We start from the raw sequence: 961076 nt of genomic DNA, 5'->3' as shown, positions 1-961076 counted from the left end.
CATGTATAATTGAAAAATTGTGCTGTACACTGGAATTTGACACAACATTGTAAAATGATTATAAATCAATAAAAACTGTTAAAAAAAAGGAGAGAGACAGGAGAGCAAGAATGGGGGTAGAGAATGAGAGAAGAGGGAAAACGATTTTTAAATTGCAGATAATTTACAAAAGTTATATGGACATTCTCTATTTGAAGGAGATAGTAGTGGTTATAAAAGGCAGAATAACACAGAAGGAAACAAAGATGAAAAAGAAACTGCATTTGTCTTTATAATCATGTGACAATACTGATTTTTTTATTTAAGTATAATTGACTTTTACAGTATTAGTTTCAGGTGTACAATATAGTGATTCAGTATTTTTATAGATTATACTCCATGTAAGTTTTTATAAGATATTGGCTACATTCTCTCTACTGTACATTACAGTAAATGTTGGAAGGGGAGATAGGTGAAGGGGATTAGTGAGTACAAACCATTAGTAACTCTTAATAGGTTCTAGATAGTTTGTTCTTGGGAAATAAGTGGTAAGGATATTCTAAGTGAAAACTATAAAAATTCCTTTTTAATGCTGTTGAATTGTCTTTTACCTAATTTGTATCAAGGTGTTTTTAACATTAATACTTTGCTGTTAATAATGTAATTTTCAACAAAATTATCAGCTTTGGTATTTCTTGTTTAAAGGTTTTGAGAGTCTTTATTAAAAATAATTATTTTCTCATTTGACTAAATCAGTTTAATTTTTTCTAGCTATTGCTTCTGATTGAGGCTACTTATGGAATATCACAGGATCATTTTGGCCTTGATGTTTAAAGAGAATATATTAGATTAGTACTAAATATTAGAATTATGCATTCTTCCAATAAGACAATTCTTTCTGGTTTATATGTATATTTATTAGTATGCATATGTTTGGCATATTTATTTGTATACTCAGGTTTGTATGAGAGTGTGTCTATAGCTTTGATGTAAGGTTTTTTTTTGTGACCTAATTGTCAAATAGGGAAATAGTTACCTAAATTATGATTTTTATACTTAATCATATAATTTTATGTATGATAACCATTAGGATTGTGTTGGAATATGTAGCTGCCTTTTTAAGGCTAAAAAAATCAAATTAGGTAATTGTAATGAAATGTGTATCTTGATTATACTCAGTTATACTCTTATTTGTGTGTATACATCTGCATATATATACACACATGCGCTTTGTGACATGTAAGTCTCATGAGGGCAAGTGACCTTGTCTGTTTAGATTGTTATAGCCATATAGGAGGAACTCCATACGTATTTTTTGAATGTATTTTTACAAAGATTGGATAGAAAAATGAAATAGTTCAGCATGGTAAAAAGGTTACTTTTTTAAGACTGATAAGAATAAGGACTTACTTCCTATTTTATAATTGTATTCATTTTAAAGGGTAGAGAATTGGTTGAAACCCTCTCTAGTGTTAGGCTGATTACTGATATCTTCCTGGTGGAATTCATCAGCCCATGGCAGAGTGCAGGTGGCAGTGTTTTGTAGTGCTCCAGACCACATCTTTGGACAGAAGCAATCAGGCCTTTGACTTTATACTTTCAGAAGGTTCTTACTCATTTTTCCCCAAAATCTTCTTCAAGGGAAGTGGTAAAAGGTTTGAGTTCTGTGACTGACTACTTGTTCTACAACATGCTGTTGTAGAAAACAAGAGAACATCTTTGCTTCTTTTTCTCCCCCTTGAATTTTTACTCGTGTGTGTGAGAAAATAGTATATATGTTTACATGTATACATACTTGTATATCCTTTTTTAATGACACCTAAATCCTCAGTATATTTATAGGTGCTTTCTAATGCAAAATCTTACAGTAATACAATTAAATGAAAGATGGAAAAATCTCATGGGAATAAAATGAAAATGAAAAAATAAAATTGCCGTGTATTCATGAAATTGCTAAGAAATAAGAAACGTTATATTTTAGCCCTAGATACCAACTCAATTTCAGCATAGTTTTATTTTTCCTCCTAGAGGAGGAAGTAAATGATTGACTAGAGATTTTCTACACTTATGCTTTCTTTTTGCTTTTAAAATAAATGAATAATATTGTCACCTAAATGTACATGAAGAATGAATATAATGTTTGTCAGTCTATGTAGTGAAATCTTGAAGTCCACAGTGTGTATTAAATACTCAGTAATGAGTCATGTTTGTTTAAGAAAGAGTTATGGTTATAAATCAGCCCATTTTATGAGCTTTTATGAGGTTTTAATAAATGTAATAGCAGTTTTCTGGTATGCGATATAATTACAGAAAATGTCTCTTTTCCTTTGAAACCCATCGAAAACTTTGTCTAGAACTTGTGACTGTTTACATAATTAACATTAATACTTATTTTTCAGTGTATCTAGCGTGTCTTGTTAAAATAACATAAAAATCATCTTTCTTATTAGACAATATTGTTGGCAAACTTTTGTTACACTTCAAAATGTGTGATAAACAAACTGAGTGGATAGAAAACTGTCGGAGACAATTTTGCAAAATGATGAAGGCCAAACCTGGTATAATCAGTGGAGAAGGTGAGTATGTTTTAATTTTCTGATTTTTTTGGTATGGAAAGTATATTAACAGAAGCTGTGTTTCCTTAAGATTAGTACTGGCACTTCTAGAATACATAATATTAATTCCAGAAGTCCTTTGACTTCTGAGAAATTTGTGATACTGGAGAACAAAAATTAAAATTCGAGAAACTACTAAGCTTTTTTTTTTTTTTTTTGAACTGTTTCAGAGGCCTTGGTAAGCTAAATACCTTTCCCTGGGTAAGAGTTCACTTGGTTTCACCAGCTTTCACCTGGATATACCTCACTGCTGTATTTTTGGAAACTTTATTGAATTTTTTGACATATTTTAAAACTTGCCACATCCAGCCATTTAAATTTAGTGACTCATAAGGGAAATTTGGGGGGGAATAGCTATGTTGTCTAAACCAGCAAACAGTTTGTTTCATACTAAGATATGTGTACTTGTTTTCCAGAATCATGTTTTAATTAACATTATTTTGAATAAAGATGGTCTAAGGAAAAGTTTTAATGTCAATATAAGCTAGATTTCTTGAATGCTACAATTTAAAAAGAATTGTCCACTTCATCAGCCATACTTTATGGTTTTCATGATTGTGTCATTTGCTATAAAATTTAAAATAGAAAATAAAATAAATTCATATTTTGTTGGAGAAATTGTATGTTCAGGGAATATGATATATATCTGTGGGTAAGAAATCAAACATTCTCAAAAATTTTAGTGTAAAATGAGCCGTTCAACTGTTTTACCACCCCCCCAATACTTTAAAAATATCAGAAATGTATATTGATCTCTGGTTGCATAATGGAAAATATTTAAAATAGATTTTGCACATATCAAAAGGTTCAGAACAAATTGAAAAAGCAGCAGCTTAATATATTCAGTTTAAACAGTAGGTAGAGGTGTAGTTTTCTGAGTTTCTCTCTTATGGGGATAGTGATAAGACAGAAGAGAAGTCACCTGATCTCTGCCCAGCAATGTATAGTAGCTTACACAGAACTCACTTACTCTTCACAGAAGTTTTACAAGATACTCTACATTTTATGGATAAGGAAACTAAGGCCTGGAAATTTAGGTAACTAACCTGGTTCACAGTGGCAGAGGCAAAAGTGAACCCAGGCAATCTGACACTAAAACCCATGCTCAGTATTAGTTTGGTCTACTACCTCTTTGCACCTTCTCTTTAGCAATTAATGTTCTGCACACGAGAGGCAAACAACATTTATTAAGTAAACACAGGTAAGCATATGCTGGTGTAGACAAATGGTGATTAATTAATTAATTAATTTTTATTAAAAAAATTTTGTAAATTGAAGTACAGTCAGTATATCTCATAGCATACTTGTTTCCTGTGTATAAGCTAAGATGAACTATTTTAATGGGTAAGCTCAATTCAGAAATACTAAGCAAATACATGCCTTTGTACATACATACTTATTTATGTGTGTGTGTGTGTGTGTGCATGCACATGTACAGTCTGGCTCTATAATGTGATTCAACATGGGTTTTCAATATAAGCAATCTACAGTTAACAAGAACCAGAGATTTTTAAATTATCATTACCTATTCTGCAGTTTCTCCGCAAAATCTCTATATAAGACTCTGCAATGCACAATAAGTACTATGTATATTCATTAGTATTTTTTCCATAATTATAATAATGGTTGAATGAATTAGTCTTAATTTCTCTGTAAATTATGTGATCTGAATCCAAAAGGAGGTAGACAAAGGGAAATTCAGTTAACAAGAACGTACTGAGGACCTACTTGCTGACTCCCTATTGTGTCCCCCACTATGGGAAGCTACTGTCCTTTGTGGGTAATAGTAAGGAGGGGAAGAACAGTCCATCAGTAGTCTTCCTAAATTGGTTCAAACCCAGGCCATCTAAACAGCTATCAGGAGAGAGAATTTCTAACTTTTTCCAGTTTGGCCTCCTGCTATTTCTGGAGTTTCAGCTTATAAGAAGTGAGACAATGTAGATGTATAATTGCACAACATTCCTACACACTTAGTAATGAGTCAGTGGGAGAAGCAATAGGTTATATGATCTAGAGCTCACAAGTTAAAACATGTCAGATTTTTTCTTTTTCATGACCTTATTTTTGGTCTATGTGCATCTCCCTTCCCACCCAACCCCCAACTATATCCCAGACCTTTTTCCTAGCACAGAACCAACTAGGACATGTTTGCTGAGCCTCTGTAACTTTCCTTCATTTTCGTGTGTTGATTTCATTCAGCATCAGGAAAGAACATAGTTAGACAGTCCACTCGATTAGGTTGAATTTCAAATATATTCACGGGCTAGTTCTTTTTATTCGTTGAAGTACAAATCATTCCATAGTTCTCTTTTTCTTCTGTTCAGGAAGCTCACTGTAGACTTCTAGTTTCTCCTGAATTTACTAACTTAGCCTCTTGATGTCTATCCATGTTAAATAGTAGATTCTGTAATCAATTGCACTTTTAATTTTTCTACTCTCATATATCTGTCTTTCTAGAGGCGTCTCCCTATAAAAAGAAGCTCCTATTTTTCACATTATCTTCTAATCATTATTTCCCATTAATATTTTATTTCTGACCTCATAATTAAATCTACAATTTTAAATATATTCTGTAATATATTTAAATAAGTATGTTGTCCCTATTTCTGTTTACTAATATTGATAATATAGGGGACAGAGGAGAGAATAGTGAACTTAAGGATATCAAGAGAACAAAAAGACAACATTTTTTTAAAAAATTAATAGAGTCCCAGAGACCTGTTGAACTGTAACAAATCTGACATTTGTATCGTTGGAGTCATGGAAAGAGGTTGGAACTACAAATGTATTCAAATAAGTGACGGCTGATAACTTTTCCAAATTTGACAAAACACTTAAAGCCTGTGGATTCAGGAGCCCTGTAGAGGGTGAACCTAAAGAAATTCACACCAAGGCACAATACAGTTGACCCTTGAACAACACAGGGCTGAACTATTTACATCTATTTATATAGAATTTTTTTTGAGTAGTAAATACAGTACTATACTATCTGAGGTTGTTTGAATCTGTGAATGTGGAATTGCATATAAAGAGGGCTGATTATAAATTTTGTGTGATTTTTGACTGTGCAAAAGGTTGAATAGAGTTCAGTGAATAAAAAATTTATTTTCATCATTAACCATTAACATATCATGAGATGTAGCTTTTTAGACCTACAATTGTTGGAAAGCATATGTTATTCCTATTTGACTTTACATTTTTCACAGCTTGAACACTAATTTTTCTTCATGAATTATATGTTTAAAATGCACTTGGATGTGGGGGATATAGCTCAGTGGTAGAGCTCATGTTTAGCATGAGGTCCTGGGTTCAATCCCCAGTACCTCTACTAACAACAACAATAACAAATGCACTTGGAAGTGAAAAAGGGTACATTCAGTTAATACAGTTCATAGTCAATATCCTGAATATAACTAGGGCACGATTTTAAAAGATGACTAAACCTTGTGTGTTTAAGCATATCTGTTACTCTATAGATGTATCTCTGTCCAGCAAAATAATTCTGGATTGCATATTAATTATAATCTACCTGGTTCTATTCATTTTGGAGGTAATATATGCAAATTCAGTGGCCTTTTCTATATAACATTGATGGGTAGCTTTTTCAACTTTCTTTAAACTAACAAACTTTTAGAGAAGTTTTAGATTCATAGCAAAATTGAGTGGAGAATACAGAAAGTTCTCCTGTACTTTGTATCCTTACACAGGTACAACCTTCCTCAATATCAAAATCTCACACCAGAGTGGTACACTTGGTGAACTGATGAACCTGCATTGACATATCGTTATCATCAAGAGTCCATAGTTCACATTAGTGTTCACTCTTGATGTTCACATTCTTTTAATTTTGACAGATGCAATGATAATGACATGTTTCCACCATTGTAGTATCTGACAAAAGAGATTCACTGCACTAAAAATTCTGTGCTCTCTCTGTTCATCCCTCATTCTCCCCAGCCCCTGGCAAGCTTGCTTTTGATCTGGTTGCCTTGAACAGATACCATCTGTTGCAAAGTATATAAAACACATAATATGTCCTACTTTTAAAAGTGATGCAAGCTATGCATTGATTCTGGTCTTAGGGTTCACTTTTTTTTTCTGTGTGTGTGAGTAATGATTGTAAGATGTTATAGCCTAATTAGTGATAATTTTTTTCTGTATTGAAATCATTTAGCAAATTCTGAAGTAATCCTTAGAGGATCTAAAGATAACAGATGATTCTTTTCCAGTTTTACATTGAACAGATTCTCAGTGAAGCTATTAAAATTTAAATTACACTGGAAACATTGTTATGAATATTAAAATGATAACGTGTTTTGAATTGGCCCTCCTTAAGAGCATTGCTATGAAGAAGTTATGACTTTTATCTACTAGTCTGTGATTTAGAGATGCAGTATCATGTATTATTCTTGACCTTTAATATCCTAATTATTCTCTTGTTTATTACAGCTTTAGTAGAATTACTTGGAAAATTTGTGCTTCATCTCTCTGAAAGCCCATCTGAATGCTACTTCCCCTCAGTGGAATATACAGGTACATTTTAAACATTTTGAATTTTGTAAAGTGCTCAGTGTGCAGATAGATGTTTCATAGAGGTGTGTAATTAGATTACAAATATGCACAGGGTTTTTCATCCTAAAAATCTCTCGCTTCTTGCCATGTATATTCCAGACATCTTTCAGTCTCTTCTGTGCAAATGTCTTGAGTTTCCTTGTAACTTTCTAAATTTTTTGAGCTCTTTTTTTTCTGTCTACCCATTAAAAATTGGTTTTCCTTAACGCAATGTCTTCCAATGTCTTTGACGCTTCTGTTTTTATCCACTGTGCTCTAGTGATCTCATCTGCTCATACTATTTTACCTGCCTTATATATTGACTTCTAAATTCACCTTTTCTACTCAAAGATCTATAAGCTTCGTTCTCATACTTCCAGATGCTTAACAGGTAAACATCACCTGGATGTGCTTCACAACCTCAGACTTGGAAGGTCCAGTAGGGACCTCACCTTACCATCCCTCACTGAGATACACCGTTCTTATACATTGTCTCTTTTTGTGGGCAGTGCAGTCGTCTGTCCATCTAAACCAAAAACTGAGGAATGATCGACTCTCAGTCCACATTTCCCTCCCAATCACCAAGCCATATCAATTCTGTCTTCTTAATATATCTCAAGTTCATCTATATCGATCTTTACTCTTCTTTATGTTAGTTTAAGCCACTATTACTTTTTGCCTAGGTTATTACAACAGCCTCTTTACCTGATGTCTCTACCTGAAGTCTCATTCTTTTCAGAGGTATTCTTTATGCTGCTCTCAGAGTGACCTATGAAGTGTAAATCTGACTCACTCATTCCTGTACCACTTAGAAGCTTACCATTGACGTGAAGTTTAAGCTTCCTATTGTGATGCCCAAGGCCTTACATTATTCTTCTTTCTTCTCTAGCATCATCCCTTTCTCTCCATGCCTCATATTTGTTTTTCAGGAACACTGAACAATTAGCAGCATTGCCAGCCTCCCCATCTCTTCTCCAAATACACATTCACTTATTCAACTAATGGATATTTTTCCTCTACTGTGTAATAGAACTTTTCTAAGCACTTGGACACAGCTGTGAACAAAAGAGAGAGAGAAATCTTGCCTTTATAGAGTTTACCTTCTGATGGGAAGACAGCCAATAAATAAGTAACAGATTCAGTATGTCAGGTTGGATGATGGTAAATGAGAAATGCACAGCAGGGAAGGGGTCTAGAGAGTGCTGGGTTGGGGTGGGGGTACCAATATTAAATAGTGTTTAGAGCAGCAGAAGTGGGAGCAAGATATATGGATGTTTTCAGAGGGAGAGAATTCCAGCAGGTGACTAGGAGGGAGACTGGTACAGCTGAAATGGAGTAAGGGAGAAGGAAGAATTGTTGGTGTTGAAGTTAGGAGAGGATAATAAAGGGTCTTGAACAAAGACGTGACATGTTTTGGTTTACATTTTTAAAAGATCTCTATGGCCTCAGGAAAAGACTGAAGGAGAACAAAGGACCAAAGCAGGGAGACCAGTTAGGAGGCCATTGAAGAGATCCAGGTGAAAAGTGGCGGTGGCTAGGATGAGGATGTCAGTGGAGTCGGTCAGAAGTACTTGGATTCTAGGTATATTTTGAAAATAGGACCAACAAAATTGGGTAACAGATTGAATATGGAGTGAAAGAGCAAGAGGAGTCAGAGACCCAAGCTATTGATCTGAGCCACTGCCAGGATGGTATTATCAAGCACTGAGATAGAGATGAATGGGGGAAGAATAAATTTCAGAGAGATTAGGAGCTTGCTTTTAGGTTGTTTTGAATACTTGTTACACATTTAAGTAGTCATGCTCTGTACATGTTGGCTGTTTGAATCTGGAATTTAGGGGAAAGGTGTGGGCTGAAAATACAAATTACTGAATCATCAGTTCAGTGTCTGAAGCCAGTACACATCTCTTTGTCATGTTTTTCTCATATTCTGACTTAATGTCTAACTCACCTGGCAGCAAACTCCTATAGGGTAGTTTCCATGTCTTACCTGTTGTATCCTCTGTATCTAGAATAATAATGTCAACATGTTGACAAATAAAGGGAAAAAATGGGTAAAAGAATGAAAAAGAGCTTTATATACTGTGTCAGTCAGTTTGGATTACTCTATTGCCTATTAAAACTAAAACATCTAAGATTTCTTAGCAGAAGCTTTACTTGATTCATCTGTAGATTAGGATGATTATTTTAGTAACTGTGTAAAGGATGACGCATAGTGAAGAACTGCAATTTCCCAAGGGTGAGGGGCTCAGTAAATGAGGACAGTGAGAAAAGCAGAGATATAGTGTAGACTCATGACAATAGATCATCGAAAGACATTACCCCTCTTCCTCATAAGGGTAACATGACTTTTCTGCATGTTGAAGAAATCATCCTTCAGATATGTGTTATTTATTCAAGTTAGACACGATGTGTCATATCTCCATTAAAAAAAAATTAAATATTTGCCTTCAGTGAGGCTCAGCCTGTTTTTCTGTTTTTGTTTTTGTTTTTGTTTCAGTTCTGTTATCCACCACTGCCCAAACACATCCTGTGCATTCATATCACTGAACCTTTGCTCCTACTGTTTCTTCTGGATGAACTTTTTCCTCTCCATGACACCCATATGATAATATTCAACTCCATTGTAAAGTTGCGCCTGGAATGTCACCTTTCTTCTCACTCCCAATCAGAAGTCCCTCCTCTGTGCTCCTATTGCATTCACATTAAACTACCATTTTGATATTTATTGTGTTACATATGGCTAATTTAAATTATTGTTAGTTCCCAAACTTCTCCGTCTTTAATATAGCATTTAATATATTTTATTGAATTACATATACATATTGTTACATAGCATCTATATTCACACAATATATTTGTATAACAATTCTAAAACTATTAGGATTTACAAATATACATATGAATATATACTTAATTAAGTCATAGTGGCATCTAATGCAGATTTAGGAAAGGGATAAAAGTGATCATAAGAAAATGAAAGCAAAGAAATGAAAGGAAAATACAAGGCAGAATTAAACAGAATTAAACAGAAATGAAGGTAGTTGAAGGGAATTGATCCCCTCGGAGCACTGCTTGTGAGTTGAATAGTGTGCTGAGGCGCTGTAGTGTGCATTGTATCATTCAACCCTGTAACTGCAGTTTACCTTTCAGCAAGGTGGATTTGAACTGCACAGGTCCACTTCTAAGCAGATTTTTTTCAGTTACTACATACTGCAGTACTACACAATCCATGATTTGTTGAATCTGTGGATGTGGAATGGAGGATATGGAGGGCCAACTATAAAGTTATCCTTGGATTTCTGACTGCGCGGGGTCGGCTCCCCTAACCCCTGCATTGTTCAAGGGTCTGTTGTACGCACTGAAGTAGGCATAATCATCACATTTGAAATCAGGAAACTAGATTCAGAGGAAAGAAAATAGGAACTGTGAAGAGAAGTTTGAAGAAAAACATTTGTATAGAAAATGATAACTTTATAAACTAACCTGAAAACATATGTGGAAAAAAAACATACAGAGATTAATGATCAAGTCTGTGAGTAAGAGAGGAAATAATTAAGAAGTCATGGAGATTTGCATGGCCAGAGTGGATATCTCGCCATTCCTCAGTATGGCAATCTTCAATTTCTACAGCTTTCTTTGGTACATTGTTTTGGTGGGTCATATTTTGTGTAGATTATCTAAAATTAACATTATGCTGTATGTATTATCTAAATACTCAACAAAGCTGATTGCTCAGGGTGCATGCATTTATTGCCCTCTGTAATATTTCTACATTATGCTGAGGGAGATCTCATATATTGTGTTTGTTGAAAGTATTATCTAGGCAGATAAATCATAAATGTGAATTTAAATTTTGGAAGGCTCCTGCTGAACAACTATCCACTGGTGTTTTAGAGTACAGCTGAAAATAAAGTGACTTCCTGTTGATTGATTGTTTAATATTTATTATTATGATGTGGTAAGTTTGTTGCTAGTATTGTTTGCTGCCCGTGGCTTTAGATATCCTTATCCTTTATCACTTACTTTTTGGCTGGTGGAACAATGGTTTGCTATTACAAAATTTCACTCTATTTACTTTAAATAAACAAAAACCATGTTTGATATAAAAGATGTTTCATAGCAGACGCTGGATAGATATATTTAGTACTTTTTCATGTTTCTTGAAATGAGAAATTGTTTGTCTTTTTAAAAATGACAGCTTGCTAAACCCCAAGGTAGCTGAAATTAGAATAACACAATCATCCATCTGTTGTTAACTCCCTCAGGATTTCAGTCCATTATAAAATTAGCAAATTTGGAAAAATCAAATTAGTTTGGTTGTTTATCCCCTTAAAGAAAGAGGGAAGAACAAACAGATCAGTTCTGCACATTTGCAGTTTGTAAGTCCGTGCAGGTATCCTTCCAAATCTTAACAGACATTAACCATTTGTCAACTCATTTCCCTGGAACGAGTTGGGGATTTTTTCCTTCTGTAATTGCTTCTTTGAAATGATGAATTAAATAGTCCTTTCAGGGTGGTAAATACCGTAATTTTATCTCTTTTCTCTTTATGTTGTTAATCAAAAGGTTAGAAAAAATACCAGAAAATTTTGCATTGTTTCATCTTTTGATTAGTGAAGTATTTTTTAACATTTTTTATTGATTTATAATCATTTTACAATGTTGTGTCAAATTCCAGTGTAGAGCACAATTTTTCGGTTATACATGAACATATATATATTCATTGTCACATTTTTTTCTCTGTGAGCTACCATAAGATCTTGTATATATTTCCCTGTGTGAAGTATTTTTAAACTTAATATATGCAGTTAAATACCTATTATACTTTGGATGTTCAGCAAATATGCTTTTTTTCTGTCTTACATTTATAAAGCATGTTTGTGAGTATGCTTGGTAATTGCAAGAAGGTCTATAATATGAATGACCTTGTCCCAAAAAATGATGAATTAAATAATTTTCAGCATATGGTAAGAAAGAAAATAAAGAAATGGGTTGGCTACTTTGTTTCAGGCAGTGTACGAGAGGTTTGAGTATGCTATTTGAATTGAGTTTTTGTTAAGTGATGGGTTTTGTTGTATGTGCCAGAGGTGTTCAGTGGAAAGAGTAATCAGTGTTGACTAGTGCCGTTAGGAAGATTAGAGGAGGAAGCAACGGTAGAGCAGGAGGCACTGGTGCTGCCTCCTGGGCTATTACAGCTGAAAGAAATAGGAGAGGGTAAGAGTCTTGCAGACAAGGGCAACTGTATAATCAAAGACATGGAATAGTAATGCTTTTTTCCAAATAAAGCTGACTGTACCAATTAGGAGGCTGAGACTCTTTCAGTAGCTTATTAGTCACAAGGAATTAAATTTTATGGCAGTAAGAACTGAATAAAATGGGTGGATAAAAGCCACATGTTAAAAAAAGAAGCAACAGAACCTTCAGGCTTACTTTGGGGAAGGAAGGAGTTATAACTTAACCTTATAAGAAGGGGTTTATAAAAAGGAATAAGTTCATGAGTTAAATAAATATATTATTAATAGTATCAGATGTACCAGTGTGTAATGGGGAAAAAAAACCTGCTGATAGAAGATTCGGAAAACCTAGCTTTTGTTTCTATTGCTAGGTAACTTTATGATTTTGGACAGTTCCCTTATTTGTGTGTGTGCATGTGTGCACACATGCATGCTAGTTTCTTCAGTCATAAATAGAAAGTTCCAACTAGACCCTCATTGCTATCTAGTGATGCTTTTGAGTGATCACTCTTAACTTGATCATCCAATGTTGTCAAAGATTAATCCAAACTTTCAACCTCTTCTGTAGTCCTCTGTACTGTACAACCCCTTATTAACTTTTGGTACATGGTTACAATTTGTACTTCACAAAGAATCTGTCTACAAGAAGAAACTTGCTCCCTCCACTTTCGTACTTGCTGTACATTATACAGAGAATAATACTAATTATTTCTTGTTGACACTCACATTTAAATCTTTAAGAAGCAAACAGCCATACTTACCTATGTTTGTAATTCAAAGTCTTTTGTATGCATTACTTGATGAAAGTACAATATTCTAGACCACTTCCGGGTTAACAGCTTTTGTGTTCTGAGAACCAACTAAAAATAGATCAGTATAAAACTGTGATTATTTGTTTTGTGTTATATATGCTTTTAAATGCTCTTTATAGGAGAAAAGTTATTTTGTAAAAAGTTTCCTGTTAATTCCTTTGAAAAACATAACTGACAGTCCTTAATAGAACAGATTCATCAGCCTGTCTTCAAAATTTACATTAAAATATGTAAAAATATTGCTTTCATCAATTTTCAATTAAAATGTGATTATTATGCAGACTTTTATACATTTTTATAACCCTGTGTTCTATTGTTTTTAGCTATTGATGCAAATGTGAAGAATGAAAGTCTTTCATCTGTGCAGCAGCTTGGCATTAAAATGACCGTCAGGTATATTATAGGAAAATATCTCCCTTGTGCATTTCTAAAATTTGTTTTATCTAGCTGATAATGTACTTAATAATATTTAATTTAACCACCAACTATTTTGTATACTTTAAATGCAGACTTTATCATTCAGAAAATAGTAACTTTGTTTTGAGGATATTGGCACATGATTAAATTACTCCTGCAGGTAAATCAGTTATGGTTCATTATTATTTCAGAGGCTAATTACAGTGATTTAAGGCCTTATGACTCTCAGGTTCTTCCGAAAATAGCATTGTAAAAATCAGCACATTGGTAGCACAATCATGCCATTTTCTATAATATGATTAGTTTTCATTGTCAAGCTGTGGTTATGAGTACAAAAGTACCTTAACAATAGGTGCAGAAGTTAAAATGAATAAATCAATTATAGTAGTTTGAATTTTTAGTAATCACATTGTAATTTTCAAATGAAATGGACAACCTGAACAGACTGGGAGTTAAGGACTGAGTCCTTGAACCCCTCCCCCCCCCCACACACACTTTTCTTGCTGATTAAATGGGGATCTTGACAGTCCCATTCTATATATTTGAGTGGGTCATCTTCAGAATCAAGTATAAAAAAGATGCATATGAAAGCTTTTAAAGGGACAGTTTTTGTGAATTAATAGCATTATAATAAAAACCATGATAGTGATTCTAGCTCACCCACCTGTATCACATAGGACGTGTAACTCATTATGTTTTGTGATCCTGTGCCTGCCTTTTATTTTGTAATGACCTATTTCTATTCTAAGATGGAATCCATAGATAATATGAGCAGGCTAGTCACATATTTTTTTTAATTCAAGATACTGTTTTATTGTTAAGAAATAAATGGAAAGTGATTTATAATGAAATGTTTCTATACAATTACAGTATGAGACATAGCTGTCACCCATAAAGAATTATTGTGGCTGTGGCAGCTGCAAATAGAGACTGATTTTATTTTGGTGCTTTAAATATTGCAAGAGTATTGCTATTGGCAAAGTGACTTTGCAAAATGGTAAACAAGTCTTAGTAAGGCTTCAAGCAAAGCAAAAGTACTATCTTTCGCTAATTTATGCATGGTCTCATTCAGCGTATAATAAAAAAATAAGACAAATGTTTCTTGATTTTATACAAAACAGAATTAATTTCACATAATTATAAATAGCTTTTTCATCTATGCAAGTAATAGGCAGGACATTTGCAAGTTGTTACTGTGTAGAACTGACTGTCCCACGTCTGATCTCCTGGCCCTCACTCACCAAGTATCAGTAGTGCCCCCAGTCACTATGACAGTTAAAAATGCCCCCATCAGTTTCCAGACTGGCCCCTGGGCCACCCTCGTTTAGATCTGTTGGACTAGATGAACTCTAAAATTGCCTCTAGACTTAACATTCTGTCAGTCTAGCTTGTCAGCATTCCATATTTTAGATTAAGTTCAGGAAAAAATGTTTATAATTTACTACTCATCTACAGTATCTTTGTTTTATTCTCTCATTACAATTTCATTTTCCTTTAAAGTTATTGGTATTTATTAGATGAATACTACTAATTCAAATATATCATAATTATCCGGTATATACATTGAGTGTTAATCTTTCTTAAGTGCTCTGTATAGCATAGTTAGGCTAAAAGTAGAAGTTTGAAAACTTAAAATCTTGAGATCTCAAGAGAGCTGCACTTTGATGAATTAAAAAAAAAATGAGTTTGCAATGCAAGGCCAGACATTTTTCATTTGTTTGTTTTCTGGGTTTTTATGATAGGTATGGCAAGTTCCTCAGCCTGTTAAAAGATGGTGCAGAAAATGATCTTACCTTGGTTTTAAAGCATTGTGGGAGATTCCTGAAACAGCAGCAAGCTTCTGTAAAATCTTCTCTTCATATCCTTTTTGAATTATTGACATTACTTGATTTGATCTATCTTCATATATTTTTCAGAATTCTTTGATGGAGTACTTTAACACATTCATAGTAAAATAGTACTTTTATAACCTATATTAGTGATTTATTTGTTATGATATATATGTATAGCATTTTATTCTATATTTCAAATATGTACTTTATTAAACTGAGTAGTAATTACTAAATTCAGTTTTATTAGTTGAATCTTAAACTAAATAATTAAAGTTATTAGAAAATATGTTCAGACATATATAAGGAAGTTTTAAAATAGATTAAATCAGAGTAATATCGAGATTTTGTAAATCTAGAATAAGAATAAAACATCCATTTTTTGTTTTAATTAGTCATCTTTCAGAAATAGGGTTTGACCTGAAGTATGCAAGTCTTTTGCATTACTGAATTCTAAAAAGTATGGATTTTTTAATACTTGATTATGCTAATAATCTGGCAGATAACCTAAACTACAGAAAGGTTGGTATTATTGTGTTAATGACTTGAAAAGGGTGTTTCCATAAAGCAGATAGGTTTGTCCTCCAGTAGCTGGTGCTTTTGGCCTCCACTGTCAGCAAATAGTACATTAAAATAGTTACTATATAAGTAATTTTGTTATTAATAAAATTTAATTTTATATTAACAGCTTATAAATTGGTTGAAGACAAAATGAGAACTAAGTATCATTAATATCTCTTTCCTGATAGAGATCCTGGAAATGTTATTTATGAAGTTCTTATATTTAACCTTGTAAGATACTATACAAAGTTCCTTAACTGTGCCTTTCAGTCTGCCTGCAGGGGAGTTACACTGGCCATGACTGGTTTGTATCTTCTTTGTTCATGATAATGCTGGGGGATAAAGAGAGAACGTTGCGATTTCTTCAGCAGTTCTCCAGGCTTCTGACTTCTGCTTTCCTTTGGTTGCCAAGACTACATATTTCTGTAAGACTTTTTAGTCTGTTTTTAAAGGAGTGTTTTAAATTTTAAGGAAAATTCTATTTAAATTTATTGGGATCTTGTTATTTTATTTGTAAAGCACTCTATAATAATTTATTCTCATTTTCTAACTGAATGCTTTTTTGACTGATTCCTTTTGAAGATACAGATTAAAGATTTTCTCAAATTATTGTTGTTGTACCTAATGGTAACTGAGTGAAAGATTGATGATAATAAATGCATTATTAAATTTTAAACCTGTCATTTAGTAAAGTATAAAATTCCATATTGTAAAAAGAGAACTATTGGATGGATATTTTATTGCTTTGTTAGAAAGAATCTCTGGTTAAATTGCTGTTTAAGGAAATGGTATATTAAGTCAAAATTATATACATATCGTATAGAGGAAAAGCACACTAATTTTATATACATTTTGGAAATCTCTGATGAGTTTTGATTACGACATTATAGTGTATTCTTAAAGGTTTTATTACTAGTCTGTGAGATGTAAATTTAGTTTAGAATTAAGTGCATACCTCAATTTATTAATGTTTCCATATTTTGTTTTACTTATTTACTTACTGCATTTGAGACCTCCAACATGGGGAAACTGTCAATTATAATAAGCTATGCCAATGCTCCCCAAACCTTTACCATGACATGTTGCACTTGGACAACAGAATCACATGGCATCCAAGAAAAATTTGTTAAGGAGGCTGGAGAGTTGTATCTATAAATCTATATTATATACAGATATATCTATATAGTTATATCTATAGCAAGTTAAATGAAAGCATTTATTATCATATGCTTTTACAATATATGATAAGAAGAATAAAAGCATAGCACTAAGGAACACATTAAATATTGAAATTTTATGCTTGGAATAGCTATAAGCAATTCCAGTATAAGACTTTCTATCTTTTGTATTTTACTATAATGAGAAATTTGTTTGTGGGAACAGGAGGAAGCAAAAAGGCAAAAGAATATGTACTAGTTTTTCTCAAATCAGTGGACCTGTTTTCCTCTGTTAACCAAAATTTGAACAGTTCTTTAAAAATTACATGAAGGTTTAAAATATCTTAAAGATTTTTCACTCTTGCATTTATGAATGTAATGTTAAAAATTCTTTTGATAATAAGTATGGATTTTTAAGTCCAATCACACATTTTCATGTCAAGTACTTAAAAATGATACCTACATTCCACTAGTCTTAACTATTCTACTTTACTGTTCAGATTGTGACACTGTCAGACATCATCAGTGAATTGTTTTTAACCATAACTTTATAAAGTTGCATTTCTGCTTTGACTATAATAAACCTTTTCCAACACCTTATTTTTAACACAACAAGAGTGATGTGTTCTAATAGCGTTTCTTCCCATGAAACTGAAATCAGGCAGGACTTTGGCAGCTTTGATGTTATTAGATTTACCATTTTGATACCATCATTTAATATGGAATATAGACCTGTGAATGGAATAGAGTGACATATTACTCAGGGGTTTTAGACCGAAATCTCGATGTAAAGCCTTGACATCTTTCTGTTGGTGCAGTTGTATCGTCAGTGACGACTCACGCAGTGCCTTCTATAGTATCATTTCTTCTTTTCAAGTACAAATATACCAAGTTGAACATTTTATTGCCAGTAGTTTGTTTTACTGCTTCTTTGTAAAGCAAATAACATTCTGCTAAGATTCCTCTTCAGGGATTCTATTTATACTGCATTTATTGAGATTTATTCTCTCCCCAGTGTTTAACATTCTACTTTTTAACTTCCATAAAGTTTGGAGTAACTTGTTCTGCCACTATATTAATTTTGAAGTTGCAATATAAGACAAAATATTTAGATAAGTTTGTTTGATTGTTTTTAAATTAGCTGGATATTCATTAATTCTCAATTTCTCTCTTTCATGCAGAGGTACCTACCTACTGACACTATAGCATCTGGCATTCATCCAGTGTATTTCTGCAGCACTCACTACATTGAAATGCTACTGAAAGCAGAGGTGCCACTTGTGTTTTCAGCTTTTCACATGTCTGGTTTTGCACCATCACAGGTAATCCATAGGAAGTAGCATTTCTTCAACTCTCAGATCTCAGTGTCTTTAAAGAAAATTACATTCTCAGCAAATATAGGAAATACATTTAAATTAATCACATCATTTTTGTAAGCAGTCATACCTCTAAATGTGCTAAATCTTTAAACTGGGGTTTTTCCCCTAGGTCTATTGTAATATATAGATTTACACTATAGTAGATCCCTGGCATTCACAGGTTTTGCGTTCATTTTCAGCAATTCAAGACAGACATTTTGAAAGTTTATGACATGTAGGCTTGTTAATGGAGATAATAATATCTGCTTGATAAGTCTTATATAAGGATTAAGGGAGGTAACTGAGGACAAGAATAATTATCTACACTGAGCATCTGGTATGTGAGATACTGTACCTTATCTAACAAAGCCCAGCTCTCTGCTTCTATTGGGATCTGGAAGGCTTAATGATTTTCTTTTGAGGGCCAGGGGTTGTACATGTGGTCAGATGCAGTAGCTACAGATGTCTCCCTCCTAGTCCTTCATTGGACTGACTTTCTACCCTATGTTATAATGAGGCTAAATTTAATATTTGATCCAGTATGATCAGTGTCCTTATAAGAAGAAGTTTAGACACCAGTCATGAACAGAGGAAAGACCATGTACAAACATAGGGAGAAGATGACCATCTACAAGCCAAGGAGAGAGGCCTCAGAAGAAATCAGCCCTGCCGAAACCTTGATCTTGGACTTCTTCAGAATTATGAGAATATAAATATCTGTTTAAGTCACTCAGTCTTTATGACAACACTAGAAAACTAATACACCATGTTAAAGGCAGTTAAAAGCAGAACCAGCATCCCCCAAATTGAATCGGGGTATAAAAACAAATTTTAGAAACTACTCAAAAATATGTTTTTAAAAGGTCAAAACAATAGAACAAAAAAGGAAAATTTGTGTGTATCTTATATATCATGACAAACTGAGATTAGCCACCATATCTGTTCCCATTCCTTACTTCCCACTCCTCAAAAACTTTATAGGGAAGAGAGGGTCATTAAAGGAAATCTTTCCTCAATAGTAATTTGCAAATCATAATTGAAAATGAAAATATTGGAAAGTAATTAATTGTCTCAGTTTCCCAGGACTGTGGTATCAACGTACTACAAACTGAGTGGCTTCAAACAACAAAAATATATCATCTCACAGTTTTGGAGAATAAAGCATCAGAATAAAAATGTTGGCAAGGCTTTGCTCCCTTGAAGGCTCTAGGGAAAGAACCGTGTGACCCCTCTCTCCTAGCTGGTAGTCTTAGATATTTCTTGGCTTATAGATGCAGCTCTCCAATCATGTCTTCACGTGACATTCTCCATGTGTGTCTTTTCAGTGTCTTCCCTCTGTGTGTGTCTTTGTGTTCAAATTGTTCAGTTTCCATGACACCAGTCATACTGGAATAGGGCTCACCCTAATGACCTCATTTTAACTTAGTTATCTCTGTAAAGATCCAGTTCTCAAATAATGTCACATTCCTGAGGTTGAGACTTTGACATACTTTTGTGGGGAGACACAAAAGTATAACATTAATGAACCAAAATATTAATGATAATGTTAATCATTGTGTCATTCTTACTGTTTTTTTTTTTACCTTTTCTGTTTCTTTTCCTATAATGGGCATGTATTGCTTTTATAATTTGAAAAATATTATTCAAATAGTAAGGTAAATGATTTTTATAAAAGTCCCATTTTTGATTTATTCTCTATATTAGTGCTCAGTTTTTATATTATGTAATTCTAGTTGGTTTAAATTGTTTTCTGATTCAGCAAGAGCCCATTTGCATTAATGTAACATTTAGCAATCTGTCATCTGCATAGTTATACATCTGTGATCATAGGTAGGATAGAAAAAGCTCCCATCTCTGAATTAAAATAGTTTCAGCATTTGTTGTCTGTAGCGATCAGACTGCTATTGAAGGTAAGAGGAGGATAGTAAGAATAAAGGAAGCATTTAGCAATAGGTGTATCAGCAATGTGAACACTGTCAGTTACCCCCAGGTCCTGAGTCCCTAAGGCCATGAAAGTTTTCTTACACATTAGGCAAACAGGTGAAGCATCCTTATTAGGCTTCTTATATGTAGAATGTCTTTCTATTTTGATTAAATTCGAAGCTCTTCACTGGTTTTGTGTGCATTATTGGATGCTGCTTTTTAAAAGTTAAATATAGTTTCATAAGCTTTCTAATGAATTGACTTTTTTTCCCCTAGATTTGCCTGCAATGGATAACTCAGTGTTTCTGGAATTATTTGGATTGGGTAGAAATCTGCCATTATATTGTTACTTGTGTTTTCCTTGGTCCTGATTATCAAGTGTACATCTGTATAGCTATATTCAAACATCTACAGCAAGACATTCTGCAGCACACTCAGACTCAAGATCTGCAGGTGTTCCTAAAAGTAAGTAAGTTTATTTCTAGAGGAAAAATGCTGGCTGAGAGTTAATTGCCAACTCTAATGGGGTACCTAATGCCAGATACTTTTCTAGACACTCATGCGGTCCTAAAAACAACCTAGGTATTATCATTCTCATTTTAGAGATGAGGAAACTGAAGCACTGAGTTAAGTTGCCCAAGATTATACAACTAGAGAGTGGTGCTGAAGAGCAGTGCGGCTGGTATATGAAGTTAAACTGCCTGGATATAAAACTTTGCTTTAACCAGTATGCTGTGCCAAAAGGCCTGTTTTTTTTATTGTTTGGGGGAAATTCCCATGCTTTATTTGGTGGATAAAAATTGAAGTTATTGTGTTAATACATAGCTTTGATACTTTTACAAAACACTTAATATCCTACGCCTTTATATTCTATACTTTTTAAAAACTCACCACCATATATATAAGTTAATATTTTAAAGCAAGATATAATTATATTTGCTTACTTTCTCACAATAATGTGACTTTTGAAGCTCTGGACTTTAGGGAGTACAAGATATATAAATACGTCCTGGTGGGTGATCCTTGACAGAAATCCAACTTTGTTTTAAGTTAAAATATTTCCTTGAATTTCATCCTCCTGCTACCCTCAGACACAGATATGAATGCATATGCACATATACACCAAAACCAGCATTGGTCATGTGCTTGTTTTTTCTAGGTTGACAAATAATTTCTAAGTGAATCAGTTTTATCTTAATTCTTTACCATTAGATACTTATCAGAGTTATTTTTCATTTGATGATTTTTCTGTAAATAAATGTCATTGGTCACTTAAGGTTGCCAAACTATTGAGCATTTTTATTTCCTAAATACTGAATTCCAAAGGTCTCAAACTTCCTACATATATCACTAGACTTATGATCTTAGAAACATTCTTAATGAAAAAAATTTAAGAGGACAGTGGTTGTACATGTAGAAGGAAGACTTAGGTAGGGGAAAAAAAAATAGTGACCTGCAAGAGGAAATTTGGAGAACAGGGATAGCTAAGTAAAATATGTTGAGGACAAAATGTCCATTTCTTTTCAGTAAAGGACATTTCATCAGTTGCAGGGATTTCAGAGTACGCAATTTCCCCCAACTCTTACATTTAAATATCACCTAACCTGTAATTCTCTAATCTCTTATGCACTTTAGTTTCTCTTACAGTGTTTGTCACTGGCTGAAATTATTTTATATATGTTTTTGTCAGTCTCAGTATGCTGTATAAGCTCCACAAGGACTATAATCTTGTCTATCTCAATTACTAATGTATTTTCAGTGCCTCAAATGGTACCTGGCACATAGAAGGTGCTCAGTGAATACTTGTGATAAAGTAAACAAAGAATGTAAATAAATACAAATGGAAAGATGAATGAACTTAGTTTTATTCACATTGAATAACAAACACTACTAACTTCTTCTAATTGTTAACTTATCTTCATTTCCATCAGAAGGATGTCTTTATATTTAATCATCTTTAATCTGATTAATGTTGACTATTGCAGTTTCAGCTCTTTCTTGACCACTACAGGGAAAAATTATAATAGGGTTTACAAATGGTGAACTCTTTAAATATGTCCCAAAGTCTGTTTGCTCTGGACATAAATGCTATCAATTTAAAACTAAAGAATTTTTAAATGAAGGAGAAAAGATTATCTTTACTATCTAAGTCCTATTTAAATTGCTAAAATTTTAATTGAATTAGCAAAAAACATGGGCAAAGAATTAATTTTAGCACTTGTCTTGGAACTACGTTACCACTGATCTCTTTTGATGGACAGTTATTTTTCTTGTGAGATAAATTCCAGTGTATTTTTTTTAAATATGCATTTACGTATCCTTTTAACTACTGCATTAAGCTCTCTGTTATAATGTCTTCTTTGCAAAGTATGTAAATATATGTACACTATTTTTTTACTTATTCACATATTAACCAATGATGAAATTTCAATTAAGGAAGTGGTTTTTATTCTTCCTTCTCTCAGAAGATCCCCCAAGTCAGAAAGATACATGATTTTAAAATTCCTCATTATACTATTGTTATTGGGTTTAAACCTTGGAAATTATCTTTTATACTTTCTGATCCAAAGTCTCAGATCTGTACAAAAGAGAAAAAAGCTCATCAATAATTCTCCACATAACTACATACCACAGCCATAATAATATTCTTAATTGATTATGTGTCATTCCCTGACTCTCCATATTTAATAATGACTCCTCCTGAGAGGAGAGAGGAGGTAGAGTAGAACAGAGGGCTTTTTATTGTATATGTTTATGTGGGCTTTTTTATAATTTTTGAAGAATGAATCCATACTTCTTTTATAATAAAACTACTTCTTAAAAGGAGTGTATTGAATCATTATATAAAAATGGATAGAAGAAGCATCTGACTATGGTAAATAAGTTCAAATAATCAGGCTCAATTAAATTAGTTTCCAAAATATTGAAAAACCACAAACATGTTATGTTTTCAACTATTACCAGTTATCCTGAGAAACTTTCGATAATGAGATGGTTCCAGAAGACTGAAAATATGCAACTCGTTTCCCGGTTTACATTTCATATATTGTCATAAAGGGACATGATGAAAGCATTGCTTTAGGAATAAGAATTTGTCTGAAGCATGTAGTATAGAGACAATATCAACCTGTTTTGTATCTATTTTGGTTTAGGCTCAAGATTTTAAATCAGGTAATTGAGTCTGGATTCTTTGCCTGCATTTCTGATAGCCCACTGAACAATTTTTCATGATCAGTGTATTAAAAAGATGACTTGGAATTTCTTAACCCAGATTTACTAAAAACAAAACAAAACAAGCAAACAAAAAAACTTGGTTTTTTTCCTCATTTGATTAAATCACTAAAATATTAGATGAATGCCATGGGTATAAATTATTCAGCAAAGTGTGTTGTCTGAGTTTTTCACAATATCTTTTTAGACATAACAAAAATAGAGGTTGGATAATAAAGCAGCTAAGTACATTATTCCAACAACCCTGTGGTGATTGATAGATTAGTACTGAGCTAGATGGCAGCTTCTAAAGGTATGCTGAAGAGCTTCGTCCTTGGACCTAATGTTTTTCTGTGACAGACAGTGGTTCAGAAAATCTATAGGCACAAACTTCCAGAAACAGAAGCATCATCCAACAAAATAAATATTCTCAGTATCTCAACAGGCTTGAAAAGTGTAAAGTTGTGTTTTTGTTGTTTGTTTTTAGTGGAGCATTCCCTCCCTCCCTCGGCCTTGCCCTCACCCTTCTCACCTTCTTCTTCATGTACACACACACACACACACACACACACACACACACACACACACACACACAACAGGTATAGGGACGGTCAGTTTAATAGTTCTTCAGAAGACTCACTGTTTTAGCCAACTGGCTTGTATTCCTTTCTGCGTGCTAATAGGCTAGCAGTGATGTTGGTTTTACTTTGTGGACTCAACCTGGGGATAAACTTCACTGAAATGCCAAGCTAAGAAAAGATTACCTTCCAGTGAAAATCAGGCTGTGAAGACTCAAAATACTTAAGTAAAATGCTTCAACTAAATCTTTCATATTATGGCAAAATCAATTTATAATTGTGAAAAAAAAATCAGGTTAATTTCAACCCATCAGTAAACTGTCAAGAGGGATTTTTTTGCTGTTGCTGTTACAGCTCTGGTTGGTTAGCTGACAGGGTAAGAAATGGAGATCAGACTGAGAAAAACCAACTGTGTGCTAAGTTTTTAAAAGACCAAAGTATTTACAGAATTAAAAATAATTCATCATTTGAAGGAATAGATACAACATGCTCAGTAATATGTCAGCTATGATTTTCAGTTACGTTTTCTGCATTGTCTGTATATCATTTGAGTCCATCTGAAGTCAAATTCTGGCTCTGTCCCTCTGACTGTAAGCTTAGGCACCTTGCTTAACCTCTCTATGCCTCAGTTTTCCCATTTGTTTAATTGGGTGTGAAGTAATACCTATCACATGGAGTTGTTGAGGAATTAAATGAGGTGATATTTGTAAAATACTTCTAGAACATTATCTGGCACATAACAAGTGCTCAAGTTAAAAAAAAAAAAGCCATTATTTGGGTTTCTATTTCCCTGTTCCGTTCGTCTTATTTAGGAAAAAATATGCAGACAACACAGCAAAGGAAATAGGATTTTCTCCTGAGTCCATTGCTGGACTATATACTTTTGCTCCTACTTTTTTTCTCCAGCTCTTGTGACATCTTAGTGTTATAAAATATCATAGTAATACCCGGCATATACTTCAGATCTGTGTCAGGAACAGTCTCTTACATTGCATCTGATCAAGACCTACTCCCCCATTTACCCAGCCAAAACTGAATCCTCTCCTTAATTATCATATATGCTTTGTACCCCTGAACTGAGTTAAAACCTATCCTAAATGTTTAAGAACTTCATATTCTATCCAGAACCATACACTCCAGACCCATACACTCTATCTAAACTATCCTGATCTTAAGGATCACTAGAGTCTTTATTAAAATTGATGCACTGAGATTTCTCCCTAGTCCTGCTAAAACAGAATTTTCATGACAGAGTCCTGAGTTGTCAGTTGTTGTAGCTTGCAGCTTTTATAATATGTAAAACTATTACCTTTGGAGCTTGAATCCAGAATGCCCCACCAGTGATTCAGAAGTTTTAGGGGATATTGAGTCCAGGAATTTTTAGTTAGACCAGACACCTCAGGAATAACATACTAGAAGAAACATGACTTGCAGGTTGTTGGTGTTTCTACCACTTTGGTCAGGAAAGAAGGTCCTTTTTCATGTGATAGGTAGGACACAACACACAAAAGGTCATATCTAGCAAGGGTGAAGAGCAGAGCTAAGTGCCCAAAACTCCATCTTCTTTGGGGCCGTCTCCTTTGGGGTGAGGTCATGGGGCCTTGGGTTGCCCCCTAATGCCTGTGTTCAGTCAGAGGGGCTGGTTTAATGGACAGAAATGCTGGCCCATCCTGCAGTGCTCCAAGCCTCCTAGGAAGGGGCAGGACTGGGAAGGGGCAGGGCTGGGAAGGGCACTGCTGGTTAGGGTAGGTGCAGGGGGATGCCGGGCAGCAGCAGGTGAGGAGCCCCATGTGCCTGCCCCCCAGATTTTGAGGGCCTCTCCTTAAGCTGCCTCCAACCCCCTGGGGAAAACCAAGCAAAAGCACTTTCCCAGGCCTGGCCTCTGCTGCTCTGCTGTGTTTTTCCCCTGCTTTCACAACCTAAAGGTCTTATATCCATTAGTTCTCCAGGGAGGCAGGAGGTCTGCGGGCTTTATTCATTGCTGTCCTACAGTGTCCAGGACTTCTCCTGCTGTGTGCTAGGTGCTCAGTAAATGTCTGTGGGCTAGATGAGTGAACTTTCTATGTTTAAAATATGTAAATAGATAGATAGCTTCCTATGTGAGAGTTGACATTAATACAAATTCTTTAAGTGACCTCAGAGCATATTGAGTCCTACACCTTTTGTGGTAAACTTATTTTATATACCTCCTGATGGTTATTAATAAGAATTGACTCTTTGTTCCAGTTTAATCCACTCAAAGTGACATATCTTACTTTTTTCCTCTGTAGTTTGTAAAGAGCTATTATATTTTTATCACCTTTTAAATGCATTAATAATTAAATATTTGGGAAAGAATATATCAGAAAATACCTAAGCTTGGTCCCGAAGTCATAAAACTAAGGCATGTCATAATAGCATACTTCATCTTTTTGTGCTTTGTATCTTTTCACCACCCTGAAAGGCCTTATCTTCAGTTCAAATTCCAAATTTACAGGGCTTGCAGTAGCTGTAAAAACATTCTGCTAGAAATTGTTTTTGAAAGCTTTGTTAAAAATAATGTTTGAAATTATAGGTATAGCTTAATTTCCATAATAGGCATATTCTTGAGAAGTTGCAAGAAAGTACAGTAATAGTTTAATATTTTAAGTGAATTGTTCTCTTATATTTTTGGTAAGGAGTTGAAGAGCAGAGACTGGAGTCAATAATCCTTAATGGGCCTGTCCATGCTTAACATTTAACAAATTTGCAGTGCAATCAAAACAATCTAGCTCAACCATTTCAGAGAACATATGTTAATAAAAATGTTCTTATTGTTATGACCACCATTAACACCTTGAGTGCTTACTGAATGCCAAGCACTGGACAAAGAGATTAACAGGTATTGCCCATTCATTGCTCACCAACTTATTCAACTATTGTGTAACAGCTGTGTGTTCCAGGCATTGTAGTCACAAGACAGGCCGTGGCCCTGCCAGATTGACCTCATATTCTACTGGTAGATAAATAATGTGTGAATAAATATGTAATATTTCAGGTATTGCTAGATCTTTCTATAAAGAAGTTAAGTATGGTAAGGGACTCAGTCAGATTTAGGGGTGCTATTTAGATAAAGAGTCCAGTGAAGGCTACTCTGAGGGGGTAGGCAGAGACTTGAGTGAAGCAAAGGAAAAAAGCAATGCAAAGACTTCTGTGCATAATCTCTCTAAATAAGAAGAAAGACAAACGCAAAGGCTCAGAGGTAGGAATGAGCGTGGACCACTTAGAAAGTACAGGATGACCACTGTGGCCAGAGCAAGGTGAGGGAATAAGAACGGTCAGACGACATAAGGCTTTATAGTTCATGGTAAGGAGTTCAGACAGCACAGTTTATGCTATTATTGTCTACATTTACACATGAAAAATCAAGGCTTAAAGAATCTAAACTTTCCCAGGTTCATACATCTAGTAACTAATACAGGGGGGTTTGAACCCTTTTTTGGTCTGAATCCAAATCCTGTGCTCCTTCTAGAATGTCACTGACTAGTCTGTTTACCTTTTTAAAAAAATATCCTAAGTTCAGTGGATCTTTTAATTAAATACTCTTGATAGTAAAATAAAACCAGTGGATACATACTTGAAACTAAATTCTGTATACAGAGGAGAGAGAGAAGCTGTGTGGATGCCGTATCATGTAATATTGAACACATATGCAGCATTGTGGCTTAGGATGGTAATTTTTAATGCTTTTTGATGATTTATCATTCGAAACCAAACTTTAATGAAGAGAGCAAATCATTGAAGGTACACTGGTTGAAAAGCCATTAGGTACAGAAAAGAAAATACAGTATGCTCAAAATGAACTTCTTAACTAAGACATAAACTACTCCAGTACTGACTTAGTGAAAAAACAAAACTTGAACAAATAGAGCACTGTTTATATAAAATGAGATAGTGTTACCTTATATAATTACATGTCTACCAATTTAAAGAATAAGGGGATTCATATTTTTATAGAGTCCAATATATGCAGGTCTATAAATGAAATGATAATAAAGCAGTATTCTGAGGAAATGGTCCTTTATAACTTGAATGATAAGCTGGCTGTCTAAATGGTCATAGTTACAAGGAAAAGTTACCCAGTAAAAAGGCCATTAGAGAACATTTATGATAAAATGAAAAATATTCCACTTAGAAGGGAAGTGGAATTCAGAGATTCTGAAATTTTATTCAGAGTTCAAATTGCCTGTGAATTTTAAATAATGAACTATAGCATTTAAAAACATCCCATATAAATGACTGTTTAATTTTTCTCTTATAAAATAAGACCTTAATAGCCTTATTTGCCATTTTTATGGGTGTCCCTTCAGTATAGTTATCAGAATATTTTCTCTTTATTTTAAAATTAATGTCTAAGATGGAAGTCATAATTCAAAAAATATGTCCTCAGGAAAAAATATTTAAACCAAGTAATAGCTATGGTTCTCTATAGGTAGTTTTTATTTTTAAATTAAAGTGGAACAATAATTAAAATATATTAAAATATATTTTGCTTATTTTCACCCAGAATTATTAGAGCTATTGTTCAAATACCATCATCTCCTATTGTAATTCACATTTAATGAACAAGCATTCTTCTAAAACTCATGAATATGTACTAAAACATTTTTTTTTGCACAAGGTTTTTTCCCCCTCTGGTTAGTATGACACATTACTATAATTCCTTTCCAACTTAAGTATAGTTTTAGTGAAGAGGTGATTAATGCCAAATCACAAGTAATTTGGATGAAGAGAATGGATAAATTCATAAATAGTTCCATGACTATCACAACAAATGTTTATAGTGAATTCTTGAATAGTAATACTGGTCTTATTTCAATCCTATTTCTTCCCCAAAGAACAAAGTGAAATATGTTTGATACGAGAGAAATTTACAAAAACCTAGTATTCTTGCTATTCATAAGATGAACATCTTCCCTTTGATTCAGTTGCTTTACATAAGACTGGAGATACAGTATATACCTCAGCTGTTAATTTTTAGGACAAGGACTTTCTCATTCATCTTTGTGTCTTCAGTATATAACCAAGAACTTTACATACAATAAGCGGATCAATCAGTGAATGAATGAAGAAATGGATATCACAATTATTTTAAAATGAATGTAATGTTATCCATATAACTTAACATCATTTGGTTTCCTTAGTTATAATATCAGCCTTATAAATCAGTAATAGTTTTTTTTTTAAGTACCAATTAACTTTTCCCCAGAATTACCCAGATTTTAGGTGATATGTGGCAAGTAGGTGTACTCTTCTCCCAAGTTATTTGCAAGCTGTGAACTATTACTAACCTCGTAGAAGTAATTGGGGGGAGGTTGCTCTTTAAAAGATACTTTATTATATCCACAAGAAATAAAATACCAGAGCTACTGTTAGGCACATAAATACAGATCCTGTTAAATATTTAATATCAAGCTTGTGCGACTCAAGCGTGGTTTTGAGGCCAGCAACTTTGGTGTCTACCTTCCTGTCTGTGCCATGGCCAGATCATGCTGGGAGCGCAATGACACTGTTTCTGTTTTATTTCTAGCAGCTTTGTTTCATTTAATGAATACAGTTCTTTTATGCTACACTTTTCTAGATTGAAATCTAATTTCGTATCTGTTCAAACTCTGATCACTTCATCCATTACTTGTTTTAACGATGTAGTTCAAGTGTAGACTAGTGATATCTGAGGCCCTTGAAAACATTCATTCTTCCTGAGAATTTTGTGACATTTTCCTAGCTACCTTACATTGATTTCTCTCATCTACAAACTGATTGTCTCTAACATAATATTTGGTGTATGATAACATATTATCTTCTGTTCTTTTGAACTGCTCTTGTTTATTGTTAGTAGCTTTTGCCTTTAAACTATAATCTCCAGAAAAGCATGAACTGTACAGAATTCCTTATAACCTCTCAAACTTCTAACATAATACATTACAGTGAGTCAAGGATCATGTTTCTTTTGCAGAATTTTGTTGTTGTTACTTTGAAGGGGAAGCATTGCATAGCTAGTATTTGAAAATGCTAAAAGGAATAGTCATAAAATTTCCTAAAAGTCTCTAAGATTCAGAATGGATGCTCCTACTATTCTACATTCTTGAGTGCCTCATTTGGGACACTAACCATTAATTCCAAATTCGTACAGACATGCATAGTACCAACATTATGAATTGCAGACTGTTGGAGAGTTTATGAACAATAGCTGTAGAACAGATATTTCTTGCAGTATTATAGTACCCTTTGAAAAGCTTTAGAGCCATTACTAATTACAAATGTGAACAATCATTCTATAATTGAAACTTTATTACATCTAAAATATTAGGAAGATTTCATTATCTAAGATTATGGGTTTTTTGTTGTTGTTGTTAGCACTAAAGCTTTTTTGGTTTTGAAAACAGACAACCTTGTTTCACAGGGACATGATTTCTTGCTATCATATACATATAGCCTACTAAATAAAAAGCAGTTGCACATTTACTAGCAACATGAAACTGCCATCTAGAGCTGAAAAAAATGATACATCAACTATTTAAAATTCATTAACTTAGTTGCATGTCTTTACCCAAGCAAATGAACTTCTCTTTATATTTTTTTGACAGGAAGAACCACTGCATGGGTTTCGAGTGAGTGATTACTTTGAATACATGGAAATTTTGGAACAAAACTACAGACCAGTGCTGCTGAGAGACATGCGAAACATTAGAGTGCAAAGCACATAGATCATGGAACACACAATTTAATTTATGTTTTATTTATTTTTAAAGAAAACAAATGGACTTGACTGTTTTCTGTGTCCGTAACAACATACGCTTTGTGAATATACAATATTGTAAATTGTGAATCATTCCTGAGAGTTTTGAATATAATAATGTATTCAAGTATGTATCAGCTCAATATGTGATATGAAGTGAATTCATTTTTGTAAGTTTGTTGTTTTATAAGGTTGTTTAGGAATAAGATCTGTCTTATAGTTCTTTGTGTTTAAGAGTTAGTCTTAACATTTCTTCCTTCCCTAGATGAGTAAGACATTTTTTTCAATGAGTTTGGAAAGTAGTAGCAATATTGTAAAAGTAATTGTTTGACCAGCTAGAGGGAGTCCATGTAAACAAGGAAGATAATTGTCTTCCTCATTTTTTATGTCTTCACATATAAAAGAAAATAGACAAAGCCACACTGCTTATTTTACATATGGAGGAACAAATGATATTTATCATAGCAAGTAGTATGAAAATTATTGTCCTCAGACATAATTGTTTTTCTAGGAATTGCTTTTGATACCTATTTCAATTTATAATTTTTCAATGTGAAATGTAGTCTCCACATGGTTCATTTAAAAATAGATTGGTTATTTCATACTGATAAGCATTTGACTCTCATTTGTTACGCATATTCCTTAGTGATAGGTTTAATTTGTCCTGAACTTGAAGACGTTAAGGAGAATAGATTTGCAAATTAGTTAAATGACTAACAGTGTTTTATTCTATTTAAATACAAGGCTCAGCCAAATGATATTAATACAATATGCTAGGGTCTATTTCCTTATAACTGTCACATTTAATATATGAATGATAAGACACAAAATATTAATTTCAATTAATTTAAAAACAAGTTTTAAAAATTATAGGTAGAGATTGTTTTATACTCATTACTTATGTTTAAATATAAGTCAACCACTAAAATCATTCTGAAGCTTTTTTTCTTTTCAACCAAAAATGGCTTATCCACGAATTCATTTCTCCTTTAGTATGATGAAACAACTGATATCATACAGTTTTTAGTTTCGTGATATTTAGGCAACTGCAAAATCAACCTTCCAAAATCAGGTTTTATGCTGTAAATGTCAACAATAGCTTCTCGTAATGGTGTTCCTAAAGGGCATTGAAAAAGTTGAGAAAAGGAAATTGAGCAGGTTAATTTGACATATTGCTCACTTTAGCTCTGGCTGATATGAGTTAGGTAACAGAGCCCTAGGTTACTCAAAACATCAAGTTTTGTCTACTTTCAAACTTAATTTTGAAAAGCTGTTCCACAGAACCTGTAATACATGTTTATGGTTCCATTTCTTCCCATTCTGTTTCTGAGTTATTGTTATTGGTCCTGAGAAAGTTGCAGCTTTATTTCTTTTTAAAAGCTCTTACATGGTAATTGGAAATACAAATAGAGAAGAGCTATAACTTAATTTTATAATATCCATTGGTGATTTTGATTGGAAACTGAAGTAAGACCTAGATATTACATTTTGGAAAAGTGACTTCAGCTGGAACAAGAAAGCTTTCATTTTCTACTTGACAAATCTGAACAATGACCTAGTAATTTGGTGAAATAAAATGTAAAATATGGTAGTTTTTGTAATTGCCATTGTGAATTATTTTTTTCCTATTTTTGATTTAAGAATATTCTTTAGAGTAGAAATAAATACAGCCCTGTCTTGCCTCACTTTTTTTAATTATTTAAAATATAAGTCCTTAGGACTTATTTCTAATTTGTGAAGGAGTACCTTATATATTTTACAGGATTTATTATAATAAACTACATTTTATGATACAGTGTAAACAAATATGTGAAAAATTTAAATGTTCATATGTAAATCTTTGAATATCTACTTTTGAAGTTTCATTTTTGTAGTTATGCCTCCTCTTGATATTTAGGCATCTAAAGAATCTGTGAAGGTAAAGTAAGCCTCAGAAATTCATCTAAACTTTCTACAAGATTCTTCCTCAATTTATGATTATTAAATTATGCTGTGCTTTAGTTTGATTTTCCAATTCCAATGTGTTAAGGACATTGCTTTGGCCATTCATTATACAGACATATTTTGAGAATTACACATATAATGAAATATTTTTAATATTCAAGATAGAATAAAGGAAAGACAGCATCTCCATTCAAAGAGTCCACAGCCCTCGTGGGAGGGTGGATAATTTTAAAACTGAAAATAGAATTATAAAGGTAAGTGAGAGCTGACCTCTGAATTTAGTGACCTTGATAAGAGCCGTTTTGATGGAGTAGTGAGGGCAAAAGTTTGGAGCATGTTTAAATGATGCTGAGAGGGGAGATTTTCGAAACTGCTCTTTCCAGGACTACTGCTGTTACAGGAAAAAGAATGCAGGTGGTAAACTAGAGGAGGCATGGGATCAAAAGACTTTTTTAAGATGAGAAATGGAAACATGTTTATATGTGGGTAGAAATGATGCAGTAAAGAAGGAAAAACTGATGATGCTGAAGAGAAATGCTGGAGTGAATGTCATGAGTAAATTGTAGGGGAATGGGATCTAGTTAATAAGTCTTGGAATTAGCCTTTGCCTGTAATATGGACACTTCATTCAGAGTAACAGAAGAGGAGACAGTGTAAATGGGCACAGACCCAGGTTGGACATTTCTAGAAGTTACTGTTCTGTCAGCGAAATAGGTAACAAGGTCATCAGCTTAGAATTAGGATGGTAAAAACTTTGGTAGGTTTTAGGACATAAGAGTAAGTGAAATAGTTGTTAAGGATAATGGGAAAATGAATAGACTAGGAAAATGTAGTGTAATTGTGACTTAATGGTCTTGAGACAGCAAAGTTACATGTTTTTTTTTTCCAGTCACATTTCACTGTGAAGGGGCAGGCAAGGGAGTAGGTAGTAAATAGGGTTTAGCCGGGGTTTTGGTTTAGCAAGAGAATATGATGAAGTCAGGGAGGACCAAGGGAGTTGATGGTATATGTAGGTGAATTATTATAATATTGTGATAAGCTAGATCAGAAGGAAGTGGGAGACAAGAGAGGGATATGATAGATATCAGTTGATAGGATCAACTGATTCTGTGTTCTGTGTTGAAGGATTTGATTTGGAGTACACAAGAGAGGAAGGTGAGGTTAGAACTAGCAGTTAAGTAAAATGCTTAAAATTGAGAGTTTGGAAGAGGACCATGATAGCTAAGGGAGAGTAGAGGATGAGCTCATTGAAGGAAGGGGAGTCAAAGAGCTGAGATTTCAAAGTATTGGAAGAATCATCTTTTTGGTTATTGAAATTACCAATATTTTCATAAGAAATTATTTTGGATAGCTTGAAAATGACTCAAAAGTTAAAATCTTTAAGGATTTAGTCTAGAAAAAAAGAAATGACAAGAGGAAATCTGGGCTGCAGAATCATACATATCAAAGGCAATGGTACACAGTGATTGTTACTTTAACATAATATTTAATTTGTAAATAAAAGTTAATCTAATTTTTGAAGCCTTTCATTAGACAGACATTTGTTACCACACAAAAACCACAAGCCATAAAAGAAAAAATTGATAATTTTTATAGACTTCTTCAAAATTTAAAAAGGAAAAAACAAAAAACTCTTTAAAAGCACTTCCAAATACATGAAAAGATAAGCCACAAACTAGAAGAATAGATTTACAAAACATGTATCTAGTAAAAGACCTTGTGTTCACATTATAAAAAGATTTTTAACCACTCAATGATAACAGAACAAATAACCTAATAAAATAGGCAAAATATTTTAAACACTTTACCAAAGAAGATACACAGATGACAACTAAGCACAAAAAGATGCTCATCAGTTATTTAGAAAATGCAAATTAAAACCTCAGGAGATACTAAAATGCAAGGGTTGGCTAGGAAGTATAACACCTGGGACTCATACATTTTCTTGTAAGAATGAAAAGTGGAACAGGCATTTTGGAAATCTGACTTTTTAAAAATTCTCTACAGTTCAAAGCTAGACATATTTTTTGTACTTTATCCAATTTCCCCATTTTTCCTTCTTGTATTGAAAGGTAAATTTTTTTATACTCTAGATCTGGTGATGTAGACCAGATCAATGTATAAGGGATTATCGATGTATTTTTGAATTGTTTTATATTCTGTAGTGATAGATAAAACAAATGTTCCCTTCTAAGTGATGTAAATTTAACTAACATGTTCTTTGTAGCAAAATTGAGTGACTTACATTTTTTCAGCAAAATATTAAGAAAGAGTTATTACTTAAGTAGGTGCCAATGTATTTACTTATCTGATAAGTTTAAACAGGGTCAGGGCAGTTAACCTCACATAAACTCTGAGTTTTCAGCATTAGCAATATTTTAGCTTTTAAAATCAGTTAACTTTGGCTCATTTCCCACCCCATACTCTACCCACTGGCAATAGGCCACCATGAAATACTGAGCACCATGGAAATAATTGGACTGTCATGTTTGCTATTAGAGTGCTTTTGAGATACAGAGGGAGAAACAGTTATTAAAATGTTGGCTGTTAAAGTTTGATCATCTAATCCAAGATTTAAGCATTTATCTGCTGTCATCATAATTTGTGCCAGCTGTTCTTTATTGAATAATACATTTATGTTTAGCCTTTTCCTAAAATGCTAAAGTTCATCTTTTTCAGAGCATCTCTAAAATGTAATACTCTTACAACATCAAATATATTAACTACAGTTTTATTGGAAATCATCGGATAATGGAAACCAAAATGATCTCTATAAATGTCTGCATTTTTATAATTTTCCTCAGAGAAAAATTTTCAAATTAATATTTTGCTTACTGTCAGGAAATTATTTTAACTTGAAAGAGCTATTTATTAGAATGAATGATGGGAAAGGTAGAGACAAATTAATGTTCACCAATCAGTTTCCTCTCCCTGGGTTAAATATATTGCAAGTCATTTAATAGGCTTAACCAATGTTAAGTGAGTGGACCAGAGCATAAAGAGCAGGTGTACCTTCTCTATGAGCTTTCTTTTCTCTTCCTGGTGCCCCCGGAGCCTGGCTGCTCAAATTTGTAGAGAGCAAAAACCTCCCTATCAACCCACATTGGACTGTGACCTGAAAGTCAACCTTGCATTAAGTGACTGAAATCGTATGGTTGTTTATTATTGTATCTAGCATTAAATACCCTGTCAGCTTCTTTTGAGTTTCCCCATTTCTGCTCCCCTTTCTGAATAATTTTTAATATGCCTAGACAGGCACATTTGTAATTTCATAGTCTTTTATTAGGTTTCATACTGAGAATCTAAGTGTATTGTCTAGCATAAATGAAATTAAGTTTCATCATGCCCTTCATTGATCATGTGTGTGTACTATCAAGGAAGCCTTGTTTCTATCAATGAAGGTTGGGACATACAAAGATAGCCATTAGGGTATCAATCTCATCAATGAACTCAAATTCGATCAGAGTTACGCATTTTGAAAATTATATATGATAATTTTTAGCATATATAACCTAATTCTACTTTTTTGGCCCCTAAATCAATAACAGGGGGAAGCTTATCTGCCAGCAAATCTGCAAAGTGTGGTCTAAGATTCCAAAAAGCTCAATTTCTTTTGTTACCATTATTTTATTCTTGAAGCTTGTATCATTATTCAGAAAGAGCTTGCTCAAACTATTTATGTTCCTTTGGTTAAAGAAATGTTTACAACCTTTGTTTGGTTCTGTTGGTCCTTGACCCAAACTCAACATCCAGGCTACATCTCCATCCTAGGGAAGAAAGCTGAATCAGGGCTCAGCATGCTTAAGCAGTATCACAGCCTTGGGCTCACCAGGATTTCCGAAAGCCCAATTCTCCCCTAAAGAGCTACGTGTGAAAAACAGGAAACAGAAGTGACAAGTCTAGCTGAGTACACAGAATACATCTAATATCATCACTGAAAAGGGAGAATAACTCCAAAGAAAAGTATCAAATAATATTCTGTAGTTTTTTTATAATGATTTATTGTTTTCAATGTAACTGTATGCATATTTCATCTTTACAGCTCTACCACTCAAATATAATCTCTTTTAACATTATACATATATGTATATATTTCTAATACTTCTCATGAAGTGAATGTCATCTTTATATCTAGACAAAATTGTGATTTTATGTGTAGATCATTTAAAATTCCTATTGTATTTTTATTAATAGAACAGTATAAGCAGTGATCAATATTTAAACTCATTAACATGCTGTACCTGGAGATTACTTTCATTTACCTTCCATATTATAGGATCACTTGATAGTGAAATTTCAAACTGGTAAGTATTTGAGAGTCTACTCTTAATCAAATATAAGACAATCAGTCTCTACCTTGAAAATGCTTGTAATATGACTGAAAGTGATAAAACTCATGTAACAGGAAAGAAAAGAGTACAAGTTCATATTTTATAAATCTTGAGTGGTAAGAGCAATCGGTAATAGGCAGATTCAGAGGGCAGAGGCAATACCTTGAAATGAATAATCATGGGAGGAGCAGGATTTTCATCCAGAATGGATAGGAATAAAGCAAAACAGCAGTGCACGCAGGATCGAGTGGCAGAGGGCATGTTGAGAATAGCCTGAGCAGAATGAGGGAAGGAGCAATGAGTTTGAGTAAAGCCCTCTGGCTAGAGTGTAAGTTTTGCTTAAAGGAACATATTGAAACAAGCTTGCCTGGACAAATCAAACTTTCTCCATAGGTTGTAAGTAATACTGAAGATTTTTCAGCAATAGAGTAACATGATGTAGTATTTAATCTTGAAATTTTTAACACATTTCTTTGACTATTCTAGTTACTAATAGTTACTTATTTTAAGCCTAATTTGTTTTATTTGAAATATCTAGTTACTAATTTTATTCTAGTTACTAATTTTAAGCCTAATTTGTTTTATTTAAAATATCTTTAAAGATTTCTTTTTTAAAGAATTTCTAGCTTAGCAATCATTTTAATTTATTTAACAAATTTTATTAGATATATTAATCATGAAATCAAAATCACTTCTTTAAAGCCAATTTTTTCTTTATTATTTTACCATATACCACATAGTATTTACTAATAATTCACATCTGTTTTTAAGCTGTGATTTATGCTAATAAGGAACATCCTTCAAAATGACTTCATGCAGTTTTTAAAAATTTCTCCTTAAATGGCATTTGAAATAGAATTCTATAAAAGATGTGAAGGTGAAGAGGTTTGCATTCAGAATAAAAGGACAAATAAAATCTTCAGCAACTCTAGAACAAGAATCTATTCAAGAGAGTCAAATGAATACTGCTAAATTTTTCTAATGAAGTAATTATTTCAAGCTGTGTTTCTTAAGGAATATTAAGTAATTAAGTTCATGAGTCCTTAATGAGAGCAAAGCTAAAATAAAGCACTGTACAGAATCCTCCTGACTGCTGTACAACAGTCATAGGGAGTAGATGAAAGGATGTAACCTTGAAAGGCCACCATGCATACTACTTTCACTTTGTGAGAGGGTCTTGACAATATGTTTAATCCTGTTTTAAAATGTTATATGGCAGCAGCATTGGCCCAGGACATAACTGTCACCTAGGTAATCTGTTATCAGTGCCTCTTCTCCATTACTCTCCCACTTCTCTATTTGCCATTAATTTTCCTAAGGCAGCCAAGTGCTTTGATCCTTTCTGTTCTCCTTCTAAGACAAACCTGTTCTATATTCTACAATCGAGAGCTTTATCTAACTTTAATATTTTCATATTTAATCATATTACATAGCGCAGTGAAGAACCCTAGGACAGAATGTCAATAAGCAGGTACTCCAGTCTTGTTGCCATGAATAGCTAAACATGTCATCTCAGTACTTGAATGTTTGTGGGCCTCATTTCTTCTGGTGTAAAACAGGGTACTGTCTGACATGACTTCTTGGGTTCATCTTAGTCTAACTTTTGGTTCTAATACTCTGCCATGTTAGTGAAGCTTAACTCACAGTGAGGCACAGATTGATGATCAAAGTTTCAAGTGATCCCCTTCCCAGTTTCCACTGGCATTTTCAAAATAAACTTAATCAATGAAATTATAAAATAGAAAGGGCTGTGGACATGCTAGGCACTAAAATATGAATTGCCTTCGTGTGTGTGTGTGTGTGTGTGTGTGTGCGTGCGTGCGTGTGTGTGTGTTTAATTTGATGGCAAAATTGCTAGAGCAGATAAGGTTGGAAAATTAAGAGCAACTATAGTGCTTGGATTGATAAAACTTACATTGAACAGTGTTTAATGAAAAACAGTTATCAATTTTAGGTAAAAACTCATCCTTTTAAAATACTGAACATTTGAAGTTTATTAAGATAGAAATTTAAAAATTTGTACTTTAAAAGAACCTCTAGCACAATACTTTTATATATGAGTTGGCAAAGAGGCAGAGTGTTGGAAAGCAATCTGGCATTGTCTATCAAAATTACAAATACATTTACCTTTCGACTCAGCAATTCCTCTCCTAGAAGTTGATTCCCACAGAAACAAAGGCACTCGTATGAAAGACATTGATACAAAGAGGTTTACGGCAGCACTGTTCCTTGTGATGAAAAACTGGAAACAAAGTGGATGCAATCAACAGAACAAAGGCTAATTAAATCATGGAACATCCACACATTGTACCATTAAAACGAATGACTTAGAGCTTTATCAGCTAACCTAAAGAATATTCATGAATTATTCTTGATAGCAAAAAAAAACAAGATACACAGAAAGATGTATAAGCCTTTTTTTGCTAAACAAAACCTGTATGTGTATACGTGTGTGTATGTGTAAACTGTTGTAAGAGCACAGAGAAAAACATGAAAAAATACAAACTAGATTGTTAGCATCAATGTGGTGGAGGGTGCAGGAATTCTGATATGTATGGAACATATAACAAAGAAAAAGTCTCTAGCAGTGGAGTAAAAAGTTGAGAAACAAAACTCACAGCATCAACTCTTACTTTTGGCTCAAATTTCTCTCACATAAATTCTTGCAACTTTTTAAGATATAAAACTTTCTGATTGAATTGACCAGTGTTAATCCACTGAGAATTGTCAGCCACAATCAACTTAGCTTGACAAATCTTAACCTTTGGAACATGGTGAAAAAATTAGATAAGCAAGGCCAACAAAGGCAATGATGGGTTTGAGGTCAAAATAACATCGTATGATTAAAAAGAAAGGTATTCGTATACCTTCACACGAATACGCCAGACTAGTAATAACTTTTTATTCATAATATATGACAGCTTTCCAAGAGTGAAAAAATAGTAATGTGTCAACGAAAATAATCACTAAACAAATCTATAATAGGAACAGAAAAGAGTTTTTCTGAGCTAAATTGAGGACTATAGCCTGGCAGACACAGATTCAAGAAGCATTTGAATTGTGTTCCACCAGACTACAAAATGGGGGAGGCTTTTAAAGGCTATTTAATTTACCTCAGAGAACCAGTCATTTCAGGAAATTTGAGCCATCTTAGCAGGCCACTGGAGTTTTCTGTGCATAACATCCCTAGGCAGTTTGAAGAGACACTGAAGGAAAGACCAAAACTAATGACCACGTGTGCAAATATCAGGACTAAGGGTCTTGGGTAATAAAGTCTGGCCAAGACCAGGGCAGAGTATTCCACACAGCTCAAGTTTCAGTAGGCTCTCAAAGACCTGTGGCCTCTCCAAACACAAGATAACTGTTATTAAGTTTAAACATAGAAGGCAGTGGTGTGCCACACATATACCTCCTCAGCCTGGTCCTTGAGGCATGTGACATAACTTCTTAAAAGCATATAGCTACTTGGGGTAGAACAAAAGAGTTTCATTACTTAGAAAACCAATTGTCTAAGGTGACTGAAGTCAGTGTCACACTGAGAGAAATTTCTCTGTTGGGGTGGAAGGAGCGATGGCTCCCAGGGCATGAGTTGGAGAAGGATGGTAGCACGTACAACACTGAATAATTAGGAGCAACTGGAGAGAAGTCACTGCTATTGCAGGAATGGCTGAGGGTTGACACAGTGTGAACTCTTGGTAATGGTTATTGATGGAGATTTTCTCCTGATTTTTCCAGTCTCATGTGAGGGGCAGGTGAAATTGAAATTTCTCTAATGGGGGGTCAGGAGCAGAGTGCATCCAGGATTGTAGTTCAGGCCAATGACTTTCCTTAAGCTGTTTTATAATAGAAGTAATCTTTCTGCAGTTGTTTATTAATTTGTTCAATAAATATGTATTAAGCTTGTCCACTAGCAGATTTTACTTTGTGCCTTTATGATCCAAGCAGGTAGACTGACTATGCATTAACCTCTGGCCAGTACTCAACTTTGACTTCAACTCCAGTTGCCTAACCTGCCCTCCATACCTGATGACTGTACCAGGAACAGCTCTGCAGTGGACCATCTTTCTCTGTGTCTATTCAAGATTTACCTCCAACCCTGCCTTACTTCTCAATAGTCCTTCTTTCCATCTTGCAGAAATTATCATGACCTTTTTATTTAAATATTGCCAACTCTAATCCATGAAACTGTTATGAACTAAATATTTTTTACCCATGTTCTATTATTTGGATGGGATTTTGGAAGGACATGATAAATGTGACAGGAAGACATCTTATATTGGTTAGCAGAACAGATGGTGGTCAAGTATAGAGTAGGGGCAGGAGTGGAGGTAAGGAGATTAAATGAGGCTACTTCAGTAGTCCAAGTCAAAATATTTTGCTCTTCTGTTTTTTATTTGAAATAAGAAGTTTTCATCTTAATTATCAAAAGAAAATTGGAAATGAAGAAAAGTAAAACAGTAAAAAAAAAAAGTTACAAAAAGTAACTTAATAATTACCAAAACCTTAACAGTGTGTCTTTATTGCAGAATTTTTATCACTGGATATATCATTTTTTATTGGTATCATCTATCCTCAGTTGAAAATGTTATTGCTGATTCTATGCTTTTATTAGCATATAATGTATTTTAAATATATTTTTGATATCTGAGTTTATATAATTATCTCAAACATCTATATTGACAAGATTTTCTTTCGCAGTTATAGAAGTGCCTGCAATCACACCAGATAGACTCATGTTTGTACAATTAACAAAAAGAAATATAAGGATATATCAACCAACAAAATTTAAAAGGAAAGCAAAAAGTAAGCTGACAATTTCAGAAGTTGAGCCCAGCTGGGAACATGGTCAAAGGCTTCATATTCAATCAAAACCTGAACTCTGCCTATAATTGCCACTTATAAAAAGCATGTGCCTATTTCTTTTGGCTATTTAGTCCAATTTCATTATACTCACCATAGGTGTTTGAAGAAAGAATGGAAAAGCCCAAACTAATAAGTATGTGTAGAGTTGTAAATCTGTACAATGGCCAAAAGCTATTGCCATGTTGTTTTCTGTAGTGGCTCAGACCACTTTTCCTCTGGGCAGTCACTGCTTGAAATAATTACTGACATTAATGATGCAAGCTCCTGAATTTAATAGATCTGGGTTTATGTTGTCATCCATCACTGTGCAAACATCTTCTATCTTCTCTACTATCACTAAAAGTTTCTTTAAGTTTTAAGATATTTTACTGACCCAGTGAGGCATTGTAACAAAAAGAAACTACCAAGCAAAAATTCCATCTAAGTTTATGTATATTACAATAGTCATATTAGTATAGCTTTTTTTAACCAAAACTTGAGACCAATGGATGTTAATAAGCTCCACACAAAGCGTCATCTTAGTTTCTCATATGTTGTATAATCTTTTAACACAATAAATTGTTTCCATTTCATAAAGGCCTCGGTTCTGTATTTTTCTAGTCTTAAAAGGGAGACTTTTACATAACTTTGCTACATTATTTTGTTCAGGATTTGACTGTCATCTTTTTCTGTTGCTCAAGTGTAAGTAAGATGGATTTTCCTGAATTCAGTAGGGAAGTGTGGGCAAGGAGACACTCTTAGCTTCCTGGCTCCATGGCTCCCTCTCCTGTCGTTATTCTGAGATGTTCAAAAGGATGTGTCTTCTCTCCTTCCCCATTTGTATCTATAAGAGCCCTTTTCTTAGCCATTTTGTTCCTATCTTGCTCAATTTAGATTCTCTGAATAAATTCTCTTTGTAGGACTTTGTTCTGGAAGACACCTTCGCATGGCTAGTTTCAAAAGTTCCTACAACCCACGTTGTACCCCCCCACCCCACCTAACTTTAATTTTGTCTCCCCCTCGCTCTTACCCGTGAGCTCTGATGTAGATTTGCCTGCTCTTCTCAGATGGTCAGCTGAGTGTTCTGTATGGAGTAGGGATTCTGCTTTGGTAGTGCATGCTTGCTGACAATTCAGTGTCTGGGATTCTTACAGGTCTTTTTGCCTTTGTTTCTCATTGGGCACTTTGCTAACACCACACTTGTCTTCTTGCTGCTGCTGTTCTTCAGCACCTACTTGTGTTCTGAAGTCTGTGGTGATAACAAATCATTTAGTTTGTTGTAGCTTTTGTCTCTGTGTATTTTTCTCTGCTGTCTTATTTACCATGATTTTGTGGGGGCTTGGGAATTTACCCAACTAGGCTGCCCACTACAGCTTGCAGTCTTCCTCCAAATTCCCTTCTTATTTATATTTGACTCTGTTTAGCTAAATTATATTTTTTTAGGAATTTGTCCAATCCACTTTTTGTTTCATTTTGTTGAGAAATATAACACACATACAGAAAAATGCACAAAACAAAATGTACAGCTTATGAGTTTTCATAAAGTGAAACTCCATGTAACCACAACCCAGCTCAAGAAACAGGATTAGCATTTTCTAATTTCCATTTGACTTCCTCTCTGACCCTTGAATTAATTAGAAGTGTGCTGTTTAATATCTGAATATTCGCGGATTTTCCAGATATATGACTATTAGTTTCTAGTTTAATTCCATTAGGATAAGAGATCATGTTTTATATTTTATTAATCATTTAAAATCTGTTAAGTCTCTTTTTAAGGCCCACTATATGGACTATTTGGTTCTTGTTCCATGTATGCTTTAAGATTGTATATTCTGATGTTGCTGGATGGAGTATCCTATAAATATTAATTAGGCCAAATTGGTTCACAGTCTTGTTCAGGTCTTCTATATACTAACTGATTTTCTTTCTACTTGTTCTATGAAATATTGAGATAGAATGATAAAATCTACAATCATACTTGTACATTGCCTATTTCTGCTTTTCATTCTATCAGTTTTTGCTTCATGCATTTTGAAGCTCTGTTGTTACATGTATACATATTGAGGATTTCTTATGTCTTTTTGGTGAACTAGCCCCATTATGTGTACGGGATATCCCACTTTATCCCTGAAAACATTCTTTGTTCTCAAATCTACCTTGTATTTTACTAATACAGATATACCAGCTCCCAGCTGATGAGTTTTGCACGATGTATCCGATTCTATTCTTTTACTTTTAACCTATCTATGTCTTTGCATTTAATGTGAGTTTTCTGTAGACAGCATGTGAGTCTTGCTTTCAATCCAGTCTTTCTTTCAATTGGTGGTTAGATCTTCTATAGTTAATGTAATTATTGATATAATTAGATGAAAACCTACCACCTTGCTAATTCTATTTCTTACTTCTGTTCTTTGTTTTAACTTATCTCTTTTTCTGCCTGCTTTTGGTTAATTGAATATTTTTCATGATTCATTTTATCTCCACTATTGTTACATCATTAATTATATACACAGAGGTATATATATATATATATATATATATATATATATATATATACACACACACACACAGGCAATATATATGTATACATATATGACTAACTTGTCATATTATTAGTTATATATCACAGTATATATATATACACATCTATAACTACAGTTATATATAACTATCTATAATGTGACAGTAGTTATTTTATTATTATATATAATGTAAGTGTATATATATATATATCTTTTATCTTTAATCACAATACCTTCCGATAATATTATAGTGTTTCACATATAACATAAGAATTTTACAACTGTATGTTCCCAATTCCTCTCATCCTTCTTGCAATGCTGTCACACATTTTACTACATTGCTACTACTTTTGCTAGTGTTAGTCAAGTACTATTCCTGGTCTTCTGGCTAGAAGTCTAGGGTTTAACTAACACCCACCTCTGCTGTGAAATTTCACAACTGTGTTCATGTCTAGGGCCAAGCAATAGATGGGAAGACAGAGAAAGAAAAACAAAATGAAACAAAACAATGAGTGTTCTCCCCATCTTTTTGGGTCCCAGATTCACCAAACTTCACCTGGACAGGAAGTTTCCTATTACTAAATTTGGTTCCCTGTGGATTCTCTTTACTAGTCATTGCCACCAACACCAACACACCAACACCATGGATGTGCTTAGGGGCTGAAGTGCCAGACACCAGAGAGAGAAAAGAGGAAAAAAAAAAAAATCAATGCTGTTATCTCTGAATAGTAGAAGTTCCCTTTCCAGCTCCTTGAGTCAGAACCAGAGGGATTCTCTAAAGGTGCCCATTTTGGGTCATCAGTGCTTTGAGTTCAGGCCAGGGAAAACTGGAAGAACAAAATGTCAAACTCACTGACAATTCAGTAGTACTTTTAATTTTGGTCTTCTGTAATCCTCATCTAATATTTAATTTATGTGTCTTCAAACAGCTGTTCCACACAGTCTGTCAATGTTTTACAGCTGTATTCGCTGAAGGAGACAGAGTGGAGTGTGCTTATTTTATTTAACCCCCAAACTGGAACTGTATGTTATGATTTTAATTTGTATTTCTCAGCTTACTGTTGAGGTTGGAAACCTTTTCATATATTTACTGGCTGTTTGTATATTCTTGTTTGTAAGTTGTGTGTCAAAGCTTCTTGCTCTTTTTTTTGTTTGTTTGTTTACATTTGGGTTGCCTATCTTCTTATTACTGATTTATAGAAATTATTTTGCTCTAACGTGACATTTCCATCAATTATCAAGTGCTCTATATGTTTAAGGTCTGTTCCTGGGCTCCTATTTGATTATTCTCGTATATTTGTTCATTTTAGCTCCAATACCACATTGACTTAGTTATTATTAATAAGTTTGATTTGGAGTAGAACGAGGCATTTTATCTCACTTTGTTCTTCAAGAGTTTCTTGACTATCTTTAGTATTTTGTATTTACATACACATTTCAGGATCAGCTTATCAATCCCAGCTCCAAAATGAAAATCTGATAAAGTCGTGTTTGCATTGCATTGAATGGATAGATCAATTTGGGAAGAACTGATATCTAATAACATTGAAGCTTCCAATCCCTTCAATTTTTTAGGGTTTTTTTTTTAATCTCAATAGTTCTTATAAATTTCCACATCAAGTTTTCATACAACTTTTGATCAATTTATTTCTAGGTATTTAATATTTTCATGCTACTCAAAATTTTGTTTAACTTAATTTTCTGTTTGCTGCTGGTAGGTAAACATGCAAATGATTTGTGCAAAGCAATCTTCTATCCATCAACCTAATAATTTATCTGTGTGTTTTTTGGATTTCCTTTATAAACAATCATCTTTGATATGATTAGAACTGAAATTTAATTTGTAAGTTTCCAATCTTCACACTTTTAAATTTATTTTATTCTTACACTCTAGCTAGGACGTCTAGTATAATTTGCTGGAGCATCTAGTATAATGTTGAATAAATTATGCAACAGTGGAGAGCCTTGTCTTGCTTCAAATCATAAAAGTAAATCTTTTAAACTTTCACTATTTAATACTTACAGTAGAATTTTATAGTTTTTATTTTTTCAGTTTAAAAAAGTTTATTTTTCCCCTAGCTGGCAATGTTTAAAAAAAATCAGGAATATATGTTTAATTGTATCCCATTCTTCTCCTTAATCAATTGATATATACTTTTCCCTAATTGTGTAAATCTGGTGAACTACTTTGATTTATTTTTGATATTAAACCATGCCTGAATTCCTGGAATAAATCCTACTAGGCCATATATATTATTATTTCAATAAATATCTGGACTTGGTTTGCCAAAATACTGTTTGTAGTCTTGCATTTATGTTTGTGTGAAATATCAGTCAGAACTTTTTCTTTCTTCTACTGTGTTTTATCAATTTTGTACTACGATTATTCTGGACTAATTAAATAAGTGAAATAGTATTTATTTTCTATCTGTTTTTTGGAAGTGTACAAAATTGAAATGCTCTTTCCCTGAAAATTTGTTAAAATTTACCTCTGAAATTGTTAGGTAGTTTTTTTGTGGGAAAATTTGTAATGACTGCTTTAATTTAAGAAAACATTTATAGGACTACTCAGACTTTCTATTATTTCTTTTGTAAGTTGTAAAGTTATATTTTCAAGAAATACATCCATTTTACTAAGTATTTAACTATATTGGCATAGTTAGTAGTTTTCTCATTTAAAAAAATCTCATTTATATAGTTATCTCCTTTTTCATTTAAATGCCATTTTCTGTGCCTTCTCTCTTGTCTTTTTTTATGACATTTTACCAGATGTTTGTCTAATGTATTATTTTTTTCAAAGAATCGACTTTTGACTTTGTTAATAATCTGTAATGTGTCTTTGTTTTCAATTTTTTAAAAAATTCTGCTCTTAAATATATTTTTCTTTCCTTCTGTTTTATTTAGATTTATTATTTTTATTTTATTAAGATATAAGTTAAACACTTAATTTGTTAATTTTCAGAATTTCTTATTTAAAATGTACATTTAAGGTTAAAAATTTCCCCTGCAGGTCTGCTCTCACTGAACCTTTAAGGATTTGGTATGTTAGTATTTCATTAACATTTACATCTATGGAGTTTTAAATGTAATTATAATAGTTTGATTGCAGAGTTTTTCAGTTTTTATAACCTTATATACACATAGAGATTTTAAAAGCATCTTATTAACTTTCACTTAAATTGTCATTAGAGAATATCCTTACTTGTGTGTGTATGTGTATATAAAATTGGGCTTGTTAGCAGTTTACAAGTGTATTTTTAATTTCCTTATATATTTTCTTATGACACAGCAGTGATTTAAAGCTTTATTGAAATCACTTGCCACGATGGTGGATTTGTTCATTTCTTTCTATAGTTTAATTTTTGCTTTCTGTATTTTGAGGGTATTTTATTTTATGCCTGCATATTTAGAACAGTTTTATATCTTCTCCGTGAAGCAAAAATTTTAGTATTACTTAGAGACTCTAATAAAGTTTTTTGATTTAAAGTTGTTTTCTCTCATGTTAGTAGGACAACATCATTGCTTTATTTGTTCCTGATGTGTATTTTCCATTCTTTAACTTTCAACCTTTGAATAATCTATGTTTTAGATGTATCTTCTGTAAAGAGCATGCAGCCAGATTTTTAAAAATACAATTCGACAGCCTGAGCTTTTTAAGTTAATGTAAATTGACAATGATTATGTATTTGCATATTTGTAGTCTTATATTTTTATTTTAATTTATCCCATTCTTCCTATTTTTCCTACTTTCTTGCCTATTTAAAATTCAACATTAAATTTCTTTTAACAAAACAAAAGCTTTGATGTTTTCTAAATGTGTCTAGTTCTTCCCTATCCTCTCCCAAATGCTCATAAATTTATATTAAGTAGGATTCTCCTTGGGGCTCTATCTTAGCCTTGGTGGTAGTAGCTATTCCTTATTTTTGTCATTCTTATATTATTTAGAATTCTCTTTGCTTCTACAAGCCAACCCTTTGTTATTTATCCCAATCCTTTATTATAATGAATAATTCTTTATCTTGCATTATTCAAATTACTATGTGGTTTTATCCTGAATAATTCAATTCATAACAGGATGAAATAAACTTAACGTGAGATGCAAGAGTATCTGAATGGTACAAGAGGAGGATTTAAGTAGATAATGTTAGTGCTCCACTCAGATCCCCTAGTATTTGGTGAGTTCCCTCTGTAAGAGCCAGAACGTGCAGCTCTTATTCAGAGAATTATTATTAGATTGTGGAGTCCACTGCCTATGGAAAGCTAGAGGAGCTGCAAATTGTCTCTTCCCACCTCTTCCTCATAAACAATATGACTGTAAAAGTTCCTTCTGCCTTGTCTTGAGTCAGGAGGACTCTGAGGTGTAGTAACTTTCAAAGGATCAGTTGAAGCTACAGTCTACAGTACTTTGCCTGATAATACCACACCCTTATTACTTCCCCAACTCTTTTTCTAGTTTTTGTGGTTTTTTTTTCTTTTCTTTTTTTCCTGAAAATCATTTGCACCAAACTCTTTATCTCAGGTTCTGTTTCCGAGGAAACTGATTTAAGACACTCAGTCCATTTGTTCTACTAGTTCTATTTCAGATAGCGTTAAAATTTGCAGATTGTAAAATTTAATATTGTAAAGCTCAGTTTTGGCCTGTGTATGTGAATCCACCTGGTGATACTGGCTTCTGTACGTGGTGAGATGTATTGGGGAAGTGCAAAGGCCAGACTCTAATGTGCTTACCCCCTAGTGAAACTGAGAATAAAGGAGGTGAGAAGGCTTAAGACAGAAGCATTAGGTTTCCCAATAGTGTTTTTGCCATTTATCTTTTTAATAAGACTCTCCTTAGGTGAAGACTTTTCTTTGGAATAAATAACATAGGGAGATGGCTGGCCTTTCAGTTGTAATCTACGATCCTAGGAGTTTACAGATGGAGGGGCAGAAGAGCCAGTATCAGACTGTAAATTCCAGTGGTTGTTTTAATGGACAGCTCACCCAAGTAGAATTTTTGCACAGCCTTACATTATTCTGATGGACAACTTTATCAACATATAATCATTCTCCCTAATTTTTTTAGTGCGAATGTAGGCATGACTCCAAACTAATAGCAGAGAGATTCAAAGTAAAGCCTAAAAGACATTTCTCTATTTTCTCATAGTGCCACAAACCAAACCCAACTTTTGGTTAATTTGACACTTAGTAGTTGAATCTACTTTCTATCTTTCTAAAGGTTTTTCATATATCCCCACCCCGCCCCACCCCGTATTTCTATATACGTTTTTTTTTTTTTTTCCTGCATAGTTTCTCTATGGTTGGTTTTATGGAAAAACCCAGCACCTAGTGTTCTTTCTCTAAATTTCGGCAAGAACTTAGAGCCTTGCTTTTTATATATGTAATGTGTGCTTTTATATCTGGCACACATTCCAAAATTCAAGGGGAACATAAATACTTCATAAGTAAAAGTATTATCACTCTGAAGAAAGGAAAAATTGGTCCTTTATATAAATGGTTTCAACCTCTGGTTCTGCTATTTGTAACCTTTTGGAAGAGTCCGCTTTCTTTTTCTCTCAACAAAACTCACAGTTCTGGTGAACAGGAGCCGGAAGGCAGGAGACGGCAGGTGTGAATCGCAGAGCAGCGGAAGAGGGCGAGGGGATTCCCCAGGGTGTTTGACGAAGGCTTTCTCTGCCTCTTGTTTGAGTAACAGCAGAAACGGAAATGACAGCGACAAGACTCGGTAGGACTCCTGAAAGCCAACCCGTGAGGTTTCCCGTCGGAGCCGGTGCGCAGCCCGCTGAGGGCTGCTGTCTGGACACCGGAAATGCGGGACTACGGTAACGGAAGTGTGGCTCCACCGCTGCTGGGCACCGACCGCGCAGGCGTCCTGGAGCCGCTCGCCTGCGAGGGATGTGGACCCACGGAAAGGCGGTCGGACTGTGTGTCGGAGTGCTGACCCTCGTCACTTGGCACTTTGCGGTTCGTGGAGAGGAGGCATTGGCTGTTATCTGGGCAACAGTTGGTACTGCCGGTTAATTCCAGGCACCGTCAGAACTGGGACGAAATGACAGGTAGAAGACCGTCGAACGACGCCTGGGTGCCTTGTTACCTCGACTGAATATTCTAACAGCGGCCCAGTGCTGATTTCAGTGGACTGAAGTTTTAATTTTTATTCTTTTGACATTCTATTAGAGCAAGTTGAAAGTATGCTTAGCTTTTCAACCAACCGAATTTATGCATTTAAGTCATGTTACTGTGGCTTCAAAAAGCTATTGCTTCTGAAGTGGTGTGTTTTGGTTGAATTGATTTTTCTTAGAAAAAAATATTGTTTGGATTTTTAGTTACCATGCAGAAGTTCTGGTGACAAACATTTGGTTTTGTACAGATTTCATTTCCCCTGAAGTCATAGCCTGACAACCTTCCGGCAAAGATAAACCAACCAACGAGCTTACCAACGGACCCCAGTTCTTATCAACGTGTTGAACACCAGGGGCGAATCAGTGACTCTTATAAGCAAAACAATTGCTTTCTGGACTTGTCTTCAGCTCTTGGGATAATTTCCAGCATGAGTCTGACTGGCATTGCCAGTATTCCTATCAGGTACTGAACCAGCTGTTTGAAAATCAAGGCCCACTCTCCTCCTGACCCTCATTTGGGCACTCAGTTCCTCAGGTTAGCAAGGTGACTTCTGTTCTTCTCCTGGTACAGCCCCTAGAAAAGAGAGGCTGTTGAGGGTACAGAGGCTGGGGATACTTTAAGAGACAGCTGGCAGATGTGTAATCAAGAGAAGGTCGAAAGCGCCATAAAGAAATCCTTCTAAGAAGAAATCATTTTCATCTTTCTCTTCTATTCAGAAGATATCTATCCAGCAGGTAGGAATCCCTGATTTTTTTGTCTTCATTTTAAGGTAGAAGTTGTGCAAACCTATATAATCTGAAAAGTAATTGAGCAGGAATATGTGGTAGTCAATAGTTTCAAGACTAGTAGGGGTGAAAAATGGCAGCAGTATCAAAACAGCTGGTCAGCCATGTGTTATTTTATGAGCATTTGGGCTGTTCTTTCTGGCACACTCAATGGCACAAGATTTTATAGGAAATAGATACCCCAAAATACAGTAAACTTTTATTACACATATTTGCTCTAGATATGCCATGAATATTTAAACAAACCCACATTTTAATTGGAGAAACAAGAAAAATCTAATGCAATTTTGCATTGAGAATAGTTTGTGTTGCTTCATTTGATTTTCTATTCAGAATGAATGCAGAGTCATTTCATCTGGTGTTCTACCCATTAGTAATAATAGTAGCAATAAAAGGTTAATCAATTCCTACTGAGAATGGAAATTATATATGAGAAAAAGACTATATAGTTAATAATAATCCTTTTAAAGGACAAAGACCAAATCAGTTCTTTAATTTACTAATTCTTTTGCTCAATATCACTTGCATTTTTCATATTCTTTTACTTAAGCACCTGTAGAGTATTTTTTTAAGATAAAGTGTTTGGTAGTGTTTGGTATCTTAATGTAATATCCACTGTCTTTCACTGTACCCAGTGTCTAAACACGCTGTAGAGTTTTAATAAATGTTAAATAAATACATAAGAGGATGTTGAGCTATGCCATGTTCTGCATAATACTTAGACTTTAAAAAGGGTTTATGTAGAGAAAAACCTTTATATAGGCTTAATATAATACTTTGTCTGGTAATAATAAAATCATGAAACTGGCATTTGAATTCTTAAAAGTATCACAGAGTCATAGCAGGTGAATGTGTGATCTTGATTGAATTTTATTTTGAACAAAACAACTGTAAAGGGTATTCTATGCAGTTATAATTGGATAAATTTGATTAAGGATTAGGTGTTAGATAGTAACTTATTGTTACTTGTTTTAATTGAGATGAAACATTTTCATTTCATATAAGAAAATATTCTTATATTGTAGAAGTACATAATGAAATATTTAGAGATGAGATCTTATGATGTATATAATTTACCTTTAAGTTTTTAGGGAAAAATATATGAATTAAATATGGCAAAGTGTAAACAGTGTCAAATCTAACAATACTATATGGTATATGGCTATTTCTTACACTCCTCTCTCCTTTTCTGCATGTGTAAAGTTTTCCAAAATGAAAATTACAAAGGCAAGAAAAGGCAGGCAGAAAGGGAGGACACTAGCATTGTGTAACAGAAAAAGCAAAGCAATGATATAGAAATAGGAAACTTGGTTCATAGCTTTTACTATGTATGTGATTATGAATAAGCTACGTAACTGCTCTGAATTTACTTCCTTCATTTTTTAAAGTGGGGATAATCTACAATGAAATACTGCTACATATCCACCTGATAGTTAAAATAAAAAAGACTGGCAGTTGAAGTTTTTGGCAAGCATACGGGGCAAATGGAATGTAGGTTGCTGGTAGGAGTATAAAATTGTATAATCACTTTGGAAAACTTATAGCATCTTCTACACATACATGTAATTTATGGGCAAGCAATTCTACTTCCAATTACATATAAAACTCAAATGAGTGCATATGTCATCAAAAAGACATATATAGAATGTTTACTGTCTTATTAATAATGGCATCAGCAACAAGAGAATAAATAAATATTGATATATTCATACAATGAAATTATATGCAGCAATAAAAAATAACCAACTCTGGTACATGTAACAACATGGAGGAAACTTAGAGATGTTAAATTGAGAGAAAATAGGCACAGAGACATATTTATTCTGTGATTATCTTTATGAAGTGTAAGAACAGGCAAAGGTAATCGATGACAATAGATAAAGAATAGTGGAAAGCTTATGAGATTCTGGAAATATTTTATATATTGATCTTGGTGTAGTTACTCAGGCTCATATATATGTTAAAAAATCATGCTATACACTTAAGAGTTCTTTATACACTTTCCTGTATCTCTGCTATCCTTTAATTGAATAGAATAAGTAAAATAGAGTATTAATATCCAAATCTCAGGAGGGAGGAGCAAATAAAATAATGTGAAATTGTTCACTTAATTATAAAACTCTATACGGATTTCATATAGTATCATTTTCTAAGTTAAACTAAAAGTTTTGCTAAACACAAGAGTATATTTTATTATTATTGTACTAAGTTTGACCCACATATTCTCTAAATCCTGTCCATTTTGTACTAGCCTTGCCACAACCTTATTCTTAAAATATCATTTTCACTGTTCCATTGGTAGTAGAAAAATTGTACATTTTTATTTCTTTGCCATTGTCAAATATTCTTGAAACCAAACACTTTGCTGCACACTAGTGATAGTAAATTTAAGTAAGACGTTATCTCTTCTCTATGTCTTCACACTGTAGTCAGTTGTGATATAGTTGTTTTAAGTGTCGTATTTTTAAATTTTATTTATTTTTTAATCATTTGTTTTTGGTGGGCTAGAGGAGGTAATTGGGGTTTTATTTAATTTATTTATCTTAATAGAGATACTAGGGATTGAACCCAGGACCTCGTGCATGCTAAGCACACAGTCTATCACTGAGCTATACTCTCACTCCAAGTGTACTATTTTTATAAATGAAAGAAGCCAAAATGATTACTATACAACAAAACAAATATTTTTTGTTTATAATTCTCAGTTACATACTAACTAAAGAAATAAATGCATTTACCTTGATTTTGTTCCTACTGAACTTCTAAAAGTTAAGATATTTTAGGTTGAATATTTTTTTAAATAGCAAACTTATGAATTCCCAATTTTTAAAAATGTATTAAACATCGTAATCATTTAAAAGTACTTTTGAAACTGGAAATTACTATGTAGACTTTTTTACAATATTAATACTTCCTTATAAATGTATAAATTGTATCTTATTTTATAATTGTTAAAATTTTCTTGTTCTATACTGTGTAGTCTCCCATTTAATCTTTCATTTCCTCAGTAGTAATCACTCAGCAAATAAAATATTTGTTTATGGCTTTAGTACTCGCAGACACATTAGCTTCTTTCCTAAGCTTTAAGCTAGGCTTTTAAATAGGAAATTTTAGTGCTCAGACCTTCAGGTGTTACTCAGCAAGAAACTTGAGTATTAGTACTCAGCTTCCATGATTCCCATCTTTCAGAGTATTAAGTACAAACTGATCTTTCAAGAAGTGTGCAAATGACACACAATATGCTGAGCAGCATAAATGAAAGATTTGAAAACAGCAAAATCACTTTGAAACCTTCTTATAATTCAGGTACAGAGAACTCCCATTCTGAAAGGTAATATATCTTTTTAAACACCCAGTTTTCCTGTTCTCATCTCCCAAGGTTTCATCTCATAAAAAATGTTAGTTGACATTATAAGCAGATGCCGGAAAGCACTCATCCAGTTCGTGAAAAATTCAGCATAAGTTTTAAGCAAACATAGCAAAATCACTTATTAGGAAAAAATGCATAGTCTGATAGATGACCATGATAAGCAGGTAGATTATTCATTTCTCTTCACAAAGCTATCACCAGTGAAGACTCACTCATTATTCACAGGTTCTCAGGGAACAGGGGTAAGGAGTGAGGATGTGGTATGAGTGAGCAGTGTACCCTAAAAGCTGAGTGCAGTAAGAGGTCCAAGTGGAGTAGAGTGAACATGAAGTCTGAGGCCACCAACTTGCAAAGTATCCACTGTCAAATTAGTATTTCAGTGCAACAGATTAAATCCACAAGGAGTCATCAGAGCCCAGAAACTTTTCTCTCCAGAAGCTAAAACCTAGCTGCATTAGGGAAATAAACAAAAATTCATGAATTTGCAGAATTTTCAAGAACAAAAATAATTATAAACCTGAAGCAGCACTGTAAGTTGCATGTTAAAATATTTCTGTCAGAGACAAATGTTGAAATGATCACAATTCCATCTATGAGATTATACTATGGATTATTTTGTACTCTATAAGCATTAGAAAATCCTAAATGCTAAATATGAATTACATGATGCAACATATCACTTGCTAAGCAACATACTGAAATTTAAAAATTACTTTATAGCTGTATCTACACAATTGTGCAAGAAGAGTTCTTTTCCTTTTGAGCCGATTACACACCTTTTTCATTCAGAACAGTCAATATTTCTGGCCTTTGTTGTTCAGTTGTATTTGAAGTTGTTTTTGAAGATGGGTTGTAGTCAGAATGATCCTGCCCTCCCATGTCTGCAAGTAGTCATGGAGGATATAATAAGGTTGATGTCACCCATCTTAACCAAAACACAGGTGTTCTGCCTTCTAACTAGAAAGTAATGTCTTTACAGGTCATCATCCATGATTCAATTCTACTTTTTCTTAGGGTTTATCTTTACCAGAGAGTTGTTAAGTGTCTTATAGTTTGGGCACAATAATGTGCTAGTTTATGCAGCAATGCAGGGCTCAGCTTTTATCACACATTTACAGTTGGGTCATATTTAGAAATATGTATCCTTCATACATAGTCCACGTTCAGATAGGTTCCACTGCTGCAGAGGCCTAATAAGAGATCCAATAGGAAATATATGTCTATATAAAAAATGAATTTGGATATCTAGTCCTATCTCAATAAAAAGTAACTCACTTTGGGGGAAACTGTGGAATATGACTGCTCAAGTTACACACAGATTGAACAGCAAACCCCTACAAAATAATATTCACTCTAAAGGAAATTGAAGTTCCAGTTCAAAAATTTCCTCCCCAGGAAACGCTATACATTAACAGACTGGCAAGTCCAGATCTGCCCTAGAGTTATGGAATCAAAGGAGCAGAATCCACAGGCATTAAGAGTTGGCCTGATCTATCTTTCTACTTTTGATTACCGTAAAAAGGCCAGGTGACAACTGGTTCTAGAATAAGTTCACTAAAGAATCAATTTATTATAAATGAGTGCTTATAATCACAATGACAAAGAAAAATGTTGTACTAAGAGATCTTGGACTTGAACACGTTTTTCTGTTTATCTTTCACTTCCTGCTTGCACTCTCTTTTGAATTCGTAAGTACACAATTAATGGTCTTTTCCTTCCTAATGATTATTTTGTATGCATTTGGCCTGTAAAAAGTTTTAAATTCTTTTAAAATGACTTGTATGAGGTGAATTTGTTTATACTCCTTGCATTTAAAAGTGTTCAAATCTAGATGTGTATTAACATCTAAGAATTGAACAGTGAGTGCAGGGAGGCCTGTGGAGTAACACTGGAGTCAGCAGAGAAGGAGCTGTTGGAAGGTGGAAAGCAAGGTAGAGACCCTAGATTGGTTACAACAAATTATTCTACTAGCACTGAATAATTATTAGGAAATAATGGGCAGAATGAAAGTTTTGAGACTGAGTGGCCTAAAACACAGGCAAAAAACCAAACCAGCCTTTAGCATACTGCTGATACTGGTTAACCCCACAATTCATAGAAACTTTCTCTATTTTGACAGTTCCCATTCTATTAAGTGTTTTGTTCCACTTTTTTTTATATGCAAGTTTCCTTTCTCTGGGTTATCTTTAAAAATTCTGCTAGACAGTATTAGGTTCCATCTCACTGAAATATTTCAGTTTCCTAGTACCTCCTCCCCTTCCCTTCCTTGAGCAATTACTGTGGCTCAGATACAGGTCATGGTCATGAGCTAGGTGCTGGAGATACTTCAGTGAACATAACTCCTGCCTTGAAGTTGTTCATAAACTAATGTGTGGATCAGACAAATGATACACTTATTTTAATTTTTCTCCACATAAACTAGTGGTTTGATACCCAATCTGATTAAGTCCTAAAAAACATATGGAGTCACCTGTATTAGTAATCTCAGTTGCCGTAACAAAATTCCACAGACTGGGTGGCTTAAACAAATGAAATTTGTTTTCTCACATTTTTGGAAGCTGAAAGTATGAGATTAGGGTGCTAGAATGGTCAGGTTCTAGAAAGGTCCCATTTCCTGGCTTGTAGGCAAGAGAGTTCTGGTGTCTCGTCCTCTTCTTGTAAGAATAGCAGTTTTATTGGATCAGAGCTCCACCCTTATGATCTCATTTAACTTTAATGGCCTCCTTAATGGCCCTATCTCTAAAATAGTCACATGGGGGTTAGGGCTTCAGCATATGAGATTTGGGAGACACAATTCAGTTCATAGAGACTCTCGCTGATATCACCTTCAGTGATACAGCCCATCTGTCAATTTGAACCTGTGTAAGCTTCCATCATACCTTTGGTTAACTATTTAATATTTAAAAACTTCCAGTTCAAAAATACCTCTGCTCTCCCTTTTTCTTACTTCCTAGCTCATAGAATTTGATACATAACTGATACGGTACTTTGATGTATAATTAGTTATGCATTCTATCTCACTGATGAGTGCCTCAAGGACAATTGTCCCAGTTGTCTACTGCTTTGTAACAAATCACACCAAAACTTAGTGACTTAAAATAGGATCATCATTTTATTACCTTGCATAGTTTTTGTGGGTCAGGAATTTGGGGAGAGCTTGACTGTATGCTTCTGGCTCAAAGTTTATGTGTTAGTCTGCTCAGACTGCTATAATAAGACGTCTAAGATCAAGGTGCCAGGCAGAGTTAGTTTCTTGTGAGGCCTCTCTTTCTGGCTTGTAGATGGCTGACTTCTCACTGTGTTCTCACATGGTCTTTCATCTGTGCAAGTATGAAGAGAGAGAGATATCTCTGGTGTCTTTTCCTCTTCTTATAAGGACACTGGCTTTATTGGATTAGGGTCCCACCCTTATGACTTCATTTAATTCTGATTACCTCCTTAAAGGCCCTATCTCCTTAAAAGTTACTTTAAAGGTTAGGGCATCAGCATATGAATGTTGTGGGGGAGGGAGCTACACAATTTTGTCCAGAGCAGTCTCTCATGTAGTTTAGATGGAGCTGTAATGCAGGGGCTGGAGCAGATGGAAACTGGGTTTCTCTCTCATGTGCACATGCTCTCGCTCTCTCTCTCTCCACATTTTCTTAGGATGTTTCTATGTGATCTCTCAATGTGAACTGTTTTGGGCTCAGCATAGAAATCTTAGGGTTATATGGCATCTGGCTTTCCCCAGAGCAAAGGTTTCAAGAGAGCAAGGCAGAACATGGCATTATTATGGGCTTGCCTTTAAAGTTATATCACTTCTGATATAATATATTTGTTGACTCAGGTTCCAGGGGAGGAGTCATAGACTCTGCCTCCTAATGGGAGGGATACCAGAATCACAGTAAGAAGAGCATAAAGTTTAGGAGATATTGTTACAGCTATTTTTGGAAATTATGATTTGCCACAGGTGGGAACTATGTTTCCATGTTTTATATTCCTCATGACTAACACAGTGACCTATGAACAAACATCCAATAAATAATTTTCAAATAGATTTATTCATCTCAAGTTCATGTGTGTGTGTTTTTCCATTTGAACCCTCTAGGAGCAGTCTTTTTAAAATTTTAACTTGTTTATAATTATAATTGAAAGGATGAGATACACTTAGGATACAAAAAGTAGCAGGACTCATGGAGAACATTTAACATATTTCTGTGACAAGTATATTAATTTCAAAATGACTGTAAGATGCCATTTTACTTGACATTGGTTAATTAACACACACACACACACACGCACACACACGTGAGGAGGAGAGAGAGAAATTTTAAGGAGTCGGTTCACGTGATTGTGGAGGCTGGCAAGTCCAAAATTTGTAATGTTGCACAGCAGGCTAGGGACCCAGGGAAGAGTTGATGCTGCAAATTGAGTCCAAAGGCAGTCTGATCATAGAGTTCTCTTCCTCAGAGTAGGCTATTCTTTTTCTTAAGGCCTTCCATTGACTTGATGAGGCCCACCCACATTACTGAGGGTAATTTACTTTACTCATAGTCTACTGATTTAAATATTAATCTCATCTAAAAAAAAATACCTGAAGTCTGGGAGGATTATTCCTACAGCTTCATTCTTTTTCTTCAGTATTTCTTTGACAATTCTGGGTCTGTTGTGATTCCATGTAAATTTTTAAATTATTTGTTTTGGTTCTGTGAAAAATGTCTTGGCTAATTTGATAAGGGTCACATTAAATCTGTAGATTGCTTTGGCTAGTATGGCCATTTTAACAATATTGATTCTTCCAATCCAAGAGCATGGGATATCTTTCCATTTCTGTAAATCATCCTTAATTTCCTTAATCAATGTTGTATACTTCTCTGAATATGTCTTTTACCTCAATGGTTAGGTTTATTCCTAAGTATTTTATTTCTTTGATGCAATTTTAAAAGGATTTTTTTTTTACTTTCTTTTTCTGATATTTTGTTGTTAGTGTAAAGAAAACTGCAATGAGGTATCATACCAGTCAGAACAGCCATCACTAAAAAGTCCACAAACGATAAATGATGGACAGGGTCTGGAGAAAAGGGACTCCTCCTACACTATTGGTGGGAATGTAGCTTGGTACAGCCATTATGGAAAACAGTATGGAGATTCTTTTAAAAATTAAGAATATTCTTACCCTATGATCTAGCAATCCCATTCGTGGTCATATATCTGGAGGAAACTCTAATTTGAAAAGATATATGTACCTCAATATTCATAGCAATTCTATTTATAATAACCAAGATGTGGAAGCAACTTAAGTGTCCATTGACAGATGACTGGATAAAGTTGTGGTGTGTGTGTATATATACACACATATACATACATACACATACATGCAACTCAGCCATAAAAAAAATAATAAAATAATGCCATTTGTAGCAACATGGATGGACCTGGAGATTGTCATACTAAGCCAGAGAGAGAAGAAAAATAGCATATGGTATCACTTACATGTGGAACCTAAAGAAAGGACATAAATGAACTTATTTACAAAACAGAAACAGACTCAGAAACATAGAAAACAAACTTATGGTTACTGGGGGAGAAAGAAAATGGAGAGGGATAAATTGGGAGTTTGAGATTTGCAGATACCAACTACTGTGTATAAAATAGAGAAACAACAAGGTTCTCCTGTATAGCACAGGGAACTATATTCAATACCTTGTAATAGCCTATAATCAAAGAATATGAAAAGGAATACACACCCCCACACACACATATAACTGAATCAATGTGCTGTACACCAGAAATAAACACAGTGTTGTAAATTGACTATACCTCAATTAAAAACAATAGTAATAAAAAAATACTTTGACAGAAACATCCAGGTGTATGTTTGACCAAATATCTGGGCATCCACTTATAGCCAAGTTGACATAAAATTAATCATCACAGTTACTAATGATGGGGTTAGTCATTGTTTTTACTAGGAATGTTAAAAAACCTTTAAACCCACATCGAGCAGATTTTTACTTATAAAATTATCTCAGATAGCTAATGTCTGTATTTCACAATTTCCTCTTCACTGAACTACTCTGTGCAAGATCCTCAAGGAGATATGATGTGAAAAGTTTAGGCTAATTGTAGGAATAAACAAACTCAACATTTTAGGATCTTAGCACAATAAAAACGCATTTATCATTTACACAGAAGTCTGATATCCATGAAACAAATCAGGCACCCAGACTCTTTCTAGCTGTACCTCTGCCCTTTTGTACATTCTCAACATCCTCTCTACTTAGTTGGAGTGTGCGGAAAGGAGAGAGTGAGGAGTAACCCTGCCTTGGCAGAAGGGAGCTAAGAAATGTACTCTAGCATTGTCTCAAGGAATCAAAGGAAATCATAGATCTTGGTGAGCAATCTTAGACTCAGATGCAGGCCATCACCTAGGGGCATGAGAACTGTGGGGACTGCCTTCCATTTAGCAGTGAAAAATGAACCTAGGAGTAACAACAGAATAGAAACTCCAGCTAGAAGTATCCACATTCTCTTTAGAGTATCCTATCTCTTGATTGGGATGTGACACAAGACTTTTTCTACTTTCCATTCTGTAAATATACCTAAAGTATAGTGCCTCCATTTTAACTATGTATTTTAGTGTAAGTCTTTAAGAAGAGTGAAGATTCTGCAAAATTTTTTTCTGTGCTGGGAAACAGGAGATTAAAAGTAAGACTTCAGGCTTTAAGATCAATCACTAGTTCCATCTGGTGAATGTTCTCTTTGATGGCCTCATTTAGAACTTCAAGAGATTTTGCTCAAATTTAAAATTCTCATTAGAGTCTTTGCCAAAACATCTTAAATGTGAAGCAATCTTAACTTTAAAAATTTAGAAATTGCTGAAGGAGACATACCATTTACAGCCAATAAATGAAAACCATGAGATAAAATGGGTCAGAAAAAGAAAATTATAGCACATTCTATAATACTGCTTCTCTCTGAAAATAAAAGTAACAAGACCTGCATTGCATTTGAAGTTTCTTTTCTATACAGAGCTACATTCACTTTTTTTTGTGTGTGTGTAGCTTTGTAGTTCCCATTCCAATTTATAGGGAAATGTGAAATATAGCTGAGGAGTTTTTTTTCTAACGTTTGCCACTTTCTTCACCTTTGGAATGAATCCCAAATGAACTTGGTTTTATAAGTTACATGTTTCTTCTGCTCTTTAAGCAGTATTGATCTCTTTCAAATCCATTTCTTTCTCTTCTGGAAAAATGGACATCTCCATTTGTGCAGTGTATTCTATATAGCCAGTTTTAGTGGACAAGAAAAAAAAAGTACATTCCTTTTTTTCCCCCAAGAAGCAGTATATTTTATTGTTAAATTAACCTTGGTCTACCTTAAAGTCTCAGTGGCTACTAATTTTAAGTCTTCTTCATAATGTCTTATTCTTACTGGGTTTTAGAGATATTTTGGTAACTTTACTTTTTATCTGTGAAGGTCTTTCCATATTTTGTATGGACTCTCACAACACATATTTTTTTTTCAAGTTTTAATGTCCACTCCCATATGCATAATTGTCCTTGCACATTTTCCTATTTGGATTTCTAATTTTTACTACCTTCTCTATAGCAAAAAGAACAATATAATATTTCTTTAAATAGAATAGAAAAGATAGAATAAGCAGCAGGAAAGTGTGCAGAGCCATCATCGTGATAGATTGGCAATATCTTTATAATTATTTCTATCATAACTCTTATAGTGATAGCACACAATGACTTCAACAGAAGATACATGTATTTAAGTTTTCTCACGGATGTCAAACACAGTATGCAAGAGAGAGGTGCAAGGCATATTGCTGCACACTTATAATGTCAGCAAATTGAAAACAATGTGATTTAAAAATTCTTTTTCAGAACTAATGCTTCATTTGCTATATAAATGAGGATAAAATAGGCAAAAAGAAAGTAGTCCTAGTTTGTGATGAAATGGAAGAAAGAGAAGAAGACCAACCTTTAATGAGTAATCTCTTTAGATCAGGCTCTTTCACACAAATTATCTCATTGATTCTTACAACAATATCCTAATTGTTGTATGTGTATATACTTGTGCCAAAAATATGAAAAAATGAAAACTCAATTCAATTGGTAAACAGAAGGTTGCATTGTTAATAGAAGGGCATGTAAGCAATTGAACCAACTCAGTGTGACACCAACTTTGAGTGGTAATGACACTATGGCCGTGCGGCCTGGAGAAGAAAAAAGAAATATGGAATCCATTGGATGGTTTAGAGTGTATTAATAAGCCATTTATAAAAAAAAAAGACTATTCAGCCATCTTCAAATCTATGCAGTACAGTATTTGATAAAAGCAGAGCAAATTTTATTTAATTGGTCATGATGTGGATCATGTACAAAGTGATGGTAAAGACTATGAATTTGAACGTAACCAGACCTTTTTTTCTCATGATTTCATGGATGACTAAACTAAAATAGCTGAAGGATCATTAAGCACACAGGATTGATTACTAAAGCAGCTTGTTGAATTGTTTTCTTTGGCTCTCTTTGAGGATGAGGAAAAATGAACGATTATCTTTTTCAAGTTAAGTAGACGAGAGAGAGAATTCATTTTCCTCAGCTTCTTCAACACATAGCTCCTCTGAGAAATCTACCTTAATGAATTACCTTAACAGTTGAATCTTCTATCCTGTGCTTCCTCAAACACTGAATGTACCGTAATGCTTTGTACAGTAATTTATATGTGGTCACTACAAGTTCTGTAAATGTGATTGGAGTATTATATATAGTATGGCTCAGTGAACTGGTTAATAAGCTTCCTCAGGACAGTGCTCAGCTCTTTAACGTGTTTGTATTGGGGTACATGTAGGGCAGGGATAATGGGAAAGAAGGGCAAAGAAGCCAATATTTTAGCAAAAAAAAAAAAAAAAAAAAAAAAAGAGCAGTAAATAATACTGAGAGTTAGGGGACTTAGGAAGTAAGAGGAAAGCCAAAGAGAATGGTATAATGAGTCAAGAGAACGAGATTCCAGAATGAGAGAAGAACCAAAGACCACAGAGATACTGAGCAGGGTGGAATTGATGGGAGGCTACTGATTTTCAAGGAAGTGATTGCTGGCAATTTTACTAGACTGATAAGAGAATAAGGCAGATTGTAGAGGATATATGAATGAATTGGAGATGAGAAAGTGGAGGCAAAAAGAGTATACTATCTTGTTTTGCTAAGGAGCTTGATCATAAAGGAATGGAAGAAGCTATCGTGGTGGTTTGAAGGGAAATCAAGACTAAAGAAAGGTGTTTCAGGATAAAAATTCTTGAGCCTGTTTAGAGATCAAGAGGATAGGAATAGATTGAGGATAAGCAAGAGAGGAGGCAGTATTGGTCAATGCTAACCTTGTGTGATTTGGTAGTAGACTACCAGGGTTTGAAACTTAGATTTGTGTATTATTAGCTGTGTGAACTTGTGCAAGCCTCAATTTTGTCACTTACTAAATAGAGATAATCTAGTATTATGGTGAAGATTAAATGTTAAAATTAATTTGAAGTGCTTATTCTAATGACTGGAACATGGTTAACGTTCAATAGAGAACAGCTATTATTGTTATTATTAGGAAGCTTCTAAATAAAAATCATAGATGGAGATGTTGGTGTGCAAAAGAACAGAGACATCTTTTCTCACTGTGGGAGATAGGACTGATGATGTTGTTACACATTATACCTAGGAGGTAAGCTGAAGCTGAAGGAGAAAATATCACATAGACTCAGGTTTTATTTTGCTTTTTTTTTTTATGAAGAAGGGAGTTTAATTGTATATTGAGAATGAGGGCTTAATTATGTTAGATTTGGCTTGAAGCAACTTTATTCTATTGACAAAGAGAATTATGAGAAATTGATGAGTACTGTGGTGGATAGAAAACATTGACAACTCTGTTGAAGATGAAAACCACAAATTTTATTGTAACTGATCTTTACTGTTATGTGAATTTTATCCAGCAATGTGCAGTAGTCCAGAGGAAAGAAATAAGGAAAAATGATATTGTGGTTTTCCAGGATTGATTAAAGAAATTCTTATGATGAAAGTTGGGAAGGTCATAGGATCTGTGAATGTTTTAAGAGAAGATATAGAATTTAGACTAGTTAGGGAAGGAAATGAAATCAGGAAGGGATAGCAGTCTTAACATTAAATTATGTTGAGTTTAGAGCAGGATTAGTAGGTCCAGCTGTAGGAGGAAAAAGTTGAATCAGAGAAAAGAATTTCAATATTTCAGAAATTTAGGGATATAGATGTTGAGGATAATAATGATTCCCAGATTTATTGCTCACACTGAGTAAAGATAAATGGTGAATTCTGTAATAGATACATCTTCTGCAGACAGAGCAGAGAATATGATGAGAATCAGACTTAAAACTTAATTACAAGGGAAGTAGAGCTTCAGAGAATGCTTTCTTTTCAACCCTGCAAGCCTGCCATATCAATTTCAAGGCTCTTTTGGGAAAATAAGGAGTTCTGAGATACGGGATGTGGATATCTGGGTCAACACACTTGGAAAATAAGGAATTCTGAGATACGGGATGTGGATATCTGGGTCAACACACTTGGAATCCTTACATTCCCTGAACTCTCTGAACCTATGGAAGTGGCCTGCTTGCAGAAGATCAAGATCCTTGGGAGCACCCATGTATCCAGTAACTAGTCATTGTAGGGTTTCGAGGACTCAGTCTTTTTGCCTCAATTCTGGGCACATATGAAAAATCTTCCCAGCTCTAGAACTTCCTGTGTGACCTCCTGAGTCCCCTGTTGTCTGCAAGACATCTCTGCCTAATTCTTCTTCCAGCACTTCCTTATAAACCTCATTCCTAAGGGCACTCCTCAAGAAAATATGTACATATAAATTCCTGTCTCAGAGTCTGTTCCCTGGGAAACCCAAACTAAAACACTGATTGACTGGAAAAAGTGAGTACACATGTTCTTAAGAGGCTACTCTATGAACCCAGAATGGTCTTGTTTATCTTGCATCTCTCTACTTTCTAACTTCCAAATACGGTTTCAGTCTAACTTTTTTTCCTGAAATATTATATACAATATCAGAATGTAAAGTTAGAATATAGAGAAAATAATATTAAAGTATATTTATTTTATACAGAAATTGAGATTAATCATTTAGAGATTATTTGTGGAGAAAGTTCGGTAGAGATGCTTTAATAAGCGAGACTACCTTTTACCTAGCACAGGGCTAGGTACATAGTGGATGGTCTATAAATGTTTGTTGAGTGAATAGGTAAATGAAAATTTTAGTAGAATATTCTAATTCTCATACTGTTACTAATGTCCAAGTTAGGTGTGGTAATTGGAGCAGCAGTAGCTCATGAGAAAATTCAGTCATCTTTAGTTGTGTGACTAGAGGAAGTTGTTTAATTTCTTTGAAGCTTTGTTTCTTTGTCAGTACAATGCCTGCCTTCATGTAGATTCTGATTTAACTCAGCCTTGAAGGTAAATTATAATTTTTTCCACTTCTATTCCTTATGTGATATGATGACAAATGTAATCAACCAAGAGAATACTGTTACTTGCTTTATGAATACCTTTCTCTTTTAGCATAGTTTTTTTTTCTCTGAAGTTTATTATTTTTGATTTTTATTATTTATTTATTTAGTTCTATTGAAATATGGCTGATATACAATATTATATAAGTTTTAGGTGTACAACATAGTGATTCAATTTTTAAAGTGTTATTGTTTTAATTTTTGCTTTCCTACAGTACAACTTATATTAAGTATATTTCTGTTCAGATTATGAATCTGTGGGTTCTTGCAAAGTTAATTTTTGTACTAAATCATAATTGGAAATAACATTAAGCATATATTCAATTAGAAAATAATTAAATTGTTAACCATTAGTTTTGGCAGGTTTTCAATTTTGCTTTAGCTGTTTTGAGGTCACATTTGTAATTATTAAGCCTTAAATATAGCTACAGTCAGCAAAAGCAACTGATTTAATCAATTGTGATCATAGATCACAATATACATGCCCAAAACCTTTTATATGCGTAACTGAATGGGAGAAAAAGTATATTTTTATTCACTGGAAATAAAATATCTTTTGGGAAAGGAACTATCTTGGCTTAGGAAAATAAAATGATTTTGGTAACTTGAGATTGGAAGGAGAGATATCACAGGGAAATGGGACTGAAGGAGATTTTTTTTCATGTTAGAGCAAAATTACTCTGTGTGCAGATACTAACTAACATATGTAGATAAACAAGTTCATACTGTATAGCACAGGGAACTATATTCAATATCTTGTAGTAACCTATGATGAAAAAATATGAAAACAAATATATGTAAAGAACAATGTAGAGTAAAACCATACATATATATATGTATGTGTGTGTGTGTGTGTGTGTATATATCACATGCCAGCATTTTGGGTCTTAAGAGTAGCAATGAGAGGAGAAGGAGGGAGATGGAATCAAGCAACATGGAAAGAGGCCTGAACTGGCAGAACTGTCCGAAGGACTTTAATAAATGATATAGAATGTGAAGTTGTTCTCTTTGCTGTGTTATTACTTCTTGCTCTCACTTAACTGAACTTTCTGTAAAATATGGCCTTTCAGCACACATGGAATAGAGTTTCTTTATGTGAAAGCTAAAGAGGAAGGGTTGAGTTCTTCATTTTTAGTTAGTACAGAGTACACAGAAAAGGACAACTTCATAACAGAATAAAGACTAAAAATTCAGTAGACATAAAAAATTATAGCCAGAGGTGGCTCTAGGAGAGTCTCTGGGCCTTCAGTACAATCTTAATTAGATTCTGAGATGTAAAAAGATCCAAGCTGACACTGTGTTACACATAGTTTGGTCTCAGGGTATTCAGAGTCGTTTCTGCAATACTAGCTGTATCACTTTCATCAAGTAATTTCACTGCTCAGTTTCAGTTTGTTCATCTACAAAAATGGAAGAAAAAAAGGGCCTACCTAAATGGGTTGCTCCAATGGGAATTAAATGTTAAATAATTTCATTGTAGTTGTTGTTATTGTTACTATTAATGTTGATATTGTTTCTCTCTCTCTCTCTCTTTTTTTTTTTTTTTTTTCATTCCTAGGAGACAGTGTTACTATAATAGTTCAGTTAAAGACAATTAGGATTTATGGGTATGGAGATGAAGAATTGAAGTGGGTATTTCTAGAATTAATCTTTTTCTTCCCGTTCTCAGCTTAACCCCTGCAAAAGGCCTGTATTCACTCTCTCCCATTTTTTTACTCCTCATCAGTTCTCAGCCAACCAGTTTCTTTTTTGCTTGCAAGTACTGTTCCTAAAATGCTGCTTTCATAAAGGATGTAAATGTACCAATTGCAAAAACCCTATTGACACTTTTCCTCCTTATTTTTGTTGGCCTTTTCTAACATTTATACTATTGACCAGACACTCCTTCTTGAAATAAGCTACACTTGTCTTTTCTGTATCCACCTTTTCTAGTTCTCCTCATGCATCTCTGTTTCTTTTTTGTTTCCATCCAGAGCATCTTCTTTTTCATGTACACCCATCACCAACTATACTACCATCTCTGCCAAATATTGCTATCACTGCCATCCAGTGTTCTTCCACCTTACAGTTTCCAAATCTATATCTTCAGTTTCTGAATTTTAAACCCACTTATTCAGCTATCATCTGGAAAGCTCTACCAAGTTGTCCCTCAGATACTTCAAACATACATTCAAAATTAAATCTACTTTCATTCCTTCCTAAAATTGGCTGCTGATCTGTTGTTTTCAGTCACATTTGGTAACAACAGCACACAGGGCATCTTGTCACTCAAGTAGAAACCATTATTTCTGGAAGAAATATTCTTCTGTATTCCTTTTCCCTCCCACTTTCTACCCATATCTAATAAATCAATAATCTCCAAACTCTTTTGATCTTCTTACTTAGTAACATATACTAAGAAAGCACTCCAGAATGAGTTAATTTAGATATTATTTATATGTATTATCAATCCACATATTGAATGTAAGGAAAACATATTTCTTATATTTTAAGATAAAAACTAAATTTCTAATATTTATTGCCCACAATCAGTAATATATTGTCATGCTAAATCCTGATAATTCTACCTCCTCAGTATTTGTTTAATTGGTCTCCTCATATTCCTTACCTCTTTCCACTGCTCTGGTTCGGACTGCTGTTGCCTGGACTGCTGCAAATGCTTCAGATTGTGATTTTTTGATTCTGCATGTGTCTTTCCCAAATCTTCACATATATTCTATTTGATTTTAATATTTTACTTAAGCTATACAACCAAACCTTTTTTATTCTCCTGCTAAAAATCATTCAGTAGCCTTTCATTGCCTGCAGGATAAAACTAAACTCTGTTTAAAAGCTTTCCATGATCCCTTTCTAGCTTGATATGTTACCATTCCATTCTTTACATTTTAATTTACAGCACAAACTGTGTATAATAATAAATATAAATATATATATAAATATAAAATAATAACTGTACATTATTAACTCAACCACTTATTTCTTACCTCTGTTCCTTTCTGTATTTTCAGTGCTTCTTTGTGTATCCACACCCTTCCTTTTACTACATTTTTTTTTTCTGATAATCTCTATTTATTCTTTTAGACTCAGATTGGGTATTGCATCATCCAAAATGCATTTTCTTTGGCTATTGGGATTAGAAATACACATAAATCTATAATATCCTTGGATAGCTCCACCATTTTGGAGGTGAATGTACTGGGAGGAAAATTCCCAATTACATTAATTAGTCTCATCCATATATTTAATATGGTTACACCTTTCAAGTGTACTCTTAAAATCATAATGGTTGCTCCTAATTATTCACTCACTTAATCTCTTGGATATTATTTGACAGTCTTCATTCTGCAAATTCCTAGCACCATCCAGTTCATCCTGCATTTCAGCAAATGGCCTCAAATCTTACTCACTAAAAGTAGAAGCAGATGGAAGAGAAATTTCATGCACTCTCACCACCCAATCTGTCAAGGTACTCAGCATCTGTGACCACAGCAAATACTGTGCCCTCTTACCTGTTAGGACAGATGAACTATCCATGTTCTTAAAGCTAATTCCTCTGCTTGTGCACTAGATCCTATGCCTCTCTTGTTTGCTCAAGGATGTTGCTCCAACAATATAATTTTGTCTGTCTTACATCGTCATTTTTTCCTCTACTGCATTATTCCCATTACCACAGAAACACATTATCATTTCCCCCAAGTGAAAAACAAAACAAAACTTATTAGCTATTGGATGATATTAAGAACTTACCATAAAGTTTGTATGGTGTGACAGTGGTATTGTGGTTATGCTAAAGAGGTGTCATCACTTGAAAATACATACTTAAATATTTTTAGGTGAAATGATATGATGCTTAAAATATGCTTTAAGATTGTGGGAAGAGAGATGAAACAAGATTAGCAAAATATTAATAATTTTCAAACCTGGATGATGGGTACTATACTATTTTCTGTACTTCAGATCTTTATGAATTTTGTGTTAGGTTATTTTACTACTGAGTTATAAGAATTTTTGTTTGTTTTGTTTTTTATATATTTTGGATACAAGCCCTTTATTACATATGAGTTTTGCAAATATTAAGCTTTCCCATCTTTGACTTTCCATAGCCCTGAGTTTAAATTCTGCTCCGTCATCTGTTAGTTCTGCCTAGGACTATAATAATGTGTTGTATACATTTTTGTTTCCCTGTCTTGTTCATCTTTGCATTCCTCATAGCAAATGTTTACACATGGTATGTTCTTGGTAAGTGAATATTGAATTGAATTGGAGTGTTTCAAACACAGTGAATTCATTTTTTTTTTAGCAAGATAAATCTGGTGGTCTTTTATAGAATGCATTGGGGTCTGGCAGATCATGGAGTTAGACAAATATGTTTACAAACACATTATGATATTTAGGCATAAGGCAATAAGGATCTAGAAGGACAGTGACTATGGAAGAGGAAATTGTGATTCATAAGGCAATTCTAAAGAAAAAACAACGGATTGTTAAGATTAATGGTGATGATGGTGATGATGGTGATGATAGCAATGCAGACGTTCACTTATATCTGTATAACAGCTTACGGTTTATGTACATTATTCCAGAGTTATGTATGCAAATCTCACTCCTGAGACTCACATGAAGTGATGTGATAATCATGTGTTAACGTGATAAAATGCATAGCATTCTTGAATTTTTCTGGGAAAAGCTTATTAGATTCAAAATTGGAAAAGGTATATGGCACAGAACACGTTTGCAACTTAGAAATCAGGTTAATCATGGCATTTTAAGAGTTGCTGCATCTCTCCTGCTCATCATGGGGTACTTAGAAGACTGATCCAAGGAACAGACTGAGAAATACATTAGAACAAGTCCCTAATAATGAATTCCAAATACCAGTGCTATTTTTAGCAAACATTATTTAACTCCCATGGATTTTGTGAGAGCTGTATTATTCTTCCCTAAGGGTAGAGACAGAGCAATAGTTTGCTTCACCTGGGGAGACATTGGCTTTCAGCTTGTTATATTTTGGTGCAAGGGCTATAGTGAATGTCTTTGCCCTCTGAAGGCAAAGGTCACAGGAAATTTTTAGCAAGTTGCCACTGGGTCACTTGCATTTACACTGTAGGAATCTAGAGCTGTAAAGGAAGCTGACTGCAGAAACCTCAGGGACCAGAATACTTTTTCATTATTGTAGATGTACTGGGATGTACTGATGAATGTCTTGCTATCCTTTTAAGCAATTTAATTGAAGTACAAAGTACCGTATGTATAACTGGTGTCTACTTTAGTATTTCCCATTGCCAGCTAAAAGATAAAGATTTAATATATGCACACAATGCACTGAATTAGTCTCATTTTTGTTTCCTTTAATTTGCACTTGTAAGAAGGGCTTGAATTTTGTCCTGTTGTAGGACAGGAAAGAAATATTATTTTAAGACATAAATTGGTGCCACCCCTTGGGTTCCTCTTTCCTCTTTATGCCTAACAGAAATAAGGGAGTAAATGAAATTGTGTATCTATCTAAACATATATATACAGTCTCCTTAGTATCCATCAGTGGAGTGGAATTACGGCATTATTCCTAAATATCCATTGATTAGTAAGAAAGAAAATGTGATATGTATATATATATATGCAATTCAGCCATATAAAAAAGGGAAATCCTGCCATTGTTTACAACATGGATGGACATTATGCTAAGTGAAATAAGTCAGACAGAGAAAGACAAATACTGTATGATATTACTTATATGTGGAATCTAAAAGAGCCAAGCTCATAGAACCAGAGTACAGTGGTGGTTACGAAGGGTTGGGCATGGGCAAAAAGGAGAGATGTTGGTAAAAAAGGTGCAAACTTCCAACTATAAGATGAATAAGTTCTGGGAATCTAATATACAGCATGGTAACTATAATTAACAATATTATATATTTTAAAGTTAAGAGAGTAAATCTTAAATATTATCATCATACACAGAAATGGTGGTCATGTAATGAGATGGAGGTGTTAACTTTGTTGTAGTAATCATTTCACAATATACATTTGTGTCAAATCATAACATTGTACAACTTAAACTTACATATGTTTTATGCCAATATCTCAGTAAAGTTGGAAATAAATAAAATTTACTGTGTTAAACATTAAAAAACAGAAGCTGAAATTGCTAAAAATAAAAGAAATATTTTACGCGCTGATGACCATTTCAGCAGGTTCCTTCCTTGATGTCCTATTATAATATAAACATGTAAGAGGGGCTTCTTCCCACACAGACATTCTGAAATGTTACTTCAAAGGACAGCCCCTTTCCAATCAGATTATCAGTTTCCTGTCAATTCCACTATGCAATTTTATTTATGCATTCATCATCAGTTGATGCTTAGGTAGTTTCCATGCCTTGGCTCTCACAAATAATGCTGCAGTGAACTTGAAGGGTGCAGATACCTTTTCAAGATAGTGATTTCATTTTCTTTGGGCATATACCAAAAGTGAGAGCTGGATCATGTGGTGGTTCTATTTTTAATGTTGAGGAACCTTCATACTGTTTTCCATAGTGGCTGAAACAACTTACATTCACACCAGCAGTGCTCAAGAGTTCTTTTTTCCCCCACAGCTTTGTCAACATTTGTTGTTTCTTGTCTACTTGGGAATAGCCATTCTAACAGGTGTGAGGTGATATCTCATTGTGGTTTTGATTTGCATTTCCCTGATGATTAGTGATTGAATATCCTTTCATGTACCTGTTGGCCACTTGTGTTTCTTCTTTGAAAATGTCTATTCTAGTCCTTAACCAATTTTTTTAATTTTTTGCTTTTGAATTTGTTATGTATTTTGGACATTAACCCCTCTCAGATAAATGGTTTGCAGATATTCTCTCCTATTCCATAGGTTGATTTTTTATTTTGCTGATTGTGTCTTTTGCTTTGCTGGAGCTTTTTAGTTTGATGTAGTCCCACTTGTTTATCTTTTGTTGTTGTTGCTGTACTTCAGGTGTCATTTCCAAAAAAATGTTGCCAAGACTTATGTCAAGGAGTTTTTTCCCCTATATTTTCTTCTCATAGTTTCATAATTTTGAGTCTTAAATTTAAGGCTTTAATCCATTTAAGTTGATTTTTGTAAGATAGTGGTCCAGTTTCATTCTTTTACATGTGATTATCCAGTTTTTCCAAAACCATTTATTGAAGAGACTTATCCTTTCCCCTATGAATATTCTTTGCTCCTTTGTCAAATATTAGTTGACTTTATAAGTGAGAATTTATTTCTGGACTCTCATTTCTGTTCCATTGGTCTTTGTATCTGTTTTTCTGCTAGTACCATATTGTTTTGATTACTATAGCTTTATAATAAAGTTTGAAATCAGGAATTGTGATGTCTCCAGCTTTGTTCTTCTTTCTCAGGATTGTTTTGGCTGTTTGGGTCTTTTGTGATTCCATATAAATTTTAGGATCATTCTTCTGTTTCTGTGAAAAATGTCATTGGAAATTTAATAAAGATTGCATTGAATCTGTAGATGGCTTTGGGTGGTATGGACATTTTAACAATATTAATTTTTCTGATCCATGATCACAGGATATCTTACCATTTATCCGTGTCTTCAGTATTTTTTTCAATGTCTTGTAGTGTTCTATGGGCAGATCTTCCACTTGGTTAAATTTATTCCTAAGTATTCTATTGTTTTTGATGCTATTGTCAAGGGGATTATTTTTTTAATTTCTTTTTAAATAGTTCATTATTAGTGTAGAAATGTAGTGTAGACTTCTGTATGTTAATTTTGTATTCTGCAACTTTACAGAGCATTTGAGGAAGTAGACACTTCTTCCAGTCTTTACAGACCAGCTTCAGCAGGCAAAGCCCTTTATCAGTTAGCCAGTCCAGAGATTATGGGTGGACAGTTAATGGTGTTTGAAGGTAGGCTTGCTGCTGGAGTCCTTTGGTGGGCAAGTTTGGTGGGTGGATCAGCAGGTGGGCAGACCTACTGCTTGGGTCTGAGGGGGATGGACCTGGATCTTGGATCCAAAAGGGCCAGCCAACCAAGTACTGGGACCACTGGGGTGGGTTCAGTGTCCGGGTCCAAGGGAGCCTACTTAAGGTCAGAGCAAGCCTGGAGCCACAATGCCTGCCTGCTGGTTGGGTCTCTGGGGGCCAGTTTGCTGCTGGAGCTGGCTAGGAACCTGGGTCTGAGGAAGCTGATCTGCAGTCTACATCCATGTTGACCAATCTCAGGCTCATCTGAGCCAGGGGCCTGGGGCTCTGGAGCCACCCTGGTACTGGGGCAGCTCTGGGTCTGTGGTGAAGTCCAGTGCTCATTTTATTCTCCTTTTTCCAGACAGTGTGTGTCTTTCTTGGCTGCGAGGGCTTGGGGGAGGGGTGATGGGGGTAACATGAATCTATCTTTCCTATCCTCCTCAATGTATCTTTTCATATTTTTCTGCTTTACTGAGGTACTGTAATCCCTCACCTGGAATCCTTGGCTCTTGTGAGAATATTTTCATGTGAAAATAGTTGTTAAAATTTATATTTGGTGGAGGGGCAGGGAATCCAGCACTAGAAATTCCTATGCTGTCATTTTGCTGACATCACTCCCAGAAGTACTTCTTTACTAGAAAGAGAACACACAGCATTTTCTCACTACCCAGCAGTTGTAACTTTTAGGATAAGGGACACATAGATTGGGAAGGAACCTATTTTCCTCAGGCTCATCATGGCTCACATTCACAAAACTAGAGAAGAAGCAAAGGTTCAAAGATACGTGTGGTGTTGACTGTTTTTTGTGGTATGTTATTAGCAGAAGGCCCAAGGCAAACTGAAGGGGAGCTCAGAGATCTTTGGTATCTATGATGGTTCTGGGACCTTTGAAATATGTGTGTCCTTTGTAACTCCTTCTTACCTCATTGTAGTTTGCTCACCAATATGGTATGTGAGACCAACATTTTCCACATATTTGTATTAGTCTTTTTGTTTCTAATAACCAGGATCTGAGGGGTTGCCACAAATGGAGTTTTATCCTTGGAAAAATAAATAATAGAAAATATTGAGTAAGAGAATAGAAATTACACATACAAAGAACAGTATAATTGAGTCTTTCTTTAGAGAGGGGACAGAAATGTAAAAACCATCTAAAATTAAAATATAAAATCTATATCCAAGACTGCAACTTAAATTGTATTGATGTTACTAATAACAACTGTATTATGGAACTGTGGAAACCCCACATCTACTAATCAGGAAAATCCAAAGATTGCTATCAGGCAAAGCTACAGTTATCTCAATAAAATGGTCTTATTAACAATGTGCTTAATTCAAGGGAGATGAAATTGTATGATTTGCAGAATGATTTTTATCTAGAAATAATTTTATTAGAATATTATCACTTATTAGAACACTTCTTATGAATTAAATGTGGCAGGAACTTTGAAAGTAAATAAATTAGACACTATCTGATGGACAGAATAAATCAGAGAGACTAACATTTATTGCATGCTACTTTATACTAGCTATTATGTTAATTTACTTACACACACTATCTTGTTTCAATTTCACAGAAACCATAAGAAATACAATTCTTTACCATTCTGGAGATGAAGAAGCTAAGGTATAGACTGGTTGATCATTTGCTCAAATAAAAGGTCCCACTTTTTTTTTTAAGTCTTAAGAATGTTAGCAGAATGACAACCACTAAATACAGAAGGAATTGTGAAGTTTAAAACGTATCCAATTTAAAACTATAATACAAATTAATACTGGCAAGAATAATTAATAGATTTTGCATGTGGGACATTTTAGTGAGGAACATATGTTTACATAGTCCCAAAGTATCTCCCAACAAATTATTTATTAATAGAAAAGAGAAAAATAGTGACAATGCAATGGAGAAAACAGACAAGAAGTGACCAAAATTAACATACCCAGTGAGAAGCAGTTGATATCATGCCTCTGGATGTGATACTCTGAGAAGGACATGGCATCACTTATGTATTATTCCAGCCAAGTTGCATAATGTAAAGGTGATCATGAAGAAAAGTAAGAAAACATACATTGAGAGGTCTATAAAGTAAATGGCATATTTTTCAAAATTGTCCATGTCATGAAAGACAAAGAATAAAGAAGACAAAAGGGGCATTCTAAGATTAACACCTGATATCATAACAAAAAAGTGATATGAAGATTTGGGGAAGCTGAAGTAATAAGAATGTAGACTAGATGAAAGTATTGTATATGTGTTAAATATTCTGAAGTTGCTAACTCTTTTTGGGTGAAGTACGAGGATATTTTTGTTTTTATAAAATGTACACTGAAGGAGTAAAGGACTTGATGTATGTAACCTACTCTCAAATGGTACAGAAAAAATATGGATATAGCTAGAGAAAGGTAAAGCAGATTCTGTAAAATACTAAAATTTGGTGAATCTTGGTTTTGGTTATTTGGGAGTTCTTGGTACTATTCTTATAAGTTTTTTATGTATAAAAATATTTCAAAACAAAAAGTCAAGGAAAAAAGCCTGAATCATTAAAGAAATATAAAAGGTCATGGAAGCATTATTTGAAGAAAAGCATTGGGTGAAAATAGTTATACAGTCACTTTTTATTCAAAGTCAAGTAACAGAAAGCGCTAATGCTGTATAAGCTGTTTCAGAACATAGACAAAGATCAGGAAGTTGCCAGACTTTTAAGGAAGCTAATGTAATCTTGATGCTGGGGTCACCACATAGTATTCACTGCCCAGGGGTACCTGGCAGAGGATGTGAGTGAGAGTAGGTGTTGAGTGTAGCTTATATCCTACTTGGCCAGCCCTACACAGGACTATGCCAGCCAGCAGGAATTTATATGAACATGCCACAGGGCCTACTTGTTTGAAACTCAAACCTGAGAAAGTGCAAAAAGCAAACCAAAGATTAATTTCTCTCATGACTGTAGTTGTAAGATCTAATAAAATAATGCAGTTGAAAATGTGGCACATATTAAGAGTACAGCATGCCATGACCAAGGATTTTATTTCAGGATTAGGCAGATGGCCAATATTAGAAACTCGTTACTCAGTTCATCAAAAGATCAATGGAAAATTTAGTGTAATTATTTTAATAGTGTGAAGTATATTTGAAAACATTTAACATTAAATTCTGATAGGAACATTTCTGAAAACTAGAAATACAGTTTCATAACATGAAAAAGTCAAATCATCCTCAAAGTTTAAAAAACAAAAGCATTGGCATCAGAATCAGAATTCTTCCATTTGACAGTAGGTGTAATAATGCCACATTTCAGAATTGCTGTGAGAAGAGAAAAAAATGCTGAAAATAGCTAATAAGCATAAATGAAATAAGATGGAAGTAATGAAATCAAGTATATCAGTGATTACACTAAATGTGGTATAAAGAATTCTCCTGTAAAACACATACACACTTAAAATTATTGGTAATTTCTGGGTATGAAAGCCAAGATCTTTAAGTTTGAGTAATCAAACTGTGTATGATTAGAAGATCCTCAGTGCACATCGAAGAGCAAAGACTCAATATTGTTATATCATGTGTGTTCCTTTGGTTAAAAGCATGTAATCATACAAATCTTCCAAATAAATATTAAATTATGGGATACTTTATCATTATTATTCTTGTTACTAAGATATTAAACTAGTAAACAGAAACATAAGCTCAGCATACACCATGGAAATATTAATGCATCTTATAGGTAAGTTATGAATGATATATTATGTAATGACTAGGTAGAGACTAATTTTTACTGAGCCAGAAAATAATTTTTAAACACATGTTTCTGCTGGTATTGGCAGAATTCCTTAGAAAGACATTTACAAAGTGAATAATTTATATCATCTTCTTACCCTATAAAATACTTGGGAAATCTTAAGTCAAATTGTTAGATTTTGAGAAAAAAAAATTTAAAAGATAAACAGCAAGACTCTGGCATGAAGAAAGACCAGTAAGAGATAAAAGGAACTGCTGAAGTGAATGGGTTTTTCCACCAAAATCTCCAAAAAGTGAAACATATGCTTATGAAATATAAAATTCATTCTTTAAAAAATATTCTATCATGTCAAATCACATATATGATTGATTGGTTCATTTCTGACTTGGGCTGTGTCTACTCATAGTCTCCTGACTACTCCTTTTATTAGGCCTTTTCTTTTCCTTTATAGCACTTATCACAATTACAGGTTAAGTTTTTAAGAAGTTGCTTAAACAGTGTCTGCTTCTCCCACTAGACTCTGAACTCCAAAAGAACATGATTCATTTGTGCACAATTGTTATCTAGGTATTAGCAGAGTGCTTGGCACAGAGTAGGACTCCATCCATATTTACTAGTGGATGAACCAATAAATATATGAACTAGTCAAGTCAGTAAATAAAATTAATTGTTAGTACACTCAAACAATTAATTTGATTGTTTCCCAGATAGTCTTCACCTTATCCTTATTCTCCAGTGATTTGACATATTGGAATGAAGAAATTGCTTCTGTAGTTGTCTGTTTGGTAAGACCAAAACCAAACAAAATTACTGGCAGCAAGGTGGAATAATTCTTTATTAAGGCAACATGAATGAAAGTAAGTGCCTACCTGGTGTCTTTAGGCTGGGAATTGGTATGATGACTATAATTGTCAGGTGAATCCACTTGGTTTAGATAGCTATTTTCTAAAAGATCTGAAAAATTCATTACAACTAAAGAATAAAGTGGCTAATCCCATGCTGTGGAAGGAGAACTGTGTAGAATGACTACAATTTATAGTTAATGTGTTTCTGATATTTTCTTCCAAACCCTCATTAGAATTACGGACCCATGGTATAGGGGGAACATTTCTAAATTATTCCCGCTGTCAGAATATAAACAGTCAAAGCCATTTTAGTTCCTCATGATTGTAAGAGCTCTGACCTATGGATCTAAAGAGCAAATCATCCCTCACAGTGCTTTGATGAACTCAAATTAAATGGGATGAATTTGGAACACGTAGCACAGGGCCAGGCTCACACTAGATGCTCAGTAAAGGTTAATTTCTTTACTTTTTTTTAACCTAATTTATCTTTTAAGATCAAAAACCAAACAACATAAATACCTGGCATCCAAAAGACACAGTACCTGTTGATTTCATTCTTTGAAAGATCAGATATCCTGAAAAACAACAAAAGGTATAGTTTTCTTGACTCTTTTATATATTAACTGTTTTAAGCATTTTAAGAGGATAAGGAGTTCTGCTACTCTGAGAAAGAGAGAAATTAAATATTTATGTAGTTCCATTGTTCAGTACTCTTCAATTTAGATTCAGTGTCTATGTGCTTATTTACTTACAGCACAACTCGTAATTTCCTTTCATATTGATGACTGACTTTTAATAGGTTGTCCATCATCTCTCATGAAATAGCCTGAAAATTATTTTTTATAAACTACTGAATATTCTAAAGTTGCATGACTGTTCTCTTTAGTATCTCAATGTATCTGAAAGTCTGAGAGAAAAAGATACTAAACGATGCCCTCCATGTCTTTTAATAGCATGCCCACAAATATTCATTTTGCTGGAGAGTCAAAATGATGACTAACTGCTGTACTAAGTCATATGTTTGCAGTGGCAAATTAGCAGTCTTTGTGTGTGGAAAAAACACATTAAGCTTCCCTCAAACATGCTTCCTTAGTCTTTAATTCTAACTGTAATGGAACAATTAGTGTTAGAAGAAGACACTTTGAAACGATGGTGTAAGAATGCTACTGCTTCCTCAGTTCGTGGACCTAGATTAATGGAGCTCTTTAAGTCCCCAAACCTTCTAACTAAATACTATTCAAAAGTCAGTTCTCTAGTAGGAATACATAATGAGGAACACACTGTACCTAATAAAAGAAGTTATGATTATCTATATTTCAGTTTAATATCTTTAGGAAAATTGAGATAAGAAACTAACATGCACTATATTTGATCCATCATCTGTAATAAACATTCATCGTTAATATATGTATAGTTTATGTGTAATAACTCTTGTCAATTATCTTAAAAATTGTTACCCAATTACAAAAATCCTTTTATATGTTGGTTTTTCTCTTGAACATGCTTACAGACTGGACCTTAAAAATATTTAATTTCTAAAAATTGTGAGGAAAAATATAGAAAATTAATTTTTATGTGCTGCTTCAACTTCCTCTCTCTCTCTGCCTTGATTATACAGTAAGTTAGTAAAATAGAAACTTGTTTCATTTTTTAAATGAAAATTAAGTTTATTTCACTTTTATTTTTATTCCTAAGATTGTCTGGCCAGTAATCTTACAAATGACTTAGATGTATTGAGTAAAAGAGTATGGTTGGGACAAGTCACAAAAATTTGGGCTGCAAGTCTCTATAAATCATTTAGTCCGAGCTTTCACTTAGAACTAAGAGAGGAAATGTGGTTAAGAGACATCGTCATTTATTTAAAAGTGTTCAGCTACTTAATGGTGAAAATGAAGAGCAGTTCTTATGATTCCAAGTCTGGTGCTCTTTCTGCTGAACTCAGTTGTTAATGTAATTATTACTTGAAAACTTACTCCAAGTGCTGAGGGAAGAATGTTGCTCTGTGACAGTGGGTCTAAGTCTTTGAGGCAGGGCTATCTGGGTAGGCAATTGAGCCTTAACATTTCCACATCAGAACTCCTTCCCCAATGGCCTTTGAAAAAAATCTGTAGATGCTTGAGACTCTGTATTGTTCCCTATCTTTAACAAATAAGTTCAGTTATCTGAGTAACATGTCCTGCCAAATCAGTCCATAAACATTCAAGTAGACCACATTTTTAATATGACTTATTTCAAAACTCAAATGCCTTTTACTTAAATTGATAACAAAAATTTGATATAAACTTGGAGACAGTCTGTGGAATCCATAAAATTATTTCTGGAGTTCCCTAATCAAGATTTTTTCCTTTAAATTTCGACATGCAAAATGGACTGTAGAGTGACCAGTTGAAATAACCATATTAATAATCTGACCTTAGAAAATAACATTTTAATTTCTGTTTTGACTCCATGTTTACACAGGGAGGTGGTCTATAGCCTACTTGTAACTAGTAGGAATATACAACTGGCCTATATATGTTTATTGATAAACAAATTAAAAATCATACTTTTCCTGGCAGAAATTAAAATGTTATTTTCTAAGGGAAAAAAAATCATACTTTTCCTGGTTCCAGAATTGTAGTTAGTCCCTAATTTCTTGCTGGCAAGGTTAAATTAAAAGAAAATACTAGAATTCCAGGAAGATAGAAAGTGCTACTCTTTTCTTTAATATTAGAAATACAAATAGAAAAGTTTTGACTATTTAAATAAAGATCAGTTAGCATCAATGAAATCCTGATCTATAATCCAAATTTTCATTTAATTTCTTGATTAGCAGTGCTCTTTAGTTTGTTCACATATGTTACCTTCATACTGTTGATGAATTATAATATCATTTGAACACCTTTAAGGATTAGTTCAGTGTACAGCTTTTCATTTTTAGTACAATTCGTATCGCAATTTTAGTCATCTTGGGCTCAATTCCTGAAGTATCAGTAAAAGGAAAAGTTATTTCCCTCTTTTCAAACCTTATTTAACACATTAAGCACAGTATTTCTCTGAGTAGTTTAGCACTATTGTACTTTTTCCAGTTGCACAATAGAAAAGAGATATTATGATACATGCATTCAAATGACTTCTTCACTGAGTTACTCCTGTCTGCTTACTCTTGCACTTTTTAAGAAGGAATACTTATTCTTTAGAGAATCTTGATTTATTTTCAAAATAAAAAACATTTTAGAAAATAATTGCAATTAATGCTTTTAGTTCAGTTAATACTCTATGTTCAAATGGAAAAACCTCTACTGCTTAAATGAGTTAATAATACCAAAGAGCTTGAGAATATCCACAGAAAAGAATAGCTAAAGACCATTGACATTAGGCAAGTGAAGTGTGGTCAAAGAGAGAAGCCTAAAAAGCAATCAACTTGTATTTACAGTTGATAAGGTAAATTTTGATCCACAATAAAGTATTTTACCCTATAAGCATAAATTAGCAAGGTATATGATCCACCTTCCTAGAAAAGAAAAGTCTGAATATTTATGTATTCCTCCTCTTCCCCTTCTTCCCTTCCTTCCTTCCTTCCTTCCTTATAACAGCTTTTGAAATTTAGTTATTTTTGGGGTATGATCTTTCTTGCACCAAAAGGGAAGAACTCTCTCATTATAAATATTAAATACTAAGATGCCTCGAAGGAATTTTAATCTTCAGGGAATTATTTCTTAAGTGGGCTCTTCCAGAGGTGATAGTGCTAGAAGTAGGGAAACGAGCAGAAAAAAGGAGCAGAAGAGAGATTGGGATCTAGATAATTTTTTATGAACAAAAATCCAAATAATCTCTTTATAGAAGACTTTGTAGCTACTATGCAGTCAGGCAAAGAAATTCAGTATAAAACTTCAGACTCAATAAGCTTCACACAGTTCATACTAAACTCCCCTAATTGCCAATAAATAGTACACTCTCACAAAGAAAACCAGAAAGGTCATGCTAAATTACACAGGCCCATGCTGTTCTGCAAATTCATTGCACCTTGCATCTCTGTCTTGTGTCTGCATGCAATTTCCTGAACTTTACTCAACTTTACCACCTACTAGTTATTCGATTCTAATCAATAGAAACAAATATTCATGTTGCCTGACCTTCAACAAATTGCAAGAAGACAAGAAGAGCAAGAAAATTCAGAGAGGAAATGAAATTGTGATCATGTCTTGTAAAAAACAAGAAAAGATTTAATTTTTAAAATTTTATATTAACTAGGGAAGGGTGGGAATGAGAACTATAAAAAGAAACTGGCTTTTAAGATAAAAAAAATTATAGTTTTGGGAAATGTCCATGAATTCAGCTTTTCATGAGTTAAATACATTAACAGTAGATGTAAACACGTTACCATAGTAGTAAAGCTTCTTTTAAAAAGGGAGGCAGAGAGGAGTCACATTCTATAAATTCCAGGGCTGGGGAGAAACCACAAGGGAAATTACAGTGGTTACTTTTCCTTTCAATCTTTTAAATCCCACCCCTCTACCAACTGTTTTATCTAGGACACCTGAAAAGAATGCATGGAGAAATGTCTAGCTTGGTGCCTCTTGACCTTCATAATCCTGAAAAGATACACAAGGCTGTCAACCTCACAAGGAAAGAAATGTTTGAGATGTAAGATAGAGGGAAAGAAAGAGACTAGAAAATGGGAAAGGCAGAAGAGGAGGCTTGTTGGTAAAAGACAAAGTTTGCCCTTAATTAATTCATTGCCCCTTCAGCTCCTCACCTTCTTTCTGCAAAAAAGGACAGAGGTTACTAACTATACACTTAAAGCAGCGATGGTGGGGCCTAAACACTCCACGTGTGTTATATGGAAGATGTAATGCTAAATACTCTTAGCATCTGGAGAGGAGGATGGAGGATGTCAGGTAGTTGTTATAGCCTTGGGAAAGGGAACTGTTGTGCTTTATAATGGATTGTGAGAAGAATTAGATCTACTGATTTACCAGGATGTTTTGACTCTGTGTTTATATAGGGAGGTGGTCTATAGCCTACTTGTAACTAGCAGGAATATACAACGGGCCTATATATGTTTATTGATAAACAAGCAAAAGTTATATATTCCAAGAGATAGGCACTTCAAGTTCTCATAAGCTTTCACTCTTATTCCATAGAATGAATTTGTTGTATTTATTTTCATTATCTGTGAAATTTACCCTAAATTAATTAATATCCAAACTTTTTCAAAACTTTGGCGAGATGCTCTCTCGAAAATAAACCCTTCATTAACTCTACAGAAATGACAGACTTGTCCATAATTCTTTAAGCAAATCAGAAGTGTTTTTGAAATGCATCAAAATGTCAAAGACAGAAAGCTCATTTTTAACAGACTATTCCTTTAACAATGTTTCTCTCAAAAAGTTTATATTAAAATTCAGTGTACCGATTTCTTCCACTCCAGATATTAATTATTTTGACAAGCAATGGGGAAATGCCAGGAATATGTGAGTTGATAACAACAAAAGCAGTGATCTTTCCAAGGATGCACCTGACAGCTCTTAGGGGATCTGGAGAAATGAGAGCAGAATTACAAAGAGAATTTCAAGTGTTTTAGTAATAAACTCAGGCAATTTAAAGTTACAAAATTCATCAGATTTCTACTGAGCTTAGATCCTTTCTGAATGTATAGTAACTGTCTTATATAATTTTTTAATGCTGTAAATTTATATTAGAATGATTTGATTTTATATTATGATAAAGTATACTTAGTATGGATTTACATAATGAAACTTAGTTTTATATGTTGTCATAACTGTGCCTTGATCTCTAGTCTACAATATACTTGTCTGGAATACTAAATTTTAGATTTGCAGAATTCTGTTAACATCAAGTTTCTTTTGTAACCCAGTTAATTTATATAATAAATATTTATTATTTAATATGTTTTTCTATCTCTTTTAGTTTTTATACTTAAAAAATAATACTAGAACTAATTAAATTTCCCTTACAGAAAGTTAGACATTTAAAGCTAACTTATGTGATTAAACAAAAGAAATAAATAGACAACATTAAGAAACTTGGAAGATACTGAAAATGTCATGGGAATTCCTGGGAATCCTTTCATTTAGGAATTATAGTGGGATCTTTCACTTACTTTTAAAATCATTATCCTGGAATTGAAGCAGTATCCTAGAGTTCACTATCATTTTTATCATCATTATTGCACAGACTTCTGAATTGTATTGAAATATTAAGGACAGCTTATTTTAATGCTTCCTATACCATTTTTATGTTCTAGATAGATAAAGCATACTCTATCCTGTGGCCTTAAAAAATGGAAAAAAAGGCAAATTTGTTAGCATGCTGGACATGGAAGAGTCATAAGCAATCTGCCCATGCTATTTGCCAGGGCAAGATGTTCTCAGGAACTCTTCCCCTAGAGATGGGTTAGACTGGCTATAAAAGAGATTGTCTGCAGAAGAAAAGGTTTGAGCTTGCAGAGGCATCCAGACAAGATAGGTGGTGTTAACATGTAGTAGCAATTCTACTTATTAACAGTCCTCCTATAGTGTTCTTTTATTCCTGTCCAGTTAGGGCAAGATCTACTTCTCACTGGTCCATCTCCCAAGGCTGCAACATTAGAAGCTAAAGTTTACTTCTCATTTTCTCATTTAAAGAAGTGCGGGCCTAATTATTTATGGATTAAATTATTTTCTTACTTAGGGATACAAAGTTTAACTAATATTGAGAACCTTAGCATTTTTGTGTTTCTGTCACATATACCAGAATAAGATTGTCTTTAATGAATTTTCCAAGAAAAGTAAATTCCAATCCAAAATGTAATCAGCATGACTCCCAGTTTTCCTTTTCCCAAAGTGAGGATAAAGTCACTTTTTTGTAGAAAATCATTAAGCACTTGTAGCTTTTTCTCCATACAAATAACATCAGTTGCAAAAGCAAAAATATTCTAGTTATAACTTTTAGACAAGAAAACCAACACACAATTCTTTTATAGATAGGAGGTAAAGATTCTTAAAACCCTGCTATCATCATCTTTATTGAAAAGACTATAATGTGATTAACAATAACAGAAAATGATTCATATCTTCCAGAAAATTGAATCTTGAAAAAAAGATTCAAATAGAAACAATGATCTCACACATAAAAATATTTGTATATATATCTGCGTTAAAAGAAGGAGTAGCAAATCTTTCTGGGTAGCTACTTTACCAGTGAGGAAACTTTTCTATATGCTCCCCTATGTTTGAAAGAAAGAAGAGGGAAGGATGGATTTTGGGTAGCCAAACAATGATATATTTTTCTATAATGAAAATGTCCAATAAAGCAATAGTCAAGAATCAGACTTGCGGGCATGGGAAGGGGGAATTGGATGAATGCAGTCAAAAGGTGCACACTTACAGTTATAAGACAAACAAGTACTAGGGATGTAATGTACAACATGATAAATATAATTACCACTGCTGTATGTTACATATGAAAGTTGTTAAGAGAGTAAATCCTGAGTTCTCATCACAAGGAAAATGTATTTCTTAATTTCTTTAATTTTATATCTATATTAGATGATAGATGTTCACTAAACTTATTGTGATAATCATTTTATGGTGCATGCAAGTCAAATCATTGTGCTGTACACTTTCAACTTATACAGTGCTGTATGTCAATCATACCTCAAGAAAATTGGAAGAAAAAGAATCAGACTCAAATTGGGGCTAAAGAACATATAGACGAGCAATAAGGAAGTGCAGTCAAGAACACAGTAAGTCTTAACAAAATAGCTAACCTAAGGTTTGTCCAAGGGAGATTAGAGGTAATTGTTCAGAGCCTAGGAAGTAGGCGGTACTTCAGAAACAAAACACCGAAGTTTAATATATGATAATACACAAGGATGACCTATTCGCTTTCTGACCAAGAGTGAAAACCTTTTCCTCATCTTCTTCTCTTCTGATTTATAATAGTTAATAAAATATTAGTTTGAGTTACCATATATATTGTTTAATGATACCAATTTTGCTTCCCTACTTGACATTTCATTTGCAGGGACCTTTTGTTAAAGGAGAACTCTATTATTACTTTATTTTTGGTCATTAATTCACTCATTTCATAAACATTTGTTAAGAACTCATGTGCTGTGGTTCATGGTGCTAGGTCCTAAAGTTCTAAATAGGTTTACAGTCAGAGGACCTAAATGTGTAAATTTATAATTGCAGTAGAAAGTACTATGTTCAGTATTTTTAAAAATTTGTGCTGGCAGAGCAGGTTCTGAAGAAGTCAGTGAGGGCTTCATAGAAAAAGTGTCTAATTTGAATTCTAATGATTAAGTTTAACTGATGGACAAGGTATTTCTGGCAAAGAGAAGCCTTATAAAAGTACAGAAATCTAAAATATGTCTCATTGGGAGAACTTTATATGATATGATAGCATCATAGGTGCAAGATAAGAAGTGGGAAGCTGGAAAGACAACTTGTGATTAGATCAGGACACATACCATGCTGCAAAGTTTAGCAAATGAAAAGCCATCATTGGTTTTAAGCATGGGCTGTATTTGAATTGTTATAAATACCATTTTATAACAATTGTGTTATAAAAGGGAGTAGAGATAAAAAGAAATGAAAAAGAGAAGACCATTTATTAAGGTATATGTTGTAATACAGAAGAGAGGTATAATGCAGAAGAGAGAGTTTAAATTAGGGCAGTGATGGGGAGAAGGGATATAAGGAAAGGCTAACCAGATAGGTTGCTTGAAAATAGTAACCTTGGTTGCTTCAAAATAGTATTGATAAAACAGTTTTCAGCAATTTATAATTTTGGAACTTAAAGTGATTTTGTTAAAAAAAAATTCTTCAGTACAAGTGAACATCACGTATTAAAATCCAGGATTTTTCTTTCAGATTGAAAACACACTAAAAAGTGGGTATCATTTAACATACTCAGCAGTAATGGTGCTTAAGAGTGAATGAAAGTCCTAAGACTCCTCATTAGCTTTCAAATGAATGTGGGATCAATGGTACACAGTACCCAGTAGCTTCTATTCTGAAAAATCCTTTAGACAGAATGTCTAAGCACTAAAGAACACCAAACACCAAAAGAAGCTTTTTTAGAAAAATAAAGCAACAAGAAACTGCAGCCTTGAGTATTGATTGTTTCAAAACACAGAAAATCTTTTTTGAGAAAGCAGTAGTGGGAAAATACTCCAGCTTGGTTGGCCATCTCAGTTGGAAATTTCTCAAAACATGGTCATTAGAACTCATATTCCAGTTATAAGCATTTCAAGAAAAGTTCCTCTTTCCATAATCCTCAAGGTTTATGATTCTGTGAGCTGTTGATGATTTTGTTCCACTTATTACTTTTTTCTAACGTGGACATATCATGCAGCCCTTAGAACTCGCCTCAAAATTTGAGTTAATTGGAATTGAACCCAGTGGAAATTGTGAAGTTTTTGTCAAATATGTGGTTTTTGTACTTCACTGGGAAATCTGGATAGTAGTTGAAAGAAACAGAGCCTAGTAAAGAAAAAGATTGTCATGTTCCTAGTGAGATAACTTGGAAGGGTAATCAACTAAAGGGACACTTTTTAGCAAGATAATTAAAATTGTTTAGGTCAAAAATATTTTCAGTTTAGCTCTTAAAACCATAGTGTATTAAAAGGAGAAAGAGAGAGTTTATTTTGTACGTACTACCAGTCAATTGCATTAACACTTGACATTGGTGGAATAATGGTGCACAAAAGCAACCAAGCTAGAAGATAGAAAGTGACAAATTCATTGATTCCTGATTCACTGACTGACCAGAATCATAAAAATTCAGACATCATTTGCCAACAAAAGTAACTATCTTTTCAAATGTTTTGGGTGTTCAGAGAAGCATCAAATGAATAATAACAATAATTATTATTATTATTTATTATAGTTTTTATCCCTAGTCAATGTATATAAGTGTATACTTACTGTATGCTTACATGCATATGCAAGAAAACACATGACAATATTTACAGGCAAATGTGAATAACCATGCATATATCTGATTCATAAGATGCATGCAGATTTTTCTACTTACACAAAACATAATTTGAAGCTAATCAATTTTGGTACTCTTAACAATAATTTAGAAAAGACATAAGAAACACTAAAAACAAAAAATGATGCTCATGTGCTTATTTCGTGATAGGTGCAGAGTTTAAAGGAATGAGTTTGGCTTCTGCCCTGGAATACCTTATAGTTTGAGTCGAGGAAGAAGAAAAGCTAAGAAACGATGATGGCATGTGAGGAAGGTGTATAATAGAAGATATAGAAACAATAAAATGCTTACTTCCCAGTGAAGTATTTGCCAGATAATATTTGGTCTGTGTCTGAAAGCTGCGTGGAAGTTTGTCGAAAGAAAGATAAAATGTGATAGTGCATCCCAGGCAGAGGGACTAGCATGGACAAAAGGACTCAGAGGCACAAACTTTTAGTTTGTTCCAAGAACTAAGAGGAATTCAGTGGGTTGAAATCATGGTCTGTGCCTGCCTCGCAACACACCTGCTTTTTTTCCTATAATCCTCACTGTGAGCTGATCTCATCACCAGAATTGCTAAACCCAGAGGCCTAGAGGCCTGCTGCTCCTACAAATCCTCCTTCTTTGTTCCTTTCTTTTTCACTCATATCATCCTCAGTACACCTACTGAATCTTTCCTGTTTTTCTCCCTCTTTTTAAAAGAAGTTCCCTGCTACTGCCTTAATTGAGCCTGTCAAAATCTCAAGCCAGAGCTACTGCAGTAGCTTCTAAAATGGTATCCTACAAGAGGCTGGTTGTACTCCAGCAAATCCTTTGTCTTCCAGCCACTCCATGCACTCTCTTATCTGTTTCTGAACAATTACCATCTTTCATGCTCTGCTTGCATACCTGCTCTTTTCTCTCAGTAAAATGCCCTTTCCATCCTCCTATACCTGATGATCTGACTTCCTATTCGTTTTTCAAGTCTCAGACCGACAGCCATCCAGTCAGAGGAATCTTATTGACTGTTCCTTCCAGCTCATCAATTCTTTCTTTCCACAGAGCTCAACACTTAATCTAACATTTGTCACATCTTACTTTAATTACCTGGTTACCTGATTTACTCTCTTTACATATTAAACACTCTTCCAGGAAAGATCATGGTAGTATTTTATATTTTCCATAGCTTTTGTTTTATTTATTTATATTTTATTTTATTTAGTTTCATTTTAGTTTTATTTGCCACATAGTAGGAAAGAATAAATGTTTGATTAATAATAGAATATCTAAATTTTTATGTATTAATATGCTATTTACATTCAAAATGACTATCAGTGATTTACTAAGCCCACAATCTGATATAAAATTATCTGTTAGAATGTTAAGTGCATAGAGTCTAATATTAAAATAAAATTAGAAATAGTAGGGGCAGAAAGTTTTGTCTTTCTTTCATTGGAAGAATGCTATCAAAGATAGAAAAATTTTGGATGGCTATTATTTTCTTTGTTCTAATTGAATTAGAATATCTGTACAAAACAAACATAATTTAAGACCTTGATTTAGACAGAATGCTCAACAAATGTAGGCTTGGAGGTAAGATGCAAGGATATCTGTTTTTTAGGCTCTCGTGTATAAAAATCCAGAAATTTTGAATTTTGAGTTTTGAAATAGGGAGCCAAAGTGTCTGCTAAAATCCAGCATTCTGAAGGTTTCTGGATATATGTTGAGGATGATAAAATGTCAAAATTCACATGGACAATATAAGATGAGAGACCTCACAGGACTAAAGCAGGCAGGCATGAGTTATTTCTCCTGATGAGATAACACCACAGATCTGATTTTAAATCAAACTTATGAGAGTGAGAGACTTTATCTATGTCAGATTTATTAATAACTGCAAGGATACAAGTAATCTCAAGGAATAATGAAGCATGAAGAGGCCTAACACAACTAACATCACTCCCTTGCCCCTTTTTGGTTGCATGCTCTGGCTAAGATTTAACATATGACTTCTCAGAGTGATCTGTATGGCTAAATCATATACATAAAGGCGATTGTTTCAGTCATGTATGTCTCTATATACATAATTATAATTATGTACCTTACATGTTATTTCTCTTTTTTAAAATTTTCCTCTTTTCAAGTCTTTTAAAAATATATTTATTATTGTATTACTTATTTTTCATGATTTTTAAATTTTGAGGGGAGAAGGTAATTAGGCTTATTTGTTTTTAGAGAAGGTACTGGGGATTGAACCCAGGACCTTGTGCATGTTGAGCATGTGCTCTACCAGTTGAACTATACCCTCCCCTCCTTTTCAAGTCTTTTTTTCCCATTTTTTTATTTAGTATAGTCAGTTTACAATTTTGTGTCAGTTTCTGGTGTACAGCAAAATGTTTCAGTCATACATATACATCCATATATTCATTTTCGTATTCTTTTTCATTATAAGTTACTACAAGATATTGAATATAGTTCCCTGTGCTATACAGAAGAAACTTGTTATTTATCTGTTTTTATGTAGTAGTTAGTATCTGCAAATCTCAAACTCCCAGTTTATCCCTATCCACCCCTTTTCCCCCATGTTAATCATAAGTTTGTTTTCTGTGTCTGTGAGTCTGTTTCTGTTTTGAAAATAAGTTCATTTCTGTCTTTTTTTTTTTAAAGATTCCATATATAAGTGATATCATACAGTATTTTTCTTTTTCTTTCTGGCTTACTCCTCTTAGAATGACAATCTCCAGGTCCATCCATGTTTCTGCAAATGTCATTATTTTATTCTTTTTCATGGCTGAGTAGTATTCCATTGTTAAAATATACCACAACTTCTTTATCCAATCCTCTGTCAGTAGACATTTAGGTTGCTTCCATGTCTTGGCTATTGTAAATATTGCTGCTATGAACATTGGGGTGCATATATCTTTTTAAATTAGACTTGCCTCCAGATATATGCCCAGGAATAGAATTGTTGAATCATACGGTAAGTCTGTTTTTAGTTTTTTGAGGAATATCCATACTGTTTTCCATAATGACTGCTCGAAACTACATTCCCACCAACAGTATAGGAGGGTTCCCCTTTCTCCATACCCTTGCCAGCATTTATCTTTTGTGGACTTTGAATGATGGCCATTCTGACTGGTGTGAGATGAGACCTCATTATAGTTTTGATTTGCATTTCCCTGATAATTAGCAATATTGAACATTTTTTCATGTGCTTATTGCCCATTTGTATGTCTTCATTGGAGAATTGCTTGTTTAGGTCTTCTACCCATTTTTGGATTGGGTTGTTTCATTTTTTTTTTATTAAGTTGTATGAGCTTTTTATATGTTCTGAAAATTAAGCCTTTATCAGTCTCATTTTTGCAAATATTTTCTTCCATTCCATAGCTTGTCTTTTTGTTTTGCTTATGGTTTCCTTTGCTGTGCAAAAGCTTTTAAGTTTAGTTAGGTCCTATTTGTTTATTTTTGTCTTTATTTCCATTGCCTGGATAGACTGCTCTAGGAGAACATTGCTGAGATTTATGTCAGAGAATGTTTTCCCAATATTTTCTTCAAAGAGGTTTATAGTGTCTTGTCTTATGTTTAAGTCTTTTGGCCATTTTGAGTTTATTTTTTTGTATGGTGTGAGGGAGTGTTCTAATGTCACTGATTTACATATGGCTGTCCAGTTTTCCTAACACCATTTGCTGAAGAGATTGTCTTACACCATTGTATATTCCGGCCTCCTTTGTTGAAGAATAATTGACTGTAAGTCTGTGGGTTTATTTCTGGGTTCTCTATTCTGTTCTATTTATCCATATGTCTGTTTTTGTGCCAATACCATGCTGTTTTGATTACTGTAGTTCTGTAGTACTGTCTGAAGTCTGTGAGGGTTATTCCTTCAGCTTCATTATTTTTCTTCAATATTGCTTTGACAGTTCTGGGTCTTTTGTGATTCTGTATAAATTTTAGGATTATTTATTCTAGTTCTGTGAAAAATACCCTGGTTAATTTGATAGGGATTGCGTTAAATCTGTAGATTGCTTGGGGCAGTATGGCCATTTTAACAATATTAACTCTTCAAATCCAAGAACATGGGAGATATTTCCATTTCTTTAAGTCATCTTTAATTTCCATAGTTAATGTTTTATGGTTCTCCATGTGTAAGTCTTTCACCTCCTTGGTCATATTTATTCTTAAGTGTTTTATTGTTTTGGATGTGATTTTAAAAGGAATTGTTTCTTTACTTTCATTTTCTGATATTTCATTGTTAGTGTAAAGAAATGACATTGATTTCTATATGTTAATTTTGTATCCCGCTACTTTGCTGAAGTATTTTATCAGCTCTAGTAGTTTTTGTGTGGAGCCTTTAGGGTTTTCTATATATAATATCATGTCATCCACATATAATGACAATTTTACCTCTTCTCTCCCACATTTAGATCCCTTTTATTTCATTTTTTTGTCTAATTTCTATGGCTAGGATTTCCAATACTATACTGAATAGAAGTGGTGTGAGTGGGTATCCTTTTCCAGATTTTGGTGGTAAGGCTTTCAACTTTTCACTGTTGAGCATTATGCTGACTGTGGGTTCATCATAAACAGCTTTAATTATGTTGAGATATGTTCCCTCTGTACCCACTTTGATAAGAGTTTTTATCATACATGGGTGTTGAATTTTTTCAAATGCTTTCTTCTGTATCTATTGAGATGATCTTGTGATTTTTGTCCTTTCTTATGCTGATATGGTGTATCACACTGATGGATTTGCATATGTTGAACCATCCTTGTGTCCCTGGGATGAACCCAACCTGATCATGATGTATGATCTTCTTTATGTGTTGTTGGATTCTGCTTGCTAATATTTTGTTGAGGATTTTTGCTTCTGTGTTCATCAATGATATTGACCTCTAATTTTCTTTTTTGGTAGTGTCTTTATCTAGTTTTGGTGTCAGGGTAATGGTGGCTTCATAGAATGAGTCTGGGTGTATTGCCTCCTTTTTAGTCTTTTGGAAGAGTTTGAGAAGGCTTGGTATGAGCTCTTCTTTGTGTGTTTGGTAGAATTCCCCACTGAAACCATATGGTCCTGGACGTTTGTTTGCAGGGAGATTTTTGTATTGCTGATTTTATTTCACTTCTAGTGCTCAGTCAGTTCATATGATCTATTTCTTCTTGATTTTGTATTGGTGGACTGTATGTTTCTAGAAACTTGTCCATTTCTTCTGGATTGTCCAATTTGTTGCCGTATCATTGTTTATAGTATTCTCATGCTTTTTTGTGTTTCTGTGCTGTTGGTTGTAATTTCTCCATTTCCAGTTTCTTATTTTGTTTATTTGTGTGTCTTTTTCTTCTTTGTGAGCCTGGCCAGAGGTTTGTTGATTTTGTTTACTTTTTCAAAAAAAACAGCTCTTGGTTTGATTGATTTTTTCTATTGTTTTTTAAATCTCTATTTTATTTATTTCCCCCCTGATCTTTATTACTTCTTTTCTTCTGCTGACTTTAGATTTTGTTTGTTCCTCTTTTTTCTAATTCTTTTAGGTGGTAGGTTAGGTTGTTTATTTGAGCTTGTTTGTGTTTTTTGAGAAAGGCCTGTATTACTCTGAACTTCCCTTTTAGGGTTGCTTTTGCTGCATCTTTGGGTGGTTGTGGTTTCATTGTTGTTTGTCTTCAGGTATTTTAAAATTTCTTTGGTTTCATCATTGACCTATTGTTTTTTTAGTAGCATTTTGTTTAGTTTCCATGCAGTCATTTTTTTCTCATTTGTATTTCTGTGGTTGATTTCTAGTTTCATGCTATTGTGGTCAGAAAAGATGCTTGAAATAATTTCTATCCTTTTGAATTTATTGAGGCTTCTTTTCTGTCTGAGTATGTAGTCTGTCCTAGAGAATGTTCCATGTGCACTTGAAAAGACTGTGTATTCTGCTTTTTGGGGATGTAATGTCCTAAAAATATCAACCAAGTCCAACTGTTTTATTGTGTTGTTTAGTATCTCCATTGCCTTACTGATTTTCTGTCTGGAAGATCAGTCCATTGATATTATTGGGGTATTAAAGTCTCCTACTATTACTGTGTTCCCATTAGTTTCTCCCTTTATGTCTGTTAGTATTTGTTTTATATATTTAGGTGCTCCTATATTGGGTGCATATATGTTAACGAATGTAATATCCTCTTCTTGTATTCTTCCTTTTTTCATTGTATAGTGTCCTTCTTTATCTTTTTTTATGGCCTTAAAGTCTATTTTGTCTGGTATGAATATTTCTACCCCCAATTCTAATTTCCATTTGCTTAAAATATCTTTTTCCATTCTCTCACTTTCAATCTGTGTATAACTTTCACCCTAAAGTGGGTGTCTGGTAGACAGCATATTGTAGGCTCTTGTTTTATTATCCAGTCTGTCACTCTGTGTCCTTTGATTGGAGCATTAGTCCATTAACATTTACAGTAATTATTGATAAGTGTGTTTTTATTGCCATTTTAAACTTTGTCATCCATTTGATTTATTATTTCTTTTTTATTTGTTTCTTTTTTTGTTTTTGTTTTTCTTATTGTGGTTTGATAATTTTCTTTTATATTATCTTGGTTTCTTTTTGGTTTTTGTGACTCTATTGTATTTTTTAATTTGGGGTTACCCTATTTTTTAAAAATATCTGTTTGCTTTAGAATGATAGTCATATAGGCTCAGACATATCCTAAGAAGAATTAAAAGAAAAATCTACATTTTCTTGCTCCCTTCTCCCACATTTTATGATTTTGATGTCCTCTTTTACATTTTTATGTTTATTCTCTTGCAGCTGATTGTAGTTATTGCATTTCCAATTATGGTTTTCTCTTTTCTATAGATTTCTGCCTCTTTTCTATTTAGAGAAGACCACTCAGTGTTTCTGTTAGGATAGGTTTAGTTTTGCTGAATTCTTTTAGTTTTTGCTTGTCTAAGAAATTCTTTGTCTCTCCTTGTATTCTAAAAGATAGTCTTGCTGGGTAGAGTATTCTGAGATGCAGATTTTTTCCCATTTAGGACTTTGAATTTATCTTGACACTTTCTTCTGGCCAGCAGTAGAAGAATCAGCTGAAATCCTTATGAGGGTCTAACTCTTTGTTTTTCTTTTGCTGTCTTTAGAATCTTTTCTTTATCTTTAACTTTATCCATCTTAATTATGATATGTCTTAGTGTAGGTCTGTTTGGGATCATCTTGTTTGGAACCCTCTGTGCTTCCTGTACTTGGATATCTGTTTCCTTCTATAAATTTGGGAAATTTTCCATCATGATTTTTTCAAAAACCTTTTCAATCCCCCTTTCTCTTTCTTCTCCTTCTGGGACCCCTATTATGTGCAGATTGACATGCTTTATATTATCCCATATGCCCCTTATATTGCTTTCTTTTGCTTTTCTGTCTGCTGTTCTGATTGGGTGATTTCTGTTATTCTATCTTCTAAATCATTTATTTGTTCTTCTGCATTATTTAGTCTGCTTTTGACTGCCTTTAGCACAGCAGTTGAGTTTTCTGACTTTAATTGGCTCCTCTCTATATTTCTGTTTCTTTTTTTTTTTTTTATATAGTATTCTGCATTTCTATTGGTAGTTTCTCTTATTTCCTTCAATGCTTTTATCACCCCCTTTTTGAAGTCATGGTCTAGGAGGCTGTTAAGGTCCATTTCATTGTTAGTTCCTTCAGGGGACTTGTTCTTTTAATTGGGAGTGGTTCCTCTGCTTCTTCACTTTACTTATATTTCTCTGGCTCTCTGAATTTAGGAGTAGCAGTTATCTACTGCAATCTTGAAGGGCTTTTTAAAAATTTTTAACTTAAAATCATGGGAGCATCCCTATGTAGGCTGTGTACATCTAATAATTTTATTGCGAGGGCTGTTTTTAGTATGGATGATTGCCATATCTTTCTTCTATGTGTGCTGGCTATTATCACTTTGTTTGGGGGTGTAGTTGGTGTTGTGGTGACCAGAGCCTGCCCTTGTTGTTGATTGTGGCCTCCTCTTTGCTCTGCGGCTGTCACAGCCCTGACAGGGGCTGAGCCTGCTCCCCTGTTACTGGAATAGTGGCTTCCAGACCTGTTTCTGAGATGCAGTGTTTGAAGAATTGGTGGGATTGTAGTGCTTCCACTGGAAGACGAGCTGCTGAGTATTCCTCTGCAGGAGATGTCCATCATAGAGTGCCCTCTGTGTTGTTGTCTGTCACTTGTTATGCGGGCTTACAAAGTACACTTTGTTGATGCTGCCCTTATACCCACCTCCTCCGTGGGAATGTCAGCAACTTGCTCTTGTGTCCCTGAGGTTCTGAGCCTGCAGAGATACCAATGCAGATCTTCCAACGTCAGGCACTAGGATGTGCTGTGGTGTGCCACAAGGTTAGTCCAGATCCCAGCCTCTTGTCCACATATGGTATGCAGGCCCACTGTTCATGCCAAACCCACCCCTGCCATGCACCAGAACTCTACTTGTTTATCACAGAGACATGGGTCCACAAAGGCACCAGCAGAGCAAATCTTCCACTTCTGTCTGGGGCTGGAATCAAATCTCAGCCCTGCCTGCAAAGTTCAGGCCCCCTGGGTATGAATTCAGGTTTCAGCCCCACCTCTGCATGCAAGTAGTTCACCAGATATTGTGTCCCTCCAGAGCAAGAGAAGAAGTTGTCTGTGTCTGAACCCTGCCTCTCTTCTTGGAAGAATATGAGCCAACAGTGGTTCTGAGCGATGCCCTTTGGGCCAATGGAGATGGCTGCTATGGTCAGGCTGAGTTGTGCCTCTCCCCCCCATACGCAGAAGAAGTGGGGCTTTTTATGGAGGTCCCAAGCTCTTCTGTTCTGCACACTCCCAGCCTCAGTCTGCTTCACACTCCAGCTGCCTAAGACTGTCTGCATGGTCAGCCCCAGTCTTCTCCGTGGGCTCATCCGTGGAGTCCAAGCTCCAGCAGCCCTGCCTGGCCTGACCCCACTGGCTGTTCCCGGGCAACGATCACACAGACCCTCTGTACTTGTTTCTCTCAGTTCTGTCTGCCAAGTGGCTGCTGCTTTCTCCTCCAAGCCTCTGAAGCTCCCTTTTTGTCCCCACTGACCTCCCTGCTGGAGAGGGAGCTTCCCAGGGTGAGGGCACTTTTCCTTCTCTGCAGCTCCTTCCTTGAGAGACAGATTGTACAACAATTTCCTTTTTCTTTCCTTCTTTATTTTTCTCCTGCCTGATTTTGTGAGGATTTTCTTGTATTTCTGAAGTAAGAGATATTCTGCCAAAGTTCAGTAGGTATTCTGTGTGAGTTGTTCCATTTTTAGATATAATTTTTAGTGTATTCATGGGAGAGGGAGAGCTCTGCATCCTTCTACTCTGCCATCTTGGCCCATGGTATTTCTCTTGATTCATAGATTCTAGGGTTTTCTTCACTGTTACTTATTTGTATTTTTCCATAGGTAATCCTAGACAAAGCAGGTACATCCTGCTAGAAGCATTCTATCCATAAAGCCTTTCTAGGAAATACTACTAGTGTATTTGACTGGAGGCCTATTATTAACATGCTTGGAAAGAAATGTGACAAGGTCACCTCCCTTCTTTTCTGAGAGTGTAAGGAAAGAATGGAATGCAAGCCTGATGAATCATTTGTCCCTACCTTCTGTTGCCTCCTTCACTTTTCCCCTACTTGTCTACGGATATGTATGGTGTGATATTGAGGCCAGGAGAAGATGTAGCTTGTAGGAGAAAACTTGATGCCTTATTTTAATTTGGAAGCATATAAAATATTTTGGAAGCTTCTCACTTTTGGGGTCAGTCTTGACCATGAGGACTATGAAATTTCTTAAGTTTCTTCAGGTCAGTGGTCTTGGACTTAATTTATGTTATCCAGGAACACAAGGAAGTGACTTCAGTAAATAGGGGAGGCACACATAGTAGATACTGCCTGCTTTTTACATGAATTTGATTTGGGGGAAAAGGTAGTAAAGGGAGATAGACACCATATAGATGCAGATAGTATTTACATGACTTCTAAACAATCAATCCAGAAGAAAACTGAGGAATTATGAAGAACTCAAAGTAATTGTTAGGTATAACAAAAAAGCAAATGTGTAACTGATCTGCTGTATCTTTCTCTTTTCAGCTAGCTATGCGGAATTGGGTAGTTTAAAGCAGAAAAGTTTTATATAACAAAAGGGAAAGTAAAAACATCTTCCTATATCCCCTTTAAAATGGAAAAGGAAAAATGAATATCACATTTGTTAATTGTTCCTGAGAACAAATACCATCTGTTAGCCTTCATGTATCAAAAAGGAATAATACAGAATCTACATTTAAAACTAGAGTCTCTTTCAAAGTTTAACATCATCATTTTGCTAATTTACATAATTATTTTTCATCTTGTATTAAGTATATTTGCCAATGTTAAAATCATACCATCAAATATTTTTAAACATAAAAATTATTTGTGAAAAGAAACTATATTATAAAATGGAAAGAGAAGTAGTTTTACCTCTGAAAGTCAGCGAGTATTTCCAGCCATCAGTGAAAATAAGTATGATGCTTAATGTTTCCTGAGGTAGGTTAATGGACACAGAAAGACATAAGAATAAATAATAATGAGACATTATTCTGTATCCCCTTAACTTTCCTAAGTCCACTTGCAAATCCATCATTCAGCTTTGAAAGGCAATAATGTGATGTGAAACCAGTGGATCGACTTTGCCCAAAGGACCTGAAGCAGCTCTCGGCTTCACTGGACCAGCCTCCTCAATAAAGCAGAGCAGCTGTGTGACATAGCCCCAGCTAACCTCACAATCTTTCTGCATCTGAGAAGACTAATACAAATCAGATGAGAAATTGAGATGCTGACCCCAAACTACTGATGACAATGCCTGATTTTCAAATTCACAGTCTTTCTTTAATACAATTCACCCTTGCTCCCCTAATTGTAATGAAATCTTGCAAGAAGTAGATATTCTCCCTGAAAATAAGATTTCTGGTTACATTTGGCATTTTATACCCTCAAGGTTTCTGAAAATTGCTAAATATATTACTTATCAGTTGCTTTATGAGCTTTCAGTAGAGACGTGATAAATCTTAAACCATGCCCACTATGATTTCTTTTAAATCACAGCCAATCATAGATTTTTCTTCCTCTTCTTTTAAATCTAACTCAAGGAGTTCCTTGAGTTAAACATTTGATTTATGTGTTTTCACTGGCTAACAATGACTTTTTAATAAGGCGTGTATCCTAAAATTTTACTGACATTCAATTCTCAACAGGCTTCTTTGATTTGTGTATTAAGGCTTTTAGAGAATTTGCCTTACTTTCCTGTCATATGACTTCACCTTTTATTTTTAATTTATTATTATTTTACTTATTTATAGGCAGACAGATGGAACAAAAATAGCTCACTAGTTTGGGAAACAACTGAGCTTATGACAGTGTATTATGTATTATGACACTGCACTTGGCTTACTCTGTGATGCCTCTAATGAGAGACACTCACACTTATTTCTCTTGAAAAAAAATTAAAAAGCTGAAGAAACAAAATGGAAAGACAGGCTGATGCACAATTTCAGTACTTCATAGGACCATGAAAAAGAACAATGCCATAATGTGTTAAGGGACAGTTTCTAGGTGGGGAATACAAAATCCCACAGAAGATGAATCTCACAAGAAGAGTGGATTGATGTTTGTGGATAGATACTCAGATGTCTTTCCTTGGGAAAGGCACTTCTTTGAAAAATGGACAGGATGATACAACAAAATTTGATTCACCCTTACAGAGAAATGTGATAGTGACATGTAGAAACTAAGTACTTACAGGCATGGGGAAAGTTATAGAGAAGTCTTTACACAATATGTAGAGCATAAAAGCTGACCAAGGTCAGGGGAACACACTGCCAACAAAATTGCAATTGAAGTGGAGGACATTCTGGATGCTAACAACTGCCAGAGAACCAGCCAGGCAATTTATAGGAGGAGGAACAACAAGGGTGCATTAAGAGCCAGTTCTTAGTGCCAGTATTTTGCTTTACCTTTTTCAACAACGTGAAGTGCATACTAACTATTTTTTTTATTTTAAAATTTTAGTTAAAAAAAAATATATGTATAGCATTTGGAAAATACAGAACCAGTAAATATAAGATTCCACATTCCTGGTAACAGTGATTGTTAGTATTTTGCTGTATTTCATTCCATTCTTTTTCTATAATTTTTGTCTTAAATAGTTGTGATCATATACACACACATACATATACATATGCATGTAATTTTCTATTTATCTTTTTCACTTAATAGTTATACACAAACTTATTTCCGTATTAGTATTTCAAAAGATTCTTAACTCTGAGTTTCTCCTGTTGGGAGAAAGGCAGTCTGAAAAAAAATCTAATATCACCTTAATATTTTAAACATGTGGTTCACACTGGAAATATAAACACACAAATTAATGACGTTCTAAAGGTGTAGCATCTGGGTGAAAAATTTGTTTTGAGTCATCAGGTTTTCTTGGTATTCCTCCAAACATCCAGTTTAGACAGTTTCTTCATCCACTCTCATTAACAGTCCTGAGAATACACTATATATATTGCAGTTGCATCATAGTAATGACAGAAACAGAATTTTTGTTTGACTAGAAATTGAGGATTGTAAAAGAACAACTGAGTTAACTTTCACCATATAACTCTCTCATCATGGTACCTCTAGGCTCCTTGAATCCAAGGATCTAGTTCTCCTTAAGTGTAAGCTGTGTGTATTTGGGAGGGACTTTACTATACAGTTAAATAGATTAGATAATCTTCTCTTTCTGGTAATGGGTCAGAATTTGGTATTCTGATTTCTATTCCAAAGATTGAAATGGTCTTCTCCCTTTCTCATCTGGTAACCCTCCAATTATAGTTGTGAAGAAATAGAACTCTTAATGACTCCTGATTGCAAGTGTGTTGCAAAGGGGTTTCTAAACCCAGACTACTGCCTACACTTCTGAGTCAAAGATTTATGAGTAAGGTCAGGCATGGCAGTGTGAGTATGCCAGTGCAATTAGAAGGGCATTGGATTTGTCAGCTGAGTGTAAAGCTCCCTTGTGCTGCAGAGTAAAGCTTTCATTTTCTAAGTAAATTAACTGTAATAACTATCAAACTACAGCTGGTAAGCCAGCCAGCCATCTGTGAAAAGGAAATCCATCTATAACAAAAGCCTTGTTAGACATTACTTCAAGATAATGGAAAATTTGAACAAACTGAGCTATTTTTTGAGCACATGAAAGGCAAAAGTCGACATAAAATATCACCTTTCTACTTCATCTTTGCAAAGAAAAATCAAACAGTTGCAAGATGAAAGGACAAGTTGGATGGGTAAGATGTTCATCTTGAAATTGGCACAAATAGATGGAAACAGGCAGAGTGATATCACATTTACAAGCTAGTGATGGTTATGCAGCAGATACCTTATATAGCTCTGCTATCACAGTGTATCTGGATTTTTCAAAGTCTTCTGGGGCCTCTAAATTATTTGTAAACTCTCACTAGTAGGCTATGGAACTGAATTTATGAATTTTGTTCAACTTTACTTTGTTCAAGGAAATACAGTGTAATATTTGATCTGTTTCTTTACCTGGAGACTTCTTAAAACAGGATTCATATTTAAAGCTCTTTAGCCCTATTGGATATGAACACTGGGGTTCTAATGTCTGCAGAATCTGTTTATGCTGGATACCCAGAGGCAGTATGCTGCCACACCCTTTTTGACACTTAAAAGCATTCCTAATTTCTCTACTAAAACTAATGAATTTCACCTAAGCTTGTTCAGAGGAAAGAAAATGAATACAGAACCAGAAAAATCTGTGTCTGAATCTCAGCTGAATCATGTTCTGACATTAGGTCAAGTACTTAACATCTTTGATTCTTAGTTCTGCCCAACCCCCTTTTTTTCATTTATAAAACAAATTAGCAGGTCTCTTTCAGTATCTAAGACTGAAATGAGATCATATGTCTGGAATATCTCAGCCTAGTCCCTGTGCCATAAAGGATGCTCAATAATTGTTTGTTTCCTTTGTCTTCTTTTGAAGCTAAGTCCAAGAAGCCCAATTTTTCCTGTGTCCAACTGGCATTCACTATAACTACCCTAGTTATTTCCACAAAGGAAATCATGACATCATGAGGAGAAATTATGATCCTTCAAATAAGGATACTGACAGAAAGATAGTCATTGATAAGGCGTTTAGAATGAAAAGACAAATATAAGTCATTTGTAAAACTCAGACTGAAGAGCTATCACAAAAGCAAAGTTATCTATGCTTACTATCAAGTGGGGAACTGCTTTTGGTGGAAGAATATTCAAGATTTTATATTAAGGTAAAGCTAATACATTTTCATATGTGGTAAGTCCTATCAAAACAAAAACTTTTCTTGCCTGTGTTATATGGTGTGCTGTAAATTAATGATTGAAAAATGCCTTGAGGAGTAATAACACTAAATAAATACGTAATTATTATTTAGGGCTGTTTATTTCACTTGAGTAAAAAATTGTTGACAGCCTCATTATGTCAAGCCCATAGCAAGCTGATAATTTATTTTGTGGTCTTTGAAATCATTTGTTGGATTGTGTTGTGCATGAGTAAATGAACGATAGCTGTAAACATTGTTAAATGGAAATGCAGTAAGCACACAGTTTCCCGCATTGAATCATATGTACAGAACTCATGCAAATATAATGGTGTAAAGGGAGACCTAATCTGAGAGTAGTGCCTATGAAAAACAGAACTTTGGAAGACCACAGGATCAATATGACATCATATTTGCCAAAAACAAGCTCATTATTTCTTAAGGCTGCATTACTAAAGATGGAACATTCTGATCCTGTGAGATGCTTGTAGCAGTGATATAATGCCTGGAATATTGTTAAATTCAGGTCACCACATTTTAAGAGAGACTTGCAAAAAGGTTTGAGCTTTGTATGAAAAGTAATTAAAGTTTGTTGTGAATGTTAACTAGGAGAAATAATTGTTTTATTTAATATTTTAAAGTTCTAAGAATGAAGGATACGTAAGCTGTTTTGTTGCAGTCAGCAAACTTTGACAAAATAGGAAACATTATAGAAAACACATTGGCTGAAAATAAAGAACTTTCTAATACCTAGAATTTTCCAAGATATAGATGCCATGAATCAGAAATATTCCCACAAAGTTTCTCCTTTGGATAGGAGGATGGAGTAGATAACATTTTAGCCCTAACCCTAGGATGCGTTTTTAAATTTTTAAGTATTCTGATAATAAATTTCTACATATTCTATATCAGGTAGTTGAGTCTGTTGGGTTTACAATTTCAAAATTCTAAATAGTTACTTAGATGAGATCTTAATTTGCATAAATTGCAACCAAATTTAATTTTTTATAAGGTTTTCTCTGGGGGAAGATAAGTACTTTTAAAAAAATTGACCAGCCATTTATAATTAAAAGCACCTAGATACTTAGGCAAATAAAATATAAATTACTGTACACTTTGATTTTGTTCTACCTTGATTACTTAAAAGAGTACACAGATAACAGCCATTTCCACTTTCCACTTTGTCTCTGAGCTTAGAGGTTTAGTTCCATGTCAAAGAAACAGCCTCCCAAAAAAACACAAATAAATAGACAAACACACCCATAACCGCCCAACACGGGAATCTTGTTTTAGAAGAAACAAAGTTTGAAGTTTCCAGAGTCATGTAATTCTTCTATGACAATTCTATTCATATATATTTTTCAAGATTTCCAGTCCCAGGATGTTAATAACAATGGTTTATTTTGTATAGATTATACATAGTGGCAAATTTCCGGGTCTTTTGTTTGTTTGTTGTTTTTATTTACTCTTGCTTCAGAAAAAGTACAAGCAGAAATAGGTTTTCCTCTAGGGACCAGGCTGAGGAGATTTGAAGCAGCAAACTATTGTTTTCCATTATATGCTTTTCTTTTTAAAATTTTTACCATATGCAAATATTGCTTGGATATGAACATTTAAAAGGAATATAAAATAAATCAGGTAATATCAAGTTAGTCAGGGAGAACCACAAGACGTACTAGAATCAAGAGGCTAAGGAAATGCCGTCTGAAGATTTACGTGGGAGGTGGTAATACTAAGTAACACACAAATGTGGACCCTCTCTGTTTCCTGTTAATATGGCAGCCACTCCTGAAGGGTGTGTAGCTAGTGGCAAGGTCAAGGTCAAATTGATTCCATGTAGTTGCCTAGAAAGCATGGAATCATATCTCTTACTGGCTTCTGCTGCTCAGAACTGTTAAATTCTACTATAATCTCTCACTCTTTCGTTCTTACGAATCTGTTACTTATTCTCATCAAGTTTTGAAGTCCCTATAGACCCTTTACTGTTCCAGAAAATTAATCCTTCACTTTTTTGACTTGCTCTCTTATCCTGCCTGTATACCATGGTGAAACTTTTCAAAGATTCTCAAGCCAGAGGCCTAAAATTCCTAGATACCTTCATCTTTTGATCTTTTGTCATTCTCATCAATCAGTATTCTTAGCTGTAGGAAACAGAAATCAATGCTACCTGACTTAACACAGGTAAGTCATATATGTAAAGCATATTGAGTAGCTTTCCAGCCTGTCTGGAAGGCTAGAAAACCTGACTCAAAAATTGGAAAAGAGCGAAGATGGGCAACATAGCCAGGACCACCGTAAAATCATGTTTCAGAAGTGGCCTGAGAAGTGCCATCACCACCAACACTGTACACTAGCTGCTGTTGCGGGCACTTGTTCTGCTGCTCCTAGAAGTAGGATGTTGCTAGCGCTCTTCAAAGAAATTGTCCTTTCTCTCTACTGGTCTGTGCAGCTCACTCCAGAGTCAAAGTTGTGGGCAAAAGTATGTGCAAGGATAAGCCCCAGTCCTGGGTTCTTGCCCTAGCTGCTGGGGGTGGGCTTAACGGAGTGTGCCTGGTCTTTCTAGCTTTTAAAGTCACCCACCGAAATTTATGCAGTGAGACATCCCACAAATATAGGACAGGGTTCACATGCTGGGCTACCAACAGTAGTTAAAATAAGTAACAATATAACAAATGTTTACAACAGTATATTTTATCATTTAATAATTCTCACTAAACTTACTCTTTGCTTTTACTTCTATAAATGTACACCCTGCATTGACATTTCTTTACTGCCTGTTCACTACCTGGCAACATAGCTTTTATCCCTATCACTCTTCTGAAATTTCCCTAAAAAACGTCACCTAGTTATAAAATCAGAGAGCTTCTCATTTCTCATCTTTTCTACCTCATTATTTTATTTTTAATAGTTAATAAGATATCTTTATTGATTTCATTTTAAAAAATCACTAATTATATTGCTAGAATCATGATTTTCACATAGTTTTTGTAATACTGACAGTATAGCATCGTCAAGCTTGTGTCACGGAAACAGAGCCACCATGGGTGTCATGGGAGTTAGGGACCTTGTTACAGAAACTACATATTACAACATCTTTACAAAAATTTATTCTTTGGCTTCTGTGTGATTGTTTTGTGCTAACCTTTTGACATTTCCTTCCTAACTCTTCTTTTATTTCTAAATATATATATTCAAGAATCTCTTCTCAAGTTTCCTTTTCTATGTTATTTTCTCTTTTTCTTTTTTCTCTTCTGTGCCATTTATTGCCATGATTTCAACTATCATCTGTTTCAGACAACTCCCAAATACACATCCATCCCTCAGTCTCTCCCTTGAGTTCCATATTCAATAAATATTTGATAGGTAACTTTCACTAGATTTTATCCTACCACCTCACATTAATCATGTCCACAGTCAACCTTGTCTTAACAATAGACATTTTCTTTTGTGGTTTTGCAGGGTTAATGTCTCCATGTTTTTTGTAATTCACTAGTCATGACATTTTAGAATTAGTGTTTAATTTTCATTTCTCTGTCTCAGAAAGCATATCTACGAAACTACCAAGAAAAGTCAATTTTACTTCTACAGTTTCTCTTGCACCCATCTGCTTTGTGTTAACATTGTCACTGACTTGACCCATGCCGTCATTATCAGTAGTTTATACAGCTGTAATAGCTTCCTAATTGATCTCCCCACCTCTGGCCTTCAGCCTTCCCAAACAGTTTTGCTCACTGCTGTGAAAGATAGTTTCTTAAATCACATGTCTTATTGTATCAGTCCCTGATTCCATAATCTTCTATGATTTCTGCTTGTGTTCTTTTTAAAATTCAAGGATCGCATCATCTGATACTAAGTGGTTATTTCACATCTCCTTCTCCTAACACTGCACACTGAAGCCATGCTCCACAGCTGCCGCTCGAGTCTGCATCTGTCTTCCCTGCCACTTTGTCCTTGCTCTTGATGTTTCTTCCATTAGTGGTGCCCTTCTCCCATTTCTGTCATAAAACTCTGTTTATTTGTCAAGACCCAGTCCTGTATAATGTCTTAACTTCAAAATTTTCTCCTTTGTTTAAATTTTAAATGCTTTATATGGTAACATTAAATTAAATTGCTTAGAAGAAGTATGAGCAGCTGGATATGAGAGAACAAATAATGAAGATTATATAAGGTGTTGCATATGGGACAGGAGTATCAGCCTTTGAACAGTTCCCTCTAAGGAGATGCAGTTTAAATGTTCCAGCATGAACTGGAGCAGACTGCTAGAATTAGAACCACAGCTCCACTCCTCACTAGATGTGTAACTTTGGACAAACTATTTAATCTACCTCTTGTCAATTACCTCATCTGTAAAATGGGGATAATAGCACCTGCCATGTAGAGGTATATAAAGATTACCTGAGTATTAGTAAATGTTATAGAAGTTTGCTATTATTGAATGTATGCTTTCTGCTGCAAGTATCTATTGTTGGCTTAAATATTAGGTGCATTTATTCTTTTTATTAGTTCGGTGACATTTATTTCAGCTTTTGATCTGTTTGTTTTCCTGCTCTCAAACTTTATGAGAAACATAAGAATCAATAGGGATTATTTCAACTGAATTTAGATCTTATCTAAGAGAACTTCATGGATTAGGAGACAAAACAAAACAAGAAAAGAGGATTTAAAAGAAGAAATTAGATTTAAAAGTTTAAGAGATTAAATGGGTGGATAAAGGCACCCAGCATGTACTTTAGATGAAAGCTGGAAAAGCAGCAGTGCTACTCTACTTAGTCAATGGCTCCTGACCCCATTAGCGGAAATGTTTAATCTAACTCCTATTGTTTTTATTAATAATGCAAAATGGACAGTTTTTTTTTTCTTTCCTATGAAAAAATACATTACATATGATTTGTAATTTCTTCTAGGGAGTAATAATAACTTGAAATGTAGATGAATAAATAGTGATGAAGTGAGAAAAATACAGAAAATAATGTATTACAGTCCTACATAGATGTCGAATATATGCAATATTTTGCCATAGAAATCAAGGTTGATTGCAGATAAGAGGAGTTAAATTTCATCTGTGGTCTTTCAGTTACAAAATATAACATTGCAAAACTTTTAGGAGAGGACTGTAGAAAAATCTGAAGAATATCAGAAACAAATGAGAAATTACTATGGTTCAAATACATTACTTTTGATCATTACAGGTTGCACATGATTGATGACTTCAAAAAATGTGATTTTCCTCTGTTAAAAAAATTAAGTATAGAGGCAAATTTGTAACACACCTCTGGTAACTGTAGGAGTTTATGGATTCTATATGATAATCAATATCTATACTTGTATCTATAACTGTATCTCTATATCTGCCATTATCTATATTATGGCCTATATCTATGTATTTACCCTGCTTCCTGTTATCTTCCAAACTTTATTTTTTTCTTGCCCTTATTTCCCCATCCATTTTTTATCTTGTTGTACCATAACTGTGAAAGCAACCTTAATCATTTAAAACATGAAGTAGAATATCAAAAAGACATATAAATACAAAGGGATGAATGAGGCCCCAGTAATTATTTGCCTTACTACTTTCCACTGCTTTGGCCATAAGCAGTCATGCTGGCTCTAACAAGTGACTTTAGAATCCTGGTAGGGATTTTAGTTTCTAGTATTAATGGAAAGTCACTGGAAGGTAAACTTTTCTTTCTTTCCCTGAAAAAGTTTTTTTTTTCTTCTTTCTAGAATTGTATTTCATTTAAGATATAGCGTGATTAAAATCTTAGTCAGCTTTTGTTTATTTTATACCATCTCATATTTTATTATTGGTATTTATCACAAGGTTCATAGATTTATTTTTTACCTGTTCCTGAGGAATGGAGAAGCCCATTAGATAGTGGCTAATGATCAAGGACTTTTTTCATATAAATCAAAGAAAATTTTATTCTCAATTTCAGTTTCTTGATTTCATTAACTTCCACACATTAATATACTCCATTTAGGTCCTTGGATTTTATTTTTAATGTCATGCCATAGAGATTGATAAAGTGTGCCAAACTCATGATTATCTTGGCAGGATTGTTAAATCAATACTTTTAATCTTCTCATGTAGGATACCCTTCCTTTTGTGAGTAAAAGTCATGGTAACTTTTGAGTTTTGTAAATCTGTGATGTTCTTCTGGCATTTCATATGCTCAGTTATCCTGTATGGTCAGAATAACCTGTGGATCACCCTCTGTCCTTTATTTCTATGCAAATTCTGATTTTGAAGGTTTGTTTTTTTTTTCCGGTAATTGTACCTTAGACACTAATTTCTGTAACAAAAATTGACATTAATTTAAAAAATAGATTAAGAATTAAATTTAGAAGTTAAACCATTACAGAAGACTGCATCTGTTAAAATCTTATAAGCCCAGATAAATGTTTTCATCTTCATAACCGTGTGCTACCATATCTCAGTGGACTGTATAGCAGTCACTTTCCTATTCTGTCAACATTTTCAATGAAATAATACTACAGATTTTGAAAATCTTAATATTTAGATGTGTTACTGAATAAAATTTATAGATGAGAGTGATATCAGTATTTTGAATAAAAATACCGTAGATTTTATTACCTTTAAAATTTGAGAGTAGCAGTGAATGGGAACACTGTAAAAGAAGTGGTTTAAACTAGGATTAAGAGCAATAGTGGAAACAAATGTTACCTTTTGAGTAGGCTCAGTCATGATAGCTATCTGTGATGTACTGTACTCATTTTAGGAGTTGTCTTCTCAGTTGCCCGCTTACCAAGACCTGTAAATAAAAGGAAGAGGTAAACTTTGTATGTGCCTGAGTCTCATTTTTCTCAATCAAACTATACTTTACAGTGAATCAAACACAGTAACTACTTTCCAGTCAGCAGTACACACCAGTCTTATTTTTCTATCTCTGTTCATAGCCCCTTTAGTTTTAAAAAGAATATGAAGAGAAAAGTTGGTGGTTGTAAAATGATCTGGATTAAATCAGAAGACATATTTTAATAGCAAACTGTCAACGGAAAATGAAGGCTAGGAGGGAAAAGCTAAGGGCTTTTTTCTTTATGTTGGCAATTGGATTTTAAGAGATTTAGCTGCATATCTAGTTAGTAAATCAAGAATAATACCACAGAAACAGTCTCTGAAGTGCTGTTTCTTTGATTTTAATATAATTCTTCATGGCATTCTAAAGTTTATGTTTATTTTATCGTGGGTTTCCCTTTGCAGAAGTAACACAATAAAGAGTCAGTGTATAAGACTATAAATTATAGCTATATCTGCATTGTCTAGAACATTACAGTGTTATTGGATACATGTCCTTAAGCCACATCGCCCTAAAATTCCTTTGCTTTTTTAATGGTGTCAGTGTGAAGAGTGGTCTGAATCCCATACAAGGTAGAAAGAAATTCTAACACCAACCAGTCAAGAAAAAATGAGTACCATCTCCTTTCACTAAGCATGGGGAAAGTGGGAATGTTTTTTCTGGAAACAGTTTATCTTTCAGTAAATCTGCAAGATGTTTAAACTAGTGGTTTCAAAGTGTGGTTTCTGAGTTAATATCACCTGGAGAATTGATAAAAATGCAAATTATCAGGTCTCACGCCAGATTTACCAAGTCAAAAACTTGGGGATGAGGTTTATAGTTACCTACATTTTAGCCAGCCATTCGCATGATCTAATGAATGATAAAATTTGAGAGCATCATTTTAGACCACTGATGTGGCTAGCAAGTATGGCCATAAAGGCTTCAATCAGGTCATCCCTTGCATTTTTTCCCTTACATTTAATGATTTCATTTGCTTTTATAAATCATCAGTAACATTTTGAAAAGTAGCATTGCAACTACTTAAACTTTTGATTTGGTACAAATTTTATTTAATTTGCTCAAAATAATTTAATACTATAAGAAGTTGTAGAAGAAAATAACATATTGTTTTCTTTTTAAAGCTTGCATCCACTGTAAGAGGAACAATGTGAATTAGACTCTGATTAAAACCTTAAGGAAATTAACAGAATTTAGATGTTATAATTATCTCAGGCCTATTATTTTTTCTAAACCTAATGCAATATATTTATCAATCATATATTAATATATGTATTAATTATGATTTACAAAGTAGAAAATCTTGTCTATGTAGTTAAATTGTCAGGTCAACAACAAAAGTAAAGGATGCCAAAGGATTGTGATTGACCATATTAATGGCTGATGCTTTGAGTAATTAAAATATCCTGCTTTGAAAAACAATGCTTGTCTCTGATGTACCATATAGAATACAGTCATTCATATATCAAATGTATATCATATATACATATTAAATGTCTACTAAAGATATGTAGTGGGATGGATGGGGTGGGATATAATATTCTATAGGGAAGATTTTACCAAGATGGGATATTTGAAGAAATATCTGAAAAAGTATATGGAAATAAAGTATATGGATATCTAGGGAAAAAAACAGTCTAGACAGAGGGAACAGCAAGGGCAAAGGTACTGAGCAGGAGCATACCTGTCCTGTTTTAAAGTCACCAAGGGAGCTAGTGTGGCTGGAACACAGTGAGCAAAGGAGATAGTATCAGACGACAGAGAAACCATAGTGGTGGCTTTTGCACTAGTTTAGGTCAGAGGTGATTATGCTTTGATCATGCAGAAATAGAGGTCATGAGAAATATATAAATTAAGGTGATGTTTAAGGTAGATCTAGTAGGATTAGCTAACTGGTTGATTTGAGCTGTGAAATAAATAAGTCAAACATGATTCTGGGCTTTTGTCCTAATCAATTAGATGATTGGAGTTGCTACTACTGCGAGGTAGAAGAATGTTAGAATCAGGTTTTTGGGAAATTACTGGGAATTTAGTACTGGACAGATAAAACTTGGGATGCCTGTTAGATCTGCAGATGGACACATCAAGTAGATAATTAGATCTACAGGTCTAGGGTTCAAGGTAGAGGTATCTAATGGAGCTGTTAATTTGGAAATGATTTATAGATGACATTTTAAAATACAGTGCTACCTGAGATCATGTAGGGAGTGAGTATAGAGGCTTGAGTTCATATATACTCCAGCACTTAGAATTTAGGGAGATGATGAGGGACTAGCAAAGGAGACTGAAGCATGGCCATTGACATTGGTTGTATCGAATTTTGCTGATATATCAAGTAATAAGAAGACTGAGAATTAATCATTGGATTCAAAACATGGAGTTCTTTGGGGACACTGTCAAGAGTTGTGTTGGCAGAGTGGTAAAGTGACACACTAATTAGGGTGAGTTCAAAAGAGAGTGGGAGGAGGTGATAAATACTGGTAAATACTTAAAGAACTTTTGCTGTAAAAGTGAGGAGAGAAAAAGAATTGTAGCTAGATGTGAATATGGAATCAAGCATTTTGTTTCCTTTTTTCTTCAGATGATGAAAGTAATGTTTGTGAATAAGAAACATAATTGAAAAAATAATTTATTTTGTGGGTAAAATAGGGAATAGTTGCTAGAGTGATGTAATGCCATTCCTTTGGCAAAAGGATTGTCATCTAGTGCACAGTAGAGAGATTGCCTTTAGGAGCAAAAATGGCTCATCAAATAAGGGAGCTGAGTGTAAGCAAAGACAGATGCAGTTCTTGAATTGAAGTGCTTGGATACTGGGACTCTTATTGCTTGTGTGTTTCAGTAAAATTAGAAATAAGTCATGGTCTGAGGTGAGGATGAAAGAAGAGGTGTTAGGAATTTGAGAAGGGAAGATAGAAAATAGATTCATTACTGTACTAGGACCCACCTGAGGTTTATGATCATAGATTTAAGGGTAACCTGACTGCATAGTGCACAAATGCGTGAAGTAGATACTGAACTGGATTTAATCAGAGTTGAGATTTAGCTTGGCACAATAGAAGCCTTTAAAGTACGTGCAAGGGATTTTAATGAAGAAACAGAAAATCTAATCTGGATAATGAGTAAAATGAGGAGAAGAGAGTGATGGAAGTTTGTATAACCAATTTAGTATAGGTCACAGATGAGGTTTTAAAAAGTGATTAGGATTGTAGTACTAAAGGGGCCTAGAAGCAGACAGAAACTGAGGTGCTCGAACCTAAGATTAAGAAAGCGGTACAGATATTGTTATTGGCAGTGTGTAGACTCTAACCTGGGGCAGGACTGACTGTGATTTTGTGGTTGCTTGCTTTCTTAATGTTATTCATTTATATCACAAATCATAACACTGAGCTCCAAACATGTTTAAAGTTTTGTATTTTTTATACTATCTTTTAAAAGGTTAGTATTTTTTATCAAAAAGAAAAATACTAATTTCAAGTAGCACACAACAGACTGAAACATTTGCTTCTGTCCTCAAGCCATTTAGAGAATTAACCCAAGAACTGATTTTCAAATAATCTTGTTCTTCTATTGTTTCGCCAGCTGTTTGTGCCCAGAAAGTAAATGAAATGCCAAAGATGTTTACATAATGAAACCTGAATTACTGGGTTCTACTTTCCAAGAGTTAAGCAATACTAATTCCAAATGATACTATTAAGGTCTTTTCTGGAACCATATCCAAGGCTGGATCCTCTCTTTACTAACATTTATTACTGCTTGAAATCAAAGTGGTTTTTTATTTTTAGAAATTCTGTCTGTGCTTTTGTCTTTTGATGTTTTGCTACTCACCATTCCATCACACCAAAATTAAAGCCAAAATTTTAAAAAATTGTTTTCACAAAAATTTAGCCAAGTATAACTTTTAAAATGTTGTATAATTTCATTTAGTAGATACTCATGTAAGGTTTTATAATCTTCATTTACTATATGGACAAATGAAATTAGTGGGGTTAGGATACTTAAGAGACAGAGTTAGAGAGGACATTAAGTTCTCCTGACCTTTGATTTAATAATAGGATATTCAAACTAGGATCTACCCACTGACTTACTCAAAGAGACGTTTTGAATGGATTCAGGCTATAGAAGCATTTGGACTACCCTGGAAATTAAATTTCATGCCTGTATTTCTTTCAAGCCAGTAAAATACTGAGACGATCTTGGACCTGAATCTCAATAATAATTCACATAAGGCAATTACTCAACTAGGTATGTAGTTAGCACCATGGATACTATAATTTTACTAGGCTGAGGATGTCAAACATGAAAATCAAGAACTACACCCCACTAACTTTTCCTTTGTCCCTAGCAGAGAGAATGTTTCTGTCTCAGTCCCATTTCCTGCTAAACCTAACCTCAGCCTCAGAGTCCATCTCAAGGTTGCATTATAGAAAGCCAATACTAGTAGATAAACATTGACACACAAGAAGAAAACTGTTTTCCATTTGGGCTCTGGGAATTACACATTTGAAATAATACCCTAAAATACCCCCCTTATAATCAAATAATAGCATGAGTACTAGCACTATCTTAGCTAATAAACATAAATCTATGTTTAGATTAGACAGGAAGTATTGCCATTTATTAAGCAGGAAGTATGGGGAAAGCAGAGGACATATAGTGTCACATAAAATAAATATAGCATTTTTCTTCGGGGCAGTCCACAGCTTTTTAGATGTTGGGTGGGTAGGGGTTTGGACAGACATTAAACAATTACATAACAATTACAAATTATGATTATTTCTATGAAGAAGTATAGCATGCTGTGAGAGTAAAACAGGGGAACTTAATTTATATGGTAAAGTCAGAGGAAGTCTCAACATGGAAGTGACATTAAAACTGAGAACTTCAGGGTGAATAGGCATTAACTATGGTAAAACAACTGCCTATGTGCCTATGTGTGTGTAGTTGGGTTTCATGGGGGTAGGTGAAGAGAGTGTTCCTCCTCAGAGTCTCAGAAAGGAGCCTGTTTTAGGAAAAGAAGGAAGACCAGTGTGAGGAGAAACTCTTAAGTAAAATAAAAGCCTGTGTAAGAATATTATGGTCCACTTATGAAACAAACTAAAAGGTAACATCATTTTGAATCATTGATAATAAAAGATGCTCCGTTTGATCTTTATGTTGCTTAAGTAGTGTAGGTGGAAGGTAGACTGCAGTCCTTTGAATGATGTGGGGTGAGCAAGTAGAGATGGCTTATGGAAACAACTCTTCTGAAAATCTTGTCTTTGCAGGACAAGAATAAAATTTAGCTACGCATTTTTAGCAAGAAAATAGACATTTTTAGCAAGAAAAATTTTATTAAGCTTAACCAAAAAGGGAGATTTATAGAAGAACTTTATGGGCTCCAAAGGCTGGGAATTATATCAGGAACAGACTGGAATCAGGCATTGGAACTCCGTATAAATCCTACCAACCACTCTGTGTCTTTCTTGCACCTCTACATTGAATCCTCAGTCTACCTCTACTGTGTTCTGTCTCTCTCTTTTTTTTTTTATGAACACCCTTTGAGTTAGACCACATCTTAATCCAGAAAACATATTCTTGCATTTTGAATACAAAATAACATATTTTAAAATGACCTAATTATACAAAAGTAAAATTTTCATTTAAAATGTTCTTATGGAACTAAAATAGTGAAGGTATATTTATTCAAGTCAGTCATATAAAATTCAGAAATTCAAAAGCTTATCAGTAATAACTATTTGATTGATATTTAAATATGTTCAAGTGTGAAGGCATAAGTTGAAATAGATTTGAGGTACTTATTGAAATCACAAGTTTTAGAGTTAGTTTTCATAGTCAAAATTATAGTTTCATTAAGAGGAATGTTTTCACTTGTCTTATTTATCAAAGATATCTAGTTCTCAACATACATAATTAGAATGAGAAAGCTGATATCAGCTATGGTTACCCTAATACCTCAATAACCTCAATATATTTTGCTAGTAAGCCCATTTTCTTGTCTTCATGGTGCTTCTTCCAAACTTATCAACAATTTTCAAGATTCTGACCATTCTTCCTTGGACTCATGAATAAAACTAGAAGTCTTTAGATGAATATGCTTCCCACTTATTTTCCAAACACCAAACTCAAACTGCCTACAAAAAGAGAATAGTGAGAAAAATCTGTAGCTGAAGGGAGATATGGGCAAACAAAATTAAAAAAAAAAAATGAAGAAACTAAAACGTGTCGAACATTCTAGTTTAAAACCAGTAGAACCAGTGAAAAATAAAAGGATAATGAAGATGAGAAATGAAAATTTGGTAAGAGTATAGTCCTGGAAAAGGTAGGATAGAATGATATCCATTGGCACATATTAAAAAGTTGGTTTTGGCTTGAGGAATGGACATTATCTTCTTTTTTCAGGGGAAGAAGGATAGTAAGTGTCCAGATGTTACAGAACCCTTATTTTGGTTTCTCAGAGGTAGAGAGAGCATTCAATGACTTCTTTTATTTAAAATGATCATTCAGTTTTATCTTGTTCATATTAACAATATAGAACTTTGCTATTTTAACTGACAATATTGATAGATCTAATATAGGTCCCATCTAAAGCAATTCCTGCAGCATACCTCTGTGTAACCATAAAGCTAGACAAGAATTCAAGCGGGCACTTAATTTTACACAAGTAACATTTGTCGCTTAGAATATAACTTTTTAAAAATGCAAACATTACCCAGTGTAATGTTCACAACAGCCTGATCAGGTAGATATTCTTTTCAATCTTGCTCTTAGTAGGTACAGAATAAAGATTTGTTGCATAAATAGAGAAGTTAAGTAATGAGCTCCACATTCACAGGTAGGAGACAAGCATTTAAACTCCAGTGGTGACTTTCAGTATCTATTCTCTTAAATCCCTTATTTATGCTTCTTTCCTGTTTTAGGAGTGATGCTTTAAAGGTCCCAAATTCTAAGAGTCCCCATACAAACCTAACTGTAGCCACAATAGGAATTCCTCTTGGTAAAGGTCTTTAGAAATCCAGGCAATGTGACACCTATAGGCAAGGATAAAATATAACTTTACTGGAGTGTTCAAATGCTTGGTATCTGACACATTCTCTTTCAAGCAGTACACTGAATACTTGCACCTTAGGTAGGTTCCCAGTGAGGATATTTTTGTTATTAATACGCTGTCAAACTTTAGATGAAATTAGGTATCCACTTTTAATTATTCTTGAATTAGGACAGGGTTTGAGATATTTCATACCTAGATCCTTTTTCTCTTCACTTATTTCATTTCAACCCTACCCTGTAGAATTGCCTTTTTTGAAGTACTCTCTAATGTGTTTAGTAGAACTAAAATATATGCAACACTTTTTTTCTTTTTTCTTTCTTTTTTTCTGTAAATTCAGTGAACCTATTTGAATTATTTTCTTAGTTCTATAACAGGAGTTAGGACTCTTCTCCCTCATTTGTTATTGATGAGTAACTCAATGTTTACTCTTTTCACTCTTCCTAATAAGAGTTTCAGAATCTAGTTTTGAATTTCATATAGTTTTCCTACGCCAGTCATCCCTTCAAGTTGTAAGTTTTCGTTTTCTACTGTCTTGTGTTGTTGCTGCTTTTATGGTACATAGGCCATCACAGATGCTTTTAAGAAGGAGATAGGTTATCAGTAAACTAATTAATTTTAAGCAATAGCCAATGACTAACTTATAAATCTATTTTATTGTACTGATGTCTTATTATTACCAGCATAACATAGCAGATTATTATCAATAAATATTGAATAGTAAGACCATATTAGCAAATTCTAATTGGGGGGTTGTTTAAAATACAACTTTAAAGTCTAACGCATGTTTAAAAAAAACTAATGAATTGCTTATAATAGTGCAAAATAATCTGTCGCCATAATGATAAAAAAGATCAAAGAAACTTTTGTACTTGTGCAATAATTAATGTCTCCTTGAGTCATCCAGAGAGAGCCTCCTTTCGATTTGGTACTAAAAGGTATAGATGAATATAGATTAAGATATATAATACACAGTGTTAGCTTATCTCTGGACCTAATTCTTTTAATGGCTCCATACAATTATTGTTGTACTTAGCTAAGTGCCAGTCCCTTACTCCTTCTCTACCACCTCCTATTGATCCCTGTTTGATTCATGTCGATGAATTTATGTCATGGGGAGTTTATGCAAAAATGATCTTTATCTTGTTTTTCTTTCTAGTTTCTTAAAAAGATGGTAACTGTCAATTTCTGAACATGGAATAGAAAGAAAAGGAAGTGATTTACTAACAATTTGGAGAAAAATTGTTTTCATCATCATATTAAACCAGAATGTTCTGTTTAATAGAGATGGTTTAAAAAATTTGAAAAGGTAAATAAAACAAGAAGTAAGATTTGTTATTTATAGTGATTTGTGAGTAAAATCCTAATTCAAAAATATTCCTTACACTTATAAAGTGTACAGTAAAGTAAAAAGAATTACATATTTTATGTAATGATTGAGGGTCAAAAGCTAGCTAATATCAAAAGTGATGGCAGAATAATAAAAAAAAAAGATTGATTAGTTAATTGAATTTTCTCCTAATCTATGTTACTAAGTTCCTAAATTGCAGTTACTAAATAAATAAATGCCATAAGCTGCTTTAAAAATGATGTGACTGACAAAGGCTTAATTTCCAGAATACACCAACTGCTCATACAACTTAATAACAAGGAAACAAACAATCCAATCTGAAAATGGGCAGAAGACCTAACCAAGCATTTCTCCAGTGAAGACATACAAATGGCCAATAGGCACACGAAAAAATACTCAATATTGCCAATTATCAGAGAAATGCAAATCAAAACTACAATGAGGTCTCACCTCACAGCAGTCAGAATGGCCATCATTAAAGAGTCAACTATTGATAAATGCTGGAGAGGAAGTGGAGAAAAGGGAATCCTCCTACACTGTTGGTGGGAATGTAGTTTGGTGCAGCCATTATGGAAAACAGTGTGGAGATTGTTTCAAAAACTAAAAATAGATTCAGCATTTGATTCAGCAATCCCACTCCTGGGCATATATCTGGAGGAAGCTCTAATTTGAAAAAGATACATGCACCCCAATGTTCATAGTAGTGCTATTTACAAAATAGCCAAGACATGGAAACAACCTAAATGTCCATTGACAGATGACTGGATAAAGAAGTTGTATGTGGTCTGACATCATCCTGGATGACCGGTTGGAGACGAACCGAGTCACTGCCCACTTCTAGAGCCCCAGATACTGCCATTCCCCCCACCCCCTTTTTGTACAAAATATGAAGAAAGACATTTGTTTGATTTGGGAAGAAAAAAAGAAAGTTGTATGTGTATATACACACAATGGAATACTACTCAGTCATAAAAAAGAATTAAATAATTCCATTTGCAACAACATGGTTGGACCTGGAAATCGTTACACTAGTGAAGTAATTCAGAAAGAGAAAGAAAAATACATTATGATATCACTTACATGTGGAATCTAGAAAAATGACACAAATAAACTTATTTACAAAACAGAAACAGACTCACAGACATAGAAAACAAACATGGTTACTAGAAGGGAAAAGGGGTGGGAAGGGACAAATTGGGAGTTTGAGATTTGCAGATACTAATTACTGTATATAAAATAGAGAAGTTTCTACTGTATAGCACAGAGAACTATATTCAATATCTTATAGTAACTTATAATGACAAAGAATATGAAAAGGAGTATGTATATATATGACTGGAACATTATGCTATATACCGGAAATTGATGCAACATTGTAAAGTGACTATACTTCAATAAAAAAAAAGAATTATTACAAAAAATTTAAAATGTACTGGAAGATAAAAATAATGGTTTTAATTTTATAAGTGTATTTGAATATTCACAAGACTCCATTTTATATACATGGAAAGCAGACACATAAGTTAATTTTTATGCATCTTTATCAACCTTGTGATTAAGTGGTTTCCTGTATTTTAATAAAGAAATAGACTTTAGAATTTGAACTAAAATATGTGCTTAGTTTATAAATTAATTTACTATTATTATTTTTCAGTCTATGTAAATGTTGACTCATCTGGCCAGTTAGGTTAGTTACTTGAAAGTGTTATCCATGACTAGTTGATGAATCAGGTACTTTGAAGATAAGGCTTTAGTCTATAGACCTGACTTGTGGCCATAAACTGTACTTCCAGTCTTAGATTTTCCACAAATGTCTATAATGCATAATAATATGGAGTCATTATTTCCACTAGAAAAAAATAAATAGCCTAAATCAGATACTTCTTGCTCTTCTTAAAAAAATACAGATGTATTGAATGCTTCCTGTATGCAGACACTTTTTATACACTACCTCATTTAATACTCACACACCAACCTTAAGTCCCATTTGCAGATGCAGGGTTTAAAGAGGTTAAGTTTTCCAAGGTCCTATGACTAATAAATAGTGATACTTGGATTGGGATTTAGGTTTGTTTGATTTTTCAGCATATAGTCTTTTGGAATCACTTTTCCATTAGGAATCATTGGTAATTTTGCACGTCCTTTCACCATAAATTCATCACCTTTTCCATTTTGATTTCAGTTTTCTATGCTAATAGATGGACAGTTGTGCACTAGGTGGAACACTAAACCAATTTTGCATGTCACTTTTTGCTTGCTTTTTACATAGAGTACGTGGTAAAATAATAAACAGTGTCATTCAGATTTCTATTTTTTTCATTTACTTAAACATCTAATTTAAGACTAAAAATTAATTATCCTTCTTTCCCATATCCTTATAGCCCTCACAAGTACCAGCAATTGGTTTCTATTTGTTTAACTATTTGTGTGAGGGTGTAAATTTCTCCATATGAATGTCAAACATAGGAGTTACTCTGAGAGAACATGAAGCCACAGTACCATTTGGCTTAGGTCAGTGGGAGCTAAGACATGACAATTTGTGTCACAGACAAACTGTAAGTTATTATATGTCATGAACTTTGAAATCACTTATTGGTACTCAAAAGAGTAAATTTTAAAGCCCTGATACCCAAGAATCTACCTTAGAATGAAACAAACAGTAAGACAGAAACTGAACTGCTTTGAAATCCAAGAAATTTAATAGGGAAACAATTTTAAGATTTATTCAGTTCTAATTAAGATATTACTAAATGTTCTTTGAGGAAAGTGTTAGTATTCATATCTAATTGATTCGGTGACTAAATGAACTGAAATTTCTGTAATAAATTTATGTTTTTCTTTTTTGAGGATTTAAAAATTAAAATACACACACAGGGCCCACTGGGCATTAATAATTAAAACAGGGCTTTGTCACTTCTTTACTTATTTACAAGTAAACTATAGTTAATTTTTAAAATAAGAATAAACTCCAGTAGTTTATCAAAGAAACAGATACAGTTACATATATATCTCTTGAATATACTCATTTCTGTAATGTTGGAGTGCCTGATAGTGTATCATTTTTGAGAATACTTATTAAATAGGGAATCCCTATATTTGTGTCGTGGCTTTAGTTTCCAACAGAGTGTACTAAAAGGTGTAGCAAAGACTTTATTTAACAAAATAAAACCATATAGCCATACTCGTTGTTTCTGATTTATCACCATTATTTTTGACTTGGAAGATCCCTCCTTCAACATGCTGTTTTATGCCTTGTGATTCAGAGTGCCCTTTTATAGCATGTACTGCAGAAAGGAGGCAGCCCCAACTCCTAACACTGCTGTAAATCAGAGTCTGTAGCTGTGGCAGTACTTGCAAGGATACCCATCCCTAGAGACTCTGATTTTTTTTTTCTTTTTCTTTTATCATTGAAGATGGATGCTATTACAATTGTGTTCTGGAGGGCTTAGGTATAACGGTGGCTTGTAGGTCATTTTCTTAAATGAAAGAGAGAAATTTTACCTGTTTGGACTCTTTGCACTCTAGTCTTAGATACATAATAATTTCCTTCATCTTATCCTTTTATTTCCACTCTCTTTTATATATAAACATAACTTCCCACCCCAGAAATGTTCCTTCTCCTTGGACACCTATCCTGTTTTCCTTGCTGAGAGTACTTTGCTCTCAACTAGCTTTAATCATCTTCTCTTATAAGTAGGCTGATAATGACTCATAATGTGTCCTCTTTCATGTGCATTGCATTTTAATGAAGAACACAAATATAAAAATTCTAATGGTGACATTTCAGGCATCCTGGCAGATAGACAAGGGGATAGTTTTTGCCATGAGCTTCTCATTACTCTCATACCAGACCAGATCAGAAATTGTGTAAATCTTTAAGCCTGTCTTGCTACAGTCTGTCTTGAGAGAAGACTATTCCAGAGTTGCAGGTATTCGTGTTACTTTTTCTCACTCTGCAATATTATATGGATTTCCTCTGGGTCTATATTTTTTCTTTTTGATGTGTGCATTGGACATACTTTGTTGACATTTGTTTCTGCTCATTCTTTTTGTTCAAAGATTAGACTTTGTCACTGCTCTTTGTAACTTCTCCCTTGTTTCTTCTATGAGAGAAGTGTGATTGATGTACCTGTATTGATGCTTGAACCCTGCAGCAGAGTGACCATCACTTTTTTTAGAAAAGTTGATCTGTGTCAGCAAAACACACAGGTAAATAAAAAGGAAGTATCACAAAATTCTGAAGCTAGTAGCATTAATGGAAAGGTAAGCAAGAAATATTCATATTAAATAAAAGACATTTCCAGAATATAAGTAAACAGTAAAATTTTTAAAAAATTAGAGAAACTACTCTGTATGAAACTACAATGGTGGATACACGCAATTGTAAATTTGTCTAAACCATAAAATGAATAATACCAAGAGTACATCCTAATGTAAAGTATGGTCTTTGAGTGATGATTTTGTGTTAATGTCAGTTCATTGTCATTGTGGGACCATTTGTCCAATTATGACAGATGGGTGCATTCAGGTGGAGGGTGTTGATAATGAGGGAGGCTATGCATGTGTAGGTATAGGGAGCATATGGAAATCTGTACCTTCCTCTCAATTTTGCTGTGACCCTGAAACTGCCCTTAAAAAATCATCTATTAAAAATAAAATAAATGAAAAATTTAAATAGCATATATTAATACATTACATTAGTTTATTATAATAAAATATGAAAATTAACAAAAAATGTATGACGAAAATGTAAAGAACAATAATAGCTCAATTTATTACGTGTTCATTTTATGCCAGACATTATGCTAAGGAACTTGAATAATTACCTAATTAAGTTCTGACAGTGACCCTGTAAGAAAGTATCATTATTATCCCCTATCAGAAATGAGGAGATTGAGGTTAGGGATGTTTAGTAATACATACAAAGTCACCTGGCTGGGAGGAAGAGCCAGGATTTAAACCCCAGGCTGCTAATCACTTATGCACTGAGCCATTTTTTCATGGTGTATATATTTTGTATTTGTATTAGAGCATGGGAAAGGACTGTTGACAGTAGAAAAGAATTGGAAGCAGATGGAGGTAGCAGAATAGTTTTATGTTGTGGTACATGTGTGGACATTACTTGAATACTTTATAAATAGAGTGGATCATGTATTACTTGCCTAGTTAAGAAAGAAGGCAACATTGAATTCATAGGAAAAAAACATGTCAAGGATGGGATAAGTCACATTTCATCAACCACTTAATTAAGATCAAAACAAAACCAAAACTAATTCATTAGGGAGAGTTATAGCTTGCTCTTAAATCAGGTTAAACCAAATCTTACAGTTTTTTATTTGTGTCTTCCTTCTCTTCTTTTTCTTTTCCTTTTTTTTCCCTCTCCTTCCCTTTCTTCCCTCCTCTCCCCTCCCTCACCTTCACCCATTTCTTCCTTCCTTCTCTCCTTCCTTCCTTCCTTCCTTTGAATTATTTTGGAAGTCTATCACTCCAGTAAATAATGGTGGGGTAGGAGGAGAACTAAAGAAAGATTATTGTATGGGTGGCAACCTGAAGGTCAGCTTCACCAATACATTTAAGGATTCTGTCAGTCATTCCTGATAGAGATTAGACAAAATACTAGATGCATAACTAAAAGGCCTTTATTATTAGTACATTTGAATAGTTTTGTCGTGCCTCACACCGTGCTTTATTTAACTGGCTTTCATAATATGTGCACTTTGATTGACTAAAGGACAAATGTTTTCTTATGCAGATGTCCATTCATTTAGTTACTACTATATGCAAACTGAATTAGGAATTTATGATACAACATCACTTATCACTTCAACAAACCTGAATGATTGGTATTAAAATCTTATTTTATAGTTAAAGATGAGGCAAATAGTGAGTTATGGTAGCCTAAGGCTACAGTGAAAATATCAGAGTCAGGATTGAAACCCAACTTGGTCTATCTCCACAGCCCGTTTCTTTTCACTATATTATACTGCTTCCTAATGTTCAGAAATATCTAGCTACTTTATCCCTTCTTTGACTACTTGCTAAATATCTTTTAAAATATGAGATTTTCCTTGAAAAAAAGATTATGATTTTGGTGACCATCATGCTATCCCATGTTGCTTACATTGACCTAAAACGCAAATTTATTAAGCTGATGGTGATTAAGTATCACCCAAGAGAACAACAAAAGCAGTCTAGGGCCTGTACTTAGTTTGGCTTCATTCTTCTATAGGGAGAATAACTTAGGTCAAGTGTGATGTAGTTTCTCTTGGAATGAAAATAACCTGAGCATTGTGGAGTGCATGATAATAGAAGGGAATGCTGCGAGAACTGTCAGCTTCTTTTAGAGAAACGGTAACAATAATGAAGCAGTGCAGGAGGCTTTATACCTTTCAGGAAAGATAAACAAAGCCACACACCATTCTTGAAAATGTGAATGGAAACAGAAATACAGTACAAGCTCTACATCTCTTTCCTACTTGAAAACATTCTACTCAGCAAAGCTATTGAAGATTTTGTCACCAACCATTACAGTTATTCAGGTTGATTTGAGGTACAATAGTTATGGCTCTCTGATTGAAACCTGATTGAACATGCTGTTATATTAGGAATGATTTTGGAAAGACTGGCCTGCTTATAAAAAATTAAAGATATTTTAAAATATTAAAATTCTTTTAATGAGGGTCTGTGTTACAAATGAGCCCAAAATAAACACCAAATCATGAACATTGTTTAATTCAGCCACATAAAACTAAAGGCTTTTGCTGTAGATGGAATGGGATAGTGGAAGAGAAAGCTTTGCCAGTTAATTTTATTTTTAATCTAATTCTCTTATTAATACAATAATTTGGAATCTGATATACCTATCACTAACTTTCCAAATTTTATTTCTTCAGATCTACTGAATTAGAATATATATGGATATATTTTGAGAAAGCACCCAGTTGATTCTGATATCCACCTGTGATTTTATCTAAAAAGGAGAACTGTTAAATTTCTTACACACATATTTTATATATATATATGCAAATATAAACATATCAATGGATTCGTATTTATATTATATGCTATATCGTCTATCTATATCCTCTTTAGAATAAAAACACCATAAGGGAGAATAATGTCTAATTCGTTGTTGTATCCCGAGCCTAGAACCCAGTGCCTGGTTCCTAAGGAGCCTTTCAGAACATATTTGTCAAAATAATAATTCTCAAAGGGGAGTTGTGGGGAGGGGCAGCATCATGTCAGTGAACCAATTATCAGATTATCCAGTTAGGGAAACAGGCCCTAAGTACTACCTTAATAGATAGTATTGTGAGACCTCGCGTCCAGGGGATAAAATGAAGGGCACTGAGAAGGCCAAATGATAAAGCTGTGTTAATGATGGGGTGGTAGTGGAAGGGCCTGAGGGATGAGGGGAGTGAGTGAGAGGTTGAGATCAATACTCTGTTAATACTTTCTTCTTTTTCTATAGCTAGTTTTATCTCTGGCATTCTAGCTCCTACTACTTGGTGCTAATCAGTTTTTTCTTTTCTTTTCTTTTTCAATTTCCCCATAATTTTGCAAGGTGGTGAGTCCTTGGACTAGGGATTGAACCCAGGACCTACTCTAACCCTGCTATCTGGATATTTTAAACATTATGTTATAAATTTCTGAATCTTGTTGTAAATCCTGTATGACGTATTGATAATTTTGTTCTAGCAGACAATCAACCTAGCTGGTTCAGAACACAAGTTCCAGCTCACTTTGTCTGTGCTGAGGTTCTTTTGTCAATTCAGATTTCAAAACATGTTCAGTGCTATTCAGATTTAAACCATGTGTGCACCACCCAGTGGTTAGAGACCAGGGTGGCAGTCTGCAAGTTAGTTCACGTCTCAAACTTCTTTGAAAGGGTGATCAGATCTACACTTATGCAGCTTGAGGGTGAGCCTATGGAGTTCATAAACAATTTTAAGCGCTTGTTTTCCTGAGTTGCTCTCTCTCTCTGCAATCTCTCCAGTATTTACTGGTTTTCTGGGTTCCCTTGTTCAGTCTTCTAGTCAGTAAAGTGGTGCTTTCCTGACCATGCTTTGCTGCATGCTTCCAGGACTGCACTCACACCTGGAGAAGAGTCAGGCAAAAGCAATGAGTAGTGTGACCTACCTTCATGGAATTACAGTTCCACCAATCAGAAAGTTAGGTTCCCCTCTTCAGAATTTTTGTTGTTGTAGGATCTAGTCCCACTGCAGCTGCTATCTTACCATAGGCTAAGGTTTGAGAAACTAGAGAAAAAGACAAAAAGTCATTTCCACACTCTGTTTTACGAGTTCCTGTGATCACTTCTTGAGTTAGAACTAGATTACTCCTTCCTGAGCTCTCTCTATCAGCACTGCAATACTCCCTTTTGTTTTGAACAACAGTGAGATGAAATTGAGAGATACTTTTAGGAAAAGAATGGAGAATTTATCACTGATTTGATGATACTTCAAATTCTGGTCTTCTTTCCTTCTCTATATGCTACTATTTACTGTTCAGAGACATCAGACAGCTGCTCCACACATTCTGTCCAGGTTTTATAGCTGCATTCAGTAGAAGAGACAGAGTAGAATGTGCTTACCCTGCATTGGAACTTTGTCTCTCAACTCTTATTTTATTTTAAAATTCTTAGTCAAAAGGAAATAATTATCTTAGTTCTTGCCTTACAATCCTATTGAAATTGATCAACTAAGTCTAGATCTTTTTATATATTCATACACACAAAGTATAAAGAAACTTCATATTTGTTTAAAAAAGGCACTGAGAATAGTTTTGAAATGGTTTAAGGCATCAATATGTAGTTCAGTCACATGCAGTTTAGTCTTCCATTGTCAGTAATCCATGTATTATTATGGAGTGAAGAAAATAGAAATGTCTACAGCCTAATTTCAACAAAATCTTTATAAAATATTTTGTGCTCAGAAAGATGCAATATGATGTCAAAGAAATAAAGGTATATTTATAAATATATTTAATACTCAAGAACTATGCTTTACTGCATTAAGGAAAATGCTAAAAATATGTTGGCAAACGGCACAAATGAATAAAAATTTAATTCTGCAATATTACTCTATATTAAGCTTGGCACCTAGTTTCACATGTGTATGAAATGAGTGGTACAGACAGTACTTTCTATGAATTCTGAGGTAAGAGAGCCTTCTATTCAGTGATAGGAGCTGGAGAGGCTTTCTAGAGAAATGACAGTGTGAGCCTGTGGGATGGGAGAATGTGGATGAGAGAGAAAGAAGGACCCAGACTTTACTCCACAGAGGAATGAAGACCCACAAAAAGTTCCACATGTGCTCCAATTACAAGTCCACACCTTTGCCATGGTCCCCTCTCTCAGTGTGTGTGCCACAACCACTTGGTTACAAACTGAGTGGGACTCTCCATTTCATTACCTAGCATATCCAAAGTATTGAATTCCTAGCACATGATCCATGTTTATTCTAAGATAAGACAAAAATCAATAAAACTGAACATTTGTGCCACAGTAACACTTTTTCATTATGATGCTAGGCTCAATGAATTTTGTTAAAGTACCAATGAGTTTGAAAACCTCTAGTGAAAAGTAGTTTTCACCAGTAATTAGTGACTTTAATACCATCTTTTGTAGTATAGAGCATTATTATGCTAATTATGCAGGAAGAATGTTATTAATAGTCACCAAATTTGGTCATGCTCTACGTAAAGTTTCAACATTCATTAAAAATAGTAACACAATAGCAACAATAACTATTTAGTCTGTCAAAACCCACCGCATGCTTTGTTTATTTAAATGTGTAATACTAAGTGGTTTCATGATTATAAAAGAAACGAAAACAACGTAGGACACAACCAAGTTATACTCTGTCTCTTTCTTACTAGATTTTCTGGGTCCACTGCTGAGGTTAAAGAATAGGTACCATTTCAATGTTATTTAAATACATTTTAATTGCTTATATCATGCTTATATTTTTTGATTTAGCTATGTGTTAGTCCAGATATAGATTTGGCTGCATGTACCAGAGGCCTAATACACAAATGTCTTGGACAAGATGAAACTTTATTTTTTTTTTCTCACAGAATTACCTGGCAAGTGCACTGCTTCATGAAGAGGCCAAGGAAGTAGCTTCTTCTCCCTTGTTGCTCCCCTAAATGTCAACAGAACTTATCTTTCAAATCTTCTTTTGGGTGTTGCCATCATCCTTTCCTGATAGTAGGATGACTATAGTAGAATCTCTAAGCCTCATACTTTGCATCAAAAAGCCAGTCAAAAAAAGAAATATGCTCTCTTACCAGAGCCCCAGAAAAAAATTCATTTACTCTCTTTGTGTCCTTTCCTTACCCATTTTAGCCAGAGGATGAGACCAGTTAGGCCCCCAAGGGTAGAGTCAACTCTAGTTAAACCATAGTGGCTGAGAGCTGTAGAGGAGTAAATTCTTTAATAGAAAAATCACAATATTATTGCTGGAAGGAGAATTTGATACTGGTTAGGTAAACAATATATTTCCACTAAAAATTATAATTATGAGTGATATACATGCCAAAACTCCTATAGATAAAATATTGAATATTTCAACCTCTACTATCAAAGATTAATTGAGTGTTTGCTTAATTTTTAAGTAAAAGAAATGTTAGCTACTGCATCGCAAAGGCCAAAATGGAAAAATCACCTTGAAATCACTGATACAGTCTTTAAAAAAGTAGAGTAAAACTTTGAGTCTAAAAAAGTAGAGACATTGTTAAGAAAATAAAAGACAGGCCATGGACTAGGAGCAAATACTTGCAAAAACACATATCTGATGGAGGATTTAAATCCAAAAATATACAAAGAACTCTTGCAACTAAAAGATAAGGAACAACCCAAATTTAAAAAATGGGCAAAATCTCTGAAAAGACACATAACAAAGAAGGATATACCAGTGGCAAATAGGTATATGAAAATATGCTAAACATCATATGTCACTAGAGAATCGTAAATTAAAACAATAATGTGATGATATGACATCCCTACTAGACTGGCTAAATTTTTTTTTGGGGGGGAGTAGGTAATTAGGTTTACTTATTTATTTATTTTTAGAGGAGGTGATGGGGATTGAACCTAGGACCTTCTGTATGCTAAGCGTGTGCTCTACCACTTGAGCTATATCTTCCCCTCTAGTCTGGTTAAAATTTAAAAAACTGAGCACACCAGATGCTGGTGAGGATGAGAACCAATAGAAACTCTTACTCATTGCTAGTAGGACTGCAAAATAGTACAGCCATTTCGGAAGACAAGTTGGAAATTTCTTTTAAAGTTCAGCCTAGTTTTACTATATGATCCAGCATTCACCTTCTTAGGTATTTACCCAACTAAGTTAAAGACTTGATGTCTTCACAGAACCAAACACATAAATGTTTTTGGCATTTTTATTCATAATCAATAAAGTTTGGAAGTAATATACTTCAGTAGGTGATTGCATAGACATTCTGTGGAATATTAGATAAAAAGAAATGAGCTATCCAACCATGGAATGATATGGAGGTAATTTGAATGCATTTTGCTACAAGGCTAGTGTGAAAAGGCTATACATACTGTATGATTCCAACTATAGTACATTCTTGAAAAGAAAAAACTATAGAAATAGTAAAAAAGATCATTGATTGCCAGGAATTCCAGGGAAGAGGGGAGGGATGTGAAGCACAGAGGGTTTTTGAAATGCTGAAACTATTCTGTGTGATACTGCAATGATGAATTTATTACATTATGTATTTGTTAAAACTCATGGAACTATACAACACAGAATGAATATTAATGTAAATTATGGTCTTTTGTTAGTAACAAAGTTATCAGTTTTGGTTCATTAATTGTAACAAGTGTGCCACTCTAATACAATAATAGGGAGAACTGTGTGTGGATTAGGGGATTATATGAGAACTCTTTGTTGTATCCACTCAAGTTTTCAGAGACTCTAAAACTATACTAAAGATAAAGTCTGTTAATTTAAAAATATACTCATGTACTATACATTGAACAAATCTTAAAATTTTTATATATGTATATACTAATACAACCACAATCAAACTAGATTTTAAATTTTTTCATTATCCTAGTGAATTCCTTTTTGTCTTCTCCCAGTTTAAGTAACCCACTCGTTGACTCAGATTATCATATTAGCTATGCCTATTCTTGAATTTAATCTAATGAATAATATTGCATGTACTCTTAACTGGCTTTGTGTGTGTGTGTATGTGTGTGTGTGAGTGAGCTAGGACTCTCTTGTTTTCAGGGTTATTGTGGCTCTAATTTCTCATGTACTGTTCCATATGAATTTTATAATGTATTTGTATAGCTCAAGGGAAAAACAGACTGATGATAATTTTATTGGAATTACATTAAATTTATAAATAAACTTGGGGAGAATTGACATATTTGTGGTGTGGAATATTCTTTATGCCATGATGAGTGCTTCTACTTGTTAAAGTCTCTGTGTATGTTTTTATTTCAGTACTAATAGTTTCTGTTCCTTTATTGTGATTTGCTATGATACATGGAGTTTCTCCTTCCATTGTGTCTTCTAGTCAGTTATTATTTTACGTGAGAAGGCTATCTATTTATCTATGTTAGGTTTAGATCCTTATATTTAATTCCCTTATTTTTTTAATAAGAATCTTTCTGTTAATATTTTTGGTAGATAACTTCTAGGTATACAATGATTTCCCCATAAACAGAGGTGGGTTTATCTGGTCCATTAAAAATTCTTATTTCCAGTTGCTTTCTCTTGTCAGTTATTCCCATTCAATGCTTAATTAATAGTGGAGATAGTAGAAATCCTTTTTTTGTTGTTGTTGTTGCTTTCTTTATCAGGAATGCCACTGTTGTTTCTTAGAATGTACAATAATGGTTTATGTGTGTGTATGTGATTGTGTATATGTGTATATGTTAAGGAAGTTGTCACTTCCTATTTTATTGAATGCTTTTAACATGAAAGGATTTTAAATGTTGTCAAGTGTCTTATAAGTTCTGAAGAGATATTCATATGCTTTTCATCTTAGGTTTATTTCAATGATGGATTAAATTAATGGCTTTCTTGATGTTGATCCACTCTTGCATTCCTGCAATAAATTTCTTATGATCTTTATATATTAATTTTTAACAGGCTGTTGGACTTACTTTGCTAATACTTTAGATTTCTGCTTTAACATCCACGAGGAAGAGTTATCAGTAAGATCCTCTTTATCTGACCTTGTCATGTTTTTGTGTTAATGTTACATTATATTTGTCTTATAAAAATAATTTTCAAGTTTTTCTTCCTTTTTTATGCTCTGGAACAGCTTAAGTAGCAATGAATGTATTTAGTTCACAATTCTGACATAGCCATTTGTATCTTCTACCTTTCCCACTCTTGTGGAGTGGTGAAGTTCTTTTACAGCTTTTTCAATTCTCTGCTGGAAGTGTGCTGCATCGATTACTAATTTTTTAAAAATTCACTTTTTCCATGCCTATAGTTTCTGCTGTATGAAAATCACTCCTCTTTCATAGGATTCTTAAGTAGTAATAATTGTATTTCCATGGTGAATTATAGTTTTAGCTTTATAAAGTGTCCTTTGCCATTTTTAATGTTTAATTTTTTGGTCTAAATTTTATTTTATTGGATAGCAAGGCTGTGAGTTGTGACCCCTGTTTTCTTTTTATTGGCCTTTACCCTCTCTATCTTCTATCTTAAATGCAGCATAGAATTGAAATTTGTTTTCTTAGCCTACAGGAAAAACTTACTTTTCCTTTTAATAGGTGTTTTCTGACCAGTTACTTATATTTGAATGATCAGTATGTTCACACACACATATGTTTGTGTGTGTGTGTGTATATATATATATATATATATATATATATATATATATATATATATAAATTTATTCAGATCTATTTATAGTTTATTTCCTTTCATTTGCATGTTTTCACTTGCCCCTCCACACTCCTCCTTATTATATCTTTTGGTATTTAGAAAAGCTTATATTTTTACTTTAATGGATTTTTTAAAAATTACACTAAGATTTTAATATAACACCCTTCACTCTTCATCATTTAGACACTCTTTCTTGGTTGTTTACTATGAATAGTATTGAAGCTACTAGCAATCTCTTCTTTCTGTTTCTTAATTTTTCTTTCCACTTCCTTTTCTTTGCTCCAGCATCAATTGAAAGTAATACATATATGTGTTTATGTATATATATGTTTATATTTCTATTTGCTAATAACTGCATCTTAAGTATGCTAATTCATTTTTCTACTATAAAGTTTTTTTCTCAAAATCTGATATTCATCTGATTTTCCCTCTGTTATATGTGAATTGACCTTATTGTCTGAAAGCCTATAATATTTTTTTCTATTTATCATTAAAGCTCAGTAATTTTACTAAAATATATCCTGATATTGACCAGGATCTGTAAGTTCCAGGTATATAGTGTATATTTTTGATGTTTAGTTCCAAGTCTTTATTTCAGAAAGTTTTTTTGAAATATGTTTTTTTCCCTGCTTTCTTGTAGTGTAGTCAATATTTATTATGTGTCTGCTCTATTGACCACTTTCTCATGGAGCCATCAATCTCATTATTTCTGTTTTACACTTCCTTTTTTTTCTTTCCTTCTTCTGTTTTTCTAACCTTGCTTTCTACAGTGTCTGTTCACTTTTGTGACCTATTTTTAAAAGTTAACTCTGACTACCAACTTAAAAACAGATTTATAGGGGGCAAGAATAACAGTAGAGTTATTGGAAGGTGATTATAGTACTTCTGATTAGAGTTGATGAGGAATAATACTAAGGTCAGAGTGAAATAGATATTGACAAGAGTTGGATTTAGGGCTTTTTAAAAAAAATCCAGTGTGTTGTATTTAGACTATGAGCACATAAGATGCCAAAGGATGATTTAAAGGTATTTGTATTGAGAAGCAAGATGAGATTGATGTCACTTCCCAGGAAGTGGAGGACTTGGAATGCAGTAGATTAGAAGTATAATCAAGTGTTCAGTTTTAGATAAGTTAAGTTTTGGACCTCCAATTAGAAATATTGAAGAAGTTGGATATATTTCTCTGAAGTTTAGGGGAGGATCTGTCATAGAAGGTGTTAATTATTATAAACAACTATCACATTTAACAAAAGAGATTCCATAGTATTCAAGAAGAAAACACTATTCCTTCTTTACTGTCTCTTTGTAACTCTGCTTGGTGGCCTAGCTTTTGTTGTTGTTTTTGTTGTTGTTGTTGTTTTAATCACAGGTAGAATCATTAATAGGCTTCTAAAATTTTCAATTTACTCCCCTTTAAAAGTTTTATGATGGCTTTAACTCACAAGAGTGGTCTAATTTTAGTAGTTAACGTGATCTGTTTAATGTAATAACAAAACCTATGAATTTAAAATTTCTTCCCTTCCAACAATTTTGTATAGCTTGAGACTGGAAGGTGATGCTTTGTTTGACATGTAGTCAGTTTCCTAAAACCTCGTCTTGTGGGCCCTCTCTTCCTCCCACCTCCCCTCACTAGCTATGTATCCTGACTTCTTCAGCTGGAAAGGAGTAGTTGAAGGAGAAAAGGAAAGAGATGAAAAGACTTGTTTTCTGTTCTGGTTGTCCAGATGGCTTTTTCTGATGTGTCATCTTGGCTGGCTGTAGTGCTGTGTTATTCAGTCAAACACCGACCAAGGTTTGTTGTGAAGGTATTTTGCAGATATACAGTCTCAAATTAGCTGACTCTAAGTAAGTGGGATTGACTTTAAATGGGGAGATAGATAATACTCTGAGTGAGCCTTGCTTAATCACTTGGAAGGCCTTAAAGCAGAGTTAATGCAGAAGAGACAGAAAGAGGCAGAGAAGGAAGAAAGAAGGAAGAGGCAAGGAGGAGGAAGAAGAACAAGAATTCTGTCTGTGGACTACTGCTTCTTTTTGAGTCTATTTTATGATTTATATCTCTCTTCCCCCAAATTATCAATTTTAGGTTTACTTAGACTTTTAAAATTTTATAATACTTCTAAAACGCATCTATGTTTTTGCTCTATTTGCTCTATTTACAATTTTGCCTGGTACTAAGGGACTTTTCAGAACTTTCTTTAGCTCACAAACTTTCTTCCTCTCACATCTTTCTCATTTCTTAATCTAATCAAACTTTCTAAACACTCTCACCTGTCTAGCTTACTGCATTCTATCCATAAACTTTTTTAAAAGATTCCCATTTCCAATTTACATTAACACTTTGTAGAGTCCATCTTCTGAATTTTAGTTCCCAAGGTGATCTCTTAGTTGTTGACAACTGATATAGATTTGATTCTTTATTGGTACCTGTTCAGTCATCAAAGTCTGATTCTTCCCCTACCTCCTATAACCCCCTTAATATAAGATGCAGATTTCTGTTCTACTGAAATGTTCTTCATGTGAAATGAATCTTAGGATATGCTATGCTTGTATTCTCCACAGCTCTGATTCCTGGTGAAGAAATCTCTCGGGCTGAATGTCCAGACTCATCAGCTTTCAATGATCTGCTTTCTCCTTTTGTGATTTCTATTATAATGAAGTGAATTGGATCTGCTCTTCATTTTTAAAGTTTTTTTCTTTTCTTTTTTTATTTTGAATTTTGAGAATATATTTGTGCTTTACTTTATCAATTTTATTTTCTTCAGTATTCTGCTTATTATCTCTAATGCATTTTTAAAATTAGCTGTCAAATTTTCATCTTCATACTATGTTTACTGATCTCAACTTATTCTCCTGCCATAACTACTGGCCTAATTGCAATGTTGCCTTTAATCTTGGTGAAAACACTAAATACAAATTTTCTAAATATATATCTTCTTTCTCCTCTTTTTTACTATTTATCTATTTCAGAGGGGTAGACTTCTCATAATACGGGCCCTTACTTGGAATCACACTTTTTTTGTGGCTGTTTCCATTTCCACATCCTTAAAGAGAAGAATCTGAAGATTTACTCATTCTCAGATTTGGCTGAAAGTTTGATTTGAAAGCTTTTCCTCAGACTGATGTGTATCTTGGTCTTAATGCAATAGGCATAGAGGCACAAAGGGTGGAAAATTTAGAATTATGATACTTGTATTATAATACTTTAGAAACTTAACTTCTTGGGGAAACACAGAGATTATCTTTTCAAAATTTCCAGGTTGGTGGCAGATGATACAGGGAGCTAAAGTACTTCTTGCTGATGTTTGTCATGTTTGCCAGAGTGTGAAATGGTGATGCCTCTGTTGCTAATGACAAAGGTGTCTTTATGTCATGTATGAGCCAGAAAAAAATGCTGCCACAGTACGTATTTTAAATTTAGTTTTGCAGCCTCTGCTTTATTTTGAATTGATTTGTCTGATAGTCCTCTTAATTGGAAATGGAGAATGCCACAGCAGTGAAATATTACCTATTTAAATTAATAAATTACCTTCTCTTAATCTGCCTCCAGGTCTGGGAGGCAGATTAATAGAAGAATCAGTTTGAATTAATGAAAAGCTGCAGTATAGAAATTTTTTAAAACAAAGAAATACATGTTTTCACATACATCAGCAATTAACTACTAATAGAAAGAATACGTTTCAAATAGGGATTTCAATGTCAATTTTAGTTAAATTTTGCACTTATGTGAGAAAAATTTATTCTAAAAGCTCTTAAAATTTAAGTTTATTCCTAGTCAACTTAAATCCATTTAAAACATTAAATTTTGATATAAATTATTTGTCTTTGATAGTTAAATTTAATATAACTCATGGTAAATTATAGATTCTGAGATTGTAGTTGATTTACTAAAATATATTCTATATTTATGAAGTGTATGCTGTATATTCCATATAAAATGACTTTCATCAATACAGTGAAGTCACATTATTTAATGTAATTAGTTTATATTATGGTTATAGAAGCTTAATCTTAAAACAGAATTTGATAACTCTTATAGTCCACCAGAGAATTGTCCCCATACTCCTTATTCATCCTAGTGATTTTTTTAACCACTTTACTGAAGTATGCTTGATATACAAAGAGCTGTACATTTTTAATATATACAGCTTGATAAGCCTGGGGCTAAGTAACCATCCATGAATCAATCAACACAATCTATGCCTTAAACATATCTATCATCTCTAGAAGTTTCCTCTCACTCCTTTATTTATAATATCTTGATTCAAGAATATTTTGTACAGTAGTGATTGGATTGATAGGCTCCCTCAACAAGCTCATGGCCCACCCTTGCCTCTCGTTATGCCTTCTTAAGTTTCACACGCCAGATTCTGTGGTTGTGTTTTCCACCTAATTTTGAGCAAGATATCCTCCTGTAGGATGAGAATTAAGAGTCAATCCTTCCTTCAGTCTGGTCTCCTGTGTCCTATACGGAAATTCCTTGACATTTTTGCAAGTAGAATACATCCTCTCTAGTTTTCCTTGCTGCTTTAGGTTTCCCCTAATTTCTGGGGAGGGAGAATTAGATTCTGTTTCTCACTTAATGTTCTAACTATGTGTTCAAAAACTTGCATTTGAAGTTAGTGGTGGAAGATATGGGTGTTAAGACATTTCCACATAAAAATATATTCCCTCTTTACTTTTTAAATTTCAAAATTAAGCTAACTCAACCAAAGGCTATCATGTTTGTTGATGATAGTATGTAATTTTCTTTTGTCAATGTATAAGGCTAGGTCAGTATCAGTAGTCAGTGACAGTCAATTCCTTCTAAACATTTGGTCATTTATTGCAAATCAGAGTATCATTTATAAAACTTAATTTTTATTTTCTAAATGCTTAATTTAGTCATATAATTCTACTCAGTCAATTAATTTATTATTTAATATTGTTAAATCACCCCTGGAAAAGGCATAGAAAGTATGCAAAACACAGTTGATGTTATCATATGTAAATGACTCTTATGAGCTAAACTCACTTTTTTCTTTTCCCCAATATTTAAGACTACAAAAAGCTATAAATCCATGTATGTTAACAAGATTCAAATAGAACATGCATTTTCTATTCAAAGTTCCTTACGTTAACAAACTATAGAAAAACAAAAAGCTACATATTCTGTCACTAATTTTCTTTTTGTAATTCTCCAGCACAGTTTTGTTCTTCTTAAAGGGAGTTATTGTTTGCTTAGACCTAGAGAATTTTAGGTCAGAAGGGACCTAGATACTACTACTTTTTTATTTGATAAATGAGGCTAAGGTTAAATGAGGAGTGGAGTTTGGAGAGGACACCATACTTTTTGATTCAAAGCCCTGGGGACTCTCAAAAGCATGAATACTATGTAGCCTCAGGTTGAAACAACCTTTGATCAGGATTTTTCTATTTGTGGTCCTAATTCGAAAGGATGGGTTTCAAGATATGTATGAGCCCCTTGATATTGTAGGAGAATGTGTACGTCTCTGTATGTGTTTGTATTTCAGTGTATGTGTCTTTTCTGGGAATAGTTTTCAGTAGTTTCTGTAAAGTGGTCAGTAATTCTCCCTAAGTTTAATAAATACTGCTGTGTATTAATAAAAGTTTCCACAATAGATATTAAAAGTTATAATAAATGTATCACAATATACAGAGATACTTTAGTAAATAAAAAGTAAATTACAAAAGCTCAGTATTCTGAAGTCTCATATTTTTCTAAGGAAAAATAAATAGAAACAGCATACATACATTATATACTTCACAGGAACCAGTAAGGTCCATTAACAGATATTCCTGGTGATAAGCTTAGTAGTCAATTATATACCTAAAAATCCTCTTAATAAATATGGAGTGAACCAACATATTTATATATCTGTATTAATTTATAAATTCTGTCACCTTGTTTTAAATTTATCTATAGTAGGGGGTGATGCTTCTTTAATCTTACAGGAAGAAAGAGAGAGAGAGAGGGAGAGAGAAGGAAAGAGAGAAATATCCTATTTCTTGATCTAACTTAACTTTTGGTCTCTATGAAAACTTCACGGCTTAGGAGAAAACAGCAAACAAATGATGAAAAAATTTAGTGCATATTAATTCTTCTGGGCCAAAGGGTCATAACATATGTATTATTCACAGTAGAGTTGCACACCAACAAAAACTTAATCCTCAATCCCAAAGAGTAAATAAGAATTTCTTATAGTCTTTTGAGTTATCTTATTTCATAATTTATATAGTGATACTCCATTAACAATAATGCAGGCTAATGCACAGGCATCAATCAGAATACACACTCCACTGAAAATTGTTTCCTATTAATATTCCTGCCAGTTGATAAGTAGAACTCAGTCATCCACCTGTTTGTGTCCTTGTGTGCATTCATGCAAAATCCACTCTTCTGAAATCAAGATCACAATATGTGTATTTATAGTAAAAAATAGTCAGACAAAGATGGCTTGTCAGCCTTCTTTGGGTAAATAGCATATGATAATTATCTTATAAAATATTTCTTAAAATCATTGACCTTAATCTATGTGCTCCAGTTAAAAATCCAACAAAATCTATCTGAGATATAATTCAATTTCATAATGAAAAGAAGCATAAACACAAAAAGTCTTCTGAATGATAGGATTTTGTTCTAGGTGATATAGGAAGTACTCATCCAATTGATGTTTACAATACCTTATTTCCTGTTCTTCCCTTCATAATTTGCATAACTCTAAAATTTCACCCTGATTTTACATCATTGAAAACACTGAATGCAAGCATTTCATAAGTTAAGGGTTTTTATATGTTTAAAAGGGCAATAACAGCTAATACTTTTTAAGGGATTACATTGTGATTAGTGATTTATGAAAATTGTCTCATTTAATTGTTTCCTTTGATGTAGGTACCATTATTTCTATCTTACTTATTATTCCTATTGGATTGGAAAACTGAGACTCATAGGGATGGAAGTTTCCCGGTGTTGCTCACTAGTAATAGGAGAGGCAGGATGCACTCTCACAGTGGAAACAAAGAGGTCACCTAGAGGAGAAATACAAAATTGGTCTTAACCATATTAACATTGCTTATCTGTGATTAATTCATTAAATTGAGCTTGTTGGTGAAATTGGCAGTAGTATGTCAAAAATTCCAGTAATTGGGAATTTATTTTACCTTTCATTTAATTTCTCATTTCTGTTTATCTTCTATTCCAGCAAGATCATTAAGTAGCAAATAGATCAAAGGCATCTTTATTTGCAAAAATCCTGTAAAGCATATTTCTATAAATTTCTTGCTGGTAAAATTAAAAATTGAAATTAAGTCTTTAGTATTGTTCTGATTTATTCTTAATCTTGCTCGATGTTGACCGCCATATTGATGAGTGGTGTCAGAGGCAGACAGAAGTTAGTATTTGGTAACTCTGTTTGTAGAGGTGTGGATATCAAACACTGTAATTTGTGATTCTGTAAAATAGTTTTATTTTTTGATTAGTGAGATTAGCAGAACCAAGTACTATATATGTACAGTAATTCTCCATGGGCAGAGGGTGCATCCATAATCGTTAGATTTTTTTTCATTATCTAGCAAATGCAGCTTACAGGAGTCAGAAGAGTGAATGAAACAACTTGAATTCATTGTTGTTCTTGAGAGAAAAAAAGTGCTGGACCTATTACGGTAATGATGACTGAGAAACACAAAAGATTCATAATTTGAAAGTGTGTGATTTTTATTTTGTTTTTTTAGTAATGTGTGGGAATTCACTATTTTCTATTTATGAGTAAAAAGATGAGAAACCTTTTAAAATTATTGTATATAATGTGTGCTATACCTATGATCTGACCAGTTTGGGACAATGGTTATGGTTATAGTTTCAGATAAAACACAAGCTTGTCCTAAGTGTCTTTAAATGTGTTTCTATGCCGCCTTTTCTATTTGCCTTCTGAACAATGAAGTCAAAATTTAATCGCAGTATTTTTTATATGTGTGGCTAATTAGTATGAGGCTGGAGAACAGCAGTGTGCTGCTTGCAATATATATTAGTGCCTCTGCCACTTTTCCAAACATTAATAAGCATTTTAATATTTCATCAGGCAAGCTCTAAATTATGAAAAATAAATCTGAACACTATTAATACCCAGTGGGACACATTAAAAAAAGGGGACAGCATGAACTACTGTGTAGCTGAGTACTTAACTCAGGAAATTATAATTTCTTACTGATGTTGGAAATCTCAGTGAGGCTTAAGAGAGGGCTTGGGCTTCCTAGAAAAGAGCCGGTAGGTAATGAATGTGTTTGAGTACTGTTGAAAAGGATAAAAATTCATGCTTAATTCAGCTCACTGGTGAATCAAAGAGAAGCAGTTGCAGAAGCTGTCTGAAAATCATAAGGTCTGATTAATTCTGTGCTTTAATCCATCACATGTCAGGATTTTCTCTAGGCCTTAATAGTGTATCACTATTTTCAATCATATCTTGACAAGTGCTGGGAAAGAGGGCAATACATGGACAGGAAAACACTTCAACATCCATTTGTTTGTAAATTGCAGGCAAAGAGCTGAATATAATGATGATGCTTCACTCATCTTCCAGCTCCCCTTTACATCGGAATATTTATGCAGGAATGTGCTTAGATAAGCATGAGTATAATTCATAATCAGTGGGTTGAAACTGAATATTTAAGTGTGTGCATGGGTATTTGAGTGTTGGAACTCAATAGGACTCAACTCAATACAAGTATTTCACAGAAACTGATGAGAAGACTCTATTTTACTTCCTTTTAATCTAAAATAAAAGCAGGAAAAAAAGTTTATTGATCTTATGCACTTTGGCTAGATCTTTAAAAAAGCATCTTTTGTGGTTTAACAAAATAGCATAATATTCTAGTGAATATGATTAGATATGAAAATTGTAAAGTGGATTTAAAAAAAATTCTTTTGAACTATACCATTAGTCACAACATTTCTTTTTTGCCATATACTACTTTTCCCTTAGTACCATTATATGTCCTTTTGATAGTAATGTTTTATACAAAGTATATTTGATTTCCATTGTTTTCTAATTCAAAATATTTGTTAAGTAATACTCATTAGATTTGCACATAATCCAGTCAATTGCCCAGGTAAAATATTGTGATTTGCAGATAAGCCATAACTGTAAGCAACCTTTCTTCCAGAGGCATTTGCACATGCCATAACTCCTGCTCCCTCTTCACAAGTAAATTTTCAGAGAAGCTCTCCCTAACGGCCCCCACCCCCTGCCCCACTGGAAGAAGACGAGACTGTGTGATTTACTTTTTCAGATTGCTCATGCACACGAATGACAGTTTGGGACTGGGTGTTGGCTGCAACTCAGCCAAAACTGTCCTTTGGGCATTGCCTCCTCTCCATATAGATCTCTCCATGCACTGATTGGGCTTCCTTACATCGTGATAGCTAGATTCTAAGAGTGAGAGTCCAATAGACAGGAAGTAGAAGCTGCCACTTTCTTATGGTAGGGCATAATGTTACTCCTCCCATGTTCTCCGATAAGCTATTTCTTAGCACCCTGAATCTTTCCTTCATAGTCCCTTTTATGGCTTGTATTACATAAATATTGCCGCGATTTTTAAAATTGTCTGTCTCCCCATTAGATTGTAAGTGTCGTGTGAGTAAGCATCTTTGATTTTTTCACTAATGTATCTCCCTCATTTAAGTCAAAGACTAGCATATAAAGATGATCAAAAATATTTTTTATTAATGAATGAAATACACTCAATATTTTGCTCATTTATTTGGGCCAGAAGCCATGCCTATGTAGTGGTAAATTAATAGCAGATTCTGACTTTTGATTGAACAAAGTAATTTACTTTCTCGATTAGAAAAACATTCTTAGTGTCTCCAAGTTGAATAGACTATTTATTATAAAATTTTCTATCCATCACTGAACTTCTTTCTAGGAAGATTCATTTTTCTTAGTCTGAGAAAAATGTATTGAAGAGAGTTTAAAGTCAAATTTTATACTAATTTATACTGAACTGATAATGAGATTGCAAACATAATTATTATGTAGAATTTTTTATTTTGAAAAGTTTTTCTCCTATATTATTATGTTATATGCAACCAATCAGATATTTTAGACTAGTGGTTCTCAACTTGGCTGCACATTGGAAAAGTCCAGGAGCTTTAAAAAATACTGATGCATGGATCCCGCCCCCCAGAGAGTCTGATTTAATTAGCTTGCAATACCGCCTGGAACTGCTTTAACCAGTTCTTCTCAACTCTGCCTCCTTGAGTATTATTGGGGTTTGGCTATTTGTGAGTATTTTTTTAAACCTATATGATTCTAATTTGGAGTGATAGCTGAGAATCACAGCTTCATACAATATTTAGTGTATCCTACTGTTCAAGCAGTCACAGAGCCCAAATTTAAGAAGTAGGGATGTAAACTGCACTTCGGTGGGAGAACTGTGAAATAATTCAAGGCTATTTTAAAAACTGCTATGGAAGCTCACTAAAAAAATGTACTCCATTACTTATTTTTCTTGCAATACGCTGAACCAGGTACCAAGATTTAGCCTCTTACTAAAAGCAACTGCAACTTTGGATATCATAAAAAGGACATCTTAAATGCATGCTTGATTGCTGACAAGAATATAAAGGAATAGTCAGACCAAAGGCTAGGTAAAGATACGTACTAAAAGAAATAGGTGAGACACTGACTCTGTTTTTTGTCTTGAAGGCATTTGCAAAACTGGGTAAATTTGGGTTTCACAGGTCTCAGGGGAAAGGACATAAAAACACAATGTAGGAAGTCAAATCAGATACTTCCTATAAAGCTGCAAGTACAAAGACTTCACCTTTGGTATAAAGGCAAACTAAAAATAGTTAACTAATGACCCCAAGAAATGCCAAAGACAATTGTTCTGTTCTGAACATTGGTGCTGATTGGAAGGGTAAAAAACTTATCCTGAGAATTAGCAACAATGAACTGTTTTTTAATCTATAATTGTAGTCTGAATTTTTAGTGTTGTGGTGGTGACCTGCAAATATTCTTAAGACTTGAATGGCTATTTAAATCATAGTTAGTTGTATAACAGAGTAGTACACGGCAATTATGAAAAAAAGAAACTCAACAACACGAAAAGGTGAATTGAGAGAAAGAAGCCAGACACATTATACATCTATAATACAGTTATATGAATTTCAATAGGCAAAACTTAACTGAATTGTTTATGGATGCATAATTAAGTGGGAAAACTAGAAATGAAGCCGTAGGTGAATCTCACAAAAGTGAGAATAGTCTGTATTTTTGTCCAGGTGGGAGATCTATTAAGACATATTAAATAATTACAATATTGGCAGGAAATTTTAACTTACCCATCTCAGAAATTGATAAATCAGAAGATGAGAGGAATACAATTAACTAGTTTAATCAGAGACTTCAGAAAGTTTTTTGGATAAAGAAATCCATTATCTACAAATCCATGACATTTCTCTACATGAGAAAATAAATAATTATAATACAGAATACAAAGACTATATAAAGTATCTGGGAGTAATTTAAGAGAAGTTATGCATGCCTTTTATGGATTAAAAAAAATGAGAATACATTGAAAAAGTACCAAATAATGGAGATATTGATCATGTTCACTGATTAAAAGTCACAGTAGTCTATTAATAGATTCAAGCAATTCTAAAAAAAAAATCTTAGACTTCTCTGTAACTATGACTGTTTGTATGTGCACACATGCACAAACATGCACTAACTGACAGACTTATTTGAACTTGTGCAGATGAGCAAAGGGTAAAGAATAAGCAATTAATTACAAAGTAGAACAAAGTGGGAGGACTTGCCTTTTTGTATATAAATAATTATTTTGTTACTGTAGTAATTAGTACAATGGTTTAATGGCAAAGGAATAGGCAAATTAACTAGTGAAATGAGAACATAAAAACACATCTATAGAAATATTAACCAGATTTATGCAAACTAGTAGAAAAACATTTTTGATTAAATGAACTTAGGACACAATTTATCTAGATGAAGTAAAAATGAAGTTGGAATTCTACTTTTCATGTACAAAAAGCAATTCCAGTTTTCTTAAGAACCTAAATATGAAAGGCAAGCTACAAACTTAGATAAACCATATGAAAGAATATTTTTAAGACATCAAGATAAAGAAAGTTTTCTTACACAAACACACACACACACAATGGTGACCGCATTAGAAGTAGAACTTATGTTAATTAAAAGATGGCTTAAAAAGAGTGGAAAGACAATCCATAAATTAGAAGAAAATGTTGTATCAAATATATCTGACAAAGGAGTGGTATCAAGAACGTATTAAAAAGTCAAAAAATCAAGAAGAAGCAATATAATAAAAAAAAATGGGCAAAAGACTTGTGCCTGCACTTCACAGAATGAGAAACCAAAATTTCCAATATACACAAACTAAGGCCACAATGAAATAGCACTTAACACTCAATAGAGGGGCAAATGTCTAAAGCCCACAGTCTAGCAAGTGATGGTAATTACACTGGAATAACTCAAATCATTGTACCCCAGTACAACGATTTTGGAAAACAAGTTGGAATAACTTAGTAAAATTAGGTATGATCATTTCTCTGAGATTAATTCAAGTCATATATGACATTCAACTCCTACACGTGCACCAGGAGAGATGTGAAAAATATATAAAGCAGTAACATTAAAAATATTTGTGGAATTCAACACATAAATCTTTCAGCAGTCAAATGAATAAAGGGGTTTTGTTGTATTCACAGTAGTGTAATATTATAGAGTTACTGAAAAATGAAAACCTAGAGCTACATCCACCAATAATGCTGAATTTGCAAAAAAAATAGCCTTAAGCAAAAGAAACAAGGAGAATACACACAGCACTATTCAATTGATATAAACTTCAAAAATATGCAAAACTAATCAACATGATGTTATGAAAAACAAACTCAGTATAGTTGTTTCATCTAAGAATATAGGAAAGTGAATGGATTTAGGAGGGGATATGTAAGAGCCTTTAAAGTGATAATTTTTTCTTTCTTAATCTGTTTGGCATATACATGGGTGTGGTATATTTTCTTTATTCCTTATAAGTATCTTATAAGCTTATTTTAGATCTTTTCAACACTTAATAAACATCTTTTTAAAGGGGGTGCTGGGTGAGCCACAAATATACTGTTGAGAGGCTTTGCATATGACAGTGTTCTGCCAATAGGAGAATTGCTCAAGTGTTAGAGGAATCATTATATTTCTAATATTTTGAAGTCTAGCTATTATGGCTGGAATTGTGTCATTCCCCAAACATATTAAAGGTTTAACCCTCAGTACTTCAGAATGTGATTTTATTTGGATATAGGGTCATTGAAGGTGAATTAGCTAAGACAGAGTCATACTTCATTAGGGTGAGCTTCTGCTCCAACTTGACTGGTGTCCTTACAAGAAGATGCCATGTGAAGACAGAGACATACAAGGAGCTCATCATGTGATGATGAAGTTAGAGTTGAAGATGTGTAGCTGCTATTCAAAGAATACCAATGCAAAAGCAGAGCACCAGAAACCAGGAAAAGTCAAGGGGGAATTTCCCCTACAGTTTTCGGAGGGAGTATGATCTGCTAACAGCTTGATTTTGGACTTTGACCCACCAGAACTTTGACACCATAAACTTGTGTTGTTTTAAGCCATCCAGTTTATGGTACTTTTTATGACAGCTCTAGGAAACAAATACATGGGCAAACCAGTCATTGTATGGAAGAAATGTTGTTGGCCTCCCCAGAAAATAGGGATAAGCAGTCACTTATGCTCATTTTGCTTGGACTTGAGGAAGGAGGAGAACTGTAGTTTTGACAGCCTCCAGAATATAATGCAGTGATAATGCATGTTTTCTTAGAAATTAAGTCTTTAAATTTATTTTGAATAAAGTATTCATGTTTAAAAATTTAAAAGATAGAATACAGTAATACAGTATAAAGTCTTCCATCACCATCAATTTCTTATGTATCTTTCCAGAGATACTTAGACATATGTTAGCACATCAGCACGTACACCATTATTATACCACCCTCTTTTCACACAAAGCCTATTGTATATTCTGTTTTGTATTTTTCCTTTTCCACATAACTTTGTGTCCTGGAGATATTTTAATATCAACACATAAGTGCTTCCTTTTACTCATACTTATGGTTATATGGACATTCAACAATTTTTTAACCAGTGATACTAAATTAGATTTTTAAAAATATTTTAATTCTACTTTTAAAAATAGACTAATAGAAACTTTTGGGTAAAGATAATCAAGTGAAGTTTCATCACTGATTTTAGCTCCCCTAATATAAAATAAATTTGAAGTTGTAAAAATCTTACACTATAAACTTTGAAAAATGATGACAAGAGAAAAAGAAGTTTCTACATCAAAATAATTCCTAATTCTCCTGCCATCCCAATCTCCATGCCAGAAGGGAAAATGAGAATAGAAGATAAGCTCACAAAATCTGGGGATTTTCTCACTGACAGCCCGAGTTTGGAGACATGCAGATTGAGAGTGTGACTAGACAGGGTAGAGTAAAGTCAAAATGAAACCCTTGAGAGTAAGATCTCAGCAGAACTCAAAATGGTCTCTAGGAAGTTACCTTTTCCAATAAGCCAAAGTCTTTCATGGCAGGAAATAACCTGGTTGTGTGAATTGTGCTCTTTATAGAACACTTAAAGGAACTCCAAAGATAAAACAGAGAACAGGTTTCTTAGAAGATGTGCATTTATTTTAATGTATTATTTTCCCTTTTTCAACACTACAGACTCTCAGACTGCAGATAAATAGAAAGAAAACAAGATCTTGTCCTCAAACTGTAGTTTGGATAAAATGTGAGAATGTCCAGGAGAATGCACCCTCACTATGTCAGAGAATATTAGTATTCATATTAGAGGTATGCTAATTACTAAGAACAAGGTTTTAAAAAATGGTCAGCAACTAAATAATGGAATACAGCAATGCACAGCAGGTGAAGTACCAGTCAGGAAAACATAGCGTCCAAAGAAGGGAAGAAAACTTTCCAAGTATGTTTTAAGCTATAAAGAACTTAATGAAAATACAAAATCAATAAAATTGTAGGTCAAAGACAAGGCAATAAACAAGAGAATAAAATGAAAAGGAAAATTTTAGAGCTAGTAAAACAAATCAAGTTCAAAACATGAACATTTACAGTCCTAATAAATAAATAAGAAACAAGAGACAGGAGAGAGAGTAAAATATTGAATATTTTTCCCTCGGGGAAATACTTAGAATAATAAAATCAATAGTGACAAATAAAAAAAAGATTTTAAAAATTACAGAAGTTGAAAATTATGGAGGCCAAAGATGATCTAATGATCTAATATAAGGACAATTGCTGTCTTTCAAGGAGAGACTATGGTTAATGGAAGAGGAAAACTATTAAGGGATTTAAAAGGGGAAAATTTCTCCCAGATTAAGACAGATATTAAATATATCCTAGATAATTGTGAAACTTCAGACTTTTTTTGACTTCTAGGAAGAAAAAAAAATTTTTTTTCTGTCTCCTATAATGGGTGGGAAGCAGAAAGACATAAATATCACAGATTTCTCCACAGCAACTTTCAATACCATCTAGAGTCTCTAAAGTTCTGAGGGAAAGCAAAACTGACCTAAAGTGTTTGCCAGCTAGTTATCGTTCATAGTAAAAACAGTATTTGGCAGATATTCTCAGAAAAGAAGGAACTTAGAGACTATAGCTCCTGCAGTCTTTTCTCAAAGTAACTGCTCATTGATGAAGTCCAAGTAATCAAAAGTGAATCAAATAAGAATTCAAGAATAAAAACAGAGTTGCAATGAGTATGGTAGGCAGAATTGTAACATGGCCTCCAAGATTCTTGTGCCCTGGTTTATATGACTTATATAATCCCCTCTTCTTGAGTATGGATGGGTCTAATAAATGTGATCAGGTATCACTTTCCTGAACAGGTTATTAATCAGTTGACCTTGAGTTAGTCAAAAGGGAGCTTATCCTGGACGGGGCCTGATTTTATCGGGGGAAGGTGCTTTAAAGAATCTGAAGTTTCGGAAAGATGTTCTGCTAGCCTGAAAGAAAGCAAACACATGTTATGTTCTGCCTGAGAAGAGAAGTAGCTGGTATCCAGCAGCTAACAAGAAAAGGGGACCTTGGTCCTACAAACATAAGTAACTGAATTCTTCCAGTAATTGTGTGTGCTTGAAAGAAGAAAAGTCCCAGAAGAAGCTCAGCCAGCCAGCACCTGGAATCCAGTTTTGTGACATCTTAAGTTTAGGAGCCAGCTGAACCATGCCTGGACTCCTAACCCAATGGAAAATGTGAAATAATAAATGTGTTTGTTTCTAGCTGCCTAAGTTGTGTTAACTTGTTACATAGGATATTAATTCAGTGAGCTTTTATGTATAGAAGGAAGACAAAATAACTTGGGAAATTTGGATTTAAAAGTATAAAGTCAGTGTTATAAAATTTGAGGAAGAAAAATTATATAACTAATGGGAAGTAGTTGGAGGAAAGGTAGAAGAGTATGAAGAGTAATAATTTTTAAGTCAAGGAGTCAATCAAACTACTAGAAAGTTGTGGCTGTAACATAATGACTCCAAATTCTTAATGTTTACTTGATATTATTCATAATATAAACAAGATTTTGGAGAGCTAGTACTTTTATAGTTCCCAGGAACTAACGGATCCTGTCTATTAATTTTAGACTATACTAATCGTATCTATCTGTCTATCTACATAGATAGACTGAAATGAGATTCACAGGAGCCAATCTCACAGTTACACAGATAATTTGGGGGTTACACAGGTAATTTGAGGGCAATGAGATTTTATGTCATTTTTAGCTTTCCTTATTTTTGTATTGCTTAATATTTTGAATATTGAGCATACACTAGTTTCTATACAATAATTGTTCTAAAATTAAGTGTATTAAATATAAAGAGAATGAAGATATTTGATAGGAAATAATACTGGAATTGTTATCAACCCAATTTTAGAAGTGAGAAAACAGGATCAGTAGGATCAACTAACATGCCTAAAATCATGTGGCTACTGAACGGCCAAAGATCTGACACCATAACTCATGCACTATTACATTACAATGCAGAATATGAAATAAATAAGAGGAATGAACAGATGTTCTTCACACTAAAAGAAGAGTTAGGAAGATGCCCACTGCTAATCTCACTCATAGAGTTCTTTTATGAAGATTAATCATGTTTCACTGTATAAGCTCTCAGGTATAACATAAATATTGCTTTCAAGGACAGTATTAATTTCTGGTTAATATACTGTCCAAATTGAAATATAAGCTCTTTTCCTTCACTTTTGATAATGAGTCCATTGATTTCTTATTCCATGAAAGTGATGTTAAGTATTATACTAAACACATATTTGAAGAATTTAGTAATTTTGAACTGGAGAGATTTTTAATTTTTTTGTTTCTCTTTGGTACTATAGAACAAATTAGGCTGATATATAGTCTCCTAATCACATTCGTTGATTAAATACATACTGAAAATGTCTTGTCATCTACTGTGCTAAAGCCTGGGAACAGTAGTGAGTGAACAAATTCAATACTGTTCTTTCTTTCCTGGAGTTTAAATTCTATTGTAGGAAACAGACAGCGTGAGATAACAAAATAAATGTGGCTTATGATTCATTTCTGTGAGTTCAATAATAAGTTACTGAGAAAAAGAGTTATAGTGAAACAGATCTTTAGAAATGGTGTTGGGGAAAAAAGACCCTTACTGGGAAGATGCATTTAAGGTAAAACTTGAATCATGCAGTTAGTTATATGGAGAAGAGAGTGAATCAAGTTTGAGTTGAATATCCTGGTGCAAGGAAAACAGAATGTGTAGAGCTCTTGGGATGTTCAGGATCTGAGAGAAGACCAATGGAGCTAGAGTCTAGTGAAAAACTAAGTAAGGACAGAGAGAAATAGGTAGGAGCTAAATTATGTGAGACTTTAAAGGTCACAGTAAGATACTTAATTTTGATTTAATTGTAATGAGAAGAATTATTGAATCATTGTAAGTAGAAGAATGACAAGGTCTGATTTATGTTTAGAGAGAAGCCCTCTTATTTCAGTATGGAGAATGTATGTGAAGAACAATGGAGGAAAGAGAGGTACCAGTTGGACACTGAGATGTAAGTCAAGGAGAGTGATGAAGGTAGTAGTCCCAGCTAGACAGAGAGTGATGGAGGGATATATGGATTTAACAAGTATAATGAAGGTAAAATTCACAGGACATATTTTTAGACTTGATTTAAAAAGTATTTACATGAAGGATCAAGTATGATTCCTAGGTTTCTAGAATTGACCCTACAAATTTGGAAAGATCCAGCAGAGGGGAAATAAATGGATTAGAAGGGTGAAATACTTTTAAAAGTTGTGTTTTAGACATTAAATTTGAGATATTTATCATATAAAAGAAGACATGTTAAGTAGGCAGTTTGGTTAGGGGAAATGTGTTGGGTAGATATTTATATTTGAGCTTCACAGTGAAACTGAGGTGTGGCTTTTCCTTGTTTGTTTTTGGAAGAGATTATGGAGTTTAGTACCATTAACTCCTGAAATGTTTGGTAGCATTCACCACTGAAACCGTCTAGATCTGGTGCTTTCTTTGAGAAAGGTTATTAATTACTGATACAGTTTGTCTAATAGGCATCAGCTTATTCAGGTTATCTATTTCTCTTCGTGAATTTTGGTAGATTGTCTTTCAAGAAATAGGTCCATTTCATCTAGATTATCAGATTTGTGGGCAGAGAGTTGTTCATAATACTCCTTTATTATTCTTTTAGTGTTCATAGAGTCAGTAAGTGAACACACATTTCTTTCATTTTTGGTATTAGTAATTTGTGTCTTCTTCCTTTTTTTCAGGGTTAGCCTAACTAGAGGTTTATTGATTTTTGAAAAAATCAGTTCTTGGTTTCATTGATTCTCTCTATGGCTTTTCTATTTTCAATTTTATTAATTTCTGCCCTAATTCTTGTTATTTAATTTCTTATGCTTGCTTTAGGGTTTCTTTTAAAACATTTTTTATTGATTTATAATAATTTTACAATTTTAATTTATACATATATATTCATTGTCACATTTTTTTCTCTGTGAGCTACCATAAGATCTTGTATATATTTCCCTGTGCTATATAGTATAATCTTGTTTATCTATTCTACATTTTGAAATCCCAGTTTATCCCTTCCCACCCCCCGCCCCCTTGGCAACCACAAGTTTGTATTCTATGTCTATGAGTCTGTTTCTGTTTTGTATTTATGCTTTGTTTGTTCATTTGTTTGTTTTAGATTCCACATATGAGTGATCTCATATGGTATTTTTCTTTCTCTTTCTGGCTTACTTCACTTAGAATGACATTCTCCAGGAGCATCCACGTTGCTGCAAATGGCATTATGTTGTCTGTTTTTATGGCTGAATAGTATTCCATTGTATAAATATACCACCTCTTCTTTATCCAGTCATCTATTGATGGACATTTAGGCTGTTTCCATGTCTTGGCTATTGTAAATAGCTGCTGCTATGAACATTGGGGTGCAGGTGTCCTTTTGGAGTAGGGTTCCTTCTAGATATATGCCCAGGAGCGGGATTCCTGGGTCATACAGTAAGTCTATTCCTACTCTTTTGAGGAATCTCCACACTGTTTTCCACAGTGGCTGCACCAAACTGCATCACCACCAGCAGTGTAGGAGGGTTCCCTTTTCTCCACAGCCTCTCCAGCATTTGTCATTTGTGGATTTTTGAATGATGGCCATTCTGACTGGTGTGAAGTGATACCTCATTGTAGTTTTGATTTGCATTTCTCTGATATTAGTGATATTGAGCATTTTTCAATGTTCCTATTGATCATTTGTATGTCTTCCTTGGAGAATTGCTTGTTTAGGTCTTCTTCCCATTTTTGGATTGGGTTGTTTGGTTGTTTCTTATTAAGTCATATGAGCTGCTTATATATTCTGGAGATCAAGCCTTTGTCGATTTCATCTGCAAAAATTTTCTCCCATTCCGTAGGTTGTCATTTTGTTTTACTTCTGGTTTCCTTTGCTGTGCAGAAGCTTGTAAGTTTCATTAGGTCCCATTTGTTTATTCTTGCTTTTATTTCTATTGATTGAGTAGACTGTTCTAGGAGAACATTTTTGAGATGTATATCAGATACTTTTGCCTATATTTTCTTCTAGGAGGTTTATTGTATCTTGTCTTATATTTAAGTCTTTGATCCATTTTGAGTTGATTTTTGTGTATGGTGTAAGGGAGTGTTCTAGCTTCATTGCCTTACATGCTGCTGTCCAGTTTTCCCAACACCATTTGCTGAAGAGATTGTCTTTATTCCATTGTATATTCTTGCCTCCTTTGTCAAAGATTAGTTGACCAAAAGTTTGTGAGTTCATTTCTGGTCTCTCTATTCTGTTCCATTGGTCTGTATGTCTGTTTTTGTACCAATACCATGCTGTCTTGATGACTGTAGCTCTATAGTATTGTCTGAAGTCTGGGAGAGTTATTCCTCCAGCCTCTTTCTTTTTCTTCAGTAATGCTTTGGCAATTCTAGGTCTTGGATGGTTCCATATACTTTTATTATGATTTGTTCTAGTTCTTTGAAATATGTCCTGGGTAATTTGATAGGGATTGCATTAAATCTGTAGATTGCCTTGGGCAGTGTGACCACTTTAACAATATTGATTCTTCCAATCCAAGAGGATGGGATATCTTTCCATTCTTTAAAGTCTTCTTTAATTTCCTTCATCAATGGTTTATAGTTTTCTGTGTATAAGCCTTTCACCTCCTTGGTTAGAGCTTTAGGTTTATATTGCTCTTTTCCCTCCAGTTCCTCAGGTGAAAGTCTAGCTAACTGACATTAGATCTTTCTTATTTTCTAATATATTCATTCAATAGTATATATTTCCCTCTAAGCACTGCTTTTGCTACATATAAGAAGTTTCGATAAGTTGTATTTTCAGTTACCTCCAAATATTTTTTTAAAATATATGTTGAAACTTTTTTGACCCATGTGTTAAGGGGAAGTATATTATTTAATCTCCAAATATTTGAGAATTTTTCCAGTTATCTTTGTTATTGATTTAATTCCATTGTGTTCTAAGAACATACTTTGTTACTTTGTATGTACTTTTTAAATTCATTAGGGTGTGTTTGACCTGGAATGTGACCTGTCTTGGTGAATGTTCCCTGTGAGTTTGGGAAGAATGTGTATTCTTTGGTTGGATAAGAATTCTATAACTGTCAACTGGATCAAGTTAGTTGATAGTGCTGCTCAGGTCATCTATGTTCTTACTGATTTTCTGCCTTCTTGATGTATCAATTACAGATAAAGTGGTGTTGAAGACTTCAACTGTAACAGTGGATTTTTTTATTTTAAATTCCATTTTTAATTTTTTTAATTCAAGTATAGTTGATTTACAGTGTTTCAGATATATAGCAAAGTGATTCAGTTATATATATATACACATATATATATATATATGTATTCTTTTTCAGATTCTTTTCCATTATAGGTTTTTACAATATATTGAATACAGTTCCCCGTGCTATACAGTAGTTCCTTATTGTTTATCTATTTTATATATAGTATTGTATATCTGTTAATCCCAAACTCCTAATTTATCCCTCCCCTCCTTTCCCCTTTGGTAACCATAAATTTGTTTTCTATGTTTGTGAGTCTATTTCTATTTTGTAAATAAGTTCCTTTGTATCATTTTTTTAGATTCCACATGTAAGTGATACTATATGATATTTGTCTTTGTCTGTCTGACTTACTTCACTTAGTATGTTAATCTCTAAGTCCATCCATGTTGCTGGAAATGACATTATTTCATTCTTTTTCAGGGCTGGGTAGTAGTCCATTGTGTATGTATGTATATGTACGTGCATGTGTGTGTGTATGTATATGTGTGTGTGTGTGTGTGTGTGTGTGTGTGTGTGTGTGTGTGTATATATATATATATATATATATATATATATCACATCTTCTTTATCCATTCATCTATCAATGGGCATTTAGGTTGTTTCTATGTCTTGGCTATTGTAAATAGTGCTGTAATAATGCCAGTGCTATTTATGTGGATATATACTCAGGAGTAGGATTGCTGGAACATAAAGTAACTCTATTTTTAGTGGTTTTTTTTTTTTTTCTTTTTTAACCTCCATAATGTTCTCCGTTGTGGCTACACCAAACAACATTCCCACCAGCAGTATAGCTGGGTTACCTTTTCTCCACACCCTCTCCAGCATTTATTATTTGTAGATTTTTTTGATGATGGCCATTTGACCAGTGTGAGGTGATGCCTCATTGTAGTTTTGATTTGCATTTCTCTAATACTTAGCAATGTTGAACATCTTTTCATGTGCCTGTTGGCCTTCTTTATATTGTCTCTTGAGAAATATCTGTTTAGGTCTTCAGCCCATTTTTTGTTTGGGTTGTTTGTTTCTTTGATATTGAACTGTATGAGCTGTTTATATATTTTCAAAATTAATCCATTGTCAGTCACATCATTTGCAAATATCTTCTCCCATTCCATAAGTTATCTTTTCCCTTTGAAATGAATTTGCTAATTTCTCCTTTCAGTTCTGTCAGTTTTGCATCTTGTATTTTGATGCTTTCTCATTAGGTGCATACACATTTATGATTATTATGTCTTCTTAAAGAATTGATCCCTGTATCATTATGTAATGATTTTCTTTGTTCCTGAAAATATTCCTTGTTCTGAATTATGATTTGTCTGAAATTAACATGGCTATACCTGCTTTCTTTTGATGCATGTTAGCATGATATATCTTTCTCTGCCTTTTTACTTTTAACCTATCTGAGTTTTTAAATTTAAAATGGATTTCTTGAAGACAATATATAATTGGGTCTTATTATTATTATTATGTTTTAATGAACTCTGACAGTCTCTGTATTGTGACTTGTGCACTTTAACCATTCACACTTGAGATGATTATTGATATAATTGGATTTATATCTACCATGTTGGTAACCGTTTCTCTATTTGTTGCACCTATTTTTCTGTCTTCTAGTTTCAGTTGTATGATTATATTTACACTCCCCCCTTTACCTAGCAATTATACTTATTTTTATTTATTTTTTTTTTAGTAGTTGCTCTAGAGTTTGCAGTATACATTTTTAATTAATCTAAATCCATTTCCATTTTACCATTCTTCTGGTATAAACGTTATACCATTTTGTTACTGGAATGATTTCTGGAAGTAAGTCTGATGTCATTCTTTTCCATGTTACTCTGTAGGTGAGGTACCCTCCACTCCCATCCCACCCCTGGCATCTTTATAGATATTCTCTTTGCCTTTGGTTTTCTGCAGTCTGGATATCATATGCCTTAATGTAGATGTTTGATATTTATCCTGTTTGATGTTCTCTGATATTTCTAAAACCATGCTTTTATGTCTGTCATTAATTTTGGAAAAATTTTGATTTTTTTCTTCAAATATTTCTTCTACTCCATTCTCTCTTCTTCTAATACTCCAATTACTAAAATGCTATAATTTTTGTAATTGTTTCACAGCTCCTGAGTATTTTATTTTTTCCCCATTCTTTTTTCTCTTTACATTTCATTTCTGAAGTTTCTATTTATGTATCTTCAGGGTTGCTGATTATCTTCTTGGCTGTGTCCAGTCTCTTGACAAGCCCATGAAAGATATTCCTCATTTATGTTACAGTATTTTCAATTTCTAGTTTTTTTAAAAAAATATTTAAGAATTTCCATCTCTGTGCTTACATTATCCATATGCTCTTATATGTTGTTTCCTTTTTCCATTATAACCCCTAACACATTAATCTTAATTATTTTAAATTCCTGTCTGGTAACTTCAGCATTAATGTCATTTCGGAGTCTGCTTCTACTACTTATTTTATCAATTCAGACTGTGTTTTTTCTTGCCTTTTACCATGCCTTATGATTTTTTTTGTTTAGAGATGATGTATCAGGTAATAAGAACTAAGGTAAACAGGTATTTAATGTGAGTTTTTATGTTAATCTGATTAGGAGTTTGGCTCTGTGTTTAATGTTTGTGGTAGCTGCAGGGACTTCAAATTCCTCTAGTATCCTTATTTGTGCTTTTTTTTTTTTTTTTTTTTTTTTTTTTTTAAAGACTGGGTTTCCCTAAATATTCCTCCTCAGAGACTCTATGTTTTGCATTTTTTTGCATCTCTAATCCACTATTATTTTGCTGAAACCCTGTTGATATGGTGGTAAGGTGTCAATGAGGGGAAGTTTTCTGTAATCTCATGAGTAAAGCTCAGTCTTACAGTTGACCTGTGTTCCTAGGTTGTACCCTTCACATGCATTTCTTGCTTCCCATACTCTCCTTTTGGTGAGACATGAAGGCAAGATGGGGCTGGAGATGGAGAATTACTCTTTCTAGGAGTAGCATAAAACTCTAGTAAAGTCCCTTCTCTTTTAGAATAGGCTTCTGTTGTTGAGAATACTTTGTACGTATTTCACAGTGTTCTCCTCCCCATGCCAGTCACAAAGGGATCTTTGTTGTCTCTTCACCGTGAGAACTTTGTGGGATTTCTGCAGGTAAAACTTATTCAAGTGTGGTAGCCCTTTTATGACAGTGGCCCCTTGATTACATGGACCCTAAGAGTTTCTCATTCTCAACCTTGTCCACACTCAACCTCTAGCAATTTGTAAAAATATCCAGTCAGTTATTACTACTGTTTAATGGCTCCAGTGGTTTCTGCTTTATGTAAGCAGATCTTGGCTATCGCTGTCTGGATTCACCTATCTCTCTAGATTTTGAGATGACAGCTTGCCCTGCAACCTCAGTTTTTTAAAGGGTTCAAGAAAAACTGTTGATTTTTAGTTTATTCAGCTTTTTATTGTTGTAAGGAAAGGAGAAATGGCTTCCGAACTCATTTCATGTCATAGTTGAACCTGGAAGATCTCTTGCTTATTTTTAAATTGTGGGAATATGTAAAGTCACCAAAGGACAGACTATAGAGAAATAAGCCATAAAGTTTTAGAAACTTCAATATTTAGACATCAGATACAGTAGAAGAGTCAGTCTTGTAATGGATACTGAGAAGGAGTAGCTTGTGAGAGATAAAATAAATGCCAGGAGACTGTGAGGTCATAAAGAGCAAGAAAAGAAAGAATTTCAAGAGAAGAGAGTGATCGAGTAGTTGAATGTTGCTGAGAGGCCAAGAAAGCCCCAAAGAGAGTAGTGCATATTTGATTTGGCAAAAATCACAATTGATTTAGATAAGAGAAATCTCAGTAGAAAAAGATAAGAAGGGTGTGGTTGTGAGTGTGAGAATGTGTATATTGAGGAGAGCAAAAACTGGACTGGAATGAGTGAAAGTGTTTATCAGAGAAGTTGTGACGACATGATGACTTAATTCTGTTTTCAAAGAGAACTTTTCATCAGAAGAATATTTACCTTTAGACCTGAATTATTTAGGAAAATCCTGGGAAGGTTACTTAAAGTCTATTCCTTGCCTGTAAATCTGACTTGAGAAATCAGGATAGTAGCAAACTAGGCAAACTATACTATTAATTTGGCAATAATGATTTATAAAAATCCCTGAATACTTGAAAAATAGAGCATTACTTCTATAAGAAAAATTCTAGGTTCTAAATTTAGGGAGTTTAGTTAGCTAGGTAAGAATTTTAGAAAGTAAAATTGTCTGTTTGGCAAAGACAAAGAGCTGCAATGTTGGAAGATCATTTTTAAAGATTCCTGTATGTATCCAGGATTCTTAAAGGGAATACTGTGAAGCAACAATACATCCATGGCATTGTTGAGCTTTAGGATCCACCTGAGAGAAAGCACTGCTCCTTTTTCAGAAGTGAATTACTCTTCCCAACCCCCAGGCTTCCTGGAATCAGTCCTTACAACCCTCCCTACTTCAAGGACAAAGAATGAAGTGACTGCCATAGAGCCTGCCTTTGGAATGAGAATTTAGTCAGGAATTCTGGAGGAGGCAGATTCCATCATGGCAAAGGTAGTGGGTCTAATTGCTTTTATTTGTGCTCTGTGTACTCCGTGCGTTTTGACCCGGTGTGAGGCTGTGCTTCAAATGAGATTTCTCAATTAAAGTGAAACAACTTAGTATAGCTAGTTGAGTTTCATAATGATCCTCTGAAGCTTCCCTTCTTAGTGTGAATCTAATGGTATATTATCATAGAACAAATTCATCATTCATTAACTCTAAAGCAAATTCACTTTCTCCACCCAGGAGCATTGCCTTTCCAAAACTAGCTGTGTGAATTCTTCCACTTACAGTACACCACCAACATGTTAGTGAAGGCTGACTCACTCAGATGTGTGTATCTACACAAATCCCTACTGACTTCTAAGATTAACCACTACCACAGGTACCCACTGGGAGATTAGAACACAGAGGGATGTAACAGGGCCTTAGACAATGTAATCAGCCACCCTGTTCTCTGAGGCAAGTTTCCTGACTAGCAGACAGAATGAAAACTCTGACAGGCATATAGCCAAAGAAGTGAGCACGTGTGGCTAAGGTATTCATAATACTCTTTCTTGTACTTTATTCTGGATATTCTGTTCTCATAAATACACTTCCTAAGTGTGCTCATTGTCTACACACAGACTTGGAATTCCTTTCACACAGTTCTTGCTATTTAATATGTGTCAGGACAGTCTCTTCAGATCTTTTATCCCTAATGAATTTTTCAAAAAGAATTTTTCATGAGTAGTTGCTGATACTGCTGTGGCTTTTATTTTTCCTCTTCTTCTATTGTTTTTTTCTTATTCTTTATGAGTGCTTTTACTATAATGATCATGCCATAGCTTTCCTTTCACCACCTAAAAGTGAAAAGGATCAACAAGTCTCTGTTTCTCAAGAAATGTTTCTTGTTTTTTGTGTAAACAATTCCTCAACCTAAAAACGTAACTCTGAAACAGGCTACATTTTATTTTACTATGATGCATAAGAAGTAAAAGCTTCCACACAGTTTTGAAGAGAGGATATTCAAATTTTATCAGCAAAGAGCAGTAGAGGTAGTACCAGAAATCTCTGGAGGAAAGCTTGGCTGCTACAAAGCTGACCCATTGGGATGAAGGAGGACAATTTTGTTTTAAAGTTGACTAGGTAGAACTTTTTTTTTCTTTGCTATGATTTGCTTAGATTCCATGGTGTAAGAGAGAAGTCTCATGGGAAATCTGATTCTTCTCTCTGACCATTCTAATACTTCTTTCTGACCTCTTGTTAATACTGAGACAGAAATCATGCTTTAAACTTTATGCAAACATTTTAGTCATTGAAATTTCAAAAATGAAAAAGTAAAGGACTAAAATTCAAAAACAGGATGCATCTTAAGGGAAAAAAAAACTTAAGGGAATGCAAAGGCATCATGGTTTTAGCTTTTTGTTTGCCTAACATTCATTTCTCATTTATGGAAAGGGGAGAATTAATATTTCATCAATACTTTTTTATAAAGATCATTTGAAAGGAGATTAAGAAACCTAGCTTCTCTGTAAACCTAGATATTTTATAAGTCTATCTGTAAGTATGCTTATCAAAAGATAGGTATTTCATTTAGGAAGCAAATTTGTGGAAGGAAATTATAAATATCAACAATAAATAAAATAGTTGCAGACAAGTAATGTGAAAAACAAAAATAAAATTACTTTCTATTTTTTTAGAGAGACATAGGTAAGCCAATTTCTCTCCAAAATGTCTTTAGCCTGAATGCCCTTTGGTATTTTATAACATGGCCTCAATATTAAAGCTTCTATCAAAGCATTCACGGACTGCATTTGTGAAGCTATCAACCTTTACCTTTACATTTCCAGAATTTTATTGTTGGATCATCCAGGATAACTAAGGGATATGAAAATAATCCATCTGTCCAAACTTACTTTTGATTTATCTATTTTTATAATTTTTTATACTATAAGTGAAGTTGAGAGTTTGAAAAAGCTCTTACCAAGCAAGATTGAGGTCCACAGAAGTTATGCTCCTTCAATTGATGAGTATCAGAGCTAGGATTAGGACCCAGTCAGCATGGCCCCAGGCCAGAGTAATTTTCCATGCATGAAATGTTTTGCCTCCTTGTGAGGCATAATTAGACAGAAGTATTTACTAACTAATAGAATATGATGAGAAAGGAATAAAATTATATGCCCTCTTAATTGATCTCAAATAATAACTTTTCTTTGATGTTTTCTTTGACATTCCTAGGTAAGGTAGAAACTTGAAATTCCCGGAGCTTGTGTTTTATTGTAATGTATTTAGGAAAATATAAAGTCTTATCTTTATCTGTGTCCCACTAGCCTATGAGCTATTTGAAATTAAAAAACCCATAAATCTAACAGGTTTGTAATACCAGAAACCAGCATTGTTGGATGAGTTCACAAAAATGCACAAACATACAAATTAATAAATACTGCAACAGAGGAAAAGAAAAAAGGCAACTGACATCTCTGATTACCCAACATGGACCAGGCTATGTGATTTACATAGTATCTTATTTGTAAATCCTTGCCTCTCACAGCAAATCGATGAAATTTGTATTTATTACACCTTTTAATAGATGAAATTTAGAAGGATTAATAATTAAAGAGATTAAATTACTCTTTGAAGATCATACAAACAGTAAACCAGTATTCATCCCCAGGTCTGCTGATTCAAAGCTCATACATCCATCTCAGACATAATATCTTGGGGTAACAATGATGGCTATTTATTTTCTCCCAACCACTAAATTAAGAGTTGTTTATACAATATATCTTTTCTTCTTTACAACAGTTCTAAAGAAGTAGGTACCATTAGCACCATTTTACAGATTATGAAACAAATTTGGAAAGATTAAGGAACTTGTTCAAAGTCATTTAGGTTTGTAAATGCTAAAGTGGGATTTAAATGCTGATCTGGTGATTTTAAAAATCAACATACTTAGAAACTGAATGAAATATGTAGATGTATGATTGTTGAAAACTAACAAACAAATATGTCAGATGACTGTACTGTATTGCACGTCATCCTCTGTACATGTCAACTCCTGTTAAAAGCATAGACTAATACTCCATTGCATATATATACTACCACATCTTCTTTATCCATTTATCTGTAGATTGCTTCCATATCTTGGCAGTTATAAATAATGCTGCTATGAACACTGGGGTACATTTTTTTTTTGAATTAATGTTTTTGTTTTATTTGGATATATACCCAGGAGTGGAATTGCTGGATCATATGTAGTTCGAGTTTTATTTTTTTTAAGGAAACTCCATACTGTTTTCTACAATAATTGCACCAATTTATAGTCCCACTCACAGTATACAAGTGTTCCATTTTCTCTGCATCCTCACCAGTATTTGTTACTTATGGTCTTTTTGATGATAGCCATTCTGTCAGGTGTGAGGTGATATCTCATTGTAGTTTTGATTGCTAGTCTCTACTTCAGTTAGTTCTTCTTCTGGGATTTTATCTTGTTTCTTTGTTTGGAACATGTTTGTCTGTCACCTTATTTTGCCTAATTTTCTGTCTTTACTTCTATGTATCTGGTAGGTTGGTTACATTTCCCAACCTTAGAGAAGTAGCCTTTTGTAGGAGATGTCCTGTAAATCCCAGCAGTGCACTCGCCTCTAGTTGCCAGAGTTGTATGCTCTAGTGGTGCCCCCTATGTGGGCTGCATGGGTCATTCATTTGTGGCAGACAGAGTGTTGTGGGTGGTCTGGTAGGTATGGCTCGCCCCAAGTCTGCTTGGTCTAGACCCTGCTTTGTGTGGAGGTTGCTAGCCACTGGTTGGCAGGGTCAGGTCATGACATGGCTGGCTGTAGAACACCAGCAGTTCCTGGAACTAGTGCTGGCTCACTGGTGGACAGAGCTGAGTTCTGGGGTGGGTGGTTGTGTGGCTGGGGTTCCTGGATCTCGTGTCAGCCTGCTGGTGGGTTAGCTGGGCTATGGTTGTCCTGGGGCTGGTGCCTACCCACTGGTGAGCAGAGTTGAATCCCGGGGTTTCTGGCTTCAGTACCCTGGGGTTCCCAAATTTAGCATCTGCACCTTGGTGTATAGGGCTATGTCTTGGGCTCTCTGGTAGGCAGGACCATGTCCAAGGGAGGCTGTGGACTCAGGGAGTCTTAAGGCAGCCTGCTTGCTGGTGAGTGGGACTGTGTTCCCACCCAGTTAGTTGCTTGGCCTGAGGCATACCAGTCCTGGTGCCTACAGACTGATGGGCAGGGGCGGGGCTGTGTCCTGAGGCTAAGAAGCTAGAAAAAGGATTGTAAAATGATGCTTACCAGCACCCGTGTCCACATGGTAGATTAAGTTCCCCAAAATGGCTGTTGCCACTGTCTGTATTCCCAGGGTGAGTTCCAATTGCCTCCTTACTCTCTGGGAGACTCTTCAAGGTCAGGAGGCAGGTCTGACCCAGGCTTCTTCCAAATTACTGCTTCTTCCCTGGGTTCCCGAGTTTGTGAGATTTTCTGTGCACTCTTTAAATTTCCCACACTCCTCTGTGTCTCCCAAAATTAAGCCCTGCTGACCTTCAAAGCCAAGTGTCTTTGGGGCTTGTCTTTGGGGCACAGGATCCCTGGGCTGGGGAACACTTTGTGGGGCTCAGATCCCTCACTCCTTGGGGAGAACCTCTGGAATTGTAGTCAATCACCTGTTTGTGGGTTGCCTACCTGGGGATATGGGTCTTGACTATACCTCAACTCCACCCCTGCTGCCCATCTTCTTGTGGTTTCTTTTGTATATCTGTGGTTGTAAAAGGTCTTTTCTGAAAGGTTTCAGTCTTTCTCATCAATAGTTTCTCTAAAAATCGTTGTAATTTTGGTGTTACCATGAGAGGAAGTGAGCTCAGGGTCTTCCTCCTCTGCCATCTTCCAGCCTTCCTCAGTTGATTAGTGATATTGAATATCTTTTCATGTACTTATTGGCCATCTGTATATCTTCTTTGGAAAAATATCTGTTCAGGTCCTCTGCCCATTTTTCAATTGGGTTGTTTTTTGATACTGAGTTGTATGAGTTTTTAATATATTATGGATATTAACCCCCTTATCAGACATACTGTTTGCAAATATCTTCTCCTACTCAATACTCAACCATAAAAAAGAATGAAATTTTGCCATTAGTGACAACATAGATGGACCTAGAGGGTATTATGCTTAGTGAAATAAGTCAGATAAAGGAAGACAAATACTATGTGTTCTCACTTATATGTGGAATCTAAAAAATGAAAAAAATAAACAAATATAACAAAACATAAAAGACTCACAGATAGAGAACAAACTAGTGGTAACCAAAAATGAGAAGGGTAGAAGGGAGAGGGGAGGGGCAAAATAGGTGAAGAGAATTAAGAGGTACCAACAGTGATGTAATATTCAACATGGGAAATATAGTCAATATTTTTAATAACTTTATACAGAGTATAATCTATAAAATATTAAATTACTGTATGGTAAAATTGAAACTAATATAATATTGTAAGTCACTATACTCAATAAAAAAAAAAGAGAATAGACTTTTCTTTGTCAGACACCAGAAAGACCACTCTGCAGGGCATGCGTAATTTATTAAATGAAGGGAATTTAACTCCCTTCGGGACAAACCTTAGGCTATGGGGCTCAGAAGTCAGTGAATAACAACTCCCATTATATAGTGGGTGAATTCTGGGACTTACTCTTTATAGTTTCTCCGAGTTCCTAGTGGGGTTGAACTCAGATTCCCAGAGTGGTAAGTAGCTAATTAAGAACCCTTGATTGATTTTTCTCCCTTTACTTTCTTAATTCCTCTACTCTCTTACTTACACTTCTTTGATAACCTCCCCAAATAAATCACTTGCATTCGAGTCCCCGTCTCAGTGTTTGCTGTAGACGATCACAAAGTAAAGCACCAAATGTAAAGGAAGGAGAGGAAAAATAGTTCTCCATTTAGTGAACTATTTTATGTAGTTTGCTTGAGTGTGGAAACATGGTGGGCACTACAAACTACTAAAAAATGAGCATATGTGTCCATATAGATGTCGGTATAAATAATGTAGATATAGAGTGGTCTTTCTGGTGTCTGACATAGAAAAGTCTATTCTCTTTTTTTTTTTATTGAGTATTCAGTTATTGTTGTTTCGGTTTTGGTTTTTTTTTACACTTCTTATAGTCAATTTCATCTATGTGGTGTTTAGTAAAGAAATATAAAATTCTTTTCTTTCACTACGAATTTCTGTATTATCTGGCTTTTTAAATTTCTTCCTTTTGGTAAGGGTTAAGAATGAGATTAGAATTTTATATTTCTTTACTAAACACCACATAGATGAAATTGACTATAAGAAGTGTAAAAAAACAAAACAAAACCGAAACAACAACAACAAAAAGGCAATCTTTGCTTTCAAGTATAATAAAGACATTGCTCAACTACTGGTCTCAATATCAGTTTTGTAACCAGAATTGCAAAACAAAGCCCAGTAATGGAATAAATAGACTGTCAACTGCCAGTGATCTATTACTCCACTTTCCTATTCACCTATTAAAGCAAAATCCTGTCAACAAAAGTTCTGTCCTCTCTTTAACCACTGCAGTTGTCTTCCTTCTAATTGTTCCCTACCTTGCCTGACTCCAAATAAACAAACATACAGTTTCAAGTTTTTTCAGTTATATTGAATCCATACATATCTCCATTATGGATAGAATCTATGATGTAATTCAAAACTTTTCTAAAAAATATTTGGAATTTTGCAAATTATAAAAACATCAACTTTTTTAGTTTATATAGTCTTCATATTTATAAGGTGTTTAGGCTGCTAAATGAAAAATAGATTCAAAATTTCAGCTTTTCAGGAGAAAAATTCTTATAAGAATGAGAATCTCTTCTGCAGAATTTGTGGGAGCTGGAATTTCTTGAATCATTTTTTTTAAGGCAACTATTTCACAATTCAGGTTTCAGGTTTTGTAATGATACCATTGATCCAGAAGGTTGAGCTTGCTAGACAGTTTAAGTGACTAAACCATGGCATCCTTTGAGTATTCATGACTCCAGTACTGCTTTATACCCATCACCCTCCAAGGCCTTCCCAAAACTCAATTGAGAAAAGGAGTTCTGATTTATCTTTATGAGATTAATAACCATTCAAATCTTATTCTGTTTTGGTATGGTTTTATTCTATTTGATATGTTTTGTTTTGTTTGTTTAACAGAATCCTTAGTGGCCATTCCAGTGCAAAAGGAATTATGTTTAAATTGTTGTCTTAATGCAGTTTTTTCATGATTATTTCTTGGTGATTTCAGAATTCAACATTATGTTAAAACATTCAATTTTATACATGTCAAAAATGATGAAACTCATTAGACAATTGTATCAGATACTTTGAATTTCAAAGTTGTTTCCTAACAATTAGTATAGTTAGATAAGAAATACAGTGATTTTTTTAGGGGAGGATCATGCTATAAATGAAATGCTAAGGAGATGGTGTCTAATATAGAAAGAAGGAAGAAGGGATAGAGGAAGAGTTAGTTTTTATTTCACTTAGTTTTCTTCACTTATACTATAATCACATTTATGTTGTATCTGTGTGGGCCCTCTATATAAAATATTGTAGATTCTATATAGAAACACACTGGAGGCATCATCTAGAGAGCACAAGAGATTTAACTCCACCCTCTCACCATGTTACTCTTTCTCCAAAATAAAGATTCAGTATGTGCTATTAGACTCTCCTTCCTACTCTTGAGTTTTCAGGTTCTTTTTAAACTGACCACTTTAAACACAACCATTTTTCCCTCCACAACTTATCAGCATGTGTCCTCTGCTCCTAAAATTGTCTCTGTCCTAAACATAGGACACTTTTATTTTTTCTTCCTTGCTTTTGGTAATGCTCTTGGCCCTCCCTGGTATGTATTACTTCCCTTATATACCTACTTAGTACTTATAGGCACATTCTTCATAACTTCTTCCATGAAGTCTTCTCTTTCTGTGTTTTAACCCATAGTGATCTTGGCTGCCAATGACAAAAATTTATTTTACAAATGAAAGCATGTAACTTATATAATTTAGTTCTTTCTTAAGAGTGAATAGTAGCATGGTGCTGTGTAAAGAGTACTTGCTATGCAATTCTATTTTCTGTATACCTAATCTCTAATTCTCAATATACACATGAGTAAAAGGAAACTAATATACCTCATATACTCCTCATGTAGTTATAGAACCCCTTAATCTGTAACAAAAAAAGGTGCTTATATCACTGTAATATTTTTTCTAAATACTTTATTTTTCATCCTGAGCTCTAAGAGACCAGATATGTTCCAATATGTATTAATTGAAAAGTTATACAGAATGTTGGGAGAAGCATATGATAAAAACAATAATAATGTAATAATAGCTAACATTAATAAAGTGTTTCTATATGCCAGGAACTAGGTTAAGCATTTGGTGCACATTTAATCTCATTTAATTTTTCAATATTTTTAACTTTATTAGTGAAGAAGCTGAGTTTCAGAGAGTTGTTAAACGGCTTGTCCAAAGTTCACACATGTAGTTAGCAGGAAGGGGGATTCTAACCCAAGAGGTTTTTTTGTTTGTTTGTTTGTTTGTTTTACTCCAGACCTATCCTTATTGCACATCTAAAGATGAGGGGAAAAAGTTCTTAGGAAAAAGTGGTTGCTTTGCAGATGAAACTTTCTAGGTTTATGACTGTAACTCTCTGAGCTCAAGTAAGTTGTCAAAACTGGAGAAACAACTCAGTTATGGTTGTGCACGTATAACAGATGGACATGTAAATTTAGTGCTTAACCCAAACACTGACTCTCCATAAACATCATTTTTTTCTATTTACAGAAAGCTGCCGAGTAGAGCAATTTGCTTTTCATTTGCATGGCCACAACTGTCCAGTTAACACCTGACCAGACAGCAAATTCAGATGATGAGGTGAGTGGGAAGATAGCCATGCTCAAAATGCATAATCAGTTAGTAGAATATTCCAGCTATTGATTAAAAATGAACTAACAAAAGTGAGCACTTTGGAGCTAGATTCAGCCAAGGCTGAAATTGAACATGCTGAATACCAAATAAAATCACTAATTTTAGAGCTAGAATAATTCTAATTGTTTCTATATTTCTCTGTTTAGAGTTAATTTTAAAAGTAAGCATGTAAAGCATGTGAACATTACATTTTAAAAATTTCCAAGTAATTTTATTCTAAAACTGAGTGTTTTTAAAACATTTTTATTAGAATTCATAAGGGGAATTTTATGTATTTGTACATTTTTCTGAAGCATGGGAATGATCAAACTCAGTGATTAATGAGAATGGTCATTTGATGAATGCATACATGAAATGGGAATTTTGAGTTCGTAGAAGGGAGATGAAAAACACTGTCTTGATCAGCCAAGGTAATTATCTTCCTAACTCTATGCTATATGAAGAAATCAGATATTTGAGCAAAAGTTTAGACAAAAAAATCTAGGCAAGCCTTTTTCAGTTTCAATAGAGCAATGAGAGATTAAAAACCATAATGATATATTGCCCATGTTCAAACACTCATATGAAATATGTAGCTTAATATGCATTCATTGGAATGTATATAATAGTAAAGGAAATATCTTTTAATAGGCTGTGATGAATTATTTATTAAATCGGAGGAGGTAAAACTTTGTGTACTAAATATATTTTAAATCATATTTTAAATTCTAGTGATAATTTTGTGCTTGTAGAGTTATTTTCTATAAGAAGTTTAAATTAGTGTTTCTCTTAAACTGATCTCTTGAAAATGTGCATTTTATATGTATATATGTACATGTAAGATTTTATAACATTTTTGTCATGAATTCATGTATTTATAATAAACTGAATATTTATAAGCATGTACATACATTTAAAGATAATAATAAATTTAGTAATTAAAATTAACAAACTTTTTTCCTTTTTATTGAGTTAAAAAAGTAAAGTAATGTGTTTGGTAGAAGCAGAGCATGTATTTTAAAAACTTCAAATGCATGCTTTTTCATAACAGTTTATTACCTTTGAATGTCCCTACATTTGTCTTGTCTTTTACTTTCTTAAAATTACCTTTAAATATTTCTAAACGTAGAGTTGAAAGAGATCATGGAGATCACTAGGGTTCCCCAGTTTTTATTCTATTCTCCATTCTGTGTCATGCCTACACAAAATGCGCATAACCAAGGTTAATATCTTTCCTTCTCAGCTAATTCCCCACTATTAATTTATCACCGTATCCCAGGAGCACTGACCCCCACCAGATACTACATCCTTTCACCAATTGATTGTAGATATGCTTTTTTGGAAGAAGAATCTGCCCCTCTATTTTATATTTAAAGCCAATTATTTTCATTATTTCTTGTATTTTTCTTTACTCCAAGGTAAATATATATGAGTTCATCATTCTTTATAAATAGATTCCAAACTCCTCACCTTCTAGTCTCTCACCTCAGTAGACTCATATTGTCAATATTCCTTTTAAGACTAGGTACTTGGAACAAATGCAGTAGTAGACCTGATGTTTCATCTTTGTCCATCCGTGACAATGATACCATATTTCATATAGTTTAAATTCCTTCTTATTAGTGATACTAAGACTATGTTATGAACCATATCACAAACTCATGTTGAATTTCAGGATAGATAAAATCACTAGAATCTTTTTCACATGAAATACAGATACCCAGTTCTTATCTAATCTGTATTCTAACCTGTATTAATCTGTCAGATATTTTATATTAAAATGGGATTTTATATTACTTCCATTTATTTTTATCTTGTAATTTTTTATCAAGATTTCTATCATAACAGATATGTGATAGCAGCAAAAAAAAAATTCTACTTTGAAAACTATGGTTTAGAATACAAACTTACGATTTTTTTTTTCTTTTTCCCTCCTGGTTTATTGGGGGTATAATTGACAAATAAAAACTGTATATATTTAAACTGTATATATTTTAGGTGTACTGTATGTATTTAAGCATGATGTTTGGTGTGTATATATACTGTGAAAAGATTACCACAATCTAATTAACATATCTATCACTTCACGTTTTTCTTTTGTGGCGAGAACATTTAAGAATTACCCTCTTAGCAAATTTCAAGGATACAACATAGTATTATTAACTGTATTCACCATGTTGTACATTAGTTCTTCAGAATGTATTCCCCACCCCTGCCCCTAGCAACCACCTTAGCAAATGATCTTATTGTCTCACCATGGATTTTACCTTTGGCTTGAGACACTTTTCTCTTTTGAGAATGTTCTAACATCTGAATAGTCTTTGAATAAGAAGAGTTTTGTTTATTTTCTAACCTAAAGAGCTATAATGGACTCAGTGCTTGTGACTCCTTCCATAGGTTGAAATCCTAACTCCCAGTGTTATGGTATTAGGGATAGGACCTTTGGGAGGTAATTTGGTCATAAGGCTGAATTCTGTTGATCAAGTCGTGGCAGAGGGAGGAGCATCAGAGAATTTGGGACCACATTTAAAAATCGCTACACTTATAAAAGAGAAGAAAACTGAAGATAAGCAGGTGAATAGATAGAGTTTTATGAGTACCTTAGATTGCTTGGTTCTAACTACCTGAGTCAGTTTTAGGTAAATGTGAAGGGAAGATGAAAGTTAAAAAAACAAAAGAAACCTTCCACATATATGAAATAAAGGAATAGAAAAGGAACTAAATTTTTAATATTTCTACCAATGTTCCTTATTGTTCATGTTGTTATTCAGAATTCTAGTAATAAAGATCGTAACTTGAAATACAAGTATTAAAACATTAACTCATCAACAGCTACTGGTTGGTTTATAAGTTGAGGTAGTCTAGATAATTCTTATTCTTGAAACAGTACTATGAAGTTCATTTTTAAACATTTATTTATGAAAAGCATTCTAATAGGTTCAGTATTTTGGTTGGTCACAAAAGTATTATTAGCACAAGGGTAGTATCTTAACTATGCACTTTCTTTGGTTTCCTTGAACATTTATTTTTTCATCAGAAGTGCAACTGTATTACTTTCAGGTTTACTTCTTATGGCATTCAGAAATACTTTTTTAACATTGTTAAATGCCAATCAAGATCATATGTATTGATATATCTTTAGCTATAGCCATAGAAGTTTGAGGATTTTCAGTTTCCCAAATCCTTATTGAAATATTGATTCAGTGAAACATCTGTTATGTTATAGAATTGGATATTACTAGTCTTAACCTCATCCAGAACTAAAACACTGCAAATTAAATCAATAACTACTATAATTGCCATTGTGGCTAGATTGCATATTGAGAGATACAAAATGATCTGATGTGCAAGTCATCTTACGTTATGAGCTTCTAAAATTTCAGGTTTTGACAGATACTTCCTGGGATTTTTGGCCTTTGCCTTGATGCTGCACTCAATAAGTTCATTTGTAGAAACTTAGACCACTGCTGATGGATGAAGGTTCCTCCTGCCTTTCCTCTCTCTTCAATCCACTCATTAATAAGAAGGAAGAATGACATATTCTACCAGTAGCTGAATTTTCAGAGAACCAGGATTTAAAGTTTTAAGTTTTAAGTTCTTGTCTGGTAGTTAACAGATGCCAAATGTGTATTTCTGATTGACTGAAAGGATCAGTGATCATTTTCTTCATTTGTGTACCTTTCAACATGCTGTTTGAGTGGAAGTGCTGCTTCCTTGACTTCATTTTCTTAAAAGATTAGTAGTTAGAATTTTGAATCTAACCATACTCCTTTTGGTATTGACCTGAGCTTACACTTCATTCCTTTCTTAATTGCAATTGTTTTGTCTGAAGGGAATCTTCATAACAACTTGTGTCTTCAGTTAGAGTTAAAAAAAAATCTCATGCTCGTTAAAATATGCCAGCACACCTATGTAGAGTTCATAGCAGCCCAGTGCAATGTGACACAACCCCTGAAGAACCACTGCTCTAGAAACTATTTCAATAATGCCAAAATATCAGGGAAAAATTCTTCCATCCCACTAGACCAAATATTTTCCAAGTACAGACAGAGTGAATTATTTTCTCAAATGTTAGAAGCTCCTCTTTCTCCTTTTTAGAGTTCCATTGTCCATCACTTCAGCTACACTAGCCCACATCTTAAATTCCATTGTCATTATAAGTCTATCAAAACATCAGTTGCTGGAGGGTTCCACAGATAGACTCTCCAGGTCTGCAGCCATCCTGGATGAACTAGTCATTTTTAAATAGTCACGTCTGTTGTTTTTTAAAGTTCCAAGTCAAAGACTCCCTCCTAGCATTGTTCTCTAGACATTGCTATTTGGACTGACTTTTTGTAGGCAAAATTCTGCAGCCCACAAATGAAGTAAATGCACCATTTGTAGAGTTACCTTTTAGTGAGGTGTATTTCTTTTTGTATGTGTTATTCATTATATTTCTCGCAGTATGATGTGGTATAATTTAAATATTGATTAGATGGAAAACTCTACTTACCCACTTACCCTCCCCCACCAAACTACACAACCACAGGAATCTCAATAAAGTTTTATAGTAATTCTGGTAACTGGTTAGATTTGTGGTAGGTAACTTCTTTAGATTAATGTGAAATGAAGAAATGTGCAAGCAGTCATTTCAATTTTTCAATTTGGAGTCATCTTCATATATGAGTTCTTATGTGATTAATTAATATTATCATTTACTTTCTTACTTATGCACTTACTTATATTTTGCTCTTTGCAAGTTAGCATTATCTCCTATGCCCAAGTTTTTATCCTACCTTGGACACTTGTGTTGTTTCATGCTTACTCTGCTATTTGTCATGTAAATGTAGTATTCTTACTTTGAACTCAGTTTTCAGCTTAAAGAAGGCTCTGTTATGGGAAATGCAAAAATAGCCTTGTTAAATATATAATATTTCCTTTTTTTTGCTTTCATACTTTTTTAACTCTTTAAATTCATGAGGTCAGCACTTAACTCTCGTGGTTAACATTAAACTTGTTCTTATTGTATGTACTAATTTTCTAATGAATTCATTTATACTTATGAATATCAGTGTTTAATTATTAGAGACATCATTAGAAATAATTTGAAATGAGAATGACCATTTCCCCCAATATACTTGATCCCATTCATTCATTTCATTTAACAAATACATATCTAGCTCTTATTATATGCTATACCTTTTTGCAGCACTTTGTAAATGTTAACTTATTAATCTTCATAGCAATCTTCATTACCCTTCAGGTAAGTACTATTATACCCATTTTACAGATGAAGACACTGACTACAAGGGTTTAAATAACTTCACACAACTAATAAGTGCTGGAACTTAAATTTCCATGCTTTTTCCCTGTGCTAATAATATACTTTTTTCCCTCCTTATAAATAATTTTTGTGACCAGTAATTCTCATTGCTTCTGTCACATACCTATAAAATACAGATTTATGATATGAATTATAAATATGAACTATGAATATGAATTCAGTATTGAGCATACAGTATGCAATTCTTTGAATTTTATCTCATAAAAGGCAGCATGTTTATTAACTTGTTAGGTTTGAAAAAAAGCCCTGAATTTATTAAAACCAAAGTCATTTTCAGTTAAATGGGACCTCATGTCTTATATATTCTTCCAACCAATATGAATAAAGGTAGTGGCTAAAGATTGAGTTTTCCTGATCATTTTTCTCTTTTCAGAAAATTCCTTTGGGAGAAATTACAATTTCATCTAGGTAGATATGGCCATAGTGTCTTGGTTTTCCTGGAAATTTTGTTTGTCACCAAAATTGTTAATAAAAGAAAATACATTATTTTAGCTCGTATCTTACCATAAATTAAAATACTGTAAAATACTTTGATGTAAAATTGTGGGGGGAGGTTTTAAAATGTGGCTTTCTATGATTTTAAACATATTTATGTTGGAAAAGTATTTTTGAAGAGTTTAAAGTACTACACTAAAATCAATTTTGTCTTTGATTAATATGACAGCAAAAACTCAACCCAACCAATAGAAATATATGCTATAAATAAACCATGGCCACATTATCATTTTCATTATAAGTTTGATGAAATATTGTCTTAAGGAGAGATACACTCTGACAGCAATGAAAAACAAGACATCAGAAATTCCATTTAAGTGCAGGTGGCAGTGTTATTTACTGCCATCCACTCATGTTACCGCCAGGCTTCTTAAATTTACACAGAGGGAATATATCTTCTCAGCTTGTGACAGCTGGAAGGGAACTCACACTGGTGGCAATACATTCTCATAAATGGCTGAAGAAGACTTGCTTTTCTGTTTAACTTGAAAGGCAGAACACCAATGATTACTACAGATAAAATTTTTAAAATTCAAAAAAGCTTTATTTTTTTCACTTTTTGCTTTCCAAATCAAATTTTGCCTTTCTTATCATCTTTATTTTTTAAGGTAAAAAATCCACCACCACCACTACTATCACCACCACAGAACTAACCCAAATAAAAATTTCCATGATCACCATTCATCCTTATGTTTTTCTGGTCTTTACCAGTTATCTTTCTTAACTCAAATTTAAATTTAGAGTTCTCTCTTCTTTATAAAATTTGGTCCCCTCATCCTCTTTTCTTCACTAATTTGCCTTTCTCCCCTAATAGTGTATTAATATTAATTTAGGATGCTAGATTATTTCCAGAGCAGTTCAGAAAGATAAGGTGGCCTACATAGAAGAATCCTGGGCCTTTTCAGAACCATTTCTTGGATAAAAGAGAGGAAAAAGACTTCTTGCACATAAGGAAACAGTAGTTTGGTCTGCCATTGTCTTAGAGTAGGGGCAGAGGTGGTGTTACTGATGAACTATGGCCATTCAATCTATAAATATTACTTAGAGATGCAGAATTGAAGCATAAGCATAAGAGAATAAATCCTGTACAGGGAGAGCAACTGCACAGCCTGTTGCTACGAAGCCGATGCTAGAAATGGGGGTCACTGTGGAGCCTTAGCAAGAGTTGATCAAGTGACAGAATAATTCAAAACAGGGTGCCTAAGATTTGACAATGCCCAAGGTAAAGCTCTGACCTGTAGGGGTAGAAGGAGCCTTTAAACTCTCTGGGTCTGCGCATTCTCAGCTGTGCAACCAGATTCGATTAGAGCACTGGTTCTCACTTGTTAGCAAAGCATCAGAATCACCAGGAAAGCTTATTTAAACAGTCTGTAAAGCCCCACCTCCAGAGTTTCTGACCTGAGAATTTGCATTTCTAACAAGTTCTCCTGGTGGTGCTGCTGCTGCTGAGTCAGGAATAGCCTTTGAAAAGCATTGGATTAGAATCATTTTCCCATAGTGTTGTTCAGTGGAGTCACTTCCACAGATCTTCTGGGAAAAGCATAAAACAAAAGGAAAAAATCAATTTTGTGGGGTTATAAAATCTGAAATTCCGAATAAAAAGATTTATTTCTGCATAATTTATCAGGTTAATTAATATTCTAATATAATCATGAAGATTTTCGATCTCAAAATAGGATATGTAGCATACAATGGTTTATAAATATTTTTGATAATGGAATCTCTTTCTGAGAACCCTTTATTTATATCTCCCAGATCTAGCATTTAAAAAACAAATTTGAGGATGTTCTTGAAAAGATGGTTTTAAGGTCACGGTTACTGTTTATATTCTATTGAGATTCAGAATTTCTGCAAAGTTTCGTAAGATATCTGATAAAGGACATTATGAGGTTTAGTAAGGAATTACACGCTTCTCATAGGAGCACCTGATTCTGTTGTATCCATGGCTACTAATTAATTATTGATTGATGGAAATGTACAGTCTGACTGTCTGATGGGGTGATTATAGTGGAACTCAAGACAAAATTAAAATTAATTTTACTTTTGACTGATTTTCAAACCTCATCTCTCACCACTTCTTAACCAGAACCTCTTCCAGTCCAATAGAACTATTTTCCCTGAGTATCTCACACTCTTAAATCTTCCCTGCCTTTGTGTGTGTTCCTGTCTTTCCCTTAGCCTGCAACCTTCTTCCTCCTACATGCTTTGTCTGCTGGAGACTCTACACTCCTTTTAGTCATTCCTCCTTCCAAGAGTCATCTATTCTCTGAAGCTTTCCCTGACCAAATCTATTTAGTTCCCCATCACAGTGTATTGCACTGTAAATATAGTTTGTTTCTTGTCTCCTAGAGTTCCTTAAGGGCAGTGAAAGAAAGTGCTCTGTCACCCTATATCCTTTTCAGCCAGCATCCTGTCTCAGTAGTAACAAGTGAATGATACTACAAGTTTTTGGTCATGTAACCTGTTACAAATTCATTGCTATAGAAATAGAATTTTGAGAATTTACTCAAACTGGTCTGTATTTATTTGCTAGTTTTAGTAGGCTGAATAATGGCCCCACGATGACACCAAAGTCAAATCCTTTGCACCTGTAAATGTGCCTGTACATGGTAAAAAAAAGATTTTGAAGATGTGACTAAGTTACAGATCTTGAGATGGGGAAATTATCTTGAATTATCCAGGAGGGCCCAATGTAATCACAAGTGTCCTTATTAGAGGAAAGTAGAGGGATATTTGACTGTAGAAGTTGCACATCAAAGTGATGTAACTTGAGAAAGATTTGACCAGCCATGTCTGACTTTAAAGATGGAGGAAGAGGCCACAATTAAGAAATGTAGCTGTTCTCTGTAAGCTGGAAAAGGCAAAGAAATGGGTTGTCTCCTAGTGCCTGCAAAAGGAATGCAACCCTGCAGACCGATTTTAGACTTTTGAACTTCAGAACTCTAAGACAATACATTTGTGTTACTGTAAGCCACTAAGTTTATGGTAATTTGTTAAGCAACAATAGGAAACTGGTAAAACTAGTGGAATAATATTGCAAAAAATATGAATAGATCCTCTGTAGAATTTATTTCCCAAAGAAAATCACACATGCTAAATTCCATCATCAAAATTATTACAAATAATTATACCAGAAGATGACATTTATTTGTTACGATCTTTCAAGTTCTATGCTGAGTGCTTTGTGTACATTAATTTATTGAGTAGTTACACAACCATAAGAGGTAACTTATATTTAGTATTTCTAATTACTGATAGAGCAAATGAAGCAATGATTTTAAGAAATCACATTGCTTAGTGGTTGAGAAGGGCTTTGAATCAGGTCTGTTTGTTACAAACTGTTATGCTATTTATCATTGCAGTGCATGACTTTCATCCACAGTTAAGGACCAAGTGATGTCTACAGTTGTGTCCATTTGGAGATACTGTGGTTCCATGTAATGCTCAGCAGAAGAGTGGGATGCTTTTAATGCAGTTAGTTCCTTTGTATTATGGTCTAGCTAGAAAGCCAGCACTTCTTTCAGTAACTCCCATGAAATCTTCACATGCATCCATATGTAAAACTTTTACCTTGCATCTTGATATAGGATTTTGTTTTAGGGTTTTCACATAGTGCAGTCTTGATAAACTTAATGAATTCTGTATGCCTGCAGCAGCAACTTGTTTGAATATTAATCTTGTCATTTTCCTTGAGTGACCTGTATAAACAAATTTCAGCACTCCTAAAGGCATAAGTTCTGTGATAAACCATGATAATATTTATGGTTAGAAAACATGTATTTCAAAAACAAATACTTTCAAATGACTAAAGAAGCACAGTGGTGAGAGCATTAAAATGAAATCATCACACAGCACAATGTCTGGAATTTAACAGACATTCAAATAAGTTATTAATTAAAGTAAGCTATCTGAAATATTAGTCAAAGTAAAAATGACTCTTCTTTCCCTCTCCATTTGATATGCATACCCACAGCTTCCCCAATCCATGTAGTGTGCTTGTGCTACCAGAAAAGACCATTCTATACATTATTCTATACTTTTTGTTTGTTTGTTGCTTGTTTACTTATGGTTTTCGGTTGTCTTTTCCCTAACAGTATAGCATGAACTTTCTTTTTCTTAGTACATCTAAGTCTATTTTTTGAAGCATTGCTTCATAGAGTGTGGTATGAATATACCATTATTTAACCGGTCTCATACGGATGAATGTTCAGATTGACTTCATTTTTATTGCTAAGAAAAGTAATGCTATTACAAAATGCTGTAATATATCTTTATTTGCATGAGTGATAATATTCATAGACTAGATTCCTTGAAGTGGAATTCCTGATTCAAATGTATGCACACTTAAAAATTTTGACAGGTAACGACAAAATGCCTCCATGAAAGGTTGCAACAATTTATAGTCCTACCAAATTTATGAGAGTTTTTTTTCCTCCCATACTCTCACCAATTCTAGGTGTGAAAAAAATCTTTAAAATTTTCCAATGAGACAAATTTCACATATACTAGGGAGTGTTTTCTCCATCTCCAGACTCACGCAAAGTAATATAAAAAATACTGAAGAGGTAAAAGGTGAAGTACTTTATTTCATAGTCCTATTCCTATTAGGAAAAGACTCCCTAGTAAGATTCCCTATTTATTTATATGTAATGCTGTATAATTACAAAATATTGTATGTATAACATACAGAGTGAAGCTATAGGACTCAGGAAATGTTCAGAATCTAGTAGGCAAAGCAATTGATATGGTTGAATTTGTTTGATAAGAGATCCAAGTCACCATTATGAGTAAGAATTATGAGTGTGAAGTAAGCTGGGTCTAGGGTAGGTGGAGAAGACACTAAATAATTTCAGAAGGATATCTGATGGTAGAAATGAATGATCTTATGTGGTTTACATACTGTTTGTACACAGGATTTTATTTCTGTTGCTACAAAAATGCTGTAATTTACCAATGAACTTCTAAAGATGATAAAGTATCAGCCTCTCTGGTAACTTAAATCTGGGTTTCCAAGCTTCAGTATTTACGTTTTGGGGGCTGACATTTCATTAATTCAGATGAATGCAGGAGGGAAGTCAGAGGCATTGGAGGCTGCCACTAGCTATAAATGAGAGCTTAGTTGACAGGCAGCCAAAACACATCTGTCACATTTTAGCCCCAAGCCATGGCCACTGCAGCATCTAAGAAGCAGCTGTAACACTTCTGTTCTTATGAGTGCCTAAAAGCAAACAACAACAAAAAGGTCCAAGAATAACTATCATCATGTGAAAAAACATAACCACAGGCAGCTACTGAATGCAAATAGCATATTTGGAATAAGAATTTGGAAGTTATACCTGGGAGTCACTAGTTCTGAGGGAAGGCTCAAAGCAGAGTGCATCAAAGCTCTGAGGGAAAGTCTGGTAGGAAATGCCAAGAGTGAAAAGCATAAAGACATCCCTCTCTTCAGGCACCAAACAAATCAACACAAGAAGCATCCTGTGTCATAAAGAGGACACATGTCCTGAACTCTAAGAATAAATGTACATGAGTAAGAGTTGTAGCTTCCTTAATCAAATTCTACATCTACTAAATATCTGTTCCACTTGAAAAAAGGGAGACATACAATGTGATGGTTGGATAGAATATATAAAGTTGAATCATCCCTGAGTAGTCCCATGTGTTTGATACAATTTGTCTCCCCACTGCTATTCTTCTTAATGACATATTGTTATATTTGCTGAGGCAATGATTAATCAGCTGCTCAAGGCCAGTGTATCAGTTCTTCATGCTTCCTTTGAGGAATATATAACTACCTCTTATCAAGAGTCCACCAACATTTCCCTATTCTTGTGGCATTTACACTCCAAACATAAGGAATTGTCCTGCAATACTTTATGAACCCCATGGAAATCCCTGGTTGAATGGTGTTTCTTTATCTTTCAGAATTCTACTAACATTGTCAAAGGGTAACACTATTCAGTTATATTTTAACTGAGGATCTACTATGTTGAGGATGTGTCTCACTTCAGAAGACACAAACAAAGACATGTTATCTGCCCTGAAATTAGATAAAAACACATAAAATGAATTAGATGTGATTGTAAAGGAATAAAGAAACTTAACACAGGCTGCAATTCAGTGTCAAAAACATGATGCCCTGGGATTACCTGAGGTATGTCAGAAAGGGGTGGGAAAAACATGAAAGATAAACACACTCAATTTTGAACTCTGAAAATTAAGAGACTAGAAAAGTTTAGCTAGCATATTTCTAAAATCCTAGACCATTAGTGTTATTAAAGTATATTACAACTTTTTTTTTTTTTTAGTACAGGTAAGAAAACTTAAAACAGAAGAGTATGAAGAATATGTCTAAAGAGACTGTGACAAGTTAGTGGCAGAAGTGAGGTCACACAACCAAGTTTCTCAATTCCTAGTTCCACACAAATATACTAGTTACTATACATTAAACACAGTTAGAGCTGTTTTTGGTTATTTTTCTTGAGATATCAAACTGTTTAAAGAAGAAAAAGCACAGAAAGTTTCCACCTGACAGGCAGTCAGAGAGTAGGTTGGGTCTGCCTCCCTGATTCTTGTTCAGTTGTGCCACTTATTATGTGGCCTTAGACCAGAGGTGAACTGCCCAATGCATCCCATCTATAAATTTGAAATAATAATAGTCTTAATTTATAGTCTTATTGGAAGAATAAACTGAAGAAAAAAAGTAAATAATTTAGAATAAAGCCTGGCATAGAGTAATTGCTCAATAAGCTATTATTATTCTTATCAGTATAGTCTTCTAGTCACTAAGCTTTCACCAGCTGTAGGTCTGTGAATATAAATAGGAAACTTTAATCCAAAACAATCATTTTCTTGTAAAATCTATGGCAAAGTTTATTTCTTATTCAGATTAGAAGAAAGAAGTATGCAGTTTTGGACTTCTGTCTTCTAATCTGAATAAGATAAGAATCGCAGATTTAGAATTACAGATAAGCTCTTACTGATTGTAAATCATCTAGAATAGGATGGTTTGGCCAACCCCCAACCTTAACAAGCCTTTTTCAGTAAAAGACTCATTTTTCCATTTGTGATTTTGCTGAATCAGTTGTATCATTTAATTTTTTTTTCATTCTTTATTTCAAAAGATAGAGGTCTATTTAATTTTGTGTCATGTAACCAGAAATGATATTGAAAAAAAATGAAATAAAGTTGCTTTTACTCTCTCCTATTCTTGATCTTTTCCTAAAAAAAAGTCATTTGTTGTAAAGGAGATATTTTTATGTTTTACCCACTAAAACTCATCTGCCCTTAAAATTTTCTGTATTAAACTATGTAAACCAATGACTTTCCACTCATATTCTTCCCTGATTACTTACTAGGAATAGTAACAAATGACTTAGATTGCCTTTGTTCTCCTTTTGTTCCTCTCTGGTGCCTCCATCTTCCTGGACTAAAGGAATTTACTGTACTCTTGCCTTCTACATCAACCCTTTGGATCACCCTCCTTAGCATGGGCCACCCCCTCTGTTCCTTTCCTTCAGGTTCTGAGAGTCTCGGGTTCCTGTTACTCTAATAAAGTCATCATTCTTCATTGATAAGAAGGCTTCACCCTACCAGGGTTTTGTTTTGAAGATGCATCCAGGGGCACTGCAGCAAGTCAGTGAGGTAGACAGTCTTTGACAAGTGAGTCTTAAGTTCCCTTCAGATCACACTGTGTTCAGCTGCACCATTCTTGTCTACTCCCATTATTTTCTAATACCATCTCAAGCCTCACATAGACCTGTGAAACTATCAGTAATGTGTTGTATCTTGTTACCTTTGGTATTCTTTTAGGTTAAATGTGTAAGGTACACCTTTGATCTTAGCTAATTAGTAAGTAATCAGAGGTCTTGTTTCTCTCTCATCTTCTACTTTCCTTCTTAACGCAAATAGAGTTTTATATTTGCGCTAAGCTTCTTGCCTGGTGTGTCTTTCCCAACCCTCTCTTTATCATTCAATCTTAAATGTTATTTCTTGTGGGAAACTTTTCCCAATTTTTATAGTCTAGCATACAGAACTTTATAGCATTTTGCAGTTCTCTCTTTTATAGACCCCAACATAACTGCCATAATTATATATTCATTTACTTGCTTTAACAATCAGACCATGAGGGGTATTATTTCCATTTCTTGAAAAGAACCTGGTTTAGATTAAGTACATAAATAACGTTTAATAATAGAATAATAGTGGTTCTCATCAAAGTTTTAGGGTGGTTCCCAGCAGCTGCCTGGTTATATCTGCTTCCTTATTCACATTTCTTACAGTGATCATCAGCAATTCTTATCCTTCACTCTGATTAGTTCAGTTCGTGTCTTGTGTCTGCTGTCACACCCTGAAACAATCATTGTGGATTGAGATTGAGACAGGTTAATACTTTTTAATATGCATGTAAATATAATATATTTACTATAATTTATTGACTTGTATCATCAGGGTCCTCACTTGGATCTGGGTGTATGGGTCAATTCCACTCCAATTCCATGGTTACTACACAATGGCCAGGGGTTGGAAATAACAGAGACTACAACCATGGTCACAGTATTCTCATACAACTTTAAAATACTATAACCTATAAAATAGAAAGTATTATATATTCTATGATGGGGCATATAGTCTAGAAAATGTCTGTTTTATTTCTTTTATATTAAATACAGAGCAGCCAAAATCATTAAGTATCTGAGAATTATTGCAAGTCTCCAAAATTAGAATACTTGCTATCTCCCAGGATGAAATGCTATTTGTACTTGAAGATAGTTACCTTTTCTCTATTTAGATTTGAGATGATTTAGAAGTATCTAAAACCACAGGACCTAGAGATATTAGGGGTCAAGTTAAAGAAAAATTTAGGAAATTAAAAAGAGATTGATAGGAGGAAAGATGGAAGGTATACTTTAGAATGCTTTCAATTTGGCTGACTTGACCCAGGTCATAGGAGCTTCACAAACACTTGAATTTATCAGTTTATTCCACACAGTTCTAATATATATATATATATATATATATATATATATGCAGTTCTGGGGCTAGCAAATATCTTGACAGAGACTAGAATTATAGTTTACATAATATTGTGCTCAAGGAATCCTAAGGACAGTGACTCTGTTTTATTAGGCTAAGACAAAACTTTCATTCAGTCAATATGTGGATTAAAAGGACATGTTGAAAAGAGTTATTTCCTGCAAAATTATTGCTATATTATTAATAAAAAGAAAAATTTTCTCTAGCCCACATATTAAATATAGATCATTCAGAAAGAACCATACATTTAGAAATAATGTATTTATTTCCTCTGTTCTTCCTCAGTCTCATCTATGATTTGAATTCTGTTCTTTTTGATGCGCCTGGTATTCAGAGATAGTTACAAACCACTGAATTTCAAATCAGAAGACTTGGAATTGATTCTGTTTTGCCTAGTAATAATTTTGTGGTAATTGTGTCAGTGCTGTCAACTGGTGGAAAAGATAAATGTTGAATAAGGGGTTGAAGTACATAGGATTTCTTGAAACTTTGAATCCTACAGTAAGACATATCTCTGTATCAATAATATATTTGGAATAAAACTCAGGTTGGAGTGTACAAGGGGAGACTGAATCCTCTCTGACTGTAGTACAGATTAAAAACCATAGACTTGTACCAGAAGTCTTGCCACTGCTGAGATGTAAAACCTTAAAAGGTAAGTTGGTGAATATTTTTGATGCTTATATTCAAGTCAGATACTAGAGACGCTGAAAGCACCCCTTTGCCTATCTTTGAAAGTGAGGTCTAGGCTAGAGGTAGACATGGTGATGTATCACTCTAATTTACGTTCAGTAACTTGTCTTCAAGGATTTATTTCTCCAGCTTCTGTGAAGCCTATTGATCATTATTTCCCCAGTTTCTGTAAGGCCTGTTGGTCGAGGGCCTTCAACTGCCAGCCCCTTCAATAATTACTTAGCTTCAGAGCATCTCATCACTCAATATCATGCCTTTCCAGGCATGGTCCACATTCAATGACTGAATGAGGTGGTAATATCATGGCTGGATATTTTGATCCATTGCAACTCTAATGGGCCATTTCAGCTCTATAACTCACCTTGGGGTTGACTGAGGCCATAAGGCCTGCATTTCATCTGAGCTTTTCTCTCTGTTTTGTTCTCCTTCCATCCCTCTGCCCTCTTTCACATCTGTTAACTCGCAGTTATTTTCCCTAATAGCATCCTGAACAGTAAGCTGAATGTCTCATTATTCTGCTGGCAATGAGAATCTCATCACTGGTGGTAGGTAAAAAGCAGATATCTCCTAACACGGGTAGCAGCCCAATTATAACACTTTCATTGGTGTAAATTGGAATGATATTCCAATGGAAATGATTGGATTACCTGGTGATATTGTGATCAGGATTTTGAAAAGTATGGGGAAAATAGGAAAATGGGATTGTATAACTATTGCTGAGCTGGATTTTCCATTGAAAAATCTCTAGAAATTGTCGTAAGAGCATTACAGCAAATGAAGAGACATTTATTCAAGAAAATCTACTTCAGCTCACTAAGAAGAGGGAGTCTGTGGCATTTGAGCCACAACTGCTCCCTCTTTCCATTTCTCAGTTCCACATGACATAATTCCCACTCCAGGTAGATGCATCCAAGGACACAGGCCTCCCTCTCCCCTCAGCTCCCAGTTGAAGGATTCAGTGTCTCCCAGAGAAGATTAGGCTGTTAGCAATGTTAGGACCCTACCTCTGTGTTTCAGAACCTCTATTCCATGCAAGAATGGCTGAGGAGTCTAGGCCTCTCTTTCTTTTCCCAGCCCCCATTTGTAGGATACAAGCTCTACTCTAGGCTCAGAAAGACAACAACACTGGAGCCCCGACTGCACTTGCTCAAGCTTAAAGGGTGGAGGTTCTGTGCCAGGAGAGGCAAGCCAAGAAACCCAATGGCTACTGCTCTTGCTGAGTGCAGAGACTGGAGTGAGGTAGCTATAATCCAAAGGATTCTGATAGCTATCATAAGCTGAAAAAAGCAAGAAGTAGATTCTCCCCTATAGCCTCCTGAGCAAGTACGGCCTGATGACACCTTGATTTCAACCCAATAAATCTGATTAGAACTTCTGGTTTCCAGGATGTGAGAGAATTAATTTCTGTAGTTGAGCCACCAAGTTTGTGGTATTTGTTATAGTAGCCACAGGAAATGATACAATCTGTAGTGAGCAAAGAAATTTCATTAGTCATTTAAAAACTTTCCACAAGGGAAGGGCAAGGTCCAGATGACTTCAATGGTAAATTTTACCAAAATATTTTTTTAAGTATTAATAAGATTTCTTCACAAACTTTTCTAAAAAGAGGAGTGAACACTTCTAAACTCATTCTTTGAGGCCAGTACCTCCTAATAACTAAAACCAGACAAAAACATCACAAGAAAACTTAAGGTTAATACATCTTCTGAATATACACAGAAAAAACTTTTAACAAAATATTAGCAAATGGAATCCAACTGCATATAAAAAGAATCTCAGGACATGATCTAGTGAGATTTATCTCATAAATGCAAAGTTGGTTCAACATCTAGAAATCAATTAATTTAATACACTGTATTTATAGAAAATAAAAGACAAAAGCTACATGCTCATCCTAAGAGGTGCAGAAGAGAACACTGGACAAAATCCAACACCCGTTCTGGAAGTAGAAGGGACTTTTCTCAACCTGATAAAGTGCATCTATAAAAAGCCCACAGCTAATATCGTAACATTTACTGGTGAAAGACTGAATGCTCATCCCTTAAGATCAGGGACAAGATGAGGATATCTGCTCTTGCCACGTCTATTTGACATTGTAGTGAATGTTTCAGCCAAGGTAATTTGGCAAGAAAAAGATATAAAAGACACCCAGATTGGAAAAGAAGACACAAAATTATTTCTATTTGCAGATGGCATAATCTTACATACAGAAAATTCTAAGGAATTCAAAAAATAATTAATAGAATTAATAAATAAGTTCAGTTTTGGGGATACAAGATCAATATACAAAAATCAAATGTTTTTGTGTATACTTGGTACAAACACTCTGAAAATGAAATTAAGAAAGTGATTCCATTTATAGTAGCATCAAGTGAATAAAATACATTGGAATACATTTAACAAAAGAGTAAAAAATTTATATTCTGAAAACTACTCACAAAAATACTTGTATAGAAATGTTTAGAGCAGCCTTATTCGTATTAGTTAAAAACTGGAAATAACCTGTATGTCAACAGGAGAATGATTAAACAAATTATAGTAGATTCATAAAATGTAGTAGATGCAAAACAATGAATTCTGATACTCTTAACCACATGGTTGAATCTCACAGACATACTAGGTAAAGGAAGCTGTAAAGAGGAATATATACCATACAATTTGATTTACTTGAATTTCTAGACTAGGTAGAACTAATTTATCATTACAGTTATCAAAATATCTGTTTCTTGTGGCAGTGAAAATAACTGAAAGGGGTCAAATGGAAACTTTTAGGTATGATAAAAACATCCTATATCTTGATTGGGATGGTGGTTACGTGGGTGGTTGCATGTATTACAATACAGCTCATCAAATGGCAGAGTTAGTATATCCATGCACTTTTCTCTTTGTAAAGTTTACCTCAGTAAAATGTTTTTTCAAAAGATTCCTATCCACTAAAGAAACATAATTGATTCTAAATAATACCTGGGAATCCCTTCTTTGATGTTTGAGATTGCCTAACAAGTGAAAATACTGAACAAGACAGTGACTGCACGCTTATCAAACATAAGAAACTGATATTTCTTATACTTAGTTGTCTTACCGTTGCCCGCTAACTCACATCTCTGGATTTGGGTCATGTCATTATCTAATATTTCCATTTACTCAAGGGTGTCTGTAATGTCCACCTAGATGGCTAAACACATTTGAATTTTATATTCTGTTGGCTTTTTCACATATTTACATATCTTTGTACCAAGGCTTAAAACTTTTAATTTGATTGAACACTTAAGTACTTTTTCATGATTTTTCTGTATGATTGATAACATCATTCTTACCAATATTAAAATGAGAGAAATTGAGTTCAGGAATTTCTTGTAGATTTTTTTAGTTACTCCACTGACATACATCAATGAAACTACCAGTGCATTCCACAAAGGAAAAAAACTGAGGCTTTCAGAGAAAAGTTAATTTTTTTCCCAAAATAATACACCTTGTACTCAATGGACAGAGTAGTCACACTAGGTCTTTGACATTTTTACTGCTGTTTCTGACATGGAAATGGAAGATTCAAGAAATTTATGACTTAGTCTATGGTTGGTGTGATGATTAATTTTATGTATTAACTTGACTGGGCTATAGGGTGCCCAAAATTTTGGTAAAAAATTCTGGTATTTCTGTGAGAATGTTTTTGGATGAGATTAACATACTAATTGGTTAAAGCAAGTTGCCCTCCATAATGTGGATGAGCCTCAGCCAATCAGTTGAACACCTGACAAAAAGAAAAGTCTGACCCTCCCTCCAGAATTCCCCTTCCTAATGCCTTTCAAGCTGGGATATTGGTTCTTTCTAGTTCTAGAGCAGCATTCCAGCCTTTGGACTCAAATTGTGACACTGGCTCTGGCTCTGCAGATTTTGGACTTGCCAGACTCCATACTGACATAAGCCAATAATATAAAGAGTAAATAAATCAATTCTACACACTCACAAACACAGACACACATATGCACATGCATATTTTTTCTTCTGTTTGTCTGAGAAACGCTGACTAATACAGTTGGTATGTAGCCTCTGTTTGTTCTGTAGTTGAAACTCAGACCCATTTCATGCAGTGAGAATTGAGATAATGATGTGTGTGTATTGAAGCTGAGACTGTTCTACAAAACTTTATTTAACAAATACTACAATATAAGTAGCATTTAACCATAATTTAGTACAATATTTCTATAAAATATGTTATGAGTTTGGATTCCACAAACATTTTTACCTCTCTTTCAGTGCAGGAATAGGAGTACAACATTTTCCTAATTTTCACTTATTTGTCCCTTTGTCCATTTAGTGAACAGCTACTGAACATGGGTGCTATAAAGAGCTCAGCTATGTGGCAGTCTCACCTCTGCCCAGACCGTCTTTCTATTCTCTTATTGTTCTTTCAGTAAAGCCTCACTCATAGCTAACAGAGATAGTGATGAGGGAAGGATATTTTCATTTCATAGAGTAATGCAGAGTTCTGTTTTTTTTTTTTTTTAATAGTTTAAGTAAAGGCATCTGAAGCTGCAGGGATTTTAAACACTGTCAAGGAGGAGAAAGAGAAGTGTTTACTACTTTGGAGAGTAAAATAATGTATTGTTAAAGCAAAAAGAGAAAAGAAAGCCTCTAAAGCCCAGTTGTCATGTTATTTGGTGTATAAGAGAATTACATAAATGAATGAATAAATTAGGGACTTTCTTCTGGGTAAACTGTTTTATAAGGTATTTATATTAGGACAGACATTTTAGAATAATGTAGGAACTCAATATGAGGTTTGCTATAGTGACAGGTAAGTATGGACCAGACAAAAATGGGACAGCAAAATCCGATTAATGACAAGATACTGAAAAGGTTCATCTTTAAGATATACAAATTACTGAATTATACCAGTTCTAGTAGTTTTAAAAAGCATTTCAAGAAAAAAGCTACACTTTCTTCTAGGTCAAGTATTGTTTCTATGACATTATTTTCTCTCTTGCAAAAGAAAGTAGTCTCAAGTATTAGAAATATTGTGCATAATTCTTAGATTGTTATTGTTTTAAAACTGTTTCTACTTACAAAGGTACTACTTCACTTTAGAAAATCTATTTTAAAATCCTTTCATATTTTAAAATTCCCTTTCTCACTATATATCTTTGTTTTTGTTATGCAGTGAAGAAGAATTATAAGAAGTTAGTGATATAGTTCTCATTCTTATTAATAATAACAGCAATAGAGGTTCCTAATTCATATAAAAGTGCATTCAAAGTAGATAGCAGCAGACCTAATAATTTACTTTTATCGTTCAGTTAAAATCTGGATTTCCAAAGTTTTAGATTAATTCTTTAGCAACAACCCATTACTAATTAATGTGGTTAGAGCAGTATTATCTTTTATAGTAGTCATCATGCATATTCCTTTTGAATGTAAATGATAATTACCAATCAAAGGTAATTTATCATTAATAAAGCTACATTTTTATTATAAGAAGTATTTAGAAAAAAAGATAAAAATCATTTTCATTTCTAACCCCTCAGGGAGAAATGTATCTGACCTTGTAGCTGTCTTTCCAGTGATCTAATATCAGACTTAAGACTGATAACAGACAGACTGAAGACTATCCAGACACTTCCACTTAGGCACATACTGAAGGGCTGGATCATGATATTTTTGTAAATTCTTACATTTCTGTTCATTAAAGAAAAAAAATCTTTTAACCTATGTCCTCAAGTAGCTAATATAGAATACGTAAAACTACAGATGACACTGGCCCATCAATTCAATTGACCTCTTTAAAAATGTCTAACTTATTTATCTCACCAGTTCATGTAAGGGACTTTCAGAAGGTGTTAAATCATATCTGTTCAGTCACAGAGTTAGTCCTGAGTTTGAAACATTTCGGTTCACACCCTTTTTGCTCAAAATAAATATAAAGAACCTTTTCCAAACTATTTCTGGGTCAGTTAATGCATTTTTTTTCAAATCTAGAATTCTGTGAAATAACAGCTGCAATATCTGTGTCTTAGTTTTTCCATAAAAAAATACACACATGTGCATTTTTTTTGCTTTTTTTTAAACTGAAGAATAATCAGTCATAATATGTCAATTTCTGGTGCACAGCACAATGTCCCAGTCTCACACATGCATTTTAAATACATTTTATGTAACTATAAGAAGAGATGAACCAATTCTTCATATGCTTGTTTTAGCATGTACATGGTCAAAATTAGGAGGGCTCTCCAGTGCATTATTACTTAGTTGAAGTCACTTGAAGTTTTATCCATAATTAGTGGAGTCCAAACTATTGAAATCTCTTTGAAGTCCCAGGGTCCTTATGCTCTCTCTGATATGTATGACCTTAACCTAACCATGAAACTTGACTCTTACCTTTACTTCTGCAAAATAATCTACTCACATAAAGCATTTTTATCTCTAACAGACATTATTGAAAATATAGGGGTGTTTGAGAAGGGTCACTTTATGTACTACTCAGCCAATAACTAAAAATTTTGTGAAATGTAATTCTGTTCTTAAAAGTCATTTTGTTGACCTAGCCATCTCCTGGCTGTTGCTGGCTTCTCTCATCATCCCTCTTCTTTACCCTGTGTTCTTACATTTCCTTACCCACTACACAATTTTAGAACCATATGAAAATGGAAGATTCATTTACTAAGACAATTGAGAGGAGGTTCTGAAGAGTCAGGAAGAATTATTTAAAGTTAATGGGAATAAAGATGAGGTAATTGAGTGTAGACACTATCACACTATAAAAGTTAAGCTTTTGTTAGGAAATTAGAGAGATTATTTGCTTGTCTATTAATCTTACAATGGTAGAGTAAATTGTACCTGGAATTAGAAAGTCTTGTTAAAATCTTTTGTTCCATTTAGGGGATGGTTTTGAGTCTGCGCTTCTCTAACATTCTAAACAGATGTATCTTTCCTTTCTAAGTTGTTAATAATAACCCTAAGTTGTTAAAAGTAACCCTTTCTATAAACAGCAACTGAGAAATTAAAATTAGATGAGAAATTTCAATGATAATTATTTTATTGGAGAAGATCTAGATCTTTTCAGTCTCCTGAATGTTCTTGGGCTGTTCATGGTGACTATTATTGGCCAGCAATATCTATTCTTTCAACTGTCTTTGCCAAAAATCATTGTCATAGGACACTCTTTGTAAAGACACTTATAAGGCTTTCAGAGTTCAGAATTAGGACAGGGCCACCTGGCAATATTGCTTATTTCCAGACTTGGTAACAGCACAGTCCTGTGTTCCTCCAACCTGATGGCTGATTCCATCCATTTCTGAGTAAGCCACTGTGGAATTAAAGGCTCAGCTGAACTAGGCATTAGGATCAGATGTTGCCCAGGCTGTGTGTTAGAAGGTCTTTCCCCGATTTTAATCAAGACTTTCAGATAACTGTCTTGGGAAACTAGAGACTACATGAAAAACAAATCTGCTAAACCTTTTTGGCTATATTATTGTGGATAAAATTATCCATTTTGAGAAAAAGAATGTGGAGTCAGTTAATTCAAGAAAGAGAAGATGTATGTCAATTAAGCCTTGAATTTTATATTAGGACACTAACCTCCAAACTTGGTTTTGATAACAATTTCTATTGAATCCACAGGCCAAGTTAGTACAGTAAGGATTGAATCAGTCAAGGATTTATTGAGCTGCTTCTAACTGAAATGAGACTTCAGTGAATATTCATAGAGAACTTTATTTATATTATGAATCTAGAGGTATGGAGTAGCCATCTATGGCTGGCGTAGTGGTTCACCAGTGTCACCCAGAAACCAGGCCCCTTCTCATTTCTAGGGCTACCACTGAAGTAGTGATGGCTGCAACTCCAGTCTCATGTATCTATTCCAGGCAAGAGGGAAAAAGTAGGAGAAGATGTAGATCCCTCACTCTTGTATTTATGTTTCATTGGCAAGAACTGAGTCATGTGACTACTACTAGTAAGGGGCACAACAAAGTTGATTATTTTAATTTTTTAGCCTATGTTATAGAGGACACAGGGAAAAGGAGTTAAGTGGCATAGCTTACAGCATTTGCCACAAATTTGTATGTAATATTTTGATAAGGCAGTTATATTTGTGTATATGTATTCTTTATAAATAACTTTTACGATAACAGACTATAATGGTGCCATTAATTACTACAGTATTTATATTATGTAGTAATTATAACATATCTTGTTTCAATAGATATATCTAAATGTTACATTAAGTAAAATTTAGAAATTAAAAAAAATGGGATAAAGTAGAAGGAGAACACTTTGTAATTCAAATCATGTTCACTCTTGTACTAGCTGTATAATTTGAGCCTTGTTTCTTAACCTCTCTGTGCTTCAGTTTCCTCATATTTGAAATATGGATAATGGCACCAATATTATAATATTGTGGTACAGAGTAAATAATATCATATGTGGAAACTTCCAAAATAAAATCTGGCAAGTAGTTGGAACTCAGTTACCCACTCACCCACTTCCTTTATATGAAGATTTAAATGTCATTATCTAATTTTAAATGTGCTTAATATGTAAATTGGGATGATACCAAAACAAGGTTTACAAAAATGACACTGATGATTTCACAAAACTGCAATCTTCTTTTTAATCTGTAGAAAACAACATGTATATGAGCATGTTTCAATGATGGGTTTCCTTCTCTACCTACTTGAAAATAAATTAAATATTCTTATTGTTTAGCTTTATAGTTCAAAGTATATGGCCATCTAAGTTACAGTACATATTACTTAACTAATCTACTTAAATAAAAGATATCTGAAAAATTTCATATAATCTATAGAGAAGTTTTAGGAGGACATTCACAAAAATCATATATTTTTACAAAATAATGGAATACCTAAAGAAAAACTCAATAGCAAGATGCAGGGTATGAGTTTTTAAACATTTTCCTTTCTCTTAGAAGCTGTGATTCACTGGTTCTGGCCATTTATGGAACACCAAATATGTGTATTTTGACCTCTGTATAATTTATTTAAACTCAAGCTCAATAACTTTAAATGCAGTTATCATCACAATGCTTCAAACAATGGTCAGCACTGTGAAGATACACTGCACTGTCTCATTAAACCAAAAAACCCCAACTGTCTGAAATAAGCACAGTCTAACTGCCTAACAATTAGACATGCTATCTTACAAAAATATGTGCAGCAAAGCCATGACCTTTGTGCTAATTAAACCTCCCTGGCAACCGACTCTTCTTCTATACATACCTTCTTAAATAGTCTTGAATGTCAGATCACTTATTATTTACAAAGGCAGCACTGTCAAATACCCACTAATGTGCTGTTTTCTTCCCAGAAGATCTGGCTGTCTTCCATGGCAGGCTTTGTGTTCTCACAGCTTTTGAATCTTTAAGGAAGACGTCAGAGTCAGGTAGAAGGCAAGAAATGAGGATCCCAAAGGAGCCACTGAATTAGAGAATGAAAAAAAGGAAGCATACCAGGGTGTGGCAGGTGTGGCCACAAAGGCTTGTGAGTCAAATTGCAGATATATGACATGAGGATGTGGCCATGTGGGCTGGGAAAAAGATGGGATTTGAGTGGTTAGCAGTGGTTCATACCAGTTCTAAGATTATTCTTTGATTATATTCTGGGTAGATATTTATTAAACATGCAACCTGTATCAGGCTCTGCTAGCTGCTGAGAACAGTGGGTTAAGCAAAACAGATGTGATCACTCCCCTAACAGAGATTACTGTTGAAGTCATCTAAGGGCGGGAAGGAAGGAGAGTATTGCTTCACGTGCAGCAAGGTAAATGGGGACGTCCAGTAACTGGTAGTGACTTCCTACAGCAGGGATACCAGAGATGGGCACGAATAATGATAAAGAACTCAGTAACAAGACAACTGGTTTATTAGAGGAGTCACTGTATTTGTATCACTCTGTGATGCCTCTGATGTTATACTTCTCAATTTTTTTTTAACTCATTGTGATTCTTTGCCCATCTTCCTATTAGATTGTGCCTAGTGCTTAGACCACAGAAGGTGTTCAATAAATAAAATTTGTTGAATAAGTGAAGGAGATAAGATTCAAGCAGGATCCTAATGAAACAACCTCAGTAATGAGCTGGTGAAAAACTCCTGTAGCCTCCTTGCCTCAGATGGAAAGGTTTTTAGAGTCTAGGGGGACAGTAGACCTGAACTGAGAACTTGTCACCTTGCAGCCGTGTGAGGTAGTAGCTGTGCTGTTAATAAGTAAATGTGATGGCTGTTTTCCAGAGAGAAGCAAATTAAGGACATAATTCTCTTGTGCTCTACAGATTTTTTTCCTGTTCTTTGTAAGCAGTAGGCTCAATAAAAGTTAGGCTCGAGGGGCTGCAAACAGAAAGTCGGATGAAGCTAAAAAGGTGTCAAGGTTATTCAAATGGACCTTGTGCTGTCATATTCTGGATGACTGCTGAAAAGAGTCTATCTAGGAGACTTTGGAATCTTCCAATTACAAATCAGGTCTAATCTAAACATAGAATTTAAAAAAGAAAAGAGCCCTTCTAGTTCCATGGGATCTGGCCTTTGGAGCAGCTTCCTGAGAAGTATCATTTGAGGCTCTGATATCAAACCAGCAGTTTCATAAATGGCTGAGATTGTAGGTTTAAAAAAGGAGTTGAATTTCTGATGAGTTTCACACCAGGGGACTGTCCCTATCACTCTTAGCAGTTTCAAAAATAGCCACACACACATGTTCTTCCTATCTAAGAGGTGCCAAAGTGCAGATAGGCTGACCTGGAGGGTTTACTAGCAACAGCTGGAAATGGAAGAAATCATGTGCACATCTAACCTAGATTACAAACCATTAATTTTTCCTTCAATTTCAAAATTGTTCTGCTTTCATAGTGCACCATTTATCTGGTATAAGAAAGAAAATACCTTCCAATGATTCTCTTTTTTTCTCCATTCATTGTTTAATATATATTAGGACATCGATCACATGCTAATGCCATGTATGATCTGAAGAGGCACTAGAGGTTAATGGAAATAGCAGGGAAATTATATATTAAAATAGCCTTTGGTATAGCACCTGTCTCAACTGGGCACTGAATCAATGTTTGTGATTATTATTAAAAACAATAGAGAATTTTGAATCAGCTGACCTGGTTTTGAGTTTTGTCTCTGTCTCTTTTAGTGTAGTGCCCTTAAATGCATAGGTATTCTTTTTCAGACTTGCTTTGGTTTCCTCATGTAAAATATAAAACAAAATTTTTGAATGTAAAAAGAAATGTAAACTAAGAAAATATAAACTAAGGTAAAACAAGAATCTAGTTATTGTTTTTAGCTAAAATAGCTAATAAAGACAACCAGAAATTGATAAATTGTAGCTAACTATACTTCAATTAGGGAAAAAAAATGAATTAGTAAGAGAAACCAGTCAATCACAGACATGGAGAACAAACCTAGTGGTCACCAGTGGGGAGAGGGCAGGGAGGAGGGGCAATATAGGGATAGGAGGGAAAAAAAGGGTTATTATGGGATTATATGAAATCATCTGTGGGAAACGTTTGAAAATTGTAAAGCACTATAGAACTTGAAGAATCTTTCATTCAATGAAAAACATCAATCAAAAAAAAAAAAACCAGATTCAACCTACTTGGAAGCTATGACAATTGTAAACATCTGTATATCTAATAAAATACTTTTAGCATAAATAAAGCAGAAATGAATAGAACTGCAGAAATAAATTGATAAATGTCCCACCATAGTGGGAGATTTCAATAAACCTCTTTCATTTTTCAGGAGATCAAATGCAAAAAAAAAAAATTAGTTAGGATACCAAAGACTTGAATTTCACAATTGATAAGCTTGAGTTTGTATTTGATTTGATAATAATATAATGCTTACAACTAAAAAAACTATGGCACACTTCTGTGAGTGAGAGGGGTGCTATAAATAATTACATTGGGACAATAAGCATAACTAGGATTCATCTGTTGGTCATAGAGAATTCCAGTGAGTCATATGGAAACCCTACTTATGTAGATCCTGCTAACTAACGATTACAGAGCAAGCATTAACAAAAACAGCCGTTTGCTTGGCTACAAATCAAGTATCAACGTATTTTTAAAAACATTAATATAACACTAAGCCATGTTTTCTGAACATATTGGGATTAGTTTAGAAATTAATGACAAATATAAATTTACTCCTCCCCTCACATTTGGACATTAAAACACACATACATTACTAAACTACTCATAGGTAAAAGGAGAAATCATACTGAAATTTAAAAATAACTATAACTAAATAATGAGGAAGATAGAACATATCAAAATATGTGGACAGAACAATATTACTATGTTAAAGAAAAGTTCTAAATTCAAGTAAAAAATTAGAAAGGAAAGGGCTAAAAATTAATAAGCTAAGAAACTACATTAAGAAATTAAAGATAAAACAGTCAAATAAATCTAGGGAAAGTAGAAGAAAGGAGACAATAAAGGTAAGAATTGAAATTAATAAAATAGTATAAGAAAAGCCAAAAGTTTATTCTTTGAAAATTTTAGAAGTAGACAAATTTTGTGATAAGACAAAAAGTATTAGAAATAAAGAAAAGCACAGAAATAGAGACATAGAAGCGATTAGAACATAATAAGTAAATATGACCAACTTTAAGTCAAAAAGTTTGAAAGTTTAACAAAAATTATGTATTTATACGTATATAAATTTAAATTTATGCATATATATATGAAATACTTTTAAAATAACAAACCACAACAGAAATGTTAACTTAAAGAATTAGCACTAGATGATAATGGAAAAACAAAGGTGGATGACAGAATCTCCTCTTATTCAATACTTGAAACAATGAGCAGAAACAAGTAAAATTAGCATATTATTAAGCGTTAGGTTTAACTCCATATGATAAAAAGCCCCAAACAGTAGTAGATTTAATAATGTAGTATGTATTTCTCCCACATAAGAGAATTCTGGTGGGTTCATGGAACTTCCAGTGACCCAGAATTATTCCAGCTTTGACTCCTTCATCCCTAAAATGTGACTTGTTCTCAGGTTATAACTTGGTGGCTAGAGTTCCATCTGTCACCTCCTTATATTAGGTCAGCAGCAGGATGAAGAGGAGAGAAAATAGCAAAGGGAGCATGCCTGCTACCTTATAAGAAGATTTAGTAGAAAGTTCCAGAAAATAACTCTGCTTACATTTTATTAACCAAAACCGAGTCACGTGCCTACACTTAGCTACAGTAGATGCTGGTATATGTAACTTCTGTTCTAAGAAGACATGTATACAATAATAGACCAAATGTTCTACTACTAGGGAAGAAATGAAGAAGATATAATGAGGATAGACAACCACCATTCTCTGGCTAACTAGCAATAAATTCACCAGCAGCTTCCAAATATGCAAAATGATATCAACCTTATAAATTCTGAAAAACGTAACTGATTCTAGAATGATGCAGTTTAGTCCTCATTCCTGTCTCTATTTCTCAAATTCCATAAAGAGAAAAAAGGATGAATTGAAAACATTCTAAAAATACTTAGAAAAGCAGATTGAGAGGATAATTAGGCAGTTTAGAGAAAATTTGAGAAAAGTTCCTAAGAACAGTATCTTCTCTGTGAAGATGGCAGGCTCTCAGCTCAGGCAGAAAAAACCACCAGGGGTCACTGTGTTCCAGGAGAATGGTCAAAAATCCAAGTGGAACCTTCCACCAGAATAATATACACCTGAACTAAGTGAAATGAAGTTCTGTTAAAGACACAACAAAATCTCAAAGGAGAGATCAGGAATCTGTTCAATAAAGTCTGCACTCAAACAAATACAGCTTTTTGTCTCTAATCTGCCCATACCTTTAAAATACCAAAAGTACTTATAGTAGTAGCAAAACTTATCAAATTATAGCTTAAGAGAGGGTGTCAAACAGCTATGAGGTAAAGTGTGACCAGCATCAAGGAAAATTAACCCTTGTTATGTAGGAGAAAACAGAAATTTTGGACTAAGTTGCCAATATTAAGCATGATAAAGAAGAAAATATATAGTCTAATAATTAAACAAACTTTCCAGAGAAAAATAAAAGACAACACAAATCCCAGAGGGTAAATAAACATTACCCATGGAAAAGAAAAAAATGTGATTTTTTGCTGTAAATGTTTTAAATATATTTTAGTATAATTTATTGATACAATAGTATATCAGAATGACTTAATTATAGAACTAAGATATATGCATATATAAAACATATATATACATATTATATATATATAATACAATAGACTATATAGTGCTCAAAATTGAGTTCCCAATTCAGAGGAAAATTGTGGTATAATGAGAGTAAATGAAGAAAGAGACAAAGAGGTTACAGCAGTTCAAAGGAAGATGGAGGAACCAAATAATTGTTAACAGAGTCCTCGAGAGAGAATCCAAAAAATTAAGAAAAACTATTGACAAAAATATAAATTACTAATTTCTCTGAAATAAAGGGAGAACTGAAATTTTCCTGAAATAAAGGAATTTGTTTTATTCTAGGTATGAAATCTTGGTATCTTGGTATAGAATGAGCAACATTAGACATATCCTTCTTAATTCACTGAGCTGTATTTATAAACAATTCTTCAGGCATCCAGGTCAAACAAAACAAGTCACCTAATGAGCAAATGAATGAGGAGCAATTTAGTCAGTCCCTGAAGACAACTGAGTGATTTTTACATTGAGGGAAGTAAGAGCAATTTCTTGTTCGATTATAGACACCACACCATCCAAAATATGAATGGATGAGAGAATACAGCATCCATGACGTCTTCTTGATAAAATAACTGAAAGTTATCCCAGTAATCCAGGCAAGAGATTATTGTAGATCATATCAACGTGATAACAGTACACAGGATGGAAGAAGTCAAAATCTGGATATATTGTAAATGTAGAGCTAGTGGGACTTTTCTAATGGAATGAATGATGGCTATAAGAGAGAAGGGTTGAAAAGTTTCTAGGTTTGTTCTTTTTTTTGCCTAAGTGATTGAAAGGGTGATGTTACTATCGACTGATGTAAAAGGCAACACACAGAGGATGTACTTTATTTATTTATTTACCTATTTACTATTTGTTTTGTTGTCTATTGAAGTTTAGTTTGAGGCATGTTATATTGGGAGTGTCTACTAGGCATCTACATGATTGTTCAAGTAAAGAATTGAATATATGAATTTGAAGTTCAGGCACAGGGCATGAGTTATTAGATAGTCCAAATATACTTGGTTTTAAAGCTATGTAAGTTGATGTGTCAGTGGAGTAGAGGTCCACAAACTTGAGTCTTAGAACTCTGCAATATTAAAGGTCAAAGTGAAGGTACAAGCACAGAAGACAGAAAAAGACAGTTGTGAAGTCTTGTGTCCTTGAAGCCAAGTGAAGAAAATGTTCCCAGGAGAGAAATACCAGTTGTGTGAAATGCTGCTGTTGGTTCATGTTAAATAAAGGCAACTAATTGAATATGGGATTTGCAATGTGGAGATCATTAACAAAGTGGTTTCAGTGGAGTGGTTGGAGTCAAAGTGCGATTGGAATAGATTTAAAAAAAAATGTGGGAAGACCATTTGGGGACTAAGTACAGTAAAAATAATAATATATACTTGGGTGATTGATGCATTTCTTCATTTTTTTCCGTAAGTAGAGGGTCAGTTATAACTGTCTAAAATTGAGAAATAGTGTTAAAACACAAATATTTCATTTACTAATTTTTTATTAAACTTTTTAGATCTTTAGGCAAAATTTCTTTTGATAAATAATTATTAATTTTATTTAAAATAATATCTGAAGTTCAGCAGTTCCCTTAGCTTCACTCAAGATTTTTTCATCTATGAAACTCAAGTGAAGTTAATGCCTATATAATATAATACCATTTAGCAAATGTTTACATTATTTTCTATGTGTTTTCTGTCTCTATATATGGAAAATACATGTATGGAATGATGTTCCTTTATTTTATTTTTCACTTTTTTTAAAATTGAAGTATAGTCAGTTTATAATGTTGTTTCAATTTCTGGTTCACAGCACAATGCTCAGTCATACATGAATATATATATATATATATTCATTTTCATATTCTTTTTTACCATAAGCTACTACAAGATACTGAATATAGTTCCCTGTGCTATACAGTATAAACTTGTTTATCTATTTTATATATACCAGTCAGTATCTGCAAATCTTGAACTCCTAATTTATCCCTTCCCACCTCCTTCCCCTCTAGTAACCATAGTTTGTTTTCTATGCTGTGAATCTATTTCTGTTTTATAAATAAATTCATTTGTCTTTTTTTTTTTTTAGATTCCACATATGAGTGATAATATCATATGGTATTTTTCTTTCTCTTTCTGGCTTACTTCACTTAGAATGACAAGTCTCCAGGGACGTCCATGTTGCTGCAGATGGCATTATTTTATTGTTTTTTTGGCTGAGTAGTATTCCACTATATAAATATACTGCAACTTCTTTATCCAGTCATCTGTCAATGGACATTTAGGTTGTTTCCATGCCTTGGCTATTGTAAATAGTGCTATGAACATTGGGGTGTCTTTTTGAATTAAAGTTCCCTCTGGATATATTCCCAGAGTGGGATTGCTGGATCATATGGTAAATCTATTTTTAGTCTTTCGAGACATCTCCATACTATTTTCCACAAGGTTGCAGCAAACTGCATTGCCACCAACAATGTAGGAGGGTTCCTTTTTCTCCACACCCTCTCCAGCATTTATCGTTTGTGGACTTTTGTATGATGGCCATTCTGACTGGTGTGAGGTGATAGATACCTCATTGTAGTTGTGATTTGAATTTCTCTGATAATTAGTGATGTTGAGCATTTTTTCACGTGCCTATTGGCCATCTGTATGCCTTCATTGGAGAATTGCTTGTTTAGGTCTTCTGCCCATTTTTGGACTGGGTTGTTTGTCTTTTTCTTATTAGGTTGTATGAGCTGTTTATATATTCTGGAAATCAAGCCCTTGTCAGTCTCATCTTTTGCAAATATTTTCTCCCATTTCGTAGGTTGTTTAGTTTTGCTTATGGTTTCCTTTGCTGTGCAAAAGCTTATAAGTTTAATTAGGTCCCATTTGTTTATTTTTGCTTTTATTTCTATTGCTTGGATAGACTTCCCTAGGAGAACATTTTTGAGATGTATGTCAGATAATGTTTTGTCTATGTTTTCTTAGGAGATTTATTGTGTCTTGTCTTATGTTTAAGTCTTTAAGCCATTTTGAGTTTATTTTTGTGTATGGTATGAGGGAGTATTCTAACTTCATTGGTTTACATGCTGCTGTCCAGTTTTCCCAACATCATTTGCTGAAAAGACTGTCTTTATTCCATTGTATGTTCTTGCCTTCTTTGTCAAAAATTGACCAAAAGTTTGTGGGTTCATTTCTGAGCTCTCTATTCTGTTCCATTGATCCATATGTCTGTTTTTGTACTAATACCGTGCTATTTTGATTACTGTAGCTCTTAAAATTATGTTCCTTTAATGTTTCACTTTTCTTGGTGATTATTTGTGGTGCCCCTAATTTAATAAAGAATGTATATTAATTTTATTAAATGAATTAAAAAATTCTTGAAAAGAAGGCAATGTGGCAAATATTACACCATGAAGGCAAATATATATTATATTTAATTAATTCCTACTGCAAAGATGTTTCGGTGAAGTTCGATTTACTCTCCTCCCAGTTTCTTTTCTGCATCTATGTCTGTTTACCAGTTGTGCACAATTTAAAATGCAGGCAGGGTTGTGCTTCTGGATCAGCACTACTACATTTTAACTTTTTAATGTAATACTTGCTGGCTAGTAGTAGTTGTGACTAGCCTCTGAAATTACCAGAACTCTTTTCTGAAGGGAGAACTGATTTAAATGAATCACATTAAGTTTTGAATCCTTATAGGTGGTACCCAAATTTCCCAGGTATATTTACAGTTAACAGAAGAATTTGTTAATGATAAATATCTGTGAAGGTAAAACTTCAGCAGAGATATTTTGAAACAAGATACCCTGGGTCGGGTGGGGGCTGGAGAATTGTCAGAATTAAATAATTATATAAAATCAGCCCAGCTTGGAGTCTCCGCCAATCTGTTATGTCTGTGAAAGTGCTACTACACCGTTGACGTATTTTCACTTTGAAGATCCTGAATGTCTAGAGTGAATATTAATATCATTGTATTTATAATTTCCTATACTGAATATGAATATAGATTCATATGGTAATTAAGTATTCAGGCAGTTCAATACTATTTTGATATAAGGGAGAACTGCCATCAAGCTGAATACAGTGAGGAAGTATACTCCAACCTTTGAAAATTCAACACCAGTAAATTTTCAAAGAGAAAGAAAAGAAAATTATGTCCAAAATTTATTTTGAAAATTTCTTAGAGAATCACTAATTCAAAATGTACTTTTTATTACTCATAGTTTACACATATGGAGCTAAATGTTTAGTAAAATTTTACTTGAATCTTCTACTGAACATTTTGAAAACAAAAGGACATCTAGTGTGCCATAGTACACTCAGATTTTCCTTGGCTTAAAGAGAACAACTTATATTAAAAAAAAAAAAAAAGAGTTTCTGCAAAGATTCCACTAAGGAAACACCATGTTTTTATTCTGTTCTTTGAATTCACTCATCTTATGTGCCATTAAAATACTTTAGTAATTCAAAAAGTGACACTTCTAGTTGTAAGTCTTTGATAAGTTATTATGAGGACTGAGAGGATCTATGATTTGACAGAAATGAAATATAGATGAGCAACGCTCTAAATGACGGAGAAAATCCTGAAAGGTTTAAAGACACACACATTTTATAACAACTTTGAAATCTCTCATACGTTATTCTAAGCTCCCACAAAATCTGTTTTCTGCATTTCTCACTTTTTTTTCAATTCAGAGTTAAAATGGTAATCTCAAACTTAATATTAAAAATACCATTTTTACTTAAGATATATATCTATTCTTTCTTCTGTTCATATAAGCTGAGAAAATATTATCTAAACTAAAAATAACATCTGATTTTTAAAAATTTCTACAGAACTTTATTAAATGGTCTACATAAATGATCAGAAAAACAGTTGACTGACTTGCCATTTGAAATCAGGATTGAGCACAATAAATGAAGAGATGGGACCACTTGCCAATGGAAACCCTAAAGTTGCCTTTTGAGGAAGCAATATCTGAAGAAAAAAGGTCAAAAAAATACAAATGAACATGTTGGTGGAATTTCACTTTAGAAAGTGATGAAGATAATTTTTTTTCAGTCTACTGTGGAGGATTTTTTTTTTTAGTCTCAATGTCATAAAGACATTATGATGTACTGGAATTGAATTATAACTCTAAGCTCCACTCAGGCTGAACTTTTGTGTATTCTTTATCTGCTCAGGCTGGCCATTAAACCCCTTTCCCAACAGGTTAAGCAGGCTATAAACAAAAGAAGTAGCTACTGACAAGCTTCGATAAATTTTTCAAATGAAAAGCACATTTCCATATGCTATATATCATCAAATATGCTTTCCCTGTTATCCCCAAATCCAGTGTGCCACATATTTCATATACTTTAGATTAAAGACAACCTAAATCCCCCAAAAATAGCAATGAAAGAACTCTCAAAAATTTACTTGTTTCTGCTTATCAGTATTATAGAAACTGGATACATATTACTGAAATAACAAAAATACCAATAATATGTCAGCTATATGTGCAAAATGCTCAAGATACTAGCAGACTATAGTTTGATCACCGTGGATTTTACCTTTAACTCTTTATGTTATTCCTGCATTCTTCCCAGGTTAAAATTCTAAGATTCTTATTACTTGTTAAAATTCCAACTATTTTTTTAACTTAACTTTGGACAGTCACATTCCAAATACATGCATTCTAGTTAGTGATTAAAATCTATTGATTCCAATTTTAAAAATTCAGTGGCTACACTACCAGGCTAGTTAAGAGAAATTCATCACAAGTTTCACAACCATAAGGAAAGAAAATCTTGCTTTAAAAAGGGTGAATTGATTTTTTAATATTTAGAGTATTGAAAAATATAGTTTCTTAATTACATATTTCTTATAGATGGAAGTTTTGTTTTGTTTTGTTTTTGTTTTTGTTTTTGTTTTTAATTAGAAAGCACAAATGCAAATTTATAATGATTTACAAGCAGATTTTCTTTTTGATTGAATTCTCAGATGGACTAGATTTCTAGAGGAGGATTTTTCTAATCTTTTTTAGAGTAGAACCTTTTTGTTTCTCATGATAATGGACCTATTTTTCTTGATTTTGAAATTAAGAAAAACGAAAGGTAGTCTTATCCTCTCATTTGTTATAGTCATTGTGGTTTGACATCACTTGGCTACATAAATTTTGATGGTTTCGATGACATTATTTAATCCATTTAAATCTTGATAAAATTACTTTTCTGTTTCTCAGATAATAGGAATTCCTGAGGTTGATTTAAAAGTCCACTTTTTCCTCCAAAAAGTGACTGAGAAATGGCACATGAAGGCTATTCTTTGTTCACTGAAAATGCAAAGTTTTATATAATGATTCCATGAACATGCTTATTTATGATTGTTCTGACTAACAGCATAGGCCCTAATTGACATCTCAAAAATTGTCTAAATATTGTAGAGAAAAATTAAAGCTCATCAGAAATATCTACGGAATCTCCACAGGGCAAGATAAAAAAAAAAGATAAAAAGAACTTATCTTGTTGACAATGTAGCTCTACTAAACCTTGTTCTTTGTCAAACATCTGTATTTGCTTTTTCTCTCATAAGAGGCTTATGAATTAATTACATCTATTTATCATTTTTTCCTGATGTGCATATTTAAATTACGTCACATTCCCAATGTACACTATGATTATAGGAGAATATAAACTCTGAGCCACCTTCTATATCTGATGTCCTGTCAATATAAACAGATAATATTTACAAGGCATTATGAAAAGTTATATGGATAAAATGATGTTTATACAGGGTACCTGTATTAAGGAGTCTTGGAACTTGAGTTCCAGAAGAAATACATTAAAAAACAAGCAAAATAACACCTAGGGTCATCTTACATGGCAACATGGTGACAAACAATAAATGTTAAAAGAATTTTAATAAGGCATTAATCTTTTGGTTGCAGAAAAATTGAAGAATGTGTTTAAAAAAGAGGAAATTAGAAAATGATTCTTGAAGACACCTGGGTCTGAAATATCCTAAGTCATTAGAGAACATTATAACCCAAAACATGTATGAAAATTATGGCGATCCAGAAGTGTTGACAGGTATAAAAGCTCCTTTGAGTCTGTGCTTCCTTATTATAAAATGGAGTTTAAATATTAAATTAGATAATGTATGTAAAATCCTTCAGAGCACTGAATACAGAGTAAATGCTCAATACATAGATTACTATCTATGTTGTGAAATAAGCTTGTAGAGGTAGTTTGAGATTTCACTACAGAAGGCATATCTTGCCAAGCTCTAGAGTTTCAATTTTCTCTTTAGCAAATAGAAAAACACTGTGACTTTTTGATCAAAGAATAGATAGGTAAGAAACAGGTATCAGCAAATAAACTTATTTACAATACAGAAATAGACTCACAGACATATGGCTACCCAAAGGGAAAGAAGGGTTGGGGATGGGGATAAATTAAGAGTTTGGGATTAAAAGATACACACTACTATATATAAAATAGATAAACAAGGAACTACTACATAGCACAGGGAACTGTATTCAGTATCTTTTAATAAGCTATAAAGGAAAAGAAGCTGAAAGAGAATATGTATAATGTAATATACACACACACACATGCACACAGACACACACACATATATCTGAATCACTTTGCTGTATACCTGAAACTCACACAACATTGTAAATTAACTATATCTACTTCAATTAAAAAAAAAACAGATGTTAGGAAGATTAATTCATCCCACCCTGCTGTTGGCCAATACTCTATTGAAATGAAAACATGAACAAAGGTAGTGTCAAGAACAGTTGGTGGGTTATTGGACAGGGACAAGCAACGATAACCAGTTTAATAAATATATATCAAGTCCCCTCCAGGAAACATGTCTTTTCTATATCCTGGGGATAATGATGAAAGTTACAGCTTTCTTCTTAAAATGCCCATGGAGCTATAATTATACGCTTCCAAGGATAAATAATTTTTCTGTGCCTCAGTTTCTCCATCAGAATGTTGGGAATAATGATAGATTGTTTCTCATAGGGTTACTGTGAGGATTAGAAAATATTATACTGTGAAAGCACTTTGGACATTGCCAAACATATATAAGTGTTTGTAGCTATTGTTATTTTTATACAGAAAGTGAGAGTACAGGCAAGGTACAGGGGGCCCCAGAAGAAGAAATTATAAGTGGTTGGGACTGAAGCATACTGGTTGGGAGGAAAAGGAAAGGTTTCACTGAAGAGGTGATAAACGCTGTGGGGTCAGCACAGCTCAGTATAACTTTGGGATCAAGCCAAAATTAAATTTGAATCTTCACTCTACAAATAATTAGTGAGTTACTTAGTCTCTCTATGTCAAAGTTTCCATATTTATAGAACGGAAACGATGGCAAGGCCTATTTCAGCAGACTGTGGTGAGAATCTAACAGGTTAGTGAATGCACACAGTGCCAAGCTTAAAGTGAGTGCTTCAAAATAAGGGAGTCCTTGTTATTAATAAGATTTTGAAGGATTGCTAGGCTTTTTCTAGGCACACCAATAGGGAAGCATATTTTAAACAAATGAACAGCTTGTGCGAAAGTATAGTTATGGAGGGTGTGTGGCACTGCTCACTGGCTGTAAGGCTGGAGACTAATGGCAGGGGAGTCTGGTTGCATGAAGTTTACTTTGGAGAAAGAACTCTACTCATGAAGGGTGTTCTTGAGCACATGCTCAATGTATTGCTCCATCCATGAGGACAATGAAGCGGTAATACTTGATGGACAGTGATGTGAAATGTGCACAAATCAATTTGCTGGCCCAAAGTGAGTGTATTGGAAATTATGAGGGTGGGTACCAAGTATAAGAAAGGTTTAGGGTTCGGAGAATGAATATCAGATAAGATGATTTTTAGAGAATTTTTGTTTTTGTTTGTTTATTTAGTATTTCAGGTGTGAGATGATGAACACTAGAACTGAGTTTGAGATAGATAAGATTGGAATTAGGGAAGTAACATAGATGAGTCAAGGAGAGGCAGGTATGTAACTATGTGGTTTCTGACTTTCGAAGTCAGGGGGATGGTGGCCTTATAAGTGAACTAGGGAATATGAAAAGATTTGCAACCTTATAGGAGTGTAGGATGATAAATTTATAAATGCTGAGTTTGAAACTCCTCTAGGGCATCAGGCCTAGTAGCAATATAAAAGTAGGCAAATTTTTAAGATGAATCTGGTTAATAGGTAGGTGATAAGTTTGTTTGAGAGATCGAATATATAGCAAAGATTTACAAACAGCAGTTAGTGATATAAAGTTGAAGTTTAGGAGAGAGTACAAAACTATAGTTATAGCTGGACCATGAGAAATTTTATCCCCCACCCCCATAGGAGAGATTGCATGGAAAGTAACAGACATCTGAGGACTGACTCTAAGAGGAATAGACTCATCAAGAAAAGAATAAATGGAATGAAGTGAGCAAAAAGTAAGAGAGAATATGGGCAGTGCAGCATCACAAAAGTGGAGAGGAAAGTGAGGAGCAGTCAGAGTGTGAACTCTTACGAGGTCCATTTCTGCTTATTCTCTAGTTTATCTCTAAGGACTAAGAGACAGTTACTATTTGCCTAAGTTGTTAAGAATGTAGATAATGGTCTGAAGATGGAAATAACCATGTCTACTATGTATCATCTATGACACGTTTAATTAGGGGCTTTACTTATACTGTAACCCCAACCATAATCCTACGATGTGGGCACAGTCATTCCCATTTTACACATAAGGAAACTGTAATGCAGAAAATTTAAGGTAAAATGGGTATTAGAGTGAGAAATTTTCTCTAATTACAGAGCTCAGGTCTTACTCACTGAACCATGCTATCTCCACAGCATGACATAATGACAGTTGCACTGGACCAAGGATCAACAGACACAGACAGTCATTAGTCGTGTGATTTTGCAATCTTTTAAAAGTAGAATGAAATTAGATACTGCAAGTGACAGTACTCAAAGAAGAAAAAAGTCTGTTCTAATAGAAAATATTATAAGGAAGAGGTGACTGATCAGCTATGCCAAATGCTATAGAGAGCTCAGAGAGATAAAGCCTAAGAAAAGGTCATTGCATTTCAAGATCAGAAGTCACTGGTGATCTCTTAAAGGCATTTGGTAGAATAATGGAGATAAACTTACGAAGCAGTGAGTGGATTAAAGAATGTGCAGGGTAGGGATGAGGTGATGGGGCAGTGAGTGTGGTATACATTTTAAGAATTTTAGTTGTAAAAACAAGAAAATAAACAAGATAGCAGTTTGTGGAAAGGTAGCAAGCTTAAGTAAAAATTTTAAAGATAGGGTAATTCTGAGTATAGTTGTAGATGGAAAGGAAGGAGACTGGAGCAAGTGACTAAGGAGTAATATATGAGAGCAAGTGACAGAAAAGATTTTCATATTTGCCTCATATATGTGGAATGAGTCTATAGTCTTTGATACTACATGAAAAAAAATAGAGTGAGAATAGGGAGATTTTTGACAGTGATGAGAAATGAGAATGATGATGCTGTGTGTTTGCCATCTCTGTCACTTAACTAAAAACTATTTCAAGTTGAAGATATGCAGATCTCTTAGTGTTATTCCAATTTTATGAAAAATTCCATGTGCTATCCATGCATTTTGAGGGTCAACTATGATGTCAATGCATTGCTGATTTTTTTTTTCTCAGTTGGCATTAATGCTATCCATTCTATACTGATACTTTAATTTCTGGGACAAATAGACATAGCCATTCAAATATAAGCATAATGTACTTGCCAGGTGTCAGTCCAAATTGCTTTTGATTTTCATTAGCTTATCCTTCTGTTCACCAGCTTTACTTATCCATCAACCCACAAAATCAATTTCTAACTTCATTTTTCTGTAGAGACCATTTGCACTCATTGTAGCCTATGTGTAATGGTCAGTCTTTGCAATCAGTTCATAAAGTCATACAGTTTATTGTAGGAATGGACAAACAGAAGGAACAACGGAATCTTTCTGTAATTAGTTTCATATCATAGATCAAGGGATGCAAATGTAAAAATGCAAATGCCAAAGCTAGAATGGTAGTAAGGGTGAATGGGGGAACAGACTTGCAATAATGGGGAAAGGGAATAGAAAATAAGGCCAAAGGTGAAACTGAAACACACAGTAATGCCACTGGTAACTGATCACTTTTTGAAAAGTATTTTCATGTTGTTGGCCCAACTCAAATTTCAAAACATACTCAGGAGAATCTAAGTACATAATTGCCTACAGTATATCATCATTGCCTTCCAACAGGCTTTAGAATCTATTTTTAGAAAATATTTGGATTTGTTAGTATGTTTCCCTGATCGAAGGCCAACAATTATAACTTATCTTCTAGATCTCTATACTTTATGCTGGAGTTTCTAGATCTAAGACTTGCCAAGACAAGCTGAATGCTTCCCTCAGCCTGACCAAACTTCAGGCAGGCTTCTTCCTAACTCCAGGGCTTCATCTCCCTTTTCATAGAACATTTATTATAGAAAACCTGTAGTTGCAAATTATTTCTCTGGCCCTTTCAGATGTACGTAAGCCTCTTTCCAGTTTTATTTATCTCCCAGTTTCTGTGGGAGGGTAAGAACTTCAGTGGCTGCCTTGCTCCATATTCTAAAACTACCTTCTGTCATAAAGATACAACAAAGCTTATTTTTCCTTTGGGTAAAACAATTAGCAATGTCTACTGAAAAAAAAAAGCACAACATGAGAGTGGTGAGCTAAGTTTTATTTGGGGGCAAAATGAAGACTATAGCCTTGAGGAACTGCTCTGAAGAGGTAGGGGGAAAGGTCAATATTATATATGATTTTGGTGAAGGAGGGTACATGCAATCAAGCACACATTTTGGCAGAAGGTCATTTACTGTTAGTCACAAGAAGGTTGCTGCTAGTCACGGGGGAGCAGATGTCTCCATTAATGATTTTAGTGTTTTTTTAAGAAAGGAGAAGATGCAAGAAATTGGGCTCATAAAATATTCTTCTGAAAACATCTAACTATCTGAAGGCCTTTTCTGCCAGTTTTTCCCAGAGCACAGAGTACCTCATCCCTGATCTCTACCCTGAACTCCTTTCAGGGTGTTTTGAAGGTCAGTAACCGCAGTTGCTAGTGACTTCATTCTTATAGAACCAGATGGCAAGAATCAGTTTTTAGCTGGCAGGAAGCACACATGACCTGTGTTCTCATTGTCACCTCAGTGCTTAAAAACCCTCCCACTGTTTGCTTTAGCAGAGTAGAGTTCAGGTTTTAGTTCTGGTCTCTCTCTCCCCTACTACAACAGCCTTGAGGAAACTCTCCCTTACCAGTTTAACTGTTTGGTGCAATTTTTGCTTTAACAGACCTTAGTGTATCCTCATCTGATGTCTAATGTCCCCTCATATCCTTGTGGTTACCCAAGCGCCTTTGAGGTTGAACACTGTAAACAATTTTTATTCAGGACCATGGGATTAGTTAACTCTTTAGACAGAAAGCAACAAAAATTGATGGAAATAAGCCCTGAGTCCTAGATCACCAAGTCTTTGGGAAAATAACTAAGATTTAGAAAACAAAATCATCCCCTATGGCTCTGTGTCATCAGATTTATTACAATCATACCTTCTTGAAATCTTTTTGTAGTCCAATTCTTTACAGCATGGCTTTATACAGGCACACTCACAGAGAAAACATACTTTCCCCTCTTTTTCTTTTCCTTTTATTCTGTTTTTAGTTTTGTTTAACTGATATATCAGTATATTAAACCTAATATTAGGCATCAGGTAGACTGAAAACATGTGAACTGAATTTTTCACTTTTCCTCTAGACATCTGAAATAACAGCTCTGTTTTCCTGTTAGTCTGTCAGAAAGTTAGTAGTTAACATTGTTAGATTCTTTTAAAAAATTCTTTACTTGCAATTTGCTCATTTCCTTTCATATCACTATGAATTTTAATTCATATGAATTTGATTCCTTTGAATGTAATGGATTTTAAAACACAAGTATGTCACTAGCATACTGGATCTAGTCTGCACACTATAGTTAAATATCCTTGATGCTTATATAGCACTGTTAGCAGATTTTCAGAGGTTGTCCTTTTCTTTTAGTTTTTATAGTTCAATGTTTTCTGTTCTTAACTTTGAGCTATTTGCACATTTATGTTCTTTACTGCAGCATTTCCTATTTTGAAGAGATGCAGCTTAGTCTCTGAATGTATCCACCCTTTGTTTACTGTCATTTTTTGTAGGTAACAAAGATTAGGCTCTTCTAAACTTGCATAAAGAAAAGATTTACAGTAAGCATTTCTAAACAGATTTACTGATACACTTTTCCTCTAAATGTGTGCTTTTCTTTCAGAGTCTTTGCTCTATAAGTGATCATTCATGAAGATTTTTTTCCATGTTATTTAAAGGGAAAAAAGGCAGTATTTGGTGTTAGATAGTCTGGGCATCAAATAGCCCTGGGTTTAATTCCTGGCCTTGAATACCTATTAACTGTATGACTTGTACAACTTTAAACTTCTTAAATATGTTTCTTTATTCATAAAGGAGGGAATTGGAGAGGTCATTATGTTAAGTGCTTAGCCATTGGGGCTAGGCTTTCAACAAACGTTAATTCCTTCTCTTATTGTGATAAAGGTATCTTGTATTTCTGAGACAATTAACTAGTTTGATCTCCAAATTGCCCATCCATCTCTTCCATGGAATTAATTTTACCTGTCTCTTTTGCAGGAATGAAGAGTTGGTCACCCAAATTTAATATTATAGTGAATGACAGAGGTGTGTTTGCTTTACCTCTACCTAACAAGTATATGACTCATAACACGTTTCTGGATCGATGACTATGTTACCATTAAATATTAGTTGTCACAATGAGTTCATTAGGCAATTCCCTGGGGAGTGCCTGAAGCTGCTAAACCTTTGGCAGGTCAGAAGTAGCTCCCTCTTGAGGCTTTTGGCTAGGGGAGAGGGCACACTGTCACTGTTATGAATGAAAATAACAATCAGTGAATTACTTAAACTGAGACTGCCAGGCTAGCATGATATAGTGCAGTGATGTGTCATCATCACTCCTGGAAAACTAACCACAGTTCCACACTTTTGTGACCAAGAGCATACTACTCACTCTCCAGAGAGTATTTTGGAAAACATAATTACCTTTCTAGCTATTGTAACTATTTTTTTTTTCCCAGAAGGAGAAGAAGAATAAAAACTTTGCAAGTTTTTGGGAGAGGGAGAGATAATAAATATTTAAAATAGAATATTATTAATCATTTCCACTTCCTTATATTTTTATTATTTTCTTATGTTTTTTTTTGCCAAAAGAATGTATTTTTTTCTTTTTACATTATTTAATATTGAAGTAAATTCAGAAAATTAGAATTAACACATATAAACCAAATGAAAAGGGACTTTCAATTATGAATTTGTTAAGTTTTTGTAATGTGAAACTTTAAATTTAAGACCAGAGTACTTTCAAAACTGCCTTGTCTGTCAAGGTCAGAGTGGGAAACTCTTGGCCCCCTACAGTGCCTGGTTTTTAATATAAAGATGAGTGTTTATTATTGAATAGAAGTTAAAGTGTGCTAGCCCACCTTATTCATCCAAATAATCAAATCAATGTTAAAACTTGGCATTATTATGATTATAAAAGAGTTCCTATGTAAGTCTTTTTTGTGAACATATGTTTTCATTTGTCTTTGGTAAGTATCTAGGAGTGAAATTGCTAAGTCTTACAATAGATGTATGCTTATTTTTTTTTCGGAAATTGCTAAGCTTTTTCCAAAGTGATCATGCCATTTCACATTCCCACTAGTAACATGAAAATTTCAGCTGCTCCACATTTTTCCAACATTTGGAGTTGTCACTTGTTTTCATTTTAGCAGTTCTACTGTTTGCATAATGGCATTTCACTGTGGTTTTAATATACATTTCTGTAATGATTTGAACATTTTTAATGTGATTATCAATAATTTGTATATCTTCCTTCGAGAAATGTATATTCAAGTCCTTGACCATTTTAAGAAACTATATATTATTATTGACTTCTAAGATTTCTTTGTATGCTCCAGAAACAAATATGTCAAGTGTATCTTTTGTAAATATTTTTCTCCAGTCTTGGTTTGCCTATTCATTTTCTTAATGATGTCTTTTGATGAGGCCAATTTTTTTATTTTGATGGAGATTATCAGATTTCCATTCTTTACTTTTATATTAGTTCCCATTTGTGATGTGACAAAACAACCTGTGGGTATACCTATATCATGAAGATATTATTCTGTGTCTTCTTTAACATTTTATAGTTTCTTTTATATTTTGGTCCTTGATTCATGTCAAGTCAATTTTTGTGTATACTGTAAGGTAAGTGTTGAGTGAAAGCATTTCCTTTCCATATAAATTTTTACTTGTTTCAGCACCATTTAATGAAAAGACTTCCCTCTCTCTAATAAATTTCAATGACACCCTTGTTAAAATTAAGTGAATGTATTTTCTAAAAAGTTTTGTGGATCTATCTTTATGCTTATGAAACAACCCTGTCTTGATTACTGTGGCTTTAAAACAATTCTTGTAATCAAGTAGTTTAAGTCCTAAAATTTTGTTTTGCCTTATCAAGAGTTTTTATTTTTCTACTTTGAAAAAGTCTTTTGCATTATTATATAAATTTTAGAGTCAACTTGTCAATTTCTATAAAATCTTGCAGGGATTATGACTGGAATTTCAATATATCTGTCTGTCAACATAGGAATAGTCTAACAATAATGAGTGTCATTTCATGGACGTGTCCTATCTCTCAATATATTTTGGTCTTTCATTTATCTCAGGACTATATTGAATAGTTTAGTTTAGAAGTCTTATACAGCTTTTACTAAATTTATTTGTAAGTATTTTTGCAGTTGTTGATATTACAAATTGAGTTCTTTGCATTTCATTTTTCATTGGAAATAAAACAAATAATTTTATATATTGACTTTGTATCCTGTTACATTGCAAAATTCACTTACTAATTTTAGTAACTGCTTTATAAATAATTTTGTCATTCTATATAGACATAATTGTGTCTTCTGTGTATGGAGTTTGATTTTTTTCCTTCTCAGTCTTTATATTTTTTTCTTACTTTTCTTGCTTAATTACATTGTCTAGAACCTCCAGTAAAATGTTAAACTTAATTGTTGGGAGTGACATACTTGCTTTGTTTCAGATATTAGGATGAAAATGTTTAATATTTAATATCAGAATCACTGTAGAATAACAGTTACTGAATTTTTAGAACGTTAGCATATTAATTTGCCTTAGAGGAATAACCTTTGAATGTATCATACCATTGGTGAATGGTTAAATCAGATTATACAATACAAAAATATTTTTCTTAGTCATACATTACTTTTACATATTGTTGTGCTGTTATTGTTGCTTGTATTTTCAAGTGATTAATGATCTAACTATTATTTGGTAATTCCTTATGGTAATTCCAATTCAAGCGTAAGGAGTAGTTTAACTCTAGAGCTTGATAATCTAAAATTTTAATTAAGAGATTTCCTTGCAAGGTCTAATAAATTTCTCCTAAGTTTGAATCAATCACATAAGTAGCATTATATTTATATGACAATTTAGGCCCTTTAGTAATTATTCTATCTGCCCCAGTAATTTTTCCCAAAAGTGAAAACAAAAACATCCACAGCCATTATCTAGTGTCAGAGATTTATTACGAAGCATCCATTAAAAGGTACAGATTAAACTTCCAGTGTTTAATTTTTATGTGTCTAAATGTTTAGGTATTGAGGACATGCTTATCCTGTAAGGCATTTTTTATTTTTTTTGCATCTAGTATAAATCACTGTTTATACTATTATAACAGTCAACCAAATCTCCATGAACAATGGGCATATTTCTGTTTATCTATACTGGGCCTGCAGAAAACTTACATCTTAAAGTTCATCAAGTGATAGTAGATCAGTTTTTTTTGTTTTTTTTTTTTTACAGTTTCTCCCTGTAAATGCCAAATTTGTTTGTATGTAAATTAGATTTTTTTTTCCTTTTCTACATTGTCCTTTCAATAAAGCCACTTAACAAAACCAGTTAACATCCTTTCAATAAAACCAGTATCAAATTTAAGGCTTGAATACCTGGATACATATTAGTTATTTTTACTTTGTCATTATTAAAAATTAATGAAGATGGGTTGTTCTATAGTTGTGGAGTTGTGTGGACAGTCAGCTTCCCTTGGCCAACTCTATTCCTTGATGTGGTGATCCGGACTTGGACGTGCTTATTCCATCAAAGGAGCAAAGTCTGCTATTTCCAGAACTCTATACAGGAGCCAGTGTATCTACTGAAAGTATACTTTGGGGTTCTTCTGCAAAGTTCTGGGCACAAAGAAAAGAAGCTTTTAAATGATTAATATCAACTGGCATAGAAAGTGTATGGATGACTAGGAGCCCTGGGTAGCTTTTTCAAAGATGATCCAAATAGGAAGGGCTGGTTTTCCTCACATTGAGATAAGAAAAATGTAAATTATATGATGCTTTGGTTTCTCTTCATTCATCAGCTTAATAGGCTTGTTTATTTGCCTTTCTCCAAGTGATTAATGCAACTACGCTCCATCCTGTTGTCTTCACACAGGAACACAATCTTTTATCTAACTCTCAGTTATTCTCCTATCAGGTCTCTATCATGTCTGCTTTTCTAACTACGTGGAGTGTGGGTGATAAGTGCATTTTGGAGGTAGAATTGGGCAAAGACAAGAAGTAGATTCAGGCTGGGCCACAAGGCTCTTAAACCTGTTACCTCAAACAGAACAAGTGATGAAGTTATGTCCTCATTATTCTTTACAGGGAAACTTACTAATGAAGGGAACTACCTGTTTAAAAACTCATCATGTCATCGTTTGTCAGTCAGTTTGGGTCAAAGAAGGATAAAGAGATACATGAGAAGAGAGGGATCAGGGGCAGCAGAGAAAGGAGGAGGAAGGTTCTGTGAAAGGCAAAGAGCCTTTAATTCTCACATTTTCACTTCTGTTTTTCTCAATCTTTTCTTTTGGCAATCAGAATTATTTTTTGGTCTTTTTTTTTTTTCCCTTAAGAGTTATATTTATTGCATAAATGCCAGTAATTTACTTGCTTAGACAAGGCCTAAGAGCCCAAGCAAATACGTTTATTTATCCAAATCAAAAGAACCATCCTTAGGCCACTGCAAGACTGGATTCTCATATACCCATCTCAAATATGACAGAGAGTTATTACCCCTTTCAGGGAAAAGGATGTGAGAAAATTCCTTTTCCTGCAGGAAAAATCCCTGGCTTGCCATATTTTCCAACGATAAGAAGATCCTGACAGAATTTCAGAGCCCATATTACCCATACCCATACTATTCAAGTAGTAAAATCTTGAATTTGGAGAGCGTGGTTTGTCATACTTGTATCCCAAAGCACTAGAAATCCAGAAAGGATACTTTATATTTCAGGATCTCTTATTTGACTGTTATGTGGCCACAGACCTTCACCAGGTCCACTCAATTTAGAAACTGCCCAGACTTTAAAGATGGCTTGCACTGACATTTCTGTTGCCTCTCTACTGAGGCATTCCATTTTAGATCAAGAGATGGGGTGGGACAGTTCTAATTTTCATTGTAGATACGGTATATTCTTCCTTTAACCCAATTCTGCAGGTTGAATGTTTGTCTATCCTGTGAAGTTCTCAGTTGTTTAAAAATGTAGACTAATCGTGAGTCTTATGTTAATCCAAGTACAACTATTCACCAGAGGCTGGTAAGCTGCTCTTTAATCACTAATTCTAATAACCATCTTAGTAAAGGCTCCCAAGGGAGCTGTTTATATGTATTAACAAACTGGCTCAACTCTTAACTGTGTATTCTTTAGTTTCTGTCTTTTTAATTTAACTAAATGGTTAAATATTGCATTTTGCCCACCCTCAGTTTCAGCTTGGACTTTGCTTTCATTACTAATAGTAAACTATTGCGATCATGCGATTCAACTTGTTATCCTTCTCTCAAGGAATCAGTTCTGTGCTGCCTGAAAACTATTGTTTTACATATATATATGTATGTGTGTGTGTATATATATATTTTTTCATTTTTTGTTTGTTTGTTTTGTTTGTACTTTTTGTTGTTTGGGTTGGAAGGAAAAATCCAATCCCTGTTCCTGCATCTTGGTTGATAACTATATATTTGGTATTGATAGATATTGTAATACTAGTAATGTAGAAAGGACTTCTCTTACAAAATAATAAGAATCATAGTTTCTTAGTGCATAAATTTCCTGAAATTAAGATAAGGAACCTCACAAATTTTTTTCACAAGTTCCAGGATGTAGTGCACAGCTACTATTTGGATTCAAAGTTAATCTTGTATCTTTTTCTCTTTATATATTTATATAATTTAACTTATTAGATTATTTGCATATTATTCTATTTAGATATTTTCAAGAGCTGACTTAAATAAAGTTTTAAATATTCTTTCAACTTTTCTTAGACTAATTCCCAAGAACTATAAATGCATTATTCTGCTATTCTCAGAAAATGTCTAAATGTCTTCTATAATTAATATAAATTATGTTGAAGAGATATTCATTAAATTTTACAAGGGAAAACCCTAATAGAAGAGTGCCTGAAAATGGTTATAAGAAACATCCATGTCTAAAATACCATGAATCCCTGTGAGCACATTCATCTTATACCATCCTTTTGGTTAATAAGAAAATGTCATGGAAAAAGCAACACTGAAGAGTAAACTAAAAGCCTAGTTCAAAAGGAAGACAGATCTCTCCTACGGTTGTAGAAGTACCTGTTAATGTGATTTTTGCTTAATTCTGACTCTTAAGCTTAAGGAGAAACTCTAGTGAAACTAAGTGATTACATTTTAATTATGACCTACTTTCAAACAGAGTCAATTGGCAGAACTCCATGCACTTAATAAGTAGCTGTATCTCCTGAAATACATTAGGCCTAGCCATGGTTATTGCACACATATTCAATGAACATTTCAAATTAAAGCAGCTGGCTCCATGAATAGGTTAAGTGAAGATCAATTTACATTCTTTCACTGCTTTCCTGCTGCAGTTCTCAAATGTAAAAGTAAAATGACATAATTTCTCATTATAAATAGAGCAAATCTAGATATTGAGAACCAAACCATTTTAAAGGTATTGTCCATTCTTTCCTATCCTTGAACAGATTATCAGACATGTAACTTATGAAGGCATCTTACATTATGATTACTTGTTTATATTAAACTAGGGGCCAAGGGGAATAAAATTTATACATGTCTGCTTGTTAGCAGCTCTGTCAAGAAACACTTTATATTAGAGGATATATATACAAGATAATATGATTATGTGTGTTATTTTTGAGTGCCGGTGACCCATGTTATTTCTCTTCTCATGGTGGATAATTAAGGTCTGATTTTCTTACAGTAAAGGAAGCTAACCACTTAGGTGCATGAATAAATCAAGAATATAAAGAGGATGAAGTCTTGAGTAAAATTTATTTTAGGTGAAATCAATATAAACTGTTGACTGAGTTCAATCAAGTGAACTTTTTAACTTGATTATAACTAATCAATAATTACACAAAAGATGTTTTAGTACAATAATAAAGATGAGGAAAATATTTAGAAGGAAAAGATTAAAAGATCTCATCATAATAAAGTTTAACCTGACCTCAGGAAAAGTATGCCTAATAATTTTCTATATATGCAGATTTTTCTGTTCTCAAGAAATTACCAACTAAACAAAAATTGCTCTTCAGTTTTTAATTTGGTTTTCAAACTAGCAATCAACCTTAAAGATAACATAAACTGAGTAACCTCTTCATATTTCACAGGGTAACAATATTTTTTACCTTATCCTAAAACAGCATTTTCCAAAATATTTTCTGTGATACACTGGTTCTAAGAGATACCAGTAGGTGTTTATGACTATAGAAAAAAGGGAGAGAGGGTTTCCCATTTAAAGAGACTTGGAAATTGCTAGATTAAAAGTACTTCTTTACCTTAGAAACTTAAATATGCTTATAATCACAGCAAATACCCAAGTAGGGAAATCTAGTGTGCATCTTCCTCAAACTGATTTTGCCACAGAACCCATTTTTAGGAAGAATACCTTGTAGATTAAGTACTGAAATGTTAGTTTAAAAAACACTTTTCAAAACCTTTTGGGGAAAAAACCTTTTCAGCTTAATATAAAAATACTTATCTGAAATGACAGACTGAAGTGACTTATGCATATTACCTCATAGCCTCTCTTGCTGACTCAAGGATCCCTGGATAAAATTTTTATAAATACCTTAATTTCTTCAGTGTATTTTATTCCTGAGAAAACTGTATGACCCTAAACTAGTTCGTGCCTTATCTCATGAACATTTCTTGTAAACTGTCCTGGCAGAGTATTAAATGATGTATTTAATCAGCAAAGAATATTTAACATTAGTATAGTAGCCGATACAAAGCTGGCAGTCTCCTTTTTCCTTTTTCTGCCAAGTGCCACGGTGGTGTTGGTCCCATGAGAGTGACCTCCTTGCTGAGACTGGCTGAGAAGGGGAGAAGAGGTGAGAACCCTCTGATTCTTGACGCAGCAAGAAATTGCTTTTTCTAATGCTTCTGATGAAATCTGATCTCTTTCCCACTTGACAGAAATCTGAAACTTACTCTGTAATTATCAACAGCCAGAGCTCTGTGGAGTTATTTTTCCTTCTCCTAGAAAACCAGAGATTAAATGCGAAATCCTTTCATGTTTAGCAAAGTAAAATTTGTGTTCTCTCTCTTCATATTGTCAACTTCTAATTTTTCTCCTCTTTGTCAACTTTTAATTTTTCTCCTCTTTGTAGTTTTACCTTTATTGACCCTAAATTACTTCTGACCCTCACACACGTTCTCTCCCAGTCAAGCTTCTAATCCTTAGAGCCTGTGGTTGTTGCCCTTGTTTATTAAAATTCCTCTAGACAAACACAGTATACATACTCATATAAAGGGAGACCTGGGGGAGTGTCAATCTCATGTGCAGACTCACTGCGTGAATCCAGTAGTCAAGTTTCAAAACTGAGACTCAGACAGTGGCCTGGCCAGAACCAGTCGTTGGGATTCAGACATTTCCCTTACAGATACTATAATTTCCACAATCTGTAATTGCTGTATACATTTTATGATTCTTAAGGTGTCATTTACTTTCCTTCTGAATCTTAATATTCGTTTTAACAAGGTGTATCAAAATGTATAACAATACATAGAATATTGGATAGAATATTGGCCAAAATACTTGCTGTATCATTGTATGTCTTTAGAATCTACTGCTTTTAGGAAAAAAAAAAAAAGACCTCTTCAAATCAAAGTTTGTCAGTTTTTAAGTCAGATAATTATGAGAATACCAAACTGTCCTTGTATTTCAATCTGCAGTAAATTGAATTCAGGGCTGATAATAATTTCACACATAGAAGGCTGCCTCTTGGAAATAAACATCTTTTTGAAGCATCTGCAGTCTGTCATTTGAGAAAGATGGCCCTTCCATTTTGCCTCTAGTCCTTGCATATCAATCTAATCTAAAGGTATTCCTACAGTTTTGTACCCTGAGTGGTACTTTAGCCAAAGATCCAGGGAAATAAAAATTATAGTAATAATTAAAAAAAACCACAGTACTCAGGAGCTTATTTAATTCAATTCATTCTACTTAAATCTTTAGAAGATTGAAGGGTAGGGGAGATGAGTAGGAAGAAAAGAGTCTGTAGAGTGAATGATCTTTTATTTCTTGCCTTAGTTTGTAAGGTAATATTTTGACAACCAGCCCTTAATAAATAAAAGGACAGAAGTAAGTTTAGAAGTAATAGACTGTACACCAGAAATTGACACAACATTGTAAACTACCTATACTTCAGGTAAAAAAACACACACATACACACAAAAGCCATTAAAATAAAATAAAATTAAATAAAATTAAGTTAAAATAAAATAAATAAAATATTTTACTGATAGTAGGTGGAAAAAAAGAAGTAAGTTTGGAAAGTGTGAACCAGCACAGAGAGAAGTAAGAAAGCATTGCAACAAGCTGAAGTGTCACTGGCCTGGAACAGAGAGCATAATTTTGAACTTTGATTAAACAAAAATCTTTAACCCTTTATTTTCAGCCCACATGGCTCATAGCTGAAATTATACTTTTTCTCTTTCCTTTGGTAGAAAAAATTATTTTATTTTCATGGGGAGAGCAAAAATTAGCAAAGGAAATAAAAGTCCCTTAGGTTCATAAGGCCCAACCTCTATATGAGGACTATATTTTTCACTCCAGATTTCCAGAATAGTCATAAACAAACAAAGCTTGATACCATCAGTTGACATTTTCTTCAGAAAAACTGAGTCAGTCGTAATAAATAATCCTCATATTTTTTTTGAAGATAATATTTTTATGAGAAACATGCACACTTTAAAACATATTCTCACAAACTGCTACGTAGACTACTAGTTGCCATGTAATAGTAGCAGTGAACTCTGCATGCAGTCTTTGTGGTTTCTCCCCAGTACTGGAGCTCCTTTAATGTAAAAAGCTACATTGTAGGTCAAGATTTTTTGTTATCAGTTACATTTTTTTGTATGTTCAGTTTCTTTCTATAAATGTTATCTAAGCTAGATTTTCACAGTATTGACATGGAAATCTTTTTAGATGGAAACATAGTTATCTCCTTTTGTTTCATCTTGAATGGCAGACAGAAGAAAGTCCTCCTTCCCACCCATTCAGAGATGCTCAGATACCTAAATTTCAAGATGAATTCTCATAACTTTTGGCTTTGCCTCTCATTTATATATTTATTGTTGTTGTTGATAATTATTATATTATTATTGGTATTCATGTTATCAATATACCAATATATGAATTAACTTGTTGATGTTTTATCACTCATAACTATTGATAATTTTGTTATAATTAATAATATTATAAAAATCAAACACAATATTGATGGTAATGAATATCAGTAAGTGAATGCTAACAATATGACAAGCATCGTACTGGTTATATTTGATGTTTAATTTAACCCTCTAAATGACCCTTTTAAAATAAATATTATTTTCCTTTTTTTGATTTGGAAGCTGAGAATTAGAAAGGCTAATTAACTTACCCATAGTCACTTAGCTTGTAAATTGCTATACAGAAATTAAATGCAGTTTTGTTTGATTCTTAGCCACTGTGCAATGTTGTCTTGTTTTCCTCTCCTTTTAAATTTTTAATGTATTTTTATTTTTTTATCCTTTATTGGTCTTTTATAACCTAGGAGGGATGACTGTACTTGACCATTTCCAGTAAATTTTGTTGATAGTAAAAAGAAGTCGAATCTATGTTTAAGTGGTAATTAAAATAGGGAATAGAGATTCTGCCAGAAGTAGAAATCACACAGAAAGATAAAATTTCACAGGAAAAGAAAGCTAGAGACATGTGTCAGAAAGTTTTGGAGTGTTTCTAAAAGCGCAATTTTATACAGTACTATTTAAAACAATTTTTATTCATTCTTTTTATACTAACTGTATTCATTTATTTTGTGCTTGTAATATGCAGACATTCTGATGGACATTTAAAGTGAAACAAAAATGCATAAAATGTGATTTCTGTCCTCAAGTAACACACGTTTCTGTGGGAGGGTTGAAATAAGACAAGACAAAAGTCACAATGCAATCAGTTCTCTTGGACAATTGTAAGTATCTTAGCAGATCAGAAGCAGAAGGGTTGGGTCATCTTAAAAATGACCGTTTACTATATTTTTACTATGAATAAATATATTTATTCATATATTTCTCCCATTTCTTCCACTAAAATAAATATTGTAGAAATAATTTGCAGGAATAAAATATTCCCACTTACCACCTACAGACAGTGTGCAATGGGGATGTTGTGAGTAATATGGTATAAATTAACATAAATATAGAAAATATTAAATGAAATAAACATTTATACAACATATTAAATATAATTAACTTTACTCAATGCCTTATATTTTAGTATGTATCTATAGGAAACAAATTTCCACCAAAAAAGGCAGAATAAACATTTTCCCTCACCCATTAATCTTGTGACTAAATATAGCATTGTGAAGGACAGAAGGGAATAGTAGTAAGATTATCATAAGGAAAGATATTCTCTGTATGAGGCCAAATAAAACTTAAAGGTAAAGTACAGTGAATATAAAGGAAATTACTATTGTTCATTTCCCACACATAGGATGATTGCCCAGCACCATGCCACTCTCCTTACTATAATTTTTTTTGGATACTAAAATGAAGTCTGTTTCCTTGTGGAAACACTTGTTTTTGCTACTTGATTTTCTTATATTCTCTTTAAAAATAACCACCATCATCTGCAAGTCCAAGGCCAGAGATCAAATGAGTTGAAATGGAAAAAAAAAAATTACCACGTTTTAAATATTTATACTCTTCAACTCAGTCTTGCTAAAAGAATTTCTTTTTGAAAGAGAAAAAAATCATGTTGGGAATGCTCAGATATGAGTCATGCTTCACAGCTGATGGTAATTTTCATAATCTCACAAGCAGAAACCAAAGTGTCTTAACTATTCTTAAACTTCCTCTCCACGCATTGCACCTTTCAGGATGTCACCCTCCTTGAATACTAAATTCTCCTTTGGCAATGATCATGTTTATCTAACAGAAGCTCTGGTAAATAAACATAGGGGGTATTTAATAATTGTTAGATTTTTAGAGAAACTATTAGAAAATGGGTGTGTGTATGTAAAGACAATAAAGATAATTGTTAAGTCTGTGTCAATATTGAAGAACAACATCTCTATTTAAAACCACATCTTTTATTTTGATTACTGCAGTGTATAAGCTAAGAGTGCAAATATCCTGAAGTGATAAATGTGGAGCTTTGGAGGAACCAAAAGAAGTTCAATGGAGAAGCAAGTTGATATGAGATATGGTCAAAAGAAGGAGAAAAAGAGACTATGGAAGTCACAGCCATGAGAGTTTTGAATACAGTGTACCCATAGTCTATGTCATGGCTTTTTCTCTTGGCCTAGGGAAAAATCATTTTACTACCACCTTCACCTGCACCTCCAGGATGTACCCTTTTCTTGCTTGCCCTTCCTAGGAATATTCTGGGAGGATCTTTGTGTGTGTGTGTGTGTGTGTGTGTGTGTGTATTTCATTTGTCTGATTTTTAATTCGTTTTTACTATTATAAAATAGTTTATCATGAAATTTTATATGTTCTTTCTCCAGTGTTTTCTGTTGCAAATGTTACTACTATGAACATTTTTGTGAATATCTCTTAGTGAACATTGGCAAGCAGGCATGTCAGGGATTCTACTTAGGAGAAGACTTGCTGGATTGTAGGCAATGCCTTATTAACTCTTCTTGATTGTGCCTAATTGCTTTCAATTGTATGTGAGGATTATAGGAATAGATTATTTCTGAAATCTTTCTGACCACACTGCACAGAAAGCTATCTTCAATAATAAGATTGGGATAACGTGGGGCCACCTCCGCAGCAGTTACCATCTCTGGCTCTGTACCTGTAGAAAGTGCTTTATGCCTGCACAGAGAGTCCTGTCTCCAGTTGCTGGCAAAACTTCTGAAAGTATCTCTCTGACATCTTGCATTCTCTGTGTCCTAGCTCAAGTACTTTTTCCTTATTTTTCTGTTTTTTTCTAGTTTACTCTGCTGGTTAGGTGTAACTTCATGGGGGCTATGACAGAGACTGCTATGATTTGCTCAGAATGACCTTCTCTCACTCACTAGTGTTACTGTCCTTGAACTGAATGTATTTGCCTACACCTGCTTCCCTCATGGTTATTTTTTTTCTTATGAACAATCCTTGTCCTCAAAGAAATAAATCCTTCTCATATCTATTTCTTTAGTCTTTTAGCTGGGTTTCTGTCTCATAGATTAAGCTTAACCTAACTGTCCTGCTACACTATAATGAAGTCTAAAATTTGATTGAAAGGACACTGAGCAATGTTTCATTTCAACGGAAATATTCAATAGACTAACAAGAAGTGACATACATGCATTTGTTTGATGGTTAGTTTATATTTATGAATTTTTTCCTGGCAGCTCCTTCTTTTAAAAGTTACTTTTTGCTGCCCATTAAGGATCAGCTGAGAAGTGAACTATCTGTACAAGAATCAATTTCTTGTTACAAACAAAATAGTAAATCAGCTTCATGATGTTGACTGAAGTTGGAATTTAAGGAGTTCCATCAAAAAATAACTTTGCAATTTCCCTTCCATTCCATTGGATATTTCATATATTGAAGTTTATCTTACACAAACTAGTTTGTCAGGTTAATCACTTAACTGGCTCACAATGAATCAGACTCAGATTTAGGGTAAAAAGCCATTATAATACATGATGGTCAATAATCTAGGTTGCTGTGAATTAGGATAAGAGGAAAACTATGTTTTAGAGAAGTGTTGTGAGATTCTTTGTTCATTGCAAAGCACAGAAAGTAGAAGAAAGGATTGTATAAACAAATACTATGTGTGATCTAAGGCAAGAGTATAATATAAAAATTAAAAATCACTTCCCCCACCTCATCTTGAATCAAAACAAAAATAGTTTCGTACAAAGATGTTATTTTTAAAAAGAGAAAACAAAAACTTCAACATCAATTACACCATCAAAGTCTCAAAGATCAAGTTCTCAAAGATTTAAATACATAGATATAAAAATCTGATATTTTCAGTAATCTTCACAGAATATTTATGAAATAATACGCAAGACACATTTGTACCTTTAGGTAATATGTATGGATGTTACTGGATCCTGGCCACTGGTGGGCATGGCTAGGTCCTGACATAGCTGATTGCCTGCCTGGGGTGTCTGTGGTCTAGTGCTGGCCCACTGGTCTCTGGGGCTGTGTCCTGAGGTGTCAGGCTGTGGGATCAGTGGGGCCCGTAGCTTGTGATGGCCCTCTGGTGGGTGGGCCTGGGTCCTGGCATGGCTCACTGCTTGGTCTGAGAGGCTCTGAGATGGTGCTGACTAGCTGGTGGACGAGTAAGCCCCAGGTGCTAAAAGGCTAGAGGCAGGACTCCAAAAGGCACTTGCTTGGTAGTCCTCAGTGTCCTCATGATAGTACAAGCTCCCCAAAGTGGCTGCTACCAGCATCTGTGCCCCCAGAGTAGGTATTGGTTGCTTCCTGCCTCTCTAGGAGGCTCTCCAAGTTCACGAGTAGGTCTGATTCAGACTCCTTTCATGTGACTGCTTCTGCCTTGGGACTTAGAGTGGCTGAGATTTTGTGTGCACCCTTTAAGAGGTGAGTCTTTATTTCCTACAGCCCTTTGGTTCTCCCAAAAGTAAGCCCTCCTGACCTTCAAAGCCAAATATTCTCAGGGCTCATCTTCCCAATGCAGGATCCCTGAGCTGAGGACCGCAAGATGGGCCTCGGATCCCTTGTTCCCTGGGGAGAACGTCTGCAATTGTAATTATCCTCCCATTTGTGGCTTGCCCTTCCAGGACTATGTGTCTTGACTATACCACAGTTCTGTCCTCTTACTTGTCTCATTGTGGTTCCTTCTTCCTTTTTTTTTAATTAAAGTACAGTAGGTTTACAATGTTGTGTTAGTTTCTGATGTACAACATAGTGATTCGGTCATACATGTATATATGTATACATATATATATTATTTTTCATATTCTTTTCCATTATGGGTTATTACAAGATATTGAATGTCGATCCCTGTGCTATACAGTAGGACATTGTTTATCTATTTTATATATAGTAGTTTGTATATGTTAATCCCAAACTCCTCATTTGTCCCTCCACTTCCTTTCCCCTTTGGTTACCGTAAGTTTGTTTTCTATGCCTGTGAGTCTGTTTCTGTTTTGTAAGTAAGTTTATTTGTATCATTTTTTTTTGATTCCACATATAAGTGATATCATGTATTTGTCTTTTTCTGTCTGACTTACTTCACTTAGTAAGTATTATCATCTCTAGGTCCATTCATGTTGCTGCAAATGGCATTATTTCATTGGCTGAGTAATATTCCTATATATATATACCACAACTTCTTTATCCAGTCATCTGTCAGTGGACATTTAGGTTGCTTCCATGTCTTGGCTATTGTAAATAGTGCTGCTATGAACATTGGGGTGCATGTGTCTTTTTGAATTAGAGTTCCTTCCAGATACATGCCCAGGAGTATGATTGCTGGATCATGTGGTAACTCTTTTTTTTTTTTTTTAAGGAATGTAGTTCCTTCTTTAAATCTTTAGCTGTGGGATATCTTTCCTGCTGGATTTCAGGTCATTTTCATCAATGGTTGTTCTGTAAGTAGTTATAATTTAGTGTGGATGTAGGAGGAGATGAGCCCAGGGTCTTCCTACTCCTCTGTCTTAGCCACTCCCTCAAGATTTTGAATTTGTATATTATTTTGGGGATTTAGATATATAACCAATATAAGGAAGCGATTCCCAGGTATCTCTATCTTGCTACCCTAGCAAGTTCCCCTAGAAGTACATTCTGTAATTTTATTGAGAAAATATTGTATTTCACTGAGTTTCTGCAAATCTTCTCAAGTTTTCTCATGATATAGGACTCACAGACTGAGAAAATTCCCTGCTCCTTTTATTTTGCCCTTTCCTCATTTCCACTGAATTTTCTTATTCAGTTAAAATTAAACTATGCTGATTGTAACAAGTAAAACAATCAAAGATGCACTGAAAAACGGTTAACAATCTTCCTTGCCGCTCTCTTCATGCTCTCTTGGGGTATACCCCTCCATACCATTCTCTAACCTCAAATGTGTAAAGTGCTCTGTGATTTTGACAAGGGAATATTCATTATTTCATTGTGATACTCTTCACTGTAAGTGATTTTTTTGAAAAACTAAAATTGTTTAAAAGTAAAGAGCCTTCTTGACATTTCTTTGGGAAAATGAGCAATTCAGCATTATGAGATGACAAGTCATGCCACTGACCTAGAAGTTTTCAAGTCCTTTGTGGAAAAAGCCATTGAACTGAAAGAAGGGGCTCAGTGTTTCTGGCTGGTAGAGACAGGCCCTGGCATGAGTCAGGAGGCAGAAATGAGCTTAACGGTCTTTACCATTGGCCATAAAAAATCTCCTGAAGCCAGAATCAGCTATTCCGAGTTAATGTTATCCTGGAACAAAAAATAAACTAAGCTACTATTTGTCACTGAAAGATGTACTAAAAATACATTTAACCTGATAACCATTCACTTTTTAATTCTAGTAAGTCAGAATAAAAATGATGCTCTTGGATAAGGTTCTAAAACTTCAATAATGTAACACTGAATTTTCGGAGCCTTTTAAGTATCAATAATAGTTGTTGCAAGTTTACAACATATTGTAAATATGACTGTGTGTATTTATATTCTGCATGCATGTCTCTATATCTGTAATCAAAGATTCTACCCAGCATAACTGTATGGAATGCAGACTTTATTTGGACCACTGATTTTTCCAGAATTCTTGATCTATTTACTAAAAATTTGATACTTGCTTTCTACCCTGTGTGTAATCAGTGACAGGTTTCTAACTGATGTTAAAGGTGTTTACTACCTCAATCTACATATTTACGAACACAATTTGGTTTATACATATTCAGTTGTTCTTATACTTGGATAGCTGTCTCCATAATGTTGATTTACAGGTGCATGGATAAAGAAATATATTCCTGAATGTAAATCAAAGTACCACACAATTTAAGTATTAAATTTCAATTTTGATTGCAAGTCTGTTTCCTGGTAGCTTTACTTACTTAATAGAAATGTAATTTACAAAATGGTAGTGTGCCTATAATTTTATGAAGTTCAGTAAAGATAAGTTAAAAGAGATGAATGCAGCACCAAAAATTTAACTTAGCTAAAAAAAACTTGGGAGAATGTATGTGTGTATAAGACTGCAGAAAAACATAAAACAGAGCTTATAGTGAATCACGAGCTGAGCTTTAGTTATATAAAATTCACAGTTCGAAAAACAAAAAAGAATAAACATGACATTGAGAGACAGTGAAAAACAGAATACTGACAGGACACATCTATCAAAGGTCTATAAAAACCTTTGTTTCCATTGTATCTGTAAGCAGAATGATTTTTTTTTTTTTAGAAAATGTACCACAGTATTGTCTTATTATCCCAGGCCCTCAACAATATTTACTACTACAGTTCTTTATTTTAAAGAAATGGTAAGTTTTAAATAATGCCGCATTTACCTTCAACATCTTTGGAATGTGCTCTCTGCCTTAACCGTTTTTTATGATTTCCCCTCTTTCTATTTTTTTCCCCTTCCTGACCTCTACTCCTTTCCTAAACACTTCATCTAACCCTGACCACTCAAAACCTTTCATAGTGGTGGACCTTCAGGAGTCTGTTCCTTGCCTTTCTCCATTCACTGGAAGAGTCCCTGTTAAGATGGTCAGATAAAAGTACAAGACAGCATTTAAATATGATTTTCAGAGAAATATATATATTTGCTCTGTTTGGGATACACTTATACTGAGAGTAAGTACTTCCCACTTTTCTGTAATTCAGATTTAACCTGGAGTCTTTTATTTTATTTGCTAAATCTGGCAGCTCTACCTGTAGGGCCATTGGCACAATGCAGGAAATGCCACCCACAGATGACCCCAGTCATGACATATATTTATGTCTTTGCCCCAGGAGAGGCTGTTTCAGATGATAATCATCACTGTTCTTTGGAAGAAGTAGGAGCGGTGGCAGTAGTCAGAAGTCAACTTAATTCAGTTTCCTGGGGGTTCAAACCCACTTTGAGGAGTTGCTTAGTTTCTCAGCAATTCAGATGAAACTTAGGATAAGTTTCATGATATTTCTGGTTATTTTTAGGTAATCAAAAAGTTTCTGGTTTTGATCTTTATTCACCAAAAATCAGTTTCAATTCAGTAATTACTATGTCTAATAGAGAATAATGGTCAAATGCTTATATCTTTTACAGAATTTTATGGCTTTTCTCCTTTTCTAGCACAGGACTTCTGAAGGCTACCCTCCTGAAGTGAAAAGTTTGGACAGCTTCTCCTCCATTTGCCCACTTCTCCTTCCCACTCAAAAGGCTGCTTCTGGCTTCTTTGGTTTGAACATGAGCAGAGGGGGAGTAGTGGGAGAAGAAATAGACATAAGGGGTGAAGCATTTATGAATTTTCCAGGACTAAGTGGGCTGGCCTTGATGCCGCTGGGATTGGCACATGTTCTAATTTGGCATTTTAAAGGACATTTCAAGATTCCTCGCTTGATATGAATTTCTAGCTTTAAGCTTTCCTTGTCACGGGGGTCTCCATCTGCCTCGTTGTTTTTTTATATCTGTTACTGAACCAAACTTGGGTGCAGAAAAGCCAATCTACTGGCACCAGATTGTGGTGAAGGAAAGTGCAGTATTTATTGCAGGCACCAAGCAAAGAGTACAAGTGGCTAATGCTCAAAAGATCAGAACTCCTCGATGGCTTTTTAGGGAGGAATTTTTAAAGGCAAAGTGAGGGACGGGTAGTCATGGGATGAATGATTAGCTCATGCTCAATTCTCTGGTTGATGGTGAGGTAACAGGGCATTGTCACAGGGGTTAACATGACAGTTCTCAAGCTCCAGACGGTCTGGGCGCTACCTGCTCATAGTCAGTTAACTTCTTCCATTTGGTGGGGGTTTTAGTATCTTGGAAACAACTCAAGAATGTGCATCTGTTATCTATGTCCTTAAGGGAGGAACTAAAGATTCTGTGACTGCTCTATGGCTGATTTACCATTTAAATTTTTACCGGTTCTCTTGACCCAACTGCTATTTTTTGTTACTACATGTTCACATTCTTTCAATTATTAATTTTTGAACAAGCCTTTTGTGACTGGAGGGAGATCTGGTAGAATAAAGATTTTCTATAAACAAGAGGCAGGAGGAGGACATGGGGGCAGGAGGTTTTTGAACTGGGAAGGCCCCATATGGTCCTGCTTGGTTACATATCTACTGTTTTATCACTAGACAAGCCATGGTCCACTCCCAGCTGCTTTCTGCTGAATTCTTTCTACCACTGTAGGTGGTCCTTTTGGAGAACAATGTATATGAGCGTTATTTTATCATGCAGTGAGCACATTTTGTCCATGAGAAACATTTATATATATTTATCCCTGTCAAAGGCTCGAAGTAAAGCTTAATCCCTTTTTAGTAATCCCTTTGTAGAGTGTTCCTCTCTCAGTAGCTACACTGATTGTCCTTTAGATTCTCATGCATGAGACAGTATCAATCTATTCTGATCCATAGCTTCAGGGAGCACAATACAAGCTTTTCCCAGGGTCCCATTGAGTCCTTTCCCTTGGCATGAAATGCAAAAGAGCCACTCCACCTGCCCTTTCTCTTTGATGGAACTCAAAGTGCGCCTCATTCTCTTACCCCAAATCTTTAGATCTTTGTTGTGGTTGAGGAAAAATAATTTCAAAAATATTTTTTGAAACTGTCCTTTACAAATATGGAATTATGACCTTCTATTGGATATGAGAGAGTTGTCTTCTATTTTCTTGGGGCCTTCAGTGTAACTGAGACTAAAGCCAAAGACTTAAATTGGTTTCATTTAAATAGACTGTTAAGTGTATTTACCTAGATTCTTTGACATCCTTTAGACTAGCAGGTAAATGTTCTGGATTCAGGTTAAAATTATTAACTAAGACAGTGTCCTTGGAAACAAACTATTGGCTGAGACAGTGTTGTTGGATACAAAGCAAATTATCACTGATCCACAATGAGTTGGATGGCCTCAGCTCATTTCTAAATCAGTGGCTTTTGTAAAAGTAGTGAGGACAGAAATATTTTAGAGAGTAGTTCTTACATATACATAAACTATTTTTTTTAAAGAAAGGATGCTTAGATGGGGTAATATGTAGGTCAAGACTTGACCATTTGCCCTTTATTCTAGGAGAGGGAAAAATTCAGAGTGTAGAATATCAAATAGTGCATTGGCATTCATCACAGGATGCTGGCATTAACAAAATTTACAATGTTTTTGAAAAGAAGTAATGAGAACTTCTCTGCAGCTTCAGTAGCAATGTATAATACAGCACAATGAAAAATGGTATTTTAATTTTCATGCATGACCTCCACCAGAGATGTTAATCCGGTGCTAGACCCTATAATTCTCCAACTGTTTGAGGTGAAAGAAAGATGATATTCCTTGTCTTTCATAGATAGAGCATGTATTTTGGAGAATCTAGAGGCTGGAAGAATTCATATGTTAAAGAGCAAGGTCCACCTGGCAAAATCCAGGTATTTTACAACTGAACAGGACGTTAAGCAATGGATTATTCTATCAAGTCCTAAACTTAAGAGCCAGTGCTGCCTTTAAAATAGGTTAAAATATAAAATTATCAAAATTTGATTATATTTACCAAAGACATTATTGCAGTGATTAATTTTTGAAAGTACAGTATTCATAATAGTCAAAGCATTTGGAAGCAGTCAGAAGTTTTTACAAAGGGTGAATTTAAAGGGTAGATAGGAGTTTCTGTGTAGATAGGAAAGTTAGGTTTACAAATTATAAATGTTAGTGCTGAGAGACCTAGAAGACTTAGAAGCTCAGTGTGCCTTGTGTCATTATGATGAGGACGGACAAAACATAACTCAAACTGTTGGCTAACAAGACTCTGAAGTGCCTAAGAAATGTCCTCTTTTCTCAGGATGAGTGCTAATATCAAGTTTATGAAGGAAATGAGTCAGAGAGACACACAAACTCACCTCAAGCTTTTGTTTGAATGTCAAGACATTCATACATGATTGTCAGATGAAGATCAGAAGCTCAACTGCCCACGGGGGCCATTTGGGAAAATTGCTAAAGCAAACAGCCTATGAGTTGGTGGAATGGCAATAGCTCTGAGCCTCAGTGTGAGGGAAGCTCTGGAAAATGGTACATCCTGGAAACCACAGGAGGGAACATCAAGCACCCAGCTCCTGCTGACTGTAGCCATGAAGGCTGACAGCCTAGCATCATTACAACTTCTAGTTTTTTTAAAAAAAAGTCAGAAACTTGGATTTTTATATGAAAAATTTTAGTAGTTGAACATGAGGAAGGAATTCAATACTTTCTGAGCACCAGTGGCCAAACGGAACACATCTGTGGTCTTGGTGTGCCTAAGAGATACTGGTTTGAGACCACTGCTCTACATTTATTTATCTGTGTGTCTTAGAGTGTGGCCCTTGGCTCACATGCCTAACAATCACCCTAGACTCCTGAATGTGCCAAGGTGCTTCCAGTCTGCTCCCATGAGCACCCTTTATTGCTCTTTATAGTCACAACCCTTGGTTCTATGAAACTATTAACAAAACAGAAAGGCTGCCTACTGAATGGAGAAAAAGTGGAAAAACTGATGAAATCTGAATAAAATCTGCAATTTAGTTATTAGTATTAGTATCCTATTAATGTTATTTTCTTGATGTTGACAGATGAACTATGGTTGGTTAGGTAATAGTTTAACATCAAGGAAAGCTGAATGAAGGAGCTAGGGGAACTCTACTATTTTACAGCATTTCTAGTACTCACAAATTATTTCAAAATTAAAAGTTTATTACTAAAAGATAATATTCTCACACTCTCTTTTTAAATATATGAATATGCTTAAGATGATTAAGCTGCAGATACATACTTGAATTTTACACCACCTGTAACTTAACCTTCAGAGCAGTGATGACGTTCACTGAAAAAAGAATGTTTTGAATTGCTAATGCTCAGCACTCTCTAGTTCAGAGTAGTTGCTAAATGAACACTTATTACATAAGTAAATGGATCATTTTTGGTTTTTGCTTAAGTTTCAAATTCAGCACTTAGGATTCTTTACCTATTATTTATCCACATAATCTGAATCACCAGGGTTCATTCAGAAGATGTGGTTAACTACTAGAAACAAATAGCACTCTTTCACATGAATAAACTTTCAAGTACACACATAAGCGTTTATCAAAATAAGCTAAGCAAAATAATATTAAGGAAACATTATGTTTAGAAGTGAACATAAAAATCTCAGAATAAAATTTAGACAAATGAACTAAGTATATGGACCCATTTCTTCTTAATCTATACTAACCACAGATTTATTTTCAGGCATGAAGGAAGTGATTATTTCTATTCTTGACTTGGAGTGAATTCCATAGAAAGATGACTGCCTTAGGCCAGATTGATACTAAAATCTTTCCCTGTGGTTTGGCATTATGTAGCAACAGCTTTCTTTGTTTCAGCTGTCACAGGCTTTTAATAAAAGTAAAACTTTTAGTCCTAATTGACTTCTAGACTTGTTCTCTTTATATGGATGGAAGAAACATGAAATGTAATGCATCAGCAGCTGGACCTCACCCATGAGTGTTTTGTTGTTATTCTTGTTCTTGAAACAAATATGGTCTTAACTTTTGGAGAAGAGAATTAATAGGACCTCTTCCAATTTTCCCTTAATTTTTTTATCTCAGGCTTACTTCTTTGCTTGTTCTTTGTAAAATGAATTAGTGTTGCAATTTTAATTTTCTTTAGTCACTATTTGCAACTTGTTTCTGAAATAATTTGAAGTTATAAAAAAATTTTCCAGAGTGATTTATACACAAGTCATTTTTAAGCAGATATGAAGAAATTACTGCTTTGAATGTTTTTTTTAAGTTTTGCTGTGTTTTATGGTATCCAAGATATGATCTTAAGTCATGAAAAGAAGATGGTTGTTCCCTCTGAAAGCCACTGTGTCAGCAAAAATACTTAAATTGCAAAAAAAACTAAAGTTGTTAGGCTAGCAGCAGAAAGAAACATATCAATACTAAAAACCTGTTACTTAGTAAGAACCTTGATAGTGTGGACAGTCTCAAGGAAGCTATCACGTTACAAACATGCAGCTCCCTTTTAACTGGCAACTGGAACTCACAGGTAACTTGTTCACAGCTGGAAGCTAAGATCATGAGATTGGGATTGAGAAGGCAGATGTTAAGAAGATTTGTAGTGCCAAGAATTATTTCCTTAAGGATGTGTAATTGGTTTAAATCTAAAACAAATATCTTTGTTTTATTGTATTTTTTTAGGTTAAACCTTGAAGCAAATAAACAACAAGAAAAGAAAAAGAATGGCTTGAGTACTGTATGAACATGTGTGAGGATCAGCTTTGAAGATGCTGTAGAAGACAGGACCGAAAATTAAGTCCTGGGAAAAACTTGACCCACTGAGATCTGCAAACTTCCTTTGAGAAAAGCTGGCATCATCCATGCTTTTCCCATGAAGACGCCTTGTCTCTTTGGTTCTCAAAAGGATAAATAGGAGCTGAATGGCTGCATGTCCCCATTGCCCAAATTCTGGGAGTACAAGACAAAGGAACAATGGGACTTGCTGCATTTACCTAAGCAGGGGAACAGCAGTCTGCTGCATCTGTACCAACAATGCCTAGAGGGTAGAGAACACTTTACCTTCCAACACCTGGGAGACAGCACCACTGAAGATGGAGCCTGACAAGATCTGTGAACCTGCAGAGGAAAAAGGCAGCACATTAAGGTTCCATCTGTTAGAGTGAGGAGATTTTAGGTGGAACACACTACATACCTCCAGTGAAATAAGATTGTAGGGGAGATATATGAAAGCCTGAATAAAGAAAAGATATTAGAATGACTTCAGTGATTCAATCCAAGTGCAGAAGTAAAAGGACTTTTAGGAATCTAAACTGTTAATTCCTTACTAAACAATTAAATGAAATAATTCAAGATAAAAACAGTTAATTTTGAGTTCTAACTAATGACCAAAAATATCAAAGACAAAACTATTTTGAAGCACTGAGCAAAAAATACAAGGAGATGACAAATACAGTGCAAAAGATAAGAAATCTGCATAGTGGATCCAGGAGACCAGAGTTATGGAAAGAAGGAAATAAAAACAAAATAAAAAACAAACATATGGAGATGTCAAAATCCAGAAACTTAAAAAGTCAACAAAATTGTATCCAGAAGGGAGCTTTGGCTCTGGAGATCTCATACAATGGGGAGTCTCAGTCCCTGTTCCAAAGGCAGTTCAGGGCTCACAGTACCAGCCCATCCTCAGGGACCATAACTGTCAAGACACAAGTGCAAGTACATGCGGAACATCCCTCGGGCCGTGGGCTCAGAGTGGCGTGGCCTGCCCAACATCGCGGTGCGGCTCTCTGACAGCACCGTGGCCAGGAAGCCACAGTACGCATACCACAATGGGAAGAATGGCTGCAGCAGCACCAGGCACTTGGGGGTCTGCTCCCAAGTGGAAATGGGCAAAGTCTGTTACTCCTCGGCCAGACAGTTCAACACCCTCATCCCCTGGTACCTACCCCACCCCAGGAACAGGCACAACCACTGGGCTGGCCTCTACAGACCACTTAAGTAGGATGGCTTCTTCAGCATGACTGTCACCAAACCAGAGCCCAGAGACCAGCAGGGCTGCCACCGCATGCTTTGCCCAGAGCAGCACCATATGGTGAGCATAAAGGAGTTCTCCTGCTCCCAGGGCTTCCCTGACACCTGCCAACTGTTCAGCAACATCCTGGACAAGCACCAGCAGGTGGCTGACGCTGTGCCACCACTCCGGCCAAAGCCATTGGCTTGGAGATCAAGCGCTCTAACTTGGCCCAAGTTCGAGGGCATCCTGAGTTAAAATCAAGGAGAAGACTACTAAGGACTAGTTTGCCTTCCCATTGCTCTTGTTTCTGGCACCAGGGTAAGAGTTTATTGTGCACAAAACAGTTGACTAACTGGGAGCCTGCAAGCCAACAGTGGAATGAAGCTCTGAGGCATGTTGTTACATGACAGCTCATATAGTGGAAGTACGAAGCTGTTTAATCTTTATAATGGTTGGTGGTAGCACTGGGGTTTTTCCACTGATGGGGTATTGGCTAAAATGTTATGCCATTTTTGGAAAATAATTTAGCTTTTGCTTTTGGTTTTCAGAGGCGTTTACAAAGAAACAACCCAGATTAAGTTTTGCTTCTGTTGCAGGATAAGCTAAATTGGGTTTCGCTTAACTGGTTTTGTGTGTTCAAGGAATTTGCAAATCTGGTCTCCATGTTGTATTTTATTTTAACAGAGATGATGATTAAACACATAATGAAGCTAATTTTCCTGTTGCCAAGTAAAATTCTAAGCCTGTGGTTTGAAAAAACTTGGACATAGATTGTGATATTTCTAAAATAAATCATCATCATCATCTTACAGGCTGTAGAGGATTTAAAACATTTCTCTAAACGATTTGGTGCGCTCCCATTCGAAGGTGGAGTCTAATTTTGTTCCTCATGAGTGTAGGAATGTTGGCTGAATTTAGAAACTTGTTTCTAATTAGTAGAAAAGGTTGAAAGTGGAATGTGTAGCTTTTCATGCTAGATCATAAAAGGCCATATGCCTTCTGCTCGACCTCTCTTTCTTTCTGTCTGTCTGTCTTTCAGAACATGTGTGCCTTTAAAAGTAAGAAGTCCAGCTACCCTGAAGCAGTCATCCTAGAAAGACCATATCAAGATTCTAAATAAGGGTGGAGAAAGATATGTAAAGAGGGTCTCTTCTAGACTCCTGTTGTTTGAACTTTCTAATGATCAATGTAGAAGCATCTACAGGTGGGTGAATAAGCCTTTGGATGACTCCAGCCCCCAACCTTCCACAAACCCCAGGCAACACCAGGGAGAGCAGAGATGGGTTATCCCTATTGAGCCTTGCCCAGAATGCAGATTTGGGAGTAGAATAAATGCCGTTGCTTTAGTTTTGGAGTGTTATGAAGCCAAATGATTAAAACATGACTCTCTAGGCTGATTTATCAATTGGCTATCTAAGAAAATTAATAAATGACACTAGCCAAATGACAGATGCATCAGAATGGAGGGAAAGATGAAAAGAAAGGGAAACAATTGTGAGTAGCAAAATATACATTCTACAAATATGCAATTAAATATACATAAGTAGAGGTACCCTTTCTAAGAATGTGCTAAATAGGACTCTTGAAACAGAAAAATCACACTGTGAGTTACATGTTTGAATAATGAAACATCTTAGGCAAACAAAAGAGTTGGAGGGGAAAGGAAGATTGTACAGTAAGAGAAGCTTTCTAAATGGTTCAGAGGATGAAAAGAAAGGAGAGAGTAAAACAAGGGAAGGATTAGTGAAAATATCCCAGAGACCCAAATTTGGGAGAAATAATAGGTATTTTGTTCTATATTATGGTTGTGAAATATGTGTCTTTTTGAAAGCAGATAAAGGGAAGGTGACCACTAACGAAATAAAGCAGTACAGTGGACCTTTCAAAATAATAATGGAAAAAATATACACGCCAGTGAAAATAAAGGGAAGAAAAATTAAATAATAAAAATAAGGTAAAGCCATTTCTCTAAACTTTACCAGTCTAAATGTTATATAATTATATAGCTACCTAATTAAAATACTCTTATATGCTGCTTACAAAAAATACACTTAACACAAAGTTACAATGAAAGATTTAAAATAAAATGATAGATAAAGAGAGATGGAGAGAGAGAATGAGTGGGCAAGGAATGGTAGTATAAATCTTAGGTTGATTATATTTAAGGTGAAAAATTCTAAATAGGACACAGAGGGACATTTTTAAAAGAAGTATAATTTTAAAGTTCTAACAATCATAATAAACCTATGTGTAAAATTATACAAAGCAAAAACTACTAGAAATTTTTTAAAAACCTGCTTAAAATACAGCTAAAGAATTCATTTCCTTCATTTCTTCCTCATTTTTTTTCAGATGATCTGTTTGTATTAGCTACTATTGAGAATCTACCTTTTCAGGTCTAATGTTACGTGACACACATATTTAAACTTCACAAAACCCAGTGAGTTAGTATTACTATTAGCAATAGGTGAAGTAATAACTGAGGCTGAGTCAGTTACCTGCCCAGGCCGTGAAGCTGATGAGTGGCAGAATTCAACCCTGTCAGTCCAAATCCTGTGTTCACTTGCTTGACACTCATGGCCATAAAATAATGTGAACACGTGAACATAAGGAAGTACTTGAAGATTTGCTAATACAAGAAAAATGTAGTGGCATCTCATTTTACTTACAGTCTTACAGAAAACTTCAGAATTTTGCATGCAATCAGATCTCTCCTCAACTTTTGAAAAAGCTCAAACTTTTTATTGCCCTCAGCTTCATCTTCTCCCACCCAAAGCAGTCAGTTTCCATCCTAAATGCTTCCCAGTCATCCTGGACGCTCTCTGCCTCTGACGATTGTTATCTCTCCTACCATATCTCTAGTCAGTGATAGTATAAGACCAAGTCAGCTCCTTAAGATACACAAAGCTAGTTATTTTCTCAGGTGGAGCTGGAAAAAGGGGTTGCTAACATCAGTTTACTTCTTTTCTAGTACTCTCTTTGGTGGGTGTGAGTAGAATCAATGAATCTAATTTGCTCAGAAAGATGTTCTGGGGATCCTTATGCATTACATTGGGAGTCTGGGCATTTAGAAATGGCGCTGTCTATTGCTTTTTAATTCCCTGCAGAATATAATACAGTGAAGCTTCAATAAATTGTAACATGGTATATGGTAATTAACAAAACATCATTTTGATTTTAACATTTACTAAAAATTTTTCTTGATGTTTTATTATCTTGATCTTAATGATACATTTTAATAAAGATGTATTTAATCTCTCCTTGATGCCCAAGGATGATATATATATATATATATATATCTCCTCAGACTTACTGTTGTCTGTCTTAGAGCTGAATATGTATTGATTGCAAGATAGCCTAAAAAGCTACCTATAATATATTATCATTGGGTTGTGAAATATTTTTCTATTAAAAGAGGATGAGAAACCTGCAGAAATTTCAAAGATATTATGTGGTTGTGAACAAAAATATGGACTTCTCCAGGGAAAATTTCTTGGCAGGCTTTATTCTTGGTTTGTGACTCCTAAGAGAGCCTAGAGCCAGAGAAACCAATTTGATTTGGTGGCCTTCTCTAAAAGCAGGCTTTTGTTTTTGTTTTCATTTTAAGAGCAGTAAGCAGCCCTCCTTTGCTTGTTTTCAGAAGAGACAGCGTATTCTTACAAAATTGAGAATGGTCAGCAATTGTCCCTCCTGTTTTAACTCAAGGACTGGTAGGTGACTGTATCTCATGTGAAAGTCAGTGAGCTGATGTGCTGGACTTTGCCAGGACACAGAGAAAGGGACTGGGAACAGATGACAAAGGTAAGACAAGGAGTATAGAAGCCACATGGCAAAGATACATGAATTTTCTATGCTTCTGGGAAACGATGCAAGAGGTTGACTGGGGTTAAACAATCATGGTAATACTTAGTTTTAAAATGAACAAGACAGTCTTGAGAACTGGAATGACACTTTTAATAACTGAAGGTGACAGAAAAAATGTATAGAATCAGACTAAAGTGTCACTGAAGATGACTGCCATTCAGCAGAAAAGGGGTGAGGGATGGATAACAGATCAGAGTTGGTAGGAGTTATTGAAAGAATATAGTTTGTCCATGTTTATACCCCTGTGAGTCAAGACTGTTTAGTCAAACTGAATATGTACTTCTTTGCACACTGTCTCTTGTGATTGGTCTCTTTGTCCTAAAAATAAGTGTCAAAACAACACTGATTAATTGTGGTCCAGTGAGCAAGTTCTGTTTCCTAGAGGTTTTATTGGTCATTGATGTGTGGAGATGGCATCTTCAATAAATAGATTAATTGTTCCCATCACTCATGAAATAAACTGAGCTGGGGAGGACAGCACATAGCTCTTTGGATTATAGTGACAACAAACATGTAAAAATACTGCAGTGAGGAAGGAGTTAAATTTGTAAATATAAAGAGGTATTAGATAAACTTTATAGGTCGGTATTTGTGTATGTCTGTGTGTGTGAGTGTGTACGTGAGCTATTGATATTTCTAAGCTATCTTCAAGGTAAATGAGCTGAGTAAGAAACTGATTTTTAAGATGTGTTTATCAGCTAATATAGTAACAAATGACTCAATTTAAAATCTAAGGTGAAAGATATATGCATCTAAATTGATAATACAGTACTTCTATATTCTGGACCAGCTTTTTTCAGTATTTCACTACTTTTTATCTGAATTTGATATGTATTTTTGAACCCGATGATATTTTTATTTTATCATACTCCTTGATGGTTCAGGACACCTGATCCTAAGCCTTCTAATATGATGTCCTAATAAATTCACTCATTCCTGGTGTTCCAGGTTTTGTAGTTTCCAGGTAAAACTGCTTTTTAGAAAGGCTTTTTAGCCAGATATTTTAGCAGTTATGTTATTTTAACATAAGATGTTCTCTGCCAAAATCCCAGCTTATGTCTAGATTGACAAATTCTACCCTAGAAATGATTATTCATATAAGATACTAGTCATAAAAAAGAAGTAAGTGAAATTAGTTTCTTTCCATTTCTGAGTTTCATTTGCTTACTGTTGTGCACTAATTTCTAAATTATGAATTTCTTAATGATACTACTTTTATATAAAAGTGGGTTTTTTTAAAATAACATAAGAAAACCTATAAAGATATATTATTATGATTTGGTGAAGGATAGTGGCTTGTACCTTATTCTTGGCAGTAAGAATCTACACCTTAGAAGTTAATTTTTAAGTGTATATTAGTAATATGTATTATTTTTCAAGATGAATTTCTACAGATACAGCACTTTGAAGTATAAAAAAACACTATCCACAGTGTAAAGACATGTTCAAGGCCTCAAAAGAATTCATTGTTGAATTTTCTCTGGTAACTTGATTTAAATTCAGTAGAGCTAATGAGGAAAATGAAATACTTTTCCTAAATAATCCTAATTAATTTCTTAAAGTTCACTGGAATAAAAGTATGTCACTTTGGGAGACCATAAGAAATGAGATATTTTATGAATATTGTTTAGTTAGAAATTTGTAAAGCACAAGGATTTTCTGAAAAATAATTTAAAAATGGAGCAAATGATATATTTTTTTACAAACCATGATTAGAATTGGGGATGAAAATCATCCCAATCAATATAATAATAAACGTGATTGAGCTCTCAATATATGCTAGGCCATACAGCAAGTGCTTTGCATGTATTTGAATGTTCAATCCTAACAATGATTTTATGAGGTAAATATAGCACAGTGCCAGAGCAGGTTTGTACAGGCTTATGAAAGCCAGTAGTTAAATTTTCAGGAACTTTGTTAGTTGGTTAATATCTAGTTGTAGCAGTTTGAAAGTGGCTATAGTGGAATAATTTACAACATTGAAATCAATAAGCACTACAAAGTTATGGCTCTCCCTGCCCCCTTCCCGGAGAGCCAGTAGTTAAACATTTGCTAGCACACCACTGGATAGACACTATTGTTATTCCTATTTTGTAATTGAGAAGATTGAGACATAGAGATGTTAAGTTTCCCAAAGACTCAACACTGAAACAACATGGTTTATGTGAAATTAATCCATGTGGTTGCTCTCCTGCTTCTGTAAGTAGAAGACTTAAGAAATTCTGAAAAAAGATCTGAAGAGAGTCAATTCTGTCAATTTAGGCTGTAGCTGACTCGTTCCACAGAAGATTGTCTTCCCATTCCCTACGGATAGCAGTTGTTTCCAACCCAAGGTGAAAAGCCTGTTTTGCCACTTAGACTAAGATTCCACTGGAAAGGTAGTTGATTCGTTCCATGGCTGAGCTCTTCCACACAGGACTTCATTCTCACTGTCAAGGTTCAGGGCATCATCCCCTCTTTGCTTGATGATGAAAACACCTTCCTCTAGGTTTACTTTCTCAAATCCATTTTTTTCCCTTACAGCCAGAGGACCATTCAAAACAGAAATCTGGTCATGTCATTTGATGTTTAAATACTTTCAAAGATTTTCCATTGTTCTCAGTCCAATTTTTCTGGTCACTGGGGTTCTGGCTCCCTCTTACCATCCCTCTTCCCACTTTATTTCTTGCAGTCCTACATACTGTTCCATACACTCTAATTCTATGCACTTGTATTCTATACACCTGTAATTCTTCTAGTGTCTGCTTCTGCCTCTGTACTTCTTACTATCTGTCATGTTTCAGTGTCTTGGCACCTCGTATTGAGATCTAGCAGTTCTTAAGCATTCCTAGTTTTCCAGGCAGCACAGGAATTCGGATCATGGGAACATTTCTGCATATTAAAAAAATAACTTGACAGGTATTACATATTTTGTATATGTATATATCATTTAAAGTCCTTTTCATCTATTATATAATAATGTGATGATTTGATAAATAGTAGCCAGTACTTTTTCATTCATAAGTATTGATTCCTGTTTAGGTAATTTGCATTTATATATGCTGGGTTTTTTTCTCCCTTTCTTTATCGACCCTTTGCCCCTCAATAAATTGAATTTCAGACAAATGTGAAAACATGCAGTACTAGGGAAAAATTATTTACTCCCTCTATTTCCTGTGACTGCATTTCATTTTTAATATTGCAGCTACAAAAAAATGGACCTTTGAGAATGAGGTCCATTTTAGCACAAAAAAATGGACCTTTGAGAATGAGGTCCATTTTAGTGACTAACACTATTGTTCAGCAAATATCTGTGGAATCAAATAAAAGACTAAAACTCCCATTCAGTCATCTGGGAAATTGTGTTTGCCTCCTTGAAGCTTTCAGTTATTCATACTGTCTAAAATGTTCAGGTATCTTAATACTCATATCTTAATAAATAGATGAAAAGAGATTAAAAGAAGTTAATAAAAAACATTCATGGAAAATACCTAAATGGCTGGGAAAAAATCTAATAAAAGTAAATAGAGTGAGGCCATAGTCACTCCAGTTTGGTCATATTTACCAGTGAGGATCTAATGTGTTAAGAACAGGACCTGAAAGAGTGGACATACAAATGTGAACCCTGATTACACCTGAGTTATGGGAGTATCAGAAACTAGAGTTTGCTTGGTGCTTTTCAAGAGCAGATATATTTACCTGTTGTCATCTATAAACAACTGTAATACAGGACAAATTTTACTTACACATACACAAAAAGCAGTATTTTCAATTAAAAGAAAGGAAGATGAGGGGAAAAAATTGGAAGACTGATGATTCAGATTAGTGTCAATGCAATTTATATTAAAACAGAATTAATAAGTTAAACCTTTAACTCCAATGCAAAGAACTCTCTTAACTTTATAATTGTGGGATATAAGGATGTTAAAGGATCTTTAAAGAATTTACCACTGCTTACTTCATGATGAGAAATATGAGTTTTGAGGACAGGGAAGTGAAATGCTGAGATGATGAGAAAGTAAACAATGAAAGAAAAGAAAAAAAAACTTGCTAGGAATGTTGGCAAGATTTGTCCAGGCAATACTCAGCCTGGAAGATAATGTCTCCCTCTAAATTCAAGAAGGTCTTTAATATTCCTTCCATTTCACCTGCAGAACAAAAGGTATTTGAAAAAGTTATTCAAAGGCTGAAAGGATTTTTCATAGCACATTTGAATCTAAGGTGGATTTTGCATATCTTGAGATTTTAACTTGCCACAGGTGAAATAACAAAATAGGAAAAGAACAGCTAAAGCCATAAAATGCAGTTGATCAAAAACTGTATTCAAAGTATAAAGGCTTTGTATTTTAAGGGATAGATATGAAGCAGTTTCAGAGAGAGTCTACAATTAGCATATCACTTCTGATATTGCAACAGTGCAGTGTGGTACAGCACAGAAAGGACAAATAGGCAAAAAGGATTAGAGGGAATCCAGGACCAGCACAAGTAAATAAGGATTTTGATTATCCCCAAGGCTTCACCACTACTGAAATTAGGAAGCTGGTAAGATCTAGTTAATAAATATTCACATACAAATATATTTGGATTTTTGTACATACATGCATATTCATGTGTGTGCGTGCATGTGCACACGTGTGTATATGGAGAAAGATGATCCTTACGTCTATGTCTGGAGACCTGTTCAGCTATCAATTCCCTTTGTTGCCAGAATAGCATGCAAGTATGCTCGATTTTAGGGCAATCTGTTTATGCCCATAATCTGTGGGAAAAAAGATGATTTAGTTCTGAACCAAGACTGTAATGGGAATATAGTTTCAAAAAGGATAAATTTGAGGTATTTACAATGCAACATCAATAGAACAACTGATTCAGTATGGATGCTGAAGTCCTCCATGACTTACATATTCTGTTTTAGAAGTGAATGGTTCAGTAGATACTTGTCCCACATATTTGTAAATGTGCCATTCTGAAATCGCAGTAGAATAGGTCCCAGTGAATAGGCAATGAGCATATCATTCTGCATTGGATGGATGAATGCCCCTCTTAAATTATAGCTTCAAATTCTAGGATTGCTCTAAAATGACATCTTTATAAAATTATTAGTGAGAAAGAGAATGTATAGCAGAATTGACTCTCTCTACTCAATTTTCTTCTGCTACTTCTGAGTCTTGAATTTACTTCTTAGCATTCTGAGTGCCAGAAATCATAAGATTTACATGAAACACTGGACTGTGGGGGTACTCCATATTTTTCTTTGGTTGTCTAACAATCAGTAACAATATTAATATTGGTAGAACAAAGGAAATATTTTATTTTTTCCAGTATATTTTAAAACAGAATTTTCAGATGAATAAGAGAATTATTATCCTTTTAAAATTAATTCCACCTTTATGTTAAACAAGGTAATGTAAACCTCAATTAAATATGAGCTATTATATACATAAATGGTAAATTATTGGCTGGATGAAGAAATTGCCATAGAACTACCTTACTTAAGTAAATACTTTTGACTGTTTAACCTTTGTTTATTGTACCACTTTTATGAAACAAGAAGGGCAAATTGATTTATATTATAAAAACAGGTTTATATCTTACCTATTTCTTTTCCTTATGGAGAAATACTCAAAGAAATTGGAAATTGTTATTTTGTATTAAAATTATGAACACCTTATGGGCTAAAATTTTATTAACAAGGTGAAAGAGGAAAATTGTGGCCCAGATTTAGTGGCCCAAATAATTTCTTCCTAATTACCTCAAGTAAACCCATTAAAATAAAGTCAGTAAAAAGGTGATGGGACACTTTTATAGCAGTAGTAGATTTCTCAATAGCCCCAACATTGATCTAGGAAACACATGTGTAAAAAAGCATCTGTCACTCTTAAGAAATCAAGTCCTTATTAATCAATGCTGGAAAATCACAAACATTTTAAGTCTACAGTTTAACTAAAATAATTTGATAAAGATTATATTATTAAAAAAAATCAGGAGTAACTTGGGGGTAAGTTGCAATAAAATAATAAAAATAAGTAATATTGCCCCAAGATAACCTAGCTAATATTTCTCTTGGCTATAATAACGTATAATTTAACTTCTATCTTTCCAAAGCCTAGTCTTTTCTCAAGTTACGTCTCCTCTATGAAACCTTTTCTCTTTCCTTCAGCCCTCATTTCTTTCCCTCTGTAAAGCCATAAGATAAAAATTTTAATGATGCACTACCTTGTATTGTTCACTGTGTTTGACTTTTAGTGTTTTGTCCCAACCAGATTGTAAACTCCTTCAGAACAAGAATGAAATTATATATCTTTTTCCTCCTCAGGGCTCATCAGAGTATTGAGCAAAAAATAGGTACTCAATAAATCCTATTGATTGTTATCTTGAATATTAAAGAGTTATCAGAAGTAATTGTTTTCTGATGCTGAACTATCACTGTCCTGTAACTCAGGAGGATAATGTAAAGTTAGAAAGTAAAATACTAGAAACAGATGAACTCTGACTAGGGGATTTCTAAAGTAAACCTTTACCAGATGTTCATGTATTAAAATAAGAAATGCTAAACAGGAAAACAAATTTCAAATAGCCCTGCAGGTGTTGAGATAAACCCCTAAGGGGTGGCAGTAAAAAAAACAAAAGGGAGCACATCTAATAAGAAAAGCAAAAGATACCTCTATAAAATATGCTCATTTTCAGATTAACAGATTAAATTCCTCAAAATAGCTTTCTCAGTAATCACTTTCTTTAGAAAACAAGCAGGTGTGAGATGTCATATTTACATGCCCATATGATTTTATATAATTTACATCTGTCTACATGGACTGGGCAATTTATCTAATTGGTTTAAAAGTTAAGATTTTATTATAGGTACCCTAGAGATTTTTAAAAAGTTATTGTATTTCATTAAATAAGACTGCTTATCATGATTCATACATCTTTCCTGTCAGTCACTAAATATCTTGGTTATTTCCTTTGAATAGTCTTTACTACCATGCATTCTTCTCTCTTCCCACAGCCTTAACCATGACCAAGACTTCTCTCCTATTACATTTCAACTATTTCAGATATTTCAACTATTGTCATTTATTTACCCCCTCTACTACATAATTTTTACTCCTGGCAGTATTGCCCAATTAATCTGCTTACAAAAGCATTTTTATCCTGTTAGCACCACTCCAAATTCCTCTCATACATACACACATAGAACTTATGTTACTTTTTCTCACCTATTGCATTAAATTCCTGTACTTTGGCTTGGCTGCAAAGATCTTGACAGCATGTACCACCTGACTGCTGCAGCTTAAATTTTTGCTATCCTTAGTGCAATTCTCTGTGAACATGTCATGATTCTATTCACCTCTGTGAATTTACTCAAATTCTTTCTTTATATCTAAATTGTTCTTTAGGGTCCATTTCAAATTCATGATGTTGATTATGCCTACGTTAGCTTTCAGTGAGCTTTAACTACTGTGTATAATGACCACAGTTATCTCCAGCAGACCCAATTGTATATTTATTTGTTGACTTGTGGTTTTGTACATTTTTGGCTCTTTAATCATATTATATTATCTATTTATTTTCATCTAGACTGTATATTTTTCAAAGACAGGGATATTTTATTATTCTTGTTAACTCTTAGTATAGTGCTGGGCACATATTATATGTTTAACGTATGTGACCTAAATAATATACATGCTTCATTAAAACATTTGATTGTGACTCTTGTTTATATTACTGAGATAGGCATTACATAATAATTTATCCTTTCAAACTCTCTTCTCCTATAGTTAACAAATATATTACAGTTACTGACAGGTAGGATAACATAAAATTTTCCGCCAATATCACATAATATAAAGAAATATTCTAATAAAATCTCCCACTACAGAAGTCCTAAATATCCACATTTAAAGCCAGTTAAATACATAGTTAGTCATCAAAAGAATAGGATTCGTAAACATATATCTGAGAAAGAGGTGGTGACCATGATGTAAAATGAACTCGTGCAACCCAACTCAGTAAAAGAGGCAAATGATCCAGTTGAAAAAATGAGCAACAGAATTGAGCAGACTTGGCAGACAAATGGCTAATAAGCACATGAAAAATACTGATAAGCATCATTAGTCATCAGAAAAATGAAAATTATAACCACAGTGAGATATCACTATACAATTATAAAAATGAACAAAATTGAAAATACTTTTAACACTAAATGTTGGTGAGGATATGGAGTATCCATTTATGGTGGGAGTGTAATTGGTGAAACCATCTGTAAGGCTCTTGAAGTTTCTTATAAAATTAATTGTGCCCTACTTCAGTACCTACCAATGCCTATCTAGAAGCTTACCTAAGTGAATTGAAGATTGTACCCCCAAAAGATGTATATATTAAAGTTTTAGTAGCTCTAATTGTGAAATCCAAAAACTACATTAAGAAAAGTCCTCATGTATCTCAACATGAGAATAGATAAACAAATAGAAGTAAATTTATGCAATAGAACACTACTCAGCAGTAAAATGAAACAAATTCCCAGTACACGCAACAACATGAATGGGTCTCAATAATAGCACGCTGAATGAAAGAAGCTTTACACAAAAGACCAAATAAATAAAAATCCATTTTTATGTCATTCTGGAGCAGACAAATAGAATCCATTTTGAAAGTAAAAAAGAATAAAAAGCAATTGTCTCTGGAGATGGGCATGGAGGCAAGTTCTGACTGCAAAGAGGAAAGAGGAAATTCTCGGTGCAGATGTTAGTGCTTGATGTCTTGAAAGCAGGATGGATTACATAAACACATGCATTTGTTAAAACCCAGTGAATGTACACTTAAAATTTGTGAAATTTTTTTGCACATAAAGTTTACCATTAAAATAAAACTGTAAACAGATATTGAACTCTAATGGTATGCATGCTGATATATTTAAGGAGAAAATGTACAGATGTCAATTATTCAGTTTTAAATGCATTAAAAATAAGAGGTTTGATGGATGGATAGTGAAGTGTTTAGATGTATGACAAAATAAGCTTAGTAAATTGTTAACAGTAGGATATAGGTGGTAGGTGCATGGATATTAACTAACCTTTTAAATTCGCCTTGTGTTTATATGTTAATATGCCCTAGAGGCCAAAAATGAATATAAGGCAACAATTCAGAGAAGTAAGAGTATTAAATTTGGTGCCTATCCTAAGAGAAACTACTAAACCTGGGATCTTGGGGATTTCATTTTATAAACAAGTAGATGAGACAGAAGAAAAACCCTTAAGCAAACACAAAATGGGGGGAAGATGTGCTATACTGTCAATGAAAATATAAATTAGAATAGAAAGGAAAAAATAAGATTTCATAAAGGGAACTGGTGAGAAAAAATTCCTGTTTTGACCATTAATTTATGTGAAGTAAGAAAATTTCTGAAAATTCAAAATAACAGACTCTCTATAAGACTGAGGCTCAAATTTATACTACCTACATCATCTAAAATTCATGTAGTTATTAATGAAAGACCAACTAAGTTAAACCAAGACTTTGTCTAAGGACAGCCAGGAAAGCTGGAATTTTTTTTTAAAATTAGTTTAAAGCACTAAAAAGCTAACAAGATGCATAAAATGGTGAAAATTATCAAGCCAAGATAGATGGCAGAATTCCGAAATCTAGAAAATGAGCCCAGAATTCATGACTGTTTTACCTTGGGCTAGGAGGACAAAAGGTGAATTTAAGGGTCTGGCAATGGTGATAGCCCTCCAAAATATCTTTTGTCTTAGATTTCCCTGAGGCCTATACAAGTAAATAATCACTTGCATAAAATGCAGCCTTGCTTTATGTCATTTCAATGAGCCAGAAGGTCTTAATTCCAGAAATAGTATTGAAGTGGTATGAAAGGGTAGCATTTCCAGGAACCTGCAAAATCAGATGCAAATGTCTGAATGAAAATAACATCATTTAGGCTCTTTTTTTTTTTAACTTTAAAAAGTATAAAGTTGATAAAAAATAGCCAGATACATGCGGTTAAAACAAATACTGATTTCTGGCTGCCAGCTAAGCTGTATAAAACTAAAAGAGCATCATTCTTATCAAAACTGTAATAAAAGCTTGATAATCTTTTAAGATAATGATTTTTCTTGAACCTGTCAGAGAACAAAGACTGCAGGACAAACAACTGGACTGAAATCTAAGAAGAGATGGAACGTGAGCATTGATTCACCTAGGACAGAATGTGGAAAAAAGAGGCATTAATCACCACACAAGTGGATAACAAGATTCAACTAATTTTTTTAATGAATTACTGAAGGCCAAATGTGGGGTGGCATGAGAGTATAGAATTCCTTTATAGAGTCAAAGAAACAGGGAGTTAGCTATTGGTTTTAGGCCTTTTTCTATGGACCTCCACTAGATGCTCAGAAATAAGGAATGGGAGAAAGCTTGCTTTGGTTGAGCAGGCCTGGAGAGAGGAAGCAGCTCCTGCTGTGGGAAAGGCTTGAAGCAGTGTTGAGACCCTTTGCCTTAAGGAACAGAAGCCTTTAGCCACTAAGAGCAGCAAGCCCTGCTGCCCCAGGGCTCCCATGAAGACTCATTGTGAGTAAAAGAAGGCAAAAGAGAATTGCCTTTACCTCTGTGCAGAGGAGAAACTATCCTGGACCCGATGACTAGAAATCTCCTCATCCTGGAGGCAAAGCAGGTATATAGAAAACCTCACAATCAAAACACAGGGATATAGAGCCTACATAAATCGGAGGCTGTACCAGGAAAACAAAGGAATCCCCCTGCACCTCTCCTCCAAGCACCGAATAACAGGCAATGGCAGTTTATCTCTGGGAGAGGCACAGGAATATGGAGAAAGACCCTCTCCGAGGATCAGGAACCCATGGAGATCCTAGAGTTGAGAGTGGAGCGGGAACAGTATCTCATTGTTTATCTCTAACAAACTGAGAAAAATACATGTAATGTGTATATCCCCGAAAGGACTTGTATCTAGAATATATAAAAATCGGTTTCATTTCTACAAAGAGCTCTCAAAATTCAATAATAAGAAAATAACAAACAATTAAAATGGAAAAAGAATTTGAATAAATATCTTACCAAAGAAGTCATGTGGATTGGAAATAAACATATAGGTAAAAAAAAAAAACCAAAAAAACCCCCAAAAACCAAAAACTCAACAGCACAGTGATTAGGGAAATGTGAATTAAACCACAGTGAAATAATACTACACACATACTAGCATGGCTAAAAAAATGACTATAAACAATGTTGTTGAAGGAGGGGAGGGTTTAGCTCAAAGTGGTAGAGCACATGCTTACTATGCATGAGATCCTGGGTTAAATCCCCAACACTCCTCTAAAAAAGGTAAATAAGTAAATAAACCTCACTACCCCCCCCAACAAAAAAATAATTAAAAAAAAAAAAGGTGTTGTTGAAGATGCAGAAAACTCAAATTCTGAAACATTGCTGGTGGGAATACAAAAAATGGCACAGATTATTTGGGTTATATTTTGGTAATTTCTCTTAAAGTGAAACAGAAATACCATTATGTCCTGCAATCCCACTCCTAGGTATTCACCTAGGAGTAAAATGAAAAGGAAAACATAAATATATGTGAAAATTTCTGCAAATGTTTTTAGAAGTCTTATTTATAATTGTCAAAAATTGGAATAACTGGAGGTACAAAAGATTTAGACCTTTTTTTAAGTACTCATAGAACAATTATAAGATTGACCTTATCACAAAACATTTTTAAGAATGCATATTATACAGATGAAAACTACAAAACTGAAAATAACAATGTTGAAATTACTAACATGATGATGTCAATAGCAACTATATATTTAGATGTTAAAACACCCTTATAAATAATTCATGAAGAATTATTATATTAAGATATTATCATGGAAATTAAGAGTATTGAAAAAAATGGCTATTTTCTTTTTGGTCCAAGAAGCATTCCTGGAATATATGGTGCTGTCTTTTAAATATTCTTCAAGAAATGATTCTCTATTTCCAAAAACCACAGAAAAAAATTTTAATTGACGTAACCAATAACTTGACTGATAACTGTATGAGCTCTCATGTTCATTTAGTATATTCAGTATAGTAGAGAAGTTTGTCTCTTGATAATTAGAATGAAAAGGATTTTGAAAAAATAGAACTGCACATATATATTTAGATACATATTTAGATATGTACACATGCATATGCATCTACATCTATGCATATATATATGTAGGTATTGTTAGTTGGGTATTATTTATATAGCAGAAAGTGAAAACAGTTTTAGTAAATTTACAGAGTTACAAAACCAATATTATGATTCATTTTTAAAAAACATTTTAATTATTCCATATACCTCAGAACACTTTACAGTAAACGTCTATTCCCACTCTCAGGCAATTGCTGATTTACTCTCTGTCTGTATAGATTTGTCTTTTCTGAATATTTCATACATGCTATTTTTGCACCTGATAATTCATACAGAATAATATTTTTGAGATTCATAATAGTTGTAGCATGTAGTAACAAATGGGCAAGTATGCAGAAAAACAGGTATTTCATACATTTCTGTTGGGAATATAAACTGGTGAAGCCACTTTGCAAAAACACATTTTGACAGTTTCTTAAAACCCTGAAAACATGAAATTACCATATGAACCAGTAATTTCACTTCTATGTAGCTACTCTAGAGAAATATAAACACATATCCACACAAAGACTTATACTTGAATATTCCTAGCAGCATTATTCATAGTAACCCAAAATAGAAAACAATCTAAATGCTCATCAATTGGTGAATGGATAAACAAAGTGTGGTATAGTCATCAGATGAAATACTACTTATCAATAAAATGAATATATAGTATCAAAGATGCTGCCACAATCAGATCCTAAAAGTAGCATCCAAAAAATTACCCTAAAATCATACATTATTTTTTATTTTATTGATACTTATTCTGTAATGACATGCTTTTAGCTCTATAAATTACAGTTTTTTATAGCCCCATCAAGATATTTAAAAGGATTTATCAATTAAAAAAATGAGAAACTCTAAGTTTAAATTTATCATTAATTTTGCAGTAAGAAAGAAGGTACTGGAGATTCATTTAGGCTCCTATGTGAAAGTAGAGTCCAGAACTTGAAAATTCTGTTTCAGATCATGATAAGAATGATAGTTAATATAAAAGTTTCCTGCCCTTTATTTTGTATATGGTGAGTCCATTATGCTGCTTTCTAGAGGAAAGCTTCCTATACCTGGCTACACATCAGAATCTCTTGTTGTGTTTGTATAAAGTGTAATTTCCAGGGCCTAACCCCCAGAGAATCTGATGAATGGGTCGGACATGGAGGCCAGCAAGCTGTGACGCTAATAATCACCACAGGTGTTTCTAATTTAGCCCATCTTTGGCATGTGGGAGCCACTGTTCTAAATGAAAAACCATCAGATATGTGCTTTCAGTGAGGAGAATTCCAAATACAAGACTCAGTCAAATGCTGTTTAAAGTATTCTACATAGAGTATGAAGGAAAGCTGATTACTTCTAAAGAGTTTCTAATTATTTTTAAGCATCATAGACAGCATATACTGGCAAAAGAAAAAGAAACACATGGCAATTCAGGTTTATGAATTTTCTGCACAATAAGAGCTAATTACAGTTTTCCTGTTTTTGGAAGTAGTACACTTACAGACAAAGCTTCATTTTGAAAAAGTGTTCTTTAATCAATGCAATCAGTCAAGTCAACAAATATTAATCGAATACCTTTTGTATACAGGAGATTGTGGAACATGATCAGAATAATGTATTTTCATAGATATTTAGGACGTTTATAGCCCCTTTGTAGTTCCAAGGCATATATTCAAATAAATGCAATACTAACTAAATGTAAATTCTATTATGCTTGAAATAATGAACACCTACTGAGTCCTTTCTATATGATAGTAATTTCCATACCTGGGCATTGTAGGTATTATAACTTTAATTTAAAAAGATGAATTTAGACATAATTTTTATTGTAATTTTGTAGATGAGGAATTAAAGATCCCCGGATAGTAAATGGTGGAGTAAGGTAGGGTAACTAGGTTTCTCTAGCTTCAATACTTGAAAGCACTCTTCTAGATAAAGAATATTTCAAAGTCCAAAGGAAATTCAGATTACACTCAATTTTCCTTGAAAGGGGACAGAGAATAATAGGGAAAGAAGATGCCTTTCTAAAGCCAGAGTATATGTAACTGAAATTTGCACAATTTCGAAGAGTAGAAGATATTAAAAAAAAATAATGTGAGTAAAGCTGTCCAGATAGGAACAGATTGGATGGACTTTATGTGCTATTTTGTAGAATGTTTAGAAAAGGTTTAGGACAAAAGATAATCAGCTAAAGGCTTTGTTGAACCTTGAATGCTGGGCTGAGGAATGTGAAATTCAATCTTATCTGAAATTAAAAGCCATTTTCACTTTAACTTGAGGTACAAAATAATATACTTAAACAATTACTGGTCTACTATAGGTTCCAATCTAAATATTAGGGGCACAATGATGAAAAGATGGGCAATCACTATTCTCTTGGCATTGACTTAATAACGAGTTAAAAAAAAGAGTAAACAAGCAAAATGATTATGAATTATAATAATTATCATAAAGGAAATAAATAATTGGTATAGAAAATAACTTAGAGCAGAATGAGAACAGTACATGTACTTTAGATAAGAGGATACTGAGGGGCTATCTGAAGAGGTGCCAAATAAGCTGAAATACAGAGGATAAGAATAAATTAGCCATGGTACCTGAAAAGATACAGCATATAGGGAGATGGAAGGTTCTGTAAAAGCCATGAGGAAGGAAAGTCATTTGAAAGTTGAAGGAAGAGAAAAACAATACCATGTAACTAGAACTTAATGAAGGAGAGGAAGAATGGCTCAAAACGACTGTAAAAGAATCAGGAAGAGCCAGGTTTATGGTCGTGGCAGAATTCCAAGTGTGTCTGGATGCCGCCAGAGAGTTTTAAGTTGGGGAAAGACATGATTACAATTCTCATGTTAATAAGGTCTCTTTTCTTCTCTGTGGAGGATGGCTTGGATGTGGGCAAGAGTGGAAGAAATAAGAAGAGTTAGGTGAGCTCCACGTATGGGATGACAGTGGCCTAGTTTATGTTGGTGGTAGTATAGGTTTTGAAGAACATTTTCCAAAACAAGTGCACCTATCAGAAATAGGAATAATATCCCCTAACAAACAATTGAAGTATCCATTTAAATGTCTGATTTTGTATGTGTAATACCTTATACCAGCCCATTGATTATGTCAGGGGCTTCTGTAGGTTAGACGTTTGGGTATAAGTTCTGCTTCTCCATTTAGCTGTGTGATCTTGGACAAATTACCTGAACTATTTTGTTTTAGTATCCTCTAAACTGAATGATAGTAGAACCTATATACAGATATTTTATGAGGATTAAATAGAATAATATCTATTTTACAAGGTGCCTGTCACCCAGTAAGAGATTGGTAAATGTTAGCTAAGGCTTAATGCTATATATTGATAATAGGAAGATAAATAAAATATGAATAAATTTTATTTTATGGATAAAATAATTACATATGCTTTTCTTCTGATATCATTAGAGTATTTAGTAAACAGTTTTCCTTAACAAAGCATGTGTTATGGTGTATCGCCCTAAAATGGCTCTCTCCTCCCATCCTGGGGAACTCCAGCTGACAGTATCTCATACAAAAAGTGACAACTATTTTCAAATCCAAATCTCAAATTTTTATGAGGTACTATCACCATTGTTGAGATTGAAAGTTCACTTAATCACATTTTTCTTGACCTGCTAAAAATATTAGTTTTATTTCTGGAAAAGCTGGGGAATGAAACATACTCATAAGCAGGACATTGGTATAGACAGGGAGGAGTCGTTGTCCTAGATTTGCAGCTACTGTTTCCTAATCTCATCTTAAATTGGTCTTTCCTTCCTTTCAGAGGACAGAATCTGTCAGAACTGGAGAGAAGACCACAGAATCTTCACCACTAAATAGAAAAGGTAGAATTTTCATTGTATTTGTTGACTTTCTAACTCATGCTCACAACTAGTATAAAATGAATAAGAGTCTTGTGACACAGGACTCCAGGGAGGGACTAGGAACTGAGCTGTATCAGATGTGGTTATCATTAGGATTAGATGGAAGCAACAAGTTCTAGAAGTTGGTATTAGAAGAATAGTAACTAATGTCCATAGCTGATATAATGCAGCAAAAGGCTAGATCTCGAGATATTCCTTAGGGTTAGGAAAAAATACACTGTTTGAGATAAGATCGAGAGCTTAGCCCTCATCATGGAGCAGTAGAAAGGAGAGAGGAAAAACTGAGCTTCCTCTTCTTGGTACTGGTTGAAAGTCTTAGGGGCAAGTTAGCTGGCTGAAAAATATAGGACTCAGTCTAACTTCACTTCCTTCTTTTCCTATTTAATACTGCTGTCTACCTTTTTCTCTTAGTCAGTCTCCCTCCCTCATGTCTAGTTAGGGTTGGCCATATTCTCCCTAACTCTGACTTTCTTTGTTGTCTCTACCCAATAAAGAAAATGAAAAGTGTAATTAAAAATTTCTTTCATTCATTTAATCAAAAGATATTTATTGTATCTGCTATATGACTAGCACTGTTGTAGATTCTAGCATTATAGCAGTGAACAAGAAACAAAAATTCTTACCCTAATCAGAACTACATTTGAGAAAGTAAGGGGCCAGAGAATTAACAAGATAAATATTTAAAATATATGATGTGATTAAAAAACTAAGAGGATGGGATATATGAAATCTGTATGTGGTTAGCAATGGTTTGCAATTTAGATAGGGGGATCTGTAACAAACTCACTGAGAAGTCTTGTGGGTTAAAACTTTGAAAGAGGGGAGATGACAAGGACAATCCAGGTAGAGGAAACAGTGAATGCAAAGATCCTGTAGAGGAAGTTTTCCTGGTGTGGCCAGCCAGTGTGATTAGGGCAGAGTGAGGGGAGACATTTTAGGAGAAAGGTCAGAGTGGTAAGTGACAGGAAGGAATACACAGTTTTGAAAGCTTTGTAGGCTGCTTGTCCACCTGGGCTGCTCTAACAAAAGTATCACAGACAGGGTGGCTTATAAACAACGGAAATTTATTTCTCACAATTCTGGAGGCTGAAAGTCCTCAGCATGCCAGCATGGTGGGATTCTGTTAAAGGCCTCGGTTCAGGTTGCAGACTGCTGACTTCTCACTGTGTCCTTAGTTAGTGGAGGGGCCAAGCTAGCTCTCTGCATTCTCTTTTATAAGATGTTAATCCCATTCTTGGAGGATCCACACTCGACCTAAACACCTCTCAAAGGCCCCACCTCCTAATACCATCATCTTGGGTTAGGATTTAAAAATATGAATTTTGTTGGGGCACAAATATTTGGATCAAAAAAAATCCATAAAATGCTGGCTTTTACTTAGAAGTCTTTTGGAAGTATTATCCCTGATTCCCACAGAGAAACAAATGAAACAATCATAAAAATAACAAATTTTTCAGAATCATGCCCAAATTGTCACTGTTCTTGTCTAACTCCTGATTCTGAGGTCTCCTCTTGTCCCCCTATTTCTTGCTGAAAGTGTATAAAATTGAAACAAATCAATAAATGTGAGTTCCTATTCATTTAGCTTCTCTTGGCTCAAATGTGAAATTTACATTATTAAAGCCCCTTGAATTAAATGATTTTATTGCTGTCAGTGAGTGTCCTGTGACAAGACATTTCTTATATTGTATATTTTATTTTGTGAGATGGAAGCTGAATTTGAATTTCTTCATTGACCCCAACCCAGTTTGTAGCCTCCCTCTACCACCAGACCTTTAGCTGTGCTATTGTAGTAAATAGATACAGCAATAATGTCTTCAAGGTAGTGTATTCTGATTAGTGTAGTTCAAGTGGTTATTACATATTGATTCTTCTGTCTGAAAAATTTTAATAGTCATAAGCTTTTTGCCAAAGCATAATCTTTTTTCAAGACCTTCACACTAATTAAGGACAGTCCAGGTTTAAATACCACTTCTCCATGAACTCTACCTTAGTGTGGGAATCAAATGCAACAAAACAGCTGCTCATAACAACAGCATTTCCAAAGGTTTATGAGAGCCTTAATTTATGAAATTTTATTTTAAAAATAGCATTGTGTGTGGAGACTGTAAAATCTGTTTCCAGTATCCCAGTGGAAGCATATAGTCACTGAGGTTTGAAATATCTTAATCTCAAAGAGTCATAAAATGCCTACAGCACAGGGACTGCATGAAACAACAGAGAAGAGAGAATTTCTGATATAGTGAAAGTCATAATATTGACTTCAATAGAAAGTTTGAAAAAGAACAACAATTTTATGTCCTAGTTCCTAGAACACCAAACTCAATGGGAAATCGAAGGTAATGCAGCCACAATTAAAATACAGATAATACTTTTCAGAAGAAAATATACTTTTGAAAGAGTTTAATTTGGAGATGTGGCTTATGTGGAAAAACTAAGCCATGTTGTATATCGAATTCCCTAAATAGGCATTTTAGATTTATGTAATGCTTTTGGGAGAAAATAGAGTATAGTAAAAGAACTGACATTCTTCCATTCCTTTATTTTTAGTCATTACTGCATTAGGATGATAGTGAACTGAAGACAAGTGAATTTTGTAGCCAAAGGTAAAACCATATAGGGGCTAGCATAATACAGGTACAGAACTCCTCAATTTATGAACTCCCTATAATTATGACCCCATCTTTAAAAACAGGAAAATATGAGTAAATATATCAAAACACAGCTGAGAGGATTAATTAGTATATTCAAGGGATCTAGAAAAATATCTAGTAAATATGTTACAGTACAAATAAATGTGAATAACTATTATAATCATAGTGTTCATTTTATAGTTAACAAATTGATTTTATAATAATCATAGGCCCCAGAGAAAGAGATTATCTGTAATCTTTCATTGGCAAGTAATACTTTATAACATAACCAGATTTGACCTGGGTGAAACAGAAACATTAAGGGAGTTGTTAAAACACACTGATGGCCTGGAATTCACTCCGAGCCATTTGAAATGGAATCTTGGGGCAAAGACTAGTAAATGCATTTTGTAAAGATATACACAGTGGATTGTAAAGCAGTGAGGACTGAGAATCAGTGCCCTAACCTAGATTGGTTTTTATTCTGATTAAGTCCATTTTACCTAGTTTTGTCATCAGTGAATGCAGTAAATAGTTTATCAACTTTTATAGCATACATATTTAAAATCTACTATATGAGTAGTCTCTCAATTGCCCTGATTTCATATCATAGTAAAATCTGAGACCTACATGGGAACTGTGAGATGATTTTATAAATGTTTTCGTTTGACAAGTGAGAACAGCAAGGCTGAGGGACATGGGATGACTTGACTGTGGCCTCTGATGAACTGGTGACCTTGCTGTAACCTCAGGAGCACACCTGCCTTCACTTTCTACTGTTCTTTTCACTGTGCTGTATCACTTGAACTTATCCTTTCCTAAATGTCCTATTTTCCTATTCCTTTTCAAAATTCAGCATCTGTGCTGAGCTTTAGATGAATGGTATAGTTAGAGAATTATCATGTAGTTTCTCTAATCCTTGCAGTGTATTTCCTTTCTTATCAGTCCTGCTGATTCAGACTATAATCTAGAGTGATCGCGACATCTCTTTGCTAGGTTAGCACTTTACCCAGTAGTCCTCATTCTGTGTATAATTTCTACTTCTTTCCACTTTAAATGATGTTGATGATACACATTTTACCTTGCTGTATTTTTTTCTACACATTTGTTTATACTTGTGACCTCAAACTAAATGTTATTTTATGTTATAATCAATGTTTTCTATACTTCCTATGCTAAACAGTAAAAGTCAATAATGTTTTTCTGATATCCAATTTTATGAAGTCAAGTCATCTGAAATAAATGAGGTTTTCACTTCTTATTTAAGTCAATGGTGTTTCTGTAAGTCAAACTTGTTTTTAATTAAAAATCTCTGTTCACCATGGACTTTGACATGCACAAGAGATTTAACTTCTTTTATAATTTAAATTCCCTACATTTCTTTATCTAAAATTCATTTTGCATTGTTTCCTTTGTATTTCTGTAAGTTCAGTAATACTATATAAGCTACTTCTCTGGTGATTAGAATACTACCTTAAAAATCCTACATTTATTAAATCAAATATACCAAAACTGCCCTACCCTGGCAAACCTAGTTCTACATCTATTTCAATGAAATTAAATACTCCTACATCTTTGATTGAAATATGTTCAAAACTTATATTTAAGTCAAAAGAATCTGTCATGTTAATACGATAAAATTGGATTTTATGGCCAAAAATATTTATATTTAAATAAAATTAAAGAAATTAAAATTAATATTGAAGGAAATATAATTACTTTCACTTTACTATTTCTGTAGTTTAGAAGACACTTTTTGGTCCTGTTATTCAGAAAAATTAATGTCAGGCTGAAGAGCAAACCCAACTACAAATATATAGTTTAGGCTTGTATTCAAAAGTTGGGTGTCAAAATCTATTCAGTATACATTTAAAAAAATTATCAATATTGATAGGCCCTGCTAATTAAAGGGGCAGAGAATCCCTACCGCAGGACAGGTTCCTCTGAGAGCCACAAAAGAGGGAGGATGGAGAGAAAAGAACATCTAGGAAAATTAGAGAATGAAAAGGGCCACGAGGAAGTGATGTTTGCCACCAGGATCATAAGACTGTAAAATAAAGAAATGAAATGAAAAGAAATACAGAGACTGTCACAGTAAAGGGAGCAGGGAGAGAAATCAAGAGATGAAGGCAAAAAGAAGTTTGAAGAAATCCTAGACAGTCTAGCTAAATTCATTAAAAAAAAAAAAAACACTTTTTAAACATGTAAACGCTAAATACATTCAAACAAAGCATTTTATAAACATCAGCTTAAGAGGTATTTTGACTCTGAAAGATGAAGTATTGAATGGATTTTACTACTTTAACTTTTTACTAAGTATATTCCATATTCAGAAAAGCACACAAATCATGAATGTAAAGCTTGATGGATTTTCACAAAGTGAGCACATCTGTGTAACAAGGGCTCAGATCAAAACGTAAAACACTATCAGTATTCCAGAAGACTCCTTTTTGCCCCCTTCCAGTCACTCCCCACCCCAAAACTAACCACTCTTTAACTTCTCACATCATGACTTAGTTCTATTTGTATTTGAACTTTGTATAAAAGGAATAATACAATATTCTCTTTTGTGTATTTCTTCTGCTTCTTAATACTGTGTTTATGAGATTTAAGTTTATTATCTGAATTGTCTGTATTATCTGAATAATGCTGCTCTGAACATTCTAGAGGTTTTGGTTTGATGAAAATATATAAATTTATTTATTTATTTATTTTAAGTGTATACTTAGGAGAATATTACAAGGTCATAGTGATGACTATATTCAGATTTCACGGATACTGAGAGTTCTAGTTGCTCCACACCTTCAGCAATAATTGGTACTGTCAGTCAGTATCGATCCATTTATTCCTTATTCATTCATTAATCCTTGAAATTTTAGCCATTCTGTTGGTAGTGGTAATCCATTATGGAGTAAATCTGCATCTTCCTAATGACTAATGTAATTGGTTTTTTGACAATCCGTGAAGTCAAAATTTCTATCATGAGGAGGCTCTCTATTGCTACCTTGATGCCTCATGGAAACAAGCCCCCAAACAATGGGCTCCATGGAGTAAGGAATCTCTCAGGTTAAGGGAGGGTCACACCTGGGTTTAGTGCATTTTTACAATCTTAGATTTGTTAATAGGGATGAAGTGGAAGAAAGACATTAATATTCAGGGGTCTGCCATTTTACTGTATAAAGATTTTTTCTACAACTTAGGTTGACATACTTCTTGCATCTTATTTTTTATTGCATCATCACTTGACCACTCAAGGCTTAATGCCATTAATGTCCTAGAATGTGGTCAACGTGATTAGTATTTCCTTCTATTAGGGACAAAGCAGGTAGTAAAAATAAAAAGTAACTTACGTTCCCTAAATTTGGGCTGGGAACATTATCTGTAATGTAGATAACTTTGTGTTAGCTGTTTCTGTTTTTTCCTTTGCTGTTGTCCCTTGTGTGTGAACCGTTCCTTGAAATTTCATAGGCCATTGAAGGGCCAGGCTGAAGAAGCACTGCAGTTTTGCTTTTTGTTTTATAGTATTCTTCATTTTCTTCTACTGTGAACTTTAAATGATATGGTCATTTTTCTTTCTTTCTTTCTTTTCCTACTTTCATTTCACTAATAGATCCTCTCTTTTTGGTCAGAGTATCTCAAGGTGATGAAATTATAAATAATTTAAGAATGTGATTGTCAGCTGCTAAGTTCCTTTATAGTAATAGTTACAAAGCAAAACCTGCAGATACCAGTGTTAGAAGGTTTAATTTTCTTCTGGAATTTAATTCAATAACTGGAGTCCCAAAATATAATAATTATTAAAATTTTCATTTTCTTTTATATATGAAAAATATATAATAGCTTTATTTTGCAATGATAATGAGAAATTACAGTTCAGAAAAAGAAACTATAAATATTCCCACTGGCAAAATTTCCTTAGAATTTACAACTGTATTCATCTGTATAACTATTATTAAAATAAAGTGAAAGTAGAGGCTTGTGAGTCTTGATGATTTGTGTCAAGGACCTCACACAGCAGGGATTTTCAAGCATTTTTGTTAGTTCTGCAGTTGTATTTTTGGTTGTTTCTCCCAGGTTGTGATTTCCTGAGACCTTCAATTAACATGATAAGTTTTCTGGCCATAAATACATAATGTTCATAAATAAGAAATTTGCCCTTTTATTTTAGGCTATTTCATACCTTTTCTTACCCCTCAACTCATATTATTCCATCTCCCTCACTCCCAGCTGAAGGTTCTTGAGCACCCATATCTTCCAACTACCAAACTAGCCGACACGGAAATATCTGTATTTTTAGCCTTTGCTCTCGCTCCTTTTATGAGTGGATTTTCCTGTCCCTTACAAAGACCAGCATATGTACTTTTGCTCTGAGTCTCATTCTCTTTCACCTTTTGGAAAATTTTGTTTCTGCATAATTCACCTTCTCTCTGTCCTACATAAACATAAAAGCTCTTTATTCTCCCATTTTATTAAAAAAAAAATGTCTATGTGCCTTCTGTCCCACTTTACTCCAATTGTGTGTTCTGCTTCATGGCCGAGCTTACAAATTAGAATATTAACATTACCCTTGTAATTACCAGTGTACTATTATCTTAGCCCATTCCTTGGTCTTCCTACCACCAGGCCAGCAGAAAAGGAAACTGTGAGGAAACCATCTGCTATCTCTTATTTCAGAAATCACTATTTAAATAACAGATGAACATCATGATTACTGGACAGTTATACCACTTCTTTCAAAATTTGTCAGTGAGTGGTTATTGCAGTCTATTATTCAAATTATAAACAGACAGCAGAGCATGTAGTTATATTTTTTTGTCCTTTTTTGCCTCCTTTTTTCTCAGTGAAACCCAGGTGATATTTTTACAGAAGTGGGTGGTTAAGAGAGGAAATTAACCAACCAAGATAGAGGTGCAGCAAGAAAGAAAAGCTGATAGTGCTAGAAGTAAAATTTGAATGGAACATAAATAGAGTTATGGAAGAAATAGCTGACTGTAGGAATATTGGCATTACCTCCACTCTACAGATGAGATATGAAGCCCTATCTTAGTGAGGTGAACTTACTGACCTAAACAAATTATTTTGAAAAGGATGAAGATGTCCTAGAGGAATTGATACTGGCAAAACTTGACATTAGTAAACCTCACAGAGATATTTTATATTAAAAGCACAAGGGATGAAATCTTGGAAGCTGTTTCAAACTTCAGAAGTAGTATAATTCTCACTTAGTAAAAGAGAAGATTCTCACTCTATAAATTATATGGATAGAAGAGGAAGGCAAGTACCATTCAAACTTCAAGCTACTGAATAATTTTTTTTTTACCAAGAAATAAAACTTTTATTATCATTTCCAGTGTTTTAAATTACAGTGTACTAAATAAATACTAGTTGTATTTCCATTTTCCTACACATTTACAGTTAGCAATAAAAGAGTTTCTAATGTTTTGACAAAAAAATTTTAAAGGTCAGAAAACAGTAATACTTTTCCATTGAATATTAAGATTGCTTTGCATGTTTTCAGCTTGAATAGTCTCAAATTACTGTACAAAGTGAGGACTGCCTATACTTACGTCCATTTAACTATCATCCCATTCAAACCTTTCACTCACTCCAGAAAGATTTCTTATGTTCTATCTCATCAAATTTTGCCTATGTATTAAATGCAACCACTGCTCTGAATTCTCTTACTATTCTCATACATCATATAAAGAGAATCATACAACACATACACTTTTCTATCTGTGCTTAACATAATGTTTTCAAGATTCACTCATGTTTTGAAGTATATCAGATGATTGTTCCTTTTCAGTCCCTTTTCTTGTATTCATCTATCACAATTTGTTTATACATTCACTTCATGATGGATATTTTCCTCAGTTTTTGATTAATATAAATAAAGCTGCTGAGAAAATTTTGTACAAGTTTTTTTGGTGCGTATGTTTCATTTATCTTGAGAAAATACATAGGAATGGAATTAGTAGGTTATAGCATGAGTTACATTAGCATTTAAAAAGACTGCTGAAGTGTTCTCAAAGTGGTTGTAAAATTTTAAACACCTCACCATCATTGTTTGAAAATCTGAGTTGTTCCACATCTTCACCAGCATTTGATATTTTTAGCTTTTTTTTAAAATTAGCCATTGAAAAAGATAAGTATTGGTATATATTTGTATTTCCTTTTCTCTGAAGAATAAGGAATTGAGCATATTTTAAGTGCTTATTTGGTATTTGTATATATCTTATTTTGTGAGCAACAAATCCAAAATTTTGTTCTTGAAAAAAGTCAATAAAATAAACTAGTGTTTCCCAAACATTTTTACATCTTGACACATCTAGAAAACTATGTAACAGTACAAAATTCAGGGGTTAACTGAAAGGGCTGCTCAAAACCCAAAGACAAATATGTCATTGCTGCTGGTCCTCCTAGTCTCCAAGGTATGAGGGGTTCCATATCTTATCAGACATATCTCTCTCTCCTTTATTACACTCCATTCTGCTCCAGCATTCCCATGGAATATACTTAGAGCAGAAAATCCTCTGGTGAAATGATGAAGAATAAATAAAAAAAATATAAATAAATAATATTAAGAATTGAATAATAACTACATTAAAGCAGAGATTTAAAAGAATAGCAAAAGTCTATAATAAACTAGAAAAGTTAAAGGAAATTGCCATAATAATATAGAATATAGATGTATAATTAAACACAATTTTGATTGTTAACTCTAATAATTCCAGAAATTGAATCAGAAGAGAGCATCATTCCATGAGTAATCACAAGGCCCAGATGGGATTATGTCAGTTCTATCAAACATTCAAGGTAAGATTTATTCAACTGTTTTATACACGCTTCAGAGAATAGGAGAGGAAATACTCTCTATTTTCTGAGACCAACATAAAATTGATGTGAAATCTGAACTTGAACAGATTAAAAAAGAAAAAGGAAAGGTCAGTCCTAATGAAGCTGGATACCAAGCCTCTAGAAGGTGAAGAAGATCTGTCAATAATGTAACTACCTGCTAAAAATAAACTCAACACTCTCCAAAGGAATATAACAAACTCTGGAGTTTCTAAAACAGTTCATCTATTTTAGAATATATAATTTTAAGATACATCTTGTAAAAAATGTAAGATATAATTCTAATTTTAATTAATCATGGGAGTTCCAATTTAGATTTAATTAGTCATAAGATAGCATGAAAGCGTATAAATCACTTTTTTCCTCCCAAACCACTCAGAAGGAACCAGACATCCAAGAGAAACCCCCAAATAATCTGCACTTCCAAAATTATTCCAGATGTTAGTTAACCTATGAAATTACAATTAATGTGTCATTTCTCTGGCACATTTTATATGCATATTTGAGTAAGTGATTTTGTATTAAATGTAGACTTTGTGGAGTAATAAGAGGCCTCAGCCAAAAATCCATAAGTTTAATCAAGCTAAAATTGATTAAAGAACTAAGATTTAAAAAATGTTTCCTTCATTGCTTTGATCGTTTAAGTTATGGAGAATTAGTGTATAGACTCTAGAATAAAGCAAATGTTTTCCCTGATACTCTAATTTATGCCAAGTGGCATATTACCTTGAACATAAGGTAGTGCTGAAATTAAGTTAAATGTATTACTTTTCAGAACCTGTAATAATGGCATAAATTAATGATAGCTATTATTATCGTTAGTACATTTTACATGCCTTAAAAAGGATTTGAGACCCACTAACAATTATGTTACTTTTAATACTTCTTATTCTTAAGTGTGAGGAAAATATAAAAATTATAAAAATAGAAAATAAAAAGAAAACATATGCACAGGATTTTTAAAAAATATTTTAGCCCTTTCAAAATAAAAGCAATTATTTATATTACTTTTTTTACATAATACACCAAGACAAAAGAAAACCTTTCCAAAAAGAAAAACAAAATTATGATTAATATTTTAGGTATGTGGTGATTATGGGCACATATTGTTACCTGTGCCATTTGTCATAACTGTCAAATACAAATGACCTGTAATAAGTAACAAGTGAAAAGAAAAAGCACATGTTTATAACTCAGTAACGTGAAAAACATAGGTTTAATATAGTGACAAAGGCATTGTCATACAGTGTTAATAATCAATTAGTTAAGACACTTCAATCAAATAAACTTTTAAAATAAACTGAACAGTGTCTTAAATTGACTTCAGCTCTTGGTTTACTAATTTAAGTCACTACTTTCAGCATTATTAAGCCTCCCCTCCCTTCATTAATGGGCAATTGAAGGAGAGTCTATGGTACTTTCAGAAAGCATTATAAATGAGTAAAGTATATGATGACTTGAGTACACTTTATAGACATTTATTTATTTTAGATTCATTTATTCCTGGCAATATAGAAATTCAGAATATAAATTTTCTCTTGAAGATATTTTAGATTAAGTTGGTTGTTCACAATTATCCATAATCTGCTACACAAAGTATTATAATACAAAAATAAGGTTGGCATAAGTACATCTCTCACTTATTAAGGGTAAGGATCATGATACTTCCTAAATATATCTTAGCACCTCATCTCATATAATACCTTCATAAATATTTAATTTCAAATTAAAAACATAACAACCCCGTCCTTTTTAAAATTTTTTTCTAAAGCCATCCAATATAAAACTCACTGCAGTAGCTACCATACCACGTTTCTATGGAGAGAGTGAAATGGCTTAAAAAAATATTTAAAGCACAGCTGTTATTAGTGTCTTTGGAAGGTTTAATTTAGATCTGTTAATTTGACATCTTATAAACAGCCTCTGTTTTTCTGTAAACTAGGTCAACATATTTAGCAACACAACAAATTTGCCCAGAATTATAAATCAACAATGCAAAACATTTATATTTTTATCCCCTTTCATAACACACAGGCATACTAGTTGAAAGAATCATTGAGTAATTCAGCAAAAGATCCTCAAGGATTTTCACTGATCCAGTATAAACACAATACAATATATTCTATTTCATTTTATATTTTTACTCAAACATGGTAAAGATTTTATTTACCTATAAGGGAGGATTTTTTTGTTGTTATAGAGTGATTAAATACTAGTACTATTAATAGTACTACTTATAAGTTGTTTTTTCAGGAATAGGGAAATATAATGAGTCATAATACTAAGCTTGATTCATATGAATTTTTAAAGTTTTATAAAAGATTAATTCAGCCTTTAAGACCATCACTTAAACAATTTTCATTTGAGAATTGTCCTAGGAGTTGTAAACACTGTAAAAATCTTTTTGCTTGAATAATAACTGTACCTCATAAAGAAAAATAAATAATATCTAATGATAATATTTGCATATCTCATATCGTATGCTAGTGTTAATAAGTAGAAATGATTCTTGTCATTAAGGAAGTCTCAGTATAGAAAGGAATAGAAGAGTAAAAAAACAGCTAAAATAAATGTGAAGTCACAATAATTATTAGTATAAACACAGCTGTATAAAATGCTATGTGAGAGAAGCTATGGAGACACTGAAGAACATAGACTAAAAGAACCATGAGCTGGAAATATGTAGAAGTCTGAAATAATGTCCAGTATAGACATATGGTAAAAACTTCTTGTTTGACATGTGTTTGGATATTGGATAGAATTGAAGAGTGATTGGGATTGACACAGTCATATGAGGCAATAGCAAATATAGTGAATGAAACTAGGGAATACCATGGAGCAGTCTGAAGCAATGAAATAGTTGTATACATAGTCATACAGATTGATAGAAGTAAAGTGATGATTAAAAATAAGTGTAAGAAATATAATTATATCCATAGCACAATGTCATTATTTTAAATTATAAAATATGCAGATTAAATGACAATACTTTAAAAAACAAACTAGAATACAATAAAATGTGTGTCTGTTAGTTGCAACTGTAATCGGAACAAGGGCTGGAGATGAATGTAGAATAAACAAATGAATAAAATGAAAAGGGTTTTACATTTGTCAATTGTAAAAATATTTCATGAACTGGCATGTGTAATTAACTCAGCCATCTATTAACTTGAAGTTAATAAAAAGGATGAAATACAAAAGAATTGTTTAAGAGCTTTAAGTCTATACTAAGTGAATCTTGAGTCATAAGAAAATTATATAGTAAAATTATAGAATTTCTAAAATCAATAATACTACATATCTGACACTGTATGATAAAATTAAAGCTGTGATAAAAATCATAATTTTAAATACTCATGAAAAAGGAAATAATTAAAATGTATGAATAAATTCCCAATTTAACAAACTAAAAATGAAAACAGAGTAATCCAGCTGAAACATAAGGAAAAACATATAAAAGCAAAATTAATTAAGTATAAAACACTAAAATTAAAAATTACTAATTTTTAAATCAATCAAATTATTGCACTTAATGACTCCAATGAATAGAAAGAAAGGAAGGAAGGAAGAAAGATTCATTGAATCAGAGTAGTTAAAAGGAAAATAACAACAGACTAATTTATACAAATATAAGAAAATAAATCTGAAAATGTAGATGAAGTGATATATTTACAACAAAAAAAAAATGATTCCAATTGAGCTAGCAGTTTAAAAGATTTATTCCTACAGAAATAACAGAAAGTTCTTAAAGGACCATGACAAAAAGATGCTTTAATAGAATTCTGTTAAACCTTCAAAATGCAGAAAAATCCATGCTACTTTTAAGTGCTCCAGAACATATAACAATAAGGAAAACTTCTGAAGCAGGTATAGCATTGATATATAAAACTGATAGAGACTGCACTGTAACAGAAAACCAGAGTAATCTCTTATAAATTTTGATATAATAATCCCAATATAATATTAGCAAACTGAATCCAACACTCCAAAAGCACCTTAAAAATAATGCAATATGGCCAAATAAAACTTATTTACAGCAATTCAAGAATGGCTTAATGTAGGAACCGTATAACTAGCTCTAAGGAAAAAGTGAGCCATAACAATAATTCTATGAAAACTGAGAAGGTATTTGACAAAATTTAACACTCATTTGTGTTAAAACACTGAATTAAATTAAAAATAAAATGAAATAAGAAATAATTCATGCTTTAAAAATATATTTATGAAATGTATTATTTTAATAATTATGTATTCTATATTTATGTTCTATATTGTATATTATACTTCATGTATTACATATTATATGTTATACATGATATATAACAGTCATCAAAAGCCAGTGCTATAATTAGTAGGTAAATGACATTTAGGCATTTTCTTTCTTAACTAAGGGCAGGAAATTAGATATGCATTGTACTGAAAATAGCAGATAATGTGTAAAAACAAATAGTGGTAAAGAATTGGACATAGAGAGGTAAAACTATTTCCATTTGTATATGCCATGATAATGTAACTTGAAAACCACTAGTATTTTAAAATAAAACAGAAACGTAAAATAAAATAAAACAAAAGCAATAAGATAAAATCAGCAGGAAGAATATTAATATTCAAAAATAATAGTTTTATATTAGGAAACAACTATTTAAATAAATTTTATAATAATAAAAAATACGTATTTGGAAATAGATTAGGAATAAATTTAATAAAATATTCAATACTTGTATATAAAAAATTAAATAATTGTTAAATGATGTAGACAAATGAAAAAGATATTACTGATTCTTAGATAGTATGAATGAACGTCGTAAGTTTGAAAATTATACCAAAGTAAATATATGAACAATGCAATACCAATAAAATACTATATGCATATTTTCTTGAAACAGAAAAGTTGATTCTATAGTGTGTATAGTCAAACATGCAAGGGAGAAGAAAATAAATGGAATCTTTCTCTTGTTATTAAATTATGCTGTAGATTCCATACTACTTAAAACTACCTGGAACGGAATAGAGAGTCCAGAAGTAAACACAAATATGTATGGAGATAAATTGTATGAGAAAAGTTTCAGGCAGCTCAGATCACTTGAGAAATAAATGATGAACTATTTAATAAATGGTGTTTACATAATTGGATAGTGGTTTCGAAAGTAAAAAATAAAATTGGGCCCATGATTCCCATCATACACCAAAACAAATTACAAATGGATTAGAGTTGTGAAAAGTAAACTCACACAAGTATTAAGTAAATGTGAATGAATTTATTTATAACCTACATATGTACAAAACCTTTCTAAGTATAACTCAGCTTCTGAAATCAAGAAAAGATTGACCCAATTATACGTTTGGGTCTCTCTCTCTCTCCTCCTCTTCCTCTCTCTTCCTTACCCTCTCCCTCTCCCCGACCCCTGCTGCTTCTCCCTCTTCCACTCATGTGGATATATATAAAAATCTATCTTAAAGTAATGTATAACACACAGAGAAGTAAAATTAAGAATGATAGTAGATTTCTCATTAGAAATAATGCAAACTAGAAGACAATTCCTTTAAATTATAAGAAAAAAGTCAACTTACGATTCTTTCCATGTGAAAATATTTTTTTTGAAAATGAAGACTAAATAAAACTTTCCAGACATACAAAAGTTGGAAGAATTTATCACCAGCAGACGAGCATTACAATAAATGTTAAAAGAAGTTCAAACAGAGGGAAGATTGGACCTTGAGACACAAAACAAAAGAAAGTAGAAAAAGGTAATTGCAATAGTATATACTATTTGATCCTATTTATATGAAATTCTCCACTTACATAAGATACGTAGAGTAGTCATATTCACAGAGACAGAAAGTGTAATGGTGTCTGCCAGAGGCTGGGAGTAGGAAAGAATGGGGAGTTATTATTTAATGAATGTGGAATTTCGGTTTGGGAAGATGAAGAATGTTCTGTAGATGACTGATGGTGATGGTTGCACAAAAATGTGAATATACTTAATACAATGGACTGTACACTTAAAAATGGTTAAATATCAATATTTTTACACATTGCCCTATCCTATGAAACACAAAAGTATTCTGAAATTCCATCTGTAGTACAAATGAAAACTAACCTACTAAGTTCAGTTATTGAATATACATAACAACTAAATTGAATGAATGAAGTTTCATGGATCCCGGATCTAGGGAAAGATCTTATGAAAGACATTTCTGAGGGGAAAACTGGAGAAATTTAAATATGAGCTATACAGTAGATGATATTATTGAGTGAATGTTAGTTTTCTTAGGAGTGATAATGCAATGTATTAAGTAAGAGAATGTCCTTATTTTTATGTGTTGCTTACTGCAGAGAAGTATCATAATTTGTGCAACTTTTAAATAGCTTACCAAGAAAAAAAAATTGGATATAAAGATAAGGCAAATGTTATGAGTAAAAAAGTATTCATTGCGCTATTCTTACAAGTTTTTTAACATTTTAAAACTGATTCAAAGTTGCAAAAAAAGAAAGAGTACAGACTAATTCCAGCCAGCCAAACCTGTTACTCCCTTGGTGTGAGAACTTGGGAAAGCTACTGAACCTCTTTGTGCCTCTGGGAATCTCTAAAATAGAGACAGTGATAATAAAACTTACCCCAAGGGATGATGGCAGATATAAATGACATAATACATTTAAACACATGGAACACCATCGAGCACACAATGAGTCTGCGAGAAATGTCTGATCTTATTATTAGACTTACGAGTAATATAATTGTCAGATTAGGGTTTTATTGGTTGAGGATTTATGGGTAATAAGGCATGAAAGTTAGTATTCTGAAATCAGCCTTTAATACTATAAATATGGGATGACTATCAGTATCACAGCTACAGAAGAAAATAAAACAATGGAATTGATTTTACATATAAGTCTATAAATAAGTTGCAATGTCTCATATAAGGTTGCCAATGAAAGATTAAATCATTTTCAACTAGCCAGCTAAGTACTCCTCGTAATCTGGAGATGAAATTTAATAATACAAGTGGTGAAATCATTGCCATTGCCTTATCGGAATCTGTCAAGTGTAGAAGGCACTGTCAGCAACCTAAGAAACTACTTGCAGATATGACCCTACTAGAGGCCTTGGAGTAAAAGGGTAATTAAAGTTGGGCTCTGAGCCACGTGTGAAAAGTCTGTTCCATCCTTTTAATTAATGGCTGCATTACTACCTCATCCTGTTGTGGTATGGGACCCCAGCAGAATTAGCACCACTGTAAAACTGCATTAAGACCACTTTCCATCAGCACCACTACTAACACATAGTTTAACTTTACGAGGCGATAGATACACACCATAACATTATTGAGTATCAGCATCGACATTTTCACTGTATAGCAGTGAGGCAGTTCACAAAACAGGTATTTACAACATGCTTGGTGGAGCTTCATTTCCAAAGATGTTGATAACTGAGGGCACTTCATGCTGTACACCACCTATTTTTTTTTCTATTGCATAGATTCTAGGCAATTTAAATTTATGTTGCATAAAATTTGTCTATGCAAAATAAGGTTTTTTATTATTGAAGGGTAAGATAGGTAATCTGGGATTTCTCTGAACATTTCATTTTTAGTGGTTCTATTAGATTCAAAATCATTCACTTTAGTACAGAGAAAGACTTCAGCGTTATCTCTATGTATGTAAATGAGGATTCTATTTGTCAGAAGACATTTTTGTTTGTTGTTCAGTTGGTTGATTTTTGTTCCTTTCAAACATATTGTATCCAACCAGTTCATACAAATCTGGAACACATCGCTCTTTATCAATCTAGTTTGATCAAATTCTTAGTATTATTTTTGAATTTCAAGCTTAACTGACATTTAAAATTTGATGCTTTGTTTGAAACTAAAGCTTAGTATGGTATTCCATAAGGGAAAAATTACAATGTACAGTCAAGTTTGTACAGTCAATTCATGCTTGTCTGGAAAATATGAATTTGTTCCAACTGGGCTGATATATTAGAAAACAAGTTAAACATTACTGAATTTTCACTTATGTGCCATTTCATCCAGAAAAAAATGCTGCGTGAATGCAGAAACCTTAGACTGGATGAGCTGAGCTGCACAGGAGAGTGCAAAATGTACACATACACCTCAAACATCTACCAGATACCTCAGTTCACACGAGGAAGGTATATGTATGTGTGTGTGTGTTTAAAATGGAAGACTAGAGCATGTATAAATGCTTACTGGAAGGCACAGTCAAGATTAAAAAGCAGTTAGAGAAAAAGAAGAAACCTTTCATTGGAGAAGGGCATTCTGTTCATTGTAATAGGAAAGGAGGATGGATAGGATCTAGGATGACTTGTAAACTGATGGGAAATGTGATGGTGTAGCTTGTTTTACATTTTCAACTCTCTCTGTGGAATAGAAGTCAGATTTGTCTGTAGAAAATCAGTGATAAATGGAGGAGTCAGACCTTTGCAGAGAGTGGTACAAGTCTGAAACATTGAAAATAATGATTGGTGGGAATGTTATACATATATGTGTATATATATAATTACATATAATTTTAAATGATGATAATAAATATTCATAATGAATTTTCCATGTCATTAAATATTATCTTCTAACATTATTATTAAGGGCTCCATAAAGTGCATTTAACTGAAACTTAATTAGTGATGTGAGTTGCCCTCCAGATTTTCCTGTTATAGACAGATAAATATCCTTGTATTTCTACCTTTACTCTAATTTGCAATAATCTTTTTAGGATAAATTTCTTGAAGTGGAAATGCTGAATCAAATATAATGTTAAATTCTAAGAAAGTAATATATGTGCATGTTTTTAAAGTATTCTAAAAGCATTTTTAAAATAGCATCTTATGGTTTATAGTGAAAAACAGTAATTCATTGCTCTCCCCCCAGACTATCTGAATTCACATTTCCTAAGCTCTAAAAATAGCTTCCATCATTTAATTTTCTTATTATTTGCTTTTCCATTTCTACATTATGTTATGCATCTCTGTATTGATATGTATTGACATTTCAATTTGGTCATTACTTGTCACTTCTTAAAATAGAAAATAAATATCTGACTCTCTCACATACTACCAGCTCCCACTCACTTGTATACACACAAAAACTATTATATCAATATTTAGTGTTTATACTATTAACATAATAAAATATTGTTTTTAGTAACATATATTGTATACTATGATTGCATTTTAAAATTATTTAACACTTTGTTTTCTTCCTGGAGTAAACTTGATAATTTAAATGCCAATTTTTCTATAGAACCTTAAAATTTCTCAATATGGTCAAATATGTCAGGTCATCTCAGTTTGCTCACCTCCTTTTTCTTCTTTTTCTCTTTCTTTCCTTCTTAGAGATTTTCCTCTCAGCACCTACTGACTCTGCTTTTTTCTTCAGTGGTTGGTCTCTCCATCTGCTTCCCAATTAAAATATGGGACTGCAGCATTCAGTAGATTTCCTTTGTCTTCTTCTCCAATTTGGAAAAAGAGGTCCTCTGGTTGCTTCCTGAGAAATAAACTATTTTGAGTCCTTGCATATCTGAAAATTCTACTCTGAGACTTGATTGACAGTTTATCTGGGTATTCTTCCTTGTAATTGTGAAGATACTGCTTCATCTTAAAAATAGATTTTGGTGTTCTGTGGTGAAATCAGGTGCCATTCTGATTACTAATACTTGGCATGTGACCTTTCTCTCATCTTGTTTTTCTCTCTGGCAGATTTTAAGATACTATTTTCACCTGGATTTTTTTTTTTTAATTTGATGTTCTTATCCTGAGTTGTGAATCTTTTTACATTTATTGGGCTAAGCAGCAGCAAGTCCTTATAATGTGACAACTTGTTCCCTTAATTGCTAGATTTTTTTTTTTAATTTTTGGTATTGTATTATTTTTGAACAATTTTCTTCCCTCAATTTCCATAAGATCTCCTCATTATGGAAATTATATATGTGTGTGTATATATATATTTTTTCTATCTCTATAGCTTCAGCTTTTCATAACATTTTTCAACTTTATCTTTTAAATCTTTGAGTACAATATTTTATTTTAGCCTCTTAAAATTTCCTTTTCCTGCTCTGAATGCATTTTCTCTTATCTTTTGTTTTATTTTTCTTCTTATGTTCTCTGAATTCCCTCCAAATTTCTTTGTTTTGTTGTTTTGATTGTTTTTGATTATTACCTTTAAAACTAGAGATTTTCCTCAAGAATTTAGTAATTTTTAGGTGTCTGTCATATTTGAGTCCAAGGCACTGGAAACATGACTGGGGGTTTGTTGCCTAAAAGTATCTCGGAGAGTCTCTTGCCTTCAGTTGATACAGATTTAGAGGTAGAATCTGATTCCTGATATTCAATTACTGAGTAGATTCTACTTAATTGTATCATTTTGTTCTGTTTTTTATTGTCCCATATTTTGTTCCTCTGTTTTTATTTTATATTTTACTTTTGGCTAATTGAGTACTTTTTAGCATTTAATTTCTCTGTCAGCTTTTTAATCTATACCTATTCACATTACTTTTACTGTCTGCTCTAGGGATTAAAATATACTTCATAATTTTCCATTGTTATAATTTAGAATTAATTTTGTACCACTTCACATAAAATTTGAGAATATTATAACTAGTTTTATATAGCCTTTAGACCTCTTTTAGACTAAAGTATTATGTCTGTAAACCTCACTATATAAAGTTACACATTTTTCTTAAATTTACAGGTTTTTTTTTTTAAAGAAGTTGAGATAATAATCTTTTATACTTGCACATACATTTAACACTTCTGGAGCTCTCCATTACTTCCTAATAATCTGAGTATTTGTTTGGTCTTATTTTCATATCAACCTAAAAATTTCCTTTAGCATTTCTTACGAGAGAGTTCTGTTGGCAACAAATTCTATTAGGCTTTGTTTACGTGGAGCTATCTTGTCTTCATTTTGAGGGATACTATCACTGAATATGGAATTCAATAATGATTGTTTTTGTTTTTGATTTTAAATTCAGCACTTTCAAGTCATTATTCCACAGCACTCTGAAGTTCTTTGTATCATTTTTTTCACTTGATGTAAAATCTTTTTTTTTTTCTGGCTGCTTTGAAGCTTTTCAGTTTATCTTTTTTTAAGGGTTTTACTATGGTGTGCTTCAGGATGGTTCTTTTTCTGTTTATACCTGTTGATGTTTGTGTGTTAATGATGCTTTAATTTTCCTTCATCAGGTTTGGGAAATTATATGATACTGTTTTTCAAATTTTTTTTCTGCTCCAGTTTCTCTTTTATCATCTCCTAGAATTCTGGTTATATGTAAGTTAAAGCATTTGACTTTTTAAATAAGCTACCAAGACTCCATTCATTTATTCTGTATTTTTTTATAGATTTTAAATTTTCCATTCATTTCTTATCAAGGTACCTGACTCTTCTATTTCCAATGTTTTGTTAAACCCATCCAGTTTTTTTCTATAATATATAATATGTATATACATATATATGTGTGTGTGTTTATGTGTATATGTGTGTATATATATAATCCATTCTAGAATTCTAGTTTGGTCCTTTTTGTACTTTCTCACTCTCCTCTGAAATTTTTTATCTATTTATTTGTTAGAAGGTATTTTCTATGCTTACAATAGCATACTTAAGACCTCTGTCTAATAATTCAAAAATCTCATCTTAGTCTCCATAAATTTCTCTTTATTTCTTGATTGGGGTCACATTGCCTCTTGTCTTTAATTGTCTCTTTTGTCTTGGACTTTGTCCTGGACATTGTGAATTACACACATAGGAATTCTACTTTCTCTTATGTTTTTCTAAATATTTTTGTGATTTTAAAATTTTATTTGATTGACGGTTAAGTTAGTTGAAGTTGACTCCAAGCTCTCGCTCCCTTTTGGCACCAGCTGAAACTTCTTTTAGCTCTTTGAACACTAGTGGGATGCCTTGTGTTCACTCCATTAATTCAGGGATTTTCTATACATTTGTTCAGAACTTATAAGCTGTATATGAACTTCTCTCTTTGTAGCTCCCTCTTTTGTGGATGTCTGAATTTCCAACCTCTGTGTTGTCCTGACACTGTCCTCTGTTTCCTCAACCAATAGCTAACAGTATTGTCCCTCAGTTTGGGCTATCCCCAGAAGATTAGATACTAATTGGAGAGTAGCCCCTTCCAAAAAGCCACAAAACTGGAAAATTCATTCTGTTCCATTTCTTCCAATTATTAATTTCCCTACACTTTCTTTCTGATTTTGTTCATGTTCTAGTACTTTCACACAGTTGATTTTTCTTATTTCTATCTAGACTCATTATCTAAAGGAGGGTTGACATGATATGAACTACTCCATTACTATCAGGAGTAGAACTTCCCATTTCTATTTATGGCATCAAATCTAATTTAGTAGTTTAACCTTCCAACCTATAAGTTGTGGTCTTAGTTCTTTCTTTTGGTGATGACCACCATCTTATACAATCTATTAGAAAGTTGTGTCATCTGTGTTTCCAAAATTTGTCAACTTTGATTGCATTATTTTCCTGTTATCTCCCCAGTCCAGACTACCATCATCTCTTGCTTTGACTGACAAAATAGCTTTTCATTTGGTTTTGTTGCTTCCCCACTATGGTGTGGTCATGTCTTTTAGTCAGAATGATCTTTTAAAATCAGAAATTATGTCACCTTTCTGCTTAAACCCTACACTGGTTTGCCATTGCCATTCAAATAAAACCCAATCTCTGCATCGTACCTTTCATGTCTTTATAGAATCAGCACCTGTCCATGTCCTTGATCTAATTTCTTCTCTCCCCATACATCATTATACTCTACCAGCATATTTTTCTGTCCCTCACATTTAGCCAACTTATCTCTACTGTGCCTGGAACACTCTTCCACCAGATACTCACATAGCTGTCTGTCATTATTCCTCTCTTTGATTTCAGAGAAGACCTGAGTCCTTGATGAAGTAGTTTTCTCTGTCATATTTCCCTGTTTTATTTTCTTCAAAGCAGGAACAATTTTCTGTCTTTATTTATTTACTTGTTTGTTTTTCTACATGTGTATATATTTGCACGTTAATACACTTATTTTTTTCACAACTGTATCACCAGCCCATAGAACACAGCTTTGACATATGATAGGTACTTAATAGAGATTCGTTTAATTAATTATTGACCACTAACCCGGTGTTAAGGTAATTCACAGTTCTTACGAATTTTATTTAAATTGCAATTATTTTGGCATCTCTCCTTGAGAAAATCATGAGGGAACAAAGTCTATAGGGGAAATAAATTAAGAAAAGAATCCCAAAACACATCAATCCTTTTCCCAAATTAAAAAAAAAAAAGTAGGCATAATATTATTGCCTTACTTAGTTTCTAGTCCTAAAGTAAATCATCAGTGTTTAATAAATTGATGATTTCATTTGTTCTTCATAGAAACTAGTGTATTCCCGAGTTTGGTCTAATCAGATATTAAAATGCACTGCAAGTACTTTATAATATTGAATTACTCTCTGTAAAACTCTTCTACTTTTGAATATGTTAAGGTAAAAGTACTTAAATTTATTCCTTGGTGATTTGATAGTGATACATATACACACAAGAACCCACACACGTATTTTTGCAGGATAATAAAATCGGTGACATTTGTTGTCTTACCTCATAGGCATTACTTCTTCTTGGAGTATTTCTTTCATACCATTTTCATGTTATGAGTAGTAGAGAAACTCACTTTGCCTGGTTTTTAAATTTTTCAAGTGTTGTTTTTTTTGAGCAGAGAAAAACTTAACTTTACAGTAGAGAAAAACTCAGTTTAATGGCAGTTTGACAGCTCTTCTCCTGGTGATAAAATGAAATTGATCAAATGTACATTAGAGCTTTTAGACTCTGAAACATTCAGTAACCTACAGGGAATTCTGCTTGAATAGTATCTGATTTATCAAAACTACTGCATGTACAGCCAGATGGTTCATCCTAAAACTCCAGTCTACCTGGATCACATTGTATTTCTTCTTTTTTGTTTTTATTTTTCCAAAATGGCTTTTAATGCCTCTGAAGTGGGGTCTCATGAGTATTAGTTGTTTATCTGCTGCCCTGTGCAGATGTCAAAAGGACTGAAAGCAGGATCTTCAAACTCAGAAATCAGGGGATTCAGTTCACATTATAGTAGTTCAGCTCACTAATACACTGTAGACATACACAGAAGACTTCAGTAAACATACACAGTCATATTCGGAGAGACAGAGGCAAAGAAAAGCCACCCAATTACATCTGGTGATTTGCATTTGGCAGTAATGCTAGGGGATTATATAAACTTACTTTATAATTTACAAATAATCCACTTCATTCATATAAACCCTCTGCTTCTAGCATAATTATGCAATACGCATTTCAATAATAGAGAGAGAAGGTGAAAGCTGAATTAGAAACAACATTTTTGTCATTAAATACTCTTAAAATCACTTTTAACACTAATTTCTGTGAACTTTTTGTGAACAAAGTATTATTGATGTGAAGTGACAACAGTGTGTGGAGTTTTACAGGGTTTTTATAACTTAACTTTCTAAAACACACAGCTTTTTAAGGATAGATGGAAGGTCTGCTTTAGTTGTGAAGATTTCCTCCATTAATGCTATCATCTTAATGTTTTCCCTTCACATTATGCTGACAGAATCACCACTTTAACACTGTAGCCTTCATTTTGATGACATTATGACATTATATCAGTACGCCATAAAGAAATGTTTCTATTATTCTTTACAAATTGGATTCCTTTACTACCTTCTGTTTAAAGGATCTATTACATAAAAAATAGAGCCAAATACTTCTAAATCTAAAGATGTTCTGGTGTTTAACTGATTATTTCTACCGTAAGAGTAATGATAATATCCCTTCATTATTTATAACCTTACAAGGTCACTTATTTGTACACAGCTTTAAAGATGAGACATCAGTTGTCAAACCATCCAAAAGACACATATTGTTCTATTTTTTTCCCTTACCAAGATCTCTTAACTTCCCTCAAAAGAAATATTTAGCAACACCAAAATAAAATAATCTTGGATTCTATTGCATTGTGATCCTCAGAGAACATATTGAAAGCATCTGCTTAAAAAAAAAAAATGATCCAAAGGGAGACAGTTTGAACATTCCATTTGCAAGTGAATATAAAATGTATCTTCTTTTTCAGAAGATAATCCATGTTCATATCAACTATGGGCCATACAGTTAGGGCACAATAATGTCTAAAGATCTGGACACACCACCTAGAATGAAGACAGGTTAAGACAGACTCTTCTTTCCTGAGTTAATGGCAGCTCATGGCATTCTATTATCTATGTCTACAAATGCGCTGAAAATCCTATGTGCAGATTTCTGGGGTTGACAGAGTGTCAGGAAAAAAACCAATAAATTTGAAAATGTTTTGCAGTTCTATAAGATGCCTATGCTGGAAAATTCACTCTTGCTCTGCTCAGGCAGCATGCAGCCCATGTTCTAGTAGAATCTTACCTGTGATCTGGACACAGGTAAGACCATCACAAGATAACTAATAATCACTGTTTATTTTTTCCTGCAATTAGTAGTAGAGTGATAGTCAATTAATTATGCAATATGCCATTTAAAATTTTGATTTTCAAGAAAAAATTCACATAATTAGAGAAAACTATTACTTAGAAATAAATATACTTTGAGAAAGCAAGGTTTTAGTGTAATGCAATAGCCTTATAGTCAAAACTGAGTAATAAAATAACTTTTATTAAAATATTTTCTTAATTTTCTAAAGATATAATGAACATTCTAAAGACATTGCACATATTATAATACCTTTACTAATATAGACATTTGTGTGCTCTAGAAGTTTCAAAATTGAATGTATTTGTTGTGGTCTGAATTACTCATAAGTTATTCTATCCCTTTTCAGGCCCTCTTGTTAGAAAGAGAATTTATCTTGTTCTGAGAACAGTGGATGAGGATAAATTAAGATATTGTTTATACTAGATACTAGTCTAGTTTTCTTTGTTACTGCATTTATCACAAATATATGTAGTACCTAATATTTATTAATTATAATATTGGATATTTTGGTATTTGGAAGTTGTGTAGATTCAAAAGACAAGATTCCTAAACTCTGGGAATTTCCAATTCAGTGGGAGAGATACACATTTTAAAAATTGATATTAACATTATAATAATAGCCACTACATGACATACTATAAATGAAGGAAAGATTTATTTCAATAGAGGAAATGTGCAAAAGCTCATTTGAGAGTAAAAGCTAAACTCTGAACTGGAATTTTAGGGAAAAATAGACTGGAGGTATGGATAGTTTAGTTGGAGAATACAGTTTGGGTGAGGAATCTATGTGAGACATTCAGGCAACGGTAAGGAGACCAATGTGACTCAGCTACACATCTCATCAGTGAAGTGTTATAGGAAAATAACTCAGAAGGATAAATGTAAATTTATGGAAATGTTTTAATACCAGGCATTCCCTTTACATTGAAGACAACCTGAAATTTCAGAGGCAGAGATTAATTACATGTTCACCTATCTGTTTTAGAACACTAGTGCTGCTACAGTTGGTCAAAGGAATTGTAGTGGGGAAAAACCATAGATAAGGAGATGAAGCTATGGTTTATGAGAAAGATTCTAAAACTGCAATGGCTGTGGAAATACGGGCAATGTATAAATATGAAAGAGGTTTTGATGATATAAGTTACATAATTTGGTGACTAAATGAATCTAGCCGTGAGGGAAAAGGAAAGCAAACAAAATCAGGATTATTTTGGGGCCAGCGCACCTGGAGGAAGGATACATTTATTGAGGTAAGGGGTGCAAAATGGGTGTTGTTACTGACAGTAGAACAGGGGAAAATACATCTTTGTCCCTAGTGATCGAGTGATTTTTTTTTTTTTTAGTGACCTTTGAAAAGTAACACACACACACAGACAACTCCACATACAGGTTATCTTAATCCTGATTTGAGGCTTATCTTATGAATTTTGCTCATTTTTAATTGCATTGTTTCTTACTTAAAAAATTCTTTATATATTCTAGCTATAAATTCTATAACATATAATTAATTTTTCCTCAGTCTGTTTTTTATTAACAATGTCTTTTAAGAAACGTAAGTTTTTAATTTTGAGGAAGTCCAATTTCTCTTTTGTATTTTTCTTTCATGAATTATGTTTTGATGTTGTCTTTATGAACCCATTCCCCTTAACTTAAAATTATAAAGATTTTCTTCTTTGTTTTCTTCTATTAGTTTTATAGTTTTAGATTTTAGATTTACAACTATGATCCATTAACAGTTCAGTTTTTATCAACAGTGTGAGGTATGGATGTAAGTTTTAATTGCATTTTTGCATATGGATATCCAATAATTCCATCGCTATTTATTAAAAAGGCAATGCTTTCTCTAGAGAAGTGCTTCTGCATCTTGTTATTTAGACCTCCACATAGGCATGAGTCTCATTCTGGACTCCCTGTCTTGTTCAATTGATCTGTTTCTCTTTCTTTACATAGATACTGCATTTCCTTGAAAAAAGTAGCTTTATAAGTAATAAAGGCTTGAAATCTGCCAATGTAAATCCTCCAACTTCGTTTTTAAGATTGTTCTGGCTGTTCTAGTTCCTTTGAATTTCCAAGTGAATTTGAGAACCAGTTTACCAATTTCTACAAAAGGCTTGCTGAGAGATTTTTACTGGGAGAAGGCACTCATGGGGAGTCACCACAGACATTTTTGACAAGAACACTTCTTTGTATGTGACACTATGATCAGTAAGACCACATAAAGTCTCCTTGTCTGATGCCTGGTGATCCACTAAGATAAATCTCACAGTTTAGTGATTATCAGCCCTGTTCCCAGTGTAAAGTTATATTTTCATCTTTTAAACATGACACAATGTGTAGATAAGACCTCAGCACTATGGAAAAATATGTTCCCATCAATGTTTCCTTTATTGGTTTAACTTTGAGAAGTATTGTTTTGAGTGAAGAAAAAGAGCTAAAATTAACAGGCAAGTCTCATTTTGCTTTTTGTTAATTCTTGACCTTCGTGTTTCTCTGGTTAGGACTGGAATTTCCATATTAAAATTTTTTTAAATAATAAGAGATTTGCAGTTATACACATGTAGGTTGTACCCTGGCTTCATCACTGACCAGGAGTGTAATCTTGAGCAAGTTACTTGACATTTCTAAGCTTCAGTGTCCATATCACTAAAATTAGGACAATATCATTTGCTTCCTTTTGTTGTTCAGAGGACTAATTAAATTATCGTTTGAAGTTAATAAAAATAATAATAGTCTCTTATTGAAAACAAATGTACAAAAAATTATGCCTTCTCAAATCCTTACTAAAATCCTGTGAAGGCAGAACTTAATATGTCTATTTTGCAAAACTGAGGCTCAGAGAGATTAAACAATTTGTTAAAGGCTACATAGCTGCTAAGGGGCAGTGCTGGAGATCAATTCCAGGTGGAACTGATGCCGGGGAGAGTGTTATTTCCACTTTTTAGTATTGTTTATAATGTCCCCTCATGAGAGTGAGTTTTCCTTACAGAGTCTAGAGTTTGGACCTAAAAAGATGGTCATGTAGTCTATTGCTTTAGTTGTTTCTGAGAAATTAGAGCTGTGGAGAGGAAAGGTCATAGTACCTGGATGTTGGAACCCTGGGTGCTTGTCACTGATTAACATTTTTTTATTATCAGATCACTTGAACTTTCCAGATTTCTATCTGTCAAAAGAGGAGTGATAATTTTGCCTTTCTCTTCAGGGGCCTGTGAGTGCTAAGCAGGTAATACACTCTAATGTATATTGTATTTTGCAAATTTATGAAGCCTGTGAGCCTGTCATTTTAATTCATATACCTACTTTGATCCTTCTGTCATTACAAAATACAGGTGATATTTGTAGAAACAGGGGACTGCAGCTACATTCATGTGATACATTCCATATTGCACTGGCAGTAAAAACGTCATAAAATATCACATGACCTCGGCATCATGATTTGCCCATTAATGGAAAATTGAAATTAATGTTATTTCTTTAATACAAGTCCTGACTCCTTTACATTTCCATGTGGCCTCAAAATATATGAGATATACTTGTTCACTTAAACATTCTTGTTTCAGATGCTTTGTTAGGTATCCTTTCTTAAAGAGATTTTTATTTGTAATTCTCAAATGTTTTTGTGAAGTTCTCAATCATAGGTACTAGACAACATAAAATAAATAGAAAATAACTAGACATCCAAAGTATAAATATAAATAACCATTAGTAATTTAGTCTACTGAATAGAGAGCCACATCCTCTTGACACAAATGCTGCCTCCCTGACTGCTCTCCCTAATAGTAAAGAAGAAAGAATGAGAGAGGAAAAAAGAAAGAAAGACCGCTGGTGTGCCTAAGTTATTCAATTTAAGATTGATAAGAGGGTTCATGTTATTCTAGAATATGCTTAACATTTTACAAGACATAAATAATAAAATGTTACCATAAATCTTACCACCTACCCAGACTTCCTCTTAAAGAATAATTGTAATCTCCATTTTTCTCCATTTGAAATTTACCTTGTAAGCTTTCTTTAAAAAAATTGGATTTATAATTAAATTCTTTCTTACTCACAACATAGAATAAAGGCCAGTCAACCTAGTCACACACAATAGATTAAACTGTTTTAACTTTGGATTAATTACTAATTCAGGATAGAGGTAGTTAATCTGAAGATGAAGTGCCTTTTGAGTAGATCAGTCATGAGGCAGAATATAAATTTGGAAGCCAAATAATATGTAAATTTGGCAAGGTACAGATAATAGAAAAGACAAAAAGTATTATTTAACCTTCTAATCTAAAAGTTTTGAGAAAATCACTGTGAAAGTGAAAGGTAGCTGTAGGAGAGAAAAGGAAACATTTTATAAATGACAGTGTGTTAAATCCTAGGGCAAATACTTGAACTCGCTTTATTTCAAAGGTACTCATCACCTATATGAATTGAAAGGGTAAACTTTTTATTATTAGAATTCTCTTCAACACCAGTACTGTAGGAAAAGAAACACAAATAAAAAATAAATGAGGGAAGAGTTTTTTTGAGACACAAATAGTTCTAGAGGTAGAGGTCAACAAACCTGTGAAAGAAAATCATTTGGGACTCTGAATGAGTGCCACAGATTTGTTTCAAACACTTTCCTTTTATGTATTTAAGGCTCATCTTCATGTTTGTAGTCCCTACAAATAGAAAGTAAATTATATTTTTCCTTCAAGAACATTTGATAAGAGAGAGTAAAAACAGAAAATGCTATCTTGAACAAGTCCATGGACAAACTCTTCTAATATTACACAGTTAATTTGACTCTGTAAATAGTTTGACCAAATACCCTTGAATTTCCTGTATTTCTGCACTTCAATAATTCTTCTCTATTCTGTAAGTGTGGAGAATTGATAAGAATAATACAATAATTTAGTGCAGTATGGTTTACCCAAGTAATAAAAATAGTGAAGGAAATATACCAATATGTTCATGTTCTACAATGTAGCATATTTCCTTCACTATTTGTATTACTTGGGTTAACCTTACTTTAATAAGTTTATTATTATTGTTATAGTAAAATTCACTGTATCATTTTTTCAAGGGAAAATAATTAGTCTACCACCACTCTATTTACAGATTAACCATTGCAATAAGCACAGGATCTCCTGACTGCTTACAAAAAAGGTTCAACAGTCATTGTCATGGAATTAGTCCCACACAGTCTAACCTTAGACTTCTTTCCCAAATGATGTTCCAAACCCACATATTCCATCTGCTATCCTTTGTCCCCTTCTTTCCATTTAGATTTCTATTCCTCTAGGACTCACTGTAATTTTCTCACTGTGCCTTTCACAGAAATGCTTTTCTTCCTATAGAATACATTTATCCTTCAATGTCTCACTCAAGTTTAACTGCCTCTGTGCTGTTACCTCAGTGTAATCCTTTCCTCCATAATTTTGTCCATTGTTGACCAAGAAAACATAGAAGGCTGCAAATAAGGAAAGAGTTTATTTGGAGTCTTAGGAATTGTAATTCAGGAGACAGATTTAGGTAAAATTGAAAGAGTGTTTCCAGGAAGAGAAGGAGTCAGGGGCTCATAAAGGCAAAAGCCACAGGTTGTTTAAGTTGTCTGACAAGAATTATGATTTACTCTCATGCAAGAAAGGGAATATTTGTCTTTAAGGGATAGGTTGTCAGGAATTATTTAGGGTAAGAGTCCAATGAATATTTTGAGTTTCTATAACATTGGCAGATAGATGTTCTGGATGCCTGCTTTAAGACAGTAAGTGATCAGAGGCAGAGATGTGCATGAGTCACACTTCCTCAGTGGCCTCCTTGGCTCCATTTTAGAGTTCTCTCCTAGCAATACCAACTCCGTTTTTATTTTCCCTTCACACCATGAAAGTCATTTTAGCCACTTAGATACACAAGTAATAGACTTAATTAGAGATTCAATTTGACAGGTTACAAAATGAAAAATGTTTTGGATAATCTGTAAATTACATATATGTTTGGGTAGTAAGAAATTTTGCCTTGCCCAAAGAGAGGTCTTGCCTCTGTTTTCAGCTCCTGGGAAGTATCCCAAATGATAGGAATGTCTTCGTTATTCATGTTGTTAATTATGGGACCACACCTGCTCAAGAGCTGACTTAAAGCGGTGCTATACACAATCAGTATTCCTAGGGGGCTGGCTGTGCCAGAAAGACCAAACATGTGATTAGAGGTTTAGGGATTTGAGGCTTGCCTGGGTCTCCTGGAGGAGGTGGGGGCGGGAGGCTGAGATTGAGTCAGTATCATGAATCAGTCATCACTACAGGCTCTGGACACGCATGCCTGGACACCCAGAGCTGCTTGAGTTGGTGATATTCACACGTTCTCACGTGTCAATATGAGAGGGCAGTGTTTCCTGTGGACAACAGAAGCTTCGTGTTTGGAATCCTCCCAGATTCTGGCCTATCTTCTTCTGCCTGGTTCTAATTTATATCTTTTCCGTGCACTATATGGAGACTATGTGTATAATAGATTTCACTGAGTTCTAGGAGTCTTTCTAGAGAATTACCAAACCTAAGGGTGGTTTTGGGAAACATCAAATTTGCATTTGATGTCAGAAGCAAGTGTTGTCTTTTGTAAACTCTTTTCTCTAACTTTGTAGCTGGACCCTAACTCTTTGCAGTTGGGGTCAGAAGTATTGGTCAGATTTGGAGAACTGTACTTTTAACTCTTAATTTGGCCAATTTATGTAACAGCATAGCATCTCTGAATTATTAAGATATCTTACAAGATTTTATCTTTTGTTCCTCCAATTCTACTCATAACTTTTATTCATCTCTTACCACTTTGTTCTGTGATTTATTTGTTGATACATTTATCCATCTCACTAATCTATGAGTTTTTTAAAACAAAAGATGGTTTCATATTCATTTCCATATTGAATACTTAACTCAAAGTAGGTGGTCCATAGGTGTTTACTAAAATGAATGAATTACTGAATATCTGAAATGGTACAATTTAATGCAACTTACTCAAGACTGCCACACTTAGGCCCTCTCATTCACATAGACTATTGAGATCTTGTGGATTTCACTCCCAAAATGCCTTCTCTTCAATAAATAAAATTATTTTACATGATAATTTTAGACTGCTACTACAGAGCTAAGTATTGCCTTTTAATTAAAAGGGCACTGATTGGGATTCAGAATAACAGGGAATATATTGAGCTCTGTTATTTAACTGTGTAGCTCTGCAGAAATCACGTTACCCATTTAAATTCCTGTTTTCTTATCTGTAGAAAGAGAGGAATTAAGCTTTAGTTTTCTGTTGTTGTAATATATAGCTTTATAAATGTCTGAGAGGTATTAATATTTCACTTCTCCTAATTACTAACAATAATTAGAATGTATATGCATTCTTGAATATGTATCTTGAATTATATATTTATGTATAAAGATCTATTGCATATACATTTATACAAAATCATTTCTCAGTGTTGTAAACAGTGTAGTGAGGGTGGATAGTTGGCAAAATATTTATTATATCTGATCAAGGGTGATTGAACATATCAACATTATCTGATGACTTCTTTAAAAAAGATTTGAAATTTGAGGGACCATTTTCCCATCCAAAAAATGTGTATGACCAAGGACTTTATTAAGAACAAGTTGAAATTAAATTCACCTGTAGGTAAATCATAGTTCCTAGTAACGTAAACTATTGGATATATTAGCAAGGACATACTTTCGATGGATTAAAGTTTCTATTCATTTATTCATTTACTCATCCATACATTTGTTTATTCATTTATTCAACAAAATACATTAAGCATCCATTGTGCCTCAGGTGTTTCGCTAGGTAGTGAAGTTACAGAGATAAATTAGATGGTCTTTAGCTTCAGGAAGTAATCAAATTGCAGCTCATTTTGTTGACTTTTATTATGTTTAGATCCATAAATGATAGTTTGTACAAATGCAAATAAACCCACTTTAGAATTTTCAGCCTTTGTGAGCAGTTTTTGGGAGGAAAGACTGAGAGGAAATGCACAGAATAACAAAGTTGAGCTCCCATTGCAAGACCCAGAATTAGACTTTCTTTAAGGTTGCTGAAATCTTTAGTTGTCAATAAATATTAAATATGTGGACAGTATCTGTAGGAGACCCAGTTAAAATGAAAGTGTATTGCTTATACATGTATAATTCATGAGAGTAGTTCTCCAAATGACCTTTAGTAAAATCTAATGAATTAAGCTAATTCACTAGCTGACTTCTTAGACCCTGAATGTGTGCTGTACGATATATAAGTGCCCACACAAGGGAGCAAATAAAAGCGTGGAGACTGGCTGAAGTAGATTTGAGGCAATGGCGCAGCCTGAGAGGGTGTTTGGGAGGGCAGCAATACAAAAAAACAACCATTTCTCTATTTGCCTAAGGCCTGCCCTTGCAGCTAATATCAATCCATATTGTTGGGAAAGTGAGTAACACATAGCAGAAACTTAAGTGTTGGGTTCCAAAAGCATTAGGTTTTTTCTCTTTCTCTCTTAGAGATACTTGTATTCCAGTTTCTAAGCCAAATAAAACTGCCAATATATTCACCTCCACGTGGATATGTATGGCAGATTTTTTGAAACGAACACTATTTGGTCAATAGTGATGCTCATGTTATGATAGTGCAAAAGTATACTATTTCACTGTTAGCTATTTTGATTGTGGTGGTGGTTTCATTGGTGTACACAGCTATCAAAATTCATCAAATTGTACATCTGAAATATGTGTAGTTTACTGTACAGGAATCATACCACAATAAAGGTGTTTAAAAAGTATACTATTTCACAAGCCAAAATTCTTTATATAATTAAATGAGTTTTTGAGAATTCTATATTTATTATAGCATTCTAAGCCAAAATACATATAGCTAAAAAGGTTGAAAAATATTCATAAGTTTTGAGAAAATGTTTGGCTAAGTGGTATTTGAATGGCGATGAAGCCAACTATTAGCAAGTTATAAAACACATAGGAAATTAATTTAAAAGAAGAAAAGAAAAATGTAAGGTATAAAGGATAGCCAGATACATCAGACCTTTAAAAAGCTTCATGAAAGTTTTTAAATCGTTATCAAAATTTCTACAAATATAACTAGGTTACTGAGGATGTATTAACATTTACTAAACTGTAAATATGTTTCCATAAAAAGGTGACCAGAAAAGATAGTCTTTTGTCTTACTTAATATGTAGTATGTTAGCATGAACACCATAACTTGCTTTGGATTAGAAAATGCTGAAGGGAAAAAATGTTAGTTTTTTCTTAGCAAAAAAAGGATTTTCACTTGTCTCAACAAGAATCAGCCATCTGTAACTGCCTGTGGGTTAAAGACAGGTTTATCCCAAACCAGAAATATTCACTACTTGATGAGAGAAAATAATAATCATGTTTTGGTTGCCTTTACTTAACCAAATATTTAGAAGCAGCTCCATTTTCACAAAGCATAATTTGTTTTTTTTAACCACACCTAAATTTTTATGGTATAAAGATAACATGCAAGTCATCTGTCCCTTTTCTTATAAATGAAATTTAAAATTTGTTGCTTTTTAAAACTATGGATTTTGGAAATTTGACAAAATAGAAAGTATTATGACAATAATTATTTTCGTTATCTAGATTCAAGATACACATAATGTATTTTATTAATTCTATTTCATTAGTTGGACTAATTACATAGGAAATGAACATTTTATACAGTCATTGCTTTGGATTCTGTTAGGTTGCAAAATAAAAACTTGCAAAAAACTGAAAGATATTGATCTCTCACATATTTTTGTTGACACATGGTAATTTTTATTCTTAAGCCATGTCTTCTGTTTTTTATTTTAATGTTGATGTTATTATTTTGAAATCTACATTTAGAGAAAACTGGATGTTGAAATTTTTCAATATTTGCTATTATTGAGTGACCTAAGACAAGTAATTTAAACTCTCTGAATTTGACCTTTCTATGAAAATGTTTACCTGACAAGTTTACTATGAGTAACACAGAAATAAATAAATAGAAAATAAACATGAAGCTTATAGTTTTAAAAAATTAATGTTTATTCAAAACAATTTGAAGTAATTTAAATATCTATAGCCCATATGCCTTCAAATGTGATTTGATGTTTCATCAGTAAAAACACATAGATAATATCAAACAATTTAAAATCAATAAATATGCCAATCACATAAAGATAAAAATAAATGCACTTATCACCAAAACTAATATAATTTTAAATGTTTTAAATATTTTCTGTGCTTCCTAGAAGTTGAAATAAAAGAATATGGAAATTCTCATTCATTTCTTTATGCAAGAATATGTTTCTGGATCTTCAAACACATTTTTACAGGAAAACAATGGACTTTTAAAATTCATCTGACTGTTTTCTGTTTGGAGCTTATCATTTAAAAATATAACAAAACAGAAACAGACTTACAGAGACAGGACAAACTAGTGGTTGCAAGAGGGAGTAGGGGTAGGGGTTAGACAAAATGGGTAAAGGAGATTAAGAGGTACAAACTACCAGTTATATAAAAAAAAGTCACAGGGATGTGATGTACAGCACAGGGAATATAGCCAAGAATATTATAATAACTTTGGTGCATAATCTATAAAAATATTGAATCACTATGCTGTACTCCTGAAACTAATACAGTATTGTAAGTATTATACTGAAACTTCAGTAAAAACAAACAAAAAGCCCACCCACTTGCAGTGTTTCTGTGGAAATTAAGCTGATAAACTCCAGGCAGACCATGTTCTTACTCTAATTTGATGGAAAAATGTTAACAGAGATACCTGTCTACTCCCATTGAACAAACATTAACTATTTCTTCTGTCAGCCAGGATTTTGGCCGTAATTCTGTCTCAGATAATTCAAGTTTAATCTCTCTGCTGAGCTCCCAGTTAATTGGCATATCCTCATAATTTACAGTGATTTCAGTGTTGCTTCCTGCCTACCTTTTTACTAAAAATGAAATAAATAGAAATAGAAGAAATATCTAAAAGAATGTTTTAGAAAGGAGAAAAGGATAAAATAGTAACATACTATTAGCCAAAGTACAAAGACTGTGTCAGCAGCGTCTCCTAAGTTGTCGTAACTGTAAGTGGCTATGAGATTTCCTATGAAGTAGGGGGAGGGACTGTGGTTGAAGTGTCCGGTCAGGGACCTCAAGGCACTGAGGCTGCTGCCTCTTACTCTTCCACTCACAAGTCGTTCCTGCCTGAGACTTCCTGGTACGGGTTTAATACCCACGGAGGAGTGGAGTCTAAGCAGCGTAGGCATGTCCTGGTGAGCCTTCCTCAGCAGCGCCAACAGTTCAAAGGCACTTCCAGGCTAGTACCTTTCACATGGAACAGGAAGTCACCAAGGGCACAGTGGAAAGATATTTTGTTTGTTTCTGATTTTTTTTTTTTTTGGTGGGGAAATTTTAAAATTTTAAGGGATAAGTTATTAGAATCAAAAATAGAATTTAGGGGAAAAAAGACTATGAGAAATCAGAACGTAGGAAAAGTACAACAGTTGGACAAACTGCAGAATGTGCCAGACTCTGCCTGCAGAATACAGAATATGCTCATCCATGTACAGGGTGAAAGTACAGAGGAATCTGTGACCACTGTATCAGACTTGTAAGTATTACACATCAATTTACATCCATGCCTCTGTTCATATTCCCACACAGGAGTCCCAGCCCCACTCCCTGGTTATGGTCCTTATAACCAGGAGCCAGAAGGAGCTCTTTCCTGCCCTTGGAAGTCAGAGTGGATTGAATCTGCTGAAACAGAACAAGGCAAAGCTGAGCTCTGACCCAGATCTCCTGGGAAGCGACTGAACCCATCTGAATTTGGACTGCGAGACAGCGCAGACAAACCTCCCAGGAAGCCAAGGTCAGTGTGTTTACCATCCACTCTCTTCTCTTTTCTAGCTTGAGATTGCCAGGTTGTCTTCCCCACAATTGCCTGGTTGTTGGCAGAACCCAGTCTGACACCCATCATTTGACGATTTTGAAGATAAACTTTATATGATTTCCCCAGTTTTCCAGGGAAGAAGTTGTGATTTTCTTCTCACCATCCCCACCTTCCCCAACATTCAGGCATTCACCCTTGCATTCTCTGGTTTGGAGGCTCACTTCAGCTCCAGCAACCGTCTCAATCTATTAGCCAGTTACTGAACTAAACAAATGAACAAGCAAACCGAGAAAAAAACAAACAACAAAAATCCACTTATGAGATGAATAAAAATGTCTTTAGGCATCTTGTCTCTGTGATGTGGGGGTACTCTGAAGTGTAAGGCACAGGAGGAGACATACTTGTCTGGATCTAAGGTCAGTGCTGTTGCAGCAAAGCATTCATCTTAGTTTCATTTTGCTTTTTTGCCTTGTCTTATAATGTTGATTTATTTCCAAGAAACCTTGTCATGAAAATGAAGAATGTATTCAGTCCCTTCGAAAAAAAGTGGCTTTATTCCACACATTCTCTTACAGGGCAAGCCTGCAGATTTAATGCCCTTGCTTTTTGTTATTTGAGGTCAACAAGAAATAACTATAAGAAAGTGGAACTAAGCAATGTCAAACCATTATTAAATCCTAACTCCATGTTTGAGTTTGGAGATCCCAGATAACCAATGGTAACAGAAAGGAAACTATTCTGTCCATTTATGATAGTGAGTATTCTAAGTACAGAATTTTAATTTTATTGCTTTTTTTCCCCTTGTATCTGCCAGTACTGAGGAAAGACTTATAAGGAAAATATTGGTGGAAACCTACCTTCATTTTAGTAACAAGTTACACTTAGAGCTTTTATCATTAATTATTTCGTAACAGAATTTCTTTCCATAAAATTTATAGTGTTTAATGCAAATATATAAGAAAAAGTAAGTCGAATACTCTTTCTTGAGCTCCTTATTCCTAAACTCTGTTGTTTCATGGTGAACTTTGCTGTATTTTAATTGTAACAACTTTAAAAAAATTTGTGATAAGAACACTTAACATGAGATCTACCCTCTTAACAAATTTTTAAATGCACAATATACAATTATTAACTATAGGCACAAGTTGCTACAGCAGATTTCTAGAATTTAGTCATATTGCATAAGAAACTTTATACCTGTTGAACAACTCCCCATTTCCTCTTGGACTAGCCCTGGAAATTCTACTCTCTGTTTCTAATGAGTTTCACTACTTCAGATACCTTATGTAAATAAAATTACGATGCATTTGTCCTTTTGTAACTGGTTTATTTCATTTAGCACAATGACTTCCAGGTCCATCCAGGTCCATCCATGTTGTTGCATATGACAGGATTTCCTCTTTTTAATGCTGAATAATATTCCATTGTGTATATGTATCATATTTTCTTAATATATTTATCTATCAAAGGACATTTAGGTTATTACTAATGCTGTAATGAATATGGGATTGCAGATATCTCTTTGAGATCCTGATTTGGATTCTTCTGTAAATATATCCAGAAGTAGAATTGTAGGATCATATGGTTAGTTCTATTTTTAATATTTGAGGACCCTCTATACTGTATTCCTTAGCAGCTTTACAATTATATATTTCCACCAACAAAGTAAAAAGGTTTCATTTTCTCCACATCCTTGCCAACACTTGCTCTATTTAGGTTTTTTGTTTGTTTTTTGTTTTGTTTTTTTGGATAAGAGCCATCCTGATAGGTGTCAGGATATTAGGTATTATTTAATTGTGGTTTTGATGTACATTTCCCTGATGATTAGTGTTGTAGTGATGTTCAGCATCTTCCATATACCTTTTGGCTGGTTGTATGTCGTCTTTGGAGAAATGTGTCCTTAAGTTCTTTGCCCAATTTTTTTTTAACATTTTTTATTGATTTATAATCATTTTACAATGTTGTGTCAAATTCCAGTGTTCAGCACAATTTTTCAGTTATTCATGGACATATACACACTCATTGTCACATTTTTTTCTCTGTGAGTTATCATAACATTTTGTGTATATTTCCCTGTGCTATACAGTGTAGTCTATTCTACAATTTTGAAATCCCAGTCTATCCCTTCCCACCCTCCACCCCCCTGGTAACCACAAGTCTGTATTCTCTGTCTATGAGTCTATTTCTTACCTTTATTTACGCTTTGTTTTTGTTTGTTTGTTTGTTTGTTTTTGTTTTTGTTTTTTAGATTCCACCTATGAGCGATCTCATATGGTATTTTTCTTTCTCTTTCTGGCTTACTTCACTTAGAATGACATTCTCCAGGAGCATCCATTTTGCTGCAAATGGCATTATGTTGTCGGTTTTTATGGCTGAGTAGTATTCCATTGTATAAATATACCACCTCTTCTTTATCCAGTCACCTGTTGATGGACATTTAGGCTGTTTCCATGTTTTGGCTATTGTAAATAGTGCTGCTATGAACATTGGGGTGCAGGTGTCATCCTGAAGTAGATTTCCTTCTGGATACGAGCCCAGGAGTGGGATTCCTGGGTCATATGGTAAGTCTATTCCTAGTCTTTTGAGGAATCTCCACACTGTTTTCCATAGTGGCTGCACCAAACTGCATTCCCACCAGCAGTGTAGGAGGGTTCCCCTTTCTCCACAGCCTCCCCAGCATTTGTCATTTGTGGATTTTTGAATGACGGCCATTCTGACTGGTGTGAGGTGATACCTCATTGTAGTTTTGATTTGCATTTCTCTGATAATTAGTGATAATGAGCATTTTTTCATGTGCTTTTTGATCATTTGTATGTCTTCCTTGGAGAATTGCTTGTTTAGGTCTTCTGCCCATTTTTGGATTGGGTTGTTTATTTTTTTCTTATTGAGTCGTATGAGCTGCTTATATATTCTGGAGATCAAGCCTTTGTCTGTTTCACTTGCAAAAATTTTCTCCCATTCCGTAGGTTTTCTTCTTGTTTTATTTCTGGTTTCCTTTGCTGTGCAGAAGCTTGTAAGTTTCATTAGGTCCCATTTGTTTATTCTTGCTTTTATTTCTTCTAGGAGAACATTTTTGAAATGTATGTCAGATAATGTTTTGCCTATGTTTTCCTCTAGGAGGTTTATTGTATCTTGTCTTACGTTTAAGTCTTTAATCCATTTTGAGTTGATTTTTGTATATGGTGTAAGGGAGTGTTCTAGCTTCATTGTTTTACATGCTGCTGTCCAGTTTTCCCAACACCATTTGCTGAAGAGACTGTCTTTATTCCAATGTATATTCTTGCCTCCTTTGTCAAAGATGAGTTGACCAAAAGTTTGTGGGTTCATTTCTGGGCTCTCTGTTCTGTTCCATTGGTCTATATGTCTGTTTTGGTACCAATACCATGCTGTCTTGATGACTGTAGCTCTATAGTATTGTCTGAAGTCTGGGAGAGTTATTCCTCCAGCCTCTTTCTTTCTCTTCAGTAATGCTTTGGCAATTCTAGGTCTTTGATGGTTCCATATGAATTTTATTATGATTTTTTCTAGTTCTGTGAAATATGTCCTGGGTAATTGGATAGGGATTGCATTAAATCTGTAGATTGCCTTGGGCAGTGTGACCATTTTAACAATATTGATTCTTCCAATCCAAGAGCATGGAATATCTTTCCATTTTTTAAAGTCTTCTTTAATTTCCTTCATCAATGGTTTATAGTTTCCTGGGTATAATTCTTTCACCTCCTTGGTTAGATTTATTCCCAGATATTTTATTACTTTGGGTGCTATTTGAAAGGGGATTGTTTCTTTACTTTCTTCTTCTGTTGATTTATCGTTAGTGTATAGAAATGCAACTGATTTTTGAACGTTAATTTTGTAACCTGCTACCTTGCTGAATTCTTCAATCAGCTCTAGTAGCTTTTGTGTGGACCTTTTAGGGTTTTCTATATATAGTAACATGTCGTCGGCATATAATGACACTTTTACCTCTTCTTTTCCAATTTGGATCCCTTTTATTTCTTTCTCTTGCCTGACTGCTGTGGCTAGGACTTCCAGGACTATGTTGAATAGGAGTGGTGATAGTGGGCATCCTTGTCTTGTCCCAGATTTTAGTGGGAAGCTTTTGAGTTTTTCCCCGTTGAGTACTATGCTGGCTGTAGGTTTGTCATATATAGCTTTTATTATGTTGAGATATGTTCCCTCTATACCCACTTTGGCGAGAGTTTTTATCATAAATGGGTGCTGAATTTTATCAAATGCTTTTTCTGCATCGATTGAGATGATCATGTGGTTTTTGTCCTTTCTCTTGTTGATGTGATGTATTACATGATTGATTTGCGTATGTTGAACCAGCCTTGTGTCCCTGGGATGAACCCCACTTGGTCATGATGTATAATCTTTTTTATGTGTTGATTCTATTTGCTAAAATTTTGGTGAGGATTTTGGCGTCTATGTTCATCAGTGATATTGGCCTATAATTCTCTTTTTTTGTAGTGTCTTTGCCTGGTTTTGGTATCAGGGTGATGGTGGCTTCCTAGAATGAGTTTGGGAGTATTCCCTCCTTTTCAATCATCTGGAAGAGTTTGAGAAGGACTGGTATGAGTTCTTCTTTGTATGTTTGGTAGAATTCCCCAGTGAAGCCGTCTGGTCCTGGACTTTTATTTGTAGGGAGGTTTTTAATTGCTATTTCTATTTCCTTTCTAGTGATCGGATTGTTCAAGTGTTCAGATTCTTCTTGATTCAGTTTTGGTGGACAGTATGTTTCCAGAAACTTGTCCATCTCCTCTAGGTTATCCAGTTTGGTTCCATATAGTTTTTCATAATATTCTCGTATGATATTCTGTATTTCTATTTTGTTTGTTGTAATTTCTCCATTTTCCTTTCTTATTTTGCTAATTTGTGCTCTCTCTTTTTTCTTCTTTGTGAGTTTGGCCAGAGGTTTGTCGATTTTATTTACTTTTTCAAAAAACCAGCTTTTGGTTTGGTTGATTTTTTCTATGGTCTTGTTAATCTCTATTGTTCTTTGCCCATTTTTTAATCAGGCTTTCTGGTTTTTTTTACTACTGAGTTTTTAGAGTTCCTTATATGTTTTGCAAATGAATCCCCGATCAGATATATGGTCCACAAATATTTTCTCCCTGTTTGTAGGTTGCCTTTTCACCCTGTTGATTATTTCTTTTGCAGTGCAGAGCTTTTGGGTTTGATGTAGTCCCACTCACCTATTTTTTGTTTTATTGCCTGTTGCTTTTGTTGTCATACCCAAAGAATCATTGCCAAGATCGTTGTCATGAAGTTTTCCTCCTGTGTTTTCTTCTAGAAGTTTTAGTTTCAGGTCTTATATTTACGTCTTTAATACATTTTGGGTTGACTTTTGTGTATAGTGTACAATAAGGGTTCAATTCCTTCTTTTTCAAGTGGGTGTCCAGTTTTACCAGCATCTTTTGTTGAAGAGACTATCTTTTCCCAATGTGTATTTTTGGCACCTTTGTGGACCATCAGTTGATAATATAGGTGTGGATTTATTTCTTGCTTCTCTATTTTGTCCCATTGGTCTGTATGTCTATTTTTATGCAAATCCTTTCATTACTGTAGCTTTTAAGTATATTTTGATATCAGGAAGAACAAAACTGGAGGCATCATACTTCCTGATTTCAAGATAATCTTCATAATTTTATATAGGAAAATATACCAACTCTCTGGGATTTACCAACACTGAGAAGGTCTGCAGAGTTTTGAACTAAATATTGGAGTAAGAATGGAGTAGAATAGCACTTATTTTAAAGGAAGTTATTCTAAGATCAACCTATTACTTTTTTTTTTTTTAAATACCAGTTTCTCAAGGTTTCCCAAAGGTATGATAAAGCAAAATGGCGGGCTTTATAAATTTATTCTTCAAAGTATATGCTCTTATCATAGTAAGCTGTGTTCATTTTAAGACTGAGGTGTTCCTTGGGGGCAAAGCATAAATTAGGAGACTCTATACCATATACTGGGTTATGTTAATGATTTATGGCTACATTAATCTTTATGCTGAGCTCAGATTTTAGCCATCTGGAAGTAAATGCACTCTAGAGAGATCATCATCAAAAAATGAGTAAGCATTTGTTAAAACTGAAGACTGTTTTCTGAATTCATGAAGGAACTTTCAATATGAACAATCTAAAAATTACAGGCTATTTCCTATTTACCTTTTGATGCATTTTAATGGATGTGTAATAACCTGAGAAATGCAAAGTTTTTCAACTTATACATTGACTTGAAATCATGACCACAATATGCAACGTAAAAATGAATGTAGTTAGTATTTTACATAAATCTTTCTACAACTTAAACCTGTCATTTTCTCATGTTTATATTTGATACTATTTAAGTTGCTTCTTTCTTGCCAAAATGATTCAATTCCTTATGTCTGCTAATTGCCAGTATTAGAAATTTAGTGTTAGTTTTTTGTTTTGTTTTGTTTTGTTTTAAACTGCTTTTTAAGGAACTAGTTTACATGATTGTAAAACTAACCAAGTGTACATATAAACTCTAGTAATGAAATTTATTTCTCTAAATCCTGTATCTAGTTGATCCTTCCATCGACCTCAAAATACTTATTTATCTGTATTATCTATTTAAATTTTTATTATTAGGGAATAAAAATATCTTTAGTTTTTTTGTTACAGTTTTACCTTTTCATTTTATTTTTCTAGCAATGACTAACTCATTCTTTTAAATGTTTATCTGCAATTCTTTCATTTTCTACTGATAAGAAGATACATGTCTTAAAACCCAGTTGAGGAAAAACACAAACTTTCTTCCCAGATTTGAAATTTAATTGTGAAACAGTTTATAAGTTACTAACATATTAAATATAATCTTTAAAATTTATTGAATCATAATGATAAAAAGATTCCATTTTAAATGTTACCGACATTGGATTGCTCTCATCTGTGGCTACTTTATTCTACTTAAAGTCTTCTATATATCTTTCCTTGTTTCTAAATTTAGTCTGTGCTTTTCACTGAAATCCTCAGAGTTCTTTATCAAAATTACATATTAATGTTCTGTATTTTTTCATAATTTCTCTGAAAAATTGCACCAATTGTAGGGAATCAAAAATGACTATTGACCATCAGTCCCTATGTGGCTTTTTATGTGAGCCACAACTTTGTCTCAGGAGGATGCACTAGGTTCCAAAATAACAAATAAACTGAAAATTACACTAGTCATGGCTAATTCTTTCTTTTCTCCTCATCTCTATTCCACTGAGATATGGATCATCTATTTAGAACCATGCATAAATTTTTAGTTTCTTCCTACATGTGATGTGTGGAATTTGTCATAGTCATTTTGCTCAAGTCTATTTTAACTCCATTTTGTGGTTGTAAACTGATCAGCAATGCATAATTTAAAACTCTCTGTTGGTTTTCATTAAACAGATAAGCACATCTAGTATGACAGAATTAAATTACATGAAACTTGATTTTTTTTTCTTTTCTACTTTCATCATAAGAAGTGTAGTAGTTAATAAAGTTGAAAAAGCAAGAAAAGTTTAGAGCTTTGGGCTTAATGTAGTGATTGAAATGGAAAGCCATGTAAAACCTCCAAGGATGTGTTTTTCCAAGAAAGGCAGAGAATTGTGGAGACACTTTACATGATGGGATATATAAGTAGGGCCCTGGAGGTCCAGATGTGAAAGCAAACTACTGGAGTTAAGCACTTAGCTGAAAATTGCTTTCTATCATCTGAGCTAGAAGTAATCAGAAGCCAGGCATGAAGGATTAAAGCAAAATACTTTAGGTATATGCTTGGCTTCTGAAAGTTCGAATTTTATTTTTCTTATTTTAATGCCCAGGCTAACACTTGACTCTCTTCACAAATGCAGAATTGAAGTGTTCCCATGATAACTTATATTAAAAAATCAGGAAATAAGAATGTATTCACAATAAAAGCAACTCTCCAGAACTCATAGGGCTGTTGTAGAATATAGTGTAATGCTGGCAAGTTTTCATTTGAAGATTCATATCCCTAAAAGAGATTTCCAGAAGTATTTGGTCCCAAACAGTCATGTAATAGATAAGAAAAATAAGACCCGGAAAAGGGAATTAACATGCCTGATATCAAAGTGTCTTGTCTTTAATCCTGTGTCCATTGTCTTTAATCCTGTGGCCATAACTGTGCAGATAATATTATTAGGAAAGAAAAAAAAAAGAAAAAAACACTGATCAGATGCTACCTTTCAGAGAACAATAGCAGATACCCTGATAAAGGGCCAAGGCTATGGTAGCCAAATAGTTGGTTTTTTTTTTTTTTTTTTTTTTTTTTGGCAATTCCAGTGTCAAATATTTGTCCCTGTTATCATTACAGTTGTGATTTATAGTTTGGAAACAAGTCACTGTACTCTTAAATAACCATGAGCAGATGATACTGAGTTAAATAATTTGGTCTTCTCTACTATAGGTTCTTACTTTCTCCTGTAGCTTTTGATTTTTAAGATCCTATTTTCCCTTAGAAATAATACCATATTCAATCTACTATATAATCTACAATGTAGTTAGAAAGTTGACATTTTCTAATGCTTCATTGTGTATTTTTGTGACTTTCTAAAGACATCTGTCACTAAGTTATGGTAGTAATGGGTACCATTTAGTGGCCATTTAGGGAAAGCACTTTGCTAACATTTTCTAATTTTTTAACTCACAGCAATCATATGAGGTAGACGTGATTTTTTCCAATTTACTGATGAGGAGACTGAGTCTTAGACAGATAGTGTAGTTTGTGCACAGTCACACAGCATTGGTAGACCCACTCCTCTAACTTTTGGAAAGCCCTGTATTTCTTTTAGGAATTTTCATCTTGTATTCTATGTGATTTGGATGAGACTATCATTGAAGTGATCCAGGTTTCCCACTGTGGAACTGTACACATGACCCTGCCTGGACCATCAGAGCCTTCTGTGGAGAACTGACATGCGTACCATACTGGAGAGAAAGGTGTCGCCCCTTCTGATATTGTTAGTTGTAAGAAATACGCAAGCTCTGGGGTTTGCTGAGGTCTCTCTTTTGTATGTGTGACTTGAGGAGAGAAATAGATAACTAAGAAGACAGGGCCAAGAACAGGAGAAAAAGAAAACTTTGATAATAGCATTTTAATCTTCGGTGTAAAGCCCGTTTCAATCCTGAGACATCAGAGTCATATGAGAATAAAAGCCAATTCCTAACAACGTCTTATTATATCTCAGCCAAAGTATCATTTTATAGTCACGTGAGAGTAGTATGGCAGTGGTTTACTTCACCTCATACGGTGGGGCTGACTGTAAATGCTGCTCTGAGCCTCCTCACTTACCCTATCACACTGATTCTGCTGTGCCTCAAACACACTGGGCCTGCTCCTGGCACAGGGACTTTGCACTGCTTATTTACTCTGCGTGAGACCGTCTTCTGCAGGAAACCTTATGGCTTACCATCGCCATGTTTCAGATATCATCTTCTCTGTTGGCTTTCCCCAGCAACCCTTCCTAATTCTCTCCAGCCTCTACTGTCATTCCCTCACCCCCTTTCCTGCTTCGTTCTCTCCCACAACATGTATCCCTGTGTCTTATCATGTCTGTGGATCTCATCTTTCATCACCATCATCCAGTGTGATGCAGCTTCAAGAGGGTGGGGGTTTTGTTCTCTGCTAAACCCCCAGTACCTAGTACATTGCCTGATGCATAGTGAATGCTCAATAAAAATTTGTGGAATGAATGAATGGAAGCCAGTAAGTTCTATTTTGGTTGATTAGGGTAGGTTGGATAAGATAGTTTGAAAAGGGTTTCTGCCATTTGCAGCTTAAAGATTCCTGACTGTAAACAGGCATTAATGGTGGATCCAGGATTCAAACAGATGTTTAATTGTAAGACTGTATTATTCTTTACTACTGCTAATCATTTTTAAGGATGATATTTTTTACAACAAACTGACCAAATTAGGGCTACTGGAAGGCCCTAAAAAGGTGGCTAGAGAGCATTTAAGTATAGTAACTTATTTATTATTGCTAACATGGAGAGTGCTATATACCATAGAGATTAAAAATAATCTGTAATTATCTTATTATTGACTAAAATGCTTCTAAAAAATGAAATAATTGCTTGAAAATACATTAATCTCTCCCCAAAGCAAGTTCTCTTTGAGAGTTCTAAGACTGCAATAAACAGATTTACTTCTACATACAGTATTTGTAAGCATGAGAATGTTGGTTCAAGTAAGAGTAAATCTAAATGAAGTTTTATTTAAGCAATTTTATCTTTAAACAAAAAAATAAAGAATTGTTTTAAAACAATGCATATGTATTAAATATAGATCAGTTACCTTCATTGATGTGGTAATATTTTTTATGTGTAACATATTAGGCACTCAGCTAAAGTTTGTTAAATTAATAAATTATGAATGTGCATGCGTTTTGACTTAAGTATTTTAAGTATTTATTAGTAATATAGGCTATTTATGTGTCATATGTGGAATTAAAAATGATTAAAAATGCTCAACTCACATTGCAAAATGTGAATTTTGAAAACTGTCTGTAGCTATGGGAAAAACAATTTACCAGAAGCTAAGGGTCTTTTTAACATTGTACTAGTGTTACATCACTTATAAGTAATGATACATCACTTATCTGTATTACTACGTATAGAGACACAATTCCCTTATGGAAATGCTGATTCTGATTTTGCATTACCAGTACAGAGCTTAATGCTTTGTTCCACTCTGATTTTGCATAGTTAAAGACTTATGTGTTTTTTTTAATTAATTTGTTTCGTTGAGATAAATCTTAACGTTAGAACTACTGCATAATTAATGAAAATGTATGTGTGAGAGGCTTCCTGTTTTCTAAAGAAAAATTATGATTCAATTAAATATTGTATATGCTTCATTAGATCTTGAAATGATCTTATTTAAATATTGAACATCTTTTAAGAATATTGAGATGGCAATTTCTCCATGATTAAAAATGCTCTCTTCATTCTTAAAACTTTAATTTCAATCATCATGCTGTTAGCTCTCTTCAGGGAACAGCAGAAAGTTTATAAACAACTTTTCCAATAAAGCTGTGAATCCAAGAGGTCATTGTATGGAACAGTCCTGCTTTAGTGAGTGTTCATATTTTTCAGTATTTTCCTGCAGGAGAAAATGTTCTGTGAGCAATAGCATGAGTACCCTATTAATTCTGTCACTGGCAATGTGCATAAAGAGGGGACTCAGATATGAGTTTATTTGTAAATCAAATGAATAATTTCATTCTGACCCCAGGGCAGTGTTGCTTAATAATGCTGATGATGACCAACATATTCCCAGCTTAAGAGAACTTTGAGATAAACTTGAGATACAAATAAATATGTATTTTTCTATTTTTGCTTTTTTTTTTTTTTTGGTGTAAGCTTTTTAGAGGAAGCAAGGTTGTCTTATTTCTATATCTTATTTTTCTAAAAAGACAATTCTGTTCCATCAGTTTACTTCTGAAGTACCCTCCCTGCATTTTCTCGGAGGGCTTCCACATTGCAACTCTGTGTCCTTACGTATGTGAGAAGACACCAGGACTGCAGAAATTCTGCAAGCAGAGACCTTGAGTACCAGCGCCAAAAATTTCCATTTCAACCTTCATGACCACTTCTTTCTAACACTTGAAAAGTCCTTAACAATCAAGGCAGTCTTTTCTTACGCAATTAAATGCAGGATTTTAAATAGAGCTATCTTAAGAGAGTCAACTTTTGAGCTTAAATTCATGCCAAATTAGGCATGACTGGTGATAGCTTTTTCCTTGGGAATAAGGAACACTGTACTTATTTGATCAAGGTGTCCAATGTCTGTTCTAAGAATAATGCACTCAGAATATCTGAAACAAGTTTTTTTTTCCTTCTAATCAAATACATTAACGGATTTTTTATTTTTATTGTTTGAGTACTCCAGAAAAATCAGACTCTTCTTATGGGCCATTTGACTCCTTTTAAACTAGTGAAACAGCCAAACATAGACTGCAAGGCCTTATTTGGAGAGCAGAGGCATGGGTCACCAATTGAGGTAATCATCACTTAACAGTGCTGTTGGCTTATTTTTGACTGAGGGAGTGGGCTTTAAGCTGAGAAACCAAAGACAGTAGTTCTGGCAGTTACATTTGCTAGGCTCCAATTTCTTTGAACCTGTTTCTTTATTTTAAAAAAGAGATAGTAACTTATAGATCTGATTGTGATTATTCCATAACAACACTAGATTTTACTTAAGGAAAATTAAAATTAAATTTTACTTAAGTACTTAATTTTACTTTAACTTTTACTTAAGGAAAGATACAGTTAAAGCACTGAACAGAAGTGAATTCACTCACTTTATGGTAGGGATGCCCAGGAGTAAAGAAGAGAAGGCAGGTAATCTGATCTAATTTTCTTGTCTACAGGATCTCTGGGTAAATAGACTAATGAATGATCTTTGCTAGAAGGAAGAAGCTTTGTCTCTGAAATGCCCATGGCAGAAGTCCCTAGATAAAATTATCCATAGTATATAGAACACGAAGTTTTACAAGGCATTGCTTTCCTGGAGAATGTCACGTAGACTACACAATTCTCTGGGGGACATAAAACAGAGATAGTACATAAGTGAAATGCTCTCTACTGTGTGAGAAACCTTACAGACCTTACTGAGAGATTTCATCTGTTCTGGGTCATAGGTGTAGGCCCATGTAGAAAGGAAAGACCTCAGAGAAGTCCTCAACGTCCCAGATGCCTCTCTGCTTCTTCTGAGCCATTTGATTACTTCTGTCCTTAATATTATTTAGCTTAATGAGTAAGATCTCTGATTTGTGTGAATTCACACAATACTATTCTGAGTTTGCTCAATATATGACACTGCTATGATAATTTATATAAATACATATATATGTATGTATATTTCCTTTATATATATGAAATTATTTTTCTTATGTAATTATAAAAATTTAAAATTTTACACAGGTAGCATTTAAAATAAGTTAAATTTTGACCTAGAACTCCAAAATTAGGGCTATTAGTGGGGTTTCTTTTAAGACAACAGTTATACTACCTTCTATCTGTCTTATCTCTAATATATCTTGCAGAAATTTCTTAAAATTTCTGTATGTAATAGTTGCCTTCTCTGGTTTACTATTTTAATTCAGATTATTTCTACTTTTATAATCTATTATAATTTTACTAGTCATTCTTGTGGCTGGGAATCTGCAAACAGAAGTGTGTATAGTTAAATATATAATCTCAGTTCACTATTTTGAATTAAATATTTTAATCCATTTTATTGGCCTGAAGACTAAAGCTCAAAAAACAGATAAAATAGTGGAGCCAGGAATCAAATCCCTATATACTGGCTTCAAAATCCATGTTCTATCAATTATATTATATGACTTCTTTCCAGTTTTTAAAAAACCTAGGGAATAGATTATTCTTAAAAGAATAATAATAGTTTGATACATTAAAAAGGAAGAGGGCCATGTTAGAATATTTTAGCAAATAATATAAATAAAATAATATTTGTGATTACTTGATATTTTCAGAGAAAATATAACAATATCTAACACTTATGTGCTTACTATGTGCTAAAAACTATCCTCAGCTCTTTATGTATATTATTTCATTTAGCCCTCACAATTTCCTTATGATGTAGTGTTATTATTTTCACTTTATAGATGAGGAATTATCTAGAGAAGTTATCAATACAAGTTCACATGGCTAGTAAAATAACAGAGAAGGGATTAAAATGCAAGACATCTGGCTTCAAAATTGATGCTCCTTATTTACATATTAAATTGACCATTTATTTCAATGTTGAAATAAAATGACTGATATGGATGTGAAATACAGTTTAAAAAACTTGGATTTATTCCCTATTGTCATTAGGTATTCTTAAATTTATTCGTAAATGAGATGTTCTTGCAGGGTACTGAGTGTGAATAATCAGCTGAAGATTATCTGGACACAAGAGTTTGAAAATATTAACTCCCAAAGTCAGCCATACATCCAAATTCCTTCCTGTCCACCAATCTGTCCACTTGTGTCAACAGGGATGCAACATACAGACAGCATTGTGATGGGCACAGGATGGTGAGATCTTCACAATGCAGAGCTTACTGGACTGTATGGTGCTCTGAGAGACTGCTCTTAATGTTGGAGATGTAGATGATGACAGAGATCATGGGAGATGGTTAGAGATGGCATGAGTGTTGGAAATAAAGGATCTATATTTACCTATTATCTATCTGTCTGTCTGTCTGTCTATCTATCTATCTATCTATCTATCTATCTATCTATCTATCTATCTATCTATCTATCTATCTATCTATCTATCTAACTATACTAGTCCCCTTCCTGCCCAGTCCACTACAGAATCAACAAAAAGGAAAGCTGTGTGAAAATGACAGGAAGAGATTTGGCATAGCAAACCTCACAAAGAGTCTGCTCTTGTCTCTTTGGAATTTCCTCCTATCCTCCATGTTTCTGCTCAAAAACTGGTGAAGGAAAAAAGGGAGTAGGAGAGCCCAGTCAGGGTTACCAGAATTCCTTTTCCAGGTAGCAAAGTTTCAAATATCAGACTGACCTCTCACCACTCTATTGGTGCTTTAATCGGGTGCTAATCATAATGTCACTGTGAAATGCCAGTTAATATTAGATCATCCCAGCTCCCTGATGAACACTCACCAGCATGTCAGTTCTGAAGAGGAGAGCTTCTGAGAAATATCCATAGAAATCATGCGTGAGAGAAAAAGTCCTATTTGTGTGCCAAATAAAGAGAAGAAACAGCTGGAGAATTAAAGATAAGCTATTTACCTCTCAGTAAATATTTTAAAAGGATCACTGGAAACAAAGAAAGGGAGGCATTAGGATATCAGAGATTAGAATGGTGAATAAAAGAAGTCATTTTTGACTTTGAATTTTCAATAACATCACACCCATTATCTTGGCATTAGAAAATCTGATGTCACAAAGAGCAAGTGAACCACAATGAGATTTAATTTGTTTCAAACTCTGTATTTAAGACTTTGTCATTATAGGACCATAGGTCATATTTGTGATGAATTGATAAATTGAATAATTAGTAAATTACTATACCCAAAAGAGATCTTTAACCTTTTGTCAGTTACTTTGGGCATTTTTAGCAAGGGAGAAAGCAATGTTATCAGGAGAAATGAATCAGAAAGCTCAAATTTAGTCAGTAGTATTTGCAGCAGTGTCTCTCTGGGTACTATCCTAAGGCAAGCACCAATTACTCTTGGTCTATCCTGGATGACCTGAGGGGCCTGTAATCTCCTCAGGTAGTATGTTCCCAGCTGAATTCCTAGGAAAACGGAATGTAGCTGAGTATTTTAGAGCTTGTGGCTTAATTGAGGACAGTAGCTGGAAAGTTCCGTATAAAACACCATCTCCGTTTTTTCTTTTCTTCTTCTTTCACCTCTCTCTTTTCCTCCTACTTTTCTTCACCTCCCCTTTCCTTTATTGCCATCCTCTCATAGATCCTTTTATAGAAATCTGACCATTTATCTGTTAACAAGATGCAGAGGACATTTTCCCCACCTCCAAAGTTATTTCCTTTAGGTCTTTTCAGATATGATATAAATGAGCTACATTCAAAGATTTGAACTGCTCTGTGCCTTGTAAACTAGACTTTACCTCCTGTCTATATCCCCTCATTTCTTAGCATAATGACTTACATGTAGAAAGCACAAAATAATTTTCCTATATATTGTTGGTGGACTCGTACAATTTTTATGAATCAATCAACCACTTCCTATTTATTTAATGGTACAACTATCATTAAGGCAAAACAATCTGTGAACTTTGTATAAAACACATAGATGCATTAAAATTCAAACTTTTCTTGGTCTTTAAGGATTAATTACTTTTAAAAAAAGGAATAGTTTTCTTTCTAATGCAGCAAGAAGTTGGGGGAATCATAGAATGGCATAAGAGGTCAGGGGAGGTGGCTCTCCTTATTCCTACATTGGGCTTCATTAATCCTAAGATCCTCTGTAGAGATGGTTCATCATTCTCTAATCAGTTCATAGATTTCTGTTGTAATTTTATTTCCTTCACATGGAGTATGTTTTCCCATCTAGTAAACTTCCACGTATGCTCTAAAAACAAGAGCAAACACTATCCAATATTTCCAACCCTGGAAGAATGAAAAGTATCCTTTTCAGTTCCCCCACAGTATTTTCAAGCCAATTAAACTCATTGAATAATAACTATTATTATACATGTTATTCACTTACTATTCAGCCTTCCCTGGAGAGTAGTAGATAGTTCATAAATGAAGTAATATACAAATAATAGAAATATATTTTATTACTCACAAAGTATGGACTGCTATTGTATTGGTAAACTTTGTATACTTAAAAAAAATTTAGGTCATCTTTATTAAAACCTGTGCTTGATCTATGCATCCTGATACATTCTGAATCTAAATATCCTGAAAACTAAGAATCATGGTTTTTCATGAAATTTTTCTTTTAAAAAGTTTTAATTGAGATATAATTTACTTACTATAAAATTCACCTGTTCAAAATGTCAATTCAGTGGTTTTTAGTCTTTTCCAAAAGTTGGGCAATCTTCACCACTACTTAATTCCAGAATATTTCATTATCAAAAAAGAAACCCTGTACTTATCCTGCATTTCACCCTTTACCCAGATTGTAGCCATCACTAATTTCTGTCTCTGTGGATTTGCCTATTCTGTACGTCACATATAAATGGACTCATGTAATACTGGCTTCTTTCACATAGCACAGTACTTTCAAGGCTTATTTCCGCTATAGTATGTATCAGTACTTAATTCCTTTTATGGCTAAATAATATTCTATTGTATGTATATAACACATTTAGTTTATAAACTCACCAGATATTGGAAATTTAGGTTCCTTCCATTTTTGACTATTATGAATATTTTTCCTGTAAACATTCATGTGCAGGTTTTTGTGTGGACATGTGTTTTAAATTCTCTTGGAGTAGATTCATGGAGTTTTCATACTTTGAAAAAAGAGTGATTAAATTATACCTGGTATTTTTTTTGTACATGCTTATGAAAATATGTAATCTAAATAAAATATAATTATTTGTACTGAAAAGATGTTAAAACCAGAAGTTGATCTGAATTGAACTATATTAATATGGAAATTTGAAAACATAGTCAGAATTTCTACATACTAAGCATATCAATGAAAATATATCTTCCCTACAAATACATATATATTTATATAAGACCCTCAGTGATTCTGAAGTATATATAAAGACAGAAAAGAGAACGTATAACCAATATTTCAACATGACATGCGTCTGTGTTGGAAAAAAAGTAGGTATATATCCATCCAAACACTAGTTTTGTATTATTTAAGACATATTATATTGTATTATATATAAGACATATATTATATATAAGACATATATTGTATGTCTTATATATTATATATTATATATAAGACATATTATATATATATTGTATTATATATAAGACATATATTATATATAAGACATATATTGTATGTCTTATATATTATATATTATATATAAGACATATTATATATATTGTATTATATATAAGACATATATAGGTGGAGGGTAATTAAAGAGTAACAAGACATAGTTCTTGATCTCAAGGAGTTTAAAGACTAAGCAGAGACAAATTATTAATGCAAACAGTAGTTGTAGAGTATGGTTTAGCTATGGAAATTCAAAAGAGGGAGATAATACTTCAACTTTCAGTGACTGAAGGCAGAGTGAAATTTCAGTTGTATACTCAGTGGAAAGTACCAATTGTAAGGAACGCCTGATATATATGCAGGGTAGAAATCAGACTGTGGGAGATCAGACCATTATATGGGAGTCACATTTAATGGTCATTTTTGCATAAAATAAGTAAGTCATGATGGATATGATCTTTAAGGAAGAGAACAGATAGCAAAAGAGCGTAAGACCACAGGTGAAGCTTTTCTGAATACCTGCAAAGAGACCATGGAAAGAGAAGGAGGCAGGCGGGGGAGGACAGAGAAGAATTAGTATAAGGAAGAATAAAACATGGCAAAGGGCTGTGTTCCAGAAGAGTTGTGACAGAGTTCTGAGTTAAAAGATAAGGAAAAAACAACACAAACACACATACCCACATTCCCCCTCCCCTTTTTTAATATAATGAGCCTCCTCAGAGTCAGCATTATGCAAAGTATAGGGGAAAAGCACAGACAGGATAAAGTAATGCTTCCCTATTCAAGGGGCTGACAATTTAGTCCAGGAGATATATAAAAACAAGTGCCAGGCAATACAAGTTACCATATAATTCCATACTAAATTATATATAGTTACAACAAGAGCTGCAGCAGTATGGAGGAGATTAATGAAGGTTGATATACTCAGGTAATCTTAGGATTGTTTTCTTTAGTGTCTGGTAGAAAACTGACAAACTAGAGCTTAAGCAATAAAAACATTTATCATAAGGAAAAGCCTATTTAGACATGCAGGGGTTTGTTAAACAGTGTGACTTTTTATAAAAATGTTTAAAATTATCATGTTTCTCTTCTGGTTACAAAATAACTTGAAAATACATTATAATGTCCTATACTATCCTTCCATGAAGAAAGGAAAGGCATGAGTGATATATTTCTTGAGTAAGAAACAGAGGAATCTTTCCAGAAGACTACCCCAAAGAACTTCTTTCATTTCATTAGCTATTCACATGTCATCATAGCAACAAGGGAGCCTGTGACAGTGATGATCTGGTAAAGAGGATGCCATGCTTTGCTTCCACAAATTATAACCATCCCCTGAGAATGCAGGAGGGCTGTACTTTCCCAGATGTTAGGCATTATCTATGGGGTTATCTAAACATAAAATGAGGTGTCTCTTAGGAGGAAAAGGTGGTCTTTGGGAAAGATGTGAATGCTGTTTCTTCATTTTAGTAGCCATTTTTTTTATCATGTTCTATAAAAAGGTAACTATTTTAGTAAGAATCTCTTGGTATATGTTCAATACAAAAGCATCTACAATTTTATTCATTGTTTACAAAACATGATTGATGTTATATGGTAATTATAAACTTTATAAAAGGGAAATTGAACTATTTTAAGAGAAGATGAACATCTGCTTAGGAATAAAAACTCAAAGGGTCCAGCAAAATAGAACAGTCATTCCAAATTAGATCTTTGTAAATTAAACAAAGTTAAAAAGTAGATTTTTTTTAATTGAAAAAGACTAAAACTACCAATGGTATAATTTCCCTAATAGAAAAAAAAAACTAGACAGATTGCCAGTCTAAAATGACGTTATTTCAACTGAATAAAAATGTTGCACACATTGAAAACCTCAATTCAAAGTAAAGGAGAATCAGTCAACAAGAATAAAATTGTTAGATTTCTGGCAATTTTTAAAACTTTTGACTCTTGTAGACTTTTTAAAAAACTATTTCCCATTGTTGAGCCATTCTGATATTTGCTGAAGGACTAACACTACATTTATTATTAATTTGTCTCCGTGGCTCAGGGGTAAGCCTGCAGAGACTGGAACTAAGTCTAGAGAGAGAATAATAAATAGTAAATAACAACAATAATAATCTACATTTCTCCAACATCCTCCAGCTGTGGAAGTCAAAGTGATTCACAAAATTAATTAAGCTTCACAAGGTTCCAGCAAGTGAGGAAAATAATGTTGGCCAGATGGAAAAAACAAAGAACTGAAAAGTTAAATAACTCGGTGAAGGTCATACATAAGTTAATAACAGATTCAGGAATATTCCCCATGATTTCTCACATCCAAATCCACTTCTCAATTTCCCTAATTTTTTATTGTATCTTTTTTTTTTCAAATATTGAGAGTCACACTTTGAAGGAAAAAAGTTCTCTAAACATATTTGTCTGTTGAAATCACTGAAGTACAAATTTTGGGACTTACTCTCAAAATTTTATTTTGTTTATAATGTGCTATATACCACGGCTGCTGAAATGTATAATACCATTATTCCCTACTCTGTAGGTGGTTAACTCTGAAGTTGGAAGGAAACTAACTCTAGGAAAGGATTGAGCACGTTTGCCATGTTACTATTGGCAATAAGCTCAGCAGTTGTAAAGGTGCTGAAACTGACAGGAACACAACTAAGTTAACCTTAAAAAACACAAGGCAATACTGAATAATCTGAATATTCACTTATCTACTGACTCGGCCAATGTATCAACTGAAAACATATATTTCATGCTTCATACATTTCATAGTCAAGTATTAATCTTCTGAACTGGTTGCATCTAAATGACAAACTTCAAATGACCAATCCATTCATTTATTTCAGAATACTACTTATTGGAGTGGAAGTTATTCTTAACTTTATTGTCAACTTTTTTTTAAATTCTTATATCTTGGGTATTGGGATTCATCCTTAAATAGGGAACTAGTGTGCTTAAACGTAAGGAACTATGTTTCAGGAAGTAAAAAATGTGAATATCTTTCATTATGCAGTCTGCCCCTGCTAATATAGTCAATGTTAAATAATAACACAAATATAACAAGAAACTCTTAAAAACTTCAGATAGATAATGCCCTTTATATTTTAGTGTTTTATAGGTAATCTAGCTAGTGAGCTAACTTTGCTAGAACATAATTACTGTATGGGCTGATTCTGTTCTATAACCAAGATCACCATAAGTCTAGCCATGTACATGAGGAGACATTTAGTACTGAGAGAGGCTAAGTGCATGAGGCACTTGGATCAGGCATTTCCCACAATTGTGCAAATATAATTTGAGTCAGCCTAGACATCTTCCTATATCTTAAATAGCTATATATTCTTCAAGGTAGAAAGTCATGATTATAGATAAAGAAAATAAACATTTTTTAAGTTTTTTCCCCAAGGACAAAGTTTTTGGAATTAAGCAGGGATGGGGAAAACTGATAGTTTGTTATCAAGGGCAGAGGTAAGAGGATGCAAAAACAAGGACAGTGAAATGGGTAGTAGAAGAGCAGATAGTTTAAAGAAAGAAAAGTAAAGGAAGTCAGCAAAAAGAAGTTAGATAAAAGTTCAAATAAGCTCTTAAATGCTCATTTCTATTGTTTTTTAACTCTTGCTAATGCTGGAATCTCAAAGTAAATTTTAGAGGAAAAATACCTTCTGAGGCTTAAATCACTTTTTTTCCCTTCAAATATATACTAAAAATATATAAATTAATTAGAATTAAAAAAAAGAAAATACATGAATAAATTACAAATCTGTTTTGCCACTCAAAAATTTTGGTTGGGAACAGTAGACCTGAAATTCTATGTTTTACTTATTCTTGTCAGTGGTGGCAAATACACAACAGAATTCTCTAGATACTTTTCCTGATACTAAACAAGGAAACAGAACAATATTCTCACAATGCCTACATACAAACACACAAATATTCTCACAGCTTTGGCAGTTAATGCATATCTAATTAGGAAGACTGAAATAACAAAATAAACACCTGTCAAATTGAGACTGTGCAATATTTTTAAAACATTTTGCATTATTCTAAAAGATGTCATAATATTTTCTAAATGGGTTTTAGCACTAGTGTGTCTAATATTTCCCAGAAAATAAATATCTAATTTCTGTAGACATCCTTGAATGTAAAATATCAAGGAATATTCAATTTAAGTGGTTATATTTCCCACTAAGTAACAGCCTATGTTATTGATCTAACTTAAGTTCCAGTTTGAAAGTTATTACCATTTTCACTCCAGGGCAAACCTTTGCGTTCCTATTTCAACAGTGAAAATTTTGACTTAGAATGTATTTTGTCTTTCATTGTCACACATGTAACTTAAATTGCTAAATTAATCAGATGTTTTTGAAATTCAGGAAATGCTGCACAATGAAGTACAATATTCTTTATGTATTTACAAAGATAGATTGGCAGATAGATATAAATATCTATACTTTAAAGAACATATATATATATATATATATATTTGTATAATAAATATGCAAATGTTTGAAAAGTGAAGGGGCTATGTAGCCTAAATGAGTCAGTAGCTCTAAAATTCAGTTTTTGAAAGGTATTTCTCTCATTTTAATCCTAAGAAAAGGTTAAATGCAACACTACATTTTAGCTAAAATTTTCATGGTACTCATCAGGAATCTTTGCACACCTGTTAACTGAGCCCATTCAGTTGATTTTACTTCTTTTTTTGTGTTTATGTCTCAAATTCTAAATGACAGGGCTATTTTTCTGGTCATCCAAAAGCATGTCTTCTCCCCTGGACACAGTGGTCTCACCTCGATGACCACAGCAGCTGCCCAGTAATGTGATCTCCACTCAGCTATTTTTTCCAGTTCACCGTGTCCAATTAACAGCACAGCAAGCATGCCAATTTTTATGCTAGCATAGTCTCCTAAAAATCCATTCCTTTTTTTATTATATAGAATTTGGAATCCAATTGCTTTAAATGTTTTTGTATCATCTTTGACAAAAATCACTGAGAGTGTTTCTGGGTATATACAAATCAACATGTCATCTTATTTTTAAAAAATGAAAGAATCTATATCCAGGAAAATATTGATTGACGTCTGCAGGTAACTTGAGAACTAATTGAATTATCATCAGAACCACAAAAATCTGTTAATATTTAGGTTCTGATCACTACCTAAGAATATTTTATCTTAATTCATTTTACAGTTGCCTTTTTGTTGTAACATAAAGATAAAGTTAAAAAAAGACATTTTTATTGTTTGCAATGCCATTCTGTCAAGTCACTCAACAAATATTTATTGATTTATCTCTATTCCCACTGAAAGACTGCTTTAGTTTCTGTGTCAGGTCTTATTTTGCTTATCTCCAGGCTGATGGATCTGCTTAAGGGAGAGCCAGGCTCATCTGCCAATCTCTGCCTTGACCTCAGAGAGATAATGGTTAAACTTTGATGAAAGACATAAATCTTCAGATTTAGGAAAACAATTCCTTACAATAGGATTAAAAATAAATAGATTCACCTGTAGTATAGTCCGTGGTTCTAACACAAAGTTAACATCTTATAATCAAATATGAAGGAAATACAAGTTTTAATGAATAGAAAATAATTAGACTTATAGCTTAATAATAAACATAATAGTAATTATAGTAATATAATAACAACAACAACCATAATAATTGCTAACAGCAAGAACATTAGAGTTCAGAAGATACTGGGTATATCCTAAAAGCACTGTGGAAAAATAACTATTAATCTAAAATTATATGTCACTAAATTATTATTCAAAAATAAGGATAAAGTTAAGGTATTTAAGTGAGTAAAACAGCAGGCAGATTAACAATTACAACTCACTAATGAAGCAATAATATAGAATATACTTTAGATGAGAAAGAGAACTTAGGAAAACTGTGATGTAGAATGGGATGTTGACCAAATAAATTGATAAAACATTTCATTAAATTTAAATAAGAATGTTTTGAATAATTCTATCATAATTATGACTACTTTTGGAGATAAAGAAGCAAAGTGAAATGAGAATATTGATAACATAAAAGCTAGGGTGACGATTGGAATTAAAACATTCTAAGACTTTTTGTTACCCTAGAGGAGGGTAGATACTAAGTATATATGTGTGTGTGTGTGTGTGTGTGTGTGTATACATATATATGTATATATATTATTTTTAATGAAGTATGCAAGTAAAAAATGTGACTATAACCACTAAACATCTTCAAGTAGAATTTTTAACTTCTAAACTAGAAGTAGGCCAAAAAGGATAGGAAAAAAGAGATAAAGAAAATGACTCATAGGAGTAAAGCACAACATAAGATGGTAGATTATGTAGACAAATTTAACAGTTATCATAGCAAACCACAGATCATTTACCACTTATACATCAAATCGAGAGAAAATAACTCACTTGTATGCAGTTTAAAATAGATACACCTGAAGTCCTATAAATCTAAAAGATTGATAAATGATTAGAACAAAAATCTAGCCTCTCTCTGTTCTCTTGACCTCACCTCTTGTGCTTCCTGCCCCCACCCTAGGCCCCAGCCACATGGAGCTCCTTTATTTTCCTCAAAGACAGCAGACCTTATCTTTGTAAAATCTTTTCATTTGCTGTCCTCTCTGCCTGAAATGTTCTTTCTCCAGAACCTTCTTAACATTGGGTATCAGTTCAAATACCACTTCCTCAGAGAGACCTTCCCTGATCTAACTGGAGTAGATTCCTTGGCATGAGGTACTCTTTATTTTCTTTGTAGAACTTACTATAATCTGTAGCTATCTTAAATATTAATTCATTTACTGGCTTATTGCTTTTTTCTTTCCAGTCATCTCCAGGATGAGACTCTGTCTTGTTCATTGCTGAATTCTCAGAAGCTTAAAAGCTCCTTTTTAAAAGCAATCACTAAACATTATAATATAATTAGTGACAATACTACATTCTCTTACATTAAATAATGACTCCTTTCCTTGAATCTAAGAGAGAAGTGCTGAGGGGATTGTTACCAGGAAAAGGAAAAGAAGAATTACCTTGGTTCTTAGTCACCTGAAAAAAAGATTTTTGGTGAGAGACAAAAAGCATGATATAAGCAAGATTTTTATTAGTAAAATGAAAAAAAGTAAAAGATAGTACACTCCCAAGAACTGGGAGCAGGCCAATCCAAGAGAGGAAAAATGGTGCCACTTCCTCCTGGTTTTATACCCTGGTTTTGTAATTGATTGATTGATTGATTGATTGACAACTCAAGTTCCCTGTGCTCTGGTTGATAGACAGCTCAGGTTCTTTGTGTTCTGGCTTGTTCCTTTCCCCTACCTCTCCCCCTGCCCAGTGCTAATTTCTGTCTGAACTACCTAACAGGATCACTCAAAGGGGGCATGCAAGAAGGGGCATTATTACCAGATAGACACATCTGCTCAAATATGGGATTTTTCTCCCAGCTTTATTGAAATACAATTAACATGGAACATGTAATTTTAAGGTGTACAATGTAATGATTTGATTCACATATATATTGCAAAATGATTACCCCAAGAAGGCTAGTTAACACCTTCATCACCTCATATAATTATTTGTGTGTGTGTGTGTGTGTGTTGATAACATTTCAGATCAACTCTCTTAGCAACTATCAAGTATATAACACAGTATTGTTAACTATAATTACTATACTGTAGATTAGATCCCCAAATTTATTCATCTTATAGCTAGGACTTCATACCCTTTGACCAACATATCCCCATTTCTCCCACCCCTCAGACTCTAATAAGCACCATTCTACTCTCTATTTCTTTGAGTTTGGCTTTTTTAGATTCCACTTGTAAGTGAGAACATACACTATTTGTCTTTCTCTGTCTGGTGACTTATTTCACTTTGCATGGTGCCCTGAAGGTCCTTCCATGTTGTCAAAAAGGGCAAGATTTCCTTCTTTTTTTATGGCTGAATAATCTTCCATTATTTATATTTATATGTATATTTATATGTATGGTTAATCTTTTACAAATATAACAAATTCTGCCCCTCTGCCTTACTCGGTGTCTCCAGCTTTTCAGTAGACATGTCTTGGATGTAACTGTCTCTATTTTCCCTGTTTTCATTATTCTCTTCAACAGAGGAGCATAATTTGTTTCTGTGGTAAAATCTCATTTCTCATTTTAATCAGTTCTGTGATTACGTACAGTTGGTTAAATGTCCCATTCTTCTCAGGGAAAATAATACTATATTGAACACTTTCCTTTCCTTTAGAATGTAACATACACCCAATCCTATTTTTCTGACAATGATTAATAACAACTTTGTAGCATTTTGTTTGAAATACCCAGTCTGGAGGAAATCATTTTGAAATACTTAACTATTCAGGATGTAATTTTCTTTTCCAGTTCCTGTTCATGAAGTTTCACTTTCCAGATTTTCCCCTCAGTTACAATGCACAACTTTCTTCCTTTCTTCCTTTCTTCCTTCCTTCCTTCCTTTCTTTCTTTCCTTCCTTCCTTCCTTCTTTCCTTCCTTCTTTCTTTCCTTTCCTTCTCTCTCTCTTTCTCTCTTTATTTCTTTCTTCTTTTTGAGGGGAGGTAATTGAGTTTATTTATTTTTGGAGGAGGTACTGAGGATTGAAACCAGGAACTCATGCATGCTAAGTACACACTCTACCATTTGAGCTATACCTGCCTCCCCTACAACTTTCTAGCTTGTTTACCCTTGTTCCCATTCTTCTATCATATACTTTCTGTTTTTGAGATAAGATCAGCTTAATCTTGTTTCTTCTCAATTTCAAGCTGATCAAAATCTGTTTTTCCTGTTATATCTTCATTTGTAATTAACATGCATAAGATGCAGAGACAGGAGAATTGATGACAATTGGAAAATTTTCTTTTCTCATAGAGGAAAACAACTAAAAGACCCTGTGTTCACATGGTATGTAGTTTATTTGAGTTAGTCAGGAGCAGTTCATGACATTTTAATATATTGTGCTAATGTCTTAAACTCTGATGTCAGAATACATGCTAGGTCAGTATTTGCATAAGGATATCTGAACTTTTCCAGACTATGCTTTTGTAAAATCATGTTTAGAAATATTAGGATCACAGTATGATAATTATGTCATCATTGCACTTTTCAATTGAATGTAGAATGCCTGCTTACACTCCCACATAGCTGTTCTTTACAGCAAAACAATACAGTTTAATGAATTTTAGTCCCAATTCACAGAAACACCAAATTATAATCAACTAAAATAATATAGAAAAATATAGCATTTTGAAAATAAAAATAGTTTTTAAACAACTGAGGAAATCTTCAGGCACAGTTACTAAATGAATGCCATGATAAGAAAGTTGGCATTTATCTCAGTTAGGCTACAGATCTCCCAAATACATTTTTTTTAAAGGTTAGTGACTGCCTTCTCTGGGTTAGGAGAAACAACGTATTCAAATATAATGAGAACACAATAAAAAAAAAAAAAAACCTTAAATGTTATCTGAATAAAGGTTGGAAATGAGCAGATGATATAACTATTACTTACCAGGAAAACTTTCCATCAACAATATCACTATCTGAGTTGTCTGCTCATTACCTACTAAATAATATGAAGTTGAATGCCCAATAAGAAAGTAAGAAATAATGATCTCATGATGTTTAAATCACATAAACCAAACAGAACTTTATCTTCTGGGTTATGAGTCTTACTCTTTTACTATCATTGATCATTTCTCACACACCACTATGAGCTCTTAGAGTTTGTGCCATTAAGGTGATTTAAGTTAGGGAGTTCTTCAGTGAGAGAATACTTAAGCTATAACAAACCATGCTTTGTACAGTTTTTATACAAATATACAGAAAAGTGAATTATGAAGTGATAGCTGTGTCTCATGATTCTCTTAACTCATCTGTGAAGTCATGAGATCCTTTCCAACGATGCTTCCTTTTCTCCTCTTCTGTAATAATCTCTCTGCCAAACTTCATCCACAAAAAGGCTTAAATTACTGCCAATGTATCTATCTTGCTTGAACCCTCTTCTAGGTAATAGATTTCTTTTCTGATCACCTCTAGCCCCCTTTCTTTTTTTTACCTCCATAGTCAGTATACATCTCAAAATCATGAAGTCAACTTGACCTCATTTTTTTCTCTCCCTACACAACTTAAACCAGCTGCTGTTCCTCCCAGGTAACCATGTTTTAGTGAATGTCACCGATACACATCCAGTTACTAAGTTGTCAACCTGGAAGTTATTCTGACTCTCTCTTCTCCCTCATATCCAGTTAGTGACAAATTCTGTAGCTTTTATCTCTTAAATATCTCCAAATCATCTCTCCTTTTTCTGATGTCCACCACCATTGCTTTGGTCCAGTTTTCTGTTCTCTATTACCTGCATTACTGCCATTGAAAGGACACGGAAACTGTGCCAGTTTTTTCAATTATATGTCAAATATTCATTGAGCACCCATACTGTTTCAGATTCTGAACAAAGTCTGAGAATAAAATGAGGAAACCAACTCTATACCTATTGTCAGTACTAGAGTTTTCTATGCAAAACTGACTAGGATTTACTGTCCATGCAGTATAAGCCAGGCACATTATTATTTAGTATCGCTAATAAGCACAATGATGTTATAAGATCAGCATGATTATTAATCCCTTCCTAAGGGGAGATTAACTAATGTTCTCTGTTTCCAAGATAACATTCAAAATTTGTCTCCAACGCTTTTTCCTTTTGCATTACACCACTCAGTCTCAAGTCACAGTGTTTTCCAATGCCTTTGTACATTTGAATAAACCATTCAGGCAGCCTGGAATACTTTCATCACATTGGTCACCTGATGAACTATGATTTGTCCATCAAAGCTCAGTCTATGTGTTATGTGCTCCAATTAGCTTTTCAGGACTGCACCAGGAAAACCACATACATTCTTCTAAGGGTGCCCGAGCAACTTGAGCTTATACCTAAGGGAAAAAAAGTATCACAGTACCTTACAATTATGTTCTGTTTGTCTCACTTTCAATACTGTGTACTCTGGGAGGGCAGAGGCATTTACTCAGTTGACTATCTGCTAGTATGGAAAAGACCCATAAGCAGTTATTTCAACAGAGACAAGAAAGCTGTTCTAAAATGTACATGATCTGCTTTTGGCCACTCCCTTGTGTCTTTCTGATCTCGTTTCCTGCCTCTTTCCTCAGCTTCCCCAATCCAGTCACACTGGCCTTCTTGCTCTTGTTCAGACATGCCAAGTTCACTCCCACCTCAGTCAGGGCAACTGAACTGGCTTTTCTCAATGCCTGGACTATCCCTTCCCCGTTTTTTGGCATGTTTTCTTTTATCATTCACTCAGATATATTCACATGCCACCTTATCAGAAAAAAACTTCCCTGAAGACTCTATATATTAAATCACACTCATGCCTGTCCCTTTCACCCTTCCCTGACTGTAATTTTATTCCTACAATTTATTATCATCTGATATGTGGCATACTTATTTTTGACTTATTCTCTGCCTTCTTAAATCGAATGTAACCCCTTGAGGCAGGGGCATTGCCTCTTTGGTGCACCTTTTATCTCCACAGTGTAGAATAGAGCCTGGCATATAGTAGGCCCTCAGTAGTATTTATTTAATGAATGTTGAATAAACATGCCTCCTAGCCAGCTTTCATGGATACTTCAGTATTTGGTCTCCCTGATTCATCCACCATGTGACAGGACTCCTCCAAGACATGTATACTCAGCTATGAGGTCCAGGAAAACTTCTCTACAAGACCAAACATGGGCTATGAGAACCAAGTTTTATTCCAAAAACCAACTCAGTGGGGATTTCAGAGGAGGTGAGACATTAATACAAGCCTTTGAGAAACAGCTGAAGGAGAGTAGGTCACACATCTCCCTTACAGTAACCAGGTATCACACCAGAAGTAGCACTAACTTGAGAGAAAGGAGATGTGGGGAAGGCTCTTAGGCCTTAACGCTACCCTCTGGTTCTTGCTAATCTCCTTAAAAAATATTGGCCTTAGACTATGATTCCAAAGCCCTTTAAAGCACAAACATTCTGGGATCCAAAACAGTGCTTTAAAAATATATGTATGTGACTAGAGCTTTGATAGCCTTTAACTGAAAAACAAAACAAAGCAAACAACAACAACAAAAATTTTGTAACTCTAAATGCTACAGCATTTATAATTTGCAGTCCCCAACTGATACAGTCATATACAGCCACTGTCCTTTTTTGTTCCATTTTAGCATGTGTCTTATTTACTTCATTAGATTGTAAACTTCAGATGGGAAAAATGTGTGGCTTAAACCTCCTTGCCAGATGCCTTTCACACCAACAAATACAGTGACACTGAACCTCATTTGCCTGCTCCTAGTTGCTTCCTAATTGTACTTCTGGGCAGAAGAGTTTAGGAATACAACATAGAGCTTACAATATATTTTAGTTCAGGAAAAGTCCATATGTTACTGCTATTTAAAAAAAAATATTTATAGCAAAACTATTATTAGTTAATTCAGTCACCAGTCTTAACAATTATATGTAACTCTCTTATAACCCCATATCCTTCAGTCTTTTCTCAGAGTTGGTTGTAAAGAAGTTTTGGTGATCCATTATTTGTTTAAAATTATATTTCAGTTATATAATTATTCTGAGTGGACATAACTGTACATCACTTCATCAGTTTTCACAGAATAGTTAGCATTTTTGCTGATCTTTTCCAAGAAAAACAAACCATATTCTGGACTAGCCCCAAACAAATATCTTCTGGTACAAAATTTCTTCCTTTTGAACAGTGTCTCACCTCATCCTCATTCAGATGTAGACCTCTAATAATTGTAAGGGAGTGATCGTCAACACAGTTCCTCACATCTTGGACAATATTCTGCATTGATTACTACAATACAGATTGGTCATTAATAATAGATTTTCATAGTGCTTTTTCATCTGACTTTGTTGGAACAACAAAGAGATGACTTAACACTTGGCCAATACCATTTCATTCACCTTTCGACCATAAGCACTATGTAGATGAGATCGTTTCTCTTAGTTCTAAAATGCTGGGTGAGATAAAGGAAGGCTGATGGAGCTTCCTTGTAATAAAACAAATGCAACACATACATCCTGTATAATGGATACAAAGGATATAATGGATTGAAAGCAGAGATGAATAGCCAACATCCATCACTCTATCTCAAATGTATCTCATGGTATGATGCAGTGCCATGATGGAGAGACTTCAGTTCAGGAGAGAGAAATGGCAGGGAAGGCAGTGAAAGCACTGGCCTATTGTCCGTGATAACTTCCCCTTGAGTTGAGCAGCACTCACGTAAGGAGGCTTTCCTCTGAAACACAGCACCTTCTCTTTGCAGCCAGAGCTGGAGAGCACAGGTCATGCTGGGCTGAAAAGCATTCACACTGGTTGCTTTCTTCATATTCTTGAAAAGTGCTACTCGTTTTACTCCACAAGCGATGAATTGCCTTGACTTGATTTTTAAAGAAAAATGTGAGTAGCTAAAAATGCAGAAGTACTAAAAAAAAATTGAGTAAAACTGATTTGTCTTTTCTGATTTCAAAAGATCTTTTTACTTGGCATAAAAAAATGCCTTGGAAACCTATTTTGTTTGTGAAGGGTGGATGCAATTTTTAAATGTTTCGAAACAGCTGTTTCCATCTTCTTTGTTTAAAAAAAGAAAAAAAAAAAACTTAATCACTGAGGCCTGACATGACAGAAGAAAACCAGGCAGGAGCTATCATCACTCCTTATCTCTTCTTTGTGTCCTACGTGCACTGGGGGAGCTGGTAAAGGCTTGAAATAAAGGTCTAAGTTGCAAATAACATATGTAGATGGCCATCTCTAATTTCTTGTTCTCCACTACTCAGTTCCCTACAGTGGATCTGGAAGTTTACATTTTATGGACCCAGTTTTATGAACATTTAGGCAAATGTTAGGAGATCTGGAAATATGCCCTACATTTTGTAGTCCTGATGTTTATTCTTTGTATGATGTTGGATTATCTTTAGAAGATATTCTGTACCATAATGACTATTTTCTATCCACAATAAATATCAAAATTTAGTTACATGGAAAAATAGTATCACAATAACAACAAAATATTCTATAAACAAGAGTGATATGTGAAGAGTGAAGCCACGATGCTGGTCCACCACAAGTGTAAGCAGGGAAGGGAATAGATTGAATGTGGAGAATTTTAAAACAATAAGATGACTGACTAAAAGCAGCATTTTTAAATTATTGTCATTCATGAACAATTTAAACAATATTAATGATAAAATCCTTGTCTTTCCAGAGCTTTGTAGTTTATAGTGATCTAAGTTCTAAACAATTTCCCACAGACAGAATAGACTGCTCCCACTGCCCCACCCACTCCTGAGAAGATTCCACTAAAACACTAAATAAAGGAGTAGGTTGTTAAGGTTACTCTTGCTTTTCAAGTTATAAACTTTGAGTTATCGAAGTCAGTGCTTTTCAAACTTTAATGTGCATATAAGCACCTGTGGTTTTGATATGCTATTTCTGATTTAGTTGGACTGGGTAGGCAGGAACAAGATTCTGCGTTTCTAACAAGCTTGCTGCTGATGCTGCTGCTGCTGGTCCACGGACCACAGTTTGAGTAGTCAGGGTCTGGAAGACGTTCACTAGGAACATTAGTGGAGTAGCCATTTAAAACTTTCAAAAAGCAATGAAAAAAAAACGGGTACCAATATTCTCACAGCTCCTTAACTTTCTGAATGGAAATGTCTGTTATCTTATTGCTAGTTCTTTCAAAACCAGCATGCTAATCTAATATTTTGCACTTGACTGCATTGATATATGAGATTTTTCTTTTGTTCCCAGTTTTATATATGTGTATCTATCTATATATATATATAAAGAGAAACAGAGACAGAGACAAAGAGAGACAGAGAGAGATTTAAGATTTACTTACTTAGCAAATTCCAAGTGTACAATACCATATTTTAATTGTAGTCACCATGTTGTATATTAGATTCTCAGAACGTATTCATGTTATTACTGAGAGTATAGACTCTTTGACCAACTCCCCATTTCCCCCATCTTCCAGACTGTTAACCACCAGTCTACTCTATTTCTATGAGCTCCTTTTTTAGGTTCCACATATAAATAAATTCATAAAGTATTTGGCTTAGTCTGGTTTATTTCACTTAGCATAGTGCCTTCAGGGTCCATCCATGTTGTCACAAATGGCAGAATTCCCTTCCTTTTCATGGTGGCAGAATAATATTTCAGTATATATATGTATACATGTCACATTTTCTTTATTCATTTATCCATCAATGGACAAATGGACACTTAGATTCTTAGGTTGTTTCTATGCTTTAGCTATTGTGAATAATACTGCAATGAACATGGGAATACAAATGTCTCTTTGAACTACTGTTTCTATTTCCTTCAGATGTATAATGACAAGTAAGAGTGCTGGATCATATTTATAGTTCTCTTTATAGTTTTTAAGGAACTTCCATGTTGTTTTCCACGATGGCTGTACCAATTTACCTTCCCATCAACACTGGACAAAAGTTCCCTTTTCTCCACATCCTCACCAACACTTGTTATCTTTTTTTTTTTTTTTTTTTTTTTTTGGTAAAGGTAATTCTTAGGTGATATCTAATTGTGGTTTTAGTTTGCATTTCCCTAATGATTAGTGATGTTGAGCATCTTTTCATGTGCCTGTTGACCATCTGGATGTCTTCTTGGAGAAATGTCTCTTCAGATTCTCTGCCCATTTTTTAATAAGAGTTGTTTGTTTTTTGCTATTGAGTTGTATGAGTTCCTCATATATTTTAGATATTAATCCCTTACCAGATACATGGTTTGCAAATATTTTTTTCCCATTCCCAAGGTGTTAGTAAGAAAATAATAAGGCAGAGAAATACATTTACAGTACTGTACTGTGTTTATCCATACCATAAGTTTATGTCATCTGTTTATAAGATGAATCATCTGTTAGTACATATATCAATATTGTCTTATGTGATAGAAAACACTGCACATGTTATACATATTACTGACACTAGATATCAAAAATGGAAAGATAATATGAAAAATAAATTAATATTTATTCACAGATATTACAGTTCATGCATTGATAACAAAGAAGTAGCAATGATCGCTTTATAGTAGCCTAGCATAATCAATAGGATTGTTTCATGGTAGCCTAGCCTATACACTAATGAATGAATCATTATAAAATTTTTATGGTATACAGTATTACAGTCGTATTTATAATACAGAATTGGAAACATTGTTGCATTAAAAAAAACTTAACCTACAATGATAGGCTGATACATACTTTCTACATTGATGAGAGAGAGGCATACAGTACAGTAGTGTAACTCTTTGAAAGCAAGGCTAGAAAACTAAGAAAACTAACACGTTATTAATCTTATATTAAATGTCACTCACTCGCCTTGTGCCTATGTAAGGATAGGCTATCCACCTCAATAAAAGTCTCGCACAAGATGTTTTACACATATATTTTTGTATAGTTATTGAAAAAAATCCATGAATAAGTGGACTTGCACAGTTTAAATCTATGTTGTTTAACTTACAGGGTCAACTATAAATAGTGACATGATCGAATACATATTTGAGCAGGGTCACCCAGGCTGCTCTTTAGGTTGGATTGTTGGGGAGTAGGGAATTCCAGGAAGATGTCATTACAATATTCCAGGCAAAAGAGACCTCTTAAGAGGGTTCTGCTATTGTTGCTATCCTGAGAATGTTTCCTTTGTTATTAATTTTTCCAACAGCAAAGAGAATATTTGCAAGCTCTACATTTTTTTTTTTTTTTGGTCATCCCAAGCAAGAGATATAATTGGATGACAGATCTTCACATGTCTCACCTCTGTCAATGAGGAAAAGAAAATTAAACTTAGGAATCTTTCTCCAATGAAGGAAACTATGTATTGGTGCTATTAAAAGAGTAGCACTCTATTAAATATGCAACTTTTGACAAGTAACATTTGCAACAAATAATGAATGTTTCTGACACATTAATTATGAAAAACTATTGAGTATTCTTCTGTAGGATTTAAAAACTATTTATATAGCAAAAATATACAAAAATAAAATTTGAAGTCAGGTTTATAATCTTTAACTCTGTTGTAATATGGAAGCCAAGGCTCCTCTTTGTACCTTAGCCTGGTCTGCCACACAGAGAAAAACGATACATGGACTATCTGTACTTTTGCACAAAGATGTAGTATTAACAAAAATAAAATATATGCAGATTTACTTTAGGAAGTTGATAGAAGAATTTACATGTAAAATGTTGATAAAATATATGACTAATAAATCAATCTAAGTTACCATTCATTTTTCCACTTAGTGTATTTTTCAACCATAATGGAGAATCTGCTGTATGCTAGCCATTGCATTGTGTATATGCAAATAAAAATGAATAATTTATCCAAAGAACTAGTTGGCAAAGATAGCAAACAGAGATTCATAATACAGCAATAATAGCAATAGTAATATTAAGCCTGGGGTGCTGATAGATCATGTGGTAACAGTACCTAATCTAAGTGCAGTATTAAGAAAGACTTCTCTGACTTGAAAAATATAGGATCTAGTCTGAGCAATAAATAAGGACAGAGTATAAGAAAGTGATAACCAGGGCATTCTAGGCTGATCAAGCAACAAGTATAATGCATAAAATCATGTGAGGTCAGGGAAGCACACTAAAGTATAGGGTGGAGGAGCATTTTGATGAGTATAGAGCTGGAGACATAGGCAAAGGTAGTTTCAGTAGTCTTATGTGTCATCATGAGAGGCTTGAGCTTCCTACTGGAAATAATCAAGAAACATTGGTGATGTGAGTGTGTATCGGGCGGTGTGTGAGATTACCTGTGGGGATACCAGGAAGCTCTGTAAGAAACTGAAACAAATAATAGTGGTAGTTTGAACTGAAGCATTATCATGCGGATAAAGAGCAATACTGAATTCATGAGGTAGCAAAAGTGACAGAATTTGGGGATTAGATGTAAAGGAGAAGAAATGGCACATAGAAATATTTTTGTCTGCAAATAACAGAAAATACAACTCACAGTTTAAAGAAATAAGGGTTTCTTCTCCACACGTGATATGCCTGGCAGTAAGGTTTGCAGAAGCTCAGCTGTCATTAGGGACCCAGTTGTCCCTAGTCTTCTGCTCCATGACCCTTGACATGCTTCCTTTTTGCTCTTGCATGTGGCCTCATAGTCGTATGCCTACTCTGTCCTAGGCTCACATCAACCTTGCAGGCAGGAAAAAAGGAGGAGGAAGAAAGGTTGCATTATGGAAATCATTTTATATTTCATTGGCCAGAACTGTGTCACATGATCAATCAATATTGAAAGGGAGGCTGAGAAATCAAGCATTTTTAAGTTTGTGTAGCCTTTAGAAAAGAGACAGATAAAAGAGGAGAGAACTAGATAGGTGATGGGATTTATCAACCTATGATATCTGCCTCAGAGACAAACAGGAAAGTGGATAATCCCTAAAATGGAAGCCTTCAACAGCTGAGAAGAGGTAGGTGAAACATAGGCAGAGTAATTAGTCTTATAAAATGGCCATGTCCTCCATCAGTGTAAAAAATAGCAGGTATGTGTGTGGATATATTCTAAAACAATTAAAGAAACCTAACAACACATTACAATCTCTAACTACACTGAGTATCTACAACATTTTATTGATTATTACATATAGATAATCCTAATATATAGCATTTGGTTTCCGTAAAATCGACTGTATGCAAATTGTTGCATAAACACATAGAGTGAATTTAGAAATGTGGGAAAATTTTGCAGTATGTAAGGAAAACAAAATCACGAAAGAGTACAAGCTGAAAGCAATATGAATCATGTCCCCTGGTGATGTGTAACACAGTGGCTCTGAGCACAACACACACAAAGGCTTCCCATTAGAAAAAGACTCTTGTTTTTAATTTTAAGAATTTCTGTTTCCTATTGGTTCAGCTCATGTCATTTTGGTATTATTTGTGTCATCCTTTCTTTTACTGCATAATAATTTGAACTAGAAAGAAAAGATTAGAAATCTGTTCAAACACAGAAAAGAAAGCATAGTCATGTTTGTGGATAGCCATGGGTTATTTTAAAGATTTAGACCATGTGCCAATTTTTGTAGTGCAAGAATACAGAGATGTTGCTAGTGCTACTGTTGAAGGGAGGTTTGTTTCTGAAGTTTACAACTATGAAAATGTCTTCCAGTCATTTTTCATATGTAACAAATTATTGCTTCCCTTGGCAGTCCTCAAGGAATATTTAAGGAAGTGGATTATATTTGGGGCTACAAAGAAACTTTAAAAATTTAAAAAACCCAAAAATGAATAAGACATAGTCTCTATATAATGGATTTTTTAAAAATGCATACAAAAGTTGAACTGAACGGATAGATGTTTAGGGAGAGGAATGACCAAACAGGTCTCTCATCTTGCATGCTGAAACAAGAGAACACCAGCATTCCCTTTCTGAGACAGAAGGAAAGGATTATGCTTGTATTCTAGACATGGATCAAAACACTGGGTGAGTTAAAGTCAGTCCTTTCCTTATTTTAGTATTACCTGCCTTGTTCTACTTGTAGGACTTCAAGTGTGTAGTAGGTATTCCAAATATGATTTTCATTGCATGATAATCAACAGTGTAATGAATGGAAATTGTACATAGACTTTGCCACAGGGCCTTTAATTTTTATTTAACACTTTTTTTTAATGCCTCCACATTTGGGTTTTTATATATCTTCATGAAATTTTTAGCATTCAGTTTGGATTCTATGGGGACAGATGCTCTAATTTTGATACAAATATCCATCTAATAAGTGAAATACATTGTTGGCTAAGCGAATTAAATAAATGCAGGAACATTTCTTATGATTTCCTTAGTAGAAACCAGGTCATACATTACAACCTTCTCTCTTAAAATTTTAGAGAAAAATATCTAAGCATGTTGTGTATTTCTGTTGATATTAATACATAATATTTTTAGAATTATTTTCCCTAAAATATTAAGGGAGAGGGCTAGACTGTATATCTATGGTTAACACGAAGGAGAGCATAAGAAATATTCCTTCATCTGTTTAACTTGCTTAGCCAACAATGTGTTTCTCTCATTGCACAGACATTTGTATCAAAATTAGAGCATCTGTTCTAACAGAGTGGAATTTTGGGGGCAGTCAGTGCTTAAGTAATTGTGTTTAACTGATAGCATTTATACTTTGTAAATAAATGAATAATAACATTATCACCAAATAAAACACTCTGAAAACCAAATTATTATAGAAACATTTCTACATGAATATACTTAATATTTTGGCCCATGAAATTACTAACCATTAATTATTATCCTGGAATCATAGAAACATTTGCAAGCAAGATAGTAAATGATATTAAAATCTGATTATAGATTTGTAATTATACTGATGGTTTGGAAGATTTCTTTGTTTAATTTAGAGTAATTGAAAAATAAATGTGGTTGATTACCAATTTTGTATCAAGTCCATTCCTGAAGTTCTGTTCTTTTTTCAAAATATCTTGTATTTTAAAAATCTGCTTCTTATTCTCCATTTCCCCTGCAACAACTCTCATTCTGGTTCTGATTACATTTTATCCAGACATTTGTCATAACTTCTGAGCCTTCATCTCAATTCTCAATTACCTCCACTTTGCACACAGTCAATAGATTCACTTTTCTAAAATCATTTTGATAATAGCCTACTCAAAAGCCTACAGTAACTCTCCTTTCTCTTAATATAAATTTAATTCTTGTCCTGACAGTATTTCTCTCTCTGTCTTTGGTTGATCTGTGCTGATAGAGTAGTTAACTTAATCTCCTTGTAATATAAATAACTCCCATTTTTCCCAATGAATTAATAAAATCAATCCTCTTATTCTTCCCCTCTCCACTTGCTGTCACCTCTCAGTACTTCCTCCACTTTCCCCAATGGATGTTAAACATCACTACCTGATTTAATTCCCTAAAAATAAATCTTTCCATTTTCTCTCTTTCAGTTTCCCATTTGACTCAGTTATTTCACTTCTTGCATCAGATTTTCCCCACTACTTATTTATATGTGAGCTGCTCCGTGTCTTCCAAAATGTATCTATTGGTTTTATTGCCAAGAGATATAACTTTAGTGCCTATTATCATATACCATATTAAATTATGATTAATTGTATAGTTTTATTTTCTCCGTAAGCAGAATAAATTCTTAGCAGACAAGGACCATAGGTTATTTTGTTTATATCTTCCAATGTTGAGCATGGGACCCTGTGTATAGTTTTCTCAATAAATGTATACTACATGAAATTATGCATTAATGTGCTCTTAAATTGTATTTTATAAATAAATAATTACTAGAAAAAACAGTAGTGAAAATATTTAAAGAGGAAGAGAGCTTTAACAACATTGCACATTAAAGAAAACATATTCTTGAACAATTTTCCAACTATTGCTTCTGGATTTGTTAGCATAATGTTAGCTGCCAAAACAAACTCCCAAATTTCAGAGTTCTAACACAATACAATTTTAGTTTTTGTTCACATTACATTCCAATGCAGTGTTGCTCAGAACTGGAGTGGGAAAGAGCTTTGCTTCATGCAGATTTTTAGTGACCCAGAGTGGTAGATATTGCCATTTTCAACACAATATTTCTAAAGTTTCTTTGGGAATTGACTTGTGGCTGGTGAAAGAGGTAAGAGATTAAAAGATCAAAACTTAGAGGAGATTTTTATGGGTCAAGCCTGTGTGCAGAAATTCTGCTCACATTTCATTGCCCCAGTTTCAGTCACATGGCTACCCCTAACTGCAGTGGGGTCTGGGAAATGTAGTCCCTTTCTGGGGATTCACCTCGAGAAAGAGGTCTGCGCTTAAGTAACAGGGAACCTGGATTTTTGATAGGTAACTCTTTTCTCTGCTACAGCATCCATCCAGAATTTATATTAAAATATAAATATCTGGGAATAATTAGCTCTTCCAAGATTAGGAATTAAGACAGGGGCATTCTGTTTTTGTTGTTACAAAACAACAAAAACAAACAGAATTTTTTCAGCACTTTCTCAAGCTACTACTTCATTATAAACCTTTGAATTGTGAGAAATGCTTTAAAATCTTTAATGTGACATAAAGCATGCAATTAAAAGTATCTTTAACCTGTTCCACAAATTTAAAATAGGATAGAGCAGTTCTGTGGACTTTGTTAAAATAGATTTTTTAAAACATTTTTTTATTGAGTTATAGTCATTTTACAATGTTGTGTCAAGTTCCAGTGTAGAGCACAATTTTTCAGTTATACATGAACATAGATTTATTATTAAGTATATTTAGTCATTAAAGGGTATAAAATGCATAAACCCCCTCTAGGGTTTAGCTCAGATCTCTAGGAATCAGGCTGAATGTGCTGTATATAGTCATCTCTTTTCTATACTTGGTGGGGTCTCATTCCTAACCCCTCAGGAAATTACTTTTCTTTCTTTTTTCTTTAATTGAAGTATAGTCAGTTTATAATGTTGTGTCAATTTCCAGTGTACAGCATAATGTTTCCGTCATCATATACATACATATATTCATTTTCATATTCTTTTTCATTATAGGTTACTACAAGATATTCAGTATAGTTCCCTGTGCTATACAATAGAAATTTGTTTGTCTATTTTATATATAGTAGTGTGCATCTGCAAATCTCGAACTCCCAATTTATCTCTTTCCATCTCCTTTCCTCCTTGGTAACCATAAGTTTGTTTTCTATGTCTGTGAGTCTGTTTCTATTTTGTAAAGAAGTTCATTTCTGCTTTTTTTTAGATTCCACATATGAGCGATATTATATGGTATTTTTCTTTCTCTTTCTAGCTTATTTCACTTAGAATTATGATCTCCATCCATGTTGCTGCAAATGGCATTACTTTATTCTTTTTATGGCTGAGTAGTATTCCATTGTATAAATATACTACAAATTCTTTATCCGGTCATCTGTCAGTGGACATTTAGGTTGTTTCCATGTCTTGGCTATTGTAAATATTGCTGCTATGAACACTGGGGTGCATGCATCTTTTTGAATTAGAGTTCCCTCCCAGGAGTAGGATTGCTGGATCATATGGTAAGTCTATTTTTAGTTTTATGAGGACTCTCTGTACTGTTTTCCATAATGGCTGCACCAAACTACATCGCCACCAACAGTGTAGGAGGGTTCCCTTTTCTCCATACCCTCTACAACATTTATTATTTGTGGACTTTTTAATGATGGCCATTCTGACTGGTGTGAAGTGATACCTCATTATAGTTTTGATTTGCAAGGAAATTTCTTAATAAAATATGCTAAACTTAAATAGTACTTGGTTTCTTTAGAAAAAGATTTGCAAGGTCAAATGGAACTAACACCTGAGACATGCTTAATCTGATTTTATAAATGTGATTTGATATATTTGGCAAATAAAGTGAGATAAGTTTTTTTATTAGGCTTTTGACTAATCAAAGCTCACCAAGCACATAGCCTCATTCAACAACAAAGGAAACCTCCTATTTAATATACAACACTGTCATCAACACACACTTAGATATAAGTGATGAACACTAAAGTCTTGGTATATACACGTGATAATAAACAGAAGTGTACCCTACACAAATCTTTCAAATAACAGAGATGCTCAAATCTTAGGGTGAGACTTTTTGTGAAGAAGTCTAAATTAAACTGAAGAAGATTAGGTAAGGTAGATTTAACTGGAGTTAGTCTATAGTCAGAAGGAAAAAGAATAATAGTTAAGATTCTTTCAGATAATGCTATACACAAATTCCTTGTATAAAATTAAATGCTGACACATAACAAGCCGAAAATTTGAATAGATTTATTGTTAATTTCAGAGCTGAATAATAGCAGTTTTACTTCTTCTCATCTTTACATATGAAAATACAAAAATCTATTTGCATTCACAGCACCATAGCATCAGGTATGTTGTTCAAATCCTGGCTCTACAAATTACAGATTGTATGTTTTTATGCTGTTTACCTAAATCTTTCTGTGCCTCAGTTTCCTAGTCTAGAAAATAAGAATAACGTTTATACTACATTATAGGTTTACTATGTGAATGCAATGAATTCAAATACATAGATTGTTTCGACTTGTTAATATTAACTGACACTGGTACTACAGTAAATTTTCCATTATGTAGAACAAACTTTATTACAGTTTCCTGGACAGGGAACTACCATTCCCTTTTTTGGCAAGGATTTAAATTCCTTTATTTTTTCTTTAATTTACAGGTGCTGACCCCTGACAGTGATGTAAATAATTTGGCACACACCCAATTACATTGCTGTCTCCATCACTATTGCCAAGTCCCTTTCCTTGAAATGTGTAATCAGATAAAATATTCTAGTCTATGTCTGAAATGGTATTTGGAAAGGAGGTTAAAAAAATAGTTAATGGAGTAACCTTTTGCCTTGTATACTGATTAAGTACAGTCAGGCTTGTTGAGAGAATAGACTGAAATAGTTATTCAGGGAGAAGAGCCTTGAAGAGCAAGGGAAGACATCCCCTGAATTTTTAAGAGTGTTAACATCCTGGTTCTTGGTTTACATGTGAAGTTGATTTGTATTTTTTTTCCTCCACATAATATGACTTGAAGAATCAGTTCTTGTAATTTGCAGGATAAGAGCTCTAACTGTGCTACATCATCCAGTGAGAGTGGGAAAATGAGTTAAATAAAGGTATAAATGTTCTTTCCTGTGGATTTAATAATCTATTTTAGAAATCTCAAAAAAGGGGTTAGACTTGTTGTTTATCCCAAACATAATTGTCCATGGAATTTTATTTCTCCCTTCAATGAACAGCTCCAAAGGAAAAATGGTCCTTGGAATGACCGAAGCTAGCATCACTATATAGAGAATATATTTGTGACATTTCTCTTTGACATAACTCAGAGAGCTATGTTACAGTGCCGGACAGGCCAAGCCTTAGAATTTCCTCCATGCCTTCTGGGAAGATCTGACTCCAATCGATCCTCTGATGCTTAGGCAATAATGTGTTGTGCCTCGAGACTCTGACACGAGGGCTGTCAAATCATAGACAGGAGGATAGTGATGCACTGCCTGGCCAGCCATAAGAAACAGATGTTTAGAAATGGTAACCACTCCGTCTGAAATTTGAGCTATAAAGTACCACTGACTTTTTGTAGGCTAAGAGATTCGAAGCTGAGGATGCCTTGGGAAAGAGTTGCTACCCTTGGAATCGTTACATGTCAATGGCTGCAACCACTGGCTTTTCTGCTCAATCCCTCTCCCCTGTAATTGCCTACCCCTCCTCAGTGGTGACTTTCTAGCAGCCATGCCTCACTCAGAAGCCCTGCTCTGTGGCCATATTTGCAGTTGGACACGTTCTCCCAAGATAGAATTAGAACTAAGAGAAAGGCAAGTTCTTACTATTGGACGCTGAATGTGGGCTTAGAAATTCTGGGTGGACATATTACATCATGCAAACTAGGAAACAGAGAACATTGGTCTATAGAGGGAAAATGAATAAAAGAAATGTAATATGAAGCAGAGATGAATGTTGAAAGCATAATATTCCTGTTTCCCTTCCTAAAAAGAAAGACCCTGCCCTTGGTGTCTCACTGTGCATAACTTTAATATCCTTTCTCCCCTTAAAATTAAGCTGTCTTTAGTTGGCTCTTATATATGATCAAGAATCTTAATTAGAAATCACATTTTGTGGGGAACAGAGACCATAAGTAAGAGAAGAAAATAGGAGATAAAGACCAGAAAGAGATGGAAAATTATCAGTAGTTAGAAGAGAATGTAGAGTTTGTGCCCAAAAGCAAGAATACTATGATAATTGAGCCAGGGAGGAAGATAGAACGGTGCTCAGAGCTGCCGCATTCCATCTGATTTTCCTATAGCAATTCTGGTCCACAGGTTTTCTTAAACTGCTTGCCATGCTTTTCTTGAGGTAATTTTAGGAGGGAACTGTTTTATGCAATACAGAGCGACTCATTAAAAAGTTATCAACCACAAGGCATTTAAAGAGGAGGAGAGCTTGCTCAAGTGCATTGATGTCCTTACAGTTGCTTGAGTGGGTCAGTCACATTGGATATAGGAGCCACAACAGCATGCATACCTGATTAGCAATCTCCAAGTAAATAGTAAGCTCATTCTCTGGGCAAAGCATGTTACAGAATGTGGAGACATTCTTACAAGAAGAAACGTTTTCAGATAAAGATAAAAGACACATAAAATGTGTTGTTTCAAAACTTCCTTCACTTGAGATTAATTTTGAGTATTTGCTTCCAAATTTCTGCCTAGTAAATGTGTGAGTAATATTGTCAACTTTCTTTTGATGTTAGAAAAGAATACAGAATGGAATTTTTCAAAGAAATCTGAATTCCCTCACGAAGAGTCTATATTAGTAGATGAGTAAAAAATAGGAATTTTGAATTAGATGTCTTTTTATCCCATGTAAATTTAGCATTTTAAAATGTCAGTTATCTGGTAAAAGTATAATGTTTTTGTATCTGAGGGCACAGATAATTGCATCTAATTGTATTAAAACACAAAGCTAATTAGATTTCTAATTGTTGCAGTATCTATTGCTTTTCCTCTGTTTTTACCCCTTTATTATATTTTCCTAAGGAGGAAACCACTTATGGTGGAGCTGCTTGAAATAATAGGTATCCATTTAGGCTGGACTCATCTTTGTTAAAATTTTATACAGAACTTTTAAACTTATTTTATTGAAGCATAATACACAACACACAATTTTCAGTGTATAGCTCAATGGATTTTTACAAATTGAGCATTCATGTAACCACAACCTAGATCAAAGATAGAACAGCACCCCCCCCCACCCTCTTATTGTCCTCTTTAAGACACAATTGACTCCACTCTCAAGGGTGAAGAAGTGTCCTGACTAAACACCATAGGTTAGTTTGATCTGGTTTGTAGTTATAAAAATGCAACCATACAGTACAGTATGTACTTCTTAGTGTCTGGGATTTTTCCCTCAATATTATGTTTATTAGTGTCATCCACTTTCCTGTGTCTAGTTGTAGCTTGTTTATTCTCAAGAAGCTACTCAAGAAGCAACCACTGTCCATCATGTGAATATTCCACAATTTATTTACCCATCTACTGACAGTGGGTGTCTCTTTTACCCAGGTTTTAAACCTATGTGGCTGTGCATGCATTTTCATTATTTTCACATAAGCCAGAGTCTCATGTTTCAGTTCTAGCTAGATGTTTTCAAATTTTCTGTGTCACTAAACAATTATGTAACACCTTGTAGGATACTACTCAGATCTGGTACAGATAGATATATCAATGCACATAGTTCAGAACCAACCACCTCGCTATGGCTGTCTCTTCAAACCGTTTGTTTCTTAAAAATTTTTTTTTTAAAAACTCTCTTCTAGAATTAGAAGTTTGATCTGAAAATTGTTGGTTTTGCATTTGAATAATGCTGGTGTACATTTTTTTTTAATTTAGAGATTTGCATTTTCTTCTCTTTCAAAGAACAGTTCTTCTCACTTTGTGGGGTTAAACATTTGATCCATCTCAAGTTTATGTACCTTGGTGTGTTTCCTTAGCAGTGAAGTCATCTCCTCATTACCTCTCTGTCTCCATGGGCTGCCCTCCTACTCCAGTGCTCACCACTGGCAACAGAGTATGGACACTCTTTCAATTGTTGCCACCTCTGCCCTGGAATTTGTCAGAAGAAAATTTGGTTAAGGTCCCCTTTCCCTGCTACACTATTTCTTCAGGCAACTCCACCAACAAATGAAGTTCGCCCATGATAACTAGTAAGGCAATTTCAGAGAGAAATTACTATGTGCAATGGAGGTTTATAATTTGAAGAGGAAAGACTGGGTACAAAGTAATTAGGAAAGTAAGGTCTAAAATGCTTGGGTTCAAAACCACACTCAGCCTTGGGTAAGTAATTTTACCTCTCTGTGCCTCAGATTCATTCAGACTGCAATTCCAGTTTACAGAGATGGCAACTGAAGATTAATCCTTCATCTCAAGAGGTTTCTTTCCCAGGTGCCTCTGCTCTTGATATGATATGTCAGCTCTTAGTTTCCTGTTTTCTTTCTTGTGGAAATCTCCTTTCTTCATCAGTTCCTTTCGTGAAAAATATTTACTCTTCCTAACCAAATGGAAAAACAATACCACTATCAACCAAACACAACCTTGCCCAGAAAGAGGGACTCATTTACTGGATCCATTTGACCTTCCCTGGTATTTTGTGATTCATCTAGTCTGAAGGAGTTACTTTTAAAAATTACCTGGAGAGCCAGTGGTGAGTACCAGGGAAGGGAGTATGGCACCCAGGTTTCAGAGGCTGGCTGTTTGGTCAAAGGCAGCTGTGACATCTTGTTTGACTTCATTATTGTTAGTACCATCAGTATATACTTCAGGCAAATTGATTCTTTAGCTGGTTGTTGTTCTGTTCAATTAAGCATGTGCAGCCCCCAAACAAGCATTATTTTGGGGATAGTTGTATAAATTTAAATCCATTTAGGGAAGGAAATATTTCTCTTTTAACAAGGTGATGTATACTTTCCAATGAACTAAGTAATTCTGACTTATTGGGGAAAAAAGTAGTATTTTCTGTTTTACTTAAGGTACAAGTATGTACCAAAATAATAAAAGCACCTAATTATGCCTCCTTTTGTTTCCTCAGGAAGAGCTTTAGACTCTTATTTTTAAAGCTCTGCAATCTTCTTTGTTTACCAATTCTTCTCAGTGCATTTTAAACTATATTCATACTATTATTAATCTCGTATATGATCTAGTATTTCAAATGTTTATGCCTTAAATATGCCTAGAATTTAGAAGTTGTGCATATATCATGCAATTTTTTAATCTCCTAGTACCATATACAATGTAGGTGCTTGATTCCTATTGGCTGATGGACCTTTAAAATGTATATTCAGTTTACTTTTTGCACCAATTCAGTGATGCCCTGCACCAAAATATACAAATCTCTTAATTTGCATGACTTTTAAAAATACTAAAGGATCAATAATCAAGCTATTTCTAAAGTGATACAAAATGGTAAGTATACAACTTGTAAATCTTTTTGTTCTTTTTGGTGATTATTAGATGGAACCATATCCAGGCAAATGATCTCTTCTCATGCACATTGTAGTTTCCCCTCTGCATCAGGAAGTAAAAATATTCCCACAGAACATCCTAAAAATCAAACACTTCTTTTCTAAACATCTAATCCGAGCTCACCATTGTGGTGGTTGCAGGGGTATAGAAAGATTAAACTGCTAGCTTCCTGATTTCAATAACATGGGATATGACTAGAGGACAAATAATCAGTTTAATTATTTAAGTGAATTTTCATGATGTCGGCCTGGTCAGTAGAACACCTGTATTTGTTAGAGGAGTAGAGAAGTCTTACAATTGTAGGTGAAGCTTTAACTAAGAATTGAGGGATGAGAGAGAGTGATTTGGCTAGTGAATTGGTGGGAGAATGCATTGCGGGCAGAAGAAAAAGAATATTGAAACTCACACAGGCATGAGACAACATGGTGTCCCTAAGGGACTATATGAAATTCATTAGCACTAGACATTACTAATCAAGATGCAATTCTATGATGCTTGTTATATGGTTTCTTGGGTTTATAAACTCAAAGAATAAATTCCAGTGAGCGTGTGAAGCTTCAATTTGGCCTCAGTCTTGTTTACATTATCCACTGTAATATTTGGAAAGTAAACTATCTGATGTTATAAGTACATTATTTGCATAATTGTTTTAAAATACTAGAATCTCATTTGGCTAGCCAACTTTGCACTTTTTCTTCATCTATCAGACTTGTGGTGGGAAAAGGGATTCTTGGTAATATAAGAATCTTGATTTGGAAAAAAAGAAACTTTGTAAATGTGATTGGCAGGGCCCAATGCAGTCTGCTGGTGGTAACCAAATGGCTCTACCCTACAAAGCATTCTTCATGGCAGAGGTTGGCAGTGAGGCCATAATACCATGAATGTGCACTTACCTAATGCACTTACCCCAGTTATGGAGGGCTATATTTTGTGCAGCAAATCTTATACCCAGCTCCATCAGCTCATGCCGATAGAGCCCTAGTATTGCTGATAGGTATATTTACATTGAATTGTACTAGTTATCTGCTAACTTCCAAACTATGTCTCAGTCCTTGGATATGCATGAGATACTGTCTTCTTTATGCATCCTTTAAAAATTTTTCACTATTTGAGGTTGATTATGTGAGTCTTGGTTACTTACAACTCCAATAATCCAACACAAGAAACACATAGTCAACTTTCACTGATGAAGAGTGGGTACCTATTTCTGCAACTGGGACTTAACTCAGTGCTGGGAGGCAGAGTAGAGCAAGAATAGCTACTATACCACAGTCACGTAAGAAATAAAAAGTCTGTTTTGGTGGATTATTCCCAAACTTCAGAATATGTGATAACGAGTGAGGCAAGAACATACACCCATTTCCTAGGTCTCTCAATCATTACATCATTTTGGCTGTCATCTTTCAAGTTTCTGTTAGTGTAGTTAATATTATTGGTACTGTTGTCTGTTGTTATGATTGTTATTATTATTACATTTATGGAGCATTTTTTGTGTGCCAGGATCAGTGCTTTACTGCTTTATATACTTTATTTCAATTATTACAACAAAATCTTGAGATAAGATGGTTATTGGATTTTTAATAATTTTAAATTCTATAACATATGCTTGTTGAAAGTAAGTAAACATATTTACAATTTTAACTTCTTGCTCACAAACAATTCCTTCTCATTTTTCATAGTTTTTCCCACGTAATTGTTAAACAGCATGATGTTTTAGAAAAATGTCTCAGGTGTTGTGATGATTTGTTCATATATGACATAGGATATTTTGGCAAACAGACTTCTACCTCATTAGATATTCTTTTGAGTTGTCTTGGGCACCAGGAGTACATAACTGCATCAGTGAGATAGCTCTAAAATCCCTTTTCTCAAAGGTAATGAAAGTAGTAATCCCTCACCTACTCTCATTTGCTCCCCTCAGTAACTTAATTTCCCACTCCAACTTCAAATGGTTTAATTTCTTTCTTCATTGATCCTTTGTTCTTGAAGAGAATGAATTTAACGTCACTGGGAGATAGGTTTTATATATTTCAGTTGTGGTTTATTAACTACTTACAACTTTAACTTTTTTTTTTCATTCTAAATTCAAAATAAGCTCTTATTCCTTCATGTCTTACGTTTATTTTTGTTTCATAGAGCTCATTATTTTATTTTGATTTTCTTCTCCACTTTCCTAATTGAGCCAGAATCTACAGCAAATATACACAGGCATGTTAACAGATATGCAGGTTACACTATAGTTTTGTCCAGCATCTTGACTCTTATCAGAAGAAACCATTTTTTCCTTCGAAGTTGAAACACCTTTTATTCTTTTCAGTGTATATGTTCAATTTATCAACATTTGACTTTTCTTGTCTTCAAGGTTGATCTTTCTAAAGTTATAAGATTTGTTTTGGTGCTAACTAGTTTGCAGTTTTTTGATTTCTAGATTACTGTATGTCAAATTTAATCATAAGGCTGTCAGCTGGTCGAATGGCTCAACTCCATTTTTCTGCTTCACTGATTTTACCTTCATTCTGGCTTAAGTGATCATTCCCCGTAGGGGATTTGACAGACTAATTCTAGAAGTAAGCATTTGCCTAAGCCATTATTTCTGTGTCTGTTTCATGATGTGCCTCAAAAGGTTTAAATTAATATTTAGATGATTTTTATTTCTTATAATTTTTGTGTTTATATTTTTGCTTGCTTGCTCAAATTGTATTTGGAAAAAATATAAATTCTTTGATAAATTTGTTAACAAATTTAAAAATCCTCACCTGACACATTGGTGTTAAGGAAAGTGATCTTGGGAGTTACAGAAGAGAAATTTGTGGATTTTTCTATTAAATCACACTTGCTTTCATATCATAAATATTCAGGGAAGGATAATCATGCTTTTATTGTATCATATGTATATTTTAAATGGTATTATCCAATGGTACTTACTACTGAAGTATGAGGAATATTTTTTCCAACGAGTAACAGCAGGTGTTATAATTTCTCCTTCATTAAATCATTATGAAATCTTTGAAATGGATAGAAAGAAAATTCTAATTTACTGGCTCTTTAGAATAAGTGAGTGGTGGTGGTGGTGGGTGTGTGTGTGTGTGTGTGTGTGTGTGTGTGTGTGTGTGTGAGATGAAGCACGTGTGCAGCACAGCTTTCGTGGCTCCACTGCTTCTGTGTTACCTTATCCTGAGCAAGTAAACTACCATACCTTGTTGAGAGGTGACCTGACTTAAAGAGTGTTAGTGGAATCATTATTTATAACCTGAGGCTTTGAACTTAAGGAAAGTTAGGACTGGCTTCCAACGTCTATAAGAATATGTACCAATATGATCCTGGTTCATCAGCAGACACTGGAAATTCCAGAGAGAAGGCAGAGTAGAACTAAATTCTCCTTGTTGTAGGTGTGGAATCGAGCGAGGAAGAAATTCCCAATTTCTTAGGCTTTCCACGGGTCACACAATGAGAATTGGTGGGTGGGAGATCCCTGAACTGGGTCAGGGCAAGTGAGCATTGCACTAGGAAAGGAAAATATTACACAGGAAATAGCATTCCTGATACTGAAAAAACAGAGAGAAAGAGAGAGACAGAGAGAGAGAGAGAGGTGAATGTGATGAATTACCTTCAATAACAATGAAGCAGCTGAAAGGAGGTTGATAACTCTCAGTGACCTGGTATGTCAAGTACAATCAAATATTTGGTTTATTTAGGTGCTCAGGCAACTGTATGCTCCTCCTCAGAGGAATATAGAGGTTTTTGACTTAGCGGGACAACAGAGGTGAGTCCAGAGGCTTGGCAGCCTGTGTCTGGTGGTGAAAGTGCAGTGGTGGTGGCTTTATACCCACACTGGTCTTGGCTGACGGTCTGATGTATACTAAGCTACCTGGCCTCTCTGAACTCCTGGCCACTCTCTCCAGCCTTTTGTTGGTTCTGTGAACTACCAAACACCTTCCAATAAATCCTTTTCCATTTGGATAACCAGAGCTGGTTTTGGTACTATGACTAGTAATTGCATTATTCTGCTCCCAAGATGTCTGAATAACTTTCTGAATGCTCCCCTTCTTCCCTCTCATGGGCTGGCCTGGCCATCTTATTTCTATCCCTGTTCTTCTGTTTTAACTGCCTGTATCAGATGCTCTAATTATAAGTTATTTCCATTTGTGTTGTTTTATGCTTTTTTTTTTTTTAATTATCTCAGTTACAAGAGCATAATGTTTCAGCCAGGTGCACAGAGATACACAATAAAGACTAGATTTCTTAGGTTTCATTATGACTAAGAGTGGCTGTGTCTAAGGTGTGGCTAATAAGATGTGAGTGGAAGTAACGAGTACAGATTCTGGTCCCTTCCCATTATGGGGAAGAACTACCCCTCACGCCACCTCATCCCCCTTTCCCACTTCCTGGAGCGCATGTATGGTAGTGAGTCATCTTGAAAATGTGTGTGAGGGCAACGTACTAGGAATAGTGAAGCAACAAGTTCAGCAAGCTGGGGCCTTGACTAGTGGAACAGAGTTCCCATACCCACTCAACTTTTGAAGTGATAAAGTAATGTCTTCGAGTCAGAAAGGCACATAATGGGTAATACAGAGACTCACCAACACTTACTTAGCCACCACTCACCTCTAATAAAGACTTTTAATCCTCCTCTCCAGGTTAATGCCATCTTCCTGGCATTAGAATACACTTTCTGATGTGTTTTTGTTTAGTGCTACCTTTTGGACAATAAGGTTCTAAATGAAAGAGGTCTACAATTTGTAAGGTATTAAGAATGGCACAAGAGCTTAAAGAGTTATGACAAACACACACATCTGACATTATTTACTCCCACCCACATCAGTTACATATTTTGACATATCCCAGGTATTTCACTTACTAGGATAAGCAGCAGGGTGACTATGGTAAAAGAAATCTAAATTTCTGCGCAAGGAGATGATGCTGACCCACTGATTCTAATAGTTTCCTCCCTGGCTAAGAATTACTGATACTGAGCTCTTAGGACCATTATGGATCTTTTTATCTTGAGCTTTTAGCCAGATTGTTAATTAGAACCAACCCCAGACCGAAGAGATTTTAGTGCCTAATTACAAGGACCAATCATTATCATGATAATCTAGTGCTGGTGGTTTTTCAATATTATGTACACAATTCAAGTGGTTCTGGTTACACGCGTACCGACGGAGGGGATGGCATATACAAATGCTTGTGTTCTACTGGAAAAGAAGTCACTTTTTAACAGGAGGCAGTCTTATTCAATTCAGGTAGGAAGATTTCCTGAATACTTAAGGATCATTATCTAATAAACATTTAAAAATGAAAAACGCTGACAGTTTTAAAAAATCCATAGTTATTTTGGGGACAGTCTGATGAAGTTTGAATGTGGCAAAGAGGTTTAATTTTTCAGGATAATGGTTAGCATGGATAATTCATAATAAGTTTAACAATTCAAGGCTCAAAGCTGTTAAATAATTGCAGCTGGATTGCCAATTGGCTTTACTCAAATCTAAAAGGGACCTTTAATGTACTTAATATTTTGCTGAAACATAATTCAGTCTCAATGACTTTGAAAGGGACATTAATAGTTTTCTGAAAATATAACCTTGAAAATTAAATCCATTATATCTTTCCAAGATTATAGATGAAACTACTCTGTCAAATAAGTCATTACATTAGCATAATGAGCTATGAGGGGAGATATAAGTGAGAAACAGCAAGTAAAAGGTACTTTGTACCACAATTTGCTTACATTTAACCAAAATGACCTTTAAAAGCAGAGCTGAAGGGTCAGGTTTATCATCACTTTTCCAGCCTTCAAGTAATATATTTCTATTTAACAGAACAATTTGCTGAAAATTGCTGTAGTAAGAATTACGTGTGGTCCAGCTCCCTGCCTGCAGTACACAGGGTTTGAGTGGAAGCAACCTCTGAAAACAGCTGTCAGCCAACCACCGCGTCCCTGAAGCAAACACCTGAAGCGCACATGGCTATCACTTCCCTTCTAAAAAGCAAGCAAATCAAAAGGCAGACAAGTCATTAAAAATGTATTCTGGAACATATATATGCCAAAGAAGAAAACAGCAAAATGTTAAAATGCTAAAGAAGTAGCATGATGTATTCACATCTTTCACACTGAGGCTGGCAAATGTCAACTTGCCTGGTCTTTCAGCTTTGGATGTGATTTTTAAGTGTTTGCCTGAAGGAGATTATGTATGCAAAATACCATGAAAAAATATTTGATTGAAGGTAAGTTTTCAGATGCATTTCTGCATTTCCTATATTCAAATGAGGATTTTCTTTTTCCTTCACTGGCTGGATAGCCTTTGACTTGAGAAATTCTCTTCAGCTAAAAGGCGGCTGAGAGAAAGTGTCCAGCAGAGTGTCTGACCCACAGCAGGCACAAGTAAATATTTGTTGAGTGAATATTGAATGTATGAGTACCGATGAGCTTGAAAAGCAGGATTTTGTGTTTGCACATGGCATTGGTTACACAAGTGATTGATGGAATTCTCCTGGACAATGATTTAAGATTCTTTTTAAGGTTTCATAATTCTATAAAAAAGATGTGAAGAGTGTCTTTTCCCCTGTTTGGTAGCTCTGGTGTGCGATGGTTATCGAAACATCAGTATCTTTGCTGTGTCAGTGACTTTTAAAAGAGGGCAAAATTGAAACTGATTCAGCACACTGTAATGGTGTTGATGATAGGAGTAAAAGAGATCTGGGGAAACTGTTCTCCTTGACCTTTACTGGAAGGTTTTTCAGTTAAGAGGTAGTTACTATGCGAAGCGATACTATCCAAGTGCACCAAGAGCTCATGCAGTCAGGGCCGGCAGGACCCACGTTGTTCATAGACCAATATGAGGTGGGAAGTTCACATTCTAATTTAATGTGGCCTGAAATTACACATTGGTCCTGAGGAAACAGATTAAAAGAGCTAAATGAAAACTTAAAAAATACAATACAGACTGGGTGAAGATACAAGTACCTCAGGGCCTAACTGAATATGTCATTCAAAGGAGTTGTCACCTGATGCCATTCTTTTCACTATAAGGTATGTGGCTCAGCAGTCTGAATGGCTTCAGGGAAATGAGATGTAATAAAGTCAAAGTGGTAATTTCATAAGCTATAAAAATGCTGCTATTTATATACTATAATAAACAATAATGATAAAACGAAATAATACAAAGAGATTTTAAAATTACATGACATTTAGTCTGCTTTCTGTACTCTAAGTAATGGCACTTAACTCTGTCATTATACTCCATTGTGGGTTTGATCAAATATTATTGCAATAATTAGAGTTGAGGTATTGAATTATGTAAATGGTTTAAATTTTTTTAAATTAGAGTACTTCTAACGTGGTCCATATAATATCCCCACTTGCTCTCATGGACATTTCTATGAAGTGTAGTCCTTCTTTAGCATTTTAATATTTTGTTACTTTCTTCCTTGACATATAAATGTTCCAGAATATGTTTTTAATGACTTGTCTGCCTTTTGATTTGTTTGCTTTTTAGAAGGGAAGTGATAACCATGTGCACTTCAGGTGCTTTTTACCGACCTAACATCCTGTAATCTGGTGAATTCATAGGACTGTTTCATTCATGCATGTAAATATTTGGTATATGTGCTGTAATAGAAAAAAACTGTCTAAGGACTTCCTCGTGCTTACATATCCATTGTCTCCATACTGTTATGTTCAGTCAAGTAGTGGACAGTGCCAAGTTTACTTTGGAACTCATTGGCAAGTCAGGTCAGGTTTATCAGCTTCTTTATCTCTGTGCTTCATTATTCCTGAAATCTCCCCCCTTTATTTTGAACGTTGCTGGCCTCTTTTAGGATGAGATAGTTTCAAGTCTGAACCAAATCATCATAGCACTCATTGTACTTTAATGGCTATTTTGTTAATTACTATTAAACAAAATATAAATGTTATGAATTAACCTGTTGCTTTCTTAAAAATTACTTGTTCCACGGTAGAATGTTCTATTGCTTTCAGCCACTTTTTAAACCAGCATAGTGATCACATGAGGTAAATACTATTACGCTAGTTTTTTGGTTGAAAATCTGAGACTCAGATTTATCCAAGTTCACAAACAACTACCAGACTTGGTATTGAAATTCATTTCTATGTGGATTATGCAGGCCAGGCTCTTTTCAACAACCACAGTGGCAGAAATAAAATGTCCTCTGACATTTTCTCACTGTCTGCTTCTTTAAAACTATAAAAACCAAACTTCTTATAAATCTTGAGCATTTTCTGTTCATTAAGAGTAAGTAAAAACAGGCAGAAAGTTGGAGGTTACCCATGGTGCCCTCGTGTCCCTTCTTTTCTCATATATCTATAAGATCTCCTGTGACTTTCTGCTTTATCTGCACCCCCAAAATGTGTTATCCATAATCGAGGCTCATCTTTTTTTTTTTTTAAGCCTAGTAGAATGTGCCAGCATTTACACTGACTGTAATTGACAACTTTAAACAACCTACAGATGTTTATTTTTTCTTAGAATATATACTAAACTGAACATTATTCAATTTTGCATTATAGAGCAATTCAAAATGCAGGACTGCTTGCTAATTTTATTTATTTTCACCCACAATCAATTATTTTACCTAACAATTTAGAATTGTGCTAAGAGAAGAAATAAAGTAGGTTTACAGTCTTCAAAAGATCTATAAGCAGAACTAAAATTATATATCTACTAACTCCTTCACAGATATTAAGCCGATCCAGTATTGTACCTGCAGTGATTGTAAGAGGAAATTACTTGCTAGAAATCTAGAAAAAATTCACAGAGAGATCAATAGTGATTCTTAAAAGAATTTTATGGTATTTCCTTTTTATTATCCTAAAGATACAGATTTAGTAAGGGTTTACTTCTCAATAGCAGAAGAGAGGAGTAGTGAAAAAAGGCAATTTATAAAGCCCTCAAAATACATCTGATTAAATCATGAACAAACCATAGCTAGCCTAATTTTATGTTTAGAAATCTAGAGACTATTCTAATAAAATGTAAGAAGCTGAATGCTTATGTTGTAAGAAGTTTTTTAACTTTATTTCCACAATTTGTCAAATTCATAAATTTTAAACTTTTGTATGTGGATAATCCATGTCCAAATATGAATTGTCCAATTTTACCTTAGTGATAGGCAATAAATCTGATCACCTAAATCTCTAAAGTTAAATTCATTTATTTAAGTTTTCTTATAAGAAAAGCATTTTACTTTAGATTTAATTTACAATTTTTATTTTACTTTATGATGTTTTTATTGCAAATTGAAACAAAACAAATGTATTCAGAAAAGAAAAATTATTATGACATCCCGTTCTACTTCTGCTTTCAGTCTTGTTCAACTTTAAAATAAAACCATCCTTCACACACACACAAAAAAGTGACCGTCTTTTGCTTTTCATATGTAGATCCTCACTAATAAGGAATGAAGGAATTATACTGGAAAATCATCTGATGTTTCCCTTGTCTTTTAAACAGGAATGTTTTTTAACATATACTATAAATACATAAACTTTAAAAAATTACTTGAGTTTGAAATTTTTAAATTAAAATTTTAATATGCCATTAAATGAATTATCTCTTTATTTACTTATAGCAATATTACCAAGAAAGTGGAAAAAGAACCTGCACAGATGTCTACTACTAGTAGACTGACCACAGATCTCGTAGACTGACTACAACATAATGAGCAACGGTCACCTTTCCACTAGATAACTATGTAACAAAAAGATTGGTTGACTAAAATATACTTAGGGGATTACATAATTTCATCTATGAAAACAAGGGAGCAAAAAAATAGTTGCTCTCCTAAACCTATAATTTGAACTTATTTTTATTACATGATCCTTGAAGATGCATTATAGAAAATATGTTACACTGTATCACAAAGCCCCATCAAACTATTTCAAATCGTTTATATTTTTTTTTGACTAGTGTTAAGGTAGGAATTACTAGATAAGACTTTGCAAACTGGAAGGTGACATACAGGTAATATAAGTAGAAGTAATTATTATCAATAGAATATAGCTGAAATGTGATAAAATCTTCCAAAAGAGCATTTTCTTGGTTTTTCACTATATTTTCTTCATTTCATTAGCAAATACACTTAATTTGGCAAAAACGTAAATCATATTCAGTTCTCAGTGTGTGAGGGTGTGTGATAAGATGAAATAAGTGCACCCCATCCTTTCTCTCCCACTGAATGCCATTATAAAACCTGGACAGGATGCATGGAGCAGCTATTTGAGAACACTGAAAAGTAAGTAACAGCAGTCACACTGAGGAAGAAGATCAGAATTCCAAGTAACACCAGATCAGCAGCAAGTTCATCAGTTTTCTTTTTGAGAAGTCTCCAGCGTTAATACACTGCAGCAGGAGACCCAGAAGTGACACTGGGGTGCAGACAAAGAGATCTCTTGGAGAAGCATTCTTGGTTTGGTTCAGGATGTGGGAAAAGGAGCTCTTAACACTTAAAATGAGTGCAAAATCCACCTCCCCCTTAATTTAGTTATTTCTCCATTTTTTCATGCCCTAGCCCCCAAGCAATTTCCGAACATGGCAGCAGAGATGGCAGTGGAAAGACAGTGAATCCACTGTGTTTCTCAGTCTTTCTTCCTTATGGTCTGACTTGTAAACCAGGAGCTGATTTACAGATGTGTTATCAGTAGGTGTCACAATTTGATCCTACCTCTTTTATTGCCTGGGAGTCCTCCTTACCGAGGCCATGGAGCATATTCATATGGTCTTTTTTCAAAGGGATGTGTGAAGAAACATTTAAAGAGCTAATTGGGACATTTAAGAATTGCAAAATGTGAGGTTTGTTCCTACAATAGACTTTATTTTATTTTGTATTATATTGATCACTCAGTTGTATTAATGTGAAACTTTTCATTTGTCTAAGTCTTAATACTTATCTCAGTTTTAATTAGAGAACAGGAATTATGTAAACATCCTATTTCCAGCAACCCAATTTTATGCCATGTAGACACCTAATAAACTTACTGAAAGTAAGTAAAGGTGAGTTGCCCTTTTAGAAATATCTGAGGGGAATTCAGTGAATTTCTTAGGTTGAGATCTCTGTAATTTTGGAATTTTCAGCACAGGGATCTGTGCAGTTGTTTCCTATTTTCATTGCTGTAACAGTTAAGGATAAAAGACAAATAAAATAGCAGTTGAATTGCTCGCTTTTATGAGTACTATTAAGGAATTATGAAGTGAATAAAAGTTCCAGTCTGGTTCTTTGATGTGGGCCAAGTTGTGTTATTCCAAGATCTCTAAGAAGTAAGAATGTATAATTAATGTGCCAGGGGTCTAAAATCAAAATGGCAGTCTCTGTTTATAATTATCAGAGGACATCTTAGTATCAGTAATGTGAAGAAGAAATAAAATAATGTAATTATTAACATAATGATTTCATTTAAATAGAACAGCTTAAACGTTTAATGTCTTTTTCCATAAAACTATTTTTTTCTTCAAACTATTCTTACCTTGGCAGATCTCTGTTTCTAAGCTTTTGTTCCAAAAGTGTCAAGGATGCTGACTGAAAAAGAATGTGTTGAAATACAGGGATCAGTTTCAAAGAAGATAAACCAAAATAAATAGGTACTAGTTTTGCTTCATTTTCTCACAGATCATTTTCTATTCTTTTGTGCCCTCTTTTGAGTTCTGAAATTCTAATTTGTAATGTTACCTTTCACTCTTGCTTCGCATTTGGTCTAGTCAATGGAAAGTATCATTAGGAGATCACAGGGAGATTAGAAAGGACATTTGGTCTTTACTTCCCTCCACTTCCCACCTGTTAACTGGCCATGGTTTAGCAGTAGTTTTTATTCCTTTACTTGCACTCAGAGTGAGTTCCTATGGTTACAGCTATTGCCGAGTTGTAGTTGTATTATTTCATCTCCTTATCCATATAAAGCTAGAGATGGTCATGGTTTCCCACTGTTCTTAGTCAATGTGTGTTCTTCATAGTATCTTATGGATTCTCCTGTTCTTGACCACACTATGATAAATCATTCTTTCTTTATATCCACTTCAAGTAACACTCCAAGTGTGCTTTTTCATGCCTGAATCTGGACTGATACAAAGCCTACAAATCATCTCTAGCCTATTTAATGATTTCTTCCTTCATGCTTCAAAATTACATTATTTTCGATGAAATGTATTTTTTTTTGAACTGTGATATTTACCTCTGTGCTATTAGTTGGTGTTTCAAATCCATTTGATGGGAGAATTATTACAACAAAACTTGAAATGAAGATACTTCTAAGCAGCAAGACATGAATTGCCAGCATTTTCTTTTACACTAGGATAAAACTGACCTTTCCTCAAACCTTTCTCTAATGGATGACATTATGAAGAAAGGAATCTTCAGCCTCAAAAGGGCACTGTTTGGTCTAGTCTTCATTCAAAGGGTATAGAGTCCAAGATGAAAGTAAACCTGGCACTTTTACCTGAGTCAGTTGGGGGAAGATGTCATTTAATCTGTTGGATAATGATGGGAAGAAGTCCCAGAGTCATTTCCTAGAATTAATGAGAAAATGGCATGCGGGAACAACAAGTTCCTCTCTTTTTTCTACCGCTTAATTGGCATGCATGTTTATCTGGGGGACTTTAAGAAGAAACTTGGCAGTAGATATATGACCACATCAAAAAAACTGGTTTGGATTGCTTACTCTTCCATGAGAGTTAAAGCTGGCAGCAGTGTTAGGTTTATTTTAATGCAATTAGTTGGAGCCTAACAAAGAAAATAAACCTTCCTTTATATCTTTCCAGTTTTGTATGTTCTCCTGCTAATGAGCCTCAAAGACTACCACTACCCTCAGGGTAATAATATAAATGTTTAATTTATGTTATTAATTAAATTGCTTAATTTAAATAACATTTAGATTCTGCACGAAGCATACAATAATATTTCTGAGAGTGTGACCTTAATGTGATTTTGCAATGTGTTTTCTTATCTAAGTGGCATCCATTTGCTAAGGAAAATATATGACATATTACTGATGCTCAGCTGGTCAGTAGAAATCAGGTGTAAATTTGCAAAGACATGTATAACATAATGTAATATAATATTAATATACTATAAATTTATATTTACATATGTACAAATATTCAAAGTGGGTGACTAAAATTATTCTCTTAACATAAATATAATTATTCAGTTAAAAGCATATTCAAGTACATTGTTAAAAAGAAGGCAGGGATTTAAAAAATTATCAACAAATTTTCTTTAATGGCCCAAGTTTCTCTACTATATATCTAACCAAGCTAATTAAACTCATAAGTACGAGACTGGAATAGTAATACTACTGGTTGAGTTCTGTGCTGGTGTGATTAAAAGGTTCTGTCAGAGACTAACCTTCACATATTAAGCTGGGGACAGCCTTTCAAAGAAATGATAGTGATAAGGCTTTGAGAGAGAGAGACAACACTAGAATAAAAGTTCAACATGCCCCAAAGGATTCTGCAGTGCATGATGACTGGAGGTCTAAAAGCTAATAAAAGATAAACTTTCTACAAAAGTGCTGTCAAAATGAAAGGGGGAAAAAAAGGTGACTAAGAAATAGCCCCAAGAAAGAAAACTTGGGCAAGCTCTCTTTTTACAGCAAAATAGAATAAAAAGATTCAAATGAAGATACATTCAACCATCATACAGTTTTCTGCCTCTTTAAATGCATTTCCTAGAACTGACCTTTACAAAGTTTATTTCTAGTTTCTGGCAAAAGTGGAAGAATGAAAGATCACTGATAGAGCTGTTGGGTAGTTTAGATAGAAATGGGCACTGGGCGGGGGAGAGGAAAGGGAAAGGAACGACCCAGAACACAAGGAACCTGAGCTCTCAATTAACCAGAGCACAAGGAACCTGAGCTGTCAATCAACCAGAGTGTAGGAACCTGAGTTATCAGTCAATCAATCAATCAATCACAAAACCAGGATATAAAAACAGGAACGGCGCCATGTTTCCTCTCTTGGATTGGCCCGCTCTCAATTCCTGGGAGTGTACTAGCTTTTACTTTTTTTACTTCACTAATAAAACTCTTGCTTATATCACACTTTTTGTCTCTCATCAAAAATTCTTTTTTTTTCGGGTGACTAAGAACCGAGGTAATTATTTTCCTTTTCCCGGTAATACTAATTTTGGTGCTGTGGCTCGATGGCGTGCTTAAACCTAATCTTTCCTCCTTCATTTCCCCCTCCCTCCCTGAGGCCAGTGCAGCACAAGCTCCTGGGGCTGGTTGTGGAGCTGGACAAAGAATACAAGGCATGGAAGGGTGACCAGCCACTGGCTAAAGGAGATCATTCCAGTCAGACCACGGAGATACCCAGCACAAGGTAGGACTCTGGCTGTTTCCCCCTTTCTGGAGTGGAGGCTGAGACGTCAGCTTCTATCCCCAAATCAGGACCCTAGGATGCTAGGCACTGCTGAGTCATGGCTACTCTCTAGGATGCATCTGGTTGTAGACAGAGGCTGAGACATCAGCCTAGTCCATGGGCTTTTCACCTTAGGCCCCCCAGCTCTGAAACCCCCCTGTATCCTACCCTTGTTTTAGATGGGAAACCAAGAGTCTATCCCTGCTGGGACTCCTTGGGCTGCACATTGGCCAACTGGGACCGTTTTAATCTACAAACCCGCAAAAGAAAACACTTACATTCCTTAAAGCTGCGCTGCTGGAGTACTAGCACAGGTTCTCCTCTCCTGCTGCCTTCCCCGTTCAGGAGCTTCCATGTGGACCCTCTAACTGTAACCTACTCCTCTATTTATGCTCCCCTTTCTCTGGCTGTCCCAGTAGAGCAGCTCTCCTGCTCCTGGATCACTGACCACCCACGGGATTAAAACTATTTCCTTGGGCTGCGGAGACTCCCAGCTCACGGTAAGACTGTGGCCGCTTTCCCTATCCAGAGAGAACACCAGGACGCCTTCCGCGGGCCGACCCTGGGACACCAGGCTCTCTTCAGTCCATGGCTTCAGGGTACTCTTGACTACAGGCAGAAGACTGAGATGTCAGACTATAGCCTGTGGGCTTCACCTCAGGACTCTGGGCTCTGAAGACCCCCCTTCCCCGCAGTATCCTGCCCTTCAGAGGGAAAGTCAATAGTTGATCCCTGCTGGGACTCCCCTGGGCTGCATCTTAGCTAAAAGCATGGCCCATAAATAGGAGCATAAATTCAACCTCCTTGCTCCAGATTAATTTCTTCTACAATACACAAGGCAAATGGTCTAAAATACCATAAATCCAGATCTTTTACTTGCTGAGGGACAGCAATGATCTCCTAAAGAAATGCAAAATAACCACCTTGGCCATGGTTACTGTCAGCGACCTGCTGTCTCCAATACCTCCTTGAGGGGGGGACTCTCTTAAATGTATGTCCTCCCCTGCTCTTCCTACCATATACCCCTCATTTCCCTAATACCCAGGAAAGATACTGCCTTCAGGTCCTCCATTACCTCTGATAGCTAAGACCTGCCCCGATAGAAACAGGTGGAAAATTTGGTCCACAGCTCATACATAAGCCATCTTCTCTGGTAGAGCTGAGACAAATTAAGACTAATTCGGTAAGCTACTCAAATAATCCAGATAAATACATATGGGCATTCCAGCACCTTGCTCTGTCATATGATCTCACCTGGAAGGATGTTAATTTTATCCTTGGCCAGACCCTGTCTGACTCAGAAATGCAAAAGGGTCCTCAGAGAAGCCAGGAAATAAGATAGGATTCCAGGCAGCCCAACAAAGGTTATCAGTTATTCTAAGGTGCTGGCTGTTAGTCAAGAGTCCAGAGAAGACCTCACCTCCTTTTTAGCACAACTCCCGGAGGCACTTACTAAGTGTACTAATTTGGACCTTAGCTCATATGAGGGACAAATCATCTTAAAGGATAAATTTCTCACCCATCTGCCCTCAATATTAGATGAAAACTCTAAAAGCAACCATTGCTATCACAAGTTTTTAAAATTGAGATCAGGTGCAAGAGGCCAAGGCTCAGGAGAAAGGACGAAGGAAAGAGGCCAGGCCTGCCCAGATGATTACAGCCCTTTGAGGGCAGCCACCATCCCTAAACCCCTGGCCCCCAGCAGCCTGAGACAGGCCTGGTGATCAGCATATCTGCCACTGACCTGCTCAGTGGGCCAAGAAATGTCCCCATAAGGACAAACCTTCAAGATTCGCCTATTTTTGGTGTATCAAGCAAGGTTATTGGGTGGCCCTCTGTCCCTTGAGCCAAATGGCCCATGGGGGATAACCGGCCTGTGGCCTGCAGATGGATGTCTGGGACTAAAGAAGCCCCCTCCAGTCAGCCCCAATGCAAGAGATCTTCATCACTGTGCTGGAGCCATGGGTACAAATGGATGTGGCAGGTAGGACAATCACTTTCCTTCTGGAGACTGGGGCCACCTACTCTGTCCTGACTTCCTTTTCCAGACCCCTCTCCTCTAGATCCTACAACACACCTGTCCTTCTGGTCATTAGGAAGGATGGGGCCTATAGACTAGGACAAAATTTAAAAATTATAAATGAGGATATGCCTCTTCATCCAGTGGTTCCAAACCCCGATGTATTACTGCAAACATACCTCCAGGAACCCAGTGGTGCACTACCTTTCTTTTGTATGCCCCTTAGCCCTCAGTACCAATATTTATTTGCCTTTCAGTGGGACTCGCCCAATGGGTATCAACGCCAGCTAACCTGGATAGCACTACCAGAGGGGGTTTAAAGACGGTCCTCCCCTATTTCGTCAAGCTTTGGCCCAAGATTTACAGGACTTACTGCTTGAAAAAGGAACTGTTCTCCAATATATAGATGACTTACTTATCTGCTCCCTTACTCGAGAACAGGCCATCCAGCACACAGTCCAAATTCTCAACTTCTTGGCCAAGCGGGGATATAAAGTTTCTAGGTCCAAGGCCAAAATGGTCAAACAAGAGGTAACTTATCTAGGAGTTGTTCTGACTCCTGGACAGCATAGCCTTGCCCCTGAATGAATTCAGGGAATCTTACAACTTCCTAATCCCACTACTCAAAAACAGCTCAGGGCATTTCTCAGACTAACAGGTTACTGTAGGCTTTGGATCCCTAACTATGGGTCTATACCCCAACCTCTGTATGACAGCTTACAGGGTAATAATGACTCAGTACCTCTCCCATGGGGTCCTTCCTAACAGGAAGCAATGGAAGAATCAAAAAAAATTTCCTAGTAAGATCCCCAGCCTTGGTGCTTCCAGATCCCACAAGGCCCTTCCAGTTCTATGTTCATGAGAGAGGAGGAATAGCCTTGGGGGTCCTCACCCAATGGCTGGGTCCTACCCAACAGCCCATGGGATACCTCTCTACTGCAGCTAGATCCCACTGCTCGAGGCTGGCCTTCCTGCCGAAGAGTATAGGGAGCCCTCTCCACTCTCCTGGAAGAAGCTTTTAAGCTAACTCTGGGGGCCCCTATACAAGCATATGCTAACCACCAAGTTTCTGATTTTTAAAAGGCAAGGAACGTTTCTGGCTCTCAGAAATGGTTTCTTAAATATCAGGCATTATTATTGGAAAACCCAGATGTCCCTGTCTCCGTTTGTGGGACACTCAATCCTGCTACATCATTACTACCATCACCAGATGAGTCTCTTCCCTTTCACCTATGTCATGAGACCCTATCCATTTCTCTCGGAGCTAGAACAGATCTCACCGACCAACCCCTGGAAAACCCTGATGGGATCTGGTTCACCGATGGGAGCCACATATTCTTGTAAACCTCTTAGCGATCTGCGACTGCTTTTCAAGCAACACACCAAGGTAATTCTTATTTCTCTTTTCCCAGTAACAGAGCTATCTTAACCCTTCAGTTTTTGTGAAGAAGGGAATAATGAGGAATGTTTTTCTATATGTCTGGAAAACAAGTTTTTAGGATGCCATAGACAACACCGAGAGGGTTGATGATTCTCTCAATCCTTGCAGGGTAAGCCAGGCCTGAGACCAGGAGGGAGTGGGCTGCTGGCCCGTGTCAGCTGTATACACCTAATGGGAAAATAAGCAATGTAGCTTAGCATGTGGGAGACTCAAGTGGTTTGGAAAGCGTTTCTCTGAGTGCGAGTCTTGGCAGTGGGAGTTCCACAGGAAAAGGATGTGCACTGTGCTGTAAGAATGGAGACCAGACAGGACTCAGGAACCAGTTGCCTTACAGCTGAGTGAGGAAGGCTGGTCTGGCACACCCAGATTAGTGAGAGAACCGACATTACAAACTGGTGGGAAGTCAGGCTGCTTCACGGGTGTGTGACCTGTGCAGTCACACAAGGCCCCATGCTCAGAGGACACCATGCTTGGTTTAATGTTCTGCTCTCGCTGTCTTGAAATTCTTAACTACTTTTTGAACAAAAGGCCCTGCATTTTAATTCTGCAGTTGGCTCTACAAATTATGAGGCAGGTCCTGTGAGGGAGGGGTTACCAGCTTTCAGTAATTTATCATATCCCAAGCATCTCTAACAGTTGAAGAGGTCATTCCTTTCTCCTCTCAAATATAAGCTTCTCTGAACCCCAGAAAATTGGGAGAACGTGGCCCAAAACATCTACTAATGTCTCTTTCCTCCATTTGGCACTCTGAGCTCCAGCATCTACTTAGTTCTGCATTGCCCAGGGTTACATTTAGGCACTTGCAACTAAACCACAGGACCTGTGCCACTTGCCTTTTCTCTATCACATTGCAGTGGGCATGTGATGAGAATCTGGTAAATGACAATGTCTTCAGTGGAAAGTCACATTCCTTTTAAAGCCAAATGAGAGAAGAGGCAGTCACTCAGAAATGACTGATCCCCATGGACTGTTCAGTAGTGTGCTAAGTGCTGTCTCGGCTTGTTTATTCTCCTTTTTACTTTGGCCCTTTTCCCATGACGTGTTTATAGTTCCATAAAGATCCCAGGAGGCAATGAGCCCGTTTAGCACACTCGGTTAGAGGATGAACTCTAAGCTAGACGACTTGAGTATAGCTCCTCAAGCCAGCACTTACTGTGTAACTTTGAGGAAATGCTCAGTCTCTATCCCTCAGTTTCTGCAGATATCAAAGGGAACTGAGGGCATTAATATACTAACTGCACTTAAAAATGTAGTTAAATTTTACCTGCTCTTATTATTCTATTATGGAAATTTCAAATAGGAGCTTTGCATGCTCTTGATGCCCAAGAACATGTGAAAATATGCCTACCTGTAAAAAAAAAAAAAGTCAATCTCCAATGATGAGAATGAGAATTAGGAAACATCATAATTCTTAGCAGCTTATTACAATATTAAGGACAACCATATATCTTGAACTTATTAGTAGCTTCAGGCCCAGAAATGGAAGTTATAGTTTGCCTCTAAAGTTAATTCATGGGCCTCTGCAAGAGAAAAAAAAAAGTGTCCCCTTTCACCACTTGGTGGCCTATAATTGATGGTAATTATCCAGTTTGCACCAGACTGTATTGGTAGGAGGGTCAGAGACTACAAAGAACTTTCCCATTACTCAGTGGCTAATGGGACACAGCTACAAGGGAAATAAAACAGTATAATTAAACTTTAGTCTTTTTTGTTCCTTTCTTTAAGCAGCATAGTTAGAATTTTCATGTCACCAAAGAACTAAAGAAGAAAGCTTCATATGCTATAGTGAAAAAGGGCCTGTCGTTTGATGAAATTGTATTGATCTTGGATGCTCTGACTAGTTTCTACCATCTTTTTATTGATTAGAATCTGACCTTAGCTAACTGCTACTTGATTGGGAGACTGTCTTTAAGTACATTAATATTCAAAGGGACTATGAAAAAGGTAAAGAAAGAAAATCTTAATACTTCAGCAATTCCTCCCTTTTCTTCACTGTTCATCATGCAAATTGTATTTAGCGTCCACATTTTTACAATCTACAGAATGAAGGGCAAAATGTCAAAAAGGTGTTATTTAGTTTCTAAGTATTGTCTTATTCTTATTTTTCTTAACTTATATGGCTCTTCTCACATTGTGAAAATAATTCATTCAGAAAATAATATATCTCCTCACATTCATTGTTAATTAAAACACCTATAATCAAATCAGCAAATAATACAAATCACCAGTGATCTTTTCAGGTATATTTTATCCTCATGCTCAAACCTGAGATTACAGAAAAAAAATCAGTTAATATTTAAACTGTATTATTTCCTACAGAGTTGGCTAGTTGAGAACAAATATTCTTTATAATAAATTACAGGTTTTATTGACTGTTTATTTTATAATCTTTTTTTTTCTGATTTTAACAGTAAAATACATCTTTTGTAGTAAATTCAGAAGTTTTCTGGCTCAAAAAAGAAAAGGATAAGAAAAATCAGTTATAATGTGTCCACCAGAGAAAATCATTTTTATTGTTGAATATATTTCCCTCTATACATACATACACACAAATATATACATACACATGCAAATTCACACACAAAGGTTTATAGTCAGTGTATAAAATGCGTGTATTTTAGAAGGATTGTGATTTTGCTATATAGCCTGTTTTGACAATTTTATATTATACTAATTATGTATTACATGAAAATGTATAGAAAAGAAATACCTAATTTTTGTCTATGAAGCAATGCAGGCAATTACAGCGGTTACATAATTTTTCATTCTTGGAATAGAGCATCATGAGTTGTTAACTCAGTCTCAACAGAGCCTCAGTAAGTACATTTTTACAGGTCTCAGGCCACAGGCAGGCTGATTCTTCTAAGAACAAAGACAACACTTCGATGATATTTAAGTGGCTTTTGTGGTATTTTTGATCTCATATTTTAGCCAATTGCTGTCTTACTGATTTAGCCTTAGTCTCCATTTCTTAGGAACATATAGGATCTATCCTGTCTCTTGCTTTCCTAAAGTCCCAAAAAGGTCATCCCTAATTTTACATAGACTTACTTTTTCAATACTGTGAACATTTACCTCTAGCTTTTCTAAATCAAAATTTACATGGTCCTTTTCTTAACCAGTTGGCTGTTGGTACATAATCATATTCAAAAATACGCATCTCTTAAGAGAATTAACAAGGTGCTTGTCAAACGCCACGGGGGGTTCAGAGGTGAAAGAGGCACAGTCCTCTTCTCAAGAAGCACAGAGAACCACTATAGCAGGAAGGAAGAAACATCAGAATACTAAAGAGAGACAAATACATTTTTATGAGAATTGCATGCCAGAGATTAACTTTGGTTTGGTGAATGGCGATGGGAAGAAGTTTCCATGAAAGATGTTCCATTTCATTGAGTTGCATCTGCAACAGGTAAAACAAGGTACTGAATTTCTCTCTCGACTTCAGATTCTTTTGTAAAAAATAAAGGAGTGAGACTACGGGAAAATCCACTTTTAATATCAAAACATTTCATCGGTACAAATTAGTGCAAAATAGCAAGACATTCTGTGGTGAATGTAAGGATGAACAAATCAAGATCCCTTTAGTCACTTCATTGTCTGTGGGAACTCTGATGCCTGTTTGACTCTGTGTCACCTTGATGACACTTTCCTCTATGTCTCCATAGCTCCTGATGCCCTACCTCTGCACTTTCTGGAATTCACTGTCAGTCATCAATAACCACCCCTCCCCAGTACGTGCTGCCTCATCTCTGAAAGATCCCCTCAGCTTATTCCTCTTATGCGGCCCTGTGGACACTGCTTTCTCTGGAGCCCTCTCAAAAAGAGGTAGTTTTCTTTTTGTACTTTGCACCCTTTTGCCAGGAGGCAGGTGAGCATGCTTCCTGATTTTCATGATTGCTTTTTCTTTTTCTCTTTTCCCCCCATAAAACCCTCCGCTGCTAATCTCATGTCATCTGACTACAGTGGCACTACTCTGCCCTGTTACACTGAGGTTCCAGGTCCCAGATCACTCCCCTTCATTCCTTTGGCTCCTCATCACTGTCGCTCTCCTCATTTATATTGTTGTTGTAATTCTTAATGATAATAATATCACCACAGGGCGAGGGTTCCAGTGCTCCAGGCCTTCACTCCCTCAACCTCCTCTCTTCAGGGAGCATGCTCTCCACTCTTACTCAACTGCTTACTCTAGGATCACCCCTTAAATGTCATTTCCAGTAGATGCAAATCCTTCATAATTTGTTTTCCAGCTTCCAACTCCTACCCCTTTCAGATTTTTTTTTTTAAATCTCATGCTCTCTCGCACTCCCATGCCTGCAGTCCTTCTTCACCAGCCCTCCATGCACCACTCCTGACACTATGCTCATCTCCCTTCTATCTTTAATTCCCTCCTTAACTCTGCTATGCCGCGTTAAGTTCTGTGGTTCATCATTATAATCACACCCGTCTGCTCTGTTTCCTTGTGCTGCTCTCATTTCCCTGTACTTGCTTGGCAAAATCAAAATAGCATAGAGATAAAACTCTCCTATTCTATACCTAAATCTGGCAGCTCAGTTTGAGGGACAGACTCACAGCCATACTGCCTGATCTCACTCTAAATTCATGACCATTTATCTCAAGTGGGCCATTAAAATGACTCAGCATTAGACTACATTTCCCTAGTTGGTTCCTTTTCCCTCTCCCCTGATTGCATATACCCTACCTGCTATTCAAATGTCAAATTCTGCTCCTCCATATAAATATGGCTGTCCTTAAATTGAGAAAACATGAAGAGGGACTGTAGGGACTACCAACCTGCCTCTCTACCTAAATCTTATATCATAAACTTTGCTTTTTCTCATTAATATGAATTAAATGAATTAATTCACTAATGTGAATTAAATGTTTGTGGTCCTAGCCGTGGCCAGCTAGTTCAGTTACTTACAAGATCCCATCTCTTCTCTCCTCTTCAAAACACAGCTCTAATTCTCCCCTCTCTCTTCTGTATCATCAATGTTTACCTCTCTGATGAATCATCCTAATTTAGTATAAAAACATTTTTCCCATATTTAAAACAAACAAAAATAAAACACCTTTTCTCATTCCAAGTCTCCTCATATTTCACTTTTTCCTTTTACCGCAAAACTCCTGAAAAATTTGCCTGGACTTGCTCTCTTCGGATTTAATCCCACATTGTGTATTCCACCTACTAAAATCAGGATTTAGACTCCACTGCTCCATCAAAACTGTTTAATATGGTTACTGATGACCTCCACATTGCTAAATCCTGCAGCTGTTAATCATTCCTTCTGGGTCTTTCAGCAGTTTTTGTCTTAAATTAATGCTTTTTTCTTCTTCACCTACATACTCATTCTCTTGGTGACCTCATCTAGTCTAAGACTTTAAATATAATTTATGTGATCACATCTCCCAAATTCACATTTCTAGCCTGGATTTTGACGCTGAATTACAGATTTGGTTTTTAACTTCCTGTTCTACTTTCACCTGAAGGTCTATTAGGTATCTCACACGTAACATATTCACAGCTGACTTTCAGATGTCTCCCTTCATGCCTGTTCTATTTACTATCTTCTCATCTTAATGGAAACTCTGTCCTTCCTGTTGTGAGCCCCAGATCCTCCTCTTTCACACTTCTCTTTATTCACAAGTCATACTCAATTATGACTAAAAACTTAGGACTAGTTTTAGATTCAACATCTGTGCAGAATCTGATCAGCTCTTAACAACTCTGTTATCCATGTCACTACTCCCTCTCACTTGGATTACTCAAAAGACTTCTAACTTCTCTGTCATCTGCCCTTGCTCTCATAAATTAAAGGCCAAGGTGGTGGCCAAAATGACCTTGTTGGAACTTCGAAAACAGATGGAAATCTGAAATAGATTACATCTTTCTTCTGCTCAAAGCCCTCCAAGGGTTTCTATCTCATTTGGAGTGAAAGCAAATTCTTTACAGTGTTCTCCAAGGATCTATATTATCTGTCCATCATCTCTCTGATCTCATCTCTTAACAATCTCCTCTATGCTCATTCTGTCTTAAATCATAAACACAGAAGGTTGGTGCTTGCCTCAGAGCCTTCCCAATTTGTACTGATTCTTCCTGGCATATTCTTCTGCCAAATAAACATTTGGCCCATTCTCTCAAAATCTCAAATTTTTACTCAAATGCCAGTTACTCTAAGCTGCTTCCCTTATCACTATAATTAAAATCACAACTTTTCAATTTCTTTTTCCCTTCCTGGAATTATTTTCCTTGATAGTAATTAACATCATGTGATATGCTGTAGTAAATGGAAATTATCTGAACAAATTTTTATATATGAAAGAAGAAAATGTGTATTTTGATTATTAGTATAATCTTAGAAAATTATAATCTCAGAACTATGTCTTGACTAAAATGAATACAGATAGGGAGATGGCTGGACATAGAAGGTGGTTGAATACAAACTGGAAAAAGGAGTTAAACTTGGATTAAGGGAAGCTAGAAGGATTTAAATGCATTTAGTAGTCACTAAGGCACAATTATATTTTGGAGGAAATACATATTTTGGAGAAATAAAGAAGTAAACCTTTATAATATGCTACTTTAGGAATATGAACACTTACATCCACTAACATATCAATAACTACAAAATGATATAATACGTCATCTTTCCAGAAGTCATTTACAGAAAATATTGGAAATGGACTAGTGGCTATATCTGAGCTATTTTTATGAACTAGTGTGACAGAGACTGTTTGAGAAAGAGGCTTTCTGACATTCTTCAAGTCATACCCCAGTTGAAGAAAATGATAGAATAATTTAATTCTGATGGTGACAAAGACAGGGAGCAGGGTTTTCACCTCAGAGTGTAGAACAGCCCTACAGAATCACCTACAATTCATTTTGCACTTAGTTCCTCACATGTGAGTTATTCCACACGTTGGGCTGATCGACTCTCCAGAGGAGTGGAAAGCCCACCACAAATTCTGTAAGCACAGCGCCATGGTTAGCACCACCCATCCTTGACGGGATCTGTTCTGTAGATGTCAGCAGAACCCGTTTTCATAACTTACCTGTGTATTTCTTCACGTTTTTATAGAATGGCAACTTGCTTTTTCTTACCAACTTGCCTATGTTATTCTGTTGAATTGTAGCCATGACTTCTGCAAAGGGTAAATCATCTTTGAGTAGCTGATATATATTTATATACATCTATGTTTCAGTAAAGTGAACTTGAGGGAATGGAGTAGGTGATGAGGGGACTGAGGCTCTTACAGCAGGCATCCTTCCCTGGGACTTGGACTTTATGTTACTCATATAGCCAGGAAGCAGGTCTTTAAAAAAATCATAATGCAAGTAATTATAGACTATTGTAATTGAAGGAATTTTAGCGATCACCTTCTCCAGCATTTCCCTTGAGTTCCAGAGATGTGGAATGATGTTCAAGGTCAGTGATGATTCATTCAGGTGCTTAAAAAGCAATTCTGAAAAACAATGGTTTATTTTCATTTAGACCTCATTTTTTTTCTAACCCTAACAGATCTGCCCTTGAGATCCGTAAAGCTTTTTCTGGAAAGATTTGATATAATTTTGTAGTGTCAGAATATATAGTGGGTATGAAAAAGCAGAATGTTCAAATTTAAGGGACTGGTTTATTGTATGAGTCTGCTATTGGAATAGCAAACCATCCCAAATCTTAGTGGCTTGCCACAGTAATCATTTGTTTTCATTATATGTACATCTGTGGGTCAACTGGGGCAAATGTGCTTCAACAAGGGGCCCAGGTGGCCTTTTGGGGAGTATACTGGACTGATCTATACATCTCCTCATTCTCTTTGGACCAGAAGCTATCATGTGAGACTGAGCAGGACTCTTGGGCCCTCCTGGACACAAAAGCCCTTCCTTGTCCCTCATTTCTTGTTTGTAGGAAAAAGGTTTCAGCCTCCTAGATGGTTCCTGAGTTCCAACAGGCAGGTTCAAACAGTTACTAATTAGAGGAGTGAGGGACTAAAGAAACAAAGGAAAGCAGTTAAGAAACAATAGTGCAGCGATAGGGGCAGGGTCCTGGAGCCTCCCTGCTGTGCACAGGGACATGCATAGCAATCGGATATATATCTCTTGAGTTCTTCTACAGGAACTAAAGCTCCCACCCCCCAGGTAAAGGAGGGTAACTTCGGGCTGAGCACAAGCACATGTACCACAGACTGTTTGGAAGCAGAAGGCTGATGTTTGAGATTCCTGGAACACCCCCCCTTTACCTCACCACCAACCAGAGGGAGGTCACACACCCTGCATACCTCTCCCCAAATTTTGTCTATAAAAACTCTTCACCAAAAACCTTTGGGGATTTCGGGTTTCTAAGCAAGAGCTATCCTTTCTCCTCACTTGACCCTTGCAATAAAACTTCTCTGCTCTCAATTCCGACGTTTCAGTTTGGCCTCACTGTGCACTGGGCACATGAACTTGAGTTCGCCAACAGAGGCACACAATCTTCCTATGGACATACTTCTTACTTCATTACATTTTTTTCTCTTTCTCTTATTATGCAATTTAGTTTAATTTTATAGCGAAAATAAATGGATTTATAATGTAATTTTAGAAAATGCATGCCCATCATGTCTACTGGAAGACTACTGATTGGGTGTAAATTTTTGGAAATCTACAAGTTTTCACATCATGTTGAAGGGATATTTTAACTTCTACTAAATGTGTCTTTTATTCAATATTTAACAAGAAATAATGCCTATTCCTTAAGCCCTCATTTCTTCCAAATTGATTACTTTATCTTTTTTTTTTTTCCCTGAAGAAACTTACCCCTGGCTTTGCCTACCCTCATTCCTCATCTAGTTTTCTCAGAAAGCCTTTAACTACATGGGTTACAGAATTAATAAGGCCATAATTGTATTAAGCCTTCACACAGAAGGAAAAAATCTATTCCACAGCTGCAGTTTGCATACCAAGACCCAATTCTTTGCACTAATCACCCACACTTTTGCTTGTAAAACATGAGTGGCTTAATCTTAACACAAATCCATCAAAACAACCACAAAAGCACAACTTCCACTGAAAACAGATTAAAACTGTCACCTATAGAACCAATCTGTTATTTCTATGATCGTCTCTTGCAACCTGTAATGGAAATCTACCTCACTCTAAATGCAGGAGTAATTTTCTACATGAACCTTGGAGCATAGTAAAAAGGGTTTGTGGTGGATACTGTCAATGCTCTGCACATATACCCTTGAATCCCTAGAACATTTTTCATCCACAATGCACAATGGGGCTTCCATTTAAAAAGCCAACATCAGTATTTTTTCTCAGGCTGCTAGAAATCACTTTACTTTTGCCCCCAGAGAACCAAATTTGCCTGGAAATTTACATTCCTTTTAATTAAAAGGGCAGCTTTTAACTAGCACTTGAGAGGCCTAGGAATGTAATCCACACCTTTCCCCCCTCTGGGCTGACAATTTGGAGGTGAGATCTGCAGTGTTTCCACAGCCTTTCTGTCAAATTGAGCCAGAAAGGGTTAACTTGAACAGGACCCATTGACAGTGATAATGCAACCTTACTTGCCCCCTTCCCTTCCTGGTCCTCCTTCCCTGTTCCTCTACCAGAAATACGCCCTCAAAATCCATTCTCCGGTGTGCTCTGCTGTCCTTCCCGTCACTGAGGGGTCAGCTCTTTCAGCCAGGAATTCCTTTATTCTTTCAGGAAGGCCTGTCTTCCCCAAGTGGTCTGGCTGCAACTTGACCTATTTATTAGCTGAATAGCCAGAAGAGGATATCAGATCTTGAGGAAAAAAATGATCAGTTTGCAAGGCATCTACCTCAGCTGACTCTTTTGTATGACCCTCAGACTTACCTTATCCTTGCTAGCCAGTTTATTCTAGCAACCAAGAGAGTTCTGGGGTTCAGTGTTCTTTAGTGGGTCTACTCAGATGTCCCTAGTCCAAGTCTTACTCCTTCCCTATTTGGCCTGTGATTTTAGCATTGGAGACTTGCTGAAGCTCTGAATTTGGCCCTTTTTGTAATTCTGTTGCCCTAATCACCAAACTTATGCTTGACATTGTTGATCCAATCATAACAGTTGTAATTAGGATGATTCTTTAAAACTTAGAAAAAGTAATGGTTCATATTAAGAGTGAAGCAGTGTTAGATGAGGGAAATTAAGAGGTACAAACTTCAGGCTACAAAATAAATAAGTCACAAGGATGAAATGTATAGCATGGGAAATCAGTCAATAATAATGTAATATCTTTGCACGATGACAGATGGAAACTAGACTTAACCTGGTGATTCTTTTGCAATGTGTAGGAATATAGAATCACTGTGTCGTGTACCAGGAATTAACACAGTGTTGTAGCTCAGTTATATGTTCCAAACAAACAAACTAATAGAAAAAGAGATCAGATTTCTGGTTATCAGACGTGGGGGATGGGAGGAGTGGGCATTGGATTAAGGTGGTTAAAAGCTACAAACTTCCAGTTATGTTAAACAAGTACTAGGGATGTAAGGTACAACATAATTAATATAATTAACACTGCTGTATGTTATACATGAAAGTTGTTGAGAGGAAATTCTAAGAGTTTTCATCACAAGGAAAAATATTTTTTTCTTTTTTAAAATTTTATATCTATATGAAATAATGGATATTCACTAAACTTACTGCAGTAATCATTTTATGATGTATGTAAGTCAAGTTACTGTGCTGTACACCTTAAACTTATACAATGCTGTATGTCAATTGTATCTCAGTCAAACTGGAAGAAACAAAAAACAAGTTAAGCACTGTTGCCAGAAATGCCCTAGCAGAATGTTGTGGAAAGGATACTAAGGTGGCCTAGGAGAGATGCTTTTCTAGATGGGTCAGTTATGAAAAACCCAATAACCTCAACCTTCTCCCTCAGTTTTTTGGGTTTTTTCCCCCCCTAATAGGGGTCAGAAGACAGTACCTTCACTAAGATCATAAGGGTTATTTTGATGGGGCTAGGCGGAGGGCACTGGCATTGTACTGAAGCTCAGTGTGAGCCGTCCTCTACGGATAAGGGTTAATGATCGAGGTTGCATTTATGAAACTGGGCTCTCTGATAATAACAAAATTCTAGAATAGCAGAGACTAGGCATCAAACTCTCAGGGAAAAGGGCTAGTGAATTACTATAATCCAAACATTTACCTCTATGTAGTTCCAAGAAACAGAGCTCATACATTAAAAGGGAAGCTGAATGTGGATTAGGAAGGACCTGATAATGCAATGGTAAGTGTGTAAAGTAGTGATTCCTCCAATCTTTCCTCCAAAGGACTCTATGGTCATTTACCCAGTTTGCTGTTTTAGATGTAGTGTCTTTACTAGAACACATCAGCAGGACCTCTGGCTCTTGGTATGCAAATTGATCTACAAATGTATGTTCTCTTTAATAAATATTCATTAAGATAAAGAATCAATGGTTTGAATTCATGTAGAGTAGAGAACTACACATATTTATAGACTACTTGATATTACACTTTTATTTGTCCTCATTCTTTTCCAAGTCCCAATTCCCCTCCTCCCTACTGTTTTTCTTTTGAGAACACATAATATTTCACTTTAATATGAATATTCATCTCAAAATCTGTTTCTGAGGAACCCAGCTTAAAACAGGTGCCACTTCATTTGGGCCTTTTAACAAATTGACCTGAATCTATTTTAAAGAAGTTGGGACAGTGATGAATAAGTGAAAAATGAAAAAGAATAAACATTTCTCCATGTCACAGGATATTTCTGCTCACACACAATGTATTCATTGTGTGTGAGTGTGTTTTTTTTAATAATGGAACATTCATGCTTTAGTTCTTATCCACATAGAATGTCTCTAAATATAGTCCCCAGGAACCAAGGAAATAGCTCCTGGTGTACTGTATCTTAGAGTTGAGGGAGACTTTCTTTTCCTACTTGTATGCAAACAAAGAAACAAACAAGTAAAATTAAACTGTGAGTTATTTTAGGAAGGACAAAATTCCCTAATTTAAACTCAGGGCCACCACTGCTTCACGAGTGAGCTGGAAGCCCCCCTCGGGCGCTGCAGGGCTCACCCAGCTTCACTTGTTGGTGCGGACTCAGCTCTCTGAGGAGCGTTTACTCTGGTGTCAAAGACAAAAGACAAAAACACAGCTGGGGGAAATGGCAATGGCATCTCTGTGACCCACAGCCATCATTACTTTATGTGAGCAGGACCTCGATAGTCCATTAAAAGTCAGCCGAGTGCCTCAAAACAGCCTGAATGCCTTCAGCAGAATCTTGAGCAATGGCTGCAGGCCAATAACCCAGTAAACGTAAGTGAGGCCCCTTTTCCCTCCTCGTTATTTCCTTTCTTTGCATTCCCTTCACATACCCCCAGAGATACCTTATTTCCTTTCATTTGAGCTAGCAGAAGAGATTCCAGAGGAAGACAAAGGGCTGTGCAGATCGGCTTGCTACAGAAAATTGTCTGTCTTATTTAGAGGCCTTTATAAAAAGATAGTTATACCCAACTTTTTCTATACAAGTATATAGTTCAGAATTGTCTTCTTCCTCCCTCAAATACTAATATTTTGCATATTATTACTGGTATTAACTGAAACCACTTAGCTGGGTGGTTGGTGAGTGAGTATTAGAATAAGGTAGACGTTTTACTCTTTTCTGGAAGTTCAGGAACAAAATGGGGTTGCAGTCATTTTTACAAACTAAAGGAAGCTGTAAAGACTGGACATTATCACATTGTGCCTGAATGTACTCTTGGTATTTTGTAATTCAGGAACAAAATGGGGTTGCAGTCATTTTTACAAACTAAAGGAAGCTGTAAAGACTGGACATTATCACATTGTGCCTGAATGTACTCTTGGTATTTTGTAATGACTTTGCTATAATCCAAAGAATGTTTTTCAAAAGAGAAGGCATGCTTCTTTCTTTACCTTTTGCTTTATCAGCTTCTTATGATCCTGCAGATCCAGGTGTACTCAGACCTTCACATCCTTGTTCATAGAATTTGTGGATACATTTCTACTAAATCAGACCTCAAGCTTATATAAAAGGGCTCGTGTGCTACTTTTGTGACTTGATGGTTTCTTTTTGGTTCAGAAGTAAAATGTGAAGATTTATCTGGACAACAATGGCAGTGGTAAATCCACATGAAAGCCATTTCATCCTTTTTCTTATAAAGAATCATTTTCTCACAAAAAAGAAAATCCCAGTATATTTCCAGCCTTGATGCACAAATGAATTTGGGTCACACTTCGTATTTACTTGTGTTCAGAAATATGAAATACTGGTAATTGGGCATGTGGTTTTCTTTGACAGTAGTAATTCTAGCTTCCTAGGAACTGTTTGCAACTATTTTACGCCACTGTGAAACTTAGAGAGATTTCATGCTTTTCTCTATTACTTTTGAGGATAATGGTCAGCCAAGGAAAAGTAAAAAACAAACGAAAAACCCTTTATTGGTTGCTGATACAACTTCAGCTACTGCATTTGTCTGACTAAGCATTCATTGTATTGGAACACAAGAAAGAAAGCAACTTCTAATATTTAATCAAGAGGTACTAAAATATTTTGATTTTGCATCATGTGATGTTTGCATTCATAGTTTAGATTTTGCTTATAAAAGACTAGTCCTCTGCATACATTACCTTATTCTTATAACCTTGTGTGGAAAGCAGTTACATCCCTATATCAGAAGTATTTGTGGAAGGCATGCTGATCAGTCTAGAAGTGCAAACAAGAAAGAGGCAAAGCATGTGACTGACTCAGCGTCCCTCTCCCCTAAGCAATGCCCTGCTTCTGCATGGAGCAGAGTATCTGCCTCCACCACCAAACGAGCAAAAACATCCAAGCAAAAACTCGTCTTTGTTTTCCTTGCAGATTGCACAATTTATCTCCAATAACACACACATTCATCGTCACCAAAGCTCAGTGGAATAATTATGAATACTCACTGAATAGACCATGCAAAGCCATATGCTGTGGTAGAAAGAATGTGGAAGAGATACTGAAAACTGGCACAAATAATAAGACTGCAAAATCAGCCACTTACAGTTGAGCAGCATTTAAAAATCATGTATGCGATGAGAGTGGCCTCCAGCTGTAAATAGACTCCTGGATTTCCAGGAGGCAGAATTAGTGTGATAGGAAAGGATAGGAACTCTAACATTTCTGTTGCAAGTCACAGAATTTTTAAAAAAGAAGTTATTATAGGGAAATGTTAATATAAGTTATGGCACTTTTTATATATCACTGAATCTCCTTTAATCTGCAATGCTGAAGAATTTTTAAAAATCAGGAGTCTGAGGATGCAGTGGAGAAAAGCAAAATAGATCTTACTTAATTGCACAGGCGTTAAGAAGTGCTGGCAAGCCACTGCAGGTAACAGTAAAAAGATAATCAATTTGCTTTGAATTTTGCAGTTTACCAAACACTTTTCTACTTACATCCTCACTTGACTTTTTAATAGTTGTTGTAAGATACTATTATCCCCTTTCTACTGATGATAACATAGATTCACAGTGTTTACATGATTTGTTCAAGGTTACAAATATGTAAGTGGCAAAACTGGGCAGGACTCCTATCTCCTGATGTTTATGAAGATTTGGCAAATGCACGTAGATCAGATATAAAAAGAAGTGAAGACTGTCAGAATCACAGGCCTGTATTCAATGCAAATCAAAACAAGCTAAAAGGAGATGGTTGAGGACGGTTTATAACATGCTAGAGAGAAAACACAAATTTCCAAGATAAAATATTGGGATTAGTGGCCCAGAGAATCAGATACCATGGAAGGGAACGTCTACATCCCGAAGCAGGGCCATTGTTAGGAGGCTTGTTTTCCATGTCAATTCATTAAAAAAATTACAATTTTCAATTGCCATCAATCTTTCTTAATTAAAAAAAATCTGATGTCTTTCAGAGTTTTAAACCAACTTATTTTAAAATAAATCAGAGTTTAGGAAATCTCTTAGTTTCTGAGACACTTGTGCTATCTGTTTTTTATCACTATCCCTCCAATTTCATTGCACTTTTCACCATCTAACTTATCTACGATTATCTGTTATCTGTTCCTGTTATCTGTTACAACCATGATGTAAGCACCACAAAGGTAAGAAATTTGTCTTTTTATTTTTTTTTAATTACTGCTGCAGCTTCAACACCTAGAAGTATGCCTGGTGGGAAGTAGGAACTCATTATGTGTTAACTTGAAATTATTAATGAGTAAATAATTGGTTGAATTGTGATTTCCCCCATCTCTTTTACTAGCTCCTTCTCCTTCTTCAGTTCCTTTACTATGGAAGTTCTAAAACACTTAATTGAACTTTACTGTCAGGATTTGCTTTCTCATTTTGTTTAATCAATGTTAATTCATGATTAATTCTACTGCATTTTATTTGCAGTATCTTTTCCATTCCCACTGCCTACTGTTAGTCAAAGTACATGCCACATGATAGCAAAGTCCTTATTTCTTTTCCTAACTTTAAATCTCTCTAATTATTCAGTGCAGCCTGCAATTTATTTTCACATGACTATTTCTAGTATGCCATTTGAGTCAACACACTCCATTTTTTTTTCAGGAATGACTATTGGTTTCTGATTCTTATCAGATGATTATGATTATGAAGAAGGAGCATGCCATGTCCAATTCCCCAGCCAACATGCAATCCTTAAAACATCAGTTAACTTTATTGATTTATCAACATAAGGATAAGGATTTTATCAGAATCAGAGAAGGAACACTAACCAGGGGCAGATTCAGGATAAATAAATCCTATTCCCCTCCACCCTCAAAACTCAAAACAGAAATATATATAGCTTTTGGTGGCATTATTCACCCAATATTGGGTCTTACCAGCACTGAAAACTTCAGTTATTCTGTGACCACATGAAGCTTACATCATTTAAGGACTCTTACTTCTTATAAAAAGTAAGTTCTAGCAAGGTCCAATCTATGGGATTTTCCCAGGTTTAGTGAATAATATATCTGCCTTCAGCCTTCCCACTTTGTGGAAATTATATTTTTCTATAGTTCATTTCTCAACTCTGCTCTAACACCCTTAAATCTTAATGGTTCTTATACTGAGTCTTTTCCCAGTAAACCCATTTCCACAATGTCTATTACACTGGTAGGCCATATATCTAGGTATCATCACTCCTGAAGGAAATGGGGCAGCACAGCCTGTTGGTTAAGTACAGACTCTTGAGTGAGGCTGTTCCATGACTTAGGAGCTATGTGACCGTGGGCACACCTCACAGCTCTCACCCCCATTTTCTCTGTCTATAAAATGGGGATGATAATGGCATCTGCATTACAACACATTTGTATTCTTTTTAATTGAGCATTAATCATTGTGGTCAATAGTAATGAATTCTCTGATACTTTTTATATTATGCATCCCTTTCCATTATCATATAATATTTCTTCTATCAGACATAATTTCAGAGTATACCATCATCAAAGATCACTTTCTGACCATGATGAAGCAATTCAAAAATAAAACCATTCCAAAAACATGTTTAGACACAAAGTAGGGACAAATCACTGAAATGACTAATCATGTTCTCCTGGCTCACATAAGAGAATTCTTTTACGAGATGCTTTCTTTAGCTTCACTCTGTTTCTTTCACCTCCTAGATTTAAAAAAAAAAAAAGAGAGAGAGAGAGAAAGAAAAAAGAAAAATCCCAACCATAAAACTTTTCCCCCTTTTCTACCACTACTCGATCCACAGGAAAACCACATTTCAACAAAACACCTATGACAAACCTCTAAAACTTCTAACATAAGCCTAACCCTATAATAAGCCCCTTCTAAAACCAAACCAAAACAAAACCCTGTTGTTTACATGCCCCTGGTTCCATGTAGTGTGCAGTCATCCTTGTTGCAAGAAATCATAAGCGCAACTTAGTTTGACTACAAATATGGCTCTGATAGTCTTTGTCTGATGGGTAGCAATTAGTTTGAAAAAGAAATTAGATTCTCTTTTTCTTATCATGCTATGATCCTGTATAAATAAACTGAACACCAATTTTAACACAACCTCTCTATAGTGAAGTTTCTCAAGTAGAAAATTATGTGAAGATAGAAATCCAGCACATATATTTTAAAAGTGTTATTCTAAGATTAAATAACAATAAAGAGAACACACTTTACATTGGAACCAGGCTCTTTCTTGATGCAGAATCACACAGGGAAAATTGGCATAATAAGAGGGACAGAATTTTCTCAGCCCCACTCATCCACTTCACAAGTAAAATCTCAGTTCAGCTTTTGCCTTGAATGTGAAGGACCAACCCATCCCCTTGGATTTTCAGTTGTCTTTGGCGGTCCTTGATCACCCTTATTGATTAGAGAGGTGCCACCAATTGGGTTAATTATCTACATTCTATCAGTCAGAAGAAGGTAAATGGTGCCACATCCCACTAACTACAAATTCCCCCACCAAACCTTCCTCAAAAACTCAGTGTCATCAAGGCTTCTGTCAGCTGGTCTCCAAGAAATACTCTTAGCTCAAGACTCTCTCCTATTATAGCTTTCTGGCTTTCTTAAAACCTAACCATAGGAGTCATGGTTGTCACGCCAAACCTATTTCTGATACCATTTGAAGTATGTCAGGTAATTCTGAGTTAATAAGTAGAGGCAATACTTACGCCTATCCCTTGATTTTCAGCATCTCATCTGATTCACCTGGGATGGAAAAATCTTATCAAAAGTGTGGTAGCCACACAAGACAAAAATATATGCGCAGTATCTTAAAAATGCTTCTTGGTCCCTAGACTCTGATAAGGTCACACAGTTGAAAGCTAAATCTCATGTGTTACTGCTATTTTATACTCATAAATAATATCAACAGTCCTGAATTATCTTATACTAACCACCTTCCATTTGAGGGAATATATACAAACATTAGACTCACATTATCATCAGAAAGACAAAACAAGGAAGATTCAGTGGACTAGTGACCTTGAAAAACAAATTTCTGTTATCCTGAAAAGCCACTTGCATGAGGATCCTTATTACATAGCACAAATTTGCACCATTCTGTTCCCCATTTAAAACCTTAACTAAACAATTGCTGGCCATATAGCAATAACCTACTTAATAATTCATTGACTAAGTAACCACATTCTTTTTCTGGTGAATGTCAGATGTATCTGAATGAGCAATTAATCTAAGAATTTTGAGAAAACCTAGGTAAATACTATTTTTTAAAAGCAAAGTAAAAATTAACTTATGTATTTAACTTTTTTAAATAACAGGTAAGTACATTCTGTTCTATGTATATTGACATAATAGCTTTTCCCCCTCTCTCCCTTTAAAAAAAAGACAAAATGAAACACTTCTAGGTAAAAAAGAAAATTGTAAAAAGTATATACTCATATTTTTAATTAACTTTCTTAACAAACACTAACATACCAATGTGGCAAGAAAGTAAGGAACAGCTTTAGAGACCAAAAAATGACAAGAAAGTACAAATGCAAAGCACTAAATGAAGTTTGAAGTGCACTGTAGCTTTTTGTCCGTGTGATCTTGGGGGCTTGGAGCAGAGGTCTTCAAACTGCATTGTATGCTCCCAGGCCACACTAGGACTTTCCGGTGGATATGGCCACAGACAGCAGCTTTAAACAAATTAGTTTTCACATTTACTTCTATCATATTTTTGACTAAAATTCATCTGCCTAAGAATCTGCCTGTGGTCAAAGTTTGCAGCAGTGTTGCTGTTTCTAGTTTTCCCTCCTATCCTACCTAATTCCTCCCCTCCGGAAAAAAGCTAAAAATCGAAATTTTAGCCCATCTGAGCATTACTGCATTACATTGTCTATGTAAAAACAACAAAAACAAACAAAAACTTCTGAAGTGGCTTTTAGAAAGGAAGAAAAAAGAGAAGGAAAAAGGAAAGAAAAAGAAAATAAAGGTTAGATGCAAAAAAACCCACAAATATTTTACAAGGACAATTCAAAATAATCTTCTCTGCATAGTCTCTGTAATCAAAGAACTGCCTCAGCTACTTATTTTGCATGATTGCAAATAGAAGTTAAATTTTTTCTACTTTTTTGACATATCGAAGTTATATCTTTGATTCCAAAAACATTTACCAGAGGTAAGTTAGCTTAAACATTTATTGAAGCTTTTAAGGGGAACATATTCATTACATTTTGGCAATAGATGATTGGACACTGAAAAAGTCATACGCATTATTTTTTACTTGGATGCTTATCTGCTCACTATCTCCAGGTAAATAATTATATGCCCAATTATTTGTGAATTTCATGTACTTATTTGTTTTATATTAATCTACTTGGAATATGTTGAGAATTCTACTGTGAATAATGTACTTAAAAATTACTGGTTCCTTTTTTGAAAGCCCTGAATTTATTGGTAGCCCACCTACTCTCTCTTCATTTGCTGTTAATTTCCATTGAACCTGCTTTATTCTAGCAGTAAGTCACATTCATTTATGAGTACATGAATTTTAAGAAACTATCCATCTCATTAAGTAATACATTTCCAGTAAAATTTTATTTTCCATGTTTTAATCAATTGTGTACTATTAATAATTGTATAGTACTTTAACACAAAGGAACCTCGTTAACATTTAGAGCTTCACAGGAATTGAAAAATCAATTTCAATTTACAAATATAATTTAGTTGAAGAGAAATATGATAGAGCCACAAAAAATTCATGCATAAAATATAGCATAATAGAATAAATGTCTTGTGTAGGAAATGCCATGTAAATATGAGCTGATGAAGGCAGGCACCTGGTTGACTGAAAATAATCCAAGGTACTCATGCAGGACTGCTTGGTTCATGCACTAAAATGGATTATTTCCTTCTTTTCTCAGGAGAGACTGTATCAGAAATGAGTTTCCAATGGGACCAGTGGCTTTTTCACCCTTAGGGGGGTCTACACTTTCCCACTGGCTTCAAGATTTCCACGTGATGAGTAAGTGGTATTCTGTAGCGGGGGGGAGGGTGGTGTGTGTGTGTGTGTGTGTGTGTGTGTGTGTGTGTGTGTGTGTGTGTGTGTGTGTGTGTGTTTGTAAAATGCTATCACTCAAATCCAGACTTGCAGGTGTGCAAGATATTCATGTGACTCTTCACTGATAAGATTGCTCTCACATTTTTCATAGCTATAAATAGAAAAATAGAAGAGAATGTCCAGCCATACACTCTGTCCTCTCAATGGGGCAATGGGAGCACAGGAGCTCATGTTTCTCCATTGCTGACTTTGGCCTTGTTAGCTCCCCCCAAATAAAATCTATTGCTAACCTGCACCAAAGTTGTCAGACTAAACATGGGACCACCTTAGCATAGAAAACAATGTGAGATTTATGAATGTTAAAATCTAACATCACAATTTTTTTTTTGCAGATAATAGGGGTATTAACTCACTCACATTCTACTGAACACATTCAAAAGAGTGAAGTAACCAGTTTTGTTCTGAAATTTCAATATTAAAACACAAGAGATTGTTAACTTTGAAACCATTTAAAATTTAGATTGAAATTTTTAGATATCATGGATCTATAGCTTATCAAAATTCTTTTAGGAGGTATGGAAACAAAAGTAAATCTTGATGATCAATGATGCAGATACTTAATTTTAACTGACCATGCAAGACAGGAGGCATGGATATGGGAGGTTTATAAACAGAAACCTGCAGAAAGCCAGAACCATGAAGGACCATATGTTCAGTGAAAAGATGAATCAGAGCAAAACAGGTGCCAACAAAGAAGGCTCTAAGGTAACTTGCCTGAGTTTTCATGGTGTATGTAAAGAGTTTATCCTCTCTCTCTCGTAACCACAGTCTACCTCTCATGTAGTTCTGGGACTTGAAGCATGCTACCAGTGTGATCCCCAAATCTTTAAGCTGAGTACACTGCTGAAAGTGGTTCCGGGTATGCGGCACTCTAGGCACCCAGGCAGAAGCAAAGGGAAACACTCTTTAGAGGAGCATATTTTAAAACCAGTCTTAAATAATTTTCTCTTATGAATCTCTAATGAATGTGGGCTTCAATTGAAGACACTGTGAGGTTTTTTAAATTCTTTTTAAAATTTTTAAAAAATTCTTATAATTGAATTTTCAGAAAGAGATAAGAGAAGAAGCATAAGGAAGTGGCAATATCCAAAGAGATAACTCTAAGAATGTTCTAGAATTGACAAGAGACATGTATTGTCAAATTCAGGAAGCCCACCGTTTCTCAAGCAGGAATTTAAAAAATAATGAAGGAGAAAAGAAACAAATAATTTCTTGTCTAAAGATATTATTGTGAAACTGAAGAATATCAAAGACAGATAGAAAATATTGTAAGCTGCCAGAAAGAGAAGATAGACAAAATACAAAGAAATGACAGACTGACAGTTGACTTATTAACAGCAATGCTGGATACCAAAAAGTAGAGTAAAAGTTTCAAAGACTGAGAGAATTTAACTATTTACTAATCATTGTATTATCAACTAAACTGCATTTCAGGAATACAGCCTAAAAACCTGAGGAAGCTGACTACAAACAGAATTGACTAAAGAAACGTGTAAGCAAGAAACCCTTGTACACTGTTGGTGGGAATGTAAATTGGTACAACCTCTATGGAAAACAGTTTGGATGTTCCTCAACAAGTTAAACATAGAACTACCATATGATCCAGCAATTCTACTTCTGGGTATTTTTCCAAAGGAAATGAAAACAGTAATTTTAAAAGATATATGCACCTCTATATTCATTGCAGCATTATTCACAATAGCCAAGATATGGAAGCAACTTAAATATCCATTGATAGATCAATGGATAAAGAAGATGTGGTTTATATGTACAATGAAATATTGCTTCATCGATAAAAAATAATGAAATCTTGTAATTCGGGACAACATAGATGGGCCCAGACACTGCCCTCAATTTCTTGCCACATGGGCTTCTACAACATTGCAGTTTTCTTCTTCAAAGCATGCAAGCTAAAAAGGCAATAGAGTCAGCTAGCAAGATGGATGCTGCAACCTATTATAACATAAAGAAGTGACATTCTATCACTTTTGCCACATTGTACTTGTCAGAAGCAAGTCAGTAGGCCAGCACACACTCAGGAGGAGGGGCATATGCAAGAATGTGAATATTGTAAGCAGGGATCTTTGAAAGTTGTCTTAATATATGCTTACCACATAAACTATACTTACCAGACATATAAAGGAGTAGGGAAACATGGCCAAAAAAGAGGAAAGAAATCAGTCCATCAAAACCAACCCACGGCAAACCCTGTAGCAGAGAATGACATTAAACCAGACATTATAACTATATTATATAGGTTCAGAAATTCAGGTAGTGTGAAGGAGGATATTAAAAAGACCAAATCAAAACTTCAAGAGAAGAAAACTGCAAGCTCTAAGATGAAAAATACATTGAATGGGACTAATGACAGACTAGGCAATACAAAAGAAAAGTTTAGTCCCTTTTAAGACATAACTGTCAGCAGTATCCAGAATGAAATGTAGACATAAAAAAATCTGAAAAAAAAATTAACAAAGCACCAGTAAGCTGTGAGATGAAAAAAAATGGATGGGAATTTTTTCAAATGTGACAAAAATTCTGTATCCACAGATCTGAGACTCTCAGCAAACTTCAACCAAGCACAAGAAATATTTTTGAAAAACTACAATAAGGCACATCACAATCAAATTGTTAAAAAAGAGTAAATACACTATATGTGCAGAGTAACAAAGATGAGTATGACAATAGATTTCTTGTCAAAAGCAAGAAGTATGTGGAAAAGACAGTAGAGCAACATGTTTAAGTTACTGAAAGATAAAAGCTATCAATCTTCAATTTTATAACTAACAGAACTCTTTCAGAAATTATGCTGATACAAAACATTTTACAGGAACACAAAAGCTAGACTTTATAATATACATAATAGTAAAATGTATGGCAAAAAAGCAAAATTACTGGGAGAAGAGAAAGGAAAGTATACTTTTTGAGATTCTTATGCTACATATGATGTGATATACGATCACTTGGAGGTAGACCTTAGTTAAATTTAAGATGTATGTTGTAATCCTATGTTGGCATATCCAGTCTACGTGATTTTTCAAATAATGTGTTATTAAATTACCACTATACCCTTCTTTACTCACTACCTACAACTTTGTTCATGCTATGACAGCATAGCTAAGTAGTTGTGACAGAGCCTGTAGGACTGGAAAATGAGCATGTATTTACTGTTTGGTCCTTTACAAAAAAAGTTTGTGATCACAGCTGTAAACACTAAATCAGCTACTAAAACAACAAAACAAAGAATTAAAAGTAATAAATCAACAAAGGAGATAAAATAGAATTTTTTTAAAGTTTGTTTTAATCCAAAATGAGGCATAAAAATATTAAAAAGGCAGCAAAGGTTGTACAAATAGAAAACAAGAGCAAGACGGTAGAGTTAAATATTAAGTCAGTAATCATATTAAATGTAAATGTTGTAGACTCATGCTTCCAACCAAAGTGGAGCTATAGAGATCATGTTTATTTTACTGCTTGAAACAAAAAAATGATCAAAATTCATGAAACAATAGATTGTTAGACATTGGATAGTAAACAAAGGAAAGGAAGCAAAGGAGGTGAGTCCTATGACTGCTACAGCTTATTGTTTAGAGAGACTTTCCAAGTGGGAACCCAGAGAAAGAAAACTAAAACAGAGCCTGGCAGATTACAGAGCTAAAAGTCCTAAGAGACCAAAGTGAAGAGTTAACAGGACAGAGTATCAGCTCCTAGAATTAACTGAGTTTGGTAAGGCTGCAGCATCGAAGATCAATACACAGAAGTCAGTCGTATTTTTATATTATAGCAGTGAGCACTCAGAAACTGAATTAAAAAATACTATAAATACAAGAAAATATGAAATAAATGGGGATAAATTTGAAAAAAAAGATGTGCAAGGCGTGCTCACTGAAAAGCATAGATATAACAGAGAGAAATTAAATAAGACTTAAATAAAGGGAGAGATGCACCATGCTCAGAGGTCAAAAAACTCAATATTATTAAGATGTTAACTTTCTCACAACTGACCTATAGATTAATGCAATTCTAATCTGAATTCTAATATGGGCATTTTTTTCAAATTATGGGCATTTTTGAAAAATAACTGACAAGCTGATTTTAAAATTTACATTGAAACGTGAAAGTCATGGGTACCTAAAAACTTTGAAAAAATGAACAATGTTGGAAGACAAAAAAATGAAAAAAAAACACTACCTTATTTCAACACTTAGAAACCTGTGGTAATAAAAATTGTGTGGGTGGTATATTAAATAAAATCAATAGAACAGAATAGAGCCAAGAAATAAACCTATATATAAAAGTCAGTTGATTTTTGACAAAGGTATGAAATTGATTCAATGGGAAAAACAATCCAGTCAAATGACGTTGGAACAAATTTAGAAGATTTTGTACAAAAACAAAACAAAACAAAACTTCCACAGTTACCTCATTCACACATTTATAGAAATTGACTCAAAATGAATCATGGGCCACCATGTAAGATTAAAAACTATAAAATTTCTAGGAGAAAATACAAGAACAAATCTTAGAAACTTTAGGCTTAGGAAAAGATTTCTTAAATATATACCAAAAAAACAGGATATATAAAAGAAAAATTCAATAGACTGTTTATCAAAATTTAATTATTTTGCTCTTCAAAAGAGACCACTAAGAAAATTGTGAATCACTCTATTATACACCTGTAAGTTATATAATACTGTACATCAGCTATACTTCAATTTAAAAAAAAAAAAGACCACTAAGAAAATGAAAGATAAGCCACAGCCCAGAATAAAATGCAAAACTCACATATGACATAGGACTTGAATCAGGAATATGTGAAGAGGTCTTATAATTGAGCAATTAGAAAACAAACACAATAAAAATAAATAGGCATAGGATTTGAGGAGGTGTTTCACCAAATAAATTATATGGAAGGTGCTATGGACTGAACTGTATCCCCACCAAATTCGTACATTGAAGCCTTAACTCCCAGTATGGCTGTGTCTGGAATAAGGAAATAATTAGCATTAAATTAGGTCATAAAAATGAAGCCCTGATCTATTAAGATTACTGTCTTTATTGTAATAAGAAATACCAGAGATCTTACTCTCTCCTTGCCATGTGAGGACACAGCAAGAAGGCAATTTTCTGAAGCCAAGAAGAGAACTCTCACTGGAAACCAAATCAGCTGGCATCTTGATCTTGGACTTCCCAGCCCCCAGAACTATGAGAAAGAAATTTCTGTTGTTTAAGCCACCCAATCTATGATATCTTGCTATGGCAACCCAAGCAGACCAAGATAGAAGGAAAATGAGCACATCAAGACAGGTGTAACATCATTTGTCATTAGGGAAATGAAAATTAAAGTTGCCAGAGATATCAGTACACACACCACAATGTCTAAAATTAAAAACATTGACCTCACCAAGTGTAAAATGGTTGCGGAGCAACTAGAACTTTTACTCACTGTTGGTATAAATATAAAATTCTACATCCACTTTGGAAAACAGCTTGGAAATTGTTTAAAATGTTGAACATATAATCCAACTATGCTTCTCAGGAATTTACCCCAAAGAAATTGTATGTCCTAACAGAGACTTAAACATGAATGTTTACAGCAGATTTATTTTCAATTGTGAAAACCTGGAAACAACCCAGATGTTCATTAGCTAGACAACTGATAAACAAATTGTATATTTTTCCAGTGGAATACTACTCAACAGTGAAAAGTAATGAACACCTGCAATTAGCAAGAATAAATCACAAAAGAATTATACTGAGTGAAAGAAAGCAGATAAAAAAACAGCACACATGACAAAAAAGAGTACACATGCATAATTCAATTTATACATATTTCTGAAAAATGCAGATGGTGTGGATGGGGAAGGGAAGATAGAGGGCAGTAAGGAGCAAATATAAAATGGTAAAGAGAAATTTTGGTGGGTGACATGGTGTAGATGTCAGTGATGTATACATATGTTAAAATTTAGCAACACAAATAATTTAAGTATGTCTAATTTACTATATATCAATTATACATAAAGCTGTAAAAAAAATCAAACTAAGAACAAAAATGCCTGCTTAAAAACCATGACAAAATCTAAATCTTGCTTACCCCCAAATAACTTTCAGTAATATTTGGGAACATGTAGCATCCTGTGAATATCATTTAACATAAATACATTTTTAAAGGTTCCTTTAGTTGAGTATTATGTGCACAATTCCAATCTACCTGTTTAATATTTATTGTCTTTAACTTCTCAACAAGCCCTACATAGGTGTACAAGTATTCTCCACCAGCAGTATATTAATAAGGATACAGGAGAAAAATAAGTTAATTAATTTGCCAAGGATTTTAAGTGACAAATTCTAATCTATGCCAGACGTACTCCATAGTCTGACTATTAACCATTTTACAATAATCTAATAATACCAGTTTGAAAATTATAGTACCTGAGCCAACAGCATCAGCTTCATCCAGGAATTTGTTTTAAATCAAATTATCAGATCCCCACTCTAACTTACTGAATTAGAAAATATCGAATTGGGCTCAACTCAATACTTTTTTCAGTAAAATCTAATTTACATGAATTTTAAAAGATAAATTTTATATTTAAAATATATTATAGAAATTATATTTTACATAAATGCGATTTATATATATAATTTTTGTATACATAAATTTCAGTTTTATTGAGGTATAATTGACAAAAATAAGATATTTAAAGTGTACAATGTGATGGTTTAATATATATTGTAAAAAGATTCCCCCATCGAGTTAACACATCCACCACTGCACATATTTACCATTTTAAAAAATTTTGGTGAGAACATTTAAGTTTTATTTTCAGCAAATTTTAATTATACAATGCAGGGGTATCAACTGTAGTCACCACTGTGTACATTAGATCCTTAGACTTTATTCATCTGATAACTGAGAGTTTCTGTACTGTGACCAGCCTCTCCCTATTTCCCCCATTCCTCCAGCCTCTGATAACCACTTTACCACTTTTTTGTTCTCTGTTTCTCTGTTCAACTTCCTTTTAAAAATATTCCATAAATAAGTGAGATCATGCAGTATTTGTTTTTATCTAGCTTTTTTCACTTAGCATAAAGCCCTCCAGGTTCATCCATGTTGTTGCAAATGACAGAATTCCTTTCTTTTTTAAGACTGAAGAATATTCCATTGTATGTGTGTGTGTGTGATGTTTTCTTGATCCATTCATCTGTTAATGAATATGTATATTGCTTCCATCTGTTGGCTATTGTGGATAATGACGCAGTGAACATGAGAGTGCAGATATCTATTTGAGATAATGGTTTTGTTTCCTTTGGCTGTATATCTAGAAGTGGGATTGCTGGACCATATGATTGTTCTATTTTTAGTTTCATGAGGACCCTCCATACAGTTTTCCACAGTGGCTGGCTGTACCAGTTTACACTCCCACCAATAGTATACAGGTTCCTTTTTCCTCACATCCTTGCCAGCATTTGTTATCCCTTGTTTTCTCAAAGAACTGAAACCATAAAACTCCCAGAAGAAAAAAAAGATTAGTCTTGGCGATGACTTTTTTAATTTGACACCCAAAGTAAAGGCAACAAAAGCAAAATAAACAAGTAGGTCTATGTCAGACTAAATAACTTCTGTTCAGCAAAGGAGACCATCAACAAAATGAAAAGGCAAGCTATAGAATGGGAGAAAATTTTTGCAACCCACGTATTACAGATGGTCAATGAGTACATGAAAAGGTGCTCAGTATCACTACTCAGCAGGGAAATGCAGATCAAAACTACAATGAGAGACCACCTTACATTGTTAAATGTCTGTTATCAAAAAGACTAGTGATTTATATAAAGTTTATATTATTATATTAAATATATATGAGTTGAACCTCAAGTAACTGTTGAACTTAAATGTTTCTTAATAAGTTACATTGTTTCAAAAAACTAAAGTTAACAAAATATTAAATATATTACATAATTAAAACATTATCATTTTAATATTTACATATACATTTGCTAGTATAAAAATTATAAATTCAGCAAAGTTAAATTTCTTCATTACCTCCTTCTTTCCTAATCTTTGTTAGTTACATTATTATCACATTGCTATTATTTATATATTCAGGGTTTTTTTTAATTATTTCCCATAACTGTTTTTTAGTTCTATATTTCATGATTTGTTACTAATCATATCTTTATATGTTAGTGTCTCCTGAACTGTATATTCATTTTTATGCCCCTATTTTATCCTGCAGTTTATTATTATTATTTTTAAAAGAACTTTCTATTGGTGCCCTATTTTGAATTATAAAAATCAGAGACAAGGACCTACTGTGTAGCACAGCAAACTGTATTCAGTATCTTGAAATAACCTATAATGGAAAAGAATCTGAAAAAAAAAATATATGTCTGAATCCCTTTGTTGTACACCTGAAACTAACACAACATTGTGAATCAACTATACTTCAATAAAAATAAATAAATAAAATACATGAGGAGCAAATCATAAAAGAAAATCATTGAGTGATTGTCTCTTCTCTTGGTATTAGGAATAAAAGTTCTTAGGACACTTTCCTGACATCATTGTTTTAAGACTAAGTACTGATACAGCAAAGACCTAAGTCAACTTACCCAATTTTCCTATGTACACGGTTTGCTTTTACTGCAGTATTGTCTTTATTTGCACTGGAAATACAGCTTTGCTATAGTAAGTTTGACTGTGTTGTCAGTTGAATAGGTTGTAAATTTAAAAATTTAGCAATTCATTGCTAGCTTCCTTCTGTCAACTCAACCTCTCCTGCTATTCTGAAAATGGAACTGAGTGTCCTACATTCCTGTCACTCATAGTGTGGTTCTTGAATAAGAATATCAACATCACATGGGAATTTGTTAGAAATGCAGAGTATCAGGCCCTACCTCAGACTTACTGAATCAGAATCTGCATTCTAATTGGATCTCCAGTTTATCCTTATGCACATTAAATTTGAGGACCATTGGTCTAAGTGCACTCTCATTTGATCTTTTCACTGCCTCCTGAAATCGAGGTTCCCAGATGCCAGCCAGGGACAAATCTTACAAGCCGCCTTTCTAAGGATGGCAGTCTTAGGCCTGCTATGTTAAATCTTTCCTGCACATAATCCAAACCAAAGAACTTGAAAAATCAATGATTTAATCAGTGGATTTTACTTGTAAGGGCATGTGTGTATTAATATGTTTCTACTCTAAGTCAATTTTATTAATTGAAAAAATTTTGAACTTAAGGTATGTTAAATGTTACTACTTTACTACACTCAAAATTTTTCTTTTGGCCAATGGAGGAGTACAAAGATAAAGGCAAGTTAAAAATGGCAGATATTCAAAAGTGTGTTTATCTTTTTATGGTAATTTGATGTTATTTTTGTACTTATAGTGGAATTTTTAGTATTAGTTCTAGAATTTGCAGTTTCCAAACGAAATCAGAAATCTTCAAGGACTTCCAACTCAGAGAAACCTTGATAGTATTCAGCATCCATATCTTGTCCTTCCCCCAAATTTTCTCTGATCCATATTATATGATAGAGAATGCATACTTTTGAATATGAGGTTATTTATATCTACCTATGATAGTTACCATATGCTTCATGAAATATTTCTTTGCATATTATTATTATTTTTCCCAAGTGATTACTAAAATTCTACAAATTTGGATATATTTCCCCTCCCCAATCTCACCAGCTACCCTAAGTACAAAATGTTTCCATCTTGTTTCTCCAGAGTATGGGTTCCTAGGAAAGTCTTGGAATGCTTAAATGTCTTCACATGTAATTCTGCTTACACTTCCCAGGCCAGATAGTTATATCATCACCTTAAATGAGAAAAATGGTAATGTTTAAGTATTGTCTATTTCATTCAGAGAATTACTTTGTGGGGAGAAGTACAATTCCTCTTAAAGTGGTAGATAAAAACAAAGGTGGCCTGAAATTCTACAGCTGCAAGGAAATGAGTTCTGCTGCATGAGCTCAGAAAAGGACCTCAAGCCTCAGATGAGACCTCAGTCCCCTGCTGACAACGTGATTGACTGCAGCCTTGAGAGACCCTGAGCAGAGGACCCAGCTAAGACTTGCTGGACTCCCTACCCACAGAAACTGGGAAATAATAAATGAGTGTTGTTTTAAGCTCAAAACAACAATAACAAAAAACAGAAAGCGTGGCATGTATCAGTCAGTCAATAACAATCACTGAGCTTTAGAAAATGAAACAAGGAGAAAGAAAAACCTATTAAAATAGATGAAAATACATAAATTACCCAGAAGTAATTGAACAAACTATGTATGCAAGTAGTTTTGGAATTCAGTCAAATACTATTTTTTTTAAACAGTTGTTAAGTATTTGCATAACCAGAATTAGATGGATGTTGGGGCAGCCTTGTAGAAGTGTATAATGTTTAAGCATCTTCTTAAGGGAATTTATTTTTCCAGAAAATTTTGCATTGTAGAAGCACAGAAATATCTATAGCCTTTTAAATCAGGGACTGCTAACTTATTGACAGTAAGTCAACGTCAAAGATTTTTTCTTTGTCATTAATCACTTTGGGGATGGCTGAAGGCCATTAAAATAGTCACATTTTAAATCCCTAGTAGATTTCCTAATTACCTCTGCTCTCTCAATTGCTGCAGTTTTAAAACATATTGTAGTACCTTCACTTTTACAGCCCTATCATAAAACAGTGTCCACGTCTAAAATGCAGAAGTGAAGGAGTAGACATTTTATGTTTCAGAGAAGCTAAAGATTCCATATTAAAAATTACTTGAACCTATCACGTAATTTCCAAATAACTTGTTACACAATTCCAGCAAATGTCATGTCATGGGACTATCTTGTATTTTTAAGTTACAATAATGCAGATGGCAGGTTGAATGTTAAATGAGAGAAATTTCCAGTCACCATAAGCAGTGTGAACTTCCACTGTAATTTACAGTCGTACAACTGAGCCATTTGAATTGGATCTTTTGAATTAATGCTACAGCTATCTTATTACGTGGTGTCAATGTGACAGGCTATCATTTGTCTCAATAAGTTGTTGGCAATTATGACTGACAAGCAGAGTAGAATAAAGCTAGAAACAGAAATATCTAATAAACAAGGACTACTACTTACGAAAATAATTGTGTACTTTTCAGTTTCCAGTAACCTAAGGACTAGAAGAACAGACACAAGACCCTGGTGAGTAAGAAGTTCATCATAAAAGCTGTCATTTTGTTATTGCATCTGGAGGCACAGCCAATTTTTTCAATGACAGTATCGCTATGTAATATGAAATGTTGTATAATAAAAGTAATAAATCGCTCTGTTGTCTTTGTATCACCGGGTCACTTAGCAAGAAATAAAACCAGAGAAGCCTAAGTAAAGAGTAGAAGCCATATTGTTCCAAAGGTCAGAATAATCTCCTTCATTCTCTTTTTAAATTGCTCATATAAAAATAAAGTTGATTTGTATTACTGTCATAAACTTTTCTTAAAGAAGAGATTAAAGCCATGCTGAGGCTGCTTGTTTGAGCATATGCAATGCTTTGCTTAAAATACAAATATTTTATTTCTCATCATTACCTGTGGTGTTTCCTCCTTCTGAAGATGGCTTTGAAAAGGCTAGTAGCCCAAAAATCAGTGTAGCATTTTCATTATTAACTCTTCAAAACATACTTAGAGCTATTAATCATTTACAGAAAAATTTTGAAGCCTAAATTTTGTGCATCTCAAATTTCGTAATAGATTATATTAAATAATATTAAAAATTAATTTTCAATGATTATCAGTTATGCAAATGAGTATAATAAAGTCTTTGTGAAACTTATAATAGTTCTTTAATAAAAGTTGTTTAATATCTACCTTCCCAATAGATTACAAGTTTTATGAGTGCAGAACAGTGTGCCCTTCTTCACCACAATATGCTCACTGCATGACATTGTATGACAGTGTCTATTAAATATGTCCTCAATAAATATTTATTGAATTACTTAATAAGGAAATAGTTACACTTTTTTGAAGCCTCGTTTATGAGGAAGCTGACCACTCAGCTCCATCTCTTGATTCTTAGACCATGCATTGCACGTTATTGGACAGAGAATTATAATATAATTACTGATTTACAATGTGCAGAAATTATACACAGTTGGATAATTGCCAAGAATCCACAAGGTAAATTCACACAAGCTTCACTAATGGTGGAAGATGTGATACAGCATGAAAAAGAAAGTGCAGGTAAACACAGAATTTTTGAAAAACTAACTTCCAAGCACAGCGCCCTAGGTCCTTTGCACAGAATGCACTTCGTCTTGGGATTATGAACTACCAAGATACATACAAGTTATTTTGTTCTCAGGAAAGTCAAGGTATGAGCTTACTGAGGGGTGTTTGTACCCCACTGGTCTGTATAACAAGTTAGATGCAGACTCATCCTTCAGTAAATTTTTAATAAACATGTAAATAAGCTAGTACAAAGTGCTAGGGGACTTTCAGACTTTAAACAGATCGTTATAAATCACCAGCTGCGACACTTCATCCTTATTTTGTCCAACGGTCAGTACCATGGCTCCAGACATCCCTGGAGATAAGCACAGATCCAGTAAGGACCAGCTTCCTTGCACCAAGTGGAGAGCACATCCTGAAGGAGAGCTTCCCAGAGCGTCATCTTCAAGCATTACTTCACAGGCACCTTCAAAAGTCTGTTTCGTTACCCACATAGTCTGGCAGTTTCTGGGTTGTGTAGTATTTAATAGGACCATTGGGTCCCGTGGTCATAAGTGCACACTGTACTTCATTTGCTATAAAATAGATGTGTGCTCCCTTGGTCCAGGTGGTTTTATATGTGCTCCATTTCAGTGAATCAAACACTCTGTAAGTTCTCAAATAGAGTGCCAATTTACCAGTCTTTAAATTATTCTCAGATAAATTTGACTAGAGTTTTTCTTCTTTTCAAATCTGTAGTCACGTATTTAGATACATTTTTTGTTTTGTCTTACTGGTCATTAATCTTGCTTATGTATACAGATCTTACTCATTTAATGCCAGGAGAAAAAATTTTATTTCTCTTATTTATAGAATTCTATTACAATGTTCCTTACTGAGGGACGTTTTCAGATTCATTTAGTGAGAAAAGTTTCATTTCCAATATATGGCCTACTTTCTCAACAGAAACCGTGTAAGTATATTCTTTGATTTCTTAATTAATTATTGAGAAGTAAGATGTAAGTTTTTCTTGATTCATCTGTGCCAGGACTGTCTCTCTAACCTATGTCAGGCATCTCTCCACCTCCCTCATTTAGCTTTAGCCACACTGGAAATGCCAGCGTGCTCCTATTCCACGGGCTTTGCACTTGCTCTTGCTCCAGCTGGAACGTTCTTCCCTCATATGTTTGCCTAACTTGGTCCCTCATTTCATTCAGGCCTCTGCTGAAATATCCCCTTCTTAGAGAGCCTTCCTGACAATCCTGTCTGAGATAGCACACTGCCATCACTCCGCAACCCTACAGAGCAGGTTCAACAAGGAAAAATGATGACTCAGGTGGGGTCTGGAGGAGATCAGGCGCAGGCTTCTGAAGTCCTTCCCCTTAGGGTGTCATACAAGACATACATATTCCTCTAGCAATGACCTGGAACAACACATGTGAGGTGTTTCTGTCCAGGGAAGCCAGCTTGAGCCTCGGAGTCCAGGCTTCATGTGGAGGGCTGTGCAGGCACTGAGCACTGTGTAAGCAGCCGGCCGTGACTACTGAATTCCAGACCCAGAAGGAAAGCAGGTGTCCACCATATATCATATTGTTTCCACAAACTAGCTAGACAAGCTGGTACCGGATGTTTCAGTGCCACAGGCATTGAGAAATAACCTTACCAGTTGGTAGCATGGCGAATTTTCCAAAGGCTAAGTTCCCAGGGCCAGCCAAGGGTCACCCACACAAGCAAGCCCTCCTGAAGACAGGAGAGGCGAGCAACAGCAGGTCTGCTGCACTGACTCTTCGCTGGTGATTAACTTTATCACCACCTGACCTCCTGTACACGGATTAGGTTATTAGTTTAAATGTCTACCCCTCCCACTAGATTATAAACTCCATGAGGACGGGGACTTTGTCTCTTTTGCTTGATGCCATATCTCTTATGCTTCAGATACTTTGGATAGTGACTGGTATAGAGGAGTCATTTCAAAGTATTCATTCAATGCAGAAAGGAAGGAACACTCATTGACCTCTGCCTGGTAGGATATGTAATGTGAAAGATGAAAACGGGATAAAAGTATCACAGGAGAAGGACTGGTTGGGAGTAATGTTTTTATAGGTATTTGGAAATGAGATATGAGTACATGTGACTCATTTTGCTCCAAAAAAATGAAGTGAAAATTCAGTGCCAGAAAATAACCTAAATGTTTGAGTCAGAGAGAAAGAAAGAACAGACAGCCCACTGGCAGAGACAGGTTTATTTTGAGAAACCAGAGTAGGTGACAATAATGAAGTGCTAGAAAATGTAAGGTGATTTTTGAAGAAGAAAAGGGAACAGCTGTGCACCGTCTTTTCTGAGATGGGAAAACGGGCTTTAATTGTGAGTTAAATTCATATATGACATAAGAAAGATGGTTAGGCATGTCAGGGAGCTAAAGTACTTATAGAGAGAGGCTTGAAATCTTTATAGAAAAGATCACTTTTTATCCTGAGGTCTTTAGCTCTTTAGATTTTACCACATTATAGGGTAGACTAATTGATTCTTTTCAAGGCCTCTTCAGATCATAGGATTACTGCTAAAACAGTCCCATCCCATCCTCCAGCAGTAGCTGCATACATGATAAATATGTAATATGATAAATATCTAGTATTTATCATATAGGCATAAAAAGCATAAAATGCATATTTTCTCATATTTTGACATAAAAACAATTAAAAAATTTTGCAGTCTTTGCTTTTTCAAAATCTGATATTAACTTATTCTTACTGAAACAATATTATGATGTGTTTAAGGATGTGAGGTGTAAATGATGGAAGAAACTGACTGATGTAAAATAAGGATGGGATAAAGAAAAATAATATGCATCTCCCAGGAAGTCATATAATTAAAAAATAAGAAATTCTAAATTGCAAACATTGGAAGAAAATAACCTTTGTAAGATTGTAGTTGAAAAATAGGATGCATGCTGTTGTATGGGTAATTCACATATGCTCCATAAACATTACTGGTATTGCTACATATTTTTTTTATTTTGTAAAGGTAATCTCAATGAAGTTTTACTGAGAACTGTTTGAAATAATCTACACTTAAGATGACAATTTAAAAAGACACATTTTAAGGTACCTTAAGAGTGTTGAGATTTTGTTATCTACATGTGTGGGTTCCTCTAAAAGTTAACTAAAAACAAAACAAAAACTCTGTAAACCTTTGACAAAAGCATGCATTAGAGGTGATAAAAAGCAAAAAACCCTGAGCTGTTTTGAAGACATCCCTAATCTCTAAACACAATGAAGCAGAACAAATGAACTTTCAGCCTTTTCTTGGAAAGAATGATCAGTGATAAGCAACACATCACAGCAAATACCTCAGTAAGAGTACAGACAACGCACGTCCCCTGCAGCCTGCAAACATTCACTCCTCAGCACTCTCAACCCATTATACCTCCTGTTTCACTCCCTTTAGTCACAAACACAATTTAGACTCTTTTCTTTAAAAATAATCCAGAGTCTAGGAAAACACGAAGAGAATAAAAATAGATTCCTCAGACTAACAGAATAAAAACTTCTCTTTATCCTCTCCAAGGCTGTATATTTTATAAAGACAGTGGTAATTAGGATTGGTGATGAGTTCTTTTTGTATACATCTGTCTCTCAAACGTCAAACTAGTTGAAAGTGCTGATTGATAAAGATACAAAAAGGTGTCATGCATTTTTTTTATGCTGCCAAGCTCATTAAACTCTGTGGGCCACAAGGACCAGTCCTGTGGGGTCCTTCTGGGGATAAAAAGTAGTCAAGAAAAATGACTAGACTAACTGGACAAAGTCACTGCATGGATTCGCATGCTCCAGAGCATTAAAAACACTATTGGGCTGCTTATGAGAATAATGGTTTGCCTCCTGGCCTGATTCCAATGAGGATAATTAAATTCTGCATTCCTAAAATCGCTCTCTGCTTCCAGCTTGGAGAAGTCATTCCTTTCCTATTATGTACTGCTGTCCTAGGCTCTGAAACCCTAGCTGTTGTTCAGCCCAGAGATAACTGCATTTCAGTGGTGGGTAAAGTATTACGCTTCCTATGCTACACAGTAAAACACTTTCATATGAGAATTTTTATCATCAGTTTGCATCATTAATATAGATATTTTGTTCTATTTTCTGGAATGATATAGTTCAAACTGTGTATTTACTACATGCTGAGGAAATAAAAATTAGCCAAAGTAGCAACATGGCAAATATTTATAACTGTCAAATATATTTGATATAACTAAACTAAGTTATATGAAGAGTCATATCAAATATAAATCATTTCCCCTAAGGATTTAATATATTAATCAATTTTTTTTGATAGGAGTGCTTAGTATCAGACATCACTGGTGTAGCATCCAGTTCACAATGGCATCCATGTTTTCTTCCTTAGTCCAAACCAAGACTGATTTCAAGAGAGAAATAAGTTCCCCTCCAGCAGGCCTCTTTCTCATTTCTATTTAGAGCAGAAACTATCATGAAGCAAAGTTAAAGCAAATGAGCAGTGAGAAGGATCTGGAAAGTCTGTTTCTTTGTGCTTGCATTAAGCAGTTCCTTTTATTAGCACCTTGTCTGCCACTCAGCCTCCTATTGCTATATGTCTGTATCTAGTTATCATGCTTCCCTGCCTGAAATGCTTGGCATTATTGAGAATGAAGCGAAGGTCTGAACATTCTAGCATCACTCAATTGATTGACCAGATGCATCTTATTAGAATGTTTGGCAGGTACATGATGAAGCTTTGGTGGGAACAGTGGTATCTGAGAAGGCCAGCCACCTAAGTAACAGAACAACTTCTCCCACCTCCCCCACATTTCTCTTCCCAAACAAGAGGTGCAGTGAACAGACCACTAACATGTCCACCTCCTGCTGGAAGGAAATACTGAGTATCCAGTTTGGGACTAACAAAAATGGTGCAAAGTTTGGTTTATGTAAGTGTATTAAATGGAAGCTCTGTGATTACACCTGCTATTCTCCCAAGAGTATTACCCTCATGCTATTGCAAGTCTGGTAAAGTCATCATGGCATGAAATTACACCATGTTCTTAATTCCACAAATGTATGTGTTGTCTAGTCTCAATTCCATTTTGCTTTGAAATTCAGTTTCATCTAAATCATAGGTTAAAGGGGACGATCAAAAGCAGGCTTATTATATTTCTAAGTTTCCAACAAGGTTAATGAAGTTCAACACTTCAGTTCAATCTGAAAATTAAGGAACAAATGTGATTATTGTAGTTTCAGACAGCAGGGAAAAATATTATAATACCCACATCCTGTGAACAAACACATGCTAATTTTATGACATTCCTTTAAAAAGTTTAATATACTTTTATTTACTGCCTACTCTCTAGGGACAAAGCAGTCTTGAATGTAAAATGCCTTGTAGAATAAGTCGCACGTTCTAAAGAAATTTATTCAGAATAGCAAATAATTGTACTCTGATACTTTTATTCAAATAAATGTCTAATGGGGTCTCTGGGGATATCTACTTTCTTACATTTATGCTCAAAATATATTTGCACTTAATATAACTGATTTTTTAAAGATTAGAAAATTCATGTACATATTGTTAGTGTTTCACAATATGAATTGGCAATAAGCAAGAACAGCTTATACTCAAATTTCACCAATGCTTTATGGACAACTTTATAACTAGTAGGATTCAGAAAGGTATTCATTAAAACTATCCATCACATTCAAAATCCTTATGATGGATTTACACAGTGCTGATTTCCAGAGCAAAGAAATCACAGAGGAAATAAGCATTTCACATGCTCTAGTTATCAGCTGCACAAAGGTCCTAAAGATCATGGTCTTGTAAGTAAAACACAAGCAGGTGCTCTCCTATCATGAGTTCAGTTCCTGCCCATCTCTATGTCAACAGGATAATAGAATTTTCATTATGAGTCTCTAACAACTATTATAAATGAACCAGAATTTGGAACCACAATGATAAAGTTTTTTCACAAGTTCTACCTAAATTGGTGCCACAATCAACAGATACCCTATTTTATTCTCACTGGTATAATATAGCAGAATGAGACAGGAATTCAAAAGGCCAACCATATTGTTTCTTGATTTTTTAGAAACTTTACTGACTTTTTGAGTAATGTGGATGCCCAGTAAGTTTTTTAACTTATGTGATTTATCAGATAAAACATTGGTGGTCAGTTTTGTTCATGTGATCTTGGAGAAATATTATTTTTGCTAAAACTTATTACCATTTTATTTTCCTAAAAACAACTCTAATATAGTCTGAAATGTTTACAAACAATATAATGTGATGTTTGGTGATCAGCTTCTAAACAATACGGGGGGGATAAGTGGGTGGCAGGTAGGTGGGACACATCCAGCCATAGACTGATGTTTGTTGGGTCCAAGAAAGTTTTTTATACTTTTCTGTCCACTCATATATGTCTGAAATTCTCCTCAATAACAATTAAAAAAAAATACTATCTTCTACCCTAGAGGTTGCAAAATGGTGGTCCCACGATGGACCAGTCAGCCAACATATGACCCATACAGTGTTTGAAAACTGGGAAAACCCATATCATAATAACAGTTCACAGATTTTCTTGAAAACTCTGAGGTGGCAACACTGGGTCAGTATCCTCTCCTAATAAACACTTCAATAGTGCAGCGAGCAGCTGCTTCCTGTAGGAAAGGATGATGCCTTGGGTCTGACTGACATCACTTATGTACTTTGCCTCCCTGGCTCTTTTAACCATTTGATATTGTTTAAATTAGGGAAAGGTTTTCACTTTCTTGCTGAAATATGCTGCTACTGAGAACCATTCAGTTATTTATTATGAAGAATCTGGGCTTAATGATGCCATCTTTTTATTCCCAAGAAAATCTGGAAACAGATTGAATGCAATTTCCCACTTTACAAATACTGTCTGGGTCAAATATCAGTCACAAAAGTGACTTATACCTCAGAATAGTTTCCAACGTGCTTAGAGGCCTAGCCAAATCATTTTGATTGTCTAGGAAACGGCTAAAAATTAAAAAACAATGGAGAGTACTCAGAAGATCTTCTAGGTCCTGAAATACAAAAGAGAAAATCCTTCTTCCTTACCATCCAAGATTTACATGGTGGGCATGTGAGCTTTTCTATCAGTTATTTACTCATTGAGGATTTGTTGTAATTGAAGAGTTTTACACCTGAGCTGAAATGTTAATCTTGCTATGCTCCAGTCAAAATCTGATCAGATACTCTGATTACAGTGATATAATCACACACATATACACGTAACATGCACACACCTTAATGCATATTAAAATATATCTTCCATTTCAAGAAACTGTAAATCAAGCATATAAAAGTGAAAGGAGAAGAAAGAAATATACCAGTGTTGCAGTGAACAGAGGAAAAGAAGAAAAATGAGTTACGGATGTCATTATATATCATTTATGTTTAAAAGAACTTTTTGTAACATGAATATTCAATTTACAAAGCCTTGTTATAAATCAGCCATCATCAGTGAGAGATTTATCTTGCTTGCCTGTGCGGTATCATAACTCATTGCTTTATGGGAAGAAAACCATAGAGTAAATTGCTAAATTCATTAAAAACTTATATATTACTGTCTAGGAAAAGACCAATTGATTGAAAACTGCTAAGTCAATTCCTCTACATAGAAATACTTTAATGAGCTTTTATTAAAATAGGTATTTCAGATGCAGTTAAAGAGATAAAATTATGCCAGGTCAGGTTAACAATTTGTTACAGTTCCCAGCATAACTTTTTGGGAGTTCAACATAAATAAAATGTTCTCTAAAATCTGGAGGTAGGGATTTTTATCCCATCCAGGCTGAGGGACTTCTACCACTGAGGCGGTGGGTGCAGACAAGGAATTTTAGCACCAACACCGTACTCCACGCTCACAACATTTGGATTCAGCCTAATTACAATGTACTTTAAGTTTCATCCACTGGCCTTTTGGGTTCAGGGAAACCCATTAATAACTTGATTAGGAGGAGAGTGAAAGAAGTACAGGGTAAGTTTCTATGTATTCATTCAAAGAAATGAATAAAATATCACACGTGGAAACTAGCCCTCCCAGTTTACACTGTACAAATGGCACTTACAGGGAGGTTTGTAGCTATTTGAATGTCATAAGTATCCTGAACAGACTTTTTAAAAAATATCTGTTCACTTCATAACAGCTAGTCTCCTCTTCTAGACTACTAAGAACATTAAAAATTTACTTAGATTGTAGTACAAGTGATTGTTTATGTTTAGTTGGACTTAACTCACTAATACCTGTGGGCTATGACTACCTTTACTGCTGCTGAAACCTAGGAATTGGGAAAAGACAACTGAAAATGTAACTTCCAGCATTAAATTAATAAAATATGACTTTGTATGTAGCAAAGGTTATAAGGAGGCACATGCTCTTTTTGATAACAAGGTAAGGTTACCTTAGTAGATGTATACGACTCTGTTAGGTGCATCTTCTAAGAGCAACTGGGAAGCAATTAACGTTTCATTATGACATACTAGTTTCAAAGCTGGAATTTTTTTTCCCATGCTAACTCTCACACTTTGAAGATGGTGTTTTTCATCAGAACCATTAAGAAATCAGCTGCTACTTGAATCTTCCTAACAATGCTTATGAATTTTCTCGTAGAGTTTATCTGCTCAAGCCAATGACAGGTGCCTGAAACATGTTCAGTGGGTATCAGGGTCAACAGATGTATTTATGGTTTTTAATTTAATTAGAGACATAGCATATTTAATTCTCCTGACTTTCTCCCTCCTCCTCAGAAAAGAGCAGCAGACAATTTCAATGGGCCAAAGAGAAGGATCGCATTACACTGTTTATGGTCCTCATACATTTTCTGTTACTTTATTTTATAATTTTGCTCCAAATGATGGTTATACAATTTTTTGGCCCCATCTCTCATGGAAGATACTGTTTTGAAGTGATTTTGTTTTTTTAAATGCAAGGCTAACAGTAATATTGCTGGGCAGCCCACAGCACTGAACTGAGAAGACATTAACTCTGCCCCTTACATTTAAAATGGACCTGAAAATTCAGTGTCACTGAGTGTCAGGTACAAGGTATAGTAGGCTGTGGGCATTTGGATCACCTCATATTCTATCTGTTCTAAAACATTCCATTTACTCTCAGGATACATTAGTCAGAATATCTTTCGATGCCCCCAAATGTTTTCCCCACCGTTGGTCCCTAAACTTCCTGCATTATTGCCCATGCATTGGCTCTTCACACCTTTCTAATCCCTGTGCCTAAAGCCCCACAAGATTCATTTCTTATAACAAATTCTTCTCTATCCTAACTCCCTATATAGTGATATTTCTTCAAATTAATACACTCTCTCATATTAAAAAATATAAAATGTGGGGCTCATTACAGGCATAAAACCCCATATCTCTGGATATCCCTGGAGTAAACCCCTATTCCTCCATAGACCCAAGAAAAGTGAGAGTCCAGAGAATATTTTTTTCATTAAAATTTACCAAAAATCTATTTGTTGGTGGGGAGATGCTGGACTAGATATTGGGAAAATGCCTAGAAATACAACTTGTTTACAGATAAGATATAAAAGAAACTTTCTTCTTGTAATTTACTTGACCATTTTCAACACTGCCTTCCACTTCTCAGATGTTTCTGTTTAGGCTTCTTAAGAGGGGAGGTCAGCATTATGAAGACAGAATGATGGCTATCTCATGCTCTCCTCTAAACTTACTCAAAGACTGCAAACTGCTGAAGAATGAGGTCAGTGGCTTCCTCATGCTTGTGTCTTTATCACCGAGCACAATGCTGTGCATCTGTCAAGCATCAATCAAATGTGAGTTGAATTGATGGCTAGAAGAACGAATGAGTGAACTGAAATAAATGAACTGTCCATGTTCCAGGACTGGAGACTGGGTTTGGTTTTCCCAAAGATTGCAATGTCTACCAAGACATGGATAAATAATGGTTGGCCAAGTATTGCCATTTCAGTATGTCACTTTAAAATAAATATATTTTATGTTTTATATCAAGGATATGTTTCTAATAAACCCTCTTACATTCCAGTATGATCTGATTTACTCCTGAGATAAATAGAAAGGGCTAGAGATGAAACTAGTGAATAATGTCTAATAGTATGCCAGATGTGGTCATTTTCTGTCCTGAGAACCTCACTGCAATGTTGAGAATCCCTGCCTAGGGGATGAGCTCTTAGAATAAAAAATTCATTCACTCCTACAAGTAAGTGATGGAACAGTGACTCAGAGAGGCAGCAGGAGAGGGGAGGAAAGAAGGGAGAGAAGTGCCTGACTGTGGGTGGAGAAATATTCCTGAGTCTCACATTATATACCACTAACTGAAAACCTTCCCTTCCAACCTGTAAGACTAATCAAAGCAGGTAGGGAGACTATTCTAAAGAACAGAAAATGATTCTGCTGGTGAGCCACATTTTACTTTCTTGTTTTCAGGGAGGATTTCAAGGCAGCTGCCGTACACAGCTCATTTAACTCTGGAATTCTCTTGCTTCTGCTCGGCTTTCTTTAGCTTGGTTCACTTTTATTCCTTGTTATGGTTGGACTGTGTTTGTTGCCAAAAGATATTGTGAAGGCTTAACCTCAACTACCTCAGAATGTGAACCTAATTGGGACATAGAGTCTCTATAGAAGTGATCAAATGAAAACGAGACCATTAAAATGGGCCTAATTCAGTACGACCAGCGTTTTCATAAAAAGGGGAAATCTGGACACAGACACACACAGAGGGAAGTCAGTGTGAGGAGCCACAGGGAAAAGATGGCCATGTGACGAGGGTGATGCGTTCACAAGCCAAAGAATGCCAAAGGTTGCCTGCAAACACCAGGAGCCAGAAGAGGCAAGGAAGGTTTCTCCTGGCCCAGCTGACACCTTGATTTCAGACTTCTAGTCTCCAGACTGAGAAACAGTAAATATCTGTTATTTTAAGCCATCTGTTACTTTTGGTACTTGACCCAGCAGCCCTAGGAAACTAGTGCATTCCAGTCTCATCCTAAATGCCACTTCTTCTGGTACGTATTCCTGACAACATTCCCCCAGATAATGGGCCTACACTGTCCTCTCGGGCGCCATACTTACACGTGGTGTGTAGTAGACACTCAGTCATTATGAACTGAATGAGTGAATAAATCACTGAAAAGAAGGATAACTGGTTAGTTCTTGGAGAAGCTGGGAATCCTTGTGGAAAACACTTGTGTGTTAAGGCTTATCCCTATCAGTCATTTCCAAGAAGTGAAGGACTGTGTAGCACTTGAAGTAAAATGTCCTGTATCATTAAATTAAACCATCATTTTAATAGTTACTTCCTACCATCTATATTTTAATTAAAAACAGAAGTAATTATATTGCTATCATTCAGCATGGAGACTAATTTTAGGAGGAGGAATTTGTTGATGGGGAGAGGTATTACAAATTTTACTTTAAAATATTTCAAGGAAATAAGTCACAGAATGTGGAAAGATGTTTCCTGAAAACTAAAAATGTAGATATTATTCATATTTTCTGGTAGCATATCAAATGGATTTTTTGGAAATGTTGAGTATTAAGTCTTAAAGAGTCAGTTTTCTAAATCATAATCAAATAGTCCTGTAGACTCACCCAAGCCCTTTCAGGAAAAAAAAAAAGTAGTATCATACTGTGAAACCACATCTGAACTTGTGTTTACTCAAGACTGTCCCCATTTTCCTTACGAGGAACTGAGGAACAAAGAGCTTGAGAGATTTACTCAGGGAACAGGTCAGTGAGGAACTCAGGGCCATCCAAAGCATTCACGCTTTCCATTTCCTCTTCTAAGAGTGCCATGCCCTGTACACATCCTAATAATAGACAGGAACTTCATGTCCTAAACCCTCCACTTTACATGAGGCAAATCAATTATTCCACTCAAAAGAAATCAGGAAAGAAAATTATTTTTGAGGGACTAAAGAGCAATCATTAATTGCTAATATGTCCTGACTGCATCCACCTGTCTGTCTCTGGCTGTTCCTGGGGTCTAAGATGCCATCATTGCTCACGTGACTTTCCATACTAAACATCTGCCTGACCGGCCTGCTCTCACTTTTGTCCCCACACCTGGCCACCCTCCATCCCAAGCCCACTGAAGTTTCACACAGCAGCGAGTATTCTTTCTAAAAATCTCAATTTGATCATGTGAATGTCTTGCTTAAAACCATTAAAATCCTTCCTAATATTTTTGGGATAACGATCAAAACCCTTAACCTGACTTTCAAAGCCTGAATGACGCCTCATCCCTCCCCGTACATACTGGAAACTTCCCCCGTGCAGGTCTCCACTGACCAGTCTCAGGCGCTCTGTATTCTCTGAGCGGCAAGTTCAGCCTTGCGGCCTCAGAGGGGAGAGGAAGTCCTTCCTACCTGAAACGCTGCTCTGGTCAACTCATTTCTTCCTGTGCCCTCTCCACTTAGTTAGCTTTCACCTATTTTTATATGGTCTTTTCTTAAATGTTGTTTCTCAGAAAAGTTTTTCTTGCTCTTTGAAAACATTGGTTCGGCCCCTGATTTTCTTTCACAGCACTCATCGCTCTCAGTTATAATTATATTTTATTGATGTGATCAGTTAGTATCTGTTCCTGCCATGGGACTGTCATCTCCCTGAGGGTAAGCACCAGGGCTGTTCTGCTCACCGATTAAACCCCCAGCAACTTACAGGTGCCAGACTTGATAAGTACACATGAATCAACAAGCAGAAGGGAAGACAGCATGAATTAGTTGGTGATTTTCATATTGGTATTATTCTCAACCATGGTTCCTGGAGGCCACTGCAGGAGAGTCACCAGACATGTGGGCTGGAGTCCAGATGTCCAGGCCCGTGGGTAGTCTAGCACAGGGCCTTGTATCACAGAAGCGATTCCGGTGCACCAACTGCTTTGTGGGATCACTCAGCTAAGCAATGTTTCCAACAGGAACCACGTGTGAAACTGCATAAATTCCAAATTAAATCTCTTTACAGAAGAGTAAGTATATGGTTACCCAAGCAACCTCTATAAACAGATGAAGAATTATTAAATGTAATGTAAAAATAATGTACAAATGAATCAAATAGGACTTATTTACTTGGAGAAGATCACAAATTAGTAAATTAAATAGATTTATAATCAGACAGATTACAATTCATTGAAATATATTTTTCAGTGTATCAGGATGCAACCTTAAGTCCTGATTAGAAAGTGTAAAGGGAAAACTATGGGGTGTTAGGACCCCAATTTGAGTTGAGTCTTAAGAGATGAGTAGTAATAGAGGAAAGTGATTTCCAGAACACAAAATAGTCCGAAGTTATCGAATTATGAGAGAGCATGGCTGCTTCAAACACTGAGTCAGAATGCTTGAGAGATCAGTTTGTAAAGGGCATCATAAGCCAAACCAAAGAACTTAGATGACAATTTTAATCAATATAGTAACATTTACAAAGACAATGACACTGCCTTTTAGGACTTTGTGATGAACAAACAGATCTCTTAGCTGATTTCACAAGCTGAGTTATTTTTCCTGCCAACTCTGAGACAAGTCACTATGGAAGTTAAAAAATATTATATTTGCCAACAAGAACATTTTTATTACTGTGTATATGCAACTGAAAGCTCCAGTCTTCTAAATTCTTTTTGTGAAATGTCATGTTGGAATTTAAATTGATATTTAAAGATATCTATACAGAAGTATGCCCTGAATTCTTCAAAATTATAATCTATTTTATTTTATATAGACTGCTATCTAGCTACAGAAAATGCATATTTGGTATCACTGCCATGGAAATGTATCAAAATAATTCACTGAAAAAGATTCTGTAAGCAACAGAATGGGCATCATCCTCTAATTCAGTAGTTCTCAGGCCTAGCTACACCTTAAAATACCAAGAAAACTTTAATTGATTGATAGTAGACATTCAATATATATTGTTTGTGTTGATTTAGAGTTCCTTTGTAGTGTAAGAGACTAGCAAGGAATAACAAAATCTGTACTAACTATGATAATCTGCTAACATCAGGAAAGAGAGAAAGACACCAGAAAAAACATTTATAAACTTAAGGTTACTCTAAAAGTGCACTCCTTGTAGTACATTCTCAGCTGACAAAAAGAAATGCTTAAGGCATCTCCATGAATTTCTAGTTCTTTTCTTTTAGGGAGGAATATTTGTGATTATTTTAAAGGTTGTAAAGAAAATTATTTTATATACCAGATTTTGCTCTTGCCAAATTGCATTAATTGTTGGATTAATCTCCAACATTTTTCTTTTTCTTTATAGTTTTGTGCACAAATGTCAGAATTTAATATTACAATGAAAAAATAGAGTACTGTCTGAATGAATTTGTTTCTGGGAGAGCCCTGAAGTTCAAGCTTGCCACACCTTAGTGTTTCTGCCTTGCTGTGGTGTCTGAGCAAATTACTGTGTGCTGGATTAATGTCCACCCCTGAAGAACAGAGTCTAGAAAAGCTTTCTTACTCAACTGACCTGCATTCTAAAAGCAATTATAACTTATATTTAATCCTTTGAGCTTTATCTCTTTCCAAAATTGCAAGCAGTTTTCTTGTCTCTGAGTGCTTGGGAATGTTAATTAGAGCATTTCAAAACCATAGTTGTAATGACAGACATATTTCCTGGTGTAGAAGAAAAGCACACAATGAGTCAGGAAGTTTATTTAAAGTCTAAGTGGTAATCAATAGCTTTATACTTCTGTATAGTTCAGCTCTTGATTTTTCTCTTCTGCCTAATGGGAATAGTAAGTTTTGCCTTCCTTAATTCACACAGTTACAGTAAGACTACAGGATTCTATATTTATACAGTTATATTAAATAAGATGGTACCTTCAGCCCCAATTCACTTGGCTTCTACTAATTCAGTAAATGTTTTTGACAATATACCATGTGGATATATTTTAATGATTAAAATCTGGACTCTGAATCTATATGACATTTTGAAATCAGTTTTCTCTCTCCAATTCTCAGTTTTCTCATCAGAAAAGTAGAAGGGGAACAGTAATACGTAGCTTAGTAAGTTGTTGGGAGAATGGAATGGGACAATATCCATTAAAGATTTAGCATCAAATGAGAAATGAGTAATAACAGCATGGAAGAATGGTTAAGACAGAGTTAACATAGGGGGTCTGATCCTTATAAGGCCTGTTTGCAGAGCTGGCCCTTGGCTGGCTTGAGGAAACTTGGCTTTGAAACGTTCTGTAAACTGATCAGGTCTCTGTACCATGCTGTGTAGGCTGTTTGTACCGGCAGCGTGATTTATGGTGAACATCTGTTTTCTTTCTGGGAATCTCGAGCTTTGGTAGCTGTGACTAGGCGGAGTGCCTCTGACCAGCCCCTAATAAAACCCTGGACTCTGAATCCCTGACAGACTTTCCCGTGCAGAAGTAGTATCCACTGCACCGGTGGAGGAAGGAGTGTGTTGTGGGGCCCCTTTGAGGAGAGCATAGGAAGCCTGTGTGGGATTCCTCCAGACTCTGTGAGATGTGTCTTTTTCCCCTTGCCAACCCTGTTGTGTATTCTTTCTCTGTAATATTTCACAGCCATGAGCATAAGAGCTTTCAAGTCCCCTGAGTCCTTCTAGTAAATCACCAAGTATGTGAGTGGACTTGGGACCCCCATCCCAAGAATTTGTTAAAACAACCTCCATTCATAGAAACATGACTAAAGCACTGCTTGGGGAAAAGAAAGAGGGAGAGGTCTGGTTGCTGAAGCCCCGATGCCTGGATGTCTATGGAATCACCCATATATGAAACAGAAGTTGAGCTGTGGTCTGTTATGAGAGGTAAAAGTTACCAATGAAATTGAAAAATGATAAATCTAATACCAAGAGAAGTTGGCTCAATGGATCCCTTGGGTTTCTGTTTTTGTTTTTGTTTTTGTTTTTGTTTTTGCTGTGGTAGCTAAGGTGGCAAAAGATAAAAGAAGAAGAAGATAAAGACAGAAAGGGCCCAGAAATCTCCAAGATTATACTTTTTAAGGCAGGAAGGAGAAACATTTTCTGAATGCCTACAGTGCCTCTATATTTACCAGAATTAAGTTAGTATTAATTTGAACCAGAATTATGATGAATAAATGCATAATCCCCACAGAAGCCAGTAAGGAAAAAAAAGCAGAAGAATTAAAATGTTGTATTAGACATCTACTTAATTATATATATAAGGAATATATATATATGTGTATGTATATACACACACACACACACACTCACACACACACTCACACACACATACACACCCCTACCTACCTTGTGGGAGATATCACTGAACATGATTGCTCTTCTAAGGTTTTGAAATTATGAAAATATTAAGATAAAACTGAGTTGTATGAATAAAGACCATTCAAATTAAAATTTAAGCCTAACATATATGGATAATATAAAAAGAAATTACCTATTCAACAGTTTTTTCAAAGTTTATATGGTATTTAAAGACAGAAATCTTTATCTACTTATAACATACATATGAATTAAGAATATTGACACTTTTATTTAACAAATGAAATTATAATTTTATAAGTGGAAGAGATCTTAGCAATAAGTACTTCATTTACAAATGAAGACTGCCAAAGACTATCAGGACATCCACAATTTGCCTAAAATTGATTTGTACCATTCTATTGTTTTTTCCAGAAAAATATGTAACTCTTGTTTCACAATAAATAGATCTCTTAAAATGTGTATATATTTAATTTATTTTTGAACTATTTTAATAGTTTTATGAAGTTAATGTTTTAGCATTAAAATTTCTCCTTGTCTTAGGCTTTTTGCCAAATGGTTAATCATATGCAAACACCTTCACTACTAAAAATCTGCTTTCAAATAATTTTTATAATTTTTTATATTTAAAATATAAAACTTTAATGTACGTGTTTCATGAAGATCATATTTTATGAATTAGAGTGAAGTAATCTTTGTTTAGAATTAAGCAAATGCTAAACACTGTCTATAATTCTTTAATAAATCGCATTAATGTAGAACTCAACAAATGCTCTCCAGCAACTTGTAGCATTTTTCACCTTTAAAACTTTTTGAGAACATTAATTAAATGTTCTCATTTGATTCCCTTTTCAGCTGTAGCTCCATGAGCATTTCTGACTTGAAGTTCATGAAGCAGGATAATTTGGGGTCGGTGTGAGAAGAACGGTGTGTGTGAAGATGTACTCCGGCTCAGACTCATAATGAAACACCATTCAGAATGTGGCAATTTCCTCCCTTACAAATCACACAATTTCCAGTGTCATCCCACAGGTGGATGACACTGCTCAGTTGGATTATCACTCATGCAGCTTTCTGCCAAAAAAAGATTGGTTCTTGAGAGTTGTAAAGTTCAAGAGGCTGAGCAAAATATAAAGGAGGAAAAGGGAAGGAGAGTTTGAGAGTGCTTGTGAAGCCCTCAGGCTGCTCAGACGTGGTGTGACTGAGAACCCTACATTTCGCTGTGACTCAAGGCGAAAGACTCAGCCACACTCTGATTACTGGTTCTTTAGCTTGTCTAGTCTTAATTTTTATTTTTAACAGTAAACAGAGACGGTTGAATTATTTGTATCAAACAGGTTAACTAATAGAATCCATATTTAAAATCTTTAGAATCTAGTAGCATCTCAAAATACCATATAGGTAAAGCCATGCATAAAAAAAATGGTAGCATTTAAATATTTATATTTTAAAAAGAAATAATCTTAAATCAGTAACCTGAAATACTCTATTAAAAATAAAAACAAAATATAAAAATCACCAAAATCTATGTAGTAATCAAATGACAGAGAAAAGGATAAGGGTAAAATTCAACACTAACTGAGTTTTCCCAAGAGTTCTCTAAAGCCTTGTATTCATGTCCATGTTTTACTGCGCAATGTGTTAGTTACCCTGTGAGTACAATTATGGGAACTCCCTCTCCTAAAACCGGATAAGTGGAAACGTACTGCTGAGAAAAGGAGAGGTGAAGCCATAGCTACACTACTTGAATTTTATACCCAGGGTTGTGACTGGCTCAAAATCCTAAATTCTTATAAGCCACTGAGAACTCACTCTCCAAATCTAAAGACATCTTTGATTTCATACACTTGCCATTAGTCCAGGGCTTGATGAAGATTATGAGCAACTCAAAGCCAGGCTTAATATTATGTTGATTTTTGCAGCCCAGCACTCATTAAATATTGCTTTACTGAAAGAATAAAAGGATGAGTATATACATTAATAAATTAAAAGAAGAATCTTTCCTTAGGGAGTACAATTTTATTTCCTCTTGATTTATATTCAGATGCTTTTAACAGAATTTTGAAATTTATCTTCCTCTGATTTAATCTCATTAGTTGAGGTGATCTTAATGCTACTTTAAGTACATAGATACATACATATATACATGTTTCTAGTAAGCATGACTCATAATTATTTCTCTATGCATACATTTGCCCATTTTTTGATTGTGCTAGACACTCGGATGAAAATGAAAAATTCTTTCTGAATGTTGAAAATTTACCAAATTCAAGCATCTGCTTGGATTGTTCAAGAATATTAAAATCTGGGACTTAACCCTTGGCCGAGAGCTCAGGTGTTTAGTATCTTTGACTCAGCACTTGAACAAGTTCTTGCTGCACATTTTGTGGCTAGTTTCTTAGGCTAGCTGTGAGTGCAGTGTTCACACTGATATTAGTCTTTCACACTTGGTGCCTTCCACATATCACAAAGTTGGCTGGTATCGATAAGGAAAAAATAGCCAAATAATTAAAAATATACATTCATGTGATCCATTATGATGCTCATTTGGGAATTTTGTCAGCATTTTAGTTAAAGTCGATAGATCTGAGGCTTTCTCATTCATGGTTCTGAGAATAAATCTGCAAATCAGATCCACAATCATTAAATGCAATTTAATCAAACTTCAAAAATTAAAAAGTTCTAAAACAAAAATTTTTAAAAACTCATAGCAAATGTGAACTCAACTAATGCATGCCTATTAGTTTGAGCAGTTGAATATTCACATATTAAAACTATGGACCATATAACCGCTTTTATTTTGCTTGCTGATTTCCAAGGAAAGACCTATTTTGATGAACTTGGAAGCCTGACCATAGCTTTGGATTTCTGATATCAGTATGATTGACTTGAAAAAAATCAGATCTGATATTTTTGGGTTATACAGACATGGCTTAAAGTACATAGACAGAGATAAGCAAGATGACCTTAAGAGACCCCAGTAGGTTGAATGGACATCTGCGGTTTTAATTTCTCTAAAGGTCCAAGGGAGAATCTGCACCTAAGAGCAACTTTCTAGAGACTGGGGTAATGTGTGCAGGGTAGGGAAGCTCCCTTTGCTTACAAGCTTGATTCCAACCTTCACCAAAGGTCATTATATCTAAGCTCAAATTTATCCAAGTGCTAATATCTCCACGTGCACTTGGCATGGTATCCTCACTTATCCTGGTGTTTAAACCTTGCTGTGTTTAAATCATTAAGTGTTAGGTATGCCTAACACATATTATAAGAAAACAGAATGGGAGAAAGAAAGAGTGCCTCTCACCGGGGCTCTAAGCTCTAAGCAACTCCATGTTCAGCAGCACAGACCTGGCCAGTTAAAATTCCAGGAACTATGAATGAGACCATCTGGATCCTTTCACCTGATCTGGAGTGTTCACAGGAACCCTAATTGAGCATCTCAAAGGATCAGTTGATCATATTATTATTTTTTATTTCCTTGTGATGTTTTTTCATCAATACTGTCCTATTTAGAGATTTGGAGGAAACTAAGAGTAAATGATCCATGTCAGCACCAACATGTACTCATAGCTGGCCTAGGAATTTAGTTACAAGATGAACAGCAACCAGTCAGATGAACTCGTCAAAGATACTAAATACCAAGCAAGCATGTACTTCTCTTCCAATATGTGATTTTTTTTTCCCCAGTAAAACCTGTGTATTTACAGAATATATACTGTGACTTGTTAAGACATATAAGGGCTTACTTATACCAAACCAAGACATTTAGTCCCTTTAGTATTCTTCCATAAATCATAATTTAGTTAATAAATGCACAGTTGATAAATGAATCTACATAATCACATACCTAAATTTTATTTTAATAAAACTACCATCATATCATCATATCTGTATTTTCAAACAAATACTAACTTTTAAAGAGATCAAGTTTGGAATTAATTCTGCTCATATATAATTTTTTTACTTTTTAAAAGACATGCCTACAGTGTTATTTTATGAACTACAAAACTCTAGTATTACTTCATAGCTACTCTTACTTTCATAATGGTATTTCCAAGTTTAATTATCCATGTTGCAATTCCATCATTAAGTTTGATGAAAAATCAGATTTCCTACAAGGTGAAGAATTTGTTCACATTAAGAATATGCCTAAGAAGATCTTACAGACTTAAAGCATTTCCAAAAGTAGAACAATACTAATACTTCTGTAGTAATTTTAAGAATATTCTCCTTATGAATCATCTAAATGCAATAAGAGAGAATTCCTCGTTATTGCCAATCGGAGTTCCTCCTGCTATGCTTTGGGAATTATTGCCATGAAAGACAGAACCACAAGCCTACCCACCACCTTTACAACTGAGTGGTGTCCTCACTTCTCACTCATTGCAGTTGCCTGCCAGAAACTGTGGGAGCAGCCTTGCTGTTATGCCAGAATCTGGACATACCCATCCCCCATCCTTACTCGCACTTGTCTCTGCCAGTCTTAGGTTTTCCAGTTTACATTTGCTGATACGACACACAGCCCATATTTGGTCACATTTGAGATTCTTTCCTTCATATAAATTCAGGGGAAAGAAGAAGGTTCATCTAACTCTATACATCAAGTATATTTGAATCTTAGATCTAATTCAGTTACTCCTAAAGCACTCACATACATTGACATGAAAAACATTAAGTCCTATCTACAGTGACACAGAGAAGTGACTTTATATTCAGTGGCATTATATTGAGCTCTTACACCAATATTGTAACACTTTCTATGCCAGAACTGTTCTAAGTGTTTTACACATATTACTACATTTAACATTCAGAAGGACACTTTATTGAAGATACCAACATACCCAGATGAGAAAATTAAAGAACAAAGAATCTAAGTAACTTGCTCAACTTACAGCTAATTAAATGGCAGAGCCAGGATTTAAAACTGAGCAGTCCAGGTCTAGAATATGCACTTTTAGTTGCCATGAGATTCTCAATTATATATGTAAACTGTTATTACAGCAAAACCCATAACGAACAATGTAGTAGTAATTTTGCTGCTCAAAATGTAATTCCAGTTCTGTGTCTTCCAGGAAACATGGTAGGATTGTCTTTTCATGCTGCTTTGTAAGTGTTTGATACTTTCATGTAGTTCTGGTAAATAAGTTTTCTATATCATTTTCAGGCCTAATATTTATTTAATTGCCTGTGTGAGACCATTTAACACAGAAAGGGGAGCCTCCAAGATGGTGGATACTCCATCTGTCTGTATTTCTTAGGAATTGCCAGCTAAACACTGGCACTTGCCATCTACCTCTACAAGGATTAAATCACAAGCCACTGCAGCCACTGACCTTCATCGCACCCTAGAAGGAGTTCAGGGTGGAGATCAGGAATGAGGCACTCTGTGTTCTGGGAAAAATTGGCTGAACACGCCTTCACATCGATATTTTCAGGAGAAAATTTTATAAGCCCAAATTCTTGCATCTCCTTCTATCTAGAAAAGCACTAAAATGATTAACAGTGACATCTACTCCTTATGACTAGCAGCAAGCCTCTTTCTAATTGTGTGTTTTACTTCATGTACCCCTCTTCGCTAAAATCATATATAATACTGATGTTTCCCTGACCTCTTTGGAGCAGTTACTCAGAGCTATCTGAAATGCTGTCTCCCAGGCTACAGTCTTCATTTTGCCCCAAATTAAACTTAACTCACTACTCTCACATTGTGTGATTTATTTCAGTTGACATGATTGATGAGTAAATGTTCCTTTCAATTTGTGAGGAAATATAATTGAAAAAAATCAAAACTGTATCACTTTCATACAACTTAATAACAAACAAACAAACAAAAAACCCAAACAACCCAATCCAAAAATGGGCAGAAGATCTAAATAAGCAATTCTCCAATGAAAACACACAAATGGCCAATAGAGACATGATAAAATGCTCAATATTGCTAAATATCAGAGAAATGCAAATCAAAACTACAATGAGTTATCACCTCACACCAGTCAGAATGTCATCATTAAAAAGCCCACAAACGGTATATGCTGGAGAGGGTGTGGAGAAAAGGGAACCTTACTATACTGTTGATGGGAAAATAATTTGGTAAAGTCACTATGGAAAACAGTATGGAAATTCCTCAAAAGACTAAAAATAGAGTTACCATATATTCCAGCAATCCCACTCCTGGGTATATATCCAGAGGAAACTCTAATTCAAAAAGATACATGCACCCCAATATTCATAGCAGCATTATTCACAATAGCCAAGACATGGAAGCAACCTAAATGTCCATCAACAGATAACTGGATAAAGAAGTTGTGGTATATTTATATAATGGACTACCACTCAGCCATAAAAAAGAATAAAAGAATGCCATTTGCTGCAACATGGATGGACCTGGAGGTCGTCATTCTAAGTGAAATAAGCCAGAAAGAGAAAGAAAAATACCATATTATATCACTTACATGTGGAATCGAAAAAAAAAAAAAAAAAAGACACAAATGAACTTATTTTCAAAACAGAAACAGACTCACAGACAGAAAATAAACTTATGGGTACTAGGGGGGAAGAGGGTGGGAAGAGATAAATTGGGAGTTTGAGATTTGCAGATACTAACTACTAGATATAAAATAGATAAACAAGAAGTTTCCACTATATAGCACAGGGGACTATACTTAATATCTTATAGTAACCTATACTGAAAAAGAATATGAAAATGAATTTAAAAATTGTATTGATTTATGGCACAAAAATTTGGAGACTGCTTGTTAAATACAGTAAAATCTAAATGCATTTCATGTTTTTAATATGAGTATACCAAACAGTGTAAATAAAAGATGCTGAGCAATAAATTTAATCAGGCTAAAACTTTCATCAGAATTAAAAGATGACAAATATTTTTATCCTATATATAATTTTATATTTATTATATAATTTCAATTATATTTGTAATTTGCTAGCAAATGATTTCTTCCTTCTATCACCATTGTTGAAGTAAAAATTAAAATGTATAATGGCAGAAGACTAAGAACATAGGATAGGTAAATGTTTTATTATCAGAAAACTAACTCTCTTAAAACACAATAAAATTTTTGTACTGTAACTATTTAACTTAATCCATCAACAAGTATGTATTAGCCACCTGATATATATGCTCATTACTGTTGATCTAGGAATTAGGACAGGTTAAAAAAATTAGAAAAGTAGCCAAAATTCATAAGATTTTTGAAGTCACATTTTATACATAAAGATTAGACATAATACATCTAAGACTGGAGTATTATTTTCTGGAGCTAAGAAATTTATCACTAATAAATTAATGTCATTACCTTTTGAAGTTTTCTAGTATCTGTTGATTTTAGGTAATTTAAAAATGCAGTATGTGTTTGTTTAATTTTAAAATGTTAGTTCTATATAAATTATAGAACAGATAATTTTTTTCCATAATGAAGTAAAAAAATTAGATTTTCCCTCTCAGAAAGATCTGTAATTTACAAAGGTCTATATTTTATCATTAGGAATGAATAATTAGAAATACGTCAGCATCCCTTTGGCTAATTAAACACTTATTTCACAGGGAAATGCTTATGCAGAGTTTTAAAAATATTGTTGAAAAAAGTTAAATTTCCTCTTAATATACTATTTATATAAAGTCATATATCTCACCTTCTGAGAGTATCTGTCAGCTGATAGTTTTTATGGACAGAGGTAATTCAAATTATGTCAACTGTAATATTCTGGGCAACATATTCACCCAAATAAGACAGTAAGTTTAGTTTTCCAAGGAAAACTATTGGCAAATAAACATGATATTTATCAGGCTTTCCATTTTCACAGGAAAAACAATTATAGTGTTTTGTTATGTAAACAAGAACACCTCTCCAATTTTCCCACAGCTCTGTTGTCATTCAGAAGCAAGAGCGTTACATGTTGCTACCAAAGCCATTTCCTTAATTCTTTTATAACATTTATTCTTATAGGCAATAAAATATATTCTACTCTTCACTTTTCTAAAGAGAACATATGGTAACAAGAGTAAAGTTGATGAACCTAGAATCAGTAGAATTAAAGAGAAGATAAGATAGCCTTGAACTAAGTTATAAAAATGTGAATATTGTGCATCTCTTGTTAATGGAAATTAAAGTCACATAAATGTATTTATTATTAGATAAACATTCAATGAAAAGGAAATTATTTATGAACAATTTTTAAACTGAAGTTTAAGAGTGATGAAATATCTTCTCAAACCCTCTTTTCTGGCAAGCTTTAATTTTATTCTCTTTGTTAATAGTAAATGGAAAACATCATTTCCCTTATTGTTTCTTGTCTTCCTCTGATCTAATTTCTGTTTTGTACAAAGTCACTGTAGGGGAAAAGGGGCAGAAAATTATATTAAAAGGTAAACTGCAGCACGTCAATATTTCTGACACTTTACTGGAACATACATGGATTGCAATCTGGCAGTATCAAAACAAAGGTGAAGGAATGTTCCACAGACAGGAGTTAGGGACATGGTTTTTATAGAGTAGACACACTGAAGCAAAGCAAAGCAACTATTTGATTGGTTATAGCTTAAGCATTTGCCTTGTTTGGGAAAACCTAGCTGGCTGTTTATGACTGGTTGTCGTTAAGTTTCACTTTCTTACATGCCAGTGCATGGGCTCCACCTTTGGTTTGCTTGTGGGCTACTAAGGTAATTAGAGCCACCTTAGTGTAACAGCCTCCTGGTTTAATTACTTCAACAATTGATATTTGAATTGTGAACAGAGGTTGCTTAGGAACAAAATCAGGAGGAAAAAAATAATTTCACTATCTATCCCCTTTCTTTAAAATGTTTTTTAAAAAATTGCTATTTGTACAATCAGTGTGTTCAATCACTTCACTTGGATTTTCACGTAACTAAATTGAAAAAAATATTGTGCAAGTACTTATATATCAAATAAAATTTGATGGATATATAATTTGGCATATAATAACATGCCAAAGCATGCTGCCCCCCATTTGTGCTGGACCCTTTGTGGGACAAAAGGAAGGGCTCACATTTTCTGCCCTAGAGGAGCTTCGTAATTTTGGAGAGACAGAACACCCGCCATATTACCCACCGAAGGCCAGAAATGGGCTGCTCATTGAATACAATGTAGCCAACAGCACATCCTGTGATCCTAGAAGGTTTGCTCTCTTGGGTCATTCTGACACTGTTTCAATCTAATATTCAAATAATATACCATACTGATTAAAAGAATTGGATTTAGACTCACTCAGACCTGAATTTAAGAACCAACAATACCAACTCTTGGATGTGTAAACCTGAACAAGTTACTTATCATCTTTAAATTTTAGTTGCGTCATCTATAAAATGGAGATAATGAATGCTGTACACTAGAAATTGACACATTGTAACTGACTATACTTCAATAAAAAGAAAAATACCATATGATATCACTTATATGCAGAATCTGAAAAAAGGAACACTAATGAACTTATCTACAAAACAGAAACAGACTCACAGACATTTTGAACAAACATGGTTACCAGGGGGCAAAGGGGATGGGAAGGGATTGGGAATTCAAAATTTGTACCTCTTGAGTAGTGATGGAAATGTTATCTTGGTTGTGGTGGTGGTTTCATTGGTGTATACATCTACCAAAATTCATCAAATTGTACATCTGAAATATGTGCAGCCTATTGTATAGGAATCATACCACAATAAATCTGTTTAAAAAAAAAAAAGAGAGCACTAAAAGAATAGAATGATAGTACTTACCACATTGGAGTTTTAAAGAATAAAATATAATAATTATAAATACTTTTAGCTCAGAGCCTCACACATAGTAAATATTTAAATAACTAATAATTTCTGTGGTTATAATTAATAATAGGATGACTCTTTTATTTGCTGCTAGATTTAAGGTCATTCCAGATGAGCCTGCACTGTGTATGAGGGGAAATAAATACACGTACATTGGATCACTGGAAATTGCATAATGGCTTAGACATCTATGCTTCAATCAACAGTAGCTCCTCAGGGAACAATTAATTGTATTTTCAGATTTCTTGTTATCTCCAAAGACACATATTCACTTAGCCACCTGTGGCCAACCCATCAGATATATGGTAACTGGAAATCCTAGATTCCTCACTATGTAAATCCTTTTTTCCCTGCCTTCTATAATGGGAGCTTATTTTTCATAAGAAATAAATTAGTTTGAGATTGTCACAATCATGTTTATGATTGTGTTATGCTCATGTTAAATTCTTCATATTGTCCTATGTAGTATTTCTGCAGCATCTAAACTGTGGACCTGTTATTTTATAAAGCAACATTTAGTTGGATGTTTATTCACACTTGATTTTTTTTGTATCAACGAAACAGCATATCAGAGACAAAAAAAAAATTAATGTGTTAGAAAAAACAAAGATTTGGGCTATTCTGATTATCTTTAAAGTATTTTATTTTTGACTCTGTGAAAAAATGACGAGTGTCAAATACTTAGCTTTTGAGTTATCAGATATATAATTTTTTAAAGTTAGCATCAGAAATGTGCTCATAATGGGTACAAATAGGTGGAAATGTAACTAATCCAAAATGCATGGATTAAAATCAAATATTTACTTATTTGCAAAATAATAGCTAATAGTTTCCTTCAATTCAAAGTATATTTATCTTTTATATATTAATAGATGTTTTTAGATTCACAAAATTTTAGAGCTGGCCTACGAGGAAGTGTAGTGGCCTATTAGTAAAATAGGTAAATCCAAGAGATTTATGAGAGATGCCCAAGGCCACACAACCAGTTTGAAACAAAGCCTGAACAGCAACACAGATCACCTGGTTCCCAATTCCATGATACTCAAAATGATAGGACGGAGATGGATGCTCTCAATGTTTCAGAAGGGCCAGCAATTCCAAGATACTTTCATGGTTCTCAGTCATCAATCTCACTTATTTCCAAACTTTTCAGGGGAGCTGGTATTATAGAAGCAGCACTTATACTAAAAAATGCCAACTGTAACCACAATTGCTTTATACAAGGAATGGAAATAGAGAGCACTCCTTATATAATGCAGTCATTATCTAAAATTATTCAGTATACTTGCAATGTTACCAGAATAGTTCATGGGCTACTAGGAAAGCCTGAGATGTAAGTAAATTAAATTTTCTGTTAATCATATTATTCACCATCTTTTCCTCTTGAGATATTTACCTGAAAGAGTCAAAGCTGTCAACATAAGAGAGGCATTACCTAACGATCGTGTGATCACTCAGTCAGACTCTGTAATAGTTTTCTCTGTGTTCACTAGTTGTTAGCTGAAAATGGTCTACTACTTTTTATATCCATTATTTTAAAATGTCAAAATTCAATTATTTGCTTTCTTTTTGATGCAAAATATTTTTTGTTATTCTTTCTGAAGAACTCTTTTGGGTTCATATATGGCCTTATAAAGAATATGTATTGAAAATTCTCATTTTTAATTTATTTAAGTTGATAGTTAAAATATACTTTTTTCATCAGCCAAGTATTGTGTTTTTCTAATCCTCATTGTGCAGCAAAACTCCATTAATTTAAAAATATTTATCAAAACATCATTTATTTAAAAACAGTATGTTCCTGCCCTAATAGTGGAGGAAGAGTCTGAATATTCAGCTCTCAAAATTCTTCGTATCAGCTAGCTCTTCTGTGTTGAATATCTACATAGATACATATACATGCATAGGCTTGCCTTTTCCCACAATTATTTTAGTCTACTTCTTTCAAATTATCTTTAAAAAATATTCTCTGATATCAAGGCACGAAAGGGAACAGAAGTAATACATGAAAACTGATTTACAGTGGAGTGGTCAAACTTGCTGTAACATGGTAAATGAGAAAAGAGAAATGGCCCCAGCTCAACAGAAGGAACAAAACAGAGAGATCTCAGCTCAGAAACAAATCGTAGGCGATCTGTAGCTCTGAAAAAGCCCACTCAACATCTCAAAGCACCCCACTAGCACAACTCAGGAGAGGTGACTGTCAATCCTTTTCCATGTTTCTATTGATAAGAGGCTTTGTTTAAAATGTTTATTTCTAATGTTTATCAATGTTTACTATAAAGGAATATGTTGTTATTAACCTATAATGAGTTTATGATATTTTCTCCTTTTTGGCATTAAATGAAAATCTAATCACATTATTCATGTAATAATAGATAATTGAAAAATCTTTCCTATTTTTGACTTGCTTAGAGTAAAGAAAGCCTTATTAATCATTATTTGTCTCAAAAACACTAACTACAAACATCTTCGTGGAGTATATTTTTTATTTATTATAATTAAGCAAATTTTACTACAACTCATGAGATCCAGCTGAGTTTTTATCCTAAAGTATTAAAATGCTAAGCTTTACAATAAAGAAAAAATTTAGATAAGAGCCTGTTCAACGGCTGGGAATAACTGGAGTCCATTCATTCGCTGCTTTATCTAAAAAAAGTTTCCTGAGTGTCCACTGGAAACACATAACACCAGAAAAATATACAGGTTGAAAATATAAATAAGACATATTTCTCTACATAACAAATTCAGTTAACAAATTAAGAAAACTACTGAAAAATATACACAAAGAAGAAGGTGGAGGTAATTAAAGCAGGGAAAGCAATCTTTCCTGAGATGACTGATGAACATTTAAAATATAGTGAGGAAATTAGAATTTCAAAAAGTGAAAGTAAAGCTTTCCAGGTATATTAGGAAAAAATGCATAAAGTTAACAATTTAGACAGAAATGATTAAAGTTTATATAGAAAATGACACAGAAAAATAAATTATAAGAAAATTTTTCTGTTATAAGAAAAATAAATTAGTCTGTTAGAATCCTACAAAAATATTAAACGGTATTCATTTACTATAATCTGTCTAAATGTGATTTTTTTTTGTTCAATTAGTTCAGTCTTGATGAATTTTTCACTATCAAAACTGAGATTTTTCTTCAATTCTTGAAAAATTTCAAGCATTGTCTCTGAATATGCCCTTCCCTTACTTTTCTGCAATTATTACTCCTGAAAATTCTCTTGAATAAAATTGAAGCTTCTCAATCTGTTCTTCATATTCCAGCTTTTAATACTGGTCATCTCTTTATTTCTCTCTGATATGTTTTGTGGTACATCTTCATTTCTTAATTCTAATAATTACCTTTCTCTTTAAGACTGTCTACTAGTCTGCTATTTACTTCCTAACTTTTTTCAGAATTTATTTTTTCATTTTCAAGCTTTCCAAGAAGAGGAGATCATCTGTGCTTTGTCTCTACTGTCTTGCCTAGAGCCTCCCACTGATATTTAATTTATAAATTTTAACTTTGAGATGGAGAACATGGCGGAGTAGAAGGACGCTCGCAGGTCACCCTCTCCCAGAAATACACCAAGACCCACATCTACAGACCCACTCAGCCAACCAGAGCACCTGTGGAACTCCGACAGAACATCGCCCTCTTCAAAAGATAAAGACGCCAAAAATCTGGTAGGAGAAAAGGAAAAAAGAAAGAACAAAAGGCAAAGCAGCGCAGGACGGGTCCCGAGGGGAGGGAGCGGCAAAGGAGGACTGGCTCTCGCTCGCTGGGTCTCCCCTCTCCAACTGAGAGGCCAGCGGGACGGAGGGGGAGCCTCCGAGGCTCGGATCTGTACAGAGCAGCCCGTGACTAACAGAACTAAGTTAAACTGGCACAGAGCGTCCCCCCGACACCCAGCCTGAGACGCGGGCCGGCAGCGGCGGGCAGGGCCAGGCTGCACAAGCCAGGCGGAGGACGGGGGCGGCTGCACGGAGGCAGCCCCGGGGGAACGCAAGGGGCTGCGCGCCGTGGCTGTGGGTGCACAGGGCAGAACAACCTGGGCCTCTCATAAAACAGCAAGGTTGATGTGCTCTCGGGGGAAGGGTGCACACCCCCATCTCTGAAAACCCGCGGAAAGTTTTCGGAGGAAGAGAGGCGGGGCTCAGGCACAACCGCCATATCCTCCGCGCTGAGCACTCAGGCAGGGGCGGGGGCGAAACCTGCATCCGCACGGAAGGGCTTAGCAGCCTCAAAGGCCAGACTGAGACTGGCCTGCAGCCTGGGGCAGATAGGATCCTTCCATCCTGGTCCCTCAGAGAACTTGCTCCACAAAGACAAACAAGGAGCTGGGTTTTGGCTCGGAGCAGGGACAGGGCTGTCCCTTGGTCTTCCCCGAGCCCACCCACGGAGCGCCGACCAGTGCGGAGCGCGCAGCCACACAGAGCAGCGGAGCTACCTGCAGCTGCGCAGGTAGAGCTAGCGCGGCCCCCATGCCTTTCAGGCAGGAACACAGCCCCTGACCGAGGTGCTGGGAGGGGGCACGACCCGCCCTCCTACCCGGCCAGTCTGCAACATCTGACTACAGCATCCGGAGGGGCAGCGACCCGCCCGCCCACAGCAGAGAGCTGCACCTGACCCAGTGTTAGGAGGAGGCGCCATCGGCTTGCCGACAGGTGCTGGGAGCAGCACAGAAGAGGGCGCCAACCGAGGGCCTCTGAAAACAGCAAGGTGAGCTTCCAAAACAGGACGAAGACAGAAAGACTTCACATTAAAAGCACACAGACTCCAGGAGAACACCGACAAACCCCCCCCCTTTTTTTTTTAAATCTGTTTTTACCTGTTCTATTTTCTATTACTCTCTTAATCTTTACTTCTTAATTCATTTCTATTTCTCTTGGGTTTTGATGTCCTGGTATTGATTAGACACAGGTTTCAAATACATCTATTCATCCCCCCCCCTTTTTTTGTAAAGGTTTCAAAAGGACGTCTCAACCCGATTAATACTCTGCTCCAACTCACTCTTCTATTATTCATTATACACTGTTTTCAAACCCTCTTTCTCCCTTCTTTTAAAATTCTTTCTCTCTCTCTCTTATTTTTTTTTTCTTTTTTTCCTAAGTTCTATTCCTAAATAGGCATCAGATAGATAAAATCCTTAAGGACCAAAATAAACAACTGATACTCCATAAACCACAGTGCCAAAGAGGTATGAGCAAGATGAAGAAGCAGAAAAACCTTTCCCAATTAAAAGAACAAGAGAAATCCCCTGAAAGAAAGATCAACGAAATAGACATCGATAGCCTACTAGATCAAGATTTCAAAAAAGGAGTGATCGAATTGCTGAAGGAATTAAAAGAGATAGTGTTTAGAGATATACAATATGTCAAAAATGAAATTGAAGCTATAAAGAAGAGCCAAGTAGAATGGGTAAACTCATTGACAGAGATGAGGAATGATCTAATAGCTGTGCAAAGCCGACTAGATAATGCAGAGGAACGAATTAGTGATCTAGAAGACAGGGCAATAGAAAGCACCCATTCAGAAGAACTACAAGAGAAGCAAATAAAAAATAATGAAAATAGCATAAGGGACCTATGGGATAATATAAAGCGTCCCAATCTTCGCATAATAGGGGTCCCAGAAGGAGAAGAAAGATCAAAGGGGATTGGAAAGGTTTTTGAAGAAATCATGACTGAAAACTTCCTAAACTTAAAGAAGGAATCAGATATCCAAGTACAGGAAGCTCAGAGGGTCCCAAACAGGAAGAACCCAAATAGACCCACACCAACACATAGCATAATTAAGATGGCCAGAGTCAAGGATAAAGAAATGATTCTAAAGGCAGCAAGAGAAAAGCAAAGAGTAAGTTACAAGGGAACCCCCATAAGGCTCTCAGCTGATTTCTCTACACAAACACTACAGGCCAGAAGGGAGTGGCAAGATATATTCAAAGCCCTGAATGAAAAAAAAGATGCAGCCTAGGATCCTTTATCCAGCAAGGCTATCCTTGAGGATAGAAGGAGAAATAAAGAGTTTCACAGACAAAAAAAAAAAAGCTGCAGGAGTTTAGCAACACTAAACCCCTGCTAAAAGAAATATTGAAAGGGCTATTCTAAATAGGAAAGCAGCAGGATGCTACAGAAATGAGAAACACACAACTGGAAAGGTGATAACTCATGAATTACAAATAAAGTAAACATGAAATTCTAAAAGAAGACATACAAATCACTGAGAGTGGGAGAGGGAGGCAGGGAAATATAGAATACTTTTTTCTTTCTTTTTTAAATTTTTTTAACAGTAGGATGGGTTTGAGATCATGTTACTATCAGTTTAATAAAAACAGTTATAGTAATGGGTTGACAGATTTACAAAAAAGGGTAACCACAAGCCAAAAATTTACAAAGGAGTCACAAAAATTAAATAAAATCCATGATAATACAAAGGAAAATTACCAAACCACAAAAGGAAGAAGAAAGGAACAAAGAGGATATACCAATTCAACTGCAAAGATAAGTTCAAAATGGCAATAAACACACATCTATCATTAATTACTGTAAATGTTAATGGACTAAATGCTCCAGTCAAAAGACACAGAGTGGCAGACTGGATAATAAAGCAAGAACCTTCAATATGCTGCATACAAGAGACCCACTTTAGGGAGAAGGACACATATAGATTGAGAGTGAAAGGATGGAAAAGGATATTCCATGCAAATGGAAAAGCCAAAAAAGCAGGTGTTGCAGTACTGATTTCAGACAAAATAGACTTTAAAACAAAGGCCATAAAGAAGGACATTTTATAATGATTAAAGGAGTGATACAAGATGAGGATATTACACTCGTTAATATATATGCACCCAATATAGGAGCACCTAAGTACATACAGGAATTACTAACAGAGATAAAGGGGGATATTGATGGGAATACAATCATAGTTGGAGATTTTAACACTGCATTAACATCACTAGACAGATCTTCCAGACAGAAAATAAACAAGGCAACAGAGAAATTAATTACTACAATAGAAAAACTAGATTTGGTGGATATTTTCAGAGCATTACACCCCCCAAAAATAGGATATACATTCTTTTCAAGTGCACATGGAACATTTTCCAGGATCGATCATGCACTTGGGCACAAAAGAAACCTCAACAATTTTAAGAAGATAGAAATTATCTCAAGCATCTTTACTGACCACAATGCCATGAAACTGGAAATCAACAACAGAGGAACAAAGGAGAAAAAAAGGAAAGCATGGAGATTAAACAATATGCTATTGAAAAAACAATGGATCACTGAGGAAATCAAAGCTGAAATTAAAAAATACCTTGAGACAAATGATAATGAAAGCACAACCACTCAAAACCTATGGGACACAGCAAAGGCAGTGCTAAGAGGGAAGTTTATAGCGATACAGGCCTTCCTCAAAAAAGAAGAACAATCTCAAAGAAACAATTTAACCCACCACCTGAATGAATTAGAAAAAGAAGAACAAAAAGCCCCAAAAAGCAGCAGAAGGAAGGAAATAATAAAGATCAGAGGGGAATTAAATACAATAGAGATTAACAAGACCATAGAAAAAATCAACCAAACCAAAAGCTGGTTTTTTGAAAAAGTAAATAAAATCGACAAACCTCTGGCCAAACTCACAAAGAAGAAAAAAGAGAGAGCACAAATTAGCAAAATAAGAAAGGAAAATGGAGAAATTACAACAAACAAAATAGAAATACAGAATATCATACGAGAATATTATGAAAAACTATATGGAACCAAACTGGATAACCTAGAGGAGATGGACAAGTTTCTGGAAACATACTGTCCACCAAAACTGAATCAAGAAGAATCTGAACACTGGAATAATCCGATCACTAGAAAGGAAATAGAAATAGCAATTAAAAACCTCCCTACAAATAAAAGTCCAGGACCGGACGGCTTCACCGGGGAATTCTACCAAACATACAAAGAAGAACTCATACCAGTCCTTCTCAAACTCTTCCAGACGATTGAAAAGGAGGGAATACTCCCAAACTCATTCTAGGAAGCCACCATCACCCTGATACCAAAACCAGGCAAAGACACTACAAAAAAAGAGAATTATAGGCCAATATCACTGATGAACATAGACGCCAAAATCCTCACCAAAATTTTAGCAAATAGAATCCAACAACACATAAAAAAGATTATACATCATGACCAAGTGGGGTTCATTCCAGGGACACAAGGCTGGTTCAACATACGCAAATCAATCAGTGTAATACATCACATCAACAAGAGAAAGGACAAAAACCACATGATCATCTCAATCGATGCAGAAAAAGCATTTGATAAAATTCAGCACCCATTTATGATAAAAACTCTCGCCAAAGTGGGTATAGAGGGAACATATCTCAACATAATAAAAGCTATATATGACAAACCTACAGCCAGCATAGTACTCAACGGGGAAAATCTCAAAAGCTTCCCACTAAAATCTGGGACAAGACAAGGATGCCCACTATCACCACTCCTATTCAACATAGTCCTGGAAGTCCTAGCCACAGCAGTCAGGCAAGAGAAAGAAATAAAAGGGATCCAAATTGGAAAAGAAGAGGTAAAAGTGTCATTATATGCCGACGACATGTTACTATATATAGAAAACCCTAAAAGGTCCACACAAAAGCTACTAGAGCTGATTGAAGAATTCAGCAAGGTAGCAGGTTACAAAATTAACGTTCAAAAATCAGTTGCATTTCTATACACTAACGATAAATCAACAGAAGAAGAAAGTAAAGAAACAATCCCCTTTCAAATAGCACCCAAAGTAATAAAATATCTGGGAATAAATCTAACCAAGGAGGTGAAAGAATTATACCCAGAAAACTATAAACCATTGATGAAGGAAATTAAAGAAGACTTTAAAAAATGGAAAGATATTCCATGCTCTTGGATTGGAAGAATCAATATTGTTAAAATGGTCACACTGCCCAAGGCAATCTACAGATTTAATGCAATCCCTATCCAATTACCCAGGACATATTTCACAGAACTAGAAAAAATCATAATAAAATTCATATGGAACCATCAAAGACCTAGAATTGCCAAAGCATTACTGAAGAGAAAGAAAGAGGCTGGAGGAATAACTCTCCCAGACTTCAGACAATACTATAGAGCTACAGTCATCAAGACAGCATGGTATTGGTACCAAAACAGACATATAGACCAATGGAACAGAACAGAGAGCCCAGAAATGAACCCACAAACTTTTGGTCAACTCATCTTTGACAAAGGAGGCAAGAATATACATTGGAATAAAGACAGTCTCTTCAGCAAATGGTGCTGGGAAAACTGGACAGCAGCATGTAAAACAGTGAAGCTAGAACACTCCCTTACACCATATACAAAAATCAACTCAAAATGGATTAAAGACTTAAACATAAGACAAGATACAATAAACCTCCTAGAGGAAAACATAGGCAAAACATTATCTGACATACATTTCAAAAATGTTCTCCTAGAAGAAATAAAAGCAAGAATAAACAAATGGGACCTAATGAAACTTACAAGCTTCTGCACAGCAAAGGAAACCAGAAATAAAACAAGAAGAAAACCTACGGAATGGGAGAAAATTTTTGCAAGTGAAACCGACAAAGGCTTGATCTCCAGAATATATAAGCAGCTCATACGACTCAATAAGAAAAAAATAAACAACCCAATCCAAAAATGGGCAGAAGACCTAAACAAGCAATTCTCCAAGGAAGACATACAAATGATCAAAAAGCACATGAAAAAATGCTCAATATCACTAATTATCAGAGAAATGCAAATCAAAACTACAATGAGGTATCACCTCACACCAGTCAGAATGGCCGTCATTCAAAAATCCACAAATGACAAATGCTGGAGAGGCTGTGGAGAAAGGGGAACCCTCCTACACTGCTGGTGGGAATGCAGTTTGGTGCAGCCACTATGGAAAACAGTGTGGAGATTCCTCAAAAGACTAGGAATAGACTTACCATATGACCCAGGAATCCCACTCCTGGGCTTGTATCCAGAAGGAAATCTACTTCAGGATGACACCTGCACCCCAATGTTCATAGCAGCACTATTTACAATAGCCAAAACATGGAAACAGCCTAAATGTCCATCAACAGGTGACTGGATAAAGAAGAGGTGGTATATTTATACAATGGAATACTACTCAGCCATAAAAACCGACAACATAATGCCATTTGCAGCAACATGGATGCTCCTGGAGAATGTCATTCTAAGTGAAGTAAGCCAGAAAGAGAAAGAAAAATACCATATGAGATCGCTCATAGGTGGAATCTAAAAAACAAAAACAAAAACAAACAAACAAACAAACAAAAACAAAGTGTAAATAAAGGACAGAAATAGACTCACAGACAGAGAATACAGACTTGTGGTTACCAGGGGGGTGGAGGGTGGGAAGGGATAGACTGGGATTTCAAAATTGTAGAATAGACTACACTGTATAGCACAGGGAAATATACACAAAATGTTATGATAACTCACAGAGAAAGAAATGTGACAATGAGTGTGTATATGTCCATGAATAACTGAAAAATTGTGCTGAACACTGGAATTTGACACAACATTGTAAAATGATTATAAATCAATAAAAAATGTTAAAAAAAAAAAGAAAGAAAGAAATTTAAACTTAAAAAAAAAATTTTAACTTTGCTCTAGATTGCTACTACTCCTAGTCAATCATTTAAAATGCTACAGAAGTCACCTAGTTTGTCAAGTCACTATGAATTATTGTCCTGTCTTCTGATTTGTCACCAAATATCCTCCACATTAGTTCCCTTCATATCTTGATGAGCTATGCTCTTTAATTTATGAAAAACATGATACATAATAAGCTGATTATATTAAGTTATTCAGCATAGCCTTATCATGTTAAGGCTCACATTTTAATAGACATTATGCCCATATGTCTTTATTAAGTTTATGTAGGAAATCAAATTGGAAAAGAAAAAAAAAAATCCAGACATCCTAACAAAGTTTTCCAATTCTCCAAAAATATTTTAAAATTACATAATAGTGAATTTACAAGCAGAGTTAAAAGAAAATGACATTCTATAAAACTTGTTTTAGTACAATCATATTAAGTGACTCACAGTGTTGTACCTTCTAACCTCTGCTCTTAAAAACAAGCCCTTAGAAGGTCATTGCAACCTTAAATGATGTTGATTTTCTTCAGATTATGCTGTAGCTTGACAGGAGTCATATAAAGGCCACATCGTAAATGATATATCTTGGTTACTAATGTCCTTTTCTGCTGGCACTCAGACAGCTCTTGTCAAAGCTCTTAGACCAGTTAATACTTTCCTATTCCCTTAAAGGGTAATCTGAAAATGTTACCTGGAGTGTTACCAAAGTCCCAGAATTGTTTTTCTGTGGATAGGTCATGTCTTAAAAAGAGAGAAAAAATAACTATAGAAAGTGTTATTTTATGCTCTTTTGGTAATACTATATATATTATACTATATATATACAAACACAGGTATAAAAGTTTAGAAATTTTAACCTCGTAATATTAATTTTTTTTGGTTCAGTTCTTCTTTGTTTGCTTGTTTTTACTTATGTAATTTAAAGTAATGTAAGTACACCAGAAGATACAGTTTTGGTTTTTTTTCCTGAAAATTAAGATATGGCCAAAAAAGGAACAGGGAGAGAGGAAGGTTAAGATTTCTAACTCATGGAATGCATTTAAAAATACTGACATATATATTAATGTGTTAGATTGATCATCCGGCCCTTATTCTTGCTATATATTGAGCTACTTATTCATAGATTTTAACATTTATAATCACAGGCTTTACCAAGTAAAATGGCCAGAAAGAATAACTAGTTTTTAAATAAATGATTATTAAGTTTTTCTTACCATAAAAAGTCCTATTGTCTGGGTTAACAGAACCCATCTTTGAGAGTTTTTTCATAATATCAAAGGTGACAGTTTCATTCAATACTGCAAGTTTTTATAATGTCTTTAGCCTTAAGAGTATAAAATCTTTGATGCCAGTAATACTCATTCATTGTGTGTACCCAGAACAGGGCTATGTAGAATTGGTGCAATATGAATGCTACTTGATGAACTAAATAAGGGAAATAAGCCTCCAGTTCACTCCGTTACACAGAGTAACTAAAGGTGTTCCACACTAATGTGAAATTTCTGAAAAAAGGTAAAAGAACACATCTGTACCATTTTAAGAGAGAGTTAAGAAAACAGTAATATAATTAATTGCCACTGAACAGATACAAGCTGAGCTTTTCAGAAGGAATAATTCATAGAAATCTTACAGACATTTTAAAAGTACATGCTACAAAATTGCATGTTATAGGATTATAAAAAAGTAATAACAACATTTTATAGACAAATGAGCCTATAAGGAACTTTAGATACCCTCTGGCCCTGTTTCTAGCACCTGGAAGATCTATCTTTAATTTGAACTGGCACATAAACTGAACATTGCTGAGAGGTCAAATTACACTTTGGTGAAGACAGAAGGAGTGATGAATAATAATAATGATAGTGCTTTACATTTATATAGCAATATATGCCATTTAATCTCCTTTTATATCCATAGCTGTAGAGCAGAATGAAAAATTTCATGATATCAAAATATCCAAGTCTATCTTCCATCCATCTAACACTTTGCAGCTTACATGCTTTCTACACTGAGTCTATTTTTTCCCTCAAAATGCTAGGAATTCTCAATGATTAGTGCCCGACTCAAACATCAGATCTACAGTTGTAGACAGTTTCATCTCTGTAACTAAATATCATTTCTCCATAGAAGCAGTGATCTTCAGACTCAAGTAGACATATTTTTATTGATTTTTATAGTGATGGAAAACCAAAGCAAGGGATATTCAAAATTTCACATCAAATATATTCCCAAATGTAGCCCAGAAGTATATGTGATAATATAAAAATAACATTTCTGAAACTAGAAGTATAACAGCAACTATGCTGATGCCTCTTTGCTTCTGCCACTGTCAGCATTCAAGCAGCATCTGCAGAGTTACTGCTCTGGATGCTGTGGTAAAAATTCCAGAAAAGAAAAGGATGAGAGTTATACAGTACTCCCCAATTTAAAAAATTTATGATTCCAATAATTTTGCTTTGCTAATAGGTAGAAAACCATTCCATATTTTTCACCATGGATAACGTTTCATGATCACAAATAAAATGTCTACTATTTTGTTTTCACTGGACTGTTCTGAATAATGTAAAACACTTGGATACAAGTTTATGACACAAATTTTAAGCCTTCATGAAATTATTTTCAATATTGTCATCACTAATAACTATATTAAGTCTTTTTACATGTATACTTATATTAAAATATTTTTTCATCAATTTCTAGGATACCTGATGCTCTGAAACAGTGCTGTTTGTAAAAATTTTGGTAAGAACAGAAAGAAATCTAAGAGAATAAAAGCAGCATCCTCTGTGACATAAGATCAATGGCTGTCACAAATGTTATTGAATTGGATGACCTGCTTTTTGGGAAATAGGTGACTAGGGAAATGTGTCAATTTGTATAACTTCCATTTTTTTCCAGATCCATCAGACCATGCAAGTTTATTCTTGGAGAGGGGAGAGTGGCAGAGAGGATGGTCTTCTAAGTTTCTGAGGACAACTGTGGCTGAAGAAAATGGTAGCTACTTAAGGAGTCTCCATATATCCTCCAGAACAGTGTATAACTACCAGCATCATTAAAACAATACAAACCTCCCCCCTGCACATCTTTAGCATAACTAGAAGCCAAAACACACTTAAAGCTACAAATGTAAGTTTTAAAACAAACAAACATCAAAACCCAGTTAAGGTTCCTTTCATGATCCTTTAGCACACCTTTACCTTTAGCATGACATGACAGAGACTTCCCTCCCCGCCAGAGACACCAGGGAGGTTTGAGGTCACTGGTAGGAAGATCTCACCACAAAACAAAAAACACTCAGTCAGGAAAGCTTTTTGTCTCCACAAGCCTGAAACTTTCCTCCCCTAATGGGAGACATCCAGGGAGGCAGGTGGCACAGACACTTCAGAGCAGCCTCTTCATTGCTCTGGATCTGTCTCCACTTCCCCACCGAGAGCCACTCTGTGGCTCCTGGAAAACCCCTCCTGTCCCCTCAGGCAATGCCAAGAGAGACCAGTGGGAACCACAATAGCCAGCAGGCTATTAAACTGTAACTAGAACCACAATCCACAAAAGAAGTCCAGGACCATGTGCTAAACCTAACCAGAGTGAATTCTCACTGATAGAAGTAATGCTGACCCAGAGCCTCCTAACATGAAAGACTAAGGATTAAAAATCACTTGCCATATCAAAATCAAGAAAATCATAACTTTAATGAGGAAAGACAATCAACTGACAGCAACACCAAGATGAATTGGATGTTGGAACTATCTGATAAAGATATTAAAGCAACTGCCATAAAATGTTTCAATAATAAATTAAAGATTATCTTTAAATAATTGAAAATATAGGATCTTAGCAAAGAAGCAGAAATTATTTTTTTAAAAAACAAATGAAAATTATAGAACAGAGAGATACAATAAGTGAAAATTTTAAAAACTTGTTGAATGGACTTAGTAAAATGAAAATAACAGGATAGAATCAGTGAACTTGAGGAAAGAGCAAATATACCCTATCTGAACAAGAGAAAAAAAATAGACTGAAAAAAATAAACAGACCTCAGGGACCTGTAGAAAAGTAACAAAAGTCCAACATTTCTATTATCTAAGTAGGGAGAAAAAGACTGGGTTGAAAGAGGATATGTGAAAAATCCCCAAGTTTGAAATACACTTGTTTTCAAATTTTTATATACTTGTTGGCTATTTGTATGCCTTCTTTGGAAAAATGTCTATTCATGTCCTTTGCTCATCATTAATTTTTTATTTTTTTTGCTATTGAGTTGTTTGAGTTCCTCATGTATTTTGGATATTAACTCCTTATCAGATAGAAAGTTTACAGATATTTTCTCCCAGTCATGATATACAGATTCAATACAACCTCTATCAAAATTGTAATGACATTTTTTTCACAGAAATAGAAAAAAAAGCAAAAATTCATATGGAACTACAAAAGACCATAAATAGCAAAGCAATTTAAGAAAGAACCAAGTTGAAGTCAACACATGTTCTGAGTTCAAATTATATTCCAAAGCTACAGTAATCAAGACAATATGGTACTGACATAACAAGAGAAACATGGACTAATAGAACAGAGTTGAGCCAGAATTAAAAGGAAGCATATAGAGTTAACAAATTTTCAACATGGGCACCAAGAATATACAACGAGGAAAGGATAAATAAATGATGTTGGGAAAATTGGATATCCACATGAAAAAGTATGAATTTATTTTATACCATACACAAAAATTAATTCAAAATAGGTTAAAGTCTTCAACGTAGGGCCTGAAACCATAAAACTCCAGGAAGAAACAGGGGAAAAGCCCCTTGACAGTGGCCTTGGCAATAGCGTTTTGGATATGGCATCAAAAGCTCAGACAACAAAAGCAAAAATAAACAAAGGGTACCTCCTCATACTAAAAGCTTCTGCATAGCAAAAGGAAAAAAATCAACAAATGAAAAGGCAGCTATATATTGAATAGACATTGCAACAAAGGGTACAGAAAGATGTTAAATAAGTACGTGAAAAGGTGTTCAACATAATTAGCCATTAGGGAGCTGCAAATTAATACCATTATCAGATAACTCTATATATCTGTTAGAATGATCAAAATACAAAAAACAAAATCAAAAACAAAACCATACTAACATGCTGGCAGGAATTTGGAGCAACAAGAACTCTCATACATCACTGCTGGTGATTCAAAATGGTACAGGCACTCTCGAAATCAGTTTGGCAGTTTCTTAGAAAGTTAAACATACACTTACCATATGACTGAGCAAACCCACTCCTTGGTATTAACCCTAAACCTCTGTAAACACTTGGCTGCTTGGCCCTTTTAACGCGTTTTGCTTGTTTTTGCACACTGTGTTTACTACCCCCATGTCACAACACTGCTCCTGTTCTACCACCCCTTTGACCTGCTGGTCTAAGTCATCCGGACTGAACAGAAGGGCTCTTTTCTTTGGGGCTGCTGTACTTGAGATGCTGCTTCTCTACTCCCCTCCAAGTCCCTGAGAGAGAGACTGGGAATGCCATTTCGAGGGCAGGTTAAGGAGGTAAATAGTCTCATCTCTTGTTGCTCTAAATGTTTTCCCACAGACTGGAAATAATGCTCCATCTCCAGGCAGAGGAAGCTGGAGTGGTGCTCATTGTTGTGCAAGTGAGGCTGTGCCTGCCAAACACTGGAAGCCCTACAGACCCCTCCCCTCACCAAACTATCTTCCCCAGGCTGTCCCTTGGAAATCTTATCATGATATGCAAAACTGGATTTTTCTAAAATCATCTCTAAAAAAGCAGATTTTTGCTCTATGGAAGGGAGGTTGGATCATTACCAAACTGCTAGGATTCTATTGACATATCCATGTGGGCAATGTTTCTCTTTTAAACATTTGTGCAACACAAAACTATAAAAAATCTCCACCCTTGATGGGTTTGAGGTAAAGTAACTGACTGTTTAAACAAAGTGAATCACACTTCTTGGCTTATGAATATGAAACAATCAGTTGTTTAAATTATTTTTCACACTGTACAAAGTAGGTAGATTTAATGAGTTCATCAATATGAAGTTCACTTAAGTTCACTGTTATTAAAACAACTAAGTAATAGATCCTAAGATTAAGTTAATAGAATATCAGTGTATGTTGGTAAAATGGGAATCTATTCACTTATGCCAGAAACACTTATGAAAATGTGTTTGAAAGACAGTTCAGAGCTTGGATGAAGTTAATTAGCATCTAAGCACCACTTAAGGAAATATTTCCTTACAAGAGGCTACTTCTGTATGACAGCTAGAAGAAATTTATAACACAGAAAGATTGTGCCTGACTTTTAGCTCATCAAGTCTAAAAGAAAGAGGCTTCTTTCTCTTTCCAAAAAAAGAGATGGTTTGCCACTTACAACATACTTTTCTTTTAAACTCCTCTGATAAAGACTATTTTGTTTCTCAAGTGTTTTTAAATAGAGCATGCAAATGTTAATAATTTATCTAGTAAAAGATACACAGTGTACTCTAATATACAAAATTCTGCGGGAGATGGGAGGTTTGCTTCTTGATTGTAATGTACTTATGCCTTTATGTGTTCATTGTATGGTCCTATATTCTGCAGATTGTGTGTGTGTGTGTGTGTGTGTGTGTGTGTGTGTGTAAAGCCTTTAAGTGACTACATTACTGTTACTGACTGAAGGAAATGTAATTTGTGCTAGGGACATAAAGACCCTATAATAAGACTTAAGGAAAAATTTTGTTTTTTCCATGAGGATGATTAAAAATAATACTTTACATGTGCCTGGGAGACTTGTGGTATAGAAAATCTTTTCCACAAGCACTAGCTCAGAGAACATTATTATCCTGATGAAGCAATGTCTTATAATGCAAACTGATTTGGACCAGGGAAGACTTGCCTTCCAGTTTCTTCCTCTATTATGCAAGCACTGTAACCTCAAAGGACTCACAGAACTTCTGGGTTTTTTTTTTTTAATAATTATCTATTATTTGAGGACAAAGAGACTTGCAAGATGATTATAGTGAAGGCAATGCTCCTATGTTCCTTGTATAATGGCTAGAGTAGTACCTAGCATATACTAATAATTAATTCTTAACAGTGCATTGCTATTGAATTTATAGACAAAAGTTCACCTTTTTAAAGTGTACAATCAACGGTTTTTATTATGTATACAGAGCTGTGCATTCATCACCATAATGTAATTTTAGAATGAGGCTCATCATACCAAAAGGAAACCTTGTACCATTAGCTGTGACTCTCGGTTCCCCTACACTGCACTCAAGGCCTGGGCAACCATTAATCTATTTTCTATCTATATACATGTGCCTATTCTGGACATTCCATATAAATGGAACTATGAAACAACTGGCTTGACTTAGCATGTTCTTGCGGGTCACCAGGTTATACAGATCAGTACTTCATTCCATATTATTGCTTAATAATATTTCATTGAATGAATATACTAAATTTTGTAATCAGTTTAATCAGTTGAAGGACATTTGAGTTGTTTCTACACTTTTGCTATTATAAATAATATGAACATTCATATAGAAGCATTTTTTTGTGTGTGCATGTACATATAGTTCATTTCCTTTGAAACTCTTTCTTTCTTTAAGAGTGGAATTGCTGAGTAAAATGACAACTCTATATTAACGTGTTGAGGAAATTCCAAATTGCTTTCCTGAGTATTTGTACCCTTATACATTCTGATCAGCAATGTATGAGAGTTTCAATTTCTACACATCCAACTGACAAAGGGTTAATTCCCAAAATATACAAACAGCTTATATAACTCAATATCAGAAAAAAACAAACAACCCAATCAAAAAATGGACAGAAGACCTACACAGACATTCCTCCAAAGAAGACATACAATCATGTGTATTTAGACCTGGAACCTGTGATTCCAAGTCTAAACTTTAGCACACATTCAGAAATTGATAAGGGATCCATGGTTTTTTTTTTCCTTTTGAAACATTTGCCTTCAGATTCTTTGTTGTACATCCTGGATTTGTTCTTCTTGTACGAGGTAAGGGAGATTTTGCTTCATATATCCACTTGTCTTTTTCTCCTGGGAATTCTATGTTCTAGGATCCTTCTGCATAACTCTCTGCAGTTCAGACCCCCTTGACTGAAACTATGGTCTTTCCAGTTATAGTTATTGTCACTCGTAGCTTCTGGAAGTTAGATTCTGCCACTTGTCCTCTGTTGTTTCAGTGTCTTAACATCCTTTGCAATCAATGAACTAAGTTCTATAACAGCCTCTTCTATCATTATCTAGGACCTGCAGAGGAAAGCTGTCACCAAATTTTTAGTGATGCTTGGGCCCCTCACCCACCACTCCTTATTTGTTTGTTAAGTAGTGCATACTTTGGGCCCTACCATAGAACATAGTCATCTGGGGACTTTTCCTGAAACTGCTCACTGCTCTAAACCATTTAATTCCTACCTGCATTGTTTGCCCCAATAATTCTGACATTTCAACTTCTGTCAACATGGACAATCACTTTTCTTCACTTCGAAGAACCATTCTAGTAGTAACTTTGCATTAAAAAATACTCTTGAAATTATATTAACTTCTTTTGTTATATTAGCACATTAACTTTTCTGATCTTTTCTGTTTTCTTCAAATAGAGGGACTAATGACAAGCCTGGCAGGTTTAAAGAACTTTCCTCCTTTAGGTTTGTCTATTTTCTATGAAAAAAAAAATCTGCTAGTATTCTAACTTACCTTAAATCTCACTGACATATCTTTTATATGCCTTTCAGATTCTCTGTTGCTATTTTCCCAGTATTTGAGAATAACTTTCTGCCAATGTCATTTGCTTAATTATAACTTGAGATTACCTATCTGTCTTCTGAATAAAGTTGTTCAGATTGTTCATTATTCTCTACCATTTATCCTCTGGTACACAAGAGATTATACATTTATGTATATATGCTTCTTAAAAAATAAGCAAAAATAAAAACAATCTTGAAAGAAATAGAGATGATTTAATTTTTCAACAATCTTCCTCTAAATTCAAATTATACTTTGTTTTCTGGGTTATTTAAAAGATTACATATATTTTATAAGATAAAGAAAAAGTGCTAACTAGTTTCCATTAACTTTTAAAATAGATTAAGAACTACCTCAGCAAACTCTAAATATATAGAACTTTAAGAAGCATAGGTAGCCTTTCATTTTCTAAGACTGATCTTTTTTCAGAAAGTACTCAGTAACTACTTGCTGTTATTTGCCTGTTTTCATTAGTTACAGTGTGTTGTTCTAATGTGTACTCAATAACTATTGGTTGAATTGAAATTAATTGAACTATATCTTTAGAAAAGTAAACCAAATTGTTTTTATCTTTTTCCTATCTTTCATTTCCCTCGTTCTTTACATTTGTATTTTTCATAAGTCTTCTATAATTTATCTACCAGTCAGATTTTTAAAATTCTTCATACCAGTTGAAGTGAAAAATTATGTTTCAAGTTATTTTATATGAAGGCAATTATATATCATGGTTGCTTTTCTCTATTTGGTATCCTGAGAATACAGTTCAATAGAGTTTGGGAAAATTCTCATTACTCTTCCTGGCAATCATTCTGGTGATTCTTTGTACTTGCTGACTTAATTTTCTCAGTCTTTTCATTGAGTTTATGGCTTTGGCTGCTACAATGAGATGCAAAAGGAATGGCAAGGACTCAAAAACAGATTTTATGAAGGTTATAGAAGTCCAGCAATCATTTCAACTTCCAGTAATGTACTGTACTCTATCAGGCATGCTAATTCAGAAATTCTTACCCTAGTGCCAGGCGGTTAAAATGAATATATTATCATGAATATTCATGATTGTATTCAGAATGGAAAACTGTGTGATGTTCAACTTTTTCTAGCTGCTTTCCAAAAATTGTACTTGCATGGCCCTCCTTAATTGTTACTACTTGAAAGAAAAATTTTAATGGTCCATCATTATTCTTTAAAGGTTTATACAGGGAGTTTAGCAGAATGTAGGTGATTTGATGTTTTCTCTTACTTTTAAAAGATAGTTTCCTCTCATTTTAACCTTTCAGGGTGAAGTTTAAAAATACCTTTATATAGAGAGAGAATAAGCACCTGACTATTTTGTAAGTGAAATGAATTAGATCATTTTGCTTTATTCTCAGTATTTGCTTTAAGATAGACCATGTAAGAAAAACTCTTGTGGTAAAGTAAAAGTAAATCATTGCTCCTCAGAAGTTTGAAGGAAGTAGGAGAGATCTCATTCTTTTTCCTTCTTAAATACATTTTTAGGCCAATGGTTGTCAACAATGTAGGTTTAAAGTAGTATCTTTGAATAATAGGAAGGCAAACGCAAAGGGATTTTTAATTACACTATTTACTTGCTTCCACATGACTCATCCCCATTGTTTGAAGATAATTGTTTACTTGTTTTCTATGTGGCACAGAATCTATATGCCTCATAAGACAACAAATAAAAACCAAAAAAAAAAAACCCCCAAAAAACCCCAAAACTGTCTTGTGCTACATGGTCATCTTACTGAATGCCATTTAACTTGATAACAAATGTTACTTCTTAATATATATGCAGTTAGCTTTCCTAAGGAATCTACTAAAAAGGACAAATAATCCATTTATCATATTCCTCTGTTAAATAGACAGTCAGTGGTGATCAGGCCAACTTTAATGGGACATTGCTAAAGCTACTTATGACAGCCTTATATATTCCAAATTTTTCCAATAATGGTAGATAGAAAAAAAAATTACCCTATCTGGATAGCTTACTGTTTTCTCTATTAGGTCAAAATACACTATTTATGAGATAAATTAGTAGTAGAATGGGCAAAGACAAACTTAAGTATAGACTTATTGACTAATATTTTTAAAAGTAAATTTTAAATACTCAAAACTGTAATACCATAGAGAAAATCATACTAGATGCAGTCAATACATTTAAAATAAATTGAAGCTGCAATTGATAAGATATCCTGTACTAAGTTATTCATTGTGCAATTTGGAATTTCCAAAATGAAAATTAAAAGAGTATAATTAAATTTGGATATCAGTTATGGATTTCTGCCTTAAAACTTATAAAATCTAATCAATATGTCTCCTACCTTGGAATTATATTTGGCTATTAAAATCTTTATTTTTTTAAAAACTGGCTTTTATATCAGTATTTAGCACATCATTTCCTTCTGGATCTTCCTTAATCCCTTCTTCTCTATTCAAGATAAGTTACTCTACTTAAATTGGTTTAAGTCCACTTCCATGGTCATTACTTAACTAAATATGAAGCCTACAATGTATAAGTCACAGGCATTTTCATTTCTACTGCCTGTCTAGGAAAAAGGTTTAGTATCTATTGTTTTGAGATTGACTGAATGATTAGATGACATTTGGAAGTTAATAAGAAACCACTTCTTAATTGCAGTTTCTTTTGGCACTAAATACCACAAAATATTACATTAAAACTTGTGGGACTAACAAAATAAGAAAGATAATTTATGAGAACACACTTCTGGTAACACCTAAAACTCTAAATCTGATTTACACAAGCGCCTTGTTTTTCTATTGGCTACGCACCAGGGCACTTTTTGAAGGGGTCCTGCTATAGCTTTTCTTTACTGCTGTATATGTTTACATAACATTGGGAATCAGGTGACTCTTCCAATAGTTTAGCCAAGTATCTAAAGAGATGATTAGCTTCTAATTTTCTTTAAACTCAAACATTTCAGTTTCTTTAGCAAGGAGAGCTCCAAATATTATGTGAAGTTTGGAGATTAGAACTATAGTATATTTTCTTACGTAATGTACCCATCTTATAAATATTCAATAGTAGAAACTCAGAATTATGGCCTAATGTAATAGAAAAATTACTTTGACATTATTAGGCATCTTTAGTTATATAGGTTGCATATGGTGCTCATTTTTTGGTCCTTGCAGTGGGGGGCTTGAAAAAATAAAGCAATATTCATCACACAGAGGAAGAAAGGATGAATTTTGTGCTTTTCTGTATGCTGTTTCTTCAATAAAGCTCTAATACACTTTGATTCCTCCTAGGTTTTCTACTTTTATTCTCACTGGTGCCATTCTTTTCATCCACATACTCTATAGTCTTATTTTCCTATTTCTCACCAATGCTTATCATTTCCTTTCCACAAGTATGTTTTTATTCATACACTTTCAACTATTTTAGCTTCCCTTGGGGATCCAGCTGTTGATTATAACTCCTCAGAAAAAGCTTACAGTCATTGTCAGTACTAATGAGAATAATATGATTTTGATTCTCTTTTGAGCACTGATTTTTTTTTTTAATTAGTCCACAATTGCAAGCCAACGATTCAGCGTGGAAAGAGGTTTTAAATGGGTAGTTGGATCTCAATTTCTCATCTATTTAGATTCTCCTATTTGCTTCTCTGATATTTTTGTGGTAGGCAGTTGGTGAGTTCTCTAGGGTCCCTCAATCAGCCTTTACCAAGTTAAAGTCTATTGCCAAGGGTATCTTTTTTTTTCCCCCTCTAAGTTCTGTGGCTGTTCCCAGTGTGGAGGTATGTGGGTGTTCTGGAGCAGGATAAGGAAGACAGAGGAAACAGGCTGAAAAATGAGTGCACAGAGAAGTATAAGATAGCAATGAATTGCAGAAAATGAAAACACAGGACTTATATTCTCTTCCTGGTAACCAAGATGTTTTGAGCAACAAAGAATGCCAAATAAATGTTAGGTAAACATATTAATTTTTTTCTTGGATTAATTTCCTTCTTATTTGTCAGCATGTGTTGACTATAAAATTCAACTGAATTAGACAGCTCTACCACAGATACATGATTATTTGCTATCTTCTAAATTCATGTAAGTTATTTTTGTATTGAACACTCTACATATGTATTGAATATGCCCACAGTGCAGTTGGGTTGTCCATGATGTACTTTATGATGCTTCTTTATACACTGCCACTATCCCCATCACCAGAACACAGCCCAGCACCAGGGAATGAGCAGATAAAAATATCTTTTCTGATGAATGAATGAATTTGTCTTGATAGTTAGTGAAATATAAACACATCTTGTGTTTTTTTCTCTTTTATTTTGCTTATTTTTCATTATGCAGTTTCAACTGAAGTCTATATAATAACAGATTTTTAAAAAACCCTTCTAATATGGCTAATACTATTGAAAGAATGAATCTTTGTTTTAACTTTATCTTAAATTAGGCTGAGTTAGCATGTTGACCTCACACATTTTGGGCATATAATGTGTAAATGAGTAATAAAAATGTAAAAATTTAGTAAATTTAATCTTGAAGATAATATACTAACAATAATAACATAATACATATATTTTTTAAGCTTTAGTTTCTTACTTGCTGCCAAATGGTTTAATACTGCCTCACAGGTTAAGGAAAAGCACTCGTCCTTTCAGCATTACCGGGCAACAAGAATGGAAGTAGCTTCGGTACGTAAGAGATTCAAGCTTATTGATATCTCTGGCATCAAAAGGGATTTCAAAATGTTTTACTGATGCTCAAAAACAGCACAATAGCCAAATGCAGTTTTAATCAAGTGTTTACTGTAACTGAATATTATATATCATAGTGTATTGAAAAGTTATGTGAGAATAAATAAAATACTATATTTTTATTTGGGAATAGTCTGTAATAGATTAAGGATATATTAATCAATCAATATAGTGGGCAAAACAGAATAAACGGCTATTAAAATAATATAGATGTGATATTTAAACTTCTAAGTATGCTATTTTAAACATGAATATTCCAGTAGAAAAAGAAGTGAAGAATCATCCTAAATATTACAATATCTCTTCAAATTTATCTCAATAAACTAAAAATACAACCCACTTATCTTTCTATTCATATTACAAACTAAGCTTTCAGTACAAAGACTGGTACAAAATGAAGAAACCAACTCTTTGATCCAAGATAAGTCACCTACAAACTGGGAAGGATTTTCATTTATTTCTCCCTTACAAAACCACAATCTTTTAAAATTATTTTTAAAATAAAATTATTTTATAAAAAGCCTATATAAAAATCACGTAGGCTACAATGTTATCAAATTACATAAGAATTTTAAAATTATAAGGATGTCCTGGAAATTTGAAATATACTAATTTCTCTGTAGCTAGATTTTTATTCCACCTCCAAGGTAATTTTATAGTTCTTAACTTTAGAGTCCAGTCTAAGTTGAAGTTAGTGCTAACTATATTCATAGACTTAGAGAGATGTCCATGTGTAAAAATCAATGATATAGTTTAAGAAATGTCCAGATGCCTTCCCTAAGAATTAATTTCACATTTTTTCATTTAAAATTGCATCACAGTGATTCCACCCCAGTTTTTTCTCAAATGCTTAGATCATTAAAATGGATTTAGTCTAGTCAAAAAAAAGTCCAGTAATTTTTTTAATTCTTATGAATCTTAATTATAGTTGTGTTATTGTTAGTGTAAAGGAAGGCAAACCTAATTTATTATGATGAATAGACTATATGGGTAATATATTTTGATTCACACAATGAAAATGCTATATATAAATATCTCAGAGACTTAAAGAAGGTTTTTATAAAGAGACAAATTCAGCCTTTTAAAAGTTGGTGAAGCAGGAAAACTTTAACTTGTCTTCAATTTAGGTTTTGGAGCGATTGTAGAATGTTAAGTTTGAATAACTAATCACGAATCACTATATATTTTCCCTAAATGCAATAGATGCTGACATTTTTAGATACCGTATTTTTACAATTATTAGTTCAAGTTAGAATATTTTTTCAAAACATAAAAATTAAGAAAATTCTACAACATGTCTTTTCATTTCTAAATTATTTTGATGCTTTTTGTTTAGTTGGATGTGTGATCAGGTCACTGTGTAATCTTTCTTTACAGTTAAAATGTTTATATTTTATTTGTTTCCTATATATTCTAACTAGATTATTACTGATGTAAAATTGTGTAATCTTAAATAAAGTTATTCTATCAGACATATATATCTGAGATAGATATATATATATATGTAATAAGTTTAATAATAGTTTTCTAAAAGTCAAAAGTAATAAGCTATCCTAGCAAGCTTATGAAATGATACTAATTCTGGATACTGCCGAGTAACATGATATACCCCTGAGCAACTGAGTCACTTAATGAATGCTGGGCATCTCACTACCAACCATAATTCTACTCCATGTAAAGTTTTTCTGGATAATCAGACACATAACTACAGAGGAAACTAAGCAAGATCCATATAATAATCAATGTTGTCTATCATTTATGGATGTACAAATAACAATATTGTTTTTAAGGACACACTATACAGCCATTATAATGAAGTGTCCGTGGTAGCACTGGGTTGGCTGAAATGGCAGACAGAGACCCCACGATGGTAAATCACATATCTTACATTCATTTAAAGAATTCAGAATAAAGTCAGTGCTGAAGGAGTGTCAGTAACATTCTCTCATATAGGCAAGTTACAAAACCCTACGGCTCACTAGAAAAGGGGTATGGGACCATGGGCTTGTAGAGACAATGAAAATGTAAATTCCTCTCAGAAAGCAGAACGAAGGGCTACCTGATGGGCTAATCATGGCAGATACTTCATATAATGGGATGAAATCTTCCCCCTTCCTATCCGGTAGGATTTGGTCAGTGCTATGAACCAATTACTGCTGAGTTTTCATATTCTCCCTTTTTCTGAATGGGAGTTTTAACTGTATATGTAACATTTTTACTCAACCACTGTATTTGGGGAATTGTAGAGAAAATAAATCATCTATTAGTTTATGTATCACTTTAAGAGCCACACTCTGGAACAGTAGTGAGGATTGAGCACTACATGGAGCTTCTAGACTTCAGTTGGATGCAGTATTTCAGATATAACTTTTTAAGCAGATTGTTACATGACAGTTTCTTGGAATATTCCCTAGGAGGCAACTAGTGCCTGCCTGCTGCCCTGTCTTTCGCTTGCCTTGATCCTTATCTTTGGACCATAAATACTGAGTTTGCAGCTTGATATATATAATTTTTTTTCATATTAACAATCTTCATTTGGAATGCAGGGAAATTATCCCTTTCCAAATATGAAATACAACTGCATGTATTCCAGGGAAATGTTATATAGACCATTGGTTTAACATTTTAACTGATAATTAGACACTTCAATTCAACAAATGGTCAATTCCATCAGCTTCCTAATTGACTTTTTTCTTTTTTCAGTTTTAAGTTTTATTAGGTAGAATTGTTACTATTTGACTGTACATATACAGTATACTGCACATATTTTTTTAGTTTACTTATATGTACTGAGGTTGCAGCTTGATCTTTCATGGAGATAAAGGGCATACTAGGAAGTAGTGGAATAGAAAGACTCAAGAAGTTTATATCTATGAGGTACTGATGAAGCAGATGTCTCATATCAGCCTATTTCCAAACCGTTACCGTTACATGAAAGCAAAGCAAAATTCTATCAAGTTTAAACCAATGTTATTTTTCTTTCCACTGCTCATATCCAAACCTAATCCTACTTGGTAACACTGATCATGTAATAGCCCCAAAGAATTTCACAACTACAACAAAATCAGTATCATAAGGCAATATTAACTTACCACATGTAATTAAATTATAAATTACGAATTTATAGTTAGTTTTTTAAAATTCATAATAAGTTAATTTATTATTTTTTTCTTATAATTTGTGACTGGACGATTACATGAAAATAGAAATTTTAAAAAATTAAATAAATGGCCTTGAATGTGCTAGTATGAAAAATCTGGTATTAAGTTAAAGTGGTTCTGAAAGAGAAATTTATAGGAGTGAACTTACTTATTTAAAAATAAGAAAGACTGAAAGTAAATTAACCTAGACTCTAATTCAAGAAGCTGAGTAAAGAATAATGAAATAAACATAAATAAAATTAAAACAGATAAGAAATAGTGAAATATAGAAGAAATATGTGAGACTATCAATAAAACACAAAGCTGTTTCTCTAAAATAGAAAATAGGAAAAAAAATACCTCTTACTAATATAATCTTGAAACATTAGAGAATTAATACATAGGTATCTTCAAGATTGAATAATGGATCATAATTGTAAAGATTATTTTTAAATATAAGAAATTATGATATTATTTTAAGAAAATACAAAATACTAAAGTGACTCATATTTATAAAAAATCTTCATAAACAATAAGAAAGGAAAAGAATGAAATGATATTCAAATATCTACCTCTCACAAGACAACAGGCTAAATGCTTTAAAGACAATTTCTACTATATATTTGAGAAACATAAAATCTCAAATTTCTCAGAGTATAAAAGCATTTCCAGAGCATAGAAGTTCTTGGGAAATTATTCAGCTCTTTATATACCTAGCATAATCCTGATTTGAAACAAAAATTGACAAAGAAAATCCAAGGAAAGCACTGGTAATTCTCATTCTTTGAACCTCGGTGTAAGAATCCTTAACATTTATAGCAAACTGAATGTAGCGATATCTAAAAACACAATCATGATCAAGAACAGTTTTATCATATAATGTTAGGAGAGATTAATTTAAGGAAATACACTAATCAATAAATAATTTATTAAATTAACACATTAAGTAAAAAATACATGTTTCTGTCTACATGGAAAAATGATAAAAATCCAATATGTATTTGAAAACTTCCAAGAAAACTAGAAAGACATTTTTTTAATTTGTTTAAAGTTTACCCATCATAAGCTAATAGCAAATATGATACATCATGATAAAAAATTAGCAGCATTTAAATTAAATTTAAGGAAAAAATAGATTTACCTGTTATTTTTGTTGCTGTTCTATATTGTTGTGGGAGTCTTCACAATCTAATAGAAAAAAAGTAAAACAAATAACAGTTGTAAAGTTTTATAAAAGAAAAAGTCTAAAAGAGTCATGTAGAATTTTTTTGCAGTAAGAGATTTTGGATTATTAAAATACCTAAAATAAAAAATTAGAGTCTGGGGCATATGTGTAAGTTTATAAATATTGCCTAAAATCTAGATCACCATCCCACAACGGATAGTCTTCCTATGCACAAACAAAAAATAACAAACAAAATCTTGTCAGAAATGATTGTGGTGGATTTATATTGGGTCAATTTAGATAATCTGGTCGATTTCTAGATTTCCACTTCCTGTTCATATCCAGGTTGGTGTGTAGGTACAAGAGACGTTTGGAATGAAGTTCGGAAGGCAGACATGAAATGGCTGTCATATTGTATGTGTGTTAGGAAGATAAGGGGGAGACAGAAGTTGGGGCTGTTGACTTCAGTAACCTATCACAGATCTGCTTACTGTTTGTTGCATGGGGCAGCAGTGAGCTCCACATTCCACCAAACTTTCTCCCTCCACTTTTCTAAACTCTAGGATCAGATGAATATTTAGCTTCAAGACAAAGTAAACTACTTTTCCTGTCTGTCTTTACATCATCAAAATTGGTGGCTTGACAGCCGTGTGAGATTCAGAAGGATTCTAGTTTATCTTGGTATATTCTAATTTGACTTTCATCCTCTACTGTGCAACTATTATTTCTGTATGAGAGCCTTATCTGTGACTTCAGCTCCAGGACCCAAATCAGAGACAGAAATAAGAGCTTCACATCCTGTAGACTATAAAATGTAGAGTGTGTGTAAATATTTAACATAATCCCTATTATGATAGCAGTAGACTTTTTTTTGGTTAACTTTAATAAGCTGATTCTAAAATTTATATGGAAATGCCAGCCTAAAGAAGAATTGTAATGTTGTATTATATCTCCTAACTGACCAGTTTTACTTGTCAGTTAACTAAAAAATTAAGATAATTTAGTGAGAAATCAAAGAATGCAACAAAATAAAGAACTTGGAAATAGAACCCCTCTTACACAGGCATCTCATTTTTGACAATGTAACCAAAGCTATTTAAAAGGGAAAGGGAAAGTTTTTCAAGTTATGGTGCTGGAAAAATTGTATCTCTACCTGCAAAAAATAGGCCTCAATCCCTACTTAGTATCACACAAAAATATTATCTTAAGAAAATATCATGGACTAAATATAAAAGCTAAAACCACATGGCTTTTAGAAGAAAATACAGGACAATATCTTTATGACTTGGTAATATGAAATAGTTCCTTACACAGGTCATAAAAGTAATATGTGTAAAAGAAAAAAATGATAAACTTCATTTAAATTTAAAAGTTCTGCTAATCACAAAATACTGTAATTAAAATGAATAGGTGAGTTACAGACTGGGAGAAATATTTATGAAGTATCTTTCAGATAAAAGACTGGTATCACACATACATAAAGAACTCTTACAACTCAATAATAAAAGTCAAATAATCCAATTTAAAGCATGAACAAAAGACTGAAAAAAACTTATAGAAGTAGATATGCAAATGGTCGATCAATGCATGAAAAATTGTTCATAGTTTGCAGTCATCGGGGAAATGCAAAGCTTAACTACACAGTTATCAGTATAACAGATATTATAAAGTCTGGTAACACTAACTAGTCACAAGGGTGTGATACCACTGGAAGCACATCTACAAGTTCATCTAAAGATATGTACATAAATATTCATAATAGTGCTAATTATAATTACCTTGAACTGGAAACAGTTCAAATGTATATCAAGAGCATACTGAGTAAATAAATTGGTGGGTATTCCTACGATAGCATACTATGTAGCACAGAGAGTGAATAAGCTATAATCACTAACAATATGGATGATTCTTGTAAATATAATAATGGAATGAAAATAGTCAGATATGAAAGAGTGTATACTGTATAATTTCATTTATGTAGAATTCAAAATCAGGAAAATAAATTTGTAGCATGAAAAATCAGAATACTGGTGACATTGTAAGGTTAGTGACTAGAAATGGGTACAAGGAGGCTTCAGGGGCTATATCTATTTTATAAGCTGGGTTACAGTTATATGGGTCTATTCAGTTTGTGAAATTCATCAAACTATATACTTAGGATCTGTACATTTTCCTACTTTTTATTATGTATGTTACACTTCAGTAAAATGTTTACTTTCAAAAAAACTCCTCTGGATTTAACCATTGCTCGTCTCTTTCTCTTGTACTCTGTATTTAAAATTATTTTTTATGTGTTGTTGGATTCTGTTTGCTAATATTCTGTTGAGGATTTTTGTATCTATGTTCATCAATGATACCAGCCTATAGTTTTCTTTTTTGGTGGTGTCCTTGTCTGGCTTTGGTATCAGGGTGATGGTGGCTTCATAGAATGAGTTTGGGAGTATTCCCTCCTCTTCAATCTTTTGGAAGAGTTTGAGAAGGATCAGTATGAGCTCTTCTTTGTGTAATGGCCTTCTAATTGTAAATCCGTTTCCTGCTTCTATACCTGATTCCTTGTCAGTCTATTCCAAACACAATCACCGACATAATCATGTTGACAAGCAAGCCAGATCTTGTCACTGTTGCTTAAAACGATCTGTGATGGTTAATTTTATGTGAAAGGGAATGGGCCATGGTGCCTAGATATTTGATCAAGCATTATTCTGGAGATTTCTGTGAAGGTGTCTTTTAGATGAGAGTAACATTTAAATTGGTGAACTCTGAGTAAAGCAAATTGCCCTCCATAATATGGATGAGCCTCATCCAATCAATGGAAGGCTTTAATAGACAACAGTTTACTTCCCCTGAACAGGAAGGAATTCTGCCAGCTCATTACCTTTCTTACTATCTCTAACCATGTTGTCTCTCAAACTCTCCACTTCAACCTCACTTACCACCTTGCTATTCCTTGAACATGTCAGGCAAGTTCCTGACTTAGGGCACCTGTACCTGTATCTCTGGTTGGAGCACTTTCCCAGATACCTGGGTAGCTTATGTTTCTTAAAATCTTTGCCCAACCTAAGGCCTTACTGGCCAATCCTATTTCAATTTGCAACATCTTTTAATACTCACTATCCACATTCTCTGCTTCATTTTAACACATTCTCTTATTCTTTATTTATTCACTGATTTTTTTTTAATCTCTCCCCTAGAAGGTAATACCTGTGAGACAGGATTTTTTTCTTACTAATATATTTTATGCTATATCTTCAGTTCCTGAGACAAGGCTTGTTACATAGTAGTTGCTCAATAAACATTTTGTGAATGAATAAATGAATAAAAATAAATAAAAGAACCATGTTTCAGAAATAAATCTTAAGCTAAACTAGACTTTTAGTTCATAAAATATTTTAAAAGTAAGGATGAGATTAGTGGAGTTACTTTGTGTTTCTCTTTCCACTTTTATATTCCAACTTTCCTCTCACCCTACTCCCAGTAATTTAAGATACGGACTGGAATTTAATTTTCCTCTTTGGTAATATTTATAAGTTTTGGTAAAACATATAAGTTTTCAGATATGTTCAATTTTAAATGTATTTATTTTCAATTTTCTTAAACATATTTTCTCACCCTTCTCTGTTCATTATAAATTTCAAGTCTTCATGTTAACACTCAGGGGTTCCTTGGGAACGGGGAATGTCATATTCCCTCATAGCTCACTGGAATTTTACTGATTTCCTGCCTAGGAAGGAGAGTTTTGGATCTCACATTAAGAGTCACTTGTGATCTCAGAATGTGGTTAAGTAAATGTCAATAGCAAGGATATTGATGAGCATTTTCTCCGTCAAAGAAGATTTATCTGCAAGTTAACCACTGGCATGACAAATCCTAAAGTAAGTATTATAACTGTTTAAAATATGAGCCTAAGATAAATTTGGATAACATTGTAAGATGATTTGAACTATGAAATATCTTCTAGTCATTTATCTTTTTGCTACAGAAGACCTTGCTTACAATCTATAGCTAAAATTGAAAAGCTTGGAACTACTTAGCCTTCAATGTTTTAACAAAAATGTCTTTTCTTGATTTAAAAAAATAGGCAAGTTCAACAGAGATAGGTATTTCTTAAAGAGCAATGTGTACAACATAATAATCTCATAGGTACCCAAGGCCCTCCTGAGTGGTCAAGGGGTATAATTCTGCATGAGCAATCTTCATCTGCTACTTCTCACATGTAGCAAGCAAGAACATCCTTGATTGGTCATCAGAGGCCACATAGTACTTTGCTTCCAGCTAAAACAGAGAGAGTGACAAGGCAAGTTGGTTTCTATTACTTTAACCAAAAACTGTAAGAAATATGAAGTATGGCTAATCTTTGGTGTGTAATTAATGCCTTTCACATTTTACACACATACAAAATATTAAAATGTAGAAATAATCCAAGAGGGCCACAAGTATGTACAAGTTTCATATAGTGATAGCGTGTGTCTCTTGCTGTCTTTTAAAAAATCACCTGTAAGGAGAACAAAATGTTTTCTTTTTAGCTGTGGCACATGTTGTACTGTAAACCATAAGGTGTACCTTAATGAGGAACTAGACCTTGAAAATTACATCTTATTCTAGTAGAAGAAAAAGCTTTTTACAAGAATAAAAATAAACTGACTCAATATCTAAAATCTCTAGGATTTTATAGACATTTTAAAATAATTTTATGTAGAAATAGGCATTTTGTCACATGTTGAAAAAACTGCTCAGCTTTCAAAATTAGTCTTTCTTCTGACTTGATGCTACAAAATCCAAATTTTCACAATGATATTTATAATCATGATTTGTAGGAGGGTATAAACTTCCCCAAACTAAGCTCTACCAATTTCTAAGTCAGTATTTGTTATAAATATTTTATTTATTTTCCTATTGTGTATAAGTAGCTTTGCTGGTTGCAATATATACAATATTTCCCATTCATTTTCCTCTCATGATTGACTGCCATGTTATTTTTTTTATCAGATTTCTCACGGATAAGACTGATAGGATGTCAGAGGTAGAATGCAAACATTCTGATTGTCTTATTACTCTTGGAATAATTCAGAGTTTAGAAAACTATAACTTTGTTTCAAGGAAAATTCGGTAGAGAGTCCTGAATGTTACTTTAGCCACTCTTTGCGTATTCACGCAGGAAGAACATGTACATTTGTTCTCTTTCATCATATTTTTGTTTTATTTCTTTATTGTTGCTCATGATCAAGATGATATATAACAAATTAAATGCTGGTAGAGAGAAGGGATTCATGATGCTGTTAGGCACTCTCTTGAAACATTATTTTCCTGGAGATGGTAATAGTTATAAAGCTCAATACGGTGACCTTAGTTTTGCAGGTGGACAGGCACGTGAGAACTTGCTGCTCCACACAGCAAGATGAACACCTGGAGTACACATATTGGCGCTTTTAGAAAAAGAAAAAAAAAAAAATAACAAACAACATCTAAGTGTATTTTTGAATTAATTTAATATGCCTGTCATGTGAAAATACCTCATGCCATTCACATGGACTTTGACTGCAAAACTGTCAGAATTTATCTGAAGAAAATGTTTATTAGCAAATAACAGGTTTAGCATAATTACAGCCAAGTGCTAATTATACACAATATTGAAGGTTTTTAAAGATGTCTTTAAAAGCAGTACAACTGAAACCCAGCTCTCTATAGTCATTAAGTATATCTCTACAGAGGAGAAAAAAATTTGCTTAGTTTTATAGAGGATACATGTAATACATGAGAAACATCAGGGAAATTATATTTCTCCTCATAACTACAGTTGACCCTTGAACAACACAGGATTGAACTGCATGGGTCCACCCACTTACATGCGACTTTTCTCAATAGTAAATACTACAGAACTGCATGATCCTGTTTGGTTGAATCTGCAGATGTGAAGCTGCATCTTTGGAGGAACCTCAATAATGGAGGGCCAGCTATAAATTATAGGTGGATTTTTGACCGTGCAGAGGGTCAGCGCCCTTAACTCCTGTGTTGTTCAAAGGCCAAACATATTTAATTTTCAGAATTATTCAAAATCTACTCCCACCACAATATATATTCCCTAGTTGCTGAAAGTTAGATGTTTTCCTTGATATCAGCTGGGATTATATGCTAGTAAAAAGCCAGCATATAGTACTGAGTATCTATGTGCTCCCCACAAAAAGTTATTCAGTTGTCAAAAGCTAACCCAGTGTGTTAGAATAAGGTATTCAAATAGTCTTTTCCCTGTATTAATTTTCATATATTAATTTGCAAATCACCTATTCCAAGATTTGAGTTACATACATAATGTTATTATCATTGATCTCTCTTTTTTTTAAACATGAGAGTTTCCAAGGTAGATTCTGGTGCAGATGCAGGTATAAAATCTTTCCGAGGTATTCAGTGAAATGAAAGGAACCAGAAATACAAATATATAAACTTCATTAGTGTTAAAGCTAGCAAGTCAATTGAGCAGAATTGTTTACAAACTCTGAGGAGTAACTAAGATTTAGTGAAATTAAAATAAAGTAAGAAAAAGAAAATTGTGAATTGACAATGTCCCTACTCAAAGGAGGTGTGCTATGAATAGGCTAAGTGTATGCATTTCTAAAGCACCCATTGTCCGCTTGTCATGAGACATCAAGTTGGAGGACTTGTCAAAACCTGAGGACATGGAAATAGCCCCACATGTACCCCACCCCAAATTGTGAATCAGCTTTAGCATCTAGGATAAAAAAGAAACTATGTGATTATACTTAGGTATTTTTCTGCCCATGCCTTCCTGTAAAAGGGTGACGATGAGGGAAGGTAAGACTCAAGAGTAAGCTACGACCCAATTTTATAGTTGTAGAGCAACTACCAAACATAAAATAGACATGCACAGAAAAATATATTCTGAACCACAAAATAGGAACACACGGTGAGATACTTCACTCTAATCCAATTGCTCACTTAAGTAGTTAGTTCATGTAAAACCAGGGACAAAAACAAAAACTCAAACTGGGTATGAGTCATTGGGACAGAGTAGGACATAGAAAGCAGGACAGCCCAGGGGCAGTGATTTTAGTATATAGAGAAATCAAGCAGAAACAAAGTGGACTGAATACAATGGCCTATACACAGTAATACATCCCCTTCTTCTAGGAATACTGAATGGCAGAAATGATCTCTCAAAGCTTTAATACCAGGAAAACAAGATTAACTCTGAACAATAAGCTAATGGTCAAATAAGAACTGGACACTCTGTCCCCAACCCAAATATCATGAAAAATACACAGGAAAAAATAAATAAACATGGATTATGTAGAAGTTAATAGTGAGCAAACTTTTAAATTGCACATCTGAATAAATATTTCTACATTTCAATTTATTATTCACTCATTTATTTCCTTCAGCTATTTTATATGTATTTTTGTGCGTATTCTGGAATAGTAATAGGATCTGATGATCGTATAAGGAGCAAAACCAGACATAGGCCTTGCCTAAATAAAACTTGCCCTCCAGACAAACATACTCATGTAAAGAGCAACTGGGGTCAGTGCTACAAAGAAGAGGTGATATTCTAAGTGCACAGAAGGGGAATTTAGCCTTTTGGGGGATGAGAGAAAGCCTCCCTGTGGTTGAGTTTCAAGTTGCAGCACGAGTGGGACTTGGTTACACAACTGGAGGGAAAAAAGAGAATTCCAGATATAAACAAAACCATTGCGTGGAGAGAGTATGGGAGACACAAGAGAAAAGAACAGCGTAGCTGAAGCTAGTTCTGGAAGGCAGCTACTGGTAAGCACATTTAAATAGCAGCTTCAAACTCTTAAGAAAGTACGGAAGGTATGAATTCCAATTTTCAGTAAATGGTGGTCTAGTTCACATAACCACATCTTCTGGTGGGAAAAACAAAACATATTTAATTCAGTATTCTGGATAAAATATGAAAACATGATTTTCAAAAATTAATCAAAGATCTAAAAGTCAAATTAGCAGGACAAGCAGAAGAGAGAAGGAAAACCCTGAGATGTAAACAAAGCACTCAAAGTAGGTGCTTCTCTAGGTTAAATCAAGCTGTGAAATTGAAGTGTTGTTTTGATAGACTTGAAAAGAAGAGAAGGGGGCTCAGCACCATATGAACGTTCATCCACGCCGCCTCCACCTTCAGGATAGGAATGAATCAAAAGTAAACCAGCAGCAGCCCCACCTTCTGCAGGGGGACAGTAGGAGACTTGTCTTGATACTGAATAGAATACAGGGGGATCATTTTTTTAAAACCTAAGAGATATAAAGTTTTTTAAATTCTATGTGTGCCAAAACTTAACACTCCATATATTTTAAAAAGTTACAGCCATATAAAAATTATGACTTAATTAATGGGGAAATTAAGTCATAGAGTGAGTTTTAACATACCTCTAGTAATTAATGAAATATTAAAGGGACATAACATATTAGCAAAGATTTTGAAAGTCTGAAATCCAACATTTCAGCTTTTCAGAGGGCTGCTAAAGGGGCAAGATTCTGAATGGCCTAGGTTAGAGCAGTAAGGGACCTGGTATGCTCTGGGTGTCTGGGGGCTGCTGAGAAGAAAGGTGGTGGTTCAAAATCATATGTGATCACCATCAGAGCCCCAGTCTCTGGCTCAGTGTGACACAGTCAGGAAGACTCACAGCCTCTGGCATATTCCTGGGCAGGGAAGGAGAACGCTGAAACATATATTCAACACTCCGAATTTTTCAAAGGGCTGCCCAAGAGACTAGTTTCTGTTCCATCTGTCTCATAGTGCTAATGGGAAATAGAGAAATTTAGAGGCATGGGGACTGCTGAGAACCAAAAAATGGGCTGAGTGGGTATGCTGCGGCGCCAGAGGACGCACAGAACAGCAGACAGACTTGAGGGGCAGTAAGAGCTCATGTACTCCTAAATAAAGAAACTGGAAAATCCTTCTAATTGTGAATTTAAACAGTCTAGTGGGACACAGCCACAGAAAAGACATGACAAGCTACCTGAATCTCTAGCAGGGCTGATAGGCAAAAGTCTTCCCTTAAATGAAGCCAGTTCAGAAAAATTGGGAGAAGTGGCTTTTTCAAATGCACAAACACCCACCCACTGTTATGACATGAAGTCATAACATAATAGAGAATTTTTAAAGGGCCATTTGCAGCCTTGCAGATGGATGAAACTGCACTTAAAACAAGAACATATTTAGTTTCGTTGCCTGACTTAATTTCCAGGTGTCATCACGACTTCATTGAGAAGTGAAGTGACAAATAAGCTTGATTAATGGACTAATCATTTAACTTGATTTCCTTTTCTGTGATTTCTATTTAATTGCTTTTCTAAATGGTCACAGGTGCTTTAAGCATTTCTCCCCCATCTATAAAGAATTGAATATAGAAGAATAGCAACATTTTCCATTAAAACTCTGATGTCCATGTGTGGATTTGAAGTCCAGAGCATCGTTAGACAACCTTACTGAGACTGTCTATTCTGAGGGGTATTTTGCCCTATCAAGAATACTAAGTTCAGCTATAAATATATCAATGAAGTCAGACAGAGTTCCATCATTTCTTGAATATCTAACTCCTCATCAATAAAGTAATTCATTAGTAAATGACAGCTCTTGTCTGTCTCCTTGATTCCTGATAAGAATTCTGACAGCTTTTAGAATAACAAAAGAACAGATATGCTTTGCATAACTATGTCATTAAAACAGGAGGAGGGAGTGATTTACATAAGACACTTTAAATATGGAAACAGTATTCACAACCCTGAGTGAGCAGATTTAAAGAACCCCAGAGGTAATCTAGTCAAATCTCCTTATTTTACAGATGAGGAAAGTAAAGTTCAAGACTTTTAAGTGATTTCCACTGGGTAAATCACACTGGACTTTCAGCCCAGTGCTGCTTCAGCTGCATCAATCTGCTTCCATATTTGGTTATAAAATATCTCCCAGGATTTAAAGTAGCATTATACAAAAATTCACATTCTAATTTGAAATAGAATGTACACAACAATATTCTTCGAGTCCACGACATTAAAACATTTGATATGAACAACAAATTTTTATCAGTCATCGCTGTCTTTGGATGAGATCACTTTATAGTACCTCAAAATTCTGAAATTTTTCTTTGCATAAGTTATTATATAGTACATCTCTGAGTTAGACAGATAGTTACTAATACGATTTCTGTTTTTAGATAAGAGCAGCAAGACAGAGAGGTTAAATAACTTGCCAGACATTATATAAACTGAAAATGACAGAGCCAGGATTAGAACCAAGGTGGTGCTCTAGACAACCCTGAGGAGTTTACGGATCACAATTTAGAAACCACTCCCTCAGTTATATGGGATATTATTTAAATAGTTGGACAAATATAAAGCAAATATTTTCAAAGAGAAAAATAACAGTTTTACACCTTTAGACTGCTTTTTATACAGTAAAAATGAGTAAAAGGTGTGGAGCTGGCAGGCACTCTCTGGGGTCATGAAACCCCTACTCCTGGGCTCTCTGTGTGCCTGAAGCCTATTGACTCCTTGACCCTCACTACTCACTGCAGGATCCTTTGCATACCTGCATTCCTGCAGAATATAGAACATCTTCTCTTGATGTGTGTTTACCCTAACAAAGCTAAACCGCCCCAAGAAATAGTCCATCTCACAATACCCTGGGGGACAGGCCTCACATCCTGCCCTTATCAGAGTTGTAAAACCTATTGTTCAGAGAAGTCGCTGACAGATCTTACAACCAGTCAGGCACCTGTGCACAAACTGATCACGCAGCCCCTACTCCTTGTGTGCACAGCTCCCTCCCTAGTAAAAGACCCGCACGCCCACCCTCTGCTACCTATAGCAGCGTCCCTATTAAACTTTCCCAAACTCTTCCCAAACTCTTCCCAACCCACATCACTGGCCTGCTGCATTGTGACCCACAACAAAATGAACTAACAAATTCCTGTTCTAAACTAAATTATAAGGACACATTTATTTTTACATTAAATGAATAATTTATTTTCAGATCATGTGAATGTTGGGGCAATACATTACCATTCACTTCACTGTGTGCTTTTTAATCCATAATAATTGAATATTTTGACATTATTTCTGCTATTTTATTGGAAATTAATGAGTTTATTCTATGATATGTAAAATAACGTGTAGTAATAAATTAAAATAAAATTTGGATGCTGAATTCTTTGAAACAGTACTATAAAGCATGCCTGAAGATTTTGAGCAATGACAATTCTGTGGAATTTGAGTTTAAGCTCATATTTTAACTTCAGAATTTAATGTATAAATAAGAAATATAAAATTAAAAATAATTTCAGCCACTTAGTTAATTTTAAATTTGCCTCATATTGGATGAAAGATATTTATTGAGCACTTGCATAATAATGAACACCTTCCTGCCTTAACCACCCTAAACTCTAGTTATGGGTAATCCATGCATAGATAACTCTGATGGGTGTATGTACATTTAACATAATTCTAATAAACTAAAAATTAATAATATATTTGAAGTTTTAGAAAGAATAATTTCTTTGCTTACTGTGCTCCCAAAATGATTATTTCAAGCAAAGGTAGCTTCTCTATAGAAGCACAGTGATGTAAACTCCAGCTAGAAAAAGAGCTGTCTCTCATTGGAACACGAGGAAGACAGGGAGCCAAAGGGTACTTTCAGGTGGAGATCAAAGTCATAAAGTATGTGAATTAAAAAGAACAGATTCGTTTATCTTTGTCTTTTACACCTGGACAGAATGCTAAGAGCCATCTGTCAAAACTGCATTCAATGCGATAAAGGGCATTTTGTTTATCTGTGAATAAATTAAATGGACCTGGATGGGATTTTAATGGAAATATGTACAGTTGAGATTTCTGAACAATCAAGCTTGGTGTTTACTTCAACAAGCATTTGATGATTAGTGTTTACTTCAACAAGCATTTGATGGGCCTCTTTAGAGGGCAGTCCTCAAGGAGAATTCCCCTTTTCTCTTCTTGCAATATGGCTATTCAACAATTTTTTTTTTCCTTTTAAATACCTAACACATTTTGGATCAGTAGGAAATTAAAAGAATTCCAAATGATCTGCACCATGAAAGCTTTGCCTTGGGATGAATAAATAAATAAGGTGGAAAAAATACGACTATTTAGAATGCTAAGGGTAGATTTTCACTGAAATTTTTAGTTTCTCTTTGTTTTTTAAAAAAAATTTGGACTAAGAATAAATTGAAAGAACACAGAATGACAAACATCAAGATAAATAAGATAAAAAATATATGAGAAAGTAAGATACAATCTATAAATATTATGTTTGTCTTTGGAAATAGCAATATAATGTTTTAAATGTTGGGGTTTATAAACATCATGTTTAAAGGACTGATATTAAAATATCCAGTTTTCCTATAAGCAGCTATGACAACCCTTCTTGACAAAACCGGAACTATTTTACAGAAATAAAATATTTCTGTAAAGTATTTATTTAAAATACATCAATTTTTATAATTATATAGACGCATATTGAGAAAAGAACAGGTCCCATAGTAGTATAATTTGTACCAAAGAAAACCACACAAAGTAGAGAAGTTCAATATTCAGGATAGTACTGTATTCCGAAGTGACTTTTTTTAATCAGTAAAAGAGAATTGAGACATCTCTTTTCTTCCTAAGAAATCTTCAAGCATTAAAAGTTTATATATGAGGGGTGGGGTTTCCCAAATGGTGTGGGGAGAAACTCAGAAAATCCACTTTCCTCTAAATTCAGTGAGAACATTTGCAAACATTGTAAAAACCATCTTTTTTCAGGACTCTGGAAAATAACCAAATGTTAATAATAATCTGAGGAGCATTTATTCATGAAAAATGACTGAATCTTGGTAAGAAGAGTAAGGATTGTAGCATTCTATTTTCCCTGATTCCCATCTCCTTCTCTTCAGTTCAATGCCAGTCTGGTAAAACTGCAGCCTTGCAACCACATTAGGAGTAAAAAGTGGTACCCTACCTGTCACTGAGCTATGTGTGGCAGGAGGGAGGTAGGGTTTGGAGTTTCTCAAAAAGAACTATCTCTAGAGCATTTTTATTGTTTTGTCTGTTTTGGTACCTCCTTGGAAATGTCATGTTCTCATGACTTGTCTTTATTTGACCTGCCTCAGTTTTCTCAGTGAGAACAGCCTTATACCTAGGGTTTTTGTCCAAAAAATTCAAGGACAATTGTTTAACATTGCAACTGCCTGAGACAGCAGTATCAGTTGAGGCAAATAAAAGATTGGCCAAAAACAAGTAAGGAAGAAAAAATCTTGCAAGGAAAATCTGAGAATGAGATGTCCACAAGGGGCTTAGAAAAGTTTCAATATCCCTGGGATCTAGGAATCCATGTGCATGTGCAGGCCAGTGCATATGTCCAAGAAATACTCGAGAAAACCTTCACCTCTCAACTGTGGCTGACACTGAGAATGTGCACAAACACAAAGTGGAGGATAAGCCTGAGTTTTAAAGTGGCAAATTTAAAAGCATTCTTCATACCACACACAGAATCTTTCCAAATAGGCATATTAGTGCAAAGCATTTAAGGATATATCTGCCTAATCACTGACTGATTACTAAACTAATTAAGCAGAGACCATTGCCTGCTCAATATAGGGAATATAGACATTGGAATTAGTCCTGAAAAGTCACAAAATAAAAAACAGAAGTAATAACAACTACAAGAAAAACAAAAAGCAGCCACAGTAGCAAACCTGGGGAGGGAGGAGGTAGTTGATTTGTAGAGTTGCCACATGGCCCATGCACAGGGTGGGGTGGGGGAGTCAACAGAAACTGTTTTTTGTTCTTTAGGAGCCCAATTTTAAGCCTAGTAGACAGATTTGAATCAGCTATTATAAATACAGAAATTAAAAAGTAAATCATGTTTAAAATATTAAAGAAAAGCATGTGAATGATGTCTCACCAAATATTATGAATTAAGAGATAGAAATTATTAGAAAGGAACTAATGGATATCTTGTTGAAAAATACAAAAACTGGGATGGAAATTTCTCTAGAGGGGCTCAACAGAAGTAAATTTGCAGAAGCAGTCAATCAGCTTGAAAATAGTTCAATTTAGACTATCTAGTTTGAGGACAGTAAGAAAAAAAAAACAAAAGGAATGAAGAAAAATGAGTATGGCCTAAGTGACCTAGGTGAGATACCATTACGCACACCCACGTATGCACGATGGTGACCTCATAAAGAAATAATAGAGAGAAAAAGGCAGAAAAAAACTCTTGAAATAAATAAATGGCCCAAATTATCCCAATAAAATATGAGCAACATTAAACTACACATCCCAGAAGCTCAACATAAACCAACTATGATTACTTCAAAGGGAACCACACCTGACTACATCACAGTCAAATTGTTGAAAGACAAAGGCAAAGAAAAAATATTGAAAGGGGTGAGAGAAAAATGACTCATCACACACAAGAGAACTTCGGAAAGATAAGCATCTTACTTCCTAGCAGAAGCCCTGGGGGCAAGAAGATGTTGGGAGGACATATCCAAAAGGTTGAAAGAAAAACCTTGTCAACCAAGAATTCTATACACAACACAACTATCCTTCTGAAGGAAAAATTAAGACATTGTCAGATAAACATAAGCTCAAAAAATGTATAACTAATAGGACTACTTTACAAGCAACACAAAATGGGATCTTTAGGTAGCAAAAGCTATACCAGACAATAAATTGAATCTACACAAGGAAATAAAGAACATTTGTAAAGGAATTGCATAGGTAAATATAAACTACATAATGCATGTATTTTATTTGTAGACTTCTTCTCTTACCTGATTTAAAATACAACTGCACAAATTATTATAAAGCAATGTTTATATGCTTATTATATATATATAATTTGCTTGACAACAATAGCACAGAGGTAGGGGGGATGTAGCTATATTGGAACAAAGTTTTTTGTACACTATTGAAACTAAGTTGATGTTTTTCTTAATGATACTGTTTTTTTTAATTGAATAAAAAATTTTTAAGATTCTAAAGAGCTTTATAATTTTCAAGTATTTCACACACATGACTTCATATAACCCCATAGTAACCCTTTTTCCCCTCATCCTTATATTGTCCTTCCCCTCCCCTCTCCCCACTGGTAACCAGTAGTTTGCTCACTATATCTGTGAGTCTGCTTCTTTTTGTTTTATTCACTATTTTGTTGTATTTTTTTAGATTTCACATATGACATACTGTATTTGTCTTTTTCTATCTGGCTTACTTCATTTATCATAATGGTTTCTAAGTCCATCCATGTTGCTGCAAAATGGCAAAATTTCATTCTTTTTTATTTCATTGTATGTATGTATGTGTAAAATTTACTCCAATCAAAGGCAGAGATGAGAAGAACAGATAAACAGAAACATTCCCAAACATAATTCAACTGTATGCTGTCTACAAGGAACACATTTTAGGTTCAAAGACACACATCTAGAGTAAAAGGATGGTAACTGATGTATTGTGGAAACAGTAACAAAAACAGAGCTGGGGTGACTAATATGAGGTGAAAAAATCTTTTAGACAAAATTTCTTACTAGAAGTGATATTTTATATTGCTAAAAGAGCCAATCCATTAGGAAGATAACAGTTAAAAACATATGTACCTATCCACGAAGCCTCAAAATAAAGCCCAAACTGACAGAATTAAAGGGAGAAACAAATGATTGAACAGTAACAATTGAAATCCTTGATACCTTACTTTCAATAATGCATGAAACAACTAGGTAGAAGATCAGTAAGGAAATAGAAGGCATTGACACCACTATATGGATTCACTAGGTCAAACAGACATCTCTAGAATACTCCACCAAGAGCACACTCTCCTGTCTTCTCAAGTTCACATGGCACATTCTATATCATAGACCCCTGACATGCCCTAAAATAAGATTGAAGTCCTGCATTCATAGGTTCTTGAGTCTCTCATTTGATTTTTGTTATCACAGAATAAAATTGTTAAAGAGGCTTTGAACTCAATCCATAATAATTATTATTTTTAACTGAACTTGAATAGTAGGAAGGATACTTTTGACCAAGTTGTGATGTCTACCCCTGCAACCGTATATTGCATTGTCTATTAATGTGGCAAAGTTTAGTTTTCAGTCCTTTTTTAGGAATAAAGTTTTTTAAAATTAACCCATAAATTGCTTACTAAGAAATATCAAGATTCAATTCTGGGCATAACACTCCATAGAGAAAAAAATCCAAGCTATTAGTCAAATTAGAATAAGACGATAAATCAGATCAAAAAGTGATTTAAAAAGTATGTGGTAAGATAGTTTAGAAATGAATTTTAAATTGGTGAAACATATCACCATCTCATTAGAAATACAAGTCTTAATATAACAGCTGTCCTTTAATAAAAACTAAGAACTCTGCCAAGAGATTTTCTTGGAGAGCTGGGTTTAAATAAAAATCATTTCCTTACTGAATGTATTTCCATTCTAAGATAATTTTTTCTCTTTTGCTATTGGAATATTCTAGCAAGACCTCAGATATGCCATATTACCATCACAAGACTAGTAAAGACATTAATAAATGCCCCTTTTATTTCAAATTCTGTACTCAGAAAAATAATCACTCCTTTCAATGCTGTCTGCATCATCAATGTGAAGATACCTCAAGTGGAAACGAAACAATGTGGCTTACTCTCTATTTTCACCCTGTTAACATTAAATTTCTGCTATAGAAATAATTATCTTTTAGTCATACAGCTCTAAAATTAGAATGAATTAGGAGTCTTAACGTTAGAATTGGAAAAGTATCATTAAAACAATTTTAGAGCAATAAAACAATTTGAGTGTTGTGAGTGTCCTAAATTCTACACAGAAAAAGTATAAGTGCTACTCTAATTGCTCACGTAATTGGTAGCAATTGTCTACTCTCTGCTATTAAACAAAAATGCTTTATCTTATTCTTCTTATGTTTCCTTAGGAAAAAACCTAGCTTTAATCCCTAAATAGTGCTTTGTCTCCCTGCTGGTTCTTCTAAATGTGGCTTTGATAATTGGTTAGGGTCTTTCTGTCCCTTACATATTTAAGGTTTTTTGCAGAGCAATAAAAAGAACTAGGAGCTATGACTTCACCAAATTTATGTCTGTAAGTGTTACAGAATTTTATATAAAAATTTATTATCTTGGTATAATCTGATAGGATGTGGCAGGGGAGCTGCTTTTTCTCTTTCACCTCCTGGAGGCTTTGCAACCTCTATTAAAAACATAAAAGTGAGGTAATTCTAACAATCTAAGAATTTTGCATGACCACATAGGCTTGGATGATATACCTACACACAACTAGGGGATAAAGAGACAAGGTGCTGCACAGAAATGGCCTTAAATCGGTAAAGAAGAACTAGAAAATGTTTGAAAGTAGAAGTTCAGAAGATAGCCTGAAAAATAATTGTAGATTTTGAGAGTTAGATACAGCAGGAGAGAAGAGAAAACGTCAGGATATATGGGGAATTGAGGAAAAGAAATATAATTTTAATCATTTGAAAAAGAGACTACAGAAAAATTGTATGATTTAACCAACAGTCTATTGTTTCTCCATATGAGAAAAGTGCTAACACAACAGTATGTGAATTATAAATATAATTAAAATAACACTTCCTGAAGGCAAGGGAATAGAATAAATTGTCCATCTTAATCACATTAAAAAATTATACTGTCTAAGCATAACTATGAAGAGTTTAGAGTAGGGGTTTCAAATTTCCTAAACTTTAAATATGCCAGGCATAATTACCATTCCTACTCTTAAGACATTTACTTCAAGGTTCATTTGAAAGAATGAACCACTATGGGTGTTTTCATGCAGGCTGAAGTATAATTATACATATTTTGCTTCTATGAGTTCATCAGATGCCAAGAAATGGGGTTACAGAATATGGAAAATAAGAAGAAATGGATATTCCAATTGTGTCAACTTTCAGCTGATGGCAAACTGATGAGATGCAGGAGGTACTCAGACAACCTTTTTACTTTCTGATATACTTTACAGGTCAATGTATCATGAATTATTTGCTTTCTATCTTTTGACCTTCAGGATTAGAAATCTTCTGTTGTACTATGCCCCTGTTTCCACACCCTTAACAGGATGACCACCTACCTTAGCTTCTGGATTTCCAAAGATGAGAGCCCCCTATATCCCCACAATCTAGCAGGATGAGATTTTCCAAGGAATTAAAGTGTGTAGTTCGAGTAACTTCTCTCTTACCTACATGGTTGTAAAATGGAGCAGAAAAGTTGAACCATAATATTCCTCTCCTTGTACACTTTGTCTCCTATGGAATAACTAAGGTACTTGCCCTGGAAGGCACTGACTGGTGAGCTTAGGCCAGTGTTGCTCTAAACAACAGATCATTGCTTTCCCCTTTTTCCTGTTTCCTACTCTTTATACTCCATTTGTACTAATTGTTTTAATGTATTTTTACCATTTGCACTATTTTCTATTTATAAATTTATTGTTCTTCCATTTTGTTTAAGACTAAGACTCAAGTTAAAGAACTGAGGTTTCCATATAGGCGACGTAGATAGAGCTGTTCTTATAACATTACAGATCATTTTAGCAGATCTAGCTTGGGTAGCCAGCTTCTTGCGAGATTTATCCCAGCTCATTAGGGTTCTTGAGTTCTCTAGATTTAAGATGAAAGCTATAAATGAACTGTGACTTTGCTTGTCATTATCTTACACGTCTCTCTCTTTGGAACCTTATGAAGAAGGTTATTTGTTTATTTGAGGCTGCACTTGTAGTGTACACAGCATGGGCACCAAGTCTGATGAGGAGAGGAATCTGCTGACTGGTGAGAAATACAACATTTAGTCCTTTTCGTTTCGTAGCTTAGTCTAACTTGAGAATATATACAGTCATTTTAGGTAATGTTCAATCTTTTAGAAGATGATTGCTCAACCCCTTTCATATTTTATCCTCTCCCTAGTCCCTTTCAGGGAGAGATGTGATCATCTGACCTCATAATGGCAAAATAAATGAATCCTGATTTCCTCAAGGTGTTCTCTGAATCCTCTGGCCAAGCTGTAAAGTGGCTGGTTTGATAGCTTTTGGATGTGGCTAGCCTGGTCCCACTCATGGGCATTCTGATGCTGCTTGAAGCTGCCATTCATGGTTAGAGTTGTAGTCTTTCTCAGATGAATTAGAGCTTGGAAACTAAAATCTCTGACTTATTTTCCTTGGCCTTAGCTTTTATCTATCTCCTCAGTTAGAAGTTATGACACAGTGCCTATTACATGGTCATTTCACTCCTGCCTAGACAGACTTCATGGTAAGCCTACTAGTTCCCAACTCCACATCAGTCCTGTACAGGGGGTATCCGGAGTACACTCTGATCCTCCTGACCACACTTCTCTGCCTCTTTAATTGTGCTGCCAAGAGATCACATGAGTCTCTCTCCCCATAAATGTCCAGACGCAACCTCAGAGAGGAGCAAATGTTGAGGCAACAGTAACAGCAACGCTGAGTGACTACCTCAAAGAGATAAGCTTTATGTAACGAGACTGTTTGAATCAGCAGCTGGGACTAGGTTTTAATTTTTTTTCTCCTTCCTAGCAGATAGGGTCTCTTGCTAAAGATAAGTAAACCGTAAGTAAGGGTCTTCTCGCTAAAGAAGAAGCTGTATTTCTTCTCTATACCTGACTTGCTGAGAGAGCAAATTTGTGACTTCCAAAACACACTTGTAACTATTGTTTACTTCCATAAAACTTCAAAATGGCCTTGTTTGTGAATGCATATATGAGAGCTAATTTTCAGTCTAAGTGTCAGACTCCAAATGGAATTGTGAAAATTAGTTTTTAGCATCGAGACAAGCACAGACAATACCATTTTCTATTGATTAATTACCATAATTATCAAAAAATGATACCAAATTAGACTTGCTACAAAAAGGAAAATTCTGATGATATCAGAGTGGATTTAATGTTAAACAACATTTAACATGGATAATTATCCCTCCCTTGGAGTGAACCAGCTGTTTACTCTCACCAATACCATGTTGAAAAAAAGTAATTCACATTCTGTTGATTCTTATTTTGTGGTTGGCTTTATTCCTTTGGTAAGCACGTAAGTTTAAAAAGCTAAAGCTCTAATCTGTTCTTAGAAACAATGATCAATACATATATGTAAACTAAGAAAATATGTGCAGTATATTGTATATATGTATTTACATGCAATATAATGTATATGTGCAGTCAAACTGTAATAATTCTACCTAATAAAACTGAAAAAGAAAAAAAAGAGTAATTCAACTTGTAGACCATGGGTAAGAATTGGTTCATAGCTCTCTCCAGTGTTCATAGCAACAATTTACAAGGTAATAGTCCAGTATTAAAATCATATCTATTGAAGCAAATAAAGTTCCAATTATGAATATTTGAATTAGATACACAGATTAACTTGTTTAAAAATATAATTTCCCTTAGAAAAACAAACCTAAGAATAATTCCACATGCCATAATACATTATCAGGTTAATCTGTCCTCTAACAGATGATCATAAATTTACAGAGTATAGACACTTGTCTCAATATGGAGTCTCTGTGGGGACTCTTGAAGTATCAAGTGCACAGTTGCTCAATAAATGCTAATTGGCAAAAGTGATAATGATATGATAACTCATTTCCCAAAAGGCCTTCTTAATCTCTGTTGGTTTCCTAATCCATCTGCTTGAAATATTAAAAGGAAAGAAAAAAAGTCAATACTCACAAGAAGTATAAAATTTCCCACAATTTGTGAAGTTCAAAAAAATCTCTCATTATATACTTTAATTGCTCACACACACCCACATGCATGTACGCACACACATACACACCATTCAGTGCAGTGAATTAGTTTGTAATAATTAATTTTGGGAGACTCTTCCCTCTTTGAATTATTACAGATACTTCAGAGTTTATCTGACTGAGAAGAAAAACTGAAAAAAAGCCTGATCTTCTGTTTATTCCCTTTGCCATGATTATTCCTCCTCTTGCACATTACAGCTATTTAAGGCTGGCCCTGCCTGGTCTACAGGACATTACTTCTTCGGGTGGTAGCAGTGATATAAAGGAAGCCACATGAAAATATGGACGGTGCTTAGAGGCTGATGCTGCACCTTCCGCCACATTCACTTTAACTTCAGAGTCATTGCCTCTCTAGTTTATGTCTGCAGGATATGTCCCTTATCTTCTTGTCTTTTCAGAGGACCGAAAGCATGGCAACGTGTTTCTATGTTAGGTGGCAGCATGAGAAGGAGGAAGGCAGGGGCACATTTCTGCCATCTTTCTATTTGATATCCATTACCAGGTGTGTTACAGAAGAATTAGCCCGGCGGGAAGCGACAGAAGGCACGCACTCGAAGAATCCGGAAAAACTGTTTAATTCCGCACCAGTGCTGGCTCAGCGGAGTCACCTCCAAAGACTGAGTCCAGGGCTTGGGGGTCTGATTGTCTCTTATACTCGTAACACTTCCGGGTGTTTGGGACTTTCCAGCTTGGGTAAGCTTCCACTCGACTGTTGCAAGAAGCAGCGGTTTACAAACGCAGAAGCAATGTTACCGGGGCCGCGGGGAGGGGTAACTTGTCTGATTTTTCCTCCTCATGTGGGCATATCTTCTTCTTTTAATCTGCTCTCTTCTATTTGGCTTTCTGGGGTAAAACAGAAAGCAGGTGTTGTCTTTGCTTATTCATTTACATGACCTACGTCATTAACTCTGGCTTTCCTATCTTCTCATTTCTCCCAGGTTGCTCCCCCTGTGCATATACACACTTGCGAACAAGTTAAAGGTATTTTTTTGGCTGTTAGGAGCGCGGTATCCTTTTGCCTAGGAAGATGATTGTTGTGTGTGGAGGTTTACCGGTCATAGAAAGATTTTTCACATCCGATTCTTGAAAATAACTATGTGGCAAAATGGCTCCAAGTCCCTCATAAGATGATACATATTGATCTAAGGCTACATATGTTAGAGTGGAGTCCTGGAAAGTAGAAACAGACTTAGGCAAAAAGAATGAGATATTTTTAGCCCTGTTGCTAAACAGTATTTTGGAAGAAACAATTGACTAAATTGTGCATGTTGGAACTTGACACTTTCTTCAACTTCCTCCAGATCTCAAACCCAAAAAAGAACGTAGGAGTAGAATAAGTGTTGTTCATCTCCTCCAAGGTAATAACCACAGTAGTAGTAGCTCAGAGACTGGCAAGGCTATTTAGATGGATGATCAAAAGACATTCTTAGAATATTAGCACAAATTTTTATTATTTCAGGAGTCAAGTGAAGGAACTCAAACAGCTAATGATATTGAACATCTCTTCACGTGTTTGTTTTTTGTATATCCTTTCAATGAAATATTAGTGACTTTTTCCCCATTTCCAAATTGGATTGCTTGTTTTTGTTTGTTTGTTTTGTTTGTTTGTTTGTTTCTATTGAGTTCTGAAAGTTCTATGCATTATAGACACTAGTCCTTTGTTGGGTAATGTGATTTGCAAATATTTTCTTCCAGTCTGTATCTTTTGTAACTTAAAAGGATCTTCCATAGAGCAAAATTTTAATTTAATTTTTTTCTTAGTTTTAATAAAGCCCAATTTATCAACATTTCCACTTTATGAATTGTGCTTTTGGTGTCAAATCTCAGAACTCTTGTCCTAGCCAAGAGACACCCAAAAGTTTTCTTCTAAAAATTGTATAGTTGTAAGTTCATGATCCACTTTGAGTTAATTTTTGAGTAAGGTGGGGGAATTCAGCAACCGTTGTGGAAAAGGAGACATTGAATTGTTCTTGCATTTTTGTAAAATCAGGAATATTTGTATGGATTCATTACCAAGTTCTCTATTCTCTTCCAGTGATCTATGTATCTAACCCCTCTGCAATTTGTTCAGTCTTGAATACTGAAACCATATAATAAATCTGTAATTCAGTTAGACTGATTTCCTTCTGCTTTATTCTTTTTTTTTAATTCAACATTGTTTTATAGTTATTATAGGACGAGTACTTCCCACATAATGTTGAAATAATCTTGTCTATATTTACAAAAATACCAAGCTGAGGGTGTGGTAGGATTTCATTAAATCCATGTATCAATTTGACTTGACATCTTAATTCTAAGTCTTTCAATCCATAATCATGAAACATTTCCCCATTTATTTAGATCTTTAAAAAATTTCTTCATCAGCATTTTGCAGATTTCTGCAAGCAAATATTTTACATTTTTCTAGATTTACACCTTCCATTATTTTTGAGCACGTACATATAATACATTTTTTATTTTTGTGATCACATGTTCATTGCTCGTACATAGAAATACAGTTTATTTTTGTATGTTTATCTCACATTCTACAAATCTGATGAACTTGTTAGTTCTATGAATATTTACTTTTACTTTTGTAGATTCCTTAAAATTTTCCACATAGGCAATTGTGTGGTCTATGACAGAAATGGTTTTATTTCTTCCTTTCTACTATAAGTGTATTTTACTCCCTTTGTAAGTGTTATTACAGTGGCTAGAAAGTCAGGCATTGTGTTTTGTGAGTTGTAAAAGCAGACATGCTTGCCTTGTTTCCCAAATTAGGAGAAAGTATCTAGTCTTTTCTCATTAAATGTAATGCTCACTGTAGTTTTGTTTTTTAGATTCTCTTTCTCAAATTAAGAAGATACCTTACAATTCTATTTTTCTTAGAGCTTTTATCATTAATTTTGTCAAATACTATTTCTGCATCAGTTGATACAATCATATGATTTATCTTTTTAGCTTGGTAATTACACTGATTGGTTTTCAATTATTGAACAAACCTTTCATCATTGCAATAAAACTTATTTTGCTGTAGTTTATAATTATTTGATATATTGCTGAAATCTTTTTGCTAATATTTTGTTAATTTTTGTATCTATATTCATGAGAGATTTCACCTTGAGCTTTTTGAAGTGATATATTGATTTTCATTAATAAGAAAATATCAAATTATCAATTACTCAAATCATTTATTTCATATTGTGTGAGTTGTCATAGTTACTGTTTTTTGAGGAAGTGCCCATTTTGTCTAAAATGTTGAATTTATGTGTGCACATTTGTTTATATAGTGTTCTTGTTGATTATCAATTTGATGTCCACAAGGTCTATAGTGATAACGCTTGTTTCATTCTTAACATTGGTAATTTATGTTGTCTTCTGTCTTTGTCAGTCTTGCTAGAGATTTGTCTAATTCCTTAATCTTTTCCAAGAATGAGCTTTTTATGTCATTGATTCTATTATTTTAAATTTCAGTCTCATTGATCTCTGCTTTTACTTTATTCTTTCTTTCTTTATGCTTGCTTGAGTTTATTTTTCTTGTTTTCTATTTTCTTGAGATTGTAGATTGATTAAGAATAATTTTTATTTCAATTATGCACTTGGTGCTAAAATTTTTCTTGGTATTCTTTCAACTCTATCTCACAAATTTTGATATACTCTATTATATTTTCATTCAGTTCAGTACTTTTTTTTTTTTTTAACATTTTCTCTTGGCAGTTCCTCTTTGACCCATGAATTATTTACAGGTGTGTTGTTTATTTTCCAAGAGTTTATGGAGTTTATCATTGTCTTCATGTCATTTATTTATTGTTTGATTACACTGTGGTCAAAGAAAACACTCTGTGTGGGTTAAGGTTTATTTTAAAGCCCATATATATCTTATCTCAGTGCATGGTCTGTGGGGTCTTAAATAGAATATAAATTCTGCTGTTGGGTGAATAGTTTTATGCATGTTAATTAGATCCTCTTAACTGATGCTGTGGTTGAGGTCTTTTATGTCTTTGCTGATTTGGTGTCTAGTTTTTAAATTAATTGTCAAAAAGGAAATATTAAAATCTTCCACTTAATTCTGGATTTGTTTGTTTTCTTTCAGTTCTCTCATTTTGTTTCACATATTTTACAGCTCTGTGGTTTGATGCATACACATTTAGGATCACTGTGCTATCTTGGTGGTTTAACTTTTTATCATTCTGTTGAGGTGGGAAGCCCCATAAAAAAGACCAGCAGGACCCCTAGGCAGTGCCACTACTCTCCTGCCAGCAGGTTCACTGGCCCAGCAACTCTCTCTCACTTTTTGCCTTTGAAACGGCTTACTTCTAGGAAAGTGGAACTTACCCCTAAAATTCTATTGGTTCCCTGAGCTCACTCCTGATTGGTTATTTCTCTCCCTCCTGATTGGTCCATTTCTACAAAGCTTGTTCCTAATTAGCCTTTTGTTATCCCTCATTTGCATATGACGATGCAAAGTGTAAACTGGCAGCCTATAAAAGCCTGTGTAAACCTACAGATGGGTGTCTTGGAGTGTTAACTCCTCTGGGCCCACTGACGTAATAAACTTGAGTTCTCCAACTCTCCGAGTGCTGCTTGGTCTCTTGCCTGGATCCAGGTTGCTGTCACAACTGAGCTGTAACACCAAGCTGTAACACACTTTTCTGCAACACTGTAATGTCCCTTTCTGTCACTGGTAATTTTCTTTGCTAATATCATCTAATATTAGTTTAGCCAGTCTTGTTTCCCTTTGTGAAATATCTGCATACTATATCTTTCCCATCCTTTTTACTTTTAGCCTGCTTGAATCATTATGTTTGAAGCAGGTTTCTTGTATATAGCATATAGTTCTGCTTAATTTAAAAAAAAATTTTTAAAGTATTTGAAAACAGAATGGTTAATATTAATGTGAATTATCTGAAGAATTGCTTCCCTTTATCTACATGCCAGGCATTTTATTAAGTGTATCATATATATCAATTTAAATTGTAACAACATTCTTTCTCTTTGAAAACCTCTTAATTATGGCCTGGCTTGCAGGTCAACTGTATTGCCCATTGTTCAGTTTTCCTTCTAACATAAAAATTCTGTCATATTATGTGATAAAACTACATGGTACTTTGTACATATCTTTGCTACATCAAAGAATATATGAATCCCCAATGAATTTCCTTTATCTTTGCCTCCATCACCATCTCTCACGAAGGCTAGAAATGTAAATTCTAATGCTCCATTCCTAATTTAATGCATATTAAGATTGCAAAATTTGTCCCAAGAACAGTCGTGTGCCAAAAGACTACTATAAGAGGAACATGTGCTTATTCATATATTTACTCCTAAACAGGATAGTCTGTTCTCTACCTACTAATGTATACTACAGTAGATTTTGCTATACTTAGAAAAAGCAGATGTATTTCCTCAGGCAACAGTTTACTTTTTCTGAGATTGTTCAGTATAGGTCAGCAGTTCTGACATGTTAGATACATTCTCTAAGAGGTTAATGTTTCAGTATCTAGTACTTTCCTGCTGTTTGCATACAATTACACAATTATTTCAGGACCATGACATTTATTTCACACTTTTAAAAATGCAGTTGTCTAAAAATACTGCTATGCTATTTTGCCTGTGTAGCAATTGAAGCAAAACCAGAAAAGCATCTTATATGAAATGGCTACTCTTCTTAAATTACAAATTATATCATTCGAAAATCTTCAAAATGTATTCATTTTACTTTATAGGCACAGAAGAAAGAAGCATGGGTGAAATGTACTTTCCAAGGACATATCTCAACGATTTCTCAGCAGCAACTAGAATATAGTTACCTTTTGAGGGCTTTGGAAACTCTCTAACACAGAGAAAACTACTGTTAACTTTTGGGCAGATTATAAAGGTATAACTTCATCAAAGGCCCTATTAAACTAAACACTCATTGTCCTCCATTTAAAATTAGTCTCACATTCTCACTTAAATCTTGAGTAATCATAAGTTGGTCATGAAAAAATGTGCTTTTGTGTAAAGTAAAAATTAGAAGACTAAGAAGAGCAACAAATGATTTTAAGGATTTTAAAAAAGAATGAGCTATTAATCAAAGTCAACAACTTGAAACCCAAAAACATTTGCCATAAAAACAGGGGGCAGAAAAATGCTGAAAAGTAAAGGATGTGTTCGGTAGCTCTCAAAGGAAGACTTGTTAGTCAGTGGCAACAACTTGATGTTTATGTGGGATAATTTTGGTAAAGGAGATATAGTGGACCACCAAGATAATCACACATGTGCATAATAATTACCAAGGTGAAAGAGAAAGATAAATAATCCCAATAGCTAAACTTGGAAGAAACAAAATAATTCTTAAAAAGCCCCTAATTAATATACTTAGAGAGAGCCAAGCGATACTACTCATATAAAACATAAGCAGCATACTATGAATAAGAAAGATTCAGGAGGAAAAAACTTGAACAAAAGCTAATGTTGGTAACTCCTTTACGTGTGAGATGTAAAAATAAGTAAATAAATAAATAAGATAGACAGATAACCTGGAGAAATTTCCCCTAATTTTTGTTTCTTTTAAGTGCTAATGTAGACCAAAAACTGTAAAAGCCTGTTGACTAAAGGAAAAAAGACATTAGAACAGTGTTTCTAAGTGTGATGTGTGGTCTACTTATACCAGCAACAATAGGGATGTTTAAAAAATGGATACAATATCCCAAACTCAGAAAAAAACCATTAAATCAGAATTTCTGTAAGCATGGCAAAGACAGATGCATTTTAATAAGGCTTCCTAAGTGATCTTAAGGTTACTACAGTTACTACTATATTAAAGCCATTTAAAAGATTCCAAAAATGTTAGATAACTTTCAGATATTTTTAATACTTCTTTTTAATCTTTTCTGTTCTGAACTTGAGAAATCTTTCAAAAACTAATATATATATAAGATATATATATATATATATATAATATATATATAGATTATATATATATCTTGCCACTGTAAAGGAAAGCAACTTTATGCTCCCATATCTCCATATTACAGTTAATCTCTATGAAAATATTTGTCATGTTTGTACTATTTGCTAACCTTCCTTCATCATCAAATTCTAAAATTCAGGAAACCTATTTAATTAATTAGGAGTTAGCACATAGCTCATAGTGTAATTATTAAATTTTTTTTAAAAATTAAGAGTCTAAAGTTCACTGTCTAACATAGCATCTACTAACCACATGTGATTATTGAGCATTTGAAATGTGGCTAGCCAGAATTTCTAAGACTTGTAAAAAAAGATAAAATATCTCACTAATATTTTTACAGTAATTACATATTGAAATGAATTGTTTAAGGAGGGCAAACAATGAAAACAACAAAAACCATTTTTAGATGTTAATTATTCTAAGTATTTTCAGTGAATTTTTCCCATTCTCTGTAGATTAAAAGTTGTAGATTTTATGTTTTTGTTTCCTAATTAGAAACACATTCTCATTAAGCATTAAGTCCTTTGAGTTTTAAGCAGCAGATTGCCAAGAAAACCATGTGAAATGATTAGGGAATGAGGAGCATATAAAAGTTTACCTTGCATTCCTTTCTAGTCTCAAAATACAAACAACAAATGGAGACTCTATTAAAGTTTTAATTAATTTCCTATTTCTAACCAAGAAAACCGGGACAAGACTTTCTGCTTAATAGGTTTTTCTTTGTTAGTTTTCAGAACTAGGTAAAATTAGGAAATACTAGGCCAGTATTTTCACATGAAAGAAACAGTATTTTAAAAATTATTTCAAATAAAAAGAGGGAGACACGATTCGCTCAGGGAAAGAACATATGTATGATACTGATCTGTTTTATTGCTATACATATATTTGTACTTTAAATACAAACATAGATATTGATTTTTTTGGTGAAATATAGTTTCCTAAATTGTAAGTGGGGGACACAGAAATGTTTTTCATTATAATGATATAATATCAATTAATTACCTTGTTTTTGCTCTCTTTAAGTTTACCAATACATTTACTTCATTTTACTATCATACAAATGCAGTTGCAAACATTGTGAATATATACTGTCTTATCACATTTAAAATGACATATGCGTAAACAAACATGATTCCTAAATATCCAAGATTCAGATTGGTATTAATAGATTTTCACAATGGCATTAATTGTCATCATATACCAGAAAAGAAAAAGTGGGTCTAAAGGCAGTCATAATCTATTAATATCAGGCACCAATACTGAATTTTATTCATCATCATACCTTTAATGGACAGGAATATATGACCAGGTAACTGAATTAAATTTACCTTTTTTATTGCTATAGTTTTCAATTTATTACTAAAAAATAATTTTATTGTACATTCAATCACCCCGTCTTTGTTTGAATGTTTATTTTTAATCAGTAAGTATGGTAGATAATTAAGTTTTTTTTATCTTTACTCTGTAATATTTTTCATCACTGCCCTTTTCCATGCTTAGTATTGTTGGAAGAAAGTCTGTATTAATTATAACAAAAGAATTAAGAGAAAAAAAATGTTAAGTGTCACTGATATAACTAGACCAAAACTTAAGAGAAAATATGGTTGAAGAAACAGAGATGATATATGTGGTCCATATATAACCATATCAATTCTGGAAATCTGTGTGAAAAATGGAGATATGAATCAAAGTATAATAATGCCATAATATGTTAAAATTTGGTTCAAAAAATAATTGCAGTATTATCATTGTAGATTTCAAAGACTATAAGTAGGCCTTCTTTCTGTGAAAAATGGCTTGTGTGATTTGCAGTTTTTCTTTTGTTTTGTTTTAATGTTTAAGGAAAAACTCAAAAGTCTTCCTAACTTTCTAGATTTCATTTTTTAAGCTAATGCATGATGTTTGATGTGATTCACTTTACAGTAAATATCAACAATTATATAGAGACCAAACAAAAAAGTAGATGCCCAATAGTTATTTGACTAAAGGAAAGTTGTTAGAAATTGAAGAAATTTAAAGAGCACCTTAAAATTCCGTTACTCAGATAACAATCCAAAGAAAACAATTTGTGTTTTAAAACTGCCTAACTTGTGATTATGTTTTATGTAAAAACAAAAACAAAATCAAAAGCTGATTTGGCTTCTTAATAGGATATAGAAAGTCTCATGACTTTCATTCCTGACCTTAAATATGAAAACAAACCAGACTACAATGTTATTCCCTCATGAGAGAGCAGAAGATTCTAACAAACCCAAGTTCATTAAAATACAGAGAATGCCAAGAAATTCCTAGATGAAAGATACCTAAAATTGTTTTCATTCCTGACAAAGAGGCATGAGGAGGAGGGAATTGGAATGACATTGATAAGAAAAAAAAGTCAAATTTTAAATAAACCTTAGCATCCATGTGTGAGCTGGTGTAACAGATGGAAATTACAAGGATCTCCTGTCAGAGAATTTGTACTCACCATCTGCTCTTTCCCGAAGATCATCTCTGAATAGTATACTGAAAGCTGGATTCAAAGGGGAAGTAAGAGACTCTCACTGAATCATGTGAGATGGAATCAGGGCCAGAGAATTGAAAAACATTTCTCCCACAAATTCCTGGACTTTACCTAGAGCAAGCCAAAGTTGGCTTCTGGCTCTTGAAGTCTGGGTACATAAGAGGAGACCTGAAAGAAATCACTTTGAAGCTCTCTGAATCTTTGATGAATGTACAACATAAGTCCTTCAAATGTTGGAGATAGGACATTAAGGTAGAGAGATTCAGCACCAGAATTAAAATTAGAGTCCACAAAAACTCCCATGACAACCCCAAAAAACTGGCAGCCATGTGGTTAAAGCTAAGAAAAATTTCCCATGATTCAGAAAGCTAGCTGTTAAGCTGGAGAGGAACATAATAGCTCTAGAATGTTGCTGCTATTCAGATATCAAGACAAGCTAAACATAAAATACAGATCCCACTTTAAAACTATCAACCATGTAAGAAACGGGGACTAACTTCAGTTTCAACACAGCACACATTCTGCTCTATTCAGATTACTAGGCTTGGAGAAGTAAAAGAGGTGTTTCCTGTTCTGGGTGTAAACATTGTTCATCTACATTTGTGCTGTTTACTGACATACATTGTCTTGGTGAAGAAGCAAGATAAAGTGACTCATGGTTAAGAGAAGAAAAGTCCAATAAAAGCAGACTAAGAGATGAAGAAAATGTAGGGATTATCAAAAGACTTTAAAATTTAAAATAACTATAATAAATATGACAAAAGATTAATATCAAGAATGGAAAACATGCATATATAATAAGTAATATCAGTGCAGAGAAGAAATTCTAAAAATTGAATCAATTGAAATACTAGAAATAAAAAGAATGCAATATCAGAGGTTACAAATTCAATTTAAGATCTTAAAAATTGATTGCATTAGCCAATAATTATTAACATGGAGATATATCAACAGAAATTACCATAATCATTAATCAAAGAGAAAAAAACCCTCAAAAATGTAACAGAGTAACTGTGATCCATAAAAAATGCCAAGGAGTCTACAGTACTACTTGGGAAGAGAGAGAAAATGGAGCAGGGGAAATAGTTGAATAGATAATAACAGAGTTTTATAAAACTGATAATAGACAACAAAGATATAGAAATATTAATGTGTTTGAGCTGGATTTTTTAAAAAATAAAAGAATAAATGAAAATAGGAATATACTTAAGCACATCAGAGGTGAATTGCCTGAAATAAAATAAATAAATTGCCCTAAAAACACATTACATATAATGGGCAAAGGAATGAAAAACATGAAAAACACATTCCATACAGTGGGTAAAGATTAAGAATGATAGCTGTCTTCTCATCACAATGAAGGACAAAAGATAGGCGGACACTATTTTTACAGTGCTGAAAGAATAAAACCGTCATCCAAGAATGGCTTTGACAGCAAAAATAACTGTCACAAATGAAGCACTCCTTAGAGAGAAATTTATAGATTTCAGTGCTTCTGTCATAAAAAAAATATAGTAATTTTAGCTTCCACCTTCTACTAGATAACAAGGAACACATGAAACCTAGGTAGTTAGAAAAAAAAGGAATTAATAAAAATAACAGTGGATATCAATGAAATGCACAAAAAATAAAGAAAAATACAATGATATGTAGGTTCCTGAGAAGACTAATAAAATTATCTCCTATCAAAAGTGGTCAAGAATAAAAATCACAGAAAACAAGATGGCATATATCAAGAAGGAAAGAAAGGAAATCACTGTAAATATTACAGTCATTAAACAGGTAAGAAAATGTTATGAAAACTTTTTGGCAAAAAATTTGCTGATTTTGATAAAAGTGGTAAACTTACAGAGAAGCACAGCTTATCAAAACTGACACACAAAAAAGAATAGGTAATTTAAACAGCCTATGAGGTGATTTAAATATTATTACTAGAGAATTATTATTAGCAGAAAAAAGTATTATTCATGAAAAAGTTCTAGCCATATGACCTCACTGGTAAATTCAATAAAAAATTTAGGAAATAAATAGAACCATATTTATATAAACTTTTATGAGACTCATGTAAGCCTGATACTGAAACTGATAAAATATTATAAGGAAAATAATTATACATTAGTATCTGTCATAAACATAGATGGAAAAATGCTTTGCAAAATATTAACAAATACAGTCCTGCAATATGTAAAAACGATAACATTGTACAACCAAATTGAATTAAAAGTCAATTTAACATTCAAGAATCATTCAATATAATTCAACACTTTTATTAATAATTAAATAATTGTTATATTATTTATTATATTATAATTATTATAACATAAAATCAACTGAATGAGAAAAAATCATGACCATCTAAATAGCTATAGATAAAAAAAGATTTGAAATTAACTCTCATACTCTCAGTAAGCTATGAATAAAAAAGAAATCCCAAAAGAATATATATATGTAAAACTGAATCACTATGCCGTACATCAGAAACTAACAAAATACTGTAAACTATACTTCAATTAAAAAAAAAAAAAGAAATCCCACAATCTGATAAAAGGCATCTATGAAAACACTACAGGTAACTTCACACTTAATCATGAGACTTGGAGTATTCTGACCCTAAGGTTGAAACAAGGCACAGACATTCTTTTCCCAAATGCCAACTAATTCATTTGTAGTTTATCTGGATTATTTACATTTAGATATTTAATTCCTGGTAAGTAAGTAGATTCTCTGCTATATATCTGAGTATGGGTAAGAAGATTAATTTATTCTTCCTATCAAAATAGTAAGCTTAATTTTCTTACATAAATTTTTTTTCTTGTTAAATGCACAATTTTATTTTCTCTTCTGTATATAAGAATTGAAGTATAGGCAAATGGAATTAGTTGATCACATTGAAATAGAAGTTGTAAGCTTCACTGAGAACAAACTGAAGAGTAACCAGAAGTACTGTCAAAAGGGTTTTATTCTAAAGTGAAAATTCTCAGTGCAGTATCTCATTTTCACTTTTGTAAACTCCAAGTCCCAGACTACAAACACAGGTAACATTTATTTTCCTGAATAATTATGTAAGTGCAGCTTATGTTCAACATGTAAGAGCAACATAGCCCTCAATCAAAGCCTCATGTTTGGTCAGCATAATCGTTATATATTAGATACGTAAGAATAGTTAATTAGAGGTTTTTTGATCCTTATAGTATGTTCTTTGTCTAGATGTTCCCCGATGTGCCTGGGAGAATCATTCAGCATTTTAAAAGGCTATTCCTGTTTCTGACAGGAGAGTACAGTAAAAAGAATGGCTCATATCATAAACCAAATCATAAACCAAATGTGTGCCTCAGAACATCTGTATCTTTAATGTCTGATTAGAGGTTATATTGAAAACCACTGCTTTTTTCCCTTGTCCACAGAATCTTCTTATATGTGGCATATCTTTTCTAATTACAAGGGGTTTTAATGGTACCTTAGTTTTAGTATCTCTAGATTATGACCGTTGGCTTCTGTAAGGTAAGTTATATACACTATGTGTTGCCCATGTCTTCCTTTCATTAATTTACTAAACTCATATTTATTGAGCACCTACTTCATTTCAGGCTGGAAATTCTGTGTTGAAATGATAAGTACAATTCCTGCTCCCAAGGAGCTTACATTCTAGGGTAGGAAAGATAGATAACAAATACATGTGAAAATGTCATAAATATGTTACCTAGAAATTTTTTAAAAATGTATGTGATAGAGAGTAAGCAGGGGACCACATTACATAATATGGTGAAGTAAAGAGTACGTTTGAGTGGACACTCAGGAGTCACTTTTTCCATGTTAAGTTTGAAATGTTATTTGCCACACCAGTGATTAATATATCAAGCAAGCAACTGGATGCATATGTTTTGAATTCATGAGAAAGTTCAGCTCTTGGAGTGAAAAATTAGGAGTAGAAAGCATATAGATGATACTTAATGTATTATATACCCAGATAAAAATGATAGGGAAATAATTTATAGAGAGAAAGTTTTCTACAACCAAGTCCTAGCATGCCAATATTTAGAGATTTAGCATAAAAAGGGAATCAGGCAATGACAAATAAAACATAGAAAGAAAATCAGTAGGATGGTTCAGGTTGGATCTTATCAAATAGATTATGAAAGGTCCATTTAGCAAATTTTGAGTACAGTAGCAGAAAGATGGAAATTGAATATTATTTAATTATATCAGTAGTAAAAAACACTACAAGACTTGAAAGATTTAATCTCTATTTGGAACTAAAGAATAATTTCATTCCTAAAAAATATAGCTCATGATTATTTTATATAAAGCTGACTTTTAGTTATTAATTTTTAGAATATTACTTTTACTAATAAAGTTTTTCTTAATAAAGTCTTCTTGCTTTTGACTTTCTTGTGACTCTAGACCTAGAGGTCAGCAGAGTTCTCTCATTATAAAAGTCATGCATATTCAAAATACTCATGCATATTCAAGTGCTACAGATCTTTTTGCTTACACTAAAGAATTTCCAAAATGATAAAGATTGATCTTTCTCTTGTCACCTTCTTTGAATGTCATTTGGTTTAGCTTATATTTACATAAACCCTATCAGTTATATAATAAACTTGCAAAGCATGTTAATCATGCCAATTTTGACAGGTTTTTTGCCTAAAATATACAACTAAAATTTCCTTTTATAATGCTGAGAAATAAGTGTTAGCAGAGAAAAAAAACTGATGGGCATTTTAACTTGTGGTTGCTTTTAAAGATACCTTTATTCTTTCAGAACTCATCTGTTATTTTCTGTGATATTTTCAACTTAAGATTGTTGAAGTAAAGTTTTGAAGATAGAAATTGATTCCCCCCTCACGACTCACTGTGACATCAGATCCTTCACATCTGTACTTCCTCCCTAAGAAGTTTGAGTAAAGCTTTCCTCAATGTAAGCATACTTGCCTCCTTTCCTGATACTACATTTATCAGATCTGGTTTTACAGTATGATATTTACTGAGGAGATAATATGGACTGAATCATGTCCCTGCCCCCCCAAATTAATATGCTGAAATCCTAACCCCAATGTATTTTGATTGTTTTTTGAGGTAGGGCTTTAAAGAGACATTACAGTTAAGTGAAGTCATAAGGGTGGGACCCTAATCCACCAGGACTGGTGTCCTTACAAGAAAAGGAAGAGACATGATTTCTCTCTCTCTCTCTAGTGAGTGCACACAGAAGCCACATGAAGACACAGCAAGAAAGTGACAGCCCGCAAGCCAGAAAAGAGGCCTCACCAGAAACAGAATCTGCTGGCACCGCAATCTGGGGCTTCCAGCCTCCAGAACTGTGAGAAAATAAATTTCTGTTGTTTGTTACCCAGTTTGTGGTATTTTGTTATGGCAGTTTTGTTATTAAGACTAATACAGGAGAACAGGTTGTGACCAGATGTCTGAGATCATGTATGTTCAAGTTTAGGAGATGAAGACACATTTTTTCAATATTTTTACACTAAGTTCTTTCTCAACTTTAAAATAAAAATTTAAAACTCTACTGAAAAAAACATTTTTTATAGAAAATGGTATTTTATGATTCTTTGTGATTTTGATGCTAGCCTCTTATACCTTTCAGATACCTATTTGGTATCTTTCTGAAAAAATTAGTGATGTTCTTTCATATGAATTTTGTGTACTTGGTCACAATTGTTTTATCCAATTTTAGAATTCACTATATTTAGTAGATTTGATTGTAAATGAATTTTAGTAATTTCAAAGGAGATACAATTTGTGTTTTAGGAGAAATGTCTGCAATTATTGAGAATGTGTAAAGCAGTTATTTTTTGTCTTTGAAAATAAATCAGTAATCCTTATTCAGGAATATATCTTTTAGTTATAAAGATCCAACTATTCACTTATTATTCACTAAATATTCTTTTGACTACAAGGTTCCAGAGATGTTGCTGGATGCTGGAGCTGTAAACTTCGAAATTTAACCGAGACTCAGTCTTACACCCAGGTATCTCATAAACTAGTAGAAAAAGCAGACAATTATAATACAGTATGATAGAAGAAAGCAAAGTACTTATGAGGACACAGAGTATCTAGCGATTCAGAAAAAAAATTGAGAGGATTCCCAAAGAGAATGAATACTTTGAGTTTGGAGATAGATAGTTAAATTCAGAAGAAGGAAGTGGAATAATATTCTGTACTGAAGAAACAGGGAAATCCAATGAACCACAAATATTGCTGTATCATTAGTTACCTATGGAAGGAAAGTCATATGAAAAAGACTAAGCTTCATACACAGGCAGGAAACAGATCATGGTCATGTGCCAATATGAGACAGTCATGGAGAACCACTGAATGATTCTTAGAACACTGCTATGTCAAGATTTGCATTTTGTACAAATCACTTTCTCAGTACTGTGGAAGGAGGGACAGATCTATGGGCAGAGTGATGAGCTAGGGAACTACTGCAGTAATGCAGTTGCAATTGAGAAAGGCAGATACTTAGCTAACAATGGTGAATCAGGAACAAAGGACAGATTGAAAACGTTTAGGTGGTGAAATTAACAGGATATTGACAACAGTTGGAAGTAGGTTAAAGAGGATAACAGAAAGAAGTCAATGCTAACTTAAAGATACCTGATGCAGATTCACACTATTATATATAATAGATAAACAATAAGGTCTTACTGTTTAGCACAGGCTACTATATTCAGTGCCCTGTAGTAACCTATAATGATAAAGAATATAAAAATTATATATATACACATATACATATATATATACATATACATATATACATATATATATACATATACATATATATACATATATATATATAAAACGAATCACTATGCTGTACACCAGAAAGTAACACAACATTGTAAATCAAATATACTTCAATTTAAAAAAAAAGGTATCTGATGCTGGCTACTAAGAGAAAAGCAGTGCCTTTCACTAGAGTGGAGAATGAACAAAGAAACAGATTTGAGTGGTGGGATTTAAGATGAATTCAAATTTAGATATGTAGTCAGTCTGTCTGTCTGTCTTTCCCTCTTTCTCTTTCTTTCTTTCCTTCCCTCTTTCTTTCTCCCTTTCTCTACCTTCCTTCCTTCTTGTCCTTTCCTTCGTCTTTCTTTTCTTCTTTCTTTCATGGTGTTTTAGTCCTTTCTTTCTTTTCGGTTATGTGCTTTATTGTCTTTTGTCTGCTTCTTTTTTCTTATTCTAGTTCTTTCTTTACTTATCTTTCGTTCTTTCTTTCTTTCTTTCTTTTCTTTCTCTCTCTCTCTCTCTCTCCTCTATCTCTCTTTCCCTCCCTCCCCCTCTCTCTCTCTTCCTCCCTCCCTCCCTCCCTCCCTGAGTTACAGAGGGGTGAATATATCCAGCTGACCCTGGATAACTTATCTAGACTCAAACAAACAAACAAAAAGTCCATTTTGAGAAACAGGAGCAGTGATGGATTTCATTTTATGGACAAAACATGGTGAGGACTGGCCCATGGTTCTAGATAGAGAAATGTAATAGAGGCCAAAGAAGAAGTCTATTCTTATGTACATCACCAAGATAAAGCTATAGAAAAGGGTGATAAAGGTGTAGAGTTACTACTATTTGGGCTACATACTAGAAATATGCCAATGGATATAACAGTCCCCAATCTTGAAAAATAAGAGGAAAACAGTGGAAACACAACTATTATTTTAGGTCAATAAAGTTGGATAGGAGAGTGGGCAGTTTGTCTTGTATTTAACACTTCTGAAACACCCTCTACCCTTCTTTGTCCTTCTCTGTGCTCTATGAGGATGATTTGCTTTATTGCATTGCTTTGGGATTCCTTTCCTCTTGGTTTCTAGCTGTGTTCAGATAAAGCAAAGTATTGGCAGGAGATTGGGGGCTGGAAGAAAGTTTGAGGGGAATTATTTTTTTGGTTATCTCCCACCAGTCTGTGGTTGAATTAGTGGCATCAATTTTCTACCTGTAGCCATAGTTGCTTTTTGGCCATCTTCTCCCAAATTTAAATTCTCCTTAGGTTCCATTTACCGCCTTTTCTTCTCCCTTTAAAACTATGAATAATAAATCACATTATTGCTAGTTAATAAGTGCTTAATCTTCCTTTGTTAGTTACCTTAATTCTGCCCATACCTTTGTACATAATCTCCTTATTAAACTCTCTTTAATTTTCATTTAGAGTAAGCCATCCTTCTGCATCTGGACTGATACAGTAATTAGTACAATGAATAGGTCCAGGAGGAGGACCTTCAAAATAGGATTCTGGAATCTGGTATGTCATACATTTGATTGATTTATGAACTACTTCCTTGCCATAGAAAAAAATCAAATAGTAATACTCCATGGAAGGCAGTGGTATTACGTTTTATTCAGTTATTAACAATAATGACATAGGGTGAAAGAGAGATGGAAGGTTGAACGTCGGGAGAAAAGGGGGTTTTAGCACTTAGACATGCAGCATCAGTGGCAATTACAAAGTTTACTGGATGTTCTGAAAGCCTCTGCTGCCCTACAGAGCATATGCAGTAAAGTACAAATTTAATGCCTTAAATTCATAAATTCAATAAACCTGATTAAAAATTGGAAAGATTAGAAAGCCTCTTTGACATTTTTAAAATAACCCCTTAACTGAAGTATCTAAAGGGCAGACATGGTTGAAGTTAAGCCTAAGACATGAATGCAATGCTTGTGGATTTGAAGCACCAAATACATAGTTCTACCAGACAAGAAAGGATGGTAATAGTGAAGCACTGGAACAATTCCCACTAAATGGAATTTTTGAACAGACACAGATAATTTTGATACTGTTGAGCCCCCTAATATGTCAGGAAATTCTGAGAGTAGAAACAACACATCCCTATTCCCATTGCCACAAATATTTGAAAGAAGCATCTTTTCAGGCACAAAATCTCTTAAGGATTTCACATGGGTTATTGTCTGCTAGGGGATGCTTTTTCTCCTGGGAATGGTTCATCATTCCTCATTGCCTCCAGATTCATTTTAGCTCTCCTCAGATAAATCCTTATATACACCTATAAGAATTTATCTGGGAGCAGAGAGATTGTACACCAAGGGTGTATGTGTGATTTGCCAGCTTTCCCTGGCAGGAGTCCCAAGAGGATGCAAGCGAATGGACTCTAAGGGTGAAAGACAAAGAAGAACCGAGTACAAGATGATTATTGACATGAATATATTTCCTTCAGGACTCAGAATTTATTATGTTGGATTAGTTGTGTGATTATAAGTCTTGAGAATTCTTCAAAAGATAGATGATGAAAAAGTTGAAAACCAACACCAAGAAGAGAGATTCCTCCTCCTTCACTGCTGGTAGGAATGCAGTTTAGTGCAGCCACTGTGGAAAACAGTATGGAGATTCCTCAAAAGACTAGGAATAGACCTACCATATGACCCAGGAATCCCACTCCTGGGCATATATCCAGAAGGAACCCTACTTCAGGGTGACACCTGCACCCCAAAGTTCATAGCAGCATTATTTACAATGGAAAGACATGGAAACAGCCTAAATGTCCATCAACAGATGACTGGATAAAGAAGATGTGGTATATTTATACAATGGAATACTACTCAGCCATAAAAACTGACAACATAATGCCATTTGCAGCAACATGGATGCTCCTGGAGAATGTCATTCTAAGTGAAGTAAGCCAGAAAGAGAAAGAAAAATACCATATGAGATCGCTCATATGTGGAATCTAAAAAAAAAAAAAAAAAAAAAAAAAGCATAAATACAAAACAGAAATAGACTCACAGACATAGAATACAAACTTGTAGTTGCCATGGGGGCAGGGGGTGGGAAGAGATAGACTGGGATTTCAAAATTGTAGAACAGATAAACAAGATTATACTGTATAGCACAGGGAAATATACACAAGATCCTATGGTAGCTCACAGAGAAAAAACTGTGACAATGAATATATATGTATGTTCATGTATAACTGAAAAATTGTGCTTTACACTGGAATTTGACACAACATTGTAAAATTATTATAAATCAATAAAAAATGTTTAAAAAAGAAGGAAAAATAAAAAAAAAGAGAGATTCCTCATGCTCAATGGGTTTATAATCACCTTCAAAGAAAGCATATGATCATAAAGCAAAGTTAAATCTCCATGCTGTGATATATGGAACTTGTATACAGTTCATTTTTCAAGTAAACCCCAGAGGGATTTTCCAAATTTTATTCCTACATTTTAATATACATTGACACCAATCAGATATCTAAATTAAAAGTTCTAACTGAATTAATGTCATGATGAACTGAAAAGGAAAAGGTGATGTGCTCTTTAAATATGATGACTCCTTAGGCACAGATGTGTCAAATTTCGTCCTTAATTGTAAATATAACTTACAGTAGATACTTGCCAACTCGACTGTGAGGATGACTCTCTTCTAGGCTTGGTATAATATTTAATTAATCAAAGAACTAGAAAATCTAGTATACTTGGAACATATTACATAGGCAGACAACTATTATTTTGCTGCTTCACTACCCACTATTTTTAAACAATTTAAAACAAACACAAAATAAAACATTCAAAACATTCCAGTACTATCACAGAATTTTTTACCTTTTTTTATGGAATGATTAGTGTTTCATTTTTCTATGCAGATCTGGACTTCCTAATTGTATGAAATTGGATACAAACCTTTGGCTTTAGAGGGAAAGGATTTTTAGATCCCTTTGTCTAACTTTTTTTAAGGGAAGGTATAATTAGTATTGAAGACAGCCAGTAACAACTCAGTTTACCTGATTTAAGCTGAGTGCAATGCATACATTTTTCTTCATGCATTATTTAGCAATATTAACAAGCCCACTGAAAAAAATTATGGACCATGTTTTCTCAATGGGAGGTTTGCAATCCAAGCATATCCAACTTACTGCAATAAGACGTGATATCTTTCAGGTTAGGGTAAATATGCATTTTGTTGCAACTCCCATGAACAAATCAATTCACACTAAAATCTTATTTCTAAATTTCCCCCATAAATAATGTTGATAATAAATCATACAACAAGTTGGATTCCTTTAAAATATTTTATGAGACAAATTTTAAAAATTATATCTGAATCAAAGCACAAGTTTCATTAATTCAAACAAACAAAAAACTGTTCACTCATATGTAACTAATTACTGCCTGAACTCTAGAGATTATTCTGTGCTATAAGATAAATAATAAAGGAAGTTGTTAAAGTTACAAATAGAATTTACATAAGTTATTACAAATTGAGTAACACGTACATCAGGAATGTTTTAGATTGTATGACTATTTTTGTTGAAAATACTAAATATTTTCTCACATGACATTTATTACTGTAAATTCCATTCACCTTTTTGAATTTCATAAGATTCATTTATATCTCCGGGGTTTTTTCTTAATAATGATTAATACCTAGACTCCTTGTGTCACACAGTTTTCCCTCCTGAGCTTTGTAAACATTACTCCATTTTCTGATGGAGTAATGTTGCTGATGTTGCTGAGGGGAACCCATGACCGGTTGAGTTTCTCATTCATCTTTTGCTGGTATTCTCGTAGGATTTTTTCTCTAACCTTGAATATGAGTGTGGGTCTTGGTGTTAATTGTAATTTATTGATTTTCATTGGGCAAAATGAGCTCTTATTATTTTTATGAGTCCTTGAAAAAATAAGTCCTTCCTTATTATCTACAATCCACTTTTTTATAACACTGTTCTCCAAGGAATCATTTCATGTCTTCAGTGATGAAATCATAAATTAAAAAAGAAAGCAAGGAGGTAAGAGTTCACAACTGAGGAGACAGAGAGACACAGAGGGCTCCCAAGGTATTCTAAAAATTCTAATTTTGGTGTGTAAGAATTTTTGTTATTATTATTGTTGTTATTTAAATACACATCACACATATATTCTCATCTATTACATATTTGCAATAAAATGCAAATAAAAAAAGACATGAATATGTAGTCTTCAGTATGTTTCATGGAAAAAATTAAACTTTGAGTTATTTCTTCCTTCCATATGCATTTGGGAGTTAAAAAATATAATTTCTAGTGTATCAGCTCTGACCTTTACTGTCTGACTAAGACAAATCACTTTATCTTTAAGTTTCATGTTCTTTGTATGTATAATTAAAAGATTAGGGTATGTGATATAAGGAATCCCTTATAGCTGTTATATCCTTGACTTCAGATCTGAGCTGCTGACAGCGAGTGGTGCTGTGTCATAACCAGCATGTAGCATTTCTAACTGACTGCATCAGTGATGAAGTCGTTTTATTTTTAATAAAAAATATATTAATAGTGAGAACTACAGGCAAATATTATAAACCTCTTGATTTTGTGCAAAAAAATATTTTAGTGTAAAATATTATTGAATGAAAAATGTAAATAGTGGCAAGAAGTATTCAAAGATATACTTGGACATAAAAATAATGGTCATGTACAATTAATTCTGTATAATTGGACTTAAGTAGTACAAATGGATAAACCCTTCATTTTAAAATTATACTAAAATATATAAGTAATTTTCTTAACATGATACATTTCTATTTTTATCATGATGAGTATTTTCTATTTTTTTAGAATTTAAAATTCTTCAGAAAAATATAAGTCTAAATTTGATCTCTATATTTCATGCAATCTTACTATTTTGTGTTGTTGATGTTAGTACCATTGAAAGCTGACTCTATTCCAAGTGATGTTTTAAGTATTGGAATATAAATATGAATAATACAAACATTTGGTAATATTCTTTACTTAGGTAAAAATAAAAATGAAAAAGAGAAATAGGAGTGATATTCTGGGAGTGAATGTCTAAAATTGCACTAACCATTTTGGAAGAAGTCTAAATACAGTAAAAGTAATATAATTTTGAATGCTAACTTGCACACACACTCCATATACCATGAACTAGGAGATCAATGACTAAATAAAACAAAACAATAATAATAACTATAAAATAAAATCTTTAGGAGGGAAATATTGCTATAAGAGAAATTTAAAAGGTGGCAATAAGCAATTTAATTAACATAGAAAGTCAATAAGAGATACAGTAAAAATTTGAAAGAATGCCACAAATAATCCACAGAAGAGGGTAAACTGAGATGACTCAATCAGAGAGAAATGCATTATTAGGAATAACAGCGTTAGTTGTTTGTCCTACTTAAATCAACTTCTGCACAAGAAACATATAACAGGAAAAAATAGAACAGAGAATTCCAGCTATGTAAGTTAGTAGAAGAGGAATCCAATGGTATCCTTGTAATATTTTGTGGTGTCTTTCCATCATAGGCTGGAAAGAGTTGTAAAACATATTCCAGAGCTGTCGGGCTCCTGATTCTAATGGAAAAGAGATCCCAGACAGAGATGAGTGAGACTGTTAAACCTTCAGCACAAGTTGGGAATGGCTGGCCTAATAAGCTACGGAGATGTTGGTGTCCAGGTTGCTTTTTTACTTCAGAGGTCTATGAGGATAGCTAAGTCATCCCAGGGTCTCAAGGAGTTAAAACAGATGGACAGTCTATTAAGGGCTACATGAATCATGGAAATATAAGAATTCTAAGTCTACTGGATATGAAATTGTTATGAATTGCTATGAGAGGGATTCATATTTGCATAGTTCCCAGATGCAAGACTGGTGACAAACCCAGAGCCATAATTTGTTTTTCTTGCTTTATTAAGATAAAATTCACATATAGCATTGTGTAAGTTTAAGGTGTATGACATGATGGTTTTATATTTATAGTGAAATGCTTACCACAGTAGCTTAGTTAACATATCACATTCTAACCTCATATAGTATGTAACTTTTGTGACTGTGGTGAAAATGTTTAAGATTTACTCTCAGAAACTTTCAAGTACACAGTACAATATTAACTATGGTCACTGTGCTGTACATATCTTTAGAACTTATTCATCTTATAACTGAAAGTTTTTACCCTTTGACCAACATCTCCCCATTTCCCCAACCCTGCCTATTTCGGTTTTGTGAATTACTTTTGGATATTAGCCTCTTTTCAGATAGGTGGTTTGCAAATATCTTCTCTCATTTCCTAGGTTTCTTTTCATTTTGGTGATTGTTTCTTTTGTTGTACAGAAGCTTTTCACTTGATCTAGTGCCACTTATTTTTGTTTCTGTTACTTGTGCTTTTGATATCATATCCAAAAAGTCAGCTGGGCAGTACCTTAGCCTGAGCTCCAGGGCTGCCCAGGGTCCCTGTTCAGGCTCCTCTGCCTGGCAGGGTTGGAGGCTATGCTCAACAGCTGGGTGTGGATACTGGTTTGGCTCCCTGTCTGAGCAGAGCAGTAGGACAGGCTCTGAAGCTGCCCAGGGTCTCTGTCTGGACTCCTTGGTCATGTGGGATTGAAGGCTATGCTTCACCACTGGGTGGAACCACTGGCTTGGTAGAGCAGATTAATGAACACACTTAGTCTTCCTGGATTGTTTTCTTTAAAGCTATCTTTATGCCACTTAAAATATAAATGTGTTCATTTATTCAGCATATGTTTATTTAGTACCTACCATGTTTTAGGAATTTTCTAAGAGCAGGACACGTATCAGCGAACAAAGTACAAAACATTCCTTCCCTCATGGGATTTTCACATAGGGAGAGGAATATAGAAAAAGATAAAGAAGTGGAAGCAAGAGAAAACGTATGTGGTGTACTAAAGAAAGTGAGAAAAGGTCTATGGGGGAAACTGAGATTTGAGCAGACTTGAAGTGAGGGAGGTAAGTATACTGTTACATAGGGGAAGAAGCTCCAGGCAGAGGAAGGAGCTGCTGTAAAGGCTCAGAAGTGACGCAATGCTTGGTGAGTTATAAGAATTAGGAGATTGATGTGGTAGGAATAGAGTGGATGAGAGACTGTGAGAAGGATGAGTTAAGAGTGACCATGCAGGACTTTGTCAGCTATTAGAAGGACTTTTCTCTAACTGAATGAAATGACAGCCACTGCTGGGTTTGTGAAAAGGAATTTCATGACCTGTCTTATGTTTTTAAAGGCTCCTTCTAACATCTGTGGAGTTAGGAGAGAAACAGGAAGTTAGGGTAGAAGAATATTACAGAAGGGGAGAGAGGGGAGAGGGCGGAACATTGTAGTCATGGTGTAGCAGTGAGAAATGGCAGATTTTGGATATATTTTGCAGAGAGCACTCATAAAATTTTCTGATAAATTAGATGCAGAGTGTGAGAGAAAGATCTTAAGATCCAGAAAAACCATTTACTGAGATGTAAAAAAAAAAATGTGGGAAAAACAGGTTCTTTTTTGAGAAAAGTATTAGGAGTTCAATTTGGGATGTATTAATTTTGTGACCCCCCAGTTCAAGTGTAGAGAGAGGCAGAATAAACAGCTGACTATGAGTCTGGTGGTCAGGGAAACTGCCAGGATTTGTGATATAAGTGTTCGATTCCTCAGGTCCAGAATACAGATGTTATTTCACCCAAAGCAGTTGCTTTTTTTTAATCTTTACTAAAAGTACCATGAAATTTATTCTAAAATCCACATTACTTCTACAGTTGATACTAGCACTTTTACTAAATCTTTATTTAGAAGTTCACTTATTGGTATGCTAAATTTACATTTTTTTGAGTTACTGAAGATGTATTCAGGTTAAATTGCATTCTTATATAAGGAGAGAGATATTAATGGTGTGGATGGGGAAAAAGAAGAAAACAAGCACAAGAAGATAAATGATAATTATACCTGGAGTTAACTAATCCATTTTGCTTAAAATAGTTGAGATACATTTATTCAGTGGTTACTGAGCACAAAAATTCTTAATTAAAAGAAAAAAAAGTATTATGAGCTGCTGCTAAATCAAACAAAAGCTTTTCTACCTCACAATTATATTCACAGCCATAATTCTGGTTAAATTTACAATTCCATCTTTTCCCGAATAAACATGTTTCTTCTATAAATGCATGAGAGGTCATTATAATTGCTCATCTCTCTGGATGAATTTCAAATCATAGCTGGAGATAGAAATGGCAAGAATAGGAAATGAAAATGACAAGAAAGTTTGACGTAAGAAAAGAATGAAAAATGATACAATTATTTCTTTATATGTAAATAATTAGTAAAATATTAAAAATATTATTTAGTGATTCCATTTATGTATTTGCCCAGTAAATTCTTTGTCCATTATCCTAATAACTCTAGAGGAAATTATGGTCATGATAAGGAAATTAATGCTGTTGACATTCTTCCCAGGGGTTAATGAATGTTGCCAACAGCATTGCTATCTTAAATGAACTATTCATAACTATGACACTGAATGGAAAAATTCAAATTTTAACATGAAAAGAAAAAAAAAAAAGAAAGAAACTACCAAGACTTCCATTTTGTTCTCTAACAAAACAAAATGAAAAAAAAATAAAATTGTAGAAACTGTCTTCTATACTTTTCATATACGTGTGTACATACTTATCAGTATTTTCCTGGAAATCGCTCACATTCAGAAAAAAATTATTGAAAATGCTATGTATTAATTTTTTAAAAATAAACATAATAAAATTTACAAATGTAGTAAACATACCAAAATCCTGAAATATGTTAACATTTTAAATAATATTTAAAATATCTGCATGAAAAAGGTTAAACTTGTTCTAATCCTCCAGTACACTAGAGATATTTAAGAAAAATATTTCTACCACCTAAGATTGTTAAAGAAAAGCAACCAACTACTCATAAGATAATTTCAGTTTACAAGAAATTCTAAAATGGTAGGGATTTTAAAATAAATTTTATTTACTTTTGTATGAATGCAAAAACATCTGCCAGAATCTACCTGCTCAAGAAAAAAACGTTCATTTCATCAGTATTATTTCAGATTGTAATTTTATATTTAATTTGGTAATAATTAACTTCTTTCTCTTCCACTAGATAATAAGCTAGTAAATGAATGGTGAATGCATGAAAGAACTGTCTTTCTCTCCTAAGAATCCATTCTCAAGTCATGGTGACAGTTGAATGTGTGAATTCTGCCACAGAATTTGCAATGTGAATGTTATTATACATGTTGATCGAGATATTTTTTTCAGTTTTCTCTCAAAACAGCTTATTGCTACTAAGGGTGATTTTTACCTTGAATCCTTCAAATTTGGGAGGAATATACTTTTAATTTTAAATGAAAGCTAAAGGGTCAATATGATTAATTACATCCAAATTACCATTAAGAGTTTTTAAGATGAACCTTTCATTTTGGAAGAGGTTGAAAGAAGGATACACTAGTACTTTAGCTTACTTATAACTCTAGGTTATAAGTGTATACATGAAACTAGTTTCAGTGAAGGCAGGGCAGGCAGGAAGGAGGAACAGGCCATCCAGAGGGGAGAGTTGCTGATGTGGGGGTGGTGTTGACAGAGAAAAAAAAAATTTCAATTTAATGTCCCATTTGAGCCTTGTAATAAAAATAATTTAGCAAACACAACATCACATTGATTGGATTATTACTGAATGAATTGTTAATAATGAAAGAATATTCAGTCTTCTAAAGGTACAAAGGTTGTCAGTTGCCAGCCAAAATGACCTTAAAGATTAACTTAAAAATTATTCTATAAAGTATTTTTGTGAATATTGGTAATTACTTAAAATTTATATCAAAATTCTCTTCTTGTGGCTTTATTTTTGGCCTGTGCTAATTCTGTTGAATGTTTAATGCCTGATTAATTATGCACATATTTCTGATCATGTTCTAAAGTGTGATTTCATTTCTTAATTATTGATTCTATATTAGGGTCATGTTTAATTAAAACCTAAAGAAAAAGTACTACATTACATTATTTCTCAACTATAAATACATGTAATCAAAGTTGATCACACATAGTAATAAAGTTCTACGTGTTCAAGAAGGCTTATTAATTTATATTCCAATCAAATACATTTTGAAGTCCACAAATTTAATTATTTCCTTTGGTTCCATTTCCCTTCACTATTACCTCCTTATCTCTGACACAGTAGCTTTTCTTTGAGCATACCAGTTACATCTGAAGCAGATGGCATAACCATTGGTAGATGATTATAAAAGTTCAAGGGCACTTTATAAAGGGTTCAGTTGTTCCTTCTTTTTTCATCACAGGCATTGATGCATTGTGCCATTTGCCTACCCACGTTATCTAAATTCAAATAGCCTGGTATGGAACTCAAAGCACAAACTCTGCAAATGCAAATCACCTAGAAAATGCAAATTACAAGTTTGCTTTAAAAACGTGGGTGTTCGGTTAAGGAGGCTAAATCATCTTTCCATCCAAAGCTATTTTGCTTAATTACAAACTTGAAATTCACATAGAAAACAACCCTACTCCCAAATCACTCAGATCCAACATACACTTCTTTGGCATCCTCCTAATTAAATCTGGCTTCTGAACATTAATTATGAACTCTATAGAGATAGAGTGATTGAGAAAATTTAAAATATATGCATAATGCTGACCATATAATGAGAAAGTTGTTTTTGCAGAAAAGAAGTCCCAATTCCTTAGTAACTATTGCAGGAAAATCATACAAATTTGCTATTATATGATGCAAGGATTTAAAGTAAAGAATGAGCTGACATGATTATATAATCATATACAGGCGATAATCTAGCTTCAAGCTGAATATATTGTAAAAAAATCACTCTTAAGCATTATCTAAATGTAATATATTACTAACTCAAGAAAAATGCTTTTATTAATTGGTATATATTTAAGTTTATGTACTTTGAACATACTAATGCATCATGTTAAGAAAACTAAGTGATATTAACATCACTGTCAAATCTGACCAAGTTTAAAGAGTCTCCATCAAGCATATCAAGTCAACATTTAACTTCACTTGAAGAAATAAAACATAATGCTACATTTTGCCAACAGGGTTACTACTAACTTCTATAGTGCTTACGTACAAATTATTAAGAAGAGATTCTCAAAATACTTTATTTCCATATGTCAGATATTTGTCAGAATATGCTAACCTTGTAAAAAGAAGACATTTTATAGCTTTCTGTTAGAAAATGGTCACTATATATGCAAGTTGACTCTGCCTTTGATGTGGAAGATGTGCCACAAGGTAACTCAACCATTAGACATTTTTGGTTTGCTTCCTTGAGAAATATGCTCTAAAACACTCCATTCAGGGTGTATGGGTGTACGGACTGTCTTAATACATTAACTACATGCTATGGAAATTATAATGTGAATTTGCTTTTATGGGCAAAAATTGACGATGCCAAGAGAAATGTCAGAGTGCAATGTAAAGGTAACCTAAAAGAAATTTAAACATCTCCATCATAATTTGTTTCTTTACATATTGGGAAACTTATCTGGCTACATGACTATCACACTTTAAAATATAGTACACTGGCAGAAGAACAAACAAAATAACCAAAAGTACAGACTCCTCAAGTGTATAGATTAAAACAAAAAATAATCATCAATAATGGCTACAAGGAATTATACATTATCCATTTTGTGTACGTATTAATGCAATTATTCATTTATTCAAAAATATTCACTGAGCATTTTCTGTGCACTACTTACTGTAATGTCAATCAAACACATTAACACTACAATAATGATAGCCAAAGTCTGGTGAGACAGCAAATAAACAATTCTGATATAATGTGGTATGTGCACTGAAGGAAATAAGGAAGGATCAACTTGATCAACTTGATATTATTTTCCTAACTCATTTTTCTATTAGAATAACATAAGTTTAAAGTTTAAGCAGCACTGAGAATTTTGGATACATTAACTGATGTTTAATAATACGCTATGAGAATATTTTGAAGTGAAAATTCTTAACTTACACTTTATTGAAAATAAAACTAGAGATAGACACAAGAATTATACTGAAAACATGAAAACTATATACATGAGAAGAAAATAGTGTGAATGTTTTTTGACTGTCATGGTGAGGTAAATTTCTCTATACATACATAGCTAGAAGTAATTGCATACATGAATAAAAAATTATAAAAGAAATTCCATAAATGGGATTGTGAATTTACCTACAAAAGCAATAGAAAACATGTGAAATATTTCAAAACTTACTGAAGCTAAATAAATGCAAATTAAATTTAGATGCCATTTTTAATTCAAAAATATGAACTTTTTCTTTTTAAATGGTAACCTTATATGGGCATGAGTTTTTCAGAAATAAGTTCTATTTTATACTATGGGAAAATGGTGTATTACTGAAAAATACCTAGAAAGGAATTTGGTAAAATTTAACCAAAGACAAATAGGAATTGGGAGGGGAATGCTTGAGAGAAGAGAGAAAAAAATCAGAGACAACTCTTGTCTCATTTGTACTTTCAGAGGATGTCTGACACATCAGCAAGGCCAACCACTCCAAAGTGGCCCTTTTGATAAACTGTAGCCATTTTAATTTTCTTAAGTGAGTTTTTCATTCATATAGAATATTCACTCAAATATTTGGACATGACTTATTAGACATCAAAGTATTTAACCCTATATACTTATACATGAGAACATTAGTTTTTACAGCACCATTTGTCATGTTTATCATACTTATTTCTATTATTTGTACTTACAAAAATCTTATTTGCATACACTAGTATATTGAGATAAATATGCAAACTACAATGCATTTCATAAGATGAGTCTTCTAAAATCTTCCTTTTTGCATCTTATTTTCCAGTTGTCATAGTTTTAATGAATTTCCCAGGGAACACGTAAACTCAAACAAGAGCTAGATAAACTACTACAACTTTTATTTGTCAAATTAAAAATAGGTGAGAAGACTACCAAAGAATATGCCTAGTAATTCATTTTTTTGGAATGCATTCTAAAGAGGAATCTAAATAAAAGAAGCTCCCTGTTTGTCTTTTTTTTCCTGACAAAATGATAAAATGGCTACTGTATTTCTGCTAAAGTAACACTGACACAAATAAGACAAAGAGTTTAAGGGCAGGACACTTTAGATGGGAAAAAGTAGACCATGCAAAATGACAATTTAACATTAAATATATATTTAATAATAACACTTCTTTCCTAAGTTTGATGAACCCTTGGGTTAGTGTATGAACAGAAAAGCAGACCTTCAGAAGGGAGATTAAAAAAAGAAAGCAAGAAAGATAAAAGCTCTAGGTGAAGGGCTGTGGACATGGCGGTGGGGGGGATCTGATGCAAAGAGTGGCAGATGTGACAAGATGAAGTGGAAATGCAGTGCTGGAGATGCCTGAGTACAGGTTTGTAGTTTCCTTCCAGCATACGACGAAAATAAAAGTTTTTGGTTTTGTTTTTGTTTTTGTTTTTAATGTAAGATCTATAACAAGGAAAGGATGCCTACTTTTGCCTCTTCTATTTAACTTAGTACTGGAACTCCTAGCCAGAGCAATTAGGCCAGAAAAATTAATAGAAAGCATCCAAATAAAATATAAAACTGTCCCTCTTTCATATGATGTAATCTTATATGTAGAAAACCCTAAATATTCCACAAAAAACTGTTAGAACTAATGAACAAATTCCTTAAAATTGTAGGATATAAAATCAACATACAAAAATAATTTATATTTATATACACTAATAGTAAACTGAAGAGGAAGCAACCCCATTTAAAATAGCACAAAAATGACTAAAATACTTAGGAATAAACATAACCAAAAAAGTGAAAGATTTATATACTGAAAACTATAAAACATCAATGAAAGAAATTAAAGATATAACAAATGGAAAGACATCCTATGTTAACAGATTGGAAGGAATAATATTGTTTTTTAATGGTTTTATTTTTTATTTTTAAATTTTTAAAATTGAAATATAGTCAGTTACAATGTGTCAATTTCTGGTGTACAGCATAAGGTCCCAGTCATGAATATATACATACTTGTTTTCATATTCTTTTTCATTAAAGGTTAATATAAGATACTGAATATAGTTTCCTGTGCTATACAGAAGAAATTTTTTAAATATATTTTTATATATAGTGGTTAACATTTGCAAAGAAATAGTATTAAAAGGTCCATGATACACAGTGATCTACAGATTCAAGGCAATCCCTATCAAATTCCCAATGATAATTTTTACAGAAGTACAAAAAATTCTAAAATTCATATGAAACCAAAAAAAGACCATGAACAGCCAAATCATACTTGAGGCAGAACAAAATTGGAGGCATCACACTTTCTGCTTTCAAAATATATTGCAAAGTTATAGCAATCAAAGCAGGATGGTACTGCCATAAAAACAGACAAATGGAACAAAATAGAGAGCCCATAATTAAATTTATGCATATATGGTCAACTGATCTTCAAGAGAGAGTCCAGAATATAGTGTGAAAAGGGTAAATCTCTTTAATAAATTGTGTTGAGAAAATGAAGTCCACATGCAAAGAATGAAACTGGCCTCTTACCTTACGCCATACATAAAAATCAATTCAGAATGGATTAAAGACTTACACATTACATCTGAAACCATATAACTCCTGGAAGGAAAGATGGGGGGAAACCTTCATGACATTGGTCTTGGCAGTGATTTCACAGATATGATACCAAAACCACAGTCAACAAAAGCAAAAAAAGACAAATGGGACTACATCAAATACCAATCAAAAAGCTTCTGTGTAGTAAAGGAAGTAATCAACAGAGTGAAAAGACAACCTATGGAATCGGAGAAAATTTTTGCAAACCATAAATCTGATAAAGGGTTGAGCTCCAAAATATATAAGAACTCCACAACAGGATTAAAACAAATAGCCTGATTTTTAAAAATTGGCAGAGGAACTGAAGACATTTCTCCAAAGAAGACAAGCAAATGGCCAACATGTATATGAAAAAATGTTCAATATCTCCAATCATCAGGGAAACACCTATCAAAACCACAATGAAATCACCTCACAGGATGTCAGGATAGCTATTATAAGAAAAACAAAAGACAAAGTGTTGCAAAAAGTGAAAAGTTGGCATCCTTGTACTCTTGGTGGGAAGGCAAAATAGTGAATGTATGTAAAACACTATCAAGTTACCTCAAATATAAGAATAGAAATACCATATGATCCAGAAGTCCCACTTTTAGGTATTTACCCGAGAGTTGAAATTAGGATCTTGAGGATACATTAGCACTTACATATTCATTACAGCATAATTAAAAATAGCCATGAAGTGGAAACAACTTAAATGTTCATTAAAGGGTGAATGGATAAAGAAAATGTATATGCACACAATGCCTTTAAAAAGAAAGGAATTCTACAAATGTGATGACATGGATGAAACCTGAGGACATAATGCTAAGTGAAATAAGCCAGTAACAGAAAGACAAATAGTGCATGACTCTGCTTCTGTAAGATACCAAAATAGCCAAACTTGTAGAAACAGAAAGAATAGTGGTTGCCAAGGGCAGAGGAGAGGAGGAAATGGGGAGCTTCTGATCAAAGGTTTAAAGCTTCAGTAACACAAGCTGAATAAGTTCTAGAGAACTACTCTACATTGTGTCTACAGTTAACAATATTGTATTCTACACTTAAAACTCAGTTGAAAGGGTAAATGCCATATTAAGTGTTATTACAACATTAAAATAAAAACAAGAATTTTTAAAAACAAATTAGGGTTCACTATAGAACCAAATTATAATGACCAGTTTTTAAAACACAGATCTATTTCATTCATTCTTTTAAATGTTTAACCTAAAATTGGTCCTTAATATCCTTTCCTACTTATATAATTTCCTCTTCAACTTATTGCCTTTTCTCATAGTTAATATTTTTCATTTGTTCTTCACTAGTTGATCTTGACAAGATTTGTCAGTTTTTCTACTTTTTCTTTAAAAATAACGAGCTTTTTTTTTTAACATTTTTTATTGATTTATAATCACTTTACAATGTTGTGTCAAATTCCAGAGTTCAGCACAATTTTTCAGTTATTCATGGACATATACACACTCATTGTCACATTTTTTCTCTGTGAGTTATCATAACATTTTGTGTATATTTCCCTGTGATATACAGTGTAGTCTATTCTACAATTTTCAAATCCCAGTCTATCCCTTCCCACCCTCCACCCCCCTGGTAACCACAAGTCTGTATTCTCTGTCTGTGAGTCTATTTCTGTCCTTTATTTACGCTTTGTTTTTGCTTGTTTGTTTGTTTTTGTTTTTGCTTTTTACATTCCACATATGAGCGATCTCATATGGTATTTTTCTTTCTCTTTCTGGCTTACTTCACTTAGAATGACATTCTCCAGGAGCATCCATGTTGCTGCAAATGGCATGATGTTGCTGGTTTTTATGCCTGAGTAGTATTCCATTGTATAAATATACCACCTCTTCTTTATCCAGTCACCTATTGATGGACATTTAGGCTGTTTCCATGTTTTGGCTATTGTAAATAGTGCTGCTCTGAACATTGGGGTGCAGGTGTCATCCTGAAGTAGATTTCCTTCTGGATACAAGCCCAGGAGTGGGATTCCTGGGTCATATGGTAGGTCTATTCCTAGTCTTTTGAGGAATCTCCACACTGTTTTCCATCGTGGCTGCACCAAACTGCATTCCCACCAGCAGTGTAGGAGGGTTCCCCTTTCTCCACAGCCTCTCCAGCATTTGACATTTATGGATTATTGAATGACGGCCATTCTGACTGGTGTGAGGTGATACCTCATTGTAGTTTTGATTTGCATTTCTCTGATAATTAGTGATATTGAGCATTTTTTCATGTGCTTTTTGATCATTTGTATGTCTTCCTTGGAGAATTGCTTGTTTAGGTCTTCTGCCCATTTTTCGATTGGGTTGTTTATTTTTTTCTTATTGAGTCGTATGAGCTGCTTATATATTCTGGAGATCAAGCCTTTGTCGGTTTCACTTGCAAAAATTTTCTCCCATTCCGTAGGTTTTCTTCTTGTTTTATTTCTGGTTTCCTTTGCTGTGCAGAAGCTTGTAAGTTTCATTAGGTCCCATTTGTTTATTCTTGCTTTTATTTCTTCTAGGAGAACATTTTTGAAATGTATGTCAGATAATGTTTTGCCTATGTTTTCCTCTAGGAGGTTTATTGTATCTTGTCTTATGTTTAAGTCTTTAATCCATTTTGAGTTGATTTTTGTATATGGTGTAAGGGAGTGTTCTAGCTTCACTGTTTTACATGCTGCTGTCCAGTTTTCCCAGCACCATTTGCTGAAGAGACTGTCTTTATTCCAATGTATATTCTTGCCTCCTTTGTCAAAGATGAGTTGACCAAAAGTTTGTGGGTTCATTTCTGGGCTCTCTATTCTGTTCCATTGGTCTATATGTCTGTTTTGGTACCAATACCATGCTGTCTTGATGACTGTAGCTCTATAGTATTGTCTGAAGTCTGGGAGAGTTATTCCTCCAGCCTCTTTCTTTCTCTTCAGTAATGCTTTGGCAATTCTAGGTCTTTGATGGTTCCATATGAATTTTATTATGATTTTTTCTAGTTCTGTGAAATATGTCCTGGGTAATTGGATAGGGATTGCATTAAATCTGTAGATTGCCTTGGGCAGTGTGACCATTTTAACAATATTGATTCTTCCAATCCAAGAGCATGGAATATCTTTCCATTTTTTAAAGTCTTCTTTAATTTCCTTCATCAATGGTTTATAGTTTTCTGGGTATAATTCTTTCACCTCCTTGGTTAGATTTATTCCCAGATATTTTATTACATTGGGTGCTATTTTAAAGGGGATTGTTTCTTTACTTTCTTCTTCTGTTGATTTATCGTTAGTGTATAGAAATGCAACTGATTTTTGAACGTTAATTTTGTAACCTGCTACCTTGCTGAATTCTTCAATCAGCTCTAGTAGCTTTTGTGTGGACCTTTTAGGGTTTTCTATATATAGTAACATGTCGTCGGCATATAATGACACTTTTACCTCTTCTTTTCCAATTTGGATCCCTTTTATTTCTTTCTCTTGCCTGACTGCTGTGGCTAGGACTTCCAGGACTATGTTGAATAGGAGTGGTGATAGTGGGCATCCTTGTCTTGTCCCAGATTTTAGTGGGAAGCTTTTGAGTTTTTCCCCGTTGAGTACTATGCTGGCTGTAGGTTTGTCATATATAGCTTTTATTATGTTGAGATATGTTCCCTCTATACCCACTTTGGCGAGAGTTTTTATCATAAATGGGTGTTGAATTTTATCAAATGCTTTTTCTGCATCGATTGAGATGATCATGTGGTTTTTGTCCTTTCTCTTGTTGATGTGATGTATTACACTGATTGATTTGCGTATGTTGAACCAGCCTTGTGTCCCTGGGATGAATCCCACTTGGTCATGATGTATAATCTTTTTTATGTGTTGTTGGATTCTATTTGCTAAAATTTTGGTGAGGATTTTGGCGTCTATGTTCATCAGTGATATTGGCCTATAATTCTCTTCTTTTGTAGAGTCTTTGCCTGGTTTTGGTATCAGGGTGATGGTGGCTTCCTAGAATGAGTTTGGGAGTATTCCCTCCTTTTCAATCGTCTGGAAGAGTTTGAGAAGGACTGGTATGAGTTCTTCTTTGTATGTTTGGTAGAATTCCCCGGTGAAGCCGTCCGGTCCTGGACTTTTATTTGTAGGGAGGTTTTTAATTGCTATTTCTATTTCCTTTCTAGTGATCGGATTATTCCAGTGTTCAGATTCTTCTTGATTCAGTTTTGGTGGACAGTATGTTTCCAGAAACTTGTCCATCTCCTCTAGGTTATCCAGTTTGGTTCCATATAGTTTTTCATAATATTCTCGTATGATATTCTGTATTTCTATTTTGTTTGTTGTAATTTCTCCATTTTCCTTTCTTATTTTGCTAATTTGTGCTCTCTCTTTTTTCTTCTTTGTGAGTTTGGCCAGAGGTTTGTCGATTTTATTTACTTTTTCAAAAAACCAGCTTTTGGTTTGGTTGATTTTTTCTATGGTCTTGTTAATCTCTATTGTATTTAATTCCCCTCTGATCTTTATTATTTCCTTCCTTCTGCTGCTTTTTGGGGCTTTTTGTTCTTCCTTTTCTAATTCATTCAGGTGGTGGGTTAAATTGTTTCTTTGAGATTGTTCTTCTTTTTTGAGGAAGGCCTGTATCGCTATAAACTTCCCTCTTAGCACTGCCTTTGCTGTGTCCCATAGGTTTTGAGTGGTTGTGCTTTCATTATCATTTGTCTCAAGGTATTTTTTAATTTCAGCTTTGATTTCCTCAGTGATCCATTGTTTTTTCAATAGCATATTGTTTAATCTCCATGCTTTCCTTTTTTTCTCCTTTGTTCCTCTGTTGTTGATTTCCAGTTTCATGGCATTGTGGTCAGTAAAGATGCTTGAGATAATTTCTATCTTCTTAAAATTGTTGAGGTTTCTTTTGTGCCCAAGTGCATGATCGATCCTGGAAAATGTTCCATGTGCACTTGAAAAGAATGTATATCCTATTTTTGGGGGGTGTAATGCTCTGAAAATATCCACCAAATCTAGTTTTTCTATTGTAGTAATTAATTTCTCTGTTGCCTTGTTTATTTTCTGTCTGGAAGATCTGTCTAGTGATGTTAATGCAGTGTTAAAATCTCCAACTATGATTGTATTCCCATCAATATCCCCCTTTATCTCTGTTAGTAATTCCTGTATGTACTTAGGTGCTCCTATATTGGGTGCATATATATTAACGAGTGTAATATCCTCATCTTGTATCACTCCTTTAATCATTATAAAATGTCCTTCTTTATGGCCTTTGTTTTAAAGTCTATTTTGTCTGAAATCAGTACTGCAACACCTGCTTTTTGGCTTTTCCATTTGCATGGAATATCCTTTTCCATCCTTTCACTCTCAATCTATATGTGTCCTTCTCCCTAAAGTGGGTCTCTTGTATGCAGCATATTGAAGGTTCTTGCTTTATTATCCAGTCTGCCACTCTGTGTCTTTTGACTGGAGCATTTAGTCCATTAACATTTACAGTAATTAATGATAGATGTGTGTTTATTGCCATTTTGAACTTATCTTTGCAGTTGAATTGGTATATCCTCTTTGTTCCTTTCTTCTTCCTTTTGTGGTTTGGTAATTTTCCTTTGTATTATCATGGATTTTATTTAATTTTTGTGACTCCTTTGTAAATTTTTGGCTTGTGGTTACCCTTTTTTGTAAATCTGTCAACCCATTACTATAACTGTTTTTATTAAACTGATAGTAACATGATCTCAAACCCATCCTACTGTTAAAAAAATTTAAAAAAGAAAGAAAAAAGTATTCTATATTTCCCTGCCTCCCTCTCCCACTCTCAGTGATTTGTATGTCTTCTTTTAGAATTTCATGTTTACTTTATTTGTAATTCATGAGTTATCACCTTTCCAGTTGTGTGTTTCTCATTTCTGTAGCATCCTGCTGCTTTCCTATTTAGAATAGCCCTTTCAATATTTCTTTTAGCATGGGTTTAGGGTTGCTAAACTCCTGCAGCTTTTTTTTGTCTGTGAAACTCTTTATTTCTCCTTCTATCCTCAAGGATAGCCTTGCTGGATAAAGGATCCTAGGCTGCATCTTTTTTTCATTCAGGGCTTTGAATATATCTTGCCACTCCCTTCTGGCCTGTAGTGTTTGTGTAGAGAAATCAGCTGAGAGCCTTATGGGGGTTCCCTTGTAACTTACTCTTTGCTTTTCTCTTGCTGCCTTTAGAATCATTTCTTTATCCTTGACTCTGGCCATCTTGATTATGCTATGTGTTGGTGTGGGTCTATTTGGGTTCTTCCTGTTTGGGACCCTCTGAGCTTCCTGTACTTGGATATCTGATTCCTTCTTTACGTTTGGGAAGTTTTCAGTCATGATTTCTTCAAAAACCTTTCCAATCCCCTTTGATCTTTCTTCTCCTTCTGGGACCCCTATTATGCGAAGATTGGGACGCTTTATATTATCCCATAGGTCCCTTATGCTATTTTCATTATTTTTTATTTGCTTCTCTTGTAGTTCTTCTGAATGGGTGCTTTCTATTGCCCTGTCTTCTAGATCACTAATTCGTTCCTCTGCATTATCTAGTCGGCTTTGCACAGCTATTAGATCATTCCTCATCTCTGTCAATGAGTTTACCCATTCTACTTGGCTCTTCTTTATAGCTTCAATTTCATTTTTGACATATTGTATATCTCTAAACACTATCTCTTTTAATTCCTTCAGCAATTCGATCACTCCTTTTTTGAAATCTTGATCTAGTAGGCTATCGATGTCTATTTCATTGATCTTTCTTTCAGGGGATTTCTCTTGTTCTTTTAATTGGGAAAGGTTTTTCTGCTTCTTCATCTTGCTCATACTTCTTTGGCACTGTGGTTTATGGAGTATCAATTGTTTATTTTGGTCCTTAAGGATTTTATCTATCTGATGCCTATTTAGGAATAGAACTTAGGAAAAAAAGAAAAAAAAATAAGAGAGAGAAAGAATTTTAAAAGAAGGGAGAAAGAGGGTTTGAAAACAGTGTATAATGAATAGAAGAGTGAGTTGGAGCAGAGTATTAATCGGGTTGAGACGTCCTTTTGAAACCTTTACAAAAAAAGGGGGGGGATGAATAGATGTATTTGAAACCTGTGTCTAATCAATACCAGGACATCAAAACCCAAGAGAAATAGAAATGAATTAAGAAGTAAAGATTAAGAGAGTAATAGAAAATAGAACAGGTAAAAACAGATTTAAAAAAAAAGGGGGGGGGGGTTTGTCGGTGTTCTCCTGGAGTCTGTGTGCTTTTAATGTGAAGTCTTTCTGTCTTCGTCCTGTTTTGGAAGCTCACCTTGCTGTTTTCAGAGGCCCTCGGTTGGCGCCCTCTTCTGTGCTGCTCCCAGCACCTGTCCGCAAGCAGATCGTGCCTCCTCCTAACACTGGGTCAGGTGCAGCTCTCTGCTGTGGGCGGGCGGGTCGCTGCCCCTCCGGATGCTGTAGTCAGATGTTGCAGACTGGCCGGGTAGGAGGGCGGGTCGTGCCCCCTCCCAGCACCTCGGTCAGGGGCTGTGTTCCTGCCTGAAAGGCAGGGGGCCGCGCTAGCTCTACCTGCGCAGCTGCAGGTAGCTCCGCTGCTCTGTGTGGCTGCGCGCTCCGCACTGGTCGGCGCTCCGTGGGTGGGCTCGGGGAAGACCGAGGGACAGCCCTGTCCCTGCTCCGAGCCAAAACCCAGCTCCTTGTTTGTCTTTGTGGAGCAAGTTCTCTGAGGGACCAGGATGGAAGGATCCTATCTGCCCCGGGCTGCAGGCCAGTCTCAGTCTGGCCTTTGAGGCTGCTAAGCCCTTTGGTGTGGATGCAGGTTTTGCCCCCGCCCCCGCCTGAGTGCTAAGCGCGGAGGATATGGCGGCTGTGCCTGAGCCCCGCCTGTCTTCCCCTGAAAACTTTCCGCGGGTTTTCAGAGATGGGGGTGTGCACCCTTCCCCCGAGAGCACATCAACCTTGCTGTTTTATGGAGGGCCCAGGTTGTTCTGCCCTGTGCACCCACAGCCACGGCGCGCAGCTCCTTGCGTTCCCCTGGGGCTGCCTCAGTGCAGCCACTTCCGTCCTCCGCCCGGCTTGTGCAGCCTGGCCCTGCCCGCCGCTGCCGGCCCGCGTCTCAGGCTGGGTGTCGGGTGAAGCTCTGTGCCCGTTTAACTTAGTTCTGTTAGTCAAGGGCTGCTCTGTACAGATCCGAGCCTCAGAGTCTCCCCCTCCGTCCCGCTGGCCTCTCAGTTGGAGAGGGGAGACCCAGCGAGCGAGCGCCAGTCCTCCTTTGCCGCTCCCTCCCCGCGGGACCAGTCCTGCGCTGCTTTGCCTTTTGTTCTTTCTTTTTTCCTTTTCTCCTACCAGATTTTTGGTGTCTTTATGTTTTGAAGAGGGCGATGTTCTGTCGGAGTTCCACAGGTGCTCTGGTTGGCTGAGTGGGTCTGTAGATGTGGGTCTTGGTGTATTTGTGGGAGAGGGTGACCTGCGAGCGTCCTTCTACTCCGCCATCTTCTCCGTCTTCCTCTTAACCAGCTTTTCTTGTTTAAATATTTTGTTTAAATATATTTACATGCTTTTAATTTTGTTATTAACAGTTTCTTTTAGTTTTGATTATTTATTATCAATTTCTTCAAATTTCTAACATATTCACTTAATGCCATAACATTTTCTTCATACAATTTTTATTCCTATACTTTTTGGTATTACAGCATCTAATCTTCTGATTAACATAAATATTAAATAGAAATACAAATGAAAATTATTTCTAAGGAAAACAAGACACAAAATTTTGATTGAGTTGCAAATTGACCTTAAGTCTCCTGACAACCAAAACAAAAAACAAAAATACTGTCCATTATGCAATGAAGTGTATCAGATAGGGAGTAAACCTCAGGGTAGAAAGTAACAGAAATGAAAATTTCCTTAATACTAGAATCTAAAGTAAATCTTCATGTGGCTCTTATAGAGGAGATTCTTACTTTCATAAAAATATTCTTAGTCATACACATATAAGAAATGTGGTAGAAAAGATCACGTGAAATATATATTTTTTAATATTTGCTTTACGGCATTTACATATTGTGATGGTTATATTTTCTATCTCTGGATATTTCCAGTTCTCATTCTTCTAGACACTGGTGACTGCTGCACTTTTTCGCTAACTGTGGTTGTCGAGCTATGTGAACAGTTTAGTTAACCGTTGTTAAGTGTAAGTGCCATGTGTTACTCAATTGCCTGTATGGGTTCTCCACAGCACTCTTTTCCTTCTGTCACGGTACAATGATGATGTTCAAGATGGTAGACATTCCTGAGTCTGTGTACCAGAGTGAGAATAATTCAGAGCAAGATCTCTGAGACTCAAAATGAACATAACGCATGAATAAGAAATAAAACCTATGTAGTTTAAAATCTCTGACAGTAGGGAGTTACTACTCAGCATAACCTTGTTTCACATAGTGAGTTTCAAAAATGAATTCATTCAAAGTTGTTTTATGTTGTACTAAAATGTTTAGACCAGGTTATACTTTGTATGGTATATTTAAATCCAAAGATAATTTTGAGTACCACAAATGACATACACATACATTTTTCTCCAAATATCACTTCACCTTTGACAGGAGCTACATAGCAGACAGTTTCAATTTGCTCTCTTAAATAGAGGCTAGAGGTGCAGGGTTACTATAAAATAAGGGACAATTCAAACGTTCTGGAACCCAGAATGAGTTTGTTGCTGTATTATGAAAATTAATGTTTAACAAGTCATCTAAAAAGAATGTACAACTTCTTCACTTGTACACAGAAACTACTGCAAGAAAAACTAGAAAATTCCTCAAAAAGCAATTTAGAGGCTCCTCTCTTAAAGTCATATGAATTACCAGTTGACTTGTAGATTAAAATTTATTCTACCATATTTATTATCTAATTTTAAAAGTGAAAATTGAGATCTATAATTTTTTAATGAAAATTGCTATGAAATTTTAATTATCAAGACTCTAAAGTTAGGAACATTGCCCTTACATCTCCCATCTAGGTGCTTTTCAAAATTTCCTTCTTTTTTCATGCTGTCCTCTGGCTTCACAAAATCAGACTTGCAGTGACAATACAGGTGGGTCAACCTCCCTCATAAGTTCCTTCATACTTAACTTGTTTTCAATTTTTTAAAAATTTTCCTATAGTATAAGTCGTACATCTGAGCTCTTTCTCACATTTGACAACTCAAACTCATTGTAAGTATAAATTAATATCAAAGATAGTGGACTTCCCATCCACAATTGTATGCCTCCTTAAATATAGGGACAATCCTTAGTAATTCAGAGGAATTTCATGGCATAAAGTATTTTTGAAAGGTGGTGTTTTCAATACACTTCAAATCATACTACGTGTATCAAAGTTCATTCCATCTATTAGTTAGAACTGGAGACTATCTTCAAAAAATAATATAAAGGGAATTGGCTCCATTTCTTTACCATCGGGACATTTATTTGTTACATTAATGTATATTATTGTTAATAGGAGTATTAGTAGTATTGTGTTACCTTAATACAAGGTCAAAATCCCCCCAAACCTTAAGTACTTTGATTTTACGAAGGTTGCATAAAGAAAAATCTTAAAATTACAAAAGTCACCTTTTCCAGCTATAAAACTCATTAAGGCTAACGATCGTTTCTAGAAGAGCAGTTAGTAGACATACAACTAAAATGTCAGTTTAAGTGAAACAAGCACATACAGACACATGCACTACATACAGACATAATCTTTGAAAGAGCAACTTTGTCATGTCTATAGCTGAAACAAATTCTCATCAAATTGGAAACAGTAATTAGATCATCCAGTTTGTGATGCTCAGAGTCTAAGTGTCATTATGTAGTAAAAATGTACACAACACATTTGTTTCTGAACCACACGTTTTGCTAATGATACATATGACGCCCATGGTACATTTGTGCTACTCCAACTCCCCTACTTGTGCTCAGATTAAAAATAAAAAAATAAGGGAAATATATAAAGACACAGGAAACAAAGGAAGTAGAGATATGAATTATAAAGACATGAGATTCAAAAAGAATTACTGAGGTTTGAGTAGGTTGGGAAAGGAGAGAATAAAGTGTGAAGTTGTAGTAGAGAAATGAGAATCGGAAGTTACTGGCAAAATGGTCATGTTGGGAAGGGGCAAATTCAGGTAGGAGGGAAGTGGAGAACACTCACTGGTGGAAAGAAATTACTCCAGACAATCCTGCTAGTCATTTTTTTCCCCAAATACTCTTCATAGGTCTATGCTACTTCACAGATTGAAAGGCTCTAATAGTCAGCAGCTAAAACCTCTAATTCAACCTACTGAATTGCTTTGGGCCACCAAGCCAATTAAAGGTAGAGCCAAAGAGAACCCAAGTATTTTAGCACTACTCCAATATGGTTTTACTCCTGTCTCCAACATGTGCAAAACAAAATAAAAATATGACATGAATGATAGGATTTATTGGTGATCAAACATCTATTAAATGCATTTTTCAGTAAGAAACATATTTCAAATTGTCAACAACTTCTATTCCTAAATTGCACACTACTATTTTGTCATGAAAATTGCATACCTAACATATCTAAATTTGAATTAATCAATCAATGCAACTGTTCTTTTATAACTCACTCAACTTTCTAGCAAATTTATCATCACCTTACACATTGTATTGCCGCAGATGTATTCTGAGTTACCATTTTCAGTCTAATACTATTTTGTCCAAATTTATGAGTGAATTGGGATTGCTAGAGTACATAGCTAATTAGATTCAATAACCTAATTTTTAGAAATAAAAATGTTATTTTATATTAAGCATGTGAATTAGTATCAATAATGCATATTTCTACTCTTAAATTAGTAATATCGCTCTTATATTTTTGTTGAAGTGCAGGAACTCCTAATTTGCTTACTGTTTTTAGACATAAATTATTATACAGATATAAAAGGTTTCAAATAATCAGAGCTAACCCACTTTAATCACTAATGCTTGTTTCTATTTTATCCATTTTAATGTTTTTTTTTTTAAAGACTCCTTTGCACATGACATTGTTTCCTTAAACAAATAGTGAATGTATCTTAAATGTTTCCTGAGGAATCCAGCTCATAATCACTTACATAATAGATCTTTAGAGATGTAAGAAATTTAGTCTGGCTTGGCCGCCTCATTTTGCAAAAGAATGAACTGAGGCTCCATGAGAGAACTGCCTTCATAAGGGACTGAAAAACCTAGAGGGTCTAATGCAGGTCTAGGGGTTCCTTCTACCCACCTCATTTGCCAGATTCCTTTCTGCACTCTACAGTTGCAGGCGTGAATGAAAACTTTTGTCTATCTGTTCACAGTATAGTGTTGAATTCTTTAGTACATTTCAGCCTTTATGACTGTATTTTACCTTGGTATCATTCCCTATATTTGATTGCATTTAAAATATTATAGCCTAGAACCCTCCTTTTGATGCTAACAGTAGGTTAGAAATGACATATTGGATAAGTAAGCATTTTATAATTGAGTATAACCTAAATGTAAGAAAATAGGACTTGAATGAGTGACTAAAAGTATCCCATACAATAAAATATATTTTTTTTCTCTGTTTACTTTGGGTAATGTATATTAGCAGATTTTATATTATGTTTGCTTTCTAAATTCTGACATGGTCATTTTAGTGAATTGTGGTGAAATTTTATCCTGATGTTTTAAATCAAATGTTAGAATAGATTTTCTATAATTCCTAATGCCTTTCCTAAATTCAAATTTATTCTGAAAATTATATATAATTATACATAATTATGAAAAAATATATAAATATATACAGATTAATTCAAAATGCATTTATCTAAAAATTTTGTTAAAGTACAAGAAAAAGTAGAGTTTGAATACACACACACACACATACATTATACACACATAATATGTGTGTGTGTGTGTGTGTATAAAATATCCAAGGGGCAGAGCCTCAGGGACATACCACAGCTACCGAATGTCTTAAATTTTATAGATAATTTTTAAAAGAAAGTGAAACATAAAGCATTCATCTTTATGTTTCTTTGTGTTCTGGATGATTCCAGACAGACTTTACTGAATTATACAAAAGGCTAGGGCCATATTTTAGCTCACCAAGATGTTAATGAGCCCTCATGTACATTTTTGTGACCTTTATATAATCTGTACCATTCAAATTTGTACCCTTTCCCAAAGACTTTGGAACTAATTCTCCTCTTTAGTGCTCACGAAAGAAGGAAAACATATTTTTACCTCCTGTGCATCACAGAGGGTTCACACTTCCCAGTGACACTGTTATTCATGTTTTCTGCCAGGCTTGCTTTCCAGAGGACTCTGAGGTGGACGGACCAGTGAGGTTTCCTCTTCAGAAAGCAAATGTCATTGGGTTGCTTTTCAGGGTTATTGAAAGTTGAATACTTTCCTGAGGAATAGTTCCACAGTGATTGCCAATTTTTGCTTGAAAGGTTTATGATTGAATCATCTGTGGTAGGAATTTTAGTTGAGATTCTTTCTACTACTGGTGTTTGAGGACATTTGCTAGCACTTGTTAAAATTTCTTTTTCTACTGTAATTAATATTTACAGTTTTTAGCACCCACTAAAATGCATATGGCTTAGAAACTGATAGATTTAATTTTGAGGAGGAGTAAATGCATATAAAATTTTAAAATGGAAGGTGAGAAGACTGTGGGTAAAACATTAATAAAAAAACAGAACAATCATCTTCAAAACAAGCTTTAAGATGTAAAGATTTTGCTAAAGAATCATTAATGTCTCCTGGAATTTAGCAAACACACAAGAAAAGGTCTAATAAAAGTTGATATAACCACCACAATTAAACACTTCAATAAACAAAAGTAACTTAGATTTTTAAAAAACCCTTATTTTCTTTTGACTTCTACTTTCCAAATATCATTTAAAAGAAAACGAATTTTCTTAAACTATTCTCATTGTCTGTCCATAGATGTCACCTTGATTCATCACAGTAAGGGAAATAATGAGCGACATTCTTTATGAAGACAATGTAATAATGATGATGATGATGATGATGTATCCAGTATGGAATTAACAGATCTAATGTGACATGCATTTCCCCAAGGATAACTCTAAACATTAAAAGTGTTTCATGCACCAGAATATCAGCAACAAAAAAAGGAACATTTACATCTTTTTCAGAAACTATAATAACTAGTTCTCCCCATGATATCTGATCTCCCAATTATTCTAGGATGCAGTAAATTAAATATAGAATGAGTTATATTTCTAAATATCAGAATCATTTTAAATTTTAGCTCAATATGGTCCATGCCAGAAATAGCTTCTTCTACTTTGTGTAAAAGAGAAATAAATAAGTGTGGAGTAGATATATAAATATGTAAATGTAAATCCCTTCCTGAGAGTCCATTTCAGTCTAATCTACCCAAAAGAAAAAATTGCTAAGAATAACAGTGGAACCATTATTTAAATATCATAATTTATGGATCATTTCCAAAGGTGAGACACATTAAATAGATGATAATAATAATGATAGTAAATTTCAAGACAACTTGAAAAAAAAACCTCTTAACTATTTATACTAAATAAGAAAACATCATAGTTTTATATTTTTAATTTTTTATGTACTGAGTAGCTTATAATGTGTGCGTGTGCCCAGACAGTAGTTTTGTTGAGCCTGTGTAAAAAAGAGAGATGAGAGAAACCTCAAATTTAATGCCACAATGTTAGAAAGCTGTGAATCCCTTTCCTAAATCTAGACTCAACCTCTGACTCTCTCTGTTGTATTCCTAACCTTGTACTTCATAGTGTCCACCACATCATGACAAAATATTAAGATGAGAGTTCATTAACTTTTCCATCATAGCCAAAACATCCAGTAGAAACTGAATTAAAACACTGTAATAGTCACCTCCAGCTTTCTCAAACCAATTAAATTAACTTCACAAAACACAATTTACTAGGTTACATATAACTTCTAGGTAAAGTGTAAGGGATATATATGCAGGAACATAAACATTTTATGACAAAAAGTAGATATTTAATAAATGACAATAGTATACAAATAATAGAACATGAGTCCCCTGGAAAAGTTAAAAAAATTTTTCTTTCATTACCTTATATCTACAGAAAGCATATTTTAAAGCAAACACTGGATGGGACAAAAATACTGAATTTAAAACAGTAAGTACCACAGATACTAATTAATGTACAATGTGAATACTGAAAAACCAGACTACACCTCCAGAGAAAGACATCTTGATGGGATATCAATTCTGGTTTCATTCACTCAAGCATTCAAAATTATTAACAAAGTAATTGTATTTTGTCAAGAATTGGGCTGCACAAATAGGAATCATTCTTACCTCAAACGGTTTCAATATAACTGTGTATTAGAAAGGGTAGGTAAAAAAGAGCGACCATTACAATGTAGCATAATAATTTTTGTGGTAGAAGTATGACAGATGATATCAGAACATATAAAGGGGTCCTCAAAGCTGAACTTTGAGGGCAGAGCAACCTTAGAGGAAACTTCGTGGAGGAGGTGGAGATTGAGTTCTAGGAGATAAAAAGAAGTTATCCACGTGGAGAGAGGAAGCACATGCAACCACTGGAATGGAGACTGGTCAAGTGTACACTGTGGAACTTGGGATAAGTCCCACATCTTGGGCTGTAGCAAAGAAAGTAGTGTTGAGATGAGTGTGATAAAGAAACCAGTCACTAATTAGGCAAGAATCTGAGAAATGTATTAAGTGGTTTGTCCTTTTTATGACAGATAATGAAAAATAGCTGAAGGATTTTAAACAGGGAGTGGCATGTTATGTATATTTAGATTTGAAGGGAGTAATGACTAGAGGCACTAGATTGATTAGGAGACTTTTTATACTATCAGTGAAAATTGAGAGCGACAGTCCCTAAGATTGTGGAGGAGATATAAGAACTGGGCAAATTAAGGAGGTATATATAGATTGAATTAACAGGATTTGGTAACTGATTACATGAGAAAAAAGGAGAACTAAATGATGTTTTCTGATTTTGTGATGGTAGAAGTTAGGTGGAAGGCTGGGATTTACACTGATGAAGGTAATACAGAATTAAAACAGATTTAAGTGAAGAAGGAAGTGATTAGCAGATAGAAAGGTTGGTTTTATATATATATATTATATATATATATAATATATATATATTTATATATGTAGCACTTAAGATACTTTGGATTATCTGGTTGGAGATGTCTAGTGGGGAACTAGATATACAGTTTTGGAAAATCAGTTTAAAGATTATTGTCTTGAGATTCATCACCATGTCAATGGGTATTGAAACTTTGGCATACTTTTGGTGAGATTAAATGAGAATTGAAAGTGGAACTCTGTAGAACATCAACACGATTAGCAGATTCAAAGAAAGAGAGGGAGGAGACAGAGGATTACTGAAACATGAGAGAAAGAAAGTCCAAGTATCATTATGTAAATCAAAGAAGTAAAAATTGCAAGGCAGGCATCCAGAAACACTTTCAAACCATTATAATTAAGGTTCGCTAACTGAGAGCCTTAAAAATTTCCATTGGATTTAGAAAAATGACCATGGCAACAATACTTTTATGGTATTATAGACAAGAAAATCAGGCTACATTGGGTTACAGAGTAAATGAGAAGTAAATAATCAATTCAGTGGCTAATAGTGAATTCTTGCTATGCATAATGCCCTATACAAGACATTTGAGATAAAATTACGAAGACGACAGACATGGTCTCTATCCCATACATTTTTCAGTACATGAGATAAGCCTCAATTACATGCACTCTGATAAATCCTATAATTGTAATGAAAATTTTCCTCATTTTTAAATGAAAATTATCTTAGATGAGAGAATTTTAGAAATTATATACACATACAATATTTACAAAGCCTACAGCTAATGCCTACAGATAGGGAAGCAAAAACAGCACTAGAGATTAATACCCTGTTAGTGAATACTGAAGGACAAGATGAGAAAACCTCAGGACTAAAATTTGAAGGTGTGTTGCAGAAGGCTTGCAAGGCAGAGATCAGGTCAGAAGAAGAAAAATCTTTATTTAGGACTAACTACTAGTATTAAGTGTAAACAGTACCCCAATCTAGCTCTTTATCTCAAGTGGAATTGTCAACAGGTAAACTCTTAATGGTGAGGGCATTAATTTTAATTTTACATTAGCTATATATAATCCTATTCCTAGCATGTAAGCCAATTATTAGCGCAGTGCACTCTCTATTCATGTAATTAATTGCAAGTGAAGCCAAATATCAAAACAAAATCCAAATGATTAACCATCTTTCAGAAATAACCTGAACTGAGAAATTATTTGCAAATTAAACTTAGTCATACTGAGATTACTTTTAAATATTATCAATCACAAGTAAAAGCTAGTTCAACAAAGAATCTCAGAATTGAATGTACCTTCAGAGATCATCTGGCTCAGAAAAGCTCAAAACTAATCAATGCCAGGTTGGCTCAATCAGAGTGAGCCTCTAGGCCTGCTGAACTTTAGCCTGGAGGATGGGGCTTGCTTTGATACAATTCAGTTCCATGATGACTACTTAGCGTGGCTGTTCCCATGGCCTTAGGACCATTCTAGTCAGAGTCAGTAAGAATTTAGTGCAAATTCTTTACTACTCTTAGAACATGTAACATGAGTCCTACTTAAGGAGAATCTGTAGTGTTGCCTTCATTTTGAGAACAGAATTAAAATAAATACCAAGGATTTCTGACTCCCAATGTGGGGATTTAAAGGATAAATATTGAAAAATTAAAGAACCTAGTAGGAGAAAATGACTTTCAGAATGAGCAGAGATATTATTTCACAGCCTAAGGAAATAGGTCCCTGTTCCATTACACTAATCTGACAATCTAAAAGAATTCATTCACAAATGAATCAATGGTCAACTATGTACAATGCTTACAGTATTTGAGTTTCTGGAAACAGAAAGATAAATGAGAGATATTATAGAGGAAAAAAATACTGCCTTAAATTTACTGCAGTTTTCATTAGGAAAACAAGAATAAAACAAAGGAAAATATAAACAAGCCAATAAGTTAAAAGAAAAACTTTACACAGTCAGTCATATCAACTATCCATTAAAAAATTCATTAAAATTAGAGATTATTTGATATGTCAATTCTTGGGAAATTAAACTTATTTCATTTTCTTGAAACATGATAATTTTATAGTAGAAAGCATCTGCATACATACAATCTGTCAAAGGCTTAGGACACTACTTCTCAGGAGTCTATTTTTTGCTTATTAAAATTAGTGTAATACTGTAGACCTCTACCAAACCAAAATTTAAAGAAAGAATCTGTTGGAAAAATCCTGATCTTCATAAAATCTTAGCAGACAGAATATAAAACGACCACGAGAATATTAGGTTACAAACAAAGAAAAGATCAACATTTTTCTCATATTAAAGAATATCTTCTGATAATCACTGGAATAATCTTCCCATTATAATGTAGTTTTTCCCATAAGAACCCAATTACTGAAAGTGGTGGAAAAAATTCCAGTTATACCACAGTTGTGGAGCTTTTGCTAATGGAAAAAATATATATATAAACAAATTAGTAAAGTTTTCTTTTAAAAAATATCTGCAGTGGAAAATCTGACCCACAGAAAAGTGAAAAAGAAAAGTACTGAGACCTCTCTTATCATAAGATGAAAACTTCAATACCATTAACAGGCCTCCAAATTTCAAACCTGGGGAGAATACTAGTAATCATTTATTCTGTCTTGCTTGTTAATTGTGTCTCTGATGGAAAGAGAGTTGACAGGACAAAAAAAGTCAACTACTTCCTGCCAATTTGATTTCCCAAGGTGTGTACTGTATGTATGTGCATTTGTTTGTACTCATACACAGACACAAAATGCACACAAAAGGCGATTCAAGCCAATGAACTCTTTATAATAACTGAAGGCTTTGGCTCCATTCTCTCAGGCAATCTCTTATCCTGGATCATTAGTTTTGACATTCAAAACAAATTTGGGGTTGATTATATATCATTTTCATCAAAACTTGTCATTTTTTATAACCTCAGATCTCAAAATAAACAAAGCTATCCTCTAAACTTTACTTTTGACATCTCAAGAACAAATGTGGGAAGAAAATTCCAATGAGAACCTTGGAGCACAGCCAGTCTGAGACGCTCAATCCTTATCTTTTTTCACCAGACTCTCTCGTACTCTGAGACCAATTGTTTTCAAATTTTAGAATTAGTAGGATCATTTGGAGAGTTGTTAAGACACAAAAAGATGATTGTCCCTGCCCCTAAATCTCTGATCCAGTAGGTCTGGAGTGGAACTCCAAAAACTGCATTTCTATGTTCCCAGGTCGGGCAGATGCTGCTAGACCACACTTTAGCAACTGCTACTCTATGCCTTCCAATGATGGGGTTTGAGATGGGCTGGGGAAGACAGCAGAGAAGACAAGGGCAATCAAGAAAGAATTGGTCTAAAGCTTCTTTCTGAAACAGAAGAATGGAAAGGAAAAAAAGAAAAGAGGAGTAAAGTAAAGCAGTGAAGAAAGCAACCAAATATCCCTTTTCCAACAAAATGTAATTTATGGAAATGATATATTTATCCTCTTGTGACTTGCCCAAAGAAGTGAGATGGGCTCTCCACCTAAAATGTCATTTGCATGTTGAGACTGATGACACCACACATACCCAGAGCACAGGAAAAGGTTTATTACATAATGAGGCTTTCTTGGAAGAGCTCTACTGACTTTCAAGTTGATCCAAAAGTGGTTTGAAAAAAAAAAAAAAAAAGCAAGGAAGGGTGACAGGCTTGGGGTTTTATGGTGGTAAGAAGGTAGGCTGGGATAAAAGTTCCTGCATATGCAAATTCATGTTGTACAGTTTGAACTGCCCACTGATGCCAAAAGAGGGAACACCCAGGCTTTCTTATGAGGTTGCCCAGATGTGGTACAGAGGAAGAGGGGAGTAACAGGCTTGAAATATCTCAAGAGTTAAATATCAAACAGGAAGTCAGTTTTAAGATCAGGGTAGGGAATTATAAGATACAAACTACTATCTATAAAATAAATAATCAACAAGGATATACTGTATTGTACAGGGAAATATAGCCATTATTTTGTGATAACTTTAAATGAAGTATACTCTATATAAATATTGAATCACTATGTTGTACACCTGAAACTTATATAATTTTGTTAATCAGCTATACTTCAACTAAAAAATGGAGTCACATTCTTTACTATAATTTACTCCTGAAGATTTACTGATAAATTAAGTACCATGTTTAATTTAATTAGATTTTGTTTATAAAAATGTATGGTACTCTGTGAGGCCTGTAGCCTGAGGTCAGGAAATTCCTTTTTTTAAGAATCCAATATTATGTACTTTTTAACAAGTGAAAGTGCCTTGTCACTATCAAGAATGTCTGGACCTTCTTAAAGGAGATAAAGGGTGTTTTGGTAAGGTCTCATACTGTGGCTTTAGTATGTGCAGAGGCCTTAGTCATCTTGATTTATATTTTTGGTATTTGTGAGGATAGAGATTTCCAACATCCTTTACTACAAAGAGAATGACCTTGGATAAGGACATATTGCTGCCACTGACCAAATCATATTAGACTACTGGCTAAGGTGATAAGAATATATAAGAATATTCAGCTGGGGCTGATTTTTGGCCAGGGAATCCAGTGTTAAAATAACTGCTTGAATTTGGCCAAATATGCTAACCCCTTGGAAATGCCCTTTATCAGGAATGTCCTGGTTAACGGTATCACATGGGATGGGATCCTGCCATCCATAAAATGCATAAACTCTCTTATCTGTTTCCACAGTTGACCTAGGACTGCCTGAGTAGCCAAGGATTCTGGGGGGAGAAGTGAACTTCTCTGGCACCGTGCCTTCAGGCAAAGAACTAAGAACAAAAAAGACCACCCCCTGTTGCAAGTGAGGTATGTTAGAAGGCCTACAGGTGTCCTGTATGTACAATTTCAGTTATAGCAAGGAAGCCTTGGTGGCCATACTGTGCTTATGGAATGCTGTTCCATGACCAAGGCACAATGGGCAGTGGTATGGAGAATCACCTATGAGACCTCTGTATCTAGGACCTATGAGAGCCTCTATATCCAGGGAAGTCCTGTATGTGACTAGCAATTGCTGCTCCAAAGATACACATCATGGGGCTGAAGAGGGGAGTTTCTAGCATCAGGAAACTAAACAATTTCCTGGTAATCATGAGCGGTCCAGAAACTCCAGGACGCATGAGAGAAAGTAGCTGAAATCTTTACAATGAAGGAGTTGAAGGTGGGAGGGTGGGGAGGTTGGAGATGGTAGGTGGAGGAAAGTGGAGCGGGTGCTGTTCTATAGCAATTTACGTAAATTCTAGAATCTCCACACAAACGACCATTCAATGGGTCTTCATATTGAACAAGGTATTAGTGCTTCCCCTGAGAACTCTATAGATTGAGCCCAATGCCTGGCTGATACACACAACCAATAGTTATAGAGCAAGAGTTATTCCCTGAGCCTAGTGTCAGTCACAAATCATGCTGGAATTGAAAGTCACAATTCAGTCTAAAGTATATAGATAAGTCTGGATTGAAACATATAACTCAGTGCCAGTTTAAGGAGGACCTCAATCTCAAATTCTTGTTGCTAAAGGTTTGAAAACTTTGTCTTGGGTTGGTTAAATCTGTAACAGAAGCTCCATACAACTCATCAACCACAGCACAAAGTAGCGCATCAAAAAGCACAAGCTTGTCAGCAACATTTCAAAGTGCATGCTGGCCAGCAGGCAGCAGAGTCAGAAAGCAAGTTAAGGCAAGAGAAGAAAGACCTGTGGTGGTGGTCATCACAGACACTCTGCTTCCAGTGTCCATTGTTGTGGTCATCACATAGATTCCATCCAAAGTTTGGTTTGGGTGTAGGAACTGATAAAGCCATGTGCACACCAAGAACATATAAAAAGGTTTATTACTCATATACTGAGGCTCCCTGGGTAGAACAGAGTATGCTACTGGGCTGGTACAAAAATGGCTTGAGAGAGAAAGTGTTAGGAAGAGTAACTGGCTTAGAGTTTTACGGTGGTTAGGGGTAAGGCTGGAATAAGGGTTCCTAACAAGCATGGGCTGAGCTTACGTGGTGTAAACTTCCTTCAGGTGCCTAAAGAGGAAACGACTAGGTGTTCTGATCAATTTGTCGAGGTGTGGACAGAGGGAGAGGACAGTGAAGCTTGAAAGTTGTTAGCAATCAAATATCAAAAATAGATGTTTCATAACAATTCTTTTCTCTCTTCAATTCTCTTACCATGTTTTACATTATTTTATTGGATGGAGCAGGATAAAGGAAACTTCAGCCCACACATTGCTGATTGAAAAAGAAAACAGAATGAGAAAAGGAGAGGAGAGATGATTTAATACTGATTTTGAGTCTTCTTTATGGAATTTTTTAAGCTAAATACTTTCATTTATTTCTCTTTCTTTTATTTTGCTCATAATTAAACATAATTGAAGAGAATAAGTGCCTGTAACTGGTTTTCCCATTGACACGCAGTTGTACAAGAGTAAAAATGGGTTTGAGACATGAAGAAATGGATTGTTTCTAACCACAAATCATTTTTTTCCTCTTACTCCAGGATATCTTTCAGTTCAGGTATGTTTGGTTTTGTTTTTGTTTTCCCAATGTGTTTCCTCAATGGATATTAAAAAAAAAATCAAAGGTTACAAGAATCAAATAGAATAACTGAATACAGATTGCATGTTAGAACCAATTTTTGTATGTAGTCTGTCTATACACCAATGTATCCATGTGTCTCTTTGTCTATCTCTCTATAATATACCTATCTATCTATCTACCTATAATATATCTGTATTTTCTAAAATCTTAATGATTAGCATTTCTGGACTCAGTTTTCAAATGTTAGTGGTATTTTACTGGTACCTTATGAAATGAGAAGTTATAATTTCATTAAATAAACTTTTATCACTTGAAAATTATTTGTATACAGTGTTATTCAATTTTTTCCTTGAGGATTGAATAACTTTTTTTTTTTAGTCTGTATAGATATTTTGGCATAATCACACTAAAATAGATTTTCTGTCATAGTGGAGAAGAAAGTTGGAGGTAAATGTTAATATTAGTTACTGTACTTTTCTAATTTCTTTGGTAAAAACTCTGCATGCTGTGACTGTAAATGTATTATAGGGTTTTTGTGATTATGTCTTATATTCTAGTTGTTTAAGTTGTCAGACTTAGACATAAATCTGCAAAAATTTGTTTGACTTAGAGAATAACGAGTTATTGGTCCATATTTCTACATCATAATTTCTACTTTTTTCTCATGTAACTAAAGCTTCAAAAACCAAAATCAAATATGCACCTAAACAAGTTCACTTGTCTCAGTATATGTTTCAGTAATGATAAAAAGATATTGCAACTGAAAAATTTAAAAATGAAATATATCTGTCTCCCTTGCTAGTCTCGAATATTACTCTCGATAATATTCAAGAAGATGGGAACCCAGACAAATAAAGATCATACCCTTAGACATGTCTTTTTCTCTAGTTTCCATAGTATTCATATTCAGTCAGAGAGATGGTAGATGACAGATGCAGGAAAATATCTGTGCTAAGTGCTCAAATTAATTCTCCTAGTCATTGCAGAAACTCAAAAGTGAAACTGTGGTACAAACCATTCTGTAACATGACCTAGTGGAATCTGGCCACCTGCTTTATGTCCAGCCTTTGTATCTTATAATCATCACCCATACTTTATACTCAGTAATGTTCTTTTAACTATAAATTCTTTATCTTTTCCTTTGACAATTTTACATTTTTTTTCTGGAATTCATTAGCTCTTTGATTCATACTTATGCTCACTAGCATTTTAATCACCAGGAGCATATTAGATACTATCTTGGGAGCTAGGAATGGAGATATCACAAAGATGAGTAAAAGCTATGTACAGCAATATAATCCCTAAGGAGTTCAAAGTCAAGTGGCAGATATAGATAAATAGATAGAAAAAAGGATATATATTTTAAGGAACTGGCTTATAGCTTATGTAATTCTGGGATCTGGCAAATCTGAAATATGTAGGTAAGAGATGTCCTGTTGGACATTCAAGCAAGAGTTTATATTACAGTCTTGAGGCAGAATTTCTTCTTCTTCAGGAAACTTTAGTCTTTGTTCTTAGGCCTTCAACTGATTGGTTGAGGCCCACCCACATAATGGATAGTACAGTAGTCCCCCCTTATCTGTGGAGAATACATTTCGAGACCTCCAGTGGATGACTGAAACCTCAAATAATACCAGATCCCATATATGCTATGTTTCTTCTTATATATACATACCTATGATAAAGTTTACCTTATAAATTAGGCACAGTCAGAGAATATATAAATTGCTAGCATCACTACTCTTATGCTTTGGGGTCATTATTAAGTAAAATAAACGTTCTTTCAGCACAAGCACTGTGAGACTGTGACAGTATTCGATAACTGAGACAGTTGCTAGGTGTTATACGCAGTGCAGTTATGCAGGACAAAGGGTGATTCACGTCTTAAGTGGGACAAGAAAGGATCAAAGGATCACACGAGATTTCATCACAGTACTCAGCACAGTGCATAATTTAAAACTTACGAATTTTTATTTCTGGAATTTTCCATTTAATATTTTTGGACCACAGATAACTGTAACTGAAGATAGCATACTGCGGATAATGGGGACTACAGTAATCTGCTTTACTCAAAGTCTACTAGCTATAGATGTTAATCACATATTTTAAAAATGTCTCATAGCATGTCTAGACTGGTGTCTAAAACGGCACCAGTGAAGTTGGCATAAAAAGTTAACCATTATAGAATTCATCACAAATGTGAAGCTACATAATATAATCTATTCTAGGTTATCCTTTAATAACCATAGTCATTTGAGTATCTTCACAAAGAAAGCAATGGGTTAGAGATGGGATAATTCTATTAAAAGGGCCACTGTAATATCAAAATAAAAGTCTGATATCTGTACCAAAGAATGGTATTATCTATGTTATCAACAATTTGTCTAATTGTTTATAAAATTAAATTTGTCTTTAGAAAGTCACCAACATTTTATTACAAGGATAGAACCAAAAATATTAGAAACATGTTGTCAGAGATCTGGATCCCAGACAACATCTTTAAGGGTAGAAGTCTGAGATGAAGCTGTTAGCAGGGCCATGTTCCCTTTGAAACCTATAGGGAAGAATCCTTCCTTCTCTTTTTCTATCTTCCTGTGTGTTTGCCAGCAATCCTTGGCATTCCTTGGCTTCCAGATAAAGCACTTCAACCACTGTTTCATGTAGCATTCCCTGCTCACATGTCTGTGTCACTTCTCATCTTCCTATGAGGATATTAGGCATATTGGATTAAGAGGCCACCTTATTCTAGCCTGACCTCCTCTTAAATCAACTGATTACACCTGTAAGGAGCCTATTTCCAAATAAGGTCATATCCTGAGGTACTGGGGGCTAGGAGGTCAACATTTTGGGGGACACAATTCAACTATAATACTTGTGGATATCTATCTCTCTGCATCTCAATATTATCATCAATAAAATGAAAAATATAAGCAAAATACTTTCTCAGGTAACTTGCAGAAATTTTATTCTGTAATTTTAATTACTAGTTATAACTTCTTTATTCATTCAACAAATATTCATGAAAATTATAATACATCTAGAGTAACTTGAAATATAGAAATAAATGATAGTTCTCACACTCAGGGTCTTCCAGCTCAGAGAGCAAGGTGGAAAGTATAATGGAGTATGGTAATCCTAATGTATATCAGAAGCATTGTGAATAGCTGTGTGGAGTGGGAACAATTAAATGCTTCTTAGAAGAGGAAAGAGCTTTACGAGTTACAAAAGATGAGTAGGAGTCTATTATTTAAGGTGTTTAAGTAGGAGGAAGAACTGAATGTGTATTCGCAAAGGTATAGGAGAGCAAGAGATAGTCTGCATTCAGTGAACATCTGATACATTTGTTGCTGGCAATTAGGTTCTTGTTTGTCACAGAAAGAATTTAGAGACAAGACACAGAGGTCACGAAAGTAAAGTGAGGATTTATTAAGTTACAGATAGTATGTGGGCAGGCTTAGGTGAGCAGCTGTGCTGAGTTTCTTTGTCAAGTTGGTTACATAGGGTGTAAAAATAAATGGGTGGGTATTCATTGGGGAGGGAAGGGTTTGGGGTCATATTCCCTTATTTTTATCCCAGCTCCACCTTCCAGAGGGGAGAAGGGATTTTTGTCCTTATTTAGTCTGGATTGGAAGTGTCAGGGTGTCAGTGCATGATGAGTACTTCTAATTTGGAAGGCTAATTTTATTGTAATGAGGGCATAATGAGCAAAAGGCCACATTTGAACACTGAAGATTCCTGCCTTTTCCCACCATTGTTGCCTGCCTCCAGGACCCCTCTCACTCCAAAATATATGATTTCCTATCAGTCTGGAGGTTCCTGCTTTTCTCTGCCCAAGGAATCCCATTGTTTGCAAGATGTATGGTTGTCTGCCATGTGGCCCATGCCCTGCCTTTTTCTGTCCATATCTAGCTTTCTGCCTGCTCTAACAGTTTGACCTTCATAGAAGGCTCAGCTCTGGGAAGGAAACTGGTAGGAAAAGAGACGGGAGAGAGAGGTGTGGTGAAATACAAAGAGCCAAAAGCATGATTCTAAAGAATTTGAACTGTGTCTTGTATTTATGGTGAACTTAATGGCTGGCATTTCATAGGAGAGTGTGTTTACATTGTCACATATTATTCAAATTCAGTCTGAAAGCAGAGTGGAATATAAGAGAAACATTAGGTCTTCGTGGAAACAGAAAGGCCAATAAAAAGGCAAATGATATCATTCAGATAAAAAAAAAAGTTGAATGGCCTGAAATATGGCAGTAGCTGAGAGAATGTGGGCAAGGGAGTAGACTTGAGAGACAATAAGAATATAGAGTTACTGTAATTTGGCAATGAATTACATTTGGAAGAAGCAGAGACTGAAATAAAAGGAGTCTAGGATTTGTCAAGGTTTCTGGTTAACTTTATGATGATGTATTTCACTGTAATGGAAAAATACTGAATAAAAGGCAGCATAAGAGCAAAGGTGAGAAGTATTATTTTATAAATGGTGAACCGACAGTGGCTTAGGACATCCAAACAGAGATATGCCATGTGCAGTTGGATATACAAGGCATTCTGACTATGCTCAGACTTCAGTGGGGTTAAAACAAGTTCCCTTGATGTATCAGGGGGAAGCAGGGGGGACATGCTATATGGCTGACTTGGACAAAGATCTCCTTCCCACTATTTAGGAATTTTTATTCCTGGTTTGCATAAAAGAAGAGGGCTCCCATTGCTAAAAAGGATTTGGAAACCCAATCTCCCCCTTGTGTTCCAAGTTAATAAACTAGGGCAAATGAGTCCAACAGCAGGGCTGAGCAATGAGATGCCTGGAAAACATTTCCTCATGTGTGTAGGAAGTGTTGGAACCATTGGGGTGACCTGTATACAATGGGCAGAGATAAAAAGAAAGCATTTGTTCTAGCCCTATCAGATAACTGACATAAATCTTGAACCTATATATGCCACATGAAACTATACATGGAATAAATTAATCTATGCACAGAATAAAATTTCATAGAACCACCCACACATACACATACACACAGACGAATGCAGATTTTTAAGTGTTGAAAACTGAATAAGTCTATAGCCTAGTTAACAGTAATGTTCCAATGTCGAAAGCATACACGGGACTCCATACTATTTTTGTAACTTTTTAAAAACTCTACAATTATTCCAAAGAATAAAAGAGCCTGAGCCAATTTGCTGTCTACACCCCTCCTTCATCTATCACTAATTTAACTGCTAAACAAAACAGGCTATCCTTATTTCAGATATATGAGTTTTGAGATGGTCATTATTCATCCATTTCCAGTCACATTTTAAGAAAAGAATTACTAGGGAGATAATCTACCTGATAATAAGGCTGCTATTATTTCTTTATATAATTTTAGTATATCTGCCATATAAACTTGAGAAAGTCAATCTTTCTGTTCCTTAAATTCCCCATATGTAATGGAGATAATGGTTGCTAACGGTTGTAAAGAGGATGAAATGAGTTAGCACAATAAAACACTTGGACCATGTTTTTAGAAGGTATTATCTTTGTGATCAGTGCTTGCTGGTAGTTTCCAGAAGAATGCCTTGCATATATTAAAAGAATATTTGCAACTACATTTATGGCAACTATTTTTAAAAAATCGTATTTTACTGCTTATTTCAGTGTGCAGTACCAAGCAAAAATATTTTAGTTACTTTTGCTGACCTTAAAGTTTTTAATGTTTCTAAATTAACATTCTTATGATCACAAATCTCAAGTGTCAGTCACAAACAGCAATTTAATGAAGACAGTGTACTGCTGCAATCCCTTAAGTATATATTAGATAGAGATTCATCTACATTTTGTGAAGGTCTAATTTGCCAAGAGGACGTTGGCCTTGCAAGAATCTATAAAATTTCATCAACACACACTATTTTTAACTGATTCACCTTTTCTTAAAGTAGACACATGGCAAAATAATATTTCATTTATGCTATTATTAATATCAGTAAGTAAAAAGGATACATGAAAAACATAGTTAACAAAATTTGAGGTAAAGAAGGAGGAGGGGAAGAGGAAGTGGGAGTGGAAATAGAAGTGGAAGACGAAGGGAAAGGTAGGGAAAGGAGAAAGATGAAGGAGAAGGATGGCATTCATGATTGACTTTCCAGAAGGAAATGTGTTCTAAACACAACTGGCCAACCTGACCAGCGTTCATAAAATATGATCACAAAATAATTTTCCAATTTCTTTTGAAAATATTTGCATTTAATTCAAAATTAAGCTGGCATATGATTACTTATCATATGTCATATGACATATGATTACTTATCAATTCATCTATTTCTATATTGATAATTTTACTAAAAAGAAAAGTCCTTACCTTGCTCACACTGGTTTTAAAGTTCTACACATTATGTTCTCAAGTGGATTGGAAGAGTGGCCCTTCATCATCTGTAATATTTTCTAGCTATTAAGTTTTTGGTATCTTCTGAAAAAAATTCAGTCATTATATTCTTACCACATTGTTCTTATTTTTCTCATTGTATTAACTAAGTTTTCTGCATTTCCATATGAATTTTAGAATCACTTTCACAATTTCTATATAAAAAAAGGGTCTGCTGTAGTTTTGATTGGGATTGCATGAATCTATAGATCAATTTGGAGAAAACTGACATCTTAATAATATTATGTCTTCTGACCCATTAACAAGGTTATTTTCCCCGTTTATTTAGATCAGCTTTAAAATTTCTAAGCATTCATTTATAGTTTTTGGCACACAGACCTTACACATATTTTGTCAGATTTATCCTAATTATTTCATGTTTGATGCTATCAACACTTCATTCAATTTCATACTGATATTCTATTATTTGGACATACCAAATTTTGCTTATACATTCATCCACTGATGAAGATTTTGGTTGTTTTCCACTTTTTGGCTACTATGAAAATGCTTCTCTGAACACTCATGTATGAATTTTCATGTGACCATGTTTTTAATTCTCTTGGATATATAACTAGGAGAGAAATTACTATATATAATATCACATAGAATAACTCTACATTAATCTTTTCGAGGAACTGTTGAACTGTTTTCCAGAGTTATTGCATCATTTTACATTCTGATCAGCGAAGTATGGGAGTTTCGTTTTCCCCACAACCTCACCAACACTTGTTATCATCAGTTTTGATTATAGCCACCCTAGTGGGTATGAAGTAGTATCTCTGTAGTTTTTATTTACATTTCCCTAATGACTAACAATCTTGAGGATCTTTTCATATGCTTATTGGCCATTTGCATATTTTCTTTAAAGAAATGTTCATCTGAATCCTTTGCTCGTTTATTGATAGCATTATTTGTCTTTTCCATATTGAGTTATAATTGTTCTTTGTATACTTTGGATAATACACCTTTATTAGATGTATGATTTGACAACATTTTCTCCATTCTCTGGACTGTTTTTTTCACTTTCTTGATACTATTCTTTGAGGTACTTAACATTTTTAATTTTGATAAAGTTCAATTTGTCTTTTTTTTTTTTTTGGATGTGTATACTTTAGGTGTCATGTCTAAGAAACTGTTGCCTAATCCAAGGTCACAAAGAATTACACTTATATTTTCTTTCAAAGATTTTATAGTCTCAGCTTTTGCACTTAGTTCTTTAAGGACATTTTGAGCTAATTTTTGCATATGGTGTGAGGCAAAGTTTCAATTTCACTCTTTTGCACATAGATAGCTAGTGGTCCCAGCACCATTCCTTGAAAAGAATATTCTTTTGCCATTGAAATGGTCTTGGCACTCTTATCAAAAATCAGTTGGCAGGTAATAACTTATTCCTGGACTTTCGATACGATTCTATTGATCTGTGTATCTATCATTAAGTCACTACCACACTGTCTTGATTAGTGCAGTTTTGAAATGATTGCAAGTTGCTCTACAGATTCCACCCAATTTATATCAAAATTTTAGCTAGCTTTTTTTTTTTTCTGAAACTGACAAACTGATTCTAAAATTCATATGAGAAATACAAGGGACTCGGAACAGCTAAAACAATCTTGAATATAAAGAACACATTTTTTAGACTCAAACTCATTTTCTGGAAAAACTTATGTAAAAATTTGGTATTATTTCTCCCTTAGATATTTGTTTGAATTTACCAATGAAGTTGTATGGCCTGGAGGTTTCTTTACAGGAAGCTTTTAAACTATAAATTCAATTTTTAAAAATGATCAATATAGAATTATTGAGGTTATCTGTTTTTCTTTAGTGAGTTTCCATTGTTCATCTCTTTCAAGGAGTTTGTCCAGTTAATCTAAGTTGTTAAATTGGCTAAATTTGCTATATTTCACTATTATATTTTTCATATATGTAGACTCCCTATGGATGCCAGACTTCTGATTCCTGATACTGGAAGTTTGCATCTTTCTTTTTTCCTGATCAGTCTAATTAGAGATTGAGCGAATTTACTAATCTTCTCAGACAATGAGTTTTTGAATTCATTGATTTTCTCTATTTTTTCTCTGTTTTCTATTTTGTTGATTTCCATGCTGATATTTATCATTTCTATGCTTTTGCTTATGTTGGATTCAGTGAGCTCTCCTTTTCCTTTTCCTTTTTTTTTTTTTTTTTTTTAATGTTGTTCTGTTTGTTTGCTTTTTGTTTTGGTGGGGGGGTTGAAGCTGAAATCAATGATTTGAGAACTATCTTCCTTTTGATCATATGATTTCATTTTCACTCAGTTCAGAGTATTTTCTAACTTTCCTTTTTATATCTTAATTGATCTATGGGATATTTAGAAGTGTGGTATTTAGTTTCCATAAATGTGAAGATTTTTCAGTTTTTTATCTCTAATTTAATTTCATTATTATTAGAGAACATACTTTGTACTATTTAAGTCTTTTTTAAAGTATCAAAAATTGTTTCATGGCTCAAAATAACATTTGTCTACATAAAACATTTATGCAAACTTAAAAAGAATATATATTCTGCTATTGTTGGGAAATTGTCATAAAAATGTCATTTAGGTCAAGCTGATTGATAGTTTTTTAACTCTTAGGTATCCTAATTTTTGAACATTTATCCTATACATTTTTTGTTGTTTTTATTTTTTAAATTTTTAAATTTTTTTATTGAAGTACATACTTGATTTAAAATGTTGTGTTAATTTCTGGTATACAGCATATTGACTCATTTATTTATATGTATATTTTTCCTTTTCATATTCTTTTTCATTATAGGCCATTGCAGGGTATTGAATATAGTTCGCTGCGCTATACAGCAGAGTGGGCGGTTAAAACCTCCTACTGCATTTGTGGGCTTGTCTATTCCTTCTTGCTATCCTTTCAGTTATTGCTTCATGAATTTTGAACTCTATTATTAGGTTCATAAACATTGAGGATTGTTTTATTCTCCTGAGGAACTGAGCACTTGGTCATCATGAAGTGAACTGAAAATATAATTTGCCCTGAAATCTACTGTTTCAGTTATTGATACAGGTACTCTAGTCTTTTAAAAATTAATTTTATCACAGTTTCTTTTCCATCCTTTCACTTGAAACTTATTATTGCTTTTCTATTTAAAATATACTTTTTATAGGCAGTACATAATTGGATCTTACTTTTTTATACAATCTGATATTCTCTGTATTTATAAGGTAATATTTAGATTATTCATGTTTAACATGATTTTTGCTATACTTAGGTTTAAATCTTCCATGTTGCTATCTGTTTTTTGTCTTTCCATTTGTCCATTTGTTATTTTCCTCCATTTTCTTCTCTTCTTTTAACATTTTTGGTGTAGATCTGCTTGTGATGAATTTTATAAGCCTGAAAGTTTTTGTTTTACTTCTGTTTTAAAAATATTTTCTCTATGTACAGACATCTAGGTTGACTTTTTTTTTTAATACTTGCACAATGTTCCTCCACTGTCTTCCTGAATGTTCCATATCAAATATCTTCTGTAATCCTCTTCTTTGTTCCTCTGTAAATAGTATGATTCCCCTCAATCTTTCTTTTAGTTCATTTTTTTAAATCACTGGCTTTGAGCAAATATATTGTGATTTGCTTTCATGAATTTTCTTCATATTTTTTATTGTTGAATTTCTGAGATCTATGTGCTTATACTATTCATCAAATTTGGAAAAAAACTTAACCATTGCTTCTTCAAGTAACATCCTTCCTGCACCTCACCTCAGTCTCTACAGACTAGCCTGTCCCACAGTTCACTGATCTGTGTTCAGTTTGTCTTTTTAGTCTATGTGTTTCATTTTGGACAGTTTTTATTGTTTTGTATTGAAATTCACTGATCTTTTAGTTTGCTATATATAACCCTCCCTTAATTCCATCCACAGTATTTTCACTTTAAATACTGACATTGTTATCAGTAAAGGTTTAATTTAAAAATATTAATGGGCTTTATTTTAGAGCAGTTTTAGGTTCACAGAAAACTGAAAGAAAATACAGAGTCCTCATATAGCCTCCCCATCCCCCAAAGCAGCCTCCCTCAGCATTAAATCCCACACTGCTGTGGTACATCTATTACAACTGATGACCAATACTGACACACCATTATCAAGCAAAGCCCACAGTTTACATGCCAGTTCAATCTTGATTGTCCATTCTGCGGGTTCGGACAAATGTAGAATGACATATCCACCATTGCGGAATTATGTAGAATAATTTCACTGCCCTAAAACTCCTTTGTGCTCAGCCTATTTAACCCTCTCTCCCCCTTCACCCCTAAAGTCACTGATCTTTTTACTGTCTTTATATTTTGCATTTTCCAGAATGTCATATAGTTTGAATCATACAGTGTGTAGCCTTTTCAGATTTGTTTCAGTCACTTAGCAATATGCATTTAAGGCTCTTCCATGTCTTTTCACAGCTTGATAGCTCATTTATTTTTAGCACTGAATGTTTTTCTATAGTCCACTGAACATTTATTCTCTCACATACTGAACAACAACTAGTTACTTCTAAGTTTGGGCTATTATGAATACAGCTGCTATATCTGTGTGCAGGTTTTTGTTTGGACATAAGATTTCAATTCTTTGGGTAAATACCAAGGAGAGCAACTGCTGGATTGCATGGTTATATTATGCTTAGTTTTGTAAGAAACTGTCAAACTGTCTTCCCAAAGTGGCTGTACCATCATGCATTCCCAACAACAATAAATGAGAATTCCTGTTGTTCTACATCCTTGTCAGCATTTGGGGTTGTCAGCATTTTGGATTTTTGCCACTCTAATGGGTGTCTAGTGGTATCTTGTTTTAATTTTATATTATCTAATGACATATGATGTAGAGTTTGTTTTCGTTTGCTTACTTACCACTATGTATCATCATGGTGAGGTGTATGTTCTAGTGTTTTGCTCATTTTTAAATTGTTCATTGTTCATTTTCTTATTGTTGAGTTTAATAGTTCTTCATATGTTTTGGATAACAGTCCTTTATCACCTGTGTCTTTTGCAAATACTTTCTTCTGGTCTGTGGCTTGCTTCTCATTCTCTTGACAATGTTTTTCACCGAGCCATGGTTTTTAATTTTAATTAAATTCATCCTTTCATTTTTTTTTTCTTTCATAGCTTGTGTCTTTCGTATTGTTTCTAAAAACATCCCCATAAAAACCAAGTCCTCTAGATTTTTTTTTCCTATGATGTCTTCTTCTAGGAGTTTCATAGTTATTACATTTTATATTTAGGTCTATGATCCATTTTCAGTTAATTTTTGTGAAAGAGGTAAGGTCTGTGTCTAGACTTATTTTTTTGCACTTGGATTTTTCAAGTTCAATCCTTTTTATCATTAATGTTTCATTTTATGTATATTTAATTTTTCTTTTAGCTTGCTTAACATGTAAAAAGTTATAAAAACATATTAAAGTGCTTGCTAATTTACATCTGTGTCAGTCCTACATATGTTCTGGTTAAGATTTTTCTCCTCATAATGTGATGTATTTCCCTGCTTCTTTTCACATTTGACATTTGTGAATTTTACTTTTCCGTATCTAAATTTCTCCATTAGAGATAGAACAGTTTAAGGATTAGTGGACTGAAAATTACTTTTAAAGAAAGCTTCTATTTATATTGAAATAGAAAAAATCTTTGAGAACTCAAAATACAAGCTTCTGTCTTTCAACAGATATTAAAGTTTAGTGCTATTTTTAGTAACAGAAAAGATACCTAGCTACTGTTCTGTTGTTTACGCCAGGAGTATCCATTGAGAAAGTAATCATTTGAAAATAGTATAGACAACAAGCTGCTAGATATTTGTTCCTAGAAAGTATCTATATTTATTTTTAAGATGCAAGAGAATGTTTAATTCAGAATGGTGAAAGGTAGGAAAAATTGAATAAAGCAACCAACTAAGGAGGGGACTTAAAGAAAAGAAAAAGTTCAACTTAAATATTAAAAACAAAGGTAGATGGTAAAGGTTGAATATTACAAGATCTAGTTCTTACATATTACAATTTCAAAAAGGAAGAAAGATGACAAATTGCTAACTAGAGCCAGCTACAAAAGAGAGCAAATTTCAATTCTAGAAGACAGTCTCATAGGTTTTAGGAGTTACCGCACTCATTTAACAAAGAGAATGGCTAGAGAACAAAACTCTCCTGCTATTTAAAGTGCAGAAATAGGGTGCTGCTGATATCACAGTGGCAGATGCCCCTCAGGGACAATTTTAAGTTATGCAGAAAGAGGAAACAGGTCTCTAATGTGACTCTCTTGTGAGAGAATGAGCCTCACACAAAGTAGACATCATTCTTTTGATACTGTGTCAGCTCTGGGGGGAGCATACAGGGTTTAGAAGGACTTGTTCGTTATCAGTCTTCTCTGATCTTTTTTCAGGGCCACATACAAGCTAAATAGGAAACAGGAAACTTGTCTTTGATATCATTTCTGACCTTTTATTTTTTTAATACTTCCTCCTCTGTTTATGCTCCATTCCATGTTATACTTAGAAAAATGAAACTGGAATAATGGATGATCATATATCTCATTCCATATTTTTCTGTTATTTTAAATAAACACTGTGAAATCTCCAAAAGAGATTCTCAAGTCATTTAAAAGAGAACAAAATTTTCTTTTCTGGAAAATTCTTCAGACTATTGTATTAAGCAAGAAAACTCAGATCTTATCAGTTCCCAGTAGTAATTCTATATGTGTACTACTACTTTCTGAAAATACAGCTTTAGAAAACAGGCAGATAGCAGCACAACTATGTAGCTAGCATATTACAAGATTTACCCTCATTTTCTGAAACAAATATCCCTTTAGAAACAACACATGGAGGCTATTCATTATGCGTCATTTTAGATAGGAGTGGAAAACTTTAGATAGGACTGGATACCATTAATACAGATGAATATGAAATACACTGAAAAGTATCACAATCATTACAATTGATTTGTTACAAAGGACTACATGTAACATTAGGACCTAAAGTGAACTAACATAATTGATGACAGTCAGCATTTATACACACATACGTAATGCTGTTTACCTGGCTGTTCTTGCAGCTCAGCAGCATGCTATTACATACTTCAGAAGGGGCTTTCCTATGGAGTCAGACACAAAATCTATAGCTTCTGGATGCTACTTTCTACAGCATTCCTATGTCAACTCTATTTCATTTTTAAGTGATTAATTAACTCTGAGGTTCTCCTGAATCAATTAGTCTCTCTCACTCTCTATTTCATGTCTTTTCAAATATTGCTAATTCTCACTAAAATTTTACTTCCCCTTTAGTCTGGAGAATTCAGTTATCACTTCTACCAGAGAATCTTGCTTCTTCTGCTCCCACATCTCACACCAATTTATCAACGGTGCTTCTCTTGTATGCCTCCATAGCTTCTCAGGCATACACCACTCATAACACTGAATACACTATATGTGACCACTTGTTCATGTATCTGTTTGTCCTACTAGAGCAGAAGCTTTTCGACATCAGGACTATTACTATATATGTATATATTTCTAATATATGTCTTCTGGAATATTCGCTGTGATACACACTTCACTATTTTTAGATAATTATTATCAGTCAAAATATAGTCATTAAAGACACTGAAAATAACATATACACTAGATGTGACTAAATATGTGTATGTATGTGTGTGTGTTTACTGTGAGAGTGCAGTAATAAATCTCAAAAATCTTCCCCAAAAGTATACAAGGTAAAACGCCAATTTAACTGATCCATGCAAAACCGCAATTTAAATTGTATAAAAATGCAAATGTATAGAAAATATTACATCAACACAGGACAAAAATAAGCATGCAATCATGATCCCATCATTGTTAAGAAAAATTTATCTTGTGTTGCAAAACTGACCACATTAAGATATAAAAGTCCAGTTCAAAATTTGAGAAATATATGCCACATAGCTGAGGGATTTTGAGTAGCCATCTAAGGTTTGTGTCCATTAAAAGAATATTCATGGCTGCATTATATACAACAGCCTTAAATTAGAAACGACTCATATGACTGACCACCAGCAATATGATGGATAAATTGTGACATTTAAATAATGAAATGAGTTAAACTACTGCTACATATAGTGATGTGAATCATTTCAAAAATGATGTTGAGAAAAGAGGTCATAGACATAAAAATGTAATTTCATTTACATTTGTGAAAGCTGATTACCTAACTTAGTGAGTTTTTTTTTTTTTTTTGAAACTAGATAAAAGAAATTTCTTTGTGAATGTGGTTTCCAATGTGCTGTACAGTTGAAAATTTATGATACAGGAGGTAAAAAACAGCTACAGACAAGTGTCAGTTACTTGACAACTGAGTTGTGCCAAAAGAATTCCCCCACACACAGTCAGTCTTAAAGCAGGATAGCGTTCTTATACTGCTGTTTTGACTATTTACTGTTTTGACATTATTTTTAATAAAAAATACTTTTTTGAAGTATTTTTTCTAGAGTAACTTCTACTTTATGTGTTTTTAAATCTAAATACAAATGTTTGACAATTAAGTCAACATATTTTTGATGTATAGACTTCTCCAGATCCATGTTATTCCTATAAATGAAATCATGAAGCATTTTATATTACCATATAGCAAGTTTAGTTTTATTATTTAAAGTTTTTAGGAATTTGTTTATAAATTTATTTTATCTGTTTTGATACTTCTATTTGTTTTAATTAAGAATATGAGGTATGCATAAACATATAAAAATAGGCAATTTATAGTTAATATCCTGTCATCTTTTATAGCTTCCATAACAGGGTATAATAAATAATTGCCTGTTATGTGAGAGATGCCAAAAAAAGTTATCAAATTATTTCTATGGAAATATATAATAATATGACACTAAGTGGTCTCATTGGTTTTGCTTTAATACTATTTCTGAAACAGTTTTAGAAGGGCTTAAAGATATGCATGTTTTATAATAGCAATGCCTTATGAAAAAGTAATTCTTATTAAGTATACTTGTGCTCTGCTTGGTGATTCTGCTATGGCTATTAATTTAAGATACTTCCTGAGCTCTTTGATATGTTTTCTTATGGCATTAAAAATCACAATAAAATTACATGTTGCCATAATAGCATATAAGACATTTTTGCCAGGCAGTTTGAAGAATTTCTAAATGCCATTATATGGTTAAGCAGTGAGGCACAACAGGTTATATTACATTGTGAAGTTCTAGAATAGGTGTTCAAATTGCTTCTCAACATCATACCCGGGAGTATCTCTGAGATTTCACATGACAATTTCAGAGGGTTATAAAAAAAGGATAAATGAAGTCATTAAACAAAAATTTTTTTCCTTAGGTAAATTAAATGCTTTCCATCACCCAATGTGCAGTCATTAAAGTCTAATGCCTTTTCCTGGGAAACTACTTCGTATAGATTTTTTAGCTTCCTTTACTGGTAATTCAAATTTGTTAAATTTGACTTATTTAAATTTTGTTTCTATCTTGAAAAATAATGGAGGCAATTACTTTCAACTCAGTTTCCAGGGTGACAGTTTATCAATCACAGATAAGTGCTTAGGTTTCTTCGTAACACGTTTGACTCCTTGACTTTTACATTGTTCCCCAAGCCTCAAATTGCCTCCAATACTTTGTGGAATCTTCTGTCTCAGACGAGAGTGAGAACACCTTCCCCAGGAGTGATTGTGGAGGTTCAGGAAGGAGTGGAGCATTCTCAGGGTAACAGAGCCCAAGGGTATGTAAAATTGAGGACATTAGTCCCTCTCCTAAATTATATATAAGAGCACTGGAATCATATATTTTAATTTACTTTTTGGTTGCACAAAGTGACTCATAAGGTTATTGCTTATTTATGAAATGGCAAAAAGCTATGTCTACATTCACAAAGCTTGTTCTAAATCAAGTTAGAACAACAAAAGCTTTTGGCTTCTCTGTTCAGCTAAATTTCAATTTCCCTGTCATACAGTTGTCCCTCAATATCCTCAGGGGGTTGATTCTAGGAGTCCTATGAATATCAGAATCTGCAGATGCTCAGGTCTCTTGTCTGAAATGGCCTGTGCAATGAATAAAGTGGGGCCTCCATATCTGAGGATGCCAGATCTGCAGATAAGGAGGGCTGTCTTTGTTTTGGACAAACTGACCTTGAGGCCAAGTGTATTCAAGGGCAGATAGATAACTTAAAAGTGCAAAGGACAATGATAGGAGAGAGAGATGCGAAACAGACAAGGAAATTCAGCCAATAAATTGTGCACTATCAAGCCAGCTACCACAATAGTTGAATGGAGTTTAACTCCATGGTGAAACTCTGGGGAACAGTTCAAAACACACAAGTTAGAATTGTCCCTAAGCAAAGGTAAGGGAGCTGGAGATTAATATATAGCAGCTCCTGAGAGCACTGGGTGATGCTACTAAAGTAAGGAAGTGGATATTAATTCCACAGAACTTCCAGACTCCCAAGAGCACTTGAGCAGAGTGACCTTCCATTAATGAAGAAACAATGCACTGAGGCACAAAGACACAGCCAGTGGCAGCTGGAAGTTGGGAGAAGCATAATGAAAAGTCCAAGGAATGGGAATGGGCACCTCCAGTATCTATTAGATCTGGAAAACATTGCGATAATTTTGCTCACTACACTACATATCCAAGTTTTCTATTGTTTACAATTTGCTAATCATGTTTTCTAGTTTCAACAAAGAAACTGAAAAATGTTTATCAGTAAAGATTAGAAGACAGAATTTAAATCTTCATGTAGAAGCCAGAGATATATTTATTAAAATTATTCGTTCACTGTTGGTTATCACTTATGCATTCTCCAGTGGATCCTTGGATGATCTCATATGAAATATGGGGTCAATATCCATTTAAATGATGGATACTCTTAGGGTTCAACCATATCCTGGATGTCTCTCCTGAGCTTGAAGCATTTGTCCAACTATCTTTTGTAGGTCTCATTTTAAGTAACAATGTTCTGATAAAACAGCTAGCATTTATCAAGCATGTACCTTATGCTAAGGACTATATTATACAATAAGCTTTGATATAGATTATCTCAATCTTCACAGCAATTCTAGAAGTGGATACTGTTACTGTCACAATTTAACACATGACGAAATAGGCTTTGAGAGTTTAACTAGCTTTGACATTAGCTAGTGTGTGCTAAAGTGTGGATTTGAATCAGGCATTCTGATTCTGAATTCAAGTTTAACTAGGGATATAGAACCAGTAGCTGACGTATAGGAGATTTATTGCCTGTGCAATTGTGAGGGCTGGCTAGGCAACTATGAAATCTATAAGGCAGGCTGTCTAGAAAGAGCAGGCTATAATTCTTGGGCATGAGCTAAAGCTGGTGTCCAGAGGTGGAATTTAACTTCAGAAAAGCTTCAGCTTTATTCTTAAGGTATTTTAACTGATTATATCAGGCCCACACAGATTTTGTTTGATAATCTCACTCATTTAAAGTCAACTGATCTTGGACTTTAATCACATCTACAAAATGTCTTCACAGCAACACCTAAATTAGATGTTTGATCAAATAACTGGAGAGTAGCCTAGCCAAGGAGACATGTAAAACTGATTATCACAGCGCCTGACCATTAAACCATGATTTCACCTAAATGATCCACAACATTTCAAACTCAGCAAAATTGAAATATTTCCATAAAATGGATCTTTCTATAAAGTAATTATTTTACAGCGGGGTATATTTTATTGAGATATGTTGTAAGAGCACAGATGAAGGATATCTAAAGCAGGGAAGGCTGCTGGGGAAGAGTGACAGAAGGTAGTCCACCAGGATCCCAAATAGCAGAGGACTGCTCAACCCAGCACCCCCAAACCCCCAAACCATGACACAGAGTACTACAAGCCCACAGGAAGCATTCCGTGAATGCTGAATTAAGGAGGGAACAAGGCACAGAAAGGCTCCCTTTCTGTAGAGACTCCATGCTAAGGAACAGAGGTACATGAAGTAGAGATAGAAATAAGCAAGAAACATTAGAATCCTGCCTGTCCCCTACCTCCACCACACACACACACACACACACACACCCATTCATGGGACCCCTGCAATGGACAACTGAAGGGAAAATGGACACCCACACACACCTTAGATCTAGATTTCCTACCAGTCCTATCTAGATTCTCCTATGGGGGAAAAAAAAAACCCAAGAATTTCTTTTATTCTTTCTACACATCTCTACATGATTTTTAAAATCATTTTTATATTCAGTACCTAGCTAATAGTATAACACATATAGAGTACTCAATAAATGTTTGTAGAATAAATAAATATACCTTTACCCAGAACACATTTGTTTGGTTCAAAAACTGTATCTTTACAAATATATTTTTGCAATTTGTATATGTAAATGATGTACCATTCTTTCATCCATCATTACAAAGGTGCTATTTTAAAAATAAAATAAAATAAAATTAGTTTTTCTTGTTTCATTTTATGGGAATTTTAAATATTAAAATGTGAAACAAAAATTAACATGTATCTACACAGTGTGAGATTCTTCTTCAAATTAGCCAATGAAGTCTGTATTTACTGAGCTTCTGTTTAATATCAAGGACAAGATGATAGATTTAAATGAGCACATGTTGACAAAAATAATTCAATATTAGAAGACTTTCATGAAATGTCTATATTTATCCATTCATTAACTGTCCATTGATTGAGCATTATAAACAGGTTCAGGAGATATAGAAATGATTATGATATAAATTTTGTCATGAAGAAGTCAAGATTTGTTTTATGTCATCTAACTAGGTAAACTAGTAACACTACTGCATGACAATTTTTAACCTATCATATATATGCAGAAAAATGTAACAGGTTAGAAAAGAAAAGTTAAAATGGATAGCTAGAGATATGTGTTTATATTGACGTTTATATGGAAGGATTAATTTGGTTAAACTGAACAACATGGGATAGAAATTTTCATTTTATGAAAAACAACTGATCAAAAAGTTAAAAGTGTGACTGTTATATCATGGTATTATTACAGTTTCACACACACACACACACACACACACCCATACACACAAATCCCAGACCATTTTAAACTACAAAGAACTTTGTCAACTTATACTTAAAACAAAAATCCTATGAAAGTAACTGTGTGAGGATTGCCAAACTATTTATCTATGAGAAATGAATGATTTAAAATTTTCAATTAAGAAATTCAAGGCAATTGAATGGTTAATGTTTACAAATTGGGCATTTTTGCATTTTCAGCACAATTTATCTTACTTTGTTGATTAGAACTACAGTTATAGGTTGACATTGGGACAGTGATGAACCAAAGAGCTGATTCTGGCAGTGGCTTGTTTCCAGTCTGACATGTTAAATGAAGAAAAACTAAAACTCCAAAAGAGATCGGGAATTTAATGATACTCAACATTACATTTGTAAAACATTTTGCCATTTGGAACTAATAGAAAAAAGAGACAGTAGTTGAAATTGTTTTATTCACTCAAAAGAAAATGTGCTCCTCCTATATTTCACTTCCAGAACAGAAAGAAAAAACTTAAAATTAGAAATAAAGGAGAAGTAACTAGGATGACTGCCTATAAATAGGACCTATAATCCAGAATGTATTTTTCTCTCAACAATTTTAGTAGCATTTAAAAATATATATATCTTTGTAATCCCATACTCATTTTATTTATTCATTTAAAAAAATTGTGAGAATTCAGAGGATACATATAGGGGATACCATCTACTTCTCTAGATAATTGTTGATTTGCCTCCCTAGCCATTGAATCTTGGTTAGTGAAGGAGTATCAAGTTCAATTTCCCCACCATGACAAAGTCTTAATACAGTGCCAGTACTGCCTTTGCCCAAAGGATAGCACCATCTACCATTTTCTCACTGCTGGCTGCTCACAGCTCTGGAGTTTCAGTTTAAGTCATACTGCAGAGGTAGGGAGGCTCACAGTAGTCTATTTCCTGCAAATTTAAGTATAAAAAAAGAGTACAGTTGGCCCTCTGTATCTGTGCATTCCATATCCGTGGATTCAGCTAACCTTGGATCAAAAATATTTTTAAAAATTCCAGAAAGTTCCAACAAGCAAAACTTGAATTTGCCTCACACCAGGAACTATTTAATTAGCATTTATATTGTATTTACAACTATTTACATGGTACTTACATTGTATCAGGTATTAAAAATAATCTAGAGATGATTTAAAACATACGGGAGGATTTGTGTGGTGATATGCAAATACCATATCATTTTATATAAGGGACTTTAGCACCCTCGGATTTTGGTATCTGTGGGGTCCTGTAAGCAGTCCCCTGGGGACACCTAGGGATGACTAGAAATATTTTTTCAATATTTAATTGTTTTTCAGTAGGAAGACACTTTAGAAAATATAATCTGCCACACAATTGGGGTGGAACATATTTTTAGGCTTTGAAACTAAATATTTTACCTATATAAAACAAATTAATTAAAAATTATTAGACTGAAACAAACAACATGAATATTCAGCATGACTGATGTGAAAAAACACCAACTATTTTAGAAATCACAAACTAAGTTCCTTGGGAGAATGAATGTGTCTATCAGGCACTAGGAAACACAAAAAGGGAACTAATATGTAAAAGTTAATACTCCTGACACCATGACTACAGTAGCAGAAGTGAGACAGAAACAAGGAAATGACCTTTTGGTTGACACTAATTTTGTAGTTTATAGAACTTAAAGGGGCTTCTATGATTTAAAAATTTACAATGTATGTTCTTATTGGACCCTTTTCTGAAAGACACCATTCTGAATATTCTGAAAGCAACTTTAACTGCCGTATTAAAATTAAGTTTTTAAAAATGTGATAAAATAAGTGGAAAATTCAGTCACAGCTTGTGTATGGTTTATAAAAGAAGAAAATACAGTACAGAGTGCAAATTATATATTCTGCAGGTATAGAAGCATACATTTCCTACAGATTTAATGGAGAAAAGGAAATAGGTAGCTAAATTCTTACTGATAAAATCCAAAGGTTCATTAACTAAATAAGGAAGTAAGTACAGTGAGGAGAGCTGAGATTTTAAGATAGAGGGCTTAAGATTTTAAGATAGTTAATTTCTCATTTTAACTTAAAAGTACAGAGGAAGAGTAATTAAAGTAAATTGAAAAAAAAATATCAGAAAGAAGAGTGAGTAAATACTGAACCTCGGAAGAAAGGTTAAAAGTTGGGAAAATGATTCACCATGTTGTTTACAGCACATATATTAAAGCAGTTTAGAAGAAAGTTTGGAGATGTTTTTGAAAAAGTTACTGGACATCTTATACGTGCAACTTCAGACAAAACCAATTTAAAGTAGGCCCAGGAAAAAGCTAAAGGAATAGCAGGAAAAGCCTATACACTCTAAGTATTTAGAAATGAAAAGGAAACTAAATGAGAACAATAAGTGGAAAGGTTAAATAAATCAAGGAGAAGCATTTCAAGTATCACTAGAAATGCTTGAAAGCAGAAAGGAAACGACAGAAGTTGATTAGATAAAAGAAAGTAATGAAGTTTGAAATAGCCATCCCAGGTGAAAAAAGATGGGAAGCCAAAATATGACTGAAACAGGGAAAGCTAGAATTTCTGGATAAAAGTGTCAACTGGGAAAAGACAGCAAGGGGTGATACAGAATCAGGGAGCAGCCACCAACTTAGAAAATAGTGGAAATCACACTGATTTCATAGAAAATATCTTGCTATCCTTTAAATCACTTGAATTAACTACAATTACCTACATATTCTGTTTTCTTTTCATAAAACAATGCTATAAACATGTTCACATTATCATAGTTTGATTGCAGGTCAGCTAATTTTACAAACTAGTTTTATTTTTCTCTTCATTTTTAACAACTTTATTGTGAAATGCAATATACACAGAAAAACACGCATAAATTATTTATGGACAGATTAGCAAACAGTTGTAAAGTGATCTTCCATGTAACCACCAGAGTGGTAAAAACAGAACATCGGGAGCTACCCCAAAACCCACCTTGTTGTGAACCTCCTCCACCACTTCCCTACATGCAACCAATTCCCTGCACTGTATAGTAATAATTATTAAAACTTTAAGAGACTTTTACTATGATAACTGCATTCCTAAACTATATAGATAAGTGCTGCCAGGGATGAAACTTTATATAAATGTAATCATTAGTATATATTAATTTGTGACATTTCTTTTATTTAACATTATGTTTGTAAATGCAATGTTAATGCATTCGACTGTAGTTCATTCATTTCCTTGCTGTATAATATTTTATTGCATAATTATTCCACAATGAACCCATTTAATATTGATGGAATTTTGCATTATTTCTAATTCAGAATACTTGCAAGTAATATAGTTATGCATTTTTTCTTTGGTCCATGTATCCCAGGGAACTTATGTACATAAACATTTAAGAACAGAGTTGCTAATCAAAACTACAATGAGGAATCACCTCACACCAGTCAGAATGGCCAACATTAGAAAGTCCATGAACAATAAATATTGGAGAGTGTATGAAGAAGGAACCCTTCTTCAATGCTGTGGGAATGTAGTTTGGTGCAGCTATTATGGAAAACAGTATGGAGGTTCCTCAAAAAACTAAAAATAGACTTACCATATCATCTAGCAATCCCACTCCTGGGCATATATCCAGAGGGAACTCTAATTCAAAAAGATACTTGCACCCCAGTGTTCATAGTAGCACTATTTCCAATAGCCAAGAAATGGAACCAACCTAAATGTCCATCGACAGACGACTGGATAAAGCTGTGGTATATTTATACGATGGAATACTACTCAGCCATAAAAAGAATAAAATTATGACATTTGCAGCAACATGGATGGACCCGGAGATCATCATTCTAAGTGAAGTAAGCAAGAAAGAGAAAGAAAAATACCACATGATATTATTCATATGTGGAATCTAAAAGAGGAAAAAAAGAAGACACTAATGAACTCATCTCCAAAACAGAAACAGACTTGCAGACATAGTAAACAATCTTATGGTTATCCGGTGAACGGGGGTGGGAAGGGATAATTTGGGAGTTCACAATTTGCAAATATTAACTACTATATATAAAAATAGATAAAAAATAAATTTCTTCTGTATAGCACAGGGAACTATATTCAATACCTTGTAATAACCTTTAAAGAAAAATAAGACGAAAATAAATATATGTATATATATATGTATGATGGGGACATTATGTTACACACCAGAAATTGACACAAAAAGAATAAAATTGCTAGATCATAGGGTGGTTACCTTCTTTACTAGATAATGCCAAACTCTTTTCCAATATGGTTGCATATTGGAATTTATTTATTTTATTTAATTTTTTTTGGTGGGGGGAGGTCATTGGGTTTGTTTATTTTATTTTATTCAATTTTTTATTTTATTCAATTTTTTTTGGTGGGGGGAGGTCATTGGGTTTGTTTATTTATTTTTAGAGGAGGTACTGGGGATCAAACTTGGGACCTTGTCCATGCTAAGCATGCAGTCTACCACCCTCCCCCAGCAGTTGCACAATTTAAATTCTGCACAATAGGTAAAAATTTCTGTTGCTCCACATATTTACCAACAGTTTTGTTTTTCAGAATTTTAAACGTTATCTCCTTACTGTATACAATTTCAAATCATTATAGTTTTAAACTGTTTTTTATTTATTTTTTTTTTTTTTGGTGGGGGAGGTAATTAGGCTTAATTTTAAGTGTTTTTAGTTGAGGTACTGGGGATTGAACCCAGGACCTCGTGCATGCTAGGCATGCACTCTACCACTGAACTATACCCTCCCCACTAAACTGTATTTTGTTAATAACTAATGGGATTGAACTTTTTTTTTTTCACAAAATGTATTGGATTTCTCTTGTAAATTCTTATGTGTGCAAATTTTGTAGATTTTCCTGCCTTTGTCATAATAATTTGTTTGAGGCTGCTTTCTCTTTTTTTTTCTGTTTGTTATCTAATTGTTCCAGCGCCATATTTTGAGAAGAATGTCCCTTGTCCATGACTCTACAGTACAGCCTTTGTCATAGGACAAGTGTTCAAAATATGTATGTCTGTTTTGGAGCTATGTGCTCTGTTATATTAATCTAATTGTCAGTCCATGAACCCAAACATTAATATCTTATTTTCTACAGATTATAAAATGTCTTGTTAACTAGCAGAGCAAGCATCCTATTTTTCTTATTCTTCTCTAAAAGTGGCCTGATCATTCTTAACATTTGCATTTCCATACAAATTTTAGAATCAGCTTGACAATATTCACAAAAAATTATTGGATTTTGATTAAGATTATACTGAATCTGTACATCAGCTATGACAGAGATAATATATTTATGATATATAGTCTCTAACACATCTATATCTACTATCTATCCATCTATCTAAACTAAAATTTATTTATATATATTTTTAAATAAGTCCAATGAAAATTTCTATTTTTCCCTGCAGAGATTTTGAAAGTCTGGTATTAGATTTATTTTCTATAAACACAGGCATATAATCTCCAAATAATGACAAATTGTAGCCCTTCTTTTCCAATGTAATGTACATTACATTTATTTTATTGGCCTTATATATTGGCTGTGACATTTAGTAAAATGCCAATAATGATTAAGAGAAACTTTGTCTTGTCCTATATCTCAAAGAAAATATTTTCAAAGATGCACTAATAAAATGTCTGCTGCAGGTAAAACCGTAGGTAACTCTTATTAGAATAAAGAGATCCTCTTATATTCATAGTTTACTAGGATCTATTACATAATATTGCATGAATATTGAAATTTATTAAATTATTTTTATTGTATATATGAAGATGGTTGTACGATTTTTTTCTCTTTTCAATACTTATTATGGCAAATTTCTCTTAATGAATTTCTCATTTGACATCAACTTTTCATTCCTGGAATAGTTAAACACTTTTGCACACATGTTCAGGAGTGAGACTGGACTTTAAATTTCTCTTTCAGTATTGTCTTTGCCAGATGTTGAATAAGATTATGGTAAACTCATAAATCTATGTGAGTAAGTAATCCTGGTTTTCTATTCTAAAAGACTTCAGATAAACTTACAGCATTAAAAAAAAAAAAAAAAAAAAAAAAAAAAACCTCTTTAGCTGAATGTCTGAAATAATTCAGCAGTGAAGCCAAATGAGCCAGCATTTTCTTCATGGAAATATTTATGACTACTGATTTAGTTCCTCAGATAAATACATGATGAAGTATCCCAATTCATCTGGAGAAAGTTTTGCTAAGTACTTTTTTTTTCCTTTAGTAATTTGCTCATTTTAATTTAAATTTCAAAATTTTGATGTAAGGCTCTTTTGGAACTGTGAAGTAATCCATTCTTACATGCAACAAGAAAATTAAAAATGATGGACAAAAATCACCTTTTAAAAAAGCACAGAAATTAATCAAAGGCAATAATCCAAGGGTAATTTTTTCAAGAAAAGCTATAAATCCTAGTGAGAATAGTAAGCTTTGTGGTATTTAACTTGCCTTATTCCCATCTCTCACTCCTCACTTTCATGAGGGCCTTGAAAACCATCACCCTTGCAAACATGGCAGTTGTGAACACTAGCAGATTAAAAGCCTCAAAATCTTACCTACAGGAAACTAGGGATGTATTGTCCGTTCACTGGAAAAGCCCTATTCCCAAAATTTTACCTAACTCAGAGCTTATTCAATGGTAGAAGCCCTACCCCCAGGGTGTTTGTCCAAAAAAAAAAAAAAAAAAAAAATGATGGCATTTATTTAACATCACAACTGCTTGAAATGGTACCAGTTAGGGGAAAGAAGAAACAAAAGCAGCTCCCTTGCCCCTTTCCTGTTTGCTCATTTCTGTCTCCCTCTAAACTTGAAAGAACCTAATTACAGGAATGAGATCACTAAGCAATTGAAACTAACTCCTGACTTACGCTCTTTTGAATGCACTCTATGCTTTGCCTAACCTGTTGATTCTTTTTTCTAGATAAAAAGAAGTGAGAATGAAGGATTAAGCCATTTAAGAATGATTAGCTCTCTACCACCAACAGCCTCCTTAACAATCATACAGGCAGATCGTGAATCAAGACAACATTTGAAGAGTCAGCCAGTCTGCACACAATGGAGAATGATGTAGAACCCAACCTTCTGCCTTGATGATTCACTGAGATTCTTCCCCCCATTTTTCCCTTTAAAAACTGTCACAGCTGAGCAGAATCTTTGGAGTTTGTCCCTGGACATGAGTCCACCTTCTCCTCAGGTTGCCAGCTTTTCTGATTAAAGTGTCTTTCCCTTCTACTGACACTTGGCTCTCAAATCATTGGCTTTGGAGCAGTGAGCAGCTAAACCTGAGTTCAGTAACAGAAAAAGACAAAAATACATAAAAGAAAGACCTTGGAATAAAGTGTCCATGGGGGACTTTGATAAGCTATGACATATTATTTGAAATAGAAGTCACTATATACATATGGAAGTCTGTGCATACACATAGGAAAAATCTGTAAAGCCCTAATCTTTCATTTCTGGCTGATTCTGAGTCCCTTTACAAGCAGGAAGTAAAGAATAAGGAAGAGTTTTAAACCACTGGTAGATAGAGGAGTGCTAAAATCACACACACAGCCCATCTGCCCAAAGATGGAAGACTTAGTTGTTCAGAGCATTTGAGGAAATATCTGTTTAATTAGATGACTACTAAGCAAACAAAACAGAGACTTCTTGGCTTCACCTGACAGGGGACACAAATATTTTATAATTAGTCCAACACAGTTACTAAACAGACAAATGAACAATAACACAACAACAAACCCTCAGGAAAGGGTGAATTTTACTTCCACATTTGCTCCAATATATCATTTTCAGTGTCCAGTCTTCAATTAATTAAGACAATATAAGTAAACAAGAAAGTGTGGCCCATACACAGGTAACAAAGCAGTCATTAAAAACTGTTTTTAAGGACAGTGGACTCACTAGACTAAGACATGAATTGTATTTATTTATATCATATTGTTGACTGAAAGAAAATGTTCAGCCTAAAAGTTGAGAATTAAGTTTTATTAGGTGGCCTTACTGAGAACTACAGCCTGGGAAGGCAGCCTCTTAGATAGCTCTGAGGCACTGCTCAAAAGAGGTAAGGGGACAGCCAGGACACGAAGGAGTTTTTGCAAAAAAACAAAAACAAGTAGTTGAACATCAAAACATTACTGTTAACCACAAACAAAAACAGACACCTCAAGTTAATGATTTTAACACTTTTCTATGTATGGGAAGATGCAAGACTTATTGAAATCATTCCTTTGATATGAATCTTAACTATTTAGGGTCAGTATATGCAGATTGCTATTATATGTGGAGGACATGATACTATACATAGAAAACTCTGAAGGCTCCACCCAAAAACCATTAGAGCTGATAAAAGAATTTGGCAAGGCAGCATGATACAAGATTAACATACAGAAATCAGCTGCATTTCTTTACATTAACAATGAAATATCAGAAAAGGATAGTAAAGAAACAATCCCTTTCAAAATTGCATCCGAAAAATGAAAATACTTAGGAATAAATCTGACCGAGGAAGTGAAAAACATGTGTGGAGAACTACAAAACACTGACTAAGGAAATTAAAGATGACTTAAAAAAATAAGGTGAACTCCCATGTTCGTGGATTGGAAGAATTAATATTGTTAAAATGGCCATACTACCCAAAAGCAATCTACAGATTTAATGTAATCCCTATCAAATTACCCAGGACATTTTTCACAGAATTAGAACAAATATTTCCAAAATTTATATAGAATCACAGAAGACCCAGAATTGCCAAAGCATTACTGAAGAAAAAGAATGAAGCTGCAGGAATAACCCTCCCAGACTTCAGACAATACTACAGGGCTACAGTAATCAAAATAGCATGGTATTGGTACAAAAATAGACATATGGATCAATGGAACAGAATAGAGAGCCCAGAAATAAAACTACAAACTTTTGGCCAATTAATCTTTGACAAAGTAGTCAAGAACATACAGTGAAGTAAAGACACTCCCTGCAGCAAATGGTGTTGGGATAACTGGACAGCTGCATGTAAATGAATGAAGTTATAATGCTCCCTCACTCCATACACAAAAATAAACTCAAAATGGCTTAAAGATTTAAACATAAGACAACACATTATAAACCCCTTAGAAGAAAACATAGGCAAAATATGACCTGACATAAATCTTGGCAATGTTCTCCTAGGACAGTCTACTCAGGCAATAGAAGTATTTAGGGTCAATATCCTGTTTTTCTCTATTCTGAATCTCCTCATGGTACACTCTTGAGGGTGGCTATTGATGGCTTGAGGGTTGCAACATCCTTTGTTTACTGAAATGGCAGGTGACATCCTTGTCCACAGTACATTGTAAATGAAACATACCTAAAAATTCAAAGAATGTATGATAATCTATGAAATTAACAGGTCCAAACTTCCAGGTACAATATAAATGAATCATGGGAATAAAATGTACAGCACAGAGAATGTAGTCAACAAAAATATAGTATCTTTGGTGATAGGTGGTGACTAGACTTACTGTGGTGATCATTTTGTAATGTATAGAAATATTGAATGAATATGTTGTGCAGCAGGAGCTAAAGTAGTATTGTAGGTCAATTATACTTCAAAAACAAATAAATAGACTCAAAGAAAAGAGAGATCAGATTTGTGGTTACCAGAGACAGAGGTCTCAGAGGGGGAAGTGGATGAAGGCAGTCAAAAGGTACAAACTTCCAGTTATAAGATAAATAAGTACTAGGGATGTAATGTACAACATGATTAATACAAATAAAACTGCTATATGATATATATAAAAGTTGTTAAAGTAAATCTTAAAAGTTCTTATCACAAGGAAAATATATATTTTCTTTTTTTAATTTTGCATATATATGAGATGATGGATGCTCACTAAATTTACTATGGTAATCATTTCATGATGTATGTAAGTCAAATTACTATGCTGTACACCTTAAACTCATACAATGCTGTATGTCAAGTATATCTCAATAGAACTGGGAGTAAAAAAAGAATGCATGAAGACAATGTCTCACCAAATAGGAAATACCAATTGAAAGACAAAGTTTTAAAAATAGATCTAATTAGAAATTCTGGGGTTAAAAGTACAATAACTTAATTGAAAAGTTCACAATACAGATACAATAGCAGATCTAACTAAACAGAAGAAAGAACTGTTAACTTGAAACTTAACTTGAACAGTTAGTTCAGTTGATATTCTATCTGAAAAACAAAAAAAAAAAAGACATGAGGAAAAATAATCCATTATGTTCCAGAAATTGTTGATAAAATTATCAGCTTGTGTCTCATTAGAAACCACGGAAGCCAGAAGGCAGGAAGTGTGACATATTCAAAGAGAAAAAGACTGCTGACCATGTGCTCCATATTTAACAGAACTATCCTTTAAAAAGTTAAGGAGAAATTAAGGCATTCCAAGACAAAAAGAGACAACTTATTATTAGCAGATCTGTCTTACAAAAGCTACTTAAGTACTAGGCAGTAACTGAAATCCACATGAAGAAATAAAGAGCTCTGGTAAAGGTAACCATAAAAGTAAATACAGAAGACAGTATAAATGTATTTTTTGGCAACTCTTTTCTTTTGTTATCTGATTTAAAAGACAACTGCAAAAAGCAATTATGATAAAATTGTGATGATGGGCTTATAATGTATAGAGTTGTAATTTGATTGACAATAATAGCACAAAGGAATGGGGAGAGAACAAAGCTATATTAGTATAAAGTTTCTGAATACTATTGAAATAAGCTGGTATTATTCCAAACAGGATTATTTTAAAATGCTAATTATAATCCAAGAGTAGTCACTAAGGAAAAAAAAAAAAAAACACAAAATACAGCAAAAGGGAAAATAATGAAATTAAAATAGTACACTAGAAACGATCTATTCAACACAAAAGGAGAAATAGAGAAACAAAAAGACATGAGAAATGGAAAACAAAGAGCATAAGATCAAGCTTAAATTATTCCTTATTAGTAATTACATCTAATGTAAAAAGATTGAATACTATAATCAAAAAGTAGAAATTGGTTGACTGAATTAAAAAGAAAAATGATCCAGCTATATCTAAAAGACAGAATTTAAATTCAGACACATTGAAAATAAAAATGTGAAACAATGGAAAAGATACACCACGTCACTAGTAACTAAAATATAACTGAAATAGCTATACTAAAAGAACCAATTTTAATGCCTATTTAACGTAACATACATATTATTCAGAAAAGAGGAGAGGAGAACTATGTAATTGACATCTCTAACACCTATGCTGAGAGAATTCATCTGGGAGAATTATCATTCCCCAACATGATAGTGGCTATTTTTAATGGAAGTAATGTTTTAACCGAAAAAAAAAAAAAAGTTGAGCATTTCAACACTTTCTCTAATGCCACTTAGCAAGATACTTTATACTCTGCCTATTATGACACTAATCCAGCTACTTAAGTATTACTGTACTGAATGCAGATGTTTGTTCCCTCATATAAAGAAGGACTTAGACTACATAAAGTACAAAAGTAAAAATTTATATTTTGTAATCAGAGGCATCTGCATTGTAAACTCTTTTATCTCAGTATTACTAAAAGCCCATAGACCAAGGGTAAGAATCTCTGACTTAAAATGCATTGGAAGTCTAAAATTTTATAACATGCCTAGCACTTGAGTAAATACCAGAAAAAAAAAAAGTCTTTAAAAATAATACATCCTAAATTGATTACCTTAGGAATATCAAAGATTAACTTTAGATTTTGGTCAAGTTGATCTTTTATCCAGGACAAGCGATTTAACTTTAAATTACTTCAACTGCAAAAAAAGAATTATATAACTAAGAATAATTGTGATGGATAGTGAATAGTTACACACTAAAAGACTAAGGAGTCAGCACTTGTAGGAAATTTATAGCATAAAATTTGCATATTAGACAAGGACCCCCCTTACAAACAAGAGCCTTTCTTCTCTGTAAAATATTTATCTCAGGAAATGCTAAGTGATGATAATTGGCCTATGATTTTCTTTGCTATGCCAATATCATATTACTTTCAAAAGCAGTTAAGAAGGTTATTCAGATTTCTTAATTAAAGCATTTCCAGGAACAATAAAGTTGCCTTAATATAAAATCCACCCACAGAAGGAAATTGCCATATTTCTACTGTGACCTGTTATGTCAAATCTGAATAAGGACTTTAATGTGTGCGATCTATCATAGGAACCCTTTATCCCTCTTGTCTTTAGAAGACCCTGGTTGATGAAAGAGCCCTTGAGTACCCATTCAAATAAGGAACTTAATTTGTGACTCTATTTTTTGAAGACAGGACAAATGTAGGACATAGTAGCTTCCAATAATATTCTTTAAAATGTATAAGTTTAAAGGTGTAAGTGATTAGTTTTCATGAGCAGCATAGAAAATCCTCTAGGGGAAATCCAACTTCTTATAGATTGCTTATAGAAACACTTTTTGTTTTTGTCCAGAAATAGTTATATTCCAAATCAAAGACACATAAGAGAAATATTTGAAAGTGGATTATATGATATTCTTTATAATAACTTAAATTTACAGGTCTATAAAACTTAAAGGGAAAATGTCATGCTATTTAAAAAGTAACCCTAATGTGTGTTCTATAGGCTTCTTGATGGAAAAGGAAGAAACTTATAGTAGGATAAGATGAAAATAAATTGATTTAGTGATTGAAAGATCAAGGATAAACAAATATATTAATATGTTCATAAACTATTTCTTGATTATATAGATTATACAAAAAACTCAGTTTCCTATAGTGAATTATGACTGTATGTATAGGGAAGACATTGTTGACAATAATGAAGGTTCATATGTGAGGTAGAACTTTTTTTTTCTTTTATTATTCTGAGCTCATAATTTCAAAAGGAGAAAAGATTCATCTCATAATAGACTTGACTTTATTCATCTTGTAGCATCAAGATCTGCTATAGGGGTTTTCCCAGAAACTGAATCAGGATTATTGTTCTCCCATAAAAAAAAACGTATATTTTGCAAATTAAGAAAATAAACAGAAGTGGGCAGAACAAATATCTAGTGTTAAACCTCAACACGATTATTTCTGCCTGTGTCTATCTTCTGTGTTGAACAAGCCATATAAACTTTATGAGAACTTTTAATGCAAGAGCTAAATCTACTGAAACAGCTACCTTCCTAAATTAAAAGAATTACACATACAAGTATGAGACAGAAGAATCTTGTTTTTCTAATGCTTGGGTAAATAGGAATTTCTACAGTTGCACAATAAACTAGAGGAAGAAATCTACAATCTTGTGAAATTCACAGAAACACAGTATTGTCACAGGGGATATTGTCACAGGCTGCAAATCACCAGTGGACTCATTCCTTTTAGTTTCATATTTGTTCATCCGTTTTCACTCTTGCTTGCTTTTTCAGCTTCTCACCCATTTGCCTATAGTATTAGCTATGATGTTTTTAGAAGTTTTAAAAATCCCAACTTAAACTGATTTAAAAGTAAGAACAGTCATTGTTATGGTTAATTTTATGTGTCAACTTGGCTAAGTTACAGTACCCAGTTGTTTAGTCAATCATCAGTCTAGATGTTGTGGCAAAGGTATTTTTAAAATTTTATTAACATTCAAATCAGCACACTTTGAGTAAAGCAGACTACTAATTTCGTAATGTGGGTAGGTCTCATCCTATCAGCTGAAGGCCTTCAGAGAAAAGACAGGACCCCAGGAAAGTAAGGGATTCTGCCTCCATACTGCCTTTGGCTTCAAGACTGCAACATCAACTCTCCCCTGGGTCTCCAGCTGATCGAGGTTGCAGAATTTGACATTTCTAGCACCCATAATTGTGTGAGCCAATTCTCTAAAATAATTCTTCTTACTCAAGCACTAAAGGAAAAACATAATAACTTTGGAAGACTGTCTTCTCAATCTCATAGCAATAGAATGGTTTACTTCTGGCAATTGAAAACATGATCTATATCCTAGAATAAATCCCAAATATTAAGGACAGGAGTTCCACTTCTAAAAACATCTTTATCAGTGTCTTTTTTTCCTTTTGAATAATAATTATAAATGTTTACTCCTATACCTTCTACATTTTATGAGAGTGAAAGAAGTAAGTACAGGAACACTAAACATTAAGTGGATTTACCTCAGATTTAATCAAGAACACTGGTCACAGTTATTAGGATCTTATCTAATAATATTTTTCAAGACTGGAGGATCTACATAAAAGCAGTCTACTCCTGTTGAGAGTCTTTTCATTTTTCTTTCAAATATATTATTTAATTTTAATAGCTAATTTCTTTACTTGGCTTTAAAGATGAGCCAGTTGTGAAGAGCTGGGTTTTCTTTAGCAGGAAAGTATTTCCCTGCCCACGAAAAGAGATATCTCAATCAAAAAATACCCTACAGGAAATAGATTTTTAAAAAGTAATACTATTGCATAGTAAGCACAGACTGCATATGTTACTACCCTCAAGGTTTAGCTACTGAACCTTGAAAGTTTCAAATTTTGTATTCAGTGAAAAGCAACAAAGTTCCCTAAACAGAATTAATTGCACAGATTCACAAAATGCCTTAGAGGATTTAAATTCTAAGTTCCAATTTCATTATAAATACTTATTTCATCTAATTTGGGATAAAGTGTAAGATCATATTATATTTTGGCAAAGTATGCTACTCTTTTATAGCTCCAGGAACTGTCTAGGCAAGTGTAATGCATGTTTAAGGATAATAGTAAAGCACTCTTCAAGTGTATCATTTCTAATGGATTAAATATAAAGTACAATTATAGATATATTTGTACAGAAAGATGCTGAACTAGACAATGTCACACAAGAATTACCTTATAATTGATAATTTTTAAAAGAAACTTTGTGTGTAAAATATTTGTACCTAGTATATACAAAATAATGAAAGAAATACTCAAATAAGGATACCAAATAATTTCATGTGCAAGGTCATGTGCTAGTCACTGTGAGAAGAATAAAATATAATAATAAAATAGTGAAGTATAGTCAATATTCTAAAGAAAATTACATATTTAATTATAAAATTAAGGTACAAATATATTGAAGAAAAGAAGACAGGTAAATATTATGTATAAAAATGTTACAAGCAGATATACATGAAGTATAATTTTGTAGTGATACTCAAATATTGACACTGATACTTTGTAGTGGACTCAATCAAATAATGAGACATCACTAGAAGCTGGGGTATCCTGGAAGGACTTCAAGGTACAGAAAACTTTTGAGTGCACAATAGCAAAAATATAATTAATATATATAAATATGCAAATATTGTTGCCCTGGAAATAATATAAATATTTTGATACAAATCACGGGCTTGGAGCTAATAATAAATATGAAAAATATTAATATCCCTAAAACATAAATGTTTGCCAATTAAAAAATATAAGAGAAAAACTCAAGGGAACATGATCAAAAAAATGCAGAGGGAATCACAGGAGCAGGTGGAAGATTTTCAGGAACACTTGAAAGGACACAAAATGTTACTATTAGTTGAGAAAATATTTTGTTGAAAAGATTAGTGAAGTATTTTTAAATGATCAAATTAGAAATTTAAAAAATTGTAATAATCAAGTTCTTGAAAATGTCATGGGGTAATAATTCCCCAACATTAATCCCTGGAATATGAATTGATTTTTTTATATAAAATAATTTGTCATCATGTTTAAAGAACTTCAGAAGGGTTGAAAGTTTTTAGCCCAGTAATTTCACTGATAATAGTGTATCTAAAGAAATAATCTCACACACAGAAATAAAATGATGAATGGGAATACCCATTACTACGTTTCATATAACACAAAATTGAAGAAGGCTAAATATTCAATGGTCTGTAAATTGCTGCAATAAAAATGATGTCATTAATGTGATGAAATGTAATGAATCAGTAGAAAAGAATTTAAAACATTAAAAATTCTCTGGTGGTGATGTTATATGAGTGAAGGTAAAAGAACTCTTTTTTATAAAACTACTTTGCTAAAAACAATTACATAAAATTGTTTTCAATTATATCTACATATAGAGATAGATATATGTTACATACCTATATATCAATACATTGCAAACTTTTAGTTAATTTTTCTAAAACTATTAACAAATTAATAAATACTATTTCATTTTTCACTTGAAAATCTGTACTATAAAATGGAACATGTGTAAAATAAACATAAACAAAATAATATAAAGTGACAAAGCCCAACAGAATAATTTAAACATTAATACCAATGCAAAGAGAAACAATAAATTAGAATTCTAGATAATGTTGCATTTTTGTAATTTTGAAATAATATATCCTGAAGATCCTAGTAACTAAAAACACTAGAAATATAAGTTTTCCAGCTATAATTATTTTTTAGAGGAAAAACGCATTTTTCCTAAGTGCTAAGGGAATTTGTGGCATTGATTTCTCTGTAAAGGATGTTTTGCAATATACTCAGGAAGAATTACATAAAAAATAAAAACTGCTTTTCTTTGGCCATTTCATGTATCAACTGTCAGGAACATTTATAAATTTAAAATTAAATTATATTTCCATGAAGCATGTGCCCTTGGAGTTAACAGGATATAGTCAAGTTACTTAGGTTTCATGAAATTTATTGGAAAGAGATTATGGAGACATAATAAGATTAATCATCATAGTGGCCATTGGACAGCTACCTCAGTTAATCATTGTTTAAATGGATCTTTAACTAGAGATGGAGCAGGTATTTGACAACTCATGTCTCCACTCAATACTCTAAGATATTTATTGTTTTGAGTTCTGAAAATACGGGCCTTTTATAGCATATCCTCAGGTTAAAAGACATGCACTTTTCAAGTTAAACAATTTTCTAAATGGAGGCTTTCTCAGCTTCATAGAGGGAAGCTGAAAGAGATGTCTGTGATGTAAAATATTTGTAGGCAATATTCAACATCCCACTTTCTAAGCCATTGTAGAATCAATATGTTTCTTGTAAACAATGAGTTTTTAAAGTGTTTTTTTAACTTTGATACCTGGCAAAGGTAGATTTGAAATGGCACTAAATAAATCAATATTTGAATTTGAATTCATTTGAGTAAATGAATTAATGCCATTAATATTGTCAATTAGAATCCTGAAGAATAATTGATTAAAATAGCTATTTTTATTTGCGTACCTTTCTAATTATAAAGGCAGTAGGAGAGGCATGCTATAAAAAAGTGCATTAACATATTACTAAAAGAGGGAAATCGTAGCCACACCCAGTAAATTCCAGTTATACTTGGGAATGTTTAACCAAGACCTTTATTAATGTTAACATTTCCTTAAGATACATTTACATAGATAGGTAGATAGATATTTTTATATCTGTATATCTGTATAGCTCCCATGAATAAAAAATTTATAATCAATGAATATATGACTTGAGAAGTCAAGGTTTTGTTATTTTTTCATTTATATAAATAACTAATTATAACAACAATAAATAAAATAATAAGTAAATATACAATGGAGAAAAGACAGTTTCTTCAGCAAGAGTGATGTTGGGGAAGCTAGACAGCTACGTGAAAAACAATGAAGTTAGAACTCTCCCTCATACCATATACGGAAATAAAGTCAAAATGGCTTAAAGACTTAAACATGAGATGGAACACCAAAAATCCTCTAGAAGGGAACATAGACAAAACATTCTCTGACATAAATCATGGCAATGTTTTCCAAGGCAATAGAAAAGCAAAATAAACAAATGGGACCTAATCAAACTTACAAGCTTTTGCATAGCAAAGAAGTCATAAACAAAGGGAAAAGACAATCTACGGAACAGGAGAGAATATTTGCAAATGAATGCAACTGATAAAAGCTTAATTTCCAGAATATACAAACAGTTCATACAACTCAATAACAAAAACATACAACCCAATCAAAAAAAAAAGGGCAGACAATCTAAATAGACATTTCTCAAAAAAAGACATACAAATGGCCAATATGCACATGAAAATATGCTCAATATCACTAATTATCAGAGAAATGGAAAACAAAACTACAATGAGGGATCACTTCACAGCAGTCAGAATGGCCATCATTAAAAGAAGCCCTCCTACTTTATTGGTGGGAATGTAATTTGGTGCAGCCACTGTGGAAAACAGTATGGAGATTCCTTAAAAAATGAAAAATGGATTTACCATTTGGTCTGACCATCCCATTCCTGGGCATATATCTGTAGAAAACTCTAACTTGGTAAGACACATGCACCCCAGTGTTCATAGTGGCACTGTTTACAATAGCCAAGGCATGGAAGAAACCTAAATGTCCATCAGCAGATGATTAGATAAAGAAGTGATATGTGTGTGTGTGTGTGTGTGTGTGTGTGTGTGTGTGTGTGTAATGGAATACTACTCAGCCACAAAAAATTAAATAATACCATTTGCAGCAACATAGATGGACCTAAAGATTATCATACTAATTGAAGTAAGTTAGACAGAGAAAGACAAATATCATATAATATCACTTATGTATGGAATCTAAAAAAATTATACAAATGAACTTATTTACAAAACAGAAAGACTCACAGACATAGAAAACAAACTTATGTATGGTTACCAAGGAGGAAAGGGGGAGGACTGATAAATTAGGAGTTTGGGATTAGCAGATACAAACTACTATATATAAAAAAGAAACAACAAGGACCTAATGAATAGCATAGGGAATTACATTCAATATCTTGTAATAAGCAATAATGAAAAAATATATAAAATATATATATATTTGTGTAACTGAATCACTATGCTGTACACCACAAACTAATTTGACATAGTAAATCAACTATACTTCATTTTAAAAAATAAAGCAAAGATAAAATAAATAAGCAAAATAATATAAAATAGTGTAAAATTTAACAATTGGTAGCATATACTGAAACTCCTTACTGAGATTGAGAAGTATAGGGCTGCAACTTAGTGGCAAGAAAGCTGCTGTAGTAATGACAGAAGACACAGCATTATAACAAAATCAAGTAGAAAGGCAATTACAGAAGATTTTATTAAAGACCAGTGGTGAGACGTCTAGGGCCACTTTAAGTAGTTACACTGAAACCACTGTATCAAATCAAATGGGTCTTGCATCAAACAACGTAGTTGACTTCTTGCTCACATACGCAGTCTAGTGTGGATGTAAAGGTTAATGAGTGGCCCCTTTCCATGTGGTGAGTCAAGGATATACACCATGTTTTAACGTCTGGCTACCATCCACATGCCCCTAACAGAAGAAGAAAGAGATCTTAAAGAAGGAATACCTATTTCTTAAATTTATGGTTCACACCTGGCACATACCACTTTATCACAGGATCCACTGCCAATATGTATGACCACAAAGAGGGGATGGGGAACTCAATGTACTTATAATCTCAAAAAGAAGGCAAAAATAAGACTTTGATGAACGCTGAGCAGTCATCATTATAAGACTAGGTGAATGAAGAATTACATGTATAGATGATGTTAAAATTAAAAAAAATTCTCATAAATATGTCAGGTAAGTTGGGGAAGCTTTATCATATCCATTTTGCAGCTGAGGAAATTTTGAAATTCTCCCAGTTTTTTATCTTTCCCTCACAGTTTTATCTCAATTTTTAGGGAAAATTAGACCTAATCAATATAAGACTTATCACTGTCATTTGCATAAAGTCCTCTTGTCAGGTAATTAATGTAGCCATGGCTTTGAATTTCAGTTTTGCTGTATTTTCCTGTGTATGAACTTCTGCCTGAACAATCTATCCTGGACAAAAGGTGCAAACGTCTAGAACCTAGTCTCTAACTTGCCAGCCTTCCAAAAATACATGGCATATTTTCTCTGAATTCCCACTCAGAATGAGGCCTCGCTATCTACTAACAGACTAGCTCTGAAAAGCCTATTTGTCTTCTTTGATAGTCCAGTGTTGCATTCACCCATGATTTTACATTGCAGGGCTCTGTCTGCTTGTTGCTTATCAATATCCCACCCTCAGCCCTTAAAAGATTCATCAACCCCTGCCGCCAACTTCCATCCTGACAACATTCAGACACTGTATTCTGCTGGCATCCTGGACTTCCCTCCAGTGGTACAGCTTGGTCTGCCCTCTCAGTGTCTTTACTGTCTCAGGGGATAAGCCTGTTTCTAGGTTCCTGAACCACTTCCTCTTGTCTGGCCTTCTTTGGTGTGTAAGTCGCAGCGGTGTCACAAGTCAGGGAAGAAACTGAATTAGCACACACGCACATCAACAGATAGTTTGATTTAAAATCTAGAATACACAAGCATATAAGGTCAATTGATTTTTGACAAATGTGCCAAGAAAACACAATGAGAAAGGATAGTGTGCAAGAAACGATGTTGGGAAAACTAGACATCTATGTGAAAAAGGAAAGAAAGAGAAAGAAAAAGAAATGGGACCCCTATCCTTACATTACACCATACACAAAAATCCACTCAAAATGGGTTAAAGACTTAAACCTAAGACCTAAAACTGTAAAACTCCTAGATGAGAACAGGGAAAATCTTTTGACATTGGTCGTTAATATTAATGATTTCTTGGCTATGATACCAAAAGCACAGGTAACAAAAGAAAAAAATAGAAAACTACATCCAACTAAAGAGTTTCTGCACATCAAAGGAAATAATCAACAGAATCATAAAGTAACCTACAAAATGGGAGCAAACATTTGTAAGCCACGTACCTGATAAAGTGTTAACATCCAAAATATATAAAGAACTCATACAACTCAGTAACAAAAACCAAATAACTCTACTGAAATTGGGCAAAGGACTTGAACAGCTATTTCTCCCAAGACATACAGATGACCAACAGGTACAGGAAAAGATGTTCAACATCATTAATTATCATAGAAATGCAAACCAAAATTGTAATGAGATATCAACTCACATTTGTTAGGTTGGCCTAATTATCAAAAAAAAAAAAAAAAAAAGACTGTCAGCTAGGATGTGAAGAAATTCAAACCCCTGTACACTGTTGATGAGAATGTAAATTGGTACTGCAACCATGGACTTTTGAGCAACTTCTGAGTATGGATATTCCTTAAAAAAATTAAAAGTAGCACTACTATATATACCCAGCAATTCTACTTCTGAGTATAGGCACACCTTGGAGATATTCTGGGTTCATTATAGACCACCTCAGTAAAGCAAATATTCCAGTAAGTGAGTCACACAAATATTCTGGTCTCTCAGTGCATATAAAAGCTACGCTTACACTATAGTGTAGTCTATTAAGTTTGCAATAGCATTATGTCTAAAAAAAGCACATATCTGAATTAAAAGAACTCTATTGCTAAAAAATGTTAACAATCATTTGCAATAGTAATATTCAACCTCTCTGATCACAGATCACAACAAATATAATAATAAAAAAATTTGAAATACTGTGAAAGTTACTAAACAGTGACATAGAGACACAAAGTGAGCAAATTCTGTTGGAAAAATGAATCTGATAAACTTACTTGATACAGGGATGCCACATATCTTCAATTTGTAAAAAAAAAAAAATACTGTATCTGCAGTGTGCAATAGAAAGGTGTGTCTGTATAGACCCAAGGTAAAAAAAAAGGTATACACACACACAATGAGTAAGTCTTAAAAAATAAGAAAATCTTGCCATCTGCAACAACATGGATAAACCTGAAGGACATTATGTCACATGAAGTAAGCCAGTCATAGAAGGACCAATTTCCACTTATATGAGTTATCTACAATAGGCAAACTAATAGAAGCAGAGAATACAATAGTGTTGCCAGATGCTGGGAGTTGTTATTCAATGGACATAAATTTTCCATTATGCTAGGTGAATAAGTTTAAGAGATCTACACTGTAACATAGTGCCTATACAGATCTTCCTCAACTTACCATGCAATTATGTCCAGATAAAGCCACTGTAAGTTGAAAATATCATAAGTAGAACATGCTCTTAATACATTTAATCTACTGAGCATCATAAGTTAGCCTAACTTAGGTGAAACCTTCTCAGGACACTTACATTAGCCTACAGTTGGGAAAATCATCGAGCACAAAGCCTATTTTATAATAAAGTGTTAGATATCTCATGTAATTTATTGAATGCTGTACTGAAAGTCAAAACCAAGAATGGCTGTCTGGGTCCAGAGTGGTTGCAAGTGGATTGGTTGTTTACTCTTGTTATCACGTGAATGACTGGGAGCTGCGACTCCCTGCCTTGCCCAGCATCATGAATATGTATCATACTGCACGACACTAGCCTGGGAAAAGATAAAAATTCCAAACATGGTTTCTACTGAATGTGTATCACTTTTGCACCATATTAAAATTGAAAAATCAGACATCAAACCATCATAAGTTGGGGACTGTAGTTAACAGTACCGTATTGTACACTTAAAAATTTAAGAGGGTGGGTCTCATGTTAAGTATTCTTGCAACAACAACAAACAAAAGACACCAAAATGACATAAGGAAACTATCATAAGTGCTGGATACGTCTATTACCTTGATTGTGGTGATGGTATCATGGCTGTTGCAAATGCATCAAATTGTATACATTAAATATGTACAGTTCTTTTTATATCAATTACCTTATTAAAGTGATAGATGATAGATAGACAGACAGACAGACAGATAGATAGATAGATAGATAGATAAGATAAGATAGATAGATAGAAATAAAGAAAGATAAACAGAAAGACAGTAAGATAGAACCAGAATACATTTTACCACACAACAATAACTTAAAATGAACGACAGTGGAAAGGGCATAATCATAGACTGAGATGATCAGCTCTCCCGTATACCACATAATATGACTTACAAGAGACAAGGCGAGGAGTTTTTAATTTCAGACTCATCATTAAAATCCAAATTTTTTGTCTTTTTAACATTTTCATTCCACTGTAGCTTTTAAATCTTACTAGATATGTAAGGCATACCAAAATTCTTGAGGCTTCCTTAAGCTTTAAACCTAGCAGAATATAATTTGGCATAAAATATCTAGATACATTCAGATAATCCTGGATATTGTTTCCATACCCTTGAACAGCATGACACTGAGACTTAGTATGAAATTGCTTCATGCAGGGTTTTTAAACATATATAAACTGTACATGATGTAACACCTGGCCACTTCTCAGCCTATATGTTTCCTATCGACATGGAACCAAAATGAAGTGATGTATAAATGTGCAGCTATTTAACTCAAGATTATCATCTACATTAAATATGCTCACAAGATTGGCATCCAGTACTACCCATCATACTGCTAATTAACTTTCCATAACCTTAGGCAACTGCATGTAGTGTAATTTAACACATATAGAGAACTAGCTGATCTCAGATTGGCAAGAGACATCTGTAAGGCATTTCTGGGATAGCACTAACATATGGGATGATGTGAGAAATACCACCTCATTTTCAATATCTTCTCTGTGACCCAATGTACTTTTGTAAGAATTTAGCAAGGATATTTTCAGACTCAATGGCAGATGTTTTTAATGGCTTATTTCCTATAAATTTGACTGTTTTGGCCTAAGTCTGGTCAAAATTTATAGAACAGTCTGTGGTTAGGAAGAGGTTCTCTGTGTATCCTCTTCAATATCAGAAACCACCTAGGCCACTTTTTATGTAGGTGTAACTGCTGTGTAAGATATGTTTTTACTGTCAGCTTTCCTACTAAAGACTCACGTGTCTTCTTTATGCTCCATTCAGTTGTCCTACTAGTTGCTACTTATGGTTACTACTTAATAAACACTGACAAGAAAAAAGAATATAAGAAATGTGACATCACTGGCATAGATACCAGATCTAATATTTTGGATATAATATCTTCAGAAAGATTGGAAAATCACAGCTATTTATGGAATAGGGAAGAAGACACTCAGCAGAGAAATTGTAAAGAATAAAACAAAAAATAGAGTCATAGTCTTTTACTCTTCTAGTCTTCAATCACAACATTTAAAATTAAAAATAATCATGTATAAAAATTATATAAAAAATATATTTAGCATATCAAAATATCATGTAGTATATTAACATATTTCATAGAACATATGATTCCATCAGATGTTATGAGGAGAGTGGAATTTATGTTATGAGGAGGGTGGAAAATAATAAAAAGTTCAGATAGTGAATGAAGATCATAGATTTAAAATTTCTTGAGCTATTCAGAAAAAAGATACTAAGTAAATCAGAAGTATCATTTCATTAATGTTATAAGCCCCAGCACCAGAAAAGAATGCACATACAGATCATTAAGTCCTGTTCATAACTCATTAGTTTGTTTAACTTCCACAGATTAGATACCCCATTCATTTTCCATGCACCCTGATCATCTTGAGCAGATGCAGTTATCATTGTCCTCAGTTATGTCTTCTTAGTGAGGATGTTGACAAGAGAAATGAGATCCTAACTGTCTCTGACAGTGAATCCAATTGACACAGAATGAATAATACTTTAAATGACTAAAATACCTTTACCAAGGGTGCTTTGAAGATTAAGTATGACATTGTAGAACTGAATATAGTGGCTGTTGTGAAGATAACTCTTTAACATAAACCTATAAACTGAATGAAAAGCTCTGATAAAAATGTTCTGGAAATACTACATCTTAAATTTCACATAAACATTTTGCCTCATACAAAAATATCCAAAGTGAAAAGTTTTTTAGAAGTACAGGCTCAAGTCATGTCAGTAGAATTCAAAGTAAATAGGGCTAACAGCTATCAGTGATTGTATTATTTCAGGAAATAGGCTAGGGTTGAGGAATATTCTGAGTGACAAAAAATAACTATGAATATGAATTATGACACCATTCCAAAAGTATAAGATTGAACAGGGAAAAATATAGTAAATGTAAGAGTGAGCCAAGAAGTAGATTAAAAAAAAAAAAAAAAAAAACACATGATGGCTACTGGATTCCTCCTATGCCTGTCTATTTTACAAGACAATTTGATGGCAATGAAAACAGATGAATAAACCTTTCTTAGCCTACCAACTACCCAGAAGCAGGAGAAAATATTTTATTGCTATCCTCATGTTTTCTTATTGCAACAATCTATTCTGAAAATGTATAGTATGATCTTAACCAGCAAACACTGAAGAGAATATCTGATGCTTTTCATCAGGCTTTGTTTCTTATCACCTGCAAAATCAAGTCAGCATATTAGAAAGATAATTTCAAAATATTCACTGCCATCGTTAAAAATGTGAACAACCAGGTAACAGCATCAAAAACAGCATAATGTGCATGTTCTTTGATGTTATCACTTATGATTCCCTGAAATCACTTAACATGTAACACTAGAGTGCATTTAACACTGAAGGCACTGCCATACCATTTTGGCAGCTTTGATCAACTTTGTCATTTCAGACATCTGGTAGTTTTTATATTGATCATGCATTAATCAGAGCCACTTTTGTTTCAGAATTAGCATACCAAAACTGTTCTGAGTTACAGTGCTAATATGGCCTACCAAAGACTAAATTAACATTTTACTGCTATTAACCAAAGGCAATACCTGATTTTAAAAAATGCCAAAACTTCACAATCTAAGCTGTTTAAACTTCAAGACGTCTAATCTATGCCTACAGATGGGAAGCACATCTCCTTCTTTTCCTGCTGACAAAGTTAAATGCCAGGTTTCAAATGTCTAACAAAAGTTTTAATTTCCCATCTATGTGTTTACTAGCCAATACAAAAAGTCTAAGAAGACCACTTAACCTCCTTACAAAAATTTATATAATTAGTGAAGTCATGTTCACTTTAAAGATAAGCAAATATAAAGAACTGCTTATTAATAATAGAACTAAGATATTCTAATCTTCATCTAGTATTATGGATTATTTATGTAACGGGGAAAGTGAATTTCAAACACTTTCAAATTTCATCACTGAAAGATGGTAACTGAATGAAAAGGAAAGCAAAACTTTATGCATTTCTTTGAGTGTAATTTCGTAAACTTTTTACTTAGCAATTCTCCTCAGGCAACACTTATGCATTAGTGTTCATCCCAGAGAAATTCTGGCTCCCAACCCTTAGGGGTTTACACAGCAAATGTCACATTTTCTATGTGCAGATACATTCATAAATCAATGTGTACAGCTCATACTGCCTGAATCTTTATAGCAAATTTTAATCAGTTAAACACATACAAATTTTGCCACACTTCATCCGCTGCTATGATGAGATCAGAATATAGCAGATGTAGCTGCCTGACAAAGAAACATAGCAATTAATGTCAAGCAGACTCTGGGTAAAATATCTTATGAAAATGTAACTAACATTTTCTGTCAGTGATTCAATCATGTCTTCACAATGTGAAACCGAGTGAGAAGATAATCTTGCTATTTGATTGAGAACAGTTTCTGATATAATAAACAGATATTTGGCAAGTCTCCCAACAAGTCAAATTGCTTTAGGAACCTGAGAGGGGATACATATATAGGCTACAAGGATGGAGGAAGAGAAGAAAGGAGAAAGATTAGAGTTTGTTTCATCTTGACTTGTTACTTTTAGAATATATATCTGGTTGTATTCTTTGCAAAGAGAGAGTTGAGAAAATATTCTGCATTGGTCAGGGTAATGAATAAAACAAAATAAAAAGTAGGCTGACAGGGCAGTTTAGGAGAGATATGAGGATGGACATCTCAGAATGGTCACAGTGTAAAGACAATCTGCGTATATAGAAGAGGCCAGTGCTGAGCCCTGTATGAGACCCTTCTCTGGGGGAGGGGAGGCAAAACACCACTTGGTGGCAAGCTGATATCAGCAGGCTCGTTACACAAAGTGGTTTCCATCTTGGAGGGGCAGATGTTGTACTCAACAAAATACATAATTGGAACATGAATTTGCCTTCTGCCTCAGTGCATATACTGACATCATTTGTGGATCTACATAATGCCTGAGTCTTCACCACACAATGTTGTTGCTGACTAAAGGACATATTTTACATAAAAGAAATACAGATGTGAGTTCATACTCACAGTATTCAACTGTCATACCATGTGCCCTTTAGAGCCTGTAGCTTGATGGAATGATGAGACAGAATGATGGAGGCTCAGTTGCAGAATATGCTAGAAGAAAACCTCTTACAAGTCTGAAGCACTGTGCTACAGGATTCATTTGATGCCTTAAACCAATGGTCAACATGTGACGTCATTTCCCATGTAGCCAGATTACACAGGTCCAGGGACCAAAAGGCAGAAGTAGGAATGGCCCTCTCACAATTATAACTACTAATAATGATGATAAGGATAATAATAATAATAATGATACATGCAAGAATTTTTTTCTCACAATCCTAGGGTACCTAAGATATAAGTGTTTCTTCCAGGACAGAGTTAGCTCCAATAAAAGGAAAACTGAGAGAGGCACCTGACATTTTTAAAATTGTCATAGCACTAAACCAAAGAGAAGTGAGTGATCCTAACTACCAGTCATGATACAAAATGGGGGCAAGAAGGAATAAGGCCAAGAATCAGAATATTCACTGCATCACCACTAAGCATTCCGATGACTGATAATACTGTCAATGGAAAACCGTGGAAACTCAGTGAAGAGCTGGGGGCAAGAAGGAATAAGGCCAAGAATCAGAATATTCACTGCATCACCACTAAGCATTCCGATGCCTGATAATACTGTCAATGGAAAACCGTGGAAACTCAGTGAAGAGCTGACTCTCTAGGACTCGAGTTTTCCTATGCTGACAGCTCAGCTTTCTCCAACCAAACGAAGGGCCAGTGTGGTTACTAAGGGGCCCGATTTGTGTATTGTGCTGTACATGCTTTGTTTGTACCTCTAGATCTATTCTTCATCCTTCTCCGTCTTTCTCTGTGTACAAAAGGCCCTGACTTCCCTGGCTTCCATTTGAGTTCAGTGGGAGATTCTGGTGGGAGAGAGGCTGTGTTCATTCCCTTTGCTTCCTGTCTTTCAGTCTGCAGTCTGGTCTTTGCTGCTTTTTTTCTCCCCAAGCTGTAGCTTCTGTCACAGTCCCACACCCAATAACACAGTCTTCTCTGGGTTGCAGCAAGTATCCCTTTCCTTGCCCTGCTAGGCCTGTGCGTGATGACCATGCCCCACTGTTGCTGGCTCGCAGAGGCGTCATCATCTCCTCGTTGTTGTTGCCCACACTGCTATAAGTTTTATTTGTTAAACTCTCTTCATACACTTCTTTTAATGTCCCATCTGTTCTGGTCAGGTTTCTGACTAATACAACATCATACTAAATGATCGAAGGGAAGTGGTAGTAGTTCAAGAAGTAGTTCAAGAAAATCAGAGGGGGGAAAAATGGGAGAAAAGTAGATAAGGAAGGTCCCAAATTAAATAATACAGAGTTTAATAAACCAAGAGACCTGCAAAGCAAATGTATAACTCAAACTGGACCACAGACCTAAATGTAAGATATTAAACTATAAAATTCTTAGAAGATGATACAGGGAGAAAACCTAGATGACCTTGAGTATGACAGTGAGTTTTAGCTGCAATACCACAGGCAAGATCCATGAAAGAAATAATTGATAAGATGGACTTTATTAAAATTAAAATCTTCTAATCTGCAAAAGACAATGTTTTTTAGGGCAGTGAAGATATTCTGCATGATATTGCAATAATAGATACACATCATTATAAGTTTTCCAAATCCATAGAATATACAACATCCAGAGTGAACCCTAAGGTAAACCGTGGACTTTGGGTGATCATGATTTGTAAATATCGGTTCATCCTTGTTACAGAATGCATCATTCTGGTGAGCAATGATAAAGGGGAAGTTATGGACTTGTAGCAACACACAGTATTTGGAAAATCTCTGTATTTTCTTATTAATTTTTTTGAACCTAAAACTGCCCTAAAAGAAGTTTTAAAAAAAGACAGTAATAAAACTTTCTCACAGATTGATGGGGATAAAGAGGATGATGTATTTTGTCAACGAGGACAATGTCTAGTTAACAGTAAGCCAGCATTATGTTAATTCCTTTCTCTAGCTTTTTCCTCCAAATAGAATGAACAAGCATTGGCTCAGACTAGCTCTCTTTTCTAGTTTACTAATTCTATATTCATGGTGTAATGAAATATGTATATGATGAACTTTAATGTTCACATACTTGAAAAAATGAGTGCAATAAAAGAGTGCAATTATTTTTTACGATTAGCATAGTATAAAATAGATCAATGGAAGAATACTATAAATAATAAAGCCTCTTCTAATTTCGTACCTAAAAAAGACAATGTCAAGAGAATGAGAAGATAAGCCGCAGACTTATAGAAAACATTTGCAAAGGACACATCTGATAAAGGACGGTTACCCAAAAAATACAAAGAACTCTTAAAACTCAATGATAAGAAAACAAATAACCCAATTTAAATGTGAGTATATACCTTAACAGACACCTCAGTGAAGAAGATATACACATGGCAAATTAAATATATGAAAGGATGTTTTACATCATATGTTATCAGGGAAATGCAAATTAGAACAACAATGAGATGCCACTACATACCTATTACAAAGCCCAAAATCCAGGACACTGACAACACCAAATGCTGACAAGCTTGTAGAACAACAGACATTCTCAACTGTTGCTGCTGGGAGGGCACAGTGATACAACCAGTTTGGAAGACAGTCTTGTGGTTTCTTCCAAAATATAACACACTCTTATCATAAGCTCTAGCAATCACACTCCTTGGTATTTACCCAAAGTAGTTGAAATCTTATGTCCAAACACAACTCTGCACACAGGTATTTACAGCAGATTTGTTCATAATTGTCAATAAATTTATTAACTTTTGTCACAAAAGATATATGTGGCTTATGCTAAGTATCTTGATGATCACTAAAACATACAAATATAAGAACTTTTCTTTGATTCTGAATTATAAGGAAAGTATAAATAAATATTATTATACTAATTTGAGTTGTAAAAAAAATTACTGAATTATTTATAGAGAACTACTAACTGGATCGTAAGTTTGGAAGAACTTAGAGAAAAATTATTAATTTATATATCAGGTGTCTTTTGTTTTCTTGATTCTATATCACATTGTATAGTTCAAAGCAAATAATAACACCATTAATGTTCAAGATCTGAAGTCTTTCAAATGCCAAATGTAAGTAGCACATACATTTTTATATCTCTCCCATTAAGCTATAAAATACGATTATTAATATTATTTTTAGATAAAGTGGTTCAAAGAAATGTTTATTTTTATCAGTATTATTATTACTATTCATATAATAATTGTATATCTTAGGTATATTCCCAGAGATTTACAGGAAACACAGGTAGGAAGTGCATTTATCTGTTATGGCCAGAAACAAGGAATAACAAGAAGAACAGAAGTTGCTTGTTTATTCTTTTTATCTGCATAAAAAATGCCTCCACATTTGCAAGCCAGTACTCATGTTGGGGTCCCATTATTACTGGGTACCATTTATCTTTCGGCTCTGCCATCTTTATGTCTACTATCTTTTATAGACTCCTTCTGTATAATACAACTGTGGGAGTTCTGGCACCATGAATACATTTAATACAAGAAAGGTTAAAAAAAAAAAAGAAAGAGAGAGAGATTCACAAACTTTCTGCCCCAATTTCCCAATTTGAGGAGTTAAGCTCCACCAAATAATTTATGCTTTCACCATTAGCCCTAATTTTTTCACATGGGGCACAGAGAGCTACAAGAGAGGCAGGAATATGGAAACTTTAACTGAGTTCTTTTTTTTTTTTTAATTTGCTTACAAGAATAAAGAAGAGAATGAAATTGAGACTGCAATTAGCAATCTCTGCTATAACAATTCTACTGATTTCCAGTGTTTAGCAACTGAAACAAGTCCAGGATACTCTCTAACACTGAGATAAGCATTTTTCTGGATGCTAAACTATCATTAAGTCCATTGAAGACATATTTAGAGAGACTATTCATAATATATATTTTTCTTAACCTTATAGTACCAATTTTAAAGAATTCTTCTACTTTATCATTGGAAAAAATGAAAAAAATCTCTATTCTGAATTAGGCTACTCATGAATCAATTCAATAAGAAATCAAATGTTTTACTCAGATAATATCAGTCATAACCCAAGTCAAGGGCTTTTTTGAATATTTACTTCTCCTTTAAGGAAAAAACCCTGAATTAACTAAGAAAGATAAAATACAAGATCTTGGCGTCTTTCAAAATTCCAGATTATCTATTCAGACAATATTGATTATATACTATGGCAAGCAATGCTGGCTGCCCGCATTTATAATCATTTCTTTTCTTCCTTCCTAATGGACTCTCCATTGCATTTGGCTTTACAATTTCTAAACTTCAAGAGAGATTGGTTACTTACAGACCTTATGGAATGAGCCTTGATTAGTCTAAGCCAGTCATTCTATTTGCTATTCTATTTGCTATTCTATTTGCTATTCTATTTGCTATAATTAGGTTAAGATTGGACAGGTGACAAAATCTTGGTCAATTAGCTTAGTAAGCACTCTTGTTAAGATTTAATAATATTTAAAAATGGAGAGAGGAAACTTCTACGCTTCCCTTTCTTCTTCTGGTGTTCTCTCCCCTCTCCCCAAGGGTAAAATGCCTAGAGCTTCAAGAAGCCAACTTGTGACCATGAGGGGACGATCTTAAGAACAATCCATAAGAGGATGAAGATGATAAAGTGAAAAGATAGGAACAATCTGCATCACTGATAATATTGTTGGGCCACTGAAATAAACAATCCTGGAAGTGCTCTGTGTCTGGACTTATTATTTACATGGATAATTCCTTTCTTTAATGATTAATCCACTGAATGTTGGGCTTTCTGTTAAACACAGTTGACAATTTCCAATCTGATACAGATGTCTCTCATTCACAGGACACTGGGCTTCACTTTCTAATATCTTACCTTCCAGAATCGCAAATATCCAGGTAATGATTTAGTATTCAGCAAGGAAAAAATATGTTTCGTCTCTCAAAATCATCATACTCAATTCTGGACATTTAGTTAAAGAAGAGCCATGTCTATATTTCCTTACAGGCTGTGTCTGTTTTTCAAGTCTCAGTCTTGTTAAACATAGAAATAGCATAAAGATTGCTCTGGAAATTAAATAGCAAGTGCTCTGAATTTTCCCAGCACCTTGGTTAGAGAGTGAAGTACAGGTAATTATCTCTAAAAGAACTGTTTCTCTAATCAATATTATGAAAAGATACAAAGTTAAAAAAAAAAGTATAAATCTATTATGACTTCATAAAAGTCTCATTATTCTGAAAAATTCTACAAGAACCTGTTTTAATTGATTCTCATTTTGAAATCAATTTTTAATTTAATATTTAATTGATAACAAGTGACTAAGTTTTCCTGAGTTTTCTTGCTAACAATAGATTCTGGGTCACATTGGACAGCTTTAATCACATGACATAGAGGAGGAAAATCAAATTAACTCCATTATTTTCTAAGTTTCAGTTTATCAAAGTTTCATCACTTTACAATTCATTAAACAAGTAATATTTAAACAAAATTATATAAATACATCAATAACCTGAAATGAAAAACTAATGAGGTCAGATACATGAATCACAAAAATATCATTTCATGCAAATGTTACACAATCCTATAGTTACTTAAAATTACGCTTATGAACTTGTCTCAGGATTTTTGTTGCCATTGAAAAGGTCAATCACGTTTAGATCACGAAGGACTTTTGTACTTTGATTCATAATGTGAAGGATTTATCTAAGTGACATTTTAGAAATGCTTTATGAATAGATCTTTAGTAATTCCTTACAGCTTAATGAAGTCCCTTTTCTTGTTTTTAGTGGAATTTACTCACGAAAATAAAACATTGATTAATGAGCTTTCTTATAAGAAGATTGCTAAAAAATTCTTCTCTACAAGAACCTCTCAAGAGTTTATCAGATCTACAGATAATCATTTTATTTAATTGACCACAAACCCAATGATAACTCAACGGTTATGATTATTCAAATTCCTGGTGACAACTTCTCAAAACTTTAGTTTCCTTCTATTATTTAGAGTTAACAGATCTAGTTGCTATAACACATAAAGCCCAAATATTCAGTGGCTTTTATTTAGAAATGAAAGTTTATCTCTTATTTACTGAAGTGTAAGTGACACTGCAGGTTGTTGTGTGTGCGTGTCTGTGTGTGTGTGTGTGTGAGAGAGAGAGAGAGAGAGACAGAAGGAAAGAGAGAAACAGGGAGAGTCAGGTGGGGGCATTCTGGCTCTGTAGTCATTCAGAGGCCCACATTCCACTGAACTTTTATATGTGGCTTGAAGGTCTGCAGAGCATTATCCAGCAAGAAGAAGAGCAGAGTAAGGATAAACAGAAAGGACAAAGAAGGCACATCTGCTCCCCATTGCTCTAAAACAGAAGTGACCCCGGTCACTTAAATTTACTTGGAAAGAACTATTCATTAGGCACCACCTAGATGCAAAAGAACTAGAACATATAGTTTAGCTTTGTGCTCTAAAGAAAAGAAAATGGATTTGGTGATAATCCTGCTAGTTTTGTCATATTCATTATCCAAATATTACAGTAATGATATCCTTCATACTTGTCAACTGGTACCTGGCACAGCATAGGTAATCTATCAGTGTTAGTTTCCACCTCTATCATCAGTCCAAAGTGATGTTTTTAAACAGCCTTTATTATCGTGTCTTCTATTTTAGAGTAAGTTGAAATTTATGAAATACTTTTCTAAACGAAATAAATTAGTGATGACTTGTGCTTATTGAAATATTTAGTCCTAACATAGTATGTAAATTTACAGCTTAGTAAATAAAAATGCTTTGAATAAATCTTTATCTTAAAGGCATACATTATATATAACCCCATTATAACATGGCCTACCAGTGGTAATTTATGCTTACAGCTACTACTGTGTTGTAATTTTCACTATTTTCTTGTGCTTTTTTCCTTTTCTCTGAATATTTTTTATAGTTGGTAATTCATGTTAACATTTAAGCCTAATCTTCAAAACTGAAAAAAAGGGACTCTAAACCATTTGAGTATATGAAAAAATTTGAGAAATGCTGATACCTAAAGCACTGTTTCTCAAACTGCAGGTCTCAAAGCCTTCAGTGCATCCTAAGAGGAATTCAGTAGAACATAACAAACATGTTAATACAAATAAAATAACACAGTAGAATAGAATTGAAAATAGCAGAATGTGTCATGTGTAAGAGTAGGAATTTTCACTTGAAACGTTTGTTTAGTGATACTTGTTTGGGTATGTGTATATGTAATGCATTTCTTTTTTGAGATCATTGTAAAAACGTTTCAAAACTATTTGTATTCTCTGGAAACACAGTTTTACATGTAAGAAAAGTTCCCAGATGACTTCATTCAACTAGCAATTAAACCTAATCTAATAACTTTACTGGAATTTAATATTCTATTACATTTTAAAGAAAATATCCCTATTATATTATATAACATTTTCTAGGACTGAAAGTACATCTTAAGAACACATGTTCCTACCAGTTATATATTATTATTTAGCCTTGTAGGTTGATCTTGGACAATTTATTTGAACTTCTTGGCCTCAAGTGAGAGAAAAATGGATTGTTAATCCTAAAGTTCCATCTAAAACTCATTTTCTAAGATGCCTTGTTTTGCAATATGTTAATATCTTCTGTAGCTTCAAAGGCCACTTCCTCCAAGTTAGCTTTTTTAAGGCTTCACTTCCAATAATATCCTTACTTCCACTGTGGGTTTTCTATTATAACACACTAGGGCTGTTAATTCAGGGCTGTTAATCTCAAAGAATTCAAAATAAATTCCAATATTAACAGGTTTCAAGGCTCTTACAGCAAGAACATTTCACAAGTATAAAACAGCTATGACATCCATGTAAGGGCTATCATTGTTATTTTCAAGTCAGTTACTATATTTTCAGAGTTTGTAGATTTCATGAAAAGATAGACACTAACTTGAATACACAGCATGTAGATTTATATCTACCATTTAATAGTTTTTTTCTATTTGTCCTCTATTTTGTGCTCTTTTTCTCTCCTTATTTGCAATATTCAAATATCTTTAGCATTTTTCTGCTATAAGTTTATGAAGAAATCAATCATCTTTCTTCTATTTGTTACCTTTGAGATTACTTTATACATACTTCAAATATTAGAAACGATGTTAAGAATACAGAAATTTTGTGCCTTTTAAACCCTCTTATTTCTTGTAATATTATTTCTTTGAATTTAAAATGCATTTCATGTTTATGTGTATTACAGCACTATTTATTTTGATTTATTTGATACAGTGAGTTGTCATCAAGATATATCCACATAATTAGTAGTTTCACAGCTATTCAGCTATTCATTCCTTCATTAACTTTTATATTTGTTTCTAAGATAATCTTCCTTGTCTCCGAGGTAAAAACAAACAAAAAACAACAACAATCCCCACAAAACCTTTCTTTGTTATTTGTTCTAATGCTAGTATGCTAGCAATGAAATCTCTCAGTTTTTGTCTAAAATCACTTTTGTTTCATCTTTACTTTTGAGGGACATTATCATTTGGTTTGCAGTTCTAGCTTGGGAGTTATTTTTATTTAGCACTTTAAATATCCTATGCAATTATCTTCTGCTTTTATTTTGTTGTTGTTGTTGGGAAGCCAGGTGTCTTAACTGTTGCTCCCTGGTTGATCTTTATATTTTCCCTTTGTTTTTAGAAGTTTCACTATGATATGTCTAATTATGATCTCTTTATATTTATTCTACTAGAGTTCATAGTACTTTTTGTATCTGTGGGTTGTTGTCTCTTTTCAGCTTTGACAAATTCTCAGTCACTAGCTCTTCAAATATTGCTTCTCTTCCTAATTTTCTTCTAGAGCTTCAGTTACACATATTGCAGACATTTTTGTGTGTCCTATGTGTCTCTTTGCTTTATCCTGCATCTCCTTTCCTTTGTTTCTCTCTGTTTCAGCCAGAATATTTTCTAATAATTTCTAGTTTACTAGTCTCTTCTGCTGTGTCCAAACAGATCTTTAACCATCTATTCAGTGATTATTTTTGTTATTGGTTTATACCAAATCCAAGGCATATAGCTCTTCAGGTGTCCCAATTGAGAGTCTAGGTTTTTTACCAGGATCAGACTGTACTTTCTCCATTGAAAAACACACATATGCACATTTTTTGAAACTAAAAAAAAAATCCATACTTATGTTATTCTATTTCCGACTTTCATTCTTTTCCAGTTGATCCATTTTTCTATCCCTTTATCAATATCACATTGTTTGATTACTGTAGTTTTGTAAGTTTTGGAATTAGGTTGGGTGATTCTTCCATCTTTGTTCTTATTTTTAAATATTTTTGGAGGACATAGATTATACCTTGTCATTTTGCCTTCTATGTGTATTAATCTGTACTTCATAATTTCTCATTGTCTATCTGAACTGATTTAACAGTATTTTTTTTTCAGAATTATTTTCCAATTCACAAGTTTTCTCTTCATAAATGTATATTCATATGTTAACCTATTCTTTGGGTTCTTCAGTGATTACATCTACTATTTTTAGAGAGTCTATTTGTTCTTCTTTTTCCTTTTTAAATCTTGGTAGCCATTTTGGAAAGTAGTTGTTTTTTGAGTTTTTCTGTTGTTGTTGTTCCTGTTTTTTATTTCCTCATTTATTTACTATTATATTCTGTATAAAATTTCAATACATTAGGGTTATTATAAATCTCAATCTGCTATTTCAGTGTCTTACTGATGACTCTTGCTCCTGGTGAACTGTTTTTTCCTGTGCTTTTTTATTCTGAATCCATGTTAATTTGGACTTTATTTGTAGAAATTCAATGAGACCTAAAATGTGTTTCTCTAGGGAGACTGGGTTTTTGCTTCCCCCAAGTACTTAGCAAGATAACAATCTATAACCATTTTAATTTAACTCTTGGCCAGCATTTGCTGTACCATACAGGTAGCATATATATGAACCCTCAAGATTTGTGAGGTTAGAAATTTTGTTAAGAGTTCTCAAAGAAGTGATTTATTTCCTACCTGGATCTGAGATCAATATCAGACAAGTTTCCTTGAAATAGCCCTTTGCCAGCTGGTAAAATTTACATACACACACATGCACACACATACTAAAGGTGTATTTCTTCAAAACCCTGTATTTTTGCAGTGCTCTCATTTCAGCATCTACCTCATGTAGTATCACAACAGGCCCCAGGCCACCCACAGGTTTAGAAATACATTGATCCCTCTTATTCCAACTCCCTCTTAATCCAGCTATTTGGGAATTTAATTATTTTAATTTCAAATTTAGCTATGAGTTCAAAAGTATGTTTATTATTAATTTAATACTTCTAGATTTCTTTCAAAGAGGGATTTTTATGCCACATAGCATCCCCTGTCCTGTTGTTCGGGTAGGACTTGATTACAGGGGATTTGCCCGCTGGATTAGAAAGCAGAGAAACCCAGTCTTCCTGAAGAGGTTAGAGAAAACACAAAGAGAAGGGTATAAATGTTATGGAGGAAATTTCAGAAGACATGCTAGTTTCTGATTTTTGTTGAGTCCCTCATTATAGTTCTATTTGTTATTAGAGACAGTTTTGTGTCCATATAATGCTCCTTATAATGCTCCTTTTGCTTAGTGTAGGCAAGTGGTCTTCTGATGTTTTCAAAGAAGGTTGTTAATACCAATTTTGAGCAGTCTTTGGTTCCCAGATCCCAGCTCTGGATATTAGCTACTGTACTCCTGCTTTTGGTTTCACCAGTTTTCTGGCTTGCCTCTGTCTCCCCTAGGACAAATTAAGTCTGGAGAAATTTGGAACATTAGAACCTTAGTTCATTTACTTTCTCATTTGCAGGAATCTGTTATTCCACACAGCACTTCATTTATCCTCACCAATGGCTAAATATTGGACTCTGAACCACCCATTAAATATTAAACTCAGACATCTTGCTCTCTGTCCACACCCATTCTTCTTTCAGACTCCTCACCTAATTACTTACACTACAGCTAATTTTTTCTTTTCTTCTTCTTCTTTCTTCCCACCTCTTTCCTTTATTATTCCACCTCCTTTTCTCCATCCTCTGCTTCCTCCCCTCTCCTTCTTCTCCTTCATCTTCTTCTCCTTCCCCTCCTCCTTCCTCATCTTCTTTTTTGTCTTTTAAGTAGTGGAGTTTCCACTCCTTTGACTCCTCCATTTGTTCTCTATTGAACAGAACCCTGTTTTTACTTTGTTCCCTTAGGTTAAATGGGCCCTTGTTTTAAACCCCATCTGGCCAAAATCATTTCATTGTTCCTTACTGGTTTACTGTCTCACTTTCCTGATGAAGCCATAGCTCTGGATCTACCCAAATGTCCATCTTCTAAGAGCCTATATCCAAGCTGCTGAACACCACTCGGCATGGTTAAACCCTCACATTGTTGTCACTAAGATTCATGCTCTCTCTGCTAAAGTGAGTCTTCCACGCTGCCAGAAGATCCTTCTCTGATCTCCTTTTCATGTCTTTCATTTATCTTTGAAAATGCCTGTTCCAAATGAGATCCACTCTCCTCAAACATTAGTCCAACTGCCTTTGTTCTTTGCTCATATCTCATCGGTACACATTTTCCTCCTTGGTACTTTACAGAGATAAAAGACGTAGAGAAGAGAACCTCCTCAATATCCTCCCAGCAAACTGTCACAAACATCCATCCTAGTTTTTCTATTTTAATGTTCAAATTGTTATTCCTCATCTTGCACTATGCGCTAATCCTGTCCACCCCAAACAATGCCCTTTTAAAATAAGTATCCTATCTCATCGGCTGCCTATTTTCTAGACATTCTTTCTGTTAGTATTCAAATAGAATCAAATCTATCCTGTGTGAAAGAATAAATGAAAAGAATGACACTATTTGAATCTATGTGTCCTTCTATTTTTAAAATTAATTTTCCCTCTCCCAAGCAAAATTATTTTAAAAATTTATCTACAATCAGATTCTCTACCTCTTAAACTACTGATAATTACTCAGTCTTCCATAGTCTGCCTTCAACCCTAATCACTTAAAAAAAAAAAAAAAAACAAATTGACCCCATCAAGGTCACCAAAGACCTCCTTGTTATTAAATATAATAGATTGTTCTTAGTTTCATCTTACTTTAACTATCAGTGTTTTTCACATTATTAATTCTTCTTCTTTCTTTAAATTGTATTTCCTTGAATACTATGACAGCATGCTCTCTGACTTCCACTTCTCAAATAGGCTTCTCTTATATCAACCTACTACTGAAATGAAAATGTTTCACATTCTTCTTTTTTAACAGTGTTCCTGGGAGATCTTATTTATTACCATGGCTTGATTATCATTTCTATGATAATATATCCCAGATATAATTCTGAGGTTCAGGATTATTACCTTTTTTATATCACCATTTGGATGCCCAAACAACACACGGTTAACAACAATAATCAATATTATAACCCTCCTATATCCTGGTCCATCTTCTGTGTTTAAGACAAGTCAGCTCTCTGTTCACTATTAAAATTATCTTCATTTTTGTTAATTTTCCTTTGAATTTAAGATCAAGACAACATTTTTTTCTCTCTTCTTTTTTTTTTTTTTTTTCTTTTCTTTTTTTGTATCCATTCAGGGAAAGCTGCAGGGAAGACAGTTAAACAGGATAAACCAACCTTCTAGGATAATCAGAATGTTGTCATTGGAGAGCACGAGTAGGGAGTTTGCAATGATTATTTCAAAGAATGAATAAAAGGCATGGATTGAGCCCTCACAATCTTTGAACATTGTTATTTAGCAGTTCAAAAATTGCCTTCAATTGTAATGATGGCACTACTCTGAAAAGCATTTTCTATTTTTCTGTAGTTGTGTCTTTGAGCAAATTTTCCCTTTAATGTGAAATATGATGACCTTCCCTACTCAGGCAATTTCAGTAATGGAAAAAATGGAGTCCTGTACCTCTCTCACTAACTGATCTGACTGAACAAAAACATGCATTGAATTCCACATTCAATTGAGAATGTGTGTAAATCAAAAGACTTTTACTTATTTATCATGCATAGGAATAACATATTTGGCCCACAGCTACTCAAATGCTGGAGTTAAGAGAGAAATAACTTTCCAATATTATGTCTATGTAACATTTTCTCTGTTCCTTGGGAGTAACTCCCCAGTTCATTGCTCTCCATAGGTTTGGTTCAGCCTCCCGGGAGGAACACTGTGTCCTATCCTATTTCTTGGATATATCTATAGGATATATATGCTCTGGAGAGCAGAACATTCCTGAGAACTGAGCCACTCTCCTGTCCATTGGAGAATAAAATAATTTAAGTATATTATTAATTTGGTACTAATAATATACTAGTATAAACACATTATTATACTTAATAGAGAATATTTAGTAAATAATACAATATACCACACAAAGCCACAATAAAGTTTCACGTTCCTTTTTGTTTTTAGCTTTTTCTTCCTGAATTAGTAATTTTTAAAAGCATCATCTTCCTACCTCCTTGATAGATTTCTTTTCTCTTGTCATCTGACTGTAAGTCTAATTCTACATATTCATCTCAAAAACTCATCACAATATTATCTCTTTTCAGTTTGCTCCTCCAGGAAGATTGTTAAAATGATTTTGGAATTTTTGCATAAATCTCTTTTTTTGATCGAAATGACTATGAGAAATGTAAACAGCAGGAAAGAACCAAAGAAAACCTAGGCCCAGAAACTAACTGTGTTTACGGACATTGAAAAATAAAGCACATCTAAGATTAACTGTAGGAAGATCAGGGATCTCCCTACAATGCTCTCAATGTTCTCAAAGAAAAGTACAAGTGTCTAGGAGTTTATAACCAGCCAGTAAGTATACAATGTAGGAATAACAGCTGTGAAAATGAGGGCTAACAGTTGAAATTTTAGAAGCATAACTCTATGCTTCCAGGCCAAAATTCTTTTCAGACATAAGGCGAGATGAGTTCTCTATACATAGGCTGCTGCAGGATATTCTAGAAACAAAATTACTGGTAAAACTCAAAAATTTCATTTATACAATACATAATATGCATGCTAGTGTACAGTTCAGACTATACTCAGGTATAAACATGATTTCATCCATCTGTCTCACTCCCAGACAAACACAGCCTCATCCAAGAACATTTATGATCTTAATGCAGAATAATTAGAGTAAATTGATGCCCAGATGTCTCCAGGAATCAAGTTAAGATTTCTTCAGGTAGCATTGGTGCTCATTTGGCAGAGGGCTAGTTGCAAGCATGATTGTTTGCTTTTGGAATAGCCACATTAGACATTTTTCGTTGTTGTTATCTATTGACAAATTTCCACTCCCCATAGAGTGTGTATAAAACCAGAGTGTATACATTCTCATTCCCTACTAATTTAAGAAGAATAATATGAAATGAGTAATAAGAGATGAAGTTCAACAGGTAAGAGAAAAACATAAGGACATTTATGCCATTTTTGGGAAAATGACATTTACTCTGAGTGAAGAGGAGAGCCAATTACAAAGATTTAATGGAAGGGTGACATTATCAGAATTATATTTATAAGTAGCACACTGGCCACTGTACTGACAATATACGTTAATTAAATTGACACTACTTTGCTTCTTACTTGAGGAAGGTACACTAGTCAGCTAATTCAATAACCAAGATACTGGCTTAGACCAAGGTGGTAGTATTGAAGATAGTGAGAACTGGTAATATTTTGGATATATTTTGATGGTACAATCAATATAATTTGTTGATGGATTAGATCGACATTGTGAGAAAAACAAAGAGTCAATGAAGACTGCAAATGTTTTGTCCTAAGGAACCAGAATGATGTAGTACTAAGGCAGTTTGTAAGCTAAAAAGAATTGGAAGAGATGAGAATTTTGGATCTGGCGGTGTTTGAGGTGTCTCAGCCATTTAATGGATACTGTTAAATTAAAAGTTATACACATTAGGTTGGATTTTGGAAGTGAGGTCTGTTCTGGGAGTTTGGGCCTATGGGCAGTATTTAACATCATAATATCAGATGAAATCACCAAGATAACATGTATGTGTATAGAGAAGATAAGAGGACCAAGGAAGAAGAGCAGAGGCTTGAAAGGAGATGGAGAAGGATAAATGTGTGTTGGAAAACAGAATTCAGTGTCTTAAAAGCCAACTGAAAAAAATATGTCAAGAAGGGAGTGATAAATTATTTAAAATATTGTTTATTGATCAAATAAAATGTAGACCAATGATCAAAGATTATATCTGACAATGCTGAATCATTGCTGATTTGGACAAAAGCAGTTCTGGTGGAATGATTATGGAGAAAACCAGATTAAAGTGAACTCGTGAATGAATGAGAGAAGTTAGATATAGTTGATATCAATAAACTTTATGAGCTATTTCATTGCAAAAAGGGACAGCAAACACAAAAAGGGAAAGAGTTGTCAGGGAAAGTAGAGTCACTTTTCACCTGCATCTATTTTAAGTGGCAGCTTCTGCTGGAGAAATACGATGAAGATTATTTTCAGAAAAGAGGTTGGGGGAATAGGGATGCTGCTTTTGATGGAACACACATTTTGCAGAACACAGTGCAATGAATTTAGGAGCTGGAGGTAGACAGGAAATGGAACAAAATAAGGAATGTATAAGCCTTATGTGTACTAATATTATAATACGGCCACAGATGGAGGACAACATGGGCTTTTAGAGTTTCTTTTGTTTTTGACAAGTAGAGAAGAAATACATGACAACATCAATACACAAGGAAACAGAGGCAAAAAGTACGAAATATATTTGCTATGATTAACAGCTAGTAAGTGGAATATCCAGATTCTGAACACATTTTATCTGAAAAGTTATATTCTTAACTGTTGTACAATATTATGAATATTTAAATGTGGGAGAGGTTAAATCAGGATTTATATTTTTCTACAAGCAGATATTCATTGTTAACCTTCACTGTCCATCTCTATCTTTTCCTCTAAGGCTAATCTGGACAGGTGTTTGATGTAAATTCACCTCTTAGACTGAGTTTATTTACAGAGGCTCCAGTATAATCTGGAAGTAAATAAAGCCAGGGATTTCATTTTTATCTTCTCTGTGTTTTGCACAGATGCTGCAGTGGTGGTAAGTCTATCCATTAGGGAGAAGTCCCACTGTTCCAAATTTTCTTACTATAGTTGCTGGAGAAATCCAAGGTTCCTCAATGAAACTGCTGTCATATTTTCTAACCCTCAGTAAAAAAGGGAGTCCAGTTTTAGGGCTCACGATCAGTCTTATGACTCACATTTAGCCCTACAACCTTCAAATGAGGCTCCATGAGGTTTTGCCACAATCCCTTCTACTCACTTCTCAGGATACTGCTTGTCTCAGAATTAAGAATTTTTCAGTTAAGTCTAAGTGCTTCTTCATTCATATCACATCATGACATGCAGGAATTTTTTGAACCTTTAGTTTATGAGGAACTCCTTTCCTAAATTTTCAGGGGCACTTGAAGTTTTGACAAGTCTATCGTCTTAGCCATTTTCCTCATGGTCTTGGAGCTGCATATATTATTGGTGGCGGTGTGGAGTTGTAGATGATAGTTAAAGGAAATTGTCTTAGATTCTTACGCTTAGTGTTCATTGTGAGTGTTTATTATTAAAAGGAAAGTATAATTTGGCTAGGAAATCAAAAACAAGCAAAGGAAAAAAAATCAAGGATGTAATAGACTAATATAGAAATGTTAAGTCAAGAAGATTTTTGAAGAAGTCTGTTTTGTAGGTATTTAGTTCTTTGACATTTTATCATTTGTTTTGGATAAGTTATCGTCAATAGGATGCCATTTGATTAAAAAATTGCAAGCCTAGTCATACATACCTGATAACATCTTCATAATTTCACTTGGGTCATTATTGATAACATTTATCACCATCTAAATTATGAAAGATGATCTCAATATAAATAGCAGTATACCATTTGTAGAACAGCTTTGATACAATAATGATATTTCTTGTCATAACAAATTAGTGTTTATCTCATCCATCTCATTATAGACTATGGGCCTTCAGCTCTGTTCTATTCACAGTAAATATCTTTTGTCAATATAATCTCACATAAGTTATGATACATTATAGGATAAGTGAATTTATTTGGCTACCAGTTTCAAGTGACAAGTTCAATTAAGAATGTTTATTCTTGCATACCATATTTACTACTTGGTCTGTCTTCTTTCAAACTAATTTTCCTTGTAAAGTCTTATCAACAGGAGGAAATTCACCCAGACATTGCATAAGGCTATTATAAAGATAAAGTATATTTTTGTGTTCTTTGCTTTACTAAACTTATGACAGAAAACATTTAACAAATTTAGTATGATTGTATAATTATAGATTGCCAAAAAATCATAATAAAAAAGACAAAAATGTCTTCTAATAACACCTTATGCAATTCAGATAAAATATTTATTCATAAAAGGAATTAAACTAATTTAAAAAATATTAACTTTTAGAATAAAATAAAAGTGGTGAATCCAACTTTTTATGCAATTTTGTTTCTAAATAATTTTCCATCTCATCTACTGAAGAAATGACACATGAAAATGGTTTTAATTTCTGTGTGAGCATCTTAAGCAGATAATGCATATTCAGAGCTAGTTTCACTAATTATAACACAGGAAGGGGACAGGGCACAGCCACTGAAAGAATGCTCCAGCCATTAATATCAAAATGGTGAAAGAGTCAACCCCCAGTAGGCCTTGAGGCTCAAGATGATGGGACATTTAACCTCTAGTAGACCTTGAGCTTCATTATTCTCATTGTAATATATTTACATGGTGAATAACATGGCCATAGGCCCATGACAGTCCTAAGGCTAGCCACAAAAGGTCAAAGAGTGGGAAATGGCCAACTTCCTGAGAATCCCAGCCCCTTCCCCAGGCTAGTTAGACTGGTCCTTCCACTCATTAGCATATGGAGCCAGCAAGCCCCTACAAACTGGCAACATGGTGCCTCACGGCCTCTGCCTCTCGCTCTCTGTTCAGAGACAGCCCACACTCTGTCTATGGAGTGTGTACCTACTTTTAATCTGAGCACCCATCCCCCCACCTCATGGCCTTTCTCTTTCCTTTCAATATATCTCTCTGAATAAATCTACCTTCACTTAACTGTGGCTGGCTCTTGAATTCTTTCCTGTGTGAAGCCAAGAACCCACACTTGGTGGGGCACGTCCCAGGGGCTCAACTGAAGCCTGGAACCCAGCCCTCCTCACACCCCACATCTGTTTTTCCTGTATCAAATACATCATTCCAACGTTAAGTTTATCTGCATCCCAGGAAGAGGAAAGAAAAAATATAGCATAAATGTTAGGTCTCACTTTTCCTTGAATAAATGAGCACTTAATCCAGTGAAACAGCATTAAACATTCTACTATAAGGTAATATTCTTTACCTTGTTCTCTTCTTATACCCCTAGCCCTGAAGTGATGCTTGGCTAGAAACACTTGTGAAAATTACATCAATTGTAACCTTTCTTGAATTTAAGTTAAGACTACCATCTTCCTTTCTTTTTTCCTTCTGGAAAATTTTGCCAAAATGTATTCTAATTTTCCTTGTTTTCCTAGATAAAATTTATTGCTCATCTAGCTATTTATCAGCAAGAATAATAAACCTGCGATAACACTAAAACTGAGTCATTTCATAACTTGCACTTCTACACACTAGCAACATTGATAAATTATTGTGAATATTCCTAAAGTAATTTTGTATACTTCAATTTTATAGCATATTCATTTTTCATTCTCTTAAAATTCCTTACTGTCAATGTACAGGATTATACTATATATTTGTATACTGTGAACCCAATAATCAATAAAATATCTTGAATAAAAAAAACAATTTATATCACTTGTGAAATTTAAACCACACAAGTTGTTGATTGGAATTTGCTTGTTTAGAAGAAGTACGTTAAAAATTATCCATTTAACCTAATTTATTTTTTAGTAAATTATGTTTAATATCTTTTTAAAAGATATATATTAATTTTTAAATAATTCCACCAAAATCTTTATGTCTTTTCTTTATATGTTTTCAAAGTATTTTTTTCCTGGAGATCATCTGTACAGTTTCTTTTTTGAGGATGTGGCATATAGGAAAGCAGACACTAATACTTTATAAAAGGAAAAAAGTTCACTCACTAAGCTCCAATCCACAGGGTCACTGAAGAAAATGGATTAAGATAATTTTAAAAGGACTGGAGTCTTACAAATAGAAAAACACACAAGAAACTTATAAACAGGGAAAAAAGTATTCAAATATCTTCAAAGTTTTCCTGGGACCCTATAGTATAAAAAGTTAGTTGTATTCTATTGTGTTCTACCAAAAACTCTCAGCAAGTTCACATGCACTGAATTATGTATCTCTAAACTCTGTCCAAATGAAATGGTTTACCTACACCCCTTTGTATGTAAACAATGTGAATTTTGTTATCAGGAAATACCCATTGAGAACACCTCCAAACAACACATTATGCTAATTTCCAAAAAAGTAAGGCTACTTAGATCTTGGCCAATTCATTTTTTGTTTGCTAATTCCTAGCTGTCTGAAAAGAGTTCCCAGAAAACTTTAGGGAACCAGAAGAATGCACATGTAACAGGGATTTATAAATAAATGCCCAGGCCTGTCTGACAAGGGATTTTTTCAAAGGAATGGGCTGAATGAAGTTGTTGAGAAGCTCGGGGCAGAGTGTAACTGCACTCACCATTATATTATCAAAGTGTGACCCTAACTAAATAGCAGGAAAAATACTCCCTCTCTGCTCATTATCCTTTTCCTTTGATCTTCTTTTCCTTGCTTGCCACCTGTGTGATAAACTCAAGACATGTGTGTGCTTGAATCTGTTTAGCCTACTTTATTGTTACAGATTGCTTATATCTGCCCATGGACATGGCTGAGTGGGTCTTCTCTGTGGTCAATGCAGGTAAACAAGAGACTTCAATGGCTTTTTCCTAGAATATATATATACATACATACATACATACATATATACACACATACACATATATATGAGTAAATAGTTAAAGGATTCTATATCTTAATCAAATACCATTCTTTCAAAAACAGCTTACAAGAACTAGGAACTTAGTCTGCATGGGCTGCCATAATAAAATACCCCAGATGAAGTGGCTTAAACAGCAGAAATTTATTTTCTCACAGTTCTGGAGGACAAAAATTTGAGTTCAGAGTGCCAGCATGGTTGGTGTCTGGTGAGACCCCTCTTTCTGGCTTGTAGATGCCCAGCTTCTAGCTGCATGCTCTAGGGGCCTTTCCGTGGTGTGGGGAGGGGGATAGAGAGGAAGAGAGGAAGAGAGGAAGAGAGGGAGAGAGGAAGAGAGAGAGAGTGCTCAGGTGTCTGTACAAGGGTAGTAATCCTGTTAGATCAGGGCCCTACCCTTATGACATCATTTAACCTTAAGTGCTTCCTGAGATGACCCCTCTACAAATATATCCACACTGGGGGTGGGGCTTCAGTATATGAATGTGGGGAGTGGGGCATAAGCATACAGTCCATTATAGGCATTGTTTCGTTTACGCCAGGAGGAGAAAGGAAACTACATAAAATACCTTTTAAAATCCTACCACTCCTTATGAGATGAAGCAGAAATACGTCTAGAAGCAGTGCAAGAGTACATATTTCCAACCCACTTTCTGTTGAATAAAGGTGAGATAGGGCTGAAGTGTGAGAAAGGGGGCAAATGGAAAAAAGAAAATTACACCGAATTAATTAGAACATTGCCTTAAAATATACACTGAAAAACAAAATAAAATCAGGACTGGAAGTTTATAAGTGATTTACTCATTCTGTCGAGTCTTAATGAAGGAATTTTCTCCAGCTTCTGATTTTCTTCCAGATTGAACTGCTAATTGCTACTTTTACTTTTCCCAGGCTGCTCAAAGTTTTGATTTCTATCAGAGCTGCTATGAAAAGCCAAAGACTGAACAGACCAAATCAGCACTGTCAGTTCACCGTGGCCACATTATGAGGAGTTAGTCCTAATGAGGAATGATTTTGTGAAGAAGACGACCCAGATGGATGAGCAGACAGCTCATGAGTACTCACCTTGAAAGGAAGCTTCATGCTGAGCAGTGTATCAAGTAGGTCTTTTAAAAGTCAAATACGGAATAGGATATAAAGTATAAGAGTGCAGGATGTCCTTGACATTTACTGGCAGTAGATTGCCTGTTCTCTAAATGATAACAATTTGTCATTGATGGGATTTCAGGAAGAAAAATAATTGGGCCCAAACAGTAAGCATACAAAATAATTGCGAATAAAGTTAAGGGCAAACTTTAGACAGAAATGACTGAATAAGGGGAATCTTGAGAGTTAATTATGTGAAAGTAAAGATACAATAATGAGTACTTTACCGATGAAAAGAAAAGAAAGGGGAAAGTTAAGATATGTGAAATTAAAACAATAGGATTTAGAAAATAAACGGTGGTTTAAACTGAAATTGGTGATATAGTAGGCTAATGACGATACTGGTGATAAGGACAAAATTAGGCAATGAAGAGGTTTCAGGAAGAAAAATCAGGTAGTACATGTACTTTTTTCCCACTGAATTTTGGGTACTAGAGAAAAGATTTAGAAAACATATTATACTAGAAAAGAAAAAAACATTTTATTTGAGAGTTATTAGCATAAAACTCCTGTGACATATTAGTATTGCTGACGTAGATTTGTTTTTATTAATTTAGAAATCAACTTTATTTATTTGAGCGTTTTATTGCAGACATGTTATTTCAGATTATTTTAGGTAGAAATATTTCAATAGTTTTATGCACTTAAGAATCTACTGTAATTTCTACCTGATAGAACCTACTAATATAAACTATAGGTCAACAGAAATCAGACTACAGAAATTAAGACATAAGTTGCTCTTCATATATAATCTGTAATGTTCCCAAAACTTTGGTTTCATACTAGAAACTTACTTTAAAATATTAATAAGGAGTTAAGAGTATTAGAATGCAGAGGTTATTGCAATAAAAAAATTCCATCTCCCTTCTTTAAAAGAGTGAATCACTTCTATGTGCTCAGGCCTTCCTCTGTACAGCTTTGCTCACAGTCATTTTATCAGAATTCATCTTCTTACTAGCTGGTAGGTTTCCTTGCACACTAATGCTCACTCAGAGCAATGTTCAAGCTGACCTGGGATATTTCTCTTAAGTAAAGCACTGTTATTTAACTATGTCAATGGTATTCCAATTTGAATTTAAAGTGCATTCACTGCTGGGATTTAAACTTACCTAAGGTACGTCTAGAAAGCTCGTAGAACAGATTAATGCATTCTGAGGAGTCTCCTGAGCAGGAGACTTCTCATTCTAAAGGATAAAGGAGTCTGACAGACAATGTCAGTCTAACAGGATGACCAGGATCATATCAAGGAAGGCAGAATCTTGCTACTTCTCTTGCCCTACCCACTCCTCCGCATTAAAAAAATGTCCTGGGCAACTACCAGTCTGCTTCCTCTCACAATAGATTAAATTTGTCTTTTGGAATTAACAGAAATGTATGCTTGGCTTCTGGCTTCTTTCACTCAGTATTATGTTTTCTGTATCATTCTTTTTTATTGCTGAATATCCTCTATTTTACTCAATGTAGAGATTCTTTTCTTTCTTTTATTCTATTTTTTACTACTATAAATAAACTAGATATGGAAACGTACTTGTGTACAGGTCTTTTGCACACCTAATTCATTTTTGGATAAATACTTAGGAATGGAGTTGCTGAGTCATATGGCTCATGGCCATTGTCACACCCACTTTTTACGTGCCTTGGCTCCCTATCTCTGGGTTGCTCAAACTTCTGGAAGAAAATTACCAAATGAAAACATAAGCATAAAAATTCCAACATTAGGGGCAAGTCAGAGAAGAGAGACTCTTGAAAAAATAGAGGAGCACTGAAATGTCTTCCCACATGATAAGGCAGTTTAGACATTTGATCAGAAAATCTGTAAATGTGCACCTCTGTTCCTGATTGTCACTCATGAGTTTCCTGCATTAACTGTACTAATTCAATTATACGATGCAATTACATAAATAACATGATGCATATGTTTACTACTTACTAATTCAATTGGTACAGATAAGAGGTCAAGGGAAAGGGATCAAGAAAAAAGGCAGCATCACTGAACCACATAATAAACACTAAATGTATTAAGAAACACTATTTTAAATTATTTCAGATTGCTTAAACACACACTATACTTTTATGATGTACATGCAATTATGCCATTTGATTTTTCAATCCCATTTAATGAAAAGTAGAAAATGAAACATTCTAGTCAAATTATAACTATTATCTTTTAAAGCTGAGTGAAACTGAGGAAGGAATTGGAACTGACTACCAGATAAAACAAGACATCTCTCATATCTCCTCTCCAGGAAATTTCTCCACATTTCTATTCTCTTAAGTAATGCAGAGGTAGATACGGTTTTATGATGCATACGCTTACTACTTTTTTTTTCTATCTCAAGGGCTATGCTGAGAATTACTCATATTCGAGCTCTAAATTTGTAAGTGATACAGATAACTAGTAATCAGATACTTGCAAAGTTTACCTGGATCAATCAGGGCTCATCATGGTCTATTTGAAATAAAAGAGTGAATTCTGCTGTTTGACTTTGCAGTACAAATTGAGACAGCACTTTCAAAAATGTTTCAGAGAAATTCATAAATAAGATATTGCCAATTAAGGAATATCACTAAATAACAACAACTCCATTTATTGGATGCCTGCTCACCCTGTGCCGAGAATGCTGAGCAACTTGCATGCATTATTCCATGGAATTGTTAGAAGACAACAGGATAAGTATTATCTAGAGATAAGGAAACAAGTTTAGAGAAGTTAAGTAATCACTCATGGTCACACTGCTTATTAACGTGGGAGTTTAAACTGAGTTTCCTTGAACTCAAGCTTGTGTACTTAATCCATGAAATAGTTGCCACTATTCATAATGGAAAATGGAAGTTTAGAAATCTATTTAGCTAAACAGTGGGAAGCACTGGGGGAAAAAAAGACACAATTCTTATCTTGCAATCTATTTGAAGGAAGAATAGATACATGGATAAATATCTATTACCTATAGGAAGAAAGAATGCATTTACACAAAAAACAACAAGAGAATAACAAGTACATGTTGATACAATTGGTGTTGCTGTTCATAACCAGAAATGTACCCAATCAAGTACTCAGGGATGGAATTAAGAAGCACCTCCCAAAGAACTATAGTTCAAGATAAAGAAAACATTTATAAACATTATACATTACATCAAAATTAAAATATCCTCAAGAGTTACAGAAATATATTACTAAATATAAATCATTTATAACTCTATTTTGTAAAGTATAATAAAAAGATACATCCTTAACCTAGTAAAGATGACTACTCTAGTAACTTTAGCAAACATATCCCTTGCCTTTTGGAGCTGGAGATACAGACATGAAAATATAATTCAACTGAGACAAATTCTGTGGTGAAGAAATTCAGAGAAATATGCATAGAAAGCATAATCTAGTCTGATCTGATCAAGAAAGATGCTTGAAGCTAAAGGATGAATAAGAATAACCTATGCGAAGAGGGGAGAGGTGAGCACTCTAGGCAAAGGGACCAACACTCCCAAAGGACTTGAGAAAGGCAAGACTATGGAATATTCAAGGGACCAAAAAGTCTGGTGTGTTTTTTTTGTTTTTGTTTTGTTTTGTTTTTTAAGTAAAAGGAAGAGGAATAAAGTGTGGCAGGAGAACTTGCCAGAAGAATGAAAATATACACCCTAAGATAAAGAAGAGTCACTGGAAGTTTTTATTCAGGGATCTTCTACTCACTCATTCTTTCTCTTAGTTACTCCATTATTATTCAGTTCCTACTAAGGACCAGACTATACTACATATTTGGATATGGCAGGGAACGTAACAAGCCTAAAGCTCTTCTCCTAATAAGCTTATGTTCTTGTAAAGGAAGATAGTCTGTAAACAAAATTATAAATTAATACATAAAATACGTGGAAGTCATACATACTATTAAAAAGAATTAAAAAAGCAAGAGACAGAATACCACTGAAACTTGAATGTCCATAAGAATCATCTAGCAGACACATTAAAATGCAGAGTCAGACCCGGTAGCTCCAGAGTGAGGGCTGAGATCTCCATTTCTAACAGTTTCCAGGAGCTTCTGACGTTGCTGGACTGCTTACCACATTTTGACTAACAGTGAACAAAGAGTGAAGAGTTGTTTGTTCAGGAAAGACTACTCTGGTGGGATTATATTTAAATACATTCATAAATAGAGACCCAACAATGGAGCCCCCAAACATATGAAGATAAAAATAGGTAATTCTATAATAGTAGTTGGAAACATCAACACACTGCTTTTAATAATGGAGAGAGAGAACAACCGGACAAAAAATTCAATAAAAAATAGAGGATTTGAGCAAAACTATAATCCAATTGGAGCTAAGACACACAGAGAAAACAACATCACACCCCACAGCAGCACGACACATGTTCTGCTCAAGAGCACATGGCACAGTCTACAGAACAGACCATACATCAAGGCACAAAAAAAGTAGTAATATATTTTAAAAGATTGAAGTCATACAAAGAATCTTTTCTAATCCCAGTAGAATGAAGCTAGGAATGAATTACAGACAGAAAACTGGAAATGTGTAAAATTTAAATATAATCTTAAAACAATGAATGAGTCAAGGAAGAAATCATAATGGAAATTTTAAAGGACCTTGAGATGAATGAAACAAAGCATACCAAAAATTTGTGACGTGCAGTGAAAGCAGCGATCAGAGAGAAATTTGTAGCTGTAAATGCCTACATTAAAAAAGAATGATCTCAAATGGATAAAATCATTGTATACTTTAAAGAACTAACTTATGAAGAGGAAACTAAACACACAGCTAGCAGAAGGAAGAAAATAAAGATTAGAACAGAGATAAATCAAATAGAGAATAGAAAATTGGTTGTTTACTTCTATCAATATCAAAAATAATAGAAATTTAAATATAAACTCCAGGATGAAAATGATGAGGTCTCTATACGAGGCAAAGAAAACGGCATAATTTTGAGCAAATTATGGAGCTCAAGTAAAGATAATCCATCTAACCTGCAGCATTCTGTTCAAGTGGAACAGGCAGTGTAACATTAAATTATGAAGAGGGAAGCATACTTTTTAAGAACTAATTGTCTCTGAAATAAAGACTAATTAATATAAATGTGAATTAATTTTCAATGTTTAGAATGAACCTATAGGCAGTAAATAAAACACATCATTATTTAAGGAAAGCTAGACAAAAAGAGAATGCGATTTGGGACAAGCTTGACAATGTAAAAGTAAAGGTACCACTCTTAGAAGTGGGCGGCAGAAGTGGAGAGAGAGAGGTTAGGATTGGGTAGATAAATTGACATACTTGTACCTTAGCATGAAGAGGCAAGAAAGCTGTACATAGTTGGAAGTAAAAGAAGTTGAGCATGTTAATGTATAAGCATAAGCAGTAGAAAAACAAAAATACACAGTACAGCTTAGCGTAGGTGGAATGAAGGAAGTGATTTGGGGTGGTAATGTCAAAGTAAGCTTATACTTCAATTTTCTGCATCAGAGATTTAAAAGTCAAAACCAATGGTGAAATCATATTGTTTAGAACCATGTGCCCAAGCACAAATTTAAACAAAAATGAAAATGCTTAGTAGGAACAGCTTCTAGAAGACAGTCTAGTGTTGGAGACGTATGGAGCAAAGAACAACTGGCTTTTATTATTAATTCCTCAGTACTATTGAATTAAAAAATAAATAAAATTGATTTATAAAATGAATATAAGAGAATAATAAATAATGTTTCAATAAGTAAAGGAAGTACATTATCTCAACAGAGTGTCCAGATTATTATTTAAAGTCTCCTGAAAGAACAGGTTGTCAGTGACTTCTCAACGGAGTGAGCAGGTAACCAGAAAGTGCCCTGAAAGGGAAGAATTACATTATGCCAAAGGCTTGTAAGACTTATGACTATAATCAGGAAGTTCAATAATTTCCCTTCCTCACAGGGCAGACAATCAATCAGCCAGTGAGCCAGCCATCTTGGAGAAACCATCTCTCACTGTCATTTCATATTGTTTTTGAAGTCATAACCAATGCAGTACTTTATCAAATGAAACTAAGAAGACCAAATATTAAAATGAAAGAATCCATAAAGTCATTTTTTTTTCAGATGGCATGATACATACCTGCAAAACTGAAAGGCATTAGAATTGATAAATTAGTTTAATAAAATAGTCAAAACCAGTGCAAATATACCAAATTCAATAATACTCATTCATATCAGCCATATCTAGTTAATATACATAATGAAGAAAAAGACAGCATCTGACATACATAAACAAGTAAGTATATGAGTTATAGGAAAAACAAACTGTATGTCCAAACTTTTTGAAACAGTTGCCTCAACTTTTACATTTATTTGGATTATTTGTATATATTATTTTGCACATCTCTCTCAAAGCCTTTTTCATATTTATTGTTATCATACTACACCCTCCACAATTTCTTCCTACCCCTCTGTCTGATCTTTCTCCGTGAATTTGCTTTCTTTTCGTCACTTACTCTGTTTTAAACGTTAAACTTATTCGGGTTCCGTTCTTAGTCTCCTTTTCTGATCACTCTACAAACTCATCTCATGTCCTTCAATAGCATAAGTTTCTACCTTCAAAACAATGACTACTGAAATACTAACACTGGCCTACAGCACTCTCCTAAGGCTTAGGGCAGCTTCACCCAGGTGTCCCTCACATATCCCAAACGTTGGACATTTCTCACATAATTCAAACGCTGTGATTCACACTTGGCTTTATAATCTCCCTAACTTCATGTAGCAGTGAGTGACTCCAGCATCGGTCCACCTGTGCAAGTGAGGATTCTGAGCGTGATATTTGATTCATCCTTCTTTTCCCCGCTCTCATCTAATCGCTGAACTGTTCTTCCTACATGTACCTGGAATTTGTCAATTCTGACCTTCACTTCTACAATTCTAGTTACATCACCACTACCTTCCACAAGGATTATTGCCTTAGGCTCCGAATTGTCCTTCTCCTCTTACCTCATTTGATCCTCTTCAATCCTTTTCCACAAGCAACAAGAGCCACCATTTAGTATGTTAATCTTACTATGGTACTGTCCAACTTAAAACATATCAATGATGCATCATCACTCCTTAGAATAAAGTCTAAATAAAATAGCTGCTGAAACCTCCGGTCATTGTTTTTTCACTTTAGCATTATTTACTTCTCAACATACCCCATAGGGTTAGCAATTCAGCTACACAGAGTTTCTTTCCATCCCTTAAAACTGCCATGTAATTTTTCTCCTGGGTTTAAGCAGGCTGTTTCCTACGTTTAGAATACACTTCCCTATACACACTGCTTTAACAGTTATTCCTATTCATTTTTAGGTCTCAGTTTAAATCATTCATTGGCTAATGTAAAACTGCATTGATCTTCTATGTATTTCTGCAGCATAACCCCACTTTCCCTTGACTCCTCTATTATCATTATATTTCCCACTGAATTGTAAACTTGTACATGGCAAGGGCTATGCCCATTTTGTTCATTCTTGTCTGCCTTGGGCCACATCAGATTTGGCACTTATTAAGCACTCAACCTTGGTTTCTATTTCATAGAGACAGAATTCTCTCAATTTCTCCAGGCCTTAACTACAAAAATTCACATCTGCAGTAACCCTCTGTTATTTCCTTCTTTCTCAAAAAAGCAGACTGTCCTGTTTCCTTTGCAGTCTAAGTCTACCATGTGTCTTCTTGTTCTCATGTGTTTCTGACTGGACATTGGCTATTCACTTTGTGTCATGTATTTTCAACTTGTTTTCTTTCTAGCAGATTCCATACTGCAGAATATAAGCTGTTGAATTTCTCTTAATTACTAAAACTGTCTGCCCTTGAGCCTCTATTTGTGTTGAGGTACTGACCTGTCTCTTTTCCTTCACCAAAAAGACCTCCAACAAGGTTTCTAACATTGCTGCTTCCACACTTCCTTACTTCTACTTAAAAGTTATGAGAGAATAAATTACGAAAACAAGCATCAGTCATTGTCTCCACTGACTAGAAACTATTCAATGGCTTTGTGTTAACTCCAAGAAAATTAAATCATTTACAGTAGAACACAAAATCCTCCACATCTTACTGCTACCTCATTACAGCCATTATGCCCTTGATTCCTTAAAGAATCCAGAATCCTCAATGAGTCACTTGAACCAAAGTATATTCCTAATGTTATGCTACCTGAAGCCAATATGTTACCTGCTTTTGAGAAAAGAAGATGTTTTACTCCCAGGTCAACCAGCAAGGAGACAGGAGGCAGGGCTCAAATCTGTCTTCCTAATCTGGGGTTCAGTCAAACTTTTATGAGTTAGGGGAAAGGGGCTGGTATGCGGAAGCACTGAAGAGGCAGGTTTCCATTAGAGGGTTTGGAACTTGACCATATTTGGTAAGGTAGGGTAAAGGGGCTTCAGCACCAAATCTTCCTGGACAACAGACTCTTCCCTTCTGAAAGCGTTCTGCATTCAGGTTCCAGTCATGCCCCTGTCCTTTGGTTCTGGTGTGGGGGGAGGAGTTTTGGTTCTAGGTGTTGTTTGAGGTTAACATTTTCTCCTCTGTGCTTGCTTTAGCTGCATGACGTGCTGTTTTGTGCTGTTGTCTCTGAAAAATAACTCAGTATCTTTTTAGAAACAGGATAGGGTCAATTTGGGGCTGCTTCTGAGGTCACACTAGTAGCTCTACTGTTTCCTCCTCCCTAGCCTGTGATTTGGGTTGAAGAGTGTCCCCCAAAACTCATTTCTACCCTGAACCTGGGAACGTGACCTTCTTTAGATATCGGGTCTCTGCAGATGTAATCAAGTTAAGGTGAGGTCATACTTGATTAGGATAAACCCTAGTCAAAGACTGGTAACCTTGTAAGAAGGGGGAATTTGAACACAGAGACACAAACAGAAGGAATACAATGAAGACATAGAGGAGATCGTCATGTGAAGATGGAGGCAGAGATTGGAGTGATGACTGTACAAGTCAAGAAACGCCAAGGATTGCAGGCCACTACCCACAAAAGAAGAAGTAAGGAAGGATCCTCCCCTAGAAACTTCAGAGAAGCCACGGCCCTGCTGACACCTTGATTTCAGAAATTCTAGCCTCCAGAACTGAGACAGGTTTGTGTTGTTCTAAGCCACCTTGTATGGCAGCCCTGGAAAACTAATATACCCTGGAATTCAGGGCAATATATCTTGATAGTTGCTGGTTAAACACAACTCAAAATCTGACTGTATAATCATTTATAAATTTTTCTTAACTACAGGAGATTTAGTTTTGTCATTTTCTTCACAGTATTAGAAGGTCTTTATTGTGATGTTATTTAACTCACAGGATATTAAAAAATTACATTTGTGATTGCACAAAGTCAATCAAGGTTTAGCAACTGTAATTAAAGTAACTGAGAATAAGTGGGGTAACCAACTGAGATACAGTCTCTCTTTGTACATGAGGTTTGTAGTGCAGGTTTTTTATCTTGAGACAGTTCCTGGGATATCATAGAAAATGGTGCCTTGAAACAACAACAGCAACAACAGCGAAAATCTCAGCTGTTGCTGGTGCTCTTTTTCTGCCACTATTGGCAAGAACCCGGTCTGTGAGTCTTCCTGTTTTGTAGATGAGTTTATTAGTGTCTTCTTTTTCCTTTCTTTTTTTTTTTTTTTTTTTTAGATTCTGCATGTGAGTGATAGCATATGGTATTTTTCACTTTTGAATAAAAGCATGTACATTTTTACATGCACACACATACATTTCATCTCATAAATCAAAGAGGACCACCCAGCCAATTATTTTACTGTATTTACATCTGCCAAGATTGTGAGTTACTTTAATTTACATTCAAAAGAGAAGACAGAAAATTCCCAGTGAAATAAAAATGCTTAGTTTTCCGTTCAGTAAAGCAGAACAATGAAGTAAAACACTGCCTTTTTAAAACAGTATTTGTACTTCTGAAGGTTAGTGGAATTTATGGGGAAAAAATCTCTCAGTGATATTTTGGTTTGGACACTCAAAGCTAAAAATCATGAAAACTTGGTGAGAACCCGGAGACAACCTGACAGAGTAAAAAGGTCACCATTTCATGCTTTTCCCTCTTCTACAAACACAGAGACCTCTGGAGTGTACTTTAGGGAAATCCTGTCAGAAGAAACAGCATCAGAAGCAGCCCTTAATCAGAGCTGTAACTGTAATCATAATCATTATTTTACTAAAACTAATGAAAAATTATACTGGAATTCATCCTTGAAGCACTCTTGATTCATGGCAAAGCACTTCTTCCTTCCGTGCTATTAGTCATTAGTCTCTGAAAAAGTATTGTGAGAGTAAATGTCAACTTAACTCCTTTTTCATTTGATGTATCTTCTAAGTTAACAGAGAGAGAAAGAACAATCCGGACACAGCAGTTACACAGATGGGCAAGCAAGAGAGAAAACAAGTCTGTCTGATGAAGAGAATTTCAGGGAATATGTTATTTTAAATGCAAATGCTACAGATTCCCGATATTTTTGTTTAAGGGGAAACCGTTTTATTGCGTTGTCAATGTAAGGCTAAGTAATGTCTGTGTGCTGGGCATCTTAGATTCCCAAGTTCATTTTCACTTCGAAGCTAACTCCTCTAGGGAACAGGTAATAAATCTGATACTACCTGGATCCCTGCAGAAGACAGTGCTTTAGCTGATGCACAGTACATATCAATCCAGAAATATCTGTGAGAAGATGATGACCTTACAGGAGCCAATGTCTTTCAAATAACAGACAGATGGCAAAAACAAGCCTGACAACACCAAGATGAAGAATGAAAAAATCAAGTGTAAACAAAATTGTTTCAGTCTGGTTCACAGGGAGATGTACTTTGTCATTGAGCTTTGGTGTCAAAGAACTCCAAATAAGATAAAGTTGGGAAGATAATTTATAGGTTATGTCCAGCACATTTCACGGCATATTGAAAATTTAACATGTTCATATTGGGAACTTCTTCTGACATTACCATTAGCAGCTATGAGAAGCTTGACACTGATTCCATCACCTGTATTTCTCCCTTTTCAAAGAAAGAGCAAGCTTCCCTCACATCAGTGTTTTTTGCCTTTCTCTATTCTTTCCAGACTTAGAGTAAATAGTTACTCAGAAGGTGGAGGTAATTTTCCTTTTCCAAAGAAAGTTTAGTCAGTGAAGTGGCCTGAATTTCTCATGAGAAAAATGGCTAGAGAAAAGTTGTAGTCTCACTGCACTGGTCCTAAAATGAGTGAAATACTCCTTAGTTATTTTTCAGAATATTATTCTGAAATATATGGAGAGCTATTTATCATTATGAACAATTATTCACCAAGAAGTAAAACCATTTCTTTATTATTTTATGACCTATTTATATTTCACATTCCACTGTGTCTTTTGGAAATTCATATTCTATTTTCTACAAAATGTTTTTCATTTTCCATCTGATTTTTTATAAAGTATCTATTCACCTTGTACAATTTTCAGAAAATAAGATTTCTTCTGGTTACAGCGTTTCCTTCCTTACTCTACTTCTTTGGGCTTCTTCAACTGGGGGAGATCCATTACCAGACTCCAAACTACATTTCTCACTGGCTTCTCTCATTTCAATTCCATTTGATATTGAAGCTCCAGGAAATGCTCTACTCAGATAGCTCAGTACTTAGCTCAGATTTTCTTATAATCTCTCTTCCATACCATCAACCTAAAGGACTTGTATTAAAGATCAATATTATGTCTCAGCCTTACAGTTGCTTGATCCTGTCAATTACTTTATTTGGAAAAACCTGAACATCATCTATGTGTCAGGCAAGGCGATAAGCCCTTTGGATGAAAGGCAGGTAAAATACGGTAATGTGAAAATAAAGGAAATTTCATTTAAAATGGATTGGGGAAGTTCTGAGGGAAGAACCCTCACACGTGTATCGCTCATCACAGCTTACAGACCCCAGCAGGAAGACTGCCTTCTGTCCCATCAACATCCATCAACACCAAGCTGCCCAACACCTGCAGCCAAGGAAGCAACATCACAGCCCTTCCTACTTCCTCCCAAAACCTAGTAAAAGCTGACCTTCCCTTTATCTCCTGGGACTTTCCTATGGCTTGCCACAATCTGCATGTCTCTGTGATTCTCCGCTATTCCCAAATAAACTCATTTTGCTGGTAAAATTACTGGCTCTTTTGTTGTTTAAGGTGAATAGCAACTTTCTCAAGGCTATCCTATGTGGAAGGTATAGGAGTTATACCTCCTATAACTCAGCTGTCTGTCCGATTCCACACCAGACTGGCCTGGCTTACACGGGTCAGCACCTATGTTTATGTTCCTGTTTTCCTGAGTGCTTTCTCTTACAGCAAGGCCCCTTTCTGCCTTGCCCAAAGCAAGCTGGACATGTCAGAGATGTTTCCCAGAAGTAGCACTCAACTAATGACTAGTCGGAGTTAGTGTATCAATGCGCTGATTCTCTTTCCCTTTGGGTGGGATGATTATGAGACTCATGTTTACTGTCTCCCAACTTCCTCAGTGGGAATGAGATCTTTCTGCTTAGAGTGATTTCTTAGTGTAACCTGCTTTATAGCATCCTAATCATTGGCAGTTTCCCCTTCATAAGACTGCCTGTCTTAGTTTAGATCCTTCAGAAACAGTACTCAGTACAAGTATCAAACAAAAGTCATTTATTTCAGAGGTATGAGGGGACATTGGTAAGGGAATAAGGAGGTGATACAAGGAAGAAATCAATCCATTCCAGTGTGCATCACTAGGCTAGCAACCACAGAGTTTGCTTAACTCTGGGGTAAAAGGAAAATTCGTACCTCAGATTTGGGTCAACCAAGGGAAGGGAGACCTGGGATTACACAAATCTGCCATAAATTATTGGAGTGCTCTGGGGTTCATTTAGTTCCCTGGTACTTCTGCCATGCCAATTGCACCAGCAGAGTGGTCTACATATTGCGGAAAGCCCTTACGCCCAGAGATGCAGATACCAGCCTTTGGGAAGCAGCAAATTAAACATGTTAAAAACAAGTTTGAGGATACTGGGTAGGATACTGATATTGTTTGTTCCCCTTCCCCACTCGACTGTCAGTGTTGCCAGGAATCATTTCAAAAAATTATTTACACTAGAATTTTTATCTTAAGAATTTCTTTGGGAAGATCTCACACTAAGATAACTATGCTTACTTGTGAAGATAGCTAATTGCCATAACCTGATAAATACTAAAATAAATGTAAAACAACATACTATGGAGGAATGGCAAAGGAAGAATTCAGATATGTCTCTTGGAGAAGACGAAGACTGAAATAAAACATTTAGGACGGATAGGAGTTGGGTAGATGAAGACAGGGAGAAGGGTGCTGGTGCCAAGAACATTTTATCAAGCGGTGAGAGAATCAAGGGCGGGGCTGTGGGAGCTGTATGGCCCAGATGCAGGAAATAAGGTTGTGTGTTTGCTGGTACAGAATTTAAAACAATAATAATCCTAATTACAAATTAGTCCAATTTTTATTATCATATGCATTATCAATTCTTAAAAATATCAGTGATAATACATTTTATCTATGTTCTTAACTATTTCTGTAGTTACATAATATGTATACTACACATATGTACTTTTTATTATGATATTCACTAATAAACATTATACTTTACCCCACATTTAGTTTGAAGAACTCTTAGTTACCTAATGCTCAGGTACCAATGTTTGTTTCAAGAGTTTATAATAATTCAGAATGATTTGAGCTTTCCTTCAGGTCAATTCATGTCTTCAACCCATACCCGGCTTTATATTTCTGCATTTAAACAGTAGATTTGAAATAAGGAATGACAGCCCAGAGATTGTAAGATGAAGAAACAGAAACTGAATTATATCTATCCTGTCATTTGTGAATGCCTGAAGAAATGACAAAAGATGCAGTTCTCACTGCCAGCAAATATAAAATGGCTAATATTTGAATTACTTGATTATTTTACCATAACCTGGACAGTATAGCAAACACTGTCAATATTTGCTATCTTTCAGCCTTTCGGGAGAGGGCTGGTTAGGGCTTTTTTAGTAGAAAAAGAAAATCTTTGGAAATTTTTAACAAATATATTAGAAATTCTGGGAAATTTTTCTGATGAAGAAAATTAGCAGAAATATTTTGACTACAGAGATATTTGAAGCCTTTAGAATGTATTCTGAAGAAATGTGTGGTATCACATATTTTGAATTTATCATGAAATGGGATATTTATTAATCTCTTCCAAACTTATGTTTAAGTTAAATCTTCCTATTAATACAAACACACTTTTTCTTAAATTTTCAGTATCAAAACTTTTTGATATTAGAAGTCATAGAAAGTGTCAATTGATCAATTAAGAGGAAAGCTGATTTGATAATGTGGGTATACTGTCTACTGAGCTTATATGTCAAAAAGGCTGTATATTTTTTTCAAAATTATTGAGCCTATTATAATTCATATTGCTTTCCATACAAATTTTAGAAGTAGCTGGTCTGTTTTCTCAAAAATCCAGCTTGGATTTTAATTTGAATTGCATTAAATACATAGATCAATTTGGGGATATTTGACATCTTTACTGTGTTGATTCTTTTAATTCATGCCCATAGTATGATTCTCCATTTATTTAAGTATTTGATTTCCTTTATCAGTATTTTGTGGTTAATAGCACTCAAATCCTGTACATATTGTGTTAGATTTATGCCTAAATTTTTAACTTTCGTAATTTTGTGAATGGTATTTTTTATTTCTAATTCCATTTAATGCTAATGTGTACTAATTAAATTAAAATGTGTGCTGAAAAGACATGTTAAATAAAGTTCTATAAAATGTTATTTTTTTCTTTATGAAAAGTTTTATTTCTTCCTTGCCAATTTGTCTTTTATTTCAATTTCTCACCCTAGGACTACTTTGATAATAATCAAGACTGCATTGCTTTCTTTTGATGATTTACTTTTTTCATTTTCTTACTTTTAATCTGCCTATATCACACTATTTGAAGTGATTTTCCTGTAGACAACACATAGTTGAATCATTAGTTTTATCCATTCTGTCAATCTCTATCATTTAACTGGTGTGTTTAGACCATTTACATTTGGCTTAGTTATCGATATATTTTGATTTAGGTCTATCATTGTGTTTGTCTTGTGTTTGTTCCTCCTGTTTTTCACACCTCTACTAAAAATATTTTAATATTCATTTTATTTTACTTATGATGCTTTTTATTATATCTCTTTGTTTAGTTTTTGACAGGGGCCAAGTGGCAGGAAGACAGAGAGAAAAACAAAAGCAATGGGGATTGCTCTGCCACTGGAGACCATAGGTTATCTGGTAAGAAAAAAGGCTGACCTGCTTCAGAGGTTTAGGCTCCTGCAGGCCCACAGTGCTGCTATGGTCAGTGTCGCTGCTGCTGCAGCAATGAGACTGCCTGTGGGCTAGAGCATGAGGAAACAGAAAGGATGAAGAGGAAAATTACCTTAATTTCTCTAAACATTATTATTTCTTTTTCCCTCTCCTCAGTCTCTCTCTCTCTCTCTCTCTCTCTCTCTCTCTCTCTCTCTCTCTCTCTCTCACTCACTCAATTGAAATGTTCTGAACTGATTTATATTATCTGCTAAAGAAGCTATAGGAGAAGAAGGAGACTGATAAAACAGTTTGCCTGAATTCTTTGCAAAGCTTAGATGAAGATAATCTCCATCAAAAAGAGAGAAACCTCATCTGCTGAAAAAGGAGAAAACCCTACTGCTCTCCGTTTCCACTGTACTCCACCACTCCTCCCATCTCATACCCCCAGCTTGGTTGCAAATATACCATCTTCAAAATACTGCAATTCTTGTCTTGGATTGCTACTATCTAGCTCATTCCCCACTCATTCCCCTTCATCATCAGCAAAACTGTCAGTCCCTCATTCATCCAGGCTCTTTATTTTTTTTTTTAAAAAGCTACAATTTTTTTTTATAAAACCCCCTATCTCCTTATCTTGCTAATTCAACACTCTTGAAATTTAGTCTCTCTCTAAATTTAGTCTCCTAAGTATTGTTAGCTATATTTTTTTTAACTTTGTTAATGGGATTCAATTAAAAAGTCATGCTGCTTGATCTCATCCATTTCAACTTTCTTTATTCCTCCTATGCAAACTATTTAATTTGTACATTTTACCGATATTGCTATAATATTATTATCAATGATCATCTTGTGGCTGAGTCAATAGTCCTACCCTGCCTCCATAATCCTTTGTCTCTGCAGGGTTTTATTATGTTTACCATGTCTTTGTTGTCCTTCTGGAAAGAAACCCATCTCTTCATTTTATTACTCATTATTTTTGTTTCCTCAAATTTCAAAGATAAATTAAAATATCCCTCAAAGTTTGGTTTGTTTTTTCAAAGTCTACATTTTTTAAATGAGATGTTCTTTTTTTGTACTCACAGTTCCACATGGAACTTGTGGGGAAAAATCAGTGGCTTTTTATGTTGACCAAATCAACACCCAGCAAGGCTTTAGAAATTAATTTTTTTTAATGTTGTTTAAGCTAGTTATCTCAGGATATTTAGAATCACTGGGAAATAGCATTATAGCAACCACTACTCAGTAAAAATGAAAGGACTGTACTGCTTTGATACATAATGAAGAAAATATAACTGGTTGATCACCTAAGAAGACAGAAGTTAACATAGCTAGAATTAGTGAGTAGAGTTTCATGTGTGCAGCTCAACCGGAAATTAAGGGAGTTGTAAACCACGGGTAGTATCATTATTGGTATCAACAAAAAGAAAAGCATTTTACTAAAATAGGGCTATAATCAGAGCTGGGCAGCAAGAAAACTGACCATAATAATTGTCATACATATAAAGGCTTATTGTAAGAAATAAAATAATAAACTAAGTTTAAATTACAAAGTAAGGATTCAGGGTCAAAATAAATTAAAAATCCTTCTCTGTAAAGGTCATTAACTACTGGGCAGAATTAATTAGGAAATTAAAAAAAAAAAAAAACCCTGAGAAGTCTTATTCCTTTGAGATTCTTGAGAAATGTGTACTGCTATCAGCTAAGAGGCAGAAGGACTATCATAAATTCATAAGCAACATGGTTAGGGTACACCAAGAAAATAAGAATAATTGGAAAAGATATATAGTATTATTTAAAGGTAACATTTTCTTTCCTTTCTTAATTTTTGAAGACATAGGGAATACATGAAAATTTCTATGCAGATGTCTGGGTTAAATAAATGTGTAAATGTCACAAAAGAAAACACAATTTCCTTGTAAAATTCTTCAGTTCTTTTACTGGTGAGTTTATATCATTGGAAGGCAATTTCTTTACATAAATTTCACTTTTCAATTTTTTTTAGATTATATCTAATAATCTAATTGAAGAGGCAATGTATGTGTGTGTGTGTGTATGTGTGTGTGACTGGGGCCAATATTATTATCATTATTAATATCTTATTTTTACTCTAGTAATATTGGTTTTCCACTGGGAAATATACAGAGAAAGAAATTTATTTCTCAGTCTTTGCATAACAGTTAGAGAATCACGTCACTGACCTAGAGGTGAAATACCTTGCCTCATGTAAGCTCAAACCTTTGATCTATCCAACTCACTAACGATTTTCTTTTTGACAGAGATTCAATAAATTTCAAATCTGGTATCTATAAATCACTTATAGCTATAAGCAATCCTCATAGACAGTCTTATTTTGTACTTAGGAATCCTTTTGGGGCAGATTTCTTACTGTATCTCCATTTCATCAGAATAGGAGAGAGACTGAATATCAATTTCTTTCAAATTTTTTTGTCCCTAGATACATGTAACCATATTCAAAAAAGAATTTGCTAGAAAAAGTGAAACTCATTTACAATCAATTGCCCCTTTCATACCAAGCAAATTCACTTGGGACTGCACTGACGGACATTTGCAGAATGAGGCTGCAAATGCACTGGCTGAATATTTTGGCTTTTAGCCTGAGTAAGCCTTCTTAGAGAATACAAAGTGCTGGAACTCCAAGCAATACGATGCTATGAATAAATTTCAGAGACTTTTACAAAGAGGAAAATGTGTCATTCTGAAGGACAACTTCTTTTGTTTTTGACATGCCCAGAATCCAGTAACTTTAATAGTAAGAGCTTGCTTTGAGGATAAAACGTTCTGGCTAATGAAATAATAGCTCTAATAGCTCAATGCAGCAATTCCGGGGAGGAGGAGGGAAATTATCATGGCCTCCAGCAGTAATGCTATACTTTTACTCTTGGTTCTTTCATTTAATCACAGATATGCTTACGGAAGCTTGCAGCAAAGTAAAAGATCCATGGCCTAATCAGAAAAGAAAGGATTCCCTGGGAAAGAACTGCTATAATAATTTCATTATTATTTTTAACCTTAGGAAAGAAGTTCCAGTTTAAAGGTTGCACCTTCAAATATTGTGCCCAAAGTGTAGATAACAGTCTTCAACATTTTCCCTGCAACCAAATTGCCATTTTAGTTTTTTAATGCTAATAATTATTGAAAAGCATACTGAGGAGCCATCATATGTAAAACTGTCCTAGGGATCTACAAGAAGAGCAAATCATCACCTGAAAGAATTTCAAAAACAAGAAAGGATTTTAAGAAAAACGAACTAAGAAAAGGATTGACTTACACTGAAGTAAAATGTAGAGAATTTTCACTCTGTTATACTTAGAAAAGGTGTAGATTCACCTCCAGTAGTAATTTAATTGCAGATTAAAAGAAATACTGTAATTTTTCCTGTATGTATGGAGATACGCAATAAACTATTTTTGGTATGACAGCAAAAAAATAACCTTAATCACTTGTAGTATTTCAAGTACCTGTATCATTGCATTAACACATTTATACCATTCTCATAATATTTACACTATTGTACTCCTCACCACTAAAAAAAATCTTTCCTTCACCATGGAGAGTTATGATGGTTAATTTTATGTGTTAACTTGGCTAGGCGACTATTGTGACCAGTTTAATCAAACACCAGACTAGATGTTGCTGTGAAGGTATTTTTAAAATGGGATTAACTCTTAAATGTGTAGTCTTTGTATGAAGCAGATTACTCTCCATAATGTGAGTGGGCCTCATTCATTCTCTTGAAGGCCTTAAAAGACAAGACTGAGGTCTCCCAAACAAGAAGAAATTTTGTCCCAGACTGCTTTCAGATTCAAGATCAGAGCATGAACTCTTTCTCAAGTTTTTAGCCTGATGGCAGAATTTGGACTTAACTAACCCCCACAATCACATGAGCCAACTCCTTAAAATAAATCAATCTCTCTCTTTGTCTGTCTATATATAGACAGACAGACACATTATACACATCCTTTGGTCCTAGAGGATGCTGGCTAATACAGGTGCTCATTCATACTCATGTATGAATTAAAATATTTTCTCTTTTATTCCTGTCCCTAATATTATGGCCACTTACTTGCTTTTATATATTTATTAATATTCAAAATTAAGAGCTTTCAGGATATGACATTTCTAGAGAGCTTGTTTTTATTCATTTTTTCAAGAATTATTCATTAAAATTGAACTAAATGCAGACATTTTTCTAGCAGCCAAAGATACACTGGTGAATAAGATAGACAAATTTTTCTTAAAGTTTCCATTCTTATATAGACCAGTCAGGAACTCTTGAAAAGTCACTAAATTTTTAAACATAATTTATATTAAATATTGCTTTATGTTAATAATTGCTGATACAAAAAGCTTCTTCATAAGAAAATGGCAGAGAAGGAAGGCCCTGAGCTCACTTCCTTTCATAAGAACACCAAAATTACAACTATTTACATTAAACTACTGATGAGAAAAACCAGAAGACTAGCAGAAAAGATCTTCTAAAACTAAAGGTACAAAGAAGGGATCACAATGAGAAGGGGTAGGAGGGGTGGAGATACTATATATTCAAGACCCATAACCCTAGATGAGCGACCCACAAACCGCGGGATAATTATAATTGCAAAGGTTCTCCCTGAGGAGCAATGGGTTTAAGTCCCACATTAGGCTCTCCAGCCTAGGGTCCTGCTCTGGGAAGATGAGACCCCAGAACATTTGGCTTTGTTGGCCAGTGGAGCTTGCATTAGAGAAAGCTGTTGGATATAGAGACTCCACTTCTAAAGGGCTCACATGAGATCTCACATGCTTCCCAAGGCATAAGCAGTCATCTGAAAGGAGCCTGGGTCAGACCGAACTGCTAATCTTGGAGAGCCTTCTGGAGAAGCAGGAGGTAACTGGGGGGTTACTCTGGGGGAAAAGACAGTGGTGGCAGCCATTCTGGGGAGCTAGTTCTACCATGTGGACACTGTTGCTGGCAAGTGCCATTGTGGAATTCTCCCTCTAGCTTACTAGCTATTACCACAACCCCACCCACCAGCTTGGAGACACCAGTACCGAGACACCACAGGCCAAGCAACTAGTGGGGCAGAAACACATCCCCATGTACCAGTAGGCCTGCTGCCTTATGACCTCCTGAGCCTACAGCTGCCTGGAACCTGGCCCTGTCCACCAGAGGGCCTAGGACCTAGCCCCACACATCAGTGTAGTTACACTAGCTGTGGGACCCCTTGGCCTTCCTACAGAGCCCTGACCCTGCCCGCCAGCAGGCAAATACCAGCTCTGGGACATGTCAGGCCCCCCTTAGCCAGTCATCCTGGGATCCGTCCCTATCCATCAGCAGACCAGAGCCAGCCTCAGGATACTCCAAACAGCCAGCCATGCCAGGAACCATCCTTGCCCACCAGTAGACAGACACCAGCTCTGGGATTTCCAGGACCCTGGAGCAAGAGACCAGGGAACCCAGCTCCACCCACTAGTGAGCCAGCCCTAGCCCTGGGACCCCCTGGGTACCAGTTCTTTCCAACAATGGCACCCCTCAGCAGCTACAGAGCTCATATCAGCCCACAAATGTCAACGATGACCTCTTGACAGAATTCCACTTTTATATTAAAACAACTTTACTTATAAACAAGTGGATTTGAAATCATGTCAAACCATTAGACAATATCTTCCTCTCAAGTATTTTTCTGTGTTGTGTCCTTTATCAGATTAACCTAACTATCCCTATGGAAACAAGGTGGTAAATGAACTCATGGTTTTCTGGTAATGGATGTAACTCATTCATTGAAAGAACACATGTGTACCTACTGTGTGCAATGTGAACGTCATGCATATTGTTCCTAACCTGATGCATATCATAAAAGCCTGGAATGATGTATGTTTAAATAGAAGATTCTTAATCCTTTATTGGAGGAATTTTTTTTTATAAAGAAGGAACAGTGTACTTCTGTGTGTGTGTGTTTGTGTGTGTGTGTGTATGAATGTACACGCATAAGTTCTTTTATTTTTAGTGGAGGCCTTCCTAGAGCAGAAGTTACATCTAGCTGGAATTCTAGGCTTTGCACACATAAACCAGTTATATTAGTGGAACTGGAATTTGGATTTGTTCTTATTTTCAAAATACTGCTCCTAAAATTTCTTGTTATGAATATAACTCTCTAAAAATTAGAGTTCATAATTTTTGTATTCCACTTCTCCTTTCAAATTATTCATCACCATTAGTTGTACCATATATAGTATTAATTTTCTATGGTAGCGATTCTTTTCTAATCCTAAAAAATGAATGCTCCGTGAAGAAAATGTAGAAAATATCCATAAAGAACAAAAAAATGCTCATGAGCACTACCACTAGCATTTTCATGCTAATAAAAGTGAAAAATCTGAATATAATTTTTATATATTTTTTCAGTTGTTCACATATTAATTGATTATATATATCTTTTTACTTTCTTACAGAATTTTCTTCATTGGTATATGAAATGCTTTTGTTTAATTCTACTGTTGAAAATGTGAGCTCTGAGGCTAATAAAGGAATATTTGAAAAACATTCCTATCAACATTATAATGAATGGAAATTTAGAAAAATAATTTTCATGACCTTTTCACAATAAAAATCTAGCATTAAAACCAGAATTTTTTTAGTAAGGTTCTGAGTTGAGAATAATGTTCTGCAAGGTTTAGCAAGGTACATATTAAAATTTCTGTTTGTGACTTTCAACTACTATTTTAGATACTACGTTACTATTTTGTTACTAAATTAAAGGTAATTAACTCTAATTTATATGCTCCCTTTCTCCCAGATCATTGAAATTATCCATCAGAAAACACATTTTTAATATCTGCAACAAAGACCAATAGTGTGTAATACTGCATTTTTGCCAATTTTTATATGATGCTTTTAAAAAGTTTTTTGCTAAATTGAATGATAAAAGTTTAATAATGCTGAATGTTTTACCAAAATATTTTGCCCTCTCTTACTTGTGAAAGGAAAACCAACTAATTAACACTTCAAAAAAGATAATCCTGATATATCTAACAGTTCCCCTTCAATATGAATTTCCATGTCCTGATAAAATGCCTGAAATCTTTTCTCTTCTTAACTGGAATAGTGGTTGCCTAATGTGACATAAATTCACTCATTCTTTTTTTATCTATTAAATATAAAAATAATAAACAAATTAACTGATTAATTAATCAACAAATATTTCCTCTCATATACAGCTTGCCACTATGAACTGAATTATCTAGAAAGCTGTGTAAAATAAGAAAAACTACCTGCAAAAACCCTAGGTTTTTCTTGCCTTCAACAGAAATAGTATGCTGAATTTTGACAATACTATTATCTAGACTTCACCCCACATATTTGGAGTATGTAGATCTGAAATAATCTCTGTATGTATACAGGGCATTTATAGATAAATAGATAGATATGTAAAGATTTATATATATATATAGATACACACACACACACATATATAAAAAGAGTATATATATCTTTAAAGGTTTTATTGTTATTTCTCATTGCAGAATTGGAAGTTGATTTCTTTACATTTCTAATATAAATTTTCATAAAATGCATACTTTTGTTGACCACTAAATGTGAATAACAGCAAATATCTTTTCATAAGAACTTATTAAAAAAAGTATTTTCATCAGAGATTGAATACAAATCAAAATGGCCCTGAACACTTCTACTCAGCACTTCACTGGAGAAATATTACAAACATCATAAACATCATATCACACTGAAATAAAACTAGAATTTACTCACAAAAACAAAGACAGAATTGTCCTTCCACCCAGAAATTTATAGACTTCCTATTAAACATCTCTTAGGTAAAAGGAGAAATAGAAACAGGAGTATAAAAATAATGGCAACAAAAACAGCACATATCAAAATTTATGGGTGCAATTTAATGAAAAGGGGAGAGGTAAATCCATTGTACCAAATGCTTTCATCAATAAAAATAAAAGAATAAAAATAACTGAGTTAAATCACTAACTCAAAAAATTTAAAAAGGAACAACCAAGGAAATCAAAAGAAAGCATAATGAAGGAAAAAAATTTAAAAAGCATTGTTTAATGAAGAAGCAAATAGAAAACAATAGATTTAATTAATAAATAGAAATATTGGTTCATTGAAAAACTTAATGAAATAGACAACTAGTTAACCTGATCAAGGGAAAAAGGAAGGCACAAATACACAAAAGAAGAAATAAAAGGGGGAAATAACTATTAAAACAGAAAACCTAAAAAAATCATGAGCTACTTTGATGACCTCTAAAGAAAAAAAAAATAATAACTTAGACAATTTCTTAGGGAAAAACAAATAACTAAAGTTGACTTTATTTTAGTTACAATGCTTAAAAACACCAAATTTTCATTTAACAACTTAAGGGGGAAAAGTAACTTTAGAAATTTATTCAGAGTACTTTTCTTTTATTCCTTCAGATTCACTCATCACTTTTCTCAATCGTAACATATGCCCAAGGAAGTAGTTCACACCTGACCACATTAATGGTCCCACTTAACCTCAGACACAGGCTCAGAGAACTCATGAAAAATTAAACCATGTAAAAGGTAAATCCATTCACCCATCACTCACTTTCCATAAATATTAACATTCTGGTCTTTTATATCATCTATTAACTCCTCCCACTCTATAGAATCTTGCTCAATTATTATCATCATCATCATATAATTATTTGGGGGTAAATATATATATATAAATGTGTGTATATATGTATGTATGTGTGTGTGTGTACGTACACACATAATACACATACAACATACATACACACACACATAAATACCCTATTCTATTTTCAAATATGCCATTCCTGGCTAATTTCTTATCTCCTATTCTGGAAAAGCAGCAACTGTTGTCATTCACAATATCATAGTTGTCTATTGCTGATTACATTGAAACAATACAGTTCTTTTTCTAATACAGGCAAACCTCATTGCAGTTCATTTCATTATGCTCCACGGATACTGTGTTTTATTTTTTCAAACTGAAGGTTTGTGGTAACCCTGCATCAGGGAAACCTATTGACACCGTTTGTCCAACAGCATTTGCTCACTTTGTGTCTCGTGTCACATTTTGATAATTTTCTCAGTATTTCAAACTTTCATTATTACTATGTTTGTTTTGGTGATCCGTGAACAGTGATCTTTGTGTTACTACTATGGCGGGTGAAGGTTTAGATAATGAACGATCACATAAGATTATGCTGCCAGAATGGTGTTGATTTGGATGTTTTCTCACAGGGTAGTAATCAAAATAATGATAAACTGTAAAATTGCAAACTGAAAAAGTCAAGTATATTGTCCTGGTTGGCAAGATGACCCAGAAATATAGATAAGAATGGGGACATAAAACACATCGATTTGAACATTTACCTTATTCAACTCATCTCAGGAAGCACAGAAATCTCATAAACCAGAACCCAGCTTATGAGTGATAGGAAAAACTTTTTTTAAGAATTCAGTTTCTGACCTAAATATTTTATTTTTCCCCTGAATATCTTGGCTTCATATTTATTAATTTTGGAGTGAAAATAACATTTAGTTTAGTAAGTCTTTATAGTCAATACTATCAATATAGAAAAATCATACACAATTCTACATCTGTTTAATATTTAGACTATGCTAATACTCTAAATGGTAAATAATAGACAATTACTCAGTATCACTTAAAATATATAACATAGCTTACGTTAGAGATTAGAGCTAAGTTTTCAGAATTAAGCAGTTTTACTTAGTAAAATAGTTTTTCCACTAAATATATGTTTAAGCATAAGCCCACTTAAAGAGAATAAAAATTATCTAAGGCTCGTCTTCTTTTTCCAGAATTCCCCATGATAGAGTTTATTCTGTTGTCAACTAGCTCTGTAACTGTAACTAAGGGTTTATGAGGATTTCAAAATACATCTATATAGTACTCAGTTATGTAAATCCATGTCATGTCACAAAAACCCATCCACCAAGTATTAAAACGTGTAGGCACTACATGTTTCAATTTTATACATCATTATAATATTCACTTGAAATGTAACTTATCTTTTAAGCTTAACATACTCCATTGGTATGTTTTTAATATTTATGCAATTAGCAGAACAAATTTACACTCATGATGTAAATTATTTCTATTTACTGATTTTGAGGTTCTTTGTGAATTAAATATTTAAGTTTAACAAAAATGCAAGGGAGGAGCTGTACTTTCCACAAAAGTAAACAACTATATAACATCTCAGGAAGAGTCAAATACTTAACAAAAAGATTCTGATTATCAAATCAGTTGATTTGATCATGTAATTTTGTATTCACCTTATTTGCATATACTCTATGGTGTAGAAACTCAATTTTAAAACATTTGCAAAATTCTAGCTTCCTTTTATCTCAAACCTCCAAAGAAGCATCTTAGGTAGAGGGGAAAAAAAGTTGGGTCTCAACTACCAGGAAGCCAGATTCATTCCATAGGTTCTGTTGAAACTAAACACCAAAATTTTTGTTCAAGTCCCTGGAAATAAGTATTTCAGTGGCTACAAGAATTTAAAACCCACGTAAATACAGTTGACCCTTGAACAACATATTTTTGAACCATACAGATTTTTAAAAAATTAAAATAGTACCTCTATTTTTATTTTACAGATCTTTAATTAAGTACAGGGAAAAGTTTGTGTTCTATTAGAGATCACACTATGTGGAATCAAAAGAATTAGGGTTTCAGTCTTGATTTTATCGAAACTGTTTCAGCTTCCTGTAATCAGGTGAGTCATTTATCAGTTCCTGTGTTTTTAAGACAGAGATAGCAGTACATGAATTTCTGACTGCTCTGGGTGTTGGCATCCCTAATCCCCACATTGTTGAAGGGTCAACTAAACATGTTAACTTTTGATGCATGATTTGTTGAAATCAGTTTCAGTCTATCATGAAAAAATTATTACTTACCATACTGGGAAAAAATGTTTATTCCATGCCTTAAAAAAAAGTACTTGAACTATAGTAAAATGCATTTTTCTGCCATTCACCTTACTTAAACCACTGCCACTTTGTACTAAATACTGTAAATTAAAATGGCTGCCATATAGGAAGTTAAATAGCAATAAGGGAAACATTGAAAACAGAACTTACAGAATTGTAGGGCTAAATGCATCATTATATTGCACAAATATATGTGCTTATTTTTAAGCTAAAAAAAAATTTAGATAGACTTTTTTAAAGTTTAGTCATACTTTTTTTTCTGGTCAAGATGCATGAACTAAATTTATCTGCCTGCCTGAAATAACCTAAAACCAGGCACAATATATGAAACAAGTGTTTTCAAGACACCACATACCAGGCAATAAAGGAGAGTGATCACTGCAAGGTGGGAAGCAAACAAGATGATCCCTATGATTATCTCAGCTTATATCTCTGAGCAAGTTTTTAGGTCATAGTTCAGGAAGAAGAAACCCAGGAGGATTAAGACAGACACCCTGAGAAGATTGAGCTGAGTGTCTGGGGAGAACAAAGTACTACAGTTGCAAAATAGAGTCCTGGAAAAAAGAGAGCAGCACTGAGAGGAAGCTCTGGGGATCTGCAGAGGGTACCCTCTGAATACTCAGTAGAACACTGTTCAGTACATGAGGGTAAGGAAATTGCCTGAGGCCAGAAGAAGAACCATCTGAAAGGATTAGAGCAAACAACGCCCAGGACCAGAAGTAAGGCCTGACAGACTGAAAACACTCATTATTAAGGGTCATCTAGTAGAGCTTTCAGAAGGGTCTTGCCTCAGTAGTGGGGAGTAATTATCCCTCTGCCATAAACTGCTCTGAACACCCCTAACAAATCTTAAAAACACAGCTCAAAAGGAACAAACTGTTTCCAAGTAAGTTAACTTTGTCCCAGATCAAAGCTTAATAATATCTATAGAAATACAAAAACTACCCAGCAAAAAATAAAATAAAATAAAATTAACAATGTCTGCCTCTAGTCAAAGATTGCCAAGAGTGCAAATGAGCAGAAAAATATACTACATAATGAGAAAAAAATCAACCAATGAATAAAAAAATCCTAAAACTCACACAGATGTTAAAACTTACAGACAAATATATTAAAACAATTATTATAAACTGCATTCCATATGTTTAAAAAGTTAAGTAGGGGCATGGAATATATAAATAAAACCTAAAATAAACTTCTAGGACTGTTGAGGGGAAAAATCCATTGTATGCTGCTAAAGGCAAGTTAGTTATTGAAGAAGAAAAGATTAGTGAACTTTATAAGATAAGAATAGAAAATATTCAAAATAAAATGCAGAGAGAAAATACCCCCCCCCAAAAATGAAGAATATCAGTGAACTTTGGGATAATTAGAAGTCTGCTAATATTTGTGCAATTAGGGTCTCTATAGTAGAGGAAAATTTAAGAGGGATAAAAAAATTTTAGGGAATAATAGCCCCCCCCAAATTCAAATGTGATTAAACTCATAAAACTTTAGAACCATGAGTCTCAATGAACCCATCAATTTAAGAAACTCAAGTACAAGAAACATAAAGAAAACTGAACCAAGGCATATCACAGTAAAATTGCACAAAACCACTGGTAAAGAGAGAAATTTAAAAGCAGTAAGGGAACCAAGAAACATTACATACAGAGAAACAAAAATAGGGATAACAACATATTTTACATCAGAAACAATGCAAGTGAGGAGAAAGCGAAATTTCACCTTTTAGAATATGAAAATGAAAAATTTGTCCAAACAGAATTCTATACTCTATTAAAATATCTTTTTAAAATATAAACAAATTAAAACCTTTTTTCAGACATACCAACTGGAAATATTCATCACCATTATAGCTCCACTACAAGAACTACTAAGGGAAGTCCTTCAGGTAGAAGGGAAATAAAAACAAATGAAATTAAGTTATCTACTTAAAAGGATGAAGAACTCTGGAAATGGTGGCTGCATGGGGAAATAACAAGATTAGAAACGGGCAAAATCTTTGAATATACACTTCATTAACAAAGATATACAGATGGCAAATAATCACGTAGAAGGATTCTCACCGTCATTAGCCCTAAGGGAAATGCAAATTAAAACTAAAATGAGGTAACACTAAACAACTATCAGAATAGCTAAAATAAAAAGAAGTGCCCATATCAAATGTTGACAAGGATGTGGAAGAACCAGAATCCTCTTACATTGCTGGTGATACAGAACTGTACAAACACTTGGGAAACAATGTAACAGCTTACCATATGATCTACCCATTTTAAATCTTAGGATTTAGGTAAATGGAGGATAGTAAGAAATATATACTTGGTCTGTGTTCCTGGTTTCTAGTACAGAGCTCCTAAAACCTTTGGAATTTCCTGAGTTATAAGAATGATAGAAATTTTTTTTGTTTCAATGAGGCAGCTCTTGGCAGCTTTAGGATGGGGGCTGGACACCAGGAAGACCAAACCCAAGACGCTTGGAACTTTCAGCCCTATACTGTCACCCCCAACTCATGGGGAGAAGAAAGGGACTGAAGATTCAGTCAACCACCAATGGCCAACGATTGGATCAATCATGCCTATGTAACAAAACCTCCATAACAACCTCTAAATGACAAGGAGAACTTCCGAGTTGGTGAACATATCCATATTACTATAAGGTCAGAGCACCCCAGCTCCACGGGCACAGAAACATACATTTATGACTCTTCTGAACCTTACTGTATATACCTCTTCATTTAGCTATTCATTTGTAAAGTATATTTTATGATAAACCAATAAACATAAGTAAAGTGTCTTCCTGAGTTCTGTGAGTCATTCTAGCAAATTATTGGACCTTAGAAGAGGGACCCCCCGGGACATGATTAGTCAGTCAGAAACACAAGTGCCCAAGATTTGCAATTGGCATCTGAAGTCAAAGCAGTCTTGTGAGACTGAGCACTTTAACTTGTGGGATCTGATGCTAAGACCAGGCAGATGGTGTCAGAATCAAACTGAATTTTTGGATATCGTGTTAGTGTCAGAGTTGGAGAAAGAAGTTGGAAAATACACCATGTATTCTGTGTCAGGAGAAAAAAAAAACAACAGATCATTAAGCAAAAGCACAAAGTATACTTGTTCATGCATGTTCACTGAAGGTCTATATTTAGTAGAGAACATCTAGAAAACATTAGAGTATACTTCAACAGGTGTATGAATCAACATATTGTGGTATATTCATTAAGCAGAAACCTACTCAGCCATAAAAATAATGAATTACTGATACATAAAACACCATGGAGGAGTATCAAAATAATTATGCCAAGTGACACGTAAAGAAGTACATACTGTGTGATTCCATTAATGTAAAACTCCATAAAATGCTAACTAATCTATACTGAAACTCGCCAGTGTTACTTGGAAAGGAAGGAAAAGACAGAGAAGGTAGAGATGGCCTCAGGCAGGAATGAGGGAAGTTCAGGGTGGTAGATATGTTCCCTTTCTTGATTGTGGTGTTGGTATCAATATCGTATATATAGGTCAAAACATACTTATGTAGTAGTATCATCCTCAATTACACCTCAAAAAAGGTGTTGTGTTAAAATAATAATCTACCCATTTTTCTTCTTATCTCTGTCTTTCACTCTATTCTCAGTTGTATACATGAGTTCCACAGAAGGCTAGGTAAAGGTAAACAGCTGTTGCTGAGAAAAGAAAAAAAAATTAAAAGGAAAAAAAAGTTTATCACTTCACAGTGCTTGTCTGCCTGAAATAGGGTGTCCATTTTTATGTGTCTATGTGTGGTGTGCATGCACATGTTTTCATGGCTGCTTCTCAAATGGAGCTGTGTCAGCTGGGTCAGCCCATCCATTGAAATATCAACTCATACTTACCAAATGAATCATTTTGTAGGTCAAAGCCATCCTGAAAATGAAGTGTAGTCTTTATTATCTAATAAAGACCCTTTAATAATCAAAAAATTATTAAAAGACATGGCTAATTGAGTAATTCTCAGAAACATCTATTTAAAATCTTTAGTAAGCTTCATTTCTCTTGAAATATATTTATTTACAATGCAAGAAAAGGGAAACTCTGCTGTATGGTGATACATAGTATCACGACAGAATGCATTGTGAAATATATTAAAATTTTCAAGTGAAAGTTTTTTGAGATCTTCCTCTGTTAAAAACAGTTTTAAAGGAAATGTCATGGATGGTCATGAGGGAGACTTTCAGATAAGATCATGGAATGCAGAGCCATTTTAAGGTTTATCAGTAATTTATATTTATATTCCACTCTTGAATGAAATATTTTTAATGGCAGGTGGAGTATCCTGGGGTCCTCCTCTGAGGTACCTCATGAGTAGAAATAAAAATAATCTGAATTCATGACATATAAAGGTTATCTGAAATTTGTAACTACTTGGCAACCATTAAATCCAGAATTAAATTACATGATCAAAACCAAGACAAACAAAAAACACTCTTTTCAGTAATGGATTTAAGTATGAAGTTTCTCAGATGACTATAAGAAGTATAGGAAGAATATAAGGTGTATTATTTTTTGTAATTTTACAGAACTCTATTGATTTATGCTCTATTGGGCAAGAAAACATGTAGAAGCTAAAAATGTGACTAGTGTCGACTGAAATAAATACGCAGCCTAAAAGTTAAGAATTACGTTTTATTTGGCGGGAGGACTCAAACCGGGATGACAGTCTCTGAGATTGCTCTGAGGGACTACTCCGAAGAGGTAGGGGAGGAGCTAGGACATATAGGAGCTTTACAACAAAGACCAGGTAGTTGGAACAATAAAAGATTGCTTGTTATCTAAAGAAAAACCAGGCATCTCAAGTTAAAGAATTTAGTGCTTTTCTATGTATGGGAGGAAGCAAACATTTGGGCTCATTGAATTCATTCCTTTGACAAGCACCTAGCTATCTAGGGCCAGTATCCTGTCCTTTCTTATTCTGAGTCCGCTCAGAGTGCACCATTGTGAGTGGCTGCAGAGGCTGGGCTGCAGGCCTGTCCTCACTGGGGGGTGGCGGCAGCTGCTGCTGACTTGGTTTCAGCATTCTTTATTTACTGATATGGTTGCAGTATTTTCATTCACATTGCAGTATTTTGGTTCACACTAGCATATCTAATATAGCCACTGAAAGAAATAAAAATTATTTAATCCAAGAATTGTTACTTTATCAAGGATGAATGCTATTTTAAAAGTTAAACTAAAAATGTGGATTATTTAGAGGTGTATTAAGATATGTAGAAAAAAACAGATAGGAGACCTATGTTCCTGCAGTTCTAAAAAAATCTAGCAAGATTGTGGCAGGAGAGGAAGGAGAGTGGTGACTGCAGAAAATAAAAGTCTAAAAACAACAAGCAAATAGACTTTTAATTTAATTTACATCTATACATTTCCTTTGGTATTTATGTGTGTATACATGTATGTGTGTCTCTACTTTAAGTTTTCTTTCTTCATTTTGTATTCATCATAGGAACTTAAATACTATCTAAGTTAGTTTTAGCTATAACAGCACATTACCAAACACTTGCTAATAATGTCTGGGAAGTAATTCAGAATATATTAAATTTGAAGGTGAAAGTAATATTTACATGTGATGATTTATGTAGTGTTTTCTGTGTGTGTGTGGCGAGTATAAGATCATTTCTAATGTATTCAAAAGGTAAGGAGACGAAAACCAAACTGAAACAGTCAAACCAGCAAAAATTAAGTAAACTATTTACTCCATAATTCTTACTTCTTCAACCTAGTAATAGAAATTCACAGGTCCAGAAAGGTGAAGGTAGAGAAGGAACAGATTTGCACAGAGATTGAGATTCTTGCTCAATATTTCCAAATATCCCTCCACCCCCGCTACTAATCTCATGATATAGTCATAGAAATTGTTTTAAAAAGTTACAAGTTAAAATAAATTTGGGAAATGCTGCCTTCCAGCTAAATACAATAGAGGCATCTTGGAGGTTTACAGTTCTTATTAGCATATTAAAGGCTCTGTAGTCCACAGCAGAGATATTTGCTTAAATCATTCAAATCAGAATATACTACATGCATTTAACCACAGAAACCTCTTCTTTTGAATAAGTATTTTAAAATCACCCCTTGGCATTAACTATTACAAAACACATTTTGGGAAACACTGTTGTTGGCTAATGTCTTTAATAATTTAAAAATAAATTATTTTGTATCTACAATATGACTCTTGTTGCTTTTCCATAAGAAAGAATAGATTCAGAAGAGAGGGAAACCTATAGTGTGCATGTTTGGAAGATTTTTTAAAAGTTAATAGGAGCTGAAAAGATGCAGAGTATATTTATTTATATTAATTTTCTGTAAAGTTTTTAGATGTCACCTGCCATTTGTGCTCTTCAAGATGAGAAATACAGGAGGAGCTAAAAAGAAGCAGATTCTCCTCACACTGAGAAATTATAATAACTCCCAAATTCAGTAAGTCACTACCAAATAGTTCTTACATGTGCACAAAATGAAAGCCAAATTAACTACCTGCTATTTGGCTTTAAGAATCATAGAAAGAACATGTAGATTTTAATACATTTGAAGCATATCTGTGATTTTTGGTCCATATTTTAAGGATAACTTCTAGAGATCAACTTTAAAACATTAGGCTAGATTAGAGAATCACAGTAATTTATTGTAATTCATAGTAATTTATTGTACCGAAGAGTTCATCTTGATTAACCAGTCCTGCTGTATGTAGGATATATACTATTATTAACAATAAGATGTAAATATTTTATTAACAGTAAACCTCTGCTGTTTATGAGTGATTTGTTTCAGAAATTTGATCATATTAAAGATGAGACATATAATAACATCCCTCTTCTTTACATTCTGACATATTGTCTTTAGTGGAAGAAAACAAAAGAAAGAGAAGATGTATGTATTGAATCAAATATAATTTTGAGTTCTATTATTAGAATACACCATCCAGGTAAATCTTACCTGTCAGATGAGTTGTTACAGGAAATAAATTACTGAAATCTAGAATCTAGTTATTTATCCTGACATCCCTAACAGATGTAATAATATGCATCACTCCACAGAAAATCTCCTGAGCCCTTTTGTAGCTCTATGACGTGTACTGCAATGAAAGCATGCGTAGTGTATCCTGTGAACTGCTTGCCCTATTGCTACTGGCCTTCCTGTACTGTAAAGTCTGGAAGCTAAAAGCCCTATTTCCTAGACCCCTTGCTGCCAGAGTTCTGAAAGAGAGAATCATTATACAAGTGAAAACAGAATTGCATGCAAGATTTTGAATGAAAGTCAATAAAGGTTCTTTTCCAACCTACTCCTGTTTTTCTACAGGCAAGTGAAGGCTTGGAGGCCTAAAAGTCAAGAGGATGTGGTAATTTTCCAAAGCTGTCACCAGATTCATGGCCATCATGAAGGCAACAATAGCATTAGGCTAAAGAAGTACGTTCAAACACCAGCAGGTCCTGTGGCCCCTGTGGTCCCTTGACTCCCATTCCACCACTCCTTCCAACAATTTCCTAAGTCTCACATTCCTTGTATTTAGTTCATTTCATCTTCTTGTGTTGAACCAGGACTGATACAGTAGGAATGGCAGACAACCAAAATATTATAGAAAAGGTTTTAAAATATTTCATGTTAAAAAATCTGAATAAATTGTAACTAAAAATTATTAAAATGCTAGAGAAATTAAGTTTTGTTTGCAATGCATATGGAAATACATGTGTATTAATTTTCTGTAAAAATTGTTGGAAAAATTAGGAGTGAAATTTTTTTCCAGGTTTGTTCTGTGTTTATTTATTTTGACAATCATACAATGTTTTTTTCATTTAGGACAGAAGAAAGTAGAACTCATATGCTTCTTGTCTCTCCATCATCATCACCAGTAAATCCACTTTTACCCTTTAACTAACCTAAAACTTAGAGGCTAATTTTTTTTTTGTGTATATATATATATTTCCATTGAAGTATAGTCAGTCCATGATGCTTTGTAGAGGATAATTATTAAAACTGGCTTTTTTTTAAAAGGTTCATGACTTATTTTTTTCAGTTTTATTAAGATATAATTGATGTATAACATTATGTAAGTTTAACATGCACAACATGATGATTTGATACTCATATATATCACAAAATAATTACCCAAAAAGTTTAGTTCACATCCATCACCTCACATAAATTAGGAAGCATTTCACATAGTTTATTAAGTTGACCTTTCTCCACTGATGTGGTATTGAATAAAACTGACTTTCTAAATAAAATATTAATTTAAAGTAATTATAAACATATAATAATAATAATAAAAAACTACCTTGCATGTTTGCTTCATTATGCATAGTTTGTGGTTTAATCAATACTTAGAAAATAGTTAAAGTAAAAGAGTATTATCTGCTTAACTTGGTCAAAATTATATTTAAATATGACATTCCAGTTATATGGAAAGCAAAATACTGCAGCATTTAATACTTTTGTGATATATATAAATGCACACATATATAAAAGATATTCACATATATTAACTCATATAACCCTCTTAATAACATTGCAAGTTACTGTTATTTTACAGAGAAAGAAAAGGAGAACTGATGAGCCTAAGTGCTTTGACCAAACTAGTTAGTCAAGAGGCAGAGCTAAAATTTCAGGACAGATGATCTGAACTGTAAGTCATATGGTACTTCTATTGCATTATGATTATTTCTGTATATTCAGCATCTGGTATTTATTAAATTTTAACTGGCTGACATAAAATTATAAGGATGAAAATACCTGAAACATTTAACAAGAAATTGAAAATAATTATTACATCAGCTTGGATTTAAGTGAAAGTTTTGCTTATTGGATAAAAACCACACTTAAAGGAATAAAACTTAATTGAAAAAATAGAAAAAACTTACAATGGTGTATATACATGTGTATGTGTGTGTATTATACATATGTAATATATATATATGTATGAGATATATATATATATATATATATATCCAAAATTATATACATATTTCTTCTTCCCAAACTCTTACTTCATTTACCAAATTATATTCCTGGAAAATTATATATGATCTCAAATAAGAAAGCCAAAATCTAATCAGCTGTGTTATATATTACCTGAAGAAATATTAAATTAATAAAGGAGGAATATCTTTCAAGGAAGGTAAGAAATTAGTTTGGAGTCAGTTATTGTATCTTGGCTCCAGCCTAGAGAGATCATCAATTAATACAAGTATCTAATTATTATGGATCTATAGTGAAGTTAGAGGCAAACAAAACCAAAATCAAACAAAACAAAACAAAACAAAACAAAACAAAACAAAACAAAAAACCCTGGCATAACTTGAAAATCTAGATTCTTTAAGATTATCTAACTCTCCTTTTTCTAATTATATTTTCACCAAGTAATTCTAATTTTTCTATCTATATGGAGTGGTGAATTTAGATGTCTGAGTTTGGTTGAATTTAGATCCACCACATACCAAATGTAGTGGAAGTACTCAACTCGCAGTAATTTAATTCCCTCGTGTATAAATGAGACTAGTAATAGCATCAATGTCCCAGGACTATGAAGATATTAAATGAATTAATACATTAAAAATTTTTCAAAGACAGGCTGGCATATAAAAAGTAGTTAATAAGTGCTAGGTAACACTAAATAGTAATTAGCATTTATTTAGTTTTTATTATGGACAAGGTAATAAAGTAGATTTTTAAGCATGATCTTTTTCATCTTACAACTAATTTGTGACGTAGTATGTTTTTTAGATGAGGAAATTGAGCATAAAGAGGATCCAACTGATTATCAGTGACTACTAATATTCAAAATGTTTTTAGATATACAATTTTTCACTTATATCTGAGATTCGTTACATTCTAGGTGCTTGCAAATTTGGTTACAATGATTCAATCCCTAAGAAAGTAATACATTTTAGGAGATCAAATGTTAAATTACTTTATGTACCTGCAAAGTTGAAGATTAAACTTTCAAAAGTGATGAGTGACCTTATAAGGTACTGTCCTCTTATGAGATTTTTATTTGACTCCAGGTGATAGAGCTCCATATTGTCACTTTTTAAATTTAAGGACAATTTTCTGTCTATTCTTTTTATGGCATGATTATGAAATCTTAAATTCATATCTTGTCTGATCTTAATATTTAAAAGGAAGATCTATACATTCTATTTTAATATCAAATCACCTGAGATTATTTATGAAAAATTTTCATGAGCTGTCTCATTCAGTTTAATATTCTGTATTCAACTGTCATATGAAGTGATTATAAATAGACTGATCTAGAAGGTGGGCTAGAGATTTTTTTTCTGGATCTCACACTACAGATGAAAGACTAGAATAACCCTTCTGGGCTCTTAACATCTGCTTTTCTGGTCTTCCTTAAACCAAGAGAGAATGACAACTGAATGGATATGTGAATGGAGGGTAGGAAAAAACAAAATTAGTCCTTTCCTTCCTTTTAATCAATTTCTATCTTTCTTCCTTATCATCACTGTCATCACCATCATCATCATCACCATCATAATCACTGTCTTATAGCCTGTCTGCCTTCAGAGAGGGTATGTTTTACTCAGCTTTCATATACAGGATAAGTTTAGGGGAGCAGGCTCTGCTCCCTGAGGAAGGGTGCAGGAGACCTGGAACTGTCCAGAGTGGTCTGTAACTGGTTAGGTAAGTCTGTTTTCTTCTCAGAAAAGTTATCAGAGAGCTATTTTGGTCACAGATCTAAATCATTTTTAATAATTTATTCTAGTAATAAAGGTATGATTGAATTATATATTGACCTCTTAATTAGCTTTGAATTTTGGAAGAGGTATAATATTAATTCTTTCCTGAATTTTCAAATCAAAGGACAATCACAATGAACTTCATTGTGACCCTTACAGAGGCAGAGAAAAAATGAAACAGGAGACTCTACCTGTCAAGCCAAACATCTTCCTATATTTTTGTTCCACAATACAATTTCTGAGGGAATCTTCATTTCCTTGAGCAACTTCCAATTTATCCATTTTCTCACCCATTTCCCCCTGGATACTCCACTGGAGGAGTGGAGAAGTATTCTGAAGCTGCTTGCCTACAAACTTAGTAGTGACTCTTCATACATGTAAATTATTTCACTGAAGTATTATGTAGAAAATTGTTAAAATAAAATATAAGTCATGCAAACAAAAATTGTTATACTTTGGTAGGAAACACAAAAAATTAAAGCTATGATTTTGATACTATTGTAAGAGCTGCCAGAGGGAGTGCATTTGTACTGAACTCTCAAGAGGAGAAAGGATAACGTAATAGGTCATTTCTGGCTTTCATTTCTGAAAGTATTTGAACTCATTAAATGCATTACTAAGCTCCCTAGAGATGTATTTGCACAAGAATTAATTTGCCTAAAACCCCACTCCATTCCTTCACAGAAAAGCATAAAAGGTTTTTCATATTCTATATTTATTAGGGTCAGTAGCTTGGTTTCTAGGTAAAAGTTCCCAATACAACCAGGGAATCAGAGGAAATAGGCCAAAGAATGAAAGAAGTAGAAAGACAAAAATAGAATATTTTGAAATATTGTTATCTTAATGTCTATATATACGCAGTCACTTGCTGAAGGGTACACTCCTCACCTAGCTGATCTAATCACTGCTAATTACTAATAGATAAAATACAACAAATGCTTCCCAGACGGCCCTTCCAAGCACATAAGGTCGCTTCCCAGAACACCTTTTGTGACCAACATTACCTAAAGCCCAGAAAGATCAGAACAGCAGTGGGCTTTGTTGGAGGGAATTCCCAAGATTTGAAAGAATTCAAATACAGTTGTGAAATTTTAAGATAATTTCACATGTGAATATTAGCAGTATTAATTAATATTGAAAGGTCCTAATATAGTTTTAACAAATACTGATACTATGCAAGACCCTATAGGCTTCCCCACCCAACCCCTGCCTCTTGTTTATAGAAAAGCTGAAGTCTCCCGGAGTCACAGAAGAGCGGGGTCAAGCAGTGGATTAGGACAAGCCTGCAGGCACTGGGGGATGGCAGTGACTCTGACCACCTATCTCAACGGTTAACTGAGATTATTCCCCCATTTCCCTTTAAAACTTTCATGGCTGAACAGAATCTTTGGAGATTATTTGGGGGGAGGGGCGGGGGTGGCAGAATGCTGGGTCCACCAGATTGCAGGCATTCTGATTAAAAGTCACTTTCCTTTTTGTTACCAAGGCTGTTGATGCCAGGATCATACCCCTGCCCCTCCCTCGGCTAGAAACCAAATACTCTTGTCTAAGTCTAGGAGGCAGCTTCAGAGAAGAAACAAGAACTGGTTAGAACCCACAGAGGTGGAGGATTTGACTTCCAGTGGACCCTGAGCCTCATTATACACTCATTGTAATGTATTAACACGCTAAATGACACACCCACCAGCGCCATGACAGTTGATGATTGCCATGACACCACTAGAAAAGCCCATACAAGGACTGAAAAGCTCAAACAAGGACTGACTGCCTCTATCACATCTAAAGGAAGGACATGACGGCAGAAGCCTCCCATAAAAGCCCCACCTGGGCTGGAGCTGTCTCTACCGGCCAGCTTGGCTGACAGCTTCCTAATCGAGTGCTTCCTTCTCCCTGCTCAAGCACTTTCCTTCCTTTCCCTCTTCTGAAAAATAAAAGTAGTTTCGTTCTATCCCTCAGCCTCAGCTGTGAATCCTTCCTAGCCAGCAGGCAAGGACCCACACTTTGGTGGGCCTCCTCATTTAGCGGTCTCACTATCCACTAACAATACCAAGATCCTGAAGCATTTATTCACAGGAAGTAAGACTAGAAGTAAAGAAAGAAAAAAAGGAAAGAAAGAAAATCTTTCTTTTTATGAACAAGAGGTACATGAGCAATGTTCTGTTAGTGATTTGGTCTTTATAATAGCTCAAAGGTCTTTCTTTGAAACATTTACATACATGATATGCACATGGGGAATAGCACCATACTAAACTGATTAAGATGGGTAAGGTAAATAGATAAATAAATCTCTTATTTTAAACTTCTAATAAAAAATATTAACAGAGACAGAAGAACAAAAATATCAAACAACTTGCAGAAGAATGAGGAGTTACCTGGCATAAACGTGTTAGCAATGACCTTATGCTTGTATTCTTAGCACTAAGGCCAGCGGTCCAAACACACATGTGAATGTGTATGTTAATATTTTGTTCTCTTTCACTTACCTTTTCTTTGACTTATTTAAGAGCTGCAGGTTTGTTCCCCCTTCGCTCTCAGGTTTGTTTCTGCCTCAGAACATGGTTAGCTTCTGTAATTAGATAATAATAAATGAGGTTACAAAAATCCTTAAGTTATGATCAACACTGACTTAGTATGCAGTACAATGGTGGTACCCTTACTTAAAGTTTCCAGTCAATTTTAAGGTATGGAAAACACAGGTCTAATGGCCTTAGTTGAAAATCACCGAGTTTTGGCAGTCTATGTGAAAAAAAAATCCTGCCTTTTTCTCTTCCTGGCCTCTATGCAAATATTTGATATGTATCTGCTCACTATTTAAAAATTATAATTGCTGAAGATCAATACTGGAAAACATCTATGGTTCTTACTGGTATGAAAGAATTTGATTTTTTTCTTCTTCCATTTACAAAGTACAATGTCACATTCCCAGGAAAGAACTACAGGAAATAGCCTATTTTTAGTTTTCTATTGATTTTTTTCTAATATATTAATGAAATACATATAGAACATTATAATAAATGCTGTACATATTATTCACTCACAGGAGAAGTATGCATTAATTAATTCTTCTCTCCTCGTTCCTAAGGCAACAATTGTATCAAATAAACACATCTGAAATATTTTACATTTCAATTATACTACTTATAATTCAGTATATCATATTAAAGTGATTTCAATTTTATTAAGACAGTTTTGTACCGGTACAAACTGAAGTTGGCAAAATGAACAATTCAGCAAAAAAGTAATTGCTTCTAATTTTCTATGCTAATTTCTAAAGTTGCATTTCATTAAAAAAAACAGTCAAGCTTTCTCAAATTTTCCAATCTTACATTTTTCTTTACTGTCCCCAAATACACCATTACATTTCCACCTACCATATATCTTCTGTACTTATTTCTTTTTCCTTCTTATTTATATATAGATATAGATATAGATCTATATAGATATATCTTTTTTAATTTGTTTTCATCAAAGCTACTTTTCACTGCTCCTGAAGATATCCAGTCTTATATTCCAAGTTCAGGGAAATACTTTTTATGCAGTATTACTTGACACTGGATCAATATCATTACATAGATTTATAGAGTTGTTTATAGATAAATATTCTAGACAGATATTTTATGTACAATATCTCACATAAAATATGCATAAGTATTATTCAGGTCACATAAATGACCATAAGTAATATTATTTTATATTCAACCTCTTTAGGAAAGAGGATTGAGTTTTGCAAATCTATAATTTTCCTTTCTCCTTCCCAGAGTTTACCTTAAGTGTAGAGTAAACTAAATATAGTCCTATGACCATCTGAATAGATCATTTGAACACTCATATTCTTGCTGTCATGAATGCAGCCTATCATTCTTCAAACATAAGTATCTGAGATTTTTAATGAAATCAATGACCCACATAATTTGCACATGTAAAAAAAATCTCTAATACATTTTCTGGAGTTTTATCCAATAAGATTTCAGTACAATAACATGCAAAATATATGTCTGATTTGCTGGAAACAATATTGGATCAAAAAAAATAATGGTAACTTGGCTACTAGTGAAAAAAGAGACACTGTCTTATGGATTTAATTTTAGTTAATTTATGAATTTAAAAACAACATAGACTTCAGTTTAAGGATTTGAATTCTACCCATAGCTCTCTGTGTGACCTTCTGGAACTTAATAAATGTTGGACACATTTTCTTTATTCATAGTATTAGAAGTTTGGACCAGATGAGTCCTAGGATACTTCCCAGATTTAAAATCTTACGACTTTGTAAACATTCAGGAAAAATATGAATCCCACATTATTATTATTTATGTTATTGTATTTTTTATTTTATTTTTCTATTTATTAATCTAAGTGTTGTTATGAGGCAAATGTATCAACTTAAGTATGATTTTGAATATATTTTAGCTTCAACAGCACTATTTGACTTAAACATTTACAGATTCAATTTTATAGTTTAAGTCTCCCAAGTGGCTTCTTCACTATTTTTTTTTGATGGGAGGAAGAATCATCAGGAGAGATTTTCTTGCACTCTACATACTTTGCCCTCTATTAGTATATTTAAATGTAGGAATCATTATCCAAAGGGTGCTAGTTACATCATATAAATTTCCCATTTCACTCTATTTAGCCTACTATATTTGACCTTGATTTTAATACTTCTATTTTAACCAAAACTATTTTATTTAAATAAGTAAACATCAATGACCTCAACCAATAAAGCTAATAGTATTTTCATAGTTAAAAACAAATGCATAAAGATTGAAAGGAAGGAAAAAGGTATTTTATAAATTCTCCTCTTTTCTTTCTATTTTCTGCATTCTTCATCTTCTGAAGGTTATGGCAAGCTGGAAGTAACTGGTGGTAATTGTATTTATCTGGTGATAGCTTAGTGATTGTGGGATGAGATTACATGAGGAGGAAATAGTAGTAATTGCAATTTTCAGATTTGATTTTGTTAAAAAAAAAAAAAAAGCCTAAGAACAAGTAAAGAATTTACCAAGCAATCATTCCAAAGGGATACAAACTTTTATATCAGTTTATTATCTTTATGAGAGGTAGTCTACGTGCAAATGTAAAGAAGGCAGGTCAGCCTGAACAGTCAAGAAGCTATCTCAAAGTCTTGGAGTACGTTCATTCACACTTCAGCCTATCTGACTAGGTAGGCAGGTGGTAGACTGGAGCATGAATAGTCAGAAATTAGTGGTAAAAGAACCTTTCTTCTGAGATAACCTAGAACCATTATAAGAAGCAATTTGATTGCCATTTTGGATCTATCAGCCATAAAATGTTTACTAAAATAGGTTTCTGAGACTCTGTTGGTTTATCATTAAAGGAGGTCCCTAATAAACTTTTAGAAATCCCCAAAATATTCACTTTGCAGTATTTCTTTCTTTCAAATTATCAGAGAAGATGAAGAGTGCCTAAATATTAAAAAATAAAGATAAGTAATTAAATAAATAAATAAGTAAATAAATAAATAAATAAGAGAATCAATAAGACTTCACTTAACATGGAGTAATATAAAAGAAGGAAAAATCATGGAAGTATATAACAGGGTATGTCTTGGCCCATGGAAAAGCCATCAGGCCAAAAATAAGGCAATATAGAAACAACAGAGGAAAATTCTCCAAAAAGGAAGAAAAACGTCACACTTGGATGAAGAAGTGAAGACAGAAATGTGTCAAGCAGAGGAAAAGGAAATTCAAAACTTCACTCCTCTAGGGAAAGGCAGGGGAGATTTAAGTGTTAGGAAAAAGCAGAAAATGGAAAATCTTTTAGTTTTGTATGTTTAAGGAAAGATTCCAGTGGCTCTGAAGTATAATTGTTGTTACACTCTTTGGTAATCCCCTTCTGTATTATTTGTCAGAAGTGATCATATGACTAAAAATATTAGAACAAAATTAAGTTGTAGAAAACTGAAGCCCAATACTAGAGAGAAAAATTTAATAAAAGAATCTATACATCTTAGTCAAGAAAAATAATTTGCCCAGGGTCTAAAAATAACCTAAAATTCAATAACTATGGCATGTTACTACTCTCTGATAAATCGTGAAGGAGGCACAAAGACAGGATACAGGAAAATGACCATCATCTTTTTGAAACAAGGACAATACATTCCACAATCCACAGGCTGGTGATGGCAGTAAATTAGCATTGAAAAAACAACCAAAAACTTCTCTAGTGAGTGCCTACAGTAGGAAAAAGTAAAAAAAAAGGCCTTGCTGTCTCCCTAAAATTAGTTACATAAAGGATATTATTATTCGATTATTTCATACTTTTTTATTGTTTATAAAATTGAAGCTCTAAGATTAGACATGTAACAAATTCTAAACAGCCAGTAAGTGGCAGTTCCTGATCTAGAATCTAGTTCTCCTGACTCCATATCCCATGTTCTTTTTCCTCCCGACCTTGGGTTAAGTCTGTAACATCAGAGCTGCAAGGAACTTACAATGTTTTATTTTCTTTAAATATATTGTAGACTATGGATCAGTTGTATATGGCTACATAACAACCCAGCACAATAATTAGTGTTTTAGAAAAATGAACAGTTATTATTTAGTGATTCTTTGGATCTACAGTTCAAGTTGGGCTTGACTGTTCAATTGTTTTGGTCTCAGCTGGGGCTCCCTCTTAAATCTGTAAATCACGTCAGGAGGGAGCTCTGCTTCTCGGTGTTAGCAGGTTCACGGCTGGGAAGCCAGTGGTGGACTGGGCAACCAGCCATGTATTTATTCCTTGTTATCCAGCTGGCTGGACTGGGCTTGTTCACATCTCTGCTCTGAGGGGTTTCAAGAGAGAAAAGGAATCATCAATGATCTCTTTAGGCTAGGCTCCGAACTGTACGGTGCAACTTCCTTGGAATTCTTTTGGCCAAAACAAGTCTCAAGTTTAGTTTTTTGGTTTACCGCCTATTCACCTTGTCCGTGAAGGAGAGATTCTTGTCCAACAGTATTGCCAAACACACAACACCTGAGACTGGACAGATGAGTTTGAGGCAGCTTACTAGTCACATATCCTCGCATCCCAGGGGAAAAGACCACAGCACACAGGGCCACGCAGTGGCTGCACTCGGGAACGGAGGGAGCAAGCAGGGGCTGTGGGGAAGAGCTTCATAGTATTAAGAGAGAAAATGCCCCCTGACTTTCACTGGAGGATGTGATTGGCTTGTTTGAATAATTTTTCATGTGAGAAGGGACATGGAACCCATTAGGTTGAATACTGGGTGGACTGAAGCTGAGCTGGCTGACAGGGGAACTACCTGGGTGGAGAGCCTTTTCTCATCTGGTGGGAGGCACATCTGGGGAGGGCAAGGGAACTCATGGTTAGCCCTGTGGGTCCCAGTGAGGTGCAAAGATGTCAAGGTAGAAATTCATACCTTGCATTAATTTTAGGTCTTACATGACACAACCCAGACTAAATGGGGAGAGAACTAACCTCCTCCTCTGCAGTGGCTGTGCACTCTGCTGACTTAGCTATGCTGAAACCATGCAGCCCAGACTTCCCTCTCCTGCATGGATCTGGGTGAAAATTGGCCACTAGGGAAATCTGCGTATGATTTGGAAGTGAAAATGCAGCAGCAACTGCATTAATATTTGGAATATGGATGTGAGGGAGACACTACTGCAGCTCATGCTTGATGTCACAGGCCTGCTGTCATGCCTTGTTAAGCCACCTTGTGATGCCAGTCGGTCCTACAGCTCCTCCACTTGACAAGAATCTTTGTAAAAAAACTGTGATGGGTCTAAGGGTTTACTCAACCAGCAATCTAACAAATTAGCCTGCCACAGTTTTAGGGATGCTGGCTCCTAGGTCAGAATCAAAGCACTTTGCTACTCACAGCACAAGAAGCAGCATGAATTTCATATTTGTGTTTGTTCTCGTCCTCCAAAGCCCACAAAGGCCACACAGAATGGTCCACAGTGATGCTACACACCAGAACTGGGGGAAGTCTGATCTTTTAGAGGTGCTGTAGGCAAACCTTCCCAAAGTCTGTAACCGAGGAAGACAGTATCTTTATTATATTGGTCAGCAAGAAGCATGCCCTTTCCTTGGGGAAAGCATCTATCTTCAAGACTGTTTCTCATATAAACATCTTTGACATTTAGCTTTTTAATGAAGGGACCAGCTTCTCCTGTAGGTTATCTGTCTCATTGACATTGACCCTGGAACCAGTGAGACAATGTTGCTTCCAGACTGCACCTGTGGGTTCCAGTTAGTACTCATGGTTTCCAAGTTTGTCCTGGCTCTCCCTTAAAACAAATCCATCTTTCTAACTGCCTGGCATCAGGTGCAGAAGCAACAGGTATACATATATTGTTTAACCAGCTCCTGTGGGTGTCTTCGGCCTAATTTTCTAAAAATAAATTTCTTATTGCATAGAAGTTCTACTGTTCTACCGTAACCCCTAACACTAACCCTAACCCTAACCCACAAGTACAATGTTTTAATAGTAGGAATTACAAAGTCACATAGTAAAAGTGTGGCTGCAGGAAAAGGTTGAGAGGTGTATCACAGAGTATTAGAAATGATTATTCTTTGTAACTTTATGCACTGGCATTAGGTCAATGGGTTTACAGGAAGACTGATTTCAACTCAATAAATATGAAGTCTGTCTTAAAAACCTCAGCATCCAAAGATGAATCGTGATCTCAGAAACTAGTGAGTTCCCTTGAATGTAAAAGTCCTCAAGTTTAATTTAGATTAGCACTTGGCAAGGATACTACAGAAAAGAATGAAACATTTGCCATGTCACGTATATTTCTCTGAATATCAAGTATTAAAAGAGATACACAGGAGACAGGATCAGGGAACTGGTAAATAAGCATCAGTTTAAGTCCCAGAAATAAGAAATAGAGGAAGAAATGATCTCAGGTTCAGACTCATGGCTCTAGGATGAACTGTCCGAAAAGCTGAGGGACTGGAGGTAATGATACAAAAACGGAGTTTTGAAATAAGAATCAGCAAAGCAGGAGGGAACAAAAGACAGAAATGTGCTAGAATAAAGTGAAGGGAGTGCCTATAACAGAATTTTTTTAATGCAAGAAATTATAAAAACAAGATTAACAACTATCCATAAATTTACCACCAGAGCATTTTGCTCTCAGATGTTTTACTATAAAAATGTTAATGCATTTGTTATATATTTTACATAAAAAGGTTGTTATTCTGTTTTTTATTAACATTATATAAATGATATGTTAATCTTTCCATTAAAAAAATTTAATATCATTTTAGCTGCCACTATAGATTCATCCATGATATATCATAATGTAATTGAACATACTGGGTTTATTTCCATATTTTTACTTCCTTGGTAACATAAGTTTAATATATGTATAATATAAAACATGATAAATGTAATATAAATAATAACATATTCTAAATTAATATGTACTACAAATTATTTATCTTGGTATATCAAAGCACGTGAACTATTTAAAGACTCAATATCTATAATTAAATTGCCTTTTATGTAAATTATACTTCTTAATAATCGTGTAAGATGCTTATTAACTTACTACACACTCTCCTACAATTAAAACAAAATTTAGTATTTGCTATTATGATAGTAAAATATGGCACCATTTTTTGCATTTCAATTTAATTTTTCATAATTTATGAGAATGATTTTTCACATGTTTATTTAGCATTTACTTTTCTTTTTTATCAAGCATATGTGTATGATGTTTATCTATTTATTAGATACAGACATTTTCTTTTTTAATAACGTTACAAACAAAAAATTTGCTGAAAGTATGAAAAATATTTTCCAAATGTTAATATCATCTTACAGCTTTGCCTGTACTTGTTTTTGTCAAATAAACATTGAAACTTTAACATAATTTAATTTACAAAAGTTTGCCTTTCCCTCATCTTGAAATGTTTAATGTTCGCCTATATCATTTCAAAGAATTTTGAACTTTTATTCACTTTTAAAAAAACTATTTAATATAGTTGGATTATAGTTTGGAATTGAGACAACTGCCACCATGAGATACATATCATTTTAGAGCCTCCCCTCCAGGTGCTGTATGAAGCCAATTTTATCATGTAACAATTGCATATCATTAGTTCCATTCAGTGATGTGGTGATCAATGTTTTAAAAATAGCAATCAATTTTCATGGTGTAAATTACTGGCACCATGGGCTATTTCAAGCTACCAACATGATGTCTCTGAAAGCATAGTTGATAAGAGATGTGCAGAACTGGTTCTTGTGGGCTTCTTTTTTTTCCTCTACAATGCTCCTGTTTTTTTTAAATTGAAGTAAGTACAGTCCATTTACAGTGTTGTGCTAATTTCTGGTGTACAGCATAGTGATTTGGTCATACACACACACACACACACACACACACACATTCCTTTTCATATTCTTTTTCATTACAGGCTATCACAAGGTACTCATGGGCTTTTACTAGGGGGTCTAGCATACTTGAATTCTGCATCTGGGCTTTATTTTCCCACTAAGCAATTCAACTGCTCTTCTGTCACTCACATTCATTTGTAATATGCTTTAGTGTCTGTAAAGACATTTAGCTTTAATTAATCATCTTTTTCCAAAATTATGTTAAGTATCCTATCATTTTTAACAGAAAATTTAAAATTACCTCCATTGGTATCACATTTAATCTGTAATTATCTTTGAAGAAATGACATACAATAGTCAAAAACTTTCATCAAGAAAAATAAGTATTTTTTTGTCTTAGATTATACGTTGCAGAATTTTTTCCTGTTCTTCATCTTTTAGTCTTATGTTCATTACTTACTTTAGGGTGTATTTAAATTTTTGTTAAGTGTGCATCTCCTCATTTATTTATGCTATTATGAAAGACTGGAGGTCTTTAATTTACCTATGTCTTGTAACTGATTTTTGCTAAATGATTATTTTCATTATTACTTTCGTGTAGTACTTCATCTCTGTGTTACGGAACTCAACTTGGCTCGGCAGTGGGTTTGGTTGATGTTCTCAGGCTTTCCTCATAAAGAGGATGGTGCAGTGGTTAAGGATCTTAGATCTGTGATCACACAGGTTAGATCTAAATCCTGCTTTGTAATGTACTGGTGATGTAATCTTGGACCTATACTGATTGTCTTGCTCTATCAATTTTCTCATCTGTAATTTGGAATTATAATAAGATCTATATAAGATTATTGTTGAGAGAGTTAAATTAGTTATTAAAAAACTTAGAGTAGGATAAGGCACAGTGTAAGATTTCAAAGATTTTAACAATTTTTAATATCCTCTACACTTCACATATTCATTTTCTTGTTACAAAGGTAATTCCTTGCTTGGAATAATCCAGTACAATTAACACAGTCAGCATTTCTTCTTCAATCAACTTTTTATTCCAGAGATGGTTTTTGCCCTTTTTTTCTTTTTCTTTTATTTCCTTGTAACTGTTTGTTTTACTTTATATTTTGGGTGCTAGAAAAAGGAAATAAAGAAGTAAGGTAAAACTCCATATTTGTTGTATTTCTATTTAACAGTGTTACAAGTATATGTTTTAAGTATATCGTAATTCTGTGTCTTTCTCACTTCCTAATTTCCTGTGTTATTTTTGCTTCATATTACTGTAGATTATATTTACCAGAGGTTACCTCAGTTTATCGTGAGCAAGTGAGTCCATTACACATCCTATTAAGTGATCCAACTCATTAACAACTGTCTGCTATTCTTCATCTTCCATTTTTATTATCATTCTAACTTCCTGAATTATAAAGAGTTCAGCTTTTTATTTTTTATTAAAAACATTTATGCTTTAATTTTATATGATTTTAATGGCATCCCATTTGTTTTGATGTTTACTGGTTTTATTTCCATTGTTTTTTTTAAACCTCCTAAATGCACATTTGATGTTTTCACTATTTACTAGTCATTTACAAGAGTAGTTTCCATTTAGTCAGGCTTTTTGTTATTCTATAAACTTTAAAATTAACTTCCATTTTAAGATGTTATTATTCAAGAATATAGTCCTGCGTTTTATTATTTTAATCTCTTAAAAATGTCTCTTTGTATTTATTTTTGAATAGATACTTAATTGCCTCAAAACTCAAAAGTTTAAAAATGTGACAAAGTGAAGTATTTCTCTCCCACCTCTAATTCCCAATTATTAGAGCTTCTCCTCAGCTAAACACAGTTATCTATGTCTTGTATGTCTTCCAGATATATTTTATACACGTACCAGCAAATATTATTACATACGTATTCATGTGTATATATTTTTTATTTTTTCTTATACAAATGGTACTACTGATCTGCATATCACTTTTTTCACTTAAATATATCTTGAGGGACTTTCTACATTGAGAAATAAGGAATCCCCACAGAGTTTTTGTTTCTTGCTGCACTGGTAATGTATGGATTTCTCAAAATGTAGCCAATCATTTTCAAATGTATATTTACATCTTCTCTAATCTTTTGCAATTACTAACAATGCTATAGTCATTCACTGCACACATACATCATTTCCCACATGCGTGAGTAAATCTGTGGGACAAATTCCTGGAAATGGATTGCTGGCCAAAGGATATCTATAATTTAAAATATTGATGGATATTCCCTATTGACTTCCATACATGTACATCAATTTGCACACCCACAAGTATAGCATGGTGGCTCTTATTTCTTCAGAAATTTTCCAGTAAGATTCATTATTAGATTTTTGCATTTGACTATCTGATATGTGAAAAGTTGTATATTAGTAAGGTTTCATCTCTTTCATTTCTTATAAGAGAGGTTAAACATCTTTTCATATCTGTAAGAGCCCTTTTTCTATCCTTTTTATGAACTCTTTTCCCCATTTCTCTATTTGGTTTTTAGTCTTTTTCACAGTGGTTTTTAACTTTGCATCTGCAGGCAATCTTTATATAGTTGTTTGATTAGTTGGAAATACATCTAAAGAAACTTCTATTTTGTTTTAATATTTATTTAAAAATATTGGTTCAATTTAAAATGTATTATTTTTTAAGACATGAGAAATGAGTCCAACTTTGCTTTTCAGAATATGACTTCCAGGTTCCAGTACAATTGGCTCAGTAATTCATATTTTGCCCACTATTTAGTATGCCTTTTATATAATATTTTAGATTTAAATTTGCATTTGGAACTTTATTAGTATTTTATCTTGCATTCTACTGTTTGTTACGTTTATTAGTTAACTAATACCAGAACATCAATTGAAAATTGATTTACTATCTAATAGGGTAAATTCCTTCTTGCTGCTTTTTTATCAAAGTTCTCCTAGTTTATTACCTACCAACCTGACTAAACAACGTCCTATATCCTGTTGGAAGATATTCTTGGGATTGCCTTAAATTTATAGATTATGTTAGAGAGAAATGAGACATTCATACTTTGTCTTCCCAAAGGAAGGAATAATACTACATTTGATCAAGGTGTGTTAATAAATCTTACAAATACTTTAAAGCTATTTTATATAAATATTTCACCATTCTTAGTCTTAGCCATGGGTATTTCATATGTTGTTGCTATTATAAATGGGTCTCTTTTTTCATTATATATTTTCAATGATGTTTGCACATTAAAAAAGGGGTGAATTATTTCTTACTTTTTGTCCATATATCTTGATAACTTCTTTTACTGTTTGGACTATTTTCCCCCTAGATTTCATGTGATGTTTCAGATATACAGTCATATCATCTGAATAAAGTGGTAATTTTCTACCTGTCTTTCAATTTTTATACTTCTAATTCATTTTATTTTTCCCCACTAAGAGTTCAAATCATTGTTTATTTATAGTGGAATTAACAGATGTAGCTATCATTTAAAAATTTTAATGTGAAGATTCCTATAAATTATCCCTTTTGCATGATGTCATCCTGGGATTGAGATAGATGGTTTAGAATGATATGGAAGTATGCAAAGTATTCCTATTATATAATTTTGTTTCTTGTCAAAATGTAATAAGCATAGAATTTTATCAAGAACATCACTTATACTAATGATTTTTATTGTTCTTGGATGTTACACTGTGAATTCTTAGAAAACCATTTTTGCAGTTGCATAACTAACGTCATTTGTTTATGGTAATATGAAATATTCTGCCTAATAAGAATTTGTTAAGGATTTTGCATTGATATATGTAAGTAATTCTGATGTTAAGTTTTATTTTGTGTATATGTAGTCCTCTTGAATGTAAATATTAATGTAATGATCATTCCATAAAAATTATTTGGTCATTTTCTTACTTTGTTTTGTTCTATAATACCTTCAATAGCATGAGAATCATCTGCTCATTTCACTTTTTCTTGGAATTACTTTGTGAAAATGACTGATTATAGATCTTGTTTGGTTTTTTTTTTTTGGAGTGTATGGATCCTTTAATGTGAAGTCTGAAGTTGCAATTTAACAAGTCAGCCTGACATAGGCTGGCTGGCCGGGCTTTCAAACCTTTATGAACTTACAGTGATAGCAGCAGCAGTAGGAGTAAGTTTGCAGTGCAGGTTCCCTGCACCCAACTGTCCACATGACGGGAACCAGATGTTTACAGCTGTGTGTATAGAAAATAGACAGAAATTATGAAACTCAAAGCTTAGACAGGGGCGGCTCAGTCATCTGTTCATCCTTCTCTCTAGAAACAGAGATACAAATTAGAGAGAGAGAGAGAATAAAAAATATAGGAAGAGAGAAAGGGGAAGGGAGAGGGGGATACAGACATCTTTTATTCTGGGATGTAACAAATCATCTCTTACTGAAGGAAGGGAATTTCTCTATTCTGGAATGTAAGCAGTTGAAAAAATGTTTTATTACTCTTTGAATGGAAGCAGATGGTTCCTAGAAGAGGTGACAAGTGTCTCTGGGTCTGTCACTTTAGAGTGAGAGTAGATGGCTTGGTGGAAAGGGATACATTATTTGTCTTTATAGCACACCAATTTCTGTTGCTCAGAAAGCCAGGAATCTATATGAACATTAGAAAATCTAAGGAGGTTTGCTTTCCAGCAGTTTGGGAAAAAAATAACTTATTCTATATTAATTTGTTTCTTTTTCTAGGTTTTCTAATGCACTTGGAATGAGTTCCAGTAAGCTATATTTCCCTAGAAAATTATGAGTTTCATTTATGTTTTTAAATGTATTGCTGCAGATTGACCAAATCACTTATGATTGCTGAAGTTCTCCCTGATTCTATAACCTTTTCATTCTTGTAATTTCTTATTTTAAGTATTGATATTTTCTCTCTTTTATTTTGATCAACTGTTGGATGTATTTATTTTTTTATATGTCTCTATGTTTTCTAAGTAACTTCTGCTTCTATGCTAAATAATCCTTTCCTTCATTATTTTATTGTTCATATTTTGATTTTGGAAATATTTATTTTAAACTCATTCTTTCATTTAATATAATTATATAGGTCTATGAACTTCTTTCATAGTACTGCTTTACCTGTATGAAATGTAATTTTTAAACACTTGCCTGAGATTATTTTTCACTTAAGGGTAAATTCTTAATATAAAGAAGTATAAAGAAGTAACAAAAAGTGATTGATAATCCCACTATTCATTTGCACTTGTTTTGTTTTTAAATACGAGTTATAAATATATATACTTACATATAAAACATATATAAAACATTTAAACTATGTATTTATTTAAATTCATTTAAAATATATATTATATTAAAAAGTATATATATATTCATGGTTTGGAAATTCTAATGGTACAAATATAGTGTAAAATGAAAAGTAAAAGTTTTTTCCTCTTCCACATCCATCTTTAAAAGTTAACATTGCATTTTTATTATTTCTTACAAAAATAGTACATACCCTTGTGTATGTCACTGGATATATAACACTGTAAGATGCACATAAGATTATACAGTATATACACTGAAACTATCTCTTAGAGACCTTTACATATCAGCACCTAAACGCCTCCCTCTTCTCTTGAGAGGATGTATATCAAAACATGGTTCTTTGAACAATGGGTCTTTGTAAAGAGGACAAGAACTATGCCTTACATGAATAAAGTCAGAATTTGAGGAAGTGATTAAATTGGGCTGTAAACCTTTTGCTTGACTTTTCACAACAAGGAAGGAAAACAAATCAAAGGGTAGGTAACTCTAATAAAATACCAGATATTTGTAGATATTCTTAAGTTTATGTTTAGACTTCATCTTTTTGACAAGTGTTGTTGGAGGGAGAGCCTTTCTTTTCTAACTTCCTGTTAGAAAAGCATATTGTTTTTCTTATTTGTAATTAATTCCTAGAGCTACTGAGCTATAATTAGATGAGGTTATCTTTATAATTTCAGTCTTTGAATATATTTTATGACTTTTTTCTTTCTGATAAGTGAACTTTACTAAAATATGATCAATTCTTATAAAAATTCCATGAGTCCTTGAAAAATGGTTTGTTCTCTTTTTTCACAGTAAAGATCTAATAGGGTATTTAAGTATATTTGTTTTTCATTTTGGTTTTGTTTTGTTTTGTTGCCTACTTGAAAAAGTAGGGTTGGCACGTCTAGTTTTCTTTTCTTCCTCGGCATCCTTCATTGTCCCCTCTTATTTCTTTTTCCTCTTCACTATCTTCTCTGCAAGAAGTATCAATATTTCTCTGCATACCTGATTCTCCCTAAGCAACCATGCTTTCGGAGGCTGCTAGTCTTGATACACACAGCTCCTAGTCCCTTCCTTTAGTCAGAGCTGTGGACTACCAAGCCCTGAGGCATATTTGGTAATGTGTCATTTATTTTCATTTTCTGTTCTGGGGGGTGATTTCATGTGTGCTTCTTTTAAGTCCTCTCCTCCTCTTTACTCTGTCACAGACTCTTATAAGCCTTTATTTTTTGTTCTTGGCAGTGAGAGCTCTACTGGAATTTGTTTTATTTCTCTACTGACAGATAATGTTAAAGATATAATGTTCTCTATCTCTTAGTCAGAAGATATGAGTGGTGTGGTTGTGTGGTTTTGTTTGTCCTTTTTGTTTTTATGGCTTTGTTTGAAAAGATGTAAAAGAGATTCATTATTGGACTATTTTGTATAGGTTAATATTTTCAGTATATTTTATTTCTAAGTATACTATTTCATATAGGAAGGTAGCTATTTACTCTGCACAGAAAAAGTAAACAGGAAAAATATGCCTCCTTTCCGCAACTCTTCTCTTTTCCCTAGGTTCTTGGTGTTTGGTTTGTTTTGTTTTAGCTTTTTTCCTTTACTATTACACTGTCAAGTTTATAATTCACAATCTCTTCTTTAAACTCCCACAGTTGTTCAGCCTGATTTCTATATAAAGAAATGATTTTCTGTTTTCTATTTGCCCTTGTTCAGTAGCTTTCCTTTGCTGAACATTTAATTTTCATTATCTTCTTGGATTTCTATCACTTATCACTAAAATTTTATTTTCTGAATGAGCTAATAATGAGTTTTTACATACTTTAAAATATCTTATTTTAAAATAAAATATAAAAAAATTTATTGGGTCATATGTAAACTGACAAAAAATTTGCTATACAGTTTCCTGTTACTCTCTAGGTTTAAATGTTGGTATAGAGAAATTTAAGAAAGAATGACATTTTTCCCATAGTGATGATCTGATTTCTTTCTCTAATGGTCCATAGGATTATCTTTCCCATTGACTTGAATACTTCAAAGGGACTTTAAATAAAATAGTTTGATCCTGAGTGATAATAATTTTCTACCCATTTATTTTTCATGAGTGGATGCCTTTAAAATATTTACATTGGAATCTCTATATCTAGAAGGTTTTATTCTATTATATATTTTGATTTTGTGGTTTATAGTTGTATTTTTCTCTTCTTAATGATCCTAAATCTGTTTACGTTGGATCTCTCTGGACTCCCTTTAATATCTATCATCTTTCAAAGCATTTTAATGGTTTTTAATTTGCCGATTTCTTTTGTGTGACTTCACCAAGTTTAGTTACTTTATCCTTGCCTGACTCAATTTTCTTTCCTTTTGAGTCTACCTTTATTGTTTTCATTATGTTTATCATCTAAGTGTTTATTTCAATTTCTTTTTTAACTCTTTTATTTATTAACCTCTTTTTTAAAATCTCATTCCTCCTGTAAATCTCTCCTCTAACTCATTGTGTGGGTATCATTGTGTCTGTCCTTTCTATGAAACTATGCAGCATGACTTGTCTAACCTCAGCAGACTCTTTAGGCAATTCCCCTTGTGATAGTGTTCACCTATCTTTTGCATACATTCCTTTCCATTTTTCTTAAGTTTATATGCTCCAGTTCCATGATGATTTACTCATGACTAGTATTCTTCTTTGAAAAGTATCAACTCAACAGGAAAATGATGGAAAGAGAGAACTACAGAAAACTTTAACTTTCATTTTATATTTTAATATTAAATTTCTTAAACATTTCCTCCCCAGATGATTATTGTCTTGGAAGGATTTATGTCCTTAGATTCCAGTGATTAGCAAGTTATTGTGCTTACCGAAGGGACTCATTTGTGATGATTTTGCAGTTATAAGGATCACTGCTGCTGCCTCTTTCATTCTGTCTCATCACAAGAATCTCTGTCTTATAAGGAACTAAGATATGGAAAATAAAAATTCAATGCTGACATGATTTCATCTTCAGGTCGATTCCTTATGTAACAAATTAATGCCTAACTGGATCTCCATAAACCTACCTTTTTTTTTTTCACATAAATTTTTTCATCCACGAGCCACAATATGGGTTCACTATAAACAAAACTGGTAGATGGAGCCTTCAAGATGTAATAACTGCTTAACTACTCATAGAGAAATGTGTTCCCACCCAAATTCTATTGTGTAACATATATGTCCTCAATGTCCTCTTCATTTATGTCTAAATGCATCGTACTGGGTTATTTTTCTTCACAGTTTGCAGTTTGGATTTCTGACTTTCTCTGCCTTTTTAAAATATAGATTTCTTTACTCTTAGTATTTTGTTGGTCTTAGAAAGTTTCAAAGAGAGCAGAGAAGAGTATATTTGCCTTCATTCTGACATTTTATTAAACTGCCTTGCAATGATTTTGATGGCTCAATGAATCTTTATTAGATTTGTGATCATTTCAATATTTGCCTTGGATCTCAAGATTGAAATCAGCAACAAAAGTCTACACAATTTTTCTTTCACTCAGTTCTTGAAGCTTATCTATACTCAGGTCTTTGACAAGTTTTGCTACAGTCTTGCAACAGCAATAAAGAGGTACGTGCCCATTTTATATTCTATGACTTGATTTTAGAAGATACAGTATTACTATATATTTGTTAATCAACTATTACAATGTTAGCAAATTCAAAGAGCCTATCATTTTCCAAAAAAACTGTTCTCTTAAAGTCCCTTTAATCATTAAACCAAGTATACTTTCTATATAAAAAAATCACAATAAGTTTTAATTAATATTGTTAAGGGGCTCTTTAAAATTAAACATATATTATTCCCAACAAAATTGTTATTTATCATTATCAGAAGTGATACAGTAAAAAGAAATTAAACACATTTATTTTTATAATTAATTCTACATTACTGTAATTAAATACTTAAATGTAAAATGACATTAAAATTTCTTGCAGCTATCTCACAATATATTTTAAAAAGAAAAAGCCTAAAAATTTTTTCCTCTTTATTTAAAATCACTTTCATCCTTATCTCCAAGAGCAATGCAAATAAATGTTTTCTTTTAGCTGTGTCTACCGTAAAATGTTCTTTAAAATTGCCAGTTTTACAGTTTATAGGAAGAAAAGCTACTTAAATTATCCACTTTAAAACAAAATTTAATAAGACCTTTGTCACCACAGCAGGGAAAAGGAACAAACACTTAAGCAACCATGTTAAAAAGTCATTTATTTAAGCATTCATTTCCTTAGACATACAGGAAATGAAATGCAAACAACCTAACTAAATATAGGCTTTTAATCTTGGACTGAGCAGTCTGTATATTCAGAAGAAAAAAATGTTATTGCTACTTCAGTGAGTCAAACAGGGAAAGTGAACTTACAAATAAAGAAAAATGTATAAGTGATGACACCCTTCATTATATTTCTTAATAAGAAATGTCATAAAATATAATATAGATAAATATTTTTTATCTTGGCAAGAACCTAATATAGCATAAGCCCTAGGACTGGAGTGGAAATATCCAGAGGAAATATTTTTTACTGATACTATAGTTTTGTATGATTAGTTTAATTACTCTGAAATTAAGCTATTTCTAAACTCTTGCTACTTTACTTTCCATTAAATTTCTCTCTTAATTTTTGAGGGAGACTGTTACATAAGCACATATAGTAATAAAAATAACCTTACTTTTTATTTCTAGGGTTAGTAAAACAGTAAACAAAAATAAATTTAGAAATTAGGTAGCAGGTTCTACATTGTTTATTTCTCATTGTATTGAATTTGTAACATTCTCAGTTTAGGAATGAACACTTCCACATTCTTCCTTTATGTAATATAATCTTGGTTAGGCAAGGTTAACTGAGATGAGGGGTGAGGAATTCACATATGTAACATGTCAGGACAGATACATAAATCGCATTTTGAAGACTATCTGCAAATATGTTATACCACTGAGTAGATTCTCAGTATCTGTCTATGTGTATACGTGCACATGGGTAATTTGGCAACATGAATACTAACTCTTCACTTCAAAAGATAATTTTAACTAGACGATAAATAACAATGCAACCCTCTTCAAAGTAAAAACTATTGATTTTACTAGATCTTAAGCAGGATTCTCAATAATAAGATGCTTCTTTAATTTTCAAAAAGTATGATTAATAATTTATAAATCTTCCAACAGTGAAGTATTAATATATAAGTTCAAAGAGCAGGTGTTAAAATCAAAAAATATTCAGGGATTTCTTAACAATACAAATAAGGCAAAATGGATTTATTAAACTATCATACATGTATAAAATATTCACTAAAATATAATCCTTTTGATAAAAGACTTTAAAAACAGGTTTAGGATCTGCAGAGTAGATATCTAAACTTGAATATTAAATTAAAATCCAGAGAAGAGAATATATGTGTTTCATGGTTATTCCCTATGATGATTAGGGAAAATCATATCTGAATCAGTACTGAACAGTACAGATACAATTTCAACAGGCAGAGAGGAATGAATATGCTATTCCAGGCTGACAAAATAACAAGAGTAAAAGGATTTGGGAGCAATAAAAAGAGGGAATTACAGAGGATACTGAAGGTTAAAGGTCCCCAAATTTCAAAAAGAAAAGAAATTAAACACATTTATTTTTAATTAGGGTTAAAACCAAAGCAGAGGTTTTAGAATTGAGACAACTGAAAGAATTGTGAAAGCGGTTACTAAATATCAAAGATGGAGTTTGATTTAAGACTAAGTAAAGTTTATTTTCAGACATGTTGAATTTGAGGAACCAGGAGATCATATACTTGAAAATGTTCAGAAATTAATAAATGATTAAATTTTACCTGAAAAAAAGGAACATCAGCTATTAGCTTCTATTTTGTCATAAACAAATCTCTTTATAAGACCAGACTTTTCAAAACTATCTTTAAGCACTGAAACCTAGATTTGAGAGTAATCTTCATGAAAATAATGATGTTGTAGTTCTGCGAGCTGATAAAACAGACAAATCATAGATCAGTACTCCTTGTGTGTTTAGACAGGTAGGTCTTAAGAAAAGCTGCCAATAATGAGACATGGAAATAGTCATCAATCATAGAAGACAAACGAGACCGTATGTGCTTTGGAGTAAATGTGAGAAAATATTTAACTGAAACTGAAGCCTTCAAATGTTGTGGAGACATCAATGAAGAAGGTAGAAATTGGAGACAAGAAAACACCAATGGCCTGTTAGACAAAGTGTTTAATGTAGGGAGACGTGATGAGCTTACTCCATTTTTTTTTCCTTAAGTAAGTTAAATAAATAGCCGTTCTAAGATAAAATTCTTCAGAGGAGGTAGGGTCAGGAAGAATGTGAATTCAGTCAGAAAAAAAAAACAAGCGAGTGAGACTAATTTGTCAGCCATCCAAGGTGGACAGCACTTCAGTGACCTGAAAGTTTACTTCACCCACGCACTCCACTTGTGACACTGCTCTGTTATCTCCCTGAGCAGCTCCACTTCTTAGATGTTACATTCCAGCTCTTCTCTTTGCTGAAGGACTCCTATTTTTCTTCTCATTATCATTTCACTTATTCTTTCATCTCAAACAACAAGAAGCCTTCTAATTCTCCTCTGTAGATCATACTCCCCCAATCCTCGTTTCTAACCCCAATCATCTAAGACAGCCAGGCCAAACACATCTGGCAAAATGTTGACAATATTCTTCATTCCATTTGGCCATTTTATTTAATTCTATCTAGTTAAAAAAAAATGAAGCATTGGATTAAACCAACTCTTCTCTACACCTTCATACAGGCTACTCTAGAAAGCAGTACAATAACAAAATTTAACGTAATGAATTTTTACCATAATAAAAAAAAAATCAAAGCTTCCAAAACCAACTTGAAAACTGCCTGTCAATCTTTCTAGGTTTTCCATATCCTACTTTGTTTTTCAATTTTACAGCAACTAGTTGAAACCACATCAATTTCTTTAACATATTCTCTTGAATGCCTATCCCACTTACTGTCCCAGTTACTGCCTTAGGGCTCACATCCTCTTCCTGGCCCCAAATTTTGAACTACCTTTGAATTTTCTTTCCTTCACTTATTATTTAATCCTCACACAATGGCTTGACGATTTTTTTTCCCTTACAAAAGCACCGAAACACCGTTCACTATGACTTTCTTAAATATCGCCTCCCATGACGACAAACACTTCAGGATTTTCTCCATCCTGCATTACCTGTATTCTTGTTTTTCACAAACTACTTTGTATGCTCCTTTGCTTTTTCCTGTGTCATAAATGGCATTATTCCTCAGATCTTAGATCCCTTTTTCTTTTACTTCTCTTGGGTGATCTTTCTACCTTTCCATCAGGGCTCTATCAGTAATCAAAATACCCATGGCTTCTCACCAGTTCTCTCTTCTTAAACTCACACTTATATTGCTAACTTGATATTTCCACTTGAGTTGTCACATAAACACTTCATATTCATTATCTACATTAAACTGTCTTGCACTGAAAACCTGCTTCTCATTCTGAATTGCCAATCTTAATGAAAGTTGCCTAACTTTCCACATAGTTGTTGACGTTGAAGCTTTCATATCACTTTAAACATACTTTCATCCTGCCCTTTCCTTCATTCCATGCACCATCAAAGCATGTCAACTTATAGTGGTAAACTCACAAACATCCATTTTTCTTTATCCCTATTGGCACCCACCTGGATATACCTCACTTACATAGCTGAAATAAAAAACAAAATAATGAATATATATTTTTACAAATCTGCCTGCCCATACATTTTCCCTTCTCAATTTATTCCCCATGCTAAAGTAAAAAAATTATTCTAAGCCATAAATTCACTTCCTTATCTTTCAGAATCATCTCACTTCTTGTAGGATAAAGTGCAATCGTCTCATCGTGGTCTGTAGGTCTGTTCATGATTTGGCCACTGTTTATTTACCGAGAATCATCTCTTACCTCTACATCTCACACTCTAAAATGAAATGCATTTAACTTCCACTTCTTTGAATGTGCAATTTCTAAATCTCTAAACTTCCCTCTACTTCTAACACTTACTTTTGTCTCTTTAGTGTATAAACTGATAATTTTTCAAGTTTCAGGGTTGTTTTTTATTATTGGAATATTTCTAAACTCTCTAATTATCAGACGATCATCTCTGTGTTTTACAGTGCTTGGAACAATATCCTGCGATTTCCTTTTTTACTTACAACTATCTCTTATGAAACTCTAGGTAACATGAGGGTCAAGACCATTTCTATTTGTCATTGTATTGAAAGCACCTATTTCAGGCCCATATAAGCACTCTAAAGGAATTTATTGAATCAATAGATTCACTCATTAAAAAACAAATACGCAGATGAAAAGAAGCCTGAAAGGAGGGAAAGCGAACAAATCATACAAATAGATTATATATTCTCCAACAGTGGTAATGAATACCTTATGGTCTCATAGGTAGATAAGGTTCATTAGTGATCTTCAACAGGAATCACAGGTTCCCTGAAAAAGTTCCATCTTCTTCTTGGGTCAGTGCATGCAATTCTGCCCTTGTATAACAACAATTCTCAATCATGTGTGCATCTGCCACTCAGCAGACATTTGGAAATGTCTGGCAATAACATCTTTGATTGTCACAACTTGGAGAGTGGGGTGGGGAAGATGGCTACTGGCATCAGTGGAAGTGAACAGATGCCAGAATTGCAGTAAAACATCCTACAGTGCACAGGGAAGCCCCCATAACAAATACTTATCTAACCCTAAATGTCCATAGTGCTGAGGCTGTGTGCTATAAGGACTGAAGTTATTGTATGCTGCCCTGACACTGGATAAAAGCAGGAGGGCCTCAAATGACCTAATCACAAGTTACTCTCCCACTCCGATCCTGTGGATATGATCACCTGGCCAAACGACTCTCCTTGTCAAATCGACTAGCTGTAATTCCTGGTTATCTCTGAGAAGCAGCTGTCAATTTCCTGCCAGCCTGCAGAATTATTCAAGCAAGTTAATCACTTTCTCCGGCAGAAACTAAGGGAAACCCTGGCCACTTGTTACTGCCAAGTCCACATCCTACAGCCCCTGGCTGTTCACTGTGTTCCCAAGTGTAACTCTTGTGTGGCCCTCATCCTCTGGGCAGTGAGTTATATAATAAGCTGCTGCTGACCTCATTTGTCTAGTGCTGGGTGTCATATGTTCAGCACCCCCATAACCCTAATGTGGGAATCCCTCCCTCATCAATGGGGTGACTAGTAAGTGACCAAAACAGGTTGAGAAATCCTATTCTATGGGAGCATGTCTCCAAGTCCTTTTGAGAGTTTCTAGCTTAAATGAAGAATTCTTGAAAAGGTGAGAGATGGTGCTTCTGTCAAGGTTACAGAGTGAAACAGAGTAAGATCCCAGATCTCTTCCCAAGTCCTTTCCAGGATAGACTTCTTCATAGGTAACTGATTTGGGATAATTTAGTCTGTCTCCTTTGGAATTTATTTCCTCAGAGTAGGTGAGAAACAAATTAGAGTAACAGGGTAAATGGAATAGCTTTCTGAAAAGATTTTCCTTATTTGGTCTGCCCTCCATGGAATTTAGAATCTTGGCTGAGGACACCAGCTGATATCCACTCAGTCCAGATACCCTTTTAGACCTGGTGTGGTAGACTTACCTAAATAGCCTACAGCCAGGTTGGACTAGACTCAGCATTTGGTTGCAATCAAAGAATTAAACCAATTCTAGAAAATCTTCTTGTGGCATGGGTATTTTACTGAAGAAATTGTAAAGTGATGGGAGAGAGGATTTACACTGAGCAACATTCAGCAGCACTCAGCAAAAACTTTAGAGTAGTATTAACAGCATCAATTGTCTAGGTCATTGTGAAGAATGAGGAAGATAGCATAGCATTAAAAACAGTGGAACTAGATTGAAACTGTTACTGCATTAAATGTTACAGTATTTTAAATTATGTATTATATATTATTTTGCATTATTAGTAAATAATGGTTTACTAGTAATTATCTGTATTTTCCAAATTAAGTTTTGCAGAACGTATTTCTGAGGCATTCATGAAGCTCTATAAAAAATTCTATCAAGTGTGGGAAATATTAAATCCTTTGGTCGTTTCAATGAGTTCCACAAGCCTAAAAAACATTTTCAATTTTATGTAATATAAGATTTTTCACACCAGTTCTATTAGAAAATGTTGTTTTGCAGGCTAACTTCTAATACCAAAGTGCTGCATGAAATAAAGTTTGGAAAATGTCATTGTACTTGATTTTGGAATTGTTATGGTTATACATGATTGTATCATATGTGTGTATGTATACATATATATATATAGAGAGAGAGGAATAACTGTTTATGTATGGTTTTATCTATGTGTAAAATATTTTAAGCAAACTAATATAAACAGACGGACAAACATGAAACAATTAGGAAATATTTAACTATGCATCTATTTAATTGGTAATACAAGTGTGTTCCAAAAAGAACTAAAGGTTTACTTTAAAATATTATATTTATAATAATAAATATGAGATGCACATTTTCAGAGTCAAAAAACACAAAGTGTTATAAAAAACAAATAAACACACATACAACTTTGAGATGGCATTTCATTATTCTATCCATATTTGGCTAAGCAGGATGTTTATATCTTTTAAAACTACAGACATTTTTTATTACTTAATTTCCAATGTCAGCTTTCATACGTTTCTTTCATCTCATTGACAAATATTATTTTATGTCCTGATTTTCATGTGGGTATGACTGTTTATCTCATGGGTATACCATGAGTGCAGCTTGTATTGATTTTTCCTCAGGGTTTTATTCTGAACAAGAACCATTTAATAGCTTATTCTATGTAAATTCAGTATTGGCCTTTTGTCAATATTTAAGAATAGAATTTGCATGTCAACACAACCGTGAGAGTTAGATTTGGTTTAGAATGTTCTTATAAAAGATCCTATAATAACTTAGCAAATTTATCCTAATATATACTTTTGGCACTTTTATGTCTTAATGATACGACATTGCTTTGGGATGGTTTAGAGGTATTTTTCTCTTGCTAAATATAAGAGAATAAAGAGAATAATGCTCAGAGACGCAGAAGATGAGGTCACAGAGATCATTAAACTATTCAAAAATGGGGCTTTTTTCCCCTTCTAGAATTTCTATCAATATTATAAAAATATATAAATAAGCCATTTCTCCTCGGGAAACAAAATTTTACTGACAATCTTGGTTTAAGTCAAACTCTTGTATTGGTCTTAATCTAAGTCATTATTCAAAAGACACCCTTCCTGACAAAGTTTGCCTGAACCCACCACCTAAAAGATCATAAAACCCTCTAATCTGTCATTCTCTATTCCCTTATTCTGCTTAATTTTTCTTCTTAAAAATTTAACTTCCTTTAGAAGTGAAAGAGGAGCAGTTAAAACCAACACCACAGAAATACAAAAGATCTTAAGAGACTACTATAAACAACTATATGCCAATGAAACGGACAACCTGGTACAAATGGACAAATTCTCAGAAATGTACAATCTCCCATGACTGAACCAGGAATAAATAGGGTTTTCACACCAGTTCTATTAGAAAATGTTGTTTAGCAGGCTAACTTTTAATATCAGTGTTGCATGAAATAAAATTTGGGAAATGTCATTATACATGACTTTGGAATTATTATTGTTATACATGATTGTTTCATATGTGTGTATGTATCTATATATAATATATATATATAGATACATATTATATTATATATATAGATACATACACACATATATATACATATATATATAGAGAGAGAGAGAGAGAGATAAATGTGTTTATGTATAGTTTTATCTATGTGTAAAATAGATACCAGTAATGAAATTCAACCAGTAATAATAATTAAAAAAAAAAAAAAAAACTCCCAACAAACAAAAGTTCAGGACCAGACGGCTTCACAGGTTAATCCTGCCAAACATTTAGAGAAGTGTTAACACCTATCCTTTTCAAATTATTCCAAAAACTTGCAGAGGAAGAAACACTTCCAAATGTATTTTAAGAGGGTAGGTACCATCACCCACATACCAAAATGAGACAAATACATCACACACACAAAAATTACAGGCCAATATCATGATGAGCATAGATGCAAAAATCCCCAACAGAACATTAGCAAACCAAATCCAACAATACATTAAAAAGAACATACAACATGATCAAGTGGGATTTATCCCAAGGATGCAAAAATTTTTCAGTATTTTCAAATCCATCAGTGTGATCCACATTAACAAACTGAATAACCATATGATCTCAGTAGATGTAGAAAAAGCTTTCGACAAAATTAAACATCTATTTGTGATAAAAATTCTCTAGAAATTGGACATAAAGGAAATATACCTCAATATAATAAAGGCCATATATGACAAAATCGCAACTAAAATCATATTCAATGGTGAAAAGTTAAAAGTAATTCCTCTAAGATCAGGAATAAGACAAGGATACCCTCTCCTGTCACTTTTATTCAACACAGTATTGGAAGTTCGAGCCACACATCAGACAAGGAAAAGAAATAAAAAGAATCCAAATTGGAAAGGAAGAAGTGAAAATGTCAGTGTTTGCAGATGACTTGATACTATACATAAAAAATCCTTAGGGCACCACCAAAAAACTACTAGAGTTCACCAATGAATTTAGTAAAGTTGCAGGACACAAAATTAATATACAGAAATCTACTGCATTTCTATGCACTAACAGCAAACTAAAAGAAAGAGAAATTAAGGACACAATTCCATTTACCATCACATCAAAAAGAATAAAATACCTAGGAATAAACCTACCTAGAGAGATAACAGACGTGTATTTGTAAGATTATGAGACACTGATGAAAGAAATTGAAGATGACACAAACAGATGGAAAGATATACCATGTTCACAGACTGGAACAATCAATATTGTTAAAATGACCATACTATCCAAGGCAATCTACAGGTCCAATGCAATTCCTATCAAAATGCTAAGGAAATTTTTCACAGATCTAGGAAAAATATTTAAAATTTGTATGGAAACACAAAAGATCCCAAAAAACCAAAACAATCTCAAGAAAGAACTGAGCTTAAGGAATCATGCTGTCTGACTTCAGACTATACTATAAAGCTATAATAATCAAATAAGTTTGACAAAGGCACAAAAACAGACACATAGATCAATGGAACAGAACACAGAGCCCAGAAATAAACCCACATGCTTAGGGTCAATTAATCTATGACAAAGGAGGCAAGAATATACAATGGAGAAAAGACAGTCTTTTCAATAAGCGGTGCTGAGAAAACTGGAAAGCTACATGTGAAAGAATGAAATTAGAACATACTCTAACACCATATACAAAAATAAACTCAAAATGGATTAAAAACCTAACTGTAAAACTGGATACTCTAAAACTCCTAGAGGAAAATGTAGGCAGAACACTCCTTGGCATAAATCACAGCAATTTTTAAAAAATCTGTTTCCAAAAACAAAGAAAATAGAAGCAAACATAAATAAACAGGGCCTAGGCAAACTTAGAAGCTTTTGCACAGCAAAGGAAACCACTGACAGAACAAAAAGACAACCTATTGAATGGGAGAAAATATTTGCAAATAATATGACAGATAAGGGGTTAATATCCAAAATACATAAATATTTCATGCAATTCAACATCAAAAAACTAATTCAATTAAAAAATGGGCAGAGAAACAGAATACACATTTTTCCAAACAGTATACACAGATGGCCAAGAGGCACATGAAAAGATGCTCAATATCATTAATCATCAGAAAAATGCAAATGAAAACCACAATGAGATATCACCTGAGACCTGTTAGAATGGCTATCATCAAAAACAGCACAAATAAAAAATGTTGGCAAGGATGTGTAGAAAAGGGAACCATCATACACTGTTGGTGGGAATGTAAATTGGTGCCACCACTGTGGAAAACAGTACGGAGATTTCTCTAAAAACTATAAATAGAAGCACCACATGACCTGGCAATTCCACTTCTGGATACATATTTGAAAAAACAAAAACACTAACTGGAAAAGATAAATGCATCCCATGTTCATAGCAACATTATTTACAACTTCCAAGATACAGAAACAACCTAAGTGTCCATCAACAGATAAATGGATAAAGAAGATAAGGTAGATAGATAGATAGATAGATGTAGATATATAATGGAATACTACTCAGCAATAAAAAAGAATGTTATTTTGCCATTTGCAACAACATGGATGGATTTGGAGGGTATTATGCTAAGTAAAATAAGTCAGACAGAGAAAGACAAATATTGTGTATCACTTATTTGTAGAATCTAAAAAAATACAACAAACTAGTGACTATAACAAAAAAAACCCAGACTCACAGAGAAAGCAACATAGTGGTTACCAATGAGGAGAGGGAAGAGGGAGGGGAAAGACAGAAGTACGGGATTAAGAGGTACAAACTATTATGTATAAAATAAGTCAGCTACAAGGATATATTGTGCAACACAAGGACTATAGTCAATATTTTATAATAATTATAAAAAGAGTATAACCTGAATCACTATGCTGTACACCTATAACTTACATAATATTGTACATGAATTATACTTCAATAAAAAAATCTCCCCCTCATTTTTCACTTCCTTAATCAGTGATAGGATGCAATATAATGTTATACCATTATTCATCTGCCTCCTCAACTAGAATGCAAGATCCCGGAAGGCAGGTACTTTTTCTTGTTAACATCTAAATACCAGTTCTCAGAATAAGATCACTTACGTGGGGCAAAAGGAGACACAGGATATAGTCCCATATTTAGCAATGAACTCAGTCAAAAATCTAATGCTTCTGGGAAGAGGCAGAAGCAAAATCCTTCATCCTCTAGAGGAGAGATTACAACACCTCCCATCTGCAGGACACAGGCAAAGATCTACTACTGCTGGAGGACAGGTAAAATGAAAAATCCTCTGCACATGGACAGTCTGGCAGGAAACTCACTGTGACTCACAATATTGCATTAATAAAACTATTACCCTGGGTGTGACAGGAGAGGAGGAGTAAATAATACTTTCTCTCCCAAGAACTATCAAGAATACAAGTTTGAGTTTGGCTCCCACAAGCAGGAGGGACAAGAATTCTGATAAAGTCCCATGCCCAAGCCCACAGGCACATGGCCAGCATTAAATTGAATCTGAACCAAGAAAATGAAGACTCCTTTCTAAATTGCATAAAAAGAAACCCTTCTCTGCAACAAGGATGTACAGGGACTGCTGAAGATGAGCCTGAAAAAACCAAAGCAAAACAAAAACAAAAACTCAACAACCTTCAAATTCCTATGCCTCACTCTAAGCACAAAGTACCAGCAGGCCACCAGTAGGAAAACTCCCTATGGCCAACTGAAGATTATGAGAACTGCAAAATTCAAACCAGTTCATGTCCTGACTAGACTGACTCAATTCCAAATAATCTAGGTTTAGAGAAGATTCATGTCCATTTTGGGGTGTAATATTTATTTTAGCCTCTACTGTTCTTTACAAAGTTTCTGATATTCAATTAAAAAAATATCTGAGACACAAAAGAGCAAGAAAAAAAACTCAATCTATTATTAAGAGCAATCAATAAACTCAGAGATGATCCAGAGGCCTGAACTGTAAAACAGGGCCTTGAAAATTACTGTTTACTATGCTATTGGTAGACAATATGCATGAAGAGATAGATTATTTGAGCAGAAAGATTATGAGTATAAGGAGTCAAGTGGAAATGCTAGAAATGAAAAACACAACATAAGAGATGAAAAATTCCTTTGGTGGGCTCATCTGAAATTTAGACAAAGGCAACAGAAGAATATGCGAAACTGAAGAGAAGTGAATGAAAAAAGACACTGAAATGCAAAGAGGGAAAAAAAGTATATTTATGTTTGCGAAACCAGAGCAGAGCTCCCAAGAGCTATGTAACAATATAAGTCAGCACATATATAGAATTGCATTTTCAGAGAGAAAAAAATGAAAGAGAATGAGGCAAAAGAAATGTTTAAGAAAATACTGGTTTAGAATTTTTCAAAATTAATGAAAGAGAACAAACTGCAAGACCCCAGATGGTCAGAAAAATCCAAACAGGAAAAATACAGAAAGCAATAAACACAACATAGGCACACACAAACACATCATGGTCAAATTGCTAAAAGCTAAAAGTAGGCAGTCAATCTTGAAGGCAACTGGGGCAAAGAGGAGACAAAAAAAAAAAAATGCAGAAGAACAAATACGATAGTTACACTAAATTAGCTGTTAGAAAGTGTGCAAGCCAGATGACAACAGAGTGACATATTTAAAGTTAAAATTTTAAAAAAAGTATTGACCCAGAATTCTATTCCCACTCACATTATCTTTTAAAAAATGATTACTAAAAAAAAAAAAAAAATGATTACTAAAAGACTTTTTCCTCCAAGGTGAGAGAATTCCATTGCCAACAGACATACTACTATAAAGAATATCAAAGGAAATGCTTCAGGAAGAAAAGAGTACGGCATTGGATGGAATTCAGGTTCCACACAGAAAAAAGGAAGACTGACAGAATTTATCAAAAAGAATGCAGAGATAAAGAGATTTTCTTAATTTACAGTTGCTAAAATTGATCAAATTATGTAATTTACATATGCATAGTTTATTGTAGGTCAATTATATCCTAAATAAAGCTGTTAGAAACTGAAAGATAATGTTAATACAGTGCACAAATAATAACAATGTATTGTGGGGTTTATAACACATGTTGAAAGTAAGACAATAATAGCACAAAGAGAGGAAACAAGAAATAGAAGTATGAGATTTTTAACCTCCTTATAAGTAAAATGCAGTAATACCATTTGAAGGCAGAATGTGACCACTTAAAGAAGTATATTATAAATGTCAGCAAGAAAACACTGAAATTTTAAAAAGTATAAATTATAAGCCAATAGTAGGATAAATTTTAAAAATGTAAAAAAACCCCCACAAATACTCAATTATCTTAAGTTATGCAGAAGGAACAACATAAGAAAAAAAAGAAAAGAAATTAACAGAAAAAATTAGCAAGATAGTAGATTTAAATCCAACTGTATAATTACATTAAATTACATTAAATAGAGTAATTACATTAAACATAGTCATTATCAGATTGGAACAAAACAAAGCCCAATTGTACACCTCTTCAGAAAAACACTAAATCTAGAGACGTAAGTAATTAAAAAATAAAGTGATAAACACATATCATGCACAACAACCCATTAATATAGCTTAAGAGGGTGAATTTTACAATACATAAATTACGTCCCCAAAACACCACAGGTGCTTATTTCTCAATTTTATGCCAAAATGAGTAAGAATAGAATATGGTCATCTAAAAAGATGCACACAGACATTTGACAAATTAAAAAATATATATAAAAACCTGCAGCAAGGGAATTTTATTGATTTACAAAATACCTATACCTAACATCACATTTTTAGTGAAATATTGAATACTTTGACATATTGGCCACAGGTTTACCAATCTTATCAATTCTATTAAATATTCTATTGCAACTCTTAAATCAATATAATAAAGGGGAAAAAAAAAGCCTAGTATGTGGAAGGAAGGAAGTTTCTTTCATAGAAAATACTAAGTAATCTCTAAAACAACTACTAGAGATAATTAATTTAGAAAAGTTGCACAGTAATAGACTAATGTAAGATAAATCAATTGTATTTCTAACAGCAAAATGTTAAAAATTAAACATTTAAAAGGAGTATCCTTTAGAATTACATCAAAATCAGAAAGCAGGAATAAGTTTAATAAAAAATGGATAATGTAAAGTATATACACTACTGAGAAAAATGTTTTAAAAACTAAATAAATGAAAAAACACGTTCAGACTAGGCTTGATATTTGTAATATTTCCATTATTTCTAAATTTATTTATATATTCAAAACAATTATCAATCAAAATTCCATCTGTTTCAGAGAAATAGATAAAATGATCTAAAAAAATTATATGAAATGCAAAGGACTGAGAAAGTCAAATAATTTTAAATAAAAGTGAAAAAATGCCATCTAATTTCATGAATCACCATTAAGCTACAGGAGACAGGCTGTGCAGCCCAATGATAAAGATCTGTGGCTCAAAAAGAGTTCAGAAAAAGACTCATGTGTACATATCCCTAAGGCAATTCAAAAATGAAACTTTTTTTTAACAAATGGTGCTGAACAAACTGTTTAAACCTGTTAAAAAATAATCTAAACCCTTAATTCCCTTCACTTACATCACTGACAAAAATAACTCAAAATGAGCCTTTCATTAACGATTTCATGAGAGAACACAAATATACTAATTACAAAAAATGTGAATGACTGGACTTCATCTTAATGAAAAACCTAAGTTCCAAAATATACCCCTAAAAAGTTGAAAATTCAAATCTCAGACTGAAAGAAAATACATCATACATTTTCTGACAGAGGATATGTATTCAGAATATATAAATCCTCTTGTAAATAAATAATAAAGCAAAAATCTAGAATATGATAGGCAGAAATCCACATTCATTTTAGAAATGAATGTATATGACTAATAGGCACATGAAGACATGCATAACATCATTAGGCAATGATTACTTGGCAATGGGGAACGCAAACAAAAACCACACTGGGATCCTACTTTACACCCCTAGAATAGTAAATATTAAAAGGAACTGAGAATAATAGATTTTGCTGAGGACACAGAGGAATTGGAATTCTCATGCACTGTATGTAACAGTGCAAATTTTAAAACCATTGTAGAAGTTTCTTACAGAGGTAAACATACATTTATCACATCATTCATCAATTTTACTCTTAGGTATTTGCATAGTTAAATGAAAATATATGTCATCGAAGGCCTAGTACACAAATGTTAATAGAAAATTATTCATAATAGTAAAATCTAGATGCCAAAATATCATCACTAGGGAAAAGATTAACATATATGATACATTCATACAACAGAAGATTTCTTATCAATAAAAATTGATAAACCACAGTTATCAACTAAGCAAAGATAGGAAGCCAGACACAAAATAATATATACTATATTATTCTCTTTACGTCTAGTTCTAGAACAGGCAAAAAGACAAAAAGATAATATGGTAATAGCAATCAGATCAGTAGTTGCTTGTAGCATGGGGGAGGGCTGACTGACTGCAAAGGCAGGAGGGAAATTTCAGGTATCATGGAAATGTTCTATAGACTGATAGACATCATTGTCAAAAAGCATTCGACCATATATGTGAGTGTCACCTTTCTGGCTCCATTCTATTCCATTGGTCTGTATGTCTTTATGCCAGTACCACCTTGTTATGAGTACTGTAGCTTTGTAATAAGTTTTAGAATCAATAAATGTGAGACCTGCAAACTTGTTCTTTTTTTTCCAGATTGTTTTGTCTGTTTGGAGTCTGTTGAAATTTCATATGAATTTTAGAATGTAATTTTCAAATTCTGCAAAAAAATTCTTGCTGAGATTTTAATAAACTGAACTAAACATATAGGACATAGGGTAGCACTGACATCTCAATAATATTAAAATCTTCCAGTCTATGAAAATTTCCAATCCATGAGTGGAAAGATGAGATGTTTTTCCCATTCATTTATTTCTTTAATGTCTTTCAGCAATATATCATAGTTTTTCAGTGTATAAATCTCTCATCTATTTGTTTAATTTAATTCTTAAGTATTTTATTCTTTTTGAGGCTGTTGTAAATGATATATTTTCTTAGTTTCTTTTTTGAATTGTTCATTGGATCATTTTATAATGATAAAATTTACAATTAAATATTAAGCTGTAACTTGCTAAAACTTATGACAATGCATTAAAATATAAAAAATATAAAGCAAATAGGAAAACTGAAACTAATACTGAGAAAATCTACCTCATCTACCTCAGCACTTAACAGATAAAACTGCTAATTAAAGAGAGAAAGAGAATCATAAAATTGATTAAAAATGACCTACTGTCTGTAAATAAAGTTTCAGTGAAATATACCCAAGATCATTTGTATACAGAGTTGAGTAGTTGCAACAGACCATATGATCCACAAAACTTAAAATATTTACTATCCAGCTCTTTACAAAAAAGTTCTGCCAACCCCTCCTGAAGAGAATCAAACTTTTTTTTAATGCAAATAGTGGCTTCAAGAAATAAATAATGCCTTTGTTTCACATCCAAGAACTCCTGTTGTTAACTACTCAGATATCATAAAGCAGCAGTCATTGTCATCAGGACTTACTCAGTCCCACTTCGTACTTAATTCTCCAGAACTGCTTCCCATGACTGTTCCAAGCTGCAAGGGAGTCTCTGAAGTGGCATATTCTGAACTGGGCACTTACTACTGCAAACTTTTTTTTTTATGCCAATAAGAAAAAAAGAGAGAAATGAAATTTTGGAGCAACTGGCAAAGTATACTATATGTTCATATAACGTTGTACTCCTCAAATTCTATGGATCATGGCCTATCATAAGATTTTATTGTATTATGGGATAAAAATTAAAACCTCAAAATCAATATGTGCCAAATGTTTTCTTTGATGCCATTGCCGTAAGATGTGAAAGTAACAATGACTCAATTAAAAAAAGATACAAATATTTGTAAATTAAAAAAACTAATCTCAAGTAAAACTTGGGCCAGCAAAGATGATAGCATGGCATCTCACGGCCAGTTAAGGAAAAAGAAGACTATAATAACACATTTCAAAAGTGGCATTTAAGTTGTACTCAAATGAAAAAACTGTAAATGCTTTATTAACATACATCAAATACTGTACAATAAGTCTGTATAAGTAAATGAGCCTATCCAATCAAATAAACTGACAAAGGTTTACAAGTGAGCAAAGGAAAACATAAAAAAATTAGGCAAATACAAAGAAAACATAAAACAATAAAATTTATTAAACACACTGAATTGCTTGGCAGGTTTGTTGTCATTGTCCTCCTCATGCTGCAATGAACAGCCAGGCTGATTTTTCAGACAGTGTGCACCCAAACTGTCTAATTGCTTATAGCCAGCATCTGCTCTGACTACTGTCTGTGCTGTGGTGGCTATTTGAATATGATGACTCTCACTGATGTGAATATCCAAATGTTAGTTAGGTTTAAATGAGACACTTTTTACTTATTGTTAACATAAAGGGGAACTAACTGTCAAATATAATTGAAGCAAACTGAGTTGAATCAGAAATAGTAAACTCTTAATTTACCTGACCACAGCCCACACATGTGTTTGAGCTATCATGTTCAGAAAGCTAAAAGGCAGGGAATTCATTCTTAATTTAAATGAACTGCTTTAAAAGACTTTCTGCTTGACTGCCATCCATCTTTCTTCCTTTCCTTTTTTCTTTCCTCCTTGCTTTTCTTCCTCCCACCCCGCCGGCTCTCATAATAGGAACCTGTTTCTTCCCTATTTGGAATGCAAAATTGTTCTTTCTTACATTTTTGACTCATGCTTGCTGGACACTGAGATATTGTGAATGAACTTTAAATATTAATGAGGTGGCCAACATTTCTGGGAAAAACAGGTGTACTGACGTAATGTTGTATATTATATGCTGTCAGAGAAGGCCAATACTTAAAGGCAAAGACCAGGGATTGCTGGTTTTCTGAAGTACAGAGAGTAGAATTGGGAAGAGGTAATATAATGATAGACTGGTGTTTGCATTATAAAGAATGATTTTATAAAGTTTTTCCTCTCTGATTTAGCCTCAGCCAAAGCTAATACCAAACTCCAGGCTGAAAGCAATTGAGCATCATAACATCAATAAATAACCAATATTTTGCGACTCACTCAGTGTCTGCTTCCTCTAAGTTAAAAAGGGGTCACAGAAGGACAGAACTCTTCTATAAACATCTAATATGGCTAATCAGGAAAACTGGAGAAACAAAAGTACAAAACATTAGGAACAAACACGAGCTATTGCTGCAGTTAAGGGAGATATCACAGTACAATAATTATGAGAGAATAGTGAGACATTGTGCTCATGAATTTGAAAATCTCCATAAAGAAGATCATTTTCTAGGAAAACAGAGAATGAAATTATCCACATGAAGGAGAAAAAGCAATATTGTATAAAATTCGGGAAAAGCTGAAGAACAATTCTCTGAAACAAAGATTCATTCTATTAATTTACGACTCAGATCTTCCAAACCCTCACCATAGGATGATTTTATTAAAAGCTAAATCCATGCCTTTAAATATACATTTTAATATATTTCATATAGGTCTTGCTCATTCCTTATTAATAGACTTTGTTATGAGCATTAATAGGATTTGTTTTCCCACTGCTCTGACAAATTGGCTATTGTTTTCTCCAAAGCTATATGTTAGCTGACCACATTAATTAACATTTTTATTAATTTTTGTACAGGAACATGTTTAGCTGCAAATAAGTGAAGACTCACCAAATTAAGTAAAGCAAAATGTGAAATAAATTAGCTCATGTAAATAAATACACCAGGCCTAATCTGGTGTTTTTCAGATGAAGCTTGATTCAGGGTTTAAATAGCAATAAAGACCAGGATCCATCTTCTGATTTTCTTCCTTCAGTTGTCTTGTCTCCTTTTTCAGACAGGCTTTACTCTTCTGGTCACATGAAATAGTTAGTAGTTCCCTGGGCTGTATTCTCCCAAGATTCTATTCAGCAATTAAGAGAGAATCTGCATCCCAGCATTGCCAGTTCAAATCCTAACACTGAAGCTAATTAGAGTAGTTTAAATCACTTGAACATCTCTGAAAGCACCATGATTAATATTACAAGTTATGTCAATTAGTTTCAAATACTCAAAGCCCATTTCTGGTGTTTGGCATAGTAGAGATGGCTACAGTTCCACCAAAACATTTATGGACCTTTTCCATGAGGTAAAAATGTTGCTGTGAAATGACTTTCCAGCCATGCCCCACTTTTCTGAGTTCCCCAACCCCTGTGAAACTAGGTAGAGTCATGTGACCAGTCCACACTGACAGAACGTTAGAGAATCAATTTTGAGTACTTGAACATTAATAGACTTCTTAGGTTTGGATTATTCTTGCATTAAAAAGACATAAATAATCATAGCATATATCATTAATATAATGCACGTATCCTGCTAATCTTCTATTAGCTTTCCTGTATGTGTGTGTGTGTATATACATATATATATATATAAATAAGCAATATGTGCCAGCCTAGTCTAATTTTGTATAAATGGATATATTAAACCTATAGAATACATTCAGAAGGCATTGTCCTTCTCTATGCATGGGATGGGTTAATTGTCAGAGAAAGTGTATGTACCTAGAAGGTTTGTGGAAACTGTTTTAAAACGATCTAGGTATTATTTTTCTATGTGAAAATAGAGGGAGAAGATGAAAAAATAGGTAACTTTTCTGTTTTAATTATTTTATCATCATTTGTTCATATTTCTAATCTCTAGAATCACTTTGATTAACATAATTTATTAAAACTTAACCTTAATCAAATAGATTTTTGAAGTTAATTGCATATAGTATAATATTCTTTTTTTAATTATTTTAATTTCTGTCTTGTATCAACATTTTTACTCCTAATGCTTTTTGGCTATTTTTTTTTAATCAGCCTTTCAAAGATTTTTCTCTTCCTTCTTACCCTAGTTCCTTCTCTTTCTTCTGTCTTCCTTAGGGTTCTCTCCAAAGGATTAATAATTTTTTTTAGTTATCAGGTCTATTGGGTTTTTATCCAAATGATTATTTTATGTTGCTCATGAAACAGTGCTGTGGTGACCTTTTTATTTTTTCACACTGTTGTGATTAGATTCATAAATATCAAGTGTTCAGCTGCAATCTAAGAGTCTAAGAAAAACAGCGTTATAGTTGTTAAAAATTTAGCATCAGAAGTAGGGCTGCCTATGCTTAAATTCTGGCACAACCACTTACTAGCCCTATAACCTTAGGAGAGTTACTTACACAATCTTCTTTTAAACTTATTTTAAAATATACTATAAAGTATTTCAGAGATACAAAAAGGTATGCAGAACAATATAATACTCACTTACCCACCACAAAGCTCAAGAAATCAATATTACCCCCCGTTGTTGAATACTCTGGTGGCAGCTGACCCAACTGCATTAACTCCTTTATACATTTATTATATTCTTATGCATTTCTAAAAATATGTACTGTAATTTTCCATGTTTCTACCTTATGCATGATTTGTAATATCCTGCATGTACCCTTTTGAAATTTCCTATTATCTCATCAATAATAATATTAGTTCATTCTCTTTCACATTTTTATAGTTATGTTTTAGGATTATATCACATTGAATTTCATTTTTCTTTTAAATTTAGATTATTTTACTTTTATATTATTATAAATAATATTATTGTGATTAGTGTACATACTGTATTACATACATGAGCAAGACATTAAGGTACACACCTTTGAATTCAAACGTTATAGGGTGTACACATATTGTTTTAAAAGATAATATCAAATGAGGTTTTCAAAGCAGTTTGTACCAATTTTCCCTCCTGTTTGCAGCATGATAGTTGCCACTGATCCAAATACCTGACAATGCATCCTTCTAAACACTTGTACAATAAGACTTTAAATGTTTGTCAATTCAATGGGCACAATGTATCACACTGCGGTTTTAATATGCATTTTTCTGATTGTTAAGGAGATTGAACATCATTACATATTCTTGTCACTCACATTTGTTCTTCAGGGTAATTCCTGCTCATATATTTTGCTTATTTTTCATTGAATTTTTTACTGTTGACATAGAAAGTATCTATAAGGTTTTCAAAGTTTATAGAGATTATGTTTTGATTATGTTTTCAAGTCTTGTCTTCCAGTTCTTGACTCATTTTGCTACTTTCTTCATGGTAACATTAAATACACAGTTCTTAATTTTAATGTAGTTGGATTTATTTGCTTTGTGATTTGCCATATTTGAGGGTTATTTAAGAATTTCTTCTTTCCTCTCAAGTCATGAAGAGATTTTGTTATATTATTTTCTAAATATTTGTAGGCTTATCTTTCAAATTTAATTTTTTTCTATCAAGAATAGGTTATGTATGGTCTCAAGAAAGGAGAAAATGTCCTTTCATATTTTCTAGAACAATTAGGCTCTAGAACAACTTGTCATATAATTCATTTTTTTCACAATTGATCTGCAATTCAATTCTGATGTGTTGTTTTGTGGTATTTTGTTCCATTGTTATATTTACCTATCCTTGGCCCTGTCTTAAGCACAACAGTTCTTCAATATAGATAATAGTTAACAACACCAAACAATGTATATCTTTTTTGAAATTAAGAAATAATTGACATATAACATAGTGTAAGTTTAAGGCACAACATGTTATTTTGATATATTTATACATTATGATATGATTACCAGTGTAGCTGTGGCTAACATCTCTACCATTTCACATAATTATTTCTTTTTTATGGTGAGAACATTTAAAATCTGCACTCTTACCAATTTTGAAACATGTAATCCAGTAATGTTGACTATAATCACTATGCTGTGCATTAGATCTCCAGAATTTATTCATCTTCTAGTTGCAAGTTAGTACGCTTTAACAATATCCCCCAAATTTCCCCACCCTCAGCCCCAAGTAAGCAGAAGTCTACTGTCTGTTTCTAACCCTGTATATGCTGTCAACTAATATTTGACAAGGGAGCCAAAACACAATGAGGACAGGATAGCCTCTTCAACAAATGGTATTGAGAAAACTGGATTACCATGTGCAGAGTAGTGAAACTGGATTCCTATCCTATGACATTTACCTAAGACCTGATATGGTAAAACTCTTAGAAGAAAACAGGAAAGAAGCTCCTTGCCATTAGTCTTGGCAATTATTTTTTGGATATGACATCAAAACCCAAGCAACAACAGCAAACATCAAAAAAGTGGGGCAACATCAAACTAAAAATTTCTGCTCAACAAAAGAAACAATCAACAGAATGAAAAGGGAATCCATGGGGTGGGAGAAAATAGTTGAAAATGATACATCAGATAATGGGTTAATATCCAAAATATATTTTTTTTAAATAATACAATTCAATAACACAAAAAAATCAGATTAAAATTGGCAAAGGAATTGAACAGACATTTTTCCAGAGAAGATATCCAAATGGCCGACACGCACGTGAAAAGATGCTCAGTATCAAAAGATGCTCAACATTATTAATCATTGGGGAAATGCAAATCACAACCATAATGAGATATCAACTCACACCTTTTAGAGTGGCTATTATCAAGAAGAAAAGTGATAATACTTGTTTGAGAGAATGTGGAGAAAAGGAACACCTTGTGCACTGGTAGGAATGTATATTGGTTCAGTCACTATGGAAAACAGTGTAGATTTCCTCAAAAACTTAAAAATATAGCTTACAATGTGATCCCACTTCTGGGTATATATCCATAAGAAATAAAGAAAGAATATCAAACAGATATTTGCGACTTCATGTTCACTGCAGCATTATTTACAATAATCAAGATATGGAAGTGGCCTAAGTGTCCATCATGGATGAATAGATAAACAAGACTTAGTATAAGTATGCAATGGAATACTAATTAGCCATGAGAAAGAAGGAAATTCTGCCACTTGCAACAACATACATGTAACTTGAGGGCACTATACCAAGTGAAATAAGTCAGACAAAGAAAGCCAAATACTACATGATATCACTTATATGTGGAATCTAAAAGCAGCCAAACCATAGAAACAGTATAGATTTAAATCTTATCTCTACAACTGTCAGCTGTGTTACTTTAAATATGCTATTTAGTCTGCATACAGTATTTGAATATTTGGCAAGGATTAATTTAGTTTATATATGTAGAAAAATAGAAAATGAAATGGTGTGTAGCTAAATATATTATGATAATAATGGCATTGTCTTGATATTGAGTAGGTGTTACACACTCCAGTTTGATATTCTTCTGAGAGAAAATTTTTAATATTCTTGATCCAAAGTTATCACTGAGGGCAAGGGTTTTAATCACAAATTAATTGATTTAATTGCTATTGGACTGATATAAATTGTCTTTTTTTGGGTATAAATTTCCATAAATTATGTTTTTTTAAAAATAGTCCATTTAATCTGAATTATTAAATTTATTGCTTAAGGTATTTATAATACCCTTCTATTATTTTTCAAATCTCTGTAAAATCTATACTGATACTACATTTTCATTCCTGATACCAGTAATTTGTATTTTCCTTCTTTTTCTTTATTGATTTATTGACTTTGTTAAACTTTTAAAGAAATTAAATTTTGGCTTTGATGTTTTCTATATTGTCCATCTGTTTCCTATTTCACTGATCTTTGTTTTTAGCTTTAATATTCACTTCCATGCACTTTCTTCAGGTTTGATTTTTTTCCATCATCTTAAGATGAAAACTTTAACTTTCAGCTCTTCTTATATGTTAATACAGGAATTTAGGGCTAAGTAAAACTATTTTAGCAAAATCTTACAAGTTTTGATGTATTTTCCTTATCCTAGAGTTAGTAATGTTTTCTAATTTCCATTGTTACTTTTCTTTGAACCAGGTATTGTTTAGAATTGTAACTGCTTAATTTTCAAGTAGTTGAAGATTTCCTAGTTTTCTTCTGTTTATTAATTTCTAACTTATTTCCTCTCCAGAAAGATAGCAGACTCTTAATGATTTCAGCACTTTGAAACTTCCTTTATAATTGAGGCTTCCTTTATAACATGAGGTGTCATCAATATGCATACTCTCACTCTTGCAGGAATCTATATACATTTATTTGGTCTTATTTGTTAATTTCATTTTTTAAGCTCTTCTGTAATATTTCTGGGTTTCATTTTTTGTTTTGTTTTGAATTTATTTTTACTTGCTGCTTCTTTCACTATTGCAAAAATGTGGGCATAATTTCATACTCTAATACTGGGCTTGCTCTCTTTTCTTCTGTTATGTCATACTTTGTAAGACAGATATCATTTCTAACTTCTTTCAGATGAATATGTAGACAGCTAATTTTTCCAGCCACCCTTCTAATATTTAAGGCTGTAAGTTTTATTCTAAGCATATTTGGATGTACCCATCAAATAGTGCTGTCTCATTTATTTCAACTTTTTCATCTTCTACATATATATGCCCCTTGTTTTTCTTTTCCCTTTCTTTTACTTTTTATTTGTTCTCTATCTTGATTGGTTTTGGATTTTAAGAAGTATCTTTTCTTATTCTCTTTTTTCTCTCTGTTAAATTGCTATTTATAGATGCTTTTTTAAGAGTTACCAAAGAATGCATACTATGAATCCTTAGTTTGTTACAGTTTAATACAAATTATCATTTTAATCATTTTTCAGTAAATACCATATCTTAAATCATTGTAACTTTATTTACTACTCTTATGATGTTTTGATTCCTTGATCATTTATTTTAATTTACATTTATAAATTCTAAAAGATATCAGTAATTATGATTATTATTAACTAGGTTAAATCAATAGTAACTTATCTTTGTTTTAATATTTTGTTTTTCTTAATTTTTTCTGCATTTTCACAGATAATATATAACACATTTCTTCCTGAATCTCAACTAATAGGAGTCAGCTTGAGACAAATTGTCTTTGTTACCACTTATTTAAAAAATTTTACTTTAACTTCACAGTCAAAGAGTAATTCCATTGCAGGTAGAATGACACATTTTCAGTTACCTTCTGCCAGCACTTTCAATGCCATCTGAATACTACTCAGCCACAAAAAGGAAGGAATTACTGACACAGTCTACAGCATAGGCCAATTTTGTCAGTGAGACACAGAAGGCCACATATTGTATGATTCCATTATATGAAATATTCCTAATAGGTAAATTGATGGAAGCAGAAAGCAGAGTAGCGGTTTCCTGGAGCTGGGGGAGAGAGGGAAATGGGACGTGACTTTTTAATGAGTACAGGCTTTCCTTATAGGGTGATAAAATGTTCTAAAGTCAGATAATAATAATGATTGCACAAAGTTATGAATATACTAAATGCCACTGAATTTTAAAATTTAAGATAGTTAAAATGATGGATTTTGCGTTATTTATATTTTTAATGCCAAATAAAAGATGGCATTTTCTTCTATTATTTTTTGTTAAAACAGTAGCTATCAAATTATTGTGGTTGCTTTATAATTAATATTACTTTTTTCTTTGCTGTTTATAAGACTTTCCTTTTATATGTGGTTTATAGAATCTTAACATTATTTGTCTAGGTGTGGGCATATTTGTATTTATTCTGTTTGAAGTTTCCAAAGCTTCCTAAATTTGTGGCTTTATTTATTTCAACTCTTGGAAAGTTGTTGGTTATTTACTCTTCAAATACAGCTTCTGCCTTATAACCTTCTCCTCTTCTGTGGCTCCATTTTTACATATTTTGGATATTTTCACCATGTCCCTCATAATCCATATACCTTTACTCTTTCTCTTTGCTTTGGCCTATAATTTTCTAATTTTTTTTTTCCAGTTCTTAACTTCGTCTAAAATGATAATAGTAATCTTATCTTTTGAATTATTAATACTAAATATTATATATTTCAGCTTTGAAATTCCTATTTGATTCTCTTTTTATAGAAATAATAGATTTGTTTCTGGTGAAATTCTCCATCAATCATCTATTTTCTTGAACATACTCAACAAAAGTATTACTAATTCTATGCTTAATTGCTTCAGGAACTAAATCACATGTTGGTCTATGTCTCTTGTTTATTTTTTCTTAATTTTTAGGCATTTATTAATGCCTTCATTAATGTGTAATGCTAGCTATTATATATAAAGTAAGGTGAATGTTCTACATGATGTAATGCATTTTAATGCTAGCTATTATACATAAAGTAAAATAGATGTTCTACATAATGCAATATGTCAGTGATTATTAAATTGTTTTTGCCAAACAGTTAAAATAGGAGCAGTTCTTCTTGTTCCAATCAAAGATTGAGGCTTTTAGGCCATGTTTCCATCCTTGTGAGGACTAATCTATTTCTAGTAAACTATACTAACTGGACGTTTCAACTAAAAGCCTTTCAGGTGTTTCAACTGCAAGCCAAGTATAAATACTAGGTCTCTCCCTTAGTGGCCCCTGAACACTAACTTTTGTGTCTCCAGCTCAGTAAAACTAGTGAAAGCTCTGCATAGCTTTTTATCTTCTTGTCATAACTTTCTGCTTGGGTTTTTTGATTTTCATTTTCTTCAGCTTAAATATCAGCTAATGCCCTGAGGGTTGGGGAGCACCACATAAAGTCAGCTCAGTTCTCTTTAGTTTCTTTTTACCAAGGGCTATCGTCTCAATTCCTACTTGCTTGGGTTGTACTGCCTTCCAATGTGTGTCTGTCTAGGATAGCGAGACTGTTGGAAGCTTGGAGATAATTATTTTGGTTAAGTCACTTGGCCCAGCATCACATCATAGTGAGTGAGTACATCAAAGTGGAAAAGTGGCAGAGAATGTTATTTTCTCCACAATGCATTTTCCTTTATTGTGCATCTTTTATACTCAAATCTTGGCTATCCTGGATGTTCTCTGGTACATTCTGATAACTGGGGTTTTAGTCTCATAAAAGCTGGTCCTTGACAGACAAAAAATAGCTTTTTTAAAGATGGTTGTTGTAATATGAAATTTTTTTGAGAAAAATTGAAAATGAATTATTTTTGAAAGGATTTATGTTAGAGTCTGTCATGTGCAATAACACAATTTTCAGTCACTTTCTCACATTGGAATTGCCCGCAACAAGCAGATGGGGTAAATTTGAAATCCAAATTCACAAAGAGCCACTCTTCTTTTCCTTTGATTTTTTTTTTAAGTCTTTAATTTCACTAAAGCAACAGCTCTCCCATTCTGGCTTCATATGAGGTTCTAAGTTATTAATAACCTGCTTTACATGGACCTAATGCCTCATGTCTAGACCCCTGTGTTAACCTCACATTCCAGCATCTAGGTTACCAAAGACCATCAATGTCATCATTGGCATGCCCAGGCTTACTTACTTTTAAGTGCTTTTGTTTTGCCAAGTTTCATTATACTGTTCTTACTGATAGGCTCTTCAAGAAGTCCTTTTAATCTGAATTGCATGTCATCCTGAATATGTATCATAGTTTTTTCTTTCAGAATAAGTTTACTAACTGAATATAATTTTCTGAGACATACTCCAATCAACTTTACATACTTTCTAGAGCAGTGATACAAACCACAACAACAACAACAACAACAAAAGTCTGAATTTTGTTGATTCCAGAAATAACACCAAATACCAGGTCCTCAGCCCCACATGTGGTTGTTCAAATTTATCACTGTAATGTCTTATTATCTTCTAGAACCAGAACCTAAACCTACTTTTTTTCTGGAACAGGTACACATTCCAGTTTGTCTTCTCCAGTTTCCAGTGGCAGAGGAACTATATCAGCAGTTTCAGTGGCAAAAAGAAAATATATCAGTAATTCCAAAACTTTTTAAAATAATTTTTTGTCTCTGCCAGCCAAATCTTCAGCCAAGGAAGCAGAAAAATGACTTTAATTTATAAAAGTGTGTTTAACAACAGCTTAATATCTCTATTCAGAAAGTTCTCTAATTTTTTAATAATTGAAATGTTTGTAAATGTTCAATGAAATTGATCTCTGGTTTATAATTTTATGAAAAAATAGTTTTTGAAAATTGATTTCTCTCATTTTAGAAAAAGCACATAGTCTCGCCTACCTCTATTTTTCTAACAAGTTCCTAATAATTTCTTCTTTCAAAAGTCGTAATTCTGGTCACAAAGCAGTCTCTACTGGATGCCTCTGACTTTGCAAGTGTGTACCAAAGCCCATCATAGTTTCATTGGTCGAGTTGTTTTCTTTTGTGTAAAGTCTGGCTGTTAAGGAAAAAATGTGGTATTTGCTGTTTTACGATAAGAATTTTAATAATAGGTGTCACTGTACTTTCTGAGTACTCTGGTGTAAAAAATATGTAAATAAAAAGGTATTTTAAAAAGATTCACTTCTGCAAAGAACCAGAATTTTTATGACTATTCTCAGGAAAATTCGCTACAATTATACTTTTATTATTCCTTTTATGTATAGGGCAACTCTTCCCCCAAACACCTCATTTTTTGCAAATTCCAAAACTACCTCACATCTAAATGACCCCCACTCCACCTTTTCTTCTGGATATATTTTATTCTCTTTAGAGAGTGTTCCTTTGTAGGTTTCCAGTGTAAATCAATCTAGAACGTCTGGCCTCAATTTCTTAGTTTTACCCATTATTGTGATCTACTTAAGAAAAAAACAAGAGATATATCTACCAAAAAAAAAAAATGTTGCTTTAGTTTGTTGGAAAGTAGAAAAGGCTTTATATAATCACCAAATAACCTTTAGTTTCACACACATACCACAAACATCCTGAGTTTTAAACTCTGATCAAAGCATTCTTTCTTTAATTTATTCTTATATGTTGTAGAAAAAGCATCCATTCCAAGTTAACCACTAAAATCCTGCCTGTAAAATGTTTGTGTGGACTTTTGTATTTCTTACGTTTTTTTAAATCAATATCATGGTTAAAAAGATATTTGCTAATAAAATTCTTAGATAACTACTTTATCATCAAATGTTTACAAGCATCTAATGAGTATAAATTTAGGAAACAAAATCAATTAATCTGCAAAAATTTTAACATCTCCTTGGTCCTGCTACATGGTTAAATATGAGGTTACTATCATTCTTTCGACCAAGTGGTCAATTATAAATTTGGGGGCCATTAAAATGTGTTTTTAAGAGCATATATTTCATGTTCAGCTTAACTTTCACTTTCTGATTCAAAGTAGTTTAGGACAAAACTACTATGTAGATTCCCTAATATGTTTATCTACCAGGGAAGCCTCTAATCCATAGTAATTTTAGAATAAAAGATTCAGGCATCTGGCATGTTTTACTTCCCTGTTTTACTATTATTGTTACACTTATGCTCGAGTCATATTTATCAATTAAAATTATTTTTATTCAAAATACTCATAACTTGATTTTAAAGATCTACATTATATTTATAGCCTCATGCTATACTTACAGTTTTCTTTCTAAAGGTATACATGTTTAGTCTCTTCTCCAATTACTCAGTAATAAAACACGTATCTGACTACATGACAAATTTTAGATTGATTTCACTTACTTTGTATTACAAAATACTGAGGTGTAATTGAAATGTTGTTTTTAAGAAAATAAAAAATGAGGATTTATTTTATCAGGTAAATATCATAGTTTATAGCAGGCCAAGAATTCCAATGCCAACAACTAGAAAAACTAGGGTAGATATATTTTTATAAGCATCAGAATGTGAAAAACGACTAGGACTAGACAGACTAAAAGACCAGAATGGGGACAAGGATTTGGAGCAGGGACAGTCATCTCCCCACTTTGGGCCAAGAAAGTGGTTTATTTTATTGGGTTCATGACAGGAAGGAATTTTGCAGGCAAGGGGGCACTTTGCTTTAGTTCAGTTGGCAGGGTTCTGACTCTTATCTAGATGCCTACATGCTTGCCTTCAGTTCTGAGAATTCATTAAGCCCTACACTATGCATTTGCATTTTTGTGTGCATTTTATACTTCAATTAAAGAATTTGAAAAGTAAATGAAGAATGGCATCCAAATACACAAACTAGAAAATTAAGTAATTTTATATCTGGGAACTCGCTGAGTTGAGAAAGGGAACGAAGCGTAATTTAATGGTGTTTGTAAATAACATTTGATTGAGTATAATTGTGACATGATTTGAATGCATTCATGAGTGTCACTGTTTAATTTACTGTAATCAAAAAAATTTTAATACTGTTTGCATAGGGACAAATTCAACAATTATAAAGCTAGCTGCTTGGACCTTTTCAGATTTACTAAGGGCCTAACTAACATTCTAACCTATTGAGCCCAGAAAACCAGCACCTCCCACGAAGCATGTGACATTACGCAAAGAAAAATCTGCCTTCTTTTCTCTGATTGTGCTCTCTCTTTAACAAAGTTATACTTCCTGCTAGAAAAAGTCCCTATTTCTTTACAGTACTTTGTGCCCTCCTCACTAGACTTTTACCACACAATACAAAATTGCACATGATGATATGAAGATATGGAATTTACTTGCTTTGTATGCATTTGAAAAGAGAGTTAGAACATTTCAAAGACTACAATTACATAGAGCAAATGACATTTCACAGAAATAAATGTAAGAGGGAAACTGAGGAGTCACATGAAGCCTAGAGAGGATGAGGGATGCACACAGTGTGCTGATACACGGGACTTCTAGAACAATTCTTGGGAAAAATGGGGACTCAATAAATACCTTTTGATTTGAATGAAAATATTTTTTTAATTAAAAAAATTTCTAAATCACTGATAGAAATTAAACTTCACAAAAGCTCAATGTATGCATCCTGTGTCTTTGAGATCATCTTCGCACATCACTGTGTTTTCTCAAATACTTATCCCAAATTGAGAGGCCCAGACTTGAAGACATAATTCAGAACATGTTAAAAGTTTATGCCACAAGTTTGCTTATCATTACACATTCATTATAAAATAGAAACAACCATACAAATGGAGTTAATTAAATCCATTCATTGAAATATATACACTCTAGTGAATGATATATGAGAATTTATTTCCAGGAAGTGAGTGCTTTTAACTTTTAAATATTCACTTACTTACACTATCTAGAAGCACTACAGTACAGTATTTAAAAGCTTAGAATTTTTTTTTACAGTTATATAATGCAGAGGAATCTTTTATTATATTTGGCACAAAGTAAGCGTAATGTTAGTATTGCTATTATAAGTGTTTTAGACTTTTTTTATAACACATTGGCACTGTTTTAGGAAAACAGAATACCATATTACAGTAAAACTTATTTTGTTTAGGTTTTCATGGACATGAAAGTGTTTCTTATATGTTTAGTGAAAATGTACGTTTAGAAAAGTATTCATTATATGCATTTAACTGCATATAAAATGTAGAAACAGACTAAAGGAAAAAGAAAATGTTAATGTTCATTCTGGGTTTTTTAAAATTATAGACACTTCACTTTTTTCTCCTTTAATTTTTGGTATTTCACCAAGAAATGCCATACTAAGGAATTTATCAAAAAACATGGATAACACTCTTTTTGAAAAAATGTAAATACTGAAGCAGTTTATGACGGTATAGTGTGACAAAAGCTCACACATTTTATCATCTAAGCTTAGATTTTAGCTTTATCACTTTGATTCTTCACTTTTCATGGTCTTTCATGCCTAAGGCCTAAAATTTTGAACATCAGGTAACTTTACAAGCTAATAATCTTCAACCCACTTTAAAAAAAATGAGCTCTCCAATTGGGACAAAAAGGAAAAATATATTTTGGATAATATAATCTGTAAACCAAGTTATTTTTCTCAGACCTACCCCAATTTATAAAGCTCAAGTTTCAAATCAGAAGCTCTAGTTTTCCAAGAAATGCATCTTTTTCTGCTCAAAAGAGACTGGAAATAGCCCATACCAAATCATCTCTCTTTCTTCACGCCCAGAAGAAAATTCTCTCCGGGGGCCAATATAGACTAAAGAAGCCTGAATTCTCACCCAAGGCCCTGAAGGCCATTGACAACGGTTTAGCTGATTCATTAAAACAAGAACTGGAAAAATATTGTCCACGTTCCTGTTCTTTATGAGTCACAAAATCATTAAAAACCAATATTTAACTGGGTCCTTCTCAAATTAATTTACCATTACAACTAATGAAAGTCATCTAAAGGAAATACTTACATGGAGAGACTGAAGCAGGGAAAACTATATACCATAAAAATTTTCATACAATCCTATGAAGAAGAGATCAAGAGAGCCCTGTCAGGCAGGGTGATATAAAATGGGGCCAGAAGGCTAGGAACCCTGCCACCAGACTTCTCCATTCAATCAGAACCACCTTAATTTTCAGTAGAATTAAGCCAGGGACAATAAATGGCACATCCACCTCTACCTCTTTTGTGACATACTGTATGTGTGGTTTGCCAAATATGTAACTAATGACTGGAGAAGATCGTCACTTGCTCCTAGCTGAGATTGGCTAGCTACTGTACCTGCAGTGGGGTTGCATCCTTCAGATAGTTCTGAAAAGAGCTAGCTAACCTGCCCTAACTTTGAGAAATAGCAGTGGCAGTGGGCCTGACTAGCAATTTACTGAAGTGTCAACTTCTTATTGAAGAAGTACTTATGAGAGAGTAGATGATGGAAGTTTCTTCTTTCCTATCACTTCTTCTGCTTTAGCTGCTTGTTTTGGGACATTTCAACATTTACCTAATTTGGCGGCATTTCATTTCTCCTTAAGGAAAAACTAAGGAAAGGAAAATAGAAAATGGATAATACCTGCAACCATTCCTCTTCACATCTTTAAAATAAAAATATACCCATGAAATAGGTTGATACAACTTATAAAAACATGTTTAGAATTATTGATAATTTGGGGGCCTATGTAATTCTTCTTTCCCAATAATGTGGGTAATTAAAATATATATTCCTGCCCTTATAAAAATTTTTGCCATCAGCTGTCTCTTGGAATAGGAAGATGACCTCTGGATGCATTTTATGTAGACAGAAACAGTTGCTCTTACAGCCTCAATTAAAGGAAGTAGCAAAGGTGACATTAAAGGAATCAGGGCAAAGAGCCATGTGGTTTTAATGCAACTATACTAATTTGAAGAAAGGTTAATAATTTTTAAGGTTTTTACATAATTTATACATGAAAGCTAAGTATGTATAATCACATTGTAATCAGTTGTATATTCATAATTATAAAATATATTAAAGGCTTTGGGCCTCTTGGTTAAAAAGGAAAGGCAGTAAATAACAATACTATTTTTAGTTTTAAATGTTTGTTTTATTTGGGAAAGTTAATTATCTCTAGGTTAGTCTTCTGAAAGAATTTGACCATTCCATTAAGTTTACTCCAACGTTATGTAATCCCTCTTTGGTGTACTGCAATGTTTTGAGAAGCAAATGTGACAGTGCTAATGAGAAGTGTTGGAAACAATATAACTGCAATCAAACATTGACAAGCCTTTTTTGCTAGAGCATTATTCATGCTCATTTTTGATCTCCTGTGAGTAGGAGAAACAGGTAGACCGTCCTGTTATGAATCCACATATCTGCACATCTAATACTGCAAAAAACTCACATGAAGATTTTGCAAGTAATAGAATTGCTTTGATCTGATGTATATTGTTTGTGTGTCAGAAGAGAAACTGACATCTGCAAGAAGATCTGTTTAAATGCATACTGACTTAATCAGGCCCTGAATGTGCTCGTTCAATCCCTGATCTTCATTTACGTTCTAATGAGTGATGGCAATAACTGAAATGTTTAAGTACTAATGTAACAGTGAGTGAGTAATTGAAAGTTTATCAGGAGAGAAGTTCATTAGGTTTTAGGTGATTGAATAGTGTCAGCTTCACAAAACACACAGGTACATAATTAGCCCAGTTTTCCTATTTTCTTTTGTGTGCCCATTTACTTTTGTTTTAACTCAGAGAAAATGGAAGAAAGAAATTTTTCAAAGTAGAGAAAACATATCTGGAAAAAAAATGTTCTCAAACAACAGAAACAAGCTCTAAAGAGTTTCCAGAGGCTTAAAACCTTAACTGAAGGTGAAAGATAAACAAAAGAAAAGCAGTAATAAAAAAATTAATAATTCAAATAGACCCTTAGGAGAACCATTTCTTTTTTTTTTTTTTTCCCACCCTCCACCCCCCTGGTAACCACAAGTCTGTATTCTCTGTCTGTGAGTCTATTTCTGTCCTTTATTTATGCTTTGTTTTTGTTTGTTTGTTTTTGTTTTTGTTTTTGTTTTTTAGATTCCACATATGAGCGATCTCATATGGTATTTTTCTTTCTCTTTCTGGCTTACTTCACTTAGAATGACATTTCTTTCACTACAAAAAAGACATTTCTCATTTCTTAATGAGATAAAACTCTCATCTCTGTATCATATCCTTTCTTACTTTTTTCAGACTTTGGCTTTGGGAGTAAAATATTAAAACTGACACCCTTTTGATCATTTAGTCAGCCACACATTTTGTCAATGAAGATAAGTTATCATATGCATATCACGAAATGTCTGTTATACTTGTGAGACACTTTCCTTTTATTTTTATATTATCTTAAATAGACATTGCACATCACTTGCTGTGATAGGAAATAATTTAAGACATACATACCATTTATAGCACTAGAGGCAGGAAATACTTCTTCAAAAAAGATCCTACATTAACTTAGGGTAATTTAATAATTTAGAAAATAAATATTCATTTGTCTACTTCTGCCAGATTTATCTGTACTCATTAGCAATAACACTTGCAACAAATGAGCAGAGCTAGAACTTCCATCTCACTTCCATTAACTCTGGACAAACTAATGAGTTAACTCAACATTAAATCACCTAAAGTTACAAGCCACGGGAACTCAAAAGATCTATAACACTGTGTGAACCAAAGTGTGCTTCAGATCATATACTATGTCTTTGAATAAGTAGAGTCAAATTCTCACATCAAATGAAATAAGTTTGGGGGCAGTACAGGGGCCAGGGAGGAAGATCTATGCCATTGGTTGGTGGGTAGAATAGCACATAAACATATGCAAATCTTTAACAATCTTAATAAGTATCTCAAAAACTGCCCAAGTATTTCATGTGAGTTTTAAACAGACTGCTGATTTTATACTGTCTCCTATAATGCAGTGCTCTTCAACTGACTGCACTTCAGAATTGCTAGAAAGTTAAAATATAATACTGACTCCTAAGTCCTCACTCACAGAGATTTTCATTTAATTGACCTGGAGTTAGGCCCAAGAAACAATATTTTTACAAGTTCTCCAGGTGATTCTAAAACCCATTATGCCAACTATTGGCCTTTAAACAATACATTGACCAGATCATACATCTAGCCTACGTGCCCAAGGAGGAAAGCAGCAACTGCTTCTGTTCCCCACCTGGTTATGCCCACTTCCTCTTCCTCATGTTTTTAAGAAGTTTAAAAATATGTTTTATGTAATTTGGTATAGACATGCCACTCTATAAAAGGGTAGTGTCATTTCAGTAGTTGAAACCAGCATGTTCTAAAGAAGATACTTGGAATCTTCATAAAGTTTAGAGAAGCCCATTGACACATTAAACACACTCAACCTTGTACACCTTGATTGAATGATTCTAAGGGTAGTAAAATTCAATCCTGATCTGGTTCTACAGTCACCACTGAAAGACTAACTCCTGTAGAAAATAAGAAATGAGTTGGTTCTGACAAGTGGCATCCAGTATATGATTTTGTTTAAATTTGTAAGTCTTAGTTTAATCCAGTATGATCACAGTGAAACACATTTTAAAACATTTTCTCTATTCGTAATGCAGTATGATTGGTGCTTCTAGCAGTAATTGTATATAGACATACAAGTTCACAATTGCTGAAATATAGGTTTGGGCTAAGTTTGCAAATGAACTTTCCAGAATCAAGGTATTATTTCCTGAGAATAGTTCTTCAAAAGTAAAGTCATGGGATTAGTGAAAGCAGTATTTAAAGGAAAATTTATAGCATTGAATAAATATATTAGAAAAGACTAAAATTCTAAAATTAATAATCAAAGTGTCCACATTAGGAAATCAATATAAAGTAGGCAGAGGAAAAGTAATAATAAAAGTTAAAGTAGAAAACACTGAAATTTAAAGCATAAAATCAATAGTAGAGAAAATCGACAAAACCAAAAGCTGGTTCTTTAAAAATATCAATAAAATCAATAAGACTATAGCCAGAATAACTGAGGAAAAATAAGACATAAATGGCTAATATCGTAAATGAAAGAGGGGAGAACACTACAGATTCCATGGACATCAAAAGTATAATAAAGGACTACTATGAATAACTTAATGCCCACAAATTTGATAACTTGCATGAAATAGACCAATTCCTTGAAAGACAACATCTACTAAAACTTATATAAGAAAAAATAATCTGAATAGGCCTGTATCTATTAAAGAAATTTATGTAATAAATAACAACCTTCCAAAACAGAAAGCACCAGGCCCAGATAGGTTCACTGGTGAATTCTACCAAACTTTTAAGGCAACAATTATAAAATATTCCATAATCTCTTTCAGAGGATAGAAGCAGTGATAATGCTCCCTAACTCATTTATGAGTCTAGCATTATTCCAGCACCAAAATCAGATAAACATATTACAAGGAAAGAAAACTACAGACCAATATAACTCATAAATAGATAAAGAAATATTCAACAAAATGTTAGCAAATCAAATCCAAAAAAAGTATAAAAAGAATTATATACCATGATTAAGTGGGATTTACCTAAGATATGGAAGGCTGGTTCAACATTCAAAATTCAATTGATGTAATCCATCACATCAACAGGGCAAATTAAAAAATCACATCATCATATCAGTAGATTCAGAAAAAAAGCATTTAATAAAATTTAATGCTGTACATGACAAAAATTTTCCATAAACTAGTAATAGAGGGGAAATTCCTCAACTTGATAAAGAATATCCACAAAAAAAGCCTACAACTAACACTGTACTTAATGATGAGAAACTAGGAGCTTTCACACTAAGATCAGGAGTAAGATAATGATGTCCCTTCTCACCACTCCTTGTCAACATTATACTGGAATTTCTAGCTAATGAAATAAGACAAGACAAGAAAGGAAAAGATATACAGATTAAGAAGAAAGAAACAAAACTGTCTTTGTTCACAGGTAACATAATTTTCTATGTAGAAAATCCAAAAGAATAAACAAAAAATTTTTGGAACTAAAAAGCAATTATAGCAAGATTGTAGGATACAAGGCTAATGTACAAAAGTCAATTGCTTTCCTATATACAAGCAATGAAAACATGAAACTTAAAACTGAAAACACAGTATCATTTATATTAGCACCACAAAATGAAATACTTAGTCATAAATCTAATAAAACAAGACCTATATGAGAAAAACTACAAAATTCTGATGAACAAAATCAAATAAGAACTAAATGGAAAGATATTTCATGTTTATGTATAGAAACTCACTTATGTTCATAGCAGCACTATTTATAATAGTCAAGACATTGAAGCAACCTAAATGTCCATCAGCAGATGAATGAATAAAGATTTAGTATATATTTATACAATGTAATGTTACTCAGCCACAAAAATGAAATAATGCCATTTGCAGCAACATGGATGGATCTAGAGATTATCATACTAAGTGAAGTAAGTGAGACAAAGACAAATATCATATAATGTCACTTATGTGGAATCTAAAAAATGATACAAAACAGAAATAGACTCATAGACATGGAAAACAAGCTTACTATTACCAAGGTGGGGAGGCGGGAGGAGGGATAAATTAGGAGTTTGAGATTAACAGATACACACTGCTATATATAAAATAGGTAAACAACAAGGACATACTCTGTAGCATAAGGAACTATATTCCTTATCTTTCTAATAAACTATAATGGAAAAGAATCTGAAAAGGAATCACTTTGCTGTATAACTGAAATACTACATTGTAAATTACCTATACTTCAATTTAAAAGATTGTTAAAAATACATTGAAAAATAAAACATAAACTGGGAGAAGATATTTGCAATATTTACAATATATAAAAGGTTAAGATAAAAAAGTATATTTAATATAAATTAGAATCAACAACCTAAGAACTATAATGAAATGTCCCCATTGTACTGACATCTGGGATTTCTTTTAGGACAAGAATAGAAATTTCAAGTGTAGTATATATGCAATTGATATGCTTGAAAAGTTTGCAGCTTTAAGATTATAGAAACATTCTGTAATTAGCATATCAATTAATCCAGAAAGACTCACAAAATTAATTACTGAGGATTAGAGATATATCACAAAGATGATTAAAGAGGAAGATGTCTCTGAATTTCATTTGTATTACACTAGTCCCTTTGAGTTTTAAGTGATCAATATGCCATTTCTATCCCTCCATGCACATTAACATAGGTCAGTGACTTTTGATTTTCATTATAATAACAATACACTATTATAATCTTAATTTATTTTTGAAATGCTTTGGATAATAACTATTACTTGCTATGCAATTTCAATGCTTACTATGTTCTTGTATATATTTGTCTTGGTGCCTTTACCACTTCAATTGTGGTAAGCTAATAAAAGCAAAAGAGAATAATGTGTGTGTATATATATATGTATAAACATACACACACACACACATACACAGTGTTCATCACTATTAAGTGAGAGCCAAATGAACATTATGTATGGATAAATGTCCTCCAATAGTTTAACTAGAGGAAAATGGAGGACTAAATCATTTAACAGATTTTACATAGCAGCATAGATATGTCAAACTCACAAGTACCTGTGCAACAGCAGCAGTACACAAGTCACACTGTGAACAATTTAGTTTCAACAAAATGTCAAGTCATACAACAAATTAATTCTTTTGATTAGAATGCTATTGATTTTTTGGTTTTCCTTGTATTAACTTACTAATTTCCTTTTAGTTTTGCAGCTTATGGTTGTTAAGAATTTACTTTTTTATATTTGTACATATTCAGAAAGCAGTATAATAAAAATAATTTTAATAACCTCAGGTATACATAATCAGGTTTTCTTTTAAACATGGTATCCATACATCACTGTTGAGAAATACAGCTTGAGAAATACAGAAATATGAAGATATCTAAGAAATAAAATGTTTGTCCTACAGAGAGGCAAAATTAATAAGAAATTAGCAGGACCTTTAGGCCTTTTTATATTTTATAAAGTTTTAAGTCTGATAATGAACCAAGAAGGGTCCAGATGTTTGGACATTATTCTACCACCACTTTAAACTTGGAAGATATTTTAAAGTGGCAGTTACTTTCTATTTTTAATTTTTTTAGACTTAATCTTGGATTTTGGATGACTACATATTTGTTACAACTTAAAAAGAGCTATGCATGAATGAATAAATTTGTGTTATGTGAGACATAAACATACACCAAAGATACTTCAGGAATCATTTCTCTCCAGAAGAATCAATCTCTGTATCTATAGCACATCATGATTGCTGCAGGATCTCATCTAGAATAATGTTTCCCACAGGGGGTATAATTTTCCTTAAGACAAACTTTGAATGAGTTTCTTGAGTCCTTAAGGTAAATTGAAAGATTTACTGACCACTGCAAATAAATGGAATCAGAAGTGAATTCACTTTAATCTAACAAATGATCTTCATTATTCAAGTCCTAAAATTGCCATTAGAAATACATGCCATTGATTTGGCTATAAATTATTCACATAAAAACAGAAATAAGGAAAAAGTGTTATTATTTGAAAAATGCACTTGCATAATTTAATAAAGAATGAAAATAGATATCTAAAAACAAAATCATTAAGAATATTGAATGATATGTTGTAACATAACCACTTAATTAAAGACTTATTAGGATATAAAGCCATATTAATGCTGCCAAGATAGAATAACATTTTCTGAGTCCCAATGCATGTATATTTATGTAAGTCAACATTTGACTTAGAAAACTAATCCCCATTAGAGATTAATTATATGTTTGCACAGCACTGTCACATAAGTACACTAAAATTTATCTAACAAGTCATATGTTATAAAATGGAAAGACCTTCGGCATTAAAGTGAGAAAAATCACAGATTCCAATTTAAGCCCCTGGACTTACTGAATGCTTAACTTTTGGTTGGCCACAAAAATTACCTGAGTATCAATTTTTTAATTTATAAAACACATAAAATAAACTTTTCACCACAGCTTATCGCAAGAATTAAATGATACACTATGAGACTCCTAGATCAGGGCAAAGCTTGTAGTAGTATGTAATTACTGTTCCTCCCATGTCCACAATTACCCTTCCATAACTAAAATGCAAGTTACCATGTCTTATTTATGTTTACATTTCAAATAAAATCTCTGGCATGGGGAAACTGTCCAAAAATATTTGTTAAATGATATACATTGTCAACCTACTGCTTAGGCTTTCATTTCTCACTAGCTGCCACAGAGAAAAAACAGAATTTTGATTAGTCAACTGTTTAAACAGATGCTAATTTGGTACTGAATGTTTTACATATAGAGAAATTATACTTGTAAATCTTAATTTTTCCAATTAAAGAAAATTGTTACATAGAGATGCACACTAGTTACATTGATTAAGCTTATATGCATTAAATCAACTTATAATCTACTCTACTTATAATGTAGCTATAATAATATTTAATATTTATTTACATGTTTACAGTTTACAAAATGATTTCATATATAATCACTCAGAATGTCAGAGAAATGTGTTATATTAATTATTGGAAAGAAGAGAAAAAAACAAATTTTACTTTTTGCCAAAGATTTTATAGTAACTGCTGTTTAGTGCTAAAAATATACAAGTTTCCTAGATGGTATTATAAATTCATATTTTAGCTAATAGATTAATATGAGAATAATAGAGCTTAATTAACTGCATCTTCCTGTAAGTTTCATAGCTACAAGAGATTAAATTTAAATCTAATTAGTGTGACATAATTCTGTAAGCATTTCAAGCTCACACATACAATAAGCTCTATTTTGTAAAAACATTGTTAGGAGGAATAACCATTAACTTTAGTTCATATTAGGGAAGAAACTTCTTAATGGTCAGTATAATTTGAAATGTTTACAGTAACCCAAATAACATACACTATCCCATCTGCTTTATCTTTCAATCTCTTTAAAGTTATTTTTAAAGTTTCTTTCAATAAAAGTAAAACTTCAGGTAAAAAAGAGAAACATATCAAAAATAAAATATAAGTAGTAAAGATACAATGAAGATGTAGACATGCCAAGATATAAAATTTTGAAATTTTTCATTTAAAAACTTAAAAAGGGAAATGGACTCAGTGTCCACATAGAAACTTAATTTGTGTAGAACACAAAAAGAGATGAATCTGAAATAAACTGTTAGAAGTCATAATTAAGGTTAGGCAAGTGGGCAGCTGAGATAGGAAAGGAACAGGAAAAGTTTACTATTGTGTTAATAATAGTCTATTTTATCACCCATGTGTTGTTACATGGGTTTGTTCAGTTTATGACAATTTAACTAGTTTCATAGTTATGTTTGCTCTTCTATATATTTATTAAACTTTAATAACAATGTTAAAAAGTAAAGAAGGGAAGAAAATTTTTAAAAAATCAAAGGAAAGTGAAGAGTTAGATGACAGGCAAAGAAGATCCATCATATGCATAATAGGAGTCTTTTAGAAAGACAGTCCAGAGCAAGAATAGAAGGAAAAGCACCAAAAATTGCAATGCAAGAAAGTATTCTTGAGTTGCGAAAACAACTAAAATGACATATTGGGAGGACATACCATGTCCTTGAGAAAACAAATCCAGAATTACCAACACGGAAAAATAGTCTCAAAAAAACCAATAGAGGTTAGATAAATAAATAAAACCTTAAGGCAGACAAGTAAAAATGCCAAGTTAAAGAACAGAATATGGGATTTTAAAAAAAGCAAATGTTCATCATTTTTCAAGCTCAATTATTTAGGCCAGAAGAATGTGGATTAAAATATCTAAGATACCCAAAGAAAGAAAATATGATTTAAGAATATTATATCTGCCAAAAGATTTTCAAAAGTAAAGGCTACAGAAAAGAATTATCAATATGAAAGAACTCAGGAAATATTGTTTCCGTGAGTCTTTTCTGAATAATCTACAGAGTATAAGCTTCAGGCAACCAACTGATGAGAGATACATCAACATAAAGGCTAGTGGTGAGCACTGTATATAAAACTAAGGATAAGTGTGAACTGTAGAGAAAAATAGATAGTATTTTATCCTAGTATTGCTGATACTAGTAGTTGGAGGAGTTCCTGTGACACTTACAAGGATAATTTATTTGGGATTAAATCAACACTTAGACGAATGTATCACCGTACTTACCCAACACATGTCAGTTTAACAGAAATATTTATCAGCAAATTAAGTAAGTGTTGACCATGGAGTAGGATGTAGCAAAATGGCTACTGTTTTTCATTGAGGTATCTTACCATTAAAACAACTGGTAGGCAAATTGATTCTCTCAAACCAGAAAAATTTAAAATACCAAAATAATGAGGCAACAAATTCACATAAAGGATTAACATCCCACTAGCAGAACAATATAGTTATTATTACAACAGAAAATTCAGAATAATTAAATGCAAAAGCATATACAAATACAGATTTAAAAAAAATATTTGAGCAATGATATATAAATAAAATCAAGGTGTAGGTTGAGTTGCTAAGTAAATATTACAGAATAGAAGAGTGAGAGAACCAGAAAACCAAACAAAAAAGTTCAATTCTATCACAAAGGAAAAGAATGGGCAAATAAACAGAATACAGACAGCATTTTCAATACTAATCTAAAAGAAGTTTCATAGAGTGCTTGATGGTGAAATTAATTAAAGAAATAAAACAAATAATATTTTCTAGAACCTTAAAGAGATAGGAATTTTAAAATTGTAAGTGCTCTTTAATTGCTGAGCAGGATGAATTTTTTTTAACCATTTTTAAAATTAAAGTATTGTTAAATTACAATGCTGTGTTAGTTTTAGGTATTCATCAAAATGATTATATATATATATATATATATATATATATATAGACACACACACACACATACACACATATACACACACACATATATATATATATTCTTTTCCATTATAGGTTTTTACAAGATATGGAATATATTTCCCTGTGCTATACAGGGATTTGTTGTTTATCTATGATATGTATAGCAGTGTGTATCTGTTAATCTTAAACTTCTAATTTATCCTTCCCCATTCTCATTTTCCCTTTTGGTAATCACAAGTCTGTTTTCTATGTCTGTGATTCTATTTCTGTTTTATAAATAAGTTCATCTGTATTATTTTTTTAGATTCCACATATAAGTGATATCATCTGATATTTATACTCTGTGTGACTTATTTCACTTACTGTGATAATCTCTAGGTCCATCCCTGTTGCTGAAAAGTGGCATTATTTCATTAATTTTATGGCTGAGTAGAATTTCATTATATTTATATACCATACCTTCTTTACCCATTTATCTGTTGATGGATAATTATAAATATATATGCACTCAACATAGGAGCACTTCAATATATAAGGCAAATGTTAACAGATCAAAGGATAAATTGACAATAACACAATAATAAGGAGGAAACTTAATACCCCACTTCCATCAATCATCCAGACAGAAAATCAATAAATACAGGCCTTAAAAGACACATTAGACCAGATGAATTTAATTGATAGTTAAACAGCACCCCATTCAAAAGCAGCAGAATGAATGCATATTCTTTTCAAGTGGATATGGAACATTCTCCAAGATAGATCACATGCTGGGCCACAAAATAAGCCTTGGTAAATTTGAGAAAACTGAAATCATATCAAGCATCTTTTCTGACCACAACACTACAAGGGTAGAAATCAGCTACAAGAAAAAGAAAACTGCAAAAAACACAAAAACATGTGTAAGCTATACTATATGCTACTAAACAATCAATGGATCACTGAGGAAATCAAAGAGGATATCAAAAAAATAAATATAGACAAATTAAAATGAAAACACGAGGATCCAAAACCTATGGGAAACAGCAAAAGCAATTCTAAGAGGGAAGTTTTTAGTGATACAAGCTTATTTCAAGAAACAAGAAAAATCTCAAACAACCTAACCTCACACCTACAGCAACTAGAGGAATAAGAACAAACAAAACCCAAAGTTAGTAGAAGGAAAGAGATCATAAAGATCAGGGCAGAAATAAATGAAATAGAGACTTAAAAAAAAAAAAAGAAAAGAAAAGAAGAGATGAATGAAACTAAAAGCTGATTCTTTGAAAAGATAAACCAAATTGATAAACCTTTAGCCAGACTCATCAAGAAAAAATGGGAGAGGGCCCAAATCAATAAAATCAGAAATGAAAAAGAAGTTACAAGGACACCATAGAAATACAAAGGATCATAACAGACCACTGTGAGCAACTATACACCAATAAAATAAACAATGTAGAAGAAATGGACAAATTCTTAGAAAGTTACAATCCCCCAAGACTGAACCATGAAAAAGTAGAAAATAATGAACAGACCAGTTTCCAGTACTGAAATTGAATCAGTAATTTAAAAATTCCCAAAAAACAAAGGGAACCATATGGCTTCACAGGTGAATTCTACCATTTAGAAAAGAGTTAGCAACTATCCTTCTGAAACTATTCCAAACAATTGCACAGGAAGGCACACTTCCAAACACATTCTATGAGACTACCATCATCCTGATACAAAAAGCAAAGAAAATTACAAGCCAATGTAATTGATGAGCATCTATGCAAAAATCCTCAACGAAATACCAGAGGCAAGAATGATTCACATGGTAATAAACCTAAGCTGCAGATTCAATGAGAGCTCATGTTTCGCCTTAAATAGATACAGATAGTTACATATCATATATACATATATAGCTAGATATCCGTATATACAAATATTAATATGCACACATATTGCTCAGTCAGGTGACTGGGCCTAAAAGAATAATATTCCAGTGTCAACAAGTATGCTTAGCATTCAGATCATGGTTTCTAACACCGTTCTCCAATAAAAGACACTGGGGCTCTTTGGAGAAATGGCTGATTCCAAGTCTGAGGCAAGAAATATACAATATAAGCCTTGAGTATCATGTAATATCAGAAAACATAAAGTGTTCCAAAAAAATGATTGGGACTTGTCCAAAAGATACAGAAGCCAACTGAAAGAGCTCCCAGTAGCCCAAGCTGGAATGATTTGAGAAACAAAACAAAATACTATTGGATTGTAAGACAGGTTGGATTATAAGTATAAAATAAGTGTTAAGTCCATGATGATATGAATAAATTATTGTATAAATTAATATTTGGGGGAGAGAAGAGACAAATTTCTCATGTAGAAAAATTCCAAATAAATTATTTGGATATTCCACCTTGAAAGAGAAGGATCATATAACTCACTACTCCTTAAGAATGAGCTGTGTGTAGAGTTTTCCTTCTAGAGCACAGTATAGAAAGAGGGAGGACGACAGTAACTTCAGTGTGGAGAAACCTGATGAACACTACTCAGCCAGGTGATCAAGGTCAACAGCAACAGTCATAAAGCATGTGATGAAAATGGCTCTTGACTCTGTCATCTCAAAAGCCCATAACCCCCTAGCCTAATGGTGAGAAAAAAAATCAGACAAAATCCAATCGTACAACATATTTGACCAATAATCCTCAAAACTTCTAAGGTCACCAAAACAAAGAAATTGTCATAGGGAAGAAAAACCTAAGAAAACATAACTGCTAAATGCACTGTGGTATCATGAATGGGATTTTAGATCAGAAAATAGGATATTATAGCAAAGCTATGGAAATTTAATAAACTATGAACTTCAGTTAAAAATAATGTATAGATATTAAACTATTAACTGTAACAAGTATACCATAAGATGTTAATAATACAAGGAAACTGTGGGAAGGAGTATGTACAAACTCTACTATTTGCTCATTTTTTCTGTATGCCTAAAACAATTCCAAAAAATAAAGTCCATTCATAATAATAAAAGAAATGTAAGCAGAAGTATACTGAGTGGGGCTTCTAGGAAAGCCATGGGAGTTTTTTGATAAATAGAGAAAGACCTTACGAGTACCACCTGCCTTTTGCCTGGAATCCTTTTCTTCTTACTTCCGGCAGAGCAGGAATATTTCTTAAAGTGAAACAATCTTCTTGGGATAGAGGCAAAGAAAACTAGATGGACAGAGGAGGACTCAAGTGGGCTCTGGGTTCTCAGTGACTTTCTTGAACAGTAGCTATATGCTTATAAGGTGAACTGACACTGCTTACAGCATGCAGTGTGCAGTTTTAAGGGGGAAAAATCATGGTGTCAAAACCTCTGTGAATTAGAATTCTGAGGGTTCCACTACTCATACATTAGCGCTCTGGAGCACAATCAAACCAATGTTTAAGAATAGTTTTGTCCCAACTATATCTATGGCATCAGTTTATTTCCTTGATGTGGTGAAAAACCAGGGACTCATCAACCCTCACAAGAAAATATTAACCTAATCCCCATTCCCTTTCAAATATCTCTGAGATAAATTGTCAGTGCTCATAAAACACACTTTCAATCCATAAAACTGTGGAATGAGAGAAACAATATTTGGAGAAAACTATTTGAAGTACACCTGTTTTTCTTTCATCTAATCTAATTTTATTCCTGATTCAAGCTATAATCAGCAGAGGGATGGCACCTGAACCCCTGGCATTGTTTCCAAGCAAAGATCACTGTTATTGATTTGCTTTTAGTCCAATGCCTTCAGCTTATATTGACTACCAATATAAGGCAGAGCCCTGTGCGACTCCCTGTTACATCTATTATTTAAAAAACAGTAGTACAATATATTAAACTGTACACACCTAGGAGGATTTCAGGAGGATGATTATCTAAAAAGTGCTGGATTCTTCTGAGTAATTGGTTTATTTTTATGAACACTGTGAAATGTGCAATCATGTAGGTTTTCACTTTATCGTTAGCTGGTAGAATGCTTTCAGTAAAAAAAAAAAAGAAGAATTATCTTAAGCAAGTACATATATAAGATACTAAACAAATATGTGAAGCACTTTTGCCACCATTCTATCCTACTACCTCCATAGTTTATACTAAGAACTGCACACAGCATTTTCCTGCTGAGAAACTATACAGCTTCACCATCACCCAAGAGTTGCAATCAGGCACACCAATTAATTAGACCAATTTGAGATACATAGTGTGGGTCATTATCATACACATATTAATTTTCCTGATTTCTGGGGGATTTAGGATATTTTTGTAAAGCAAAGGCAGTTTCTATTTTTTTCTCTTGATGCCAGACTTTAAGAACAGATAACATCCACTAGTTTTGAAAATATTTTTTCTAATCTAATTTCAAATGAAACTCATCTTTCTTTCCAACCAATGTGATTGGTCTGAGGAAAACACAATGAAAGACAATCTCCAAGAATTTTTAAGAAATTTTTTAATGAAATATTGCGTAGACACAAAACAATACTTGCAAAATGTGTGTAAGGAATAAAGCATTACAACAGTCTTGACATCTTACTTGCCATGCACAGATGTGAGAGGTTCTCTACTATATTTAAATTGAAATGGAATCATTGGGTCCTAGGGCATGTGCTATTTCAACTCTAGGAAAGTTAGTTTTATTTTGCTCCCAAAGGGGCTCCACCAATTTATACTCTATCCAACAGTGTTTATATTCAACTTGATCTATATCCTTGCCAACCCTTACCTAACCCTGGTAGTGCTTTTTTTTCTTCCTCCCAAAGTCTGCAGTTTGTGTAATGGTAGGTCATTTTTGTTTTGTTTATATATCCCTTGTTGTTAATGAATTTGAGCATCTTTTCTTATGGTTATTAGCCATTTGGGTATTTTCTTGTGTACAGTGCCTATTTATCTCTTTTACCTCTTTCCCTATTGTACTATTTGCTTTTTTCTTATTGATTAATAATAGCTGTTTTAACTTCTGGACACTAATCCTCTGTCAATTTTAGTTATTACTTACAAAGCTCTTATTTTGGGGGGATTCTGTTTCATTCTCCATCTTATCTTTAGATTAATTTTTTTTATTTTAATGTACTAAATATAAATTATTTCCTTCTTTTGTGCTTTTTGTGTATTTTAAAAAATAGTCCTCTACTTTGGTGTCATAAAGGTTTTTTTTAACACATATTTTTATAAAAGTTTTATGTCTTCCTTTAATATATGTCTTTAGAATTGATGTTGTATAAGAGATCATCTGATTTAGCTGTGCCCACTCAAAATAATCTGTCTTTCAGTTCACTCAGAGTTAGCTGATTTGGGATATTCCTTACAAAGGCACGATCCCTTTTGCCAAGCAATCTAATATTAACTTGGGAGTGATAACCCACTGTATTCACAGGTTCAACCTACCCTTAAAATGAGGGTTATACAGGATGTGTGCACCAAACAGTGAGAGTCTTAGAGACATCTTAGAATTCTGCCTACCACAGAGTCTAATTCCACTTTTATCCTTTTGGAGAGCCAGTTGGCTCAGCCTCATTCTGTTCATTTTATTTCTCAATACTCTGTACTGCCAGATCTCTCATAAATCAAGTTTCCATATTGTCTGGGTGTTTTTCTGAATTCTCTATTCAGTTTCATGGTGCAGTTACTCTTTAGTACACCATCTGAATTACTATAGCTTTATAATAATTCTTGACATCAGGTCAGCAAGTCATCCAACCTTATTTCTTTTTAGAAAGGTCCTAGCTGTTGTTGGAACTTTTCTTTTTTATTTAAGTCTTAGAATCAGCTGACCAAGACTCAAAAATATTTGGAAAGAACTGACACCTTTAACAATCCATGAATATTATATTTGAATTATTTTAAATTAATTTAGATGGTCTTTAATATATTTAAATAAAATTTTAAAATTTTTATAAATATCTTGAGTATTTTTCCTATCTACTTTATATTTTGATGGTCTTGTAAATAGTATTTTTAATTAAATTATATCTATAAACTCCTTTTTTATGAGTGTAAGCAATTGCAATCAATTCTTGTGTATTTGTATTTAGTCTTCTACCTTGCTAAGGACACAAAATAATTCTAAAGATTTAACTATGAGCTCTTTGGGGTTATTTACATAGACAATATTATAGTCTATTACCAGCAAGTTTTTCTTTCTTCTTTTATTTTTATGTATTTTATCTTGCTTTGTTTTAACTAGCACTTTAGTAAATTGTTGAATAGGAGTAGTTATAGTGTGAATCCTTGTGTCAATGTTGAAACTAAAGCAAAGACTTTTAATGTTTTACCTTAATTATTTCTGTTGTTATTTTTATGGACATATCTGATACTCCAGATGTTGTTTTATAAATATTCAGAACTATCCTTATCTTTCTTACATCATCCATGACTCCCAAGGAGTCAATGAAGCTATATTTCTTAGACTCTTCTGTGACTAGAATCTCAGATAAACTTCACCATGAAAGGTCTATGATGATTTGTGGAGGATGAAAGAAAAATAAAAGTCAGCAGCTATGAACACAGATGGGCTTTGGGTTTTTAAAGAAGGTTTTGGGTATTCTCCTGAGAACCAATCATTTCACTGTTGATGGAAGCTAGGACTATTGGTGACAACTTTTCTGTCATCTCAACACTTCTAGAATTTTTTGTTTTAAATGGCCTTGTTGATGTTTGCTCCCTCAGGCTTCAAAGTGTTCTGCAAGCTTCTAATGCTCTGTACTAAATGTCATTTCATTTTAAATACCCAGAGTGACTTCAGTTTCCAAACTGAACCTGACCAAATCAACATCCATTACCAGCAGTGATACAGTGATTCTGAAGAAAAAACCACAATATGTGAATCTGGAATTGGTTTTCTGATCTAGTTAGATTTGAAAGTAGTAACGGTCTTATTACCAGTATATGTGAAGATACTGGTATATGGTAGCGAAAAACGTGCTTACATTTACAAATTTACATTGTTATTGTTTGAATGTGGAAATTAAAACAGGATTTGAATCACCATGTTACTGCTGCAATAAAACTTTATAGTAGAAATAACGAGTATAAAGACTATGGATACAGGCTGGCTAAGTCATACTGTAATGAAGAACTTACAGAAAATCACAAGTACAGGGTTTAAATTCTCAGGTGAAGGTACAGTCAACCTCCAGAGAGCTCCTATGATTGCCGTGAAATACTCTTTCTTCATAGGTGCAGTCCAGTTTTACTGATAGAAAAAAAATTGACCCTGTGGGTCACTGAATTATAATGTAAGGTGAATGCACAGCCTAATCAAATGTCTATTGTTAATGTTAAGACATTGATTAATGAAGAATTGTCCCCTGAGAATTGAAATGATGATATTTGTTTGTATTCTTAGTAATACAAATACCTTGCAGTCTAAGAGTCCACTGAGTCTATCTTGTCAGGATAAGCATACTTTCTGCCATTACCTCCACTTTCTCAGTCTCTTATAATGATCCCATTTGAGTGAGCTGGCTTGTAAGAAACATTGATTCCTCTCAAGACTCACCCATGCCACCTACTCACAACACTTATAGATCTGTATTTAGAGTCATGTCCTAGCAACTCAGGAGGACAAAGTCTGTCCCAGGAGGAGGTACATGAATACCAGATAAATTGCAAAAAATTTCCACTATATACTGACAGACATATTTGGACTATGTGAAGGAATGGATTCTAAGGATATTAGATCAAGGAAGAAGAATATAGCTTTGGATTTCTCCATATTTATTAGTTTTGAGTATTTATTCTAGAGATTCTCAATTTGATGAATAAGCTTGAGCACAGAACAGCACTTAAAATTTGCTTGGTTGTTTAATGAAATACCAGCAACACAGGAAAGTAATCTGAGATACCAGGACTTCTTGGGTATGATGTAGAAGAAAAGACTTCTAATGGTTGAGACATGCATTGGTGTTGGGGGAGTGCATACATTGGCTTTTACCAGCAATTTCTAGACAATTTCCTAAGAAGAACCCACTCCACTTAGGGGCAGTAGGAAGCAGAAACCATAGATACTAGTTCTTATATGATTCAGACCCTCTGGTATTCCTGAAATTCCCCTTTCTAATCTTTGTTCTGGCTTGCAAAGATTTTTATAAACCTCTAATTCCTAAAATAAACTTCCCATATTGACTGTTTACGGTAGCTTCTGTTTTCCTTACCCAATTCTGATGATTTCTCCTTCCAAGATCCATTTTCATTTGAACCAGAGACATAATATTCCTATCAGATGTTGAGTATTCAGATATTTGAGTATCTGGTCATGCTTCCTGCCACAGTAAAAGAAAGTCTCCATAGTATTGGAGAATGGCCTTAACGCTATTAACCACAGAACTTCCTTAAGGCACTAAAATCTCTGGTTTCAGACATCCCTCCATCACAGCTGCACTCCTGCCCTTGCCACTGTTTGGTTATACGAGTCCATAAATCTCATTTTCTCTAAAGTTATTCTGAGTCTGATTGCTATCATTCGCAAGCAAAAAGTCCCTCCCAAAAACAAACATACACATACCTTAACACAGGAGCAAGACTTCTGACAGAGGCAAGGTATATATAGTTCAACATGTAAAGGAATAAGGATGAAATTGAATTAATTTGTATTGGGTTTTATAAACAGTTGATTCTTACCTTTCGCTCTCTATAAACTGTCACAAATGAGAAATACCACTATGAAAAACATAATCTCATAACACAGAAGGCAGAAAAAGTCCATTAGATATTGTAATGTTGATGATTCTGCAGTATAGAAATCTCAGAATTTTTATGGGTTTCTGCCAAGGACATGTGTACATAAAACTATTATAAATATGATATAAATGAATTTATAAACATATAGAGTATATTTAAATAAATTTATAAATAATTATAAATAATATATTTGCAAATATTATACAAATGTGCACATATTTATAATTGTATTATATAGTTGATCCCTGAGATATACTTCAGAGATCAATTATCAGGTTCAATCGATTAATTATAAGTACTCTAAATGTGCTGATCATAAAATACACATATCTGACAAACCATCTGAAGGTACAAAATTTCCTGGGAACTAAAAAGGAAAAATTAATACATAATAGACCATTCTGATCTCTTCAGGCATAAGCCCAGATACTTTAGTATAAATGCAGAGTCATTGTTTCAGCTATAATATCTTGTTAAGTAATAAAAATGGCGAAGCTTTGTTATACCATGTTATTTACACTATTATTTATTATTATTTGTTATTACTTATTTTACACTATTCAGTAGCCTTTTAAGCTCTGTATTCATTATCCAAAGGAGAAAGCAGATCACGTTTAAAGACTAAAAGTACACTTTCAATATAACTTTTAAGAGAGAGAAGCAGCAGCAATTTGCTCTGTATTTTTTCCTTCAGATTAAAAAAAAAGAGTAATAAAGAAATAAGTGAAATATATTTGTCAATGCATAATCCTGCCTATTTTGGAACCTCCTAAGCTTTTAGGCACATATACATTTACATAATTTATCACTAATTATGCATTGCATGGACATTAGCTATCTCTGTCCAGTTTAGCACCTTTGCACTTAGATTTCCTGCCCAGGGGATAATAAGCAGGGACTGAATTTCAATAGTGAAATTCAAATCTATATTCAAATATAAAAGTTGAAAGCAATTAATTCAGAGTGCTTAACGGTCTCTTTAATTTTGAATCAGTCTGTGCTACTTGAAGTAGATCACCTTATCTAGATGCCACAGAAGACCACGTTAGTCTTCTGGCCATTAATGCATTCTCTTTAAAATTATAGCCACATCCATTCAGTGTTCTTCCAGTGACCTGAAAAGTAAATACACTTTCAATGACCTAATTTACATTCCATAAATTTGGCAATTTGTTATCTCTTTAATACGTTATAAAAGGTCCCTTTTTACCTGACTTCCTAGCTATCCTGCCCTCTTTATCTATCATGATCTCGCTCATCAAACTTTACGCTTTATGTTCCTAGATCACTGCATACAGTTGCTTGAATAAAACTCATGGTTTTGACTTTTTACCTGCTATTTTCTCATCACCCAATCAAATATTTAGTCAGATATTTACTCCTTCTTCTGTGGTCTACTGTTTTGTATACACTCATACACACAGGATATATAGAAAAACCTTCAACAAATGTTGACTATATGTGTGAAAAGGATTTTCATATATATGTGAAATACATATTGAAATATGTATCGGACCTTTCATTAAATACCTACTAAATGCAAAAAGATACATTAAGCCCATGCAGAATATAAAAATGAGCAAGAAGAAATGGCACTGCCCTTAAAAATGTTAGAAACTCAAACTCGTGCAGGGTTTTAAGTAACTATAATGTGAGACAAAATGAAATAGCTTTTCATTTTGAAAAAGCAGGTACATATATCTATGGATATATCACGGAAGGGGCAATTAATTCAACTGAGGAAATAGGAAAGATGTCATGACTAAACCATTTAATCTAAACCACAACGGAAATAAAAATTTAATGGGTATATAAATAAAGGACTTTAGATAGTTTTTATATTTGTTTGTTCTGCATCATAATCATATTTAGAAGCATGCAAGAACATAGGAATGTTATGAGATGGCTTTCATGGCCAGAATCCAGGTGCGCAAAAAACATGGGTGTATTTGTTGGTACTGATTGTTTTCAAGTGATAGGAACAAACTGGAGCTAGTTTACAAAATAAAATTGGGTAGGACTAGGATAAATTTGCCTAAGAAAACAGAACTATCTCATAGAACTCAATGGTGGGGATCTGCTAGGGAACAAGAGAGACTGTAACCAGGAAATGGAAAATCATCAAGATGCTTTTCTATTTTTTATTTTTTTAATTTTAATTTTAATTTTTTAATTATTTGTTTATTGGCAGTACTGAGGATTGAACCTGGGACCTTGTGCATGCTGAGCATGCACTTTACCACTTGAGCTACACCCTTCCCCAAAGATGCTTTTTTAAATCTCTTAATTCTTCTTCTCTTTACATATCTGATTACTCTATTTCTCTGTCTCTTCTTCCCCAGCATTATGGAAGATCTAAAATGATCATATCATAGTTTCCAAGTTTCCAGTTACAGTTCTAGCCACAAGCAGAAAAAAATGGCATGTCACTGGTACCAGGTCTAATATTCTGGAAGATTCTGATAATCCTGCCATATGGATCCACTGGCCTCATGGACAGAATGCAGTGCATGCACAGTCATACCTCATTCTCAGGATGAAGCCTATTATTATGCACATGCTAAGGATTAGGCAACTGAGAAGCCTAATGATGTTCAGGAACTTTTATAACTTTGTAAATCAAGTAATTGGGTCATTGGTACTATTAGGATTTCAACACAGTCTGATAATCAGGCTTGGGAGACTGTATTTTCAATCATCTTATTGTACTGTTATTACTTCAGACACTTGGCCCATTGCCTCCACTGAGGAGAGAACAAAGATTGTTTAAAAAGTGATTTCTAGCATAGACAGAGAAAGTTATACCTCTACTTTTTTTTTATTAATATATATATTTTTAAGAATGCAATTGTCAGCCATCTCATGTGAAAACACATGTCCACTGATAAAAGTCACAGGAGTTGCATAGTGTAGTTTGAGGTAGTAGTTCTTAGTTTCTTCCGGTAAGAACATTATAACATTTTAAATAAAATAAACAGAGTAAATTCAGACTATTTCAGACTATTACAGAAAAAATAAATTTATTCCCAGGAGAATTAATGAGATATCTCACCATTGAAAGAGGCTTACTCAGTATATAAAAGAATTTATATTCCAGAAATGGGATTAGAGACCCTACATTTCAATTACCACTACAGGTGGTTAGGAGTAGGAGAGAAATTCCAGCACCTAAGTGGAATGAGGAAATGCATCTTCTCTTTATGGACAAAAACTCAGGCTTAGTTAGATTACCATCTGCTCAAGGATGAAGAACAGAATTAATGTGGGGCAAAAAAAAATTTCTGCATCATAAAAGACAACATAAGATGTAAGAGGGTGTAGAAAGACAAATTTTTGCAACAAAATACTGCAGTAAACGGGGTAAGATTGTTGAAAACATTCATACTGCACTTTTAATAAAATTCAGGAAAAAATACAGATCCTGCCAGAAATAATATATGCCTACCCATTTCCATTTATATCTGTTTGCATTTGAAGAGGTGTGATTGTCTTTCTGCCTTTTTTCAGTTGGCATTTTCTTTATGAGGAAAAGGCTGGGTTTGCCAAGAAGAAAGAGTGGGTGGAGTATTCTCAATCCAGGTCTCATGATAAATTCTGTCTCCTCTCATCTATGGCACTGATTGTCTCTATCAGCGTTGGGTTTTAGTATTACTTACTAAAGTTTTACTTCAGTTTTTATAAATAGTTGAGTAATTGTAAAACTGCAACCTAAATACTATTTAAGAAGCCCCATGTACGTTATAATCTATGATTCCAAAGCTGATGAAATCCTAGATGATGTCAAAGACCAAGGTGTAAACATGCGTATACGAGGCAGAATTCTGTGGAAGAAAAGTTCATGAAAGTGGAAAAACATCATATATGTAGCATAAATGTTGGCAGAATCAACTCCATAGATGTTAAAGCCCCGTAAATCATTAAACATTCATAGAAATGATCCATTGATAAATAGTAAATAATTACTAGATAATACTGCAAGAAGGTTCAGACAATACTATAGAGCTACAGTAATCAAGACAGCATGGTATTGTTACAAAAACAGACATATGGACCAATAGAACAGAATAGAGAGCCCAGAAATGAACCCACAAACTTTTGGTCAACTCATCTTCGACAAAGGAGGCAAGAATATACAATGGAATAATGACAGTTTCTTCAGCAAATGGTGCTGGGAAAACTGGACAGCAGCATGTAAATCAATGAAGCTAGAACACTCCCTTACACCATACACAAAAATAAACTCAAAATGGATCAAAGACTTAAACATAAGACAAGACACAACAAATCTCCTAGAAGAACACATAGGCAAAACATTATCTGACATACATCTCAAAAATGTTCTCCTAGGGAAGTCTAACCAAGCAATAGAAATAAAAGCAAGAATAAACAAATGGAACCTAATGAAACTTACAAGCTTCTGCACAGCAAAGGAAACCAGAAGTAAAACAAAATGACAACCTATGGAATGGGAGAAAATTTTTGCAAATGAAACTGACAAAGGCTTGATCTCCAGAATATATAAGCAGCTCATACGACTCAATAAGAAAAAAACAAACAACCCAGTCCAAAAATGGGCAGCCTAAACAAGCAATTCTCCAAAGAAGACATACAAATCATCAATAGGCACAAGAAAAAATGCTCAGTATCACTAATTCTGAGAGAAATGCAAATCAAAACTACAATGAGGTATCACCTCACACCAGTCAGAATGGCCATCATGCAAAAGTCCACAAATGACAAATGTTGGAGAGGCTGTGGAGAAAAGGGAACCCTCCTACGCTGCTGGTGGGAATGCAGTTTGGTGCAGCCAGTGTGGAAAACAGTATGGAGATTCCTCAAAAGACTAGGAATAGACTTACCGTATGGCCCAGGAATCCCACTCCTGGGCATATATTCAGAAGGAACCCTACTTCAAAAAGACCCCTGCACCCCACTGTTCATAGCAGCACTATTTACTATAGCCAAGACATGGAAACAGCCTAAATGTCCATCAACAGGTGACTGGATAAAGAAGATGTGGTATATTTACAAAATGGAATATTATTCAGCCATAAAAATACAACATAACGCCATTTGCAGCAACATGGATGTCCCTGGAGAATGTCATTCTAAGTGAAGTAAGCCAGAAAGAGAAAGAAAAATACCATATGAGATCGCTCATATGTGGAATCTAAAAAAAAAAACAAAATATAAATACAAAACAGAAACAGACTCATAGACATAGAATACAAACTTGTGGTTGCCAAGGGAGTGGGGGTGGGAAGGGACAGACTAGGAGTTCAAAATTTGTAGATACTGACAGGCATATGTAGAATAGATAAACAAAATTATACTGTATAGCACAGGGAAATATATACAAGATCTTGTGGTAGCCCACAGTGAAAAAAAAAATGTGACAATGAACATATGTATGTTCATGTATAACTGAAAAATTGTGCTCTGCACTGGAATTTGACACAACATTGTAAAATGACTATAACTCAATAAAAAATGTTAAAAAAATACTCCAAGAAGGTACAGTTTTAATCAGATGGCAAGGCTGCAAAGAAAAACGTTTTACATGAGAATGAGTATATAATGGGCAATAATAGTAATAGAAGCAGAGAATATCCATTTTCAGAGTGATAGTAGTACCTGAAATAGGAAAATTAACACTATTCATTTAAGGGAACTTCTTCAAGAAAAGGCTTTCTTAATAATAGAGTCCAGTTAAGACAACAAATTAGTTACTTCAGTGAAAAATTAATTTGTATCGATGCTGGACAGAGCCTCCAAAAGACATAAAAAAGAGTTTGAGATGGAGAATACAGTTCTTAGTATTTAATGAATGCCAATTCTATATCAGAAAACCAGAATCTGGCAGAGTCCACTGAATTCTAAGCATTGGTAAAACAAAGGGCAAAGTACCTGCACTCAAGAAGCTTAGCATAAGTCATACATATATGTAAAATGGTACTTCTTTAAAGAGCATAAAATGAGATATATTTACTAAATATAGTATCTCCTTATGACAGCAGTTTGAAAGGACTATGTTAATCCCAGTGACAGCTACATCCTTAGCTTCTTTTGCCCCCAAAATTGGACCTAAAAATGTTTATATAGATTATATAAGCCAATGTACATGGATCCCGGGTTAACACCATCAGCATTAAAGAGCCCTCAACAATAGATACTAAAAGTCTAAATTCATGAGCTCCTCATGAGTTCCGATTTTTTATTCTCAAAAAGTTCTTCCATAAGCAATTGCAAAAGAAAGTAGACACTCACATTTGTGGATTGCAGTCTTCCTATTACCACATTGTAGGCATTATCTCCCAAAGGATGGTGAGATAATTATATTATCCTCAGAGGTGTGTTAGTCAAGGGCACCACGTTAAGATCTCAATATAGCAAACAGTAGAGCAGTTTCTCATGACCAGCACTGGGAATAAGGGCAGTTCACTTAGCCTATTCTGCAGGTCAGATGTTGAACTTTGTATCATTCTTGGATAGCAATTATATATCCCTGGAAATGGCTATAAGTTTATTTTATATGGGTGTTTAGGAAAAGAGTACTATATTTGAAATATAAGAAAACCTAAATTTTGGCAGGGTTTTTTCCTCAACTGTCACTGAATATTTTACAACCATGAAACATCACCATTAGCCTTCTTTTGACTGAAGTAAGCTTTGTGAAATTCAGGTATCCACAGATAATTTCTTTATCATCCCATTCTTTCTCCTTTCTTATGTAGCTTTCACTAACACCTGTTTATAAGAAGTTTGTGTGGCTGCTTGGTTTTGTGTCAGTCTCAGGCTATCAATAATCAACGGTGTGGCTGGAATGGCCCTTGTGGTTCTTATTATGATTGCAAGACTCCCTCAGCAATAACCATCAGGAAACTTAGAGGGGAAAAGGGCTTATTACACACATGTCCTAAAAATTACCTGGCATACCTGGGGCTACACAGCAAGCTGGGTGGAGGGAATTACAACCATAGGCCTGGGGATCCACTTTTATTGGGATCAAAGGTGGGGGGGACTGTGGTTTCCGGAGCTCACACTTTATTTTTGCTGAATTTAAAACTTAAGAGTAGGGAATTTAAAGTCCAGGAAGAGGAGAAGAAAACAAAAAACAAACAAACAAACAAACAAAAACAAAAGAAGCCCAAATAGTCAAAAAATCAGTTATTGAAATCACCTAAGATTTCTAAAACAACAGAGCCTGGGGTGGGGTCTAGCTGTTTCGTGTAGCTGCAGATGTGTTTATTCTAAATAGCCAATGAAGCGGACACCTGGCAATCAAAGCTTAAATTAGGCACTTGCATTAAAAAAAGAAAAAAACAATTGTAAAGTTTTATACTACATTGCTATAGAAAGAAGTTTCTACTTCTTATTTAATTTACATGAGACATTACTGGAGAGGATGAACATGATTAGGTAAAGAAGGTGTGGTAAATAAGAACAGAAGAAGGAACTTAAGCCCAAAGATGTTTCTCACCAATTATGTTGTATATGTCAGGATTTTAGGTAGAAAACTCTGAGTATAGGGGGAAAGCATGCTGTTTTTTTTTTTTTTCTTGAAAAGATCTGTAAAGTGACATTGTGTTGTTTCCTATGAGCAGATTTTCTCAGTGAACTCAATGGCCCCTTTTTTGTTTGTTTCTTATGATTAGCCAATGAATTTATTAATAGTTTCTTTATCCTTCTATGTTATAGGGAAATCTGATAAGTTCCAGAGAGTGGAACTAATGCTTAGCAAATTCATTTGCAAAGCACTCAGTATAAATTCTGCATACCAAACAGAATGTCTCTGGGTCTGAACTACTGCAAAACTTACTTGCAACACTGGCAATGCCCATTTATGGAAAATAAGACTCCTAACAACTTGTGTGTAATCGTACTTGTCAGCAGCACCTATTAACTTGAATGTAAGCCTTGAAGGACTGCATTTATTATGTCAAAGGCAAATTAGCAGCTGCTCAAATGGGGATGGTAGAATTTTAACATAACATCTGCAAAACAGCTTTACATATCTAGAATCAGCTTTTTCTCATGCCAAAGAGCTTTCAGTGATTTTCATTGATAAACTTCTCACTCCATATGTCTCATATGGTGTTTCATACTCTCTATAGTAACAGCTATTTTAACTGGTATGGCTAGGCTTAAAAGTATTTACATCACTGAGCCTCATCCATCTCCTTTACATCCCCTTCAAATGAAGCGCCAGTGTTTAAATGCCATGTTTTTCTAACTCATGACACTTTTCCATTTCCACTTTAGCCCCTTATCAGTATAGGCCTAGATGCTTGAATAGACTATGTCTAGTTTTACAGTCTCTATTCAATATATTTTAAAATATTTTCTTATGTTACATTCTCTTTTTAATGACTCTCCATTGGAAAATGATAGCCCAGTAATAAAAGGTCCAAACCATGTGACAATAAATCAAAAAACAAAAACAAAATTAGAAACTTTCACAATAAGGAAACTCTGGTATGAACATGGATAGAGAAAAGTATTATTCACATATCTCCATAAAATGGTTTTTTAAAAACACAAAGATGGTCCAATTGAGAGATGTGAGCAAAGGGCACAAGCCCCAGGCTGAGATAACTGTGATGAATTATAAAGAGATTTTTTAAATAAATGAATGGAAATAGAGGACCGATGAGACACCTGGCCAAGAAAGAGACAGTAAGCATGGAGCTACAGCCGGAGGAAACTTGCAGCCCATGACCACTTTTCTGATTGGGATTTTCAAAATGCGGCAAAGTGATACGATGCAAAATTGACCACTCTCTTTGAATTGAAATGTAATCTCCTTAGTTTAGTGGAGAAAAGACTGCAGGTAATGGATAGGGAAGATTCCCATTTGCAGCAACTACTGCCTCATCAGACCAAGAGTGAGCCATTAGGGGTTACACACTGTTAGACTACCTTGTACAGAAACAGAATTAAGAAGAGCTGTACACCGTACATTTCTTCCTTGACTCTACTTTTCCCTGGCATTTCCAAGTCTTGCTTTGACTTAGATTTCTTAACGTGAACAACAGAGTTAAATTCAAACCATAAATATTTAGAACTTAAGGTAAAAGCAAAAATTAAAGAGAAAAATCAAAAGCAAAGACATTAAATGATTCCACTGTCTTATTCAAAAAACAGTAAGAAATAGTCATTTGAAAGTAAGATTTGTGTCAGCATATGTATATTCTATGATATGTTAACATTCAGAGATCAGGGTTTGAGGTCTGGAGAGCTTTTCAAAGATATTGTTAGTTGCTTAAACTTTATACTGGTTAGCCAACTAATACTATTTTTGGCAATTACTTTTCTTGCTTTATATGGTATCTTCAGTTCTATTAGGGCTAGCACCTTGGTTCACTCTAATGATGGGTCATGTATGTATAAGCTTTTTGTGTGTGTGTGATTTGATTCATTTTATTTATTTATTTATTTGTTTGTTTGTTTTACATTTTTTATTGAGTAATAGTTATTTTATAATGTGTCAAATTCTAGCGTAGAGCACAATTTTTCAGTCATACATGAACATACATATATTCATTGTTACATTTTTTTTTCCGCTATGAGCTACCATAAGATCTTGTATATTTTTCCCTGTGCTATACAGTATAATCTTGTTTATCTAATCTACATTTTAAAATCCCAGACTGTCCCTTCCCATCCCCCACCCCCTAGGCAACCACAAGTTTGTATTCTGTGTCTATGAGTCTGTTTCTGTTTTGTATTTATGTTTTGTTTTGTTTTGTTTTGTTTTGTTTTAGATTCCTCATATAAGCGATCTCATATGGTATTTTTCTTTCTCTTTCTGGCTTACTTCACTTAGAATGATATTCTCCAGGAACATCCATGTTATTGCAAATGGCATTATGTTGTTGGGTTTTGTGGCTGAATAATATTCCATTGTGTAAATATACCACATCTTCTTTATTCAGTCATCTGTTGATGGACATTTAGGCTGTTTCCATGTCTTGGCTATTGTAAATAGTGCTGCTATGTATGAACAGTGGGGTGAATGTGTCATTTTGAAGTAGGATTCCTTCTGGATATATGCCCAGGATCAGGATTCCTGGGCCATATGGTAAGTCTATTCCTAGTCTTTTGAGGAATCTCCATACTGTTTTCCACAGTGGTTTTCCTTGCCTCCCTCTCCCACTCTTAATGATTTAGATGTCTTCTTTTACAATTTTGTGTTTATTCTTTTTGTAATTCATGCCAGTTATCTCCTTTCCAGTTATGAGTTTCTCATTTTTGTAGCATCCTGCTTCTTTTCTATTTAGAGTAGACTTGTCAGTATTTCTTTTAGCATGGGTTTAGTGTTGCTAAACTCTTAGTTTTTGCTTGTTTGTGAAGTTCTTTATCTCTCCTTCTATTCTAAAGGATAGCCTTGCTGGATAGAGTATCCTAGGCTGCAGCTTTTTTTCACTCAGGACTTTGAATGTATCTTGCCACTCCCTTCTGGCCTATAGTGTTTGTGTAGAGAAATCAGCTGAGAGCCTTATGGGGGTTCCCTTGTAACACTCTTTGTTTTTCTCTTGCTGCCTTTAGGATCATTTCTTTATCCTTGACTCTGGCCATCTTGATTATAATGTGTCTCAGTGTGGGTCTGTTTGGTTTCTTCCTGTTTGGGACCCTCTGTGCTTCCTGTACTTGGATATCTGATTCCTTTAGGTTTGGGAAGTTTTTAGTCATGATTTCTTCAAATATCTTTTCAATCCCCTTTGTTCTTTCTTCCCCTTCTGGAACCCCTATTATGTGTAGATTGGCATGCTTTATATTATCCCATAGGTCCCTTATATTGTTTTCATTGTTTTCTACTTGTTTTTCTCTCAGCTGTTCTGATTGGGTGCTTTCTGTTGTCCTGTCTTCTAGGTCACTTATTTGTTCCTCTGCATTATCTAGCCTGCTTTGTACAGCCTTTAGGTTTAGTTTATTAATTCTACTTGATTCTTCTTTATAGCTTCTATTTCATTTTTGACATATTTTATATCTCTAAACACTATTTCTTTTAGTCCCTTCAGTACTTTGATCACTCCTTTTTTGAAATCTTGATCTAGTAGGCCATCAATGTTTATTTCCTTGATTGTGTTTTCAGGGGATTTCTCTTGATCTTTTAATTGGGAGTGGTTCCTCTGCTTCTTCATATTGCTCATATCTCTCTGGCACTGTGGCTTAAGGAGTATCAGTTACCTAGTTCTCCTGGAGACGGTGTGCTCTTAATGATTTTATCAAGAGATCTTTGTGTCTTCGCCCTGTTTCACGAACTCAGCTTGCTGTTTCAAGAGGCCCTCTGTTGGCACCCTCGTCTGTACTGCTCCCAGTGGCTGTCGGCTGGCAGATCGCACCCCCTCCTAACACTGGGTCAGGAGCTGAGCTCTTATCCGGTGGGCAGGTCACTCCCCCTCCTGATGCCGCAGTCAGATGCTGGGCTCAGGGGAGGCAGGTGGGCGGATTGCGCCCCCTCTCAGCACTGTGGTCAGGTGCAGCGCTCCAACCAGGAAGCGGGGTGGCCGCCCACCCTCTCCCAGTGCCGGTTGCTCCGCTGCTCTGTGCTGCTGCCCGCTCCACTTCGGGTCGCTGTTCCGAAGGTGGGCTCGGGGAAGACCATGGAACAGCTCATCCCTGCTTTGTGCCAAATCTCAGCTCGTTTGTCTTGGCGGTGCGAGTTCTCTGAGGTGCCAGGGCAGAAAGATCCTATCCGCCTCGGACGGCAAACAAGTCTCAGTCCTGCCTAGGAGGTTTCAGAACCCCCGGGTGCAGATTCAGGTCTCAGCCCCACCCCAGCCCCAGCGCTGTGCACAGGAGGAGATGGTGGCTGTGGCTGTGCCCCGCCTCTCTTCTCACGGGAAGCAGCAGTAATGGTGGCGCAGGTCTGATGAGACAAAGGCTATGGCGCCCCTCCCCCCAGGGCAAACCAGCCGTGTTGCTTTGCTTTTTTTGCAATCTATGGGGGACCGAGGTTGTTCTGCTCCATATCCCCTCCCAGCCACCAGCCACCGCGCACAGCACCCTGCCATCCCCCAGGGCTGCCTCAGTGCAGCCACCCCAGTCCTCCATCTGGCTTGGGCGGCCTGTCTCAGCCCCCAGTTGCCGGCTTGCATCTCAGGCTGGGTGTCGCGGGGACCCTTTGTGCCCATTTAACTCAGTTCTGCTGGTCAAGGGGTGCCCGGAGCAGATCTGAGCCTCGGAGGCTCCCTCTCAGTCCTGTTGGCCTCTCTGTTGGAGAGGGGAGACACAGCGAATGAGCACCAGTCCTCTTTGCCACTCCCTCCCCGCAGGACCTGTCCTGCACTGTTTTGCTTTTTCTTCTTTCTTTTTTCCTTTTCTCCTACCAGATTTTTGGCGTCTTTGTCTTTGAAGAGGGCGATGTTCTGTCAGAGTTCGGCCGGTGCTCTGGTTGGCTGAGAAGATCTGTAGATGTGGGTTTTGGTGTATTTGTGGGATAGGGTGAGCTATAAGTGTCCTTCTACTCCGCCGTCTTTCTTCTCTCCTCTGTATAAGCTTTAAATATGTAGGCTTTCCTTAATAAGCTGCTGAGTTCCAGTTCATACAGCCCTGATGATTTATGATTTAAAGCTAATGCCATGGCCACATTTTCAGTGTTTGTCTAAAGAACTTCTAGTGTCAACCTGTAGAACGTCACTTTTTGTCAGGATGCACCTGCCCTGAGCAGTATAATTCTTAGATAGATCACAGCCCAATGGGTATATTCTTTAGGGAAAAACAAAAACAAAAACAGTCATACTGCCAAGGGGGATGAGTATGCAGTGTATCAAAGTGTTTGACTAGATAAGGAAAAAGCAAGGAATTAAGGAGAAGATAAAGGAAGAATTCCAGTAATTCTAGTGTTGTTTTGTTTTGCTTTGTTTTTCCTGAAAAGAACATAAAAATAAGTTACAAATAAGTACAACTAAAGAGAAAGTGCATATTTTGTTTGAATCTTTATTGAACATATCCTACCAAGGAACCACCCTTATCCTTGCCATATTTGAGAATATAATTTCTCCATAAAGAAGGAATAAATCACTTTTTTCCTTTGGATGTCTGGCAGAACTCAGTCTTTAGTAGGAAAAAACTCAGATTGTAAACTATACTAAGACTGTTCCTTCTGAGTAATATGAGGATCACTGGATGCTTATTATAAGAATAAATAAGATAATTCTAAATGGATCTTTAGGAATGTGTATTCTTTTTTTATTCTTGGAGACATATACGGTAGACTCTGGAGTGAGCCTACCAAGCTTTAAACTCTGGTACCACCACTAGCTAGTAAGAGACAAGTTACATAAATTCTCATGTACAAACTGGAATAGCAATATCTACTGCAAAGAGGTATTATAGGGATTAAAAGGAATTATACACATAAAATGCTTAGAACCGTATCAGTCACAAAATAAATACTCAGGTAATTATTATTACCTGAATTTGAGATCCAGCTCATAATAAAACATTTAATATACAGTGAAGTTTGGTTTTTTAATCACTAATAATCATACAGTTATACTAGAAAGTTTAGTTTATTTGCCCTGAACTCTCTGTTCTAAAAGCCATCAATCAGTAACCATCAGTCAGTGATTTTGATTTTTATATTGCTCAAGAATAGTGTACAAATATGTTGCCATTCATTCAAGATTCAAGTGGAAGGTTCCCCTTTGAAGAAGTAAATCAATTAACTGAGTAATTATTATATACTGTTGTAAAACTTTAGTGAAAGTTGTAACATAGCTGTGCTTTTGAAGCATTGTGCTGTACACCAAAAATTGACACAACATTGTAAACTGACTCTACTGCAATTTAAAAAAAAAAACCAGAACACCGAAAAGTTATATTCTGTTTGAAGTACTTTGCCAACATTTTTTTTTTCTTTTGATTTACTGCATCCACCTCACTTAATTGGTTGGAAATTCATAAGGCCCTAAATCAGCTGACTTTGAGCTACTCAGAAGAGAGATTTTCCCAGGTGGCTTGATCTAACTGGGTGAGCTATTAAAAGGGGCTGGGCCCTTTCCAAAAAGAGAAATTCAGAGCAAGAGAGGCTGTCCTGTTAACCAGAGGCTTCTTGAAAACTGCCCCATGGAACTCTGTTATCATCCAAAATCATGTCTGAGTAACCTTTAGCCACAGAGACCACATCCTGCTAGGACCCAATTTCAAAAATCTCCCTATTATTTTTTTTTCCCGTAAGAACATGAAACCGCAAGTAGTTTCCATCCTCCCATAATCCCGAGCACCCAAAGCCTGTACAGGTCCCTCCTCCCAGCAGAAGTTGAAGCATTTTCATTCTGTCCTCTGCCTTCATACTGCAGCACTTTGCAAGAAACGTAAATTGTGTTTTACTCTCAGAACAAAGTCTGCTTTACAAATTGGTCTAAATTAGCTACTCTGCCATTTCTGGAGTATTTCACCAAAAATGGGTATGACTCTCTCTTAAGTAAAAGTAAAATTACATATATGTATGTACATATACACATATCATATATGTACATATATACATATTATACATCATATTAATATAATTTGTATGTATGTACATACCTATGTTCATATTGTGCACACATATATGCATACTATGTATAAATACATATATGTACAGATAAATATATAAATAAAAATTTTAAAATATATATATATCCTGAATGAAGGCTTGGACACCATAGCAATACATCACACTAACAAAAAGAAGTAAGAAAAAAATCAGACACTGCATACCTGTGGGCTATGGCCTTTCACAAGGTGTTCCTATCTGGCATTTCTACTGGCTTCCTTTCCCAGTAGGCAGGCCTTGAGCAGTCATACCTTCACATATATAGAGTATGCCTCCCTCCCCACTCTCACTGACCTCCTGGCTCAGGCACAGAATTTACTCAAAATAGACATAACCCCTGGAAATGGAACTCTGACAAGGAAGAAGATGATATTTTACACTGTTATGTAAAGTGGTTTACCTCCCCACTTATTTAAACACTTTCATTTCATAAGAGGATTTTGGCTCAACTTCTACATAATCAAAAAATCATTACAATATTTTTCCCCACAATAAACATTAGCCTTCTCCAAAGATGAATTAGAAAACAGCTGTAGCCAATTTAGAATAATAATTTTTACTCATTTTTACTCTTCCAGATTGTAAATATTGAAATATAATCTCATTGACAGCATTCATTAAAAGTTTGATGTAGCTAACAAGGTATTTGAACTGAAAAATCGAGACTAAAGTATTACAGAAAAAGTCTTAGTTACAATGCACAATAATTGCATCACAACTATCATGGATAAAAGAAATCTGTATTTACAGAACATAGGTATATGTCTATCTCTGTAATTTGGCTTACTGCAGTAAAGGCTCTGTGTATGGGTAATTATATTTAATGAGCTCAACTGAATTTAATATATAGCATCAGCTACCATCCAAAAGATTAGCAGAGGTTAGTGCTTATAGTTAAGAGTGGCTAAACTAGCTTGGAGTGTGTAATTACAATTATGATTTCTTAGTCGCCTCGTTTCACCAACTGCTTCATCCTTCTGCCTTGGAACTATTATCTCCCTTAGCATGATTCCCTATTCCTACAAATACAATGTATTTGCCTTCTCATCTTCATAGCAGCAAATTGCCCAGGAGCTGCAAATCAAGTGCCTCCGGAAAGAGGCAGGGAACTCTAATGTATAGAGCATGCTGGATGCTGAAGGCTGGATGTTGAAGGTCAAGGACTGTGTTAAATTGGAGACTGCACATCCAGACCAAAGGCATGCAAATGCAAACTCCTTAGAATACTGTGTAACCAAGTAAAACATATCTGCAGAATGAATTTGGCCAGAGGATGTTAATTTCTGTCTACTGTCTTAGATTAGTAGTTTGGGAATTTGGGGGAGGACATAAAATAATCCTTTGAGATTGTAAAGAAAGATTTTTTTTCTGTTTTTATACTATACCTTGGATAATTTCATTCAAGTTAAAGAAGTTATCAGTGCATGTAGCTTAAACGTCAAATAGCACCAAAAAAATTATACTAAAAATCACCACTTCTCTGATCTCATTTTCCCCATTTTCTGAGGAGGGGGATAGAAACCACCTCAGAAACCTCCTCAGAAACGACCAGTTGTGACTCACTGTTTTTTAAAAAATACTTGCATTGCTAATTAAAATGATCAAATCTATACACTTTATTTACTTTATGCTATGATGAATGAGGATTAAGTAGTCTCACAACACACCCAACTGTCTCTCTCCCATCTTCTTAAAGTATTATGTCACTATTTTCCATTAAAACTTAAGAGAACATTTATGTCACATGTCTTTGTATGTCCACAGCCAAGACAAGCAGAGTACTATCATTCCACGTCTCTTCTTTGAGTGGTAGTGCCTTATCTTTCGTGATTCTACCTATCTCTTTTTTGGGAATATCTTACACTTTAAAATCCCATTATATCAGGTTTATTTTTTCATCATTCTTAGTAGAGGTTTTTTAAATACGTTGTGTGAGTTTCCACGATTTAAAAAACAAACAAAAAATACAGTAATATAAAAATAAAGGAGGGAAAGCCTCCCTGTATTTCAGTCCCCTGTCTGTTTATGCTCTGTAACAACCCATCTATTCCATGCACACATATCAGTAACCAGTGTTAACAGATTACTGTGTAGCCTTTCAGAGTCAGCTATGCATATATATAAAAAAAGCAAATATTCTTTCTTATTTTTTCCTTCCTTTGTATAAATGATGGAATACTTATATATTTTCTGAAACTTGGTTTTTCACTCTAGTATTTTTATTGACATACAGAAAAATTAGTATTTTTGGATATAGTTCTTCAGTTTTGACAAAGACACAGTTGTGTTACTACCACTATCATCAACATATAGAATCATTTCCTTGTGCTGATCCTTTCTGGTCCCACCACCCTTGGAAACTACTAATCTGTTTCTTCCCCTATAATGTTGCCTTTTTGAAAATGTGAAATAAATGGACTCATACAATATGTAACATTTTAAGTCTGATTTTTAAAATGTAGTGTAATATATTTGAGATTCATCCCTGTTGTTATAGGTGTCACATATTCTTTTTAGTTGAGTAGTAATCTATTGTAAGGGTGGGCCACAGTATGGTTCTGCATCCACCAGAACAGCTGGATTTTTTTCTGTCTTTGTGGTTATGAATAAATACTCACTCTCACAACAGATACTTTACCTTGTGTATAAATATCAACGCTGAGAAAGAGAACACAATTAACATTAAGTATTTGGGGGGAAATGAGGTAATATAACAACTATCTGAAGATGTTTCCCAAGAAAACTGAATCTAGCTGTTAGATAGAAGCATGAATAATTTATGTGTGGTAGCCACAGAGAATGCCAAATGTATGAATGGAGAAGGATATATGGACCATAAAGTATGTGGTGATGGGAATGTTCTGTTATGATGGGTTCAATTTTCTCAGTGATACAGGAACAAAGGTATCAGCTGACATAGTAAAGAAAAGAAAGTAGGAATTGAAAGTTTAAGGAAAGAAGAGAAGATACAAATGGAAGTAGACTGTAATGACTTGGAAGCACCATTTGAGGTTGATGGTAATTAACTGAGAACGAGACCGGTCAGCATGCTTGACTTTTTCTATAGCCACATTCAGTTGCATGGGTGAAGTGCAGAGGGGATGCAGAAAAATCAGACTAAATCAGAGAAGCATTTTTGCCTAATGTACATGATTAAACAAGTGAAGAGCAGGGGTGATTTTTAAATAATTCACAATAGATTTTAAGCTGGTAAAGTAAAAAAGGTGGAGATAAAGGCAAAGAGCTACAAGGTAACTTTGATGGAATTTTATGATTTTCTTATTTATTTTCCTTCCTTTCTGTTTTTTTCACCCTTATCTTTTGTAGGTTTAAATATTCTCTTATTTTGCTTGATCAGTTTATCTATTTCATTGATTTCTCCCAAAGATCCAAAGTTCAGATTTATTATTACTGCTATCTTTTCTGTTTTCAATTGCATAATATCTATTTTCTCTTCATTTCATCATTTTGCTTCAATTCAGTTTATCAACTTCTTTTACTAATTTTGGGAGTCGTGCTGAATGTATTAGTCTTCATTATCTCCTTATTTGTTGATACATCCAATAAAGGCTATTAATTTCCATGTGAATTGATGAGCTGTACACAAAGAATTCTTATATCTAATATTTTATTATTTTTTCTAGATTTAGTGCTATTTGATTTGTATTCCTCTTTGACCAAAAAATTGATTTTCTAAAGATGATGTCTTAAGGAAGAAGCATTTAATTTCCAGATGAAACTGTCTAGTTTCTAGTTGTGCTGCATTCTTAGCAGACAGTGCTTTCAGTACTGCTTCTATTACTTGGAACTCATGGAGGTTGTCTTTGTAACCTAATGAATCTCCAATACTTTTAAATGCTCTATGATCACCTACAAAGAAGGTGCGGGCTCTATTTTCAAGTAACATTTCAATGTATACCAATAAATTGGATCTTATTATTTAGACCTTCAATGTATATCAATTGTATATACATGTGTATCAATGTGTGTCAATAATATCTCAATGTATATCAATAAACTCAATCTTGTTAGTTAAACCTTTTTTTCTTCCTTTTTTAAATTTATTATTGAGGCCAAATAAAAATCTCAAGTTAGTAGTATGTTTTGGCATTTATCTCCTTAATTATTTTTAAGAATACCACTGCTGTTGTCAGTAGGTATCCATACATGTTACATCTTTATTGTGAATGATGACAATATTTGGCATTAAAGTGCCTGCATATTTGCCTGAGTTCCATATTATGTAATATTAAGATCATTACCCCTGCTACCTTTGTTTTCAATCATCTGTTACATCTTTGCTCATTCTTTAATATTTAGCCCTTATTAATATTTTGTTTCATATATGTTTTTTGTAAATAGTGAAATCTTAGGCTTTCTTTTGTGATCCAGTCTGCTAAAAACACTTTTGTTTTAATAGATGAATTTAAATTTTACTATCCTGACAGATATGTTTGGCCTTAGTTATATCTTATTATTTTGTATTGCATTTTTATGTTTCCTGTTTATATTTAATTTTCAACCTTTCAATATCTCATTTGTTATCTTTGGTGGGCATGTGTGTGTGTGCATCCATGCATTGTAATTTTTCTGATATTTTAAAGGGTTCACCTTTTGTTCTAACAATGATTAATTAATTAATTTAGTGACTACCTTTACAATTATTTATGAATAATTATTTCTGTATTACTCTCTGTGGTGGTAATACAGAAATGATTATCTGTGTGTAAGGCCTAAATTTAATATTATGTATATGCTGCCTTGATATCTAAATAGGAAGGGCCTGACATGGACAACTGCAGCTCCCTGCCCACCACTCGGCTCCAATAAATAAGGTCCCCTAAACAACCCTTCTTACCAAAGGACCAAATGGAGTTCATGCTTGCACCTGAGCAGCAGGTTTCAGTTCCCTCTTTGCCCACAGAATTACTCAAACAAGGCAATCTCATCCCCTATGGGACACAGGGGCTCCCTCACCCTCTTGATACTATAAGGCCTGCCTCTCACAGCCCCTGGTTGTTCACTCTGTTCCCAAATGCAACCCCACAGGGTCCTGCATAATATATAGTATCCTTCTCCTCTGCCCAGTGTTGAATGCCATGTGTCTGCAATTCCCATCTCACTAACATGGGAATCCCTGCCTCAGGGAACGAGTGAATAGAAGGCAAGCAAAACACCCTCAATCTTCTGTTTTTTCAGAGAAACTCTTCGTTGCCTTCCAGTGGTAAAATTCGTGTATTTCCTCCTCCTCACTCCTTTTACTCCCTTTCTTATACCTCCCAATTTTAGATACTAATAGTAGCTTTTAGTGTTTTCCATTATACTGTAAAATATTCCTTGGGACACTATTGTCTTTCACCCCAAATGCATTCACCCTTCTAGCTGAGCACACGGCAGACCCTATCAGATATTACAGGTCTCAGTCCTTCCAGTGATTATGGCTAAAGGGAAGGTTCTTGTCAATGGGATGAAAGCACAGTGTTATGTGCCACTTATCATCCACTTAAAGATGCTTGTTCAGAACTTCCTTCTCCCCTTTTTTACTCTGCTGACTGGAAATGACTTTAACCAAAGCAATCTTGAAAGTCAAGTGCCAATGATTACAGAGCCACTCTGCAGACCGGGTCCTCAGGTGACTTCTTGAAGCACACACACTACCTAGCTTAGACTGTTAAAATGAAAGAGAAATAAACTACAGTTTTTTGTTGAGCCACTACATTTTTGAATGTTTGTTAAAGCAGATTAGCCTTCATCCCAGTGATGTATTTTTATTTAAATTCTTATTTTCAGATAATTGCATACCTACAAAGAAATTCCAAAACAATACAAAGAACTCCCACTTACTCTGAACCCAAACTCACCAATTGCTTATACTTTGTCCCATTTTTCTATCATAACAATAATTAAAAGGAAATATGCTTATTATATAGTCATATGTCTGTGGTTCTTATTAAGCAGTTTTGAATTAATTGTCTTGTGGCTGCACCTTATAAGTAAAAATGTGACTGCTAACAGAGAAAGTTTTATTCCTTCAAGTCTTTAAAAACATTTTTTTGCCTCTTTACACTGGTTAATACTTGGTTAGAAAATTGAATAGGAGAAATAAAAGAGAATGTTCTTGTCTTTTCATGATCATAACAAGGAAGCACATAATACATTACCATTATATATGAGGTTAGCTGTATGACCTTGTAGCTATGCTATCAAATAGAGGAAGTTTTCTGCTTTGTTTCTCGTTTTTGTCATAAACAACCATTACATTTTGTAATTTTTTTTTTTTTGGTGTCCATTGAAATAATCATATGATTTTCCTCCTTTATTCATAAGATGAATGATATAAATTGATTTTTGAATTTTTTTGTTGTTGTTAAAAGAGGTACTGGGGATTGAACCCAGGACCTCATGCATACTGAGCACATATTCTACCATGAGCTATAACCACTGCCCCCCGATTTTTGAATGTTGAAGCAACATGAATTACATACAAGTATGAACTATATACTTGTGATAAAACCACATAAGTATGATATATTGTCCTTCTTATATACTTCTTGCTAGATTCAATTTGCTAACATTTTGCTACAGAACTATAAATGTATGTCAAGGGCATAGACTTTTTCTTTAAAGGAACAGATAATACGTATTTTCACTTAATGGGATTTAACTGCTTAACTTTGCTCTCCTAATGTAAAAGCAGCCATGGACAATGTAAGAGTGAATGGTTGTAGCTGGATTTAGTCTGTAGGTTGTAGTTTCTATGCTGACAATGATAGCAGCCTGTGGCTTTCTTTTTTTGTAATGTCTTTGCTATGATTATGTATCAGAGTTCTATTGCCTCATAAACTGATCGGAAAACATTTCTTCTTCACTTTTCTGAAGAGTATTATTCATTAGAAAATGTCTTCCTTAAAATTTGAGTAAGTTTAAAAGTGAAATTATCTGGGACTAGAAATGTTTTTTATAAGAAAGCTTTATAATTGGAATTTTAATTACTTTAATAGGTGAAAAGCTTAGTAATATGTAAAATGTGTGTCTATTTTAGCAAGTTTTGTTTCTTTGGAATTTTTTCCATGTCATTTTATGTTGTCAAATCTATTGTAATGTAACTATATACCATCACCTTAGAACCCTTTAAATGTCTACGGGATCTATTGTGATATTCTCTTTGATTTCTGACTTGTTTCTCTCTCTCATTTTTAAAATTAATAAATATATTTAAAAGTTTATCAATTTCATTAATCTTTTTAAAGAACATACTTCTGACTGTTAATTTTCTCTATTGTTTCTCTATTTTATATTCCATTGTCCCTGCTGTTATAGTCATCATATCTTTGTCTCTACTTACTTTTGATTTAACTTGCTCTTTTTCTAGATTTTTAAGAAGTAACTGAAATAACTGTTTTTAACTTTTTTTTAACTAATATAAGCATTGACTGTCATAAATCTCTTAAGCACAACTTTTAATGCATTCCTCAAATTTTTCTATTGTGTGTTTTTTATACTGGTTTTCCATCATCATTCAGTTTGAACTATTCATACTCTATTCTTTCTTTCTCTCCTTCTTTCTTCCTTTCTTTCTTGAACCACGGGCCCCACAAAATTAGTTTTAGTTGCCAAATCTTGTGGATTTTATAAATCTTTCTGTTAATACCAGTTTCTAATTTACCTTCATAATGATAAGAAAGTATAATCTCTAAGTTTTCAATATTTTCAAATTTATGCAGATTTGTTTTGCTTCTATATATAAAAATAATATTTTCTGCACTTGTTAGATACGATATTTAAAAACATCAATAAAGTCAAGTTGGTTGATAGTGTTCAAATCTTTATTCTTGCTGATACTTTATATTAAAAAAATAAATTATTGAAAAAATTCTTTCAATCACAAACCATGAATTTTAATCATTTCCTTCATATTTAACAGCTGTATTTGGTAATTCCACATTTAACTAACATTTTAGTTCTACTTGTATCATACATTTTTACCAATTTTTGATGGGAGATTAGGCCTTTTCTCTTAGTGTGGGTCCACATTTTGGATTTGCAAATTATCTTTAAAGCACAAACCACAAAACACACATCATCTTCAATTTCTATGCTCTTTCTTTAAAGAGGAATGATAAAGTAGAGGTATTATTGAATGCAGATTCCCTCTGAATGTTTACCATCTACATCCAGTCTTTTACAGTTTTTCTCACTCACACATCACTAATAGCATATTTTTCATTAACTTCTACGTATTGTATTTTGCCAAATCATTCAAATCACATTTTTAAGAAAAAATGTTAACTCTTTTTCTTTCAAACTTATATTTTGTCCCTTAATTAGTAAATATCACTGGTAAATGCAGTCAATATAAACATGTTTTGGAGCACATGGCTGCTTCTTGGTATCACAGTTTGATTTATGGTTACAAAAGTTGACAGTATATTAGAATTAGCCTTTTAAGGGAACTCTGTATGGCATGGAAATTATTAGTATGTTTTAGAGGAAAGAGGAAATTGTTGCTTAATTTAGCCAGTTAAGGAGATATCAGTTAAGAGAATTTCTGGAGTACTTTTAAAGAATGTTTCTAAGAGGAATAGAGATTTAACCACTATTTTTAAGTCCGTGAGAAAAGTAATAGCCAACATTTAGCTAACTCATAATTTGAAACAAGACTTGTTCTAAGTACCAAACAAAATGATTACATTTATTTCTCACAAGAACATTTATAGAAAGACTAACTTACTTAATTTCATTCACCTAGTAGTTGGTAGAAGTAAAATTTTAATTTAGAGTTTGATTTCAGAGTTCAGTTTTTAAACCTCTAAAATAATACTGAAATTTATTTTTAATCACCTTTAAAAATTTATTCTGATAGAGTAAAATTTAAATTAAACTAAACAGTATATTCATACTAGAAGCTTGAGGAATGTTTCCTAAAAGAAAAAAAAATCTAATGGAATAGCATGAAGAATAATTCAATGTGGACCACCAGTATCAGCTGAACTCTTCAGGATTCCCTTCAGAATTCAATGGTAGAGCTTGAGCTATTACCCTCAGACAGCTGCAAAATCCTCAAAGCATAGTGGTTGCTGCTAGGTACTGAAGATCACATTAACAAGGCTAGCAGTGAGGGAATCTTATCTAGGAAATGGATAGACAATTTTAAAATATTTAAACTCTGGGTTACATAACTAACATAAAAGGTAAATATTTATTCCAAAGCTACAATATAAAACCTTCAATATCCAAGAATTTCTCACTCCAACACGAGAAAAGTTTTATAATAAGATTCAAAGCAAACTGTGTGAAATCAAGTTTATAGATGTAAAAAATAAGTTGTATACAAGTGGGCAATCAAGTACTACCCTGACCCAAAGGCCCTCCTTCTAAATATTTTCAAGTATATCTCTCTATAGTTGTTCACAATTTATGAAGGAAAAAATATGGTTACACTTTTATATATTTTTTTAAGTATCCTATAAATAGCACTGAAGATATTTAGAGGCAAGAGTCAATCAGTGCTATTGAGGCATGAGAAGTTTAGTATTGTCAGAAAATATTTTGTACGAAAAAAGTGATATGAATAGAATTGTTAACGTGAATTGAAATCAGACCAAATGACATGATAAGAAGTAGCAAACAACATTTAACTTTATCTTGAGTTCTATTTTAAGATTTATCACATATTAATTATGGAATTAGGATGAATTACTTAAGTTTTCTAACTCATGTAATTAGTAAAATTATATGATTGATTTGTAGTTTTTTTCAATCATATCTATAATTATAGTTGGAATAAAATCAATATCCATTTGTGATGAAAGTTATCAGCAAAGTGATAAAGAACAATGATTGAAACCCCACAGTTAGCATCATATTAAAAGGTAAAATATTGAATGTTTTCCCATAAAGACTGGGGAAAAGACAAGAATGCCCCCTTTGGCATTTGTATCCAATATCATACCAGAGGTACTAGTTATTGCAATAAAAAGAAGAAAAGAAATCAAAGTTATTAATATTTTTAAATTAATGATGAAATCTTTACTTTTAAATTTTTTAAACTTTTTTTATTGAGTTATAGTCATTTTACAATGTTGTGTCAAATTTCAGTGTAGAGCACAATTTTCTCAGTTATACATGAACATACATATATTCATTGTCACATTTTTTTTTTTTGCTGTGAGCTACCACAAGATCTTATATATACTTCCCTGTGCTATACAGCATAATCATGTTTATCTATTTTACATATGCCTGTCAGTATCTACAGATTTTGAATTCCCAGACTATCCCTTCCTACCCCACTCCCCCTGGGCAACCACAAGTTTGTATTCTATGTCTATGAGTCTGTTTCTGTTCTGTATTTATGTTCTTTTTTTTTTTTTTAACTTTTTTTAGATTCCACATATGAGCGATCTCATATGGTATTTTTCTTCAAAGTTATTAATATTTAAAAGAAAGAAGTAAAATTGTCTTTATTGGCTCATGACATAATGTTTTAAGATAAAGTCTATAGAATATAGAAAGTGCCTAAGCCTATTATATGAATTAAGAATGGCTGCAGAATACAAGAGTACTATACAAAATGCAATTCTGTATGTACATACTGGCAAAAAACTTTCAAAATAAAAATTTTAAACAATTTGATTTAGGACAGCGTCAAATACGCTTAGCAATACATTTAACAAAGAAGGTGCAATACCTCTATTCCAAACACTACAAAGCTTTGCTAAAAGAAATCAAAAGCAGAAAGATGTAGATATATGGATGGATTGGAAGATTAAACATTGTTGAGATGTCAATTCTATAAAAATTGATCAGTAGATTCAAAGTAATCTCAGAAAACATTTTGAAGAAATTGATAAGCTTAGTCCAATATTTTATAAAGTATAAATGATTCATGATATCAAAAGCAATCATGAAGAAAAAACAATATTAGAATAATATTTCTTGATCTCAAGACTTAGAAATCCTAGAAATAGACCCATACTTATATGGTCATTTGATTTTTGGAAAAAAGTCACCAAAGTAATCCAAATTATTCAAAGTAATTTCAACAAATGGTGCAGGGAAAACTGTATCTTCATATGAAGAATATCATACTGGGCCCCTACCTCAAATTATACTTAAAAACTATTTTGTCAGTCTACAACATGCATTTCCAGCTTTCTGGATCATGATAATAGTTCTCTCACCACCTGCCACTTTGCTTACTTTAAATCTAAGTATGTCAATGCTGACATACTTAGGATTTCTACAGAAGAAAAAGAAGTAAGAGGAAGGAGAGAGGAATAGGAAAAGGAGGAGGAAAGAGAAGAGTGGGAGAAAGTAAATAATCACAAATTATGGCGGACAGTATACTAAAAGTAAAAAGGTATATTAAATGTACTTGTTTCACAAATAACTGAAAAGAGAACCCATATATTTTGGAGACTGAAGATGAATGTAATTAAAAAATTTGGATAAAGAATACATAAAATATGTCTATAAAACAATAGGAAAGCATTAAATTATACAGAATGTAAATGGAAGTCCCTGATAAAAAATAATTTTTTTAATTAGGGAAGTGTAAATCTGAGATTTTCAGATACTAATATATATAAAATAAATAAATAACAAGTTCATACTGTATAGCACAGGGAACTATATTTAATATCTTATAGTAACCTATGGTGAAAAAGAATATGAAAATGAATATATGTATGTTCGTGTACGACTGAAGCATTATGCTGTACACTAGAAACTGACACAACATTGTAAACTGAGTATACTTCAATAAAACATATATGTACAAAAAAAAAGAAGAAGCAAGTTCATGACAATCTGTTCCCAAATTTTGAAAGTCCATTAATATACAAGTGTTTATCATCATCTTCACTGCTTCCAAACAGGTCCAACGCTATTTGCTCTTGTATGCCCTCCTAACTGGCATTTTTCTTTTATCTTTGCCCTCCTGGAATCTTTTCTCAATATAGCAGCCAGAGGTGTCCTTCTAAATGTCAAGTAAGATCATATCAGTCCTGTGTTTAAAATCCTATAGTGGATCCCTAGCTCATTCAGATGAAAACCAAAGTCCTTAAGATAGTCAGCAAGACCCAAAAGAATTCCCTTGTTATTCTTTTGCTCTCTGTTCCAATTATCCCATCTCAGTCACAGCCATACTGGCCTCCTTTCTTCCTCAAAAACAAGCACATAAACAAAAACCCAGGAACACTCCCTCTTCAGTTCACTTGCTCTTTCCTACATCTAGCATGTGTTCCTCCTAGATAACTAAATTGCATGTTGCCACATCCCTGAGAAGTCAAGAGGTCTTGGTATGCATGTCACTTTCTCAACGAGAACTTCCGGTAGCAGTTAACTTAAAAATGTAATCTCATCTTCCCTCTGAAACTCTCTATTGCTTCGTCTTGCTTTATTTTTCTCCATAACCAATGAGCAGCATTGTACCATTAAAACACACACACACACAATTTATAGATAATAGTTCTAAACCTAAAATCTAATATGTAAGAAAATAAACTCATAAATCAGAAGTAAACATTCTTAAAAGACAAACAAAATAATAATAAAAGCAAAAAGTTGCATCAAAATTAAATGTCTTTTCATAGAAAAACATTGTTAATTAATAAATAATTAAGCAACAGGCTGAGAAAACTATTCCAAAATATATAACTGACAAAGGAGTAGAATCCATTATATATAAATAATTCCTACAGTTGAATAGAAAAGATAAACAACCCAGCAAAGAAACGGACAAAATGGAAAAAGGAAGACATAAAAATAGTCAATTATCATATGAAAAAAAGCCCTGCAAAATCACTAATTATTGAGAAAATGCAAATTGCCATCACAACAAGATGCCACTACATACCTACCAGAACACTTGAAGTTAAAAACAAAAAATAAAACAATCTGACAAAAATATTGGTAAGATTGTGGAGCAACTGGAACTTATACACAATGTTGAGTGAAAGGTAAAAGGAAACAAATATTTTGGAAGGAAGTCTGCCAGTTTCTTGTAAAACTAAACAAACATCTATCATGTGACCAACAATTCCTCCTGTACATATTTTTCCAATAAAAATAAAAACATATATGTAAAAAGACCTCAAAATGTTCAGACACTGTATTCAAAGAACAGTCTAAGTGTTCATGAATAGAATTTACTCTGATATATACACTCAATGGAATAATTCTCAACAATTAAAAAAATGGATTATTGACACTCCCATCAATATGGATGAATCTCTAAAATAAAGAAGCTTGACACAACCTAGTACATTTTGTATTATTGCATTTATATGAAATTATAAAATGGACATAAATAATTTATTGTGTTAACAAACCAGAACAATGATTGCCTCTGGGGGTGCCTGGAGTGGAGATAGACCAGGAAGGAAATGAGATAGACCAGAGTAAGGAAACTTTCTGTGTGGTTAGTCATGTTCTATATCTTCATAGTGGTATGGATTACTCTAGTACATTCATTTGTCAAAATTCAGTAGATGCATAGTTAATGTTTATGCATTTTGTTTTATGTAAGTATTACTCAGATGGACCAGAATTGTAAAAATATACTGATTTCTAGTTAATGACATACATGCTAAAATATTTAGTGGGAAATATATTGATGTCTTCAATTTGATTTGAAAGGCACCAAAATGATTGACCAGTGTTTAGATAAAAGGATGATAAATGGATAGATTTTTAACAAATGGAGAATAATGGAACATTAATGGTAGAATCTTAGTCATGGATATATGAATGTTCATTGTAAGTTCTTTCAATTTTGCTATATATTTGAAAGTTTTCAAAATAAAATGTTGTAGTAGTACTATATATAATAGCCAAGACATGGAAACAACCCAAATAGTCATCAACAAAAGACTGCATAAAGAAGATGCGGTATATTTATACAATGGCATACTACTCAGCCATAAAAAAGAATAAAATAATGCCATTTGCAGCAACATGGATGGATCTGGAGGTCGTCATTCTTAGTGAAGTAAGCCAGAAAGAGAAAGAAAAATACCATATGATATCACTCATATGTGGAATCTAAAAAAAAAAAGAAAAAGAAAAACAGAAGATACTAATGAACTTACCTACAAAACAGAAACAGACTCAGAGACATAGTAAACAAACTTACGGATACCTGGGGAAATCAGTGGTGGAAAGGGTTAAATTGAGAGTTCAAGATTTGCAAATATTAACTATTGTGTATATATATATATATATATATACATACACACACACACATATATATATATAATACATAAAAAACAAATTTCTTCTATATAGCACAGGAAACTATATTCAATATCTTATAGAAAACTATAATGAAAAAGAATATTAAAACAAATATATGTATGTATATGTATGACTGAAACATCATGCTGTACACAAGAAACTGATGAACTGTAACTGATAACATCTCAGTAAAAAATTCAAAAAAATTCAAAAATTAAAAATAAATAAAATAAAATGTTGGAAAAACAATGCCATCTTCTCTGTAAATCCCCTTTTGCCATTTTACTATCAAACCTCCCTTCCCTTTCCCCAAGAAACCAACGATCTGATTTCCCTCACAATAGCTTGGCTTATCCTAGGCATCTGTATAAATGAAATCATACAGCATTTATTGTGTCTGGCTTCTATTATTCAATATGTTGATTTTTGTTGGTGGCTAATACTCCACTTTATGAATATATCATGGTAGGATTATCCATTGCCTTATTGACGGTCACTTGCATTGTTCTAGTTTCTGATTATTATAAATAAAATTCTGTCAGGTTAGTAACTCTACAAGGTTTCTAATATGCAGGCAAAGTGGAGAACGACTGGACTGTGTGGCTGCTAAGATTCTTTGCCACTAGAAAACTTGGTGTTATGGCTATCTAGGGAAAGAGTCAAGGGATAGTAATCAGTGCTGCAGCTTCAGCCCTACTTCTGTGACACAGATATCTCACAATCAATTAATATCTATCTAATTGGTATACACTGTCTCATCAGAACTGATTAAATTAAGCAAATAAATAGAACCAAAGGCCCAAATGTGTCAGATTTTAATAGATTCTTAAAACATAGTTGCTTAAAGTAAATGTGAAAAAAATTATGCCTTGTGTAAGGCTAATCACATGAACTTAGCACTATAAATGTGTCTCACATAATCATAACCTCATCTGTATGAAATTGTTAGGAATGCAGTCTACACAAAACAGAGGTAGACTTCTGGGCAGTATAATTGAAAGAGTTAGTTAGAAAAACTAATCTTTACTTTAGTCTTTGACTTTCAACCAGTTCTATTATTTGAATAGAAGTAATAACACACAAAGCAAAGGCTACTATCGTGAGTTTGAAAAAACTAATTAGGTGTATCACTACAACCAAATTAAAATGCAGTCCTTATTGTAAGGTATTCTAATTGACCAGTCTCTGAAATTATAATTACTGTTTTTTTTTTTAAATCACAGTAGTAAAATGAGTAATATTTGGAAGCAAAATATAAATTTATCCCCATGAAAGATTTAGACACAAAACAATCTGAATTTTAGAACCATAATAGTAGGTGGAAAACACACTTCCCCAAAGATTATATGTAGTGTGATCATCTTTTTTATAAAATTACAAACAGCTGAGCTCAAAGAACAGATTTTTAAGGAATTCACATAGATAAATGGTCTATATAAAAATGGATAACAGAGTATTTGGAGTTTTTGTTTTGGTTTGGTTTGGTTTTATTTTCACCTTTGAGTAGGAATACAGGACAACATTACAGTTTTGAATCATTACATGAACAAATGTGGTAATATAGTATCGACAATAAGCATGATCTAAATTCTGGGAATAAGTAGTTTTCAGTTCAGGGGACAGGCGAGAGAACAGGTGCAAGATCTACAAAGGAGATGGAAGTCACATTACTCAGTGAGCCACCAAAGGGTTTTAGCTTCAACTCACTGACTGAAAGGAATGCCAGTACTGGTTAACCACACATAATCTTCATCACAGCAAATCAGAAAATCCAATTTCCAAACTAATAGTAAGCAGAAGAGAGAGTAACTCCAGACTGACTTATAAATTGATCTGGATGACTACTAAGGCATCCTCCAATTGCATTTTGGCACAATCTTCAGAGTGATCATTGCAGCAAGGAGATTTTCGTGTGTCCCTAGTTATTATAGAGTGCATAAAGGCTGGTAAGTGTTAGCCTTACTAGAGAATCTCATGCTACCCGTTGAGGTGCCCCAGCCTTGAGCAACTGGAGGCAAATGATTGGGACAGAGGGAAAAAATATTTGATTAGACAGATAGTATTGTCAAGTTACAGCTTTCAGTTAGGGGACTGAGTTGATGAGTGTTAGTACATTACTAATGATAACTAAATAAACAAATCTCTACCTAAATAAAAGCAGACTATGCAGAGAACAATGAAAAGGGTGTGTCATGAATCAAGAATTGCAAATTATCCAATTATGTACATCTGAACTTAAAACAAAAAAAAGGAATAAAACAAGAAAAAGAAATAAAACAAAAATTATTTCATAGTAGTTAAAATTCCTGACCTATGAGATCATATAACTGCACATTACTATGTTGAATATGGGGGACGTCTCAAGCCATAACTTTGAGAAATGATTTTTCATATTCTATCTTTACAAAGAGTTCTCAGCTCTGAAAGAACCCCATATCCCATATTTAGCAGGAGATCTTTTGTTTTAAAAGTCAAAGCCTGCCCAACATATAGTAAGCCCTCAAACACAATTACTTATTAATACAGAGAAACCACCAGTTTAAAAGATAGACAAAAGACAAACACCTCAAAAGAAAAGTGGGTGAGAGATATAGGTAAGTAAATGACAGTACAGATCTTTCTTGACTTATGATGGAATTAAGCCCCCATAAACCCAATGTAAGTTGAAACTACTGTCAAGTCAAAAATGCATTTAATATACCTAACCTACTGAACATCATAGCTTGGCCTATGCTCTGCACACTTACGTTATCCTACAGTTGGGCAAAATCATCTAACACAAAGCCTATTGTATGATAAAGTGTTGAATGTCTCATGTAATATGTTAAATACTGCATTAAGAGTGAAAAATAGAATGGTTGTAAGTGTATCAGTTGTTCATCCTTAGAATCCCCAATGACCGGGAGCTGCGGCTCACTGCTGCTGCCGAGTATCAGGAGGCGGTATTGTGCCACATATCCCTTGCCTGGTAAAAGATCAAAATTCAAAATCTGAAGTGCAGTTTGCACTGAGTGCTATCACTTTTGCATCTTCCTAAAGCTGAAAATTTGTAAACTGGAATCATCGTAAGTGGGGATCATCTCTATAAGAAATGTGATTATCACACAAGAAAAAAAAATGTAACTATATATGGTGAGGGATGTTAACTAAACTTATTGTGATCATTTCACAATCTAAATAAATATCAAATCATTACATTGTACACCTGGAACTAATACAATGTTATACGTCAATTATACCTCAATAAAGAAGAAATGTGGTTATCAAATATACATAATGGGAAACACACAGTCTTATCCATAATCATTGTTTTAAAAATAAATTTAAAAGAATAATAAGATTTAATTGTTCATGACTCAGAGCTGAAAAGATTTAAAAGACTAAGGATACCCACTGCTGAAGAGGGTCTGTGGAAGCCAACACAATAACACACTGTTGGTGAGGCTGTGAACTGAAGCTGCCTTTTTGGAAGGCAACTTGGGACTACGTATCTAAAAATAAAATATGTAACTCATTGGAAAAAGTTAAAACCTGCCACCTCGGTAGAATCCTTTGCATTTTAAAGATGCTACAGTCACGCGTATTTCCTTCTTCAAATTCGTTGGCCATGACTTTATATGTACAGCTCAGATGATAATATTCAATTATTCAGATAAGAATTCAGAAAATAATCTAAAGTAAAGGTTCCATCTTATAAACCTGATGTTTAGCTTACCAACAATACCCTGTGGGTTGCTGGAAAAAAAAAATGTCAGTAGGGCTGAATAAATAGGCAAACATGGTTCAAGAAAAGGCCACGGGTTCTTATATCCTTAGGCCAGTAGGATTTAATCAAGAGTCTGAACTATTTTTGCACATTAGTAAAGGCAGCCACCAGAGAATATTAGTTGTAAGATTTTTAGCAGAGGAAAACAGATAAATGAAAATGTGCCATCACTGCTTCTAGCTTAAACGAGCTCTTTTAACTTGGAGGTCATGAAAGCATTGCTCTGTAAGAATAGTCTCCCATGATTTTCCTATTTCTTATGTCTCAAAGATAAATTGTTAGATGTTTTCTTTGATGGGAGCAGGATCCAAAGCGGATTAATTAATCTTTTACCAAGCTTCAAAGAAGTGAAGTAGAAGTACTTTGAGTCAATCTAGGTGAAATTCAACCAGTTTAGTAAATATAAATTGGTAAACTCAATTGGGCCAAAACAAATGTTTACCATAGCAATTCTGACTTAGCAATTTGAACTAAAAATAACTAGGAAGTCCTCAATTTTTACTGTTTCCAATGCAAGAGCACGGCCCTAATACTGCTTCTAACTCACTCTGGATTTTTAAAAAAATCAGATTTTTCAAAAGGCTGAATGATCCAGATTAGAATTGTCGGTCCTCAGCTAAAATAGGGTCTTTGAAAAGACAAAAATATTCTGCTGGAGTAACTGGAATGTATAAAAAAGTGATGATAAAAACAAGAGGGTTCCCAGTTATATTAAGAAAAACTACAAAATGTAGAAAATATTAACAAGATTCACCTCTGAAAAGACATATAGAATAAGAACAAACTCTCAAGAAACAGAAGGAATAAAAATAACAAAATAACCATAACAGCATCTGCACTACACCTTAAAGTCTACATCACTTTTATTACATGATTTTTGCCCATTCTTACAGAAACCTTGTGAAGTACATATTATTAAATTTGTGTTATAGTTAATATAACTGAAAAACTTAGGAGGTATCTTGCCCAAGGCAACAGATGTGCCTGAAGTGAATGACCCACACCCAGATATTCAGTTTTCATTTACTCTGTCAGGTTCTAGGTTTTCTTGGGCCTCCTGGTACAACAAGGATCCTACTACTCATGCAAAAAGCTTCCCTTCTATCTCTTGTAGGGACTTCATTGTCCACAATACAGTCTGATGCCTTGTACCTAATTTGACTGAAGTCCTCAACTGAGATTTTAGCTATTTGTTATCCTAGGAGAGGCTTCCCCATATTCTCATTACTCCCAGCTTAACCACGACTACTCCCCTCAGCTATTTTATACTGTTCTAAGGGTACAGCTATGACCTGGGCCACCCTCCCATCCCACCACATCCATTGTTGGAACGCTTAACTGTTGAAAGCACAGATCAAATGTTAGTTGCTCACATTCTCATAGACATTTTCATTTGGACTTACAGTCATTCTCACAGGATCCATACCCAAAGTCAGGCAAATGCATCTATCTGTCTCAGAATTGCCCTTCCCCAGTTTGTACATGTTTCTGTTTGCATGTTGCTGCAGTTCCAGTTACTTTTGCAATTAAATAATAAAGAAGTTAATGTTTATTGAGTGCTGGCAAAGTACCAGCATTGCATTCTTGATCTGTCTAACTCATTCCATAAATACAGAATCCTACTACATAAGTACTAGTATTATCCTCATTTCTTAGATGAGAGAACAGAGGCAAAAAGAGGATGGATTTCCTGCCGAAAAACAGTAGGAGAAGCCAGGATTTCAGTCTGGGCATTCTAACTTCAAAGTCCTGTAAACTCTACATTATGCCCTGCAGAGTAAAACTATGTGAATTTGGCAAAAGTTATCACCAGGAAAGCTATTTCTTTAGGGGAAGAGTGATCAGTTCTCCAACAAGATTCAGAAATCTTGACTAAATTTTGAACTGAGACAGAATCAAAAGATTAGATCAGGCAAAAAGCTTAACTTTGTGCCATGACTGGTTGTCCCTTCTGGTCAATTTAAGGCAAAAGCCAAACTCAGCAGGATCTACCTGTTCCCATATAATTGCCTTGTCCTTGCACTCATCTTAAGGAGTTTTGGAGTGATACCAATATTATAGCACCGCTGGATGGCACCTTTCACTTCTCTGCTCCAACCTACACCCTTCTTACCATTGCCTTCACATCCTTCAAAACTCAGCTCACGTGTCAGCATCCCATAGGTGACCATGACCCCACCCCTGCTCCTATTTTAGCACAGGTTGTTCTGCCTTGCTCTGAAATCATCGATATATGACTCCCAGGGCTGAAACTGAGAGCTGTTTGGAATATTGTTCTACTTGAGAATGTCACAGCACATGGTGTCTAGTACTTTTTAGGAACATAAATAATTACTTGTGGTAATGGATGTTAACTATACTTGTGGTGGTCATTTTGCAATATATATAGATATTGAATCATGCTGTATATCTGAAACTAATATTATGTTATATGCCTACATCTCAAAAAGTATTGCATTAAAAAAAAAGAAAAAAACCCTCAAACTTCTGAATTTATATAGTAGAGGATGAGGTTGTTGTATTTATTTGATATAATTCCCTTTGTGAAACCAAAAATATACAAGTCTGCAACTAATAAATTCATTGTTGTAATTACAATGATAGGTTTTAGTCATGGAAAATCATGCATCCTCTACAATCCTCAGTTTCCTCATTGATAAAATGTGATAAATCATGGAATTCCTCTAAGGATTAACTGAGTTCTTTGTAAAACTGTGTAAACCTGGGTATTTAAACAAGCATTTGAATATTATCATTAAAACCTATGAGGTTTGCTTTTGAAAGTGGAGCAAGGAGTGCCTTTTCTGGCTGCACTTTGGCAAGGTAACTCTGGAAAAGAGGAAGTAAATCACACTTTCTTCAGTGTTCTCCTCTATTCATTCTGAAACCAAGCCAAAATAAGCCAGGAGAAATCATGTAGAACAGAAGCAGGAAAAAATGACACAACGACCTCTGTTCTGTTAAAGTGAGTGTTTTTTTTCCAGATTTTTCAATAAATAATGTATTCCCTTATTCAAGTTTGATACAGTGCTACAGTTTCATAATTTTAAGATTCAGTTTGAACACTGAAAAAGTCTGATTTGCAATGCTTCAAGTGTATCTTTCCCCTTCTGTGACCATCAGCCACAAATTTTGCAGTAACTTACAAAGACAAGATGTTTCACAATCATTTTGATATGCCTGCCACTGCAACACAATCTGAACTACCAGAGGGGATCTCAAATGTTCCCTGAGTCATAGACGGCATTTGGAGACAGAACTTTCCCATAAACAAAAGAAGTTACATTATATAACAAGTCACTGTGCTGAATTATAAGGGAACCAGAGGTTAGTAGTCATATGGAATAATCGATTTATCCATTAAATTGCCTCTAATTCAAAATTTAATCATCTTGTTATTTCAAATAGGATCTGTTTTAGTCAATTTATTTATTAGATAACAATTTTGAGTTTCATTAGTTTAGAGCTATTTTTCTTCCCTTTTATCAAAATAAACTATAAAAACATGGTATAAATTGCTTAACACTGACCTCTGTCACCAACAATAAATGTTTCCTCTACAGACTATCAGAAAAAAAGTACAATGCACCTTCAAAGGTCATTTTTCAATGAAATAAAGTTGAACCAAAAATAAGTAGGAGTGAAGCTGGACTTAGTAGACATTGATCTGGAGCCAGAGCCCTGAGTAAAGTAGAGAAGATCCCTGTGGCTGCATATTTGGGAATTAGCCAGAAGGTTTACTTTCCTATATACAAAAGCAAAACTTCTGATTTGAGAACAATTGGATGGGGGTACTAGTGGCAAAGCTTCCCTGGATTCATTTGGTTCTGTAAGAAGCAGAAAAATATGGATTAAACATGAAATCACACAGAAAATCTATATTTGCAGGAAGCAGTCTCTGTGGCAGCAAAATCAAGGGACAAGAGAGGTGAGAAACTCTGTATTAGGAATGACCTCCTTTGATTGGCTGTATTAAAATTTAAGTTTAATGAACCCAGACCCCAAATCCTGTTAGCCCAGAAAAGGGCCCTGGCTTCTCTCTTAACAATGATATCACCAAATTGAAAAATTAAAAAAATTAAAAAATTAAAAAAAAAAAAAAAAAAAAAAAGAACTTGCAAAAATGAGATCCTACTCAAGCTAACAGCAGTATTTGATGTATCTGCATCCTTTGACCCTGGAGAGAACTCCATCTTTGAAACAGTATTTTCACTTAATTTTCAGGATAACATTTTCTGATCCTCCTCCTTTACCACTGGTTGCTCTTTTTCAGTCTCCTTTATTGTATAGTTCAAGAGTTCAGTCCTTAGATATAGTTTCATCTCTAGTGACACTCACTCCCCATATTTCCATTGTCCACTTTTAAAGGCTTAAAATACTACATATATGCTGATGAAATCTGAATTTACATTTTCAACTCACACTTCTCACTGTATTTCATATTCAACATGTTTAACAAGTTAAAACTTCACATTTAACATGTCCAAAAGTAACTTATTTTCGTCTCCTCAGACAGCTTTTTTCCCTTAGTCTCTTTCATCTAAATAAATGGAAACACCACATTTCCATTGGCTCAAAACAAACAAACAAAATACATTATCTTGACTCTTCCCTTCAGACTCCACATACAATTCATAAACAAATCCTGACAATGCACTTCCCAAATATATTAAAAATGTGACAATTTCATGCCATTTTAACCACTGCCACCCTGGTCCAAGCCAGCATTATGATTCACCAGCATCATAGTGTTACTCATAACTCTTCCCTGCTCTTCATTCTCAAAACAGAGCCAAGAGTCACAAAGTAAAACTCTTCTACTCAAAATTTTCCAGCAGCATGTGAGGAAACACAGTCTTTGCAGTGTTTAGCAGACTAAATGACCCAGGACCCTACTTTCTCTCTGATCTCGTCTTGCCCTTTTTTCTTTAGCTGCTTTTACTTCAACTACATTAAATTCCTTGCTGCTCTTTGAACACACTGAACTGCTATTGTAATTCCCTCTGCAGGTAATGATTTAATCTCAGATATCCATAGAAGTCTTCCTCTTCAATTTTTTTAGGTCTTTTCTTAAATATCACCATATCACAGCAACTCCCACAGACTACCTTAAAATAGCATCCCACATTTATCACCCACTGTATTATATATCCATTTTTTTTCTTTTTTTCTCCCCCACCCCATTCTTCCTAAAATATAATGTTCTTTAGGGCAGAAAAAGTATATTTGCTGTCATATTCCTTGTGCTTAGAACAATACCTGGTGTTTACTAGATTCTCAAAAAAATGTTTAAGGAATACCAGATGCAATAAAATATGATAAAATAAATAAAAGTAAGTATGTCAAAAAATTATATGCACAGTCAACATTAAGTGAGATTTAATTGCAAGTCAAGTTTGTGAATAAATTAATGTACCAGGTACCTGACTGAGTTGACTCTTAAGTGAGGAGAATGATATGAGAATAATCCAAGTTAGCATTCAGTCTGTGATGTCAATGAATTAGCATATATGCAGTTCTAGAGATATTCTCCTAAATCTTATACCAATGGATAACAATAATACGAATCATTAAGTGGAAGCTCATCATTCTTCAGCAACAAGAAAAAAGTAAGTTTTAGGGCTATAATAAGGTAAGAATAAGATAATAGTTTGTATTTTAAATTGTTTCAACCAAAATAAACTAAAAAATTCAAAATATGGAGAAAATTCCATACACTCTAATTTGCAGTGGCAGAGAAGTAAAAGGGCTATTTATATGCATATATAAACAATAGTAGCAAATATTTAAACCATTGATTTATATTGTGCACTAGTTACTTTGTCAATTGATTAATTAAATGGTTAAAAACTATTACCTGACCTTTTCCTATGTGTCCTACACCTAAAAATGGAAAAGCATGTCCTTCCCTTAAACCACAGGAAAATGTAAATTAATGCTTTGAAAGAAGCCTGCAAAAATCAATTAATGCAATCCATCACATCAATGGGCTAGACAAGAAAAATCATATGATGATATAAATAAACACAGAAAAGCCACTTGACAAAATCCAACACCCATTCATTATAAAAACTCTTGGTAAACTAGATATAGAGGAGAACTTCCTCAACCTGATAAAGAATATCTACAAAAAAACTTAGAACTAGCATTATAATTAACAATGAAAAACTAAAAGCTTTTTCACTAAGATCAGGAACAAAACAAGAATGCCCTCTCTTACCACTGCATTTTGACCATACTGGGCATCCCAGCAAAAAATCAAAAAAAGAAAATTAAAGGTGTACTGATTAGAAAGAAAGAAACAAAACTGTTTTTATTCACAGATGACATGATCATCTATGAAGAAAATCTGGAAGAAGAAGAAAAGAAAAAAAAAAGCCCTAGAACTAAAAAACAATTATAACAAAGTTGCAGTATATACGGTTAATGTATAAAAGTCAATCTCTTTCCTTAATTAAAAGCACAACACTATCTACACTATTATCCAAAAAATAAAATACTTAGATATAAACCCACCAAGGTATGTACCTGATCTACATGAGAAAAACTACAAAACTCTGAGGAAAGAAGTCAAAGAAAAACTAAATAAATGGAAACATATTCCACGTTCATGGTAGGAATACTCAGTGTTATTAAGATGTCAGTCTTCCCAACTTTGTCTGCAGATTCAATGCCATCTCAACCAAAAGCCAGCAAGTTATTTTATGAGTATCAACAAAATGATTCTGAAGTTTATATGAAGGGGCAAAAGACCCAGAATAACTAGCACGATATTGAAGAAGATGAACAAAATTAGAAGACTGACACTACCCAACTTCAAGAATTACTATAAAACAATGGTAATCAAAGAGAGCATCGTACTGGTGAAAAGACAGAGAACAGAACAGAAATCCCAGAAACAGACCCACATATAGTGACCTGATCGTTGACAAAAGAGCAAAGGCAATATAATAAAGCAAATGGTGATGGAAAAACAGGACATCCACATGCAAAAAAAAAAAAAAAAAAAAAAAAGATGAATCTAGAAATAGATTTTACACCCCTCACAAGAATTAACTTAAAATGGAACTTTGACCAAAATGTAAAATTTTAAACTATAATACTCTTAGAAGATAATCTAGTAGAAAATCTAGATGAGCTTGGGTTTGGTGATGACTTTTTAGATATGACAGCAAAGACGTGATCCATGAAAGAAATAATTAATTAGCTGGACTTCATTAAAATTAAAAACTTCTGTTCTGTAAAGACACAGTAAGCAGAATAAAAAGACAAGCCGTAGAGTGAGAGAAAATATTTACAAAAGATACATCTAATCAAGGTCTATTATCTAATATATGCAAAAAAACTCTTAAAACTCAACAATAAGAAAACAATCTAATTTAAAGACACTGAATTTATATCAGAATAAGCACATTATCAATCTCCTGTGTCTTATTTACAAAATGACTCCATAGTCACTTTCACTTACTCTTTAATTCAGAAAAGCAGACCACAAATGCATAGTTTCAGACCACAAATCCATAGTTTCAGTGCTGCATAAAATGGCAAGAGTGGAAATCATTCATGTCTAGTTATTATGGCAACATTCATTACTTGGTAAAGTATCTTATGCCAAATTCTAGCCATTAATATTTTAGAAATTTAAGAAGACATCTGGAATAGTACAGGGACAGACTCACAACAGTACACTGCAACCTAGAAAGCAAACCATCGAAGACAGACCAAAATTACTGTATATAAATTAAATGTAATGTGATAAAGAACACCTTCCATTGTTGATTGATACAGAGTATCAACAATGTTGTTGCATTCATGTTATTCCAGAAGGTTCCACAGAGATTAATGGGATATTGAACACCTATATTTCTGCCATAACCAGACTATTATATAACTCTTAGGTGCAAAAATAAACATTTCTTTTAGACCTATGGAAACTTCTCAATAACAGCAACTAATTGAAAATAAACACCTGTATTTCTTGAGTGAAAGGAAAGTTCTAAGGATTAGGAAAAACAAAAATAGTGAAAAGTGAGAAGAATAAGGAAGGTGTCTCTAAATATAATTTCTGTGTTTTAACAACATTTTCCATCTATAAAACATAGCACCATGACAACTTGCCCAAATAATTTTAAAAAGAGAGTACCATTCCTACCTCTCTTTTGTACCAGTTAGAATGAGCATCATCTTGGGATGATTTTCTGTAATCAATTAATCTTTTCTTCTTAATTTTCTCTAATTCATGGAGATAGACCTGTGGAGAAAACAGCAAACATAAATGCCTTATTCAAGTGGTCCCTTTAACTGGGAATTCCTTAGAGTCTCTATTCTCCAACAGAGAATGTCCTAGTGTATTTATATCCTGGCAAGTTACACACAGCAGAGTCAATAAGTTTCCATGATAGGTATATTTTTATTATGAAATTCACAGTAATTGAGATTATTTTTATAAAATAGTGATCAGCTAACCAATTATGAAGAAAATAAAAGGCATGCATTAAAACACACTTTTTAAAAAACACTCATTTAGAAACAGTAATTATAAACTACAAAAAAGATTTAAAAGTCCCTCTTCATACAATGTTCGGAAAGTATTCTACAATTCAGTACATAATTCAATCATTTTTATAAAAATTATTTTGAATATGTGCTATATTAGAGAATCTAAAAAGGGCAGCTAAACAGACAAATCCCTTATAACTGTACTTATTAGCATAAACACATGCATGAAAATCATGTACAAATATCAAAGATTTGCTTTAACATTAGAGGGAGCAGTCTTTGTGTAGTCAGAAAAAAAGGAGAGCATTGTGAGTTACAAGTTCAGGCAAGGTGAAAGGCAATAAAGTTATTTTCCAGATACAAGGAATCCATGACACTTGAAGATTACTTTTTCACAAGGTGAATAATTTCTGTCTGATTTTTGTAATTTCTCCAACACTTCAGAAGATGTGTGGGCCCATATTCCCTCATGGATATTTTGATTTAGACACCTCACATTTTACAGCCTTTTCATAGAAACACACATGCAGAGAAAATGCCTAAAGCACTGTTAGAATATACCCATCTTATTTCAATCTGTAATGTCACCAAAGGTTAATTTGAAAAGGGACTTCATTTTAATTGCTTTAGAATATTAGGCCAAGCAATGTTTTGTAGAGTTTTTCTTAGACAGTTAATTTATGAAAAAATCTCAATTTAAAAATCATGCAAAAGTAAAATTCAAATGTTTCTATTGTTTTTCTCTACTCTTTAAAAAATTATATTTAAACTTTAAAAAAATATCACTTACGTATAAAAATGACAAACAATAAAAGGTTTATTAGGTAAAGCTTACATGTCCTGTTTCACCAGTCCCCAATACAGTCTTTTCTGTTTATCAGAGACAATATGTAAATAACCATCCAGGCCTTTTTTCTATCTACTTGCACACACCTTTATGCAGACAGTCATACGGATGTTTTGAATAAAAATGAGATCATACTATAGACATTTTTTGGCAAATTAAAAGTAAATCCCTGTGGAACAACAACAAAAAAAAGAATATATTTTCACAAAAAAATGAATATATACAAATTTACCTCATTCTTTTTTAAAAGGTACAGAGTATTTTATAATACAGATGTACTAATATTTAATTAAATATTTCCTGGAGATGAACACATATGTTGCTTTTGAAAATTCCTCTTAAGCTGTTTACCCTGAATATTTTTATGTAAAAGTAGCTGAGCACATGAGCAAGTATCTCTGAAGTTTGAATATTTTTAAAAGGTTTCTAATCCAAGGTATGTGCATTTAAAGTTTTGATTTGATAGTTATTCACAAATAGACCTTAAAAAGGATTTATAGTTTATATTTTATCAGAAATGTTTGAAAATATGCATTTCCCCTTATGTTCAATACTAAATAGCATCAATCCTTTATTTTTTCCAATATTATATGTAAGAAATGGTACTCATTGACATGAAACATTTTGCCCTTCACTGATTTTCAGTGAGTCTGAACATTTTTTCAGGTACTTATTGACCATTTGTGTGGCCTATCACATAATTAGATATATCAATTATCCATGTATGTTCAGTCCACTTTGCTCCTAAGTTGCTTGGGGATTTTATATGGATTTCTAAAAGCTATTTATATATAATGGATGACATTTTATTTAGTAGGTATTTTTAAGGTATTTATTCTCAACCTATATCTCATATTACACTGTGTATAGTTCACTGTGCTGATTTGAAATTTCGTATTGCCAAATCCACCAGTCTTTTTGCTTTATAGTTCAAAACTTCACCAGAAATAGAAAGCCTATCTTGTGCCTAATTATGAAACAATTTTCTTATATTCCAATCTATGTATTCACATTTTTTTCACACAGGTTATTTTAACATCTTCAATTTTTGTTACAGTATTATCCCAGGGGTTTAGTATTATTTTTTGATTCAAATAGATAGCTAACTTTTCCAAAAGCATTTATTTAGTTTATGTTTTCTCTTCTGCTATAATCCTTTTAAAAATCTGAGTTTTCTTTGGCCTAATTTGAGTCCATTTTATTAATATATTTACATTTCCTCCTTAATTGTACACTTATTGTGCCTTAATTTATTAACCAGTCTGCAAGAATAAAAAGTTTGTCCACAATTAAGCAGCACCCGTAGTGAAGAAAAGACAGACAGACATGCTTACACAATCCATTGTTTTCAGTTCAAACCCTGGGATAAAATGTCATGGAGTTTAAATGACCTAAAACTAGAATGTGCATTTACATCCAATCATACAAATGTGAGATATTTAAAATAACATAAAATACGTTCAGTCACTATTGCTCTATAGAACAACTCTAAAAAAAAGCTGTTGATATTTTCCAAAATGTCAAAGTTAGTATTTGTCACTACAGGTCTCTAAACAACAAATTTTACAAGGAAATGGGGAAAGCAAGCCAGCAATCAACTCAATACACTTGTACATCCCACTGCTGTGCAGAGACGTTCATCATTTTGCAGCGAATATACTCGGCATCCTGCTTCTACCAGGGGGCATTATTGAGTCCAACAGTGAACATTAAAGGAAAAGCAAATTGTAGGCTAGAGAATTAACAAGAGGAAATGAGAGAGAAGGAAAACATTGTTCTAATCATTTTTTGAGTCCTTATAATTATGAAGTTAAATGATTCCTTGAGGGTTTTTGTGGTGATAGCCGTATAATGAAGAGGGGGTGACAGATTAGGATAAGATATGTTGTTTATGAGCTTGTATACAAAGTAAATTTAGAAAAAAGTAGCAAGAAAATGATTTCTTTTACAGAGAAACATCATTTTTATTTCAGTCTAGCAAATCAACATTTGTTTATTAAGAGAAAAGTTGTAACTAGAAACCCTTTCCAAAGCAATTTTGAGCAGTTGTATAGGAAATAGGAATGAACTTACTGTTTTGGTCATTAAAAGAATCGGACCCTTGAAGGTGTCTTCTCCAGATGTTTATTATTATTATTGTTATTACTATTAAAGTTAAATGCCTTTGGTATTGTTCTTTATAGTTAGAGTGGTTTAATCCCATTTTCAAATCCTACAATCACAGTTCCTAAGACTCAGTAACTAGTTGGAAAAAAAAAAAAAAAACCAACCTACTCTTAAAAATAAGTTTAAGACCTTATCCAAACTCTGCCACCAGCCCATTCCTTAAGCTCATTTGCATATATCAATAAATATTTGTCAACATTTGTATTTTTTAAATAAGATGGAAGTGAAATTTACAAAGCACAAAATTAACCATTTTAGAACTCAGTGGCATTTAGTACATTCACAATGTTGTATAACTACCACCTCTATTTAGTTCCAAAGCATTTCATCATTCCAAAGTGAAAAAAAAAAAAAATTCCACTACCCTTTAAGCAACTACTCCCCACCCCATTCCCTCCTTCCTCTTTTCTCCGGCAACCACAAATCTGTATTCTGTATCTATGGATTTATCTATTCTGGGTATTTCATATAAATGGAATCATACAATATGGGACCTTTTGTGCCTAGTTTCTTTCATTTTGGAGGTTCTTCTACATTGTAGCATATATCAGTACTTCATTCACCTCTATGTCAGAATTATATTCCATTGTATGTATATACATTAATTCATTTTATCCATTCATCTGCTGATAGACATTCATGCCATTTCCACCTCTTAGCTATTGTGAATAGATCTGCTATGAACATATGTACATATACTTGTTTGAATGTCTGTTTTCAAAATTCTTTTTGGTAGATGCCTACGAGTGAAACTGTAGGGTCATATGGTAATTCTATGTTTAACTTTTGAGGAACCACCAACCTCTTTTACACAGAGGCTGAACCATTCCTAACAGCAATTTATGAGGGCTGGGTTCCAATTCTTACACATTCTCACCAGCAGTTGTCACTCTCCTTTCTTTGCTATTGTTGTTGCTCTTTTGGTGTGTGTGTTGTTTTTTTAAAATATATAGACCCTAAGTGTTAGTGGGTATGAAATGTACCTCACTGTGGTTTTCACTTGCATTTCTCTAATAACTCATGATGTAGACCATCTTTTCATGTGTTTATTGGCCATTTATATATCTTTGGAGAAATGTCTATTCAACATTTGTATTCACAAGCTCCATGAAATGGAATGCAAACTTTTAAAATTGAGTTTCTCTGCCATAATTCTTCAAATGTTCCTTTATCCTAAGAGCAAAAAGGGCTCTCACTGTTTTATTTTCCATGATTTTTTATTTCAATTCTGAAGATGTAGGCAAAATGCCTCAAGAACCCATAATTTGGAAAGCTGGATGGGCCTCACATATTGAGAAAGCACCCAACTAAGTCTTTGGAGGCTAATCAGGAAATTGTGCACGCTAAAGAAAGTTTTACCCTTTCTGCCCATGCGGTGAAATGGAGATGTAATTAAAGGAATTTAAGTCATAAGTGAATGGTAACAACAGCTGAGTGACAACTAATGTGGCATAAAATCTAGCAAATGGCCTTTTCTTTTCCTTAAATTTCAGTTGCCCTGAAGCATGTCTCACTTCACAGTCAGAGCAGAACAAACAAATTTTGGCTGAAGTCTACCTTCACATATCCCTAGAAAGTCAATACTGACTAGGTACGTGGAGAAGTTTCTTTGTCATTAATGAAGTGAATATCTTAAACAAAAGTTAAGTCACATCACAGATCTAAAATGCCTATGAAAGACAAGCTTTCTTATATTTCTCTTCCTCCCAAAATTCTATTTGTATTATCTAAAATAACTCTGGCTTCCAAGTTGACTTAATGACTCTTCTAAAGAAGCAATCTTAATTGGTTTTGAAAATAACTTCTAATAAGCCTGTTTTTATATTTTTATTAAAAATATAGTTACAAGCCTAGACAGCATAGAAGGTTTTAGAGTTTCAATTCATTGTTTTATTTATTCACTCAAAAATATTTTAAATGTCTTATAGGGGCTAGACACCATTCTAGACATTGAAGGTTTAATAAAAGAATCCAATACAGTCTTATCCATTAGGAAGTTCACAGTCTAGTCAAATAGAAGAAACAAGAAAATAGAGAGTTATGATATGGTACATTAAGTGCTAAGATCATTATAAACTCAAAGTGCTATAAGAGAAGAGGAAAAACAAATAATCCAGATAGAAGGATGCATGAAAGCTTTCCAGAAAAGGGGAAATTGAGCCAAATCTTATAGGACAGGTGAAGCAGAGAAATGCACCTGAAATTCTCTTCATGAATATGATGCCTTTGCTGCCCAAGAATGTTTGATATGCTTTCTCTCATCAGCTACCACAGTGCATAACCCTTTATTGCAGCTCCTGTCCTCTGCCCTGAGACTCCCACTGATGGCAGCCATAGCACCACATCTTCACCCAAAGCACACAGTGTGATAAAATCTAGGGTCACGGTTGTTTTTGTTCTCACTGAAGTCAAACTCATTAAGTAAGAAATGGATTCTCCTACAGAACCTCCAGTAAAAATCAGCCTCACTGACACCTTAATTGCTTACTTGTTTTGTCTCCTGGAGACTGCTGGACTCTTTTGGCTCGTGCTTATATGACTCCAGTCTCTCCTTCCATTGTCATATTGCCTTCTTCTACTACTAACTCTGATCCTCCTGCCTGCCTCTTATAAGGACCCATGCCAATAATCCATGATAATCTCCTTATCTAAAGGTCCTTAACTTAATCAAATGTGCAAAGTCCCTTTTATCCTATATAGTAACATGACATTTACAGATGTCAAGGATTAAGATGTGGGTATCTCTGAGGTGGAAGGGCATTATTTGGCCTATTGCACATAAATGTTCACACACACAAGTAGCTTTGTATTAGAGATATTTTGGTGAAAGAAAAGTTAGGGACAATATCCAACATCAAAAATGCAGTACATATAATGAACAGGAAAAAAAAGTAAAAATAAGAAGGAAGTAAGACAGAGAATTCAGTTGAAGTAAAAATAATAATAACAGAAATTTGATGTGACCAGGAGAAATGGAATCCCTTCAAAAAGTTTAATGGACTTTGATATATGTCAAAGATACTGGGATAAAAGCTTCTTATAATATGTGAAACTGAGGACAAAGCAATTTAATTTAAATATTAAAGAAAATAGTGACACTGAAATGCAAGTAAATCCTAGGTGATAGAAATCTGGGTTGTATAAGGAAAGCAAAAACTAGCAATAACTGAAAAACTAAATGTTTTCATATTATCAGTTATAAACCTTGAAATAGATGTGGAGATTAGTCATAATTTGATTCTCTAGCTTTTTCATATTAGGACATCCTTGAAAACTTCTAATATTTAAACAGCAACTGTGATAAAAAATAACATGGATCAGAGGTGACAGGTCAAATATCTCTAGCCACCCCAGGTATGCCAGACTGCCCTGAGGCCTGAAGTAAAAGAGTGAGTCAGGATAGACAACTTCTAGAATGGCTGTGCAAGGAGTTCCATGAAACACACATTGTTTTGTCCCAAGCAAAACAATCATTACTCATGAAAATCAGTTTAAAAATCAAACAACCGTTTAATGACTCTGGAAATTATCTAAAGAATTATTTATCAAAGAAAATTGACGAAATCTCAACAGAAACATCAAATGTCTGTGGCAATTAAGCTGTGACCTGCCCCTTCCCCCTGTGCAAGCTCAGAATGTGAGAGGTGCCTATGGGCCAGCCTATGGGATCTGAAGATGAGGTGTCCCAAGAGGTTCATGGGTCTGATGGAGTCTGAAGTGATTTGTGAGATACATGGACCTTTGATGAGGTCCAACCCTTGGTTTCTGTGCCCGTTGTCTTTCCCAGCCCTTCAGCCCTGATGATCACCTCAGTATTCTGAGTGAGGTTAGAAAGAAGTGGGCTTCTTGGGCAGCATCCCACACAGCTAAGGAAGCCAGGCATTCACTCCGTTCTCATTTTTCCAAAGGGAGAAATTGCAGATTGAGTGGGGAAGGTCTCTCTTGGTACTGAGCTGTGCCACTTTAGGGGAGGGGTGACACTAGTAAAGTGAAAATGATTTTCTTACCCTCTTACATGAATCTATTCATGAATTTTTTGTTCTTATAGTGTACTGCAACTTTTCTGCTAGACTCTTGGGTATTCTCATCTGTGGGTGGTTGTCAAAATAAATGTTCTGTGGGTAGATAATGGTAGAAAACTCCTATACCACAATCTTCTCACAGGAGACGCAGTTGAGATTTAAATATACAACTAGTTAAAAAAAGTAAAAGGTTAGAAAATAATAAATTGCACAAACAGAAACCATAAGAGGACTGGAATGCCTAGACTTATATTAGACAAAACAGACTTTAAAACAAGAAATTTACTAGAGATAGAGCTGTATTTATAATGAAAAATATTTAATTCATCAGGAGTATATAAAACTGCATTATATATGCAGCTAATAAAAGATCACATATACAGATATAGATAGATATGTTCTATACCAATAGAATAAAGGATCAAAAACACATGATTATGTAAACAGATACAGAGAAAATATTTGACAAATCCAACTTCACTTATAGATTAAAAAAACTAAAAACAAACTAGTAAAAAAAAAAAAACTGAGGACTTTTTCAATATGATATAGGACACTGACGAAATCCACAATAAGACCATACCTATTGGTGAGGGACTGAATGCTTTCTCCCTAAAGTCAGATGCAAGCAAGGATGTCTGCTCTCACTGCTTACACTAAACATTGTGGTAAAGTTTCTAGCCGGGGCAATTAGTCAAGAAAATGAAATAAAAATCATCTATACTGGAGAAGGGAAATACAGCTATCTTTATTTTTAGGTGATATGATCTTGTACATAGAAAATCTTGATAAATTCACTAAAAATATATTTAAACTAATAAACCAATACAGCAAGTTTGAAGGGTAAAAGAGAAATACACATTAATCAATTGTACCCACAAAAATGAAATTCAGAAAATAATTCCATTTACAATAACATCAACAAGAATAAAATATATAGGACTCAATTTCACAAAAAATAGGAAAAATCTATACTCTGAAAACTACAAAATATTGTTAAATGAAATTAGACATAAATAAATATAAAAGTGTCTCATGTTCATGGATCAGAAGACTTACTATGGCTAAGAAAGCAATGTACTTTGAATTGATCTCAGATTCAATACAATCCCTTTCAAAGTCCCCAAAGTATTTTTTGCATAAATGAAAAAGCTGATCATAAAATCCATATGAAATTGCACAGGACCCCAAAAAGCTTAAAACAATTTTGAAAAAAAGGAACAAAGAGGATTCACATTTTCTCTTTTTAAAACTGACTAAAAGGCTATACTAGTTAAGAAAATCTGGTGGTACTCACATAAGAATAGACATATGTATCAATTCAATAGAATTAAAAATTCATGCATAAAAATTCTCATTTATGGTCAATCCTTTTTAAACAAGAGTGCCATGAAAATTCAATTGTAGGAAGGAGGATAGTCTTTCAACACATGGTTCTGGGACAACTGGATATCAACATGCAGAAGAATGAAGTTAGACTTCTTCCTCATACCACACACAAAAATTAGTTGAAAATGTATCATAGACATAATTGTAACAGCTAAAATTATAGAAATCTTAGAAAAAGTATAAAAGTACATCTTCATGACCTAGAATTAATCAAAGCACTCTTATTATGACATTAAAACCAAAGGTGATAAATGAGAAAGTATATGAATGGGACTTTGTTAAAACTGAAAACCTCTTGTGTTTCGAAGGGTACCATCAAGAAAGTGAAAAGACAATTCATAAATGGAAGAAATGTCTTTAAACTATGAGTACAGTAAAGGATTTGCATCTAGATTAAATAAAGAAATCTTAAATTCAATAAAAAAGGCAACTAGTCCAATTTAAAAATGGGAAAAGTATTTAAACAGACAGTTTTCCACAAAAGATACACAAATGGCCAATAAGCACATGAAGAGATGCTCAAAATTACTGGCTATCAGGGAAATGCAAATCAAAACTGCAATGAGATACCACCTTATTCTCACTGGGATAGCTATTATCAGAAAGAGAGATAATAAAATATACTGGCAAGAATGTGAAGAAATCGGAACCCTCATATGTTGGCGTGAAATGTAAAATGATGCAGCCACTTTAGAAAACAGTCTGACAATTTTTCCAAAGGTTAACATAGAGTTACTATATCATGTAGTAATTTTACTCTTAGGCACATTCCAAAAAGGAATAAAAATATATGTTCATGCAAAAATACATGAATGTCCACAGAAGCATTACTGATAATATTCAAAATATGGAAGCAAGCCAAAACTCAAAAATGAATAAGCTAAATATGATATATTCATACAGTGGAATATTATTTAGCAATAACAAAATAAAGTACTGCTACATGCTAAAATATGAATCAACCTTTAAACTATTATGTTATTGAAAGAAGCCAGTCACAGATGACCATATAACGCATGATTTCATTTAGATGAAATTTCCAGAATAGGGAAATAGAGATGCAAATAGATTGATTGGTGCCTAGAACATGGGGAGGAGGACTTTGGGAGAAAATGGGAAATGACTTAAAGGTTGCAGGATTTATTTTTGTGGTGGTGGTGAAAATATTTCAAATTTGCCTATGGTAGTAGCTCCATAACTCTATGAATATAGTAAAAACTATAGAACTGTACACTTTAAGTGAGTTAATTGTATTGTATGTGAATTATATCTCAGTAAGCTATTCTATATAGATTTTTTAAAAGAGTAAGTCAGAAGACACTATTGAGGAAGCTTGGCTATAGACTTTTCTGTCTTATATTTCTTCTGGAATGAGCTGAATCCCATAAAAAACACAAACTGTTAGACATCATTAAAGGAAACATATAATTTATCTTTACTCTTTTATTTTAAAAAGCCCACATATGGGAAAGAATTTGTACTACAGTATAAGACTGAAATAATTAATTCATGAAAAGATTAATAAACACTTTCAGAATTATGACTGAAGAATTGAAAAGAGTAGGTTCATCTTATGAGAAGAGAATGAAAAGATCTGAACTTTCGCATTTGGAAAACAAAAACTGGGTATGTACTACTGAACTCCATGAATTCTTGAATGGCACAACTAAAGTTAAAACAAACTATGTAGTCTGATGTTAATACAAAGGGACAAATTCTTAAATTAATCTAGTAATTTAAAGATAAGTATAATGACATACTGAACTAACAAATGAACAGTATCTGTTAACCCAAAATATTACAGCAGCAGAAAAAATAATTTCATTCAAGAAGACTAAGTTAAGAACTATAAGTTCTTCAGCAGATTTGTAAAAACTCAGTGATTTCTAGAATTTCTTATGGGCTGGCAGCAAACTTCTCCTCTGTTGAAAAAAGCCAGTTGGGTAAGTCAAGTTTCAGATTCAGGAAGGTAATTCTGATTTTCAAGTGGATAAGTCATGTAGGCCATTAAATATACAGGTCTGGGTTTCAAAGAACAGTTCTGAGCTGGACATACACATCTGGGAAGCAATAGAATATAGATGGGGTTGAAAGCCATGAGAATGGATGAGATTACCAAGGGAGTGTATATTACTATATCAATGTAGCAGAAGGACATAAATAGATACAGGTAGTATAAGTGACAAGTAATATGATTAATATAATCTACGATGTACTATAATAATATATTTGAATGGGTATTTCTTACTACTGAGTTCCATAAAAGAAAGTAAAGTTCACGGTATTTGAGCTCAGATGGTTATTGACAATTTAGTAGATAGGAAAACAAAGGGGAAGTATTACAATAAAAAATATCAAAGCAAAGACTCTGAGATATAAGACTTAACCGATTCAAGATAAATAACTTACAGGCTGGCCCACGCCTAAGAAGTTGGAAGTTGCAAGTTTCCCTGGCAACTGGCTAGAGCCCAGTTACTAAGGCAATCTGTTCTGGTCAACTGCAAGTTTTACACCACTCCTAAAATGCACAGAGAGGGTCTCTGCTTCCCCAACACTGAACGCTGGTATGAAAAATCCGGATTCCAGTTTCAAATATCACATGGCTGAAACTGTAAGTCTTGGACCCTAGGCTCAGTTTTATGCCAGGGGAGGAGCTAACGTGTATCCAATTAGATGAAGCAAAACTAGAACCAAGTTCCTTTGGGAGTAAATCGGTACATGGGATTATGAAGAGATATGCATTGCACTGTTTACTTTTGGGCACATTTAAACTTTTTGTACACTATGGATGTATTATCCAGATTTTCTTTTCTGAAAATAAATAATTGTTTCTATATCTTTAACAATAAAAAGCACTGCTACCACCTTATGCTTAGAGCGATTTTCTCATGAGATGAGTAACTTAAAACATCAGTTTGTTCACTAATTAAGTTCAGAGCACTTAGTATATATTATTAATATGCTTCTCTCTAACATCCCAAATACTAATTCCCTTAGACAGTCTCTCAAGTAACTTTATCCATTTCTTCTGATAGTTATAAAAATCACAGTTTAAACTCTTCTTAGATTAATTTGGAAACTTTAAGCCTGAGTTGAAAAATGAAATCTTGTTATTATGTTAATATCATCTTTGCTGAGACAGATTTTGTGCTTGCCTTTAGAAGCTCTACGCCTTTAAAAAATATAGATGAATTTTAATAAATGAAAAATAAAATGGAAATGTTCATTTCATATTACTTTCTTCTCTTTACAGTATTTTCTAATAATTTATTTCAATTATCTGAATTCTGCTTTGATCCAACATTATAGTTTGAAAAATTCATTTTTCAAATTAGCTGTAGAAGATCATACTATTCATTATTTTTAATCACAGTTTCTCTACCCCTAGATATGTAGTAAGTATTTTTTTCCTTTTTTGAAGTTCATGAAATAAAGTGTTTTTTTTTTGTCAATACATAATTGATGCCTAATCCTAACAATTCTGAAAAGTACGTGGGTATTGATGTTTATAAATATTGAGCCACCAGTCTCTTGGCCAACCAACAGAGGGAGCCCACACTGACTATATGCACAGCAATATTCCCAAATGTAAAAGAAAGTAGTATTATTCTGCCAATGGTATTTCAGTAGATCTGGATGTGTGTGCTAGGGTGTAAGGGAAGCAGGAATGCATTGCTTTACTAAATAAGCAACATCATTGTAACCATATTCTAGGCACCATCATGCCTCCTCTAATATGGGCTAAATGCTTTACACAACATCTGTGAGGCAGGTATCATTTTTATCTCCATTCTATTCTAAAAAAAAACTCCCAGGGTCAAACATAGCTAGGGTGTTTGACAGACTCAATATTTAAACTCTCAGCTGCCGGACCTCAGAGGTTACGCTCTTAAACACTGTCCAAGATAGTCTCCTAGCAAAGTGTAGGGCTAAGGAAGTCAGTCAGGAATATTCTAGGCCAGGATACTCTGATTTGGAATAGTTCTCTAAACATCCCAGTTTGTAGATATAACTTAAGGCAAGAAGAGGTGAATGGATATTCTTCCAGGCAGCAGCAAGCAGGTCTGCATCATAGTTCTCTTAAGGTCAAAATTATTTATACCAGACCACAGTTCGCACTGATAATAAACACAATTGCAGATTTTTTAAAAATCAATACTTTACTGTTTTGGTGTATTAGGTATGTGCTCACTATGGTGAGGAATCCAAATGCACAGGATTTGTTTCCTCTTCAATGATCTTTGGCCTGTCTATATTTTCAGCCATGAGCAAACAGCTGCATATGAATTTTTATCAGATAATGTGTTCATATCCATAAGACATTTCCCCAGCACTTTTATTGACATATCTTAGCTTAATCCACATATTTGCTCAGGAAAAAAATGTGTTCAAATCCCTGAAATAAAATTGTCTAGGAAATAACATTATTGGTAAGCATAGCTTGACAGCTCCACATTCATATCCCATTAAGGTGTCCACGGTGCAATATATTTTAAGATAGCCTTCAGGTTTATCTTTACATTTACAAAACAAATGAAAATTCTGGGAGTTTACTAGTGCAGGGAAGCTATGAATGTACAATATTTCTGTTCCTGTGGAATTTTCTCATCAGCCATATTTGGTTATTGGATCTATACCTCCTTCCTTTGCTGTACTGCATAAGCCACGCCCCAAGACAGTTGATTGCTGAATTAAAATCTGAGGAGGGAAAGAAATAAATTTATGCTGCGTTTGTTCAGCAATATATTCAGCAGTGAACTATAAGACATTATGAGTTAAAGTAATGCTGTAGAATGCTAGCAACAAAGAATTTAGAGCACACTCAGAGGGAACTCATAATCATAAAGTCATCCTTAGACAAGAATAATAAAAACACAGTTACAGTAAACAGACTGAGTCCTCAATAACTCTGGATAAATCACAAGGTGAAAAATGTGAAAAGCAAACTACAGACATCATTTGAGCAGGATAGAGAGAAATTATCAAACAATGAGGTAATAGAAATGTCACAGCACTGGAGCCAGTGTTCATTACAACTTTGCTCAGTGCCATTCATTTCCCTTAAAGGTCAAAGAAACTTTGGGAATGATGAAACACCAGTTTCATTTCCTTTTTTTCCTCCATATTTAATTCCTTCCATAAACGTCTTACCTGAGATCTGCCTTGAAAGCTGCAATAGCAGTCCCAGGTTTGGAATGGAAAATGAATGTATTTTCTCCCAAAAGTGATGATAAGATCCACTATTGTTTTGTTTTTTTAACTGAGGTATAACTGACATGCAACATTATATTAGTTTCAGGTGCACAACATAATGATTTGATATTTGTATATGACCCACTATTATTAAAAATAATTCTATTGTTAGAAAAGGGAAAGAAGCATCAATATTTGAATAAATGGGTTCATAGAAAGTCACTGAGGAACCATCATGAGAAATAAATTCTATAGTAATTCAAAGGCAGGATTCTCACTGTCAGACAACGTGGAAGGTAAAAAATGCAGGGATCCTGCCTTTATTTAGAAATCAGGATGACCTTCCCTGGCTAATGCATAAAATCAGATGTGCTTGTTGGCCTTATCAAACTAGTGCATGTATTTTATTTTAAGGAATTCTATTTGTTTACCACTTTTACCAGTGCCCTGTAATAGGAACAACAACAATACATCACATGTGCAATAATGAGAAAGTCTAGGAAAATTATATCTAGGGTCAAGAGCCTTTTTCAGAGGCAAAAGTGATCAGTCTGAACCACCAGGGATTTGGCTAAAAGGTGAAGAACGAATTCAAGTTTCTGTTTCACAATTAAAGAAATATAACCTTTGACTTTAGAAATTATTTTATTTTGAGAACATTTGATTTACTGTGTGTGATACTTCTGACCTGAGTTAGACTTCCAAGAGACTGTTGAGAGGCATATAGACCCAATGAAACTGGTAGGAAAGGTCAAACAGGCTGTCAGTTGTCAAGATCCACTGCTACCTGCTCTTGACCACTTGGTAGATTCTACCCAATTAACTGATTTTCAGTCTCATGTGTAATGTCAGATCCCACATCTGTCCATGAATGAGTTATGTATAAGCCGAGCTACTATAAAAGAGACCACAAAATACAGCAGCTCAACCAAGACAGTTTTTTTTTTTTTTTTTCCAATCTGACAAAATAATCCAGGGGAAGTGAGCAGTCCAGGAAAGGTAGGCAAGTCTGCTCCACAAGACCACCCAAGGACTCAGGTTAGTATAAAGGCCCTGTCATCCTTCTCAGGCGCCTTTCTATTTTTTTCTCTTTGGGTCTAATGCCACTGGCTGATCCAATCTTTGTCATTTTCTACACAATGAGAAGACCAAAAGAAGGAACTGAAGGAAAACCAGCATGCACTTGCCTGACAACAGTACATATGACTTCTACTTGCATTCCACAAAGGGTCACACCCAGCTGCAAAGGAAGCTGGAAAATTAAGTGTCAAGATATATAACACTAAAACTGCACGTGTATGTATGTGTGTTTGTGTGTGTGTGTATCTGAATATTTGAAGAATTTTATTGCTCTAAAGGGAAAAAGAGAATAGTGGAGGAAAATGTTTAACTGTCTGTCACATACCACTTTCTGATTAAGGAAGTGCAATTTTAAAATCTGAAGCTTATTTAGTCAACGTGTCTTCAAAGTATAACTCATATAACATATTCCAACAGATCCTAGTCTGTATACATTCTAGGGATAAAGATAGTAAGGTAGACTGACTTAACCCAGATAAACTAGAGGTAGCGATACTGTTTCTATTAGTAAGTAGCTGTGTAATGACGTTTCTATCTTTTCACCAGAATAGAACAAAAGACTGTTTCACAGAAAGTCTCCCTGTGCCAACTGAGATGAAAAACTAAGTAGTATAGTATTTATTAACATAATGGTGAATCATATAAAAGTGGAAGTGAAGAATAAATCAAGAACCATATTTTTGCACATTTTATGATTCTATTTCATGTTCTAAATGATAGCATAACTTATTGCCAATAAATTATTTTTAATCAACTTATTGTGTCATTTATTATTTCAGCTCTTTGTCAAATTCACAAAGTTAATAAAGTGAAGAGCACTTAATGCTGAAGTTTTTCTCTGTTTTAGATTTGAAAATTATAGAACAGTTTGATCTTACTGAATCTTTGAGGATAATGTGATGGAATTAATTATGGTCCCCAAGTTCCTGCCCCCCATAAGGAGATTATTTCTCAGCATTCATCTTCATGGGATTTGTGATATATTCCTTTGGTATAAGCATACTTTCCCACCGACTTACATCAGTTTAACCATGTGACTTGTTTTGGCCAATAAAATGTAGGAAGAGTGGCCAATATTCAAATTCAGAGCAAAAGCTTTATCAGAGATTGCGTAGTTTTGCCAGTTCTCTTGTCTTTTCCCCCTTCCTCAGTAGCTTCAAGAATCAGAAAGGTACTATTCCTTAAGTCTAGACCCTAGAATAAAAGAGAAATGTGCACAGAAGCAGAGCTGCTGTTGCCCTTGTGATAGTTAATTTTATGCATCAACTTGACTGGGCCATGAAGTGCCTACACTTTTGGTCAGACATTATTCTGTGTGTGTGTGTGTGAGGGTGTGTAGAGGTGAAACTAACATTTGAATCAGTATACTGAGTAAAATAGATTGTCCTCCTAATGTGGATGGGCCCCGTCTAATTAGTTGAAGACCTGAATAGAACAAAAAGACTGACTCCTCCCTCAAGTAAAAGGGAATTTCCACCTGCCTGACTGCCTTTGGACTTGAACTGAAATATCAGCTCTTGTTTGTCTCAAGCCTGCAGGTCTTTGAACTGGAACTACAGTACCATTGGCTCTCCTGAGTCTCCAGCTTACTGACTACAGATCTAGTATGTCACCCTCTATGATTTCACAAGTCAATTCCTTATAATAAATCTCTATATCGGTTCTGTTTCACTGGAGAACTCTAATGTATCCTGTATCTGATATATAAAATTAGGTAAAAAGTAACTGTAAATGTATTAAACCACTGGAATATGGGCATTACTTGTTATAACAACACTGATTATCAGAGGTTGATTTCTAAAAGTTCTTTATATGTTCCAGATACAAGACCTTTGTCCACAAAATACATTGTAAATATTTTCTCACAGACTGGAGCTGAAGTTAGTTTTTAAAGAACAGAAGCTTTTTATTTTCATGAAATTCAATTTATCATTCTTTTTCTTTTACAGTGACAATTTTTGTGTCTATCAGGGGCATTATTCCTAGCCACTAATATTTAATGTTGTTATAAATATGTTTGTATTGTCTACTGTCTTGCCATTTGTTTTCTATTTGTCTCATCTGTTTTCTGTTGTTATTTTTGTTCTTTTACCTTCTTTTACAACTTTTTTGTAGATTAACTATCTACCTTACTATTCCGTTTTCTCTATTAGCTAATTAGCTATACATTTTTATGTTTTAAATGATTGCTCTAGAGTTTAGAACTTGCCTCTTCAACTATCACAATATACCTTAAAATAATATGTTAACTCACAGAGACTATGAGACCCTTGCAAGAGTAAATTTCCATTTCTCCCCTTGCATCCTTTTTTATACTGTTGACATATATTTAATTTCCATATATATTTTACATCTAAATTACTTCATGAATTTTTAAACAGTCAATTACGTGTTTGTTATTTTTTAATAAACTTCTTTTTTACACAAGTTTTAGGTGACAGCAAACTTGAGTAGAAAGTATAGAGAATTCTCACGTATCTTCCATCCTCTGACATACATAAACTCCCCACTATCAACATCCTGCACCAGAGTTACAACTGATGTATCTACACTGACACATTATTATCACCCAATGTCCACAGTTTACATTACGGTTCACTCTTGATGTTCTACAATCTATGAACATGTATTCACCATTGTAGTATCATACAGAATAATTTCACTGCCTCCAAATTTCTCTGTTCTCCAGCTATTCATCTCTCCATCATTCTAAACCCTTAGCAACCAGTGACCTTTTGACTGTCTCCATAGTTTTACCTTTCCCAGAATGTCATATAGTTAGAATCATACTGTATGTAGTATTTTCAGATTGGCTTCTTTTACTTAGTAAATATGCATTTAAGGTTCATCCATATCTTTTCATGGCTTGATAGCTTATTTCTTTTTTAGCACTGAATAATATTCTGCTGTCTAGATTCAGCACAATTTATTTATTCATTTACCTATGAAGTTACTTCAAAGTGTTGACAATTACGAATCTTGGTTGTTTCAAAGTTCAGGCAATTCTGAATAAAATTGCTATAAGCATCCATGTGTAGGTTACTGTTTGCATATGATTCAAGCTAACTGGAGAAAACATCATTTATGACATAATTTTGTGACAGTATTCTTTGCCTATAATATCTTTTTCTGCTTTTGTTTAACTTTTGCTTCTTGCTATCTTGTTACCTAAATGTAGTGCATCTTAATTGAGCCTAATATCTATCATGCAATCATATTCAAAAGTTGCCAGGTAGATAAACGTCATGTCCTTTTTTCCCCCAGGATCCATCCAATATACCACATCACACTTAGTTATCATGCCTTTTTAGACTCTTCTTGGCTGTGGCTTGTTTATTTTTGATGACCTTGATAGTTTCGAGGATTACTACTCTGGTATTTTGTTAAAAAAAAATTCCTTCAATAGGTATTTGTCCAATATTTCACTCATGATTTGATGAGAATATGGGTTTTTTAAGAAAGAGAAACACCACAAAAATAAAGTACCATTTTCCTCCCATAACATCAATGGTACATACTATCAACATGAATTATCACTGTTAATATTTACCCTAATCATTTGGCTGATGTAGGGTTTGTCAGATTTCTCCACTACAAAATTACTTCTTTTTTACCCCTCCCTTTCCATAGTGAATTGTTTGCAGGAAGTCACTTTGTACAGCCTATACTTAAGCAATAAGGAGTTATGTTTCATCTTCTTAAGGTGAAGATTCCTCATAAATTATTTTGAACTCTTCTACAAAGGAGATGTGTCTCATCCCTCATTTATTACTTACTGAATAATTTATTTGTACCAGTATGAACTCATGGATATTTATTTTATATTTTGTTCTTTTTCTTTTTTTTTGGTCATGGGTAGGTAATTAGGTTTATTTATTTATTTGCTTTTAGAGGAGGTACTGGGGACTGAACCCTAGACCTCACGCATGCTAAGCATGTGCCCTACCACTTAAGCTATACCCTCCCCCCTTATTTTATATTTTGGATTATAATTATGTACTATTTTATTCATGCATTGCTCAAATTTTTCCAGCTTTGGCCATTAGAAGTGCTTTCAGTTGCTTTGAATATTCATTTAACATAATCACATAATTTTTGAATTTTTGCTTTTACCACTTTCTCACCTGCTGAAACTACAAAAATCCTCTAGGCTCATTATATATTCCTGCCCCAGTTGTAGAACCAGTTATTTCTCCAAAGAGCCTTGTTTTCTTTTTTAAAGTAGTATTCATTTATTTACAGAACTGTGAACCTTGATCCTTTAGCAGAGATCTACAATAATAATGTATATAAACTATATATTATCACTTTTTGTAATTTAATTTCAAGCATAATAAATTAAAAATATTTCTAATTTAACTTTTCAAAATTCTTCTTTCAAAGTTTGTATTTATGCACTAAAGTTCATATTATGCACTAGTGAACTAAAGGCAGTTAATACATTTATTAAATGAAGCTCACCAGTGAAAATTCAACTAATTCAGGATGCCAAACACCTAAATTGTTACCTAATACTTTGCATCCTCTATTTATTACAAGTTTATGGCTCTATTCATTAATTTTATTAATAAGTAAGCCAATTCCTTACATATACTACTTTATAGCTTTTTAGCATTCTGTATACATAAGTATATTTTAATAAATTTGTTTATAGAATTATTCACGTTATGAACTGTATTTATCATATTTTGAAATTTAAAATTCCATACTATTTTCTCCTCATGTCAACAGAAAATTACAATGTACAAATTGAAAGATTAAACATGAAAACAATGCATTTCAATTTGAATATTTCTAAAGGAATGTGCATGTAGCATTCCATAAGTAGTCCCTTAAGCTGTAACTATACTATTCAAATATATTTGACTTTCAGATTTTATTTTGGAGTCTCTTCCACAGCCTGATCATTATTGAGTAAGACCTACTGCTCTTTGACCTCTTTTGTCAACAAACCCAGTAGGAGTTAGAATCAGAGTCTAAGTAAATATGTCAAATTAAGTCTAAGTACCTGAAATTTTTCATTAATAAATGGTCTGTTATAGTTTCTACCATTTGTGGGCAATCAGAAAATATTGAGACTAAATAAAATGTGTCCATGATGACTCCAGGAAAGAGTTTAATGCTTACAATATAAAAATTATAAAATACATAGGGCAGAAAACTGAATGAGGTATTTCAAATTTCTCAAGTTAGCATTCTGACATAAGGAAATGCAGCTCCTGTGTCTATTTGCAGAACAATCACAACTATTTTTCTCCTGTTTAGAAGTAAACCTCTTGGGGTCTACACCTGGAAAACTTTCCCCTTCACCCTGCACTCAATTACTTTTCATCCTAAACCTACTCAACTCATTCAAAACCATTTCAGAAGAATCTACTATAAGGGGATTTACCTTGCTCAACAAAGATGCTTTACTGGGCATCTTCTACGGAATTTGGCTCTTCATGAAAGAGGCAACTTCTTAAATTCTGGTCTAGCCAGATTAAAATACTTTCATTCAACTCTCTATTATGTATTTGTCATTTAAAACTAAAATTCTGCAACAGGGCTTCTTCACTAGTCCTTAACTAAGCCTCACATGAATGTTTCTTATTCATCACATTTCAGAATCCAGGTGAAGCTACTCTGTCAATCTCTGCTCGTAAGAAGTACAATTAAACATATTTTGAATTTCCTTACTTACTCAGATTGGGATACTGCATAATTTTCCAAAAAACAGAGTTATTTTCCTCTGGCCATAATGAGTGTTTAGCCAGTAGTTATTTTCTTGTCCGTGGTGTAATTTATCTCAGAGTGCCGTGTTCTTGATTTGAAACACAAATTTGGTCCCTGCTACTTTTTCATCTGAGTGTAGAGAGAGAGAATTCTATCTTACTTGAGTCTAATATCTATCATGTAAACATATTTAAAATTCATCATGTCAAAATCATGCAATGCAGGTTTTATTTGCAATGTAAAAACCATGCAACACAGGCTTTTTTTATAAAACAAACTGAATTCGTGAATGGTTTGATACAGTGGTACCAGATGCTCACAGTGCATAAGCTACTTTCTTGGAGTACATCTACCAGTTTTGGAGTCTGTGTTAACATATTCCATAAAGTATTTAGTGTATAGAAGAAATGATGCTATGAAGACATAAAAATGACCAATAGGGACATGAAAAAATGCTCAGTATCACTAATTATCAGAGAAATGCAAATCAAAACTACAATGAGGTATCACCTCACACCAGTCAGAACAGCCATCATTCAAAAGTCCATGAATGATAAATGCTGGAGAGGGTGTAGAGAAAGGGGAACCCTCCTACACTGCTGGGGAATGTAGTTTGGTGCACCCATTGTGGAAAACAGTATGGACATTCCTCAAAAAACTGAAAAAAGACTTACCATATGATCCAGCAATCCCACTCCTGGGTATGTATATCCAGAGGAAACTCTAATTCAAAAAGATACATGCACCTCAATGTTCACAGTAGCACTATATACAATAGCCAAGACATGGAAGCAACCTAAATGTCCATTGACAGATGACTGGCTGAAGAAGTTGTGGTATATTTATAAATGGGATATTACTCAGCCATAAAAAAGAATAAAATAATGCCATTTGCAACAAAATGGATGGAACTAGAGACTGTCATTCTCAGTAAGCCAGAAAGAGAAAAAAAAAATCATATGGTATTACTCATATGTGGGATATAAAAAAAAAAAAGGGACACTGTGAACTCATCTACAAAACAGAAATAGACTCACAAATGTAGTAAACAATCTTATGGTAACTGGGGAAAGGGGGTGGGAAAGGACAAATTTGGGAGTTTGAGATTTACAAATGTTAACCGCTATATATAAAAACTGATTTTAAAAGAAGTTTATTCTGTATAGCACAGGGAACTTTATTCAATACCTTGTAATAACCTTTAGTGAAAAAGAATATGAAAACAAACATATGCATGTATATGCATGACTGGGACATTATGCTTTACACCAGACATTGACACACTGTAACTGACTGTATTAAAATTAAAAATAAATTTTTTTAAGAAGAAATGATGCTTATTAGGCAATCCAGCAGTAATCAGTAAAATAAAGAATAATACAGTATCTAGAAGAGATCTCAGAAGACTGCTTAAACATTGGGAGCATTTAATTAATGCAGTGAATCTCAAGGTAAATTGTTCAGTTATTTCTTCCACTGGTTGTGAAATGACCTTCCTAGTAGACTTGCATTCAATTATATGCCTATAGGTATTTTTAGTGGAAATTCAAAAATGAAAAAGTGGGATTAAATAGTCATGTTCTTACTCAAGGCCTACCTTGCCAGTTTTAGATTAGTAAAAAAAAAAAGTAGATATACTACCTACAATCCATAATTATCAATGTACAAAACTTTCATATGCCTAATAGTGTATACCATAATGCCTACATTCTAAAGTTTTAAAGTCATACAGAAAAATATAAATTTAAAGAAGAAAGGAAAGCTATGAAATAGTTAAACAACATGCTTTACAGGGGAAATCTAATTGAATTGCAATTTTTGAGACTGGAGAATAATAGACAGCAAGGTGACTTACTGTTGAACATAGTGAGTATAATTATGAAGAGAATGCCAACTTGTTCTGTATTCACCAAGAAAAAAAATTAGAAATGTATTAAATGTGGCAACTCCTTCTTCCATCCTAGCCCCCATCCTCACCTCCATTCCCATCTTCTCTGTATGAATCAAATAATTTAAATTGTAAATAGGACAACATCATTTCAGGCTATGCATATCTAATCTTTCCAACACTGTAGTGAAAATGTTTGTTGTCCATACGAGTACAAGATAGCTTGTAGTAAATTTTGCATTATGTGTTTCAAAGGAAAAAGCTGGCCACTGTAGTTATTCTTCAAATAAAGTCCTATATTTTGAAATAAAAAATATAAAGTGGCAATTGAAAATTTTAAATACAACAGTTTTGGGGAGTGTGGAATGAATAAATTATTTTAAACAAACGGAAAGAGAGATAACAAAAGATACAGAGTTTTTGAGGTAGATCCTTCCTTCCTATCCTACAATGTATGTAGAAACTTTCTTGAGAATATTGTTTTGTTTGTTTGTGTTCTTGCTTACTGTATGCCATCCTGAAACTTTTATCTGTTTCTACAAATTATACATTTCTCATTGTCAACCTGTCAACAAATTTGCAGCCCCAAGGATCTCTCTTCTGTGTTTATTTCTTTTAATATTATCTCCTAAATCTGAATATATATGCTAGTAGTCCAATCTCTGGTCTTCCCATACCAGAATTTTGTGCTTAGAACACATGTTTTATTTCCATTCACCAGAGTTTTCAACATTATGCTGTGACAGGCAAACTTCTAATTCAGCTACTAATACTCACATCCCCCTGGTGTACACACCCTCTAAAATTCCCTTCTATTGAGTTTGGGCACGACTGTGTCATGTTATGGCAAAGAGATCTTGTAGACATAATCAAGGCAACAAGTCATTTGATTTTTATTTAATGAAAAAGGTCATTATTTGGACTTAATCAGATGGGTGGCCCTATAAACAAAGAGATTCAAAGCATGAGTTGAATTCTGCTGGTCTTGATGACACAAAGCGCCATGTTGTGGAAAAGGCCACAAATTAGAGAACTGTGTAGCTTTCAGAAGCTGAGAGCAGCCCCTGGCCAACATTCAGAAAGAAAAAGGAGAACCCCAGTTTTAACAAGTACAAGGAACTAAATTCTGCCAAAAAGCCATGTGATCTTGGAAGAGAACCCAGAGCTCATGGATCACAGCTGGGCAGACACTTCAATCTCAGCCTTATGAGACCCTGAGCAGAAGCCAGCCATTCTATGCCAGGACTTCTGACCTACAGAAATGTGAGATAATTAATTTATCTTGTTTTAAGCCATTAAGTTTACTACACTTGGTAGAAATTTGTTAATACAACAATACACATGCCCAGATGAACTCCAGAAGCCTAAAAATATTTTGACCCTTTACATTCTTACCTTTGAATCACTCAATCACTACACACATTCTCCTCAGAAAACAATTAATAAAAAACAAATAAATAAAACAGAAAAGGAGATCCTATTGACAATCCATTCCTCTAGTCCAAAATTTCAGCTTGCAGTATTTTTTGTCAGTCATCTTTTGTACATAAATACTGCAGGCAACTAAATCCAAAAGAGCTGTTTGGGATGGAGAATAAAAAGAGATATTAAAAAAAAAACCAATTCTTGAAAATCTTAATAAAGTACTACCTGTAAATCTGCCTTGGAATCAATCATGCCCTATATGTAGGCATGGACAGATAAAAAAACTTAAATTGCAGTCAGTGGCAACCTGTCTGCTTATTTTGTTTCACCTAGATGCAAACTCACAACACTCTAGGAGGCCTGCCAAGTTCTATGACTCCCATTGGACATAAACTGTGACTTCTACAGTTAGTCACACTTCAAGTTTCAAACTTTATTTTCATTATCTTTGTCACTAAATAGTTGTTGGCAGGAAGTAGAAAGAAAAAATAATAGAGGAATATACTGCCTTTGCCACCCATGCAATGTTTTTTTTTTAATTTTTTTTTCCTGTAAGCCCAGCAAACTACCATGCCAATGGTTTCACTCTTCCTTCGCTCAAGAAAACATGGCTAAAAGTAAGATTATTTGTTTTCCTCTTTCAAATACACACTTAAAATATATTAAAATGCTACCTCTAATAAATTTACTCTTAGATAATGTAAAAATAGATATTGTCCTGCCATTTGATGACAGTAATGGATTGGCAAAGGCCACAATATCAAATACAAGACATAAGAGCCTCCTACCCCAATGCCTGGCTCCATTTGAAGGGATTCAGCAGAAACTCTGACAATGGTGACTCTAAGCAGGCGTACTGCCTTAAAATTCCTTTTTAAAATGCAACTCTTTTAAGGTTCTGCCAGATTTCCCTTAATCTACCCCTTACTTTTCTCTTTACAAATCAATTTTTTTCTCATCCACAAAAAAAAAAAAAGGATGATGCTGACACATTACTGACATTGTTAAGTACCCTCTGGGCCCAGTTAATTCTAATTAATTACAATAGTGCCTATCAGCAAATATTTGGCCTTAGCTGTTGTAATTATGGAAACCTATATAAAAACTTTATCTGGACACTAATGTAAGAAGTTTTTCTGCAATTTTTGATCAATAGATTGTTGCACTTTAGACTATGTGAGGCAGGGAAGTGCAGACAGGATTCCTGATTACATTGTTATAGACAAGCGTTAGAACTACATAATGATCACATGGGAAGACCATTAACACTCCAAGAATGAATTCCATGAAGCATGCCATATTTGTTCAGTCTAAAAAGTGGAAGACAGTTTCACAGCAGCTGAATTTCAAAATAACAACTTCCACATAAGGCACTTTGGTGTGGAAAAGTCCTGCATATATTTATCATGTACTCAGATGCTGTAAAATAAGTGCTTTCCTTATTCAAAATGAGTGACAGTCTTGCTAGAATTTCAGCAGAAATTATTTTCCCCTATCTTTATGAACAACTTCTGCATTATATCAGTTCTTTTAATGAGTAGTGCAAAATGTCAAATGCTGAAAGGCAAAGAAACACATTTATGTACTGTTAGCTTAGCAATGAATTCAGATCTGCTTGGCAAAAATATTACAACTTAAATCCATCTCACAAAAGCTAAACTAGATTTTTCAGAAAAGGAATTGAAATATCTGATTGCACATTCACATAAGCAATCAGTTAGCCAAAGAAAGAGAGTAAAAAAGATATTTCCTAATGTCCAACAGCATTCTGCCTGTTTCCAGAGATGTGTTCCAGGCCTTAGGTCATGATAATCATGCTGCTTGCACAGTTCCTGACCTCCTACTCCATATTACCTCTTCCCTGTCAGTATTTAAGTCAAAAACACACCTGCCTAAATGCCTGCACAATACAGCTAAGTGGGCTGAATACAGCCCAACATAGAACCTTCCAAACATGTGCGTGAAATGCAGAGAAGCATTTTTATGCAAAAATGACAGAAAATGTAATCGAAAAGAAAACCTCTAACAAAGCCATAGCCAGATGGTGTCCTTTATTGGGGGCCAGCTCATATTTCTGAGCTTTTGAAAATGTCACAGCTTATTTCTGCTCAATTCTAGATTTACATCCTAAATTTGGGAAAAACCCCTCTCATGTGAATATTATGATCCCTTTCACATTTGTCTTGTAATTCACCATCTTGGAAAATGCTTTCAATTTTTTGAAACAATTCATTGTACAATTTTGTATAGACAATATACGTTCATCACAGAAAAATAGGAGGCGATGTGAAAACATGTAAAAATTAAAAGTAAAATGTATACTGAGGTTGATTTTCTACCATTATATTTCAATTGCTATAAATTTAAGGCATTTTCTTATCTGGTCAATTATGATCCCTCTCATTAATCTTATTTTTCAAAACAAATCATGTATTTTGTTTTCATTATAACCATTTTCCAATTTTACAAGTGAGAAAAAATAGAATACGATGCAGAAGTAAGTAACAACAGCAATAGGATGTAGCAAGAGGACAACGGTAAGGGACTATCAGAATTGAGTGATACTCTGAGATTCTCCGTCTTCACTGTCAAGAAATTGATGAAAATCCATTACATAATCAAGACTGAAAATTCGAGATATAGTCAAATACAAGAAGCAAATTATTCCACATGAGCCATTAAAAGGGAAAGGGGGTATGCAAATGGGTAGTTCTAGGAAATAATGCAATTAAATAAAAATTATCTTTTCAGGTCAAACAAGCTTACAGTCTCTCATATATTTTCTCTGCAGATTAGAAAAAATCAAATACTTTATAACAACATCTTTGTTTAAGAACATCAGCCACCCTTTTGCCAAAGAAATAACTTTATCTAGCATTGATAGAGTAGATTACTAAAGAGAGCCAGGTTGCAGAGTCTTCCACTAATACAAAGTAGGGAGATAATCAAGAGGCATCAGAAAGCTAAGACTTTCTTAAAAGTCTATGGTCTGCATCAAAAAGAAAAGTTTCTTCCATAAACATTACCACACTACACTCTGCTCCCCAACTCAGGAGAATCACATTCAGAAGCTATCAGGGTCATATACTGCTAGAGACTGCATCGTATATTCAAAAAGATTCATATGTTGAAGCTCTAACCTTCAATGTGATGGTATTTGGAGGTAGAGCTCTGAGAGATAATTAGGTTGAGATGAGGTCCTGAGGATGGAGTCCTCATGGATTAGTGCCCTTATGGGAAGAGAGTCACCAGAGCTCCCACTCTCTACCATGAGGGGGCATAGTGAGTAGATGGCCATCTGGAAGGGAAGAAGAGGACTCCTCTATAACCAAATCACCTGACTTTTCTTGGACTTCCCAGCCTCCAAAACTGTGAGAAAGAAACAACTGCTATTTAAGACACTCAGTCTATGTTATTTTCTTATAACAGCCAGAGCAGACTAGAACACTACCCATTCTTATCAGTTTCTCTTTTACATCATCCATTTTGATACTTTCTGGTATATCAGGCAGAAATAGAGAGAAATTAGGCTAACATGTGGCAGTACCCACAGAAAAGATCTGTAGCTTGTGCAAGGACTGTTAAAACCCTAGATTGAATTTCTGGAGCAGAACTACACACTTTTTTGATCCTCTGGGATGAAAATTATCTTATTCGGCAATTCTTAGTGGGGATGAATGCGGCAGAAGGACTGGAGTGAGGAATGGGAGGCAGTGATAGGATCATTTGGATACGTTTATTTAAAATGCGTAGGTTCAAGGTAGAACTCAGACATACATTACAAATAAAGTTCTTCCACTCAGGGCTAGAGCCAGGGTAAGATGTGCGAGGTACTCTCCTTAAGTACAAAATTTAAGGAAGCACCAAAAACTTCAGTAATCAAGATGTTTATTTTATTGTAATATTTTAAAAGCAAAAAATCAATGTTAAAAAAATCAAAACTTAAAATACAACCAGAATGTGATCTGCATTTCTGTGACCCTGTTTCACTCACCTCATCCTAATCCCAAGCCTTGTTCCAATATAACTTTATTTATAAAAACAGGGGCCACCCGTTGGCCATTGTTTTCCAATTTGATTTTATAAGATATTTAAAAATATTTCATTACTTAAACATATTTATGCACAAACATTATTTGCCTTGGTACCCCTTTATATTTTTTTACCCAAGACAAAGTGTCTCACTTGCTTTAATCTAGTCCCAAAGTCAGAGAGAATCTAAAAGCACTCTGCTTGTCTTTTTTTAGAATCAATTCCTGAAAGATTTTTTAAAATAAGAAGTAGTAGGCTAGGCAGAGAAGAAAATCACAGCTTCAGTGTGCAACAGTATAAGATCAAAGCCTGTCATTATCAGAAATTGGACTATATGTATCAACTCAGTTTTAGATCTGAGAGTCTATTAGCTCCCAAGTACATGAAGAGGGCTCTAAAAACAATCAAAGCACCCTATTTTTAGCAAGCACTTGACATTAAAAAATTTATCCTTTTTCATATATAAATGATTAAACTAGGATGGAAACTATTAAAAGTCCAGTGCAAAAGAAAAGAGTAGCATTATTATTCAGAAGAGAATTAATCTCTTGAAAATAATTTAACAAAGGAAATATATAAAGATTTTTAAAATATCTACTCTATGGGTTCAAAAAAATCAGATACAAAAGCTTGCATGAACCAATATTAAAATAACATAAAGAGAAGTAGCTCAAATGAAGGCAATTAGCTAAGATGAAGGCTGAGATGAAAGATCAAATTAAGAAAATAATTTTAAGAACACAAAAATGTAAGAGATTAATTTAAACTTACTGTAAAAAAATAAAAGAGCAGAAATGACTCAGAAAATTAACTTTTTAATATGTGATACAATGACCAACTTCAAAAGTTCTTCCAGAATTCAGAGGAAGAAAGATAAAAGATCATGGATATACCAATAATAATAAAAGATAAAAAATATGGAGAAAAGAGAGACATTTTTCCTCCTAGAGATTTAAGTTGAAAGTATAATCCTAATAGATTCAGTTAAACCAAGAAGTAAAATTATGAAAATGACAACACAATTAAAAAAATAAAAAGAGCTAAACAAGCAGCTCAAAATAGTCCATGATATGCAAATTAGGTGAAAATTAAAATATAAATATATTGGTAAAAGTTTTTAATTTCCAGAAAAATGTATGTGTTTATGTAATTAATTTATGCAGAACAAAAATAAAACTGGCTTAATCACAAGTGTGTAAGAGTTGCTTAAGAAACCTATAAAATTTTAACTCTGAGATGAAATAAATAAAGGAAAAGGCAATATGTCTAAGATGGAATATAAGTAACATTATTTCCCTTAAATTAAGACATGAATTTAATAAAATTACAAACAATATCTTAAATGGGATGTTTTGAAATTGGTCAAGTAATTTGAAATTCCACAAGAAAGTATAAGTACATGAGAATGCCTATGAAATTATTTAAAGAGTAAAATAATAAGGACACTTTTGAGAGACACTTAGTATTTTTTGAAAATGTAATGATATTTTATATAGGAATAAATATTCAGACCAATGATAAAATCAAAGATAATGGGAAACAAATATAATGACATATGCTAAAGTTTAATATATAGGATTTTATAAAGGAATCACCAGTTTATGTTAAATAGCACATTATTTCCTAAATGTTATTTAAAAATTAGTCAATATAAACAAATATAGCAAGTTTAATCTCATTTTACAAAATATCCCAAAGTCAGTTGATGAAAAATATTAAGAATAAAGAGCAAGTAAAAACTAGAAGGAAATCAAATAACTAGATTTAAAACAAGATCACAAGATTTTAAAACTATTAGGGAAAAAAACACAAAGAACAGTGTCATGGAACTATAAAACAAAGTGAAGAGCAAAACAATATTTGCAAAAAAATCATAAAGAAAAAAGGTAAAAGCACGATAGAGTACAAGAGTTATAATAAAGGTGAATAGAATACAAGTGTAGGCTATCACATTTGCAGCAACATGGATGGACCTAGAAGTTTTCATACTAAATGAAGTAAGCCAGAAAGAGAAAGACAAAATCATACGATAACACTTATGTGCAAAATCTAAAAAAGTGATACAAATGAAATTATTTACAAAACAGAAATAGACTCACAGATATAGAAAATAAATGTATGGTTATCAAAGGGGAGGGATATGTTAGGAGTTTGAGATTAACAGATACACACTACTATGTATAAAATAAACAATAAGGACCTACTGTATAGCACAGGGAACTATATTCAGTATCTTGTAATAACTTATAATGGAAAAGAATCTGAAAAAGAACATATATGTATAAGTGAATTGCTTTGCTGTACACCTGAAACTGACACAACATTGTAAGTCAACTATACTTCAATTACAAAAAAAAAGTATTTAGGCTATCTTGTTTGGGGGTATGAATAAAGACAGTTAAGAGAAGGTAAGATTTTCCCTTCCAAATCCCAGGTAAAAGAAAGGACTGAGAAAAAGGTAATTCATTTAAAGTCTATACATAGAAAATTTGATTCACAGTCCCAACTTCACTTCTATGCACAGTCTTTTAACCATGCAGGGAAAAAGAGGAAAAAGAAGAAAAGGGAAACCTGGAGAACTTTTCTCCTATGGAATCATAGAATCTTTGTGAAAAGAACTGGAAAGGCTAAACCAGGCATTTTGTCTCCAATGCAAAATCCTCCACTTTACACAATTTAGGGAGTTTTATGTGCATTTCCCATACCTCATCTTAGGAAAGCCAAACTAAAGCTTATAATCTAGGTATTGTGTTATACCTCCTATATAAACAGGAGAGTTGGAATTACTTTCTTTGCCTGAAAATGTCAATAACAAAGTTTGTTTTTTGGAGAATAAATATGTAATAGAATATTGGGGCTTGAATCATAACCTAAGAGCAATATGTTCATGTCATTAATTATGAAAAACATGAATAGAATTTTTGCAATATCTTAAAATGACTAATTCTCAAATATCTGCATAATTCTGACATTCTGATGCTGTCATATTTGGTTTATACTACCATACTGCACTGCAGTTCAATAACTTCTATTCTTAAGTCTTTATTGATACTACCAGTTATAATTGAGGAATATAAACTCAATAACGATAGCTCTATTCATAATGGTTTAAATCAGAGATTCATTTTGGAATTCAGTATTCAAACACTGTCCAATTTTGGAAAAATAATTTAGGAAATCATGTCCTGAGAAAATAAATTGCCAAAATGAATGTCAACACAGAAAAGGGAGCCAAATATGTTTCCCAAATACATATTCGGGACAAACAAATCAATTTATACACTTAGGTAAATACATGTGTGTACATTTCAAGAGAAATCACATTTGGAAGAATATTTAACTATGTGTGTTAATGTCATCCAAAAAGATCAGTTACATAATTCAACATTTGCTGGTGAGCTGAGGTGGGAATTTTGCACTGGGTGACATAATATGTAGATTTCTTCCACTAGTTCAAAAATTTCTATGCCTCCATATCCTTGTCAAGTCAAATAACTTCTAGACTATATTGTTCATCCAGTAAATTAAGCAAAATTCTGAGCTGACTAAAATTTAAGATCTAAAAATATGTCCAACCACCTTGATTCATTTAGTCACCCAACAAATATTTATTGAGCACCATTTATGTTCCAGATATTTTTCTAATTTCTTGGAATGAAAAACAAAAATATAAAACAAACAAATGAGAACAAAATGTACAAACAATATATCTTGTCCTTGTGGAGTTAACTTCCTAATCAAGTCTGTGGGTGGAAGTGGATTGGAAGGAACAGCAAATAAAATATGTAGGCCATAGAGTGTATGACTATGGAGAGAAAGCCGAAACACGATATGACGTGTGTGTTGGCAGGTGGCAGAGGGTAGGAGGAGCAGTGTTAGACACTCTGGCCAGCCAAGACCTCACAGAGAAGATGACACTAGGAAATAGTCAAATGTGGAAAAGGAACTAACCACTGTAGCTATGTGGGAGAGAATTTTGCAGGCAGAGGGAAAAGAAGGTGCAAAGGCTCTGAGGCAAAGGTATACCTGGCCCTTAAAATGCCTGAAGCAGATTAAGAAAGGGGGAAAGCGCTAGAATACGAGGTCTAAGAGATTAATATGTGTGGGAACAGCACTGACTGTGAAGCCAGTAAGCCATGGTGAGGTTGGCTTTTATTCTGAAATGAGAAGACATTTTTTCTTCCTGAATAAGAAATTTTTAAGGAAAGGAGTATTTCATGCTCTGTTCTCAACTTTTCTTTAAAACAAACCTATTTCTGAATAATCATAGAATCCAAAGACATAAATTCTATGTCTCTGCAAAATGTTAGTGCTTTGTGTTTGTTTATTTAAAAATCTAACATAGATAATCACTTAAGCATCAGCGGTAAATACTTACCTGTTTTATCAATTTACATTAAACTTTTCTCAACATAGTAATTCTGTGACTGTCACAGGCATCATGTCCAAATGTTATTCAGTCACGTAAAAAGTTTCACTGATGATGAATAAATATATGTAAATATTTGGCACTGTTCATAGTTGTGTTATCATCAGCTACAAGAAACAATGCCATAAATAATTTAACTTTTTTTCTTCTAGCACAATCTGTAAATTTTTAGCCATACCGCCAGTTTGTCTTTATGTTTTCAGTGCTTCTTTCTGTTCAAGATACATAATTTCTTTTGCTTCCAATAGATACTCTTTCATAAAACTACCAACTGTAATAAAAATGCCATCGGGGAAAATTTTTAACCTAGTTCATAGTAACATATCATACCAAAATCACTTACTTTCCATCTATTCATTTGTATTCAAAAAACAAGCCTGTGGAAATTTTAGTTCACATTTCCGTTCATTCAGCTCTTCATCATGACTCTTTCCAAATGTCTGTCATAACCCTTAGTTTTTAGAGATATATATAGTGGCACTTTCCATTGTATTTGTTCAACAGACATTTAGTTAACACTATAAATACATAGGAGAACTCTTAACTTCCACTAAGAGATCATCTTTCATTTTTCTTGAAACTAACTTTCTTTCTTATGTTTACTTTGAAAGATATACAAATAGATAATCTCTCTCTCTAGTTTAAAACAAAATGACACAAGGATAATGATGCATAGCAACTGATACCTGAGCTTAAAAGCAGGAGAGAGAGGAGCAGAAATGACAGGGACAATCCAGAATGTGTGCCTCGCATTTAAGAGTGGAGACTGTTACTTCTTGCCAATTACTTTCATTTAGAAAAGAAAGTTCACTTTGTCAGGTCTTCCAATTTGCCAAAAAATGCCAGAAATCGGTATATTTAGGTGAAATCTACTAATTAAAAAATATCTGAAACAATTATTTTCAAACATCGTACAGGTTAGACAAACTAGGTCTGCAAGCTGTGTTTATCCTTCGTCACTATTTTGTGATGTCTGCCTTAAAATAAAAGTACCAATATCAATTTGATAAGATTTACAGGACAAGAACGTAGAGAGAAGATGGGGAAGACAACGCTACAAAAAAAATAAAAAGAAGAAGAAGGAGAAGAAGACAATTTCTTAGCAGCGAATAAAGATTAACTCTTTAAAAGGGCCTGTATTTTAGAAGCAAATAACAGCAAAGAATAGAAAAATAATAGCGAAAGCAAAACCTACACCTAAAAACAGAACAGATATGAAGACAAAATACGAAAAAGCTTCCAGAGAGAATGGGGCAATAAAAGACTACATTAAAAAATTACAATCATACGGAGCACAAAGTTGCTATTGACAACACTGGAAACAGGAAGACAAGGAGCCAAAGCTTAAAATTCTAAGATGAAACAGTTTTTAATAGAATAGAATAGAACTATAAACCCAGAAAAAGCATTATTTTTAGATACGATAACATAGAAATATTACCACAAATGTATTAATGCTAAAATCAAAGCTAGTAGATGTTTCCCAAGAAGAAAAAGAAATGAGTCATAGAAGGATGGTAGAAGAACTTGGTAAAGATTCTTCACCAATAATTTGATGTGTAAAAATTAAATGTTAAAAAAAAAGTATTCTAAACACAATCTAATGCTTAAATTACAAATAAGACCAAACTGAGATTGACAGAAACTAAGAAAGCAAACAGTTCTTCACACATTTGGAGAACAGTCTAATTTTCCATAATATTGGTACAAATGTAAAATTTAGCATGTGCATTACATATTTTAAATTATTCAAACAAGTGAAAAAAAATAAAATACATAATTTCCCCCAAGTTACAGGATAATAGTTTTAAGTAAAGAAATGATAAAGCAGAATAGAATCCTAAGTCAGAATGTAAGGAAAACCCAGATGAATTTCCTATCAGTAGAAAAGGACAACTATTCAATAATGAGATTGAGATAACTGGCTATCAATTTCTTTAAAAACCAAAATTAAATACTTGTATCATCACATAGAAAGAAAAGTGAATTTCAATTAAATAAGAGAACAACATATAACAAGAACTCCATGTACCATAAGTATACTGGGATATATTATCAGACAATATGTTTATGAATCTGGAGCAGGAAAGGACTGACATACAATGAGTAGAAAACAGATATGCAAACAGATACTTGTACACAAATGCTCACAGCAGCAATATTCACAGTAGCCAAAAAACTGACACAATCCAAATGTCCATTAATGGATGAAACAAAAAATAAAATGTGATATATTCATGCAATAGAATAGTTATTTTACTATAAAAAGTTATGAAGTACTGATACATGTCACAATGCATATAAACCTCAAAAACATCATGTTAAGTGAAAGAAGCCAAACACATAAGGCAATTATTTTATGGTTACATTATATAAAATAGGCAGAATAGGTAAATCCATAGAGACAGACAGCAAATTGGTGGTTGCCAGCTCCTAGAGGGAGGAGAGGGAAAGTGGAGTAACAGCTTGGTAGATACAGGATTTTCTTTCAGAGTAATGAAAATGTTTTGGAACTAGCTAAATGTACTCGTTGCACAGCATTATAAATACACTAAATAACACTGAATTGTACATTCTGAAATGGCTGACTTTATCTTATGTAAATTTCACATCAATAAAGAAAAGAAAAACACACATACAACTAGCAAAAGTAAAATATTTTTATAGCAGTAGAAAATATAAATTATTTAATATGACTTTGAAATTTCAGAGCATAGCAATGAGAAAACCTGAACAGATTAATTACCAGTAAAGAATTTGAATCAGTAATCAAAACCTCCCAATAAGCAAAAGTCCAGGAACAAATGGCTTTACTGGTAAATACCAGTCTACCAAATATTTTTTTAAAAATTTATACCAATCCTTCTCAAACTCCTAAAAAAAACAAAAAACAAAGAGGAGAGAACACTTCCAAATTTATTTTACAAAGTCAGCATTACCCTGATACCAAAAACCAGACAAAGACACTACAAGAAAAGAAAATTAAAGGCCAATATCTCAGATAAACACAAATGCAAAAATCCTCAACCAAATATTAAACAATATATTTAAAGGATCATACACCATGATCAAGTGGAATTAATTCCAGAGATTGCATGGATGATTTAACATCTGCAAATCAGTCTATGTGATACACAACATTAATAAAATGAAAGATAAAAATCATATGATCATCTCAATAGAAGCAGAAAACACATTTCACAAAACCCAATACATTCATGATAAAAACTCAACAGAGTTTTTATAGATGTAACATATCTCAACATAATAAAGGCCAAACAGTTAACATGTTCTTGATTATTTTTAGAGTGATACAGGTTGTGACAAAGCCCCAAACTGACATATTCCACAGCAAGGGAGCACAAGCCAATGTACAAAGAAATACCTGGATACCACACAGGAGAAAAACATAAAAAGAACAAAACCACCTCATTATGGTCTCAAAAGAAGTCAAGTGCAAGATCTGATGCTCACTGTTTATCATACACCCGTTGATATATGATACTTAAGTCAGATAATAAGGCACTTTCATAACTAAAGCAATTACCAAAACGAAAAAAAAAAGCCAAGTTTCACTTTAAAGACAATAGCCTTCCCACAGAACTGATTAGGAGAGAAACCTACTCATCCTTTCCATTTCCCTCCTCACGGAAGTTGTATAGAATATTTCCCTAAATGTCTGGTATCCAGAACTTCCAAGTTCAAGAATTTTGCAAAACAGCATTTTTATTATAAAAATAGCATATAACCATTATAAAAATTTGAAAATAAAGAAATAAAGCAAAATATATCTATATATCATTTGTAGACACTGTTAAATTTTTCAAATATGTCTTACCAGTTATATATATATATATATATATATATATATATATATATATATACACAAATGTATATATATATATAGATACAAATATACTTATGCATGAATATACATAATATTTTTTCAAATAAATTGTCTTCACATCATCCCATATTGTTTTATAGCCTGCTTTTACTTTATTTTCAAATTACAATTTACCAGAAACATTTTTTCCAAGTAGTTATCAAAGTTTAGTGGGTATTGAAAAAAAGAATAAATATCTAGGAATAAATTTAACCAAGAATGTGAAAGACTGATAACACTAAAAAATATAAGACATTGATAAAAGAAACTAAAGAACACAAAAACAAATAGGAAGTATTCCATGCTTATGGAAAACACACAGAGATTCCTTCAACAATTAAGAATAGAACTACATGATCCAGTGATCCTACTTCTGGGTATACATCCAAAGGAAATTAAAACATGATCTTAAGGAAATATCTTCACTCTCATGTTCATTACAGCATTATTCACAATAAGCCAAGAAATGGAACTCACCAAAGTGTTCATCGATGGATAGATGAATAAAGTCATGGTGGAATGGAATGGAATATTATTCAGTTATGAGAAAGAAAAAATTTTGCTTTTGGAACAACATGGATGGACTTTGAGGGCATTAGGCTAAGTAAAATAAGTCAGACAAAGAAAGACAAATATTGCATGGTATCACTCATATGTGTAATCTTTAAAAAAAAAAAAAAAAAAGTCAGACTCACAGAAACAGAGAGTAGAGAATTGCTGCCAGTGTCTGCGGTGGGGGTGGAGGGTGATTAGGGAGAGGTTGGTACAAGAGCACAAAATTTCAGGCATAAGAGAATAAGGTTTGAAGATCTAATATAAAAACTTGGTGACTCTAGTTGATAACACTCTATTGTACAATTGAAATTTGCTAAGAGAATAGGACTTAAATGTTCTCACCAATAAAATAAAGAAGTCCATAAGTAAGTGCATAAGTAAGTAAATATGTGAGGTGATGGGTGTGTTAATTAGGAGGGGGATGGGGAATGTACACAATGTACATTTTAAGTATCTTACAAGATTATTTGTCAATTATACCTCAAAAATAAAATGTTTTTAAAAACACTGAAAAGTGAGGAGCAGCATTTGCAATTTAAGGGTTAATCTTGGTCTGAACGTAAATCTTACCCAGTTTTCTAGTGCCCAAGTTTCTTTAAAACTACTTTAAAACAATGGCCTTCTCAACAATTATACCTATGGAAAGGACAATGGAAGACCCCCTTGGGCCTCAGCCCCACCCACCAGCAGGTCAACACCAGTCACAACTACCAGATCATCCAAGGTTGTCAGCCCAACCAGTTCGGTTTCCGTAGTGTAGCGGTTATCACGTTTGCCTCACACAAGGTAGTCAGCCCACATCGGGAGCACCCCTAGAGCATATAGCTCTGATAACCACAGGGGAGTGTCCTGTTGGGACAAACAGAACATCTCTCACCAAAGGCCACTTTCCAAAGTTGGGGAATGTAACCTACCTATCAAATTTAGAGAAATAAACCCAGCAAATTAGGCAAAGTGAGGCAACAGAGGAATATGTTCCAAGTGAAAAAACAAGATTAGAAACCCGAAGAACTATATGAAGTGGAGATAAGTAATAAGTAAGTCAAGGTAATGACTGTAAAGATGTTCAAAGAACTTGGGAGGAGACTGGATGAACAGAGTGAGAAGTTAGAAATTTTTAACAGTTATAAAATATAAAGAAGAACCAAATAGAGATGAAGAATACAAAGCTGAGATGAAAAATATTCTAGAAGGAATCAAGAGTAGATTAGATAATACAAAGGAACAAATCAGTGAGCTGCAAGACAGAATAATGGAAATCACTGAAGAGGAACAGCGAAAAGATAAGAGAATGGAAAAAAAAAAAATGAGGGCAGTTTGCCCTCATGAAGCATACTAACATTTGCATTATAGGGATCCCAGAAGGAGAAGAGAGAGTGCAAGGAGCAGAGAATATATTTGAAGACATAATAGCCGAAAATTTCCATACCCTGGGAAAGGAAACAGACATCAGGTCCAAGAAACAGTCCCAAACAAGATCAACCCAATGAGGACCACAGCAACACACACTGCAATTTAAAATGGCAAAAACTAAAGAGAGACTATTAAAAGCACCAAGGAAACATCAACAAGCTATGTACAAGGGAACTCCCATAAGGCTATCTGCTGACTTTTCAGCAGGAACTCTGCAGGCCTGAAGGAAATGGCATGGTATATTTAGAATCATGAAAGGGGAAAACCTACAATCAAGAATATGCTACCTGGTAAGACTTTCATTCAGATTTGATGGAGAGATCAAAAGTTTTACAGACAAGCAAAAGCTAAAAGAGTTCAGCACCACCAAACCAGCTTTACGAGAAACATTAAAGGGAATTCTCTAAACAAAAAAGAAAAAGTCATGATAAGAAACTTGAGAATTATCAGCGAGGAAAAATTTCATTGGTAAAGGCCAGTATATAGGAAAGGTAAGTAAATCAACCTTGTATAAATCCTGGTTTTCATATTTGTCTTCTGGGCCTTGCAAAATGTGTTAGGTCTTTGCCCTGCACAAAGTGAGCAGGAAGACCAATGACGGACACACAGGTTTGCTATCTTTGTGATCACAGGTGTCAGCCTTATTGCTGTGCTTTATATGAGTCGCAAAGATAGTGGAAACAGAATAGACATCCATCTATCTATGTAACAAATGTACTGCTCTGAATTATCGTGTCCACAGCCAAAAAAAAAGCTTTCATCGGTCAGTTCTTTTTAATGAAGCCTAAACTCATTCAAAAGGCATACAGCTAGCTCCCAAACTATACCCTCATGTTTTTCTGCTATTTTTCAAATACTATTTCTATCATCCTATGTCAAGATGAGTCTTAACTCAACATCCTAGAACATGTCTGATGCCTTCCAACAGCACCATCTTTCCTTTTGCACATAATTCTAGATGAAAATTCCTCTCTGAAATGTGGAATAGTTACTCTATCTTCAAGATCCTGCTCAAATATCATCACTTCCTTGAAGCCTAGGATGCCAGTATACTCACAAGACTCTTGCCTTTCATGCTGTCTCAGCATACTGGAAGCATTTCAAAGGCATTCGCTTTAGGAATGTACCTCTCTCTCCCTCTCACACATACACACAGATACACCACTACACCCCACAGCACCTCCCCCAAAGTCCTTGCTCATCCCCTTCTTCAGTGTGTTATCCCAATAGTTACGAAGTCCCATGCAAAGCTTTTAAAGGTACAAACATAATTATTTTACTGCAGTAACGAGACAAATACGTGTTCAAAATAAATGCACATATGTGGGCTAGATAGAGCTTCGCTATACTTCTCATTCACTAATTCATTTATTCAACAAAACTTACTGAGCACTTGCTATATGTCACTTATCTAGGTTCTAGGGATACAGCATCAAACAAAGTTAGTGGGAGACAGACAATCAACCTCTATATATAACACATTTTCAGGTGATGGTGAGTGTTATGAAAAGTAAGAGGATAGAGAGTTACAGGGGTCACTATTTGGGTGAAAAAGTCATTGATGTCTTTCCAAGGAGGTGATAAAATAAGCAAAGACCTAATTTCTTCAGGCTGGTGACCTCTGCCCAGCTTCCAAATCTAGCCTATTTCTACGCAGTTCTCTTTCGATTCAGTTCCTTGAAACACTTTATACTTACATGTTTTAGTCAAAATCAGGCTTACTATTCAATCCTTAGCTATTCAGTTCTTGTGAAAGAAAAGCCTCCATAAAATCCAGTGTCTTCAGCACTTTTGAACCAGATGCCAAGGTTTTTAAAAATTACTTTATTCTTTATATGCAGATTTACCTAGTGTGAACTTTTTGCATCTACTTTTCTATCTCTGAAATCTTGAAGCATCTTAGACTCACTCTCAGCCACAATATATTCATTGCTATGCACACACAAGCTCGTCAAAGATGTTCATATTGTCACCACTTTGAGTAATGTGTACTCCTAATAGCTCATGTATTGAATTTAATTGCCATTTTATATAGCTTCAAAAAGATTACACTGTTTCTGTTTTAAATGAAATATTCTTTTTACCAAGAAATGCTCAAAATGAAAAAGCAGTGCATAAAATGGGAAGCAAGTATCTGTCACTGGAGGAAATAGAATCCCTTGGTCCCCACAGTCTCTCTTCCTCCTGGTGGGGCTTGTTCACCTGGTAGTAGCAGATGCCCAAAGAGAAAAAGGAGAAATGCACAAGTTCTCTTGAGAAAAAGGCTCCCAAATGGTACTGTGTCACTTTTACCACATCCTGTTAGCCCAAGCAAAAGACAAGGCCAAGGCAAATACAAGGGGTGGGAAAGTGAGCCTTTCCCGTGGTAGCAGAAACTGCAACATCACACTGTAAGGAGGGTGTACGTGGGGAGCAGTGGAGGACTGAGACTACTTTACAAGAAACCTACCCCGTATGACATAACGCTAACACAATGAAATGCAAAAAAAAGGAGGGGGAAACTGGAAAGTCCCTTGAATAAATGAAAGAAATTTCAAATTCCTGAGAATTTCAGGTGAATAAGTTCTTTGATTCTGGTGTTATACAGCACTATTATTAAGTTATCAAATATTGATTTATGAAACTTCTGACTCACTTTGAACAAAACCTACATAACATCCAATGGCAAATGATTCAAGCGATGCAGATACCAGGCTGAAGTCTCAACCCACAGGAAATTCTGACTGAATCGTGACATGCCTCAAAATTGTTCTATTAATGGTGAAAGTGCTACAAGTTTCAAGATCATGAGGCCAGTTTACATGGTTTCTATGTCTAGAAGAGCTCTTCCAATAAATATAAAACATTTTAAGTGAAAAGAACAATTTACAATATTTAATTGGTTGGTTTTCTATTTTTTAGTGGTACAAAAAATAATGACATATATTTCAAAGAATGATATATCAGATTTCCTTGGGGAGAAAAAAGAGACTAAAATCATTCACCTGTTTGAGTTGCTTCTAATTGTGGTTATGGGTATATTTAAAACACATTTAAGCCGTAACCGAGGCTTTTAGTTTTAAGTATGAAATTAGATAGCTTTACATTCACATGGCTGTTTATTTATTTTCAGACATGTGTTCCTAAACTTTCAGTGAGCGTGAGATTCATCTGGAGAGCTTCTCTGGCATTAGGTCTTTAGTGTATGGGAGTGGGGAATGGATTCTAAGAATCCACATTTCGAACTAGTTACCCAAATCATGTTTGTGCACCATGGGAAAATTTGTCCTTGACATTTTCTCTTAAATTTTCTCTTAAACTAAGTGAGATAAAATATTTTAATAACACTCACTTAATAATAAGAACTACAAACACTAGTAATAGAGAGGTTTCATTCTCTTCATTATCTTTTAAGAGAAGTAATTTTTAAAGGTATAAAACACTAACAGGAGAGATATACATCGTTAGACTTATTTTCCACTTCGGAGAAGACAGAATTAAGGAAAAGTAAAAGAGATGATGCTTCAAGTGCGTGATATTTTATTTCTCTTTAAAAAAATTATTTGTTGGGAACATTTCAAGCGTTAAGTCTGCCTAGTTTGTACCCTAGGGGGTGCCACCATATAAGGAGTGTAAATGAATGCCCCCCCACCATCTGCCCCTCAACTTCCCCCACCCCAGGCCAGAGCTGTATGCTCCCTGGTCTCTACAGTCACACGCAGAAATACTAATAAATGTCATCTTTTTTAAAAGATATGTATGGTATATACAATAATACTATGATGATACATCACTCTCTAGATTTTTTTTTCCAGCATAATTTCTAAAAATTAGCAGTTACTAAAAAACTAATTTTATTAAGTGGAATTATGAAATTGCAAAAATTAGTCATTTTGGACCCACAAAAGCAGCAATTTCATGTGGTTCAACCCAGTGTATACAGTGAGGGAAAAAAATTCATCCTAGCCAGTCAAGCTTCCTGATAACCTCCTTATTTAATACCTTCCTAATCTGGGTGTGAAATAAAACAAAACCAAAAAGATTTGCTCAAAATTCACTTCATCATATGTTACCTCTGACCTTGAAATAAACTTACTTAATATTTAAACAAACATCACAACTTAATGTAAACATAGTGTGCAATTTTCATTCAACACTCAAGGCACATTTTTTTCCTTATACAAACGGGCAAATACTGTCTGGACAGGAACCTATGGGCCAGTGTCTCAATGCTTTAAGCTTGATTGTTGCCATTTAATTTCTTGCCTATGTATTATAAAGAACAAACTTTAAGCATTCCTTAATGTCCAGTTATTATATTACTAATTCTGGGGAGTTTTATTACATTCTTTTCTTACTCAATGTACTTAAAAAAAAATTTTTTTTAAATCCCTGTTGTCCTTCTTCCTGGGATTTACAAGTATTTATTCAGTACCTACTATGTTCTGGCCACCATATCAGGCTGTGTTGATACAAACTTGAACAAGACAGACATCCCAGCTTTCACAGAGCTGATGTGATGACTACCTGTCTGCTAGTACCTCTTCCTTCACCTTAATTGGGCTCACCGTGCCAGACGTGGGGTCATACTACTGCTGGGTTGAGCTCCTTTGATGAAGCACTTACTTCTCCAGCAGTCACTGTGTTTTCCTTCACAGAGGATTTTCTGCAAAGCCTTTGGACATTTTCCCTTAAAACTTAATCTGTACATACCCAGTGTCCCCACATTAGCTATCCAGGTTGTCAGAATGTGACTTTACAAAGCACACTGACATAAACCCTTAACAAAGGAATTTGGATCTCTACCTACCTTGTAGGAAATGCCCAAAACTGAGAAGGAGGGGTGAAGCACTACAGGAAAAAAGCACATGCTGTTTCTATGAGCATCCTGAAAGTTGATCACTTCGAAGCAGTAGTGCTTACCAACTTCCATGAGCCTCAGAAACCACCCAGAGGTTATTATAGCACTGATCGCTGGGCCCCACCAGGGAGTTCCTGATTCCGTGGGCTTGAGGTGGGACTGCGATGCATTTCCACTCATCCCTGTCTGAGAATCACATTTTGAGAACCATTGCCATAGAACCTCCAGAAATTGTGAAGAAAAAGAAGGAAATGGTGACTTTTGAACTCTAAGTATGGAGCTTTTGCTTTATACTCACCATTTCCTCTAAATCATTTTCTACGAGTATCTAAATAACTGAAAAATTCACTCAATACAATGAAATAAAATCAGCAGAGTTCACTTTTTATATCAGTAAAACAACGTGAGTTTGGTGTTCGCTTTATTTGTCTTTTTATTATAAACTTTTCCAAAGACTGTGCTCTCTTACAGTCTCAATCCAAAACCTGGATTCCTTTTATGTAAAAATTAGAAAAACATGTGATACAATGTAAGTGTTAAGCCATAACTGAATTTTACTGTTTTAGTTCTGTCTTGGGTAAATAATAAGTTAACATTATGTGACTCTTAGATTAGGTGGATGTGAGAGAATTATATCATCCTAGAACAAGGCTAAAACTCTCCAAAATGGAAAGATGATTGCTATACTGTTGATACTAGGATACAATATTAGTGTTCAACTGACCAATAATCTATTACTTTGTTATTGTCATAGAAATTTGCTTTTAGAGAAAGCAGAAATGGAAGTTATTTGAAACTTTACAAGAGCATTTTTGATTGCTCAGGGTACAGTGAGTAAAATACTTAGATGAAAGTATGGTCTGAGATGTAAAATATTTCTTAGGAGTCATGTTTCATTGTTCAGAATAAACTAAATATTTTATTTTTAAAAAATATTTAACATATATGTTACACATTGGGAAGGTTATTTCATGTGGTTTTTGACACTGAACACCAGAAGAATAATGCTGGCAAATGGGACTGTGCAGAGCGCTCAGAATTCTTCAGGATAGACCACTTCAGGGTCTATCACAGGAATGAGGGAGGGCCCACTTGCTGTGTTCATGTCGAGCAGGGAATGAGGAATCTCTGATTTCTGAGTAGCCATGAGGGCACTCCATTCCATACGCTGCTAGTTGCTGGAGGTAAAATTTGCCCATGGAATTTAGAAATGATGGATCTAACTCCCAGGGAGTTGGTTTACTAGGTGCATAAGGAAATGAAAAGTCATAAGAAAAAAAATAAAACATGTTATTCCTTATTGTTGTTGTTGTTATTATTATTATTAGATATTATATTAGTTAAAAGTGGAAGTAGGAGACGGACCAAGCTCAGAGTCTGGCTGGTTCAAACTACAGCCTCTAGTGTCAGTCACCCTGCAAAAGGAATAGGTTGGAGTAGAACCTGACACCAGGTCAAGTTTAGATTCAGGATAGCCTGCTAGCCTCAGAGCCATTGCCAAAGAGAAAATTTATCCTAAAACAAAGACAGCAAAGAAGGCTAGACTGATTCCCAAGACAAAGGGGAAAAGCAAAGAGGTGATTCAACAGACTCATCCCAGCAGAGTGGAAATATTTAAATGGTTATTAAGAAATGGAGTGAATAAATTAAACATTGATGTGGTAAAACAAATGGGAAAGAGAAAGAGAAGAAGCAAGAGACTCATGCCAGCCAGATAGAAAGCAATTATTTAAAAATCAGATGAATAAAGCAGACATGAATGGAATCAAAATGAAGAGCTTAATGCAGCACTTTCAGAGGTTGGGCGGCCCACTGGGAGCCCCTTTGGTCCCCCAACATTAAAGGACCTTAAACAAATCTGCTTTATTCACCTTAGTTTGGGCGATGATCCTACAAGCAATCTAAACAATGCAAGAATTGACTCTCCCACTGGGGCCCCAAGGTCTCATGCACATGAATTGCTAAAAGGATCAGAGAGTAGAGAAAAGATATTTCTAATACTCCTTGACACGGAAGCCCTATGCATTTTAGTACCAAAACCCATATGTGAGGCCCTAACAGGAGCTACAATTAAATTGAAAAGATATAGAAATTTAAGAGTTGAGAGATTAAGGTGAAAGTCTGGATAAAAATTACAACATCTGAACAGACTTTATGTAAAATAGTAGTAGTATCCTCCTTTACCTGCAGTGTTATGCGGATGGAACAAATGTATTATACTGTATCTGACCGGGGAACATTTCTCCTACCTAGTATTATAAAACTGAAGGCATGTAAGTCTACCCTTCAGGCAATATTAACTGGACATACTAAATGGCAACTATAAAGACTCCTCAAGCCCATGCAAAGCATTACCCTGGAACAGTGTAGAATAGAAGCTGCAGTGCTAGCATGCTGATGTGAACAAATTAGCTGTACAACTGTCTGTGCTGAACATAAATGGAGGCTTATTACTAAAGCCTGTGAGGATCATCCAGCAATAACTACTGAAATTTCAGACCAAAAAACATCCTTTTGAGAGACAATTAGTAGCTGAAAATTGGGTTTTTATTGATACTGCCCCTATGGCTGAAGGACATAAAATAATCTTAAAGACTGAAATACATATAATATCTTGAGTGATATCTGAGAGATGCTCTAATAGGGAAGGCAATGCCCAGAATAGTTCCAAGAGAAATTAAATGGCTTATACAGGAACATGCTACTGGGGGAATGTGAGAAAATATTAATGAGCAGAAGGACTCTTTTCCCCTAGAATCAACTTTGGAACAACGTGAGTTGCAGCCTGATCCTACTGCTACTTGAATGGTGCCCATAAACTGTTCTTGACTGACTAACAAAGAGATAAACTGATGTTGATTGACTAACAAAGAGCTGCTTGGTTTATGGATGGCAATTCCAAGAGAAATGGACAACATCTTGTTTGGAAGATCACCACTCTGCTTGAAGAAGGTAGATCAAATCAGCTCAGTGGGGAAATAGCACGTTTTTGTCCCTCATTTGCATTTTTACCACTCATGGGCAGTAGCAATGGCCTGGTTATATGGTCAGGCAAAGGGGCAATGGAAAACTAGCCTGGTAGAGGTTGCCAATCTGCTGCATGACTCTCCGGAAATCTGCTGGGAAACAAGCTGCTGGAAAACAAGCCACACCTAGATTTCCATGAGCTTAAAATATTATACTCAAACTTACTTGCTTAAAACGCACATGCTCACTTTATTTTAATGTTTTACACAGTAGATGACCTACAACATGTATTATGCTAAAGAAAATTTGTAAGGAGAAATCCTGAGACTGACCATAAGGGCATAAAGGAGGGCAGATATTTCCTTAGGGTAAAACAGTGGAGGTCCTGGAAAGCCAGATCATCCATTAACAGAACTTTGTTCTGGCATGAAAGCATGCTGTTTAACCTGAGGGAAGTATTTGCTATCTCGAGATGTCCCAGAGGCAATAACAGGATAGACTTAGAAAATTTGTATACCCCAAGAAGGGTGATTGTTCCTGGAAGGGATAGGCCTGAAATTAATCAGTTAACCAGCAAGCAGAACTTAGTGCTTATCGCATGGAATATCTAAAGCCCCACCCCTTTGATCGCATTTTTTTCTGAGCTGTATACTCCTAATAAATATGATGTTGACCAGGCTTTCGGTGCTTTAGATCCACAAGATCTTCAGTCCCCTGGTCCCATCTTTGCTCTTTACTTTGTCTCTTTGTTTCATAAGTCTTGCGTCGCCCGTCCTCAGACACGGTCCCTAGCTGCGCTGGACGCAGCAGAAATCACTTAGGAGAATCTGAGGGGTGCATTAAAAAGTAGGATGTGTTGATGCCCATTAGAAGAATCTCCTTCCAGGATTGGACGATGATCAGAACTGATGAGCAGATATTCTGGTATGCTCAAATGCGGTGACCACCCGGGGTTCATGAAATAAGTGGACATGGGATACTACAGCAATGCAGAGACAGACTGCATCTAGACAGTTTTACCCTCTGAGGCATAAAATGTCAATAAAAACTGTTCTGTCTGACAAAAATAGAGAGAAAGAAATTGCAGATGGCTATGTGGAAGATTCTCTGGTGGTACAGCAAACTTGCAAGTAACTGACAAGTTGACCTGATGCCATTAGCCCCAGGAGGCTTAAAATGTGCCCTGACAGGAATAGTGTTTACTCTAGACTGAATCCAGTGGTAGATGCAAATTTACAGAGTATTATAAAGGAACCAGGGCAGAAGATATTGCACCAATATGAAGAACTGAGTCACATTTCTTCAGACCAAGGAACACTTTACAGCCCATAATGTCCAACAATGAGCAGAGATATAACATCCCAGAGTAATGGTTTGATAGAGAATTGAAATGGCAACTGAAACATGAAATGGGGCAGGATACAGGCATGAGGAGTTGGCTTACACACTGTAATGAGTGTGTGTTCACATTCAACACGGGAGAGAGACAAAGGAGTTTCCCCAATAGATTCCTTGACTTTTCTGGTGGTTTAGGGGTAAGAAGGGGTGAAGGAGGGTGCTGGTATAACTATACAATTCTTCCCAAATAACTCCTAGCTATTTTCTTTTTCTTTGTATCACCTCAACTACCCCCACCCTCAACACACACACCTGATGCCATGCCAGGACTAGGATTTCAACGGAAGGTTGAAGGTATCAGAAACAAGGACAAACCTTTCTAAAAGCAAGAAACTGTGACTATACTTTTAGACCTTTGCATCAGAATTCCTAACATTCTGATAGGGCAGATGGTGCCTTTAACCTATCTGTCAAAATTAGGGTTGACAGTGAATGAAGTTGTACAGCCTAGTGGTTGAGACAGCCCACAATTCTATACCTAAGTATCCCTACCCAATATAGATGGAAGTGAATAGAATGGGAGGCATTTGCTAGACAAGTTTTGCTGCCTCTAATATACACTAGCACAGTGGCCAAGCCTAGCATTCCTTCTAAAGAGGAAGAGTTTGACTTCAAGTTAAAAGGAGGAGGAATAGTAGCTGAAGGTAAAGGAATGAATATATGAATTATGCAGTAAGGGTAATCCAGTATAACAAAAGAGTCTCAGAGCAAGAGACAAAATGGTCTCTTAGCTCAATTCTGCCAGATGTCAGAAAGGTTGAAGCTGTATATTGCTGAGACCAGTCCTGCCTTTGGAACCTGATGAGATCAAAGTCCTTCAAACCTTAGTGGCCTCGCCCTGGGAGATATTTTGGTCATATGACATGATGATGGAGTGGACTATTTGCTAGCGACAGAATAGACTCTAGTAATGTGCCAATATCTTTGACCCTTGTTTTTTAGTTTATATCTATCATGTGTTACAGTAGAATTCTGGCATTGTTGGTAAAATTATAATATGATATGGATGGTCAAGTTTGGGTTAACCACAGTTACAATGCTATGAGGAAAATAAAGCAGGGAAGGTAGATTGGCAGTGCTGGTGGTGAAGAAGTATGTGAGTACAGCTGTAAATAAAAGTGTCCAAGAAAGGCTTTCCTGAGAATGTGACTTTAAAGTGGAAAACTAAAGAAAGTAAGAGATGGAGTTGTGAAGCTGTCTGGGAGAAGACCATTCCAAGTGCCAGGAATAACAAATACAAAAATCCCTGAGGCAGGAACTTGACCTCGGTGGTTCAAGGACAAAGAGCTAGAGGAAGAGTCATAGGAGATGAATATGCAGAAGAGAAGAATGGTAGAAACTCAAGTTGTGCGTAGTTAGAGGCTACTGTGATTCCCTTGACTTTTACTCTGAGTATGATGAGGATTTTCAGGATGAGAGTGACATGATCTCATGTATCTGTGAAGTCACTCTGGGTGCTCTCATCAGGAGCAAGCAGGAAGGCTAGTTAGGAGGCTTTTGCCATAATTCAAGTGAGAAATATTGGTAGTTTGGACTAAGGTGGAGGAGGCTGACATAAGTACTTAGATGGCAAAGATGTGCCGACAGGATTTACCGACAGAGGTGATGTGGATGTAGGGTACAGAAAGGAGTCAAGGAATTTGTCCCAAGGAGCTAAATGGATGGGGTTTCCATTCTCAGAGATGTGAGGGTTCCCAACCCTGATGGTGGAGCAAGATTAAGGGTGGAAATCTGGGCTCCGTTTTAGACATATTAGATTTAAGAATGTTTCTGGACATCCAAGAGATGCTGACTAAGCAGTTGGATACACAAGATTGGGGTCGGGGAAGAAGTTCACGTGGGAAGAATAAATATAGGTATCTTCAGCATAGAGATGGTTTTTAAAACCAAGAGACTGGAGGAAATCAAGAAAGTGTAAATAGAAAAGATAAGAAATCCAGATGGCTGAGCCCTGGGCAGTTCGGTGTTTAGAATTGTGTAGATGAGAAAGAGGAAGCAAAAGGAAAGGAAAGGTGTTGCTTTGAGGTAAAAAGGTAACCAGAAAATTGAGGTGTTTTGGAAATCCTAAGGAGACCATGCTTCAATGTGGAGAGAGTGATCAACTGAAAAATGCTGCTTTTAGTTCAGTAAAACAAGCACCAATTTAGTCACCAGGAGATCAATAATGTCTTCAACAAGCAATTATTAAAAACCAATTCCTAAGTCAAAGGTTAAAACTTTAAAATGCCAAGCATTACTATAAAACAGATAGCTTCAAGGGAATTTTCAAATGCATAACTTTATGATTCTAATTATTCACTAAAATATTTGACAAAATATCTCAAATACTATCCAGATGTTCAGCATCACAAATAAAGCTATAATTCAAAAATTTCCCTTTGAAATTTATTGTCTCTTTCTTGAGGTACTATTTATTCAATTTCCTTTGAATAACTTTGCATTTTTAAATATTTTATGTAAGGATCCTTCAGTATTCTTGTATCATTACATTCTGTCCAAATGTTACTTTAAAAATTTTTAATATTGCTATTTAAAGGCTAAAATGGAGGGTCAGTGTAGGAAAATTTTTGTTGATTTTATCATTTTATTAACTCCTAAAATTTTGATGTTCCAAAAAACTATGACTTTTAATTAAAGTATGAGTGACTTATACATATTTACCTCTAAAAGAAATAATTTTATGTCACGATACCATGATGGAGAATACATTTTTGTAAAGTGGTCATTAAATATTTCCTCAGTTTCAAAGGACAGACTCTTGTCAATGTACTCAGTTATTATCACTCTAAATAACTAAAGGTCCTTTCTCCCCAGTTTGCCCAGAATTAAGGGGTTCCCAGGATATAAGATTGCCAAGACTATTACAGGAGCAGTCTTAGGCAAAAAGAATGGTTGGTCACACACTCCCATAACGTCACCTCCTCTGAGTGTCTTCTCCACCTGATTATACAACAATGGTTAAAAGCACAGGCTCTGGATTTAGAGGACCTGGCTTTGAATATTGACTTCATGTCTTGTTTATTAAATGACTTGGGCAAACTACTTTATCCCTAGGATAAAATGAAAGACTAGTTACAAATGCCAGGCCCCAGTCATGGCACAGAGAAGGTGCTCGAGAAATGCTAGCTATTTTTATTATGGGTTTTAGTCACCTAACTTCTTTTTCATAAGAAAGTTAAGCTACTACTACTCATAAGCCTTAAACAATAATGATGACCAACCACTGAAAAAATAAAAGTTAAAAAATATGAAAAGTATGGAATTTAAATATGTGAACAATATCCCTATTGTAAAACATGAATATATCATTAATAGAAGACTTGAACTCTGAAATTGCAGGGGTTGTGTGAACAAAAAATACTACAAACCATATCAGTAAACAAAGAATGCTGAAACCATTAAGTCATCAGCGGCTGCCACCACCCCTCAGTGAGGACAGGCCTGCAGCCCAGCCTCTACAGCCACTCACAGTGGTGCACCCTGAGGGGACTCAGAATAAGACAGGACAGGATACTGACCCTAGATAGCTAGGTGCTTGTCAAAGGAATGAATTCAATGAGCCCAAATGTTTGCTTCCTCCCTTACACAGAAAAGCACTAAATTCTTTAACTTGAGAAGCCTGGTTTTCTTTGGATAACAAGTAATCTTTTATTGTTCCAACTACCTGGTCTTTGTTGTAAAACCCCTATATATCCTAGCTCCTCCCCTGCCTCTTTGGAACAGTCCCTCAGAGTGATCTGAGAGGCTGTCATCCGGGCTGGAGTCCTCCCACCAAATAAAAACATAACTCTCAACTTCTAGTCTGCACATTTATTTCAGTCAACAGTTTGGAGTGAAAGGTTGTTGTAGGGAATAGAAGCTCATTTTAAAAAATCAAATTTTAGGTTTGAGTTGGTCATACCAGGGTATAATACCTAATTAAGACCTGGAATTACAGGAAGCAAATCAGCTAATAAACTTTCTCATTTATATAAGAAACTGAAGCCAAAAGAGATTTTTTTTTTCCCAAAGGCATCCAACCAGTTAGCACCAAAGACAAACTTCAAGCTTCTCAGGGGCAATGACCGGTTCTGCCTTTTCACCTCTGTGTCCTTTGCACCTTAAAGGGTCCCTAACACATAATAAGCACCAACCAAATAAATACATGACTGATAGAAAGAATGAATAAATGAATGATAGAAAGCACGGAAAACATGGTTTTCTCAATTCTCAGCCCAGATTTTCTCATTTCATCCTTCCTCTGCACCCAACCCTGACCCAAAAACTCTTTCTCAATATGACTCTGTCTTAGTTCTCTCCAAGCTTCTCTTGAGTCAGTGTGCAGAACACAAAGAGTGAAAAGAAACACATTCAGTAGACAGGCTTTGTACTCTGAATGAAGAGTAATGCTGAAAAACATTTTTGATAAAATGTTGATAGATGAAAGAAAAAAATGTTCAGATAAATTTGGGATCCACTGAAAAGAGGGAAGTTCCACTGTGTTGATTTACTTTATCAAATGTCTCAGGTAGCTACTAGATTAACTCCACTTACCTAATCTTCCATAGCTGTGCTTGGTTTAGAATCTTTAGCAAAAAAATTAAAAATAATAATACTCCTGTATAAACCCCCTTGCCTAATTTTCTTTGTGTGAAAGGACTTATTAATGGAAAAGTAAATTCTGAAGTCAGCCTCGGCACTGCATAGAAGCCTACACTATAAGCCAAAAGCAGTTTTATCCCTCAGTGTGCCTAAATATACCTGTGTGGATTGAAAAAGTTGTCACTGAATTACTGCTCATGCAGAAGAGAGAAAATTAAATGGGAGACTCTTTAAAGCAAATTACAACTAATAGAAACATCAGATTTACAAAGTCGTTCTGCTTCAGAAATCCTTTGGTGTCTCTTAGGTCTTAAAGCACAGACCCCTAATGGATTTGGACATGTTTCAATTTCAATTTGTACACCCTTGCTGCTTTGTTGGAAGGTTAGAGGAATGTTTATCTATAAGAGTTGTTGTTTTCTTCTTTCCTAGTTTCCCCCCTGTAAATATTGACCCTAATGTCCAGTTTTATGAAACTACAGAAATAGTAAAGTAGTATACAAATAGTTTTTGCCATTGTCACAAAAGAAGAAGAAAAGCTTTATACCCAAACTTGGTATCTTAGAGCAAAAAAAAAAAAAAATCAATGAAGGCTCTTTCTTTTTTTTTAATTTTATGAAGCATCCTGAGATCCAATGGGTTACTTTGACACAATTTGAATTTTGTGTATAGAATACTGTCTTTCCTCAGGATGAATCATCTCCAAGATGAATACAATCACTTATTTTCTCTTTCTATCATCCGTAAGACAAAATTTTCCACAAAAGAATTGTATTATACTAAATGGCATGGAAATGCCTACGTACAAAAAAAAAATGCCATGAATGTCATGAAATACCTCAATTGCATATACATTGCAGTCAGAGCTATTGCTGGAGGTCAAGGGAGAATCAAACCAGTTAACTGGAAACATAGATGATTTCTTTGAAAACTACCATGAATTTGGGAGATTTCTATAATGATAGACCCAGGGAAGCAAGCAAGGTGATGAGTGGGGACTGGTAAGATATCATGATGGTAGAGCCAGGTGACATAGATTCCAATTCCCCTTCTAACACTTAAACATGTGTCATAATCTCTCTGAACTTTACTTTGCTCACCCAATAAGATTACTATAAAGAGGAAAGAAAGATAATGAACATAAAGCACTCAATATAGTGCTATTGTACAGAATACATTCAATAATTGTTATTATGTTGATGTTAATGATGCTGTTGCTGCTGCTGCTGGTGTCTTTTCCAGATTAAATGCTTAAAGTGTCCTCTGTTAAATAGCCTTGAAAAATATATTGTCTGAAATTCCCAGATTGGTGGGTTAAACACTAAAGTCAATTATCAAAAGATTTCTTTGCCTTTAGAATATCTCTAAAGGATCTCTAAAGGATCCTGGCTGAAAGACTTATGTAGACTTAAGTCATATCTTAAAAAAAGGGTGCTGGCCAGTAGGACAAGCAGGAGTTTGTAAGTTCCAGATGACCAGAGCCCACTGTAAAAATTAACAGACAGAAACTTCAATTAAAATTGAGTTGGGAGGCCAGAAAGGGGAGCTCTCATGCTCTACCACCATAGCAGAGTCCAACAACAAGAAGAAAGACTTTCTTTACTTCTGGCAAAACCACAACCAATGAGAGACTATCACAACTCAGCCAATGAAAAGCCAGTCTACTTTGAACTCTCAATTTCTCCAATGGACTCTTTGTTTACGATAGCCCTCCCAACTTCCTTTTCCTCTCTTTAAGAGTTCTTTCCTCGTTGTGCAAGGACTTGCACATGACGCACTATGGTTGCAAACCCTGAATTCTAACTCTTTGTTGATCTCAAATAAACCAATTTTTGCTGGAGAAATAACTGGAAATCTATTTGTTTTAGGTCAATACCATCATGATATCACTGGTTAAGTGAAAGGTAACTGTATGTGATGATAGCAGGAGAAACAAAGGAGACAATCACTGTCCTACAGAAAGGTTAGCCTAAGGGTTCTCGGAATGCAGCTATTCATTGCTAATGCTGTCAAGATCCAGTGATTTAACAAATTTATACTGAGAGCTTACTCTGTCCCAGGCACTATACTAGGTTCTAAGACTACGATACGTCCCTTGTTCCCCAAGGAGTCACCAGATACATTACTATGATTGGCCTCCGCTTCCATGAACTTTGAGAGAGTACGTATGAATGAGACAATAGATCAAAGGAAATGAGTTGTTCTGAAAATAAGGCCTAGCAGTGGCTGGTGACAGATCTCAGTACGGGAGTAATTCTAAGAAAACAGGCCTGCTCTAGCACTTCTGACAACATCGGCACACATTTAATTGCCAGCTTTCTTGTCCTACATGGATTCTGAGCCCCTGAAGGGTCCAGTCTGTGTTTGTTCATCATGGCTTCCCAGAACCTAGAATGGTGTGTGACTATAAGAAAACATTTGAGAAACTGAATTATTCTGTAGCTTTCTTGGCCTAGCTCAATCTGATTAAACATGATTTAGTTTTTTTAATTAGAATTAGAAAGGTCATAGGCTTTAAAATGACAGTGGCTTGCAGAAGGATTATGAATAGTATCAAGCAAGTGAGAATTAATAAATATTTCGTCAACAGAAGCTGGAAGAAATCTATAAGTAGGTAAGGAAACAAGAAACCAACCAAATTTGACAACAGAACTATTACCGTCTTGTAATAGAAATATGAGAGTGTCTGTACAGGATGTGTGTGCTTACTTAGAATGCAAAGCAGTACAGGAGAACACGTCAGGACTTCTTTCTCACTGGTTGTATAATTAAACAAATGAGTTTCCTTTCACACAAATCCTGCCTAAGTTACTTCAGAAGGTTCTATTTAGAAGAGAAATGGATATGTTAATGTGTTCCCAGAACTAAAAGATATGAAATGAGCATGCAATCTTTTCCCCAGTGATGATTGTTTTCTTAAGAAAGGACCAAGGTTAAAGTAAACAGAAGAAAAAAGAAGATGAACACAGAAAGAAGACAAAGAATTAGACAAATGCAAATTTTCATTTCAGCAATATACTGCCTTTTTAACACCAACTTGCAAACTAGTTAGTTTGACCAATACAAAGAAAAGAGAAAAAACAAAAATCTTTCCCCTCTCCAATGAGCTAAAACTACACTATGCTGGCTGAACCCTTTTCCACCAGTCTTCTCTCTAGGGATTTTGATTTTTGTGGAGATCTTGTCCAAATTCCCAAAGCAGAGAAGTCCCAGAAGGGTCTGTGACTTCTTAAGGAAAAACACCAAAAGAATATGCCAAAAGAAATAAAGCCACAGACCATAAATTCCAAAAGCACTAATCAGGATTCTGAGGAATCAAAGATGTAAGAAATTTTTGAGGATTAATCTGATTGAAAGCCAGGTGTGTAGCTGGCCATGCTTTTCTTTAACTCACGCAACACATAAAAAGAAAAATTTAGCTAAACAACAAGCAATTGCAAGTCCGAATGACTGAACACCGAAGGATATAAGGGATTTGAGAGATACTAAAAATCATAAAATACAAAACATTTCATCATTCCCAAGGAGTTTTACAGTATAGAAGGCAAGGTGCTGGAGGAAACTTAGATTGAGGCCTTGACCTCGTCCATCATGGGAGCTTACACTATTTTTCATTCACGTCACTCTAGAGGGGAAGACCATATTTATCTATAATGGAATGCTAACAAATGCAAATGTTCCAGGACCATAAAATAACGCTTTGCTAAGACATCACAAGATAACTCCTGAAGGAGAAAGCAAATAAGGCAGATAAATTAATTCTAGTTCAGGGAAAACAGTACTTTAACACTTGTTTCATTATTAAGAAATACGAAGTAAAAGGAGTAGGGTTAACATTGAAATAGGGAATTTAGGTGAGACATCGGGACAAATTCTTAAATGATAAAGCAAAATAAATCCAGAAAGTGGTTACCAAAATCTGAAGTTGAAGTTCAGGGCTCCTAAGGAAATATACTGTTTGTTTATACATAAAAATCATTTTTTAACACAAGAATGGCAAAGTGCAATCTGATTCTTAGAATAATTGTAAAAAAAAAAAAACTGTGCAAATATTCCTATGAGATTTTTTTCTTTTTTCTTTTTTATCTGTTTTTTGAAGGGTGTATGTATTTTTAGGACATAAAATGGGAAGAAGAGTGGGATGAATTTTTTTTTTTAATCAAGAATGGTAGATCTCCCTTTCCTGGAGATCTGCTGGAAGTCTCATCTATGTTACATTGTTTAAATGACACAATTACCCCCTGAAGTATATCTTACTATTTATGGACTTTATTATTTATACCTTAAAGACAAGAAAACTGACACTAACAACATTTAAAGTAATTGCTCAAAGTCACATAGCTAGGAAGTAGCAGAGCTGGGAGGTAAATCTGGGTACAAGTCTCTGAAAAGCTTATTCTATTGATGCTGTATTTTGTTTTTTGATATGACCCTCAAAGCTGTTTCTAGTCCTAGAATTATGTTTGATTTACTCTAACTGGGAACATCTGTTTATTTATTTCTGTAAATCTATGAAATTCATTCTTTCTCCTCATCCCCCTATAATCAAAGAAAAGAGAAGCATCCACTGTGGCAACGGTCTAGGTGAGAGATGCCTCAGTCCTAAACTAAGAAAATAAGATATTAGGGGAGAGAATAAACAAGACTTAGCAATTAATTGGAACACATGGGTCAGAAGATGGGAATCACTGATAATAAAAAAAACAGAAATAAAGAAGAAGGAGTAGGCTCAAGGAGAAAGATAATGTTTTCAAGGTTGGACATGAGCACTTAATAATAAAATACTAATGAACTCATCTACAAAACAGAAGCAAACTTGCAGACATGGTAAATAATCTTATGGTTACAGAGGAAAGAGGATGGGAAGGGATAAATTTGGGAGTTTGAGATTTGCAAATGTTAGCCACTATATATAAAAATAGATTTTAAAACATGTTTCTTCTGTATAGCACAGGGAACTATATTCAATATCTTGTAATAACCTTTAATGAAAAAGAATATGAAAACAAATATATGCATGTATATGTATGACTGGGACATTGTGCTGTACACCAGGAATTGTCACATTGTACTGACTGTACTTCAGTTAAAAAAAATATATATATTTTGCTACATCACTAATTAAATCTACTTGGACACAACCCAAAATAGGCTTCCTTTTCAGTTGTTCTTTACAGCATAATAAAACACCAGTGAATTATTTTTGTTGACCAATAAGATGTTTGAGTCAGGCAAATATTTGACATTTAAAATTTGTTCTTTATAAACAGTAATAGGTACCATACTTGTGTGACATGTATTAAATATAAAAATAGTTCACAGCGGATTCTAAGTTAATAAATTCACCACAGCACTGAAAATGTGCCTCCCACTACCAGAAAAATCTCATACTGAATATTGAATCCTCCCTCTAAGAAAGAGAAAACATAGCTAATCACAACAGCGAGGTAATAACTCCAGCTCTACTAAGAGTAAGTTCCTGAATTTTAACTTCTCTGCAGCAGCAGACTGGGGAGACTTCAAGCAACACCTCATGTAAAAATGTAGTATATACAATGACTACACTGAAATGCTTGTAAGACTTGAAAATCCAACATCTAGCCAAGGATATGATAGTTCATTTGTGATATATAAAATCCTATGCATTCTCTGAATGCAGCAATATTATGATGAAAAGAAATTTTAGGAAAATCCAAGACAGTCCACTGGTTTAAAAATTCAGCATAGCCTGGCTGCTACTCATTTGGTAGTATCATTGATATTATAGACTTCATATCCTCGAAAGTGTGATTCCCTCACTGCCCCTGGTATGTTCGGCACTTTGATGATAAATGTCATTAAAGTGCCTGGTGTCTGACTCTCTCTTTCCACAATCTTTTCTCTCAAATGAATGGTGTGAAACTCCTCAATGAAGTGCTGCTCCTTTAATTGTGCCTGCAAATGGGATGATTTTCATCTTAAACGATTCAGGTAATAATTTCATACTTGCTAGGCAAAGGGGATATAAGCCTCTTTTTGCCTTACATTTCTCACTTCAGTGAAGAGCCATGCAGATCTAAGTTTGACTAAAAATATGTACAATGATATTTTAAAATTGGCATGCAATTTCCTGTGTGGTGGAAAGAAAATATTTCTAGAAATGTGGTGGTAATAGCATTTTCTAAATTGGCAAAGGCTGAAGACACTATGTTTTACTCTTAAAAGAAGAGAATTGTCGTAAGAATTTATTTCACGGGCACCAATTAAAATAGTTGATCAGGCAAAAATAAGGAGGTATTTTGTTCTCCAAACTATCGCATTTGAAACAGGAGTGAGAAAGCAGAGAGGAGACTGCCCTAGAATTTAACACGTAACCCTACTCAAAAATTTTTGCTGCTCACTTTCCAATAAAACACATTTTGACACATGGGAAAGGAGGGGTGAGAATACATAATCATTTTGCTCAATGTTTGTTTCTAAGGGGAAAAAGATTTTTATAGAAGTGCCAGTAAGATGTTTGGAGGACTTTTTTTTTTTTTCCTTTAGAGTATAGCTGTTTTCCCCCAGAAGCACAAATTACTTAATGATTATTAACTGTTTAAGCAAACAAGAATGAATACTAACTTTAGATCAGCAAATTTACTTTTAGAATAGCTAATTCATCTTACTGCAAGGCTCACTCTCCAGACAAACTTCTTTGTCTCTTCAGAATCTTAATCCAGCCCCTGTCAGGGCACCAGAAGTGAAAGGGTTTTCTCCCCTAAAATACCTTGAAGTAAAGAGAAACCCAGTTGCAAGCACACACGAGCTATACCATAGCAGTTCAGAGCACAGGCTCTACATTCAGAGAAACTAAGCCTCTCTTTCACTTAGAGTGTTGTCTTGGGTGATTACCCCACCATCAGAAGGTTGTACTGTGGCTTATGTTCCTCTGCCCCACAGTGCAGCTAGTCACAATTCTTTCCTCGTTGGGTTGACAAGAGGACTGGATGAAATTATCTAAGCATTTGGAATAACGATTGGCGCATAATATTCTCCTGTTGCTATTTTAGCCATTAGAATCCAATATGAAATATATCAACATATAATGTTTGTTAAATAGGCCTTTTGTTTCCTCTATTTTATTCTAGAGTTGATCACTCAAACTCCCACAGAGGTCAAGCAAACACCTTGAGTCAGGTTTTAATTTTTTTTAAGACATTTTTGCATACTAAATGCATAGGGACATCATTCTTTTCCACAAGGAAATACGATATTTTCTCATTTTTATTATACATGGCCTTCTCCAGCTACCTAGTTCCTCTCCCTCATACTTTATACAGTATAAGAACTATTTGTTTTCACTTTATTATAAAATAATCAACAATAAACATTCAATGATGAAGAGACAACTGACACTTGGCCTGAGTTTGAGAGGCTGGAGCAAGTAGGGACTAGGGCAAGCTAAAGAGACACGTCACTCTCTAAAGGGGAAGCCTACTTCCCTCTAGGGATCTGTGCCTCACAGAAATATGAGGTTCCAGATCTGATTTTTCAATAGGCAAAAAATCTGAACTGTTAAGTGTAATTTTTTATACAATCATACCTCAGGGGTACTGTGAGTTTGGTTCCAGACCACCGAAATAAGGGAAATATCACAAGAAAGCAAGCTGCACACTTTTTGGTACATATAACTTCATATTTACACTATACTGTAGTTTATTAAGTGTGTAATAGCATCATGTCTTGAAAAAAAGGTGCACACCGTTTTCTTTGAATTCACAATTTGGCTTACTGTTTGATGCAAGAGGCCTGGCTTTTGGCTTGTCTTGGCTTTTGACACGCCTTCCTCACTAAGCTTAATCATGTCTAGCTTTTGATTTAAAGTGAGATACGTGACTCTTCCTTTCTCTTGAATACTTCAGAGATCACTGTAGGGTTATTAATTGGCCTGGTTTCAATATTGTTATGTCTCAAGGAATAAGAATCCAGAGGAGGCAAAGAGAAACAAGAGAATGGCCAGTCTGCGGAGCAGTCAGAACACACAAATTTTTCAGTTAAGTTTGCTGTCTTATATGGACACCTCAAAACAATTACAACAGTAACATCAAAGATCACTGATTATAGATCACCATAACAAATAAAATAATAAAGAAAAATTTGACATATTGTGAGAATGACCAAAATGTGACACAGACACACTAAGTGAGCAAATGCTGTTGAAAAAATGGTGCTGATAGATTTGTTCAACACGTCTGCCACCATCTTCCAATCTGTATAAAATGTACTATCTGTGAAGAACAGTAAAGGGAAGTTCAGTAAGACGAGGCATGCCTGTATTTAAATATTTGCAACAGATTCAAAATAGTCTTGTAGACAATATTTGGCTTGACAGTGGCCAAAGCACAATATTCATTCTGCATTGTGATTAGTATCTGTGATAAATATGACACAGAATAACAATTTTAGAAATTATGTTTACATGTGCTCATTTAAAAATTATCCCTTTCTTATAGAACTACTTTATTTTTATGGTTTTCAACTTAGTTACTCTGAGTTTTATTTAACATCCCCTTCCACCACACACACACACACACACACACACACACACACACACACACACACATTACATGAACGTTACATGTATTATTTTATCAAATATATTGGAGAAAGTTTAGTTGCATGTGTGTAGTGTGTAAATACACATAGACTCATAGTCTTCATTGGTATATCCTTATATTGTCCCAACTTTTAGTATAAAAATTTCCAAATATCCAGAACAGTTGAAAAAGCACCATGAGCACCACACAACCTCCACCTAGATTTAAGTTATTTTACAATATACAGTGTATCCTTGAACTGCATACATCCGCTTATACGCAAATCTTTTTCACTAAGTACATACTACAGTACTATATAATCCATGGTTCATTGAATCCAAGGATATGGAAACACAGATATGGAGAGCCAACTGTAAAGTTATATATGGATTTCTGACTGTGTAGGGGGTCAGTGTTCCTAACCCATGAGTTGTTCAAGGGTGTATTATACACACATAAACACACACACATACATATATATATATCAGGTATGTATATAACCATGTTTGCTTCATATATATGTGTGTGTGTGCATGAAAAAGGGATTTTTTTAATGTTTAAACAACTTCTTTTATAGGTTTTCATTTCAAATTTACTACAATATACACATGGGTATTAAAAATAAATGTATAATAAAATACAAATAAATAGTAATTTTACAATAAAAAAGTACTAGAATACTAGGTATCTTGAGAAAGTCTTTTTATGTGAAATGTTAATATTTATGGATAGGTATAATCTTACAAACACACATGAAAATAATAAATATCATTTGTATAATCCTCAGCATTTATAAAACACTTTTCTCATATATTATCTCATTTAAATTGCAAAGAATTTCTGAACTAAATAGGTTCTATTATCTATCAAAGGTGTAATGCAGAAGATGTTCATATATATATATACACACATATATATATGAAATACATATGGTAAATATTTAACATAGGTGGATAGACAGTCTGTAACTCCTTTCCTCCTAAAGTGATCTTTATTTCTGAATAATTTGAAAGAAGCTGCAAACATTATGATCCTTCATTCCTAAATATTTAAACATGCATTTCCTCCAGGTTTTTTAAAATCTGAGCCTTAACTGGGCAGAGTTCCTTCTCTCCAAAATCATGATTTTTATTGTCTTTTCATGTTCCGCTCGTTGTGCATTAATTATACATTAACTCATGTAATAAACATTATCAAGTGCTTTCAGTTTGTCTGACACTATGCTAGACCTAGAGATAAAAAAGATTTGGCACCGGCAATCAAAAACCTCACAGTGTAATAGGGAAAACTGGTCTTTGTGTAGTGAGACATTAAGTGCTAGCTAGGCAGAGGCAAGATGAGGCCAGTATGGCTTCTAGGAAACTTTCAGAAATCAAGAGTAAGGGGTAGGGGACAAGAAAAGCTGAGTCTATATTAGCTCTATTTAGCTGAGACTTAAAAGATGGCATGGAGTTAGTAAGGTGAAGAACTTGGAATAGCATATTCTAGGTCTTAGAGGAGCATGTGCCAAGGCACTGAGGCAAACATGATGTGGCGTTATGTACTCAGGACATGACTGTGAGAATCTCAATGCAGCTGAAGCACTTATCATGTGACAGGGAGGACTTCAAGTACTGGCTAGTCATTTTTAACTTGATGGTGTTTAGTTGTGAATAACTATCAGAGATGGTTCAGTACAGGAAGTATTTCAGATATTTTAAGCAAGAGGGATTATAAAGGTAATTTTAAAGTTTTCAACAAATTAGAAAGGTTGAAGCAGCAAATCAAAGCCTGGACCTCCAGGAAAAATCTCATAGAATTATACAGATTTACTACCCCTAAGATGCCTCTGGAGCTATGCTGAATCACCAGCTGCTGCCATGCTCCAATCACAGGACACCCAGGAGTCTGAAGACAGACTCTGGAATATCGCTGTAAGGAACCCACTGATTTCACAACCATACCTGCCAGAGAACACGTCTAAATATAGATCAAAAGATAGCCTCTGTCTTATGTCTACCTTCTAATCCTCACACAAGTGCATCTAATTGGTCAGAATATTTTGCTTCCAGAATCTCAGACCTGATGGAGTCTAGGAAATGAAGCTGTTACTTTTCAATCTTTTTCACCAGAATAAAAGTTGAAAGGAATTTAAGGAATCGATTCAAAGTATCCAATAAAATTTTTCTAACCCTCTCCTAACTGATCTCCTTTATGAACTGAATGCACTGTTAAGACTACTGGTTAAGTATTTAAATGTGCAGATTGTTGCCAAACATGTTTCCTTTTACTTTTATAATCAGTAAAAACTGCTTCAAGTTCATGTACAAGGATAAACCCGTAATCATGACCTTCAAGGCACAATCATAGAACAAACTGAATTTAACAATCCAGACAATTAACTTTTCCCTCAATAGCTTTAAACAGATGATCTTTTTTTTTTTTTTTTTGGAAGGTGGTAAAACATAAAAAACAGGTATAAATAAATGAGAAACTTGTTGTGCCATCCTGAATTTTAAGTTAAAATAAATACATATTTACTGAAGTTGAATTATTGACTGATAGAATTCTAACTACATCTACAAATGTGGTTAACTTCAAACATCTGTAAGGCCAAATATTAATCTTTGGGATGTTGAGATTAATACTATGAAAGCATCAAGGTACATAACAATAATTGATAAGAACATTAGAAGTTACATATTTCAAATCTTATCCCATGTATCAATATTCTTATAATATTCATTTCAAGTGAATCTCCAACTTCTGCTTGAATATTTTAGGAAATCAGAAACTGCTTGACAGCCTCATTAGTCTATTCCATTTTTTTACTTCAGTAAAATATCTCCCAAATTCTAGCCTCTAGCCTTAGTTCTATACTTTGGAGCCATTAAAGTTGTCTACTTCCTTTTCTGAATTATAATCTTTGAATATTCAAAGTTGGCAGTCACATTCTACCTAAATCTCCTCTTCTACAAGCTAAATAATCAACTGTCTTTAGTCATCATTTCAAACCATCAGTTCATAACATCTTCCACTACCCTTTGGCTCAGTCTAGACATGGTTAGATAATTGTAGAATATAGAACAACTATATTCAGTGCTGCTAAAGCATGGACTAGAATTTTGGAGATGATACCATACAATGTGTTGCTTTGAATTGAGCTCACCATCAACTGAAAATTATGTACTTTTCAAATGTAGTGCTCATAAGTTGTATCGCTCTGCATATACAATATTCAGCTATAGTACCTGGAACTAAGTCCCAGAGTTTTATTACCATCAGTATTGACCTATTATATTGCATGCATCCTTAGCTTGTTGATTTATAATCTCATGGTCAAAGGTGGATGCTATACCTCCAAGCATCACTCCTTACTCTCAGGAGTAAGAAGTAAGAACAATAAAAGGGAAAAAGGGCAGCAGCAACAAATTTTACTTCAATCTCATTGGTCAGAAATATGGCAAATGTCCCCCTTTAGCCGAAAAAGAGACTATAAATCAAATATTTTGCTTCTAAACCTCTATGATATAAAACAATAAGAAATTAGGCAGTAAGAAAGATTGGTCATAAGCCAACCTACAATATTTGCCACAATATACAATGTATGAGCTTATGCCAGCTCCCACTGAACACAGTTACTTGTACTAAATATTCATAATCCAGCCTTTTAATTATTCATTCTGGAAAGTTTTCTGTAATTATTAGCATTCTCCCTAATTTAAAGTTTATAAAAATCAATTTCTTACATTCTTTAAAAATAAAGATAACAGTTGTTGGTGTCCAATCTTCTATTACTTATATCTTGCTTCATAATTTTTTAAATCTTTCAGAGATTTTTATCTATAAATTCATCAAGTCAGTGATTTTCACCTATGAATTTCTTTTCAGCAAACTAGAATGCAATTAAAGAAGTCCAGAAAAGTAGAACACTTTGAGAGCAATTATGTGCACATGTACCTTCTCTTCAATAACTTGGTTTCATTTCTCTATTACCAATAAATTTTCTAGCCTTTTGAACATGAAGTTTATTTTCTCCAACAGAGAAAAGATGCAAGCAAGCAAATGAGAGTTATGTATTATAGTTCACTTTTCTATTTTTCACATCTAGCCCCGAACACCAAGCCTAGGCTGGTCTTCCTTTTCTTCTAAATGCGAATATAGAAAAATCCCTGTTAAATCTTCTTTCCTTCTGAGATCTAAAATCACTTCAGTCTTTTCTCTGAACTTGCAAAAACGTCTTCTAAGTCAGACTAACACCCCTACACACTTCACCACACCTAGCATACACTCTGGTAGTACTTCACTGATTTTTCCACTTATACAACAATGTACACACAGAATTAAATCCGAAAGAGTGGCAGTTCACATCATTTCCTAAACTCCCAGGTCAACAAATCATGAACCTAACAGGTCACCTTAGTGTAGAAGGAGGGAATTGGTAGATTATAGCCAAGTTCATTTTCATCCTACAAGTTTCTTGTAAAAGGCCAGTACGTAAGTCAGGGAGATTAAAAGGTGACAGAAATGCCCAGATGCACCAGCATGTTGGCCTCAGGTTGAATGTAATTGGGCATTCTAAGTCTCATCATTTGAAACTGTATGAAATTCAGTGTATAATGAAGCATCATGAATAGTATTAAAGTAAGTAAACATTCATCATGTTCTTACTGTCCAGAGAACCGTCTAAAACTAAACAAAATGACTACCCTCCCCTCTAGCAGTTAAAATCCCTGCTAAATAACATAACATTATACATTAGAAATAAATATAAAAAAAACCCTACATGATTAAGGGTCTTTATACTAGTAACCCTATTTAATGCTGTTCACCTTGAAAAAGATACAAAACACCACATGATTAATGAGTGTGAAATTCTTAGTTTCATGAAAACAAGTTTGCTAACCCAATTTTTTGGCATCAGTCTCAGCAATTGAAAGAAGAGTTCTACAATACGATGGTCTAGCAAAACTCAGTTCTATAATTATGTAAAATTTTTCAAAGTTTGCAATGCATTATAGAAGTTATGTGAAAATTTTCGGACTATTACAATGGATACTACAAATAATTTCATGTGTATTGCCTGACAGTTGAGGTAATATATCAATATATCTGCACAGGTTTAGGGGGATGTTATGGTTACCACTGTTTCTATATGTCTAACTCATAAATAGATTAAAACCAGATGGCATGGGTGCAAACTGATACCCATTAAAATGGAGTTACTTATTTTTAGGTAATGAACTTTAGAATATTATGACACATTTTACTTAGACTCATAAAATACTGTGGAAATTATTTCTTCAAAAAGTAAACCTTGGTTCACCTTGAAAAAAACACCCAGATCACCACAGCATATGACTTGTGTATACTAATACAAAATCTGCTCTATGGAGTAAAGAATTTTTTAAAATATTTTCAAGGCTACCATTGCTCTGAGGAAGTTGAACCACTTCACTGCTATTGAATAGCAATTTGGTGCTTTCTTCAAGGGCTAACTTGTTTTTTTGACTCTGGTCAAAAATAATCATAACTGTCCCAATTTATTTTGATCTTATACTTTGAGACATGATGTCTCAAATTCTCATAACAGTTTTCCAGGATGGCAGTATTAGTCCCTTTTTAATGACAAAAACCTTGAACCAAAGGAAACAATTAAGGTCTTTTCCCACGATCACCCACTAAGTGGCAAAGCGATGATTCACATCCCTAATCTGAATCGCCCCCTGGAGGTCATGCTCTTCCGTGTATGCCACAGAAGCTCAGCGGCAGCAGTAATCTAAGTGAGTGTGAGGCCAGACACTCACAGTGTAGCTTCATATGCTCCCTGTGCAGTTGCCTTAGTATACAGTCGTTTTCGTATGTGTCCATTATTTTGGCCGTGAAGTTGGTTCTTAGGAGCTGCAGAACATATCACACAATTTTTTCTTTATTCTCCTCAACCAAGAACAAGGTTGAGTGCCCATTGGACATGTGATTAATAGCTCTATCTAGGAAAATGATTGTTTCAATAAAACACAGTACACTGTGAAAATTCTCATTGTTTTCAGTTTGCTTTCATCCGGCTTGACTTAAGAAAAATAAGACTCTTGGTAAGAACGCACAGGCTCTAACATGAGTTATATCACTTTTGTGAAAAAATTCCCAGTATCTACCTTACATATGGAAAGACAGAGGTGAGAAACCTTAAACACCAAACTGTAATGAATAAAGTAAATGTCAATGGATGTATGAGGTTGTAAAAACTAAGGCTTTCATCTGCTGGACATATGGCACTGGGAAATTCTGTGAAGTAACAGTATATGTTCATTACACTGTAGATTATAACACAAAAATTAATAAAAAAGAAATAACCCAAGTTTACAAAGGTACTATTATTATTAAATATTATATACTAATTAAAAGTGATGTTACAGTAAAATTTTCGATGATAAAAATGTTCATAATATATTGTGTGAGAAGTTGGCTACAAATATGTAAACCAAGATCCCATTCGGTATGTATGTGGACACGCATTCTTTTTGTGTGTGCATAACAGGTTAGAGAAATGGGAATTTTTCTGTGTCAGTTCTAATGAGATTTCAAGACCCTAAGCAGCAAATAATCCCACATTCCAAAGGCAGTCACGGAGGTACAAAGGGAGTGATTAACACCAGAGCTGTGTCCCTTAGTACCCAATTCATCTGAGTCCTGAGAACTTCCAGCAACCCAAATGGGGATTTAGCAGTTAACAGACTTCATTATATGTTTTATGTAAACTAAATCCATTCCTATTTTCATAAAAGAAAAAAAAAAACATGATTTCAAATTATGCAGTTCAATAAAACCCCTGCACTTACCTCTTTTTTTAATCCAATACAAACAATAATAAAACAAATGTTCTCAACTGTTTCCGTATTTTTAAATGTATAAACATTTTTGAAGAAAGAAAATGAGCAAAAACGGTGAAACGACTTTGGCAATCAAACAATCTTTAGCTTTATCCCCTCATCCAACAGAATAAACCATCTTGGTCCTCACCATGGGGGTTGTCTTGTATCCTTCTGATCTCTGTCTATTGAGTAGTATTTGTAGAAACTAATTAGGCCTAAGGGATGGAAAAAGCTTTCCCACCAGCACTAATTTCTCAGACTGCATACATCCCACAGGGGCCTCCTGAGATATGTGCTTTTTACTGAGTCATGGCATTAAGTGCATTAGCTAACCTGGGAGAGGAAAAGCATCAGTTTGCTTCCATATTAGCTCAAGTTGCTCTATCTGATTAAACCTACTGCTGCCATGCAGCCATGGGCAGGGCAGGGAAACAAGGAGAATCCAGATCTAGGGAGTGGCCTTTGCTGAGAAACCAGCGTGTGGCAGGGAGTGGGGGGAAGATGGAATGAACAGGGGCAAGGAAGAATGATAAAAAGAACAATATGCCTTACTCAAGAGCTTTCCTCACACTGCCCTGCCAAAGAGGCCAAAATGAGGTATGCTGTTGAGTGAAGTCAACTTAGACTGTACCTGAGAGATTTAAGTAGAGAGCTAAAATGATTTAGATCCTGCTCTGGCTAGCCCTTAGGGAAGAAGCTATGGCTACTTTCTGCAGAAGAGTGAAGTCCTCAAATGGTAAAATATAACAAATAGAAATGTGAACTATCACCACCTCTCTCTCTCCCCTCCCCCCACCCCGATGCTTTCATGGGCTATTGCCACTTGAAACAAGAGCTGGAACAGGAAACACTGCTGAGGCTGTGGCTGACGGGAAGTCACTGGGTCTCAATCTAGCACAATTTTTATTTAGCATCAACTTTCTCTCCCAATCCAACGTCCTATCTACAAATGAATCAGAACTGTTCAAGTTAAACCAGCTAGAGTCCATTAGACACCACATTAGCTTTTACCAAGTTATTAAAACAAATGTCTCATATCAGTACTGTGTTCTGGCTAAGGCTAGAGGGGAGGAAGAAATAAAATTGTCCACCACTTTGACAAGAAACTCAGTCAAGTGGAGAACAGAATCAGAACAGGATTTCTTTCCTTAATCTGAGATGATTTATCTGAAAAAGGTGGATCATCAGTTTTTGAATGCTGTAGTCATTAGCTCAGTTCTCAAATAGATTGTAAGTGGCTGTTCCTTGCTTCAGACTGACCTCCACGTTACCTTTTTCACTTTTAAGGCACTTTTCATAAGGAGGCACTTTTCATAAGGAGGAAAGTATTTTTAAAAAATCGTATTTACATTAACAAAGGAAAAATGGACTTTAAATTCCAATTGTGTGTGGGTGTGATTATCTTCATATGGAAAGTATACTGCATACTTCACATGCTGGACAAAGAATAAAGAATATTTACTAATTGTTTTACTGACCTTCCCAGTGCTTCCAAACCTGCACCTTCAAGACAAATATAAGAAACTTTTACAAAGATGATCCGTAAAGAGTGATTGCATATTTAACAGAATCTAAACTGACTCCTCTGCATTTCTTCATAGGTTCTTATATCAAGGAAGTAAAGCCTGCCAGTTGTCACCCTCCCAGTGTCAGCAGAGAAACTTACCAATGGTCATGGTGTTAAGGAGCAACTACTCATATGTCATTACTAGGTTGAAAGAAATTCATGCATTTTGGTGAAGGCTGCAAAGCACCAGTCTGGATTCTTGATCTAGCTACTGATGAGAAATCTCAGCTCTGGGCCTGAGAATTTTCATGACTCCCTGCAGCTCCTTCACGGGGTCTGAGAAATCACAACTGTAGACCCAGGTGTCTCCCACAAAAGCCCTCTGCCTGGCTAAGTCAAAAGACAACAAACATATTAGATGCAGGACTTTAACCAGAATGCCTGTTGATGTCCTGGCATCCTCTTACACTGACTGAAATAACATATATGGCAACACAGAAGATTTCTGGCTAGGAGACATACAGGCATACACACAAACACACGAATGCACAAACACACAAGCATGCACACAAGCATACACTCTATTTTATCAGTAGTGTGGTTACTTTCAGAAAAGAGTATCAGAAACTTTATTGCCATTTAAGGGATCCAAGAACTGTAAACAAACTTATAAACTATACACAAATTTTAAAAAATATTTTATTTATAAAAATAAACAAGTACCTGAATCTTCTGGGAAAATTACATATAAGAAAAATAGAGGATCAATGCCTAAGTTTAGTCAATTCATAAACAGCATTACTGGCAGCACAGAAAAATACGTTCATATGCTATATTAACTGTCAGTCATTTTTAAAAACAAAATCATCAAATTTCTCAATTTTTTTTTACAAATAGCCTTTAAAAATTAGATAAAAGACTACCTACATTTAAACCAATAGGCCAAAGGCCCAGGTAACACACCAGGAAGGATTTTTGGGCAGGAAAGAAGGACACCAGAAAAATCTAAATATTCTAGGAAAGGAAGAATCAGAGGCCAGGTAAACAATCAACACAAACACCAGACTGGCTGTCTTGACACAATGCGCAACACGCAAGCAAATTCTCAGTCACAGGTAACCTGTCGGAGTAGGCAGGATAAGTGGACACTGTTCAAGGTAGCTCCAGCAACAGAAAATGGTGTCTAGGATATCAGCCACAAGGGAGGACCTGAGTTCCAAGGCAGTTTTATTTGACACTTCGAGAAATTTTCATACAAATCTATATATATTGGAGACACACATGTATGTGTATGTCTTGTTTGAAGGTTTGGGGAGCCATATTTTAAACAATTAATGATAACAACAGGAAATGGAAAAGTACAAAGATAGAGTAGTTTTCTGACCTATTCCTTTGAGAGGGGAGTTGGGTCTCCCCTTTTCCTATGACCACACAAAAAGAGACTTCACTATGGACTGAATTATGCACCACTCCCAATTCCTATGATGAAGCCCTAACCCCCAAAGTGACTGTTTTTGGAAAGAGGAGATCATGAAGGTTATATAAGGTCATAAGGGTGGTGCCCTAATCTGATTGGAATGACAGCCTTATAAGAAAACAAAGAGATTCCTTCACCACCCTTCCTCCATCCTCTGCATACCCAGGGAAAAAATTACGTGAGGACACAATGAGAAGACAGCCACCTGCAAGACAGGAAGAGATCTCACCAGAACCCAAATTAGCCAGGGACTTGATCTGGGACTTCTAGATTGCAGAAGAGTGAAAATAATAACAATAATAATAATTTATGTTTAAGCCAATCTAATGTGTTTTGTTATGGCAGCACAAGCAGACTATAGTACAGGCTTCTTTCCCAGTAGGATGACAGTAACTGATGGTAAGGTGGAGAGGAACTCCTAAGCCACAACGGAATTAGGGAGAAGCGAAGAGGGCTCTGCTTACGTGGTGAACGTCTGAGGACCCAGGCATGAAATGATACTAGAAGGGAACATCACCATGCCAGCTGGAACAGTTCAGGGTCACTACTATTTCAAACTAGAAAGAGGGGAGAAGGGCTCTTCCTCCTCCTCTTCATCTTTCACTTCTCTAATTAACCATCTTCCTGTTCATCAACCCCTTCATTTTCTCTATACGCCCCTTCAATCTTTACTTTTTATTCCCCTTTTCTCCCTTCTTTTTGACCTGTTTCCATCGTCCTTTTATTATTTCTTCCACTTATATGCCTAAATAGAGTAGACATCTTACATTTCTTTTGTTTGAACAATTATATAGTAACATCAGGACAAATGTTAATTGTAGATGTTTTACAGAGTAAAAGATGGAGATAGAAAAAGTTTTTTTGGTCATTCATTAACCCTGGCACAATCAAACCTAATTTACTCTTTTAAATCAAGCAAAGTGAAATTCCCAACAGCCTTACTCTAGTTGTACTGCATTAAAATGTACACCATGGAATTGCAAGTGTATGTCCCAAATTGTTTGATTTACTCCAGGCTTATGTAGGAGTGGAAATAATAAAAATCTGCACACAGACGGCACAACCAAAGTACATATTCCTCTTACCTAAGCATTGATGATACAGAAAGTATTGTACCTATACAATCATGTGAAAACTCAGGCAAATAAAGAATTTTGTGAGTCAAATCAGATTCCCATGCATAGCTAAAATATTTGAAAATCCAAATGTAGTGTTTATTTCTTGAAAAATGCCCCATGTTGTGACACAACAGGGTTTCAGTTTCAAACTTCCATAAAACAGAGAAATTATCAAGGCGTTTGCCTTGCAGAACACGCGTGCTGAATGTGAGGCACATGTTTGGTTTGAAGTCTTCTGATAGTATCTAACATCTTGTAGGGCATAGATCCCAAGTCAGTCTGCTAAAATGGTGCACACTGGCCACACAGAATGCAACGTGATGAATGTGATATCACCACACCTAACCTGACTACTCTCCAGTTATCAAACCAAGTAGCCTGAATGATGGTATAGATGCATCTTACACTTGGTTTGTTAATTATTTTTGCCCTTTTTGGCAATGGTATTACATAAAATGCAGTTCTAAACACTAAACACTACTAATAGTGAAACTTCTGTCCATCATACCTTTCAGTTGAGGTTTTACATCACTCACCAAATACAGTCATTTCTGCAACCCTTGGACCTGGGCTAGAAGTGGCCTTTAATGGCCACTCCAACTTTGAAATCTTCCTGCCCACAATACATACTTCTAAGTAATGATTTATGTTTCCAAATTTTAAGTTTAAACTGAAATAATCTCTGCATTGTGTCACCTGCAGGACTATTACAATCTTTAACAAATGCTTTATTTTTTTGTCCCAGTGTTAAAGTATTTCATTCTTACCCAACTAACATGTAGGAATATTACTGTTACAGAAAGCCTAGTGGGGTGTATTGTAATGTGTATTGTACTTGTAATATACAAAATTGTGTCATCATAAATCATAAATTTTAAAAGGAGAAATTATGTTCTAGTCTGTGCTACATTTTGGTAAGTAAATACAGTCAAAGAAAGCTAAAGCAAGATATCACTAGTTGAAACATGCTAGGGGAAACTCTCAGTTACAGAAAGCTCTTCTAGTAGTTTAAGTATTGTACATAATGTGCAAGACAAAAAGCTGAAATTTGACAAAAATTATGTTTAATATTTGCTTCCACAGGCCTGGAGCTTGATTTTTTTTTTATGGTTTTTATAGTTGGAAACACATGCTGACCAACTTGATGATGTCCTAATGAAAATTTTGTCAGGAAATTTCTCCAACATTTCCCACTGAGGTCAAATAACTATCAGACTTTCTTCCACATGCTATCTCCTATTTCATCCTTTAATGTAATGCTGTGCTTTTCATTTCATTTAATTAATCCTACAGAGGGGCACATTTACTCCTGCCACCTGAGAGAGAAGGTATGAAGAGACAGGTTTGTGCAGTCATTCTTGGCTCAGGTTCCTCCTTTCAACGTTCAGAACATATGTGCACTGTTGGCTGCTTAAGATCACACCCATCTGCTCTGACGATGAGAAATCTGCAGGGAAGCTGGTTGCTTCCTTGCCTTAGGGTTTAAGTGTCATAAACTGATGGGTGTATATGAACAAGCTGTAGGACCTTTGACAGTGCTCCTGTTTCACCTGGACCCAAATAAGGGCTCACACTCCTCCTTACATGCTGCTCTGCTGCTCCTCAAAACTTGCCACAATATATCAAGGAGCTCTCTCCATATATGTAGTATAACCTCGTTTAATCTTCATAGTGCTACTTTTGCTTGATCATGTCTGTCCGCTCAGAACTCATGGCTTTATTCATTTTTGATACACATTTTAGTTCCCACTAGATTCCACATCCGTACTGATATTCCTCCAGCAGAACAGCAGGCAGAGATCTAAGCACAGAAATGCCTTCCAAGATGTAAAAATGTTCAGAGCCAGTGCCGGGTGGCACCAAAATGCAGTGTCTTGCTCTATCTGTGGTCATTACCATGCCTTGGCTATTGTGAGTAATGCTGCAGTGAACATGGGAGTGCAGATAACTCTTTAATATCCTGTTTTCATTTCATTTGGATACATACCTGGAAGAAATATTGCTGAATAATATGGTAGCTGTATTTTTAATTCTTTGAAGAACCTCCATACTATTTTCCACAGTGACTACAGCAATTTATATTCCTACCAACAGTGCAGAAGGGTTTCCTTTTCTCTACACACTTATCAAGACTTGCTACTTCCTGTCTTTTTGATGATAGTCATTCTAAGAGGTGTGAGGTGACCCCACTATGGCTTTGATTCACATTTCCCTGATAATAGCGATGTTGAGCACCTTTTTAATGTACCTGTTGGCTATTTGTGTGTCTTTTTTAGAAAAATGCCTGTTCAGTTTTTCTGACCATTTTGTAACTGTATTGTTCTTTTTTTTTTTTTTTTTTGCTCTTGAGTTGTAGGCATTCCTTGTATACTTTTGGACATTAACCCCTCATCAGACATATGATTTGCAAAAGTTTTCACCCTTGATGAAGGCTGCTATTTCATTTTGCTGATTATTTCTTGGCTGTGCAGAAGCTTTTTGGTTTGATGTAGTCCCATTCATTAATTTTTGCTTTTGTTGCTCATGCTTTCGGTGCCATATCCAAAACAAATCGTTGCTAAGACCAATGTCAAGGAGCTTTTCCCCTCTGTGTTCCTCTAAAACTCCTTTGGATCCAGGTCTATGTTTAAAATTTTAATCTATTTCAAATTAATTTTTGTGAGTGGTATAAAATAGAAATGGTGATTAACAGGGGTTGCCAGGGTAGGGGAAATGTTACTCAAAGTGTACAAATTTCCAGTTTTAAGATGAATAATTCTAGAGATCTAATACAGTTCAGCATAACGATTACAGATAATACTGTAGTGAAAGTTGCTAAAAGAGTAGATCTTCAATGTTCTCACCACAAAAATGAAATGATAGTTATGTGATGTGACAGAGGTGATAACTAACTTGCGGTGGTAATCATTTTGCAATATATAAGTATATCAAATCAATATATTGTACATCTTAAACTTACACAATGTTATATGTCAACTTTATCTCAATAAAGCTGGATTTTTAATTTTTAAAAAAGCAAAAGAGAAAAAAAAGAATAAATTAATCAACTAAAAAGAGTAAGTAAATTAACGAAGAGGAAGCAGTTGAGAGTACTGTGTTATAGCAGTGTCCTCACTATAAAATCCTCAATTTAGATTTGAAAATTCTTAATGGTTTTGATAAAAGCAGGCCCAGTACCATCATGAGGACTGAAGAAGCTTACAACACAGAGTAAAATATAGAGGAAGCATGTCCACTTCATTTCCTCTTCCTTTCATCTTCCTGCATTAGTCTCCTAGGGCTGCCATAATGTCATCCCGCAGACTGGGTGGTTTAAGCAATGGAAGTCTGTTTCTCATAGTTTGGAGAGGCTAGTTGCCCAGGAACACGGTGCTGACAGGTTTGGTTTCTCCTGGGCTGATAGATGGCTACTTGCTTGCTGTGTCCTCACATGGCCTCTTCGTTGTGCATGTACATCCCTGATGTCTCTTTCTCTTACAAAGACACCAGTCCTATTGGATTATGTCCCTACCCTTATGAACTCATTTAAACTTAGTTACTTCCTTAAGGGCCCAATCTCCACATACAGTCACATTGGAGGTTAGGGATTCAAACTATGAAGTTAACAGAGAGTTGGGGGTATAAATAAGCTCATAATACTTTCTTTTTCACTCTTTTCCTTTCCTGAAAAATTCAATACAAAAGGCTTATACTGGGGCCAAGACATGAGACTGGAGGTTTGGATGAGGACAGATTGCAGTGGCAGGGTGCAGTGTGTCAAAGCCCATGTGGGGCGAGGAGAGTGACAGGAAAGCAGCCACAAGTGCAGGGTGTGAGTGGCAGAGAGATGCAGGTGTCAAAGACCAAATAAAGGGTAAAAGACATCCACATTGGCAGGGCTGGGGAAAATGCCCATCAGAGGGTTTTTGTGCCCAAAGTGAGGCAGTGCGCCACTCAGCAAAGAGGCCTGGTATAGTGTCAGAGCACAGGTAGAATGAGGACAGCATCCATGTGGGAGGGATGGCAGCAGCCAGCACAAAATACTGGAGCCCAAATGGGGTGAGAAGGAGAATGATGCAGATGGAGAGGGGAGCTTGAGTGGTCCCAGAGCTCCATGGGATGAGGAGGGCATGGTAGTGGCAGCACGGCACAGATGTCTGAGTATTAGTGGCATTAAGGGGAATTTCCACATGAGGAGAAGGCAGAACCAAGAATGAGATGGATTACATAGAGAAGAATTCATCAAATAGGTAAAAATGTTAATAATAATGTCATCCTATTTCTCACTATCACTATCAGAGAAAGGAGTTATAAATATGGAAAAGGAGACAACTAGAATGAGCCATGTGTTGTTTGAATTGGAAGTTTCAGTGTGAACTCATGATTTTCAATATATAGTGAGAAATATAAGTAAATACAAATGAATGTGTGTGTGTGTGTATTCCTTAGTTCTATCCACTGAAGGAAACTGGAAGCAGTGATACACTAATAGCCACGAGCATAACCAGGTCTTTCTAACTAAATTGCATTTTCCTTTAAAAGGAACCAAAGATCTTTGGAGAAATATTTGATTCCAGGCCTGGGACAGTAAAAGGTGAGTCTGGATCTTTTGTTATGCCAGAAAGTAAATATCAAAGAATGATGAAAACATGTCAAAAAGAAAAAGAAGTCAGCTTGAAGGAGCTGCCACTGGCCAAATCTTTGCCAATATGAGCATTAAAAATGTATTATAGTAAAAGATTTTAATTCAATAGTAAAATTATTATAGTAAAAATTTTAGGTGAATAAAATAGAAAATCAGAATTCATACAGATATAAATTCAAAAATACATAATTTGAATGTTTGACGAGGAATGGGATATTTACATAGACTCAAATTACCTCCTCATGAAATGTTCACTAATTACAAGGGGAACAAGAGTAATTTATGGTGGAGAAGCCTAGAAATCAGCACCTTAGTCAAATGATCAATGTGATCATTAATAAGGGAACAAATTAAAGTCATGAGCCACTGATATGACGCAATGAGAAGAACACAGAATCACTCTTGTGACAGTCCTGTCTGATATCCCTAATCTGAATCCACTCATGAGGAAATGCCAGACAAACCAAGCTGATCTTTTATAACACAACTGGCTTGTACTTTTTAAAGGTGCCAAAGTAATAAAAGTCAAGGAAAGGCTGAGAAACAGCTTCACATTAAAGGTTACTAAAGAAACACAGAACTAAATGCAATGCATGATCCTGAACTGGACTCTTATGCTCTAATGGACACTGATAGGTGAAACTTGAACGGATCCTGAGAATTAGATGTTAATGATGCTTCAACACTAATTCCTAATTCTGATGGTTGCATTGTGGTCCTGCAGGAAAATGTCCATGTTTGAGAAAAAAACAAACACTAAAATATTCAGCCTTGATGGGGCAACAGTTCGGCAATTTTTAATTTCAAATGGTTCAGGGAAAAGTTTTTGTACTGTGTATACAAAATTTTTGAAAGTTTGAGGTTGTTTTAAAAATTGAAGGAAAAGAAACAGGGGTTATAAAATCCATAGGTAAAGAAACCAGACAACTGATTTGAAGGGCAGGGCAGGGAAGGGATTTACTGAGAAAGGGCATGAGGAAACTTTCACGGGTGATGAAAATTTCTATAAATTGAATGAGTGGTGGTTACTTGGGTGTATACATCAGTCAAAACCTATCACACTGTGTATTTAAGATCTGTGCACCTTGCTGCCTTAATGAAGTAATAAGCATTGAAAAAATGGGGACACTAAATTCAGATAAGTCATTCAAGCTGCTTGGTTTGGAGAAAAGAGAAGTAAGACATAGCTAGAGGGTGATCAAAAGGTTTTAAAAATCACTTTCCTTTTGTTTATTTTTCTTTCGTTTTATCTCTAGATGTGCCTTTGTAACATGTGACTATATCATATGAATTATCTGGGCAGATCAAGGGAACAAGACAGCTCAGAGAGAGCGAGAGAGAGGCTGGAACTAGAGGAGAGAAAGACCTAAGACAGGAAGGAGGCAGCTGCCACGGCAGAGTCCTGGAGGAGACGGGAAAATAGGACCAAATGAAAGTGACTTTAGGATATGGGGAGCTGGATAGCTGAGGACCCTTTCCCTGGTTATCTCTGTTTTTCTTGTCAAATAAAACATGGAGTAATCTTTTGACTATGAAGGGCTTAAAATGGCTAAGGTGGCTTTAAAAGGTAGTACAAGCTTGAAGCTGGAATACCAGCACCAAGACAAGGATCTGACTAGGCATTCTAACTGTGTAATGAGAACGTGGTGGCTCTGCTCACTAATCCAGACTTCAGCTAGAAAGAAGGGTATTTCCTTAAACCTGTCCTTAGTCTAATTATGCAGCCTCAATCATCTGAATTCTCTATCTCTACCTTAAAGAATAGTAATTTGCTCAAATATAAAGAATCTGACAAAAATAAAGCGATAGGCCTGAAAGAAATGCAGCATATCCTGACCCACTCAGCTCAGTCTTATGTGATTAATCTCTAAGTGAGCATGATGATGATACGCATTTTGTTTCCTTAGCCCAGCAATGTGAGGAAGTGTAGGAGGTGTGGAAAATTACTCCTGAAAGGGCTAGGGGAGAAAACTTTGGTAACTGTGTATAGACAACTTCTCTGCTTTTCTAGCTGGTGATAAATTCTGCTTTCAAAGCATTTTTTAGGCAAGAAATTTACTAGGAAGCTGCATATTAGATAGATTCTTATTGACAGCTTTACTAGTTTAATTAGGATTCAAAGTTTAGAACTACCTCTAAAATAGAAGTCAGAATGTCAACAGTGGAAATTAGGTTTTTTCCAAGACTCTCTCAAAAATGTAGCTGGGAAGCCTCAGCTTTTAGCCCTTCCCTGTGTGTCTCTTAACTCCTGAGAGGCTCTAATCTACTAGGTTTTCCACACAAGTAGTTTCCATCCTGTAACAGTCTATAGTATCAGTTAGATGACTGAGGTATTCCATTTGACTAAAATTCAGAATATCATATGCAACTAGCCTAGATTTATGACAATTCTAAACATAATGATTTTCCTTTCTGATACTAAGCTACAACAATACTTCCCTCATTCAAGCAACCATGCAACATGTCATGCCCAAAGAAAAAACAAAAACAAACACAAACTAGTGAGTGCATTTAATTTCATTGTTGTGATGGGAATTATGTAACAGGAATAAGAAAGGGGTGCTTTGTTTCTGATGTGTATTCAAGCACGCCACTCAATGATATCACTGGAAAAGATGTGTATTAAAGTTACATTAAGGGCTAATTTAAGTAATGGAAATCGAATCCTTTCCTGTAGGTACAAATTTCCCCATACGTGCAATTTATGAAATTGCTTTATTTGTGGGCTTGTTCATTTTTGTTGCATGATTTGGTTGAACTGGAGAACATCAGGCAATCACTTTTATATAGCCAGCTTGGAAACCAAACATTCTTGTTCCAATTTTTGAAAACACACGGAATTGAGAAAAACAGATTTTTTTTCAATATCATTGGATCCAGAATCTCATAGTGATATTCATTCTACAACCCTCAGACCATATGTGGCTCACAGAATATTGCATGCTGTTTTCAACTAAGTCACATTATGGAGCCAGACAACTCCCTTTGGATTGTGATTAAACAGTTGACCTGGAAGATGAGAGATTTAAAACAGTCATCTCAACAGACACAGATGGGCTCACACCAAGGCGAGTGGGAGGAATTCATGAAGCCAGCTGACAAGAAATGAATGACAGACTCTCCTTGACTGATCTCTCCTTCAACCTAAAATAATACTCCTCATATTATAACCCTTATTTAGCTGTTTTGGTTTAAATGATATTATGAAAAGTTGTAATTGTACATTACAATAATTAGGGTGAATTCTTCGATGATTTCTCAGGGCCCCTGATGGTCAAGTGAAAAAAAAAATGACCTTCAAATATTAAGGAGCGATAATCTGTTTTAAAAACACAGTACAAGATTTAGAGACAGACATGGGTTCCATTGTCAATTTTGTCACTTACAAAGTCTATAATCTCAGTTTACTTATTTGTTCTCAAAAGCTGAAATGAATTGTGCAGAGATGCTGCTAAGAATCTGTGAGGTGATGCAGGCAAAACAACTAGCATGTCAGTGTTGCCCAATAATTGACAGTTAATGATTCATTTGTAAGATTCTTGATTCACCTTGCTACCACTTAGCACCTATTACTGTGTCTTATCCACTCAGTAAATCATAGATTAAATCAGTGATTTTTTAATGAATTCTTGTTAATCAACAAGAGTAAGTTCTTTCATATTGAAAGCATTTAATAGGTGAGTCCACAAATAAAAATTAAAGTCCTAACCTGGTTTATTCATTAAAAAAAAATCAACAGAACTGAAACATTCCAAGTAAGATATTAGTGGTGTTCCGATACGTTCAATGCAATTTCAGTTTTATTTAAATGGGTGGAAACTCATGGAAGACAAGCCCCTTTTGATTTTTCACTGGCTTTTCTTTCACTTATGAAGAATCATGAAGTCATAGCATTTTAGAGCTAGAGATGGGCGGGAGAGATCTCTCATCAACCCCTTCGTTTTACAGATGACCAAACTAAGGCCCAGGGAGGAAAGTGACTTGCGCATGATCAGAAGAGCAGAGCCAAGATTAGAAATCAGGTGACAGACACCTCAGTGCAGTTTTCTTTACTCTGTATTATACTGCATAAATCAAACCTAAGACACTTGCTTTGATGCTCTCAAAGGGAACTCTGCTGTGAGATGTTATGAAGCAAAAGACCTCAAGGATTAATACAACTCAAGATGAGAGAAAAATGTCACCTCATTCAGTCAAGATTTTGAAGAGAAATAATAAATTTAACATCACCTTTCTTTAGCCCCTTGGCACAGCATCTATACGAAGGTCCTACAAAATTACTGGTATGACCAAAAAGCATGTTGGTCTCTTAAAGATAATGGTAAATGGTTCTTTTAGAAGAGACAGAAAAACTATTTTTCAAAATGAGTTTGCTCTTTGAGGATTTGCTGGTTGTGTGGAAACATTCAAACACATTCTTCTCCTTGAAAAGCAGAGTGGTTTAGCCTCAGCACATTTACTGGGTAATCTTTGGAGGGTATTTAATTGATTTGGGCATAAGTTTGCACCTCCATTCATGTTATGATACTGACAGTAGTTATATAGTTTGTATAGGGATTAGTTGAGATAACACATGTAAAGCACTTAGAATGACAGCATAAAATAAAAATGGAGCAATACTACATATTACTATTATTGGTATTTTCATCATCACCATTACTTTACATTGTCAAAAACAGATAATATTCATACACAGCAATATTAGATTCTATCATCTTTCCTCCTTATACTTCATGAAAATAGCTTTTCCGTCTCAAGTCCTTCCATCATCTTAAATGGTGCCACAAAACTTTTTAATCTTAGTTAACCTCTGTGCTCAAAGCTTCAAAAGAAAATGACAGTTAATAAATATTCACATGTGTTTCAATGGACTCATAATGTTCTTTGAAAGTCCTCTTACTCTTCTTTTAGTAGCTTTCCAAAACTGTTAAGCTCCCCTTCACTTTAAAATCAAGATGAACATAAGAACAAAAACTGTTAGAGAAGTGAATAAAATAAAAATAAATGTAATGCCTACATGTTTCTAGGCATTGATAGGAATATGATTTCACTTGCTTTAAATGATTGCATGTAGTTTCTTAGTTTGTTATAAGGAAAACAATATAAAGAATTAGGAAGAGAATTTTTTTGCATTTTCTATCCTTTAGTTCAGGGCTAGAGCTGAACTAAATATAAACTGAACCAAGTATAAATAGACCTCAGTAAATATTGTTGAATTAATGGCTAAACTAAACCAATGTGTCATGGAAAATTTAAGTTGTCAGTCAAATAATTGCAGCTGTAACATTTCTTCAGCATAGGTTTTTTTCCCCCTCTCTATTTGTCTTCATTGGCAAAATCTGGATAGATGATTCTTGTTTCCTTGCCAAGACTTACAATGTGTACACAACTCTCTGCCACCTCTAAGGAGACAATTACTAGGTATTCATCTTCTACGTGCCTGTCGTTGATCACCCTGGAGGCCACGCTACAGAAAGGTCACTTCAAATTGTACCAACAACAGAGTTCATAAAACTGGAGAAATGATGCATTTCTCAAAAACAGTGCCCTTCTTCTCCTCATAATGCATATTTTCAGAAGTTAGGTCATTCTACAAAAAGCACAAGGTCATGACTAAAGTTACATCAAAAAAACATGTGGCGATGGAATATACATCATCTACCACATTTCATTTTGTGTACTCATTTGATAGCCAACTTTTGTACTTCTTTGCTAAAAGCTGGAATTAGAGTTGATTCTGTCAGATAGGTGTTCTCTAAATTAGATTGCCAGACAAATACATTAAAAACAAACAGTGAATACTGGAAAAATTTCAGGGCAAAAACAATTAATATGAATAGCAATTAAACTTGATTTAGGATGGATATTAATTAGACTTGATTCCAGATAGATTGAAAAAAAAATTAATTTACAAATAGTTTCTAGGTATTAAAAGAAGAAGAAAGCTATTTTTTAAAAAACAGACCTATAAAGTTGGTTAAATAAAACTTACTTTAAAAAACAATGTTGCTAAGTATTTTAGTAATTTTTTATTGTGGTAGACACAAGGGTAAAGGTGCTAAATTTATCCTCCATGTTAAAAAATATTTTTTTTAAAGTCTATGAAGTTAATACTGAATTCTTTTTCTCCCCCTTGAGATATAGGAAAACAAATTTTAGACTTCGCATGAAAGAAAAATTATAGAATTTTCACCAACTCAAACTCACAAAATAAGTCTCTTGACTCATTTAAATACTTAAAATCTAATGCCACAAAAATGCTTTTCCTGATAAGCTAAGAGCAATGTGTTCATTTTCCATTTATCTTAAGATAATTATCACAAAGAGAATCTCTTTCTCTGTTCTTTCCTCCTTGATTTCAAAATATTTGAGGCCAGGAAAGAGAAAAATCAGAGTTGATGAACTGAAAAACACATCCTATGTAAAACCAACCCAACTTCATGATTCTTCCCTTGTTCGGTAGCATCATCTACAGAATAATGTTGCAACCCTCTGTCATGACATTTAAGGCTTTCCTTAATCTAAGACCTCACCATATTCCTTTGCATATTTCATAGCCTGGCCACATCAAATTGTTTGCCATTTTTGAAACACACCACAGCCCTTCTTCCTTCCAAATCTTTGATCACAATGTTTCTTCATCCTGAACCTTTCTTAAACTCTTTTCTACTCTCCAAAAGCTTCCTCATCCTTCAAGTCCAGATTAAATGTTACTTTATTTATAAATTTTCCTGGATATCCCCAGTAGAAATCTGTGGGATCCCATAGCTGAATGGTTATAATCTCCTTCATTGAATAGTGGAGGATGGTCAAATTGGAAGGATGTTAAAGATTGACGCATCTGGATTGGAATCCTGCCTCTGACATTTATTTAAAATTTCGGGAGCTTTGACAAGTCACTTGAGTACAGAGAATATCTACTTTCCCAGGCTATTGTTAGGATTAGGGATGGTATGTTTGTCACACAGTCTAGAAGATAGCTGTACATACACTATAGAGTCAAAATATTAGATCTCATATCATTGCACTCTCCAACCGAGGGTCTTTCTTCATTTTGAATGGTGCACAGACACTTGTTCACAGTATATGCACAAAATAGATGTCCACTGAATTTAAATAATGAAGGAATGCACATGTGAGAAACTGCCGTTAGTCTTATTCCTTGGAAAACTGCAGGTTTATTTTAGGCCAATCAAGAATTGCCTGAAAGCCTTCTAAGGGAAAGCCAAAATGCCACAATGGTGCTAAAACCAGTCAAATGAAGACAGAGTCAGCTGTGACACATCCTTTACTCTGAGTATCAGGCTCCCATTATCTTCATAGGCTCCTTGAGGTTTAATAACAATAATTTAATGATTTATAGTACCAACCCAGAGAATTTTGCCAAACTTGTTGATCATATCTATATAATCCCCTGGGGATTAGATAATTTAGACAGTTAGTTCAGTAACAACATGAAGAGTCCCAAGGTCAAATAGTGTTTGCCAATTAAACAGCAGAAGGAAGTGGTCATCTCACTATTCCTATCACACCTCTCCCAAAATAGAAAAGAACATGTTTTCTAAGCAATCAAACATAAAAGGAAACATAATCAGAGCTGGATATATAACTTTTAAATAAAAACTGATTCTTAAACGCAAAGCTATGAATGATTCTCAGAACAGTAACAACATGATCTCTAATTATCGTGGAACAGGGAGAGACATACTTAGTTTTAAAAAGAGAGAGCAAAACACTTGTTACCTTTTTAAAGAGGTCAATGTAAGGCATGAATTAAGTAAATACATTAAAAAAATCTCAACAATGTATTGTAAAAAATGTATTTTAGAGTCTTTAAATTAAATTAAATTAAAATAGGAAGAAATTTCTCTTTTGATATCTCCTAAGTGAGATAAAAGGTCCTTTTGATGGAGTGCTGGTGACACACAGCCTTTACACTGACTCTGGGTACTGCTTTCTGCTCCCAAACACTCAGTCCAGAAAAACTGCAGGCTGGTGTTCACCTGTGAAATTGAGTGTGCACCCAATTCCGCCTCCGTAGACAGAATGAAACACTGTGAATGATAAGAGAGTGATGTGAATTTGTAAGAAATACACGTATGCTGTTGGAGTCTAATAGAAATATTTTAACCACTGGCCTGAATCCAATCTGCACAGTAATTTAATAGACTATCAACCACAAATGCAATCCATAAGGCAAGTAAATGGGTACCAAGTGCAGTAGGTGATTTCCTTGGAATGGGATTGGTAGAATCAAACTAATCTATGTGGAAAAGGAAGCTGCCCAGCAACATCATGCAGTCAAAATCTTCAGTAAGAAAGTGTAACCAATCATATCCTTATGATATATTGCTTTGGAAGAAATCTGATCAACAGCACAGGACCTAACAAATCTCAAAGTTTTCTAGTTGTTGCTGTTATCAAGAGTTTCTTTTTTCTAGTATGTTACATCTCATTAAATGTATAGAAATTCCACGAGAACAGAACTTGAAGTCAGTGTTTTCCAAGTAACATATAAGAGTACATGTTTATAAGATGACATGATAATGTTATTTTCTTTCAAAGCAACTTATTGCAACTTGTATCCTTTAGACATCATTTTAGAATTCCACTTTAGGGAATTTATCTTCAGAGTTACTTAAGGAGATTAATTCCTAAAAGGAAATTAATCTCATAATGTAATAATCATAATTCAAATAAGATGAATTCAGAGGTTGTAATTAGCTCTTCTAGCTTTAATAAATAGAAATATTTAGATTAGGTACAAAAATATTTTATAGGGGAAAATACAAAAAAAAAATTGTAGAAGGAAGCCATGTTTTTTTAATTCATGGAAAGACTTTCAGATCACAATGAATTGCCTTATATAGATGGTTTGGAATTATCTAAAAAGACAGAAGTAAACCAGATGGTCTGAATGTCCCTTCAAGCTGAAGATTAGATTCTTTTGAATCATATTATGCATTGTATCATATATATAGTATATGACAAACATATTGCCCACAGAATACACTGGTTAAATGCAGTTTTCTCTGCCAACTATATGATGTTGTCCATATAAATCCCTACTAATACTGTTTCTCTTCATGAATGCTCAATTAAAAATAAAATAAAATAAATAATAAAATAAATAAATAAAATAACCAAGAGATTTTGTTTATATAATAAGCTAATTTTACCATTAGATATTAGACTGTTGACAGGACTCAAAAAAAAATTGGAAGATAACTTAACAAATCCAACATCATATTTTATTCACTTATTCAAGCAATAAGCAGGTACTTATAACTCATCATGTGACAGTCAGTGTTCTAAGCACTGACATACAGAGGTTAATAAAAGAGACAATGGCCTCTGACCTTACAGAATTTGCATTCTTATGTGGAAGGCAAATTATAAACTAAGTTATACAAATAAACATACAGTTAAATATTCTGATTAGGTCTGTGATGAAAAGCAAAGTACTCTGATAGAGAAGAAGGAAGGATCTAAGTTAGGCTGGAGAAAAAAGCATTTGATTTGAGTTCTGTAAGAATATTAGGACTTACCATGTAAACATTCACTTCAAGCAAAGAAAGGAATATGTAGAGAGATCTACAATGTGGGAAAGATCTTGATGCTTCCAAGGGATTGGAAGGTAGAAGAGTGAGCTAAGAGCTTCATTAGTGACGCAGAATAAGACTAAGATGAAGCCAGAGAAATAAGTATGGGCAAGGTCATTCAGGGCTCCATAGGATACATCAGTGATTTAGGCTTTTCTTTCCTAAATGCAATGGAAAACTGTTAAATGGTTTTAAGCAAGGCAAGAACATGCTCAAACTTAATTCATAAAAAATTCACTCCAGCACTGGGAGCAGTAGGGATGAATTATAGGGAACCAAATGTGGCCATTGCACCTCTGATGTAATGCACATAGGACTCTGGTAGTGACAGTGGAGATGAAAAGAAGCAGAAAGTTCTGAAATGTATCTTGTGTTGATAGTATGGTGTAAATTTAATGTTAGGAAATAAACACCAATTGCTTCTTCTTGACTCAAGATAAAACTTTGGCAATAACTTTACCAAAAAATACTCTAAATGTAACACTTTACAGTAATAGTTCACACAAAGCAGAATAGGGCAGTTGAATTTATAAAACTAATCACATGTTTACCTACCAGGAGAGCTTTCTAATCCCTAGAATACCATCTGATGAATAGATTGATGTCAAAGGTTTCTAGTCTGATTAGTATCCCACTAGGCGGGATTAAGTTCAGATTTACCAATTCATGGCAAACTTACTTTAATGTGGTTACTGTAATCTGAAGGCTTAAGGGAATCACAGCAAAGAGAATATGCTTAGTTGGATGAAAGGTAAAATAAAACAAATTATTTACTCATAAGTAAATATACATAAATATGAAAGGAACTCATTAAAAAGGATTTCTAATGTGGTCTAAAGTACTTGTCTTTGACTATGACTAGGGATTTGGATACATTAAACTGAAAACAGTTATGTGCAAATGTCCGTATCAATAAAAGTTAAAAAGGTTTGAGTGATGCTAAACATGGTCCTTGGAGGTAAGCTAATTAGTAAACTAGAGAGTCTTAAAATTCTCAAGTACCATCTTTGAACTGAAGAAGATGTCTACTAATGAAGTCCCCAGTGGGCTAAAAGTCTGTATCTGACAGTATGTGTATTTCTGTAGCTGAATTTCAACTATGTTGATGCATTAAAAGTAATATGAGATGTTACTCTATAAAAGAAAAAGGAGGCTAAAAATGTTCACAACACCCTAAACTGAAAGCATTTTATTTTTAATTTCTTGGTTATCTCTAATGCATATAAAACCATCAAATGCAACCAAAGTACCTAATAAACAGAGAGGAAAAAAATAAGGAAGACGGTAGATATTTAAAGGGGAAAAATATCACGAAATAAATCCAACTCTCTGACTCGTTTACATATTACAAAAATAAAAGAGGTAAACACGGTTCTTCTAAGAAGTTTTACAGACGAAAATATCAAACTTTATAACCAAGCATACTATTATTTCAAAGGGAATGCTTTAAAGCAGCATAATCAGAGCAGATATTTAACTTGGAAATCTACAAAGATCATCTAATTGTCCTTAATTGTGACAAGAGGAAAAGGATTGTTCCAGCAGCTGGCTAACACTTACTTCATAGAAAAGTCACCTGCTATGAGACTTGTGTTTTCTAGTAAGCATTCCACTATGATGTGTTATGATTGTTTCCTCTCTTTCAGCAGGAAAGTCTAGAGAAATCGAGTAGGTTTCAGGGACCAGAAAACTTTGCAAACAATATTGGCCTGGACTTTAGAACAGGGTCAGGACATACAGGAGCATACCAGGAGAGAGAGCTGAACATGCAGACAGCATGCCTTCTTCCTTCTCCAAGGATACAAGGAAGACCCAATACCTATATCTCTACAATTCTAAAAACTAAAAGTTGGTGAACAAGGCAGAACAAGTGCTCTGAACTTTAAAAAAAAGTTTCACCAATATTAAACAAGCTCTATTAAACTAGTGCAGCACATACATTCTTATTGTACCCACACTCCATCCCAGCCAGGAGGATTTTGATGACTGTTTTTCAAATTAACTCAATTCCTTAATCAAAACCTAACATTATTCTTCCCTCTTTTTTCACTTTTATCATATAAAAGCAAAGGAAGCAAAGAAGGAAAGAAGAGAAGAAGAGAGGGAGAAAGGGAGAAAAGGAGGGAGAGAGAAAGAAAGGAAGCAACAACAAAACTCTTGTAGCCTGCTTGAGAGCATCAGATGACCTTGACATCAAGGTCAACAGTTCAGAACTGCTGAAGGAGAAAGCTGGGGGAAAGCAATGACTGATGATCAATTAGACCTGGGGTAGGGGTGGCAGGCATTAGATGTGTGTGTCTGGGGTCTAGTATACATGTATCTTACATGTTTATTTTGCTTCTTTTCTAAACTTTTTTGTCTCCCTCCCAAATTACAGTATCTTTATAGATCTGTTTTTACTTCTGTTGCAAACTCTTTGTAGCTCTACATTGACCACCAATGTTCAACATTTTGTTGCTGTTGTTTGGGATTTCAGTATCCTCGATATTACTTACCAATAGACAGGTAATAAGTAGTATGATTCAGGAGCAACAGAAAGTCCTCTGGATCTTCTACAAACTAATATTTGCCTTACTAGTTATAACTTAAGCCTCTTAAGTTATTGGAAAATAAGCCAATCAGAGAGTGATCTAGGTTCTGATTTTCCTGTCTTTTAAAATGAAAGCATTCCAAGGACCTGAAGCTGGGCTATTCATCATTGACGCTTCAACGTAAAGGTGTTAAACTACACTGCTACCTCCTAACACTTTGCCTATGCCATTTAAACTCAAGGGACTAGAGTTTCAGGGAAGGAGCCAGAGGTGTAATATATAAGCAAGTGACACATACCAGGCATATAAGGTGACTTCAGTAAACAAAAACCCTGCAGCATTCATTATTTTGACTCTGGGGGTAGGAAATGGTGGAGGCACAGAGAAATCTTAAATTTTATGTACTCTGCAATTTTGCCTCTAACTGGCCCTGGCTCCTACAGTATTTATTATTAACACTTTCCTTTAAATTGCCTTATTCTTTTCCATCATCACAGGTACTTCTTAAGGTCATAAGTTGGTTCTAACTGCAGTTCTCTGATATTTTATCAGTGCTTAGAGAGTTGTTTTATCTTGGGATGAAGTGCTAACATTGATTAAAAAAATAGAATCATTACCAAAACAGACATATAGACCAATGGAACAGAATAGAGAGCCCAGAAATGAACCCACAAACTTTTGGTCAACTCATCTTTGACAAAGGAGGCAAGAATATGCATTGGAATAAAGACAGTCTCTTCAGCAAATGGTGTTGGGAAAACTGGACAGCAGCATGTAAAACAATGAAGCTAGAACACTCCCTTACACCATATACAAAAATCAACTCAAAATGGATTAAAGACTTAAACATAAGACAAGACACAACAAATCTCCTAGAGGAAAACATAGGCAAAACATTATCTGACATACATTTCAAAAATTTTCTCCAAGAAGAAATAAAAGCAAGAATAAACAAATGGAACCTAATGAAACTTACAAGCTTCTGCACAGCAAAGGAAACCAGAAAACAAGAAGAAAACCTACAGAATGGGAGAAAATTTTTGCAGGTGAAACCGACAAAGGCTTGATCTCCAGAATATATAAGCAGCTCATACGACTCAATAAGAAAAAAATAAACAACCCAATCCAAAAATGGGCAGAAGACCTAAACAAGCAATTCTCCAAGGAAGACATACAAATGATCAAAAAACACATGAAAAAATGCTCAATATCACTAATTATCAGAGAAATGCAAATCAAAACTACAATGAGGTATCACCTCACACCAGTCAGAATGGCCGTCATTCAAAAATCCACAAATGACAAATGCTGGAGAGGCTGTGGAGAAAGGGGAACCCTCCTACACTGCTGGTGGGAATGCAGTTTGGTGCAGCCACTATGGAAAACAGTGTGGAGATTCCTCAAAAGACTAGGAATAGACTTACCATATGACCCAGGAATCCCACTCCTGGGCTCGTATCCAGAAGGAAATCTACTTCAGGATGACACCTGCATCCCAATGTTCATAGCAGCACTATTTACAATAGCCAAAACATGGAAACAGCCTAAATGTCCATCAACAGGTGACTGGATAAAGAAGAGGTGGTATATTTATACAATGGAATACTACTCAGCCATAAAAACCGACAACATAATGCCATTTGCAGCAACATGGATGCTCCTGGAGAATGTCATTCTAAGTGAAGTAAGCCAGAAAGAGAAAGAAAAATACCATATGAGATCGCTCATAGGTGGAATCTAAAAAACAAAAACAAAAACAAACAAACAAACAAAAACAAAGCGTAAATAAAGGATAGAAATAGACTCACAGACAGAGAATACAGACTTGTGGTTACCAGGGGGGTGGAGGGTGGGAAGGGATAGACTGGGATTTCAAAATTGTAGAATAGACTACACTGTATAGCACAGGGAAATATACACAAAATGTTATGATAACTCACAGAGAAAAAAATGTGACAATGAGTGTGTATATGTCCATGAATAACTGAAAAATTGTGCTGAACACTGGAATTTGACACAACATTGTAAAATGATTATAAATCAATAAAAAATGTTAAAAAAAAAAACAGAATCATAGCAGATAAAGAAGTTTCCAAATAACCTTTTTTTTTTCTGAATTGATAGAATGAAGAAAAATGTTGACTAATGGTTCAAATACTGAAGGAGGATAAAGGGAAGGAAAAAAAACCAAAAAGAAATATATGGGAGACAAGGGAAATAGCTGATGGGTTGTATTAATCCAAAGTAACATAGTAAAAACAGCAGTGTTTTGTTCTTGAATGAGAAATGATACTTATTATAGAAAGGCTGTGGGTTAATATAATTGGGGGATACTAGTACCGAGACAGAGGGCAGGAAATGGTAGACACAGAAGGGGCAAATATATTTGAGACAGAAGGAAAACTTCATGAATCTACTTTGTTAAGTAAGAGAAAGCCGTGGGATGTTCTTGAGGAAAGATTATGGGTAGAAAAGATGGTAAGAGGAGAGCAGCCTTTAAATGTGTCTTAAATCCTTTCCCTTCAAGAAAATATTTTAAAATTTTTAATTGAGATCCTTCTGCACAGTTGCAGGTTTCTGTTTGTTTGGATGGTCACCATTGTTTTTTCACATTAGATTCAGACAGAGGTGAAACTGGTGTTAATCTTAAAGGGCCAGCCCTTTCTTACTCTGAGGAAAATTTAAGAAAAATCTTAAATTGTTCTAGACAATACTATATTGCAGTAGACACATAAAATATGGAGGGAAAATGTGTAAGGTATGTAATAAGATGTAAGGTATACAGTCAGCAATTATTACGGGCACATAAGGAAACCTTGTCGCAAAAACTTCACACACATTCACAACCCAACATTACTCTTTTAGCCTATGACGTACTTTAAAAATTAAACAGTATCTTCTAAATGTAGCCTTGTTTTCACTTGTTATTTTCTAGCTCAACTCTTATAGACTGCTTTTTTTTCTTAATGGTTCATTATCTTTCCATTTGTATCCTTCAAAATACAGGCTTTTTTTCTCTTCTCCTCTCCCTCTCTCTTTATTTAGCCCTTTCTCATTATCATTCTGAAACCAGTGTATTTTTTTTTCCTGCATAGACTTTAGACCCAAATCCCTTGCCAGCCTCCAGAAAAGCCATGCTCCTTAAAGTCATCTGACTCATGCTTTCCATTGGTAAATATTTCCAGGTCATTGAAGCATGAAAAACTGATCAATTTCTACCATCAATTACCCAAGTTCCAGGGCCTCAGCTGACATGCAGTGTTCCACCAGCGCACCCCAGTTCTTACCCTTCTCCCCGATTCTGTCCTTGCTTATAATGCTTTTTGAGTGAATTTATTACTTCAAGCTGCTTCTTTTTCTAAACTCATACTGGTTTCCTTAAACCACTTTCTCTCCAATTCTCCCATCTTTTCCAAGATCACCAGGACTCTCCCTTCCCTTCCTTTGCCCAGATGTTGAGAGTTGGAAAAGTTGGAAAAGCCAAAGCAGATGTGTGGCCCAAAACTGCTCCAAAGAAAGATGAAAACAGCTTAGTTCCTCCTGCCCCTGCGGACAGCGATGGGGAGAGTGATAACTCAGACCGTGTTCCTGTGCCCAGTTTCCAGAATTCCTTCAGCCAAGCTATTGAAGCAGCCTTCATGAAACTGGACACGCCAGCTACTTCAGATCCCCTCTCTGAAGAGAAAGGAGGAAAGAAAAGGAAAAAACAGAAACAGAAGCTCCTGTTCAGCACCTCAGTCGTCCACACTAAGTGACACTACTGGCCCAGGCTACCTTCTCCATCTGGTTTTCTTTTTTTGTGTGCTTTTGTTTTGCTGCTGTAATTTTTAAGTATTTGAGTTTGAACAGATTAGCTCTGGGGGGAGGGGGTTTCCACTTGTTTCTTCACTAGAGGCCTTTCCTAGAAGGATGCCTCACCTCCTTTCACCTGAATCCCTCATCAAGTCTTCATTCCCTGGCCATCTGCCTTCCAGCATTTATTAACTTTCACTTTCCCTCAAGTAAATGCTATCTCGACATTTGGGGTGAGATGAAAGGTGAAATGAAAGACGGAGTTGCCATAGGTTAGTATCACACGAGGGCAATTCAGAAGGAGAGCATTTTGGAACCAGAGAAGAGAGCTATAAGAAGGGTAAAATATTAGAAAATTATCACACACCCAACAAAGGAAAGGTTTAGGTGCATATTCAGACTAGCAAAGAGGAAAAACCTCTAGCTAATAGACAGAAAGAAATTGATAGAGAGGAATTAAATATATGCTAGAGAGAACAGAGAAAAGAGAAGATGGAGGGGGAAAGGAGAGACAGAAGGGAAGAGAGATGCAAAAGTCACAAATACCTTAGGTAGGTAGGTTGTTAGCAAAGGGACAGAGGCTACTGTTGACCCTCAGTAAAAGGATTCATGTGCACCAAATGTATTCTTCCAATGTCAATCGATAAACTATTTACATAATTTTTTACTTTTCTCCCTATTGCATTCTCTTCTATTTAATATTTTAGAAGAGGTATTCCACTATTTTATTATTGGTCAGTAGCCATTATGGCAATTCACTCTTTTAAATAATCTATTTTATCCATTAATTAGAATATCCTATTACTACAAATAACAAAATAAAAAAATTATTGCACTTTGACTCTGTGTTAGGTACTTCACTAAGCAGTTTACATACATTTTTGCATCTTATCTTCAGAACATCCCAATGGAACTGGTAATAGTAACTTCATTTAACAGGTGAGCCAAAGCAAGCTTAGGGAACTTGAGTAACTTATCCAAGGTTACAAAGCTGCTAAGAAGGAAGGCTGATTCACACCTAGGAGTATCCGGTAACAATGTCCATCTTCTCATTACATTCTACTATAAGTTATTGACTAAGTTTTATTACCTGGCATTAACACAAAAAAATTGTTTGGAAAATCATTATGCTTTGGTTTAAATGGAGATTGCAGGAGAAATATCCCCAAACATATTACCTCATTAAATGGCTGGAACAGAATTATATTGGATAAATAATATATATCATGATTGTACTAGAATACATTTATGTATAATTAAAATCTGAATTTACTTATTTTAACAGAGTGTTACTTACTGAGTTCTAGCCAGTGACTTAGTCACCATTTTTATATTGTATAAAATAAAAATCACCAAATATAAGTGCAAAATTCAATGAACTGTGACAAATGTATACATTTATAAAATTATCACCTAATTCAAATTCTATGTCACCCAGATATTCCTCATGCCTTTCTTACAATTTCCCACCCCACCTTGGCACACTGACATGCTTTCAGTCACTAGAGTTTTGTCTTTTTTAGAGTTACATATAAATGAATCAGATAGTATGCAGCCTTCAGTGACTGTCATTACTATAGATACATGTTGCCATCTTCAAACCTGAAAAAATTTTTAGACATTTTATATACATACACACACACACATATATATAGTCTGCTGGCAATGAATTCTTTAAGATTTTGAAAATCTAAATATATTATTTCATCTTCATTTTGAAGGATAGCTCTACCATATATAGGTTATTGGTTGATTTTATTTTTCTTCAGTATGTCTCCAGGCTTTCATAATCTGATGAAAAGTCACGCATTAATCTTATGACTCCCTAGTATCTAATGTGTCATTTTTCTCTGGTTGTTCTCTGTATCGTATCTTTTTCTTTGCTTTCAGTAGATTTACCATAATGTGTCTGGAAGTGTATCTCCTTGCATTTAACTTATATGAGATTCTTTGAGTTTTCTGTATTTGTTTTCCATCAAATTTGGCATGCTTTGGGCCTTAATTCCTTAAATTTCTTTCTGCTTTCTCCTTTCTCTTTTTGGGATTTCATTTACATATATGCTAGACTACTTCATATTTTCCCCCAGATCTTTAGGATTCAGTACATTTTTCTTTATGCTTTTTCTATTTTTTCTTCAACTGGGTAATTTCTATTCATCTTAAATTTACTGATTCTTTCTTCTGTCATTTGCAACCTATTGTTGTGTCTATCTAGTGAATAATTTTATTTCATTACTTCTACTTTTCTACTTTATATTTTTAGTTAATTTTAATTTTTCTGTTGAGATTTATCATCTGCTTATTCATTGATGCCATATTTTTATTCAATACTTTGAAGGTATTTTCCTTTGATTCTTATATTATATGCTTTGAAATTATGTCTGCCAAATCCAACATCTGAGTTCTCCTAAAGTCAGTTTATATTGACTGCCTTATTTTTCTGATTATTTTTCAAATTTAGCTGTTTCTTTGGATCCCTGATTTTTGGTTGAAAATGCAGACTTTGCAATAATATGTTCTTGTGACTCCGAATTTTATCCTGTTCTTAGGATTATTCTGGTTTTGTTTTCTTAGGCAGTTAATTTGCCTGGAATCAAACTGAAAGCTGTTACCAATTGCCTGTCTTCTGCTCCCACATTCATCCACCTTCAAAGTTCAGCAGTATATAGATGTTAAAATATCTGCTTTGCTCTTACATCTTCCCACTGCTGCATTTTTAGCCAGGCTTCCTATAGGTCACCCATACGTGCCAAATTTGTCAATAATCTGGAAATTCAGGCTTCTATAGGTCTCATGCTTTCTGTTTTTCCTTGTTCCCAAGGAATCCTCTAATTTCCAGTTGCTCTGCTGATTTTGGACAATGTACTCTGAGACTTCCATCTTTCTGTTTGTCTGAACTGAGCATGATTGAGAAATGCAGTCCATTTTTAAAAAGCATCAAACTCAGAGATCTGATTCTGTGTCATCCTACGTTTCACCCTCTGGTGTCTCGCTATTTTTACCATTCTGCCTTCTGAGGTCTCCCCTATACACAAATAGTTTAGCTGTCAGCCAGATATTTGGGAAGTTTATATTCAGAATTTGAGATTCCTTGCTTCTCATGCTACTCAGTATTTCCCCTTTAAACATCTAGTCTTGAACTCTGATCTCTAGCACACTCAGTTGCCATTTTAAACAGCTGTAGCCTTGGGGAGAGAATAGCATACTCAGGTCAGGAAATAACAAACTTGAAGTTCTTACTCATTCCAGTTGTAGTTTTCTGAGTTTAAAATGTCCCTGGCTTCTGGTTTTATTCTTTTTAAATGCTATATAGTTATTTATTGATTTTACATGTTATACAGCATTTATAACTCTTAACTGATAGGTGTTCACAAAGCCAACTTACTCCCTGCCTTTCTGAGGTTCTATAATTTTGCTTAGCAAAACCAAGACTAAGTAGTTTCAAAATATTAATTATGATTATCTGTGGTACAGCTTGATTTTGGTTAAAATATTTTTATTGTGATAAATGATCTTTAACATATTCATCTTTCCATATCTAACTTTTATTTAATGTCTTAGGTGTGATATCTTTTTATAAATCATAATTAAGATATTATGTCTTGTAGATGTACAATAATCAAAATAACAATGCAGGTAAAACAACTGACCACTGAGAATTCATTTTTTTAGGTTGTCCTGTATCAGTATGTGTCCCATGGTCCTGTACTAACCAAACAAAATGGGAGAGAGGAGTATATCAGTATAGATATAGTGGGAGGATCCATAAAACAATCTTAGGTAGAAAAACATTCTGGAGGTAGAGAGTCAAAGTATTTACATATTGTCTGGTATGGGATCTTTTCCATCCTCTGACATTATAAAGATGGGCACCATATCACAAGGCATCAGTGCTCTGTAAAGTGATTAAAAACACTACGTAAAGGGAGTTCTGTTCATGTTGGAGACATACTGATATCTGACCTTGTTCTTTCATAGGGATACTTACTAGCCAGCTCCTGGTCCAGCCTCAAGCCAGGTATCTAAAACCAGAGTAGGACAAACTGTCCGCCTGGCCTCTACCATCTCTTACACCCATTGAATTCACTAAGCTACTGTGGATCTTTTTTGAGGAGCATTCTATCCATAAGACCCTGATGCAGAAATTGAGCCGAGGGCGGGCTGCATCTGTGGGTTTTTCTTTTTTTTTTTTTTTTTTTTTTCCTTTTTTGCTTATTCTGAGTGAAGTGTAAATTGGTTTCTTGTTTTGTTTTAACAGTCTAAATGTCAAGAGTGCTGAATTTGATCTGCTTTACACATGTTAAAAAGGAAATTAGAAACTCTATTAAGGGCTGAATGCTGAGAGTTTTCATCAGTGACTTGAGTCTATCTTGGTATCTTTTACATGTTTTTAAGTTGCTTGGGAGTTACGAAATTTGTATTAATGTGATGAAGACAAAAGCCATCAAATTGAAAGGATATACAGACATCTACCTTCATCCTAAAGTTCTGTTTTCCTTTGATCCTTTGTGTACACTTTACCAAGGAGGCCATCATTGTGCTGAGTAAGGTTTCATAGGTTTGGAAGGGAGATAAGAAAAATGAGAAAATGATTAAATGAATTGGAATAAGAAAGTGTATGGAAATATGGACAAGAGATTCTTAGTGATAGCTGAAAAAGGTGAGAAGGTAGAAAGAAACAGTATTGGAGGAGCTGAGCTAAATGACAGAAGGAAATGGCTGTGAGGAAAAGGACCAGCAAGTCTGAGATCGTTATTCGGGAGAAAACCGAAGACAAGCAAAGAGGGAAATTGAGATTTGATCAGCTGCAATGAGAAACGGGACTTTGATGAAAAAGAGGTATTTAGTTATGCTGCATAACGTGCAATAAATGTCCTTATCTTAAACCTTCTGAATTCTCCCAAAATGCAGTATTTATTTTCAATGCTTTTTAATGTTACAATATGCTATGACTATTCTTAAATTCAAAACAAAAAAGATTTAATTTTATTCAAGTAACATTTCAGGGACTCACAGACTTTTTAGACATGAGGTGACTGCCCAGCTGTACCTCCAGTGAGCCAAGAATGCCCTGTCATCATGAGGGTCAGGTTATTGAATGTGGGGGACAAACAGAACAGACATAATCCATGATTGGATCGCCCTTAGAGTACCATATTAAGGTGAGAGGCAAACTGCAAGAATTCCTCTAAGACTGGGAGAATGCCTGATCTGTAACTAGATCTATCAAATGGAATAGAGAGTCTTAGAACTATGTGAGATTGCTAGACTGTAAAAACCTAAGAAACTCCATGAAGCTGCAGGAAGGAAATTAGTGTTTAAGCCACATCTACAGACAAATAACTTATTGAAACAGCTGAGTCTTTCTTAAAAGAAGACAAGAGATCTGTGACAGGGACAACTGAATAATTTTAGGACTTTTGTCTGGACTCACAGGCTAATCACTGGTGCTTGGAGACCTCAGAGGACTAAAAATTCCTTCCTTTAAGGAACCAGAGAAGTTTTCAAAAATTACATTCCAGGTCTGGAAAAGAGAGGTGCTACTGAAATATTACAATAGTGGCAGGTCTCAGAGACTGAAAATCAACAGAAATTAAGAGGACTATTCTAGATCTTGCATCAAGAAGAGTTTGAAGATGTGAAGGTGTAGACTTCCATTTCCATGACTGAATTCCCAGTAGCCCTAGAAAGAATGCAGAGCAAGACAAGGAGTTGATGGCATCAGTTTATAAAAATGTGTCAGAGGAAAGGGAGAAGCTTTCTGTTTAGTGATGAGATGCAATGGTCTTTGATAGTAGATCACGCAGTTGTGCTAGAGCACAATTTAGAGACATAAATGGCTGGGCCAAGTCAATGCAAAAGAATATAAAGCCAAAAGCTGCTGAACAAGGAGACTTTTTTCAGAATCCTAAGAAGCCACCTGCATTGTCAATGTTAATAAATTTAATTAAAGATGAGGAAAAGTATGATATTAAGGCAGTCCTCAGGGATAGGGCCAAATAGTGGACTTCAGGCCTGAAGTTCCAGGATAGTCATGGGGATTAGGAAAGCTAAAGTAGGAAAGAAAGCATACACAAGGAATGAATCCTTAAATGTATAGGTTTTCATGGGCATGGAGAGAAACATTTCTCCTCTTGCTATCAAGAGACCCCCAGAACTAGCCTGGGAACAATTTTATGGATTAAGTCGTCTCCAAATTTACCTTTTGTTCATTAAGAGTTGATCAATGATAGCATCTCTCTGGCCACTAAGCTCTAATCTCCTGGAATGTATCAGAACCCAGATGTGGGGACAGATACTCTAACAGGCTTATGTCAGCTGAGGACTTTGGGACACAGCAACACCCTGTGTTTATTTAAGTTATGGTAAAGTCAAGCATTTGTTGGAAAATTATACTTAAGAAGAAAAGTAATCAATAAAAAACCAACCCTCCTTTCTGATTGAATAGAAAATACTTTGATGAGCACAGTCAGCTTGATTCAGAAAGAACAAAAGCAAAAGTAAGAGTAACCGAAAGGCAGGACACTCAACAGAGTAGGACTAGAAAGCCAAAGGACTGGAGATTTGGATGAAAAAGGGACACTGGCTGCCAAAGTACATATTATAGCCTTTTTGATAAAGGGTAAATTACAGCTGTCAAAAATTTCATTAAAACCTATCTTGCATCTTTCCCTCACCCTGGCATCTGAAAATATTTCTTTAGTTTCTGACTGAGCTGTCTGACTAGAGGCCCTTTGCCAAGGTGGATTGAACTGTAATAAACCTAAAGACAGGGAGGCAGCAGACGACAGTAAGTTGAGCTATACTAGTAAGGATGTGGCAATAACTGGAGAATACATCTGGAAATAGGCAGAAGAATAATTCAAAGGTGTTTCTAGAAGAGGTAGAGGTATATGTTGAGGAGCTTCATCACGGGTTGACTGAAGGAGGGATGATTTTATATTTATGCTCATTTATTTTTGCTTGGGAGAGAGAAGGAAAATTATGAAAAGAAATTGTTTTCAGTTTCTATAAAGAACAGAAATCTGGGGAGACAGAGGTGACTCCCTCTCATCTTTCAAATTTCAAATGTCACCTATTTTCAGAAACCTTCCCTGTCCATTTTGTATAAAGTAGCCACACACACCACCCTGCCTTTCAGGTACTCTCCATAACATCATTTGCTTATAAGATGCACAGCATTTGTTATTACACTCTGTAAATCTAATTTATGTATTTTCTTGTTTATGTCTGTCTCTGTCATTAGGAATTAAATGTCATAAAGTTAGGATCCTTTTCTCTCATGTTCACTCTATTTACAGACCTACCACAGACCTACCTATCTTGGCCAACAACAGATATCCAATAAATATTCCATGAATAAATGAATGAATGAATGAATAAAAGACTGACTAAGTGATGTATTCAGAGTTTTCTAGAAAATGTTGCTCTGTTATACACGGTATAACTTCCCAAGCCTTCCTTCTCTCTAATTATATTAGTGTAAAGATTATTTTTTAAAGATTTAAAAATACAAGATTATTTTTTAAAGATTTAAAAATACTCATGTTCCCTTGATTATATAAAAGGAAATAAATAATCTTCCATGTTTTGACAGAGGAGTTTGACAAAATCAAAGTCTACCTGTATACTGACAAGATTAAGGATAACATATTACTGTCATTTTACAAAACAAATATGTGCCCTTTATACATATTGAATTTTTTTTTCATGAAAAACTCCATTTCCTTGCTCATTTTAGCAATTTGACTCAGTAAACTTTCATTCCTTCAGACACAGTATGTAAGAGTATTCCTCAAAATTAATCATAATCTACTGACTCAATATTAATAAAGTATGCAATCTTTGTTCTCCATAAAGCCATGTCGTGAACTGATACTTTAATCATCTTAACTGTGTTATCACCAGTCAATTCATGTACTGAGGCAGAAAATACTACTCAAATCAACTCTTCCTCATAGAACCACATCTAAACTGAAAACTAAATACACATTATTATCCTTCTCTTATCTCTTGTTTATCAACTGAATTCCATAATCCAATTAGGCAACCCACTATCAAAGAACTTAAATTTATCTTTAAAATAAATCCCCATTCCCTGGCATTGTCCAAGTGTAGAATGTATCTTCTACCACCTCTCAGCTGATCTCTGACTACTCTCCTTCAAATCCTTGATAAGCAAAGATATCCAAATAGTATTATGGCTTTTAAGCACTTGATGATGAATTTATTTTGCAGTCTTTCAAATCTAGCCCCTTTCTCAACTCCAGTGTTAGCAACCTAGGTCAAATCCTCATTAAAACTAATCGGAACCAGTGAAGCACTACACTAACTAGCATTCCTGCTTTTTGTTCAGAAGTCCTCAAACTCTGAACTAGACCTCCTGGAGCAGAGGTTTCAAAACAATTTGGATCACTCACCTCTAAATGATAAAAACTGTGTGTGTGAACTCACAATGTATGTGTATTTATTTATTTATCTGTAAATTGTGTGCCTGTTTTATTTTGCTAATGCTTAATGTACATTTTTAAATATACAAAAAAAAATTTAAAAAGTGAAGTAGAAACAGATGTTCTCATATTGTCTTCCTGAAGCCTAGTGAAACATATTCTTCTGAATCAGGGTGGTGATTAGATGACTTTCAAAAGTCTATATATTTCTATATTTTATACGTAGATATTCCACATTCAAGTTATCTATGACCTCTTAGGTTAAGATCAAGTGACTACATCACTTACCCTGACCTCAGATTGATTTTAGTAAAACACAGATCTTACCCTAACACTTTACTTTTCCAAAAACCTGCATTTAAAAAATTATATCCTCTATTCTTTGGTTAGTGAACATAGTTCTACAGAATCTGAGAACAAATTTTGCAGCTGTTATCTCCTGGCAAGCTTGCTGACTACACAGAAAACATTCTTTTCTCTAGTACACCAATATGTGTCACACTTTTGAGTCATTTTTCACTTCCCTATAAAGGGAACTACCACTCATGTTTAAGTATTAATACTAGTAAGAATTACCATTTATTAAACACTTACTTTGGGTTACACATGTTCATTATCTTAGTCAATCCTCATAACATTAGAGGACAGGAATTATCCCCAATTTACACAAGAGTAAACTGTGGGTCAGAAAGTTATTGTATTTTACCAAGATTACAAAGTTGAATTTACAGCCAAGCCTGGGTAACTTAAAACCTGAACATGTCACCACCACCCTGAACTGTTTCCATACCTCAAGGGCCATCTCAAATTAAAGCTTGTCCTGACACCCTAGCCTCCAATCCATTTCTCTGTAGGCAGCATGAGAAGTTATCTGCCCTGTGTTTTTTAGCACTTGTTCATATATCCAAGCACTTACAATCATATATTTGAGTACTCGGTATGCGTGAGTGTGTTTGTCTTCTCTTTCACCTATTGTAAAACTACTAGAATGTTAGGAGTGTTTTAATTCTTACCTGCCTCATCTATCTAGTATTTAATAAATGTCTACAGACTCTCTTACAGTGATATAATAAATTATTATTTGATTGTAAATTGATTTACATTCTATTTTAAAATAAGAAATGGCCAATGTTATGGTTTTCATATTTTTTAGTCCAAGTTCTTGTGACCAAGGGAACCAAATGTTATCAATACTTAGGGCCATCTCTCATCCAAAAGTAGTGATAGAGAGTGGACTAAGTATTTTTGGAAAAAAATGAAAATCTGAAAATCTCCTCAAATCTGAAGACAAAAACTTTTATTTTTAAGGAAAAATACAAGTGCTTTAGAAAGACTGTAGAAATGATACCATATATCATAGCAGAGAATATGTAATCTTATCACATATTAAGAGTAGATATGGAAACAATCAAATACAAATTGGAGAATATTCTACAAACAACCAGCCTGGACTCTTTAAAAATGGTAATGCCATGAAAGACACCAAAGGTTGGTGAAATGTTCTAGATTCAAGGAGACTAAAAAGATGTGGATGAATGTACTATATGGGGGAGCTACATAGGACCAATTAGGAAAAGTCCTTAAATTTCCTAAGGGTGGTAACTGAATTGTAGTTATTTAGAGGAAAGTCTGTTCTTGGGCAAAATATATGTTGAAGTTTGTTAGTTAATAAGTTATCTGAGTTTTAAGACTAACTTTTAAATGGTTGGAAAAAATAGAAAAGAAAGAGACAGAAAGAAATGGAAAGAAGGAAAGGAGGGATGGAGGGAGAGAGGGAGAAAAGAGAATCATGGGTAGAGGGAAGAAAGAAAGAAAAAGGGGAAGGAGGGAAGAAAGGAAGAATGAGAGAGAGATTAATGGGGCTGCGGGATATTTAAAGAGAGATATAATGCAAATAATGGCGAAATGTTAGCAACTGGTGAATCAAGGTGAAGTGTGCATGAATTGTCATTGTACTATTATTACAACTTTTAGGTAGGTAAATAATTTTCAAAGTAAAACATCAAGGAACAGAAGGGGAGATGCTATTAGTCATCTGTATCAACCATAAGAGAAACTCAGTATTACATATGGGCATTACTCAGTTTTGAGCAGCATGGCCCTCCAGTGGTCTCTCACAAGATACTGAACAAATTCATCTGATGGACAGGGTGTTTAATAGTTAAGATTCAAACCTTGAAAAAATCTGCCAAAAGCAAACCTTTCTGACTTAACATTGTTTACTGAACTCAGCTTTCCAATAACTATGTAAACTGCAATGCTTTTTGCACCCATTCTCAGTGTTCGATAATAAAACTACATCATCACTGAAGAATATGATATTCATGACACTTTTATGGCACATGGACATCATTTAATTTTTTTTAACTGTCAAAATAATTATTTTAAATATATTAATGTGAATTGAAACTATTCTATTTTATACAAGATTCAAATGTAAGCCAGCTTATCAGGGAAATTATACTACTTTTTTTTTTTTAGGTTTTGCAAAAAATCTGAAATCTATGCTTAATTTTTACAAGTTGGTTTATGCTAACTTTTAATCACAGTATTGAAAGCTAATACTACAATGAACTTTGCAGAATCCTAAATTATTCTTGGCTATATGGTTGCTCTAAAAATCACATATTAACCTAAGAAATCTAGAACTTCCACTTAAATGCAGTATGCTGGTTTATACCAGAATTAACCTTCACTCAGGTTGGATTACACCCTGGAGCCAAACTGACAAAGCAACTGAGCAATCTAGACTGACCAGAATTGACTGATGTTAATATCAGGGAATAATATCTGGGGGAGAGACTGTAGATGCAGTACTTGGTTGCCGTATCTTTGAGAGTAAAGCCTCCTTAAGAGTTAATAATCTACTGGTATGTCGTTAACACCAGTTTGCTAATGAAGATAGAAATCTCATTCTATCTCAGCTTCTTAAAATTCTGATTCAGTACAAATAGACTTTGAACAGCTATACCAAAGAAACAAAGATAGAAGAGAGATAGCTTTCAACATAGTCTCAATCATACATTTCAAATAAGCAAAAATGTGTACTAACAGGTAAGTAGTCAATAACACTGCCACCACTGCTTAAGGCAAAATTAAAATTCAGTCTAGACTTGTCCCACAGGTTGTCAGCTAACAGTGTTAAGTGTGCTTATGGGTAAATTTAGCTATGATCTTGGCAACTGCTTCTAGAGAAATATTCCATGAGGGATCTGTCTTCTAATGATTACCTAATGATAAAATACCAGTAGAGCATCGCAAATTATATCTTGAAACCCCTTTAAAGTAAATGATACAGCTATGATATGTGAAGACAAGAATCTATAAACATTTTGGCAGGATAAATAGAAAGGCTAAGTCCAGTTTGGCAGTATAAAGTATCTGGATCATGAGCATCACAAATATTATTTTATTATATATGCCTCATAATCGTGAAAACATTCTTCTAAGATTTATTATATATGCCTCATAATCGTGAAAACATTCTTCTAAGATTACCAGTTAAACCTCTTTTTTTCGCTGACAAAATAACTTCTTGTTATTGGCAGTAAAGAAAAGGCTTAAACTTGGGAACAACAGGAAATGCATTTTGCAAAATGCAGTTTTCTCAGAGATAAACATTCAACTAAAAGAAGAGGTTAAAAATACAAATTGTTTTTATTGCTATGCCTTCCTTTAATCCAGGAGAGAAAATCTTTACACAAAGATATATTTCAATGATCCACATGGCAAGAGAATGTACAGCTATTTATTTGCCTCTCAGAATTTTGGAAAATTAACCTTCCTAGAAAAGATTAGCTTATACCCTGAGGACATACAAATGAAGTTGCATTAAAGGTTTAATTTCAGTAATAAAGTGGCAAAAGAAGATAATTAGGATGAAGAGGTTAATTTTGATTTATATGGCGGAAAGGCCATGGACTTTGGATCCTGACCTGTCGGGGCTGAAATTATGTTCCTGCCCTGACTTGCTCTGCAACCTGTTCTGGCCGCCTCCTGCTGAAGCCACCTGAGTTTTCCCTCTTGGATCTATGAGTGTCGGAGCTATGGTCACAGTTTTCTGGTGATATAAAGATGTCTCAGCTATAGCACACTTCTCCTGAGTAACGCTGAGGACGGAAAGAGATTTGAGAAGACCTCAAATTTGGGAAGTCGTCCTAAAACACTGCCCTGTGAAAAGATGATTCTGCTTGATTATGCTTATCCTGGGACAGAAAATTTGGCCTATTAGGACTCAGGATAGAGAATATTGTTCAGAACTATAAAAGAACAAAGGAAGTTGTGCTCAACATGTATCATGAGGAGCCAGTGGAGAAGTTTTCCATTTCTCCTTCGTTTTTCAAATAAGCATGTGCAAGGCTGACTTCTCCATAAGATTAGTTTGGGAAATTGTTAAATGTTCTCATTTCCTTTCCAGAGCCCTCAGAAATTCACAGCTCATTAGAACCTTCAGAGTAGTTAATAAACAAAGCTTGGTATTATTACCTAATTAAAATATATCTCATTTCAACATTTTATTACCCACTATTAAGATTCTTCTGCTACAGAGGTTACATAAAAATTATCATTCTGCTTTCTTTTAACTGCAAGTTTCATAGAGTAGTTCTTTCAAATCAAAATACGTAGAACTTGTAGCTGGGAAGTCATGTCAGCCAATCTTAACCCATTTAAATAAGCTCTGAGGCAATATTCTGAATGCAAGATCATCTAGGAAATCTACCTCAAGATCTGTACTTTAACAGCTGCTTCCATCAGATGTTACTGAATGATAAATACAAATACGAACTATAAACTAATTAATGAGGACATTTTCTATACCCTTATTCTTTCACTAACATGTCTTCGCACAGTGGACATAGCATCAGAAGGGGATTTGCGTGCTAGTTTTGGCTTCTGCCATCTCGTGCATCTCAGAAGAAAACTACTTATTCTCTTCTGTGCCCCATTTTCTCGCCTTTAATATGTGTTTACAGCAACACCCTTCCTGCACACCTTACATGATACTTGCAAGGACAAAGTGGAATTAACTCATAAAAAATAAAGATATCTTTTATTTTACAGACTTTTCTTCTTACAGCTGACAGGTAGCATAATGGGCCTACAGAATCCATCACTACGACACCCCTACCTGTTAGGTAGTTAGATAAGCGAGGGCACCCAGCAGACAAGGTAGAGGACAGGCTTCAGGACAAAAGGGCTTTACTTCCACTAAATGAGTGCCAGCAAGAAACTGGTTAGAACCAGACAGGTATGACAGCACAATTGTGCATTAGTGACAAGGACCTAACTAGACATGACCCAATGCTCATTGTAATATAATTAGCATTGTGGTTTAGCTCCCCTCCTCCAAGGGTTTTTCTCCAAGGGCAAGAGCCATCAATCAAGAAACCCCCTCTAAGCGAGGGTATAAGAGAAGGGACAAATAAAGACCATTGCTAATTGCCAGTAGATAAGTCTGCCTTCCACTCTTGGAGGTGTACTTTTGCTTTGCTAATAAAATCTTTAAAATCGTTCACTACACAACACTTTCATCCTGTCTGAATTCTTCTCTTTAGGGCAAGACAAAAACCAAGGTTTTCTTCCCTTTCTAGGGTAATGCACCCACCGGGAGAGGCCCAGGAGAGAAAGAGGTCTTAGTTTTCCAGTGAGAGTACATGATTCAGGGAGGTCAAATAAATGAAGCCTGAGAAGTTCACATTGGATTTGTTAAGTCTTAACCTTCATTAAAGGAGCTTGGTGGAGGGAGAGAAGCCATGAGCTGGGTGCTAGCATTCACTGTTATTGTGTGGAAATGGCCATGACAAGTGAAGGTATAGGATAGATGCTCTTATGGCCTGAGTGTCAAAACAGAAGGAACGCTTACAGCAGAATGCAGGAGGTGGAAGCACTGGGGAGCAAGGGGAGTGCTGCTCTTACCTTCAAGACCCATGTATGAAGGTCAGGAGGGACTACGTGAACAGCCTCAGCTTACAATTACTGTAGAGGGTGTAGTTTTTTGGTTCCATCTGAGGCAAACAGGAGGAAGAAGGAGCCTGAGAATATTATAGAAATTGTTTATAATGAAAGGAAGGCATGAATAGACAAATTCTGGGAAAATGTAAGAGAGAAAAATAGCCACATTTTGAGTGATGGTAATGAAAAGTGAGATGAAATGGACTCAAATTTTTGACTGGATGGAGCAGCTTTGAGTCTGTTAACTGTCAGAAGGCTCAGGTGCACTCAGAGGCTTGGTGTCATGAGAAGCCAACAGCCCAGGGGAAAGCCTCTATGGCCAACATAAGCTGAGAATCCTGTACTGCTGGGTGGTGCTTCCACATAGCTTGACTCAGAATTTCTCCTTAAATGTTACTAACAACATAAAGCGGTACCCTGAGAAACACTAGTCCAAGGGCTAGGAAATGTAGGATTAAATGTTCTCAAGACTCTCACCTAGTGGTAGATGTAGCAGTGCACCTGGTAGTTAAGAGAACTCTGGCCTCTTTACTTTGGTGTGCATGCAGACTTTGGACCCCACTCAGCCACATAAGAATGGGTCTTGGGCCTGGAACACCTTCTTATCAAGAGATAAAGAATTCTCACAGCCTGTGATGTATTTAATGCCTTGTGTAAAAATCTCTTTCTGTTTCATACTCAATGTGTACTCCTTTGTTCTGCTTAAGCACTTGAGTCAATGGCCCTCAGGGCTCCAGGTTTCCATATGTATTTCAAACTCCAGGTGTTGGGAGAAGGGATAGAAGCCTTCCAGTGCAGCACGAAGTGGGGAGCATGCAGCGACATTGTCCTGCACGGCTGCAGAGTGGACGCACTACCAAGGGGACTGATGCACTGCAAGGAACTGGAGCTTGGGCATTTTTTCTCTCCTACCACTGTAAGTAAACTACCACTTGAGCCTAGTGCCCATATTGTCTGTTCTCAGTGACCTCAAATCATATCATGCGTTGATCTCTTTTCTTGGTAGCACTTACCTGCCTTCAATTTTGGCTGCACAGCCTGGCCACCCAGTGAATGGTGAACCCTCTCAGTGGATTAGTCATGGCCTAGACTTAAAATTTCTGCTTAGCAGAGCATGTTGACTTGAGAGGATCATGGGTGATTGGTTTTAAAGTATTGACATTCAATGATTATTTAGAGATTTTTCTACTTCACAACTCTAACAGCACTCTTACAGAAATACATAAAAGTGACAAAATAGAAAAATGTATGAATATACAATTGTAAATTCTCTAGACTAATCATACTTTTTTCATGACTTAAAACTTACTTTTAAATCAATGATTTATGTGTGTGTGTGTGGGGGGGGGGTGCGTGTGTGTTTTAAATCCACCACAGAATTGCCTAGAGCAATGTTCTCAAACCTGGACATAGAGTTCATGTCAGAATTACCTAGGGAAATTCTTAAGTTTAAAATTACATCCTTTTCCCCACCCTGAAGGTATACCAAAATTTTATGTGTCTGGTGGTGGGCAGAGGAAAGAGTTGCTGAGGAAGAGCCTAGATTAAGGCACTAAGTGACTGGAATTTGGGTGATTCTAGTAACTTCCATTTTCATCCTCATTCCCATCCCCACCCCTAGAAATGGCTAGTCTAGATGAAGTCCCAAATGTCAACCTTTGGTCAACACAAGGAAAATCTGTGGAGTAATAATATGGATAGAGCACTATGATGGCAGTAAGGAGATCTACTCATGTCATAGTTCCAGTTTCATTAACTTTTGGCCACATAATCCCAGAAAAGCCATTTATGCATCTTTACCTTCATTTTCCTCAGCTTTAAATGAATTGTTTTAAATTAAAGAATCTTCAAGATCTTAAGATGACATGAGATGTCTCCTTTTATCCTTTTTTTCACAAATCATAATGATTTTAATTAAATTTCATGAGATAATCTCTATGAAACTTGGTGAGTTCTTTGGAACAAAATTAATAATATAAAGGACCTTCGTACCAAAGAATTTAGTACTTTCTTAAGTAATTTTAAGAAAAATTTGATTTAAGGGAGAAGCAAAACTTAGTGACACTGAATAATAATTTAAGTGAAATAACCACCTGGGCCTCAAAGCTATGATTCTGTTCATTAAGATTATCTCTCTGAAATTTGAAGACATGAGTACAACAGGACTGCACTGATTCAATGATACTCTCTTTATTTTTGTAACCCTTAACTAGCTTTCGATATTTCACAAAAAAACGGAACAGAAATTTCATTAATAATACAGAATCTTAATTTTAGCTGATCATTTTAACCTTCACTCGAAATGTACTGCCTGACCTGATAGCAAGTGTAAGACTGAACTGTTCTTTGTTCTTCTCTGTTCAAAATAATAGTAAGAGATGAGAGTCAATACCTATAGGAGAGGGAAAAGGGACAAGGGGTCAACTGTCACATAATATGGAGTTGAAAGTTATTTTTCACTTTCTATGTCACTAAGAATCCTATCCATGTAACTTTAGTTGTTCATTTCAGAGTGGTCTTTTTATACAGTATCTGAAAATACGTTTTAAAATATGTATTTTAAAAACTGAAATTTAATGAACATGTTATGTCAGAAATGTTTTTATCTCACATGAGCCAAAAAAGAAGCAGATGTTAACTCTGTTATCTGGAAACTAGAGTATATGGTCTTAAAGGGGTCAGTAACCATAAATCCTAACCTCCGGTGTCTATGGTAAGTATGGTAGCTGCCGCATGGTCAGATGCTGTAGATTTTAAGCCATTAAAAAATCTTTAAAATATCTGTAACATTGGCAAGTAAAAAATAATTAAGAAATAAATTCGGAATTAGATTCAAGCTTTAAAAAAATCTATTTTATTATTTTAAACAAAATATTGTATAACCTTGTCAAAACACTTGTGTAATGAATTGTCATTTTTAGATATGAAAAAAATAATAAATGTGAATATGTATATATACTAAAACACACATATATGTTTCATATAAGAGAAAGGAATTATATATACCATGTTATGGGTGGTTGAAACGCCTAGGTAAGAATAGTCCAAGGAGGATCAGAGCTCCAGTAGAAAACAAAATGACTACAATCATCAAATACTTGAAAGGAGAAGCTCTCAGAAATAAATCAGAGACATGTGTTCTGTGTGGCCCCAAGAAATAAACCAAGATCTTGTGTTGCTCTTATGGGGAGATAAATTTCAAACCCCCAAAATTTTAATTCCAAAAGTCAGAGATGATCAAACATGAAAAAATGGAATAGGATTGGTTTCAAATGATTTTCACTTATTTCTACTTCTTAAAGTGTCTTCATTCTGTTTGTATTAATTTTACAACTAATAGAAATTATGTTTTTAATAAATGCAGTGGTAAAATGGACTACTGTGGGGAAATAATGAGTTACCTACCATCAGGATGTTACAAGAACAGACTACGTAGCTACTGCCAAAGAGTCTACAAGAAATGATTCTGGCTTGACAATAGGATGACTGACCATCCTTTTTTTGTCTAACACTGTCCTGATTTTAGTCCTGAAAGCCTTGTTTCCCTGGAAACACCTCAATACTGGGAAGATTGGAATTGTTGGTCACCTTACTCAAATATATGGTTGGACTGAACAGCTAGAAGGTTTTGGTCATACACAAATAAAACTGGCCATGATTGCACATAAGAGCTATTAACCAAAGTACCTGCTCAGAGTCACCTTTGCCAGAAATCTGTGCTGTGTGGCATGGCTCAGGAATGAGGGTTCAAAGAGTACTCCCCCACTGACAGTAACTGCCTTTAGATCCACTGCTGCTTTTATCCAGACAATTCAACTATTCAATTCAGGTCAGCGTTTACTGACATTGAATATGAATTTAATTAAGATATTTTCTTGCTAAATCCCTCCAATAACTTACTATTGGCCTTCGTATAAAGTCCAGGATCATCAGTAAGGCCTCTAAGAAAAGCCCTGCATCACTGGCACCTTGATTCCCTCTCCAGTCCCACTCACTGGCATGTTGCTAGTTTGTCATAATCCAGTAATCTTGGCAATCTCTCTATTCATCTGATATACTGAACCTTCTATTTCAAGATTACTTCCCCCATTTATTAGCCTTGATAACCCCTACTCTTCCAGCAGGTTCCACTTCTTCATAGTCACCTCTCCTGAACAGTCCGAACCATGACAATATTAAGATTTTCCTTTTCTGCTTATTTATCATCCTATCCTTTCCCTTTGTAACACTTGTTTTTATGGTAATGATTTTGTATTATATGTTAATTGTGTGTCTCCCCCACCAAACAGAAAGTTCTATGAGGACAGCTACTATTTGCTGTACTCTGAGCATCAAGCTGGGATGTCAAGCAAATACGGTCACTGATTCAGGGATCTCACACTACAGAGTGTTTGCTCCTCAACATAAGATGCTATCAGAACCAACTCAGAAAAATCAAGACATTCAGTCACTGTAGCTTTAAGAATCCTGTGGTTTAGAGTTGGTAATACCCACAGCCAGTGCAGCAAAACAAGATGTCTTCTTCAGATCCAGTCAAAATGTTTAAGGCAAATTCCCAGTGAAATAATGTTGTAATATGTAGTACTCTACTTCCTACGGAAGTGATTTCCATTTCCTAGTCTGGGAATCACTACATAATGGAACTCTAATCATTGCGTTCTCAAAGTCCCATTCAATGAACACATAAAGGAACCTTAGGGAAATAACTCATCTGTAAATTGAAAATTGTCTATATACTGCCTTCTGAATTCACCATGCTTTAATTTTAATTTAATGTGATAATATCAACATAAATTACTCCAATTTAAAATAGAGGTAATTTCAAATATTTCTTTTTTATGATTATTAAGACTAGCACCAAATACCTCTTTTTTAATAACTGTAAGAAGCCACACTGACTTCCTGTAAAGCTCTACTTACAAGTTTTGAATGTTTAAAATTTTACGGTTTCAAATGTTTATGATGTTCTTCCGATTCTTTTCTTTTTTTTTTTTTTGGCTTGAACCATTTTTTTTCAGTTTACTGATAATGTGCTTTATTAAAAACTCAATAATTGAATTTTAGCAGAAGAGATTGTGAAATACTATATTACATTTATGGTAAGGGTATAAAGTTGTTTAAGTCCTTTTCAGATAATATTGCCATGTAGAGAATCTTTTTTTTTTTATTATTGGAGAATGTTTAAGTTTTTTCAAGTAATGTGGTCATTAGGTCAAATATAACCATGGAAAATCCTGCTTCTAATAAAGGCTTTAAAACCACAATCACTTAATAGAGATAAAGACTTTTACCTACTGAATAAAACAGTCCCTAGCACTTGTTTGCACTTTTACAAGTGAACTATGCACCATAAGAAAAGTTTGTAGGAAGAAAAACAATATTGAATTACTTAAATAACCTTTACACAATATGAATTTAAAGCTTCTTTTCATAGAAATTCAATTCAGACTTCAGTCACTTTTTTCTTCACTACCACTGTATTATATAATATGGCTATCATTTCATATGCAAATTATGTATTAAACAATCCTATTTGTTTCTTACAAGAGATAAGAAAGGGAGAGACTGTTGGACCCTGAGAAGCTTACAGACTGAAATTAGATCACTGAAATATCAACATATTAGATATTTGAGATATGTTCTAAGGAGGTTCTTGAGTACAAATAAATAACCCAGCTAATTCTATAACCAGGAGGAGGGGTAGTTTCACAACACTAAATACTTTCTACAGCTCAATGCAAATATAAACCTCTGTCAAAAACATCTGAGAATCCCAAATTGTTTCCTTCACATACTTCCTAAGAGCTTAGAAAACCCCTGACACTTCCAAGATCCACTTCACCATCCTAACAGTGTGAAATGAAACTCAAGTGTGGGAGAAAAAATCATTGGCCATTCCTCTGCATATCACAGTGCCTCTCCTCCCACTCATACCTTGGTCTTCAATTCCTCTGTCAGGCATTTATTCAACAAGCTTTAAGCATCTCCTATTTCCTAGATGGCATGTAAACATGGAAGATGCATGATAATACAGATACATGATAATGCAGGCTGTATGTCTTTAGAGTGCTTTCTTCAGTCAGAAAGGTTAACAGATAGGAAAGAGGTACTTACAGCACCACATGACAAGTGCCAGGACGGGCCTTTTAGAAAGAGCTAGGACACAGAAAATGAGGTCCTTTCAACCAAATTCAGAGAACTAGAGGGTTTCCTGGAAGCTATGATGCTTTTGCTGGGTTTTGAAGAATGAGTAGACATTAAAGAGAGGAAAATGGGGACAAAGATGCCATGAGTAGGCATATGTACAACATCAAGGAGACACAAAATAAGTATCTGTCTATGCTAAGAGCAAAAGAAATTTAGGAAAGACCGGCAGGGGACAAGACTAGAGAGACAGCTCGAGATGACAATGGACCTGTGTGCCAGGCCAAGGAGTCTCAGCACCATGATAAAAGCCAAGAAGATTAATTAAAGGCTTGAAGGAGAGAAGTGACACAATAAGAGTTTCAGAAAGATTACTCCTACAGCAGTGCAGAGAACAGACGGGAAGAGCTCCAAAGAAGGATTAGGAAACCAGTCAATTCAACTCTGCAGTAATCCAGGCAAAAGCAGTAACAATAATGGCAGCTAACATTTATGGAGCATGCATGATGTGTTGACTTCTGTTCCTAGTGCTTCATATGCATTAGCTCATTCAGTCCCAGTATCACCCTACAGGGCGTGCACTGTTCTTATTTCTAGTTTAAAGATAAGTCAGCTTAGGATAAGAGAAGACGGTAAGTAACATGCCAGGGTCCACATAACTAGCAAGCAGCAGAGCTGAGATTTGAACTCAGGCTTTTCTCCCGTGGGATTTCTTCACCAGGCTCTAGGAATTAACGTCTGACCTTGAGAAATAATACTGGAGATGTAATAAAATAAATGTATACAAAAAATACTGATACGTTAGAACCTGGCACGACTAGACATATTAAGGAAATGAGTGAAACAGACTCCTCAGAGGTGTATTCACACTAAAAATGAGTATTAGGTGTAACACAGTCCAGGGTGAACCCACCAAAATAATCATGAGAGATTGTAATTTCCACACCCTGGACCAAGTTGGTGAGTATAAAGATGAGAAGAGCTCAATCATTTAGGCTTTGGAGGACATCATGTCTGATCTCTTCAGTAATTTGAGCACCAAAGGTTCATAAAAGATTGTAAATGATGATGACACCCTAGCCTGAGCACCTCAGTCATCCCACGTGCATAGGATGGAAGACATGTGTAGTGTCTTTTACACATGCTGCTCCACCAAGTAAGATCTCAGAGGTAAGTGGAGGTGTCACTGCTAGATGTAAAAAGGTGATACAAGTGAAGACTCTCAGCTCAAAAAAAAAAAAAATCTATCATTTCCAAAGCGTGTAAAGTACATGAGGTACTGCCAGGGTATTGCTTTTCTTCTACAACCCTGCTGTGCCAGGAGAAGGTGTCACATCCACAGCCTGTCCCTGTATTCGAAAGTCTGTCCCCAGCAGAAGTTTTGGAGTGACCCAGGCAAATAACTTTTTATATCCCTATCATTCCAAGTTCGATTCTCAGTTGAGGCACAGAGAAATTTCAAATATCCTACTGGAAACAGAATGCAGCAGAGGTTCAACGTTATGCCTAAATTCTGTTTGCCTTAGGAACCAGCTGTATCTGGGTTTGTCTGGAAAACAGGTTGCCGTAGATGGCCGAGAGTCTAATTTAACAAATAATGAGGGACTACATAAAGAAGAAGACTAATTTAGGAGACTGCTGGCTCAACAATCACCAGGCATGCCCTGGCAGTCACGGACAGTGACAGCAGTATCCGCAGCAACAGTGACTAGGGGTCACTGTCTCTCCAGTGTGCTGGACACTAGGGATCAGCAATGTTAGTACATTTAGTTTTTTGTTTCCACAGCCTTAATGCAAATCATGTGAACATCAGACGTAGGAGCAACATTTGTGTAAGGCAGCAGCAGCGGCCCTGAGGACTTCTGTAATATGATGCCGGTGGCATAAGTTACTGCTGATCTCAGAAGTGACTGAAGATATACGTAAAGAGGGTAAATAACAGATCTCAAAGGAGTGACACATTCTTGAAATAAATATGAGATACTCATTGGAAATAACCATTATAAGTTTCAGAAGATCTTGACTGAAACCGCAATTTCCAAAGATTAGACAAGTTCAGAACCAAAGAAATACTATTTAATGAGTTATTGTGTAGCCTCAAACATATTTTATTTAGGAAGTAAAAACTGTAAGACTGGCTGGACATGGAAAATAAGTAATAGAGATTTTTCTGAAATGCCTCCAACTCTTTTTGCTTAGGCTATAGGCAGATGACGATGCTTACCACCAAGATAAAACACGTAACAGAAGGAGCAAATTTAGGGCAGGATAAAGAGGTGTGGCTGGTTTGAGAGGTGATGAACTCAGCTTTTAACCTGAGCTCTGTGAATTATACAAGTGGAGATGTTCATTATGTGGTGTGTAACAATCTCAGCAGAGCAATCAGTAAGTTCAAATAGAATAAAAACAAAAAGTGATTACTGGATTTGCCAATATATTTTTGGTGAATATTGATGGGAACATTCTCAGTGAAGTCGTAGAGGTGGAAGCAAGATTTTTTTGTGTGTTGAGGTGTGACCACTTGGTGAGATGTTAACTACTTTTCTCTCTCTCTCTTTTCAAAATTCTTAACTAAGAAGGAATAAAGAAAGATACGACACAGGAAAGGTCAAAACGTTCCTTGGTTGATTCATTACAAGTAAAAGGAAAAAGTACTGGAAAATGAAATAAATGCTATTTAAAGAAATAGGTACTGACATCAGACAACTTGAATTGGGGATGGAAATAAAGAGAATTTGCAAAAGTGTGAGCCAAAGCTCTAAGTCAGGCCACCCTCAGAGTGAGGCTCCTATGGTAGTACGTTTACCTTCCATATTTCAAGCCTGATTCTGTCTCAGTAATTCTTCTTTCCAAGAAGCTGACATCACAGATGACCTTCAATGGAGAATGGCCTCCGTGCCTTGGTTGCTTAAATGAACTTTGGCACAGAGATTGAGAAAAACTTTGGAGACAATTTTATCTCTGATATCTAGGAGCTTTGTGATTCCTAGATGGCAGAAAGCAAAGGAATGGCAATCCTAATATGTAGCACAGAATCACACGAACAGTGTACTGAAATGGAGAGACATGGTAAGCCCAGCATGGCAGACAGTGTCGATGCTTCATCCTTTACCCGCTGGCCCACTCAAGTGCTATGGTTATCATCCTGTTCAGCTGCAAGGAGGCATTTCCTGGAGGCACAGGGGAGTTAATGAGCCTAGAGCAACCCTCAAAGAAGAAAGCTACTAATAAATGCACAGATGCCTCAGCCTGGTTGCTCGTCTCTGTGGGCTGGTTTCTCAGAAAGCCCAGTGGGATTGAGCCCCAGTTACCTACATGGATAAACACCTGTTACTGGCTTTTCTTTCCTTCTCACCTAATTTTCTTCAATTCTTCACTTGGGTATTCTGGGATCTTCCAAATAAATTTCTTGCACACAAATATTTGTATCAGGGTTTGTTTTGAGGCAAACTCAAACCAGAAAATCTGGCAAGTTATCACCTGGGAATCCATCTTTAAGAAAACCATTGGAAATATGGGGCAGGGAGACCCTTATGAACAAAGAATGAATATTGTGATTTTAGTCATGTGACCCAAAACTCCCCAAGTCTATCAGTAAGGTTGCATTAACAGTGATATCTGAATCCCCATACTTAAGCCTTAATGGCTCTTAGCTCTTCTAAAATACTTTTTGGAAGTTCACAAGTATTACCTTATGTTTTCTCCAAACCACACAGGGCAGTCACCATCTGAAGCCTCTGCCTTTACCACTTCACTGGCCTCCAGTGCCCTGAGCTGAAGTCCCTGCACTTGCCCCATCACCAGTGCTCTCACAACAATGCCACTGTTTCTTCTCAGAAGCCTCTTAAAACTAGGAAGTTAATGCTACCCCCTTAAGTTATGCCCCATGGAGAGTTGCACAGCAGATTTTTGTGGGTGTTACTTGGCTATCAGTGAACTGCCAATAGAGTGCTTCCATTTACACACATGCCTCTTCTCCTCTCCCTCCAGGCACACAGACATCAGTCTCAGAGCATCCAGACAGGCATCCACACAACAGACATTCTGCAATATACATGTGTATCAAATCATCACATTGTATACTCTACACTTACACAACGTCATATGTCAACTATACTTCAATAAAGCTGGAATAAAAGGTGTCCACTCCAATTGTCATATTAAACCCCAAACTACAAGGCCATGTTGCCAAACCTGCTGAACTGTGAATGCATTTTAGGAATTCTGTTTGACAGAGCTACTCATCTCCCACCGAAGCCTCACTTATTGGATGGCTGACATCTCTATACCTCTAATCTATCACACAGGCGAATGGATACTACATACACACCCACTCACACACACATATACATAAAAGCATGCACACAGGCGCACACACGTACACGTGTACATACACACACTCACATGCACACACAATATACACTCATGTGCAAACATAATTCAGTGTTTTCTTTTGGAAGGTTTTCATTGCCATCACATTTTTTTTTTCAAGAGGTTCTTCAATATCCAAAAGTAATGGGTATAAATATTTCTCTCAACCAAAAACCATCACCCATTTTAAAATGCTAGACATATCTCAAAGTTTTGGCAGAGTCCCTATTAAAACGAGAAAGAGTAAGAGAGAAGGAAAGAAAGGAGAGATGGGGATAAAGGGAAGACTTTTTCTTAATGAAAGCAAGCCAGAAGAGAGAAATCAAAAACCCCAAATATAGGAAATGGTTCAATAAACTATGGAATTATCCATACTGTGGACTCTTAAAACATTTTATAAATGATGTCTATAAATAGTTTATAGAGGCACATAAAATGATCATTATCATTTTAAATTAAAAAAAGACACAAAACATAGGATAATCACAACTACATTAAATAAAGTCCTGGGGGGGAAACCAAAAAGATATCAGGAGTAATTTTCCAATTAACTCTGGGTTATAGAAATATTATTTATTTTCCAACTTTCTGGTTTTTCTACAGTTGTCAGTTTTTTAAATAAACTATATGTGTATGCATGTGTGCGTACATACAAATACACATGTGTGTGCATGAGTGTGTACGGATGATGAGCAAGTGTACACATTAAACAGGGTTTTACAAATGAGAAGTACTGAGAATCGATATTCTTAAAATGAAATATTAAGGTGGGTCAGCACCTTGATACAGTACACTCTGAGGCGATGTTCTCCCATTTCCTATTTTATTACTGATGCTCCTAGATCCAGGTTCCTACTTCATTTGGAGATTTACAAAGAAAGATATACAATCATGTTATGTTTGTAACATAAATGGGCCTCTTTTAATTCCATACCTCTTTTCCCCATCATTTCAGCACTAGCAAAGTAAGAAAGTTAACACAAGAGCTACTCTCCTATTTCCAAATTAAAAATGGTCCTAAGTCAGGTTTGAGTAACAATGGTGGGCTCTCTTACTAAGAAGTACTAAGCAAAGGTTTCAAGACACATGTACAATCTACTTATTTCCTTTGAACTGTATTAGATCTAGAATTAAGAAGTATCTGCCCAGGTCACAGAGGATTTTTTTCTCTACAATCAGGAACAGTCAGTTATCTCTCTGGGTACTATCCTATGACCAGGCTCCACAGGGCTGAGAGGTCCAAGGTACTTACTCTCTCGGGAGGGATGGATACCATGCACAAGGACAGAATACAGTAGTACTCACCACAGGAAGCAAGTGGAGGCTCTGGCTATCACTGTGAACACACAGCCCTCATCTCCAATCGCAGAAGAGGCCACAGGCACCATCTGTGAGTCAGGGACATCATCTGAACAAAAGAAAGGCCAATCCCTCACTTTTCTTATGATTCATATAGGCTGTAACATTTCAGTCGGTTAAAGCAATTTAATATCTCACTTCTAATAAAATTAATTGAAGCAAAAAAGAGAAAGGAAAAGGAGAAGAAGGAAGAAGAAGAGAAGAATTTCTCTAGATGTAAATTTAATATTTTTTCCAAAGCATTGTAACAATTAAAATATATTTCTTTGTCGTTTGTAGTGGGGCATGAGTTCTCCCACATCCCCCTTCAGACATCCTGCAAATGGCACTGGAGTTTGCTAAGAACATGGAATACTTTAATTCTCGATTGAGAGAACACTCCTCCTAAGGGCACTGAACGGAGACATCAGTAAAGGTACTTCAGTCTTCCTTGAGTACTGATGCCTGCATTGCTCTCATTTGCGTCTTCTTTGGAGGCCTATTTCTAAGTACCACTGAGGATGATGGTGTTTGTTTTTCCAAAGCATCTTGATACTTCTGCTTCTTATAGTTGCTTCTTTATAAAACTTAGATGATAAGACTTTACAGAAGTGATGTCACCCTTTCAAGAGAAGGCAGCTGTTCCACAATAAAGGAATACTGCCCCCCAATGTGCATTTCTGTAGGACTCCATATATATTTTGCTACACTTCAATGCATTCATAACTTAAAGCCAAGCCTGTTTAAAGTTCACATTAAGATAAACTTGGTGGCCAGGAAACATTGAATACTATGATATAACATTTAAAATGAGCTACCAATAGTCATAACTTTTTAATACATTTTATTAGAACACTGAGAAATTCTGGTTACAAAAATGCATTCTGTAGCTCCTGGAAATATAATACCCCCATGGACTAAAGGAAGGCAAATTTGCAAGGAAAAGGTTGCTTCCAGTGCTTGCAAAATAATTGCTAGCTCAAGCCTGAAACATAAATTTTAAAAGATGATGTATTTAAGTGGTCAGGAATCCACAGATGATCCATAAAATGTACTGACACAACAGAGCATAGAACTTATGGTTCAAATGAGAGGGATAAAAACTATAAGGAGGAAGGGGAATAAAGAAGGAAAAGAACATATGAGATTCACAGAAATGTTCAGAATTACAGAAGCTAAACTTGCAAACTGTAAATCTAGGTTGTGTTCCTAAGCACACTCCTTAGTCAGTGTCCAAATAGGTCTTATGACTGTTGCCTCAATCCCCCTTTTCCTAGTCTCAAAAAATTCCTTCTAATTACAGCCTTTACCACCATGCTAAATAGCTGGCATGTCTTTCTCTTCAGAGTTAACATTCTCCATGTGATTGTAAACACTGCCTCCCTTTTAGTTGCCCCTTACCAAGCTATTTAATTCTTTCAATCATCTCTTCTAGAAGTAATCCTGGCAGTTGCCTAACCACTATTATTACTCTCTGTACTTCTTCTATTTGACTATAATTTTCTGGTAATGAGATTCCCCCAAACAGAATATTTATTATTCCAATTGTAATTGTGTCTCTTCCCCGTGAAGAGGTACAGCTCTCTCCTGCAAAGTAATGGGATGCTTCCATAGATGGCTCTAAAATTATAATAACATTCCTGTGTCCATCACATTTCAGCCTCATTTCCAATTGTTTTTTTCTCTATTACCATAGGTCTTTTTGACAATACTATTTCCAGGTTATTCTTTCCCTAGAGGACCTTGTTTTTAATTACTTTTCAACACACATGAGCCTCCTCCTTTTCACAAAGAATTCATCTTCTTGTTCCATGCCCATATTTCTTTTGTCATAAGAATACCATGTTCAGATTTGCTTTGTGCTCAGCAGTGCACACATCTGAAGACTGTATCTGATGATATAACACCTTTCACCATTTCTGTTTGATACTGAACATAATTGTAAAGGCTTTAAGTGGTCTCAAATCCCTCCTAATTTCCATTTGAAGGTTCCTTCCTTAACCAGAAAAATCATTCAGATGAATAAATACAGTTAAAAAACAAATCAAGAGATTACAAAATACAAGCTCAAGAATGAACATTTATGCTTGTTGGTTTGCTAACTGGAGCCCATAAGAGGGCAGGGGGACACCGAAGAAGGAGGCGAACCACTCCAGGTTGGCAGGTGGCAGTTCTAACAAGCAAGGAAACTTACATACAATGCTTGTCTTGGGCAGCAGCAAGATTAGTAGCTCACTGCACTCACCAGCCAGAATCTTAACACTTTATATAGAGGCCTTCACTAGGTTCAGTCATGTACACCATCCAGATGGTCTCAACAACACGTTGCTCACTCATGGCTGTGTCCTTGGAAAAGCTCCCACTGTGGGAACAGTGGGCAGAAGGTGTACATTGCGCATTCTAAGGACAGGGGAGGGAGTAAAAGGCCACTGACTACCTGGGTCCAGTTTGTAGGGCTACCAGCAGTCACGTCCTCTGCATGACCTCCTCCAACACTCCACCCTCTCGAGACCCGGCTCTTACAACCTCACGTACTCCTCTCTTTCACAATGTGCCCTGAGCAGTCAGCAAGGGGTGTCACTGGCATAGAGGCAGCCCATTTGGCTGCTGTCGGCTGCACTGGAGGCAGATGCCTCAGCAGCAGTAGAGGCCCACGCAAGAGAAAACACAGATCAAGATAGTGATTCCCAAAATAAGTAACACTTTTACCACCAAGAGTCCCATGATCTGCATCACTGAAGACCCCTCGACTGGGGGTCTGATCTCTCAGAGTGTTCACTTGTGTCCTCGTTGATTTAATAAAGATGATACATTAGCAAACTCATCAAGTATGAACATGCAACATTCTGTCTGGATAATGACATAGGCACCTCCTTGCAAGGCAGTAATAATGTCCAAGGCAATCCTATTTTGAAAGACATCTTTTCTCATTAGAGACGTTTCAGTGTTCAGTGAAGATAGGTTTTTCCAGCTATCATCTAAAACTTGCTGAGTGAATTTAGTAAAGGCTTCTACGTGTGCTAAAATGTCCCCCAGGCCAATGAGGGGAACAAAGACAGCAGCCTAACGGTTATACCAGTGGAGAACGGAATATGACCACCTGGCATTGAGGTGGGCAACTTCAGGAACTTGACCAGGTTGTGCATACTACACATCTTGCCCACGGGAAGCAGCACTGTCAGGCGTGAGGTGATACACTGGGGGCAGGATATGTCATACCAGGATTTCCACCTTTTCCCCCTTTCAATGGTACATGCTCCATTCCAAGTACAGTGGGTTTCAACAGGTCTGACATGCAGCAAGACAACAGTATCCCAGTGAAGACTGAGTAGTATCTCCTCACCCAGGGGTGCAAAGTAGCTCACCCATCTTGGTGGGATGTCCCATTAAAAACTGCAGTGGATAATGCATTTCCCAGGCATGACGAGACTAGCTGTTCATCCAAGCCATAGGGTTCATTCCTTTAGAACAGCCTAACTGTCAGTGCAGAGGGTTAACAAACAAGACTCTTGAGTGATCACCAGCCAATGGGCTCTGAGTTCAGACCACTGGATACCACAGTCTATTCGTTTCCATCCAGACGGTGTCAGCGGTGGGCAGAATAGGGACCACAGTCTGTGTAGGTTGGTTGCCCCAATTCTCCATCTATATACCAGGCCTCAGGGGAACTTTCTCCATTCCCTTTCTATGGGTTGCATGGGCTACCATAGGAATACGGGTGGGGGCATTTAGAGGATCTACATTCTCCACAGGGCCTAGTAGCACCTACATATCTAGAGACAGCAGGCTGGTAGACACAGGGCCTAGTAGCACCTACATATCTAGAGACAGCAGGCTGGTAGACAAGGTAATCCTCTGCTGCAAACAGACATATCACTTAATCAAACTGGGAGTTTGAGCCATGGCAGAAATAGATTGATGGACCATATTTTCAATCCATCCCTTGATCAGAAGGGAGTTCCTACTATGATACGCTGTTGCTTCGTGAGAGGCTTTACCTGGAAAAGTGCTGTATACACAGCTAGGAGCTATTGATTTTTTGGACTATAAGAAGTTTCCCCTTGGGACCAAAATCCTAAGGGTATTCTCTCCTTTTGTTCTCTCAGCCAAGATGTCCAACCCATATGTTCCAGAGTCACAGGTAACCCTGCTTGGGAGATGTCCAGAGGTTTAATCTGCTTCACTAGTGTTTTTGCCTTCTCAAAGGTGTCTTATTGCTCTGATCTCCAGTCTCACATCTGCCTTTTCTTTACCAGGCAGAAATGGAAGTACTATGCCAGGTGGGGTATAAAAGTCCTCCAACCCCCCCCAAAATCCTAACAAAGCCTACACCTCTTTCATGCACTTAGGGATTGGTTAGATTTGTACATTGTCGGTCACAGCTTCTGGGACAACACACATCTCATCCGACCAAACGACTCCCAAAAACTTTATGGAAGTGGCTGGACCTTAAACTTTTATGGCTTCACTGCCCATGTTCTCCCTCATAGGGGTTCCAACAAAATCTGCAGAGTGTCCTGCAGTAGAGGCAAGTTTCGTATGTTAACACTATAGCATCAATGTCATGAGCCCATTTTACTGATGCTGGAAAAAAGAACAGGGACAGGTGCTGGACTACCATCCCATGCTGCACGGTGCATGTAGCCTTAAAAAAAACTTGAAAGGTCCATTGTTGCCCCTCCCACATGAAGGAAAGTTGATCTCGTGATTCAGTGGCCAGGGGTATACTGAAAAAGCATTTGTGAATACTCCTAGGACCGTGGCCAAGGTATTCGAGGTGGTGGCAATGTTGAGCATGGCCACATGGATGGGGGCACCACTTTGTTCAATTCTAGACAGTCCATGGCTATTTACTAGTCATTTTGGGCTGTTGAAAGTGGGCATACAATACCCACTCAGTTCTTGGATAGTTTTTCCTATTTCCTATGCCCCTCAAGCAAATTATATTGTTTGACAATTACGACTCTTTGTGGGGCAGTAGGCTTATTGGTTCCCATTTGGTGTTGCCCTTCAGCGCTAGTTTGATTACTGTAACCTTGAGGTGGAATTCACCAGTAGAGGGTTGCGGAGTTTGACTTTGTAGGATATTAATATCAAATATGTTCCCTAGTATTGAGCAGGTCAAACTTTGTATTCTCATGGGGAAGAATGCACAATTTGTAGTGCCAAAGGAACTTCCTGACCATAACTATTTGCCCTCCATAACCATCAAAGGAACTGAGGGTGCCAGGAAACTTCAGAAGGTTTGGTGTATCTTTTCAGGTGGGATACTGGAAGCAAGGAGATTAAACCACATTTGCCTTCAGGCTATTACCAGACCCTTTACAGTCAACTGGGACAGCCTTTTGGTTTTCTGATCTTCCTCTCCATCTCAGTCTTCCCCGTGGCCTGGTACCTGTTCCTGAGACTTGTCAGTTTCCCCCAGATGAGCAATATATAACAATTATAAAAATTATAAATGTCTTGTCCCACAACTGGAGTCAGCATGAGTATCAGCTTCTCAAGCCAGGTGCTGGGGGTGCGTCCCAAACTGGAGTACCTTGGTTTTCATTCCTGCAGTGAATGTGGCCCACTTAGGGCTTTCAAAGGCAGGGGAGTAGACTGCCTGTCTCATTCCCAACTCTCTAAGAATTTGTTGCACCACTTTATAGATTTCCAAGGTTCCATGTACCCAGGAAAATCCTCCTTATTGAGGCCAAGACTCCCTGCAGACTAGGATAGTCCAACATATAAGGGAGTAAGTTCTCTGAACCCACTATATACCATGAAGGCAAGGTGTGTGGTGACTTTGCTCATTTTCCCTGTCTTCTGCCTGGTCAGAGAAATCTCATTGCCCTCTCATATTCCTTGGATATAACAACCATGTCTGGATTTTTTCCCTGGTCTTTGGCTGGAACTTGGTAGCTCTTGTAATAAGCTCAGCAGGAGTATATTCTCTCATCAGAAATGTTTCCAGGAGTTGGAGGCTGTGCCCAGGGCTAGGGTTGTTGTCACTATGCTTCTACTTTTCTTTGTTTTAGGGGTCAGACAGCATGAGATATTTCACCCATTTCATTGTCAATCCTCACAGCATCCTCCTCTTCATTCTCCTCAGCTCCCCAGGAATTCCACCTCTTACCATTCCAATCAGGCTTCATCAAAAGCTCTCAGACCTTAATCTGCCCCCACCAGCTTGTGCCCTCCTAGCTTTACAAAAGGGCACATTAAGGTCTCCAAGTCATTATCCTGCTTCCCACCTTGTCTGCCAGCCCGAAGCTAGCGGGGCAGTGGATACACACATGTCCTTCTCTAACCTCAGCTCTTCTTCCAACTCTCTAACTCAAGCTTTAGCCTCTAGTTGGGCATTGGTAACTAGATGAACTGCCCACTATAGAGGCCAGCCCTCTACAGCAGCCATTCATTTCCCTTCTTTGCCACCATGTGTTCTGTGCAATTCCTCAAACAACCACATTAGACCAGCTGGTATTTTCAGGATGTCCCCGTACTCATGCAGTGGTCCAAAGGCATCTAACACATGGACCAACTCACCCCACAAAGAGGCCAATGTCCAACTCAGGATTTCTCCCTGATGTCTCTTTCTCAGGGCCCATTTCTTCAGCTGTCCTGGCTAGCTTGCCAATTATTGGTTTGCAAACTTGCCCCCATACACGGAAGACAAGAAGAGACTGAAGAAAGAGGTAGATCATTACAAATTGGTATGTTACGGACTTAATAAGCAAGGGAACTTACTTAAGAGGCTTGTCTTGGGCAGTTGCTAGATGAATAGATCTCCATATCCACCAGCCAGAATCTTAAAAGTTTACAGAGAGGCCTTAACTGGGCTCAGTCATATATACCACGTAGAGGTCTCAACAACATCTTACTCTCTCAAGGCTACATCCTTGGAACAGCTCCCACATGGCAATGGTGGTAGAATGTAGAATGTGGGGGCAATGACAGGAGAGAGGATGAGGCACCTTCTAGTCCCCAGGTCCAGTTTGCAGGTCACCTCACAGTTTTCTCAATGACTTCCTCCAACAATGCTTTATACCTGGAAGGTAAGTAAGTAATCACTGCTTAATAAGGAAGAACAATCTTTTACCTCCCTTTTATTTACAAAATGCTTCACAAAGGAAGTGGAATTGTAAACAGTCTGAATAAACAAGAAGGGATATGTTTATATGACACTGAAAAACAATTTTTAAGTAATCAGAAAACAATACAGAGGAATGCTAATGTTTCTTTAAAGTCTAGGTGAAGTAAAGCAATGTAAAAGTCACAGACACCCAGCTTATCTTTCAGCTCTGCAGATAACTGAAAGTAAATCTTTAATGAGCCAATTTTTGAGTGTTAGTTTCTTCATGGATAAAATAGATATAATATTACCAACTTCACAAGATGCTGGGAGGAACAGGAAATAATGTAGACAAAGGAATATATACAAGGCACAGCATACATCAATAAGATATTATATGTTTGATTAACATAAAAAAAATCTACTGCATTGAGACTCCTATCATCATCATTTGCTTTTGTTGCTATTCTACTAAGATGAATCTAGGACTGTTAATTTTATATTCTTCATTTGCCCTATCACTTTGTTTTCAAAAATTTGTCTAATATCTGTAGCCACAACTTTAGAAGTAAAACTTTGGAGGTTAAAGAGCTTTTAGTTGTACTTGTAGCCTGTAATTTATATTATATTAATTTATATTAGATTATATCTAAATAAATATCAATATAATGTCATATTACCTATCACATATTTTTCCCAGCAAAATTCCTTCTTAATGCTCGAGTGTCATGTTTAAATTACTTAATTCTTATTCTGAAAGACTTTGATGGTACGTGTGTATCTCACAGTAACCGTTTCTAATTGCTCATATTCTTTTAAATCATGTCTGTAGCCCAGAAAATCTTAATTATAACACCACTCGGTTATTATTTCAATTTCAGCCATGTGATCTTTCATAGATAAGTTCATTTCTCTTAGCCTGGGGAATATAAAGATAGATAGATAGATAGATAGATAGATAGATAGATAGATAGATAGATAGATAGATAGATAGATAGAATCAATGCTATAGCAAGTGTTCATTAAATGGCACCTATACTGAGTTTTTCATTTAAACTTTCCAAGGCATAATCCGGGTCACCTGTGTTTTAAAAATAAAGCATCTGATGATTTTTGTCCTTCACATGCTCTCTTGCATCTACATATTCATTTTGATTCCCACTGTCATCCTTCATCTGGACCCTCATCCCCAAATGTCCGAGTGATGATATCAATGGGCTCCCATCTGTTCTCTAGGCTTCCAGCCTCTTTCTCATCAGATCAAAGTCCTGACAAAATAACTCTCCTAAAATATTTTATACCACATAACCCTCCTTCAAACAGTCACTGGTTTCCCTTAGCCCAGAGCAAAATTACCAAAATACATTCCACAGAATACCCAACCCACAAGATGCTCCTTAGAAACAAGGTTCTGAGAACATATGGAAAACACTGTACACTTTTCTTCTACTTGAAAAGTCACAGTGAAAGTCAGTACACCAAAGTCTCCAAAAATGTTAACCCATTACTTTCTAAAACTTTTGACATCAGAATCCATCTTTATATAAGATCTCCAATTTGCACATCTAATTTGTATTTCTGATAGGCTAAGATTAATCTGTCCAGCATCCAAACCATTAGCAAACTATCAGTCTCATCTCATGAATACATCCTAAAACTAATCAATCACTTCTTACAAAATACACTGAAAACATGGAAGTCCAAATAATCACCATCATGCTCCTGCACAATCAGTTCTCAGATTCTCATTCACAAGTCTTGCTTAGGTGGTGTTCACTTTAACTTGAGATATGGGAATACCTGTCATGTAATATGTTGTTCTCACTCTCTGGGCTTAGGCAAAAGTTTAAGTGAGAGGCAATTTAATCTATTGCAAACAGATCGCCATATTGTATTTCCCACCCTAGCCTAATAATTTGCTTAAAACCCCTAAAATGTCATATATATTGCCATCTTCTCATCTCTTTTTACCCTCTTTCTACTCACTAAAATCAACCTTTAGTTAATGTTAGGGCTTCTTCTTTTTCCAAGGGCCAGTTCAATATTACCTCTTCTATGATGACTATTCATTTGAGTTTGTCACTTTGTATTTCTTCCTGTACCACTTACCAGGCTCTTAGACAATGACAGATTCTCCAAACACAGTACTAGTGCTTCACACCTTTCTGTTGTGCCCAAGGCAGACATCACTGGTCACTCTTGGTACTCTTCCTGGCTAAGCCATTGGGTGGAGTCCTTTTAATACAGCTCCACAGACAACTATTACCAACCAATCACTGTTGAAGCAGGATGTTTCAGATCCTCTATTTCAGATCCTTGAATTTTTAATAGAACTTCTACAGGTATATCCCATCAAGATAAATTAAAAGAAGTCAGAGGGCATATACCAGTTCTTTTTACATCCTCAATACCTAAGACAAACTAGGCCTCAGTAATGTTTGGTGCTTTTTTACTACAGTGGGATTGACTTTTAGTGCCTTGTTTTCCTGCTATTTTGTCAATTAGCCTCTTGTAGCAAACACATAAGAAGATTCTAATGTATTTTTAATGCTTTAAGTCTTAGGTTGGCAGTTGATGATGATATCATTTTTCAACATTTTGTATGTCCTGAAATATTTCATAATTGAAAATAACAATAATGTGATGAAGAACAGAATCCCAAAGAGTAGAAATTCTTATCATAGTACATGGAGACACAGAAGATCTGCAGGCATGGGAGAGACACACATATTCAAATAAAACAAATGGGAGTCCAGGTGCACTTTGTTTAAGAAAAGAAAGTAAGAAGCACATGTCTGGATCATACAAAATGATATTCACAGGGGCAGAATTAAACTCCTCATCCTTTCTTGGTCCAGTTTCACTGTGATATAAAATTAGAAGGCCCCATGCTTAGGACATCCAAAATTCAGTTCACTGCCCCTGTTGAGGGTGCTAATATTGTTGAAAAGTACGAACCCAACAGAAATTCAATGAAAATATGTTACAAAAACAAACATAAAGTCCCACCATTTTCTTGTTCAGGAATTAGAAGATCATCTAGTTGATTTCTTGTAGTTTTCTTCAATGTCTTATTCATATCCCAGCCTAGAACAGTGCCTTTTTATACACCCACAAAAACGTACTTACTATTTGTTGATTTATATATTTTTTTAAAAGAATATTTTCCTAGTAGATTAATTTATCATTGAAAGATTTTTCCACTGTGTACTTAAGGTTGGGACTTATGTATACTTTTATGTATCCCTCATCATTAGCCCTAAAAGATTCTTTATTTGTAGAATGAAAAGATTGAATGAGGAAATCTGATTTTATTCAAGCTATGACATTCATAAGTCTATGAAAAGTGTCCCCCCCAAATGAGCCAATCAGAAAGCTTAGAGTCTCAAGTAGAATTAAATTGGTCTTGCATTCAGTTATCCTGAATGATAAGTATTCTTTTGTAAACACTTGAAAAGAATCACTTGGTCTATTTATTCATTTATTCAGAAAAGATTTATTGAATGCCTACTAAGTAAACTGCTGGTATTGGGTGCATTGTGGCAGCAAAAATTATGACCTAAAATTCACTAAAAATTAGCTTTAGAAAGAAATATAAAAATCAGAGGTTGTCCTAGATAATCTCTCCTTGGAATGTGGACAGTTCCTTCAAATCCTGCTGATCTGATTCTTTACATATACTCTGAACTCACTGCCTTACTTTCCCTCTTTTACATGGTGTGTGTGTGTGTGTATGGTGGGGTGGGAGGTGGGGTAGGAGGCAGTGGTGTTTGAGATTTCTGTTTGCTCAGTCTTTTTTAATATTTAACTGCTTTTTTTTTTCAGTGGTGGGGGCAGGGGCAGTAATTAGCTTATTCAGTCTTAACTCCATATTTTATGGATACTTAGTTTCTGGTCTTGGTCCCCGACATGCTTCCTTAGCCTGATGCTTCTTAAGACCCAGGTTAACAACTGATGAGTAACCCAGACATTAAATTTTATGAAATCAGAGAAAAGAGAAGGGAGTCCCTATGGGGGTGGTGGTAAAGGGGAAGGTTACAGGGAGGTTCACGAGGGAAGATACAGATAGTGGGCATTTGCAGGGTAGGTAGATAATTAGCAATTAAAAGCTAAAGATACCTCAGACGTACAAGAGTGCTGATCTAAAGCAGGTAGACAATCTGATCAATGAGGTAAGTTAGGGGATTTGAAGAGACCAATGTACTGGAGGGATATATTTGAGTATTTGAGAAACAAGGGATAAAGGCTTGAAGCAACTCACTTCCATCCTAATTAATATAGCCAAAGGTAGGCACATGCTGGAAAGACATCCTGCATAGATGGTAAAATAGGCTCAGGATGCCTAGGCCTCTCCTCTCTCAAACAGCGAAAAGAACAGATAGAACAACCTCTTGTGCTCCACTCCATCCCCTTCCTGAGCTCCAAGAAGGAGTGGCAAAGAAGAAAAAAACCTCTCTTGGGAAAAACAGTCCACAAAACCAATACAAGAATTCAACTCAATATAAGAATATCTGGGTAGAATTTAACTTTCTTTGCTTACAGGGCTTATTCAAACTATTTTCTCCTTTTGCATGTTTTAAAAAGACTCTCAATTGCTTAGTAAATGTTTTTGACACAAACTGCTACCCTTCTTTCCTTTTATTCTCTCCCACACAGACTGCATCTATTAATTTTGACATTTATTATAAGAATCCCACTACATTTCAATTATGTGCATTAAAGTACAATGTATTTTCTCCATTACTCTCCCTTGCTTATGTTCCTAACTTTTTTTTTATTAGTGTACAAAACTCTGTTCAAGACAGATCATTTTCCTACCTTAACCCATTATTTTAATTTTCAGGTTAAAATCACCAGCCAGTACTGGTGAATTCTGCTTTATAAATAAATTATATTTATAATACACATATGTAATTATACACATATTCATTTGCTTTAATATTTAAAAATCACTTAAAATATGCCATTTGACTTTTATAGTATTGATGCTAGAGCAAATATTTGAACTAATAAATAACTTTTCCAGATTTGGAAAACAAAGTATGTTTTTTATGCTTTTGAAAAATCATCAGTTTACTTGCTTCCTAAATTAGACAATTTGTTATGCAAAAAGCTTGTTGAAACACTAACGATACACCTATCTATAAGAATTTCAGACACTACCAAGGAAGTACAGACCAATGAATCTTACTTTCATACTAGAAAAGCTGGTTGGATTCATAATAAATGTAAATTCAGTGTATGCTAAACATGCATAATCTCTAGAGGAAAAAAAAACATGGCCAGAAATCAGGTCTGACTACTTTGAGACGTAAAATATGCATGTTAAAAACAAGTAGATGTGATTTATTTAGTTCCAAAAACCCTTTAATACCTGACTTTGATCTTGTTGTTTCTATTTATCTTTGGATACCTCAGTAACTAGCATTTGTTGGGTGCTCAAAAGATGACTATAACATTGAATAGACCACACCAATAAAAATGCACATCAGAAATGTAGAGATGGTTGTTTTTGCATAGACAAAGAACTGAATTGTAAAGAGATAGAAATGTGGAGAAAAACAGTTGGGTCAACAGGGATCAGAATTCCCTAAGTAACCAGGATGAAACTAAATAGAGTAAACTCCTTAAGTTTGCAGAATATATGCTTTTGGGGATAGTAAAATACCAGACCAATGGGGAAAAGGTACAAATATATTTTGCTTTGTGCATGTGAAATAAAGTGTCAGGTGAGTTTCAATGTAAGCAAAAATCATATAAACCACACACAATGAAAGTTTGAGTTATCCATTATGACCCAGTGTTCGTTAAATGCATGATTTGTTGTATTCATTGTACCAACGTTGGGACTCTTGGAGAGCTTTATTGTTATTTAAAATACTTCAGTGTGGGCCTTGAAGATAATTAGCTTGTAAGGAAAAATAAGCACAAACTCCTGGGCACAGCTTAGACAACGTCAGTAATTATACTCTGAAAGCTACTATAAATTTGTTGTAAGACTTTTCTTCAAAAAGGATAACCAAATATAGTGTTATCACCAGAGGGAAGGGTCCAAAAATGTAAGTTATCCTCAAGAAATTCATTAAAAATCAACAGAGAAAAACATTCACCGCTATAGAAATCCTTGATGCCTCCATACCTGGAACAAAAGATCAAGCCGATAGATGCCTGGTAAAATCCATATGACAACAGCATATCACAGTTCTCCAGAGAAACAGAGCCAATGGGACACATACACACACACGCGCGCATGCACACGCGTTTATTTTAAGCAATCAACTCACGCAATTGTAGGGGCTAGCAAGTCTGAAATCTGCAGGGCAGGCTGGCAGCCTGGAAACTCAAGCTGTTGTAGTCTAAAGGCAGAATTCCTGCTTCTCTGGGAAACCTCAGAAGTTTTTGCTTTTAAGGCCTTCAACTGATTGGATGAAGCCCACACACATTTTAGAGAACAATCTTTACTTAAGTCAACTGACTGTAAATGTTAATCACATCTCCAAAATACTTGCACAGCAACATCTAGACTAGTGTTAAACGACTGGGCACCACAGCTTCACCAAGCTGACACATAAAACTAACCACCACAGGCAGCAAAAATAGTTAAGGGTTTACTGTAGGAAGACAAGCAAAATGGAAATGGAAACTTTGGAAAGGTAAAGCTGTTTCGTGTCAGTTTCGACATGATTTTGCAGAACTTTATACCTACAATTCTAGGAAATTGCTACTATATAAGAGATCTATCAGACAAGAAAGATATCCTAAAACACTGATTGGTGATGAATCTAGGATCAATGACTTTCAATCAGCTTTGCTTTTACTACACAAAAGCAATTACTAACACAACAGGATAAATAAGAATAATTCTGAAGAAAATTTGTAGTAAAGATGGTATTCATTTAAAGTAAGAATGAATATATTGATATTCTCAAGACCACTGTGCTCTGTTTTCTTGTAATAGCTGTGATTGAAAGGAGTAATTTTAAGCCTCTGTTATAATCAACAGGATCTCTTGACACCTATGGCTCTATCCATCACCTCATGCAAAGAGGGGTTCTCAAAACAGGCAAAACTGCTCTGTCAAAGGATATGAGGTCTATGGCTCTATTTCCCACTGCCATTTTTATTATATTCACTTAATTTCCATTGTCTCAATTTACATTTGAAATTACTTTGTTAACTTAATTTTCTAAATCAGCTATCAGAGGTACCATAGCTTTCTTTCTCCAGAGTTTCAATAAAGTCTTGACTCCAAACTCTGATTTACAAGTTTCTGGACTGTCCCTGTTTTAACAGCTAATTTTCAGCTCTTGAGTACGTGACAGGTTCTCTCAAGTTCACCTGACTCCCAGTCCTGGCCCCAAATGACCTTGTCTTTCCTACTTCCATCCACGCAACTTCATAACATAGTTGATTGTCACTTATCTTAATGCAGTTTATCTAGCTATCCTCCATCAATCCCTTTATTGGTTGTTTCCTACAGAGCTTGCCACTGTTGGAAGGTATTCTATGTAAAATAAACAAGCTGTTTTCTCAGTACTATGCATTACCTCCCATGCCTCATCCAGAGTAGGTATTACATTTTTCTTCAAGATGCCATGTGTCCACAGGAACTATTTTTCTGATCTTTTCCCTAATTACCTTCTTGTGCAAAACAAATACTGGATGCTTCTACAAGGTCTTAAATGATTTCTCTGAATTATTCTGGAAACTGTATCATCCAACACAGCCCAATAGAAATAGCCTTTGACTCCTGGAAATCTGGGTCAATCATGGTCCAGTTACAGATCCTTGGTGATTTAATTTCACTGAACATAAATTTAAAAATAGATGCAAAAATACTTTTGTGACTGTCTCACAGTGCCATTTATCCATTCAACAAATATTTAATACAATAGATATTTGGTGAACAGCTGTCCTAGATGTTGTCCCAAAAGTTAAAAATAGAAGGTAAACAAGATAATGTCCCTATCCTCAGGGATCATACCCAGTGACAGAAGATATACATGTAAACAAACCAAAAATCCATGCTGTTATATTAACAAGAGATTGCAATAAATACTGTGCAGGGAATAGTCACTGTTCTGTAACAGAGAGGTCTGCAGAGAGGAGAAAGTTCTCCTTTAGATTGCTTGGGTAGGAAATGCCTCTCAGGAGTTCTTTTCAGGCTTACAACTGAAGGAGAAGAGGTATCCAAGAATGTTGAGAGGAAAAGAATATTTTAAGCAAAGAATACAGAAGGTCAAAAGTAAAAAGAAACCTGAAAAGAGACCAGCAAGGAGACAGTGGCCAAGATAAAGCCTGATAGGTAGGCAGGGGCCAAATCATATGGGAGTTTGCAAAGAGTTTTTTAAGTTAAACTAAATTATTTAATCAAGGAAGCAACAGGATACAATTAATATTTTTAAAAGACTATGCTGACAGTTGTATATAAAATAAAATGAAGGAAAACAAAGTAAGACCAGCTGAGAAGCTACAAGCATTAGTCCAAGTGAAAAATCATGGTGGTTTTCTCCAGTATGGTGGCAGTAAAGGTAAGAGAGAAATCTATTTTGAGATATAATTTGGTGAGTAGAACAAAGATCATTAAGCCTGATTCTGCGGACTGTAAACTACACAAGGGTCTCACATCTAAAAGGACACCACTGACTTTGTAGATATAAAAGTGCTATTATGTTTCCATCAATGAGAACTGCTGATGGATTGGATGAACAGGAGAAACTGGAAAGTAGGATCAATAAAGGGTCATATGTTTCTGTTTGAAATATTATGTGAAAGCTATTGCCTATAAGTAAAACTGGGAATATCACAGATAAATAATTTTAGGAGTGGGAGAGACATTAAGTAACATTTTTAATAAGTTAAGTTTGGGATGCCTATTAGACATACATGTTGGTGGTTGAATGTTTGAGCCTGCAGCTCAGGTCAGAAATCAAGGTTTAAGATACAAATGTGAGGTGAGAGTTATCAGTTTAGAAATTTGTATTCAAACAATGAAACTGGCTTAGTTCACTTCAGGAGAGCACAGGAAGAAAATTGGTGGAATGCTCAAGCAATCAGTGGTAGGGATAACTGGAGGAGGACACAGTTAAAGAGACTGAAAAGTTTGCCAATTAGGTAGGAAGAGAGGACAAAATCACTTCAGGAGAAAGTCATTTTATAGAAGCCCCAAAAAGAAAGTTTGTTTCCAAAATGAGGGAGTAGTTGGCTGAGTTAAACACCCCTAAAAAGTCAAGCGAGATGCAGACAGAGAAATGTCTTTTATTTCATAAAATGAAAATTGATACTTGCTGCACTGTGGCAGTGAAACAGATGGAAAGTAGCCAGACTGGAGTGGGTGAAAGAGTAAATAGGAGTCAGGTATACAGTTTTGCCTTGAAAAACAGCAGAGAAGTAGAATGGCAGCTAAGAGAGGATGTGAGGTCAAAGGAGGGATTTTGAAGTTAAAACAGGAAATACTTTGGTATGAGAGTACAAGTGAAGGAACTTGACCTTGACAGAGGCAAGGATATCTCTTCAATTATAAAAGGAGAAAATACAAAAGAGGATGGGTGAAGATGAAGAAAAGTTTGTTGACCTGGTGACAGGAGAATGAAGCATTTGTAGTCTGCTTTTATGTGGTTAATGAGGTCTGAGGTAGGCCATCAGCTTAGAATGTGGGGAGTATACAATGTGTAGGAAGGTTAAGAGAAAAGACATGGTTTTAAACTAGTTCTTTCAAAGAACGGTAAAACCGAAGTATTGCTAGGCATTATTAAGTGTGGCTTAGGTTTGTAGTAATTAAAGTAAAACTAGTTATTTGAGGTGGGTGATATTTTCCCCAGAAGTCCCTTGTGGGCATGGAAAAGAGGTGACTGGAACAAATAAAGACAGGGCTTTGACAAGTGCATATGAAAGGAGGAGAGACGGGGAAAGTTGTTGAGAGTATTCATAAGGAGGTAATGGTAAAAATGAAATATAGAAACTAAATTGAATGTGGAAGGAAGTGAGAGTGAGAGGGAGGCGATAATTCTATGTAAATAGAATTTGCATGCGGCATCATTCCAAGAGATGATATTTTGAATTGGAAAAGGAATGTAGAAGACACAAAGACCAGACTGAAAGAGGAAAGAATAGAAGGAAACTAAACAAAATCCTAGCAGCAGAGCTGAAGCTCCTGGTTCTGGCCTGGAAAGCAGTTTTCTGAGTGGCGGTAGTGAGGCAGCATGACTGCAGAGAGAAATGGGAGCAGAGTTGATTCCGGATGGTAGCAAAGCAGTTGGGTAGCAATGAGGGCTACCCTGAGATGATGAAGATTGGAGGTCGTCAGTTTAAAGTGGCACAATGTACTCAAAAGTGTGGTATTTTCTCAGGAAGTGTTCAATGTTCAAGATACTGGAACAAACAAGTCAATTTGATAAAATATTGAGGATCTGTAGGGCAGATGTGATGAGACAGCAAACACTAAGTAAATATAAATGATTAGCATTATTTTCACTCTCATCTCCATTTTTGACAACTTAGGAATTCCTTGAAAGAGTGCAGGATAGAGACTCCTGCTTCCAACTATAAGTCATAGTCACCTTCTCTAGCACTTCTTTTTGATCCTGCTTCTCTCAGGCACCAAGTTCAGTAAATGTATTTCACAGTTGAAAAAGCACTGTTTCTTCCATAACTATCAGCCTAATTTGCTTTTGGTTAGCAAAACTGGATGTTTCCTGGCAGAAAATACAAATTTTAAAGTAGTCATATCTTTTCTCAACAGTTTAAATATAGACTTAAATGCAATATAATAATATTTTTGGAACAGTTATATGGCAGTTTCCTCACATAGTCAAAGTCTAAAAAATCATGTTCATCCCCTACAATCTCGTCCACCAAATTCTGTAATAGCAGAACTAAAGGGCACCCTAGGTAGCCTAAAAGCTGTAGTTGAAAAACCACAAAAGTTAAGCACTAATTTACACAGCAGGCAGTAAAGCTCATGAAACTTATCCCTCCCAACTGGTGGGATAAGCCAAAAATACCACTTTCTATAAATTTTTAGATGATAAATTCATAATAGGTTATTAAAGAAACTAGAATGTTGGGTATGTAATTCTAACTTTTCTGAAGTTTAAACTATGAGGAACAAAAGCAATTTCTGCCCCCACAAAAATTCTTATACCAATCAAAGAAAAAGTGTTGGACTAAATAAACCATGGACTTAACGAACTGGTTCAGTTCCCTCTTTTCTGATAATACTTTACTTTATGAATACATGAAAAGAAAAATACACACCCATGAATATTAATTACATTATGGAAAATGCCACCACTTTGTTTTGACACTCCCTTTTTGAGATAGTTTAAATTATATCCATAGCATATCTGTAAAGAAAAGGACACATATCATTACTTTTAATAAAATAAAAATTGTTGACAAAAGAATGTGGGTTAGTGAACTTGGCATAGATCAGAAGCAAGAGATGATAATCTTTAAGATTTTTTTTCACACCTGAGAAAATCATGTTATCTAGACTTTTAAATATAGAAAGAGAGGAAGTTACAACATATGTTGAAAATATGATTGCAGAAGACTGTTGGCAACATGATAAATTGAGTGGATGTAATTCCATATCCTACTTCAAGCAAAAAGTATGCTGTATATGATGTAACAAACAAAAGTTAATACATAGCCAGGAAAAAAATAAAGGAAAACACAAACAGACCATAAATTAAAAGGAAATGTAAACCAAGAGCCCGTGGGTGTAAACAGTCCCCACAGTGGTCCGTTGGCTTCCTGGAACCTTATATTGCACAACTCACTAGCACTGAGTTCTAATGCTCATTCAGGGACAGAATATGACTTCAGGCTCTGCAAAGCAAGAAATAAGAATAGATTATCTTTTTATGTGCCTGTTGGCCATATGTATTTTCTCTTTGGAAAATGTTTATTCAGTTCTTCTGCCCATTTCTTAATGGGTTATTGCTTCTTGACGCTGAGTTTTACAAGCTGTTGATATATGTTGGATATTCATCATTTATCAGTTATATTATTTGCAAATATTTTCTCCCATCCAGTAGGTTATCTTCTCATTTTGTCAATGGTTTCCTTTGCTGTGCAAAAGCCTTAAAGTTTAATTAAGTCCAATTTGTTTATTTTTGCTTTTATTTCTGTTACTTTAGGGGAAGAATCCAAAAAAATGTTGCTTTGATTTACGTCAGAGGGTTCTTGCCTATGTTTTCTAGTTTTATAGTATCCAATCTTATAGTTAGGTCTTTAATCCATTTTGAGTTCATTTTTTGTATATGATGTTAGAGAATGTTCTAATTTCATTCTTTTACATACAGCTGTTCAGTTTTCCAGCACCACTTATTGAAGAGACTGCCTTTTCTCCATTATATATTCAGCCCCATTTGTTGTAGACTAACTGATCATAAGCGTATGGGTTTATTTCTGGGCTCTCTATTCTGTTCCATTGATCCATGTGTCCATTTTTGTGGACAGAATGTCCATTTTTGTATGCCAGTACCATACTTTTTTTGGGGAATTGCAAGTCTAAACCACAATGAGATATCACCTCACACCTGTCAGAATGGCTATCATCAAAAAGAACAAAGCTAATGAATGTTGGCAAGGATGTGGAGAAAAGGGAGCCCTCATACACTGTTGGTGAGAATGAAATTGGTGCTGCCACTGTGGAAAACGTATGGAAGTTTCTCAAAAAACTAAAAACAGACTTACCATATAGTCCAGCAATCCCACTCCTGTATATATATCAAAAAAAAAACTGATTAAAAAGATACATGCACCCCAATGTTTACAGCAAAATCATTTACAATTGCAAAGATATAGAAGCAATCTAAATGCCCATCAATATGATTGGATAAAGAAGATGTGGTAATATATACACAATGGAACACTACTCAGCCATACAAAATAATAAAATTTTGCCATCTGCAACAACATGGATGGACTTGGAGGGCATTATGCTAGGTGAAATAAGCCAGGCAGAAATTAAAATACTATATATCACTTATATGTGGAATCAAAAAAATATAATAAACTAGTGAATATAACAAAAAAAGAAGCAGATTTACAGATATTGAGAACAAACTAGTGGTTACCAGTGGGGAGGCAGGGGCAATACTGGGGTGGGGAGTGGGAGGTACAAACTATTGGGTGTGAGAGAGGCTATAAGGATGTACTGTGCAACACAGGGAATATAGCCAGTATTCTGTAATAACTGGAAATGGAGTCTAACCTTTAAAAACTGTATAAAAATAAAAAAGAAAGAATAGATATCTGCTACATAAATAAATTTTAAAATATAAGAACAAATCTCTGTAAAGGCTGTTTTTTTAATCATCATCTGAACACTCAAATTAACATATACAATGGCCAGCATCCCTTCAAAAACTATTAATAAAATGGGACCAAAAGCTATAAAATATACATTTTATAACTATATATAATGCATTACATTTATATTTCCCATACACATCAGCAAACAGAAAAATTAAATTGGTGAAAAAGAAAGACATCATTTCACTGCATTAAAAAATATCAAATTCTAAGTAATAAAACCCACCAAAATCCACAAAATATACATTTATCAATAGAAATGAAAGACCTAAATAAAGCAGTAATATGCATGTTCTTTATTAGGTAACTCATTGTCATAACATGTTAGATTTTCCCAAATGGATCTATAGATTTATCACTATCCCAAGCAACATATCAAGGGATTTGTTATGGAAATAAACAGATTCTAAAATGGATATGGAAATGCAAAGGCCAAAGAAGAGCCAAGACATTTTTAAAGAAGAGCAAAGTGAATTTTCTCTTCCAGTTAGTAAGACAATTTGAAATCTTCAGCAATCCACATCAAAGAAAGATAAACAGACTGATTAAACAGAACAGAAGGCACAGACAGTATCCAGTCCAGAACCTCTTCAGTGTAGATGTGAATCCCTCATTTATGGCAAAGATGCCTCCCAAGCGCAATATGCTAAGATTGATCTTTTTAGTAAACAGTGTTGGGTTGCTGGATTTATAAAAACAAATTTGAGCCTTTCTTATATCATGCACAAAAATTAACTCTGGATGGGTTGTAGTTGTAAATGTGACAAGCAATACAGTGATATCTCTAAATGACTTTGCAATAGAGAAATATTTCCTAAGCAGGACACAAATGTACTAATTATAAAGGGAAAGATTGACACATTGGTCTATATTAAAATTTAAATGAAGAACTGCTTATCAAATGATAACATTAAGAGAGTGAGAAAACAAGCATCAGGGTAGAACAAGATACGTGCAACATCCATGATTAATAAAGAGTTTACATTCAGAACATTATAAAGAACTTGCACAAATTATTATATAAATTAATAAGGAAAAACAAAGATAACAAATTTTTTAAATAGGTAAGATAGTTGAATAAGCATATGATAAAAAGGACATTCAAATTGTGAATACACACAGTGAAAGATGCTATAACTCACGAACAGTAAGAAATTTGTAGATACTGACAGGCATATGTAGAAAAACAAGATTATACTGTATAGCACAGGGAAATATATACAAGATGTTGTGGTAGCTCACAGTGAAAAAGAATATGACAATGAATATATGTATGCTCATGTATAACTGAAAAATTGTGCTCTACTCTGGAAATTGACACAACATTGTAAACTGACTATAACTCAATTAAAAAAAAACACACACAATGGGATAACACTACACAGACCAAATTGGCCAAACTTATACAGACTGACAATATGAAATACTGTTAATGGTTTGAAGAAATGGAAATAACGATCATCATAATGGAAGTTTAATAAAAACACTTTGAAAACCACTTATTCTTTAGATTAGCTTTAGGTTTACAGGAAAAAAAAAAAAAAACTGAATACAGAAAATACAGAAAGGTACTCCATAACTAAACTTTTTAGTTCATTTGGTTGTCTTATACCATTAGCTAAGCCCAATGTATACTGAACACTAATTATAATAAATGGGATCTTTGTCTTGTTCTTGACTTTAAAGGAAGTGTTTCTAATCTCTCATGATCATATTTTCTGTGGGTCTCTGATAGCTATATCTCACCTTAAAATCATTCTTTATCAAACTAAGGGGATATCCAGTTTAGTTTTACTTTGCTAGAAATTCACATTAAGAATTCGTGTTTTATTTTCTTTTTTACTTTTTCCAGAGTGATTATATGGTTTTCCTCTCAATAAAATTTTATGAGTACATTGTCTTAATAAATTTCCTAAGTTGAATTATTTTTGCATTTGCAAGGTACACACAAGTCATGATGTATTATTAGTCATGATATTGCTTTACTACATTGCTGGATTCTATTTGCTAGTTTTTGTTTGTTTGTTTGTTTGTGTTTTGTTTTGTTTAGAATCTTGCATCTGTTAGTGGAATTAGCCTATAGTTTTATTTATTTTTTTAAGAAATTGTCTTCATTGTACCATAACAGCAAGTGATTCCCTTTCTAGGAAGCCTGTTTTTACCAATCTATCTTTGGGTTTTATTTTTATCCTTAATATTTTGACATTTCACCACATTTCATCAGGATCTGTTTTCTTTAATTCATTTTACTGCATGTTCAAGACTTTTCACCAAAAATATGTATATTTTCTGTTATTCAAAATGATCTTTCATCATTCCTTCAATTATTTTTCTTTTTAACCTGTTTTCTATACATTGTTAAGTAATGTATGCACATCTTAATTTTTACTTACACGTTTTAACCTATTTATCCTTTAGTATTGCATTCTGTGAAAATCTTTTTGTTATCTTCCAACCCATCTTTAACCTTATTCATTTCATCTTCCTGAAAGTTTTAAAATTCAGCTCTCATTTTTAATTTCGAAGAATTTTAGGGATGCAAAGTTCTCCCAAATCTATCTGAAATCATTTACTCTGCTTAGCTGAAAATAGTCTCCTCTTTGCTACACTAATCTTGTCTCTCAGAAATTCATTCTTCTTTTTATTGATTTTGATATCACTATTTGATATGTTTTGTTTCACTCAAATCATGGTAATTGTTTACTGCTTGCTTATCTTTCCATTGAAGACTTCCTGTAGGCTTTATGTGAATATAGTTCCCTTCATGATAGGCTGTCTATGATGGTCTGGAGGAGGGGACATGATTTACTGTGCTAGGGTTATTTGTATTTTTTCTTCAGCCTCAGGAAAGGTCATTTTTGTAGGTCAGTAACTATTCATTGCCTTGCTCTAACTCTCTGAATCTATTACAAAAATTCATTGATTTGGTCTCATTGCAAATACCTTGTGTGTCTGGGATATAGAACAATCGGAGGAAAAAGAAAGAATCAACACACCTAACTGCTCCAAATGCAGTTCCACAATTACCATCATAAAGATTCTTCCTGCATCCCCTTCTGCACTTTATATTTACACTGAGAAAGCTGTTCTCCTTGAAGCAATTCCTCCTTTGGTACCTTTAGCCATTTGTCCTCCTTTGCTCTAATCAGGCTAATTTCTGCCTTTCAAGAATTCCTAAGAATATCTGATATAATGATGGAATCGATTTTTTTATCAGCATAATGAAGTATTAGTATTTTCTTTTCAGCTCAAGAAATATGGGGCAAAAGTAGAGATAAATGCACTTAGTCTATAATCTTGTTCCAAGTCTTACTAAATTTTTGGTACTTCATTGATGTGGATCCAATGGCTTTTTATTTATCAGTGACATTTTAAAATGTCCATACTATCTGTAAATGGCATTTGTTTATTACGGCTATTCCTTTTATTCCTTGATTTCACATTCTGTCTTTGACCACTGAATTATTGTGTGCTTTAATCATCATGTAGAAACTATCAGCCACAAGACTCTTGTAAACTCTAAATAAAACCATAATGCTTTAAAAAAAAATCCCAAACACTGAAGGAATTTCAATCTCTTTTCAAGGAAGGTCACCCTAAAAAAACTATATAGCCTTTGGGTAAGTCTCAGACACTCTTTCTGGAATCTTGAGATACTGAAAATTCTCAAATATGCATCTTTGTAGAGAATAGATATACAGGGTATGCAATTACACAGAATATTTATTTCTCAATATGTATGAGAAAATAACTATTTTGTTATTTCAAAGATTAATTTCAACAAGCAAGTTATATTTCCAGGAAATCTACACTTTACTGATATATTATGCCAAATATTAAACCTATCACTTTCATTCTTTTTACCACAGAAGAGTGGTACCATGTTAAGTTATAGGGGACTAGTCTACCATTCCAAAACTCCAAGTTGAGTTGCTTGATCTATATTCAGAAAGCATATTAAGAAATCTGTAATATTAATATAGAACATGACATTCTAGATTAGAAGTGTTTTCTTAAAATAATAGATTTACGTGTAGATTTTTAAATCAAGTTTCTATACTGAAAGTAGTAAATATGGAATTCATATCATGAAATACTGCACACAGTAGAGATAATATTAAATTATTAACGTTTTTAAATTAAAAATATTTTAAATTTAGAATAAAAATGGAAACAATTTGTAGGCATCAAGCCAAAGAGATTTCAATTAATTGTGGGCTTCACTCAGAAAATCAAGGGCTATCTTTTTTTTGTAAAATCTTGAATGTATGTTTAGACAGTGTCTCACTGCGTTTGGTATCCTGCATTATAGTTCTGCTTACTAGTGATATAACCTCAGGAGGATTACTTATCTTAAATAGTATATGCTTCCTATGTCATACTATGAGAATTAAATCAGATAAAACATGTTAGGCACAAGCAGTTCACATGATTTAATAAGAAAAAAACAAACAACCCAATCCAAAAATGGGCAAAAGACCTAAACAAGCAATTCTCCAAGGAAGAAATACAAATGATCAATAGGCACATGAAAAAAAGCTCAATATCACTAACTATCAGAGAAATGCAAATCAAAACTACGATGAGGTATCACCTCACACCAGTCAGAATGGCCATCATGCAAAAGTCCACAAATGACAAATGCCGGAGAGGCTGTGGAGAAAAGGGAACCCTCCCACACTGCTGGTGGGAATGCAGTTCGGTGCAGCCACTGTGGAAAACAGCATGGAGATTCCTCAAAAGACTAGGAATAGACTTACCATATGACCCAGGAATCCCACTCCTGGGCATATATCCAGAAGGAACCCTACTTCAAAATGACACCTGCACCGCAATGTTCATAGCAGCGCTATTTACAACAGCCAAGACGTGGAAACAGCCTAAATATCCATCAACAGATGAGTGGATAAAGAAAATGTGGTATATTTATATAATGGAATACTATTCAGCCATAAAAACTGACAACACCATTTGCAGCAACATGGATGTTACTGGAGAATGTTATTCTAAGTGAAGTAAGCCAGAAAGAGAAAGAAAAATACCATATGAGATCGCTCATATGTAGAATCTAAAAAAAAAAAAAAAAAATACAAAACAGAAAGACTCATAGACATAGAATACAAACTTGTGGTTGCCAGGGGGACAGGGGGTGGGAAGGGACTGGGATTTCAAAATGTAGAATAGATAAACAAGATTGTACTGTGTAGCACAGGGAAATATATATAGGATCTTGTGGTGGCTCACAGTGAAAGAGAATGTGACAATGTATGTATGCTCATGTATAACTGAAAAATTGTGCTCTACACTGGAATTTGACACAACATTGTAAAATGACTATAATTCAATAAAAAAGGGGGCAAGGTGGGAAAGGATAGACCGGGATTTCAAAATTGTAGAATAGATAAACAAGATTACACTGTATAGCACAGGGAAATATATACAAGATCTTATGGTAGCTCACAGAGGAAAAAAAAGGTGACAATGAATATATGTACGTTCATGTATAACTGAAAAACTGTGCTCTACACTGGAATTTGACACAACATTGTAAATGATTATAAATCAATAAAAAAAAAGTTAAAAAAACAAAAACATGTTAGGCACCTAGCACCATGCCGGATGCGTGCTAAGCCCTCAATAAATATTAGTTATAATAAATTGCATCTGTTATTTTTTCCCACTTTCTATCAATGAATCCCCAACTATAGAAAAGCAATTTCTTCTGAGATAAATATTATGAGTTCAGAGTTACCATTTTTTGGCAAGACTTAAGGAAATAAAAACATGTAATATTATTGCTAAAATACATTCTATGGTAATTACACTGAAACACACAATGTCGATTCCTTTTGTGTCATGAGTTGTACTGAAGTAATTTGCAACGGACTCACTTGAGGATCTGTGAAGTTTTACTATTGGTAGCTTTACAATGAAGATACTGCTTCAGTTAGACATTCAGTATCAAATTCTTCCAGCACTAACTAGTTGTGTGACATTAAACCAGTACTAGTAGGATATGATATGTCAGGTTCCAGAAAACTGGAACAAGGAAAAGGTAAAGCACAATGCATAATTCAGACCAGAAGCAAACCACAACAGGGTCATGGGGTGGGGGTAAGCAGGGAAGTAAAGGTATCAGGAGAAATACTAAGTGTCCAAGATCACTGAAGGCCAAAATAATACCCGGTGACTGTCACAGCTCTCAGAAGGTACCTCACACTCCCAGACTCACATAAAAATTTAGGGAGGAGGAATCTTTACATATATACCACCTAATACATAGGCTATTCTACCTCTTAGTATATGTACTTTGACAACTAGAAATTAATAGATAATTGATAATGGTTGGAAAAACAAAACAGTAGGTAATCTGAATATTCAAAACAATATATTGCTTCTATTGAAGAAAAAAACAGTTCCAATGCCTAGAACAAAGATTGTCTGTCACATAGTAAGCACTCAAAATAAATAAATAAACGGTCAAAACAACCAGTGGTAACAGTGCTGTGACTACTCCATTAAGTATGAATGTATTATACCACCACAGGACTATAAGCATTTCTGCCATTATTTTAAGTAGCAATGCCAAATTCCATTTGTTTGTAGAGTCTTGCACTATTTGAGGTATTGCTCTTTAACTCTGAATTTAAGCTGCCTCTTTTTGGGGTCTGTTTGGATCACACCAACGTTGACTGTTACCAACTTGGTATCTACCATGTTTTAAAACCGCCTCTTCAAATATCTTTTTTGGAGCATTTTCAATTATTTAGCTTGCAGGTCCATCAGGATCTTCCTCACAATTCTAACAGTTGGGAACAGACATTCCAAGTTTTCTTACTTGCATATAAGTAATAATAATAGTAATGCTTATTAGAGCACTATTATTTACAACTACTTCTACATTTTCTGAGCACTTACTGCTTAATCTCTCTGAATTTTTTGCTTGGATAGTTTGTTGTTCTTTTTGTCTTCCCTCAGTCGTGATGGGTCTGCTTCATTCCTTCCTGGTCAACCATCTGATTGTTTTGGTTCAGGGCTTTACTCTGAGACCTCCACTTCTCTAAGTGGGCAAGGATGCCTTTTATACTCTTTTCCCAGGGTGACCAACTGAACGTTACCCAGGGGTCCAAATTCTGGTCCTTTATCTAACTCAAACCTCTGAGGGCTGAGCTCCAGATATTTCCTACCTTATTTTTCTCGTATCTTCCTATCAACTGTTCATTTGTCACTGATACCTGAAGAAATCTCTACTTTCATACAAATAGATCATAATGATACCTAATTCTATACCAACTCTAAGATTGCAATTTAAAAATTCAACTGGATCAAAAAAGTACAGTGCTTCTTTTCTTACTTCTTAAAAAAATAACATCTACTTTATCCCTGTAAACATAGCTTGCCTGCTTACACATCATGCTTCAAAGATCTGAAGAAATATCAGGATTAGATTTTCACCTGAGCCCTGCATGTGAATGTGTGCGTGCATGTGCACACATGCGTATGTATTTGCTTCTGTTAATCTGAGTTTTGTATCACATATGAAAAGTATCAGCCCTAAATCTTTATCCTTAGTTTATACTGATGGTTCTTAGTTCTGGCTTAGGTTTAGAACAACTTGGGAAATTTTTGAGAAATGCCAAAGCCCAGGTCCCATCCAGACCTATTATAAAAAATCTCTGAATATGGGGCCCACACCTCAGTATTTTTTTCAAAGGACTGTAAGTGACTGTAATATACACCCAGGGTTAAAATCACTGCTTTTATGGCTTTTCTTCCCTCCTTTATCATGTCCCATACATGACTTGCCTCCAAATCTGCCCTACTTTGCCCTCACAATACTTGACTTAATATTTCTCTTGAGCATGTCTAATATCCAATGCATTGGGAAAGTGTAATTTTTTCTAGAAACTCCAAGAGCAAGACCAACTTGCCCCACTTTGACTTTCCCAGACAACAAAGCGCATCAAAGAGAAAGAGGAAGAAAAAATAAAAAAAGGAAATAGCTCCAGTGAAGAGAACTGGAAATCACATGGCACCTGACTTTACCACTCTGTACTACTGTTATCTTTCATTCCCTCCATTTCCCAATTTTCCAGCCAGATAGCTGATGCCCCCCACCCCTCCACATCAGTCCTCTAAAATCACTTCACTGTCTGGTTCTGATAGCAAATTATTTTTCTCCTTAGTTTCAGCTAAGAATGGATTCTACTTTCTTACTGTATCTTTATTAGAAAAGTGGGATTAATGGGATAAAAGCCAAAATATTAAAAAGCAAAAATGTCAAAGTGCAAAATATTAAGACACAAAAAGTTTAATTAAAGGTTGGCCTGCAATGACAACTCTAGAATACACAGGATCCAGTTCTGTTACCGGAGCTATAACAAGAACTATAGCCACCCATTACTGAGCATCTTCCATATGCCTGGAATCCTATCAGGAGGCATTACTACATAGTTATTACCTCAGTTACCCAACTGAGAAAAATGGGTCATGGTCACATAGCTGAGAAGTGGCTGAGCCAAGATAAAACCTCAGGTTTCCAATGCCAAGGCACATTCTCTTTTCCCTGTAGCAATTAAATTAGACTGAGCAAGCTGGTCTTGAATTTGGTTTGAACCTCTTCTCTGAGTTATGAGACCTGTCCAGGATATATCATCTAATCTTCCCTTGTAGAATCTACCCTCTAACTCCACCCTCCCCATCCCTACCTTTGTCTCTTTTGGTGCTCTTCAGCTCTACAGCCATTCTAGTCTCTGGGGTCAGTTCTGGTCCCAAGCTTTTTCTGACTTTGAATTTGTAATTACCACTCTTTCTCCTCCGACAGGTCAACTGAAATTTATAATCATTACAATTTTATAAGCTCAAAATAGCTTAACTATAATCTCACTTATCACATGACTGTAAGGGTAGAGCTACTTCTACACACTATATTTGGTACATGTGAGGTCTTTACTGTATCATGACTCTATAGAGTTGCACTGATATTATTAGTTTTTTCAAAGTCTTATTTTTTTCACACAACTAGCCTGCAAGATCCCTTTTAGGCAAGGATTTGGGTCATATGCTTCAGTTCTTTCATGTTAGATGTGTATAATTAAAAGCACAATAAAATATGCCAAGTGAACTTAATCTACATTTCAGTAAAATACCAGTTTCCATGAGATATTACAGCAAAGGGTAACCTAACTCAAAAAAAGGAGACTTAAATTTACTTGCTAAAGCATGGTTTTTGAAGTCTCTTATTGAAGACAAAGCTACACAGCCACATGATAGGATGCAATTAGAAAACAACACTCATCTGCCATTCAGAACTCTGTTGCCAAGAATAACACAGCTAAAACTCATGCTGTGACACTCCTGAAAGAGAATAAAGGAAAATAAGCGTGAGGCCACCTCCTCTCTATAAGGTTGAAAATTCAATCTCAGAAATAAAACAAAGCTTAACAAAGAAGATGAAACACAAGAAGAGCTACTACAGACAAGGAAATACAGAGGGAAAATGAATCAAGACTCCTTAATGTAGGACAACAATAGACACAAAATATGGGTGCTTTGAACAGAGTAAGGAAGGAAATTTACAGGAATATTTAGGCTTCAAGACATTGCAATGTTTGAATTCATTATTTTGTTTTCAAAGACAATGTCAGAACTAAAAAGAGGGTTGGCCATAACTATGGAAAGTCAAGAGAACCTTTGTAATTTTTTTGCTTATTAATGGTTAATCAAAAAGACTCTGAAAAGAGGCCAAGAAATGTGGAGTTTGGCGGCACAATGTACAGAGTGATGTATTGTGATGACAAGGAAATTGTGCACTTAAATGCCCAGGAAACGTATGCCTTATATCTCTTCAGTTCCAATTCCCATTTGGGGCTTTCAGTTCCTTGAGAGTGGAAGGCAGTGTAGTATCTCATCATTTTCTCCAAGAACTCTTACAAAGGTTAAGACAATAGAACCCAAGTCAGCTAGCTGCTCACAGACTCTGCTCTGATTACAAGGCATTAAATCCAACTTAACTTCCCCTTGGCTCAGGAAGGAGCTGTTAACACAGAATCTCTTGACAGGCAAGAATTCACTCTTCCATAAAAACGCAGACATATAGGAATGCAAACATACACATACACATACACACACACACACACACACACACACACACACACACACACACACACACAGCAGAGGGACTGTCCTATCAAGAGCAAAAGCCACTTTGTCGAAACACAGAAGGAAGCCTTGAGAGATACCTATGACAAAAAAAAAAAAAAAAAGGAAAATAAAAATATAGTTTATAAAACATAAAAATGTATCTCAAAATCATCCTAATGTTCATTTTTCAAAATATAAAGTTACCAAAGATAACTCCCCAGTTGACCAGAGATGTTCTATGTGGAATCGGGTAACCACAAGGACATTATGTTCTTACTTGGTTGTTGTCTGTTGTTGCATGTAAAAACATCTCACTTTTAAAAAAAAAGCTGTTAAGGGTCTCAAAACATAATTCAGGATAGAAAAATAGTGCATTGGAAAAAGAGGAAAAAGTCTATTTCTAAATATAGCAGTTGCTATTAAAAGTGGGAAAATAATTGTACTGTGGCCCCTATCAGGAACTTGTATTACTATAAACAAATCAAGATTCTCATTTTAGTAATGATCATATACATTTATTGACTGCCACCATAGGAGATCTCATTAAAAGGAAAAATACTATCCATGATTCTCTATGAATATATATACCTGCAGGCTTGAATATCTAAAAGAATACCAATATATAGAATTTGACACTCAGCTACGCAGTATAAGCTCCCATGAAGTTTACCTTCCAGAGGTAACAAATCAGTTTGATTCATGTCAGGTCCTGGAATACCTATAAAACTGGACCTGATCAAGATTTGAGGCAAAACCTATACACTTATTAAACTCACAATATTCATTTTATTCACTGCCAACTTATCTACCTAAATTAACTCACTACAGAAATAAATGCAAATGTATAATGTCATAGACTACAGCTATATAGCTGTAAAACTGCTTACTGTAAAATAAAAAGTGCATTATCATTTATCAAAATAATAAGAGCAAAAGTAGGATATAATTTCTACTGCTACATGCAAAACCATAGAGAGTACATACTATTTTTAACATAAACAATCAGGAATATTTGTATATTTCTTACTACTTGGAAGTTCAAATGATAATACAAAATAATCAACAGGCTGCCACTAAAAGGTTACTGTGGTGATATGAGCAAAGGCAAAATAGGAAATAATAAATTTAAATAATAAGTCGATGATTCAAATGGCCTTTTGTTCATTATACAAACATAATATTCAGAGTAATAGAGGTTAGAAATAATCACATTTAGCTCATATCATTATGATACTAATCTGCAAATATATAAACTGATAGAAAAAGGGACATTGGGGTAATATACCAATTTTATTTCAATTTAAAACCACAAGCAAACTAGACCTCAAAATATTTAATAACCACTTCTTCCACATTATTACTTGATTAGACTACATTTTATATATGATAAATACATTGATGGATAAGTTTAAGATGAATTTCCAAAATCTAATATACAACTTACAAAAACTTTTCTTAGAAGTCATGAATAGAAATCAAAGCTCCTATCTGCATAACAGCTTTTGGAAAGTAATTAAAGGAATTTAGATTCAAATGAAATAATAAAAAAGAATTGATATATGAAAACAAGAAAAATGCATTAATTTCTTGTTAATCATTATGTCATTTGTCTAGAGATAAAAATATTTTTTCAAAATCTTGAGGGTACTCAGATTATTTTTTCTAACTTAGGGTTCTTATTTCTATGATAACCAAAAATAATTAAAATAAACACATTTAAGGCAATTGGATTCTGCTGCTAGGTAATATGTGTACCCTCATGAGTGCCTCTATTTACAATTCAAATGGCAGCAAGAAGCACTATGTGGGTTGAAGGACAAGAGTAAGGAAGGACTCAATAAAAAAGGAAGCATTTGCACCATGTGATATCACAGCACAAACCGGAGAGCCTGGTTACACTGAGTTTAACGAAACCTGCACCATGCCAGTCACTTCTACAACCACGACAGTGGTTTCAGCAGAGTGATAATTTTAGGCTTCAGTCATATTAAAATTATAGTTATTCTTTATTGGTCTGCTATTGGTATTGATATTGTTTGCATTTGGTTTTCAAATTTGTTTTGTTTTATAGTTATATTACATTTTAAACATAGGAGTTTATTATGTTTATGTATCTATAAAAACTTAAGTTATAATTTAAGAAAAACATTGCTCAACACTGGTGATTCATGAGAAATCCTTTTTTTAAGGGGAGTTACTATATGTCTATCTCATGTGCTTCAACCCAAATCAGAGAGTATTTTTAATCTCTTAATATAGTGTAACGGGATTGGGAGGAGGATAGATATATGTCTGCATAGATATTTCAGTACCAAAATAAATCATAGAGACTGAAAATATTTGTCCAAATTGTTACTAGTTTCAGGAAGACTAAAATCATCTGATATATAAATGGAGAGAGAGCATTTCATACTTTGGTGCTATTTATTCATTTCTGGAAGCTTTCTTCTTTATAAGAATGGCCAGATGCACCGGAAATGACTGTTATCTCATTGTTATTTTAATTTGCATTTTCCTGAAGACATATGATGTGGAACATTTTTAATATGCTTACTTGTCATCTATGTATCTTCTTTGCATATTTTGAATAACAGCCCCTTAACAGACCTGTCTTTTGCAAATATTGTCTCCAAGTCTGTGGCTTGTCTTCTCATTCTCTTGACATTCTCTTTCACAGAGCCCAAGTTTTTCATTTTAGTAAAGTTCATCATATCAATTATTTCTTTCATAGATCCTGCCTTTGGTGTTATATCTAAAAATTCATCACCATGTCCAAGGTCATCTGGGTTTTCTCCTATGATATCTTCTAGATATTTCATGTTTTTGCATTTATATTTAAGTCTATGATCCATTTTGAGCTAATTTTTGTGAAAGGTGTAAGATCTGTGTCTTGATTCATTTTTTTTACATGGAGATGTCCAGTTGTTTCAGCATCACCTGCTAAAAAGACTATCTTTGCTCTACTGAAAAATGAATAAATGAATGCAACTCCATTTTACAAGTGATCAGGTTCAGAGTAATTAAGCCAAGAAAAATTTGAGAAAATTATGCATTAACAAAATTAGTAAGACACTATATACTCATTATAATGATGCTCAGAGAATACAAGGTTGCGGATAATATTGACGCTTTTAGGACAAAATTCATACTCACTTCTGGTGCTGGTAACATGGTCAACAATCTCAAAAACACTCAGCCAATACATTAAGTCAACCAAATTTTGAAGAGTTTGACCCCAGTATTTGCCAAAGACTGAAAAACAACACTAGCTAAGATTGGTGAAATTTCACAGATAAACATGAAGAGGAGAATAAAGTGAAGTTTTCAACAATTTGGTAACTTGATGACCAAGTACAAAAACAATGCAAGCAAAAAATCTGAGAACTACATTAGCAAAATTAATAATGAAAGATATGACGATACTATGAATGTTAATTTCAGAATATAATAGAAGCAGGACATGAATAGGGAATTAGAGTATAATTTTAATCATTCATGTTTATATTCCCAATGTAAACAATGATCAAGTGGAATCATTAGCCAAGCTAGATCATAGAGAAAGAAAAAATAGATGACATGATCAAAAAATAAAATAAAATAAAGCTTTATCCAAGTGGAAGTATTACAGAATTCTAAATATCATCTTGAAAGAGAAATTTGCTTTTGTTTTGAGAGATGCTATCAGTATTAGTCATCATGTAATACAAAAGTAGCATAATGATAATAGTTAGAAAGCAAACATTTATTGGGTGCATTTTTTTGTAGTAAGGTACTTCACTCACACAACGCTGCAATGTAGGTATTATTAGCCCCAGAACACAAATGAGGGAATCAAGTCGAACTGGAATCATAAGAGCATGATTCTAGTGCAAGCTCTTCCAGTTATGAGCTCTGTGGCTCTGGGGGAAATCACAACCTCTCAGAGCTTTAGTTTCTTCAACTGTAATATAAAGGTAATACTTGCCCTACTGATCTCCCACAGTTGTTTTCTGATGGCAATTAGATAACAAACAGAGCCTCCAATGTTGTGGAAGCCACCTTACAAATACAGGGTGTTTTGTTACAGTTACAGAAGTCATGCTCAGAGAATCAACATGAGCAACAGTAGAATGGTTAAGAGCTGGTGTCATACTGTGTGCATTGTGGCCATGTTACCTAAGGAAAGCTGCTTACTCTTTTGGGATCCTAGTTTCTTTTTTTCTTCTTTATTAATCTATAGATGTTTTACAATATTGTGTTAGTTTCAGGTATACAGTAAAGTGATTCAGTTTTATATATATATATTCTTTTTCAGATTATTTTTCCATTATAGGCTATTACAAGATATTGAATATAGCCCCTTGAGCTGTACAGTAAATTCTTCTCTCTCTATGGACCCTGGTTTCTATACTGTTACAATGGGAATAATAATAATGCCAGTCTCATAATATCATTGTTATTATTAAATGATACCACACATTAAAAGTTCTTAGAACATACTAGTCATATTAACTTTCTAGATGGAGATGCATTCTCTGGGCATCTTTGCCAAATTTCACCAACGAGTAAATAATTTGTATATTTAATTATGTTCATGTCAACAAACATTTATTAAAAATCAACATTCTGAAAAATACTATGCTAGATATTTAGGGGATGTAACAATAAGTAAAACAGAATCTCAGCACTCTGAGAATCCAGTTTGCTGAGAGAAATAAACATATAATGATCATAATAAAAGCCAGTGTAATATGGGAGAATCAGAAAGAAATTCCCACTTTACTTCAGGTAGGAAACAAATATGTTCTTGCCTTTATTCATTTGAGTCTGCCCAGCTCCTTGGTCCATGGTAACTGAAGTTCAACATATATGGAAGTACTTTCAAAAGTAATGAGTACAATAAAAATTAACACTCATAATCCAGGTCTTGTATCCCAATACAAGATGAAGATGATACTTTTTCACTAAGAGTACTAGTCATTGGGTTGCCCTCTCGAAACTGATACAACTAGTCCGTGGACTTAGAATCATTTTTCCCAGAGTATAGATGGAAATGTACTGATCCTTTCATGTTCTCTTATTACTACTGCAACCCACTTTAAAGTACAGTGTCTATGCTCAGGAAGCAGTCTTTCCACATGAAGTCAATCAAGGGTAAAAGACGTAAAGAGGCTGAAGCTGAAACCTCATTTCTCTAGGTTGCTACTGTGTAATTAATCTGTTGAATTCAGATGCCCAGACACCACACTGAAACGTTTGCTCTTTTTCCTTTTCCTGGGTAAGGTCAGCCAGTATTTACTTTCTCTCAACTTTTCTCAACTCAGGTTGTATACTTCAGCTCTTCATCAGAAATTCAATTAAACCATCAATAACACCACTTCAATCCCATAACATTTACACTGCAAAAATAACCTTTTCCTGGTTCTTTTTGGAATTTTTCATTATAGATACTTCTTGAAACAAAATTTAAGCATCTAGCCCAGTTGGTCCTAGTCCTATGGCTTTTCTTATTTTCAAATCTATTCTGGAAAATGTTTTATAATGCTCATCAACTGTCAAAGTACTTTATGTGATCACTCAGTTACCAAGGGGCTGAATAGGCTCAAATAAGTGACAGCAAGAAAATGTTTGATCATACCTGAAATATAGTAGGAATTTCTTTGATACTCCCATATATCACATTGCCCTTAATTGTCATTATTTACGTGTTTATTTCCCTTACAAGACTACGAGTCTTCAGAGTACAAGAATTCTATCCTGTTTATCTTTGAATCCCATACCATGCAAGATTATTATACTGTGCAAGTATATTACAATCCAGATCAGGAAATTTCAGGGGTTACTTATTAATAGTTTATTGGAATATATCAAACTCCACAATATGTCTCCCATCTACCTAAATTCCAATCTTATCTCCTGATACTCTCTCATATGTAACCTACACTCAACTGGATGTCAAATCTGATGAGTTGAAGGAAAGAGAGAGACTATTTGGTTTCATCTCCAGACATCATTTATATTACCAAATTCTTGTTAGAGTTCAGATGTCATATATATGATACTCCCAACTCTAGAACAAGTAAACGATTTCTTATTCTTAAAGACTACTCTCCAATTTTCTACACCCTGATTTTTTTTATTATCAGCCTAGAATGGTAAGTTCCTTCTCAGATCACTCCTTCTCAATGCTCATCTTAAGTAACACCTCCTGCATGAAGCTTTTCCTGATTCATTGCTTTTCTAAGAGCTTCTATGACATTTTGCTTTATTTCTCTTTTGATATTTAGTATAGTCTGCCTTGTAATTTGGGTGTTTGCATACCTGCTATCCCCATTAACAAATATAATCTCTTTAAAAGCAGGAACTGTCTTAAACATTTTTAAAACTCTCTGATAGACTCTATATATAATGTATAGCTCATTTATTTAAAATAAGGTGTTAGCACTCTCTTTACACTATTTAGTTCCTAAAGTTGGCCCTGTAATTTCCAAGTTGTAGTTACTTAGTCTCTACACAGTTAACATATCAAGTAAGACCCTCACCTGTCAAAAGCTATAAGCAAGCACCCAAACTCACCTTAAATGTCCCTTTCTTCTAAAGCAAATGCATTACACCACTAAATGCCAGCAGGCCTACTTTGTTCTACTAGGCCACATAAAGTTGGAAGTTTCCAATTATCAGCACAGCAGCATACAGCTTTTACATAATAACTTAGTTTTATGCAGCATCATTGCTCTGAACAAGGGAGAAATGTTAATAGGCAGAGTGAAATGAACTATGCAGACGGACATGACAGGAAGCGGCATCTTTCAGTACTGTTGTCGTTTGAGCAAGAAGTGCTCAGGGTCCCACGCACAAGGCCCAGAAATAAGGTTTCTGAGCCACCCCATGCAGTGCCAGAGGAAAGGGGTAGCTTGCTTAACCAAGTTTGATTTTGATACCTATTCCTCATTCAACACAGCAGGAGAAATAAGCCTTAAGGCTAAAGAGAGGCTATCTATGAACCTTTACTTCAGCTCCTTTATAAACCAATCTCCCTGAACGCCTTACTGCAATGGCTTCGTCCTTCCTACTTACACCACCCTACTCCCTTAAACCATTATAGCCTTATGCCGTTCCTGGAATGTGAATTATTTATGCTTTTTTTTTGGAAATGGTTTGGTTCTAGCAGTTCAATAATTTGTATACAGAACTGCCCCAGAGGAGCTTCATCCATACCTGGACCTGACCTAGGTGATGAGATTCTGAATTACTGAGCTAATATTTTAATGAGATGAGAATTTGGGAGATATCAGGATTGGATGAGAGCATTTTGCCTATGAAAGTGTCACGAATTTTGGGTGTCAGAGGGTGAACTGTAGTAAACAACCTCTAGAATATCCTACAATTATTCATGCCTCTTGGTATTCATACTTTTGTGCAAACTCTTTTATTTAAGTGTGTACTGAGCTTAATGACTCAGTTCTGAGGCATAAAATATGACAGTGATGGGAGCCTTTTTACATTCCTTTTTCTTCATTCCTTATTCCTCAACATCCCTTTTCCTCATCTTCCCAAATGTCTGTTTCCTGTGACACAAATGATTTTTGTACAGTCAACAGAACCCCTCCCCCATTGCCTTACAAACTATCAGGTAATATTACTGATGCCTTAGGTAATTCTGGTATCATGGGAACATGTAATAAAGTTTTCCAAACATAGTTCAAAGGAATATATCTTTCCAAGGTTGATAGATCACCTAAACACCACTCCCATATAAACAACCTCTCTTATATTTATATAACAATTTTCCTGTTTTCTCCTCCCTCTTCACCATTAACGTTATAACCCATCTTGTGAAGTGACAGGATGACATGGACAATCTAGGAGCAGCTCTCTGAAACTTCAACCCCCTTACAAAGATACTGGACTGCTTGGGAATTTTTGGCATTGGGTGACCTAAGCAATTTGAGACTATATTAAAGCAGAGTGGTATATTTTATGTTTATAAAAGAAGCATAGGTTTCTAATACTGGAAAAAGTGGACAGTGTGACGAAAGGACCAATACAACAGGGTAAACCGTAATCCAAATTTAATTCAAAAATCATTATGCCCAAAGGAGTCTGAACTAGTAAAATGTACCGACCGTATGAGGCGAATTAAAGTTTTCTGGAAATTCGCGGGAAAATTTTCTAATACTTTTCTAAATATCATTATCTAGATATTTTTGTCTATCATTGAATACTGAATATCAATATTCAACTGTTCACAGAAAGAAGCATCTCTTCAACTCTTCTAAAATCTTTCTACATAGTTAGGGAATGGCCACTTAGTCCACATTTCCAGGAGAAAGCAGAAGAACCTTAAACTAGGAAATTCTCATAGGGTAAGGACTGAGGATGTGATTTAGAATTTAGATGATTTAATGAATAATATGACCTTTTTCTTTGCATCCATCTCTCCCATTAACTGTGACTTTGGTCAAATCACTAAATTTAGTGTTCAGTTGTTACTTCTATAAAGTGCAGACTACAAATTCTGCTACACAGATTAAAATTAGAAATAGTAAAATAAAATACGAAAAAAGTCTAAATTACAAGGAGCTACACAAATGAGAAAGATTAAAAAGTCCCTTCCCCGGACTTGGAGCTCTTGCCTGTAATTCCCTTTGACTGTGTCTCAGTTAAATAATAATTGTAATTGGTTAAGGGCTGATTTACCCCCCATTTTTGTTTCTGAAGGCACTCTTTGGGGTGTTTCATTTCTGAAAGTAAAGCGTATTATATGAGATGCAGAAAGTGCTGCTCTCTCTGTCTTTAATTTAATTTGCTTTAAGCATGTGTTTTATATGCTAAACTGTAAGTAACTATAAAACTATTTGGGCTTTACACAATAAACCCATGCAACTCTTCTAACTCCAACATATGGTTTAGGTGAATCTCATTGGTACTTTTCCTTTCTAAATTCAACATACCACATATCACACACACACACAAAGCTAACAAGTCTGGGGAGAAGTAACATAATCAGATAATACTTTGTACATTTGCACAACTACTTAGAAAGGCTTCTTGTGTGGCAATTTACATCTTAAAATATGGTTAATTACATATTTCTTATTTCTATTATAAGACTGTAAGTTTCTTGAGAGGACGTTTGTATCTTACTCTTTCCATGCCTTGCACTGGGCCTAGAACTTTATCTAGGGTATGTGGGGTACTCAAGAAATGATTTGCCAATTACTAATTAATATATTTATATAAGCGCTTTTTAGCCGAAAGGATAAAAGTTATTATTTTCCGGGTTTTTTTTTCTTTTTTTTTTTTTTTTTTGTCCCTGCTGCACTAAATCCCCTCTGATGATGCATGTTTATCAACCAATTGCGCAACATACAAAGGTTTCGGCGTGTGCAGTTCCTTCTGAATCCGCCTGCCCAGATAGGGCGGCCTGGAAATGTGACGGCACCCAGGCAGCTCAACCAGGTCTCTGACAGGTGCTGCCCTTCTCTGCACAGCCAGAGCCCCAAAAGGGAGACAAGTACATCGAGGACGTGCAGTGTCAGCGAAATGCCAGGGTGCCGGGACAGAACCATGGGAGCCACGTCTGACTAACGCTAACGGAGAGCCACCCTCAGCAGTCAGCAACCCTAGCCTTCAAACATAAGGAAAATGATAGCAGAAAACCTTTTATTGAGAGCAAGGAGATAAAGGGTAGTCAAATTCACCGAAATTAAATTAACTCAAGTGTTACATTAAAAAAAAAACCTCATCATTGATTTTTTTCTTTAACAGACTCACAGTGCATTTTTTTTTCCATCTCTTCCTTATCAACATAGAGAGACAAAGAATTGCTTGTAATTTATCAGTGAGGACACACAGAAAAGGCACAGAAGGAAACCATACATAGTCATGGTGTGTTTGCTCACCCAAGCAAAGTTACTCGTCTTGCTGGCTGCTTTTTCCTCTTTGCCGTCACAAAAGATTTAAATATATAAGAGCACCTCAGAAACATTCTTTCCCTTTATAAAGCCTACATTTCTAAAGTGTAAACAAAACATACCTATTTTTTTTTCTGGGAAATACAAAATACCTTTAGGTTTTTTGGTTAGTCTGACAAAAATATATTGAAAGAAAATAGCGAGTACATACTATATGGGCCCTCGCACCACACACACACACACACACACACACACACTCACAGTTGTTTTCAAAACACTCTCCCTATCTTCAAGGTTTTCACTCTGGTTGTGTCACAGGCCAAGCCCATTAATAATTCCTGCAAAACAGACTGTGGGCAATAAAAAAGTATCTCACCTTTTTCTTTTCCTTTGTGCTTAGTCTAGTTCCACTTGCTCGTAGGGAAGCGTACGCAGAGGCCTTGCACCGGCAGGTCAGACCAGTGTAGAATGGCTGTGCCAGCACCTCAGCCCGAGGACTATGTGCTGACGCGGAAGGGATGACACGGCAATCCAAGATGGCGGCGGCTGTGGGTGCAGACGCCGCCGCAACCTGTGATCCCGCCCAGTGGGCAGCACAGCTGAGCGTGATCACCGAGAGCTCCGCCCCCTCCCGCTGTCCGTAAGCCTGAGACGCAGCCCCGCCCACAGCCTAATTGGGAGACCACGAACCCAAGAGCGCCAGCTGGTGCCTCTCTACTCTCTGATATATTCAATACCCTGTAAAACCCTGTAACGAAAAAGAATATGGAAATGAATGTATGTATAACTGAATCACTGTGCTGTGCACCAGAAATTAACACAGCATTGTAAATCAACTGTACTATAAAAGAAAAAGGAGAAAGCTTTCCTTTGCTTCCCAACCGAACTCAGTCGGTTCTGTCCACTTTAACTTCAACACCTGTCAGGAGGACCCTTGCTGGGGAACGACGCGGGAAGTTTAGTAACAGTTGTAGTGATTCTCCCTGAAATAAGAGAACTCATCGCTTGGTATCTTTCATTTCCTCATTTCACACTCCTAACAAACACCATGTTTAAAATCACAAATTAAAACAAAGTAGTAATTTTGTGCCTATGTTTGTAATGGATAGAGCACCTTAAAAGTGTAATTTTCCTTTTCCTATAAGACTATAGAGCAGGAAGCCGTCTGCCTCAGAACAGTCTCTCTCTGCATTTATTTTTCCAGTAGCATCCTTACAGTACTATTTAAGGGAGATCTTAATAGACATATACCCTAGATTGAATATAATTGACGTCAATGGAAAAATCTGATCAGTGTTTACCCATGTAACACAAACATTTCTACCTGAATGAATCTAAGTCCAATGATATCTTTAAAAATGAAAGCTAATTTACACAACTAGAGAAATTTGAAACACATTAAGTAAGGTCTCAGTGCAGGAAGCCCTCTCTATGTTTTTCTAGGTAGCATTGAGGTAAGTTAACCATCACCAAATGTCTAGATTGGTTAAAAATTTACAGATATTCCTTTTAAATGCTGATCATTCAATTTGCCCTTACGAATTCACAGCATACTCAAGCGGCTCGCTTACCAACACAAACAATAGCCTATTGCTCCATAGAGAAAAGAGGCAAATAGAGGTCAGAAGTGTGTTTTTTTCACTGTAGAGATACCCTCCGAAAGGCACTACAATAAGGAATGAAAATCAAATTACAAAGATTAAATAAAATGAGATTTTAAAAAATTCCAAACTTCTGATCCAATAATCAAATTTAAAGAAAAAGAAAAAAAATGACTTCCTGTTTCTGGTTCCACCTGTAAGGAGCAGCTTAACAACAAGTAAAACCTGAACAGACTGAAAAGCCAACAGCCTCTTCTTGGATTCATAAGAAAGGAAAAGACACAGGGCAAATCACTACCCCCAATTTGGACAGAGAGATGGGTGAATACAAGGAGTCATGGCTTACTGAAACAGAGACACGTGAGTGGCATCTATTGCAGGAACCAGTGCCGGAGTAGAAAACCTAAACTGTAATTGATGAATGGCTGGAGGCTGAGTGTGACAACTCTGAGAGTTAGAAACTCCATGGGGACCCAGTCATCAGGGAGGCTCCTACAATTCTGTGAGATTTACCTCCAGCAGCTCAAGCAGGTTCTCACAGAAAGTATCAAGAAAAATCCTCTTGTATGTCTAGCAGGGAGAGGAGAAAGGAACCATTTTGAAATGAACCAGGTTGCTATGATCTTCATAGCAAGACCTGCTCTCAGGAGAAACTAGTTAACTAGAGCCTAATCTGCTCGGGTGTTATCAGAGCCTAACTGACCTGGGAGAAAAGAAATATCCAACTCCTGTCCACTCCAGCCTTACACACGGAAGAAGGGAAAACGCAGCAACCAGCCTATTCTGCTAATGCTGTCCCACTTAACGGGGAAGAAAAACACTGGGAAACATATGTGAAGTTCACAGTCCAGAAGCATAGGCTAACTAAAAGACTGAGACATAATTATAGGACAACAGAGCTCTTTCCCTTCCCCATACCATACCGCCACATTATTATATTGTGGGAGCCCATGATTGGGTTAACAAATTGTAACAGACCCCAGCCGCTTATCTCCTTAAGGAAGAGCAAATGTGCTTAGTAACTGCCTTGCTTGCATAGTTGAGGTTTTAGATAGCACTCTGCTGGTTGCAAAGCAACGACCCAGGCCCTCGGCTATAAACGCTGGGCATGCCTGCTGTTAGACAGTCTTCTATCCCCAAAGCAAGGAACTGGCTGGTGGTCTGCTTTAACATATCTATAAGAATGTATCTTGCTCCCCTCTTCCCATGACTTCCCTAAAGATAAACTGTAGGCCCCCAAAGGAATGAGTCTTGGGCTGGAATGGTAAACAAGTTATAAAAAGCTGCAGACTCAGAGGTGAGAAGGCTGGTTAGCCAAAGACGGGTAAGATCCCCAGAGGGGGGCAACCTAAGACAGGCACAGCCGCCTAAGTCCAAGAAAAATGTTAAGCAGCTGCTTCTCATACGTTCCGCCCTGATAAGCTGTAAGGCTCGCTGATGCCAACATGAACATGATTTACCAAAACATAAAGGGTCTTCTGACCTTGAGCCAGACTCTGCAGTCTCGATCCCACCCTGTCTTTCCCTAAATTCCTGCCTTCCATCACACAACTGTTAGTGATTTTTCCTTTGATAGTATACAATAAATATGGGAGCATTTGAGAGGTTCGTGGAGTTGGCTCCCAACTCCCTCTCGCTCTCTTGACTTTTTCCAGAGTCTCAAGTAATTCATTCCGTCTCTGTGGGACTTCTGCCGGCCAGAACCCACAACTGGTGATGAACCCACACTATATGACTATTTACAGCAGTTCCTTTCAGTTGGTACCTCATGACTAGCTATCAAGAAAAATTATGTCATACTAAGAGACAAAAACACAATCTGAAGAGACAACTCAAGCTTCAGAACCAGACATGTTCAGGGATGATGGAATTATCAGACCAGGAATTAAACAACTATGATTAATACGTTAAGGGCTCTAATGGATAAAGTAGACAGTATACAAGAACAGATGGGCAATGTAAACAGAGATGGAAATTATAAGAAAGCATCAAAAAGAAATGCTAGAGATAAAAAGCATTGCAACAGAAATGAAGAATGCCTTTGATGTGCTTATTATGAGACTGGACACTGTTGAGAAAAGAATCTCTGACTTAAAGGATGTATCAATAAAACCCTCCAAAACTGAAAAGCGAAGAGAACAAAGACTGAAAAAGAAAAAAGAAAGAAAGAAAGAATATCCAAGCATTATGGGAAAACCACAAAAGTGTAACACAGATGTTATGGGAATACTGGAAGGAGAAGAAAGAGAAACAGAAAAAGAAAGGAAGGAAGGAAGATAAGGAAGGAAGGAAGGAAGGAAGGGAGAAAGAAGAAGAAGGAGGAGGAAGGGAGGGAGGGAGGAAATAAGGAAGGAAGGAAGAAAGAAAAAATATTTGAAGCAATAACGACTAAGAATTTCCCCAAAGTTGATGTCAGACACCAAACCATAGATCCAGAAAGCTCAGAAAACACCAAGCAGGATGAATAACAGAAAAACAACACCTAGGCATATAATTTCAAACTACAAAGATAAAGAAAAAATCCTGAAATACCTATCTATAGAGGAACAAAGGTAAGAATTACATCCAATTTCTCTTCAACAATCATGCAAGCAAGAAGACAGTGTAGTGAATATTTAAAATACTGAGAAAGATAGCACCAAGCTAGAATTTTGTACCCTACAAATTTACTCTTCACAAGAGGAGAAATACTTTCTCAAACAAAATTGAGAAAATTTGTAGCCAGTAGACTTGTCTTGTAAGAAATGTTAAAAGAAGTTGTTTAAAAAAAAAAAAAAGAAAAATAGATTCCAAAGGAATCTACAAAAACAAAAACAAACAAAAAATCTCTGATAACTAATGAGCATTTATAGCAAGGTTGCGGACTATAAAGTTAATATACAAAGGTCAATAACTTTTCTGTACACTAGCAATGAACAAGTAGAATCTGAAATTTAAAATACAATACTATTTACATTAGTACCCCCAAAATGAAATACTCAGGTATAATCTAATAAAACATGTGCAACTTCTGTATGAGGAAAACTACAAAACTGACAAATGGCATAAAAGAACTAAATCAATGGAGAGATACTACATATTCATGGATAAGAAGACTCAGCATTATAAAATGTCAGTTCTTAACTTCATCTGCAGGTTCAACGTAACCCCAGTCAAAATCCCAGCAAGTTTTTCCCTGTATATTGACAACCTGATTCTAAAGTTTATATGGAGAAGCAAAAGACTCAGAACAGCCAACAAAATATTTAAGCATAAAGCTGGAAGACTGAACTACCCTACTTCGAGATGGACTATAAAGCTGCAGTAATTAAGATATTGTGGTATCAGTGAAAGAATAGACAAATAAATAAATGGAACAGAATAGAGAGTTCAGAAATAGGCCCACGTTTGGTCCTTGACAAAATAACAAAGGAAATACAATGGAGCAAATACAGTCTTTTCAAGCAATGATACTGGAACAACTGGATCTCTACATGTAAAAAAATGAATCAAGACACAGACCTTATATCTTTCACAAAAATGAACTCAGGATGGTTCATAGATCTAAATGTAAAATGCAAAAATATGAAACTCCTGGATGGAAACATAGGAAAAAATCTAGATGACCTTGGGTATGGTGATAAATTCTTAGATATAACACCAAAGTCAGGATCCTTGAAATAAATAATTAAGCTAGAATTCATTAAAATGAAAAACTTAGTTAAAAAATTTAAAAATACAAAATAAAAATGAAAAACTTAAGCTCTGTGAAAGATAATGTCAAGAGAATAAGAAGACAAGCCATAGACTAGGAAACAATATTTGCAAACGGACTTTTTAATCCAAAATATACAAAAAACTCTTAAAATTCAACCAAAAGAAAACAACCTGATTGAAACATGAGCCAAAAACATTACCACATATCTCATCAAAGAAGATATAGATGGCAAATAAGCATATGAAAAATGCTCCATATCATATGTCATCAGGGAAATACAAATTAAAACAACAAGATACCACTACATACCTATTAGAATAACCAAAATCTGGAACACTGACAACAGCAAATGCTGTCAAGGAGGTGGAGCAACAGGAACACTCATTCATGGCTGGCAGGTATGGCAAGTTCTTACAAAATTAAACATACCCTTACTATAAAATTCAGCAACCGTGCTTCTTGGTATTTACCCAAGGAGTTGAGAAACAATATCTACACAATAATCTGCACACAGATGTTTACAGTAGCTTTATTCATAATTGCCAAAACTTGGAAGCAGCCAATATGACCTTCAGTAGATGAGTAGATAAATAAACTGATCCATTTAGACAATCAAATATTATTCAGCACTAAAAAGAAATAAGCTACCAAACATGAAAAGACATGAAAGAGCCTTGAATGCATATTACAAAGTGAAATAAGTCAATCTGAAAGACTATATACTGTGTTATTCCAACTATTACATTCTGGAAAAAGAAAACTATGAAGACAGTAAAAAGATCAATGGTTGCTTGGAGTTTGGGTTGAAGGGGAGTGATGAATAGCTGAACACAGAGGATTTTTAGAGTAGTAGTAATTGTCTGTATGATACTCCAATGATGGATGCACGTCATTATACATTTGTCCAAACCCATGAAATGTACAATACCCTAATATAAATTATGTAGTTTGGGTGATGACAATGTGTCAATGTAGGTTCCTCAGTTGTAACAAATGTAACCCTCTGATAGGTGATGTTGATAATAGAGGAAGCTATGCATGTCTAGGTTTGGGGAAGGGTATATGGGAAATCTGTATACCCTCCTCTCAATTTTTCTGTGAACCAAAGACTGCTCGAAAAATACTTTTTTTTTTAAGAGAGTTTTAGTCAAAATCTTAAAGTCTTTATCTCCATTACTGTTCCTTAATACTGTACTGTGACACTAAGTTTCTATGAATTTACAGGTATTCCTTTGGCTGGAAGTAAAGATATCTTTGTCTCATCACTCATCTGGTGCTTAGGTCATCCTGATAAGCAGGGTCATGTGCTCTTTGAAGCCAACTCCAAGACCCTGGAGTAAAAGATGAAAATGCAAGGAAGATGGGAGGGGGTTTCTAAGTTTAGGGATAACACTGTAATTGGACACCTGCTTAATATGATAGTGCAATGTAGCACTGGAAAAAGAAAGGTCATATTACCAGTATAAGAATAAAAGAGGGGAATTAGAAATATCAATTCAAACATTTAATTTTTTTAAAGGTTATATTCTGGCCAGACAGAAATGAAACTAGCAGTTTCTGTGTCACCCTGTGTTAGCACAAATGCTTATGTAAAGAAATACACCCATTAATCAATCAGCAGCATGCAGACTCAGTTCTATGACTAGTATCCACCAAAAGGAGACAGGTCTTCTTAGAACAACTGATTCAATCTATGCAGGTAGTTCAACTCAAAATGTGCCTGAGATACCTTGTTGTTAAAGCAAGTACACTGTCAGAGTAATGTACAGGCAGTGTTAACAGGGATAAAGAGCTCAATTTGAAAAGAGAGCTACTAGCATCCAAGTTGTATCGATAATCTCTTCAAGATAGTACATTGGCTACTGTGGGCTCTCTGTAACTGTGGGACAATACCCTGAAGATTCTTAGAAGCCTGATTGTTTAATTAAAAGGATCTGTGAGGCATGCCCTCAAGCTACTTAGAGGTTATTGTGTCTGTCTGAAAGTTCCTAATGGAGTTCTACCTTAAACCATTCTAAGGTCTTAACAAAAGTTCTTATAATTCCACCTTGGATTTGATCTTTGTGTTGAGGTCCTTTCTTACCTTGAGAACACTATGCTGTCTGAAAAAAAAAATCCTTCTGGATTCTACATTCTTCTGAATTCCATTTTAAAACTAAATAATTTGCTCTGTTCTCTCATTTTATATTTGATAGCTAGAATAAGGTAGGTGACATCTTCAGGACTATCCCTGGAAACATCATTAGTTATGTCATAAAGCGGTATATATACATAATAGAATGTTACTCAGCTTTAAAAAAAAGAATGAAATCTTGCCATTTCCTTTGTCTTTGCTTGATGTAGCTTCAGAAGTCATGCGTTGTCATTTCTACTGCATTCCACTGGTTGCAAGCCAATCACAAATACACTCAGATCCCAGGAGAGGGGAATTAGACTCTAGTTACAGTGAAAAGGTTCTAGAAATCCACATGGGGTGAGAGATACCCCTTGCAACCGTCTTTGGAAAATAGTTTGACTGTGGAGAGCCTCATTTGCTGGGCCAACAAGTTTGACAATTTTTTTTCATTTAGACTAATTCTCAATTTCAGCGTTAAAATTAGTTAAGAAGTAAGTATGTTAGAAGCAATGTACTCAAATAACGGTTGAAGTTATCAAAGCTAAAATAAAATTTCTTAAAAATAAAACAGAGCTCATATAAGGTTATCACTGTTATAATGCCCCACTCATCCATTTAGATACATACTTAGGGAGAAAGGTGTGGAATTTCAGCTAACCAATAGGCAGCTGTTGCAGACATTGAGGAGACTGTGAAAACTTGAATGTCAATGTCAATTCCTGTTCTCTAACCTCAGCTGTGACTTCATTGAGCTATGCATGATTTTTCTTCACACTTTTTGCTGCCATTTCTTTTACCGAGAGATACTATTCCAAACATTTGCCACTTTCTCTCAACCCCTTAATTCACTCGTACCCACTTCATTTTTCAACCAGTGGTTTCAGCTCATTCTTTTTTCCCTACCCAAGTTAACAATATCACCTTTAACTAGTCAGCCAAGCTAGACACTTCAGAGGTTTCCTCGTGGTCTGCAACTCCCTCAACCTTTAACAATCTGTTCCCAAGTCTTACACACTATAAACTAAAAATGCCTCTTCAATTCTCATTGCCCTAGTTCAGTCCTTCAACATCCTTTACTTGAATTTTTTCAGTAAAGGATGAACCTATCCTCTTAACTCAAGTCTCTGTTCTTCAGTCAATTCTCCTTGCTTACCTTGTGAGCAATTCACATTGCTTTCTTGAACTTTTATTTTCTAATAATGGAGTAGATAAATAAGACTTCCCTTTACCTAAGACCAGTAAAATTTAAAAGTCACTCACTTCGTCTCAGACTTCTCAGCCTATGAAATTCAGCCGTCCAGTTGTTGAGTCAAATGAGTACAGATTCCATTCTAAGGGCCAAAGACAGTGTCTTTGTTGTGGAGGAGAGGAATAGGAGTTGAAATCATCACATTACATCTAAACCAAAATATTCAGCTTACATATGGTAGAAAGCACAGAGGGACTAAATATAAACAGTTTGAGTCCAGTGATACATCTAAAACTTCCCCCACTATCAATAAACTCTGCCAGTCTTTTATAAATGTATTTTTAAGAAATTCTATGTTCATCTCTATAGTAACTAGTTTTCCCATTGTTAATACTTCATCATAATCTTTGCTAATATTTGTGTTTATATATCAAAAAAATAGCTTTTGGGGGTAACACAATACATAAAATTCAAAATATCATCATAACATTGAGCTTTCAAAATCAAAGCAATCAGATTCTTCCCCAGACAATTTATTTTTTCCTTCAGTACAGAAAGAACTCTATGCTCTTACTGCAATGGACTTTTCACCATTTCTAATACAGAAAACTCCACAGAAATTTTTAATCTATGTATACTTGTTTATACTATTCTCTCTTCTTTGAAACTATTTTTACCCCAGCTGTGACTGACATAATCCTACATACCTACTAGAGCTAACTAGCTATAATCTAGAGCCTTTGCTGATGGACCAGACATAATTAAATTAATCTTTCTGGGGCTACCAGAATACTTTAGTCATTCCACCAATATGACATTTAGACCTAGAACACAAAGAATATTAAACCAAATGTTTGGAGACTGTCCTTGGGATATTTTGAATCTAAAGTGAAAACCTCCTAGATCTGGGGAACCGACTACTACTGGGGGTTAGTACACATCACATGGACATGTTCTCTAAGACCAGCTGGTAAGTCAGGGTCAGTGACTATTCAAACAAGGGAGTGTTAAGGTCTCTTGCCTATGCTTTGATAGAAAGAAAAGAATGATTTCAAGACTAAAAAGACAAAGGGGTGAATACACTGACTCATCTGAGATAAATCACATCAACCCTGAAATGAAACTAAAAGGAAAAACAAATATGTATATATAAAACAAATAAATATATGTATAATAAAACATATATCACACATATAAATATAAAGTGCATAATACATATTGTGTAATATGCAATACCTAATTCACAATACATAATTAAAATTATATTTATATATAATTATATATAACTATATAGTTATATAACATACAAAACATATAAAAAAATCCTTAAAATTATTGTTTTAATAAACGACATTTTATCACTGAAGCTGCTGAAGTTCCTAGAGGATCAGCAACATAGCCAACATCAAATGTCTAATAACTGGCAGAGCCACCACCGAAGTTAGACTTTCTGACATGAAATTTTTAATGTTCCCTTTATCATACCACAGTGTCGCCAATGTGCAGTTTATGCCCATGAATTAAGCACAGACAGATGTGGATACATTTTTAAGAGTAATCAAAGTAAGGTGGACAGTTGCAGCAACTCAGCACAAAGCAAGAAACAGTTGGGCATTATATGACAGTAGGATTAAAGCACATGACTGATCCCTGATTAGGGTAATGTGCAAGGCTGAGATAATTGGTTTGCCCAGCTCTTAATCCAAAACCAAGTAAAACTCACCAGTGGGCACTAAGTGGTAAAGAGACTGATGCTTGTCAGAAGGAAAACTCACTGAAGTAAATAGCTTATACTGCGTGGAGTTACCTCTAATAGACAGAACACTAGAGTTTTGAAGTAAAAAGTAATTTAGCTTGACACCTATGCTACTGACTTGATCAAAAAAGAGGTCTGAAAGGCAGCTACTGTCAAACAGAAAAATATGCTTTTTTTGTTTCCTAAAGAAAACATCAGATGTTATTACAGCATAAAAAAAATAAATGTTAAAACAGCAGCAAAAGCTGAAATTGTTCTGTAAGATGTGGCTGATTTTGATCTTATTCTAGTTAGCTTGATTCTGTATCTAAGAACAATTTGACAGAGTAAATAAGGAAGCTCAGAATAATAATAATAATAATAATAATAATAATAATAATAATAATAATAATAATAATAATAATAATAAATATACTGACCTTTTGGGTTTAGCCCAGCTCTTGAGGCACAATAATCATAATTAAACTGTCAACACATTATAGAATTAATTTGTAAATTATGATAATAAAAATAAGAGAGTTAAGGCAAGATATACGCAATTTAGGGAGATGTAATGGTGTAGAGTAAAAATATAGCAACATATATAAAGTGGGTGAAAAAAATCAAAAGAAAAGAAGAATCTTGGTGAATGTCAAATCTCCTAGACTATCCCAAGACGGTGAAGACAGAAATGTCAAATAAGTTTGAGGACACTTATTGAAGTTTCTAAAATAAAGAGCAAGATCCCCACTTGACAATGGCTAGAAACAAACTGAAAATGAAGAATTCTGATATTTACTTTCCCAAACTTTTCTATGAGGAAGATAGCATTATTCTACATTCATTTGCATAGCAGCTCTAAATAGTTTAGCCTACAAGAAATAATTTTACATATAAGAAATAATACAAGATATAAACCCCCTGTCTGACAAACATGGCCCTTAACTTCTGAAGTCCTATAATTCCTCTGAAGAAGCGTGCATGAGAGCCCAGCAGGATGGGCACGTCACACAAAGAGAGAATCTACACTGCTCCAGGCACAAAATAGTGAGCTTCTGCTGCACCTTGAAATAAGCACCTTGATAAACCATGGTCTCAGAATAGAATCTCCCTGCTCTCTAATAGGCTGCTAAGAACTGGTCACACTCAGTTTTATGATGAGGAGAGAAAGACTCTGAAAGAGAAATACTCCAAGCATATAAATTTATACATTTTAATATTGTACATGTCACTTAGATCATAGCTAAGTGGAATCACCTGCCCTTTCACACCACTTGTCACTTCTCAGCATACTCCATTTATTTTTGTGGTCAGAAAATGGATTTGGAAAATGGCATGAAAACATGTAGGAAGCAACTCACCTACTACAAAGATATTTTGTTAGGGTGCATGACACAGTTTTCAGGGTCATTTCCAAGGCAGAGGGAGTTAACAACTACATGGAGACTCAAGGGGAAGTTGGCTAATTAAAGTGGTATCTAACAAGCAATCTTCTGTAAAATCAAGACATCCTACCATGGCAAATGTGTATTTTCTTTGATAGTCTTTCTTGAAGTTAGTCCTTCCCTTAAATTATGTTTTTGATGGCTATTACCACAACTTTGGAACATCATGTGGCAAGGCAGAATAGCATACTGGTTGGTTAAGAGTGAATTGTGGAGTTAAGAATGACTTAGTTCAAATCAGGGCTCACGTGTTCCAATTTAGATTTGTAATATTATCTGATACCTCTAATTATCAGCTTCTTTGTTTTTTTTAACCCTTTTTTCCCTTTAATCTCTGAAAGAGAAATAATAGTATCTGTCTCTTAGGGTTGGTCTAAAAATGCATTTTTAAAAATGTATGTAGAATGCTTAGCATCTTTCCTGAAATAGGTGCTTAATAAAGGTTCATTATTTTTATTACTCTTGTTCACAAAAAGTCTCCAGCCCTCAAAATACATTTGGCCTAAAATCCATCATCATTATCAAATACTAACTAGATGTCTACCATATGCTAAACACTCCGCGAGGCTCAGGATCTTCTCCTGCACTTCCACATGGAACAAATAAAAAACTGTCCTTAGAGATATTTAGAGTCTAGTGCATTACCTGTCCAGTGTCTCCTTAATGACCTTAGACACAAAGCAAAACGAAACAAAAAAAAGATTTCCAAAAATATCATCTGACCTATTTCTGTCCATGAACATCAACATTAATATATTCACCTGTTTTTTTTAAAGGAAAAAAATTTTGCTTAAAATAAGACATTGGTTGATTCAGACATATCACAAATCTTCATTTCTCTTCCAGCTGATTTTCCAGTCACTGAACACTATTATACATGGTTCTCCCAGGTCGTGAGATATGGCCTAAGCCATAGAATTTTAATGTTTGCTGCTTTTCCTGGGTTGATCATTGAGTTGTCTGAAAAAATATTTAGAAGCTGTTTAATATTTAACATGTCTTAACAAGTCTGTTAGTCTAAGGATTTTTTCATGAGTTACTGAGCTACAAGTCTTTCGTTGTCTTTCTTCTTTTACCATCCATGTCAAGTACATGTCAATATCTGATTTCAAAAATTACCACTATTAATCAGTCACTTGGTACTCTGTGCACCCAACCACAATACATAGTTTCATCATGCAATTTTACTTTGGTAGAAATCAGTTGAAATAAACTGGTCTCTGTCAGACTTTATTACCTAGCTTATGGTATTCATTTCTCTGATCACAGGAAACTAGCTTCAGCCATTCAATCCCCAGAGTCATCACTTGGTTTTTATTGTCTGATAACTATACGGATAAAGAACCCAAATATACAAAGAGATCAATCATTAGGATGAACAAAAATATAATGAAAACTCCAAATGAGAAGCAAGGCAATAAATCCTATAGAGACTTCAAGGACAGCAAGATCTCAAGTAACGTTTGAAAAGGGAAAAGTTTTGTGTTTGTCAGGAGGCAAACCCAACCTCTTCGCAGCTTATTTGGTCAGCAAGTTTACGAAATATCATAGACACTCCATGAATTAGTATGACTCAAGAAAACCCATAGAAATGTTATCTGGCATCTAAAGCTGTAACAGATGGCACACCTATCTATATGCGCATTAATGTGAGCTGATATACACTTGCAGGAAATCAGTGTTATAAAGTGGTATACCCACAGGAGGCCTTCCAGTACTGAAATGCTCACTTAGACTCTCATTTCTCTTATAAATAAAACATGGTTTTTCTATACTTTCTATGAAGCAGCAACATGGTTTCCTTAAAAGTTAAGGACTTTAGAAAGCTTTCAGAATCTCCCTCTATACTTCATATATATATATAAAATGATTGAGCAAGAAAATATAAATATTATATCTTGGATATAAATACCTTGGATATTTATTTTTCTTGTCAACTATTCCCTTAAATCTAGCTCTGCATTCTACCACTCCTCAGCTGATCATTCACAAAAGGAAAATCTCCTTTCCCAAAATCAATTTGACACTTACATTCACATCTTTTTATCTTCCTTAAGGAACCAGATCTGTTTACAGGCATCTCATTTAAGAAGCATTCTGGTGTGATGTGGAAGGAATTAAGAATGAAGGAAATTGATCTGATCTAATTTGATGTAACATAAGCAAAGTTGTTTATTATAGACAAATTCCCTCAACTGTGAGTTGCTGTCCACTAAAGGAAGTTTCATATAAATGATTACATGAAAGGGGAGATGTAAAAATCTGGCAGACATAGCCACCACAATATTAATTTTCTTTTTCCATAAACAGTACTTCAAACCCCTCCAGCCAGGTGCATCCAGGAGAAGTCTCTCAAATGCAAATTACAAAAATATCCTAATATGTATGTGATGAAATTAACCACCCACATTTGGAGATTTGTGGGAGGTTAAGAAGTCAAAATTTAAAGATATCAACCACAGGAACTCATCAATCTCCAGACCTTTACTCTACAGACTGAAATAGCTTCAACCACAAACATTAAGCCATAATCTCCAAAAACGTCTCAGTTAAATGGTACAAGAAAAAAGTGAAGACAGTTTCAGCGAAAGACATGGCTTCTCTAGTTTTCACCTACTTAGATTACTGAGTTATCACTGTTAATTCTTTGTAAGACACATTATATATTGATTTATTTCAGTAGCAAATTATGGGAACATGGCAGTCAGGAGTCCTGAGTAAATGGGGGAAACTCCAGACATTGGGCTAGACCAGAGCTACTTAAAGTGGGAGCCATGAACCTCGGTGGTCCAGGTAAAGAAAATTTAGAAAGTGAGAGTTAATGTTTAAAAGCTTTTATGGAAATTTCATATTGCCAGGACAGTTTTATCATATTTTACAAAGATGTCCATCCTCAACATATTGTAACTTTAAAGTAAAAATGATAATCACAATGATGAAAATTTGGTTAGACTACACAGGTCCTACTAATGTCCTGACCAAGGTAGGCATCAAAATAAAGGCATAGTAAAGACAGTTTGTACTTTCTTTAAAGTTTGATCCAACTCCAGCTTGCTAATGATGTTCTTCTGGGTAAAGATCATAGGAAGCAGAAAGACTTGGATTGAAATCATTACTAGCTGTGTAGCTTTGGGCAAGTGTTGCCCTCAAACCCAGCAAGTAGGGACCCTTCCCTGGGTCCATGCCTAGGATGCTCTACACTTTGGAGTACTGCCCTTAGAATTGTCCAAGACTCCCACAGAGTGCTTTGAACTAGTCTTCCAGGAAGAGTGTCCACATGGGTCTTAGATATCAACCACAGGAACTCATCAATCTCCACTCCTTTACTCTACAGACTGAAATAGCTTCAACCACAAACATTGAGCCATAATCTCCAAAAACGTCTCAGTTAAATGGTACAAGAAAAAAGTGTTCCCACCTCTGTCAGCCTCCTCTGGCCTGTTTTTCCCTTTCAGGGAGCTTTACAGCACTCTGCCTATATCTCCATCCCATTTCCCACTTGTGGGGTAGACCAGATGCACCAAGGAGCTCCAGCATTCATGCCTTTTGTTTCCTTCTGGGGTTGCATGGCTAGCCTGGTTGTAGGAGGACAGCCTGACTAACATATTAATTCCAAGTGATATGAAATGTTTCAAACTGTTTAACAGACAGGGGCCCAGCAAAAAGTGCCCTTAGCCACACGCGTGCACACACACACACACACACACACACGCACACAGAGGAGGGTGGGAACCCTGAATTTAAGCAAAGTCCTTAATATTTCTAAACCTCCATTTCTTTGTTGGTTAAATGGGGGGGAAATAATACTTACATCACTATGCTGTCCTGAGAATTAAATTGCATAGAATATATAAAGCATCCATTACAGTGCCTGATCCAATGTAAGTTCTCAATAAAAAATATTGTGAATATTCTAATATTGTAATTCAGATACACTGAACTATACACTGATAAATTAGTTTTATATGTGTTTTCTTTGTTTAAGGAGAAAGAGAAACATGAAACAAAAATTTTACTTCACAGTACTTTGCACTCTAGACACAACCTGTAACACTCTATATTTTTAAATACAGACCAAATTAAATAGTAATTTAACATTTTTACAGACATGTGCAGTAGGTATTATGTCAGGTTTTATCAAGGTATACATATTCATTCATTCTTCAGCAAACACTTAATGATCATTATCTATGTGCCAGACACTATGCCAAAGTTCTCATCCATCGAATTATTTTACAGAATGGAATATTAACATTAAAAAAGGGCATTGCTATTTATATATACATTGCATTTATATTTATATAGTAGTAGATGCTTTCATTATTATTCCCATTTTGTAGAGAGGAAACTACTTTTCCAAGAGGACTTCTACTTTGTGCAAATTCACCCAGGTTGGAATTAGTGGAGTACGGATTAAATTCCAAATCTTCTGACAGAAAACAAACATCTCACAGTTTAGAAACTAGCCTGTATGCAATTCAGCCCCTACCCCCATAAAAATGATAATCTTTAACTGGCTTTTCAAGTTAGAAAGAGTAAAATAAAACCTATTATCCCAACATAAGGTCCAGCTGAGCATGGCTGCAGCCTTGCTTCACATGTAGTCCACAGGGTAACAACATGAACATTACCTGGGAGAGTGTTAGAAATGCAGGTTCTCAGGCCTCAATCCAGGTCCACTGAGTCAGAATTTGTATTTTAATATGATTCACAGGGGATTCAGAGGCACATTAATTCCTAAGCTGCACTGGCCTACAACCCTGATAGCATCTCATCTTCAACCTGTTTTGATTCTCAAGCCCAAGTTTACCAATTCTCTCATCTGCTATGGAGATTTGAAGTTAGAGTCAGGCTTGACTTCTATGCAAACTTGCATAAGGAGAATTAACAGAAAGACTGTATACATTTCTTGATACACATAGTAAGTGCTCAATAAGGATGCATTCCCTGACTTCACTATCAACCAAAATCCTCATGCACTCCCTTATAACCCACCTCAGCTCAGTCCTCATTTGTATCTTGAGTCTAGCCCGGATTCTAGCCCGGATTCTAGCTCCTATTCTAGCTCTCCCTGGCTGATACTTCCTGCCTCCTTTCTCATCTTCAAATGGAATCTCCAGAGTGTCTCAGTGTGGGCTGCCATTCTCATCCCTCTTCAAATGATATCCTAGGGTCACAGATTTGCAGTACATGTGCAGAGATGCTTTAAGCTGATTGGCTGGCAAAGCTCATTTCATTTTATTTGCATGAATTTGCATGCCTCCAGGTGGAGCACTGTACTCTCAAGTTAACCACAAACCTTTAAATACCCTTTGTCTTAACACAGGTCACATTCCCAGAAGTATGTTTCTTGTCACACCCCTGTAGGCTTTTGAGTGTGAGTTTTTACCCTCCAACTCCTTTAGATTTTATCCTTATTTACTACTGAGGAATAGGTGGGCAAACAGTTTAATCTATTAGCTAGTGATAGACAGAGGTCCCTTTGCTTAAACAGACCTGTCCTATCCCCCAACCCATGACTCTCTTGGTATGTGGTTCTCTGCTGCCCTCTAAGGGCCTCTGCTCACTTTACCCACTGGCCTTGATTCATAACCATTCCAAACCCTTAAGAATACTTGTTCTGATTTTTTAGTACGTGGAGTGCATTGTATGGAGTGTATCCAGGTATAATTACAAAGTTTCACATTGTAAAAGATGTATTTGAAGTATAAAATATATTCCCTACCTGCAAGTGCCCCATTCATGAGGTCCTCTCCATAGCACTAATCCCACTTTCTTGAAACATCATGACTTGTCCATTTATAGTCTCCACTAAGTGGACAGCCCTGTCAGAACAACATAATCCAGCCTGAGCATGAAGTAAGGCCTACAACAGAAATGGTGACACAACAAGATAACACTACACACTCATTACAATGGTAATTTTAAAAAAAAACTGACAATGTCAAATCTTGGCAAGGGTACAAAAAACTGGAAATTTCATATACTGCTACAGGAAATTTAAAATGGTAAAGTCTCTTTGGGAAACAGTTTGGCACTTTCTAATAAAGCTAAACATGCAGTTATCATATTCCACTTCTAGGTATTCACCCAAGAGAAATGAAAACATATGCCCACACGAAGTTGTATATAAACAAATGTTCAAAAAGCTTTATTCAGAACTTGCCAAACCAACTCAGTGTCCTACAATAGGTAAATTATGGCATATTTATACAATGAAATACTACTCAGTAAAAAAAAGGAGTGAACTATTGAAACACATGATAACTTAAATGCACCTAAAAAGCACTTGACTAAGCTAAGGGAGCTACAAATGAAAGCATACGTACTGTATGATTCCATTTGATATGAAACTCTAAAAATGGCAAACCCAATATATAGGAAACAGATCTGTGGTTACTTGGGCCAAGGTGGGATGGATTGAGTGGGAAGGGACATAGAACTTTGGAAGGTGATGGATATGTTCTATATCCTGATTGTGATAGTGTTCACACGGGAGTTTAAATTTGTCAAAAACCCCACTAATGTACACTAAAAGGGGTGCATTTTATTAAGTCAATGAAATTGACTTAAAACAAGCAAATAAATAGGTAGATAAATACTAGCAATTTACAAGGTCATAATCAACAATTCGTGAGCTCCCCATGATGACGTTTCTTTGGCTTACCTCTCTCGAGCCCCTTTTAATTGAGTTCTGATAGCAAAGCACAATGACATGTCTCAATAGCATTGTGAAGGACAACAAAAAATCAATTTTCAAACTGTTTTTAACTAATGTGTGATGCAGAGCATTAGTGTCCTTCTATCTAAAAAAATACATATTTAGTTCAATCTAATTATTTCAGAATATTTTAACTCAGTGAACCTTTCTGCAAATATCATCCTTTCTAATAAAGAGCCTAGTTGAATCATAACAAAAGTGAAAACAATAACAAATTAATGTGGCAGAATGAAAAAAAGGCTGGACTAATGATCAGTGTTAACACAACCACTAAACAGCTGCTCAGCTCTTCCCAGAATCAGCCTTACCCTTAACTACATCTTCTTGAGCCTTTCTCTTCTGGCTTTGGACCATCTGTCATTTGGCAGATAAATCATATTCTGAGACATCTCCATTCTCAAACCCTATGAATATGACTAATTCTAGGCAAGACCACGATGATCTATTTTAACATTTTGTTTTCCTTAGTTTCATTTAAAACCCTAACACATTGGGGAAAAACAGAAAATTTCAGTGGCAAAAAGCAGCATAATTGCTTCTGGGAAGTTCCCCTTACCTTCTGCAAGCTTTTGGTAGCAATTCAATAAATTTTCAAGCCTTGCAAAGAAGAAGAATACCATATAATTTCCTCTGGTCAATAACGAAGATTCACTGGGAATTCAGCTAATTCTGAAGCCTCACAAATTTTGAGCATCTGTAGGATTTTTCTCCTTAGCTGCACTTCAATCTCAGTTCTGAATATAATATTTTAATTAGTTATGATCATCTTCAGTTATCATTCCTCTTCCCAAATTTTATGTATCACTTACGAGAAATGAAAAGAAAATTGTCTTTCTTGATCTCTGAAATAGCCCAGAGTATTGAGTTGATTTCTAAATCTATTTTCTCAGTTGAGTAGGGGAAGAAAACAAAATGGAACCAGGTTGCTGAGTCAAATAGAAGAAGTTCAGAACTGAGATAAACAGCTAAATTACCATTTCCAATACATCACATCAACAAGTTCATAGACAGTCTAGAAAGTTCTACACTCTAAACCTTTCTACCAAACATGCACTAAATATATCATCTAAGGTGAAGTGAGAAATATGAAGGCAATGTTATCTTCATATACGACTATTCCTAGGAGTCTATTTTGTTTCAACCAAGTTTATCAGGTTATTACTCTCTTGAGAAGCTATCTGGCTTGCACTCAGAGCAGTCAAAATACTTGATTTAAAATGTAAAATGAAAATAGCGCTTACATGTGATAAAAACCAATTTAGTTTCATTCAGAAATAAAAATAGACCCCTGTACAACCCACTGTTTATTCTTCTATTTGAACAAGTTTTTACATTTCAGAAGACCACTTTACCTTCTGCACAAAAGCAAACATTTGAAATGACCACAGGGCAGTATGCAGGAGGTTCTCAAAACAGGAAAATTACTTTCATTCTTCTACTGTTTTCCCCCTTCCCATTTGCAGCTTGGAGCATTGACTGGTGACTTATCCTTATGCCTAAGAATTAGTGGATATAACTAAACTAAGAGATAAGAATTGTGCTGTAAAAAGGATCACTGAAGAGGCAGGGCGCTGGTGCTCCCATCACAGGAGACTAGTCACAGCTTTGATTTATTTGCAGCTCCTGGCACACTAACCGCCTGCACAGCTAGTAAACAGAACAGCTAGCCAAAGATCAAGACAGTTCACACGTTAGAATGTTTTGCTTACCAAGAAAGCATCTACTATATTTGAAAGAACCTTTACACAAAAACAAACACGGTGGAACCAAAGGCAGTGCATATTATAACTACACTTCCTCTGAAGGAAAGCACTTTTCTCACTAAACATCCAGACAGATTCACATTACTGCAAGCACTTGGCAGAGCTGTGATTCGAGGTACTGGTGGCCTCACCATCAGAAAAATATAAAGGCTAACACAGCCTACCCCTGTCACCTCTTGCTACTCCTGTTGCTCCTTTCTCCAAGTAAGTAGGGAAAAGTCAAAACCAAGTAAATAAAAGTCAAAATAAGACTAATATTTTTCTTTACTGATGAGTTTTATGAATATGCAGTTTCACCCCATCCCCCCCAAAATCTGTATTTGGGATCCTCATGAGTTAAACAGGTCTCCATTTCAGCTTTCAACATTGCCACAGTTAAACACACACGGACTCACCCCAAGTATATATACACAATCTTCAGGGAACCCAGATATCCAAAGCATACATTTCACCCAATTCAGATCCACATGAGACCATGTAGTAGGCCTGTCAGATTATGTTCATATTCAAAAACAGTTATGAGAAGCAAAATGCTTTTATCTTTGGGTTTTTTGACCCTGCCTCATCACAAATATGACAAATGAGACACAGAGGACTCCTCTCTTTCTTACTGCCCACAGTAAGTGCTAAATATTTAGAATGAAACTGGAGAATCCCCAGCCCTAATTTAGCAAGCAGACAAACCAATTAAAAGCAACAATCGAAAAACCTCAGCTGACTCTAATCCTACAGTTCAGAGGTGGCTTCTGGCGCCATTTTCAACACATAGGATCAATGCCCTAAGAGAAATGTCACACTGAAATTAGTGCTTGTTACTCTCTTTAGTAAAGATATTTCCTTATTTCCTGTGAGAGTGAGTTTTAGGGAACAAAATTTGGTAAAGAGGCCCAAATTAGTCAGAGTCAAACGGTAAGTTTCACTAACAAGGCTCCAGGGTACATTTTTCTGTAGTTGCGTGTGTGTGTGTGTATACACAGTTTTGTACCTGTTTTTCTAATTTATGACTAAAAGAACAATAACTAAATATTACAAATGGTAACATCTTTTCCTTCACTGAGTAGAAACAGGGGACAAAATTCCAAAGCCATTCCTGGTAGTATCATTGTAGATTTTGCTTTCTGCTTATGGTTTTCATTATTGTATGTCATTAAGTATGAAAGAAAGAGATTAAGAAGTGACAGAAGATGAAAATATCAAACGAGGACACTTTTTAAAAATGTGCTTTAGTGAAGGAAAAGTACCGCTCTCTTCATTTCTCTACTGGCATGCAGTAGCATGCATGGCTCAGTCCCCTAGTCCCAACCTACTCCTACCAGGAACAAGGACCCTCCTTTGATCCCTGTCCCAACACCCTCAGTTTATTCCCTGAGAGACCACTTCATTATGCTATCTGACTCCTTTCACGCTGCCTGCTCTAGATTTGCAGGTCCTCTACTTGCAAAGCTGTTCCAACCATTCAAAGCTTTTAATCCACATTTGAAGAGAAGCAGCCTCTTCATGTCCCTCAGTCCATGTGCAGTCACAGTTTGCAACAGAACATGCCCACATGCTTAGCTGAATGATGTGGACTCATAGGTGCTCTGGCAGTAGCATCTTTGCACAGGCAGGACAATTATACATCTACTCCCCCTCAGGCTCACGGAGAGAGGACACCACCCGCCCCAAACCAGTGCCACCAGCTAGCTCTCCCTCTGGTTCTTTTCAGCCCCCACACAGCTGTTACAGTGCTGAGAGGGAAAGCACAGCTGCCTCAGTTTGACTCACACCTACGGGCTTGTCTTCATTCCCACTCTCATTTCTGGGAACCCTGACTGCTTGCATCTCTCCTCCCCTTTTATCTGCCTTACAGGAAGTGCAAGGCCGTGGGCAGAGTCCCCTTTGTCTTTCTGTTTAGATCAGACATGTAAATAAACACATCTGTTTGGCTAGGGTACAAGCAAAGCCTTAAATAGTAGCATTGCCTGAAAGACATCACTAAGTTCTGTGAAAGAATTATTACAATTAAGACTTCTCATGACAAGGCAGCTTCATACAGCTAATCAAACAACAAGACACCACTTCACAAACACACTTGCCTCCTTTCTGCATGTATGAAAAATGCTGGTACTTAGCAATAGAAGGCAAAAGCAATTGCATAGAACAGTCAAGTAAATCCATGTTCTCAAAGCAGGGCACCATGGAGAAAATCACAGTCCTTTGAAATTACAACCCTCTCCAAAGCAGATAAAATCCTTTAAAAAAAAATCTGCCTCAGAAAATACAAGTTGTTTTCATGACTCTCTCTCCTCCCAATCTACTCTGTATTTGCTCATAAAAATGGATGTCAATACTGGATGTACATTTTGTTATTTGTGAAAAAAAATCTCTTGAGGATTGTCTGCTTTTTTAGTAGACAGATTATTATCCATTTTCTTAACTACCTTTCTTAAAGGGAAAATTAAAGGTCCCTGTTTCTCGTGTTTAAAAGAAAAAGAAACCCTAATCTACACTTACATAACACCAACACAATCTACACTTATGCAACACAATTTGTTCATTTAGGTACTTCCCAAATATTTGGAAAAGCCTTTAGCCCCACTTCTCTGTTTTCATGCCCAGGCCTGACTACTGTGCTGTCTAGAATGACAAAGTCCATTCTCTCTCCTGTAACTGTGCCCATCTTTCAGCCAGCAAGGCAACCGGGCACGTGCGAATGGATGGTCTGTCTGCCACGACAGCACTTTGCCACGCCACGAGTTAGCCACAGGCAGCTCTTGAGCCAGATCAGCCCAGACACTGCCCTGCGCTCTTTCTCAAGTGTTAATCCCTTTCTAAAGATCACAGTGCCTGACATGCAGACAGAAAGTCAGGACTCCACCAGCCAAGTTCCTTAGCTCAGCTCACAACACCAGTCCACTTTGCTTGAGGCCGGATCACATCACGTGCTTACTTTCTCATGGGGTGTTACAGTCTTCAGATAGTGCACATGATGAACCCTACCTCCTTCTCCATCTGGCAAACCCACACTCCTGAAGCCCAAGCACCTCCTCCAGGGCAAGGCTTTGCTGATGCCAAATGGCACTGTTTATCTTTCCCTTTTCAGTGCAACCATCAGACTTCATACTCACTTCCTTACTTCTATTACTAAAGTCCTGATTACACTGTACTATGGTAGTCTGTCTGTCTGTCTGCCCATCCTGCTCCCTGGGCCCTGACTTTGTCCTTAGATTTCTTCTCGGGGTCTAATCTTGAAGTCATTTCTCAGGCTGACCTTCCCTGAAGGCTCAAAGCTGGTTTTCTCTGTTACGTGGTCCCATTTTGCTCCATTCTCTTTCTTTATATAAAAATCACATGTACCGTTTCTATTTTGCAAAACCTTAAATTCTGTGACTGTGGGGACCTTGAAAACCCTGTTCACAATTGCATCCCTAATGCCTGGGACAGTGCCTGAAATCTGTTCAACTGTCTGAAAACATCAGGTGAATGAATAAAGGCATGGTAGCTTCTTGAAAGCTGGAACTATGTCTTATTCAATTTTCTATACCCAGTCTATCCAAGTCAGTGAGCAGCCATTTTTTGAATCAATGATGAACTCAGTAAGTTGTGTATTATTCATTTATAACTGTACAAATATAGTCAAGTTACAACAAACTTGTTTCTCAAGGAACGTGTATAACCTAATTTCTCCAAATTTAAAAAGATCACAGACATGGAAGAGTAGAGGAAATCACTAGGAATTTAGATTCTTAAGTATAATTTATTTTTCACTAATAGTATCTTGAAAATATTGTACCATGCCATAAAAAATTGCCTTGATGTATGTCCAGCAGCTAAACAAAGCCAATACATATTCATCCATGTTTATTGTCAAGCATGGAAAAATTAAATCATAGGTAATTCAGAGTAATTCAAGTCTTCACTTAGTTTTGCTTTCAAATTACTTTCTACTCATACTTGCATATTTTAAAAAATAATCGATTAGTCATAGTCAACATTTATGTGCAGAGACCATATTAGGCAGTATGGAGAAATGCAAAAGAAACAGGAGGGAGACAGATGGCTCTATGTAATATACATAATAAAATGTCCTGCTTTGCTCTGCTTTACTTGGATATTATGCATTCAATCTGTAATGCTTTATATTCTTTTGCATAGGTGTGGAGATTTTTCCTCTGATTAGACCTGAAATTCTTTGGCAATAAATATCTTCAGTTTTAGTTAACTCTTTTTTACCATTATTTGTCCTTCTTTCTTACTATATCAATTCATGCATTCACTCATCAAAATATTTATTGAATGCCTGCGATATGTCAGTTACTCTGCTAGACTCCTGGTATAAAGAACAAGATAAAGTCCCTGCTCCCACGGGCTATATTAAATGTGTATGTAAGAGGTGGGGTGGGGCAAATATTAAACAAGTAAACAGGGAAATATGAAAATGTTAGCTAGAAAAAGTACTGTAAAAACTTATATAATAGGTTAAAGGATTAGGAACTGATATGCATGAGGGTTATTTTGGAAGAAATGGCCAAGGAACATTAAAGCAAAAACCTGAATGTATTGAGGAAATGTATTGATCTGGGTAGAATAATGTTTTAGGCAGAGAGAACAAAAAGCACAAAGGCCCCAAGGTGGCAATGAGTCCTGGGAGTTCCAAGAACATCGGAAAGATAATGCGGCTGGAGCTGAGTGAAAGAGGGGCAGAGGGGCCTAACACGGGGTTAGAAAGAGCCAGGTCATGTAAGGCCAGCACAGACTATGGGGAAGCAGTTTAGATCTTATACTTATTCAGTGAGAGGCTTATGGAAGGTTTTGAGCAAGGAAGTGACATAACGTGATTTGCCTTTGAAGATTACTCTAGCTGCTCTGTGGCAAATGGGCTAGGACGGTTGCAAAATGGCAGCTAGACCAGTTGGGAGGTATTGCAAGGGCCCAGGCAAGACGTGGTAGTGCTCTGGACTGGGATAGTAGTAGCCTGGAGGTGATAAGAAGTGATCAGATTCTTAACAGACATTGAAAGTAGAGTCAGAAGACAGGACTTGTTAATGGTTTTCATAATAACTGTGACAAAATAAGAAGAAATGAGGATGGGTTCTAGGATATTAGTCAGAAAAGGGGTGAATAGTGATGCAGTTATGAGATGTGGAAGATGTAGAAGCCTGGAATAGGGTTCCCAAGAGCAGATGCTCCACAAATGCTAATTCGGTAATTAAAAAACAAAAAAGTACAAATTAATATCATTGCAAGCTGTTTATATAAGTGATAATAAGTACATAGCCTCAAATTCCAAATCTGTAGCATTTTAAAAAGTAGCAATAGTAATCAGAGCAAGAACTAGGAGAAAAGAACATCCCAAGAAAAATCATCTTTAGAAAATCATTTCAGACAATGGTGGGTCTTCGGCTTCAAATTTCACAAATCCTGAGAGCTCTTATATTAATTAAAATTAGTTTAAAGTTATCTGTTGAATGATTAACAATGATTCAATTCATTTATCTCTCACTTTTTTAGCAGAAGACTTTACTGTTTAGCACTAAAAAGACTCTCCTACCTCTAGACACTTGTGTTTTCAGAGAAGTTATAACAGACAGCTACATCATCTTTATTAATTGTCACAATGGTAATCAGCGAAGAACTTTCAACTTGACCTCTATGTAGCACTCAGAACAGATAAAGATTGGTTGCTATGATATCTTAATAACATAAATATCCATTCCATCAAGCCATGCTCTTGAAATTCATCTTCGAGTTTAATAGTGAAGTACCAGCTCCTTAATTGGTAAGGTTTGATTAATATGTCCTTTCTTACATCCACATGGCCCATTCGCAGTAGGTTAAATATGTTTCATTTTTCAAGTTACAACAGTTTGGGGATTTCTGCTTCCCTTTCATCTCTGATGTGAAGTACCGCACCTAAGAAACGTGAACTAATCTATTTTTAGTGATATTCTAGCTCCTTAAATTCAAGACTCTAGACATGTAATAAAGCGTTATTTCTTGGTGGTTTTATAAAGATCCAAAGACTAGACACTGGGGCAAGAAGGATGATTCTATTTGGATAGAATTTTTGAGTCAGGGAAATAGGAAGAGTTTTCTTTTGCTATTTATCACCTAAGATTAGAAATTTTTGCCATTACACTGCTCAGTAAACCCTAAGGATAGCTTACAATTGGTCTGAGTTACAATAATCTTGTGAAGATTTACTGCTGAGTTTCATGTTATTGTAAATGAAGGAAATTCTACTCACAGTCCAAATATCAAATGCAACTTCACATGGGGTCAGGCGTCGATGTGCCACAGGCTTTTATCATAAATCAGATACTCTGGAACAAATTCAGAGTGCTGACTTCCCAAGTTTCCATGTAATATTCTGGGCCTTTTTTTTTTTTTTTAACACATAGAGGGCAGCTGTAAATTATACACTAATATAAAAAATGAGAGACTATTTTTTTCTCCTGGAATAAAAACTAAGTTAATGGCTGATTCAGGGAAACACTACTGTTGGCAGGGAGTGGGGCATCCTTAGAAGACAGGCAGAGGCATAGTCACTCCCTGGCCATTTAACAAGATCTGCCAATTCTGTGCCGTATCTGTTCCAACATGACTCCTGTCCCAAATTCTGTCAGGTATTTGCTTTCATTTTATTCCAAGTGGAGAGTTAGTTTTCTTTTCTGTAACTGCTGGCTGGCTACTTCATATATAACTTGCATAATCATCTCCACAAGTCATGGAGAAGCTTTGCTTGTATCAGTAAAAATCCCTCTCATTTTTAAAAAATTCTATCCCCTTCAAACCAGCATTTCTCTTCTGCTGGGATTGTCTCACCCTTTGTAGATAGCCTTATTTAATGGAGTTTTCTTTAAATGTCTCTAACTTGATCCTCTTCTGAAATGTCTCCTTGGCATGTTTGCCCAAAGTGGCCATGAAACACTGTGCACTGGGTTCACAACCTAGTGCTATACAAGAGAAGAGTCCTCATTCTTGACATCAAACTGGGCATATTGGGATGGGACTGTTTGTGCCTGGAGTAAGGAGTATATTTTCCTGATTCACACAACAGGATAGCAACAGCTCTGTTTTTGCTCCACAAACTCTGCCCCACAGACTTCCTCTTCACTCTGACACAGCGGGCAATTTCAACCAGCTTCTACTCTGTAGACCTTTCCAAACTAAAGTCTGGTACCTGCATCTGTGCCTCCAAAAACTCCAGGGTACACAGACAAGTTGTCCTAATATTGTTGTAACCACAGCCAATTCTGATTCCATGGGAAAACTGGGGCCAACCTTAATGTGAATGGTGAATATAATGAATCAAAATTTTAAATAAAATACAGTTTTAACCAATCAAATCTAGCTGTGTATTTAAAATTAATATCATTTGTGCTTATTCCAGGAGTATACAGGTTACATATAGGAATTTATTAATAAAGTTTATATTATAAAAAGGTCAAGTAAGGAAAAAAACCTTAGTTTATAAAACATTGAAAAAAGGCATCTGATAAAATTTAACATCCCCTCCTAAAGGAAAATCTCTTAAAAACATGAATAGAAAGATGTAGTATATTAAAATCAATCACAACTCTTCCAGCCAGCCTCATATTTAAACACTGCATGTCTGCTATTAATGCCATATGATAGTATTAGTATGCCACAAATAATAATTATTCTCTCCACAAATGATGCACACATGATTACTCTGATTCAGCCCAGCCGATGAAATTAAATAAGAAAATGAAACATAAGTGAAAAGTACTGAAATATGGAAAACATGTAAATATTTATCTATCTAGAAAAAATAAATGAACCAATGAAGAAGCTACTATAAATAGAAAGTGAACTCAGTAAATTGGACAATCAAGCCAAAAAGTTAATGTTTCCAAAATTAGAAAATGTAAAGTGAAAACATTTCACATGGAAGAATGACAAGAAATTCAAAAGAACTACAAAGAAAATTAACTTCACAAGAAATTAGATCATTTACTTGAAGAAAATTATAAAATTTTATTCAGAAGCATAGAAGCAAAATGAACATGTGGAAAACAATCAGATAGTGAGATAGAAAAGAACTTTTTAAATAAAAATACAAATTTTCTCCCCCAAAATAAGCTACAGATTTATTTCTGTTTCAGTCAGAACATCAATTTTTTTTTTCAATGAACTGATCAAAATTATACTAAAATTCTCTGGCTATCCAGGAAAATTATGAAAGAGAAGAAGAATGAGGGAGGACTTGTCCTTTCAGAACCTAAAATGTATTCTAAATTTGTCATAGTTAAGAAATGGTAGTATTTTCAAAATAAAGAAGCATAACACAAACATAAACATTCATAGGTAAAGATAAAGATGGCTTTTCAAGTTGCACAGGAAAGATAAATAATTTAATAAATGAAGCTGGGACAATGGTTGAGTAATATGGAAAAAAAAAATCAGGCAGATTCCTGCTTCATCCTTACCCTAAAATGGGTTAGAAATAAAGATTAAATTTAAAAGTAGAGCCATAAAAGTGCCATAAGCATATAGGTATAATATTTATATACTTGGTAATTCTATATATTATAGAATTTTATATTATATTATAGATACAAAAATACAAAAATGACATAAAAAGTAATAATCATAAAAAAAGTATATTTGACCTCACATAAATGTAAAACATATGTATTAGACACCTATTAAAAATTACAGTGTTGATATATATGCAAGCAAAGATTATGTGCATCAATAGCATGATCTCATTTTGGAAAAAAAGACTCAATAAATATGTGTTTGAATAATATGACTATATATAAAATTACAAATTTGGATGTTTATAAACAAAGCTTTTGGTCTTGAACTGAATTTAGTTTCTAAATCTGAATCTCCAACTAGCCAGCCTTATAGCAGGCAATTTCATTTAGTTCTTGTGTTATAATTTGGCCCCATCCAGTGATTTAATAGCCCATTTAGATCATGTAAATCAGTTACAGTTTAGTTCCCTAGTGCATCCTAGACATTTTTTCTCACCTCACCTTCTAGCTGTCAGTGTTTCAGGGTATCAAGCACCTGCCTTCCATAGACAGCAGCTGGCTGCCTATCTATAGTGGGGAGAGGTTGTGAAGAGAAATCTACTTTCTATGCTGTATTGCACTGCCTCTGTCAGTGTCCTGACTGTGAGCCACATCAGGAGGGGTGCTGGTGGGGGCCACATCTGGCTGCTGGCAGCAGCCTAGAAGGGTGAGAGCTCAGAGATGCAGCAGCTCCGTTTCTCTCTCCTTCTTCCATGGCAGCCTGCACATCAGCTGCCCATCCCAGTAAGTCACGAAAGTCCATCTTTAGCCCACTGTTAAGAGCAACTCCCTGACATGTCAATCTTAGACCAGGTTAGTACGCTGGAGACTGGGTGGAGGGTGGGGCGTGGCTGGAGGCCCCTCTGGTATCTAAATGAGCCATGTGACCATCTCCCTTGCTTTACCAATGCAGGCAGATGTGGTGCACACTTTTAAACTGCAGCCAAGAGACAGCGCATCCATCTCCTTTTCTCAAGTATCTGCATACTCCCTGGGGGCTTCTTATATTTCTGTCCTTCTTTTTCATTTGGTATTCAGCACAAAGAGTCGGGGAATAAAACAATACCAGGTCAGTTTTCTCTCTCTCTTCTTCGTCTAAAACTCCATTCCTCTCTAGGCTCAACATGGTTCAAAGTACTTTATTCTGTGAAGGCGAGTGAAAAGGGGGTTCCTTAGCTCTTTACCTCAGCAGATATGTTCGGTCCCAGCAGCCCTCCCTGCTCCATAAGAACTCATGATCTAAACTGGAGATGGTCATGAGGAACAGAACAGAGAAGTAAATGTTCTGTGATTCTGCAAGTTACTATGACACACTATTATTACTTCACATTCCATTCTTTACATATATCCATCTATGTACATATTTATAAATATTGTTGATATAGATGTAGAGATAGAGATAGAGATAAACAGAGAGAGATTGATAGAACATAGCCTGCAGATGGTACATATCTAGACATTAATAGAGATTGAGAAATGTTTCACACTTGCCCAACATTTATTACATTTATAGATAAATGCTAAAAACATTTTTAAAATATTATTTTCTAAGTTCACAGCTGTCCAGGCAATCTTCTAATACACGTGGGTAACAATTATGTTTTGAAAGTGTTGAGAAAACCACTGAATCATGTAACCTCATTTATCAGTGTGGCTGGCTTAAGCCTTGATTTGAAAAGCTCTTTCTAGGAGGAAAACAGACTACATCAGAATATGTACAAGTATGTGTTTCATTAGACAAAGCAGAAAGAATCCGTAAAGTAAAGTCCTGCTTTACTTTCCAGATATTAAAGCCACTGGGCAGTTAAGCAGGGTTACCAGGTATTATCTTTCTAATTCCTACCATGTGCTGTAATCAAAAACCTCTTCAGCATCATTTTGATATACGGTAACATAAAATATTCATGCATTATTCAATGTAAAACTAACATTTATTTTTTAATGAATGCTTATCAATTCAGAATAATACTAGGAACATCTTTCCTTTAAAATTGATTGTGTTTGATCAGAGAAGCCCACTGATTATAAATCTTACTTTTCCTAACAATGAGGAAAAAGGTTATGATTGCCTCATCACGCTCACCACAAATCCAAAGCCACAAATACTAAAGGCAGCTATATTAAGTGAATAGTAACACTGAGATAAGCTAATTATAACTCAGAAATCTTGAGACCCAGAGTGCTGATTTAGCACGTATAACTTTCCTGTTGTGTTTCAAGAATCATCATATTTTCTAACTGAATAATTCAATTTCTTGCAAGAAATATACTAGGATCGCATCTTAGAATAAGCAGTAATGTTAGGAATTGGCTCAACTCTTTATAATTTCAAACCTTTAACCTAAGTTTCCCAATGGATATTGCTTATAAGGAAAAGGGGAAAGCAAGAAATAGCCCAGTACTCTTTCAGAAACTTCAAATTCACAAGTGCTGCAGAAAATTCTAGTCAACGGCAGTGGTGATCAGGAATAGTGTGTGGAAGCAAAGAAATCACTCAGGGCCAAGTTCTCTTGCTCTGCCAGACCCCAAGTTATTCAAGAAGTATTAGGCCACCGTCCTGCACCCACAACCCACTCAGTCCTGACCCCTTGGCTAGGGCATAGGCAGAAAACTCAATGTAACTTGGTTACACAGCTATTCTTTCTCTCTGTGAGTTACCCACTTTAATCTAACTCCTTATATCATCGGGGGCAATGACATAGAGTATATGTTTCAGTTGAATTTCACTAGTCAAATAACATGGCAAATCTTGCATGTGTGTGTTAAATGTAATAATTCCTACATCTATATAGCATTTTAACAAAGCACCTTAAAATACATGCTTCATTCGACTTTGGGCCAAGTATCAGAGTTCAATATAATAAATATAAACACTTTAAATATTTTAAAAGAAATGATTTTAACTCAAGAAATAAGATACTTACAAAATAACTAGAAGTTTGGAAGGAGTGGGCTCTGGGCTGGGCCTCCAGGAATAACCCCTGAACACGACACAACTGAAAAACCAGGACAACTGCTGATGCTGCCACAATCAGAAGGTAAAAATCAAGAGACACAGGGACTATTAAGTCAAGGTAACATTCTGCTATGGACTCACAGACATAGAGAACAAACTAGTAGTTACTAAGGTGAAGGGGGGTGGTATGGGGTGGAGGAGTGGGAGGTACAAACTACTGAGTGTAAGACAGGCTCAAGGATGTATTGTACAGCACAGAGAATATAAGCAATATTTTGTAAAAACTGTAAATAGAAAGTAACTTTAAAGAAATTGTATATTTTTTAATTTAATGAAGTAAAATAAAACATTAAAAAAAATTAAGAGTCCATTATGGCTGTAACCTGGAGATGAGAAAGCAGCTGTGGTTGTCACCTCAGCTACTGGCTAAGTCTAGATGCTGGAAAACTGCTGGAGAAAAGCCCCACGACTCTGCAATCCGTTTTCTGAAAGAAAGAAAAACAGCTGCAGGAGGATGCTGCCTATATAACTCCACCTTACAAATCCTGAATAAAGACTTCCAAATGATAGAATCAAATTTGCTTCCAAATCTCAGCAGCAAGGGAGCCTGGAAAATAGGGATTTTTAGCTTTTCAGCCTCTACAGGGCAGGAAGGTTAAGCAGAAGTGGTTAGAAGTAGATGCTGAGGACAGCCCAGTCAGCCGGACAACCACAGGGAGCTTGTTGATACTTCCATTTCACAGGCGAGAAAACCTGAGATTCGGAAGACTTAAGAGACTTGCACAAGACATCAGTGTTAAATAAACTGAATCACAAGGAATAGAACCTGGGAGTTTCCATGTCACAACCAGAATACTCTTCAATTTGCCACTCTATATTAATTGATTATGAGGGATCGTTAAACTAGAAAAAAAAAAACTGATTATACCTGTAAGGAGACTAACATTTCCTGACACTATTTGCTCATCTATCAGGCTATTATTATATTTCAAAAAGGTCAAATTAGGAAGAATCCCTAAACATACAGCATTCTTTCTCAATGGATGTTAAGCAGCTGATATAGTGTAGGGTATAGATGAAGCAAACTTGCGAACTTCAGGTTCCTGCCTTCCTTCAAATATTCAAAAACTACTCAAAGCCTAAAGACTAGAAAAAGACAGCTGAAAAGGTAAAATTCATGTTCTTGCTTTTTATGCCTATTCCCTCTCCAAATTAAAAGATCATTTGCAAACATTTATAAAATGTCAAAGAATAAAAGAAAAACTTATATTATCCAAATTAAATTTACAATTGTTATCTGAGACAAATGTAATACATAAATGTAAGTTAACTAAATATCGGTGATTTATCTATTTAGACATCAGCCTTAAAGATGTAACTATAAAGGTATTGAATATAATTTGGCTTGCTTATCAGCTTTCTAATCTCTTTTTAGTAAATGATTCCTTTTTTAAAATAAATATCCCTGCCTTCACATGCAGATCTTAATTCAATCAAATGTGAAATTTTAGATTAATTTTTAGCACATTGAAACTTATGGCAAATCCACTAATAGACATGCGGGAAATGGTTTTTCTGTCACTTAACAAATCTCCAAGGCAATGTTCAGTGCTCATTTTTGTGACTACCTCTTTAAGGGGAAGCATTTTGGAAAAGGTCTCCTGAGAGCATTTATAATAAATCTTTCCTGACTTTCTTTTAAGCAGGAAAGAAAAATCTATTTAAGACAACGCTTTAAGACAAAATGTTACCTGACTTCAGATTCAAACTTTTCATTTATTAGGGAAGAAGTTAAAATCTCCAGGAGGTGATGAATCAGTCTCTTCTGAGAGGTAGAAATGAAGAAACTATTTTAGATAAATGGTGTCTAGCTCTGGAAACAAGTCCTGGCCCTGCCAACATTCTCTCTCCTGGAAGTACCACCACTCTACCCCACAGAGAAGGTGTACTCATTCTTTACTTGAGAAATGAGAAGACAACAATGAAGAATTACAACAGCTTTTATTTATTGAATCCCTGCTGTATGCCAGCCATGTTAGATGCTTTACCTATATTGTCTCCCTGAATCTTCAAAACATTACTATGAGCATTAATAATCCTACATTGCAGAGCAGAAAATTGAGGCTCACAGGAGCTAAAAATGTGCCTAATGTCACACAGCTAGTAAGCAGAGGAAGCAAGACTCAAAACTCTGGTCGACTGGCCTCAACGATTGCATGCTGTCCCCTAGAGCAGAATGATGAGAAACCCAATATCTGGGGTAAAGGCCGTTTTCTACTCAAATAGAGATGGTATGAGGCAAGCAATGTAGATTGACACAATGACCAAAAACCTACACCGTGTAAAACTGCAGTGCCACAGAAAAAGCTTCGCAATCTTACCTGAAGTCTATAGCAATCAATGTAAAGGTTATTCAAGTTCAGCAAACTTGCCTCTAGCAAAACACAGCTAAATTTGTTCTATTTGTGGGAATGGACAGAGAGTGAAGATTCCAGTTACCTCGTTTGTAGATCTAGCCCCAGTGTGAATTTCCACCTTCACGGAGTTAAGGGATGCTTCACAGAAAGGGACGCACAGCTATGAATAAACAAGTTATACTTGAAATGACAATCAACACCTCCTCCACACTTCTATGTATGGCTGATTTTTTTTCCTCAAGAAAAATCATGTTACCAATACAGGAGTGATTATTTCTAGTCATGTTTCTCATGCCCGAGGTATATCTTCCCTATAGTCTCCACTGCATCATTTTATATGTCTTAAACACATTATACTTTTTATGATTATTAAGGTGAAAATTCATTTGCCAGCTATAGAGTCAAGCCAATTAACCTGTTTCACTTTGGGCTTTTTGAGAGGAGGGCATATTTTTGACTAGTAAGGCTTTTTTCTTTTATTAAGTTTTACATTTTCTCTTTCTACCATTGTTTCTTCCACCAAATGTCTGTGACTTATTGCAACTCAGACATCCCAAATCAGATGTGATGTCTGAAGCATTATAACTGAATTGCGTGGGAAGAAATACTCAGGACTGTGATTATTCCTCATATAGTTCTTCAAAAAACATTCGGCTTTTCTGCTGCCACATCAGATTATAAATTAATTTTTCTTCCAAGTAATGCTCACCTTAATTTTCTTTCACTTCACTACTCTTAACAAGTTATCTTGGCTCAGACTCAGACTCACTAGGCAACAATCCCTCTGGAGGCTTTCTTGTGCTACGACCATGTACAGTCCCCATAGCTGAGAATTCTTAAGGACACATAAAGAGTTTCTAGCCATGTTTCCTGATTTGCCCAAGGACCATGAGGCCTTTAGGAAAGAATTTCTGACATACTGGGGTGGGATGTGGTATAGAAAAGGGTTGCTACGGTGGCACAATGAGCCTGAAAAAATACATCCTCTATCAGGAGCAATGCTGAAGGCGAATAGCATTTCTGAATACAGTACTAGACGCTCCCTGAATTCGCCACTACTGCACAGACTGCTCCTGCTACCCCCACTACTGCCACCACCGTGCTGTGATTATTACCCATTCTGCCAGTCTCCATTCTCCCCCAACCCAGATCCATTTCTGTTGTGTTCTGCATATGCCAAAAAGGCTGACTCCCACAAACCACATCACCTGGGCTAAGGGGAGCCCAGCAGGCAATCAGGAAGCCAGAAGAGAGAGCTGTGTTCTTCTCCACTAGCTCATGCCCTGCTTCAGTGCCAGGACTCTAACCATGGTCACGGCTCCCTCTGACCACAGCTCTGACCAGGCAGCCTCTCTTCAGGGCTCTGTCTCTCACAGGGCTTTAATGTATGTTCCTCTCCTTGGGTTTAGGGATGGGAACACCTTCAATGTTGCTAGTCCCTCAACTTCTCTTGTTTGTTATTTTACCCAACCCTACATTTCTCTAACAAGGACTTTCATTAAATTCTCCTGGCAATTCCATCAGTGTGCCTTTTGTCTCTGTGGGCCCATGGCTGATACAGTAATTGGTTCCAGGAGTAGCCTCGAGAAACAGACCCTCAGGTTGAAATTCTAGTATTAATTCCATGCATATTATTTTATAACATACAGATGACTTCCATATTCAGGTGGGAGACCGGGGTTGGGGGGGGTGGAGAGAGCAGAGGGCAAGGTTTGAGGAGATAAAGTGTCTGTTTCATTTGAGCATTTTGGTGATAAAGATTACAGGCTGCTTCCCACTGTGCTGAAGAGATTACAGAAATAAAAAATATAAGCTCAACTATAAACTCAACGCATGGTGGGGAACCAGAAAAGTCCTAATTAGTTTTAACTGTATCTCTTATCTTGTGGATATGTAAGGCAGACATAGCTGATGATTAGAATCATGACATGATGACATGAGTTGCACAGTTGTGATACCAATTAAATACATACATCCAGTGGGCTTTGAAAGTCCAAGTTAAAATTAAGGTTAGCAGATCATCTCTAGTCTCAGGATCCCACTCCTTTGTAACCAAGGTTCTAACTGTAATCTACGAAACTTGCTGTAATAAAGGACTGGTTGAAAAGAGAAGCCTGAGACTTGAGATGAAGTCCTTAACTTGAATTCTCAAATCCCCCTGAATCATCCTTGCTAGTTGATACAGTCTCTCTAGACTAAAAAAATGACTTTGAATGAATTCATCTGGAGCACTTACCTAGTCAGGACATTCCCATTATTTTCAAGGTTAACCCCCACCACCGTCTACTGCTTCTGTGGCCAGAAGAAGAATTGCAAAGTATTCTCAAGGATAAGATGGGTTCAACACCAAAGGGGTGACAGGAACTTGCTAATTCTTATAGTCAAGAAATGGCAGCAGGGAAGGATGCTTACAAATAGATTCTGGAGCAGTTAAATCAAGGAGATAAAAATAAAAAGGTTGGTTCAAGAAGAATGTATCAATATGGGAAAGTTTACCTAAAATTCTAGACATATTATGTCAGCTGAAGCTCTAATTAGTTTGCTTGAAGCCTGGCATCAATGGTGACCTACAGTAATGAGGCTGAGATTCTGGGACTTCTCTGCAACAAAGAGGAAAAAAATTAAAGGCCTAGGGTAGTGGGGATGCCAGAGCAGACCTATTATCTGTAACCTACTCAGTCACTCTTTCCATACATCCAGGAAAGACACGTCCTTCCCCAAAGCAAAAAGAATTGGTATTGAGCACCTGTATCCCAGAAAAGTTCTGTCATGGCTGCCTCTGTAGGCTAGAAATGTCCCTGAAGAATTAGGCTCCCTAACTTTAGTGAGAATGATGGGGTCTTGTAGTAGTGGAGGCCAGATGGCAGTGCCCAGTTTTGGGGATGCGATTGGCACAACTACTGCAGTAAAACACAAGGACAAAATGGCAACACAGGTGTTTTGACCCACATGGATACACGGTTGTGATTAATTTGTGTATGTGAGAGAATCTTAGGAATGAAATAGATTGTCAGCCTTCTAAAATATTATTTAGTCTATGTTATCAGATCAATTTTTCCTCTGGAAGGCAAAACCTCCCCAAAAAGGGCTATAGTGGGAATTCATGGTCTTTTACTCAGTTCACAAACCCAGCGCCTTTTGAGACAGAGGCTAGCTCTTTTCAGGGTATCACTCTGAAATGTGGACACCAAGATGCAGTGCAATCTTCCTTCAAACCTTCCCTGTAAGATGTATGGCCATTTAACAGGATGACAGTTAACTGGGAAAGAGAAATAATCATACTACCTGGAGTTATTCACCCCAATTTAGCACTAATCAGCATGTACACAAAGTCAGTAAATAAATGGAGTCTTGGCCTATATCCACCTTAAGAGCGGTCAATGGGCTACATCCTTTCTGACTGTTATTTCCTGCGCTCCTTATTGTGTACTTGGAATAAGCATACTTAACAACTGAAAACATCCTTACATTGGTTCTCTGACCCATGAAGTAAATGCTGTTATAGTGGGAAGAGCCGAGTAGAGCCCCTGGAATTTCCCCTGTCGGGTAGCAAACAGAAAGCAATACCCCGAAAAAAAATGCAGAAATTTGTGCTACTATCAGAGAAGCAGAAGTCATGGTCATTCCTGTCCCATCCTCATTTAACTCTTCAGTTTTGCTGGTACACAAGCCAGATGAATGCTCTAGAGTGACCCTGAATTGCTGTGATCAACCACCGCTGCTGATCCAGATGTTGTGCCCTTAGTGGAGCAAATCAACACAGCTGTGGCTCCTGGTGTAGTTATTGATCTAGGAAGTGGTTTGTCTTATTGTGTTTTCCCCCCTATTTGCATTAGTAAATACAGTCAGAAGAAGTTCACCTTTATGTAGAATTGGAAGGTAATTATACCTTCAGTGTCTTACCTCAGGACTACGTTAACACTCTTGATCTTTGTCATAATATATAGTCCAAAAGAATCGTGACCAAGTTGAAATCCCAGAAAACATCACCCTGATACATTACATTGAAGATATTATGCTAATTGGACCTGATGACCCAGAGGTCACAAGCTTCAGATGCTTTAATAAAACGATATGTGCTGGTGAGTAGGAGAGAAATTCCACAAAGCTTTGGGATACTACCAAACTGCAACATTTCTAGTACTACTACTAGTTCTAGTGTAGAGCATGTGTGAATAGTCCCTTTAAAGCCAGCTACAATTAACCACACCTTGAATTTACCACTGTGAAGAAAGAGGCACCACATTTGTACTTTGTACTTTGTCTTTGTATTTTGGAGGAAGAATATACTGGGAACACTGTCGTAACCTATTTCCTGAGTAATCCGCAATGTTACCAGTTGACTGTTGCCCAGAGCAAGAAAAGGTTAGCAATAGGACCAGGTTATGGTGCAAGCTTTCCCACCTCTTGGATTTCATAAACTAGAATATCTAAATGGTACTCAAACCCTCTGTTACAAGTAAGAAGGCTCCCTTTGGAGCCTCCAATGTGCTTCAGTAGGAGAAACATGGTATAAACCTTTATATTATGGAGCAAATGCAAACTCTCTCATGCAAAAAACTGTTTCATTTGTAGAACTATTTCTACTTTGCTACTGGACCTGGTACAATAAAACAACTCCTGAGCACAGCAACCAGGAAACCATATGACCTGAGCTGCTCATTGTGAATTGGGTATTAATTGGTCAAATCCTAAAAGGAGATGTGTGCAGGGGCACTGACTGATTTAATGGGAAAGGAATATATCTAACAGGCCCAAGGAGGTCCAGAAAATTCTAATAGCTCCTCTTACCAGAATCAGACTTGAAAGTACGTACTCCTGTTGCTGTGTCAGCAGTCCCTAAACCATACTTGTGTCCTCCTGGGAAGTTATCGAAGACTGTTAGTCAAGGAGGAAAAATTACCTGCCTTTTTGATGGATGTTGACCCCATCCAGGAGTGGTGAGCTCTAACCCCATTTGTGACAGCCTGAAATTCCTAATGGAAAATACTTCCAGTAGGCAGAATTTGATGCAGTACACCTGTACACCTTGTGTGGAGACAGAGATGGTCCACTGAATGGATCCATAATGACTCCTGGGAGGAGATAAGGATGCCTATCTCATCAGAGACTTGAAAAACAAGATTAGAGGATTGGTGACAAGGCATTGTGTGGGAGAGTTATGCAGATAAGATGTCTTGGAATAGTCATGGACTATTATTAAGCCATTTATGTCATATAAAAGTCCACCAGAAGGTGTCCACCACAGAGGAGCCTCAATAGTCAGAGTGACTAGGTGATTCCTGTTAGAGATGCCATTTAACCTCTTCACCCAGCCAATCCAGCAGTTGTTCAAAATGGCCATAGTGGCAAGGTTGAAGGATACACATGGGACCAGCAACACGGACTCACTCTCCCCAGGGCTAACCTAGCTATTACAATGCCCAGGTACCCAGACTTTCAATCACAGAGGCCAGTCATGGACTCTGATGTGGCACCATTCTTCAAAAGGACCAGCCAGCTCCCTGATAGAAAGCTGACTGCCCTTTCTACTTGTGACTGGGGTAGATATTTGTCCCCAGGAACCTAAATATCTGTCCCAGATATGCATTTGGCCTCCCAGCCCTCGGTGTTTCTTCTGTCACCCTACTGTAAGCTGAATTGTGTCCCTACAAAATTAATTTGAAGTCCTAACCCCCAGTACGGCAGAATGTAGCTTTATTTGGAAATAGAGCCATAGAAGGTGTAACTAGTTAAGATGAGGTCACACTGGAGTAAGGTGGGCCCTTAATCCGATATAACCGATGTCCTTATAAGGTGGTATGAAGACACAGGCCAAAAGTGTAACATGACTTTGGAGGCAGAGAGTGTAAATATGCAGCTGTAAGTCAAGGAATGCCAGAAACAGCACAAGTTAATAGCATGAAGCTGATTCTCCCCTAGACTCTTGAGAGATCGCTGCTACACTGACACCTGAATTTCTGACTCCTCACCTCTGCTGAGAATTGCACAAGAATAAAATTCTGCTGTTTTAAACAAAGTTTGCAGTACTTTGTTACAGTAGAGAATTGCACAAGAATAAAGTTTGCAGTACTTTGTTACGGTAGCCATAGGTATCTAATACGCATCCTTATTCATTCCTTATTCAGTGAAATGTTAAACCACAAAAACGTCAACCCCAACAAAGCACCTCACTTTATAATGAAACAAACACAGCAATGGGCTCATGCTCATGAAATTCACAAGCCTTACCACATGTCTCATCATCTAGAAGTGGACATCTATTGCACCAGTTGGGGAGGGTGGGGTTAGGGTAAACCAATGACCAATGTACGGTAATGTCCCCCTACTCCACCCCATAGCCAGGTCCAGGAACCAAAGGGTGGAAGTGGTAGTGGCCCCTCAGTGTTAAACCTGAAATCCCTATGCTGAAAAATCTGCTTCTTTTTCCTGTAACCTTGGGTTCCACAGATTTGGAATTTTGAATTGTTAAGAGAATAATGCTTCTGACTGGAAAAGAAGTGGTGATTCCATTATATTGGAGACCAATTCTGCATCCTGTTAATTTAGATCTCTTATGACACAGAACTGAAAGCAGAGGAAGACTGTATAACATTGCTGGGGGGAGTCCATCCCAATTGTCATGGGGTGACTGTGGCGCTGCTACAAGATGGGAATAAGAAGGGATATGTGGGGAGCCTAGAAGATTCAGTGGATTGCCTCCTATTACTGTCATAATAACTTTTATGGGAATCTGCAGAAACTCAATAAAAGTAAAGCCACAAAGGGTTTGAATCTTACGGGAGTGGAGGTTACAGCCACCCCACCAGGTAAAGTACTGGAAGAGGCAAGAGAACTCAGAGTGGTGGTGGAGAAAGGAACTGGCAAAGATCAAGGACTCATCAGCACCACTGGAAGCGCAGCCTGAGCAGAGGGTCAGGAATCCCATGGCAGCACTAGATGTCTGGAGAGAGCTGCAGCAGGGAGGCTGAGCGTCACTGAGCAACGGGAACAACAGCATAGTTCAGCAGTTCAAGTAAGTGTGAATCAGTCTTCCCCTGTTAGGGATTCTGAGGGCACTGGAGAAGAGGAACGCTGAGATCCTATCAGTCAGGATTCTGATCAGACGTGGAGACTGTGATGGTTAGCTTTTTGTGTCAACTCGGCTAGGCCACAGTGTTCAGGTATCCAAACAAACACTAATTTAAGTGTCCCTGTGGAGGTGTTTTTTAGATCTGGTTAAGATTTACAATCATTTGACTTTAAGTAAAGAAGATTATTCCTGATTATGTGGGTGGACCTCATTCAATCAGTGGAAAGGCCTTAAGAGCAAAACAAATTTCCCTGTAAGAGAAATTCTGCCTCAAGACTACAGTATTAGCTCCTGTCCAAGAGTTTCCAGCCTGCTGGCCTGCCTTATAAGTTTCAGACTTGCCAGTCCACAATCACATACCCAGCTCCTTAAAAAAAAAAAAAAAAAAAAAAATATATATATATATATATATATAAATATATATCTCACATATTTATATATTTCCTATACAAATTCCCCATATTTCTTATATATTTATATATTTCTTCTTTTATATATCTATATAAAATATATATTTCCTATTGGTTGGTTCTGTTTTTTTCTTGAGAACCCAGACCAATTCAGGGACAACTGTTAAGGTGAACTCATCTACAACCCACAGGGAAATGGGCCTCTTTCAGACCTCCTCAAATATATGTTTCAGAGAGAGGGGTTATTGTTCCCCAGATGCTGACTTATACTTTAAGTTAAATGTATATGGAAAGAACTGAAAGGGAAAGTATTATTTGTTTCCATTTCTAAGTTCTGCATGATGATCTCTCACTTTACGTGTGCTACTTGCATCGGTTTTCTGAAAGTCACAGTGGCATGCTGAACTGCAAACACAAACATGGTGCTTTGGGTCCAATAATATGAGTTGTCTTTCCTGGGGCTGAGATAGATTATTTGCACGTGGTACTCCTGTGAACCAGAGCTCAACATCTCCAGGAGGGCTGGCCAGCTGCCGTGAACAGTAAGTAACCACAAACGGGAACTGCTTAGCTTCCTATCTTCACACGGTAAATGTGGCCTCCCTGATATAGTGTCCAAGCCAGGAGAACCGATCACCTACCTCTTGGTTTTCAGACAAAAAATTGAAATCTACTGAAGAAAATTCAGAGAGAGAGAATGAGAAATTCTGCTTAGTTGTTCAAAACAAACTTATTTGACCCTTAAAAGAGCCTATCATAGGATACATAAATATTGAACATACATAGATAAACTTAGGAATGTTACCTAAAAAATTGAAAACCTAATGTGAATCAAGAAAAACTTTCAATTAAAAAACAAGTACTTAATTCACAATTGCTCAAATTTGAATAATGCATGGAACTTCTAAGGGAAAAATATTAGACAACCTAGTATTACTTGAATCATTTTCCTAATAGTATCTGTATATGTACTAACATAAAAATAGATGTAAACTTCGTAAGCTTATGCTCGTACAGAGATAAAACATCTAAACAATTTTATTTAAATGATAGAAAAACTAAAACAATGAAACTGTACTTTAAAACATTAAATTAGTGTGACAATATGACAAGTAATTATTTGTTTTTTCAATTTATTTAAATTTAAAGCAAATTGCTGTTTAGTTTCATGAAAAAATACATATTTTACATAGGTGCTTTAGCACACGATGGACCACCGTTTGGGTCTGTCATTACTAATGTTACTTATTTTTAGATAATTCACTTAAACACTGATTAATTATTTTGATCAACCAATCAATTTAATAAAGAACTCCAAATTACAAAAATTGGCAATAATGTTTTAATATCATTCAGCAAAAAATCCTCATTATGGATTTACTATGACAATGACTGCTGATAAGTTTGGCAATTTACTAAATACCAAGACAGAACCCACACACCCTTAATTCACAGCAGGGACATGGAACTGTTATGGACGCAAGTTGTTCTGAGTTAGAAATGCACAGACTAAAGGTAGGCTCTGTCTTGTGTTAGAATCTTTTGGATACAAGGAATAGAACCAAGTCGATCTGGCTTTAGCACAGGGTCTCTGCCTCTGTCCTCATCAGGGAGGGGAAGCAGGGTGGGGGTGGAATTGGGAACTGGTGAGTTACTGGGATCTGAGGCATGTGTGTGGGTATCTCTTCCTCCAGCCCTCCCACCCTCCCTCGTTCCCTCTTTCTCTCGCCCCCAGCTGGCTGATGTGTCTCCCTCTATCTCTGTATTTCTGTGCATGTGTGTCTGTCTCTTTTTGTCTCTGTCCCTCATGACAAGCGGTCTTATCTCTGCTTCTGTTTTCATGTCTCTATTATCTTCCTTCTATGTTGTCCAGATTTATCTACCCATTAATATGTGAGTCAAAGACTATTACTCCCAATTCTGGCTCAACATCCTTTATAAATTTAAATTCTGACTAAGGAGAGTCCTGTGTCCCAACTCTAAATTTCTAGAAGAGAGAACCTGGTTGGCCATACAGACCACTGATGTTAAGCCGTGGCTGGTTTGTAGTGAGTGTCACATAGGTGCTTGCTCACTCATCAGTGGTTGTTAGAACACACTTTCTGAGAAAGGCATGCATATTATAGAAAATATGTCTGTTTACATGTCTACTGAGGACCCAAAATAGCAGTTTTACCTAGCAACTATTCATTAGAGTACTTGAAATATCCATTTGATTCTGACTTTAAAGATAGTGCCCAAAAATCAATTCAGAAAATTATACCACAGGACAAAAACAAAAGGCATTTAAAAACATGAAAAGAGTCCTTGACATCTCTTAGAAAGAGACAAATGGTCCAAATCACAAGGATTATTAGGCTGTTCCACCAACAGACCACTCGAAGACACTCACTTGAAGAATATAAAAGGACTAGGCATCAAGACTTTGGATGGAGACCCTAGCCACCAAAGAATGTATTTTTTAACCAGAATTTTTCTGATAAAGGAACATGGGTAAGACTATTTAATCCTTAAGGATTAAACACAATATTATAAAATCCTTCCCAGATCACAGCCTTCTGTACATACTTTTATTTACATACATCTATTGAAGCACTAAGATTGCTTTAATCAAAAAAAATTTTTACATGAAATTATGTCCTCATCAAAAATGAATGTTTATTAGATATAAGATAAGCAAAATAGGTGCGAGTTTATGCACAGAGCTTATACTTTGAGAGAGAAGGGAAGGTGGGATTCAAATTAATATGTAGGAAAAGCATAATGTTAAACTTTTACAAGGGTGCTGAAAATTTGGGGTTAATAGACAGGACTGCTTAAATGAGGCAAATTCTCTGAATAAAGCTGGACTGAGTCTCTCAAAAAATGAGAAGGACACTTTGGGAGAAAAGGTCAAATAAATATATGCAAAGAGCACGAGTGAAAGAAGGAGGAGAAGTTGGCACTGGAAGTGCAGAGGGAAGTCAGAGCTCTCACTTGGTGGCAGGCAAGGTGCTAAGGAGTAGCGGTTTGCACAAAACAGTAACTGAAGTTTCTGAAGGAGTTTCAAGAAAGGGGAGATTAAGAGGAAAGCAGCAAAGATGGTAAATTAGTCTGACAATAATATGCGGCTTAAATTGAATGATGGAGTGAACAGGGATGATAACTTTGCCTGTGACAATCAGCATGATGCTCTTCAGCATTGAAATACCTCATCAGCCCAGAGCCTACAGATCTGCAGGGTCCATCTCCTGTCACTTCACCTACCACAGCTGGCCTCACACATCCCCCTTGTCCTTGCCACCAGAAATCACTTTTCCTGAACACTGACTGATTCCTGATTCTGGCAAGAAGCCAGATCTCAGCTAAGCCGGTCACAAGAGACACTCACTCTACCTCACGTCTCCTGCCCTAAATAAAATTCTCTTCTGCTGCCAATACCAGACAAATCTAAATGAGTCTCATCTCAGTGTACACAGGGATGAAAGTGTCGAACTGGCTCCATGGGGATCAGAAGGAAGAGAGATAACGGGACAGAAAAGGAACAGTAATGAGAGAGAGGGAAACACTACCAGGTACTGCCAGGAGGAAGTGGTGAGAAAGCAGGACCTTGAGAGTGATGTAGGGGACAATGAGAATCATGGTGAAAAAAAGCAATGGAGAGAATAAGAAGGACACAGGGGAAACACTCAAGAAAATAAAAAGAAAGGGAGTCGGGGCTCAGAGAAGAACACAAATTAATCAAAGACAGAGAAAAAGAAGCTAAAAGGAAAGCAACAGAAAGGCAAAGCGAGAGAGCTAAGGAAGAGAACAAGAGGAAAGTCCATATGGGCTGTGCATCCTTTGGCCATCTCAGGGTTACTGCTGCAAATCTGCATCTGGCTGATCAGCAAAAAACAAGCAGAAATAAAAGAGAATGCGAGGGATAGAAAAGTCTGCATACAAGCCTAAGCAAGGTTTTAAAAAATAGTGGATTTTTAGTTCTCCTTTGATAATCAACAAAAAGACATAAAAATGTCTATTTTTTTAAAATTATGCTTTGTATACTTTGCTTGTATTAGGAAACTACCTACCTCCTGGAATATGTGGCTTTAAGTGAATAAATAATCTGTCCTTCCACTTATGAACAATAATTAGCCTACTAGCCCTAAGGCTTCATACCAGCGTAACATAAAAATTCATTAATTTCCTCAGTGCAACAAATCACAAAAACCTTAAACAAATCAATAATCCAACAGTGATATAAACCCAAGAGCCTTCCTCAACCTCCTCATCATTAAATATAAACACAATGTCCAACAGCAGAGTGCTCTGTGGGAGCTATGAGAAAGTAACTTTTAGCCTACAATTTTGTTCTCTCTGATAAAAGAGAATTTGAAAAAAGAAGAGTGATAAAAGCTTCTCAAGAACCATATGCATTATTGGTCATGTCATTTATCTCTTACCTGGAGCTAACTGCTGTCTCAGACAGATTATACTCATGGGTTACGCTCTCAGGACTATCTCTCAGGTAATGTTTGATGAGTCCTTCTTGGCACCCTTCAAGATTTATCTGTAAGAGACAGGGTGCTGAGAACTTTTTATACCCCTACTATGTCACTGATAATACCACATCAATACCGACTGAATAATCATTGGACAGTTTAGAGCCACATTTGCTTGGAGAGCTCAGCTGAAAATCTACAAAGATGTTTACAGTTTTCACAAGGTCCTTTCTTAATCTCTCTCTCTCTCTTAAATTTATTTTGCTCAGCCATTTAACACAGGAGTTGGAAACTTCTTGAAGAGTCCTGTGCGGATGTTAAGATTAATAGGTTTCAGATTTTGGTTGATGTATATGTTTTCATCTTTTAGAAAATTCATTCAGGTAAGAACTTGATTGATTGGAGGTGTACCAGTCTATCATCTCCTCTGAGACTGTGACACTCAGGGAGGCGGGTAGGCAGAGGGCCACAGAGACATAGAGGCAAGAAAAGATACACCCTCGAGCTCCGGAGGGACTTTCATGGGATGACTACTATTTGTTCTGCTCAGTTCTTTTGGTCAGTACTAAGGGCTGAATGTTTGTGTCCCATCCAAATTCACATGTTGAAATCCTAATGCCTAATGTGATGCTATTAGGAGAGGGGCTGTTTGGCAGGTAAGTAGGTCATGAGGATGGAGTCCTCATGAGTGGGATTAGCATTCTTACAAAAGAGACCCCCAGAGCACCTTCCCCCTTCCACCTTGTGAGGACACAGCAAGGAGGCACTGCCTGTGAACCAGAAAGTGGGCCCTTGAAGACACCAAATCTGTCAGCACCTTGACCTGGGACTCCCTGTCCTCCAGAACTGTGAGAAATACATTTCTGTTGCTTATATGCTACCAGACTGTGGTATATTGTTATAGCAACCCCAGTGGACTAAGACAAAATATCAGAGTGAATTCTTTGTTTCATTTTGGGCTATGTTGGTATGAAATATTCCACATTTGTATGATTACAGAAAAATTGGAACATAAAGATAAGCAAATACAATAAAATAAAAACTAACCATAAACTCACTACCCAGACAGAATCAACACTAATTTTTTGGCGAGTTTGTTTTTTTCTACCAGATATATTTTCTTTGCATACATACATATTTTTATATTATTTGTTAGCCTGGTTTTTACATTCAATATCATAAATGTATTTCATGTGAATAAATATGATTCCTATACTTTCACTGTTAATAGTATACATGCTATATATTTTATTATATATTGTATGATTTATGTATGTATTTATGTAATCTACATAAACAGACACTTTTGAGAAGACAATGTAAAAAAAATCAGTCTAGAATTTTCAGGGAAAGAGTTGCTCCAAGTAAATAAATTACCAGTCAACAAATAGTGAACATTTTACTAAGCAGGAATTTAGAGATCTTAGTATGTCCTGACCTCAATGCAAGAAGCAGATGTTAAAATATGGATAATAAGGAGGTCCTTATCTAAAGGAACCACATTTATGGTATTTTACCTAAAATATTATGCCCTACTTCTTTTTAAATGGAGGATGCCTAACATCATTTAAGCATTTCTTGATGAACTCTATGATTGGCTATTATGCCACGTATCAACATAATCAGTCTGCTTTTCAGTTTGGGGATTGCTGCTCTTCCTGCCACTGCTCCACAACCACCTCAACAGCTTTCTAGTCATTCTTCCTAATTGTAATTTATTAAGGCTAAGACACTGGAGACCTATGTTCATTAACATGTGCATGTTAAATAAGGCCCAATAAATCTATAAGGGAAGGATTTGAGTCAGTAAATATCATCCAGTGGTTTTACATGCTATTTTCACTGACATTAACATACATAATATTTATAAAAACCTGTACGTAAGTTTTTAGGTATTTTATGCTATTACAGAAAAGGAAACTGAGATTTAGGGAAACAAAATAACTTACCCAGTGTTACCCGGCTGTGAAATTGTAGCATAACGGCTCAAGTCCAATTCTTCTTGTTCCAAATCAACTCTCAGGACTTTGTTAAAAGCAATTTCAGATTTTTTTCTTGCTACCAGCTGAGAAATCTTAATCCAGAATAAAGCTTCCTAAAACATGTTTCATCAAACAAATGATACAAGGTAAAAGAATTATGCAATAAAAGAGGAAAACACTGGCTCAAACAACTTGTTTTACTGGACTCCTCAGAGATTTTAATGTGCTGACATGCTTCATGAATCTCCAAAAGCAGCATTTCCATAACTACTTAGACCTCTGAGGTAACCCTCTGTAACAGCATATTTCCAGACTTCCAAGGAACAAACTGTAGAAAATAACGTCCCAGTGGGGCAGGGGGTGGGGAAGGGTGTTCACCAGACCAGGTAAGTGAGGTCTGGCAGTCTTAGTCTTTGCATTCACTTCCCATTTACAATCTATTAATATAGCAGAGATTAGAAGATAAATTCTGGAAAAGCTTGATATTTATCTAAGCTGTTATCCTTTGATAATATAGAATATTACTTCAGTAAAAGGGAGAGAGAACTCTTCCAAGAGTAGCTACAGAATGCACCTGTAATAAAACATAACATAATGTTAATAACATTTAATCAGATAAAAGTTCAAATTCCCAGAACACATGGATAAATAATAAAAACCCTTAGGCTGGATTTGGAATTAAATCGTGCACCGTGACGGACCACAGCACTTTGTGCCTTCCCCTGAAATATGATGCACTGTCCTAAGATCTTCCTGATCTCTGTAACAAAAAGAGAATTCCCAATGAAATTCAATAATTTCCACCTTCACAAAGCACACATAGTAGAAATATTTGCAATATCCTTCAAAACTCAACAAATAACTTTCAAAGTAGCTAAATCTATTTGTAGTTCATTAAAATATTTTCATGAAATAGCACCATTTTAGTATAATAATAGAGAAGGTCATTATGTGGCCCATGAAATAAAAGGTTCTCTGAAGGGAAATTGTTCCCCAAATTGTCTTCTAAATAAGGTTTTGCATCATGGAAACCCTCTTGTCAATATGCTGTCATCAATATCTGTAACAAGTGGATATTTTGCTAAGCACTTTGTATTTATTATCTTATTTAATAATTAAAACAGTCCAAAGTAGGTACATTATAAATAATCTCCAATTTTACAAATAATAAAATTGAGGTTAAGAGAGATTAAGTTTCTTGAGGCGGCAGAGCTACGATTGGAAGTTAGGCTGCCGAGTTCAAAGTACTTTACTTAACCTACCTCTCTGCAATGCTCATATTCAGTTTCATATATTAAATATACAGAACACCCTGATATGCCTATTTAAATCTTATAGTAGCCATGGAAGTTTTAGAAGTAAGAATATACTCTCAGTAAGATTCCCCTATTTTACCTTAGCAAGCTTCCTGAGATTACAAAACATCCCTTCATTCACTTTGACCTATAACTAACCTCCACTCTTCAATTGGAAGTCAAAAGACCATGGCATTTCATGATTTCTTCTTCTCTTTTGACATTTCTGCTGTCTCATCAAGGCCTTTACAAATGGTACTTAAGTATGACTAACTGCAGTACAAACTAAACTCCAAATAAAAACCAACAGAGCGTATATGAATGGTAAAGCAAGCCAGTTCTAAAACCAAAGACAGCTTCATCAGAAAACTAGTAGATGCTCAATCTGCAATTTTGGCTTTTGTATAAATTAATTTGAATTCAAAAGTCAATAGAAGGATGAAGGAATCATATGACTAATTTGTCTGCCAGTGCAGAAGAAGTTGAAAGTGGTATGATTGAAAGAGCCTAGAAGAGAATCCTATCAATCAGTCCACAATTATTTATTGAATATCCACCACCCCTAACTACCACTGTGCCACAATGCTTGGAATCCCAACCCTTGAGCTATCAACTGGGTTTAAAGCATGACCAGAGAATGAGTGTGTATTAATGTAAATATGGATTACTTGAAGACAGGATAGTAGTAACTCCTTGGCAACTATTATTCCAGTAGCAAAATATATGCAGCGTTCCAAGGGGACAGAATGAAAGACAGGTAAATTATGACTGATTTTGGATAAGTCACACCAGTGGAGTAAAGGACCAAAAAGGCACCAGAGCTTTAGTTACAGATGGTAGAATCATTGCACTAGGCACTGGGTACTAGAAAAGTGAAACAAAGGACAGTGTTGAGGTAGAATTTTGGGTCCAACACCAGAAGTTTACCTACAACTAATGAGAGTTTTTCTTGTCCTTCATTTGTCTATGTAAATTGGTAACTTTTTACAATAGAAAATACATTCTGGAATTTGAAATCAAGACCCTACAAACAGAAGAGTACCTCCCCATACAATATAGGAAAAGGTCACAGAGGTCTAGTACATAAACCTGGTATCGTTATTTATACTTGGAGCTCATGTTCAAGGAAAGCTACAAAGGGACAAGAATGAATTTTTCTAGTATTCTCATCTGCAGAGAGCACTCATCTTCCAACAAAACATGCCTTCTATCTTGGGGTATGCTGATAAATGTTTAACAGACTCTCCAAGAAAAAAATTATTATAAATTTTACTGCTTTAAAAAAATTATTATAAGTTTTACTGCTTTAAGACACATAGCACCCAATTTACAAATAATGATAATATATATAATAATCGTCATTGTAAATTGTATTCCAATGACGTCAGTGCAACTTGCTGTTTCCTATAAAATCCACTATCAGTTTCTTCTTCATTCTGTCCCCAACCTTAGAATCACAAAATTGGACTATGTATAAATGTTTGATTGCAATCTGATTCAAAAAGAAGTCCTCATGTCATTGCCAAATGAGTGCAATTGTGACATAAATGCTGGTTGATATTTTCTTTTACATTACAGAGTAAGGCTAAAGTAAAACAACAAGGATGCATGTCAGAATTCATTCAGTTTTCAATGACATGAGCAATTTCTTTGCTAAATCAGATAGTAGTTTTCAAACACTAGAAGAATGTTTTCTCAATTTTATGTGCTATTCACAATGTAACAGCTGCATATACAACACAATTTAAATCTTAATCTGCATTATTAATATTAAAATATTAATACTTTAAGCCTAGACAATGAACAAAACAATAATTTTTAGCATTTGTGATTTTCATGGTATAAACGCTTCATCATAGTTGATTTCAAACTACCAACGCAGGACTGCGAAGAGCAGATAGCATTAAATAGCTTTTCCACCATACAGATACCAGACATGTAAATAACAGCAAAAGCATAGATAATAGTAAGATAATTAAGAAGTGACAAGTCTCTAGTATTTACTACCTTTGTTTTTAACATAATGTTCAATTAAAAGTTTATAAAATTTTCTTTGTAATAATTGCTATTTAACAAATAGCAAAATCGCTGTAAATTTAACCATTGGCTCTTGAGAGCCAGTAGGAGCTGGATGGAGCTGACCAGCTGCCTCTACCCATCCTAACCGCCAGCAGGACGGCATGTTGCTCTTCTTATTAGTTCTTCTAGGTATATTCCTCAGTTGCAGTATTATTTTGGAAATTCTCTACTATAATCGCTCTGGTTTTAAAAATCTCATTATTGTTCCCTAAATTGGAACAAAATTTGGGAGATAAATGCAGGTGAAGAAAGAAGGGTCAGTTAACCACTGGAAGAACAAACTATGAGATTGTGAAAAGAATCCTGGGATTTGCAGTCAGAAGACCTCGACCTTGAACCCAGTCCTCCTGTCTCTCCTGTCTCAGAAGTACCTCTTCAGTTTTGAGCTTCAGGATTCTTAGCTGTCATATGTAGCAAATAGTCACTCACCACACAGGTTTTTAAATAAAGAATACATACAAAAATACCTGTGAAAATGTTTTATAATTAAAATGTATGATATAAAATAAATCATTTTATAACATACTATTCTTTCAAATGAGTTTAACCTTCTAGAAATTCTTTTTTGATAGAGGAAATTAGTCATATTTTAGATTTCGTTTGCTACTTTATTACAATTGACAATTTGTGATTAAAGACTTTTTTTCCAATTTGGAAAAAATCTTGTATGTATTACAAAATAGGTAGATTTGATTATGAATAGTTATATACAGGAGATACCAGGCATATTCAAGAGCTTGACTGCAAAAATGACATTCAAGAGATCAGGATTTCACAGCTAGCTTGTTCCACAAACCTTACAACATAATTTTCAATTTCTCTGAGCCTCATTTTTATTATCTTTCAACTGCAATGATAGAGTGAAATAATCTGATGTTCTTTCTAAATCCAAATTTGCCTATAATTTCCTTATAATTTTCCCACAGGGCTCTCTTAAATATTGATTCACTTAAGGGGTTATTTACAGAATGTTAGCTATCATTTCTAATTGTGAGTCCTGACCTCACAATTAGGTCTTACATAGGAACATGCTTTGAAATGGGTCATTTGCTGATATAGGAACAGTCCACAGTTCCTTTGCTATTATAGCTACAAAGCAGGGACTATTCTGCTTTTTAGTCACTGAGGTGTATAGAGAAGGGACAGAAAAAATTGTAAACCAAAATAGGAGAAGCCACCTTCTCAGGATAAAAAGGAAAGAAAGAAGGAAAAAGAAACAGCCTGAAGGTATAAGGCAAATGAAACACAAAATCTGATTTATTTTGTTTGGTGTTTTACCTTTAAGAACACATCAACTCCATGAAGATCTATAGACTGTCTGGAATCACTTCCTTTTTTTCTTTTCTTTGAATACCTACCTCCAAGTCTTCTTATTTTGAAAGGCAGATTCCTCACCCCTAACTGGTCCTTCACCCTGCCTCTTCCTCCTCATAGGTCTGCTCTATCTCCACAGAGCTCCCAAACACACTCCCTACCCCATCTTAGAACATGTGCTTCCAATTCAAGGAAAAAGAAAACTAAAGCAAAAATACACACACACACACACACACACATATATAAACCTCCAATACAAATAAGAATCACTCCACACATAAGAGAACATGGTAACTGCCTAACTCATGCTGCGTGAGGTACAGAAATGAAAATGCCACCTGGGTAATTCCTTAGATAACATGAGTCCTTCCTGGAACGTATTTATTACACAGTAAAAAGAGTAGGATGTTCTTTATGAAATATTTTTCTTGGGAATTCAAAATGTAAGCTCCTACCACTGACAAGGTGGCATTTTTAGATTAAGCCGTAGGGAATCCAGCATGATTTACAAATACAACAGTCCAAGAATAACAGCCTTCCTGCCATTCGTGATTGGCATCATTATTACAGACTCTATTATAATCTTATCTCTCTGCCCAACAAAGCTATTCATTCAGCAACTAAGCACACGTCAAAGACAAGGCAGAGTCTACTTATTTGCAGGAAAAAAAATGCTTTTGAAAAACATAGTCTCATTGCTCAGGCAGAACCAGGACTGTACATGACACGGTGCAAAGGGCTCATGATAGAAGGCGGCAGGAAATGAAGTTGAAACAGAAATACCAGCTGAGAAGGTGTTTAATCTTCAAGGTGTGAGGTATTACATTCTAGCACTCTGTCTGATTGATACCAGGCATGAAGGGAAAAAATGATCTAAAACATATGGAGGAAAGTACGCTTAGGTCCCTTTGATGTCTGTGTTGGCAAAGCACTTCAGCTTTCACACCCAGTCTTTAATAAAACAGCTGGAGCTTCTGGTTTGTAAATAAAGGAAGTTGTTGAGTAGGGCCGGTCACAGACACAGAAATGCAACTTCACTTTAATGGGTACCTGAAACTATTTATCTCAATATTCACACACACACACACACATACACACACACACCTTTTAGAGCTGTCTTATAAGTGACTCCATATTTGCTTTGAATGATGCCTGTAACTTTCAAATACTTTTTCCTGTGGAAAACTAATGAATTCCTACAAATGCATGTATTCAAATGTGAAGGGAAGTTGAATAGTCATTCTCTTCCCCAAAGCCAGAAACTGAAAGCCATAAGCACAGTGGGGAGGAGGCCAGTGTAGGCTTCTTTCTGCACTAAAAATGATCAATTAAACATATAACTGACTTTTTTTTTTTTTTTCCAGCCAGTGTGAGAAGTACACACAATAGCAGCAAACAAAAAAGGGAGATCTTGTCAATGATGCAGGTAATTCCCAAACTGTCTAGGTAGGTCCTCCAAATACACAAAAACAGCAGGGTCCTGCCAGAGACAGTATGTGAGGCAGATAAATCTTAACAGCAGAGAATTCAAGCCCCACATCCCATCAGTCTTCCCTGCGGAGCGTGCTGAGGATCCACACAGCCCAGGTTTGTAGAGAGCAATTCCTGCTCCGTCCCCAGCCTCATCAGTGATGCACATGTGTGCTTCCACACACCTCTGGACCTACAACCTCACACCATCTCCCACTAAATGCTAATGCGGGAGACCTAGAAAAGCATTCAAATAAATGTGTGTTTCTTAAGCAGGTCTATTCCATCTTACCCAAGACAGATGTATAGAATTCTAGGAACTAAGAATTGGGATCCAAACCTGAAATCATCCAAATGAAGTCCCACCCAAAAAGAATTTTCCGACTATGATGCTGACCCTGCTTCAGTCTGTCCACTGAGTGCATTGAGCACACAGTGGTTGTGATGCTGGCTCAGATCTGGAAGTCTTAAGGAGATTGTTCTCACCTTGAGTTGAGATCTGGTTCCCAGGGGTTTTTAACTGGTGATTCTGACTGGTCCTAGAGAGAGAGGGAAAGACAAGAGAATTTTTCTAAATAGATCATTAGTTAACTACTTATAATTTTTAGCTCCAGGCAGTTTTTAGCATTGACATTAAGTGTATCAACACCCAATTTTTACGACTTTTTGATACACTTTTTAAGAAAAGCATTAGTCTCTTTGTGTGTTGCCTCTCAATTACTGCCTTTTTTACATTGCTGACAGAAATTCTGCAACTGTGCTTATAAGTCCTTTCAATAAACTATAAGGTCATTTATCAGAATTCAGATGATTTTTATATAACAGTGATCAGTGTCATTTATTGTTTCATCATGTATTTCAGACTTTAATTCTACTTTTCTAATTGGAAAACTAACTTTCTTGCTCTTGAATATGGAAGAAAAATAGCTGAGCAAAGAAGTATCTATCATCTTGAGTAATATACCATCTAGGGAAACAGTGGGCTTGCCTCGTCCTTGTCCATCTTGCTCCCTGTCCTCTGTAACAGTCTTTTACAATTTTCTATTATTCTAGCCCTTTGCCTGCTTTTATATTCTTTTAGACCTTATGTATATATTTTATATATATATATGTATATATATATACATATATATATATTTACTTTTTTATGCACTTTAAGAAATTTCCCCTAAATTCCTATCACTTACACAGCTCCAAAATTGCTTTATTTCATACAAGCAATAGTCTTGCCAAGACTCTCCACTATGACTCTCTCTCTCAGAATTAGAATTCAGATGTGAGAGCATGTCATGAGGACATGTATTAACACATGTAATTACATTAAGAAATGAAGTCAGACTTTTCCTGAGAGTAAATCTGACTTGACTGATTGATTTGATTTGAAAACTGGCTTTGCCAAATAGGTAAATTAAACATTTTCCATAAATCACTTGATTCTGTAGTTCTGAGATTTTAACAATAGTATATTTAAAGTGCATGAAAAGAAATAATTTTGTGAAAACTGTTTATTGGTAAATGTGTATCAAAATTGATAACGAGTTATTGAATACATCTCAGCAAAGCCCTTCTGGTAAATGCCAATAAATTGAGAATGACACTGACTCTAATGACAGGGTGACAAAGCCTTTTGCTAGTCAGGATCAAACTGAAGGGAACACAGTTGAATTGTCAGCTGATAGATTAATAAAAATATTTTTGATGATAGGTTCCTATATGAATTTTTATCATATAACTTGGAAAGAGCTCAAAGAATTGAGTGGTATTACTACACTAAAACTTCCATTTCTTTCTTCTTATTTGTGATAAGTGTTCTCAGTGCTTACATACGTATATAAAATATAAAAATATAATTGATGCTGAACTTTGCCTCAATTAAATTATAACTATTATTCATCCAGGAAAAGATAAGCTATTCTGATTATTCTCCCACCCATTGCCTCTATTCTCTTTTCTATGAACAGCCTATTAGGGAAGTATCAGACCTCCTAGATCGCCCTCTACACCTCTCCCTTTTTTCTCTTCCTCTTCATTCTTCCACCTTATCAACTATTTCCCAACATTATCCTTTAGCCCTTCTATTCATTTTTTAAAATTTTACTCATCATACCTTTAATTTACAATAATTACTTGCCTTCTGATTGATTATTTTACATAGCAGCCAGTTCTAATTCTATAAATGGACTATTTTCTGAAATACTTCAAATGTACCAATTAGAACTTTCTAAAGTTCTCTTTTTTCACTTGAAAAGGGTTAAGCATTAGTTGTTTTCCCTGTATTTGTTCATGTATTTTTCATTCATGCTCTTTATTTTACTAAAATACATGTTTACTCAAATACGTGTGTACCCTCTCCCACTTGTATTTATAAATCAGATATTAAGCTAATTATACAGGCTGACTACCCTAACTATTCATAGTTTTGCTGTTCCAAGATGCTTCTCTGTGAACCTAAAGACTGGCTGCTTATAAATTCTTAGACTTGAAAGCCCTGAGTAATCATGCAATGAACATTCATCTTGATGGTCCTAAAATTCAAAGAGTAGCAATGCTGGAGCTAGATTAGATGCCTTTGCACAATGACCGCAAGTGGAAATGTAAACAAGCCAATCTCTGGATGTAGAACTGAAATGAAGACAGCCTCATATGGGATGAAACCAACTAGATACTTCAAGTTACTGTTTTAGTGACTTAGTAGCAAAGTAACAACACTAGATTGGAAATCTCAATACCTGTGCTCTAGGCCTGTTTCTGTCACTAACCACTAGCCACAAACCTGCAAGAGAGCCATATCCTCTTTGGATTATAACATGATGATGCTTGAGGCCCTGCCTATCCTAAAATTCTATAATAGTAGGAATTTAAGTGTCCATAAGTGATCTTTCTGCTCCTGGGTATGTATAACCAAATCAAAAGTTCAGCCACAGTGATCATATATTAATGGATGTAACATATTTACATGCACATATTTATTAAAGTCACTGTATTTAGTGCTAACACTAATTTCAACCTCTCCAGGATACTGTGATTGGTCTCCACATAAATTTTTTATCCCACACAACCTACTGATGAGTTTTTAAGCACACAGAACTCAGAGGAATACTTGAATGACTGTGCTATAATATATTTAATCAAAAATATGAAATGAAAATAGGGTTTTTCAAATGAAACATCCATATTCATACATAGCTTTTGTTTTTTCTTCTCAACTAAGTCTCACATTCTCCAACTCAGCAAATTCATCTTAAACATTGTATTGGTTCAGTCATAGTTATAATCTTAGAGACCTCTGCCAGTATTTATTATTTCGGCTACTTATGATCCTGCTATCACGTATGTCATCTTTCTTATCTTAGATCCAATCACTTCTCTTTTCCATAAAATTGCACAGTGCCTTTCACATTCTTATCAATTAGTATGAGAGATTTAATCTTTATAATTGACAAATATATATGGTGTATACACCAATGGGAAAGAGTTACCATGCTTCCTATTTCCCACACAATCTAGTTTTGTATCCTACAAATAACAAAGATTATTAAGTATCTATTTCTCAGTTATTTAATAAGAACACTTTTTAATTTCATAATTGTGACATAAGGTTTACAAACCTTATTCAAATACATTACCTCATTTGAGTCTTTGAATTAGTCTGGGACATAAAAAGGCAAACATATTCCTCATGTTACAGATGGAGAAGGTGAGGCAGGAAGGTGCACCAGGATAAGCTCCAGTTATACCTCAGGATGCCAGAAGGCAACCTCATTAGTGTCTGCTGCCTTCTCCCACTACCAAATTTTGCATTGTTTCTCATCTTTTTCTAATGTCAGCTCAACTTCAGTAGCTATTTTCTGAAAATCTTTCTGTTTCAAACTTCTTTCATTCATTAAGAAAACCTTAATCAGCTCCTACCGTGTTGCAGACCCTGTGCTAGATACTAGGGCAGAGCTTGGACCAGTTAAGAAAAGGCATTAATCAAATAATTACAAAAGAAAAGTGGATATTGTAACTGTGACAGATGCTGCAAAGTAGGAGCACCCAGTGTCATCAGACCCTGTACACGGAGATTTGACCTAGCCAGAAGGGTCAGGAAAGGCCACCCTGAAAGAGTAACATATGGGCTTTGGTGGAACAATGAAGCTGATTTTACTAGATAAGAAGAGAAAGAGAAAAACACACACGTGAAGACCTTTAGCAGTAGGAAGTATAGCAAGTGGGGAGTAAGGAAAGAAGCCCAATGTAAATAAAATCAAGAGAATGGAGGAGAACAGATGGTGAGACATGAGAAAACTGGAGGCCATGCTCTGCAGGGTTTTAAAGCAGGTTGATGAATTTTGTCTTTATCCAAAAAGCAATGGTATTGTATACTTAATTTACATGAAATATACAAAGTAGGCAAATCCATAGAGACAGAAGGTAGATGAGTAGTTATCAGGGGCTGAGGGGAGGGGAGAATGGAGTGTGACTGCTAACAGATACAAGATTTCTATTTTAGAAGATAAAAAAGTTTTTAAATTAGATAGTAATAATAATTGCACATTTCTGTGAATATACTAAAAACTACTGAACTGCACACTTTAAAAGGGTAAGTTTTATGGTATGTAAATTATATCTTGATATGGTTATTATTAAAAAATAACAGTAGAAAAGTGTGAAAGATTTTAAGAAGGGAATTCTCTGATAAGATTAGAGTTTTAAAAGGATAACTGGCTTCAGTGTGAAAAATTAGATTTGGGAGTGGAGAAAGTAGTCTACTATAATAATACAAGTGAGAGAAACTTAGAAAAGGAAACCAAAAGGACTTAATTATAGATTGAGCATTAGAGACAAATAAAAAGAAGATATAAAAGGATGGTCCCTAGTTTTCCAGCTTGAACAAGGAAATGGATGTTGGTACCATTCACTAACATTGTGGTACTGGAGCATGATCAGATTTTGAGGGATGGGGGTTGGATATTGAGTTCAGTCTTTTATTATATTGAGTTGGAGATTCCCTGGAGAAATGTCAAATAAAAATTAAGATATAAAGGTCTGAAACTCAGAGCAGAGTTTTTAGTAAAGGGAAAACTTATGAGTATTCTGCATATAAACTTGTAATAACCTTTAATGAAAAATAATATGAAAATGAATACATGTGCATATATATCCATGACTAGGACATTATGCTGTACACCAGAAACTGACACATTGTAACTGACTATACTTCAATTAAAATTTTTTTTGAAAAATTAAATAATAGACATGGATAAAGAGAAACAACCTGGGAAGAGAATCTATAGGGTGAGAAAGAAGGTGGGCTAGGACCAACCCTAGAGGAACTCTGAATTATTGGCCATAGAGTACAAGACTGCAGTGGAAACATAAAAATAAACAAGTCAGAGAAGCAGGGAGAAAACCAAGACAGTGTTCTGTCAAAGAGGACAAGGAGAGCATTTCAAAACCTCTATGACAGCTTTCACACCATGTAATTCTTACCTAACTCCTCTGCTAGATTATGAGTTTTTTGAAGGAAGGTATATTTTCTTCTGACACTACTTAGTACTGGGCCCATATTAAGCATTCAATGAATATGTGTGGTTTGCAATTAAATGTTTGAATTTGCTGTTTGGTGAAAAAATTTGTTACATCAGTAGCTCACAGTTTTATGCTAGAAAAACTTCAATGCAATAGACAAAAGGAAAAGTTGCCACTTTTCCTGACTAAAGAGAGAGCTCTCTCTAACCCCTTAGTATAATGCCGGTGTGTGGCAGAGACAGAGCTAAATGAAAATGCCTAATAGTAGCGATAGGCTAGCAGCAGTGATGGTAAAGGCAAAAACACTTGCACAATGAAATCGAGGCTTAAATAAAATGAAAAAGGAGTCTGAAGGGCTACAGAGCCAAGATATATTCAGAACTAGATGTTTTATGGAAAAAGACAGCCAACTCAGTGAGCAGAAACAAAATTCAAGGAGGCTGAGGAAGGTATGAATTTGTGAACCATGGCTACAATTTGGTTCCCACCCACCCAGGATTCCAAACGATGTAACCAATCCCTACTGAGAGGATTGTTAATAAACAAGCTTACCTATATAAAAAGTTCATAAAAATCAGCAGCATAACTACACATATATACACATACCAAGGTTAATTACTAAGTTAAACTTTGTAAGCTATTCACATTGTTCTTTTAATTTGATTCTTTTGTTTCCTAAACTCCAGGAGCTTGTCGAAAGCCTACTGACTATAACCTTGAAGCCCAAGCAGGGACTCCCTCAGATTGGATGCATTTAACTGTAAGACAACTTCTTCACAGTTGCCATGAAGAACTTTGGGCATGCCAGCTAGTACTACTCTGAGAATAACACTGAATATTGGGGACATCTTCAGGGGACTGTTGGCACAGAGATTATGACTGTACATTTGCAAGACACAATGACTATTTTGGACAGATGTTACTACACAGAATTTCACACTGATTTATCCTTCTACTGATGTACATGAGAATTCTGGTCACTGACTTAGAGATGGACGAGAAATTTTACCCTAACTAAACTTTGTTGAGCAGACCTTGTCAGCTGAGGCTTTGCAAGTTAAAAAAAAAAAAAGTATGATCTGCATTTAGAAATTCCATCATGTCCTTTTCCCTCATTCTAACCTTGTCTCAAAAGTTTCACAATCACATATCACAGCAAAGAGTTTGAGATCTCCAATAAGTCTAATCTTGTTATCTTCTCTTGCTCTTATCACGTCACACATTTCTTTGCCTTATCTATTTTGCCCTAGAGGTCTGTAGTATACCTACTTCTAGTAGCTTTATTTGTAAACCTTTTAGAAAAGCACTAACTTATTCTCTTAAACTTACTCTTCTTATATGAAAATCAGTCAACAATGCTCCCATTTATACTCCTTCATTATGCTTTCCATTTGCAAGCACATTGCATAGTAACATGTTCTAGACTTTTCTGTTATCCTGCAGCAGTAAGACTGTTTTTTATATATATATAAAATCTTTGTATCTCATAATTTTCTTCTGTCACCCATGCTGTGGATGGAGGTTTTGTTTCTAATACTACTAGCCTACAGGCACAGACACTCAATAACTTTCATTTCCTTTTCCTGTCTGACTTTGTCCAAATGTATCTGGATGATCATTTCTTGTGCTATTTTTCCCAAAACAGAAATATAGAAGTAAATAAAGGTACTGCCTTTCAATTTATTTTCCATTTATGTGGAAAACCTAGAAGCTTAACCCCCAAAAGCAAGCATTCTTAAATTTTTGTTCAAATCAATTCTCTTAGCCATCAGGCCCATCACTGTAACTTAGAAACCAGTCTTGTGATGGCAGGACTGTGCTGCTCAATCTTGCCTTCTCTTGGCCAGAGGCCCCAGTGCTAGTCAGATGTAGGAACCATCAGTTTCGGCCACTGTGGGTCAGAGAGAGCAGCTATCAGCCTGCTCCCCACCACTGCCTCCAGAGGAAGAGTCGGCAGGAAAGGGGCTACGAGTCACTCCTTCCTCAACAAAAAACTGCTCCACAGAAACAGGTCAATCAACAAGTCATGTTATTTATTCCATGGAAATCCAAGTAAGTAGAGGGGCTTCAATAAAGAATGTTATTTTCCTTTGTTTAACCTGGAGTTTCCTACCCCTTAATTTGAGAATATTTTTTTGTGTTGTGCATACATGTGAAAACTATTAGCACTTGGTGAATCAAACTTTAAGAAACAATCCTCTGGAAACCTTTAGATTAAGAACGAAGGCCAATTCTCATGCATCAAGATTAATCTCCTGTTGCTTTTCTCTTCAGACTTCTATATGACGTTCCATTTATTACATAAGTTTATATTTTTCGAGGTGCTTGCTCCATAAACTGCCTCATCCCTACCCCAAATTTGAGATTCTAAAGTCAGCAGATCAGTGTTTAAATCCCAACGCTGTTATTCACCAGCCATTGAGCAATTAATTTAATCCCCTTTAGCCTTAATTTGCTCCTCTGTGGAACTGAGAACAGGTTTCCCCTAATACTAGCACAGCCCAGGGCAAAAAGGACAAATGAGGGCCAAGAACCACATGTCTGAACACCTGGAAGTTACCAGATTAACTGTGCCCCCTACCTGGCCTAGTTTCCACTCAGTTTCCCCTCTCCCACCCGCAAGGCTACTCCTCTGGAATGTGCTCACTACCAAGAGGCCAGAGAGCCACCTTGCTCTCCCAGAGCCTGCCCTTGCCTGCTGCAAGCCTGGGTAGGAGTATAGATCTGCTGGGGCCAGGCAAGGCAGAGGCTCCCAGGCCTCCTGGATGGTGATCAGAGTGCCAGAGGGCTATCTTTCTGACTCAGGATTTACACACGGCTCTAAGCATCTATCAAAACTAGACTGGGGAGAGGGGGTGGAGTAGGGAGGAAGAGGATGCAGCTATGGAGGGACCCTGGTCTGCCTGGACACCAGCAGTGGTGATTCGGGTCAGCCAGATGAAAACAAGAGCACCAATTCTTCCTCTAGTTTCCCAGGGCAGAAGACATCCATGCACACACACGCACTCAGGTAGTACCCTCTGGCCTGGGGCATCCATTTTGGCTAATATATTTATTTCCCATAATTTTGTGTAGTATAATTCTAAACATAAAAAAAAGAGAAAATAAGACAAAAATCTTAGCTTGAAAAGGAAAAACTTTCCTTGGTTTCAGCATCTATGATTTGCAGTGTTCTCTGTGGCTCAGAGCACTGAGTGGGGGCCTCTCATACTCATGTCTAACGGCAGGAATGATTGTGATAATTGTACTTATTTCCTAGAATTGTGTGGGAGTTAAATATGATAATGCATGTGAACTACTATTATACCATTATCAAAATCAGGAGTAACTCTTCTCTAAGTTTGGCCTCTAATTCTTGTTGGGAAAAAAAGGCAATGAAGCTGTGTCTTTAGAAAATGAAAAAACCTGCAGACCAGTCAGTGCTATTCCACTGCTCAATCATCTCAGGACACTGAGACATTATAGCACTTTATTGGACACTGTGCTTTAAAGATGATCAGTTTTCTCCTTTATTCAAGAATAACAAAATACTCCAACTCTTTGAGAATAAGCACTATGGCTTACCTTCAATTGACTGCCTGCTTTAGGTAGTAGAAACAGACTTCTTATCATCTCTCTTAGAAGTGATAAGCAGAGATGACATTCAAGCAAACGTGATGGTCTCACATGGAATATTTTTGAGCAATAGTTCCCTCCCTGAACTTTCATACTAATTAAACAAGGAGGTTGGACTAATTTTTGGACAAAGAGTTTGCAAGAAACTTTATAAATATTACATGTTCCAATTGTAACAATGATATAAAATATATCTTTCTGAAACACAAGCACACAGATTTTGATGGGACTGACTTCAGGTACAATTTACTAATCTCACATAAGAGAAGAAAAACTCACTAGCTGTATTATGAGTATTGCAGGGCTTCAGGCCTCTGAAACAGATTTTGACCAAGGATATTCTGAGCAAATGGATAACATCTTATATAATATATAGGCTGTATTTACCTTACCTATTTGGTTCTTACACACAGTCTTCAATTCAGTCAGGCCATCTGCCCACTGAAGAGCCCATGTTTACTGCTGCCACTAAGCCCTCTAAACTTGTATCTGAACTTTGCCCTGAGAGTCTCCTCTGGACTCCTATTCTTACCACTCCTTTGGTTTCTAATTTTTTTTTTAACCTCACATGAGCATATTTTGCCTTGCTATTGAGATTATAACTTACCTGAGAGTGGAGAACACAAATCAATGGCTTTGTGTCCTACCCACCCACAACACAGACTGCCAGCACAGTGCTAATGGCTTCACCCCAACACAGAAGAGCTAGTTATTACATGGCGAACCTCAAAGGTCCACATAATTAGTTGGCATCCAGTCTTTTTTTTTTTTTTTAATTCTGGAAGTAAGATTAAACAATGCAGCAGGCTATTTGAGCTCTGCTTCATCCAACATGCTGTCAGACACCTGACAAATGCAGAGATATGAACTAGGTAACATGAACCCTTAACTAATTAAGGGATATAGTGTTTATGGTTTCTATAATGAATAATTAACAGGAAAATTTGAGAGACTCAGCCGCACTAATGTGGCAGGAGCTGCGGTTGGATTTGATTCCCCTTCTGTGTCTCCTTTGAAAGCATTCACACACCAGCCAGCATCCTTTACACTACATTTATAGGTATGTCATGTCTGGAGCCTCTCAGGTGGAAATTATGACAGTTGTTCTAGAAGCAGTGATAGAAGGGTAATTAAAAAATAATTAACAAGAATAATTAGCATGGGGCCAAGGGAGGAGAGCTTTATTTTATCAGCTAGATTGATGTGATTAAATGTGTGCTGAACACAGCTAGAAAAGTACCACCACACGGCAATATGGAAGAAACTACGATTTTTCATTTTTATTTTATTTTCCTGCTATTCCTTCCCCAACAAATGTCAGGAAGGAAACAGTCACTGGGATCCTCACTGCTTTTTGAAAAATTCCACTCAGCGTCTCTCACAGCATATCTCCATTTGAGCGAAGATCTAACTGCACAGCCCGGATGAACACAGTGGTGGAACTCCAGGACCTGTCGGCATGCTTCTGCTCGGGGCTGGGTAGTACGTGGTTACTTTGGCACTAGCCACGGAGGAAACAAAATGGCAAAGGCAGGAAGCAGTCATAGAATTTTTACTTGTTTTTGCTTATCATGTTTTACTTTCCTGAGAGCAAGACTAAACTCTGCTGGTAAAAGACAGAGGCATGAAGACTCACGTTTAGCCAGTAAGGTGTCCTCGGCACTGATTGTCTTATAATTGAACAAGACAGCATGCAATTTTATGCAGTACTTTCCCTGTTACAGGGAGGCTGTACACGCTCAGGAATGGTGCCCTGCTGAGAGAAAAGCCCTTCGTTAAACAAGTCAGGCAGGCAGGAAGAGCGCGCTGCGCAGACAGCCCCGGCTGAGATGCCGGCCCACGTCACACACTAGTACTAGTGGAGTGGCCTTCGGCAGAACACCTTCTCTCCCTGAACCAAAACTGTCTTTAAAATGGTGATCATCATGCCTACCTGGCCTTGCATTTGAATTATCATTTATTTGAATGCCCTTCTTTTGTCACAATATCTGTTTTTATTATCAGGTTGCTTAATTTCCTGGAACCTGAGGTCTACCCCTCTGCAAAATGTAGGTAATGTTTATCTTATAGGTTTAGGATGAGAATTAAATAAGGTCCCTAAGAAAATTATCTCCCCAAGCTATATCATTTATCAAAAAGTCATTGAGTGAAAAACTATGAAATATTAGAAGATAACAAATTTCTTGACTTACATTTACTGCTGGAAAAAATAATGAAAGGTATAATACGTGGACATCAGAACAATGGCTTTTGTGTTATTCCAAGGATCTGAATTAGTAGCACTCAGTAGGTTTATTTGTTTACTTGCTTTATGTTTTGTTCATTTGCTTATTTTTAACATTTGCAGGAAACCACGCTGTCTCCTAAGCACTAGATATATTGTTAAGGAATAAAATATAATTAACACATCATCACACAATTCTGTTTCTTCCAGAACTTGATAGCACTGGGGAATGAGGAAGCAGAGTAAATGAAGTGGGTGAAGCCTTTAACAGTGATTGTGATGGTAGGCAGGAAGTCATTTACAATGATTTGGATTCTTCCAATGAGTTTCACTGATGCAGTTTGCCTAGAGGACATTTGAGATGGAAACTGGAGAACGGGGTGGGGGCCAATCACATTAGAGGGTGTGAGAATGGCCGACCTGTCTGAAGCTCCCATCACAGACAGTTTCTAGTATTTCTGTTCATCATTTCAGGAACCTCACTCACCAGGAGCCATGGTTCCCCTGGGGTCACTGGATTTTAACAGAACCCATTCTTGGCTTGTAGAGCCTAGAAAGTTTTACTAGGCATATGTTATCTGCTAGCATGATTCATCCATTCCTGTAACAAATATTTTTTAGCTGATCCCTAAGCCAGTCATTGTCCTCTTGGACTTGATGCTGGTGGGAGAAGAGGCAGGAAGAGGCTCAAGTCTAGCTCAGATAAATAAATGTTAAGAGTTTCATATAGATTAAAACCCCTAATACTACACCCACCAAATCTCATAATTCACAGTAAAGGGATTTATGAGAGAAGGAGAGATTGAAAGTGCAAATGAGTCTTTTCCCTCCAAGCAGGAGATGTTTGCCCTTGTTGGTGTCATAGTTATCTTACTTTTCCTCGTGAGTTTTTGGCGCCTTGTTATACAGCAGGACCCATTGGCTTTGAAAAGCCCCAGGTACACCTGATTGCTACCAACATGTAAAACCAAGAATGATTCTCAAATTCTTCCATGTTCAGAAATGCTAAGACTAAACATTGCAGCTCAGGTGACTGAATTTTAATTACAGTATCTGTATCATATTCCAATATTTATTGACTGACTAAATGAACAACAGAAGGTTCTGAGATAGAAGAGAGTGGAGGAAGTTTGTGGATGATAAGGAAACATTTTCAGAAGAACAAAAGAAGGAATACAGAGTCTGGCAGTTTGGCTGCCTCCATAAACTGGGTGTTCCATATAGTTCATTCCAATTCTGCCTGAGACTCTCCCTTTCAAAACATCCGCAACTGTTCTGATAAAAGAGAGCTAACAGTTGGAGGACATTAAAGCTGATTACCAATAGATTGCATTAACATGCAAAGCAATTAGGAACCACTGAAGAGTATTAACATGATGGGCTGATGCTTTGTGTACCAATCATAATTCTGAAACTGTGAAAGTTAACTCCATCTGCAGCCAGCCTTAGGCACTGTGATTCAAGGCTTCAAAAGCTGTTATTTGTCAAGACCCTTTACCTGTGCCCTTTTCATATGACATAACTCCAGGCCTGTACCTGTCCAACCAAATGGCTGCCTCCTGCTTTCCTATGATTGCAAAGTGCTATCAGCAGAACAGTTTTTCTATTGAGTTCCCTATAAATTGATTTTAGGTGATGCTTTAACACCGCCAAATAATCCTGTTTCTGTCTGTCCACATTTATCTCTAGCTCCCATTTTCCTCAACCATTAGTCCAAAATCTCATTTAAGCATGGTCAGCTGTTACCTCCTTTATCATTCCCAGATGACTATATGGCTACCTCGTTCACAAATTAAGTAAAGCCCATGAGAATTGTCTCAGTTTCATTTGCTCATTTCGATATCATAGATACCTCCTCACTTCTCCCCTCCTTTGTTCCCACCTAGCACTGAAGTACTCCTGGTTCTGTCCCTGCTAATCCTTCAGCTGGCATCCTATCCCCCGGTAAACCATTCCATCAATTATTCCGTCTCTCTCCTATAGTTCAGCCTTTTCATGTTTGGTAGTTTACATAAGTATGTTCAAATCTCTCCTACTTAAAGAAACAAAGGCTCAGTCCTGTAATCCTTTAATTATCTTATTACATAGTATAAAAATTGCTTTCTAGATATACTATGGCATTTTAAGAATGAGTTTTCTTTACTATAAAACTGACAATACTAATTGGCTTAAAATTAGTCAATTGATCTTACTGAATAAAACATAACTTCTCTAATATAGTACACCAGGT

The 961076-nt window shown here is 34.5% G+C and overlaps 1 protein-coding gene and 4 long non-coding RNA genes across 10 annotated transcripts in view; 3 read left to right on the top strand and 2 right to left on the bottom strand.

Annotated features, from left to right (window-relative positions):
* Positions 1–36125, top strand: part of TBC1D32 (TBC1 domain family member 32) — a 111423-nt gene extending 75298 nt beyond the window's left edge. The window contains exons 24-32 of the mRNA XM_032484881.1: positions 1621–1634; positions 2430–2555; positions 7044–7127; positions 13518–13587; positions 15354–15469; positions 16272–16426; positions 18340–18480; positions 20716–20904; positions 30833–36125. Coding sequence (XP_032340772.1) covers positions 1621–1634; positions 2430–2555; positions 7044–7127; positions 13518–13587; positions 15354–15469; positions 16272–16426; positions 18340–18480; positions 20716–20904; positions 30833–30952 — 1015 coding nt within the window. The 3' untranslated portion in view covers positions 30953–36125. The remainder of the gene's footprint in view (positions 1–1620; positions 1635–2429; positions 2556–7043; positions 7128–13517; positions 13588–15353; positions 15470–16271; positions 16427–18339; positions 18481–20715; positions 20905–30832) is intronic.
* Positions 36126–67753: 31628 nt separating this feature from the next.
* On the bottom strand, positions 67754–77892 carry LOC116665360. The gene is made up of 3 exons (XR_004321941.1): positions 77882–77892; positions 74226–74228; positions 67754–67934 (listed from the first exon to the last, which is right to left on the bottom strand). It is a non-coding gene; the product is annotated as an uncharacterized LOC116665360 (long non-coding RNA).
* A 161087-nt stretch (positions 77893–238979) lies between these two features.
* Positions 238980–264767, top strand: LOC116665361. Its single transcript, XR_004321942.1, has 3 exons — positions 238980–239019; positions 255009–255069; positions 264476–264767. It is a non-coding gene; the product is annotated as an uncharacterized LOC116665361 (long non-coding RNA).
* A 60720-nt stretch (positions 264768–325487) lies between these two features.
* On the bottom strand, positions 325488–948035 carry LOC116665359. 6 transcript variants are annotated; one of them, XR_004321937.1, is made up of 12 exons: positions 947983–948035; positions 941306–941451; positions 939318–939424; positions 859560–859860; positions 852798–852900; positions 734343–734441; positions 625248–625330; positions 443006–443052; positions 378513–378591; positions 373991–374027; positions 350021–350073; positions 325488–327683 (listed from the first exon to the last, which is right to left on the bottom strand). It is a non-coding gene; the product is annotated as an uncharacterized LOC116665359 (long non-coding RNA). The 6 variants fall into 6 exon arrangements; XR_004321935.1 differs by lacking the exon at positions 947983–948035 and having other exon boundaries at positions 941306–944442; XR_004321936.1 differs by lacking the exons at positions 325488–327683; positions 350021–350073; positions 947983–948035 and adding exons at positions 358872–359768; positions 363744–363829 and having other exon boundaries at positions 941306–944442.
* Positions 430305–446040, top strand: LOC116665362. Its single transcript, XR_004321943.1, has 3 exons — positions 430305–430315; positions 439438–439449; positions 445766–446040. It is a non-coding gene; the product is annotated as an uncharacterized LOC116665362 (long non-coding RNA).
* Positions 948036–961076: the final 13041 nt, after the last annotated feature.

Source organism: Camelus ferus, chromosome 8 (assembly GCF_009834535.1).
Source record: "Camelus ferus isolate YT-003-E chromosome 8, BCGSAC_Cfer_1.0, whole genome shotgun sequence".
Lineage (NCBI taxonomy): Eukaryota > Metazoa > Chordata > Mammalia > Artiodactyla > Camelidae > Camelus > Camelus ferus.
The sequence above is the reverse complement of the archived record's forward strand: the minus strand, read 5'-3'. Positions and strand labels throughout refer to the sequence as shown.